Source organism: Muntiacus reevesi, chromosome 6, assembly GCF_963930625.1.
Source record: "Muntiacus reevesi chromosome 6, mMunRee1.1, whole genome shotgun sequence".
In the NCBI taxonomy this organism is placed as follows: domain Eukaryota; kingdom Metazoa; phylum Chordata; class Mammalia; order Artiodactyla; family Cervidae; genus Muntiacus; species Muntiacus reevesi.
The window spans coordinates 95249300-96394986 of NC_089254.1; the positions used below are offsets into that span (position 1 = coordinate 95249300).

Genomic DNA, 1145687 nt, shown 5'->3' on the forward strand with positions numbered 1-1145687 from the left:
GCCTCCAGACTCGTAAAGTGCCTGGGACGCGTGTGCGGTGCGCGACTCTGCCGGCGCGCGCCCGAGCCCCGCGGCTCCTGCCCGAGCCTTTGGGTCCGCTCTCTCCCCGCCTCCCCCCGCCCCACCCCTCTGAGTGTCGCGGCACCAACTAATCTTTTTCTTTTCGTTTGCAAGATCAAGGGAGAGAGCGAGCCGGCGCCCGGCCTCGGACTCTGAGCCGCGCGCGGTAGCTCCGCGGCGGGTCAGCCCCGAACCCGTGAAGGGCTCCACGCTCCTGCCAGCCAGCCCACGCCAGGGATACTGCAGCCGAGGAGGCAGCTGGAGCTAATCCGGCGGCAGGTAAGGAGAGCCAGCTGCTCAGCCCCCCGCTGGCCAGCGCCAGGGACCCTGGCACCTCCCGATTCTCCGGAACGGGCGCGGAGGGGCCTGGGGTGAGGGAATTGGAGAATTCTTCCACAAGTCCAGATTCTCAAACGGAAACTTTGGTTTCTGGGGCTTGGAGAACTGAGGACAGCGATGGCGGGTCTGGAAGGCAGGGGCGGAAGAGGCAGAGCGCGGGAAGAGGTGCCATTCCGCGGCCGCCGAGTCCGGAGGAATGTGGCCAGGCGGCCGGGGGGCCCGAGCCGGCCGGGGCTCGCTCCCTCCTCCAGCCCGCCGCCCCCGCCACTGTCACCAACTCCCCCTCCTTGCGGTGTCCGCAGACTGGGGAGCTTCGCCCTTCCCTGCCCCTCACGTTTCTTCCTGGGGTCTGGGGTCTGGCCACGTCTCCCAGGCGTCTGGGGTGGAGGCCCGGTTCCCCCGGCCCGGCACGATCCCCGGGTTCAGCCTTCCGAACAGCTCTTTGGGCGCCCGCGCCAGGTTGCCAGAGGGAGGCTTCGCGCTGTGGTCCAAGGAGCGTGGCCGAGGGCGGGGGGTGGGGGATACGAATGGGGAGAGGGTCCCAGGACGAGGAGGAGGAAGCCTTCTGCAACCTCGTCCCGTTTCGGCCCGACCACGAGGTCGGCGGTCCGCCTCGGCTAGAGGACAGGGTCCCAGCCCCAAGCCCGCGGGGTCCCGGACCGTGCTCTGAGCCACGCCGGCGGGCTTCGGGGTTGCAGATTGGGAACAACTGCACCCACGATATCCCCTTGCCGTCCGCACCTGCGGACTCGGGCGATCGCAGATAACTTGTAGCTCTCGGGACCTGCGAGGTTCGGCAGGTCCAAGCCGGCGCAGGGGAGGTCGCGCAGCAATTCCACCTGTGCGCTCTGCCCCCCGCCCTGGGGCGCCCCCGGCGGGGCAGGACGCTGCTTGCCTGGGAGAGCTCTGAAGAGGTCAAGACCTAAGATTCCCCGGAATCACTGACTCAGAAAGCAGCGCACACCCACTGCCTCAGCCTCCTGCCAGCGTCCCCATCTTTCTCTAGCCTCCGGCTCGTCGCCGTCCTCCCGGCTGCTCTGAGCCACAAAAGCGTAAAAGGGAGGGTCCACTGGGCTCGCCAGACCCACGCCTTGAGACCAGGGTTGCCAGTAAGGAAATGTCTCTGGGGAGTCACTCGGGACGGAGGGGAGGGAGGAGAGCGGAGAAACGGAGGTAAACGCCTGAGGCAAGCAGAGCTGTCGACCGACACCTCACCGGAGCCGCCCTCCGGTGTCCTTACTTGGTTCGCGGCCACGGCCCGTCCGTGGCTGAGGCCCCCACGGGCTCCAGGTCGGCCCGCCCAGGCGCGGGAGCCGGCAGGAGCACAGAGCCCTCAAGTCCTCGAGCTCCGGGATCCCCCGCATCGACTTTCTATTTCCCTTTCATCTTTCCCTTTTCTGGTTTGTGTTGCTTTTCTTGCTCTTTTTTCTTAGCGCTGGGTGGCAGTGGGTTCGTGTAGTTTGCCCATCCCCTCGTACACACAGCACGCGACACCACACGCATCTCCCTGCTGCAACGCACGCGGCCCCCGCCCCCCCAATTCCACAACCCCGAGCGCCCGCAGCAGGGACCACCTCCTTGGCCAGGATCGCCGTCACAGCGCGGTGGCCTTGGCCCGGCGGAGGGCTGGACCAAAGCGGAGGGGAGCCGGCCCAGATTCCAGAGAGAAACAGTGGGGCAGTGGGAAAGGCCTGGGAAAAACTTGAATTTGGGTTGAGGGCGGGGTGGGGGAGACTCTGATGGCAAAGGCCCCCAGGACTGGAGCTCGGCTGCAATTGCTCTGAGGGGACCCTGAGGCTCTGGCCCCCTCGGCGCCTGCGTGGAGGAGAGCCCACCCTTGGGGGAGCAACCTCTCTCTGGGGAAGTTCAGATAGCCAGGTCCTGGAGTGGACCAGCAGCTCTCTTTGCTCCAGGCCTTTCCCGTTTACCTGCCTTGAGAGGGCTCTGGAATGTGGTACCTCCTACACTACAGCTGTTCACCTAGCCTTGGGCCACAGGGTCCCCCTGCTGTATTTTGTTGGCAATCTATATATATACATTATGTATGTACAGATTATATATATATGTATATATATATATATATATATATATAATATATAAAATATATAGAAGGAAGTATAGAGAGAGTACATTTTCATTGATAAGCAAATAATAAGGATGATGACACAGTTAAAAAACTGTGTTAAAAAACGCAATTAGATGTGCGTATGTGGGGTCTTTGGGGTGATAATCACAAGGGCATAATCATAGAATTAAACCAGTGGATCACACTAAGAACTATATTAGGCTACAATTCAGAAAGTGGACTTTTGAGACTCTTGGCAAATGGATGGAAGAATTTTGTGCCAACAATGTAGCAGCTTTGCAGGATTTGACGGCTAAGGATTCAAGAAGTAATAAGTTATTATCAGATGAATTTTTATTATTAGTATTATTAGTAAATGTGTCTAGCTGTGGCAGTACTATAAGCAACTTCTATTGACTCTACATGCTTTCCTAGGCTAAACAATTATGTGCCAATTAAAGCTGAAAAGTAAAACTTGACCCTAAAAAGGCATGGAAGTACCAACCAACTCAGCTTACTGTTTTAAAACTCTGTGAATGAGATGGGGCAGGAGTGGGGTAAAGTTCGTAGATCCAAAAATTCAGGGTGGGCTTTCTGAAAGATGCTTTGGTCTTCCTATAAAAGAAAAATGTGTTTGCTTATGTAAGGTGTTTGAGGTTGTCTAGGGGGATTGTAGGGAGAAATTAGGTCGATTTGAATATCCCTATCCTAGTTTAAGTTCAAGAGAAGCCACAGAATGTGTCTGTAACTCAGCTGACTTCAGGGCTAAGTGTAGGAGAGTGTGCTTGCATGCTCAGTCCGTCAGTCGTGTCCGACTCTTTGCCACCACACATTTTGTCGCCTGCCAGGCTCCTCTGTTCGTGGGATTTCCTGGCAAGAATACTGGATGGATTGCCATTTCCTACTCCAGAGGATTTTTCCAACCCAGGGATCGAACCCATGTCTCCTGAGTCTCTTGCATTGGTGGGTGGATTCTTTATCACTGAGCCACCTGGGAAGCCAGATGCAGGAAAGCCAGCAGGCGAATGTAGGTAAAAGTCTCTTTGGAATGAGCCCCCACAGTCTGTCAGTAAGGGGGGGTATCTTCACATTTAAAAACAGACATTGCTCCAAACACGATCCTATCCCCTTCTTTGCCCAGATAACTCCTAACATCAGGCACTTGTATGTACATTCAGTGGCAATTCTAATTTCAGAGTAGCCAACCCTCTGAGCACAGGAGAAGGGAAGCGAAGTCTCAGACTTTGGGGGAAAACAGCAGACCACAGTCTGCTGGCTCACAGAGAAGGAGGGGAGGGCAGGGAACCCGCTTTACTGGAGAAGGACCGGCAGGAGACACATGTCTCTGTAACCCACAGCAATGAACAGAGGTAAAGCCAGTGCCAGAGAGGAGGAAGAGGAGGCAATTTATTCTAATAAAGGAACTGAAGAGAGAATGGGAGGGAAAAAATGGGGACAAGAATCTGTGAGCATGCCATTAAGAGCCCCGTGATAATCTCCATCACTGATGTCCGTTCTTGGGGCATGGCTGTGAGAGAATGCTCATGAGTAACTGCCTAAATATGACCGCTCAAACCCCACTCTTATTCTTATCCTAATCTTTCTTCAGTTTACTCAGTAGGATCAAGGAAGACTGACAGAAACATCCTGTCACACAGCCTCCTTGAGGGACCTGGTTTTCTTCTCTTAACTTTGCACTGGAGTTGAGTTGGCATTTTCCGATGTGGGCCTGTGTTGTGCTCCTCAGTGGACTTCTCTGTATCAAAACCGCCAGCATTCTCCTGGTGACTGTTTCCACCTGCTTCATTCCCTGTCTCCTGTCCCCATTTTGTCTGCCTTTGGGTCACTCAGCAGACGTGGGGACTGCTTTCCTTAAAAGGTGTCGGAGGCAGGGGACTGACCGCGTCCCCCAGAGCTCAGCAGGGCCGCTCGCTTGGTCGTGGTGATGGTGGTCTGTGTTTTGTGTGGAACAAAGGAAGCAGGTCATTTTCCTTGGAAATGCATTTTCATATAGTGTGTTCTAAGTCTCTGAAACTGTCCTAAGCACGTCCCATGTATTATATCATCTTTTTCTGTCAGGGGTTTATCCCATGTTTAAAATGGTGTCTGTCACCTTCTAGGACTTAATTAACTATTTGTTGAATGAGTGAATTAATGAATCAGTTTCTTATTGTATCCTGGCCACAACCCTATGAAGTAGATGCTATTGTCCCCATTTTACAAATGAGGAAACTGGCTTTCAAAGGGTCAGGTAAGGACCCAAGGTCATATAGCTAGTAAGTCGCGGTCCCTGGATTCAAACAGCGGCTGTCTTTGGACTCCTGTTGGACTCCAGGCTTTCTATTACACTGTGGAGACGCAGTGCACATTTTCCCCTGTGTCTGGGGAAGTCACAACTCTGGTGGTTTGAGTCCTACAGTGTTCTCCCCACTCCTTTAGTTAAACTGCGTACTCTGGTTGTATTCCCTAAAACCTGAGCAAGAAAGATTCATCGCCAACTAGATTCTTCTGTTGGCATAACCTGCTTGACCCAGTGATTGCCTCTGGCAGAGGAAAGTAAGGGCACCGAAATTACCTGTGTTTTGGCAGACGCTCTTTTCACCTATAGTGACACCAAGATTTTCTTTTGTTTGGTGCAGGAGGATGAGAGAGTTTTTGATACTACCCAGTTTAACTCACCTTAAGTGTCGAAGTGGGTAAAGAGGTTTTCCATTGTGATGCAATTAACCAAGAACTGCCTCAGAGTCTACGCATGCCAGTTCCCTCTAGCTGTCTCTCCACGACTTCCTCTTTCTTTATATTAAGATTGTTGATGATTGAAGTTCCGAGTTTGAATGGCAGGTTCTGATTTTAGTTAAAACTGATCATCCACCTTTGCTCTGAAAAGCATGGTGTGACTTTGTGAATGTACGATTAGCAAAGTGTGTGAGGCTTGTTCTGACTGCTTTGCCTCCTTCTACACTTGATATATTCTTGTCTTTATTTCCTTTCCCTTTTTCTGCACACATGCTCAAGCTCCTTCTTTTATACTGTGACCTAAATATACAGTCATCTTAGCTGGCCCTGTTACCATGGTAATGTTTCATGGTAGATAAGGGTACACACTAAAAAGTCAGTCTCTTTCATTAGCAATGGAATTCCTTCTTTGTTTTTCGTCCCCCTCTCCCCAATCCAAGCTTTCACTGAATGGCGCCCTCTGGTGTCCAGTAACAGGAAGCACACTACTGTGGATTGGGCAAGAACATTTTTTTAAATTGAGAGAATTTTAGTTTCAATGTTAACTTGAGGTGGACAGAAGCAAGAAAGACACTTAATTAGTATGTTTTTAAGTAAATAGATTAGTAGAAAACATTGCCTGCACATATTAAGTACTGTTTGCTGCGTAGAATTCTAGAAAGTTATGGGAAATGGCTATTTATGACCCTTATGTGTTTAGCATTATTGTGAAAATTTTTCTGTGTGATTTACAAAGAGAGTTTTGTTATAGGAGATACTGAAATATCTCTGGATGCGATATCTAAGCTAGTGGATTGTTTTGTATGTTTAAGTCTTTAAAATTTCAAAATGGAAATGTTCTGTCTTTAGAATGGGAACACTGTTCTTGCTGGATAGGATATATAGTAGTGTTGATGATGATGATGATAAATAATAATTTGCATGTATAATTTGTTGTTTTGTTATGTGAGAAACTTGAAAGTTTTGCTCTATATTATTGTGTGAATATCAATATGCATATTATTATTACTCACAGATTACATGACAAATTAGAAGTAAGGTTGATATGCTAGAAATATCTTCTTTCTTTCTCACTCCAATTCTACTGTCACCATCTAACTGAGTCATCAAATCAAACATCTCTTAGATTTGTCTGGACTTCATCCTCTCTTCTCCATCCACACATCTCTTTTAGATCTTTAGCATCTCTTACTTGAACTATCACCAGAGCCTTGTGTTTTTATGGCCTCCCACCTTCAGTCTTTCTCTAGTACAATCTATGCCTCACATTGCCAGAATAACCTTTCTAAAATGCAAATCTGAACATGTCATTCTCTTGTTAAAAATTCTTCACTGTCTCAACTGTCTAGGATAAAATAAAAATCAAATCCACATGAGATTTTCCATAGATGATCAAAGCCTTTATTCCAAGCTCTGTTAGCCATTTCTTCATTCCCACTCTACAGAAGGAAATAATATATATATTTATATTATTTATATATTTATAAATATATTTATATTTATATTTTATATATTTATATATATATATAAATAGCTTAGTGTAATGACTGACAGAGAGTAAATGCAAAGTAAATATTGGTCAAATTTGTTTTCTCTTTATTCTTCTCTTTTTCCTCCTCCTCTTCATTTAATTTACTATGAGTATAAAACTAATAAGCAGTGATAAATACTTATACTAGTCATTCCCCAAACTAATAATAATAGGTAAGAAAAGCTATGGTGTGGCAGATATTTTGCCAAATATTTAGCATCCTATAATTTCAGTTAATTTCTCACAATCAGGTACATTGCTCTATGGGGTTGGCAGAATTGTTTTCTTGGATATTAAAATGAGCTATTTACAAAATGGTTAGCCACAAGAGTTCTAGGCAAGTTGAATGAGTTTTACCTGGTACTGGTAATGGGGCACTAACTGGGATTTGTTAGTGATGCTGCTAATGTCTGTGTTGAGAACAGAGGTCATGTTTGTGTACATGACAGGGATATACATTTCAAATGTCTTAGAATCAGAGCTTTACAGAGCTTTATTTTTCCCCAATGTTTTGAGTAGATAATAGGTAACTATTAATATGCTTAGTCCCCCATTCGGTTTTATTGTATCAAGGAAATTATAGGCATCTCCATAGGTCAAATAACTAGTTTAAAGTCAAATTTCCAACCCATGGTTTGTTTATGTGCAGCAAAAACAAAACTGAAGATCTGTGTTTTTAAGATCAGTGAAAATGAATAGCAAATGTGGTAGCAGACCATAGTTTGAAGTTATCTAGATTTACAGGGTTCAGTAGAGCAGGACTCTTTCTGAAGTTGAGGCTCCTAGATCCCCTTGAATGTTGATCTTATGGAAGAAATGGATCTACTTTTTCAGCCGTCAACATTCATCATCAACCAGATTCTGAATTATTTGAATCAAATCACCTCTCTCTGCTAGGAAGTCTTTCAAAGAGGTTCATTCACTGGTTGAGTCCTTGAAATACTGTATTCTTCTTGCAGAGATTCTGGGTCAGCGGATTTGGGGCCAGACCCAAGAATCTGTGTGTTTAGCACCTCATGTGATACTGAGGTGGGTAAACACAGGACTACATTTTAAAATAAGATCAGATTGAAGAACTGGCATCTAAAGGGCAATGGAGATGAACAAAGATTGGATAATCAACCCAAATGCTGCCACCAGTATCATCAGGAGTCTTCCTTGTGTGAGCCATTGAGACTGAGAGTTTGGTTGCGGTCAGAGACTATTTGATCTTTCAGTTTCATGTGATGAGTAACAATTCAGGAGACTATCCAAAGATAAAGATGCTTCTCTTCTATGTCATATGTCTCTGATACTTATTTGTCTAGATGAAGTATAGTACTTACATATACCTTATGTCCTTAGAATTAAATCAGTCCTGGTTATTGAAGAAATAAGCACTTGATTTCTTTCCATTTTCTCTGTCCAAAATTACTCATTCTCTGCAATACTTCCTTGGGAAGATGTCTTCATGGTTCCAGAGCTCCTCTGTGCACTCTCCTATCTGGAGTTCTCTCTGGATTTCTACTACTAATCTAGCCAGACCAAGCACCTGACTCTCTTCCCCTTCCTCTCCCAGCTCTAATGGAGGAGTTCTAGTAGAGGAGAGTGGAGAAATTGTCACAAATGTTAATGGGGATACATTTCACTGTTACTGTTGCAAAATGTTGGTGCACTGTGATGAACCCGAGTAGCAGACTGATATAAAACCTCCTCCAGGAAAGGAATGTTTTGGTGGTTTTTCCTGATGTTATTGCTCACCCTGGTCCTGAAGCTGTCTTCCACTTTAATAAAGCAAAGAAGCGCCTTCCCCTACCTCACCAACTATGCCAAGTCAGTAAACAAGATGAAATAATATAGGAAGAAAAGCCTATAATTTCTTGATTATCTAATTAACTACTAAGGAACTCTTTAGGAGTGAGATGGGAAGCTAAAGAATTACCTAAAGGCTAATTTTTCCTACTCTCTATAAAAGCTAAGCATGGAATAATTTGATTGGCAAGGGAAGAACATAAATTTCATACAATTTCATATTGTTGAACATGATGAAGATTTTCTAATACTCTGTTCTGCTACCATATAGCCAGCATAAAAATAGGAAATGACAGGGAAACTCTACTTAATTGTATTTTTTGGAGAGCATCAGGACATTTGGTTTCATTTTAGGGAGAAAATAAAGAGCAGCCCCAAAGGCAAAGTGTTTCCCAAATCTGCCTGCTGTTTTCTTGCTTCATCCTCAAAATTACTTTGCTACCAGATTTTATCAGTGGTGTGGGCCGTTTTGTCTTCACATGTAAACCTAAATATTATAGACTTTTTTCTCCCTTTGTATTGTATCCTGGGAGTACTGAAGGCAGGGAGAACAGTGGATGATGTAGGTTTAACTTCTGTTGTCTCTGGCTGATGGGTGTCATTCAAGGGGTCACATTTTTGCATTTACTTTAAAGTGAGCATGACTGGATATTTTTCATGACTGAATGTTTCCATGTTAGGGAAGTTTTCAGAATTTTGAATGAGATACTCTTCTGTGATGACAATAAAGACAATAAAAACAGTGAAATCATAGCCACTCTTTCTTAAGTGTCTACCACAATTTAGACCCTGTGCTATTTTCTTAATGTATACTATTTCTATAGCTTACACCAATCCGATGTGATGGATGGTTGTTTTTTCTTTCTAAGTAAGTGTAGAAATTTTTACCAGTGGACACAAAATAATTTAAGACCTAAGAGTAAGTTCATTGCTTTGGGCATCAGTCTCACATCTAAAGTCAAAGATAAGTATTATTTTTTTGTTGTTTATTTTGTTTTACTACCATACGGAGTTTCTTTTAAAAGAATATCCCATTATATTATTTGCCATCTAATTCTGATAAAGTCAAGGAAGAAGAGGGAAGAAAAGAAATAGGGGCACATCACACTGAGTTAAGAATATGGAAACGTGAAAACAGAGTTTATATTTGAGGAATCAGTCTCAGGTATATTTAGAATCTACCTTGACCTCTCACCTCCTGGTTTAGTCTGATAGTAGGCTTCCTGTTTGAAGATGCTTTATCCTTCTTAGCCCCCTGGGAGCTCTCTCTAGGTACAGAGGGGACAAGAGTCTTAAGATAGCTTCTAGGTATGGGATTGCCAAGGCATAAAATATGACTCCGTGAGTATTTATAAAACATATATAAGTATATATAGGAACATTTTTGTTGACTATGAAAACACTATGTGTTGTTAAAATATTATTTGATCTTCTGTTTCCTATTGTGCTACCTATTCCTTTTCTCTGCAAGACAATTGCTATGACTTAACGTTAACCTCCACAGTGCATATGTAAAAGGCCTAAGGAGCTAAGTATTCTGAGGGATGAAGCATCAGTGGATTGAATCTATTCCTGTTTACATGCCCACTGTCAACTCTTAACTGTTTGTTTGTATGTCCTAAGTCTCCAAGAATCATTAGTATCTATTGGTAAATGATAATACCAGCTAATTTTTTTTACAATTAATTGAAATTTCACACTCTTACATTTCAATATCAGTCAATATTTTTACATACTGACACTTTTAATCAAGGAGTATCTTTCACAAGGGAGCAACAGCAAGGCCCTCATTAATTAAAGTGATAATTATTCTTCTCCCTTGCAGTTAGTTAGTTACATAACACATACTTCAAGAAATTCACATCCTTAGCATTCCTCTTTAAACCTCTCCTATTTAAAAGATTCCCTGGCTTCTATCTCTGTAAGAATTTACTAAAAATTCACATTACTTTTATTTTCAAGAAGTGATATAGAAAGGAGGTCATATTTATTTTCCAGCGCTTCCATATTCAAACAAAATAAAATGATATCTTTTGTATCATTTAAGTGTTCAGATTGAATCTCAGGAGTCATTTTCAAGGGAGAAAGATGTTGTCAAATGTCTCCCCTTTGATGTTCACTGGTTTATTTTAGCTTCTTTATGGCAATGCAAGTTCCCGTGATTCATTTCTCTGGAATCATTCTTTGGTTTCTCAATCCTCAGCTTCTTAATTGCTCCTGCCTCTCTGCAGCTTTTTCAGTACACAAAGTTTGTTACATTTCCCCCTCTGATTTAGTCCTATTATTTTAGAAGGTATTGAATCTAGAGTGTAGGCTTTAATTGGCAGCCTGCTCTCTCCTCCTTTATTAGATATTGCTCCAGTTCTTATGTTTTGGCACCTTGTGGTATGAGATGCACTTTTAGAAATATTCGATGGTGACTGTTAGCTGATTTCCCTAATACTTAGGAACTGCAGATCATTGAAATCACTGTGACATACACTGGCTAGAGTTTCTAAAGGTCATTTTCTGCATTTGCTTCTTTTAATTAAATTAGAGTGGGTTATTCATCCCAGTCGCTGCAAATATTTGACTACTTTTAAAACTTATTTTTTCTACCAAACTCCATGTGCTCTTATTTTAATTTCCCAATATAATTGAGTATGAAATGATATCAAAAGATCAGTTATCTAAAATTCAAAATGATTTTTCATTACTCTGTATAATTACTGAAAGATAACTTCCTTGCTGCTCATCTTTGTGTGTGTGTGTGTTTTAAAGAAGTTTTAGGTTCACAGCAAAACTGATGAGAAAGTACAATGAATTCTCATATGCTCCCTGCCCCCATACACGGACGGCTGCTTCCACAGGCCACATCAGCCACTGGAGAGGGACACTGTTTACAATGGATGAACTTATGGTTCCTAGTTTACAGTGGGGTTCACTCTTGGTGGTGTATTTTCCAAGAGTTTTGACAGATGTAAAGATAATAACATGCATCCACCATTATAGTATCATAAAGGGTAATTTCATTGCCCCACAAAATCCTCTGGGTTTCCCCCTATGTACACCTCTTTCCCTCCTAACCTTGTACAACTACTGATCCTTTTACTGTCTCCAGAGTTTTGTATTTTCCAGAATGTTATATAGCTGGAATCATATAGTATGTAGACTCTTCAGATTGGCTTCTTTTACTTAGTAATATGCATTTATGTTTTCTTCATGTTTTTTCTTAGCTTGATGACTCTTTCAATACTTGCCATCTTATGGTTTTTATTTAACTATTTTTATTTCTCATTATTATATTTTTCACTGTATATATTGCAATCTCACTATATGTATAGATAAATAGTTATATATCTATATCTATCTATCTATATATATATATATATAGTAATGCAGACAAAAATATTTCGCCTCTCTGCAGAAAGACTTAGATAGTGTGTTTATCCAGTGTGGGTAACTCTTCAGCTCCTTTGAGTCTGTAATTATGAGAAGAGGAAGAATGGACATCGCAAATCTGTTTTTGTTTTTGTTTTTTCTGTTTCTCTTTTCCAAGATCTTCCAAGTCTCGGCAGATCACTTATAATGAAGCTAAGAATAAAACCTGAGAACTTACCCAAGATACTTTTACTGACCTTTAAATGGAGCATAAACTTAACTTGTTTTACCAGTAGCAGACAGAGTATTCTTAATTTATTTGAAAAATAAGACAAATCCTTAGAGGCTTTTCAGTTCATTTCAGTTCAGTTCAGTTGCTCAGTCGTGTCCAATTCTTTGCGACCCCATGAATCACAGCACGCCAGGCCTCCCTGTCCATCACCAACTCCCAGGGATTACTCAAACTCATGTTCATCGAGTCAGTGATGCCATCCAGCCATCTCATCCTCTGTCGTCCCCTTCTCCTCCTGCCCCCAATCCATCCCCGCATCAGAGTCTTTTCCAATGAGTCAACTCTTCACATGAGGTGGCCAAAGTACTGGAGTTTCAGCTTCAGCTCAGTCCTTCCAATGAACACCCAGGACTGATCTCCTTCAGGATGGACTGGTTGGATCTCCTTGCAGTCCAAGGGACTCTCAAGAGTCTTCTCCAACACCATAGTTCAAAAGCATCAATTCTTTAGCATTCAGCTTTCTTTATAGTCCAACTCTCACATCCATACATGACCACTGGAAAAAGGCTTTTAAAATTTGACTTTTAGTATCTCTGCTTGGGCTCACTCTTTGACTTAAACATGTACCTTCTATTCAAGTCCTTTACACAATGAGTGAAGTTGTTATTGATATTCTCTACTTTCATAAAAAGAGACACGCTCCATAAAGGGAAGATTTGCATTTTGTGGCTTTTAAAGTTTTTTTCAGCATCTTATGCCTGGCTCTATGCTTGGCACGTAGCAGAAGTCAATAAATATTTTTAATGATTATTGTATGCCTTTAGTCTGCTTGCTGTTGTTCACTCACTAAATTGTGTCCAACTCTTTGCAACCCCATGGACTGTAGCACACTAGGCTTCCCTGTCCTTCACTATCTCCTGGAGTTTGCTCAAACATCATTGAGTCAATGATGCTATCCAACCATCTTTTCCTCTGTTGCCTCTGCTGAAAATCCAAAATTTCTTACTACCCTAATCTTCTGTTGGTTTCATAACAAGAAGTCACCATTTTCTGAAATAGCTCAAAGAAATTCTCTTTCTAGGTAAAATTTTCCTTTCAAAATAACTCTTTTCTTCTGACAAGTTTTCCCACTTTTGAAACCAACACTTCATCTAAGCTTGAGCAAAATTTTCTATGGAGTACCTTTGTAGGTATATAGTATATAGTATTATAATTACTTTGTTTAAGCTGAATGTAATTAATAACTATCACATGAACTTTTAAAGTAGGGTATGTTGAAACAAATTTTAGTTAGCACAGATCACATAGGATTTAAATATACACTTTTTTTCATACTAGGATGGACTTTCAATACATCAAAAAGAATGGACTCCCTTTGTTTCATTCCACCTACAAGATCATATGGAGAATTATCTAAAAAGGTGGAGAATGATTTACATCATGAAATGGAGTGCCATTCTGCATACCTTGCCATACTATGTAACCTTAGTCTTATGTGTAGAATTGGAATAAGAATTTATTTGTTCTTTTATTCATTAATTCAACAAATATTTACTTGGCACTTACTTTATGCAAATCACATTGCTTTGCTATCCCTAGCTATCCCTCCTTCCTGACCCCTCTCTCGTCCCACAGAAATATTGCTGGGGAAGTGGAGATACTATACTCACATGCCCAATTTCACCCCCTTCTTGACTCAGGCTTAGCATTCTGTCAGAGTAGCGCTCTGCAGCCGCGGTAGTTACAGTGGAGCTGTGCTGTTTGGCAGCCAGAAACTTCCACTGGCCTTCACTATTGACTAGAGAGCTTAGAAAGGAAGGGTTTAAAAAAAAAAAGGGTTTTAACATTTTCCCCAGACTTCAGGTTCCAGTACCTCACAAAAGGTACACTCCGCTGTCAGGCAGTAGAAAATAGTGGTCAAGAATTTGCATTTTGGATACCATCGTACTCTTGCCAGTTTGTCTCTAGTTCCTTTGACTTCACAGAGTCAAGTCTTTAGTGAAGTGTTCAAAATTATTTAGTCTTATGCATTTATTTTACAGTTAAGGAAACTGAGCAAGAAATGGAAGTGAGTTGCCCTGTAGGTGACAAGGATTTAAGGTGACAGAGCCAGGATTTGGGGCCTGAACATCTTGATACCCAATTTAATTTCCATTTGCATTACCCCATCATGTCTACCCCTATGAAATGCTCTATATGATTATTTTTAATTCCTGAGTTTCTTTCTAAAAAAAAAAAACCTGAGTTATACAACACCCTTGCTAGTCTTTTTCACTTCTGTGGGACTTTGGATTCTTTTTTCCATCTCCCCTCTTCTGTTTCCCATCTCCCCTCTTCTGTTTCCCTGATGTTTTCAAAGGGGATAAAGAACATTACAGCATACTAACACATATATATGGGATTTAGAAAGATGGTAATGATAACCCAATATGCAAAACAGAAAAAGAGACACAGAAGTACAGAACAGACTTTTGAACTCTGTGGGAGAAGGTGAGGGTGGGATGTTTCGAGAGAACAGCATGTATATTATCTATGGTGAAACAGATCACTAGCCCGGGTGAGATGCATGAGACGAGTGCTCGGGCCTGGTGCACTGGGAGGACCCAGAGGATTTGGGTGGAGGGGGGGGTGGGAGGGGGGATCGGGATGGGGAATACGTATAACTCTATGGCTGATTCATGTTAATGTATGACAAAACCCACTGAAATGTTGTGAAGTAATTGACCTCCAACTAATAAAATTTAAAAAAAAAAAAAACAAAAAAAAAACAAACAAAGGGGAGCTTCCCTAGTGGCTCAGATGTAAAGAGACTACCTGCAATGCAGGAGACATGGGTTTAATCCCTGGGTAGGGAAGATCTCCTGGAGAAGGGAAGGGCTATCCACTCCAGCATTCTTACCTAGAGAATTCCATGGACAGAGAATCCTGGCAGGCTACAGTCCATGGGGTCACGAAGAGTTGGATATGACTTCGTGATTAACACTTTCTCATGACTTAGTGGTACCATTTTGTTGGACATGCTGAGGTTTAAGTAAGAGTGAAAATCAAAACTTTAACAACAGGTATGACACGGGGGTCAGCCTGTCATAATACAATTTGATCATTATGTCATTCTTCTGGATTCTTGCTGTGGATCAACCCTGATTCAGTGAGATACTACAATCTTGCAAGAATCAACTATTCTGCTTTCCAGAAGCTTTGGAAATCTCATCTATTCATTTTTGCTACTGAAATAGCATATAACTAGAATTTTCATTAATCCTTTCAGTTTTCTGTTTGGACCAGTATTTTTTTTTAAATAATGTTTAATGCTCATCAAAAGATAATCAACTCAACCTTTTAACTTGACATAGTAAAAGATAATTGAAAACAAGTTCTGCAATGTTTTTGTTCCCTGGATATATATGACAAATGCTAAAAGCAGAGAGAAATATGATGGATGAAGTCTTTTATAAACATCACCAACTGTGGTGGTTTAGTCACTAAGTCGTGTCCAACTCTTGTGACCCCATGGACTGAAGCCTGCCAGGCTTCTGTGTCGGTGGGATTCTCCAGGCAAGAATACTGGAGTGGGTTGCCATTTCCTTCTCCAAAATGACACCAAAATCTACCTCTTTATTCTGTTTCTCCACTTCATGAGGTCATTAGGAAACTTTGTTGTCATATCTATTGCCAAATTGGCAAAAATTGTCCATCTTTAGCATAAAAAAAGAGACAAATTGGAAAGCGGTAGTTTGATGTCATCTCTCCTAATTCTGTCCATGTACTTTTCTTCCAAATAGCAGATTACTTCATCCTGAAGTCTTGATAACCATAAATGTAATCAACTTGGCCACAAATATTTTCAAAATGAAATGCCCATTTTTTGGTTGTCTTTTTGCTTTGTTTTATCGAGTAAAATGGAGAGAAGCAGTTGGCGATAAGTTGAAAGTTGGGGTTGTCTGGGACACTGGGTATTTCATGGTCCAGAGAAATTCACAATGAGGTGACAGAATGCTCTCTCAGACCACTGTCACTTACACCGGAACGTGATGTGCTCCTGGGGAATGTTGGGAAGGCACTTGCAAAGCTATTTTAAGAGGCGTTTGAAACTGTGAAAGGACAAGAAAGTTATAGGAGAACATGTCAGAGCCTTGTTTGTAAATACTGTATTCTCTTTATGGGTTACTGAATGGCAAAAATCAAAGGAGTGTTTTTGCCAAGAAATAAAGCTGCTTATCTTGCCTCACTAGCAGAGAATTCCGCATAAATGATGACCTTAAATTAAATGGAACATCTTAACAAAAACCTCAGGAAGTCGTTTTGTGTTTTATCAATATGTTTCTCCAATGTGAATTCCCAAGTAGTTGGTACTAGTGAGATTAATCACATCAGAAGACAGAGGAGACTTTGTTTTCAGAGAAATTGTATTTGAGGAGACTGAAAGCTAATTTGCCTCCAATTTTAGAAAATGTTTCATTCGTCTTCATAAAGATTCAAAGAAAAAGACTTAGATAGGGATGACAATCTTTCTTTTGGCAGATTGCACCTCTTTAATGATGGAGGAAAGGGAGATTCAGATTGGATTCCAGTGTTTTCTACCTTTGTCTTTGGAACTCCTGTGGATTTCAGAGAGGGCTGGAATACAGCTTGTTCAAAAAGATGAACATGACTAGGAATTCCCTATGACTCCATCCTTCTCAGGAAAAAAAAAGCCCAAATCCAAAGATTTTATGCTTAGTCACTCAGCTGTGTCCAGCTCTTTTTGACCCCAGGAACTGTATCCCACCAGGTTCCTCTGTCCATGGGGATTCTCCAGGCAAGAATACTAGAGTGGGTTGTCATGCCCTCCACCAGAGGATCTTCCCAAAGCAGGGATTGAACCCAGGTCTTCCACAGTGCAGGTGGGTTCTTTACGGTCTGAGTCACTAGGGAAGCCCGTGTGTGTATGTGTCTCTGTGTGTATATATTTACGTATGTATGTACTCATATAAAGAGAACATTATTCATATTTAAAGCTGAGAAGAAAAGAATCCGTTACTCATGTCAGTGTCAGGTTCATTCTGTATTTAGAGCTTACTTTTCTATCTTCCTTCCACACTATCACTGATTGCATGGGCAGTACATGTAATGCTGTGTGAGGGGCAGATACTGATGCAGTGGTGAGCACTGTGTACTTAGGCATGTCCAGCGTTTGGCAGCCAGTGGGCTGGAGCTCACCAGGCTCCTCTCAAAAATACTGGAGTGGGCTGCCATTTCCTCCTCCATGGGATCTTCCCAATGCAGTGATGGAACTCATGTCTCTTGCATTGCCTGTATTGGCAGGCAGATTCTTTTACGGCTGCGCCACCTGGGAAGCCGCTGATACAGTGGTAATACGTGTTTATTCATTTATTCTTCAACATTACTGTGAAATTAGGTACAACCAGGTACTCTGCTGGCCATCTAGGATACAAAGATGAATAACCATAATCCCAGCCCTGACAAATTTTCCTTGGAGATGTGGTGAAGAACACATGATATATGGGTGCTATAATAGGGGTGTTAAGACTCCTGCAATAATAGAGGAGAAGGGTGGGACTAACTCAACTGAAGCTTGGGTTAATAGGGCATTTTAAAAGTAAGAGGTTTTTTCTGGATTGATGAGGCTTGTCTTTGTCAGCTCGGACTCCTGGAACAAATATATGTCATAGACTACATGGCTTCAACAACAAACATTATTATAATTGAGCACTTATTGTATATAAAGTATTTTGAATATATACATTTATATAAAATGATTCTAAATATGTGTATGTAAGGTATGAAGAGAATAACTATACTTTAGCTTATCAAGCAATGACTATCACAATAGAATAAAGAAAAAGTATCAAAATATGTGAAGTACATAGTGGGAGGTCAGAAAAAAATAGTGTGGATTTGAGCAAATGATCCCTTTTATTTGCGTGTTGCTTTAGAGTTCCCAAAGCTCATCATTGCATTGTTTTAGAGCAGGGGGTTGGCGCCAAGTATAGCCTCTATCTGTTTCTGCATGGCCTCTAGCCAAGAAAGATTTTTGAATTGTTAAAGCGTTGTTTACAGAAGCAGAAACATGAGCAACGGAAACCAAATGTGGCTTTCCATGTCTATAATACTTAGTGTCTGGCACTTTACAAAAAAGTCCCTTCTTTTAGAAGAAGCTTCACAGACACTTGTATTGCTTCTCAAAGTGTAACTACTATGCTTCCACTTAGTTGGAACTAAGGCATAATGGCTGAAGCATAAGAACCTAACATCATGTAGTTTGCATTAAGGGAACTTGATTTGTTGCAGTGGTTCTAACTGATAAATTCTGTATTCCATTTTCCCTAGTGGATCAGATCGCTCAGCTTGTCTTTCAGATCTCATTCCATCTCTTCATCTTTGTGTTTGACTCCTACTCTCTTGAAGTCATATTTGTGAGTTATTTAATGATCATCTAAAATAAACAATACTATGTTTAAAAAAACACTTTTCAATTTACAATGAATTAAATCCTTCACCTCATTCATTTTCCTGAAAACACTAAAAGGGGGATAATTACAATTTGAGAAACTTTAAAATTAGCAATCTCAGATGATTTGTCCAGGGTGATACAGCTTGGATGAGAGTTCAGAAAGCCCAGCTGTTTTTGGGTTGTGTTTTCCATCCTTCCTCACAGAAAACCCACTACATCATTGCCTGAAGTGCCCTTGAGTGTACAAAAGTCAACTGGGAACTGGTTGTGGTAAATCCTTTAGATGGATTATGTGATAAATCCTATAGAAATATAAATTAAGAATGATGGGTCCATCCTTTTCTCTTGAATTACCTCACCCTCAAAAAACAGAGAATTTGTTACAGAATTCAGAACCCCTCTAACCCTGCCTCACAGGAAGAATTCTGTCTCCCTCCTGAGGAAACCAAGTGTCCACTCAGGGAAGATGAGGAAGAAGTCTCTGATGCTTGATCTCTGTGAAGCTCCTCTTTGTGAGATACTTTGGAATATACCTTTTAGATTTTACCCGGAAACATCTCACTATGACTGTCTCTATGATACATTAGAAGAAATAGATGCAGAGAAAAGTTCTGTGTCCTGTGAGGCACTTGGATGGCCTTTCTTGATTCACAGAGACAACCTTAGCTGGAGAGATTATGGAGAGGCAATTTGCGGTAAAGATATCTATAGGATTTTTTAATCCTCTGGGGGGAATGTAAGGTTTCCCCTGGGAGTCCTAAGGAGCACTCTCCAGGGCTCCTGGATATACTAGTTACCTCAGGGACATATTAAGAAGATGAACAGTTCTAGCTCTCTTTTTCTTCCTTGGGCTTTCCAGGTGGTGCTAGTGGTAAAGAATCCTTCTGCCAGTGCAGAAGATGCATTAGACTTGGGTTCGATCCCTGGGTCAGGAAGATCCCTGGAGTGGGGAATGGCAACCCACTCCAGCATTCTTGCCTGGAAAATCCCATGGATAGAGGAGCCTGGCAGGCTACAATCCAAGGGATCGCAAAAGAATCAGAGGAGGCTGAGCACTCCCTCCTCTTCCTTACCCTGGCTCTGCTGGGTGTGTTGCTTTGCCTTGCTGTATTTAAACCCCCTTCCCATGATGTCTGATAAATGTACACATTCGTGCACTGGGGAGAGGAGAGACGTGAGAACCTCTGAGAACCTTCCTGGTTTAATCCTTGCTCCAGCCTAAAGCGAACAGTGGACCTCTGGTGTCGGAAGCTATGGGAATTCAGTGAGAAATATTTTAGCAGGTTTTCAGAAAGAAATTACATAGATGAGTAAGAATAACATTTTTCAAGTCACACCAATCATCGGCCCTCAATCCTCAGGGCAAAAGCTTTCTCTACTAGGGAGTGAATTTTGAGAAATGAGGGATTAGCTTTTCCTGCTCAGACTGTTTGTTGATGAGCCGCTTGCCTCACAGTTTTCCTTAGTTTAACTTGGGGCTAGGATCTGTTTTATTTCCTCCAATGGGAAAATCATAAGAATAGTTATTCTTGCTAATAAAGTGACTTGGGAGCTTCAAAGAAATGTTAGTGTGATTATTCCAATTTAAAGTGATGACCTATTCAAAAAAGAACTTTTTTGTCTCATGGCCCAATTTGTCTGTCCTCATTTCCTTCAGAAGTATTGATCTTGAATACCGTTACAATATTCAGTGCTAGTGGATGGATGTGTTCTCAGGAGACTAGCTAAGGGTCTGAGGTTGAATGCCCAGCCATCATCGAGCGCTGGTCCTTTGCAGGTAACTTTGAGTGCACAGGGGAACCGCTCCTTTTTATGCAGAGATGATGACTTTGGAGCATGTCTAGCCCTTCTAGAGCTAAGGATGAGAATAAGCATTACATGCCTGTTTAACATGTACTGCCTTCACATTTATCTTTGCTTCTATTGTTACATTTATAATCCTGTGTGTATGCTATGTGCTCAGTCACTCAGTCATGTCCTATCTTTGTGACCCCATGTATTGTAGCCCTCGGGGCTCCTCTGTCCTTGGGATTTTCCAGGCAAGAATACTGGAGTGGGTTGCCATTTCCTCCTCCAGGGGTTCTTTCCAACCCAAGGATCAAACCTGAATCTCCTGGATTGGTAGGCAGATAACCACTGAGCCACTTGATCCTGTGAGGTAGTGTTATTATTGATTTCCAGGTGAGGAATATAAGTATTTAAGAGTTTGCTCAATCTCAACTTTAAGTAATGGCGGAATTGGGAAACAAAACAGTTTTTCCAACTCAAGTAAAATTTATCTTTTTTTCCAAAATGTGACTCTCAGGACATCATCCAATTCTGCAGCTTCTTCATTTCTTTAATGGATATTACTAATATCCATAATTCTGCCTTCATAATGTTATTCAAGAATCAAAATAAATACATTTGGAAGCCTTTTATGACCACTTAAAATGCTATACAACTAAAGTGTGCTAAGAGTATTATTGTTATCTCCAACTGTACTCTTTTAGTTTATCTGTATAGTGCTGTTTCCGGGATGCTATTTTTTCTGTTGAACATATTTTTAAATTATGTTTTGTATTGTTAGACTGACTCACTCCTTTTGGACCCAGAGATATTTCACAAACATAAGGCAGACATGAGACCTTCGATATCTTCTCAATTGACTAGGACTACCCAGTGAAGCGAAATGACCACCCACTCCAGTATTCTTGCCTGGAAAATCCCATGGACAGAGGAGCCTGGTAGGCTACAGTCCATGGGTCGCAAAGAGTTGGACACGACTGAGAGACTTCACTCACCTACCCAGTGAAGAATATGGAAAGTGTGTAAAGAATTCTCTCTGCCCTAGCATACCTTATACATAATCAGCTGTTCCACATTGTTTTCCATCAAAGTTCAGCATGAGCCTCACAATTAATTGTCCTGTAGGTCTTTTTTTTTTTTTTTTCCTCAACTGGAAGTCATAGGTTAAACTTGCTAAATTTTTAAAGAAATTCCCTCCAAACTAAAATAATATATTTCTAACCTTGAGGAGAGTTATGAAGTGTCTGTTTTGCACTTAAGTAAAATTTCTGGAAGTGCTGACTTGTATCCTGCAAAGATAGATTGGGAAGGAAGTAAATGAATTGTAATCTAAGGAAAGGTGTGGTCACATGTAATCAGAACCATGATTTCAGCTCAATGGCCTTTTATGTCACTGCCTGTTGTACAAGGAAGTGTACTGCTGTGACTGCATCGCTAAGAATAACCAATGATATTGATCATATATTCTGAGAAAAAAATAAAGGTTCTGAACTGAGTATTTTTTATGATCATTGGCTTCCTTTCAAATTCAATAATTTTTTTTTTGCAGAATCCCAAAAGAATGTCAGTACTCAGTAGAAGATTGCCATGTTCTGCAGTAGTGAGAACTTGTGACTCAGAGGCAGAAAGATCATGAATAGAAACAGTCTGTTTATCAGGGTTGTTCTAGGGAGAAGCCTCAGAGGACTTGCCTTCATCCTGATAGCCAGAAACCATGGGCTCTCCTCTAGTTAGTAATCTGTCCAGCCTGAAGAGAGTGCGGGATTTGCCACTCTGGCTGTGTCCACTCGAAGTAGACTACAACAGATGTCTCTCCTCAGATACGCTGTCTGTGTTAAAGCTGTCTTTTGTTGAGTACATCTCAAGATCCAGTTGTGTGTGTGTGTGTGTGTGTGTGTGTTTATCATTGCTGTAGTCGTTTAGTTGCTAAGCTGTTTCCGACTCTTTTGAGACCCCCCTGGACTGTAGTCTCCCAGGTTCCTCTGTTCATGGAATTTCCCAGGCAAGAATACAGGAGAGGGTTGCCATTGCTTCCTCCCGGGGATCTTTCCTGGCCCAGGAATTGAACCCTGTATATATATGTGTATATATATACACACACACTCAGTCTTCACCAAACTTCAGGTAAATTTTATCTCCATTTTACAGATAAGGAAAAAGAGGTTTCGAAAAGTTGAATAACACGAAAAAGGCCATAACGCCAATAGGAGCTGGAGCTGGGATTCAAATGCAAACCAGTATCTTTGTCTCTAGGTCACACTATCATCCTTAGAAGTGGTTCTAAAGGGGCAATAGTATTTAAAGAAAGGCTGTTCTTGAAAGGACACATAGAAAAAGATGAAGTGACTGAAAGTTATCACTTCAGAGACACTCTCCTTGAACTTCTACCTAGAAGAGATTTTCCTCTCAAAATTCATCCTTCTTTAGAGCACTTTTAGTGTGTAGTTTGGTGTGCTTTATTAAATTTGTAACATAGAAAGGGATAATGAAATAAGTCCTTATATTCCTGCCACCCAGAGTAATTTTATTTTTTTAATTGTGACAAAGTATACATTATAAGACTTACCATTTTAATCATTTTAAACTGTACAGTTCAGTAGCATAAAGTATATTCTCATTGTTATACAATCATTAACATTATCCATCTCTAGAGATTTTTTGCCATCCCGGACTGAAACTCTGTACCCATTTTTCTATACCTTCAACAAGCTCCTGGAAACCACTATTCTGCTTTCTCTCTCTCTTTTTTTTTTTTTTAGGTATCATCTATATATCCATTCTCACCTGCCAACATCTCTCTTTGGATGTTTCACTAACATCTCCAAAATAAAATGTTGCTGCCTCCTAAAATGTATTTTCCCTTTCTCCTTTATTTATCCACTTGTCTCCTTGTCTTTTTTACTTCAGGAAATGGCACTGCATCAACTAACTTGATAAATCTAGAAACTCAGTACTCATTGTTTTTAAAATAAACTTCTAAAAATTTAGTATAGTTTCAGAGCTAATAGAAAAGTTACACAAATTGTACACAGAGTTCTCATATATTACCACCCCCACCACCACCCAGTTTTCCCTGTTGTTAAGATTTTAATTGTTGTTCAGTCACTAAGTCATGTAAAAGTGGACTCTTTACCACTAAACCGTCTGGGAAGCCCATCCTAGTTGTAAGGCCACCTCTAATCCCACCAGTTATGTTTGAGTAATCTATGTTGTAATCTGTGTTATAGAGCAATATTTCTCAAACTTTAGTATAATTATAAATCACCTGAGGGAACTTGTTAAAATGCAGGTTATGCTTCAGTAAGTAAGTTTCAGATTTCATCTTTCAAGCAAGCTCCCAGGTAATGCCAAGGCTGGTGGTCTATGGACTAAACTCTAAGTAACAAGATTACAAAAGACCAAGGGTATCTGCTATCAACATAACTCATTATTGATATTATTAAGACTTCTCATCTGCATGAGGGAATATCTGTGATACCTCATTTTTTTCTTCCCTCCCTCCCCTCTTTATACTCCCTATTACGATCTTCAATGGATGATCTAGAACTTCACCATCAGCTATTGGCCACACTGGTTTGTCTTTCAGTTTCTTGAACACGATATGTCCATTTCAGCTTGAAAGTTTCTGTTTAGAGTATACACCATTTACTGTTTTCTTCATGTAGGACTTGCTCATAAGCATGGGAAGCATCTTCTCATTATTCAGTCTGATTGTCTGCTACTCCTTAGAAAGCCTTTCCCTGTGAATCAGTCTAAAGTAATGGCTTGATTTATAAGCAGTCTTAGTACTCTGTCTATTTTCTTCCTAGAACTTGATGCAGTTGTTTATGTAACTTTTATGTCCTTAATATCTTACTAGAAGGCAGAAGCAAGAACTCTCTAGTTTACCACTGAATCATCAGGGCCTAAAATGTTATCTGCTATATAGCAGATATTAATGTTTGTTAGACAGATGCCAAGCTTGACTTTGAGAGATGAGGGGAAAGGCACATACATTGGATAATTCTTTTTTATTGCTTATTCCTTTGGGAGAATTTATTATAATTTCTGTTCGGTTTTTTTTATGATTGCTAGTTATGTCATCTTTTCATTCCTGTATCTTTGGACATTCCAGAATCGTATAGGTTCAGGGGGAAACTTGTTCATCCAAGTTTTTCTGAGGAAGGAATTCTTCATGGAGAAAAGCTTGCTGGGCCAACACACAAGTGTTGAGAGTTGTTGGAAAGGTCCTTAGCACCTCAGCCTGAGGCTTAGGTGGGAGCCTACAGTTCGGTGAGTAACAGCAGTTCTTAGTCTGATGTGTGTTTCTTTAAGACACATGCTGTAAGTTAAAAAAGAGACTCAGAGACTTAGGGAAGGAACTTATGGTTGCCAGGGAGAAGGGATAGTAAGGAGTTTGGGATGTGCATGTACACACTGCTGTATTTGAAATGGATAACCAACAAGGACCTACTGTATAGCACATGGAACTCCGCTCAATGTTATGTGGCAGCCTAGATGGGAGGGGAGTTTGGGGGAGAATGGATACATGTATATGTGTGGCTGAGTCTCTTCTCAGTGCCCCTGAATCTATCACGATATTGTTAATCGGTTATACCCTGATATCAAATAAAAAGGTTCAGATTCAGACTCACCAAACTCAGATTGGGCCGTGGCACATATTATTAATAGAAGATGCCAATTAATAAAATATAATAATATTCTAATGGCAAAACAGTGCCTTTAGTGTGCCACATGTTTTTTTTTAATTTATTTATTTTAATTGGAGGGTAATTACTTTACAACATTGTGATGGTTTTGCCAGACATCAATTGCACTGGGTAATTCTGATGATAATTTATATTTAAAGTTTTAAATTACTGTTTTCTTAAATTACTGATAGTTGGTACATTGTGCTTCATTAAATTTATCTAATGTCAGTTATCTTTCTTGCTTTGATACACGAATTGAGAATATACTTTAAGAAGATTGGACGAACAAGATTTCCTTTCTGTGCCAAATAAAGGAAAATTATTGTCTAGCTCTTCAGTGATAAGATATTGGTAGCTGCATTCTCATGCTTAATGGTCCCTGAATATTAAGAATGTGCAAACCAGTAGGGAAAAATCAAGGGCAGGGGAAAGATTCATGGCATGAGCAGAATGGAGAATTAAGGCCTACACTTAAAAACAAATAAGAAAACAGACAAATCAGTGTCAATGAGTTCATTTGTGTGTAAATCTGATAAGGCTTAAGCACCAAGATGGAGAAAAGTTGTACATATTTGAAGATATCTAAGAGTGATGCCAAGGAAGGAAAAATAATAAGGAATTTTTACCAAAGTTGTTTTTTTTAATACTGGAATTAGATTAGGGGTTTCTATTTCTTCTATCTTCCATCCTATGAAACAAATAAAAGTCCATCGTTTGCTCTTCTCTCTTTTTAAAGATGCCAGTCCATTAACTTCCTTGAAAATTATCATCAGACTTTTGGGAAAGGTCTGCTCACCACCATCTTATAATCTTCCCTGTTATCCTCCTCCACTTTACTGACAGTTGCACCCACATTTTCCTTAACCCTGTCATCTTTCTAGCACTGATCCTTTTAGACTGGGGAGAGGTGTTGCAAAGAATTGCCCCAAAGACTTTTCTGAGAATGGAGGAAGAAAAATTCCATTATGCCCCAGGGCTTCTGAAACAATCAATTATCTTAATTAAAACAATACTGTTGGTTGATTATAATGGCATTGAGTCAAGATAATGGCGCAATTCTCTCTTTCCCTCTACCAGTGGGGTACCATTTAGGGCCCTGGACTTACCAGTTAGGGCCCTGGTCTTACCTTTAGGGCCCTGAACTCACCAGTTAGGGCCCTGGACTTACCTTTAGGGCCCTGGACTCACCAGTCAGGACAAGCTTACCAGGGTTAACTTCCCCCTTCTTGGGTTCCTCCCTGATATGGTTTTAGCTTCTTCAAGAGGTTGTGCCTCACAGTCAAGCTCGTTGAAACCACTGAAGGTCGTAGCTTCTACATCCAACCTTGAAGCCAAGCAGGTGGATCTCTCCTATCCTGTAGTTTTCCGTAGCATGAAGTATGGGCATTTCAAAGAAGCCTTTTACTTGCCAATAGGACCACCTCGGCTTAATTTCAAAACTCTGCTCATGCAAATAGACTACATTTTTCCCTAAGGGAAATAGGGAATGGGCTGAGGGGTTGTGTTGACCTGGAAGCTCCATCCTTCCTAAAATGAAGGAAGAGGGTAGATAGGGAGGAAGGGAACTCTTGGTAGTACAATGAAGGGACTGTAATTAATGACTGATCTGGAGCACTCTTCTCCATAGATACTCCTATTTTATTCTTCACTTCTGTTGTATTTCTAGTTGTCCGCTAGTATTTTTTTCTGGCTGTATGCTCTCTGTTCTTGAGTCTTAATTCATTCTATCTTTTCTCTTAGCCTAAAGCTATAGTCTTCCCCATGAAAAAGCCCTCTTGGTCCTTCTTGGTTCTATCATCATTGAACTCTGCTCAGCTTGGGGGTGACATTCCTTTTTGTGAATCTTTATGCAAAACCATAGGAGATTGCAAATTACTTTTCAATGATAAAAACAAAAGTATCTGATCTCAAAATACCCTCTCTGTTTACTCTTTATATAGGATACTAATGATAACATCATGATCATCATAATAGATATGTAACAATCCCAAAGAGTATACAGAAAATATAATGTTGGTTATCTCTCAGAAAAAAACATAGTGGACTTTCACTTTATATATTTTTGGAATTCTATTTTAAATTGTACAGTGTGTATGCATTTATTTACCAACTGGAAAAATGTTCTTAATGTTTTTAGATTATAAACAACGTGTAAGCTATTATATATTCCATAGTCGTGCAACACTTAGCTGTGACCTTCAACCAACCCCCAAGAATTCTTCAGAAAGGACAAGTATTTCTTCACTAGGGCCCGATGGTCATTGTTGTGGGGACAGAACGAAACTAACAAACTGAAGGCTGTTGAATGGGCTTTACATTTACACTTCAGCTGATTTTAAATATTTTGTCTCCTGAGTCAGTATTCCATAACTCACAGTGCTCTGGAATATCTGGGTATCTCTCCTTATCCTAGATTGGTAAATTTTTTTCTAGGCTAAGTCAAGAAAATTAGGGCAGAGTATTTTACTATTATGGATTCAAATATTCCTGGGAACAATATTTTCACAATGTTAAAAAAAAATTATACCAAATATTTTCACAATGGTGTTCTCATTTGATCTTCACAATGTGCCTGTGAGTAGAAATATTAAACTGTGTGCTTCAGATAGCATTTTTCCAGTTTGATATAGTTTGTATGTGTCCTGTAATGCATACTTACGAATATGTAGCACAAGAATCTAAGCCCTAACAACTTTGCAGAACCCTCTTAAAATACAATCTGACAGCTTTCATTTTTTAGCAGTTCAGTCCCTCAGTTTTTCTTCCTGGTATACACTTGGAACTGCAGCCTTTTGCCTCTCATTCCATTCCCATCTCTCCATTAGTCAAGAGTTATATGTAAAATGCAGCATTGATAGGTAAGTTCCATGAACATTTTCTGATGTTTCTGCTCTTCTAGCTCTACTATTTCTATCTATGATTCAGTTTGCATTTCTTAGTATGTATTCTCTGAAATTAAAATTAATAACTCTTAGTAAACAACTGGAGTTTCGGTCTTAATTTGCTGATTCCCCGCTGTCTCTCTCCGCTGCAACAGCAAGAGTCACCCAGTTTAAACTTCCCAACTACAATACCCTCCCCAGTCTGCCCCGGCCCCCAAAATCACATTCCTTAGGTAAATCATTTTTTCCTTTTTCATGACACAGGACTCAAATGCCAAACAGCGTATGGTGGATTAATATTCCCTTTCATTAATGCATATTATTACTGCAGTGATTCTGTCTTTGTGTTTAATGAAACACACTTGTAAACCTCATTCACACCTTTAGAAAGGGAAGAACCCAGTGAGATATTCAAGCACCTATACACAATTTATTCAGTGTATTTGGTGTTCAAATAAAGAATTTAATGGGAAGAAAAGCACAGTTGCTATCATATAAAACATGGTTGGGTTCTAGTTGTCTTAGGAACATAAAACTCTGCTTGTGACCATGCAAATCATGAGGCGGTAGACCATCAGTGAGGTCAGTTAATTTGATACACCTGTCAGGGAGGTGCGGGGCAATATGTGATTTGTGACTAGTCAGAGGGACTTAGGTAGACTGTCTTGAATACAAAATTTCTGTTACTTGTTCCATTTTTCATATAGTCTAGGGCTTCAATAGTATAATAAAGACTCATCTTTCTGTTTCTTCACAGAGAATGCAGGAGGGAAATGAAAATGTATGAGCAGTGGGAAAATTACCTCTAAATCTTTCTAAAAGAAAAAAATCAACAGTAATAGTGTAACTGTTGAGAGAGAGGGTCACATTCATCTGGGCTTCAGTCTTTTCATTTGAAAGCAAGAGGGCTGAGCTAGGTGACCTTGGAAGACCTGAGATAATATTCACCAGAAAATCAGCTTCAGCTGTCTGCGGTAGAGAAAAGCCCGGCCCCACGATTCTCTGAGACACGGACGTGACTTCTCAGTGGCCATGAGAGGCTAAAGCAAGTGCTGCTTTTCTCGAGTCTCACGGCTTCTCTGAATCCCCTAATCTTGTCTAGCGTCATAATGAAATCTTCCAGTGTATCTAAAGCAACATTAATGTTCTCACTAGGAGGGATTATTTTTCCAATCAACAGAGTGGTACTCTCAGTGAATATTATTCACTCAGTTGTAAGCCCACATAACCCAGAGAGATATAAGGCTCCAGTGCTTTTAGAGATTGTAATTCCGCCTTGCATGTGTGTGTGTTCATGTGTACAATCATATCTGTGTATCCATTGTGGTTCTAGCTAAAAATGAAAAGTACACAAGAACATCTTTAGGGTTGTGGAACCTCAAATGAAGTGGAAGAATCACCAGAGGACAGATGATGCATTTAGTAAAGCAGTCCAGAACAGCTAGACTAAAGAGTGATGGAGAGTGAGTGGTGGAAATGTGGCTGTAAAGATTGGTAATGACACACCGCCAAGAGCCTTTAATATTCCCTTACCAAGGCTGAGTCCAGGGAAGTGAGGCATTATTAAATGACTAATCAAGGAAGAGAAATGATTGATAAAAGAAAAATGACTGTGATTAAAGTATGCAAAGTGATTTAAACAGAAGATTGAAAACTTGGAGGACAGATAAATAACCAAGGTTAAAAAGGGTGATGACACCCAAATTAAATCAATACAAAGAGGTGATGGATTGGAAAAATGCTGAAGAGAAAGGGTAGGTTGGACTGAGTGATTGGGTAAGTGGTAGTGGTGGTGGTGGTAGATTGAACAAAAAAATAAAATAGAGTCTGAAGAACAGTTATATAAGGTAGGCAGTGAGACTGATAGAACTGGGGCCAGTTTCAGTAAGAAGAAGGATTTTTTAGTTTGTGGAAAGCAATACATACAGGAGTGTTAGGATAAGCTCTTGGATATACAAGTTGTAGTAGAGAGATCTGAAAACCAAAGGTACATATTTAGGCTTTACTGGCATACTCATGGCAAACTGCTATTATGTATATGTACCCATATATACAGTTTATTTTTAGCTTATGTTTGTTCCCAAACTCAAAACTTCTCACCCTATATCTCTTTAGGAAGTAAACTTGCCAAGTAGTGATGAACAGAAGCAGATTTATAATAAATGAGCTCCTGAACTGGAAGGCTGTTTTAGGTCATTTTTCTTAATTGAAAGCAGTTTATCTTTTATTCGTTTCTGTCTTTTTGTTTTCTTTGTTTCCCTTTGATATCTAGGTGTAACTCAGAGTATAATTAAAGGATCACGGCCACACAACTGTTAGAGCAATTTATAGCAAACATTAATAGCTGTCATAAAAAGTGAAAACAGGCATGGCTTTTGTGGCACTTCACAGGGAAGAGTTCATATTTGTATATCTGCCTGTCTCATTTTTACTTTCATGTAAATGTAATCACTATCTCCCCACTTTATCCTTCATTTTTTATCTCCCCTCAATGTGTTTTTTCTAAGTTTTCTTTTTTAATAAGAATGCTGACCAAAAGAAAATAAAATCCTAAATGTCATCTCTAAAATCAACATCCTAATTTTTGTGCCCATTTATGTAGTGGAATCACAAAATGTGGCTTATGCTAGGATATACATTCCTCTCTTAAATACTTCTGGATGCTACTGATGTCAGCAATGGCCACGTTGCAAAGGCTATTTGAAAATTCTATGTGATCTTATTTCTGGTCATTAGATACTTCACCTGAAGACTTGAAAATAAATTTAATAGAAGAACAGAATGAATTAACATTGAATTAATTTAGAAGATTATGAAATATTTTTTCAAAGATTATGTATTTCTCATAGTCCAAACAAATGCTTTTTGGAACACTTGTCTGATAAGCTCATGTTAGCATCATGTACTTGTAGAAATAAAAACAAAAATTTATCAGTTAAATGTTTTCAGTGCAGTGTTAAATCTAGAAAATAATCTTAACTTGATGACAGGCTATCTCCAATGACAAACATTAAACACAACTAGTAGAAGAGATTGTTAGGTCATAAGTGAAATGAATGTCACTCATTTGTATCCAACTCTTTGTGACCCCATGGACCATACAGTCCATGGAATTCTCAGGCCAGAATACTGAAGTGGGTAGCCATTCTCGTCTCCAGCAGATCTTCCCAAACCAGGAATCAAACTGGGGTCTCTTGCATTGCAGGCCAATTCTTTACCAGCTGAGCTACCAGGGAAGTCCTGTTGGGTCACATCAATAACCAAGTCTTTGGTACATTGATTTTATCATTCATGCAGCTAATTCTTTCACATTGTTAAATCTGTAAAACTATTATTGAGTATTCAGTTGTGTGTTAATTATTAGAGATTAATACATTATGTAGAGGCTTTCCTGTGACCCAGTTAGAGAAAGGATAAGACTGTTCCAGTGACTAATTCACTCTCAAGGTTAGAGAAAGAAGTAGTTGATCAGAAAGGATGAAACATATTTTGACATATATAAATCAAAAGGAGGTTAAGGATTTATTCAATATTTATTGAGTGAAGTAGACCCAAAGGTAGAGAAATTGATGGCGTGACATGTCTATACAGAGTGGTAAATTAAAAGGCTACAATGAGCACTGTTTTTATTTGTTAAAGAAAGCTAATACTATTAATTATAAGGGCTTCCCTGATGACTCAGCTGGTAAAGAATCCACCTGCAATGCCAGAGACCTGGGTTTGATCCCTGGGTTGGGAAGATCCCCTGGAGAAGGAAAAGGCTACCCACTCCAGTATTCTGGCCTGGAGAATTCCATGGACTGTATAGTCCATGGGGTCACAAAGAGTCGGGCACGATTGAGCATCATAATTATAAATATGGACGAAATAGTAAAATATTTCAAAGAACTTCAAATCTATTTGCTAATATGAGAACAGAAATAAAATATTTATGAAAGAATAGAAAATTCTAAAAAATTAGTAATCAAGTGATAATTTATATGTTGAGCATACCTTATGTGCTAAAGTGGAGTTGGCTGATTTATGATTCATGGTAAGTTTGTGCCCTATTTCAAAATATCACAATTTTTATTCTCAGGAAGCTTACCACCAGGGAATAGTATGCAATTCTGAATTTCAATATCTTGAATATATTTCTAGTAATTTCTCAAATTTTATAATCTGTGTAATTTTAACATTAGGCTAGTGGGCATAGACTATTGCTCTCAGAAATGAACAATTTTATTTTAGGGAGTTCTTATGCACATGTTGCTCTTATTCATTATTTAAAAAGAAAAGCTGCTTCTGTATCGAAATTTCATCATTTAGCAAACTGAAATGACCCCACAATTGGGCATCTGAGAGAACATTTTGTTACAGCATAGACCACAAATGACTACTCATTAATGTTTTTATGCCAACAATTGGCTTCACCCCAAAAGAACCTAAGCTACTGATTTTAAATGCAGTGGGTTTTTGTAGTGAGTTAATCAGTTATTAACCTGCCTGACCTCCATCTACTACCCAATAAGATAAACAATATGAACACTTTTTCTAAGATATGTCACATCTTGCGTATCTGTTGATTAAGAAATGTGACATTTAAACATCTAATTCATGTCATTGAAAGCCAGAATACATGTCCCTCAATCAAATTAAGAAATTAAGGCAGCATTAATATAAGAAGCTTGTGAAATATTCCACTACTCCCTTTAGAAACAAAACAGCGATTGTATGTCAGTTCAGTTCCGTTCATTCGCCCATTCATGTCCAACACTTTGCAACCCCATGGACTGCAGCACGCCAGGCTTCCCTGTCCATCACCAACTCCCAAAGCTTACTCAGACTCATGTCCATTGAGTCGATAATGCCATCCAACCATCTCATCCTCTGTCATCCCCTTCTCCTCCCACCTTCGATCTTTTCCTAGCATCAGGGTCTTTTCCAGTAAGTCAGTTCTTTGCATCAGGTGGCCAAAGTATTGGAATTTCAGCTTCAGCATCAGTCCTTCCAATGAATATTCAGGACTGATTTCCTTTAGGATTGACTGGTTGGATCTCCTTGCAGTCCAAGGGACTCTCAAGAGTCTTCTCCAACACCACAGTTTTTGCAGAAGATTGAATTCTGCAGACTCCTCTCTAATATGCTTATGTGCATTGTAAAATAGAAAATGTAGTAACCACTCTTGTTTTACAATTCCTTGAACTCAAAGAGCTGTTTTTGAGAACCTCAAAATCTCCAAAGTTAAAATTTGGAAGGAAAGGTGCAAAGAGAGTATTATGGATTAGGTGAGAAACAGTAGATATGGGTGGAATTCATAGCCTACTAAAGAGTATTTTCATGCAAATATCTAGCAAACTCCTGAGGGAAGATAAGTACTGAGAAGTATTTGATCAAGAAGAATAACCTTTAAACAGGAGTGGTTAGTTTTCATTATTGTCATTATTTTTCCTTTTGTTTTCCAGGAGGTACTAAAAACTGTTTAAATAAATAAAAACAAATACAGAAAGCTAATGATCCATGATTTCGTTTGCATGAATTAATAGGGAAAAAGTAATCCCACCAAAATAAAAGCAAGGTTATTTCTGTCATTGTCATTGCCCAAGTGTGGTATCTTCTCTGTCCTTCCACTAAGAACGTGAGAGCAGCCTAGTGTGGACTTTAGAGATACCAATGAAAGGAAAGAGGGGCCCTTAAACAAAACTGACGACTACCTAAATGTTTTGAAGCTCCTCCCACCCTTTTTTGGTATTATATCACATTGCAGCTATACCACACCATAGAGAGAAGTAAAACAGAATAGATTTTTGCTCTGTCTGTGATTGTGAGCAAATTGTCTTGAAAATGGGGCCGTGGTTTGGAGCACTAGCATCTGAATGATTCTGAACAAAGACGGGCTTTAGTTTTGAGTTCTCCCAGAAACAAGACCCTACTTCCGGTTGTGAAGTAAGTGCAAGGAGCTATGGAGGGAAGAGGGAACATGAAACAGGGGAGAAGAAGCAACCAACAAAAAGTTTTCCTTTATATTGACCACTCCAGAGGGTGACTGGAGCTTGAACACATGGAAAATTATACAAAATGGTGCATAATCCCTAGCTTTATACTTATCTTGCCTGAGGATTGAGGGAACTGATATATTTACATACCAATGGATGACATAATCATTAGTTGAAGTCTATACCTAGAAGGGATGAATTCCTGGGGCATTTTCAGCTCAGCAGAAGGGTTGGGTAAAACAGATTTCCTAGGCTCCTGAAAGAGCTGTTGGACACAGAGAAGCAGACACAGGTATATGGAAGTCAGCAGCAGGACACTGAAAGATGTGATGACTTTTTATTTATGAATTATAGATAAAGATGGGCTATCATTTGCTTATGTACGTCTGCATGTGTGTGTTAGTCGCTCAGTCATGTCCAACTCTTTGTGACTCCATGGACTGTAGCCTACCAGGCTCCTCTGTCCATGGAATTCTCCAGGCAAGAATACTGGAGTGGGTTGTCATTCCCTTCTCCAAGGGATCTTCCCAACCAAGGAATCAAACCTGGGTCTCCTGCAGTGCAGGCAGATTTTTTACCATCTGAGCCACAGGAGAAGCCCCTGTGTATTATTGTATACATGCACAGTTTTTTAAAAGGCTGAGATAAAAATAAATCCTTCCTGCAAGCCAGTGGATTACCTTGTACAACTCCTGAAGTGTAGGCACCCCTATATGGAGACCACTGCACTGAGAGAGAAAAACATCCTTTCAGGATCCAAACACCTGTGAATCACACAAAATTAAGGACACATAGTGGTAACCCCTGGTTCTTGGAAAAGTAGAACGGTACAGTGGATTTGCATCTATAGTTAAGATGGAAATAAATTTGGGCAATTCAGACACATGGGCACTTGAGAGACAAGTTTTGTGTCACTGTGGTTTTACCATCTAGGTAGATTTGAAAACAGACACACTAAATATGACCAAAAGGGGAAAAACAAAAAGCCATGTATTTCTTCATCCAACAGGTATTTATGTAGTATTTGTTAGGCACTAGGCTAAATGGTGGTAGAGTGAATCAAACAGACCAGCAACTGTTCATAGGAGCCTGTAATATAGTAACACAAATATCAGTGCTCTTTGGATCTTGATGGTCATTCTCCTCTGTCATTTTCCTCCTTCTTTCCATTATTCTTATTAGAAACATACAGATGGTGTTTGATCCCATTTGTTGGTTGATCCCAAGCCTTTTACCTTCTTGATCAGTTGCAATTAGTAAAATACCAATATTAAATATTTCTTAAATGTGCAAGCTTTACAACTTACAAAGAACTTGCACACATATTATCTTATTCACATCTCACAAAAACTCATGTTCAAATTTCCAAATTCCACAGAGAGCATGGAATCAAGATTAAATGGCTTGCTAAGATGCTGCTGGTTACAAATTGTTAGAATCCTGAGATGAGACTGAAATTCAGGTTTTATGACATAAGAGTGTGTATATATGTCTGGTTTTATTAATCCATTAAATACCCAGATAGGAAGAATTGTCAGTAGGCTAGATCATTCTCTCATCCTGTAATGAAATGATATTCTTAGTTAAACTTGATTAGATAAATGAAGAACTGTCTATAATACATCAGCCTCCCCTTACCAGATGATGGCTCTTTTCATGGCTTTCAACAAGCTCTATATCATCAAAGGCTGCTGCTGCTGCTGCTAAGTCCCTTCAGTCGTGTCCGACTCTGTGCGACCCCATAGACGGCAGCCCACCAGACTCCGCCGTCCCTGGGATTCTCCAGGTAAGAACACTGGAGTGGGTTGCCATTTCCTTCTCCAATGCATGAAAGTGAAAAGTGAAAGTGAAGTCACTCAGTCGTGTCCAACTCTTCAGGACTCCATGGACTGTAGCCTACCAGGCTCCTCCATTCACGGGATTTTCCAGGCAAGAGTTCTGCCGTGGGGTGCCATTGCCTTCTCCCATCAAAGGCTACTCTTAGTTCAAAATATGAAAATCATTTACTACTGACATTGGTACTGTGATCTTTCTTTTCAATTCAGTTCAGTCACTCAGTCATGTCCGACTCTTTGTGACCCCATGGACTGCAGCATGCCAGGTCCCCCTGTTCATCACCAACTCCCAGGGCTTACTCAAACTCATGTCGATCGAGTAGGTGATGCCATCCAACCATCTCTTCCTCTGTCTTCCCCTTTTCCTCCTGCCTTTGATCTTCCCCAGCATCAGGGTCTTTTCTAATGAGTCAGTTCTTCAGCTCAGGTGGCCAAAATATTGGAGCTTCAGCTTCAGCATCAGTCCTTCCAATGAATTTTGAGGATTGATTTCTTTTAGAATTGACTGGTTTGATCTCTTTGCAGTCCCAGGGACTCTCAGGAGTCTTCTCCAACACCACAGTTCAAAAGCATCAATTCTTCAGTGCTCAGCTTTCTTTATGGTCCAACTCTCACATCCATATGTGACTACTGGCAACAACATAGCTTTGACTATGCGAAACTTTGTCAGTAATGTCTCTGCTTTTTAATATGCTGTCTAGGCTGGTCATAGCTTTTCTTCCAAGGAGTAAGCATCTTTTAATTTCATTGCTGTAGTCACCATCTGCAGTCATTTTGGAGCCCAAGAAAATAAAGTCTGTCACTGTTTCCATTGTTTCCCCATCTATTTGCCATGAAGTGATGGGACCGGATGCCATGATCTTCGTTTACTGAATGTTGAGTTTTAATCCAGCTTTTTCCACTCTCCTCTTTTTCACTTTCATCAAGAGGCTCTTTAGTTCCTCTTTGCTTTCTGCCATAAGGGTGGTGCCATCTGCACATCCGAGGTTATTAATATTTCTTCCAGCAATCTTGATTCCAACTTGTGCTTCGTTCAGCCCAGCATTTCACATGATATACTCTGCATACAAATTAAATAAACAGGGTGACAATATACAGCCTTGATGTACTCCTTTCCTAATGTGGAACCAGTCTGTTTTTCCATGTCTGGTTCTAACTGTTGCTTCTTGACCTCATACATATTTCTCACGAGGCAGGTCAGGTGGTCTGGCTTTCCCATCTGTTGAAGAATTTTCCAGTTTGTTGTGATCCACACAGTGTTTTTTAACCTCAGCTATCTATCTATCCACCTGTCTTTCAATCTATCTATTTTGCAATCAATTGCCGGTAGTTAGAGTCATTTTCAGAATTAATAATGCTGATAAATTTCAGAAGAGTTTGGATTTATGTACAACTTCATAAGAAGTTAGAGGTTAACCTATAGTGTCTTCAAAGGATATGAGTGTTTTAATTTTTAACTCCCTATTTGAAATATAAAGGACATAACCTCAATTAAATACTTCTGATTATTGGAAGCAGATGGGATACATCTGTTTAAACACAATCCTTCCCTGGTCTAATGAACTCACGTCACACATACAGGCACTTTCTTTTCCTACACCTTACTCCAGCCTAGTGAGAAGTAAAAGTGAAAATATTAGTTGCTTAGTTGGACATTAGTCATGTCCGACTCTTTGTGACCCCATGGACTATAGCCAGCCAGGCTCCTCTGTTCATGGAATTCTCCAGGCGAGAATGCTGGAGTGGGTAGCTAGTCCCTTCTTCAGGGGATCTTCTCAACCCAGGGATTCCCAGTCCAGCCTAGGGAGAGTGGCTATGTTTGCAGAAGACGCTTGTGGCTATGTTTGGAGAAGGGCTTTGGAGCGTCTGGTATGCCCATCTGTGAGGAGCTGAGGAGCACAGAAGTAAGCAAGGCAGAAAAGAAAAACGTCAAGGCTCCTGTGAAATGCAGCTCCAGGTGCACTCGAAGCAAATTACAGCGAGAATGGAGCATCTTAGATTGAGGGGGATGTAGGACAACACTGAGTGTGAAATAGCACATCGTAGACAACCAGGCTCTTAAAAGCCAGTTGCAGCTCCAACCCTATGTCAGACTGTAGACATGACTATTAACTGGACAGCCTTCTCCACCATATTATGTGCCGAGTATAGATGACAGCTGCAGTCAGCAACACAGCATCAAACTTTGAAATTCCACAGCAAGATGTATGTATATATATTTTGCCACCAAATACACTAATATATTTGTTACATGGAAACTACTATTTGGTATTCTCCAGACCTTTTTGCTAAGGTAGATACATTTCCTTATTTATTTTTATTGATTAAAGGCAAATGTCCAAGCCCAGGATTAATTTGGAGTCTGGAAGGTATCCATCATGGCCAGGAGCTTTAAAATGGGGCCAAAAACGGAAAATGGATGGAGCAAATTCTGATATATAAGACGAAGGACAGAAACTCAACTGGGCTAGTGTAGGTGTAGTTCTGTGCTCTGCAACCAACGGTGGTGAAGAGGAGCTCCCCTCACTCTTTGGAGACCTTGCTGGTTTGGAAAGTTCATTGTTCGACACCATGGATCTCCAGGTGGGTCACGTTTAGAGATACACCAACCTGGAGGACTCCATGCTGTTGAGCTGTTCACAAGCAGCGGAAACTTCTAAACCCATCTTCCCAGGAGTTAAGTTGGTGTCTTCCGTAACGTACATGCGTATCTTCTTTGAGAAGAAGTCTCACTCCTCCCCTTTTCACAAATGGGAACAGGTCTCCCGTCTTTGCATAAAAAAATATGTTACTCTTCTGGATATTATAAAAGCTATGGTGTCAGAATGTACTCTCTTAAGATGGAAATAAGAATAAAAGATACATTTTTATAAAAGCTAGTTAAAAATAACTGGGATATAATGCATTTTTTCTAAAGTTTGCATTTATTGAACTTAATTGATATTTAAATATGTCATTCATAAATAATGAAAAGTATTCCTTGCTTTGCAATAAGTATATATATCTTCTTTTTATTTTGAATTGGGGAGATATTTTATATTAATGTTATAAAACTGCCAGTATATCTATACTATTGTTACAACACAATATCAATATTGAAATATTCATTCTTGTCTTATTTTAATGAGAATTCTGTTAGTCTTTTACCAGTGACATGATATTGGGGTTTGATTTAAACAATATATTAAAGATTAAGAAATTAACTTTATCAAATGTTTTGTTTTTATGCACTGCTATTATTATTATATATATATAAATATACTCTTATTGGGACTACCATATGATGTATCAAATTTTAGTTTTCCTAATATTAATGCATTTCTAAATTCAGTGGCTTTGTCATGGTATGTTGCTCTTTTAATGTACTGTTGAATTACACTTGCTACTATTTTACTAAAGATTTATGGATTTACTTTTAGAAATGAGATTAAGTTTTAAAACCCTTTTTAAGTTATATTTGGCTCATATTTATATTGAAGTCACACTGATTATTAAAATTCATTAGTGTAACATGAAGATTATAAATTCTTCATATGTTCAAATGGTCCACTTGTAAACTTTTAGTAAAAAGTTCAAATTATTTTTTACAAAATTTAAAGTATTAATTATAACATTTTCAAAGATATTTGCCTATTTAAATTTTATATATCTTATTTCATTAATTTTTATAAATTATAGATTGACTATTGAATATATATTTAATGAAAATACATATAATTTTTATCAAATAATTGTACATATGATTCTGTTAAATTTTGCCACTCTAAAATCTGTTAGGAGTTTTCATTTTCTTTTCATAACTTTAGTTATATTTTTCTCAGCTTTTTTGTTATGGTTTTCTAGAGATTTGTGAATTTTAATTTTCTTAATTCTATTGATTTTGATTTTATGATTTATTTGTTTAGTTCTAATTCCATGAGGATTTTTATTTCCTTTCTTTTTATAACTTTTTGACTTTGAACACTTAGATTCTTTCTTTTAAAATATCCTTCTCAAAAAATAAATAAATAAATAAAATATCACTCTCATTTAGCATAGAGATCATTTATAATTCATGGATTTGTCTCTAATAATTGCTTTGGTCTCATCTAAAATTTAAAATATAGTCTAGTTAATAAGAACATAATCCTGGAAGGAGACAGGCTTGGGTTTTATTTATGCACATATTGTGAAAGGAATAGTGAAAATACATTACAGGGCTTAGCAAGATTAAATAAGATAATATGTTTGTAAGTGTATAGTAAAATGACAGCAAAATTAAATGTTCAATACTACAGATAGTAGTATGTGTTGAAAACTGTACTTTCTTTTTTCTTTTAACTCAATAATCACTTTAATTTTTAACATCTAAAGTGTTGACTATTTTTGCTTTTGTTGTTCTTAATTAAAACTTTCTTACACATTTCTAATTTTAATGAGTTTTGGTCAGAAATGTGGCCTTATAATATCTATTTTCTGAAATTTTTCTTGGTTTTTCAGTTTTCAATTATTTGAAATTATTTGAATAATAATTGAAAAGAAGATTGCATTCTTTATAGACAAGGGCCAGTTAAACACAACCACATACTCACATGTTTTATATTCTTCCCCACATTCATCATATTTTCATTTTCTTTTGTTTTTGCTTAGAAATTTTTAACCTGATCCATATTTGTATTCTCATTTCTAATACCTACTTTATTTAGACTAAATTCCAATAGATTTTGTTTTATTTTTAGATATTTTGAACTTTAATCATATTATTATTTTCTCTTCTATTTAAAACATTTTTGCTTATAATTCTAATTTATATGAAACCAATATTGCCACCCATTTTTTTCTACTTTGTCTGAGACACACTTGTCATAATTTATCTTTGAATTCTCTGTACCATTTTGTTCAGGTCAGTTTTTTAAGTGGCATATAATTAGATTTATTTATTTTTTGATACTTGAGTATTTGCTTTTAAATTGGTAGTTTAATTCTCTCATATTTTCTATTCTCTCATTTTTTTCTGCTTTCATTTTATACTACCTTTATGTTTCATTTCTCCTCTGTCTTTGGTTTTCTGAACTCTCTCTCTCATTCAACATAGTGATTTGGAGAATATGTATCTGTTCAAATTTTAATTTGTTCTTAGTTTTACTTTGAAAAACTATATTTTATTATTATATTTGTGGTAATTATAAAAGCTAAAGGTTAAATGTAATAAATTTTGAGTTAACAGATTTATCTCACTCTTAGTTTCATATCTTTTGTGATATAATGTGAAGATTTAGAATGGAATTACTGCTATTAAAATTTGGTACTCTTATTATTTTTACATATACATCTATTCATGTTTTCTCTTATTCCAGTATTTTCCATCATTTGCCTTGTACTGTATAACCACTACTTTACTACTCCTTGTTTCACTGGTTTCTGTGATTATTAGTCCTTGTATAGCAGGATCTCTCTATTTCTGAGTTCTTTGTTCAGATTCAGTCTCTTGAAAGATGTTAAATACTTGGTTTTGTATTAATGAACTCACTATTTCTTGAGGCTGTGCATCTCTATTCATATATTCTCTGTTGCTTTCACACATGGATATCTTAGCTGAGTATAAAAATCTGAAATCCAAAAGTTTCTATTCTTCAAGATTGAAAGTGCTTCTTATCCAGTCCATAATGTGAAGTCAGGACCGAAAGCCAGTTCACTTCTCTGGGAAAGACCTAGAATGCTGTGTCTTCATAGATCTGAGGAACCTATCACCGTCACTTGACTAGAGGGTGTTTGTGTGAAATCTTCTGAGGTCTTCATTGTTTGATATGCAAATTATTAAGAAACACAAAATCAGTGATGTTCTAGCATATTCTAGTTATATTTATATTCCTGCTTTTCACCGTAGATCTCCTTTCTTTTGTATCCAGAAGAGTACATTTTTGGACTGTTTTCCATTATGATTTATTATCAAATGTTGAATATAGTTCTGTGATATACAATAGGACCTTGTTGTTTGTCTATTTTATGTATAGTAGTATATTTTTGCTAATCCCAAACTCCTAATTTATCCCTCCCCACTTACTTTTTCTTTTAGTAACTATAAGTTTGCTTTCTATGTCCATGAGTCGGTTTCTGTTCTGTAAATAAGTTCATTTGAATCGTTTTTTAAATTCCACTTATAAATAATGTCATATGATATTTGTCTTTCACTGTTTGACTTAGTATGATAATCTCTATTTTCACCCATGTTGCTGAAAATGGCATTATTTCATTCTTTTTTGTGGCTGAGTAGCATTTCATTGTATATGTACTATGTCTTCTTTATCTTTTCAACTGTTGATGGACATTTAGGTTCCTTTCATGTTTTGGCTATTGTAAATAGTGCTGTTACGAACATTGGGGAGCATGTATCTTTTGGAATTAGAGTTTTCTCTGGATATAAGCCAAGGAGTGAATTGCTGGATTATATGACAAAGGAGTATATTTTAAAAATGAAATTCAAAGTACCCTGTTTGACCTCTTTCTTGAGTCTCCAGGCCAATCATGTCACTCTGTTTCGTGAAATAGGCATTGCCAGGAAAAAAATAAGAGAGAAGACAATCCAAAATTTCCAACAAAAATATCTCAATCCTACATTTTTTAAAAAAGTTTTGTAAACTTCTAGCTTTCCATTTCAAAAATTTCATCTCCTGAGACTATGAAGGTGCTATCAGAGATTCAGGAAAGAAAAAAAGAGTTCACTAGGCAAGACAGAGTCCCTCCCTTACCCAGTTTTTCTTGTTTCTTCTACTGATACCACTCTGCCTTTCCTTAGTGATGCTTCTGTATTTCTCCACAAGGAGAAATCTGCTTGACTTCCTTGGAGGTGTCACAAAGGATTTACAAAGGAATAACTTGTGTTTACCTTTGAACATGAATATCAGTTTCTACTTGAGAAATAGGAAAAGAACATCTTAGACACAGAGAACAGGAAAAATAACAGCTACTAAATGTTTGAGGACTTAATGTATGCCTGAAACTCTAAGCTCATTATCTCATTTAATTCTCAGAACAACTGTGTGAGATTACAGTTTTAATCATCATCCTTCTTTTAGGGGACAAGATAATTGAGCCTTTAGTAATCTGCTCATGATCAAACATCTAGGAGACGGAAGTGCACAGTTACATGGTGCTTATTCTTAAATATGGTAAAATACTTCTTCAGTGCTTTAGCAGTTTTGGATTAAAGGCAAAGGAGCATAAAGCATAAGAAATTGTGTTTATTCATAAATAATTTTCAGATTGCATTGTGATAGCCTTTGTAAATTGGTTTTGTTTTTTTTTTTAAACAACTGGTGGTAAAGATTTTACAGACCTATAAATTGGAATACTGAAGCAGTTGGATAACAGAGGTGAAACCCTTTACCCTGATACATTAGATAGAATCGACTATTCTGACTAATTAATAGTTATTGAAGAATTTTTGTCTCATCACTTTGATCATAGCAATATGCTTACGTGTAGTGACTAAATTTTGAATGATCATTATTTTTCCAAAAGGACAAAACTGATCCTGATTTTCAAAGTGGAATTTTTGACAGGATCAATGTTTATCTGCAAATCTAAGTTGCTTGGTTGATGTATATCCTGCAAAGCACAGCAGGAAATCTATTTTTACTATCTAAAAATCTGCATATGTCAGTGAAAGGAAGAGGCCAAATAAATATGAGAGTAGACTTGGAGGATAAAAGATAAGCCTGTACCTCTAATATGTAGGTGAGAATGCCTTAATATGCACAGAATTAGAAATGCTAGAACAATTTATACTGGCATTGAACAGCAAGGAAGTTTTAAAAGTATTTTGAATTGCGGGTTTTTAGGTTTGTTTTGTCAAAGAGTTGACAAGTCTTTGCCTAGATTTTCCACTTTATTTTTGTAAGTGCCAGTTGTGTTAATACATTTACTATGCTTATCAGCTGGGATCTGGCTGTGGTGCTAGTAAAGAACCCACCTGCCAATGCAGGAGACGTAAGAGACATGGGTTTGATCCCTGGTTCAGGAAGATCCCCTGGAGAAGGGCATGGCAACCCACTCCAGGATACTTGCCTGGAGAATCCCATGGACAGAGGAGCCTGGCAGGCTACAGTCCATAGGGCTGCACAGTGTGGGACATGACTGAAGCGACTTAGCACACAGCACATGCTTATCAGCCAGGGGCACATATGATCCTCACTGAACTTTGATTTCATTGACTCAGTGATTACTCTGAGCTCGATAATTGCTTTCAACCATTCTTACTACTACTTATTCTAACGATGAGGAAGGTGTTAACATTTTATGAAGGTGAGGAAAAGGAGAAAATAATAAATGCACACATAGACAGTGTTGTTCTCTGAGACATACCTGGGAAGCACATTTATATTTATCAGAGCATGTGTCCTCTTTGGGAAGAGAAGAGAGAATAAAAGACAATAATATTTACTGATTACTATGTGTCAGGGCTTAGACTTTTAAAAGATACTTTATTTAATCCTCATTACAACTTCCAGGAGGTAGGTAAAATTTTATGCCCACTTTGTAGATGAGAAACTAAGGCAAAGAGAATTCAAATACATTAGTCAGGGTTACACAGCGTATAAGTATTGGTCCTGAGATTTGAATGCAAAAGATTTAGCTACAGAGTTCAGGTTGATAAGTATGCTAAATTGCATTTCAAGATCTTTTCCATGTATATATATGCATGCCCAGCACACATGTAAACATCTACATAGACGTGCAGAATAAGCACATTCTTGAAACTCACATTCTTGAAGCATGTCTACCAAAAGTTTTATACACAAACCTACTTGAGAGTGCACCTTTAGATACGCTTTCTTCTTTAATTCACATGCACACTTATACCTATTTCTCATGTAAATGACACACATCTATACAAATATGCATGGATAAACAACCATTTTTGTTAGGAAAGGCTAACTTTAAGATACTGAAATCATCATGTTCTAGATCATTTGCAGAGTATAACCAACAACAGGTGAAAGAAGTGTTATTGGATGAATAAGTTTTACCTTCAAAATAAAAATCACACATACTCCAAGAGTAGCTGGGTGAGTAATGGCATGTGCCAAGTTGAGGAGTTGAGTTGGGACTAGGGCTAGGGGAGCATGTAAGTAGGAAAAAACAAACTGAACTTTGCATTCCAAATATCTACGCAATTCAAGCAAAGAGTTCCCCTTCTATTCATTTGTTCTTTGTATTTGAAGTATTGCCCAGTTCTGCATATAGTGTCATAGCTCAATAAATGCTCAGTAAATATTAATGAGCTATGATTTTGACTAGCATAGTAAACACATATGTATTCATTCTTTCAGTAACATTCTAGGTCCACATGACCTACTGCCTCCTTATTTCTTGAGAGTTTGAATTGAAGCCAAGTAATTATATCAAAATAAGACAGGATTTTAATCATCTTTCAGAACTTTAAGGTCCTTATATGAAAGCAGCAAATGCTTTATTGGCTTAGTTTACTACACCTGTCAACCCTGTAAGACGTGAAGATGGCAAATTCCTTTTCATCACAGATTCCCAGAATAAAGTCTTTTGTGTTTACTAAAGGAGGATGTAGAAAGAAACATGATTGGAGGTGTGTGGGTACTTATGCATAGCTAAACCTGCCTGCCTTCAGTCTTTCCTTGCACCTTTCAACAGCATGTTGCCATCTTTGGAAACTTGAACCTGGCTCTTTGTTATTGTTTCTGTTTTTCTGTGCTACTGGTGTTTTGTAGTAATGAGTCGCTTCTAACTTCTGACTGACTGAGGTTTTGGTGTGGTTAATTAAAGTAAGTGGTGTGTGTGTGGGTGTGTGGGTGTGTGGGTGTGAATGATGCAGAGAATGCCAAATGAAATCATTCAAATTATAGTCACTTGATTGTCAATCGGATTGATGTGTTTTTAATTTAGATTTTCTTAATAATTTAGTTGTTGCAGTATACAAATTCTATTCATGAGTAATGGAGCTGACATTTCAAGATTTCTGTCACTTTCAGAGAAAACATCCCCTATTTTGATCACTCCCATCTAAATAGCCTTAGTTTAAGAGTAAGTAACAGAATCAACCACCTTACCACAGTGATGCTAAATTATTCATTTGGGAAGTGAATTGTTTTTATTCAACAAATGAAATGTTGGATTTTCACAGTGGTATGAATTAAAAATTAATGTTTTGTCACTTCACATAATTAACATCATACTTGAACATATAAAACCTAATAATATATCTTATATAATATGTTAGATTGATAGTTTATTAAATATAACAGCAGCAAAATCAACAACAAAAATACATAGGTAATATTTGCTACATAAAAATATGTAGTCTTATGATTCAGGTGAATTTAACTTGTTTTTTCTTTTTCTTCTCTATACAGATTATAGTATCTTAGTCAACATAGATTAGAAAAAATCTTAAGGCAGCTTTTTAGATATTCTGTGGATAAAGGCGTCTGCTTTTTCAATAGCTCCCCCTGAATTTTCAAATGGTTACCCATAAAATTCTTCTTTGTTCTAATAGTATATATCTATCCCTTTAGACAGTGCTTTCAAAAAATAAAATAAAGAATGGGCTAGTGGTGATTTCCCCTTTTATTTAGAATAATTTCTTTGTCTTTGCAGTAAAAATGTGATTAAAGCATAGACTTTAATTCTTATTCCTTTGTGTGAAAGGTTCTTTATAGGAAAACACTTTTTTTAATATCAGAAAAGATAATTAAATGTTTCTGACCCCATTCTCCCTTAACATAGTGGGGTTTTTTTATGGTTCAAATATTTTCTTCTTTAATATTGGATGTTATCAAAGAATAAACTAGTTATTGTTTGAGTTGTTGCCTCCTTCTAAATATATTCAGCTCAATAAATACTTATTGAGCACATTCTACAAGTAGCTTAGACTCCCTGTTGTGCTTCTATCAATTTTTCAGGGGTCCCCAACGCTTAGGATGTAGACCAGTACTGCCTGTCAGATCAGCAGCAGCATTAGACCAGAAATCAAGTGCACAATAAATGTGATGTGTTTGAATCACCCTGAAACCATCCCTCCCTCACCCCAGCCCATGGAAAATTGCCTTCCATGAAATAAGGCCCTAGTGCCAAAAAAGTTGGGGACCGCTGAATTTTTGACATGTTTTACAAATATTTTATGGACAATAATTAAAGGATGAAAATCTGTGAATGGTTTCCTTATTTAATAAATGAGAGTAGATCTGTTTTTAATCTTAGTTACTTGCAAATTAGAGTACTCAGTTGAATGCAAAAGAGAAGTGAAATTATATTTATAGTTTTCACTTGTTATTTTCTAAATGTGCTCAGGGAAATGACCCTTCACTGACCCATGTATACCACAGCAAGGAGAAAATATTGCTTTGAGAGGTATAAAGAAAATAAATCCTGCTCCCTATCCTGGAGGAACTCAGACCCACACCCTCTTCCTGTCCTTTCAGTGTAGTTTCTTCATCACACTTAACGGTACTGTCACTCCACATCGGTGGGAACAACTGCCAAGTTCATGCAGGTCTCCTCTTTCTCACCAACAGGCAGCAAAGCTTTTATTTAGCTCATTACTATTAGGTATAAGTAAAAAAGAAAAAACATAGGATGCAAGTGGAAAATTGATTTTATATATTAATTTATAATAAATAAATTTGTAATTTATGTATTTTAATACATCTAACTCCTTATAAAATATCTAACTTAATGAGTATTCAATACCTATCCCAGTACTTTCATAATATTAAAAAAAACTATTCTATTAACTTACATGATAAATGTTTTTGAGAACCTTCTTTGTGACTGGCATATTTCTGACTGAAAGATTCATAATAAAAATAAATTATGGATTAGCCCATTTATTATTCAAGGTGGCAAAATATCAGTTTTCTATTTATGCAAGAAGGGGTTGTTTAAAGGAATCCTTTTCCAAAGCAAAAAAATAAGTAAATAAATCTTTGGAAATCTTGCTGAAGTCATCACTCAGTTTCTGGAGGAGGTCTCTGGAACACATTTATCTATTTTTGAAGAGATATTCCTTCTCAGCTTATGCCCACAGCAAATAAAGCTGAGCTGTCTCCACCTTCCAAGACTGGAGACCTATACTGTAACTTTGCTGAAGACTTGATAACCAACTATTTCCATGTGTGTATTAAGTGCTTTCACTTTAGTGACATTTAATTTTCAAAACAGTGCTGTGAAGTAGGTGTTCCTTTTTAAAGATAATGGAGCTGAAGAGAAATGACAAAACATGTGGATAGCAGATCTGGGAATCGGATTGCAAATGCCTTTCTTTTTGAAATATAGCATACTACCCACTCTAGGCTTATTTCCCAAAACTCATGTCAAAATACAGGAACTATTTCTTTCTGGATTGGTAGCGCAGTGTACCAAGAACAAGGCCCTGCTGTCCATTCATTACCTGGTCTTTGGTTCAGTGCCGTTTTGATGTATTGAATGAAAAATGGTGACATTGTGGCAGATCACACAAACAACTGAAACATGACTTGAACTTCTTTCTTCTTATGACTAACTCAATCCCTTATCTGGCATCAGGATTCCAAAAATACCCTTGCAATTGCTTACTTCTGCTTCCTTTTATTTCATTTCATTATTGTACCAATTGTTAGTCTCATTCCTGGTTCATGCAATTTTTCTCAACTGATTATGCAATCACTGAAGTGGCAACCTCAGACTCATCTACCTTCCAGCTGATTGCAAAGAATTCATAAAACAGCATCTAAGAAAAGGTTATATTCGGGGGAAAAACAATTACAGCTTTTATTTGTTACTGCATATTATAGTGGTTAGTAAAAGAATAAACACTGTCAGTCTGCTTGTTTCAGAAAGGCAGAGCAGGGCTCTTTGAAGGGTGCTAGAAGGCTTTTACATTGTGTCCCCACCTGGAAATGACTTCACTTCTTCCATGTCTGAAAGTAGAATCATGTAGGAGCATCATGACCTGCACCTGGAGCAGCTCATGAAAGGAATCAGAATAAACCACAGTAACATACAGAAAGAAGAGGCAGAATTATACAGGAGCAGGAACACGGTGTTTGCTGATTCAAGCATTCCCTTGATAATATGTTAGATGGCTTTAATAAGCAGTGGGCTTTTGAGCCTCAGTTTCCATGTTTTCCTTTATTTGTAAAATACGAATATTAAAACTTACCTTATCTCCTATACAGCACTGTTGTAGGGTAACAGACGAGATAATGCAAATAACAGGTTTTGAGTAAACTGTAAGTTGCAGTTAAACATTTGTTATTGTAATGAAGTAGACTCTGCTGAGTGAGTGGAAGACTAAGTCCACGGGTACTTTTAGTTCTTTTTAGAGAACCATCTATTTCTTTTCAGAACAGAAAGAGTTAAGCTCCTATGTGACATCTTAGTGGACTAGAGGGAGGGATTGGTTTATACATCCACCAGAATATCCATGCAAAATTCATAGCATGACTTACAGATCTTTTGTGTTAGCAAGATCATTAATTAACTTACAGACTTCTACTACGATGCTCACATCATTCCTCTAAGAAATACACTTGGAGAGAAGAATGTCATATTTGGGAAAAGAGACGTGTAGCTATTGCAAGGCTCCTTTTTATAGTTTAGGGAAAGCAGAATACAAGGAGAAATGCCTTCGAAAAGTTACATTACTTGCTTAAAGTCACAGAGTACATCCATGCATTATGAATCTTAGGTTCAATGGGATTACTTAATTAAGGCTATGCATGCACACCGTAAGATTAATTTACTGAATAATTCACTGAGAAAAGTCTGTTCAATTTTCAAGTGCTGAGACTATAATGAATCTTTGACATGACTAATTTACCTTCCCTGAATTGAATGATAGATTTTAAATTGAAGTGATCAGTAATTTGGGTATATTGAGTGCATTTGGTGTCACATATGTATATTTTTAAGAAACTCAAAGACTTTTGAAGGACTGGAATATATTTGTTTGTTTGTTTGTTTTTAGTAGGGAGATTGGGAATCTCATAACTGTTAACTGGAATTTCTTCTTTAGATCCACATATGTCAACAAGTTCCAAATGCTGGTCACAATTGATAAATTGAGAGAGAAAATTATGCAAAATTCTCAGGAGTTCAGGGAAGTAGGCCGACAGAGAAATGCCTACTATTATTCTTTGTGACAGAATTCTTGTCCACACTGCCAATGACTAGCCTCAGTGAATTCAGTACAGCATGATACCAAACAATAGAAAATGCGGCAAGCACAATTATGATTTCCAAATCAGGAGATATTTTGGAAAGAAGAAATACCCTTTCTTTTTCAGTCCCATGAGATAATCTGAAACATGTATTGGAAAATCACATTTACTTACTTAGAAGCTAGGAAGAATTAGCTATATTCTAATGACTATGTCATATTCATCTTTGTATGAGTTGTGTCCATCCTCCAAACCTCACCTGTTGTGGGTTCTTTTGCATAGTTGTTGAATTAATTGAATAATGATCTTAAAAAGAATAGGGTAGTGGATGATGTAATCAATGAGGTATAGGCCTTATTTAAGGAAACATTGCTGTATTATTTTCACTATTTAATCTGCAGTAGGTGCCTCTAATTAGGAGGAATGTTGTTCTGATTTTCCTCTTAGACCATCTCTATAATTGCCGTCTTAGTTTTCATATCAGAATTATTATTATTGGGAGTGGCGTAAACACATAAATTAAATCTGATTTGCCTTCTTTAGCACTGCAATTGGAGAAACAGCTGCATCACTTTGAAATGAAATTTTAGCTTAGAATAATAAACAAAAATAAGAACACATTTTGTTAGTCTTTTGCTTATGTTTCTTCATCTGTTTTCTAATCCTCATTTTAGACATTCTACAATTCTTTATAGATAAGCATTCATTCATTCTATAGTGGCTCTCTCCTGGACTTCATTGAAAGAAGCTTCTTTTCAAATAAATATTTAAAGAGTATTATCTAAAGATTTGATTTATAGTTATTTCCTTTCTGTCCTTTTCTCTAAGTAGGTATTGTGACACTTTGAGTTCTCATAATATTTTCTTTTATTTTCCTATTTATCCTGTCTCCACACATTCCACTTTAATGTTTATCTTTCCCTCACTTTTCCCCCTTGTTATTTATCTGCTTTTTCCTTAGATGTTCATTTTTTAAAGATTTTCTTCACTTTTAACATTACAGCATATAATGTGTCTGTGTTTTTGTAAACAACCACTGACGATACCATTTACTGTATTATATTTATTTCATTATGTAAGGATCTTTATATAAAGATATAAAATCTGGATTCCTATTGCAGTTGAGGATTAAGGAAAACTGGAATTTCATTGTATTGTCGCCCTTCACTGCAGTAAATGTGTGCATACATGTGTATAATTTCTTTAGCTCTCGTAAACTCAATTTGAGAGATTTCCATTTTAGAAATTTTCTTTATCACAGATTTCCTGGGTATCATTTCTACCTCTGTTTTTATGACTCCTATTCTTTTGATCCTTGTATTGATGGTTCTATAATATGTCTTTAATTTATTATAAAACCTCACCAAGGCCTTTTCAGAAAGAAGTACATTGTGAATTTTAAAAGAATACTTGATAACTTCTACATACAACTGTATCACACTCACTATTTTTAATTTTTCCTGTTTTCTTTGCTTTCCTTTGTACATTTTTTGCGTTTGTCCACTCACCATCAGCTTGTCCCCCTTTTTTCTTGCATCCCTTTTCTCCTCTTTTCCTGCCTTGAGTGTTCAGATCTTTTCTCTATTCAGCATCAGTCACCATATTACTAATTTCCTTATCTTATCCTGTGACCTGGTAAGGAAAAATAGTTTGTGAATAATCAACTTTATGCATCTCTTTGCCTCCTATAGGTTCATAATAATGTGAGAACATATTAAGTTGGTGCAAACATAAGTGCAGTTTCAGACTGTGAATTTTTAAATCGTTATAACTAGGCTCACACGCATCTTTACTGATCAAAATAGGAACCCTTACAATCAACACATTTGTGCCAACGAGAAATAAGTTCGTTTATTCCTGTCGTGTAAAATTCCATGCTTCAGGATTTGACAGACTCTTGGGAAGCATTTTCTGCCTCCTGCTGGTTGTGGAAGCATTTACCCTGCAATCAGTTGAGATGCTTGAAGAAGCAGTAGTCAGTTGGCAAGGGGTCAGGTAAATACAGCAGATGAGGCAAATCCTCATAGCCCAATTCATTCAGTTTTTGAAGTTTTGGTTGTGTGGTCAGGTGTTGTTGTGGAAAAGAGTTGGGCCCTTTCTGTTGGCCAGTGCAAGCTGCAAGCATTGCAGTTTTTGGTGCATCTCATCAATTGCTGAGCACACTTCTCAGATATAATGTTTTCACCAGGATTCAGAAAGCTGTAGTGGAACAGGCCAGCAGTAGACCACCGAACAGTGACCATGACCTTTTTTTGGTGCAAGTTTAGCTTTGGGAAATACTTTGGAGCATCTTCTCAGTCCAACCACTGAGCTGTTTGTTGCTAGTTGTTGTATAAAATCCACTTCTCGTCACATGTCATAATCTGACTGAGAAATGGTTCACTGTTGTTGCATAGAATAAGAGATGGCACTTCAAAATGATGATTTTTTTTTTTTAATTTAGTCAGCTCATGAGGCACCTATTTACTGAGGCCTTTCACCTTTCCAGTTAGCTTTAAATGCCAAATGACCATAGAATGGTCAACATTGACTTCTTGGGCAACTTCTCATGTAGTTGTAACAGGATCAGCTTTGATGATCCTCTAAATTGGTCATTGTCAACTTTCAATGGCCAGCCACTGCACTCCTCTTCTTCAAGGCTCTCATTTCCTTTGCAAAACTTCTTGAACCATCACTGCACTGTACCTCCATTAGCAGTTCCTGGGCCAGTTGTCGCCACTGCTTTATGACCCATTTGGAACTTGAATAAGAAAATTGCTCAGATTTGCTTTTGGTCTAACATCATTTCCCTAGTTTAAAATAAATATAAAATAAACAACAAATAGTAAGTCATTTGCAAAAGAAAAATAAAATGAGAAATGTGCATTAAAATGATGTTTAACATAACCACATTTAAGAATATACTTTAATATCAAACAGCAAAGTTCAACAGTGCAGAACTGCAGTTACTCTCGCACCAACCTAATATTACTGCTTGTCCCATTGAAAGGAGAGACTGGCTTCTGGCTGTCCACAGGCTCAGAGCCATAAAGAGTCTTTGGAGATTAGTTGGTTATGTCCTCTCTGGTCCTACTCTGCATTATCAAATCCTCAGAGCTTTTTTTGCACAATTTACTACCTTTCACAAGGAGGGTACATGCATGCTAAGTTGCTTCAGTCACGCCTGACTCTGTCTGACCCTACGGACTATACCCGCCAGGCTCCTCTGTCCATGGGATTCTCCAGGCAAGCACACTGGAGTGGGTTGCCATGCCCTCCTCCAAGGGTTCTTCCCAACCCTGAGATGGAACTCATGTCTCTTACATCTTCTGCATTGGCAGGCAGGTTCTTTACCACTAGTGCTACTTGGGAAGCTCTTCACAAGGAGAGTGAGGTAAAGAAGCTTGGGCAGTAAATTGCTGATAGCTTTCACCAGAGCCAATGTAAAATCTTAATCATAAATACCAATTGTGAATCAGTGTTACTTTCTTCCTAGAAAATACACAGAGAGCCTAGGAAAAGCTGCAATATGGGATTAAAATTTGTTTTTCCATCCCATTTTCCCATTTAGAACCTTTCTCCCCTCATAATAGGGCTTCCCTGATAGCTCAGTTGGTAAAGAATCTGCCTGCAATGCAGGAAACCCTGGTTCTATTCTTGGGTTGGAAAGATCCACTGGAGAAGGGATAGGCTACCCACTCAGTATTCTTGGGCTTCCCTTGTGGCTCAGCTGATACAGAATCCACCTTCAATATGGGAGACCTGGTTTTGATCCCTGGGTTGAGAAGATCGTCTGGAGAAGGGAAAGGCTATCCATTCCAGTATTCTGGCCAAGAGATTTCCATGGAGTACAGTCCATGGGGTCGCAAAGAATCGGACACGACTGAGCAACTTTCACTCACTCACTCCCCTCATAATAACTACATTAGCCAATAAGATCAGGGTTATTAGTCTTAGGGAGTAGGTGAGATCCAGCCAAAAAGAGGCAAGTGGAGTCATATTGGATGTGGACATTCTGGATTCTTCTCCTGGAGTCCTGAATATGTGCATAATCTACCTAGTGCATAACACATCACAGAGCAGAAGCAATCAACTTGAAAATTCACTAGAAGTGGACATATAACGTATGAAGTCTGTTTTAGAATACCTGTGATTTATACTGAGAAAGTATCAGAACAAGCTTTTGAGAAATGGGGAAAGTGATTGAAGGAAACGGGAAACAGAAAGACCCAACCTGTACTTGGGGAATAAAACGCCTTGTCTTCCCAGTCTAATTATAAACCACTGAAGCTGAGCACTGTTCACCTTAAAGCTTTATGTCCTTCAGTGTCTTGGAAGGCTTTATGAGCAAACGAATTAAATGATAATTGCTAACACCTCAGGAGAGACAGAAAGTTGAAATTCACTACTTCAGCTCATGCATTATGCTCTCTGTGTAATATAGATGTTTGATACAATTTTGACCTAAAAACTGCTACTATGTTTTGTTTCATTTTTTTAAATACTAAAAAGCAATAAATGTTGTTATTAAGTTTTAAGATTCGACTGAAATTCCAAAATGTATATACTACCTTTTAGAATTTATACCCCCACAGTCATCAATCTACTGTTGTTGTCTTTAAATTTTCATGCTTATAAAGCTGGGTTTATAATCATGTGATGAATATCTTCCCCTGAAGTGAGTTTTTATTAAAGGTGCTTACTTAAATTGATTTTTTGACTGTGCCACGCAGCATCCAAGGCAACTGAGATCCCCAACCAGGGATTGAGCCCACGGCCCCTGCAACGGAAAGAAGGCAGGAATTCTTGACCACTGGACCTCCAAGAAAGTCTCTGAGCTGAGCTTTGGCATTGTCAGTGAGAGGGCTGATTCTCAAGGCTGGTGTTTTAAATTTCCAGCAATTCAGTGATTTACCTTTCTGTGGGAACTTCATGACCCTGTGCTTCATTCCTGTCAGGGGGAAACTCACTACTTAAACCTGATACCATGGGAAACGCATCTTAGCAATGCTCACAGCCCCCTTCATTGCCACTGCTTCTTCTGTGATGGATAGTGTTTCACTGGTGGTGGTTCCTCTTAGGGAGAGCCACACACTGAGGTCACCTGATGTCATTGCATAATTATATATGAATATGAGAAAATCATGCTGAATGGCTTCTTATGAAGTGGGAATCTGGGTGTATCTGGAGAAATAGCTATTACTGATGGCTCAGATACTTTTCCCATGCAATGAACATTTATAATTTTTGTGCAGCCAGCTATTTCTAAAGTGCAATGTGGCATAAAGCAGTTGGCCATTTCCTCCATATTATGTTGAATGGACAACCTTTGAAGACCCCTACGACATGTCGTAACACTTTAGCTTGCCTGTCCTCAGTTCAAAGCATCATATGAAAAAAGTCATTTGTCCAGCATTACTGGGCTAAACAGATGTTTCTGTAAACTGAATTTCCAAACAATGGGAGTATATGCCTTTAGATTTAAAACTTTGAGACAGGATTATTATAGATTCAAGATGCTTTGTCTCTTCTTACCACTTCAGTTTGTTCTCTCTCCTTACCCTTAATTTCTGTAACCCTGTGAAACAATACACAGTTCCTTCAATGACCCGTAGAGTTGCCATTGACGCTCCACTTTTCCAGAAAGCCCTCTCTGTTTCTAGCCGGTGATCACTCAGCTTTCATGATCCTGTTTTGTTTCATCTCATGTACTAAACTTATCCTGACCCTTTGTCTTCTTCCACTCTTATTACTTTAGCCCTTTCAGCCGTATGGTGTCCTATGTATACTTCAGTCATGGAAGTCATCAATCTTTGAGTTACTTATTGTCTGGATATTAGACTCCTGGTGACTTACTTGTCGTTTTTATATTCCTCAGTTCCTCAATACCTGAGTTTCCTAATACTTTATATATGCTTATAGGATCAGTAAAATCAATGCAGTGAAGCTTCCAGGGGATTCAGAGATGCAGGGCACTTTGCCCCTAAGTAAATAACCCCAATTATTCTGAGAGTTGTGTATTTTGTGACTGATTTTTTTCATCTTTTCCCATTTTATCAAGTCCTTGTCAGTTCTTGGAAGAGGGTGTTTGCTATGACCAGTGTGTTCTCTTGGCAAAACTCTGTTAGCCTTTGCCCTGCTTCATTCTGTACTCCAAGGCCAAATTTACCTGTTACTCCGGGTGTTTCTTGGCTTCCTACTTTTGCATTGAGTCCCCTATAATGAAAAGGACATCTTTTGGGGGTGTTAGTTCTCGAGGGTCTTGTAGGTCTTCATAGAACCGTTCAGCTTCAGCTTCTTCAGTGTTACTGGTCAGGGCATAGACTTGGATTACTGTGGTATTGAATGGTTTGGCTTGGAAACAATCAGAGATCATTCTGTCATTTTTGAGATTACATCCAAGTACTGCATTTCAGACTCTTTTGTTTGCTATGATGGCTACTATGATGGCTTCTTCTAAGGGATTCTTGCCCACAGTAGTAGATATAATGGTCATCTGAGTTAAATTCACCCATTCCAGTCCATTTTAGTTCGCTGATTCCTAAAATATCAACATTCACTCTCACCATCTATCTCCTATTTGACCGCTTCCAATTTGCCTTGTTTCATGGACCTAACATTCCAGGTTCCTATGCAATATTGGTTTTTACAGCCTCAGGCTTTACTTTCATCACCATTCATATCCACAACTGGGTGTTGTTTTTGCTTTGGCTCGTCTCTTCATTCTTTCTGGAGTTATTTCTCCACTGATCTCCAGTAGCATATTGGGCACCTAGAGACCTGGAGAGTTCAACTTTCAGTGTCCTATCTTTTTGCCTTTTCATACTGTTCATGGGGTTCTCAAGGCAAGACTACTGAAGTGGTTTGCCATTCCCTTCTCCAGTGGACCACATTTTGTCAGAACTCTCCTCCATGACCTGAACGTCTTGTGTGGCCCTACACAGCATGGCTCACAGTTTCACTGAGTTAGACAAGGCTGTGGTCCATGTGATCAGATTGATTCATTTTCTGTGATTGTGGTTTTCAGTCTGTCTGCCCTCTGATGGAGAAGGATAAGAGGCTTATGGAAGCTTCCAGATGGCAGAGACTGACTGAGGGGGCAACTGGGTCTTGTTCTGATAGGCGAGGCATGCTCAGTAAATCTTTAATCCAATTTTCTGTTGATGGGTGGGCTGTGTTCCCTCCTTGCTATTTACCTGGGGCCAAACTGTGGTGGAGGTAGTGAAGATAATGGCGACCTCCTCCAAGAGATCCCAGGCACACACTGCTGCACTCCGTGCCCCCAGCCCTGCCGCAGGCCACCACGACCCACGCCTCTGCCGGAGACTCCTGGACACTCACGGGCAAGTCTGGTCAGTCTCCTGCGGGGTCCCTGCTCCTTTCTCCTGGGTCCTGGTGCACAAGGTCCTATTTGTGCCTCCAAGAGTCTACTTCCCGGTCCTGTGCAAGTTCTGGAAGCTCTGTGGTGGGGTTAATGGCGACCTCCTCCAAGAGGGCTTATGCCATGCCCAGGTCTGCTGCACCCAGAGCCGCTGCGCCGTGGCAGTCCACTGCCTGCCCGCACCTCCTCAGGAGACGCTCGAACAGAGTTCTCTCTCAGTCTCTGTGGGGTCCCTGGGTCCTGGTGTACACGAGGTTTGTTTGAGCCCTCTGAGCGTCTCTGGCTGGAAAGGGGTTTGATTCTAAACGCGAATCCGCCCCTCCTACCATCTTGCTGGGGCTTCTCCTTTGCCCCTGGAAATGGGATATCTCTTCACAGCTGCTTCAGCACCGTGCAGTTGCCACTCAGGGTTTGGTCATAGCAAACACCTTCTTCCAACAACACAAGAGAAGACTACATATGACATCACCAAATGATCAACACCGAAATCAGATTGATTATATTCTTTGCAGCCAAAGATGGAGAAGCTCTATACAGTCAGCAAAAACAAGACTGGGAGCTGACTGTGGCTCAGATCATGAACTCCTTATTGCCAAATTCACACTTAAATTGAAGAATATAGGGAAAACCACTAGACCATTCAGGTATGACCTAAATCAAATCCCTTACGGTTATACAGTGGAAGTGAGAAATAGATTCAAGGGATTACATCGGATAGTCAGAGTGCCTGAAGAACTATGGACGAGGTTCATGACATTGTACAGGAGACAGGGATCAAGACCACCCCTGAGAGAAAGAAATGCAAAAAAGCAAAATGGCTGTCTGAGGAGGCCTTACAAGTAGCTGAGTAAAGAAGAGAAAACCAAAGGAGAAAAGGGAAGATGTACCCATTTGAATACAGAGTTCCAAAGAATAGCAAGGAGAGATAAGAAAACTTTCCTCAGTGATCAGTGCAAAGAAATAGAAGAAAACAATTGAATGGGAAAGACTAGGGATCTCTTCAAGAAAATTATAGATACCAAGGGAATATTTCATGCAAAGATGGGCTCAATAAAGGACAGAAATGGTATGGATATAACAAAAGCAGAAGATATTAAGAAGAAGTGGCAAAAATACACAGAAGAACTGTACAAAAAAGATCTTAATGACCCAAATAATCACGATGGTATGATCACTCACCTAGAGTCAGACATCCTGGAATGCGTAGTCAAGTGGGCCTTAGGAACCATCACTACGAACAAACCTAGTGGAGGTGATGGAATTCCAGTTGAGTTATTTCAGTCCTAAACGATGATGCTGTGAAAGTGTTGCACTCAATACACCAGCAAATTTGGAAAACTCAGCAGTGGCCACAGGACTGGAAAATGTCAGTTTTCATTCCAATCCCAAAGAAAGGCAATGCCAAAGAATGCTTAAGCTACTACACAATTGCACTCATCTCACACAACTGAAGTAATGCTCAAAATTCTCCAAGCCAGGCTTTAGCAGTACATGAACTATGAACTTCCAGATCTTCAAGCTGGATTTAGAAAAAGCAGAGGAACCAGAGATCAAATTGCCAATATCCACTGGATCATTGAAAAAGTAAGAGAGTTCCAGAAAAGCATCGATTTCTTCTTTATTGACTATGCCAAAGCCTTAGACTGTGTAAATCACAACAAACTGGAAAATTCTGAAAGAGATGGGAATACCAGACCACCTGATCTGCCTTTTGAGAAATTTGTATGCAGGTCAGGAAGTGACAGTTACAACTGGACATGGAATAACAGATTGGTTCCAAATAGGGTAAAGAGTACGTCAAGGCTGTATATTGTCACCTTGCTTATTTAACTTATATGCAGAGTCTATTCAAGATGCTTTTGAACTTTGGTGTTGGAGAAGACTCTTGAGAGTCCCTTGAACAGCAAGGAGATCCAACTGGTCCATCCTAAAGGAAATCAGTCCTGAATATTCATTGGAAGGACTGATGCTGAAGCTGAAACTCCAATACTTTGGCCACCTGATGTGAAGAACTGACTCATTTGAAAAGACTCTGATGGTGGGAAGGATTGAGGACAAGAAGAGAAGGGAACGAAAGGGGATGAGTTTGTTGGATGGCATCACTGGCTCAATGGACATGAATTTGAGTAGACTCTGGGAGTTGGTGATGAACAGGGAAGCCTGGTGTGCTGCAGTCCATGGGGTCACAAAGATTCAGATGTGACTGAACTGAACTGATCTGTCAGTTCTTGCTGCCATCAATATATACTTGAAGCTAAGTAATTGTGTACCCTTATGTAGGATACTGAAACCTTCTGTGCCTCAGTTTCTTCTTTTTATGTGAGTGCATGCTAAGTCACTTCAGCCATGGAGTCCAACTCTGTGCAACATTATGGGCTGTAGCCTACTAGGCTCCTCTGCCCATGGGAATCCTCCAGGCAAGAATACTGGAGTGGGTTGCCATGCCTTCCTCCAGGGGGTCTTCCCAACCCAGGGATTGAAGCTACATCTCTTAACATCTCCTGCATTAACAGGCAGTTTCTTTACCACTGGCACCACCTGCAAAGCCCCTTCTTCTTTTTGTAGTTATTAGTAAAATAAATTGGGGGAGAAAGCAAGGTGATTAAATGGTTGACCACCAGTGCTTACAGGTGACAAAGACTTTGGACTTAAATGAGATTTCACATCCATTTGTAGAACTTGAGGATATAGTGCATTCATAATCACTATGGTAAGTGGAGCTCATCCTCTCCATAGTGTAAATCCATACTGACCACATCTGTAAAGCTCTCCATAGCATTTCAGAACTTCAGCTTAGAACATTTCTGGGGTACACACTGCTCTCCAGAACCTGCTGCCCTCTTGCCTTTTGCCCTCAAATAGACTAGATCACATTCCCATCATACCCTAAACCCTGAGCATGCATAAGTTGTATTTGTGTATTAATCATTTGGGAAAAAAAATACAGTCCCCTTAAATCCACCACACTGTAGATCACTGTCATTGCTTCTCAAAGCCCAAGCTGGAATACTCCTTCCTGACCCAGCTTTGCTTGTGCCCTCAAACTCATGGTGTCGGTGCTTCCTCTTCCCACACACAAACCTCTCGTCTGCCCACTTCTGACAAAACTTTCCACCATCTCCTCCACACTTCTCTATTTTTTCATGAACACATTTCTTTCCACACAGCTCCTTCCCTGAAAACTTCCTGATCTTAACTAACATCTTAACTCCAACCCTGGGGCATCCTGTCTTCCTTTAAGGATGCTTTTACACCTGGCTCACAGTCTTTACCTCCACCTCAAGTCTTCCTGACATCCTGGATGACTTTCATGTCATCCATAACAGTCTATCAGTCTCTTCTCATCATCTCTAATGAAGTTTGCCTTCATCCACACAGTTACCCAGAAGACTGTCATCATCTGAAACTGACCCATGACTTCTTTAAATTCTGAATTCAAACATTCAACTCACTTTCTACAACTTCTTATCCCTAGAGCTCTTATTTCAGTTACACACACTCCTCAGTATTGTAAAGGCCTTCAACAATGTTGCCCCTCTAACTTAACCATATTATCAGCTCCCTTCACTCTTTTGTGGTTTAAATTCCACAACCCATCCCTTCAATACTTTGTTATTACTTCAAATAACTTTCCCCACTGCGTCCTCGTCACCCATTCAGAAAATTCCTTTTTCTAGTAAAAGCAAGTCTACCTTCTCCGATGCTATATTCTGACCTCCAAGTTGTGTTTTGGAAATGTCCCCTCCATGAAGTTTTGGGTCACTAGAATCCACTCCAGCCTCCACCAGGCCCTTGGAGATCCTCAAGGGTCTTGTTTCCAGACCAGCGCTACTTGTTCTAAACGTTCCTAAACCTCTTCGGCTTAGGCAACAACCTTGATGTCTGCTTTCTTTCCTGCAGCACGTCTCATCAGAAAGATACCCTGATTTCTACCTCACAAACAATTGTCTCAAGTATGTCTGCATGTGGCAAGGCCACTACCTTAGTTCAGTGCCACATCGTATTACCTCTAGATTATTATAGATGTAATTTTTTTAAAAAAAACTAAGCTACCTCTCTGGTCCTGCTATTGTTCACATACTAACTAGTGTGACTACTTGACAATGCAAATCTGTCCACTGATTTAAAGATGTTCTTCTTATATGTCTTAGCAAAAAAGTCAAAACTCCTTTGTGTAACACTTAGCATCCTGTGGGATCTTCCCATGACGATTTATTCCAGTTTGGGTCTTTCCACCCTCTCTCCATCTGTCAACACTCTCCATCTACAATTCCTTCGCATTCCTGCCCTTGACGAACTCTATGGCCATCATGATCTGGCCTTTCTCGGTATCCTGCCTACTCCCTGTTATTCCCTCTGACAGGCTTCAGTTCAGTTCAGTTGCTCAATCGCGTCCGATTCTTTGTGACTCCATGAACCACAGCACGCCAGGCCTCCATCACCAACTCCCGGAGTCCACCCAAACACATGTCCATTGAGTTGGTGACGCCATCCAACCATCTCATCCATACATGACCACTGGAAAAAGCATATCCTTAACTAGACGGACCTTTGTTGGCAAAGTAATGTCTCTGCTTTATATGCTATCTAGGTTGTCATAACTTTCCTTTCAAGGAGTAAGCGTCTTTTAATTTCATGGCTGCAATTACCATCTGCAGTGATTTTGGAGCCCAGAAAAATAAAGTCAGCCACTGTTTCCCCATCTATTTGCCATGAAGTAATGGGACCAGATGCCATGATCTTAGTTTTCTGAATGTTGAGCTTTAAGCCAACTTTTTCACTCTCCCTTTCACTTTCATCAAGAGCCTCTTTAGTTCTTCACTTTCTGCCATAAGGGTGGTGTCATCTGCACATCTGAGGTTATTGATAGTTCTCCCGGCAATCTTGATTCCAGCTTATGCTTTCTCCAGCCCAGCGTTTCTCATGATGTACTCTGCATATAAGTTAAATAAGCAGGGTGACAATATACAGCCTTGACGTACTCCTTTTCCTATTTGGAACCAGTCTGTTGTTCCATGTCCAATTTTAACTGTTGCTTCCTGACCTGCATACATGTTTCTCAGGAAGCAGGTCAGGTGGTCTGGTATTCCCATCTCTTTCAGAATTTTCCACAGTTTGTGATCCACACAGTCAAACAGTTTTGGATAATAGCAATTCATCTTTCAACTGTTGGTTTTGATGTCATTCCTGTGGTATGCAAAGCTTGACTCCCTCCCTCTTCAAAAATTAGAGTTTTACTGTCATCTCGTTCTTATTACCAAAGACAGACCCTGTATGTTGAATTGCTGTTTCTTCTTTGCTTGTATTTTATGTTGAGGTATATAGCTTGACAGAAGGCCGTTTGGGGATTGTTTGTTTGTTTGACATTTTAGAAAAAATACCCTTTACAAAAGGATGAGAAACAGTGACTCTCAAACACTTGCCAAATCCTCTGAGCCTCAACTTACGTATTTGTTGAATGGAGATTATAATATGATATGCATAGAAGGTGTAATGTATGATTAAGTGGTTAAATGAAATGCCATATATTAAATGCATGGAAAATATTAACCTTTAAATAAATTATAATCACAATAGCATTTTGTAAATTTAGTAGAGCAGAGGGTTTTAAGGTCATTATTGCAAAGATGATGCTAGATTTTATCTAAGATATTTCTTTTCAGAGATCTACCCACACATCTGGCAACCACAGGGAAAGTAACTAATGCTTCTAACAAAAACAGAGATCACAAATGATTAAAAGAACAGTCAAGAAGGTTACCATTTTCTTTCTTCTGTGATCAGTAAAAGTGTGAAATTTCAAAGGCATATTTTGAGTTATTGTGATCACTGGTTGTGACATAGACTGTAAACTCTTCAACCTGTCTCAAGCATGTGTTCCTTGCTGTGTCTGCCCAAACTGATTGGATGAGTCAGGGGTGAAAATACCTTGTCAGTCAAGCAACTGATGAGTTGTTTCAATCTAATCTACTGTTTACCCTCTTTTAGCCAAAGTTAGGCTCTGAGAGATAAGTGGCTTATTAGAAAGCCACTCACAAATACAGATTCAACACAAAGAGACTTGCATTGCATTAAGGAACCCCCAAAGCTACAGGTATGACCTATGTGCTGATATCTCAATGAGCATGTGCATATACCATGCATCCTAGTGATATTTTCACTAGTGTTGCAAGCAACTTTCTATTGTTGGTTTTTGTTTGTTTGTTTTTTACTAAAAAAAGCTTTCATCATTTAAGAAACAAAATAAAAGGAATTGCATTTTTTTAAAAATTTTGATCTCCTACAAATAAATAGGTAGGTTACAAATAATTTCCCATCTGTTAACCTGAATACAAGTTTCCTAAGGGAAAACTGTGTTGGTGTGTGGTGTGTACACATATATTTCTAAGATCTTTTGTAATTGTGCCCCAATGATACTCTAGCAAGAGGCTGTAGGTTGGCAATTACTTTTACATGTTGGGATCAGTTATCATAACATCATAGAGTGAATGATGGAATTAACCCATCAGTTGTATCAGCGGACTCCCCATATGATGTGGAAATCCCTTCAGCCAACTCCAACTTGATCATTCACACTGTGCTTGACACTTCTCAATGCAGTTTCACTTCTGCCCATGTCATGGTGCAAACAACTCTATTTGTTATGAAACTCCATTTTGCAGAAAGCTAATTTTGTTTTCCATAGATTCCATCTATCTTTTGTGGTGCTACTTTCTGGGGTAACAGAATATTTGAAGAAAAGTATTAAAATTTCAATTATTCTTCTCTAAAACAAGCTTCTGTAATTGTACCTACTCTATCATGGTTTCATGATCACTTGCTCACTCATCCATCTGACCATCATTGATCAAGCTTTTGTTAAATATAAAGTATTGTGTGTGAAACTATAAAGAATAGAAAGATACTTAAGACATGATTCCTTCCTTCAGGTAACTAATACACAGGTATTTGTTAATGTTCATCTTAAAATGTGACAGGCTGTATGCAACATAACTCTCCAGAAGTGTTCTAAGAAATGAAGACTACAGTAAGACTACTATTCTCATGATCTGAACTCCATGCTTTTATTCATGAAGTCTATGTTTATGTAGGCCTTTTCATAGTTGCATCATATTGGTTTTCTGATCAAATAAAAATTCAGGTCTTTATCTCAGCTGAACTATGTGCTATTTATAAACTATGTCTAACTCCTCATTTGTTATTAGCTCCATGTTACTTAGAGGAATTTAAGATTTGATATGGTTTTGTAATAATGCTCAAGGTCACAGAACAATTAAGTGATAAGTAAAACAAGATTTAACTTTCCACTGAGTACATTTATTGATGATTCTTATTTTTTCCCTGAAGTGGAATAATCTGAAAGCATAAACAGCTTCAAAAAAAGGTTTATTGTTAGTATAGATCCATGATAGGAAATAGGGGTGTTTTGAGATGTAGCCTTTTATGATCCTCTAGCATCTCCTAAGTATGGCAGGATTCCTCCATTGACTGGATGTTAGGAAGCAAGTCATTGGCCTTTCCTGTAGCTGCAAAAATATGCAAGAATGTTTAGAAAAAAAGATAAGGCATCTCTTGCTTCACTCGCAGGTGTCTTTGTCTTTGGCTCGTTGCATCTCCTTTTCCTCTCTTGATTACGTGCCTGACATTGAATATTTCCTTAGCGTGACTTAAAACCTTTTCTGACTTCCTCCATACTGCTGCTTGCTGCCAGATAGAGTTACACTTTCCATTTGCCTTTTGGGAGGAGGTTGTCTGCTGTTTTAAAATTCTGATTCTGAGGTTTGATCTGGTTGTTCTAACCCCTACTTACAACCCAACTTTAATTTATTCATGTATGTTTTTGAGCACAACTAAGTGTCAGGCAGGAGTGGACCTCTGTTCATGGACAGGTGAAGTCATACCCACTTTGGTGCCAGTGTCTGGCGTGGGTTGCTGTGCAGTATCTGTCCCAATGTGAGAATTCATGCTTTCTCTCCCATCACATAAGTAAGTGTCAGTCACTCAGTCGTGTCAGACTCTTTGTGACCCATGGACTGTAACCCACCAGTCTCCTCTGTTCGTGGAATTCTCCAGGCCAGAATACTAGAGTGGGTAGCTCTTCCCCTCTCCAGGAGATCTTCCCCACCCAAGGATAAAAACTGTGTCTCCTGCATTACAAGCAGATTCTTTACTATCTGAGTCATCAGGGAAGCCCCTATCCCATCACATAAACCTGGCCTTATAGCTGTCAGACATTGGACTTGGCACATTTGAGTTTTTCTAACTACCTGTTAAGGTAAATAAGTTAAAGAAAGAGCCCCATTATCCCATGTCTCCTAACTGAGACCGTGGGGTTCAAATTGCTTATGAGAGTTTTCACATGAAAGTTTCCAAAGGAGGTGATGGGGATGGATGGTATGAAAAAGCTTAGCTAATTGTGGAGAAGAATTAAGTCCCAGGAGTCTGTTGTATCTGCCTCCATTCCTCTGCAGACTTCGGTCTGTACTCTGCTGAGAGCATCCAGGAACAAGGCGGTTATAGCTTCTGCCACACTCCTGATGGTGTTCCTGCTGCAGCTGTCAGATGTATGGAGACGTAATTGATGAAATTCTATTTATACCCAGGGATAAACTTAGAAAACCAAGCCATGCCTCCTAAGCTAGCAAATTCAGTGGATCCCCTTGCCGCTGCAGTCTCTTCCATCCAAGTGACAGCAACACACATTTTCTGTTTGCCTTAAAGTCACTAATTGGTTCATACCTTTGAATATGCTCGCAGTGTAACAGGAGGGCAGTTTCCGATGTTAGAAAGTGTGAGTTCAAATTTTGGCTCTTTTCAGGAATATAATGTTCAATCTTGAGGAAGTTTATCAACTACCTCATCTGCAAAATGAGAAGAATAATTGGGACAGATACTGCACAGTCCATTTTATGGTGTTGGTAGTGAGGATTAAATAACTGCATTGTGTAAAGCTCTTAAATAGTGACTACATACACTGTAAGCACATAATTAGTTGCTATTTTTATTCTTATTGTTTTTATTTTACCTGTAACTCAGACAGAGGAACAAGTGGTATACCAGAAAGTGCTTTGTACCAGGAGCCAAAACACCTGGGTTACAACCTCAGGTGTGATATGTGACTGTATAGGACCTTGGACAAGTCGTTGAACTTCTCCAAACCTCAGTTTCTTCATGTGCGTGGGTGCATGTTGTGGGCAGTGGGGTGGGGCGGTGGATGCTACAGTGTTTTAAATGCTAAGGTTTTTTAGCACCACAAGTGTTCATCATCACTATTTGTTGATAATACAGCTTAAAAAATGAAGATAAATATTATTGAGGAAATTATATTCTTAAAGACTCCTCAAAGGAGCGTTAAGGCCTATAGGAAATAGCTATATCAGAATATACAAATTATAGAATAAGTAACCCTGTAATGCCTCAGCTATAGACAGCATTTCCAAAATAATGTTTTCACTGAAGTGACAAGCTATTTGAGTCAGCATGGAAACAGGATCAGTAAAGTTGTGTTTCTCAGAGGACTCAGGTACACCCTCATTGTCATTCTCATCACTAGTAGAACATTTAAATACAAGGAATAGAGTGGAAATTCTTAAATTCTGTGCAAAGAATTTCACAATGTCACAGGAACTTACTTTAAGGTGGTGAATCCTAGAAGTTAGGCTCATGATATAGACTCTGAAAACAGAAACATAAATGTTGTGAGATTTCTCTGATATGCTCCAGTGTCTAAGTTACAAAGAATTTCTATTCATCTAAGTAGAAATCAGAGTTTATGTTTTGTGTTGCAGATCTTTACCCAAAAACCAAACTTTCCTGTTCTATGGTGTCAGTAGGCAGAACCCTATACCACAAAACAGATCAGGAAAGGGAGAAACAAATGTGTAAGAACAAGAAAGCCTTAGCCAAGGAAGAAAAAGGAGGAGGAGAAAGAAAGAGTTCCTCTCAGTTGCTGTGTGTGTGTGTGTGTGTGTGTGTGTGTGTTAGTTGCTCAGTCCTGTCCAACTCTTTGTGACCCCGTGGGCTGTGTAGACTACCAGGCTCCTCTGTGCATGGAATTCTCTAGGAAAGCCTACTGGAGTGGGTAGCCACTGTCTTTTCCAGGGGATCTTCCCAACCCTGGGATTGAATCAGGGTCTCCTGCATTGCAGGCAGGTTCTTTTTTTTTACCGTCTGAGCCACCAGGGAAGCCCCTCAGTTGCTCTAATTGTTAATAAAGCTGGGGTCAAATCCCAGTTTGCTGTCTGTGTGATCTTGGGCAGTCTATATACTCTAAGCTTTATGGTTCCAAAGAGTAGGTTGAGGAGAGTGATATCTTTGCTGAATTTTAAAGTAAAGAAAATATGTAAAATATCTAGCTTAGAGACTGGAAAGCAGTAGATATTCAATAGCTGGTAGTGATTATTTTCTGAATATTGAGGGTGACTTGCATATCCCATACTATGTTGATCCTGGAGCGTGATCACATGCTTCATAATTCTTCAAAACATCAGAGAAAACAATGTTCCTAATATTCACCCACTTTACTTGTATTCATTGCAAATAATGAAACTGATTGACTGAGTTAGTAGCAGCTATTCCAGCTGCTATTTCTTTCTAAATGAGATTATTTAGTAAATATTCTTCAGAGAAAAATTCACTCATGGTTTCAAGACTGTATAGCAAAAGAGCTACAGCTATACCATTGTTGACAATGTTATACACTGGAAAGAGCCCATGACTTTGAATCAGATATTTAGTTTGAATGCCAGCTAAACCATTTATTGACTTCTTTTTCAGGGGTAAAGCATTTAACCTCTGAGAATAAGATTACGTAACTTGAGATGGGGATGGAAATAAAAATAGCACCTATCTCAAAGGGCTGCTATGAGGCTGAAATACAGATGTATGCGGATGTATTTCTTAAGGGAGTAAAGCACAGTAAACATTTATGTTGGTTCTTAGCTATGTCTGATCCCGGACCACAAGGAAAGGAACTCCTCCTCCTCTTAGATTCTGTTGTTTACCTGGTATACAGGGTGAGGTGAAGCATATCTTTTTCTTTTTTATGAACTGATTTTACTCCTAACACTTGTAACACGAAATGTTAAATTGCCACACCAACCAATTCTCCAACTCTCCAGATACCAAATGAGTGTCCTACAAGTCAAGTCAAACCTGATACTAACTACCCAGAGTTAGTGTAGACCCCTCAGGTTAAGGACTTAGTGTCACAAGATTTCCTTTCCCTTAAGAAGCCAGTCTCAAGTCCCTGACCTGCTATACTTCTGAGCTGGCTATAAACCAGAGTTCCCATGACCCTTTCCACAGGTTCAATAATTTGCTATAGTTACACAGAACTCAGAGGTTTACCTACCATCACTGTCTTATTATAAAGTATATAATAAAGAATGCAATGAACAGCCAGATGAAGAGGTACATAGGATGAGGCACAGAAGAATCCCAAGCACAGAAGCCTCTGTTCCCATAGAGTTGAAGTATGCTACCCTCCTGGCGTGCACTCATCAACCCAGAAGCTTCTTTTACTCTGCCTTTTAGAGTTGTTAATGGTGGTTTCATCACATAGGCATGATCAAATACTAACTCAATTTCTGGTCCCTATCTTTTCTCTGGAATTTGGGGAGTGGGGCTTCTACTCATTGATCTTTCTGGGTACCAACCTCCAGCCTGAAGGTATCTAGGGACCCACCAAGTGTTGCCTCTTTAGGACAAAAGATGCTTCTATCACCTATATCAGTTAGAAAATTCCAAGGTTTTTAGAATTCTTGTGCTGGGGGCCAGAAAAAGAACAAAGCTATGTTTACTATATCACAGTGTAGTGTTTTCCAGGATCAACTAGAGGTATAGTGCTGTGTGCTCAGTCATTTCCAACTCTTTGCGACTCCATGGACCACTGCCCACCAGGCTCCTCGGTCCATGGAATTCTCCAGGCAAGAATACTGGAGTGGGTTGCCGTTTCCTTCTCCAATAGAGGTAAAGTCTTTAGTAATTTTACCATTTTTCCACTACCAACTTGTTCTGTGGAAACAGCTTCAAATTTGCTAATTGAATTAAGCCAAACTTGCTAATTTTTTGAGCTTTATTGAGATGAAAATAAATCACACTGAGACATCACCTCATACCTTTTAGAATGGTTACTATCAAAAAGACAAGAGCATATAACAAGTATTGGTGAGGATGTGGAGGAAAGAAAACATCGATGCACTCTATTGGTAGAAGTGTAAATTGGTGCAGGCACTGTGGAAAAGAGTACTAAGGCTGGAAATTTCCTAATTTGGAACCAAATTAAAACCATAGGAACTCTCTCTGTGCTTCCAGAGACACAGTAGTTTTTCTGAATAGAGCCTGAGGAAATGTATATTTTGCCTCTTAATTTTTGACACAGCTGTTTACCTGAGAAGGAATTTATTTGTCCTGCCTTATCCCACCCATGTTTTCACTGCTAGCACAGAGCTGGAAGAAACAACAACATATGAATAGCCGCCTCCTCACCTCTGCCAGGCTCGAGGGGTCTCACCTCTCTCAGGTTCCAGGTTCCTTCAGGAAATTCAGGCCCTGGGAAGAGGAAGGAGTCCCACTTTTGACCACTCTTTTATTTCCTCTCTCCTTTTTGCCATTTTGAGACTTAATATCTCTCAGACCAGAGCTTCCAAGTGGATGGGAGATAATTGAACAAGGAATCCCTGAATCATAAAGGAAAGAAAGGTACCCATGGAGAAGGTAAATAATTGTGGAACGGGAGAACAGAGTAAGTTGAAGAGGAGTGGAATATTTAGTATTTTGCTTTCGAACAGTAGAAATATATGTGTCTGTTTACTGAGATGAAAAGACTACTGGGGCTCCCCTGGTGGTCCAGTGGTTAAGAATCCATCTTGCAATGGCGAGGACACCGGTTCAGTCTCTGATCTGGGAAGATCCCACAGGAGGCAGAGCAACTAAGCCAGCGTGCTGCAACTACTGAGCCCACGCTCTAGAGCCCTCGAGCCCCTGCTGCTGAAGCTTGCATGCCCAGAGCCTGTGTGTCCACAGTAAGAGAAGCCACCACAATGGGAAGACTGCACTGCAATTAGAGAGTAGCCCCCACTCACAGAAACTAGAGAAAGCCCATGTGCAGCAACAAAGACCCACCACAGCCAAAAAAATAAATAGATGGATGCATCTTTTTTAAAAAATTTTATTTATTTTTTTTCAGTGGGTTTTGTGGGAGGGGGGATCGAGATGGATGCATCTTAAAAAAAGATTGCTCATTAGACAGAGGTGATGAACCTCCAAGTTAACAAAGACAAATACAGAATAGTGAAATACTCATTAAGTAAGTAGTGAAAAGAAAGAGGATAAAGAAGAAATCACAAACAAGAATAAATAATAATCATATTACATGGGAAAATTAATAGCAAGTATCTTAGTCATTGCATTAAATGTAAATGGACTGAATGTTCCATTAAATGATAGAGATTGTCAAATTGTATTTTAGGAGAAAGCCCAGTATATGCTACATATGAGAAACAGAACAAAGAAACAAAGGTTTATGATAGCAAGTGGGCATCTGTGGGAGTGATAATCTAGCCAAATTTTAATTTCTTAAAAGTTATTTCTGCTCTTATATCACAGATTTAAAGGGATATAACTGTAGACTACCTGGTTTATAGGTTTTCTGAACTGTCTGTTTCATATTTTGCATTAATTTATTTGGTAGGAGTCACTATTTATTTGTCATTTTATTCAGCAAATAAACAGTAACTCCCAACATTCAGTGACAGAACTGAATGTTGCGGCTAATCAAAGAACTTTATTTGATCAATCTGGAAGATTCTTGGGATTAGTCAGGTTCTCAAATCACTGCACCTTTCCTCCTTGTCTACTACTCTGGCTGCAACCTGTTCGTTTGAGCTGATGTGAATTTTTATGTAATATTCCTGTTTCCTATTCTTTTTTGCACTAGCCATACTTGAAAATTGTATATTAAATGTATGTTAAGAGTCTGAAAGGCATTTTAAGTGAGAAGAGGCATTATTAATTCAGTAATTAAAATTCTAGATTATTTGCTAATTGCTTTCTTTATATCACCTTTAACTTTAGAACTGTAATTTCCAGTAAAATTTCCAAAAGGCTCTTACTGTGTTTCACCTTTGACTAGGATCTAGTTAGAAATTAAGAGGCTTAGGCCCCGGAACTTCTGAATCATAATCTGCATTTTAATAGGATCTCAGCTGGTTTGTTCACATACTAAATTTGAGAAACACTTTTCTAGGAGAAACACTTTTTTTTTTTTTTTTTTGGCTAATATATTAGTTCTTCAACTAAAATTATTATTGGTTACACAATTAAAAAAATAGTGTCCAGAAAGGCCTTGAGATTATTCAATATTTTGGCTTTATTTTATCTACAGAAGTCTTGAGATTTAACAAAATATTCAGTCACAAGAATTGTCTTATCCTAAATTTTCTGGTACAAGTATGTCTTTATTTACATTACTTAAGTTATTTTAATTTTTTCTTGGTTTCAATGGCTTAGATATGTGCACAGTTAATGTTTATAAACATCTTCAGAACCCTTTTGGAAGTTGGTATAAATAACAAATAGGAAATTCAAAAATGTGTCTTTTCTGATAAGAGAATTTAAGTATGTTGGGAAGTGACAATACTTTAGCTTTCAATTCAGTTGAACTACTTTGGGCACAAAGACAGAAAGGAATTTTTGTTCCAGCAAATGCACAGCAGGAACAGCTGAAACCCAGGGAGAGATAATGCACTAAGTATAGCAGTTAAGTGATAAAGATTTTGATTCCTAAAGTGGCAAGCTCTAAGCATCAAAGCTGAGGGAGAAGCTTAAGGCAGCAAATAGAAATGGCATGAATCTCCTGGAGTTATGATGGTGCCTTTGGGTACCATCAGAGAGGAGGCTGAGTGAGGTACATCCTGAAGGGACAGATAATTACGATTGGTGACAGTTGATTGTAGATCATTCAAAGCACCATGTTGTACTAAGATACTAAATCCAAAGATCTTTTTGAAATTACTTCCTACTTCCCTATAATGTTGTACACTCCTGGATACTCCTGTTTTTTTTCCCCCTTTTGCTTTGCAGACCTGTCTTACCTCCTTAACCTGATCCTTTGAAGACTGGGGTGTTTTTTTTTTTTTTTTTGGCTTAACTACTTAAATGTCTTGCTTCAATTTTCACTTCCAGAGAAGTGACTGAAAAATACATTTCAAGTCCAGACATTCAGATCCCTAAACAAGAGTATACTGGATACACCTAAAATTCAGTAAATCGATCAGAAGCAAACAAAAAACATAATGCTTAGCGCTACATACAAAACTTCCAGATTGTTTTCTGTGGTATCATCAGGTTCTTTCAGGGTTGCCTCAGAAGCTCCCACAGAGGACGAGGGGATCAAGCTGCTGAAATTTTAGGGGAACGCTCTCCTTATCAATTTTATATGTTGGTGTTCTATGTAGGTTTCATTCGGTAAAATAATAGTAATAATAATAACCATAAAAATGATAGGCTACTTTAAAGTTTACATTTTGATATTGCAGAAGTAAAAAAAACTATAAAAGAATACACTGAACAATTGTATGTTAACAAATTATAATAGTTAACATAGTTAAAAGGACAAAATCCTAGAAACACAAACTAACGAAAATGACTCTAAAAGAAATAGAAGTAAAGAGATTGAATTAGTAGATTTAAAACTCCCCACAGAGAAAATCGGGCCCAGATGGTCTCACTGGTGAATTCTACCAATGTTTAAAAGGAAGGACAATTCACACCAATTCTGTGCCAACTTTGAGAAAAACAGAAGTAGAGAGAATACTGTCCAACCTTTTCTATGAGATCAGTATTATCCTGACACCAAAATCAGGCAGGGACATCACAAGAAAACTATGTACTAATATCTATTATGAATATAGGTGTAATAATTATCCACAGTATACTAGCAACTGAATCTAACCACATATAAAAATGGTCACACATCATGGCTGAATGAGATTTGTTTCAGATTAGCAAGACTTGATTAACATCTAAAAAGTCAGCTTGATAATGTGTGTTGATAGTACACCTTATAAAATCAATGAAATACACAAAACACACATGATCATCCACAGAAAAAGCATTTGACTAAGTCCAACATCCCTTCACGATAAACATTTAACAAAGAAAGAATACAAGGGAATGCCCTCAAGCTGATAAAAACACATCATCTTTGTATTTATGGAAAACCATGTGTAGACTTAATGGTAAAAAACTGAATGTTTTCTCCCTAAGATCAGCAAGAACACAAGGTTTCCCCTTCTATTCAATATTGTATGAGAAGTTCTGACACGGAAAAAAAAGATATCCAGATGTAAAAGAAGAAGTAAAACTGTCTGTTTAGAGGTGACATGATCTATATATAGAAAATCCTGAGAAAAACGATTATATCTAATAAATGAGTTAAGCAAGGTTGCAGGACACAAAGCCAATACATATCAAAAATTGTATTTTGACACTAGCAATGAAAAATCTGAGATAAAGTTAAGAAAATAATCCATTACAATAAGATCAAAACTATCAAAACACTCAGAAATAAATTTAAAATTTGTACTACGAAAACTGTAAAATATAGTTGAGATAAATGAAGACCTTAGTAATTGGGAAGATAGCCCATAGTCATGGATCAGAAGACTTAATATTGTTAAGATAGCAAAACTCTCCAAGTTGACCTACTGCTTCAAAATAATCTCTATCAAAATTCCAGATGTCTTTTTATAAAAACTTCTTTTGGCAGAAGTTGACAAGGTAATTTTAAAATTCCTATGGAATTTCAAGAGGGTTTAGAATAGCCAAAACAGTATTAGAAAATGAAGCACATTTGAAAAATGTATTCTTTACAATTTCAAAATGTGCTAGTAAACTAAAGTAGTCAAGGCAATAAAAATAATGAAAATAGAGTACATTTTTGTGACCTTGGGTTGAGCAAGAGTGTCTTAGATATGACACACAGATCAACTCCTATTTTCTCAAGATGCGAGTCTCTATTTCTTATCTCTATCATCCTGCTGCATGATGATAAATTGTATAGTCTAGAGTTGGGAGATGTCTAAGGTTTATATGCCAGACTCCTTAACTCATTGGTTCTCATCCTTGCTTGAACATTGGAATCACAGAGAAGCTAAAAATAATTGCTCCTTGGTCTCACACTTTTGAGCTTCTGATTTCATTGGTATGGGATACACACTGGGAATCAACATATCCCAGAAGCCCTCCAAGTGATTTTCATATGCAATCAAGTCTGAGAAACGGATCCTAAGTAAACAGTAAAATCCATATGCCTAAGACTTGCTTTATAATTCATCACATTCCCAGCACTTAGTACAATACCTAAAATGAAAAAGATGCTTAGTTAATGCTGAGCAAGCATTCTTTTATTACAATTCTTTATCCTATGTTATTCCTACATTTATTTCTCAAAGAAATAAAAATGATTAAACTTTTGGAAAAAATTATGTTGATAAAAAATAAGATCAGATATTTTGGCCTTCTATCACTTCCCCAAATCTGTTAATAGGAAGAACTGAACAGCCACGGTCCTGTCCACACTGGAAGCACCACTGGATTTTGGTTACATGATCCAGGTTGGAGACATCATCACTGCTACTGGACATGACTGGCCTAGAGGTCATACCTGATCCTATAAACTTCCCCTGCCCCATGCTATGCAGCGTAATAGGGACACACAGAAATAGCACTTTCTTTGAAGAACCTGCAGTCTAGTAAAACAGATAGAAGTCAATGGTGCCATTCTATTTCAGAAATGATATCTTAATAATAGAAATATTTTTAAATATGAGGAATGAAAACAAATACCCATTCATATCACAGTAGTTTTGACAATGTATGGAGGTTGTGAGCAGCACATTGAACAAGAAAACAGAAATTAGAAGAATAAAGTTTGGAGAGGAGTAATTAAAATTGTCATTTTTACACAAAATTTTACTTTCTTATGTAGAAAACCAAGACAATATCCATGGTCGGTTCAGTTCAGTTCAGTCACTCAGTCGTGTCCGACTCTTTGTGACCCCATGGACTGCAGCACGCCAGGCCTCCGTGTCCATCACCAACTCCCGGAGTCCACCCAAACCCATGTCCATTGAGTCGGTGATGCCATCCAACCGTCTCATCCTCTGTCGTCCCCTTCTCCTCCTGCCCTCAGTCTTTCCCAGCATCAGGGTCTTTTCAAATGAGTCAGCTCTTCTCATCAATATCCATATAAATTATTAGAAATAATAGGCTAGTTTGTAGTAAGGTGGATGAGCAAAAGATTAATATGCAAAAAAGAAATTGCTTTTCTGTGCCTTAGTCACAAATCATCAGAAATTATAGTTGCACAAAGGACATTATTTTCTATAGTATCAGAAATTATCAGTACTCTTGAAATAAATATAAAAATAATTAAAAGGCTTAAACAGGAAAATCACTAAAACTATAAGAAATATTAATGATCTAAATAAATAGAGATAGATTTATATTCACTGTTAGAGACAGAATTTTATTAAAGATATCACTTCTCCCTTAATTGTGTTTTAGATTCAGTGAAATTCTAATTAAAATTTCCAATAGGAATTTTTATAGAACTTTATAAACAAATTCTAAAATTTCCATAAAGAAATAGAGAATCAGGAAAACTGAAGATTTTTGTTCTGTCAAATATTAAGACATGAATCTATACTGATTAAAGCCTTATACCTCTATGCAAGGATAGGCAAATTGGCCCAAAGAATAAAATAGAGACCTGAGAATCAGACCTATATATAAGGTGTTATATATAAGACCTATATGTAAGCTGTTCTCTTACATATAATGTATAGCATCAATTACAGATTGAGGGGTTAAACGAGGTACTCAACTGGATGACTGCATAGTAGCACTGATATGAAACAGTAGATTGGATAACTTGAAATCAAATGGGATTTGATTAAAATAGTAGGTAGTATCATGCAATTGAAACCTTAATGTTGAGGTTTAAACAAACATAAAGAAAAAACTCAACTACAGGGGCTGAGCTTTACACATTGGCTTCATATTAGACTCTGAGTTGTCCTTTCAGAGAGCAGCTGTTCCCATTGAGTCTGAAGTGCTTTGGGTGGCTGTTGCAGAGTGCACTGTTTACTTAGGTGATGACACTCTGCAATTCTGTTTTACTTTTTATCAGGTTAAGTCAAATAGAAGGCAGGGATCCATCTTCAAGCTCATAACATCTATTGTTATTTTTATCAAAAAGAAGCACTATTGCTCTAAGATTGGCTCAGCTGTCCATGGAAGTGTTCATATCTTCAGAGAATATGATGGATTTAGCTGGATTAGGTCAGGGAACAGCTCATTTCCTCTTTACCTAAGCATCAGTCTGAAAGCTTTGTCTTTCTGGAGAAAGAAAAATGGATCTAACTCAGAGCCTCAATCATTAACCCTCAGTGATATTTCGTTTAAAAGTATTCACCCTATAATTATCTCTGCTTTAGCACCCCTCTTCTGCTAGGAGGATGGGGTTTAATGTATGTTGCATCTTCATACTGGCTCTCTTATTTGTTGTTGTTGTTGTTGTTGTTCAGTTGCCAAGTTGTGTCTGACTCTGCAATCCCATGGACTGCAGCGTGTCAGGCCCCCCTGTCTGTCACCATCTCCCAGAGTTTGCCCAAGTTCACATCCATTGAATCAGTGATGCCATCCAACCATCTCATCCTCTGTCACCCTCTTCTCATTCTGCCTTCAATCTTTCCCAGCATCAGGGTCTTTTTCTAAGGAGTCAGTTCTTCATATAAGGTGGCCCAAGTATTGCAGTTTCAGCTTCAGCATCAGTCCTTCCAATGAATATTCAGGGTTGATTTCCTCTACTATTGACTGGTTTGATCTCCTTACAGTCCAAGGTACTCTTGAGTCTTCTCCAGCACCACAGTTCAAAAGCATCAATTCTTTAGCACTCTGCCTTCTTTTATGGTCCAACTCACATCTATACGTGAATCCTGGAAAGACCATAGCCTTGGCTATACAGATCTTTGTTGGCAAAGTGATGTGTTTTCTTTTTAATACACTGTTTAGGTTTATCATAGCTTTCCTTTCAAAAATCAATCATCTTCTAATTGCATGGATGCAGTCACCGCAGTGATTTTAGAGCCCAAGAAGAGGAAATCTGTCACTACGTTCACCTTTTCCCCTTCTATTTGCCATGAAGTGATGGGGCCAGATGCCATGATCTTAGATTTTTTTTTTTTTATATTGAATTTTAAGCCAGCATTTCCACTCTCCTCTTATTTGTAACTCAACAAAAAAAGAAAAACAACTTGTTTTCAAGATTTAAATCCATGTTTGGATAGGTTTGAATAGGGTGAGGATTTTCCATCATCAGTCTAGCCCATGAAACAAATGACTGCCTGATATATCAGCATATGTAAAATATCCCTTTCCAAGGCCATGTACTCCCCTAATATCAAGTAAGTAGTTTATTATTGCTGATGATCTGAATAGTGTCTTTGCCTATGACATATTTTAGATTAAGATATGTATGTACTCAAATGGAGATAGCTAGAGAAAAGGGAATATTTTAAATGTCACTTAGCTTCTAAATTTCCCATAATTAGGAACAAAGGTGGAAACTACAAATGTCACAATGCATTGTAATTTTATTGATTATAATAAGTGATTAATATGTACTTACTAATCATTTTGTTGAATGTTAATGTACCAATTGCCTTTAAATGAACAGCATAATTCAAAATTCATAAATTAGTCAACACAGATACAAATCGATCATAGCTAAATGCTTTAAGAACCTTATGTATGTGTATGTGTGTGTGTCTGCATTTTGTGTACACATAAAAATGAAGAATGGAGTTATACAGACCTTAAGTACAATTATCATTTTGATTTGCTTCTCTGCATTTTCTAATTTTTTGATAATTACTTTGTATTACCTTGCAGTCAGAGACCAAATCAATTATAATTTTCAAGTATCTGTAACATTTTTATAGAGGTTCTAATAGTACATTTGGCATTTTCTTCCATATTGCCTCTTTATGTCTTTACTTGCTTTCTAAGTTGAAAAGGCTCTATATCGAGGTATCTAGATATAGCTGGAGACTTTGTGTTATGCTCTCCTATAATCTGCTCTATTTCAAACAGATCAAGGTCATACATGCCTTCAAGTTCCAAGATCAAACCATTTCTATCAAGACAGTCAACATGAATAGAGTTTCTTACAAGCCAGTGATTTAAACTAGTACATTGCACTTCATTACATTCTGAATACTAATATACTTATGCTTTTCTTATTGTCTCTTGGCCCAAAGACAGAGGTTTTGACTAGAGTGAAAATAGGTAGATTTTATAATTTCTTTCCAATTTATTCAGTGATTTATACAGATAGTACTTACAGTTTTAAATGGCTACATAAATGAGGTTTCCATACTCATTAACTCAAATATAAAGGCTCAAGATAGGATAATAACTTTAGTGTTAGGGAGAATTTTGGATTTTTAAAAGATTTCCTTCCTCACTTTAATTCTGTTTATGAGCAAGAAGCCAAATTAAATGTAAGAATTAATTTCGGAATTTAATGCAGCTATTTTCTTTTTCAGTTTTTTTTTTTTTTTTTTTTTTTTGGACGTTAGTGATTTTATTATGGTCTATTCAATAAAGTAGATTCACTTTATTACAGTACATTCACCACTTGGTCACTCTTTTTTTTATTTAGCAAGCTAAAAATAAGAGATGAGGCAATGATTGTGATTGCATTGGATTCCAGCTCCCTGGGTAGAGTCTAAGCAGTTTGAATTGACATTTGTGTCACTGTCAAAAACCAACTGCTTGCCACATCCATTGGTGTTAAGCACAACATCTGGTTCAGTATAATTAGGTTTTCAAGTAAGCTGATGAGAAAATGAGCCGTATGCACTTATCCAAATAGAGAAACTCGAAAAATTTTCTTTGATTGACATAAATACATGATATGAGGTTGAAAAGACAGCATTTCAGGTCTTGAAGTCACACTTAATGTCAAACATGACTGTTGTGTATCGCTTTGGAAAGGGGATAGATCCCATTTTCTTTCATTACCAAACACATTGTCCATGATGACATTTCTTTTATCTAGTTCAGTGGGAGGAAATCTCCTATGGTTGTTCTGTAGTTGAGAGTTTGTCCCAGAAATAAGAATGGAGCCCAATGGCTTCGTGATGGTGAGTTATAGAAGCATCAACATTGTCATGGGCCAGGCTATAGATGTAACTGGATCACTGGGTTTCACTCTATTAGAGTGGAAGGCATTTCTGGAATTAGGAGATTTTGCCAGCTGGGTGGAATGGAATTAGGTGACCTGGCCCTTGCTTCTGGTTCTTGTCAGAATCTGAGTACTATTAACATCTCTACATACTATACTGGAAAATTCTGTTGCTGGGAAGGTTGCTTGTCCCTCAGGATAACTGTGTTATTTGGCCTTTGGCTAATGGCTTCAGAAGTTTTTAAAGAAGAACACTTGTGAAGAAGCTTAATGTTTAAATAATTCCAATTTTAAGAGCGGGATCACTAGTTGTGTTTTGTTCTGTACCTGGATCTTATGCTTTGTAATGCATGTATTTGTAGTTCAGATAAAGTCCAGAAAAAAACTTGAAATGTGGAGAATAAAGGCTGAACAGAATAGTTTTAAGACTTAGAATCAGAAATCTAAGCATCATTAGTAGGTTTAATGAACCAAAACTGATTAGATGATATTTAAGAGAATAAGTGCACTATTACATATTTGAAAAATAAACCAAATAGAAGATAGAACAGTTTTTTATTTCTTTATGAAAGAGTCACTTAATTTAATAGCAAAATCACTGTATTGGTGGTATGATTCAGATGCTATAAATCTTTGAATACAATCTGAGCTTATGTCTGAATAGGAACAGTTAACTGTACCACTCCCTTTGGCAGACTCCTCCTGGAGAAGAAACCTTACTTAGTGGTTAGGGACATAGACTCTGGAACCAGACAGCTTGGCTAAATCCTGGCTTTGTGACTGTTTTCTAGTTGTGTGACTTTGGGAAAGTTACTTGTCTTGTGTGTTAGTTTCACCAATTATAAGGTAGAGTTAATGGCTTAGAGGAATACATAGCTTAGAGGGTTTTTATGAGATTTAATAGCCCATGTGCTCAAAGCACCGCCTGGCACAAAGTCAGTTAATCATTATGATTATCCCTGTTAATTTTGAATCATGAGCTAAGAGAGACACTCACAATCTGGAATATTTCCAGAGGAGAAAAGTAGGGGATGGTATTTATTGAACAGTTATTAAACTTTTGATCTGAGCTAAAACATTCCTTTTTAATTTTTTCAAAAACTCTAGGAATTAAGTACTATTATTTTTGTAGTGCATGTTCAAAAACTGAGTTAGAAAGATTATATAATACAACTGACATGTGATAAATGTTTGCTTGACTGAAATATCTTTACCCATGAAGTAATGCTCATTTGAGGATCAACTAACACAACTGAGGAAGTTTGACCTGGACCAGCAGGGACTAAGTAGAAGCATATTGTCCCCTAACATTTGAAGGACTGTCAAGTAGAACAGGGGTTTGACCCTGCCCAGTTAATAATATAGTCCTACGTAAGGATTCCAGGACTGGGCTCTAGTATGCCTCCTTATCTGCTCAGGCCTGGGTTTACTGCATTAACCTTTTATCTGAACTTCATACCACTAAGCTTTTCTTAGTACAATTCATCCTGCATCGTGTTATGAGATTAATCTTCCAAAAATACTACCACTCTTATATCAGCCTCCAAATGAAAACCCTTCTGTGCTTCCTCCATGGTAGGCAGGATAAAGTCCAGATACCTTAAGTTAGCATTCAGAAGATTTTATGACCTGGTTGCAACCAATATCTAGAATCATTAGCTTATAGGACCAAAATAGGCCTCAGGCATAATGTCATTTTGTCCCTTCATCATCAGTGAGGAAAGTTAAGCTCTAAACAGACACATGTGAATATCCAGGTCTCTGTACTACGAATTCAAAAAAGACATTCAAAGCAAACCACCTTGTCCTGGACAGAATGGTAGGTTTTCCACATACATTTCTTCTACCCAACTAAGAGAGGTTTTTCTTCATCCTCCATCCCCTCCCCACAGCCAATTTAAAGCTTTATTTTTTATAGCAGTTTTAGGTTCACAGTATGTTTCCTACCCGCTCACATGTGTAGTTTCTCGTATTGTCAACATCTCTCTCAGGAGTGTTACATTAATTAGAAATGATGTACCCACACTGATTCATCATAATCACTGAAAGTCCATAGTTTGTATTAGAATACTAGGGTTCACACTTGTATATTTTATAGGCCTGGGCAAGAAAATAATGTCGTGGATATATCATTATAATATCTTAGTATTTTCACTGCTCAAAATATCCTCTGGACCCTTCCTAACTATCCATCCCTGCACTCCCACCCCTGGAAACCACTGATCTTTTTACTGTCTCTATAGTTTTGCCTTTTCTAGAATGTCATATGGTTGGAACCATATAGCATATAGACTTTTCAGATTAGCTTCTTTCACTGAATAATAGGCATTTAAGTTTCCTATGTGTTTTTTCAGGCTTCCTGGTGGTTCAGGCAGTAAAGAATCTGTGTTTTTTCATGGCTTGAAAATGTTTGTCTTTTTACAACCTGACATTAGTGTCTTCCTCTAGTTTTGTTTGATTGATTTGCTGAAAATGTATAATGTGACTCTAGGCAAAGTCAAGTGAAATGCCATGCTACCATCTGTGAGAGAATACCATAGCAGTGTCTGAGCCTGGTGCAAGGATGAACCCAGTGTAAGGGTGAGTAGGTGTCCTAGAAACAGCGACTGCTTCTGCATAGTTACCAAAATATATTCCTGCAGGTTCTAGAGTCAAATAATCCAGGCTCAACAGTTTGGCTTAGTCTCATTTCTAGCTATGTGACTTTAGGCTAATAAATATACCTCACTGAGCCTCCATTTGCTAGACCTGAGACCAGTTTATCTTATTTTTTGATACTTGTAGTTTTACTGAGAAAATGAATTGAAAATACTTGTTCAGCCTTCAGGGGCTGAGCAGAGCCTGTGGAGGATGTGGGGGTATAAGGAGTCCAATTATTCTGAGCATCAGTCATTCAAACACCTAGTGTAGTTCTTCACACATTAACCTAGTGGGACAGAGCATTGGACTTCCCTGATAGCTCAGCTGGTAAAGAATCCACCTGTGACGCAGGAGACCCCGGTTTGATTCCTGGGTTGGGAAGATCCCCTGGAGAAGGGAGAGGCTACCCACTCCAGTATTCTTTGACTTCCCTTGTGGCTCAGCTGGTAAAGAATCTGCCTGCAATGCAGGAGACCTGGGTTCAATCCCTGAGCTGGGAAAGGGAAAGGCTTCCCACTACAGTATTCTGGCCTGGAGATTCACTATACAGTCCATGGGGTCGCAAAGAGGCAGACATGACTGAGCAACTATTAAAAAAAAAAAAAAAAGACATTAAAAATACAATATATAAGGTCTGCTGTGTTTCACTCATTTCGGTTGAGTGTCACGTCATTAATGGTTCCCAACTTCTGATGGAGCTGGACATTTTTCCCATCCAAGAAAACCACAGCCGGTAGTTTCTACACTTTGTGCAATAGGAAAAGCGGGCTTTCGTGTGCTGGCAGCTTCCAGAAGCTCATGCTTCTGCACCCCTGAGGAGGTGCTCCTGGCCGCTGCCCTGAAGGATCAGCATCAGGCCTATTACTCACGCCCAAAAGACGGACAGGGCCCCCTGCAGGACTCAGTTTTCAAGGTTCCTATTTTGAAAGATAAAACACATTTTTTTTTCTGGGAAGCCCAAAGTGCTGCTCTCTCATCCTCTCAGAGCTCGCCTCCTTTCTCTGTGATGTCTGGCATTTTTAGTTCTTGTCCCTTTACCCTTTCATTTAACACATCACTCCTTGACAGAGGCTCACCTTCACTGTCGGGGAAGAATAACCCCCGGGCAGGCCTTTGCTTGTCATCCTCTGTGGTGAAGAGGAATGCAGAGAAATAATTTAGATTTTCCCAAATCTCTTTATCCTCTTTGATTTTTCTCATGCTTTGCTGATGCGCAGGCATTCACTAGGGCGGCCACAGACAATGCACCAGAGAATTTTTTTCATTTGGCTCTTTTCTCCTCCTTTTTTACTCTTTGTCCTTCACGTCATTGTCTAACCTCTTACTGTCAGAGTCTTCATTCCATACTAGGAGATGCAGAGTATTCACATTTCCATTTTAATCACGGCTTCTGAGGTTTGGAAGGGAACTTGGAGGTCACCAATCTCAGCTCACATAGGAGCTCTGTCCTCAGATCCTGTAAAGACAGCCGTCCAGTCTTGCTGTGGACACTTGAGGTGGAGGGAACTGCCCTGTTTTGCGATGCAGCCCATTGCATTACCCAGCACACCTGCCATCAGGGATCTTTCTTATTTTTAACTGTCGTCTGTCTCCTGGCGACATCCAGCCCTTACTGAGGTTGTCTGTAATGCTGTGCGGAATAAATCTATCACCTGTTAGACGTGTTATCTCTTCTTTTGTGCTCTTTTTATTCTATCTGTGCCTTTAACTCTTCCTGAAACAGTGTTTTCTTCTTCATTTGTTTCTTTAGTTTTTGGTGGAAACAATTTAGCTTACAACTGCTATTTGTTCCTCAAAACTGGAAGCAAAAAGCACATTAGGAATATAACTTTCTGTCACTGGAATAGTTCCTTTTATACACACACACACACACACACACACACACACACACACACACACACACATATATAGTGCCTTTGCATAATTCTCTAATTATGCTAATTTATGCATCTCTGATGAGTGCTGTTCCTATTAGGCTGGTAACAGATGCCAAGCTAATATTGCATTGACCGAAAACCTGCCCCTGAATTGGTGTTTTCTTAACTTGGTATAATCTGGGAGCCATTTAGGGAAAGATAAAAAGAGGTTCTTGCAAACACACACACACACTCACAAAACAGAAACAAAAGCCAAAAAACTTTTCAGGGTGGAATTATGTTTTATGTGATGCAGTGTCAGGTGTTCTCATAGACGCTCAACAGGAGAACAGAACAGAGATCAAGATGGTCTGTCAGCCCGCTTGTGAACAATACAAAGTATCTCAAACCAAGCATCATAAAAGGAGAATAATGTGCATACCTATAAGTACAAAGAAACACACGGGCTAACAGACACCACTCTCCTATATATACAAAAGGGGGTATCTGCACACACACTCAGACATTAGGACAGAACCAAACTGAAAATCCTGCACAGCTCTGAGGCATGTAGAAGTACTCTCATATATGGGAATAAACACTTGCCAGCCACAGACACAGTAATGGATTGACATGACTCTTCAAATTGGTTTTCTGCCTGGAAACAAGTGCCTCTGACAACACAGAATGAAAAAAACCAGGAGAGGAGCAGCCTTATCTGCCAGGCCCCTGGGAGTTACCTATAGGCCTGGATATATAGGTGCAGAAAAGCACAAAGAGAAAACCCCTAAGATAAAGATGCATAGGGTGGAAAGTGCCAGAAATGGTGTATGAGTGATTATGGAGGGCTTGGTGAGAAACAGGCCAACTAGAAACAAGAGAAACGATAGTAAGGAAAAAAAAATCAAACCTTGATTTGTCATCAATGTCGTGTATAGCTTGGAAAATCTTCCTGAAGACTTTCTCATCTCGATCTTATATTTACTAACTATTACATCTCGGCAATCTTTTATTGGGCACTTACTATGTGCTGGCTAATTGCTAAGCATTTCATATAGTATCTCAGCTAATTCTTCACAACTTGATAAGGTAGATATTATTACTCACTTGTTAGTGAAAAAAAAGGCAAAGATCAAAAGGGTTAAATAATTGTTCAAGATTACATTTCTAGTAATGCAAGACTCAGATATATATAAGATCAAAGAATTTAAGCACCATGGCATGATGGTATGTGGTTATTTTTCCATAACATGTTGATCCAAATGACCTCCAAGAGTCATCTCAATGATTCCCATCTTGCATAGATTGTATTATGTAGAATGAAAAAAAAAGCAGTATTTCAGAATGGAAAGAGAACCAAAATGGGAACTTCAAGGGAGATATTCTTGTCCCAGCTTGGCTCCTAGCTAAATCTACATCATGCAAGTCATTCAACTCTTAGAATCAGTTACCTCAGTCAGCAGCTGGGAATAATAACCTGTTTCAAGGGTTATTCTGTAAATCAGTTACATACTGCTTTTGAAAACATTCTGAAAATTAGAAGTATTATATGAATGTAGACTATTTGGATAATATAATCAGGTGATCTTCAGGGACTTTGATATTGGAAGCAATATAAAAATCCAATATGAATTAATCATATTATATTAAGTCATTTATGTGTAAATTTGCACAGCATTTGTGGAGTGCCTACAGAACATTGTGCAGAGTATTAGGAGATATAGGGATGTGTAAAACAGCTCTTCCTGCAAATGGTTTATAACCTAAAATGTTTTTAATGGTTTTAGTTGCTGTATTTCAGAAAAAAATAATTTTATTTTCAGCATATGTTTATTTATGTGACAATAAACTGTATTACTGTCCTTGGATTTGCTTTTGTGACTAAAAGCACAGTGGAAAAAATTGAGATCTTTATTTTGTTTTGTTTTATATTTATAAATTCCCAGTATGAATTGTGCATTTTAGCTTTGTACCTCTATTTTCCATGCTATAATATGTCCAAACTTACCTCAAGTAATGATGATACTCATTTGTAAATATAGTTATAAATCACTTGAATCAGGAGAGAGATCACAATTTTAGGATATTCACATAACAATCTCTATCCAAATTGAAGTCGGAAAGGTATGGAAATATATCTGGAAGAAGCATTTTCCTCTAAGAAAAAAGACCTCGAAGACCACTTCTTAACTCTGTAGGACACCTCTGGTTCACTCTGTCAGGTTCTAGATTCTCAGGTATAGACAGAGTATGGCGATCAGTAAATTATTACAGTTATTTTCCAAGGTGGACCATGTGCCCAGGATAGCAAAAAGTTTACTCACTGAATTCATTCTATTGAAATTTCTGACCAAATGAAATCCTCCATTTTATGTCAACCAAATTGTTTTAGTTTCTCATCCCCAGTGATAAACTGGATCAAACCATCATGGTCTCAGAGACTGAGGAAGGATTTGACCAATCTTATGTATAAGGACCGCCAAACACTTGAAGCACCATGAAATTTTCAACTATAACAACAGTTTAGATTGATTTTTTCAGATATAGAGGTGGCAAAGGAAGAAGTAAATAGAGAGATATTAAATCTAGGGGAAAATTTTGTCTCTTTTCCTTAATTTTTTCTATTTTCTTAATATCTAGGGATGAAGAGAGTATTAGAAGGATAGAAATAATATTACAAAGAGAACATGAAGTTGAGGAATAAACAATACAGTAATTCAGGTATTTGGCTTTTTTATCTACTTTGATAATCACAAAGGTCAGTGTAGACATGCAGTAAAGTGATTATTATGAACTTTTATCAACTTAAGTAACAACACAGTCTTCTCCATGGAAAATTTATTACAGCTGTTTCATCATTGCTGGTTTGGCCATCTGCCCAGGAGCCTTCTTCACTTTTGTCGTGTACCTCTGAACCTGATAGGGATTCTTTCTGTCTGAGATTGCTGCTAAGAAATTCTTCTTTCATGAAAATGATTTTCCCCAATAATATTATTATCATTTATAATTTAAAGATCAAGAAACAGAGAGATTAAGGACCTTAAGGAGGCTGGAGTTGATGGGATCTGGCAGTGGGATTAAATGCAGCTAAAGGAGATTGCCCTCCAGAGAGACAGGAGAAAAGATTGGAAACAACTAGAGAAAAGTCAGCATGTGGCAAGGGTGGACAATTAGTTCTTTCTCTCTTGATAGCTGCAAGTCCTGATAATGTAGGAGACGAGAGACAGTGGTGAGTTGGGAAAACTTGAGAAGAGGAGTGAAGACTTGAAATAGTTGTTGAGGGAGTTTGGGTGGAGAGATGACTAGAGAGGACACTGGTGAGGTTGAGAACTTATCCTATTCGTGGTTCCAGTCCTCTTGAGTTTTCACAGCAGAAGGCATTAGTTAACTCTGCCACTGGAGCAACTGGAATAACAGTTCACAAGAGGGATTCTATAGAACAAGGAGCAGTTGATCCAGGTACAACAATGAGTGAAACAGTGGACTATGGAATGTTGTCTTGGTTGGAAATAAGATGAGGTTAGGATTAAAATTATTAACTGGAAGAAAAGTATAGGGCCTAATAGGAGGTCTTTCTACAGTTAAGAAGAGAGTATACTGGAAGTGAAAAAAAGTAGTGGGCAAGAATACTAAGTTGTAGCCAGAGAGTAAAAATATTTGAGATTTCAGAGATGGGATAATTCTATAACAAAGTCAAACTTTTGCCAATGGGAATGGATCACTAAAATGGAGTGGAAGTGAGGACAAAAAGAGTTGAAGATATCAAGGAAATATTAGTTTAAGACAGTGGGTTAATGGTGTAGACATTTAAGTCACCGAAGCAGTTAGTGGAATCAGAAATGCAGAATAACATAAAGAGCCAAAGTCTCCTGAAAAAGTGATTGGATGAGCATGGATTTGACTAAGTGGCAGAGAAGGCAGAGGAAGTGTGTGTGTGTGTAAAGTTTTATATATTTATTTCAGACTGTTTCTACAGTCAAGAATGTCTTGTTTTTATTTAGTGAAGAGAAAGTGGATTTGAACAAAAAAATGAAGTGAGAAGGTTCTCCTTCCACAAGCCCTGTAGTACCCAGAGAGTGGGAAAATGAGTAGCTTGCAATGGATAATCTAGGGAGGAGGCATCCTTGGGGATGGAAAGTAAATTCACATCAGTTCACAGTCAGTTCACAGAGGTTCAGAGCAGGAAGGGAAGGCAGTGCAGCCATGGAGGCAACCAAGATGGAATGAAAGGAGGCAGTAACTTGAGGGGCTAAGATCTGGGACAGTGATGAAGGACATCAAGAACAAGTGACAGGATAGCATTAGTCAACTGAAGCAATGATTTAAAGATGTGTCTCTGCTCAATCACACAGAGGCACTGGGTGCAGCAAGATGGCACTTGCTGTCTGTGGCTCATTGCAAAGTAGCCTGTGAATATTTATTGCACTATAGATAAATTATCTTATTTAGTCTTCATAAAAACTTCAGAATGTAGGCATAATTATCATCTTTTTTAAAAGATGAAGACATAGAAACTCAAAGAGGTAAAATATTTCTTCTACAATTACTATTGTCAGCAAGGACTTTATCCAAAACCCAAACCCAGGCTTGTCTGAACTTTCATTCTCTTGTACCAATTTAGAGCTGATGTCTATCTCTGAATAAACACTTTCTCTAGTGAGTCAATTAATTTCTGAGTCTGATTCTTTCTCTCAAAATATAGCAGTAATGTCAACTTCACTATCGCTGACTTTTTACATAAACAATTTAGATGTTTGTAGAAACAGTCTGAAATAAAACCTTACACACACACACACACACATCACTCCCTTTTTTTGTACCTTTAAATCCAGGTAAATATACAGGTAAAACTACAGGTCAATCAATTACTCATTCAGACTTTAAATGTAATCTTGTTTCTATAACACTATCTTAAGAGAAATGGCTAGATGCAGAAAGTAGAAATATTTAAGATAAGACTGAACTGTTTTCTAGAAGAGAAACTTTCTCCAACAATGTAGAAGGGATTGTATTTATTCATGTTCTTTTTGCCACTTAGTGTGAAAGTCTCTCAGTCATATCTGACTCTTTGTGACCCCATGGACTGTAGCCTACCCGGCTCCTCCATCAATGGGGAGTCTTCAGACAAGAATACTGGAGTATTAGCCATGCTCTCTTGCAGGGTATCTTCCCAGCCCAGGGATTGAACCCAGGTCCCCCGCATTACAGGCAGATTCTTTACCATCTGAGCCAGCAAGGAAGCCCTGGTACTTGGTGATGTAATACTTCTTTGTTGTTTCCCATGCCTACTGGGAGTAAGATGGTATCTCATGGTGATTTTCACTTGCATTTCTTTGATTACTGATGAGGCTGAGCAATGCTTTGTCTACTGGTCATGAACGTTTCCTATTCTGTGAAATGTCTGTCAATATTGTTCATTTTTCTATTGTGGTTATTCCCCTTTCTATTTAGACACTCCCACTTTAGAAATGCTGAGTTTGCATCAAGAAGAAGGATGTAAGGTGTACCAAACCACACAACAAATTGGTAGAAGAGCCTAGGCTAGGACTAAACTAATCCAGTACTTTGGTTCTATGTCATGGCCTCTTTTCCACTGAGATTCCTCCTCGTCAGACAGGGGCCACCTGGGTGAGGGTGTTTGCGCATGATTCTGTGGGATATCCAGCTAGGACGGCTTTTGTTACTTCAGCTTTATTTTTCCAACAGAAATATAACAAAATGTGCCAGACACATACATCAATTACATGAGAACCCTGTCAATTTTGATGATACATGGAGTTTGTTGTAAAGCAACCACTAGCACAGAAGTCCCAGTCTGGGGAAAGATGGGGGTCATTGTAGATATGATTTGAAACCTTGTATAAGATATATGATAGGCATTAGAGGAATGACAGTTGGAGCAGAAAATAATAAAATGTGACTTGCTAGAGAGTCTGGCTGGCTGATCAGATTTAAGTTTTATCACTGCAGCCTCCTTCTTTGTTTCATGGTATTTATAATGCACTTGATAATTTGTCATTTGTCCCTCTTTGATTGCATATGAGAAAAGAGGGAGTAGGGGATTGGCATGTGAGAAGACAGGGGGAAGTAATTTTCTGTCATTTCCTAATAATATCATCAAATAATAACTTGATATCTGGAAAGGAAGAATACTGAACAAGGGCAGTATTACAGTGAATTCACTCATTCATTGATTCATTCATTCCCTCCCTCCTTCCCACCCCCATTATTCATTATTTTAAGCACTGAATCATTTTCCTTGAACCAGAGTTCAACTAGAGGAAAATCATATTTTCTACTGAGAGGTATCCTGTGTTCTTATGCATTCTTTCTCTTTACCTGCTGTTTTCTAGATTCTGTCACCCTGTCTTGCTTTCTTCCTCTTTTCTCTCTCCTTATTCTTCAGTGGCTCTCAGATTGAGGAGAAAATAATGTTTATGAAGCAACTCAGATGGGTCCCCCATCAGATGCACAGAATCTAGCTTCCTAACCCCTTAAGTATTGCATTGAAACCACAGATCTTCAGGATTTGTAGGAGCAGAATGTGGTCCATTTGTCAGTCCCACTGTGTTCTGTGAGATGAACACCATGGCGAGCAGGCTGCTTGCCATAAGTACATAAGTAGATGGATAGGTTTGTGGGGACGTGAAAAGTGAAAAGACCTTTGAAGACATCCAGTGTCTCTTTCCAATATTTGGTACAAGACAAATAGTTCTTTTTTCTAATAGGATGGTATAAAATATAATATTGGTAATTACACTATGTTCTGTCATTACAGAGTGCAAAACATTCTTTTCAAAGCAGTGTTTTAAATTAATTTCTCTTTTACCTCCTTTGTTTTCTTTCCACCTTCTTTCTCCTGTTATTACCATATTCACTTTATTGATTTATAGAATTAATTAAGCTATTATTGAAGATCTTATAATCCAACCGTGCTGTTTTACAGACGAGGAATTGAAGAGCAGGGGCATTATTCAGCCTTAATGCTTAAGTTCTTAAATCCTTAAACTCTCATCGTCTGACTTCTCAACTAGTATCCTCTACTCATTATGACTAGAATTTATACTCTAGAAGACTCCCTCTCAGACATCTTCTGACAGCCTTGTGCACTCTCTTCTTTTCTTGTTTTAAATAAATATACAGTGACTGAATATCTAGGTGTTTCTTTCACATTCCCCTAGGTTAGTTGTCAGTATCAACACCACTGACTTCCTGGTGCTGACAAATAGACTTTTCAGATGCCTCTTGGGGTCATTATCCTTTATTTCAAGTTACCAAATGCAATCAAGTTTAGAAATAGCTTTTCTGGTGCACTTGTTTTCTCTGATTCTCCAAGATCACAAAGATCTTGGTTTTAAGAGTGGTTTAATTTATTTTACCTATCCTTCAGTCAGTTCAGTTCAGTTGCTCAGTCCTATCTGACTCTTTGCGACCCCATGAATCGCAGCACGCCAGGCCTCCCTGTCCATCACCAACTCCCGGAGTTTACTCAAACCCATGTCCATCGAGTCAGTGATGCCATCCAACCATCTCATCCTCTGTCATCCCCCTCTCCTCCTGCCCCCAATCCATCCCAGCATCAGGGTCTTTTCCAGTGAGTCAACTCTTCTCATGAGGTGGCCAAAGTACTGGAGTTTCAGCTTCAGCATCAGTCCTTCCAATGAACACCCAGGACTGATCTCCTTTAGGGTGGACTGGTTGGATCTCCTTGCAGTCCAAGGGACTCTGAAGAGTCTTCTCCAACACCACAGTTCAAAAGCATCAATTTTTTGGCGCTCAGCTTTCTTCACAATCCAACTCTTACATCCATACATGACCACTGAAAAAACCATAGCCTTGAACAGACGGACCTTTACTGGTAAAGTAATGTCTCTGCTCTTTTTTTTTTTTTTTTTGTCTCTGCTTTTTAATATGCTATCTATGTTGGTCGTAACTTTGCTTCCAAGGAGTAAGTGTCTTAATTTCATGGCTGCAATCACCTATCCTTAGGAACCCATAAAAAGAAAGTGAAGTCGCTCAGTCGTGTCTGACTCTCTGCGACCCCATGGCCTGTAACCTGCAACAGGTTCCTCCATCCATGGGATTCTCCAGGCAAGACTACTGGAGTGGGTTGCCATTTCCTTCTCCAGGGGATCTTCCCGACCCAGGGATCGAACCCAGGTCTCCCATATTGCAGGCAGACAGATGCTTTACCCTCTGAGCCACCAGGGCAAGCCCCATAAAAAGAAGTCTCAGATAAAATGGGGCATTTAATTATACCATGTGCATGTTAATTCATTTGATAAATGTTTATTGAGTACCTGGTATGTGCATTCACCTGACAGGTAGTGAAAATATAAAGGATAGGCATGATTCCAGCCTTCAGAGAGCTCATAGGCAGTGGCAGAAACAGACATGGGAACCAAAATTTTTAATTCTATGCTAGAGCAGGTGTTGTGTGCCCTGAAAATAAGTAGTCATTATTTTTTCATGCAGACAATGCAAGCCAGGGAAAAGCATGGCTGTATCAGTAAGGTGGTGTCTATGGGCTCAGGGTTGTACCCTTCCGTCTCTCTCAGTGTGGGTCCATCAACATTGCAGCCTGCAGTGGAGGCAGAAAGACTTATTTACGAAGCAGGTTATTGCCTCAAAGAGGCACCTGCATTCTGCTGCTTTCCTATCCCCTGTACCTCTCTCCTCTGACTATGATGATGAGAGGGGAGCTTGGGCCAAAGCTGAACTAGTCAAATATGTAATGAGGAATGAATCTTGGGGGAGAAATGGCTTTTTAAACATGACAGAGCCTTCAGAGCTCAGCTACTTACACCAGTCAAAACTTTGTGTTCTTCCTATGTATTAAAAGACTGAGCGGCATCTATATAAGCTACCAAAATCGAAGCAGACATGATCCAAGGTCAACCAATTTGTCTCTCCTGTTCTTTACTTTATTGCACACACATACGTATATTTCCCCCACAAATGTCATTATTCAAAGTTAGTGACTGTTTGAACAAGTAAACCAGATACCCATGTTCAGCTTTGTGTGGAATCTCAAATTTTCACTCTTCTTTCTTTTGCTTGTTGCTCATCTTTTAGAATCAAAAGAATGTAAATCATTCCATAATTCTGCCAGCTTCTTCCTCCATATTACCTGTCATTCCATAAGGTCCCGTGGACTTACATCTTATTGTCTGTGTTTACTAGACATACGTTTACTATGTTTTTTGGATTTCTTTTGGCTAACCCTCCTGTGTTTTCCTCTTCACGTTCAGTGGATTCTCTGTCTGAGTCCCCTTTCTATTATTTCTCCCTTGAGGACAATGAGTTCATGGAACTCCAAGCACATAGGAAGAGTAGAATATAGGAAAAATGTGAAAAACTTTTTGAAAGGTAGCTATGCTGGGCATATTTCATTCTCTACTCTTTCATCATGCTTCATGTCCCAGGAAACTGACCCATATAAGACTTCATTGCATGAGTCCTCTTGCTCTTTAGTTGCCAGTTGAGTTCAACAAATGGAAGGCACCAGAAGGTCATAACGCAAGAGGATAGTTAGATTAATGGTATTTATTACCTTATCTCTCCTTCTGCTAGGTCAGTGTAGATTGCTATTAATATATCCCTCTACTGAAGACTAAAGTAGCTGTCAGGCAGCCCTCACTATGGAGTTTCACCCTAATTTCAGGAATCTCTCCTCTCTTCCCTCTTCAGGCCTAAAGATATTAATGAGCCCTCCTGGTACTGCACTTTGCTTTCTTGGTTTCTTTAGGCTCTTTGGTGTAGGTGGTAGGATATATGAACCTGAGGCTCAGAATAGAAGTTCTGGGATAAAAGTAGAGATTGCTAGCTGATATTGGGCATGGTTTGCAGAACAAGAAAGGAAAATGGCCAAGAAAAGCTTAGCAAGTGCTCATAGATACCCTAGAGGGGTTTTCCCTTGATGTTCTTGTCATATTATCCTCTTCCTTTCTCTTTATCCATTGAGTATTTCCTCCATTCAAAAATATACAGCCATGAAAATAGAGTGACACTTTAGTGGGCAAAAACATAAGCCAAAAATTTTAATTCTAATATATAAACAGTAAGTCATGACATATTTGGATCTGAATAATAAGCTTTATTCTAAATTCCTTGACATGTTTTATGTGTTACAGAAAGAAATGCTTTAGTTAGATTCCCTTTTCACTAATAGCATTTCTCACTGACTGCTTCAATTGTTTTCTCCTCTTCACAGCACATTAATTTAAAAGGAGCAGGTTTTGATCTCTATGATAATTTTCGTTTAGCTGGATGTTAATTATTTTCATAGGTAGAGGAACTGCAGGATAAACCATTTTCCACAATTTCCCTTGTTGCTCCAGTAGTCCCAATTTTCATTTAGCAATAAAGGAGTTTTAAACATTTGTGTTTTCCTTTAATACCAGGTAACTCATTTTTTGAGCAAAGCTTTCACCTTTCCTGTCTGTTTAGAATTTCATGACCAAATTCTAAAATGTGTCCTGACTGTCTTTTACTAGCTAAGATATTTTATACTCCATTCATATCAATGCACTAATTCATTTCTTATAAATTATGTTGTTGATCCAAATAATAATAATAATGTGAGTGGAAATGGCAGTTGTAGTAACTATTCCTTTGATGTTTCAACTTGGTACATGTTTACTTCTTTGGAATATTCCCCCCTCAGTCTCCCCTACTTAACTGTTTATTATTTCCACAATGGTAAAGTCCCAATTTCAATATCAAAATAGAATGAGATACATTCTACTATATGCATTATCAGCATATTATTCATCAGATGCCAACCATGAGCTGTATATCCACAGCCATGATGGAGCATAACTTAGTTTACCATTTGATTCCCACGAGGGGTGCTTGGCCCTTTTCTTTTCATATTCTTTTCTTAAAGAGACACATTTAGTCCTGTCAATCTGTTGGAGTCCTAGAAAGTAGTGGTTTGAGCAGTTGGTTTTGCATAATTTTCAATTAACTACTCACACACTAAAGTGTGAGGAGTTCTTTATGCCCTCTGGTGCCTGTTCTTATTTACTTACTTTTGGCCACACTGCATAGTTTGGGGGATCTCAGTTCCACAACCGGGGATTGAACCCACACCCTCAGCAGTGAAAGTGCAAAGCCCTAACCATTGGACTTCCAAGGAATTCCCTGTGATAGTTCTTTTTTAAAAATACTGTCATAAAACTAAGTTTATAACAATGAGAACTTAATGAGGACTTGTTCTCTTGATGCTTGAATTTCAACATGGCATATTCAACATGTGTTATCTTTGCCGAGTGTTATAAATCACTATATGAACATTATACTTGTTGTCTGCATGTATAAGGACTTTTAATTTTAATTTCCTTGTTATATATTTTATTTTACTTGAGTAAGTGGGGATAATGCATCAGCTGATACTTAGTGAATATCTTTTCTCATCCTGTACCATTCTTGGTGTTAGAGATAACTCAAAAGGAAAAATGTTTAGATTCTCAGTCACCCTGATGTAGATTTTTGGTGGGAAAAGAAGAGATACTATAATTGTCATCATAGAGAGTAGAATTTTAAGGGTTTTGAACAAGGAGGGTGATCTTGTGAAAGGATAGAGTCTATTTCAAGATTCTGGAATGGCATAAAATATAGCATATGGCCTCTATGAGAGAGAAAAAGAGAAAGGATTGTTAGTCAGTGGCTTTTTGTTTTAATTCTTCCTTGGTTTTTATGTATTCTTTCTTATGTACTATTTCTTTTCAGTTTGAACTGTTTTCAGATGATCCTTAATATAAATGTACTGTTTAAGTGGAAATGCCAACTCTTAGTCATCTAGAAAAGCTGCTTCATTCTGACCTAAGATTAATGGGTATAGATAGTAACAGGAAGCCTAGATTGGAAATATATCTGCCTTCAAAATTCTCCATTACAGAATACCAATATATATAAAAAAGATATAAGTGGAGCTTATTAGTTGCAAAATGACAGGAAGCCTCTACCCACATTCCCACTCCCCCTCTGCCCACAGGGTTTGAAAATTACTAGCATACTTCTTTTCTGTTGTTAGGTCATATTATCTTTTGTCATTATATTAATGAGGACTGCTGACACAGGAGCCTCAACTCCAATGCCTCTGCCTGTGGCTATACATTCAGTTGCTAAGAGGCTGTTTAATGTAAACTAAAGTAGCAATCAATATAGACAGGGAACAGAGACAGGGAATGGGACCAGAGCAAGTTGTTTCTTTTTTGCTTTTACTTTTACTGCTATTCTACCCCTTGTACCTTAGGATATGTGCAAACAGTAGGATGATGACCCCTCTTCACTGACCCCTCGGTAAACACCGGCCACGTGCTGGTTGAAGGCTGCATTTGAGGTGATGTGAGGTTAGCCCTGGAACCCACTGCTCAGGAAAACTGGGGAGATGCTTCCACCTCCAATTCTCCTCCGGAGCGCCTAATGGAAAAAGTAGGTATTTTGGCCTGGGTTGTCAACCATCTTGGCTAGCTCTGTAGACCAAGTGCCAAAACTCCACTCCAATTGTTCTGGGTAGGCAGCAAAATAATTCAGGAGCTCACCCCGGGCAGGAAGCCAGTTCTTTGAATGGCTGTTTCTTCTCTGCCTTATTGAGCACAACTTTTGGAGGCAGCCCACTTCTATCAATACAAAAGCTGTCATTGGTATTGTTTTCTCTAAAATAGCTCTGTTAAGTAAAGAACCAGGTAGTTTCATTATTGACAAAGTATTCCGTGGGTTCTGATTTCAAAGTTGTTGACTTACTACTGGTCTAGTTGAGTTCATTTGCTCCTACAAATGAATCAGAGTTATTCAACAAAATGATAAACACTCGAGTCAGAGAAATATTACATTATAGTATCCTTAATATTATAAAAATATCAGATTGTCTTTTGAACTAATGTTTAGTGACAACAGAAAAGAGTTATGATCTATGCCAAATGACGAATATATATGGGAAGGTATACACATCTGAGAAACCAGGCATGCACCAGGGCTGTGTGTCTCTATATCATGTTAAACTTCTAACATCCGGTCACTTCTGAGTCAGTTGGAAAGTTTTCTTTATTGAATATGAGATGTTTTATAGAATTCTGAAACCAGTTTTAAAATATTATGACCTCTCAGTGACTTTGGTTACTGCATAAGAAATTTGCATATCTTTACTGCTTCACAATCAAATACAAAGATTTTATTGAAGCTACATCTTGTAACATTTTATCAATTCAGGAAAAATTATAAATTCACTAAAAAAAATCAAATTAATTTTTGATGCTTTCTGAACCAAACTTGTTTAATAACTAAATCTTTGCAATTTCATCACCTGATTTGGAAAAGTAGCAGTCACTCACTGTGGTTGCTTGATATTGTGCAGTCTGTACAGTTTGGAGACAATTTTGGACCTGGTTACACTGGTATCATTTTGAATAATTCTACTAATTTTCTAACACAAATTTGGTAATCATTAATTAGGACATTTGTATGAAGATGGAAGGGCTTCTCTGGTGGTTTAGTGGTAAAGAATCTGTCTGCAGTGCAGGAGATGTGAGTTTGATCCTTGGGTTGGAAAGATCCCCAGGAGTAGGAAATGGCAACCCACTCCAGTATTCTCACCAGGAAAACCCCATGGACAGAGGAGCTGGCAGGCTACAGTCCATGGGGGCATGGAGTCAGACACCTAAGCACGAGCACTCAACTTGAGAATAGCGCAGTGAGAGGAAAACAGAGAGACAGTGGAGAGACATCTTGGAGTAGATGAGAGAAAATGAAGCCTATTGAACAAGGCAGATGTCCCTAGCTGGAATGCAGAAACTTCATGCCTGGTCGCAGCCGACTGGGCAGAGTATATGGCCTTGGTGCTAGTAAATGTGTCAGTGGCACAGTGGGAACAGGTGGGTGTTTTCTTTAGTTCACTTCTGATTTTTTACTGAGAGAAGAAGGAACAAGGTGCTCTGCTGAGATTAGAAGGGTGAGGAAGTGCAAGGGTTTGGAAGAGACATAAGTATTCACATGAAGCAGCCCTACAATGGAAATTGGAAAGAAACGGGACACCAGCTCTGTCCTTAACACCTCTTAATTTTACAGTAAATTATTATTCCAGAGTTTTAAGAATTTGTCTGCATGCCTCTAGCTATAGTGTGTCTGAGGCTCACCATTCATTCCCTTGCCTTTGAAAATGTCTGGAAAAAGAGGCTGAGAGACTGTTTTTTTCATCTGTGCCCTGGAGACCCTGAGCCACCTCTGATGTCCTGTGAACAACAGTGACCTGAGTCATCCTTCTCACCTATTTACCTTTCATCTCTCTCCTCTCCTTTCCCTTTTTGTCCATGTATGCTGATTGGTTCTTCCTCTCCTCTGAGGTTCTTTCCTTTTCCTTCTCTTCATATTCTCTTCCTTCTACCTTCCTCTTTCCATCTTTTCCCATACTCCTTTCCTCGCTTCTTAACTCTAATACCATTCCCTGTAGGCATCTTTAGGGAATTCCTGGTGGCTCAGCATTAAAGAGTCCTCCTGCCAATTCAGGAGACCTGAGTTCGATCCCTGGGTTGGGAAGATCCCCTGGAGAAGGAAATAGCACCCCACTCCAGTATTCTTGCCTGAAAAATCCCATGGACAGAGGAGCCTGGCGGACTATAGTCCTTGGGGTTGCAAGAGTCAATTTGACTTAGTGACTAAATCACCATAGGCATCTTTTCACTTCAATAAGAAGCTGAGAATTTATCCATCAGTCAATTTGTATAACATAAGTAAATAAAGTGTAAGTAAAACTGAACTAATTTTTACATTAAAATATATCACAGTGTATACCTTTTAAAGGGAGCTGTGCTCTTTTGCCCAAGATAAGTGACTCAGGAGAGAGAGTAACAAGGAATTTGTCTAGTAAGATGAGGATGCCTGAGACATATGGGTACTGATGTCCAGTTCTGAGATCGCCAACCCAACAGGCCCACACTGAGCTCCATCAAAGTGGAGAGTGGATGCTGGTGAGAGAGCTGTTGAGAAGCTTCACAGTGTCCCCAGAATGTGGAAGATGTGCTCAGACAGAAAGCAGCTCTCCACATCTTTCTGTTCTAGAGATTTTTGAAGTGTGTGATAAAGGGCTAGAGCATACACTGAAGATAAAATAAGAGTGGCGGACTATCCCGCCCCAGTTTCTGGGAGCCTCGTATGGTACAGATGCCACCCCCCTTGGTTCCTGAGGCTCCACTGAAGGAGAACACACAGTAGAAGGCAGGAGCTCAGCGGCCCTCCCAGAACCAGGTGACCACGAAACTGTGCTCCAACCTGAGAGGGGATTGAAGGAGGAAGCTTAGGCCAGTGGCTAAAGATGGACAAAACTGCTTCTCTGTGACCGGGTGTTAGGAGGTAGCAAGGGCTGGAATCAGGCTGCTCACTGACCTAGAAAACTGCCTCTGTCATCCTTGTGGAGTCTGCCATATTGGCAGTTTTCAGAAGCCCAGAATGAGCCAGGACTTAGGGCTACCTCTGCATGGTGCAGGTGTAAAAACCTGTGCAAGAGGAGCTCCTCCTTCTCTCTTCCCTCCTCATGATCCAAACACCACCAGAGGAGCTAGGCCCTGGACACAGAGGAAACCATGTTCTAGGGCCGAAACACCCCACTCCCTCGTTCTCAAGTGCTCAAGTGGGGGGAGCAGTCAAATAGATCAGGGGCCAACCCAACTCGGGAACCAGAGAATTGGTCCCGGCTGACAGAGGAGCTCTTAAAGTGGAATGGACTAAATTGTAGTTACCAAAAACAGCTGGGATATCCTTCAAATAACCTTAAAGAGTGATTTTCACCAAGCATGGTTGAGCTGATGCTTAATAAAATATTTATAATTTCATGTTTATAGCTCACTGTGTCAGACTCAATAAACCAGTCTCATAAGTATAGAAATAAACTAAGCTTTAAACCTTTAAATTACTGTATTCTAAAATTTACCCCAACATAATTTTATGATGATATGTCTTCAACCGAATTGCTCCCCCTGAAAATATTTCTAATTGTACCTTTTTAATGAAACTTCCCATTCTAATAACAAATTAAAAAGTAAGATTTTAAAATATCATTTCTTTTAGTTTTTCCTCATTCTTTAAAATTTGTACTTTGGAGTATATTTTAACGTAAATATTAAGATAGGAGTAAATTTACCTTTACTCATTTATTTATAAATTATGCGGATTTATTGATGAGTAAATTCTCGAAATTTTCTTTTTAACTGAAAGAGCTATCTAGATAAATTTTGTTAGAGAAAAGAGGGAGGGAAAGGGGTCCAGAAATGGAAAGCTGAGAGGAAGGAAGAGGGGAGGAATATGAAGAGAAGGAAGGGGAAAGGAGCTCACAGGAGAGTATGTGGAGAGAAGAGGGAGGGGTAAGTGGAAGACAGGCACGAAGCCTTGGTTACCACTGAGCACCAGGCATCAGCGCCAGTCCCAGGAAGGGTTCAGGGTCCAGCTACTAAACCACCCTTCCCAAACATCTGTAAAAGGTGATGAAATAGCTGGAGGTCCTGGGATGGACTACACTGAGAAGCATACGGACAGATTTTTAAAACTCTAGAGTCATAATATTATTGTTAACTGAATGTGTGGTTGCAGGTAGAGTGGTCGTAGAGAGGGGAGGGGAGGAAAAAAATTAGGTAAACTAAATAAGAACAGAAAGCCTTGCCCTGGTCCCTGTTAACAGACCATCTGTTAGACTTTTCATATTCAAATGTGAAAACATCCTTTCGATTCAAAGTTAATGGACAAATAAAATTTTTGAAAAGAGTAGGAATTTCATTTACTTGGAATCAGTTTGGGAGAAAAAAAGTACACACGTTAAAGATAACGCTTCACATACTGGAGAATGGCATTGTGTTAAGAACAACCAACAGCATCTCTGTTACAAAAGTCAGTAGAGGCCTAATGAAAATATACATTTATGCAGAGTACCTTGTGAAGTGAAATTAGCTCCTTCATTTCCGACTCTTTGCGAGTTCATGGACTATACAGTCCATGGAATTCTCCAGGCCAGAATACTGGAGTGGGTAGTTCCCTTCTCCAGAGGTTCATCCTTAGCTCTTCCACATTGCAGGCAGATTCTTTACCAGCTGAGCCGCCAGGGAAGCCCATGCAGATTTCCTTATATAGTTATGATTAAATTATGATTAACTTACATGATTAACTTAGATGTTTAACTTATATGTATGTGTACTTAGTCACTCAGTCATGTCCAACTCTTTGTAACCCCATGAACTGTAGCCTGCCAGCCTCCTCTGTCCATGGGGATTCTCCAGGCAAGAGTACTGCAGTGGGTTGCCATGCCCTCCTTTGGGGGATCTTCTCAACCCAGGGATCAAACCCAGATCTCCCGCATTGCAGGCAGATTCTTTACCATCTGCACCACCAGAGTTAACTTATAACTTATGTTCAGTTCAGTTCAGTTCAGTTGCTCAGTCATGTCTGACTCTTTGCAATCCCGTGGACTGCAGCACACCAGGCCTCCCTGTCCATCACCAACTCCCGGAGCTTACTCAAACTCATGTCCATTGAGTCGATGATGCCATCCAATCATCTCATCCTCTGTCATCTCCTTCTCCTCCTACCTTCAATCTTTCCCAGCATCAGGGTCTTTCAAATAAGTCAGTTCTTCATATCAGGTGACCAAAGTATTGGAGTTTCAGCTTTAGCATCAGTCCTTCCAATGAATATTCAGGACTGATTTCCTTTACGATGGAAACTGGTTGGATCTCCTCACTGTCCAAGGGATTCTCAAGAGTCTTCTCCAACACCACAGTTCAAAAGCATCAGTTCTTCGGCGCTCAGCTTTCTTTATAGTCCAACGCTCACATTCATATATGACTACTGGAAAAACGGTAGCTTTGACTAGAGGGACCTTTGTTAGTATTTGTTACTAGATTAGTTAGTATACAAAGAACAAATGCTAGCCAAACTTAGTAGAACTGGATTTGTGGTATTACCTGGGAGAGTGGGAGTAGAGAGCAAAAGTGTGTATCAGAGGGGAGAATTACTTTTGAGTAAAAATATTGTCCAAGAGTTCAAGAAGAGAAAAACAAAAGAAACAAAAGGGAAAAGAGTTCAGAAGGTTAGACCAGAGGAAAAGAAGGAAAAGATGAAATGAGGATAGCCAAAGTAACAGTGACGCCAGTGCCAGAACGCTTGCCCTTCTCTTTATGTTTTCCATCAACTAATACATTTATTGAACAATCATTTATCTCGGAAGCACCATGCATGGTGATGAGCAATGAAGAAATAGAATTAAAGAACACATAGGCCCTATCCTGGAAAAACTTGTGATTCTGGGAAAACATTAGGTACATTGCAGTGGGGGTGATAGATGCTTCTCCAGAAAAAGGTGTTCATGGAAGCTCAAGAGGAAATTAATTTACTGCATGCCCCAGAATCTAAGAAATCTTGTTTTTAAGGATGAAAATAGAAGGAAAAATATGCTGAAATTAATGTATGGTGTTGATTTTTCTTTGTCTAAGACATACTTCCCCAATAATCTCGTTCAGATGTGTCAGCTGTGGTTCATCTCATCTGTTCCCACCTAGAGGCATGGTTTTACTTACCAGGGATCTTAGCCTCGATTTCACACTAGGATTACCTAATACTAATGCCTGGGATCCCATACTGGAACGATTAAATCAAAACCACTTGGGTGGAAACTGGGCAAGAGCATTAATTTTAAAACTTCTCCAAATCACTCTAATGTGCTTCTGGAATTGAGAACAGCCTATCTACCTATCTCTCTCTCTAGACTTGGATAGACTCTTGCTATAGCAGAAGTTTATCAAAGATTTCTGATTGGTTCCATGTGTTGTCAACATAAACAGCCTCTTCCTGCGGTGATCCTTATGTCCTTTCATTGTACTTCCCATTTGAACACTGTACTGTTTGGTTGAGTTCGTATGATATTTGGTCATTGAAACAGATTTCATTTGTAAGATAGTCTTATTTTGAAACTTTGGCTGTCTGCTGCTGGGCCACACATTTTGACCAAATCATAGCTAACCAAATAATTCTTCCCCAGGTATATCTAGTGAACAAAAGTAAACTCTGACAATATCATATTTTCATGAGACTATAATTTTCAAATAATTTATAAGTATCAGTTAATCGCAACATTTAAGACATGGATAAATATATTACATATATAATTTATATTTTAAAGAAAATTAGAAACAAATTATTGCTGTTTTTTCAGTCGCTAAGTCATGTTTGAATCCTCTGTCCACGGGATTTCCCAGACAAGAATACTGAAGGGAGTTGCCATTTCCTTCTCCAGAGGATCTTCCAAGTTCAGGAGATCAAACCCACATCTCCTGCATTGGCAGGCAGATTCATTACCACTGAGCTACCAGGGAAGCCCACATTAAAGATAGAAATATATAAATTAATACAGAGAAACATTGTAATAAGCTTTTAAATTATGGCAAATTAATAGAGAAACAGAAGCAATGGTGTTAAGGGTGATTTATACAGACTGCCTTGTCAAAACGCATTCTTAATTTAGGTATCCAAATACAGAAACAACATATATTAAGGGTGAGGGAACTCAAATATCTATATATTAGTTAGGGGTCAATGTTTTCTAAATAGAAACAATCTCAAAGGGAATGTCATGTTTCACTGTCAGTTCCATAACTCAAAATTGAAGTAATAAATGGAATTGCTACTATGAATTTACTTCTCATTGACAAAAGCAAATTGATGGATGAAATAAAACAAAAAGAAATTGTCGGAGAGAATGGTCATGCCATTTAATTATAATTAGTTAGTTAGTTAGTCACTCCCATCATGTCTGACTATTTGCGACCCCATGGGCTGTAGCCCACCAGGTTCCTCTGTCTGTGGATATCTCCAATCAAGAATACTGGAGGGGATAGCCATTCTCTTCTCCAGGTGACTCAGCCATTTTATTGTACATAGTAGTAATTATATTTTGCAAAGGAAACTTCAAAAGAGAGGGGGAGGCATTAGTAAAAATTTTATGTCCAGATGCCATATAGTCTGAAAGAAAAGAATAGCTCAAAAATAAATAGAAGCGTCCAGGAAATAAAATGAGAATAATACATATAATCAAAACATCATGATAAAGAAAAAAAGAAGCTCCTATAAACACAAAATTAATTAAAACTGAGATTTTGTCTGAGTCTATATCACAGTTCGATAAACCAGGCTCACAGTGGTCAGATACAGAAGCCATTATTATGATCAGTTCTTATATTAAAGGAGTGCATATACAAATTGAGATGTGAAGGATATAGACAAAAATAAATATGAAAAAAATGACATGTTGGAATGTAGAAGTAGTATTTAGAGGTAAAATACATAAAAATCTAAGACATGATTTTAAAAATAAAAGAGAGAAAGACTAGAGTACATGGCAAAAATAACCACAAAATTTTATTTAGAGAGAGAGCTATAGGAAAAACCTGGGTCCCCTGCTTTGTGGCATACAGTATAATTTTAATAGACTGCTAAAGGGAAATGGAACACAAAGTATTGCTCTGCTTCTACATTTTTCTCTGAAGGAGAATATACTGTAAACTTGAAAGGGAAGAATAATAATCGATGCCAAAAAAGGAAAAGTTAGCATGAAAGTCTTGGTGGTTTGAATCACTGACTCCTAAGTGTTTGTCTTCTGCAAAGTAAAACATAATGATATTAATAATAAAAACAATTTAGATGAATTTTTAATAAAACTCTAATTTAAAAGACACCCTTTCTTCTGATATTTTTCCTCATTTGTTTTTTGCAGATTTCACATATTTTTGTTTTTATTTTGATGAAATGATGGTTATGGTAGATGTGACTTGTAATGTCTTTATATAAATGAAATAAAAAACAATATATATGTAGTTATTATGTCTGATAATGTTGTGCTTCCCTGGTAGTTCAGGTGGTAAAAAATCTGCCTGCAATGCAGGAGACCTAGGTTCTATCCCTGAGTAAAGGAATAGCAACCCACTCTAGTATTCTTGCCAGGAGAATTCCATGAACAGATGAGCCTGGTGGGCTACAGTTCATTGGGTTGCACAGAGTCGGACACAGCTGAGCACGCAAGTATGCATACACATACACATGTCGCATAAAGTTAGTTGTAATGTTTCTATACAATGAAGTTAACATTAGTGATGTTATGTCAGTTCCTATTTTTAAGTTGTATTGGTTCTTAAAATCCAACTTGGGAGTTTCCAGATGTTTTTTTCAATTTTTAAAATTCTGTTGAATGAAAAATAGATGCACATGATAGAAATCGACATGATACATATAATCACATACTATTTTTCCTGCTCTTGGCCTCCAGATTCTAGTCCTGTCAGTTTCCTCCCAGAAAGCCAATGAATGGAATGAATTCTGTGCATAATTCTTCACAGGTTCTTGAACTTGTGTAAAAATTACCCTTTTTACACAAATGGCAGTATACACAACTGATCTGTGCCTTGCTTTTTTCACATAGACCATAAACACTGCAGGGCATGGTAACCACTTTGAATTGTATTTTGAGTAGAAACTAAATTTAGATATTAAAAAGGATATATTGCTGCACTTGTGAAATCAATGTCAAAAGTTCTTAGAATTGCTGTAGGATGAAAGAAGTGTCATAACACAGGAAAGATGAAATGTTGACTTGATATTTCACAAAGCAGAAGAAGAATAATTAAAGAACCTACATACTGGTGAACTTGACCTCAGTTATGACCATACTGCATGTTTAGGTTGATGGCTTAGGCACAGATTGAAAATTAGGATCTGGTGATGACAGAGGACAATCTTGAATTCATAACACTGTGTAAATAAAAACTTAAAGTTTTTGAACTGATAAAACTGAAGAATGTCATATATCTTATACATTTTGATTATAAATAGCCAGTTGAAAATATTTTTCAGCATCTGTGTTTGGGCTGGAATATAGCAAGAGGATAAAGTACAACTCAAAAGTGATTCAAATATTTTGTCCAGAGGAGACTAATATGAAAGGACCATAAAGCCTAACAAACCCAGTGAGAATGTTGCAAGGTTTTCCCTATTAGAATTTTGTCAATGCATTGATGACAGTTCAGTTCAGTCACACAGTTGTCTCCTACTCTTTGCGACCCCGTGGACTACAGCATGCCAGGCTTCCCTGTCCAACACCAACTCCCGGAGCTTGCTCAAACGCATGTCCATCAAGTCAGTGATGCCATCCAATCATCTCATCCTCTGTCATCCTCTTCTCATCCTGCCTTCAATCTTTCCCCGTAGCAGGGTCTTTTCAAATGAGTCAGTTCTTCACATAAGGTGGCCAAAGTATTGGAATTTCAGCATCAGTCCTTCCAATGAATATTCAGCACTGATTTCCTTTAGGATGGACTGGTTGGATCTCCTTGCAGTTCAATGAACTCTCAAGAGTCTTCTCCAACACCACAGTTCAAAAGCATCATTTCTTCAGCACTCAGCATTCTTTATAGTCCAACACTCACACCCATAAATGACAACTGGAAAAACCATAGCTTTGACTAGACAGACCTCTGTTGGCAAAGTAATGTCTCTGCTTTTAATATGCTGTCTAGGTGGGTCAAAGCTTTTGTTCCAAAGAACAAATGTCTTTTAATTTCATGGCTGCAGTCACCATCTGCAGTGATTTTGGAGGAACAAATAATAATGTGCCAAAAAAAAAATAAATAAACACTGTGTCCATTGTTTCCCCATCTATTTGCCATGAAGTGATGGGACCAGATGCCATGATCTTCGTTTTCTGAATGTTGAGTTCTAAGCCAGCTTGTTCACTCTCCTCTTTCACTTTCATCAAAAGGCCCTTTAGTTCTTCACTTTCTGCCATAAGGGTGCTGTCCTCTGCATATATGAGGTTATTGATATTTTTCCTGGCAATCTTGATTCCAGCTTGTGCTTCATCCAGCCTGGCATCTTGCATGATGTACTCTGCATATAAGTTAAATAAACAGGGTGACCATATACAACTTTGACGTACTCCTTTCCCGATTTGGAACCAGTCTGTTGTTCCATGTCAAGTTCTAACTGTTGCTTCCTGACCTGCATACAGGTTTCTCAGGAGGCAGCTATGGTGGTCTGGTATTCCCATCTCTTTCAGAATTTTCCACAGTTTGTTGTGATCCACACAGTCAAAGGATTTGGCATAGTCAATAAAGCAGAAGTCGATGTTTTCCTGGAACTCTCTTGCTTTTTGGATGATCCAACGGATGTTGGCAATTTGATCTCTGGTTCCTCTGCCTTTTCTAAATCCAGCTGGAGCATCTGGAAGTTCATGGTTCACATACTGTGAAGCCTGGCTTGGAGAAGTTTGAGCATTACTTTGCAGACGTGTGAGATGAGTACAAGTGTGTGGTAGTTTGAACATTCTCTGGCATTGTCTTTCTTTGGGATTGGAATGAAAACTGACCTTTTCCAGTCCTGTGGCCACTGCTGTTTTCCAAATTTGCTGGCATATTGAGTGCAGCACTTTCACAGCATCATCTTTTAGGATTTGAAATAGCTCAACTGGAATTCCACCACTCCACTAGCTTTGTTCGTAGTCATGCTTCCTAAGGCCCACTTGACTTCGCATTCCAGGATGTCTGGCTCTAGGTAAATGATCACACCATCATGGTTATCTGGGTCATGAAGATACTTTTTGTATAGTTCTTCTGTGTATTCTTGCCACCTCTTCTTAGTATCTTTTGCTTCTATTAGTTCCGTACCATTTCTCTCCTTTATTGTGCCCATCTTTGCATGAAATGGTCACTTGGTATCACGAATTTTCTTGAAGCAATCTCTAGTCTTTCCCGTTCTATTGTTTTCCTCTATTTCTTTGCATTGATCACTGAGGAAGGCTTTTAAGACTGACCCAGACTTGCCTGTGATTGTCCAGGAGTTCTGGCACAGGCATATGTCGGCAGTGGCCTGCTGCAGGTCCGGGGGCTCTGTGTGCAGCAGTGTGTGCATGGGACCTTTTGAAGGAGGTCACCATTGTCTTCATTACCTCCACCATTGTTTGGCCCAAGGTCAAAGAACAAGGAGGGAGCACAGCCCTGCCCATCAACAGAAAATTGAAATAAAGATTTAGTGATGGCCCTGCCCATCAGAACAAGACCCCGTTTACCCCTTATTCAGTCTCTTCCATCAGGAAGCTTCCAAAAACCTCTTATCCTTACCCATCAGAGGACTGACAGAGTGAACACCACAATCACAGAAAAGTGACCAAACTGATCACATGGACCACAGCCTTGTCTAACTCAATGAAACTATGAGCCATGCTGTGTAGGGTCACCCAAGATGGATGGGTCATGGTGAAGAGTTTTGACAAAACATGGTCCACTGGAAAAGGGAAGTGAAGTGAAAGTCACTCAGTCATGTCTGACTCTTTGTGACCCAATGGACTATACAGTCCATGGGATTCTCTAGGCCAGAATACTAGAGTGGGTAGCCTTTCCCTTTTCCAGGTAATCTTCCCAACCCAGGGATCAAACCCAGGTCTCCCGCATTGCAGGTGGATTCTTTAGCAACTGAGCCACAAGGGAAGCCTAAGAATACTAGAGTGAGTAGTCTATCCCTTCCCCAGTGGATCTTCCCAACCCAGGAATTGTACCAGGATCTCCTGCATTGCAGGCAGATTCTTTATCAACTGAGCTATCAGGGTCCACTGGAGAAGGGAATGGCAAACCACTTCAGTATTCTTGCCTTGAGAACCCCATGAACAGTATGAAAAGGCAAAAAGATAGGACACTGAAAGATGAAATCCCCAGGTCTCTAGGTGCCCAATATGCTACTGGAGATCAGTTGGGAAATAATTCCAGAAAGAATGAAGAGATGGAGGCAAAGCAAAAGCAACACTCAGTTGTGGGTGTGACTGGTGATGAAAGTAAAGTCTGATGCTGTAAAGAGCAATATTGCGTAGGAACCTGGAATTTTAGGTCCATAAATCAAGGCAAATTGGAATTGGTCAAACAGGAAACGGCAAGGGTGAACATTGACATTTTAGGATTCAGTGAACTAAAATGGACTGGAATGGGTGAATTTAACTCAGATGACCATTATATCTACTACTGTGGGCAAGAATCCCTTAGAAGAAATGGAGTAGTCATCATAGTCAACAAAAGAGTCTGAAATGCAGTACTTTGATGCAATCACAAGAATGACAGAATGATCTCTGATTGTTTCCAAGGCAAAACATTCAGTATCACAGTAATCCATGTCTATACCCTGACCAGTAATGCTGAAGAAGCCGAAGTTGAGTAGTTCTATGAAGACCTCAAGACCTCCTAGAACTAACACCCCAAAAAAGATGTCCTTTTCATTATAGGGGACTGGAATGCAAAAGTAGGAGGTCAAGAAACACCTGGAGTAACAGTCAAATTTGCCATTGGAGTACAAAATGAAGCAGGGCAAAAGCTAACAGAGTTTTTCCAAGAGAACACACTGGTCATAGAAAACACCATCTTCCAACAACTCAAGAGAAGACTCTACATATAGACATCACCAGATAGTCAATACCAAAATCAAATTGATTATATTCTTTGCAGCCAAAGATGGAGAAGCTCTATACAGTCAGCAAAAACAAGACCGGGAGCTGACTGTGGCTTAGATCATGAACTCCTTATTGCCAAATTCAGACTTAAATTGAAGATAGTAGAGAAAACCACTAGACCATTCAGGTATGACCTAAATAAAATCCTTTATGGTTATACAGTGGAAGTGGCAAATAGATTCAAGGGATTAGATCTGATAGACAGAATGCCTGAAGGACTATAGATGGAGGTTTGTGACATTGTACAGGAGGCAGTGATCAAACCATCCTCAAGAAAAACAAATGCAAAAAGGCAAAATGGTTGTCTCAGGAGGCCGTACAAATAGCTGAGAAAAGAAGAGAGGCAAAAGGCAAAGGAGAAAAAGAAAGATATACCCATTTGAATGCATTGATGACAAAGTGGATGTAATTAGCAAATTTATGAACAATGCAAATATAGGAGGAAAAAGAAATAGGTATCATATTGGAGTCAGAATTTAGAAAGATTTTGATCTTGTGGAACAAAATCAAAGTTAAATTTTAAAGGGTTTCAAAATGTCAACTTAAGTACAAGGAAGTAGATCTGGTTAATAACTCACATAAAGAGTATCTGGACATTTTAGAAGTTATACACATATGCTCTGAATAATGATACCCTGTGATTTTCTTTCTTTCATAATATGATGCCAAATGTTTCTATCTTTTAAGAATTGTGTAAATTGCTTAAACTACTCATAGCTTTCTAGCTGGGTTGTGAATTTGGTTCCTACACACATACATACACATAATGTCACATGGGAATTTGGGGAGGTAAGAAGGGTAAGCCTTGTGTTCAGTGCTCTGTCTTGATCCAATATTTATTAACATAAACTGAGAAGAATTAGTGTTTTCAAATTGTGGTGCTGGAGAAGACTCTTGAGAGTCTCTTGGACTACAAGGAGACCAAACCAGTCAATCCTAAAGGAAATCAACCCTAAATATTCATTGGAAGGACTGATGCTGAAGCTCTAATACTTTGGCCACCTGATGCAAAGAGATGACCCATTGACAAAGACCCTGATGCTGGGAAAGACTGAAGGCAAAAGGATAAGGAGGCAGCAAAGGATTAGATGGTTAAATAGCATCATCAACCCAATGGATATGAATTTGAGCAAAATCATGGAGATAGTGAAAGACAAAGGAGCTTGGCATGCTGCAGTCCATGGGGTCGCAAAGAGTCAAGCACAACTTAGTGACTGAACAAGAACAAAACACCAAATGTGTTCTGTGATCATATGGACACTATAGAAATTCCATGCTCAAAAAAAAAAAAAAGAAAAGAAAAGAAAAGAAATTCCATGCTCGAGGAAAGAGCAGGAATAATTTTACTCACCAGAGCCTATTTGAATATTATATTCAGTTCTATATGATAGCATTTAAACAAAGTTACATGAGAAATGTTTGAAGAAAGTAGATATATTTTGCTTAGAAAGGCAGGGTTAGTCAGCTTCAGTTATTTGAGGGGATGTTATATAAAAATTAAGCATATTTTAAGTATCTGCAGAAAGCAGACATAGAATCAGGGTTTTTTTTTTAAGGACTTCATTTTAGAATAAAGAATATCTTCTTAATAATTAGGTCTGTACAAAAGTAGAATGAACTACTTTCATAGTTGGAAGTTTCCCAGTGTTTGAAATGTTTTAACAAAGGCTGAGTGATGAGTTATTATAAATATTTTGAAGAATAAAGCATTTATTGACCTAATAGAAGTGTTGGTCCCTCAGTCATGTCAGACTCTTTGTGATCCCATGGGGTTCTCCAGGCAAGAATACTGGAGTGGGTTGCCATTCCCTTCTCCAGAGGATCTTCCCAACCCAGGGATCAAACCTTGGTCTCCCACATTCCAAGTAGACTCTTTACTGTCTGAGCTACGAGGAAAGCCCTTATTGACCTAATGCCTGCCTGCTCAGTCACTTCAGTCGTGTCCAACTATTTGCAACCCTATGGACTCTTGTCCACCAGGCTTTTCTGTCCATGGGATTCTCCAGGCAAGGATACTGGAGTGAGTTGCCATGCTCTGTTCCAGGGAATCCTCCTGACCCAGGAATCAAATTCATGTCTCCTGTATTGCAGGCAGATTCTTTACCCACTGAGCCACCTGGAAAGGACCTATTGACTTCAAAGTACCTCCTAAATTTCAAATCCCAAGTCGTCTACTTTTTTTTTCTGTTCCATATACTCTATCTAGCCTTAGGTTAAGACTTATTTCTATCTGGATTCATCTGATTCTAATTATCTACATGGTTACTACCTTACCTTGCACTCTGATTTCCATGTGCTTCCAAATTCTTGACCCACTGCCTTGCTCACCTCCAGACTCTAAACATATCCTACTTCACATTTTTTACTTGATTCTAAACACTTCTTCCCCAAATCATCTACCAGATTTTATGTATTGCTTTGAGTAGGCCTTTCTCCAAGGCTTATCCTCTGCCCTGTGTTGTATTTCATGTCCTGACTCCCACAAGTATTACTTCCTCACATTTCATATTATAAGGGCCTTCTCATTGAGCACTGCCACCAATCTGTCTTCTTTCTGTTTGGGGGCCTCCTAATCTCCCATGTACTAATACACACCCTTTCAACACATTAATCTTTAAAAATGCTACTTTAACTATTGCTTACCTTCCCTAACTTCTGTCTCAAAACCAGATGTTTTCCAGTAGCTTGTTAGTGGCTTAGTCATGTCCGATTCTTTGCAATCCCACGGACTGTAGCCTGCCAGCCTCCTCTGTCCATGTAATTCTCCAGAAAAGAATTCTGGAGTAGGTTGCCACTTCCTCCTCCAGAGGATCTTCCCTGACCCAAGAACTGAACCCAGATCTCCGGCATAGCAGGTGGATTCTTTACCACTGAGCCACCAGGAAAGCCAGCTATTTGATAAAGTATACATTATTTAACTTCCCCAGTGACTCAGTGGTCCTGCAATGCAGGAGACCTTGGTTTGATCACTGGGTTGGGAAGATTACATGGGGGAGGGCAATGCAAGACTCCAGCATTCTTGCCTGGAGAATCCCATGGACAGAGGAGCCTAGCGGGCTACAGTCCAAAGGATTGCAGAGTCAGAGACAGCTGAACATGCACGCACCATAACAAAACGCCATTGACTGGGTCAGTCAGTTCGTTCAGTCACTCAGTCATGTCCAACACTGTGAACCCATGGACTACAGCATGCCAGGCCTCCCTGTCCATCACCAACTCCCGGACTTTACTCAAACTCATATCCATTGAGTCGGTGATACCATCCAACCATCTCATCCTCTGTCATTCCCTTTTCCTCCCATCTTCAATCTTTCCCAGCATCAGGGTCTTTTCAAATGAGTCAGTTCCTCTCATCAAGTGGCCAAAGTATTGGAGTTTCAGCTTCAGCATCAGTTCTTCCAATGAATATTCAGCACTGATTTCCTTTAGGATGGACTGGTTGGATCTCCTTGCAGTCCAATGGACTCTCAAGAGTTTTCTCCAACACCACAGTTCAAAAGCATCCATTTTTAAGCGCTCAGCTTTCTTTAAAATCCAACTCTCACATCCATTGGAGAAGGGAATGGCAACCCACTCCTGTATTCTTGACTAGAGAATCCTGTGGAAGAGGAGCCTGGTGGGCTACCGTCTATGGGGTCGCGCAGAGTCAGACATGACTGAAGCAACTTGGCGGCAGCAGCAGCAGCAGCAGCAGCTCACATCCATACATGACTACAGGGAAAACCATAGCTTTGATTAGATGGACCTTTGTTGGCAAAGGAATGTCTCTGCTTTTTATTATGCTGTCCAGGTTGGTCATAGCTTTTCTTCCAAAGAGCAAGCATCTTTTAATTTCATGGCTGCAGTCACCATCTGCAGTGATTTTAGAGCCCCAAAAAATAAAGTCAGCCACTGTTTCCACTGTTTCCCCATGTATTTGCCATGAAGTGATGGGACCAGATGCCATGATCTTCGTTTTCTGAATGTTGAGTTTTAAGCCAGTTTGTTCACTCTCCTCTTTCACTTTCATCAAAAGGCTCTTTAGTTCTTCACTTTCTGCCATAAGGGTGCTGTCCTCTGCATATATGAGGTTATTGATATTTTTCCTGGCAATTTTGATTCCAGCTTATGCTTCATCCAGCCAGCATTTCTCATGATGTACTCTGCATATAAGTTAAATAAGCAGGGTGACAATATCCAGCTTTGACGTACTCCTTTCCCGATTTGGAACCAGTCTGTTGTTCCATGTCCAGTTCTAACTGTTGCTTCCTGACCTGCACACAGGTTTCTCAGGAGGCAGCTATGGTGGTCTGGTATTCCCATCTCTTTCAGAATTTTCCACAGTTTGTTGTGATCCACACAGTCAAAGGATTTGGCATAGTCAATAAAGCAGAAGTCGATGTTTTCCTGGAACTCTGGAACTCTCTTGCTTTTTGGATGATCCAACGGATATTGGCAATTTGATCTCTGGTTCCTCTGCCTTTTCTAAATCCAGTTGGAGCATCTGGAAGTTCACAGTTCACGCACTGTGAAGCCTGGCTTGGAGAAGTTTGAGCATTACTTTGCAGACGTGTGAGATGAGTACAAGTGTGTGGTAGTTTGAACATTCTCTGGCATTGTCTTTCTTTGGGATTGGAATGAAAACTGACCTTTTCCAGTCCTGTGGCCACTGCTGAGTTTTCCAAATTTGCTGGCATATTGAGTGCAGCACTTTCACAGCATCATCTTTTAGGATTTGAAATAGCTCAACTGGAATTCCACCACTCCACTAGCTTTGTTCGTAGTCATGCTTCCTAAGGCCCACTTGACTTCGCATTCCAGGATGTCTGGCTCTAGGTAAATGATCACACCATCATGGTTATCTGGGTCATGAAGATACTTTTTGTATAGTTCTTCTGTGTATTCTTGCCACCTCTTCTTAGTATCTTTTGCTTCTATTAGTTCCGTACCATTTCTCTCCTTTATTGTGCCCATCTTTGCATGAAATGTTCCCTTGGTATCTCTAACTTTCTTGAAGAGATCTCTAGTCTTTCCCATTCTATTGTTTTCCTCTATTTCTTTGCATTGATCACTGAGGAAGGTTTTCTTATCTCTCCTTGCTGTTCTTTGGAACTCTGCATTCAAATGGGTATATCTTTGCTTTCCTCCTTTGCTTTTTGCTTCTCTTCTTTTCACAGCTATTTGTAAGGCCTCCTCAGACAACCATTGACTGGTTAGCTTAAACAATGTAAGTTTTTTCTCACAATTCTGGAGCCTGGTAAGTCCACAATCAAGGTGTTGGCCCATTTCTCACTGTGTCCTCACATGGTAGAGAGGTGGAGGAATGTCTGCCATCTCTTCTCCTAAGAGCACTAATCCCATCATGTGGGTCTCTCTCTAAGTGTTAGTCGCTCAGTTGTGCCCGACTCTTTGTGACCCCATAGACTGCAGCCCACTGGGCTCCTCTGTCCATGAGATTTTCCAGGCAACAATACTGGAGTGGGTTGCCATTTCCTTCTCCAGGGAATCTTCCCAACCCAGGGATTGAACCCGGGTCTCCTGCACTGCAGGCAGATTCTTTACTGACTGAGCCCAAACCCTTATTACTCCCCAAGGTCCCATCATAAGTACCACCTCTCTGGGGCAGGACTTCAATGTATAAATCTGGGGAGGCACACAGACCTTCAGTCCATAACAGTGTATTTATGGTTTGGTTCCAAACTGTATTTCCATCTTTATTTCCTTATAATTCTTTTACATACTTCATCTTCAACTAAATCTGTTTATTCATATGCTTTCTTCATGATGCTTTCTGCTTTCATGACTCCCTTACCAATTATATCCCTCCACTCTTCTTCAAACCTACCCATCTTTAGCTTAGTATATTTCTTCTATTATTCTTATAAATGGTTTAAATTCTGTATTTTACTTAACTTGCACAGGACTACACAGGGCAGAGAGCACATAATTCTTCCAAACTACACTGTAGTTCTACATTGATACAGAGACCGTTTCATAGACTTCCTTGCACTGAATACCTAGGCTCCAGAAAGTAATTTTTGGCTTGATTTGCCTTCAAGTTCCTCATTCATCCAGCAGCATTTAATGACAAACCTACATTTTGCTAGCAGGCAAAATATAATTTTCCACCATGGGATCTGGTTCTCAAAACATTTTACCCCTCCAAAAATGCCCATGTCAATATATTGGAGGAAAAACAAAAGTATTTCTCTTTTCACTTTTTTCTTTATGATTTGACACAAAGTGTTTCACTCATTGCCTCACTGATGACTTTTGGAGATTTTGCAGGTGACATAATCCTAAGATCACCATTTTTTCCCTCACTGTGAACAGAGAAGGTGAATAAATGTCCTTTTTTATTTCCTCAAATTTCAAAACATCTGAGGAAAATGCTGGGAAAATTAGGCAAAATAAATTAATTCTTCCTTTCCATCTTCTTGATTAATATTAAATTTAGTTCAGTGTCTGGCAATTATAAGCACTGAAAAAATAGATTGAATGTTGATGGAAATAATTCTGAAGACAGTTGCTGAAATTTACCAGTCTAAAAACCAGAAACATTAGAATTAAGACCAAATCTCAGAGATCATTTAGATCAAATTGTTCATTTTCTTGATGATGGACCAGAAGTCCACAGAAGTGAAAATGTTTGACTGTAAGCTTCCGTGGTGGCTCAGTGGTAAAGAATCTGCCTGCAATGCAGGAGACCCGGGTTCAGTACCTTGTTCGGGAATATCCCCTGGAGGAGGGCGTAGCAACCCACTGCGGTATTCTTGTCCAGAGAATTCCATGGACGGAGGAGCCTGGCGCACTGCAGTCCATGAGGTCACCAAGAGTCCGACACAACTGAGCGACTAACACTTTCACTTTCACACCGAGGGAAGCCAGCATAGATTGGGACTCAGATTCACTCTACCCTTCCCATACTCCGGTCACTACATCCCATTTTTTAGACCACACTACTTCCGTAAGTACAGATTGATAGGTTACAGATACACTGAAGAAGTTTGGGGAAAACATGACAGATAACTATAGTTATAAAAAGAACCGGTAAGAAAAACCTATGAAAAGAAAGTAGATAGATTTACTTTTAAAAAAAAAAAGAAAAAGGAATTGGTGATTGCTTTCTTTATGAATTTGCTGAAGTTCTACATTAGAAACAAACTGAATGAATTTTGTGTTCCTTACAAGCTACAAGATCTTTTCTATTTTTTGTTTTTGAATCCACTACTATCTATTTTTGGTGTTAATCTCTAAAGGGAGGAAAGAGTAATTAAAAACTCTGAACTGCATGTTTAACTGTTTGAAAAATGCTGCTTTGTTTACATGATTCTAAAAAGGGCAAAACGCTTCGACTATCTTGTGCCTGATTGATCTGATATTTGGACATTACGCATAGTAAGCCTTAGAGGAATAGAAATAAAGTTGTTTGGGGGATGTCTGCATGACTCTTTTTTTACCCTGGCTTTTCTCCTAAAGTTCAATAAAGGCCATCTTTCAAAAGCACATAAATCCACTTACAGTTAAAAGAAAACCAAAAGATTTATTTTTTTTTATGTGAGAGTAAAATCCTTATTTATTTCTTAAATGCCTCTTCTACCTTCTGCCTTGGGGGATGTTTCTGGTATCTATGTTCATTTTAAGACTGTCTCATCTGTCCTCCTTTTTTGAATCTCTGCCTTGTTTTGTCCAACCTGGAGGATAACAGCATCTAATACTTTATATATCTTGTTTCCAGAAACAATAGCCTGTGGCGCTTCCATTATTTATTCTCTCTCCTTCTGTCAGTGACATGATGGCCTGCTGCTTGCCAAGAACTCTGCTTTTCCAGGCCAGTGATTCCATTCCCCCTAGCATTTTCTCAGATTTAATTTCTTGAGAAAGAAAAAAGAAAAAAAAAAAAGTTATGGCTGATAGTTTTGCCAAATGGAACTCAGCTTTGAATGAATTAGATTGGAATTTAATATATATTGTGACCAATCTATGTTATTGCTGATGAAGGTATAGCAGTGATTGTAATGATAATAGGTAATGATGGTGGTGGTTATGATGGTACAAGTGGTGTGATAACAGTGGTGGTGACGATGGTGGTAATGATGGTGGTAACAGTGATGATTTAGGTAAGATGGTGGTGTTGGCAGCATTAATAATCGTTGTGATGATGATGCTTATGATGATCTATTTGTTGGTCTATCTTGCTTTCTAAAGTGAAAGTCACTCAGTTGTGTCCCACTCTTTGCGACCCCATGGACTATACAGTCCATGAAATTCTCCAGGCCAGAATACAGCCTATCCCTTCTCCAGGGGATCTTCCCTACCCAGAGACTGAGCACAAGTCTCACACATTGCAGGTGGATTCTTTACCAGCTGAGCTACAAGGGAAGCTCAGGAACACTGGAGTGGATAGCCTATCCCCTCTCCAGTGGATCTTCCTAACTCAGGAATCGAACCAGGGTCTCCTGCATTGCAGGCAGATTCTTTACCAATTGAGCTATCATGGAAGCCCTTTGTTTCTAAAGAGCCAGTTAATTCTTGGGATGATTTGATCCCATTATGGAATAATAGAGGAAAAAAAAAATATAACAATAGTCTAATAGTCTAACATGTCAGCAAATAATTTATAATCAATATGCTATTTGATTCTCAAAAAAGTAAAATAGTTCAATTACCTTCCTTGAAAACATTTTTTATGTCATCTGCTTCAGTCTCATGTTTTTGTTAATTTTTATGGGTGTTCCATGATAAACGTAAGAAATAAAATTGGAGAGTGGCTTATGTTTATGTCAATCAATCTAAGCTTCTCCTAAACACACAATGCTGACTTTGTCACTGAGAAGATTATCTTGATCCTTATTTTAGGTCAATATATTTTAAGTCTAGAGATATGATATTCGTTTATTCTATAAACACACATTGAATGGGCTTCCCTGGTGGCTCAGTGAGAAAGAATCAGCCTGCAGTGCAGGAGCTGCAGGAAATATGGGTTCAATCCCTGGGTTGGGAAGATCCCTTGGAAGAAGGCACGCAACCCACTCCAGTATTTTTGCCTGAAGAATCCAATGTACAGAGGAGCCTGCTGGAAGACAGTCCATAGGGTTGCAAAGAGTCGGACACGACTGAAGTAACTTAGCAGCACGCATGCATATATTGAATACTTTCTAGGTCCTAGATACTGTGCTAAGAAGAGGAGACTCAGTGCTTATCCCCAAGCCCTGAGTACATAGAATTGCAAACATCATTGCATAACAAGAAATTTGTTAGAATGAAAATACATAAATTGTACTAGAAATCATAAGGGGAAAAAATCTAAGTTTTACTGGAGTGGTGAAAAAAGGCTTTATTTGAGGGGAGAATACTTTAGCTAAGACTTGGAAGGAAAATTAAAGCAGTGAGGCATTCAAACAGAATGCATGAAAACACACTGGCTTGGGGACATCTGCCTCATTGCAATCACTGTAGTTAACTTAATGTTGCCATTGTACATTACTCAGGTAGGAGTGTGGTGTGGGAGAATATAGTGCTGGCTTGAGATAAGGCTTGGCAGTCAGGCAGAAGCCATTGCGTAGTTGCCTGAATAGCCTTGAAGGCCATTCTATGTTGGGATTTCATTCTCTGTCGAGCAATTTTCAACAGCAGATTGGCACAGTTAAGTTTGTAAGTTAGAAAGATCTTTGAGAGGTCAGAATCGAGGATATATTTGAATGAGTAAGTCTGAAAGCAAGAGATCAGCTGGGTGGCCTTTGAGGGTGAGATCTGGTGAGACGCTGAATACAATGACGGTAGCAATACAAAAGTGGTGACTAATGCACAGAATGTAAAGCAGACAGCATGGTAAGGAGTTGAAAAACTTAAATGTGGGGAAATTTAAGGATGATTTCCAGATTTCTGGCTTGTTCACAGACTGAACAATGCAAGACAGTGTATAATTAGTTGCTAAACTATGCGGTTTCAAAAATAAGTACTTTAAAGCTTATAGGAGTGAGTAATAATTGAAGAAGACTCCTTGCAGAATGTGTCAGGATGTAAGATGATATGAGAGCAGTGGTACACGTAGCAGTCTGTTGGAAAAGTAATTTTACTAAGTGACTTAGGACACACTTTCTTATTTCCTGCTTATGGTTTGGAGAGTCACTTGACTCCCACAGAAGAAATTCTCCCCACTCTCCTTACCCTGAAAAAGTAGGGAAAATGGGTGTAGACATGGAGCACAGCCCTTTCCCAAACAAAATTATATTTCTAATTAGAGAAATATATACTTTCTCTGTCACAGATCTCAGTAGAATAGGACAGGAGGAAAGGAAAGAGAAAGGAGCTGTGTTTCATCGCTCAGTAGTGTCTGACTCTTTGCTATCCTTTAGACTGTAACCTGCCAGGCTCCTCTGTCCATGGGATTTTTCAGGCAAGCATACTGGAGTAGGTTGGCATTTCTGCCTTCAAGGGATCTTCCTGACCCAGGGATCGAATTCGTGTCTCCTACATTGCAGGAAGATTCTTGACCTCTGTGCCATCTGGGAAGCCCCAATTTGGGGATTAGGTTGGAAAAAAAATGAATCTGTAACGTCCCCAGTAAAAGAAGGTAAAATTCAACAATAAAATAATCACATTGGCATTTTCAAATATTGAAATGTTCTCTTTTACTACCTTTAAAATCTATAATATCAAGGAACAAATATTTGCTGCTTTACATAAATGCTATAATATTTTTCTTTATTTAATCTCTTCCTATTGGCTTCATTTTTGCAAGTTGTTGCAGTGTGTGGAAAAAATATGATTAATGCTCTTAATACAAGAGCCAGTTGACAGAAACAAAACAAAAAAATAGAGTAGGGCAATTTAATACCTTCTCCACTCACACTGTAGGTAGATCAGGAAATTTCAGTACTCTCTAGGATAATGGTGTTCTTGTTTGTATTGATATTTTCAAGGTGAATGTATTGAGATATGTCTATGTGAAAAATACATTAGTACCTGTGTGTGACACAATGTTGTTTTATTTTGTTTGGAAGATAAAGTATCATGATTACAGAGATGAGAGAATAATCTTTCCAGTGAAGTTCCATTGGAACTAGATCCTGAAGAATGGTTAGATATTAACCAGTCAGAGAGAAAAAGGGATTATATTATGGAAAAAAGAGGCATATGTGCAAAACCTGAAGGTTGGGCTAAGCCTAAGCATGTTTGAAGTATACTCAGGAAACTTCCAGGCCAAGCTTTAGACTGAATGGCAAGGAATAATGGGATTTATAAAGTACTATATAAGATAGACGGAGAAGGCAATGGCTCCCCACTCCAGTACTCTTGCCTGGACAACCCCATGGATGAAGGAGCCTGGTAGGCTGCAGTCCATGGGGTCGCCAAGGGTCAGACATGACTGAGTGACTTCACTTTCATTTTTCACTTTTATGCATTGGAGAAGGAAATGGCAACCCACTCCAGTGTTCTTGCCTGGAGAATCCCAGGGATGGGGTGGCACAGAGTCGGACTCGACTGAAGTGACTTAGCAGCAGCAGCATATAAGATAGAATATTTTCAAAGTTAGGAGTTTAGATTTGGAAATATCTTAGAAGATTTTGAATAAGAAAGAGAGTGGGTGACATTAACACTTTACGAATGATAAACATTAGCATTATAAGTTACAAATGAAATTTATAGTAGATAACACTTAGTGGGGGCTTACTATTATAAATGCCAGACACCTAATAATTGATTTAATCTTGCTCATGCCTAATAATGTAGGTGATACTGCTATCATCCCTACTTTCCAATTCGTAGACTGAGAAAGTGACCAGAGGGTTTGCACAAGTAACACAGATAATGTATGGGAGAGCAGGTGTGTGAATTGGGCACAAACTGGCCTCTTAACCTCTGCGTCAAGTTTATTATTTGTAAAATAAAATAAAAGGAAAAGTCTCTTGTCTGAGATTCTGAGGTACTTAACATTACTGACTATAGAGGAGGTCCCTCCATGAGCCATTGGCTTTACTTTTGTTCAGAGTGCAATATTCAAATCTAAGCTTGCTGAAAGAAAGAGATTTATTTCCTGTTGCAGAGATTGCTCTCACCCAGGCCCGAATTAACTTGGTCCCTAGAACATGCCTCTAATTCTCTGTGTCCACCAGCAATGGTTTATTTCCCTCAAGAACAGTCATTTTCTGAATTCCATTCATAGAGTTTTGTTTCTGGAACTGATTCAGTCTATTGACTATGTAAATAGTGTAGTTGTTTTTCCACGAAAATGCATAAAATTCCTATTGTGCTATGTGGCTACTGTTGGCTCTTAAGGAAAGAAGCATAAGTAGCTCGGCATCATTGCAGGAGACAGAACATCTGTTTGCTTTGGAATCCAAGAGAGGCTCTCCACATGGCTTCCTCCTAAAGCAGATTGGTAAGCAACTTTGGAATAAATCTTCCTAAGGGCTTCCTTGTCCACATGACTAAGAGTTTAACGTCTCCTGGAACTGATTCCATCATTTTAATGGTTGTGTGGTATCCATTCCTCTGGGACAAGTTTCTAATGTGAAAGGGAAACTTGGGTTTCCTCTGATTCCCTGAACCTCTCTCCTTAAAATCTTATTACGTCTCTTCCTGATCTACAAAACCTGTCTGAAGAAATGCCTCCCTGATTTTTCTCCCACTTATCTATTTATCAAATGTTTGTTCATCATTTCCCACATACAGGGTCTTACGAGAGACACCAAGTTTATGATAAAGAATAAGCTATCGCCAATCCCTTCAAATAAAAGAAGGAAAGACAGTTGTAAATACTAATCCAGAGCTAGTTCACAGTATTAGGAAAGATATGAGAAGGGACACCCCATGTAGCCTTGAGGTATTAGGAAAAGCTTTCCACAGGAAATTATTTTTAAGCTGGAACTTGAAAGGTCTCATCCAACATATAGACAGGGCAGGGAAGGGGGTGGATTACTGTTGACAGACAGTCATTGTAAGGAGAAGGAACAGTATATAAAAATGCAAAGAGATAAAATATTTATTGGAATATCAAGGAAATTTCAACTATTTCAATTCAGATGTCCCATCAGTCAGTTTATTGATTCATTTGGCATAGTGCTTCTCAACTGTGTTCTATGGAATATGGGTTTGATTCCTGGGTTGGGAAGATCCCTTGGAGAAGGAAATGGCAACCCACTCCAGTATTCTTGCCTGGAGAATCCCATGGACAGAGGAACCTGGTGGGCTACAGTCCATGGGGTCACAAGAGTCAGACACGACTTAGCGACTAAACCACCACCACCATGACATATGTGTGTGTATATGGTGCATGTGTAGGCATAGTGTATGTACATATATGTGCCTGCTTGCCTAGTTGCTTCAGTTGTGTCCAGATCTTTGCAATGCCATGGGCTGTAGCCCACCAGGCTTCTCTGTCCAAGGGGTTTCTCCAGGCAAGAATGCTGGAGTGGGTTGCCATGCCCTCCTCCAGGGGATCTTCCCAATCCAGGGATTGAATCAGCTGTCTCTTTATGTCTCTTTCATTGGCAGGCAAGTTCTTTACCACTAGTGTTAACTGGGAAACCCCATAAACATATATACATGTGTCTGTGTGTATATGTATATATATTTATATAAATTATATATATCTTATAAGAATGTTTGTTCTCTGGTTAAATAATTCTGAGAAATATTGAAACAAGCTAATGTTTTCTTGACTGCAACATTTTTAATAAAGCAGTGTAAACAGTGACTCACCAAAAGAATTGAGGGTGCAACTTTTCCCAAACTTATTTTATGATGAGATAAATGGTCATTCTAAAGAATATCTGTTAACAGTTCCTGAAACTAGTGTTCCATACTTTGTAAATGCTGGTCTAGCATCATGGAAGGTATTGGAAGCCCTGATTTCAAATTTGCAACTCACAATATTGAGATGAAATCTGCAGGTGAACATGTGCATTTCAACCACATTGTTTTTGACCAACTACTAGGATTTTAGAGATTGCTAGAACTCAGTTTGAAAGCCACCTCTAATATCTTCAATATCCTGAGTCATAATGTTTAAGAAATCAATGAAGTTACATTTCTGTCTCCCGAGAATGTCTCTAAGAGAAACTAAATCAGCAACTTAGAGATTGTTCCAGTGTAGCCTAACTTGTTTATCTTATATTCAGGAAATATTTTAATGTGAACATTTCTATAAATTCCTTATGTAGTATTTCACAAGAGGTCCCTATATCAAAGCAAATGTGCTGATTTATATGGGACTCAATTACTCTACCAACCTTTTTGGATGAAGAGCATGTAAGATTACATCAATATTTTCCTTATTCATTTGGCAAAGACCAGCTTCCCATTGAGGTAATTTTTTTAACCAGTGAGTGAGGCAAACAAAATCTAATAGTTTTTCCATAGCACAGAGGATTAGAGGGTAAGGGATCTTGAGTATGAATGGTGTCTCGTATTTCATCTCTTTGATATAAAGAATCTTCAATAACCACATCAAGTGGCCCATCCTTCCACCATTCTAAAAACAGATACAATCAGCTGATTTATGACTCATTTAGTCTGTGATGGAAATGGAGTGATCATCCTTCTCATCAGCCTCTGAACCCACTCCATAAGTATTTCTCAAGTGTAACCAATGTCTGTGGAAGTACCAAGCATATCCTTATCTAAGCAGTTTTTTTAAAGGAGTAAGTATAAAGTATCCTACTCTATTTCTCCAAGTAATCCATTTTTTAGTTATATTAATATAAATAAATATTTATAAATAAATATAATAAATATTTATAAATAGAAATAAATATTTATAAATAAATATAATAAATATATATTTCCTACTGTGTCATTCATTCTCCAAAAAGTCTAAGCAATGTGCATATGGACTCTATCCTAGTATCTATCAATAGAACCTAAGTTACAAGCTCTTATGCAATAAGAGCAGAGTATATACACTGGTTCTGAAAGGTCCTGAAAATAGGTTAGTTCGATTCATTGTAAACCATGCAACTGTCTGCCGGACATGGACTTCCTTCCTTCTCACGTGTGTGGTTTATCCGTTTAGATGTATTGGGCCAGTTTAGATCAGCTGTGTTTTCCCTTCCATGATTTGCTTCATCATAATTTTTTGACACTGTTTATCTCGTTTAAAATTTATGTGAATATCCAAAAACTTACAGCTAATAAAATGCCAAATAATGCTTCCCTCGATCTCTAGGGCAGCTCCAGAGATTCTTGATCAGGTTGAGTCAGCACCACCTGCATGATATACACCTTATCCGAGCTTCCTTTATCTAAAGGGACCTTTTCCAACTGTAGCAAAGTGGCAGTTTTATGTTGTTCAAAATCACTCTGATTGTATATGAGATACAAACATCCTATATTGGATTTAATTTTTTATTAGTATTTATTCTTTCATTTATTAACTTAAATTCTATCTGTAAACCAAAATGTCCCATACCCTGTATTGAGTTAAACCAAAACTAAGGAGGTAAACCAGAACAAACCAAACAAAAATGGTTTGCTGTTCTACTTGAGTAAGTATATCTCCAATGTCCTTGACACAGTTTCTTGCTGCCTTCAGGTATTCTTTCTTTTTTTATTTCTCTTTCTTTTTAGTTGTGTCCTTTCTCCTTTTCTTCTCTCCCTGAAGTCCGGGTTCACATCCCCCTTTGCTCAGTGACCCTCTTCCAGAATAGCATCGGGGAACTGTTAAAACGGCAGCGGTCCACATTCAGAATGGCTTTCTTTTGCTGCAGACAGCCACTCAGAGGGTTCCCTCTTTTGCTTCAGACTCACCCTCAGCCCCATCCTCTCTAGAATTCTGCTTCTTTCTTCCCCTGATGGAGGCTGTCTCGTAGCTTACTCATTGTGTCCTGCATTTGGGCATTCTGAAACCAGAGACTCCTCACTTGCCATGCAGAATTAGAGGTCAGAAGATGGGTCTGGAGAAAATTTCTCTCAAAGCTACACCCAGGTTTTCTTCTAGTTATTAGGTTAACTGAACACCATTTATTGCATGCCCAGAATATACTTAGCATGGTCCTGGCAGTACAGACCTCAAGGCCGCTCAGGTGTGTGCGTTTGCCCCTGCTCTGCACAGAGACCACGGCTGTGCCAATGGCTGAGGTGGGGGCAAATGGATAAACTGTACACAGGTAAGGGTGAATCAGTTACAGGTGCCAATGACCATTTCCAGGAGCTCAACCTCTAAATTTGCATCCCTCCAGTCATAACCAATCAAACCTGATTATCCACTGGAAGGACTGATGCTAAAGCTGAAGCTCCAATACTTTGGCCACCTGATGCCAAGAACTAACTTATTAGAAAGACCCCAGTGGTGGGAAAAATTGAAGGCAGGAGGAGAAACGGACGACAGAGGATGAGATGAGATAACTGTATGGCATCATCTACTCGATGGACATGAGTTTGAGCAAGCTCTGGGAGTTGGTGATGGACAGGAAAGCCTGGTGTGTTGCAGTCCATGGGGATACAAAGAGTTGGACACAACTGAGCGACTCAACTGAACTGAAGTCATAACCAAATTGTCCTCTCTGGGAACACTTAAATATTCTCTCAAACACATTCAAGCTTCAGTTATGTCCTTCTTTCTTTCAGGGTCTGTGTGTAACTTGCTTTACTGATCCCACGAGTTCCAACATTTTTATTTTATTACATTTTTTTATGAACAGTTAGGTAGGAAACAAAGGCATATAGATTAGTTTTGTATTAGTATTTTTTCCTTCCTGTGTAAGAAGAAGTATGTGTATGGATATTGTACTTAAATTCACAGACATCTCATCCCCCTAAAAATTAAAATATATATTCAAAATCAATGCATTTTCTTCCAGGACAGTTTGTTTTATAGACAGATATATCCAGAGAAATTCAGATGTAGTTGATCACAGTGGCTTCTCATTGAAAAGGAAAGGAAGTTAAAGGGAAGAAGAGAGAAGAGGAGGAACTGAGGTCATGGAAGGAACCCCCAGGGCACAGGAAGAAATAAGTTGCATGACAGAAACAATTAATGTACTCATCTGTTGTAAATGGAATTGTAGTGAATAGTTAATAATTTGTGTAGTAATAGCTAACATCTTTTCTCACTCTATTGGCTTCTATGCTATACACTCTACATAATTATCTCAGTTAATGCTTATGGCAATATTATAACTTATTCATTCTGTAGAGGAGGTAACCGAGGCTTAGAGAGGTTAAGTAACTTGATCGAGTTATATATATATATGTCTGAGTTAGAATCCAGTGGTACAGTCTGCCTCAGCCTGGATTCTTTGCTTTTTTTCTAACTGTGGTAACAGAGTAAGCAACCATAATTTTGAGGTCAGTTAATTCAACTCTGTCCTGAAGCCATTGCTTGCCTAAGAAGATGAGCAAGAAAAGAAACAAAGTAACTAAATATATATATGTATATATATATAAATATGATTGAATATTATATATATATGATTAAACTACAAGCCATTGCCATTTTTGTCTTTCAATATGATTTAATATTAGCAATTTCTTATGGGACAGCCAAATTAATGTCTACATATGTAAATGTATATTATATATATATATACACATACATGTGTATTTTATAAAGACAAGAAATCTCCATATTCATCATAATACATAACACTTATTTGGTGCATTTAAACAAATATTCAAAATGCTTTATATTTATCATTTCCCATAGTCTTTCTGTCAAACCAATTAGCTGGATACCATTTTCCCCATTTTATAAAGGAGGACTTTAATACTTGGAGATGCTCTGTAGCTTTGAAAGTCACATGATTAAGAAATGATAGAGCCAGGACCTTGTCCTCATTAGTCTGATTTTAGAAATCATTTCTCTTGATCACAGTGCTACACTGACTCTGTATTTTGCATATTTATTTCTATACATGTTACTGGAAGATCTGTGAAGGACTCGGTATTTACTTACATGTTTTTTCTTTTTGCATCTTGCTTTCATATATCTCCTCACATTTAATAGATCTTCTTTATTTTTATTTAATATTTAAAGACATGAAGTTTAAGGTAGGTACTTTATTCAAGGTCACACAATGATTAATGACTGAAGTAGAATTCAAACTTAGGTCATTAGGATCTAAAGACTTTTTCTATCTCAGTGTGATACATGGTAAATGTAAACCTATGCAAAGCCAGATGCTTAATTGAGAAGCATTTTATATAATGAGGATAAAATCTACCTTGTCCTGCAAGCTCGCTGCTAAAGATACACATCAGTGATCTCCACAGTAGTCTCATTAGCCTTTTGTAAGGAGATTAAGTCCCTCTGCTAATTCAAGTTCACACTAATGATAGAAATGCGTATATTGTCTGACTCCTTCTCCTTTGTCCTCTACTTGTCACACACTTTAAAACCCACTGTCTCTTCTCCTTTCCCATCATTTCTGCCCTATCTCTGTTCTTTATCATGGATTGTTGCTGTGACCTAGGTACTGTCCTCCCTACTAGCAATGTCTCTTCAAATCCATCCCCTCAGGATGGTCTCATAGATCTACTTAAAATGTAAATTTATTCATTGCTTAGAACCTCTTGCCAGGTCTCCATCTTCTACAACATAAAGTCTGAGTTTCTTTAGCAGGACACCAGAGTGCTCCATAATTTAATTTCTTTCTGACTCTTGGCCACCTCCTTTCACCCTTCCCAGACTCAATTTTGCACTTCCTCACTGCTGAACCTATGTACTGTAATTTCTTGTCACTTTAAATATTCTCAATCTGCTCCCTAACACATTATCATGGTCATATTTAGTTTTTATAGCAAATTGTTGAGTTGGGTTCCATAATTATTCCATTTCAGAGCATTGCCAGGCTTGGGTTAGCTTTCTATAGCTACCATCTAGAGGTCTGGAGGGAATATTTATGCAGATTAATAGCCTTCTCCTGGTTTTCTTTTTGTCTGATGAAAACTCTTCTACATGTATGCCTGATAGAAGTATATGCATAATCAATTTTGAATGATGCTATCTGAGGGGAACTTGGTGAATACACTTCATCATGAAAGCAGACCTCAGTTACTAAAATGAACACGTTTCATAGACACAACTTTAAGCTGCATTAAGTCACAATAATCCTTGGAAAGACAGATGTGTCAGGTCAAATTGAACATCAGATACTATTATGATTTAAAAATAACAACTAATTTAGGTTGCCATGTTAGCATATTTTATTAACTGCAGCCTAAAGTGACTAAGCACACACCAGAGACAAGCTATTCATTAAGATGTGTCTGCTATTCCAAATCAAGCTGACTCAACCTATCAGAAAGAGAGTCCATACACTGTTTTAAGCACATTGCTTAATATATCATAATTTTCTGAATTTGGATATTTGTCTTGATATCAACAAACAGACCTCCATTCTGATTAGTGCATGGGCTCTTGACCTTTATCTGTTAACTACTAAAGAGGTAAACTTCATTTCAGTACCAAAGAAAAGAGAATTGTGCGGGAAGAGGAAGCCAGAAAAACATGCAGCACAGACTCTCTTGTTCATAAAGAGGGTGAGACTGACACCGAGGAAATATCATTTTCAAAATTCTGTTGTTGGTTACAAAAGGTGTAGATCACAAACATAGAACAACATGCATATGTTTAGGTTGTAATCTATGTATGATAATATTGCACACACACATTTAAAGCACACACACACACACAAAATACCCTTCCAGTCAGTAAATACTTATATCACATGTGATGCTAATATCTAGAACGAACAAAGCTATGCAGATCAGTTTATCAGTACATATAGTGTTCATAGGCTCAAGCTAGAGTAAGTGGATTCAGTATACGCAGTGACGAAAGGCAGCCTAATAACCGAGGTTTTGAATTTGCACCTAACAAATAATTTGAGATGTTTTCCCCATATGAAGGTTGAAATATAATAAATACAGGCTTAATCTTTCTTTTTTTTTTCTTGATTCAGATGCACATTTGCACATTATCAAATTAGTTCTAACAAGTTCTGCTGTTAACTTGGACATAATATTTTTCACAAGACTTTAGTTTCACTTTCGATGTTCAGTTATTCATAATCATTAAATATTTCACTTTATTTGTGGTCACTTTGGTATCATCATTGTATCAGTCAGGGTTCTCCAAAGAAACAGAAGCAAGAGATTATACACACACACGCACATATAGTTGATATTCATTATGAATGGATTCTGTATTTGTGAATTCACCTACTTGTTAAATTTCTTTGTAATCTTCAATTCAACACTTGAGGTGATTTCATGGTGATTTCCAGACACACACAGAGCAGTGAAAATCTGAGTCAACTTGACACATATGTTCTCAGCTGAAGTCAAAGAAATTGATACTGTGTCTTCTTATATCCTTTTCTTGGTTCATTTAGTGTCTTATTTTTGTGTTTTTTGGTTATCTTCCTCCTTAAAATGATCCTCAAGCATAGTGCTGCAGTGCTAATAATATTCCTAGGCACCAGAAAGCTGTGATGTACCTTATGGAGGAAATACACATGTTAGATAAGCATCATTCAGACATAAATTCTAGTGCTGTTGGCTGTGAGTTTATAGTTAATGAATCAGCAATATATATTAAATAAGATGTCTTTAGATATTTCCCAGGTGGCACTAGTGGTAAAGAACCTGCCTGCCGGTGTAGGAGATGCAACAGACCCAGGTTCAATCCCTGGGTTGGGAAGATCCCCTGGAGGAGGGCATGGCAACCCACTCCAGTGTTCTTGCCTGGAGAATCCCACAGACAGAGGAGCCTGGCCGGCTATATAGTCCATAGGGTGACAAGGAGTCAGACACAACTGAAGCGACTTAGCATGCACGCGGCATGCAATGCAAGATGTCTTTAAACAGTAACACATACACACATAAAACAAGATTATGTATTGATTAAGTGACAAAATGTTGTGACCGGAGGCTTGCAGAAACCTAATCCTGTATTTCCCCTAGGAGCAAGGGTTCAGGATTCACTGATTTAGTATTCAAGTTAATTTTATAGACTTTAGATACCAAGAATAACAAAGGTGTACTATATCTATCTACCTATATAGATTGGTTTTAAAGAACTGGAGGTACAGTTAATAGGGACCAGAAGGTCTGAAATCTGTAGAGCAGGCCAGAAGGTTGAAAGCTCAGACAGGAGTTGATGCTGCAGTTTTGAGGCAGAATTTCTTCTTTTCCAACCCTGCTATTGCTGCTTGCATCATAGAGGACAGTCTCCTTTACTTCAGCTCAACTGACTGTAGATGCTAATCACATCTACAAAATAGTTTTTAGAGCAGCAGCTCCCAAAATGTGTATTTGGTGAAATAACATACTATGGCCTAGTCAAGTTGACACATAAAATTAATCATCATAGATTTGATACTGATGCACTTATAATGAGCCCAGTTCACTGAGTGGTGTTTATATTTAAAGATGAGTTATAACTATCTTCTCACAAACACACACACACACAAAGACAGAGCAAAAGAGAAATAACATGTTTCTGCTCTGACAAGTGGGAGGTTTACTTGATCAGGAGCAAAAAGTTTTTCTTACTAGCGCCCCTTGGTTTCGTGGGCATTGGAAAATTTACTTACCTATATGTCCTTTAGTTTTCTTAAATCTAAAAAGATAATAATATTATTACCCTCGACATCGGGCCTCTTTTAGATATTCCAAAAATATGTCAGCTTTTCTCAGTACCAGCTCCCTGGGGAATGTGGAGAGACAGAAGGCCGTGCACAGGCACACACTTCCCCGAAGGTTAAGCCGCAGCCCCTTTGGCAGGTGTGTGAAGAGCTAAGGACGGCAACTGATGGGAAAGCAACCAGTTCCAGTCCTGTGACTTCCCACTTATCGCCCAAATAAGCTCAGGCTAAGAAGAGCCTGGAGGTGGGGTAGCTGTGAGATTTTGACCATATTTCACTACTAAAGAAAAACTTTCACATGCATTAGCCATCAAATTCTTATTCCAAAGTTCTGTGATCAAGGAAATAGAACCCAAAAGCAGAGGACATAGTAAGATGAGGAGAAATACAGACCCCAGATACTTTCTATAGTTGTGGGCTTTTTTTTTTCCAGAAAAAGGAAGAGGTCACAAAATCAGTCCACATAGAAGTCACAGTCACCCACTGAAAAGCAAAAAATTCAGTCAGTCAGCTCATAAACATCATGCTAAAAAAACGGTGTGATCATGTTTTCCACTCTTTTGTTTAAAGATGTTTGTTTCTGTGATTGTGGTGGTGCCATGTAAATGCAGAGGACTCAGTGATGAAAGGTGAAATCGGGACCTTGCTGTTCCAGATGCTCTCTCTGCCTCTCTGAGTTTTTGAGTGTACCTGCTGCCAGGCACAAGCCCCTTCCCTGACCTCCCCATCACGATATGACAGACCTTGGGGGAAATGAGGGGACGTTCTAAAACAAAAATAATCCTGTCACTTTTATAGTCAAAAGTGTCAGAACTCAGACATCAGTGGTAATTCAGAAGAGTCAGTAATGTATTTTGTGTCTGCATTTACTGACATTTGGTGGTTATTCCATATGAAAGTTATTTCAAGGTACTGTTGTATTACAGTTTAATCACTATTATATCATTAGCTTGAAAATACCATTAGAAACTTGCTGGACCACACTAAGTAAGTCATATCAATTCCTTATTTAATATAGAGGTATTTATGTCATTAGACAATAGTCACTTTCCCAAGTGCCTTCTGCTCCTAATGCAGAAACAATTTAACTTTAATCTCAGCTAATTAGAGGGTGAAATATTTGGTTTTATTGGAAAGAGGATCTGTGCAGATTTATGTACATCATTCATTATTTCGGAAAACCTTCAGTTCTATGCAGAATAAACTTGGAGGCAAGAGATTAGCCAACAAGATATTTCAATAATCCTCATTCAAAGGTGAAAAAGTTATGGAATAATATGAGCTTTAATAAATATATAGGCATGATTTTTAATTGATATATCAGTTATCTATATGTGGAAAGTGGCCAGATGCAAAACAATAGCTTTGCCATATGAGTATATCCTATCTACATCATATAGAAGTGGCCAAGTACAAAATAATTGTATTGCCATATCCTTCATAGTCTATATGAATTATATACATATGTATATATCACAGTTAGAAGTATGGTGACAAAATTATATTCATTGTGCAACTAAGAATAAATTCATTCTTAGTAAGATATGTATAAATATGATTTGTATTAAATATATATGAAGAAAACTGCAAGACACCACAGAAAGACAAAAGCAAAAACTTAAATGAATAGGAAAACATTACTGGATGAAAAGACTTAATACTAGACAGTCACTAATTTTTTTCCAAATTAATTTATAATAGTACACTGAAAATTCCATAAGGAAAGTTTCACAAAATACTCTGAGGTTTATATTTAAAAGCATGTAAATATAGTAAACAATTAAAAACAGTTCACTAATAAATGACTTATAATTAGAGTGCCTAAATATATTATAAAATTAAAATAAGAAAATTAATATTATTGGTACAAAGATAAATTGAATAAAATAATGAGATAGAATGGAAAGCCTGGAAATAGATCTGAATTTATGGAACTATTTAGTAGATTGCAGAATTAACTTTTCAAATCTGCAGAGAAAGTGTAAGTTTTTTTTGTTTCGTTTTGTTTTGTTTTTTAAAGTGTAAGTTATTTAATAAATGTTCCTAGAGTGATTTTTTTAACTCTTTGGGGAAAATATCAATATTATATATCATCATACCTAAAGTATAGGCCATGTATATATTCCATATACTCCATATAGCTAAAACTTCAAACTAATAGGATATTTTATTACCTGGTTTGCAAAGTTATTTTAATGATAATTCTTATTTTTGTAAACAGCTGTAGGAAAGTAACATAATCATCAATTGCTGGTGGGATTTTACTATCAAAAACAGCAAGTGTAGATCATTTTGACCAATGATCCAACTTTTAGGAGTTTATCCTAAGAAAGCAATTAGCAATCTATAAAAGAAAAAAAAATGTACATGAAACCTCATTTCACCATTGAATTCTAGAGTGTAAAATTGAAAAGGACCAAAATGTCACAAATAAAAGATTGTTCAATTAAATCATAATATCACCACAAAACTAAATATTATGTACCCACTAGAATGCCGCATTAAAAAGCTGCCTAAAGTCCATTATTATCTATATTTGAAAATTTTATCAACAAGTCAATGTCAAAAGCCTAGAAGCCAAATCTGTCCACACAACAGACTTGTTTTGCTTGCTTCTCAGTATTTTATAACACTGAGTCAAGGTTTGTAAATTAGGAGAACACATGTAAGAATCCAGATTTCCAGTGTATCTTTACAATTCTGAACACCTAACAATATTGTGACCACATTTCAACCTCAGCTGGGACTGGACAGTAGAAGTTCTCCTCTCTTTCCCCGCAAGGCCCACCAGCCAAGAGCATGCTTTTCTCACTCTTCCAGTTCCCTACCTTGCCCCACTGAGATAGTGAACTGACCTCTGCCATGTGATCTGAAACTTTTAAAATTAAGTGTGTGTATGGGTGAATATATTCATTGCACACTCATGTGTGTGCATACAGGAAAATATACAACAAAATTTCAATAGATTTATAAAACTTCACAGACACTTTTGTGTAAGGTCTTTGGCAACAAGAAACAAGTCAATGTTATTCACTATTTTATCCCTTGAATTTAGGTAGAAGAAAATTATTGCTGAATGGTCAGGTAAGGAAGATAATAGCTCTTATTTGTCATGTATGAATAATTCAAAATCTTTTTTTCTTTTGCTTTACATTTCTAATGTACTAATTTTAAAATCTGAAAGAAAATTCATAATAATTTTTACATTTTTAATATTCAAGGGCAGAGGGAAGTCTGTAAGCAAAGGAAAATATATCTTTTTTTTTTTTTTTTTTTTTTTTAATATTATTTTATTAGTTGGAGGCCAATCACTTTACAACATTTCAGTGGGTTAGGAAAATATATCTTAAATAAATCTCATGTAATTGTTAAGTAAAAAAGAAAACCACACCATTAGTTGAGATGATGCAGAAATCGTTGGCACTGAATTCTGCTGTATATAATACAAAACACAATAAAAGAGCCAATTGATTCTTGTCTGATTTCATGCTTTTGTTTAGATTTCTCCAATGGAAATTATCAAAATACCCTTCCTTACTCTCTGCAAAGTGCTGCATATCTCAAACAGACCCTTTCTAAGAGCCATCCTCTCACTTCCCTTCTTTGTTGCTGGGATACTTAGACAATAATTATAATGATACTATAAAAGCAGCATGTAAGTCACTGAGTGATAATTTCTAGTCTGTCCACTAAGTAAGTCCAGGATGAAATCACCAGCACAGAGGTGTCAGTTAATTGAGGAATCAGACAGCTAGAGAGACCAGACTGTGTGAGAAAATACCCTTATCCCAAGGACAAACCTTTGCTCTGACACTGGAGAGAATAGACAAATAAACTTGCCGAGTAAATTGCTTTCCTTCCCTAATACATGATCTCTTGCTCTAGTGCTGAAGCCACTTTTTTTTTTTAATGAGTTAGTGGTAAATATGGAGCTAGATCGAGAGAATTAGCTCATGCTTATACTTTTTCAATATTGAAAGTGAAATGAAGATACAGATAGCAATTTGAATCTAATTTTCAAGCTTGCATGGATGAAAAGTCACAGAGGGAAGCTGAGATGTACCAGGATGTTGGGGGTGGAAGGCATGGCGATAGAGACAAAACCAGCTGATGCAGAGCAGAGGCCTCTTCAATAAGTACAGCAAAAACAAAATATTATAAACTCAAGACAAATTAGTTTTCTCTCTATAGTTACATGCAGTACAATAGTAAGGAAAATATAGATCTAAGGTCAAAGCCACTGATGATCCTTTCTGACCTCCTAGTCATCACTATATGGATCCTAAGAAAATTAAAATAAAGTTAGAGTCCTACAATGCATTTAAGCTGCAAGAGACATTGGAGTTCAACATTCTCACTGCACAAAGGACAAAAATCAAATTCAGGGAGGCAAGTGCTATCTCCTAAAGGAGCCTGCAGGTAATTTAACATCCTAGACCCCTGCTCTTTGCATGCGTTTAGACCAACACTGCTGTTTAAAAACAAAGAGATCAATATGTGAAATGGCATGAGTGGAGTGGTTATGTGTCTACAGTTGGTTGCCTTGGACTCCTGAAATAGATGTCATCATACATAACTGAAAATTTTTCTTCTGAGATGAAGCAGATTCAGGAGAATACAACAGGACCAGCCGACAGCCAGCTAAAAGGGAGTAAAACGGGGGTTTTGGGGTGAAAGTGAGGGCTGCAAGGGAGTTTCCTCAGTCCTTCAGCTGCCAATATCAGACAGTATCAAATCTTAAAGCTAGAGGAAACCCTCATTCAGATAAATTGATAATTCTGAGCCAAGGTTGATGTCACATGTTAGGTTTGTTTAATTTGGTCATTAAACTATACAGTTCACACTATTTTATATTTATATCCTTCTTTTCTTTGTCATGTATTTATTTTTCATCATAGAGCATTAAATGGAAAACATTTGAGTCATTATTAATAAAACCATTTACTGCTTATTATTCTTCAAAAATGCATGAATAGTAAATGGTGGATTTACAGGTGGCTCAGAGGTAAAGACCCCACCTGCAGTGCAGGAGACACGGGATACACGGGTTTTATCCCTGGGTTGGGAAGCTCCCCTGGAGAAGAGCATGGCAGCCCACTCCAGTATTCTTGCCCAGAGAATCCCACGGACGGAGGAGCCTGGCGGGTTACAGTCCATAGGTTACAGTCCATAGGTTACAGTCCATAGGGTTCAGACACGACTGAAGCAAGTGAGCACACACACAGAGTCATACATAACACATGGCACATTTTTGCTCTGTGTACTCATATCTGGTGCCATTTGCTGTATATAACAGGATATGTAGAGAATACAAACACAGACTGCCTTTCTAATACGTACACTGCTACTATCTGGCAACTTAAGATCATTTTCTGGTTCATGTTAGTGAACAAGAAACAATTATTAGCAAATTTACTTATTACAGATTTGTAGAATTCAGTAATCAATGGTGATTATTTGAGAGAGGTTGTGATTTCATGAAAATTGTCCTCATATGGATAAGTAGAGGAAAGAAAGTGAAAATGAAAGCCGCTCAGTCGCGTCCAACTCTTTGCGGCCCCATGGACTACATGGAATTCTCCAGGCCAGAATACTGGAGTGGGTAGCCTTTCCCTTCTCCAGGGGATCTTCCCAACCCAGGGATCGAACCCAGGTCTCCCACGTTGCAGGCGGATTCTTTACCAGCTGAGCCACAAGAGAAACTATGCAATTCATGTGAGCTTAGAAAGTTCAAGAATATACTTTCTAAATAACAGAAAGTAGTTAAGCAACAGTTCCAACAGACCTATTGTACTATTGGTAATTTTGCAAACTATGAAAGTAATTATCTTTTCACCTTTGCTCCCAACCTAATCAAAGCTGACTTTAAGCTTATAATTATTGTTTTCATTATTTAATAGCTAAATTCTGTCTGACTCTTTTGTGACCCCTTGAACTGTAGCCCACCAGGCTTCTCTGACCATGGGATTTCCCAGGCAAGAATATTTGAATGGGTTGCCATTTCCTTCTCCAGGGAATCATCCTGACCCAGGGATCAAACACATATCTCCTGCATTGCAAACGGATTCTTTACCACTGAGCCACCAGGGAGGATTTTATTTATGCCTGCAGATGAATGTTGAGGATCCTTGGCTAGTATGCTTGGTTTAAATTCCTTTGTGTTATTTAATTCTTGAAATAGATCTGCTGAGAGGGTATTTTCACTACATAAGCATTGAGAAAACTTACTCTTGTAGAATTTAGAAGCTTACTAAAACTTTAGAATGGGCTTATGTGTCCAGATTGGAATTTTGGATTGTCAAAGGGAAGATATTCAAATTATGATTGGAAGGCTAGGCTCAGCCAGGGCTGAAGTTGGAGACAGAGGCAATGAGAAAAATCAACTTGAAATTGAAATCCAGTTATATATCCTAGTCAATGACATTTCATGATACCAGCTTGATCAACATTATCAATAGTTTATTATAATATCTAACATAAGTGGTCTTCACTGTTATGGAGTCTTTCATTTATCTGTCTGGGTACTCCTCAGGTCCTCTGCCATACCCCACCTTTCTCATACTCTATAGATAGCTTTTTGAAAGTTTCTCAAATGCCCAATTCCTCGACATCCCCAAAACTAATGGAATCTACTCTGTTCCTTAAGCCTTCTCTCCTTTTTGTAGTACTAAGTCTGGGGCTGTTCTCTCTTCATATTGCCCATATACCATTCTTTTCTGCTTTCTTAAGCTCTTGCTTCACCAATGGAATTGGTTGTTCTAAATTGTCTAGACCCTCAATCACCAAGATTTTCTTCTTTTCAACTTGTCATCCTTTTTTTAAGCATCTAAACAAAATATTTTCAAAGACTTCCCTAATCTCTTTCTTTGAAATCATCTTCTTTTTTTTCCCTTTGCTTTACCCTTGAGATACAAAATAGGAGTCTGTCTATTTTGTTGCTCTTATCTATCCAAACCCTGACCATGTACAATACTACATTTAATGATTTCTCATTCTCTGGCTTTTATACTCAACTTCCACTTTATTACCATTTTCTTGAACATGATTCTTATTTTTCTTATTTAACCTCAACATGTGAGAATTTTATTTGGGTGCTGTAAATCCACTGAGTCTTTTAAAGTGGCTTTTTCAAGGTTTGTTTTCAGTTGAGTAAGAATATGTAGTTTATAGTAAGAAAAAAGCTAGCAATAGTTGGCTCTTAAAAACTTGGTTATCAAACTTGGAATTATATGTAAACAGAAATTAAGCTTTATTCAAGTGTCCCCCAATCTTTCTTTTAAAACACAGTTTTGAAATCTGAGGGTGTACTAGTTATTGTGCCCCAAATATTGAAAATTCACCCCATTCCATTTCACAATCCCTGTCCCCCAACCTGCCTCTTTTGAGTATTTCTGTAGTCTGGACACTTTGTCTTCCCTCCCTTTTCCCTTAGAGAGGATCACAGCCAGTGTGACTTTCTGCTTTGTGCACTGTCATTTGTTATTTTAATAACAATACTAAAAAGAGAAATAAAACACAACTCGTAGCAAATTGAGTCAAGCAATCACCTTTCCGCTTCCTAGTGGGCTCTGAAAGAACCAAACAAGGGAAGATGCAGCTGCAGGCTGCTCGCAAGTTACATTCCTGAATGCAGACACAGGGCTGGGGATGTTTTATTGTGAAGAGCAGACACTGAGAGGCTGCCTGCAAATGAGTGTTTCCTTGGAACACTTGGACGCAATGTTTCCATTCCGATAGCCAAGCATGCCCCAGAACGGAGAGGGATTGAGAGATGCATAGACGTCACATCCAGAGTAAGGATGTAAGCACACTGTGGGGGGTGCTTCTCGGCAGGTTGGGGTGAGCCCTCTCACTCCCCAAAGACTGTCAGTGTGGTGGGTCCCAAACCCTCATCTTGCTATGGGAGGTCAGCTCTTACCTATTCATGACCTCTGGATTTCAAGATGATGAGGCTGTGTCTGTCTGTGGAATAATATTTCTAAATAAATGTTTTGTATATAGTAATCATAACATAAATAAAGCTTCTTATTTCTAGCCAGTCCCTGGTGGCTCAGATATTAAAGCGTCTGCCTGCAATTCCTGGGTTGGGAAGATCCCCTGGAGAAGGAAATGGCAACCCACTCCAGTACTCTTGCCTAGAAAATTCCATGGACAGAGGAGCCTGGTAGGCTACAGCCCAAGGGGTTGCAAAGAGTCGGACACTTCACTTTATTTCTGGCTAGTCATGGGAGAGGAATAGCATGCACTAGAGATTGAGAAATTGGCTCCTCGGGATCATCCCTCAGACAACCTGTGCTGTCTCTTACTTGGGATCCTCACTGGAGAAAAAATGGATGAGGGACAGAGTGAATCAACATGGAGCACGTAAGTGATTTCATAAAGATCTTGAAGAATTCACAAGAAACAGCATGGGTAAACAGTAAAAGGCCTAGAAAAACTCAAGAAAACTAGCATTTGGCAGAATGAATACTCTATTTTTGTTTTGTTGTTAGAAAGTATTCTCATTCAATTAGCAGAACTGCAGAGTTAAATTTTAAAAATAGTGGTTTTTTTAAACAGCATTTAGAGAATGTGGTAAATATAAGTCACAGATTCATTTTATACATGTTCACAAAGCATGTGACCATGTCCCTCTACACATTTAAATTCAGACAGGTAGAAACTAGCAGAGATAGTTTTCAGTCTCAGGTTTATCTCCTGCATCCAGAAGCCCATCATGGTTATCCGAGTATAAAAGCCACAGAGAGAAAGCTAGACCACCCTGAGGGAGCAAGGAAGCCAGCCCTTTGCCAGCACATCTCCTAGAAGGATATCTAGGCCCGGTGGGTCTTTGCTGCTCTCTCCCTCAAGAGGAAGTGACACATTATGAGAAAATTTTCTTCGACTAGTAGCATTTTCAGAGCAGAGACATTCTTTCAGTTGTTCTTCAAGGGATCAGTATCCATTCTTCTTCAGCTAATGCACTGACAACTGGCACATACTTGGTTAAATGAAGGAATCCAGGGCAGCTTCTCATAGCTTCCTATTTCCATTGATTTGACAATGTTTCAGAAATGAGTTAATTACCTAAGGAACCCTCTTCTAACATGTTCTCTTAGAGGTCCAACTATGTGTAATCCTATCTCATCAGACAGCGCAAACTAAAACTGCTTGGCCGATGGTACAGTTGTACTTGAAGGACAGAGCATGCTGCCTAGCAGACTTATGCATGAGTCTCAATTCATTTGCAGTTTATTTGACAGTCTTCCCTTCTCATGCATTATTTAGGTCCGGACATTGTATGTAAATACCACTATAACATATACTGCTCAAAGTTAACTACCTTTTCACTAACATAGTAGGGATAAAGGCATATAAATTGTGTTGAGGGTAATGATTAGCCAAGATGTTATAATTTGAGAAAATAGGTGTTATTTTTGTCATAGCCTTCATACTGGGTTTGGTCAACATGGAAATTGCTTCTTGGGGGAAAGGAATGGTTAGGCCCTATAATTCTAGCTCCCTCTGAATAAGACTTCTTATTTTTCAGTGTTTGGAGAGTCTGAAGGTGAGGAGTTCAGTTCAGTTACTCAGTCTGACTCTTTGCGACCCCATGGACTGCAGCACGCCTGTGCATCACCAACTCCCGGAGCTTGATCGAACTCATGTCCATCGAGTCAGTGATGCCATCCAACCATCTCATCCTCCATCATTCCCTTCTCCTGCCTTCAATCTTTCCCAGCATCAGGGTCTTTTTCAATGAGTCAGTTCTTCGCAACATTTTTGGCCAAAGTATTGGAGCTTCAGCTTCAGCATCAGTCCTTCCAATGAATATTCAAGATTGATTTCCTTTAGGATTGACTAGTTTGATCTCCTTTCTATCCAAGGGACTCTCAACAGTCTTCTCCAACACCACAGCTCAAAAGCATCAATTCTTTGTCATTCAGCTTTCTATATGGCCCAACTCTCATAGCCATACAGGACTACTGCAAAAACCATAGCTTTGACTATATGGACATTTGTCGGCAAAGTAATGTCTGTGCTTTTTAATATGCTGTCTAGGTTTGCCATAGCTTTTCTTCCAAGGAGCAAGCATCTTTTAATTTCAAGGCTGAGGTCACCATCTGCAGTGATTTTGAGCCCAAGAAAATACAGTCTCTCACTTTTTCCATTGTTTCCCCATCTATTTGCCATGAAGGGTTGGAACCAGATGCCGTGATCTCCATTTTTTGAATGTTGAGTTTTAAGTCAACTTTTCACTCTCCTCATTTACTTTCATCAACAGGCTCTTTAGTTTCTCTTTGCTTTCTGCCGTAAGGGTGGTGTCACCTGCATATGTGAGGTTATTGATATTTTTCCCGGGAATCTTGATTCTAGCTTATGCTTCATCCAGCCTAGCATTTTACATGATGTACTCTGCATAGAAGTTAAATAAGCAGGGTGACAATATACAGTCTTGGCATACTCCTTTCCCAGTGTGGAACCAGTTGGTTGGTCCATGTCCGGTTCTAACTGTTACCTCTTGACCTGCATTCAGGTTTTTCAGGAGGCAGTAAGGTGGTCTGGTATTCCCATCTCTTTAAGAATTTTCCACGGTTTGTTGTGATCCACACAGTCAAAGACTTTAGCGTAATCAGTGAAGTGGAGGTAGATGTTTTTCTGAAACTATCTGGCTTTTTCTATGATCCAACAGATGTTGGCAATTTGATTTCTGGTTCCTCTGCGTTTTCTAAATCCAGCTTAAACATTTGAAAGTTCTTAGTTCACATAGTGTTGAAGCCTATCTTGAAGAATTGGGAGTTAGGGAATTTAAATATATAGTTGGGCTTGAATTTATGGTGTTGGGAGAAGAAAAGGGGTGGGATTGGGGGAATAGAGATTTAAGACAGCATGTGTTGACCTGTGTGACACATGTATCATGTATAGTAAATTATGTCATGATTTCGCCTATAGTTATCACCAAGAAAGTGGTTTCATTTTAATCAGGTAGGAGAATTGACTGTCCTGATTTACCACATAAAGTTCTTCATTCTTTCTGACCAATTTGCTTTATTTTAACTCTAAATTAGTGCTTTGGATACAAAAAATCCTTGCTGAGTTGATGTAGCTTTTTATGTTTCCTCATCTCAATTGGCATTAGATCATTTAGTAAAGACTTTAATCTGCTTCATGCTCTCATTTTTCACATTTTAGTGGGATAATACTGTGGTCATTTTGATCCGTTCTAGAAATAGGCTGCAATCAGACTCTGAGGAAACAATCATTTTATATTTCGATTGCAAACAATAAAAATAGTTGCTGCCCATTACTCTCTACACTTCGTTACTACTTTATTTTTATAGCTTTATCGAATCTGGTATGAATCATAAGTTTATGAGGCCTGTGTCATTTCTATCATTGAAAAGTTAGAAAACCCAAGAGTCAACCTTTTGGAGTCCTTTGTTCTCTTGGACCCTGTATCTGTTCTAGGTTTTAGTACCAGAGGAATGATGATGTCAGTTAAGCTTACACTGTGGGTGCATTTGTTTTCAGAGGTTATAGCCAAGAAAATTTTGTCTGTAAAATATAATCCACTTACCTTTACTTTTCATATGTGCATTTTTATGAAAAGAGCAATGCATGCAGTAACTGTTTTTTTCTTTCCATAAGCAGTGCAACCTTAAGCAGAGATATGCTTAAAATAAATACTAGATTCCTAAATACAACTAAGTGTCCTTTTCTCCACTTACCTTTCATAAGTGTCTTATCTAAATTTGCATTTTATTTATAGTCAGAAGAAATTTCACTTCTTCCTGTACCTCCTAATCCTCTCTAATCCCATTTATTCTTAACAATTCCAGGTTTTCTTCAGAGGAAACTCTTAACTCACTTTTTAACTTCTCCCTGAGACTGACTAATTGTCATTCCTCTCTTCAAAGCTGTCCTTGAGTTCTGTCCAAAGTTCCGTGTTGCCTTAAGCTTGTGCTCAGCCTCAGCTTTCAATAGAAGGCACGTGCACCATTGAAAAGAATCTCTAAAGGGATGCATTGTTCGAAATTGCTCAGCTTCTCTAGAACAACAGCTTTCAATCTAGAATTTTCTATCAGAGTCATAACAAGCCTCAATCCCTCTGAAAATCTGATTCACATGTTTAATTCAAGCAATGAATTAACTAATTTAGAGTTATTAAACCAGCAGCCTGCCGACTAGGAAAAGACAAAACAAAATACAGAAAGCCGACTATACAAATTTCCAACTTCTCAAGATGGTAAGAAAGACACAGGCATCAATTCAAATACAGCTGCCTAATCATGTACAACTTTCAGTAGCTCTTCAAGAATTGCTTCCATTTTTCCTTTTACTTCTTGTCCTTGTGAGGACATAACAGCCTTTAGAGAGAGGGCTTTCTCCACTTTCGCTGAACTTTGGTTTAGAACACACTATTTTGTGCGCCCTGTTTACTGAATGATGTTAATCATCAATGTTGGAGTTCAGTCGAATTCCTGGTACAGAAAAAGAAGGGGGCTGGAGTACTTATTCAGATGGAATTTCATCTTAAAAAGTCAAAAGGATGATCTATTCCAAATTGTGCTTTGTTTGTAATTATCCAGACTGCTTTTTCCTTTTGGCAGGAGGTATGTTGTGTTAAAAAGAAAAAAAAAGATAACTAAAAGGAGCCACAGATGTGGAAACAAGGACAAGAGTACTAGTTAAATCATTGTTAGCTCTCTTTCCCTCTTAGTCATGACATTTTTCTAAAGTAAGTGCTGTTTAGAATGTGTTTTGAAGAAGACAGGAGATAGCTTGGCAAACAGGGAATGGAAGTTTGTTCCAGCATCACTAAGAATAGTAGTATTTTTGACAGGCAGCCAAAACTGCAAACATGTTTACATTGTAATAAGGACTTAGAAATTCTTTAAGATTTTCACACTGAAAAAATTCATGAATTCTTTACTATTTGTACTAATGTGGGGATCAAATTGCTGTTTCAGCCACTTTCATGCTTATTTAGCATTTGCTTTTACGTTTTTTTTTTTTTCCTTTTTTTAAATGAAAGTTCAACTTGCATCCAGTGAAGTACACGAACCTTAAGGCTTGATAAATGCAATGCTTTAAGTGAGACTTCCTTTTTAAAAATATTTTACGTAATGCATATCCGGTAAAGTCTGCAATTCTGTGCTGCAGTTTTCTAAATGAGAAAAACTCTACACATTGCTTTCAGAATGCTTTCAACACGTCTTTTCAGATATAATTAAAAGCTCAGTGTAGGTGAGTCAATGGCTAAGTTTTATTTTTTGTTTCTGAACCTGCAGGTGGTCAGGCCTGATGCACTGGGGTGGATATCCACCAAAATACATTGTACTTTGCTGAGAAATATCATGTACAATCTTGAGAACATAATAAAAAAAAAAATGTCACACAAAGCAAATGGTGAAGGAAAGGAAAAAAAAAAGAGAAGTAAAAGGGAGATAGAAATATTAGGAGAGGTTTCCAGGAAGCCTTCTGTAATTTTCTATATGGATTCTTAGCCCTATCACTTGTCATTGTTTTAATCCAGGGATGTTTTAGGTAACTGGATATTTCATCAGCATTTTGTGTGTCCTCTAGATTATAAACTCTTTGTGGATAAGAATGTGTTCTATTTTTTTGTTCAGTCACGCATTACTCCTTCACTTCGATCCTCCACAGCCCTTGAAGGCAAATGAAGATCTCTTCATAACAGAAATTCAGTAAGATGTTTTAGAATCAAGAAAGAAGCAGAGAAAGCTCTGGTTTCCTCGCAGGGCTGCCATCACTCCCTAAAGCCACCACTCCCACTATAGCCGCTCATGTAGTGAGATTCAGGAGCTCCTAAAAAGCTCTCAATATGTGTATTGACGGCTATGTGTCACTTGAAAAAAAAACCTGATTAAAGGGAAAGAAGTGGAAATTTACTCTACTTCTCCCTGATGCCAGCAAAGTACCAGAGTGTGGAATGGCAACATTATCAGCTAGCAGAGCCGCACTGTCTCTGGAAAGAACTCTTCTTTTCCTTTAAGTAAAATTGAAAGACTTTCAAGATTTGTAAGCATCATCACAGTATCCACAAATTTTATCATCTACTGCATCAGTATCAAAACCCTGTACGTTGAAACCTTTCTTTAGAGAAAAGGGACTTTGTTTCCCAGGACTTCCTTAAAAAATGTCTCCCCAATTCTCTTTTCATTATTTTTCTCTCTAACACCATGTTTAGCCACAGTGATTGTTCATTGATGTATGAATAATTTCAGGCCTATTAAATTGCTGTCCCAAAGGTTTTAAACTTTAGTGGGACTAATGAAAGTGTGGAAGATCTAAAACAGTGTATATACTATATATTCAGCAGTCATTCTTTATGTCAGGGAAATTGTAGTTGAAATTAAATTCATCAGATTATTATACAATATAAGACATTCATTTAGAAATATATACTAATATAAAATTAAAAATAAACAAGCTTCATTTTCTTTTTAATTGGTTATACAGTTGAGTTCAGTCGCTCAGCTGTGTCTAAATCTGCAACCCCATGGACTGCAGCACGACAGGCTTCCCTATCTATCATCAACTCCTGGAGCTTGCTCAAACTCACATCCATTGAGTGATGCCATCCAACCATCTTATTCTCTGTCAGCCCCTTCTCCTCCCACCTTCTATCCTTCCCAGCATCAGGGTCTTTTCCAGTGAGTCAGTTCTTCCCATCAGAGGGTCAAAGGTTTGGAGTTTCAGCTTCAGCATCAGTCCTTCCAGTGAATATTCAGGACTGATTTCCTTTGGGATGGACTGGTTGGATCTCCTTGCAGTCCAAGGGACTCTCAAGAGTCTTCTCCAACACCACAGTTCAAAAACATCATTTCTTTGGCACTCAGCTTTCTTTCTAGTCCAACTCTCACATCCATACATGACTACTGGAAAAACCATAGCTTTTACTAGATGGACGTTTGTTGTCTAAGTAACATCTCTGTTTTTTAATGTTCTGTGTAGGTTGGTAATAGCTTCTCTTCCAAGGAGCAAGCATCTTTTAATTTCATAGCTGCAGTCACCATCTGCAGTGATTTTGGAGCCAAAAAAAATAGTCTCTCACTGTTTCCATTGCATCCCTATCTATTTGCCATGAAGTGACAGGATTGGATGCCATGATCTTTGTTTTCTGAATGTTGAATTTTAAGCCAACTTTTTCACTCTCCTCTTTCACTTTCATCAAGAGGTTCTTTAGTTCTTCTTCACTTTCTGCTATAAGGGTGGTGTCATCTGTGTATCTGTGGTTATTGATACTTCTCCTGGCAATCTTGATTCCAGCTGTGCTTCATCCAGCCCGGCATTTCACATGATATACTCTGCATAGAAGTTAAATAAGCCAGGTGAGAATATACAGCCTTAAGGTACTCCTTTCCTGATTTGGAACCAATCTGTTGTCCCGTATCCAGTTCTAACTGCTGCTTCTTGACCTGCATACGGGTTTCTCAGGAGGCAGGTAAGGTGGTCTGGTATTCCCATCTCTTGAAGAATTTTCCACAGTTTGTTTTGATTCACATAGTCAAATGCTTCAGTGTAGTCAATAAAACAGAAGTAGATGTTTTTCTGGAACTCTCTTGCTTTTTCAATGATCCAACAGATGTTGGCAATTTGATCTCTGGTTCCTCTGCGTTTTCTAAATCTAATTGGTGATAACATGGTATTATATTAGCATTTCATTCTTAGGACAGTGAAGAGATAATCAGTTTAAATAGTTTAAATAGTCTCCTAGAATCCCTGGTGGCTTAGAGTAAAGAACCTGCTTGCCAATGTAGGAGACACAGGTTTGATCCCTGGGTCAGGAAGATACCCTGGAGAAGGAAATTGCAACCTATTCCTGTATTCTAGCCTGGAAAATCCCATGGGCAGGGGAGCCTGGCAGGCTACAGTCCATGGGGTCATAACAGTCAGAAATGACTTACTAAACAAAAACAACTCCTAGACTATCTACTAGTTCCTTGTTCTAGTATAGTCTTGTTTCTAATAACAGTCTGATATTTTATTTTATCATCCTTCTATTGTTTCATGTTTTTTTAAATAATTGTGGTTATTTTCTATTGACAGCTAGATATCTAGGCATAATATTGTCAAGTGAAATGAAAGTCGCTCAAATTGTGTCCAGCTTTTTGTGATCCCATGAACTATACAGTCCATGGAATTCTCTAGGCCAGAATACTGGAGTGAGTAGCTATTCCCTTCTCCAGGGGATCTTCTCAACTCAGGGACTGAACCCAGGTCTCCCACATCGCAGGCGTGTTCTTTACTAGCTGAGCCACCAGGTAAGCCCAATATTGTCAAAGTCAACTTTTAATTATCTCAGGACAGATTGTGGTGTTCAGCCCTCATGTATGCAATTTAAAGGGCTTCCCTGGTGGCACAGCAGTAAAGAATCTACCTGAACTGTAGGAGCTGCAGGAGATGGGGGTTCGATTTCTGGGTCGGGAAGGTCCCTGGAGGAGGGCATGGCCACCCGCTCCAGTATTCTTGCCTGGAGAATCCCAAGGACAGAGGAGCCTGGTAAGCTACAATCCATGGGATCTCAGAGTCAGACACGACTGAAGCAACTTAGCAAGCACGCATGCACACATGCAATTTAAAAAACTGAAGTGGGCCTTATTACACACTCACTTGAGGGAATTTCAGGCCTCACTAACTACTGAACCTGATGTATTTATCCCTAGTGTTTGCTCAGTGATTAGGCTGCTTCTTAGAGATCAATGTCTGAAAGAAAGGGACAATGAACACCTAGAAAGCTTTGTCATTTTTGGTAACATGTTTAAATACCAGAAGAAATTAGAAATCTATGAAAAGTATATATATTAAGATTACATTTTAAAAGTAAGAGCTAAATAAGTATATGAGTAAAGTCGCTCAGTCGTGTCTGACTCTTTGTGACCCCTTGGACTGTAGCCCACCAGGCTCCTCCGTCCATGGGATTCTCCAGGCAAGAATAGTGGAATGGGTTACCATTTCCTTCTCCAGGGAATCTTCCCGACCCAGGGATCAAACCCAGGTCTCCCACATTGTAGGCAGACACTTTAACCTCTGAGCCATCAGGGAAGCCCTAAATAAGTACAAACAATTGTAAATTCAAGTTTATGTGAATTCTTGCTCTGAAATTTTTATGCAACTACATATTTTCTTTACCTGAATTCCACTTGTTGTCAATCACAGGCTCCATTTTTTCCAACTTTTTGAATTCTTCTAGGAAGCTTTTTAAATAAATCAACCTCACTTTCCTGGTATGACACAGTAGAAAGAATGTGACTGTAGGAGATACCAAAATTTGAACCGTGGCCCTAGCACTTACCAGCTCTGATCATTGTCATATGTAAAACTGGAAAAGATGAATATTGTTTTCAGAGTATTGTGAGAATTAAAATAATGTGCAGAAAATTTTAGCATTTATGTTATTCATATATTAATAAGTTTATTATTAACTTATTACATTGTGGATGCCTCTATGGACGTAATCATTACATATCAGGCATCTGTGGGAAAAAACCCATTTATTTCATAAGATTTCCACTACGTATCCAAATATACATAAGAAATTTTTTAAAAATCATTTAAATTAGCATTTTTTCTGTAAGAGTTCGAAAAGATTGTCAGTATTAGAACTTCTATGTAATTGGCGTGAAAACTTTTGTGAGTAGATATGTTTTTGTGATGATGCATTTAAAAAGTGTTCTAAACCTTAAATGTCACATAGTTTCATGTGCAGAATCTCGCTTAATAACTCTTATCTTATTGTAAACGTCTCCTATCCAAAGTCACAGTATTGGCCTGGACATGATGATCCTCTGTTGTCTAAGCCAACGACCCAACTTAAACTTGGATCAGCTATGGCAGGTCAAAGTGATAAATTTGGGGGCTCACACTGGTCCCTCATAGCTCAGTTGGTAAAGAATCTGCCTGCCATGCAGGAGACCCCTGTTCGATTCCTGGGTGGGCAAGATCCGTTGGAGAAGGGATAGGCTACCCACTCCAGTATTCTTGGGCTTCCTTTGTGGCTCAGCTGGTAAAGAATCCACCTGCAATGCGGGAGACCTGGGTTTGATCCCTGGGTTGGGAAGATCCCCTGGAGAAGAGAACGGTTATTACCCACTCCAGTATTCTGGCCTGAGAATTCCGTGGACTGTCGGACACGCTGAGCTACTTTCACTTTCACTTTCACACTGGCCAAAGGTAAAACTGTTCCCAGACAAGCAAGGAATAGCTGAGTCTACAGTCAGGTACTCTGGGTTTGAATGTCAGTTTTTTTCTTAATTATTTGATCTTTAGTTCAATATTTTTGAAAAGATTTATAGTAAAAATAGTAATCATCTCAGGAGTTGCTGTGAAGAGTAATCAGGCTGAATTCAATATGATTAATAACCTAATATCATTGATAATGATAATTTAGTATTACCAGTACCACTATAACCCACATCTCCTCTCTCTTAATCTATTCCCCCCACACACACAATTTTCTGTTAAGAAATGTGTTTAATTTAAACTCATTTAACAATTGTAAATATTAATAGTGTTTATTTAATGTTTAACATTTATAGATCAGGGTTCAGAGACATTGTCCAAGTCTAGAAGAAAAATAGGGTTGCTATTATTCTTGTTTGAGGAAAAAAAAGCACAAAAAACACATAGCCAATAAGAGCAGAGATTATCACCCACAACTTTGCCAAGATAATATTAAACCATGCTGCATTCCTCACTGCTACATATGAGGACTCACGTAGTGAAGCAGCTAAGGACAGGAATTTTCTTCTCCTAAGTTTTGTAGTACTTTCAGAACTTCGTCATAAACTAACGTAGTAAAATACAAATGGATTACTATATGTTTGCCATTGTAAGATATTGAGCCCTTTAAAGGTCATCTCCATTGTTTAGTCTGTTGTGATAATGTTATTTCATCAATGATATAAAAACTGTTGCTTTAATAAAATCTTAAGAAGCCCCGTCAGAGGTAAAAACTTTTACAGAAATGTAAATAACAGAAATGCCTAGAGCTTTACAAAAAAAAGAAAGCTGTTTCTCTAATAGAAAAGGAACAGTACTTGCTAGCTTGTGTGTTATGTGGGGAGAAAGGAATGCCGTTCTTCAAATACTTGTGCTTGCTTCTGAGTGAAGTGTTTTCCATTTTTACATATAGCGTTAGTGCATGCTCAGTCACTCAGTCATGTCCAGCTTTTTGCACCCCCATGGACTACAGCCCACCAGGCTCCTCTGTCCATGTAATTTTCCAGGCAAGAATACTGGAATGGGTCATAAACAAGCAAATAACTCTAAAAGTTTAGAGGATATGACAGTGACTAAATATGTTAATACTGTATAAATTTACTATGTTCTACGTGGGTAAGCATTCCAGGACACACAAATGGAATTTGTCTTAGCATCCTCTATTGGATGAAGGATAGTTCTCAAGATGGGACAGAAACAGTATCCAACCGAAGGGTAAAGACATTGAATTGAGTTGCAGACATTTACTCACTGGCCTTGAAAATGAGACAATTTGCTAATCTCTTCTTATAGCCTGAGTTTACTTCTAAAGATAAAGGGGAGGATAAGACCTGTCCTATAATTTTATATGCTTATATGTTAATACTAAGTGAGATAACATATGTTTAGAACCCTAGCATTATTTTTTTTATCAAGGTTATATTTTTTTAGTTGAAAATGTAAAGCATGCTCATGGTAAACAATACAAAAGGGAAAGGAAGAGGGGAGAGAACAAATTACCAAATAAATAACATGAAAAAGGTAGAGTGAGAATCTTGCAGCTTTATGTTATTATAAAGCTTTAGAATGATAATAGTTCTTGTTATTAGCACAAGTTATGGCAAGAAAGAAATCCCTTATTCATTCTTATAGTTCCTTATTTCCATAAAATAAGAGATCAAGCTAGTTTATTTTTAAGTATTTTTGCATCTATATAAAATTCTCCAGAGGAAGTCACTAGAGGAAGCCACCAAAAATATTTTAAATAACATAAATATTGCTCTATGTTTTGTTAGAATGAATGTGAAGAATAAATTAAAGTGTCAAAAAAGATATTGGCACAATAAATATTTGTTACATTTCAATCAGAGTATTAAAAAATGAACATTTTGAAATGTACATGTAACTCATTTCCAAAATTGTCCATGAATTTATCTAATGAATAGACAAAAGCAAGTTTATAAACAAGTCAGAATTCTGATCTTACTGTTATATTATCTAATAAGGACTCATTAGAAGAATGATTGGATTAGTGAAATTATTTTGTTCAAGTAAATTGCATGAATAAACAACTGTATAAATAATGACCAAAAGCAGTGCTATTGAAATAATTCCACTGATTAGGTAAACAGGGATTGAATTAACAATAACAATTGTTGATCCTATATTAATTCAACGAACATTTTGAGCACCAGTTATGTTTGAGGCAGTGAGGTGGATGGTAGAGCTACAAAGACTCAGAAGTCAGAATTCACTGTTGTGTTAGTGACGAAGAAAAATACATACATGGTGTATCAACCAGTGCCCTAAGAGTCAAAGGTATATACAGGGATCTATAAAAATTGTGACCTGAAAGGCTACTGGCAGTATGAAACGAAGTACTCAGCCTTTCTAGTAATCAGAGAAATAGAAATTAAGAGAAAAACAAGCAAACAAACAAACTGCATGTTGGCTTTCTGGGATTGGCAAATATTAGGACGCTGCATAATAACAATTGCTTAAAGAGTATTAAGAAATGAAACTTACCTGGTCAGAGTAGATTCCTCTGCAGCTATCCAAGAGAATAATATGAATGTGGTCAGAAGAAAGCTTACACCCATTCCTTTGTCCAGTGTCTTGGTCCCTATCTTAGGCTTATATGATAGGGAAATTTGTAACTCTCAAGTCCATGACATAATAGGAAAATTTTAATTTCAGCACTATTTCAAGCACTTGGAGGTTGCAACCTGCATGCCCATCACTAGAGAAATGTAGAAGAAAAGATGCTATGATTTACTTACTTTGGAATTAGGAGCAATACATTTGAAATATCTGGCGCAACATTAAAACATGATATTGAGTGAAAACTAAAACGAAACAAAACAACATCTAGAACACAGTATCATTTGGTAAATTAAGATAATAAGGGGGAAAATATATGTTTTCTAGAGTTGCATATCTAGTCAAAGAAATAGTACAAGCAACTTGAACAATTTTGAACAAGTTCTAAAGGAGAAAAGGAGGAATGGGATGTGAGAAATAGAAATGAAAAGAAGGAAAACATTGATAAAATTAAAATGAGGACCTTGCAGAGACTAATGAGGATGTTGGGTGTAGTCTAAGGAGTATAATCAACTCAGCTTTCCACTTGACATTCAAATAGCTCTAGATAAATAGATGAATAAGAGTAACAGAACAGAATAAAATGATATGAAGCATGATATGGAAGCAGAGAAGGGGAAAAACACAACTATTAATAGTCCAAGAGCAATCAAAAGGGTTTCATAGAGTTGATGATGTCTGAAAGCTGAATAGGAGGCAGACAAGTGAAAAATGTGAGGCAGTAAAGATAAAGGGATGTGGGGAAGATGCTTTCAAGATAGGAGACCAGGATGGAAAATGACATGAAGACGTTACATACAATGTTGTGTTTAGATAACTTCTCGTGCAATTGCCTTTAATGTGGAATATTTAGGGCTTCTAAGGTGGCGCTAGTGGTAAAAATAACCTGCCTGCCAACACAGGAGACATAAGAGACATGGGTTTGATTCCTGGGTCAGGAAGATCCCCTGGAGGAGGGCATGGAAACCCACTCCAGTATTTTTGCCTGGAGAATCCCATGGACAGAGGAGCCTGGCAGGCTACAGTCCATAAGGTCGCAAAGAGTCAGACATAAGTGAAGTGACTTAGCACACACACACACGTGGGATATTTAGGGGGATTCTGAGATACTTCTGGAAAGATGCAGGGGGGAAAGATTGTAAATTTTATCAAAGACCTAATTATTTTAAGGATACAAGTAAGTAGGACCAAATATAAGGAAATGGGGCTGAAAATGGGAACAAGGTACAATTGCAAAAGATACTTAAGAGGTAGAGTTGACAGCTCATGGCTGCAAGAAGTGTGGGAGAGGCAGGAGGCCGGGAGATGGCTCAGAATTTTAACTCGGTGGTAATAGGATTCACTAGAAATGAGTAAAGCAAAATATGGAGAATTTTGGAATAAAATGGACTAAAATAACTAAAATTTTTATTCCAAAATTTTGGAATTTTGAAATAAAAATAAGTTCCATCCCATCAAAACTATTTTCCTTGTTAAACTTTTCCTCCAAGGAAATTACCCCAATAGTCCAACCAGTAACATCCAATAATTTTAACAATGGCAGATGAAGAAATGGTTTCCAATGTTTGTGTTTGCATTTTTTCTTAGTCTATATTAATTTGTCTTTGGGTGACTGATTTGGGTGTCTTTGACTTTGAAGGAGCCTTAGAATGATGACTTAGCGTCAGCATGGTTGGTCAAGGAATAACTAAACCAACTCCTAATGACAACATGCTTGCATTTTTAAATTGTGAGGTTGAATATCTTTTCATATGATTAAATATTAGCATTTAATTTATCTTTGATCTAAATGTATGTTAATGTTTTAGATTGTTAGTCTTTTCATCTTTCCTTATTTCATTTCACAACTTTTTATATTAAGGAGATCAGGTAACTTTGTAATCATGTGCTTTTACAAATATTGTTTCCCAATTTTTATTTTTACTCTTTTATGCAAAAATTCCAAGTAATTTATATAATGTTTACATATATTTTCCTCATGGCCTCTGAGTTTTGAGTCTTATTTATTGAAGCCAAACTCCTCCTAAGTTACTATTTTTTAAAAAACATACTTGAAGATAACTTGCTTTCTAAGAATAATCCAATTGTTTAGTTGCTATTTGTACTATGAAGGTGCTTAGCTGTTGATTTTCTACATGAGTTTCAGGGAACACCACTGTCCCATCCATATTTATTTTTAAGTAGTGGGACGTGAGTGGAGATTTCTGAATCTCAAAATGACAACAAATAATTTCTCAATAATGCTTACTTTCTGATCCATGCAACTGGTTGATTTTGTCAACATGAGCTACTTTTTCCTTCAGATGTTGTGTCTCCAGAAACGTCATAGCTCATTTGATAAACTCAACTTTCTTTCCTATGTCCCTTACGAAAGATTGCTCAATTGTCCCCAGACTTCAGTGGTATTATCTGAAAATGGTGAACGTGTGTTTATTTAAACACAATAGGGTTGGGCAACAGAAAGTGCACTCGAGTTTAATAATTGCTTCTTTACCAACCCACCATGCCACCAGAGCATATGCCTCTCAGAGGCAAGGATCTTGTCTTAATCATCAAGGAATACCCAGAGTATAGCACAGTGCTTAATCCAGAGTTGCTTAATAGGAATGTGAGGACAGAGTAAATGAGTGAATGGTTGAACAAACTAAGGTTCATAGTCTTATCTCTATCACTGACCTAATATGTGACCTTGTATAAATTAGTCTTTCCAGGCTTCAGTTTCCTGTTCTGCCAAACAAATATAAATTCTAGCCTGACTGTATCAGAGATTTGCCTGAAAGAACAATAAGGTGATAGACTTGGCACTGATTTGAAAAAAATTCAAAAAATTGATATAATCATATCAACATACATTTAATAAATAACTTCTTTTTTAGGATATGGAATATTGCTAACTACAAAGAATATGCTAACTATGGGACACTAACTGCAATTGTAAAATGAAGATCAGAAAAAATAATACTTACTGGGGGAATGCATTGGCTAATAAAGTATCATGATTATCTTTCCTATATTATTATCATTATCAGTATTATTATGAAAAAGAGCAACCAGGTGGAAAAAGTCACACACTCAATATTGACTATAAAAATCACACACTCAATACCTGTTTTATGCTTCCTCCACAGTTTTGTCCTCCTATTGGATTATTAGTCTTTATGTCTATACCAGAAAGCTCTTGGTGCTTTGGAAAGTTTTATGTACAATTTTGGCCTATTTAATTCAATTCATCAATATTATGCTCAGTTAAATTGACTTATGATAGACATTCAGTTTTAGATATGAACACATTCAAAATGTTATCATACTTCAAATACTTTGCCAGCCTGAAAGGATCTTTTGAATCTTTCATTGAAAGCTTTGCTTTTTATGTGGGGGACTGAGGTAGGTAGTCACAATAAACATGTAGGAGAAATAAGGAAGATTTTGGAGCAAAAAATGTGATTCAAAAGGGAGAAAATTGATGTATTTTAAAGCAGTGTTTATATTATGTATTTGTTAATTTTATTCTATTTCCCTACAGGTTTAAATGTTTTTTGACTACTTGGCTACTGATTAGAGAACACAAAATGAATAACTCAACAAACTCCTCTAACAATGTGGCTCTGACCAGTCCTTATAAGACATTTGAAGTGGTTTTTATTGTCCTTGTGGCTGGGTCCCTCAGTTTGGTGACCATTATTGGGAACATCCTGGTCATGGTCTCCATTAAAGTCAATCGCCACCTCCAGACCGTCAACAATTACTTTTTGTTCAGCTTGGCCTGTGCTGACCTCATCATTGGTGTTTTCTCCATGAACTTGTATACCCTTTACACTGTGATTGGCTACTGGCCTTTGGGACCTGTGGTGTGTGACCTTTGGCTTGCCCTGGACTATGTGGTCAGCAATGCCTCAGTAATGAATCTGCTCATCATCAGCTTTGACAGATACTTCTGCGTCACAAAACCACTCACTTATCCCGTCAAGCGGACCACGAAAATGGCAGGTATGATGATCGCAGCTGCCTGGGTCCTCTCCTTTATCCTCTGGGCTCCAGCCATTCTCTTCTGGCAGTTCATCGTAGGGGTGAGAACTGTGGAGGATGGGGAATGCTACATTCAGTTTTTTTCCAATGCGGCTGTCACCTTTGGCACGGCCATTGCAGCCTTCTATTTGCCTGTGATCATCATGACTGTGTTATACTGGCACATATCCCGGGCCAGTAAGAGCAGGATCAAGAAGGACAAGAAGGAGCCTGTGGCCAACCAAGATCCAGTTTCTCCAAGTCTGGTTCAAGGAAGGATAGTGAAGCCAAACAACAACAACATGCCTGGAAGTGATGATGGCCTGGAGCACAACAAAATCCAGAATGGTAAAACTCCTAGAGATGCTGCAACTGAAAACTGTGTCCAGGGGGAGGAGAAAGAGAGCTCCAATGATTCCACCTCAGTCAGTGCTGTTGCCTCTAATATGAGAGATGATGAAATAACCCAGGACGAAAACACAGTTTCCACTTCTGTGGGCCATTCCAAAGATGAGAACTCAAAGCAAACATGCATCAAAATTGTCACCAAGACCCCAAAAGGTGACTCATGTACCCCAACTAATACCACCGTGGAGCTAGTTGGTTCTTCAGGTCAGAATGGAGATGAAAAACAGAACATCGTTGCTCGCAAGATTGTGAAGATGACTAAGCAGCCTGCCAAAAAGAAGCCTCCTCCTTCCCGGGAAAAGAAGGTGACCAGGACGATCTTGGCTATTCTGTTGGCTTTCATCATCACTTGGGCCCCATACAATGTCATGGTGCTCATTAACACCTTTTGTGCACCCTGCATCCCCAACACAGTGTGGACAATTGGTTATTGGCTCTGTTACATCAATAGCACTATCAACCCTGCCTGCTATGCACTTTGTAATGCCACCTTCAAGAAGACCTTTAAACACCTTCTCATGTGTCATTATAAGAACATAGGCGCTACAAGGTAAAGCATTGTAGAGAAGAAAGGTAGTCAAGGGGAGCCTCGTGAAAGGAAACAGAATAAAAGAGCTCCTAGTTTTCAAATCTCTGCCATTGCACTTTATAGTCTTATCATGGAATGTGCAATTAAGGAGCCCAACAGGGACACTCTTTGGTGCCTATGCTCCAGTTTGAGAAACTTGTACCTTATAAACCCTGTCAGTTGAGGAACAATGAGACCATAAAGGAGACATGTTGGAATTGTGGATTTAAGAAGTGACCTATGCTTTCTTGTACTCTCTTGAAGAAGGGCTTCTGAATCTATAATTTTATCTCTGCACAAAAAGAATAATAACCTCGCTGTGTTTTTTCATTTTTGTGTTCCCAAGTGAAAGGCCACAGTTACAAACTAACGTGGAGACTTAAACATAAAGAAAGCCATTATACAATGGGGAAGTGAAGAAACAAGATCAAAAAAGGATATAGAAATGGCCTCCAGGGTGTTAAACATATATTATTCTTTTGTTATGATTTTATGTGGAGAATTGCAACATAATAAATGCTTACCTTTTTTATCTTTCCCCTTTCCCATCATAAAAAGAGAGCAAACAAGCGAAAACTTAGCTGGATTGCATCATTATTTTTGTCATATGGCATTGGATTTTTTATTGCCATGTTTTACACTGTGTAAGTGAAAAATCTGCAGGACTTTCACTAAATACAGAGACAGTCACGAGAAAGGGTATTTCAGCCCTGCCCACTGTGTCTTTTGCATTCTTTTGGGGTATAACACTGTGAGGATTTAGTTCACTTATGATTGTTTATGTGAAATATCTTTGCCAATCTGGTTTTATACTAAACAAGCCCCTTATTTTAATAGAATAGCCTACCTAATATATAAACATGCTTAAGAAGCCAAAGTCAATTTTTTTAAATGAGGTTTCATCAAATTCAACAATGGTCATTTTTTTCTTTTCTTTTTTTTTTTTGAGAAAGTTTACTGAGGCCAGGTGAATTTTGAGATAAGAAAATAGAAGGTTGAAAGGGCATCCTGTTTCAACCTGATCTGCCTGACCTATGTATGACATGCTAACTTGTAAAACATGAACTCCTGGCCTTTGCAAGCAGGAATAAGATGCTGCTTTATTCATCTGGAATCTTAAATAGGATTAAGCTATTCACATGACACCAATGACTTTGGGGTCAATCCCAAGAGAATAAGACTTTCTCGTCAATGCTTGCTAAAAGATGATATTAAATTTATAGTCAAGTGAAATTTATCACTGTCTTATGACCTGTGGAGGGAAAAAAAATAGAGAACATTTACTGAAACCACATGTTTTGTATTCCTCAAATTATCAATTCCCCTTAAAGTTTTTTAACTTCAAAATTCTGTTGATAGAAGTAGTGATCTTTATGGAAGAAATGTCATGGATAACTAAACAGGCCAAGCAAGCGCAACAGAACCTGAGAGAGAGTAGGTGTCTGCACCTGTGCCCCTCCTCACCATTTTTTAGTTCTAGACCACAGAAAAATCGGATCAGGAGCAGTTAACCTGTCTGTGTATGATTTTTTATTGTACCTATGCCACTTCTCACCATTTTTAAATTCTAGACCATAGAAAAGTCATATCAGGAACAATTACCCTTGTCTATCTAAGATAGACATTTTTATTGGGATCCCAAATAAATATACAATTATATTGATTCAAGCTTAGTTATTTTTACCCCTCAACTTTTTTTCTTACAGTATTTCCTATGGTCTTCCAATCAGATTTTATAAAGATGGTCCAATCAATAGAAATCAAATTTATAAAACCCTTTCAAATTTCATATTTTGCATTTTAGGGTTATGGACTCTATGATATCTTGATCAGTAGTAGCCATGTGAGTTGCATGATGAATTTGTCAGTATTAGACTTTAGCACTTTAATTAGAACTATTTTGTGTGACTTGCCTCACTGATGGCATCTCAACAATTTTAAGAGCTGAAAAAAAAATAAGCACAAAAAAAATAACAACAAAAAAGAACAATTAGTAAGAAGCAAATTGCCAATAATTTTTGTACATAAGTTATCTTTTATAAAATAACTTTCTGTTTCAATAACTTCAGTCATCCCTCCCAACCAAATCTTCTATTTGTAAACATACAGCATCAGTTAATACTGGTGTCTTTATTCTACCTTAATATAAACTTTTACATTTTAAATCCATATTTATTTTTATTTTGTTTCTTCAAGTAAATGCATCAATTGAGGGGAAAGTACATCAAGCAAATGGGCTGTTTGGTTTCTTATATACAAAACAATTGACTGGCTGAATATTTCACTTATTAACTTGTGCTGTTACGATGTAGATTCAGCTTTAGTTGGGTTGAACTCTTTGGATTCAAGGATTGAGGATTTTGGATTTGGGTCTTTTTTTGTCTGCTCTAACAATCCAACTCATCATGAATCAAACTGCCTCTAACTCTCCATTACAATTTCATTTTTTCCTTTCTTCTGTTCTTCATCTTCACCGTATCTACCACAACCTCATTGAAAAAGAAATCACCAAAAATTAAAGAAAGGAATTGAGTATAGACTGATACATCATGGATGCTTTGTCAACTGGAATCAGAAAAAGTGAAAAGAATACTGAAAATAGTAGATGATTAGAAAGATGTGGAGACTGTATCCAGAGGCTTGCATTAACTATTTACTGGATTTGTTTATTTCAGTGGCTCCCAGCCAGGGACCATTTTGCCTCCCAGGGGACATTTAACAATGTGTGGAGATATTTTTGGTTGTCACAACTCAAGGGAGGGCTATTGGCATCTAGTCACTAGTCTCTGGGGATGTTACTGAACAGCTTACAATGCACAGGGTAGACCCCGCAACTAAGGATTGTTTGGTTCAAAATGTCAGCAGAGTCAAAGTTGAGAGATCCTGTTTTAAGGAATTCTAGAGCTTGCTTTATATAAGTGGGAAAATAATCCTGTATCACTATTAGGACATCAATGCAAATTTTTCATCTGTTTGAAAAAGGTAATTTCACCAACCACGTACCAGACACACTGTCATCCATTGAGTCTGGTGTATTTGTAATTTACAGATTGGAAGCACAGGAACATCTGCATATCCCAAATCACCATACCATGCACACAACACATTGTTTCCAACATTTTAATGTCCAATTAGGATTGCACAGAGTCCAGTTAATTGAAGTAACTGGCTATTAAAATGGTTGCAATTGATATGGTCACTTTCTATTGGAGCTGCTGTTTTTCCTCTCAAAAACATTAAGAGCCTCTTTCATAAACAACATGATTCATCTCCTTTGTCTTCACTGGAAAGGTAAATATCTGTCAAGAATTTCTTCTTTCCTCATAGCAATAATGTAAATATCCAAGAGTGGTCTTATAAGAAGAGTTTAAGAATGTGAAAAAGCCAGTTCATTTCTTGAAAAAAGAAATGATTGCCTTTTTACCAGTTCATCATTAATTTAATGCCACCTCCCCAAGTGGTAGGACAAAGTCATCAATATAATAAGTCATGTAGGATATGCTTTCTGGTGAATGTCAAAGCTGGAGTTTCCACATACTCCTGGCTCTTTGTCCGTTCACTGCTTTTTGGCCCTAAAGATATGACATTGGGGGAGATGGGAATTCAAAATGATGGCAACATATACTTAGAAATGCAATCTACTTTTATTTTCTCCTACTAGTTCACAGGTAGTTGCCTTTTCCCCAGTTTGATAGTATCCCTTTCAACAACCACAGCACTGGTGTTGCAAATAGATTAGGGAAGCACCCAAAGCTGGATGAATTGTGCAAAGTGTATTTTCAGCATGTATATACAATACCTTGCCTCTCAAATATGCTTCTCTTAAAAGGGTGCACGCTACAGCATGAACTGTGTGCATATTTAATGTATCTTCCTGGAATATGCTGTACGCTTAATATACATATTCTATAAATAAAGTAATAAAATGTATAATAGAAATACATATTTCTGTATGCAAATAAATATATTATACACAAAATTTGAGTATGCAATATGGTGTTCGTGGCTTCAGAGTGACAAAGGTAGATTTTATACACCTAGTTTTAAAAGGAGTATTTGCTTTTGAAGGGAGACATTAAAGAACAGCTCAAACTCTACCCATATTACTATTATACTGTTTCATAATCTTTGAAAACACGGCGTTTATTTTAAATATCTCTTGGAGGAATATATTAATAAACCCTTGCTGGTGTCACCCCACATGACAACAATGCTCTTTGCCTCTGTGTTCCTGATGGTCTTCCAGCTATATTCTTCCTGGCTGTTTCGGTCCCAACAGCTGTGTTGATCTCACGTCTGATTGCCTGATGAGATTGCAACCAGTTCATTGACATACAGCTTTGCTCTCCTCCAAATTAACTGATTTTTGTGAAATAAAAAATAATCATCCTGGGAGGGAAGGATGACCTTCAGAATGTTTTACACTTTGAAAAACAAGGAAAAATTGTACAAGCACTGTTTGTTACAAACCACTCTTTTTAGTCTGGGGGCAATACAGCATCCCATACATTAATGCCAAAAAGTTGTGACGTAGTATGATGTTGAAAGTGTCTCTAAGAAATTACAAAACACATGGTTTGCTTCTAAGTGTCCTACATCTTCTCCATAGCAATTCTCATCCTTCCCTCGGCACCCACTCAACTACCTGCCCACATTCCTCAGAACGTTTTCTTTGGTCCGTTAGCATGAATCCATACCTAGGGAATTTTATGACATTAAGTGATAGTGGACACGAAGTCTCAAGAGGCACATGCATTTTAATACAAAAAGCATAAACACTGAATATTTGAAAGATTCGTATTAGTCTTTATATACCAAGGCATGAAATGAGAAATACGTTTTCCAGTGAGCTCTAGATTTGTTTGAAATTCGTGGCATTATTGGATGGCTACCCACTGCTGAAATTTTACCTTCTGTCTCACAGTGTCCACCCTTGTGAATTACTGTTTCTTATGGAAACCAAAATTCCTGGAAAAAAAGAAAAATGATGTTTTCTGTCAATTCTCATTAGCTTCTTATTGTTCCAGTGAAATGTTCGCTTTTAATTTTTTAGAATTTGAATTGAAAATTGTATTGATGAATTGTCAAATGCTATTCCTGACTAGGTGGTTGAAAATACTGAGAGGAGAAAAGCGTCTTGCCATCATAATGAAGAAACTTCCACTTTATAGCATGTATGTCTTTTTCAACCAAAAATGGAAGAAGCATAATGTGGTAAGTTGTAGAAAATGGATATTTAAGTAGTGACATTCTAGAGTGTCTATTCTTTGACTTCTTAAACAGACACACGCCCAGTAAGTCATGGGAAGCCATGAAGACAAATGGGTACTTGCACCATTTACCCAGAAGTTCATCTGAATACTTCAATTATGCATTTACTGATAATGCAGATATGTTTGAAAGTCATCTAGAAGGATTTTTTTTAATGAGTATTGTTTTCAAGTTAGTACTATAAGATAAGTGATGATGTTACTGAATAGCTCATCCACTTTTTTTGGGCCATGCTATTTAGTATACAGGATCTTAATTCCCTGACCAAGGATTGAACCTATGCCCTCTGCATTGATTGGGAGCATGGAGTCTTAATCCCTGAACTGCCAGGGATGTTAGTGAACAGATTGTGTCTGTGTCCAGAAAGAATTATTATGGATTGCTGAGGTGGATGATTTAAATCTGGATAATAGTTGGATGATTTATATATTAAAAAGTTATAATTCACTTTATCCTTAATCATCTTCAGCACAGTGAGTCTTGCTTTTCTTACTGCTCTTGTATGTAGAGCGGGTACTTAAAATTTGTGATGATATCAGTATCTTTACTAGGGCTGTATTATATTACAGCCTTAACGTCAGCTGTTCTCAAACTTTAGCCTGCAATAGAATCACCTGCAGATTGTTGAGCCCTGTTAGTAGATCTGAGGTGTGATATGAGAATCTGGGTTTCTCATAAATTCCCAACTGATCCTGATGAGGACTGCACTATTAAAACAACTGACTTTTGAGTCTAATGAAAAGTTTCACCAAAGCATTATGATAACTAGCAAAGCATCTGTTATTTATGGGAATAATTTACATTTAAAACATTATCCACAGGGGAGGAAAGTTTTTATTGGACATAAAGTCTATTGCCTACTTATAAATAGATTCTTCATATTTTCTATCTCTTGAGAAACTTTGCCATGATATTAATATCAGAGTTTTAAAATAATAATATTGATATATTCACATAAAGATAAACTAACATATCAAATCTTTAAAGATAAAAACAGCAAATGCTTGAATTCTGTGATATCTCCAATAAAAGATACTTTAGACATACACTTATATGATGTTCTACATCATGTATTTTTGCATAGATATGTATGCAGATACATTCTCCTTGTAAGTGTATTCAGAATAAATCATTCCATTATTACATCATTTAGAATTAATGGTAATTAATTGGCAATTTAGAAGGAATTCTTCAACCTCTGAACTTCCCTGGTGTCTCAGCTGGTCAAGAATCTGCCTGCAATGGGAGAGACCTGGGTTTGATCCCTGGGTTGGGAAGATCCCCTGGAGAAGGGAAAGGCTACCCACTCCAGTATTCTGGCCTGGAGAATTCCATGGACTGTATAGTCCACGGGGTCACAAAGAGTCAGTCACACCTGAGCGGCTTTCACTTTCACTTTCTTTCTTCAATCTCTTCTTAATATACATACACAGTCACACATACTCAGACACATACACACACACACAATGGTACACAGATATATATACAAAAATACACACGCATACAAACACACATTTTACCTTGTACTATATATCTTGACGGTGCCCAGAGGCATAAACTTTCTACTACTTCCAAAAGCATTTGAAACTCTGCTAGAGAAGATACTGAACCCTCAGGTCAGCCAAATGATATTGAAGGAAAAAAAATCTGTCTCCTCTGTGCTATGGCCAGTAAACTAAAGAATTTTTTCATAGCCTTTAGGATCTTATGAGCCTTAGCTTTGTGTCTGCCACCAATATATTCTAGACACCTGAAAGCCATCTTTTCAGTGCATGCCGGTGATTAAATGGGGTCATGGTGAAAAAAGGTGCCCAAAATACACTATAGCACCTAGAAGACACATCTACAAATACACATCTTCATGATGGGTGCCTCCAAACAGTCTATAGCTGTACAACATGATGCTTTTAATACCAATGTGACTATCTAGAGAGCTGAGTACAAGAAAAAAAGTGACAATTTCTCAGCACATTCCTTCCAAAATCCCTCTCAGACATTCTTTTTTAGGTTTATAGCTCTTTATACCTCTGAATGGTATAAAAAGTTAGGGGTGATAATTACTTTGAATATGCAACAGATGGTCAAATATTCAAAATGTCTGTTATCCTGAAAAACAAACAAGACTGGAATACAAGTCTCATCTTCCAGAAAAAGGAAAACTATCAACCAGATTATTTTTGCTTTTCTCAGTATTATCATTATTCTGCTTATGAATAAAGAAGTACAAGAGGTCATTTAAAGGTCAGACAGTAAATGGCTGAATAAAACCATTTTACTTTTTCTAGCCCTACATAGAAGTAATAATATAAAACAATGTTTTTACTTAAGCAGAAAAAATAACCAAAAGGAATAAAATTAAGACTGAACCAGGAGCAATAAAATAAGGAATTCCAGTGAGATTTAAAAAAAAAAAATCTTACTTCTAAGCTCTCTTGAAGAATAGCAATACCTATTTAATAGAAATTCTTTTCTTTTTCCAAATTTTCTGTAATTTTTAAAAAATTTTTACTTCATCTCTTTTTGATATTTTTGGTAAAGTCTTCACTAACATTGCTTTAAAAGCAATCTTTGTAAATATTTTCAGAGGGAAGCACAAAAATTATTGTTTCCCTGGCACTTGTTTTGATTTTTGCTGTGGTTGACATTGCTACACCAGAAAGCAAAAAGAATTTTTGGAAAACTGCTGTTAATGATACATATGCTTTAAATATCAAAACAAAACAACAGAACAAAAATATGGACAATGGGCAAAAGAATAGCTGCAAATTTTTTTTAAAAATGCTTTGTAGAGGATGGTTTTCATTTGTAATTATTACTGAAAAGCATGGTATTGATTACATCTGTGGTCTTGTGGGCCCTCTCATAACCGTTCACAAGGGGGTGGACCTGTGAAGAGGTCTGGACATACCTGTCTACCTAGTTTTAACCCAGGCCCTGTGGGGATGAGCGGACACCGCCATCAGCTGGGGACTTGTCATGATTAAGTATTGGACCTAAATCTGGAAGCCTGCCAAGACTTTTGTTGAAGACAATGTGTGAGAAGTCTGTATGATCACAAGCTTGGAAGGACTGAGGAAGAACAAAAGTCTGATTTCAAGACATGATGAAAAAAGGCTTATGTTCAATGTGCACATATCTATGAGGAAGCAAATTTTAACAGACAAATAGTCTTCCTTGACCAGGTACAGGTTAGTTTATGTAACAGGCAAACTAGGATGATATGGTTCCACCAGCTTTAATGATTCCTGAAAACTTGCCATGACAAGGGAACCTGGTATCTTTCTTGCATCCACTGCTTTGCTTTTTTATTTAAGAGTAAGAAATATAAAATTCTTTAGAGAGAAATATACACATGGTGTAGAGTCTTAGTATTTTAAAAAAGCTTATATTAAAAACACTTAGATGTTCTGCCCATTTTTTGAGTGGGTGATTTGTTTTGATGCTGTTAAGTATCATAAGCTGTTTGTAAATTTTGGAGACTAATCCCTTATTGGTCACATCATTTGCAAATATTTTCTCCCAGTGTGAGTGTTGTCTTTTCATTTTGTTTATTGTTTCCTTTGCTGTGTGAAAGCTCTTGAGTATAAGTGAAAATGAAGTGAAAGTGAAAGTCACTCAGTCATGTCTGACTGTTTGCAACCCCATGGACTATACAGTTCATGGAATTCTCGAGGCCAGAATACTAGAGTGGGGAGCCTTTTCCTTCTCCAGGGGATCTTCCCAACCCAGGGATTGAACCCAGGTCTCCCACATTGCAGGCAGATTCTTTACCAGCTGGGACAGAAAGGTCCCATTTTGTTTATTTTTGTTTTTATTTCCTTGATTCTAGGAAATGGGTCAAAAAAGATGTTGCTACAATTTACATCAGAGAGCATTCTGGCTATGTCTTCCTCTAGGAGTTTTATAATGTCTGCTCTCACACTTAGGTCTTTAATCAATTTTGAGCTTATTTTTGTGTATGTAGTTAAGGAATGATCTAATTTAATTTTTTACATGTGTCTGTCCCATTTTCCCAGAACCATTTGTTGAAGGGACTGTCTTTCCAACATTGTGTAGGCTTGTCTCTTTTGTCATAGATTAATTGACTATAGGTGCATGGGCTTATTTTGGGGTTTTCCATCCTGTTCCATTGATCTGTGTGTCTACTTTTGTGCCAGTACCATATTGTTTTGATGACTGTAGCTTTGTAGTATAGCCTGAAGTTAGGGAGCCTGATTCCTCCAGTTCTGTTTTTCTTTGTTCTGTATTGCTTTGACTACTTAGGGTCTTTTGTGTCTCCAAACAAACTTTGAGATTTTTTGTTCTAGTTCTGTGAATAATGCCATTGGTTATTTGATAGAGATTGCATTGAATCTGTAAATTGCCTTAGGTCATATAGTCATTTTGACAATATAGTCATTTCTTTCAATCCATGAACATGATATATCTTTCCACCTGTTTATGTCTTCTTAATTTCCTTCATCAGCATCTTATAGTTTTGGAGAGCAAATCTTTTGTCTCCTTAGATAGTTTTATTCCTAAGTATTTTATTCTTTGTGATGTGATGGTAAATTTAATTGTTTCTTGAATTTCTCTTTCTGGTCTTTTGTTGTTAGTATATAGAAATGCAACAGATTTCTGTGTATTGATTTGTAACATGCAATTTTGCCAAATTCATTGAAGATCTAAATAGACATTTCTCCAAAGACATACAGATGGCCAATAGCACATGAAAAGATGTTCAACATCACTAATTATTAGAGAAATACAAATCAAAATACAATGAGATACCACATCAGATGTTATCTCATTGATGAGATACAATGAGATGATAGATAGAATGGCTGTCGTCAAAACATCCACAAACAATAAGTGCTGGAGAGAGTTTGGAGAGATGGGAACCCTCCTACACTGTTGATGGGAATGTAAATTAGTACAGCCACTATAGAGAATAGTATAGAGCTTCATTAAAAAACTAAAAATAGAGCTACCATATGACCTGCAGTCCCACTCCTACACATATATCTGGAGAAAAACATGATCCAAAAGGATACATGCACCCCAGTATTCATTTCAGCACTATTTACAATAGCCAAGACATGGAAGCAACCTAAATGTCCATTGACAGAAGAATAGATGAAGATGTGGTCCATGTATACAATGGAATGTTACTCAGCCATTAACAAGAATGAATAATGCCATTTGCAGCAACATGGATGGACCTAGAAAATGTCATGCTGGGTGAAGTAAGTCAGACAGAAAAGGAGAAATATCATATGACATCCCTTATGTGTAGGATATAAAAAGAAATGATACAAATGAATTTACAAAATAGAAAGAGACTCACAGACTTATAGAATGAACTTATGGTGGCCAAGGTAAAGGACTAGTTAGGGAGTCTGGGGTAGTCATGTGCACACTGCTATATTTAAAATGGATAACTAACAAGGACCTATTGGATAGCACATGGAGCTCTGCTCAGTGCTGTGTGGCAGCCTGGATGGGAGGGGGTCTGGGGAGGATGGATACATGCATATGTATGGCTGAGTTCCTTTGCCGTTCACCTGAAACTATCACAGTAGTGTTCATTGGCTATACCCCAGTACCAAATAAAAAATTCAAAAGAAGAAAAAAAGACATTTAGATTTATGAGAATTCCAAATCCCATAATGAGAATGTTTAATAATGGCGATGCACACATTAAAGTAGCTGAAGACTGTGTATTCTCCAAGAAAACATAAAGAGCATGTTTTATTCTATAAATTGAATAATTGCAGTTTTGATAGGATTTTAGCATAATACTATATAATATTGCTATAAATTATATATATATATTTATTTAGATCTATATTGCACATTTTATTTACAAGAGGAAAAAAACACGTTTAAAGAGATGGTAGTAGGAATTTAATGGAAGGTTATTAAAAGGAATGAGACATGAACCAATGGAAAATATTCAACATAATAAAGGAGTGTTGACTTAGATGTCGATGAGGCATGTGTGCAAAGACATTCCAACTTCCAAATTCAGCACTGAGCAAACAGTGATGCCAAATCCCAGAAATACTTGGAAGATGATAACAATTACATGCCATGTCCTTGAATGTGTTTTGACCAAGTTTTATTCCTAAACAGAGCATTATACCAGTCAGAAAATGCAACAATATACTATTTTTCCATATGATTCATCATATTTAGAATATGAACATTTTGTAAGTCAGATTCTAGGTACTCCTTGGCATTCTTTAAGAATACCAACTCGGGCAAATCCCCTACTTGATAAAGTGTTAATTTTGATACAAATTAGTGTGAGTTCTAGGCTTCCCTCATAGCTGTTGGTTAAGAATCTGCCTGCAATGCAGGAGACCTGGGTTCAATTCCTGGGTCAGGAAGATCCCCTGGAGAAGGGAAAGGTTACCCACTCCAGTATTCTGGCCTGGAGAATTCCGTGGACTGTATAGTCCATGGGGTCGCAAAGAGTTGGACACGATTGAGAGACCTTCACTTTCACTTTCACTTTCACTTAGCTCTACCCTGGAGAATTTTCATTTCACTTTCTCAGTCACATGAAAATTGTCCCAGAGCCCTTTTGTTATCCTCTGCTTTTCCATTTCTCAAGTATCTAAAGTACTGCGTAGAGGGGCTCCACATGTGCTCAGGTTTCTAGAAGTACTTGGTGGCTAAGTGTGTAGGAGAGCTTTCCTCTTTCTGTGCACTTTCCCCAAATGATTGACTTTGAGACCCTGACCTGGAATTCCTTTCCTCTTTCCAAATACAGAGAAGCAAGTCAAATTCCACACAAACTCATGCAGATTATTGTCAGGTATATACAAAAAGTACCGTAGTGAATGGGCTCAAAGATGACTATGTCCTTGCCAAAGAGTTTTACTCAATCCAGCCCTAGGAAAGGACCCATTTAGACATTTGCCTACTCAAGTTTAGGGTTAACTTAGATGCTTTAATTTTCGCGGTTGGCCAAAATGTCTTTTGCCACCTATTCTCACCTCCATGTAAGAGCAGAAATTCTCAATAGCCTCCGTGATGGTTATTAAGAATTAGATTCAGCTTTCCCAGCAAAGGGCAGTTCAGATTCCTCAAGGCTTCATACAGACTTGGCCCTTTCTTAGTATTCTCTCCAAACATAATCTCATCCATAACTCCAACTTTATTATCACCTCAGATGTGACAAGACGTAAATATTATCTCCATCTGATTCATCTCCACGTAACACCAAACCTGCATATCCTATTTTCTGTCTACTTCAGAACCCCTCTTGAATATGTCAAACATACCTCAGACTTGCCACATCCAAACTTGTATTCATAAGTTCACCCACAAAATCAGCACTGTTTCTTAACCCATTGTCTACTCAGTGCACAAAATGGAAACTCAGCCATCTTCCTTGACTTTCACATAATCATGCTTCAAATTCTCCCACTTTTATCTCATAAATATCAGATCTATCAAATTATCTGTTTCTCCCATTTCCATCAATGCTATTATACAACCAAAGCAGCCTAACTGATTTTGCCACATCAACTCTGATTCCATCTCGTCTGTCTTGTGCCTGCAGCCAGAGTGATCTGTTCAAAAGGCAGATCTGAATTCCTCTGCTTGAAACTCGTTATTGTTCAGTCGCCCAGTCATGTCTGACTATGTGATCACATTGACTGAAGTACGCCAGGCTTCTCTGTCCTTCACCATCTCCCAGAGTTTGCTCAGACTCATGTCCATTGAGTCAGTGATGCCATCCAACCATCTCATCCTCTGTCGTCCCCTTCTTCTCTTGTCCTCAGTCTTCCCCAGCTTCAGGGTCTTTTAAAGTGAGCTGGCTCCTCGCATCAGGTGGCCAAAGTAAGGAGCTTCAGCTTCAACATTAGTCCTTCCAATGAATTTTCAGGACTGATTTCCTTTAGGATTGACTGGTTTGACCTCCTTGCTGTCCAAGGGACTCTCAAGAGCCTTCTCCACAACTACAATTCAAAAGCATTAGTGCTCAGCTCTCTATATGGTCCAACTCTCATCCATACGTGACTACCGGATCATCATTGAAAAATCAAAGCTTGACTAATACAGACATTTGTTGGCAAAGTGATGTCTCTGCTTTTTAATATGCTATCTAGGCTTGTCACAGCTTTTCTTCCAAGGAGCAAGAGTCTTTTAATTTCATGGCGGCAGTCACTCTCCACAGTGATTTTGGAGCCCAAGAAATTAAATCTGTCACTATTTCCATTTTTCCCCATCTATTTGCCATGAAGTGGTGGGACCAGATGCCATTATCTTTGTTCTGAATGTCGTTTTAAGCCAGCTTTTTCACTCTCCTGTTTCACATCATCAAGAGGTTCTTCAGTTCTGCTTCACTTTATGTCATTAGGGTGGGTGTCATCTGAATAAAAGAGGCTATTGATACTTCTCCTGGAAATCTTAATTTCAGCTTGCACTTCATCCAGCCCAGCATTTCACATGATATACTCTGCATAGAAGTTAAATAAGCATGGTGACAATATACAGCCTTGACGTACTCCTCTCCCAATTTGGAACCAGTTCATTGTTCCATGTCCAGTTCTAACTGTTGCTTCTTGACCCACATATAGGTTTCTCAGGAGGCAGGTCAGGTGGTCTGGTATTCCCATCTCTTTAATAACTTTCCAGTTTGTTGTAGTCCACACATTCAAAGGCTTTAGCCTAGTCAATGAAGCAAAATTAGATGTTTTTTCTGGAACTTCCTTGCTTTTTCTATGATTGAACGCATGTTGACATTTTTTTCTGTTCTGTGGCTCCTCTGCCTTTTCCAAATCCAGCTTGTATATCTGAAAGTTCTTGGTTCATGTACTGTTGAAGTCTAACTTGATGGATTTTGAGCGTTACCTTGCTACATGTGAAATGAGTGCAACTGTGTGGTAGTTTGAACATCCTTTGTCATTGCCCTTCTTTGGGATTGGAATGAAAACTGACCTTTTCCAGTCCTGTGGCCACTGCTGAGTTTTCCAAATTTGCTGGCATGTTGAAGGTAGCACTTTAACAGCATCATCTTTTAGGATTTGAAATAGCTCAACTGGAATTCCATCACCTCCACTAGCTTTGTTTGTAGTGATGCTTTCTAAGGCCCACTTGACTTCACACTTCTGGATGTCTGGCTCTAGGTAAGTGATTGCACCATCATGGTTATCCAAGTCATGGATAGTTTTTGTATGGTTTTTGTATAGTTTTTCTGCATAGTCTCACCATCTCTATTTAATATCTTTAGCTTCTGTTAGGTCCATACAGTTTCTATCCTTTATTGTGCCATCTGGGAAGCCCTAAAACCCTAGAGTGAGTTCTTCTTTTGACAATGGCCAGATTCCTTTATCGAAGCCCTTCATAGGCTAAGCTGCCCCCTCCTCTCCATCCTCATCTTTTACCACATTCCCACGGGATTTCCTTGCTCCTGCCACATGTCACAATTACCTTAATCATGTCCTCTCCTGCCAAAGCACCTTTGCACAGGCACTTTGTAGGACTTTCTGGAAAGCTCTCCTCACCCTTCATTGCCTAGTTAACTCACAGTAATCCTTTAAATCTCAGGTCAAGTATGACATTTTCAGGAATGCCTTTCCTGATTTTCTAACTCCATTAAATCCTCCCTTATAGCTCCCATAACATTTTTCACAATTGCAATATTATTTATGCTTATAGAATATGTTAACAAATTCTTGTTTCTGGCTGTAGACTTTACAATACAAAGAGAATGCTTGAATTTGTCTACTCGACTCATGGTTACTGCTCTCTCCCCTCCTCTAGTTACTAGTTATTTGACCTTGAGAGAGGCATTTTAATTCCTTCATATAGAAAGATTATCCATATTCATATGTATGCAGTAACACGATAAATTACATATTTTGTATAAGCAATATTTTGAGGATTAGAAGTGACTATGTAGAGTTTGAAAATTCTTAGCAGAGTGCCCAACAAGGATGGACACTCAATAAAAGTTGTATATTTATAACACTTATTAAACTAGAAATCTGTAATAAGGACTAAAGATTTGAGGCCTTTTCAGACTGTTGCAGAGCACTCAATATATCATCAATCCAGCAAATCCATTTCTAAAACAAGTGAGACCACTGGACCCTCAGGATCACTTTTTCAGAACAAAGAATTAACTTTGAAATACTCAGAATGCAATTATTCTTTCCTTCTGGATATGGTCGAATTCTTTAATTTAGGATTTTGCTTGAATAACCATACATATCACAGTAATAAACTTATCAGTATCCTATACATATATGACTCATTTTATATGCCAGGCATTTTATTACTTAGATCTGGCCGTAATCAAGTGAGAAGTTATTATTATACCCATATTATAGATGGGGAATTGGAGGCTGTGTGAGACCATGTAATTGTCCAGGGTCACAGCTGGTACGTGGTACAACCAGAGCTCAAATCCTACAAATGGTTTGTCATAAGCTTGAAGCACGAGAAACCACTTGGCCTGGTTTCGTGTGTCCAGACCTGGTTTCCATCAGCTGGCATGGTGTAATTAATTATTTCTTTTGTACCTTCACCCTCAGAGTGCTGGTTTGGATAGTATGTTATATGGTCATTCTGTATTTTGGTGGAGTGAAAGGAGCAGTAGGGCAACTGTAGGAGAATGACTTCAGGCTCCGATGATACCCTCCTGCTTGCACTACCTCAGGAAATCTCATTTGTTTGGTTTAGTCAAAATATTTCTTTATTCTCAGCACTTTAAAGATCAAACAAATTACCATCAGAAATATTTTGCAGAAGATTAGAATTGACGCTATGGGTTGAAAGCTGATATGCTCAGTTTATGATGCTTTAAGCAGCTGCCAAGAGCTCATGTGATTTGAGGATTGAGACTGATCTGTAGGTGCCTGAGATTAGAGAGGGCACACCTCTCGGTAGGCGTTACAGAGAGTTCATGCTGTGCCGAGTTTTATCTTGTGTATGAAGTGGAAAGATACATTTAGGAGATTAAACGGAATGCCCCTCAGAGTAAATTCATTCATCTATCTTTTCTGCCTAAAAATACAAGCGAAAAACTAAATAATCTCAAAAAAATATCAAGAAAAGCATGAGTGTTTCAACTAAATGAACTAAAGAGGATGCTGCTGCTGCTAAGTCGCTTCAGTCACGTCGACTCTGTGCGACCCCATAGACGGCAGCCCACCAGGCTCCCCCGTCCCTGGGATTCTCCAGGCAAGAACACTGGAGTGGGTTGCCATTTCCTTCTCCAATGCATCAAAGTGAAAAGTGAAAGTGAAGTCGCTCAGTCATGTCTAACTGTTAGTGACCCCATGGACTACAGCCTACCAGGCTCCTCTGTCCATGGGATTTTCCAGGCAAGAGTACTGGAGTGGGTTGCCATTGCCTTCTCCAAAGAGGATGAGGAATGGATATAAAATTGTTTTACACTAAGGAAAATAAAAGCAGTGCACCATCTTCTATTTTAACCAAGAAGTGACTTCCATATCCTAGTACTGAGCGGTGGGAGATAAGCACTTTATGACCAAACTGCATATTTTTCAGAGTAAATCTGTTAAGAGTCTTGTGTTTCAATACTAAAAATTAAAAATATAGAGAAATTCTACAGGAAAGAAAAAAGAAAAAATCATAGTATTTCTACATTAGACTCCCCTATTCCTTTCCAGTGGAGAAGGCAATGGCACCCCACTCCAGTACTCTTTCCTGGAAAATCCCATGGATGGAGGAGCCTGGTGGGCTACAGTCCATGGGGTAACGAAGAGTCGGACACGATTGAGTGACTTCGCTTTCACTTTTCACTTTCATGCATTGGAGAAGGAAATGGCAACCCACTCCAGTGTTCTTGCCTGGAGAATCCCAGGGATGGAGGAGCCTGGTGGGCTGCTGTCTATGTGGTCGCACAGAGTCGGACACGACTGAAGTGACTTAGCGGCAGCAGCAGCATTCCTTTCCAGGAAATATATATAAATATATACATTATATGCACACACATACACACACACACACACACACACACACACATATATATATATTATATGCATGCATACATTCATTTCTCTTTTTTTACATTCATTTCTGTTTTGACACCCCACTAGTGTTTTGGTATTAGGTGACAGCAGTGCAGCTCTTAGGAGTTTGAAGCTTTTGATAAGGCAGAACAACCTTTTTTCCCCTTAAACTCTTCCAAGATTTTTATAGTAAATGAAATTTTTAGACGTTTGTTAAGATTGTCAGATACTCTGACATTAGTTTTCAAACAGAACAGTTCCTGCCAACCTCAAACAAAACAAAACAGTGAAACCATAATTAGTGGAACAAACGCCCTTTCATAAAAAGCCTAGTGACATTTTCAGTGATCTGTATTTTGCCCAAGCTACTCGTTACACCTAACTCTTAGCAGGAGGCATAATAATCCCCCTTTTCAAATGAAGAACATGTGATTTATGAAGTTAAATGATTTCAGTTCAGTTCAGTCACTCAGTCATGTCTGTATCTTTGTGACCCCATGGTCTGCAGCACACCAGACTTCCCTGTCCATCACCAACACCCGGAGCATGCTCTAACACATGTCCACTGAGTGGGTGATGCTATCCAACCATCTCAGACTCTGTCATCCCCTTCTCCTCCTGCCTTCAATCTTTCCCAGTATCATGGTCTTTTCAAATGAATCAGTTCTTCGCATCAGGTGGCCAAAGTATTGGAATTTCACCTTCAGCATCAGTCCTTCCATGAATATTCAGGACTGATTTCCTTTAGGATGGGCTGGTTGGATCTCCTTGCAGTCCAAGGGGCTTCTCCAACACCACAGTTCAAAAGCATCAGTTCTTCAGTGCTCAGCTTTCTTTATAATCCAACTCTCACATCCATACATGACTACTGGAAAAACCATAGCTTTGACTAAACAGACCTTTGTTGTCAAAGTAATGTCTCTGCTTTTTAATATGCTGTCTATGTTGGTCATAACTTTTCTTCCAAGGAGAAAAATTAATTTCATGGCTGCAGTCACCATCTGCAGTGATTTTGGAGCCCAAGAAAATAAATTCTGTCACTGTTTCTGTTGGTTCCCCATCTATTTGCCATGAAGTGATGGGATGGATGCCTTGATCTTAGTTTTCTGAATGTTGAGTTTTAAGCCAACTTTTTCACTCTCTTCTTTCACTTTCATCAAGAGGCTCTTCAGTTCCTCTTCGCTTTCTGTCATAAGGGTAGTGTCATCTGCGTATCTGAGGTTATTGATATTTCTCCTGGTAATCTTGATTCCAGCTTGTGCTTCATCTAGCCCAGCATTTCACATGATGTACTCTGCATATAAGTTAAATAATCAGGGTGACAATATACAGCCTTGACGTACTCCTTTCCCAGTTTGGAACTAGCTGTTGTTCCTTGTCTGGTTCTAACTATTGCTTCTTGACCTGCATACAGATTTCTCAGGAGGCAGGTAAGGTGGTCTGATATTCTGATCTCTTAAACAATTTTCCACAGTTTTTTGTGATCCACACAGTCGAAGGCTTCAGTTTAGTCAATGAAGCAGAAATAGATGTTTTTCTGAAATTCTCTTGCTTTTTCTAATCCCTTGAATCTATGTGTCACTTCCACTGTATAACTGTAAAGGATTTGATTTAGGTCATATCCGAATGGTCTAGTGGTTTTCCCTGTTTTCTTCAATTTAAGTCTGAATTTTGCAATAAGGAGTTCATTGTCTGATCTACACCAATGTGATCACCTTTAAATAAGGAAACAGATTGCTCTTTAATATTTAAAAAATGTACTCTCAGGCAGTAGAAAATTAATAGGCAATAGATTTCATTTGTGTTCACAGTAGAAGTTATTGTGTTCCCTAATAAAGTCATGTTTATACGGAAATTCCTTTAGGGATTATTTCCAGGTAGGAGAGCTTCCAGGGTAGCTCAGGGGTAAAGAATCTGCCTGCAATGCAGGAGCCGTGGGTTTGATCCCTGGATTGAGAAGATTCCCTGGAGGAAGAAATGGCAACCCACTCCAGCATTCTTCCCTGGAGAATCCCATGGACAGAGGAGCCTGGCAGACTATAGTCCACAGGATCTCAAAGAGTTGGACATGACTGAAGTGACTTAGCATGCAGGCACACTCAGGTATGAATCAGGAATTTCAGAATATTTTCACAAGATAAGCAACTGCTATTTGAGGTTTTTGTCATTGCAGACCAGTCCACAAGTGGTGTTGGTGGGACCAGCTATAGATTCCAGCGAGTAAATTAAAAAAAAAAATTCAAAATAATGTACCCATTCAAATGATTACTATACTTGCTTTTCAAGGTAGTTCAAGAATCACCAAGACTGGGGCCTTCTGGTGGTCTAGTGGTTGAGACTTTGCCTTCCAGTGCAGGGGGTGCAGGTTCAATCCTGGTCAGCAAATTAAGATCCCACATGCTTTGCAGCTGAAAAATCAAAGCCTAAAACAGAAACAATACTGTAACGAATTCAGTAATGACTTTGAAAATGGTCCATAGAAAAAATAAAAACCTAAAACAAAAAAAGAATAACCAATATCTGTTATGTGGTTTCCTAACTAGACTCCAGCTTGCTAAAATTAAAGTCTTCCCTTTTTAATTTTTTTTTCTTTTTTGGGTGAGAAGAGGATAGAAAAAATCAATGCCATATTTAGACATATTCTGGATGAAATCTTAAGAAGCTCTTTGAGGTTTTCAAGTTAGATTATTGAGTATGAAAACTGAGACATTTGTTTTCTATTTCCCTTATTCATTCCCAAGAGTTCTAATCATGTTTCTTACACCAGTTGCCTCAAGAGTCAGAAACAGTTTTTCAACTCGAAGTAGTCATAGCTGCAAGGAAAAGTCAGATTGAAGAGGTGGACTGTATCAAGCTATCCAGAAAGAGCCAATTAAATGAATGACATACAGCTAGAGCAGACAGGTGAGGGAGCAACAGGTGGCCATCCATCAAGGAAGAGATTGGCCAGTAGAGGAAGGACAGTAAGAAGGGACCTTAAGGTTGGTCATTAGAGAGCGTCCTAACATCTGGAAATTTGACCTCACAACATGTAGCAGGGCATGCCTGTTTTCTTTAGCCCCTCCTGATCTGCTGCCTTCTCCATCCCACTCTGGATTCTGGGAAGCTGATCTGTATGCACTGCACCAGCATGCTCTTTACCGTCTAGTTTCTAGTTGAAGTCATCCAAGGGGCCTTGCAGGCATCCCTCATAGGTCAGTCAGTAAAGAATCTGTCTGCAATACGGGAGACTCAATAAGATTCCTGGGTTGGAAAGATCCCTTGGAGAAGGAAATGGCAGCACTTTCCAGTAATCTTGCCTGGAGAATCCCATGGAAAGGGGAGCCTAGCAGGCTATAGCCCATGGGGTCACAAGAGTCTGACAGGACTTAGCGACTAAACCACCACCACCACAAGGGACCTTGCAAGGTGTCAGAGGAGAAGAGGAGAATAAGACTATAATATTTATTTCCTCCCTTCCTTTTGGCCCACCATAATTTGACTGTGTCCTTCTCTAAGAAACCTGTTTGGGTCGTCTCTCTGGCTTCAATAATTTATCCCTTCCTTGGAATTCAGGGCTAGAGGTGAGAGTAGTGATACTTTGCCATTACTAGCCCCAGGATCTTACACTTCTCTTTCTTGGGTCTCTTAAACACTGCCATCACATTTGTACATAATTATAATATATAATTATATATATATTCCATAGTATTCTTATTAAACTTTCCTCAAAGTACCTATTTTCAGTGGACCATCTGTTACCTACTGTATACCTCAGTGATAAGCAAGGATAGTCATTAAAACAGAAGTGGAATGATTTTCATTGAATCCTTAAAAAGTAATTTAAGACTCCATTTCAAACTCATGTAAATCCAGGGCTGATTCATGTCAATGTGTGGCAAAAACCACTACAATATTGTAAAGTAATTAGCCTCCAAGTAATGAAAAAAATTAAATTAAATTAAATTAAAAAGATGGATTTAAAAGACAGAATATCAGGACAAGGACTAGGAATAAGAGAACCATTTGGCATTTGATGTTTTTTTAGAACTATGGCCTAACTTGATGGACTGGCCAAACAAATCAGGAGTCAATTATTATTTATTTTTCCATCTGTTCATAAAATCAGTTATTCAGCAAATATTTATTGAATGGAAATTCTATGCCTGACTCTGCACTAGGTGCAGTGCTAGACAGGGAAGAGACAAATAGGTTTCTCCATGGAATCGGTGTGGGTGAAGATGAGTAAATGAAATTCTGGGAAATGGTCTATGGAGCCACTAGTCTATGGAGATATTGGTCAGATTGTATTGAAGATTTTATATACAATATCTACGAGAGAAAAGGATAGGTACACTTCACAACTCATTCTTTGAAGTTGGTATTACAAAAACTAGAAAAAGATAGCACAGAAAAGAAGACTAAGGACCAACACCCATCACGAATATAGGTGCATCATGATCAATTGTGTTTTATTCCAGGAATGCAAGATACTTATTCAACATTTGAAAATCACTCAATGTAATCCACCATATCGACAAGCTGAAGAGTAAAAATCACATGACTATATGATGCAGAAAAGCATCTGACAAAATTCAACATCCATTCATATTAAAGTTGTCTTAGAAAAATAGAATTAGAGGGGAATTTCTCAACTTGATAAGTTAGATCTTTGAAAACTTATCTGTTAGTATTATATTTAATAACAAAAGACTGATGCTGGCCATTTAAGCTCAAGAAGAACACAAGAATATCCCATCTTACCATTCATATTACATAATTCAGGAAGTACTATCCAGTGCAGTAAGGCAAGAAAAGGAAGGAAAAAGCATACAAATCCTAAAAGAAGAAAAAAGATCCCTATTTGCAGATAATTTAATTATCTATGTAGAAAATCCTGGGGAATATACCAAAAAACTCTTAATAATAACAAATGACTTCAGTAAGGTCACAGTATATAAAATAGACATACAAAATTAATAATATTTCTGCATAATAACAATGAACATGAAGACCATAAATTTGTTAAAATATACAGTGCCTTGTACAACCACTCAAAAAATTGTATACTTAAGCATAAATCTAAGAAAAGGTGTACAAGATATAAGATGAAAGATAAACAAGGCTAATGAAAGAATATATTTATAAAGATCTGATTTAATACAGATGCACACTGTATTCATGGATTAGAAAACTAATCATAGTAAAGATATAAATTCTCCCCAAGTTACTACAGATTTAGCATAATTCCTATCAAAATCTAAGCAAGATTTTATTTTAGATATACATAAAATTATTCTAACAGTATTAGGAATGGTAAAGAAACTAGAATAGCTAAAATAGTTTTTCAAAAGGAAAATAAATTGGAAGGAATCAGTCTGCTTGATTCCAGGGCTTACATAGCCACAGTTATCAAGTGTGTGGCATCAGCAGAAGGACAGACACATACATCAAAGGAACGAAATTGAGAACCCAGAAATATGCCCACACAAATAAACCTGATTCTGATAAAAGTGCAAAAGCAATTCAAAGAAGAAAAATAGCCTTTTTACAAAATAGCGCTAGAACAACTGGACATCTACAAGCAAAATAAATCCTCAAGCTAAATCTTATATCTTATATAAAATTTAATTGAATTGCATTACGAACTTAAATGTCAAATATAAAATCTCAAAACTTAAAGAAACATACACACACAAAAGAAATACCCTTGGTTCCAGAGCTTGGCAAAATATGATGAAATTTGACACAAAAGCATGAGACACAACAAGGAAAATTTGATAAATTAGACTCCATCATCAAAAAGTTTTGCTCCTTGGAGAACTCTGTGAAACTGAGAAGATAAGTTATAGAGTAGGAGAAAATATCTGCAAGTCACATATCTAAGAAAGGAATAATATGTAGACTATATGAAGAGTTTTCAAAGTTCAGTTCAGTTCAGTCGCTCAGTCGTGTCCGCCTCTCTGTGATCCCATGAACCGCAGCATGCCAGGCCTCCCTGTCCATCACCAACTCCAGGAGTTTACCCAACCTCACGTCCATTGAGTTGGTGATGCCATCCAGCCATCTCATTCTCTGTTGCTCCCTTCTCCTCCTGCCCCCAATCCCTCCCAGCATTAGGGTCTTTTCCAATGAGTCAACCCTTTGCATGAGGTGGCCAAAGTATTGGAGTTTCAGCTTCAGCATCAGTCCTTCCAATGAACACCCAGGACTGATCTCCTTTAGGATGGACTGGTTGGATCTCCTTGCAGTCCAAGGGGCTCTCAAGAGTCTTCTCCAACACCACAGTTCAAAAGCATCAGTTGTTCAGTGCTCAGCTTTCTTTATAATCCAACTTTCACATCCATACATGACTACTGGAAAAACCATAGCTTTGACTAAACAGACCTTTGTTGGCAAAGTAATGTCTGTGCTTTTTAATATGCTGTCTATGTTGGTCATAACTTTCCTTCCAAGGAGTTTTCAAAACTCAGTGTTAAAAATTGAACAATTCAATTGGAAAATTAGCACAGTACATGTACAGATATTTCAGTGAAGAGGATATACAGATTTCAAATAAGCACATGAAAAGTGTTGACATCATTCGCTATTCACTTCCATTCAGTTCAGTCGCTCAGTCATGTCCAACTCTTTGCGACCCCATGAACCACAGCATGCCAGGCCTCCCTGTCCATCACCAACTACCAGAGTCCACCCAAACCCATGTCCATCAAGTCAGTAATACCATCAAACTATCTCATCCTCTATTGTCCTCTTTTCCTCCTGCCCTCAATCTTTCCCTGCATCAGGGTCTTTTCAAATAAGTCAGTTCTTCGCATCAGGTGGCCAAAGTATTGGAGTTTCACTTTCAGCATCAGTCCTTCCAATGAACACCCAGGACTGATTTCCTTAAGGATGGACTGGTTGGATCTCCTAGCTGTCCAAGGGACTCTCCAGAGTCTTCTCCAACACCACAGTTCAAAAACATCAATCCTTCAGTGCTCAGTTTTGTTTATAGTCCAACTCTCACATACATACATGACTACTGGAAAAACCATAGCCTTGACTAGATGGACCTTTCTTGGCAAAGTAATGACTCTACTTTTTAATATGCTGTCTAGGTTGGTCATCACTTTTCTTCCAAGGAGCAAGTGTCTTTTAATTTCATGGCTGCAGTCACCACCTGCAGTGATTTTGGAGCCCCCAAAATAAAGTCTGTCTCTCTTTCCATTGTTTCCCCATCTATTTGCCATGAAGTGATGGGACCAGATGCCATGATCTTAGTTTTCTGAATGTTAAGTTTTAAGCCAACTTTTTCACTCTCCTCTTTCAGAAACTTTCATCAAGAGGCTCTTTAATTTGTCTTTGCTTTCTTCCATAAGGGTGATGTCATCTGCATATCTGAGGTTACTGATATTTCTCCTAGCAATCTTGATTCCAGCCCAGCATTTCGCATGATGTACTCTGCATGTAAGTTAAATAAGCAGGGTAACAAAATACAGCCTTGAGGTACTCCTTTCCCAATTTGGGGCCAGTCTGTTGTTCCATGTTCAGTTCTAAATGTTGCTTCTTGCTGCCACACACATCACATGGGTAATGTTAGAATAGGGACAAGAAGAAAATATTTTCCTACTAAGAATGGAAGAGGATGGGAGGCTCACAATATTACTGGTTCACAGAAAGCCTGCAGTCCTCTTGGGCAGCATAAAGCCTCCTTATTCTGGGAGAGAGGAGAGTGCCTAGGTTCTGTGCTAAGGGAAAAATTCTGCTGTGCGTTGTTTTACAAGGCTATTGATTCCATCATCAGAGTTGATCCTTGTCTATCATTTGCTTGGCCTCATGTAAAATACAGATCAACATGTCTCCTGTCAATATAAGGAGTTTATATTCTTGTGTGTGTCTTGTTTGTATATTTTACTCTGAACAAAGAATTTTTGGTGAAAATTGTTAAAATCTAAGTAATAAGAACGAAAGCAAAATTAACTAAGTGTGAAATGCTTTTCAAGTCTAAAGAAATGAACTAGATAAATATATGTGAAAAAAGCATTGTAAAGCAGTTTTCCTCCAATTTAAAAAGAAAAAGAAAAAGCAAATTGTAAAATAATAAGCACAGAAAATAAGTCTTCTATTTGCAAGTATAAGTTAACACAGACACAGAAATAAAATATTTTACAAGTACAATATTTTTCAAAAGTACATGTATTATGTATGTAAATATATGGGAAACATTTTGGAAGATTACACAACAAACTAAAAATCACCTCATTCCAATAACTAAAAAATCAGAATTGACAGTGTTTGTCACAGAAAACTATCATTCCTCATAATGTTTTAATTTTTAAACAGAGAAAAATATTACTTGAGGGATTTGAAAACAGAAACAACTGGAGTGAAATACACCAACATGTTAGTAGCAATGGACACAAGTGATTGAACTGTGGTTGCATTTTCTTTGCTCCATTTAGTTCTTGTGTTTCTTAGGAACATATCTTTCTATTTAAAATTTTAAATCATCCAAAGCATTGTAATGAAAATCAATTATGATGCATGCATAAATGCAGATACTATCCCATTAAAACCTAGATGGGTTTTCTTGTCATGAAAAGTTGTTCACACTGTTTGGTTAACTAAGGACAGTTTGCAGAGTAGAATATCATTTTTAAAGTTGTATATTGCTGTCAGAAATAATCAATCTATAGTAAGAAGAGAGTTTTATTCTAGCTAAACTGAGGACAATAGCCCAGGAGACAGTCTCTCAAATAGCTCTGGGGAAGTGTTTCAAAAAGGCATAGTTTTCAGCACAATTTTATATCTTGTCCTACCAAAGAAAGGGTAGATGTTTTAAAATTTTCAGTAAAAAGACAGATCAGCCCATGCACAGTGAGTCAGTGTGACCTTGGATCCTGAGCAGGGCGCTTTATCATCAGAGGAGTGCTAGCACCAACATCTTAGGAAGGGAGGCAGTTACCTCTACCTTCATGATGGACATTCTTCACCCCAGGGTGTACTATCTGCTTCAGTGTTTAAAACAGATGGACCGTGTATGTGTGATAGGCCCTAAACCAATCTGTTCTAGTTAGCATAAAGTTTAAGTTACATTTTGCATAAGCCAGAATGACTTCCCTAAACTTCAATGTATGAAAATTTCTTCCATCAGGAATACCATTTATTTTCAAGAAATGGAAACCCCCATAAGCTAGGTTATGGAGAAACTTTTTTGTAAAGAATCATATATCACAGAAACATGCAGGAAGAGGCAAGCCTTATGCAAACAGAGGTGAGAAACATAGTGTTTACCAAGAAGCTATAAGTGAAAGATCAACGCTGCCATTTCCTGGGATATAGAGTCTTCCTTCAAAGCATTTACCACATGAACTACTCCACAGAAATGGCAGCCTAGAACTTAACTTCTGAGTCAGGGTTTTGTCCTAGTTCCCTTCTTCCTTATTTCTTTATTTTCTGGCCAGAAGTGTGGGTGGTCAGTATGCCATACCATGGACATCTAGGGGACATCATCTGGATGTGTCTCACTGCCCAGAAATACTCAACTGCACTTTGAGTATTTTTGAGTATTAGAAGATAGATACTATCATTTATTTTACTACTTCATGACTCTCAAGGCTGTTGTCCCATCAATTAATTTGATCACTTCAGCTAGTTATAACCCACCGTTTTTGATGTTGCTGAGTTTGACAACTGAAAAAATACACAATTCATGTCAGAATCTTCTCTACCACTTTTGTGAAGAATATAGCATATAGCAGTGCATGCATGCTCAGTCATGTCTGACTCATTTCGACCCCATGGACAGTAGCCTGCCAGGCTCCTCTGTCCATGGGGTTTCCCAGGCAGGAATACTGGAGTGGGTACCATTTCCTGCCCCAGGGGATCTTCCCGACCAAGTCTCCTGTGCCTCCTGAATTGGCAGGTGGATTCTTTACCATTGGGCCACCCGGGAAGCCCATACAGCATATAATTTTACCCAAATAACCTCAAACACTCAGTCTTCAGTGACAACTCAGAAGCAAAATCTCCTGAAAAGATAATTCCATAATTAAACATAAAGACTTCGATTATATTTGGATTTAATTATAAACAAGTCTCCACACCTTTTGAGCAGATTTGCTCCTCAAAGCTACATGTCTTTAATTTAAAAAAGTTTACTTCAAACAGAAAAGTAGCAAGTACTGTTAAATGCCTCCTTCAAATTTTTACTATGAAATGTGGAAATAATACAAAATATCTAATTCCTTCATAGTCTAAATATATCATCTAAAAGTGGATCTGAGTCTGCATAATCTGTAAAGGAAAGCTTTTTCTACAGATTTCAGTGTTCTGTGAATGAAAATTCAACTCGTGTTGCAAATAGATGCCCTCCGCTATAATGGAATAACCCTGAATTTTAAGCATTTTATTTAGAATCTGATAGAAAACTCTTCAACTATAATTAAAAATTAATTTTAAATGGCTGCACTTTTTTTTTTTTTTTTTATGGCTGCACTTTTTAAGGAACAAAACCAAGACAACGATGCTGTAATTTGAAATTAGGCTAAATGTCTGCTTCCCTCTACTTCTCCATGAAAGGCCAAAGACACTATTTCTTATCTTTAAATTCTGGGAAGAAACAGTCATTTAAATGATAACTTCTTTTAGCAAGAGCTTTTCATATTTCCTTTCTGAACATACGTGTAAGAAATGTTACTTTCAACCCTGACTTTTCAATGAAATGTCAGGAAAAAATAACAATGCCAACAGTAAATAAAACATACCATAATATTCAAAATATAAAACTATAAATAATTTCTTTTAAATTCCTACTGAAACAACCTTAATGGTTTCTATCATTCACAGAATTTGGGAGAATTGTCGGAGGGGTATTTGAAGTTACTGCTGCAGAAAAAATTATATAATTGGAGGGAAATACAAGTGCCCATGAGGGAGGTATGATAACAACAACAAAAAAACCCAAACAAGTAAGGATTAAAAGCGAACAAAAACCAATTAGCAAGGCAAGAAACCCTAACAGCTGAAACAGATCAGAAGCCTATCTAAATGTTTGTTAACCCAGTATATAGCAAACATTCAATCTTTTTATTCAGCATCTCACAATATATGGGGCATTGTGACAAATACTGGATAGGAAGAAAACTGTGGCATACAGAAAACGTTCATTCCTCTGGTAGAAGCTACAGGAATAGTTGATGAACACAAGTCATCCAGGAAGGAAGGAAGGAATAAATGAGTGAGTAAATTGATGAATATTCCTCTATGAGAAAAATTTAACACAGAAAGAGATCATCTAAACAAGTCATCTTTCAATAAAAATGTAGACAGTGCCTATAAAATTATTGATAACCATTGTATGAATTGAATGTTTCTGTTTGACTTGATTAAAAGCATAAACATCTACTGGTTATCAGAACCTGCTGTTAACAATTTGTCTGTTCAACATATTGCTGAACCCACAGACTTAGAATAGGGTTTCACATGTAGCTAGAGATCAAGAGACATTTGCTGGATAGCTGTAACATGCACTTAACACAATAAATCAAAATACATTTTAAAAACACCTCAGGATCATCAAGCTCTAGGATCAAGTCATTGAGTCAATGGTAGAATCAAATGTACTTTTTGAGCCATAAAGATTCCCAATCCCTGTTAACCAAATAAATAAATTCTGAATGTTAATATACAAGGAAAGCAAAGTTGCATTCCTATTTAAAAATTCAATAAAGCTGACTTATATGAGTTCAGGAATAGAGAATGTTGCCTATGAGATTTATGTTCCACTCAACATCGCCCGCCCCCTCCCCCACGAAAAAGCAAAACATTTTCTCTCTCTCTCTCAACCTCTACCTCCCTCCCTTGTCCTTGATATTCAGAGGCATCATGAAGTCAGCTGGAAATGGTAAAAACTCAATTGCAAATTACTCCTCACATCACCACTTTTCCATCATTCTAAATTAGTATGCACAGTAGCTAATACGCTATGAAAGTCACTTACTAATAACAATGCGATCTCTGAATACTAATCTGAATGGGCAGCAACCAAAAAGAGAAGGCCATTACTGTGATTGGATGAAGCTAATAAGGGAGCCTTGGGCAAAATAAGTGACAGCTCCTCATTTTCATGCATTTCCTCTACCCGGTATTGACTCACCTCTCCCCTTTATCTTTATATTCCACTCAAAGTAGAAATATCAGCATCAATTTACAAAAACAGTTTGGCATCCATTCCTGATATTGCTGCTAGTTCCCATATCTACCCTGCAATTGTGATATATGAATAAGTCTATTCATGGAACAATCACATTTGGCTTTTTTGGTTTTGTTTTGTTTTTTCCTTGAAATTAACCAGTGGGATTTTTTTTTAGGGGGTTAAGATAACATTCATTCATCTTTCTGGAAAAACCAATTCCTATATGCCTCAATAGATAACATACAGTGGGTCTCAAAACTGACTGCATACTAAAGCCCCCTATAAAGATTTTAAAATAACACCAACACATTGGAGTCACCTTGGAACAATGGAGTCTAAACCATTGTTTAGGATCCATTGAGAGTAGGACCCCAACCTCTGTATTCTTTAAAGCACGCTAGGTCCTTGACGAACAGGAATAGTTGAGCACCATTAGCTGTGTTCACCTCCGCAGAACCAAGGTTACAATTGTGAGCCCTTTTAAGATCATAAACATCAAGATTGTTCTTGGAATATCTGTCTTTGAGAAAGTGAGGAGACCAGAAATAAAAGATACTGGATGGAGCAAGTACTTCCCCACTTTATAAGGAAAGTATGTATTCTAATATAGGCATCAAAAATGTAACCTGTATAAGGATACTATCTTAAGTACTGAGTTTGCTTATTTTTGTTTTGCTTTGTTTTACCTTTTGTTTTGGAATAATTTTAGATAAACAGAAAGTTACGAATCCTTATATAGCCTTCCTCCAGCTTTCCTTACTGTTAGCATCTTACTTACCCATAACGTAGTTGTCAAAACTCAGCTCTTCACATTGCTCAATGATATCACTTAAATTATAGACTTAATTTGGACTTTTCCACTTATTTCCCTCTTCCGTTCCAGAATAGAGTCCTGGATGCCCATTTGCATTAGTCAGCACATCTGCTTAGCCCCTCTTTGAGTTTCTGTCTTTTCTTGTTTTGCGTGACTTTGATACTTTCAATGAGTATTTGTAAAATGTTCACTGGAATATCCCCAATTTTGACTTGCTTAGTGCTCCCTCAATGATTAGAGTAGGGTTATGGATTTAGGGGGGGGGAAACTACAAAGTTGAGATGTCCTCTTTTGCATCAAATTAGAAAGTGTATGATATTATGACTGGTTACTGACTATCTTAACTTTATTGCTCTGTTAAGGTGGTGTCTGCCAAGGTTCTCCACTAGAAAAATACTTTTTTTTTTCCTTTAAATATTTTTAGAAGTGAGTCACTAAGTCTAGTCCTTGCTGAAGAGGAGGGAATTAACTATTATTATTTGAAATTCTTTTGTAAGGATCATTTGTTCCTTCTCCACAATTTATATATTTGTTCAATTGTTTATTTTTATCAGTATGGACTCATGAGTATTTAGTTTTATTCTTTGGGGTACAATGCAATACTATTACTATTTATTTATTTTATTGCTCAGAGTGTTTCAGTTTGGAACATTGGAACATTTTGCAAACATTTTGCAGCTGGCTCCTGTGTCAGTTTGATAAGCCCTATTTTTGTTTGTTTGGCTTGAGTTTTTGTTTGTTTGTTTGTTTTTGTGGGGTTTTTTTCCTGGCATTAACAACAATCTCTAGGCTCATCTTATGTTTTCCATGCCCTAGTCTTAGCTTCATCCATTTCTGCAAGGAGCTCTGCTTTCTTCTGTTGGAATTTGGTCTTTAGAAGCTTAGATCTGAATACTAGATATGCTCTTTATTATAGAGTGTCACTGTGGTGAGTTTCTAAAAGCTGTTTTCTTTTTGACTCAGCATTCATGTTCAAATCTTGCCTTTTGGATAACTATAAAATTCTTAGAATCTACACATTGAGGTGAAAATATGATCCACTATAATTTTGAGACATAAATTCTGTCTCTTAAACTGGTGCTAGGGTAGCTAGACATTTTTATTATCTTGCCTTTCTTTTTCTAGACATTCTTATTATTGATTTAGTATATATTATATTCTGTGGTTTTTGCCAGACGCATAATAGTTCTGCCAACTATCTTTGCTTGAAAATGATACTCAATCATACCCCCCAGAAGAACATCGTGTACATGAGTGACCTTCTTGGGCCGCTTCAGTGTTCTGTGTTGATGGATGCGGGCACACTCAGTCGCTCAATCATGTCCAACTCTTCGCAACCCCATGGACTGTAGCCCACCAGGCTCCTCTGTCCATGGGATTTTCTAGGCAAGAATACTGAAGCGGGTTGCCATTTCCCTCTCCAGGGGATCTTCCCGACCCAGGGACTGAACCCATGTCTCTTGCATCTCCTGCATTGACAGGCAGGTGCTTTACCACCTGGGAAACCCTCTGAAAGGTGACAGACATGATCAAATTTCTGGAGAACCTAACAGCTGGCAGCTGAGTTATTTACCTGCTCTCTTACATCAACTGTCAAGAACACCACATGCTAGTGATTAGGTGTTTGTTTCTTAATCTCTTTTTTATCCTTTTTCTGTTTGTTTGTAACCTAAAGTGCTCTACAAACAGCTGCTTCTAGATGAGGCTTTCACTGAGTCATGGCAGATTGGGGTATGGGTTAGGTTTAGTCACAGCAACATTTGTAACTTATACTCCAACAACTAGTAGAATTCAATATCAGAAATTGATATTAAATCCTGATTATAACATTGTAATTATAGAATCACTTCAGAGAAAACAAAATAAAATAAGGGTGAGCCTTATGAAGGATTCGTGTCCAGTACAATTGTGCATCAGGAAAACTCAGTAAATATCCATAGCAATTTTAAAGGTAAGAATCACACAAAGTAGGAGTGATTTTTCCTTGCCCTAGAGCTACTGTGCCTACATTCCCCTCTTTCCAATAACATCAATGGAAAATAGATTGAATAGGAATGTGATATACAAGCTCTTAGGGAATACAAGATGTCCATGTCCAAAGATAAAGTGCCATTTTCTTGGTGTGTGACAAATAGCAACTATGATGAACAGTTTGTTATTCACTGATCTTTTTCAGTTGTTTCAGTTGTTCAGAGAAGCCAAATGGCTACAATATGATGAGAAATGTTCTGTTGAAAACATTTACACAGATCTGTGTAACTGTGAGATGGAGGTGCATAAAAGGTGCACCCAGAAAAGTCAAAGAAAGCTGCAAGCAACAAAACTGAGTTCAAGAGTGAATGGATGTGCAAAAAATGTAAACAAAATAAATAGGATAGAAGATGAATGCTTATTCATTGCTCACAGGAAGATAATTGTAACTTGGACATATAAAAATGAAAGGAAGGAAGAATTTTTTTTTTTTTTTAGTATCAGATGGTTTCATTCAACTTAGTCTACAGTGATCTCTAGGTGTTCTAGAAATCCTTGTTTCCTAAAGGGCAAACACAAACACTTTCTAATTATTTAGTGGAATTGCCTCCAGGACCTTTTCTATAGTTTTAAAGTATTTACTGTGGTGTAACAACCAGGAACACACACATACACTCTTTTATGAAAGTGATTCATCTTCTCATGCTGAGAAGTCAATTAGTGTCATGAAAATCCTTTAGTCCAAAATCAGAATGCCCTCACTAAAACCAGAGCAAAAAGAAAATCGCTTATCTCATTATGCTGTTACCAGAAAGAACAATCCATTTCCAGTCCCTCTTTAGTTTTTCTTTCTGTTTATTTCCTTTCTGTTGCACTGAAAAGATAATCTTTGCTCTAACAAAATCTGGAGAAATGAGAGTACAAAATAAAATAAGGCAGAGGGGGTTGATTACTTTTAATAAGAATTTTCCAGGAACCACCCTTATCCAGTTGAATTTCTTAGTGACCTCGAAATAGAATTTGATGTTCCAAATTAAGTGGCAGCAATATTTTCATTTAAAAAATAATTTTCTTGAATGTTAAACCTTTATAGTCCTTTGTTTTGGACTAGAAAACTGTCTGACTGTTTTTTCTTTTAATGAAATCACTTATAATACTAGTAATTGTAATACTTCAACAGCTAATCAATATTGCTCTTATGTTTCTACTTTATGCCCTGAAAGAATTAAAGAAGTGGAAGGTATAATTCTGTATTCAAGAATGCCCCAGATCAATTGGGGATACTAAGCACTTTACAGGGTTTCCCAGGTGGCTCAGTGGTAAAGAATCCGCCTGCCAATGCAGGAGACACAGGAGACGTGGGTTCAATCCCTGGGTTGGGAAGATCCCCTAAAGGAGGAAATGGCAACCCACTCTAGTATTCTTGTCTGGAGAATTCCATGGACAGAGGAACCTGGCGGGCTACAGTTCATAAGGTTGCAAACAGTCAGACGTGACTGAAGCTACTGAGCACGCTCCCAGAAGACATCACAAGGAGGATGGCAAGGAAACCCACAATTATTCAAGCTAGGAGAAAATACTGAAAGACATATCTTAGAATCATAATTTTAGAAAGTGTGTTTCCAAATACTGGATATGATAGAACAGAAGGGGACTTCTGAAATTAGATTAAGTTACACTAAACATTATCAATGTTTCCCTTCAAACGCCTAAGGTCATTCCCAAAGAGGTACCGAAGTCTACATTTTATAAAGACTTCTCAAGATGATTCTGTTGACCCATTGCCTAGGGTGGGGTTCCCTGGTGGCTCAGACGGTAAAGAATCTGCTTGCAATGCAGAAGAACTGCGTCGATCCCTGGGATAGGAAGATCTCCTGGAGAAAGGAATGGCTACTCACTCCAGTATTCTTGGCCTGGAGAATCCCATGGACAGAGGAGCCTACCGGGCTACTGTCCATGGGATTGCAAAGAATCGGACACGACTGAGCAACTTTCACATTCACATTCATTACCTAGGGTGAAGCAGGAGATCTTAGGACCGTGGGAGCTTGGAATCATTCCAGCACAACTTTGATTACTTTTAAATATTAGAATTTTAAATAAGATTATTTTTGAAAATAATTGTTTTGCTACTTAAAAATAAGCGCAAACATCAATGGAAATTCTGATTTTAGTTCTATTTTCAACTCTACAGACTCTCTTCTCATACTAAGGCTAGAATTGCCAGAATCTGCACTAACAAGAATTTCTTCCAATACCATATATAGCACTAGAGCACTTAGCATTTTCTCATTTTTATAGTTTTTTAGGCATGTTTATCAAAACACATTTTAACAAAAAATATCTATGATTTATGAAACAGCAACATTTTAGACATTTTGATAGCAAAACATTTATCTCCTAAAGAAATAAAGGTCATTTTGCTTATATATTTTGGCAAGACATTGTTTTGTTTTGAGGATTTTCAGATACTACTTAAATAGTTTCATTTTTTTCAATGATGGGAATAAGGGCCTAGGTTGTTAAGGGTCTGAGTACAAAAACTTTGGCTCAAACTTTTGATAATCCTTTCCAACATGAATTGACTTGAACAGCATAAATTCTGAAAACTTGTTTGATGAAAATGTACTATAATAAATAACTGTACTTTGGTTCACATTTCCACACATTTCTAGTTTACCACCACAGAACATGAACTTAAGATGAGAATTTCCCCAAATATTTTCTATTCAGTGTTAGGGTTCTAAAACATATACACGGGTTTTAATGTGAAAGTGATTATTATGGCAAAGCATTTGGAAAGGAGTTTAAAGGTGATCCAGGTTTGTTTACTGCTGACTTCTTAGAATGTGTTTGTATGCACTGTGAGTCCCAGGAGGAAAACAAAGTAAATTGCTTAGGGAACTCTTTCTTTCAATCCTTTCCCACGATTGTCTCCTGGGATTGCTACTCTGCAAAACACATTTCGAAAATCACTCACTTAGATATTTTCTCCATTTTAAAAGTTTCACTGTATTAAACTCACATGCATACACTGCAGGAAGTGCTGATGGGCTCCGTTCAGAAAGCTCATTGGTCAATTTACTGGAAAGGTGGTTCTTTTCAAGACTGGTAAATTATTCATTACCTAAAGACCTTCTATCATTTTAGTTTGGCCATTTAAAAATAAAATCTTTTGCAGGCAAAATCCATTTATTCCTATGATTCTTAAATTGAATATCTTTCAAAAAGGGATGGGACTTTTATCTTCTTAAAATGGTGTAAGTATGGATCTGCCCAAATGTTGTAGGATGGAAAAACAGTTTATTTCTGATAATTCATTTTAGGTTTGAGAGTCCACAGTCTTTAAAACTGCAATTTTTCTGTAATCTGAGAATCTAGAGAAACATTCCCCAGCTCTTTCTATCATTCAAGTATTACCTGACTGTCTTAGTCCATTCAGGCAGCTCTGGCAAAATACCACAGATGCCAGCCTGGTGTAGTTCTGGTGAAAGCTCTCTTCTAAGTTGTGGGCTGCAGACTTATTGTGTCCACATGGTGGAAGAGGGAAGGGAGCTTTCTTGGGCTTCTTCTTTAAGGGTGTTAATCCTGTTTATGATAACTCTGCCTTCACGATGTAATCACCTCCCAAAGGCCCCACTTACTAGTATCATCACCTTGGGCAACAAGGTTCCATTATACGAATTTGAGAGGAGGACCATGAACATTCAGACCATAGCCCTATTTTCATTTTGAGTCTGAAATCAAGAAAGACTCTTATGGGCCCACAAATATAGCTTAGAAGATGGTGGGGTAGAATGGAGAGAACAGTATCTCCATTGGAGAGCCCATGATCAGTGTTTCATGGCCTCATTCTTGAACATGAATGGATGATCAAGGAATGTCAGATGTTAAAGTAGAGCCAGGAACGTGGAATAGAAAAACTAAGCGAAGTAAATAAGGTAGAAATACTTGGAGGAATCAGAAATAGTTTAGGGAACAAAGGAAAACCAGAAAACACTTGTCTAATTTCTTTCTTCCAAGAAATTCAAGATATTACTTCTCTATGTTATGAGGCATGCTATGTCTTCAAATCTAATGTATGGGTTACAAATCTCGGTTTCTTTGCACGTCTTTTATTTGAAAGTGAGTTAATTGTATACAATACGCTGCTTTGTTTTTCTGAGGGTTATTTTTTTTTTGTCCTTTACTAACAGGAAAGTAACTTAATTCAATCTGTGAGATTTGACTCATGTGCAGGGTGCAGGCATCTATCTATCTCTCTTTTACAATTTTAAATTTGATTCCTGTGATCTTGTAGATCAAATATTTGAAGCTATTAAAATATCCATTTCTGTTGCTTGGATAAGGATAGATTTCAAGACATAGAAAATTTGTACAATTCTCTAGACTTTAAGAGCTTTGTTCAGGCTCCATGGAGTCTCCTACATGAGCACGTCGTTTATCAGTCAGCAGGAAATATGGAGTATCTGTTATCTTAGTTACATTTCTTCTCTTACATTAACAGCTCCATTCCTGTCTGTCTGAACTAAGTCTGCCACTTTCAGCTCAAACTCAGGGTGACGATAATACCTCCAAGTCAAAGAAGTAATTAGTCGCATTTTTTTTTACCTAGTACAAAGTAGTCTGTTGACTTTTTTAAGTGAGCAGACCTTTTCTCACACTTTTGCCTGTCATTGACCATTTTCCAGCATTCTTCAGTTAATTTTAGTAATATTTTTTGGTGTATGCTTTTCTCTGCAGAAAAGTATCTCACAACTTTATCAAGGTGTCAGAAGTAAGGCCATTTCTTATCTTTTTATTTCCCTTACTATTATAGATTTGATCATCTCATTTTCATATTGACCTTGTATCTTTGACCAGTGTGTGTGTGTTAGTTGGTCAGTCATGTCTGACTCTGCAAACCCATGGACTGTAGCCCACAAGGCTCCTCTGTCCATGGAATTCTCTAAACAAGAATACTGGAGTGGGTTGCCATTCCCTTCCTCAGGGGATCTTCCCGACCCAGGGATCAAACCTGGGTCTTCTGCACTGCAGGCTGATTCTTTACCATCTGAGCTACCAGGGAAGTCTATAAACGCTTTTAAAATTTTCCACAAAAGCAAATCAAACAAGTAAAAATGGCACGCCTAAAAAATGTAGACTAATACTACTTCTAATAATATTAAATGTAAAAGACCTAAGCATTCTATCAAAAGATTGTTCAACTGAATAAAAATTCAAGAACCAACTATGCACAGTCTATAAGAGATGTAGATAAAATCAAAGACGTTACAGGTTGAAAGTAAAAGGGTGAAAATTATAATAAGAACAGTAAACATAAGAGACCCAGTTGGATATAGTAATATAAAAATAGACTTTTTTTTTATTACTAGTTACTGGATTCTTTACCAGCTGAGCCACAAGGGAAGCCCAAGAATACTGGAGTGGGCAGCCTATCCCTTCAGCAGATCTTCCCGAACCAGGAATTGAACCAGGGTCTCCTGCATTGCAGGTGGATTCTTTACCAACTGAGCTACTAGGGAAGCCCCATATTAACTAAAAGTATAGGTCAAATGCTATGCTAGAAAAGACATCTTAATAAACTAAGAGGGATTAAAATCATATGGAATATATTATTGAAATCAACAGAATTAAATTAAAAATCAATAACAAAAGAAATCTGGAAAATCTACTAATATGTAGAATTTTTAAAATATCAAGCACATTTTCTAAATAGCCCAAAAGGTTAAATAAGAATTCACACAGGAAGTTAAAAAAATATCTTGAACTAAATAAAAATTAGAATTCAGCATATCAAATTTGTGAAATGCAGCTAAGAAAGTGTTTATGTGGACGTTTAAAACTATAAATGATTATATCAGAAGGCAAAAAGAAAAAGCAAAGGTCTAAGTGTCTATATTGAGCTATGAAAAATTAAAGCTAAAGTAGTTTAGTGGAAGAAGGTAGAAGAAATCTTAAATATCATAAATCAATGCAACGGAAAATGGACAAACAGTAGGACAAATGAGTAAAATTGAAAGCCAGACACAAAAGACTATATACTAAAAGGTTCCATTTGCATGAAATTCTAGAAAAGGCAAAACTACAAGGACAAAAAGTAGAAGTGTGGCTGCCTGGTGTCAAGGATTAGTTGAAAGGGAATAAGGGATGTTTTAGATGGGATGGAGCAGGGCCAGTGCATGTGTGACATGTGCAGTCTCATGGATCGCACACTCAGAAGGACTCTGCTGCTGCTGCCAAGTCGCTTCAGTCGTGTCCAGCTCTGTGCGACCCCATAGACTGCAGCCCACCAGGCTCCGCCGTCCCTGGGATTCTCCAGGCAAGAACACTGGAGTGGGTTGCCATTTCCTTCTCCCAGAAGGACTCTACCTCCAATTTAATGCTCAGTTGTCACTATTTAACTTTTTAATAACATTTGAACAAACATACCAACATTTTTGTCTTACACTGGAACCTACAAGTTACAGAGTCAGTTCCAGATGGAACTTTTTTGGTGGTGATTACTCTATACATTTACCAAACTCATCAACCTGTACTTTAAAAAACAGAAAAACCTTTATTTTGGACTGGGATGATCTAACACTTTTCTGCTAGTTTCAGATGAGCAGCAAAAGGACTCAGTCATACTTATGCATGTATCCATTCTCCCCTCAAACTTGCTTCCCATCCAGGCTGCCACATAATATTGGGCAGAGTTCTTAAGTGAGTGATTTTATTGTTTTAAACTATAAAACATGACAGAATGAAGCTTTAAAATATGAAAAGAAGTAGGAGGAACAATAAGATTTTACTTTGCACATCATACTAGCAAAACAGCTGACTACACATCTATAAGACGTATTTCCAGGAAGTATGTGTATATGTGATTTGATTAGTTAATAAAAGAAATAAGAAGTCTGCTGCTTGTTGGAAGGCTACCTGGAAACATCTATTAACATCAGTAACACCTAGATATTTTAATACAACAAGTCTACTCTTGTCAATATGCTGCTGCTGCTGTTAAGTCGCTTCAGTCATGTCCGACCCTGTGCGACCCCATAGACGGCAGCCCACCAGGCTCCCCCCGTCCCTGGGATTCTCCAGGCAAGAACACTGGAGTGGGTTGCCATTTCCTTCTCCAATGCATGAAAGTGAAAAGTGAAAGTGAAGTCGCTTAGTCGGTCCGACTCTTCGCGACCCCATGGACTGCAGCCTACCAGCCGCCTCAGTCCATGGGATTTTCCAGGCAATAGTACTGGAGTGGGGTGCCATTGCCTTCTTCACTTGTGAATCTACTTATAAAAAAATAATAATTTCCAAATATGTATACTTGATGACAATTATAACAGCATTGTTCATAGTAGTCAAGAACTGATAAAAAGTAAATACCCATCAATAGAGGACTGGTTTGACATATGTAGGCACATTTATGTATGAAATACTTTGTAGCAATTGAAAGTGACAGACATATTACATAATTGGGAATGGCTTCTATATGCTTTGTTGAGAAAGGCAAGATACATAAAATAACCTATAATATCTTTCCATTTTAGTAAAACAAGCAATCACACAACAGATATCTGTATATCTATCTTTATATCTGTACAGGGTTAAATTAGTACAGAGAAAAATATGGAAGAACTCTAAGGAATTGGAAAGAAAGTGGTATAGACATGGGTAAGAAAAGGTGAACGTGGATTTTTAAAAAGGTCTTCTGAACAATTTTATTTACCACTGCATCCTGTATTGTATATTTTTATAAATCAGCAATTTTAGTAATCATTAAAATGTCTCACTGTGAAGACAAACAGGTTTAAATTTATATCTAATCTTTACCATGCTATAGTTCACTTCAGTTCAGTTCAGTCACTCAGTCCTGTCCGACTCTTTGTGGCCCAATGGACTGCAGCGCACCAGGCTTCACTGTCTATCACCAGTTCCTGAAGCTTGCTCAAACTCATGTCCATCAAGTTGGTGATGCCATCCAATCATCTCATCCTCTGTCATCCCCTTATTCTCCTGCCTTCAGTCTTTCCTTGCATCAGGGTCTTTTCAAATGAGTCAGCTCTTCGCATCAGGTGGCCAAAGTATTGGAGTTTCACTTTCAACATCAGTCCTTCCGATGAATTTTCAGTACTGATTTCCTTTAGGATGGAATGGTTGGATCTCCTTGCAGTCCAAGGGACTCTCAAGAGTCTTCTCCAACACCACAGTTCAAAAGCATCAATTCTTTGGTGCTCAGCTTTCTTTATAGTCCAACTCTTACATCCATACATGACTACTGGAAGAACGATAGCTTTGACTAGATGGACCTTTGTTGGCAAAGTAATGTCTCTGCTATTTAATATGCTGTCTAGGTTGGCCATAGTTTTTCTTCCAAGGAGCAAGCATCTTTTAATTTCATGGCTGCAGTTACCATCTGCAGTGATCTTGGAACCCAAAAAAATAAAGTCTCTCACTGTTTCCACTGTTTCCCCGTCTATTTGCCATGAAGTGATGGGACTGAATGCCATGATCTTCGTTTCTGAATGTTGAGCTTTAAGCCAACTTTTTCACTCTCATATTTCACTTTCATCAAGAGTCTCTTCAGTTCTTCACTTTCTGCCTTAAGGATGGTGTCATCTGCATATCTGAGATTATTTATATTTTTCCTGGGAATCTTATTTTAGATGTTATAGATGTATTTATTTTTAAGTTGCTTAACCTCTTTTTAAATTCACCACTTATTGCTTTTTGAGTTACAGCGGAATTTTGATGAAAACGTGAGCTGCACTAATTTTGTGTTGCGAGATGGGGGTACTGGGGAAATGGACACATTTTCAATAGGTTTCCCATATTTTTGTACATTTGCTTCTCTTTGTCCCCCTTCTCTACAAGGATGGTGTTTTAAAAAATTAATGCACACTAAATTTTCTTAAAAGTTTGTTTGTTGGGCATTAGAATAATGTCTGTAAGGTTCTTGACACCTGGAAAGATAATAAATGCAACGAGCATTTAGTTTATCATGATAAGTACTTGGTAAAACTTGCATACGAATGCTTCCATGTCAGTCTTATAGAACATTTCAGTACCCAGTAACATGCTTTGAGCATATAAGGATTGTAAATAAGTGTTGAAAGAAGCATTAAGCCTTTAATAATACATTAACTATTAATCACAATGATTAATTACCCAAAATCCTCCAGACTGGATAATAAAGGCAGATCCCAGCTTCTGATTTATTCTGATAATGAACTATCTCTGTTCTTGAAGCAGAGCAAGACTAGTCATTCGTCAGCATTACAGTTCAGTAGTCAAAGATAAAGCCTGTGAATGTTTCAGTTTCCGTCAAAGACAAAGTTTTTGGATGTTTACATGGAGGAATAAAAATAAAGCTCTGTATCAAGAGTGATCATTCATCATCCAAACCATTTATCACATTTGAAGACTGAGGGTAAATGGGCAAGTTAGGAGAGGGGAGTATGGTTAACCCACAAGATGTTGAGAAGATAGGTGTTTGGTCTAGGTGAACTAGGTAGGACCATGCACTCCTGATCTGACGTAGCCCTGCGCAAGGACAAGTTGTGAGGAGACTTAATTAAGATGAGGACTCCAAAGCCTACAGAGTGCTTCTGCAATAGCTTCAGCTTGTGGCCTGAATCCTACTCCACATTTAAGAGATATTAGATATAGACTATAAAGACCATCTGCTAGGAACTGAATGATTTAAAAACCTATGATCAAAAGAAGTCCAAGTGAAATAAGAATTGCTCCATATTTTTTCCACTTAGGAAAGAGATGCTTACTTTGTCTTTTCTGAATTTATTTATTAGGATTTACATGAAATGCATGTCAAGAACCAAGTCTCTAGACATGAGTTGTTGGCAGAGAGTGTTGTCACTTTTAACAGTGATTCAGTAATCAAGACAGCTCTAGGATTACATTCAGAGAAGATAGCTAAAAGAGAGTAACAGGTAGATAGATGGAATAAACGTGAGACTTCCAGAGTATAAAAAAATGGTAGCCTTGAATGGAAATCACAGTAGTAGAGTTGGGAACTAAAAGATTAGAAAACTCACAGAAAATTTGGGGCAAGAAATAGTCAGGTTCCAGTTAAGAGGCTTCAGCAGAAAGTACAAGGAATCGGTATAAAAAATGGAAATTGATGCTAAGCTAAAAAGTCTATGAGTTGGAACTGCCTCCCTCATTTGATCATCTGAAAGTGGACATCTAGATGTCCTTAACTGACCTTAACTCTGTAGGACCATACGGTAAAAAGCAAAGTAGGTCTTGACACAGTTCTATACATTCTAGGCTCCTGGCTTTCAAAAGCCCAGTTTCTTGGCACCTTTTCCTTTTGGAAATGTGCAGTTCATTAAATGTCATATCATTACCAGATTTTGATGTAGACTTCAAATAATGAAATCCAGCAGTAAATTCTTGAAGCTGCAGTTCCCATCTGCCTGTCTTTTCTCAGAAGAGAAGGCAAGTGAAAATGACCTTGCAGTCTCCTGGGACTGGCCTCCTGTTGGCAGACAATCAGACAGCAGAACTAGGTGCCATGTGCCATCAAGTCCTCTGAAAACTTTTAAATGAAGGGCTCAAGATTTCCTCTTTCCTTCCAAGTGTGTTCCTGAATTCATTATGGATGGAGATATATTCAAAGTCTTGAGCTGACACAGCTTTCATCTCATCTACCTGGCAGCCATAGTTGGGAAGCTCTAGTTTGAATAAGACAAAAATCTCATTGCCACAAAAGAAGGGACAGTGAGCTTGCCATCCGAGTAAGACTAGACCTTCAGACTGTTGTTACAGTGGGGATGGCAATTCAGTCTTAGAACAGAGTTATGGAGAATTTTTTGTTCTCTTTTGCATCCATACCATACCTTCCTCTGCAAGGAAGGGACTTATCATTCAATAATAGTGTACTAATAATTAAAGTCTGGAACATTATTTGAAATTATATGAATTTTATTTCATATTCTTAGTAAGTTTTTTTTTTAAATTCTGGCACTCTGGTTATCTAATAGGAAATCAATTAAAAGTGTGGGTTATTTACTGTTTTTATATGATGTGAGTTTTACACATGGTTTTCATTTTAAAAAATAATTAGTCATTATAAAAATAGCAATAGAAACAAGAGAAATAAAATAAATACCTGAAATCCTACATCAGCAATTTTTATCAGTATAATTTTGATATATGTCATTTCAATACTCTTTTTACTTATAAATAAGTTAATCTTATCAAGTTGGGATCATTGAATACTAGCTTTTAAAAATAAAAAGATATGTTGTTTTTCAAAATGACATATATTCAATGCTTTTATTTATCAGTATATTCTTAGAAAAGTTGATTACTAGTGATGGGTTATACACACATATATTCCCTTGCTTATTCCTATCTTATTTCACTAAGATGAAAATAAGGGATTTTTTTTTTAAAAAGCCATCAGGAATCTACAAGAACAAAAATAGCTCAAAAAGAGGCAAATGCAGCCAACTTTTGGAAGTTGAAACAGATGGGTGGGTGGTAACTGATTTAGCAAATACAAGAAAGCAGAATCCTACATTGGCAGTGGGGAATCCCAGACAGGCATAAGAATTGACAACGCCAACTACCTCGAAATAGAAGTGAAGGTGAAATTAAAGTGAGAAGCTGTGTCAAAGTTGGCTATACCCCCTCAGCTGTTTCTTGCCATACTTAAGCAGATTTTGGACTCTTCCTTACTTGAGATTTATGCTCTGAAGAGGATAATTGAAAGGTCTTGGCACTTGAGAAATAGGGAGACAGGTATAGTTGGGGTACATGCCAAAGTGGAAATGGAGAAATAACTGTAGATTTAGATAATGAATGATGAGATTCCTAGCTTCTATATGTGTTCCAACTAGCATGCAGGTGCCCAGGCTAAGCACTCTGGAAGTGAGATTGAGAAATTCTTTCCTAGAGAATCTGAGAAGCCATGAGGAAATATATAACAATATTTATAGAAGAGCTATCCACACACACACACACACACACACAAAAAAAAAAAAACAGTTCAGACAGATAACACAACAGTGAAACCATAGTAAACAAACCCCAACTACATTCATAGTTTAGAGCAGTATTTTAATCTCCTAATCTCAGATGTGAGCAGACAGCCAAGGATTACCTGCCATCTAATGAAATCCTCCAAACATGAAAGATGGAAAGCAAACAGAAAGGGAAAAAAATACAGTTTAGAATAAACAGACTCTGCAGGAAAGAACACTTTTCTTCAACTTTTGTCTTGAAAAGTGTCAAACCTAAAGAAAAGCAAAATAAATAGTGCAGTGAATATTTTACCACATCTGTGCTTGACCTCTCTCTCTCCTCACCCTTTTCAAGTACTGAATTTCACTCCTAAATAATTCTAAATAAATACGTTATTTAGGATATATTTCCTAAAAGTAAGAGCTTTCTCTACATTATGTCCTTTCACATCTAAAAATTGATAATAATTCTATATTATTAATCTTCCATATTACCCCTCAAGTGATTTTTATTGGTGCTTCATTTTTATTCCATTTCATGAATTGCATTTTATGTGTGTGTCTCTTAAACTCTTTACTATAGAATGATTACTATGTCTTTTGTTTTTCACGACATTTAATATTTTTTCCCATTTATTTTTATTAGTTGGAGGCTAATTACTTTACAATACTGTAGTGGTTTTTGCCATACATTGACATGAATCAGCCATGGATTTACATGTATTCCCCATCCGGATCCCCCCTCCTACCACCCTCTCCAACCAGTCCTCCTGGGTCTTCCCAGTGCACCAGCCCCAAGCACTTGTCTCATGCATCCAACCTGGGCTGGTGATCTGTTTCACCCTTGATAATATACATGTTTCGATTAGAAACATCCCACCCTCGCCTTCTCCCACGGAGTCCAAAAGTCTGTTCTGTACATCTGTGTCTCTTTTTCTGTTTTGCATATAGGGTTATCGTTACCATCTTTCTAAATTCCATATATATGCCTTAGCATACTGTATTGGTCTTTATCTTTCTGGCTTACTTCACTCTGTATAAGGTGAAAAGACAGCCTTCAGATTGGGAGAAAATAATAGCAAACGAAGCAACAGACAAAGGATTAATCTCAAAAATAAACAAGCAACTCCTGAAGCTCAATTCCAGAAAAATAAATGATTCAATCAAAAAATGGGCCAAAGAACTAAACAGACATTTCTCCAAAGAAGACATACAGATGGCCAACAAACACATGAAAAGATGCTCAATATCACTCATTATCAGAGAAATGCAAATCAAAACCACAATGAGGTACCATTACACGCCAGTCAGGATGACTGCTATCCAAAAGTCTACAAGCAATAAATGCTAGAGAGGGTGTGGAGAAAAGGGAACCCTCTTGCACTGTTGGTGGGAATGCAAACTAGTACAGCCGCTATGGAGAACAGTTTGGAGATTTCTTAAAAAACTGGAAATAGTACTGCCATATGACCCAGCAATACCACTTCTGGGCGTACACACCGAGGAAACCAGATCTGAAAGAGACACGTGCACCCCAATGTTCATCGCAGCACTGTTTATAATAGCCAGGACATGGAAGCAACCTAGATGCCCATCAACAGACGAATGGATAAGGAAGCTGTGGTACATATACACCATGGAATATTACTCAGCCGTTAAAAAGAATTCATTTGAATCAGTTCTAATGAGATGGATGAAACTGGAGCCCATTATACAGAGTGAAGTAAGCCAGAAAGATAAAGAACGTTACAGCATACTAACACATATATATGGAATTTAGAAAGATGGTAACGATAACCCTATATGCAAAACAGAAAAAGAGACACAGAAGTACAGAACAGACTTTTGAACTCTGTGGGAGAAGGTGAGGGTGGGATGTTTCGAAAGAACAGCATGTATATTATCTATGGTGAAACAGATCACCAGCCCAGGTGGGATGCATGAGTCAAGTGCTCGGGCCTGGTGCACTGGGAAGGCCCAGAGGAATCGGGTGGAGAGGGAGGTGGGAGGGGGGATTGGGATGGGGAATACGTGTAACTCTATGGCTGATTCATATCAATGTATGACAAAACCCACTGAAAAAAAATTAAAAAAAAAAATATCTAAAAAAAAATTTTTTTATTATTTTTATTCATGTCAATTTCATCATGTTTTGATTAAGTTGCATAAATGTGTATGGATAACTGAGTTTGTTTTATCTTTACAGTGGTAAGTTTTCCTATTCAAAGTTATTCATTACATATAATCAAGTCATCTTTTTTGCTATTTTTGGCTGAGTGATTTGTCAATAAACTCTAAGTTTTTGCTAGTTTAATTCCTAGGCACTTTTTAACTTTTTTATTTTTATTTTTATAAATGGTATTTGTTTGTAATTGCATTTTCTGTATATATACCTTCAGTTCAGTTCAGTCGCTCAGTCGTGTCCAACTCTTTGCAACCTCATGGACTGCAGCACACCAGACTTCCTTGTCCATCACCAATTCCCAGAATTTGCTCAAACTCATGTCCATCGAGTTGGTGATGCCATCTCACCATCTCATCCTTTGTCAGCCCCTTCTCCTCCTGCCTTCAATCTTTTCCAGCATCAGGGTCTTTTCAAATGAGTCAATTCTTCACATCAGGTGGCTAAAGTATTGGAGTTTCAGCTTCAGCATCAGTCCTTCCAATGAACACTCAGGACTGATCTCCTTTAGGATGAACTGGTTGGATCTCCTTGCAGTCCAAGGGACTCTCAAGAGTCTTTTCCAACGCCACAGTTCAAAAGCATCAATTCTTCGGCACTCAACTTTCTTTATAGTCCAATTCTCACTATACTCTCACAATTATAAGGTATATAATTGATACCTTAGACAGATACTTAAAAGCAAAGCAGAGGAGGCCAGCAGGTGGAAAGCTGTAAGCAGCCCTGGTGGGTGGATGCTTTCTGAGCAAACTAGCATTAAATTTGCACATCCCAAACTAGAGCCCAGGCTTCCCTGATGATGCAGACAGTAAGAATCAGCCTGCAATGAGGGAGAACCAGGTTCGATCCCTGGGTTGGGAAGATCCCCTAGAGAAAGGAGTGGCTACCCACTTCAGTATTCTTTGCTGGAGAATTCCAGGGACAGAAGAGTCTGGTGGGCTATAGTCCCTGGGCTCACAGAGTGTCAGACATGACTGAACAACTAATGCTTTCACTTTCAAACTAGAGCCCAGATCTCTTCTGGACTGAGGTCCCAGATGGTTCCAGCCTATGAGAGTGTGGATGATTTAGTAGCCTGGTTGTGATAATGTCAAGCATTTCATGATTGGCTTGGAGGTTGAATTGCAAAAGTAGCAACTAATATAAGAACTTTCTCCTATTAAAGGACAATTGAAGGATGTCCAGTGCTCTTCCATCATGAGACTTCACTTAGCTTAACATGGAAAATTATTGCTCTACAAATCCAAGTCTTGTTTTGATATCCTTCTGTGCAACCCTTTGAAACAAAGTGGTGTAGTATGTCCAAAGGAAACTGCTAATTTGGGGAATGCGCAAAATCATCTTAAAAATGTCTTTCTTAATATTTATTTTTAAAATTGAATTTAGTATTACTTAGCTGAAAAAACAAAAATAGATAGAAAAAGCTCCTAGAAAAGCCAACACCAAGTAACAATTTCTTACTAATTCCAAGCTGTAAACACTCCTAGCCTTTTCTTTTTCCTTGAAAATTCCAGAAAGGGAATGCTTAGCTTATTTTCTTCCTTTTTTAACTTAAACTACAGGATTAAAAGACTCTTAATTTTGGTTATCTCAATTGCTTTCTTTACTTGAATATCTCTATAGCTAATGCACACAGAGGGGTATCAGGTTTCTGAAGTCCTAGCTGTTCCATTTCAAAGAACCTCATTGTACATAAGCATTGAGCTTTATTGTAGCATGATTCCCTGTAAATAATTTCCACTTTCTATGAGCAGGATATAGTCCTGGCAGGGAGTCTATTTGGTGTGGATATTCTAAATTTAATCTCCTTTTCCAGTCTCTTCTATGAAATTCATTTATTTAAGCTTCCTGTTTCTTTCTACCAGGGTCAGTTTTGCTAAACAACAATTTCCTAGGAAAATATTTCCTTTAAGTTTCTATATATGTTGCACTAAAACTGTCTATAATATTTTTATGTACATCTATATTTATATCTTCTGTCTCTGTGGCTGTGTCTCCTTTCTTATCTAATAGTCAATATTCTGTGTCTTCTCCCTTTATTGTTTATTAGATTTGTTAGCATCTAAACAGAGAAGGGCTCTTAAAGGAGGAGTTACACAACAGAGCGCTGATAAGAATCAGACACTCTTTCCATAGCAGTAGGTGTCAGAGATCAGTGAGGTGGATTCTACAGACTTTTCAGAATTCTCTACACTGACAAGTTGTTATTCATATGGCAAAGCCCAGGAGGAGATACACCCTTCTCCTATATGCTGATGTGTGGGAAATGAGGCAGTGAGAAGTAGGGCCACAGCCTATCAAACACTGAATGAAAATCAATAATAATGTGATGAGGAGTTCACTGTGTATAAAGATAGGCTGTGACTATTCAAATATAAAATTGAATCAACATTTTTTATTAGAGAAAATGCTTTATGCTCATATGTTCTTGAAAATTAAGTAAAATAAAATCAATGTGATGTAATGTTGGGCTAAAGAGACCGAACTATGTCCATAATTCTGAGCATGTGCCCTAAGTTCATAAGCATGGAAAACTAATGTGTTCAACTGCACATGATTCTAAATGCTTCTGGGCTTTATCCCTTTGATTGCCTGATAGACAAGTGCCAGGAGGAGGAAGAACAGACTCTCAGGCTCCTTGAAACCCAGATAGATTTCTTTTTAAATCACTGTTATTATCCAGGTCCAGAAAATCTGAATATGGTGATAAGAGGAGGAGCTGAGGAAAGAGAGAGAGAAAGGACAAAAATATTCAAAATTGAATGTATGAGAATGGAGACTAACATGAAGAATGAAAAAAATAGACAGTTGCAGAAGAGTACACGTATAACTTGTTGGAACACCAGTAGTATTCCTTGAAAGGCTAGGGGAATTCCAGATCCAAAGAAGTCTTTGCCTGGCTTCTGAGAATACAGAAAAGGAGACTGAAGGGGATAGAGCTGCCCTGAATCTACCAAGAAGCATGAAATATAAAAAGTGTAAGATGACTTACCTTAGGACCGCTCCTTTGATTTCCCCAAAACCTGTATGAGGTTGAGAGTGTAAAAGAGAATCCTTATATTTTGAGTTCTGGGACCCATTCAAAACAATGAAATCATTAAAAATTTACATTTCTTAGAAAAAAATGCAATGAGACATTCTTATGATCACCTTGAATTGAATCCCGAAACCAGGAAGAATTGGCTGGTTTCTATTTCCCTGAGATTAGCAAGAAGAATTAACTGATGATGGTGGAGAGATGTTTATCTTACAGGCAATGACCATGTGTCAGAGTTACATCTAGGGGACTTTCCGCCCCAGGTGAGAAGAGGCAGTAAATAATCCCCAAGTGTCCTTTCAGCTCTAAACTCTATGTTTCTAATTTGGTCATATACATGTGACCTCACTTCATTTTTATCTTCCACAAATATGAAAATAAATCTTTTTGAAAAGAGATAGAATTTTCCCTAAATTAAAACAAAAAGTGAAACTAGAACACGGAATACATCAAGGCTGTTTATTGTCACTCTGCTTATTTAACTTATATGCAGAGTACATCATGTGAAATGCTGGGCTGAATCACAAGCTGGAATCAAAATTGCAGGAGAAATATCAACAACCTCAAATATGCAGATGATACCACTGTAATGACATAAAGTGAACAGCAGCTGAAGACCCGCTTGATGAGCGTGAAAGAGGAGAGTGAAAAAGTTGGCTTAAAACTCAACAGTCAAAAAACTAGGATCATGGCATCCTGTCCCATCACTTCATGACAAATAGATGGGGAAAAAGTGGAAACAGTGACAGACTTTATTTTCCTGAGCTCCAAAATCACTGTGAACATTGACTGCAGCCACGAAATTAAAAGATGCTTGTTTCTTAGAAGACAAGCTATGACAAATCCAGACAGTCTATTAAAAAGCAGAGACATCACTTTGCCAACAAAGATCCATATAGTCAAAGCTATGGTTTTTCCAGTAGTCATGTAAGAATGTGAGAGTTGGACCATAAAGAAGGCTGAGCATCAAAGAATTCATGCTTTTGAATTGTAGTGTTGGAGAAGACGCTTGAGAGTCCCTTGGACAACAAAGAGATCAAACCAGTCAATCCTGAAGGAAATCAATCCTGAATATTCACTGGAAGGACTGATGCAGAAGCTGAAGCTCCAAACATTGGCCACCTGATGTGAAGAGTCAACTCATTGGGAAAGACTCTGATGCTGGGAAAGATTGAGGGCAGGAGGAGAAAGAGGTGACAGAGGATAAGATGGTTGGACGGCATCACCAACTCAATGGACATGACTCTGAGCAAACTCTTAGAGATAGTGAAGGAATGGTGTGCTGCAGTCCATGGACTCGCAAAGAGTGGGACACAACTTAGAGACTGAACAACAACAGGAACACAGAATAATTTTTATGATCCAATCTATGATGTCATTGTTAATATGGTGCTTCAGACTCCTATACAGACTTTTCCCTTCGCTTTCTTTCTTATGAAGGAGAAGAAAACTGACCTGGAAATTTTTAGACTTCTATAATTATTATACATTCACAGAGACCACATTTTATTATACTGCAAAATAGTATCACTATCTATCTTTGTACACAAATATTTGGAGCAGAATTAGTAGAATAGCATGCTTTGCCTTTTAGTGGTTTTATATTTAGTTGTATATATATGTATCTGCTCCTAAGGACAGGTCTTGACCACTTTCCAAGCCTAGAATCTAGAATTCCTCAGTGCAATAAGTTTAGTTGAATAAACTTCAATCAGCTTTATAAACATATGTTTCTTCTATTTAGTAAGTAAAATTCTACAGATGCCTCAAAACGTTTCATTCATGCCTAAATTGGCAAGAATGTTCTCCTTCCTTTTGGCAAATATCCTTCTCACTGAGGTTTGTGCAGAACTAATGCCAAACTTACTTACTGTGGTTAGCTTGTGTTTGTGAAACAAGCTTATCATCCACAATGAGCACATGGCTTTTAGACATAGGAATTAATCAGTGCTGGAGAGACAGGCTCCTGGCTTAGATTCTGGGCTTCCTGCTTGCATAAGCTTGCTTTTGGGATCTATTACACAAAGCAGAATCCAGGGTTGCAGAGCACAGAATCCCACGCACAGTTCTCTGTCAGCCTTAAACTTTGCAGAAAATGTCTGTTTTGGGTGGAAAATAGTGAGAAACACGGATGGATAGATAAAACTGAACTAGGAATATAGCTATTTCACAGGGCTAATATGAAAAGCAAATAGAATATTAAATGTGAAAATACTTTAAAATGTGTGTTCTACCTTATTTAAAAAGATGTTAAAAATGTTTATAGTGACACATAAAATATGGCAAGATATCCTACATTTGAAATTGATGAGAAAAAAAAAGTACGTAGAAACATGTAAGGTATCCAGGAAAGAAGTTAATATAAGCTTTGTGTCCTTGCTGCTGGTTTTCAACAAAATCAGATTTTATCATTTTATCTGTTAACACATAGAAGAATATCTGATCCATACTGCAGTGCACAATGTCCGTATAATTAAATTGCTTAAGAGAAGCACAGTTATTGCCTAGGTTATGGTAGTAAGAAGTTTCTTCCCTGGGTCTTCCAAAATAGAACAATCTTGGCTACAGTGAGCAAAACACCCTCCTTAACAACTTACCAACATTTTCTTAGCCTGACTGTGCCACATTGTGATACATCCAAGCTCTTCTGGAAGGGCCAATGGCATGCACAAGATCTGCAGGTCTGTGCTGGTTTGCCTCTATCCATACTGCAATGCCAGGAGAAAATGAACGGATTGTTGTTAAAACACTCTGTAAAGTAGAAAGCAAAATAGTATGTAAATGCAAGATACAATAATTTTCACTGTCATTATGGCTTTGCAAACCAGGTGGTAAATTTGAGACTCAATCCAATCAGCAATAGGAAATCTACAATATTGTTAACAAGGAAAGCTATAGTAAATCTTGTTTTCCTTTTGTTTCCCTTTTGCTGGGAAGCAATTTTCCTCCTGAATAGGTATCAGTCTTCCATAGAAGTATCCAAACGAGGACAGTAATCACTGATTTTACATACAAGCGCTAAGGTAATGACTCAGAACTTCTGGATTTCTTCCCTATCAGGGACAGGCAGATTTTCACAGTAAGGACAGATAATTTCTTTGTGCAACAAAAGCAGAAAGTAGAAAATTTAAAATACTGAATACTTCAGAATGTTATCTGCGTATTTAAATGTAGCTATATGTGACATTTTAGAAAGCACCAGTAATGCAAACCAAATATAGATATTGTGTTGTAATGACATCTGTCACCAAGGTTCCTTGTTTCAATATTTTATGAGAATAGTCTCTATAGTATTGACATCAATGCAAGATGCATCTTTTGAAATTACATGTCTTCTCTCTCTAAAGATACTACCCATTTTACTCTTACATTTACTAGGACTAGAAAGGAAGAGTTTCATTTGTTTGTTTGCTTGCTTTTTTAAAATTTTAAATGGCTTTTTCTCAGTTACTGAATAGGAAGAGACAAAACAAAATGTTTCTTATGTATTTACTAAATATATTTTAGGCCTTTACTATGAACGAGGTGCTAGGTTTAAAACTGTCATCATTTAAAATAATGGTAATAGCAAAAATAATCATCCCAGTACTGTACTAAGTTCTCTATATGCATTATCTCATTTTAGCATCATGGAAAGCCTATGAACAGTTACTGTTATTGATTCCATTTAAGAGATGAAAAAATGATGCACAGAGAGGTTAACTAACCTTTCAAAAGTCACAGAGCTAGTTAGCTACAAAAATGACTATGCAGTTTTATTTTGACTCTGCAGTTTAAGCTTTTAACTATGATGATAAAGAGGCATATGACTTCCTGATATAAACTCAGAAATAGAAAGAACAAGTGGTAGGATATGAAGAAACTTGGGGAATATAGCATTTTGAGGGAGGACAATTCCAGTATCATAAAAAGACTGTGGAGAAAATTAAAGCTGACTCCCAAAGAACATGCACGATTAAGTCTGGTGAAGGAGCAGTGGGGAAGGAGGACAGGGTATTGCAGATAAAGCAAATGGCATACCTCTGCCATAGCTAAGAACTAGATCTAAATTTAGGATAAGATACAGTGGAGAAAGCAGTAATGTAAAAAAAGAAATAAGCTAAACAATCCAGTGTCTATAAAGAAATGTAGTACATTGTCAAGGCAGTCATTGAAAACAAAACAGTAGTCCATTAGTGAGAAAAATAATATGACATTTCATTATATTGAGATCTAAAGATATAAATTATATTTAATTTTTCCTCTCGTCTATGATGTACATTACACATTTATTCATTCCCAATAGAGCTTAAAGTGCCTTGAAGGACTTTCTCACCTCCAACAGCTTATCCTTCTGCTTTATTTAGTAGTCTTATCCACTGACACTTGAAATATTGTTCTAATTAAAGTGCTGGCACTTTAGGGGTGCTGTGAAATTTCTCCTAGAAAAGGGCCCTCTTGTCTTTCTCATTATGAAACCAGGAAAAAGGTTTAGGGACTCATCAAATTTCAAATCTTTTTAAAGCCTCTAGCAATTCATCCTGTAATCATTCCGATGAATGACTGTCAGATCTGGGGTTAGAAATCACCATGCTCGATCTAAAGGTTAGCATTTTCAGCATTTTTATGCTTTTCAAAATTTCCATAAGACGATAAATGCTGAAGGATCAGTAAGCTCAACAGCTTGGACACCCACTGCTGCCACACAGGCGTGTGAAATGCCTCCATCTGACTCAGAATTAGAGATGTAAAATTGTCATCTAGCTCAGGATTAGAGCTTGGCATTAAACATATTTATAATTTGTGTTAGCAGAAACTGTGGGCTTGGAAAATCTTTGCTGGAAAACTGGAATTCTTCAAAGAAATTCCAACAAGCAAAAAGGGTTCTGAGCAGAATATGTAAATATGGAGGAAATAGTCCATCTGCTGATTATCTTCAAATTACTTATATATAGCTACAGCTGTTTTAGTCAAAAGTCAACAATAGAGACATCACTTTGCCAACAAAAATAAATAAATAAATAAATAAAATATATTTTAACTGGTAAAAAAAAAAAAGTCAACAATACCTTGCATCCTTATTTACATAGGGAAGCAATCCTGTGGTTTTATCTCTTTCTACTTCCCACTGCTAAAACTCCATCCTTATTTTTTCTAATCAGTTGTCTAACTTGTATATCGACACAGCACAAATTCATTTATTCATTTAAGAAATATTTGTGACATGCCTATTATAAAAGAGGCAAACTGCTAGAAAAGTGAGTATATAATTTTGAACAAAATATATGGTTCAAGCAAACAAGGGCACTGTGAAACCCCTGCATTGGGACAGATCCTAGTATATTCAAGAACATGAAAGGATCCCCATTCCCTTGTTGCCTCATGAAGATGGTGAGGATGGACATGAGGTAAGGCTGGTGAAAAGGCAGAGCCAGAGCACAAAAGCTAGATTTCCCTACCTGCCACACCTGTAACTAGTAAGACAAAATACAACTTGGTAATTAAGATAAAACTTTAATAGAAAAGGTGAAGCTAAAAAATGAGATCTCCTCCAAATTCCAGTTATTTTATATGCCCTTTCTAATTAATTATATTTCAGACTTTGATTTATAGTTGGGATTAATTTGTGTAGTTTTGAAAAGAAATACAATTAGTGCTAAAATGTAATGTACTGGGAGAGATGGCTCTTCCTGTCATGGTGAGGTAGATCAATTGTCACCGGGGTTTTGAATTCAACATTTGAAAAATGACATATGATGTTTATTTTTTCTCTTTTGGTGGTTGGATTTTTATTTGGCCAAATAAGGTAATTTCAAATAAAACAACCTATTGTTTCACAAAATGAAGGAAAATTTTACAACAAAAATTAGGCAAGGTATCATTTCAGAATCTTAAAATTAGATTACTTTTATGGCAAATTAATGAAATGTCTTTATTTTTCTCATTTCCCTTCAAACCCAACATATCCTCTCCTTTGACCAAGTAGCCAACATTTAGTAGGTATTAACATACATGGTGTTCCATGAGGAATCAGGCAACAAAATTATTAGTTACATATCCTAAAGTCTGATGTGTAACTCTCAGTATAAAATGTTCACATAAAATTCTAGTAATGTGTCAGTTCCTGAAGTAGACATCACATTCTCTGAGAATTGGAAGAGGGATGGTTCACTGGGCGTGGTGTTGGAGCTCCAAGTAGCCCTTAGGTGGAGACAAACTGAGAAGTTAGCATGAAAAATACCACTTAATAAGAATGTGCTTCAAGAACACCAGAATCAAAATGAGATGCTTGCTGTAAAATACATGGAATTCAGCAGGTGGCAGGAATACTAAGACATGCTGAAGCTCATGAAGAGCGTTGGTTCATAAGAATGTAATACTATTTTACCAAGAGCAAAGATTTAGCAGAAACAGTCCTTCTTGGCTTAAACAAGGGACCTTGCATAGCTCTCAGCAGGAGACTCGTCTAGGCTTTTCTCTGATTTTGTGTTTAATTGCTGTAGCTCAGTACTATGTGGTTGGAGCCACTCATTCTGTGACTGACATTTAAACTGGCTTAGTTTTATATCTTTTTTCTTGAAAGGAAATGTCCCTTGTAGAAGCGCATGTCTTCTGACCTAATGCAAAGCTGACAAAAGGTATGACTCTAATGACTTTTATGAGGTTAGATTAATTAGAAATATACATATATATATATATATACACACACATATATAATTTCTCAGCTTTCTTATACTCAAAACTCCTTGTCTTTGCAAAGAAATTGAGGCCTTGAACATCAATGCAGTCAATTGTTCCTTCTCTCTGCAGACCCAACCAAAAATTTTCTCCTCCTGATTTTCTCTGTTCTCCCTCTTAGAATCCAGTTGTTCAGTTATTTTAGCTTGACCCCAGAGGTATCTTATTTTCTTCTCTCTCATTTTTCTATTCTTTGTTTTACTGGTCCATTCCATTGGAGAATTTTGCATATTATTTATTTATAAATATGTATAATATGTATATGTATATGTAAATATGTATATGTATACAGTATAAATGTATAAATATAATACTGAATTATACAAATCTGCCATCATATTCTTACTTTCTAAAGTTTTAAAAGTAAATCCTGTAATTTTTACAATATTATCTTTTATTTCATGGATCCAATCATTTTTTTAAATCTCTGAGTGTCTGTTGTCATTCACTTAATCTAATTTGGAACTGTTTTTTCCCAAAATTCCCTTTCCTTTATTGTCCTTGGTTAGAGTTGCCAGCTCATCAAGTGCAGCTCACAAATGTTATCCCTCATCTTCTGGCTACTCTGGGTAGCCAGGCTACAGACACTATAATTTCTGCCAGATCTCTTTCTTCAAACTCTCGAAGTCCCAGTCTCAGCACCAATGCAATTCATGGCACATAGTACCAACTTTTCTCCAGGGAGTGGACCATTGATGCTGGAGGTGATTAGTCAGGTTACACGTTTCCCTTGTGGTTCTAGTTTGCCCTGCTGTCTTCTGCTTCTCTTCCCAACTGCTAACACTTCTGACCAGAATTTAGCTTCACAAGAGATGCATAGGCAACAGTTTTCCATAGACATTTTCTTCTTTTGTGTTAGTGTAAGAACTAATTTCTGCAACAGAAGGCTTTTCTACATCACTAGTTGTGGTTCTGCTGCCCTGCATGAACTCTGTCCTTTTGGAAGATAGAGAGGAAGAATGAAAAAGATCTAAGAATGGGAATTGACTAGAGAAACTGAAACTATTTATTATTCAAATACAAACAGCAAATATTGATTTAAGCAAGGGGTCTGTTAACTAAATTCTGAAGATAGGAAACAGGTTTCAAATTCTCATTTTTCATATTAAGACATTAAGAGATAATATCTAAACCTGAAAATAAGGATATGTTAATATAAATGTTGACTATAATCAGTAAGGTGGTAAAACTGACTGTAAAATGAAGGAGGAGGGAAAGATTTGCCCATACACACAAAGCAAAAACAGTGAAAAAAATAGGACAGTTTAAAACCAACTGGCATGTATAAGACATCACAGAAGATAAATATATGATTCTCTGTATAATTTGCATTGTTGAAGTATAATTTGCCTTACACAAGCTTGGAAGAAAAGCGGTTAGCACACCAAAAAAAAAAAAAAAAAAAAGAAAACCTCCAATGAAATTGATATGTCAGTACAAGAAGGGGAATTAATGAACCCAATTTAGTCATGAATGTGAATAGGACCATGAGGCCACTCAGGTAGTAGTGAAAGTTAAAGGGGAGTCAGTGTAAGATCTAATGGGAAAAAGGAGAGCCTTTTGCTATTGCTGCTGTTGTTTTCAGTAGAGGGAACTGCAAGCATGCAAATGTGATTATTTCTAGCGCGCTCCAGTCTGTTGTTTCCCTAGCTCAGTTCCTTGTGTGTCTAAATAAATCAGTGTAGGCATATTTGTGTTACTTTGCCTCTTCTATTTCTCTATCAGCTAATATCTATGTATAACCTGTTTTTTTTTTTTTTTTTTTTAATTAGGAGTCATAGATGTTCACTATCTTGCCAAGTTCTAACAGGGTTCCTTCCAGAATGTAGCAGGCTTAACTGCTTTCCCTAGTCTTCATGTACACAGAAGCAGCCTGGGACCCCAAACCCTCACCCCAGTAGGCAATATTGCTATAAATACCCAAAGAAACAATGAAAGAATTGAAAGTAGTTGACCTTGGAGAAGAAGATCTGGGAAGGTGGGGCAGGAATGTAATAGGGGAGTACTCTTTTTTGCCATTATGGCTATTAAGTCATGTCCCACTCTTTACAACCTCATGGACTGTAGCATGTCAGGCTCCTCTGTTCTCTATTATCTCCCAGAATTTGTTCAAACTGATGTCCATTTATTCAGTGATGCTATCTAACCATTTCATTCTCTGCTGCCCACTTCTCCTTTTGCCTTCAATCTTTCCCAGCATCAGGGTCTTTCTTTTCAATGAGTCAGCTCTTGGCATCAGGTGGCCAGAGTACTGGAGTTTCAACTTGAGCATCACTTTTTCCAGTGAATATTCAGATTGATTTCCTGTGGATTGACTGGTTTGATCTCCTTACAGCCCAAGGGACTCTCAAGAGTCTTCTCCAGCACCACAGTTTGAAAGCATCAATTCTTATGAGACTCCTAAAAGCATGTATTTGATTATGCACAGATAGTACTTTAGTAAAAATAAAAATGCATTTCAAAGGATAATATAAAAATATAAAACAAACATGCAAAATGGCCTCAGATGACAGCAAATAGGAAATACATATCTTGAGCATTCTGAGAGAAACCTACTTTCAATCTAGATTCCTATACCCAATTAAACTACTAATCAAGCATAAGGACAGAATAAAGTTATTCTTAAACACGTAGGTATTTATAAAGTTATCTTCCCATAAATCTTTCCTTAGGAAGATATTGGAGGATGTATTACCAAACCAGAAGAGGCAGAGAAATGGGGTATAGGACAGAATGAATCCAGTTCAGGAGGGTGGTGGAGAGAAGGCTGAAGATGGCAGTCAAACAGTGAGCCTAGAGAAAAACCAGTCTAGACAGAAGAGGGAAAATAGAGGAAAATAATTGTGAATATTGACAAAATGCAGACTCTAGATGCTTTAAATTAAACACTAGAGAAACTCACCCATAAATTTCCAGCAACAATACACATGGCATATTAAAAGCCCAGACCTGCCCTGGAGAAGTTTGGCACCATTACACAGCATCTACATTATTGATCAGCCTCAGAAATGTCATTTGGAAAGCAAAACAAACTTATCTGGCTGTCTGCCCATGCTGTATCTACACAGTGAAGGGTTTTTATGTGGCCATTAAAAAGAATGAGGTGTATCTATATTTACTGATATGAAATAATAGCCTTGATAAACTAGGAATAACAACAATAATAAACGGACCTGGGGAACCTAATTTGATGTAACTTGATTGGCTATTAGCTGTTGGCTTCCAGCCAGTCCCAAGGTGGGTGGACTAAAGTCCTTATCTTAGAAAGAGAGATGTGAGAAGAGAGTAAGGCCTAGTATCAAAATGACTGGAAACTCCAGTTTGTTTGGGAAACAGAGGGCAGGAACCTATGGCTCCTAACTTTGCTTGGTCAAACCCCTCTTGATCAGCTTGGAAAAACAGGAGGCAAACAGATTACTGGAATTCTTGGCACTTTATTGAATAGTTTAGCCAGCAACAGGGGTCAGAGTTTAAACTGGATATTTAAGCGGAAAAACAAAAAATGGCCACAGGGCAAGGATGAGTTTAAACTGAGAAAGATTAAGCCCTTGAAGACTCACTGAAGGCTGATTTCTATAGTCTCACCCCAGTCATTTTCTTAAACCTACTGTTCATGCAATCTCAAATTTTACTGACTTGTATTTTGAACTCTATTTACCATGTTGAGGGTTTTCATATATTTTTAAATGAAAAATGCAAGATCCCAAGTGTTATATATAATAGTGTGCAATAATTTGTGTTATAAATAGAATATTTGAATACACATGCACGTGCAGGTACATATATGCTCCCAGCTGTTTGGAGAAGGAGAAGAAACTAATAACAGCAGGTAGAACTAAAGCACAAAGATGGGAAGGAGACTTATGTTTGTTGCACACATTTCAGTCCTGTTTAAATTTTAATTATTTACCAATTACCTATAATACTTGTTAAATACAACTTTAGTTTAAAAAGAAATAAAAAAGAAAAATCCAAAGAACAAGTCACAATACATCAAAATGTTTTAAAAGAGTGTAAAGGGTTGTGAAGGAAAGTTGATTCCGGATGCCTATAGGCTGCTACAAAAAGGGAGAATTTCAGAGTAATGATTAGATAAAGAAGGCTGCAGGAGATGAAGAGAATGAAGGGGAGGAAATTCTTAACACAAGAATTAAAACATTGTAAATAATTAAATTTGCATAATAAATATTTGGGATTTTTCTTTAAATAACACCTGAAATCAAGCTACCTGGGGAAGTTTGGCACCATTACATTATCTGAAAATAATGTAATCTGAAAATGTATCTGAAATAATGTATCTGAAAATTATTTTCAGGTATTATATTATTTTACATTATCTGAAAATAATGTATCTGGAGAAAATACAGATTTCACGATAAAATTCAGGGTAAAGAAAACAAAATTTTACTTGGATTAAAAAAAAACTTTCCTTTGTCTGGTAAAGAAATTATTTTCTTCAGTCCTACCATATTTCTATAGAAAGCCTGCTTTACAATATTGTAAGATTTCTTTTCTTTTCTATCAAATTTCTTCCTACATTCCACTCACAGCATTCACCTCATAACACAATGTTCAGAGGACAACTCTGTCCTATAGTCATTGATTAAACAGAATTTAATAGGAAAACAAAATGGCTGTCACCTTGAAACCCAACTGGATCTCCACTCATCTCCTCTGTGCTCCAGTGAAACTCTCAAGCCTTTCTTGGAATCCACTAAGAACTAAAGTGACCTCCTCTGATGACCCCCATGAGGCTGCTCACGCACATCCTGACATGATCAGCCTCTTTGCTAGCTGCTGATATCTGAAAATAAAACTCACTCTTCCCAGATTTTCCTTCCCCTCTTTCTTCTTTTTCTAATATATCTGTTTTGGCCCTTATGATTGACAGCAGCCTATTTCTCCTTCATATATGTAAATGAATTATTAGCACGCATGTAACTAACTCAACATCTCTGAGTTGCCCTTTGACAATTTATTTCTCGAGTTTCTAGTGAAGCCTTATTGACTTGAATTCTAAAATGTAGCCAGTAAAATTGTGTACCTTAAGATCTAAATCGTGCCCTTTAACGGGCTCAGTTTCTCTTGGCTCCTCTGGTTGAATCTCATATGCAGTGATTCAATACTTCAGATCTACCATGCTAAGCACATTTCTTGGTATAGTTTATTTCTGATTATAATTCTGATTGTTTCCATTGTTGACAAAAGTAATGTGGCCTTTGACCCTACAGCCTGACCAACTGGAGATTTCTATCAGCTGGCAGATAGCTGATTCTAATACTGTGGACATTTGAAAGCTTATGAGTGAGAAGGCATTAGTATTTTGTTCTTCCATTCATAAGTAAAATCTACATTTGTTTTTGTTGTTTGCACTGATGTGGCTTCCTCTAATTAAAAAAAAATTCCTCCCCAAACTCAAGCCTTTTAAAATATTTTTCCATTATGGCCATAGTAGTTGTCAATATCCATAAACATGGAAGTTCAACATCAAAGATGATATTTCTTTTAGAAACTTTTGATTGTGATAAAGTATTGTAAGTGGGTATTTAGAGTGGAAATGAAAGATACCCTCTGAAATAAAAAGAAATCAACTTTTCTTGATTGGCTATAAGTCTTTAAACAATGAAATAATTCCAAATTAAGATCCCTTCAGACACTTTTTAATAAGGCTATATTAAGGAGAAAACAAAAATTGATGTTTCTAGAAATTTGTTGATTTAAGTTGAAAAATTACAACTCTAGTTATATAAATTTTAAAAATTATTAAAGTGTAATTGACATGTAAGAAACTACACATATTTCAAGTTTACAATTTAATGTTTTGATATATATATAAACACCCATGAAACCATTACCACAATCAAGAAAGTGAATATATCCATCACATCCAAAAGTTCCCTTGTGCCACTTTTTTTTATTTTTGAATTCAGGCTGCAGTGAAGAAGGTGCAATCCCACTACTGACAGCCCTGTGAGTTTTGACATGTTGTATTTCTGACCTGAACCAGTTTACTCCTGCACAGGCAACCCGGTCACCCGCACTTCAGACAAGTTACCATATTGATGCCAAAGTTAGTGTGGTCCCTAGTGGGCATAGATCACTGACAAAAGCCAGAATCCTGAGCTCAATGAATCCTTCTGCCCCAGCCACCCAAGTCCAACAATGACAGTCCTCTGCAGATGATCTTGTATTCTGTAACTGGCATAAAAATCAGACAGAACATTGAGAACATTAGATTACAATGTCAATCAGACTTCTGAAGCTTTCTATGACAGATGCCATTGTCATCTTTCTGAAATATTAATTTTTTTCAATTATTTATTCTCCTTTTCTAATCATTCCAAGATTATCTGTACTTCTTAAATTTCTTCCTGAGGTTGATTGATTTTCTCTTCATCTGTCACTGTGCACTTCTGCTGGGCATTATTGTGGTTGTTCAGTTGCTCAGGCATGTCCGACTCTTTGCATCCCCACAGACTGCAGCATGCCAGCTTCCCTGTCCTTCACTATCTCCTGGAGCTTCCTCAAACTCATGTCCATTGAGTTGATGATGGCATCCAACCATCTCATCCTCTGTCATCCCATTCTCCTCTTACCCTCAACTTTTCCCAGCATCAGAGTCTCTTCCAATTGGTTGGCTTTTCACAAGATTTGGCCAAGGTTTGGAGCTTCTGCTGGGCATAACTCATGCTGTATAGGCCAGAGATTCTGCATGCTTCATGTTCTCGAATTTTTTATTGCTAGAGAATGAGTTCACCAAGCAGACCCTTTTTACAATGCTTGTCACTTCCAGATCCATGATCTGTTGCTCTAAATGCCATTTTTTCAGTTGAAACTGTGATGGAAAAGTCCCTCAATAAGCTAGACATTCAACACTTGTCAAAGCTGGATGCCAACTTTGCAAGATCCTCTTATTAGGAAGAGTTTTTCAAATTTTCTGTAACTTAATATACCCATCAATCCCCTACACGAGATTAGGTTCAATCCATTTATAGTCACTAAGGTCATAGATCATATATTTCCACTGATTGGAAGTCTTTGGGGCTATATAGTCACCCCCAACAACAGATACTAGCATGAGGCATTGAAGTTTTGTCTTGTAGCTGATCTTGCTAATCAGAAATTCCTGCGAGGCTAGCAGTTATATTTAACTGGAGAAAGTTTCAGCTAAGAGACCAAAACTGCTGAAATGATATCCTAAATTGAGGGTAGGATGATGTGGATGGCAAATACTTCGTGGGACCAAATGTAGTTCTTTGTTAGCGCTAAGCCTCCTTTTATTCCAGAGCTATCTTTTCCAAGTCCTGGCAGACTTCATAGGCCAGGGAAGACCTGCATAGCAGCCCACCAGCCAGCAGGTCACGCAGGTGCCACGACAGCCACACAGGAGCCCAGTGTCCACCCCAGACTGGCTTCTGCTCCAGGAGTGACCCAGGAAGAGACCCTCGGCAATCAAGGGCACAGACCAGCCACGCGACCCACCCAAGGGCGCAAGGACTGCCCGAGGGGCCTGCCCAGAACCCACACTCGGTCAGTTACACAAACAACCTCCTCATCCTTCCCAGAGGTCTGCACAAATGGTCCAGTCAGAGGATAACTGACGTGAGGACATGACCTATTCTCATGTCATTTTTTAATCTGTTTCTCCCATGCCTCCTGTCACCCTACCTGGGCAGCCACTTATTTCTGTCCTTGTCTATTTAATTGCACTTTCTAGATTTTATATAAGTCAGAACAGTATGTATTTATTTTTGCCAAGCTTCTATCACTCTTTATAATTATCTTAATATTCCTCCATCATGTCATGTATATCAGTAGTTCATTTTTATTGCTGAGTATATATCCCACTGAATGGATGAACATTCAGTTTGTTTATGCATTCATGTGTTGATGAATATGTATATTGTTTCCAGTAGCAGCTAGTTCAAAACAAAGCTGCTAAGAACATTCTTGTTAAGTCTTTCCGTATGGATGTATATTTTTATTTCATTTGTCCAGAGTGGTTGTGCCTCTTATATTCCATAAACAGTATGTGAGAGTTCTGGGTTCTCTCTTTCCTTTTTTGGCCAACACATTTCATTTTAGCCAACTTTTGGTATGATTGGGTTTTAATCTTAGGCATTTTTATTTATAACATTTCCACTTAGTATTTCTTTATATCTTCTATTTATTTGCTTAGACTTTAAAAAAAATTTGCTTCCAACATGTTTATAATTGCATGTTGAAACACGTTTATGATGGCTGCTTTAAAATCCTTATTAGGTAAATCTGATATCTCTGTTATCTGAGTTTCTTTTCTCATTTAGTTTGAGATTGTTTGGTTCTTGATATAAGAAGTGATTTTTCAGTTGATACCTGGACATTTTGTATACTGTGTTAAAAGACTCTGGTGTGTTCTGCAGTCTTCTGTTTTAACACATTCCCTCTAACACTGCTCCTGTGACTGAAGAGAGGAACCCATCATTGCTGGTAGTTGCGGGAGCAAGTCCAGGTTTCCCTTCAGCTTCTGTTTATACCTGATATAGAGGGACTTCTGGTTACTGCTGGGTGCTGATGGGAGTTCAGGCTCTACTGACACCAATCTGCCCAAGACAGTCTGATGCATCACTCTTCCCCACATGACCTCCACCAACATTGTAGAAGTGTCCTTGTTATTGCCGAGCAATGATGAAGATCTTGACTCTCCAGGGGGTCTCCTCTGATACCCTGGGATTCCTTGGTGGCTCAGAAGGTAAAGAGTCTGCCTGCAATGAGGGAGACCTGAGTTCAATCCCTGGGTCGGGAGGACCCCCTAGAGAAGGAAATGGCAACCCACTCCAGTATCTTGCCTAGAAAATCCCATGGACAAAAGAGCCTGGTGGGCTACAGTCCATGGGGTTGCAAAGAGTAGAACACGACTGAGCAACTTCACCTGATACCCTTCCTTTAGAGAAAGAGTAGGCTACCTCCTTACCAAGGACGGGATGAAAGTGTAGCCTCTATGTGTGGTCTCTGTTGACATTTCATAAGGAAGGAAGCCTTGTTGCCCTGAGTGGAGAGTAAGCACTTAGCCTACACCAGGGCTCCTCTGACACCACACTGTCAGAGACAGGGAGGAAGTAGCTTCTTACTATTAAGTACAGGTGGGACTCCCGACAAAGTCTCCGCTGACACAACGGGGTTGCATTATTTTAAATTAGGTTCCCCTTTTTAATATCTGAATAATCATTTTGTGTCTTCTGTTATAAATATGGTGATTTAGACTGTTTTGACCCTGATCATTCTTTGTCAATATTATATGCATTTTTGTGTGTTGTTTAACACTTCATAGTAGTATTTATTATTTGTGTATGTTGTTGTACCTCAAATTTAAGGTAATCTTCCCGAGTATCTCAGGTTGCACTTTTAGCTTCTGCAATTAATAATTTTTCCAAAAAAATTTTAAGAATATTTTTAACCTGCTTTATCTTTTCATAAAATAAGTTTATATACTAAGTTTTGTACTCACTATTTTCCCCTAAGATTCTTAAACCCATTTACAAATGGTTGATCATAAATTCTGTGCCAACATAGACGCTTAAAGAGATCTTAAGGTTAAGTATGTAAATTATAACTCAAATTGCATATATTATAGCTCCTAAGATTTTAATACTCAGCTTGTGTAAGTGATAATACTGAATTCACAGGGAAACAAAAATTAAAATGCTTAAAATGCTAGGGATGGGATATGTGTATACTTACGGCTGATTCATGTTGTAGGACAGAAACCCACACAACATTGTAAAGCATTATCCTCCAATTAAAATTAAATTTTAAAAACGATTAATATTTAGTATTTGATCAATAAATACTGATTCACTCTCCTTCAAAGCTAGGTTTTATAGGTTTAAAAATTTCAAAATAGGACAGAGGGCTGAAAATTCATGTTTAGTTTGGAAATATTTGAATTATTGGCTTAAACTTGTATTCAGTTAGCAGGCTCTTTTTATCTTACCAGTTATTCCGTTGAGGAAGCACTTAATGAGCATGTTTTAGATATCACAAAGGTAAAGCTAAGACAATAAGCTCTTAATCCAATGCAATTCAACAAATATGCTTTGAGTGCCCATTAAACCTAAGGCACTGGACTAAGTACCAAGGAGGCTACACATATGAATAAGACCCAGTTTCTGCCCCCTAACATGGCAAAAATGAGTCATTGAAAAGGGCAAAGGATGGAAAAGAACTCTATCACAGAGCTGTTGCAAAGCGCTGTAATCTCATGCAAGTGCACTGAGGGAATGGAGAGAGAGAGAGAGGCACAGAGAAAAGGGAGATGTGGCAGGATGCTGGGAACCTTGTACAAGGGGTTTTCTAGGTTTCCATGGAAACGGTTAGACTTGAATGCATGGGTGCATAAGGCAGTCTTACCAGGTGCCTGCTATTGGCTTGGAGGAGGGACAAAATTACATTTCCATGACAGTTACAGATTAGCTGAGCAAGTAGCTTTCCAAAGTGATGTACTTGCAAAAAACAGATAAACACTGTCCAGAGTGAAAATGTTTGTATTCTCCAGTGCCAGCTGGGTAATTAGATCTCCCCTTAGAAAGCACGAGATTGCAGTTTGTACTTTCTGACCATTTTACCCAAGATAGCAAGATCTCCTACACAGAAACAGTTTTCTGGGGGGAGAAGTCTCACAATATATAGGTAGACAGTAGGGAAGAAAATTGAATATGTGAGAAAAATGGCCTCAAAGAGAACCATGCAGACATTTTGGAGGTGACTAAAATAAGACAAGGAGTAAGAGTGTGTGTCCACATAGCAAGTGATGAAATATTTATAATGGCATTGAGACATTGAGGTGTTTGGCGGTGTAGTGAAGCAATACTTTCTGTTGTGAATTGGGATTTAAGAAAGCAACACTTAACCATCCATCACAGATCAAGAGGTGACAAAGAAAAAATGAAAATTAGACAATGTTGCAAAAAGAATCTAGTTATATGGGTATAGTCTGAGTTTAGCAGAATATACAGTTTAATTTCACACATTTCAGGAACACAGAAGACAAATGTTATACTTGCTTCTTCCAAACAAGATAGATAAATTAGGCAGGTAAGTAGGTAGCAGGCAGATAGTTGCTATATATTTGATGATTGAATTGTTTATTGAATCTTAATAGTATAAATAATAGTGATGAAAGTCACAACAAATCCTCAAAGAACATAAAAGCAATGGCATCACATGCAATAGTCTGTCAAAAGTTATAACATAAATTAAAGATTACTTCTTAAATCCTGCATCATGCAGAATAGAGTATTCAGGAAGGGCATGTTAATTGGAAAAATATTTTGGAAGGAGTGAGTTTTGAGTCAGATTTCAAAGATGTGGTGGCCTATGGATTGCTAATGTGAAGGTGGAGGTCTTATTGGTGCATAGAAATGTTGTTTGCAACCAAAAATAAAATCTACAAACTTTGAGCAAACTTTAAAGACAAGTGTATAGTAAATGTAAGTGCAAACATGCAAGTCAGTGACAGGAAAAATAATGCCGAGATAGGTGTAACCGGTTCCCAACCTTGTATTACTTTTAGAAACTAATAAATTACAGAAGTAATATAGCAATATTGCTACAAATGTATAAAATATAGAGACATATAAAATATCCAGTGTAAATGCATGTTCAGTCGCTCCGTCATATCCAACTTTTTGCAACCCCAAGGACTGTGGCCCATACCCTGTCCATGGAATTTTCCAGGCAAGAATACTGGAATGGGTTGCCATTCCTTTCTCCAGGGGATCTTCCCATTGCAGGAACCAAATCCACATATCTTGCGCCTCCTGCTTTGGCAGGTGGGTGCATTCTTTACCACTGAGTCACTTGGAAAGCCCCAATTTCTTAAGACTCTTACAGTGTTTTCAGACATCTTAATTTTTGACAACAACTGATTGTACAACAGTATTTTATTGATGTTGTGATTTATATTTCTAAACTACAGAATTTCCAAATAGGACAAGTTATTGGTTATGTTTCTTTTCCTTGTTTTTTATTTGCTCGTGTCTATTTTTCATATTTCTAGTGGTACTTATCTTCGTTTTTAGTATGGAGAAGATTAATTATTGTTATTTGTTTATATTACTCTTTCATCAACTTTATATATGAAATAATTGCCCTCAGTTTGTGGCTTTCATATTCACTTTATTTAAGGTGACTCTGATGAATAAAACTGGTTAATTTTAATGTGATCTAATTTATCATTTTGTTTCCAGATAATGCTCTATCTTATTTAATACATTTTCCTATTATATTTCATATATATTCTTTCAAATGCTAAATTATTCAATGGTGTTGTACTCTAGGATTGATGCTTTATTCTATTTTATATATTAACTTTTCCCCATGCGGAGGACCACCAGATCCATTTATTAAATGGCCCCTCCTATTTCTCTTTGAGGAAATATACATCATTTCCGGTCATGCAAGGGCCATGATATTGCATTTACTCTTACATCAGTCAGTTTTCCTATTCATGTCACAATACCCCCACTTCCTTACTTCCTATTGTTTTGTTATAGATCTTTATAGTTATTAGGGAAATTTTCCCTTCTTTACACTTTTTCAGATTGTTCTGGCTATTTAGGTCCTTTGTGCACCCATGAATATTTCATAAACAAATGGTCAATTTTTACAAAATATCTTGTGATTTTAATTGCAGTTGTATTCAATACAACACAAAATAGTATTTACAGGTGCCATGGATTCTAGTGTCTGTCATATATAAGTTTACTTCATAGATAAGGATGAAACTATAGCTTTTAAATAGAAGCTGAATCCATCTTTCCATCTTCAGATAGCTTCATTTAGAGACATTTTCTCCCTTTTCACACTATTGTTAACCTTAGAGCATGTCAAAATGTACCCTCTTGCTGTATTTTTTGTAACTAGATACATAACTTCATAGAAAAGTTACGTTCTTCTCTGTAGATAATATTGAGGAGAGCTACCATCATTACGGGGCTTCTCAGGTGGGTAAAGAACCTGCCTGCAATTCAGGAGAGGCCAGAGATATGGGTTCATTTCCTGGGTCGGGAAGATCTCCTGGAGGATGGCACGGCAACCCATTCCAGTATTCTTGACTGGAGAATTCAGTGAACAGAAGAGCCTGGTGGACTATTGTTCACAGGGTCACAAAGATTCCATAGGTTGCAAACAGTCAGATAGGACTGAAGTGACTGAGCACAGCCCAGCACCATCATTATAATACCAAGTTTTTGTATTCATTAACACATACTATGGGAGATTCCCTGGTGGCTCAGAGGGTAAAGCGTCTGCTTGCAATGCAGGAGACCGGGGTTCAATCCCTGGGTCGGAAAGATCCCCTGGAGAAGGAAATGGCAACCCACTCCAGTATTCATGCCTGGAAAATTCCATGGATGGAGAAGCCTGGTGGGCTACAGTCCATGGGGTCCCAAAGAGTCAGACACGACTGAGCGACTTCACTTCACAACACATACTACCTTTCCTTCCATTTGAGTATTTTCAATGTTCTTCAAATTGTGTGTTGCTGTTGGCTAGATCTGAATTGATATTTGAGCATTTAATCTTGCTTCCAGCTATCATGCTCTAATTCTGTTGATTGTCTCTAGGTGCTTTAAGATTTCCTGTGAAAATAATAACATGTCCAGTAATAAGACATTTATGTATCCCTTTCCAATCATTACATCTTAGTTTATTTTCCTTATTTTATTCCAGTTTTGGCCTTCTACTATAGTGTCAAATAGAAGTAGTAAAAATGGGAATCCCTGTCTTGTTCCTAAATCTGTAGGCAGCAATTACAATGCTTACCCATTTATGATTGTGCGTATTGTAGAGGGTCTTGTTGTCTTGTAGCAAGTTAGTTTCCTTCTTTTTTAGCTTATTAAATCAGTCTTGAGTGCTATTAAAAATTTTTCCTGTATCTCTTGAGATGAGCATTTGTTTTCTATTATCTTTTAATGCAGTGAATTAAATGTATACATTTTCTATTAAAAGTATCATTGCATTCTTAGAACATAGTGGTGGTGGTTTAGTCACTAAGTTATGCCCCACTCTTTGTGACACCATGGACTGTAGCCCACCAGGCTCCTCTGTCCGTGGGATTTCCCAGGCAAGAATTCTGGAGTGGGCTGCCATTTCCTTCTCCAGGGGATCTTCCCAACCCAGGGATCAAACTCTGGTCTCCTGCATTGCACGTGGATTCTTTATGAACTGGGCCACCAGGGAGCATATGGTTGTTTTTTTTTTTTTTTTTTCTATAATCTATTAAGGCAGTGAATTTTTTATCAAAACATTATTTCATGTTTATGATGTATTTTTGAGAGCACTGGCTTTCATTTGCTAATATTTTATCTAGGACTCTTACAATCATGAGGAAAATGGGCTATAATATTTATTTTAATTTATCTAGTTTGGGGTGGTATCAATCAGAATGAGTTATACTGCACCACAGCAAAAAAGCTTCCAAAATTTTAGTAGCTAAAACATTACAGTTTTATTTATTGGTCATGCTACATGCTCATCTCACATCAGTCACACAGAGATGAGGATGACAGAGCTTTCACCATCTGGAACATCGCCAGTCACCAGGGAGAGAAGGACATAACAAAGCATGCACTGACTTTTAAAGACTTCTTTTTGGAAGTCACACAAATCACAGCTACTCATATTTCCTTAGGCAAAACCAGGTCAAATTGTCATGACTCTCATCAAAGGATTAGGCAATTGTATGTTTGCAGAAGGGAAATAACTAAAAAATTGGTTAATAGCTCCAGTGACTACCATAGTTCACACTTCCGGTAAGAAAACATTTAGTTTTCTCTCCTACACATGTGAAATGTAACCCCCAGCTCATGACACTTAATACAAAAGTCTTTTCTAACCATGATATCAATTCCCCAACCCAGAGCATCTGAGGAATATGGTGGTTTGTGCAGTATCTTGGTATTAAATCTAGACGTGACTCTTCTTTATATGAAGGGCTATCAGTTCTTCAGTCACTCAGTCGTGTTTGACTCTTTGCGACCCCATGAACCACAGCACGCCAGGCCTCCTTGTCCATCACCAGCTCCCGGAGTCCACCCAAAACCATGGCCATCGAGTCAGTGATGCCATCCAACCATCTCATCCTCTGTCATCCCCTTTGTCTCCTGCCCTCAGTCTTTCCCAGCATCAGGGTCTTTTCAAATGAGTCAGCTCTTCGCATCAGGTGGCCAAAGTATTGGAGTTTCACCTTCAACATCAGTCCTTCCAATGAACACCCAGGACTGATCTCCTTTAGGATGGACTGGTTGGATCTCCTTGCAGTCCAAGGGACTCTCAAGAGTCTTCTCCAACACCACAGTTCAAAAGCATCAATTTCTCAGCGCTCAGCTTTCTTTATAGTCCAACTTTCACATCCATACACTGGAAAAACCATAGCCTTGACTAGACGGACCTTTGTTGGCAAAGTAATGTCTCTGCTTCTTAACATACTGTCTAGGTTGGTCTTAACTTTCCTTCCAAGGAGTAAGCATCTTTTAATTTCATGGCTGCAACCACCATCTGCAGTGATTTTGGAGCCCAGAAAAATAAAGTCAGCTACTGTTTCCACTGTTTCCCCATCTATTTGCCATGAAGTGATGGGACCGGATACTATAATCTTAGTTTTCTAATGTTGAGCTTTAAGCCAACTTTTTCACTCTCCTCTTTTCACTTTCATCAAGAGGCTCTTTAGTTCTTCTTCACTCTCTGCCTTAAGGGTGGTGTCATCTGCATATCTGAGGTTATTGATATTTCTCCCAGCAATCTTGATTCCAGCTTGTGCTTCCTCTAGCCCAGCGTTTTTCATGGTGTACTCTGCATATAAGTTAAATAAGCAGGGTGACTATAAACATCTCCAAAATCCAGTGAAACCAGGACAGATAACTGCTGTAAATATTCTGGCAGAGGATGAATTGTAGTCACAAAGAAAACTTCGATCCCAGAAAATAGAGATTTGTCTGTCTCAACTCTGAAAAATTTCCAAAAAACATATTGATAATACCCACCCCCTCCAAAGTTGGTAGGAAGAGTGATTCTTGAATAGGCACTGGTTTTCTTCCTTAGGTAACTTGTCCAGTTTTCTCCCTGGGTAATTTTTCTTTATCTCTCCTGCCTCCCCACTCCCTGCTTTTTTAAAAATTACATTATTCTCCTTGTCTATATCTGAATTGGACATCATCAAGATGTTCTTCTTGGAACCTAAGCAACACTCTCAGTTGTCTTCTTGCCTATAGATGGTAGAGAGCCCCAGGATCTTTTAAGGTATCAAGCAGTCAGGGTCTGTTTTAGTTCAAGTTGTTGATTCTTTTGACAGCAGAATTTTCTAAAACATAGTTTTAGCTTCTCCATTTTATTGAAGTCAGTTCATGAGCACTGACCACACCTGAATTCCTTTGGAATCGTAATTCTTACTTTGAATATTTCATTACTGCTGTTCCTCTTGCCTCTCTTTCTCCATTTATCTATGTGTATCTAAAGCCTATATGAATGGCTTCATTATTACAGCTGTTCATTTTACCAAGTATTTCGCCACTATGTAGTAGAGACTCTCCTTCTGGTCTATGGTAAGAAAAAAAACTGTCCTCACTATCAAGCATATAAGCCATTAAGCCAATATCACACTGTTAGGGTTGTCTGATAGCACTCTGTATATCAAGGTACCAGTAACTGTCAGCATAAACCTGACTGTGCCATGTGTGATATTATGATTTATAATAAGAAATATATCTAGCCTTCATCCAGTGTTCCTGGCGCAGAGCTCCTAAAACCCTTGGAATTCCTTGTGAGGAAAGTGATAAAAGTATCTCTCGTTACGTGGCTGAACTGATTGTAGACCTGCTGGTTATCAGAGCCTTGTGATTAAGGTTCCTGACCTCCACACTCTCTTCCACATACACACCCTGACCTCCAAGGAGGGAAGAAGGGTTGAAGATCAAGTTTAGTTGCCAGTGACCAAAGATTTAATCAATCACACCTATGTATTGGAGGCTCCCTCACTCCACAAAAGCAAAAGGAGAGGGATCAGAGAGCTTCCCAATCGTGAACACGTGGGGGTTTGGAGAAAGTGGCATGCTGGAAGCTCTATGCCCTTTCCCTGTACTTTGCTCCATGCACTTCTTCCACCTGGCTCTTCCTGAGTTAAATCTTTTTATAATAAACCAGTGATCTAGTAAGTAAAATGTTTCTCTGAGTTCTGTGAGCCACTCTAGCAAATTAACCAAAACTAAGGAGGGAGTCTTGGGAACCTCCAATCTATAGCCCATTGGTCAGAAGCATGGGTGATAACCTGTGCTTGTGACTGGCATCTTTATTAGGGGAGGGATGGTCTTGTGGGACTGAGCCCTTAACCTGTGGATTCTGATGCTGTCTCCAGGTAGATAGTGCCAGAATTCTGTTAAAACATAGGATATTCATCTGTGTCCAAAGGATTGCTTGTTGGTGTGAGGGGAAACCTCACACACATCTATACATACACACACAGGCAGAGGCACACATTGAAACTGGATCCAGGAACCCAAAATACTATGGTAGCAATCAATACCCAAATTTTAGAAGCTTAAAATAACAAAGCTTTCCATCATTTTTATGATTCGGGGTTGGTTGAGACTCCTCCAAGTCATCCTCACTTGGAGGCATGGGATGAGAAAGCCCTCACTCATCACCCTGGCAGGGTAAGGGGAATGTTACAAACCACTTGCAGGCTCTTAATGGCTTCTAAGCTCAAATAACTGGCCAAAGCCAATCATATGTGCCTGCTTACATTCACCAGAGTGGGAAGGTTCATATTACCACATGCCTGGAAGAAGGAAGGAAAAAAGACAGGAAATTATCATGTTCTATACGTATCAAAATAATTATTTTAGTTGAAGAAGTATGGGGGAAAGAAAACTGGATACAAATGTTAGCTGAGATTGTTTCAGCCCTGACCATGAAGGAGCCCTCAGGCTGATATGAACACTGGGTCTTTCTGATAGATGGGATCCTATTGTAAAGATGGAATCATTAAGGCATTAGGCCTCATACCACTAAACATCCTCAGCATTGCACTAACTCATTTTATTCCAACTCATGCTCACCACATTATCTTCTAATAAACTACCTTTCTATGTAGCTTGCTCTCAAGCCAAAAAAAAAAAAAAAAAATGCACTTGGGAGATGTGAACAGTGTCTGTTCCTTTACGGTCATAATTCCCAGTGAAATTTAGTAAATCAACATTATGCTTTTATATCTTGTGTGAGATTTGTAGCATGAGCTGGCATCACCAAATCTGATCAGCTCTACTTCACTGACACAGTCAGACTCAGAAAAGAGGTAAATTCTAAGGAAAATTACTGCTCAAAAATCTGGAGGCAGGGAGAACCCACTTGACTCTTTTCCTTTGCCTGAGGACCACATGAATCTGCATTTATAAAAAATCAAAAACAGATGACAACCTGAAAATTTTGCATTTCCTCTTTTCTCCAGAATACATAAAGTAAAAAATATAAGACAAGGAGATGTGGTAGGAAGAGATCTCAAATTGTATATGCCAGACTAGGTAAAGAATCTGCCTATAAAGCGGGAGACCCAGGTTCAGTTCCTGGGTTGGAAAGATCAACTGGAGAAGGGAATAGCAATCCACTCCAGTATTCATGCCTGGAGAATTTCATGGCCAGAAGAGCCTGGCAAGCTACAGTCCATGGGGTTGCAAAGAGTTGGTTGGTCACGACTGAGTGGCTAACACACGCACCCACACGTGCAGAATCAGAGACACCTGCTTGTTGGGGAAAAACTGAGCACTATGTCAGAGACTACAGCTTAAAACAAGTCAAGCAGAAAACAGACATGAGGATAAAGCATGGTAATGAGTTGCTAAGTACAGTGAAAATCAGCCCTGGCTGATGGTAGGAGCTGAGACAGGACTCAGAATGGGCTCAGATCTCCACGTGGTTCAGAACATGCTCCATCTTCCCTGTCCTGCTGGCCTTTTTGCAACACAGCGAGCTCAGTGGATTTTATTTGGTTGTTACCTTTGCCTGAAATGAGTTTTCACCATGACTACAAACTTGTGCCAGAGGGTAGGTGGGCGAAAGCACGTTCTGACTGTGCTGGCACGTTCTTGTGCTCTTTTTGCACCATAAGAGTGAAAATCAATGCCTAACAAATGCTTATTGAGTAAATATGAGAGCAACGAATGGCTAAATCATGTACTCCTTTCTTAGAAGAGAAGGCCAATCATCAGACCTTTGTTGACACAGCATAGTGATAAAGGAGGCAGGGGGACAGAGAGAAACCTGCAGCGATGACATCTTCACGGGCTAATCCTTAGTAGGACTAATCTTAGTAGCTGGTACTATGGTAAAACATAGGACGATAAATGAAAGTCTTGAAGTCCTGATGTTGCCGGTCTTGATCAGGAGATGATGAATCAATGCAAAATCACTGCACAGAATACCTATTATATCAATGGCTTCACAACAAGCCAGAAAGACTTCTTACTAGTCTAGAGCAGGGCACATATCCCAACATGAGAATGGGAAGGAATGTGGGTTCTCTGACGCTCACGTCTCTCTGTGTGCTGCCACTATATTTCTATACCCATCCCTGATAAAGAACAGTCTCCATTTAGAGGTGATCAGAAACTGAAGACGGATTATCTTGTGCCCATCAGACTCAGGTTAAAAGGAAAGACTGAAATATGAATTCCCTCCACAACAAAAATTAAACATGTTACTAGGCACTGGAAAAGTGTAGGTCAGCAGTTTTCACTTTTCTGCCACTGAATTTCTATACCCATCCCTCATAAAGAACAGTCTCCATTTAGAGGTGATTAAAAACTGAAGATGGATTATCTCATGCCCATCAGACTCAGGTTAAAAGGAAAAACTGAAATGTGAACTCCCTCCACAACAAAAATTAATCATGCTACTAAGCATCAGAAAAGTATAGACCAGCAGTTTTCACGAATTAAAATAATTTGCTTAAAACACGAAATTAAAGAAAAAAATAAAAAATAAGAACTAAAGAAATTATCATTGGAAAAGATAACTCAAATAAAACATGCAAGATCTCAAATCAGAGGTGAAAAAAAAGAGATAAAAATATAGCTTTCCAAGCTTCAGGAAAAAGAATATCCATCATTAAGAGTATAATTAAATATATTTTAGAATGTTAGAAAGTTGGTGAAGTGCTATAGGAAACACAAAAAGAAGTTCAGAAGATATATAGATATGGATATGAAAAAATTAAATAATATTGAAATAAAATTACCAAACTAAATTAAAAGCTGTCTTATCTTACAGGGGGAAAGTGTGTAATATTCAGATTTATCTTCTTTTCTGGAGAAAATCATTTGCATCTAATTAGTTTCCTACAAATTAACTTCCAGGTTTAAAGAGTTGTAAAATGTCTGCTGCTAATCAGTGGGCATGTGTCTCTCAAGTCAGTAGATACTTAGGCAGGTTTATCCATTCAGCATGACTATGAAGGACATGCTTCATCCTTCTGCCTTGTATCCATGTAAGAAAATCTTTTTTAGCAACCCTTCCTTGTGGTAAAAGTCATCACCAAATAGTACTTAATTTACATAAGTGGTACTAGAATATGGATCTGTGAATTCATTTATTTTTCTTTGTCAGCATTATCTCTTTTTTCGTACTATATATAGAGTGAGAGTGAGATTTTGTTGCTTTTTTTTAAAATTAATGTGTGGTATTCCATTAGTGTGCTTTCACAAGCTGCAGAGCTATAATCAGGTAACAGTAAAGAGTTTGATGTGACTAGAACATAAGGTCCACAGAGGGATGGTGAGGTCATCTGAGGACAACTTGTAAAGGTCACATGTTATATGCAATGGTATTTTATTGTTCTCCTGATGATAATGATTTAATACTAAGTTACTGTTCTTAGAAATTCATCCATTTATTCATTGGTTATCTCATTCACCAAATATTTTTAAAGGGTGATATGTGGAAAAAAATCAGCAATGTAATAGGTACAAGACAACATGTGTCATGAAAGGAGACAAGTTTTATTTTTTATTCATCAAAATGAAAACATTACACAGGTGATTCATTCTTCAAGTATATACTTCCTTCAACTTTTTATTTATAAATACCCCCTTCTCATCCTTAGGACTTAAAATAGATGCTACCTCTTTTGAGATCTCTCTGATTATCCCAAGCTGAGTTAGGCATATAACTATAGCCTTTGGTAGATATTTCCATTATTGCATTGTTGAATTATTATTATGTGTTATTATTACTAGTCTATTTATTTGACTTCCCACTAAATTTTATATTGCATCTATTATATTGATATTTTTGGTAGACACATAAATGCTGGGTGAACTGAAAAATCATGAATAAATAGATGAATTCTCTAGGACAGTAACCTAGTATAACACCAAAAACAACAAAAAGCCAATATGACTTTTATACCCTTTAAACTATACAAAGGACAAGAAGTCCTGGAAACTAATCTTAAGGAAATTAAGTGACATGAAGATATTTGTTTTAATGTTATATTGTAACAGTGAAAATTTGAAAAACAAGTCAATACAAACATTGGCAGATAACCATGTAATAATGGTATATTAACTAGTTGATGCTTTATTCATTAAAATTACACTATAAACAGTGCAGAAGTATAAAACACTAAGAAAAATCCTTAAAACATAATTATAAATTTAAAAGTCTTGGTTCAGTTGCTCAGTCATGTGCAACTTCTTGTGACCCCGAGGACTGCAGCTCACCAGGCTTCCCTGTGCATCACCAACTCCTGGAGCTTGCTCAAACTCAAAATCCATCCAGTCGGTGATGCCATCCAACCATCTCATCTTCTGTTGTCCTCTTCTCCTTCTGCATTCAGTCTTTCCCAGCATCAGAATCTTTTCAAATGAGTCAGTTCTTCACATCAAGTGGCCAAAGTATTGGAATTTCAGCTTCAGCATCAGTCCTTCCAATGAGTATTCAGGACTGATTAATCTCCCTGCTGTCCAAAGGGCTCTCAAGAGTCTTCTCCAACACCACAATTAAGAAACATCCATTCTTTGGCACTCAGCTTTCTTTACGGTCCAACACTTAACATCCATACATGACTACTGGAAAAACCATAACTTTGACTAGATGGATCTTTATCAGAAAAGTAATGTCTCTGCTTTTTAATATGCTGTCTAGGTTTGTCATAGCTTTTCTTCCAAGGAGCAAGCATCTTTTAATTTCATGGCTGCAGTCACCATCTTCAGTGATTTAAAAGTCTAAAAAGTTTATATGCTTAAGAATTCTGATTATATAATTATCTATGAATCCAACAGTCAAATCAATGCTGAAAAGATAAAAGATATTTAACTGTTTTTCTATTTATGTTATATAATACTTTGAATACATATTCTTAAAGAATGTAACTGAAATAAGCCACAATTACAGGAAGAATAGAAGGTGCTGAAGAAAAAATTTGAAATAAAATTTATTGGAGATAAATCATGTTTAAATTACACACTATTGGCATCATTAGTAGAAATAAAATGATTATTAATCACATTGCAAGTTAAGTTCAATTTATATTATAATTATAGCAAATTGAGATATTTAGGCTGTTAGTTAATTAACCATCATTTTTATCTGTTCTATTTGTCTTACCCCAAATTTAGAACTAAGGAAATTAAGCTTCTCCCCTCTCTCATATTAAAGGATTTTTCAAGTTATGAACATATTAGAAATTAACTATATTGCTTCTTTATTCTGTGCTCTTACCTCCTTGGAAAATTCCTGATGTCTTTTCTTATCAGTTCAGTTCAGTTCAGTCGCTCAGTCATGTTTGACTCTTTGTGACCCCATGAACCGCAGCACGCCAGGCCTCCTTGTCCATCACCAACTCCCAGAGTCCACCCAAACACATGTCCATCGAGTCGGTGATGCCATCCAACCATCGCATCCTCTGTCGTCCCCTTCACCTCCTGCCCTCAATGTTTCCCAGCATCAGGGTCTTTTCAAATGAGTCAGCTCTTCATATCAGGTGGCCAAAGTATTGGAGTTTCAGTTTCAACATCATTCCTTCCAATGAACACCCAGGACTGATCTCCTTTAAGATGGACTGGATCTCCTTGCAGTTCAAGGGACTCTCGAGAGTCTTCTCCAACACCACAGTTCAAAAGCATCCATTCTTCTGTGCTCAACTTTCTTTATAGTCCAACTCTTACATCCATACATGACCACTGGAAAAACCATAGCCTTGACTAGATGGACCTTGTTGACAATGTCTCTACTTTTTAATATGCTGTCTAGGTTGGTCATAATTTTCCTTCCAAGGAGTAAGCATCTTTTAATTTCATGGCTGCAATCACTATCTGCAGTGATTTTGGAGCCCAGAAAAATAAAGTCAGCTACTATTTCCACTGTTTCCCCATTTACTTCCCATGAAGTGATGGGACAAGATGCCATGATCTTAGTTTTCTAATGTAGAGCTTTAAGCCAACTTTTCCACTCTCCTCTTTCACTTTCATCAAGAGGCTCTTTAGTTCTTCTTCACTTTCTGCCATAAGGGTGGCGTCATCTGCATATCTAGGGTTATTGATATTTCTCCCGGCAATCTTGATTCCAGCTTGTGCTTCCTCCAGCCCAGCGTTTCTTATGATGTACTCTGCATATAAGTTAAATAAGCAGGGTGACAATATACAGTCTTGACGTACTCCTTTTCCTCCTTGGAACCAGTCTGTTCTATATCCAGTTCTAACTGTTGCTTCCTGACCTCCATACAAGTTTCCCAAGAGGCAGGTCTGGTGGTCTGGTATGTCCATCTCTTTCAAAATTTTCCACAGTTTAATATGATCCATACACAGGCTTTGGCGCAGTCAATAAAGCAGAAAGAGATATTTTTCTGGAATTATCTTGCTTTTTCCATGATCCAGTGGACATTGGCAATTTGATCTCGGGTTCCTCTGCTTTTTCTAAAACCAGCTTGAACATGTGGAAGTTCATGGTTCATGTATTGCTGAAGCCTGGCTTGGAGAATTTTAAGCATCACCTTACTAGCGTATGAGATAAGTGCAATTGTGCGGTAGTTTGAGCATCCTTTGGCATTGCCTTTCTTTGGGATTGGAATGAAAACTGATCTTTTCCACACCTGTGGCCACTGCTGAGTTTTCCAAATTTGCTGGCATATTGAGTGCAGCACTTTCACAGCATCATCTTTTAGGATTTGAAATAGCTCAACTGGAATTCCATCACCTCCACTAGCTTTGTTTGTAGTGATGCTTCTAAAGCCCACTTGACTTCACATTCCAGGATGTCTGGCTGTAGGTGAGTTGTCACACCTTTGTGATTATCTGTGTCATGAAGATCTTTTTTGTACAGTTCTTCTGTGTATTCTTGCAATCTCTTCTTAATATCTTCTGCTTCTGTTAGGTCCATATCATTTCTGTCCTTTATTGAGCCCGTCTTTGCATGAAATGTCCCCTTGGTATCTCTAATTTTCTTGAAGAAATCTCTAGTCTTTCCCATTCTATTGTTTTCCTCTATTTCTTTGCATTGATCATTGAGATGAGAAAATTTTTTTCCATATTCAAATTTTAAGCCACATTTGTGATTCCTTCTATGTGGGAAATAATGTCAGCAAATGCTTAATTAAAACATTTACACATCAGAAAAACACCTCTGGAGTTTTATTTGTGACAAGGTATAACACTAGTTCTCTCTCCATCTTTTGTCCTTGCATTGAGCAAGCAGAACTCAGAGTCTAGGGAGAATTTGCAGGAAAAAATAGCAGAGAAAAAAGAGATGGCATCTCTGTAGATCTACAGAGGGCCTCCCCTGAGTATTCAACTGAATACTGATCAGCACATCATGGGAGGAAACTGAGGCCAGAGAAAATTACTCAACACCACTCTAAAGGATAAGAGGTAAGACTATTCAGTGCTCATACAGGGCAAGGAACAGTGCTATGCCCCTGGACTCTGATGATTTATGAGTGGTCGTTTAGAATACACAGAGGCTCTTTTCTCATTAATAAGAATTTAATTAGACTGAGCAGTGCTCTGGTCTCAGCTAACAAATCTTAAAAGCTGAAATCAATAGGATCAAACTAGCTTCAAGTAACCTAACTGCATTCTAGAACAAAGCTAAATACTGTTTATAGAAACACAAAAATAGCTAGCATCCAATAAGGTAAAAACGCAGTGTTTTAATCCAATAAAAAATTACTAGGCATGAAAAGAAGCAGGGAAATAAGATCTATAACAAGGACATAAATCAGTTAATTGAAACCTGCCCAGAACTAAAACAGATGTTAGAATTAGCAGACAAGCACATTATAATGGTTATTATCACTACAAGTAGAGTTGACAAACTACTAGACAGAGATGAAAATACAGTTATTCAAAAAACTGAAGTAGAGGCATGGAAGATGGCAACAAGTCTCAAATCAAACTGCTAGTAATGAAAACTATAGTATGTTTGATGAAAACACACTGGATAAAATTAAAAGAAGATTAGGCTTTGTGAAACAAAATATTAGTGAATTTGAAGGCGTAGCAATAGAAGCTATCCAAATAAAATAAAGACATAAAAGACAATGAGGAAAAATGAACAGTTTCAGTGAACTGAGCTATAGTATAACATTAGGAGATCTAACATACCTGCAAATAATGTCCATGAAACCCATGTAAATGGTCTAACTATGCCAATCAATAGGCAGTGATTCTCAGAATGGGTAAAGAAACAAGATCAAATTATTTGCTGCCTACAAGAAATACACTTCAAATAAAAAGTAAGTAAATGAATGGGAAGGCTACACCATGCTACTTTCAGATGAAGTTAGAGTGACCATATAAATATCAGATAAAGCGTATTTCAGATCAAAGAATATTATCAGCAAAATGTTATTGTTGTTTTTGAGTTGCTAAGTCATGTCTGACTCTTTTGCAGCCTCGTGGATTGTAGTCCACTAGGCTCTTCTGTTTGTGGGATTTTCCAGATAAGAATACTGGGATGTGTTGCCATTTCCCGTTCCAGGGGATCTTCCGGACCCAGGGATTGAATCTGCATCTCCTGCATTGTCAGGCACATTCTTTACCATGGAAACACCAGGGAAGCCCCCCAAAAGTTATTACATAATGTTAAAGGGATAGTTTCATCAACTGGCTGTAATAGTCATAAACATGTATACCCTGATGTAATGCTTATAGCCGAATATAAAAATATATAATACATGAAAGAGTTCTCCTGCACTGCAAGCGGATTCTTTACCATCTGAGCCACGAGGGAAGACAACACCCTAATAACACAGCTTCAAAATATATGAAGGAAAACATAGAACAAGGAGAAATAGAGAAAGCCACAATTATAGTCATAGATTTCAATATCTCTCCCTCTCTATAATTGATAGGAAATGCAAGTAAAATATCAAGGCTATAGAATAGATTTTAACACAATCAACAAACCTAACCTGATAGTTTTAAAACACACTACTCAGCAATGGCAGAACACACATTTTTCTCAAGCACACAAAGGATGTTTATAAAATAGACTATATTTTACTCCAAAAGACATGTCAGAATAAATTTTAGTGAAACAGATCACCAGCCCAGGTTGGATGCATGAGACAAGTGCTCGGGCCTGGTGCACTGGGAAGACCCAGAGGCATCGGGTGGAGAGGGAGGTGGGAGGGGGGATCGGGATGGGGAATATATGTAATTCCATGGCTGATTCATGTCAATGTATGACAAAACCCACTGCAATGTTGTGAAGTAATTAGCCTCCAACTAACAAAAATAAATGAAAAAATAATAATAATAATAAATAAGTAAATAATACTGATAGAAGCAAAAAAAAAAGAATAAATTTTAAAAGGTTCAGTTCATATAATTTGTATCCTTTGTAATGAGGAAACTAAATTAGAAATCACAGAAAGATAACTGTAAAATCCCCATATTTTGAAAACTAAGTCATGGGTAAAAGAATAAATCAAAAGAGAAATTGGAAATATTTTTAATAACTAAAATTAAAGCACAGTGTAACACAATTTCTGAGATGCTGCTAAAGCAGTGTTGGTAAGGGGAGGATTTATAGCACTAAATAACTGTATTTCAGCAAGACAAAAAGCTATCAACTCAACTAACTCAGGATTCCTTTAAGAAACTAGAATAAAAAGAGAGCAAATTAAACCCAAAAGGGTAGTAGAAAGGAAATAATAAAGACAAGAGTGACAATCAATAAAATAAGAAGTAGAAAAACAAGAAAATCAATGAAGCCAAAGGTATTTCTTAAAAAGAGTAATAAATTTGATAAATTACTAGCCATGAGAGAAAATATGAACTATAAGACAGATAATTTTGAAACTGTGTAAGGTGAAAGATGTTAACTAGACTTACTGTGGTGATTATTTCACAATGTACACAAATATCAACTTACTATGTTCTACACTTGAAGCTAATAAAATATTATAGGTCAATTATATCTCAATTAAAAATATATAATAAATGAGAAAGGTGACATCACTAAAGATTCTATAGCTATTAAAAGGAGGATAAGAAAATTCTATTTCTTTAAACTTAAAAACAATAAATTCAACCACTTAAATGAATGTACAAATTATTTGAAAGACACAATATATCAATGCTCACTCATAAATAAATATGAATATCCGATATTGATTAAGGAACTTAAATTTGTAGTTAAAAACACTCCCACAAGGAAACTCCAGTCCTAGATGACTTCTCTGGGGATTCAACCAATCATTTCAGAAGTAAAAACTGCTCATCCTATACAAACTCTTCCAGAAAGTTGAAATGGACAGCTTGTCCTGATAGCTTATAGTGAATAGATTTGTGATCTCTGAAGAAGAAAATTTAGCTTCAAGGACCAGGGACCAGGCTTGATCATTCAAGAACCTTTGTGTAGCAGAGTCTTATTAAATTGAGAAGGAACAGGGAAAGCTTCTGACATAGACATGAGAAGGGGAATGGAGAGTGCCCCCACTCACCAGTCTTATCAAGGCCTTATATACTTTTACCAGACCCACTCCCACAGCATACATCTTAAATTAACAGAATTAGAACTAACAATAGAAAGGTCTACTAGACCCACTCCCACGATCAGAAAACCTTATTAAGGAGAAATATGTCCTTGAGCAAGATACATGGCTATCATAACTAAAACAAAGCAATGTAAAAAAAAGTTTGTCTTTTTCTCCATGAGATTCCCCAGACCCCTTGCTCCTTCTCTGGGGCTCCAGACCCTTTTCTCCTCCTCAGGGATGCTAGGAATTGACTCTCTCAGTCCCCCGCCTTAGTCTGCTGGGTTGCCACAATAAAATAACATGGATTGAATGGCTTTAACAACTGAAATTCATTTCTCACAGTTCTGGAGCTGGGAAGTCCAAAACCAAGGTTGCATCAAGGTAGATTTCAATCTGCGACCTCTTCTCTTGGCTTGTAGATGGAAACCATCTCACTGTGTGCTCATATAATGTTTTCTGTATGCGTGCATGAGGGAGGGGAAGGCAAGAGAGAGGAAGACAGAGAGAGACAGAGAGGGCATGCTCAAGATCTCTGGAGTCTCTTCTTATAATGGCTCTAATCTCATCATGAGGGCCCCACTCTCCTAATCCAAATTACCTCCTAAAAACCCCATCTTCAAATACAATCACATTGAGGATTTGGGCTTCAACATATGACTTTAGGAGGGACACAAGCATTCAGTCCATAATAACCCCCAAGTCATTTTACAAAACCAAAATTACCTTGATACCAAAACTAGACATTTTTCAGTTTCAGTTTAGTTGCTCATCAGTTGTGTCCGACTCTTTGTGACCCCATGAATCGCAGCAGACCAGGCCTCCCTGTCCATCACCAACTCCCGGAGTTTACTCAAACTCATGCCCATCGAGTCGGTGATGTCATTGAGTCATCTCATCCTCTGTTGTCCCCTTCTCCTCCTGCCCCCAATTCCTCCCAGCATCAGGGTCTTTTCCAACGAGTCAACTCTTCGCATGAGGTGGCTGAAGTATTGACAGTAAAAAATATGCTTAAAAAAAAGCAGTAAAAAAATTGAATCTGATATTATATTTTAAAAGAAAATATATAGTGATCAAGTGGAGTTTTTCCAGGAATGCAAGATTGGTTTATCATTCAAAGGATTCTTCATTGCAACACAATAGACTAACCAAAAAAGAAGAAAATATCTGACAATCTCAATCCAATGTAGAAATGTACTTGACCAAATTCAAGTCCCATTTCTAGTAAAAAAAAAAAAAAAAAAAAAAAAAAGGAGAAAGAAAGAAATTTTAACAAACCAGGATTAGAAGGAAAATTCTGCAATCTTGTAAACAGCTTCTATGCAAAACCTACAACCAATAACTATGTATTATGATTTTGGTCTGACCAAAATTGGTCAGTATTCTGTTAGCAAAATTCATCCAACTGTTCACTTAAAATGGGTAGATTTTATTTTTTTATAAATGGTATCTCAATGAGGCTGGGGAAAAGTTGACTAATAAAATCTCTCCTGCAGAATATTCCTTTACATTGCATGCTTTTAATTACTATCTGGTCAACATAGATATTTCCTTTGAAATGGAATTTACAGACACACTAAAGAAAAAACAAACAAAAACCTATTCAATTTTGCCTGCATGCTAAGTTGCTTCAGTTGTGTCCGACTCTTTGCGACCCTATGGACTGTAGCCTGCCAGGCTCCTCTCTCCATGGGATTCTCCAGAGAAGAATACTGGAGTGGGTTGCCATTGCTCTCTCCAGGGGATCTTCCTGACCCAGGGATCGAACCCACGTCTCCTGAGGCTCCTGCATTGCAGGCAGATTCTTTAAGTTCAGTTCAGTCCAGTCACTCAGTCATGTCCAACTCTTTGCGACCCCATGGACTGCAGCACGCCAGGCTTCCCTATTCAACCTAAACTGCCAGAGCTCACTCAAATACATATCCATCCAATCAGTGGGGTCATCCAACCATCTCATCCCCTGGAATCCCCTTTTCCTCCTGCCTTCAATCCTTCCCCACATCAGGGTCTTCTCTAGTAAGTCAGTTCTTTGCATCAGGTAGCCAAAGTATTGGAGTTTCAACTTCAGCATCACTCCTTCCAATGAATATTCAGGACTGATTTCCTCTACGATGGTCTGGTTGGATCTTCTTGCAGTCCAACGGACTCTCAAGAGTCTTCTTCAACACCACAGTTCAAAAGCATCAATTCTTCAGCACTCAGCTTTCTTCATAGTCCAGCTCTCACATCCATACATGACTACTGGAAAAACCATAGCTTTGACTAGACGGACCTTTGTTTGCAAAGGAATGTCTCTGCTTTTTAATATGCTGCCTAGGTTGGTTAGTTTTTCTTCCAAGGAGCAAGCATCTTTTAATTTCATGGCTTCAGTCACCATCTGCAGTAATTTTGGAGCCCAAGAAAATAAAGTCTGTCACTATGTCCATTGTTTCCTCATCTATTTGCCATGAAGTGATAGGACCGGAACCCATGATCTTTGTTTTCTGAATGTTGAGTTTTAAGTCAATTTTTTCACTCTCCTCTTTCACTTTCATCAACAGGCTCTTTAGTTCTTCCGTGCTTTCTGCCATAAGGGTGATGTCATCTGCATATCTGAGGTTACTGATATTTCTCCCGGCAATCTTGACTCCAGCTTGTGCTTCATCCAGCCCAGCGTTTCTCATGATGTACTCTGCATATAAATTTAAAAAGCAGTGTGACAGTATACAGCCTTGACGTACTCCTTTCCTGATTTGGAACCAGTCTCTTGTTCCATGTCCAGTTCTAACTGTTGCTTCTTGACCTGCATACAGATTTCTCAGAAGGCAGGTCAGGTGGTCTGGTAGTCCCATCTCTTTAAGAATTTTCTAGTTTGTTGTTATCCACATAGCCAAAGGCGTTGGCATAGTCAATAAAGCAGAAGTAAGTGTTTTTCTGGAAGTCTCTTGCTTTTTCGATGATCCAATGGATGTTAGCAATTTGATCTATGACCAAAGCTGGCAGAAGGTATTGCTATTTTTATTCAGTTGTAGGTGAGACAACAGAGAGATGTCAATGTGAGGAGTTAACAGAAGGACCAGCTGCTCTCGTTAATGCCACACAGATGAAAAGAATCAAGGGTAGTCATCAGGTACAAAAATAAATAATTGAGTCATAAAAACAAGTAAATTAGAGCAAGACATACAAAAGCCAGGATGGAACTAACCTGAGTATGGAGGAAGACAGATATGGCCAAACTTAGAATAAGAAAGTGGTGTGTGCCAAAATAGAGGAATTGAGGACTAAGAAGTCAATGAATCTCTGGAATCTTTGGAAACATACTGAAATGGAAAAGATACATTCACAGGGATTAAGCTTGAGAATGGATTTCCCTGGTGGCTCTGATGGTAAAGAATCTGCCTGCAATGCAGGAGACCCATGTTCAATCTCTCGATCAGAAAGATCCCCTGGAGAAGAGAATGGCAACCCACTCCAGCAGTCTTGCCTGGAGAATTCCCTGGACAGAGGAAGACCTGGCAGGCTACTCTCCACGGGGTTGCAAAGAATTGGACACAACTGAGCAACTGACACTTTCACAAGCTTGAGAAACTGTGCCTGGATAGATATATTATTTGCAGATAATTTCTCCCAGGAAAACCTTGGGCCAGAAAACAGGACACATGTTTAAAGATTGAGTGGAGGAGAGCCAAGACAAACAAGCTAATTAAAAGGATCCTTCTAGCTGGATTCTCAAGCCACTCATGTCCAAATCAGTTATCTTCCTTACTTTCAATTTTTGCTTCTATCCTAGATTGTAACTTTCCTTTTTGCCACCTTCTAAAACTTTGTTATTGGTTCTTACTTACTCATCCCCTGATTCAGTTCCATGGCTGGTAGACTTAAATCATAGAAGATTTAAAGATGTGACTGCTGCTGCTGCTGCTGCTAAGTCGCATCAGTCGTGTCTGACTCTGTGTGACCCCATAGATGGCAGCCTACCAGGCTCCGCCGTCCCTTGGATTCTCCAGGCAAGAGCACTGGAGTGGGTTGCCATTTCCTTCTCCAATGCATGAAAGTGAAAAGTGAAAGTGAAGTTGCTCAGTCGTGTCCAACTCAGCGACCCCATGGGCTGCAGCCTACCAGGCTCCTTCATCCATGGGATTTTCCAGGCAAGAGTACTGGAGTGGGGTGCGATTGCCTTCTCTGAAAGATGTGACTAGAACCTGGCATATCCTTGGCTTCTTACTCAGAATAGTGTCAACCTCACAGTAGCAGCAGACATTGTATATTGACAAGATGTATTGTTTGGAAGACTTAAGAGTTACACAGAGTGCTTCGTAGAGGTATGTCCTGGTTGTTAATATTATTATAAACACAGGAATTAGTATTGTGCCAGAATCTAAATGAACACATTTTAGGCCACAGAGCTAAGAACTCTTACTGAATTGGGCATAGAAGGTCATAGTTAAATTATATCTCTAACTATGGGTACCCCATAATTCACTTGAATAAGATGAAACTTTGGGTAAAATAGAATATGAATTAGGACAGGAAGAGAAGTTCTGATTTGGGGACTTGTATAGAGTTTGGAGGGCTTCCCTGGTGGCTCAGACAGTAGAGAATCCGCCTGCAATGCAGGAGACATGGGGTCGATCCCTGGATCGGGAAGATCCCCTGGAGAAGGGAATGACAACCCACTCCAGTATTCTTGCCTGGAGAATCCCCATGGACAGAGGAGCCTGGTGGGCTGCAGTCCATGGGGTTGCAAAGTGTTGGCCACGACTGAGTGACTAAGCATAGCATGTAGCATAGAATCTGGAAAAACTGAGAAAACTCACTGAATTCTTTCTTCTTCCCCCCTTACTCTATGATGTAACCAAAACTTACCTTAAAATGCTGTCATTCATAGTTCTTATCATTAAAATGTTTTCTATTTTATCATTTTTATGAACCTATTCACTCTTAATTCTATTAAGTGTTCCACTGGCTGTTAGTTGTAATTTAAAGGGACATAGGTATGTTCTTTGTTTTGACTGAACCACATGGCTTGTGAGCTCTTTGATCCCAGACCAGAGATTGAATCTGGGCCCTCAGCAGTAAAGCGCAGAGTCCTAACCAATGGACTGTCAGGGGATGCCCCACAGGTGGGCTAGAGAAGGTCCTACACAGTGAAGTAAGTCAGAAAGAGAAAAACAATATCGTATATAAATGCATATATGTGGAATCTAGAAAAATGGTACAAATGAGCCTCTTTGCAAAGCGGAAATGGAGACACAGATGTAGAAAACAAATGGTGTGGACCCCAAGTGGGGAGTGGGGAGGTGGGGTGGATTGGGAGATTAGGGTTGACATACACGCATTGCTACGTATAGAACAGGTAACTAATAAGAACGGAGCGCAGGGAGCTCTACTCAATGCTCTTCTGTGACAAACAGGGGACATATGCAGCCATACAGCTGGTTCAGTTTGCTGTAAGCAGAAACTAACACAACGTTGTAAAGCAACTATACTCCAATAAATTTTTTTTTTAAATTGAGGTCACTGTCAACAGCTGAAGTTCAGTGGCCCTGAACATTCCACTGGTCTTTGCTTGGGAGTGTGCCTATTAGGTCTGCTTATTAAACTGTAGATCACCCACCAGCTGCAGCCACTGTATCTAAAAAATGTGCTTTCTCATTAGATAAAATATATTATTTCTTGGTTTCCCCCACACCCAAGACATACTCAGTTTTCATAAAGATTCTGTAAGACAACAGAATCTTTTTATTAAACTGTATTATTGGGATAATACAAAAGGCATGAATGTGATATGAAACCGAGGCCATATTAAATAAACAAAGTGATTTATGGCAAGTCAGTCACTAGAGATTGCCTCCTCTCTGAGGGATTTTTTTTTTTTTTTCGTAGTTTTACTCATAAAAATAAGAAATATATGCAGTGGATAGTGAACTAGAAAACATATTTAGAGGAATTTTTTTTTCTATAGAAGGTAAAAAAAAAAAAAACCCAGCTAGGAGGCCCCAATACTGTTCCTGACTTTTAATTTCAAACTGGAATGAGACTATCAGACAGTAAATCTGGTTTAAAGAGATTTTTTTAAAGAGAGAAGGTAGGAGAGACACATGAGAGAGATATTTTAATCTTAGAAGAGTGAGGGAAAATACTTGCAGTAACCTAAAATTGTTATTCTATTTATGTCTAAAATAAACGCGCCGCTGGACAGTCTCACTGAGCAGTGCTGTTATGGAGCCGGATTCTTGTTGTAAAGCCCGAGGCTGCTGCCTTCCTTCCCCTATTCCTTTTCTAGAAGCTGTGCTGTCGTGACACTGTGGAGCTCACAGATGGCAGCAGGCAGTATGGGGGGAGTTATTCACGGCTCACTCCTGCCTCGCATACCCCTGAGGGTAACTGCAAAATGGAGGCCATGATTAGAGGGTGGAATTCAGTGACCATTATCCCCACTTATGTTATTAATTAGGAGCCCTCTGCACACAAACAAGATATGCAGAGGAGCCTGTTGTTAATCTAACAAAGAGATCTTTTCAGTATCTGCAATTCACACACACATTAGCTCCCAAGCATTCCCAGAAACTAATAGTACAAGTAAAATCAAGTTGTTTGGAACACAGGGTCAGATTTTTCTAATTTCCTCTCCTCTGGGCATGTCATGCTGAAATGAATTATTGAGGGAGAATTTGGGAATAGTAATACTGTTAATTCACATATGTGTAGAGTTCTTAACAGCTTACAAAACACGTACATACATGTTACCTCATTAATCTTCACAACCATATGAGACAGATTACTAATATTATTGCCATTTTTATAAATAAGAGAAATGAAATCTCTCAAGCTTAAGAAACTTTCCAAGACCCAGTGGCTTTTAAATCGTGGAGCTGGAGTTATTCAATATGTGTTTGTTTGTTTTTTAATTGTAAGTTCAAGGGGCCCATTTATACCAAACTAAAAAATAACCAACTAACCCCCAAACTGGATAGCATCCATCTATTATTAGGCACAACCCTATCTGAACATGGGCAAATCATCTTTGCTGAACACTGGATATCCATTCTAGGCACAGAAGCAAGGGACATTCTGAGTATTTGATGTCTCTTAGCCCAGCACCCCTCAGATCATAGTTCCCATACTGCTGGTGGTCTTTTCATTTGTAACTGGTGTGCAATAAGATAACCACTGAAGTTGAGAACAAACATCTGGAACATGGCATGGCAATTTAGAGCTTCCCTGGTGTCTCAGTCAGTAAAAAATTCACCTGCAATGCAGGAGACCTCCTGCAATGCAGAAGACCTAGGTTCCATCCCTGGGTTGGGAAGATCCCCTGGAGGAGGAAATGGCAACCCACTCCAGTATTCTTGCCTGGGAAATCCCATGGACAGAGGTGCCTGGCGGGCTGCAGTCCATGGGGTCACAAAGAGTTGGACATGACTTAGCAATTAAACAACCATCACAGGGCAGTTTGGCAGAGTAATTTTATGGCTGTTGAACAGTAAAAAATTGAGACCTATATTTTGAATGTCCTTTTTAAAAAGTCTTGTTTTTCTATCAATTTACGTTTATTTTATAAAAGGATCAGGCCACAACAGAATGGGGGGAAAGTGATCCCTTGCCCAATTTTGCACAAAAAGCAGTTTTGTCGTACCAGACAGCACGCCTGCATTCAAGTTCTACAGGGCGTCCAGAGCAGACTCTCTTCTACTACTGGAACTAGTTAGCATGGACTCTCCCTAAGGGCCTCCCTCTCTTCTCGTTGTTTTCTCAAGGTCTGCAGTTACCATAAGCATGTCCTTTGGCGTCTGTAATGCCCACTTCTGAAGAGTGGCTGTGTCCGTTTTGCTGCATAACAGATCACCACAGACTTAGGGGCTGAAAACCACCGATTCACTATCTCCCAGACGCTGCAGGTCAGAAGGCTGAGCGTGATGGAACGGGGTTCTCTGCTCAGGCCTCACAAGGCTGGTACCCAGGTGCTGGCAGGGCTGCAGGCTCACCTGGGGTTTGAGGTGCTCTTCCAGGCATATTCGGGTTATTGGCAGAATCCAACTTCTTACAGGGTGGACTGTTCCTTGTCAACTGTCAACAGGGCTCACTCTCAGCCCCTAAAGGCTGTTTCAGCCACATGGTCCTCCTTCAAGACGGGTCACATTTCGCTTGCCTTCTTCCATGTCAGTCTGGAGAGGGATTTCAACACTTGACCCTCCTTCACCTCTTCAGCTGATTCAGGCATGCCTACCCAAAATAATCTCCTTTCTGATGAACTCAAAGTCAATTTGTGACCTAATCACTGGATTGATATCCTGTCACGGTCCTTGTTCCCAGCCACACTGAAGAGGAGAGAATTCCACAGGGCATGCATGCCAAGGATGAAAATTTGGGGGTGGGGACAGCATCTTAGCATTCTGCCGATCACAATGGTTAACACGTGATTTTAAAAAAATGAGAAAATATATTGCTAATGAACTTTGTCTTACTACACTCTTTGAGTAGTTACCTAAAAATAGTATTAATTAAAATGTGTAGCTTTCCATTCATGTTGAATTAGACTAATTCCATGCCTACTTGTGCCCTCAATTTCTTAGCAGGGGCAATCATCTGTCCCAAGAAGCATCTTGATCTTCAAATACCAAAATAACAGAGGTCACTAAGGCCTTCATGGGGCAAATCCAGACTCCTCAATGCCTTCTGCTGTAGCCCTGCCAGATTGCTGGAATTAGGCTCATTATAGCTGGCAGTTCTGAGATTACAGGACTGTAAGTGGAACAGAGCACAGCCTTAGGGTGGGGTCGGGAGAAGTCAGGCTCTGAAGCTAACAAAACCAACACACAGTGCAACCAAGCATGACAGTGTCTGTAACTCATCCTGTCGTGGGTTTTTTGAAAATTTACCTCTGAAACTAAGGCAGAAAAAACCAAAAACACACAAAGAGAAAATAGCATAAAGTAATATGCAGCCATGGAAACCAGTAGTGCCTCCTGGACACTAATAAAAAGTGCTGAAGAAGTCATTGAAAAATTAGAAATTTTCCTTCTGCCTATCTAGTATTACCTGAAGACAGTGAAGCTCCAAATTATTACCTTAAAAAAATCAATACCTTTAGTAGTTTCATCCCCAACATGAAGGAGTATCACCAGAGTGTTAATAAGTATTTTCTTAATACCATTCAATTCCATTCATTAGCAATAGGCACTGATATTTTAATACTTTAAAAAAGAATGTTTTATTATTTCATAAACATATTTTGATTTGTGCTCAGTCATGTCTAACCTTTTATGGCCCCATGAACTATAGCCCACTAGGCTCTTCTGCCCATGGAATTTTCCAAGCAAGAATACTGGAGCAGGGTGCTATTTCCCAGTCCTGGGAACCTTCCCAGCCCAGGGACTGAACCCACGTCTCTTTTGTCTCCTGCACTGGCAGACAGATTCTTTACTGCTAGTGCCACTTGGGAAGCTCTTATTTACTTTTATTTATGCTAACCTTAAAATCTCAAAACAACCTTCTCATTATGATTTGTTTTGACAAATCAATTGTTCTAAATGAAAAAGTTTTTTTCTAATAATGAGAACTCTTTGGTACAAGCTATAGAAATTGCTAACTAAAATAAGCAAAAATATGAAGAGGGGCAGTTATTAAGAGGATGGCAAAAGGTAATTCTTAAAACAGTATATACACAAGGCCCTTATACAGATGTAGAATCAACACATCAAAGATTTTGTTTAACTCGTTAATCAACGAGGAAAACAGTAGGTATTACAGCTTGTTCAAAACTGAAAGTACCACACATTTATAGTAGTGTAAAGTTTGTGATGGATAGGGAGGCCTGGTGTGCTGTGATTCAAGGGGTCGCAGAGTCGGACACGACTGAGTGACTGAACTGAAGTGAAGGAGGGCTGACACAAATTTACACATGTACAGAAGTTACTCCCGAAAGAATAAATTGAATTTCTGAGCTGAGCAAGAAAACCTGGACTTCTCTGGACTTTATCAAAGCATTGCCAGTATGTGAGATGCATCCAGAAAGAAGCAAGTGAATTATTTATCATTAACATTAATGTAGACCATCATATATCAAATCAGCCATATCAACGGGTCGCACCTGAGGAGAGAATTGCAAAACTAAGCTCTCTCAGTCTAGTTTTGCCAGTTCAATGATCCTATACAGATTAAGGTTTGAGTTTACCTGCTTATTATTTGGTATGGACATTAGACTTGCAACTTCTTTAAACTTTCTGAGTTATCCTATTGTAGACACAAACCGATGCATCTTTTCACTCAACCTTTCCTTCCCTAAAGACAGCCTTCCTGGTCCAGATTGGCTAACAGAAGGGGACACTGCAGGAACATCTTGATAATTGAGACATCGTTAGTCTAATTACTTCTATCACACCCCTGCTTCACCTTCGCCCTCCCCCATTTCTTGGAGAAGCATCTGCTAAATGTCAGTAGTTAAGATGTGTCAGACAGAATCCAGAACTGCATAGCTTAGTTTGTTGGGAGGCAGCCAGAGAGGAGAAGAGGAAGAAAAATATTTCTTTCAAATTCTTTTTTTTAATTGTCATCCTGATTGTTTTTACAGAGAGAGAAGAGTCCAACAAAAATTTAAAGAGAGGTTATTTGTGTACCTGAGTGAGTATGTGTGAGCATATTGTGTGTGTGTATGTGTGTGTGTGAGAGAGAGGGAAAAACAAAGAGAGATTTTCCAGTCAGGCAAGGGTAAGGGTATACACATATACGGGAAAAAGCATGACATCACTGGCAAGATTTATATGCCCGTTAATGAGTTAATGATTTAATGGCTTTTTAAATAGGGTGGAAATGGAACACATATAAAACTCAGCATTCCACTTGTATCCATCCCTAATGGATCAGATATTAAAATTTAGCTACTAAATTAGACACCAATTATCTATATGTCTATTTGAGGGTGATATCTGTTACTAACTGGTGATGATCAAAATTACATGTACTATCTATTTAGTGCAAACATTGTATAAAAGCAAAATTTCCTCTCATCTACAATTAGTGTTTCCCACCGTCTCTGTATGTGTGGGATAGGGCTACCACCAACAGTTAAACAGGAATTCTTTCCTCATTCTCTCATAGGAGCAGTTACGTCACTGAAGCAATCAACATCTTGGTATCTGGGGAGAAATCATTCAGGCAAGAAAGATCTGTTTGTTCAAATGCCATCACTTTATTTTCTAAGTACTGATGGCATCAGCAGTCCCTAGTGTGTGTGTTCAGTCCCAGAGAACAGCGGCTCTCAACTTGGGGTCCCCATTTTTTAAACCCCACAGCTGATTCTCGCCTATACCAGGCTGCAAGAATCACTGAGACTTCTGCTCCCTCTGGGCTATCACACCGGTCACACCAGCAGTCACTGCTGGTGGCGGTGGTGGTAGTTTAGTCCGTAAGTTGTGTCCAGCTCCTGCGACCCCTTGGACTGGGAACCCACCAGGCTCCTCTGTCCATGGTCTTCTCCAGGCAAGAATACTGGAGCGGGTAGCCATTCCCTTCTCCAAGTCACTGCTGGCAAATGGACATGTAAACTACTGGATCGGTACATACAAAAGAAAGACAATATTTTTGGAAAAATTATTAATAATCAAATAGAAATTATTTAATAGCGTCTTCATTGGTGAAGAAGGACAAAAACAAGGAGAAGTATATAAACAAGTAGCCACACATTAATTCTCTCTAACCTAAACTTACCATTAATTTTGACCACCCCTGGCCCCTGTTTCTCTTCAGCGGACTGAACACATGACAATGGAATCTCAATGAGGGCATGGGCTTTGCCATATTCAGCTGTAGTTTTCATAGTTTCATACAATCTTGAGCATAGAGTACTGACTTAATAAGTATCAATATTTGTTGAATGGGAGAATCATGTTCTCAGAATAAAATCATTTGGGGAAGAAACTGCTCTGACATTGGTTTTTACATCTTGGTGATTTTTTTTTTCCCAATGCAAAAGCTTCATTATTCTAATCAATGATTATGTCACAAACACCTTCCAAGCCTTGCCTTTGCCATCCCAGTAATCTGGGCCAATATAAACTATGCTATTCCATAATATCCTTTCCTCTTCCTCACATCCAATATCCCTCTGTGCTCCTAATGCAAGAAACCTTACATCAAACTGTCATTTTCTGCTCCAAGATCTGAATTCTGTTTTAAGGGGCCATAACAAAGATAAAAAGTAAACTAAAAGGATTAAAAACACCTTGTTTCCAATATCCTCCCACAGGCATGCTTCTTTAAAACTTTTTTTTCCTATTAGAAAGAGGTTACTTTTGGCCATGAAATCACTCACTCCCCTCCTCCAAGTGTAGCAGACATTAACAAAAACAGAACTTTTGCTTGCTTCTCTGGTTTCTGTAATTTACAATTTGGCTCAGGTTTTCAGTTGAAATGGTTCTGAATTATTCAAGGGAACAATGTGTTTTCCTTTCTCTGAATATTTTACAACATTTAATATAATAACTTACTCATTCACTTGAAGATATATATTGGACACCTACTATGCTCCAGGCACTGGGTGTATAAGCTGGACACGCCACAGTCTCTCTATGCTTTCTAGAGGAAGAGACATGCAAGTAAATCAGTGATTAACCATATGAAAACTACTCCATGGAAAATACAGATTTAGTTCCATGGCAGCATAAGAGAAGAATCTCAAAATGTGACAAGACTCTAAAGAAGGAATGCTTAAAAGAAGGAGGACTTGAACTGAGGCTTTGAAAACATGAAAGTGCTACATGACATGTGTAGGTTGGAAGATGTAATAAACTCTTAACATAAGTATAAAGACTATTAGATATAGTCTGAAATATAGGAAGACTGCTTTGGAAACTAGAGTCTGGTACATCTGGAAAGTGTTTCATCTGGAAAGTGTGAAGGAAGGTTGGATGAGTAAGAACAACAGTCTGAAATGAAGAGTATATGGAAGTTAAACAAATAGATAAACTGACCAGTAGAGAGCCCAGAAATCAGCTTAAATATAATTTAGTATATGTGTGTGTGGTAGTCACTCAGCCATGTCCAATTCTTTGCAACCCTATGGACTGTAGCCCGCCAGGTTCCTCTGTCCATAGGATTGTCAAGGCAAGAATACTGGAGTGGGTTGCTATTCCCTTCTCCAAATTTAATATATGACAAAAATATTTTTCAAATATGAAAAATTAATTCTTCAATAGTGGCTGAGGCAACAGGTTAGTTATTTTGCAAAAAAAATCAAATGATTTTTCTAGCTCACTTCTAGTAGCAGATGAAATTCTATGTAGCTCAAAATGCAAAAACCAAATCATAAAAGCTTTGGAAGAAAATATAGGTAATGTGAATTGAATTCCAGCTGAGCTACTTAAAATCCTAAAAGATGATGACATAAAAGTGCTGCACTTGATATGTCAGCATTTTGGAATTTTGGAAAACAAATTTGCTGTTTTTTTTAATGCAATGCCCACAGGACTGGGAAAGGTCAGTTTTCATTCCAATCCCAAAGAAGGGTAACGCCAAAGAATGTTCAAACTACCATATAATTGTGCTAATGCTAGCAAGGTTAATCTTAAAATCCTTCCAGTTAAGTTTCAGCAGGATGTGAACTGAGAACTTCCAGATGTACAAGCTGGGTTTCAAAGAGGCAGAGGCACCAGAGATCACATCACCAACATTTGTTGGACTATGGAGAAAGCAAGAAATTTCCAGAAAAAACATCTACTTCTGCTTATTGACTATGCTAAAGCCTCTGACTGTGTGGATCACAACAAATTTTGGAAAATTCTAAAAGAACTGTGAGTACCAGACAACATTACCTGTCTCCTGAGAAATTTGTATGTCAGGAAGCAGCAAAACCAGACTTGGAACAAGGGGCTGGTTCAAAATTGGGAAAGGAGTATGACAAGGCTGTATGTTATCACCCTGCTTATTTAATTTATATGCAGAGTACATCATGCAAAATGCCTGGCTGGATGAAGCACAAGCTGGAATCAAGATTTCCAGGAGAAATATCAATAATCTCATATATTCTGATAACACCACTCTTATGGCAGAAAAAGAAGAAAAACTAAAGAGCCTCTTGATGAAGGTGAAAGAAGAGAGTGAAAAAGCTGACTTAAAACTCAGAATATGATAGATAAATAGATAGATAATGGTTCAAAAACCGAAGTTACCAAGAATTTCATCAAGGAATGATTTGATCTTTTTCTTGGAGCTTTATTTAACCTTTGGTCAGCTCATAGGCCAATCTTAGGCCAGTTACTAAATACCAACTGCTGCTTGATTGACTAAAGTTGCTTTGAACTATCACTGGCTTCTGCCCTTCTACTACAAAATAGTTCAGAATAGAAATAACCTTAATGCAAAAGAATAGTGAAACAACAACATTTTTTAGATCTGTTTGAATGTCCACATTCTTTTGTCCTGAATTTAGTATCAGTGCTTTGAAAATGGTGACAAGAAGGACTCCCTTTAATAGACAGAAACAAAGATGAGGCTGAATTTCCTTTTAATGTGGGATGTCTGATTGCACATTTTTGTTTTTCCCTCGCTCCATATACTAGATATTTTTTCATTTACTTAATAGAAAATAGATGAGAGCAAATATAAATATGGAGCAATATGCAGAAACAAAGCCAAAATCAAGACTCTGAGGTTGCCTCTCTTTTATTACAATTGTTTTTATTTTGATTTGCTTGCCTGCCAAGTTTTACTTGGAAAAAGCATTATTCCTCAGGGAAAGTTGAAAAGTCACTAATTCTGCTGTATAATCAAAAACATTTTGATGCTGTTATAAAAACAACCATCTTTAATTTGTAAATGTCAGTTTGAAAATTTGATATTCAATTCTATTAATTAAAGTCAAAAGAAATGACTCTCAAGTAACTTGATGGTAAATATTTGGCCACCTAATGCAAAGAGCCAACTCATTGGAAAAGACCTTGATGCTGGGAAAGATTGAAGGCAGGAGGAGAAGGGGACAACAGAGGATGAAATGGTCGAATGGTATCATGAATTCAGTGGACATGAGTTTGAGCAAACTCAGGGAGATAGTGAAGGGCAAGGAAGCCTGGCATGCTGCAGCTCATGGAGTCACAAAGAGTCAGACACAAGTGAGCAACTGAACAACAAATAAGATATACTATTCTTGTAAGGTCTGTATTGACTTTTAAATTTAAATCAAGAAACTTCCTAGTTTAAAATAATCTAAAATTCTCATGTTAATGTATAATTATATATTAAAATAATATTCAAGACTAAATAGAAATACATAGAGGCATTCATCTTTTAGGAATAAATATATATTTAGATTACTGATATCTTTCTAGCAGCCTAGTTGTGATACTAAATGGTCTTTTGCCATCTATTTCCCCTTTTGATGCCAGCGTGTAATGTTCTGATCTTTCCCTTAAACTGAAATAAATAAAACTTTAGTGAGATAGTCATATGCCATTTTTACATCCATACTCACTCTAAAATTTTGTAATTCTGTTACAAAACAATTCTATTGCTACATCTGGTCCTTTGCTCAGTGCAAAGAGGGGAAAATGCTTGCATGTTTTTACCCTATACCCTGGTGAGTGAAAAGCTTGTAACAGGGAAGACATACACATACTTGTCTATGAAGTTTCTGGTTGCAAGATAAAACAGCAGTTATCATGGGTGTGGCAAGATTTACTTAACCAGAGACCTCAAAAGCTAACAAGCAGAAGACTGATCTCAGCCTCCACAATGAAAAAGCATAATCATTTAACCAATATTTGTCAGCTTGTTAATTTTTATAATCTTGTGATTTCATTTCCCTTTCTAAACTGATATTTATTTTTGTGCCTAATAGGTAATTATCTTAGTTAAGTCAGGCTGTTATGACAAACATAACATTCATTTCTCACGGTTCTGGAGCTGAAATGTCCAAGACTGAGGCACCAGTAGATTCTATGCCTGGTGAGTCCCTCCTTGCTGTGCACCCCTATGGCAGAAGGAACAGGAGGGCAGTCTGGGGTCTCTATTGTAAGAGCACGATCCCACTCAGGGGACCCCACCCTGTTGACCTACTCACCTCCCCAAGCCCCACCCCCAAGTACCACCACAATGGAGGTTAGGATTTCAACATATGAAATCTGGGGAAGCACAAGCATCCAGCCATTACAATATTAATAACTTATTATTGAAAAAGGAAAATTTTAAGTTGATTCTTAAGATTGCAAAAGTTCCAGGCCCTCCAATATCTGGATCTTTCCCTGTGAACAGTGATTGGCTTCATTTCCATTAATTTGTCTATAAGATCACAAGAACAATATATAAATTCACAGCACAGTAAAACTGAAACCAAACATTTTTTCTATTGTTTTTGTAGTTAACGAAAAATATAATTTGGGACAAATCACTACTAAATTGCTAAAAAGAACATAAGACTTCCTGACTAAACTCTGCCACCTTGTTTATTTCTTTGAAAGTTAATCAGACATTTCCCTATTATATCAGGACTTGGTTTTTATGCTGTTGGAATGCTGTTCCCACCTTAGCCCACCAAGATCTATCTTTCAGTTAGTGGATGCAATTTCTGGGAAATAATTAAGCAGATTGTCAAGGGAAGGTAGACAACACATTTTGACGACTGTCAAGAATGTCAGGAACAGCCCTGGCATTTGGCATGTTCCAGAGGTAGCATACTTTGTGTTTGATCAGTTTGGAGCAAGGACTCTAAACCTAGAAAGTCCAGAGGAAAAAAACAGAAAAAGAGTACTGGGTAGTTTAAGACTTAAACTTAAGTTACAATGTATTAGAGGTGGGTGGGGTAAGAAATAATTTCATGGAAATTAAACTACAACTGAGAAGAACATTAATCTTCTTTGACAGCAATAATCAGCAGAATTAGCATTGTAGAAAATTGATTCCGTGATATATCAGACAATCTTGAGAAGTTTCCTATAAGGCAGAAGGAAAGAATAAGATAAGAAAACAACGAAGACTACAATAGATAATGAGAAGAAATAATGAAGATACAAAGTCAGAGTAATTGTTGTTCCTGAGTGAGCAACAGAATAATTAGATCTAAAACAACAGTAACAAAATGCATAATGTCCTTAGCTGAAAATCAAACAAACAATTAGAAAAACATGAGCATGAAGATAGAATTGGATTCACCTTGTGCCAGAGAATTCAATGAAAATAAATCCACACTGAAACCCACATAACTTTTTTCTTGTTATTATAAGGACAACAGAGAAATGTCTATAGGTATTCAGGATTTAAAAAAAAAAAGATAAAATCAAACTGCTAAACATAGGACATAGAACAAAATCTGCCCATATTGAGACTACCTTCTGCAAGAATGAGGTTAAAAACCAGAAAACTAACTCAGTAACTATTTGAAGACAGTAAAATTGTGTATCTAGAAAATCCAATCATTTAATGGAAAAATTATTAGGAAAAAAGATAGAATTCAAGAAGTGAAAGGGCTGTAGGATGGCCACTGCAGTTTTATGCTATTTTCATCCTGGTTAAGTGGGCTTGCCTGATAGCTCAGCTGGTGAAGAATCCGCCTGCAGTGTGGGAGACCTGGGTTTGATCCCTGGGTTGGGAAGATCCCCTGGAGAAGAGAAAGGCTATCCACTCCAGTATTCTGGCCTGGAGAATTCCATGGACTGTATAGTCAATGGGGTTGCAAAGATCTGGACACAACTGAGTGACTTTCACTTTCACTTTTATCCTGGTTAATGTACCTATAGAACTGTTGAAAATTGGCTGTTGTTTTTGTCTTGGCCATGGTTTAAATTATCCAGTATCTCTTTTTTCTACTCATTCCCTTTAGTCATATTACGTTTTGAAAATTGAAGTACACTCATTTAAGAGTTCTTGGTACATTGACAAAGACTGATCATACATTTTTCCTCAAAGAAAAAAGCTTCAGTACATTTTAAAAAGCAGAAATTATCATGCCATAACGTTTGATAAGTCAATAATAAAATAAGAAATAAAAGCAAGATTTGAACAAAATAGCAACAAAACAGAAAATTTTCTGCTAAATAACTCCTGAAGTACTTCAACGATTCAAATGTGACTTGTATGAGGAGAAAAATGTCCTAAACTGTCTCATTCTCAAGAAAGCTGTTTTCCTCTGGCCAACCCACCAACCTTAGCACGTCCTCTCTCTCCAGGGGTCAGATGTCTCTGGCTAGGATGTCTTCCTTGTCTTTCTGCCAGGCTTGTGATTGATTATACATCTTCATTACCTAATCAGTCTGTGCACTGGATGTGGAATGGATTCAGCAGTCAGAGGAGGAAGTGGGAAAACAAAGCTACAACCTTTTGAGACGTGCTATGACTTAGGTGTGGAGGAGGGCCTGGCAACCCACGCCGGTACTCTTGCCTGGAGAATCCCGTGGACAGAGTAGCCTGGAGGTTACAGTCTATAGGGTCGCAAAGAGTCTGACAACCGCAGCAACTTAGCAGGCACGCAGGACTTAGGTAGAAGCTGTGGTTTAAGTCCACAGTGACCCCATTTGGCTCTCCGCATAGGTGTCTTCTTTTCCTTCAGATTTGATGCAGAATGCTCAAACCCTAGAGACAGATAGTGGTCCTCTATCCTTTTCAAAATGGGATGACTTTGTGTTGCCCATCTTACTGAAAGCCAAGGGAAGCAGCAGTCTAAGGGAAAGGACGTCCATATAGCTAGGGAATAAAGTCAGAAAACTCTGATGGCTGTGTTTTCCCAAAGAACCAAAGCAATTATAAAACACCCTAGTCCAGCCAAAATGGAGGCTAATTTAATAACTGGAAGAAATAGTTGTCAATAGAAATTATTTGGGACCTCAGTCACAGATCCGCAATGATTGTTCCTCACTTCTCAGAAATGGTAAGATTTGGTCTATTTCTTAAAAAATAATTAAGTCTCTGAGAGGAGGAGAACAAGGTGGAAAGAAGTATACTGTGTTTTCCCCTCTACTTCCCTAGAAAGATGAGATTAGAAAACTTCCACAGGGGGGTCCTGGAAGGGCTTGGGGATGACAGACATGTATAGACAGACAGAATAAGATTTCAGAGAAGAGAATTTGTTGCAGCCTAGTTTAAAAAAAAAAAAAAAAAAAAAACAACTTTAAGCTATTCTAGTATTTTCACTCTGCTGCTGCTGCTGCTAAGTCGCTTCAGTCGTGTCTGACTCTCTGCGACCCCATAGACGGCAGCCCACCAGGCTCCGCCGTCCCTGGGATTCTCCAGGCAAGAACACTGGAGTGGGTTGCCATTGCCTTCTCCAGTTTTCATTCTAAAGGGCTGCATTTCAAATAAGAACAGAGATGGGCAATGTGCTAAGAAATCTTTCTAGACAGGCGGCTGTGTCAGTCTTAGGTTCCCCTCCTTTGCTGTGCTTCACTGGTCCACGCTTGCCCCTTAGCCCATCGTGATGTGATTGTTTGAGCATGTGTGTCTACTTCCATTAGACTCAGAGACTCAGAGGCAGGCTACCTGCCTGTCTGTTGTGCAATGCCTGGCGATAATAACTGCTTGTTGAAAGACTAAATGGAATAGCTACATAGATGGGAATTAGTGTTCATACATAGAGTCAAACCTCCAACTGACAGCAGGCATCTCCAGAGAGCTGGTACTTTGGACTTTTTGGACTCTTTGCAAGAACAAAGAGCTCATTGCTTGTAAATGCAAATTAGGTAATTTAAATTATTGGGTAGTGTAACTGATGACTAACAAATTTAGATTATTAGAATATATTAAATTAAAATTCATTACAGAGCTAAGTAAAATATCTCTTCTTCTGTATAGCCCTCTTTGGGCTTCCCTGATGGCTCAGCGGTAAAAAATTCACCTGCCAATAAAGGAAACCTGGGTTCGGTCACGAAGAGCCCCTGGAGAAGGAAAAAGGCAACTCACGCCAGTGTTCTTGCCTGGGAAACCCCATGGGCAGAGGAGCCTGAAGGGCTGCAGTCCACGGGGTCACAAGAGTTGGATACGACTTAGTGACTAAACCACAACCACCACTGCCATCCTCACTTCAAAATCTAACTGCTGCCATCATCTATTCTTTTTCTTTATTATTATAAACAATTTACACATACAGAGCCTCAAACAAACTAAATAACTTATCCAAAGTTAGAAAGCCAAAGATGATGGGCTATTATGGGACTTAAACTCAGCTCTTTGACTCCATAATCTGTGAGCTTAACCACTCTGTTGTACTGGAAATAACTGCAGTTCTTTAAAATGAACCTTTTTAAGTGGCTTCTACAGTACTTACTATCTCAAAACCCTTTCTCCACCTACCATTTACTTTGTCAGTATCTCTCAAAATGCAGCACTAAAATAAACACAACATGTCAGATATTATCTGACTAGGACAGAGTGTGGTGGGACTGTTACCAAATTTGATTTATTGGGCCCAACAGCTCCATTTCAGTAAAATAAATGTGTATGGATCTTACCAAATCTATATTTATTTTTTAGTAAGCAAAACTTCTGGATCGTTTTTATGCAAATTATTCCAAAGAAAAGTCTCTCCAATCCAGTTGTAGAATTTTCTGTTTTTATTAAAACACAAGATCATTTGTCTTTATTACATTTCATCATTTTGGATTGGACCTGTCATAATCATTTTAAGACTTCATTCTGACATCTATCATTTTAGCCAGCCCCCAAATATGATGGCATCTGCACATTTGATAACCATATTTTCTAAGCATTTAGTCTTGTCATTGCTAAAATATTAACAGAACAAGATAAACATTTATCAATACTCTATCAGAAATGTTCCCAAACAGAGAAAAAAAACTAAACATCTCTGGAGCAATTGCTCAATGATTTGCAGGACAATAATCTAGATATATTTCACTATATTGTTATAATAACTAGGAATAAGAGTAACTTTGTTTAAATGCTATACTCAACATGTCAACTATATCAAAACAGACTAATTTTCTCTGACATATACTTAGTTAGTGAATCCATATTGGCTCTTGATAATCACATAATCTTTTCTACAGGCCTAGAAAGTGTGAGGTTAATGATATATCCTGGAATTTTCCAGGGACCAAATATCCATGTGTTTGGGAGTTCTTTCTGAGAAAAGAAAACATAGATCTTTCAATGGAAGATAATGGTGAAAACACAAAATGATATTATTTGTAGTACCACATTTTTGCATAAAACATAATTGTCACCCCTTTTCTTCAACACATTTTTTTTCCTGGTCATTTCATTAACTTCACAATTACATGAGACTACATCTTATGTATTTGAATATTTTGAAACTCTCTTATAATTCCAGGATATATTACCAACCTCATACTTCCTGAGCTTGTAGAAAAGATTGTGTGATTACCAAGAGCCAATATGGATATTACCGTATGCAGTGTTTTGAAACTAGAAGACAGACTATGTATACAATTGTATTAGAAGTAGGCCAAGTCCCTTAATATTGTCAAAGCAATTTGGCAATTGGAAGAAAACATGTTGTCATGTCAAATCTTCCTGATGACTGACTATACTGGCTTGAATGCTCTTAAAAAAAAAAAAAAAAAAAAAGCTCATCATCCCATAGCCCTTATTTTACTTAAAATCTGTATTTCCTATTATAATCTATATTTCCAAAAAGTTTTCTGTTCAAAACTATACTATGCTTCAGACTTCACCACGTGAACCCTGCTTTCAGCAGGCGTTGTCTAAGGCTCCATTTTACGTTTTATGATTTCACTGATTCTGTTCACAGATCTAATTACTTCAGGCTGACTTGTGTTTCTTTTGAAACACTAACTGGTCTTCTCGGAAGTTTTTCTGGATCCCCTCCAGGTTCCGTGGGCATTTCTTAGGTGTGTTGAGCAGGTGGTATGCGCTGATGCCTTGGCCATTTGCGTCTCCTCCCTGCAATGGGGAGGTGAATCTCCCTGCAGTTCCGACAGGCTCCACATGATGGCGGCCTTGTCTCCGCAAACCGGACTTCTGGTCCCTCTACATGCTAGACGTTTACGGGCCTCAGTTTCAGGCTGGTTTATGAAGCAGCTGCCAATTTGCCGGAACCCCCCTCACATGGCTGAGGTTTTCAGCTTGGGCTCCACACCTGTGGCCGAGACACAGTGGCTGTGAGCTGCATGTGGCTTGCAGGAGTGTATGCTAATGTGCTTTGCTTTTGGTTTTCATTTTTCTCTGGAATATGTTTTCCTAGTACAAAACTCACCTTTTGAGGATGGAGGATAAAGATGCAGAATGAAAACATAAATAATGCTACAGTCAGAATTGAGATCTGCAGAAAATGTTAAAACACATGCAAGATTTCAAAGGTTTAATATGAAAAAAAGATAACGAAAATTATTTCTACATATTTCACATGAAAATGATTACAATTGGGGGTGTATTGGGTTAAATAGAGTATATCAATAAAATTAATTTCACTTGTTACTTTTTAAAATGTGGCTCCTAAAATTGATGCTTTTGAACTGTGATGTTGGAGAAGGCTCTTGAGGGTCGCTTCGACAGCAAGGAGATCCAACCAGTCCATCCTAAAGGAGATCAGTTCTGAATATTCATTGAAAGGACTAATGCTGAAGCTGAAACTCTAATACTTTGGCCACCTGATGTGAAGAGTTGATTCACTGGAAAAGACCCTGATGCTGGGAGGGATTGGGGGCAGGAGGAGAAGGGGATGACAGAGGATGAGATGGCTGGATGGCATCACCGACTCAATGGACATGAGTTGGCGATGGACAGGGAGGCCTAGCATGCTGCAGTCCATGGGGTCGCAAAGAGTTGGACACGACTGAACAACTGAACTGAACTGAGCTAGAAATTTTAATTTTACACATTACTAGAATTTGTGGCTTGCATGGTCATTATATTGAACTGAGTTTATATTGTCTAGAAGGAGGTGGGTGAATTTTTTATATTCCTCTGCAGTATTTCCTCAGGAATTCTCTGACTTCAGCACACTTGTCAGATTGACCAGAATCTGAATTCTCAGGAAGTGTTGGAGGCCTCCATATGGCTATGGCATGGAGACAGTTTAGAACAAGAACTTCTGGGTCATAATTGATTATCAGAATTATGTGGGAACCATGTTGTAATTGATTGTTGATCCCCTCTACAGATACATTGATTCAATACACATGGACTGATCGATGTTTTCCTTTCATCTATTCTTTTTCTTTCTTTTTCCCTCCTCTCCAATTCCTCCAGTTCCTGGAGGAAGGAGTGACCTCCAGGTGGGAGAATACTGTGCTGCCTGAAGAAACAGATGTGAAAGAGGCATGATGAGTGGAGAGCGGCAGAGAGAGTGTGAGTTGAACAAGAGCGGACTGAGGGTTGTCCCCTTCAGTGACACTCCAGAGTAGTTCTGGTGTTCCAAAGTAGGGCATATTCACTTGTACAATGAGAACATGGGCATAACTGGAAAACCAGCCAGTTGACCCTAAAGTCTGAGGTTGATTTACAGCTACTAAAATTATGTAGAATTTCCACTCACTTCTGTTATCCTGAAAGTGATTATAAAATTGCATACTTTGGATGTACTTTAGATAGGAGATCCATCAGCTCTTCCCTCCACTACTTACACACAACTTTCCTACATTTTGCAGCCATTGGAGCTTTCCTTGAGCTTCATATACTTTCTCAGGAGGAAACAGAAGTCTCTAAACTAACTAAAATGCGTTCATTTGATAAAGCCTGCAGAATTGAGCTCGGTAGCCGGCGCACTTTTGACTCTTTGCTAGTTTCACAGCAACATTTCGGCTGGATTCTGTTAGTCTCCCAATGAGGTGTTTTGTTTTTTTAACTCGCTTTGTTTTTCATTGTAGCAGCCAACTAACTCTCTTGAAGTTAAACTACCAACCCTAAGATGACATCTGACATTGCAATTTAGTACTTTGATTTTTTTTCTTTTTCTAATGGCTTGCTTTGTGTCTACCCGATGTGTCTATATGACCCAAGTGTCAGCCAGAGATTTGAGCAGGGATTTCCACAAAGCCTGGGATTCCCTCTCTCTCGTTCTCACCTCTCTAAAACTCCTTTCTCATTATCCGTCAGCTGTCCCATTTTCTCTGAACTTGCTAGATGAAAATGGATGTAGATTTCCTAGCAGAGATTTTGCCATTCTGTGTGGTTAAGATGGTGACCTGCCTTAAGGCTGAAAACCATAATAAAAGGAAACTTGCCCTCTGTCTTTTGCTTCTTTCAAGTGCTGGCTCCCCTCCCAAATCTCTGTGCTCACATTCTTTCTCAAGTACCTTCAAATAATTATATGTTATGCCTTGATAATCCTTATAGTTGTTGCCTGATGGAGGGCTGGTACCATGCAAGCTTATTCAGCCATGATGGAAGTGGATTTTCTCCCCTTTGTTATTTTTTCATTTTGTAGATTTGTGCTTTCTTCATTTTTATGTTTGATTACTAGCTATTATGATTTGTTTGATTTGTCTATGTTTCTTCTTTTCCACCTCCCAGGATTTTGATTTATTAATTTGATTTAAAGTTTTTCTGTTCTCTATTCATTTTTTATCTGTAATTTTTTCTTCCTTTTGGTTTCTTTTGGCTTATTTTATTATTATATTCTACTTTCTTATATCAATAATTTAAACTGTACTTTTTCATGCTTTATATTTATGTATGTATTTATCATAATTATACAAACAATAACATTAATGTCTAACTATGAAATCCAAATCAGTATACTTTCAGAACAAGAGAGTTTTTGCTCCCCCTTCTCCTTCATGTGTATATGTCCTTGATTTTTTTATTAACTTATAAACTTTATTGATCAAATTGCCAACATCCATTGGATCATCGAAAAAGTGAGAGAGTTCCAGAAAAACATCTACTCCTGCTTTATTGACTATGCCAAAGCCTTTGACTGTGTGGATCACAACAAAAGTGGAAAATTCTTAAAGAGATGGGAATACCAGACCGCCTGATCTGCTTCCTGAGAAATCTGTACGCAGGTCAAAAAGCAACAGTTAGAACTAGACATGGAAAAACACTGGTTCCAAATCAGGAAAGGAGTACGTCTAGGCTGTATATTGTCACCCTGCTTATTTAACTTATATGCGGAGTACATCATGAGAAATGCTGGACTAGATGAAGCAAGGCTGGAATCAAAATTGCAGGGAGAAATATCAATAACCTCAGATATGCAGATAACACCACACCTATGGCAGAAAGTGAAGAGGAACTAAAGAGTTTCTTGATGAAAGTGAAAAAGGAGAGTGAAAAAGTTGGCTTAAAACTCAACATTCAGAAAACTAAGATCATGGCATCTGGTCCCATCACTTCATGGCAAATAGATGGGGAAACAATGAAAGTAATGACAGACTTTATTTTTTTTTCGGTTTCCAAAATCACTGCAGATGGTGACTGCAGCTACGAAATTAAAAGACACTTGCTCCTTGGAAGGAAAGTTATGAGCAACCTAGACAGCATATTAAAAAGCAGAGACATTACTTTGTCAACAAAGGTCCATCTAATCAAAGCTTTGGATTTTCTTATAGTCATGTATGGATGTTAGAGTTGGATTATAAAGAAAATTGAGCATCAAAGAATTGGTGCTTTTGAACTGTGGTGTTGGAGAAGACTCTTGAGAGTCTCTTAGACTGCAAGGAGATCCAACCAGTCCATCCTAAAGGAAGTCAGTCCTGAATATTCATTGGAAGGCCTGATGCTGAAGCTGCAACTCCAATAGCATGGCCACCTGATGTGAAGAACTGACTCATTTGAAAAGACCCTGAGGCTGGGAATGATTGAAGGCAAGAGGAGAAGGGGACGATGGAGGATGAGATGGTTGGATGGCATCACCACCTCAATGGACATGAGTTTGAGTAAGCTTCAGGAGTTGGTGATGGACAGGGAAGCCTGGCATACTGCACTCCATGAGGTCACAAAGAGTCGGACACGACTGAGTAGACTGAACTGATAAACTTTATTAGAAACAAATAAGCAAACACTGACTGATACACTGTTCATTTATGGAACCAATCAGTTTAACTAAGTAAACATTTGTAAAGTCTAGAAAAGTTTGATAATGACTTTAAATAATTTATTTTTAGGTTTTTATTTTTATTGCTGTAACTTTCAATGCTATGCACTTGATTATTGCGTTAAAGTGTTCGTCGCTCAGTCGTATTTGACTTTGCAACTCCATGGACTATAGCCCTCCAGGTTTCTGGAATACTGGCCTGGAATACTCCAGGCCAGAATACTGGCTTGGGTAACCATTCCTTTCTCCAGGGGTTCTTCCCAACCTAGGAATTGAACCCAAGTCTCCTGCATTGCAGGAGATTTTTTTATCATCTGAGCCACCAGGGAAGCCCTATTGATTTAAAAGTATCTCGTATATTCTGAATGTTCATTATTTGATTTTCCTTACCATTATTTTTGCAAAAAATTTAATTGCTGACATCTTTACTTGTTATTTGAAACTTTTTAATAAAAAGTTCTTGAATTTCTGGATTGGACATGCTCACAGGAAAAATAAGTGCAAGATTTAGAAGGTGGACTAGAAGAAGCAGCCATTCTAGTGCTCTGATGGTGGGTGTAGAACTTAAGGTGATGTGGCATCCATGTGTAGCCACTTGTCTGCTAATCCAGTTGTTGGCATGGGGCAGCATCTAACCCAGCCTCTCCAGTTCCATCACATCTTCTCATTTGGTCTCTGAGGTCCTGGCCTACGTGCACATACAGCTTCATTAAAAAAGGTGCCAGCTTTCCTGCAGGCCTCCAGCGTCATCCAAGCAAAGCCAGAAACAGACTCTGGCTCCAGTTTGTGGTTTGGGATCCTGGTTTATTTCTACAGGTTACAGTCTTCTCTGCTCTCTGACTTCATAAAAACTTCATGCCCAACCTAGCTTCAAAGGCAACAGTTTGCATAGATCTGCCCACAGTTCCCACAATGGGAAGGAGCCTAATATTTATGATAAATTTCCTGCTCTATACCATTTTTAAGAATAGCTTCTCTCATAAACCCTTGATTTTAGAAATTGGTGCTGGAAGTGGTTCTATGTTTCTCTGGGTGAATTCTGTGTTATTTGTACTTGTTACTGCGCTTTTGTTGGTGTGCTGCTCAGGGAAACACTGATAGTCAGTGATAACACAATAGTTCCTTAAAGTATCACCTGTAGATGTCTCTAATAAAGCGTCTATAAAAAACACACTTTGGTAGGTCAAGCATTGCAGCCATAGAGGTGTTAGAAAAAATAACCATAACGAGGTGGTTGGTTGGTTGGTTGGTTGTTAATTGGAGAATTTGGGGAAAGAAAATGCCCAGTCCAAGATTTTACTTAGGGATCAGAATAATTTTATCATTTGCTTGTTGAAAGAAAATTGGAATGGGAACATCTGGGCAGATTCTGTTAAAGCTGGGACACTTTCCCTGTATTCTGCCAAGTACCTCTGACTCATAAAGACAGCTCTTTATGTCCTGTCCAGGAGATTCATTTCCTCTTGCCTGAAGACTATGTAATGGGCTTCTCTGATATAATTTCAGAATAATTTCTTAATTTTTTATTAAATTTAGGGAACTACTGATTCTCCTTATGAACTGAGCCCACCACTTCTCATTGTTTCCAGAGTTATAAAAAGACTCAGGTAATGGCAATTTTAGACTGTAGAGTAAAAAGTGTAAGTTTTGAGGAGGACCTCAAAGATTTGCCAGTTTATATCAATAGAAATCTTGGAAACATGCATAGGAATGGATTCAAAGCTGCTCATGAGAGGTGTAAGGAATATACTGTTGGATTGTATCTAAACATTGCTATTGATGAATTGAGATACAGTTCTGTACTTAAAATATTAGCAAAGGTGGCTGGAGGAGCTCTAACATTTCATTTGCTTGGTTGACTGAAACCTGGACCCAAAAGTGATCTGCATAGAGTGAAGATGAGATGCTTGCTAGACCTTCCAACACAGGTATCCGAAGGCCTAGGAAGACTGGAATGCTAGAGTGGTGGAAGACTTGCCCACCCACTCCCTGAATACCTCCCCCACAAAGTCCAGAGGATACTTCCTTCACAAGGGGTGTGCAAAATAGATTGGTCAGAGGAGTCCTGACACTACTATCAGAGTGGGTTGCCTGATTTTAATGATGATGATGGGACTCCTGAATGTCATGGGCCACGTGATATCACTAAATTACCAAAGACAAGAAATGTATGAATACCGGAAAGAGAGGCAGAGCCCAAATCTATAATAGGAATTTTCTCACTGGCAGAAATCGTTGGTATTAAGTAGTGGGTCATGGTTTCTCTAGATAAAAATTAGAGAGCCTACAAAATTTTTACTTAGTTTAGGTAATTAGAAAGCTCTAGATTTGTTCAACAGAGGGCTGACTGAAATCACTGTAATTGAAGGCAGGAGGAGAAGGGGACGACAGAGGATGAGATGGTTGGATGGCATCACTGACACAATGGACATGAGTTTGAGTAAACTATGGGAGTTGGTGATGGACAGAGAGGCCTGGCGTGCTGCAGTCCATGGGGTCACAAAGAGTTGGACACGACTGAGCGACTGAACCGACTGACCAGAATATTCTGGTCTTATTCTGACCTCTGATAGAACAGAGGGTTTAACTGAGCCAGGACTGTGTGGGCACCTTGCTGGCTACCTCGGGTTAGATGTACTTCTAGTAATGATATCATGGAGTTCAAGATAATGTGCCATTGAAATTGAAAAGCAATTGCTGCAGAGAGATACCAGTGATATAGCAAAACCTCACCCTCGTGGAAAAGCTCTTTATTTGGTGGACAACTCGTGTTTCCAGGTTATGATTTGGCATTGCATGCTGAGCCTGTGAGCTCAGTAATCCCTCGGTACCATAGACCTTTTGGAGGTTCTGCTGATGTGATTCTGAACAACATAAGTAGGATAGTGAGTAACATGGGAGATGTCAGGTTAAATGGAAGAGACAATCAGACTACATCTGACTTCACATTCATCATGAAGCAGCAGAGTTCCATGACCTGCTGCTTTTGAGGTTTTCAAAACTGCTAGTAAAGGAACATTTTGCAGGTTTGTCTTGGTCAGATCCAAATCTACCAAGATTTCCTCATGTCTTGATAAATCTGTGGGGTTTCTTCTCATATCTAACTAAAGCTCTTAGTAGAATAATTCCATTATTTCTATAACTTCTTTAATAAAACTTCATGAGTATTGATTTTAAACTCATCAGAGATGTCTTTGGGGATTTTTCTCAGTATTGAGAATGTACGAAGAATCTGATTTCTGATCAGGACTGCTATGCGTTGCTTTGATGTAATACAAAAGTGATCAGGTATGTATGTACCATTAGGCAGAGATTAACCCAGGGCAGCTGTTACAGACTGGCTGTTGGTGTCCCCCAAAATGTATGTTGGAACCCTAACTCCCAATGGAATTAGGGGGTAATTAGGCCTTTGGGAGATAATTAGGTTCAGATAAGTTCATGAGGGTGGAACCCCATGTTGATGGAATTAGTGCCCTTAGTAAGAAGAGACTGTCTGTTTGTTTCCCCGTCATATGAGGATATAGCAAGAAGATGGCCATCTGCAAACCACAAAAGGGGTCCTCTCCAGACGCTAAAGCTGCTGGCACCTTGATCTTTTCCATCCCAGCCTACAGAACTGTGAATGTTTGTTGTCTAAGTCACCCAGTCTTTGTCATAGTGGTCCAAGCTGACTAACAACAGCTACATCAGTCCTGCTTTCTTCTTTGAGGCAGTCAAAGGCAGGGTGTGTTAGGGAAGGGGGAGGTGTATGCACACGCACAGCATTTGGGAATACGTTAAAATATTTGTTTAAAAGGTAATAACTTAAATAAATACACTTAGGACAGTTCAATCAGAGTTCCTGGATAGGAAAACTATGGGAGGGATTTTGCTGGAAAACCCAGAGAGCAAATACATATTTTTGTGGATTCTATCCAATTAATCAAGATAGTGATAGAAAGACCACACCTCTCATATATTTTCCTCATTGCCAGAATATTTTATTCTTTAATAATACTTGCTGTGCTTAGTATACATTGGAGTATCATTAAAAATGAGCTCATCATGTGACAGGATGACAGAAAGAAAATAAATCTCCTGTATGTTATTTATCTCTGCCCTATTAAATTTTTCCTTTCCAATTGGCTTTTTAGCTAGCCAGAACTTGACCAGACACATACATAATGACAGTCTACATACACATTTTCTATGAGCCTTTATGCAGCTCATGTAAATACTGTAAGAAGTGTCATTCCAATCTTGAAGATTTTTCTTGATATATAAGAACTCTCCTCTCTATATACATCATCCTGAAGTCTCTCTTTTCTCCACTCTCATAAAATGTGAGAAGACACTTCTTTCAGAGGGTTATTAAAGTTTGTTTTGTAGTCCACTAGTTGGGAACACAATTTCTTGGTAATTTAATTTTGATGGGTTTCTTAACTTGGGTTTAATTCTATTCATCCCAATAGATATCGGAGTAAAGAAGTACATATTACTGTGAATATGTATTGTATTACTATGAAGTTGAATCATTTTAAATATTTTAATACAGAGCACTTTCTACTCTGGCAATTTTAATGACTTATATCAACAGTAAAAATTTAAAAACAGTTACGTGAAACAAAAGTATCACTTGGAAAAGGCAACCTGCACACCGGAAATTCCACTACAGGACTGCATTACATTGAATAGCATTTCATAGTTCAAGGACTAACCCCAACTCACTCCAAGGCTGAATTAACAGCATGCTAACAGGGACATGACAGGCAGAGGGGACTCCCACTAACCATGCTACAGAAAGTGAAAGTCGCTCAGTCATGTCCGACTCTCTGTGACCCCATGGTCTATACAGTCCATGGAATTCTCCAGGCCAGAATACTGGGGTGGGTAGCCTATCCCTTCTCCAGGGGATCCTCCAAGCCCAGGAATCGAACCCAGGTCTCCCACATTGCAGGCAGATTCTTTACCAGCTGAGCCACAAGGGAAGCCCAAGTATACTGGAGTAGGTAGCCTAGCCCTTCTCCAGTGGATTTTCCTGACCCAGGAATCGAACCGGGGTCTCCTGCATTGCAGGTGAATTCTTTACCAACTGAGCTATGTAGAACTGAAATATAAAAATCTTTTACCTATGCTGCTCATCTTTTCTCACCTCTCCACACCACCTCCAGACTCCTAGTTCTTACTGACACATCCTTTTTTGATAATTCTGTGACATCAGTCTTGCACCACTCAATTTCCTGATCAAACAGCCCTTGGTTTTAAGTTTTCCTTGCATGTGACCTAGTAATCATTGATTTTTTTTAGATTAATCCATTTCTTTTTAAACTGTATTTTCAAGTTCTGGGAGACTTCCTCTATGTAGATTCCCAACTACTGAAAATCAGCAAAAAAAAAAAAAAAAAATTTACATAATTTTAGAAATTGAAATATGGTAAATTAAAAACCACTCTGAAAAGAGAAACATAATTAGGAATTATGAAGCAGAGTTGATGGTAGTTAGCCACTGAAGAAGCTGAGCTTAGGCAGATGTCAGAAAAAACATCTTTATGACTCTCAGAAATAACATGATTTCCTTTTGAGAACCATACATTTATTACAAACACTAAACAAGAAATAGTATAAAGAATGAAAGACCCATATTATAAACAATTTTCCCATCCTAGTGTTAATTTATAATGAGAAAAATAATGACATACCAGACTGTAATAATCACTTTGACGTGAAATTAATGTTCTTTCTCATGTAAAGATTAATATCTATTTTTTCAGAATCAGTTCAGTTCAGTTGCTCAGTCGTGTCTGACTCTTTGTGACCCCATGAATCGCAGCACGCCAGGCCTCCCTGTCCATCACCAACTCCCGGAGTCTACCTAAACCCGTGTCCATCGAGTCGGTGATGCCATCCAGCCATCTCATCCTCTGTCGTCCCCTTCTCCTCCTGCCCCCAGTCCTTCCCAGCATTAGGGTCTTTTCCATTGAGTCAACTCTTCACAGGAGGTGGCCAAAGTATTGGAGTTTCAGCTTCAACATCAGTTCTTCCAATGAACACACGGGACTAATCTCCTAAAGGATTGGTTGTATCTCCTTGCAGTCCAAGGGACACTCAAGAGTCTTCTCCAACACCACAGTTCAAAAGCATCAATTCTTCCGTGCTCAGATTTCTTCACCGTCCGACTCTCACATCCGTATATGACTACTGGAAAAACCATAGCCTTGACTAGATGGACCTTTGTTGACAAAGTAATGTCTCTGCTTTTAAATATGCTATCCAGGTTGGTCATAACTTTCCTTCCAAGGAGTAAGCATCTTTTAATTTCATGGCCGCAATCACCATCTGCAGTGATTTTGGAGCCCAACAAAATAAAGTCTGTTTCCACTTTCCCCATCAATTTCCCATGAAGTGATGGGACCAGATGCCATGATCTTATTTTTTTGAATGTTGAGCTTTAAGCCAACTTTTTCACTCTCCTCCTTCACTTTCATCAAGAGGCTTTGTAGTTCCTCTTCACTTTCTACCATAAGGGTGGTGTCATCTGCATATCTGAGGTTATTGATATTTCTCCCGGCAATCTTGATTCCAGCTTGTGCTTCTTCCAGCCCAGCATTTCTCAGATACACTAAATATAAAGATATGCTCGATAAAGGACAGAAATGGTATGGACCTAACAGAAGCAGAAGATATTAAGAAGAGTTGGCAAGAATACACAGTAACACTGTACAAAAAAGATCTTCACGACCCAGATAATCATGATGGTGTTATCACTCACCTAGAGCCAGACATCCTGGAATGTGAAGTCAAGTGGGCCTTAGAAAGTATCACTACAAACAAAGCTAGTGGAGGTGATGGAATTCCAGTTGAGCTACTTCAAATCCTGAAAGATGATACTGTGAAAGTGCTGCACTCAATATGCCAGCAAATTTGGAAAACTCAGCAGTGGCCACAGGACTGGAAAAGATCAGTTTTCATTCCAATCCCAAAGAAAGGCAATACCAAAGAATGCTGAAATTATCACACAATTGCACTCATCTCACACGCTAGTAAAGTAATGCTGAAAATTCTCCAAGCCAAGCTTCAGCAATACGTGAACTATGAACTTCCAGATGTTCAAGCTGGTTTAGAAGAGGCAGAGGAACCAGAGACCAAATTGCCAACATCCACTGGATCATAGAAAAAGCAAGAGAGTTCCAGAAAAACATCTCTTTCTGCTTTATTGACTATGCCAAAGCCTTTGACTGGGTGGATCACAATAAACTGTGGAAAATTCTGAAAGAGATGGGAATACCAAACCATCTGACCTGTCTCTTGAGAAACCTGTATACAGGTCAAGAAGCAACAGTTAGAACTGGACATGGAACAACAGACTGGTTCCAAATAGGAAAAGGAGTACGTCTAGGCTGTATATTGCCACCCTGCTTATTTAACTTATATGCAGATTATCTCATGAGAAACGCTGGGCTGGAAGAAGCACAATATGGAATCAAGATTGCTAGAAGAAATATCAATAACCTTTTTCAGAATAGAATAGAATAAGTTTTCAGAAACTTATTCATCACATAAAAGTCTGATCTGGGCAGAGATGTAACATTCCTTTTCTGCCGCAGTTAAAAACTGTTCGTTGAATTAAAGAATAAACCAGTGTGTGAGTTCACATCAATGTATGACAAAACCCACTGAAAAATAAAAAAAAATTAAAAAAAAAAAAAAAAAAAGAACAATGAATGAAAAGGAAGCTCGGTAAGAAATGGAGGAGAATGTGGTGACACTGGTACAAGGAAAGCTAGTCTCCCAAAAGGAGGTAATAATGGGAACAATGAGGAGAAGAAAGGTGTGTTTGGAGGTTAGCAGGAAGGGGAGCCTGGGGCTTCCCTGGAGTCTCAGACAGTAAAGAAAGTGAAAGTGTTAGTGGCTCAGTCCTGTCCAACTCTTTGCAATCCCATGGACTGTATACAGCTCACCAGGCTCCTCTATTCATGGGATTCTCCAGGCAAGAATACTGGAGTGGGTTGCCATTCCCTTCTTCAGGGGATCTTCCCTACCCAGGGATCCAACCCAGGGATCAAACCCAGGTCGCTCACATTGCAGGCAGATTCTGGAGAGAGGATCCTGGTGGGCTACAGTCCACAGGGCCACAAAGAGTTGGACACAACTGAGTGACTAAGACTTTCACATTTCAGGAAGTGTGTGGGAGGAAAGGCAGTCCCCAGTATGATAAAATACTGAAAGAGGCCACTAAAGATTGCAGTACAACACTACCGTCTTGCTTATGACTGTAACTTCGATTGGAATACGGTTCTGAACCAACCAGTGCCTGAAGTAAATGTGGGAATCCAGGACTTAAATAGGAAAACAAATTATGTTTGTTTCCACTCATCTCTAACTGAATGGAAATTTAACATTCTCTTCCCTTGCAAATGTAGGCAACAAACCAAAAGAGTATAAGCAGGATTTTTGACTTTGTCATGAAGAAAATCACAGTCTCATTGCATTACAGTTGTCACAAATATCATATATATTACCACTATCTTCAATAGTTATTATACTTAACTCTAGATCTAATTTAGTGAGTTAATAGTGAAGCAAAAATATTTCTGCAGCAAAAATTTTTCTAAGTATAGAAACTGCATTATAATTGGAATTATTTATATTCCAATATAGCTTATATTAAGCATTTACAATATTCTTTGAAGGGGTCCACAGCCTTCTCCAGACTGCTAAAGGAGCTCGTGGAACAAAAAAAAACATTAAGAATCCCTGCATTAGAATTAGTATTTTGGTTTTAGCATTCCTTACCCTTTTCTCTATCAAATTAGTTGGCCAACAGTTTTCAGGTAAACAACTCCATGTATTAGCTCTCTGTAGAATTTTTATGAAATTGGTATCTAGGAGAGTCCCTATTAGTGTATATGTGGGTAAGAAAAATGAACTTTTACATCACCCTTTTGTGTTGTTTTCTTTACTCTCTCCCTTGTCCCTTTCTCTTCACTTTAAATGAATTCCCTATCTTAGCAGAGGCTTCTCAGGTGGCACGGTGGTAAAGAATCCACTTGCTAAGCAGGAGATGCAGGTTTGATCCCTGGGTCGGGAAGATACCCTGGAGAAGGAAATGGCAACCCATTCCCCAGTATTCTGGCCTGGGAAATCCTATGGACAGAGAAGCCTGGCCAGCTACAGCCCACGGGGTCACAAAAGAGTGGAACGCAACTTTGCAACTGAGTATGCACGCACACTTCAGCATTTATCTGGAGACGAGGGGGATAACTTCAAGCAGGCAGGGAGATTCAGGAGGGCTTAAACATAAAAGCAGAGTTCTCCACACATGGATAGGAGCTGCTGAAAGAAAGGGAAGGAAAAGAAGATGATGGTGGAGGAGAAAGAGTTGCCAGTGGTAGGGGGAAAGTCCAGTCCAGCAGATAAAAGCCGGCACTCAGCCTCTGGAAAGTGCAGACATAGGCCACAGGTTGGCCAGAGGCTAGCATGAGGGAAGTCCGGAAAAGAGTGAAATATTTACTGAAATATAGCCCAGGGAACATGGCAACAAGTATGCTAAGCTCAATCAAAATAGGGATAATTTCCTAGCCTGGAGATTTGATTTGCATCAGACAGTGGGTCTAGATGTGGAAGAGATTCAGAGCAGGACTACACAGAGGACAGTGGGGGTGTGACTGGGGCAAGGATTTGAGAGAGGAAAACAGAGCCCAGATTTATAAGATAAGGATACCAGGCTAACTACAAGGAAGTTAATTAAGGACATAGTAGGAAAGGGTAATAAAATGGAGATTTCTTACACTTGGCTGCAAATTGAGCATGAGAGTAATGACGAATTTCTTCTTATTGAATCAGATCATCTTAAATAACAAAAGAGAGGATGGTTCACAAAGTCCGTATTGGGACTAAGTCTGTCAGTCAAGGTGAACCTAATTATTTGAAAGGAAATAGAGGGCTTTGAAGGCAGAGAAGCAGGACATTTATGACAACTGGTCAGCTCTCCAAATCGGCTTTCCTCTCTGAGGTGTCTAGTCTATGTGGCATTAGGCTCCCAAAGCATGAAGCAGAATGTGTTATTAAGTCAGATCTCCTTGGATCATAACAAAAATAATCAGGCTCCAGTGATAGAAGAAGAGAAAAAGAAACAGTTCAGAGGGGGAAAATGACTGGGTTGCCAGAGGCAAAAATGGATGACAGATCCAGATGGCCTTCATTATTTCTCAGTTGGAAAAGTCCAACAACTTCCTAAATTGTCTTCACATTTTAAGTGCTTCACTACTCAAATTCATCTTATAAACCACTTCCAGGCGACAGACTAAAATTCTTCAAGTGTAAACACTGTTTCTCACTTCAGTCTTCTACTAAAAAATGCCAACAACTCTTTGTCACCTAACAAGCTCCTTTTCTTTTCATTCAAATTTCTGTGCAGTATGGTTCCAGCTGATGTCAATGCTCATTTCCTAGTATGTTTTATTTTTAATTTAAAAGACATTAAAATAAATAACTAGAATACTTATTCTTTGAATGCTTCTTTTTTTAATATATTCTCTTTATTTCTGACAAGTGTGTCCTTCTTTGAAGACTTTCTCGACTTCATCTTCATGTGATTTTGGTGGGCTGCCAATCAGAAGACTATGGCCTTTTGACAAGAGAAGAGCCACGTGGCCTTTGTGAGGCCACCCCTAGTTTCCTCCCCAGGAGGCACATCCCAAGAATGCAGAGGCAGAGAGGCACCAAAAGTGATTGGAACGGAGGCATGTGAGGAATTCTTAGGTGTCTGTGTCTTTATCGCAGTGTTCCTCTGATCCTCTATCCTTCCTTAGGCTCTTCCACTCAATTCTTTGAGCTACTCAATATCCTTTCAAGGAATTGCTTTGTGCATGTGCATACACACACACTTCAGTTCAAGAATAGCAGTTTCTGTTGCTTATAACCAAAAAACCCTGAAGGATGCAGAAATGAGCTCAAAAGCATAGGGAAGGCTGTTAGGTATAGAATAGGGCACAGACCTTCCCCCACCCCGAGATGACTGGTGTATGTGGAATCAATTCTCAAGCTAAAATATCATAAAAAGCAATGGCACTGACATTAAAATTCTGATATGGGAAATTTAAAGTCCCTGATACATAAAGGAGAGCTGGGAAATAAGGTCATGGATGGGGCTGCCTGGAACACTGTGGGTGAAACTTCTAGGAACTGTTGGCTTTTGTGATTGTTTATCTGGTTTCTGGATAAACGAAACTGAGGGAGCTGTGACCCCAAATGTTACCATTTTCACTGGGAGGCATGGACTAAAATCCAGAGTCTTCCCGTCACCATGCCCCTTGCATTTCTTTTTACTAGTTGTCACAGGGCTGAGACTGATGCAAAGCAAACTCAGAGATGGACCGTACAGCTTGTTACATCAAGGCAATTGAGAATATTGCCACGTATCTTGCATAGATCTCCAGGGAAATAATGGGATATGAGTGGTGCAGCAGATATATGAGTAAACATTTAAGCCGGAAGAAACCTGAGCCACCGGTGCGCTCGCCAACATTCCTGGTCTGCCCTCCCCCTCCTTGACGGAGGAAGCAAAGCCCCCCACAGGAGAAATAAAGCGGATCCTCTGGCGCCAAAGCTGCCTGGTGCTGACCTCATCTCCCCTGACGGTCCTGATCTCTCACCCCTCTCCCCTTGGCTTACTTCACTCACAGGCTCCCTGCTCTTGCTCGGGTGCTGGGAGCTCGCTTTGCAGGGCTTTGCACCCTCCGCCCTTGCTGCCGTCCCCGCTGTCAGCTGTCCTACCAGTGAGGACCGCACGTGGACCAGTTGTTGCAGCGCGTGAGCCCAGCTGCTCCACAGCGTGTGGGAGCCCAGTTCCCCGACCAGGGATCAAACCTGCGTCCCCCACACTGCGGGGCGGATTCCTAACGACTGGACCACTAGGGAAGTTCCCATGCCTGCCTGACTTGTCCCCTCACCTCCTTCCAACTTTTGGGGGCTTGAATGTCACCTCCTCCTGGAGATTTCCTCTGGATGTTATATTTGAAATTGCAACACTAGCCCAATATTATGTTGCCCTTCGGGGTTTTAGTTTTCTCTGTTGCACTTAACCACCGTCTACTATATATTTTACTTTTTCGTGTCCTTTGTTCCCAGACATAGCCCCCCAATGAACCCTGCCTCGTGGGATTCACTCCCTCGGGTGGTCCCCCTCCTGGAGAATCTGGGCGGCTCCGAGACTCATCTGAACCTTGAGAATCTGGCAGAAAGGATGCTGAGCCAGTTCCGGGCTTAAACCTTCAGAGGGCTTGCTGACTTCCGACTTTGTGCTTGGGAGGGCTCTGCGCTACCCCGTGAAAAGGCTGGTTACTCTGCTGGGTATACTCTGTAAGACAGACAACACCCTGTGGAAAGAGTGAGCCCGTGGGCTACATGGAGAAGCGGAGAGGCCCAGCCCTCCCGTGTCCCGCTTGAATCCGGTTCTCCAGCTGTTTCCACCAAGAGGTCAGGCACGTGAGGAAGCCGCACTGGACACTGGACGTCCCAGCCCTTCAAGCTAACATCACACGGAACAAAAGCACCCTCCAGATGAGTCCAGTCGGCCGACCAGGAGAGGCAAGAGATGATAAAATCATTGTTGTTTTAAGCCACTAGGTGGTTTTTTATGCAGTAGTATGTAACCAAAACATTTTTCTGTGTTCATTGTCTGTGTTGCCAGCAAGAGTGTAAATTCCAAGAAAACAGGAGTTTGGCGGGGTGGTTCTCATTTTGTTCTTTGCTGCACCCCTGCTACCAATAACTGTGCTGAGCACTTAATAAACAATTGGTATGCAGGAAAGCATAAATTAATGAATTTAAACTAAACAGACACTATGGGATGAAATGTATAATCAGAATTTGGAAGGGGAAATATAGTCAACAAGATTTTTAGGAATTAATCTCTATTAATCAATATAATTATCATAGAATAAAATTTTTTCAAATGGGCTTTAGAAATGCACTTCCTAGGAGCATGGAATCCCATTTTCGATATGATCAAGCTGCTTGATAAGGATGCCTTCACCAGAGTCTGAATTCAATTTCCAGTATTGGTTAAGTTGACAAATTTAACTCATAAACCAAATGGTGCCAACAGAAAATGACCTTAAATGGCCAGATATTTTTTAGCTTAATAAAGAGGGAAGGAATTCAGAGACTTCAGGAAATCTTGATCGAAACAGTTATACACACTAGCCCATTTTCTTCCTAAACATGGTCTGGTCTATCCCAGAATAGACCCCTAATAACTCTCTCTTGCTCCTTGCTGGAAGATAGCAGATTGGCATATCTCTAATGAAACTGAGGAGAAGTTGAATTATTAGCTATGAACACCTTAAAAGCATGGAACTTTGGATTAGAAGTCTATAAAATTTATATCATTTATTGTAAGCATCTCAATCTGTTGGTCATTTATAGCAACTGAGATATTCATGTAATTCTCCAAGAATCTCATAAACTAAGATACTTGAAGATTTCTTTCTCCTATATTTGATGGATCTGACAATCAAAAGACAGGAGAAAAATGACTCGTTGTGATTAATATATTTTATGTAATATTTTGTATCTCCACTAAGAGCAAGTTGCATATATGGATTCAGTTACTACATGTGTATACTCTGTAAGGTATCCCTCCATTCCCAGCTTAACTACATGATGTCAGGATTTTCCATGTTGTCATTCTCTAACATAGATTGTATGGCTTCCATGCACATTTCCAAAGAACAAAAGAAAATACGTTGCAATAACCTAGATATATAACGCCTTTAAGCTTCCCCAGGGGCTCAGTAGTAAAGAATCCGCCTGCAATACAGGAGACGTGGGTTTGATCCCTGGGTCAGGAAGATTTCCTGGAGGCAGAAATGGCAAACCACTGTAGTATTCTTGCCTGAAAAATCCCATGGACAGGGGAGCTGATGGGCTACAGTCCATGGGGTCACAAAGAATCAGACACGACTGAGTGGCTGAGCAAGAGCATATAACCTCCTTAGCCAATCCCACTAACAACTTAATATTAGAGTTGTAGTGGATACATATACACATAATAACTCTATCAATGTTCTGCTGGTCAAGGTTTTGTCCTTTAAAAATTACAGAAATTAGATATTGAGAGCTAATTGTTCTTTATTTTTCTTTTTAAATTAAAAAAAGTGGAACACATGTCAGTTTGCATCCCTTTGTGTTGAAATATTCTTGAATGACATGATTTTACTTGTGACCCTAATAGGACTGAACATTTACTTTACTTCTGATGCCTTGTTTGGAAAATTGAAAGACTGGGAAGAAGAGACACATTGGTCGGGGGATGGATTGCTAAGATCATGACATGTTTTTCTCTGATTAAAATGTTCCATATATTTTATTTCTAGGAGAATTAAAGTCCACATAAGTATGAGGTAGGTATTACTGGCTAAATGCTCTGAATAAAATTATGCTCCTTACCCTTTATGGAAATGTATTCCAAGATTCTATGTCTTCTTTGAACGTACTGGAAGATTGAAAATACATCTATTTAACAGACCTGGAGACATTACTGTCTGCTTAAATAAGCTGTCTGCTGCTTAAATTTCCAGATGCAAGAAAGAAGTGTCCTCTGGCAGCCCAGACTGGGTAGAAGAATGCAGGAGGAAAACACAATAAGATAGGGAAAAACATGGAGAGGATTTTTGTAACTCAGAAACAAGCTTGTAGACAGTGAGGAGCCTGTTTTACTCTGAAGAATCTAAAATTTGAATTTACGTGAGAAGTGTTGGAACATGATTCTCTACACTCTTGCCTTCTGATTGATTTCACTTTTAAAAGCTTAAGGCTTAAAACTAATTAAATTAAAAGCAAGCCAGAAAAAAAGAGAGAGAGAGATCAAATGCTTCGTATTACACATCTAAGGATGCTGATCTGTTACATTATTTTCTGGAGAAGGTTAATGGGAATAAAGCCCTTTGTTTCACTCCATTAGAGAATCCCACAACTGAAAGTTGATAAAATTTGAATTTTTATGTTTGGAAATTATTTTAAAATAACTCAATTGGTGAAAAATCACATTTTATATTGCCTCATTTGGTGTTTCCTAAAGCGTATTTACCTTTGTTTTTCACTTAAACCAAAGAAGTTATGAAACAATTTCAGACTTTCAGATATATGGAACCAAGAGTTACATATTATAGGAAAATATGCATATCTCTTATTCCTAAAGAAATCTGTCTTCTTAGTGGGTAAGACTGTGATCTTTCTTTTCTTAAATAAGGCTTCTTATGGTCAAAGACCCATAAATGGAATTATATAGTTCTCTTTTTTCAATACCTCCACAATTTAGTAGAACTTGATAACTATTTAGAGCATTAAATTCTATTTGGAGTTCTATTCTTACAGAGTTAACAAGACACTATGATGTCATTCTAGGAATATAGTGTGATAGGATTCATACAATCAGGATAAATAAGAAAGCCTGTCAAAAGCCAAGTGTGAAGGACATGGTCACCATATTGAATAAGGACACGTTTGGTAACTGGAAAATTGTTTTTGATAATTGGAAGAAAACTTGTCTTCAGTCTAAGGTCCCTTAAGGAAACATAGCTGATTTCTTTCCATTTCTCTTTCCTTCCTCCAGGCTTAAAGAACACTAGGATAAATAAGTTCATAAAACTCAGAATGATTGGGAGAGAGAGCTTGCTGGGGCACTCCATGAAATACTGAAAATGGGCTTTCTTTTTCTATTTGTCAAGTCAGTGATTTTCAGAGCCTGTCCTTTTGTATTTGTGTTTTCAATACTTCAGTGAGATTTAGCAAGGTGTTTAAAGCTGAGGCTGGGATAGAATAATTCTTGAGAATTTAAGTTTAATTTCATACTCTATTCAGTGGAGATTAGCATCCGCACACTTGCCTTCACAGAAAATCAGGGAGTTAGTGTATGATGTGTTAAGAATCACCCTTCATACAGCAGAGAGCCCTTGGCTTCCTGCCATGTCCTGGGGTAAAAAAAGAGGGAATGCCATGATTATTTACAGGACTGCTTTTCCTGTGGGAGATTGTGTTCTAGTTTACCTCAGCTCGTTACTGATTCATGGGCTGCTATTTTGGCTAAATGATGATGGAGAAGCAATATTGGGTGAGAGGCTAACAAAACATTCTTCAGGCTTTTCCACCATCCTTCTCCTTGCAGTCTTTGCTGTCAACAAAACCCAGTCTGGATAATGCCTCCCTTTCATCTCCTCCATCTATCCCCATGAGTACTTTTCATCTATTAAGGTTCACCTGTAAAAGAACTGCATTCACTATTCATGTTTCTGCATTTGCACTTTACAAGGTACTCTGCTCTTATTAAGCACCAGTCCATAAATTGTTCCACATATGTGCCTAGAGGTTCATTCCTTTTTCTACTGCCCACTGGCAGTTGGCTTTGATTTAGTGGGAAGATATGGACCCCGCCAATATTTCTAGCTCAAGTGGAGTCTTTGACCAGATGGCAAAAATATTTCAACTCTGAAGGCACCTTGGCGGCATCATTAGACCGGTTTGTAATTAGTTTATTGAAAGATATTGAAACCATCATTTCTGAAAGTGGACTTAAGAGTTATCTTGATAGGTAAGTGTTATTTATTGAGTCTTATCCCTTTAAAAGTAAAGGTGGCCTAGAAGTGGTATTGCTGGGTCATATGGCAGCTCTATTTCCAGTTTTTTAAGAAATCTCCACACTGTTTTCCATAGTGGCTGTACTAGTTTGCATTCCCACCAACAGTGTAAGAGGGTTCCCTTTTCTCCACACCCTCTCCAGCATTTATTGCTTGTAGACTTTTGGATACACACTGAGGAATCCAGATCTGAAAGAGACACGTGCACCCCAATGTTCATCGCAGCACTGTTTATAATAGCCAGGACATGGAAGCAGCCTAGATGCCCATCAGCAGATGAATGGATAAGGAAGCTGTGGTACATATACACCATGGAATATTACTCAGCCGTTAAAAAGAATTCATTTGAATCAGTTCTAATGAGATGGATGAAACTGGAGCCCATTATACAGAGTGAAGTAAGCCAGAAAGATAAAGAACATTACAGTATACTAACACATATATACGGAATTTAGATAGATGGTGGCGATAATCCTATATGCAAAACAGAAAAAGAGACACAGAAGTACAGAACAGACTTTTGAACTCTGGGGGAGAACGTGAGGGTGGGATGTTTTGAAAGAACAGCATGTATATTATCTATGGTGAAACGGACCACCAGCCCAGGTGGGATACATGAGTCAGGTGCTCGGGCCTGGTGCACTGGGAGGACCCTGAGGAGTCGGGTGGGGAGGGAGGTGGGAGGGGGGATCGGGATGGGGAATACGTGTAACTATATGGCTGATTCATGTCAATGTATGACAAAACCCACTGAAATGTTGTAAAGTGATTGGCCTCCAACTAATAAAATAATATTAAAAAAAAAAAATAAATAAATAAAATAAAAGTAAAGGTGGATTTTTCTAGAGAAATACTTTGAGGCTAACCCCAGCTGACTTCTGAGGTGTTATTTCTCTGAATAATAGAAGCATAGTTGTATTTACTTAAAAACTGTGTTTAAAGCCCAGCAGATAAGGGAGTTACTTGTATATATAGTCTGTGGTACTCATATAGTAGATAATAGAGTAGGAGTTATTGGTTTATAGAAACCAATAACAAGCAACCATTATGCCTGGTATTAATATGCAAACCCAGCCTCAAATATTCACTGGAAGGAGGGTTGCTGAAGCTGAAGCTCCAATACTTTGGCCACCTGATGTGAAGAGACCACTCACTGGAAAAGACCCTGATGCTGGGAAAGATGCTGGGAAAGGAGAAGGGGGTGGCAGAGGATGAGATGGTTGGATAGCATCACCGACTTGACAGACATGAGTCTGAGCAAACTCTGGGAGATAGTGGACAGAGGAGCCTGGCGTGCTACTGTCCATGGGGTCACAAAGAATCAGACATGACTTAGCGACTGAACAACAACAAAGTCCAAACTTACTCAACAGAAGAAGAGCATTTTTCTGTTCCACCAAACCCTAGACTAGTTTGGAACTTTAATTCGGTAGCACCAATCCAACCTATTATATACTGATAGAAAGCTTAAAATATAGTTATAGACCTACCTCTACAGCTGTGTAAACCCTCTATAACATTTGTGCCCAAGAGTGATTTAATGAGCGTGTATGATCATTTCTCACTGCTAACTGATGAGCTGGGGCAACGTAGGTGACAAAGAGAGAAGGCTTACAATATCAAATTATTGCACACAAAAGCATCTTTTTTTCAGCATCACCTTGATTTATTTTCCTCGTCTTTTTTTTTTCCTCCAATGGAAAAATAATTTCATCAAAAAACAAATATTTCTGCCAAAGTGAAATAATTTCATGTTATAATGCTTTCTCTTTTTTAAAAAAGTCAACATTGAACTAGGACATGCTGTGACCACCCTCCCCTCATTTTACTGACTATAACTTTTAAAAAATCCACTGGCAGAAAAAAAGATATTTTCCTCAAATAGGATGATCATATTTTATTGCTGCTTTGTTTAGTAGATATTTTTCTCAATCGGGAAAAAAAGTCTAGGTGAAAAAAATTACCTAACAAGAGAAGTAGTTTACATAGTCATAACATTTAAATTGCTGCCAAAAGAAAAAAATGTAAAAAAAAAATTTAATGTAAAATATCACATAACTTCAAAAAACTTACCTCAGTTTTCTATCACTTAACATGTACTATAAGTCAACTTTCTAAATAGGATTACAGTCCTCTAGTATAAGTCCCTAGGGGTACTATGGTATATTGATACATTTAAAAAAATGCTACTACAAAATTTTTCTTTTCATTTTGTTTCTGCCTATTGTGTACTTAAGCTATAGATAATTTTTGAATAAAAAGCCTACGGTAGATATAAATGCAATAGTTAACTGATCCTGTCTGCTGATGTCCTTTTCGTGGTCCACGGAAGGTGGCGGCTTTTAGTCCAGCATCTTCTCCTGTTTCTTGCCTTCCTTTTTCTTCTTCTTAGATTCTGCTGTGATTAAAATAAAAGAAAGAGAGGAAAAAGTATCACATTAGTAAGCTATGAGAGAGGGAGCCACTTCTCTTATAAATGGCCAGGAATGAAATGCTTAAATGCATAGACAAAGCACGTGTGTGTGTGTGTGTGTGTGTGTGTGTGTGTGTGTGCGTGTGCACATGCTTTTGCCAGCGAGTGCCTATGAGAATAGGCAGGAGTAATACAGCTTCCTGTGTGAACACCTATAAATGCCTGGTTTCATACTGGTTGCCCCCCTTTGATAAACAACATACTGTCTGGGGGTCTCACTTAGAAAATTGAAACACAGCCGGCATCTCTGAGAGAATAGCCAGGTCACTGCTCAATGGAGAGCTACCAACGTTCTCCCAGACCCTCACTTCCCACATTCCCTTTCCATGGGACAGGTGATAAGCTTTCTTTTTTTCCTGTCTTCATTTTCAAAGTGCTTCTACTCCTGAGTTATCCTCTCCTGATGTGTCTTCTGTTTATACATTTGGCCAGCTAGTCACATATGAAGGACCACCTCTGAATCTACCAAACATGGAGCTTTGGTAGGAGTCTACAGAGACTCCTAGCCTTGGTGAAGCAAGTAAGATGTACCAACCTGGGCTAAACCAGGTAAGTAGGACTATTAGGATTTAAACCAAAAGACTTCATCCTTTTCCATTCAGTCACCTGTCATTTCCCTTTTCCTAAGCCTAGGAGAAAGCAGTATAGAATAGGATCTGTCAGCTTTGGCTCCAAAGATGAGAATGGTCAGCCTCACCAGGCTAGCGAGTGAAAGGATATTGCTAAGTGTTTCTCAGATATTAACTACATCCCCTTTCGGTCCACATAGTGGCAGAAATGCATAAGGGTTAGGGGCTGGAGCCAGCCTGCTGGAGTCTAAATTCTGATTCTATTACTAAGTTACTATGAGACTCTGAGAAAGTTAATTTGTGTATCTGTGAATCAGATTCTTCACTTGTGAATGGGCATCTGAATAGTACCGCTTTGTTGGATTTGTATCCAAATTCGATGAGCTGTATCAGATCCACTGAGAACAGAGCATAGGACAATAACGTGGCAATAAAGTTTAGCAGTTATTATTAGTGTGATAATAGACTAAGAATAAGGGGGTGATTTCTCTATACAATTAATATTCTTTGTCATCACTAAGACATTTGCACTGAGCAGGTCATTGAATGTGCTGAGCAACAGAGGAATATTAGGACAAACACAGTGGCCGGTAGGGATTTGTTCATGGGATCACAGGGCATGTGCCCCAGAGGGTCAGAGGTTTATGATGAGAGGGGACATGACACCAACCATAAATGATGATGTACAAAACTCAGCTTATACTTGAGCAGAGCTTGAATTTTTTCCATTCTTATCCTTACCATCTCTTCAGTTTAGTTCTGAAGTGCATTATGTATTAGGCATAGTAGTGTTTCTGTACAAAGTAATTGTCCTAAACTTCCTTTATTCAAGCTTCAAGGGTGCAACATACACAATTAGGTCAGGAATTGTGAAAATGTTGCTGAACTGCTGCTCAAGAATATTTACTTTGTTCACAAATATCCTCAGATTTCCCCCTCTCCATACTGAAGTGACACTTTTTTACTCTCTCTGTTTCTACTTGTCATTATAAATGCCTCTTTTTTGACCTATTATAGGTGAGATGACCAGAACTTCCAAGTTTAAAGATACCTTTAAGGTCAAATATGGTTTTCTGTTCAGTTTCTGAACAAATAATATCTGAACATTTAATAATCCCCAGTCTTTGGTTGGCATTTGAAGTAACAGCTGTACATTAAGATGGCATCCTCAGGGAATAATCTAGGATGACAGCTGAAATATAACTCTGATTTCCCTCGTCTCATTTTCTCCAAATCCCTTACGGGGGAAGCCTCAGTAATTTATAATCCTCTAGCCCCCAGGAGACGATGTTTAGGGCAATAATTCGCATGTTTTGGCTATCATGTCCCTATTTCAATATGTAAGTAAATGAATCCCACACTGATCAGGTGTCGGTAAAGTTTTATTTCATAAAGCTTACAGTTATTCTGAATATTGGAAACTATTTGATCTAAGTAACATAGGCAACACTTTGGGAACTGGAATTTCTCCTCAGTTGTCCTTGGTAAAGGCAACAGCACCTCTCTCTGTTACCTGAGCCTGACATTTATTTTATATTCATCAATTAACAAACATTATTGGTTGTTAATACCATTAAATTGTAATACCATTAAATTGGTATTCAACAACAATTAAAAACCAAGAAATGAACCAACTACCCATATAATCTGCACAATATCAATCAATATTTTTAATGCAACTGACAAATAAGTCACCATGGCATTCCTTTGACACACTACACACTTCAAGTCCACTCTGGGTTCAATCTAGATAGATAAAATGAGGAGTCTTCAGCAAAAGCTAGTGGAAAGATGACTTTGTATTTGTCTATAGTCAACATGATTTCTCACACTGTGACCTTTATGTATATGTAGTGAGCTTTGTCACTACTTATCTCTACGGTCTTAAAAACTGATGAGCATCCTCTCAAGCTTTTCCCTGCTGTGCTCTGCTAAGTCATTTCATTCTTGTCTGACTCTTTGCAAACCTACAGACTGCAGCCCACCAGGCTTCTCTGTCCATGGGATTCTCAAGCAAGAATACTGGAGTGGGTCACCATTCCCTCCTCCAGGAGATCTTCCCAACTCAGGGATCAAACCCACATCTCTTAAGTTTCCTGCGTTGGCAGACGGGTTCTCTATCACTAGAGGCTCCTGGTAAGCCCCAAAGATCATGGGTGTGTGGCAGATGTTTTTATGGCTCCAGTCCCTATTTCTCTGGCTACCATCACAGATGCATGTGACGTAAAAGACAGAACATCAGTATGGAAAAAAAGTATGTCTGTGGTAGATTTAGCCTGAGTGGGGAGAGAATGTCTCCTCTCTGAGTTATTTCATTCTTTTTAAAAAGCATTAGTTTTCCAGTTTTAAAAGTAATATCTATTTACATAAAAATAAAGAAACACATGGTAAAAAAAAAAATTACCCATGGTTTCACAATATAGAGATAGCACTTTTAGCAACCAGTTCTATTTATGTTTCCTTTCTACAAATATATGTAATATACTTTAAGAACATAATGATAGCTGATAGACTATATTATACTAAAAGTTCTGTTATATTAGTTTCCATGCCACTGCATATACTTTGAAACATGACCAAGTAGCATTCTTTAATGACATCTCTGCCTATTTTTCTTCTTTTGTTGGTCAGTCAGCATGTTCCCACATGTCCCCATTTTTTGTTATTATAAAGAATGAGGCAATGTGTGTTTTGCAGACAAATCACTGTATGTTTAAACTTTGCCCTAGTGTACATTATTAACAGAGGATTTACTGGATCGAAGAACAGAGTCTTTTTTAAACTCTAGGTATGTACTAGCGTGTTTCTTTCTTTAAAGGAAGTACAAATTTAAATTTTTATCAATAACTTATACAAGGCTATCACAGGGATTCTCTAGTGCTCCAGTTATTGCGAATCCGTCTGCCAATGCAGGGAACACAGGTTCGATCCCTGGTTAGTGAAGATTCCACATGCCACTGGGCAGCTAAGCTCCTGCTCCACAACTACTGAACCTGCGTGCCTAGGGCCCATGCTCTACAACAAGCCTCCGCAATGAGAAGCCGTACACCGCAATGAAGAGCAGCCCCTGCTCGCTGCAAATAGAGAAAGCCTCCTCAGAGCAGTGAAGACCAGGCACAGCAACAAATAAATAAGTAAATACAAATTTTAAAAAAGAATCAATCACAGCAAACTCCTTCTCAAAAGGCAAATCGTCAAACAAGATGCATCATCTCTTTTCCACCCATCCACAGGTCCTTTTAGGAATAGGATTGCCATGTGGTTGGTATAAGTAAACACCCACTCCCATTTCCATTATTAGGGACACCTAGAAGAAATAAGATTGTAAGTGGGAATTGAAAGAAAGACATCAAAGATTTTTTCTGAAGACTTTGAGAGGAGATGTCATTCTAAGAAGCAGAAGAGTTGAAAATTCTGGAATAAAGTAATCTCATTTTCTTAGCAAAATGTCTTGGTTTGATTTCTTTTTTTCAGATGACCTATGGCATATATATATAGAAAATGAAAGAAAATTAAGAGATGAAATGATTTGAGAGGGGCTTAGATTTTAACTGGGTCAACATCTCTTTGCTACTATTTCAAATAAAATGGCTTCGGGTCATTACGCTGATGGGAGGAACTGTTAATTAGAATAGGAAAATATGTTTACCTTCTAAAGAGGTAGAATTCCTATAAGAGGAAGCTATGAACCCCCAGAAATGGACATCAAGGCTTTAGAGGTCAAGAGTGCCCCTGGACAGGGACAGCGGGTGGTGTGTCCCGGAGAGTCCTAAATACAACCTCTGGAGACTCATTCAATAAATCGTGAAAACTGAGGGAAGGAAAAGGATCAAGTTACTGTCAAACAATAATATCACCATGTAAATAAGCCCAAAAGTCCGGCAACAACCAACACCTTTGTAATGCTTCATGAACCTATTTGAAGGAACTCACCTGTGCTTAAGAATCAGCTGCCTAGTCACCTGGAAATCTCTAATTCCTTCCCAGCTGTGTTTCTGAACTGATAGCAAGACTTGCTGAATTGTAAATGTACAGCTTGGTGATCTACCAGGGATCTAGGTACTAGCTGGCTCGGCTTCCCGCCATGGCACCATTCACTGAATTCCCCAATATTTCAGGTTAAATGGGGTAGTGTCTATCAAGTGGCACAATGCAGGAAGAAATTTCTGTATATTTAATAATCAAAAGTATCACCTCTTAGTTTTTTATTCTGATAATTCTCAGATATGGTTCAGTCCAACATCTGTGTAATAATTTGTTTCCTCTTTAATTTCTTATTTTGTAATGTCACTCCATTTCTTCTTTGATGGACTCGATGCATTTATAATACTTCTAGAATTATGTATGGAATATATGCATGCATGCATGCTAAGTAGCTTCAGTTGTGTCCAACTCTTTGAGACCCTAATGTCTACTCTGTTCATGAGATTCTCCAGGCAAGAGTACTGGAGTGGATTGTCATGCCCTCCTCCAGGGGATCTTCCCAAACCAGGAATTGAACCCGCATCTCTTGACTACTTCTGCATTGGCAGACGGGCAGGTTCTTTACCACCAGCACCACCTGGGAAGCCCATTTGGAAAATATACATCCCAATATACATAAATATTGGAGAAGGAAATGGCAACCCACTCCAGTAGTCTTGCCTGGAAAATTCCATGGACAGAGGAGCCTGGAAGGCTACCATCCATGGGGTCGCAAAGAGTCAGACACAGTTGAGCAGCTTTACTTACTTACTCACTTATACATACAGATCCAACTTCACAGGGCTGCTCCTCATGCTAATGTCTGCCTTTTCCCTCAATGCCCACCTTCCTTTTTGCTCATCAAATCTATTTCATAATAATACCTACCACTCTCCTCTCTACTACCTGCCCTTCTACACAAGTTTACTTTTGACATTGAGTACATTAAAAGTAGTATGCTTCTGTGTCAGAATGCAGACTAAACGTGTCTGGACCCTTTGAGCAAACTCTGTTTGCCCTCATTCACTTAGGGGTGACTCAACACTTAACCGTGTTGCCTCAAAACAGCAAGTTCAGCTATGAAAGCATGGTGAGTAATGTGGACTTAACAGAGGGTTCAGTGGAGATGAGGAAATTATTTCATCAACTACCCAGAGCAAGTTTAGTAAATGTCCCTAAGCAGGTCAGCTATTTTCCAAAGCAACTCCCCGTGGAGCAGTAGACGAAGCCCTTCTCCCTTCACCCAGAGACTCCTCTTTTCAGCCCCCTTTCCCTCTTATCTCTCTGTTTCCTCCTCTTTGAAGGAAAAAGCTGAGACCACCACTGGCTTCTCCAACCCATCAAGAAAGGAATCCTCTCTAGATGTGCTTTCTTCGTAGGGTAGAAGCCAGAGTGCTGGGGTCACTCCGAGATCTGACCTGTGCACATGTGTGTATCAGGAATAGAGTTACCAAGTCAAACCCTCTCTTAACTCAGCTCATCCATATTGTCCTTATGTATCAGTCACACCTATTCATGTGCCTGGAAATGTAAGAAAAACAGTGAAAATGTCTGTGGACTTTTCCTCTGAGAGTCATGAGAGAGAAGAACCGTGAAGAAAGGAATCAAGAGATACTTCATCTGTGTCCTTTAATCCACGGTTTTCTCACCTGTGTACAGTTACAGAGGGAAAACAAAAAGCTGTGTGTGTTGTGTGTGTGTATGTTTGCAATTTATATTCAGCTGCTACATTGTTTTATTCACCTTTGGCCAAAAAAAGTGTTTAAGTACTGAAGAAAATTCAAGAGAGGCAAATATAGCTACAGCAAATGAAACTTGGCAAAGACTATGTAATTTTATGTAGGTAGCTTTGAGAATGTTGGCATAATTATGCCCATATATTTGTGGGCTCAACAGCACCCAATTCTGATACCTGTGTTACAGGCTTGGTGTGTGCATGCGTGTGTATGTGTGTTTGGTTTGGCAGTCACTAGACGCCGTCATTCTTGGCGATCCTGCCGGCCCTATCTCCATTCCCACATCTCCTAGCTACCTTGAAGAACTCTATAAGTCAGCTAGAAGAGAGGATATACTTAAATCCACGTGTCTCTGTCTCTCTAACCACAGACACACACAGATGGTGGAATGAATGTCTAGACTTCCTCTGTTCAGCAAAGCATCTGCTCCTTCCTCAGCCCACAGCCCCCTCTCAGCATCTTACACTTCTTGACAGTGAGCTCCCCACACAGAGTCACTGACCTCTTCTACATCAAAAGCAGAAAGAATACTTCTTTCTAATATGATATTTAAATGTTTAAAACCTTATTTCTATAATGAGGGCAAGGTAGAAAATTTACATTATAAAATATTATAAATTATATGGTAGCCTAAGTCAGAAATGAAATGTACTATTATAAACAATAAGTAGTTCCCACTGAGTACATCAATATTTTTCTATTATCATATCTAATGTTTAATATTAAATGACTGGTGCTATTGGAAGCTCAAATTATGATTTATGGAAAAGGGGAAAAGTTTGAACTCTAGAATATTAAAAAACTCAGTAAGTACAGCTCCATGAATCATTTAAATTCACTCATATTTTTTTTGTTCCTATATATATGTATATGTATACATCTTATATATATATACACACACATTATAAATATATATACACACATTTTATACATATATATATATAATGTATGTATGTATGTATTAAAATCAGAATCAGTTGTGACGGGCTGAATTATGTCCCCCTCAAAAATTCCTACTGAATTCTTAACCCCTCAGAGTGTGAAGACTTGGAGACAAAGTTGTTACAGAGGTAATTAGGTTAAAATGAGGTCTTTAGAGCAGGCCCTAACCCAGTATGGGTGGTGGCCTTGTAGTAAGAGGAAATTTGGACACAGACAACCCCAGGGAAAGGAGAGCGATCTATGAGTTGAGGAAAGAGGCTTGGAACAAATTCTTCCCTCTCAGCATTCAGAAGGAATCAATCCTGCTAAAACCTTGCAAAAAAATTAATTTCTGCTGTTTGAGCCACCCAGCCTGTGGTACTTTGTCACAGCAGCAAGACTAAACTAATGCATCCATGAACTAGATTACACGAGCTGTCCTTTTTGTATGTCCTTCAGTTACCCTCATTAGTTGCAGAGGTGCAAAATATACCTAAGTTTATTGTTATTTTTTTAAATGTCCCCCAGATTTTAATTAACGTCATTTAAATATGTGACTTTGGTACTGTCCACTGTGGGACTGTGTGGTCATCTGTGGTTTCACAGTTGCTCCAGGCATTAATCCATCCGCGGTCTGCACGCCTGTCCTCCAGATTTAGAGCAGGTGAGCTGTGTTTCAACAACATTCAATTCCACCCTGCCTCCATGCACCCAGCGCTCTGTCTACAGCAGCAGCAAGTAGGTCTGAAGAGACTCCTCTCAACTTCTCTACATGTTTTTAAAAAGCAGTCTTCATGCAGCTTAATTTATTACTCTGGTGCATGTCACCAAAGGTCTGAAAAGAAAGCTTTTCTGTTTTCTGTAGAATGAAAATAACTCCTGGAATTATTTTCACCTTGCAAGAGCAAGCACTGAGAATGTGTGCTGCTGCTGCTGCTGCTTGCTGCGTCGCTTCAGTCGTGTCCAACTCTGTGCGACCCCACAGACGGCAGCCCACCAGGCTCCCCCATCCCTGGGATTCTCCAGGCGAGAACACTGGAGTTGGTTGCCATTTCCTTCTCCAACGCATGAAAGTGAAAAGTGAAAGTGAAGTCGCTCAGTCGTGTCCGACTCTCAGCAACCCCATGGACTGCAGCCTACCAGGCTCCTCTGTCCCTGGGATTTTCCAGGCAAGAGCACTGGAGTGGGTCGCCATTGCCTTCTCCGGAGAATGCGTGAGCCTGCGGGAAGCAGCGCTGGGCCTCGCCCTCTGGGTGCCCCAGCAGCAGGACACCAGGAAAATGTTTACCTGCTTCTTGCTCTTTGGATTTCTGCTGAGCTCTTCTATAAATACTGTGTTTTCCTCTAGAAAAAGGCTTTCTTTCCCCCTGCCTCTTTGAGCTGAGCAACAGCCAGCCTGCTTTGATTTCCCTGTAGGCTGCTGAAGGCTGTGCAATGCGACAGAGCTGGCTGGAGTCACTGGGAAGATGCAGAGTGTCCCTACGCCAGCACTTGTTACCGGGGCACCGGCGCCCTGGATCCTGGGGAAGCAGGAGCATCTCAGAGTGGAGAGAAGGTAGTCCCAAATCCAGCCCTGGGTGGAGTCTGGGAGGCCACAGAGTGTAATGGCGCGCCTGACACTGCTGTGTCTTACTCTAGAGGAAGTCAGGCACTTTACGGGACCCCTGTTTGAGTAAAGTGGCACTAAAAGTTATCATGTACTCCCATGCGCTTATTATACAAAGAAAATTTGAGTCAAAAGTATCTGACGCAACTCAATCGTAAATGACCCCAAACATACTTATACTAATGTTTTAGAGTTCAGTTCAGTCACTCAGTCGTGTCTGACTCTTTGCAACTCCTTGGACTGCAGCACGCCAGGCCTCCCTGTCCATCATCAGCTCCCGGAGTTTACTCAAGCTCATGTTCATTGACTCAGTGATGCATCCAACCATCTCATCCTCTGTTGTCCCCTTCTTCTCCAGCCTTCAATCTTTCCCAGCATCAGAGTCTTTTCAAATGAGTCAGTTCTTCCCATCAGGTTACCGAAGTATTGGAGTTTCAGCTTCAGCATCAGTCCTTCCAATGAATATTCAGGACTGATTTCCTTTAGGATGAACTGGTTGGATCTCCTTGCAGTCCGAGGGACTCTCAAGAGTCTTCTCCAACACCACAGTTCAAAAGCATCAATTCTTCAGTGCTCACCTTTATTTATAATTCAACTCTCACATCCATACATAACTATTGGAAAAACCACAACTTTGACTAGATGGACCTTTGTTGGCAATGTAATGTCTCTGCTTTTTAATATGCTGTCTAGGTTGGTCATAATTTTTCTTCCAAGGAGCAAGCGTCTTTTAATTTCATGGCTTCAGTCACCATCTGCAGTGATTTTGGAACCCCCCAAAATTAAGTCTGTCACTGTTTCCACCGTTTCCCCATTTATTTGCCATAAAGTGATGAGACCAGATGCCATGATCTTAGTTTTCTGAATGTTGAGTTTTAAGCCAACTTTTTCACTTTCCTCTTTCACTTTCATCAAGAGGTTCTTCAGTTCTTTTTTGCTTTCTGCCATAAGAGTGGACAAAAACCTAAACTACTCAGTTATTTTAGAATACCTAAAGAGATCCCATAGGAAACAATTTAGGAAGAATTGTTATAATAGAGAAGAACTCTGGACACAGACTCTCTTGACTTCAAACCTGGCCCCTCACTGGGTAGTGACCTTGTACAAGTTGCAACCTTAGTGTCCTGATTTGTAAAATGCAAATCAAACTCCTTGGGGCTGCTGTGGGGACCAAGTGCATGCTAAGGGCTCAGTATAATGCCTTTCCGGGTTTCCCAGGTGGCTCAGTGGGTAAAAAAATCTGCCTGCAAAGCAGGAGACATAAGAGATGCAGGTTCGATCCCTGGGTTGGGAAGATCCCCTGGAGGAGGACATGGCAACCCACTCCAGTATTCATGCCTGGAGAATTCCATGGACAGAGGAGCCTGGCGGGCTATAGGCCATTAGGTTCACAAAGAGTCGGACACGGCTGAAGCGACTGAGCACACACCCACATCGTGCCTTTCACATCGTACTCAATAAACAGCAACCACTCTTGTTATGCTCAAGAAACGCTGATGATGGTAGCTGCAACCTAAACACAAAGCAGAAATTCTCAATCCAGAAGTTAGAAAGGAAAAATGCAGAAGCTTCAGGGGGAAATAAAAAGAAGGTCCCTCAACCCAGTATCTAATTAGTGCAAACATTGTTCTAGTATGCAGCCTTCCTTGATACTAATTATTATATAGCTGTTTTGTGTGTACACAGCTAATGAGCCTCTGAACACGGAATTTACCAAGGGAGATGAAAGCAGATACACAGCATGAAGTAAACCCTACAAATATTTATAGCTGCTAGTCCTCACAGCTGTCCTGACAATTAGAAGCAAAAATTCTTTAATAAGGATAGGAGTAAAATACCCAGGTGACTGTTCTTCCAAGTGAGTGCCCTATGTTTTAACTTTGATTTCTCTGCACATTTTTGTTTCAGCCAATGAATGAATGGTGTGCTCTAGTGAGTCAGACCAGGATAGTTTATTTAGTTGGACACATCATTCAGGGAATTCCCTGGTAGCTCAGTCAGTAAAGAATTTGCCTGCAATGCAGGAGACCCAGGTTTGATTCCTGGGTCAGGAAGATCCCCTGGAGAAGGAAATGTCAACCCACTCCAGTATACTTGCCCGGAAAATCCCTGGACATGGACAAGATGTCCCACCTTGGAAAATGGGGACGCAAGAGTCAGACATGACTTAGCAACTAAACCATCACCACTATTCATTCATCAAGTCAGTACTATTTGTTGAGCTCCTCTCAGGGACTAAAGACCTGAGTTTAGTAACTAGCATAGGTGAATGGGTTGTGGCTCCTGACCTCAAGAGCTTCAATGTGGGGCAAGGCAGATATGCATTCACTGCAGAGGCAGTGATGAATGTCTTATCACAGGAGCCAGCCTTTAGAGATAAGGCAGTCACTGCAGGCTTGGGCAGGGAAGTCTGGCAAGTTCTCATAGGGATCTCCTTTCTAATCCTTGAATAAAAACAAGCTCTTTTTGGCCTCAGGACTCTGAATTTCCCCTTGTTTTATTTAGAACAGTAGTATGGCTTTGTTTTCTTGGGCTCAAAAATAACTGCAGAAGGTGACTGCAGCCATGAAATTAAAAGACAGTGTGGAGATTTCTTAAAAAACTGGAAATAGAACTGCCATATGACCCAGCAATACCACTTCTGGGCATATACACCGAGGAAACCAGATCTGAAAGAGACACGTGCACCCCAATGTTCATCGTAGCAGTTTATAATAGCCAGGACATGGAAGCTACCTAGATGCCCATCAGCAGACGAATGGATAAGGAAGCTGTGGTACATATACACCATGGAATATTACTCAGCCATTAAAAAGAATTCATTTGAATCAGTTCTAATGAGATGGATGAAACTGGAGCCCGTTATACAGAGTGAAGTAAGCCAGAAAGATAAAGAACATTACAGCATACTAACACATATATATGGAATTTAGAAAGATGGCAAGATAACCCTATATGCAAAACAGAAAAAGAGACACAGAAGTACAGAACAGACTTTTGGACTCTGTGGGAGAAGGTGAGGGTGGGATGTTTCGAGAGAACAGCATCGAAACATGTATATTATCTATGGTGAAACAGATCACCAGCCCAGGTTGGATGCATGAGACAAGTGCTCGGGCCTGGTGCACTGGGAAGACCCAGAGGGATCGGGTAGAGAGGGAGGTGGGAGTGGGGATCGGGATCGGGAATACATGTAAATCCATGGCTGATTCATGTCAATGTATGACAAAACCCACTACAATATTGTAAAGTAATTAGCCTCCAACTAATAAAAATAAATGAAAAAAAAAAAAAGATGCTTTCTCCTTGAAAGAAAAGCTATGACAAACCTAGACAGTGTATTAAAAAGCAGAGATATTACTTTTCAGACAAAGGTTCATATAGTCAAAGCTATGGTTTTTCTAGTAATGTATGAATGTGAGGGTTGGCCTATAAAGAAGGCTGAGCACTGCAGAATTGGTGCTTTTGAACTGTGGTGTTGGAGAAGACTCTTGAGAGTCCCTTGGACAGCAAGAAGATGGAACCAGTCAACCCTATAGGAAATAAATCCTGAATATTCATTGGAAAGACTAATGCTGAAGCTGAAACTCTAATACTTTGGCCACCTGATGGGAAGAACTGACTCATTGGAAAAGACCCTAATGCTGGAAAAGATTGAGGGCAGGAGGAGAAGGGGACGACATCATCGACTCGATGGACATGAGTTTGTGCAAGCTCTGGGAGATGGACAAGGACAGGGAAGCCTGGCATGCTGCGGTCCATAAGGTCGCTAAGAGTCGGACACGACTGAGCAACTGAACAACAAAACATTGTGGCTAGCTGCTCTTTGTCTTCAAGTCCAAGTTCAAAAGTGACCTCTCAAAGGTGCTCTCCCCAGTTACACTGTCTTAGCCCCCTTCCCTCTTGGTTACTCTAACACTTGGCTCTTTAGATAGTAAGACCACTTTCTTCAAAACGTAGTTCTCATTTTAATTATTAGTTGTTTATTTTGGTCACTATTTTCTACCCACTATCACCACTAGAACACAGAAATAAGAGGGCAGGAAACATTTAATATCAGTAGCACCTAACATACAATCTACAAGCTCTTAATAGATTTTATAAATAAATGAATACATTGGAAACATGCCAAAGGACAGCATGCTTCTCTCAGAGCACTGGGAACTCTCTGCAGTACATTGGGATTTATCCTCCTTCTCCTACTGCACTACTAGTCCATAGAGGTCATTGTATCCCTGGTGCTGATCTAACCTATAGCACCTACTCCGTAAATGTTTGCTGAATAAACAAGCTGGGTTTTACAGAAAGAAATGTATAAAGCATAGGAGAAGGGAAACAGGTCAAAAGTTTCTAGAAAAACAGGTATAGAGAAATGGACATATAACAAATCATGGCCCATGGATTCATCCAGGGGAGTTTGGTGTGGTTGGGGCAGAGTCTATGAGCAATGCCTGGAGCAAGGACCCAGGAAGAGCCAACCTGGATGATGCATGAGCAGCAAGTCCTGCTAAGGAGCCAGGATCTGATTCTGTGCTTATAGAATCCCTCAAAGAGGGGTTTTAGGAAGAATAAGTGGGTCTGAAATCCATTACTTTTCTGAGATAAGAAGTTGAGAGGCCTATATGGAATAGATGCAGGGTAGGAGGCATATGTAATGCAGGAAATCTAGAGTCAGGCTGCCTTATGTTTAAGTCCTGGCTCCTCTGCCTACTATCTGTATCACCTTATACTAGGCATCTAAGTTCTCTAAGCCATAGTTACCATATATATAAAATTGGGGAGGATCATAGTAACTATTTCACTGAGATTTTGTGAATATTCAATGACAATGTATGAGCATTTACCCAACTATAGTAAAAACCTATCAGGCTCTCAGGCTTCCCTGGTAGCTCAGCTGGTAAAGAACCTGCCTGTGATGCAGGAGGCCCGGTTCAGTTTCTGGGTTGGGAAGATCCCCTGGAGAAGTGACAAACAATCCACTCCAGTATTCTTACCTAGAGAATCCCATGGACAGAGGAGCCTGGCGGGCTATAGTCCATAGGGTCACACAGAGTCAGACACGACTGAAGCAACTTAGCACGCACACACCAGGCTCTCACAAAATATTAACTCTAGTCACTATTGGTGTAAATCACCATAATTTTTTTGCCTGAAAAAGTGCTGAGGGAAACACCCACCTCAAGAAATCCATTTGGAAGGAAGGAAACAGTCTACGAAATACTGCACATTTATCAAAGATTTTTACATAAATTACTTCAGTTATGCAACATGCGATGAGATATTCATTGTAGATTCTAGTTTCCAGAAGACAAAACAGATATTCTAATAAAAAGGGGGGCAGATTTAGATTTTTCACTTCAAGAACAGTTTCATGGATAGGTAATAAAATAGACATTCAAAGATTGCCACAAGCAGAATGAAAAGGAAATGAAAACCTTGAGGCCAAACTGAGGAAGACTGCTCCTCCCTGATCAAAAAGAACAAATTCCCAGTGTTCTCTTTCTGGTCACATGTAAGGGCAGCAGCCATCGACCCCCCAGGGGTCTCAGAGAGGAGGAAGCCCCTCCCAGACTGGCCGGCAGTGGGATTCTGTGTGCTCACCTCTCTGAACACGTTCAAAGTCTCTGGGCCTAGCAAAGCTCATCCGCAGACTATCACCATGCTCATTCCCAAGGGACGTCAGAGCCCAGAAAATAGAAAGAAACGTTGGGGAGTGCCTTTTATCTTTAAAAGAACTAACCAAAGAATCTATTTAGTGGGAGAGAATTGAGATGCGGGGAATATCACTTCACTGACCCCCTTTCCCATTTAATGATTAACTGCCAGATGCTGCGCCCTGCACACCGCCGAGGCTCACACTTAAATGGCTGCCGTGCTTTTGATCTTTAAAGATGAATCGTCAAAGCTGAGAAGCCTAGGAAATCATCCAAAAAAGAGAGAGCAGCAACGTAGCAAAGCTTTTAGAAATAGCCGGGAAGAAATAAAAGGAATCAGGGTTACCGAGAGCAGGGAAACTAGACAAGGACTTGGTACCAGCAGAGCGTACACTGGTGGACAGGATGGCAGGAGGGACTAGCACCGCTGCCTGGACCACCTGTGACACAGACATCCATCCGTGTGCTCCTCATTCTGCCTCTCCGGGAAACTATTTGTCAGTGCCCTCTGTCACACAAACTCGGAAGCAGACACATGCCAAGCTGGCCTGTCAGAATCAAAAGGAGTTTTGCAACACTTCCCAGTATTTATGTATCTTGTTCATAAAGCAATGAATGATTTCCATGTCAAGGATAACTCAAGATTCTACAAGGATCCAACATTATCATCATGCTATATCATTTGTGGTGCCTAGGAGGATCTCAGCTCATCTAGGTGCCTCCCACACAAGTCCCCTCCTTGGCCTCATCTCTGACTCTGCACTCAGGTGATAGCTACCAGCAGCCTGCTCCTCTGAGCTGCACCTGCGCCCACAGACAGGCCAGCCCGGAGGACCCCGACTTCCCCCACAGATAGGCTGTCCTGCCAGCCCCACTCAGCTGGGCCATCTTCTAAGTCTACAGTGAGTTCGTCCTCCAAGGAGACCATGGAGAAACACTCGCTGCCCTCTGAAGGGTTCTCTGCTCTGATCTTTGATACAGCACTGTCAACCCTTACTGGCCACATTTCCAACTTGCTGCCCTTGTCCAACAGCTCAAATATTCCTGTACATTATTTTCAAACTGAAAAGACCAAAATGACTCAACAAAGAATGACTGGTGGTTCCAATAAGGAAAGACCTCTCTCTATATTGCTTCCCTGATAGCTCATTTGGTAAAGAATCTGCCTGCAATGCAGGAGACCTGGGTTTGATTCCTGAGTCGGGAAGTTCCACTGGAGGAGGGATAGGTTACCCATTCCAGTATTTTTGGGCTTCCCTTGTGGCTCAGCTGGTCAAGAATCCACCTGCAGTGTGGGAGACCTGGGTTCAATCCCTGGGTTGGGAAGCTCCCCTGAAGAAGGGAAAGGCTACCCACTCCAATATTCTGGCCTGGAGAATTCCACAGACTGTATAGTCCATTGGGTCACAAAGAGTTAGACATGACTGAGGGACTTTCACTTTCTTTCTTTCTCTCTCTAGTTAGGTACTCAACTGGTCCAGAATGATTTTTCTCCAAGAAATGTCATCAGTGCCTCTTCTAGCCCAATAGGAGAGAGAGGTAGGTCTAATGATACACTCCAACACATACTCTCTGGAGGATCACTCACTGAATACCAATCCAAATCCTTTTCAGCTTCTCCTTTGCATTTATAGGCAAAGTTAAGAAAATTTTAGACATTTCCCAGACCCTCTTGCAGCAGAATTTTATATGTGACCTAGTTTTCACCATGCAGGCACTCTAAATGAGTCTTAGAGATAGAACAGAACAAGCAGAAAATAAGGCCAAATTTGAGGAGACTGGACATTTTGGCAAGAAGGGAGGTAGAAGTGTTTGGCTTTGGGGGTACAGGGAGGGTGAAGCTTCCAGTGTCCAGCTCTTAGTATTATGTGTCAAGCGGTGGGTACTTTCTACAAGAGGGTTTCTGTTCTATCAGTCACGTAAGGTATGATTAGACATTTCTCCTTGATCTGATGTCTTCTCTGCAATATTGCTGAATCCAAGTCAAATCCTCTGGCCCTTCTGGAGAGTCTGTGAGCTATATAAAACTCTTCAATCAACCCCTTTCTGCTTCACTAGCTAGAATAGATCTTGCTGCAGCTAAAATCTCTTCAACAGACACAGGATTTTCTTAATTACAATTTTTAATTAATACTCTCAATCTCTTTTCCTAAGAAATTAAAATCTGAAGTGTCCAACACAATGACTCACCAATTTCTCCTTGCCAGATTCTGGCAGCAATTAAGCAAATTCCAGTTATAATCTCTTAGTCAGTCAATGACCCTCCCCAGAGCAATCTGTCCTTACCCCAGGAAAGCTACATTTCAATTCTACATCTTTCAATTCTTATGTCTGTATAGGATATCAATATTCTCCCTTCTTCTGGGTGAATAATTCAGAAGTGAATGACTAAAAGCTCTCTTCAGATTAAGTGGGATTCCAACACAAGAGAACCTTTAGATAAGGATCTAAAGGTTTCACTGAAACTGCGAACCAAGGCTAGAGTGTAGAGTTTGTACAATATTGCCACAGCGGTAAGAACCACTTCCTTACCTCAAAAGCTAATGCTGTGAGAATGCAGCACTACGAATTTTAAGACAATTTTTAACCAAATCAAGTGGGATATTTAGTAATCTCCCAAAACTTAGATGGCAATTCTAGATATTAAGCACCTCCTCTGCCCAGGCAAGTCTTTCGGTCTTTAAACCTCATTAATAATCAAATCACAAAGATTATCCCACAAGGAGGATGTTCTCCCATCTTTCCTCAATTTAATACTAGGTCATCACAACCTTACAATCATCTAATATTCCATTCTAAAATTTAAAGAGCACTTTTTTCACACTGAGCATCATGCAGTTTGCATATTAATCCACTACCATTTCTCAAAACAAGAGGTCAGTAACCAAGCAAGAGTTTTACAAAATAGGCAGACAAAAAAAAAAAAAAAAAAAAAAAATCCCAGAACTTGATGCTGTTTCATGAGAAGGATCATGATGGGGGAAAGAAAATACATTCCGGCTATGAGGTCAGTGACTGGGTTAAAAAGACAGACAAATGACGTCAAAAGAGAACAAAGCCTGGAAATGATTCTGCTACTAAACAATAGGGGGACTTGGATGAATCACTGATTTCTTTTGTCCTCATTTGTTACATGAGGGCCCCATCAATCACAGGCAAGGTCCCTAGAAGCTCTACCATGTAATGAATCTAGGAATCGGGATTTATCTAATACTGCCAGAGTTTCATGAGTTTATAATACCGAGGGGCATGTGTGTGTGTGTGCATGTGTGCTCAGTCATGTCTGACTGCGATTCCACAGACTGTAGCCCGCCAGGCTCCTCTGTCCATGGGATCTTCCAGACAAGAATACTGGAGTGGGTTGCCATTCCCTTCTCCAGGACCTAGGGGCAACACAGTTCAATTGAAAAGGCAATGAGTCTTCCGAGTCAGTCTGACTTTACATTTGAACCCTGGTTTCAACACTTACAAGCTGTGAAACCTCAGGCAAGTTGCTTAAACTCTCTGAGCCTGTGTTTTCTCATATAAAAGTAGGATAAACAAAATGCACTGCAAAGTGTTTTTTGATGCTTGAATTAAATGATAAGGAGTACCATGACAATGCTTGAGTCAAAATTAGTGGGTCCCCTACCTCCCTCTGTCTTTTTTATGTACTAAGCTAAAACACAAGAGAGCATTGATGACTTACTCTTTCCTGAATAAAAGAAGAAACTAATTTATAATTGTATAGTTTTGAGAAAAATTTCCTTAAATCACTTCTTTACTACAGTTTCTACTACTGTTTGGTGGATCTGGTTTGCAAAACATTTTTTCCTTTTATTAATAGCATTTATTTTATAAATATTTATTCATCACGTACGGTGTGCTGCTCCATGTTCTAAGCAAAAGGGATATAGTGGAGAATAAAATAGACTAAGTCCCTGTCCTCCTGAAACTTACATTCTGGGAAATGTCTTTCAGAACAGTTTTGGAAATAATGTTCTAAAAACTATCTTCTTCCATCTGAGCATCATCCTCCACATCACTGTTGGACTTTACAAAGCTCGTGCATGAGTGCTAAGTCACTTCAGTTGTGTCCAACTCTTTGTGACCCTGTGGACTATAGCTCGCCAGGCACCGCTGCCTATGGAGATTCTCCAGGCAAGAATATTGGAGTGGGTTGCCATGCCCTCCTGCAGGGGATCTTCCTGACCCGGGGATCAAACCTGTGTTTCCTGTGGCCCCTGCACTGCAGGCAGATTCTTTACTGCTGAGTCACCTTTACAAATCTCATCTTCTCTTATTTCAAAGGAAAATAAACTCATGGAGGTTACCTAATACCCATACGAGATTAAGTAAGAAATCTACAAGGTATGAAAGAGAATATGAACTTAAAGTCAACCAAGCGTGGACTCTTGTCATTTATTAGAGATGTAGCCCTTGGCAAATAAAGTATCCAGTGTTTTTTAGTATCCTTCATATCAAAATCTACTTGCAAGGATATATGGAATTTTATGAGATAATATATGTAAAACACCTAGAGCAAGGTGTGAGAGTAGAAACAGAACAATACTAATCATAATAGAGATTCTATCTCATTATGACTTGTTTCTCCATTGAGCAGAAATAAATGAGCTATCTTAAGGGTAGAAGTTGACACAGAGAAAGCTGTAACATCCATTTATGGTTATTTGAAAAAAGTGGCATAAAAATATACACAACCCACATGTGCCACCTGTTACATTTTTACTTAAACCATGAAAAATTTGTCATTGAAAGTGTGTGTGAATCCCATTAAGAAAATCTTCTATATGACAGTCTCCCTAGCTCAACTCATATGATAAGATTTTCAAAACTACTGATGCTGATTTAGCTGGTCTGGGTTATTCCTGGGCACTGGGATCTTTATAAGTTCCTGTAGAAATTTGTGTGTGCAGACCAAGTTGAGAATCTGGTGTGCAAACTGCATTCATAGAACCCTCCGTTGTTGAAAGGGAAAAGATTAGTTTTAGCAAAGGTACATTATGTACAAAAAGATTACATCTTAATGACCTATGAGATGCATAACTGATAGTGTTGTGAAATACAGAACTCACTTCAGGTAAGTCCATTTTCAATTAATTATGTACTTTAATTTTTGACATAAAAGATTAAGTAAAAAAATTTTGACATAAAACAAGACTGCCTACCCACTTGAAATATTGTTACCTCTATTTTTTAAGCCTGAACCAAACTTCTAACCTTCATTATGTATCCCTAAATGGGAAATGTAAAAAAGGGAACTACTCACCAGTCCAATTAAAATGGAGCCTCACTTAATATATTTATCAAATATCCTGAGAAGTCTTTCTTAATCATGTTCCTACTTTGTCTGACTCATTCCAAACTTTTCGACATTTTCCATGTTTACCCAGCCCCACCACCATCCACCACCTGTCTAATCACAATCCCATTTTTTCTTCTCCTCACCCATCAAACTGCAGTTTCTCTCAGCACAGCAGAGAACAAGGATGGCATGGAAGCTTGTGTGTGTGTGTGCCTTCCTATCCATGGTCTCTGTGAATTTTACTCTCAATTTTGGCTGACACTGAAATCTCCTAAAAACCATTTTAATTTTTCAAAACTACTGATGCTGACTTAGTTGGTCTGGGTTATACCTGGGCACTGGGATCTTTATAAGTTCCCACAGAAAATTTTGTGTGCAACCCAGCTTGAGAACCAGTAGATTGGAACATGGAGACATCTTCAATCCCTTTTCTTTTCCACTCTATATTTTTGCTGAAGATTTTGGTTCTCTGACTGGATTAAAAATCAGCTAATTTAAAAACTACATCTCTTAGTTCTTCCAGTCTGGGAATTCTCTCACTGAATAGAGGAGGTGGGGGATTTTCATTAGATTTCTGTGTCATTGTTTCCAGAAGAGTGACATTTGTATAGTTGGCAGACAAACTCAGTACCCTGACCCTAGCCCCACGTCATACCTTCCAAATACACACTACAGCCAGCAGAGGTTTCCATGGCCTGAACAGAGCAGCTTGAATCCCAGATATGCATCTGCAGGTCCAGCCTGCATCTGACCATCCTGAGATTGGAGGTAACCATTTCTATGGACCACTCCATCAAACTAAAGAGCGAGGCCTATGAAAGGGGTCATTCCTGCCCATCAGCAGCAAGTCAGTCAATCCTCCTCAGTTTCTGAGGATATTTTTTCTTATTTTCACTTATTATGGACTTTTAATGTTCATTTTCCTGAATTTTCCCTTAAAACTAATCTAGCCAATATGAATTTTCATATTCATTTTAGAGTCAAAAGTGAGCAAAGGCCAAGGAGATATTTTAAGGTAGAGTTCACTGAGGCTCACTGTATTCACTCGCTAGGGCTACCGTCCACCAGACCACAGAGGGCATGGCTTAACAACAGCAGTTCATTTTCTCACAGTTCTAGAGGCCAGAAATGCAAGATCATGGTGTCGGCAAAGCTGACTTCTGAGGTCTCACTCATCGGCTTGTAGATGGCTGTCTTCTCCCTGTGTCTTCACCGCGTCTTCCTTGTGTGTCTGTCTGTGTTCTAATCTCCTTATATACTAGTCATATTGGATTAGGACCCATCCTTATGACTTAATTTAACTTTAATTACTTCTTTAAAGACCCCATCTCCAGACACAGTCACATTTGGAGGGACTGAGGATTAAGATTTCAATATTTGAATCTGGGGGGATATAACTCACCTATACAACCATGAATTTGGGGGGATATAACTCACCCATACAACCATGAAATAGAAGATTTTAATACCTTCTTGTATCCCCTCAACTGGGATTCTATCGTATGAAACCATGGCCATGATATTTAGTCTGCTTTACTTTCTCTAGCATGAAAGCTGACTTTCTGGGAATGAATAGAAAGAAAGCTCTACATAATTTTGGAATTCCATGATAAGCTAATCTAACTAAAAAAATATAAAGGCTCTGAAAAAAATATGAGAAATACAGAATTTACCAAGTTAGGTAGTAGAAAAAGGAAAAATATAAAATAATGTAACTGATTTCATGAAAAACTATATACATTGATAATCTAGGAGAGACTTGATTTTGAATTTTCAGCCTCTTGATCTTCCTAAGTTTGTTCATACTTGTCAGGATGTAGTCCTGATTTAGGGCTTAGACTGTAAGTCACCATTGTTGTTGTCATTGCTGTTTTAATCACCAAGTCTTATCTGACTCTTTTGCAAAGCTGTGGACTGTAGCCCGCCAGGCTCCTCTGTCTAAAGGATTTCTCAGGCAAGAATACTGGAGTGGGTAGCCATCTCCCTCTCCAGGGGATCTTCCCGACCCAGGTATCAAACCTGCGTCTCCTGCATTAGCAGGCAGATTCTATATCACTGAGCCACCAGGGAAGCCATGTAAGTCGCCATATAACTGTTTTAATTTGCCTGTTTTGCTAAGTTGTTTGTTTCTGCAAGGAGACTATTCCTATACCCTCATCAATGCAGAGGACTTCAGTCTGAACTCATCAATTGCCTACTGCTGAAAAGTACTTGTGTGGTGCTCAATATATGGACTTTTTCCCATCCCTTTCTTAAGGTGACTCAGCCAAGAGTTCCTTGTGGAAAATTTGCACATCTGAAGATCCTACCTGAGGCCCTCAGTCCATTCAGATTAAAATTATGGTTCAAAGACAGGAACGTACCTTGAGGTTTGGACTTAGTCAGCTTGCCGCAGGGCTTGGAGATGGTGACTGTCTTCTGGCAGTCGGCGTTGTGGAGGGCTCGCTTCAGGCTCCCAGTTCTGGTCTTCAGAGCCGTGTTCAGATCACACTCTCCCCAGGCCTGGAACTGGTATTTGCACTCGGCTGGAGGCAGGGTAGGACCAAACAGAAATCTCTGAGTTCCTCTTGGAGTACCAGGAAAACAGACACTTTTGGTTTCAGTTTTCTGTAGTGAGGTAATTGTTGGTTCACATGCAGTTGTGAAAAATAATACAGTGAGATCCCGTATACCCTACACCCAATTTCCCTCAGTGGTGATATCCTGCATAGCTGTAGTGCCACCGGGAACTTGACATGGACAGAGAGTCCAGAGAATTTATTTAGGTTTCCCCAGTTCCACGTGCTCTCACTTGTTTATGTGGTATGTGGATACTGACGTCCGTGTGACTTTATCACAGGTATAGATAAGAGCGAACACCCCCATCAATACCATTCAAACGACTTCTAACACAAAGGTCCCGCGGGTTATCCTTTTATAGTCACAGCTTAGCATCCTTCTTCCTTCCCTACCTCCTTGATGTGCTGTTCTTAGTCACTCACTCACGTCTGACTTTTTGCGACCCCACGGACTGCAGCCTGCTAGACTCCTCTGTCCATGGGGATTCTCCAGGTGAGAATACTGGGGTGGGTAGCCTATCCCTTGGCCAGGGGATCTTCTCGACCCAGGAATCGAACCGGGGTCTGCTGCATTGCAGGTGGATTCTTTACCAGCTGAGCTATCAGGGAAGCCCTTCCTACCTCCCGAACCCTTAGCGATTACTAATCTGTTCTCTGCTTCTATAACTGTGTCATTTTAAGAACGCTATATAAACGGAATCATACAGTATGTAATGTTTTGAGACTGGCTTTTTCACTCGGCAAAATTTCCTGGAGGCCCATCCAAGCTGTATGAATCAATAGTCTGCTCCGTTCATTGCCGAGGAGTCCTCCGTGGTATGCATGTAGCCCAGTTTGTTTAACCATTCACCAGCTGAAGGATATCTGGGTGGTTTCCAGCTTTTGGCTATAACAACTAAATCTGCTATACAAATTCATGGATAGATTTTTATAGGAACATAAGTTTCCGTTTCTCTAGGATAAATGCCTAAGAGTGAAATCACTGCATTGTGTAGCAAACACAAGTTTCATTTGGTGAAAAGCTGCCACGCTCTTTTCCAGTGTGGCTCTCTAGTCTGTATTCCCATCACCAGTGTGTGAGCGATCTAGCTTCTCCTGTATCCTTGCTAGCATTCGATGTTATTTCTGATTTCAGCCATTCTTTTGGTGTGTGGTATACAGTGATGCCTCATTGGTTTTCATTTTTATTTTCATCACAGAGAAAAGATGCTGAACGTCTTGTCACGTGTTTGTTTGCTACCTAGGTATCCTCTCTTGTAAAATGATTGTTTATGTCTTTTGCCCAATTTCTAATTGGATTGCTAGTTTTGAGAGCTCTTTATATATTCTAGATCTTTATATATATAAAACCTTTAAAACACATTTTTAAGACATTTTATGTACAGATCTTTAGAGTAGTTACACACAATTTAAGATCAAACGTATGTGAATTTCGCCATGCCTTTATAGAATTTACCTCCACTTATATAAAGTTATAACCCCAAAGGTTATAGAGAATGAAAAAGATGTAGTCTATGTATTCATTACCCTTTTCCACTGTCCAGTAGGCCAAAACACATTTCTGTAAGCCAGTGAGAATACTTGGGGCACTGTGTCTCACTATGATAAGAAAGACAAGTCTAGAACGTGGAGGAAAAAAGCGGGCAAGTTTGGTGTTCAATGGTCAAAAGTGTTGAAAGATTCCTTCTCAGATTGGGAGACGAGGTCAACATGAAGCTGGCAATAGTCACTGAGCTAAAATCTAAGAACAGTGGCTCAGAGCAGTCTAACTGGGTTTGGTGAGTAAAGCTATAAACCAGTGGGGAGGGTGGGGAGGGAGCAAAAGAGAGAGAGAGAAGGCCCGGAAGTAACAGAGAGAGAGAGAGATCTGGAGAAGGAGAAGACTAAATAAGACAAGAGGAAGGGAAGAGAAAAGGATCTAGCAATAGAAGGAACGAGCACACTTTTGAGGGACCGAGGGCCTGTTTTCTGACCCTGTTGCTAAGGTAGTGGTCTCAGGCAGGGACTGTCTGACCCTCCGCCCCCGCCCCGAAAGGAAACGTGCATCTAGAGATGCTGTCACAGTTGCAGCTGTCATAGTTGGTGAGGTGGGGAGAGCTACCAGAAACCAGTGGGTAAAAGTCAGAAATGCAGCAAAATATCCTACGATGCACAGAGCAGCCCTCCCTCCAGGACAAAAAACCTATCCGGTTCCAGATTCTAGCAGTGCGGAAAATGAGGGACCCGAGGTTGGGCAAGATGCCAGGTTATCTTGATTTTAAAATAGAGTCAACCTCAAAAACATACCTGATGGAAGAGTGCAAGAATGGCCTCAGGGTGGAAGGGTGGGACTCACCTCCGAATTGCTTTTTCCAGTTGCAGGGGATCTTACACCTCTGGGTCTTCATGGTCTGTTTACACTCGGCGCCCGTGCGGGTGCCCTCGCGGGTGCCCAGGCCACAGTCCCCGCTGGTGGGCACACACACGCTCCACTGCCACTCTCCACAGTCAGACTTCTTCACCTTCTTCTCTGAAGGGGAGGAAGGAAAATGAGCAACGTCCAGAAAGCTCTTCAACTCCTGGATAAAACCGAGTTCATTCCTGAGCTCCTGAACTGCATGGACTGTGATTTTACCTCTCCCTTCAGTGTCTAGGAAAGAAGAGGAACTCGCCAAGTGTTAGCTGAATGGTTGAATCAACCAGTGACCAAGAGAGGGGAGAAAGAAAACTAGGGAGCTAGCACTAATATTTATTTAATTCTTACTATGTGCCAGGGACTGTGCTAAGTGATTTACTGACCCCTCCTTTTGGAAGCAAATGTTTCTGAAAAAGAGAAGATGATCAAAGGCAAGTTAAATCTAAAAAAATAGGAAAATAGTCTATGAAAATTAACAGTTGTCAGATTAGTCATTCCAGTGTATGTCAATGCTCCTTTCTCTGTCTTACAGATGCAGTGGTGGCCGTGGTTTAGTCACTAAGTTGTGTCCGACTCTTGCAACCCCGCAGGCTTTAGCCTGCCAGGCTCCTCTGTCTATGGGATTCTCCAGGCAGGAATACTGGAGTGGGTTGCCATTTCCTTCTCCAGGGGATCTTCCTGACCCAGGGATCAGGTCTCCTGCATTGCAGGAAGATTCTTTACCAACTGAGCTACGAGGGAAGCCCAAAGATGGAGTAACATAAACTAAATGTGGTGGACCACAGATGTAACAGACTCTCAGCTCCACAGCCAGCTTATGACATTGCAAGTGACATAGAAAAGGTGCTTTATTTTTACTAAGATTCAGTTTCTTCCTTTGTTAATGAGATAAAACAAAATTTGCTTCCAGGACTCTTTTTGAAGAAGAGTATCAACATAAGTAAAACACTTGATTGCCGATCAATTTTCTGTATACTGTGTTGCTGCTGCTGCTAAGTCACTTCAGTCGTGTCCGACTCTCTGTGACCCCATAGACGGCAGCCCACCAGGCTCCCCCATCCCTGGGATTCTCCAGGCAAGAACACTGGAGTGGGTTGCCACTTCCTTCTCCAATGCATGAAAGTGAAAAGTGAAAGGGCAGTCGCTCAGTCATGTCTGACTCTTAGCGATCCCATGGACTGCAGCCTACCAGGCTCCTCCATCCATGGGATTTTCCAGGCAAGAGTACTGGAGTGGGGTGCCATTGCCTTCTCCATCCGTATGCTGTAGCTGTTAATAATCATTACTTCAATTAATAGTCAATGGTCACCATCTATATTTCAGGACTTAGAGTGGGAGGGATGGAATAAGAGGAGATGTCACTTAGGTGTTCCTCTAAATACTTGGAAGAAAGGAAAGTGGAAGAAGGGGAAAGAAGGAAAAAAGAGAGGGAAGGAAGGAGAGAAGACAAAAAGCAAGTAGCTGGATTATAGACATTAGTCAATGAAGACTTTTGTTCACAACCACATCACTCACCTGGTTTCTCTTTCTTTCCTGCTTCAGCGGTGTCCACAACTGCCAAGATGAAAATAAATGCCAAGAAGGCAGCTGCAAATTTTCGACGTTGCTGCAGGTACTGTGGAGTCTGCATTCTAAGAATAAACAGAGAAATGGAGAAGCTGGTGTCAACCTAAGTCAAAGAAAGCTCGCTGAACTCCTTGATGAAGGACTCCAGTTTCCATTTCTGAAATATCAGATTTTAGGAAGACTTATATCAATTATATGGAGCAGAGCTCAATCTTTTCTCCAACAGCCACTGCAGTAAGTGCTCTTCTGCAATCAGTCATGTATTCATTGATAAAATACAACAGTCCTTCACATAAGACTTCCCACACAACCATTTGCTAAGTATGACCCAAGAGCAATGGAAGCAAAAGAATTTTGATGGCATGCATTGGAACAGACTCCTACAGTAAGTCCTACTGATAGTGATACTTGGTAATGGCAATGAATATAGTTATCCTTATAACTCCTGATGATTCCTAAAAACAACCATGATGTTTTCGTCCATGCATATAATGTGAGTGGATACAATGAATAGATTATCTGTGCAAGTATATGTTTGCTATTACCTTCAGATGCATCAGTAATGATCAACATCTCTCATTTTATCATTTCTATGATCATGATTACCTTATCATCATAGTTCTGTTATTCATTGGTTCACTGAAAAGTGAAGCCCAAAACAGAAGGAGAGCTAGCACACCTTCAATACACAGCAAAAACACTTCTAAGCTCACATGTACTGAAAATCTTCCAAATTCGAGAACGGAGTAAAGGGTTTACATTTACTCATAATTTGAAATCTCCACATTAGATATCAATAAAAAATCTCAGGATAACATTAGCAAGACTCCCCTAGAACTTGAAGTCACTTGTGACAGCATAGTGTCAATATGATCGCCTTGCCAAGCATACTTGGGAAGGCGCCAGGACAGCCCACTTCTTGAAGCTAGACCAAGTCATTGGCTGCAGCAACTCACCTGGTAGTCACTGATATCCATCTAGTATGTTCATGATATTTTATGCTTCATATAAAAAAGATAGTAATGACATATGCTCATTAACTCAGAATTTTTCTTCCAGAAGTATAGATTGTTTATGTGATTTTACATTCTCATGAATGTAAACAATAAAACCTCACATGTATAAGGGACTGAGATCACTCTGTTCTGTAATTTGCTTTCCTCATTCAAGCCTATCTATAAAATGATATCCTTGTCAGTGAATTTTTCTCCCTTTCTGTGACACTGGAAATGCCCATTTTATTGTTTTCTAATTGATGACTTTGGATTCCATTGTATGGATGAAGCACATTTCATCAGTTAAAGTTAATATTTTGGTCATTTGGTCCTTTCCCTGAATCATAAGTCCTAATTAGCAACTCAGCATCTCCATCACTTTCTAAAATCTAAAATTAAATGCTTTTTTCTTTCTCTAAATGTATCTTTTTTTTTTTTAAAGAAAGCGAAGAAGAACAAAAGAGCCTCTTGATGAGAGTGAAAGAGGAGAGTGAAAAAGTTGACTTAAGGCTCAACATTCAGAAAACTAAGATCATGGCATCCAGTCCCATTACTTCATGGAAAATAGATGGGGAAGCAGTGGAAATAGTGGCAGACTTTATTTTTGGGGACTCGAAAATCACTGCAGATGGTGACTGCAGCCAGAAATTAAAAGGTACTTACTCCTTGGAAGAAAAGTTATGACCAACCTAGAGAGCATATTAAAAAGCAGAGACATTACTTTGCCAACAAAGGTCCATCTGGTCAAAGCTATGGTTTTTCCAGTAGTTATGTGTGGATGTGAGAGTTGGAATATAAACAAAGCTGAGTGCCAAAGAATTGATGCTTTTGAACTGTGGTGTTAGAGAAGAGTCTCTTTTACTGCAAGGAGATTCAACCAGTCCATCCTAGAGGAAGTCAGTTCTGAATATTCGTTGGAAGGACTGATGTTGAAGCTGAAACTCCAATACTTTGGCCACCTGATGTGAAGAGCTGACTCATTTGAAAAGACCCTGATGCTGGGAAAGATTGAAGGCAAGAGGAGAAGGGGATGACAGAGGATGAGATGGTTGGATGGCATCACCACCTCAATGGACATGAGTCTGAGTAAACTCCGGGAGTTTATGGACAGTGAGGCCTGGCGTGCTGCAGTCCATGGGGTCTCAAAGAGTCGGATACGACTGAGTGACTGAACTGAACTGAATGTAAATTTTTATAATTATACTTCACTGATGATCAAACAGAAAAGTTGTTACTGATTATGACACTTGTCCTATGACTTTCGTTGGATATGAATTGTCTGAGAAGTGAGTCTAGACATATTGGTTGGCAAGTACTCTCAGAGCTGAGTACCCTGGTGCATCTACACAATACATTTAATACATATCCACATAGCAACTATAATTATGAGATGTAACATGAAGGTCTTCTGGTGTTTTCTCCAAAGGCAGTCCAAGAACATACTCTCAGTGACTAACCACTTTGGAGGCGGAAACTTCTCATTTGAGTGTTCTTGGAGCGTAAGTTAACTTTTAAATTTTAATGCATTTCTTTCTATGTTGTAGTACACCTTTGTTTTACAATTACCTATGAATACTTGAAATTAGATTGTGACCTGCAATGTACCAGGCTTTGCTGTCCTTCATTCTCCCGGAGCTTGCTCAAACTCATGTCCTTTGAGTCAGTGATGCCATCCAACCATCTCATCCTCTGCCGCCCCCTTCTCCTCCTGCCTTCAATCTTTCCCAGCATCAAGGTCTTTTCCAGTGAGTTGGCTCTTTGCATCAGGTAGCCAAAGTATTGGAGATTCAGCTTCAGCATCAGTCCTTCCAATGAATATTCAGGGTCGATTTCCTTTAGAATTGACTGGTTTGATCTCCTTGCAGTCCAAGGGACTCTCAAGTGTCTTCTCCAGCACTCCAATTCAAAAACATCAATTCTTCGGCACTTCCTTATGGTTGAACTTTCACATCCATACATGGTAGTGGAAAAACCATAGCTTTGACTATATGGACCTTTGTTGGCAAAGTGATGTCTCTGCTTTTTAATGTGCTGTCCAGGTTTGTCATAGCTTTTCTTTCAAGGAGCAAGTGTCATTTAATTTCATGGGTGCAGTCACCATCTGCAGTAATTTTGGAGCCCCCAAAAATAAAATTGTTCACTGCTTCCACTTTTTCCCATCTATTTGCTATGAAGTGATGGGACCAGATGCCATGATCTTGGTTTTTTGAATGTTGAGTTTTAAGCCAGATTTTTCACTCTCCTCTTTCACTGTCATCAAGAGGTTCTTTAGTTAGGGTGAAATCAAGGTTGCTGGGAGAAATATCAACAACCTCAGATATGCAGATGATAACCACTCTAATGGCAGTAAAGTGAGAATTCAGAAATTTCCATCGTGAGAGCACAGCTATTGAGAGAATTTTCTGACCAAGCAAAAGAGTGATGCTTGAAGAGCCATGTTATCATACACAGTGAAAAGAGGGGTCACTGAGAAAATATGGCCACTTAGGAGAAATAGAACTCTTCCAAAAATAACAGACACAGAGAGTTATTAATAGAAAGATATTATTGCTGGCTATTTTAACCTCAGCATTTCTAGTTTGATATTGCTAACCTTACTTTTATAATTATTTTCAGAAAGCTTTCTCTCAGTCAAGTTAAAGTCACTTAATTTCAAAAGAAACATTCCACAGGGGCCCGAATTTCCTGAACAAAGTTTCTAAACTCATAGAATCATCTATTAAACAGGGATCTTAAATGTAGTGGTAGCGGAGAGGAAGAAATGAGAGAGGAACTGGGATGAGCGTTAGAGTTAATAGAATAAAGTAAATTCTGTTTATATCGTTTCCCCTATGAATTCAGAAAAATTTGGAATCTTAATTAGTGGGCAAATGGTTAGTTTCAGCTTTTAGATGTTCTAAAGAAAATGCACACAATTCCATATGTACAGGGAAAATGTGTAAAATTTGTGATTAGCAATAGGTTTGAGTTTTCAACGTATCTTTTCCCCTACCTCCTGTTTTGCCTGCCATTCTGTTTAAGCCTCTGTTTTGGTAGCTTTAGATTCTTCTGGGTAGAGCAAAGGAAAAAATTATTTTTAAAAAGAGAGTAAAGGAGTTTAGGAAAGAGATGAGTCAAATTATTAAAAAAAAAAAAAAAAAGAAAGCAAGTAGCATGCTGGTGCCTTGTGGTGTTAAGAATTTGAGTAACTGAATGTGTGTAGATAAGAGTTTCCCTTGCTTGTAGTATTTGTTGGCTGTTTATTTGTCATTAGCATCAGACAAAGGCAGAAGTATCTCCATATGGTGTATCCCTGCCGCTCTCCAACACCTGCTAGATGAGCACAGAGGCAAGAACACCGACTTAAGGAAGTGGTCAGGGTCGGGGCTTACTTTTCAAACGGAGGGAACTAAAACAGTGGCAGAATAAGCCCTGCTGAGTCAGCTCACTTCTTTTGAATAATTTACTTATTTTAACTCCTCCTACTGCCAACTTTTGCTGTCCTGACTCTGACAGATTTAATTTCATGGGGCTTACCAGTTAACAAGAAGACTACCCTAGATGCCTGGTGTCTGGAAATTACTGTTGCGTTATCTCAGTCACTAGTTAAGTATGAATGAAGCTCAAGGGTGAAACGAAATCAGTTAAAGAAACCAACTAGGGGGGGAAGTGTTAATAGATTAAATCCCGGTCACTTCTGTAGCAAAATCGCTGATGAGAAGGAAAAATATTAGTATTTTAATAGGATCTAAAATTTTAAAGATGATTAACATCTGGTATAAACATAATACAAGGATGCTGGAATCTGTCTCTTAGTGATTTGTTTGGAATGACTAATATAGGATTTAGAGGCAGAAGCTTTGGCTTAAACTTCAGTTCTACCATATAATTTTTGGAATGTTCTTGGGCAAATCACAACCATTTAAACTGCTGTTTTGACATCTACAAAGTGGGTGTGATTATAATAACTTGAGAGGTTTGTTGTGGAAATGCAGAATGTAAACTCAGAGCTAACACAGAATATGGAGAAATATCTGTTGTGGAAACATAAGATGTAGACAGAGAGCTAACCCAGATTATCAAGAAACATATTATTAGTTGCTGAATAAAGTTAGTTCACCCCTATACTCATATTACTTATTAAAAGGAAGTACTTCTTTTTATTAAGAAATAACGAGCATGACACTTTTAGCTGTCTAATCTTATCTAAAATCAAAGGATAAAAATTTAAAAAAACCAGAGAGATATGATTTAATTAATCCAACAAAAGACTTGTTCAGCTTTATTAGGATACAAATTTGTTCAGGCTTTTGACTTCTTAAAAGGTTAAAATAAACTCAAGGACCTTTACCCCCAGTATTTCTTTGGAGTTCACTAAAGTATAGAGGCTCCATGTTGAGAACTAATGAAACTGATATGCAATTTAACATGTATGAAATGAAAAAAAATATAACTTTGCAACTGCACATTATGTCTCTTGTGTGGTGAAACTATTCTACTGCCCTCCTTTTATTTCAAATACCTGAGATAGGGCCCCAGCACAAAGTTGCCACTCAGTAAATTTTTGCTAGCAAAAAAAATATAGCTAAAACATGGCATCAAATAGAATTAGTATTCATGCTAAAATGATGCCTCAGCTCTTTGTCTATGCCATGGATATAAGATTCACTGAAAAACCTGAGCTAGAAGCAACCAGAATCTAAAGCAGTTTCATACATATAAGAGCAGTCTATGAATGATTTGTAATACATCAAATATTACACATCATCAAACCTTTCTAGATATTTTGCGATCTATCTTTCTAAAGCTCTGTGAAATAGTAATTTTTTTTCCTTTTTATAGGCCACTTTTATTTTCACTCTCCCTTCTTCAAGTCATAATCCTCGAATTGATTTATTTTCAAATGGTTGATCATTGCCTTAGATTCCTAAAGTCCCATATAAATAACTGTTAGGTTTACAATGGAATCTTTTGCTGAACCAGCCTTTCATTTTGACCTTGTTAAGCTGCCTTATTTAAACACTAAGCCTTGAAAAGAATGTGTCCCAAGCACGTGTGTTCATGACCTCAGATACACTCTACTCACAGCCCATAAATGAATTCAACAGTGTTCCATCTTTGATTTTAACTAAGTATATATCAATTACATTGATAGCATGACATTGCTTAATTTTGTATAACACAATAAAAATGGGTAGCTTTCAAGCTGAAATATTTTCACAGCATAATGGCACCTGCTAGAGAAATGTGATATTTTAGGGCATTTTCTTTAGATATTTATTCATCAATTTTTGGGGTACCTACTGAGGGCTGGATGTCTACTTAGGCATAAGAACATGATAAAATAATATGATTCAGCCCTCCCCTGAAGGAATTCTGTGTAACTGGGGAAAAAAATGTGAGAAATGAGTGAGATGATTCACTATGGTAAATATCATGAAGCACTTATACACACAGTGCTATTTGAAAACCTAGGCTCAAGTGATAATTTTGCTTAGCAAGGGTGAGTGAGGTAGAGGGTTGTGGTATATTTTATCAGATTAAAAAAAAAATAGTTGAAGTCTTCTAAATAAAGAAATGAGGGAAGGAAGGGAACTTCAGGCAAACGGGATCAAATAAATGAATGTGTGGAGATGATGTATATAATATATTCAGTGACAGAATGTGACTAGAATAGAGTGTACAGTACCAAGTAACAGTGGGTGGACCTCAAAAGGAGGAAGAGGAAATGAGTTAATCGTGAAAATTGTGAGGGAGAAAGACAGACGGAGTTATTAACTGCTCAGGAAAAGAGAAGCAAGGGGAAGTCAGGGAGAGAGGAATGTTGTATGCTGTGCTAAATCACTTCAGTCGTGTCCAAGTCTTTGTGACCCCGTGGACTGTAGCCCACTTCCTCTGTCCATGGGATTCTCCAAGCTAGAATACTGGAGTTTCAAATACTGAAGGGTTTGAAACTTCTCCAAGGGATCTTCTCCAAGGGATCTTCTCGACTCAGGGATGAAACCCTCCTCTCTTATGTCTCCTGCATATTGGCAGGTTAGTTCTTTATTACCTAGCGCCATCTGGGAAGCCCATATGCTGTAGAGTGAAGTGAAGTCGCTCAGTCATGTCTGACTCCTAGCGACCCTATGGCCTGCAGCCTACAAGGCTCCTCCGTCCATGGGATTTTCCAGGCAAGAGGACTGGAGTGGGGTGCCATTTCCTTCGTATGCTGTATAAACATGACTAAAACACTAAGGTACCACCAAGGGGCAGTCACCATCCTCAACCGTTCATCTCGACATCTTTTATGTAGTACATTTGTTTCTCCTTTGGCTTTCTTACTATTTTTGTTTACCCATGTTGTGGATGTTCTGTGTACTTTGGTTCATTTTGAGGTATTTATTACCAAAGTACTTATAATACTTACAGTACTTGGGAGTCAGGAACAAGCTCCAAGACTCAAAAACTTCACCACACACACATATTTAAAAATCTCTTCTGATTTTCATTAGGAAAATAAAGTTAGGCTAAATAATGATTTTTAGAGAACTGGTGTTTCCAGAGAGAGGTCAAGGACTGCTGCCAGGCGTGAAAGAAACCTGAGATAGTATTGATGGTCACACCGTATCTCCCACCCTTATCTCAGCTTCACCTGGAGATGCTCCTCTTTCAGGACTTTCCTTGTAAGGTTTCATTTGTCAAGAAAGAAAAATGTATTTATTTTTAAAAACCTGATACTACTATTTGTTCTTTTTTAAAGTAATTTTATTTATTTATTTATTTTTGGCTTCACACAGCCTTTCTCTCGTTGCAGTATGCAGGCTTCTCGTTGCAGTGGCTTCTCTCGTTGCAGAGCGTGGGCTCTAGGGTGTGGGGGCTTCAGTCACTGTTGTGCATGGGTTTAGCTGCCCTGCAGCATGTGGAATCTTCCTGGACCAGTGATCAAACTCATGTCCCCTGCATTGGTAGGTAGCTTCTCAACCAGTGGACCACCAGGGAAATCCAGAAAAACTATATTTAAGAGTCACTGCTCTGGCCAGTCTTAAGGTCAGTAGGTGATTTGATGTTACAAAACAATATTTTTTTCAAAAGTAGAAATGCGAAAATGTCTCAAGTAGTTAATATGAAATATATTTGAGTATGAAAAATGCTTTGTTTTTGGTAGCAAAAATAGGAACTTTACAAGTGTATATTTTAACTATCCCATAATGTTTGACATGATTGTCTTCTTATCAAGGATCAAACACACAGTATAATAAGTATGACTACAATTGTGAGGAAAATGAGACAGTAAATCATAAGGCATTAAAAACTAATTTTTTAATATATGGAAAAAGAAGAGGATTTGGAGCCAGCCAGATTTCTTCCATATAAGCTTTGTCACTTATTATATCTGTGGTGTGAACAAAGCTGTCACTCCCTTTTATTCTCAGTAACCTCTGTGGTAGAGAATTTTAGTTTTATCATGCAGGCTCATAGTTTTTTTAAAGATTACAATGAGATAACAGATATAAAATACCTGGCATCTTGACAGGCACATGTTAGGTGCTCCATCAGTAGTGACCCCTGTAGCTCTTAGAGAAAGAAAGTGGGGGGTGGAAGCCCCCAGATATAGGTTCATTAAAGAAGGTGGCAATACCTCCTTTCAAAGTAGTTTGAATTTTGATAAGTAAATCTGGAACAAAAAGCATTTCCAGTGGAAGAAACATAATCCCTGATGACTCAGCAGTAAAGAATTGGCCTGTAAATCAGACCGATCCCTGGGTCGGGAAGATCCCCTGGAGAAGGAAATGGCAACCCACTCCAGTATTCTTGCCTGGGAAATCCCATGGATGAGGAGACTGGAGGGCTACAGTCCATGGAGTCACAAAGAGGTGGACACAACTGAGCGACTAAACTACAATGGAAAAATGGAAGAAATTTTAAGGTGAGAAATCACGAGACTAATTTGAAGTAAGTAGTTTGGTTTGATGGTAGAAGAAAAAAGTGTGATATTGAAAAGTTGGAGCCATAGCAGGCAGATCATTGAAATCATAATTATTATCAGTGAATATTTAGTGACCACATATTATGTGAAAAATAATAGGCTAGGTTATAAGGGAGACTCAGATATGAATTATATTTGATCTCACAAACTCTCCAAATGACAAATGCTTTATGGAGCCAAAGACACACTAAGAGTATATGCCATATTTTTTGGTGGAAGATATAAAATTGCTGCAACTAAAACAAATGTATTTTTGATGAAAGAAATGTCTAATAGTCTTGCTAAGATTTCTTCTGCAAAGTTTAAAGAGTATCAATTTTAGGCCATAAAAATCAAAAGAAAGCTGTGGGTACTGGCAAACTTAATTAGTTTCTCAAAGCAAGAGTCAATAATCATGGATAAATGCCCCATGTTGACTGAAGACACAGTCCATACTCCTTCAGCCTAGCTCAGTAAGAAACCACTTTTAAAAAAATATGTGGCTCTTAACATCAAATGAAAACATATTTCCTTCAAGATTACCACATTCTCATACTCTTGTAAACAACTGGATACAGTTTTATCAACTACTGAGTTCAAATGGCATCTTATTAATAATTAGTAGCTTTATTTGTTGAGATGGAGTGACACAATCAAAAATATAATTAACCAAACAGCATGCAAATTTTCATGTTCACTAACATACTGCTCGAAGGACATGAGTTTGAGCAAGCTCCGGAAGTTGGACGGGGAGGCCTTTGTGCTGTAGTCCATGGGGTCACAAAGAGTCGGACACGCCTGAGTGACTGAACTGAACTGAACGTTCTGCTAAGCATTAGGAGAGTATTTCACATCATTTTGTATTGCGGGGGGCACTAAAGAATAAATATTTTATGGCTGTGTGAGGCAGAGACTTAGTAGAAGAGCAATCAGGATCAACTCAGAGAAGAAGGTCTACATCTGCCACAAAGGGCAGAGAGGTAATGAAAGCGTCACGCCCAGCAAGTGAGAATTTATTTTTTCTTTTTTTGGGGAATTTTGAAAAGGGATCTAAATTTGTTGATAGGTCTGTTGCAGGCTAAACTTGGACCAGAAAAGGAACTGAGTATTACTTTTTGACCACAAAGAAATCACAGAAAATCTCAACCAGTAAATCTTGAATGTATCCGAGAGACTGTACCAGGTCTCTTAATCTGACACCTAGAATTACCAAAGAACCTTCCAGAAACAGGTTTCTATTTGCAACTCAATGGAATTACCCCCAAAGCTACTAGAACAGTAAATGAATTCTGTAATGTTACAGGATACCAGATCGATATACTAATACCAATTACATAACTATATACATATATGTATATATATATAACTATATATATGTAACACCAATAATTAAATAACTATATATATATTTATCTGTCAAAGGATTTCCATCTAGAATACATAGAGAACATTTACAAATCAGTAATAAGAAAACCCATAAAAACATGAGCAAAAGAAGTGCACACTTTCAAAGAAGATACACAAATGGCAAATGAGCACATCAGAAAATGTCCAATATTATCAGGAAACCTCCAAGTGATACTGCTACTCAGCCACTCAACTGACTGAAAGTTAAAGAATAAACATACCAAATGTTAGCAAAGATGTACAGGAACTTTAACTCTCATAACCTGTTGGCTGGAACCACTTCGAAAATTGTCTTTATAGGCATGATGGGGGAAATTCAATTATATTGTTTTAAGGATTTTTTACTTACATAAAATGGTGTAATATTCATTTTAAATAGGAAGTTATATGTCAGAGATACATATGTCAATTCCTAGTGCAATCTCTAAAAGAAATAATTTAAAGAGTTATAATTTAAAAGGGTAGAAAAATTATACTAGGCAATGTAAAATAAGGTTTGATTAACCTGAACTAATCAGGAAAGGAGGGACAAAGGAACAAAGAACAAATGGGATAAAAAGAAAGAGCAACAAAGTAGATGCACATCAACACATATGAATAATTGCATGAAACATAAACAGACAAAGTGTATTAAAAAAGACGTCAAGTAAGTGAAAGTGAAAGTCAGTCAGGTCCGACTCTTTGTGACCCCGTGGACTATACAGTTCATGGAATTCTCTAGGCCAGGATACTGGAGTGGGTAGCCTTTCCCTTCTCTAGGGGATCTTCCCAACCCAGGGACTGAACCCAGGTCTCCCACATTGCAGGCAGATTCTTCACCAGCTGAGCCACAAGGGAAGCCCCAATGTCAAGTAAAGAAACAGGCAATATTGAACTGCATGCTATCTATAAAGGATATATTTTAAGTATATATATATTTTTAAGTTGAAAGCAAACCAATCATAAAACAAATTCTAGTGTGGCTATAGTAGTGTTAGTCAATGTAGATATCAAGACAGGAAGAATTAACAAAACAGAGACATTTCATGATGAGAAAAGTATCTATTAATCTAGAAGACATAATACCAAGAGGGTTTACATATAATAAAATCTCAAAAGACATGAATTACTCAGAACTAAAAAAAAGAAACAGACCAATCCAGAATCAGTCTAAGGTTTTTGTTGTTGTTCTGTTCTTCATTTGTGCCTGACTCTTTGCAACCCCATGGACTGCAGCATGCCAGGTATCCCTCCCTTCAATATCTCCTGGAGTTTGCTCAAATTCATGTCCATTGAGTCAGTGATGCTATCTAACCATCTCAACCTCTGCCACCCTCCGACTCAATGGACATGAATTTGAGCAAACTCCAGGAGATAGTGAAGGATAATTGGTATAAGTAGAAAAAAATTCAGTATGAATGAACTTGACTTGATAATAAAACCTAACAAGGACAGTACAAGAAACTATAGACCAACACTCCTAATGAACATAAACATAAAAACATTTCTAAAATATTAGTAAATAAAATCCAGTAAATATAAAACAAAAGCTAGTTAATCATAACTAGTGGTGTTTATTCCAGGATGTAAGGCTGTTTTAACAGCCAACATATTCACTGCATTGGCAGAATTACAAGAATAATGGAGAAAAATCATGGGATTAGTTCAACAGATGCCATAAAAAACCTGAATCATATCCAATACTATTTCCTGATAAAATAATGATGCACTATAATTAAAAATTGCTATAATAGCTTTGTTCTTCTTCTTTTTAATGGGCATAACAAATTTACCTGGTTATGTTCCAAGACTTTAAGGAAAGCTATCAGAGGAGACTAATTTTGAGTTTAGTCTCAAATAACATTTTAGGTTACAGAAAGAACATCCAGGCAAAGGCCTGCAGGTTTGAATAAGTGTGATATATTCTAGGAATCAATGATTAATTAAAAATTGCTCAAGCATCAGTGAGAAAATTTGAGAAATAGAAAAGGAAGTAAGAGATGGAAGAGACTAATCTTGTTTCTTGATTGTCATATGGAAGGGTCACGTGAGAAATGCAATGATATTTTACTTTAGAAAATATGGAGCTATGAAGAATTTTGAGTGAAGGAGGACCATGGCCAGCTGTGAATCTGAGAGAGTGCTCAGCAATAGGTTAGCAGAGTGAATGGGGGATGGTGAACCTGGACTCGGGAAGGCTTAGAGAAGGCCAGTTCACATAATCCAGGTGAGACAGAGAAGACTTACTGTGGCACTGGAAAGGGGATTGACAAAAGAAAAAAGTAAAGTGGCTATTTTCTACTTTACTAGAAAAGTTTCTACTTAGTAGAAAAATTCTTCTAATTTGGCTATTGTGAATAATGTTGTGATGACCATGATAGTTCATTGAGATCTGAAGTTTAATTCTTCTGGATAAATATCATTTGATAGTTCTATTTTTAATTTTTCTACTAGCCAATTTTTCAGCTTTACTTAAAAACAGTAAAAAGAGAAAAGAGAAAAAGTTATTTAAGGGGTAAAATGTGTTGGACTTATCACATTGATTGAACATACAATTTATGTAAGGAGAAAGAAGGAGAAATCTAGGACATTTCTCAGTTTCTAATCTTTAATCCAGAAATAGGTGCCATCATAGAGAATATAGTTTTCAACAGTTTCCCAAGTAATACACATGATGATCTATGCTAAGGACAGTATTCTCAGCAACTGACATGCATTAGAAGTCAGAATGTATATAAAAATATTTATATACAATATAGTTTATGAAATACCTATTACTATATTAATACTCAGACATATGATTGTTTAGGTTCTTCTAATATCCTTACTTTTCAGATCATTTTTTTAAAAAATTGCTTAAAGACACTTAATGACTAAGGTTAAGGAAAGGTAGTAAAGATTTGTTTAGACATGTTGAGTCTAAGGTACCAGAGGACCTCTGAGGACATTTGAGTTGGAAGAGATAGAAGTTATCAATCTGGAAGAAGAATTCTGATCTAGAGATGGAAATTAAAGTTAAGTCAACATATGCTATCTGAATAAGTAGGCAGACTTGGGATTTCCCAAAGAGACCATGGAGTGAGAAGACACAGAGCAAGAACTGAGGATGTGCATAAGATGTGAGAATTCTGATTCTTACATAAGTGGGAGGAGGGACTTCCCTAGTGGTCAAGTGGTTAAGACTTGGTGCTTCCACTGCAGGGGGCATGGGTTTGATCCCTCGTCAGGGAACTAAGATCCCACAAGCCTGGTGGTGTGGCCAATTTTTTTTTTTTTTTTTTAAGTGAATTGGGAGTAGCAACAGAGGAATAAAAGGCAAGCAAAGGAAGCTGAATCATGGAAACCAAGCAAACACGAAGTTCTGAGAAGTAAGAAATGATGAACAGGGTCAAATTCCAGGGAAAGGTGTCTATAGGAATTAGCAATAAGGAATCACTGGTAACCTTAATATGTTTTCGTGAAACTGTGAAGCTAAAAAAACCCCAAATAGCTGTTTCTGAACCAATCATTAAATTAACATTGCTTTAGAGACCATTTCTTGGCCAGTGAATATCTGTGTGATTTAGCTCAGCATTATGTTACAAGAGCCTAATAAATATTCAGTCTGACATAATGAAAGGCTCTGAGAAGTGCCACAGTGTAATGGAAAAGACTGTCCAAGAGTCAAAGGACCAAGCGCCTGCTCAGGGTGCGCCATGACTCACGAGGACCAGAAAGACGACTCCTGTCAGAAAGAGAATCCCACGGGACTCCTTCAGGTAATTTGGATTACAGAAAGAAATCTTTTACTCATTAAAGAATAAGACATTATCTCACTGCTTTTGGTTGTGATTCAAAATGTGCTAGGCACTCAATACTTTGTGTTTTCATAAAGCTCTAAGCCTCTCTTCTGAACTCCTTACTACCCAAGGCGCTACCCTGAGACCAGCAGCACCAGCATCACCTGGGAGCTTCTTAGAGATCCAGACTAGCTCCCACCTCAGACCTGCTGAACTACAATATTCATTCTAACAAGGTCAGGATCCCTAGGTGATACTGAAAATTTCATAAACACTTCTAAACCATAATTTCTTTAGGAATCAAATTTTAAATATTTGCTAATTATTTGATTACTTATTTAAATTATTTATGGCCCAGTTTCTTCCAATAATTTTAAGTACCTTTTAAAAAATATACAATCTTGAAGGATTACAAAGGAAAAGTAAAGCAAAAGGCAAAGGAAAAATAAAGAGTAGGGAAATACAGTAGCCATCATGGATTAAAGGCTTTGCTCTGTGCTAAAAGCTTTATCTTTTATCATGCCAACAACATTAGAAACGAGTCAACATTACTCCAGTTTTGCAGGTGAGTAATATAGAAATTAGAGAATCTAGATAACTTGCCCGAGATCACAGAGTGTTAGAGGTAGAGTTTTTAAGTCAACTAAGGTTTTTAAAAAAATAACATTTGCACATAGACCAGCCAAAACCAAATTAAATCTATGTTGTTAACCACAAAGTTGAATAGAGAGATTAGAATAAAAAATGCGTGTCCAACACAGTCATGTCCAACTCTTTGTGGCCCCATGGACTGCAGCATGCCAGGCTTTCCTGTCCTTCACCATCCCCCAAAGCTTGAACTCATGTCCATTGAGTCAGTGATGCCATCCAACCATCTCATCCTCTGTCGTCCCCTTCTCCTCCTGCCTTCAATCTTTCCCAGAATCAGAGTCTTTTCTAATGAGTCACTTCTTTGCATCAGGTGGCCAAAGTATAGGAGCTTCAGTTTTAGCATCATTCCTTCCAATGAATATTCAGGATTGATTTTTTTTTTTTTTTTTTTAAGATTGACTGGTTGGATCTCCTTGCTGTCCAAGGGACTCTCAAAAGTCTTTCCCAACACCACAGTTCAAAAGCATCAATTCTTCAGTGCTCAGCCTTCTTTATGGTCCAACTCTTATATACTTACTAATAATTTACTGATACATGGCTTTACACTTTCTAGAAACTGATGTAGAAAGAGAATACCAGAACCACATCCATATTTAATTCTCTGACCACCAGAATGCTATTTGTACAGTACAGGAGAGCTATCACCACTTTTTAGAGGAGTTATGTGCATGCTCAGACACTTGTCATGTCCGACTCTTTGCAACCCTATGGCCTGTAGCCCACCAGGCTCTTCTGTCCATGGGATTCTCCCGGCAGGAATATTGGAGTCAGTAGCCATGCCCTCCTCCAGGGGATCTCCCCTACCCCAGGACTGAAACCACATCTCTTGCATTACAGGTGGATTCTTTGCTCACTGAGCCACCTGGTAATCCCCTAGAGGAGCAATAGATCCTTGTAAAAATGTGAATTATGTAAAACCTCTAAATTACATTTTCTCACTTTGCAGGAGTTCTTGAATATACTTAGTAACATTCTAAAAATGAATGACTTGAAGGCAAATAAGTTCCAAAAGCAAAATTACAAATATTAATAATTTCATTCCCCCAAATGTGTGTATGGAGATAGATCGATAGATTGATAGATAGATAGATCGATAGAAAGATCTCTGTAGAGAGGCACAAATATAGACACACATCTTTCACAAAGACACTAGAAACCTTTGTCCTTGGTATAGGTACCAAAGCAGATGGAGCTGCCTGACTTCAGAGCTCCTAGTTTTCTCCTCTCTCTAGTTTAGGCTCTATGCTAGGTTAGGATAGAACAGGAAGATCAAAGGCGGTTATCTTCTCTACGTACCCTCCCCCAGCCCATGAGTGATGTAAAATCCCTTCCTACACAGTTCCCACACTGCTGGAAGTGTCCAAATGGGTACTAAGCCACTTAAAGGTAAAGATATGAAGTGCGTTTTCTCGGTTTAGCTTGCAAAGACTGGGTTATTAATGCCTGGTTCCATACCAGGAACAAAGAGCTGGAAAAATCAAACAATCGCCCAGGAAGCCATCTGGATTGAAGTTAGTCTCTCCCTCAAGAACGGAAGAGCTGAAACTTGCCAGCTTTGATTTGCACGCCTTTCAGCTACTATTTCCAGCCAATTCAGTTCATACAACTCCAGCTTTCATTTAGAGTTGAGCTCATTGACTAAAAAAATAAAGAAGAATGGGGGGGGAAAAAAAAAACAAGAAATCAAGGAAAGGCTTAATTGATTATGCAGAGTGTTGCTTTGGGAAAGAGGAAAATCTTATTAGAAGCCTGGCAAACTCGCTTCATTAGGGATCTAGTGACATCTTCCAAAACGAGAACATTACATCAGGTTAGTTTAAAACAGCAAGAGACCCTGCAGCTTGGTTGGGATACCTCATCCCCATTCACTGTCTGCCTCATTCTTTGCATTCTCCATCATATTTTATCAATGGTGAAAAGTTCACTACCAAAAAATATGCTGAAAGAGATGTAACATTGGAAACTAGAAACATTAAAATCAAGGATTGTGATTCTGCTCACTCGCCTTGTCCTCTAAAAGCCCACTTTCTGGGTCTGCTTACATGGTTATTTTCACCATTCCAACGCCCTCCTCTCCCGCACATACAGTGCCTTCTACTCAGTCTTCCTTCACCTAATAATGGTTCACTGGAAGCATTGCTGGTAAAGGAGTGCGGACCTGAGTGTGAGACCCTATGATGGTGCATGAGAATCAATTGCTTCTTGTCCCTTCAGAAATCCTGTGAAGACCTTCTGCGTGGTTTCCACGTCAAAGAAGGAAGTTGTTGATTTTTCTTTCCCCCTTTTTTCGGAAGCATCAAATGCCCCATTTATTGCACTCCCTCCTTTCTAGAAATAATTAGCCTGAGGGCTAAAACTACCACTGGAATTTATAAAAGAGTAACGAGATCAACATGGTTCCTTCACACCAAATAAACCTTATTTAGTTGTGTGAGAAAGTGGCAAATAATAGTGATCTGATGGCCATAAAGTATCTTGGTTTCAGGAAATTTTGACATGTATTTGGAAAACATACCTCTTGAGTAAGACAGTAAAGATCCAGTCAGACAAGAACACTGTGAGGTGGATACAATGTGAGATAACAGGTTCTACCACAGAATACTTATATTGAAAGGGAAAGAAAAAAAATTCTAAAATCAGCAATTTAATCTCTGTCTCAAAAACCAAGAAAAAAGTTCAATCCAAATTAAATACAGGTAGGAAAGTAACAAGTACATTTCTATTTTTATGAGGCTCAAATAGAAAGTTCTTCCTTATATGAGCTGGAATCTATCCACTGTAAGTTTCACTTAATTTTTCTCAGAGGTAAATGAGGTGATTTCTTGACAACTCTTACATAGAAAATAAGAGACAAAGTTAGCACTGATTATAATTATGTCTAACATGACGATGACAGCAGGGAACAACACAAATAGATTATTACCTTGCAGTTGCAAATTTTAACTGAATTTAAATTAGTTGTTAACCTAGGTCATGAGCTTCCCAGTGGAAAACCCCCTATAATGCTGCAGACACAGGAGATGTGGGTTTGATCCCTGGGTTGGGAAGTTCCCCTGAAGGAGGGCATGGCAACCCTCCACTCCGGTATTCTTGCCTGGAAAATCCTGTGCACACAGGAGCCTGGTGGGCTACAGTCTGTAAGGGTAGCAAAGAGTTGAACATGACTGAAGCAACTGAGCTCTAACCTAGGTCATATTATTTAAGCCATACAATAACATCTTGCTTTATTGGCAAATAAACCCAGCAATTGTGTGTATCTAAAACCTGTGTTCTGTATATCTTTTGATCTCTGTGCTTAGTAATTATGTAGGTACTTGGCACATATTTACTGAATGAATGAATAAAATTTAAAAGACTGACCAGCCAAACCCAATGAAACAGTATCACGAGGTTGATACCCTTAGGAGATCCATCATTATCTTTTGAATTTTATATATAATTCTGCCGATTTGGTTATCTGTTTTTCAAGTCTGTAGTAAATTAGAAGAAAGAGAAATGCTGCCTCTAAGTATATCATTATCAGCATAAAGATATAGGAAAACATGGGGAAATTCTTTTTAAAAACTCAAATGCACATAGGAGTCATTTGGATTGAGTCAAGTGGTCCCCCCAACAAATCAGTTTCCCCTGATTGGAGCCCCCAGATGTCACAGTACTGACATCTGCTAGATAGCCAAGATCATCAGTGACTGAGTGACTTTCACTTTAAGACTATACAGTGGAGGTGATGAATAGAAGATTCAAGGGATTAGATCTTGCAAACAGAGTGCCTGAGAAACTATGGACAGAGATTCGTACATTGTGTAGGAGGCAGTCACCAAAACCATCTCAAAGAAGAAGAAATACAAGAAGTTGAAATGGTTGTCTGAGGAGGCTTTACAATAGTTGATGAAAGAAGAGGAGTGAAAGGCAAGAGAGAAAGGGAAAGATATACCCAACTGAATGCAGAGTTCCAGAGAATTGCAAGGAGAGATAAGAAGGCCTTTTTAAGTGAACAAAGTAAGAAACAGGAAAACAATAGAATGGAAAAGACTAGAGATCTCTTCAAGAAAATTGGAGATACCAAGGGAACACATGCAAGGATGGGCACGATAAAAACAGAAACAGTTAAAGACCTAACAGAAGCAGAAGATATTAAGAAGAGGTGGCAAGAAAATGATGAACTATACAAAAAAGGTCTTAATGACCTGGATAACCATGATGCTGTGGTCACTCACCTAGAGCCAGATATCCTGGAGTGTGAAGTCAAGTGGGCCTTAGGAAGCATTACTACAAACGAAGCTAGTGGAGGTGATTGAATTCCAATTGAGCTATTTCAAATACTGTTGATGCTGTTAAAGTGCTGCACTCAATATGCCAGCAAATTTGGAAAACTTGCAGTGGCCACAGGACTGGAAAAGGTCAATTTTCATACAATCCCAAAAAAGGGCAATGCCAAAGAATATTCAAATTACCATAGAATTGTACTCAGTCCACATGTTAGTAAAGTTATGCTCAAAGTCCTTCAAGCTAGGCTTCAACAGTACATGAATGGAGAACCAGAGATCAAATTGACAACATTCATTGGATCATGGAGAAAGCAAGGGAGATCCAGAAAAACAACTGCTTCATTGACTACTGTAAAGCCTTTGGCTGTGTGGATCACAACAAACTGGAAAATTCTTAAAAAGATGGGAATACCAGAATACCTTACTCATATTCTAAGAAATCTGAATGAGGGGTAAGAAGCAACATTTAGAACCTGATGTGGAATGACTGATTGGTTCAAAATTGGGAAAGGAGTACATCAAAGCTGTATATTGTCACCCTGCTTATTTAACTTATATGGAGCATACATCACGCCAAATGCCAGACTGGATGAATTCCAAGCTGGAAGAAATATCAACAACCTCAGATATGCAGATGATACCACTCTGATAGCAGAAAGTGAAAAGGAACTAAAGTACCTCTTGATTAGGGTGAAAGAGGAGAGTGAAAAAGCTGGCTTAAAATTCAGCATTCAGAAAACTAAGATCATGGTATCTGGTTCCATCACTTCATGGCAAATAAAAGGGGAAAAAGTAGAAGCAGTGACAGATTTTATTTTCTTGGGCTCCAAAATCACTGCAGTCAATGAAATTAAAAGACATTTGCTCCTTGGAAGTGAAGTGAAGTCAGAGTCTCTCAGTTGTGACCGACTGGACTATAGAGTCCATGGAATTCTCCAGGTCAGAATACTGGAGTGAGTAGCCTTTCCCTTCTCCAGGGGATCTTCCCAACCCAGGGATTGAACCCAGGTCTCCCACTTTGCAGGCGGATTCTTTACAAGCTGAATCAAAAGGGAAGCCCAAGAATACTGGAATGGGTAGCCTATCCCTTCTCCAGCAGATCTTCCCAACTGAGGGATGGAACCAGGGTCTCCTGCATTGCAGGTGGATTCTTTGCCAGCTGATCTACGAGGGAAGCCTGCTGCTTGGAAGGAAAGCTATGACTAACATGGTTGTTGTTGTTGTTCAGTCACTAAGTTGTGTCCAACTCTTTGTGACCCCATGGACTGCAGCACCCAGCTTCCTCTATCCTCCACTATCTCCCGGAGTTTGCTCAAACTCCTGTCCTTTGAGTCAGTGATGCTATCTAATCATCTCATCCTCTGTCATCCTCTTCTCCTGCCTTCAATCTTTCGCAGCATCAGGGTCTTTTCCAATGAGTCAGCTATTCGCATCAGGTAGCCAAAGTATTGGAGCTTCAGCTTCAGTCCTACCAATGAATATTCAGGACTGATTTCCTTTGGAATTGACTGGTTTGATCTTACAGTTCAAGGGACTCTCAAGAGTGTTCTCCAGCACAACAATTGGAAACCATCAGTTCTTCTGGGCTCAGCCTTCTTTATGGTCCAACTCTCACATCTGAATATGACTACTGGAAAAACCATAGCTTTGATTATACGAATCTTTGTTGGCAATGTGACGTCTCTGTTTTTTAATATGCTTTTTTAATATGCTGTGTAGATTTGTAATAGCTAGAGAGCATATTAAAAAGCAGAGACATCACATTGCCAACAAATGTCCAGGAGACAGTGAAGGACAGAGGAGCCTGGGGTGTTGCAATTCATGAGGTTGCAAAGAGTTTAACAAAACAGAAAGTGAATCAGGAGAAACCAGGACCAGTCTACCCCTCAAAGGTAAAGATATTATTTTCCACTTAATCCTTCACTTAGACTGAACAAATTGGTGGTGTGTACATGTATTACTGTGTGTGTGTGTGCTCAGTTGTGTCTGACTCTTTGTGACCTCCATGGACCGCCAGGCTCCTCTGTCCATGGAATTTTCCAGGCAAGAATACTGGAGTGAATTGTCATTTCCTACTCCAGGAGATCGTCCTGACCTAGGAATCCAACCTGTATCTCTTGTGTCTCCTGCATTGGCAGGCGGATTCTTTACCACCATGCTACCTGGGAAGACCCTGTAAATGTTGAGATAAGGCAATTCTCTTCAGAAAACAGACACATAAAAAACTTTGGTGGAGTATTTTCAGAATGAGTTAAAAATTCAAAGATATGTTTAAAATTTAATATATATGGTATTAAATTTTTTCCTAAAAGCACATTTCATTTTAAAGCACTAATTAGACTAAAAAAAACATTAACTACTTTTAAACCCCAAGATGGTATGATTCTATCTTCTTCAATTCTGCTAAATCACTGTGGGATAAACTGTGGCAGGCACTGTTAATCTGCAGTTAATAGACTATGAAATTGAAGATTTAATCGATTGCATAACTTACCCCAAACCACATAGCTAGTTAGTAGTGAAGCCAGATAAGAAGTTAGCTTGATTTTAATCTTAATTAATTATTATATAATATGTCTCAACTATGTTTCAAGACAGGAAATCATCATCAATCCCATCGCATAGCTTGAAATCTCATTCTAGTGGTATGTTAACAAAGGAGCAAGCTGAATAAACAAGACTTGTTCCCTATATGGTATAATAGTTGCTGATTTGCCAGTAAAGTTTTTTCTCTATCCTCTCTTGACATTCCACAATCATAATTTGTGAGTGATTTCACTGTTAACTTCTACTTACAGTGCTTCTTTTAAATAACTACTGTTTCCAGAGGACTTATAAAGAGGGATTTATGAATTACCAAATGTAAAGCTTATCAGCTATTTTGGGGTTGACATGGAGTTCTTTTCTGCTTGGGGTGTGATCTAAGTACAAACAAAATGTGAATTTTGTTTCTCAGAGAATTTTAAAGAGGAGTGACTTTAAATTGATCCTTCAGCTCCTAATCCATCAACTAGAATTTATTTAGTGTTGTAATGTATAAGACTCTGCAGACATAGAAATATATATATGTGTGTGTGTATATATATATATAAACATATGACCCTTATCCATAACAATATTAAATTAAAACTTGAAAGTTTTCATGAAAATGTAAATGCAGCTTCTTTGCTCAATATGACAAATTGTCCCATGGAATTACAAGTTGTAAAATGTATGTGTTTCTCAAAATGCTTACCATGTGGTCCACTGTGAAGCCAGGGAGACCTATTTACTATATGATTTCTTTTCTTTAATACATTTTTCCAAATTATAAGTCATGTATATCATAACTATTATTAACTGTAGACTCTACTCACAAAAGACCAAACAGAAAAATCTGTTAACTAAGCAAAACTAATTGTACTAAACCTACTACAGTAAGGAAGATGTAACTTTGACCACAGGACCCAAGGATCGAACCCATGTCTCTTTTGTCTCCTGCTTTGGCATGTGGATTCTTTACCACTAACGCTTCCTGAGAAGCCCAAGGAATTTACTAGGATTGAGCAAAGTTCATGATATAAAGGTTTAGTGAAACAAAGGTCATAAAGTGTCTTGATAAGTGAACTGCTGTTTAATAAGCAAACTCTTTACGCAGGTAAGCAATCTATTGCTCTAACTGGGGAACAATTTGCCAAGAAAAGTAAACGATGTTTTTGGATATGTTCAGGAATTTTATGAAGCAGCGAAGTTATGACTTGGTTTTATAGCACTAAAGAAGAAAGAAAAGAAAGAGAAGTCACTCAGTTGTATCCGACTCTTTGCGACCCCATGGATAGTAGCCTGCCGGGCTCCTTTATCCATGGGATTCTCCAGGCAAGAATACTGGAGTGGGTTGCCATTTCCTTCTCCAGCGGATCATCCCGACCCAAGGATCAAACGCGCGTCTCCCACATTGTAGGCAGACTTTACCATCTGAGCCACCAGGGAATCCCCTTATAGCACTATCTTTCTGGCCAAATATTTCCTAGAAAAATGGGAGTAACTCAGAGGCTCTGCCTGGCTTCACTCTCAGGGTTGCCTCTCACCCCCCAGTTCATTTATATGTTAAGCATGATTTGTAATTATTGTTTATACATTAGAGAATATTTCACTTCATTCTAGGGGTCTCCAATGAAAATCAGTACTTTCAATTTAGTGCTGTGACCTAAAAATCAAGAATAAATATTAGCATAGAGATGGAAAACACATTTATTTGAGGAAAACAAAATTTCCATTTGCAATTTGAAAAATTTAGACCTATCATCTCTCAAGAAAACTAAAAATTAATGTAATATATTCATTAATACTGATGGCATTATAGGATACCATTTTTAGTTAACAGCAGAAAAACAGCATAGTCAGCCCTTCTGCTGAAGAAAATAATATAAATCTGCACTTTCTTTTGCTTTTCTCCTCACTGAAACAAGTTGAGATTACTATTTATTTTGCACTTAAATTCAGGTGCTATACTAAAGCTTTGTACACATATCTTATTTGATAGTCATGACAACCCTGCAAAACAGGTAGCATCATTACCATTTTACAGGTAGCAAAAACAGAATCAAAGAGGCTAAGCAGCTTGCCCAATTCATATAGCTCTTGGCAGAAACACGAATTTTGCATGTCTGGTTTCTATGGCTGTCCTCTTAAGACTGATAAGAGGAGGTTAACATGACTGTCATTGTGAAATTAGAACCTCAGCAGTGGGATCTCCTAGCTTCCTAGAATTTAAATCTACTAATGGTTTTCCTGGTGACTCAGTAAGTAAAGAATCTGCCTGCAATACAGGAGACCTGGGTTTGATCCCTGAGTTGGGAAGATCCTCTGGAGAAGGAAATGACAACCCACTCCAGTATTTTTGCCTGGAAATCCCATGGACAGAGGAGTCTGGCGGGCTACAGTCCATGGGGTTGCAGAGTCGGACACGACTTAGCGACTAAACCAGCAGCACCAATATGGATCCATTAGATATAGCTATAAAATGGAATTCTATGTGGCCATTACATGTGATCTATCATTATCCACATGAAAAGTTGTGATATTTATTTACAAGAGAAGTTGCTGACTCCAGTTATACACTACAATCCCATTTAATAAAAAAACTACATATGCACACACACATACAATATACCACATTTTTAGGGTCCTGTGGGATATATTGTTGTTTAGTCTCTAAGTCGTGTCCAACTCTCTTGTGATCCCATGAACTGCAGCCCAGCAGGCATATCTGTCCATAGGATTTCCCAGGCAAGAATACTGGAGTGAGTTGCCATTTCCTTCTCCAGGGGATTTTCCTGACCCAGGGATCAAACCTGGGTCTCCCACATTGCAAGTGGATACTTTACCGTCTGAGCTACTAGGGAAGTGATATAAGTCATTTTAATTTTCTTTTAATGCTTTCTAAATTTTCTGTAATCCTTTTAAGTATTGTATTTTATTTAGTGTATTTTTGCCACTCAAAACATACACTAAAGTCATTTCCATTTTACAAAATAAATTGATCCAAACTCTTAGCCTAGTCACATTAAAGTAACATAGTTATTATTAAATATCCAAAGAGCCAATTGAAGCTTGAGGATTAAATATGAACCGAGGCTCTCATCTTTAACAGATCACTCCTCATTCCCGTTAATGTAGCCGGGGGCACCTGACTTCACAGACTCAGCATCTACACTCCATGACCACTGCCTACAAATCCCTGACTATTTCAGACCCCCAGTTTTGCCTTGAGTCACAAGTGTCAATTAACTCTCCCAAGAACATCCTTAACCAGGCACTCTGAGCAAAGGAAGAGACTGATGCTTTCTCAAGGCTCTAACTGAAGTGAGTTGAAAGGAATTTCCTTCCTTTATTTTCTCTTTACTGGCAGTGAAAATATCAGGCTCTTTTTCAATGGCGTTTCCAATCAGATTTGCTGAAACCTATAAATTTCCAGCCAAAGGCAGTAGGTAAAAATGACCATGAGTTCTTTTGACACACTTGGAATGTAGGTGTAACTTGGCCAGGGTTTCAATTGCCCATTCTTACTGGGATTATGTCGTTTGGCATCCTCTTCTAGAGACCTAATGTCATTCACTCCCCGTGTGTCTTTGTATCTGGGAAATTCAAGTAGCACAGCCCACCCTGCAGCCCACAGGCCTCAGACTGGCTCCCCCACTCTTGACTCTCAGGGAAGTGTTCCTTTTCTGGAGCTATTCCTGGTCCTATAAGTGAGCTAACATAACTTGGCCACCTCATGCGAAGAGTTGACTCACTGGAAAAGTCCCTGATGCTGGGAAGGATTGGGGGCAGGAGGAGAAGTGGACAACAGAGGATGAGATGGCTGGATGGCATCACCGACTTGATGGACATTAGTTTGACTAAACTACAGGAGTTGGTGATGGACAGGGAGGCCTGGCGTGCTGAGATTCATGGGGTCACAGAGAGTTGGACACGGGGTCACAAAGAGCTGGACACGACTGAGTGACTGAACTGACTGAACATAACCAGGGTCTCATGAGAAGCTCAACAATGGAGTTTGTTTGGACCTAAAATTGCTTCACACCTTAGTCAAGAGATAAGAGAGAAAAAGGAGAATCTATAAATAGATGATGAAAACCAGCTCCTACTTTCTGACTCATGGTACTAGAAATAATCATTGAAACTGGTTTGTGTTGATATGAGGCAGGTATTTTTCACCTCCCAGGCAGTATAACTACTTACTGGGGAAAAAGCAAAATGCAAGCACCCCTAAATACCTTTACAAGCCATTACTAGTAATCAAGGGTGGAATTAGTTGTTCGGGGTGCTGGAGTGCTCAGGGAAGATCAGTTCAGTCGCTCAGTTGTGTCTGACTCTTTAAGACCCCATGGACTGCAGCACACCAGGCTACCCTGTTCATCACCAACTCCCGGAGCCTGCTCAAACTCATGTCCATCAAGTAGGTGATGCCATCCAACTATCTCATCCTCTGTCGTCCCCTTCTTCTCCCACCTTCAATCTTTCCCAGCATCAGTGTCTTTTCCAATGAGTCGGTTCTTTGCATCAGGTGGCCAAAGCATTGGAGTTTCAGCTTCAGCAACAATGACTATTCCATGAATATTCAGGAGTGATTTCCTTTAGAATTAACTGGCTGGATCTCCTTGCAGTCCAAGGGACTCTCAAGAGTCTTCTCCAACACCATTGTTCAAAAGCATCAATTCTTTGGCTCTCAGTTTTCTTTATTGTCCAACTCTCACATCCATACATGACCACTGGAAAAACCATAGCTTTGACTAGACGGACATTTGTCAGCAAAGTAATTTCTCTGCTTTTTAGTATGCTGTCTAATATGCTTTCCTTCCAAGGAGCAAGTGTCTTTTAACTTCATGGCTGCAGTCACCATCTGCAGTGATTTTGAAGCCCAAGAAAATAAAGTTTGTCACTGGTTCCATTGTTTCCCCATCTATTTGCCATGAAGTGATAGGACTGGATGTCCTGATCTTAAGTTTTTTGAATGTTCAGTTTTAAGCCAACTTCTTCACTGTCTTCTTTCACTTTCATCAAGAGGCTATTTAGTTCTTCTTCATTTTCTTCTGAGGGAAGATAGAAATATGCTGTTTTGGGAAGTGGAGCATTGCATGATTCTACAATGCACAGCATCATGAAGGTGGCAATTGATCTGACTTTTTCAACTGAACAATTTATTATGGAAATAGATATCATGTTAAGAAAGGGTAGAACGGTGAATCTTAAATGCTATTTTCAACAGATGTGATAATGATATTGTGGCTATAATTTTTCAAAAGTTTTCATCTTGGCATTTTCAGATGAAACAATAAAATATCTAGGATGTGTTTTAAAATACTTAAGAAAAAGATAGGTTTTGGCATATCACCCAAGAAAAAAAGTTCACAGAGCATAGTAAGTATATCTCAAGTCTGTTCTTATATAAGTACTCATAATTTGGTTACTTTTTTGTTTCCTTTTATTTCCTACCAAGAAATAGTACTCATATTTAGACCAATTTCAGGTATGTAAGGACTTCCACATTTTAGGATTTAGCTTCCTTGTGGCTCAGATGGCAAAGAATACACTTGCAGTGCAGAAAACCTGGGTTCGATCCCTGGGTTGGGAAGATCCCCTGGAAAAGAAAATGGCAACCCACTCCAGTATTCTTTCCTGGAGAATCCCATGGACAGAGGAGCCTGGTGGGCTACAGTCCATGGGGTTGCAAAGAGTCAGACATGACTGACTAGCACCATCACTGATTTTTTTTTTAATTGTCCTTGTTGTCGTTACTTTTTCATAGCTTAGCCAGATGGAGTTCTTCCTTTCAGCCATAGTTTAGGTACTGAGCATGGCTGCTTAAGTCCTAAAGTGGGCTGCTGAGGGCCCATGAAGTGTCCTGGTACAAATTTTCACAATGTTTTTCTCCCTACAGCTGAATTCAAGTCCTCAGCAGAGCAGTCTGCACTGTGTTGCACGATGTGCAACAGTCCTGGTCCTAAACATTTGTGTTCCTTTTTTAAAAAGTTTGGTCTCTGGCTGCTTTGCTTGGCAATCTAACTGTCTGGTCAGAAGCCAAATGAGGCTCACTTGCTCCCAACCAGAATATCTCTTGCCCCACCAAGTTTGGCCAGTTAGGAAGTTTCCCTGCCTTCTGCCCCAGTCACCAGAAAACAGACCTAGCAGCAGTTACTGCAAAGCCCATTATCTATTGTGTCTTTAACCTCTCCTCAGTGCTTTTAATTATGCATCCCTGTGGCACTGCATATTTGTACCTCTTGGGGAAGGTGAGGAGGCAAATAAAAACATATTTCCATTAGCCAAACTGCTTTGATTTGTAATGAAGGCAATAGTAATTATTTTCATCAAGTAGGTGGAGGATTGGATGTGAATGTCATGTATCTCGGCTACTGTTTCCTCTATTATAGGTAATTTATAATTTTAAATAGGAACTTATGCTTCCAGAGAGTCTGGCAAACCAAAAACAGAAAAAAATTAACTTTCTCTGGGTCATCAGTTGGTGACTGAGTCAGTGAAATATCCCAACAGTCCATACCTCTCCTGTCTGAGACAACAGCCATTGAGCGGATGAACTGTGGGTGGTCTGAACTGACATACGCAGTAAATGTATAATACGCGCCAGACTTTGAAAACTTAGTATGAACAAAAAGGAATGTAAAAAGTATCTCAAATAGAGTTATCTGATTCTTTCCATCAAGGATTCATTTATTGACAAGTTGGGCAGTGGACTAGTCATTAAAAATGGAGCAATGATTAAAAGACAAGCTCAGACTTGTATATTGAGCTTAAAGTCTAGTAGCTGTTATTCAAAACTGTCTTCCTTTATTGGTTGGCCTTTGGCACGAATACTCTGACTATACTTCTGACATTCTCAAAACAGACATCACTGTACTGCTACTGCCATGCCAAGGACAGGGCTGTGTGTTATGTGTACATCTCAATGCCACTGACAAAGGTGCCATTTCCCATTGCCTTAGAGCCTCACTGTTCAATAAAACTGCCATGCATCCCAGAGGAATGTTTGAAATGTGACTAGTGTAAATTATGATGGGCTGTAAGTGTAAAATACACCCTAAATTTCAAAAACAGTATAAAAAAAAAGAATAAAAATTATCTCACTCATTTTATATTGCACATATGGTGAAATGATATTTTGTATATAGTGGATTAAATAAATGTATTATTAAAATTAATCATACCCATTTCTTGTTAACTTTTCAATGTGGTTACAAGAAAAATTAAGATTACATGCTGGCTCCCATATTATTTGTATTGGCCAGCCTTCTCTGTAATGATGCTTTCCACTCCTCCAGGGCAAATAGCCACACCAGATGCTCTCCAGAAACCTGTGGAACAGCTAGTGGAGGAACTTGAACCAAACTAGGGTACTATAAAGCTGGCTCAGCTTCTCCCTCTTTTCTTTTCCGTTTGAGGATCACTTGTACTTTGAGTGATTAGTAAATGCGATTCAAATGTGTAGGCAGTATGATGCAACAGAAAGGCAGTAGCTGTTAATCAGAAAACCTTGTTTCTGCTGGTCTCAGAGTTCTCATTCACTTACTGAGAAATCAAGAGCAAATCATGAGATCTTGAGGTATAAATAAAAAAATATATTAAATATAGGTATTAAATATAAAAACAATCTGCTCTCTCTCTCAATTTTAGATAGAACTGTACTACATGAGATAAATATATGCATGTGAAGCCACCTGATAAACTGTAAGCCATATTGTCATTATCATCACTTTGAATAAGGATCATAATAAAATACTTTCATAAGCAATCAAGAAAACTCTTGAGATGTAAAATATTGAAATACCCTAATTCTGGGGAAATAAGAAAAACAGCAAAAATTCAAATAGTACAACACAAATGTTTCAATAGTAAAATTGGCACAGGAAGAGATGCGTTGAAGGAACAGAGACCCCTAGTGGAGGGATGTAGAAGAATGGGGACAGTTTGGTTTTGGAGCTCACATCTCTATCCATTGCCCGATGCCAAGAGATCACTTTGACATTACTTGTCTTTCCAATGAACATATTCTTACACATGCTACTGATTTGCAACAGCAAACTCACCCTATGTATTGTAGCCAATCGTTTGAATATTGCTGCAGTAGCAAAAAGGTGGGCGGGGGGTTTCTGATTTCACAGCCACTAAGTTGAAGCTTGCTGAAACAGAGGGCACTTTGTACAAGTTCTGGCTGAGCAACACCAGGCACCACACCACTTAGCTCATAATTGCACACCAGTGAGACACAGAGACGTGATTATTTTTCTAGGTATGTGAGCTGCTCCCAACATTCCTGGTCTCCATCAGACCCTGAAGATTGGGGCAGACTGATAGCCTCAGAAGTCCTAGGTTGGTTGTGTTTGTTGCAGCCTGAGAAGTTTGTCACCATGTGACTATGGAACTATTTCACGCTTACTTGACTGTACCAACAATTTACAAAGTATCCCAATTACTGATTTTAATCAGTAAATATCTCTTCCACTGTGCTTGACAAAGAGGTTGACATCATGGGGAAATGTATAGAACTGAAGGAAATGGACTTGGCCCAAAGAACCTTCCATAAGTCATGGCCAAGTAAATAATGTTAAATAATATTTTTTAATAAAGCATGTTATAAAATAACATATGATCATTTTTTCCCAAAGAATCTGTACCACCACTTTCCTCTGCAGTGGCTGGTCAGGCAAGCATGGTTAAGTTTGGCTTAGGTTTGGTTCTGTATTATGGAGGGACTTGGAAATTTACATAGAAGTGGAAAAGTCGTAGAGGATATTTAGGACACAGTGAGTAAACTGGTCCCTGCGGAAGGCAGGTTTTGTGTAGCAGCGCAGAAAGGGGTCTCATATGAAGCAGATGGCACATTCATGGGGATTCACTGAGGAGAGGTTAACGAATGCATTATTTACAATAATGTGAGAGCAGTTAGGGGGCTTCCCAGGTGGCGCTAGTAGTAAAGAACATGCCTGCCAATGCAGAAGATGCAAGAGATGAGAGTTCGATCCCTGGGTCAGGAATATCCTCTGCAGTAGGAAATGGCACCCCACTCCAGCAGGCCTGGAACATTCCATGGGCAAAGAAGCCAGGTGGACTACAGTCATGGAGCCACAAAGTGAAACCAAGAGAAGGTGTTGAAACGTCCTGAAGCAAGCAACAAGAAGGTGCCACCAGCTTTCTGGCTGAGGTGGAAAGTGGAAGGAATCATTGTCAGAACCTCGGGAGAGCTCAAAGTGTAGGAGACCACAGCCCCAGAGGACCAACCTCCGCACACTCAGGGAACAGCCCAGGTCACTCCTCTGTGACCTCCTGCCTGTGCCTCCACTGACCAAAGCCAACCAAAAGCCAGACGGCAAAGAATCTGTTGATATTTCCTATAAAGGTCAGCCTCCTGGTATTTGGAGCAGAATAGCAAACACTGGAGAGGGAAATCGAAGGGTTGAATAGAACAGATCCCAGGGAACAGAACGGATATGTTAGGTTAGGAGGATGCCGTGAGGCAGGAAGCTTTCCTCTGGTGGGCTGGGATGGGGAAAAGTTTATGTTTCCTGTTCATTCTTATCCCATCACAAGCTTGCCTGGGTCTGTTTCCTGTTATCCACTGACACAGGTATCTCACATGGCAGTTGGCAAAGAACTGTTACAAACAACTATTCTATAGAGTTTCAACATGAAATCCCTAAATCAAGGGTTTAGGAGCAAGAATGAACAAAAAATAGGTCCCTGGGCTGCTTGAAGAGTACAGAAAAATAATTCTTTGATATAAAAACATTATTATTTCTAATCTTGGGTTTTTTAAAATCCTGAGATTTGTGTTAATTCGAATTTTCATTAAATTTTGATTGAACTAATCCCAAACACTGTAATCACTAGCTGAGTAAATATGCTTTAGATTTTTTTATTTCTGACTTAGCCAGATATTGATCTGAACTGTCCAAAAGTCTTCTGAGTCTCTTGAGTAGACATCAGATAGAGAAAAGTGTCCCAGTCATTTAATATGGTAGATTCTTTAATGTGATTTTTTTTTCAGATTTTCTGCTCCTTCTGTTTTATGTTAATAGCTTTTAACATAAAAATATTGGTAATTAAAGAGTTATCAACCTCTTATTATAATTCACATTAATAAATACATAGCCACTGGATGGCTGGCCACGGAGACAAAGAAAGACCCAGTCAAAATTCTGTGCACATTGTTAGTGGCTCAGCATACCATATTGAGAACAGCTTGTTTTCATAGAAGCCTTGCTTTATTCCTGGCCCTGTTGCCCATAATTATTGTAAATCAGGACTATTTCCTGCCTTCCTGCCCAAAATAGCAGGAAGCATCCAACTCTTTCAGCCTACTTTGCTCATGGGCACCACCTCTCTGCAGGGGTTAGGGTTCACTGCCAGGAATTTCAAAAGAGCTAACTCTGTTTTGGTTTCTTATCCAGAACTCACTCGTGAGCAAAGAAATGAAGCAAGATCTGTAATATATCCAGGGATTTAGAGAAATGGCACCGCATCAGGCCTGGTTAATAGCCCCGAGCCACTGGCAAGATAGAGCCCTTGCTCTTTTCCAGATTCATCATGGGATCAGTTCCAGGTGAGACCTGGTGAGCCTGTGACTAACAGGAAACAACTGGAGAACTCTAGAGAGTGTCGTATGAAGTATTAAGAGCAAAGAGAATGTTCACTGCCCCCTGGGATTTAATATAAAACTGCATCGAGCCTCCTCTCTGGGTCCATGCTACTTACTGGGGCATGCCCAGCCAGAACACTGTTCATGGACAAGATGGCCCACATCTAGCCTTTGCTAGCCCCAAGGTCACAGGCATCCCCGTGTCCAGCGGCCAGAGTAGACAGCTACTACTTATAATGGTTAACACTAACTGTTATTTATTGTTTGCTTTTGGTTCTGGGCACAATACTAAATGCTCTGTATGCTCTTATGTCAATAACTCAACCCACTCCAGTATAATACTAAATGCTCTGTATGCTCTTATGTCAATAACTCAACCCACTCCAGTATTCTTGCCTGGAAAATCCCATGGACAGAGGAAACTGGAAGCCTACAGTCCATGGGATCGCAGAGTTGGACACAGATGAGCGATTGAGCATGCATGCATAAGCCCGCTAGCCCCATCACTGTTAACCCCACTGTACAAATGAGAATGCTGAGTTTTAAAAAGGTCAGGTCCTAGGAAGGGAGCTAGGGCCCCAACTAGGAGGCGCAGAGCGCACCTGGGCCTGCACCTCGGAGGGGCTCTGAGGGACACAGGACAGCACCGTGCAGGCCCAAAGGAGCGTCCTGGTAGGACCAGCAAACGTGATGGGCAGTCATCTCCAAAGAGGAGGCAGACATTGTTAACATAACTAAAAGCCATGCTCTGGCATATAAGACACACTCCAAATTACAACCTCTGACCTTGGACAGGGAATCGGCCCTGACCTCTCATCCCTGTTTCTGCCCTTGTGAGAGGGACAGACATCAAGAAACACTACTCTCCTATGCTTAACTTCTGCCTGAGAATCAGCCCTAAAAACCCTCAACTTCTGACTCTTGCCAGAGACACTGTCCTGACTCCAGAATCACAGGGGCCCCCAGGTAAAAGGAATGCTTTACTTAAAAGGCCACAGAAGCCCCAAATTGTACCATAGGCACCAAACCCTCAAAAATCTCCTTCATCAGGGCTAATCCGTTCATGTGACGCCCATTCCCTTTTACCCTAAATCTTGTGGTGGAAGCAATGTGAGGACCAAGGGCCTTAGGTGAGGTGACTGCCCCTCCAGGCGGCAATGTCACCTCTTCTCTGTTCAAAATGAGTCCTTTTAGATGACAGATAGATAGGACATTAGTATTGCATTAAAATTCACTATTTAGGGGCTTCTCTGGTGATCCAGTGGCTAAGACTCCCTGCTCTCAATATAGGGAGCCCAGGTTTAATCCCTGGTCTGGGAAATACTGGTTCCCACATGCTGCAGCTAAGAACATGCTGAAACTAAAAAGATCCTGCATGCCACAACAAAGACCTAGTGCAGCCAAATAAATACATAAATATAAATAAATAAATAAATTTTAAAAATGAAATACACAATTTAAGCACTTTTATATCTTTTATCCCATTTGACTCAGAACGTGTGACCATCAGGGTGGCCACAGGGCTTAAGGCACAAGTTGAGCTGGTCTCAGCAGGATAATTTGAGAAGTATAAAAACACACCAGCTATTTTAAAAGTGCTCGACAATTTTCCCTTATTTCCTCATGCATTTATTTTCATTTCTACTTATTATTTATTTATTATTATCTATTTGGTATTATTATTATTTATTAAGTGTTTCACAGGTGTCAGCTACGGTGCTAGAGACCAGAGACAGAGGGCAGAACACGGCATGGTACCTGCCCTCAAGGAGACCACAGTCTGGTAGAGGAAACTCACAAACAAGCCGTCTATGACAGAGAGGATAGCGAAGGAATATGGAAACAAACAAATAAGGATCTCACTCTTACTGGGAGTCAGGGTGAGCTGGGGAAGGTGTTTCAGAGACAGTACAGCCTGGTGAGTCCTGGAAGGGATGAGCAGGTGTGAGCATTAGATGCTCTGATGGCACAAACAAGCAGGTACCAGGGGCTGGCAGGCCTGCTCAGTACAGCAGGCCTCCTGACCGATAAGGAAGGACTAGGGGGGTTTGGGAGGAGGCATGGCAACCCACTCCAGGATTCTTGCCCAGAGGATCCCCATGGACAGAGGAGCCTGGTGGGCTACAGTCCAAGGGGGTCGCAAAGAGTCAGACACGACTGAGCGATTAAGCCCAGCAGACCACAGCACGTGGGGGTTTGGAGAAGCGCGTTGCATCAAGAGCATGAAGGCAAATCTTCTCTGTGTCTCAGATTATCTTCACAGGGCTTTCATTTTTCCCTGAATTCATCAGTTCAACCCCATGGGATCAAAACTTCGATTCCTCAGCAGTACCTTGCCCACTTAAAGGTTCCACTTCCCAACTTCTATTCTGAATATAGCACAAAATCTGTCTAACCTATTCCTGCCATGTTCATAGGTATCAGTCCTTTCATAATTTAATCCTTCCACCTGTACCTTAAAGTGAATTCTCACTTGCTCCCCATTTTAATGTTGTGTAAACAGCCACTTCAAGGATATTTTGGATAATTGCAAAGGAGGCAGCAGGCTGAGGTTCTAGAGAGAGAAAATATAAAAGGTGTTGTAATGGATATGCTAAAAATGTTGTTTCTGCAATCAACACCCTTATACAACTAGAGTTTCCTAAACAATATCCTAAAGATGTACAAAATGTGTCAGAGAAAGAAATGAACCAAGGCAGTTTGGGAAATAAGGGTTGACATGTGAAAGTAAAGCATTGGTGTAGTTAAAGACAGACATGGGAAAGAAAACAGAAAGATAATTGTCATGTTATCCTCACATAACAACTGGACTGGATGTTTAAAAAGGGAGAGAAAGTGTGAACATATTGGTCAATTTTATCTGAATAGAAGGGTCCTGAACTTCTCTGAAGGATGCCAAGAGAAGCTGAGAATTATGTAGATAAAATCAACAGAAATGTACAACACACCTACTCGGTGCAGAACACCATGTTAGCAGGAGTTTAAATGTCAGATTCGCAAGGAAAAGGACCAGTGAATCTCCCTTGACAGGTGCAGAATAAGCAGAATTCCAGGAATTCAGATTAAACCAGGCAAACATGAAAGCTATTTTCTTTTTCTTTGAACTCAGAAGGTTTTTTTAGTTAATATCATCATTTAAAAATATATCTTAGCATTTGAAGATCAAGACCTAACAAAGCAGAGGTAACCCAAAACACTTTACTCTTGATAGTCAAAAATCCAGGATAAGAATCACAATGTTAATATAGGTTCCTTAAAAGTTCTGGTAATTTTTTTTTAAATTTCCTGAGTTTTTACTTAACACATCTTAAAAGGCACTCATTTAGAAATAAAATTATTAAAGTCATTTCTGTGCAAAATAAAAATTATAGAGAGATTTTAAGAGAAGTGAATATAGGGACTTCCCTGTTGGTCCAGCAATTAAGATGCCATGCCTCCACTGCAGGGAGTGCAGTTCAATCCTTGGTTGGGGGAACTAAGATCCTGCATTAAAGAATTTTTTAAAAAAATTTTTAATAGAGGTGAGCATAGTAAAAAAAGAAAGTAAAGCCTAAACGGTCCCTACATGTATTCAGTAATTTATGATTTACAAAGAATATTGTACAGATTTCATATTTGATCCCAATAATTTTGTGAAGCAAGGGGGGCAATCTGTATTATCCCCATCCTCCAGAAGTGAAGCCTAGTCCTCAGAGAAGCTAAATGTCATGAAGAAGCTGACACATGGATAAAGAAGTTGTGGTACATATATACAATGGAATACTTCTCAGCTGTTAAAAAAAGGAACACATTTGATCCAGTTCTAATAAGGTGGATGAACCTAGAGCCTATTATACAGAGTGAAATAAGTCAGAAAAACAAATATTGTATATTAACGTATTTATATGGAATCTAGAAAGATGGTACTGATGAACCCATTTGCAAGGTAGCAGGGAAGACACATAGAGGACAGACTTATGGACACAGTGGGGGAAGGAGGGGGGGATGAATTGAGAGAGTTAGTGTTGAAACATATACATTCCCATAGGTAAAACAGAGAGCCAGAGGGAGTTTGCTGTGTGATGCAGGGAGCTCAAACCTGGTGCTCTGGGACAACCTAGAGGGGTGGGATGAGGTGGGACACAGAAGGGAGATTCAAGGGGGAGGGAACATATGTATGCCTACGGCTGATTCACGGTGATGTGTGGCAGAAACCAACACAGTGTTGTAAAGCAATTATCGTCCAATTAAACATAAATACATTTTTTAAAAAGGAGTTAACACTGATAGTAAGAAACCAGGCAAAGGCAATGTAACAGGTCTCCTGACCCTTAGTTACCAAATGGCTGGAATGTTGTTGTCTAGTCATAATATTTAACAAATAGGAAGAATTTTATTGCTTCTAAGAAGAAAACAAAAATTTTAGCCATCAGATGAAATTCAGTGAAAAAAATTCAGAGTAGACTAGATAAAGCAACGTGAAAGTATGAAACTGTAAGTCACTCAGTCGTGTTTGACTCTGCGACCCCGTGGACTGCAGCCCGCCAGGCTCCTCTGTCCATGGGATTCTCCAGGCAAGAGTACTGGAGTGGGTAGCCATTCCCTTCCCCAGGGGATCTTCCCGACCTAGGGACTGAACCCGTGTCTCTTCTGTCTACTGCACTGCAGGCAGATTCTTTACCATTTGAGCCAGAAAGAAGAATGGAAATAAAAAATGGATGCAAACAAGTTTTATTTACCATCAACGATGCCGAATATCACAGGAAGTTTTACTGGCTCGTTAGCACCCTCCCCCTCACATCACTTCTGGGTATGATCTCCAGATGAGGAATTTCACCAGGTATTCAATATTGTGGTCACTGTCATTGATATGAAATTTTGTTAGGAAGAATGAAACAGTGTACTCCAGCTTACATACTTAACTTGGTGCTTTTATAATTTTAAGCCATTTCCATTTCCATTGAATTATTCATTTTATTTTCTTGGTAGGTGGTTGGAATATATAGCATGCGCTATTTAATGGTAGGACACAGTTGCATAAATATCTCAAAAAGTGTATCAGTTCTGGTCTGCTCTCCCTGCTTTCAATGTAAACTGTATACAATTTAGTTTCTTCATAAAACAACAGCTATTACTTATATGACCTCAAAGAGAAAGCACTTGATGTTCATGTTTATTCATTGTATAGTATTTATTGTAATCATGTCAATAAGGCACTGTTTCTATGGGCCAGCTGCATGAGACATGGAAATAGCTTTGTTTCATAACACTCTCTTTGTATTTTTTGGTTGTTGTTATAATGGCATTTTGTTGTATATGGCTCTGAATTCTACTAAGTGCTTCAGACTTGAAGAGTTTGATTGCAAGACTTCTTCTTTACTTTCCCTGTGCTATGACAGTAGTTTACAAAACAAGTCATATGTCAGAGTCATCAGTTATGAAGCCCAGGAAGAGTTTTTAAGTTTCCCAAGTGATTCTGATGAGCTGCCAGATTTTTAAATGGCTGTTTTATGGAACACCTTTTTATTTGATTGTCGACTTAGGTTGAATGGTTATATTTTGAGAATTCCATCTGATTATCATTGTATTATTGGAATGAAAACCTTTTCCCAGGCAGAACCGAAGCCCAATCACATGAAAACTTCTCTTAGGATGACTCTCAATTTGTAGTAGAATCATTTGATATAAACCAAGTAATTGTGTATGGGAATAATGAAAGTTACCAAAGAGAATTTAAGAATTTTTGTCATCTTTACATGATCTTTACATCATCTTTTTACATGATCATATATTACTTAAGTGTTACAATATTACTCACGTGACAATAAATTTAACATGCAGCATTACCCCTCATCCCAAAAAAGCTTTGATGTTACACAGCAGTTTACACTTAAGTAATATCTGTTCATGCAGAAAGTACTTAAGATGACAAAAAGTTCTTAAATTCTTTGTTTAACATTCATTATTTCCATATACAATTACTAAATAATGCTGAGGTTAGTGCGATGGGCCTAAAGATGAACGGAATGGAGTTCCAACTCTTAAAAATTCAGTGGGAAAATTACACTTTTGTCTTGCTCTTAATGTGTTCCTCATCACATTTTTATTGGGAGGGTGTTAAAATAACATATATGAGTGAAAAACCAACTGAACTACCCCTATAGAATTTCTTAAGTTTATCCAAGTGAGAATCACTAAGACCCTAAACAGAGCAACTTAAGTGCATATGAAATGCCAGCAAGGCCATAAAAGACCTTTTGAATGCTAGTCTTACAAAGTTTCTAGGAAGTGACAATAAATTTAACATGTAGTATCACCCCTCACCCACCAAAAGCTTTGATGTTGCACAATAGTTTGCCACCTAATTAAATGGTTTTAAATAAAGTTGTCTACAAGGTAAGAAGGCTGTAATCTGTGTACAGGAGGCGCAATATATTCCAGGTCCACCCCTTAAGAAGATACAGAGACAGATACAAAGCATAATGACTCCCACATGGAGTCACCAAACACGTTCTTCAAAAACATTGCAAATCATGTTAACTGACCCCAGGGTTTGCATTCCTCCCCTTCCCTCTGTTCTTTACCCCCCTTTTTTCACCTCTCCCCCTTTGCTTTGAGGCTTCTGACAGCCAAGTACTTGCACAGTTACTTTGGGTGACAATATGTTATCCCCAGTGGAAATCAGGAGCTTTCATTCAAAAGGTGGCCACTCTTGACCTCTGACCCCGGTGCCTCCCACCCTGCTGCTCCCCTCCATTTTCTGTCTCCATGGATCTGAATAGTCAAGTGGAAAAATGGGAGCAGGCAAAGTCTATAGCTATTCATAGACCAGCCCACTCCCCTTTGCTGTCCTACCCCCCAAAAAGGAGAGAAAGATGAATGAAACTCATTCATCAATAAGCAGGAGATGAAGAAGAAAGCCCTACTGGCTGAAAAGCAAGCAGAGAGGGTGAAAGAGAAGAAGTGCCAGGAAAGAAATGGAGAGGGCAAGGGGGCTGGTGTGGGGGGCAAGTTGTGAGTTCATGAAAATGAAAACTCCGGGGCTGAGGAGCCACACTGCATGTTTCCCAAATCGAGTAATCTATAAGGGGCCAACTGTCTCAAAAATGAATGCCTATCACTTGTGCCACACCTTCTTAAAGAAGAACGCAGCTAAAAAAAAGAACAAAAGGGAGAAGGCCCGAGCCTCTGGGACTTTTATTTCTTTAAACATCTTGATGGAACCTCTGGGAGCAGGACATACAGTAACTGAGATACCTGCTCACAGAGTTAAGAACTGAGAACTTAAAATCTACTCTCATCCAGAGGAAATGCTTTTATGTGTCAGCAAGTGACAGCAGATATACTATCTGTTACACGTAGAGTTGATCTTTATTTCAACGGCCTTGGCTCAGCAATCCGACATCTGCAGTCTAAGAAAGTGGCCCGATTCAGACTGGCCAGTGGCCTCTCAGTCAATCAACCTGGTCATAGCATAGAGGCCAGAAAATAGAGAATAGTTCCTCTCAGCCTAAGAATATTAGGTGTGAAGAAATATCAACATTAAATTCAGATCAATCTCAAGACTAGATAGAGTTCAATAATTCTGCAGCATTCACCATATTTCCTCCTCCCCCTCACAAGCTGTAAACATTTAGTAATTTATTAATCATCCATCTGAAAACTTGTTTGGTTTTTTTCCATATGCATGCCATCTCTGAGATTAACACTCCAAAGTAAAAAGTTTTCATTTTATGTGAATCCAAGGCAACAACACATGCATTTAGATTTTTTAAAAAAAGACCAAGAATGTGTTTCTGTGTTCCATTCCTCTTCCACCAGTGGGACATCACCTGCACCTCTGCAGCTTGATAAGAACTGCATTCACAGCAATGGAGTCACCTACTTGCTGACATAGTTCAGTTACTTTCAGATAAAGTCTAAAACAATTTTGTCAGAAAATTAGTCCTAAATAATTGTTGCATGTTTCCTAGTTTTTTCATTTGTCAGTGATACTCTTCTGACTGTCAACATTTCCTAGCACTTAGGTTTTGAGCATAGGAATATGCTTGAAGGAGGTCTTGTGTTACGATTGGACAAAAATAAAGACGAGGCCAAGAGGAATATTGGCAAATTCACATGAGCTCAAGTCATTAAGTGGAAATCTAGTGAATTTCAAGTGTACATTACCACCAACAAGGGCAGAGCCCTTGAGCATCTCACAAAATGGGACTGGAGATGAGTGTGGAAGAATCTCTCATGGAAGAAGCCATCGGGATTCTACTGTCAGAGTTCTAAGCAGGACACAGACTAACCTGCAGCTAACGCTTCTGTCATGCCTGCCTCTCTACGTGGCTCCCTCACCTCCTCCCTTACAATCCTACAGATTCTCATGAAAAGCCCTGAAATGGGGACGAGAATGCAGAGGCAGAGTGGATTCAGCTCCTTTTTGGGCCTCTGCCAGATTCTCATTAGGTCCTGGACATGTGAGCCAATGCTGATTTCCATGGCTGATCTACCCTAAATCTGCCCTTCCTGAAACACTAGCCTTTGTCCTTCCAGCCGCCGTCTCTAAATGGGGATTTGGGTGAGAGCAATACCAAAGGGACCGTCATTATACACCCATTATTATGAAATTGATGGCCTCTAAGTCTTTCTGGCTAAAAGCTCTGACAGGCTGAGATCACCCTGGATTGTAGAATCATAGCTTTCCCCGGTAAATCGGGTTACAAATGAGAACTAGAGTGAGGGAGGGTGAGCAGGAGGATAAAGGAAGAGTGTTTTTCCTCAAATTCACCTCACTTCATGCTGGAGTGAGAGGCCATCCATACTCACGAAAGGCTAATTATATAAATCAGATGCCCTGGCTGGGTTTCCAACCTCCTGGGAGCTGGGAGAGCTTGGAATAAATGAGGTCTTCTGCAAAATGAAAGAAACTCTTTGAAAAAATGCCAAAACCAATGGTTATACAGCTTAACTCACAATTTTTTTTATAGAAACAGAAAAATCTGGACCAAGGATAACAAAAATAGCTGAGTTTTCATCTTCTAGCAGATTTGGAAATGTTCTCTGAATTTATTTACCTCCTTGCTAGGATCTACTTGTCTTTACTTTGCATCACTAAATATGACAACTCCCAAGATGTTCAGATGTCTAAATTCATCTTCAAAATAAAAGCTGACTTTTGTTTTAGGAAGATCAGATATGTGTTAGGATACCATGATAAAAAGCCATTGCTCAGGCAGCAGAGCTAAATAAGGAAGGAAAAATCACATCGTTAAAGGAACAGGGATCTACACCTTTTGTTCTGGCTTTGCTACTTGTGAACATGCGATCTTGCACAATCACTTCAGTTTTCAAGGCTTCAGAGGCATATGAAAATAACTGGATTGATGTACACTTGCACCATTTGGTCTATGACACTAATTTTCCACACATGCCACAAATAGTCAACACTCAGAGGAACAACTAAAATTCACCAGCTGTCAATGGTGGACATGCCACTTACTTAGAATATGAGTGTTAAAGTTTGGGCATTTGGTGAATGTTTTCATGAAGTGAAAGTTGCTCAGTGGTGTCCGACTCTTTGCAACCCCCTGGACTATACAGTCCATGGAATTCTGCAGGCCAGAATACTGGAATGGGTAGCCTTTCCCTTCTCCAGAGGATCTTCCCAACCCAGGGATCGAACCCAGGTCTCCTGCATTAAGGGCAAATTTTTTTTACCAGCTGAGCCACCAGGGGCGTCCAAGAATACTGGAGTGGGTAGCCTAGCCCTTCTTCAGTGGATTGAACCAGGGTCTCCTGCATTGCAGGTGGATTCTTTACCAACTGAGCTATCAGGAAAGCCCAACTCATGAAAGTTCTCTCTTATTCTTGTCCCAAGTCACTGATACTGCCTCCTGCTGGATCCACTGAAGGACAGCATCTGAGAGCAATTTAATTCTTGACAATGTAAGTTCCTTTTAAGGGCAGGACAGGAAAGGTACCTGGAAATTCTCAAACCTGGTACCTGGAAATCATTCAATACACGTCTATTAGAATAAATCATTACGTAAGTGTGTGAATGTTGGAAGTGAAGAGAAGTGAAAGCGTTAGTCTCTCAGTTGTGTCCGACTCTTTGTGACCCCATGGACAGAGGAGCCTGGTGGGCTACAGGCAAGAATACTGGTGTAGGTAGCCATTCCCTTCTCCAGGGGATCTTCCTGACCCAGGGATCAAACCCAAGTCTCCTGCATTGCAGGCGAATTCTTTACCATCTGAGCCACCAGGGAAGATGGTATGGATGGGTAGGTCAGTTAAATGTTTTTAAAGAATGCTTCTAACTGGATGGAGAGCTGACTTATTCATACTGATTTTTCTTTCCAAACAATCCATTTTTTCTAATTTTTCTTTCTGACCAGACCAACATTAAAATTCATTCTTGCCTGTTTAAGAACTCAGACTAAACATACAGGCATAAGTTGTCAAAATCATAGTTATCCAGAGATGGAACATATTACTGAGGCCATCTGGTCCTCCTCCTTTTAGTTTTCAGAGGTAAGAGGCTAAGATAAATGAAATGAAATGTCTTATTCAAAGTCATACAATCAAAACATGACCACACTGGAACTGAAGCCAGAACCCATATTTTAGGAGACCTAAGCCAATGGTCTTTCTATCATGTCCAATCCTGATTAAGTTTCTCTTATTTGAATACACACACACAATATAAAATGTATATATACTTAATATATGTATATATGTAAGATCTGCTGTGTTCTTCATAAGTGAGAAATAGCTTCAGCTGCTCATGGAACCTCTAAACTATCTATGATTAAATTTTCTGCCCTCTTGTCCCCAAAGAGAAGCATTACAAGATCCCTACTGAGAGACATACATAGATCTTAGCAATCCTACTCCCTCTAACTTGCTTTTCTTACTGACTGTAAAATCTTCAGTCCGGGGAGAAGGAAGAACCATCTCCTACTGAACTAATTCATCATTTGTTATAATTTTATGCCCTGAGTCCCCCTTGGCTTTGGAGGTCCCCAAACTGATCACTACTCAAAAGTCATAAATTTTGTGCTCTTTTTCCTATGATCTGCTCTGGGCATTCTCTCTCGAGGGCTGTATTATGGTTTTGTATAGCTATTTAAAGGAATTGGAGAAGAAAATGGCAACCCACTCCAGTGTTCTTTCCTGGAAAGTCCCAGGGACGGAGGAGCCAGGTGGGCTGCCGTCTATGGGGTCGCACAGAGTCAGACATGACTGATGTGACTTAGCAGCAGCAGCAGCTACTTAAAGGAAGAAGGGAAAAAAATAAAAATAAAAAAATAAAGGAAGAAGGGATATAGGGGAACTGGATTCACCAGGTGGGGAAAAGTACAGCACAGAACTAATTCTTCCATTTCACATCATTATTTCATAAAAATATATGCATACCTTTACACAGTCCTACATCCTACCGTGGTGATTAGATTCTCAAATCAACTAACTAAAAGCTATTAAAACCCCTAGAAAGCTTAGCTATCTGCCCTCTTTCCTTTTCATCATCAGTTATACCAAACTGCTGGTGAGTTTGGAGTTCAGAGCTTGGTAAGGCAAACTTTTGTTAAAGATATCGCAATAGGGACTTCACTGGAGTGATCTATTCATCATCACAGTCTGTATTCTAAAACATGCGTGCTAAGTCACTCAGTCATGTCTGACTGTTTGCGACCCCATAGTCTGTAGCCGGTTTAACTCCTCTGTCCATGAGATTCTCCAAGCAAGAATACTGGAGTGGGTTGCCATGCCCTCCTCCAGGGGATCTTTCCCACCCAGATATTGAACCCATGCCTCTTACATCTCCTGTATTGGCAGGCAGGTTCTTTACCACTAGCGCCACAAAAGCCCATATCCTAACATAGGAGAGGATTAAAATCTTTGCAGAAAACAGAATGACCATGGATAAGAAGCCCCTGACCCAAACTCCTTCTTGCCATCTCTCTTGGGGACACTCCCCAAGTTCCATGGAACTTAGACACTATTCTAGGAATTGTGACTATTAGGGAAGAATAACATTTGAATCAACTGACTAACTCTAAATGTACTGGATTACCCTGAATTGTCTGAGATTGATATCTTGCCACCTAAGAGGCTCAAACAGAAAATGTTACCTCTAAACCTGAGAGGATGGTCTATCCTATCAATTAAGATGGCCTGATGAAGTTGGGCCTGAAAGATAAAATAAGAAGAGGACAGGATCCAAAATAGCCATTGAAATGACTCCTAAAGCAGAGTATAGAGGGAGAGCTGGATAGAATTTCTCTGTGAAATTGGGTGGTTGGGATGCCTGAGGAAATGGCTTTATATAATCCATTAGCCACTTCATACATAGGTAGAAAGATCTGATTTTAAAATATAGGTGGCAATTTTGAAGCTCTAAGTGATCCATTAAAACTACCAGACACTGCCAACATGGGGGAAGTGTGATGTTTTCCAGTTTGAAGGACAGGATATTAATTATTGTCTATTTTTGGTGACAGTAGATTTCAAAGCCAATTTTAAAATTATACAGTGGTAATCATTCTCCAGTGGAAAATGAATATAAAGTAGGGTGTGCAACAACGAGGCAGCCACATGAATCCATCCATTTCTCTTTGAGGAGTCTCTGCAACACATGTTACTTAGGACAGTTTTACTTGCTTTTCTTTTTCTTTTTTCTTTTTTTGCTTTTCTACCAATGAGAGAGGTCAGGGTAAATGAGACAGGGAACCAGAGGGTGGGAGGTCTACTAAAATGAGAAATGGAAGATGCTTGAAGATAAACTTTGCCTGGCTTGACATCTTGTCTGGGTGGTTTGTTCTCTTTCTTTGCCTGATGCTTAGCTGCGATCTCTACAGTTTCTGAGCCACATTCTGTGTCTCAACTTTCAAATTCAGTTTACATACCTACCTTTTGAAAGACTGTTGTTATTTATATTTTAAACTACTCCCCTATTCCTCCTCCATATTTAATGAAAAATATGGGGCTGTTAACATAGGGGAGATTGTTAACCTCTGGTCCAAGGGCAGACAAAAAAGGTGGAGAGCTAGAAAATTCTATTTGTCTTTTTAATAAAAATGTTAAAATATTGAATTTTAAATAGAGTCATACTCTTACTATAAAACAAATGTGTAAAACATAAATTATGGAGTAAAGAAATTAGGTAACACTAAAACTAACTTACTTAATTTTTACCTACCTCACAAGATGGTTCTGAGGATCAAATGAAAAAATCAAAGATTGAACGTAATAAAAATGCTAAAATAATTTTGTGCTTTGGTCAACAAAGGTCCATCTGGTCCAGGCTGTGGTTTCTCCAGTGGTCATGTATGGATGTGAGAGTTGGGCTATAAAGAAAGCTGAGTGCTGAAGAATTGATGCTTTTGAACTGTGGTGTTGGAGAAGGCTCCTGAGAGTCCCTTGGACTGCAAAGAGGTCCAACCAGTCCATCCTAAAGGAAATCAGTCTTGAATATTCATTGGAAGGACTGATGCTGAAGCTGAAACTCCAATACTTTGGCCACCTCATGAGAAGAGCTGACTCATTTGAAAAGACCCTGATGGTGGGAAAGATTGAGGGCAGGAGGAGAAGGGGACGACAGAGGATGAGATGGTTGGATGGCATCATCAACTCAATGGACATGGGTTTGGGTGGACTCCGGGGGTTGGTGATGGACAGGGAGGCCTGGTGTGCTGCAGTTCATGTGGTCGCAAAGAGTCGGACACGACTGAGCGACTGAACTGAACTATGTTATTTATACTAAGATATTGTTACCAAATGCTTTTAGGTATTTTAATAACTCTCTCTTTCTCCCTTTTGGTTGTCCATCTCTCACCCATCCTGTGGAAGCTAAGAGTCCAACCGGTTACGCTCATTCCCACCTAGGTCTCCAAAGAGACTTCTTAAGAATTATTTGACCTGTCTACCTCCCAGCTTCTATCACATATTGTCTTGTTCAACAACCACCCCAATCCTCTTCCAAAGTTGCAACAAGTGAAAAGCAAAAAGCAGAAAGAGTAACAAAACTGAATAATTTTTTAAAGAAAATTACATTTCCCAGCCCATCTTAGAGCTGTTTTGTGGCAAAGGCAGCAACTCCTATAGTGACCCAGCTCTGGGGTGTGTTTTGAAGAGTCACTCCCAGAAGTTCAACCTAGAATCCATTTCTTCAGCTTTCTCAATAACTCCGGGAAGTACCTCTGTCCCTTGATCAACATCACTGCTTAAACTACACAGGGGATTTTATTGTTTACAACTAAAAAAATAGTTGATTTACACTCACGCTTTCCCTTGTCAAATTCTGCTCTCAGCCCATCCTTCCATAACTGACAAGGGATGAAATAAATTCTTACTAAGATTTTGTATTTCAATTCATACATGAGTAACTATCCTGAAAATTCATTAGACCAGTGTAAATCTTACCTCTATCTATCTATCTATCTATCTATCTATCTCTAAAAAGATTAATATATAGTATATTATAGCTATATATATATGTATATATATATATATATAGCTATATATATATTTGTTGGATTGGGGAGCTTTATTTAATCCACTTAGGAACCCAATGAGAACTCATATCCTCTTGGAACATAACCTTGTTTCAGCACTGGATGTTCAACATGCACAGTCTTACTGGACTGGTGGAGATATAGGTTTATTATTTAGCCTCTTTAATTTAGCTACTGAGAAATCACATTAGGAAGGCAGAAGAAAGTATCTGTTTTGGAGTCATTTAAGGAGAGCATTAAGCTATGCCACAAAGCCAGAATTTTCAGAAGGCCACACGATACCCTAAAGATAGTATCCCAAGACAAGCCCACACTCTAGGATAGGGTTTGCACTGGGTCCTCTGTTAATTAAAGCAGGTTCAGCAGTATCATGACTCATTATTCTTTTCTGTTTTTACTGACCTACTTTGTTCCATGTTTTAGGGCATACAGCAGAGATGAGAGTCACCATTGAGGAACCCACTGTGAACAGAAGACACATATGTAGAGATATTAATAGCACAATGCAAAGCTGGCATTGTAGAAAGTGCTGTAAGAATACAGATTCTGTCTCAGAAGATTTGGTAGGCTTAGAAGTCAAGGAAAATTATATATTCTTGAAGTGTCTACATTCTGCCTATTTTTATGTTCTCTTGGGTCCAAACCCATATGCTGCTTTGGGATACTTCATGATTCCTCAGTGTTTCATTCAGTTACCTAGTTAATAACTTTATACAGAGTTAACCAATACATATACTCCGGGAATTGGTGATGGACAGGGCGGCCTGGCGTGCTGCGATTCATGGGGTCGCAGAGTCAGACACAACTGAGCGACTGAACTGAACTAATATGCATTCTCTCTGTTAAAATAATCGGTGTGTTGGTTTATCTTGTGGCTAGTCCTGATTGATCCAGAAATCAACAGCAGGTGTGAGATCAGGAATCAGAACCTCATAGATGGCATTTAGGAACTGGTTTGGTTGTGTCCTTAGGTCTGAACACAGTGATGGGCTCCATGCCAATGGAAAATAGGATGCTAGTAATTATGCAATGCAACGGCATCCCAATTAATCAAATGAACACCTGTGGTTGACTGTGATAAAGTGCCTACTGAAGAACGTGCCTTGAGAGCCCAGACGGCTGATGTCCCTGACCACTGCAACAGCTAGGGTAACTATGGTGTGGGCTGGATTCTTCTGACTACTCTGCAGTGATTCGAGAAAGAAGGGACAAGCTCAAGTCTAAATTCTTATCACAAATCACAGAAGAGAAGTTAAGTGGCAACCCTTAACTTAAGAGACAAGAGAATCTCTTATCGCTTGTAACTCCTGAGCTGACATTACTGAAAATCAAACGCAACATTTAACGGTGTGCATTACCGAATGACAAATTATGTTGAAGTCACAACTTTACCAGGTCTCTAGTGTGCCAGTCAGGGCATTGGGAGGTAGAGTTCCTGAAATTTGAAAAGGAGAGATCTAGTTGGACTCAGATAAAACCCAGGTACTTAAAGCCCTGAGTTCCTCTAAATTTCCCTTTAGTAACCATTGTGTGCATGTGTGCGTGCTAAGTCACTTCAGTCGTGTCCGACTCGGTGCAACCCTATGAGCTGTAGCCCACCAGGCTCCTCTGTCCATGGGATTTTCCAGACAAGAATACTGGAGTGGGTTGCCATGCCCTCCTCCAGGGGATCTTCCTGACCCAGGGACAGAACCCACGTTTCTTACATCTCCTGCATTGGCAGGCAGGTTCTTTACCACTAGCACCACCTGAGAAGCCTGATAGCCTCACCCAGAGCCAACTAGCAGAACAGAACTGTGTCTGCAGGGTCCCGACTCCAGCACCACTGGGCAGTGTGTGGAAGAGTGGGTTTGGAGCTGCGACAAGAGTCCCGCCCAAATGGGCAGCTAAACTGTGCAGTGTGAGAGGCAAGAGGCAGATGATGTACCAGCAAGACTCAGTTATACTGTTCTGTGATCGTAAGTCTCTGGCTTTGTTTCTATATTCGTATTGTGTATATGTGTATTATATGTGTATATATAATATATATGTGTATTAAAAAGAAAATGGGGGACTAGAATGGTAGCTTAGTTCCACTTTCATTTTGAGTAACAAAAACCTCTTACCAAATAAGGCCATGTATAAAACTCAATTACATAAAACATATAAAAATAAGTTGCTCTTTTTAACAGCTGAGTAATATTCCATGGTGTATATGTACCACAGCTTCATATTACTCAGCCGTTAAAAAGAATTCATTTGAATCAGTTCTAATGAGATGGATGAAACTGGAGCCCCTTGTACAGAGTGAAGTAAGCCAGAAAGATAAAGACATTACAGCATACTAACACATATATATGGAATTTAGAAAGATGGTAACGATAACCCTATATGCAAAACAGAAAAAGAGACACAGAAGTACAGAACAGACTTTTGAACTCTGTGGGAGAAGGTGAGGGTGGGATGTTTCGAGAGAACAGCATGTATATTATCTATGGTGAAACAGATCACCAGCCCAGGTGGGATGCATGAGTCAAGTGCTCGGGCCTGGTGCACTGGGAAGACCCAGAGGAGTCGGGTGGAGAGGGAGGTGGGAGGGGTGATCGGGATGGGGAATACGTGTAACTCTATGGCTGATTCATGTCAATGTATGACAAAACCCACTGAAATGTTGTGAAGTAATTAGCCTCCAACTAATAAAAAAAAAAATTAAAAAAAAGTAAGTTGCTCTTATTATATCTTGTACCCAGCTGAGGGACCTCTTACCCACCCTGAGCATCCACCCTGAGCTACCTCTTCAGGGCTCTAAGGCTCTACTGAATGCAGTCAAGTAAAGCTCTCAAAAGGATCATCTCTCAAGTTCCTTCTTGCTCTAAAGGAAACCAATTCGGAGATTCTCTCTTCATGTCCAAAGTACCTTGTTCTGAAAGCACAGTCCTCCAGCCAGCAGCATCACATCACCGGAGACTCAGCAGAAATAACACACGTCAAGGCTGCCCATGCTCGTGTCTCAGTCTCCCCACTCACTCACGGTGCACCCCGCGAGCAAAGTGCGGACCCTCTGCTCTCCCGCCCACCCCTGGAATCTCCATCTTGAGGGCCTCCTTCGTAGTAAGGGAACTCAAACAACATAAGAAAATCCTTGGAACAACAAACAAGTCACATTCCTGAGAAATACAGAGTGAAGCATTTTCCATAATTACTCGCCAAGTGACCCAGTGGCAGAAAACTTTATAACAACAGGCCAAGGTCGCCTCACATTAATAAGAGAGGCCTCCTGTCTTTCAAACAGGAGGGGGCTGATTTCAAAAGTGACCAATGGCAGATACCAAAGGATCCAGAGGCCCAAAACAGAGTGGGAAGCACTTTTCTTGCTGTAGAAACTGGCTGGCAATTCAGCAAGAACAATAAGCAGAGGTACTAAAGGCCCCCCAGGGAGGGTGCGGGGTCTCAGAGTGGCTTCCCAAAGCATCACCTTTCCTACAAATGAGCCAGCTGCCAGATTTGGTAAACATCATAAATCTCTAAGAGCAGGGCTTGCACTCAGGAGGTAACCCAGGTGTTTGACCAAGGAGGATGTTGAAATATGCAAGGCCAGCACTGCCTGTGCCAAATGGGTCACAGCCGCCCCTCTGGGCGCGAGTTTCCCAGGCCCCTTGGTGGAACTGCTCACAATTAACTGCTTTGTCTGTCACCAAGCCCGCCTCTCTGTTGGACATGGGGTTCCTCTCAGGTCGGTGGTCTCTCTCTCTCTGTCTCCGCGTCTCTCTTTCTTATTTCCACGCATGCATAGCAATCTTAATCAGAAATCACATCAGTTACCTAAGAGCCTTTCTGAGACTGTGTTAGCGAATCCATCACTTAGGACGGCAGGCTTGATGAAAAGAGGCCCTGGGTGAGTGGGGAGAGACCAGAAGGCTGGGAAGGCGGACGCAGGCTCCGGGCCTCTTCCTCCTGGTCCTGATCTCTGGATCTGACATGACTCGTCATCCCAGCCTCGGGTGTGTTCAGCTCAGGGATCAGAATGTGATTTTTAGATTTCTTCCCATGTGGTTATGGAGAATATCATGTAAGTTTAAAGATCAAGAGTTTGATAAACATACAAGCACCTCTGGCATCATAATTTCCTCTTTAAACTTTCTAACTGAGCAGTGGGCATGAGAATGTGGGTAAAGATATAAGAGGAATCTCAGAGGTCCCCAGTGGGGCCACCCCTGGGACTCCTGACCACATATGTAGGAGACTCAACTTTGGGAAATCCTCTAGGCCTTGAAACTTCACTGACTTCCTTCCCACCATCCTAGAAACTTCAAAATGTTCCAGTCTCACATCACCAATTGCAATAATAGACAACCACGGGCTTCTTTTCTTTCTGTCACTGGATTTTATAGGGCCTTACTGAGAGAACACCTTAATTAAATATAGTAAAATAATTATATGTAGAACAATTGATACATAAGCAGTGATGGCTTGCAGGGTATTGTGTTAGATATTTTTTTTAAAACTAGGCAGAGCCCACTCCTGTCTTTGCAGGAAGGAAATGCATCAACAGACACTGAGGAACATAAGATCTGCGGATAAAGGTTGACGTGAGTAAGTACACTTGGAGCTCAAGAAGTAGATGGTGAGCTTGGATAGAAGGTTTAAATAAGAATTCCTGGATTAAATAGTCTTGAAACCTTTCTTCACAAGAAGCAATCTAGTGGCAGAGAGCCCACTGGAGATGAAGGTTTGCAATGGCCCAAGCACGTCAGCATCTCGTCATTCTCATGCTGACCTTGGTAGTAATCCCAGCCATCCCAGAGACTTCAAAGAAAAGAAACAAATCCTTTCATACAGTGTTTAATCACACATGGCTCCACATTAAATATTACCTTTTATATATTCTATATATTTTTTATTTTATATATTGTGGGCTCATCATACATAATTTTAAGACAGCAAGTGGTAGTCTCTTAAGTTTCATTTAGATTTGTGTCCCATTTCAGAGCTCTGACTCACAAATCTGTGTGCTACAGATGAATGAATACATGAGTGAACAGTGGCCACAGGCATCTCTGAGCAGAGTATTGTTCCTCTTTTATCTTTTAGGGCATTTGTTCATTCTCTGTGAAGTCATAAACAGCATGGATTTTGGAGTCAGATAACAGAGTTCAAATCTAGCCTTGCTAATCACTGGCTGATGACTTTCAGATATCTACGTATCCTTTCTAAGACCGTGGTTTCCTTATTTACAAAATAGGATAATAACCCTTTAAGTGAAATAAGGTATTTGAAAGCAGTAAGCATAGCACTCAATGTATAGAATTAACTTTCCCTCCATCAGCACCCAAGATTCCTTGTTCTCTGGCATTTTAGAGACTAATGTCATTGTCTCTCCCTTTTTACCTTACTAAAGGGAGAAGCTTCTAACCCACCTACCTATTTACACAGCTATTTACTTACTATTTACTTACCTATCTATCAGTCCCCACTAATATTTAAATTATGTGATATTGCATAACTGCTGACAACTTGAGTTCTGGAGTAACACACACTTGCTTTCAGATCTCACCTACTAACCCAAAGTGCTCATGCCTGCTTGGTTGCTCAATAATGTCTGACTCTTTGCAACCCCATGGACTGTAGCCTACCAGGCTCCTTTGTCCATGGGATTTCCCAGGCAGGAATACTGGAGTGGGTTGCCATTTCCTTCTCCAAGGAAACTTCCCAACCCAGGGATCAAAACTGTGTCTTCTGCATTGGCAGGATTCTTTACCTGGCAAATTAACTACATACTTCATACTATTCATAGTACTACATACTACAAATAACTACATGCTCTACTAAGAATTCTTTACCAGGAGAATTCTTTACCACTGAGCAACATGGGAAGCCCTATTAACCCAAAGACCTTGTACAATTTACTTAAGTCTCAGCCTCAATGTTCTCATCTGTAAAATGGGATTCATTAGTTTCCATTCCTTAGAGAATTACTGTAAGGATTAAATGTCATTTAAATAAAGGATTTATCAGAGTTCCCAGCTCAAAAGTCATTAGCTATTGCAAAGATTGGGCTTCCCAGGTGGGTCAGTGGTAAAGAATTCACCAGCACTGCAGGACACATAGGTTCAAACCCTGGATCGGGAAGATCCCCTGGAGAAGGAAATGGCAACCCACCCCAGTATTCTTGCCTGGAAAATCCCATGGACAGAGGAGCCTGGTGGGCTACAGTCCACAGGGTCACAAAAGAGTCACACACGACTTGCTGAGTAAAACAAACAATTACAAAGGTTAGCTTTATCCCCCTTCCATTTCCTCTCCAGAAGCTTAAGTCTCCATAGTGGGCATGACCTGAATACCCACAACCTGAGATTCTGCTTTTCAGTATTTCCTTAAAACTTGACATTGAAGCAAGGCACTCCCAGGGACTGAAAGCGTCTCTTTGTCATTTTACTGAGACAGCCGCTCTCTTTACACAGCTCACAGTTCTTTTTTTGGCTGTTTAGCTTCCTCTGTAGTCACTGAATTGGAAAACTCAGGATTTCTCCCCTGTAGGGTTTTGTCTTCCATTTTATCAGAACCTGACCAAGATCTCAGACTGTTTCTGGGCATCCACAGAGAGTATTCAAACCTGCCCAGACGAGGAGAAGGACAAACCGCCAAGACCTCAGGGCTTGGAGGCTGGGTGCAAGGTCTGCGTTACCTTGCTGACCTGGGTTCTCTTGTGGACAGTGTCTGCCGCCCAGTCTCCAGCATCACACAGCTTTGCCAGGACTCACTAACACTGTATTTTTCTGCATTGAAGGTAGAGTTTAAGTGACATCAAAGCATCAGAAGGAATGTTAAGAGGGCCTGGGTCACCGTTTCAGTCCATACTCAATAGCACTGCCCTCCTTGATACACCCCCTGGAAACATACTCTACTAAGAATCTACACAGACGAGTTCCTCCAACATTCTAAGAGGCAGAAAACAAATCCCTCCTTCTCTCTAGCTCTAAAATTCCCTTGCATACTATATGTATGCTTAGCATATGCTTGGAAAACACAAACATACATTCATACCTAAATGACAACCACTGAGCATGCTCAAATTTATTTTTATTATTATTATTAACTCATTATTTTATGGAAGAATAAAATAGTCTGATTATTTCTTTTCCTATTCCTCTTTCATCACAATTCACCCACACACTCAGACACAGCCCCTCCCCCATGCTCACACTGGCTCCTTACTCACCTGATAGAAAAAATAAAACCCATATGTGGGGTCTGAAATCTTTCTTTAAAGCAGACCGTTTTAGTGTCAAGTTTAAAATGTGAACTATCTTTTCTAACTATCCTATTCTGTTGTTTTCCTCTTAGAGTTTAATACCTGGCCCTGGCATTAATTGATACATACTTATTTATAAGATTATGAGTACTTTTACTCCTTCTACAACTTAAAGCTGTGGCTGGGAGAGAGAAAGAAAGAGGAAAACGTCTTCTGGAAGGTGTTCAGGTAGGGAAAGAGAATTATGACAGGAATCAAAAATATTGTAGAAAAAGATATGATGCTGGACATGAAACAGAGAAAAGGAAGTAACATTGTGGGTTTTTCCCCCAAGTTTGCATCATCCGTTTTCTCTTGATTTTCTGATGTTAGCTTTGCAATTGAATTTCGTTCCTGACAGCAGTCGGCTTCCATAGACCAGCGCCCTGGCCTCTCTGGTCCTGCAGCTCACTGTCACCTGGCCCACAGGATACCCTGTTATTCGTCTTCAGAGGTCCGGGTGTGATGGTTACTCATCTCGCAGAGCAAGCTGGGCTCGGGGGAGCCCTCTGCGTTAGACCTCTGGCCTGATTTTCCCCAGACTTCAGGTCAGCTCTGAGGTGCACTATGTGTGCTGTGACTCTGTAAGGAGTAATGAAAACGGTGCATTGGGTCCCCTGCTGTTCCCAATACTGCGTGCACGCTCCAAGCGGTGCTGAACAACAGCACACCTGCGGCAGAAGAAGCAAAGCCACCCGCCTCCACCACCCTCTGCCCCTGGGTCAACGCCACTTAGCAAACTGCCTCAGGCAGCCTTCCGCCTGCTCACGGTTGACCAAGAATCAAAGAAATGCTTGCTTTGCAAGAAGACAATCCTTTAAACCAAATATGATTAGAATTTCTGCTTGGCTTAACAATTTTTAAACAATTTTCTCTATATACATCTATGTATGTATATATGTATACATACACATATATTTTATTCCTATTCATATATTGTGAATATATGAATAGGAATGAAATGACTATATATATGTATATATAGGCACAGTTTCATATTTCACCACCTAAAAAGATAAGCTAATGTCTTTGTTTATATCCATGTGTTAAAAGACAAAAGTCATATGTAATAATGACAGTATTTCTCTTGTCATTAATTGTGCTTATCATTGATGTCAATTTCTTAAATGACGGAGAATAAAAGTATTTTACATGTGGATTTATAATTTCTCTATAACAATATTATTTTTGCAAGCTATTTACTAAAGTTTGAGCAACATTTTTAATGAATGTCAGCATATGGCTTCCTCTCCTTGTCCAAAACCTATTTAATATTCATTTCTCAGTTGAAATATACCCACAGCCCTTGGGATTCACACATATGGTTCCAGATTTAAATACATACAATCAATAAAAATAAGATATTGTTTAGTGCTTCAGTCTTGAGTTAAGGTTCTATTCATAAATTTATTATTACAGGTTTTGCTTTATTTAAAACAGGTCATACATGACTAGGATTAGTAAAACATTATGTTTCATACCAGGTTCCCCAGGTGGCTCAGTGGTAAAAAATCCACCTGCCAAAGGAGGAGACACAGGTTTGATCCCTGGGTTGAGAAGATTCCCTGGAGAAGGAAATGGCAACTCACTCCAGTATTCTTGCCTGGAAAATTTACAGACAGAGGAGCCTGGTGGGCTGCAGCCCATGGGGTCACCAAGAGTCGCCAAGAATAACTGAAATTGTAGGAGATAAGATTTGGCAGGTGTTTTTATCACTGTTCAGGAAAGAATTTAGTAGACACCCAATAGGTCTTTCCTGATAACCTCCTCCCTAAACCATCCTCCCTTCTTTCTATAAACACAATCATTCTCCATCTAATTTCTCTTTATTATTTTCCTTAGAACTTACCACTAACTGAAATCGTGTCTATTTATTTGGTTCTTCATTTATCTAGAATATACGGAGGTACCTTTTACCTTTTCACCCTTGTGTCACTGTACAGTACATGGGCATCCTGTAAATATCTGATGAGTGAATAAATGGGTGGCTGTTTTCATCAATACTGTTTTAAAAAATACAAACATGCAATCTCATATAGTTATATATAGACAGATATATACAGTCACTGCTTTACACAGAAATGTGAAGCAATAAAAATGATCATGTAAACTGAAACCATGGAAAGCAACCTTAATAATAATCAGGAACAATTATGATTGCTCCTTGGAGAAGGCAATGGCACCCCACTCCAGTACTCTTGCCTGGAAAATCCCATGGACAGAGGAGCCTGGTGGGCTGCAGTCCATGGGGTTGCTATGAGTCAGACAAGACTGAGTGACTTCACTTTCACTTTTCACTTTCATGCATTGAGGAGGAAATGGCAACCCACTCCAGTGTTCTTGCCTGGAGAATCCCAGGGACGGGGGAGCCTGGTGGGCTGCTGTCTATGGGGTCGCACAGAGTCAGACACGACTGAAGCGACTTAGCAGCAGCAGCAGCAGCATGATTGCTCCTTGAACTTCAAAAGTTTTTGCAAAATCATTAAAAACTCTTAGTATCAGATGTAAACGTATTGTGCATCATGCATCCTTGCTCAGTCGTGTCCAACTCTTTGTGAGCCCATGGACTGAAGTCCATCAGACTCCTCTGTCCATGGGATTCTCCAGGCAAGAATACTGGAGTGGGTTGCCATCTCCTACTGCAGGGAATCTTCCCAACCCAGGGATTGAACCCATGTCTTCTGCGTTTTCTGCATTGGCAGGCAGATTCTTTACCACAGCACCACCTGGAAAGCTCCTGTAAATGCATAGGAAAACTTAAAATTATAGGGAAGCTCATACTTACTTAGTATATGGTAACTCACAACATTAGAAATATTGAGATTTAAAGTGTTTCTTTTTTTGGAAAAATATTGATCATGACTCCTTTGAACAGCTTGCTGTCTTCTCGCTGTGTAAATTACAATACATTGTGAGCAAATTTTCGATGCCTTGGCCAATTGTCATGGCTCTCTAGGTTTGGATTGGCCTCCAACGGTTTGCTCTTCATGCTTTCAAAATCTTAAAATATACTTGAGAATTCCATTAAAGTGAGTTTCTTGCCAGCATCAGTTCCTCCGGTACATCTTCATCCTCTTTGTTTTGTCTGTCTTCCTCATTTATATCGACAAGCTTGTCTCCACTAAGTGTCTTTGGCTGCGAATGCAGAGCTTCTCAGCTGGCAGCAGTGTCAACGTACCCACCTACAGATAGATATTTCTTCTCTAACTCCATTGATGTTTCATTTGAATTTCACTTCCAGTGTTAAATCACTTCTCACTTCTTGCCTGCACATTCATCTCTGTTGGCCAATTTCTCCTTTAAATTGTCTGTTTCTGAAAAATGTCATTGGTTTTATCCTGGGAGACAAGGAGGCAACAATAGTCCAGACTTCACTGTCTGTGAATAAAATGAATTACCAATGCAGAGGAACTACTGACGGGCAAGGGATGGAGAAAATGATGTGACTGCTCACGGATTATAAAGCAAATCTACTATTTATGGAGTGATTTGCAGACCGAGGGATTTCCTGGTGGTTCAGACGGTAGAGTCTGCCTCAGTGTGGGAGACCCAGGTTTGATCCCTGGGTCAGGAAGATCCCCTGGAGAAGGAAATGGCAACCCATTCCAGTATTCTCGCCTGGAAAATCCCATGGACACAGGAGCCTGGCAGGCTACAGTCCATGGGGTCTCAAAGAGTCAGACATGGCTGAGTGACTTCACTTTCTTTTTCTTTCGTTTTCTCTGTGGACTGAGAAGTTAGCAGTTTAATTTGTACTTTATGCAATTACTTATAATACTAAAAATTGAACCATGTTGTCGGGAACTGGTGCTAATTAAACTGTAGTAACCAAACTTCATGCACATTGGAACCATGCAAGGCAAAAACTGCCCATAATTGAAAATACTAATTTTCTGCCAAACTTTCATATAACCTCTAACTATCTCTATGTATAAGAGAAACTACTTTATAACCATGCAAAATCAGATTCTTTACTCTCAGAAGTCATCAGTTAAAAACACAGAGATCATATTTTCCTTATTGCCCTTCTTTGAGCAATAGAGAACTGTAGACTTTTGGCCGCTGCACAGGTCAAAGAAAACGAGATGTAACTGAACATTTTACATATTCACATTTATTAGCCAGGATCAAAACTGCGTTAAGTCAGTGGTTTTCAAACCTCATCATGTGTTAGAATCGCCAAAGGGATGATTAAAACACAGATTGCTGACCCCCGTCTGAGCGTTTCTAATTTAACAGGTTGGGGTGGTACCTGAGAATCTGCTTCTCTCAAGAGTTCCCAAGTGAAACGGATGCTGCAGATCAGGAACCACATATTAAGAGCCACTGACTGAAGCACATTCAGAAGGGTGTTTCGTGAGGAGGGAGAAAAGAATCAGGAGACCAAAATTTGGCAAGAAGACAGCCGCTGACTCAAAGTGCTTCAGGCATCTCAAGATCTTTTTATTTCAGGCTTCTTGTTTTACAATTAAGGAAGTGGAAGCCTGCAAGATTCTAATTACTTAACTCAGAAACAAAGTTAACCAGTCTTAGAGACTGGTCTAAAACCTAGAGTCTATTTCCAATAATTTCTGGAAGACAGTTAGCACCATAATAGACTCTATTCTCAACAACTGTAAGGTGAAATTATTACACGTGCACACACACACATACACACACACACACACAGAGTTTCTCAAACTTTGCTTCATATGAAATGGCCTGGTTAAAAATTAATATTCCCAAGCCCTCACCTAACTGATTTCAGAGGGGGAGGATGCAACCCCAGGAGATCCAAATGCAGGTGAAGTGTTCTTTAAGAAACTGCTCTAGAATATTGCAAGCCAATGTTTTAAAGCACAATCTATACACAGGAAAGAACAGAATGCTGACTTTTCTTTGCATTTTTTTTTTCCACAAAATACTTTTACAGACTATGAAAAAACTCCTCAAACTATCCTATGAGGTGGATGAGGCACCTCCTTGGAGAACCCTTGGTCAAGACTCCACTCTCCAAGTTTCCTTTCCTCATCTGTATAAGGAGTGAAGTTATTAAAACTGATTTCATATGATTGCTCTGAGGACAGAATGAGAAAAAATATATGAAAGCAATTCGTGAATGGAAAAATATTACATGGAAGTTAGTTGCTAGCTTCATTATAGAGAAGCCTAAATTGGATATGATTTTGTTTAATACCAAGTGGAGAATCTGCACATAAAAGATTCTTAATTGTACTACAGTAGGCTCCCCCTGGCAGAAGCTTACTTATTTGTCAAAGGAACCAGAAGAGGTAAAACCTCCATAAAAGTCATAAGATTTCACTCTCACGGGTTCCCAATTACCGTGAACAGAAGCTGGAGACTAAGTCCTAATCTGTAACAATAAACACATATAATATATCCTAGGCACAATGGTTTTCTTGGAAAACTGGCTAATCTCTGTCCCCAGGACATTTCCTGCCTCTTCTGACTCTCACATGAATTAGGGATTGGAAACCAGACAATTTTGACTTCCTGAGCTTGCTTTGCTTTTGGCAACGCTGGAAGAATAATTTTTAAGGAAAGAAAATTAAAATGATCCATTTACCTTGACTCTGCCCTCCCTCTAAAGGAAGATCTCGGAGCTGGAGAAAGAAAATACTAGAGATGGAGGGGAGTCTTCCTTCCCTGCAGAGCGTTGAACATAAGACACATTCTCCTTTTGAGGGCTCAGCACTTGGGTTTCTCCACATATTTTAAGCAACATTCACTGAGCCATAACAATTTGGCATCCACGGTCACTCTGGTGTTGTGTTTCATGAATAGCTACTTTTTCCACTGGGTGCAGAAGAAATGACTCTGTACATGGCTGGCAGAAGATCATTCCTTCGAGCAAAGCAAAATCAGCAGTTTCAAGGGAAATGTGGGCATCTCATGTGGTGATCAGTGAACATCTAAAACGTAAACTCAAATTACAGAAGCCAACTCACAGGCCAACTGATCTCTTTTGGAAGATGTGGCTTCAGACCATTCCACGTGCATGTGGAATGCCTAGACCTGATTACAGAGTTCTCCTGAAAGCCAATGCATCCCAGGAAACCTTATGAGATGGAACGAAGTAATAACGTGTATTCCACAGCAAATAAAACTGCTAACATGATCTTGCCTCATTCTGGCAGAAGCATGTTGCAAAATCCCCTGGGGAGGAAGGTACAGTACCGAGCCTGGGAATTTGAGTTCAGCTGAGAACCTGGTCTCCACTGCCAAGTGCTGCAAGCCTGAGGCTCCTTCTCCTGAAATGGCCTCCGAGATGGTGCAGATGCCCATGAAGGTCAGAGACCTGAGAAGCCTGGATCCAGCTCATACCCATTCTGAGGATAATCCATCTTTCCACAATTCCCTCAAGTCCAAGACACTCCACCTCCTCTCCTATACTGCTCTTTCTTTAGGTTTCTTCCATCAGTGGGACTGGAATGCGTTCAAACTGATCAGCATCTCATTTTTAACTCCCCCTTCACACCCATCTTAACATCTAGACTTCCATCCTAATATCAGATAGCTTCTATTTTCCTTTATAGTGTCTCCTGAAAGAATTCCTAAGTACCCACTAATGTGAAGGCATCAGAAATCCATTCGTTTATTCATTCTTAAAGACATTTGGCATCATGCAAAGCATTGGACTAAGAGCTCTGTAGTTAAGTAGGGGAGAAATAGCTATTTAAAATAACTGCCATATAAAAATGAAGTCAGGTTTCACACTATTGTCCCTACCAGGAACTCCCACATTTGTAGTCTTTAAACACAAGTCAAGAGACACTTCCTCCTGGAAGCCTGCCATGAATCCACTCCCAAATGAATCAGGTATCTCTCTTATGGGCTTTCAAGAGTGCTTATCTAGATCACTGTACTGACACCGCACCCATTAGCCATTGACATGCCTGCTCTCCAACTAGACTGTGAGCTTTAAGGACACTGTCGGATTCATCTCTGTACTAGGAAGTACTTAACACAGAGCCCAGTAGATCGTGTTCACTGCATAGTTTTGAATGAATGAATGGATAAAAACTATAAAAGAAAAATCATAGAAAGTTGTGAAACAGAAAAAGGAATGAATATTAACTTTAACTAGAGGAATGAAGACAATTTTCATGGAAGATATGGTATTTAAGCAAAGCACCGCAGTGTGAACAGGATTTCCAGAATTTGAAAAGATCAAGGGCTTGGGAGGAGGGGTGGTACACAGAGGATTACTTTTTAAAAACCTAATGGATTCTCCCCACCTCTAATCTGTTACTCGCAATCTTTCCTATACTCTAGCAAAGTTTTTCCTTGCTTGTGCAGAACCTCCAAAGATGCCTTACTGTTTAACGGGGATAAAGTTCAAGCAGATCCGCTTGCACCTCAAGGGTCTTGCTATTGTTATACAAAACTTTTTTCCTAATCCTAACTTTCACTCTTTGGTCACCCATTTTCTGCACACACGGAGTTCTTCTACTCTCTGTCCCCAGATGTCTTACTTTTTATCATCTCTTTGCTACTCCTCCCTCTCCAGCCCTCACCTGGAATGTCTTCCTCATGCTTTCCTGCTGTGGACAGTACCACTGTGTCTTTCAAAACCCTACTTCCTTCATGTAGCCTCCCTTTTCCATGCCAGATCAGAGTATCTTCTTCTAGACAACCTGATAACCACTCTTCTACCATTTATTTAACCATTGTGTGGTTTTCTGATTTTCAGCCTGCTTTGTCCCTCTTTGGAAGACCAAATAAGGTACCTACAAGCTTGGGTAATAGACAGTGGCTTTTGTAACTTGCACAGTGTTTCAGATGACCATTCTATTGATGAAAAATTCTTGATAACTGAAGCACTCTTCTAAGGATGTATGATGAGTCTTTAGGTGGACATCTTATTATTCAGCTACCAGCAGATAGCGGCGCTTTTCCTAGATACAAGGTTGAATTTAATGAGAAGAAGTAAATTATCTGTTATCAGCGTGTCTATGTTATGAAATCACTAACCTTGCCTATGTAATGACATAAAAACTTGCTAGTTTCCTCTGTCATTGATAGAAGTATAGTTATAGTTACTTTTTATCTCTTCCAGGAAGCCAAACTAATACTTTTTTTTAATTGAGTAACTAGCCCTTTAAGATAGGTGCATCCTTTTCACCGTTTTTACCCTTGCCCTTATCACCGTGGGGCTCCTTCACGCTTTTCAGCTTCCAAGCTTTGCCCCTCGTCAAACCACATCAATACGAGTCTCAAACCTTAATCATAAAAGACATCTCTAGAGAGAGAGGCTCAATACTTTACGAAAAGAAGTGACTGTATCACACACAACGAGCTGCAGGGCATGGAGAATCCATCACCTAACCTTTCCCAGCCTCTATCCATCTGTGCCCCACTGTTGGATTTCCAAGCTTGACAGCAAATGCTTTCCAATGGGAAACTGTAGCAGGATTTTTTTTTCCCATCCTTTGGTCCCTATTGTATGTTCAGCTGCACTGAAGCTAGCTGCTAATCAAAGCCAGAGCCTCTCATACACAAACAAACACGGCATTGTGGCCTCCCCTGGGGCTGGAACACAGCAATCCAGCAAACAATTTGGTCAGGTGATAGCAGCCTGGAGGAACAGACAGCGCATCACCCAGACACCCTCCAGTCTCCTCTCCTCCCATGACCTTCCTCAGTAGAAGCGAACTGAACCACCGGGCCAGGCAAACCAATGCTTGAGAAAGCAGTGGCAAATAAAATAAGCTACAATCAAGGAGATGGTCTGACAACAGGATTCTTCGTCCAAAAAGAGTGTGTTCTCTTGTTCGTAGTGCGGTATAAATAAAATACATGGCATGAAAGCATATTCCTGGACACAGGAAAGGGGAAGAAGGAAGGGAGTGAGTCAAAATATCTTCAGATACTCACTGAGCCCTTGTCATAGAACAGGGGGTGTAGGTGGAAGAGTGTAATGTTTAGGAGCTTTGCGGTTAGATAGAGCTGATCTATAATCTCCATTCTACTTCTTGAACTTCCTCGATGGTCCACTGGTTAAGATTCCGAGCATCCGAAGCAGAGGGTGTGGGTTCAATCCCTTGTCCAGGAACTAAGATCTCACATGCCCCGTGACACAGTCAAAAAACAAACAAACAATGTTCTCAGTGTCTCAATGTCTCAGCTTGTGACCTTGAACAAGTTACTTAACCATTCAGGGACTCAGTTAGTAATGTTGGTGAATTGTGCTCAGAACAGAAAAAGAAGTGCTAAGAAAAGAAAGCAAGGTCTCCAGCTTCCAGAAGCAGCTGGTGATAGGGGATGAAGGCTCCTCCCTGGCCCTGGCATTTCCTAGGATCAGAGCCTCAGATGCCCTGGCAGGTCCTGAACTTGACTTACTGCCACTGTCCCCAGAGCACACCAAGGGAAAGTCGGGATGCCCGAGGCCAGCATGAAGCCTGGATACAGCTGTCTTCATACCACGGCAGGCGTGGGACTCTGAGCGCCTGCACAATGATTATGAAAACATCCTTGAGTATGAAAGATGGAGTAGAAAAGCTAGAGGTCAAAGAAAGTGATTGTTCATGTCACAATTTTTGGTCAAGGCAGCCAGTTAACATTAAATGTCACCAGGGTTGGTGCAGGGAGTGCAGGAGAGTGGGGAAAGTGAGTAGAAACTAAATGAAAGGTTGTCTTAACTCTATGCAATGATAAACACAAACTGAGTACCTACCACTCAATTTGCCATTTGCTATTTGGGTAGCGGTAAAGTGAAAGAACTAGAAACAGCTGTCTAGAGGTACAGGATAGAACAAAGAGGTTCAGCAAGAAGAGGCAGGACCACTGAAACTTAGAATTAATACAGTGACTTCCTTTAAATACCAAGGGTAGACAATCCAAAATGATTTGATAATTGAAGCATCTTTCATATAGAGACCTAAAAATGGAAATAAAATCAGCAAGATGCCATCTTGAGGAATCTTTAAGATCTGTAGATTTACAATCAGGAAACACCAGTCAGTATTTTCCTATCTTTTCTGGTATGTATCTTAAGTGCTCCTCAATTGCACATGGCGCTTCTCATTGGGTATTTTCACATCCTATTTCAGTAAAAGTCAAATTAGTTCAATCAGCCACAGTCCCATAGTTCCTCCATTTCCACCTTCTGGGGGAATTTTTTTACTTACTCCTTAAGGCTTTCCTAACTGTCCTGCACTCAACCATTACATTTCTCACCTCTTAAAATTCAGAGGTTCCTAGCCTCCTATCAGGAACTGAGATCTCACTGCAGCATTATGAGTCATAGTAGATACAAATATACAGTAGATACAAATACTTTAGGCTGACCTTCCTCACCAAAGAAACATTAAAATCACCTTAAGGAGAGTGATCACACCTTCCTGTGTTCTGTACTTATTTTCAATAGTTGCTCAAGTTCCAATAGATGATGATAAAACTAGCCATACCTTGATATGGACTTGGAAATTAGGTAAGGAAGCGGTCAATTTGAGATGTGAAGAAGACAAGGAAACAATATGTACTCTTCAAAATAAAAATAAGTGGTTTTTAATAGAAATGCCCAAGTCTAAACTTTTTTTTCCCCTGACTTCAACAAAGATACTTTACATTACATATTAGAGTTGGTGAGTAGAAGTCAGAGTAGAAAACTAATCCAAGAAGCTAACTAGGCTCACAGGAGGGATGCTGCTGTGCCCGTGAAAGGGAGCCTCTGGGTCTTTTCCTTGATCTCCTTTCAGGATCCCCCCCTCAGGAGTGGGGAAGATATGAATGGAAACAATGGGTTAGAGGGTATAAGGCTTATGGACAAGTTGACTCCAGCAGCCAGTTTGTCTAGCTCACAGTCCAGCATCCAAAATTGCTCATGTCCTATTTAAAGCAGGAGGTCTTCACTTGAACAACTGATACTGTTTTGTCTGCAAATCCTTCCTCTGAGAGGAACAAGGAGGGGACAGTCTTGCTCCTGTCCTGGAATGACTTTGTGGCATCATTATACCAAGAGGCATGCAGAGCTTAGGAGATTTAGAAAGCAAACAAGACAAATCCACTGGGGAGAAATCTCCTAACGAACCCCACCAGAGTCAACTGAGCCCAAAGGACCCAAAGAGAGTTCATGCAAACTGGAGGGAAGAGTTGGTGGGAATCCCAATACTGGCATAGACATAAAAGCATTTAACTTTCACCCCTTCCTAGTGCTGTCTGTGAGATCTGAAGCTCCTCTGCCCAAGCAGGCTTCTATCAGATTTTTGGATGTTTTCCCTAAGGTATCAGTTCAAGTCCACTTCTATTTCTTTTGTATTCTTGGTTCTGCTGCCTTTGAAGTTAAATGCTCTCATTTTAACCTCTTGCAAGAGAAATCACCGGATAAGATATTAGAAACCCATAGCTATCTTGCCTTTAGGAAATGTGGATTGAGTTAGAGAGAAGTTGGTAGAAATCCACCTCTACCTGCTTATTCCTGCTAAATTGCTTTTGATCTGTTTCTCCAGTTCAAACTCATTTATGACAGCCTTGAAGTGCACCTTCCAATCCCTAGATATCATATATCAGAAGGCAAACTCTGTGATCCTTAATCATCAGACACAAACTGCTGTTTTCAAAGGCTAGAAATTATTTCAGGCTCCAGTTGGTGGGAATCCCAATACTGGCACAAACAATAAAAGCATTTAACTTTCGCCCCCCTCTCTACAAACAAGAGTGTGGTTGACAAACCCAAGTGTGATCTGACTCACTTTAAACTAGAGCCAATCTGTACACTAGTCATTCCAAATAATAACAGACCAAATAAATACTCCCTGAAGAGTGCCAAGCCCTGGGGGGACGTGCTTCAGAGAGGTCAGCTGTCCCATAAGTTTACCACTTGCAGTGCCTCAGGCCCACTCATCTTAGCCCAGAGCAGCTCAGAGGTCCTCAGGCTCCTGGGACCTGCTAAAGGATTGAGATTGAACCTGGGTGGGATCAGGCAGCTGTGGCTTCCCTGGGGAGACATTTACCCCTGGACACTATCTGAAGGGTCCGCAAGGTTAAGAATGAAAGATAATGTTTACTCCACTTGACCTTTAACTGGCACACTCTAAAGTCCACAGGATTATTTGTTCTCATCTAAATATCCATCCTTTGCTGGGAGAAAGATTTTTTTGTTTGCTTCGTGGGATGATGGTTGTTTGTCTGCATTTTTCTATTTCCAACTTCTTAATGAGAGTCCATGATATTAATTTACTAAGCTTTTTATGATTCAAATTTACTGATGTCAAGCTAAATAAACTGAATTTCCATCTTAATTGGACCACTTAGTAGAAACAAATGTGCATGGTAATGTATGTAAAGCTATAAAAATATAGCATATGTTGATTATAATATTGACCTAAAAAGCAGGACAATTATTTGCACAACTATTTTCAAAAGTTAAATCAGGAAAACTATAAAAGTGTATCAGAGTGTTTATAGTGGTGCCCATTTTGAGCAGAATTATAAGTCATCATTTTTTTCTTTCTTCATAACTTTAAAGATTTGAAAATCCTATAGCTTGCACACATTGTTCCAGAATGAGAAAAAATAATGTGTTTCTCCAGGTATATATTTGTGTTTCCCTAACAACAAACATAGTAATAAAAAAACATTATTTTTCACATTATTAAAATTAATCAATCTTTTTACAAGCTTGAATTGCACTGAGCTGAATTTAAGGTTCTGCATTTTGCCAGAGGCCTTGAATTGAATAGTTAAACATATATTGTAATCAAGAAAAGAGGATGGGAAGAAAGGCTTTATATTATTGTTTCAAAATGTAAGTACCTCCGCCAGTTAAAATAACTTAATAAACTCTCTGCTTTCTTTCACGTAGCAGCTTTCAGACTTCCTCATTTGATCATCTTGGACCATAGCTCATATTTAAAGAAATACATTGTACACAGAAGGCGACATTTTTTTACAGAAAATTTTTTTTTTTTTTTGAAGAACTAAATTGGCCCTCACATAAGATTCTCCAAAGCAGCAGGATATTTTTTTTAAGCCAAAGATCCAACTCCTGGCTTAACATGGACACCCCATCTGGCCGGTTGGCAGATGCCCAGTGGAAGCCTTCTGATGTTCTAATGCTCAGAAACGAAGGCCACTATACGCTAAAACTTTAGAGATGATTCTCTGCAATAACCCCTCACCCAGGTTAGAAGATGCCATATTATTCTCAAATGAGGAAGGCCATTACGGAAACATTATTTTAAAGTTTTATCTGGTCTCCATTCATCTTATCCTGAGTGAAGAAGAGTTTCTCTGTTAGCTAAAATTGAGACCGAAACATGTTCCTTACTGATTAAGTCTGGACTCTGAGACAAACATCTTTGGCTCCTTCCCTGGGCAGCCCAGTTTCTCCTGGGAAGCCACACAGATGGAGGCTCCCTGCTCTACTTGCCTTTTGGTATGGAAGGGGACCTCCAAGGGAGAAACGATGTTTAAACCTTCAAGAAGAGAATACTGTAGAATGCAGAAAGCCTATTACGTTACATCATTCTCATACTAAGAATGGAACTTCCTAAACACTCCTTGCCAGCTTCTAAGGTAAATGAAAATGGCAATATTTGGCTCACTTACACCCTCTCAGGGAAAAAATCCAGCAGAGTACCCATAAGAAGCCCAAGATCATTCCTGACAAAGGGCCTTGTATTCCTAAGGGGCTTCAGTCAAGTCAATGGCAATTCGGATGGTGACTGCCAATTTCCTCTGCAAATGATCCAACATTATAAATATTACTTGGACGTGAAGAGACAGGCATGATCAGCTCTTGCACTATTAGGACGTGTTATTGCCAGTGACCCTCACTGTGTGTACTAAGCTATGGACATCATGATTAGAGAGTTCTGACTCCTCTCCGAGTCTTCCAAGATTATGGACCTAAACACTATTGACTAGTCACTCAGCATGGGGTCCCCAGGCCAGAGGCTGCTATCACCAGGGAGTTTGTGGGAAAGGCAGCCTCTGAGAGTCAGCCAGAGACCTCCTGGACCAGAATCTGCATTTTAACAAGATCTCTAGGTGACTGATATGCATATGAAAGTGTGAGGAGCACATCTATAGTATCAACAAAGTGCTGCTAATCCACCATAAAAACCTAAATTTACTGAGAATAACTGATTGGAAATTTTGGTATGCATCTTGTACAACTCTGAGGAAGCACTTTAACATAATATTCAGTAAAACAATTCATAGCCATTTTAGTTTAACCTTTTTTAGACTTGTCAATTCTCTTTTTTTCACTCTGACTCAAATTTCCTTTTCTTCACACCTGTCACATATCTTGCCTCCTACTCACTTCATCTGATCAAACTTACCTTCTGTCGTCTTAGGCAGTCTCTAGGTCCTGAGAAAACGATCATGATGAGCAGCAGAATTGGGGAAAGAAAGAGACAGAACTGGCCCTATTGATTTTATTAACAGAAGCTCATGTTTTGAATAACAGTTTACAGTTTATAAACGTTGCACAGATACAACTGACCTTTACCACCAGCCCATGAGGAAGGCAAAGCATACATCATCACCATCGTCATCATCGCCATCTTACAGCTAGAAAACCTAAGGTTCCAGGACCTACGGGACATACTCAGCACCAGGCAGAACTGCAATGAGATAAATGCAGGCTCGTGATTCAAACCTGGACACCCTCCGAGCTGGAGGCTCCATGAGGGCAGCAGGGCCAGGGAGGACATGGCTGTGGGCATCACAGTGCCAGCAATGAAGTGGCTGCGCCTTGGATAAGAAATATCCGGTGTGCAAAATGCTCTCCTGCACACTCTGGGGGGGGGGGGGGGTGTGGGCTTCTCAAGTGGTGCAATGATAAAGAATCAGCATACAAATGCAGGGGATGCAAGAGACTTGGGTTTGATCCCTGGGTTGGGAAGATCCCCTGGAGTAGGAAATGGCACCCCACTCCAGTATTCTTGCCTGGAAAATTCCATGGACAGAGGAGCCTGGTGGGTTACAGTCCATGAGGTTGCAAAGACTTGGACACAACTGAGCAGGCACACAGACACTAAAGGAAAGGCCAAGGCCAACAGCCTGATTTGGGGACCTCACGAGTCAGATTCCCTGGGGCCTGCAGCATGATCACATGTCCCATATGTTTCTTTTCAGAAGGGGTTTTGGATCCGCATTTAGAATAATGTGAGTATAGAAGGCAGGAGCATTGCAAGAAGCAGGAAGTCTCACCTTTGTGAGACAGAGACTAGGTTTCTGTTTGTCTGTTTGTGTCTCATGCCAGCTGGACATAAGAAATAAAAGCAGTGTGGGGGGGGGGGCAGTGGGAAGAGCAAGGGTGGGCTTTCATGGGGAGGGCTGCACCCCCATAATCAGCATTGCCATTATCTCGTCAAATACTCTGTAGCACTCAGACGCTGGATCCAGTCCTTCACACTCATTTTCTAGATTAATATTCATGTCAGTCCTAGGAGATAAGTATCATTGCCTCATCTTAGGAATAAGGAAATTGAAGCAAGAAAGATCACAATATTTGCTAACGGTCACACAGCTAGTAAGAAGTGTAACTGTGGTTTAGCTTGATTTCTTCCATCTTAGAGCTCAAATAATGGAGCATTACTGCTGATGTTTCTAACACATCACCTACATTCAGGTGGCCTGTCACACGTCCAGGTTTTTTGACTCCACCTCTCAAATCAGAATCTCTGGAGATGGGCACCAGGCATCGGGATGCTAAGATGCGACTCTAGTCATTCTGATAAACACTGAGGATCGGAATCACTACCCTGGGTGATCTGGCCATTCACTGCATAGACACTGGTGTTTAGGTTTGATGTGAGAGGCAAGTGAGAGAGAAAATTAGCTAGCCAAAGGAAGAGACGGCATTATATTATAGAGGAGAAAAAATATCCAAATTAGGAATTTTAAGATCTTATAAGAACTCCAAGATTCTTGTATGGGATCATCTTAACATCTTTAAACTTGTATCCTTATCAATTTAACAAAAAAAAGTCCTGCTCAGCCTACCTAGGTAGAATTGTTATGAAAATATGATGAGAAAATACATGTCACTAGTTCTGGAAAGCAAAAGCCTATAGCCACACTGAAGTTATGATGAAAATAATGTTCCAAGTGTTCAGTCTTGCGGCTTCAAATAATACCGTTTGTTAAAGAAGAGGTAAGGTTTCTGTCTCCATTATGGAAGTGAGTCCGAGCCATGCAAGGTCAAAGGCTTTAAAATGAGCAAGGTGAAGTGTGATCAGGAAGACACTCCACAGAATTGGCAGATCTATACGTTTGCAATAATGGAGGTGAGGGGAAGAGAGGAGAACTTCTTCTAGAGGTTCAAGGTTGAGAATGGGGTACTTGGATTTAAACAGGAAATTGGTACCAGGTGATGTTTGTAGGGATTGACTACGGAAGACAGTCAAAGTCACTGGAGCGTGAGGAAGAGCAGAGAGAATGGTATTCAGAATCATTAGCTTACTTTTTCACTCATTCATCAGACATTTATCAAGCATTTCAATGCTCCCACTCTAGATATTCTAGGGTTCTAGAGATGAATGACAGTGTCCCTGCCTTCAAGGGGTAAATGGGGTGGGTGGAGTGGAGCTGGTGGTAAAATGGAGCTGGTGGTAAAAGTGAGAAATCCTAAGAGGTAAATGATGCGCTTTCCCAATGTTAACACAGCTGGGAAAGGAGGAACTGAAGTCTTGGGAAGCGGTGACAGAGGGGCTGAGAAGGAAAGAGGAGGGAGAATTAGAGCGCCACCTAGAGGGAGGATTTGCCTGGGAAAACCCACTCTTGGAGGCTTTAATTTCAGACTGATTCAGTTTCACCCAAATTCCACACTGAAGTTTGAGGACTTGCTGTCTTTCTCTCCATGTTTGTCTATAATTTCACTGAAGGACAGTCATCTCATATCTCAGTATAAAAAGTGGAAGAAGTGGGAGTAAAAGCTGAGAGTTATAGAATGCTATGTGTGCCTTAAAATGTTTTTGGTTCTTATTCAGCACAATTCTTAGAATTAAGAGCCCAAGTGTCAGTTACTATTGACTTACTTCATTCAAGATTAATATATAACAATAGATTTTTTAACTTACTGTGAACTTTAAGAATCTTAAGAATTCTGGTTTTAGGAAACTCATTATGATGATGTTTTTATTTGAAATGTCACTTTATCTAAATCTACTACAAAGAAATGACTCCAAAATAAAGCAATGTAGAAGAAATTTAATTATTTCTCAAAATACCTTGAGCATGAACCATTCACTGTATTCCTTGCCTACTTAAAAGAAAAAGGGATTTGTGGTGAGTGTGATCTACATAATCAAATCTGCAATGTTACCATAATTATAATGCCCTCTGATAACATTACATTATAGTTAGCCTTCTAAACCACAGAAGTCTTAACTTGTCATTTACCAACTAGTAAAATAGGGAGGAACAAAGGGCTTGCTATGTTTGACAATCTAGAAAGATCATATGACACCTGGAAAACTATGCCACATAAAAGATTGGCAAGAAGTGCATGGAAAAATGGCCCAGTGGATGGAAACTTGAAATGGACATAAACATCAAGAATGGAGAACAGCTTTCCAACACAAGGCTGTGGCCTAAATTCCACTCAAGCCAATTGACTTGATGGGAAAAAGCAGGCCCAGCTCATAGAGAGAAGCTCCATATCTGAATATTATTTTACCCCATGTGTGACATGGACCTGAGTCAAGAGGAAACAAAAGCGCTCTGATTATTCATTAGAACTGCAGCCAAAAGAGACAACATCATTCACCCTTAGAGAGGCTCCACTCAGCATCTAACTAAGGGAACAAGGGCAATTGGAGATGTCCGGCTCACCAGATGCCTAAAGGTGAGCATCTCTTCACACAGGACTGACCTGCACTCAGCTTGCCCCTAGATCACCCTGGGTGGTCGTGGTTCCCTTAGGAGGGAGTCAAGGACAGTTCCCCTTTTTACTATGTCATCATATTAAAAAGTGTATTTGGAGAACTGGAATTCAAAGTCAGAATTCGGACTACTGGCCCTGAATCCACTATCAACTCATGTACCATTTTGAACAAGCCAACCAAACTCGGTCTCCTGAGAAAATTTTGAATAGTAATAAAATACCACATGGCAAATAAGAATATGATCAGAATTCACGTGAGAATGTCATTTAAATATGAAAGCAAGAGTATCTTCAAAAGGAAAATAATATTTCAACTCAAAATATTTAATTTCTAAGATTGACTTTATTGATAAAAGCAATTAAATGATTTAAGGACCTTATTTCTCTCAAGTTATTTCCAATGATCAGGTTCTGTGAAAATCCAAACCAGGCCACAAGGTTTTCTAGAGTAAAAACATCAAAAATGTTCATTTAAATATGTAGGTTCTGTGACATATTGCTATATGTGAAGACTAAGGTACACGTGGAAATTTTCAATAAATTAGTAAATTTATTATTCCCAATATCATGAAAAGAAGTCTAGAAATCCACAGAATTGTGTTATAATATACTCTAAATATTTTTAAATGTTACTATTCTCATTCTGTGTAAGACCCCATTGAAAAGTCAGATAATAAAAAGTCACATATTAACTGAGTTTCTTTTCTCTCACAGCTCAAGCTTTGAAAACACAATACACTTGTCCTGAAAAGCAAACAGCAGGGACACAGCAGCTAACTCGTTAAGTATGGCTTCAGGTGGGTGTTCCTTAGAGAGGCTTTTCCCTAAATGAGAAAAAAATGTCCTAAAAGAGGCCTGGGAAGAGGAGGAGAAGAAAGATCAACTTCTACCGATTGAAAGTACAATTAGAGAATTCAAAGCACCAAAGTTTCTTAAAGCACAAAATAATAGGGTTTTGTTTTTTTTTTAATGAAATAATTGTTTAAAAGTCATCCTCTAATTTAAATGAAAAAGTACAAATATTGCTTCTCTGAAATAACTCATGTCCCAAAGGGAGGAAAAAAGAAAATATCCACTCTCATTGCCTTTGAATTTAACTGGACTATAAATTTTCTTAATGACTTGGTCTTTAGAATGCCTAATTTATTTAAAAATAAAACCATAAAAAAGATGGAAAATAGAAGCTTTATTTCCTATGCTGAGAGACAGCTCTTTTGTCTCACTCCCATTACCTTCCAATATTTCAAATATCAGTTTATCCCCAGATGCTCAAGAGGCTAAAATGGGCTTTACTGTTTCATCAACTCCACATTTGCCTGAAATCATGAAATTGCTTCATTATGTTTTTAGTTTAAAAGCTTTCTTGATAGTTCCTGGATCTCCTCCCAGGCCCTTTCCTCCAACACACACACACACACACACACACACACACACACACACACACACACACATCACCTTTCTCAAGCTGTTAAAGCAAATTGCCTAAATAACCCTCAAGATGAAACATGCCAAATGCCAAAAGACCAGAATTTAATTTTTCTCAAATTGTTCATTCTCCGCAGTCGTTGCCACCCCTCCCACCATATGCCACTCCTAGTTTTTCAGTGTCTCCCCCAGACTTATAAATCTATAAATCAGTTGTTAACAGAGGTAGGGGTAAGTTAACAAGAGTGTAAGTAAACTCAGTGTTGTGTTAAAGAAAAAAGGGTGCCTGCGCGTGTGTGTGTGTGTGTGTGTGTGTGTGTGTGTTGAAGAGAAAGGAAGTTTTGTTTTATGTATTAAGCAGGGAAGGGAAGGAGTAGGATACATTCCTCTCTTTTAAAATATTTTAACTTATTAGATGCATCAACTCAAAAATTAAGAATCTAGCCAGTTAGCAATAAATATACCCTAGCTTTATGTGGGGGAAATAAAAGGTTCAAGTGTCTCTGTACAGGGCAATTATTAAAATTATTCAAATGAGAAGTGCAAGGTGTGTCTTTTAAACTTTGTACAGAACCATTTCTAGAACCATTCCCGGGCTGGCAGGCAGGACGAGGAGTGCCCAGATGCTCTGGGAGGGACGCGCAGTGTAGCTGCTGGCACTGGGAGGAACAAGCTCCCACTCGGTACCTAGAAATGCCAGCTGAGATGCATCAGCTGGCAAGCCCTGGGGCCATCCGGGAAGCTGAGGAAGGACGGGAAAATGAGCCTGCTTGCTCAGGCTGCCTTACTTTCTCTCTCTTCTCTGCCCAGCCACAGACACACCTACTGCTCAGGTACCACAAAGGGCAAAGCCCCCGCACGCTCGCCATCCAGCTGGAAGCCGGGAACCCAGTCCACATGCACATCCCATAACATTACAAAAGCTTACACTCTTCCCACGGGTCCCTGACTGTCCGACCTGACTCCCCCAAAGTAAGCCTCTGGAGCACATCAGTGTTGAAAGCACCCCGCGAGCAGAGACACCAGCAGCCTCTCTCCCACTCCTCCCAGCATCACGCGCTGGCGCCCAGAAAGGTGTCGATCCGAGACACCTCTGGAGGAATCGCGCATTCGCTTCGACTTACTTGGAGTCGCAAACGAGCGGTGCGCGCTCAGGCTGCCTTTGTTGATCCGGGAGAGGTTTTCCTGCCCTGAGTCCAGGTACCCAGGTCGCTGGTGCCCGCGGCGGCCGCTGCTCTCTGCCTCCCGCACGCCCGAGGACTCCCTGCTCTCTCTCCTCCCCTCTCCACTTCGGCTTTTCCTCTGCTCTGCGGCTCCCGTGGCGGGATTTTTGGACTGGAAGGCGGGGAACCCGATCCTGCCTGGGACTGGCGCACGCCCTGCCGGGGAGGGGACGGAAGGGAAATGGAGAATGGGAGGGATGCGAGGAGCGGGCTGGGAGCGGACGCGGCTGGGGAGGGGGGAGCGCGCCGTTCCCTCGCGAGCTGATTGGGAAGCTGCTTCTTAAACGCGAGGTTCTCCCGGGGGCCGTCTCGGCCCCCACCCTCGGCGCCAGCCCGCGGATTGGAACCCAGAGGCCGGGGGATGAAAGACTAGTTTCATTTTTAGCAGGGACCGATGCAATATCCCTTTGCCAAACTTTGCGCAGTACCTCTTCTGCAGGTGGGTGCGTACCCCAGTTTACCAAGTAGCAGATCTGAAATGGACAGTTGAGGGTATCTTAGGTTACAGTTTGGGCCCCGGGCGATTTTTGTAGTTGCTGTTGAGGGTGAAAAACCACAGTCTTCAGAACCCAGCTCTCGTTTGTCCCCACCCCACCCCCAACGCCCTTCCCCCTCTCTCCCAAACCTCTGCGCGGCATCAATCTCTCCAGCGCTCAGTCCCGTCCCACCTGCGCGTCTCTACATGTGCAAAGGACTTTTTGGCGGTTGTCACAAAGAGTGACAGATGTCTGAAAGTTCTCAATTAAATGTCACTTTCCTTTAGGGGGCTCTTTCTTTTTCTGGCTTCCTTGGTGCATTTAGTGACCTACTTAATGACATGTCTTTGACACTCAAGAATTTAGGGGCTTAATCCACGTGGCTCCAACTCAGAGGTTTGTACAACTCAGAGGCTGGGCTTCCGTCTTTCTGGAATTTCCATTTTCTTCTAATGAGGACAGAAGTTAAGGTAACGGACCTAGGATTATTTGAGTAACGCATAAATATTTGTGATATATAGATGAGAGAAAATGTTGCATGAAATGATGAAGTATAAAGCAAATGTACTCAAGCACAGTCAAAAAGGAGATTCTCCTCTGCTCAACCGCTCCTTTCTGCTTTCTCTTGCTTCTTTTACTTCCTTTCCACTTATTGTTTGATGGTGCCAACCCCAAATGTAGTTGCAAAATATACTTCCCTTCTGTTTCCCATAGTTCTGAAGTAACTTCCTTTTAATTCAATTTAAGAGATAGCTATTTAAGTGCCTTATATAACTCTTAAAATTTACATGAATCAACCTACACTCCAAAAAGCATTGTTTTGTGGGAAGTAGCTCTTAGGGTCTTAGAGACTTTGATGGCTACATGGACAAATGTACCATGGAGGGGCTGTGTGGGAACAAAGAACCTTCGCTAAGGGCAGTACTTTGAATCAATCAATCCATTTTTTTTCAAAAGCACAAGCATCAGAAATTCACCTACACACCTCCAGTCTATCCCTATAGCTGAATTCTCCACATACCCAACACACACCTTCAGATGAAACAAATGAATAAGGAGCTGTCTTCCTTCCATATACAAACTTTAGGTTGCCTGTGTCCCTTTCGTGATAACCATTTATCCAATGAAGTAAAGCAATATTTGTTTTAATCTGATTTTACCTGTATAAATTGCGGAGGAATGCATATTATCACTTATGATTATTTTTCCCAGACCCTTTACTGAAAGAGATTTCTCTGTACTCATTGTCACTTCATAGGGGTGAAATTTCCAGGCCATTAAACAAGGAGTTATCCATTTTTCGGTGGTGGTGGTTTAGTCGTTGAGTTGTGTCTGACTTTTGCGACCCCATGGACTGTAGCCCACCAGGCTCCTCTGTCCGTGGGATTTCCCAGGCAAGAATACTGGAGTGGCTTACCATTTCCCTCACCAGGGGATCTTCCCAACCCAGGGATTGAACCCATGTCTCCTGCAATGGTAGATGGATTCCTTACTGCTGAGCCGCCAGGGATGCCTTCTTAAACACTATCTTAACATCTCCAAATGTAACATATTGCTACCAGTTATTATGATGCTTCCCTATAGGGATCCATAAAGTAAGCATGAGATCCCCATGATTTCCATTCTGTTGCATGTGTTATATTAAAAAATAACCCTTTATTCAAATAGGAACATATGAAAATTATTTTCATCAGTGGTTCTCAACCAGGAGCTATTTTGCCAATAAGTGAACATGCGGCAAAGACTGGAGACATTGTTGTCACAGCCTAGGGGAGGGAGTTGTTCCTGCGCCCAGTGAGCAGAGGCCAGGGATGCTGCTAAACACAGCATCCCCACAACAAATAACTATTTGGCCTGAAATGTTAATAGAGCTGAGATTAAGAAACCCCGATAAGCATTATTAATGTTTCTTTTTATTTTTATTTTTTCATTAAAAAAATTTGTATTTATTTTCACTTTTTTATTGTGGTAAAATACACAGTGATTTTTAAGTGTACAGTTCAGTGACATTATACACATACATTGTCCTGTGACCAGCACCACCAGGCTTCCTAGGCTCTTAATGAGAGATCATAATGGCTGGATGGGACCAGAATCACCATTTTTAGCCATTGTATTTTTAAAATATAAAGGAAGATGAGAAAGAGTTTTTTTTCTTTTTTTTAAGAAATAGAAACCTATAAGGTTTAGATTAGTCAACCCAGCAGGTACACCAAAGTTGAAGAAGAAGACGCTTTTTAACACACTCTGAAATGTGCTATTTCATATTGAAACTTCTTCCTGTGACACGGACATGGGTCTGTCTGTTGATTTAAGATTTCAAGCCATTTCATTTATTTAGCTGACTTTCTTTGAGCACTTAAGTTTTTGAGTGAATAGAGCCATGAACAAAAATAGATGAAAATCCCCACTCTCATATAGGTTGCACTTCTATTGATATAAACTAGCAAATGAAATTAATTAACAAATTAGTAAAAGTTTTTAAAGATATAGGCCTATGAAGGAAGGTCGAAGCATCAGTTTGGAGGAGGAAAGACTTCCTGAGTGAAGACTTAAAAGAGGTGAGGGAACTGGCTAAGAAAATATCTGGGAGAAGGATCTCCAGGCAAAGCTCAGCAAATGCAAAGGCCCTGAGGCCTGGCTGCTGGACGTGGTAGAGGACCTCTGGGGAGGTCACAGCAGGAACAGAATGGGTGGAGGTGGGGATGGAGGTGAGGAAGGCAGTGGGCCAGATTGTGCAAGGTCTGTGTCCTCCATCAGGAATTCCACTTTTATTCTGAATGAGGTGAAAGGCAATTAAGTCTCTGGTTTAACAGGGTCTCTCTGCTGTGTTGAAAAGACCACACAAAGACAAGGGTAGAAGCAGAGACCCCAGTTAGGAGGCTAGAGCAGTTTCTCACTGACCAGACTTCTTCTGCTTGTCCCTGTTTCCTGTGAAGAAGAACTAACTCCAAACTTTCATATGTTCTCTGCCCCCGAAAGTGCCTGTCAGCAGTCACCTTGACTTGCTCATGTCAGCTCCCAGCCTCTCCAGTGTAATTAGTGAGCCCTCTGCATGGGCGTTACCAGGCTAAAATATAACTACATGCAAGATGATTTGAAATCATAGAAATTATAACATATCCTAAGGGTGTTTTGAAAATGAGGCGGCTGATTCTGCAGTGACAAATACAAGGAGAAATGTGATCAGCATGAAGTTAAAAAATGTGAAGCAACCTGCTGAAAAATTGGCCACTGTGTCTCCTGGATTGCCTACTTGGCAGGACGTTTAGATTCTTGATTACCATCCTGAGTTCTTCAATATGCCTAGGATGCAAAAGGATAATTCATCACACCCTCAGTATGATGGAAGTCTCATTATTATGTTTCCCTTCCTCTCTCTGGAATAGTTCAAAGGTAATTTTTTAAAAAACTTTTAATTTTATCTTTGTGACTAAGTTACAAAACTTACTTCAACTTAAGGTAATTTTAAAAAATGACTGCAGTTTTACTGGATAAGAAAACAGAAAACTCAGCTAAGAAGGGCTTAAGTAGTTCGAGAATTTATCTCATGAACAACATAGTGTGATCAAGTCAGTATTTTAAAGTCTTCAGGGACCCAGATCTTTCCATCTTTCGACTCTGCATCTTTAAATTGTGAACCAAGTCTCTTCAGTATGAGGTCAGGGAGCTTCAGACACATGTGGCTTAAAGTAAACAAGGTCCCAAACCCTTTACTCCATATCCTCACCAACATTTGTTATTTGTAGACTTTTTCATGATAGCCATTTTGACAAGTGTGAGGTGATATCTCATTGTGGTTTTGATTTGCATTTATCTGATGATTAGCAATACTGAGCTTTTTTTTTTTTTCATGTGCCTCAGAGCCATCTGTATATCTTCTTTGGAACAAATGTCTATCAAATAGGCTTTATTTTTAGAAGAAAAGGACAAATTTGGAAGACACATTGCTTGGTATCAAGTCCTGCTATAAAATAAAAATAATCAAAATTATTGTTTAATAATTATGTTTAATAAATAGAGACTCATGGGTAATAAAGAACAAAATCATCAATTCACAAATGGACTCCAACATATTTCAGTGGAGACAAGATGGTCTTTCTAACAAATGATCCTGAAAGAACTGAATAACCACATGGAAAGGAGCAAACTTTGACACCATAGAGAAAAGTTGACTCCAAACGGCCCATAGCCCTAAATGTAAAAGCAAATAATATAGAATTTCTAGATAAAGAGTTGGAGAAAACCGTGGTTACTCTGAAGTTAGGTAAAGATTTCATAGGTTAGACATGAAAGCACAAATTATTATTAAAACATTGATAAATTGCACTTTATCTAAGGTGAAATCTCACTCTTTGAAAGCCATCCTAAAAATAATGAGGCAATCCTGACAATGAAAAAATATACAGTCGTCCCTCAGTATTTGCCAGGGAGGTTGGTTCTAGGACTCCCATGATACTAAAACTTAATCATGCTCAAGTTCCTTATATAAAAGCATAGTGCAGTTTGACCTTCTGTATCCTGGGTTTCACAGCCTCAGATACCGCAGAGGCCAGCTGTTTTCTCAAAATATATGTTTGACAGAGATTATGACCCAGGATATTAAAGATTCCACATAACTCAATAATCAGAAGTCAACCATCCTAATAAAAAATTGCCAAAAGCTCTCACTAGACACATCACAAAAGAAAATATGTAAATGTTAATAAGCTTAGCATTTGCTCAAGGAAATGCAAACTCAAACCTCAGTGAGATACCACTGCCTACCTACCCAAAGAGCTAAAATTAAAAAGACTGACAATCCTAAGCATTGGTGACAATATAAAATGATACAACCAGTTTGGAAGATAGTTCAACACCTGTTAATAAATTTAATAAATTAAACATGATCTGGACTTTTCACTCTTAGGTATTTACTCAAGTTAAATAAAAATCTGTACCCCACACAAAAGTTTTTACATAAATGCACTTTTATTCTCAACAGACCCAAATTGGAAATCTGTCAGTGGTTGAATGTGTTAATAAAATGTAGTAGGTCCATTCAATGAGATGTTACTCAGCAATAAAAAGAATAAACTGCTGATACATACAACAATGTGGATTAACTTCAAAAACATTACACAGTGCAAAACAAGCCAGACACTTGTGAGCACATAAGGTATGATTATATTATATAAAATTCTAGAAAAAGCAAATCTAATCTGCATTGACAAAAAGCAGATCAGTGTTGCCTGTGACTGCAATACAGGGTGGAAGAGGTTGATAGAAGAACCACCAAATAATCTATTGATGTGGTTACATGAAAATACACATTTATTAAAAATCTTCAAACTATACACTTGCATGGGTACACTTTACTGTATATAATTAAAATTCTTAAGTGGATCTCAAGAAAATTCTTTACAAAATCAAATAATAAGGTCATTAGATGTAGAGATTAATAATATTGACTCTAATCAGAGTAACTGATTTCAAACCTGGGACTTTCACTTATTGACTGTGTGACCTTTAGTAACTTACTTAAGCCCTCTGTGCCTTGATTTGGGCTTTCCAGGTGGCTCAGTGGTTAAGGAATCCACCTGCCAATTCAGTAGACTGGTTTGATCCTTGGGTCAGGAAGATCCCCTAGAGAAGGAAATGGCAACCCACTTCAGTATTCTTGTCTTGGAAATCCCATGGACAGAGCAGCCTGGCAGGCTACAGTCCATGGAGTCACAAAGAATCAGACATGACTTAGCCACTGAGCATGCATGCATGCCTTGGTTTACTATTTGAAAAGTAAGGATAATAGTGCCTGCCACGCAAGTTTGCAAAGAAAATTAAGCTTTTAATATGTCTAGAACACTGCTTGGTTATTAACAAACACTATATCACCATTCACTAAATTGATAAAGAATCTTTAAAATCATTGTGTTAAAATCTGGGTCAGACACTGCATTAAACTGGCTCTAGATCCATGTGTAAAGGAAATATGTCATGAAATAACAAGTCCTTTAAATATATACATCCCTTAAATAAAAGCTGTATCCTAAGACTTTCAAAAGTAGACCACTTAATTTTAAGAAATCATTTTTTTTTCTTTGCTCATTTCCCAAATTAGATTGCTCACCCCGATTATTAATAGGGGTTTGGTTGATAGTCAACCAAGAAGAATGTCTGCAGTGTATAGGTGCCTGAGTAGTCAACTTTCAGATTCTGCTTCAAGACCAGGGCAGAACTTATGCTGGGGGCATGCAAAGACAAAGCCACAATGAAAGACATGTGCCCTGTCCTCAAAGAAGTTACACATGTGGCATGACTGGCAAATGTGCATAGGTTTATAATGAAGGGTTTTTTCCTTAGTTCAGAAGAAAAATCACCCACAGCCAGTCAGAAAAAATGAGAGAACACTTAATAGGAATGGAAAGATTTATACTGGATTTTGAAGAATTTTTTTTTTTTTAATGTGATGAGTAGAGTCAGAGACAGCGATTATTCCAGCTAAGGAAGCCCACAAAGTCCAGTAAGAATGCTAGCTATGATTTGTGGGCAGTTTTGGCCAAAGCAGAGACCAGGTCTGGGAGCAAACCTGAGTTGGTATGAGAGTCACTTTGGGGCAGCTCTTGAGTCTGCCTTTATTGTATTGATAGACCCTGCAGAGACATGGAGATTTCTGAAAAAGATTGACACAGTGCATGCAGTATTTAGGAAGCTTAATTTGACAGATGTATAAAGCATGGAGAAAGACTGAAAGAAAGAAAATCTTTTAAGAACTTGTCATCTTGTCAGTCTTTGTTCAAGAATCCAAATTTTTCCAGTGAAGGTAAGATGTTTTTGAATGACACCATCTAAAATTTGATCCTTAATAATGTGCTTCATTTCTCATCATCCCCAGTATCCATTTCTATTGGAGCCAGGCAGCTGTGTCAGTAGCCTCTGTACATAACATGCTTCTTTATGCCTCCTGAGTTCCTGCTATTTTTCTAGACCAATAAGGTCTTCCCTGCTCTAATGCATTTACCCAAACCCTGTTCTTCAGTCAAGTTCCTCCTGCACCATGAAGACTTTCTAGGATGATACAGTGGCAACCAGCTGGCCCGTCACCTCCAGCACCTCTTTCAGAACTCTTTGTTTCAAAAACAAAACAGTGAATTGTCATTTGTAAGGAATGTAAACCCAAGAATATCAGGTTAAAAGTGAGCTTCGTCAGATCCCCTTGACCTGCTGCTGGTTCATTTTCTGACTTTGGATAAATCACCCATGACGTGTGACCTTTATCTTCTTCTCTGAAATATAGTAGAACAAGTGATCTAAACTCCTGATTCCTGAGTATGAGATTGGACATTTTGATATAATTTTAGGGATTTGGAAGTCTATAGTTAATATATGTTCATCTGAACAAAATCCACCTTTCTTTTCCTTTTCCCTCTTAAAATTGTCACCTTCAAGTATTACATACAGCAACACCACTTTCTGTAAGTAATATAAGTTTTACAAAGTATTTCACATATCTTTTCTCACTTGATGTATATCAGGAACACGTAAGGATAGATGTCATTATTACTCTGTCAGAGCTGAGGAAGCAGAGGTTTAATCCTCTAATGAGGATGGTGACAAATTTTCAGAGGCATTTCTACCTTATCTAAGGTTCTCTCCTCCCTCTCTGCCTCCCTCCCTTCCTCTCTTTCTCACTCTCTCACTCACTGATTCCCTCTGCCACTGAACTGGTTCCAGAAAACATACATATTTTGTATTTGAGATGAACTAATTGCTCCCTTGTGGCATTTCTGCAGTATGTGGAAAAAGACCAAGATTATGTCCATGAACTCAGCATAGACTGTCCTTCAGACATTAGTATTTCTTTTCTTTTATCAGAAGACTTTTTTAGGAGAGTCAGGCAAAGGGATGTGAGCCTGAGCCATCCTGTTCTGATGCGTCGGGCTCTGTGGTTTAAGATCAGTTGCTATTTAGTAAGGTTCAGCCCTAGTCTTATTTTGGAAGTGACTTTCAGCTTCCATTGGGCATGAATACTGAAGACACGACTATTATTATTTGAGACTAAAGTTTAGCCTGAGGAACTCAGTGGAACATTTTCCAAGACTCAAGAAGAATGTGACTCCAGGGCATATTAGTACAGATGCTCTGCAGAGCGCCTACCACACACCTACACACAAATACAGAATCACGCACACATGCCAGGGAGGAATCAAAGGGAACCTGTCCACAAATGACATATTACATGTGGTCTTTTGGCAAAGGGTACACACATACACACACACACACACACACACACATCTAGAAATGAAAGAAAATGTGGCCACAAATTATGTTTACCAAAATTGCTCCTTGAGATGGAATTTCAGAATAGTCATTAGTTCATCAGAGAGAAAGAGAAGGAGAGGGGAATGGAGAGGCAGAAGCAGAAGAAACCTGGAGAATCTGAAAACCTTGTTTGTCCAGGGCTAACTGGCAGTACTGTTCATAGTCATGTATGGATGTGAGAGTTGGACTGTATAAAGATAGCGCTGAAGAACTGATGCTTTTGAACTGTAGTGTTGGAGAAGACTCTTGAGAGTCCCTTGGACAGCAAGGAGATCCAGCCAGTCCATCCTCAAGGAAATCAGTCCTGAATATTCATTGGAAGGACTGATGCTGAAGCTGAAACTCCAATACTTTGGCCACCTGATGTGTAGAACTGCCTCATTTGAAAAGACCCTGATGCTGGGAAAGATTGAAGGCAGGAGAAGGGGATGACAGAGGATGAGATGGTTGGATGGCATCACCGACTCAATAGACATGAGTTTGAGTAAACTCCAGGAGTTGGTGATGGACAGGGAGGCCTGGTGTGCTGCGGTTCATGGGGTTGCAAAGAGTTGGACATGACTGAACGACTGAACTGAACTGAATTGGCAGTATCTTCTATCTATAAAGCAATTTTTCTTTCAAAGATATACAGAACTGTCCATTTCCTGCTATATGTGCATAACGAAGTAGATGCAGATGTTGGATAACGGAGCTGGGATTGGAAATGTTCTTCTTCCTCCTGGGGTACCAGAGCTCAGAATGTGCAGCAATTTCTGCTTCTGCCGTCTCCCCCCACCCCTGCACGGGTTTGGGTTGTGCATGAAAAGGGAGATTCTGTGACTAATATCAATGAGACAAAGAAATGAAAGCTCTCTAATCCCTGGGCCAGGCGCCAGCCGTCCCACTGTATGGGGCCATTGGCCAGAAATCCCACTGTAGGCTGGGCCCTAAGCCAACCAGGGTTGGATACAATGAGTTTCACAGCCACCTTTTCAGAGCTGACAGCAAATGTCGGGGCACCAACAGCCTTTGATAAGAGCTCCAACTTTCTCTCTAACATTTCTACCCAATAATAATACAGCTTTTTTTTTTTTTTAATTTATAAAGCGGTACTTTCTTGAAGATTGCTTAGTGCTTTTAGAGACACAAACTCATTCATCTCAATGCTTATAGTGAGAAGAGGTGGGGCTGGTGGCCAAGACTGGGAAATCAATATTCTCTTCTAGTTGAGAGAGAGAGAGGGAGAGAGAGAAAGAGAGAGAGAAAGAAAGAGAGAGAGAGAAACAGGCCCATTACTTGATGCAACAGTTCCTTCTGTTATTGAGATTTCTAGACAAAATCTCACATGAATATTCTTCCTTAAATTAAATGAGTGTCCTGAGCTAATGCATACTTGCTGTGTAATTCCTAATGAGTTGTTTACTTAGAATGTCTTCTCTCTTCTTAAGACTGGGGGCTTTTGAAAGGCCAAACACATACGCAAACCAGTTAGTACTGGCACCCCTGGTGGAAATTTCTGGCGGTTTCAGATTTAAATATTGATTTCTTTCTTTCACTTTCTCTGTCTCTTCTCAACAGCACCAGCTGTCAGGAAGTGAGGAATGTCATGCCAAGAAATCACCCAAGAGACTGTGAACACCATTAAAATATATTTTACCTTTTACTTTATTGTTCTCAAAAGCTCTTGAGTAGCTAGCTGAATATTGGGTAACCAAGAAGGGCTGCTCCACACCAGGAAACGTTGGATCTGATTTCCATTAGAGATTCTGAATAATTTAGTGGGAATTGAGTGCCCTAATCAGTTGCTTTCTGAGTGGTTGCCTCTGGGCACAAGTCTCTGTGCCTCGAGGTCTTCTTCTCTTGAACACAGAGCGTGCACAATTTGAAACTTGTTCATTTTTATTTAGAATGGTGGGGGACAAACTTTCCGATAATTAAATCGGGTATAAAATATATCTAGTATGCAAAGTAAGCCCTAGTATACTGAAAATTAACAGAATTGAGCACCTCATTTAATCACAACCTGTTGTCATTTCAGTCTCTTATCATAATGTATTCCGCCATACAGTTCTCAGATTTTTCATTCTTTCAAACTGCAAATTGATGGTAATTGCTGTAAGAAGTTAAATTCCTAGCGCTCATTATCCTGCTGACTAACTGGTATATATTCAGTGGATTGACATTTTTGATTGACACTAATGGAGATTTCAGTGGAAATCTAGACAAGAAAATAAAAGTTTGGGTTGAAGGAAGCCAATGTGCAGATACATATATATCACTTTCTATCTCTGTGTACCTGTGAAAAAGTCATAAAAACTAAAACAATACGACTGACCACTTATTCTAAATTTGTCATTTTTTTTCATTACACAGTATACTTAGAAAGGGATTATACAGGAGATTGATATAAAGAGATGAACATGGGTCAGATTTATGGATAACATTGCCCACATTCTTAAGGAAGTTAGAATTGATTTTATTGCTATGAAAATGGAAGTGGAAGTGCAAGTCGCTCATTCGGGTCTGACTCTTTGTGACCCCATGGACTATACAGTCCATGGAATTCTCCAGGCCAGAATACTGGAGTGGGTAGCTTTCCCTTCTCCAGGGGATCTTCCCAACTCAGGGATTGAATCCAAGTCTCCTGCATTGCAGGCAGATTTTTTTTTTTTTTTTTACCAATTGAGCCTCAAGGGAAGCCCATTTTATTGTTATGAAGTGAAGTGAAGTCACTCAGTCGTGTCCGACTCTTTGTGACCCCGTGGACTGTAGCCTACCAGGCTCCTCCCTCCATGGGGTTTTCCAGGCAAGAAAACTGGAGTGGGTTACAATTTCCTTCTCCATAGGCATTCCTTAATCCGTTTTAAGCTGCAGAGTGCCATCTATCAGATTTTCACTTGAAAGGTCTTACTGCATTGAGTTGGTAGAAGAGAAAGCGTGAAGATGAAGCATGGGTACCAGCGGGGTAATCACATACTTGAATAAGTAAATCAGCAACATGAGTTTGAGTAAGCTCCAGGAGTTGGTGATGGATGGGGAAGCCTGGCGTGCTACCGTCCATGGGGTCACAAAGAGTCAGACACAACTGAGTGACTGAACTAACTGAACTGATGGGGGAACAGGAGATTCAAGGAAAAAAAAAAATCATTGTCAAGGAGCAGTGGATGGGGACATCCCTGGTGGTCCAGTGGTTAAGACTCCACACCCCCAATGCAGGAGGCCTGGGTTTGAACCCTGGTTAGAGAACTGGATCCCACTTGCTGGAGCTAAGAATTCACATGCCACGGTTAAAGATCCTGCAGGCCACCACAAGGATCAAAGATAATGCGAGCCACAAAAAGAGAAAAAAAAAAAAAAAAAAAGCAGCAGCAGCAGTGGATCAGCTATGTATGGTGAAAGGAAAAATGATCAAAAATAACTCCTAGGATTCCGCCTCTGGATGATGATGCCAGACTTTGAGATGTGAGACAGGATTGGCCAACTAGAGATGAGCTCACCTTTGGAAATGTTGAGTTCTGTGATTTATGTGAGATTCAGTAGAGTGCATTATTTAAGCAAAATTCAGAAGAAGTATATACCATGGTACAAACTGACAATTTAAAATTCCTCTTTCATGTATTTTCAAAGAATGGTCCAAAACTATGGGCCACTTGCTTTAATTAGTTCATTTATAATGCCTCCCTAAATCAATTTGTGCAAGAAGCTCTCAACCCTATTATAAAAATCTTTTCAAGCTAGAGTTTGCCCTTTTAAAAGGGGTGTTTAATTTATCTTTCTGATGCTTGCATGTCCAGAATAGAAAAGGATAAACTTAGCTAGTGACTAATTCTTTGATTTCTCTCCGACTTCAAGGTAGCCATATTTTGGTAGCTCCCCGCATCAAAGTGGCTGGAGAAAAGGGAACTCATGCCTTTTAAAGAAAAATCTGGTTATCTACTACTTAAGTGACAAACTCAGTAGCTTAACTCACTTTTGTTTCCCATCCCATCCCAAGCCCCATCCCAAGCCCCATCCCTTCTCTTATCCATTTAAACATTCTAATGAATTCTAACTTGCAAGCAGATTTTTGCTGTTGTCCAAGGCTTACAATCTCAGTGTCTTAAATTCTGCTTGCTTTTTGTCTTCTTGAGTGCACGTTTGCGAGTCTTTCTTTTTTAATAAAATAATTTTATCTTTATTTTATTGTTGGCTGTGCTAGGTCTTCATGGCTGCACGGGCTTTTCTCCCGTTGTGGAAAGCGGGGTCTACTTTCCGGTTGACTTGCACAGCCTTCTCGTTGCAGTTGCTTCTCTTGTTGTGAAGTGTAAGCTCTAGACACAGTCTCAATAGTTGCGGCTCACAGGTTTAGTTGCTCCGCAGCATGTGGGATCTTCCCAGACCAGGGATGGAACCTATGTCTCCTGCATTGGCAGGCAGATTCTTTACCACTGAGTCACCAAAGGAAGCTGAGTCTTCTTTGTTTGGTCATTTTGTTTCATTTTGGCTTTCCATGTGACTGAACTGAACTGAACTGTGCATGCATGAGAGCCTCAGTGCAACCTTGAGGTCTGTGCCATCCCCTTGCCCCAGCTAGATGAAACTTCTCAGACACTGATTTGACACGAGCTGAGTACCTGTCTCCAGTTAATTTGACATTCCCATGCTCTTCCCTTCCCCCATCTTCCCTAGCAGTACACTAATTTTGGTCTCATCCTAGTTAGTTGAGAGAGAGAGATGGTGAGAGGAATACAATATTTGGTTCCTGCAGTAATAGCTAAAGAATTGGAATAACTATTGAAGAAAAGCTTACACACCAATAGGAATTTTGTCAAAAAGGAAAAACGAGTATATTTGAGAAGCAAATAAAGATTTCCTTAAAAGCTGGAAAAGTGCAAGTGAATATAAAAAAAATGACTATAAAATTGAACATTTATTTTGCAAATTAATTCAGGAGTATATAGTAAAAAAAGCTATAATCCCCTTCATCTTCCAGGCTTTGGGGTAAGCAATTTACAAATATCACATGTAATTCTCACAAAAACTCTATGAGGTAAACGACTCATTATACTATTTTTTGGATGAGATCACACAACTAGATGGGGTCAAGTTGAGGTCAGAGCTAGTCCTGACCCAGAGTAGACTCTGGTCTTTTTCAATCAACATCTTCCCAAATTTTTCATTACATTTTTGCCACATTCTGTAACATTTTGATCTGTGGGAAATGAATTATAATGATTGCTCACGTTTTGAAGTTGCAAACTGCTAGAGAAAAATCATGATGGCATTCAGATGTGTAGATAGATTACTATCTAATGTGTGGCCTTCATCTATAGGGCTAATTCAGAAAGCTTGCAGCTTCAAATAACAGAAAACCTGACTAACATTATCTTGCATAATGAGATGTCTAGAAATAGGTGGCTGCTGGCATTGATTCAGTGTCTCAAAGACTTGGATTCAGTGTGGAGTCTCTGCCACACTGCTCTCCTGCACTTGTGTCTACAAGATGGCTGTGTCTCGGGGTGGTGCTGGACAGACGATTTCTCCTGGAGCACCTCTTTCTTGTAGGGAAAGGATAAATCCTTCCAAAGGCCCCAGAAGACCCCTTATACATTATTAGCCATGACAGGGTCATAAGTGATCAACATGCAAGGAAGACCTAGTAAGCTGAAGATTTTATTTTTTTCAGCCTCTATATGGGAGGCAGTCAAAGGGAATAAATAGAGGTGGCAGAAGGTCGTAGGGTAGCCAACAAATACATATACAACAACTATTACTTGACGTGCATATATTGTTCCCCTTTAATTTGATGAGTGTGTTGTAATTACATAATCTCTTCAAATACCAAACATAGGGATTTGCACCTACCAGGGTTTTGGTTTTTGGATTTTTGATGCTGAATTTCAGCATCTGTACTGAGTTTTGGCAACGTTCTTTAATTTCCTTTAACTACCTCACTTCATTAATAAAGAGCCGTTGCAATGGAAAAATAGTTATTACACTTAATTTCCATCAAATCACTTCTGCCTGTGCCAATATTCTTTAAATAGTTCTGTCCTTTCCCTTATACCTTTCATTTTCTTTTTCTTTTTATTTATTTTATTTTTTAAATTTTCTTTTTATTCATTTATTTATTTTATTTTTGACTGCTTTGGGTCTTAGCTGTGGCAGGTGGGTTCTTCATTAGGGCCCACGAGCTTTTCTCTAGTTGTGGTGTGCAGGCGTGGGCTCAGTAGTTTGCAGCCCTCCGGCAGCTTGCTTGCCCTGTGGCATGTGGGATCTTACTTCCTTGACCAGGGATGAATCGAAACACGTCTCCTGAATTGGAAGGTGAATTCTTAACCACTGGACCACCAAGGAAGTCACTACCTTTCATTTTCTGTTTCAGTCTCTTCCTGTAGAAGAGATTTTGGTTGTTCTCACCTTGTAAACTCAGGATTCCTTAGCAAGTTCTATCGATAACTAATCTGTGTACATTGAAATTGACTATGTATTTTCGATATTAACATTTTGTTTCTCTGGATCAAAAAGGAAAAGGTCAAGTTAATAACTGAAAAATTACTACTTCAAAGAATTTTTCTATCATATTGTTTAGAACCAGAAAATAGTAAGAGTATAAGATATATTTTCAATAAGTCACACTAATTCCTTATCCAATCAAATATTTCATCTGTAACTGGCACAAAAGATGAAAAATGTGTCCAAATGTTATTAAAGGAGGGATATGTGTTAAAGAAGGTTAATTCCTCCTGATTAGTCATTTATTTATTTCCTGTTGAATTTTCTAAACCCCAGTGGTTTCAGTTTGTATTTCTTTTCCACGTAAAAAGTGGGGAGCTTTGAGAGAACCTCATGTGATGCCATCCTGTGGCTGTGTCTCTCTAAATGCCAGTAACAGGAAGTCCACTTGTCTTCCAATATGAGCCACACATCCAATATCATATTTATCAGTAATAAAGGCAATATTTAGGGCTCTCATAGGCTTTGTCCCATTGTGTTTTTATTTATTTTTCTGGGTTGGCTTTGAACTTGAGCTGTAATGATGGTGTATTATTTACTGGGTCCTTCCTGAGACTCAGCAATAAACCACTTACAAACATAAATCCTTCTCTTTCACTCAATAGCTATCTGACTGTATATAACCCCTTCACCTCTGTCCTCTAATATGTATATATATCATATAGATGACACTTTATCGAAGGACATAATAAAGCTCTGGAGGCTTTAGATTAACATTAGCAGTAAAAGTGTAATAGTGAAAAAAAATCCACATTAACATAGCACTTACTGTGTTCCACATGTTAATAGTGGTCCACTTCCATGGGAGTGTTGACGATCACTGGAGTCAATGGTACAGATACTGAAAGAATCTAAAGACTGGGATTCTATTCCCAGCTTAACTTTCCTGAACTCCATTTTTGTTTTTTTTTTTAACTTTCAAAATATGCTTTGTGAGGACTCTCCAACTTCCTAATTTTGTGATTCTATACTATTTCAGGCCACTTCGACACCACCAATTCAATTACTGATTTGGGTCAAAAAAAAAAAAAAATCACATAACAGTCCCTCCTGTGTCCCCATTCACATAAGGGAATGGATCACAAATGTCAAGCCAACTGGGTTGTTCAGTTCAGTTCAGTCGTCCAATCCTCTCCGACTCTGCAACCCCATGGACTGCAGCATGCCAGGCTTCCCTGTCTATCACCAACTCCCAGAGTTGACTTAAACTCATGTCCACTGAGTCGGTGATGCCATCCAACCATCTCATCCTCTGTCATCCCCTTCTCCTCCCGCCTTTCCAGCATTCAGGTCTTTTCAAATGAGGCAGTTCTTCACATCAGGGGGCCAAAGTATTGAAGTTTCAGCTTCAGTATCAGTCCTTCCAATGAATATTCAGGACTGATTTCCTTGAGGATGGACTGGTTGGATCTCCTTGCAGTCCAAGGGACTCTCTAGAGTCTTCTCCAACACCACAGTTCAAAAGTATCAATTCTTCGGTGCTCAGCTTTCTTTATAGCAAGGTTCTGATTCAACTATCTATTGCTGTGTTGTTATAAGGAAGAACCTTATATTCTTCCCTCTTACAGGTTTTATCACTAAAGGTTTGTTGCCTGTTAAGCTTAAAGTATACATAATGCCCCATCTCTGGGAACCCTGCCTCCTAGGTAATGAGCATTAAGCTGAAATACCTTAGTGTAGCCAACAGGTCCACCAGTGAATGACTGCAGAGAGGAGGAAATGAACACCTCTCCCCAGGAGGCTGATGGGAAATAGGAAAGGTTTGGCTTTGCTCTTTCCACTTTCAGTAAAGAGGAGCCTGGATTCTGACTCAGGCAAGATGATTCCTCAGGAGTCAAGTCCGCCAATCTTCTTGGTCTGCTGGTTTTCTGAATCAAGTTGCTATTTCTTGCCCCAACAAGTCATCTCTCAATTTCTTGGCCTGTCGTTGGGAGAATAGCAGGACCTTGGACTCAGTAAACAAATTTTAGCACAACCAGGCAGGAGGCTTGCGGTAATGGTCGTAGCAGCTAACCCGACTGATAGTCCTCAGGACCTCGTTTTGTCCGAGGACCTGCTGTTTCAAATTCCCCCAAACAACGGCTGTCCCAGCATCAGCAGGACGGCAATAAGGTGTCACTCCGGTGTGCACAGCCAGGAACCTTATTTTCTTTCCTTTGCAGGCTTTTTCTCTGGAATAAGACAGTTTGTTTTCTGTTTGAGTGGGGTACCCTGTTGGAGAGAGGAAGGAGTTGCATTTCCTCTGTGTTTGGGGCTTTTTCTCTGAAATAAGCGGATTTGTTTTGCAGTTGAGTGAGCTGGGGGTACCCTGTGGAGAGAGGCAACTGTTGTTGGACTTTGACCCAGTTTGTGAACTGGCTCATTTGTTTCTTTGGATGCTAGCATCTGTGTGTGCAGGTTGTGTCTTGTTTTTCTTGAATTTCTGTCTTTAAAAATGGGTAGTGTTCCACTATTCCTAAAGAAAGTCCTCTGAGCCGCATTTTAGGGAAGTGATCTGTTTACAGCTGGGAGCCTTCTGGCTGAGGGGTAGATGATACTTCATTGTAACAATGTGTAGCCACAGCACCTGTTAGGATCTCCTCTTGGGGTTTGGGCAGGGATATCTCTGGACCCCATGTACCATGGACTGCTCCCCTTCCTGTGTTAAACATGTCATTTATGGTCTCCTGCATCCATGTATGTCAAACCCCAAGAGCAAACAAACTTAAGGGCTTATTTAGGATTTTCTGTTTGTTGATTTTTGTTTCAGTTTATTTGGTAACGTTGCTCCGTTTACAGCCAATTCAATTTTGTGATATTTAAAACCTTTACTGATGTCAAAAGGAAGAAAGGATCAGGGGGAAAAAAAACTGTTCTTGTCCAAGAGTGGGACTTTCCTAGGGAAGAAGAGACAGGCTGCACTTGGTCCCTAAAATTTACAAAAGCTACAAATAGAAGTGTATTTTCGATAAATGGTAGTAAAAACAGGTTGGCCAGCTAGACAGGTGACGTTGATCTGTCTTATCTGCCAGAAGCCCAATTTGAATCCAACCTCTTTTTTTACTGACGGGTTTTATGTTGTTTTACCTGATTCAGTTTTTGGTTTTTTAAAAACTTTTTAATTTTAATTTTTTAGTGGGAATGTGAAGCTCTATGGCAGACAGCATTTATAGTTAAACTTAGCCTTACTGCTACCAAAAGATTCTTGCAGTCTTTCTCATTCAAATAACCCATTGTATTGAGAATTCTTTTCTTTCTACAGGACCCCTTGCTCACTACTTAAAATAGACACAGAGTTGCAAGAGAACCTCAGCAGGAATGCCAAAGGCAAGTGATATAGGTTATCAGTTCAACAATTTAGCACTGGATCACCTTGGCTTCTGCTTCATAATCAGCGGTAAGTCCTTCAGAAAGATATTCAATCATCCTTTATCTTTACACATGATGCTTCCTGAAATATTTTTCAGTTACTCTCCACAGTGTTAATCATACCATGTTTCATATTTTAAAAGTTTCCCAATCATCAAGTTTTGGCTCAACTATTCTTAAATCTAAGAGGATTTCCATATAATTATGCAAAATTGGTTAAATATTTAAAATTTCTTTACAGAGAAAGATGAACGTAAGTCACTCACATACAGAAATATTACTATTCGTCTTCAAACTGCCTTTATCACTCTTCCTGCAATAAAAAGACACTTGAAAATATCATGAGTTTTAAAGATATTTAGGTAAATGTAATTCAACTTTCTAAATTCTGAAAACGTTACAGTTCCTCAATATCTCTTTCCATAATTTACTCTTCTCTTAGTTTTACTACCTTTGCATATGAACATTTTCTTAAACACCTAAAGCAGGAGAAGGAAATGAAAACCCACTCCAGTATTCTTGCCTGGAAAAGTCCATGGACAGAGGGGCCTGGTGGGCTGCAGTCCATGACAGACAGACAGTTACATGACAGAGCACGCATGCATGAAGGTGGAGGGAGATGGGTTGGTAGCAATAAACGTAGAATTTAAAAACAAAAAACATAAAGCAAAAACCAAATGCAACTGTCAAAAATAGTAAAGTTTATCAATTGCCTTCATAGTCTCACATGCGAGTAAGGCAACCTGAACAGATGCAATCATCCTCATTTTGTAGATACAGACACAAAGCTCAGACAAGTCAAATGACTTGTCCAAAATCAAACTCCTAAATAGCTGGCAGTTCTGAGGCTTGACTGCAGAACTTTAGATTTTACAGTTAGAGCACAAATGACAGGATATACATGGAGGCATATAGACACACTGCATTGTTACTCACTGTTGAAATATCTCTGGCCATGATATGCTGATTTCGTCCCTCCTATCGTCTTGCTGGGGCTTCTCCTTTACCCTTGGATGTGGGGTATCTTCTTTTGGTGGGATCCAGCATTCTCCTGTTGACAGTTTTTTAGCAGCGAGTTGTAATTTTGGAGTTCTAGCAAGAGAGGATGAGCGCATGTTCTACTCTGAAGATGTGGACATCACAGATGGTAGATACCAAAATCAGATTGATTATATTCTTTGCAGCCAAAGATGGAGAAGCTCTATACAGTCAACAAAAACAAAACTGGGAGATGACTGTGGCTCAGATCATGAACTCCTTATTGCCAAATTCACACTTAAATTGAATAAAGTAGGGAAAACCACTAGACCATTCAGTTATGACCTAAATTGAATCCCTTACGATTATATAGTAGAAGTGACAAATAGATTCAAAGGATTAGATCTGATAAAATGCCTGAAGAACTATGGACAGAGGTCATGACATTGTACAGGAGGCAGTGATCAAGACCATCCCCAAGAAAAAGAAATACAAAAAGGCAAAATGGCTGTCCGAGGAGGCCTTACAAATAGCTGAGAGAAGAAAAGATGCAAAAGGCAATGGAGATAAGGAAAGATATACCCATTTGGATGCAGAGTTCCAAAGAATAGCAAGGAGAGATAAGAAAGCCTTCCTCAGCTATCCATGCAAAGAAATAGAGGAAAACAATAGAATGGGAAAGACTAGAGAGCTCTTCAAGAAAATTAGAGATACCAAGGGAACATTTCATGCAAAGATGGGCTCAATAATGGACAGAAATGGTATGGACCTAACAGAAGCAGAAGATATTAAGAAGAGGTTGCAAGAATACACAGAAAAGCTGTACAAAAAAGATCTTCATGATCTAGATAACCATGATGGTGTGATCACTCACATAGAGCCAGACATCCTGGAATGCAAAGTCAAGTGGGCCTTAGGAAGCATCACTACGAACAAAACTAGTGGAGGTGATGGAATTCCAGTTGAGCTATTTCAAATCCTAAAAGATGATGCTGTTAAAGTGCTGCACTCAATATGTCAACAAATCTGGAAAACTCAGCAGTGGCCACAGGACTGTGAAAGGTCGGGTATGTTGAGGCATGCCCCGGGAAAAAGTGCCGCAGCAAGTTCCGGAGGCTGGCTAAACTTCCGGGGACTGACCCCCCCTGCAGCCTGGTCTGATCAGGAACTGACACAGAACACTTGGACACCCACCGCCGCTGTAGCCCGCGCTTTCTTCCTTATATAGAAAGACCTGGCCTGGGCACCGGCCCGGGGTATAAAAACCTCTCCCCACCTCTCCTTCCTCGCAGACTCCCTTTGTCTCCTTGCTCACCCGCCCCTCCCCGGGAGATCTTCCCGAGAGCACCCGCCCAATAAAGGCCTTTTACCACCGGTCCTTAGAGGTGGCTCTTTCTTCCCGCGGCGTTTTCTAACATCTGGCGCCCAACGTGGGGCCCGAGGTGAGGGCCCCCCCGGCACTCGCCGTTGAGGCCCCCTCGAGCTCCACCACCGCGGAAGCCTCGGACCCAGGCGACAGACCAACCCCCCGGACGGCAGGATACGGAGTAAGTCCCTTCGGCTTTGGGGCCTGCCCTCCCTGGTGACCACCTCCTAGGGCCCCGTAACGGGTGCGCACTTACTGGGCCCTGCCGGTCACCAGCTGGTGGGGAGACGTCCCCAGCAGCTGAGTAGACCTCTGGCTTCGGCCTTTGGCTTTGGCCTCCGGCTTCTGCCTTCTCCGGTCACCAGTTCGTGAGGGAGACTTCCTAAATGACTGAGTAGACCTCCAGCTTCGGCCTTTCCGGGTCCCTGCGGTCGTGAGGAAGATGTTCCCCGCGACTACACGGACCTCCGGCTCCCCTTGACTCGTCCGAAGACGTTCGGACAGCGGGGGTTGCCTCCACGCCCCGTGGTCGCCATGGGATCGACAGCCTCCAAACCCAATCCCCAGTACTCCACCCCCTTAGAGTGCCTGCCGGCTAACCTGCGGACTCTAAGACCAAAGGGAGATATCCGCCCCAAGCAGCTCACTTTTCTGTTTTCACAGGCCTGGCCTCAGTATTCCCTAGATAATGGCTCATAATGGCCAGCCACAGGGACATTAGACTTTGACGTCCTCCGTGATTTAGATAATTACTGCCGGAGAAGGGAAAATGGTCTGAGGTCCCCTATGTTCAGGCCTTTTGGGCGTTGCGCTCTCGTCCCACCCCCTCCTCTCTGGTTCCTACCCCTCCCCCTCCACTCTGGCCCCTCCTGCCCCCTGCCCCTCTAACCCTACTCCGGCCTCTTTTGTTCCTGCTCCCGCCCCCGAGATTCCACCACCGGCCCCAGATCCTCCGGCCCCTTACCCTATCTTATACCCTCCCCTTTCCCCCGTCACTCCCTCTGCTTCTCTGGTTAGCTCCCACACTCGCTCCCATAGCAACCCTCCAGGAGCCTCCCCTCCCCCCCTCTCTAGTCCCGCTACTCCCTCTGCGACTAGTAGCCGGAGCTGAGGGTCTAGCCCAGGTCCACGTCCCCTTCTCTCTCCAGGACTTAGCACAGATTGAGGCCAAACTGGGATCCTTTTCCTCCAACCCCACTCAGTATAGTAAGCAGTTTACTGGTCTGACCCGCGCCTACGCATTAACATGGCAGGACATATATGTCATCCTGGGGTCTACTACTACCCCCAAAGAGAGGCAGGCCATTTGGACGGCAGCCAGGGCTCAGGCCGATCAGCAGCACTGTGCCAACGCCTATCCCGAGCGTCCCCCGGGAGCTCAGGCAGTTCCTGACACTGACCCTGATTAAAACTACCAGGAAGGGAGTGGCGGCCAGCTGTGGGGTATGCTATATGATAGAATGCATCCTCGATGGGATAAAAACGTCCTCTCATAAGGTTGTAAACCTCCTCAAACTAGATGAGGTGACTCAGGGGCCCGACAAAAACCCAGCCATGTTTCTTAATCGGCTGACTGAGGCCCTTGTTCAATACACTAGACTGTCCCCTGAGTCCCCCATTGGGGCAGCTACCTTGGCCAATCGTTTTATCTCCCAATCTGCACCTGACATCCGAAAAAAGCTGGTCAAGGCCAAGGACGGCCCTCAGACCCCTATTCGAGACCTGGTAAAAATGGCCTTTAAGGATTACAATGCCCGTAAACAAACTGCTGAGGCCAGCCAAAAGGCAAGGCTCAAACAAGAGGCCGAATTTCAGGAAAGCCTCCTAAACCAGCAAACCCAGGCCTTGGTAGCGGCCCTGCGGCCGGCAGCGGGCTCGGGGCCCCGAAACCCCACTCCGGGGGCCTGCTTCAAGTGCGGCCAAGAAAGACACTGGTCCAAGATGTGCCCCAATCCATGGCCTCCTTCCAAGCCCTGCCCATTGTGCAAACAGCGAGGACACTGGGCTAGTGACTGTCCCCAGGCCTCTCGGGCCCCGACCTCTAAGGGCCGGAGACCAGAGCGCCCCAGGGAGACCTCCTGCCCTCCTCTGGCCTTAGAGCTGCTGAGCTTCGACGATGACTGACGCCGCCCAGACTCGGGAACCCCAATAACCCAAGCCGAGCCCCGGATAACGCTCCAGGTAGCGGGTAAGTCTATCAACTTTCTAGTTGATATGGGGGCTACCTATTCAGTCCTTTCCTCTTTCGGGGGCACTTTACGTCCTTCCCAGGTTTCGGTTATGGGCATTGACGGCCAACCCTCGTGTCTGCTCCAAACTCAACCACTATCCTGTCAATTAAATTCCTGCCTATTTACCCACTCCTTTTTGGTCATCCCCTCCTGCCCTACTCCTCTCTTGAAAAGAGATATTCTCGCTAAGCTAAAGGCCACTCTTCACCTAACTCCAGAATCAGCTCCCACGTCAGGGGCCTTCCTAATGCTACTTGTTGACCTCCAACCTCTTCTGTTAATCCTAAAGTCTGAGGCACCCGAGTCCCGGTGGTGGCTCGGCATCACCCTCCAGTCCTCATTCGGCTAAGGGACCCCACCTGTTTCCCAGCCCGGCCCCAGTTTCCTCTGTCTACCCGTAACCTCAGGGGGCTAAGGCCCATCATCAACCGCCTCATGGGACAGGGTCTCTTGATCCCCACAACTTCCCCCTGTAACACGCCCATCCTCCCTGTTCAAAAGGCTTCAGGAAACTACCGGCTAGTGCAGGATCTCCGCCTGATCAGTGCGGCGGTGGTCCCTGCCCATCCACTTGTCCCTAACCCCTACACCCTCCTTTCTTCCATACCTCCCAAAACCTCTCATTTCACCGTTATTGACCTCAAAGATGCCTTTTTTACCATCCCACTCCACCCCGACTGCCAATTCCTCTTTGCTTTCACCTGGACTGACCCCAACACCCAGTTGACCACACAACTCACATGGACCGTACTCCCTCAGGGGTTCAGAGACAGTCCTCATTACTTCGGGCAGGCTCTGTCCCGGGACCTGGCCAGATGCTTGCTCCGTCCTAGCACCCTCCTCCAATATGTAGACGACTTGCTCCTCTGCAGCCCCTCAGAAGAGACCTCCCGACAACATTCTGCGACTCTTCTTAATTTCCTTGGTTCCGAGGGCTACAGAGCCTCACAATCCAAAGCTCAACTGACTCAGACTTCTGTTATCTATCTAGGCCTCCAAATCACCCCTACCACTAAGGCCCTGACAGCAGATCGGTGTAGCCTCCTCAGGTCCCTCTGCCCTCTGGCCAATGGAGACCAGATTTTGTCCTTCTTAGGACTGACGAGATTCTTCCAACACTGGGTCCCAAATTACGCCACCCTGGCCAAACCCCTATATGCCACCGCTAAAGAGACTCCCACAGGACTGCTGTCTTTCCCCCACCGAAGTGGCTCAGGCCTTCCACGCTTTACGCTCAACCCTATTGGCTGCACCCCCTCTCTTTCTTCCCAGTCCCAACTATCCATACCATTTACACACTGATGAAAAGGGAGGGATAGCCTTTGGAGCCTTGGTGCAGCCGATTGGCCCCGAACTGCTGCCTATTGCTTACATATCCAAACAACTTGACCCCACAGCCAGGGGATGGTTCCCCTGCCTGCGGGCACTAGCAGCAGCGATAACATTGTACGCTGATGCTAAAAAGCTGATTCATGGTCAACCCCTGACCATCTTCTCACCTCATCGCCTTGGTGATCTTCTAGCCTCTAGATTTCTCTCTGACCTCAGCAGATCCAGGCTCCAGCAGTTTCACCTGGTATTTTTGGACAATCCGCAAGTTTCCGTGGGTCGTTCTCCACAATTAAACCCGCTTTCCTCGTTGCCCTCCCTCCCCCTTTCCTCAAAACCCCCAGTCCACTCATGCCCAGAGGTCCTTGAGTCCCTTATGCAACCACCTCACAACCTGTTTTCCGAACCTCTACCAGATCCAGAGCTAACTTTGTTCATTGATGGGAGCTCAAAGCAAGATCCCGACGGGAACCGAAGGGTGGCTTATGCTGTGGTAACCACCCGAGAAGTCCTGGAGGCTCAGCCCCTGCCACCCGGGACGACCTCTCAGAAAGCTGAACTAACAGCCCTAACTAGAGCCTTACACCTAGCAAAAGGAAAAGGGCCAATATTTACACAGACTCCAAATATGCCTTCTTGATTGCCCATTCTCACGCGGCAATCTGGAAAGAGCGGGGCTTCCTGACCACAAAAAGATCCCCCATCTGTAATGCCCCCCACATTACTCGACTGTTAGATGCCTTATCCCTGCCCAAGGAGGTCGCTATCATACACTGCAAGGGACACCAAAATACTCAAGACACTGTCGCTCTGGGTAATAATATGGCAGACCAAGTGGCTCGACAAATCACCTTACAACAAGTCCCCAAGCACTTGCTGACTTTGAGATCCACCCTCAACCCAGATTATTCCAGCAAAGAAGCCAGAGCCTTGCTGGCACAGAAAGGGGCTCAGAGGCACCCGTCAGGATGGATATTACTCCATAATAAACCGGTGCTTCCTGAGCACCAGGCTAAGGCCATAGGATCCCAAATCCACAATACCTTCCACATCGGACCAAGGGCTCTCTTTTCCTTTCTCAGCCCTGTCTTTTCTCCCCTACATCTCAGACAGACGATATATGCTGTCCACCGCTCCTGCCTAATATGTGCTTCCACCTCTCCTCAAGGAGGACTCCGACCCCCACAAGAGACTCACCAGCTAAGGGGACATATACCCGGGCAGGATTGGCAGATAGACTTCACCCACATGCCCAGACATCGAACCTACCGCTATCTGCTGGTCTTAGTAGACACCTTTTCAGGATGGGTCGAGGCCTTCCCCACCGCCCGAGAGACAGCAGCGGCGGTGGCAGAGGTCTTGACGACCCATCTCATTCCCAGATTTGGGTTGCCAAACTCTCTCCAGTCTGACAATGGGCCTGCATTCACCTCACAGATCTCCCAGCAGGTTGGCTACGGCCCTGGGCATTGACTGGCATCTCCACATTCCCTATCGGCCCCAATCATCAGGCAAGGTAGAGAGGGTAAACAGCATCATCAAGACGCACCTGACCAAGCTTGCCTCAGAACTGCGGCTGTCTTGGGTCGACCTCCTCCCTCTGGCGCTCACTCGCATTCGCACCACACCACACTCCAAAACAGGTTTGACCCCTTTTAAACTGCTCTATGGCAGGCCCTACCTCCTGACTCACCTCCCAGAGGGAGAGGCTCCCCCACTCGCGGGATACCTCCCCCTCTTCTCCCTCTTAAGACCCTTGCTGAGAGAACACGCAGACCGGGTCCTGCCACAACCGACAGACGACAAAGGGCCAACTCAGCCTCTGGCCCCAGGAGATCAGGCTCTTGGCCTTTATCAAACAACGGCTCAACACGGTCCAGCTGATGGTGTTGCGACAGCAATACCAAGGGCTTCCAACAAATACTCCGTGACAAAATTAGCGGTAGACGCTCCCTGCCATCCCGGCCACACCCTACCCCTCGCCGCCCCCGTTCAGCAGGAAGAAGCCAGAGAGAACCGGCGCCCCTTGTCCTATAGCAAAAAGGCCGGGATGAAAGGTCGGGTATGTTGAGGCATGCCCCGGGAAAAGTGCCGCAGACAAGTTCCGGAGGCTGGCTAAACTTCCGGGGACCGACCCCCCCCCCCACCCACCCCCCGCAGCCTGGTCCGATCAGGAACTGACACAGAACCCTTGGACACCCACCGCCGCTGTAGCCCGCGCTTTCTTCCTTATATAGAAAGACCTGGCCTGGGCGCCAGCCCGGGCTATAAAACCTCTCCCCACCTCTCCTTCCTCACAGACTCCCTTTGTCTCCTTGCTCACCCGCCCCTCCCCGGGAGATCTGCCCGAGAGCGCCCGCCCAATAAAGGCCTTTTACCACCGGTCCTTAGAGGTGGCTCTTTCTTCCCGCGGCGTTTTCTAACAGACTGGAAAAAGTCAGTTTTCATTCCAATCCCAAACAAAGGCAATGCCAAATAATGTTCAAACTACCGCACAGTTGCACTCATCTCACATGCCTGCAAAGTAGGGTCAAAATTCGTCAACCCAGTCTTCAACAGTACATGAACCGAGAACTTCCAAATGTGCAAGCTGGATTTAGAAAAAGCAGAAGAACCAGAGATCAAATTGCCAACATCCGCTGGATCATCTAAAAAGCAAGAGAGTTTGAGAACATCTACTTTTGCTTTATTGAATATGCCAAAGCCTTTGACTGTGTTGAAAATTCTTAAAAAGATGAGAATATCAGACACCTTACCTGCCTCCTGAGAAATCTGTATGCATGTTAGAAGAAGCAAAAGTTAGAACTGGACTTGCAGCAACAGACTGATTCCAAATCGGGAAATGAGTACGTCAAGGCTATATCATCACCTGCTTATTTAACTTATACGCAGAGTACATCATGAGAAATGCTGAGATGGATGAAGCACAAGCTGTAATCAAGATTGCCAGGAGAAACATCAATAACCTCAGATACGCAGATGACACCACCCTTATGGCAGAAGGCAAAGAAGAACTAAAGAGCCTCTTGATGAAAGTAAAAGAAGAGACTGAAAAAGTTGGCTTAAAACTCAACATTCAGAAAACTAAGATATGGCATCTGGTCCCATTATTTCTTGGTCCCATCACTAGATGGGGAAACAATGGAAACACTGACAGACTTTATTTTTTGGGGCTCCAAAATCACTGAAGATGGTGACTGCAGCCATGAAATTAAAAGACACTTGCTCCTTGGATAAAAGTTATGACCAACCTAGAGAGCATATTAAAAAGCAGAGACATTACTTTGCCAACAAAGTTTCATCTAGTCAAAGCTATGGTTTTTCCAGTAGTCATATATGGATGTGAGAGTTAGACTATAAAGAAAGCTGAGCGCCAAAGAATTGATGCTTTTGAACTGTGGTATTGGAGAAGACCCCTGAGGGTCCCTTTGACTACAAGGAGATCCAACCAGTCCATCCTAAAGGAAATCAGTCCTGAATATTCATTGGAAGGACTGATGCTGAAACTCCAATAATTTGGCCACCTGATGCGAAGAACTGACTCATTGGTAAAGATCCTGATGCTGGTAAAGATTGAAGGCAGGAGGAAAAGGGGACGACAGAGGATGAGATGGTTGGATGGCATCACTGACTCGATGGACATGAGTCTGAGTAAGCTCTGGGAGTTGGTGATGGACAGGGAAGTCTGGCGTGCTGCAGTCCATTGGGTCGCAAAGAATCAGACACGACTGAGCGACTAAACTGAACTGAACTGTGATATGCTGTCTTTCTCCTTGTATTTTCCTTCTCCCTCAGCAATTTTTTTTTTTGGAAAAATATAGCTAGAGGATGAAGGCCTTTTTACAAACAAAAGTTTTTAAGTTGTCTCATATTCAAACAGAGGTATCTGCATGAATTTGTAGCTTAGTCTGAATTTTACCTTATTGAACAACTTATATTTTCTAGTGCCTCAACTATATAATTTTTAAACCATCAAAAAGTCTATTCTACTAACTGAGTCAATATCCAAGCATGTTGGGGTGCCATTATGTGCATGGCCGCAATTGATTTTGGGAGCTGATCACAAGTCTTAATAAGGTTATAGGATTCCCTAGTGACTCAGATGGTAAAGAATCTGCCTGCAATGCAGGAAACCCGGGTTCAGTCCCTGGGTCAGGAAGATCCCCTGGAGAAGGAAATGGCTACCCACTCCTGTATTCTTGCCTGAAGAATTCCATGAACAGAGGAGCCTGGCTGACTATAGTCCATGGGGTCACAAGGAGTCAGACATGACTGAGCCACTAACACTTAACTCCTGATTCATGGCTAAAGTTTTGGAATGGAAACCCTGAGATTCCTATGTTTGTTCATTGTTTATACATGTGTTATAAGTGTATGGCATTGCCATTATTAATTTTTAAAAGAGCTTTATTTAATTGGCTTAAAGGAAAGTAAGCATTTGTATAAATACTCAAGTATAGAACGCTAATCAGAAGGAATTTGGGGTTCGCGTGACCTAGGAAATATTCAATATTAATATCTAGAATTAAAGTTAGATTAAGCTTGTTGGTTTAATTAGTGCAGATGTGTCTTTAGCATTAAGAATAATGCTTTTACTATACCTAAGTTTACTGGAAATCAAATAAGACCTTATTATTCCCATTATAAAGTTTGTTAAACAAGAAAAATAACAATGTGACAAAGCTTTTCAGTAAATACAGGTAAATGTAGTAAGAGTTTTAGGTAAATGCTATAGGTATAATTATGTTTTGGGAATGTCTATCTAAAATAGTCTCTCTTGATTTTCATAACTTGTAACTTAACTAATTAAACAGAGAGACTCCATTGGCTACCTGGGTCATTTTAATAGGATAAAATATTAGAACATTAGTTGCTGGGCTGGTCTAAGTTTATCTACCTTTGCTTTCTTAGGAGAGGAAGATTAAGGCATAAAGTTTTTCAATTGGGAAATGTCAGAATGACCATTTACAATGACTTGCCTCTAGGTTTTCATTAGAGATCAAGGTTTTAAGGTTAAGAATTATAAGGGAAGCATTTCAGTATGCAAAGATGCAGGATGTGTGTTTTCAGCAAAGAGGATTTGAGGAATGGAAGTGCATTTTGTTAGAGGGGAAAAGGTGATTTTGTCCTAGCACTCATTTCTAAATGTAACAGAAAGTAAGGGACAGATTAATATGCATATAGAAAGATAAAAGTTTGTGGAGGAGGAAAGCTGAGTTTTATGCATGGTTTGGCTTGGCTAAGATGAAATTGAACTTAAGAAAATGAATTTTAAAGGTAAAGTGGTATAAAACCTGAATTTGGCTCTCTAAGAGGACAAAGTTTTCTTAAAATATTGTATTCCTTTTGGTAATAGATTGTGAATTTAAGTAATCTGTATTTGCCATTGAGATCTTTTCTATCACTGATATTTTTGACAGACTTTCCAAAGATCAAATTTTAAATGAAGTTCATTTGACTTCTAGCTGACTTTGAGTTTTCTCAAAGGGTCTCTAATGTTAGTCACTTAGTCATGTCCAACTCTTTGTGACCCCATGGACTGTAGCCCACCAGGCTCCTCTGTTGATGGGATTCTCCAGGCAAGAATACTGGAGTGGGTTGTCATTTCTTACTCCAGGACATCTTCCCCACCCAGGGATGAAACCCAGTTTCCCTGCATTGCAGGCAGATTCTTTAAGTTTTGAGCCATCAGGAAAGCCATCATAGGGTCCCTGAAACACCCAAGTTATTTGTTTTCTGTTTATCTCACAGAAGGATATTAAACTAATTAGGCTTATTTGATATTGTAAATTACATAGGAAGCATTGTCAAATATCAATAACCTCAGATACGCAGATGACACCACCCTTATGGCAGAAAGTGAAGAGGAACTGAAGAGCCTCTTGATGAAAGTGAAAGAGGAGAGTGAAAAAGCTGGCTTAAAACTCAGCATTCAGAAAACTAAGATCATGGCATCTGGTCCCATCACTTCATGGAAAATAGATGGGGAAACAGGGGAAACAGTGACAGACTTAATTTTCTTGGGTTCCAAAATCACTGCAGATGGTGACTGCAGCCATGAAATTAAAAGGTGCTTGCTCCTTGGAAGAAAAGCTATGACCAACCTAGACAGCATCTTAAAAAGCAGTGACATTACTTTACCAACAAAGGTCCATCTAGTCAAAGCTATGGTTTTTTCAATAGTCATGTATGGATGTGAGAGTTAGGCTATAAAGAAAGCTGAGTGCCAAAGAATTGATGCTTTTGAACTGTGGTATTGGAGAAGACTTCTGAGAGTTCTTTGGACTGCAAGGAGATCAAACCAGTGAATCCTCAAGGAAATCAGTCCTGAATATTCATTGGAAGGACTGATGCTGAAGCTGAAACGCCAATACTTTGGCCACCTGATATGAAGAGCTGACTCATTGGAAAAGACCCTGATGCTGGGAAAGATTGAAAGCAGGAGAAGGGAATGACAGAGGATGAGATGGTTGGATGGCATCACTGACTCGATGGACATGAGTTTGAGTAAGCTCTGGGAGTTGGTGATGAATAGGGAGGCCTGGCGTGCTGTGGTTCATGGGGATGCAAAGAGTTGGACATGAGTGGTAACTGAACTGAATTGAACTTATTGTCAAATAAGTAGTGGTAAAACTTCTTAGGCTGTATCATATGGGTAAATATTATTAGTATATACATTCTAGAAATTATATGAAACTCCTAAAAGTCTAGTATATTCTGGTTAGTGATATCAATCATAATTTTAGTAGTTATCTCAAATTTTTGTATGTCATAGCAGTAACCAAGTTTTTTTTTTAAATTGTATAGTAATCCTGGTTGGTTAATGCCAAAGCAAATAGACATGCTTTTAGTGTTTAAGATGGTCAGTTAGTATTTAGGCTTTAGAGTGCTTTTTAAAAAAACTGAAGTATAGTTGATTTAAGATATTGTTTCAGTTGAACAGCAAAGTGATTCAGTTATTTGTGGTTGTTTAGTCACAAAGTCGTGTCTGACTCTTTTGCGACCCCATGGACTTTTGCTTGCCAGGCTCCTCTGTCCATGAGCTTCTCCAGGCAAGAATATTGGGGTGGATTGCTATTTCCTTCTCCAGGGGATCTTCCCAACCCAGGGATCGAACCTGCTTCTCCTGCATTGGCAGGTGGATTTTTTAACACTGAATCACCAGGCCAACATGTATATAAAATTGTTCTTTATCAGATGCTTTTCCCTTATAGCTTATTGCAAAATACTGAGTACAGTTCCCTGTGCTATACAATAGGTCCTTGTTGGTTATCATTTTATATATGCTTAGTCACTCAGTCATGTCCGACTCTTTGCAACCCCATGGACTGTATCCCATCAGGCCCCTCTGTTCATGGGATTTTCTAGGCAAGAATATTGGAGTGGGTCGCCATTTCCTTCTCCAGGGGGTCTTCTGGACCCAGGGATCGAATCCGTGTCTCCTGCATTGAAGGCAGATTCTTTACCTGCTCAGCCATCAGGGAAGCCCTAGTAGTGTGTGTATGTTAATTCCAAACTCCTGATTTATCCCCCCCACCTTTCCCATTTGATAACCATAAACTTGTTTTTAAGTCTATGCATCTATTTTTACTTTGTATATAAGTTTATTTGTATCATATTTTTAGATTCCACCTATGATATTTGTCTTTCTCTCTGTTGTTTACCTCACCTAGTATGATAATCTCTAGGTCCATCTATATTGCTGCAAATAGCATTATTTAATTGTTTTATATGGCTGAGTAGTATTCTGTCATTTATATATATATATATATATATATGTATATGTATATGTATACCACATCTTCTTTATCCATTTATCTGTTGATGGACATTTAGGTTGCTTTCATGTCTTGGCTATTGTAAATAGTGCAACAATGAATATTGGGGTGATGGATCTTTTCCAATTATAATTTCTCTGGATATACGCCCAGGAGTGGGGTTGCAGGATCACATGGTACCTCTCTGTTCAGTTTTTAAGGAACCTCCATACTGTTCTCCATAATGACTATACCATCTTACATTCCCACCAACAATGTAGGGGATTTCTCTTTTCTCCACACTTTTTGAAGCATTTATTGCTTTTAGACTTTTTGATGGTGGCTATTCTGACCAGTTTGAGGTGCTACCTAACTGTAGTTTTGATTTGCATTTCTCTAATAATTAACGATGTTGAGCATTTTTTCATGTGACTTTTGGCCATGTGTATGTCTTCTTTGGGCTTTTCAGGCAGCACTAGTGGTAAAGAACTTGCCTTCCAATGCAGGAGACATAGGAGGTGCAGGTTCAGTCCCTGGGTCAGGAAGATCCCCTGGAGGAGGGCATGACAACCACTCCAGAATTCTTGCCTGGAAAATCCTATAGAAGAGGAGACCGGCAGGTTACAGTACAGGGGGTTACAAAAAGTTGGACAAGACTGAAGTGACTTAGCATGCAAACACATACTTCTTTAGAGAAATGTCTAGTTCTCCTGCCCATTTCTTGGTTAGATTGTGTTTTTGATCTTGAGCTATATGAGCTGTTTGTATATTTTGGAAATAAATCCTTTGTCAGTTGTATCATTTGCAAATATTTCTCCATTTCTGAAGGTTAACTTTTCATTTTGTTTATGGCTTCTTTTGCTGTGTGGAAGATTTATGTTTTAATTAGGTCCCATTTGTTTATTTTTGTTTGTATTTCTATTACTCTAGGAGATGAATCAAAAAAGATATTGCTGTGATTTATGATAAAGAGTGTTCTATGTTTTCCTCTAGTAGTTTTATAGTATCTAGTCTTACATTTAGGTCTTTAATCCATTTTGAATTTATTTTTCTCTTTGATGATAGAAAATGTTCTAATTTCATTCTTTTACAGGTAGTTATCCAGTTTTCCCAACACTACTTATTTTTTATTTATATTTATTTTTAACTGTAGGATAATTGTTTTACAATATTGCAATGGTTTTTGCCATATATCAACATGAATCAGCCATAGGTATACATATGTCCCCTCCCTCTTGTGTTCCGCCCCCCCCCCCCCCCACTTTCCTCCCCACTCTAAGTTGTTATGGAGCGTCAACTTTGGGTTCCCTGCATCACACAGCAAATTCCCCCTGGCTATCTATTTTTTATGATAATGTGTATGAAGTTTCAATGCTGTTTTCTCAAATCATCCCACTCCTTCCCCCACTGAGTCCAAAGTCTGTTCTCTGTGTCTGTGTCTCCTTTGTTGCCTTGCACATAGGATCATCAGTACTATCATTCTAGATTCCATATGGATGAGTTAATATATGATATTTGTCTCTCTCTCTCTGGCTTACTTCACTCTGTATCATAGGTTCATCACTCTAGGCTTGTCTACCTCATCAGAACTGGTCCAAATGCATTCATTTTTATGTGTATATGTACTATATTGTGTATATCTACTACAATTTCCTTATCCATTCATCTGTCAGTGGACATCTAGGTGGCTTCTGCATCTCAGCTGTTGTAAACAGCCCAGCACTACTTACTGAAGAGGCTGTCTTTTCTCCATTGTATATTCTTGCCTCCTTTGTCATAGATAAATTGACTTTAGGTACATGGGTTTATTTCTAGGCTCTCTATCCTGTTCCATTGATCTCTTTGCCTCTTCTGTGCTAGTACCATACTCTTTTGATGATTGTAGCTTTGTAGTATAGTGTGAAGTCAGGGAGCCTGATTCCTCCAGCTCTGTTTTTTCTCAAGATTGCTTTAGCTATTGAGGACCTTTTGTGCTTCCATCAAGTTTTTTAAATTTTTGTTCTATTTCTGTGGAAAATGCCATTGGTAATTTGATAAGAGATTTCACTGAATTTGTAGAGTACTTTGGGCAGTATAGTCAATTTGATAATATTGATTTTTCAATCCCAGAACACAGTATATCTTTCCATCTGTTTGTGTCACCTTTCTTTCATCAGTGTCTTATAGTTTTCAGACTGCACGTATTTTCCTTTCTTAGGTATGTTTATTCCTAGATATATTACTCTTTCTGATATGATGGTAAATGGGATTGCTTTGTTAATTTCTCTTTCTGATCTTTTGTTAGTGAATAGAAATGAAACAAATTTATATATATTTGTATCCTGCAACTTTAGTGAATTCATTGATAAGCTCTTGTCATTTTCTGGTAGTGTTTTTAGGATTTTCTATGTATAGTGTCATGCCATCTTCAAACAGTGACTATTTTACTTCCTTTCCTATTTGGATTCCTTTTTTCTTTCTTGTCTAATTGCTGTGGTTAGTACTTTCAAAAACTATGTTGAATAAAAGTGGTGGGAATGGACATTCTTGTCTTTTTCCTGATCTTACAAAAAATGCTTTCAGCTCTTCTCCATTGACTCTGATGTGCTATGAGTTTGTCACATATGGCCTTTATTATGTTGAGGCATGTTCCCTCTGTGCCCACTTCCTGGAGAATTTTTTATTGTAAGTTGGTGTTGCATTTTGTCAAAACCTTTTTCTGCATCTATTAACATGATCATGTTTTTTATTCTTCATTCAGTGTGGTATATCACAGTGATTTGTGGATATTGGAAAATCCTTGCATCACTGAGCTAAATCCTACTTGAACATGGTGTATGATCCTTTTAATATACTACTGGGTTTGATTTGCTAGTATTCTGTTGATTTTTGTGTCTGTGTTTGTGAGGGATACTGGCTTGTAATTTTTTTTCTCTTTTGTGATACCTTTGGTTCTGCTATTAGGGTAATGATGGCCTTACAAAATATGTTTAGAAGTGTTTCTTCCTCTGCAACTTTTTGGAAGGGTTTCAGAAGGATAGGTATTAACTCTTCTCTAAATGTTTATAGCATTTGCTTGTGAAGCCATCTGTCCTGAACTGTTGTTTGTTGTTCAGTTGCTAAGTCATGTCTGACTCTTTGAGACCCCATGGACCGCAGCACACCAGGCTTCCCTATCTTCACTATCTCCCAGAGATTGCTCAAACTCATGTCCATTGAGTCAATAATGGCATCCAATCATATCATCCTGTGTCACCTGCCTCTCTTCCTGCCCTCAATGTTTCCCAGCATCAGGGTCCTTTCCAATGGGTCAGCTCTTTGCATCAGGCCAAAGTATTGGAGCTTCAGGATCAGTTCTTTCAGTGAATATTCAAGGTTGATTTCTTTTAGGATTGACTGGTTTGACCTCCTTGCTGTCCAAGGGACTTCCTTGCTGTCCAAGCAGTCTGCTCTTGCACCACAGTTCGAAAGCATCAGTTCTTTGGCTCTCAGCCTTCTTTCTGGTCCAGCTCTCATATCCATACATGACTATGGTTTTGGAAAAACCATAGTTCTGATTATATGGACATCTGTCAGCAAAGTGATGCCTCTGCTTTTTAATACACTGTCTGGGTTTGTCATTGCCTTTTTTCCAAGGATCAAGTGTCTTTTAATTTTATGACTGAAGTTACCATCCATAGTGATTTTGGAGCCCAAGAAAATATAACCTGTCATTGTTTCTATTGTTTCGCCATCTATTTGCTATGAAGTGATGGGACCAGATGCCATGATCTTAGTTTTTTTGAATGTTGAGTTTTAAGCAAGTGTTTTCACTCTCCTCATTCACTTTCATCAAGAGGTTCTTTAGATCCTCTTTGCTTTCTGCCATTGGGAATTTTTAAGTCACAGATTTAATTTCAGTACGTGTGATTTTTTCTGTTTACATTTTCTATTTCTTCCTGGTTTACTCCTTGGAGATTGTTCCTCTCTAAAAAATCTGTCCATTTCTTCTAGGTTGTTCAATTTATTGGCATTTTGGCATTGTCTGATTTATTGGTTGTCCAATTTATTGCCTGTAGTTGTATTATATGGTCCTTTATATTTCTGTGGTGTTGTGTAACTTCACCTTTTTCATTTCTAATTTTATTGATTTAGGCCCTCTCCCCTCTTTTCTTGATGAGTCTGGCTAAAGCTTTATCAATTTTGTTTATCATTTCAAAGAACCAGCTTTTAGTTTCTATTGTTAGTCTCCATTTCATTTATTTCTGTTCTGATCTTTATGATTTCTATTCTTCTACTCACTTGGGGTTTCATTGGTTCTCCTTCCTCTGGTTGCTTAGGTGTGATGTTATGTTGTTTATTTGAGGTCTTTCTTGTTTTCTGAGGTAAACTTGTCTTGGTATAAGCTATCTCAGAGCTATTTTTACTGCCTCTCATGGGTTTTGGGTCATAATGTTTTTGTTTTCATTTGTCTCTAGGTATTTTCTTTATTTTCTCTTTAACATCCTCAGTGATCCATTGGTTGTTTAGTAGCATTATTTAGCCTCCACGTTTGTGTGTTTTTTGCAGCCTTTCCTTATAGTTGATGTCTAATCTCATAGTGTTGTCATTAGAAAAGGTGCTTGATATGACATCAATTGTCTTACATTTACTGAGGCTTCTGTGGCCCAGCATGTGGTCTATTCTGGAGAATGTGCCTTGTGCACTTGAAAAGTGTGTGTACAGTGAGTCCCCTATATACAAATGAGTTCTATTCTGAGAGTGCATTTGTAAGTCCAGTTTGTTCATAAGTCTGACACAGTTAGCCTAGGTACCCAACTAACACAATCAGCTTTATAGTCCTGTACAGTAATAGGTTTGTAATAGTTTTCACACAAATAATACATAAAAACAAACAAATAAATATTTTCAATCTTACAGGATGTTGAAACATATGATGGTACAATACAATAGATGGCACACGGGGGCTGGCGTTGAGTGACTGGAGGAGGAAGGGGGGTGTGAGACGGTAGAGCTGAAGGGTCATTAGCAACAGAAGATGGAGACGAGCTGCAGTTTCATTCATGCCTGACATTGATGGCACAGGTTCTGGTTCCTTGCTGGGTTCAACTCTGTCTACCCTTTTGAAAAAGTGATAAAGTGACATCTGGGTAGTAGATATTTTTTCATCATAGATGATACAGTAGCACTGGTTTGCATTCTGAACAGCTGCTGCAGCCTTCATGTACCATGGTACATTCAGGTGCCTCAAAAACTAACAGTGTGTCCTCAAAAAAATAAAAGAAAAAAGAAAATCTCTTGACATTTCTTGCATCTTGAATCTCTTTGGTTCTTTAGCTACTTCTTCCTCTTGTCTCTCTTGGTCCTTTCTCTGGGCCTCCAATTCCATCAGGTCTTCATTAGTAAGCTCCTCTGGCTGCGCAGTAAGGAATTCAGTGAAGTTGTCCACTTGCAGATCTAGCTTCAGCTTCTTGCTGAGGTTCACTAAATCGCTGAAGACCTCTTTGGGCTCCTCATCCACTTTCTCTCATCCACAAAAATTGTGAATAAACTGTGGGCAAAAGTTCTTCCAAACCCCATTCATGATGGCAGCTGTAACCTCAGGCCAAGCAAAGTAAATGATTTTTTATGGCTTTGTAGATGTTATAGTCCTTCCAGAATTGTCTCAAGGTGGTTCCTGACTTGTCACTCACCTTTACTGCCTGACAAAAAGTGTGACATAAATAATATTTCTTGAAAGTCATTATAACTCCCTCATTGATAGGTTTGATGAGTGACATAGTATTTTGTGGCAGATGCACTACTTTGATGTTGAGGTGAAAGTTGTCCATGAATGGGGGGTGGCCCAGAGTATTGTTGAGTAGTAAAAGATTGTTGAATGGGATATCCTTCTCCAGGCACTATTTCTCTACCTCTAGGATAAAGAAGTGGAGAAAAACCAGTCCTGGAATATGGTCTGTGAAACCCAGATTCTTGGGCTTCCCCAGTGGCTAGGTGGGATATGCTCCTGCCAGTGCAGGGGATGTGGGTTCAATTCCTGGTCCAGGAAGAGCCCCTGGAGATGGAAATGGCAACCCACTCCAGTATCCTTGCCTGGGAAATCCCATGGACAGAGGAACCTGGTGGGCTACAGTCCATGGGGTCACAAAGAGACAGACAGGACTTAGCAACTGAACAACAGCCCAGGCTTTGGGATTACCCTTCCACACAACAGGAAGCGAGCCCTTGGCTATGTTTTTAAGGGTTCTTGGGTTTTCTGGATGATAAATTAAGAGAGGATTAAACTTCATATTTCCAGAAGCATTGCCACCAAACAACAGAGTTAGCCTGTCCTTTGCTGCTTTATAGCCTGGCATCAACTTTTCATCCTTACCAATGTAACTTCGGTCTGGCTTCTTCTTCCAGTATAGTCCTGTCTCATCCATGTTAAAAACCTGCTCGGATAAATACATAGCTTCATCAATAATTTCTCAAAGCATTTCAGGAAATTCCTGGGAAGCTACTGTATCTGCACTCGCTGCCTCACCACTTCCTTTCACATTGTGAAGGTTGGCTCTAGCCTTGAACCGATGAAACTAGCCAAGGCTGGCATTAAAAGGTGCCCCTCACTCTTCACTGTGTTTCTTCTCTAAGTTCTCATAAAGGCTTTCTGCTTTCTCTTGAGTCAGCATTAAGCTGAGTGGGACTGAACGCTGATGCTGATCCTGCCTCTTCACGCTGAGCAGTTTCTCCATCTCCTCCCTCACTTTCCTGTGCTCCTTTGATATCTTCATCATCAGGACAGCAGACTTCACATGTTCCTTGAACTTGTCCTTGTTCTTCAGAATCAAGCTGATGGTTGAACTATTCGTGTTGTAAGAATGATTGACCATCTTTATGCCTCGATCCACTCTCTCAATTATTTCCACCTTTGTTTCCATCATTATTGTTTGACACTTTCTAGTCGTCCCAGCTCTATCACTGTTGCTTTCACGCTTGCTTCTGGACATCCTGGGTTTGAAATAAAGACACTAATACACTCTATACAGTACTGTACAATAAAGTACAAAAAAGCACAATCAGGGACTTCCTGGCAGTCCAGTGGTTAAGAATCCGCCCTCCAATACAGAGGACTCAGGTTCAATTCCTGGTCAGGGAGCTAAGATCCCAGATGCTTCAGGGCAAGCCAGCACACCAGGGCTACTGAGCATATATGCCATAATTACAGAGAAGCTCATACACCACAACTCAGCCCTGACACAGCTGAAAATACATTTAAACACACACGTGCACAACCAGGCCTTGGTGCCAAACCTCTAGGAGAGCTCACACTACACTGATGAACACTCCCTGTTGCCTCCACCACCGACGTGCTTATTCCCATAGTGAGCCACAGCTTCCCCCCACCTTCACCAGGAGATGCTCCAAGACCAGCAGGTAGGTCAGGCTCAGCCTCCTATGGAGTCACTGCTCTGCCCTGTGTCTCAGGGGGCATGAGACATTGTGTGCACCTGCCAGAAGTGACATGTCGATTTCCCCCAGGTCTGTGGAGTTCCTACTATAAAGCCCTGTCGGCCTGCCAAGGCAATAGCTCTGGGGGTTCCTCCTTCTGGTGCCAGACCCCCAGGCTGGGCAGTCTGCTGTGGGGCTTAAAATTCTCATTCCTGTTTGAGAACTTCTGTGATGTAATTATTTTCCCCCCAGTTTTTGGGTCACCCACTTGAAGAGGTGTGGGATTTGATTATATCATGACTTCACCCCTCCTACCGTCTCACTGTGGTTTCTTCTTTATGTCTTTAGATGTAGAATATTTTGGGACAGTTTTCAGTCTCTTTATTGATGGTTGTTCAGCAGTTAGTTGTGATTTTGGTGTGTTTGTGAGAAGTGAGCTGAAGTCCTCCTACTCTGCCACCTTGTCCAGGAACTCCAGCCACTTTTTAAAAAATCTACAGTGGGGACTTCCTGGGCAGTGATTAAGACTTCACACTTCTAGTGTAGGAGCTGCATGTTTGATCCCTGGCTGGGAACTAAGGTACCATGTGCCTTGTGGCATGACAAAAAAAAACAAAAACAAACAAAAAACCCACAACCTAACAGCTGGTTTTGAAGGACTCTATAGCTATTTTGTGAAGAAGCAGGGAAGGATGATGAAATCCTTTATGTGCAAGCATTTGTGCCATTACATCAGAGAAAATAAGGAAGGAGGGGGTATGAGAGTGAGAATGTTGTTGTTGTTCAGTTGCCATGTCTGACTCTTTGCAACCCAGGCAAAGAGCACACCAGGCTTCCCTGTTCTTCACTATCTCCCAGAGTTTGCCCAAGTTCATGTCCACTGAGTGGCTAATACCACACAATCGTCATCCTGTGTCATCCCCTTCTCCTCTTGCCCTCAATCTTTCCCAGCATCAGGGTCTTTTCCAATGAGTTGGCTCTTCGTACCAGGTGGACAAAGTATTGGGCTTCAGCATCAGTCCTCCCAATGAATATTCAGGGTTATTTCCTCTAGGACTGATTGATTTGTTCTCCTTGCTTTCCAAGATATTCTCAAGAGTCTTCTCTAGCACCACAGTTCGAAAGCATTAATTATTCAGTGCTCTGCCTTCTTTGTTGTCCAGCTCTCTCATCTGCACACGACTACTGGAAAGACCATAGCCTTGACTATCTGGACCTTTGTCAGCAAAGAGATGTCTTTGCTTTTTAACACACTGTCTAGGTTTGTCATAGCTTTCGTGCCAAGAAGCAATTGTCTTCTGATTTCACGGCTGAAATGTTGCTTGAAACTATAACACCTCTGGCTGAGCTAGCTGGCCCAGGCTCTTAAACCCACATACACATCCCTTTTGCTACCTTCCATTCCTTTCCAGCCCCAATTCCTGGCATGGGCACTCAGGACTGTCCCTCCTTATCGGGAAAAACTAGAAAATTCCGTGCTAATTTCTGGGGCACAGGACTTAGTCTGGTATCACCATCTAAGACCCAAGAGGGCATCCAGGAGCCACTCCCAGGGCAGGGCAATTTTTATCACTGTTATTTCATATAGGGGATGAAATGCAAATGATCAGCCAGCTGGGTTTCTCAGACTTTAATTGGAAATAACACAATCTTCCTTTATAGGAAGGATCCTCTACACCTGAAGCCCTTTTGGTAGCATCCACAGCTGAACTAAATTGTGACCCCAGTGAGGGAAGAATGCCCTTACTAGAGCACCCCCTATTCATGAATCTTTGCAGATCTTTGAAAGGTGGGACCAAAGCAAAAGCATTTGAACATAATTCAAGAAATTCAGTAAAAAAAATAATCAAAACCTTTCTGAATTTTTCAAAAGGATTTATCAGGCCTACAGATGTCATACTAATACAGATCCTGAAGCCCTTGAAAATATTAGAATGGTAAATTTGATCTTTCAGGGGGCAAAGTGCCTCAGATGTCAGGAGAAATTGCAAAATTTAGATGCTGCCTTTGTAATGAACCCTTCTGAATGGGTAGATGTTGCTTTTAAAGTGTTCAATAGGAACACTTTTAAAAGTGTTTAATAGGGTTTCCCAGAGGGCAGGTAACCCAAAAAACCACTATGGGGAAGGAACAATGTGCTTACTGTAAGGAGGGAGAACCTTGGAAAACAGTTTGCCCAAGGCTAAAATGTAAAGAAAACAATAAAAGACAAGAGCCTCTTATAAGGTAGAGAGGAACGCTCTGATGAATGAAGAGGCCCAGGGTATGCCTTGGACTTGAGATATCTAATTTCCCACAGCAGCCCTGGGTAAAACTGACAGTGGGGAATGAGCTGATTCATTTCCCCATAGATCTCACCTAGAAGTTTTCCAGCAGAACAGCTTGACATCATCGCCCTACCAGGACATGCTTTAAGCCTATAGATGGTGCTCATGAAAACCCCAGGAAAAGAGACAGCACCCCCCCACCCTCCCCCAACACCCCCATCCGCCTGCCCCCAGGTCTGCAGAAGGGTAAGACCAGAAGTGTACTAATGGCATCCCAGGGAAAGCCAAAAACACAGGACCCCTGCGAATCCCATTAAAAGGGACACTGGTACACCTGATCTAAAACAATATATTCTGAGGCAAGAGAATTACTTCTTCCACAGACTGACTTGTCAAAATACCAGCTAGAGTATTCAGAAAAGGACCAAGAGAGGGCCAAAGAGTAGGAGTCACTTGGATCACACCTTGGACACTGTTGCCACACGTTCATAACAGTACCCAGTACAAGACAGATGCCATCTTATGATAGCTTCAAAAGTAGCAATGATGGAGACAAATCTACAAAAGACCATCTAACAAGTCACTCAGAATTGTAACTTCCCAGGTGGTGCTAGTAGTAAAGAATCCACCTGCCAGTGTAGGAGACATAAGAGACACAGGTTCAGTCCCTGGGTCAGGAAGATCCTCTGGAGAAGGAAATGGCAACCCACACCAGTATTCTTGCCTGGAGAATCCCATGGTCAGAGGAGTCTGGTGGGCTACAGTCCATGTGGTTGCAAAGAATCGGACACAACTGAGCTACTTAGCACAAGAACACACAAGTAACCCAAAGACTGTTCACTGTCAAACCTCCAAACATGGGGAATCAGCTTACTCAAATACCTTGAGCTGCAAGAAATTTGAGATACCCTGCTTTTGTTTTGTGTGTACTTTCCATGATTTTGTCGTTGTTCAGTTGCTTAGTCATGTCTGACTCTTTGTGACCCCATGGACTGTAGCACACCAGGCTCCTCTGTCCTCCTCCATTTCCTGGAGTTTGGGCAATCTCATGTCGATTGAGTTGATGATGTCATCCAACCATCTCATCCTCTGTCACCCCCTTCTCATCCTGCCCTCAATCTTTCCCAGCATGAGAGTCTTTTCCAATGAATCAGGTCTTCGCATCAGTTGACCAAAATATTGGAGCTTCAGCAACAGTCCTTTCCATGAGTATTCAGGGTTGATTTCCTTTGGGATTGACTGGTTTGATCTCCTTGCTGTCAAAGGGATTCTCAAGAGTCTTCTCTAACACCACAGTTCAAAAGCATCAGTTGTTCCATGCTCAGCCTTTTTTATGGCCCAACCCTTACATCCATACATAACTACTGGAAAGACCACAGCTTTGACTATACAGACCTTGGCAAAGTAATGTTTCTGCTTTTTAGTACGCTGTCTAGGTTTGTTATAGCATTCCAAGGAGCAGCATCTTTTAATTTCATGGCTGCAGTCGCCATCCACAGTGATTTTAGATCCCAGGGAAATAAAGTCTGTCACTGTTTACATTGTTTTCCCATCTATTTACCATGAAGTGATGGGACCAGATGCCAGGATCTTAGCTTTTTGAATGTTGAGTTTTAATCTTGTTCAGTCTCCTCTTCCACCTTCATCAAGAGGATCTTTAGTTACACTTCACTTTCTGCCATTAGGGTGGTGTCATCTGCATATCTGAGGTTTTTGATATTTGTCCTGGAAATCTTGATTCTAGCTTATAAGTCATCCAGTCTGGCATTTTGGATGATGTACTCTGCATAAAAGTTAAAAATTAAATAAGCAGGGTGACAGTATACAACCTTGACATACTCCTCTCCCGATTTGGAACCAGTCTGTTGTTCCATTTCCAGTTCTAACTGTTGCTTCTTGATCTGCAAACAGGTTTCTTTCTAAGCTCATCTGGTATTCCCATCTCTTTAAAAATTTTCCACAATTTGTTGTGATCCACACAGTCAAAGGCTTTAGCATAGTCAAGGAAGCAGAAGGAGATGCTTTTTTTATGATCCAGTGGATTTTGCCAATTTGATCTCTGGTTCCTCTGCCTTTCCTAAACCCAGATTGTACTTTCCAGGATGGATGGAAGCATATCCCACCTGGACATAAAGCCTTTTATCTGGTTAAAGCCCTCCTTAGGGAAATTACCTCCTGATTTGGATTGAGGCATTGAAACTATACTCATCCTGGAGACCACAACAGGAAAAACCAGGAAAATGAATCATACATTAAAAAGGAACATCTCTAAAATATGTCAAGAGCCTAATTTTACCTGGGTTAAGGCCTTGCAAGTTCCCCTGCTATGGATCAGTGGCTTCTAGAAGCAGGCGTAAATTAAGTTCTTTTAAAATACTGTAGGCCGTTCCAGGTGTTAGTCCAGGTGGGAGAATCTATAAATGCTCTAAAAGACCTAGCAATTACCAATTATGCTAAAACTTTGGGTGCTATAATAACCTCTGTTCATGAGGTTTGCCTCCAACAGATCTGTCTATCCAATTGAAGTAGATGGTAATTTCATTGTAACTGAAGTGTCAACCAATTTTGTTTAATTCTGTCCAAATACATTTTGGGAACTAGAATCAAAACCCCAAGTCCAATTACAAATAACACAAAGTGCTAAGTGGTTTTTATCAGGTTCAAATAGTTGTAGATAAAAAAATGACTGGCTAAAGAGTCTAAGGAATATTTGTTGCCTGCATTCAGCAGGAATGAACCAGGAAAGTCTTCACCCCTGTTCCTTATAAGATCGTGACATGGATATAGACTGTGGGGAATTGTAATAGGGAAGAAACTTTGTATTCTACTACAAGTAAGTCAGGAAAGGAATGTTGCCTATAAGCTTAAATTACACATCTCATCTCTGGGGACCCTGCCTCCTAGGTAATGAGCATTAAGCTAAAATACCTTTGGTTTAGCTCACTGGAAACATCCTGACAAGGCCCACCTGTGAATGACTGCCAGGAGAAAGAAATTAGCACGTCCCCTCTGGAGGCCGACCTGAGCCAGGAAAGGTTTGACTTTACTCCCTCCCCTTTTAGTATAAAAGAAACCTGACTTCTAACTCAGGCAGGATGGTTCTTTGGGACACCAGTACACCATCTTCTCTTTACTTTCCAAGTAAAGTCACTATTTCTTGCCCTAAGAGCTCATCCGTCAATTTATTTGTCTATAGTGTGGCGGGCAGTATTATCTTGGACTTGGTAACAGTGATACACACAGACCACCCAAATTCAGTGGCATTTACATTCTTATGTTTATGCAGTTTAGACCAGGCTGTCAGGCCAGTTCTACTCTGCATTATGTTGGGACTCCAACATCCAAGAAGTCTTCTTCAAACACATGTCTGACAGATGCCTCAGCTCGGGAGGCTATTCATATCTCTTCTTTCTGCACACCTCCCCATGTGGCTTGTGAGGCGAGCAGAAATAACGCAGCTTAGATTAGGAGTAGGCCTTCCTACTTGGTAAGATTATCAGGCCACCTGGATACAAACAATCAAATCAACTTTTGCTTAACATTGACTGCTGTTTGCCAATTAGGAAATTAGGAATGGGGCAGAACCCCCCCCACCTCCGGAAGTCCCGTGTGCAAAGTTTTGACCAATGAAATTGCTTTGCAAACTTGTAACCAATCTGCCTAAACCAACTACCAATGGCGTGTGCTCACCCTATAAATTTGTGTAACAGCTTGGGCTCGGGGCTCTCTGACCCTGCACCACTGCGTTGGTTGCGGCAGGAGCCCTGACTCGAGTCAGCAATAAACTTCCCTTTTTGCGAGTTGCATTGTCTTGGAGGCCTTCTCTCTTCCCGCTCGGGGATTCGGACATCAGGCATAACATGGCTAACGTGGGATTTGTCAAAATGGTGCTAAGTTTCCAGAAGCAGGAGACCAAGGGGACAAACCCAAAGTGCAAACCAGCACTCATCAAACCTCCTATCAAACCAGCACTTATCAAACCTCCTATCAAACCAGCACTTAGTTCACACCTGCAAATGTCCCATCAGCAAGAGGAACAAATCCAAAGTTAATGCTGGAAGGGACTATAAAGGACATTCACAGCAGAGAGCAGGGTTCTCTGGGGCCAAACGGGACAGTCAGCCAGAGGTAACAACATGAGATTTCTGGTTCAAACAACTAATACTGGTGAGTACACTAAACAGCTTCTGACCCAGGCCCTCATAATCTATGTTTTGTTCCTTGAAAAAAAAACAAAAAACAAAACAGAACTAAACTCTGAGAAATTCATATTTATGGTGTGGACCTATTATATCAAATGACAAGTTCATTATTCTAGTACAAACTGCATGGATGACATTTAACACTCTTTGCTTAGCCAACTTTTACTCCCTAGTTCTTTTTAAACAAGATAAATAGAATGGAAAATACGAGCTGATTTGGGTTAGACCTAGAAAATCCCATTCCTTCAGTATCGCCCTTCTCCTGACAGCTTAAATGGCTATTTCACATCTGGTGATTAAGAATGTAGTTTTTACCAGAGGCTACTGCTGACGGAGTTCAGACTCCTGCTCCTGATTGTCTCTGTCAGAGGAATGAGTGTCTTAGGCAGACAGGGAAGCTGTAACCTCTTCCTGCAATAAACCAGTAGCTCACTGAGCTGGCACCAACTGCTTCCATTGATTTTTCTATACAGATAATTGAAAGTGGCTCATATGCTGCTATTTCATGCCCATCATCATGACAAGGAAAAGGCCTTAATTTCTGTGACTGTATCACGGTTCTCATTGCAAACCTTAGGTATAAGGTTTGCACTTTTTTTCTGTGGAATTCCCCCCACCAAAGTACCCCCCTCCAAAACAAACAAAACACAAAACACCAAATATCAGAGAAGCCAGGCCAATTTTGGAACTGAGATGAAAAGTTATGGATAGGGGAAATTTACAGAGGCTTCAAGCAATGGGAATAAACACAGACACTAAAAATGAAATTATGAGATATGTGGAGTACACGCTGAATATCACTACAACTTAAACATTGCCATGCAAGCTCTGTTGCTTCAGTCGTGTCTGACTCTGCAATCCTGAGGACGGCAGCCCGCCAGGCTCCTCTGTCCATGGGGATTCTCCAGGCAAGAATACTGCAGTGGGTTGCCATTTCCTCCTCCAGGGAATCCTCCCGACCCAAGGATTGAACCTGGATCGCAAAGAGTCAGATAGCGCCACCTGGGAAGTCCCAAATATTGTCATAGCTTTTAAAATTATGAAAGAATCTTCAAAAGTTTGGTTAATACAGCATCTAAGTTTAGAATTTTGGTGGTTTTCAAAAAAAATGAAGATAGTTTAAAAACAGATAAACTTAAAAAAAGAAACTAATTCAAAGACTGAAACTAAATTGTTTATACTCACTGTGTATATATGCACGCATTTCCAAAGAAGAGCACAGTGGTTTCCTCTTAAACAGGCAATACAGACTGACTGATATACTGTGAAACACGACCATAGGTCAAGCTGGTGGAATTTTTTCCTTATTAATTTCTAACTTTTTTAAAACTTTTCTTTTAAATTCCCAGGTAGCTCAGATGGTAAAGAATCTGCCTGCAATGCAGGAGACCTGGGTTTGTTTTCTGGGTCAGGAAGATCACCTGGAGAAGGGAATGGCAATCCACTCCAGTATTCTTGCCTGGAGAATTCCATGGACATACCACGCGGTTGCAGAGTTGGACACAACTGAGCAACTAACACTACACTTGATTTACAATATTGTGTTAGTTTCAGGTGTATAGCATACTGATTCAGATATTGTTATTCAGTTGCTAACTTTTGTCCAGTCTTTTCTGACCCCATGGACTGTGCCAGGCTTCCCTGTCCTTCACTATCTCCCAGAGTTTGCTCAAACTTATATGCATCAACTTGGTGATGCCATCCAATCATCTCATCCTCTGTCAGCCCCTTCTCCTCCTGCCCTCAGTCTTTACCAGGATCAGAGTCTTTTCCAATGACTCGGCTCTTCGCATCAGGTGGCCAATATTTTAGAGCTTCGGCATCAGTCCTTTCAATGAATATTCAGTGTTGATGTCCTTTAGGACTGACTGGTTTGATCTCCTTGCTGCCCAAGGGACTCTCAAAAATCTTCTTCAGCACCACAATTCAAAAGCATCAATTCTAAAGTGCTCAGCCTTCTTTACGGTCCAGCTCTCACATCGGTACATGACTACTGGGAAAACCATAACTTTGTCTATACGGACCTTTGTTGGGAAAGTAATGTCTTTGTTTTTTAAAATGCTATCTAGGTTTGTCATAGCTTTTCTTCTAGTAAAAGGAGTAAGAATCCTTCTAGTAAAAGGAGTAAGAATCCTTTCATGGTTGCAGTCACAACATGCAGTGATTTTGGAGACCAAAGAAAATAAAGTCCGCCACTGTTTCCATTGTTTCCCCATCTATTTGCCATGAAGTGATGGAACCAGATGCCATGATCTTAGTTTTTTGTATGTTGAATTTTAAGCCAGCTTTTCTACTCTCCTCTTTCACCTTCATCAAGAGGCTCTTTAGTTCCTCTTCACTTTCTGCCATAAAGGGTGGTGTCCTTTGCATATATGAAGTTATTCATATTTCTCCCAGCAATCTTGAGTCCAGCTTGTGCTTCATCCAGCCTGTCATTTCTCATGATGTATTCTGCATATAAGTTAAATAATCAGGGTAACACTATATAGCCTTGATGTACTTCTTTCCCAACTGTGAACATCTGTTGTACCATGTCTGGTTCTAACTGTTGCTTCTTGACCTGCATACAGGTTTCCTAGGAGACAGGTAAGGTGTCTGGTATTCCCATCTCTTGAAGAATTTTCCACAGTTAGTTGTGATTCACAAAGTCAAAGGCTTTAGTATAGTTAAGGAAGCAGAAGGAGATGATTTTCTGGACTTCTCTTGCTTTTCCTATGATCAAACGGATATTGGCAATTTGATCTCTGGTTCCTCTGCCTTTTCTAAATCTAGATTGAATACCTGGAAGTTCTCATTTCACATACTAATAAAGTCTATCTTGGAGAATTTTGAACATTACTTGTGAGCATATGAAGTGAGTGCAATTGTGTGGTAGCTTGAACATTATTTGGCATTGCCTTTCTTTGGGACTGGAATGAAAACTGACCTTTTCCAGTCCTGTGACCACTGCCGAGGCTTCCAAATTTGCTGGCATATTGAGGGCAGCACTTCAACAGCATCATCTTTTAGGATTTGAAATAGCTCAGCTGAAATTCGATCACCTCCACTAGCTTTGTTCGTAGTGATGCTTCCTAAGGCCCACTTGAGTTCACATTCCAGGATGTCTGGCTCTAGGTGAGTGATCACACCATCATGATTATCTGAGTCATTAAGATCTTTTTTGCATAATTTTCCTGTGTATTCTTGCCACCTCTTCTCAATATCTGCTTCTGTTAGATCCATACCATTTTTGTCCTTTATTGTGTCCATCTTTGCATAAAATGTTCCCTTGGTATCTCTGATTTTCTTGACGAGATCACTAGTCTTTCCCATTCTATTGTTTTCCTCTATTTCTTTGCACTGTTCACTTAGGAAGACTTTGTGATCTCTCCTTGCAATTCTTTGGAACTCTGCATTCAGATGGGTATATCTTTTCTTTTCTCCTTTGCCTTTTGCATCTCTTCTTTTCTCAGCTATTTGTAAAGCCTCCTCAGACAATCATTTTGCTTTTTTGCATTTCTTTTTCTTGGGGATGGTCTTGATCCCTGTCTCCTGTACAATGCCATGAACCTCCATCCATAGTTCTTGAGGCATTTTGTCTATCAGATCTAGTCTCTTAAATCTATTTCTCACTTCCACTGTATAATCATAAGGGATTTGATTTGGGTCATCCCCAAATGGCCTTGTGGTTTTTCCTACTTTCTTTAAGTTTGAATTTTGCAATAAGGAATTCACAATATGAGCCACCATCAGCTCATTGTCTTGTTTTTGCTGACTGTATAGAGCTTCTCCATCTTTGGCTGCAAAGAATATAATTGATTTGATTTTGGACCATCTGGTGATGTCCATGTGTAAAGCCTTCTCTTGTGTTGTTGGAAGGAGGCATTTGCTATGACCAGTGTGTTCTCTTAGCAAAACTCTGTTAGCCTTTGCCCTGCTTCATTTTGTACTCCAAGGCCAAACTTATCTGTACTCCAGGTATCTCTTGACTTCCTACTTTTGCATTCTAATCTCCTATGATGAAAAGGACTTTTTGGGGTTTTTTTTTTGGTGTTCTAGAAGGTCTTGTAGGTCTTCATAGAACCATTCAACTTCAGCTTCTTTGGCATCACTGGTTGGATTACTATGATATTGAATAGTTTGATCTCTTTAAGAAAATTAGAGATACTAAGGGAAATTTCCTGCTAATATGAGCACAATAAAAGACAGAAATGGTATAGACCTAACAGAAGCAGAAGATGTTAAGAAAAGGTGGCAAGAATACACAGAACTATACAAAAAAAAAAAAAAAAGCTTCATGACCCAGATAACCACGAAGGTGTGATCATTCACCTTGAGCCAGACATCCTGGAATGTGAAGTCAAGTGGGCCTTAGGAAGAAGCATCACTATGAACAAAGCTAGTGGAGGTGATGGAATTTCAGTTGAGCTATTTCAAATCCCTAAAGATGATGCTGTGAAAGTGCTGCAATCAATATGCCAGCAAATTTGGAAAACTCAGCAGTGGTCACAGGACTGGAAAAGATCAGTTTCCATTCCAGTCCCCAAAAAAGCAATGTTAAAGAATGCTCAGACTACCACACAATTGCACTCATCTCACATGCCTGCAAAGTAATGCTCAAAATTCTCCAAGCCAGGCTTCAACCATATGTGAACCATGAACTTCCAGATGTTCAAGCTGGATTTAGAAAAAGCAGAGGAACCAGAGATCAAGTTGCCAACATCCGTTGGATCATCGAAAAGTATGAGTTCCAGAAAAACATCCACTCTTGCTTTATTGACTATGCCAAAGCCTTTGACTGTGAGGATCACAACAAACTGTGGAAAATTCTTCAAGAGATGGGAATACCAGACCACCTGATCTGCCTCCTGAGAAATCTGTATGCAGGTCAAGAAGCAACAGTTAGAACCAGACATGGAACAAGAGACTGGTTCCAAATAGGAAAAGGAGTACGTCGAGACTGTATATTGTCACCCTGCTTATTAAACTTATATGCGAGTACATCATGCAAAATGCTGGGCTGAATGAAGCACAAACAGGAATCAAGATTGCTGAGAGAAATATCAATAACCTCAGATACTATGTGACACCACCCTTATGGCAGAAACTGAAGAGGAACTGAAGAGTCTCTTGATGAAAGTGAAAGAGGAGAGTGAAAAAGTTGGCTTAAATCTCAACATTCAGAAAACGAAGTTCATGGCAACCAGTCCCATCACTCCATGGTCCCATCACTAGATGGGGAACAATGGAAACAGTGAGAGACTTTATTTTCTTGGGCTCCAAATGACTGCAGATTGTGACTGCAACCATGAAAATAAAAGACACTAGTGCCTTGGAAGAAAAGCTATGAACAACCTAGACAGCATATTAAAAAGCAGAGACATTACTTTACCAAGAAAGGTCCATCTCAAGAAAGCTATGGTTTTTCCAGTAGTCACGTATGGATGTGAGAGTTAGACCATAAAGAAGGCTGAGCTCAAAGAATTGATGCTTTGAATTGTGGTGTTGGAGAAGACTCTTGAGATCCAACCAGTTGCAAGGAGATCCAACCAGTCCATCCTCAAGGAAATCAGTCCTGAATATTCACTGGAAGGACTGATGCTGAAGCTGAAACTCCAATACTTTGGCCACCTCATGCAAATAACTGACTCGTTTGAAAAGACCCTGGTGCTAGGAAAGATTGAAGATGGGAGGAGAAGGGGATGACAGAGGATGAGATAGTTGGATGGCATCACCAACTCAATGGACGTGAGTTTGGGTAAACTCTGGGAGTTGGTGATAGACAGGGAAGCCTGGTGTGCTGCAGTCCATCCATGAGGTTGCAAAGAGTCAGACATGACTGAGTGACTGAACTGAGGTTTTGATATAACAGTCTCTCTCTGTCTACATACATGTGTATGTGTGTGTGTGTGTATGTATATACATGATTGAAGTTACTGATCTCTTAAGTTCAAACTCATTTTAATTATCCTGCACTTGTATTCTCCTCCTCACAATTACAAGTTTTGATGCCATATTGGTGTGTGTATGATTTCTTACCTTTACTGTATGTTTGTTTTTACTGGTGAGCTTTCCTTTTTCATAATTTTCTTGTATCTAGTTGTGTCTTTTTCTTTTCCATCTAGAAATGTTCCTTTCAGTTCAGTTCAGTTCAGTTCAATTCAATTATGTTCCTTTAGCATTTGTCATAAAGCTGGTTTGATGGTACTGAGTTCTTCTAGCTTTTCCTTGACTCTAAAAGTTTTTTGACATCTCTGTAACATCTGAATAAGAGCCTTGCTGGGTGGAGTAGTCTTGGCTGTAGGTTTTTTCCTTTTTTCTCTTTAAATATATGATGCCACTTCCTTCTGGTCTGCAGAGGTTCTGCTGAAGAATCAACTTGATGGTCTTATGGGGGGTTCCATTGTATGTTATTTGTTGCTTTTCCCTTGTTTCTTTTAATATTTTCTGTTTGTCTTTAATTTTTGTCTGTGTGATTATATGTCTTTGTGTGTTTCTCTTGGGTTTGTCTTGTATGAGACTCTCTGCAACTCCTGGAGTTGGATGACTGTTTCCATTCCTGTGTTAGGGAAGTTTTCAGCTATTATCTCTTCAAATAATTTTAAGGCTCTTTTCTCTCCTTCTTCTCCTTCTGGCACCACTGCGTATGAATTCTGGTGCATTTGGTATTGTCTCAGAGGTCTCTTAAACTGTTCTCATTTCTTTTCATTGTTTTTTCTTTATTCTATTCCATGACAGTTATGTCTACCACTTTGTCTTCCAGTTCACTGATTTGTTCTTCTGCCCTATTTATTCTGCTATTGATTCCTTCTTGCATATTTTTCATCTGAGTTATTGCATTCTTCAACTTTGTTTGGTTCTTCTTTATACATTCTAACTCTTCACTAAGAATTTCTTGTAACCTCTTGCTGTGTGCATCCATCTTTTTTCCCAAGTTTCTGGTTCATCTATAAAGATGATAAGATCATTACTCTGAAGTCTGTTTTGGGTACATTGTCTTTCTCCACTTCACTTAGTTCTTCTGAGGTTTTATTTTGTTCCTTCACTTGGAACATATTCCTTTGCATTCTCATTTTGTTTAAAACTCTATTTACATTTTTATGTATATAATGGGTTAGTTACCTTTCTTGACCTTGGAGAAGTCACCCTCTGTAGGTGATTTCCTGTGTATCACAGCAGTACACTTCCCTCTCATCACCAAAGCCCAGGGACAAGCTGGTTCCACTGTAGGTTCTGACCAGTGTTTTCAGACTCAGACTTAGTTTGCAGGCCACAGTACTATACTTTTCTTGCATCTGGTGACTGCCCCATGATGGATGAGGCTGGTCTGGAGGCTCATGAAGTCTTCTTGGTGGAAGGAGTTGCTGCCTGCCCACTGGTGGGTAGAGCTGGGTCTTGGCCCTCTGGTGCGCAGGGGTGTGTCAAGTGGCATGTGAAGAGGTGGCTGCGGGTTCAAGAATTTTTTAGGGGAGGCTGTCCGCTGATGGTTGGAGCTGCATCCCTCCTCTTTGGTTGTTTGGACTCAGGTGTCCCAGCACTGAATCCTACAGGCTGTTGGATAGGGCCAGATCTCTATGCCAGAGGCCCACAGTGGCTGCATTCAGCCAGAGTTCACATAGGTGAACACTCCCTGCTATGTTCACCACCAGCTTTTATGACCCCAGAGAGAGCCAAAGCCACCTCCTTAGAAGACCCTCCAACACCAGCAGGTAGGTCTGGTCCAGGCTCTTGCAGAATCACTGCTTTACCCTGGGCCCCAGTGCATGTAAGTATTTGTGTGCACTTTCTAAGAATGGAGTCTCTGTTTCCCAAGTCCTGAGGAGCTCCTAAAGTCAAACCCTGTTGGTATTCAAAGCCAAATGCTTTGGGGGTCTCCTCGTCCCAGAACTGGACTCCTGGGCTAGGGAGCCTCACATGGGGCTCAGAGCTCTCATTCCTGTGGAAGAACTTCTATAGTATAATCATCCTCATGTTTGTGGGTCACCCACCTGGGTGGCATGGGATTTGATTACATTGCAAGTGCACCAATCTGTTGTGGTTTCCTCTGTGTCTTTGAATGTGAAATATCTTTTTTTCCTGTAGATTCCAGTCTTTTTTTAATTGATAGTTGTTCAGTCTTTTGTTGTGGTTTTGGTTTGCTTGTTAGAGGAGGAGAGCTCGAGGTCCTTCTACTTCATCATCTTGTCTCTCTCCTCTCCATTTCAAACTTTTGGCTATATTTATTGCATATTTTCTCTCAATCTGTTTTCAGAGTTGTACCTTATCACTGTCAAAGTTTGTATATCTTTAACTTTTTAAGACACATTTTTAAGCTACAGGGAATAAAAACGATTGAGGCAAACTTAAGGTTAGGACTTCAATGTCAAACCAACTGGATTTAATGAACTAAGATATCTAAGGTGAGAGCATTTTGCCTGTCCCCCATGCCACAGTTCATAGAACAGTGCTATAAAGGGGTGGTATTATGCATTTCGCCAATGTATCATCCCCAGCATATTTTCATAGGTATAACTTACTGAGCACTTACTATGTGGGCTTCCCAGGTGGCTCAGTGGTAAAAACTCCACCTGCAATGCAGGAGACATGAGTTCGATTCCTGGGTCTGGAAGATCCCCTGGAGAAGGAAATGGCAACCTACTCTAGTATTCTTGCCTAGAAATCTCATGAACAGAGGAGCCTGGCAGGCTATAGTCCACGGGGTCGCAAAAGAGTTGGACACGACTTAATGACTAAACAACAACTCACAATGTGCTAGGCATTATTCTAAATATTTTTCTAGACAGCATCTCATTTAACGTCCATAACAACTCCATTTGGTTGGCAGTGGTGTTTTCTATATTTCTGATGAGGAAACTGAAGTTCAGAAAGAGACAGCGTTACATAGACTCAGTTTATTGCCAGCACCTTAGATGCCAAACCCAGGGATGTCCACACTGATTCAGAAAATGCCAAGCAGGAAAGAAATCCACCGTGACCCTCTTACACTGAGCAGTGAAGAAGAAACATCCTTCCTCATTAGCTATCATGATCACATCCTCCACGTGGTTTTAACACATAGTGCTTATTAAGCATCCCTGCTATGAGTAAGTTCTGGTCCTTTCCCTCTGTATAAAACTGAACTAATTATCTTTACACCTTTTAAGTGATAGCCTGTAGAGTCAAGGAACTAGCAACCTGTGGCTGACTGTATTGATCTCTAGAAATAACCACACACAAAATTCCAAGTGTTGAAACCTATAAGAGGTATGGGATTGAAGCCATAGATGTCTTATAAAAAAGACATTGTAGATTTTTAAAATGCCAGTCAGCATGACTACTATGACAAATATTGCTCAAACAGTATACTTTGTGGGAGCCTTTAGTGGTTTCCAAAGTGAAGCCTTTAAACAGCGATCAATTTGAAGCTTTTCCCATCTTTATAATGAGTCTTATATAAAAAGATTCCCTTTAGGGAATCCCACCACTTGAAAGAAGGAGGTCCAAAAAAAAAAAAAAAAAAAGAAAGAAGGAGGTCCAGAGATCATCAGTTGTTCAGTCTTGTTTTACAGATCAGGAAACTGGGCTCCTTCTGAGCAGAACTGGGCCTGGAATCCAGTGTATTTTTCTTCTACCACAAGTATCTGCTTCATCCTCATAATGCCTTCAGCTGGAATCTAAAGCATTTGAATGTTGCAATTGTGACAGAAGCTGCAGATGAGAAGTCCCTAAGCTTTGGTGAAGTCTCCCTGTCACTAGTTAACTATGTGATCCTGGGCAGGGTTTTAAGCTCTTGGAACCATAGTTTTCCCCTCTGCACAGTGCAGTTTGATGACCATGGTGTCTGGAGTCATTTTACTACTATCACAGTGACTCTGTGATTTACTCTACTTGTGAAAGAACTTATATTTTTCACAAAGTACAGGGCCTTCTATTTCCTCTTTAAGACTCTCTACATTTCTAAGAAAAATGACTTTGGAACTAGAATTCCAAAGATAGACAAGCTCTAAAAGATAAGATAGGCATTTTCAGATATGCAAGAACTCAATTAATTTTCCTTACTCCTAGTTTTAATAAGCAATTTGTGGCTATCCACCAGCAAATCAAGGAATTAAGATGTGGGTGTCAAGAAGTAATAAGATAAATGCTGAAGCCCAAAAGAAGACCATCTTAATGAAATAATTTTTCATCATCCTTAGGAAATCATTAATCAAAAGTAGAACAGGAAGCCAGTGGACTCTGAGAAGGATGCCTTCATGAGAAAGAACTGGAATGGATTCCAAGAATTATTAGGGAGCTAGATGATACTAGTGACAATTAAAAAAAAAAAAAATTAGGTGTGTATGTGTGTGTTTTATCTTTCCACAGGAATAAAAATAACCAACACCAAGGGAAAGAAATTCTTAAGTCAGAGAGTACAAATATGAAGCAGAATGATCCAAAAGGCAGTCAGAAAAGAAATTATTTGACCCAGATAAAGGAACATTGTCTTTCATTGGCACTGGGGTCTGGCCTTGAATGCTAGCAGAAAGGAGCGTGGTGGTCGCACATTATGACCCACTGCAGTGCACACAAACCCGCCAGGCTAACGAAACTCCACACTCCTGCTTTCAGCTATTAGAATAAAAGTTGACAACACACAGAATTTCTAATATTGATACCACATAGTGTGGCAAAGTTTACACCTGTGACAGGGAATACTGTTAACAGACGTTGAGAAGGAGAAGAAGGGACAAAAGAAGGGGATGTGCTAAGATTCACACGAAACCATCACTGTGGTTTCCCCTGTGACCAGAGAGGAGGAGGAAATGGGACTAAAGTGGGAAAACACAGGAGTTGGTAACGTTTTGTTAAGAAATAAAAGCTGGATAGACAGGAAAGGTGCAACCTGGCGAGTGGCAACAGGCATCTTCCCCAGCCCTGTGTGAGCTGGCTACTGTTTCTCACCATCTGGGGTGGTTCTTTTCCCAGTGGTAGTCACCTCACTTGCATACCCTGGTAAGTATTTTATTAAATACTTGAGTGGGGGGTCTCTGCAGAACTCTGGGGTTATTCCTCTGTGTGGATCTCTCCTCTCTGATAGTTCTAGAAGCTCTAGCTGTCTTGGTCTCCCAAGCTCTTAGCTCTTTCTTACCAATTTAGGAAATCTGCCAGGCTCTGCCTCAATTTCTACTCCCTGATCCACTGTCAGGAAATTCTCTGAAGTCTATAAAAATGGAGAAATCATAGAGCTAATTTTATTTAATTCTTATCTCTCAGGGATTACTGTCTTTCTTTGCCTGAGGTCTAGTGTCTTAACCATTATAGTTTTATATATAGATTTTAAAAATTCAGTTAGAGTAAATCTGGTCTCTCCTAGTCCAGATTTACTGGACTAGAAGTCTAAAAGTTTTTTGGGTTTTTTTTTTTCTGCCTTATCAGGGATCTCTTTTAGTTTCTACCATCCCCAAAACAGGCAATGCTTCATTTGCTTCCAAATTTTGAAAATCTAATTTAACCCCCTTAAGGATAATATTCACACCAACTACAGGTAACAGCCAGTAACCAAAGAAAAGAAACCAATTGTAGTTCTTAATTTTTATTCTGTACATGTCCACACAATTCACAATACAGAAAAAGTGTCCAAAAAGTAACTGTAACTAGTCAATGTCTTTTTTCAGAGATTAGTTCAATCTCCCAAATTAACTCCAGTGAAAACCTCTGTAGAGCAACTCTGTGATCAAGATACTTTGTATAAATAGGAAATGACAGAAAATTAGGGAAAAATACTTTATGACTTTGTTACAAAAACTCCTTTCTCCCCCAGTCCACCCTCCCCACCCACCCTCCATTTTATGTTATCTGGACCCTACTTTACCTGGCAATAAACTTCCTCATCCTCCTGCCGCAGATGCTACTTTGGTTTGAATTCCACCTGCCAGCTGGCAGCTTTGCAAAGGCGTGACTGTGGGATGTGGTAGGGCAGAAGCAGAAATCATGAAAGAGCCCTTTATAATGTGACTGCAATGCTTCCTACAGACATAGCCTTCAAGAGTGGACTCCCACAGCCAAGGGTCTCTGGATGCCCAGGAATATTATCCCACTCAGAAATCAAATTAAATGAAAGGTATTCACTCTTCTGGAACTGAGATTGTCCTCTATTTCTTAATTCTTTACAGGAATAGTTTTCGTCATTTTCCATCAGCTATCGTCCATGTAATATTCAGATTCATGGTTGCCCACTTCATCACTGGTAATTAAAAAAAAACCCACAGCCTAACTTTTTAACTGAGACTAATTTGGACCCTAACTTTTCTAAGATGTGTTTTGCAAAATATTCTGTTGTCCTAGAATATTTTGTCTATTAAATTTCTAAATCTCACTCCCCAGGATGGCAAGAGTCCCATATGTCCCAGCCCACAATCAGGATGTTAGCAAGCATCAAGCTAGGTGCCAGTTGCATTGAAAATTATACATGCTATCCAAGCCTCAGTCCAACTAATGGGGGAGGGTGACAGGGAATGAAAAAGTTTACAGTTAATAAAACCAGAAGGTTAGGAACCATTTGGATTCATTACACAAAGTGCAATAAATATCAAAGCTAGGCTCTATCTTAAAAATTGATAAATCTCACTAACATTTGAGAGAATTACCCATAAATTTAAAAAAATATATAAGGTAAACCAATTTAGGGCTTTCATCTATTTATTTTTACAAGAAAATTCATAATAATCTATTTCTATAATTCTTAAGAGGAAAGGCTACATGTAAACCCCAAAATAGGAAAGTCATAGTCTCAGAATTTGTAAGGATTATGAAAAACTCCCTAAATTGTCCTTTATTTTTCTCAGATTTTATCAGAGTCCTGCACAAGTCCATGGTCTAATCTCTTCTGAACATTTGGAGAAACTCTTTCAAAATCAACCCAGTCCCTTGGAAAGCTCTACTGGAAAGTTCTTCCTTCTATTACCAGAGCTGTTTTCTCCTAAATTCTAGACATAACCTAATTCTTCTAAGCAACATATGTTGACTATTTCACAACTGAGAAACTCTTTGTAGCCACTCTAAACCAGTTCAATTTTTCTCTGTATCTTCTGAATTTGCTTTTCATGAGGATCAAAGTTTGCTGAGAGTATATATTATTCATTTGTGGGTTGCCATGGCAATTTAAGACTAGTGCCTTGTTACTGTATTACTCTTGAGAATCGGTTTTTTTTTTTTTTTTTTTTTCCCATTACTCTGCTTTTTCTTACCTTCCTGAGCCAGAGGCAAGGGGGGAGGGTGGGAGACAAGATGGAGTGGGAGCAGTTCTCTGAGCAAGCCTCCAGATATGGGTCCACCGTTAACAACTATCTCAGGAACGACTCCCACCCCCATGCAGTCAACCTGAAATCTAGGAATTCATGGAAGTAAGAGAAGATAGGCAATTAAAGCTAGTTCACAAACAGAAACATCCTGGGAAAATTAGCCTAGGGATGGGAAGTTAAGTCCTATTTCATGACAACAGGTTACAGAAATTGCCTCCATGCCTTTTATAACCAGAAAATACAGAGATCTTCTGCTCCCTTCTCCAAGCCCCAGTTCCAAATGCACACCCCAAACAAAAAATGGGGAGAAAGTAGGAGAGTGAACACTAGATCCTTTGTTTTCACTTTAATTCCTGAATTTGCGACTTATGCCTTAGGAGAAACATATATCTTATTTAGGAGATTTGGGAATTGGCCGGCAGTGGTGAGTGTGTGTGTATGTGTGTGTGTGTGAGTGAGCAAAGCAAATTTTTTTTAGGGCCATGAAATATCAGCTTCTAAATGATCTGGGATATATTTACAGTGTCTGGTATTTTTACAGAAATACTTTCATTGCATCTATATGGCAGGAACTTGAAAGAAGGGGGCTCTAATTGAGTTCTGCTCCAGTCTAAAATCATAGAAATTGAAACCTGGAAAACATCACAGAAGTCTTTTAGTCCAAGCAATTGCTTTAACATGATCCCTGATCCAGTTGTTCAATTTTAACTTATATGCTATAAGAAACATCAGCTGTGATAAGTTCACTGTTTTTGAGAAAACCCAATCCATTTTTCTGGATGAAATGTTTAGGGAAAACAAAATCCTTACGTGAGAAATAAAGCTGCCTCCCCTCCATATCTGTTCCTGATCTCATCTGTCCTACAGAATTTGGACCTCATAGTCCTATTTAAGCCATCTTCTCCCAACATTTCTATTCCTAATCTGGCTCCCTTCCAGATCAAACACTCCTTTTTTACATATGCATCAACTGCCCATAGTGGTGCCTTGTAAATATGAGATTAGGTGTTGGAAGGCTATCTCAGGCCCATTTGCTCTTTCCACCTCAAGTGTGGCATCTTCCCATAGGTGTGTTAGGCCTCTATGTATTGGGCTGGCTAAAAAAGTTTGGGTTTGTCCATAACATCTCACGGACAAACCCAAAAGAATATTTTGGCCAACCCCATATGTGAATGTGTATGATGGATTTAGCCTTGTATACTCACCCAAAACTTTAAGCTTTGGAGTCTTGAATGGCAAGACACATTTTGGTGCAGTATTCTGAAATAATATTATTCCAGTAGTGACTTTCAAGGAGAGAAAATAATAACATTTAAAAATGCTGAGAATCACAAAGCAGAGAAGCCAAGAAGTCCCCCCTCAGTGTCATTTTGTAAAATCCATCCTGGTACCAAAACATTTGGCCTTTTCTCTCCTTGAAATATGTCCAACCTGATAAGCCTTTGTCTGAGAGCAAAACCCCTAAATTTTTAATTTCATATTCTCCCTCAGTCCTAACCAACTCATGCTATGGAATCTTAGGTAAATATTTTTTCAAGGAGGCACCTTCTAAATGATGGAAATCTGAATGATGAATGTAAAGCAGCATTGAAAGCAATGGTGGAAAAGTATTTACTTAGAAAACATCTATTGTAGACACGTTAGTCTGGAATATCTAAAGATCTTAGTTGTGCTACAGTTCTACCACTTACTACATGTATCAGTGTTAGTCAAATTCATTGCTCTGAGATTCCATTTATTTATTTAAAACACATTATATGCATTAAATCTCAGGGGTTTGCATTAAGGCTCAAAAGTGTAAAAAATGCATGAAAATGCTAAAGTAACATTCTAAAATTAACTGTTCCTAATAAATTGTACAGATTTGAGATGTTGAAATTATTTTTATTGAAAGCTATATGCACTAGAGGATTGAGAAACAAGATATTTTCAGTTGCTCCCACCACTACAGTCTCCCGTGTCAAATGCTATTTGGCTCAAAATACTGAAACTATGGAAAAATGGGCAAAACCAGGATCATTACTTATTTTCATGGGTAAGCTCTCCCTTGTAATTACCATGCCAGGAGCAGAAGCCAGCGAACTTTCCAGGATTGCCTTTCATGGACATTCACTTGGACCTCAAACATCTTTCAGGCAGTGCTTTCTCCTCTGATTATACCAGATTACAAGTAATTCTAAGAATATCAAACCACAGCATGTTTTTATACTGAATTTGGATAGTGAGTAAAACAGATTTCAAATAGGACTTTACTTAAGGATGCCTAAGAATATTCATCAGAATCCATGATGCTTCCAGAAGTAGAGCTATATCTCTCAGTATGCTTTCTTTTCATTAGCTCTTAAATTCATCCTTAGTTTTAAGATTTTTAAATGATAACTAAATGTCATTCTCTTTAAGACTTAGACTGTCACAAAGTGATATTTTAAAAGATTAAAAGTCAAGATTTTTATAAAATTTTCAAAGGGACTCCTCCCTTTCAACAAAGCCATTTTAAAAGAACATTTAAAAAAGCTCCCAGAATCTAATCCAGTCCCCTCAGACACATGTCCAAAATCACAGCATCCCTCTAGGGTTGGTCCTAGAGGACCAACCTAGGATGGTCCTACGTGGACCATCCCTCTAGGTGGTCCACGTAGCCTCTGCTTAAATACTCCCCATTACTAAAAGTTTCTAATTCTGGGCCAGCTCCACAATTTGATGATAACTTATGCTTTACCTTTATTCAGTCAAAATCCAACTGCAAGTTTTGCCTCTTGTTCCTAGTTCTGTCCTCGAAAATAGGATAAGCATTTGGGCTCTCATTTTAGTAGTGTTTCTAAGTCTCATCTTGAAGTCTTGGTTTCAGATCTTTTTTTTTTTAAGAACAGTGCCAAGACTCCAAGAGAAACGGAATGCAAACTGTAGCTTCTTTCATATTCTCATTTCATATTTCATAGAAATAAAACATGGTTAGACTTGAACCTGCAGGGCATGCTCCCCAGTACCATGGGCTTCTGTACAGAACTTATCAGATTGGAATTTGTATTTTCTCCTAGACTGAGTTCTGTGAGGTCAAGAGTTCTCCCTTTTGCAGTCATTCTTATATACTTGGTATATGCCTGCATCAGAGTGAACATATTTTCAAATGAATGATTAAATATATGATTGTATAATTGATTTTTGAACAGACGACTGTGTGCAAAATGACTGAATATATGTATAAACAGATTCTGGAATGTCCACCATGAGGATACCATCCAATATTCAAATCTCTACTTTAAAACATAATGCTTCAACAGCCTAAGAATTATTTTTTATGCCTTTTTTTTAGTGGGGGGCGGGTTGGGGGGACAAGTTCAGTAACTGTCAGTGTCCTGGGCAAACAAGTTGTCATAAGCACTATTCCTTTCTTAGTTCCTATTTTTAGGTTTCTCTTTAAACTGTCGGGTTGTTGTTTTTTGTTTAGTCGCTAAGTCGTCTCTGACTCTTTGCGACTCCATGGACTGTAGCCCACCAGGCTTCTCTGCCCATGGGATTTCCCAGGCAAGAATACGGGAGTGGGTTGCCATTTCCTTCTCCAGGGGATCTTTCCTACCCAGGGATTGAACGTGCGTCTCCTGCATTGGCAGATGGATTCTTTACCACTAAGCCACCAGGGAAGCCCATGAGATTTCTCATTCAACCGTGGGGAGATAGCCTAAATCCATAGATGGCCAGTAGGGGTAAAACTTGCACAGAATCCAGTCACTCAGGTGACTTCCTGGGGGCACATGCTTTATATCACTGGGTGTGGAAGAAGCTTCTCATCATGTGACTAGGAGAGAAATTTGCTCAATCTATCTGGGAAATTACTTCTCAGAATAAGACCTCTTGTAACTGTGCAAGATGATCAAGGTCAGTGGGACTCTCTTTGTCCTTTAGGCAAAATGGATACTTGTGCCAGAGGGTAATTTTATTTTGATCCAGTTTGAATATAATATCTTGGGCATCTGTATGATGGAATTATTTAGGGTAGTGGCAGAAAGTCCAGGAGTGGGGCTACTGCTATGGTCAGACAATTGGAGGGACCAGAGATGGGATCATGACCAGGAAATAGAAATGGGTCGGTGCCAAAGTCAGTGTGAGGGACCAGGCAGAGGAAAAAAAAAAAAAAAAAGGACTTAAAATAATCAGCTGAAAATGGCATTTAGAGAATTGGAAATGAGATATTCAGAGATGGTTCTACTAAGATCTGGGCAGAAGCAATTTTATACTAAATAAATGTTAAAGATCAGAAAATTCTCTAATGGATGTTACACTTTTCCCCCTAAAATAAAAATAATCCATTTAAGTAATTAGTTTCATTGGATGGTTATGATGAGCCAGTTTAACAACAATCTACTTTATTTTTAAGTAGCATAATTGAATATAATATGCTGTTTTCAGTGATTTCATTAGCTACTCTTACTGGAAGAAAGCCAAGTTACTCAGACCCTACCCATATCCAAGTTATGACACTTTTTTGGCGGGAGCTTGCCAGAATTAAATATCATTAGGCAGCCTACTGACTGTCAGTCCTGTAAACTCGGCCTTGTAAAGGTGTTTAAGTGTCACAGGGAAACTCTCCACTCGAGATCCACAAATAGCATAGACAAGTCTCAAGGCTCAGGTAGGTTGCATGCTTTGTGGAAGGTAAGAAAAACAATTATAAGACCTCTTGGTCACAGATTTTATGACACAGCCAAGAGCAAATGTCATGTGCATTCGAAGTGCTGCAGTAACAGAACTGGGCTTAGTAACAGGAAAAATAACAAAGAATAAAAGGAAAATTTTCTATTACCTTATCTTTGCCCATTGGAGTTAACTACACAGGCACAGATGCCTAGCATGCTTCTAAAATGCTTTTTTAAACTTATACAATATATGTGTGTATAGGATATATACACATATATGTCTACAAATAAATACATCACTGTGTGTGCATTGAGGCTTGTATATGCAGAGTATTTCTGACATATGTACAAGCAACAGTGTTTATCCGTGTTCCTGCTGCTTATCTCTAGGGGCAGAACAGAGGACTCTATACCAGCAGAGAGCAACACCTTGACATTGCATGTGATACTCATCTGTGGTATTAGAACTTCTTATAAAAAGCACATTCAACTTCTATAATTTAAAAAACCTAAACATTTAAAATAAAATTGACATGTAAAAAAAAAAAAAACTGCTGCCCCACATTTTTTAAGACATGAATATTATAAGGTATCCAGTCAATAAATGCTGGAACTCCTTCAGGCAAAGAAACTGTTACTAGGTCTAAATGGAATCTGCCTACTTGCTGAGGATCTCTCCATGTAAACGGACCTGCCTACACACTCAGGCCAGCTGGAACAGAAGGATGGAACGACGGGCACATGGGAGGCTTTCCAGCACTTGTTGTTGCTACTTTCAAGGCTGTGTACTTGCTGGTTAAATTCTCCATTTCAGACATTGCATTCGTTTTAGGTTATAACCTCTGTGTGTGTGCTCAGTCATGTTTGACTCTTTGCGACCCCACGGACTAGAACCTCTATAGAGGTAACTGAAACTCTCAAAGTGAAATTCCCGGCCATGGTGTTCATTTTCTTCTTAGCTTCTGTTCTTTATCAAGTCCTTGAATGTAATAAGCACAGCACAACTGGGTCCTTTTTCATTAAATGCATCATACCAGAATATAAGGCTACCAAAGAATGACTAGCTTCAAGGTTATATAATGTTGGCTTTTAGTAACTCTCCATTTCTCACGCCTCTATCTGCCCAATCTAAAAATGGAATCCCAGAGCAGACAGCAGCACAACGCGAAGGGCTCTCCCGAGCCAAACACAGAGGAGTGGCAGCTGAGCCCGCTACAGTTGGCAGTGCTGTCTCAGTAGGTTTTGGAGGAAATTGTATTTCCATAGGTATACATGTCTTTTAAAGTTACGTGGATTATCAGACCAGAGCCAGACTGTTCGCTCCCATGCTCCCTGATGGCCCAGGAGAGGGGCTGCTACCTACCTAAGCTACGCTGCGGACTCCTAGACCACATGCCCTTCTCTCTTTTCTAAAGCCCAGGACTGTCACGTGCAGTGGCTGATTTTTTAAAAAGCTACAGGAGGTAGATTTTATGTTTAAGCCATTAAACAGGTCACTATTCTGACCATTTCTGATGCTTATTTTTTTCCTCAAAACCTAAGTTCTTAGGGTGTTTGCTTTTTCAGAGAGATATTTGCCTTTGTCCTATGTCATTCCCCCATCAATAATGTAGGACATTAATGTCTTTCTTTTTTTAGTTTGGAACAATTTCCAAATGCATCAGGACCCCTACAGTAGTCATTACCTCATCTATTTCCATACTGAAGATTTACGTGTGACTTCAGCTGGAGCTATTTGAATTGGCCCACAGCCACCTGTACCCTCAATTTTCTCTGGGCTGTTTGGAAGCATCACAGGGAAATATGAGACGGTGGTTGGTGAGAGCAGAGTCCTTCATCCCAGCGATCGCTGTGTGGCCAAATGCTTGGTTCAATACAGGGCATGGAAGGCACCATTCAAAGCCAGATTCCAGTCTGTCATAAGGATTATATTTCTGTCATCACAACATCTCCTTGACAGTCTCACCAACTGAAAAGTTCCCAGCAGAAGCCCAATGATTAAATTCTCCTGGAGCATGTTTCTTTCCAGCTTCTGGAAACAATCTACTGCAGTCCCTTTTGCCCTTGCCAAAAAACCCAAAAGATCGCTCTGTTTCTAAGACTGATGTATGAAAACATTCCTCTTTCCACAGCTGAAAATGATGCCAACAGTTTGATTTGGAAACAACTAAGGGCAGATGTGGTCCCCATCCACTGAGAGGCTATTCCCACCTAATACAGTATATCATCTCTGTACTTTCAAAATGACACGTGACCAAAAGTGGTTCAGATAAGCGAGGCGGCACCACTGGACTTTAACTTAAATGCAGAGAGACAATCATTTACGCTCACATGCAGAAACACAAGGGAAACACTTGGCTTATATCTAAGAGCAAAATGGAAGAAAGCTCAGGAGACACTGGTTTAGTTTAAAGCAAAAAGGGTCACCCACTTTCACTTCTGCCTTATGCCCAAGTCAAGCAGATGTTTTCTCTGCAAGTGAGGAGACTTTTTCTCCTTTCTTTAGTTATCGTAGAGTGCCTAACAGAGGTACCTGTAAATACCAACTGGTCGGTGGCAGGATGAAAAGCTGTAATTCTACTGCCAGCGAGATGTTTCCAGTTAAGACTCCCAACAGGAGTCGGCACGAAGATCGTTCTGGCAGGGGATATAGAGAAAAGAATATATTCGACTGCCCTGTACGTGAAAGGTGGGGCTACAGTGCTATCTGGTATGACCTTGGAATCTGGCAATAGTAGGTGAGGCTTCCATCTGAATGATCCAGGCATCTTGAAAGTCCGGCAGTGGAGTCGGTAAAACAAGGCTTTGTTCTTGGGACAAGGCTCCCGCAGGGAAATGAAAACCAAGACCTTAGAAGGAAAACCTAACACGGGCCCCTCTCAGCACTGTGCCCGAGCCTGTGAGCCTCTGTGCAGCACTCCGGTGACTGTTTTCTTCTTAAGTGAGTTATTTTGACATATGTTGCTACTTTGCGTTTGCTGTTTAATTTCAAGTCGATTAGCCTGCTTTCTACTATCAGTCAAAAAGCCTAAAAGTAAACGCTGTCGTAGTGCTCCATTTCCTGTAACCACAGTTCCCACACATGGTTTTCTGCTCTGCAATCTCAACAGCACTTAAAATGGAGTGGTTCTGCAAACCCACTATGGGCCTTGGTGGGCATCCACTGCCCGCCTCTACTGCAGCAAAAGGCAAAGATGGCTACACGTAGGCAGTACGGAGCTGGGCCAACAGCCCAAGCTGGACCAGTCCTCCATGGCTCTTGGCAACAGTGCCGCCACCTGGGCTGACCCCTGGGTCCCCCCTCCGAGGTACCACTCAACCCAGGCTACTCCCATGCCACCTTGCCGCACCTCAGAGATACTGCACCCAAGTGGACGCTATCTGTGTGGCGCTCCCAGCTCCTACATCATGAAAAAGGGTTAGGGAGGGAGAGGAGACATGCAAACAGGTCACTAAGTAGTCTCAGTATATTTAGTCTTGGAAGTGGAAGCGATTTTACAGTTATATTTCTGCAGGACATCCAGAGGGTTTGAAAACACCTTCAGAGTCTCGTGGTCTTCAAAGACTGAATGTAAAGAGAACAGATCATATATTATTTTTTTTAAATCGATGGGTCATTACAGTAGAATTGTGCGGTACAGGGGAAAAGTGAATGCACAGGGGGGCGAGGGAGCAGTGCCATTTATACGCACATCCTTGGATCTTTAAAATAAATTATACAGGTGAACACAGAAGTTCATGCTACTTGCTGGAAGCAGTAAGGATCGAATTTTGTGGAACTCGCAGTCCACAAATCTCCAGGTATCCTGCCTCGTCCTCAGTGGGCTATCATGTTCCGTGGTACATCTTGGTAGCCCTTAAAACTGGTGGCATGGCCTCAGAGAGATTCTTGCAGGAGAGACAGATTTATGGATTCCATCAGCTTCTTCCAGGGGGGCCGCCCGATCGCCAGGAGGGCACAGGTGAGATGCTTGTTGAGATTCTCTCAGCCTGTCTACCAGGGTCAAACAGCAGTTTCCAGGTCCTCATGGCCAATGATCTTATAATTCTGGCGGCTTTCCAGGTAGGCAGCCAAGTCTGGGTCTCCGGCCTGCTGGGCTCTGTCCTGAGGTGTCTTACCCTGTAGGTAACAGTGAAGAGGCGAGAGACACAAACACTTGGGAAAACATTAAAAGAAAAGAAATTCATAGAAACAGAGCTACTCAAAGATAACTCACTAAAACTGATCTTTCCATGTTTTCTGTTTGCATTGATGAGATACTTTCTAAATCTATTATTGCATCAAACCTGTGAGATATACAAGTTCAAGAGAGACAATCACTTTTCAGAGGTGGGGCTTCCATCAAAGGAAAGGGAGGTTCATAGAGTAACTAGGTACACAGTGGCAAATCATGTAGCACAGGAAGGATGAGAACCCAGATTCTCTTCATAGAGGGATAGAAATCACTGAATAGAAAGTAGGAAAAAAAAAAAAAAAAAGAAAGTAGGGAAACCAGCATTCTGACTTCTAGAATGACTTCTAGACTTCTTTGGAAGTCATTCTGTGATACTAAATCCTGGGAAATAACAAGCAGAAACAAAGAAGGAGGGATGATCAGAAACAATTTAAAGGGGTTTCTTCAGTGGTTTCAAAGTCTTCAGCTTGGTTCTCCCTAATTTAGAACTATCTTATCTCCCTAAAAAGTAAGTTAATTTCTGATAATAAAAGTGATGGGTGTTGAGTAAAGAAATCTTGGGAAAGTAGAAAAGCATAAGTAAGCAAAAATCACCAGTAATTCCACTATACTAACTGCTGTTAACCTTCCCATAAAGTAGCTGTTTTCTTATTTCTGTAGCTCTACACACAATTATTTTTATGACAACTAAACCATACTTTGTTTATATACTTAGGTAATGTGCTTTTGCACTTAATAACATATAAAACCTCTATGCCAAGAAATATTCTTCTGCATCATTGTAAATGACTGTATAATTTTTTGCAGTCTGTTATAATGTTGGATTTTCCTGGTGGCTCAGCAGTAAAGAAGCTGGCTGCCAATGCACGAGGTGCGGGTTTGATCCCTGGGTTGAGAAGATCCCCTGGAGGAGGAAATGGCAACCCATTCCAGTATTCTTGCCTGGGAAAACCCATGGGCAGAGGAGTCTGATGGGCCACAGTCCACGGAGTCACAAAAGAGTCAGATACAATTCAGCGACTGAACAACAACAAATTATAATGTTATATGTATATTTATTGATTTAGGTCATACCTGCATGGTCTAGTGATTTTCCCTACTTTCTTCCATTTAAGTCTGAATTTGGCAATAAGGAGTTCAGGCTCGGAGCCACAGTCAGCTCCCAGTCTTGTTTTTGCTGACTGTATAGAGTTTGGGCTCCAAAATCACTGCAGATGGTGACTGCAGCCATGAAATTAAAAGACGCTTGCTCCTTGGAAGAAAAGTTATGACCAAAGTTATGGCAAAGTTATGACCAAAGTTATGGCAAAGACATTACTTTGCCAACAAAGGTCCGTCTAGTCAAAGCTATGGTTCTCCCAGTAGTCATGTATGTATGTGAGAGTTGGGCTATAAAGAAAGGTAAACGCCGAAGAATTGATGCTTTTGAACTGTGGTGTTGGAGAAGACTCTTGAGAGTCCCTTGGACAGCAAGGAGATCCAACCAGTCAATCCTAAAGGAAATCAGTCCTGGGTGTTCATTGAAAGGACTGATGCTGAAGCTGAAACTCTAATACTTTGGCCATCTGATGCGAAGAACTGACTCATTTGAAAAGACCCTGATGCTTGGAAAGATTGAAGGTGGGAGGAGAAGGGGACAACAGAGGATGAGATGGTTGGATGGCATCACTGACTCAATAGACATGAGTCTGAGTAAACTCCAGGAGTTGGCAATGGACAGGGAGGTCTGGTGTGCTGCAGTCCATGGGGTTGCAAAGAATCGGACATGACTGAGTGACTGAACTGATGTATATTTATACACATAATATTTCTGAAATGAGGCCAATAAACATAAGTCAACAGTTAAAGGAGGAATGGCCTCCATTCTTTTGAATGTTTATGAACATAATTAACCATCCTTGACACTTCTAATTTTTGTTCAGTCGTATCTACTTAAAAATGATATTGTTTTAAAAAATTTTGTTGGAGTATAGTTGATTTACAGTGTTGTGTTAATTTCTGCTGTATAGCAAAGTGAATCAGTTATATACTCTTTAGATCCTGTTCCCATATAGGTCTCACAGAGTACTGAGCAGAGTTCTTGTGCTATATAGTAGGTCCTTATTAGTTATAGTTATCTGTTTATATAGAATGATGTGTATATGTCCTCCCCAATCTCCCAGTTTACCCTTTTCCTCCTCCCTTTCCCCCTTGGGAGCCATAAGTTTGTCTTCTACATCAGTGACTCTATTTCTGTTTTGTAAATAGATTTATTTGTATCATGTTTTTAGATTCCACATAAGTGATACCATATGATATTTGTCTTTCTGTGTGTGACTGACTTCACTCAGTATGACAATCTCTAGGTTTATCCATGTCACTGCAAATGGTATTATTTTGTTCTTTTATATAGCTGAGTAATATTCCATTGTGTATATGTACAAAATGATATTAAGTTCTAAGGAAAGAATAGAGGCATGATCACTGTACCATACAAATAGTTCCATGTATAAAAATGTACACAAGTATCACAGAAACTATCAAACACTTCTCAGCCTCATCTTTTGCAATTAATGGTATCAACTTCAATTAAGTCTGATCCTAGTAGCCTACAAGGGCATGTGGAATAGAAGATAAAAGGGATGGAACAATGGCTGTAGACATTCTAAAATTTTTACCTATTTAGTTAGGATTTAATATTTAGCCATAGCTTCAAGTTCCTATAATTTTATTCAACTTGGTTACAATACTTGTAGCTTATCTTTTTTCTTTCAGAATTTGGATGATTTACAATACTGTGTCAGTTTCAGGTAGACAGCAAAGTGATTCAGTTTATACACACACACACACATATATCCCAATTCTTTTTCAGATTCTTTTTGCATATAGGTTATTACAGAATATTGAGTAGAGTTCCCTGTGCTATACAGTAGGTCCTTGTTGATTATTTTATTTATTTTATATGTAGTAGTATGTATATAAAATAGATAATCTCCCAATTTTTCCAAAACTTTCACCCAAACTCCTAATTCCCCACCCCCACCTTTTCCCTTTGGTAACCATAAATTTGTTTTCAAGGTTTGTGAGTCTAATTTGTAAATAAGTTTCTTTGTATCATTTTTTTTAAAAGAGATGATCTTGTCATCAACATTAAATAGGTTGAGATTCCCAGTTTCCAAATAGAGGTGGAGTGAGTGGGTCTTTGAGTTGATTTTTAAGGAGCCCTTCTCTATTAAGAGAAATTCTCAAAATATTGCTTTTCTCCAAAAATTTCCAGGAGAAGATCCAGTCATAGTTATGATATTCAGCTTTCACCAAGCATAAAATTAGGGAACGGAAAAAATTAGAGGATCCCTGAAAAGGATGAAGTATAGCTCTATTACTTCAAACAGTAAGTTCTCTAAAACAAAATGTTGGGTGCAAACGTAGGTTATACAATAGCATGTAGTATTGTTTGACTTTACCTACTTGCAGGAAATGAGAAAAATGGACATACCCACATGTGAGGAGAAATCATTAACATTTTAATGGTATATAGGTCTAGACTGTGGGATTTCTAGCAATTTTTACTTTTTAAAAAATTTTTGCATTGCTAGAGTTTTCTGTGAGGCTGTACCATATTTATAATAAAAATAATAAAACTTTGCATTTTGAAAAGAGGACATACCTACATAACACAAAATAGAAATATAAAAGAACATTGAGCCTCTTTATTTGATTCAGAAACTTAGATTAAAAAAGAACCATCTGCTCTGGGCCCAGGTCTCCTGCCCAGTCTTTTCTTGGTCCCTCTATTTCATCTTGCTCCTCCCTTCTATCACCTGAGTAGAGACCAGTCTCTGGTGAACAGGCAAGGGCCCTGCTGTGTTTGAGTGGCCCCAGCAAGGAAGGCCAAGCCCACCTCAAATCTTGGCCTCTGCTGATCTTACTTCCATGGGTTGTGTCTCTCACTAAGATTACACATCAAAGCGCTTGAGTGCAAATATCATCTGGGAAGAATACCACAGTGAGTAATTATCTGCCATTTGGAATCTTACACCCAGTTAGCTAACCAGACAGGTAATAGATCAGCTAGAAATGGGGACCCTGCTTAATGAATTCAATAGCCTAGAATGATAGAATGATCAGAATTAAGGCAGCCAGGGACCTCAGAGCAAGGATCTGGTGGGTCACAAGGGAAATGAAGAATCAAGCACTGAAACTGGTTCAGAGGGACAGAAAGGTCCATATCAGAGAGAAAGCTGTGTCACAATGTACTGCTGCTGGAGGAAACTCTAGAGTGACAACCACACACAGCTCCCATTAGATTTATTTAAGTGATGAGCAATTCTGAAGTCATTAGTAGGCTTCTAAGTTACCTGTTTCTTGTCTACATTCATTGATGCCAAACTTAGGTTACTTGGCACATACTTAACGAAGTCCTCAATTATATATTAAAATTCTTCTCTGTAACCTGCTACAGTTAAGTAGCCTGTCCTTTTTTAGAGGGTGCTTTAAAACTCAGAGCCAACCAGGACCATGACCTCAGATCATCATAGCAAATTCCTCTATGGGGTTGATCTCTATTAACTCTTCCCTCTGCCTCTCTCCCCCCTTGAGTCCTGAGGTCAGAGCATTCAGAGGTCTATGAAGCCCCTTGGACATGCACACACCCTCCCTTTGTGCTTATACATTTAAACTGCAGTTTCTCTAAATGAAACACTTTATTTTGTCCTCCTTTTTCCAAAGCCGCAGGCACTTCCATAAGTATAGAAAGGATGCCTTTGCTCCAAGGCAATGGAGCCAGAGATCCTGCTCTGGGGGAGGATTCCTGCACTCACTCATCAAGTTACCTTGGAGTCCGTCTTTCTCAGAGATGCTCCTGCGTCCACCAGAAGCTGGCACACGGCCCGGTTCCGCTGGCAGGCTGCCTTGTGCAGTGCGGTCTCACCCCTAAATCAAAGATGAAATGGGTAAAGGGCTGCAGGCGGGAGTGGGGGCGGGGGGAAGGGGGCAGGGAGGGAAGTGAGGGTTGCATCTTACCCCTGCTGCTGACCTTCTGTGCCCCCTGGCCACTTTCCCACCTATGCCTGAGACCACAGTTGCAGGGCATGGACAGGGGAGGTGGCTGACGGGGGTCCTAAAACTACCTTGAGTTGGTCATCATCTCACCATGACATCTGACTCCAGCCTCTTTTTCAAACAGTGTTGGCTGGTTAGGTAGGCTGAGTGATTTTGTCTTAAATGACTACTGTCTGATGTAAGTAATCTGCAGTGGCACTCTGAAGTAGACTGATGTGTGTAGGTGTGTCTGAACAGTGTGCAGCCACTCCGTGTAGACGTTCCGGCTATGTCCCGCAGACATGAGCACAGAGTCAGAAGGACATGAGATGAAGCACACACAGGAGCAGCATGGAGCACCACCTCTCCGTAGACCACCCGGCCCTGGGAAGACCATCTCCTGGGACTTGACTTCAAAGACCCAGGAGACACCCACTCTGCCCGACCTGCTGATGCCTTGCGAGCGGAAGGGGAGGGGCAGCCCCAGAGGATATCTGGGGGGGACAGTAAGAGCTCTGAGAGAGTTCAGAGTCACCTCTGGTTAGCGGCAGGCCTGAGGTCAGCCCACTCAGGATGGGGAATAGCCAAGGCAAAGTGACTATTTCTCCAACCCCCACAGACAGCAGAGGGAGGAGGATATTCCCATCCTGAGTCTGAAACCAAAAAGACACTTAATGCCAAGCTAGGGTGAATGACAACCTTGCTGACGGGATGTGTGGTACGTGAACAAGCCCCTGTAGCAACTGATGGTTTCTTCCTTGTCAGTGATTCATGGCTAAACCCCTCCTACTTTTCCTCCTTCCGGTCTCCTTAGCCCTTCTCCACTCCACCAACTCAATGGACATGAGTTTGAGCAAACTCGGGAAGGCAGTGAAGGACAAGGGAAGCCTGGTGTGCTACAGTCCAGGGGTCGCAAAGAGTCAGACACGACTGAAGAGTCTGAGGAACAACTCCACCCCACCCAGTCTTTATCCTTGTTCTATTTCACTACAGGTCTCTAGAGGCTCCTCCTGGCTTCCAGGGTTAGGTGTTTTTAGCCCTTTTTTGTCCTTGCTTCGTGAATAGTAACTGTTGTGTTACTCTGGGAATAAAAACGTTGACAACAAATGTTATCAGTTTGGGGGCCAGCTGCAGAGCTGGTGAGTTTCTGAACCACGGTTCCTCTTCTGAGGCACAAAACATGGAAATGACTGGAGCCACTATGTTCCTGGTTCTCCAGTGGTTGCATATCACTTGTCCCATTCTAGATTTAGCACAGAGAAATTGTCTCCTGCACAAAAAGGATGCCTTAGGGCAATAGGGCTTAATCTGCTTATAAACCTCAGTTGGTTCGATCCCTGGGTCGGGAAGATCCCCTGGAGAAGGAAATGGCAACCAACTCTGGTATTCTTGCCTGGAGAATCCCATGGAGGGAGGAGCCTGGTAGGATACAGACCACAGGGTCACAAAGAGTCAGACACGACTGAGCTACTTCACTCAAACTTCAGTTGAGAAAGAGTAAATGGATGGGTAATTAAGAGCTAAGTATATTAGACTTCTCTGGCATTCAACGTGCACCAGTACAGAAGTACCTCCCTTGAAGGAAATTCTAAATGATGACCAGCAATGGTTATGGATGCAATCTTCATAACAGGTACCATCTATTTTTACTGTGTAATCACTGATTTAGAAGATTAGTAGCTCTACAGTTAGAAATACAAGTGAAAGTAGACATTTTTATATGTTCTCAAGAAGACAATCTAGTCTCTATAATGTAAGGCAACACTCACGTTTCACTGTCTGCCATATCCAATAACTCGAACGGTCCTAAAGAAGAGGAAAAGCAAGATGCCCATCAAAAAAAAAGTTCAAAAAATTACCTTTAAAAAAAATAAAACTGTAATCACAGAATTAAAATACTTTGAGAGGCTGAATAAGAGTAGAGTATTTAGTTACAGGTATAATAAGACCACCTCCCCCTCCAAAAGAGAAATGCTCCCTCCACCTCCCCCTCATCAATCTCTCAATCATCACCAGGCAATATGTAGAGCACGGGAGATAAAAAAGAATATGGCCTCTGCCTTCAAGAAACTTTCAAACAAGCTGAAGAAATAAAATTAACAGGAATAGAATAAATTAAGAATAATTAAGTGGCGACCTAAGAAGGAAAAGGGGAATTGGATGGGCTTTAAAGACTATTTTTAGCACAGGTTGTTCAGGAAGGTCTTATACAGCATACCACTAAAAACTATCAGAGACTGTATTATTAAATGTTCTTTACCTGACATAACACTTAGCAGTTTACACTAAGTCAAGACATGATCTAGCCCAATTTCTTTATTTTAGAAATAGAGTAAAACTCTATTTTTCATAAAATTTCCCTCCCAAAATCTGGAAGAAATGTTATATATAAACATCAAATGGTTCTAGATACTTCATCATGAGTTGAAATATTCTGAGCTTTCACATTCACAACTTCTTATTTGTTCACTAATTTATTCAATTCAACCTGCAAAGGCTGCTTGGAATGCCCACCTTTCCCCCTGCCACACTGCTGCTTTCCTCCAAACCCTTCCTGCAGCTTCTTACCTGCAGGTATCAGCTGATACACATTTTCTCCATAAAGCACTCTATTACTGCATTCCTAATATTGCATTAGATGCCCTGCCCATGTGTTCCCTCATTTTGTATGTTAACCCTATTTCCTATAATTAGGAGGATCATATAATTAACCATCAAAACTGAGAGTATCCCTAACAAGTAGGGATATACAATCGCCTTACTGATCATGACACTTGTCAAGCCATATTAAAATTACCTGCTGTCTTGTCTCTCTCCACAACTAGATTCTGGAAAACCCCTTGAAGTTGTGGCAGATGCCTTGTCCAACACTGTCCTTCGTTGATGACTGGCATAGAGCATGGTGCCAAGCAGAGGCTTAAATGTTTGACTTAATGAATAAAGAGCCTGGCAAGCTACAGTCCATGGGGTTGCAAAGAGTTGGACACAACTGACCAAATGACACACAAACAGATGGAAAGATATACAGTGTTCTTGGATTGGAAGATTTGACGTCAAAATGACTATGCTACCCAAAGCAATCAACTAACACAATCCCTATCAAATTACCAGTGGCATTTTTCACAGAACTAGAACAATAAAATTTAAAGATTTTATGGAACCACAAAAGACTCCAAACAGCCAAAGCAATCTTGACGAACAATGGAGCTGAGGAGTCAGGCTCACTGACTTCAGACTATACAAAGCTACAGTAATCAAAGTTGTTTGGTACTCACCCAAAAACATATAGATTAATAGCACAGGATAGAAAGCCCTGAAATAAACTCAGGCACCTATGGTCAATTAATCTACGACAAAGGAGGCAAGAATATACAACGGAGAAAGGAGAGTCTCTTCGATAAGTGGTGCTGGGAACACTCAACAGCTACATGTAAAAGCTTGAAATTAGAACATTCTCTAATACCATACACAAAAATAAACTCAAAATGGATCAAAGACCTAAATGCAAGAACAGATACCATAAAACTCCTAGAGGAAAACATAGGCAGAACACTCTGACATAAATTGCAGCAATATCTTTTTGGATCTGTCTCCTAGGCTAATGGAAATAAAAACAAAAATAAATGAGACCTAAGTAAACTTAAAAGCTTTTGCACAGCAAAGGAAAGCATAAACAAAATGAAAAGACAACTTCCAGGATGAGGGAAAATATCTGCAATAATGCAACCTAAACATGCAAATAGCTCATTGCAAATAGCAAATAGCTCAGTGTCAAAGCAAAACAAACCAAAAAATCCATTAAAAAATGGGCAGAAGATATAAATATTTCTCCAAAGATGACATGCAAAGAGCCAACAGACACATGAAAAAATGCTCAATGTCACTAATTATTCAGTTCAGTTCAGTTCAGTCACTCAGTCGTGTCCAACTCTTTGCGACCCCATGAATCGCAGCACGCAAGGCCTCCCTGTCCATCACCAACTCCCGGAGTTTACTCAAACTCATGTCCATCGAGTCAGTGATGCCATCCAGCCATCTCATCCTCTGTCGCCCCCTTCTCCTCCTGCCCCCAATCCCTCCCAGCATCAGAGTCTTTTCCAACGAGTCAACTCTTCGCATGAGGTGGCCAAATTATTGGAGTTTCAGCTTCAGCATCAATCCTTCCAATGAACACCCAGGACTGATCTCCTTTAGGATGGACTGGTTGGATTGCCTTGTAGTCCAAGGGATTCTCAAGAGTCTTCTCCAACACCACAGTTCAAAAGCATCAATTCTTCAAGTGCAAATAAAAACTGCAATGAGGTATCACCTCACACCAGTCAGAATAGCCACCATCACAAAAATCTACAAACAATAAATGCTAAAGAGGGTGTGGAGAAAGGAAACCTTCCTACACTGTTGGTGGTGATGGAAATTGGTACAGACACTATGGAGAACAGTATAGAGGTTCTTTAAAAATAGAACTACCATATGATCTTGCAATCTGATTCAGGGGCATAAATCAGAGAAAAACATAATTCGAAAAGATACATGCACCTCCATATTCACTGCAACACTATTTACAGTAGCCAAGACATGGAAACAGCCTAAATGTCCATCAACAGATAAACATAAAGAAGACGTGGTGCATAAATATATGCTGGGCTTCCCTGGTGGCTCAGATGGTAAAGCATCTACCTGCAGTGTGGGAGACTCGGGTTTGATCCCTGGGTCGGGAAGATTCCCTGGAGAAGGAAATAGCAACCCACTCCAGTACTCTTGCCTGGAAAATCCCATGGATGGAGAAGCCTGGTAGGCTACAGTCCATGGGATCACAAAGAGTCAGACATGACTGAGCGACTTCACTTCACTTCACTTATATATGTATACAGTGCAACACTACTCAGCCATAAAAAGGAATGAAATGATGCTATTTGCAGTAACATGGATGGACCTAGAGAGTAAAAGAACTAAGCCAGAAGAGAAAAACAAATACATGATATTGCTTATATGTGGAATCGAAAAAAAAATGATACAAATAAACTTATTTATAAAACAGAAACAGACTCTCAGACATAGAAGACAAACTTATGGTTAACAAAGGGGAAAGGAGGTGGGCAGGATAAATGAGGAATTTGGGAGTAACCTAAACACACTGCTACATATAAAATCGATAAACAAGGACCTATTGTATAGCACAAGGACGTTTACTCACGATTTCATAGTATTGAAAAAGAATATATAGATATACTTTCTTTTCAATATACATGTGTGTGTGTGTGAGTGTCGCAAAGAGTCAGACACGACTGAGTGACTGAACTATGAGATGGCTGGATGGCATCACTGACTCAATGGACATGAGTTTGAGTAAACTCCGGGAGTTGGTGATGGACAGGGAGGCCTGGCGTGCTGCGATTCATGGGGTCGCAAAGAGTTGGACACGACTGAGTGACTGAACTGAACTGAACTATGAGATGGCTGGATGGCATCACCGACTCGATGGGTATGAGTTTGAGTAAACTCTGGGAGCTGGTGATGGACAGGGAGGCCTGGCGTGCTGCGATTCATGGGGTTGCAAAGAGTCAGCCACGACTGAGCAACTGAACTGAACTATGTGTGTGAGTGTGTGTGTGTGTGTGTGTGTGTGTATATATATATATATATACATATATATATATACACACATACATAAAACTGAATCACTGCACTATATACCTGAACCTAACACAACACTGTAAATCAACTACACTTCTCAATAAAAACAAGTTACTGGTCAAGGAGAAGGGAGATGTTCATAATCCTCCTGGTCATCCAGGAGCTACATCACCAACCTCCCCTCCTTTCTTTCCATCTATGGTCCTTAGGACAGGTGAATCTTCTCTTGAAAAGTCTGTCCTATTACTTGTTCCAATTTGTCCTATTTGACAAATACACTTTCTAATAGGTCTCCATCAGGGACATAATGAGCATGCAGGACTGTTATTAAGAAAACATATAAAGATCTAACATTTAGATTTCTAGGCTTCAAATTCATCATATGTCCTCTGTCTCCTCAAGTATTTAAAACATTGAAGTTCACAGTCTTTCGCTTGGAACTACCCCACCTCAATTTGTTCTCAAGGCTCCATTTTATTTATTTTTTGTATGAGCTAAATCGGTAGCTGCACAATCACCCAAATATTTCTCAGACTCTCCCAGCTCTGAGAGCTTGCTCCCTCCAGCTATCTAGAGCAGCATTTTCTACCCACATACCTAAATGTTTGGAGGAGGAAATGGCAATCCACTCCAGTATTCTTGCCTGGAAAACCCTACGGACAGAGGAGCCTGGTGCGCTACAGACCACACGGTCACAAAGAGTCAGACACGACTGAGCATGCACACTCACCTAAATCTTACACATCCTTTAAAAGCCCAGTGTGTGACAAGGTCCTCTGAAAAGGCTACCTTTGACCCCATCTCTGAACTCCCATAACCCTGGGGCCGACCCTTGTACTGTGTATTTGCTTTCTGAAAGTATGCCTTATCTCTTTAATTATTCTACATCTTTTAAGTGTAAGGGCTTCCCTGGTGGCTCAGAGGTTAAAGTGTCTGCCTGCAATGTGGGAGATCTGGGTTCGATCCGTGGGTCAGAAAGATCCCCTGGAGAAGGAAATGGCAACCCACTCCAGTATTCTTCCCTGGAGAATCCCATGGACCGAGGAGCCTGGTGGGCTACAGTCCATGGGGTCGCAAAGAGTCGGACATGACTGAGCGACTTCACTTCACTTTCACAAAGTGTAGGAACATTTTTCTTACCCTTCGAGCACATTCCCTGTTTCACAGGTTCAATGAGGATTTCATTCATTCATGCTTGTGCCTCAGTCCTATGATTCTAAGGAAACTGGAATGATAACTCGCCACCCCCGCCACCCTCTGCCCCACCAAAATCCCCCTAAAGGGTCAAGCAGTCTAGTGCAGTGATTAAGAGTGAGGGCTTTGGTGCTGAACATCCTTGGTCCCAAACCCCAGCTCTCTCTACCCCTCACGAGATCTCAGGCAAGCTCATTTTATTTCTCAGTCCCTTGATTATTGCACAAGTAAATTACAATTAATAACAGTATTTATCACATAGGTTTGTTATGAGGTTTCATAAGTTAAATAAAAAAATGTGCTTAAAACAGTAGCTGGGACACTACATGCAATGTGTAAAGTTTAGGTATAATTAAGCGTTCTATTCTCTGACATAACACAGCAGGTTACATTCAGTTAAGGTGCTGGAACATCAATGAGCGAAGGAGATATAAAAGGGTGCCTTGGCTCCCACTTATATTTTGAAGTAAGTGTTGACTCCAATTCAGAGTTCTGAGAACCAAGTGCTCCAGGCCTATTCAGTCTTGGACGAGGCAGCCTCCACAAGGTCAGGAGCAAGAAAGCTTACAGAGCCCAATGGTCCTTTTAGTGAGCTCCTGTCACCTTTAGCAAAATCATTCATTTTGTAAGGAATTCCATGAACACGAGCAGTGACCTCACCAGTGTCTGTTTCCACCATTACTGATAATCGTGTAACCAAGCAGGATGCTTGACAGACCCCTCCCACATAGCTCCTCTTTGGAGCACCTAGAAAATAGTATCTGATGCACATTTCTGAGTTGTTTTACAGATGCTGAAACCACGAACAAATGGAAGAAGTTAACTGATGATCATGAGCCCCCAGACCTACTGGCCCCTAAGGATTGATAATGTTAACCTCTGTGACACTGCCATGACCTCACCATCAGATGAGCTGATCATATACTCTGCAATGCCTCTCCCCCACCTGGCCTTTAAAAATACCTTGTTGAAACCCTTTGAGTTTGAGGTTTGGGGACACAGGCCACCTGTTCTCCTTGTTTGGCCCTGCAATAAAGCTTTCTCTGCTCCAAACTCTGATGCTTCAGTTTGTTTTGGCCTCGTTGTATGTTAGGCACACAGACTTGCATTTGGTAACAACCACACAAATATTTAGGCAGTAGGGGTCTCATCTCATTTCCTCAGCACTGGAGCTCTCAGAACTGCAACCACAGTGGGTCTGTGGACTCCAGGGTCCATGCCTCCATGCAGCGAGAGGATGGTAAAGCAGTTTAATCGGTGCTAAAAAAAGTGGGACAAAGAAAAGAAGCTTGTTCCTTAAACTCCTGACAAGAATCACTATAAATGAAGCCAACCCAGCAGGATTCCAGAGCTGATCATCTAATCTGGGAGTCAGGCATGCCTGGAGCTGTTTACTGTCTCCTCCTTCCTCTCTAATCCTCCGTCCTTGACAGAGGTGCTGATACTAAAACAAGATGTTTTTGCTCTTAATTAATACCCAAAGAAACTTCAGTTAAAGGCTTTAGAAAGATGGACTCTGGAAAGATGGACTTAACTGACAGCAAGAAGATTTAGGAGAAGAAAGGAGAAGAGGAGTGAATGCCAGGTGGATTCTGAGTCAGAACTGTGGTTTCCCTCCCTATGTGCGTCTCCAGTGACCTACAGGGAGCTATTTTTAATAGTGTATCAAGCTATCACTGCTGCGTGGAATCTAAAACATGACACAAATGTACTTATGCATCAAACAGACTGAATCAGGGACACAGAGAATAAACTGGTGGTTGCCAAGGAGGAGAGGGCTGGGAGAGGGATGAATTGGGAGTTTGGGATTAGCAGATGCAAACTGATATATGGATAAACAACAAGGTCCTACTGGATAGCACAGGGGACTGTATTCGTATACTGTGAGAAGCCATAATGGAAAAGAATGTGAAAAAATATGTGTGTGTATATGTAAGTACCTAAAACTGAGTCACTTTGCCATATAGCAGTAATTAACACAACACTGTGAATCAACTATAGTTCGATTAAAAAATAAAAAGGAATTTTGTACAAAAATGTACATGAGTAGAATTATATTTTGCAAACAATAAAAATTAAGTTTTCTTGGAACAAAAATAGTGCATCATGCTGTCTAATAATGCCCTGTGTAGATTAGTAGCATAAGCGTAAGATTTGGAGGTGGGAGCATGTCCAGAGAAACAAAAACCATTAACAAAGACCACAAGTATATTCCCTTGAAAGAAAAAAATACATGTGAAAAAGTAGCAACTGTGATTTTTGGGAAAGTTAATTTCAGCCTCAGCCATAAGGGAAAGAACAGGAGAAAGAGAAAAAAATAAAGATGGAATTCCTTCAAATAGATCAATGGGGGAACATTTGGGTTTGGGCTTAGTTTGTCATGTTCTGATTGTGGATACTATGCATCTTCCCTAAAATTATCAGCAGAGAATTCCTGATTGTTCCCTGAATAGAAGAGTAAGTCTTGGCTTCCTGTCTCTCAAGGGTTTACTAAAACACCCACAGTTCAGCCCCCAGCTGACCTGCACCAGGAAGCAACCACTGAATCTCTATTGAGGGGATATAGGTACAGATTTCTCCATGAACGTTTCAGAAGGTGATCGCCCTTCCACAGTCCTAAGCCAGTTATCAGTAGAATCCTGTATATGATATTCATTTCAAACTACCCTGAACTGTGGTTGTTTATCCAAGCTTTATATCTCTCTCTGAGTTTCACTGAGGAATACGCAGGGCAGCGACCATATCTTATATTATGGATGAGCTTTAGCAAGTCATCCAGCTTTACTACACTTCAGTTTTACCACCTGTCAAGTAGAGATAAGAGAACTTACCTTGTGGGCTTGTTGTAAGAATCAAATATATAAATACACATAAAGCACTCAGAACAATAAAGATGAGCAGTGATTATTACAATAATATTTTTGTTTAAAAGTGCATGGGACAGACTTTTTGAATGAATGAATGACATTTAAAAATCTACTTGGATCCTGGCCAATATCACACTTTTTTCCCTACGAGAGAAAGATCCATAAAAGGAACATGGATTAAAAAAAAAAACAAAAAACTATGCCATCTGAAAAATGGTCTGAAAAATAAAGGGGAAAGAAAAATACATTGCGGGTAGAAACACATCAGTTTTCGGATGCGGGCCAGGGAATTCAAAAAGAAGCAAAACTTCACAAATTTCCCAACACTGAAAAAGTGACAGCGTGGTAAGTAGTCAAACCGTCCAAACTTCAAGTCGACTGCCCAGTCAGTACTCATCCCAGAGGCTCTTCCAGGAACCCATGCAATTGTATCATCACCACTGAGCTTGTGTTATATATGATGTGTCTTTTGTCACATGCATCCTTTAATTTGCTTCCCACACCGAGCCATCCAAATCCCCTTTGCTGTTCCCCCACCTCCCCGCGGCCTCTCTCCCTCTGGACCTCATTTCCCATTAGTCTCCCTGACGCTGCCAGCAGACCATTCCAAATCCTCCTGAGCGCCGACAAAAGCTGCACAGATGTGGGGAGAGCCGGCACTGGGAGCTCTCAACAGCACCGCCATCCTGTCCCAGCGGGACGGGGGTCGTTTCTCTCGGGGACCAGAGGCAGAGGAGGGGGGTGAAAAAAAAAAAAAAAAGAAAAGAAAAGAAAGACTGAAGGCAGAAAAAGAGGGAAGACAAAGTGAGCCATTGAAATCAGAAAGGAAATGCATGAGTGAGATTTCTATCAGGAAACACAGTAGGGGGCAGAGGGGGGGTGGGCGCTGGGAGAATAAAAACAAAAGAGCAAAATGTGCCCGGTGGTAAAGACTAAGGCGCCACAAAAGTCTCTGGGAGGGTACAACGAGGGAGGAGGGAGTGGGCAAAAATATGGTTGAAAGGAGTTGAAAAGCAGGAACCGCTGGGGGTGGGGGGCTCTCCGCTGGAGTCCCTCCCGTCCTCCTCTCTCCACCCGGTCCTCATGGTATTCTTAGGCTCTCTCTCCCACCTCCATTCTCTTTTCAACCCTCCCATTGCCCAAATTCCAGTTTTTCATAAAGGGAAGCAGCGTGTTGTGTATTTAAGAGAAGAAGTCCCAAAGAAGATGAGGGACGAGAAAAATTCAAGCCTCCTGTGGCTTTTGAGAAATAACCACAGGTCTCATGGCCCCCCAGCCCATGTTTAAAAGAGCCCCGAGAAGAGAAATTTGTGGCTGAATGTGGTGCCTGGGAGAATGACTAAGCTCTCACGACTCCCATTCAAGAGGCGTCCTGACTGTGGACCCCCACCATCAATAAGACATAAAGAAGAGGGTGAAGCAGAGAGGAGAGAGGCGCTCCCTGGAGTAAGGAGGCAGGAGGCAAACAAGTCCCATCAGTCATGCTCCTTGAAAAGGGCCCACTGATTTCTCAGGACCCTTGTCTCTAAAGGCATCTTGACAGGCGGGTCTTTGAACAGTCTTTAGGATTTATATACTATAAAGCCAAGGAAGGACTTGAATCAAGTTTTTTTAAAAAAAATTAAAAAACTACAATTTCAAGAGGTTTGCACCAACTGAGATGCCAAGAAGGTGTGTCTCTTGATCTTTGCTACAGTATAAAATCTGCATGGATTTATTCTTTTATTTACGTGAATTCAAACTGATCAGATCCATCCATCATAAATCTAACGTTAACTTATCAATATGATGCCACAGTTTGGTAGACATCTCTGAACCCCAGCCTCACAGAGGCGTCTCAGCAAAGGTTATTTTCCATCAAATCAGGGGAATTTCAGAGTCAGCATCATTATTAATCAGGCAAGACTATTTGCTGAGCAGAGACCACACTAAGAAGATGATTACAGAGTAGAGAAAGTGTCATGTTTTCTGTGTACATGTCCCTGACTTCAAGAATACCACAAAGGGCTTGCTGCCATTTAAGAGAGATGACTAGTTCTGCAAAGATAGTTTTCAATTCTAAATGTGCAAGTTTATAAAATCATATCAGCTCTTAAACAACATGGAGAATTAGGCTGACAATGTCAATAGATTTCACATCCATGCTCCTCAATAACTGGAAATAAAGAAGTTGATGTTAAGAATGAAATTGACCATCAATTCAGTCAACCTGAATGGACTATCAGGTTGATAAATACTAATTTTAATAAAAATCAACTACAGATCAGTTTTTATTTTTTGACTGTAGTACTAAAAGGTTAAAAATCGCCACCCATCAATATACAGTGATCTTTGGACTGTAGGTCATAGTAAGATTTTATTTTCAGACAGAAGAGATGGATTTAGCTGTATGATCTTCAGAGTCATACATCTACTGGCCAATTTAGAGACCCATGAGGCAGATGCAGTGACTGTGAGAACTGTCTGCCTGTGAGCCAAGTGGAGGTGATTACAAGAAAATCATGTTTTCTCCTTAGTGTAAATATTAAAGTGACTAATTTAAAAAAGTTAACCAGAAAATGAGAAAAATAAGCTTCTCCCTTCCCCAAGTTACTAACAAATCTTCCTGTCCTTCAGTGTTGACACAAAGAGCTACACTGCATGATTCACTCTTGGGATCCAAAAGAAAGGAGTTTGGTGTTGGAATGTCAGGCTTTGGTGCAAGCACTCAGAGGTGTGCCAGTTGGATTTCATGGCAGGAAAAGCTTGGTTAGAAACTCCAAGCCCTGGAAGCTCTGGTTACAGGGCCTTTTTAGACCGTGGGTGGTGGGGGTTGTGAAAATCCACGGTATTAAAGCAATACCATCTCAAGCCTCCTCGTTCAAGCCCCTGGGGAGACAGCTGAAAAGAGAATTTCTGGTTTTGTTTTTGGTGTAAGCGTGTCCCCAAAATTGCATGGGACATACTTATGCTAAAAAAATGTTATTGTGTCTTACATTTTTATTTGCTAAATCTTGAAGCCCTAGCTTAGGACCCTAAACCAAGGGAAAATATAAAAGCTGAGTACCAGGGAATTCCAAGCGAGTCAGTAGTTCAGGATATTGAGAAGATCACCATTTTCAGCTAAAGGAGACAGGGAGTAAGGGAGGGGACAGATTAAACACGTCCATTAATTAGGGAGCAGAGAGGTCTATTTCTCCAACCCTTGGGCCGGGGCTGCCTCCATGATTCGTTTTAGCTGACAGAACGCCACAGAGATGAGGCAGACTTCTCCAGCCCGGCCTCCGAATGTCTGGAAGCTTCCATCCTCATCCTCCTGAAACCCAGGGATCGTCATGCTGTGAAGAAGCCTAGGATGAAAGTCCAGGTGTCCCAACCACCCCGGCTGACAGCCCCGAACACGTGAGAATCCATCTTAAATACGGACTCGGGCAAAACTGCAGTTCCCTGCAGCCTGATAGTGAGACCAAGTGAGATCCCAGCAGATCACTGATGGAGAAAGGATCCCAGAACCAGGGAGGGGAATACCTGTTCTTCAGGAGAAGTAGAGAGGGGAGGAGAGAGAATTTCTAAGAGGTCTCATCACTCTAATAGATAGCCGGTGTCTCACCAACCCTAGAGAGGTACTTGGGTACCCAGCAGATTAAGGTGTGAGGACAAGCACCCAACTTCATGGGGTAAAAGCCAAACTAGGAGGGAAGAATTGAGAATGATCAAGATGACAGCCACCAGGAGAACCTGAATCTGAGCTACAAGCAAACAAGCTGAGGGCATATATCTAAAGTTCACCTTCACTTTGTCCAGGGGAAATTCTGAGATCTTTTCTCTTAAGAGAAAAATAACTATAGAAGCTTTGTGACCTTTATGCACTCTCTATGGGGCTGGGTTCTAATGTTTGGTTCTGCCTGACACCAGCTTTTGGAAGAGTCACTACAGGAAAACACCTATAGCTTGTGTGTGTGTGCAAAAGGCAAGTAGAATTTATGCCACCACTGTTTATTCAAGTCTTGTTTAAAGAGGCATGCTTTAATTGCTGGAGGCCGAATGGTCAGAGGAGTGGGAGACAGAGTATACACACCCCTGACACAGCACCAGGAATAGATCTAGGCTTTCTGAGGCAGACAGGCTCGGGATAATCCAATCTAGCCCACCGGGGTGGGGGGTTGGGGGGTAGCTTTTAAAGGTGGCCATCCTACTTAAATACCCTTTCCTTTTCCTAAACCACTCTTTCTGCCATAATTCAGGCCAAGGGTTCAGGCAAACTCTCCATGGTGAAAAGGTACTGAAGACAGAAGCAAGGCAGGTCTAATGGGACTGAGAGTCTAATCCTTTATGAGGTCCTTGTAAAGATTAAATGATAGGATGTGTTCATTCTAAGCACGTGGCATACAACCAGTGCTTGAGAAATGGCAGCTCTGTTATCTCTTTGTGACTTTACAGTAGGACTTAAGAGTCCTACATACAACTGCTTTCAATTTAATGATGCATATGATTATATTTTTTATCCTGCAATTGTTTGATAACAGAGACTATACTTTATTTTTGTGTGTGTGGTGGTTTATGACAGGTAGCTCCTGTGAAGTACCCCACAAATATTTGATGAATGGATGAAAGAGTAAATAGAATAAGACACGTTTGCTGAACTGAATAAAAAGAGGAATAAGAAGGAATGTAAATCAATACATAGAAAACAAACTTTTGGTTACCAAAGGGGAAAGAGAAGGAGAAGGATAAATTGGGAGTTTGGAATTAACAGATACACCCAGCTGTATATAAAATAAACAACAATGACCTACTATACAGCACAGGGAACTATATTCAATATCTTGTAATAACCTGTAATGGGAAAAGAATCTGAAAAAGATTAAATATATGTATAACTGCTCAGTGGCTCAGCAGTAAATAATTCACCAGTAAGGCAGGAGACATGGGAGACATGGATTCAATTCCTGGGTTGGGAGGATCCCCTGGAGGAGGAATGGCAACCCACTCCAGTATTCTTGCCAGAAGAGAGGAGCCCTGAGAGCTACAGTCCATAGAGTTGCAAAGAGCTGGGTAAGACTGAGCGACTGAACACACGTGTCTTTAACTGAATCACTTTGCTGTACGGTTGAAACTGACAACTGCCAATCAACTATACTCCAGCTTTTTTAAAAAAGGGAATGTGACTGTGTACTAAAATGCTTACTATTTACAATGTGGATACAATGAGGGTAGGGTATCAGCTCAGTGCTAGGGCTCACAGAAAATCTTTTAGGATCTCTGTATACCTGAATTCAGCAGAGCCAGAGATTCCTCAAAAACAGCCAAGCCAGGGAGACTTTGCCCGCTCATATCCTATTTTTCAGTCCTAGAAACACTATAGACATGGGAGGCAGAAAGTATGGTCAAGTCTTGATACTCTTCTGACGTGTCTGTGCCTCTAAAGGGCTGTCAGAGGTAGATGCTGAGGTCACCACCTAACACCAGATTGCAAACCCAGTTAGGAGGCTGTCCAGTGGGTGAACGTGGCCTGCCACAGAGGACACGGCAGTACCAGATATTTTCGAAGAGAATAAAAGGTGACTTGAGTTGAAAAGGTGAATGAGATTCAAATAGAAAAAAAAAAAAGGGAAACTAGAAAGATGGAAATAAATATGTGCATTACTCCTCAGAATGATCAGCTATAAATATGGATTAGGTACCTGGTCCCAACTAGTTAATTTCCCAAAACATAAAAGCCCTTCCCCAAACAGTACATGATGCCAAGTCCACATTCGGTTTTGTCTTTCATTTTGTAAGTAATCAGCCCCCAAATACTCTGCAAAGGCCTTGATATAGAAATGATTTCTGTTAACGGCTTGGTTAAGGTGACCTATGTCAGGGGTCTGGAATCCTGGCTCCGGCATACACGCAAGGAGAGTCAGAGAAAGCTGAAGGGTCTCTCCACCATTCTGAGGACAGCCTGGATGAAAGTCAACTTCGAAAATGCAATCTGTTTCATGGATAATTGATTCCTGGTTTGCTAGACCTACTCACCGTGGTCAAGGATATATTTCACAATCTCCCCGTTGCCGGTTTTAGCTGCGTAATGAAGGAGTGAACAGTGGTCTGGTCCCTGAATTAGCAGGCTGCCTCCATTTTTATAGCTTTCTATTAGCTGAAAAAGAGACATAGGAAAAGCAACTCAGACAGAGTCCGGAACAAGGAAAACAGCTAGCTGGTGATAAAATAAAAGTAATGTAGCAAACCACAAATGTCTCCAGCCTCAGAGGACACAGGGAAAAGTCAAAGAGATGAAGTAAGATCCTGGGTTGTGTTATCACTCAAATAGATGGCCAGTGTCTCAGCAAATTCCGGAGAGGGTGAGTGGGTACTGAACAGCCTAAGGGAATGGAAGCATGCTAAATTACTTGTTCCCTTTCTGTTTTTTGTCCTTTTCTGGGCACTGAAAGAATGAAAGAGAGGAGAATGAAAGCTTCCCTATGTAGGCTGAGTGGTCTTGAGGTAAAGAACAATTAAGTCTATAGGCAGGAAGAGCTTGATGTCTGGTAGCGACGCTCCCTCCACCCTTTCATTTTTTCTGCCCTCTCTAATGAACCCAGCTACTGAGTATAGAAGCTGCTTGCCCCTTTCCAGCATGAGATCACACGCATAGGCATACAACAGACACACACACAGCCATGTCTGACTCCCTCCTTCATCCAGATCTGCAGTCTGCCTGCCTTCTATTTATCATCCAACACATACCACGCAACAAGGCTTGAGATGATCCATGGGATAAGAACCAAAAGGGTTCAGAGAATGTAGTAGCAGAAACCCAAAAGACTTCCCAAAGACTGGGGGAAAAACAAATTTTGCAGCCTGAGAATTAGGTGCTAAATGAGGACACAGTCTTAAGTTTGTGAAATACTGCACATTACAGAAGTGTAATGTAAGTGGAAATGGATCTCTGTTCTCTAAACTGCAATAATCAGAACAAGGCCTTACTGGAGCTTCTAAAATGTAGCTTTAGAATAAATAAGAATCAAATAACCCAGCATCTAATAAGCAAAAGGAATGTGTCTACCACCATGAAGTTAGATGGCATAGCATTATAAAAAAAAAAAAAAAACAACTCCTAAGGTCAAAGAGAGTAAACTCATAGTTCATACATTCACTCAAATACAACTATAGATTAGCCATGTGCCAGATGCCAGGGAAACTAACACGAATACAACTTGACCACTGACCTCTAAGCCTCCAAGATCTCACCATCCGTGGGAGAGAGAGATGCGTAAGAATTGCAGAGATGAAGAGGACAATGAGAAGGGTAGCACAGGGCACTAGGAAAATATAAAGTAGGGGGTGGAAAAAATCATGGAAGACTTCCTAGAAAACTGATCAAAAAGGAGCAATTGAATGGAAGTAAGGAACATGGGGTTTTCCAGCCGGCACTAGTGGTAAAGAACCTGCCTGCCAATGCAAGAGACATAAGTGATGTGGGTTTGATCCCTGGGTTTGGAAGATTCCCTGGAGGAGGAAATGGCAACTCACTCCAGTATTTTTGCCTGAAGAATCCCCATAGACAGAGGAGCCTGGCAGGCTACAGTCCCTAGGGATGCCAAGAGTCGGACACCACTGAAGCGACTGGCGTGCACAAGGAACATAGAGAGTTTTCATGCCTAAACTGAGAAGCAAAGGAACAGGAAGGAGTAGCTAAGTGTCTTCCACAAAAATCTAAGAGAGTACTGTTCTGTTCAACTGTACTGTCTCACAATGGCACATCCATTCTTTGTGGGAAGATCCACAAAGGATTTGGGTTCAGAGCAGCAGAGACCCAATCCATCAGCTGCCCCGATTCTGCCTTGCTGTGGTGTTCACAGACACTGTGACCACGAGGTTAGTCCATGGGTGTGTGGTGCAGCCCAGCGGAAAGGAGCTACTCATGACAGCCTGCACGCAGGGCTGATCCAGCGTCTATTCTCAGTTCACTGGTGTGCCTGGACCTTGCTTCCCCCCCTCAACTCTCCCTCTCTCCCCCTCCTTCCTCACTCTCGTGACACACACACCCAGTTGAGTATTTAATATTTATAGTACTTTCTACATGGGACAGAGAAATGGAAGAAGATAAAGAAAAGGAGGGGAAAGTACTTGGGAAGGAAAAGAAAGAAAAAAAGTGAAAAAGAAAAACCCTAAGGCTTTATATTTCACCTCTCAGTAAATCAGATGTTACTGAGTCATTTCTCAGTCATCTAGGAAAGAATTATAACAGAGAATGAAATAAGGCAACCAGCCGAATATAGTGATTTCCCTTCTCTCACATAATTCTCTGTTAAGTACCAAAGAAGTGCAGTAACATGCCCAAGGCCCTGGAAAATCTGTTGCCTAGACTAAAAGTATATACAAAACAAAATGAAGTGGTTTCAAAGGTACAGCAACATTTTGCAAAATTTTCTGGCTTAGAAAGTCTGCAAGAACAGGGATCAGGTCTGAACTCATGCGTCTTGCTCACAGAATCCAAAAAGGCTTTGTAGGAGAATATTTGGTTTAATCTACTGCCTGGAAATGGCATTGAATTCAGGTATATACGCTGTTTAGAGAGCACTTTCCTCTTGTGGACAACAATTCCTAGTAACACTGTGATCTGGACATGGCACAGGCACCATTCCCAGGGATGTGTGTCTGAAGATGACAGTTTAACGAGATGCTGACAACCTTCTTAGCGCTTGTTTTCTGCTAGTAACCTGTTAACAATGTAGTTCTGAGGTTTCTCAGTTTATTCAACAGATGTGCTTCCAAAGAACTTGTATACAAGAGCTTGTGTGTGTGGGAAAGTCGCTCAGTCATGTCCTGCTCTTTGCGACCCCATGGACTATACAGTCCATGTGATTTTCCAGGCCAGAATACTGGAGTGGGTAGCCTTTCCCTTCTCCAGGGGATCTTCCCAATCCAGGGATCAAACCCAGGTCTCCTGCATTACAGGTGGATTTTTTTTACTAGCTGAGTCATCAGGGAAGCCTAAGAATACTGGAGTGGGTAGCCTATCCTTTCTCCAGTGGATCTTCCCGACCCAGGAATTGAACCGGGGTCTCCTGCATGGCAGGTGGATTCTTTACCAACTGAGCTAGTGCTTCTTAACTTTCTTTTAAGGCTTCTGGGTTCTCAATCTGGGATAGCGCTGAACTTCTTGAATTAGTTAGAGAATGCTTGGGAAAGTTGCTGGTAATACAGAGCAGATCAATGCCACTGTGGCCTATACAGGGATACTTTGTGGTGTATACAGGGATACCCGAGCAGTCTTAAGTCCTGCTACCTGAAAATAACTTGGGACCAAATATAGCTTTCTGGGTATTCATGGACTATATTATACTTCATAACAAATATTTGTCTCCCTGCTATGTTTAACTACTAAAGGAACACAGATTAACGCTGTAATAACAAAATAGCTATCTTGGGAGAGAAGCTTCTATGAAGTTATAGGAACAATCTTAAGAGCTTTACATGAATTTTATATTCAATCCTCACAACAGAGCAAAGAGAGGAGCAATGTGATTCCATTTTACAGATGAAGAAACTGAGGCCCAGAGACAATTAGGTAAATATACAAAGTCTCATATACAGTCACAGGCAGAGCCAAGATCTGAACCCAGACAGTCTGACTTCAGAATTTGCATTCACTCAGGAGGCAGCAGTTTCCTCTGAACCAAATTCTCCAGAAAACATGAGCACAGATCACAATATTCAAGGAAGATCAGAGTATCTTCTTCTGATTAACTGTGACCCCCCAGAGTTCAAGATGGCAATAATGTTGCAAGATGTAGGCTCTTGTCTAAGAAAAGTACTTCTGGATATTATCCAGGTTATTCTTAGGCATGCATTCATTTAAAGACTTGGGCTGAAAGAAATCTTTAAACTTCAAGTATTAGTTCCAGAGAGCAGGAACCCGGGGCACTATGAGCACTCTCTCCTGGGGACACGTAGCAGCTGTAACCAGTCAGGGCAGACAGCCCTGTGCCTTCGCAAAGACCCTTGGCTGTTTGGAGACATGGCAGTGATACAAGGACTCCTCTCACCCTCTCTGCTCAATTCTCAAAAAGAACATCCTTCCGCCTCTACCCAGCTAGCACCTGGGGGATGGGAAATGATAAATGCAATCATGAAAATTTGGTGAGAAATTATGCTGATTTAGAGTTCTTAAAGAATCACCCAAAGTTCTGGTAGGAAGATATCTTACCTTCATAAGATCACCAGCTACTACTGCCTGCAAAATTGCTGTGAAAGACAAAAGAGAGATGTCCCATTAGTAGAAGACCCTCTCAATAAAATATTACAAAGGGCTGGATCCATATTTTGGAAACGCAGTCTACATTTGAGGTGGGGATCAGGGGAGGAGAAGCATGCCAAAGGTTGAAACGTGGGAAAGACTGAGGCCTTCTCTTCAGCCCTTCCCTCCCTGGGCATTCATCTTGTACATCATTCTAGAGCCAACGGGAACCCCCTCCAGCCCTGGTACAGAAAAGCGAACATGAAATGTATAGTCACACATACTGGATTCAAATCTTAGCTCTGACCATTACAGGCAGTAAAATACTAGGCAAGTTACTTAACCCCTCTGAGCCTCAGTTTCCACATCTGTAAACCAACAAGTCTCAATTATATCAGATCTTTGAAAGGGTTTATTAAGTCATATAAATGTTCTTATCTCATCCACTGATGCAGAGTGCCTGATCATTAGGATTATTTCTGCTCCCTGCTTTCTAATTCCTTCTACTTTGTCCTTTGGGGGTTCAAAAATTATTAGTAATTTTGTGTTCTATAATTATAAATAAATACCTACTGCTATGGGAAGAAGGATTAGAAACAATAAAGAAGAAACACATATTTTAATTACGTTCTAAAGAAAGTAATCATACATTTAGCATAAAATCCATTGGTGATTCCTACAGAAAGAACTCTGAAAATTTAAACTAATTGTAAGGATACTTGGTGGTGGTGGTGGTGGTGGTGATTTAGTCGCTAAGTCGTGTCCAACTCTTAAGACCCCGTGGACTGTAGTCTGCCAGGCTCCTCTGTCCATGGGACTCTCCAGGCAAGAATATTGGAGTGGGTTGCCATTTCCTTCTACTTAGCTGAGGGGAAAATAATCTAAGTACCTGTGCATGTCACGTGGGGTGCAGAAGAAAAATTTAAAAAATATAATTAATAAAAGAGGAAAAGAATATAGGACTGTCTAATGGTGATTATGTTTCCTAAAGGGGACCATTGTGTTAGGTCAAAAATGGTCCCTTTAGAAAAATACGTATATTTTGAAATGGCTCAAGAAAAGATCATTTTAAAGTCACCCCCCCACGCCCCCAGGAGCCAAGATGGCGGAGGAGTAGGACGGAGAGACCACTTTCTCTCCTAGAAATTCATCAAAAAAATAACTGAACGCAGAGCAAACTTCACAAAACAACTTCTGATCGCTAGCTGAGGTCATCAGGCGCCCAGAAAAGCAGCCCATTGTCTTCGAAAGGAGGTAGGACAAACTATAAAAGATAAAAAGCAAGACAAAAGAGCTAAGGACGGAGATCCGTCCCGGGAAGGGACTTAATAGAGGACGTTCCCAGACACCGGGAAACCCTCGCACTGGCGGGCCTGGGGGAAGTGTTGGAATCTCAAGAGTTTGAATCTGACTGGGAGGGATACAATAAATAAAACCCACAGATTACGAGCCTAAAAGCAACTCCCAGCAGAAAAGTACCCCAGACGCCCGCATCCGCCACCAGCAAGTGGGGGCGGAACGGAGCGGAGTGGGCGGCATTACTTGGGGCTGGATCCGGGCCTGAGCGCCCTGAGGACAATCAGAGGGAGCTTTTGTGAGTTGCCAGCTTGAACTGTGGGACAGCAAGAGAGAGAGAAAATTAACCGGCCCGAACACACTGCCGGCCGTTCGCAGAACAAAGGGACCGAGATTCTGGGCGGCGAAGTCCGCCGGGAGGGTCGCGGCGAGACAGAGGGCGCGGGCGGGAACTGGGGCTGGGGACGCGGAGGGCAGAGGGCGCGCCGCACCGGGGGAGAGAGCGCCCGTCAAGCGCCTGGCTGCCTGGGCCGCTCGGGGGGGCGTGGGGACGGAGCGCGGGCCCGGCTTTGTGTGGCGCGCTTTTGTGAATCGCCGGAGGGCTGGAGCCACGCGCAGCGCAGCGCGCGCTTCATACAGAGCAGCCCGGAGCCTGAGCAGCGCAGACCGAGAAAAGAGCGCAAGCCTCGCCCTGGAGCGCCGGCCCCTCTCCGCACGGCCCCTCCCCGCACAGCCCCTCCCCGCACAGCCCCTCCCCGCAGCGCGACGGAACTAGCTACCTGAATAAGAATCCACCTCCGCCCCCTGTGTCAGGGCAGAAATTAGGCGCGGAAGAGAGACCGGCAACAGAAGCCAAATAAACAAAGGGAACCGCTTCAGAAGGGACCGGTGCAACAGATTAAAATCCCTGAAGAAACCACCGACTGACTACACCGGAAGGGCCTGTAGATATCGAGAAGTGTAAGCTGGAACGAAGAGCTATCTGAAGCTGAGCCGAACCCACACTGACCGCAACAGCTCCAGAGAAATTCCTAGATATATTTTTTCTTTTTCTTTTCTTTTCTTTTCTTTTTTTTTTTTCTTTTCTTTTTTTTTTTTAAGGAAAAAAAAAATTAAAAAAATTTTTTTTTTCTTTTTTCTTGGTTCTCTTTTATTTTCCTTTAAAAATTCCCTATTACTCCCCCATTACTCCTTAACTTTCATTTTCATAGATTTTTATGATTTTTTTTAATTAGGCAAAACAATTTTTTTTCTCTTTCTTTTTTCTTTTTTTTCTTTTCTTTTTTCTTCTTCTCTTCTATTTTCTCTTTTTCTTTTTCTCTTATTTCTTTTAAAGCCCTCTAGCACTCCTTTTACTATGCCTTAATTTTCATTTTCAATACACTATAACCTTACAGAAGAAAGAGAAAAAAAAAAAAAAGAAGAAGAGAAGCCCTATTTTTATACCAAACTTCATATATATTTCTAAAATTTCTTTTGTGTGTTTTGGTTTTTGTTTTTAATATAGTATTTTTAAGAGTCTAACCTCTACTCTAGATTTTTAATTTTTGTTTTTCAGTATATGATATAAATTGTGAACATTTAAGAATCCAATATTCAGCTCCCATTTTTATTCAGGAGTGTGTTGATTATTCTCTCCCAATCTTGAGTCTGTTTTCTACCTCAGAACACCTCTATTTCCTCCTTTCCCCTTCTCTTCCCAATCCAATATTGTGAATCTTTGTGGGGGTCTGGGCTACGGAGAACACTCTGGGATCAGACAACTTCGTAGATCTGTCTCTCTCCTCTTGAGTCCCCCTCTTTCTCCTCCTGCCCATCTCTATCTCCCTCCTCCCTCTCCTCTTCTCCATGTAACTCGGTGAACCTCTCTGGGTATCCCTAACGGGGGAGAAACTTTCCACCATTAACCTAGAAGTTTTATTATCAGTGCTGTATAGTTGGAGAAGTCCTGAGACTACAGGAAGAATAAAACTGAAATCCAGAAGCAGGAGACTTAAGCCCAAAACCTGAGAACACCAGAAAACTCCTGACTACATGGATTTTTAAGTAATAAGTGACCGTACAAAAGCCTCCATACCTGCATCGAAACCAACCACCACCCAAGAGCCAATAAGTTTTAGAGCACGACATACCACGCAAATTCTCCAGCAACGCAGGAACATTGCCCTGAACGTCAACATACAGACTGCCCAAGGTCACACCTAACACATAGACCCATCTCAAAACTCATTACTGGGCACTCCATTGCTATCCAAAGAGAAGAAATCAAGATCCGCACACCAGAACACTGACGCAAGCTTCGCTAATCAGGAAACCTTGACAAGCCAATCGTCTAACCCCACCCACTGGGTAAAACCTCCACAATAAAAAGGAACCACAGACCTCCAGAATACAGAAAGCCCACTCCAGACACAGCAATCTAAACAAGATGAAAAGGCAGAGAAATACCCAACAGGTAAAGGAACATGAAAAAAGCCCACCACGTCAAACAAAAGAGGAGGAGATAGGGAATCTACCTGAAAAAGAATTTAGAATAATGATAATAAAAATGATCCAAAATCTTGAAAGCAAAATGGAGGTACAGATAAATAGCCTGGAGGCAAAGATTGAAAAGATGCAAGAAACGTTTAATAAAGATCTAGAAGAAATAAAAAAGAGTCAATTAAAAATGAATAATGCAATGAATGAGATCAAAAACACTCTGGAGGGAACCAAGAGTAGAATAATGGAGACAGAAGATAGGATAAGTGCAGTAGAAGATAAAATGGTGGAAATAAATGAAGCAGAGAGGAAAAAAGAAAAAATGATCAAAAGAAATGAGGACAACCTCAGGGACCTCTGGGACAATGTGAAACGCCCCAACATTCGAATCATAGGAGTTCCAGAAGAAGAAGATAAAAAGAAAGGCCATGAGAAAAGAGGAGATAATAGCCGAAAACTTCCCTAAAATGGGGAAGGAAATAGCCGCCCAAGTCCAAGAAACCCAGAGAGTCCCAAACAGGATAAACCCAAGGCGAAACACTCCAAGACACATATTAATCAAATTAACAAAGATCAAACACAAAGAACAAATACTAAAAGCAGCAAGGGAGAAACAACAAATAACACACAAAGGGATTCCTATAAGGATAACAGCTGATCTATCAATAGAAACCCTCCAGGCCAGAAGGGAATGGCAGGACATACTGAAAGTAATGAAAGAGAATAACCTACAACCTAGATTACTGTACCCAGCAAGGATCTCATTCAGATATGAAGGAGAATTCAAAAGCTTTACAGACAAGCAAAAGCTGAGAGAATTCAGCACCACCAAACCAGCTCTTCAACAAATGCTAAAGGATCTTCTCTAGACAGGAAATGCAGAAAGGTTGTATAAACGCGAACCCAAAACAACAAAGTAAATGACAACGGGACCACACCTATCAATAATTACCTTAAATGTAAATGGGTTGAATGCCCCAACCAAAAGACAAAGATTGGCTGAATGGATACAAAAACAAGACCCCTATATATGCTGTCTACAAGAGACCCACCTGAAAACAAGGGACACATACAGACTGAAAGTGAAGGACTGGAAAAAAATATTTCACGCAAACAGAGATCAAAAGAAAGCAGGAGTCGCAATACTCATATCAGATAAAATAGACTTTCAAATAAAGGATGTGAAAAGAGACAAAGAAGGACACTACATAATGATCAAAGGATCAATCCAAGAAGAAGATATAACAATTATAAATATATATGCACCCAACATAGGAGCACTGCAATATGTACGGCAAACACTAATGAGTATGAAAGAGGAAATTAATAGTAACACAATAATAGTGGGAGACTTTAATACCCCACTCACAACTATGGATAGATCAACTAAACAGAAAATCAACAAGGAAACACAAACCTTAAATGATACAATGGACCAGCTAGACCTAATTGATATCTATAGGACATTTCACCCCAAAACAATCAACTTCACCTTTTTCTCAAGTGCACACGGAAACTTCTCCAGAATAGATCACATCCTGGGCCATAAATCTCCTCTTGGAAAATTCAAAAAAATTGAAATCATTCCAGTCATCTTTTCTGACCACAGTGCAGTAAGATTAGATCTCAATTACAGGAAAAAAATTGTTAAAAATTCCAACATATGGAGGCTAAATAACACGCTTCTGAATAACCAACAAATCATAGAAGAAATCAAAAAAGAAATCAAAGTATGTATAGAAATAAATGAAAATGAAAACACAACAACCCAAAACCTATGGGACACTGTAAAAGCAGTGCTAAGGGGAAGGTTCATAGCATTACAGGCGCACATCAAGAAACAAGAAAAAAGCCAAATAAATAACCTAACTCTACACCTAAAGCAATTAGAGAAGGAAGAAATGAAGAACCCCAGGGTTAGCAGAAGGAAAGAAATCTTAAAAATTAGGGCAGAAATAAATGCAAAAGAAACTAAAGAGACCATAGCAAAAATCAACAAAGCTAAAAGCTGGTTTTTTAAAAAAATAAACAAAATTGACAAACCATTAGCAAGACTCATTAAGAAACAAAGAGAGAAGAACCAAATTAACAAAATAAGAAATGAAAAGGGTGAGATCACAACAGACAACACTGAAATACAAAGGATCATAAGAGACTACTACCAACAGCTCTATGCCAATAAAATGGACAACCTGGATGAAATGGACAAATTCTTAGAAAAGTATAACTTTCCAAAACTGAACCAGGAAGAAATAGAAGATCTTAACAGACCCATCACAAGCAAGGAAATCGAAACTGTAATCAGAAATCTTCCAGCAAACAAAAGCCCAGGACCACATGGCTTCACAGCTGAATTCTACCAAAAATTTAGAGAAGAGCTAACACCTATCTTACTCAAACTCTTCCAGAAAATTGCAGAAGAAGGTAAACTTCCAAACTCATTCTATGAGGCCACCATCACCCTAATTCCAAAACCAGACAAAGATGCCACAAAAAAAGAAAACTACAGGCCAATATCACTGATGAACATAGATGCAAAAATCCTTAACAAAATTCTAGCAAACAGAATCCAACAACATATTAAAAAAATCATACACCATGACCAAGTGGGCTTTATCCCAGGAATGCAAGGATTCTTTAATATCCGCAAATCAATCAACGTAATACACCACATTAACAAATTGGAAGATAAAAACCATATGATTATCTCAATAGATGCAGAGAAAGCCTTTGACAAAATTCAACACTCATTTATGATTAAAACTCTCCAGAAAGCAGGAATAGAAGGAACATACCTCAACATAATAAAAGCTATATATGACAAACCCACAGCAAGCATCACTCTCAATGGTGAAAAATTGAAAGCATTTCCTCTGAAATCAGGAACAAGACAAGGATGCCCACTCTCACCACTACTATTCAACATAGTGTTGGAAGTTTTGGCCACAGCAATCAGAGCAGAAAAAGACATAAAAGGAATCCAGATAGGAAAAGAAGAAGTGAAACTCTCGCTGTTTGCAGATGACATGATCCTCTACATAGAAAACCCTAAAGACTCTCTACCAGAAAATTACTAGAGCTAATTAATGAATATAGTAAAGTTGCAGGATATAAAATTAACACACAGAAATCCCTTGCATTTCTATACACTAACAATGAAAAAACAGAAAGAGAAATTAAGGAAACAATACCATTTACCATTGCAACAAAAAGAATAAAATACTTAGGAGTATATCTACCTAAAGAAACAAAAGACCTATACATAGAAAACTATAAAACACTGATGAAAGAAATCAAAGAGGACACAAACAGTTGGAGAAACATACCGTGTTCATGGATTGGAAGAATCAATATTGTCAAAATGGCTATTCTACCCAAAGCAATCTATAGATTCAATGCAATCCCTATCAAGCTACCAACGGTATTTTTCACAGAACTAGAACAAATAATTTCACAATTTGTATGGAAATACAAAAAACCTCGAATAGCCAAAGTAATCTTGATAAAGAAGAATGGAACTGGAGGAATCAACCTGCCTGACTTCAGACTCTACTACAAAGCCACAGTCATCAAGACAGTATGGTACTGGCACAAAGACAGAAATATAGATCAATGGAACAGAATAGAAAGCCCAGAGATAAATCCACGAACCTATGGACACCTTATCTTTGACAAAGGAGGCAAGGATATACAATGGAAAAAAGACAATCTCTTTAACAAGTGGTGCTGGGAAAACTGGTCAACCACTTGTAAAAGAATGAAACTAGAACACTTCCTAACACCATACACAAAAATAAACTCAAAATGGATTAAAGATCTAAATGTAAGACCAGAAACTATAAAACTCCTAGAGGAGAACATAGGCAAAACACTCTCCGACATAAATCACAGCAAGATCTTCTATGACCCACCTCCCAGAATATTGGAAATAAAAGCAAAAATAAACAAATGGGACCTAATGAAACTTAAAAGCTTTTGCACAACACAGGAAACTATAAGTAAGGTGAAAAGACAGCCCTCAGATTGGGAGAAAATAATAACAAATGAGGAAACAGACAAAGGATTAATCTCAAAAATATACAAGCAACTCCTGAAGCTCAATTCCAGAAAAATAAACGACCCAATCAAAAAATGGGCCAAAGAACTAAACAGACATTTCTCCAAAGAAGACATACAGATGGCTAACAAACACGTGAAAAGATGCTCAATATCACTCATCATCAGAGAAATGCAAATCAAAACCACAATGAGGTACCATTACACGCCAGTCAGGATGGCTGCTATCCAAAAGTCTACAAGCAATAAATGCTGGAGAGGGTGTGGAGAAAAGGGAACCCTCTTACACTGTTGGTGGGAATGCAAACTAGTACAGCCACTATGGAAAACAGTGTGGAGATTTCTTAAAAAACTGGAAATAGAACTGCCATATGACCCAGCAATACCACTTCTGGGCGTACACACTGAGGAAACCAGATCTGAAAGAGACACGTGCACCCCAATGTTCATCGCAGCACTATTTATAATAGCCAGGACATGGAAGCAACCTAGATGCCCATCAGCAGATGAATGGATAAGGAAGCTGTGGTACATATACACCATGGAATATTACTCAGCCGTTAAAAAGAATTCATTTGAATCAGTTCTAATGAGATGGATGAAACTGGAGCCCATTATATAGAGTGAAGTAAGCCAGAAAGATAAAGAACATTACAGTATACTAACACATATATACGGAATTTAGATAGATGGTAGCGATAACCCTATATGCAAAACAGAAAAAGAGACACAGAAGTACAGAACAGACTTTTGAACTCTGGGGAAGAACGTGAGGGTGGGATGTTTTGAAAGAACAGCATGTATATTATCTATGGTGAAACAGACCACCAGCCCAGGTGGGATGCATGAGTCAAGTGCTCGGGCCTGGTGCACTGGGAGGACCCTGAGGAGTCGGGTGGAGAGGGAGGTGGGAGGGGGGATCGGGATGGGGAATACATGTAACTATATGGCTGATTCATGTCAATGTATGACAAAACCCACTGAAATGTTGTGAAGTGATTGGCCTCCAACTAATAAAATAATATTTAAAAAAAAAAAATAATAAAGTCACCCCCCACCAAAATTAGAAGGTTTGAAGTTTATTTTTCAAAGTATCATCTTACTCTTTTTTTTTCTTTTTTTTTTTTTTCTTTTTACTCTTATTTCAGAGTCTCTCGTATACAGTTAGCCAAAAATGCAGTATCAAAGCACATGATGCCCTTGACTACCACTGAAAAAAGCCCTTGAAGCTTTCATCATGAGCACTTATGGGCCCTGCGTGATCAGAGGCAAAGAACCACAGGCATGTTCAAATTGTTCAGAGGAACAGGGCCAAGTGCCTTCCCTCTGACCAAAGCAGAAGACTTGGAAACCCTAGGAAATGATGATAGCTGCTTGACCACAGAAGGAAGAAGAAGGAAAGAAGAAGAGTGAAAAAGGAAGAATAGGAAAGAGAAGGAGAATGTTTCTTTTCCATAACAAGCTGTTTAAGCTGGGACTTTGATTCCAGGCACTATAATGCTCTTTGTACATGGTCAGTGTGCACCAATCAGTTGTTGAACTGACAGAAAAGAGTGTTAGTCTCCAGTCATGTCCAACTCTTTGCCACCCCATGGACAGTAGCCCATCAGGTTCCTCTGTCCATGGGATTCTCCAGGTAAGAATACTGGAGTGGGTTGCCATTTCCTTCTCCAGATATAAAAGAAAGCAAAGGGGAAAGGAGTGAAAAGGCAATAGAGAAAAAAATAACAGAAAAGGGGACTTTCTAATGGTCCAGTGGCTAATACTCGGCACTCCTAATGCAGGGGAGGCGGGGTTCTATCCCTGATCAGAGAACTAGACCCCACGTGTCACAACTAAGAGTTCACATGCCATAACTAAAGATCCTGCGTGCTGCAACTACGACCTGGCACAGACAAGCAAACAAATATGTATTTCTAAAAAATAACAGAAAGGGAATTGATAAAATGTTGTATGTCAAAAGAACCTAAGAAACATGTCTCTTTCTTCCTTTTACAGATGGGACACTGACATTCAGAGGGAAATGACTCTCTCAGGGCATAGAGACCATGGTAGCTCAATCACCCCACAATGCAGGTCCCTGTGACCATCCCAGGCTCTGTCCTATGCCCTCTGGGAGTTTACCCTGTAGTAGCTCTCCAGGGCTCTGCGGGGCCTAAGGAAAATGAAAGGAAATAGCCTTTAACTGGAGTCTAATTCCAATCTCTGGAATTTACTTGTTGTTCGGTCGTTGTCATGTCTGACTCTTTGCAACTGCATGGACTGCAGCACACCAGGCTTCCCTGTCCTTCAGTATCTCCCAGAGTTTGCTCAAACTCATGTCCATTGAGGCAGTGATGCCATCCAACCATCTCATCCTCTGCCAGCCCCCTCTACTCCTGTCCTCAATCTTTCCCACCCTCAGGGTCTTTTCTAATGAGTCAGCTCTTCACATCAGGTGACCAAAGTACTGAAGCTCCAGCCTTATCATCAGTCCTTCCCATGAGTATTCAGGGTTGATTTCCTTTAGGATTGACTGGTTTGATCTCCTTGTAGTCCAAGGGACTCTCAAGAGTTCTCCAGCACCACAATTTGAAAGCATCAATTCTTCAGCGCTCAGCCTTAAGAAGTCAAACTTTTTAAATCAACTTTATCTAGAGTAAGATTAACAGCTGTCCTGGTCACCTCTCTGCAGTAAAGATGAAGCCAAATAACCACTTTATAAATAGGATAAGTTATACTGACAGAATGGATAGATTATAGTACTTCTGTGACTATGCATAAGTACATGAAAAACACATACACACTTCAGAAGGAGCCTAGCTAGGAGGGTAAATTGGTGTGTGAAGTCAATCGGGCATATTGCTGTTCCTACGGCCCTCATCAGAGGTGAGGCAGGGCTGCAGGAGCCAGTGAGATCGTGGAGCTTTCCCAAGATGTCAACTCTGCATGAGAGGACAGGGAGAGAGAGGCAGGGGCAGGTACGAGCAATTGCAGGTGTGGGAGAATGACTCAGCTTGGGCTTTTATGCTACAGAATATTCTATATCCATTTAGGAGAGAAAGAAGGTTAGGGTAACTGCCTTGGAAGGCAGTTAGTGAAAAGCCTTGAAAATGACACACAGACATTCCTAACAATATAGAGCCTGCATTTTCAAGACCACATTGAAACACTTCCCGGACATTTAAAAGAAATAGAAAAAAGAAAAAATAAAGGAGAGAGAAAAGTAGAATTCGCTAACTTAAAGCGCCAGTGAACAACATTTGGTGCATATAAACAATAAGTCAGGATGATGAAAAAATTCTCCAGGGTAAATACTATTGTAAGAGTACTGAACATGAGTGAATGGATGAATGAGAGGCTGGGGGGAAACTTACTGGCTACCTGTCGAGTTCAAAGGATTGTTGGAGGAGGTGAAGTTAAGCCAACTCTTCCACAATCAGTGGTTTAATTAGCAAAAAGATTTGGGAAATCCTTAAAAGATGAAGGGAAGATACAAACGAGGACTTGGAAGTTAAGAGGTTGTCCGAAGGGCCCTGGGAAGAGGTCTGCATGATCACACCTGAGGCTGGGCTGTCATACATCGTGACTGTGAAGTTCCAGTGGGACCACTCCGGTGAGCACCTCTTCATCCAGAGAAGGGACCTACCTACATTTGTATCCTGTGAGTAATGAGAAGCTAAAGAGGAGTTAAAAGTAGATCAGAGAATCACGTTAGTGTCCTGACACCTGCCAGTTTGATTCAGCCCCTCCCTTCCTATGAACAGAGCTGTGACCTGCTCTCAGCTCATGTGCCCCCATCACGGCAGCTTTCCATTACTACCTTACTCCACTCACAAGCATCTTTATTTATGTCTTTTGGTTTCCTAGCTTCCCAATTTAAAGTCCCCCTGAACAGACAGAAGAGCATATAAAAGAATCATAACCACAAATAATTTCCAATTGTACTGGAGATGGAAAACATGAATATTTATTTTTAAGTCAAGCAATACACTCAAGGGTAGCTATTATGCAAACATTATTAGGCACAAGGCTCTCTTCTCTGCTGATTAATGCCCTTTCCTCCTGAACACTGTTGTTTAAGATTTCCTCTGCATAAACAGAGCTTGAATCCATTAGTATTCAATTCCAGATAATAACCTTCTGAAAGATCAAGCTTAAAAACAAATAATGAATTGTTATGATTACAGCATTATTTTTTTATTATTTCTTCAGCTCAGAGCCTGCCTTCTGGCCTTTTCCAAAACTCTTTCCTAAAGGGTAAACAATGCTCTCAAATTCAAAAGAACAAGGGAAGTTAGATGGCCAGTGGGATACAAGGGTTATTGGGTAGATGACTACTAAGTTTCCCGGACAGTTAAATCACATAAACTTATATAGTCAGACAGGAAAGTAAGGGCGTAGAGGATTGAAAAGTTTGTCATTTTCAGAGAGTTTAGAAGTTGAATCATTAGCTCATAAGAAATGACTTATTTTTTCTTCAGCACCATGCCCTCTGATCAACTGCTAAACAGTAAACATCCTGACAGAAAGCTGGAATGGAAAGTCAGGACTACCCGGAAGGAGACAAGTGTCTTCCTCTCACAGCTTCTCTTTCTTTGGCCTGGATTCCCAAAAGCCCAGACATCCTTAGACATCTGTGCACAGAAGGGAAAAAATGACTCCCTCCCATCATGAGGGGGAGAAAATAGTCCATGGGCCACTGGCTGGCCCACCTGCTTCTGCCAGGCCAGGCCCTGTTCCAAGCTGACTGCACAAAATAAACTCCATCTTCTCAGGAAGCTGATATTTTGGCAAGAAATCCAAACTAGGAAGGGAAATATTTTAACTGAGTTTAGAACCACATTGCCTGAGTTTAAGGCTTGTGAGCCTGGCAGGCTACAGTCCATAGCATTGCAGAGTCAGACACGACTGAAATGACTTAGTACACCCGCACATCATTAACTAGCTATAACCTTGGGCAAGTTAGTTTAACCAAGCTTCAGCTCTCTCATTAGGAAAATGAAGATAAAATCAGTTCTTTTGAGGCTCTGCCTTGCAAATAAGCTCAAGGAACAGTGACTCTGACCACTGCGGTTTTCTGTGTAGAACACCATGGAATACTGATGTTAACACCATTACACAGAAATGAATCACTTCTTAGCTGTGAAATGAGAAGGTGAGACTCAAGTCAATTACAGTTCTAGAACATGGCATATGACTAATTCCAAAGGGATAGTTTAAGGTCGTGAAGTTTGCTTTGCAACAAAAATATTTGCAAAAAAAAAAAAAAAGTGTTCAGAATTTGGCAAAGCCACCATGCTTGTAAATCTCAATAAATCAACTAAAATAACTATAAACAGTCACAACTCTGAGCACTTATGTCTATTTAAAATGTTTAACCTTTCATGTTATTTTTTAGCTTTAAAATTAATCTTCTGTTCCTGATTGTCACTTGCTAATGATAGTGGCCATCTAAATCTTTTAATCATGGAAGAAAAAGATTAGAAGTAACAACAAAAACTGTTGAACAAAAATGGCGTGTGGAGGCCTAGGGGGTAAAAATCAGCGGATTCACCGAGATTCATAAATATACATCTGACTTTGCCAAGTTCTGCATACATTTTACTCCTAAATATTTACAAAGCAAGAGTCAGCACATAAAATAATGTGTCAGGAATCACATTCCACATTCCAGAGCTCTATGCGGCCTTAGTCTAACCCTTGCATTTAATAGAGCAGGAAAATGGTGCTTGAGAAGTAACTTTCCAAGGTCACACAGGTAGTTAGCAATCTAGCTGAGAGAGACAGAAGAATGCTAGTTTCTTTTATTTTTATTTTTTAAAAACTATTTTCTTTTATTATCTCTGAATCTGAGGTCAGAGTTCCTTCCACCTTCTGTTTCCTCTGTAACTGGGAGCAGGGTGGCAGAAATTAAAACACCCTCAAACGAAAGCTTCACAGATGCATCAGACAGAAAGTGAAGTCATTTTATGGCTTCAGGCTCCAACCCTTCTTACACCAAAGCAGACGCTGAAGAACCAGCACCCCTATGGCTAGCGTGAGGTTTGCAGTTCCCTTGATCTGATCACAAGAGGTGTCTTCACACTTTTCCTTTCTTAGTATCGCTCAGTCCCACAGAGGCTGCACTCCCAGGTGCCCGAGAGCTTACTTCTCTGAGATCCATATTTCTACATAGCTTTTCCTGTATTTTCCTTATCAGCAGCATTCTGTCCAATTTCTCTGCTTCATGAACAGCAAGCCCTGGTACATCAGTAACAAACTGTGAAGGCTCAGCTCCCCAAAACGGAATTTAAAATAAGCATCAAAAATAGCAAAGGTAACCTAGCACACATTTCATGGTATGGATAACTACGCTGAATTATGCTAATCTGACATAAAGGAGGAAGTCACTCATGAAAATACTGTAATTAATATTATTTTACATACTCTTACTGAACAATCCCAAGACAAGGTGAAAGAAAAGAGGAATCAGATATTGCTAAAGACCTCTGCATGTTAACTGAGGCCTCAAAGAAGTTTTGACTATTGGTAATAACATATGTTGCCAAGTTATTTATTAACAGTAACAGCCAAAACACTAAGGGCTCTTAATAACATATTAGAACAAATTTAAGATTATTCTTCTAATGACACACAAATCTGTATCAGTTCCCTATTCTTGCATAGCAAAACATTCCAAAACATAGTGACTTAAAACACAATTATTTATTTTGTTCAAAAGTGCAGCTTGGGCTGGGTTAAACAGAAACTGTTTCTGCTTGATCTGGCGTCAGTTGGAGCAGATTCACTGAGAGCTCAAAGATCCACTTTCAAGATGAACACACACATGACTGCTAAGTAGGAGCTGGCTTCACCTGGGAGCTCTGACTCCTCTTGTGTGGACTTCCATGGGCTGCCTGGGCTTCCTCTGGAAATGATGATTGTGTTTCAGAAGCAACCATTCCAAGGGAGCCCAGTGGAAGTCACCTTGCCTTGGACCCTACCACAGCGTCACATGTGTTCTGCTTCAGTCTTAAGTTTGTCCACATTCAAGGAAAGGAGATATACACTCCATGGCTCAATGAAAAAACAGTCAAAGACATGTTGCAAGAAGAATGTGTGGGGTGGGAGACAATGCTGTTTTAGGAAAAACACGATCTGTCACGTCCTACACTTGCGTCATGATGTGCTTGGAGTCAAGGGGTTGGTGCTGACCTTCAGTCAGTGTTGGGAGATGCCCAAGAACACTTCTGTGATAGACACAATGTCATCTGTTTTACATTGAGCATCTCAGTAGATAAATACAAACAGCTGAGAACTACTTATCTGAAGGACCAGGTTTTTGGAGTAGGAAGAGGAAAGACAAGTAGAAGATTCTGCAGACAGCAAATGCTGGTTGAGTTGAATAAGGAATTCTATATAAGGTATTAAAAAGCAGAGACATCACATTGCTGACAAGACTATGGCTTTTCCAAGGTCAGGAGTGGCGGCTGTGAGGAGATACCCCACGTCTAAGGTCAGAGAAACCCCAGTAAGACGGTAGGTGCTGGACCGGCCGTGAGGAGATACCCCATGTCCAAGGGCAAAGGAGAAGCCCCAGCAAGATGGTAGGAGGACAGATTCGCGTTTAGAATCAAACCCCTTTCCAGCCAGAGACGCTCAGAGGGCTCAAACAAACCTTGTGTACACAGGACCCAGAGACCCCACAGAAACTGAGAGAGAACTGTGTCTGAGCGTCTCCTGTGGAGGTGCAGGTCAGCAGTGGGCTGCCACGGCGCAGCGGCTCTGGGTGCAGCAGACCTGGGCATGGCATAAGCCCTCTTGGAGGAGGTCGCCATTAACCCCACCACAGAGCTGCCAGAACTTGCACAGGGCCGGAAAATAGACCCCTGGAGGGCACAAATAGGACCTTGTGCACCAGGACCCGGGAGAAAGGAGCAGGGACCCCGCAGGAGACTGACCAGACTTGCCCGTGAGTGTCCAGGAGTCTCCAGTGGAGGCGTGGGTTGTGGTGGCCTGCGGCAGGGCTGGGGGCACGGAGTGCAGCAGTGTGTGCCTGGGATCTCTTGGAGGAGGTCGCCATTATCTTCATTACCTCCACCACAGTTTGGCCCCAGCAGGGAGGGAACACAGCTCCACCCATCAACAGAAAACTGGATTAAAGATTTACTGAGCATGGCCACGCCCATCAGAACAAGAATAGTTTCCACCTCAGTCTGTCTCTCCCATCAGGAAGCTTCCGTAAGCCTCTTATCCTTCTTTATCAGAAAGACTGAAAACCACAGTCACAGAAAACTAACCAATCTAATCACATGGACCACAGCCTTCTCTAACTCAATGAAACTATGAGCCATGCCATGTAGGGCCACCCAAGACAGACTGGTCATGGTGGAGAGTTCTGACAAAATGTGGTCCACGGGAGAAGGGAATGACAAACCACTTTGTATTCTTGCCTTGAGAACCCCATGAACAGTGTGAAAAGGCAAAAAGATAGGGCACTGAAAGATGAACTCCCCAGGTCAGTAGGTGCCCAATATGCTACTGGAAATCAGTGAAGAAATAACTCCAAAAAGAACGAAGGGATGGAGCCAAAGCAAAAACAATACCCAGTTGTGGATGTGACTGGTGATAGAAGCAAGGTCCGATGCTATAAAGAGCAATATTGCACAGGAACCTGGAATGTCAGGTCCATGAATCAAGGCAAATTGGAAGTGGTCAAACAGGAGATAGCAAGAGTGAATGTCGATATTCTAGGAATCAGTGAACTAAAAGGGACTGGAATGGGTGAATTTAACTCATATGACCATTATATCTACTACCATGGCCAAGAATCCCTTAGAAGAAATGGAGTAGCTACCATAGTCAACAAAAGAGTCTGAAATGCAGTATTTGGATGAAATCTCAAAAATGACAGAATGATCTCTGTTTGTTTCCAAGGCAAACCATTCAATATCACGGTAATCCAAGTCTATGCCCTGATCAGTAATGCTTAAGAAGCTGAAGTTGAACAGAACTGACTGTGGCTCAGATCATGAATTCCTTATTGCCAAATTCAGACTTAAATTGAAGAAAGTAGGGAAAACCATTAGATTGTTCAGGTATGACCTAAATCAAATTCCTTATGATTATACAGTGGAAGTGAGAAATAGATGTAAGGGACTAGATCTGATAGAGTGCCTAATGAACTATGGAAGGTTTGTGACACCATACAGGAGACAGGGATCAAGACCATCCCCAAGAAAAAGAAAAGCAGAGAAGCAAAATGGCTGTCTGAGGAGGCCTTAAAAATAGTTGTGAAAAGAGAAGCCAAAAGCAAAGGAGAAAAGGAAAGATATACCCATTTGAATGCAGAGTTCCAAAGAACAGTGAGGTGAGATAAGAAAGCCTTCTTCAGTGATCAATGCAAGAAATAGAGGAAAACAATAGAATGGGAAAGACTAGAGATCTCTTCAAGAAAATCAGAGATACCAAGGGAATATTTCATGCAAAGATGGGTTCAATAAAAGACAGAAATGATATGGATCTAATAGAAGCAGAAGATATTAAGAAGAGGTGGCAAGAATACACAGAAGAACTGTACAAAAAAGATCTTCAAGACCCAGATAATCATGATGGTGTGATCACTCACCTAGAGCCAGACATCCTGGAATGTGAAGTCAAGTGGGCCTTAGGAAGCATCACTACAAACAAAACTATCGGAGGTGATGGAATTCCAGTTGAGCTATTTCAAATCCTAAGAGATGAAGGCCATGAAAGTGCTGCACTCAATATGTCAGCAAATTTGGGAAGCTCAGCAGTGGTCACAGGACTGGAAAAGGTCAGTTTTCATCCCAATCCCAAAGAAAGGCAATGCCAAAGAATGCTCAAACTACCGCACAATTGCACTCATCTCACACACTAGTAAAATAATGCTCAAAATTCTCCAAGCCAGGCTTCAACAATACGTGAACTGTGAACTTCCAGATGTTCAAGTTGGTTTTAGAAAAGGCAGAGAAACCAGAGATGAAATTGCCAACATTCACTGGATCATTGAAAAAGCAAGAGTTCCAGGAAAACATCTATTTCTGCTTTATTGACTACACCAAAGCCTTTGACTGTGTGGATGACAATAAACTGTGGAAAGTTCTGAAAGAGAGGGGAATACCAGACCACCTGACCTGCCTCTTGAGAAACCTGTATGCAGGTCAGGAAGCAACAGTTAGAACTGGATATGGAACAACAGACTGGTTCCAAATAGGAAAAGGAGTGCATCAAGGCTGTATATTGTCACCCTGCTTATTTAACTTATATGCAGAGTATATCATGAGAAATGCTGGACTGGATGAAGCATAAGCTGAAATCAAGACTGCCGGGAGAAATATCAATAACCTCAGATATGCAGATGACACCACACTTGGGGCAGAAAGAGAAGAAGAACTAAAGAGTCTTTTGATGAGATTAAAAGACGAGAGTCAAAAAGTTGGCTTAAAACTCAGCATCAGAAAACTAAGATCATGGCATCCGGTCCCATCACTTCATGGCAAATAGTTGGGGAAACAGTGGAAACAGTGGCAGACTTTATTTTGGGGGGCTCCAAAATCACTGCAGATGGTGACTGCAGCCATGAAATTAAATGACACTTACTCGTTGGAAGGAAAGTTAGGACCAATCTAGACAGCATATTAAAAAGCTGAGACATTACTTTGTCAACAAAGTTCCATCTAGTCAAGGGTATGGTTTTTCCACTAGTCACATATGGATGTGAGAGTTGGACTATAAAGAAAGCTGAGCAGTGAAGAATTGATGCTTTTGAACTGTGGTGTTGGAGAAGATTCTTGACAGTCCCTTGGACTGCAATGAGATCCAACCAGTCCATCCTAAAGGAAATTGGCCCTGAATATTCATTGGAAGGACCGATACTGAAGCTGAAACTCTAATACTTTGGCCACCTGATGCGAAGAAGCTGCCTCATTTGAAAAGACCCTGTGGAGAAGGAAATGGCAACCCACTCCAGTGTTCCTGCCTGGAGAATCCCAGGGACGGGGGAGCCTAGTGGGCTGCCGTCTATGGGGTCGCACGGAGTCGGACAAAACTGAAGTGACTTAGCAGCAGCAGCAGCAGCTCATGTAGTTACTGACTCCATCCTCTGTTCTCATGGCTACTCTCCAAGCCCTGAGCACTGCCCTTTCTCACTGGGTCATTGACACAGAGTCCTAGGTTGGTTTCCTTACTTCCCGTCTTGACCCACTCAAGTCCAATGTCTGCACTCCCACATAAATGACTTTCTTCAACGCAAAAAAAAAAAAAGAAGAAGAAAAGACCCTGATGCTGGGAAAGATTGAAGGCATGAGGAGAAGGGGATGACAGAGGATGAGATGGTTGAATGGCATCACTGACTCAATGGATATGAGTTTGAGTAACTCTGGGAGTTGGTGATGGACAGGGAAGCCTGGTGTGTTGTAGTCCATGGGGTTGCAAAGAGCTGGACACTAACTGAGCAATTGTACTGAACTGATGGCTTTTCCAGTAGTCATGTATGGATGTGAGAGTTGGACCATAAGGAAGGCAGAGTGCCAAAGAACTGATGCTTTCAAACTGTGATGCTGGAGAAGACTCTTGAGAGTCCCTAAGGCGAAAGCAAGGAGATCAAACCAAGCAGTCCTAAAGGAAATCAACCCTGAATATTCATTAGAAGGACTAATGCTGAAGCTCCAATACTCTGGGCACCTGATGCAAAGAGCCAAGTCACTGGAAAAGACTCTGATGCTGGGAAAGGTTAAGGGCAGGAGGAAATGAGGGAGACAGAAGATGAGATGATTGGATGGCATCACTGACTCAATGGACATGAGTTTGAGCAAATTCCTGGTGATGGTGACGGACAGGGAAGCCTGGTGTGCTGCAGTCCATGAGGTTGCAAAGAGCTGGACACGACTGAGCGACTATACAACAACAACCACACAAGGTATGCTCTCTTTAATCACTGAATGTGAGAGAAGATTGCCCCTCCTCTTTCTCTTCTCCAGTCAGGCAAACACTCATAGATCTTGAGTCTTACATTCCTCATATTCTGCCTACTGGTGTCTCCTCCACTGCTGAAATAGAGCATGTGGGGTACAGAGCACACATCTCACATATCCTGTTATCACCTCATCTTCGTTGGGATGAACCCATCAGTGGTTAATGTAAAGGCCATTCAATGCTACAGTGGTCTAAGACTCACATAGCGCCTGTGCCAAACTCCTCTTAGCATGTGCAACCATAGATGGAGACATAAATAGGTTTTGTGCCTCTCTAATGACAGAGTTAATCCTCAATTAGTCCCTGCTAACTGAATGCATGACTATATATGGGCTCTTTCCATCTGCTGCAGCAGTCTTTCTGAAGCTGTTATTAGGTGGAAGACGTCTCCTGTTTGCAGAAAAAACAAACAGCCCCCACCCATCCAGAGTTCCCTTCTGGCAGAGATTGTGCACCTTGCTGCCAGAGGACCAGGATGTGCTCTGTTCAGTCAGTTCCGTTTCTCTTACAGATCGCTGGAATGAACCATAAACCTGAAGGAGCCAGATGTCTCTCCCAAACATCCCATTTGTTTATCTCTTGTTGTGAAACTGTTTTCCCGTTGTTTTTCATGTTTAAGCCCCATCTCTGCAATTAAGCCACAAGCACAGAGATGGTGTTTTTAGTTTTTTTTCCCTCTTTGCTTTATCCATATGCCACCTCTTAATGAAAACTCTCTAGTACAGAAAACATATGTAACACTTACTAGCCACTGGGTCTGGTGATTAACCTGGCTATCATTTCAACACTCTTCAAACTCTGGGTCAAGGGAGATGTTCTGAGGAATAGAACAAAGTCTACTTTGCTGCCCCTGCTACACATGGCAGTTGATTTTGGAGTTGAAATTATTTCCATATCTTTTTAAGGTATATCATGGTGCTTACCAGATGTAGTGAAACAGCATTATAAGTATCTCAATAAACCAGAAATGTTTATATATGGGTCAAATCAGAGCTTTACACTAAGCAACAACACATGTCACTTTCTACAACACTGGTTGTAAGCCTGTGTTAGTTACTCAATTGTGTCTGATTCTTTGTGACCCCGTGAACTGTAGCCTGTCAGGCTCCTCTGTCCATGGGATTCTCCAGGCAAGAATACTGGAGTGGGCTGCCAAGCCCTCCTCCAGGGCTTAGTTCCTTGTTAAAACAAATGTCACACATTAATTAATTTGCTTTGGGTACTGGGTTAGAGAAAAGTTCACAGGTTAAAGGGCCAACTGGGTTCATACTCTTTCAGAGTCACAATATATTACTTTCCACCAACTGTGATAATAGGCACTGACAGTTACCGGGGGCCAGAGAAGTTCTTGAAAATTCCTTCTTGACAATCTGTATGCTCAAAATTAATGTTTTCTCTAGTGATGACAGATTAATGTCATTTTTGTATGAAGTGGGTGAACACACTTTTTTTTTAGTGCCCTCTTCAAAAGTAATATCCAATTATTCCCATAAAACTAGAAAAATATAAATTCATCTTTAGCATCAAGATTATAGAATACTCTCAACTATTTTTGTTCAATAAATATTACGCCTCCATCCACAGTGAGGACTTTTCCCATTCGTCAAGGGTTTTAATCTGATTACAGCTCACTGAATTCATGAACCCTAAATAATTGTAGTATACAACAACACTCTTTCTCCTTATCATGTGGATAAAGTCATACATATTAAAATACTTAGTGCATGGCAAACTGCTTTAGGAATGTCAGAGATTAAAAAGGAAGTTCTAGTATTCTCCAAAAGTCCTTCATCCCTAGAATGTTGAGAGAATTTAATTTAGATTGACAAACTTTGTTGCTATTTTTCCTTCTGGGCATTTGGATGATGAAGCATCATCCTGAGAGGGCTGGAGAAATAGGAGAACTAAGAAATAAGGTCCCTGTTAGCCTCACAAATGAGAGAAAGGTGCCCAGGAGAAGAAGGGCTGCTGGCCACAGTCCTGACGACTTTCCCCGAGGATCTTGGGTGACAGCACTGGGGCTTGGGCTTCATTCTTTCCCTCAATGTCAGGCTGCCTTCCTCCTGTGATGGGTCTCCTTAAACTCATGTGATATATTTTAGCAGTGTCCTTCAGGACCTCTAGAAGGAACTTAGGTTGGAAAAGTGCGCTCATATATCATTCAGCGATAGCCGCAAGCAGATCTGACAGGGCTTGAAAGTGACGGATGGTTATTGGTTTTAACCAAACATCAAGACTGTATGGGAAGTGGCGTTTAAGGCCAGGATCCAAGAACAAATGATTGTGCTCTTGAGCTCAAACAGATGAGAGGTCTACAGGTCATCCAGTCATCGGGATGTCCGTTGAGTTCCTTATCATTGTCTAGCAGCATGCTGACCACTCTGTCAGATGAAGACCTTTCTGACTGAGAGGAAGACTGGGTTTAGTGCAAACACCCCTCTCTGGAACAAAACAAAGCCAAGGAGGAGTTGACACAGCAAAAGTCACTTTCAGGGACACAGAGCAGCGAAATGCACATCTAACAGAAGTGAACCATTACAGTAAAGAATCCGCTTGCAATGCAGGAGCCACCGTAGACATGGGTTCGATCCCTGGGTTGGGAAGATCTCCCAGATTCCCTGAAAGTGGCAACTCACTCCAGTATTCTTGCCTGGAAAATCCTATGGACAGAGGGGACTGTGAGCTACATACAGTTCACGGAGTCATAAAGAATCAGACATGACTAAGTACACACGGACACGTATCTGTCATATGCTGATATTCGTACGTGGACAGCTGTGAATTGGAAGCATAGAAAAATCAAACATTATATTTCAAAGGAATGAAAAATAAGCTTTAACTTTCACTTAAGTACTATGCTAAGTTGATGAAGCAAGATCACACCTTAGAGGCAAGAATAATAAAGTTCTTGGTTAGTTCTAATGCTTGCTCTATGGGTAAGATACAAAATAGAATAGGCTTTAGTATATGAGTTGAACTTCAATGATCTTTATTAAAGAGCAGATTTTACTGTTCAGCTTCTAAGAAAGGAAATAAAAATTAAACCTTCATCCTTCTTAAGGATTCATGTATTCTAAAGACAGAAAGTAAGAGTAACTATAAAGTGACATGTACAGATCCAGGGAGCCCTGCTTGCTAAAGTAGCATGATATACGGAACAATTTCCTAGGGAATTTGTTAGAAATCATTTCAAAAGGGAAGATTTGCATTGGCAAAAAATGATGGGAGGAAAGTTTTATACAGAGAAGACATACTGGCATAGAGGCATGGAGGGCAAAGCGTAAGCAGTTTCACTTGATAAAGAAGGAAAGCTGAGGGACCTCCCTGGCAATCCAGTGGTTAAGATGCCACACTTTCAGTGCAAGGGGCGTGGGTTCGATCCCTAGTTGGGAACTAAGAACCCACATGCCATGCAGCAAGGCCAAGAAAAAAAAAATGAGAGCTAAAATGGGGGCAGGGAGAAATGAGTCATAAATAGAGGACACTTCCAACACGCAGAGAGCAATGTGAGGTCAGAGACTTTTTTAAAAAATGTCAATGAAAATCACTCAGCAATTCCATTTTCCAAATATAACCTTGGCCATGACCATCATTCTTTTCCTTGAAGATAAAAAGAGCTTAAATATAGACAAGAGGAAAAAAAGGAAAGGTCACTGGGAAATCAATACCAGAAGAATGTCTGGGAATGGGTCATGCTTTCTGAAAACAAGAAGCCCTCAGGGTTAGTTGAGGAAGATACAAGGACCAAAGAGGCACCTGGTCAGACAAACAGAGCAAACTGCTGCTGACATAGTGTGGTTGAAATGCCGTTTTTGTTGCCTTATAAAACAGCACTCTGATTTTTCCACAGTGGCTGAAAAAATTGCCTTCACTTCCTGGAGTGGAAAGAGGGGATGGGACTGTCACCAGGCTAAGCACAACTGAGTGGATTCTGGCTGATTACAAGCTCCCTTTTCAATAAGCAATGAGGCTTTGCTTTGTCAGGAGAGAAGCTGGAAGCTGCATAATTAAATAGTAATGTTATGTTGCTACCTTGATTAAAAAAAAAAAAAAAGCTACAGTGTGAAAGCTGCCTGCAGCCTTTATGCACTTTCAAAGTTTCTGTCTTTTTGGAAGATGGGTGCATGGTGAGGTATGGAAATAGCATAGCTGTTTGTCACCCAGGCAGAAGAAACAGACTGGCATTCAGTTGCAGGAATCCACACACTAAGGGCATACGAGTCTCCAAAATACCTTTCCAAAATGGAAGATGACATTACTGGTTTTGCCTCATGTGCTTCATTGTCCAATATCCTTTCCTAGCTCAGAAGTCTGAATCTATAGAACAGAAGCGGTCTCAGGTGTCAGCCAGCCTGGCCAGCTCAATGAAGAGTCCAAGGCGTGAGAGCAGTGCTCTGCCCAGGGTCACCCAACCTGTGAAGGGTGATGCCTGGACCTTCTCACGCTAAGACCAAGGCTCGTGGTCTCTGCCTGACACCACCATCCATGCTTGCGTGACCACTGCCCAGAAAGATACAGTCTTTCTCTGTCTGTTGGGCTTCCTAAAGGAGTTGTTTAGTTCCAAAAAATTTATAAAGCAGGCTTAAATAAAGTCATAAGCCTATGCAAATAGGATCCAGCAGGTTTACTCATTCTGGTTATTTGACATTGATCGTTTCCCTTGTTCTCTGTTGCATTTCTACTCTCTTGCTGTGCCCCTTTCTTTTGTTAATACTTGCAAGCATACTATGCACTAGGCATAGAGCTAAATGCTTTCCCTACATTATCTAATTTGATCCTCATGGGAAGTTGACAGTGATATGTAGTATTATGACTAACAACCTCATCTGAAGGATGAAGAAAGTTGAGGCTGGCTGAGGCTGACATCTGCTCAAGGGCACACAGCTAGCGTGTAATAGAGCCAGGCTGACAAGGAAGCCTTTTCTCCCCTTATTTGGCTGTACAGACTGTCAGATGGCACTATGGTGATGAAACCAGCTCCTCTCTTCCCACCATTTCCCTTGTCAGCCATGAGGGATGCAGGTTTAGTTGTCTCCATGCCCCATACTTTTCTGGCTCTGATGAGTGAAGGTGCAGAAAATAAAGCTGCAGAGCTGGTGAAAGGAAATGCAGAGGTGATTAACCTCTCACAGGTATTGTGTGGAGTTGTGATGACTGGAAGAAGGGATGATGCATGAAGCTAAGAAAGTCATCCCTTAAAATTCAGAGCACCCAAAATGGACCCAGAAAAAGAGGCTGATCTAGACTGGCAAAGAGAGGAAGCATTCAGGTGACTTCATTATTTTGCTACAGAAGAGCTGGACTGATGACGATTTTCCTAGCTCTATGCAGGAGAGCCCTGGCCTAAGAAACTATAATGGGCATTGTGGGCAGACAGAAATACACACTGGAAAACTGTTTCTAGATTCTGGAACATACAGGTTGAAGTAACACATACAGAACTAACTTCCAGGAGCCAACTGAAAGAAAGGGCAATGCATTCTAGTATTTTGCAACTGGTACTTGTGATGAGAAGCTTAGTCTAAGATCATGATTTAAGGATACCAGTCACCAACAGCACTAACTCAATTCTTTGCAAGAGAAAGCCATCAAAATAGAAAATAAGCTTTAGCTAGAGTAAATTGGGGGCTCTCCAGTGGCTCAGCAGTAAAGAATCTGCCTGCAATGCAGGAGACCCATGTTTGATCCCTGGGTCGAGAAGATCCCCTGGAGAAGTAAATGGCAACCCACTCCAGTGTTCTTGCCTGGAGAATCCCAAGGACAGAGGGGCCGGCAAGCTACACTCCATGGGGTTGGAAAGAGGTGGACGCGACTGAAGTGACTGAGCATGCATACACACACAGAGCAGATTGGATGAAAAGTTTTCATTGGCTTTTAGGATTTCTAGTCAAGTAGAACACAGACAAATAGTGTGACAATAACCATGATCCTTATATAAGGACTGTACTATTATTAATACTATCATAGCTGCCAATGTACCTGCTACCCCCTCGGTTAAATAGGTACCACTATAAACCAGATAAAATCATTGTATAGAGTAAAAAGCTTAAAGAAACAGCTTGAACTTTAGTTCAAAAAGCAAGCACAATTCACTTCTTCATCTCTGCTCTCATATAAGACTACACAGGGACCCAGCCAGGCATTTCTCACTTTCTTTTTAAACACTTACCTATAGAACAAGGGATGTATCTGTAGGAATGAGACCTATGAAAGCTTCTCTTGTTGCCAGAAGATTCATGACACAGCCGTGTTTGATGATCTCTCCCCACCCAACCACTTAAAAGCAAACCAGGAGGTTAGCCTTCCTCCCTTCCTAGCTCTCTCCTTTTTTCTGTTACTTTCTCATTTTGCCATGTTTTTAAAGCCTTTAATTTAAATATTCTCTGAGGCCAAAGGCAATCTAAAGTGAAGTTGTACATAAATCTTAGTAAAGAATGCTCCCCACTCAACACACACAGACATCTATAATTAGTCTTCAAGAGATAATTAGATAATGATCACCAGCAAAGTCTTCCAAAGAACCCAGAAGGCTCAAAGGATTACAGAGTTACAGTCAATAGTCGGATTTAATAAGGGGGAATGAGAGAGACCAGCAGGGTCAGGGAAGAAGTAAAGTAATATAACCTGATTTCAGAAAGCCCAGGGTAAGGGTTTGCTTTGTTTTGCTTGCTGGTTCTGCTTTGTTTTGTTTTTAATCAGCAGTGATTGTCTGTTTCCCTAGGAAATGTGAAAGAAGACAAGCCAAGGAAAAGCGTGCTGCCATTTCGGATCCTTTCCTTTCGCAGAGCCTCTGGGAAGCACCCAGTGAGACCACCATTAAAGGCCATCTTTTCAGCACAGTAGTAATGAAATTCTTTGGAAAAGGACCAGCACTAACCTATCTTCTACAAGAGGGAACAATGTTAATGAGGCTACAATGGAACTCAAAGATGTGTACTGAAGGGTCTGTTTGCCAACATTGCATACTGCAGCAAATGTAACAGTGAGACTTGTATAGACAGAACCAAGTCTGTGCCAGGGCACAGCACAGAATGGGGCCACGTCTCTATTCATTGAGTGTAGAGTTAAATAGGAAGGGCAGCGCCGCCCGTGGGCAGAAAAACTGGAATCCACTCAAAAACAAAACAAAAAAAAAAACAAAAAACAGTCAGTGAATAGGGAAGGAGAAATCATGGGCATTTGAGTTGTCAGAAAAATTCATCGTTTGTCCTTAGAATCGACAGAGGTGGTTCCAAAACACCGAATTAATAAGCACAGAGGAGGGACTGGAAAGAAGGACAAGAAGGGTGGTCTGCCAGAGAGATGGCAGGAGGACGCAGAAGCTGCATGGACATGTGAGTACAAGGGAGATGGGATTTGGAGATGGGCCACAGGCAGGGAGTAGAAGTAATTCATTCAGGCAACAGAAGCAAAACCAGGGTGAGGAAGAACCTCACCAGTGAACGCTACAAAGTTTGAATCTAAATAAAAAGCCAATAGAGGCTTCCATATCACAAAGTGAATTGGGGCAAACACACACACATACACACACACACACGGAGCAGAAACAAAACACTCTAACCACTTTGTATTAGCTAGCCCAAGGTCACTGCCAAGCAGCATACTGCATACTGGCCAATGATTAAAAATTCTTCCCAGTAAGGCAGCTAAAGATCAGCAGATGTTTCCATCTGTATCACTGGCTACGTTTACTCATTACATTTGACTAATAAATAGCTTGTAGAAAATAAAAGGGAAAAATATCTAACTTTCTTAATCCATTCTGTTCTAGTCGTAAAATACTGGGTTGTTCAAAAAGTTTGTTCAGGTTTTTTGGTGAGATGTTATAAAAAAAAAAAAACTGAATGAACTTTTTGGCCGACCCAATAACTGTCTTTATATGTGGTATTTCCTTAAGGAAATAGCTACTTTTCAAGAATTCTACCTCTTTAAAGAGTGAGTGCTCCTGACAGGAAATTAGATACCTGTTTCTTTGATTGTGGAAGTGTGGAACTGAAATAAGTGGACAAGAATATAGCTTTAAATTGTTCTACTCTGTTAAGCGAACTGCTCACTGATATGAGAAGAAAAAAATAAAACCTCTTTGTTAATGATCAGCTCCAACCCAATAATTTTGAGGTCTCTCTTCAGCCAAAAGAATCAAGATTTCCTACTACACTACCTCAAAACTTAACCATGCTATTGAGAGATCGTATAGATGGGCTAAATGTGGGATCTGGATGTAGAGTATCTGAGTTTGAATCCTAGTTCTAAGCCTTACCACCTACACATGTGACCTTGGACAAGTCATCTAATAGGTTCGTGTCTTACTTTCCTCATCAGTAAATGGGAATATGGGTATGATTGTACTGAAAATTAAACATACATAAAACATTTAGAGCAGCTGGTTCAGTATATAATAGTTTGGTGTGATCTTATAGTTATTTAACGTCTCTAAACCTCAACAGAAAGTCTCTCAAACCCGTGGTCCCCAACCAGTTTGGCACCAGAGTCTGGTTTCAGAAGACAAGTTTTCCATAGATGGGAAGGAGGTGGTTTGGGGATGATTCAAGTGCACTACATTTATTATGCACTTTAATTCTATTATTATTACATCAGTTCCACCTCAGATCATCAGGCATTATATCCCAGAGGTTGGGGAGCCCCGCCTTAAGCCACTGCCTAGAACTTATTAATTTATAATAAGTACTAACCTTTATTTTCTAGTTATAACCACATTATGCCAAGTAATTTGAAAGAATAGTTGAAATTATTTTTGCTAAAACATAAGGACCGAAACCGTTAATCCCTCTAACCTCAGTTTCTCAAAAATCAATTACTCTTTTTAATTTCAGAAGATAACATATTTTAAAAAATATAACTCTTAAGGTATGGAACTATTACTTGAATAAAAATGAATACAGGTTTCTCTTTCAGATAACAGGAGGAATGAGATACTTTCTTAACATTTAAGCCAAAATGCTGGATTAAAAAAAAAAAAATCAGGAAATGTGGAAAGATGCTTATAATACTTGCAGCAGACTTTTTGTATATTCCCAAATCTCCACATACACAGAGACAGAGAAACTAGAAGAACCAAAAACACATGGTGAAATTTAAGACAGAGTAACTAGATATCCTTACAAACCTCAAAATTATGAGTGGCTGGAGAGAAGACATTGACAAGTCAAGTGACCTGCATTCTATCAACATCTGTGCAGGGAAGCAATGGGGAAGCTGACGGACCTGCGAACAGAAAGCCTCAAAACAGCCACGTGTTCACGAAACAGTACAGTGGGCCAAGGTGAACACAGCCACAGAAACTGTCAGAAGCTTTTCCTACCTGGAACCTGCCCAAGTAGATCCCCCAAAAAAGCTGTGCCCCCAAAGAGAAAAAGCTGTGCAAATGAATAAAAAATAAAGACTACAAAGGACTTATCAAGAAACTTGGTATTGTATGGAATTAAACACAAAAACAAAGAAAACCTTTATATGAATCTACTGACATCATCTGAATAAGATGCTCTTTGAATTAATATCTCTGTGTTTCCTATGCATTCTAAACAAGAACCAAACAAGCATTCCTACACACAAACGCAGGAATGGAGAATTTAATTGATATTAATCGAGTCTGGTAGTTTTCTCTGGCAACTGGAAAAGCTCACAGAAGGAGTTAAAGAACTCTTATGCATAAAGGGCCAAGGAAATAAGCACCTCACCTAGAATAATCTAAAGTGAACATGAATACAAATTAGAAAAATGAACACGAAGATAACTCTGAAGAACTTATTTGGGATGCCTTCCAGAGAAACAAAGAGATAACAAAATAGGGAAAGGAGGGCAAGACACACACAGGATAGCATAAAAATGTCTAACATGCATCTAAATGGAATTCCAGGAGGAGGTACATAAGTAAGAGAAGGCATTCAGGTAATGTTTGTACTTAAATGTACTTAAATGTCTGTGTTAGGGGGTGAAAAAGTAGAAAAAGAATAAAAATAAGGCAAATGATTAGAGGAATTATAAATTATAATGTTTATAAATTATGTTTATAATTTATAAACATAAGAAACTAATGAAACAGAAGACAAATATATAATGACAAAGGACCAATAAAGGTAAAATCTAGTTTCTTAAAAAGCCAGTAACATAAACAGATCTCTAAGCCTCTGGTGTGAGAGAGACAGAGGTGGGGGACATGGACACACACAAGAAGCAGGCACAAACAATATTAAAAATGAAAAGGTAGCTGAACCTCAGATCTCATAGAAATGACACAGATGATAAGATAGTATTTAAAAATTTGTGCCAAAATGAAAAATAACTTTAATAAAATGAACTCCTTAAAAATAGTTATCAATATCGATTTAATAAGAAACAAAATCTATTTCTGTAAACATTAAACAATAGAAATCTGTCATTGAAACTTATTCCCACAAAGGGACAATTTCCAACCCCAGACAATTTTGCTAAGAGGATGTTTCAAGACATAACAGAAATAGATAGCTCAAGTGTTACACAAAGTCTTCCAGATATTAGGAAACGAGGGGACAGTTTCCAAATTGTTTTATGAAGCTCGGAATACCATACAATAAAAAAGAAAAATCAAAGACCAATCACACTGATGAACATGGATGTAAAAATTCTAAATAGAATATTAGTAAGCTGAACCCAGCAATATACAAAGGAGATATATATAATAACAAATTTGAGTTCATCTCATGCACATAATAGGTTTTCTATTATAAAATCAACTGATGAAGTGTATCACAGTAAAAGACTAAATGAGAAAAAGCATCTAGTCAAAGCTATGGTTTTTCCAGTAGTCATGTATAGATGTGAGAGTTGGAAAATAAAGAAGGCTAAGCGTCGAAGGACTGATGCTTTTGAACTGTGGTGTTGGAGAAGACTCTTAAGAGCCCCTTGGACTGCAAGGAGATCAAACCAGTCAATCCTAAAGGAAATCAGTCCTGAATACTCACTGGAAGGACTGATGTTGAAACTGAAGCTCCAACACTTTGGCCACCTGATGCGAAGAGCCGACTCATTGGAAAAGACCCTGATGCTGGGAAAGATTGAAGGCAGGAGGAGAATGGGGGTTGCAGAGGATGAGATGGTTAGATAGTATCACCAACTCAATGTGCATGAATTTTAATGAAATGTGAGAGACAATAGAGGTCAGAGGAACCTAGTGTGCTGCAGTCCACGTGGTCACAAAGAGTCAGACATGACTTAGCGACGGAGTAACAACAAACCTATGCCATCCCTATGTTTAAACCGCAGAGACATTCTTGCAAATGGACACCAGGAGGAGTTATAAAAAAGAATGCTCATAACAATACTGCTTATAAAAAGAGCAAAACCCAAACAAAAACACCCTAGAGTCCACCTAACAAAATCTGGACATATAAACTGTTCTATATTCATACAACAGAACTGTACGTCAACATGATAGCTGCTCATCAACAGGATGAATCAGAGAAACACTACCGTGAAACAAAAGATACAAATCATAGAAGAGTTTGCAAAAGAATTCAATTTATACAAGTTCAAAATAAGCAAAACTATATATATATACACACACACATATATGTGGAATACATATATAATATACATATCATATGTGGAATATTCATATGTGTAATAAAATGATAGATAACAAGGAAGTTCTTAACAAAAAAACAGAACAGTAGTTATCCCATAGGAGAGGGAAGAGAATGTAATAATAAAGGCAAACACAAAGCTTCCAGATCACTACAAATATTTTACTGCTTAGGCTGGGGGCTGGGTACTGAGCCCCTTGGCTGTAATTTAAACCAAACCAATAAATTTTACATATTTTTATGAGTATTTCTATTTCAGCAAAACCTATGTACGTGGATATATTTATAATAGAGAGAAAAACGAACCTACGGTATTTGCGCCAGAGACAGCCCCCGATGTACTGAGCTCTGGGTCAGTCTACGCTGTGTTTGCCTGCCCGACCCGCTGCAAAGTAAAACTGCCTCAAGCACGTCAGTGGCTCATCCTTGGCACTTACCCTAGTGACTGTGGATGTTACAGTTTTTATTTCCGGATAACCCCTCCTCCCATTCTTGTTCACGGTGTTACTGCTGCAACAGCAGAAGGACCAGGTCGTGTGAGGACCATTTTTACCAACAGCAGGTCTAGCGGGTAGGATAGGAGAGGGACGCCTGCTTCAGACATGCCGGGGGAATCAAGCTTGCTTGGCACTGCCGCTCAAGAGAGTCCATGAATGCCTTTAACTTTGTAAGTGAACAGACACTGGTTGGAAGCTGACCCCCTGTTGCTGCCTAGGTGTAGATAGCAGCAGCACAGAGGCGATCTGAGTAGCCTGAAAGGCAAGAGGTTAAGACGACAGGGCAAAATCTGAGAGCCCAGAGCAGCGGAGGCAGCCTGGGCACCGGAGGTGGCTCCAGGGGCAATTTAAATGATGGAGTGATAGGCACTAAATGCAGTGGAAGCTCGGAGGACAGGGCAATCCATCATCGCCAAGCTTATCTTCTGACAAAGAGTAGGACTCGCCTTCCAGCTGTAGCATTCAAATGTAATGTTCCCCCTGGGACTCAGCATGGCAGGCTTCCCTGAAGCTTCAGTTTCACTCAGTTAACTAATTATGAGAGAATGTGACATTGGTATTTACTTTTTCTACAGGGACAAATCATTCCCAGCAGGAGGGAGAAGTTGTTATTTTTGGTCTGTTTTGGTTTGTCATTAAAAAGAAACTACTCACACGGTAGTAAATAAACTCTTGTTAGAGGGAAATGTTTTTCTTTCTATAATTCTACCAATTCACCTGAATGGTGACACTCATTTCTTTTGTTCTCTGGGGACATGGTGAGCAAATGAACAAGAGCTGAGTGTTTAGACTAGATTTGAAAATTAACACTACCACTAACTAGCTGTGTGATTGTCAGAAAGTTATGTAAGTGCTCTTGAGTTTCCTCCCCGAAAAACTAAGAACACATTTACTCTGTCCTGTGGTTTGTTACAGATGAAATGAAGTGACGTGGCTGAAACACTTTAGCAGAGTGTTTCTGCCTAAGAAGCACTCAATAGATTTCAGCCTTTATTCTTAATAACTCTGATATTCTGATGCAATTAGAAACATTCTACACTTCATTTATGCTTTATATCAATTCCTCAAATCTACTGACCCTGCATCTAATCAGAAACTGTCCTTTTACTTTGTCACTGCAAGCTAAATTGTGTATTTTTTTTTACTCCTCCTTACATAGACATAAAAAGTTTCCAGTGAAATTTAATATTTAATGATAAAGTTGAAAGAAACATTTCTCACACGCCCTCTCATTCCCAGCACATCTTTTAACTTGTCAAAGGCAGGGCATAACGCTGAGCAAACATCATAGTAAACACATATTTCCCCATCCACTGCAGACAACAACAGCATTATGTCAGGGCTGCTTTTCACAAATGGGAAAGTGATTTCACAGACAATTTCACAACTGAACTCATAACAATCCCATGAGGAAGGCAGGCAAGGTGGATAGGAACAACTTTACTTTATGGCTGAGAAAACTGAAACTAAGACAGAAAATGACAAAGCCACGCTAACCAAGCACATTTTCTGTAAAAGAGTAATAATCTGAGGGGATTGAGAAGGTCAGGGCTACTGGACTCTGGAAAATGAGATTTTCTCAAGAACAAAGTCCGTTTTGGGGATGCCCAAAGGGACCAGTCAGAGGGAGGGACCAGATCATTGGCGGAAAGCAAACAAAATAGAAAAGCGAGAGGCATTGAGTTTTCTATTCCGATTTCATGATCCAATTGCCGATGTGCCTTGATTTTTCTACCCATAACTTTGAGAAAGTAAAATTAGTATTTATTACTTCTCTTCCAAGTATATTGTAGTGTTATTATTATACACAAACGCAGATTGATGACATGATTTTTAATGTTTTATGCAAACCACAGCAAACATGAACACTTAAAAACATAAGAAAACACATCTTAGGTACTAGTAGAAAATCTTGGTGATATAGGAAAAGAGTATTTTTCCATGGATACATGGGCCAGAAGATGAAAATCAGATGAGACTAGTTACATCATCATTGTAAATTTATATTACTTATTTGAATCACTTTTGGAAGTTGCAGAATCAAACTAAGAGGCATGACATGTAATAAATGTTTTGAAACCATGAGGATGGAAAAACCCTAAGTTTGGATAATGTTTCTTTAACTGCTCACATACACCCATTTTCAAAATAAGATTCTGAAGTGCTGTTAATACTGAATAAGACTCTTCTGGTAGTCATCACCTTTCAGGGTTCCCCAGGATACGGGCAGGGCTCACTGATAGCTCATAATCCTTAAGAATTCCCAGTGGACTATGGACTATAGAAATGGAATTTGAAAGTCCCACTCCCTTTTATTCTGGAATAGGGAATAAGTTCTTATACAGAGAAGAGGGCAAATGCAAACAAAGTTCATTACAGTAAACCCTAGTTCAAAAAGTAAATACTGAACATAAGTTTCTCGTTTATCATATGAACCTGAAATCCAAGGACTCCTAAATATGCAACTAAAAAAACCCAGTCATACCAACACTGATGGACAAAATAGCATACAACAGTAGGTCATACTTGACTTAACAGTCATTAAGGTCGATACTTGGCTTAATAGGCCTGAACATAACTGCCCTATGATTTTTCATAAAACATGACACAACTTTATTCCAATACAGGGAGAGACGTTATGATATGGCAGCAGAACAGTTCTGCTTAAAAACTTCCCCCTCTCTCATCAGTATATTCAATTAATAAACATCTTTTGAATGTTTGCTATTTGTTGGGATCTTTATCAAAGAGCCCACAGTCTAGCAGGGAAGACAGGTAAATCAAGCATCAAATTTTTCAGTCAAATTCTAGCATAAAGAAAAATGTGCATTGCAATGTTAAGCAGGGCAGAAAGCTCTCATGGAGGATGGATGATTGACAAATATAAACTATCTTTGACAAAAAGGAGGACGGACTTTGGTCAGAACAGTCTGGATAAAAGTGGGAAACATGATAAATATGGTGAGTTTGAGAAATTATACATAGTACCACATGGCTAGAGCATAGAGAGAAGGGAAAAGATGCCCAAAGAAACAATAAGCAGGAGAGGAAGACAGATTCCATCGTTTAGGACTTTCTAGCTCATGTTTAAGTTCAGTATTGGAAAGAAGAATACAACTATTGTCTATTGAAAAGATTTCATCCCACAGGCAATGGGAGTAGATTTTTGCCCTTATCAGTTTTGGTGATAGGCAGTTAAAAAGTGAAATAAAAGAAGGAATTCTAGAGGAATGGCTATTAGTTAGAAGACAGTTTTAAAGGTCCAAGTAAGACATGGAGAGACCCTACACAAAAGGAATGGGAATAAAAAAGGAAACAGAGAAAAAAGTAGTATAAAAAATAGGGTTGGCAGAATTTAGTGACCAGGTAGAAAAGAGAGGGTGAAGAGGAAAACTTAAAACATGTCTTTACATGTCTTTTATTTTTTAACTTGATTGCCTAAATAAACAATGGTGCCTTAGCTGAATTAGGGAGAGCATGAAGTAGAACATCCATGGTACTCTTACAGTCCTGGTTTACCCCTCTTTTATAACATGAATTGCATTTTGTTTTGTATAGCAGTAGGTATGTGGCATTCCACCAACTCCATACCCAAAAACATCCTTGAGGGAGAAAGCTGTGTGTCACTCATCATCTTGTCCCTGCATACAGGCCCGTACAGCATACCTGTATAACATGATCATGTAACTGACCCACTGTAAACACTTAATAAACATTTTTGACTGACTGATTGAATATACACACAACTTCAAAGCCTAGCTGAGACAAAACTATACATATTTTCCTTTGAATAAGACAGTTGTCTCTTAAAATGTAAATAACTCATCTTAACTGTGTAACAACTCAGACAACCAACACTCAGCCTCATATCAGACTCATGATATCCTCCACACATCTCAATGTCCCATTTGGAAGGGACTTTAGGAAATATCTACTACAACCCCCATTTTAAAGGTGAAATCTGTGACTCAGAGAAGTCACATGACTAGCCCAAAGTCACAAAAAGTACAGTTGACACTTGAACAACATGAGTTTGACCTGCTCAGGTCCACTTGTGTGAGCAATTAATTTCAATAGTAAAAACTATAGCACTATAGGAATCACAGCTGGTTGAATTCAAGAAAATGGAGAGATCAGACACGAAGGACCAACTCTAAGTAACACACAAATTTCTGACTGTGTGGAGGATTGGTGCTCCTAATCCCCGCATGGGTCAAGGGTTAACTATATCCGGAGATGGGACAGAAATCAGAATACATTAAACTTTGCAATATTTGTCAAACAAAAATTTGTAACAGATCTGAAGATAGTACAAGATACCAAATTTAGCAAGGGTGAATTAAGTTTTTAAAAGCACTTCATAATTGGCACTTAAAAAAACACAAGACAAACATCTTAAAGACATTTTCTTAAATGATTCTGCTGACAATGAAATGCAAGGGCCACAGCTCAACTTTCACGTTTGAATTAGTATAAGTAAGACAGATTCTTACCGTGATCTTCTGAAGAGACTGGTGACCTAAAATGAGACAATAAGCATGATAAATCTTTTGCAAGTGATACTGATAATTCTAAGTACAATGATCAAGAATAATATTGTAGAAATTACACCACAAAAATTCAATTAAACAGAAATTCAATACAGTAGATGGTATAATTAATGCATTGGTTGTATGGTATATTCCAGTGAGTAACTTCCAAAGCTTACCTGGATTAGTTAAGTGGTAGATGTTACTAAAAGAGTCTATTAGTGGGACCTCCCTGTGGTGGTTAAGAATCCACCTGGTAATGCAGTAGACATGAGTTTGATCCCTGATCTGGGGAGATCCCACATGCCACAGAGCAACTGAGCCTGCATACTGCAACTACTGAAGCCTGCATGCCCAGAGTCTGTGTCCTGCAACAAACGAAGCCACCACGATGGGAAGCCCATGAACTGCGACTACGGAAAGTCCACGTGCATCAGTGAAGACCCAGAGCAGCCAAAACTACAGAAATACATAAAACTAAAAAAACAGTCTGTCAGCATGTTGATGTAAGACTGAAACAAACTTAGTCAAACTGTCTGGATTTATCACACACAAAAAAAGAACTCATAGAAATGTGATGATGGACAAAATCCTTGCGATGTCACTGGTGCCCAAGGCCAGCTCTCCAGAGAAAATGCCAGGGATGTAAATAAGCCCTAGATTAAGTGTCTATCAGTAAAAAGAAATCTACTTGGACAATAAAAAATGAAACCAAAGTAAAAAGCAATGATGTTCCCTAATCATTACTGGTTTTTGCTTCCACTCTTCGTGGAATTTAATGTTTGAGTGATATGACATAGACACTTTGTATGCTGGCTTTATGTTTCTAAACCTGTCAGAATCAGGATCAGACAAGAGGGCAACCACTGGGGTCCCATAGAACTTTTACAAATTGGTGACTTTTACCTATCATTTGAGGCTCAGGTCTAATTACAACATTAAGATACCAACGGATAGGACTTCCCTGGTGATCCAGTTATTAAGACTCCTTGATTCCAATGCAGGGGGTGTGGGCACCAACTCTGGTCAGGGAACTAAGATCCCACATGCCACAGAGCATGGCCAAAAAACAAAAATAAAGTAACATTAAAGAGAATAAAGATGCAAAAAGATACCAATGGAACACATCAACCCTTTTCACAATAAAAACCTTCTTTTCTTTCTCAGCTGACTACTGATTGAGTTACTTGGGGCAATACAGACACAACCTTGTGGGTGAATTCCTGTCAAGCTTGAAAGATACTGTCTTGACTACCAACTCATGCTTTACTTGGGAGAAACAGACGTATAATACTGTCTTCAGAGGTGTTGGAAGTTTGAAGCGAGAGGCGAGAAACCAGGAGGGAGGGGTCCTCTCCCCTAAATGATGGGCCTGCTCGAGCCCATAGCAGGAAGATGACCAAAGGCTAATGTGTGAGTTTGGTAATAAAGCTACCAAACTTAAATAATTAATATTTATATGCAGTCATAATACAACTAAACCTAGACAGCATATTAAAAAGCAGAAACATCACTTTGCCAACAGAGGTCTATACAAACCTCTATACAAAACCAGTCAAAGCTATGGTTTTTCCAGTAGTCATGTACAGATGTGAGAGTTGGACTAAGCATCGAAGAACTGTGGTGCTTTCGAACTGTGGTGCTGGAGAAGACTCTGGAGAGTCCTTTGGACAGCAAGGAGATCAAATCAGTCAATCATAAATAAAATCAACCCTAAATATTCATTGCAAGGTTGATGATAAAGCTCCAATACTTCGGCCACTGATGCAAAGAGCCAACTCATTGGAAAAGACTCTGATGTTGGTAAAGATTGAGGGCTAGAGGAGAAAGGGGTCACAGAGGATGAGATGATTGGATGGCATCACCGACTCAGTGACATGAGTTTGAGCAAACTCCGGGAGACAGTGAAAGACAGGGAAGCCTGGCATGCTGCAGTCTATGGAGTTGCAGAGCATCAGACACGACTTAGCGACTGAACAACAATAACAATATAATGTTTATGAGACAGTATGCAAACATTGAGGCAAGAATGATTCAATTGGGACATAGTGGTTGAAGGACAATTTTAGCTACTTTGGGATGCCCAATACCATTTTATTTTATCTACTGATCAGAAATATTTTTGTCCATTACGTAAACAAACAGTACAGTATACAGACACAGGAGTAATGGTGAGACAGCCTTAACTTTCACTGGGTGGCAAAGTGTGAAATTATTTCAACCTCAGCAGTCTCTTCAAGTAGACATTTGCATGTGAAGGCTACAGAGGGTCCCAAGGTCTGGTGGAGAGAAAGTTGGCATCTGGGAGGCAGACACAGGGAGAGACCCTTCCACCACACTAAATCATCTCTGTGGCATCTGCTTGAGAAACGCCGCTGGGCCTCCCCGGGTGGAGCTGACCTGTCCTCCCCCTGTTCCATACTTTCACACCCCAGCCTTCTCACTAAGCTGTGTGACGGTGGTGGTTTAGCCACTCAGTCGTGTCCAACTCTTTGCAACCCCAATGACTGCAGCCCACCAGGCTCCTCTGTCCATGGGATTGCCCAGGCAAGAATACTGGAGTGGGGTGCAATTTCCTTCCCCAGGAAGGAGATCCCTTCTTCCCGACCCAGGGATCGAATCTGTATCTCCTGCTTGGCAGGCAGATTCTTTACCCCTGAGCCACCAGAGAAGCTCCACTAGGCTGTGAGCTCCTTGGAAACTAGGACCATGTCTTATTTAGAACACAGAGGATCCCTGATTAAAATGTATTAAATTGCATTAATTTCAGCACCATACACTTGAGTTTGGACTCAGACACGTTCTGGAACTCCTCAAAAATCATATCACCTGCACACTACCTTCAAGTCTGCCAGCTCCTAGGTCAGCTAGGAAGGAAGGACCCAGGGAGTGATCTGAAGCTCCAAATTAGTGACAATGTGAGCACTCTCCAGGTTCCACCTCCAACCCAGAAATGTCTACCATCCAATAAAGGACCAGAGGGACCTGAACAAAGGAGCAACAGGATTGACATGTACACACTGCTATATTTAAAACATAACCAACAAGGACCTACTGTATAGCGCAGGGCACTCTGCTCAATATTCTGTACCAACCTAAATGGGAAAGGAATTTGAAAAAGAACTGACGTATGTGTATGTACATCAATCACTTTGTTGCATTCCTGAAACTAACACAACATCATTAATCGACACCACTCCAGCACAAAATAAAAATTAAAAAGGAAAAAAGAAACTGGAGAATTTTTTAAAGCTGCCCAGGACATAAAAAAGAGCTAGTAACAAGGAAACATCTTCAGTCCTGGTGTTTGTTTTCTGATGAGAAGTAAGCAAAAGCCTGTGTTGGATGGTTCACAATTAATTTCTCACAGAGTTATAGGGATAAAGGAAAATCCATGCGGATGGATGGATCACTAGATGTCTCAGGTGGAAGACTCGGGAGGAAGGGTTTTTGCTGCCTTTCTGTAGAAGCAAAGAACTAATATTAAACCTGAAAAATTCCAGATGGCTCCACGAGAGCCCCAGGGGGATGCCTTCTGCGGTATGTCCAGGCAGCGGGGAAGAACGATCAATTTCAGACTGTTTTCTAAGGATTAGTCATGTTGAGTTTCTGTGTGGAATGTCTCCCACACGCCTAGGTTTGTGGAATTTTAAGACATATGGAGTATTTCAATCTTCACTCAGTATTTCACCTTTCACCGGAGCGAGTCACTAAATTATTCCACTGAGACAGGCACATCATCCATTATTGCTAGAAATGGGCATAAAAAGTTTTATGGAACTTAGCTCAGGAGAGAAGAAATACCATGAAATCAGCAGTATACACAGTTATTTTTAAAACAGAGAGGTTGAATCCCAGGAAGAGATAACCTTCCTTAACCTGACAACACAGGAAGGCAAGAAAGCTCACTGCTTTTCCTCCAGTTGCACCTGAAAGACTTGCAGTTTTGTCCCAGCCTACTCATTTCTCCTCCACACACACTTTATCCTGGAGAAAGCATCTACTCTTTTAATGCAGACTACAGCCTTACTGGCGCTTAAATAGCTCCAGGATTTAGAGTTTGCCTCCTCACTTTTTTCCTCACCACTAGTTTCTTTTATGATGGGCTTCCCTGGTGGCTCAGGGGCAGAGAATCTGCCTGCCAATGCAGGAATTGCAGGTTAGAGTCCTGGGTCGGGTAAATCCCCTGGAGAAGGAAATGGCAACCCACTCTAGTGTTCTTTCCTGAGAAATCCCATGGACAGAGGAGCCTGGTGGGCTACGGTCAACAGGGTCACAAAAGAGTCAGATACGACTCAGTGACTGAACAATAGCAGGATCTTTATACTTGATTCTGTTTGGTTTGGTGTTATTTCACATGTTTATTTACATTCCATTCAAATCCAGCAAAGACAGTGAAAACAGAAATTCAAGTCCAGCATTTAAAAATCTTTCACCTACTTTATTAACCTGGAATAATGATTATTCAGATCTGAACCTTTCCATTTATAATGATTTGAACCTGAATAATAACTGCTGTTACTTGAGACCCTCTTAAGCACCAGGCCCTAAAAGTGATGTAGATTGAAAAAGAAACAAGACATCAATTTCAAGGAACACATAATCTAGTGTAGGAGGAAAATATCTAACCAAACAATTATAATGAAAAAAATGCAATCATCAAAACTTGCATGAGTAAAGAGCACAGAAGAGAGGAAGACCAATGCTCTTTCAAAAAAGTAAAAGAAGGCTTCAAAACTCAAGAACTGTCTGAGCTGGGCTTTTTTTGTTTTTAGTTGGCATATAATTGCTTTAAAATTGTGTTCTGGTTTCTGCTGTACAATGAAATAATCAGCTTAAATATACAGACATCCCTTGCCTCTTGAGTCTCCCTCCACCCCTCAACCCACCCCCACAGCTCATCACAAGCACTGAGCTGGGCTCCCTGTGCAATACAGCAGATTCCTGCCAGTTATCTGTCTTACATATGGTAATGTACACGTAGTGCTAGCAGGTGTGGAAAACTCAGCAGTGGCCACAGGACTGGAAACGGTCAGTTTTCATCCCAATCCCAAAGAAAGGCAATCCCAAAGAATGCTCAAACTACCGCACAATTGCACTCATCTCACATGCTAGTAAAGTAATGCTCAAAATTCTCCAAGCCAGGCTTCAGCAATACATGAACTGTGAACTTCCAGATGTTCAAGCTGGATTTAGAAAAGGCAGAGGAACCAGAGATCAAATTGCCAACATCCGTTGGAACAATGAAAAATCAAGAGAGTTCCAGAAAAACATCTATTTCTGCTTTATTGACTATGCCAAAGCCTTTGACTGTGTGGATCACCACAAACTGAAAAATTCTGAAAGAGATAGGAATTCCAGACCACCTTACCTGCCTCCTGAGAAATCTATATGCAGGTCAGGAAGCAACAGCTAAACTGGATATAGAACAACAGACTGGTTCCAAATAGAAAAAGGAGTACATCAAGGCTGTATATTGTCACCCTGCTTATTTAACTTATATGCAGAGAACATCATGAGAAACACTGGGCTGGATGAAGCATAAGCTGGAATCAAGATTGCTGGGAGAAATATCAATAACCTCAGATAGGCAGATGACACCACTCTTATGGCAGAAAGCTAAAGAGCCTCTTGATGAAAGTGAAAGAGGAGAGTGAAAAAGTTGGCTTAAAACTCAACATTCAGAAAACTAAGATCATGGCATCTGGTCCCATTACTTCATGGCAAACAGATGGGGAGACAGTGGAAACAGTGAAAGACTTTATTTTTGGGGGCTCCAAAATCACTGCAGATGGTGACTGCAGCCATGAAATTAAAAGACGCTTATTCCTTGGAAGGAAAGTTATGACCAACCTAGACAGCATATTAAAAAGCAGAGACATTACTTTGCCAACACAGGTCTGTGTAGTCAAGGCTATGGTTTTTCCAGTGGTCATGTATGGATGTGAGAGTTGGACTATAAAGAAAGCTGAGCACCAAAGAATTGATGCTTTTGAACTGTGGTGTTGGAGGAGACTCTTGAGAGTCCCTTGGACTGCAAGGAGATCCAACCAGTCCATCCTAAAGGAAATCAGTTCTGAATACTCATTGGAAGGACTGATGTTGAAGCTGAAACTCCAACACTTTGGCCACCTGATGTGAAGCACTGACTCATTGGAAAAAACCCTGACGCTGGGAAAGAATGAAGGCAGCAGAAGGGGATGACAGAGGATGAGATGGTTAGATGGCATCACTGACTCAATGGACATGAGTTTGAGTAAACTCTGGGAGGTGGTGATGGATAGGGAAGTCTGGTGTGCTGTAGTCCTTGGGGTCGCAAAGAGTCAGACATGACTGAGCAACTGAACTGAATGTATATGTTTCAATGCTACTCTCTCAACTCTTTCTAGCCTCCCCTGTCTCCACCTTGTATCCCCAAGTCCGTTCTCTACATGTATGCCTCTCTACTGTTGCTCTGCAAATAGGTTCATCAGTACCATTTTTCTAACTTCCAGATATATGTGTTAATATATGATTATTTGTTTTTCTTTCTGACTTACTTCAATCTGTATAGCAGACTCCAGGTTCACCCACATCTGCAAAATATACAAACATCTCATGCAGCTCAATATCAAAAAAATAAATAATACAATCAAAAAATGAGCAAAAGACCTAAACAGACATTTCTTCAAAGAAGATATCCAGATGGCTAGGAGACACATGAACAGATGCTGAATATCACCAATTATTAGAGAAATGCAAATCAAAACCACAATGAGATAGTTGACTCACACTGGTCAGAATGGCCATCATGAAAAAATTTACAAACGATGATTTGGGCTTTGAAGGATAAGCAGAAGCCTATTAGGTAAGTAAGAAAAAAAGAATTATTTCAGGTGGAGGCTACAGGCATATGATAAAGGATTAAGATAGGAAACCTCAAAACGTGATCTGATATACAAGCAGCTTAGTGTTGCTCGCATGTAAAGCAGTCATAAACATTAGGTCTAGAGCCACAAGAGGGAGGGGTGCTTCATACAGAGGCTGAAGGGCCAGTTTGAAGAGCTTGTCATTTAGGTTCTAAGCTACACAGAGCAAAGTTCTGAAGAAGAGAAGTCACAGCTTCTCATCTGCGCTTTTGATCGTGCAGCTGTGGACAGCAGATCACAAAACAGTGAGAATAAAGTCAGAAGACAAGCTATAGACTAGTATTGCAGAACCTCCACATCTGTCTGCTCTTCAATTCATTTTGAAGTCCATGGAAAATAACAGGGACAATGAGAAACAGAAAAGAAAGCATCATCTTTGGTTAAACTAGAAGACTTCCCTAAACCAGAATTATTAGATATGAAGAGCTACTAAGTCTAGTAAAGTTGGACCACATTCAAGGAGACAGAATGTGTCCATCTTAAATGAGGAGACAAGGCTGACCAAACAAAGCTCTCAGCTCTGAGCCATTCAGGGGCATTAGCAAACCCCAGGGGAGAGTGCTGCTAAGAAAGAGTATGAAGACTAGAGACTCAAAGTTTCCAGAAACCCACCAGCCTTCTATCCCAAATTATTCATCCCAAGCTAGTAGTTCTAAAAAGAACTAGCCCCATACAAATGTGAGTTATGAACAAAAGGGGACCAGCAGGACGTCTACACAAAACTACCCTAAGAGGAGCAGGACAGGGTCTTCTGGCAGGTAAAACACAGGCGGAATCTGCACTAAAAGGATAATGGCAAGAAGCAGGTAAAAACTTAATGCTTTGCCAAGAGATCAACAGATGGAATAAGGGGAGGAAGGAAGAAACAAGGGAAGGAAACAGTCTGAACAGAAACTCAAAGAAGAAACACAACAGTCAAAAAAGAGCTAGAAGACCACAGCAGAGGACAAGTGCAAAGGTTTACCCAGATCTTTGAATTATTAAATTATAGAAAAAAACCTGCAGGCTTTCCCTACTGTATCACCACTGCACTCGGGGGTGAGGGGTGGGGAAGGATTAAAAGGAGGTGACTCACAATTAAAACTGCATTAAGAAGGAACCCATTCATTTATTCATCCCTTCAAATATCTGCTTTGTGGAAGAGTTTTGCCTTTTAGCCACTTTGATACACTTTTCTATGAATTTTAATTTGAACATGTGCCAGTAAAAGTCCCCTTCCCAAAGTTAACCCCACTTAGTTGAATAATCATACTTTTCTTTCCTTTCCTTTCAAATGAAGGCAAGACTTCTCAAGTGAGGGTACACATGGGAAACTGAAAATAAAAGCTTTCCTGGCGGCTCAGATGGTAAAGAATCTGCTCGTAATTCGGGAGACCCAGGTTCCATCTCTGGGTCGGAAAAGATCCCCTGGAGAAGGGAATGGCTAACCCCCTCCAGTATTCTTGCCTGGATAATCCCACGGACAAAGGAGCCTGGTGGGCTACTTTGCTACCATGGGGCTGCAAAGAGTCAGACATGACTGAGTGACTAACACTTCTTAGGAAATTAAGACATCGCTTTCAGATGGGAATTATATAGTTTAACTGGTAAAATATATTTATACTGAAAATTCCATAGCCATGTTATAGATCTCAAAGCAAAAGTCACTTGAATTCTTAACAAAAAAACAACAAAGTTAAAAAAAAAATCTGTGTTTTAAGATCGTCAGCTTCGGGAATGTCTCTAAGGTCCGCTAGGGGATAGGTTTATTCTCCTCTGGGAAGGGACATTTTCAAGAAAAAGGAAATATGAAATGATCTGCTTAAATATACTTATAGCATCTCCGAATGAATCATAAGATTAGTGTATGCAGATATCAAGAATCCAAGGGGATGAGACATGAAGTACACACCGAGTACAGCTACTGTCCTGGACAATATTGCTCTTAGACTGTGTCGTCATCAAGACACGAGGAACCGCTGAGAAACACAAAGACAGTTGTGTAGATTGCCTTCCATCAGCAAGTTTCCCCTCAAGGCCTCTGATCTTTCAGCTGATGAGTCACAAGGCTTAAGGACACTGAAAAATGTGCCCAGTTTTCTACCAGCAACATAGTAATGATAAGAGAGCACAAGCGTGTCCTGGTTACGAAGGTGAAAGTCTTCAAGAAATATGCCACTGCCTGTGATGTTTTATTGTTTTTAATCATTAAAGCTAGAACTGAGATGATGGGCGTCATGACTAGTTCAGCCTTTATGATGTGGTAATATTCTTTGCCGTACATTTTCGATACATGCATTTTCTTGGCAGCTTCTATGAAATCTGAGATGCTCTAAATCTATAAGCTCTTCCAAACATGATATCTTTTTTCATTTGAGTAATATTGTCCTGTCTCTACTTTTTTAAAAGGCCTCTAAAAATATTGGTGTTTTTTTTTTTTTTCATCTCATGGCTTTATCTTGATAGCACCCATGGCTTTCTTTCTTGGCCCTTCCTTGGAACATCTGTATCATTTCCCCACCTGGAATGGGGTAGATCAATAGACTATCCATTTTGCAGAATCCTTCCTAAAGATAGATCAGATGAATATTGGGGTGCCACCTATCTTGGTCTACTATTTTTTAGAGAGGATCACCCACAAATGAACGTCAATCTTTCTTTCCCAGTGTATCCAAAACATAAGACTTTCTACTTAAGAGTTTTTAAACCATCACCTGGCTCGGAGTTGGCAACAAACCAGGTCACCACACAGAGATGAGTTTGGAATGAAAATATAGCACAGGTGTAAACGGCACGTCAAAGAAAGTGAAAGTGTTGATTACTCAATCATGTTCAACTCTTTGCAACCACATGGACTCTAGCCCGCCAGGCTCCTCTGTTCCATGGAATTCTCCAGGCAAGAATACTGGAATGGGTTACCATTTCCTTCTCCAGGGGATCTTCCCGAACCAGATGTCCTGCATTGAAGGTAGACTTTTTACATCTGAGCCACCAGACACAAAAACAAAGATTAGTATTCTGAAAATACTTAGCCATGGGGTATTCCTATAAGACTGTGGATAGGGGAGGGGAGCTCTGAGATATTTCCTATCTACTCACAGGCCTGGCTGGATGACCCGAGGCCCCTTCATTTCCTGGTTGTCTTTATGAAATTAGAATAGAAAACACAGGAAGAAACACAGTAGGCTGGCCCAGAAGCCCCGCTACCTCTAGAATCCTCCTGGTGCACTACAAATAAACTACCCTCAGGTGTGAAGTCTCATGAACAAGGAAGACCATGTCTGCGCATTGAGAGCAACTCTCGATGTGTGTTTCACCAATTTTACTTTTCATGTCTAACTTTTCTCTTAACACTGCAGCTTTTGGGATGAGGCCCACAGCAAAAACACTACTTTCTATAAGCGGAGGGTGGATCATCCATCCTATCTCCTAGGAAGAGAAAGAGAAGCATCTGGTTTCTTCTAGTTTTCTGTCAACTCTATTCCTTCCCTCTGTCCTTTGTCATTCTACATTCATTCCTCCTGCCCTCTCCTGACCATGGCCCTGAAAGTTCCCTGGACTTCCCCACTTTTCTCACACTTTGGTGAAACCCAGCATCTGTGCATGTAGCCTCCCATCATGTGCTGGTGCACTTATTCCTATTGAAGAACATCAAGAACATTCAGGCCTGATTTGCAGAGATGTGGATGGACCCAGAGACTCTCATACAGAGAGAAACAAGTCAGAAAGAGGAAAATAAATTGCCAACATCTGCTGGATCATTGAAAAAACAAGAGAATTCCAGAACAACATCTATTTCTGCTTTATTGATTATGCCAAAGCCTTTTTGACTGTGTAGGTGGAAAATTCTTCAAGAGATGGGAATACCAGTTCACTTTACCTGCCTCCTGAGAAACCTGTATGCAGGTCAGGAAGCAACAGTTAGAACCGGACATGGAACAATGAACTGGTTCCAAATTGGGAAAGGAGTATGTCAAGGCTGTATATTGTCACCCTGCTTATTTAACTTATATGCAGAGTACATCATGAGAAATGCTGGGCTGGAGGAAGCACAAGCTGGAATCAAGATTGCAGGGGAAATATCAATAACCTCAGATATGCAGATGACACCACCCTTATGGCAGAAAGCGAAGAAGAACTAAAGAGTCTCTTGATGAAAGTGAAAGAGGAGAGTGAAAAAGTTGGCTTAAAACTCAACATTAAAAAACTAAGATCATGGCATCTGGTCCCATCACTTCATGAAAAATAGATGGGGAAATAGTGGAAATAGTGACAGACTTTATTTTCTTGGGCTCCAAAATCACTGCAGATGGTGACTGCAGCCATGAAATTAAAAGACGCTTGCTCCCTGGAAGAAAAGCTATGACCAACCTAGATAGCATATTAAAAAGCAGAGACATTATTTTGCAGACAAAGGTCCATCTAGTCAAAGCTATGGTTTTTTCCAGTGGTCATGTGTGGATGTGAGAGTTGGACTATAAAGAAAACTGAGTGCCGAAGAACTGATGTTTTTGAACTGTGGTGTTGGAGAAGACTCTTGAGAGTCCCTTGGACTGCAAGGAGATCAAACCAATGAATCCTCAAGGAAATCAGTCCTGAATATTCACTGGAAGGACTGACGCTGAAGCTGAAACTCCAATCCTCTGCCCACCTGATGTGAAGAACTGACTCATTTGAAAAGACCCTTTTGCTGGGAAATATTGAAGGCAGGAGGAGAAGGGGATGTCAGAGGACGAGATGGTTGGATGGCATCACCGACTCGATAGGCATAAGTGTGAGCAAGCTCCAGGAGTTGGTGATGGACAGGGAAGCCTGGTGTGCTGCAGTCCATGGGGTCACAAAGAGTGAGACACAACTGAGCAACTGAACTTAACTGAACCTATATAAGTGGAATCTAGAAAAATGGTACAGATGAACTTATTTGCAAAGCATATCTAGAGACATGGACATAGAGAATAAACATACGGACATCAAGGAGGGAAGAAGGGAGTGGGATAGATTAGGACTGACATATGTACACTAGTGTGTATAAAATAGATCATGAGAACTGACTGTATAGCACAGGAAACCCTACTCAGGGTTCTGTGGTGACCTAAATGGGAAGGAAATCCAAGGAAGAGGAGATATATGTACACTGTGGCTGATTTACCTTGCTATACAGCAGAAACTAACACAACATTGTAAAGCATTGTAAAGTATTCCAATTTAAAAAAAAAGACAACATTCAGGCCTGGGCAAAGTTCCCCAGGCTGGACTCTTGTCTCCTGCCTGGACCATTATTGCTAGCTGTCTGTTAACAAACTCTTGAGAAATGGCCCGAGTGGAAACTGATTTCCCAGCTGGACATCCCTTCCAGGCACCTTTCAAGGGTCTACACACCACTGCTGCAGAAACACCATCTTTATTTTTGTCCTGTTTAATGTTAAAGTCATGAGGCTACAGAAATTGAATTTATTTCCTGCAACTGTGGATGAACAAAGAACACTCAATTTAAATCAAGCCAGCCAAGGGATGATTTAATATGGTCTCAAAGCATGACTGTAGGTAATCATTTCCCTTGAGCTTCCCTTGAGGATGTGCATTGCCTAAGGACTGCTATGCCCAGCCCATGACATCATCTTGAGGGCTTGAGGGAGCAACAGTGAGATCATGGATCTAGGTGACATCTTCACCACCATCACTCCAGCCCCCAAGCATCTCCAACAAGGTATATAGAACCAGAAATCCCTTAGCACTGAGAATCTCCTTCAACTGTACAAGCCTTTCTTTGTTTTCTTTTCCTCCCTGCTAATTATGAAAATTGCTATTAAGACAATGAACAAAGCACATACAGTAAGGGAGCAGGCACGAATGAGAGAGAGAGAGATGAAAGTTACAACAGCCACACAGAGTGGCATTGAAATGGGAGAAAGACGAACACATTCTCTATTCAAGTGGCCACAAACCCATTCAGGGACTGCCAAACGGCCTCAAAGGTAACATTCACCACCAGCAGAGGGGAGGGTGCGGAAAGAGGAAGGAGAGAGATGGGCATTTGTGTGGAGGTAGGGAAATAAGTCCCAGGACTCAAATAATAAGGCTGTTTGGTGAGTCCTTCTCCTTTGATGTAAATTTCTTCTAATTCTGTTCAGGCTCGTAGTTTCCTCCTATTCAAATATATACCCGATGGTCCCCACGTGAGCTGTACTTGAAATATCCTCTGCATTTTTAAATAAGTTCCTGTGTTTAGTTTTATTTGGTGTCTTGAAAACACCCCTGTTTTACCACTTGCTTGTATAATTCAGTTTCTCCTATGCAACCTCCTTAATCAGTCTGCAGAGTGAGGAAGCCCTTAAATGCTCTCCGAGCTTGACACTGTACTGCCACCTACTGTTTATGACTAAGAACTGCAACAAAGGGAAGGGAAGGTGTTGGAAATGCAAGGACAAATGGGCGAAAGGGGGAAGTGGATACAAGAAAAGACAGATTTTAAAAAATGATGTGAAGAATCCAATACTGTCCAAGTTCCTTCAACATGAAAACTGGACCATCACACTTTTTTTTTATGTAAAATCTTAACACTCCAGGGAAATACTTTAACATTTTGAAGATAATGTAAAAAATAACAAAAAAACCCTCTGCATCAGACATTGTACAATCACACAGAAAAAAAGATGTGATGGTTCATATTACAAGTCAGTCTCTGCAATATAGTTTCCTGTCTAGTTTCTAAAAAGAGATTAAAGGAATAGAAAAGGCATGCTATTCTAAAATCGGATCAAGGGAAGTATACCTGCAGAGAGCTGTCTAGAGCATTAGCAAGAGTTGCCTTTTAGAAAGAGTTGCCAGCTTTAGCCTAATGACTCTGGGAACCCTGGCCAACAACTCCTGTTGAGATACAATCCATCTGGAGTTTTCTGAATGTGGACTTGTTTCTTTTTAAGCATAAATTGAAACATGAAGCTCTCAATTGTGAGGGCAAAATCACCTGAGTACTATATTCAGTATTAACACAAGCCAATGTGCTCAATTGCTGCAGTCGTGTCTGACTCTTTGAGACCCTAGAGACTGTAGTCCACCAAGCTCCTCTCTCCATGGGATTTCCCAGGCAAGAATACTGGAGTGGGTTGCCATGCCCAATTCCAGGAAATCTTCCTGACTCAGGGATCAAACCCACTGAGCCACCTGGGAAGCCCATTAAAATAAGAAACTTATACGAAAGACTATCTCACATACCACAACATTCAGGATAGATAATATTTATCTTGTGGGGCCAAGATGATTGAGCAAGGCTGAGCCACAGCTAATTATTTTTATGAAATGCCATAAGGACTTCTGAATCCAGCATGAGAAAATGGAAGAAAAAAATAGTAGAGTTGGGAGTGGCTTTGGGGCCTCTCCTGAAGAAAAATGTCATATACTCTGGAAGTTTTCCTGTCAACATCTCCTCCCATCTCACTCAGGTCTCAGAAGAGGAAATTCACGTTCCAGACACTGGCATGGGAAACAAAATCCAAAAAAAAAAAACAAAAAAAAAAAACCCTCTCTTCCCCACTCTTCTTTGTCCAAAGACAGGGCAGTTTCTAGGTAACATTTACATTATAAGCAATCCAAAATAGGAAAGGAACTCTAGGAGAAAATGAGAAATAGATATAGATAAATCATGGTACATTCTTCCACTGCTAGCACAGCCACTGAAAACAAACAAATTCCCATTCCTATACTGCCATAAAAACACTCCAGTGCAGAAGGAGATGGAGTTGTTTCCCTAGTTTTAGAACGGTGCTTAAGTGATTTTGTCCCCAAAGGCTCTTGTCACCTTCTGACTTGCTTTCTTTAATGCCCTATGGCACTCTGTGTTGTTGGAAGGAAAGAGAAATCCCCTGATTTGATTTTAAAGAAGACTCAATAATTTCCTGAGATGCCCTTCCCACTGATCTCTGCCTCTCAGCAAACTCAGGGAAAGTGCTTTCCCGCACAAATTGCTCTCATGTTTCCCGATGCTCTGGCTCTGCCTCGTCTCTTTCAGTTGGAAATCCGAGAATCCTCTTCCACCCATAACATGTTGGTAGTTTATGGCTCCCCGCATGCCAGGTTTCTCCCTTCTGTCCAAAGAATATTCACAGCCTCTTCAAGAACTAAACTTCACTACCAACATAAATGAGACATATGACATGGGCTTCCCAGGTGGCGCTAGTGGTAAGGAATCCACTTGCTAATGCAGGAGACACGAGAGAAGTGGGTTCAATCCCCAGACAGGGAAAGATCCCCTGGAAGAGGAAATGGCACCACGCTCCAGTACTCTTGCCTGGAGTTCCTTGGGCAGAGGAGCCTGGTGGGCTACAGTCCACAGTGGCACAAAGAGTCGGACATGACTGAGTGACAGCGCATACGGGCATGGCATGGAGACAGGCAAGGCTTCTAGGAACAATTCTTTCTCCCGGCTCCACCCTTTCGCTGTGTTTGTTAACAGCACCTACCATGGCCAGGGTCCACCAGTCACCTTTTACTGTCTAGCTTATAAACCAGCAACAGCTCTCTGAGTCAGGGATTCAGTGCATCTTTATTATTATAGTATGTTCATTTCCTGGATCCAGTTGAGGAGCAATCAGAGAAAGAACAGAGCAAAATTTCTTACTAATTATTTTGCACACATAAAAGGACAGAGTATTATTATGTGCTTGGCGAGAGAGGATAATGACTGGAGGTAAGTTAGGAGAAAAAGAAGAAGAAAGGAAGATGCATGTCAGCTAAACAGCACTTTTTCCAGCTTGAGTGATTAGCCAGGGAGAGCAAGATTTAGAGCCATCAAAGGGAAGTAGGGATGGGACCCAACTATCTTCGTGAAGCAGACACAAGGGATGGTCTCTATCCTGACAGCACTGATCTCATCTCTGAGATAGATTCCAGCAAAACCTGCCTCCCACTAAGAGGATTAATTTTCTCTCTCTTATCTGATTTTGATGCTTGAAGGATATTTCCACAACCAAAATCGCTGCCCAATAGTCTGTCTTCCTGTTGAGAACCTGGAGCTTTGACAACAAGCACAATTATCCTTTTCGTTAGAGTCAGGCCATCACCTAATGTTCCAAGAAGAAACTGGGTAAAGTAAATAGCTGAAGGCAAGACAGGCCTGCAACTATTACTCCTATGTTCAGACCAGAACTTCTGAGTTTTGGGAAAAGGTGAAGTTTGGGGTCTATCTTCTTGATAGGGTGGTTCAGAATTCTACACTACACTAAAAAGACCAAATTTTTAAAGTATTATTAAGTGTTTAGGATATCCCTAAATAATTTGCCAGTTGTACAAACTTCCTTAAGGACACTTCAGGTAGAGTGATGTGAAACTGTCATGGAATATTCAATTATTTGACAGGCATTTCTGGTGATGAGGGCTTCTCTGGTGGCTCAGATAGTAAAGAATTTGCCTATAATGCAGGAAACCTGGGTTCAATCCCTGGGTCAGGAAGATCCCCTGGAGAAGGAAAAGGCAACCCACTCCAGTATTCTTGCCTGGAGAATCCCATGGACAGCGGAGCCTGGTGGGCTACAGTACACGGGGTCACAAAGAGTCTGACAGGACTGACAGACTAACACTTTCATTTTCTGGTGATATAATGATGAAAAGCAGATACTTACCTGACCACGGGCAAAAGATGAAGAAAATATGCATAGAGCCCTTTAAAAAGTCTCTTTTTTCCTTAGAGGCTTACATTTTCATTAAATCTTTAAATATTCATCTTTTTGACATAAAAATAGAAACGTGAAATCTAGAGGGAGAAGCAAATTCTTCTTCCTCTTGTCTCCAGAATACTCTATGCATATATCCATTATAACACTTGTCATAGGGAACTATGATAACTGGTTTGTTGAGTATTTCCTCTAAATATATAAATATATTTTTACCCTAGAATATAAGTTCTTTAAAGACAATAATTGATCCTTTAGCTTTACATCATCAATGCCTAAGTGTGTGTGTGTATGTGTGTGTGTATGTATGTGTGTGTGTATTTGTGTATGTGTGTATGTGTGTGTATATGTGTGTATGTGTGTGTATGTGTGTGTATGTGTGTATGTGTGTGTATGTGTATGTGTGTATGTGTGTGTGTATGTGTGTGTGTATGTGGGTATGTGTGTGTATATGTGTGTATGTGTGAATGTGTGTGTATGTGTGTTTGTGTGTGTGTGTATGTGTGTGTATGTGTATGTGTGTATATGTGTGTATGTGTGTGTCTATGTGTGTGTATGTATGTATGTATGTGTGTCTATGTGTATATGTGTGTGTATGTGTGTGTATGTGTATGTGTGTATATGTGTGTATGTGTGTGTGTGTATGTGTGTGTGTGTGTATGTGTGTGTGTGTCTGTGTGTGTGTATGTGTGTGTGTGTGTGTCTGTGTGTGTGTATGTGTGTGTATGTGTGTGTGTTTTTGTGTGTGTGTGTCTGTGTGTCTGTGTGTGTATGTGTGTGTATGTGTGTATGTGTGTGTATGTGTGTGTGTGTTTGTGTGTGTGTGTCTGTGTGTGTGTGTGTGTACACACACACACATATATAGCTCCTACCTAGAAGTTGCTGAATATATATTTTCTCAAAAAGTAAATGACTAACTGAATGGCTCAACCCATTTTTTAGATTCCAATCAATCCAATGGAATCCATTTAAATTCCAATTCCAAAAATCCAAATCATAAATCAGACTAGATACCTTATTTTTCAACTTTTGATAACACTGTCTCTTGATAGAGACAGAAAGGCTCTGCTGATCATAAAAATGCACCAGTCCTGCCTAGGTCGCAGAAACCTGAGCACGTGGATGCCGAGACTGGCTGGCTGCCTTTGGGTGGTTCCCTACACTGTCTCCCAGTGTCTTTTATTTTTACCTGTGTGACCTTCACCTTAGCTCTTCCAGGCTCAGGACTTGGGGACACTAAAAAAAGTGCATCTCCTTCAGTCAATTTGGGGGGGTGGTTTGCACAAACCAAAAAATAAAAGACCTAGAAAATACTACTTTAATTCATAAACTAAGTAATATCTTCCAGTCCCTTTACCTGTTTTCCCTTAACCTATTTAATTCAGCGGTAAGTCTGTCCTTTCTCAAAGATAACTTGGAAAGATCATATAACAGTTTCCACTCAGTGCCTATTTTTTCTTTAATCTCATAGATCCTAAAGTCAGGAAAAGTCTTCCTTAGGAATCAAACAGATTCTATCTGCTAAAATTTTAGTTAATTACTTCCTTATGAATCTTCTGTCAAAATATAATCTTGTTATGAATTGTTGTGGTACAATTAATGATGACAGCAAATGTGTTTCCAGAAACATGTTATTTTACTAGCACTTTCTTAGACACTGAAAACATTTTTCAAAGAGAAAAATATTTTCAAACATCTTTAAAGACAAATTCATTAAGGTCGTAGCAGTAACAATGTGAGTCAACTATTTCTCATCAATTTGTAAACCTTGGTTCATAAAAATTGTTTTTTACTGTGTTCATAGGATTTCAAGATCCTATATGTGTTGTATAGCCTTCTTTGGAATCGTTGTCTCCCCTAGAGGACCCGTGTAAGCAGACAAAACATACACACACACACACACACACACACACACACACACACGGAGTTATCTACATATATTATTACCTAAAGTTTCAAAGAAAAAAAAATGGGTAAAGGAAATAGCTGAAAACAAGAGAGGGATAAAGCTATTACAGACAGACAGACATATGTCTGTCAATCTATCTATGATTTCCAAATCCTGAGCCAACCAATCACAGACCATGTACTATGTTCACAATCCATAGTTGGTTGAATCTGAGATGCTGATCTGCAAATACAGAGAGCTGACTATGGGACTCAAGGATCCATTTGATTTTGGTCCTAAAACCAATTCCCTGCAGATAACAACAGATGACTCTATAAATCTTTCTTTAAAAATTGCAATGCATCTAAAATGGAATTTTAATATAAGTGTAGTCAGTTCCAGTAAGAACAGAAATCTAATTCATTCTGTGTGTTCATTCTGTTTGCACTCCCTGAAGTGGGATAGAGGTTGATGCATCTTAGAAGTGAAAGTTAAACCTCTGAGATGGAGCCTTGCTCCTCTCCCTGGGGGGAGAAGAGATAGGCTGGGTCAATAAGAGTTTAGAGGGGAAAGAGTCACCGGAGCAGGAGGAAGAATGAGTTGGGGAAGCACTGGAGTTGCATTTTTGTCTGCCTCTTATATTTTAATCTTCTTAGAATTTTGTCTGTTTTGAAAGAACCAATTTTTAGAATTTTCATTATTGGTTAATCATTTGTCTGTTTTGTTCTCCTTGTCACTGAGTTCTCTCTCTATTATTTCTCTTCCCCCTTGTTTCTTTGTCTGGGACTCTTTCTCCAGTTTATCAAATTGAATGCTTCATTTGTATGCAATCATTTTTCTCTTGATAAATGATTTATAGTCATAAATCATGCTTTGAATACCACTTCTACCATTTATTGCAAATTCTGACAAACAGTATTTTCGGTTCCAAGAATTTAAAATTTCCCTTTTCATTTCTTTACAGAGTGGGTTATTTAACATGGTGAACAAGATGTTAAAATTGAACTTTTACTATCTCCAAGTTGACTGGAACTTTAAAACTGAAAGCAACAGATGCCAATTGTGCCTTGAATGTTATGATAATTCTTCAGGTTCCTTCACATACTGCTTCTTAAAAGTTCCCAAAGAGAAAAGTAAATTGCGCAATATTGAGCAAAGCTGAATCTGCATGTCTACCCTGCAATAGACACACACTGCAGAACGTTCACTGTATTTTTAAACAGTAAAATATTTGAAATCAACATTTAAATGGAGGAATAAACCATGGCATATTTGTATAACCCAATATTCTATACCAAATAAAATAACTTAAAATCTACATATATCACATACTAAGCAAAACCCTAAGAGGCCTTCCTAGAATGGTCCCTCTTCCTCCATATCCTCTGCTGTAGCTCCTCTGAAGTAACTAGATAACAGTATCTTATAAATATTTCCAGAGATTTTCATATGCTAAAACTACCACCAAATGGATGAAATTAACTGCTTGATGATCATGAGGGTGTAATCTTTAGACTTTTTGGTGCCTAAGAATCGATCATCATAAACCAGAGAACTGTACACGAGCTCATCACATACCTTGTGGACGATCCCCTGCCCACCTTGCCTTTGGAAAATGCTCTGGTGAAACTTCTCCCGGAGTTTGGAGGGCACAAGCTACCCATTCTCCTTGCTTGGCCCTGCAATAAACTTGTCTCTGCTCCAAACTGATGTTTCAGTGTTTTTGGCCTCACTGTGCACTGGGCACACAAACTTGCATTCAGTAACATCAATACGAGTAATTTTAAAAATTCAATGTTGTATGAAGCGGGAAGCTCTGAAAGTGTATGCACTGTTCATTACTGGTAATGATAAAAAAGATAACACAAAACCAAAAAAATCCCATAAGACAAATATATTTTTATGATATGGTACTATGTTATGGAAAGAAAGACTTAATAACATAAAACAATAACATATTTCAGCATTGTTGGCACATTAGTATTTTTCATATAATGTTTGCATCTATTTAGACTGGAGCATATTTAATATATATTCAATAATGTTTAAATAAAAGTTTATCTCTAATTTTTGTTTCAGTCTGTTTTTTAAAGGAAAAAAAATTCTTTAAAATTAATTCTCAGCTATGTGTACTTGTGGATAAATTTGCAGCTGTACATATTTAATGAGCATACACAGCCTTCCGAGATTGTAGAATTTTTCACTTTACAAATGCTCAAAAAGATAGATACCAAAGTAAATCCCTTTTGGGCCTTGGGGCTCTGGGCACCCTGCCGTTGCTCTGGCCCTTCTGGAAGACAATGTGGTAAGGAGAAAAGCATGGAGTCAGAAGTCAAGAAGACCTCATTCGAACAGCAATCTCCACACTTGTTATCTTGAGTGACTTAAGCTGAATATTTTAAACTCTCTGAGCTTCCAGTTTACTCATCTGTTATGCAATGTGAAATTTAAAAGTTGCTGAAACAGTTAGGGATAATTTAACAAAGCACACAGGAAGTATCAATACTAGCTATTACTGACCTTATGATACATATGTACATAAATATATGTATTATTATGGGATAACTACAATTATACCTATTTGTATCAAAGATGACCTCTGAAGTAAATAAAGAGACGTTCTTCCTAAGAAATTAATGAACATACGTACACGTTTTCTGAATTAATAGACAATTTGGGTAAGGTAAAGTACTTCCCTGGTGGCTCAGACGGTAAAGCATCTGCCTGCAATGCGGGAGACCCGGGTTCGATTGCTGGGTGGGAAGATCCCGTGGTGAAGGAAATGTCAACCCAGTTCAGTACTCCTCCTTGGAAAATTCCACGGATGGAAGAGCCTGGCAGGCTATAGTCCATGGGGTCACAGAGTCGGACATGACTGAGTGAGTTCACTCTCTCTCTCTCTCAAAGTACTTAAAAGATTTAAAACAACCATTTATAACCATTTTATTTTGTCATACATTCTGTGAGTCAGAGATTCAAACAGAGCCCAGTGAGGACAACTTGTCTCTGTTATACAGTATCTGGAGATTCATCTGGAAAGACTCAAAGCTACAGGTTCCAAAGCTATTTTGTTTTCTAATTCACTTGAGAGAAGGAAAAAAAAAGGTAGAAGAGTCAGCTGCTCTAGTGCACTTAAGACCTCAGCGTGCGGGCTAAGTTGCTTCAGTTGTGCTCAACTTTGCGACCCTGTGGACTGTAGCCCTCCAGGCTCCTCGTCCATGGGATTCTCGAGGCAAGAAGACTGGAGTGGGTCGGTGGGAATGCAAACTAGTACAGCCACTATGGAGAACAGTGTGGAGATTTCTTAAAAAACTGGAAATTGAACTGCCATATGACCCAGCAATCCCACTTCTGCACATACACACCAAGGAAACCAGATCTGAAAGAGGCACGTGCACCCCAATGTTCTTCGCAGCACTGTTTATAATAGCCAGGACATGGAACCAACCTAGATGCCCATCAGCAGAAGAATGGATAAGGAAGCTGTGGTACATATACACCATGGAATATTACTCAGCCATTAAAAAGAATTCATTTGAATCAGTTCTAATGAGATGGATGAAACTGGAGCCCATTATACAGAGTGAAGTAAGCCAGAAAGATAAAGAACATTACAGCATACTAACACATATATATGGAATTTAGAAAGATGGTAATGATAACCCTATATGCAAAACAGAAAAAGAGACACAGAAGTACAGAACAGACTTTTGAACTCTGTGGGAGAAGGCGAGGGTGGGATGTTTCGAGAGAACAGCATCGAAACATGTATATTATCTATGGTGAAACAGATCACCAGCCCAGGTTGGATGCATGAGACAAGTGCTGGGGCCTGCACTGGGAAGACCCAGAGGGATCGGGTAGAGAGGGAGGGAGGAGGGGGGATCCGGATGGGGAATACATGTAACTCCATGGCTGATTCATGTCAAGGTATGACAAAAATCACTACAATATTGTAAAGTAATTAGCCTCCAACTAATAAAAATAAATGAAAAAAAAAAATACTGGAGTGGGCTGCCATTTCCATCTCCAGCCGATCTTCCCAACCCAGGGATTGAACCACGTCTCATGTCTCCTGCATTGGCAGGCAGGTTCTTTATCACTAGTGCCACCTGGGAAGCCCATTTAAGAATTAAGTTGTATAAATATCCAGGAAAACTAGTAGCTGCCAACTGAAGATCAATAAAATAATGAAAAGAAATCCCTAAAAGGATAGTAAATCCAAATAAAAAAGAGTTGCTTTTAAGGACTTGGCTCTTACATAATGTGGTACATTTACTTGTGATTCTTTGAAAGAATATTTACTGTCTTAGAAATAATCTCACATATCCTGATATACATTTACACACTAACATGCTATACACAGAAAAACAGGGTAGAGGAAACTAGATTGAGATCATGCTCCACTTTTTGGAAACAGCCTGTATATAAGAATAACCAAAACACACATCTGGTTTGTCTAGACTTAATTTCTATTCTATGACTAATTAAAACTAATTTTCAAATAAATCTGCTTGAAGCTAGATGGCCACTTTTTTAGCTGTCAGTGGGTGGCTGACTCAGTCTGGTTCACAAACCTTAATTCCATACACAAAAGAAATGAAAAAACACCCTGAATTGTAAGCAATCAAAATGCTATCAGAAACTAACAACATGGTTTAATTAAAAAGGAAAATTCATAGGAATTCACTTTTTCCTTTCCATTCTTCACACAATGGAATAAGAGGTAGTACAGAGAAGCAATTAAAATGAAGTCACCTTTTGCCCTTGGGGTGTCTGAGTAGAACCTTTACCACCAAAATAATTAGCTTCTGATTTCTCATTTTTCTCCCCTTTGTCACACTGAAATTGCTTCCGGTCTTATAAACAATGCATTGTCCTGCCTCTTCAGTTAACCCTAGGCTTCTGAGAATCTCAATAACCTTATTATTTTATAAAAAAAGGTAAGACTGCATAGTTACAATGCCACTGTCCCCATTCGATTAGGACCTTGAATAGGACTGGAAATTAGCCTGATCTCCTGAATTACAATGAACTTTTGTGTAGTATCTGAGATGGTGTTGTTAGGGGAAACCACTGACCAAAACCACCCACCCTCGCCAGGGTACCACAGTCACTCTTTGCCTGAGTAATCTAACAACAGGAGGTCCTGGTAAGGAACATGGAATTAACAAGCCACCACCAACTGAAAGGTTAAAAGGAGAGAGAAGACACCAGACCATATGTCCTACCAACCTCCCAGAATCCTTCTCGCTGGAATCCATCTTGGCTGAATGATGTGCAAGCCACCAGGAAGGACTCTGAGTCAGAATGACTGACCAGAGGCAACCCCAGAACTAGTCCCCTCACCACAAAACCTGAGACAGAGCCACGTGGCAGAGCAGTCCTCCTGGGTTCCCTTAGCCTGCTGCTCTCTGCCTGCACGCCCCTTCCCAATAGTTTCTTGCTTTGTCAACATGTATGAGTCTTTGGACAAATTATTTCCAAGTGTTAGGCAAGAGCCAACTCTTGGTCACTGAAAGGAGTTCCCCTCCCTGCAATAGGGTGTCTGGCCTGGAGTCAAATCAGTTCAGTTCAGTTGCTCAGTCGTGTCCAACTCTTTGCGACCCCATGGACTGCAGCACTCCAGGCCTCCCTGCTGCTGCTGCTAAGATGCGTCAGTTGTGTCCAACTCTGTGCGACCCCACAGATGGCAGCCCACCAGGCTCCCCCATCCCTGGGATTCTCCAGGCAAGAACACTGGAGTGGGGTGCCATTTCCTTCTCCAATGCATGAAAGTGAAAAGTGAAAGTGAATTCGCTCAGTCATGTCCAACTCTTAGCAACCCCATGGACTGCAGCCCACCAGGCTCCTCCGTTCATGGGATTTTCCAGGCAAGAGTACTGGAGTGGGGTGCCATTGCCTTTTCCACCAGGCCTCCCTGTCCATCACCAACTTTCGGAGTTTACTGAAACTCATGTCCATTGAGTCGGTGATGCCATCCAGCCATCTCATCCTCTGTCGTTCCCTTCTCCTCCTGCCTTCAATCTTCCCCAGCATCAGAGTCTTTTTGAATGTCAGTTCTTCATGTCTGGTGACCAAAATATTGGAGTTTCAGCTTCAGCGTCAGTCCTTCCAAGTCTTTTCCAACACCACAGTTCAAAAGCATCAATTCTTTGGTGCTCAGCTTTCCTTATAGTCCAGCTCTCACATCCACACGTGACTACTGGAAAAACCATAGCTTTGACTAGATGGACTTTTTCTGGCAAAGTAATGTCTCTGCTTTTTAATATGCTGTTTAGGTTGGTCATAACTTTTCTTCCAAGGAGCAAGCGTCTTTTAATTTTGTGGCTGCAGTCACCATCTGCAGTGATTTGGGAGCCTAAAATAATAAAGTCTGTCACTGTTTCCCCATCTATTTGCCATGAAGTGATGGGACCAGTTGCCACGATCTTAGCATAAATAAATGGTGCAAATGATTCTGTTTGTGACCACAAGGTGCACCCTGAACCTGTCCTGCAAAGAGTGGTGACAGGAGGGAGGACGCACAGGGCATGAGCATACCAACACTGTTGCAAAGCCCAACTCCCATCCCTCAGATGAAAACACACCCACTCTTCTGACCTATAAACAAACGCTTCACCAATCACCCAGAGAGACTAAAACACGGCACACGAGCACTGCAGGCGAGCCACCGAAACCGCCTGGTCATATCACACAGCACAGCCAGAGGCTCGGAACTGGAGATTCATGAAGCTGACCCCTAGCAGTCCATCACAGTGTTCACACAAATAAAGCACTCTACATCATTTCTAGACTATTCACATTACACCCAGGCATGTCCTCACAATACAGCAAACACAGGGGCATCTAGTAAACCCCGGAATAGCTTCCAGGGAAGTGAGCGCTACTGAGGTTCAGAGTAGTGACAGGTCCATGTGCAAGGTCTCACTGAGGCTCAGGAGCATGAGAGATGGAAAGTGAGGCTCCATCGGAGCCTGATGTGGGTAGAAGGGTGCATGGTGAAGAAAATGTCAAACCACAGGGTGATACAATCAGGAGAGAGCTAGAGCACCACTGAGAAGAGGATCCTGCCCTTCGGTGAGTGTCCCCGTGGAATCCCCTCCCAGCAAGCCCAATGACACACAGGACAAGAGAGAGAATGTGCTTACTGTAGCACTCGGGAGTGGCTGAAATCTTTCAGATCTGAGTCTTCATAATGCGGGCTTATCATCCCCAGCCCGCTGTCACTCAGCATGCGTTTCCGGAGAGCAGGATTCCACCAGTCTGTCATTCTGGGAGAAAGAAAGATACCAGACACTAAAAGTCAGCCATGGGACTTAGTCTGCCCTTTCTCAGGATGAGTTCTGTCTTCAAACGAGAGGAGAGGAATTAATCTTTATGGGGTATTTATAGGCATTTCACGTTTACTTGGGCTTCCCAGCTGGCATTTAGTGGTAAAGAATCTACCTGCAAGCAGGTGACACAGATTCAATCCCTAGGTTGGGAACATCCCCTGGAGAAGGAAATGGCAACCCACTCTAGTATTCTTGCCTGGAGAATCCCAAGGACAGAGGAGCCTTGCGGGCTACAGTCCATGGGGTCACAAAGAATCAGACATGACTGAAGCCACTTGGCACATTTTTCTGTTCGTTTAATTTTTTAACTGTCAGGCTCTCTTTGGACGCTACTGCCCTCTTTATAGATGAGAAACTGAATTTTGAGATCAAGTAATTTTAAATATGACACAGATAAGAAGTAATGGCAGGGGACTTTCCTGGTGGTCCAGCGGTTAAAACTTCACTTTCCAATGCAGAGGGTGCAGGTTCAGTCCCTGGTTGGGGAGCTAAGATCCCACATGCCTTGCAGTCAAGGAAAACAAAACATTAAAAAAAACCCCAAAACAGAAGTCATATTGTAACAAATTCAATGAAGACTTTATAACAAATGACCCATGTGAAAAAAAGTAATGGCAACTGATGTCTTACAGAAACGTAGGTTAAAAAATAAAGCCCATTCTCTTTCATCGTATCCCTTTTCCTAGTTTATTTCCAGAGGGGGCAACAAAAGAGAAATGAGAAAGAAACCGATTCAAGTTCTTGTGGATCTGCAGGTTACTTTATCTCTGGAACCAGAGCTGATAGCGAATGACTGGAAGGACAAAGCCCAGGGAGAGGTTGGCCGAATAGGCTCAGACTTCATCAGACTGAACACTACAAACCAGACCACGTTGAGGGGAGAACACCTAGACTCCAGTAGAACCACAACTGATAGGCGTGACATCACCCATGGCCTTCCCCACTACCTTCCAGGACTCCCAGGTTACATCAGGCCATCCTTTGCGCCAGTTGGCTGTCCCTTCATGACACAACAGCTCTGGTATTACTAGCTCTGGTTCCTAAACACAGCCATCTATCTGTTCCAGCCACCATTTCTATCTTTTCCTGGCTTCCCAGAGACTGGGTATGTACCCCTGCTATCAGCTGGCCTGGTAGAGTGGGAGATACCCAGAAATAGCAGCCATGGTCAAATTAAATGAACAGGAGTGAACAGGCATGAGGGTTTTACCTCAAATGCACATGCCTATTAACACTGTACAAGGATGTGTACACACATGCATGTGCCATTTGAGTCCATGTGTGTCCACTTCCTGGGGAAATCCTTATTTTGACTATTTACCTTTTGTGTACCAGTAAACCTCTAAAGGAAACCATTAAACTTCACAAGGGCAAAGGTTTGTGTGTTTTCACTGTGCACTGTTGTTTCAGAGGTGCTTATACTAGTACCTGCCACACAGAAAACTCTAAAGAAATATTTTTGAATTTTTAAAATAATCTAGAAATATTAATATGTTGGTGGTTCAATACGGTGGTTAAAACATGCATGGGCTCCAGCCTCAGAAAACCTAGGAATAAATCTCAATTTTTTTCCCTTTACTTTCTGCACAATAGAAGGCAAGTTACAAAAACTCTCTAAACCTCATTTTGCTTACATGGATTTAAGATAATAATAGTACCAAATTTGCAGGGTCATTGTGAAATGATGATGATTCCGACAATATAATATTTAATGAGTGTCTACCAAGTGCCACTGCTGCTGCTAAGTCACTTCAGCCGTGTCCGACTCTGTGCGACCCCATAGACGGCAGCCCACCAGGCTCCCCTGTCCCTGGGATTCTCCAGGCAAGAACACTGGAGTGGGTTGCCATTTCCTTCTCCAATGCATGGAAGCGAAAAGTGAAAGTGAAGTCGCTCAGTCGTGTCCAACTCCTAGCAACCCCATGAACTGCAGCCTACCAGGCTCCTCTGTCTATGGGATTTGCCAGGCAAGAGTACTGGAGTGGGGTGCCATTGCCTTCTCCCACCAAGTGCCACAGACAGCCTTAAGTTTACATGTATCAATCCATTTGTTTATTTTTAAAAATAACTTATCTATTTGACTCTTTGTGTCTTGGTTGCAGTGCACAGGCTTAGTTGCTCTGTGGCATGTGGCTCTTCGTTCCTTGACCAGGGATTGAACGTATATCCTCTGCATTGCAAAGCAGATTCTTAACCACTGGGCCACCAGGGAAATCCCTCAATTCATTTAATTTTAAAAGAATTTTCTGAGTAGGTATTATCATTTCCATTTTACTGATGAGGAAATAAGCATAGAGCATATAATAGTAGGGATATAAAATAGGCATTTAGCATAGTATGTGGCTCTTACTAAGTTCTTGATATTTCATAGTTATTGTTATTGTTATATTATATATGTGTGTGTGTGTGTGTGTGTGTGTATCAGGATGCCTGGATACAGGAAAAAAAGGAGAAGGATTAGGAAGAGGAGGAGGAGAGGAGGAAGAGGAAGGAGGAGGAGGGGAAAAAAGTCAAACCACCTGTGTCATTTTTCAATGTGATAAGCTAGGCATTCCAGACGTACATGGGCTGTGTGCTGTGGGAAGTCACTTCACACTCTTTGCAACCCCATGGACTGTAGCCCACCAGGTTCCTCTGAGCACAGGATTCCCCAGGCAAGAATACTGAAGTGGGTTGCCATGCCCTCCTCCAGGGGGTCTTCCCAACCCAGGGATGGAACTCAGATCTCCTAAATCTTCTGCATGGGCAGATGGGTTCTTTACCACTAGTGTCTCCAGACATACATGCACAGACACAAATACTAGTGCCTTCTAGTTTGGTAGGAAGTTTTGGTGTGGTGGGTAAAGACGGCTCAGACATGATACAGATCTGAATGGGAAAGAGTGGGTCTACTCAGGCATTCATAGATCAACTTACAATGCAACCTCAGAGAACACAAGAAAACCTGTACATCAAAATAGTTCGATTTCATCAAATATACCAAACACAAGGCCAAACCAGACAGATGTCATCCTGCAACCAGTCTCACCACAAGAAATAAGCCCACTTACCCTGAGGCTTGCTCCACCACCAGGTCAGGCATTCCTGGGGGTGTCCCCGCCTGCTGTGACAACACCATATCTGGGTCCAGAATAAAAATCTCATCTTGAGAAATCTCCATCACAAAGTGCAAATGTTCCTGAGGAAGGAAAAGAAATCTGTCAGATGACTGATAGAATGCTCAAATCCATCATTTAAAGAATAAACAAAGCTATGTGGTCCTGAGGAATACTGAAATTTTATGACATAGCAAACAACCACAGTATATTATATTTTCAGAGGGCAGATCAGTAGGATTCCTCCCTGAAGGAACATGGTGGCAAGAGGCTGAGGAAGGGGAGAGTAGAATCCTTGGTTTGGGACTCTTTAACCAGGATCCTGTCAGGTATAACCAGAGATGGTCTTGCCTCTTTTTACCAAATACTATCCAAGTATTAACACCCTACATGCAACCTGGTCCAGCATGTGCATACACAGACCTGGACTTATACCCTCAGGATCTGCTCAAAGCTAAGTGGCATGGCTAATAACTGGCTTTATCAATGGATTCCATTCTGTACCTTCTTTTACATGAGAAAGTGGACAGTAGGACCACTTGCCATCATCGGGCATAAACATTTTGTTTTCTCACCACCAAACTCTGCAAAGTGGTGAGTAGAAGCTAAGTAGCCTGGATATACATTTGAGGTTGCAAATTTGCCAATCAGAAATAAAGTTAAAAAGGCATAAAATTTGGCAAGGAAGCAGTAAAAGAGCAGTGTGAATGAAAACTTGGAGTGCAGGCTGGTGACATCTACAAGCCTACTTATCTTCTGGACTCATTTTCAAGGTCAAACCATAGCACCTTGAGTTCACAAATCACAAACACGTGAGGGCAAGTAACAAGCTCATGGCTGAGACTATAAGTATCATTCCAGAACTGTACACATTTCAGTGTTTTTGTTGGGGGAAAAATGTGTAAGATTAGTCTAGTTACTTGGGAATTTTTCACTTTCACAAATAGGTTCAAGAAATCTTACCTGAGATCTGTCTATTCGATAAAAGCGATCAGCAGAAGTAGCTAGGGGGGAAAGAAAAGTATATGGCATTCAGAGAGTCCTGTGTTACGGCATCAAATTTACAAGCTTCTCTCGTACCATGATGCTCCAGTCTTGCTGGATGACTGGCCAGTCCCTAAATCTACTTAGAAAAATTCAGGATTTCGTGCCTCTGCGGCTGCTGCTCCACTGCTTAGAAAGCCCTTCCCCAGGACTTCCTGGAGGTTCAGTGGCTAACCTGAGCTTCCAATGCAGGGGACACGGGTTCAATCCCTGGTTGGGGAACCAGGATCCCACATGACCTGTGGCTCAACCGAAAAAAAAAAGGCCCTCCCCATTACACATGACTATCTAAATCATTTAACTCATAAGCTTGGATTAAAATTATACACACTACTATATGTAAAATATAGACAATCAACAACAACCTACTGTATAGCACAGGGAACTATACTTAATATCTTGCAATAACCTATGATGGAAAAGAATCTGAAAAAGAATATACATATATCTGAGATATATACATATATATGTGTATATATGTATATATGTATGTGTGTGTGTATATATATATATCTGAATCACCTGAAACTAATGTAAGATTGTGAATCAAATATATTTCAACAAAAATTTAAAGAAGAATCATGTCTTAAGAACCAACTTGAATGCCACCTCTTCTGTGAACCCTTCCTCAGCCCCTTCCTCCCTGCCCCAGATAGAATCAGTTGCTCCCACATCCATGTACATTTGTAATATGTTTACACTTCTTATAAAACTCTCTTCACAGAGAACTCTCAGACCAAGAAGATATCTGCCTCTTTAAAGATCGGTTTCATTTCTTCCTTTATGTCTCAAGATATGGGCACAGAACCCTCAACAGAGCTGAAACTCGATATGTACTTATCAAGTGAATAAAGCTAGGAAAAAAAAAAAATTTAGGTGGCCTGATTTCTGAGGAAATGATTCTCATTTTAGAAAAAAAAAAAAAAGCTTGAATTTGCAGAGTTAGGGACCACATCTTGTATTAAAGGAATCATTTCAGTTTAAAACTGAGTCCCTGAGCCATGTCTGAAGAAACCTAAAACAGAAAAAAAAAAAAAAAAAAAATTAAGCATTCCTATAAAGGATTGGGCTGCGTGTATAGTTTGAAGGGAAAAAACACTTAATGATAAACTCTGGGCTTCTAGAAATTAATCTGATTATTCCTAATATTCAAAAGAATTATGTTCCTCCTCATTTAAATCTATCTGAGTCCACATATTATAAATAGATTTTCTACAAAGTACATAGTACTAGAGGGAAAAACTCAAAATGCAAATAATAGTTCAAAAATCATACATATTTAACAAGTAGCTTCTCTCCAAAGGAAATAAGCTAAAAAGCAAGACAATCATGGTTCTTACCCTCTAAAAGTCAGAGAGGGGAATACCTGCCTGAGAAGGACTTAACCTACTTTGTTCTTTTAAGTACGACTGCAATCTTTAAACATTTTAAGCACAGCTATTTCTAGAGTAAATCTACTATTTAGGTTAACACCATTAACCACACTTAGAATTTCATCTAAGACCATATATAAAATAGACTACATATAGAACAATTTATATACATTCTCATAATTTTCTTAAATATAAGTTGTTCCTCTGTGGATTTAGGAAAAACAAATGACTATGTTTCTCATCACAAGGGGATAAAGGACCTGGAGGGAAAGCAGTGTCAATTATCTTCAGAGGCAGCTGACAAGCCATTAGTGAAAACCGATGTCATAATATGTGTGGATGAGATTTGATACAGATACGGGTGCTCATCTTCATAAAATGTGCAAACCCTCACACAGCTCATCATTCTCTTGTCCACATTTATAACCTTTCAGATGTACACAGAGCTAAACAAAAGAGAGGCATACAGTGAAAGCCCAATGTCCACAGAGATGAGAGATACTGTATAGTAGGCCCACTGGGAGTATCTAAGCAGAAATGTACTGTAAAATGTGTAACTGGACAGAAAAGTGGGATTAGACAGTCTTCAGGGGGATGGATGGAAAATGGACTCATTAATCACATTAACCAATCAGAAAATGATCAACCTACTATGTATTCAACATGTCAGGCTCAGCAGAGGAGATGTGAATGAAACTGAAAATGCCCACTCTTTCACAAAAATTTGCAGCTCATTCTGAGATGATGACTTACTGAAAATAATACTATAATATGCAAACAAGATGCAAATGAGTACCTATTCCCCCCCGCTGATGAAATCCAGCTACCAGCCTGAATTGAAGACAGGCACTCAACACATTTTTGGAAAAGGGGGCACAGAAAGGGACGTATTAGCTTGAGCAATTTGATGCTGAGAAGTTTGGCCAGAGTTAACCAACTTGCTTTGAGGGAGATAACTTCAGGAAAGTGTGCTGCAGTATCAGAAAGTCCACATTGTTTGAGGTACAAATACCAATCACGTGGAGGGTTCCTGAACAATCTTTCGGAAAATCAGAGTCCACTCAAGCCATCAATGCTCTGCCCTGAGGCTTCCCGAACCCCCACCCATCCGAAAATACAGAAACACTCACCATCTAGAAAGCACCACCGTGGGGAGAGTCTCTGAGCTGAGAGCGCCCTAGGGAAGGAGGTTTCTTGGTCCTGGAAAGACACACACACATCCTCATGGCTCCATTTGAATGAGCTGAGAGCTGTTCCTCACTCCACATTCTGCCTCATCACCTATTTTTAAGAGTGAGCATCCTTTCCTACTCAAAGCATTAGTGAGAGATTGAACCATACTTTTCACTGGAAACACCCACAGGGGCTCTGCTTGGAAATGATTTATTTCACATAACAACTCTCACATACAATTTCCAGGAGGTTTTCCATTTTTCCATTAAGCATTCATAAATTCTATAACTTGGGACATGTACTTCCTTCGGGAACTCTCTTTCTTTTCCTTTATGAAGCTGAGGACCTAGTGGCAGCTGGCTGTCATTTGCATTTCAGTTCTCCATACAGGTATAAAAATGTCCCCTACTAAGAGAATCCCTGCCACTCACAATTCTTTAAAACATAAAATTCTAGTTTATAAGGGGATTTGGGGCATTATGGACTGGACTCAGTGAAACTGAGATAACTCACAGAAACAGGACAGATTAGGAGGGAGGGCAGGTCTCTGTGGTGAAGACACTGGGACTTTGACCCTTATTAGCACTCTGAGATGTTCCAATAGAAGGAGCATCCCTGGAGTGAGGCTGGCTGTGCATGACCTCGTGTGTACAGAGGGGGATGGGAGAAGGATATGGGAGAAACAAAAAAGAGGTTAATAAGAGAGCGAATCAGAGTTTATGCGCTGACTTCTTTGGAGGTTGAACCTGTCCCACATGGTCCTGGGGCAAAGCTTCTGCTTAAATCAGTGAATCTTAAAGCAATGCTGAACCAGCAGCATCAGCTAGGAGGTTGCTAGGAACACAAATTCCCAGGTGCCACCCCAGATCTATAGACACCCTGGGATGATACCCAACAATCGCTGAGGTTGAGTCTGATGTATGCCCAAGTTTTAGAATCATTGGCCTAAAGTAACAGGGACTAAAATTGCCCATTATTAGGAATCTTGGGTAGATGAAGTTTTTATATGAATGGATTCTTCAAATTAAATAATGAATAGAGGAAAACCTGATCTCAGGACTGGCAGCAAAATTTACATGTAGAGATATAGAAGTGATATAGCATGGATATAGAGATAAATATACAGTCTTCATTTTTGAACTGGCTGTGGGCTACATGAAATCTTGATATGTACCTATTTATATGAGAATTGTGTTTAATGTTTTGGGAATTATACTTTGGCACATATGATATCTTATTTTAAAGAAATTTATGATTCTTAATGCATTTTTATAAAACAACTAAAGCTACCAATGATCATACTAAGTAAGTCAGAGGAAGACAAATATAATACAATGTCATTTATGTGTGTAATTAAAAAAAATTGATATAAATGAACTTATATACAAAACAAAAATAGACTCACAGACTTAGAGAACAAACTTACAGTTACCAAGGGCAAAGGATAGGGGAAGGATAGACTGGTAATTTGAGATTGACATGTACACATTGCTATATTTAAAATATGCCTTTCCATGAAAAAAAGGGAGAGAAATAACTTAAGGATCTTAATATCAAAGACAAATGTACATTGGAATGGATTAAAAGTGGACCAGAAGTAAAGAGGAACAGATTGTCAAAAAGGAAATCATAATAACCCAAAGTCAAGATCTGTTAATTTCTTCAAATTCTTGATGGGCCCAAACAAATGAGGACCACAGAGATGATATCAGCAGGTCTTCTGTACACACATAACTTTTTCAGTTTGTCTATCACACCCTCAATTCTCCTAACCGAAAAAGAGGACCAGAAGTGGAGTGATGTTCGTATGGAGATAATAAAAAAGTTGCTGTGACTTTGTCTTAACTAACTCTTGGTGCTAACACATTGTGGGTATTCCATCAGGTAGCCTGTGGCCTCACAGAGGACCTGGCACACAGGTAGGGTGGGTGACCCTGGCATTAAGAATCCTGGATTCAGGTTCAGCAATGCAGTGCAGTCCAGGAGTCAGACTTGAGCAGCAAAAGGGGGAAATAAGGAAACAAAAGCGCCCCCACCAGGAGGTCAAGGACTGGCCCCCAGGATTTCATGGGGCCAGGGAGCCATGGCACAGGCAAGGCAGCATCCTTGCCACTAAACAGTGAGAGCCGAAAGAATGGCCAGACACGTTTGCTTTGTGAATGCCGCACGTTAAAGTCGGTATAAACAGACAATTTCTGATGGAGCCACAAAAGCTCAAAAGCAAGCCCATTTCAGCACTGACTGTAGACACTTCAGGAATGTGATTGTCTGAATGCAGCTACTTTTCCAGACAGTCACATAATCCCCTGAGCGGTGCCACTAACCACAATGTCAACAGCCTTCAGGACTAGTTTAGGGCTTCTTGTCTTCTCTGTCCTCTCAAACAGCATATCAAATCAATGATTCATCAAAGAGATAAGATACTTGACTTGCTCATTTTGTGATCTGTCATTTTTCTTCACAGATATGGTAGGACTTAGATGAATGCAACCGTCATTGCTCTATAGTGTAGGCAGATTTATATAACCCTGGATGTAATTATGCTTTCTACCTTTTAAAAACTTCATGCTCTTTAAATAAGCAATATTAACAAATACTGCTAATTCCCAAAACTCCTGATACGTGAATTTTCTCTTTTGATATATTCTAATGGAAAATCTGTTCTCATGCTAAAAACAGAGCATGCACAAAAACAAACCTGACATTCCTCAGATACATATTTTTGAAAGTCAACTGGCATGAATTATATGTAATTGATAAGGAAATTACCTTAACCACTATCGGGCAAACACACACCAAACTTGCCCTTAATTTACATTCAATTACTCACAGCTGATTCACACATAATTTCATGATTGTGCAGCAGCCCCATTAAATACTCCACTAGGTTACCCAATTAAGCAATATTCACCTAGCATTTAAGTACACCTTTACTGTGAATGAAATTCTTTTTCTTTCACAAAATTTAGGGAAGATATAAGCAGAGGCAAAATAGAAGTCCCTTTGAATTAGGGATTTCTGCTTCATCTAATAATGTCTAGTCAATAATCGCAACTTTTAAATTTCTCTTGTGTATCCATCCAAATTTCTTCTTTGCTGGCCTTGACATTTCCTGCATCTAACCCATCTACACATTCATTTTTCCCTCTCTTTCCATCACCAGGCTATATACCAATATCTTTTACTTATCAAATCTATTCCTTTACTACCCACCATTCTTGCAGAAGAAATGTACAGAAATGGGATACCCATTTGCAAATCCAGCTTTGAAAGATGACAAAATAGTGATGGTGTGGTAGAAGATGGAAATGAGACATATTCCAAAGTTTTCAAGAGCCCTTTTCTGGCGAGAATGTCTTCCATTAACAACAACAATTCTGTGTGTATGTATATGTGTATGCGTGTGAGACAGAGCAAGCTGTCTAGCTTTCACTTGTAATAGCAAACAGAACCTGGCCCCAGGCAAGTCTTACTTTAATTCCCCATTTGAGCCATTTCTGACAGCTTTGATCTAGCACCCAAAAAACGACCTTCTCCAAATTGTCTACCTAACACCTGTCCTTGTCTAAGACAAGACAAACTAATTCCCAGGAAGACTCCCTTGAACTGGCTTCAACTCCTCCATTCAGACGCTTCTAGACTCCAGACCACAAATTAAGGAGGGAGACATTTCAGAGAGAGGAGGGAGATGAGTAAGGGCAGCCAGTAGGAGAAGAGGAATGAGTCAAATATTTGAAGACACATGCTGTTTGCCCAGGACCTGACAGAGCTCTGATGGACTACAGCACAGACCTACCCTCCAGGAGTACATTAGGCAGGTAGAAAAAAAGGGATCAGAGGATGAACAAATGGTTGTAGAGTCAGATTTGACCAAGAGTGTTTTCTTATGAAAGTGAAAGACATCTATAAGGGCTCTAAAGGATGAGAGAACTTTTTGAAATTATTACATCTATAATGAAATATTCCTACTATTCTAGAGTTATCCTAAGTAAATTGATTCTTAAAGAGGAGGAATCACCAGATCCATTTTCACTTATTATTGAGTCCTACTGTATTTATTAGGGCTCCTCAGGTGGCCTTAGTGGTAAAGAACCTGCCTGCCAATGCAGGAGACATAAGAGATGTGAGTTTGATTCCTGAGTAAAGAAGATTCCCTGGAGGAGGGCAATGCAACCCATTCCAGTATTCTTGCTTGGAGAATCCCATGGACAGAGCAGCCTGGTGGGCTACAGTCCATGGGGTCACAAAGAGTCGGACACGACTAAAGTGACTGAGCACACACGCACACATTGTATTTATTAAAACCTCAAATTATTAGCTCATAATAGTCTGAAAACACACTTCTGCGTGCCAACTACAAGTGCCCCATATGGTGAAACCCTGAGTGTCTACAAAATCCCTAATAGTCCCTGGTTCCTTTGCGCCACCATATCCACAGACAACTCTTCCTACTTTCCTTTACCTCTTTGTCTCTTCCTATTCCTCTTTCTCTCTCTTTCCACTTTCTTCATCTAGCACTGTCATTGACCTTGTCCCCAGATGTCCTGAGAGCCATCAGAATGACTCAGGGCTTCTCAAACCCCTCACAACTGACCTTTGGGGATGGACAATTCCGTTGCAGGGAACTGCCCTGTGCCTTGTGGCATGTTTAGCAGCTTCCTTGACCTGTACTCAGTAGATTCTGGTACTTCCACATTCCCTAGTCATGACACACAAAAATGTTCAAATAGACCAATTGTCCCATCAGTTCAGTTGCTCAATCATGTCCAATTCTTTGCGACCCCATGGACTTTAGCATGCCAGGATTCCCTGTCCATTACCAACTCCCAGAGATTGTTCAAACTCATGTCCATAGTGTTGGTGATGCCATCTCATCCTCTGTCATCCCCTTCTCCTGCCTTCAATCTTTCCCAGCATCAGGGTCTTTTCCAGTGAGTCAGTTCTTCCCATCAGGTGGCCAAAGCATTGGAGCTTCAGCTTCAACATCAGTCCTTCCAATGAATATCCAGAACTGATTTCCTTTAGGATGGACTGGTTTGATCTCCTTGCAGTCCAAGGGACTCTCAAGAGTCTTCTCCAACACCACAATTCAAAAGCACCAATTCTTCAGTGCTCAGCTTTCTTTATGGTGCAATTCTTACATCCATACATGCCTCCTGGAAAAACCATAGTTTTGACTAGACAGACCTTTGTCAGTAATGTCTCTGCTTTTTAATATGCTGTCTAGGTTGGTCACAGCTAGTCTTCCAAGAAGCAAGCATCTTTTAATTTCATGTCCCATATGAGGGACAAATCTCTCCCAGCTGACAATCACTAGGATGGTTGAATCTGCCTCTATTCCTTAGTAACCTTACAACTTGGATTTAAAAAGAGATATAATGAAGTCCAGAGAGGGAGCAGAGAAGAAATCATTTCATAGTAGGAGGCCTCAAGATGAATCTTATTAAATAGGTAGACAAAGTTCAATTTCCCTATGAATTCTAGCTTATCTGCCAAGCTCAGGAATACCCTGAATCTGCTAGCACAATGCATTTTGCTTATCAAGTTATAACTTACCAGTTACAGGGTTACATGAGCTACATTAGGATGGGGGGGGGGCGGTGCTTTGTGTTTAGACCTCAGAGATGGTACAGGCAGGAATTTTCAGCAGGCTATAAATATCCAATAAATTCTTGTATAACTTGTAAGGCCTTGTTAGGTTAATACAAGATGTCATTTTGAGGCTTAGGGCTTTGTTGGCATTTCACTATGAATTTGGGAAAGGAAGAAACCAAAGCACTTCATTGCTTCAATGGCTAGGAACTGCCATCTGGCTCATTAATAAGGTGTCTCGGGGACTTCACACCTTTCTGAAGCCTGGTTTTCTCTTGAGTTTTTTTCTAGCCTTAGAAAACAGTCAGCTAAAATCCCAGCTGCAAGTTAGTGAGCCTACAGGAATTTTGCAAGTTTTCAAACTTACTGATGTTTATTCATTCCATGCAGGTTAATTCTCAAGTACATTTACTTCCATCTCATACATAAGAAAGCTCATTAGAAAGCATTTCAGGCTTTTTGCTATTCATCTTACAGGTCTTTCTCCTAGTCACTCGCTAATCTCACTGATCCAGACCAGAGACGTTGATATTACCAGTTTCTGCTTTAGGAAACAAAAGATCTAGTATTAAATTTCCTGCCAGTTGGTTTGGTCACTTTCTGGATAAAATGAATGGCACTCTAGCCCATGTATTTTATATGCACAGGAAAATATCAAAATCAATCTATGTCATCTCAGCCTCCCCTTAGCATTTGACATATTTCATCACTTCTGCCTTTTTTGAAATACATTTCAGTTTTGACTTTCATGATACCATCTTCTCCTTGACTTCCAACTTTCCAGCTACTTGTCTGTCTCCATGACTCTTATTGACTGACTGTTCTCTTAACCTTGTGGTGTTCTTGACCACTCACTAGACACATATGACACTGAGCTCTTTTCTTTACGCAAACTCTCCCTAAGCGCCTGATAGGTTCAATGAAGTAGCATTCCTTTGCTAACAACTCTCAAATTTCTGTGTTGAGGGATGAATTTTTCAATGAGCTTTGAAAGCCATACATCCAATTGTCTATTCACCAAAACCTCTTGCATCTAATAGGCAGATCAAAATTATTGCAGCTAAAAGAGAACTCTTCATTCACCATCCCTCCAACTCATTCCTACTCCTGTCTGTCTGTGCTTGTAATCTCAGCCAAATGAGAAGGTTTTTATATCCCCCTACTCCTTGTCTCAAACAGCTTTCTGAAAATCTGCTTAGGAAATTTCCTCACCACCTTCTCCCTACTCTCCAGCCATGTTAGTTCAAATATCATCTCCCACAGTTAAACTACCTATTTAATGAGCAGATTCTGGGCATCCCTAGACAACCTTATTCCAGCCTTCTCTTACTACCCAAATGGCCCCTGCTTTTTATAACTCTTCAAGGAAGTATGTGGTGCAAAGTAACACCCTGACACTCATCTTTGATCACTGAATTGGTCATCCTACCTGGTCAGTACACAAACTTTTGAAAGTGACATTTATAATGCAGCAGTTTTGACACCAGGGTTTGACCTGACTGTGAACAAACAACAAAAGCAGAAAGATTTTGATACAGAAAAGTATCATTACTTATCATAGATGAGTACCATTAATCCTTCTGCAGGTTGTTATGAACAAATAATCAATAAAATAAATGTCTTTATCATCTTCTAGAGTCTCAACCATCCCCTGCTATCTGCAGACTTGTACAAACACGGCATAAAGAAAACATGGTACAAAATATCCATATATCAAAACTCTCATGCCAAAATGACTACGTTGAATAAGTCAGGATAATAAATAAATGCATCATAAAACTAATTAGAGGAAATGTTTGAGATGCTTTGACAAAGCTGCAAAGGTTTAAAATACCATGTATAACAATTAAAAATTCTTAAAAAAGACTTGAAATCTTATGGCTAGCAGTGCCAATCCTTAAAGGGTAGAAATCAGCTCTAGTCTAGTCTTTAAAAACACTTAAAAAAATAAAATGATATCTAGATATTGACTCTAGGTAAACAAGCAAATAATGGATACAAGAAAGCTTGTGCTCTATCTAAAAAATACAGTGAAATTTGCCTCTAAGGGTTGGTGTAAAGAAAAAAAACAGTCCCAGAAGTAGAATTTATTTTCTCATAGTAAACACATCTAAGTGAATTTTTGTCCTTTCTATTGAAGCCAGATGGAGGGCAGGATTCTGGGATAGTGGGGTACTTTCTCTGAGAAATAAACATACAAACAAACAAGAACACCAGGGCCACTTCTATCATCCAGCCTCGGGATAATTAGGCTGCTTTGACTGAGGGCATAGCTATTGACCTACAGGGGAAGAAAGTTACCCGGAGGCTACAAGGCACGGGGGTCTTTAAACTGTTTTTGCAAAATGATGCTTAACCAGCAGTTTCAGGGGTAGTATAATAGGCACCAAAGCCCAGAATGAGATGCTAGCAGGAATTACAATTTAGACATTTTAAGTCCTTCTCCCACATGGAAGTATATAGGGTCTAGGAGAAGATTTATTTGGAGGGTGTCACTGGCATGCTGTGACTTCCACACACCCCTCCCAGCTGGCAAGGGTACTGGGCTTCTCAGAGACAAGGGCTTTTATGGGACACCTGAGAGCACTTTGCACACACCCCTTACAATGTGGCATGGTGCTGTGCGCTGGCATCTAAATCATGCCTGGGAAACCGAATGGGAAGAGGATGGCTTGCAGAGGCCTGTGCTGAATCACAGAGAAGGGAAAGTGAGTGAGAAACTGTGCTCCCAGGGAATGCTGAGGCAAAGGCAGCTGAGTGTTTTCCCATGGACTGGGGGTGGGTTACTGGAGAGAGGCAGGCTGGGTTTATTGGATTCTGTCTATGAAGCCAGGATGCGACTATCAGATTGCATTTTAGAAAGCTGGTTTGATGGTTGTGGAAGCACAGCATTTACTCTCTTGGTTGTGAACAAGAAACCCAAGTCCTGGTTTCTCCCGGCAGCCATCGTGGACCAGGAAAACATCTTGTCCAGGGGTGAAAATTCACAGAAAAGAGAACAGAGCAGAAAAACCAACAGAAAAATGGAGTTTGAACCGTGGTCAAAGGGTACACAAAATTCACCCTGGATCTGAACTTTGTATTGATGTAAAGCAAAAGACTCCCCGTCAAGCTAGTTTGAGTTGTGTTTTCTAGTATTTGTCACTAAAAGCACTTCATTTTATAATCTCTAAAAGATCTCGGAGGACAGCCACAGCCCAAATTTGTGCTAGACTAGAATTATCCATTTTGCAGGAAAAGGCACAAGAATCAAAATGCCAGCTTCAACTTGGCTCTCGGAGTGAATTCTATCCCTCAAGGAAGATGTGGAATCTAATTCAAATGAGACATTAATTGAAAACTGGACTTCTTTTGGCCAGAAGGTAAGAAACAAGGAGAGTCAATTATATGTTACCTGGTAATGAACTCTCTGGGAGCCAGAAGAAACTGACTGCAGGTCCTAATGAGAAAATGGAAAAAAAAGAAAAACATACCCACATATCTTAAGATTATTTTGAACAAGCTGCTTCCACGACTACATCAACTAAATGCCCAATTTTATATTATTAAGCCCATCTGGAAAGCATCTTACTCTCCCCAATCCCTCAAGGTTAAACAATGATGATAATGCCAAAAATAATAAAAGCACATTAAGTTGGACTGAGAGAAGAAAGGCCATTTAGCTACTGAAACTTAGAAATCTCAAAGTGTTTAGAGGTGAGCAGTGTAATTTCAAGGATAGAGAAGACCAGAAGTAAAAGACAGGCGATTTTGTTGTAATTAATGGGGGTCATATTTAACTTGCACCTGGAGTTTTGGCTTGTGAAATAAGCTACTTAAGTCCCTTTAGGCACTTAGGAAGACTTTATTTATCTAAGACCAAAAACATACCGTCATGATAATTGTGTTTATACCAGTAAGTTGCTTGGCAAACAAGATTCCATAGACTGAAAAGAAAATCGCTGACCATCTCTGCATGATCACGAAGTGCAAATTAACAGGGCTGAAATTAATGAGGTTTTACAGGAAGATTCTGAGAGCCAGGCTCCCTGTATAAAGTTTTATAACTAAGTTGTTGCCACTGTCATGTCCTGCAGGCTTCCATGTTAATGAGCACAGTGATCCTATTTACAGATGTCAGCAATCCTGGGTACCTTTGTCCTCACACCTGCTTCCCATGGGCTTTATCAACTTACTGTCTAAGTCCAAGTTTAAAACTTTTCCTCTTTATCTGTGCTTGCTCTTTACTTTTTTTTTTAATCCTACTTTTAGTTGTTCAATATTGGTGCAATGAGCCTAACCGTTAATTTTCAACAAAGTCAATTCACCAGTCAAATGTTTTGCTATTGGAGGATCTTAAGTTACCCAAGTGTTTTATATATATATATATATATATATATATATATATATATATATGTTTGTTATCAATTATGACTTTTTTACTGCAGGTTTTTTTTGAGGGAGGATCTACAATAAAAGAATATTATTTTGAAAAAAAAAAAAAAAAGAACAACCTACTATATGTTCTAGGATTGATTTGGACCTGAGTCACAGACTAAGAAGTTTACAAACTTTAACATGCTCGAGCTATCTTTGGTAAAAGTAGCCAAATGAGGCCACAAGTATAAACCTTGTTGACTTTTCTTCTCTCGCCCTTATTAACAGTCACAGTTTGGCATCTATCTCAAAATATTCTGCATTCCCAATTCCAACTCTATCCATAACAATGCTGAAGAGAAAAATCCGTAATTATTACATTATTTTATGCCTCCTACTTGAGTTTATATCCACCAACAGAAACAGAATCTAATGTTCAAAGCTAAGGAGCTGCAAAATTCGAAGGGATTTTAAACACTATACATCTTCTTCATTTGCAATGTTTACTTATGTATAATGTGTTGTCTGGAAGAGAGTTGCTCATGTTGGGGTATTTATCAAAATCACCCAACAGCTCTAAAAATAAAAATGTCTGGACCACATCCCCAAAAGTGAGTCTAATGTACATCTTTCACCAGGAAACAAAGATAAAGAAGTGGCTGTTTGTGTGTGTGTGTGTGTGTGTGTGTGTGTGTGTGTGTGTGTGTTTTGCCATTTTCAGGATAAGATACTGAATACTCTCCCTTGAAGTTCTGTAAAAATGACCCACGACCACTGCAGTGATGGATCTGGGTCTCTGGGCTTTGCAGGTGCAGTTCAAGGGAATGTACCATATAAGACTCCTCTTTCTCTTTCTCAGTGGTGACTGGATTGAGAAAAAAAATAATAGATTATTCCTTTGTGTTCTGACACAAATTATTTTAAGATAGAAGTTTTTTTTTTTTTCCTGTAGAAGTTACATTAAAAAATAAACCTAGTTGTCTCTGACTGAAGTTTGTACTAGATACAAAGCATTGCTAAGTCGCTTCAGTTGTGTCCGACTCTGTGCGACCCCATAGATGGTAGCCCACCAGGCTCCCCCATCCCTGGGATTCTCCAGGCAAGAACACTGGAGTGGGTTGCCATTTCCTTCTCCAACGATGAAAGGGTAAAGTGAAAGTGAAGTCGCTCAGTCATGTCTGACTCTTCGCGACCCCATGGACTAAGTAACCCCAAATCTCCCCCCTTTATTATTTATCATGCCCTTAGAAATTCTGTAGAGTTCAAAAAACACAGGTGAGCCGTCTGGCAAGACAAGGACTTCCAAGTGATACTTCTGGATCACACTGGAGCAGCATCGTGCTGTTTTAACCCCATCAACGCTTTCCCATTCCAACCACCTGAGGAGGGGAAACAGCAGTGGGGTGGGGAGGGAGAAGATACCGTGTATGCTTAAAAGATGAGAATGATAAGGCCACCATTTTTCCATTCCTCCCCAAATGCCTCATTTTAGAAGTAAATAAAGATGGCTGGTAATCGTTGACAAAAATGGAAAACTGAGCAGCATAAATAATTGACTAAAGAAACTCACCTCCTGCAGGCGATCTATGTACATACGGCAAGTCTCCAAATCACAGTCTCCACGCACAACTAGAATGCCCAGTGGGATGGCTGAGGGCGAAGGAAAGAGAAAAGTCCAAAATAACATATTTGATTTTTCTATTTTGGCATAAGTGCATTTTTTACGGTTGAAAAAGACCTCTCATAAACATTATTGCTTTTTTGGATATTTCACTCTCTCCCGGCACCTCTCCTATGAGCTCGGTCTCTTTACTTACGCAGTTTTCATATTTTTGCCATGCATGATCCATGTTGACCCTGGCCACCTGGCCAGCTTTCATTGCACTTTTGTCTCAGTGGCCCTGACATGAAATATAATGTCATGGAAACTGTAGACTGCCAGGGCCAGAGGCTGTTCACAGCCAACTGATCGTTCATGCCTGCATTTGCAATAGCCAACGTACCAAAGAGGAATTAAAAAATCATGATTCTGGACATTACCTCTTTCCCTATTAAATGCATGGGGCTTAATCTTTCTGTCACTTATTAGTTCCCTAATAAGAGGCTTAAGCTACTCAAGGCCCTGTTGCTACCTGGTAGCCAATACTAGAACTAAACAAGCAAGAAATACTTAAAAAAAAAAAAAAAAAAAAAAAAACCAAACACACTTCTAGAAGGTTCACAGCTATAAAATCCAGTTGATTTTAAAGATGGTCAGTGTAAATGTGGTAGAAGCAGGGCTTCAGAAATCAATGAGAAGAAGCTGTCAGGTGCTTTAAATATCTTTTCTAGGTGGTAGTAAATGTCACACAATGGTTTTAGTAGACAGAAACTCCTACTTTAGATATAGCCATAGGATTGTCTGAAATAATGAAAGTAGTCTCCTTCCCAAAACTTCAAAAAATGTATGGGTACATTTCTGATTTTATAAGTATAGTTATATTATTAAACCCATGATTTAAAAAACATTTCAAAATCTTGGATCAACCAACTAGAGGTTAACAAGGAGATGACAGGACAATGGTGTCCACTAAAGATTTTTAAAAATCTTTCACTCATTGAATTTTTAAAGCCTCATCATTGATAAGTAGGTCTGAAATGCAAAGTGCTAGGACTTTAAAAATGAGTCATACAGACAATAAAATACATTTAAACTCATGGGAAAATCTTAACTCACAAAGTTGTAGAGAAGACACACATATGAAAAATAAGATATGGAACATAGGCTATGGTAAATTATGAACTTAAGCCACTTGAAAACTAGGCGAGAGGGACTAATTCTTGCCTGGAGGGTAGATTTTAGGCTCTCTGAAAGATATGGAGCCCCATTGGTCTTTTAGAGAAGCAAGAGTGGTCTGGAGAAAAAGAGATAGAATTTATTTCTCAACATTACCCCCTAGATTGGCTCCTCAGGAAGATCAATACCACTGTCTCATACTTTAGGTTTACACACATAAACTGGAAGACATCCATCACCCTGTAGAGCTATGTAAGCCTATGAATCAGTACGGACTCTCTCACCACAGGAATGAGACTTATTTCCTTTACAACCCCAATATCTGGTAGATATTTAATAAAACTTTGTTTTTTTCAAAAAAGGCAGGGGCTGGAGGGAGGAGGAAGACAAGCTTAGAGCCTGTTCAAGTGTGAAAGAGAAAGTGTGTCTTTAAGAGCTAAGTGTGTACAGGATAGACAAAAAAGGAATTCGGGAGTGAGAGTAGACAGTGTGCATTAGGTTGGAGCTTGCCTTTGCCTGTTCTTCCAGAAGCTAAGCAAGAGAACAGTAAGCAAGCAGGTGAGGAACCTTGCAAATGTCACATGTTTGAGGGAACAATAATCTGGGGAAATACTTTTTCCTCTCTTTTTAAATTTGTATATAGCTAGAAATATCCAAAAAAGTCTTCAGTATGACAATCATGCATCTTTGAAAGGAATGAAAGGCAAATTCAATAAAGAGATTCCTAAAAGTAGTGACTGAAGTAATTATCCTCAACTAGACTACTCAATAGGTTCGAATAAGGTGATCTAGTTAAGTAAGAGAAGAATAAGAATAATCTTTGACGAATGAGGAGGAAAACCTAGAATTTTGACCTAGAAAGTAAATCACAGATTGTGGAAACAGAATACAACTATAGTTACCATAAGAGTCCATATCTGAATCTTGTTTAATAATATTTTCTCTTAATTTCAAATGTGCAAATGCAGAGACATAAAATTCCATTAATATTTACCTATTTACTTAAATGAGGAGGCATGTTATATGGGAACGCAGGAATTTGGTCAATACCTGGGATCTTCTTCTTACTACCGATGCTTGGAGATATTCTGGTCATAAATTCAATATACTTGGTAGCAGATACTTTAAACTATACTTAGAGATTGGATATTATAGACCCAAAATAATGAATGTCTAGGAAAAAGTTTTCAAAGATGTGTCATTCATTTCTACTAAGAGTATAAATTCAGCAACTTTGCTGATTCCTCAAGAAGCTAATTAAGAGAAATTGTATTTGATTGATATTAGCTGTTCAATTGGGATTTAAAAAAGGAAAACGGCGTCCTATATCACAATTTCATAGCATAATTACTGGCAATTGTCAAATTTATCCTATGAAAGTACTACCATGCACTAGAAAGAATTTATGGTCATTCTCTTTTGGATTCATAGCCCAGTGCTCTGGCCTTACAAGTGACTCATATTAGCTGTTTGGTCTTAAAACTTCCTTAATTCCTTTGATCCTTTGATCCTAGACAGCATATTAAAAAGCAGAGACATTACTTTGCCAACAAAGGTCTGTCTAGTCAAAGCTGTGGTTTTTCCAGTAGTCACGTATGGATGTGAGAGTTGGATTATAAAGAAAGCTGAGCAATGAAGAACTGATGTTTTTGAACTGTGGTTTTTGCAGAAGACTCTTGAGAGTCCCTTGAACTGCAAGGAGATCCAACCAGTCCATCCCAAAGAAAATTAGTCTGAATATTCATTGGACAGACTGATGCTGAAGTTGAAACTCCAATACTTTGGCCACCTGATGTGAAGAATTGACTCATTTGAAAAGACCCTGGAAAAAAAAAAAGAAGAAAAAAAAAAAAAAAAGAAAAAAGAAAAGACCCTGATGTTGGGAAAGACTGAAGGCAGGAGGAGAAGGGGACGACAGAGGATAAGATGGTTGGATGGTATCACCGACTCGATGGACATGAGTTGAGTAAACTCCAGGAGTTGGTGATGGACAGGGAAGCCCAGTGTTCTGCCGTCTATGGGGTCACAAAGAGTCAGACATGACTGAGCGACTGAAGTGAACTGAACTTGATTCTTGGATTGAAGGCTATAGGATTTAGAATAGGTATCTTCTAGGATTTTGGGAAAATTAAATGCAATACTATATTTAAAAGTGAATATTATCCAGAAGATCAATGTTATTCTCCGTCACTCCCTTTACTAACTTTTGAACCTCTTGAGCTAGAAAATTGGATATGACCAAAAATCTGTTTTTCAGTGTATCATGCCACAAGGATTAGCTGGTAGTAATTCTGTAAGTTATATTCTGCTTATTTAAAATTAACTTCTACTCTTTGATGGAAAAGATAACTGTAGTACAAAAATATTGTAATCTGACACTTCTGTTTGAGGCTTTAAATGGTGAAGAGAAACCAGAAACTTGTGTAAAATTACCACCTTCCTTTTACACTGCTGACAACCAATTGCCAAACCTCAGTGAAGTTTCCTTCATCTTAATTGGGAGCAGTGAGAATACTTCTCACCCCAGCATTAGCATTACTATTCCTGATCTTGATGATTCATCTTATTTTAGTGTTAGAGATTTTATTTGACTGCAATAAGCATCAGCCAATACTCAACCTACATAATGGAACTTTTATTGCAGGGCTCAAATGGAATTTATAAGTTCTAACTAAGCAATAACGAAAAAGCTGATTTCTAGATTAAGTAGGCAGATTTAACACACTTACTTCTCTTGTGCCAGAAATGCTACTAAATTACAGCACATGCATTTTAAAAAGATATAAACCAACAAAAAGAGAGGAGAAACAGTGAGGAGAAAATGGCAATGGTTAAAGCACATGGGAAACTCATAACTGACTCAGAGCCCCTAGACAGTCTAACTCTAAACTATGTGTGGGGGTGGATAAGAACCACCACAATTTACACTGCAAAACCGTCAGAAGATGCACTACCCAGAAACATCATTTGCAGTTAAAATAAGAATCACTGGATATTAAATCACTAGATTCCACCACCTACTCTTGGTTAGGCACAGTTACTTTATTGAAAATGGGGATTAACTAATCATCTACAGAATGCAGAGATACCCAACTTGCTTCTCTCACTCAACTTTCCAGAAAGCTGGTAGCCAGACAATACATTCTTAGAAAGAGATCTGAAGAGTCTTCTCTGAGGAATCCTCAGAGAGTTAAGAGAGAATATTCCCTCCATGAAATATAAATATGATTATATTAAAAGATGAAGAATATGAAGAAGAAAATAGATCATTATTCAAAGAACAAATAGGTCCTTGAAATTTGATAGAATGGAGTTTAATAGAAGTGTTAGAAGATGAAGGTGAAGAAATCTTTACAAAAGAAGAGAAGAAATAAAAAGAGGTATAAGAAAAGGTAAGGAAAATAAGACTGGCCCAGTGGTCCAACTTTCCAATAATAGGAGTTCCAAAAATCAGAAATAGAAGTAATTATCAGAAACAAACAAAAATCAAGACTATTTCTTAGAACTGAAGAACATCAGTTTCCAACTTGAACTGCCCAACATTCACAATAACTAAAGGAGAACAGGAAGACATTTTACTTTGAAATTTAAGAATATTGGGAACAAAGAGAGGGGTCTATAAATTTCCAAAGAGGAAAAACTAGATGGCAAAGAAAATGGGGATTAGACAGTTTTAAATGTCTCAAAGGCAATTGTACAGTCACAGAAGCAAGGAAGCAATGGGTTCAGAATTCTAAGACTTTTACACATAATTCAAACTACCAAACAAGTTCAAGGACTAAATAAAGGACATCAGTTTAGTCCAGTTCAGTCGGTCAGTCATGTCCGACTCTTTGCAAACCCATGAATCGCAGCACGTCAGGCTGCCCTCTCCACCACCAACTCCCGGAGTTTACCCAAACTCATGTCCATCGAGTTGGTGATGCCATCTAGCCACCTCCATCTCATCCTCTGTCGCCCCTTTCTCCTCCTGCCCCCAATCCCTCCCAGCATCAGAAACTTTTCCAATGAGTCAACTCTTCGCATGAGGTGGCCAAAGTATTGGAGTTTCAGCTTCAGCATCAGTCCTTCCAATGAACACCCAGGACTGATCTCCTTCAGGATGAACTGGTTGGATCTCCTTGCAGTCCAAGGGACTCTCAAGAGTCTTCTCCAACACCACAGTTTAAAAGCATCAATTTTTCGGCACTCAGCTTTCTTCAAAGTCCAACTCTCACATCCATACATGACCACTGGAAAAACCATAGCCTTGACCAGACGGACCTTTGTTGGCAAAGTAATGTCTCTGCCCTCTACTAAAAAGTCACTGCAGAACTTGCACCAACAAAAGTTGAATTTGGAACAAGAATGAGGACTGCATGGGATATAATGGGGAATCTACCAAAGAAAAAACAAACCCTCCAAGGGGATGGGGCTAGAGGATTCTAGGGTGACAGATATATTGGAGCACAGTGACTCAACAGGCCGAGATGTAGACAGCTGTCATCATCAAGTCTCACCATCACAGGAGAGTTATTTTTCAACTTAAAGACAGAATGTCTAAGTGAGTCTGAACCAGTTTTCTAACAATCACCCCAAGATTTGCTCTGCCTTAACCTGTTCTTGAGAGCAACAGTTAGGTCTTGGTGAAGGAGAAAAATTCAAAGTCCATTCCTTATAACGACAGTTCCACATGAACTAGAACCCATCCTAACACCTTGCCAAATGCTTCCCAGAATGCAATCATGACCTTGCCCACTAAACCTCATAGAATGGGCGCACAGGTACTCTTGGGGAAGCTGAAAAGTGTTAGTCGCTCAGTTGTGTCCAACTCTTTTTGATCCCATGGATTATGGCTCCTCTGTCCATGAAATTCTCCAGGCAAGAATACTGGAGTGGGTAGCCATTCCCTTCTCCAAGGGATCCTCCCAGATATTGAACCCAGGTCTCTGCCACCAGGGTAGCTGAAGCCAGACACTATTCCTGAGATTCTTTCCCGATCCTGAGAGGCTTCATCTAAAAGTGAAATCATCATCACTTCCTTGCACAGTGAGGTTTAAGATTGCTACTTGATTTTTCAAAACTGCTGTATCTGAATGAGGGATGCATATATTGATGGTAAATACATACGTATGAAGAGAATGACAAACAAAGAAGTCAGCAACATGGGATTATCTTGGTAGAAGATGAATAAGGGGAGCTATTTGTTCTGCTTCTTAATCTGGGTGGGAGGTACATGAATGTCCATCTACTATTAATCTTTAAGTCTATGCATTATATACACATTCATATGTGTGTGTATATATATGTATATGGGTATAGGTGTATATATATATATATATAGGTATATTTATATATATATATGAACATTTATGAACAGAACAAGCATTTGTATGTGTGTTTATGTATATTTCTGTGTATAGTATTTCAGAATTGAAAATAAGAAATACAACCTATCTGTGGCAATTGATTTTAATGATAGTGGTGCCAAAGTTCACTGTATATTCTCTGTAATTCTTTCTGTGAATTAAAAAAAAAATTCTAAATTAGTATCAAATAGGAAAAAATAGAGAAGTCATCTAAAGCCCCAACATGAAACCTACTGTTGCAATCCGTCTCTAGTAATGGACACCAGGCACATTGAGCAGTCATAACTTCATGGCTCATCATGGCATGTGTATTTGTTTGTGGGTGTGTTTATATAATAAGCAGGAGGATTACCACTTTGCATTGTCTGGGCCTCAGAAGTCTCTAGAGAAGCAATGTCCAACAGACCTTTCTGTATGTCCAATACAGGAGCCACCAGCCACATGTTAAACCAAGTCCTTGAAATGTGGTTTGCGTGACTGAGAAACTGAATTTTTATCTTAATGCAATTAAAGTTTAAAGAAACATATGTGGCTAATGAGCATTATGGTTTTGTTCTCTGTAGAACCAAAAAGCTGAATGTCCTTAGTACCAGATGTAATATATGTCAAAACCATCCATGTGTTAATCATCCCACAAGTAGTGCAAAAATCCAACAAACAAAACTTCTTTGGTCTTTGCCCCTACCTAGTTGGATCTAATGTGCTTCCTAATTTCTAGCAGTAGTATTCCTTGGTTGACTGAGGACAAATTTATTTCCCTTACTCTATATCCTACCTTTCTTAATGACTTCTCTGACTCTCCTTCTATCAAAATATACTTTCAGATCCTTCTTGGCACTTTAGTATAAATGAATAATAATTAACTAAAGGGTTAATCCTTTAAGAAGCATCTGAGTTTTAACATGTTTGAAACCTGAGCTAACATTATAGTCATAACCTGAATGATTGTGCCCCCCAAATTCATATGTTGAGGTCCTAACCCCAATACAATGGTAACTGGAAATGTGCCTTCTTTGGGAGGTAATTATAGTTAGATGGGGCTATGAAGGTGGGGCCTTCATGATGGGATTAGTGCCCTTGGAAGAAGAGATGCCACAGAGCACTCGCATGCTCTCTCTCTCCCCCTTTGGGAACACAGCATGAACCCAGCAGTCTACAAGCCAGGAGGAGCACTCTTACCAGAAACCAAATTGGCCAAATCAACCAAGTCCTTGATCATAGACTTTCCAGCCTCCGGGACTGAGAGAAAATAGATCTCCATTGTTTAAGTCACCAGGCTAGTATTTTGTTACAGTGGCCCAAGCAGACTAAGACAATGACCAAATTGTGACAAATACAGGTACAGAAATAGGAAAGATATTGTCGAGTTGACCGGTGATTCTCAGCCCTGAGAAAATTATACTACCAATTACCTCTCTATAGCTAAAACACAAGCACTACCCTAGCTTTCTTCTCAGGCTTCACCATGGCCTCCATTAACCTCCTCTCCCTATCTCTGCTTGTTTAAATGCCTCATAATCCAGAAGGTGATTAAATTAATTGGTTGAGAAATCCATTATATATTTCACATCGCATGCTCTGGATTTTATGTCTGAAATAAAATGCCAACAGGTCATGCTAATTAATTTTGTCTTCTACAGTTGAAGTTAGGACTACTTGAAGTCATTATGCAAATTTATGTCAAGTAGTGAATAAATTAACACCATTCATCTTTAACAAATTCAAAATTTTCTAGCAACCAGTACACACGTATACTCTTTTATCTATAAGAAACTTCTAAAGTATATATGCACTAAAAGAAAATATATGAAATATGGTTTCTAAAATATATATTTCAGCACAATTGATGAACAGAGTCAGGAAATAAACCTGATGTAGGCTCAGATATCTATATATGGAACTAAACTGCCCAAAACATTGAAAACCAACATTCTTAGAAGCAATTACATGGAAAATGCCTATAGTTTTCAGAAAACTTATAAAATATTTTTCAGAGGGTGTGTGTATGTATGTTAGTCACTCAGTTGGTCCAACTCTATGCGACCCCAGGGACTGTAGCCTACCAGGCTCCTCTGTCCATGGGATTCTCCAGACAAGAATACTGGAGGGGATTGTCATGCCCTCCTCCAGGGGATCTTTCCAAGCCAGGTCCCCTGCATTGTAGGTGGATTCTTCAACATATGAGCCACCTTAAGGAAACTTGAAAAACATTTTTAAAGAGTCAGAAATATGATGCAAAAGACAACCCAAGTGTTTCCTCAAGACAATAAGCTATCTGACTGAAGAAAGACAAAAGATCCTTGGGGACCAAGTCTGAAATGAACGCCCCTCCCCGCTCCCCAAGATCTCTGTAGCCATTTTATTCTGGTACCAACACAGGAGTGTGAGCAAGCTGCATTCAGGTCAGTGAATTCACAATGTGCAGGAATCTGAGGTGAACAAAACTGCAAACTTCATGGGTTCCCATATGCAAAACTCTTCTGCTGGACCGAGTGAGGAGTGATCATCCTCACACAGCTGTTCTGAACCTCAGCCTGGTGGTTTGGAGAAGCAACAGTGATAGCAGGAGGAGGGTAGCTGAAGTCATTCGTTTTCTTCTATTAGTGAATCCCATCTCCACCTTTGGGCTAGCCAACTGCGCCAGAACAGACTTTGTGCATATGTATATTCTGGGAGCATACTCTAAACCATACTATATTCAAAGCTACACCTCGATAGCATATTAAAAAGCAGAGATATTACAACAATGGTCCATCTAGTCAAAGCTATGGTCTTTCCAGTCGTCATGTATGGATGGTAGAGTTGGACCATAAAGAAGGCTGAGCATTGAAGAATTGGTGCTTTCGAATTGTGGTACTGGAGAAGACTCTTGAGAGTCCCTTGAACTGCAAGGAGATCAAACCAGTTAATCATAAAGGAAATCAACCCTGAATATTTATTGGAAGGACTGATGCTCAAACTGAAGCTTCAATACTCTGGCCACCTGATGTGAGAGTTGACTCACTGGAAAAGATCTTGAGGTTGGGAAGGACTGAGGGCAGGAGGAGAAGGGGGAGACAGAGGATGAGATGGTTGGATGGCATCACTGACTCAATGGACATGAGTCTGAGCAAACTCCGGGAGACAGTGAAGGACAGAGAAGCCTGGCGTGCTGCAGTCCATGGGGTTGCCAAGAGTCAGACATGACTGAGTGACTGAGCAACAAAAGAGGGAAAAGACAGTAATGATTATGTGATACGAAGAAGGAGGAGCAAGAATGAGAGAAGGAAGAAAAGGAAGAGCAGGGTGGGAAGGAGGCCGAGGAGGATGGGAAGAGGAAAAGAAGACAATGTATTGAACACAAACCATGTACTTGTTTTATGGTGTTATTTAATCTTTACCACAATCCTAAGAGGTGGATATCACTAGTCCAATTTATAAAATGAGGAAACCTAGTCTCAGGAAGATGAGGTAACATGCCCTGAAAGGTCATAGCTACCACATGGAGCACCCAGGTTTCATCCCAGGCTTCTCTGACCAGAGAGCCTGTCTCCTGCATTATCCCTCCTTCACATTAATCCTGGGCCTCACAGGTGATGAAGTCTCTCCTTTCAACACTGAGTTCAGAGCAGTGAAGCCAGAAACTGGTGACAGGCTGACCGAGGAGTGAGGGCAGAGTGACAAGTCCTATACCCAGAGCTACACAAGAACCGGGGAAAGGCTGGGACCCTCCGGAAGCAAGGCCAAGGTGAGCAAGTTCAGTCTGGGACAAAGGAGTATGACCCTGGGACTCAGAAACTATGAGTCAAGACACACATATGCTTCATAAACATACCTGGCAGGGGTGGGGTCACCTTTAAAGACACGCACTTCCCTTCCCCTTTTTACTTTTAAAGAAACACCATTCCCTTCCCTTCCCAATAGGCCAGCTTCTGAGACTGTGATAAGTCAAACTGTTGATAAGTTCTAACCGTATCTGCAATGTAAGATCACAGAATTAAACTACTTCTTACTTTATAAAGAACTATATGCTACTAAAATATTGTGAGCAGGATTATGGGGGCATTAGAGGCAGCAAGAGTATATCTGACTTTAATCAGAATCATTATGGACAATCATGTGATTGGTTTTGCTATTAAAATGACAGCATTAGAATTTCCCATATGGAGCTGATGAGCTAATTGACAGCACAAACTAAATGTGAAACCATGGTCTCACTTGAAGTGGAAAAAGTTCATTATGTCAGATGCACAAGATATTAAAAATATTTCCCTCAGATTTTTGATAGAGCATTTACTTAACATTAGTTTTGGGTTGTGAAAATTTGATATCATTAATCTGGTAGTTTTTGCTGGGATAGGTTTAAACTACATTAAAACATTCATTTTAATGTTTGTTTATTCTTGGTAAATAACTATTTAGAAAAATCAGAATGGCAGATGTTTCTGATCATTTTGAGTACTCAATGAACTTATCTTATCCTTGATTATTCTCCCATATGGTATGTGAAGTCTCCATGCAAAGACAGATATCATGGTACCTGGATCATGGTGAGGATTAAAGATGTCAGTGTCTGCAGAACACAGTATCCGCAAATCAATTCTATACTCATTCCCATAAGCCTTATTAAATTCAGGGATTTCTTCTAATTCCATATCAACATGTACCAGCGATTCATAAAGTCACTTTCAGCAGATCAAATGTAGTGACTTCTACAGCAGATGATATTGCACCAAAGCTTCTAAAGGCCAGAGCCTAAATCAAAGCATATAAATGAAAGAATCAACCAAATCTGCAAGGAATCACAGCTGGCTGCTTTATGACACAAGCAACGAGCCTTGGAGCCAAAGCAAGAAAGAGCCACCTTTGCCATAAAATCCACATGAAACTGTTACTGAGATTTATAAAAGGGAGAAACTGCACAGCAGCTAATTCATTCCCTGCAAGACACTGTGATGTGTTCAACAAGGTATCACGATGGAAAGAAAGGGGGTAAAAGCTCAGCATTTAAAAAGAAAAAAGGGATTTAATTATCTGACACATGAGCAATTATAGTGCAATCCCTGTTCAGAGTTGCAGCTAAAGGAGCTATTTACCTATTCAAATCACAAACAAAGATATCTTCAATGGGATCATTAAAAGAAGGTGTGAGACCTTAGGGAAAAGCGTCTCAGAAACTGCAAAGGTTTACAAAGATGGGATTTTAAGCTCTAAATATACACAGAAAAATAAGAGAATTGCAAAGGCTCTGTTAAGGCTAAATAAAAAGGTTGCTGCTTTCTGAAAAGAACAATAAATGTAACAACATGGTTAAAAATTTGTAAAACAGAAACGCATTCTGAACTTTATGGGCAAAACCATCAAATACACAGACAATCTTAAAATGAATGTAGTTTATGCTAACACTCTTCAGAGATACACTTTTAAAAGGCTGACATTTCCTTAAGCATTAATTTTAGGTTTACTGACATAATCAATACAGTTTGTCAAATCATTGCTATCTATCAATTTATAAGCAGTTTTAAAAAGACCCTGATGCTGGGAAAAATTGAGGACAGGAGGAGAACGGGGTGGCAGAGGATGAGATGGTTAGATAGCATCACGGATGCAGTGGACACGAGTTTGAGCAAACTCTGGGAGATAGTGAAGGACAGAGGAGCTGGCATGCTGCAGCAGTCCATGGGGTCACAAAGAGTCAGACACAACTGAGCAACACAAAAACAATAATACGCAGTCTTAAGAGGCAAACAGTCTGAAAAAGAAATTTTTCCCTAGAAAATAAGATAGGAGAGAAGCCAGGTAAGCTTGGGTTTGGTAGTTAAATTTTATAATAGAAATAACATCAAAAGCATGATCCATAATAGAAAAAGTTGATGACTTGGACTCAAAATAAAAACTTCTGCTCTGTGAAAGGCACTGTTAAGAAAACAAAAAGACAAGACAGAGTGGGGAAAAAATATTGGCAAAACACATACCTGATAAAAGACCAGCATTCAAAATATGCAAAGAACTCTTAAAACTCAACAATAAGAGTCAATTAAAAAGTGGACAAAAGATCTAAACTGACATCTCACCTAAGAGCATGCACAGATGACAAATAAGCATATGAAAAATATGTTTAAGGTAGTCTGTAAGGGTTGTTGATTAGTCACTAAGTCATGTCTGACTCTTTTGTAATCCCATGGACTGTAGCCCACCAGGCTCCTTTGTCCATGGATTTTCCCAGGCAAAAATATTGGAGTGGGTTGTCATTTCCTGCTCCAGGGTATCTTCCTGACCTGAAGATTGAACCAAAATCTGCAAAGCTCCCACATTGCAGGCAGATTTTTACCGCTAAACCACTGGGCTTTCCATTCATATGTTATTAGAGAATTGAAAATTAAATCAACAATGTGACACTATCACACATCTACTATGACAGGTAAAATAGAAAAAAATGGACAATCCCAAATGCCAGTGAAAACCTGGAGCAACATGAACTCTCGTTGTTGGTGGGAATGCAAAATGGTAGAGCCTCTTTGGAGGCTCTTTGGAAGAGAGACTCTTTGGAAGACAGCTTAGCAGTTTCTTACAAATTTATACAAACCCTTACCGTGTGATCCAGCAATTGAACTACTTGGTATTTACCCAAATGAGTTGAAAACTAGGCCCCCACAAAAATCTGCCCATGAATGTTCATAGCATCTTTATTTATAACTGCTGAAACTTTGAAGCAACCAAGATATTCTTTGATAGGTGTAAGGATAAACACAGTGGTTATCACACAATAGAGCGTTACTGAGCAACAAAGAGAAAAGAGTTTCCAAGCCATAAAAGATAAAGGAGGAAACTTAAATGCATAGTGTTAGGAAAGAAGCCAGTCTGAAATGGCCACATACTACATGATTCCAAGTATATGGAATTCTGGAAAAGGCAAATCCAAGGAGATAGCAAACAGATCTGTGGTTGCCCGGGACTTTCGGGGAGGGACTGATGGACGGATGAAGCACGGGGGTAGTTAGAGCAGTGAAGCTGTTCTGTATGATACTGTCAAGGTGGACACACGTCACACCTCTGTGAGAACCCATAGAACTGTAGAACACAAGAATGAATCCTATTGCAAAGTACGGGTTTTAGTTAATAAGAATACACTACTGCTTTTGCATCAATTCTAACAATGTACCACTCTCACACAAGATGTGAACAGTAGGAGGAACTATGTGTGCTGGAGGCTGGAGGGTGGTTGAGGGGATCATGGAGCTCCACTGTGACTTCATTTTTCTGTAGATCTAAAAAGGAGTGTCTATTTCATGCATCGAACCTGGACTGGCGATCTATTTCACATATGATAATATACATGTTTCAGGGTGCTCGGGGCTGGTGCACTGGGATGACCCTGAGGGCTGGGATGGTGGGAGGGGGGTCAGGGTGGGGAACACATGTACACCCATGGCTGATTCATGTCAGTGTATGGCAAGAACCACCACAATATTGTAATGTAATTAGCCTCCAATTAAAATAAAATAATAATAATAAATTAGGGGAAAAAAGTAATGTCTATTGATTTAAAAAAAATAAAAAAATCAAGAGCAAAGAGGGAAAAAAGAAACTGTTCTGAGTTTCCCTCGGACAGATACTTTGCTGTTACCAGAAAATATTGACATACAGAAAAACAAACATTATTTGCTTTCTTAGCCAGAATGTAACCACTATTCAAAAAATCAACAAGATGGTAAGGGGCTGGAGGGGGACATCAAGGGGGGGAGGTCATGGACCAGAGAAAGGACAGCCCTAAGGGATGATGGCAGGGGACACCTGGAATCTTTCCATGTTACCTCATTAGTTCTGAATGTGTCGAGGTTATCAGGGCACGAAAATTCTAACTTACGCCTGATGATAATTAGACAGAATGAGTTGGCAATAGTTCAGTCCAATTTTCTCCCTGCATACCACAGGTTTATCGTACAACAACCTGTCATTGTTACCTGGCCACTGTTCACCTGGAACTAAGAGGGAAAATTAATAGGCATATTAGCATTCAAAAGGAAACATAACACTCTGAGACCTTTCTATCCCACCGTGCGGTGCCTGGGTCTGTCAAAAGTTTCACAACCCCTGGTGCTTGTGATGAAAAATAATCCTAGAGTTTGAACTTCACGGCTTGAGCTGAACCGAGTCCTCTCCACAGTTAATTTAAAATGTCACCCATAAGATAAAAGTCACTATGTAGTTTTCATTGCATTTGATTCGATGATGATATTTTGAAGAATGTGCTTTCCAGAAACCAGCAGGTTCTCTACCAATGTGGGTTTCAAACTACAGGTCAAATTCTGCTATTTACCCTGATGCTATATAACCTACGAAGGCCAGCCAAGGAACAGGCAAGTCACTTTTCTTTTTAAACACTCTGGCAGTAATAATCTTGAATAACAACTTATGGTATTCATATTCATTTAATTTGGCAAACATGTATTGTATACATAAAGGACTGTGCCAAAATATTTTTCAGGTCTACAAATCATACACTTAATTAGTCAACAAACAAGTTTTAAGGATTTTCTCGTGCCAGGGACAGTCTCATGCCAGACTCCCATGCCAGGAGTTGGGCATACAACACCAAGAAAGACACACTTCCCGCCCTCAAGGTGTTATAGGAGAGTGGGAAAAGGGGAGTGACGTAGACACCCTACTGATGATACGCACTGTACTAAGAAGGCTGATAGCCCCAAAGCAGGCGCACTCAGGACCACAGTCAGGATCCACTCCCCTAAGGAGGTATTTCCCAAGTAAAGAAAACAATGACATTTGCAGAAGACACAAGAGTTTTTCTAGACAAAAGGACTTCTCTAAATCTTAGATCATCCTTCGACTCTAAGAAACCAAGGCATGAAAAGCAGGAAATGCTCAGGACTGGGGGAGTTAGGGAGGTGCAGAGTGAAAGGGCTGAGGCCACGGCCAGAGGTTGGTTTGTTTATGCTAAGGAGCTGGCACTTTATTCTCAAAAGGATTGGCAGATGAACAAAAGTCTGCAGCACAAAATGGTTTCAGATTGACATTGACTAAAGTGGGGCTTAATGTTGCCCTCAACCTGACTACACTTTGGACAAGCTTTTCCCTGACTGAATGGCCCTCATCTCACATTTGTAGAGTACTTTATTTTAAAAAATATATATTTTATTTATTTGGCTATGCTGGGTCTTAGCTGTGACATGCCGAACCTAGTTTCCTGACCAGAGATTGAACTTGGGTTCCCTACATCGGGAGTGCAGAGTCTTAGCTACTGGACCTTCAGGGAAGTCCCCAGTACTTACTTTGGAAAACTTGCAATTATAAATTATTTCTCTGCCCTTTTGAGAGGTAAATCTTTTCCCAGCTGTATGCTGGTTCTACAACCCTGGACGTCATTTCCAAAGAACAACCCTGGATGTCATTCCCTAACACTCTGGGATCCATCTCTTTGAAATGTAATTGTTGGAGACTTCCTTGGTAGTTCAGTGGTTAGGACTCCATGCTTCCACTGCAGGGTGCCCAGGTTCAATCCCTGGTTAGGGAACTGAGATTCCACATGCCATGTGACATGGCCAAAAAATAACAAAAAATAATAGAAATAAGATGAATAAAAAACTGGAAACAGATACATTAAAAATAAACCAACAAAAAAGAAATGCAATCATTCATGAAAGATAGCACTCGTGTTCCTAGCCTCAATAGGTGGATAATAAGTGACAATTAGCAAACACAGACAGCCTAATCAAATTGACTCAAGTCCTCCAGTACTTTTCCACTTGTTCACCCCAGTTCTCGAAAAGTCTCAGTCTTGTGTTACAGCAGAGTTCACTTGCCATTGTCTTGACCTCTATTGTAATAGTCTTGAGTAAAGTCTTCCTTGGCTGTTTAACTTTTCCCGTGCAACTTTTCTTTGACAACATGTTAGAGAATCCTTTGGCAGAGATGTGGAAGGCAAACTTATAGAAGACAAGTTGAGTGGCAGGAAGGTGAGTTAGGAAGCTAGAGCAGTAAATGAAATGAGCAATGCTAGAGTATGGAACAGAGGAGGAACAGTAAAGGTTAGAGAGAGACACATGAAGGAGATATTACAAATCAGCTCCATAATGAACTGGATGGTGAGAGAGAAAGGAGCCAGGTGGATTTAGAGTGGCCATGGCAGTTACCAGGTGGTAACACACACTTTGTGACATCACAGCAGACTGTGGCCTGCTGAGCTAGAGGGAGGATGGAAAAACCAAGAAGGCAGGAGACAGGGAGGTTGGGGAGGGAGAGAGAATAGAAATAACATAAAAGTAAGTGGCCCTTGGAAAGATGGTTGATAAGAAGCACTTATAAATGCCTCAAAGGCAACTGTTAGCACCTAAAATATCTGAAAGGGACTTCAGAGTTAGAATGTTGTTAAAGGCAGAACTGGGGAAAAGAATATTCTCAAGTCTGGAGAATAAAAAGCAGGTAGGGGGTGTCCCCCATAGCTCAGTTGGTAAAGAATCCATCTGCAATGCAGGAGACCCCAATTCGATTCCTGGGTCAAGAAGATCTGCTGGAGAAGGGACAGGCTACCCACTCCAGTATTCTTGGACTTCCCTTGTGGCTCACCTGTAAAGAATTCGCCTGCAATGTGGGAGACCTGGGTTCGATCCCTGGGTTGGTAAGATCCCCTGGAGAAGGGAACGGCTACCCACTCCAGTATTCTGGCCTGGAGAATTCCATGCACTGTATAGTCCATGGGGTCACAAAGAGTCAGACACGACTGAGCAATTTTCACTTTCAGAGTGAGGGGGGAGGGAAGGGGAGATTGTCACTCCCCAGACATCCACCCAAGGTTCAGATCGTGTCATCTCGGGAACTAAGAGTTGCTGATTCATTTCTTCTTATCTTTTGAGTCATCAGCATACATAGAAAAGAATAAGAAAGAGAAGTTCAGGGGAAAAAAAAAGACATTGAAGCAGTTTTCTGAAGAGATGAAAAGGGTCAGAGAGAATGCAACTCAATCAAGGCTAATATGTTTAACAATACATGAGCTTTCTTTTTTCCTACTTTGGATAAATGTGGTTCATGTATTATTGTTAAATGAAGTAGGAAATGGCAGCCCATTCCCAATATTCTTGCCTGGAAGTCTCCATAGACTGAGAAGCCTAGCAGGCTACAGTTCATGGGGTCACAAAGAGTTGAACACAACTGAGAGACTGGACACATTACTAGTAATAATCCAGGAGCAAATAAAGCAAAAGGTCCAATGCGTTTAGTCACTCAGTCATGTCCGACTCTTTGCGACTCCCTGGACAGTAGCCCACCAGGCTCCTCTGTCCGTGGGGATTTTCCAGGCAAGAATACTGGAGGGGGTTGCCATACCCTCCTCCAGGGGGGGTCTTCCTAACCCAGGGATCAAACCTAGGTCTCTTGTATTTCAGGCAGATTCTTTACCATCTGAGCTACCAGGGAAGCCCAAAAGGCCCAATACGGTCTTCTAATTAATAATAGAAACCAAAGGTCAAGGTCAAACAGTTCTAGAAAATGTCATATCTTCCAACGTAATCTGAAAGTTTACTGACAATGATGTAAAGTTCTATTTTTGATGAAAGGAATTTCATTTCAATGATTTCTACTGTCTGATACAATGAAATTCTAGTACAACAAGGTGGTTTATAAAATTTCTTGGAATGTACTGCCAGTGTTAATTATGACAGAAGCATTTAACTGTGAGGTTCTAAAAGGTGCCTGACAATGGACATTGGAAAATAATGTAATTTTTGTCCAGGTACATTCATTCGGAAGGTAATATTTGCAAAATTCCTGGATACAGGGAAGAATCACTACGGATAATTTACTGCCAGCACTCTAGTATTTGGCAGGGAGGGCTTCCCTTAGAGCTCAGTTGGTAGAGAATCAACCTGCAATGAAGGAGGTCCTGGTTGAATTCCTGGGTCGGGAAGACGCCCTGGAGAAGGAAATGGCAACCCACTCCAGTATTTTTGCCCGGAGAGTCCCATGGACAGAGCGCGACAGTCCATGGGGTCGCAAGAGTCAGACATCACTTAGGGACTAAACCACCACCAAGTACTTAACAGTGACATGAAAATGTTGACTACATGGTTTGGCTATCCAAATACATGTGAAAATCAAGGTGAAATATTATGTGTTCAAAAGCAAGGATTCATAACCATACTCAAAATTTAAATACTGTACTCAAAATGATGTTTAGAGACACTGGTTCAAATCTCTTTCACAAGTTTAACATGCTACTGTCCATTACACACGACAGTGATGGGCAAGGTCACTGACAGGTGCTGAAGGGACATTCAGTCATGCAGCTCTGAACTGAGCTGACTGGATACACATGAAGTCTTAGTCACAGAAGACGTCCTAAAATCTGTTGTAGAGGCCCAAGTCTCTCTGTGGAAGCAAAGAGTAAACAATGCAGACAACTGCCATGTAGTAACGTGAACTATGGTGGCCTAAAAGAAAACACATCGCCAGCATCTGACAACCAAGGGAACACTCTAAGTCTGCTTATCAGTGACTCCAGAAGGAAAGCAGTGCATCAGTGGTTTGGGAAGCCCAGCAAGAATTAAGAAAGAGTGCTTTCCACAGTATGAACTTGGAAGGCCTGAAGCTTTTATCCATGTAATGAGCAAATAAAATTGCGGTTCTGAATCAACCTGCGAAGAGGTTATTTTCAGACCAGCATACATTTCTGTCCTTGGTTCTGTTCAGTTCAGTATCTTTACCCATAAACCGGATCAACATACAGAAAAAATATCCAACTTGTTGAGGATCAAACTATCATGCTATCTCTGACTACAATGTTTGGCTAGAAATAGCCTGAAATTTATATTACCCTGTGTTTAAGTTTCCAGTTTTAATTACTCAAATTCCAAATGGAGAATTATTTAGCTTGATAATAGTTTGGGCAAACAGAACCTTTAAGAAAAGGTCAGCATTAACATTTTAGTCTTCCATTTTCCTTAGCTCATCTGGAGACATCTAAAGAAAGCAATTAGTGTATATTCCAATACCCTGAATTTGGAATAGCTGGGAGGTTGGGCTTTCTAGGTAGCTCAAGTGGTAAAGAATCCACCTGCCAATGCAAGAGCCTCAGGAGACTTGGATTCAATCCCTGAGTCGGGAAGATCTCCTGCAGGAATAAATGACAACTTACTCCAGTATCCTCTCCAGGATAATCCCAGGGACAAAGGAGCCTGACTGGCTACAATCTGTGGGGTCACAAAGAGTTGGATACAAGTGAGTATGGAAGCACAGGCCAAAAAATACTACAAAGAGAGAAACTTGAAGGTTAGTGAGGCATGAGCCTAATTCCTAGTACCTAGAACAGTTTGGTACATAGTAAGTGTTCAATAAATAGCTGTCACGTGAAGTGAATGGATGGACTCGAGGATTTGGGTGTGGGGGTGGTTATATCCTGGTCTTAGTTTAAAGGCAGGTGCCAGGTTATACAAACAAGATGGTACTTTCAGAACAGTTATGTTTCCCACAATGGCCCCTCAGATCCATGATGGAACTGAAGCCCTCATTCTCTCAGTTGCTGAAAGTGCTTGCTCTGCTGACAGCTCACAGCTGAGTCCCTCTCTAAGAAGAACATGACCTCACCCATGGCTTGCTTCCTCCCAGCGGACAGACTGAACACTTGCCAATAACTCTTGCCTCAGTTGGGACCATTCTAAACGGCCATCCCCAGCTCAAATGTCCATGTGGGAGTGCTCTGTTATAGTCACATCAGGGCTCGGTTTGTTCCTCGGCCCAGTTCTACTCCTTGCGCTCCACGTTCATTCTCCTCTTGGAGTGTTTCCAATAAACCTCCTACACATTAAGTTCAAAAATCTCAAAGTGTGTTTCCCAGGGAACCCAACCGAGAACAAGAACTATGATCCCAAATTTCTTCCTGAAAGCGCATTTCTGTAAGTGTCCAGCTGTGTATTTACAAAGAAGGAGAACTGTGTGTTAGAAGGTGCACTGGGTTAGGAGAGAGAAGATGCAAATTCTCATTGAAATCCTGCTGCAGCTACGTGAGCCTGCGTGAGGCCACCGCTGGAAGTGTCCCTGTGACAGTGACCATGGCCAGCGCATGCAACAGCACTCTGTAAACTATGAAGCGTGATAAAGACTCTGAAGAGTTATTTATTATTAAATATTATAATAAAAGTGGTGACTCGGCCGTGGTGACACCCCCACCCACATGTTGACATGATGAATGAAAAAGTAATAAGTCCATACAAAGCTCTTAGAAGAAAGTCTTCAAAAAGAAATGTAACAACCATCTGAGTTCATATACCAGAGTTGGTGACCTGGGAAGATAACAACAAAACAGACTAAGTTCTTCTATAAATAGTGAGAATTAGTCATTATTTGCCTCTGTGTGTGTGTGTGTGTGTGTGTGTGTGTGTTGCACAGGATAAACCAACCAAAAGGAAAAATATCCCTTTGGGCAAGACTTAAGAATATACTTCCAAATGATGGTTCTCAAAATGGCAAGGACCTAACAGAAGAGATTAAGAAGAGGTGGCAAGAATATACAATGAACTATTCAAAAAAAGTCTTAAAGCCTGGGATAACCTTGATAGTGTGGTGACTCATCTAGAGCCAGACTTCTTGGAGTGTGAAGTTAAGTGGGCTTAGGAAGCATTACTATGAACAAATTAAGTGGAGGTGACGGGATTACACCTATTTAAAATCCTAAAAGATGATGATGCTAATGCACTGCACTCAACATGCCAGCAAATTAGGAAAACTCAGCAGTGGTCACAGGACTAGAAAAGGTCAGTTTTCATTGTAATCCCAAAGAAAGGCAATGCCAAAGAATGTTCAAACTACCATAAAACTGTGCTCATTTTACCTGCTAGCAAGGTAATGTTCAAAATCCTTCATGCTAGGCTTCAGCAGTATGTGAACTGAGAACTTTCAGATGTACAAGCTGGATTTAGAAAAGGCAGAGGAACCTGAGATCAAATTGCCAACAACCACTGGATCATAGAAAAAGCAAGGGAATTCCTAAAAACAGTATCAACTTCTGCTTCATTGACTATGCTAAAGCCTTTGACTGTGTGGATCATAACAAAATGAGGAAGGTTCTTAAAGAGATGTGAATATCTGACCACCTTACCTGCCTCCTGAGAAACATGTACGCAGGTCAAGAAGCCACAGTCAGAACAGGACATGGAACAACAGACTGGTTCCAAATTAGAAAAGGAGTACATCAAGGCTGTACATTGTCACCCTGCTTATTTAACTTATATGCAGAGTACATCATGCAAAATGCCAGGCTGGATTAATCACAAGTTGGAATCATGATTGTCAGGAGAAATATCAACAACTTCATATATGGTAACACTCTAATGGCAGAAAGAGAAGGGGAACTAAAGAGCCTCTTGATGAAGGTTAAAGAGGAGAGTGAAAAAGCTGGCTTAAAACTCAACATTCATAAAACTAAGACCATGGCATCTGGTCCCATTATTTCATGGCAAATAGAAGGGGGAAAAGTGGCAACAGTGACAGATTTTATATTCTTGGGCTCCAAAATCACTGTGGACGGTGACTGTAGCCACAGAATTAAAAGATGCTTGCTTCTTGGAAGGAAAGCTATGACAAAACTAGACAGTGTATTAAAAATCAGAGATATCACTTTGTTGCATCTAGTCAAAGGTGCATCTGGTCAAAGCTATGGTTTTTCCAGTAGTTATGTACAGATGTGGCAGGTGAACCATAAAGAAGACTGGGCACCAAAGGATTGATACTTTTGAACTGCAGTGTTGAAGACTCTTGAGGGTCCTTTGGACAGCAAGGAGATCAAACCAGTCAATTTTTAAGGAAATTAACTCTGAATATTCATTGGAAGGACTGATGCTTAAGGTCTAATACTTTGGCTATCTGATACAAAGAGCCAACTCATTGGAAGACACTGTGATGCTGGGAAAGAATGAGGGCAGGAGAATGGGGTGACCAAGGATGAGATGGTTGGATGGCATCATCGACTCAATGAACAAGAGTTTGAACAAATTCCAGCAGAAAGTGAAGCCTGGCGTGCTATAGTCCATGGGGTTGCAAAGAGTCAGACATGACTTAGCAACTGAAAAACAACAATAATATCAACACTTTAGGCTACTTCCTTGTCTGAGATCTAACATCATTAGCTTCTAATAAAGCAAAGCTCTGGAATCACTTCTTACTTTCTTGTAAACAAAGCAAGGCTTTGGATCATAAACAAGGTTAGATAATGAAGGGGATTATGTTAAAAATAAGATCATTATCCTTCAACCTAATATTCCCCTGGCATCTGAGTCTTGGAAAACAAGGAGTGCACTCATGTATAAGCCAAGAAGATCCCCAGGAACTGACAAATCAGGGTCTCGGTGCTTTTGAAAAGCCAAGGAGTTCAAGATTCCAAATTTACCATGTGGCTCAGCATTCCTCCCAGGCAACTCACTGTATAGCTCTTCAAGTGACTATTTCAAACTCTTTTCTTCCTTGACCACTGACACACTTCCCTTCCCTACCATTAACGGGTAGGCTTGCTTCTTATGTCACTGAGAAAATAAAAGTAATAGGATATAACTCCTCCTTCTTCTTGGTACCAAATCCCCCACCTACATGCCTCTGCACCTACAGCTCTGTCTTCCCTTCTATCCTCTGAGGGACTTGCCTCATCCCTCTGCTGTGTACTGGACCCCATTTTTGGATACTCCAAGGCATTGCTCCTGCACCTGACCCTCTCTCTCTCCTGATTCAAGTTTTCACTCTCTCCTGGACTGGTCCATCAGCACACACACCAGCCTATGGAGCTGAACCAGCTTACAAACCAGAAAAAAAAAATCCTCCCTTGATTCCATATCCACCCTCCCCTTCCATTTCTCTTCTTTCCATTTAAACAGCTCAGAAGGGCGATCTAGGTGGAATCAATTCCTTTGCTCCCACTCGCACATGAACGTACTCTACTCAGTTTCTTCCTTCTATAACCCCTTGTGAGGTTACTAATAACCACCCTTTGCCCAAATTCAATGGCCAGTTCGTAGCATGCACCCCCCTCCACCTCCGCAGAGCCTTTGACACTATTGTCACTCTTCTTTTATAAAATAAAAGAATTTATCCCTCTCTTGGCCTTCAACTGACAAGCTCTCCAGTTTTTTGGATTTTGCTAGTTCACTCTGTGCTTCTCGACTGCACGTGGGTCTTCTATATCAGCCCCACCTCTATGCACCAAGTTGAAAGTGAAAGTGCAAGTTGTTCAGTTGTCTGACTCTTTGTGACCCCATGGACTTTATAGTCCATGGAATTCTCCAGGCCAGAATACTTGAGTGGGTAGCCGTTCCCTTCTCCAGGGGATCTTCCCAACCCAGGGATCAAACCCAGATCTCCCGCATCGAGGGGGATTCTTTACCAGCTGAACCACAAGGGAAGCCCAAGAATCCTGGGGTGGGTAGCCTATCCCTTCTCCAGTGGATCTCCCCGACCTAGGAATCGAACCAGGGTCTCCTGCATTGCAGGCGGAGTCTTTACCAACTGAGCTATTGCTGAGGTCAAAACCTCAGAGGCATTCTTGAATCACCTTTCCTCCTACACGGTGCAGCGAAACCATCAATTGATCTTACCAGCATTATCTCGAAAATAGACACTAATTTTGTTGCTTTAACTTCCCTCAACTTTCAGCATACATATCAGGTGGAATATCCTGTAGGTCATGTATCTGGTGTCCTGAGTTCTACTTCCACAACCAGTACTCAGTTCTCCACTCAGCAGCCAGAACTATTCAGAATTAGTGCAGACATGTGAAATTCCTTCTCAAATAATTCCTGGACCTTCTCATTACATTCTGAATAAAACCCAAAGCCTCTCCATAGCCAACAAGCCCCCTCCGTGGGCCAGCCCTTTCTTACGACTTCAAGACGACTTCGTACCTTTCTCTACCCAACTAACCAGGTACCAGCCACATGGATTTCCTTGTACCTTAAACAGTCCAAAGGTGTTCGCACCACAGGACCTTAGCACTGGCTGCTCCCTCTGCCCAGAGACACTCTTGCCTCAGAAACCCAGGTGTGCATTCAACCTTTACTTTCAGGTCTCGGCTTAAATGCCACCTTTTCAGAAAGTTTCTCCCTGATCACCTTAGCAAAAACAGGGTCCTATATCACTTTGTCTATTTCCGCTGATAGAATTTCCTGATGTATTATACAATTTATTCACTTATGTCTCTCAAATGGATTATAAGCTGTATGAGGGCAGGCACTTTTCAGTATCCCCATCATCTGAAATATGCTAAGTAGCCAATAAATACTGGGTTGGGTAAAATGTTCTTTTGGGGTTTTTCCTTAAGATCTTACAGAAAAATGGCCTTTTCAGCCAATCCAATACAAGCTGAACTTCTGAACGGATGATTTATTTGGGGGGTTGAGGAAGATTCAAAAACAGAAACTTGTCCAACAAACCAGAGTCTGGTAACTTAAGAGAATGTCAGTTTAAATATAAAAAAGCATTTGAAACAGTGCTGCTAAAGATTTAAAAACAAATATGCTATTTAAAATATTTTATAAAAGAAAATAACTACTGGAAAAAAATAAGAAGCATGGTGATTAAATAAGTGTCAGAATGTCAGACCCTTAGACATTTTCCTTCAGTTTTTGGATCTCAGTTTCTGTATACATGTGCTTCCCTGGTGGCTCAGACGGTAAAGAATCTGCCTGCAATGCAAGAGACCTGGGTTTGATCCCTGGGTCGAGAGGGAAGATCCCCTGGAGAAGGGAACGGCTACCAACTCCAGTATCCTTGCCTGGAGAACTCCATGGACAGAAGAGCCTGGTGGGCTATACACCAGGTTGCAAAGAGTTGGACATAATTGAGCAACTAACACACACAAGCTTTTTATTAAAGGTAAATAGAAGATACAGACAGGAGATAGGGTAGAACAGGAAAGGAAACTAAACCCAAAACTCTTGAGTAAATTTCAACTCATGAAAATAGAAATAAGCATAAACACTGGCAAAGGAATGGACAGTGTCCTTCAAGGGACAGACTGACATCATTTAACTCCTCAGACAGATTGCAAAATGGAACATCTACATCCACCAAATGGAGGTCTAATCTTCACTGAACGAGCCTGTTGTCAACTTGTTAAATGAGGAGGAAAGATTCAATTTTAGATGAAGCAATCGATAGGGGGAAAAATCCATGTTTTTTGCAAACTCAAAGCAAAACGCACAACACATTTTGATGCCTGCAATCACTACAATGAATGATGTTGGAGCTTTAAAAACTTTCCTAGGTAAACACTTCAGGAGGAAAAATTTTCAGTCCTGTGTAATTTCTATAGGGCTAAACATTTATTATGACACAGTATGTTCTGAGGAAATATGGAGTTTAACCACTGCATTTAGGAGATAAGACAACTGAACCCTAAAGAAGGTGAATGCATTGCCCAAGGTTATTCAACTAATTAGTGGTTAGCCTGGCTTTTGTCATTATTGCTTATATATTCCATCCCTTCCTGCAGTTATTTAAATGCTGTTTACTAAGGAAATAGACACATAGTGTTTCCATGGCTCTATCATAATCCTCATCTTATGAGGAAAGGCTCCTGCAAGTCAGGGATTATTTCTGCTTTTCTTTTTCCACCACTGTTTGCTCAGTGAAACCACTCAATACATGTGTACTGAATAAATGACACTGTAATATTACATGTCCTGATTTCATCTTGCAGTGCCTGGCATTTAGGGTGAGATCCAGCATATAACTGACACAAATGGATAGTTTTTGGAAGCATGGATGCATCGATTTGTGAATGGCTCCAGCATTTTGGCATGCTTATTAAAGGCAAGTGAGTCAAACATAAAAACTGGAAACAATAAAAAAAAATCCAATGATCCACATTCTCCTGTTTTGAAGATGAGTAAAATATGGTGACTCACAAAGAATGGCACAGGGAATGGAAAAAGACAGTAACTTTACAGTGGAGAAACCTGGCCAATAGAACCTAACCCAGGAGATCAGGTTACCATCACCAGGCATGTCATGTGGGTACCAGGTAACCCCTGACGTGATGGGGAAGAGCACTTTACCTCTGCAGTGTTCTTTCCAAAAACCTATGACTCTAACCTAATTATAAGTAAAACAACAGATGAAACCATAATAGGCGATACTGTGTAGGACACTGGTCTGTATTCCTCAAGACAATCAAGGTCCTGGGGGATGGGGGGGGGGGCGGGGAGGAAAGACTGAGAAACTGTCAGAGACCAGGGGTGACTGGGAAGACAGGCCGACCCTAGGCACGTGGTACCCTGGATTAGATCCCAGAACAGGAGGCCCTGAGATTAGTTAACAGTAATAAAGCAGTATCAGTTTCTCTGACAAATACACTATGAAAACATAAAATGTTTAACAACAAGAAAAACTGGGTAAGAGGTACGTAAGGACTCCCAGTACTATCCTTGTAACTTCTGTGTAAATCTAAAATTATTCAAAAGTAAAGCTTATTTTTAAATATTCTGTGATGGATAACAGATGATGCACTTAAGAAAAATGTATAGGGACTCAAGAGAGTTTGTAGATATCTGACCTGATCTCTAAATAAGGATTTCATAGGTAGAAATATCTTGCCATCACAGCCATCCCCAATAAAAGTAAATCAAATGGTTACTTATATTTTCTTTCTGTAATAGATCCTAGTGTTTTCAATCCTCTTTTTGAAGTGAGCTGGAAGGTAGCAATGATGTGTGCAATTTGATGAGAAGATACAGAAAAAGAGGGCAGCAGCTCTGAGCCTGACTTTCGCAGACTCTGAGCCTGCAGATTGAAGGGCGATGCCACAGCAGTGCCTTTCATAACCGCAACCCCAACAATCACAGTTACCATTTTGGGAAAACTTGCTAATGTTGCCAGGCTGTGCACCATGGGTTTCATATGCAACATTACATTTAACCCTCAGCACCCTACGAGGCTGCAATTATATTCTCATTTGAGAGATGAGAGATCTGATCATCAGTAAAATTACTCTGTCAAGGTTGCAAGCAAGATGCAAACCCAAACATTTCGAGCCTTTTACTAAGTCATTAAACAGAAGATGAGGACAGTCCCTTAGGACAACTGCCTAAATATTTAATTAGCCATAATCATCAGTCAGATAATATACTGAGATATTATAACTATATAGATATACCAAATTGTAAATGGCCAGATAATACCCATTATACTGGAAGCTACTTGTAAAAGGGTGGTTGAACATTGCATTTGATACAAAAAATGTCAGCACCTCTTACCTTTATAGGCTACATCTGTTTTCAATTAGCTTCAAACTGGTTTGTACTTTTGTGTTTTAGGCCCTAGAATCATATGAATCATCAACCAAGCAACCTTTGAATCTGCCATTCAAACATGCAGAGTAAGCTGAAGCCAGAAGTAGAGTTTAGTCAGCTTACCAGAGACAGAGTTAGATCTTGGCCAGTATCAAGTTATTCTAAATACCAACCTATATGCCATGTGTCAATGAAACTCTTTTTGTACTTAGAAATATAAGAAATTAAAAAAAAACTGATTACCCTTTGCCTAGACTATATGATTATATGCTCTATTAGGACTCATTTACATACTTCATTCAGAGTATGGGACTGAGTTTCTGCTATAATTATTAAAGCCTTATATTAAGAGTTATTTTTTTAAGATGGCTACTTTCTCCTTATGTTCTAATTCAAGTTGAATAGAATGTCCTCTCTTGGACATCATAACCATTATCTTGAGGATTAATAATTCATAAATCCAGGGTAAAAGACTTTAACTGTTATAAGTAAGTCTGAAATTTATCAACAAGGGCAGAGGGAGAGACTGGCAAAAAAACTCTACCTCTCTGTATTGTTATATTTTAAAGGAGAAGTTGCCAGGTGAGTTGGGACTAATGGAAGGGGGATAGGAAGTATTTAAAATACTATAGCCAATTTTCTCTATGCCAAAATAAGCATAGTCATTAAAAGGGCTGCCATTCTGTGATTATCATGGAGTCCTGCCTTACAGAGAGAAGCAAGGCTTTGTAAGACAACAAACATCTGAGTTTATAATCTAATATGAATAATAAGCCAGACACATGAGCAAGATTCTATTAAACAGTAAAGGCAAACAGCCAGATGCTGTCTGGATGAATCATTTGGTGTATAATCAAAAAAGGGAACTAATTTTTTAAACCAGTAATGTAGGACTGCTCTAGTTTAGACTTGGATGTTGACAATAAACAAATGACCGAAGTGGGATTCACCCATTTTGTTCTTCTGAGATGCAGGTCAGAGCACCTTCCTAGAGTCCCTTTTATCTCAATGTATTCTCTGCATCTCACTTTATTAACGCTTCTGAAATAAACCTATTTTGGTATGTACTACACATTTGGATTTGAACTGGTTTTTCCCCTTTGTACTCAATTTGAACAGTCAGTCTTCCCACGCATCTGTAGTCTCTTGCAAGTTGGAGCCAGGGAAAAAGGGTGAGTGTGAATAAGAATAAATTCACAAACCCCTGAGGACAAACTTCCCTGAACAACTGCATCTGAGAAGCATCATCACCATTTATTAAAAACAGAATGACTGAGTTGGTCATTTTATTTCTAATATGTGGTTTTCCTCAAATCTTTAGAATGAGATAATGCCTTAATTCCCTCTTTGAGGGTTTCTTTGTTCTTTTGGGTCCCAAGATAAGACTGAATTTATTGGACTTATATTCATACCACGTCACCTCCTCCAATTTCAGATCAGAAGTTCCCTCACATAGATGCTTTATCACGTAAGAGATGATGAGTAGAGCACTTGCCAGGAAATGTCATCTTGTAAAAACTCTAGTCACAACTACTTCTGGCAATAGTGGACAGATAATGCCCCAGAAAAGATAGAACAGATCATTGGAATCCACAGATAAGCCTCAAATCTCATGTCAGTCAAAAAGTTCAAATGTTTCCCCACTCCCAACTGACTCTCCTCAGGATTCTTGGTAAGCTGCAAAACATTACTGGCTTGAGATCCAGGATCTTTCTAATTTTTCAAACTTAAGCTATTTGTTTAGAAGTTTGTAAGAAAAAGCACATAAAACACCATTCTTTATCATTAGTAGCCTCTAAAAGGCAGTTTAATTTGCATTGTAGCTACATATCCCATTGCAAACAAACATAGGTCCATCACCTTACAGGCTAACCTACATTGTTCACTAGTCTGTAATCTCATTTACATTAGAAAATACAATCTGCCATTGGCAGAAGGGGGAAATGCAGAAGTTCAGGGAATTGCTACTCCTCCACCTCCAAGCATTCTTACTAAAGGGAACAAGAGAGAAGGATGGAGTGAGAAGACGGGGGAGAAGCTAAAGGGTACTGATGTTTACAGAAAGGGATGAAGAGGGTTGAAGAAGATGAGGCAGTGATGGAATGAGATAGAAATGATGCCACACACACCAGGGCAGGGTGCTCTGGTAGGTCCAGTGTCTGGACTATGGGGGCTGGGGGTGGGGGTGTGGATCCCTGCCCTTTGCCACAGCCAGATCTAAAAGTCCCTGCTCACCCCGAGACTGTCCTGGATCTTGGGACTTCCCTCCCGTACACTCCACTCCAGATTATAAGTTCAAGAATCATAGCTCAGAAATGTGCCCCCTACTCCATTCCTGCTGGTTTTAACTATCTGTATCTTCTACACCTTCAGGCAGGTCCACACTTGGGAACAACTTGAGTTTTAGTTCATAAATCTCTGGTTCTACAAAACACTTCTCTCTCTCTGCTGGCATCCCTGTCTGTGCCCTTGGATACTGGCCCTCATCTTGTCAAACTTTACTGCACTTGACTATCAGACCCCACAATTAAGAAGGCCCAGAACCCTAATATCTAACACACCTATACTCTTAACTGCTTCTGGTCAACATTCCCCAATTACTTCATATATCATATGCAGACAGGGATCTAAAATAGTGACTAGAATGTAACAGATGCTGAATAAATATGAAATGATGACCAAAGTGAACTAATACTTGGTTACATATTTAAAGAGGCATATGGAAAATATGAGCATTGAGAAGGAATTCATACATTGACTCAATTTAAGATTTCAGAAACACTGGCACCTCATCAATGACTCACTTTACCATGACATTTACAATGCTGTGGATCTTTCTTAGATGTCATATAATCACATAACAGCTAGAAGAGAAGGAAGTGTCTTCACAGATAACTGTCACACCGGCATGAAGAATGAGGACAGTAATTGGTTACACAGTCTCCAAGAAGAGATGCATGCTGTCTTAAGAATTTCCTAGATGTTATTATACCATATGGTGTCACCAACTTTATGCTTTTCTCATTTTATGTAAACCTCAGACTAAACTAGTTAATAAACCAAGAAATCCTAACATAGCATCAAGAGCAGAACTGCTTTATTCTAATTTCCTTTCCTAGTTTCATGTTCTTCAGCCCATATGGCATCACTTTGGGTTCACATGTTACTACGCTTCCCTTTATTTCTTTAACCATGACTTCCGGACAGAGGTGAATCTATCCATCAAATCAAGGAGGACCAAAAGACTGAAAACAATCTGATCCCATTACACCCATTAGGCACTTTCAACTTACATGCTTCCCGGAGTTTCTCTTTGTCGTAGTGGAATCCTTCATAGTCTTGTAAACTGATTTTGTTCACCCGGATCCTCAGACGGTCTGGAACAGACTGCGGACTGCAAAACAAGAACCAAGAGGTCAGATATCAAGGAGAGCACAGAACTGAGAGTCACAAGCCCCTTGCTGGACCAAAGGCAATACTGACTCTTTCTGCTAAGAAAAAAAGAGTCCACACTCAAACCAGAAGCATGGGTTCTTGACCAGAATACAGCAATTTTCTGGAGAACACCTCTCTGGAAACCTCAGGTTTCTGGAATTTAGGTAATAACATGGGAATGAGCAGAAGATGCTTCTGGAGCCTACTCGGTTTTTTTTTTTTTACTACTAACTTATTAAAAACTCCAATAATATCATGTGTTCAGTTCCACAATAAATTAGATGTAGCTAATGTGAAGTGGTGAGAAGTGGTGTAGAGCTACAAAGAACTGCTTTAGCAGCTATGCCCAGAATGGCTTGGCTCTGAGACGAGACAGAAAGACATGAAAAGCTGACCAAGAAGCCAGAAAGCGCAGGACTGAAGAAGAAACGGCTCTGCACACCTCAAACTCCCCGAGCACACTTCTCAAAGCAAACTGCAAATTAGTGTTGCCTGCGATGATGCCCCCGAGCACCCCCAGATGGTGAGAAAGTGTTAAAATATGTACCAAATGCATTCTTCAGGAAGAGACTGAAGTATTTCATTCATTTTAAAAGAACTCAACCCACACTGGCTCAGGATAGATAGTGAACAATTAAAAGGGGGTCATACCAAACGTTCTAAAGCATCCTATTTACCCTCAGAATGTTTTTACCTGGATTCCTTGGGTGTTTTTAACTCAGATTTTCAAACTGGTTTAATCATGGGCATCAGTTGAGTGAAATAATTTGATCTACATCATCACCACTATGGAATAGTACATTTCTTCGATAAATTAGGATGAGACAATCCCACTTGTCTTTATGGCTTCTGCTATCTTGTATTATGGGATGAAAGTTTCCACTGACTAAAGCATAAAGAAGAGCATTAGTCTTCAATTCACTTCAGGAAAGGATGGACAGGGAGGAGAAGAAAAAAGGAAGGAAAATATAGACAGAAAGAAAAAAGGAAGAAAGAAGAGAAGAGGAAGGGGAGAGAGAGGGAAGAAAGAGGAAAAAGCTGGATGGAAGGAGAGAGTGATACTTTTAAAATACTGTCAGGATACCTCCACCCCTGCCTCTCACACACACCACATACACACAAGCATGCACCCACGCATACACAATTTCACTACAACTCTGAAAGAAAGAGAAATAATTCCATTCTCTTGTCTAAAAATTCCTTTAAGGGCAAAGTATAATAACTCCCTCCATACAGATTCCAACTTAATGAGTACTGATGAATAAAACTGACATGAATATTTAAGTTGGGATGGGAGACATGGTTTGAAGCACATTTGTGAATATGCAGAACAGACCTTTTGTATCACGCATCCCCATGCCACCATTTACAGAGAGGGTATGAGGTTCAGAAACATGAAGTGAGTTTAAGGTCACAGAGCTACTGAGTGACAGAGTTGGGAACAGAGTCTTGGACTCTTTATTCATCCCTTTCATGCTCCTTCTATTATATGATGCCAAGGATCCCAAAGATTGACAGCAAAGCCCTAGAGCCTGAATTAGCAGAGTCAGATGATCCCTACGTGGTACTCAGACTCATGTTAATGAATAATCGACAGTGGGGTGGTTAACTAAACTGTTGGTACAAACAGGAGAATGCAGGACAAATAATACAAACGAGCATCTCCATTTAGAAGAAAGTCTGACTACAACATATTGTTAAGTGAAAAAAATGTCATGGAACACAGGACATAATCTCTTCCATGTGAACTATTGAATTCAGGGTTTTATAGAGAAGGATCTGAATAAAGGGTTCAATAGGCTGTCTGAGATGGTTACCTCTACCTGGTGGGATCTGGGGATTATTTTTTACTCAGTATTATCATTTTTAGAATAATATTAATATAATTATTTTTAAAGTACATTAATATGTAAATAGATGGTAGTTCAAGGCATGAGTAAAAGGAAGGATTATATCAATGTTAGGTGTTAGTGTTATTAAATCCTAACCACTGGACCATCAGGGAAGTCCTAAGAGGGGCTTGATCTTTTTAATGTCAAGTTCACCTTAATGAACTGCAAAGGTTATAGTTAGCAAGTATTCAGCAGATAAGAGGGATGATGGAAGCATAGTATATGGCGGTTCAACATACTCTGTAACAGGAGAAGAGAGAGGGCAGAGGTTGAAGAGTACCATCAAAACGTTTTCCGAGACAATGCTTTTGGGGGCTCTAGTGGCAGTGAGCTCCAGTCCTCTCCCGTGGTCTGAGATGTCGAGTCAAGAGCTGGGCCATCCCAACAGCTGCAGAGGGGGAGATGGGTTCCAGAGAGGAACTGAGGAGCAGTCCCACAGCCCTCCTCCAGGGGGCTCCCCATGGGTCAACCAGTGTGAACCACCCTTCTCAGAACCCACACACTTCTGCCTCCCAGGTTCTCATCCAAACCCACTGATTCCCACCACACACTACTGTAACGCCAATCTTATAGAACTTTCCAGATCCCACACGAATTTTCACATATTATCTCACTTCATCTCCAGAACGCAGACCCCCACTCACCACTGGACATGCTGTATTTCCCACTTCCTACAGGTTCACTCTCCTCCTATCATCACCCATCTTCTCTCAGCACCCACAACACCTCCCACCTTTCCAACAGAGGCAGCCTCTTAACTGGGGTACCCGGCTTAACTCCAGCCTCTGACTAGGGTTCCTGGAGCCTGGGCTGCTATCAGATGGTGCCCCAGATCAGGTCAAAATTTCATCAACAGAGGAATGGATAAAGGGGGTGTGGTACATATACACGACATCACTCAGCCATAAAAAGGAACAAAATGGGGTAATTTGTAAAGGCCTAGAAACTATCACACTGAGTGAAATCAGAGAAAAACAAATATTCTATATTAATACATATATGTAGAATCTGAAAAAATTGGTATAGATGATCTTATTTACAAAGCAGAAATAGAGAGACAGATGTAGGGAATAAATGCATGGATACCAACTGGGAAAGAGGGTGAGTGGGTGAAATTGAGAAATTGGAATTGACATATATACCGTATTGATACTGTGTATAAAATAGGATACCAATGAGAACATACTGTATAGCACAGGGAACTCTATCTAATATTCTATGGTGACCTATATGGGAAAGAAATTAAAAAAGAGGAGATATACACACACACACATAAATATATATATATACATACACACATACATACATGTATAGCTGATTACTTTGTTATACAGTGAAAAAACTAATATAACATTTTTTCAACAGATTAGAGATGGGAGACAGCTCAACCAAGTGGTTAAGAGCTCAGACCCCAACTTAGGTTGACTGGCTCAGAAGTCAAGTTCCAGTTACTGGTCAATTGAGAAACTGTGTTTCAGCTTCCTCTTGGGAAAGGTGGGGATAACAATAGTATTCATCTCACAGGGGTGTTATGAGAATCAGTGGATCAATACAGGCGATGTGCTTAGAAAAACGTCTGGAACATTATAAGAGCATTCTATAAGCTATTATTGGTCTAATGGTGATTCTGAAGCTTGTTTTTTCAGGTGAGGTTCTGCCTAATAAACACGAGCACCTGCTGCTGACAATCACAGAAAGGAGACCAGGGCACACACGGGACTTCCCCGGACACTTCTAACACACTGCTGGGCTTTCTCAGGGGCAAACCGTCTAGCCTGGCTAGTGTCATGACTGTCCCGAATCTTCTCTCACTTGGTATTTTACAGGCCAAGTGATAACGTGAAAACAAACGACTAGAACACAGGGGGAGAAAAGTGCAAAGAGATGAAATGAAAGTCAAGTAGTTCAAATATGTCCTTTGACATCAAAATATATCATGTCTCATTAATGGCTGACCGGAGGTGGAAGATGACAAAGCTGTTCCTCGGACTCTGGGGAATAGCATTGCCATTAATTTTCTAAAATTAAAGTTTGCCAAGAAAGTTAGTAGAGCATAGAAGAGACTAACAACCTGGTAAAAATAGATTTGCTTCTGTGCCAACATCTGCCTGAAGTTCCTCCAGGACGAATGTAAGCTCTGCATCAGGGGTTCCAAACCTGACTTCCAAGGAACCTCTCAAGGTCCCCTGCAAAGGATTGAGCAATCATTGAACATCCTTTATTTTTTTTTTTTTTATTAGTTGGAGGCTAATTACTTCACAACATTTCAGTGGTTTTTGTCATACATTGATATGAATCAGCCATAGAGTTACACGTATTCCCCATCCCGATCCCCCCTCCCACCTCCCTCTCCACCTGATTCGTCTGGGTCTTCCCAGTGCACCAGGCCCGAGCACTTGTCTCATGCATCCAACCTGGGTTGGCGATCTGTTTCACCATAGATAATATACATGTTGTTCTCTCAAAACATCCCACCCTCACCTTCTCCCACAGAGTCCAAAAGTCTTTTCTGTACATCTGTGTCTCTTTTTCTGTTTTGCATATAGGGTTATCATTACCATCTTTCTAAATTCCATATATATGTGTTAGTATGCTGTAATGTTCTTTATCTTTCTGGCTTACTTCACTCTGTATAATGGGCTCCAGTTTCATCCATCTCATTAGAACTGATTCAAATGAATTCTTTTTAATGGCTGAGTAATATTCCATGGTGTATATGTACCACAGCTTCCTTATCCATTCATCTGCTGATGGGCATCTAGGTTGGTTCCATGTCCTGGCTATTATAAACAGTGCTGTGATGAACATTGGGGTGCACGTGTCTCTTTCAGATTTGGTTTCCTTGGTGTGTATGCCCCGAAGTGGTATTGCTGGGTCATATGGCAGTTCTATTTCCAGTTTTTTAAGAAATCTCCACACTGTTTTCCATAGTGGCTGTACTAGTTTGCATTCCCACCAGCAGTGTAAGAGGGTTCCCTTTTCTCCACACCGTCTCCAGCATTTATTGCTTGTAGACTTTTGGATAGCAGCCATCCTGACTGGCGTGGAATGGTACCTCATTGTGGTTTTGATTTGCATTTCTCTGATAATGAGTGCTGTTGAGCATCTTTTCATGTGTTTGTTAGCCATCTGTATGTCTTCTTTGGAGAAATGTCTGTTTAGTCCTTTGGCCCATTTTTTGATTGGGTCATTTATTTTTCTGGAGTTGAACTGCAGGAGTTGCTTGTATATTTTTGAGATTAATCCTTTGTTGCTTCATTTGCTATTATTTTCTCCCAATCTGAGAGCTGTCTTTTCACCTTGCTCATAGTTTCCTTTGTTGTGCAAAAGCTTTTAAGTTTCATTAGGTCCCATTTGTTTATTTTTGCTTTTGTTTCTAATATTCTGGGATGTGGGTCATAGAGGATCCTGGTGGGATTTATGTCGGAGAGTGTTTTGCCTATGTTCTCCTCTAGGAGTTTTATAGTTTCTGGTCTTACATTTAGATCTTTAATCCATTTTGAGTTTATTTTTGTGTATGGTGTTAGAAAGTGTTCAAGTTTCATTCTTTTACAAGTGGTTGACCAGTTTTCCCAGCACCACTTGTTAAAGAGGTTGTCTTTTTTCCATTGTATATCCTTGCCTCCTTTGTTGAAGATAAGGTGTCCATAGGTTCGTGGATTTATCTCTGGACTTTCTATTCTGCTCCATTGATCTGTATTTCTGTCTTTGTGCCAGTACCATACTGTCTTGATGACTGTGGCTTTGTAGTATAGTCTGAAGTCAGGCAGGTTGATTCCTCCAGTTCCATTCTTCTTTCTCAAGATTACTTTGGCTATTCGAGGTTTTTTGTATTTCCATACAAATTGTGAAATTATTTGTTCTAGTTCTGCGAAAAATACCATTGGTAGCTTGATAGGGATTGCATTGAATCTATAGATTGCTTTGGGTAGTATAGCCATTTTGACAATATTGATTCTTCCAATCAATGAACACGGTATGTTTCTCCATCTGTTTGTGTCCTCTTTGATTTCTTTCATCAGTGTTTTATAGTTTTCTATGTATAGGTCTACCAAATGAACGTCCTTTAAAATGGGGACAATAGCCTCAGGCTATTGCCTTCTCACTGATTTTCTCTGAAACATCAAGAATGAGCTCCTTGTGTAGACTGGAAGTTGATGCTCTGAACTTAAGTCACAAATATCCTCATTATGACTTTTTCAACAACCATAATGAGAGCGCCTCTTGCTAAAGTCACCGATAGGGGCCTCCAAGAACTCCAGACCGCACCTTTAACATTTGCGCACATCCAATACTTTGAGATGCTGGGGAGAGGGGTAGGGAGAGATGGACTGCTATGGAGACAGCTCCCTGAACACAACTTACATCTCATTCTCATCGCTATCTGCTCTCCTGCAGTTCTTGAAAGAGACACATGCACCCCAATGTTCATTGCAGCACTATTTATAATAGCCAGGGCATGGAAGCAACCTAGATGCCCATCAGCAGTTCCTGCCAATAGATTTTTTAAACGGACTCTTCAAAAACTTTCAGTCCATTAGGGTTAAATTCCTCCCTTGAGTCTCCAAGCTTCTTCATCCTCTCAGTCAATTTCCTTACAACACCCTGTCTCTCAGGCTGGTAACAGGCTTCTCTCATCCCAGCCTCCTATGTACAGACACCCATCATGGACAGAAGGGATGAGCTGGGTGCTTCTGTTCCCACTTCCAGACAACTGACATCATATAATCTCGTCTTCTCATTTGGAATAGGAATCACCTGAGAATTTTACCTCCTAATATTAAGACAATAAAGCACAGTGCGTAAAAGAGGACATAGAGTCAGAAAAATCTTAGCTCCAATCTGAACTCTGGCAATTAGTACACATCTGACATTGAGAGCTGTGAAGTTACCTTCTCTAAACCGTTTTCTGATATAAAAATGGGCACTGAATGAGGAGCTGTGTGTAAGACAGTTAGCACATTCTTGGTAAATAAGTGTTCAACATAATGTTTCACTGTTGTTTTGTTACTATTAACAGCATACTGAGGCTCCTTCAGTTTCCACAGGCCTTTTTTTCTTTTTAATTTAGTCCTGAATAATAATATCATAGAAGAAACCAGAGTCATAACTCTAAAGAGCAATTAGTAGATCTCTAAACTTTGCAGGTTGCAAGTCTGTTGATGCAGGTTGGGAGACAAGGTTCACCAGAGTTACAAGCTTATCTGCTGGATGAGAATGCAAGGGGGAACTGTGAATGTTTGCAAGATATTCCACTAAAAGATAGTAAGGATATAAATCCTAATTCACATTCCAAAGGACAGCCTTAAAGATGTAAAATGATTCTATATTCTGTACCTTGCAATGCCCTGTTTCAACATTTCTTCAATGGTTCATGTGGACATGAAAGATAAGAGGAAGGAGGAGCAGAGAGAAGTCGCAGTAGTAGTAATAGTAGTATTGTGTACGTGCTAAGTTATTCAGTTGTGGTAGTGGTAGTGTTAGTCCTCAGTCATGTCCGACTCTGCAACCCCATGGACTGTAGCCCACCAGGCTTCTCTGTCCATGAGATTCTCCAGGCAAGGATACTGGAGTGGGTTGCCATGCCCGCCTCCAGGGGAATCTTCCTGATCCAGGGATTGAACGCATGTCTCTTGCACCTCCTGCATTGGCAGGCGTGTTCTTTACCACTGAGCCACCTGGGAAGCAATAGCAGATGATTTAATTTCTTTCAAGAAAGTAAACATGAGGTTCTATTCAGTCATAACATAGATAGGACAAAGGATGCTTTTAACTAATCTTTAACAGAATCCTGGAGAAGGAAAAGGCAACCCGCTCCAGTACTCTTGCCTGGAAAATCCCATGGATGAAGAAGCCTGGTAGGCTACAGTCCATAGGGTCGCACAGAATCAATTTGAATCGGCTCAGCTCTTGTTTGATGAATGGACTTTGATTAAGATATTAACTTCCAGTGTGAATTCTTGACATGAAAGACTATTTCTTCCTCCCCGTGGCAGCTCCAGCACCAAAAATAGAGTCAGTCTCTGTTGTTTACAATAACTGATTTTGAACAAATAAATGAGTGAAATGCAAGAAAGTCAAATCCTTCTGGGGCTCTGAACAGCTCTGAGGCTTAAGCACAGTTTGGAATCAGAGCATCTGTGAGATGCTCACTCCGGAATTATGTCTTCGGAAGCCCCAGGCAAAACCTGCTTTGGCTGTCCACGTCTGTCATTGGCTCTCTAGATTTGGAGGTAAATCCATGCTGGGTTATGCTTTCCCACTCCCTCACATCTTATTTCTAGTGGGGTTTACATAAACCAAGAGGGAAGGACACACAAATAAAGAGGATGTCCCCACCAGAAAGGCATGTAAACCACTTCAAGACTGCTTGTTCTTTAAATAATGGTGAACCAGAAGCATTCACTACCACATCCTCTTGTCGTCTATCAAGTTGGGCCTTATTTGAATATAATTATACTCAATGGCCTTGCCTTTAGCCACTTCCTAGAATTTGCCTGTTTATCCGAGAACATATCCAAACCATGGCTGATAATAACTTATCCAAGTGGGCCTCTGTACATTGAGCAGTAAAACCGAATCAAGTCAAAGCTTCTGAAGAGAGATTTAAAATGGACTTTTGACACCTGCCGAGTTCAGAGAGAGGTCTAATAATTCAGTTGTCTCCCGCCTAAAGTACAGAACAATAAGTCAGGACTGGGAAATAAATTGTGAAAGAGTTTTTGAATTTGGAACCAAGGATAAACCAAAATCACATTAGCAGCAATCATGACTTCCTGCTGTCTGACATGTTTTTCTGGAGGAAGTCCCTTTATAGGTTGTTAATTCTTTTTTGATAGGAGTTGACTAAGTTCTTGGCTCCTTAAGATATCCACTTGTGAGGTGGCTCATATAACATGTCATAGCTTGCAAATTATTTGAGACAGCTAGCCTTCCAGATCCCAACAAGATAATGAAATTAAAGCATTACGGGAGAGATGTTAGATGTCATCTAATTCAATATCTGGTTTAGACTGCTGTAAGCCTTTGTCAATTCTTCCTAAAGAATATAAACCTCTTTCTCCATGTTTCTGTTTATTGACCTTTCTTATACTATTTGGGTCAGAATTGAATGTTAAGTCACTGAGGTAATCAGCCACTGGCACTAATGGCAAAGATATGTAAACTTTAAGCCTGAAAGCTAGACACATGTCAGAGAAATGTGCGCTGCCTTCATGGCTAATACATTACAAATAGGCTGCAAGTACCAAAGATCAAAGCGATTTTATGCCACTGGTTGAAACAAAACTTCATTTTAAAATTTTCTTGATATCTTCAAATGCACATTTTCATGCTTCCACTGAAACTTTAATACATTTCTAAGCTTCTGAAATTGTAATCAGTGATTATGCAATAGAGTAAAATTAGCATTATTAGGTTCCTGGCATTTTAAAGAGAAGAGAGTAAACTAGGAATGGTTTTAGTCCGTGGCATTGCAAAGCGTGTGGACCAGTAAGTGGTTTCACCATTTCTGCTGAAAGGAAAAAGAAACAGGCCAACAGCTTTGATCAGTATTTCAGATTCTCCTCACCACCCACTTGCTTTTGAGGCAGTGATTGCCACAGATGCCAAGGATCTCTAATTAGGACTCAGTCATCTAAGGCTGAGATTTTATGTGGAACCACTGCACATAAACTTAACGTTACAGCTTCTGGGTACCCGAGACACAGATTTATTCTTTAAGTCATAAATGTTCAAACTCTCCTCTCCATAAGATCACACAGTCTCCTCACTTCCTCCTTTCCCTTTATTCGTGCACTTTAAATTCCCTTCTAACCTCTCACCCTCATTTCCCTTCAGCAGCATTTCACTCTGTGGTTAACTCTCTTCTCCTTGAAGCTCTTTGCTCTTGGATTTCAATCACAAAAACTCTCCTGGTTTCCCAAGTAAATTTCTGCCTGCTCCTTCTTCCTCCTCTAAATGTTTTCCAAATACATAGCTTCTCGGTGTGTGTGTGTGTGTTTGTGTGTGTGTGTGTTGCGCTCAGTTGTGTCCAACTCTTTGCAACCCCATGGACTGTAGTCCTCCAGACTCCTCTGTCCATGGAATTTTTCAAGCAAGAATACTGGAGTGGGTTGCCACTTCTTACTCCAGGGGATTTTCCCGACCCAGGGATGGAACCCACATCTCTTGTGCCTCCTGCATTTGCAAGCAGATTCTTTACTGCTAGCGCCACCTGGGAAGCCTCCTAGATCACTGTGCTGTGTCAGACTCTTTTCAACCCCATAGACTGTAGCCCCCCAGGCTCCTCTGTCCATGGGAATTCTCCAGGCAAGAATTCTGGAATGGGGTGCCATGCCCTTCTCCAGGGGATCTTCCCAACACAGGGATCGAACCCAGGTCTCCTGCATTGCAGGTGGATTTTTTTTTTTTTTACCAGCTGAGTTCTCTGAAAGTGAAAGTTGCTCAGTTGTGTCCAATTCTTTGTGACTCCATGGACTGTATAGACCATGGAATTCTTCAGGCCAGAATACTGGAGTGGGTAGCCTTTCCCTTCTCCAGGAGATCTTCCTAACTCAGAGATTGAACCCAGGCTTCCCACATTGCAGGTGGATTCTTTACCAGCTGAGCCACTAGGGAAACTCATGAATACTGGACTGGGTAGCCTGTCCCTTCTCCAGGGGAACTTCCCGACCCAAGAATTGAACCAGGGTCTCCTGCAGTGGAGGCAGATTCTTTACCAGCTGAGCTCTCTACCTCTCCACGGAAACCCTCACAGACCAAGACCAGACTGCTATCTTCCTGTGACTAGAATACCTATGCAGCAGTTAGTGTGAATGTCAATGTGGTCATGATATGATGGTTTTGTTACCTTCCCTGATTCTCTGTACAAAATAAATAAGCTAAAAGGATATACTGCAGAGCATAGAGAATACAGCCAATAATTTATAATAACTACAAATGGAAAAAAATCTATAAAAATTCTGCATCACTACATTGTACACCTGAAGTGAATGTAATACTGTAAATCTCAATAAAAAAAAGAACAGAATGCCCAGCTCTCTCTATATATCTAACTTTACATCTCCCACAGTGTGTATTAAATATGAGGCTTTCAACACCTAAATTACTGCTTCTCATCTAGACTCACTAATTTTGCAACAAGAAGCAAGATTTTTCACAGTTAACAGACCATGTTATTCATTCCATCGAATCACATGTGATGCATATGATGCATCATTGTCCAGAATGGGGACCACTCAACAGAATTTGGTTCAAAGGAAAAATCAGTTCCCATTACTACATCCAACAAACAGGAAATAATTGCAGTGCTCATGTTTCTCATCATTGCTGTGTTCTCCTCATGCATGGAGTTGATTCTCTGGCTGCCTCTGGTTAATACCAGTGGAGAATTTCTACTTGTGATAAGACATCATCTACAGAGTTAAGAACTATGAAAGTGGAAACTCCTTCCCTGATATTTGCTGAACTGGCAACTAGGGATGACAATCTTTGGGGGAAAAAAGTCTTTTAGGAATTTTAGAACTTAAGTTCCCACTTATACTCTTTTTATACTATTTTATGCTTAAAAATATAGGAATATATGAAGAGGAGAAAACTATCATGATGAAAGGCAAAGAAAACAAATACCGCAGAAAATAAAGAGGGGTTTAGGATGTGGAACACATATACACCCATGACTGATTCATGTCAATGTGTGGCAAAAACCACTACAATATTAGCCTCCAATTAAAATAAATTAATTAATTTTAAAAAAAGAGGGATGGAAATCAGAGAGAGAGAGGGAACATATATTTTTGTAGAACTCTATAATTCAAATGACTGGGATGAAGAACATCTTGTAACAGGAAGTAAAGAACTCAAGCCATCTCATCATGCCCAGCCAAAAGCATTTGCACTTTATGAAATAATTCCATGTAATGAAGGTCTTGTATTTAAAAGTGACTAAGATTCTATCATAAAATGCTAATCTGAGCTACCCTGAGTACCCTAGCCTTCAAAAGCATAGAGAATTATTTTGCTCTTCTGATTGTAGAGGACCAATAATCACTATCTCCAGTAAAGTAAGGAATCACTGGCTTGAACCAATGAGATTGAGATATACTAAGACAATGTTACTCCCAGGTCATTTAAATGGCTTCAAATCTCATGTGTTCCAACAGGAAGAATTTTTCTTTTTACTTCAGGTTTCAATGTTGATATAGCAAACAAAGAAAACCTTATACGTATCTGCTATTTAAATGGCAAAAATCTTCCCTTGGGTTTGTAATCACTAACTGTTGTTAATATACTGCTCTTACTTGCAACTGATGAGAAAGCAGACTTTCTTTCCAAGAAAAGAGTGTGGAGTAAGGAATGGGAGTTGAGTAGTTCAAAAAGTATCATTTCACAGAAGAAAACATTTCTAGCCTTTCACAAATATCCTTGGAAGACACTGGAAGTAGGCTTAAAACCTACCAAAAACATATTTGGTCATCCTCCAGTAACTAAGCACTCTGATGATTCAAGTAGAGGTATCTGAGTGGGTGTCTGTGTAACATCAAAACAACTTTTTACCAAAAAGAAAAAATCCTAGCATATTTATAATATTTATAATTTAAATATTTTATATTTAATATTTCACATTTAATTTACCTAAAAACTACAGAAAAAGAACAAGAATTTAAAACTCTTTATAAGGGAAAAAAAGCAATGGCCAAAAATGCATAAAGCAAAAACTGAGTGAAAATAAACATAACCATCTACTGCGATAGAGAAATGTAACTTTAACTAATTTGGGAAAGGGTTGACTGCATGAATTACAAGATGTGTTCTTACTGAAAAGTTATCATGCAAACTGTGGAAGGAGCTCTGCATCCCTCGGAAACAGGCTCAGTAAGGAAAGGATTCCATGTTTTGTTTCATATCAAGAAAATAAAAAGTATTGGCCTTACAATAAGTGGCATTGCCTAAGAAACACTTCCTTAAATGGTTTTGGCCTTCTATAGAAAACATCCACGACATACATTTTCTTAAAATCTGGATATCAGAGAAAGGATGTTTGCAAAGTCATTTTTTTTTTCTTAGTAGGTAGTATTTCACTGTGCTATGTTTTGACTCATTTTCCTCCCAGGTTGACTGTGACTTCCCAAAGTCTGGAATACTCACTCAGCGGGGCTGCACTGGGCTTGGGAGAGAAACATGGCTTCATAACCCTCCTATCCATCAGGTTACAGCTGGTGGAAAGCTAAGACCCCCACTTGTGACACAGATGGGTTCCCACTCCCCCGTGTATCCTTGTCAGAAATTCAAGAAGAAAGAATCGAAATATCCTTAAAATCCGACTCTGCCACCCAGCAAATTCAGCCAACGAGGGAGAAACTTATCACCACCTTTCTCTAATATCTGATCCAACGACTAAGAAATTTTTTTCTTGGAATCAGAATGGCATAAGAACAGACAGACTCAAGACATATTGCTAGAACAGAACTTGAAAAGGTCATAGAGCAATTCTGTGACTACCACAATTACTCATCAATACAGATAATTTTTGTAAAGTCTGACAGTAAACTTGGGGAGAAAAAAGTTCCTTGAGATAAACTTTTAGTGTTAGACAAAGTACTTGTATGATGATGGTGAACATGAAAATAATAGCTACCAGTACTAAAAGAGAATAAGAAAAGAAAAGAGAGGGGAAAAGTTTTCTGTTGAGAAATAATTGGGGTACTTTTGCTGGTCAAGTTTATTCTGTCCTCTCACTTATCACATTAAAGTACCAGATGAGCCAGCTTTTTGGCCAAAAAGTTCATATGGACTTTGCTGTAAGATGTCATGGAAAAACCCAAATGAATTTTTGGACCAACCCAACAGATCAAGCCTTTACTAAAGGCAGTATTCTAACATACTCATAAACCAAGAACCTTTCTTCAAGGAAATGTGCAATTGTTTTACTTCACCTAGGTAACAAAACACCATTTGACCAAAAGACTTATTTATGCCCCAATAACAGGACATAAATCACCTGAAAGCAGTAGAGCCTAAATGATTAATTCAGAAAAATAAAATAATTATAGTTTTCTGTAATATAAAGCTGAAAATTCTTGGCCTTTTTGTTCCATTTGTAATGCCTCTAACTCCACGTTCATTTTAATCAAATATCTTAGCTGCAAAGTTTGAAACACGCTGAATTCTTTTTAGAATTCCATTTTCTGACACAAAATGTGATGGTAAGTTCTGGGGATTAATTAAATCTAGCATTAAGAAGCATTTTCTTTTTATGTCTTTTAAAATATACTCTCTTTTCATTTCATATAAGCATTTCAGGGTATTATGACAGATGAGAAAAACTCAATTGCATTGGTATAATTCAACTGACACTCACACAAATGAAATGCACATTGCATTTCATTACCACCTCAGCAAAGCAACCTGAAATAAATACTCTCTTGCAACACTCAAAACAAACGTCCAGATTTCTTTGTTATTGATATGTTCTTCATATTCCATGGCAAAATATAATATAGCTATCACTGCAGTACTGGAGTCAAAACTGAGATGTTTCTTTTTTTTCTCTGAATGCAGCAATTTTATGACTAACTTCACAGTTGTAATGGTATACCTAAAGATATAACTATGTTCTAAAAGTATTTAACTTTATTTTTATTATAATAATGCCTTAGGAATTCAGATCTGAGCAAAAATTTAAAGTTCATATTGTGCTGTGCTCAGTCATATCTGATTCTTTGCAACCCTATGGACTGTAGACCACCAGGCTCCTCTGTCCGTGGGATTTTCCAGGCAAGAATGCTGGAGTGGGTTGCTATTTCAACTTCTGCAGAGGATCTTCCCTGAACCTGCATCTTCTGCACTGGCAGGCAAATTCTTTACCACTGTGACATCTGAAAGTGAAAGTCGCTCAGTCGTGTCTGACTCTTTGTGAAACCCCATGGACTATACAGTCCATGGAATTCTCCAGGCCAGAATGCTGGAGCGGGTAGCCTTTCCCTTCTCCAGGGGATCTTCCCAACCCAGGGATCGAAGCCAGGTCTCCCGCATTGCAGGCCGATACTGTGCCATCTAGAAAGCCCCAAATGCTAGGGATGCTGGGAGAAATCACGGGTGTGCTAAATTTCAATGGGTGTTTCTCCTCTTGTAGAAATTATTCCAGAAGCTCTTCAAAAAACTTATTTGAGGGGAGGGTGCTTCATGGCTTGTGGGAATCTTAGTTCATATTGTAAGCCATTTTAATTTACAAAAAATAAATTTTGGCCTAGAGAGGTCACTGACCTTATCAAACTGGAAGCTTCCCTGGTGACTTGGATGCTAAAGAAACTGCCTGCAATGCCACATGCCCAGGTTTGATCCCTGGGTCAGGAAGATCCCTTGGAGAAGGGAATGACAACCCACTCTAATATGCTTGCCTGGAAAATCCCAGTTAATTAATACTTAGAATATGCTATAAATAAAAAGAGCAATGTTCTTTAGCCTCTTAGACAGTTTAATAAAAAAAAAAAAGATTTAAAAGAATTAAACGACCAATATATGTAAAATACACAAAGTTCGGCCTTCATGTAGTTGGTGACAGAAAAAAAATCCTAAAATTTATTCAAATTTTTCTAATACAGTGTTATGGGCTAGATTGTGTACCCCCAAAATCACATATTGAAGTCCTAACCCTACTACTGAAAAAAGTGACTGTATTTGAAGATAAAGTCTTCAAAGATGAACTGAGTTAAAATGAGGTCATATGAGTGAAACCTAATTCAATCTGACTGGTGTCCTTATAAGAAGAAGAGATTAGGAGATGGACAGACAGGGAGGAAACAGTGTGAAGATCCAGGGAGAAGATGGCTATCTATAAGCCAAAGAGAGGCCTCAGAAGCAAGTAGTCTTTCCAGCATCTCAATGTCAGACTTCCAGCTTCCAGGTCTACAAGGAAATAAATTTCTGTTTAAGTCTCTGTATCTGGGTACTCTGTTATGGCAGCCCTAGCAAAGTAATACAGATGCCTATTGAAAAGATGCACTATGAAAAATAACACACTTAGTTTTAATCCTAAAATCATGGCTGATAAAATGATACATAATAGAAGAATGAGAGAAGTCTAATTATTCACTTTCCAAAACTCCAACATGAATTGGAAATTTCTCCTGGCTTAATGTCACTGTTGGGATGATCAGACCTTAATTTCTGCTTCTTTTCCTCAAAGTTAGAGTATGTGGAATCTTTAAAAAGTCGTTGTTGTGTTTATTGGACTAATGTTACCTCTGACCACAGGCCTTTTCATTTTTAATTTTCTAAAATTTACTTTGATTAAACAAACACAACTCATGAATCTTCCTCCCCAGCAGACTGTACCCAAAGGTTCCTGAGGGCTTCCCAGGTGGCTCAGGGGTAAAGAATTCATCTGACAAGGCAGGAGACACTGATTCCATCCCTGGGTTGGGAAGATCCCTTGGAGTAGGGAATGAAACCGGCTCCAGTATCCGTGTCTGGAAAATTCCATGGACAGAGGAGCCTGGCGGGCTACAGTCCATGGGGTCGCACAGAGTCCGGCATGACTGAAAACCTTCTTCTTTATCTTGAAGCTCACTGGGCCCCATGCCTTGCCCCTTGTTCAAACACCTGAGTTAAGGATCAGCTTCACTTTTTTTGTTGTTGCTGTTTTTCTTCTTCTGAAGTGACCTTTTATTATACAAGAAGTGCTGACTTGCAAGACTGTTTCTACACCTACACAGCCATGAATAATTCATCTGTAAATTTTAAAAGCAATGAGATATAACTTTAAATGTTGAGGGAGTCCTAATACCCCTTTACGTAATTACAGCAGATGCTGGAGCCACGATCACCTTTGCGGAGAGAACACAGGCACCACCCGTCCCCTGGGGATGTGAGCAGGACCCGCCCCTACAAGTCTCTTTCGCAGACCCAACACCATTACAAACAAGCCTAAAAGACTCTCCACCTTCTTTAGCTGTGCGAGAATTTATTTTTAACTGGGGTTTGTCATTCTGACATTTTTCGTACAATAACACAAACTTCAAATCTGCAATCCTAGAGATTCACACATTTGAAACACTCAAAATTGAATTCTAACGTGTTATCCCTGAGGTTTTCTTAAAAAGGGGAGTTTACATAGGATGACTTGGTTAAAACTCAGAAGTTACATATATAAAAATACACACACACAAGAAAATGACCAGAAGTTATATCAACAGCACAATTCAGTGCCTTAAACACCACCCTCAAACAGCCCTGGATGTTACCTTTTATGACTTATAGCACCTGATCTTGGGCAAGTTTCCCAACATTTCTCCTTCTCGGTCTTTTCATCTATCGGGTGGGAATGATAGCAATCGTTACCACATACAGTTATCAGGATGTTAGATTTGATCACAAATATCAGGCCCATATTATCTCTCTGGCTAAATGAAAAGATCCACGCAGGTTCTTGCTGAGAGCAAGTTGAAAGTGTACCCAGATGGCAAACAGCCTGGCCTCCTGATTGGTACTAAGGCTACAGAACGACCCTGTCCCCATCCCAGGGCATGACTCACATACTTCATGTCTTAGATCCCTTTGGGGCAGATCTTCATAGAGTCTAGGGTCATGCCCTGAACTTTCACATGACAGAACTTCAGAGCTGATAATAATCCCAGGGGCCAACTGCATTTCTTTCAATATCTGAAAAACTGAAATGCAAAAAGGATACTATAGGGTACTATCGGGTCAATGTCACAGGGACAAGAGCAGGGCTCACATATTCACTCAAAACAGAGGCCGTCTTTCTGGGGCTTGGGTCTACAGAATGAGGAAGACCCCGCAGTTAGAGACCTGGGTCAGCTCCTGCCGCCCTCCGGTCTTTAAGTCACTAAAGGCCCTGCCCCTGCTACCTGGGTGAGGACAGGAGTGCAGGTGGGGTGAAGAGCTGTTGTGGAAACTCGCAAAGCACAGGGGGAAAGAAACCAGTGAGCTGAGGTGCAGCCTGGATTCAAGCGTGGAAACTGGAATGAGATGAATCCCACGGAGTTCTCCTTTTCTCTGGTGTATCGGTCTTACGGAACCAGCAGAGAGGGGTGGCAGAGGAAGAAACGAAAGCACGACGGTTTGACATAATTGAAGGTCTAGGAACTGTGGACAGCGGGGAGTGAAACCACCAGGAATTCAGAAGATGTGGGGGTGGAAGCGAGAGAAAAGAGGGAGCAGAAAAGACCAGGGAAGCTTAGCAGCTTCCTCTGCTTAGAGGATCAGAGTGCAAATAGCTTTATCTTCCAGAAAGCGTGAAGCTAACTCTTTCTTTTATGGAATAGAGTTGCTTTAGGACGTCGTGTTAGTTTCTGTTGTTCAGCAAAGTGAATCAGCTATATGTATACATATATCCCCTCTTTCTTAGATTTCCTTCCCATTTAGGTGCCCACAGAACACTGAGCAGAGTTCCCTGTGCAATTCAGTAGGCCCTCATTGGTTATCTATTTTATACACAGTAGTATATATAGGTCAATCCCAATCTTCCAATTTCATTCCCTCCCTCTTTTCCTCCTTGATAACCATAAGTTTGGTCCCTATGTCTGTGAGTCCATTTCTATTTTGCAAATAGCCTAACTATTATGCTTTGCCATTTGATTCTGAAGTAGAACTGAAAGAAATGTCACTTGCTCAACCAGCAGATTCAACAATTCTCTCCTGTTCTTTTAAATTTCATTTTTTCTTTTTGGTTTTATAGCTGCATTCACTAGGGGAGGGTGGGAGTGGAGTGTGTGCTTACCCATCTTACTCAGAACCAGAACTCTCTACTACCTTTCCTTTTGGCCACACCACAGGGCACAGAGGATCTTAGTTCCCCTGATCAAGGGTGGAACCCGAGGCTCTGGCAGTGAGAGCACTGAATCCTAACCATTGAACCACAGGGAATTTCCTCTGCTGCCTTTTAAAGCAGAGACATTTTTGCAAACGGCTATTTTTTTCCCCCTCTTTACAGACATGTGCTCATTGAAATCAGTCAAAAATTAAAGTCAATTTTAAAAATGATATGTAAACCTCCTACTCAGAGATAATCATACAATAATAACACAAGCATTAACAACAAATACATTCACAATTTTGTGCATACCTAGGCCTTTTTAGTACTGTCACAATTGGTTTTTGGGTCCAGAAATTATAACCCCAAAATAATAATCCATGGACTAAAATATGGGCAGATTCCTGCCCCAGGCATGAAGCCCTCTTCTGTAGGTTTAACAGGCCCAGGAGTGCTATTCATCCTGAGGTTCCATGAAGGTGGTGTGTTCACCAATAAGCTTAATTCATTCTGAGGCAAATCATGTCTGATGGGTCTTCTTAGCTACTTTAGAGGTAAACCCCATAGTTTCCAAAGGCATGCATGTAAATTTCTGTTGACAAGGCTCTTCCTACTCCCTGAGAGAGTCCAGGGTGTGGAAGAGTGAAGTTTACTGAAAGAAGAAAGGAAAAGAGAAAGGGTTTTGGAAAAAGCATACTGAATCTTATTTTCTAATTAAAGGTCCAGTACTGAATAAATAAAATAAATAGGCCTTCCATAGCATATTACACAATTCAAGAAAATGCTGAGACAAAAGGTTTTATGTGACTAGCTGGAGACAAAGTGACCAAATTTTTAGAAAGCATTTCAAAGAATTTTCTAGTTTACTTCCTTGGCCAGAGGCATGCAAATATTAAACCACCTGTGACCAATTTATATTTTTTCCAATCATGAAGATTAAAGATTCTTGGTTCTCTCTTGGCTATTTCTCAAAAAATAAATTATTAAACTCAGCTCAAAAGAAAAAGATAGACACATCAAAAATATTTCTCTTTCTCTTAGTAAAACTCCCTTTCTTCCTAGAACAAAAATCAATTTGCTTTCATCCTTTACCAAGAAGACATCACTTAACTGGAAGCAAGTTTAGAATGCAGAATCATAGGTTGTGGTCAAAGGTAACAATTCATACTTTTTTCAAGGTCCTGTGTCTAACTCTGCCTTCCCCAAGATAACAAGCAAATCCATGCAATTTAGCATCGGGTAACATCTTATTTATGTTTAAATTTTGGCTGTTGTGCAAGATTGCCTATTACAATTAACATTGGTTGGTTGCAGTTGAAAACACACTGGTTTCTCTGCAGAGCTTAGCTATGGCACCGTGAGTTACTGTATCAGGTAAAAAGAGGATACAGTGTGAAAACTCTGCTTTAAAAGACAGCAGATGGACTTTCCTGGTGGTCCAGTGGTTGGGAGTCTGCCTAGGGATTCAAGGCACACGGGTTCAATCCCTGGTCGGGGAACTAAGATCCCACATGTCATGGTGTAACTAAGTCCATGTATTGTAACTACTGAAGCTCAAGTGCCACAACTGGAGGGCCTGCGCCCAGAAACAAAGGATCCTGCAAGACACAGAGATGATCCCCCTTCTTGTGCAGTGACTAAGACCCAAAGCAGCCGGAAAAAGAAAAAAAAAGGAAGCAACAGCAGAGAAGTTCTGGTTTTGGGTGAGGAAGGTAAGTACCCACTATTCTTTTCCCCCAATGAATGCAGCCATAAAAACTGGACAGAATGCATAAAACAGGTATTTAAGAACTCGAAAAATAAATGACAGGGAGAAGACCAGAATTTAAAATACCATCCAACTAATGGTGAGCTCTCTCCTCCTCTGACCTCTAATCAACCCTAGTCTGGACTCCAGGTAGTACAAAGCCTAAAATGGACAACAGGCAAAGGCAGAGGAAGCTCTAGGAGAGCCCTCGGACTGATGTGAGGATAGCAAAGGGAAACTGAGGAAAATCTTCCTCTTTTATTCCTGCTCCATCTTCTCAGCATTCAGCACTCGGGCAATTTTGCTTTGCTGGCGGCAGCAATGACAAAGGTCTTAGGTACTTAAAACTATAAAGAGAGGAAGATAAACAACAGGGTCCTATGGAGAGCACAGGGAACTATATTCAACCTCCTGGGATAAACCATGAAGGAAATGAATATGAAAAAGAATGTACATACGGATAACCGAGTCACTTTGCTGTATAGTAGAAATTAACAGAAACATTGCAAATCGACTATACTTTAAAAAAAAAAAAAAACTTTAAAGAAAGGGAATCTTTCTCTCTGATAGGAGGAGCTGTGGTCCCAAGAGGGTGAGATAAACCACCATGCTTCTCTTTCGGTCATTTCATTCCCTGGCCCTGGAGGTGAACATGGTTTTAGGAGGTATGCAGCAGAATGAGGTAACTAAAGCCTTAGAGTTTTGGCTGAAGGATCTGAAAAGGGAGCCCCAAGAAATGGGAAAGTGCTAGGGACGATGAGAGAGAGAGAGAGGGAGGAGCTTGGGGAAACAACTCCACAGGGACGTTCGTGAACTTGGGTTCATTTCTCAACTGCAGATGTGTGAATCTGGCCCTAAACACAGTACCGCAGACTTTGGGAACTAAAGCCACAGAGCAACCTCCACTCAGGTTCCATCCTGCAACTTCGTGGAGTACACGCCAGACAGACAGGAACAGCCCTGCAAAGGCTCTGAAAATACAACTCATGCTCAGAGGATGAGTCAGAAGTTGGGGCCTGAAAGCTGATTCCACTGCTTTCTAAAATGAAGAAATGATTAAGCAAAACACATATCTAACAAAGGCTTGGATCCAAAATACTTGACCAACTTACTCAACAAGAAGAAAACAAACAGGCCAATTTAAGAAATGTGCCAAGACTTGAGAGGATGATTCACTACAGAATGTATAAAAGCTGGCAAATAGTCATATGAAATGATCACATGAAACTAGTATTAAATGATTAAAATTTTAAAATATTGACATTACTCAGTGCTGAAAGAGATGGGGGACAACAGGAACTCTCATACACAGTTGGTGGAAATGCAGAAGGGTGCAATCACAATGGTACAATTCCATGGTTACAACCACTATGGAAAACAGTGTTGATTTCTCATGAAGTTACCAGATGACCCTGGAATCCCTCCCAGGTATTTAGCCTGGAAAAATGAAAACTTAAGTTTTCACAAAACTTGTTCATCAATGTTAATGCAGCTCTATTCAGAATCACCCAAAACTGGATATAACCCACATGTCATTTTGGGTTATTGGGTAAATAAATGGAAACATCCATGCAGGGAATACTATTCAGCAACAAAAAGGAACAAATGATTAAAATATGCAAAAACTCTGATAAATATCAAAATATTATGTTCACTCAAAGGAACCAGTTATAAAGGTTGCATATTGTGTGATTCCATTTATATGGCATTCTCTAGAACACAACACTGGGGCTGCCAATTTTGGTGGCTCAGACGGTAAAGAACCTGCCTGTAATGCAGGAGACCCAGGTTCAATCCCTGGGTCAGGAAGATCCCCTAGAGAAGGAAATGGCAACCCACTCCAGTATTCTTGCCTAAAGAATCCCATGGACAGAGGAGCCTGGTGTGGGCTACAGTCCATGTGGTTGCAAAGAGTCATGCATGACTAAAGCAACTAACACTTTCGCTTTTTCAAAACACAAAACTATAGCAGACAGTGGTTGCCAGAGGTTGAGATGAGAGATGCAGGGATTAGAGGGTGTGATCACAAAGGATATAGATTACAAGGCAGCTTTTTGGAGTGATAGAACCCTTCTATAGCCTGATTACGAGGCTGGCTATATGGATCGATACATGTCTTAAAAGTGGGAACTATCTATCAAAAAAGTCAATTTGACTCTATATTAATTTTAAATATTAAAGTATAAAAACAAATATAATAAATACTCAATAAAAGGTTATTCACATGAAGTACAACCAGAATCTCTATTTGGACGCTTCTCACATTGTGTTAAAATTATGTTAACACTATAGGCCTATTCCTACAGTGCATCCATTTCTCCAGGGCAGTAACCTTAGCTTTCTAATCTCTTATCTCCAGAATCCCACAGAGTATCTGACATCTAAAGTAGATACTGAATAATATTTTTGAAAGATAAAAAATAAATAAATTAGATGGAACCAGTTCACATTATTTCATTTTGGTAGAGGAAGAGCAGGAGAGAAAGAGAACTTAATGAAAAGAACTCCTAAAAGTGAAAGAGTTCCAGAAAGACTCATTTTACAGCTACATACTTTTGGGGGCTTTTTGGGCATGACCACATAACATGAGTATTCATGATTTATGAGATAGTGCATGTATGTAGACTTCAACTGGGATTCTACTGTAAAGGCATTAATTATAATGAATTTATTAATTGAGGAACTGCTCTAATAATTCTTTGAGCAACACTGGGGAGGGAAGGGTGAAATGGGTCAAGGGGGTCAAAGCGTACAAGCATCCATTATAAAATAAATAAATCCTAGGGATGTAATGTACAGCATGGTGACTAGAATTAAAAGCATTGTATTGTCTATTTTACAATTACTAAGAGATCTTAAAAGCTCTCATCATAAGAAGAGACTATTGTAACTATACATGATGATAGATACTGGGTTTCACGGTAACATCTTAAGGAAAAAGTTGAATGAACTTTTTGGCCAACTCAATATTAACTAGATTTATTGTGATGATCATTTCACAATATAAACAAACACTGAATAATTATGTGGTACACCTGAAGCTAATATAATGATAGCTGTCAATTACATCTCAATAAAAAAGAAAAAAGAAAGTAAGAATGGCCAGGTTACAAGTTATGCTATATTAAGAAGAGATGTCAAGAATACACAGAAGAACTGTACAAAAAAGATCTTCATGACCCAGATAATCACATTGGTGTGATCACTCACTTAGAGCCAGACATCCTGGAATGTGAAGTCAAGTGGGCCTTAGGAAGCATCACTATGGACAAAGCTAGTGGAGGTGATGGAATTCCAGTTGAGCTATTTCAAATCCTAAAAGATGATGCTGTGAAAGTGCTGCACTCAATATGCCAGCAAATTAGAAAAACTCAACAGTGGCTGCAGGACTGGAAAAGGTCAGTTTTCATTCCAATTCCAAAGAAAGGCAATGCCAAAGAATGCTCAAACTACCACACAATTGCACTCATCTCACACACTAACAAAGTAATGCTCAAAGTTCTCCAAGCTAGGTTTCAACAGTACATGAACCAAGAACTTCTAGATGTTCAAGCTGGATTTAGAAAAGGCAGAGGAGCCAGAGATCAGATTGACAACATCCACTGGATCATAGAAAAAGCAAGAGAATTCCAGAAAAATAAAAGATCTACTTCTGCTTTACTGACCATGCCAAAGCCTTTGACTGTGTCGATCACAACAAACTGTGGAAAATTCTTCATGAGATGGGAATACCAGACCACTTGACCTGCCTAAGAAATCTGTATGCCGGTCAAGAAGCAATAGTTAGAACCAGACATGGAACAATGGACTGGTTCCAAAATGGGAAAGGAGTACATCAAGCCTGTATATTGTCACCTTGATTATTTAACTTATATGCAGGGTACATCATGTGAAATGCTGGGCTGGATGAAGCACAAGCTAGAATAAAGATTGCCAGGAGAAATATCAATAACCTCAGATATGCAGATGACACCATCCTCATGGCAGAGAGTGAAGAGGAACTAAAGAGCCTCTTGAAGGTGAAAGAAGAGAGTGAAAAAGCTGGCTTAAAACTCAACATTCAAAAAAGGAAGATCATGGCATCTGGTCCCATCATGGAAACAGTGCCAGACTTCATTTCTCAGACTCCAAAATCACAGCAGATAGTGACTGCAGCCATGAAATTAAAAGATACTTGCTCCTTGGAAGAAAAGCTATGACCAACCTAGACAATATATTAAAAAGCAGAGACACTATTTTGCTAACAAAGGTCTGTCCAGTCAAAGCTATGGGTTTTCCAGTAGTCATGTATGGATGTGAGAGTTGGATCATAAGGAATGTTGAGTGTTAAAGAATTGATGCTTTTGAATTGTGGTGTTGGAGAAGACTTTGGAGAGTCCCTTGGACTGCAAGGAGATCAAACCAGTCAACCTTAAAGGAAATCAGTCCTTATTTTTCATTGGAGGGACTGATGTTGAAGCTGAAGCTACAATACTTTGGTCACCTGATGCCAAGAACTGACTCATTAGAAAAGACCCTGATGCTGGGAAAGACTGAAGGCAGGAGGAGAAGGGGACAACAGGGGATGAGATGGTTGGATGGCATCACTGATTCAATGGACATGAGTGTGAGCAAGCTCTGGGAGATGGTGATGGCAGGGAAGCCTGGCGTGCTACAGTCCATGGGGTTGTAAAGAGTCAGACATGACTAAGCGACTGAACTGAAGCCAACTCTGGGGATTATAGTTTTTCTCTGATGTAAAAAAAAAAAGGTACAGAACCTCAAATTTGCAGTGAAATAATTCATTTACTTTATTTTGTTCTGTTGGATGAAGGCACTAAATACCTTTGATTTGTTGTTGTTGTCACGCAGTCATATCCAACTCCTTGCAACTCCATGGATGCAGCCCGCTGGGCTCCTCTGTCCATGGGATTTTCTGGGCAAGAATACTGGAGTGGGTTGCCCTTTCCTTCCCCAGGGGATCTTCCTGACCCAAGGACTGAACCTGAATCTCCTGTGTCTCCTGAATTGGCAGGCAGATGCTTTACCCTCATCAGTTCAGTTCAGTTTATCCTCATATATGGTCATATGTGATCAAAACAAAAATTTCAAGATTCTTCTTTGTATAAAGCTGAAATTTCTCATGTAGGCACACATTAATAGTATGCTGCAATTCCTAACAATTTATGCATTATGTTGTCAAAACCATGACTTCCTCCCTAATTAAAAAAAAGTCATTGGAAAGCTAGAGAGAAAAGATAATTCAAGTTGCTTTAGGAAAGTAACATTTGATTGAGAAACAGCATAAAGAGGTTTCTCCCAAAGGAAAGATCATCTGTAAAAAAAGAGTTGTTCTGAGCAGAGAATAGCTGATACAGAGTAAAAAAAAAAAAAAAAAAAAAAATCAAAGTTTAGCTCACAAAACTGGCATCCTGACTTTCGTGAGGACCAAGGCAAGGTTAATGTGATTCTCAAATACTGCTGCAAACAGCAGCATGAGAGTGGGTCTAAGCTAAGTTTACCTCTGCCATAATATTGACTTGGCCAAAAAGTGAGTTTGGGTTTTCCCATACCATCTTACGGAAAAACCCGAACCAACTTTTTGGCCAGCCCAGTATATAATGATAACGCTCATTATTGTGGTTAGATTTTTCTCCAATTTCCTTGCTCTATTTGACAGAGTTTAGTTACCGAATTTTTAAAACAATACTCTAATAAACACTTATTATATAAGTCATCAGTTATATAGATATAAAATCTATAATATGTACTAATTAACATAGCATATATAAGTATAAAATACTTTAGATCAGTAGTCAAGTTTTAAGTGGCCATATCTGGGGTCCTGTTACACTCTATGAAAAGTAACAGGACAGTTCACCTTCCTATAGCATACATACCTGGAAAAAGAAAAGAAGGGAAAAAAGAGCCTCATTTAAATTATATGGTGAAAACAAACACAGTGAAAGCTTAAATGATGATAGAAACATGACAAATATCACCAGGATGTCTGCTGTTGATATTCTCAATTGTTTGAACTCTATCAGCAAAGGAGTTGAAAAGAATGAACACTGAGGGCCATTCTGGACTCATATTTACTGAACAGGACTTATGTAGGATAATATACCCAGTAACAGCTGCCAAATTAGAAAGTAAGTGCTATTTTCTTGCTGTCTGACTAGTCAATACTGAGATCCATGAAAGTATACGGTTGTTGTGCTCAACCCTAAATACCAGGCAGAAAATAGCATCTGACACAGAGCAAGTACAAAATAATACTTTTAGAAAAACATTTTGCAATAAATGAATAAATAAGCATGTTTCCACAAGATTAGGGTTGAAAGCAAAATTATGTAATAACTGAACTTCAGAAGTCACATTGGCACATCCCTAGATGCTAGATATTGGCACAGTTCTATTCAGACATGCATTCTTTCACTCATTCATTCTACCAACCAACAGACAATTCTTTCTAGTTTCAGAATACTTGTGTTAAGGTCTGTGATCAGGACTGGGAATACAAAAATCATAGGAAGATAACTGTAAATAATTTAATTTACATATATAGCCTAAGTGTAGTGTGGGATATACACAGATATAGAGCTAATATAATTAGTACCAATCAATTATACCTTGAGAACTATAAGTACATTATAATAGTGAATTCCAATGAGGACATAACTAGTTCTACCAGCAATTATCAAGGTATAGTTCTTAGCAAAGGCAGTTATTCAGCTGAGCCCTGAGAAATACAAGGATACTGATAGATGAAAAATGGCAGATTATAAATTGTTAAGAGCATTATAAATTGTTAAGAGAAACCAGGCTGCAGAAGTATGAATCCTAGTCTGCCACTTATTAGCTGTGTGACCTTCCTGAAGTTACTTAACTTCTCTGTTCATCAGATCCCTCATATATAACATGGAGGTAATTATAACTTATAGCATAGGGGTTTTGGGGAGTAAGTTAATTGATGTATGTAAAGCACCTTTAATAGCACCTGAAACATAATACAAGTATATGTAAGATGGAGAAAAGAAGCAAGGGCAAGACAGAGGCAACAGCATAAAAAAGTCCTGAAGTGCTAAAAAAGTAATTTCTTTCTGTTCTTCACCAGAAGAAAAAAAAAAAAAAAAGCACAAAGTGTGCTAAGTACAAACTACTATGTATAAAATGCATTTTGCCAACTCATTAACAACTTTGGGTCATTGATCATTTATTACCACTACGGATGCTCAACCTGGAAAAATGCACAGATGCACGTACGTACACTCAAAGCTCCACACATATCAATAATTTCAGGGGTCCATCCACAGAATCAAGAGTAGTGGGTGCTGCTTCAAGGTCAGAGCCATAGACGATGGAATGGTCTAATGGGTTTACTTTCCATAGAAACCAAAGCTTGGTATGGAATTTCATACAACCCCGTGCAACTCTGGACCCTGAAGTATCTAATCAAAAAACTTAAACTGTGAACTCATAGAAGACTGAGATGAGTAGAACACAGAGAACTTCACAGCTGCATCTCAAATCAAAGAAGGGCTAAAATGGACAATCATGGCGAGGTGGTTCTTTGTCTGAGAAGCAGACCTGTGAAGGACGAGGAGGCAGGTCCTCTGGCCCTGAGGAGGAGATGAGGCTGAGACACAACGTAAAAACAGAACGGCTTTGTACTCACATGGTGAAGGAGCCTGGGGGGGCAGACACTCTCCGCAGGTCCGCAGCTTGCACCTGATGGATACTAGAGGCAGCAGGGAATGAGCAGCGAAGACAGTCAGCAAAACAGCGTGGACAGACAGGGAACAAGCCGGGAGAGAGAAAGAGAGACACACAAAATTTAAACAGAACTTAAATGAGCGCGTCACCAAACAGTGAATGAAAAGAAAAGGAAAACCAAGCCAGCCACAGAAAGATCCAAAAAGCCAGTGATAGCGACGAAGCCAACACAACACACGGCAGGGCCGGTTCTCAGGCAAGCCGCAGACTGGGGCGTGAGGCGGGGCGCCTGCCGCTGCTGCAGGAGCGTGGATGGGGTACCATGGTCCTCTTGGGCTCTAGGTCTCAGAGGGCATCCATCTGTGCGTGTGCACAGACACACACACACGCACGCACACACACATGCGCGCGCACACACACACACACACACACACACACACGAGTGGTAGGCTGGCCCAGTCAACTCATCTTTGAGCAGAATCAAGGTAAGCTGAATCGTTTAACACAGTCCTCATGATTCCAGGGCTTTGCAGAAATGTTCGTGTCAGAAGAAAAACTATCTTGAGAAGAGCCACCCAACAGAAACTTAAAGGTCATACCAAGAAAGCCTAATTTCATCACAATGATGCTGTAATTCCACTGATACTCTTGGCAGTAGAGTGAAGCCATAGACTTCTCTCTGTTCTCTACCCCGCCTTTAAAAATAAAATAAAAGAAAGGGTCTTCCATGGCTACCACAAAAGATAAAATGTGGAACTGAAGAAATGAAACCCCACACTTCCTGCCACTTTTATGCTATTAGTAACAACTCTTACTCTCTCAGACTAGTTGAATGGTTTCACTATAACACTTTTCCCCAATCCATCTTTTCCCTATAACCCTACTCCCTTATTTCTGCTGGGTATGTAAATTCTCACATGAAGCCTCCCATGAATTAACTCCTTATTATTCTCAAAGGGCTATCAGTTATCACCAATAATACTTCTCAGCAGCCCAGGATGGTGGAACCCAGTTGCCCAATTCAGAGTCTGCCAGCTGAAAACCTTTTCCTTGGAGGATACAGTCACCCTTCACAATGCTGTCTTAATTGCTAGAGAACTCAGGCTAAGGTCTTCCTAAGCACCTGAGTTAATGTAGAATTTCTGATCCCCTTCAATATTGCCTTTCAAATAGCATGATCAGACTTATCTGGCTATCATGTTACTAATACATAAATATGAACCTACACAAACCTGCTCAATTACTTTGGGGTGGATGATATTTATTAGAGTCATATCTGAAATAGATTCATAAGCCATAAATGACATATAAAGGCATATGCTCCTGTATCAATGGGGTGGGCAGAGGAGGGGGTAGTGAACCTAATGGGTCTAGGTAGTCTTTTAGTTTGTATATGGTAATAGCAAATGGGATCATAAGCCAAGAAATATTTTTTAGAATTTTTTTTTCTTTTTGCAGAAGTAAAGCTCTAGGGGCATCATGAAAGCCATTTAGCTGTTTCTCATGGGATTTTCTCCAGCCATCCATGTGTACCAGATCTTAAAATTCTTAAGTATATATCTTCCACTTACTACCATAAAATATGATCAAGAGATTTTCTATATTATTTCTATACTCACAAGGTTTTAGATTTACATTATTTTGGAATAAATTTCTGAGAAATGCAACAGTCGGAACATTATAGATCTGATCCATGCGGGAGTCCCTTGTTCAACATGTAACATTAAGTCTCAGCAAACTGGCAGGCACTGGGGGCCCTGCGAGGAAAACCCCAGGGCCTCCCCAGAGAGCAGAGGAGACATGTCAACCAGTAATGACACTAGTTTTGATAAATGGGGTGACAGAAGTAATAAGAGCACTACAGGAATGCTGAGTGGTGTATTTAATGGCTGGAAGCAGAAGGAAAAGGATTCTCAGGGAAAGTGATATGTCGATGGGAGGATGAACTTGAGCAAAAGCTAACGGATGAAAAGGAAGGAAGGGGACACTTCAAGGAGAGCAACAGGAGAGCAAAAATATGATGATGTTCAAGACAGCCATACTGCTCTCTGTCTTGACTGCAAAGGTGAACTTTGCACAACGGTGGCCTAAAGAACGAAAAGCTCGAAGGACTCAGAACGTGGAAGAAAACTCCTAAGAAGGTATCAGTGGCCAGGCTTCCCTTACATGGGAAACGCCACTTGGAAATTCAGTGGAAAAGCTGAATTTCCAAACAGAACGAAACAGTCTAATCACAGAGGGTGAATAAGAATAGTGGGTGCCAGATTTTCTAAAAATACAGTGTTGAAGGATAATTTTAATAATAAGTAGTAATCAAGATCTTTGCTAGTCTTTAAGATATATATATATATATATATACACACATACATAAGAAATGGACAGAATATTATTACTGCCATTTCACATAAGTCTATCTTCGAGTCTGAGGCCGCTTAGATGGAGGCACCACTGCCCCCTGGTGGCAAATAACTGCATTTTTTAACATGAAATTGCATCTTGAACACCCTTGAAGCTAAATCTGTGAAGTCACATCATATGTACTACACGTACCAAAAAAACCAACTCTTTACATTTGATTTTAATATGTGAAGAAATCCCAAATAAATTCTTATTACAGTTTCTGAGCAAAAACTTATTTTTTTTCTGAAGGGCAAAAATCGTTTGAAACTAAACACCCCAAAATAATTACATGTCTGATAAGGCTATTAACGGTAGAAGCACCAGGCATGAAAAAGAGCTGTTGGCCTGTAGATACTAAGACTTTTTATCCCTGCTAACAAGTGATCTACAAGTGACCCAAAACAACCTGGACTATCTCAGAGAGGACTTTTCACTTTGTAGTTCAGATTTTCTCTCAAACCAATAGTTCACAGCTTAACTCTGAACATTTTTAAGAGAGATTATGGCCAACTGTATACTACTGCTGATACCTTGCCTGAAACTCATGAAGTGTATATCCAACCTAGTAGCAGGGAAAGGTGGAGGATAGAAAAAGCAGCCGAAATGACCCAAGAATTTCTCTAGCTGCAAAATGTAAACAAAATGAAAAAGGCAACTACACCAGCCCTCTGGATAAGGATCTAGGAAAAATGCTGGGCAAGTACAGAGTGATTCTCGAATATGAGGGCATAGAGGAGAAAAGATCCCTCAAGCTTAGAAGCAGAGGCTACAAAGGAAAACACTTTATGAGCCTGTCGAATGCTACTCTTCAACATCTGCCTTTTCAGAACAGGGTGAAGCTTTGGCAGAGAGTGATGACCCCTGTGTCATGGGTTCATTCTAGGCATTTCTATAGTTGCCACATTGACTCAATAAATACCTTGGCAAAGCATGCCCTTGCTTCGCAGGCACTAGAGGAAGCCAGCCGTTCAGTACAAATACATAACCATGCATCACAGGCCACAAATTGGAGGAGCACCTCCGAGGGTACCTCGCTGTGACACAAGAATGGCCAAAATTCAAACCTGGACATGGCCTTACCTTAAGTCAGGTCAGGCATAGGGGCATGGTAAATAGAAGAGGCTCAAAACGATGCCCCAAATCCCCATGTTTCTTCACCCCTTTCTCTAACCCCAAAGAGACATTTTCAATAAAAAATTAGATAAAGGGACTCTACAAAATGCATGTGCACTCAAAATAGCCAGTCATTATCCCCTTTTCCAAATCAGTTTATCAAAGCCCCCGAGAAAGGAAAGGGTCCAGGAGGGGAACATTTTCTTTAGGCACTGAGTCATGGCTCAGGTCTCATCTATTAGAAAATAGGATGCTCTTCAGCAACGGAAAAAATGAGTTGAAGCATCAGAGAATATAGGACTCCAAACTGGGAGCATTGGGAAAGGGACAGTCCGCTAACAAGCAGAAGGGGATGCAATAAGGAGAGAGGTGAGCCAAAACCCAGTTCTGCCAACCTTCTGCCCTGGAGAAACCAACGCTCTCCAGGTGACCAGGGTCAAGAAGAGGAGGCCAACAGGGCCTTCCTAAAATGAAACAGAACACATTTAACCAGGCAGGTTTTATGACCCTGAATCACTCAATGATTTTCGGCTGGTCCCAGTCAATATATACTTAAGTGGGCGGTCGGTGAAAAAGCATCATCAATCTAACATACCATATAACAGTTACTCCTGAAAGAAGCATGTGGTCACCATATAGTAAACATGAAGAAGAAATATGCGTGACAGACCAAGGGGCAACTGAGTTTCCTGGACTTTTCTCCTTTCTCAGCACGGGGAGGCCTCCGACCATGCACATGCTCAGTGACCTGCTCTGCACGGCCTCCGTGTTCCCAAAGGTGGGCAGACTCACTCATTGAGTAAAGGCATGGATGTTCTCCTCTTGCTCTTCTGGACCATGTTGGCCTGATTCCTCAATGAGATCCGAATCATAGCCGGGGCCAACCTGCAGGGCTCCCCATCCACTTGCATGGGGATGGATTTGTAAGTCAGCAGCATGACTTCCCGACACTGGTGCAGCCTTTCTCCATGGCCCCCGACTTGCAGGGCAGCCTGTAAAGACAAGAGACAACAGGAAGCAAGAGCTGAGCTCCTGAGTAACTCTTAGGTTACTCCTGGTGGTCCAGTGGTTTAGACTTTGCCTTTCAATGTAGGCTGTGGGGGTTCAATCCCTGATCGGGGAGTGAAGATTCCACATGCCTTGCAGTCAAAGCACCCAAACATAAAACAGAAGCTACATTGTAACAAATTCAATAAAGACTTTAAATATGATCCACATTAAAAAAATCTTAAAAAAAGAATTATTACTCAGAAAACCCAGAAACCCCAAGTCTACTATATATAATCAAAAGGTCTTTGAAAAATACTTAGTGAAAGCTGTTAGTCATGAGTAAAATGGGAAACCTTGGGTAGATCATGCATACAAATAAGCTAAAATGTGAAAGCTTGATTGCAAATCCTCACTGACAGCCACTTTTTGCTTTTATGTATTTTCAGCCTTAATCATGTTAGTTTAATACAAAAGCTCTTTTCGTTATCTACTTCCACTAAAGAACCAATGTGTGCAGAACAGAAAGAATATTAAAAAAGATAAAATACATAGTTTAAGACAGCTCTATACTATAGCTAATATATAAATATATTTATATATTTATAATATTTAATTATTATAGTTATATATTAAATATGTGTTTTATTAAAATATGCTACCCATCCTTAGAAAAATTTTCAAACTTCAGGCAAGCTTTTCCTTCTTACCTAAAACCTCCTCAAACTACTTCTAATCTGTATAAGATCAATGAAATGCAAAATAATAATCCTCAGTTGAAAACATTCTGAACAGTAAAGCAGCTTTGAGGATCAAAATCAAACACAATAAGAGCTTGGTTCACTACAGTAGCCACAAAATGAAAAGTCAATCCAACATTAAAATTCTGCAACGAATTAGCATAACTTCTCTGCCTTAGTGAAAAAAAAAAAAAGATATTATTTTAGTATCACTCACCCTTACAGGGATGAACTAAAATCAAATAATATGTTTGGTTACAGCATACATAGAGAGTGTCCAAACTGTCTTATACAGTTTGATGAACACTTTTATACACATATGTGAATCTCCATCCAGATTAAGTTTTAGGCAATTTACAGAAACCAGAAGGTTTTCAAGTGCTTCTGTCCAATCTCCAGTCTATTTATACTCCTCTCACCTCCCACTAACTGGTTTCTATTACCATAGATCCAGTGTGTTTGAACTTGAAGTTCATATAACATAAATCACACCATATGTAGTCTCATGTCTGACATCTTTTGCTTATCATTATTTCTGAGCAATAGAAGAGTGTATTTACCTGCTCTTCTGCTGGTAAACATTTGACTGTTTCAAGTTTGGGGCTATTATTGAAGTAAAGTTTCTTGTATATATCTCTTGGCGGGTACATACATACAATGAGTAGAATTGCTATGCTGTAAGTTTAGATGTATATTTAACTATAGTAGATACTAACAGTAGTTCAATAAGGTTCTATTATAAGGCATTTTGAGTATCAATTTATAACAAAGTAAACAAATCTTAGAAGGAGTTAATACTAACTGTAGCTCAAAACCTAAAAGATTCACTTAAAAAGGAAAATCTACATACTATCAGCTTGTTTCCACACTTCTCACCTCTATCTTATGAATGAGGAATAAAAACTTGTTAACTGAGATTTGTGAAGTCAACTTGTACTAATTTGGCTCCCAGGTATTTGTATTTATTTTGTGCTTTGAAGTACTTTTGCACTCACATTAATCTGAACAATACAAACCTGTTTATGTATAAATGCAAAGATAAAAGAAACAAAAAGGAACAGAAAAGAGGGAAAGAAAATAGGACAAAAACTGAAAAGAACTTATCATTATTGAACACCTTTGATGTTAAAAAGCATTCAACTGTAACATATAATTTTATTCAATTAGTAGAACAAGGAGGCAGAAGAGAATAAAGTGAGAATTTATTAAAATTCTTTCTAGCCTATTACCCAATCCTTTACTCAGCTGAAAGTTTCTCTGATTGTACTTAAATTACTCATTTAAGTTAACCTATGGATCTGATGCACTATTAGCATCTCCAGGACTTTCCCAATATATTTCCCTTGCCTTCAAGTAATTCTCAATCCAATATTTATCTGACAAAGTTGTATCCCTTCATTCACTGGAAGAAATACCAGTTTCTTTCTTTTTTCTCAGTCTTTGACTAGGCCTAATAACGGAGAAGGCAATGGCACCCCACTCCAGTACTCTTGCCTTGAAAATCCCATGGACAGAGGAGCCTGGTGGGCTGCAGTCCATGGGGTCACAAAGAGTCAGGCATGACTGAGTGACTTCACTTTCACTTTTCACTTTCATGCATTGGGGAAGGAAATGGCAACCCACTCTATTGTTCTTGCCTGGAGAATCCCAGAGACGGGGGAGCCTGGTGGGCTGCCGTCTATGGGGTCGCACAGAGTTGGACACAACTGAAGTGACTTAGCAGCAGCAGCAGCAATGACACATAAAGGGCTTCTCTGGTAGCTCAGCTGGTAAAGAATCTGCCTGCAATGCAGGAGACCCCAGTTCAATCCCTGGGTCGGGCAGAACCCCTAGGGAAGGGAACAGCTACCCACTCCAGTATTCTTGCCTGGAGAATTCTATGGACAGAGGAGCCTGGAGTGCTACAGTCCATGGGGTCACAGAGTTGGACACAACTGAGCGACTTTCACTTACACTTTTCAATAACAAATAAAAATGCAGAACCAGCCAAGTAAGTAAGAAGTTATTCTCTGGGTTTCACAGGACTTGAAACTACTTAAATACTTTCCAACCCCTTGGTATCAGAAGGCTTCCACAGTACCGTAGAGCATGTTTAAACCATATTCTCAACCTCAATGATAGATCAATAGGAAGTGCAACAAACAGAGGTAAATAGCTGTCAGCAGTAGTTCCACTGGCATTTCAGAATCAATCCGAGATCGCTGCACAGGCACAAGAGGAATTATAGTAATTAGCTTCTCAGAATAAAGACAGCTCTATTAGTGTTAGCACAACCATAGTAATTTATTTTTGGAAGAAGCTAGACTAAAGGTGATTTTTAAAAGACTTACTAGAAATAGGTATTTTTCATCATTCAGATGGGTGTAGGCTTTCACAACCTTTAAGGCACAGGCTCTAACAACCATAATAATGTCCAGGATTTTTTAATTCACCAATAAAAAATCTACTGGTATATTAATGACAGATATTCAATTGTCTGTTCAACCTAACATGGATTATATTGTTGTGAAAATGTCAAACATTGCCTTTTTGGTAGTATATGAATTTGGAGGAAAACAAAGCTATTTAATGTCCTACAGTCACTAAGAACTTTAAGTCCACAGGTATGGCATGAGATCTTCTGTTTTCCCACAATATGCTCCTCCCCAGAATACTATTCTTCATCTCTCTTCAAGTCTCATTCTCCTTCTTACTACTCAAGTCCTTATTCACCTGCTGCCAGATGACAGGATGGACAACTCTGGGTTGGGAGAGGAGCAGAGAAACAAGGGCAAGTCCTCCAACCTTTCCTTCTCTCCACTGCGGCTCGGCATTGACTCCCAGACCCAGTCCCTGAACAAAAATGCCCAAGGCAGCAGTCAATGACGTGGATGAGAAACACGGGAGACAATCAACAACACGAAAATCTGGTTTTTTTTTAAAAGATGAACAAAGTAATCTTGTAATATCAAATAACAAAAAAGGGGAAATTTGTTTTATTAAAAAGTAAAACAAAAGAGGATAAATATATTATGTGATTGTACATATCAAATACTAACCAAATAAGATGGGACATTAATGTGCATGATAAACAGAAATAAGTATCTTCCTTTCTCTTTAGATTTTATCAACAGAGCAACTGAATATTCTATAGTTTGAAAGCAACATAAACACATTTTTAATGGAAGCTCACATATAACTATCATGAATGTCTTTCTAAATAAAAATATTGTTGGCAGCTACTCAAATCAAGACATATTTTACATTGGGAAATTTGTAACTCTTCTCTCAGAATGTTATGAACACTGCAGTTTTAATCAATTAAACGTGCAGTTACTGTTCTACAAACTGTAAGCGTATCTGCATAGTGTACATGAACTAAGTTTAGAAGTCATGTTATGAAGGTCTATATGTTAAACTGGAAACACTAGATAAATTATGGGAAAATATAATGCAAAAATTGGTATACTAAATACAGAAATTGGATAGTTTAAACTGGTTTTAAAATTTTAAAGTTATCCAAAACGTTTCTCATTCCAACCCCCCACCAAAATGTGCTAAGTGGACTTAGATGTTTTACAAGTTTATTCAAGTTTTAAAGAAAGAGTGTCTAATAAAACATGTTTTAGAAAATGATGCTATGGCTGAGATAACAAAACCTGATAAGGGGAGCAACAGAAAACAAAATTTTAACTGAATTTATACCAGTATCACATACCAATATAATTTTAAATATCATGTGATAGCACTAATTTGTGGAAATTTTTTAAATGATACAGATGAACTTATTTACAAAACAGAAACAAACTCATAGCCATACAGACCAAACTTATGGTAACCAAAGGGGAAAGCAAAATGTAGGGGATGGCAGGGGGGGATAAATTAGGAAACTGAGATTAACATACATACACTACTATGTACAAAATAGGTAAACAATGAGGACTTTAGGGAACTATTACTCATTATCTTGTAAAATGGAGAAGAATCTAAGAATATATATATATACACACACATATATCCAAATCACTTTGCTGTACACCTGAAATTAATACCACATTGTAAGTTAATTATACTTTAATAAAAATAAAATAAAGCAAAAAAGGAAATATAATTTCACCACATTACAGTTTAAGTGAGAAAAAAACATTATAAGTGAGAAAAAACATTATCATCCCAAAAGATGCAGAAAAAAATAAAGTTAGTGCCTTTTAGAATCAATTGTCAGAAAACTAGGAATAGGACATAACTTATTTAACTGATAAAAGTCATCTACCAAAACTCCTAAAGAAAACATTATTTGGAATGAAGAAAATATAGAAGCATTCCTTTCAAGGGACAAAATGCTCCACCAGTAACAGAAGTTTTCAGCATAGTAGTGGAGGTTCTTGAACAACATAGTAAGTCAAGAAAATAAAACTGGAAGAAAAAGGTTTGGAAGAAAAAAAAAAAGCAAACCTGATAATATTCCCAAAGGTATCATCCATACATAGAAATTTCAAGAAAATTCACAGGCCAAGAATTAAATCTCATAAGAAAGGTATGCTATCAAACAAAAAATCCAATAGTGTTCTCCTTCTCTTGCCATAGCTAAGCAAAATCATAATAAAAAACATTAAAAAAAAATAAAAAATAGGATGTCATATAATGTCAGCAGAAATAAAGCAACGCATGAGACTTTTAGGCAGAAAAATTTTAAACTATTGGAGACACAAAGGAAAACTTAAAGAAATGGAAAGTCATGACATACTCATGGATGGGGCAATTTAATACTCTAATAATATTAATTTCCTCCAAAATAATAAATTCAATGTAATTCCAAGTGAATATGAGAAATACTACTTTGAAGATTCTTGTCAAACCAATTCTATAATTAATTTCAAAGAATAAAGTCCACAAATGACTGAGAACCTTCTGAAAACATAAAGAAAAATAGACGATCCTTATTAAATATTGAGATGTAATTCAAACAGAGGTGTTTGCATAAGACAAGACATAAAGGTCAAAGGAAATGAAAGCGCAGAATAAACCCATATGTGTGAGGACGCAGAATATTTGAATATGGGATTATAAATTACTGGAGAAATGATAGATAATTTAGCAAATAGTGCTGGGAATACTTCTTCCTATAATAGAGAACAATTAGTATTCTAGCTCACATAATACACATTACCAACTCAGATGTATTAAAGGACTAGGAACAAAAACCAAAAATATAAATAAAAAATTAGCTGGGAGAAAGACAGGAGAGAGCAAGTCTTTCTCCTTAGCTCTCATTTTCTCAAGCAGTATCTGGCTGTGGCCGATTCTTCTCTGTGCTTCCGTTTCCCACGGGCAAGCACTCTCGCCCGGCCACCCCTGACTCTATGGTCCAGCCCACACAGGCAGCCAACTACAGCAGTGACCCCGGCTCTCATGGCCTGATCCTTCCTCTGGAGTCCCAGCTCCCGCCTGATGACCCTTGCTGCAGAACCCATCAATGGCCACTTCTCCTGGGTTCCACCCCTGTCTAGTGGCCCTGGCTCCTGAGTGCTGGTAATATCGTCTCTTCCCTTTATCCCTCCAGCCTTAGAGGTTGCAGAGAATGTCTGCAGTTGCCAATCCATGGATTGCTACATACAGGTTACTTCCTTCCAGTTCTTCTTCTAATTTCCCATAATTAGCCCCCTGGATTAAATTTCCTCAACTGAACATGGGTTATTTTCCCTGTCTGACACACTAACTTAGTCACCAAAATGAGAAATTATAAGTAATTTGCAGTGGCACCATTATCATCCACTCTACATTTATCTATACAAGTTTTTACATGCTATTTTATTGCCATGAAGTAATGCCATTAAGTTTTATTGTTTTCCATTTTATCAAATATTAAGATTTCAGGATATGGGTATGCTTTAAAATCCTACTTCAATGCATGCTGTAAGCGGTCTAATAGAATCAGCAATTGTATTGCAATTCACTTCATTATTGTCCATATGAGTCACTATTTACAGCAAAAATAGCTCCATAGATTCAGCTTCTGTATATGTTAAGTTATGAGTTTTTGGTAGGCTACTATGGCCTGTTTTCACACTAGCATTTTATGATGCAAGGAAATAATTTCATGTTCCCAAATTCTACCACATACCATCTACCACATACCACATACCCTGCCTTACTTTGACAGTATTAGCCATAGGACTAACACATGGCCAGTATGAAGCAGAAGATGGTGAAAAGGAAAGGGCTTTATTTGAAAAACTTGCCTTCTGCTCATTAAAATTAATCTAGGCCTTATTGAATACTTACTAACTGTGGTGTTGGAGAAGACTCTTGAGAGTCCCTTGGACTACAAAGAGATCCAACCAGTCGATCCCTAAAGGAAATCAGTCCTGAATATTCATTGGAAGGACTGATGCTGAAGCTGAAACTCCAATCTTTTGGCCACTTGATGCAGAGAACTGACTCATTTGAAAAGACCTTGATGCTTGGAAAATTGAAGGCGGGAGGAGAAGGGGACAACAGAGGATGAGATGAGATGATTGGATGGCATCACTGACTCAATGGGACATAAGTAAACTCCGGGAGTTGGTGAGGGACAGGGAGGCCTGGCATGCTGCAGTCCATGGGATTGCAAAGAGTCGGATACAACTGAATGACTGAACTGAACTGATAGGTCAAGAATGTTTCTGTGAAACAGGTAAGATTCTTATAATGTAGAAACCTAAGTACTCCTTCTCAATGGCGTTTACTTGTATTATTCATTATTCTTAGTTGCTTAGTCATGTCCAACCCTTTGCATCCCCATGGACCGGGGATCTTCCTAACTCAGGAATCGAACCTCAATCTCCTGCATTGCAGGCGGATTCTTTACTGTCTGAGCCACTAGGGAAGATTCCTCGAATACTTTGGTCTTTCTCTATTTTTGTTTAATTGAGGTAGATTAACTATTAAGGTCAGTAAATGAGAGGCAAAAAAGCCACAAAGGGGGCTCTTCAGCTTCTCTGACGTGATCTAGCCTGGGATTCAATGGTGCAGGTTGGAAAAACATCACCTCCATGGGTTCAAACTATTTCCATATCAATCCCCTGAAATCTGCGGTATTATGACAGAGTGAATACAGTACAGTCAATCAACAATATAGTCTGGGATCAAACAAATTTGTATAACTAACACATCCTATTGATTTTTTCTTTTTAACACTAGCCTAGTAGCATCCATCCCTTACATTATATGTAGTAGAATATGATGCTAAAACAGTATCAGCTAAGTCACAATAAAATAAAAGCCAGACTCCATACAACACATCATCTCTCCAGCATATAATCAATCATACTAGACAAAGAAGCAAGAAAATGTGATCCATGATGAAGAAAACATTTTTGAAATGACCACTAAATTGATTTAAGAGCAAACTGGACAGTGTAAAAAAGAAAGGGTCTGTAAACATGAAAACAGAACAACAGAAATTATTTAATCTGAAAAACAAGAGATGAAATTATTTTCCAGGATCTGTGAGACAACAACAAGCAATCTAGTACACATAATTGAATACCAGGAGGAGCAGAAAAGGACGGAGCAGAAAACACATCGATGAAAATACTCCAAATCTATTGGAAAAAAAGTCAAACTTCAGTTCCAAAAAGAGCAATGAACCTAAAGCAGGATAAATACAAAGAAAATCATGTGGAAGTTAGAATGATGCCCACCACCACCACCAAAAAAAAAAAAAAAAGATGCCTGCATTCTAATGCCCAGAAACTATGAAAACTTACGAGGCAAAAGGGTCCTTTCTGGTATGATTAAACTAAGGATGTTGAGATAGGAGATTATTTTGGATTACCTGAGAGAGGGGCCCCCAGTGTCTTCACAAGGGTCCTTGCAAGCAAGGGAGGGAGGCACAAGAGTCAGAGGACAGAGGTCAGAGTGAGGCAGGACCATAAGAAAGGGGATTCAGACCACCTCACCAAGTGGAAAAAGACAAGGAACTGGGTCCTTTCCAGAGTCTCTGGAAGAAACACCGCCCAACCACTCACTCTAGACTTCTGATCTCCCAAACTCTACGAATAAACATGTGTGATCTTAAGCCACTATCTGTGGTAATTTGTTTACAGCAGTGACAGAAAAGCAAAACGAACAGAGAGGCTTAAAAACAGAAGAAAAATGTAAAAATCAGAGAAAAAAGATACATTACACACAAGAGAACAGTGATACAGATGGCAACTGGCTGTTCATCCCTAAAACATGGAGGTCAGAAGAAAGTGAATCAATATATTGAGAGTGCTAAAGCAACCTCCTTGGTGCTACAGCGGATAGGAATCCACCGTCAATGCAGGGCACATGGGTTCGATCCCTGGTCTTGGAAGATCCCACGTGCTGCGGAGCAACTGAGCCTGTGTGCCTAGAGCCTGTGCTCCACGACAGCAGAAGCCGCTGCAACGAGAAGTCTGCACAGCTCAGCTAGATAGGCCTCACAGCAGTGAAGACCCAGCATAGCCAAAAATAAGCAAAGTATTCAAAAGAAAAACTCAAGTGCTGGAACAAGCCAGAAAAGAAACTAGTCAATCCAGTATTCTATATTCATAAAAATATGTTTCCAAATAAATGAGGATAAAATAAAGACACTTCAGAAAAATTAAATATGAAATTACTTACTGCCAAGAGAACTGTCCTATAAGAAAAGCTAAAGGAAATCTTTCAAACTCAAGCAGAATGATACCAGATGAAATTTGATCAAGAGAAGTGACGAAAGCTGGAAATGGTGAATATGTGGGTACACATAACAGACCATGAACTGTTCTTTCATTTCTAAATGTATTCAAAATAATAATAAAAGCAAAAATATTAATACTGAAATGTGGGGTTTATATATATGTCAAAGGGTAGTACATAAAAAAAAACTAGTACAAAGTAACGGAGACAAAAATGGAATTATAAGAGAAAAAGGTCTGAAACATACTACTTGTATCAAGAATAAAGGAGACGATTTTACAGACAATAAAAGAATAAAAGAACACTGTGAACAACTTCATGCCAACAGACTTAATTTCTATGGAGTGGGCAAATTCCTTGAAAAATTCAACTGACTGAAGAAGAAATAGAAAATGTGAGTAATTCTATATCTACTCTTGCCTCAGAGAAATCTCAAGCTCTGAGAATTAAATTCTATGAAATGCTTAAGGAAAAAAATAATACCAATCTTATACATATCTTTCAAGACATTTCCTTTCTCAATTTATGGGGGCCAACATAACCTTGATACCAAGACCCATAAAGGATATTACAAGAAAATAAATTTATAGACTAGTATCTTTCACACACATAGTCACAAAAATGCTTAACAAAATACTAGTAAACTAAATCCAGCATATTAAAAAATGATAATACACCAAGTGAGGCTTATCTTGAAAATGCATGATTTGTAATTCTTTTAAAAAAATCAGTGGAATCTGTGATATAAAGAAAACAAAGGAGAAAATTAGGTCACTCCCATACATACCAAAAAAAAAGAGCATTTGATAAAATACATCACTCATTTGTGATTTAAAAAAAACTCTCAGAAAACTGTTCATAGAATCATAATTTCTTAATTACATAAAGGTCTTTTCATATCTAATGAAACATTGAATGCTCCCTCCTACAATCAGGAATAAGGCAAGCATGTTCATTTTTACCACTGTTACTCAACATATTGCCAGCTCATTCACTAAGGCAAGAAAAAGAAAAGGTGTGGGGCTTCCCTGGTGGCTCAGATGGTAAAGAATCTGCCCAAGTCGGGGAGACCTGGGTTTGATGCCTAAGTCAGGAAGATCCCCAGGAGAAGGAAATGGTAACCTACTCCAGTATTCTTGCCTGGAAAATCCCATGAACTGAGGATCCTGGTGGACCTCTGTCCATGGTGTCGCAAAGAGTCAGACACGACTGAGTGACTAACACACCAAGGAAATAATAAAACTTGTCCGTATTTACAAACCACTCAATTAGGTATACAGAAAAACCCAAATATATCAAAAACTACTAGAACTAGTGAGTGAATTTAGCAAAGTTGCAAGACAAATATCTACACATATGTACACATACATATCAGTTATTTCTATGCATTAGCAATAATAATTACATGTGAAATTTAAAACAATACTACTTAAATAGTATAAAATACTTGGGAATGAATTTAACAAAAGGTATGCAAAGACCTGAAAACTGCACTGAAACTACAAAAGACTGCTAAGAGAAATTAAAGAACACCTAAATAAATGGAGAAATATATCATGTTTACAGATTGGAACACTCAATAAAGTTAATATGCCAATTCTTCCTAAATTTATCTATAGACTCAAAGCAATCCCAATTAAAATCAAAACTTTTTTTTTTGTAGATAGTAACTGATTCTAAAATCTGTATACAATCAAAAGATGTATAATCACCAAAACACTCTTAGAAAAAGAGTGAAAAGATTCATATTACCAGGTTGAAGACTTAAAAAGAAATCTATAGCAATCAAAACAGTATGGAAGTGGCATAGGATCAACAAATCAATGAAACAAAATAGATTTTAGAAAAACACCCACATACAATCAAGAGCCAAAGGCTGCAAGGCAATTCTATAGAAAAGGAAAGTCTATTTCACAAATAGTGCTGGAAAAAAAACTGGACAAGTATATATTTTAAAGACAGAATTTTGGAATCCGTGGGTGGGAGAAGGCGAGGGTGGGATGCTTCAAGGGAACAGCATCGAAACATGTATATTATCTAGGGTGAAACAGATCACCAGCCCAGGCTGGATGCATGAGACAAGTGCTCGGGCCTGGTGCACTGGGAAGACCCAGGGGAATCGGGTGGAGAGGGAGGTGGGAGGGGGGATCGGGATGGGGAATATATGTAAATCCATGGCTGATTCATGTCAAAGTATGACAAAAACCATTACAATATTGTAAAGCAATTAGCCTCCAACTAATGAAAATAAATGAAAAAAAAAAAAGACAGGAATAAGTTTTTTTATTTCATCTCTCATGTTATTAAGAAACTTGCAAAGTTTTGGATAATTGTGTTTTTAAAAATGAATCTTGGAGCTACTTTACAGAACATACAAGAATTTGAGCTGAATCACATACTTATACATAAAAGCTAAAACTGTAAATATTCAAGAAGAAAACAAAGGAGAATATTTTCCCAACCGTACCTGGAATAGGCAAAAGATTTCTTAAGTACACAAAAAGCTCTAACATGAAATATGCCTACCTCATAAACCTGAAATTTGTAAGAATGTTTAAACTTCTTCCCATCAAAAGAAACATTAAAAAATATTTTTAAAAAAACAGAATATATTTGCACTAAACATATGCCAAAAGACTTGTATATAAATAGTACCTGTAATTCACAGATTCAATGCAATCCCTATCAAATTACCAATGATATTTTTTACAGAACTAGAACAAAAAATTTCACAATTCATATGGAAACACAAAAGACTCTGAATAGCCAAAGCAGTCTTGAGAAAGAACAATGGAGCTGGAGGAATCAACCTTCCTGATTTCAGATTATACTACAGAGTGACGGTCATCAAGACAGTATGGTACTGGCACAAAAACAGAAATATAGACCAATGGAACAAGATAGAAAGCCCAGAAATAAACCCATGTACCTATGGGTACCTTATATTTGACAAAGGAGGCAAGAATATAAAATGGGGCAAAGACAGCCTCTTCAATAAATGGTGCTGGGAAAACTGGACAGGTACATGTAAAAGAATGATATTAGGACACTTCATAACACCATACACAAAGATAAACTCAAAAATAAATGCAAAATTTTCCTCAAAACTTCTTAGAGGAAAACATAGGCAGAACACTTGATGACATAAATCAAAGCAAGATCCTCTATGACCCACCTCCTAGAGTAATGGAAATAAAAACAAAAGTAAACAGGTGGGACCTGATTAAACTTAAAAGCTTTTGCACAGCAAAGAAAACTATAAGCAAGGTGGAAAGACAAAACACAGAATGGGAGACAGTAAGAGCAAATGAAACAACAGACAAAGGATTAATTTCCAAAATACATAAGCAGCTCATACAACTCAATACCAGAAAAGCAAACAACTCAATCAACAAATGGGAAAAAGACCTAAACAGACATTTCTCCAAAGAAGACATACAGATGGCTAACAAATACATGAAGAGATGCTCAACATTGCTCATTATAGAGAAATGCAAATCAAAACTACAATGAGATATCACCTCACACTGGTCAGAATGGCCATCATCAAAAAGACTACAAACAATAAATGCTGGCGAGTGTGTGGAGAAAGGGGAAGGCTCTTGCACTGTTGGTAGGAATGCAAATTGATACAGCCACTATGGAGATTCCTTAAAAAACTAAGAACAAAACTACCACATGACCCAGCAATCTCACTCCTAGGCATACACCCTGAAGAAACCAAAATTGAAAAAGACACACGTATCCTATTGTTCACTATTTACAGTGCAGCACTATTTACAACAGTTAGAATGTGGAAGCAACCTAGATGTCCATTGACAGATGAATGGATAAAAAAGTTGTGGTACACATACACAACGGAATATTACTCAGCCATAAAAAAGAACACCTTTGAGTCAGTTCTAATGGGGTGGATGAACCTAGAACCTATTATACAGAGTGAAGTAAGTCAGAAAGAGAAAGATAAATATCATACTCTAACACACACACATGGAATCTAGAAAAATGGTACTGAAGAATTTACTTACAGGGTGGCAGTGGAGAAACATACATAGAGAATAGACTTATGGACATGTGGAGAGGGGTGGAGAGGGTGAGATAAATGGGAAGAGTAACATAGAAACTTATATTACCATATGTAAAATAGATAGCTAACAGGAATTTGCTGTATGGCTCAGGAAACTCAAACAGGGGCTCTGTATCAACCTAGAGGGGCGCGATGGGGAGGGAGATGGGAGGAAGGTTCAAAAGGGAGGGGATAAATGTATACCTATGGCTGATTCATGTTGAGGTTTGACAGAAAACAGCAAAATCCTGTAAGGCAATTATCATTCAATAAAAAATAAATTAAAAAAATAGTACCTGTAATTCAATAATAAAAGATAAACATGCCCATGAAAACATGCAAAAAACAGACTTTTTCAAAAGACTATATCAAAAAGATATAACAGGTAACAATAAAGATAACTTGTTTTACTCTCATTTTTTGTTGGACATAATTGACTATATAAAAGATACACAATTTCTTTCTTTCTGGGATGTAATTTTATCCTCTCATTCTGCTTCATCAAGTGTAATATTATAATAGCTTTTTGTCTCTATCCATGAACACATTTCAGCACCTGTTGGGTATTAAATTCCTATCACTTCTCATCAGGTATTCTTATACATTGCTGTTAGGCAAGTAAACAGTACAAAATTTCTAGAAAGCAGTAAATATAATTTGTATTAAGAGGCTTTAAATGTTTATTCCATTGGATCAGTAATTTCTCTCCTGGGAATATGGCATAGGAAAATAATTTAAAATGTAAAATGAGATTTATGAACATCATGTTAACTATAGGAGTTTTTAAAACCACCAAACATCCAGAAACCTAAAAGTTCCATAAAGGAAACTTTTCATGATGAAATAATTATTACATAAATTGAGAAATATTTACAGAATGAAAGAGTAGGGTTTTACTTCTGATTCCCCATATATTTAAAAACACGGAAATAAAGAAATTGAAAGGAAGTACTTCAAAATATAAGTACAGTTAATCATGGATAATGTAATTATGACAAATATTTTTACTTTTAATTCTTATAGTTACAAGTGTTACCAAAATAAATGTTAATATTACCTTTTTTTCTTTAAAAAAAAATCTGGTATGTGTATAACTTCAACCTTAGGAATTTCTCTTTGGAACCTTTCTTACTGAATAACCTTTTGCCTTTCTAACTCATAAATACAAAAGAGCCTACATATTTTAATTTTGATTAACAAAAAGAAAGCTATCTATGCTTTCTTTAACGTTTAGGAGACTGAAATCTTTGGATTGCATACCATGTAGCAAATTAGGCTCCCAATACCTCAATCTGAATAATGCTTGGAACTATCCTGAAAAGTTTTAGATTACTTAGAAATAGGCTCAACATGAAAATAACTTCACAGCTATAATGGCAGAAAATTGTGACAGAAATAAATACATCTTACAATGTCTGATTACGGTCTGTTCAGTTCAGTTCAATTGCTCAGTTGTGTCCAACTCTTTGTGACCCCATGGACTGCAGCACACCAGGCTTCCCCATCCATCACAAATTCCCAGAGATTACTCAAACTCATGTCCATTGAGTTGGTGATGCCATCCAACCATCTCATCCTCTGTCGTCCCCTTTTCCTCTCACCTTTAATCTTTCCCAGCATCAGGGTCTTTTTAAATGAGTTAGTTCTTTGCATCAGGTGGCCAAAGTATTGGAGTTTCAGCTTCAGCATCAGTCCTTCCAATGAACACCCAGGACTGATCTCCTTTAGGATGGACTGGTTGAATCTCCTTGCTGTCCAAGGGACTCTCAAGAGTCTTCTCCAACACCACAGTTCAAAAGCATCAATTCTTCGGCGTTCATCTTTCTTTATAGCCCAACTCTCACATCCATACATGACTACTGGAAGAACCATAGCTTTGACTAGACGGACCTTTGTTGGCAAAGTAATGTCTCTGCTTTTTAATATGCTGTCTAGGTTGGTCATAGCTTTTCTTCCACGGAGCAAGCATCTTTTAATTTCATGGCTGCTGTCACCATCTGCAGTGATTTTGGAGCCCCCCAAAATAAAGTCTGTCACTGTTTCCATTGTTTCCCCATCTATTTGCCATGAAGATTTGGGACAGGATGCCATGATCTTAATTTTCTGAATGTTGAGCTTTAAGTCAACTTTTTCACTCTCCTCTTTCACTTTCATCAAGAGGCTCTTTAGTTCTTCTTCAACTTCTGCCATAAGGGTAGTGTCATCTGCATATCTTAGGTTATTGATATTTCTCCTGGCAATCTTGATTCCAGCTTGAGCTTCATTCACCCCAGCATTTCGCATGATGTACTCTGCATATAAGTTAAATAAGCAGGGTGACAACATACAGCCTTGACATACTCCTTTCCTGATTTGTAACCAATCTGTTGTTCCATGTCCATTTCTAACTGTTGCTTCTTGACCTGCATACAGATTTCTCAGGAGGCAGGTCAGGTGGTCTGGCATTCCCATCTGTTGAAGAATTTTCCACAGCTTGTTGCGATCCACACAGTCAAAGCCTTTTTGGGATAGTCAATAAAGCAGAAGTAGATGTTTTTCTGGAACTCTCTTGGTTTTTCAATGATCCAGCGGATATTGGCAATTTGATCTCTGGTTCCTCTGCCTTCTCTAAATCCAGCTTGAACATCTGGAAGTTCACAGTTCACGTATTGCTGAAGCCTGGCTTGGAGAATTTTGAGCATTGCTTTACTAGCATGTGAGATGAGTGCAATGTGTGGTAGTCTGAGCATTCTTTGGCATTGCCTTTCTTTGGGATTGGAATGAAAACTGACTTTTTCCAGTTCTGTGGCCACTGCTGAGTTTTTTCTAATTTGCTGGCATATTGAGTGCAGCACTTTCACAGCATCATCTTTTATGATTTGAAATAGCTCAACTGGAATTCGATCACCTCCACTAGCTTTGTTTCTAATGATGCTTCCTAAGGCCCACTTGACTTCACATTCCAGGATGTCTGGCTCCAGGTGAGTGATCACACCATCATGATTATCTGGGTCATGAATATCTTTTTGTAGAGTTCCTCTGTGTATTCTTGCCACCTCTTAATATCTTCTGCTTTTGTTAGGTCCACACCATTTCTGTCATTTATTGGGCCGATCTTTGCATGAAATGTTCCCTTGGTATCTTTAATTTTCTTGAAGAGATCTCTAGTCCTTCCCATTCTATTGTTTTTCTCTATTTCTTTGCATTGATCACTGAGGAAAGCTTTCTTAACTATCCTTGCTATTCTTTGGAACTCTGCATTCAAATGGGAATATCTTTACTTTTCTCCTTTGCCTTTCGCTTCTCTTCTTTTCACAGCTATTTGTAAGGCCTCTTCAGACAGCCACTTTGCTTTTTGCATTTCTTTTTCTTGGGGATGGTCTTGATCCCTGCCTCATGTACAATGTCACAAACCTCTGTCCATAATTCTTCAGGCACTCTGTCTATCAGATCTAATTCCTTGAATCTATTTCTCACTTCTACTGTATAATCGTAATGGATTGGATTTAGGTCATACTTGAATGGCCTAGTGGTTTTCCCTACTTTCTTCAATTTAAGTCTGAATTTGGCAATAAGCAATTCATGATCTGAGCCACAGTCAGTTTCCAGTCTTGTTTTTGCTGATTGTATAGAGCTTCTCCATCTAGAAATAAATACATCTTACAATGTCTGATTATGGTTTGAATGAAATCCAAAAAGGCAATTGGGTTACCAAGCACCCAATGAAGAGTCATCTTAATTAATAGGAATGAAATTCAACCAGTAAAATGAACTGAATACTTCTGTCTTGAAATGTTCAATTATAAGATAAAGAGTTTAAAAAAAATCTTTTCTCCCATTCTAGTAATTCTATTTCAAATCTCTGTTAAAGTATCACTCTGAATATTTTATATATACAAAAATAGATACATTTTTACCCAAATAATTACACTGTTCTCTTTATATAATCATCTTACACAGATGTGTGTTTTCAAATAATCTACCTTTTCAGAAATGTAATCAATATAATAGTTTCAAGGTATGTGAAATTTAAGGACTGAAAATAAAGCACTTTCATTATTGAGTGAAAAAAATACACGGTGTCTGCCCTATGGATAAGTAAGTAAGTGTTAGTCGCTCAGTTGTGTCCGACTCTGTGATCCCATGGACTGTAGCCCTCCAGGCCTCTCTGTCCATGAGGTTCTCTGGGCAAGAACACTGGAGTGCCAGTCCCTTCCTCAACGGATCTTCCCAACCCAGTGATCGAACCCAAGTCTCCTGCATTGCAGTCAGATTCTTTACCATCTGAGCCACCAGGGAAGCCCATGTTATATGGATAGTAACAACAACAACAACAATTTGATACTCATATATGTCAATAGTAAGATGTACATGAGTGCTGAGTTGTTGTTTTTGTTGCTCAGTTGCTAAGTTGTATCTGACTTTTGCGACCCTGTGGACTACTGCACGCCAGGCTTCCCTGTCCTTCACCATCTCCTGGAGTTTGCTCAAACTCGTGTTTTTGAGTCGGTGATGCCACCTAACCATCTCATCTTCTGCTACCCACTTCTCCTCCTACTCTCAGTATTTCTCAGCATCAGGGTCTTTTCCAATGAGCAGACTCTTCACATCAGGTGGCCAAAGTATTGGAGCTCAAGTAACATTATTTAAATTACATGGGATGTTCAAAACTGTGCAGCTTAATCTACATTTAATAACTTTACAATTTCATGTTCTCTACACCAACTCCTATCTATTACTTTTATCTTTTACCTACTCATGACAGGATGGGAGAGATAGATAGAAAGATAAATAAAGATAGAGATAGAATATAAAACACTCGCTCCCAACCTAGTGAGTTTTCCGGAGTTCCAAGCATACATTTCAAACTGCACATTTGTATATCTTCTTAGAGGTCTCACAGGGATTTCAATTTTAACTTACATGAAACAGAGTTCATTTTTGACACTTTTATCCTTCTTTTATATTTTCTCTCTCATATAATATTGTCACCTTTACTCAATGGCCTACACTGGCCACCCACCCCTTTCTCATCCTCAAGATAAGTCCCTATCCATTCATCAACCCCTTCTGCCTTCATCATCACTTTCTTTATTCAGGCTTTCAGATATTCTCATCTCTTTACCTGGACTTTGTTACCAACATCCTGATTTGTCCATCTGTCCCCAGAAGTGGAGATTCTTGTCACTTTCACACTGACATCCAGATAACTTTTCTGAGCAACTAATCCAATCCTGTCTCATGCCATCAGTTGCAAACTCCCCATAACAGTTAAAACAACAAATTAAAATATATATATAACTCTTTCTGCCCTTCATTCACCATCTACATCACCACTCTGAGTCACCACTGGTCCTTCTCCTGGTTTCCATGTTCTCTTAAGCTGATGCCTCTATGGGAGTGGCCCCTTGACAATCTCACCCATAAAGACTCCAATCTGTATACATGGTTCTCATTTCTATCCTCATTCCACATCCCTTTCCCCCAGAATTTATCACCTCAGTCTGTGATTGCTCGTTTCCTTCCTCACCTCCCTCCCAACACTGGACTCTGGGCACCCTGAGGACACTGTTTTTCTGTTGCTTCATTTTGTACCTGTTTTATCCAGCAAGTGTCACTTATGGATTCAATAATTATTTGTGGTTTCAACAGCTATTCAATAAACATTTATGAGTGACACTAAATGAATGAAAGCAGTGAGATATTTTAAATAAGTATTGCCTTGCATTTACAAAATCCCTGTTAATTAGAGACCAATCCATATTGCCCATATTTCCCAAATGCTGCCTGGCCTTTAATGACCCAACCTCAGAAGTTACATAGCATCAATTCCACCGTACTCTATTCGCCAAGTATTTGTAAGCCCACATAGAGTCAAGGGGAGGTTATACAGACTTAAACCCTCCATGGGAGAAATCCCCAAAATCTGATGCCACTTTAAACCCACAGTCACCAAAGGACACAAATGAACTAAATTACTTTGAAAATATATAAATAAAAGACTTACTTGTCCTCCTTCTCTGAAACAAACTGTATAGCTGGGTAATCAAAGAGTGTGCTCAATCATCTCCAACTCTTGCGACCCCATGAACTGGAGACTGCTAGACTCTTCTGTCCATGGAATTTTTCAGGCAAGAATACTGGAGCAGGTTGCCACTTCCTGCTCTAGGAGGTCTTCCCGACCCAAGGAGCGAACTCACATTTCTTGTGTCTCCTTTATTAGCAGGAGGATTCTTTACCACTCAGTCACCTGGGAAACCCCGAAAGTTGTGGCACATGGGCTTAGCTGCTCTGAGGTATGTGAGATCTTCCTAGATTAGGGATCAAATCTGTATCCCCTGCATTGACAGTCAGATTCTTAACCACTGAGCCACCAGGGAAGCCCCCAACCAAGCAGTAGGTGTAGGAAAACCTTCTCCTTATAGAAACACCCCAGTTAACAAATGAAGAAAAGAGTCAGAATATCACTGCTGTGCAATCCCTAATGATTCCTGGATCCTGACATTGATCATCAAATACTATTATCGAGAGAGAGAGAGAGAACCAGACATTACATACCCTCCTTTGGAAAAATAAAACATTACTTACAAAAGAGATGTGGAGAAATATGCGTCTGATGAATCTATATCCAACTATCAACTTAGCGAAAACAGGTAAAAGAGAAGAGCACATTATTGAGACCCTGTGGACATTATCAGTACAGTTCAGACTCAGGGAAACTTCACAGGACAAATAGCCCGGTCTCTTTAATAGATAAATGAAGAAAAAAAGAAAAGAGAGAGATGTGCGCTACAAAGACTTAAGAGTCATAACAACTAATCACCACAAATGTATTTTATTTGAATCCTGATGAAAATGAACGAGCAAGAGAAAACAAATGACATCTGCAAGACAATTAGAAATTGAGCACTGAGTAGATATTTAGTGATATTAAGATGCTATTGTTTTTGAGATGGCATGACTATATTCATAAAAGAAGTCTTATTTTTTAAAAATTCAGAAATATTTACAGGTAAAATTATATAATGTCTTATATTTACTTCAAAATAATGTAAGAGAAGAGACCATAGTTAGAGACAGAAATAAGACTGCACATAAATTGATAATAGGTTAAGTGTCACCTGCCAATGCAGGAGGCATAAGAGACACAGGTTCGATTCCTGGGTCGGGAAGAGCCCCTGGAGAAGGGCATGGCAACCCATTCCAGTATTCTTGCCTGGAGAAGCCCATGGGCAGAGGAGCCTGGAGGGCTACAGTCCATATGGTCGCAGAGTAGGACACGACTGAAGCGACTCTCCACGCATGCATGCATGAGGCTAGGTGATAGGGAATGAGAGTTCAATATGCTATCAGTTTCTCCAGTGAACATTTCCCATAACAAATATTTATTTTGAAAACACATTTTACTGATGCCCCAAAGTCACAACTCCTAGGTAAATTCTCTAATGCACTTCGTGATATCACCCCTGCCTGCCTCTCCAGGACCATCTGCATCACTTTCGCTTTTCATCTCTTTTTAAGCTACATAAAACTGATTGTAGTCTGCACAGAAGCCTGCAATCTCTAGACTACCAAGCATCTGTACTTTTCCCTTTTTCAAGAATGCCAAGTCCCATTCTTCTTCACCTGGCAAAATCCACTCATCCTGTCACATTTCTTATTGCCAATTACAAGTCTCAGGTTCTCTGCTGTGGATCAGTGATACAGGAGACTGATGGATACCAGCCACCTGCCATTCCCACCCGACAGACGCTCCACCCCTTCCCTGCCCTCTTCCCTGCCCTGTGAAACTGACCCAGTTAGACTGTTTAACAGCTGGAGAGCAAGAACTGTACTGATGTCTCCGGCTCTCTCCCTGCCAGGCTGGCACAGGATGACTGCTTTCACTTCAACACCTCCTACCAGGTGGTCCTTCCTAAGTCATTCTTTTCCTGGTACAGCTGATTGCTTCCTTGCCTTTGCATCTTCAGCTCAGGAATACCCCACCCTCCATTATCGCTTCTCATAAACCGAGTGCATTATTTGCAGAGTCCATCCATTAAATTCTTCACTAATTACCAGTTTCACTCTGCCTTCTCCTTCTTGTTCAGACTTTAACTATATAACTGTAAGCAGAAACAACCCAAACCAAAGAAAGACTTCGAAAAAGAACCTAACACAGATATAGACTGAAAAGTTATATAAGATGAAGAGGTAAAAAACATTTGAGATAGGCAGCATATGCAATGGTCCTGTGGTACAAAGAAGCAAAGGACGTCCAGTGCTATAGTTGACCTGAAAGGCAACAAGCTAAAAGCACAGAAGGCAGTGGTAAAGGATGGAGATTTGGAAAGAAACTCAATTTTGCAGTAAAGATTTAGTTTGTGATCTTGAGAGTAATGGGAAAGTGTGTCATATTCTCCCTGCCCTCGCAGGCCTAGGTAAGGGATCATCTTCTTTTAGCCATTCCTTGACAGCCTTCTACAGCTCAGTCAGAACTAGGAAACTCTCATGGCAAAAATTCAATACATGTTCACTGGATTAGTGAATAAATGAATGAGCAAAATAACACATGACCAGGTTTGCGACTTTCTCAGGCACCTCCAAACATTCTTCCTTGCACATACCCTACCTGGACTTATTCCTACTTGTTCTTGGCTGAATCTTTTTTTTTTTTTTTTTTTTCCAATTATTTTTATTAGTTGGAGGCTAATTGCTTCGCAACATTGCAGTGGGTTTTGTCATACACTGACATGAATCAGCCATGGAGTTACATGTATTCCCCATCCCGATCCCCCCTCCCATCCCCCCACCCCCAACCCGATTCCCCTGGGTCCTCCCAGTGCACCTGGCCCATGCACTTGTCTCAGGCATCCCACCTGGGCCGGTAATCTGTTTCACCATAGATAATATACATGCTGTTCTCTGGAAACATCCCACCCTTGCCTTCTCCCACAGAGTCCAAAAGTCTGTTCTGTACATCTGTGTCTCTTTTTCTGTTTTGCATATAGGGTTACTATTACCATCTTTCTAAGTTCCATATATATGTGTTAGTATGCTGTAATGATCTTTATCTTTCTGGCTTACTTCACTCTGTATAATGGGCTCCAGTTTCATCCATTTCATTAGAACCAATTCAAATGAATTCTTTTTAATGGCTGAGTAATATTCCATGGTGTATATGTACCACAGCTTCCTTATCCATTCGTCTGCTGATGGGCATCTAGGTTGCTTCCATGTCCTGCCTATTATAAACAGTGCTGTGATGACATTGGGGTGCACATGTCTCTTTCAGATCTGGTTTCCTCAGTGTGTATGCCCAGAAGTGGTATTGCTGGGTCATATGGCAGTTCCATTTCCAGTTTTTTAAGAAATCTCCACACTGTTTTCCATAGTGGCTGTACTAGTTTGTATTCCCACCAGCAGTGTAATAGGGTTCCCTTTTCTCCACACCGTCTCCAGCATTTATTGCTTGTAGACTTTTGGATAGCAGCCGTCCTGACTGGCGTGTAATGGTACCTCATTGTGGTTTTGATTTGCATTTCTCTGATAATGAGTGATGTTGAGCATCTTTTCATGTGTTTGTTTTTGGCTGAGTCTTTATCTATAATTAACATAAATACTTTTGGAGAGAAAGAGTTATATATGAGCTATGTACGACCTTGAAAATTAGATCATTCCCAGACCAATCTTTTATACTTAATGACCATTTCACTCTAGATACATCAAATATAATGAGCAACATCACCATCTCAGGAGATGGACATTCTTTTCATAATCACAAGAGTTTATTCTGTTAAATCTCACCAATTCAATGTGATGGAGGAAAAGTCCATGAGATGGATGAAATCCATGAGATGAATGAAAGAGAGAGTTGTTTTAGGTTGTTTAGAACAAGAAATACAATCTTCTAGCCTTGAGATATAACAGCATGAACTAAGTGCTAGCCAAGTACAAGAAGAAGCTTTATTTTCATTTGCTTTATAAACTGATAGCATGGCTGATCTATATCTGATAAAATGATAAGCAAAACTTTTCATTAGTTTCTTTATCATTCATTAATAAGTTAAAACACTAGGCTAAAACCTGCTTGTGATTGACCTTATACTATACACTTACTTGTCTAATGCCAGGAACCAAAATTAAAATGCAAGGTGATCTCAGTACTGGCAAGTCAATATTCATTAATGTCATAAGAAGTCTTTCTACATTCAGATATTCTGTGATAATAGAGATGCCTATCTTATGCTTAAGAGGGCAAAATGGAGATGAATGCAAATGACCGTGTTCTTTTTTATCTAAACTTGAGTCCTCCGTGAACCAGCAAAGTATCAAATAGCAAGGTTTCTACATCAATGCAGGGATATGTTTGTGGCATAATGCTATGTAATTAGCATAAAAACTTTGGATTTCATTCTGATAGAAAATATCAGGAAAAGTAACAAATAATATTCATTTACCTTTGAAGTTCAAGCAAATATGCATCAACTTTTTTTAGTGACACAAAGAATGACTTTGTTTTTGGCTTCCCCTAGCAACTCTACATTGCATACAGCTCATAAGTTGATAAGCCAGGAGACAACATTATACCAAAATCTTGTAAAAGGAATAAACTCTCACTGTGACTAAAACTCATTTTGCTTCAATAAAACAGATGTATTGCTCACCAAAGATGCCATGGTGAATCCAATGACTTCAATATAACCATCATCATGACGCTGAGGTTCAAAGTCATGGTGATCTCCTGGGTTCCCCCAGGGCATTGTGCCAGCACAATATCTGCAAGAGAAGAGTAAAATCAGAATTAGAGTTTGTGCCAGTCCTCTCGTGATCATCATCAGGTACTAATTTATAGTTCGATTTGATGTTGATTTCATAAAAGAACAGCTTTCTACTCTTGGTTCATGTCTCCCAATAGAAAATGGGCTTATCCCCTTACTCCTCCAAGTATCAATTTATGAAAATGGGTCAAAATTCGACAACAAAAGCATCCCATGATGTCCAATTTTCTATTAATTCATTATTTATCAACTTTTTGCTTTTAAATTTGTATTTGAGTATAGTTGATTTACAATGTTGTGTTACTTTCTACTGTACAGAAAGAGAATCAGCGATAGTATACATCCATCCCCTCTTTTTTTCCCTTGGACTTCAAAGAGATCAAATCAGTCAATCCTAAAGAAAATCAATCCTAAATACTCATCAAAAGGACTGACACTGAAGCGCCAATACTTTGACCACCTGATGGGAAAAGTCAACTCATTAGAAAAGACCCTGATGCTGGGAAAGATTGAAGGCAGGAGGAGAAGGGGTGACAGAGGATGGGATGGCTGGATGGCATCACTGACTCGATGGACTTGAGTTTGAGCAAGCTCTGGGAGACGGTGAAGGACAGGGAAGCCTGGCGTGCTGCGGTCCATGGGGTCACAAACAGTCAGACACGACTGAGTGATGAACAGCAGCAGCAATCCCCTCTTTTTATGCTTTCTTCCCATTAAGGTCACCACAGAGCTTCCAGTAGAGCCCCCTGTGGTATACAGGAGGTTCTCATTAGTTATCTGTTTTATACATAGTGTCAGTAGAGTGTGTGTGTGTGTGTGTGTGTGTGTGTGTGTGTGTGTGTGTGTGTGTGCGTGCATGTGTGTGTGCGTCTTACTCAATAATTCACATAGGCCTACTTTTCATGAATTCCATGAGTTATCAATAGGTGGTTCCAGAATTTGGTCTTAGAGGAAGACATATACATGCCAGTAAGAGAGGAAAAGAGAATCGAGATGGGTAAGAATCAGTAGTAAATACATAATTAAGACAATGAGTACCCCAGAATGGGGGAGCAGTAACTGAAGACAGAGGGGTGAAAAAGGGATGAGACAAAGATGTGAGATCAGAAAGGGAAGGGGAAGTCAGGGAAACTGAAAAGTAGAATAAACAAAGTCCAGAGGGTAGATGGGAAGGAGCAAGAAGAAGAATGAGGAGAAGAAAAGAAAATTAAAGCAAGCTAACAAACAATGTTTCCTGAGAGTCTAGGCCCCCTACTTCAACGACTAAGATGAAAATACTTCTGGAATAGGTTGTAAGGGGCTAAACCGAGCACAGCCAAAAGTCATCAGGAGACTACGCTTCCCCAGACATAGATTTACATACACTTCTCATTTCAACCAAATTCAGTCTAAATAGAACTTACTTGTGGATTTTTGTGTCTGAGTTGTCTGGTTTGCAAACAAGAGTCAGAGATCCATCCCTTTCAAAATCTTGGCTTTGGAGCCTAGAATCTAAATTTAAGCCCACTGAGAAATGTGCTTATTTTGAGACTAGTTAATCTTAAATACCCCTTTCTCTTGAGGTATATAATAGCACCAAAGAAAGTTGATATTCTGGCTAGAAAATGCTGCTCTAATTGATCCTATTTTTTCAAAGCAATCATCTGGCAACGATTTTGAATGAATTCCATGCTGAAATCAGGCTGGAAGGTTTCCTAATAGCTTTTGGGAAACTAAGAACACGTATTTATTCAAGTCCATCATTCCTGGGGAGGGTGACAGGGTGGGAGGGGTCAGTAATTGAGAATTACATTAAAATGTCTCAGCCCAGAGGACTGCCTGGATTTCTTAAGGATGGGTAAGTATACACCATGCATGCTATACCACATACATGAAAAAATATCACAGAGAACATTAAACAAAGCAAGCAGGAGAAAAAAATTATCAGGCCTGGAGACTCTTAATAAGTCATTAAAGTAACTATTTTTCATCGCTTGTACCTGGAAATTTTCCATCATGAAAGCAGAGAACCTTAGGTCAAACAGAGTTCACATCAAACCATGGAAAACAATAAGAACAGGGCTTACCTGGGTATATTTAAAAATACTATACACTGGAACTTCAGTTCCTGGATCTTTGGGGTAAGATCAGTCCCATCACACTGCAACAATCAAAGCAGAAAAAACAAGGGTTTTGAAGCGGGTGCAAGTCTACAAGACAACTTAGCTGACAAGGGCAGGTACCAAAGTCTAACCCTTGTCCTTGTCTCTGCTGATGTGGATGGCCATTACTACGACTGAAAATTTATTCTAACTTCCCCAGCTCCAGAGTTCAGGGCTTGGTTTTGCTTTGACTTCATGTAAAAACAAAGCTGCCATTTAATCAAAATGTTTTTCTCTGGTCTCAGAATCCAAGGAACTCTCATTATTCTTAACCTTGGACTGTGATTAGATACTTTGGCTTGCAGTATCAACACTAAAAGATTTAGGTAGGTAGGTAGGTTTAGTCGCTAAGTTGTGTCTGAATCTTGCAACCCCACGGACTGTAGCTCACTAGGCTCCTCTGTCCATGGGATTTCCCAGGCAAGAATACTGAAATGGGTTTCCATTTTCTTTTCCAGGAGATCTTCCTGACTCAGGGATCGAACTCGGGTCTCCTGCATTGCAGGCAGACTCTTTACCAACTGAACCACCAGGGATTGCAAGATATTGAATATAGTTCCCTGTGTAAATCCTTAAAAGATTTATGAACACTTAAAAGAATAAAAGGACAAAGCCTCAAGATGAGGCAGTAGTAATCTCTACCACCATCATCTGATTCAAAAATAGTCATGCATATGACCATTTATTTTCCTTACTTTTTGAGATAATTTGTCTTTTGAAAATGTTCAGTGTAATATTTTGAAAGCAGTTTGAAAGTAATATATCCTGCATGTTTTTTTCCCCCTATCTATCTATTATAAATTAGCATTATCTCCATTAGGGAGAAGGCAATGGCACCCCACTCCAGTCTTCTTGCCTGGAAAATCCCATGGACGGAGGAGCCTGGTAGGCTACAGTCCATGAGGTCGCTAAGAGTCGGACACGACTGAGCAACTTCACTTTCACTTTTCACTTTCATGCATAGGAGAAGGAAATGGCAACCCACTCCAGTGTTCTTGCCTGGAGAATCCCAGGGACAGGGGAGCCTGGTGGGTTGCCGTCTATGGGGTCGCACAGGGTTGGACACGACTGAAGCGACTTAGCAGCAGCAGCAGCAGCATCTCCATTAGTGATTTGCTCTTATCAGTGTAATCTCTTATAGACTGCAACTGGTCTTCTGAGATGAACCACTTCATTGGTTCTGGATGTGACTTTGGGTTTCAAGGGCCTCAGGCTCGGTTGGCCTCAATACCTTTGGTTTCCCTGACCTGCCTGGGGCTTCACTGGTGGCTCAGATGGTAAAGAATCTGCCTGCAATGCAGGAGACCCTTCAATCCCTGGATTGGGAAGACCCTCTGGAGAAGGGAATGGCTACCCACTCCAGTATTCTTGCCTGGAGAATTCCATGGACAAAGCCGCCTGGTGGGCTACAGTCCACGGGTCGTAGAGTCAGACGCAACTGAGCGACTAGCACTTTCACTTTGCCTGACTGGTTAGTGCTTTCCTCAAGAGCATCCTTTGACTGATCAAGGAAGAGGCTTTTCGTTTCCCTTGCTCATTTCCCACTGGGGACAAATGCTAAAAGAGGAGCACTCTGGTCAGGACTCTAGGCCTCTTGATGTCAAAGGTATAAAGCCTGCTGTTTATCTGCTCTCCTCACACCCTCATCACAGAATGTACCCCACCCCTACCCCCCCCACCCCGTCTTCTCCTTGGGAGACAGGGTTAAAGCATTCCCAAGATCCTTGCGAATTTCTGAAGTTTTCTTCAGAGGGACTTGCAATCCAGGTTACGATGACTCTGCTAGCCATCAAGGTTGCCTCATTCTCCTCCTCCCAGCTCATCTTAACACAGCCTAGTTTTCATGAGCATTCTCAAAAACTGTTTCTGGGAAATCTTATAATCCTAAATAAGCAAAGTATTCTAAAATGTTATTTGGATCAGAATGAAGTTCTAGACATTGATCGAAGGTGTTTTCACAACACTTTCAAAATCTTAAACACACATAAGGTCTCCCAATTTAAGGACTGAGTTGATAGATGGCTCTACCAGTAAAGAAAAAATGTAGACGTCTTAAATGATCAAAACTGAGTGTTGTAAGCAACTAAAACTTTCACACACACACACACAAAAAAAACCAGCATGTGATACCTTAATAGTATGCAAAGCAGCACCGTTGCATTACAGCAAAAAACCTATACTTATATATTACTTTATTTAGAACATAATTAATTTTTTTTAAATTTTCTACTTTTTCCTCCTGAAAAAAAACATAGTGATTCTGGGAACTCAGCAAATTCTATGAGGATGGGTGCCTTACAATATTTTACAAAATTTTCCTATATATTATTGCATTTAAACCCCACAGCTCTTTAGGACCACAGTTTTCAACTGTCTCCCTACTTCAAACACACAAAGGAAAATATTTGCATACAAAAAAATCTTCCTGTGTATAAGCTCACACGTGGATGAATCGAAACAAGAAGAACACAGGTGAACTAGAACAAAATAAGGCTATATGTAGGTTTCTGTTACTATCCTCTGGGTGTGTATATGTGTGTGTGTCTGTATACAGTATTTGTGCACATATTTTATATTTCTGTGAGATTAGATTATTAACATCAGAAACACTAACTTCACCCGAGAGCAAAGATAAGACAGTCTGCTGTTATGTGTACATCTAATTGCTCTGACTTCCCATCTTTTTGGTTTCACACTCAGCAACATAATTGTAGAAACACGCTTGTGTATTTCTGTGTCATAGCACAATGATAATTGTTGCTTCAAATGCATGTGCTTTTAGTCATATAGGCAGACCTCATAAAGACAGACCTAGGACTGAATCCCAATTGTTGAAACTTCATTTCTACTGTTTTGTGTTGTTTTTTTTTCCTCTCTTCATAAATAAAAGATGATTACACAGACCAATCCACCGGCAATATTACACCTACCGGCTGATATCAAATTTTTTCTAGGTTTCTGGCTGCCACTTTGGCATCTCTGCAGGTTTTTTTTAATCCCTGCTCTACGGCCACCCATGCCTGAGACATTTCTCAACAGGAGGCCTGCCAGATGGGGGAGAAAAGCTCTCCGGTGGTGTGGAGACACTGGGACTTTAATTTCCACCCAGCTGAGTGAGACAGTGGACACCATTCAATACAGCCACTGCACTCCACTCACTGGCTCTCCAGGCAGGTGCTACAATGGTCCCAATAATGCAAAAAGTACTGGGAGAAGAAGGAAGGCTTATTTTTGGCTGCTTGCAGGCCGCCATAGAAGAAACAGAACTCTCGGGCAAGGTTTCTGCTACTTAAATAACCATCATTTTATCAAAATTAAGATCTTCACAGTTTAATGAACTATGTCTCTTTCTCCTATCTAGATTTAAAAAGGCAACATTCCAGTTTTCAAGAGTCGCTACCACTAAAGGATACTAGTCTTTCATTAGTATTTTATGAGAACTGAAACATCTGAAAGTGATGTCAAAGGCTATTAGTGGTAATGTCTTTATTTCCAACGATTTAGGAGATTTGTGTCTCTTATATGGTTTACTGGTGTCAAGAAAATTGAATATTTATCTTAGGCTCCTCTGTATTCCTCTATAAATCCATTAGTTTAAGGTAATATTTTTTCTCTCTTTGCATATATACCTTTTATCCTACCCTCTTCTGTCACAAATGCCATTCTTTATCTATCCCACAATAAATCCAAGCATTGCTGTATTCCCCTTTCTTTTTCCTCATCTGTATATTTTTTCTCTTTCATGTTTCACTTTACTTACACAGATATGTGAAAAAAGTCACATTCATTCCCTCTTTCAACTTGTTTACTTCAAGGAAACACTTAATCTTTCTTAATAATTATGATATGCTATTTTTAAATATATCTCTTAGAGAAAAGATGATTTCCCATCTTCCTTGCCTCCAAGATGAGTATCCCCCAAACTTGGGATAGAGACTCAGAAAGAAACAGCAGCCAAAAAAACTAAGTGGTGAGGTATTTGACCAGGCTAGAGAGTAAAGGACCACAAAATAATAAAATCAAAGTATTTTTCTAAAATGAAGACTCTTCAGATAGCCTGGGAATAAAACTAGTTGTTTGGTGAACATCTATTTATACTTCAAGACCCAGCTCAACATCCTTGCTTTGATGACTTCCCTGACTACACTGGGGGCAGTTTGCATTTCTCCTTTTGTGCCACCAGCATATGACACAAACAGTCAAACAGCAACATTTATTCTATTGTTCTGCCATGAGTTGGGCACTCTTTAGCATGACCAAACCGTGAATTTTTTCAGGAGCAAAATCCACCCATCTTATTTAACTTCATCCTCTGTTCAGTGCCCAACACATAACAGAATGACACTGCACTCTGAATGCTCCTAAATGTTGGCTGAACACACCACACTCAATTCAGTTCAAGTTCTATGCAGCCCACTGATTAAGTACATAAACTGGTATTTAGGGTTTATGTTAGGGACAAGATATTTACATTCAAAGGGAAATGAGTCAACACATGCAATACTTACGACAACTTTAACATGTTTGGATAAATCTCTAGAGCTTCTCTGTAGGAAATCAGAAAAAGCTGCCTATACCACAAGGAAAGAAAGAAAAAAAAAATGCTTCATTACACAGTTATGCCAAAGCCCTGCTTCTATGTGATAGATAGGTCCTAGAAATTCTGAGTTATGCAAAAATACAAAATATAAAACAAATTCTCTAGAGTAATGTAGTGCAGAGGCTGTCAAGTTGAAAGCTTTCTCTTTGTTTTCAAAATGTAACTTATAATAAAATTTAAGATCGCAGCAGGAGAGAGAAAATGTAGGTAATTTCAAGGGTCAGTTTGGAGATCTGATGGCCTTTCCTGACCTTCCTGTTTATCCAGTAGATGCTGCTAAAATCTTTAAGCCACTGAGACAGTCTTGTTTCACCTCTTTTTTACTTTAATTCCCTCTACCCAGTGCTATAAACTTAAGCCACACTTTTAAAAATCAGTATTTTGGAGGCCCTCTTTTTTTTTTTTTCCTTTCTTTCTAGCCATTCACATCCAGGGATGTCCCTGAGAAAAAGTAGTAAAAAGAAGAGTGCCCCTTTATCTCATATATGCTTCCATGAAAAACTCCCCATGGTCTCTCAATTTTGCATCCAAATGTCAATGCATAGGATACATATCCTTGTGAAAACTACATTCTTACCCAAGACTTGCCATACATCTTTCAGTCTACCTATATTTTCCAGTTCTCTAGCTCGACTTTGATGTTTGTTTTTCACACCACTTCTTGAATATCATTCCCACTCAGTGTCAGGGCCTTAAAGTCTAAAGATAATGAACTCTCTGCCAACCAACTTAAGAAACATACCCTTACTTTTATTCTTCAACCAACACATTAAGCATTAACTATATATACACGTAGGACTTCCCGGGTGGTGCAGTGGTAGGAAATCTGCCTGCAATGCAGGAGACCTGGGTTCGATCCCTGGGTTGGGAAGATCCCATGGAGAAGGAAATGGCAACTATTCCAGTATTCTTGCCTGGAGAATCCCAACGGCAGAGGAACCTGGCAGGCTACAGTACATGGAGTTGCAAAGGGTTGGACATGACTGAGCACACGCACACACATAAACACACATGTAAACATCTGTGATGTGTATGTAATTATTAGCATAGTATATTAGCATCTTTATTACCATCAGTAAATTAGTATAAATCACATGTAATCATTGAAAATGAAATGTAAAAAATGAAATGTATACTTACCCCTGCATAGAACATTTTATTTCGAAATCGACTGTTGAATTTCTCTGGATTTGCTTCTGTGAAAGGGAAAAGGTGGTTTTGTTATACAGACTTCATTAGAAGTAGTTAGATAAGCACCCCGATGTTCTCTCCGTCCCTCCCCATCCCAAGGAACCAACAGCTTCATTATCATATTTCCCTCAGTTATAGGCACTTGGCACAATAGCCCAGGGATACAAAATGTAGCCCCAAACTGTCATCAGTGGCAGTATCAACTGAGACATGCAAATTATTAGGCTCCACCCTAATCCTACTGAATTAGAATATCTGGGAGCTGGGGTCTAGGAATCTGGTTTAACAAGTTCTCCAGGTGATTCCCATGCACATTAAAGGCTGAGGCACTCTGGACTCTATTCAAAACAGAGAGTTGGTTGGGATACAGGACAGTGGTGACAGAAGAAAGAGGGAAGGGAGAAGGGAAGAGGGTCTGTTGTCTGCTTTGACCTCCATGGAGCACAGCTTCCATAAACTATGTATGCAGTTCAAATTTAATATAGGGAATTTGGATAAAAATCAATGAAGAATTTGCTGTCACATTTTGCAAAAACTCCTAACTACCATCTATACTCTTGTTTGTGACAGGCCTCAAAAAACCATTTGATCTAGTGAAGATATATATATATATAATACAAATATTTATCTATGGGGCTTCCAGATGGCTCAGTGGTAAAGAATCTTCTTGCCAATGTAGGAGACACAGTTTGATCTAGAGGTTGGGAAGATCCCCTGGAGAAGGAAATGACAACCCACTCCAGTATTCTTGCCTGGGAAATCCCTCCTCCCAGAGAAGCCTGGGAGGCTACAGTTCATGCAGTTGCAAAGAGTCAGACACAAGTAAGCATGCACATATAGACAGATACAGATATATACAGATGACCTGCAGAATGGACTCAGGGCAAAAGACAGCAAAGGCTCTAACTGAGAATGGTTTAATTTTGTGTTTGTTCCTGGATGTTATATAGGTTGAAGACCATAAATAGATTAAACAAGAATCTTCATCAGAGAATGTTCACATGAATCCAAGGGATGATAAAATCCCCAAATGAAATACTATTTCCTTACATTCTTTCTGATAAAATTCCAAGACATTCCAAAGGAACCCACTGTCAACGTTCGTCTTCTATTTTGTTCATTCATTATCCTTTCTTAGGAACAGGTCTTTCTCCAAGTCATTTTTCATCAGACAGCTGGCTGACTGGCTGAAAGTGTCCAAATCCTAACTCTATATTTGAATGGCAAGCATGATACCAAATGGCAAACGTCATAGAAACTAAAATTTTACCTACAACAGCCTACCTTCTGGCCCCTATAATTCACATCCTTCACATGTGAAAAACACATTCACTTCCTCCCAAGTCCCAAAAGGTCTCATTCCCATTACAGCATCAACTCAAAATCCAAAGACCTCATCTAAATCTCATTACTTCAAACTTGCCAAATCTCATCATCTAAATCATCTAAATGATTTGGCTCTGAATGTAATCCATTTATAATGATGATGAAACCCTGGGTATAATCCATTCCATTATTTTAACATATTAATCCCATCTTTGTGTATAACACAATAACATATGTGCCATTAGAATGGAATCCAAAACTCTACTTTTATCTGTAATTGGTCTTGCCTATTAGGGAGATATTAGCAAATATAAGTTTAACACTATGTTTATAAAAGCCAATAAGCAATTTGAACGCCATATAACTGGTGTGTGCGTGCTAAGTCGCTTCAGTCGTGTCCAACTCTTTGTGACCCCATGGACTGAGCCCACCAGGCTCTTCTGTCCATGGGACTCTCCAGGCAAGAATACTGGAGTGGGTTGCCATGGCCTCCTCCAGGGAATCTCCTCAACCCAGGGATTGAACCCAAGTCTCTTACCTCTCCTGCATTACCACGCAGGTTCTTTACCACTAATGCCACCTAGGAAGCCCATATAACTCATACGTCTTCCAAATTATCTGCATTGGATATTAAGCCAATCTTAAGACATCAGTTATGTATACATAAATGACTTCAATATCTATGCCTACAGTGACAGTGTCACCTTCAATTAAAATTGTATGTGTTATAAAAATCTTTTCTTTAAAAGTCACTGCACCTTAAGGACAAATATTTTTACCTGCATTATCTTCATTTTTCTAACACCATGGCAAAAATCTTTCACTCTGTATTAACCAGTCATCTAACCAATCTTTATCACAAGCTCCTTTGTCTCTCTGTACTTCTCTTTCCTGTCTGAAATGCCCTTACCCATTTTACTTCTTGTCTATAGCACAATCCTTCTTTATTTACCACCATATTCCCTCCTACCCTTTCTGGAAACTTTCCCCTGATACTCTTCTTCTGTCAACAATCCCCACCAAGCTCCCATATTATTCACTACCTATACATTTTCCTCTTACTATATACTCCCTCTACTTTTATCTTTTATATATGAGCCTATTCTCCAATTTAACATTCCATTCCTATAGCAGACATTTGAGACAGCCACTGGACTTAGCACAGAAGATAAAAATAAGAGTCTTTTGCCCTTGTGTTGTTTAAAGAGGGGAAGACAGATCTGAAAATGAAAAATGTCATTTTGTATACGCCATAAAAAGATGTCTATATAAGACGACTCCACGGACTGTAGCCCACCAGGCTCCTCTGTCCATGGAATTTTCCAGGCAAGAATACTGGAGTGGGTTACCGTTTCCTTCTCCATGTAAGACAAAGTGGGAGCGGCGGGGCAGGATGTGGGGGGCTCCCACACATAGAGCAAATGATCAAAACAGTGTTTCAGAGGCAAGTACACTTGAGCCTAGAATGATGAGTAGATGTCACGCTGAAGTTCAAGATGCAAAAGAAGGTTACAGATAGAAAACCTTGGACAGGGTTTCTCAAAGGTCAACTGTGCTTGAGTCTTACTACCTGGGCAAGAGACTGGCAGTGTGTCCTTTGCAGTGATGGTGATGGTGAAATTTAGCAGTCCACTGAAAATAACACCTTTTCAAAGAAACCTGTCAGTTCACCATATGAATCATGAAACATTCATAATCCTTGAAACATGCTGATCTGCATGCCTCTTTATATTCAGAGAAAATAGCAAATCCTAAATCAAATTTAAATACTGCCTCTTCAGGAGTCATAATTATATTTCCTTGACCTTGTAGTGTAAGGTTCAAATTCTCTGAATAATAAGCAATTTCAATGAGGGTATGACTCGAGTGTCCAATCTCAGACTAAAAGTTTGATGTGTTTAATATCCTTCGTGTCCCCCAAAGATGACTATCTAATTCACATAGCTGGCAAAGTGAGACCTAGCTTTGCTACCTGATAACCATAATCATTGTTACCATGACTATGTAATAGTGGACTAGAGTATTTTCAATGTACTTCCTCAAGTACTGTCATAATGCAATAGTGTAAAGTACTGGGCAAGATTCCAACTGACAATTAAATGACCAGTCCGATCAAATCTCTGACTCTTGTTCCAAATGATCACATGTTCTGTTACACAACAGTTCAGCCAGACATGGCTTAGCCACTTTGAGAAGAAGAAAACAGCATCTATTTTCCTATCAAACAAAGTATACCTTCTTATTTTAAAAATCACTTTTCAAAATTTATATTTTGGCTGCACCACACAGCATGTTGGATCTGACTTCCTTGACCAGGGATCAAACCCACATACTCTGCATTGGAAGCATGGAGTCAAACACTGGCCCAGCAGGGAAGTCCAATATACTTTCTTTCTGATCAAATTATTCAAAGGTTTGCATTATTTACATACAAAGTCAATCAAAATGTTCAGCCTTTTTTTACTCCTTATTTGCTTTTCTACTGGTAATTCTAAAAGCATTTACACAGAAAACACCAATAATAAACTGTCTCAAAATGAATGTCATTTTAATTGTCCCTTCTAAAAGAAATACAATAAGTAATAAAAGTCTGCAACTGTCCCATGTCAATTTGATGGGCTATTTCATATCTATGCCAAAAACTGTTTCTGCAATTGAATTTTTTAGGATTCTGCTTTAGTGAGATTTATATTTATTACCCAGTCCATGAAAATGGATTGGCATAATTCCCAATATATTGTATGTTTTGACCAATATTTAGTAGGTTATTCTATGCAAGGTTACTTTTTTTTGGAATGGCTCTCATGAGGCTTTGAATCACTCTGCAAGTATTAGATGCAAATGATACAAGCTTTGTCATGAAGTCACAGTCTCTGAGCAGCTGCGTTGGAGAACAGTTTGGAGTCTCAACTGTGGTTTGCATGGCTTCCAGCCACTATCTATCAACAAAAACAAGTATATATGACCCTAATGAAAATGCAGCCTCACTTTCTTCCTCCTCTTCCTACAGTGGAGCTTGAGATTTCTTGACTATTGAGGTAAAAACATGTGGAAAATCCAAATAAACAGAAAACAGCAAAAAAAGAAAAAAAAATTAGCCTGATGGGCTTCCCTGGTGATTCATTGGTAAAGAATCCACCTGCCAATGCAGGAGACACCGGTTTGATTCCTGATCCGGGAAGATCCCACATGTCACAGCAACTAAGCCCGTGCACCGCAACTATTGACCTTGTTCCCTAGAGCCTGCTGAGCCCAGGTGCCACAGCTATTGAAGGCCACATACCCTAGAACCTGTGCTAGGCAACAAGAGCAGCCACCGCAACGAGAACCCCCTCACACCGCAACTAGACAGTAGCCCTGGCTCACCAAAACTAGAGAGAAGCCTGTGGAGCAATGGAGATCCAGCATAGCCAAAAATAAATTATATTAAAAAACCAGCTTGAGTAAGTATACCTTTCATCATTAATAATGATTTCTTTTTTACTTAATGCAAAAAAGACAGACTAACAGATACTAAAAAGTCCACACCTCTGGTATAGACACATCAGCCAATCTGTTTCAACATTTCATGTATCTTTATTGTGCACTGTCTCTCGATCCTCTCCATGAATACGGTCTTCATTACTCTCAGTCAGCATCAATCCTCCCTTACCAGTTCTTCAGTCACTGTTTTTCCTCTTTTTTAATCACTTCTGGGTCGTTCACTGACTTTGGTTTCTAGTCACACCTAAAGATTAGCAGTCCTGAGTGCTGGAGCACACAGCTGGTCCTGAGCTTTCCTGTCTCTGAGACCCTAAACAAGGAGGTCTCAGGGTAACATCTGTAATAAGTTCCTATCTTACTGAGCTCCCAGGTTCACCATGGAAGTTCAAATGGAAAAACAGCAGTAGGGCACACTGTGGACACTTAAGTGATATGCAAACAAAAGGGAACATGCAAAACACCTGCTGGAAACTTCTCCCTGGGAGATGGAAATGGGACGTTGTCCTCACCTCTGGATTCATGGAACTCCAATGTGACGTGCGCATCGAATCCAAGGCTGAAGTAGTTATTGAAAACATTCAGAGGGAGCTGCAATGATGAACAAAGGCAGAGGTAAAGTTGAAAGTCAGACACCTGTCTGTGGGGCAAGTCCCTGGGAGAAAGACCAGTCACAGCCCAACGTAGGGGTGTCTACATAGAAGGAACAAGGGATTTTTGAATTAATTCTTTAGTGAAAGCTCAAATCATAGGATATTCTCAAGAATTTTAAATAGTTTAGAAAACAAGAGACACAACACAAATTATTAAATGAGAACCATTCTTGTGGATATTATAACACGAGAATCTTGAGGGCTGAGGGACGCACATTTGTAACAGTTACAAGGGATGATTCAATAAACAAACTTTGCAAATAAATTTAATTGTAAGTATCACATCTAACCTTCCTAATCAGTGGATGCACATTTTTTGAAGAATTTACGTTCAGCGATTAATACTGCAAGTGAAGATAAATACCATTTACTTTGTTTACCCTTATTTTCTAAAAATCTATATATTTTTGACAAAAGTCATGTAAGCAATAAGCCAGTGGGAGCCATTTAACTTTCCTCAACCTAGAAAAAAACTAAAAGTTAACTAAGAGAGTAGCACTGACATATATACACTATCATGTGCAAAATAGATAGCTAGTGGGAAGTTGCCAAATAGCACAGGGAGCTCAGCTTGGTGCTCTGTGATGACCTAGGGGTGGGATGGGATGTGAGGAAGGTTCAAGAGGGAGGGGACATATGTATACTTATGGCTGATTCACACTGTTGTACAGAGGAGACCAACACAGCATTGTAAAGCAATTATCCTCCAATTAGAAATAAATTATATGTGCGTGTATTTATCAGTATTCAGATTTCTATTTACTCTATTAACTCTTATATCTTTAATATGACCATGAAATACACAAACACAGACACATAGATATATATACAAGCCTCAGTTTTCCTTGCCAGAGTCCTCTGGGTCCCTGGCTGTTACTGCTGCAAGTTGAGTAAAGGAGAGAACAAGCTATGTAGCCTGAAGTCCTGCATTAAAACTACAAAGCTGACATGATTTGAAGCCCTGTGCTTCAAGGTGAGAACAATTAGAAAAGTCTGTGGGAAATGCTAGAAGGCATACGGTGGTTCTTCCACTTTTTCTTCTGCAACCCTGCTTGGAAGATAAATGTTAAAGTAAACAGAGGGGAAATATTATCTCAGCCTGGATGATGTTCCCAGATAATGATCAGGTTTATCCTCCAGAGAGAAATGCTCTCCTCTTCTGTTAGAAATAAGTGTTTAGCCTCAAGATTTCAAAAATTACTGGGTTTCCTATGCCCCTTGATCAGTAAGATTTTTCTCTTTGACTAGAGCAATAATCTTGTCCCAGTAAGAGAAAAATGAAATGAGAGGAAGAGTCAGAGAGAGAGCAAGAGAGAGATTATTAATAATACAGAAACACAGAAGGCTGACTCAGAGCATGTACTGATTCAGAGGTCAGCTCAGCCCTTAGAAGTGGTTACAAGTGACTGGAGAACAGGCAGAGAAACTCAACACACAGAACAATGCCAAAACATGTCTCACTCTCCTGGCTTCACATTTGAGAATGTCCAGTTCCTGCACTTAAACAAAAATACAAGTCCTTAGGAATGACAGCAAGGGTCGGTGATCCCGCCAAAAGCACAGATATGTTCATTTCTACCATTTATGTTCTTTTGGCTACGATTCTAACCCTTGTCTCAGCATCCGCTGATAACGTAGGAGAACATCTGGTCACCATCCTCTAAATAACATCACAATTTAATCTGTTTTAAGAGTACTTATTCATATTTTCCAGGAAAAATTGCCCCAATTTCCTACACATCTCCTTACAAATCCACTTTTGAAACCCTTTAATTATCTGGATTAATGTCCCCAGGCTGCATCAAGAAGTCTTTCCATTTCTTAAGCTGTTGGGAAGAGAATTAAATAGAGATTGCTATTGAGGGCCTAACCATTCCAAGCTGAGTGGGGATAGGACCTTAACATTTTCATATGGTACATTTCTTTGTACTTTAGCTGTTTCATAGCCAGTTTCTATAAGTCAAATACATTACAAAGAAGTATTATATCCCAAGACGATACTTGCTTAAACAACACTGTGACGTTACGAACTCAAGGTTAACTGAGCAATCATGATAACTACAAAAAACCTTAGTTTCTGGGTCATAGTTTAGGTGAAAAAACTATGAAGGTAAGACAAAACATGTTTTAACCAATTTTAGTCAAATAAGTAACTTGAGCTTCTACCACAATTGGTTGGGATCCTGATGCTCATCAATAAAAGTGCATTTGTTGTTGCTTAGTCACTAAGTTCTATCTGACTCTTTTGCAACCCCATGGACTGTAGTCCACAACGCTCCTTTGTCCATGGGGTTTCCCAGGCAAGAATCCTTGAGTGGGCTGCCATTTCCTTCTCCAAGGAAAGGTCACTGGTTTGGTCTAAAATGATACCGGATTCAAAGGTCAAAGCACCATGAAATTCTGGCTTCAATCAATGGTGTGATCCAATAAAGCAGGGATGCTACACAGATGCCAGGCCTTCACCCTACATCTACTGAATCAGAATCTCTGGGAACAGGGCCTTGCAATCTGCATTTCAGAGGCACACTGCCTGGAGATTCTTACACAACGAAAATGTGAAAACACTATCACAGAAGAAAAAGGCAAAGTAATAGAAAGCAAGTGGCTACTCAGAAACCTATCAGATTTATATGAAACTGAGGCCAGAACTTAAAACTGAATTTTCCCCTGAAGCTCTATAGTAGCATTTTTATAATTATATCCCTTGGTTTGCGAGATACAAGTTTAATTACTGAAGGAAAAACGCTAAGTCAAGTATTTATTTAGGTGTATCTTCACATCCCAAACAAGTAATGAAATTGGAATTTTTGCTATCAGACCACAAATCTCAGATGGTATCTTTCTATTGAAAGACCCTGTGCCTAATGTTTTCAGGCCATATGATTTTTTTTTTTATTTCCTCATAGGTTTAAGACTTTGCAATGAACTTGAAAGATTAGAAAACTGATATCTTTCTTTCTGGTGTGGAATTTGACGACAGAGAATAGCTCCCTGCGCTATGGAAGCACTTAGGAAATCATGATCTTTAGAAGCCTATGGGGCATAATTACTGGATATCATTATTCTCCAAGCCCTAGTAGCCATAACCTTTATAGGAGGTAATCAGACATAACCCTCTGGCCAGGAATGTATTTCCTGTGGCTCAGGTAGAACAGGGTTCCCTTTCTGCAGAAGGGAAAACTCTCTAACCTTACACACGCCATCTTCCAGTTCTTCAGGAGGCAAGTCTGGATTTCTTTCCACGTGGAGGTTCCAGCGATCCAGCTGTACAATCGTCCCATCTTCTACTTGGCAAAGGATCTTAGAAACAGGCTCATCAGTGTAGCCCTAAGGAATCAAAGAACGAACACACGGCTGTCTGGAACAGTGGACAGTACAGCCAAAGGTAATGATAGTTCATGCCAGGCGGAGACCTTCTGCTGCAGCTCTCTATTTTGCAACTAACAAGGCTGAGAGAGTAAACTGTTTTTCTTGAGGTATTTAGAATTTAAGACAATAGTCACAGGTACGGTGCACAGAAATACTATCTCTAGTTGGTTTGAGCGGAAGAATGACTTCTGTTAGCACCAAGAACAGTCAATGGCAGGCATTTGAGAGTCATGCTGGAAGGCTGTTTTTATCAGGGTGAAAACAGATTTCCCCACATCTCCCTCTAAAGAAATTTGGAGGGTACACAGAACAAGTGTATGTGGTGAAGCAGGAAAAGAATCAAGCAACATCTGCTAGATGATTTCTAATATTTCACTTCACTCACCTCTCCCTGACCTTGTCCTAAAACACCATTCCTTTCAGGACCTAAGGCAAATCTGAGTGATGGACAGCTCTGCTAGGGAGCTATCTACTTACCCCTTGAGCACACATGACTGATAGCATGATTATTAAGGATGATCAAGTCACTGATTTAGATAAGAGGAACTAATACTGATAAACACATTAGCTGCCTTATGAAAATATATTATTTATACTATACTTACTTAAAATTAAAAAAAAAAGACCTCTGGAAAGTTAATTCACCCAAGGTCAAATAAATATCTGCTAATACCCTGACATAATTATCACCCATGGGAGGTTAATACACCCAAAAGCCAGATTACTATCTGCTAATATCTGAAGATAATTTTCATCGAGCCCAGCCCAGGCAATAATTTCATATGAGCAGTTAAAAAACCAGTCAGGCAGCATATGTTAGCATATTATACTTTCTTACTTTCCTAATATTGTAAAAATATTAATGATGATGATGATGATAATAATAGTTTTTAAATGATTGTTGTTTTGTTGTTGTTTAACCGCTAAGTTATGTCCGACTCTTTGCAACCCCATAGACTATAGCTCACCAGCCTCTTCTGTCTGTGGGGTTTCTCGAGGCAAGAATACTGGAGTGGGTTTGCCATTTCCTTCTCCAGGGGATCTTCCCGACCCAGGAATCAAACCTGCGTCTCCTGTATCGCAGGAGGATTCTTTACCCCTGAGGCACCTGGGAAGCCCCTTTTGAATGGCTGGTTAAACTGCTTTCAACAAGTTTGCCTGAAGTTGACTCCATGGTGAAAAGGAAAGTTGGCTACCTGTACAGCCAAAAGCCTGATGACATTAACTAGAAAACTAAAAGCTCAAACAAAGCCATGACTCTTCCAAAGTAAGAATCAGAAATCTGAACCAGATTCATCAGGGCAGGACTAGGGATCAGGAGCAACTCGAGTCTCTGTAATTGCTTAATATGAGGACCAACCCACCCCCTGGGTACCTGTGACTACTTTTAGTGAATATCTCAAAAAGACCCAGACCTGTATACTAAAACCCATTTAAAAAAAAATAAAACTTCCTCTTCTCTAGCTGACTATAGATTTAAACTGAAGATAAAACCCTGGTTCATGGGGACCTTGATTCTCAACTCTAACTTGCTCCTTGAACAAGAGGAGCCTTCCGCTAGAGCACCTGTGGATTTGGGGGTTCCACCGCTTGATGACGTGGGCAGCCCCTGAGGACATGCTTACCCCTCCCCAGTTGAGAGTCCGAGCCAGGTCATTCCCAGTCCCCAGAGGAAGGACCCCGACGGGAGGCTGAGGGCTCAGCTGCAGTTCATCCAGAATGGAAAGGATCCAGCCCACCTACAGATATGCGGGGGCCAGAAGAGATAGAAGAAAGAAAGATAAGTTACAAAGGAGACAACCTGAGAACAGGAGGCTTTAAAAGGAGCAAAACAGAATAGGCACATTTTTCTTTAAACATCCAGCAACCAGGAAACAGAAAGGGCACTTATCCCAAGCAGTTTCAATGTGCCAAGTCTCTTCACAGGGAAAAAGAACCATTTTGTATACATCATTATCATATAAGCAAAACTAGACCCGTTCATCTGTGTGTTTAGTATGTGTGTGCGCTCTGTCATATTTGACTCGTTGCAACCCCATGGACTGTAGCCATGGGGTTGCAAAGAGTCAGATGCAGACTCCTCTGCCCATGGCATTTTCCAGGTAAGAATATTGGATTAGGTTGCCATTTCCTTCTCCAGGGAATCCTGTTGACCCAGTGATTGAACCCACATCAACTAGAGATCTACTTTAAAATTTAGGAGAGTTTACAATTTAGGGAGGTCGGTTCATCCCTAGGGCATTTCAGGAAATCAGACTAAATCTCAATTCTGGCTCACACTGGCTTTGTCATCTTGATTAAATATTTAACCACAGTAAGACTCATTTATTTGATTTTCAAAATGAAGATAATAATACCTACCTCACAAGACTGTTTATAGATTAAAACTAAAACATATATAAAAACCTTGATATGGTGCATGACTTATGGAAGTACTCATTAAATGGTTACTCTGTATGTTATCATCTTAGAAATTAGTAGTGCTTCCCTAACTATCCCTAAATTCCTCTTAATGAAACATTAAAAAACATAATTATGGATGAACTCAGTACTTATTATAAGTTTAGGAAGAAAATGGATACTTATATACTAGAATCATATTCCTGTTCAATCTTTTTCTAAGATAAATAATACTTGGTGTTTTGTCTTATTATAACTATTTAGAAAAATTACCCCAAACTTGGAAACAGCAAAAAGAAACTTGAATATCCTCACAGTGTTATTCTAGAGCAGCGTCACAGGCTTATCTAAGAACTTTATGAGTGTAAGTTACTGGGAGAATTTTTGTCCTATAGAGATGTAAACACTGAGAAGAGAAGATCACTTTAAATGCTCTGGTTCTATTCCCCCATCAGAACATAAACCAATTTTGTCTCAAATTTAGAAAAATTATTCTGGTATAAACTACATAATTCCTTTCCTTTTCTTCTCCAATAAACTGGTGGTATTATCTTGCTAGCTCCTTTATTATAAACCTAAATAAAGTTTTTAACATTTACTGACTCTAAAGTTGTTTGAGAATCATGTTTCAAATTTTTTAAAACTGTATTTTAACAGTACATTTATTGAACACTACTATCTAATAAAGCATGGAAATAAGGAATTGAAATAAAAAGATGAGTGAGCCACTCTAAGATAAGGCAGAATGCTTGCTCTCAAGGATTTTGCAATTAACAAAAAGAGGGGCATACTGATCTTTTCTGTGTGCTAGTCCCTAAGCAAAGCTTTCTACTGAATTATTAAACTTCAAAACAACTCTCTACCATAGACATAATTTTCATTCCCAATTCGTAGACAAAGAAACCAAGCCTTGAAAGGTTCAGTGACTACCTTAACATCACATCATTTATACCGTAGAGCTGACACTCAAAGCTAGGTTTGCCACCCATCAAAGGCTAACCTCTGAGCCGCTCTGATGCAAGGAATGTTTCAGTAAAGAACTAAACTCAGCTCCCAAGTGGCCTGACCATCCCAGAGTCAATGGCATGGACCTTCGGGATCTTTGGAGCACTAGGGAATCCTTGGAAACTGCTTAATCAAATTCAGTTAATTTGCAGATTTATTAACTGAGGTACACAGAGGCTATGTTATTTGCTCAAGACCAAATAATCATAAGTGAAAGAAACAGTCATAACCAGGTCTGCTGACCCCTTATCTAAAACCCTTTCTCCTTCACAGTGACTGTTTTTTAAGATGTCAAACTTGCCCATCCATCAAGAAGCCTAAAACTGTGTTTACCTTTTAGAAAGGGGTAACACAATGCTGGCCCAAGGTGGGAAACTAAACATTCACATCTATACGAGGGTGCACAAGTCCCCTCATTCCCCCAAACTGAGCAAAGAACCCCTAGATAAATCCTCAGATTCCCACCCAGGGCTTCTTTAACTCTTCTTTGACACAACACTCACTAAGTTTGCTATTGAAGTAAAAGGAAAAAAAAAATGCCAGACACTAAAGTAGTGCTAATGACTATGTTAGAGGTTGTTCCTCGGCCACTGAAAACATAAACGAGATGGAGTCAAAGCAGAGGCCTCTAATAAATGATGAGCAGGGGGTTTAAAGGTCATGAAAAAGGACACAAAAACACAGAAATCCCAACAATCTGGGCTCCCTGACTACAGCTGTAAACAGCCCTGAGTAGAACCAGAGACTCAGAGAGGAGGTGGAACTTACAGGAAATCTAATTCAACATTCCATATACAGCAGGGAAAAGAAGACAGACTCTTCACCTTCTCTGAGAGATGCTCCTACAGCTCCCCTATTCTGATTTATACTCACAAGTCAAATCTAAGCTCTTTTAGGTAGATTTAAATTAGAAATATTTTTCTTGTGTTCCTTTGAAATAGGTCTGTCTTTTCTGGATAAAGATAATGCTATGAGTTCACACTTTGAACATTCTATTTCCTTCTAGACATAAAAATAGGAGGGAAAAAAGTCTCCGTGGGTCAGAAACAAAGAAAGCACAGAGGGGCAAGCAGAGGAAGCCAGGAGTTTGGCTTCTGTCTGATTACAGGGGATAAAAGTTCACCCCTTGCTGGCAGGAGGCTGTATATGAACCAGACTCCCTATGTGGTCAGGAGAAAAGAGGCCAAGAAGAGAGGGTGAGGAGCCACTGCCTGAGGCCATCATCCACAGAAAGCTGTGATGCCTTCGGGCTGAAGGGATAAAGCTTCTATTATGAGTTGAAACGCCCATGAGCTTGTTGACACCTGAAACACCCCTGACCCAGGGTCAGGATGGGAGCCCTAACCACTTATAGAAAACCCAACTCGAGTCTCAGGATCCTGGAAACCATTCAAACTACTAGAAAAGATTAGTACAAGGGTGTAGAGAAAGAAAAGAGGAAAATCCAACACAGCAAAACAGCTTCCTCTGAAGTCGAGCCTACAGAGAGAAATTCTAAATCCCAGAAAGAACACTAAGAGTAAGGTAGACCAGAAGGTCAGAGAATAATTTACAACCCATGAAACACAAATAATTGTCAAGTAACTTTGAAATAAGTGTCCCATAACTTCCATGAATTTATAAACTGTCTCCCAATAGATCTTTGATCAGTATAATTGTCCTCATTCAAACGTTAAGAATTGTTCCTTTCTTTTTTTTTCTTGGAAGGCTGCCAAGAATCCACATGAAACTGTGGTGTGATTCCACAAAATGGCAAGAGTCCTCTGGACCCTCTGACTTCTCACCATCTCCTTTCCCTTTTACCCTTGGCCTAAGTATAGTCTTCCCCAGTGGCTCAAATGGTAAAGAATCTGCCTGCAAAACAGGAGACCCAGGTTCGATACCTGGGTGGGGAAGATCCCTTGGAGATGGAAATAGCAATCCACTCCATTATTCTGGCCTGGAGAATCCCTTGGACAAAGGAGCTTGGTGGGCTACAGTCCATGGGGTTGCAAAGAGTTGGACACAGACTGAGCTACTTTTGCTTCACTTTCAAGCATAGAAGGAAAACATACATTTGATTTGAATGTAAAGCACCTTTCCCTTTCTTACAAGTTGATTTGGTTTAAAAAAAAAAACAAAAAAAACCCCCCAAACTGCAGAAATAGATTCTCTCTTCTTTTCCAATAGCCAGTTTGTTGTTGTTCAGGTACCAAGTCGTGTCTGACTCTTTGCGACTCCATGAACTGCAGCACACCAGGCTTCCCTGTCCTTCACTATCTCCCAGAGTTTGCTCAAACACATGTCCATTGATTTGGTGATGCCATCCAATGGCCAGTTAATCAACCATTTAATTTTCCCCTGAATACAAGCAGACATCATCAATTACATAACCCTTGGAGTCACCAAACGTCTTCTGCCTTTCACAGCACAGATTTTTTTGTCTTGAATCCATATTAGGCTCACAGTTCTCTGGCTAACGTGGGTCTGGATCTTTCTTTCATACAACTCTTGAATAATTTTTCTCATCCAAGAGCTACATCATCACTACCCAACAACTACCTTCCCCAAAAGACAACATAACCTAGGGAAGGCACAGAGATGGGGGTAACTTGCTGGGTCAGAAGCCTGGCTCCATCACATACTGGCCAGGTGAGCTTGGGCAAGTCAGTTAACCTAAGTTCCCTCCTATGTAAAAAGGGGTAACAGTACTTGCCTCATAGGCGAATTTTATCAATTAAATGACATAAAGATGTTGATTAGCAGGTGCCTGACAAATAGGAAACCCTAAAATTAACATTAACTGCTCTAAGCTGTATTTTTCTTCCTTTTTCTTTACTTCATCCATAAAAGTCCAGTTTCCTAGAAGCAAAATGCTTTTTTCCTGTCTTTCCACTTCGAGAGCCTTGAATTTCACAGATTGATCCCAACGCTGACTGCCAACAAGTCACAAAGTCTTGCACAGACTATCAAAAAAAGTAAAAGACAAGTTGTACTATAGCAGAAAGATGAAAGAGACAGGGCATGGGGGGAGAGGGAGCAGGGCTGTGGGGGGGAGAGACTACAGGACAAATACACCTACAAGAGAAGGAGGCATAAAAGATCTCCAGTAATAGTCCGTGTCTCTGCCCCTATGAGAACAAAACAATATAAAAGTTCTTAAAGTCCAAAGCCATTATTGGCTGTTCTCAGAGGCTCTCCCTTCCCAGGACCCAGGACCCTGCTCCTGCTGGAAGTCCAGATGCCTATTTGTCGGCAGGACTGTGTTTGCTGAGAATATTGCATTACCCCAAATCATCTTCACAAGCACCTCTTCAATTAAACTTAATTAACTGCAACACAGGGCACTTAGCATATTTTCCATCACAAATGAAGAATGGGCAGGGTCATTTTCCAGGTAGCAGAGCTCCTTCCTGCCTTCATATTAGGAAAAGCAGGGCTGACGGGTCTAGCACACCAGGGTTCTGGGCTTCAACCCTGAGCAAAGCAGCCCAGCCCTGAGGCTGCAGCAGTTGCCCGATGCTGCCACCTCCTGGCCACATTCAGCTATAACTATCACCGGATAATTTCCCGTGTGCAGGCGGAGCAGAGTTTCCATTCAGCAACATGCTAGCTTGAGAACTGGCTGAGGGGTGGGCGAACAGAACCGTGAACTGACATTTTCTTTGAACACAGCGGGTGCACAATTGCCTTTCCTCATATTATCTGCAGGCAGAAAAGTAAAGGATTCTCATATAAAGAAATCAAAAGAACGAGGGGAACGTTTCTGCACCCTGGAAGATCACCTAAAGGCAGCATTTGACAACTAGATTCCCTTTCTAACATGTACACTGCCATTCGTCCTTTTGATATTTTATATTTGCACTTAATTGTTTACAAAGTCACTCTATCGTAAGATAAATGTTTAAAATCAGCCCTAAAGGAATTGAGAAAAAAGCCAAAATATGAGTTTTTTTCTTTTTTTAATACAATGTAGACTTTAGGCTGTCCATTCTCTCACTGGCATGAAGACAACTGAGGTTACACCATGGGCTGCTTCTCAAGAGAGTGTGGGGTGTGGAGAGGTTGAGAGAGAAGAGGCATGTGGAACAATTTTCTTACCCTGTCAATTAGAGGGAAATAGACCTCTCTTCCCTGTTCTGTGCTGCAGGGAGCCAGGGCATGGGCGTGCCTTCTGTTTAGCGTGTATCCTCAGCTGGGGAAGCCAACGGAACCAGAAATAAGCATGCTGTAGTTCAAGTCCACTTAACTTCAGCCCTTGGGAAAGACGTCAGCAGGGTTAAGGGTGGACCTTTGGGTCCAGCCCAGTTCATCAAGGACAAGGGCAGGTAAGGACAGATAACATTTCACCTTAAGGATCCTTAAGGAGGGAAGGTGACCTGTGGCTTTAGTGTCTCAGATTACAGACTCCTTGATATTTAAGCAAGCAGCAGCCATGGGGAGTTGGATGGGTGGAGATATGGTCAAAGAAAGGACAGAATGCAAATCTACCCCATGACCAAAGAGGGAATATGCTAGTTTAAAACATGAAGATTGGAGATCATTCTGAGTTATTTTCTCTCCGCCTAGAGATCAAAGATGGGACCAGCCCACTGGATACCTGCAACTCACCATCTTGGGATTCTGTAAACCAGTTACTAAGAGCCTGAAACCGTGGCGCTGTCCCCTGCAGCCACCACTGGCCAGGTGTGGTCACAGGCTGCTCGAATGTGGCTGATCCAAACTGGAGGCACTGTAAATTTAAAATATAGGCTGGTTCTGGAGACAGTACAAACTGAGCATAAAATATCCCATCAGTAACTTTTTACTGATGGTGTGTTGAAATGATAGTATCTTGGGTATATTAGGTTAAAGAAAATATATTATAAAATCAATTTCACCTGCTTCTTAGTTAAGTGTATTCTAGAAAACTTAAAATTAAAGACTGCAGCTTACGTAATAGTTCTCCTAAACAGCAATGGTCTGTACTAATACAATGCTACAGCTGTGAAGACCCTTAGGGATTCAAATGTGTCTGTTTTCAGACTTAGAACATCTCATAAGGGGTTAAGGAACTTGCCAAAAGCCACAGCAATGGTGGTGCAAGCATCTTTTCCTCTTCCAAGTGCAGTATATGCCTCCTTGTACTTTTCAACAGCATCAAATTAAAGTAACTCATATTGAAGTCTAAGAACTTTTTCCCAAATTAATGCAAGATGTCTGTATATTAAACAATACTTTGTAAAGACCTATACATAGAAAACTATAAAACACTGATGAAAGAAATCAAAGAGGACTCAAACAGATGGAGAAATATACTGTGTTCATGGATTGGAAGAATCAATATTGTCAAAATGGCTATTCTACCCAAAGCAATCTATAGATTCAATGCAATCTCTATTAAGCTACCAACGATATTTTTCACAGAACTAGAACAAATAATTTCACAATTTGTATGGAAATACAAAAAACCTCGAATAGCCAAAGTAATCTTGAGAAAGAAGAATGGAACTGGAGGAATCAACCTGCCTGACTTCAGACTATACTACAAAGCCACAGTCATCAAGATAGTATGGTACTGGCACAAAGACAGAAATACAGATCAATGGAACAGAATAGAAAGCCCAGAGATAAATCCACGAACCTATGGACACCTTATCTTTGACAAAGGAGGCAAGGATATACAATGGAAAAAAGACAACCTCTTTAACAAGTGGTGCTGGGAAAACTGGTCAACCACTTGTAAAAGAATGAAACTAGAACACTTTCTAACACCATACACAAAAATAAACTCAAAATGGATTAAAGATCTGAATGTAAGACCAGAAACTATAAAACTCCTAGAGGAGAACATAGGCAAAACACTCTCCGACATAAGTCACAGCAGGATCCTCTATGACCCACATCCCAGAATATTAGAAACAAAAGCAAAAATAAACAAATGGGACCTAATGAAATTTAAAAGCTTTTGCACAACAAAGGAAACTATAAGCAAGGTGAAAAGACAGCCCTCAGATTGGGAGAAAATAATAGCAAATGAAGCAACAGACAAAGGATTAATCTCAAAAATATACAAGCAACTCCTGCAGCTCAACTCCAGAAAAATAAATGACTCAATCAAAAAATGGGCCAAAGAACTAAACAGACATTTCTCCAAAGAAGACATACAGATGGCTAACAAACACATGAAAAAATGCTCAACAGCACTCATTATCAGAGAAATGCAAATCAAAACCACAATGAGGTACCATTCCACGCCAGTCAGGATGGCTGCTATCCAAAAGTCTACAAGCAATAAATGCTGGAGAGGGTGTGGAGAAAAGGGAACCCTCTTACACTGTTGGTGGGAATGCAAACTAGTACAGCCACTATGGAAAACAGTGTGGAGATTTCTTAAAAAACTGGAAATGGAACTGCCATATGACCCAGCAATCCCACTTCGGGGCATACACACCAAGGAAACCAGATCTGAAAGAGACACGTGCACCCCAATGTTCATCGCAGAACTGTTTATAGTAGCCAGGACATGGAAGCAACCTAGATGCCCATCAGCAGAAGAATGGATAAGGAAGCTGTGGTACATATACACCATGGAATATTACTCAGCCATTAAAAAGAATTCATTTGAATCAGTTCTAATGAGATGGATGAAACTGGAGCCCATTATACAGAGTGAAGTAAGCCAGAAAGATAAAGACCATTACACTATACTAACACATATATATGGAATTTAGAAAGATGGTAATGATAACCCTATATGCAAAACAGGAAAAGAGACACAGATGTACAGAACAGACTTTTGGACTCTGTGGGAGAAGGCGAGGGTGGGATGTTTCAAGAGAACAGCATCGAAACATGTATATTATCTATGGTGAAACAGATCACCAGCCCAGGTTGGATGCATGAGACAAGTGCTCGGGCCTGGTGCACTGGGAAGACCCAGAGGGATCGGGTAGAGAGGGAGGTGGGAGGGGGGATCGGGATGGGGAATACATGTAAATCCATGGCTAATTCATGTCAATGTATGACAAAAACCACTACAATATTGTAAAGTAATTAGCCTCCAACTAATAAAAATAAAAAAATAAAAATAAACAATACTTTATATATAAACTGATGTGATTAAGGATTAACATATCCTCATCCCAACCAGTCAAAAGTATTCCATTTCTTATTCCTCCTAGAACCTTGTCACTTAGACTTCTGACAACCTCTACAGTGATAGACATACTCACTAAATCAAGGCTGAGCACCTGATGTCAAACATGTACCTGGCACTCAGGAATTATCCTTCATTTGCCAAGTGCCAAGAGTTTCTCTTCATGATTCCATCAGCAGGCCTCTCCTTCAAACAAACACTCAAAATTAAAGTTTCATATTCTAAACTGATAAAATTAAAAATCTTAATCACGTACCTTGATAAACACATCATAAACCCCAGATACCTTTCACAGTACAACTTGTTTTAACAAGGTAAAATAAAATCTGGTTTTATATAAGGTAGAAGATATGCAAAGTTTTGATTCTACATGATTGGATTACAGAGGTTACCACTGACAAAAATAATTAGCTCAAAAGAATGTGTCAATTCTAAGGGAAACATATCACTTTTCATAGCTGTTGTACATATACATGTCTACTGCAATTTTGAACTATGTAGAAGAATGTAAAAACTGAAGCTAGGATCATAGATAAGGTACCAGGGAGGGAAAAGCACCTAGAACATAAAGGAGAAGTTACATCCAGTTACATACATCCTACTATGGTCTAGGTCTTCCAGATACCTAATTATGGTATCTGGAAGATACCAAAAAGACACCTAATTATGGTATATTTAAAGAAGAGATGCTAGAAGAGATAAGAAAAGCAGGAGAACCAGGTAGTCTATGAGTCAAGAAGGTGACATTAATGACACCAGAAAGTATCTCTAGAAATTCAACACTGTGATTGGATCTGCTCATTAGAACTCATTATGTGTGTTGCTTATTAGCTGCTCAATTGTGTCCAGACTCCTTGCAACCCCATGGACTGTAGCCCACCAGGTTCCTCTGTCCATGGAATTCTTCAGGCAAGAATACTGGAGTCGGTTGTCATTCCCATCTCCAGGGGATCTTCCCAACCCAGGGATCGAACCCGGGCCTCCTTCATTGCAGGTAGACTCTTTACCATCTGAGCCACCAGGGAATCCCAGAACTCATTAGGGTGGTCCCAAATCTCACTCATTCTGGGTTTTGTCCCACTGATGGCATCACTGACTCAATGGACATGAGCTTGAGCAAACTCCAGAAGGTAGTGAAGGACAGGGAAGCCTGGCCTGCCTGCTGCAGTCCACGGGGTTGCAAAGAGACAGACACAACTTAGCGACAACAACAAATCTCTCATTCTGGGTTTTGTTCCAGGCACTCTATTAAAACTACTTTCCTGAAAACTACCAGTTACCTCATAGTCTGCAAATCCATAGTAATCCTTCAGTCTCTTAATAATATCATCACTGCCTGTCTTGAAACTTCTTTGGGGGTTGTTTTTCTTGATAAGATACTGGTGATAAGATAGATAAAACTTCTATCTTTTTCTCTTCTTTTGAAATTCAGCTCTGACTCCATAATTACAAACGTTTCACATGTGTCTGGATTTGACTCTTCTTTCTCTTTCCTTTATGCTTTGAATTTCCATGTTTCCAAACATTTCTCTAATTGCACAAAACCTAGAACAGTGCTTTCTACACATACCCGCTGAATGGATGGGGGTGGGCAGAGAGAGGTGAGGGGAGACACAGGGGATGAGGGGAAGTTTGGAAGGTGGAACAGCCAGTCCATGACGAAGCCCAAGATATGAAGATGGCACAGGCAGCCAACACGGATTTGAGGTAAGTGTCATTTAAGAGAGAGAAAGGACCCTGAATTCAGGATACCAGGGGTATCCCAACAGTCAAATAATTCTGGAAAGCACCAGGTTAAACAAAGCAAAATAGGTTTGGCTTCTTTAAGACTTTATAATGAATTTTATAAGCTAATAATGTGTATCAGAGTCTCAAAGAATAGTAAACACTATTTTCTCAACTGAAAATTGTTTTCCTCTCCACAGAAAATCTTAAAGGCCTAGTGGAATCACTGTTTAATTTCTTTCTGGTTGTGCTTATTAGTATATAATGTGTATTCAGTGGAGCATTAAGTGCTCACGTGCTGGGAGAGATAAAATTAGAAGATTCTGTTGCTACCTTTGAGAATAAAACATTCTAATTAGGAAAATTAGAGAAAAGCCAAAGATAGTTCATAATAAAATCCTATGAGATCAGACTCTAAATACAGAAGAAAAGATACTGAACAACAAAATCTAAATGTCACCATTCTCAATTATTTGCCTTTGCTAAATATAGCAACATAAGTAGAGGGCAAACTGAGAAACAGATGAGACAAACTGGGGGAAACGCACCCGTGATGGTAAACGTCAGCCCAATTCCATCTTTTCTCCTAAAATGACTCCAAAGAGGACCAACTATGATCTTTAAGACAAAACGTTGGTCAATATTCTAACTCTTATTTCCACGATTAAAAAAAAAAAGCAAGAATTCAATTGTGTATGCATATTTCTCTTCCAGAATTGTGACCAACTATTAAGAACATCTGGAAATAGGTCAGTTTCTGTTTTAAAAATCATTTAGTCATCTATGATCTTCCTTCTAGTGATCTGGCTAGGAGATCACTTCTAGTGATCATAAGATCATTCTAGTGATCTAGTGATCTTCATTCTAGTGATCACTTCATTCTAAAGATCCTTACTTTGTGGAACAGGGAAAGAGACAGAACAGGAGGCAGGGAACAGAATTTAGAAAGATCAAGACTGAATCCTTAATGCCAATAACAAGAGTCCCTCCTAACCCTTAGGGGCTTGGATTCACATAGAGACAAATGTTTTAGGGCAGTGGTCCCCAACCTCTTGGCACCAGGAACTGGTTGCATGGAAGATAATTTTTCCATTGACCAGGGTTGGGGGAGGATGGTTCAAGTGCATTACATTTATTGTGCACTTTACTCCTATTCTTATTATATCAGTTCCACCTCAGATCATCGGGTATTAGATCCCAGAGGTCAGGGACCCATGCTTAGGGAACTGGAAAGACTGTGAGGTGGGAATGAAGAAAGACAAATGCTTTCAGGAGAACAAATGGCAGACGGAAGAAACAAGGAAGAGAAATGGATTCTCTTTCAAGGACCTACCGTTCCATCCCCACCACAGGCCAGAATCCGCAGGTTTGGTACCTTCCTATACAGCTCAAGCCTGTGGGGGAAACAGAGGAAAAAGTTAATGAGCGAACCTATCCCTGGCCAGGGCAGAGAGCATTATTCCAACACACAGCACAGAAGAGGGGGAGCGGCAGGTGAGGAAAATGCATAGTCATGAGGATGGTAATACCTTCAAAACTAGCTACAAAGTGACTCGATCGGAGAGATCACAAGAGGACTGACTCCAACAATCAGATTAGAGGTTGGCAGTAAAGATCATTTTTAAGTGGCCAGTATTGGAACATGCTAGTGCTTATTTCCCATAACTCATATTAATGTGCCAACTCACATTATTTTCCTCATTAGTGTCAACTTCCCTCTTTTTCTTTCTAGTCATTCTCCTCCTCCTTTCTCAAACAAAACCATCATTAATCCATAGTCCTTATAAGTCTCTTCCTTATATTTGATTAGCTTTCCTCAGATCTATTTATTTTTCAGACTTATACTTCCCACTCTTAACCCTAGAAAACCTTCTTCAGAGAGATGGGACACCCTACTAACATTATTACAACTGCACCCACAACTCCACTCACTTGCTAATATTAAAACCTCCATTTATACTTCTCAGCCCAAAGAGGAAAGATGCACCGAATTTTCTTTATTATGATTTTGTCTGCTTGAAATTAGATCTTTCCTATTGTCTCTGAAGAAAACGCAATGACACTTCCCCTACTAAAATGCCTGCTGAAGTGAAGATTCTAATGGCTCTATTCCAGAAACATCACTTTATTTACATTAAATGACATTTTTTCTGAAAACAGTTCTTGTCTTGCCATATTCTTCATTGTGATCTATGACGTTATCTACCTAAAGTCGAGCTGAAAATGATAAAATCATAAGGAAAATAAACATTAAAGGGCAAAACCCAGGATAGTAGATTTGCCTTAATACATCTGAATGCAGGAATAAAATAGAAGTCTTATAGCAAACTCTAGTGGCAAAGAAGTTCATAGATTAGAAGAATGACAACAGAAATTAATTTTCATAATTAATGTTCTCCTGCATGCTTAAAATAAATAATTTATCCATTTCATAGGGGAATATTATTTTTCTAGAAATTATCTGATAAATTCTCAGAAATTATCTGAGTACCTCTTTGCCTCTGATACTACTTATTGAAAAGTAGTTAGTATCTCTCTAGCTCTCAGGTTTAACAGATGAAATCTGAACTATCTTATTAGATGGGCTTAAAAAGGGAACCAGACAACAGCAGAAACGTCCCTGGCTCTTCCCTACCATACACCCTTCCACCAAAAGGAAGATATAAGATACATGTCACCTATAACCAGACTTTATTTTTCACCCCTTTCAACAAAAACTAGAGAATGAAATTTCTGAGAGGCTCAAATAAGGGATTAAACAGGAACTAGACTGTCTCCCCCACTCTGCTATGGAATCTACAGGTATAATCAATTCCTTCACTTCACACGTGGCCATGGATGCATATACACTCAATCTCTAAATCAAATAAACAAACACATTCATAAACAGATCATGGCCATTCTCCACAAAGATACACTTGCTCCTGTTAAGGTACATCTCCAAAGCCGTATATGCAGAAGTAGAAAAAGGATGGATCCTTCTCAATTCAGACTTGCTCTTTATCTACAGTTACACATGTCTAAGCAACAAATACACGAGGAGTTAATAACTCACAGGATATGCGTTGAATAAAACTTAGCCAGTGAAGAGGGGAAACATCAGGTGAAGTTTTAGAGGGAGAGTATAGAGGTGAGCAAGTAGATGAAAGACAGAAAATACTTCATGATGTAATCAAATAATAAAGCAGGACCCCGAAACAGAAAGATCTTCTCACTCGCCTAAAACAGTATGAACCACGGAGGGTATTTCCAGACTTACGCATCTTTCGGTCCTTCCTGAGAAAGGTCAAAGACTTGCCGTGGATTCAGGTACCACATGAACATCTGCAGGACTTTGGTTCCCTGTAACAACAACAACAACAACAAAAAGACAATAATAGGAAGAGGCTTCCAAATATTAGCTCCTCATTTAAAGAATAAAAATAAATCCTGTTCTGAAAAATAATATCAATAATAAACAGTATAGAGTAATAGTTAAAAGTCATGGGCTTTGGCCATCTCTATACATAGGTTGAATACTTACATTACACTCTGTTAACTTATGTAACTCTGAGCAATTTTTCTAATTCCATTAAGCTCGGCTCTCAACGCAGAGATTAAAATGCCTACTTCACATTGTGCTGTGTGCTAAGTCACTTCAGTCGTGTCCAACTCTTTGTGACCCTATGGACCACAGCCCACCAGGCTCCTCTGTCCGTGGGATTCTCCAGGCAAGAATACTGGAGTGGGTTGCCATTTCCTCCTCCAGGAGATCTTTCCAACCCAGGGATCCATCCTGTGTCCCTTACATCTCCTGCACTGGCAGGGGAGTTCTTTACCACTAGCGCCACCTGGGAAGCCCTTCACAGACTTGTTGCAAAGATTAAATACAGTGTGGATGGCATGCAGTGAGTGCTTAATGATTGAGCCTCTATTAACTTTTGTCATCATTATTTAATTCATGAAAATCCACATAGGAAAGTTAGTCAACTTATGCAATTTAACATTAATTTTTATCTTATTATGCAGATCACTACTGTCTTTGCATAGTATGAAATATGGACAGTATTAACTAAATATAATTTTCTTGAAATAAATGTTTTTAACTACAGCAAAAGTATCTGAGGCTCCCCATTATTTATAATACATGATTTCTCTAGTTGGTGTTTCCAAATCTCACTTTGACATTTTTCAATTTCCATGTCTATACCTGTGTCTATTTCTCAAAACCATTTCTGGAGTGTCTCAAGTAACTGCGACATTTATAGAGCTGTCATCATGGCAAATACAAGGCACTTCTAGAGGTCATTTCTTAAAGTGAATTGAGCAAAGCAATAAAAGAGTAATTTTTACATGAGGCAGTATCAAAAGAGGTTTAAAACTGAGTAGGGTGCCTCACTTTAGATCACTATCAACCACAGCAAATAATATCTGATTGGTTGGGTAGCATCTGTTGCTTCTAATTATAGTCTCTTAACTAGCTATCATAATTGCTCTTTCTTAAAAATATCCCTGTTTGTATATCTATATTCTGTATCTGAGAGTCATCCTATTATAGTAGAAATAGCACAATACTTGAGACAGAGCTAACTTGGATGTTCTAACCGGGTGACTGTGAACATTTATAATCTTGTAGAAATTCAGCATGTAAAATATGGCAACCTCTACTTCCCAGGGTGATTATGAGAATTAAATGAATCAGTAATAGTTACATATCCAGCATAGTACGTGGCACAAAACAGGCCTTTGTAAGTGTTAGTCCCTTTCTTTTTTGCTCCTTGTTAATCTGTTCATTAAATTACACTTGAGGCTGTGAGGGCTAAAGTGTAGTTTATAATTATCACATTTTTATGCCAGTTGTTGCAGAGGCCAATGTAGGTCTTTTGTTCCACATCTCATCCAAACCTATAATTTAAAAGTTCTGCTTTATCATATGCTTGCTATAAATTTAGGAATAACACTCTATCCTTAATTATTACAACTAACCCAATCCTTCAGTTTCACCAAATGACATGCTCCCTTTCCTATAAAATTCAGACATAGGCTTAGATACGTAACAGTAACTAAATACTAGACTGCTCTCTTCTTTCTATACCAGACCTTGGTATCAAGTCAGTTGGGATTATTTCAGGTAATCTTTTATGTTTCATAGGTAACACCAGAGTCATTTTAACGACCAACTGGCTTATTAAAAACTTCCAACTGACTTGCTAGAAAATTAATTTTTCACTTTTAGATTCCTAGGGCAATGTGTATTATCAATGTTAATTACTCACTTCTTGTCACCTTTGGCTCTGGTAGAGTGTGCATTTCAATTTCAGCTTCTCTTACACATATAATACTAGGTAATTAACACCTTTCAAAAAATACAAACAAGAAGCATTGAGGAGGTTTTTTTCAATCTTCAAATTTCTCTAAAAGGTCTGGGTGTCCACACTGTTTTGGTTTTTGCTCATTCTGTGTTAGGTAGGACACCTAACTGTCTACAGTAATCCTTTTGAAGAAGGATTATTTTTTAAGGCCGGTAAATTTTGCACCCCATGCTTCTACGAGGCGCCACTTACACTGCAGCCTAGTGGAATGAGGCTCTCTCAAACTGAGCAGGGGTGACTTGCATAAACACTCAAGGCTGCCCTTTAAGTGTTTACCTTTAGGCATAATACAGTTTCTTATTTTAAAAGTAACCTTTCTGAAATATATCTGTTAGCAAAAATGGTCAGTGTCTGAATAATGCATTGCACTGTATCAAGTCAATCTTGGTGGGCAAAGAAAAGACGCCTAGCACACATGCTGTCTACTTTAGGACTTTAATAGATACAATTTACTCAATAGAATTGAATGGGTGGACAAGTACTAACTCACCAGGAAAAGGGTGCTTTCTTTCTTTCTCACAGACAAGATTAAGTCTACCCCATCATTTACAGAATTCACTGCTGCTGCTGCTGCTAAGTTGCTTCAGTCGTATCCGACTCTGTGCGACCCCATAGACGGCAGCCCACCAGGCTCCACCGTCCCTGGGATTCTCCAGGCAAGAACACTGGAGTGGGGTGCCATTGCCTTCTCCACAGAATTCACTAGCAAGTTCTGAATACTCTCATGGTCATCACATGCTACATGCCTTGCAAAAGCTGAATTTCTGGGCAAGAGGTTTTTTTTTTTAGCTTTCTCTAAATAAAGGCTTATACAGCAATTCTAATACACTCTGAAGAGTTTTCTCACACATAAGGTTGTAGATGTAATACCTCATTGACCACAGAATTTTTTAAGATATTGTGAGATTGGACATTCCTATGGAATGTTAAAACATTGTTCTCTTCAGCTCTAGGTGTCAGGAACAGAGTAGGGTATCATTAAACAACTTTCAAGAAAATAGATACACTTTTCTAGATAGAAACAAACAGTATTCATCCATTCAACTACTAAAGGCCAGGTATAGTTTTACGTAAGGGAATCAGGAGATGGACAAGACAGAGAAGATCTTGTTCTCAAAAGGAAGTTCTCTGAATTATTCATAGAATATAGTAATTTGGGGGTAAAAAGAATCAACTAAGAATGGGTCAGTTCAAACAGCAGCACATCAAGGACTGAAATTCTCATGTAAGCCTAAATGGTCTATGCTACTAAGCAAGCCTTGGTTTACATCACAGAAATATTTTCTAGATCATAAAAAGAACTGTCCATAAGAAACATCTGAGGAAAATCTAACAGCAAGAGGAAGAGGTGAAGAAATCTCTCAGCCCAAACAATCCCAAGGGAATACCTGATTTATGCAATAAATCTGCATTAGGCTCCTAATCTATACCCATGTGCACACCCAGGAGCTCAGCACAAAATAAATTCACTCACTAAAGGTGGTCAATGCTATGTTGAAGATGCCAACTGAAATGTATGAGTGGCCAGTGGAGATACTCAAAGCCCAACCGTGGGGACTGGACAAAGGCTTTCAAGACAAAGTCTTGAAAGATGAGTCGAGTTAACCATTTGTTTTTAGATGAAGTAGACAAAAATGTTTTAGGCACAACCCATGTGAAGCAGCAAGATGTATCATGGAAAAACTATATTCCTTTCAGTCTTTGGACCATGAGGCCCGGTGGTGGGAGATGAAACTGCACAAGTGAGTTGCAGATTAATTCATATAGACCAGGGGTCCCCAACTCCCATGCCATGGACCACCTGTCCACAGCCTGTCAGGAAGCAGGCAGCAAAGCAGGAGATGAGTAGCAGGTGAGCAAGGGAAGCTTCATCTGTATTTTTATAGCTGCTTCCCATCACTCATATTACTGCCTTAGCTCAACTATCTAGTTGAAGGAAAATAAGCTCAGGCTCCCACTGATTATGTCTTATGGTGAGTTACATAAATATTTCATTATATATCACAGAGTAATAATAATTGAAATAAAGTGCACAATAAATGTACTTGAATCATCCTGAAACCATCTCCAATCCCATTGCCCCACAGTCCATGGAAAAATTGTCTTCCATGAAACCAGTCTCTGGTGCCATCGAGGTTGGGGACCGCTGATATAGGCTATGGAGCTTGGGCTTTGTTTTGCAGGAAATGAGAGTCCCTAAAGTGCTTGAATCAGGAGGATAGGACTTACATATTGATACATCAGTCTAACTACAGACTAAGGAGCTAGACATCCAGGCCCTAGACCTATCAAAGGGGCTAGATGGCTTGGTTTGTGCTATACACTGATGTCTGTTCTCTAAAATTCACCCTCAACATGAAGGTAGGGCCTTTGGAAATGGCACACAAAAGACATGCAACATCACTAATTATTAGAGAAGTGCAAATCAAAACTAGAATGAGGTTATCACCTCAATGATCAGAAAGGCTATCATCAAAAAGTCTGCTGCTGCTGCTGCTAAGTCACATCAGTCGTGTCTGACTCTGTGTGACCCCATAGACAGCAGCCCACCAGGCTCCCATCCCTGGGACTCTCCAGGCAAGAATACTGGAGTGGGTTGCCATTTCCTTCTCCAGTGCATGAAAGTGAAAAGTGAAAGTGAAGTCGTTCAGTCATACCTGACTCTTCGCGCCCCCATGGACTGTAGCCTACCAGGCCCCTCCATCCATGGGATTTCCCAGGCAAGAGTACTGGAGTAGGTTATCAAAAAGTCTACAAACAATAAATGCTGGAGAGCGTGTAGAGGAAAGGGAACCCTCCTACACTGTTGGTGAGAATGTATATCAGTGCAGCTACTATGAACAATAGTATAGAGGCTCCTCAGACAACTAAAAATAGAGCTACCATATGATATAGCAGTCCTACTCCTGGGCACATATCCAGAGAAAGGTTTAATTTGAAAATATATATGCACACCAATGTTCATAGCAATACTATTTACAATAGCCAAGACATAGAGACAACCTAAGTTCCATCACAGATAAATGAATAAGGAAGCTGTTTTATATATATCAGTTCAGTTCAGTCGCTCAGTCGTGTCCAACTCCCTGTGACCCCATGAAGCACAGCACGCCAGGCCTCCCTGTCCATCACCAACTCCAGGAGTTTACCCAAACTCATGTCCATTGAGTCGGTGATGCCATCTAAACATCTCATCCTCTGCTGTCCCCTTCTCTTCCTGCCTTCAATCTTTCCCAGCATCAGGGTTTTTTTTTTTTTTTTTTAAATGAGTCAGCTCTTCACATCAGGTGGCCAAAGTTCTGGAGTTTCAGCTTCAACATTGGTCCGTCCAATGAACACCCAGGACTGATCTCCTTTAGGATGAACTGGTTGGATCTCCTTGCAGTCCAAGGGACTCTCAGGAGTCTTCTCCAACACCACAGTCCAAAAGCATCAATTCTTAGGTGTTCAGCTTTGTTTATAGTCCAACTCTCACATCCATACATGACCACTGGAAAAACCATAGCCTTGACTAGACAGACCTTTATTGACAAGGTCTGCTTTTTAATATGCTGTCTAGGTTGGTCATAACTTTCCTTCCAAGGAGTAGGCATCTTTTAGTTTCATGGCTGCAATCACCATCTGCAGTGATTTTGGAGCTCAAAAAAATAAAGTCAACCACTGTTTCCACTGTTTCCCCATCTATCTGCCACCGAAGTGATGAGACCAGATGCCATGATCTTAGTTTTCTGAATAAATGCATGTATATATATAAATGTGTGTATATATGTATGTGTATATATATACACAGAATATTACTCATCCATAAATAAGGTCATTTGCAGCAACAGGGATGGAACAAGAGATTATCATATTAAGTGAAGTAAGTCAAAGACAAATATCATGTGATAACACTTAGATGTGGAATCTAAAACTGTAACACAAACTTCTTTACAAAACTGAAACTCACAGACATAGAAAACAAATGTACGGTTACTAAAGGGGAAAGGGGGCAGGGGACACATTAGGAGTTTGGGATTCGCAGATACAAACTATTATATAAAACAGATAAACAACAAGATCCTGCTGCAAAGCACGGGGAAGTATCACTCAGTATCCTCTAATAAGCCTAATGATAAAGAAAACACACGTACTGAATCACTTCTCTGTACACCAGAAACACGACAATGTAAATCAACTCTACCTCAATTAAAAAAATAAAAATAATGGTTTTTGATTTATGCTTAGGTTGAGCACAGTAGAGAACTGTTGGTCCTTTAATGGACCGGAACCTGGTGGTCTGGAGTCGACGATAAGAAAGCGAGAGAGAGAAAGAGGCTGATATCCCCTGATTTACGCGGAAAGCCAATAGAGCCCTGTTCTTAGGGCTCGCGCTGCTGCACGTGGGCACCAGGCGCCCTCTCGAGTGGGTGAAGGCGCAGTGTGCCTTCTCGACAGGGTCTTAGAAGCCCGGGCAAGAAAGTGAGCTCAGTGGGCCTCCGTGCTCCAAGGAATTAGCCAGAAATAGAGAGAAAGAGAGAAACACAGAAAGAATAGAAAGAAAGAAAGACATGGGGACCCAAGCTCTGATGGAGCAAAGGTGTTTTAATCAACATGGTGTGTGCATATATAAGGTAGTTATTCTCGGCAAAGATAAAGATTAAAATTCCAGATTTACAAAACATAACGCAATCCCTATCAAAGAGAGTTGCAAACAATCACCTTTTACCGTATGGTTCATAAAAAGGAAGAAGGTACTTATCACCGTAATAAGAAATGCCTGGATTCCTCAGCCCCAGGAAAGGCGTGCCTCTCCTCTTAACTCCTGAATCTTCAGGAATTAATAAGGGCCAGAGGGTTCCTGACAGATCCAAAACAGCACGCAGGAAGCCTCTTGTTACATGCTTCCTGACAGAGAACAACATCTTCATTGATGTGGTTTGTTCAGTATTTAGAAGTAGTTTGGGGATTGAGATTTGAAGTTACTTCTTCTTGTCTCCTCTTTCCTCCTATCTGGGTTGATTTTCCCTGGCCTGACTCAGGAGAGGTGCCCCCGGTGTGGGAATGCCTGTCCACGGATAGGGGTGCGAACTCGGTCGGTGTGAGCCTGTCCACAGACTGAACATCCTTTCCTCCTACAACCTGCTGATAAGCTCCCTGGGAATTCCCATCCAGGGGTCCAACTCACACCACACCTGAACCCTGGGATTTCACACCGAACAGTGTAAGCACCCAAAGTCTGGACCTTGGACTCTGAGGACTGCCTGGCTAGAATAACTAGCAGATAGATCACCTGCTTACAGGAAATAAAGCCTATATTCTAGGAAAACTTGAAATGAAGCCTAACCTACAAGAACACTGAATCACTATGTTGGACACCTGAAACTAATGGAATATTATAAATCAGCTACAGCTCAATTAAAAGAAAGACATTCGCCTAACCAGGAATGTATAATCTATGTCACTGAAGATGAAATTTGTGATGGAGAGTGAAGGAGACCCAGTGTGAAAGCAGGAAACACTGAGAGACATCAGAAAGGTCCATAAGACTCAGGTACAAACATGCTAATGAGCCAGGGGCATCCAAAAAAACATTTAAGTGTTGAAGTTAAAGCAGAGATACGTGTAAGCGGTGGGGGCTCTTTCTCAAGCCCTTAGGTTTCCACACTGAGGAGGGGATCACGCAGAAGTAAAGTTTATCTTTCTTCTTTTCTGCAGGAGGACACACTAAAGTTGACATCACAGCCCCTGACTCTAGTGAATGTTCCCTCACATAGCTCACATCCCACCAGTAACAGCCATACCACCGACCTCCAAAGCTCTGCAGAACACCCAGTATGTGTCTACCTGAAGGGTTAGAAAAAGAGGCAATTACTGTGAAGCATCTGTTTAAAGGAGGCTTCTCTGGTGGCTCAGACGGTAAAGGATCTGCCGGCAATGCGGGAGCCCCAGGTTTGACCCCTGGGTCTGGAAGACCCCCTGGAAAACGGAATGGCAATCAACTCCAGTATTACTGCCTGGAGAATTCCATGGACAGAGGAGCCTGGTGGGCTGCAGTCATGGGGTTGCAAAGAGTCGGACAAGACCAAGTGACTAACACACAAACATATCTGTTTGAAAGAAGTCATTGTTTAAAAAATAGGATATAAAAACCGCCCCCATGTTCAGCTCAGTATCTTCCTGCCAAGTGTTGGAAATTTTCTGAAAAAATACTGAAGAAAAAAAAAAGAGCTATAGGCATTTTAATTGCCAGCAGATGGCGATATAGTCTAGTTATTTGAAGAATAGATAGAAGGTTTTCTGTGTGTATGTGTGTGTAAGTCTGAAGCCTAACCTTCAAGAACAGAAAGGGGTGGGGGGAGTACTTTATATCTAGACACAGATGAGCAAGACAAATCAGTTCTTAAAAGGCAAAAGCCCTGATTTAACAATCAAAAAATAGAGTCCAGGGGATCTGCCTGGCCCAGGGATCGCACTCACGTGTCTTGCTTCTTGCATCTCCTGCATTGGCAGGAGGATTCTTTACCACTAGTGCCACCTGGGAAGTCCCATTTCTCTACCAATTGCTGTAAACTCCGGCGAATCAGTGTGGTCTCCGAGCCGCAGCAATGGTGGCTGAGGACCAGGAAGCTTGTCAGAAAAGCAGGATTTCAGAGGCACCCTGACTCACTGAATCAGAATCTGCATTTTAACATGATCCCCAGTTGATCCATGCACACTGAAGCTTGAGAGGAAAAAAGGCCACGATTCTTAACACTTGCTAGACAAGAAAATCATCTAGGAGCTTAGCCCAGTTAAGGCGCCCTGTCCTCACAGGTCTTAGCATGGGGTAGAACAGACATCACTGTCTTTAAAGGCTGCTGGGGTCTTTAGAGGCAGTGGGAGCTGAGAACCACATCTCTGGGCTAAGAGATGAGCCTCCCTGAAGACAGTAAGGACAAGCTGAGATGCTATTTTTCAAACAAAAAAATAAACTTTCATCTCCAATAAATTCTCACCCACTGTGCTCCTCACACAAGGCCCAGGTAATCTCAGAAACCCTGATATGACTCTGATGACGTGTCCCTAAATGATTTCCACAAAACACTGATGTCAGAATTATCTGAGATGCTCATCAGTGGCATTCCTAGGCCTTACCCCAGACACACGGCGCCAGATTTTATAGGGTAGAACAAGTCTAACAAGTGTTTCCATGAGTTTGATTTACACAGAAATTTGAAAGCTACTGGACTGTAAGAGGGGAGAGTCCAGATAGAAATTCCTTGGACTGAACCCTAACGTCAGGATGAAATTTCCTGAATTTTCCCAAAACTGAAAATTTCCAGATAAAGATTCTGATGAATGGCATTTCAAAGGTTGTCTGAGGATGTCAAAACACACAGAGGTCATGTTACTAATCTCAACTAGTCTCTAAACTAATCTCAACTCGTCTCTAAGGTAAATAAACGTGAATGGCCTCCTTCTCGAAGGAGAACACCACATCACGTAAGGTTTGAGCACAGAACGTTCCAGAAGGAGAAACTCCGGGTAAGAAAGCATATGCACATCCTTCCCCCTTCCTCCTTCCTGGGGGTAACCTGCTTCGTCTTCACTGCCCCCGTCTGCTCTTCTCTGCCTCTTGGTCTCAACTGTGGCTCATTTGGGTCAGAGAGTCAAGGGAGCTGAGGAATAAGAAGCTCCATTCCTCTGATTCTGTTTTGCCAAGTGGGATGGTTTACTTCATTGTCTGACTGCCCCCATCCTACAGCTGACTCATGTGCAGCGTGAAGGGCGCGGTATGGCCACAGCTAGACCGGAAAGAGGAGTTAGGTCACCCCTGACCGTGACTCTGCCCCGCTCAACACAGCTGGGGGTGGGGGTGGTTAGAGGTGTACCATCCTAACACCGAAGAAGGAACCACAAATATATGAACTGTAAACATATGGAGGTCAGTTTGAAAGATTCTAATTATGGATGAGTGTTTGGATTTCTCTTCAGCTTTCTCAACATTCCATGTTGTGCTTAGAAACAAGGTTCTTTGTATGTATTATGCTTAGTAAAGAATTCGAGGCACTTTCCTGGTGGTCCTGTGGCTGGGACTCCAAGCTCCCACTGCAGGGAGGTGGGGGGAGGGCTTGGGTTGCATCCCTGATCAGGGAACTAGATCCCACATGCTGCAAAAAAGGATCTAAAAAAGGATCCTAAAAGAAAAGATCCTGCACGCTCCAACAAAAGACCCCGCACGCCGCAGTGAAGAATGGGAACCCCTGTGCCACATCTGGGATCCGGCAGAGCCAAATAAATAAATATTTTTTAAAAAAAGAATTCTACTTTACAGAGGAAATATACAGAAGTTTAAAGTTATGTATTATTCATTTTGATTTGCTTAGTCACATTTCCGAGAATCCTAGGTACTCTGGAGGTGACATCATTAGGGCAATGCATTCATAAGCCAAAGTGCCTCCAAGTGACAGTAGTCATGAAGCTTTTTGCTTCTAATAACAGGCCAGTTTTAAAACCTGAATACCTCACTGTGATCTCAAATTCTTCAAACACATTTCAGCATCTTTCCCATAATAATTCTTCCTTTTCCTGAAAATCCATTGATAACAAAGCCACTTTCCAGATAATCAGCTGGAAAATCTTGATACCTTACTTCCATTCATCCGTAGGCCCATTCATTCATCCACACATCCATCCTTTAGTCCATAGGTCTACCCATCCATTCATTGGTCCAACCATTAAGCTCTCTATCCAATTTTTAAAAAATTTTATTGAAGCACATTTGATTTACAATGTTAGTTTCTGCTATACAGCACAGTAACTCAGATATACATATATTATATATATATATTATTTTTCATATTATTTTCCATTATGCTTCATCACTGGATGTTGAATATAGTTCCTTGTGCTATACAGTAGGACCTTGTTATTGAAGGAAAGATTGGAAGTTTGGGATTAGTAAATGCAAATTATTTTATATAGAATGGATAAACAACAAGGTCCTCTATTTAATTTATGCTAATGAATAGCCTCCTGTCTTATAAGTATTCTCAATGTGTCTAATTAATCTGCCATCATATTACTCCTTTATTTAAAAAATATTTTTCAAAACTAAAAAAAAATCTTTAAATAGCAAAAAATAAATTTTTATTATATAAATCCAAAATCCTCAGCCAGGTTTTAAGACACTGCTCCACAAGTTCTTTCTAATCTTTAATCACATTTCTAATAACTTAATTTGCATGCTCTACCCATTATACTGTGCTCAAAATGAATCACTTTCATCACAACATCCCACCTTCTACACATACTGCTGGTTGAACAATTATAGTTCATTCCCATGCACCATGTACTAGAAATCATAGGTTCAGCGGTGCAGCCCCGGCATTAACGAAGCCTGTATCTCTTCGGTAGACTCACATGGTATACACAGTACAGGACTTAATGCTGCCATTTACATAGTCCACGTGTGCGCCATGGACTTCAGGAGTCCGCCAATTAGTTCTGAGCAGTTGTTCAGAAAGGTGCTACTGAGCAGTAAAGGGTGAACAGGAATGTGATGTAAGAGGAAGAAGAGGGCACGACCCTAGTTTCCTCTGCAAAACTAAGCGGTGTCCATCTTCTGCTTCAGCCACTTCCCTGACACCATTTCCTCATCGCTCCCAAGCGGCAGCTTGCCTCTGAAATTTCACAGCACCTGTGGTCTGGTCCACTCAACTTAGAATTCACATCTCCTTAATGTTCACATCTCCTTGCTCAGATTCTTTTTCCCATTCGCCCCTTTTGTGTCATTAACAAACACAATATCCTTAGAAAATTCACTTCTGCTTCCTTGAGCTGTTTTCTATTTAGTGAAAGAAGAAACAATCTTAGATCATCTCTGAAGTCCCTGTCTTTCATAATTTATACAGAGTTTGAAACAGGAACAGGCTGTGTCTTAACTGGACTGCCCCCTCCTCAAAAGCAGAGATCATCTACAATTTTCTAAATGCCTTAAAGGAAAAGCTTATAAGAATTCAATTAATGCATTTTACATAGACTCTCATGATAAAATGTACCTGACATTAATTAGCATGTGGAGCTTAGGTGGCCAAAATCATGGAGTCATTTACATTAATTAACTCCACTCTGTTCCATGGTCCACAACCACATCCTCAACCCTAGTTAGGCTATGGAAAGACAATACCTAGAGAGGGAGTTAAGATTCAGAGCAAACTGAACTTCACTCCCAAGAAATTTCTCAAGAGGTAGTTTTAGGATCACCATCATTACAACATGAAGATCATCATTCAGTAAATCAAAAAAGCAGGATGTTAAAAATCTCTACTTAATAACATTTCTTTTCTCTATTCTCTACAATGTTAATACAGACTTTTAACAGAAGAATAATTATTAAGAATTTTGGGGGGACTTCCCTGGCAGTCCAGCGGTTAAGACATTGCCTTCCAATGCAGGGGGCACGAGTTGGAGTCCTGGTCAGGGAGCTAAGATATCACATGCCTCATGGCCAAACAAAACAGAACATAAACAACAGAAGCGATATCGTAACAAATTCAATATGCTCGGTCAGTCAGTCTTGTCTAACTCTTTGCAACCTCATGAACTGTAGCCCACCAGGCTCCTCTGTCCATGGAATCTTCCAGGCAAAAATCCTGGAGCAGGTTGCCATTTCCAACTCCAGGGGATCTATCCAACCCAGGGATCAAACCCGAGTCTCCTGTGTTTCCTGCATTGGCAGGTGGGATTCTTTACCACTGCACCACATGGGAAGCCCCAATGAATTCAATAAAGACTTTAAAAGTGGTTCACATCAAAAAAATTGTTTAAAAAGTCTTAAAAGAAAGAAAAAGAATTTGGAGGTTTCCCTGGTGGTCCAATGTTAAGAATCCACCTTGAAATGCTGGGGACACTGGTTTGATCCCTGATCCGGGAGGATCCCACATGCCACGGGGCAACTAACACCTGCCACAACTACTGAGCCTGCTCCCTAGAGCCCAGGCTGTACAAGAGAACCCACTGCAATGAGAAACCTGAAGCAACTAGAGAGTAGCCCCCACGCGCTGCAACTAGAGAAAGCCAGCGTGCAGCAATGAAGACCCAGCACAGCCAAAAATTAAATAAATACATAAACAAAAATTAATAAAAATAATTTTGGATAAAGGAAAGGGGGGAGAATATTTCTTTAAATTAGAAGCTCCCATTAGAGAAGCTTTACTATCATTAATGTGATCTGGAAAATACCCATTAACTTTACTAATAAGAACAAGCATTATCTTGGGTCAATCTTAATTCTATGATTTCCCTACTTATATGAGGTGATTCAAACAGTTTTAAATCTTTAAGTTGCTTAATATGACACTTCAGGGAATCTTGTCTCAAAATGTAAAATGTGCACTTAATGGACACAGGAAATATCATCCAAACTCACGTGAAAGTCAGAGCAAAATCAGAACCCGCAGAGGAGTATTGATAAGAAGCCTCAGAGAGTAGGACGAGAACTAGATGATGAGACAAAGACCTGGATTCTAGAACAATTTCTATCCTTTAAAGAGCTGTGTACATTAGATATGTTATTAAATTTTACTTTTCTAAGGCTATTCGTTATCCTCAAATGAGGTTGATATTAATCATTCTATAGAACTTGGGCAAAGACAAAATGAAACCTGTGAAAGGTGATATATTTTTGGTAGCCTTGGCGGTGTCTATTGTTCATGATTATCATGGGTAATAAATCATCATTCTCTCTTCCCTCTGAAGACAGGGGGAAAAGTAGTTGAGTCTCAATTACAGTAGAAAGAAATACAGGTGGTGGCTCAGACGGTAAAGAATCTGCCTGCAATGCAGGAGACCCGGGTTCGATTCCTGGGTTGAGAAGATCCCCTGGAGAAGGGAACAACAACCCACTCCAGTATTCTTGCATGGAGAATTCCATGGACGGAGGGGCCTGGTGGGCTATAGTCCATGGGGTTACAAAGAGTTGGACACGACTGAGCAACTACACACACACACAAGCTCATGAAGGGCTTCCTAACTATAGGAGTTGAGAAAGCTGAAACACTAAGAGTTTGTGGCATGAGCTTTCTTGAAAATCTGTAAGTAAAATGTTAGCAGTTAGGTTTTTGACACCTTTAGTGAAGCTTGACGTGGAAGCAGAGGGATAAATCCTAGAACCTCGAGGTTTCGCCTGGCCCTGTCAAGTGTAAAGCTGTGCCTTACAGCAGAAACTGGCTGTCTTCCAATGCTAGGAGTCCCACAGTGCTATTTCACTTGGTGTCAGGAAACGTGTTTTCAAGAAAGCCTTGAAACTTCCAAGTGAAACTCATGAAAACCGACTTACCTGGTTGCCTCCACTCTTGGGGTTCACGAACACAAGCAAAGGTTTCATGAGCGGAGAAGAGATAGGTTTTATCACAAAAGGACGACCTTTGTTTTCCTGCTAAAGAAAGCAAGCAGCAGTACTGAGACATACATCCACGACTTGAAAAGCAGCCCGAAAGCAATGAAAGTGAGATGTTTCCAGAACCAGTGACATCCCCCACCCCACCCCCAAAATCAAAATATCCCCCAAAGTACACTGTATCTTGTTTCACAGGGCTCACTCAACATGAGAAAGTATCTCAAGCTATAACTTGCCCCCAAGAATTTAGCCATGATCTGTTTTATTCTATAGGCTCGAAGTGCTCTAGATACATTCTAGCTCTCATCTTCATCTTTATCATCTTTGGGATAATACTTCCACAGACAAGAGCAAGCGCTCTGACTCTCAAGTGGCAAGAGGTTTTATGCATATATTTTAAAGGAATAGGCAGAATCCCAGTGTGGTTAGGGTATGGTGAAGGAGAGTGGTGGGAGATACATCAGAAAAAGGAGCTCAGATCAGGTCGAGTCAGATTGGAGGAGATGGTGGAGAGGAAGGTAGATTTCCTTGGACCATCACCCTCAAGCACTTACTTCAGTTCCTCTTTTGCTGGCTTTTCTTTTAAAGCTTGTTCTCTTCTTCTTCCGATTGGACGCCTTCAGGGAGTTCTGTAGGGAAAGAGGGGGCCCCTGAGCCGGGAGGCCGACGGCCCGCGAGCACGCCCATGCAGGACCATGGAGGCGGTGACGGCGGCACATGCTGATCGGCAGGGCATGCTTCTCATGCTATGACACTCCCAAGCCACTGCTCATGGGGAAGCCACACACAGAACCCAGTCGCGTGCTTCAGAGCGAGCGACTGACTCCCCACCCCACGGAGAGGCAGGGAGTTAGAACCCTGGAGGCTCTCATGGACTCACATAACAACACATGTTATACCTGCCAACCCTCCCAGTAAAAATGGAAGAATCCCAAATTCTCTGAGGGGCTCCAGTCTCCCGCCCAACCAGGTCCGTCTCCCGCCCAACCAAGTTCAAGAAGTTCATCTCCTGGTATGGAGATCACCTATGTGGAAATGTAAAAAAGGAGGCCATTTTTCACGTTTTTCTTTTTGCTTTTTTTCTTTTTTCCCCCTCTGTTTACTTTTTATAGGAGATGATCTGTTCATATAAAATGACTCAACCCCACTGAAATGTTATGATCCAAGTCTTCTATCAGCATTCATGGCTTGGTTTTAAAAATGCAAAGAGTCAAGTTACTTATGATAGTAGAGTGGCAGTCACTGCTCTTCCTTTTTCTGGCTAAGGACCCATTGGTTTAAAGAAGTCCTCCCTCCCTTGGCAACCTTGATCTTTTTCCTCTCACAGAAGCGTATCCAACTTGAAACGCAGGGACCCCAAATTTACTTTCCCTGTCTTTCTCTTTCTAGGGAACGTATGGACCACAACTCTGATTATTTCAGCTATTTATTCTTAATATTTGATACAGATGCTTTTGAGAAGAACCTCTTTCTGGGAACAGTCACAGCTCCCTGGCTGAAGGCAAGGCAAAATCAGATTTAATTAGTGGAGAGTCAATAATTAATTAGATGGCCATTTTCATAAAAGCAAGCTATTACTAGCATGACATAGATGTTTTACAAAGTGTTGAAAGGCTGAAATACAAAATTTTCAACTTAAAAGTTTATATAAGTATAGACATATGCATTGTTTGAGCAATTAAATGTTTTCAAACAGCTTGAAGAAACTTAGCTATCTATTTTTCAACACTGTATTTTTTCTTAGAGCATTCAAAATAAACCTTTTAGTCTAGAGCACATATATTAACACATCTAAGTTAGTAAGACTGAAACTATTTAGTTTTTATTTTACTTGCATTTGGACCAAGGGAAAAAAAAAAGTTGATTTGTGGCCTGTGCTCACCAAGGATGAAGGAAACTTTCTTGAACCACCATTTGTCCCAAGGTTTTCTTCCCTCATCAGATTAAAAGAGTCTTCAGGTTCTCTGAATCTCACCAGAAAAGAAATCCAGAAGTTCATGGGTGTTCGTGATGCCAGGTGATCTCTCATCACTCACTCTAGACTATACTTCTCCTGCAAACAGATCTCCAAGTTTCCAAATTCCTCTTTAAATGGATCTATTATCATGTCCCTCTTTGGGAAACATCTGTATTCTTTGAGTATTTGCTATATTTTGACTACCTCCAATTTTATTAAAAGGGAAGAACAATTACTCGGAACTTTCAAATGCTTAATCAGTCGAATAATCCAAGTAGAGTGCTGAAAACTATTAGACTGGCAGAAGCAGTATCTATTACTCATGGCAATTCATGATGCTTTGCGTGTTGGTACCTGGGACCCAGCAAATATTCTTATTTAATTTGTTTAGGGTGAAGCCCAGGCAAAGATACTTTTTAAAAGCTCCCCAGAATAGAATAGATTATGACAGGATGGAATAGAATAAAATAAAATAATAAAAGCTCCTGGGGAATTCTAGTGTAGCCGGAATTGAGAACCTCTGTCTGAAGTACAAAAGGTAGAATAAGGAGCCGTATGTACTGCGTATAGTAAAGCCAATCACTGGGGTAAGAAGCGTGAGGTGTGGGATTCGACAGACTGAATTCTGAACCTCCCTGTTACTAGCTCCATAACCTTGGCCAAGTCAAGCTTTTGAAATAACGGTTTCTTAATTTTCAAATGAAGGTGATAATACCTACCTCTTAGGACAGTTGTGGAGTTTAAATGAAAAAAAAAAATGTATGTAAAGTAATTAACCTGGTATTCATCGCATGAGAAACACTTCGATCAATGTTATCAGTTGCCTCTTGATGGCTCTATACCCCCAGCACAAATGCCTGGCACACAGTATGCACTCACATCATTGTGGAAATAATAAATCAGTATTTTTATAATTCACAATATTGACTGAGTCTTCCCTGATTTCAAAAAGGGTCCTTAGGAAGTAAGTGACTGTTGCCTAATTTCTTTCATTTTCATTCATTTAGTGCCAAGAGCAACGCGGGGTAGCACTTATAGCAACACACTACGGGCCTCCGTTCTTGACAGGACTCAATAATTAAACTCTAAGAGATAGGTCACATGAATCAAGTTGAGAGACTGTTTCCTCAACTTGCTTGATCACAGAAATCACGGTTCCTCAGGTGATCCTGCTGATCAAGTAGGTTTGAGAAGAGGGTTAGAAAAACATACCAAAAGAAGGCTGTATGTCTGAAAAAGGAGCAGGCAGGAGACTCAGCTCTCATAGGGAGCAGACAGACAAAAATGGCCTTTGATTTAAACACAGATGCAAATGCTTCCAAACCTCACCAAGCCACACGCACCTGAGGCCTTCAGCTCACAGAACGAGAAGGGGGCAAGCTCAAGCACAGTGGTTTACGTACAGTACCTGGACGCTTGCACGTGAGCTCTGATAAGCTTACCTCCCTACGGGTGGTCAAAGAGCAAGCGATAAGCATTATGGAACTTCAACCTCCAAATTCCCCAGGCTTCAGGCTCTCCTTGTGTAAACATGTATCTCTGTCTCAGTACACCACTTCTTTTAGAAGGCAGCTTAATTCAGTGAGGAACAGATGGATGTGAAGGCAGATTCAGGCTGTGTTTTGGCCAAGACAGGTTTTCAAGCCTTGCTAATCCACAATATCACTTACTCTGCCTGGTCAGTCTTGTGAGAGTTAAATAAACATGGTTCCCAAGAATGAAAAAATTATACCAAGACGTTATTGCCTAGAATTGTTGACAATATACAGCTAAGAAACCTTTAATACTTTTCCTGGGTTCTAAAACAAAGCATCGCTGTTATCAAAAGCAGCTAACTCAGTGGTGCGAAGGGTTCGCTCTACAAGTTCACCTGTCCAAACAGCGAAACGCAGTGCTCTTGTCTGGATTTTTACATTCTCTTCTTCTGATTCCAACAGCATTCACCCCTGTTCATTCTGTGCCCACTCTTTTGTGAAATTCCTAAGAAAAGATAAAGGATTTTTGTTTTCTCGTCCCAGGTATTGTGGCACAGGATTACCTTGCCACAAAAATACAAAAATAATCCTATCAACACAATCTTTATCACAGTTATGACGCCTTCCTGGGCTGTTATGAAACCCTATGGGTGAATCACTCCATTGTGAATGAAACCCAACTTACTACTTTTATTAACTCTTGGGATTTCCTCAGGTGACAGGATCACAAAGGATCAATTATAATAACACGTCTAAAGAGACGCTATCTCACTTCATCATCCCAGATGAAATCTTCCTCCATTCACACGCTGGGCAAAACTCTGATGGATAACAAGAGGGCGCTCCGTGGACTGTGTCTATGAAAGGATATTCTCACTCTGCCCTGATCCAGCTTTAGCACTGCAGCAATGGTTGTTGTGAGGATAGGCAAGCAGAAGAATCAAGAAAACTTACTACAAAAGTTAAGGACAGGGTCTCAGCAGCTTCTCAGGCATATTGGCCAAATCACAGCAACTTGTTTCACATAGCAAGTGTGATATCTAGAATTGACCAAAGGAAGTCTTTGGCATTGGGCATTGAGGGAGATTTTTGGTCATTGCTATTACATACCATGGGATCCCTAGCCTTTTAGGATAATCCAGTTATAAGGAATAAGGACTAGCATAGAGAAAGCCCATAGAAGGCTAGGAAGGAGTTGATTGTGATGTTTTTATAAACAGACCATTAGAAATAATATAGAATTTCATTGGGAGGGAATGGGCTTAAATCAACTATAAAATATCCATAGCAGTTTAAAAGGAATCAAATATATATGTATTAATATAGATTTTTCCCTATGATTTCAAATAGAAAAGCCAAATTTTAAAGCATTAAGTAGAGAATGATGTTATTTATTAAAAACACACACCTCTAAAGTCCCCCCACAAATGTGACCTCACAAAAAGTTCATGTCGCATGAGTCTTGCTCCATCAGCTCCAAGTGCCTGCACTAGTATTTGAATATCTTTAACTCATTCATCCAAAGCATTATCCTCTAACATTTTCAGTCCAGAGGACAAACACTGACATTTGTTAACTTCAAATATAACCTGGACTTTATATTAACTGATTGAGGCTTGGTCACTAAAATTTGTTTTTTTGTTTTTTTTCTTTTTTTTTCATTTTAACTCCTTTCAGTTATCTACTTTCCATCAGCTTCTCACTTCCAGGTCTCTCCAGGTGATTTGGTGATGAAGCCCAGCAAATCATCCAGCAAGCTTTCACACAGCGACCAACTCCACAGCTGGTCCAGAGTCATTATCCACTCAGAACCCGCCGTCTTTCCACAGAGAATGAAAATATATGGTTTAATTCCACCCCTTTACAACCCACTTTTTCAGACCATAATAAACCTCAGTAAATTTCCTTTACTCTTCTTCTTTAGAGCAATTTATTTAGACACAAACATCACAAATAAAGCCGACTTTATTTCATGACCCATCTTCACTGCTGTTCTCAGTTAGATCCTATTGGCTCGCATCACCCTTCCTCATCCCTCTTGCCAGGGATGTGGCCCACATCCTTCAAGACCAAGCACAAAGAGAAGATTTTCCACTGAACCTAGCCTGCTCTCCATGACTGAGGCAGCTCAATTCTGCTTCATGTCTCCACATCTTAGGTGGCGTTTTCCCCTTTGTGCCTTAGATGTATACACATCTCAATGACCAGGGCTGATGCAACCCAACTCCTTTCACCCTTCCTTTCACCCCCATATGTGTATCTTTCCCATGAGATGCACACCAGTCAAATAGATATCCCTTCCCAGACATCTGAAAACTACTCTTTCAGTGGGTTAGCCAAAAAACTTATTTGTGTTTTTCCATAAGATATTAGGGAAAAAACTTGAATGAATTTTTTGGCCAACCCAATATTAAGGATTTACTTGTGGCTGAATTCCTCTCCAGAATCAAATTCACGAAGACTCCAACTAATGATTTAGACTGTTGTGTCTATTTTCCTCCCTGGGAAGTATACTCTTTGTGGACATCAAATTAACATCTGATTCATCTTTGGACCTCCTGCTATAGATAACAGCATCTTTGAATGTGGTTAATTAAGCATTTATTTAATTCAGTGAAGGCTCTTCTCCTTTATCATTGTTAAGCAGTGTCATAGAAAAACAGGTAGGCAGGTGCTTGTGCTCAGTTGGGTCTGCCTCTTTGCAACCCTTTGGACTGCAACCCACCAGGGTCCTCTGTCCATGAGATTTTTCAGGCAACTGGAGTGGGTTGCCATTTCCTTCTCCAGGGGATCGTCCCGACCCAGGGCTCAAACCTGTGTCTCCTGCAGCTCCTGTATTGCAGGCAGATTCTTTACCTGCTGAGCCATCAGGGAAGCCCCAATGGAAAAACAAAGAACCATATGGTACAGGCAGAGAGATACATAAACTATAAATGCTCAAAAGGCATTTTATCTGCTGTTTTCCATCAACCTTCCAAATTTTCCTTTTTTAAAAAAAATTTCCCACCCAATGTCTCCAAACAAATTCTCTAATCTTATTGCTTCCACACCATTTGTAACAGGTTGCCACCTACATCCCATACTCTACAAATTACGGCTTTGACTTATCAATGATCTGGTTCCAAACACAAGGACTTCTCTCAACCCTTACTATTTTTTTCATGTCTACAGAACTGAACATTGATGACTGCCCTATTTTTCTTTTCGTTTTTTAATAATGAAACTTCATGCTATCATAGTTCTCTGTCTAGCAACATTCTCCTCTTCCTCCTTCCATTTTCTAGGTGGGGATGTTCCCGCTGTCTTCTTTTATTTAGTAAATGAGCAGGTCTTGACTGTCTCCCCTGGGATAGGGATTGGGTTAGTGAAAACTCAATCCCACTCTGGTGTGAAATACAACAGCTACAGTAATACTTCTAGGTGTACTTGGAAACTCTGTGGATACCAGGCTATGGCCCCTACTCTTGTGTCTTTCTACCCCCTGCACTGGGTCTCTCTTCCACCCTCCTGACACCTGCTTGCACTGTAACACAGAAGGTTCAGGGATCAGTAACTTCTATCCTGACCCCTGGATGACGGTCCCGCTGTCATCTTCACCTGACATCGTGTGCTCCTAATAGTCACCAAGAAGGAAAATTGCAAGAGGTAAAATCTGAGTGGTTACAATGAGCCAGGTACTTTTCTGTGTGTGTTATTTTACGTGTTTTAGCTCACTAGTCCTCAAAAAAGCTCTATGAAATAGGTACGAGTATTATTTACCCTTTACGGAGGAGAAACTGAAGTAGAAGAGATTAAGTTGAGATGAAACAAGTTATTAAGTGGCAGAACAAAGTTATGAGTCCAGGCTGCCTGGTTCGCAAACCAGAGCTTTTCACCACTACCCTACTGCCACTCTGCCCCCTCAGGCTCATTATACGTCACCTTTCATACAGAACTTAAGTTAACTAGTTAAATTACTTGATGATTTTGGGACCCAGGGGAGAAGGGACCACCATAATTTTTAAAGTTATCTAATTCATCAAGGCTGGTTTTAGCAACATAGTAAAGTAGCATGATATATCATTAAGAGCTTTCAGAATCACTATTTGTGGGTTCAAATGCATCTCACACCAATAAATTGTATAGCCCCAGCTAATTTGTTTGACTTTTCTATTCCTCAGTTTCCACAGCTGCAAAGTGGGACTAATAGGAGCACTGTGACAATGAGTTACTGAATATATAGTACTTAAAATATGTAACACATGTAAAGCATTCAATAAATGTTAGCTTTCATTCTTATTATTACAATGTCCTGAATCATAGATGGGAATAAAAAGGTGGATTATTAAAAAATTTTGGACTTTAGCATCCTGACTACGAACTACTTTCCAAAAAATAATTCCCACCAATCAGCTACCTAATAAAAGTTGCTAAGATACCAACTTGTTATTATGAAAATTTACAAATGAAGGCAAACACAAAAGCATCTGTTATGTATTATATTTGCTGGTAATAATGTCAAGGTCTCTTTATAGAAAAACTGTAGCTAAAAAATGAAGAGTAAAAATTGGAAAACCACCCTTTAACAAAACCCAATGAAATAAAAAATTTAGGCAACAACCTGTAATGGACAAATTTATAGCAAATGGATCAAGTTCCTGAATCCTAACACCACTAACAGTGAACAATCTGGTATTATGTTCCATTAAAAGCAACACTACAGAAAAAGATACCATAACAGCCCTTTTGCCAAGAAATTAAACCTGAATCTGAGTTCTTACATCTAAATATTTTTATAAGAAATATGGGCCATGATTTTAAATGATGATGTAAATGATTTAAAAACACAATAAGGACATGATCAGTCAAAATTAAAATATGAGCTATGCTATAGGTAAGGTCACCGTATTTATTCAATAAATAAACAGCAAAAAAAAAATAAGAGAGGAGAGTGTTATAGATCAAAAGGGATTTAAGAGATCAGTCAACAAAGAGGAAGTGGCAGACTTTGGATCTTAGTTTGAAAAATGACTGTATTAAAAAGATATATTTGAAACAATCAGAAAATATTTTAAGGATGCGACTTCAAATTAATTAATTTTGATGGGTGAAGTAATGGTATGGAATTGTCTTTCTGAAGTACTATCTTTCTGGGAAACAAAAGGAAGCATTTATATATTAAATGGTATGCTAAACTTTGCTTTAAAATACCCTAGCAAAAGGGAAAAAGGAAGACTTGCACTTTCAAGACAGAGTAAATGGCGTGGGGCCAGAAGAAACATGAATGTGGCAATGAAAAGGTAACATAGGGATACCTATGGTAATGGAATTGTTCTGTGTCTTCACTGATGTTGATCAGTGTCAACATCCTGGTTATGATGTTATACTCTGATACTCCAAGATGGTACCATGAGGAGAAAGTTTGTGATGGATACATGGGTTCCTTCTGTGTTGTTTCTTACAACTGTATGGGAATCTCAAAACAAATTTAATTATGAAAAGAAAAATACGGCCTGGCAAGGGACAGATGAAACAACAGCAGCAGCAGAAACGTTCATGGTTATAGAATTCAGTATGATCATCTCTTTCTCTTCACTTGTTTGAAAATTTCCACAACCCAAAGATCTTTTAAAGTTTACAAAAGTAAACTTAGAGTCTCTCTGCAGAGTGGCAGTGTCTTCTGGCTTTCCTGTTTTATCTTCAGTCGTCCAAAATCCCATACCACTAGGTCATCCTACATACTCGTGCTAGTTGTTTCCTGAAAGGAAACAATTGTATTCAAAAATACACACACACACACACACACACACACACACACACACACACACACACACACACATATATATATATACTTTTACTTAATCATTCCTTTGTTAAAAAGATAAAGTTTACATGGAGCAAAAATCTCTGAGTCAGGCCTGGAAAATCTTACGCTCGTCCCTTTTACTCACCCCCTACATAAACCTTCCTCTGCAGTCAATTTAGTAGTCTCACAGCCCCATGGATATAATTTTGGACAAAGTATATTTCCATTCTCCTGCATGTTACTTTCTTCTCCACTGATCTAAATCCTATCCATCTTTAAGGAGGCAGAGTAAAACCCACCTGCTTCATGAAGCTCTCCCTGATCTTTCCTTAAAGTAATTACATGGTTCTTCAGAGCAAAGATCATGTATCACATCACAGTGCTTAGTAGCCTTCTTGATACCATCAAGGTTTTTGATGAAAGGTTTTTGATGAAAACGTGTTGATTTAACTGAATATTTACTACGAAACAATTGGAGAGAGTACTGAATTTTAGGGGGAAACACACGTACATAAGAGCTTCTTGGTGGCTCAGACCTAAAGAATCAGCCTGCAATGCGGAAAGTACAAGGAGGCTTGAATACAGAATGAGATTAGCTGTTAAGAGGATAAATTCTACTTTGCCTTAAGGAAAGAGTGTTGCTCGCTAAGCAGGCCTCGTGTACTGGGGAAGGTCATGACCCACAGTCTGCGTTGGGGTTGGAAGTGGTGGAAACCGCAACCCAACACTGAAGCCTGCACCAGCGTGTGCCCTCACAGTCACTCCCTGGGGTTGCCCAGGCTGCAAGAGAAGAGAGTCGTGTAAGAATCAGCTGCATGCACCCCTCACCAGGGGCTTTAAGGAACTCAGCAGAGCCCCCGGGCAGAGAGAATACATATTAGCATCTGAATGGGGAGTGAGAACTCCTGCTGTGAAACTCTGATTTCTTTAGGAAGAGGCTGGTTCCATGAGAGAGCCCAACAGCAGTAGGGGATGGGCTAAGGGGATGAACTGGGGAGGTAGGCACGGGCCTGTGGGGAGGAGTGAGCAGAGATCGTAGAACCCAGAGCCTCGTCAGGGGGGAGAAAAGCAGGAAGCAGCAGTTCCTTTTTCTCTGAGCTGGCCCAGCAGCACCAGGGTCCCGGCAGTTACCTGAGGTTTCTTCACCTTAATGATCCAGGTGGGCGGAACAATGACAGCAGCGTGCGCCCCCAGGGAGCAGGGTTCCTCAATCTGATGCAGCATGAAGCAGGTCACCTTATTGTGAAACTGAAGGGAAAACAGGCCAGTAAACAATTCTGCACGGAGGGAAATGCCACCCCAAGAAGGAACAAGTACATGTGTGCATACTTATGCACATGCTTGTGCGCACACACACAGAGGTCCCATGCTCCTCATCACTCCCAACCAGCCCCAGGAACTTAAGAGACCAGATTTCAAATGCATTCTACTTTATAAACTGATAACATGAACTCAGCTTATAGGACAGACCAGCTGAAACTTGATAACCTTTTATAGGATATTTACATTAAAAGTGTTAGAGACTTGGCGGGTTCTAGAAAGGCTAACTTTGCACATAATTTTGTCTCGCTTGGCGTGCACCCATCACAGACTTGGCTGATCTGGGATAACGGTGAGAAGGAAATGAAGACAAGCAGAGTGGCATGCCTACTATCTGCCTCTTGTTTTTCTATCCCCAGACATCAGTCCTTCCCAATAGTCCCTCCAGTGTAAGGGACCCAGGAAAAAAAAAATTGTCTCTTCCAGAGAGTTGTTAGAGAGGAAACAAAGAGACTGCTTCTGCTGGGTTTGTCTAGGGCTGCTGAAAAAATAATGGTCCTAGCACACTTGGCAAATCTAAAGGGCTTGTGATTTTTGAAAGGAAGGAAGTCAATATAGACTAATGATAATAACAATATCTAGGTTCCAGGGACTTAACTCTATACCCCAATGGACTGAGTAACCTTAGGCCAATTACATTTCCAGCAATTTTTTTCTTCTTTTTTGTGACTGTAAAGTGATAATAATGTGTGGTAGCATTTGTTTTCTAATAAACATCAAATCCCCATTATACAATTATGGGCTTTAAAATTTTAATCATAGTGATTTTTTTAAAAAAATTTAACAGTAGCTGCTACTTAGATTATACTTAATGTGACCACATAATTTATCATCTTAACTGAAACAATTTTAAGAATGAAAGGGAGCAGAGACAATAATTACGTTGGAACAGCAGACATAAATTAGGACTGTCTCACGAAAACTGGCAAATACAGCCATCCCAATTACATCACATCAAGGCAATTTTATCTTTACCGCTGAGTATCTTCAAGATCTGACATGATCCAGTGGCAAATTACTAAATCAATTAAGCATGAAATACTAATTAATAAGATAATAAATAATTTCTCCTAAACTGTTTGTGATCTGCAAACAATTTGATATACCAGAGAAATGTCATTCGAATTCCTTCTTTAAAAAGTAATTTTCTCTCAAATCATCCCATCTTCTCCTTTCTCCCACTGAGTCCAAAATTCTGTTCTTTATGTCTGTGTCTCCTTTGCTGCCCTGCATGTAGGATTGTTGGCAACACAATATTGCAAAGGAATTATCCTCCAATTAAAATAAATTTAAAAAATAATTTTAATAATTCAAATAAACCCCCATATGAATAGCCATTGCATTTCTCACATGGCAGGAATCTCAGAGACTGCCGACTGCAACTCTCACAATTTACATCTGAGTACTCTAGACAGACTAAGAGGTGTATCTAAAACTGCATGACTTTTAAGGGGTAGAGTCAGGACCCGAATACATGAAACCCAGCTCCCAAATACAGTTCTATTTGCTGCTACAGGAAGTGCCCACAGAAGGCACTTAATTGTTTGACATCAGATATCCTAGAAGGAAATACCTACAGTGTTAAAATACACCACCACCATAATCTGTCTTAAAAGGTTTTGTATTTTCAGTCCTTGAAAAACCAACTTCTACAACATGAGGCCCTGGGAAACTCAGCGATACATGTGCTGTGATTAGTCGCTCAGTTGTGTCCAACTTTGTATCCCCATGGACTGTAGCCCGCCAGGTTTTTGTCCATGGGAATTTTCCAGCCAAGAATACTGGAGTGGATTGCCATGCCCTCCTCCAGAGGATCTTCCCAGGTCTTCCCAGGGGTCAAACCCAGGTCTCCTGCATTACAGGTGGATTCTTTACCAACGGAGCCACCAGGGAAGCCCCCAAAGATACAAAGAACTGATCAAAACTCTGCCACAAGGGTCAAATGAAAGTTGTTTTTTTAGTGATTCGATTGGACTACAGATTCATGAAAAGAAAGCACATGCGTTCTTTAGCAGAACAGTTTCCAAATTAAATGACTTGGGATCAACCAGCTAACCACAACCTGGCAGCTTCGGGGTGGCAGCAAATGCAGCCTATCTACGGCCAGGTTGATGCCACCTGGCAAGTGTCGTCTCACCAGATCAGGGAAACAACAAGCACAGACAGTGTTGGGGACCCTGAGGGCCTAAATCTGCTTCCTTTTCAAGCAAAGGCACTGCCTTGATGGCCAGTTGTAACTGCACAACTGGCATTTGCACAGTTCCTCGAGTGAAAGGAAACATGTTCCTTTATATTTGTGAACATGTTCTTGAACAGAAGCACAAAGACTACACGTAAAACAATTAACTGAAAGGAGATAGAAATGCCAAGAACAAAAAATGTGCCAAGAGGGTGATGCAGCAAACATTGAACTTTCCAGACCAAGGTGTCAGCCGATCCTCCTGACATGTGGGGGCTAGTGAAATTATGCCAGAGAAATTATTAGATTGAACCTGATGGAACTGCAAAGATGCAAAAGTTTTTCACCCACAAAAAAAGCCAATTTCATGTGTTTCAAGTAAATGCATCTTCCACTCCTACCTGGTGGCTCTGCTTCGCTAGATAAAGCTGATGTGTGTAGTGCATATGTTAAGTTGCTTCAGTCAATCATGTCTGACTCATTGTGAAGCCATGGACTGTAGCCCACCAGGCTCCTCTGCCCATGAGATTCTCCAGGCAAGAATACTGGAGTGGGTTGCCATGCCCTCCTCCAGGGGATCTTTCTGACCAATGCACCCCACGTCTCTTGTGTTGGCAGGCAGATTCTTTACCCCTAAGCCACCTGGAAGTCTGAAGTTTATCTGCACAGCCTTAACCCTTAAGCTTAAACAGCACAGCCCTTTATTCCCAGGTCAGCTGTGCAGTGAGGGGAAAATATATACCAATTATACAGTCATTTAAAATAACCAGTGAACTGAGAGATTAGAGCAGGGGTCTAGACTGTTTCTATAAAAGGACTGGATAGTAAATATTTTAGTCTTATGGGGTCATATTGTTTCTGCTGCATTATTCAACTCTGCTGCTGGAGCAAAAAAGTAGCCAGAGACAACACATAAAGGATGAGAATGGCTGCGTTTCAGTAAAACTTTAGTTACAAAAACAGGCAGCAGTCAAATTTGGTTTACAAGCCACAGTTTGGCAACTTGTGAATCAGTCTACATTGTCTAGCTAAAGGAAAAAAAAAATAGGTTCAAAGACCAAAAAAAAAAAAAAAAAATGAACCATCTGGTTGGGACAGAGCTGGTAAAAACTGAAAAAAAGAGAAGAGAGGAAAAGTAAAAAGGGAAATTATCATTGAATCCATATGAGTATCCATGTTCAAATGTAAGAAAGAGTAATATTTCAATGAGCATACAGCCAACTATAACAACATCCAAAGCTAAGGAAGAATATAAGCCCACTCTAGTCCTACCACTGTCCCATTAAGAAAAAAATTCACCCACATCAAAAACAGAAGAACCAAGATGTCTGAATTGCTTTGTCAGAGGGATTACCCAAGGTTGCCACTTCCTCGTATACAAGTCATCATCGATAACCTGGTGTACTATGGGGCAAGTGACCTCAGAGTGAAAATCCCTCAGTGCTAGATTCAGAGATAGAATCAGGAGGGGATTTTCCAACCTGCGATTCCAGGCTTCAATGTATATAAATAAAGGGGTTAATTTCTAGTTTCTCGCAGCTCATTTATCCTATGGTTTTATAGTTCTAATGTGTCTTTCTTCCTCCACAGATTCTATGAGGGAAATAATACATAAATGAGGATAACATTCCACTTATAAACAGGAACTCCAGCAATGACATAATTCTATTTTGAGAAAACAGGAGCCTACTTTGTTTTATTTTATCCCCAAACTTACCGCCTGCTTGCACCAGGAACAGCTGATAGCCACAATCTCTTTACTGTGGAAGGAGAATTTTTGCTGGAAGCCCTAGAATATTAGAACAAGAGACAGAGAAATTAAAACCACTTCCAACCGAGCATGCATCTGCCCTTCTGAAGTCCAATGAAGTCAGTAAGGCCAGGCTTAAGGGAACTGAGACAGCAAATGCCACAGTGGGCACTTATATCTCCACCTTCTACCACCTTTCCTATCACCAAATTCTCTAAAATGTGAAAGAGGATGTACCAGTATTTGCTTTACCACTAATACTCAAAGTCAACCACAAAAACTTTTTTTTTCTTTGACCGCACTGTGTGGAATGTGGGATCTTAGTTCCCTGACCAGGGATTGAACCTGCGCCCCCTGCATCAGAAGGCAGAGTCTTAACCACTGGGCTGCCGAGGAAGTCCCAAAATCACTGCCCCCTCCACCAAGTAAATGATGTTCTGATGCATTTTTAAGTTAAAAAGAAGCCTCTATTGGTTCAGATGATTTTTTTCTAACAGTGGTTATCCATCTCAGAGGTCCTGCACAACCTTACCATCAAGAAGCCACAAAGACAGAAATGAAGCAGGAGACAGTCAGGTGACCTAGAAGTGAGAGTCTGGGAGACGTCCAAGGGTGGAGAAGGAAATTCAAACACTCTCATCACCCTCTTGGGATGTCAGAACTCAAAACAAGCAGCTTTCAATTTCCATTTTTCGCCAGCAAATAGCAATGAGATTAATGGAATGGCAAACACAATCCTCTTAATGAACAAACAGAATTACTTTTCCATCAAGGAAAGAAGAGATGCTTTTTGGCCGCTGTTGTCCCTAAATAATTACCAGAGAGAAGTAAGCAGTAACTCTCAAGGAAATTTTTTTTAGCTTTCCCAAAGCTCACCCATTTCTATCTGCCTGTGAAATCTAAGCCAAACAAACTAATGCAGACTAATGACCAAAAACTCTTAAAGCTTTTTGTTTTAAAAAAGCAAACAGAAAGATGTGATGGGCAGGAAAGCTTTAAAGGCAATGAGCTGCATGTCTTGCTTAATGTGTACAGATAACTTTGAGTTTAAAGAAAGTCAATTTACACATTATTAAAATAAGTCTGAGCAGCATTTTTGCAGTCCCCGTACCTGTAATTCCTCCCTGTCTGCAGTATTTTATATACTAATGAGCATTTCCTCCTTTGTGGTGCTCTGGCCTCTCCTGATTTCCTAAAACACATCCCAATTCTCCTTCCTCTCCATCTCCTGCACGTGGACAGGAGACTGGGACCAGGGTCAAACCTCGGTGCTGTGCAATTCCACCTTGAATCCTTCTTTTTTTTGTCCAACCTCAAATCTCACTTCAAGAAACATGACCTCTTCTTAACATTGGACTTTCCTGGATTCCGGAAAGTTTCTCCATCAATATCCCTTTCTCAACAACTTAAGCGATTATAGAATCGCTCAGTGCAAAGGCATTCACAAAATAAGCACGAGTCTGCTATCCTCACAAAAGCCTGCTTGCTGTGTGGGTCCTTGGCTGGCATTAGGGAACTTGAATTTCAGGAGGGGTTTGCCAGTTTCCAGAACAGTTGAGGGTGGCTCACTGTGCCTGAATTGTTTGTACAAACACCCTGGTGTATGAACACCTGCTTTCCTTCTGGGAGTCTGGAGGCTGGGTCTGTGTTGGGCAGGGGGTGATTATGTCATCAGACCCCCAAGAAAAGCCTGACCACCAAGTATCAGATGAGACCCAGGAGACAGTATTCCACACAAGTTGTCACAATCTGTGTTGGAAAAATTAAGTGGGTCCTTTGCAAATGTCAGAAGACATCTGGTGCTTTACACATGGTTTCCACAGGACCTTATCCCATGTTCCTTTCCTCTGTTAACCCTGCTCTGTAGCTGTTTGTTATAATAAATCACAGCTGTGAGCAATATTTCCCACATAGCTCAGTTGTTGAAGAATCTGCCTGCAATGCAGGAGACCCCGTTTTGATTCCTGGGTCCGGAAGATCGGCTGGAGAAGGGAGAGGCTACCCATTCCAGTATTCTTGGGCCTCCCTTGTGGCTCAGCTGGTAAAGAATCCACCCGCAATGTGGGAGACCTGGGTTCGATCCCTGGGTTGGGAAGATTTCCTGGAGAAGGGAATATACTCTGAGCCCAGTGAGCCCTCCTAGTGAATAACTGAAACTGGTCACCAAACCTACTCATCCCCCCCCACCCCCACAAACAATGAGTCCTGATATTTTCATTGACAGAGGTGACAGAGCATTTCCCCAGGAAAGGATGCACTTCTGTAAAACAAACATGGACAGAATTATTAGGACAGGTTGGCATCCACAGGTTCACTGCTGTAATGCTCAGCCATGACCCACACAGTCCCTGGCACCTGAGTGTTATTACTGCCTAACAGAAATAGTTTATGTGCATGTATATTATAAGTTCTCTGGGAGAAGTCTTGTGATATTTCTTAATAAATCTCTACAACTTAGCATAGGCATGTCAAGAATATTTTCTGATTACTTGAACAAGAAAGTCACTGCTACCATACTGTGACCCAACTACAAAGTTCACACTATCCAGATTTTAAAACCCTAACCCAAAATACCTGAAAATATGTCCCCTCTCACTAAACTCTCCTCCAATGGCTACTTAACCCTTCTGTCTTCTTCCTTCATCCATCTGGAAGTGGTCATAAAAATACAAACCTCTCCAACACCACTGAGTAGCTACAAGCATCCAATAAGGCAATGCATTTGAAAAGTCCTTTATAACACAGTATACAGAAGAAGCACATTTACTGCTGGAACCTCTTCTGACTTCTTGCTAACAAAGCCCTCCAGTATCATATGTGTGACTAGCAATGCTCTATTCAATTGAATTAGCCCAACACTCTATTTACTACTGGCCTTCTGACTTCAGGGAGAAACAGCTCCAGTCCAGTGTGGCCCTGACAGCCTGGCTGAGAGCAGAAACAAACCACCAGGCCAGCCACAACTGGGGCGCTGGGTACTGTGTTTATGTAGAGTTGTGGTGGGTCCCATGGAAACGAGCCTACTGGCAGTTTGCTCTCTGTTTCAAACTCTAGTCTGGCATAGTCACAGTGGCCATGGCTTCAGGGTTACTGTCTAACATAGAGACCTAAGTAGAACACCCTGGCAATGCCAAAGAATGCTCAAACTACCGCACAATTGCATTCATCTCACACACTAGGAAAGTAATGCTCAAAATTCTCCAAGCCAGGCTTCAGCAATACGTGAACTGGGAACTTCCAGATGTTCAAGATGGATTTAGAAAAGGCAGAGGAACCAGAAATCAAATTGCCAACATCCGCTGGATCATCAAAAAAGCAAGGGAGTTCCAGAAAAACATCTACTTTTGCTTTATTGACTAAGCCAAAGTCTTTGACTATGTGGGTCACAATAAATTGTGGAAAATTATGAAAGAGATGGGAATACAGATCATCTGACCTGCCTCTTGAGAAATCTGTATGCAGGTCAGGAAGCAACTGTTAGAACTGGACATGGACCAACAGACTGGTTCCAAATAGGAAAAGGAGTACGTCAAGGCTGTATATTGTCACCCTGCTTATTTAACTTATATGCAGAGTACATCATGTGAAATGCTGGGCTGGATGAAGCACAAGCTGGAATCAAGACTGCCAGGAGAAATATCAATAACCTCAGACATGCAGATGACACCACCCTTATGGCAGAAAGTGAAGAACTAAAGAGCCTCTTGATAAAAATGAAAGAGGAGAGTGAAAAAGTTGGCTTAAGGCTCAACATTCAGAAAACTAAGATACTGGCATCCGGTCCCATCCCTTCATGGCAATTAGATGGAGAAACAGTGGAAACAGTTGCAGACTTTATTTTTTGGGATTCCAAAATCACTGCAGATGGTGACAGCAGCCATGAAATTAAAAGATGCTTACTCCTTGGAGAAATGTTATGACCAACCTAGACAGCACATTAAAAAGCAGAGACATCACTTTGCCAACAAAGGTCCGTCTAGTCAAAGCTATGGCTTTTCCAGTGGTCATGTATGGATGTGAGAGATGGAGTAGAAGGAATGCTGAGAGCCAAAGAATTGATGCTTTTGAATTGTGGTGTTGGAGAAGACTCTTGAGAGTCTCCTAGACTAAAAGGATATCAAACCAGTCAGCCCTAAAGAAGATCAGTCCTGGGTGTTCATTGGAAGGACTGATGCTGAAGCTGAAACTCCAATACTTTGGCCACTTGATGTGAAGAGCTGACTCATTGGAAAAGACCCTGATGCTGGGAAAGATTGAGGGCAGAAGGAGAAGGGGATGACAGAGGATGAGATGGTTGGATGGCATCACCCACTCAATGGACATGAGTTTGAGTAAACTCCGGGAGTTGGTGATGGACAGGGAGGCCTGACGTGCTGCGGTCCATGGGGTTGCAAAGAGTCAGATACAACTGAGCGACGAACTGACTGAGAACACCCTGGAGCCTCCATGATCCCATGGGCAGGTTTCTGCTGGGATCTCAGCACAGCAAGAAGAGCCAGATTCCTAATTACCCACTTATAAATGCTGGCCCAAATCTCGATATCATGATACTGATGCCCTAACTGAATTTCAACTGACTCTGATTTTTAAGGGCTACTTCATTCATCACTATCCACAGGGAAAATAGAGGTGTGAGGTCTGATGTGCTGGAGCTAACTGACTTCACAATTATAAATACCAAGAACCTTGAGGGATACAGTTGAGCTTTTTAGAATAAAGTTTAAACATTTATTTTGAGCAGCTAGAGCTTTGTTGCCTCTTTTTCTTGGGCACCCAAGGGCAAATACCAAATAGCACTCAGTTTTATAGCCTTGACTGAAACCAGGAAAGGGTGCTTTACTTGAAACAAACATTCTTATTGTTTATGTATTTAACTGAGATTTGGGTGAGGGAATTTCCTGACTGTAGTCCCAGTCCCTGTATGATTTGATTCAGCCCAAGAGTAGATACTGCTCTTGCCTCCAAAACTTTAACCACTGACAGCAAAATAAATCTCGCCATGTCTGCTTGCATATTCAAGATTCACAAAGTATTACAAAAGCAAACCCAAGGGAATTATTTAAGGCTAAATCAATATCCATCTTAACACAGAGTACTTCATTTTTGCTCAAATATTCCCTTTCATTTTTGAAAAATGTATATCCTCTGTTATGCATATGATGTTTAATATCTAATAAAATGTTCATCCTGTTTAATTAGATGCAAAGTTCATTATTACTAAAAAACAAAATTGAAATTTTAAATTTACCATGTTTTAATTAAAATTTTAAAATAAAACTATCATAGCACTCTTGTAAACGTATTCAGTGGGATAGAAGTACTATATCGATTTGATGCTCACAACGTAGAAGGAAATTTTTCCCATTGGAGCAGATCTCAAACTGGCTGTCCGTTCCCATGCAACTGCTTGTAACCAGTGGAAGCTGACAACTAGTGATGACGTTTCAGCGTGTCACCAGCTGAAGCTAAGTAATTAAGACCTCTGAGTGACCCAGGTGTAGACCCACACCAACCAACCTAATTGAAAACTTTTTTCTAACCAAGAAAAACTGACGTTTGTTTGACCTTTGAATGACCCACAGGCAAACTCACACCAACCTAACTGAAAACTTCTGACTAATAAAACATAGCACCTGTTTAACTGATGATCTACAGACTTACAAATTGTCCTGTGCAAAGCTTAACCTTCAATAGTTAATTAGCAAAGTCTTCACGAACCGATCTCTTTCCTCATAAATGCAAATTGTTAACTTTTTCCCATCAACAAACTAGTCAGCCCAATTTTCCATGAATAGGTATACCCTTGCCTGGCAATGCGAATCACTGGATATTAGACTAGTTTTATAATATGCCTTTTCCTTGGCTTTATCACAGTGTAAAAATGGTACCATTAATGTTGTAGTTTATGCAAGATTGGGGTTTATTAATCATAAAAAATCTAATTTACTTGAGCATCCTAAAGCCTCCTATACTGATTTTACTGGTTTTAATTCACACATTTCATAAACAGTCAAGATTTTCAAAATGTAGACATAAATTGAAGTAAAGCTGAGTTAAAATAAATAATAGCTTTATAAACTGAATTACAATAACCAGTTTTTCTAACTTCTGACAGTGCTGCAAATTATATGAATCTACAGTTACTTTTATTAGAATTATCTTTGAAAAATTGACATTTTTATTTACTGGGTTTAACTATGTGGCATTAAGAGCTCTGAAAATGTATGTCCTTATTGGTCATAATAAATTCTCATTCAAGGGTAATCATTGATTCATGTACAAAGACTGACATTTTATTATTCCTCGATAGAGCCTTTATGTCTCTTTTTTTTGGTAATTACAATTTATTAATCAGAGCCAGTGTTCTTATTCTCAGATAGTTTCTGCTTTTTCTACTAATTTATTCAAAGGCCCTTGCTATTAATACAAGCTACAGGTCAAAAATTGAGTCTCCGGACCAGGGGTGGAGGTGGGGTGGGAGGAGCAGAATTTAGAGCACGGGATTCTCAGCATAGTCCTGTTACCACAAACTTGTAAGAGTGTATGAAGTGCCTAAGGCATGACGTCCAGAATATTTTCATCAGATGCAGATATTTCATGGAAGTAGAAGGCTTAACCTTGTAATTAAAGCATAATTGAAATTAAGCCTGTAACAATGGGCACAGATTTACATTTCAATTTACAGGCTAACTATTTTAACTGTGTGTTCATATTTTTATGACCATTCTGATTCTAGGATAAAAATGCTTGATACAGATATTTATTCAATATGGCCCAAACTGCATACCAAATGTTGACTGTTAGTTTTATGTCTTTGTCCTAGAATACCAGGGAAGTCCCGTATATGAAAATATTTGTCTAATGGTCCAACTAGCTACAATTATAATAATAATGGTCTTCCATGAAAATTAATGTCCATCACTGCCCCATAACTCATAACCTTCCCAATAAAAATTATAACTTTAATGTTGATAATGTTCACCAAAGTGAAAGTTGCTTAGTCGTGTCAGACTCTTCGAGACCCCATGGACTATTACAGTCCATGGAATTCTCCAGGCCAGAATACTGGAGTGGGTAGCCTTTCCCTTTTCTGGGGAATCTTCCCAACCCAGGGATCGAACCCAGGTCTCCCATACTGCAGACGACTTCTTTACCAGCTGAGCCACAAGGGAAGCTCGATAATATTCACCAAGCAGGTCGTTTTTCAGAAAATTTGTTTTTAACCAAAACTACGTTTTTTTAAAAGACAGGATTGATGTTATTTCAGTTACCAACTCATTACATATATTACATATGTTACAAATCATTACATATATTCTGAGAAGTCCTATAGTCTATAATCTTGCTGACAGTATGACTTTCCAGGACATAACTGGCTATAGTCTCCACCCTTAACTAATGGAGGAAAATGCTATTCTGCTGGTAAAACTAATTACACTTTCTTCTTGTGCAAAATTAGACTTTTTCTGTAACAGCTCCCAGACAACTGAGAAAGATACTGACAAAACTGCCGAAATTATTTAGATTGTGCTCCTTCTAGTTTCATGAATTTATGACAAAGGAAAACTACCATATACTGCATGCTTTAGAGAAATAAAAGATTCTGCTACCTAGAAACAGCTTTGACTTCACTTTGGGATTTTAATAGTACACTGATGGATTTTCCAGCTGTCTCTGATATAGCAACTCTAGCAGGCCTACTGTAAGATTTTGATTTCTACTTCCTCTATCACAGCAATTCTGGTATCTCTACCTCACTTAAAATGGATTTCTTTTTTTTGCTAATAATTATAGTCTTATTATAGCAAAAAAAAAAAAATACAAATTAGAATCAGTCAAAAGAAGAGATATATAGGTCAATATCTAGAAGGGTTTGAAACATATAGATATCCACTGTCCTCTCTCTGTGCAGTCAGGATATGTAACCATCATGTCATTTTGCTGTTCAAGTTTCAAATGCCATTCTAGTGTTAGATCTACTCAATAGACTCTTCTTGCTAGTATCTAAGATGACCTAATAATCTTTTCACACCAATATACCCAGTCTGGAATGTGCAAAGGTCTCTCAGAGAGAAAAAGGAATACAGCTGAAAAATCTAGCTATTAGGACCTAACCAATATATACCAACAGGAAAAGGAAAGTGTGCATGGGACTGGGCCCTGGAGGTGCAGAACAAAGGAGGGCAGGACTTAATGTTGAATAAAAGAGAGTTTCTCAATGTGGGAGCCCTCTACAACAAAGAATTTAACACATTATCAGGACCCCCAGACTATAGTGCTAACACGAGGATGCTAAAATAAATACTAGAATGGGGTCTGAAAACCTGAATGAAAAATGTGTTAAGTGAAGCAGTAATGCCAGAATTGCTGTGACAGAGGAAGAAAGAATCAAAATCATACAGAAATAGGCAAATTAGAGTTGCCATGTCATTCCAGGGACAGGTTAATAGAGTTCTACACTCTGCTTGTGGTTTCTCTTCTGCTCATGCATTTTTTTTTTTTTTCTGCTCATGCATTTTAAAGATTCTATTAAACACAACAAATTACATAATTTAAGCATGAGATCTCTTTCCTTCCTGGACCCTAAAAGAAAGAGAAAGTGTTAGTCCCTTAGTCGTGTCTGACTGTTTGTAAACACTTGGACAGTAGCCCGCCAGGCTCCTCTATCCATGGGATTTTCCAGGCAAAAATACTGGAGTGGGTAGACATTCCCTTTTCCAGGGGATCTTGCCAACCAAGGAAATGAAACCAGGTTTCCTACATTTCAGGCAGATTCTTCACTTTTTGAGCTACCAGGGAAGCCTGGACCCTAACTCTTACACAATGTAGGATTATGAATGAAAATAATGTAACCCTATGTTGGTGATAATAAACATGCAGCCTGGTGGTGAGTGAATGGTAAAGCAACTGAATCACAAGCAGTCTCATTTGCTATTCATTATATGCCACACACACTCAAACACTTTCAAGGATTGCAAGAAAATTAGTCCAAATATTTACTGTTAATTTTTAAAAAGCAGAAAGTGAAACTACAAACACTCTTAGCTATAAACACTTACTAATAACCCCAAGTGTTTTTAAACCATCAGTTTAAAAATTTGGTTTTGCTAAGTGAATATATTTGTTACCCCATCCCAATGGATAAACTATGGAATAATCTGTACAGAAGTGTGTGTGTGTGTGTGTGTGTGTGTGTGTGTGTGTGTGTGTGTGTGTGGAATGGTTTAGAAATCTCTGGATATGTAAGAATGTACAGCCAACCATAATGATAAAAACTGTGCATAGCACAAAAAATCTGAAATGAAACTTCAACCACCTAGTCTGCAAACGGAAAGAGAGTCACTGGGTTTCTCCTAATCCAGGGGATAAACCAGGCTCCAAAGAAGGGTTATTTATTATCCAGCAAGGAGACGGATTTAAGACCACCCCAGGCCACAACTGCTTGAGCCTATGAGGATCCATAAGCAGCTGTATTATAAACACAGGAGATGAATATAAGAGTGCAGTATCATAGGAACTTTACGTGAAGAGCTGGGACCACAGACTTCCCTGCAGACAGCCGTGATGAGAAGCGCCCTTTGAGCACTCCTAGACGGTTGCCTGCGGACCCTGGGTGGGAAGAGAGACATGGTCACAACAACTCAGACCGCAGGGTGTCCAGTCCTTCCTCTGCGGCTGACCACGCCAAGAGAAGGCAAGGCCAGAAAGGGGCGTGTGATATGACGCTAGGGAGTATTAGTCACAAGATATACAATGCTTATTGATTTTCTTTTAATAAAATTCCTCCAAATCTATTATGGCCTGAAAACTGCTGAAGGGGTGCCAGCTACTAGGCTGTCCAGTGAAGGTAGTTTTTCCAAATGCTTCCTACTGTTCGCATCTCTGACCTTAAAACTGGCTGTGCCTACCTGTTTATTCTCTCTTATGCATACACATGTGCACATTCTCATTGGAAAGTTGTAGACAGTCTACACTTCACTAAGTAAGAGAAAATTCATAAGCCCGAGTGCAACACCAGGGCTTTCCCAGTGACTCAGTTAGTAAAGAATTCACCTGCAACACAAGAGGCAAGGATTCACTCCCTGGGTCAGGAAGATCCCCTGCAATAGGAAATGGCAACCCACTCCAGTATTCTTGCTGGGAAATCCCATGGACAGAAGAGCCTGGTGGCCTGCAGTCTATGAGGTTGCAAAGAGTCGGATATGACTTAGTGACTAATCCACCGTCACTAGGGTAACACCAGAAAGGGAAGGAGGAGATGGACCCAATGAAGGAAGGTCATGTGAGGGCAAAGGGCTGACCTCTTTTTGTTTCCAGCTGTGGAAAAGGGCTGGTAAGCATCTTTCAACTCCCCCTCCCCCTCCTTCCCTCCTCTTATTTTTACTTCCTCCCCTCCCCCCTTTTTTTCCTCCTCCCCCTTTTAATCTATTTTGTCTGCCCTCTTTCCAGTCTAGAAAGGAACCAACTGGAAGTCACTGTCATGAATTGAAGGAGATATTACCAGTTATAATGGAGGGAGGGCCATACCCTCGAGGTTAAAGAACGTAGCCTTCAAAAGAAGAGCTTGGTGACCAATGACTACACCATATTTTCTTTCCCAGCACTGGCAAACAACAAAATTAAACAAACTTTTTCCTATATCTCTCTCACCCTCCACACTACTCAGGCAGCCAAAACTTCCCTGCCTCCCTCAATTGTCAAAAATGCATACTGGTCAGCTCACCCCAGTGCTTGACCCAAAAGAGTCACACAAATAAATACCCATATCAAAAATAAGTTCTCTGGAACTCCCATGCTTTCTCTATAATCCAGTAAAATGTTAGCAATTTGATCTCTGGTTCCTCTTCCTTTCCTAAACCCAGCTTGGACATCTGGAAGTTCTTGGTTCACATAATGCTGAAGCCTACCATGCAAGATTTTAAGCATGACCTTACTAGCAAAGAAACAGAGGAAAACAATAGAATGGGAAAGACCAGAGATCTCTTCAAGAAAATCTGAGATGCCAAGGAAACATTCCATGCAGAGACTGGCACAATAAGGGACAGAAATGGTATGGACCTAAATAAAGCAAAAGATATTAAGAAAAGGTGGCAAGAATATACAGAAGAACTATACAAAAAAGATCTTCATGACCCAGATAATCATGATGGTGTGATCATTCACCTAGAGCCAGATATCCTGGAATGCAAAGTCAAGTGGGCCTTAGGAAGCATCACTATGAACAAAGCTAGTGGAGGTGATGGAATTCCAGTTGAGCTATTTCAAATCCTAAAAGGTGATGCTGTGAAAGTGTTGCACTCAATATGAAAGCAAATTTGTAAAACTCAGCAGAGGCCACAGGACTGGAAAAGGTCAGTTTTCATTCCAATCCCAAAGAAAGGCAATGCCAAAGAATGCTCAAACTACCGCACAATTGCACTCATCTCACACACTAGTAAAGTAATGCTCAAAATTCTCCAAGCCAGGTTTCAATAGTATGTGAACCATGAACTTCCAGATGTTCTAATTGGATTTAGAAAAGGCAGAAGAACCAGAGATCAAACTGCCAACATCCAGTGGATCATCAAAAAAGCAAGAGAGTTCCAGAAAAAACATATACTTTGGCTTTATTAACTATACCAAAGCCTTTGACTCTGCGGATCACAACAAACTCTGGAAAATTCTTAAAGAGATGGGAATACCAGACCACCTGACCTGCCTCCTGAGAAATCTGTATGCAGGTCAAGAAGCAACAGTTAGAACCGGACATGGTACAACAGACTGGTTCCAAATTGGGAAAGGAGTACATCAAGGCTGTATATTGTCACCCTGCTTATTTTAACTTATATGCAGAGTACATCATGCAAAAAGCCAGGCTGGAAGAAGCACAAGCTGGAATCAAGATTGCCAGGAGAAACATCAATAACCTCAGATATGCAGATGACACCCCTCTTATGGCAGAAAGCGAAGAAGAACTAAAGAGCCTCTTGAAGAAAGTGAAAGAGGAGAGTGAAAAAGTTGGCTTAAAGCTCAACATTCAGAAAACTAAGATCATGGCATCCTGTCCCATCACTTCATGGCAAACAGATGGGAAACAATGGAAACAGTGACAGACTTTATTTTTGGGGGGGGGGGGTCCAAAATCACTGCAGATGGTAACAGCAGCCATGAAATTAAAAGATGCTTGCTCCTTGGAAGAAAAGCTATGAACAACCTAGACAACACATTAAAAAGCAGAGACATTACTTTGCCAACAAAGGTCTGTCTAGTCAAAGTTATGGTTTTTCCAATATTCATGTATGGATGTGAGAGTTGGATTATAAAGATAGCTGAGGCCAAAGAATTGATGCTTTTGAACTGTGGTGTTGGAGAAAACTCTTGAGAGTCCCCTGGACTGCAATGAGATCCAATCAGTCAATCCTAAAAGAAATCAGTCCTGAATATTCATTGGAAGGACTGATGCTGAAGCTGAAACTCCAGTACCTTGGCCACCTGATGTGAAAGACTGACTCATTGGAAAAGACCCTGATACTGGGAAAGATTGAGGGCAGAAGGAAAAGGGGATGACAGAGGATGAGATGGTTGGATGGCATCACCGACTCAATGGACATGAGTTTGAGCAAGCTCCAGGAGTTGGTGATGGACAGGGAGGCCTGGTGTGCTGCAGTCCATGGGGTTGCAAAGAGTCAGACACAACTGAATGAATGAACTGAACTAAACTATTAGCATGGGAAATGAGTGCAACTGTCCAGTGGTTAGCACATTCTTTAGTACTACCCTTCTTGGGAATCTGGATGAGGATTGACCTTTTCCAGTCCTGTGGCCCCTGCTGGGTCTTCCAGATTTGCTGACATATTGAATGCAACACCTTGATGGCATCCTCCTTTAGGGTTTTGAACAGTTCTACTGGAATTTCATCGTATGCACTAACTTTATTAACAGTAGTGCTTCCTAAGGCCCACTTGACTTCACACTCCAGAATGTCTTTCTTTGAGTGACTTTGACCACTCAGTTGTAGTAATCCAATTCATTAAGATCTTTTTTTGTACAATTCTTCAGTGTTTTCTTACCATCTCCTCTTGATCCCTTCGGCATCTACTAGGTCTCTACCATTTTTGTCCTTTATTGTGCCTATATTTGGGTGAAATCTTCAAAACAAAATGAAGCAGGGCAAAGGCTAACTGAATTCTGCCAAGAGAATGCACTGGTCATAGCTAACACCCTTTTTCAACAACTCAAGAGACAACTTTACACATGGACATCACCAAATGGTCAAAACTGAAATCAAACTTATGACATTCCTTGTAGCTGAAGATGGAGAAGCTGTAACAGTTGGCAAAACAAGACCTGGAGCTGACTGTGGCTCTGATCACCAGATTTTCATAGCAAAATCCAGGCTTAAACTAAAGAAAAGGGGGGAAACCACTAGGACAGACAGGTACAACTTAAATCAAATCCCCTATGAAAATGCAGTAGAGGTAATGAATAGGTTTGAGGAATTACAGCTAGTAAACAGTGTGCCTGAAGAACTATGGACAGAGGTCTGCAATACTGTACGGAAGGCAGTGGACAAAACCATCCCAAAGAAAAAGAAAAGCAAAAGGGCAAAGTGGTTATCTAAGGAGATTTCACAAACAGCTAAAGAAAGAAGAGAAGCGAAATGCAAGGGAGAAAGGGAAAGGTATATCCAACTAAATGCAGAGTCCCAAAGAATAGCAAGGAGAGACAAAAAGGCCTTCTTCAATGAACAGTGCATAAAATTAGGAGAAAAAGACAGAAGGGAAAAGACTAGAGATCTCTCCAGGAAAATTGGAAATATCAAAAGACCAGCTTATATTGATGTAATTTTTAAAAATATCTTAGTATTAGGATTTACCACCAGGTGAACCATCTCAGAGTATCCTTCCATTCCTAAAGTAGATCTTTGTACACTGAAAAAAGCCATAACCCAAATCTGTCAGGGTCAATATCGGGCAGTCTACAGAGCATGCAGCTTTCAAGAGCCCTGCCTCACTCTTACACGTGGCCCTGCACCCTGAGGGGCTTACAGCCCATGACACTCAAGGAGAAGACATAAATGACCGCATATGAGAAGGGCATCTCTTTCTAGGAAGTGAGTAATATCCCAGGAGAACAACACACTTCTTGCTTCCATGTTGTCCATCTAGCCGGTTCTGCTCAACCACAACATATCAACACAAGCCGTGTCGCTCATCCACCTGCTGATTTTCTGTTGTTGTTTGAAGAAGTGTGTGATGCACCCGCAATCCTCAGGAGGGAGTTTAAACAAGAGAAGAAGTCTCCTTTTCTTAATTGTCAACAATGAAATAAAAATCCCTTCATACCAGGGATTGGCACTCAGAGCGTGCCAATCCCTGCTATGAAGACCACTGCCTCTTGAGGGAGTTCTAGAACAAAAAGAACACCTCTGAAGGGGGAAAAAAGAATGAAGTCACTCAGTTGTGTTCAACTCTTTGGGACCCCATGGACTGCAGCCTACCAGGCTCCTCTGCCCATGAGATTTTCCAGACAAGGGTACTGGAGTGGGTTGTCATTTCCTTCTCCAGGAGATCTCCTACCCCAGGGATTGAACCCGGGTCTCCTGCATTGCAGGCAGACACTCTACCATCTGAGCAGCAGGGAAGCCCATCTTAAGGGAAGGAGGCCTAAAGAAAGGAGGCCTTTGGAAGGGAAGTGACGTACTGAGCCCTGGATTCAGGTGATGGGACTCATCTACCTCAGATGCCTGCCAAGGCCTGAGCACCCTCCTGCAATTCACGAACGTGCAGGGCAGCGCCTTACCTTCCCACACTGCTTACACTTTCCTTCCTGCCGACGCCGATGTACCCAATGGTGACGCACAAAGTTCTGTGGGAAACAAAAGCAAATGAATACGTTTCAACCTGCACGCTCCAGGATTCTTTTTCAAAGTGTTCTAAGAGTAGAGGTTTCCACGAACAATCATTTAAGCCCATCTCAGCCCAGAAACAAGTATGTGCCTATGTGATCTGTTTAACAATAAACATGAATCCTCTGGGGAAAACGAAGCTGAGTCTCCATCTTTGGTGATCTTTCATGTTTGCAGAAACCATTAGTCACGCCTTCTCTCTGCAGCTTCCTGGTGACAAATGGCTGTAATGAATTCCTGGTACTCTGCTTTCTTCTTAGTAAAAACAAGGTTCAGGTTTGTGACCTTGGGCAGGGAGGTAACTGAGGCAGGTAAGAAATTTCTTAAAGAAAGTAGGTGAAGGACAGAAGGATAAAGACATCCATTTTAGAAAACAAATGTGTATTTAATGCTTTATAAGTGCCAGGCAAGCATCATACTCAACATTTGTGTTAGGAAGAATTTTAAAGAAATCAAACTCTCAGAAAGAAACAGATCTCATGATTTGAGAGTTTGTTTGTTTTTTAACTAGTGAAAGTAAAGAAAGAGAAACGCTGAAGAAAAGTGATGACAAAGACAAGAGACATGGGCATATCGTGAAATTCTGTAATGAGGTTGTCCTTAGGTATTCTGAATGAGATCAGTTTCCAGGGTCTATCCTGGGTTTATTTGTGTGTGTGCTTAGTCACTTAGTTGTGTCCAGTTCTTTTGTGATCCCATGGGCTGTAGCCCACCAGGTTCCTCTGTCCATGGGATTCTCCAGGCAAGAATACTGGAGTGGATTGCCATTTCCTTCTCCAGGGGAGCTTCTCGACACAGGGATCCAACCCATGTCTCCTGCATCTCCTGCACTGGCAGGTGAATTCTTCACCACTGCACGACCCGGGAAGCCCCCATTCTTGGCTTGTGCTGTAGGAAACATGGAAGGCCCTTTTCCTGCCAAACAGATAATCACTGAAGAAGCACATGTCACCCAGCTGTTGGGATGCTTTATAAGAGAGAAAAGTGGTCTTCAGGCCTAGTGCTACAGGTAAACCCTAGTAACCTACACACAATTCATCTTTCTTAGGCCAATTCACCTAAAATACTTGTTAATGTTTTTCTCCTGTCCTTTTCTAAGAACACATACCTTACCTGAAATTAACATTTGTATTGTCAGGCCACAGTCTATATTTTCCCTTTAAAATAGGCCCTCTAATATATATTCAGCTTCGCAAACACTTACCAAATGCCTACTATCCAGGCATTGTTCTAAGTAAGGAGGGACACAGAAAACAGATCAGTGTCGAGAAAAAAAAGTTATGTCAAGACATGAAATTCAGAGTGACAAAGATACCTCTAACAAGCATTAGCATTATCAATTCCAAAATGTCACCTCTATTTCTCTTCATTATGTCAAACCAATTTAAATTAAAACTAAACAAAGATCCTGGAGGAACAATGATCGTTTAACTATAATAAGATATAAAGAAGTATAATGGTCCTACTAATTAGTCTAGTTTTTGTCTTGCTTTTTCTACTGTGGTAGTTTAATAAAATTAGGACACAATTCTTACACTGTTCTCAGAAAGAAGCTAATAATAATAGTTAACATTTCTTGAGTACTATCTCTGTGTCAGGCACTTTTTAAAATGCCTTACGCATCAATTACCATACACAAAAATAAGCTCAAATTGGATTAAAGATCTAAATGTAAGACCAGAAAACTATAAAATTCTTAGAGGAAAACATAGGCAGAACACTCTCTGACATAAATCACAGCAAGATCCTCCATGACCCACCTCTCAGCGTAATGGAAACAAAAACAAAACAAACAAATGGGGCCTAATTAAACTTAAAAGCTTTTGCATAATGAAGGAAATAATAAACAAGGTGAAAAGGCAGTCTTTAGGATGGGAGAAAATAATAGCAAATGAAACAACTGACAAAGAATTAATCTCCAAAATACATAAGCAGCTCACGCAGCTCAACAGCAGAAAAACAAACGACCCAATCAGAAAGTGGGCCAAAGAACTAAACAGACATTTCTCTAAAGAAGACATACCAATGGCTAATAAACACATGAAAAGATGCTGAACATCACTTATCCTCAGAGAAATGCAAATCAAAATCACAATGAGTATCATCTCACGGTGGTCAGAATAGCTGCCATCAAAAAGTCTACAAACAATAAATGCTGGAGAGGGTGTGGAGAAAAGGGAACCCTCTTACCCTGTTGGTGGGAATGCAAACTGTTGCCACTATGGAGAATAGTGTGGAGATTCCTTAAAAAACTGGGAACAGAACTGCCATATGACCCAGCAATGCCACTGCTGGGCATACACACCGAGGAAATCAGAATTGAAAGAGACACATGTACCCCAATGTTCATTGCAGGACTGTTTACAATAGCCAGGACATGGAAGCAACCTAGATGCCCATCAGCAGACGAATGGATAAGGAAGTTGTGGTACATACGCACAATGGAATATTACTCAGCTATAAAAAGGAACACGTTAAGTCAGTTCTTATGAGATGGATGAAACTGGAGTCTATTACACAGAGTGAAGTAAGCCAGAAAGAGAAACACCAATACAGTATTTTAACACATATATATGGAATTTAGGGAGACGGCAATGACAACCTTATATGCGAGACAGCAAGAGAGACACAGATGTAAAGAACAGACTTTTGGACTCTTGTGGGAGAAGGTGAACGGTGGGAGAAGGTGGGATGATTTGAGAGAATAGCATTGAAACATGTATATTAACATATGAAAAATAGATGACCAGTGCAAGTTTGATGCATGAAGCAGGGCACTCAAAGCCAGTGCTTTGGGACAACCCAGAGGGATGGGGTGGGGAGCGAAGTGGGAAGGGGATTCAGGACGGGGGGACACATGTGCACCCATGGTTGATTCATGTTGATGTATGGCAAAAACCATCACAATGTTGTAATTATCCTCCAATTAAACTAAATAACTAAAAAATGCCTTACATACAATAATAATTTTAATTTTTATGAGAATTTTCATGAGTAGAGGTGCTATTTAGTTGATAACTACTAGTAAAACCCTGAGTTGGTAAAAACATTGAAATATGTCTATATTGATTGATAAATTGCAGTTCGGTGCTTCTACCATCCCTCTGGCTCTTCCATAGATACCACAGCACCCCCCGTGCCCTCAACACTGCACACCATTTCTACCTCCTCATTATTAAGAAGTTAGAATGCTAATTTTGGGCATAACAGGTCTCTAAGATTCTGGAGCTCTCTTCTGGAAATAAACCATGTTGCCTGGACAATGCCACTGAGTTCCCCCACAAAGTCAGAAAACTGGGCCATGCCCCGCTGATGGCAGCTGTCTGTCCATTTATAAATGTCTGTCAATATAAACAATGCAGGGGCCTATGGCTGCAAGTCCAGGAACCTGCTCACTGCCCATACCTCCAGGTCAGTGCAGAAACTCTACTGGCATGAAGTTACCAGACCCTTCACCTCATAGATGAGGCAGACTGCTCCAGCTTTTCAGCCCACCCACATGAGAAGCACTTTAGCCCGTTGTCTGGGAGGACGGGGGCCAACTGCTCATTGCACTCTATCCCAATTCACATTGTAGGGCAGCTTATCAAAAGGCTTGACTTGAATTATCATCATCATCCTCATTTTACAGATGATGAAACTAAGGTATAGAGTGGTGACTTCAAAAGTCAAGGGCCAAGCAAGGATTCAAAACCAGGCAGGCTGGCAACAGAGCCTGTATTCTCAACGACTCTGTTGCAGGGCCTCTTCTCTGCTCTGAAACATCAAGTTCAAGCTCTTTCAATAAATGATTTCAATGACAGTCAGTAGTGGAAATATTGAATACATAAAAATGTCAGGCAGTATTATGAGAGATAGAAAAATTTACTATAATTGCTGTTAGTTTAGCAGAAGCTGGGGGAGAATGAACAATAACACTGATGTTAAGAGAAACTCTGCTTATTGAGATTATAAATCACCTAATGACTCTCCATTTAAGAATTGAAGGGGGGAAACACTGGAAGAATTTGATGCAATTACCTATGAGAAATCATGGTTGACTCATGGGATTATTTAGTGAACCCTAATCAAAAGATTAAACCGGCAATTTCCACAAATCAACAATTATTGAGAAACTATAAGACTGACGATGAATCATTTGTGTGGCAACATATATTGTTTGGTAAACAGATTTATAATACCATATAGTTTAGTTTATTTAGGGAATAAAAGAGAACATTTTTTAATTGCTTATATAAATACTTATGACTCTGCAAGTTGTTGAATATTTTTAATATCACCCTTCCTAGGAAACAGGTAGGCAATTGAGGCACAGATAAAATAACTCATACAAATCACCACTGTAGAAGCTGAGTAATTGTCTCTGTGACTCTGATTTGAGATGTCAAGTATCTATCTGTTTAGAGGTCTTCTTAGATCTGATATAATTTTTTTTTATTGCTGCTTAAACATAACTTGAATAAAGTGAAAGCCAATAAATGTGTTGAAATGAATGAAATTTCCTTGACAAATCACATAGCTACCATTTTGGAGGATCATCTATTGTTTTTTATCAGTTAGGGGAAAAAGAACACTTCTAGAGAATCACTGCTGTTTTATCATCCATCTTTCCCAAGCTCTTAAATTTTTCATACTATTTCCTTTTGACTATTATTCATTTCTCCTAAATTATTGAACTGAAATTAGACTCAGAAGCTTCACATAGTAAATGTGAGTGTTGATACATGCTGTTAAGATAGCAGAGCAAGGCTTCTAATACTATAACATCTTTATATTGTTCATAAAAATTCTGAATTATTCATATACCACCGTCAAGTACTGGGTAAGAATAGGGCCATTACTTATGGGTGTTAAAATCTTGGTGATCCATTATTTCAGGGATTATCTTCAGTATGGTTAGCAAAAATGCTAACACAATTGCTCAATTATTGTCCAAAGCAGCCAGTTCAATTCATAATATTCAGTTCAGTTCAGTCACTCAGTTATGTCCAACTCTTTGCAACCCCATAGACTGCAGCATGCCAGGCCTCCCTGTCCATCATCAACTCTCGGAGTTTACTCAAACTCATGTCCAATGAGTTAGCGATGCCATCTAACTATCTCATCCTCTGTCATCCCCTTCTCCTCCTTCCCTCAACCTTTCCCAGCATCAGGGTCTTTTCCAATGAGTCAGTCCCTTTGCATCAGGTGGTCAAAGTATAGGAGTTTCAGCTTCAGCATCATTCCTTCCAATGAACATTCAGGACTGATTTCCTTTAGGATGGACTGGTTGGGTCCCCTTGCAGTCCAATGGACTCTCAAGAGTCTTCTCCAACACCACAGTTCAAAAGCATCAATTCTTTGGATCTCAGCTTTCTTTATAATCCAACTCTCACATTCAAACATGACTATGGGAAAAAACCATAGCTTTGACTAGACAGACTTTTGTTGGCAAAGCATTACTCATAGAGTTTTTTAAAGTATCTTAGAAATTATAGACCAATCCAAGCAGCTTATGTCTAAGGAAACTGAGTCCATCTAGAATGTTTCAACTTAGAGGAGTCAAACCAACATTCATTAAAAAAAACTTCAGGTATCAAGCACCCCACAAAGCCTAGGAGACAGTGATTAACAACCCCACTCCAGGTCCCGGCCCTAGAGACACCACTGAGGGAAAAAGAAGCAGAGATGTCCCGTGAACACAAGTCAAACTAACTCTAAAGCGACTGTTTCTTTCATTTACATGAAGTAAACTATCTAAGGTCTCTTAATTAAGAATCCCCATGGGCTATGCATCTCTGGTGGCTCAGTCAGTAAAGAATCTGCCTGCCATGTGGGAGACCTGGGTTCGATCCCTGGGTTGATAAGATGCCTTGGAGGCAGGCATGGAAACCCACTCAGGTATTCTTGCGTGGAGAATCCCACGATCAGAGGAGCCTGATGGGCCACAGTCCATGGGGTTGAAAAGAGTCGGATATGACTAAGTGACTAAGCACAGCACATAGCATGTGACATAAGAACCATTTCCAAATTGTACTCTTAGAATAAGGGTTCTTGGAGATTTGGGGGAAAATTAACCCATTCATGGGCTTCCCAGGTGGCTCATTGGCAAAAAATTTGCCTTCAATGCAGGAGACCCAGGTTTAATCCCTAGGTCGGGAAGATCCCCTGAAGAAGAGAATGGCAACCCACTCCAGTGTTCTTTCCTGGAGAATTCCATGGAGAGACCATGGGGTCGCAAAGAGTCAGACACAGCTAAGCAACCAACACTTTCACTTCTCTATAAATTCATTTGGTCAAAAGATATTCACTGATCACATCTTCTGCATCGTGCCCGCTACAACGAGTTTGGGACAAATTTCATGAGTGATCTCCCAAAGCTTACACTACAGGAGGATGACAACATACAAGCAACTGAGTAATACCTGTAAATAACTATGACACAGAAAGTGCTCTGAAGGGCAGAACAAGGTGCTTTGATAAAGAACCAATGTGCGACCTATTTAGAGGTGGTCATCAACGAAGACCTCTGAGGGGCTCTAACCGTAAGAAACAGCTGGTCACGAATAGAGATCTCCAGTACAGGGACAAAACACACAAATATCAGAAGGTGAAGAATATCTTGATGTGTGCCTCAAGAACTGAAATCCACGTGGCAGATGGATGGGTTGGAAGAGGGTGGCTGGCCCAGCCTATGAAGGACTTTTGACTTTTCATGCCAAGCCAAGGGGTGCGGTTCTCCTCTAAATGACATAGAAACAACTGCCGAGTTTTAAGCTGGAAAATGATATAATCCAATGTTCACTTTAAAAGATCACTCTCTCATATCATGGTGGATTAATGGGGGAAATTAAAGAATCCTGGAGAAGTTACTGCAGTGGTCAAAAGCAAGGGATCATGGTGTCTCAGTCTAGAGCACTGACAACAGAAATGGAGATTAACACATGGTTTGAAATATATTTTATAAATAAAATTGATAGGGTTGGCAAATGGATTAAGTGTGGGGAGTACCTGAGAGAAGCATCATTATGACCCCCTGTTTTCTCATTTGGGGGAGCTGGACCAATAGTCAACTCATTTTCTGAGATACAAAACAATGGAAAAATATAGTTTTTACGGTGATGGCAATAGAATTTAGTTAGTAATGTATTATATTTGAGATGACTCTGACACATTCAATGGGCATACCAAACAGAACTCCAAGTGTTGTCAACCCAGACATGATATTGAAAGCCAAAGGACTGGAGGCATTCTCCCAATGACAGTAGGCAGAATGTAGTCCAGTACTAACAAGCCCAACAAGTACGCAGAAATCAGGGAGTGAACAATGAAAGGACTACCCAGTGAAATATTTAAGAGGAACATTAAGAAAGCTGTAACGACAGAAGAGCATTTCAAGAAGGGGGAAATACTGAGTAGTTTGAACACATTTGAAAGACTGAATAAGAACAGAAAATATCTAATGAATCTGGCATCAAGGAGATAATGGCAAGATTTTAAAAAGCAATTTCAGTGAATGGGTAGAGTAAAACCAGATCGGAACAGGTTAAAATGCCTAGGAGGGAAACACGCTAGAAACAATTTCCATGGCTAATACTTTCTGGAACTTTAGCACTGAACAGAACACTGAGAATCAGAGCTGCAATTAAGACACAGCTGGTAGTTAAGGAGTATTCCTGTTTGGTTTTTTTTTTTAAGATGGGAGCTCTCAGAGCATGTTTATGGTGATGGAAATAATCTTGAAGGAAGGTGAGGAGTTGGAAATGTGGGCATGGAAGAAATAGCAAGTCCTTGATATGAAGACAAAAGAAGATACTGAAAACACTTATGAAGGCTTCATAGAAGAGAAATAACACAGCTACTGAAAACATATCCCCCCAAATCCCTGTGTTAGAAATTAGAAACAATTACAATTACCGATCCAAATGGAAAAAGAGAAATTAAAGGACAGAGAGCCAAATGTAGACATATGGATACCCTGGTTAGAAATTTGTAAAGTCCATTTAAAAACTCAGAACAATTTCTTCTATTGTCCTAAATAAAATTTCTCCTTCATTTGAGCTATCACTGAGTTGTCTCTTGGCCAATGCTATAGTGTATTCCAATGACATCTAGGGTAAACACAACCCTATCATCTTCCTTAAGACTTTCTCACCCTACGTATGACCCATAACCAACTTCTTGCTGACATAATAGACAAGCACAGTGGGAGCGGACAGCTAACGGGGACAGCTATTTTTATCTCTCTCTACAACCTCCACTGCAGCCTATTCTCTCTCCATGTTTTCTCCCAATCAGCTTGTGTTAATCAGTAACAATATTCTTCTTCTTCACTGTGTCTTCACTCACTAACTGTCATTAACACCAATGTATACTCACATGTCCTACCTTACCCAGTCATCAATCTCATAGCTTTAACTACTGCCTCGAAATGCTGACAATTCGCCAATGTCTAACCTCTAGCCCAATCTTCCTCATAAGCTCTAAACTTTTGTAACCACTCAGCTTTCTGTTGGGTATCACCAACTGGGAGCCTCAGGACAACTCAAACTTGAGAGTTCTACAACTGAACTCATTACTTCTCTACCATATCCTCAAGGCAATTCATTTGCCAACATATTTGTCCTTATAGTCAAAGGAAGGGGAGCTCGGCATAGAGCTGTGGTTTTTCCAGTAGTCATGCAGAGATGTAAGAGTTGGACCATAAAGAAGGCTGAGTGCTGAAGAACTGATACTTTCAAGTTGTGGTGCTAGAGAAAACTCTTCAGAGTTCTCTGGACAGCAAGGAGATCAAACTAGTCCATCCTAAGGGAAATCAATCTTGAATATTCACTGGAAGGACTGGTGCCCAGCTAAGGCTCCAATACTTTGGCCCCCTGATGCGAGCAGCTGACTCACAGAAAACACCCTGATGGTGGGAAAGACTGAGTGCACGAGGACAAGGCGGAGACAGAGGATGAGATGGTTGGATGGCATCACCGACTCAATGGACGTGAGTTTGAGCAAACTCAGGGAGTTGATGAAGGATACAGGAGCCTGGTGTGCTGCAGTCCATGGGGATCACAAAGAGTCAGACACAACTCAGTGACCGAAAACAACAACCCCTCTCCTTGTGTCCAAAATCCAATCAACTAATATATCCTGACCATCTTATTTCCTTCAAATTCACATTTACCAATTTCCTCCATCTCAGTAACACTGTTAGTTGAGATCACCATTATCACTTGCCTAGACTAAGAGAATAGCCAATTTCCTCCATGCCTCTAACATTGCTGCTCTTGACATACATGACATCCATCCCCTCCACACTGTAGCCAGATTAATATATTCTGCTTAAAATTGTTCAATGCCCCCTCTAATTACTATGATGATGAGACATGCAACTTGCATCCTTGCTTACAAGAGCCTCCGTGGTCTCGCTTCTGCTCATCTCGTGGGTCTTATGCCTCTCTCGTACGTCTCTCACTTTTGAGGCTGTGTGCATGTGTTCTGTCTAGAAGGGGCTCACTCACCCCCGACCTAACTATCCCCCAAACCGTCACTCAGATCAATCCTTTGGGTCTCAGTTTAGTTGCCACCTCTTCCAGGTGGAATTAAAATAGACCAAAAGCCAATAAAATACTATTTCTTTCTTACCTTTTCAATTCTACCACCATTCCCTCTCCCCACTTTCTGGTTCATTCAATAAAACCTTAGCTCTCCAGGGCATTCTATGAGAAGAAGAAAGGATAGCAGACACACACTGAAGAGACCTGGGGGGTTTACTGATTGTATTTGTTGCGATATGATAAGACACTAATGTGAAATGGAGGGAGACAGATTTTCTTTTAATCCCTGGTGACTATGAATCCAATGAATCAATAGGAAATAAAAGGTGGTGTTTGCACTAGAGCTCTGCAATACTTACTTCTCTTGGTGATCTTGAACCTCCTTCTCGAAATGTTGGTTTACATCTGAAATTAATCTGTCATTTAAAAAGAAAAGTGTATTATATTAGGGAAAGCACCCAACTAGAATGAGTTACCCTAAAAAACCAACAAATCCCATGGGTATTCACCACTTGCTATTATTGTGAAGAAATAGGCCCATACCAGGCTTTTCTCTCTAACGTTTTTATTGCTTTACCCAAGAGTCAACATAAAATGATATCAAATTAAAGCTCAGTAAACAACAGAGTGGATGGGAACCGTAAGTATAGTCCTTCCATTATTAATCTGGTAATAACGTTGGACTTCTAGGTTTTTTTTGGTTTTTTTTGGACTTCTAGGTTTTTAAAAGAGCGTGGTTTTCAAGAAGTTGAAAATGAGAAGGGACGCTTTGTCTTTGAAGTCCAAACACTTGCAGGACCGCAAAGATTGCAGCAGGTGGCGCGGTCTCACCTTTTCTAGCTGTTCAATGCAGGCGGTGTGGACGACAATCTTACAGACCGCACACTTCCTCCTGAGAGCTGATTTCTACAACAGACAATTCAGAAGACAAGAAGAAACGTTAACAGTCTGTTCTGAAGGCTTCCCTGGTAGTAAAGAGAACACATGTAAATGAAGCAAACATAAACCAATTTAAAACTTCATCATAAACATTCAATAGCCCTTTGATCTACTAAGCAGCTCCATACTCACGACTTCGGGTGGCTGAGATGTTCTTTTTACAATATAATCATATACTAGATGTTATATGTTGAGTATATACTATGAACCAAGCTTTTTATTCTGTGTTTTTTTTTCCTTAAATTTCATAACCTAACATGGTAGGCATTATCTTCCAATTTTTTTTTTTCCATGTTTACTCTAAGGGGTAGGGCCAACATCCCAGGTTCAAAACAAGCACTCTTTCCCTACAAAGAGTCTACATTTCAAGGGGCCATCACCTTGGGCTTTTATTCCCAGCACAAACCTACACAAACCTACTTGAGTTTCTGCCCAAATCGTCTGGAAAGTAAAAAGACAAGTCTAACTTTTACTAAACATTATCATCATCATAGCAGCAGCAACAGTAACAGCAACTCACATGAATGTACTACCTGCCATGTGCCAGGTATTCTAGTAAGCACTTCACAAACAGTAACATCTAATCCTCACCACCCTGAGAAACAGATACTATTCTTACTTCCATTATAGAGAAAAGAAAGCTGAGGCACAGAAAGTTATGCACTGAGAGCACAGAAGGACCAGGTCGTCTGAAACCAGACTCGTGCTTAAAAGCATTACATAGTTTGGCCTCTCTGACACTCAGGATGAGTTAAAAAGTCACAATAAAAATACTCTCTGAGGCTGATCTTTTCTCTCACTAAAAAACAAGCACTAGAGAGAGAGAGAGAGAGGGGAAGGTGTGGAAATCTTGATCCATTGCTCCTACTGCCATGGAAAGTGTAAGCTACCAATGCTCAGGTCTCTCTACCAAGGACAAGCTAAAAGGCAGAACTGCATGAATAATTTGGGGGTTTGAGTGCTGAAAGAAACTTACTATAACAAAGCCAATCTGTGAAATAGCCCATCAAAGCATCCACGTGTGAAAGGCCCTGAGTCCCCATCCTCAGGAAAGGCACTACCAAAGGGTACATTCTAAGGACTGGCTTCTCCTACTGGGATTTGATTTTTGAGCTAAAAATTGAGGTGACGCTGCTACAAAAGGAGCCTGGAAGAAATGCAAACCACCACCTTGGGAGGGACAGAATCGGCAAAGAAACTATAGCCTCCTGCCTCCTAGACGGCTCTACCCATTCAAACACGGGTCTCCACAGTGCCATCAGACACCAGTCAAGCACCAAGAACACTGCAGTCAGTACTGAGGCAATGACACGTGTCACCCCGATACCCACTGCCTAAGGTTTAGGTACCGTGCTTGCAAATGCTTTCATCACTCTTGCTGTTCCTCTGCCTGAGGAAAGGACATGGTCTGGAACTTTAAGCAAGTTTGGCAATCAATTGATTTTGCAAAAAGACAGGATAAAGGGAAATCCAAGCATCTAGTACACTACTAAAAAGTGTCTTGGCTTTACTACTGAAAAGAAAGAGGGGATGATGGGTGGGAAGAAAAAGGAAGGGGCTGGGAGAAGGGGAGAGAGAACAAGAATGACAAGTAGAAGCGGCAGCACTGGCAGTGGCAACATCATTCAAGGCAACAATAATAAAATTCTAGGTTTGTAGTTTTTCATTAGCTGAGTGCCCATTAGCAAACTCTTGATGCACTCCTGTTAGCTGGAACTCCTGGTGGGGACCACCGCTTTAGCGTAACCTGCAGCAAATGCATGGGGCTCTAGAGTCCTGTTGCTCAAGAGTTATAGTGATGCTTGAAAGTCGATCTCATTCTACTCGTTATCCACCAACACCCTAGGAGATTTCACAGCAGGTAAGCAAAGTGACACCACTTACAGGCTGATTCAAGGCCACCTGAAAAGCCTCCCTCCAGCTAAGCCCTGCCCTGGTCCAGCTTTGTGCCTGGCCGTGGACTCTGCGCTGGGGTCTGCATAAGGTTGCATAAGGGCTCCATGAGGCTCCGAAAGCCACTGGGGATGGTGGGAAGGGACAAACATGCACTCATCGAAGCCAGAATACCTCTTCCTTGCCTTGCTTTCTGTCTGGATTTCAAGTCAGAATCTTTTTTGAAAACAGGATCTTGCCTGGAAAAGTTTGAGAGCCAGGAGGTTAAGACTGTTCTCCCTCAGTTTCCTAGGATAACATGCAGTCACACTGATATGTCAGGTTCAGTCCCCGGGTGGGAAGATCCCCTGGAGGAGGGCAGGGCAACCTACTCCAGTATTCTTGCCTGCAGAACCCCATAGACAGAGGAGCCTGGTGGGCTACAAGTCCACAGGGTTGCAAAGAGTTGAACATGGCTAAAGCGACTTTAGCACACATGCACGCACACGGATATCATTCGTGTGTAATAATTCAAGTGCAATGTACTACAGATGATAATATATGAAGAAAAGTGCCTTACACTGTAAAACTGATTTTATTTAGACAATATTAAATTTTTAAAGGCCCTTATAGAATATAACATGTGCTTCTATGCCTTCTGAGGCAGAAAATATGAACCATAATCTGAATTTGTCTTTATAATCACAACATGATGCATTTTACTACAGAGAACAGTCATTTTTCTGCTTCCTGTCTTTCTATCAGGCTAGAATTGTTGTGTCTGACTTTAGTTGTCCTCAATTTCCTAAATGACAGTTTCTAAACAGCTTATAATCTGATAAATTAGATAATTAAGGTCTATATATAATCATATGCAAAATTAAGTGAATAAATTCTGATTGAAGGCCTCAGGTCTTTTTTCATAGTAGAAAAATATATCGATTTTTGCTTCTTGACTGATGAAAATTGTTTCAGTGAATCAGAAGTCTGAACTGCTGACTTCTTGGTTTATCACTGTGCTTCAATTTCAAGTTCCTTGAAGCAGCTGGATAAAAAGCTCCTGGGCAAAAATGCTCAATTCATGCTTGGTTATGTTCCAATTTTTATTTGCAAGATTCAAACTAAATATAAAGATAAAATGCAGGAATCTAGACATTCTAAATACTGTAAGTATTCACCTTTTCTTTAAAAACACTTAATTTAAGTCAATACTTCCTTCACTACAAAAACGATAAAGCAAGAAAAGTCATTCAAATTAAGTCAGCAGATTAGTTGTCATTCTTCTTAGTGGGACATTTGTGATAGAACCTAGCACCAAAATGCAAATTCAAAAATAAGTATGACCTTGGAAATAAACATGCTTAAAAATTATAAAAGTTTAATAATTCACTCTCATGATTTAAAGGTCAATTAGGCTTATTGCTTCAAGTATCAAGTGACCTCAGTACCTTACCAAGGGTTTCCTCATTTCATAAAAGGAGGTTCATGAATTTGTAATTGTGTGTGTATCCATGTGTGTGACATCTGTAAAAACTAGTGGGCAGGCACATCTGGGAAAACTAAGACAATATAGGCAATACTATAAAGTACACCTCATTATACAATGCTTCCCAGGTGGCGTTAGTGGTAAAGAATTGGCTTGCCAATGCAGGAGACACAAGAGATGTGGGTTGGATCCCTGGATCAGGAAGATTCCCTGGAGAAGGAAATGGCAACCCACTCCAGTATTCTTGCCTGGAGAATCCCATGGACAGAGGAGCCTGGTGGGCTACAGTCCACGGGGTCGCAAGAGTCGGACACGACTAAGGGACTGAACACACACAGTGACCACAATCGCTTCTATAACCATGACACCATGAATGCTGCGCTGTGCTTTAGGACGGTGGGTACAGGCTAACCAGCAGAACTTACAGTGACGTAAAAGAACTCCTTCCAAGTTCTGACCTGGCCCTACACATTGCCCACGCTGCAGGCACTGCTGGCAATCCAAGCAGCAACAATTCCTTTCCAAACTCAAGGTCATCTCAAGCACAGAAGTGAAACACCCTTAGACCCCTGGCACTGGGGATGGAAGCTGGAGAGGGGCTGAAAGGACCAGCGGCAACAGTGGTAGAAAGCATGTAACTGTCCCCAAGGAAGAGTTTAGTATCTCATCCTATCCCACCTACCCACTCCCTTTGGTCGCAAGTCCCTGATTCATCTGTACCACCAAGCAAGCTATGTTTGCTTCCTTTGAATAACAGATGTGATTTCTACTAAGTAATAATGAAGATCTGGTGGTAGGCAACAGCACTGGATAGAGAGAGAGAGAAGGGAGGGAGGGAAGGAAAGAAGAGGAGAAAGAAAAAGGAAGCTAGCTTCACAGGATTATGATTTGTGACAGGTCAAGGCCACCACGTTGCAAGGTAACTTAATTCAAATGTCACCCCTAATAATGTGAAATCTGACCCAAGAAGCGTGTATGACAAGGCTGACTGAACCTCTCCCCAGTAAACATCCACCAAATCTCATGTTTCCCTGAAGATGAGCGAGTCATCCTGCCTCTGATCACATCTTTCCTGTTGCATTCCTAAAGACACCCTCACCCAACCCCACCCCCCACACACGTACACAGAGGTTTAATCAGAAATCAGATGCAGAGAAGAAGGAGGAAAAGTTGAGTCTCCAGAGCCCACGTGGCCACCCTTTTTTGGCCTCCTGTCTCAAGAGACCTCTGGGGCCAGAGCCTGCTGCTGGCCAAAGAGCAGTATGGGCCTGGCAGCATTTCACTGCAGACAGAGGCCCCAGAACACAGGCTCCCAGATCAAATGCAATAAGCCAATGTTTCTCTCAGCCCCGCCCCTGTCACAAGGCCACGGGGACAAAAGGACGAATGGCCGGAAAGGGGCTCTGGGCAGGGATGCAGCCACACTGGGAGAGTGGAAGGAGGCAGAGAAGGTCCTGGGGGGAGGACGGGATGAGGAGTTGAGTGGTGTAAAGCTGGAAGAAGAAGGCTGGATGACTGTAAAGTAATTATCCTCCAATTAAAAAAAAAAAAAAAAAAGGCTGGATGAGGTGGTGAGCTGAGCCTCCAAACTCAGGCTCCCCCAGCTGTCTTCTCCCCAGTATAATTCTCAACCTCACCCTTCCCACCTCACAAGAATCATGGTGAAAAAGAGAGGCTGAGTGCTAGGAGTCAGGTAGAGGAGAAACAGCAAGTGGGGTGAGAAGAATTTTATCCTCACTTCTGGACCCGGAGCTCTGTTTACAGGGGGGCACTCTGATGGAAAAGGGAGATGGGGCGATTGGACCCAGGCAAGGCCATCCATTCTTCTTCTCCAAGGGTGGAGGGAAGGAAACCTCCTAAGCCTTCCGAGGGTCAGGAATCCGGCAAACCTTCAGTGGGGACTGCCCCTACGGGCAAGGCAAACAAGAACACTGCTGCTGTCTAATCCTAGGTAAATGGAAAACAAGAGTTCTTTGATTTATATAAAAACCTAATTAGAAGAAATGACAAGCATCCTTGGCAAGTGCTACTCCTCTGGGGCATCTAGGATGCAATCTGCAAATTGGTATTAAGCAAAAAAGAAGAGTGACATTATCTGGAGGCTCCATTACTGTGACTTCAGGGCCAAAGCAAAGGCTTCACGGCCACTCGCGAGGGAGCCTCTCTTTATCAGGTAGAAAGACAGGACATTTTGGACAAATCAAGAGGGTGGCCAGCTGAAGTGCCAGCATACCCCTATCTTGGCTCCTCAATATGTAAGTAAGCCTCTCTTACTTGGCAGGATTGCCATTGTGATGGCAGGATTTCACGAGCCTGGACCAGGGAGCAGAGAGGCCACGTGTCAGGAGGGGTCTGTGCCCAGGGGGAGTCTCCGAGCCCTCTCTCTCTCTCTCAAGAGTCTCCTGGAGGGAGACCTCACTTGGTGTGACAGGGTGCCAGCCCTCACCCCGGGCACCACTGCCCATGTTGGGGAGTCCAGGCCTTCATGTATCAGGGCCCCACGTGTTTGCACCGCATGTCCTCTGGAGAGGGCTCAGTGCGGGGCTGGAGCCCTCTGAGACACACCCTATCACCACCGCCTGAGATACTAAAGATGTCAGAAGCGCCTCAGCATATTTGAAAGCAAAAGGAGCAAGACCAACAGGAGGCTGGGTGAGGGATCAGATAAACAAGTAACAAAAGTCCTCATGCAATGCTCAAACACACACCAGTACACCTAAATCTGCAGTTCTCTGGAATCAGGGCAGTCTGAGGGGTCCAACGTAGCTAATTCTGCATGTCATTAAAACTCAGAGTGCTAAGCAGGAAGTCAAGTGAAGGAAGCTTCTGTCCTTCCTGAAAGAAGCTGGCGAGCCACTTGAGGAGACAAGGACTCGAAACGAAGGTCATTAACAGAAGTTCCTGCATGGCTAAATGCTAAATGAACAGCTCGGACAATAAAAGCTATCATTTAGAGCAGAGGCTGAATCAGTAAAAAGCACATAACAGGAAAAAAAAAAAAAACCCACACACAATTCTTTAACTAGGCCTTAAAAGACATATAAATATTTGAAAAATTGAAGACACTGTTGCAGGAAGAAGATCCAGAGCCTCTTTCCACAGTAGGCACTGATGCCTCCTAAAAGGAACTGAGGCGGCTTCTGCGTGTCCAATGGGGCCCCGAGCCAGGGGCTTGCAGGTGCCCATTTGCATGAGTCACGGGGCATTGTGTTTCGTGGTGGAGTGTGCAGGCTTCTCTGTATGTCGGGGCAGGCGATCTGGTGGAGGTCCACAGAGGCGAGGAGCGGGAACGCTGCCTGTGGGTCACGAGGAACTCAAAGAGAAATGGCAGAGCAAAACCATTCCCCAGAGGCCCAGGGTTACAAAGGATAAGGTTACAAGGAGATGGGGAGAGTCCCCTGTGTTTCCATACTGCTCTAATCCAACACCAGGAAACACTGCCTGATACTTAATAGGAGCTCAAGAGATACTCTGGAAGGGAGGGAGAGAGGAATCGGGGGGAGAAGAATGGGCTTGCAGAACAGGGCTTTCTCCTCAATGTTAAGCCCCCAGCCTAACCTCAGGTTGGAGAACTGGTGGCTTTGGAATGATGAGAGAAACCTCCTCCCCCTCCAAGGCACAGGCATTCTCAGGGTAGGCAACTCTGAAAAGAGAGAGAAAGTGGTACCTAGAGGTGTTTGAGGGACAGAAGACCTTTGTAAATCTTAGAGGGAAAACGGGGCAGAGGCTTCATGGGGAGGGCAGCGGAACAAATTTTGTGACCACAAATGGTATCTTTGGGGGAGTTTCAGACACATCAGACAAGAAGGGTATATTGTTGAAGGCTGAAAGTGAACGTATTAGTCGCTTAGTCATGTCTGACTCTTTGCAACCCCACGGGCTGTATGTAACTCATGACTGTAGCCTGCCAGGCTCCTCTGTCCATGGAATTCTCCAGGCAAGAATACAGGAGTGGGTAGCCTTCTCCAGGGGATTCCCTTCTTCAGGGGATCTGCCAGACCCAGGGATTGAACTCAGGTCTCCACTGCAGGCAAAGCAACCATACTTTAATTTTAAAAGGTGATTTTTAAGTAATGAGAGTTCAGAGTGAAAATTCCCATATTAGGCAATGAGGGCCTGAATAGGAATGAAAAAGACTGGAGCAGAAGTAAAAGCAGAAAAGTCAGTGTGATGAACCACCGAGAGAGGGGGGCCCGCTTTCCATCCCACGCAGGTCTCCCAGAAGCAGGCCCCAACCCGGGCCTCACGTCTTTCGGGGGCATGCCAGCCCCGGACGGCTCCGAGTCCTCACTCCATGCCCTCCTCTCTCCTGCCATGTTATGGTGGGGACTGCCTCTGAAGTACTGCAAGAGAACTCACTGAACGAGCTCTTCAAACAGCAGAGTTTGTTCTGTACTAAGGCACACATTATCTGAAGCACTCTGCATAGGAAAGGTTGTTTATGTTTCCAGAGACACCTCCCCTGAGGAGCCGCAGATGAGCCTGTAAATCTCAGGTAGGCAGGAGCTAAGACACAGAAGGGTCTGCTCCACAGCGCCCCTAGAGACACAGAAGAGGAGAAAGGTGCCATTGTTTGGACATGGATACATTTTTCTATTTCCCCAACAGCTAGAGCATTTTATATTTTTCATTTGAAGAGAAAGAAAACCAAACTCTTAAAGCAGGAAGCTAAGGGAAGGGAAAGGACTCTGGGGGCTGAATATGAAGAACCACTTGGAAAAATGAGACCACCAACTGGAAACCTTACCTCATCCAGAAAAGTAGCCAATCAGGGCTCACGGGAGGAACAATTTGGGAAGAACCAAATTACTAGCTAGCGAGTTAATTCAAAGCTGAAGTTGATGGCTGGTTATCAACTGAAACCTCACTGTGTTTTGACCATTGGATTAGGATTGGAACAAGTTGTGGTCAGAACTGCACAGGCTCATTTTGGTTTTGTTTCTTTAAATAGTTATTTGGCTGTGCCAGGTCTTAGCTGCCCCAAATGGGATCTCTGATCTTAGTTGTGGCAGGCAGGATCTTTAGTTGCGGCATGTAGGATCTAGTTCCCTGACCAGGGATCGAATCTGGGCCCCCCGCACTGGGAGTGTGGAATCTTAGTCACTGGACCACCAAGGAAGTCCCTAGGCTCATTTTAAGAGGGGAACAAAGGCACATGTCCCTATCTCAATAGTTCACCCTTACAATGAAACTCCTGGTGGCTCAGGCAGTAAAAAGTCTGCCTGCAATGCAGGAGACACAGGTTGGAACCTTGGTCCAGCAAGATCCCCTAGAGAAGGAAATGGCAACCCACTCGAGTATTCTTACGTGGGTAATTTCATGGACAGAAGAGCCTGGTGGGCCCAGCCCATGGGGTTGCAAAAGAGTTGGACATGACTTAGGGACTCAACTCAACACTGAAATTTCTACCAAATCAGTCTCTTTAAGAGTGATTTAAAAGTGGCTTATGCTAGAGAATTTAGTTTGTTTGTTGTTGTTGTTGTTGTTTTTAATGAGAAGAAAGTGATAGGTACAAGGCTTCTCTAATGGACTTTAATAAAAAAAACTACCACATGACTCTCAGGAGAAGTCTACGTCCCGGAATTAGATTGGGTAACTGGTATACACATCTACTACCTTTTGTACATCTACATAAAACTCAGGTCCAGTTATTGAGACATAAACCAAACATAGATTGCAGCTGTTACTTATGAAAAGAATGGTGAAAGGCCTGCTAAGTCTGTATTGGCTGGTACAAGTTTAATGGAAACATGCCACCACACGGTTGCCCCCAGAGCCAGGATGATGGTGCTCTGGGTGCCCCTCATTGACTGGCCCAAGACTGGTGTTCCTTCTACCAGCTTTGCATGCCCATCATGCATGAAAAAGGGACTTCTGACTAATGAACCCCAATAAATCATCAAAAATCCATAATTCTATTTCCTACTCCTGATTCGCCTTTTACCCAAGGAGACACCATATTTCCATGACTACTATTATTGACCGTCTATGCACTCTGTTACTCTCATCTCCTGTTTTGCTGTGTATTTTCTTCTGCCTGCTTGTCTTTGCCTCCTTTCTTTTTTACCATTTGTTTCCTCTGTGCCTCGCAGCTTTGATGTTAGCAGGTTCTAACAGTGGCTGGTCAATAGCTTTACGGTTATCATGTGTTATCTTTCTGCTTTGGTTCTTCTCAGCTGCTTTTATGACTGTTCCCTGCTCAATGTTTGTACTCTCTTCAAAGTTATCTGACATCAAAGCTGCCATGTATCTTGTTGTAGACTGAAGTGCTTCTGTGTGTACACAAAAATGTATATAAACACGATTACAAGTACACAGGCACTAATAAGTAGATACTCACGCAACTAGAAAACACAAACACGTGTGTACTCACAATGTTCCATCAGTTAGGCATGAGTTGGACACATTACAGAAGTCATAGTACAGACAACAGGAAACGGTATTTCAATGTTGTCTTAACTGTCTTGTTCTAAGACAGTGTATCAAGGGCAAAGCAGAGATCTGAAGCTTAACATAAATTAGGAAACACCAACCACAGTTTGTCTTTTAATATTTGCTAGCCTGATAGCACCATATATGCCATCTTACTGGCAGCATGATTCCTAATACATTCTCGTTATCAGTTTACTCCATGGAAATAGATGGAATTGTTTTTTTTCCTAAAGTTCACAGCACAAGCTCTCTAAACAATAATCTAGAGACATCTACTTTAATTCAGAAGATTGCATCTACTTAAAAAGCCATATCAAACTGTGGTAAATTACCTATCCCTTCACTGTCATTTCCAACATCCCAAGATGCTGAGGACATAATGAAGACAAAGTCTTTCAGTCAGTCTGGCCCAGAAGACCACCATTTCAATTTCAGTTCACTCAAAACTGTATCTCCAATTGGCCATGTGGTTTTCCTTCACATACATACAACTACCAATGCCATTTTTCAATAGGGATATCATTATCACAAGAGTATTCACCAGAAGACTGGCAGTGTGATATACACACCATGTATCTGCCAGACACAGCTCAGCTCAGCCACACAATGTGGGTACCATTCACCTACCTTACAGATAAGAAGCTGAGACCCAGTGAGGCTGAGCAACTTGCCCAAGAGACACTGGCCAGGAGTGGAACTTATGTCTTTCTGACTCAAAACCATATCCCTCTATTACATCTTACTACTTACTTCTCATTTTACTAGTGATGGATTAGGGGAACAAAACTGATGAAGCTAGGAATCCATTATATTTGACATGATTGCCTTAGATGATCTGTTCTCATGAGAATCCCAAGGAGATGATTAATTTCAACCTACCATGATCCCCTGGTGCCAAGAATGGTTAACAGCAGTCTTTATCTTCCAGGAGAATCAAATAAGAAGGGCCCAACACAGGCAAAACTTGACTTAAAACCCTGCAATACCTATAGTAGTGAGTGTGGCTTCTCCCCGTGAAGAGCCTTAAAAATAAAGCAGAAATTCAAACATCTTGGATTCTAAGTATAACAATACTTAAATGGCAGGGCTGATCTGGGGATAGACGTCTGTGTGTGTGTGTTCCAACAATCTCATCATTGAACTCATTCATTCATTCTGTGAAAAAGGGTAGGATAATCACTCAGTGCTACACTGTTCTCGGGCTGAGGATCCAGGCAGAGTCCCATGGTAAACGAAGCTTATACTTTAATGGAGGACACAGACATAAGGAAGAAGTGATGCTTTTATAAAGACTAGAAAGTGATGAGTGCTGTGAAAGATGTAGATACTGGAGAAAGGGCTCATCTGGACTGGTTGTTTCACCCTCTTTTATTCAGTGCAAGAGAGGAGATGATGACGTGGCCCTAAAGTTAATACCTGGATACCCAGGGTACCCGATACCCTGGCACTGCCTGTTGGGTTTCAGTTTCTGACAATCCCCTGAAACCACTTTTACTTGAGGAGTAATGATCAAAGTAACCAATTTTTATTGAGCACTTGTAACTGGCCACATCATTCACTGCTGCATACACTTTATCTCACTGACAGTTCATGGCAACCATAAGCAGTAGGTATTATCCACACTTTACAGATATGAAACTGAGGCCTAAAGAGGTTAAAACAACGAAGGACATCACACAACTAGAAAATCCCAAAGACTAGATTTGAACCTGGGTCACTTGATTCCAAAGCTTGCATACCTTCTCAAACAAAGACCTCAGAGCAGACTTTGCCAATTTCTTGCATCTTTAAAACGTCACCTTCTGCAATCTGTACCTGTCTGGCATATGAGGTAGGAAAAACAAAACCAAAAAAATCTCCTAAAATACAGTCAATGTCACCTTGAGGGCAGTAGTACTTCTGGGTAACTGCTAATGCAAATAATGCTTCAGCCAAGACTGGGGCCTCTCAGAAACAAGAGGGTTGGCTAGAGTCCACTGCTCTGGGTCCTTGGCACTGAGGTACATTGAAGGAAGAAAAAGATTTTCTATACACCTGGGCATTGCCTGGATGATGTGTAAATCCTATGCCAAATCACATGTAAATTCTTTTTATTAAATAACAGAACCATACCAACATCAAGTAAGAACTGAACTGTGCCACACAAGCTCATAAACCACCCCCCACCACACACACACAAAGGCAGCTTCAATCTAAAAGTACCATTGCAAAAAAAAAAAAAAAGAAATGGGTCCAGGTGCTTCCATTGCAGGCAGCATGGGTTCGATCCCTGGTCAGGGAACTAAAATACCACATGATGCACAGTCAGTTCAGTCGTTCAGTCATGTCTGACTCTTTGCAACCCCATGGACTGCAGCACCCCAGGTCTCCCTGTCCATCGCCAACTCCCGGAGCTTACTCAAACTCATGTCCATTGAGTCAGTAACGCCATCCAACCATCTCATCCTCTGTCATCCCCTTCTCCTCCTGCCTTCAATCTTTCCCAGCATCAGGGGCTTTTCTAATGAGTCAGTTCTTCACATCAGGTGGCCAAAGTATTATAGCTTCAGCTTCAGTACTTTCAAAGAATATTCAGGACTGATTTCCTTTAGGATGGACTGGTTGGATCTCCTTGCAGGCCAAGGGACTCTCAAGAGTCTTCTCCAACACCACAGATCAAAAGCATCAATTCTTCAGCACTCAGCTTTCTTTACAGTCCAACTCTCACATCCATAAATGACTACTGGAAAAGCCATTGCTTTGAGTAGATGGACCTTTGTTGGCAAAGTAATGTCTCTGCTTTTTAATATGCTGTGTAGGCTGGTCATAGCTTTTCTTCCAAGGAGTAAGCATCTTTCAATTTCATGGCTACAATCACCATCTGCAGTGATTTTGTGTGTGGCCAAAAAACAAAACAGTATTATTGCAGAACAGATGACTACTATTCTCAGAGGCTCAAATTCTAAAAATAAGATGGACACACACACACAAACACACACACACACATGGCTTAATGGAAGTTTAGAACAAACACAAAAGAATTACATAAAGATACATAAAAGTTATGAATGAAGCCCCAGGGCAGTGATTAAGTATCTCTGAGTTTTCATTCCCTTACATGGGAGTAAACTGCCCCAATGATCACCCCAAAGGGTTGCTATTACTGACCACTATTGACAAGCGGAAAACTTCACTGCGTGGGTATCTCTCAAATAGTTTTCCACTGAATACTCAGATCCTACACGATGACAATGGGTGTTCTGTGGGGAAAATAACGAGTTTTCAACAATCATCCCAGCCCCTGAGCAAACATAGGAAATCCTCCACACCAATGCCCTTCTTTGGAGGAGGAAATGGCAACCCACTCCAGTATTCTTGCCTGGAAAATCCCACGGAGCCTGGTGAGCTACAGTCCATGGGGTCACAAAAGAGTTGGACACGACTCAGCGACTAAACAGGGCCCTTCTTAGAGTTTCAGAGTAAATATTTGACTGTTAAAGGTGCTCAGTGTTTTCTAAGCTTATTTGATTATGAGGTTCTTGTTTTTGATCACAAGGCTCTTTTAAGGAATGACATCCCACATTGCTTTTATAGTTCAGTGCTCTCCAGAACATTTTATTTTTAAGCACACTGTACAAATAGACAATGGTACTGCTGATGCCGGGTCACCTAGGAGAGTGACAGAACCTTGTCGCTTCCTGAGCTCCATATCTTATCACTCTCTCTAGTGCATAAAGTGGGCGGGGTCTGTGTTATATGCTCCTCAGGTATACAGATAACACTCTACACCAAATAATTACAGTGATAACAACGATAGTTAAAATAACAACAATGATAACTTTTAGTAAGGACCTGCTACATGCTGGTCTCAGTTCTGTGTGTGCACCTGGCTGACCTCATGGAAATTCCCTACCATCTGGCCAGACACATGTGGGCAACACCCCTTACACCCACGGAAACACACTGCCCTTTTCCTCCACTCACATCCACTGACTCAGGGGTCAAAAGCAGAGAGTCCATCTGAGCAAATGCTTTTTCAGAATTATTCTGGTTGATGGCTCTGTTCTCTCTGAGTCATCTGCATTCATGAGCTCCCCAGCATCCTCGTGGTGGGAGGCGTCTCTGGCAGAGAGCGGCGGCCTCAGAGGCTCCACGGAGATGGCATCTTCACATCAGCACCCAAACAGCTTGCAAGGCTGGCTTGGGCTCCTGAGCTTCGCCGCCACACTACCAGCTCTCTCTCTCTCTGGGATCCCGCACCTGCCCAGCCAGGCCACCATCTGGAGGTACAGAGCGTTAGTCTGCTGTGTTGGATGACCAGAGGTGGCAAGCAAACGGTCCCAGTGCGGTCTGAGGTTCCCATCCAGGGCGGGTGCTCTGGGGTGCCCACCCCCCAGACCCGAATGCACAGATGGTCAGAGGTCGTCAGCCACCTGTGCTGGGGACCAGCTCTCTCTTCTCGCTCCCAGCACGCAATGCAAGCAAACCAGCATCTGCACATACTGCATCTTCCAGAAATGAAACAGACAGGACTGTTGCCAGGTTCACCATCTTTTTTCCTTATTAAAGCAAAAAGCTGAAAGTTTCCTTCAAATAGGAAAGAGAGCTACTTCCCTTGTATTCTTGGGATCTTCCCAACCCAGGGATCAAACCCAGGTTTCCTGCATTGCAGGTAGATTCAGTACTCTCTGAGCCACCAAGGAAGTCCCCATTCTTCTTACAAGTTTCTTTCAAAAACCCAGGGATGTAGCCAGCATCCTCGTGAGCAGATGCCGTGGTGCCCAATGACAAGGATGAGGCTTCTGACCAAGAAGACATGGACTGTGAGATATAGTCCAGAAGGAGTTAGTTTGGTTTGTCGCAGTCAGCTGGTTCCACCCACAACCTGGGGAGACTATGCATACTACCCACAGCAGCACAATGACAGGGAAAGTGTGAGACCCTCACTGTTGGGGCTAGGCAGAATCCTCCTGAACAGAAGGCCGTGCTGAAACCGAAGTCCAACCAAATTACTGATTAGCTCATTCTACTAATGATATTGAAGTCTAATCAGGGACAGGAGACAAAGAGGGAGGAGCTCCTAATCTTTATCAACTAATTTAATCCTCCCACCAATTCCGAGAAGCAGATATAACCATCACTGTTTTACAGAGCAACCTGAGACTCAGAGCAGCGGGACAGAGCCAGGATTTCTATCCAGATCTACTTGTCTCTGCATCTGAGTGGCTCCTCTCTCTCCACTACCCCTCCTCCCCATCTCACCTGGCCTCTTTAATGCAATTCATTCATTTCATAAAACTATATTTGTTTAGTGCCAAACGGTATTAAGGTCAGGTGTCACAGGTGGGGTTGGCCACTTTTGCCAAATGCGAACCACCAGACACATGAACAAAACAATAACAAAAGCAAAACAGTACCCATTAGCCTACCCACAAAAAGAAGGTGACATAAGCACATTTAAAAATAGAGAAGATATATCTGGTAACAGCACTCTGAAGTCTGTCAGCTCCTTTTCCCTCTTATCCAACCTACGCAGCCTCCCTCACCTTTCTACCTTTTCTTTTCCTATGGTTCTTGGCTTCTGGCCCCTACCTGTCTGTCTGCTCACGTATCCAGAATGCCACATACCTGTCAAGTCCTCCAGCAGGCCCGATTTAAATGTACCTGTGCGAGGGCATCTGAGAGCCGTGTGCAGGCACCTGTGTGGCCAGGTAAGGTCTTAACGGAATGTCTTCTGCCTTCACTTCCTAGGGCTGCCCTAGCCAAGGCCCATACCCTGGGGAACTGAAAGCAATAGAAATGGGAATTCTCGCACAGCTTGACTCTGAGGTGTTAACAGGGCTGGCACCCTTCTGAGGTTGAATCTGCCCAGGCCTCTCTCCTAGCTTCTGGTGATAGGTGCAGGCCTTGGCGTGCGGCTCTGTCACTCCAGCCTCTGCCTGCACCAGAACGTGGTTTTCTTCCCCGTCTACCCCTGTGTGTCCTCTCCTCTTTTGTAAGGATACTCGTCAAAACGGATGAGGTCCCACCCTACTGCAGCGTGACCTCATCTTATCTGCAGCAATCCTATTTCTGAATAAGGTCATACCTGAGGGTCGTGGTGGGGAGGACCTCACAATTGACCCCATAACAGCTACTATACGCCAGACATGGGTTCCAGGCACCTCATTTGGTTTTGATACTCTATGAAGTAGATCAGTGGCTCCCTACCCACTGTGTGTGACAGAACATAACATCAGCTGTAGAGTTTGTTTTTAAAATACTCATGTCTGGTCCCACTCTCCAGAGATCCTGACGTGGTAGATCCAGGCAGGGAACCAACCATTTTGCAAAGTAAAATTAAGAACCAAAGTTTCAAAAGGAATGACAATGCTTATCTAGGAATGAGTCATTGGGGTCCATCTTAACAACAATACAATAAATCAGGAAATGGAGGCAAAAAAATGCTATGACCAAAATTCACTCAGTATCTGGATGAAACAAGGTTTTCCAACCCAGGTCAGTTTCACTCAGAACCTCCATCCTTTCCACTACCCAGGTGTGACCATGGTTGTCTGCACCTCTACAGAGTGATACAGGCAGTATTTTTAGGTGTAAAAATAAGTGTGCACATCTATGTCCTCTGTGGATTCTTAGTGAAGGCGTGAGTGTCTTTGGGGTCAAGTATGTATTTGGCTGAAAATCTTTGTATATCCTATCAGCCACACATCAGAATGACTTCTACAGAATGTCTCCACTAAGTCACGACGTTATCACTTACAATTAACTGTCACCTGTCACTCTCAACTCAGTCTGAAGTTTCTAGTACAGGGTACTCATCTCATACATATTTGTAGAACAAATGAATAAAGAAACATCCATTTAAGGAAATATCATGAAATAAAAGTGGTCCTTGCTGGAATTTTTTTTTCTTTTTAGTTTTTCCCCTTATAATCATGATGGGAAACCATGATCCTTCTGCTCCAATTTCATTATTTCTGCATCCTTTTCTTCTCTCCAGATGAGAAAAAGAAGCCATTACTAACTCGGGGACTGTTGCTGATTTGGGAACAACTTTAATCCCATTAAATATCTACTCCCAGACATTCTACAGTATTAAATGTTGTCACTAGAGGAAATAAGAAAGGAAGAAGTTTAAAGGTAATTTGGTTCAGCCCTGAGATTCCGACAACAGTCTTCATGTCCTAGGTCGTCTCTGCCTCGCTTGCAATGTCCTCCAACATCAGGCCCCCAGGTCCATCCATGTATGGCAGAAGGAGGTCCGAATTTGCAGGATGGCTTTGGTTTTAAATAAATTATGGCATTGTCCCCATAAGCTGGGGTGACAGTTTCATAGTAGTCACTTTTACCCTCAAGTCCATCCTGCTTTAGACAATATGGCCAGGCTCCGTCAGCACACAGCCATTTTTACAACATGCATTCTGAGTTTCAGCTGAGAAAACACAGACAGACACCCCCATCCATCCTGATTTCCATTCTTACCTAACACGTGCCCTTTGCTGTGCTCATGGTGTCTTGCGACTGTCTCCTCCCTCGTACAAAGCATCTTCCTGCCTATGTTCCTCCCCGTGCCTGAAAAGTTCTCCTTCCCTACTCGACTTACATAACTTTAACCCGTCTTTCAATACTGCCTTCAAGCCCCATTTCCATGAAGCCTTCTCTGTCTACTCAACCCACACTGATTCCTCCTTTCTCTTCACTTCCACCCTGACATTTGCTTTGCTAAATTAGGGTATGGAGTAAAAAACACCTCTTCAGTGATGGATTCACTCCTCCTCCATGCTCCGCCTGGACTTTGTTTAGAAGCCTGCAGGTGGCACCTGGTTATGGTAATTTGATCCTAAACCCAACAGGTTGGCTTTCTTCAAAGGTGGTTTTGTAAAAGAAATGAGAATACATAATTTGTTTACACATGCTCTTTTTTTTTTCTTTCAAAACTGTTGCTCAATTCTAAGAGAGCTGCAAATAGAATATTTAAACTGGAGCCTTTCTTGGAGATCTCCTTGCCTAACCTCTTACCCAAAGCAGAGGTACACCCCCCCCTGTAGCATCCTCAAAAGATGGCCACCAACTTCTTCATAAACACCCTCTTGGAGCCCATCTCTCCAGGCACCTGCACTCCTGCTGGTTGTCCTAGGTCTGATTATTAAAGTTCTTCCTTGTAATACAGTATTTGCCAAAGTTAAGTTTGTGGACCATCTGTATCATAATTATTTGGGGTGCCTGCTGAAAATTGCACGTGTCCAAGTCTAACTCCAGACATACTGAATCAGCATTTGGAGCAAGGATTTTAAAAAGTAATCTACATTGTTAATAGGTTTCCCAGGTGAGGTTTATTATACCAGAGTGTAAGATCCACTTTTAGAGTCAGTGAATTCTATATCTAGAACTTAATTCTACCTTTCTAACAGTGGAGAGCAAGACACTTCCCTTTTCTTCTTAATGTTCATTGCAGCACTACTTACAAAAGCCAAGACATGAAATCAATGCAAATGTCCACTGACAGAGGAATAGATAAAGAAGATGTGGTACTTATATACAATGGAATATTTGCTGTTGCTGTTTAGTTGCTAAGTCGTGTCTGACTCTTTGCAACCTCATGGACTGTAGCCCGTTAGGCTCCTCTGTCCATGGGATTTCCCAGGCAAGAATACTGGAATGGGTTGCCATTTCCTTCCCCAGGGGATCTCCCCAACCCAAAGATTGATCCCAGGTCTGCTTAGCAGGTGGATTCTTTACCACTGAACCACCTGGGAAGTCCCTACAATGGAATATAACTTAGCCATAAAAAAGAATGAAATAATGCCATTTGCAGCAACGTGGATGAACCTAGAGATTATCATGCTAAGTGAAGGAAGTCAGACATAGAAAGACAAATATCATACAATATCACTTATATGTGTAGTCTAGAAAAAATGATACAAATGAACTTGTTTACAAAACAAAAACAGACTCACAGACTTCAAAAACAAACTCATGGTCACCAAAGGGAAAACATAGTCATGGAAATGAAGACCTTAAGCATCAAACCTTATAACCTGGAGATTTCATCTATTAGAAAAGACACCTGGAAAGCCCCCTATCAGATCCCAACAGAAAGAGGCGTACTTTGCATCTCAGGCAGGAAGTAACACGGCTTTACTATCACCGTAAAGAGGAAGAAAGCTTTTTTCCCCTTTACCTGGCAACAGCTCAGCCAATGAAAAACCACTATACTTCAAACTTTCAGTTTCCCTCAATGGACTTTTGTTTATAATAGCCCCTCCCAACTTCCCCCTCTCTTCTATAGGAGAGTTTCCTCTCCTTCCTTCTACTACAAAGTTTCCTACACTGAACCAACTTGAGTACACTCTCCTGGGTCTTCTCTTTGCCAATGTCCTTCCTAAAATGTGATGCCAAAATAAGGTGGAGAGAGCAAGCTAGGTTTTCTAATGCTTTCATTATGAATACATATGGACAATTTTGATAATGAGAAAACCAGTTTTGTTCCAAACTAGCCAGAAAGGTAGTAAATCTTGTTAACAAGTAAATCTTTGTTAACAGACACAAGATGTTGACTCTTCATAGCTGTTTTAATTTGGGTGCCTTTATTATATATCAGTTCAGTTCAGTCACTCAATCATGTCCAACTCTTTGCCACCTCATGAATCATAGGATGCCAGGCCTCTCTGTCCATCACCAACTCCTGGAGACTACTCAAATTCCTGTCCATAGAGTCGGTGATGCCATCCAGCCATCTCATCCTCTGTCACCCCCTTCTCCTCCTGCCACCAATCCCTCCCAGCATCAGGGTCTTTTCCAGTGAGTCAAGTCTTCACATCAGGTGGCCAAAGTAGTGGAGTTTCAGCTTCAGCATCAGTCCTTCCAATGAACACCCAGGACTGATCTCCTTTAGGATGGACTGGTTGGATCTCCTTGCAGTCCAAGGGACTCTCAAGAGTCTTCTCCAACACCACTGGGGTGGCGGCCTAGAGGAGCTCCCCCCCAACCAAGGAACAGTGGCTGCGCAGCTGCAGGAGGGCCGTGAGGAGCTACTCCTCGTTCAAGGTCAGGAGGGGCAGCCATGAGGAGACACCCCTCGTCCAAGGTGAGAGAAACCCAAGGAAGAGGGTAGGTGTTGCAGGAGGGCATCAGAGGGCAGACACACGGAAACCATAATCACAGAAAACTAGCCAATCTGATCACAGGGCCACAGTCTTGTCTAACTCAATGAAACTATGAGCCATGCCGTGTGGGGCCACCCAAGACAGATGGGTCATGGTGGAGAGGTCTGACAGAATGTGGTCCACTGGAGAAGGGAATGGCAAACCACTTCAGTATTCTTGCCTTGAGAACCCCATGAACAGTATGAAAAGGCAAAAAGATTGGACACTGAAAGATGAACTCCCCAGGTCGGTAGGTGCCCAATATGCTACTGGAGATCAGTGGAGAAATAACTCCAGAAAGAATGAAGGGATAGAGTCAAAGCAAAAACAACACCCAGTTGTGGATGTGACTGGTGATAGAAGCAAGGTCCGATGCTATAAAGAGCAATATTGCATAGGAACCTGGAATGTTAGGTCCATGAATCAAGGCAAATTGGAAGTGGTCAAACAGGAGATGGCAAGAGTGAATGTCGACATTCTAGGAATCAGCAAACTAAAATAGACTGGAATGGGTGAATTTAACTCAGATGACCATTATATCTACTACTGTGGCAGGAATCCCTTCGAAGAAATGGAGTAGCCATCATGGTCAACAAGAGAGTCCGAAATGCAGTACTTGGATGCAGTCTCAAAAATGACAGAATGATCTCTGTTCATTTCCAAGGCAAACCATTCAATACCATGGTAATCCAAGCTTATACCCCAACCAGTAATGCTGAAGAAGCTGAAGTTGAATGGTTCTACGAAGACCTACAAGACCTCTTAGAACTAACACCCAAAAAGGATGTCCTTTTCATTATAGGGGACTGGAATGCAAAAGTAGGAAGTCAAGAAACACTTGAAGTAACAGGCAAATTTGGCCTTGGAGTATGGAATGAAGCAGGGCAAAGGTTAATAGAGTTCTGCCAAGAGAATGCACTGGTCATAGCAAACACCCTCTTCCAACAATACAAGAGGAGACTCTACACATGGACATCACCAGATGGTCGAACTGAAATCAGATTGATTATTATATATATATAGGCCAGTGGTTTTTCCTTTGTAAATTGTCTGCTCTTCTTTGTAGGTTTTTTTTTTCCTCTTTTAATTCGTTGTATCTGTCTGACAAGTAAGCCGATTCAATGCATTATCTCACCTAATCCTCAAAACAATATTTCCCTTACTTTACAGGTAAAGAAATTGAGCATTCAAGAATGTGAAATGAGGAAGCATAGTTAGATCTTCAGCTTCCTCACTAACTTATGCTTTCATTTAATTAATGTTTTTGGGAGGAGAGATCTTTATCTTCCAGACACTTTGTAAGGTAAGCTAAGAGAGCCAAGTATTTGGGATGCAAGCGTAAGGAAGGTTCAAAAGAATATTAGAAATTCTCATAACTCCATTATCTACTTACAACTCCCTAAAATTTCCTTTTTTATTACTTTCCTGGCCTAGAGGTAATAGTGACCAAGTTATAATCAATTAGTGCTATTTATTGAAACAAAGGTTAAGGAGGATGTAGGTATCTGTTCATATTTTTGTCAAGAGAGATAACGCATGGCTGACCCTAAAAGACCATCAGAAAAGGATCAAAGAGTAATCTAGAAATAAGGCAGAACCCCCATAAAATTACGGTCTATTAGTTGGCAGCAACATCAGTAGATAACAGTTCAAAAGTACACATGCAGGAAGAATTGGCTTTCATTTTTTCCATTTTCCATTATCAAGACCAGTATTTGCGCAATTAACTAAGATCCAAATGCTAATTCATCATTTATAGCTTTTTAGTCCAAACAGCTGAGGTTCTCTTGGTTTTGGTTAATTTAATTGAATTTCACGCAATTAAACTTTAATTGAAAATGCATATGCATAAAGTTGAAATGATGTTTAAATCAACTGAATTTACAACTACATTTAAAAAAATGCAAACAACAAAGTACAGATCCGAGTTGGAAATAAAATTAATTAAATCCTACTCCACTTTTCTACCTTGAAGGTGGCCAACACCCAAAGGTCAGGCGATCTCAATGTCACACAGCCAGTGGTAACACGGAGACTCAAATCCAGGTTTCCTGACTTTGAATTGAGAGCCTGTACAGCTGGGTCTATAACTGATATTTAACTGTTCCACCCTCACGCAAACAAACCTTGGTCCTCCAAACTCTCATAAAGTTTTTCAAACAGAACCTATAAACTAGGTATCAAAACAGCTAATGTAATTTTAAAGATCTTTGTTCCCCAGCTTTGTGATTCCAGGCAGCCTAATAAAAGTCCCTGGGTTCTATATTCTTCCAGAAACTTTGGCAGAAACTCAATTTCTTCCTTCCTCATTAGTCACAGAAACACAGTCATTCGAAATTTCCAGGTTCTACATTCTGCCCCAATCTTTCTTTCACATAATAAACAAGCATAATCAAAAAGAAAAAAAATTATTATTAGGTCAGTTATGATGCCAATTTACCCCAAATAAGAAATAATGCATCTTTTCTTTCTTTTTTTTTTTACTACTCTAAATTTCCCATTACTTTCTTTTTGGAACCATCATTTGAAACCACACAAAAATTTTAAGTTCACTTTCTCAATACTAAAATTTTAGTTCCTCCCAACTTACTGCCTAAAGAGGATTTAACATTCAAACTCTGTTACAAATAGGGACAAAGCAAATTTTTAAAAGTCACATATACTCTTAATGTAATTGACTGTCATTCACGTATATATTAATAGTTCCTAGAATTTTATCATCTGGAGCCCAGTCCTAATTGTTTGTGAGCCTGCACCCACCACCAGACCAAGGTTTGCACTCATCTCCAGCTTTGCCCAAGAGTAGTGCCCTCCACCACACACACTCCCTTATGAAGGAGAGCCCCCTCCCACAGAGACCCTTCCTCCACACACAGGCCTCTGCCCACAAGACCTCAGCCCCAGACACGAACAAATACCCACCCTGGGTATCATCACAAAGTAGCAGATGACTCCACGGTTCCACCTGCAGAGTCAGGGAAAACACCTAAAACCATTCAAACGGCCCTTTGAAAGCCGTGCTAATTTGATAAAATCTGTCGACTGTCTCATAGGGACGGTTCTTTCAAACCTCTCCTTGGAAATGCAGGCGAGGTGACCCCAGCTGCCCTCCGATTCAATTACCCTCAAGGCTCCCCCCAGAAAGGCCAGGCCACAGGGAGCCGGGCGCAGACTCACCGCAAATCTGACTTGGCAGCTCTCCTCCCCTAGGTAGCACAGGTCTCCCGAGACGTTGGTCTCCAGCCACAGGTGCTCTCCGTTCACGGCATTTTCCTGGAAAGAAAAGACACATCTGGCTTCAATTTTCTTTTCAGACATAAGTGAGGCGGGGGTGGGGGAGGGTGGAGAGTGGATCTCAGATTTTTGGGAGAAAACTAGTGAATCCCAGCAGTCTAAAGACGTCTCATTTTACTCCTGACAACACTGCTAGAGTTGGTCCTGCTGACATTCTAGAAATGGGAAAAGGTGTTTGAAAAAATTCTGAGCAATAATGAATGAACCTGTTAGCTCCAAAGATACTTTAACCATGCCTGTGGTCACCTTTGAAACGTATGCTAAACAAGGGGAAAAAACCCTCAAGTTACTCAACCTAAGGCCTTATTCATCCAGGCCCACTGCAGAGTCCATGACAATTGAGACCAAAATTCTATTAAAAGTTGATTTTTTTAACAAATTAGCTAAGGAGGATAGTAGTATTAAAGTATTTTAAATACTTATCAAACATACATTTATACCATTAATGGGTAAATTATACTTCTAAATCAGAAGCTTCTTAAAAGTTAGTTTAAAGTCACTGTATAGACAAGAAGCATAACAAATTTCAACCAATTTAAACCTATTGCCAGTTCAATAGGGCCTTCACCCAATTCTAAGTTCTCCAAATTGAATGATTTCCCTGCTTCTAAAAATATTTACATACTTGCGGTAGCAAACAGAATAGCTGTAGATTTGGAACCCTATGGGCTTCCCTTGTGGCACAGCTGCTAAAGAATCCACCTGCAATTCAGGAGGCCTGGTTCAATCCCTGGGTTGGGAAGATCCTCTGGAGAAGAGAAAAGCTACCCACTCCAGTATTCTGGTCTGGAGAATACCATGGACTGTATAGTTCTTGGGGTCGCAAAGAGTCGGACATGACTGGGTGACTTTCACTTCACTTGGAACCCTAAAAGTTTCCAGATAGTGATAGATGAAAACAATATAAAAAAACTAAAAGACAATGCTCTGCCAGTTATCCTAAAGAAATCAAGCTCAACAAACTAAAATATTCTACAACTGGGAATTTAGTATCCAGTTTTAACTTATAACCATCTGTAGAATTTCTTTCCATTGTTTTATTCTTCAATTCATTTAGTAAGCATTTTTCCACAGCCCTGGTGCCAGGCACTGGGTTGCCTGCCAAGTCGCATCAGTCATATCTGACTCTTTGCAATCCCATGGACTGTAGCCCACCAGGCTCCTCTAGGATTCTGCAGGCAAGAATCCTGGAGTGGGTTGCCATTTCCTTCTCCAGGGCATCTTTCCAACCCAAGGATTGAACCCACATCTCTTATGTCTCCTGTATTGGCAGGCGGCTTCTTTACCACTCACACCACCTGGGAAGCCCAGGCACGGAGTTAGTGTATAGTAAAACCTACCAACGAACATGGAAACTAAACAAATAATTATAGCAGCAAATACTAGGAATACTTACTACAGCAGAAATCCTACCAACTCTTTTAAGAAGCATAAAATATTGCAGTGGGGGGAAGGTCAAAAATCCTTGATAATACCAATTTAGGCAGGCCCACAATTAAGTCCTGGTAGGTCAAGGAAGCTGGGTAGGAGCAGGCAAGACCTGGGAGTCAGAGACGTGAGAGCCATCAGTGACTCGCTGGGCTGGGAGGCTTCATGCACGCTAGGCCAGTTGGTATGTCCCTGCACTGAAGACCCCCCATCCCCTGCAAGCATTCAGGGGCTTGCTGATCACCATCCAGGCACAGCAAGGACTGCTACTCCTAAGATGAACTAGCTTCACTCCTGAGTGGGGAACCTGATTAGAAAGCCCGACATTTGTAAGAGAAGAAGGGAAGAAAAAGGTGCTGGATCAAACATGCAGCTTCTCAAATCTGATTGGTCATTAAAATGACCTGGTGAGCTTTGACAAATACCTGACTATCATCCCATCCCCAGAGAGTCTGCTTTCACTAGTCTGAAATTTTCAGCAAATACTTGCAGTTGTAAGAATGGAAACACCATTTACTGAGCATTAAGGGAGAAGACTAGCGTAAGAGCAGATTTAGGGAGTAAGTCAAGAGTTCAGGTTCTTGTTTTATTTTCAACTGAGTTATAATTAACATTTAATATATTAGTTTCAGGTGTATTAATATAGTGTTTGATATTTTAATACATTATGAAATGATCACTGCAATAAGAGTTCAGTTTTGAGGATGTGAAATTCTGAGATGCTTATTAGACCTTCAAGTGAAGATGTTGAGAAGGCTGTTTTTTATAAGTCTAAAGTTCAAAGAAGAGGTCTGTACGATATGAATAATTTGGGAGGCAACCGTTAACTGATCTAAAGCCAAGAGAACTGAATGGAAAACCCTGAGGACTCAATGTGGATGGAAAGCTCTGATTTCTGAACTGTGGAACGTTCCAACATTTAAGAGTTTGAGACCATAGGAAAGATCCAGCTAAGGAGACTGGGATGGAGTGGCCATTGAGGGATAAGGAAAACAAAAAAAGAGTGCAACGTTTCCAGGAACAAAGTGTTCCCAGAAGGTCTGCGTCAAAAGCTGAAGACTGAGAACTGGACATTGGATTTCTCCATGTGAACATGTTAAGTCACTGATGATCTTGACAAAAGTTGTAACAGTGGAATGAGAAGGAAGAAAGCCTGATGGAACTGGGTTCAAGAAATAATGTCACTGACTTTAGTTTCAAAATGAAACCCAATTAATTCTCACAACCTCTACTGTTACCACCTGATCCTCCATCCCCTCTGGCTTGGAATATTCCCGATAGCCCCCCGACTGGTGTCCCTGCCCCACTCGTCCCTTCCTTTCCCTGCCCAGTTACCTCGTCTGCTATCTCTCTCCCTCTCTGCCTCTGATGTGCCGTCACACTGGCCTCCTCGTATTTCCCCAGTAGACGAAGGAACCTCTCATCCCAGGTCCACTGAATTTGATGCTTTCTTAACTAAAATTGTTTCACTGTATATTGCTTACTGTATCCAAATTATTTATTCCTCTCCATTCTGAGTTATGTCTTTAATTTCTATTTACCCTTTGGTCACCAAATTGAGTGTTACTTTCTCAAAGAAGCCAACACTGACCCTCAAATTGGAGTCATTTTGTTAGCTAACTCTCATAAAAACATGTCTACCTCCCATCGTTTATCCCAGATGGCAATTGTTCATTCATCAGCATGACTATCTGATTCAGGTTTCCTTCTTATGCCAGATTCTAACCTTCATATGAACATTAAATGTCCAGCACTTAGCACCTTGCAAACAGTAGATGATAAATAAGTTTAGAGAAGTGAAAAGATGAGGCTAAGAATCAATGAATGAATCACATTCTTGTTATATAAGGTTCCCAGGAGTAGAAAGGATAATTACTTTTTTACCTGTCCTTTAGCTCAGAGTCATACACCATGAGAAGTAAACATGAATGCCTGAGAGACTTGACAATCTCTCAAAATCATGAAAGAAACAGAAGCAGGCAAGAAAAAGCCAGTCATGCAAGGAAAACATGAAACATACCTTTCTTAGACTATATTTTCCCTGTCTCATCCTTTTCTTGTACATCTGTCTTGTCCAATGCATCAGAAAAAAGGAACCTTACCCAAAGAGTGGTTTGGCCTTTGCCCTCAACTATAGGATGGTAATTTAAGTGTCTGGGATGTCTTGCCTGATAATGGTATCTCTGTTTACCTGGGGATTCTGGGTCATACTAGATACACTAAAATAGCACTGACTTATGGTGGGGCATATATCAACTCAACCTCCAGAGGGTCAAGTGGCTAAGGTCAACCACACAGGTGGTCAACCATGCCCACATGACTAAGCCCCAGTTAAACTTTGGTCACCAAGGTTTAGATGTGCTTCCTTGGCGGCAATACACCATATGTATATTCCCACCACGGCTGCTGGGAGAAGTTAGCTCTGTCACAAATTTACTGGGAGAGAACAGTTGGAAGCTCCTTGTATAAGAATCTCCTGGACTCTGCACCATGCACCTCTTCTCTAGGCTGATTTGAACCTGTATCCTTTCACTGTATTGGGATTCCCTGGCGACTCAGATGGTAAAGAATCTGCCTGCAATGTGGGAAATCCAGGTTCAGTCCCTGGGTTGTGATGATCCCCTGGAGAAGAGAATTGCTACTCACTCTAGCATTCCTGCCTGGAGAATTCCATGGACAGAGGAGCCTGGCAAACTACAGTCCACGGGGTTGTAAAGAGTTGGACATGACTAAGTGACTAACACTTTCACTTTCCTTTCACTGTAAAAGGTCGTAAAGGTGAGTAAAACAGCCTTCAGTAAATTCTGAATCCATCTAATGAATGACTGAACATAAGTGTGGTCTTGTGAATTCCAGAAGCTGCAGGTGAGGGTGACCTTGGGAACTCCTGAATTCTGTATAAAAGTATCCAGCTGGGTGGCATTCACCCATAAATAGAGTAGACAAATGAAATATTGTTTTCTTCTTACACTTCTGGTAAATCTTAATCCACTACAATATTAGTAAACATCAGCTTTGGAGTCAGGTAGACTTGCTACGGACTAGCTCTATGACCTAAGGTTTCTCTAACTTTGCTAGACCTCAGGTCACTCACCACTGAAGTTGCAATAATGATTTTACTTCTCTCACAAAATCACAATGATGTTTAAATGTGAAAATGAATAACATTCAATGCCTTGCCCACAATGAGAAGTTAATACAAGTTCAGTGTAATTCTTATTATTATCATTGTACCAGTTTTCTTTTCCTCCTAATCCATAGATATTGGTATCCTCCAAGTTTCTCTCCTGGGCCTTTGCAGTTAAGACTGCTAGCCATTCACCAAATTCATTTTCCTCTTCTTCCTGAACACACAGTTAGAGTTTGCTCCCAGTCTCACTTGTAACAAGTGTGGCCACATGACCCAGTTCCAACCACGAACAAGAGTGATGTATACTGTTTTCAGACTTGGTCCATTAAGCCTCTCATGTGCATTCCTGAATACTCTGTTCCCATACTGGGTACCTGGGAAGTTGGTCTTTGGGATGATTTAAAAGTCTTCTGATGAAGATGTAAGAGTAACTGTCAGTCTGGGTCACTGAATAACTGTGTGGGACAGGGCCCACCCCCCACCCAACCTGGAACAGTCCTGGTTCGCTCTTTGTTGTATGTCCTTCCCACGCAGGTCACCACAGAGCATTAAGCAGAGTTCTCTGTGCAGAGTAGGCTCTCATTGTTGCTGTTGTTTAGTTGCTAAGTCACGTCTGACTCTTTTGAAACCCCATGGACTATAACCCAGCAGGCTCCTCTGTCCATGGGATTTCTCAGGCAGTAATACTGGAGTGGGCTGTCATTTCCTTCTCCAGGGAATCTTCCAACCCAGGGATGGAACCCGTGACTTCTGCATTGGCAGGTGGATTCTTTAGTTATCTATTTTATACACAGTAGTGTGTATATGTCAATTCCAACCTCCCAATTCATCCCACACCCTCCTTCCCCCCACCCTTGGCATTCATACATTTGTACATCTGTGTCTCCATTCCTGCCCTGCAAATAGGTTCATCAGTACCGTTTTTCTAGATTCCACACATATGCATTAATATACAGTATTTGCTTTTCTCTTTCTGACTTACTTCACTCGTATGACAGTTTCTAGGTCCATCCACATCTCCTCTCTGATATTTTACACTGCTATAAAATTAACTCCCTAAAAACACAGCTGTGATTATGACTCTCTCTTGCTCAGGATGCTAAAAAAACAATTCTTTATTATTTATAAAACAAACTCCAAACTTAATCCCACATACGAGACCTTCCATTAATGGTACCAGCCTGTCTTCCTCCTTCACCTTCACACACAGTTTCATAGAATGCATGAGTCTATGTATCTCAACACAGTCACATTTTCCTTTTCCGTGTCATGATTTTTATTTATCCCATTCTCCACACTCAGTACCTCTTCCTCTTCTCTACACATGCATCTTGAAATTCCATCTCAAACACTATGCAACTCAGAGTTCCCATCTGTGCCAGACAGAAACAATAGCTCTATTTCTAAATGAAGATAGCATTTCTTCTGTAGTAGAGAGTGTTAAAACAATGTATCCATAGATATACCTCTATAGATATACATAGATTTATATAGATCAACCTATCTATGGATAGATCCAGTTACCTAAGAGTAGAGACCCACCTATGTAAATACAGATTTAATTTCTTGCCCTCAAGTTCTGCCTGAAGTCTTAGTAATAATTAGCTACAGGTAAAAAGATGCAAGTTGTGAATGACTGACACAAATAGGGTACACTGACACCAGAAGCAAATAATCCACACAAAATGAAGACATTTACTGGTAAAAAAAAAAAAAGTTCTAAAACAATAAGAAAATTATAAATATGTATCAAACATAAATATCCTTACAAATTCAGAAATGGAAAAAATCTGGACTGCCTCCCCCGAAAAATCTTCAAGGTAATAATAGGCAAAATCTGTCTTGGATGGTTTAGATCTGTGCTGTCCAATAAGCAAATGGTGATTCAACACTGGAAATGTGATAACCACTAATTGAGATGTGCTGTCAGTGTAAAATAAACTAAATAGCAGACTTTGAAGACTGACTTTCTGTAAAAAGTGAATTTTCTCATTGATCATTTTTATATCAATTACGTGTTGAAATAGTAATATTTTTGATATATTTAGGCAAACAAAATATAAGATTAAAATTACTTTCAGGGGCTTCCCTGGTGGCTCAGTTGGTAAAGAATCCATCTGCAATGTAGGATACTGCCTGCAATACAGGAGACCCAGGTTTGATCCCCAGGTCAGGAAGATCCCCTGGAGAAGAAAATCACAACCCATTCCAGTATTTTTTCCTGAAAAAATCCCATGGACAGAGGAGCCTGGCAGGCTACGGTTCATAGGGTCACAAAGAGCCAGTTATGACTGAGCATAATGTTCTGTCTTTCTGTCTGGTGGTCCAGTGGCTAAGACTCTGTACCCTCAATCCAGGGGGTCCAGGTTTGATCCCTGGGTAAGGAACTAGATCCCACACACCACAACTAAAGTTTGCATGCCACAAGCAAAGACCCTGCATGCCACAATTAAAACCGGTGCAGCCAAATTTAATTATTTTTTTAAAGCTAGCTCTGTCCTTAACATTTTTTTTAAAAAACAGAATTAATTTTACCTACGTCTTTTTGCTTTTTAATATGGCCACTATAAAATGAGGCTTACTTTATGGCTCACATGTATTTCTTCTGTTCACCTTTATTAGTTTATAATCACTTGCTGCTGCTGCTGCTGCTGCTGCTACGTCGCTTCAGTCGTGTCTGACTCTGTGCAACCCCATAGATGGCAGCCCACCAGGCTCCCCCGTCCCTGGGATTCTCCAGGCAAGAACACTGGAGTGGGTTGCCATTTCCTTCTCCAAGGCATGAAAGTGAAAAGTGAAAGTGAAGTCGCTCAGTCGTGTCTGACTCTTAGCGACCCCATGGACTGCAGCCTACCAGGCTCCTCCATCCCTGGGATTTTCCAGGCAAGAGTACTGGAGTGGGGTGCCATTGCCTTCTCTGTTATAATCACTTACTAAGAGGCAAAAGATTAGACCTAGTTACTTCTTAGCAAGCTGTGAAGCTGTATGATTCTATGATTTCTCCCAGCAGCCAATGTGATATCATTTAAAATTCTCATAATTTTAGAAAATAAAAGACTAGTGAGGGTGCCTGAATCATGCTGGATCTGTCCCACTATTAAGATGACTGGTCACGGCCAGGACCTTCACTAATTCATAGTTGGTTAGCGCCTCCTGCTTGGCTCAGCAATCTGATATCTTGATTAATCTAACAATGTTTTTCAAAAGAGGGATGGAAGTGAAGAAGGATATCAGGTTGTGTCACTATGGGTGATGACACCTAAGCCTGAAGTTAAAGAGCAAAGACCTGGAGCTTGTAAGGAAGGCACAGGTCTGTGAGGACCTGCCATTGTAAACAAGGCTAAAATGAGAGCATGTGCATGTGCATATTGGTACGCACACACACACACCTGCCTCCTCCTGCCTTTCCATTCAAGGTTTCCAAAGATAAAACGACCTAGTTTCATAACCCAGTTTAACCAATCCCACATGAAGACTCTGTTTCCCTAATCTTATCTCTGAACCAAACTGTGAGGTGAGTGTACCCACTGTTCCATGTTCTACCTGCCTAAAAGAACTCTTTTTCAACCATCATCCAGAGGACAGGAAAGGTGGTCGGGATATAAAGTCTAGGTTTGTTTCCATTGAGGCTCTGTTTTCCACAGCCCTCAGCATAGGAGGAAATTTTCCAATGAGCAAAGAAAAAACGAATAGAAATCAAGGATGTCAGGTTGAAAACCAATATAGTTTTTTTAAAGAAAGATTTTGGTGGATTCTTCACCATTGCTTGGAGAATTGTTTTAGGCAGTGTAATGGGCAAAAGCAAATTACAGAACAGAGGAGACAGAGTGAAGACCCACATCCTATGTTTTCAGCTTTAAGAATAAAAACAAGGAAGAAATCTCCATGTCCAAAATAAGTCTCCATCCCACAAGAGGCATGTGACATTTAAGAGAAGATAAGCATTATCTATGCAACAGACTTACTTCAAAGTGGATTAACTCCACCTAAACTGGAAGCTTGGATTCCAGCCCAGGAGATGGGACTATTTTTCCTTTTTGAGCATTACTCCCTTCCTTTCTAGCAATTTAGCCTGTTTTCCCCCAAACAGGCTTGGCTGATGTTCATGGCACGGTGTCAAAGGGAGCAGCCCTGTAGGTTCTCACCATGAAAGGGGAGAGAGGATGTCATTGGGGCGAACGGGAAGATCAAAAACTGTGCATTCTTTAAGTCTTAACACAATGCATTGGATTAGGAAGGAATTTTTAAAAGAGTTACTTGGAACTCAATAGCATAAACTGATTGATGTTTCAAACAGGCTTTTGACTTGTGCTTTCCAATGCCCTTCTAGAACTGGAGATCATCTGAGTGCCCATCAGCTCCCAGAGATGTGTCCCTTTCTTGCTGATTGAACAGAAAAGTTGTAATCAATTCATCCCTGACATCCACCAGACAGTTACTAGGCCAATGATGCTGTGCAGTCCACTGTGAAGAAGATATATATTTCTGCTTGTTAGCAGAAAACACTGTTCCTCCCTTCAAAGTGCCTGAAATCAAACTATGGCCTAGAAGAAGTCAACCCAAAACATGAATTTGGCTCTATGACAATGCCCTATGGGTAGAGATTTTATGTGGAATCAAAAACAGAAAGTAAATAAAATAAATAGAACTAGTTCAACCAAACAAATGAGCACAGCCTGGCAGAGAGCAGGAGCCAAGTCTTTGTAGAAAAGATCCACTTTCACCTCAGGTGAAGCTGACTGTCCACTGTAGTCAGTAGAAGACTCTAGCCCTGCACTGAGGCTGGATCTGGCTGCTCCCCATCACTAGGGCTTCCATCCCTGACATGAATGGAGAGGAGGGCCTGCGTGCAGGTGCCAGGAGCGAAGGTCAGCAAAGAGTCATCAAGGAAATGACACAGTGTAGGGCAGAGAATCCCACAGGTCAAAATAAAATATTCGAGTGAATCACAGCGAAAGAGAAGTTTCCGAACTTCAAGGAACAGACTAAAAATACGAGATAGTATGCATCACTAAGTAGGGAAATGGGAATATGAAAATGGAACACTTATAACAACTGACTCCTCCAACAGGATTTTTCTGGCTGAATGCAGAGGTGCCTATAGTCTAATCTCACCTGGGTCTCAGGCACCCCACAAGCAGGCCACTCCTCAAAGCCCTTTGCAAAAGGATGTTTGGGAAACAACCGTGCCACTTCTGAAGTCTTTGGTACATACTAGAGTAGGAACGGGACTTCCCAGGTGCAATGCAGGAATCTCAGGTTCAGTCCCTGCGTCAGTAAGATCCCCTGGAGAAGGGTATGGCAACCCACTCCAGTATTCTTGCTTGGAGAATCCTACGGACAGAGGAGCCTGGCGGGCTGCAGTCCACAGGGTCACAAAGGATCATACCCGACTGAAGCAACTGAGCATGCACACGTACAGTCAGAACGGGGCCCTCTGAGATTCTACAATATGTAGAAACTTGGGACTAAGATTGAAATTCCATGTTCACCCTGATTTGTCTTCAACTTCAGAAGTATCACGGACAGCTTTTGCATCTGATTTCTCACTGGTGAAAGGAGGAGAGGGGAGATGACATAAGTCAGGGGTCATGGTACTACAGGTTTTTGAGATGACTTTCCACCTCTGACCCTCTGAGGCAAAGAGAACCTCAATGTATGAATCAAGGGGGTTGAATGCAGAACAAGATGAATTTCCACAGCCCTGTTCCACCCCTGTTATGCCAGAAGCACCCTCAGCTCTACTGGGGACTCATCTCATCCAAGATAAGAAATTGAAGTCCCTCCTTTATTACCTTTATTTTTACATTTTTGCCCCTCTTCTCATTTGGGAGACTCTTACTAATAAGAGGCTCCAACCCAAAGCAGCACTCAAGAATCAATAACAAAAATAAGTCAGGGTTGATCATTTTAATGTATTCAGTCCAGAAGAGGGGGCTGATAGAAGGAGAGAGGTCATACTGCTTTTTTGCAGAGAAGCAGACAAGGAGGTGGAATACAGGCAATGGTGGCAGGTCAAGACTAGCAGGACTACTTTTGTACTTTAACCAGAACAAATAAAATCCTGGTTTAGCTTTCTGCACAAGCAGGCAAACCAAAGTGGCATAAATGAAGTTGGTGTAAAGCAATTTGGTTAGTAAAAGCCAAAAATTTGGAAGCAAGGGCAAATCTCAGCATAAAAAAAAAAAAGCCATTTAAATGTTTTTAGCAATCTGCTTCTTCCTCTCTTCTGAGAAAAACCTTTTAGATAACTGTAATAAGAATGTGTAGGGCTGGTTGCTGTCTGGCTTCAGCAATATTAGCCCACAATTATGGGGTTTTTCAGAATCACATCTTATAACTCCTTCCACATAAGATCTCTAAATAAGCCCTGAGATAAGAGCATCTTCAGAGAAGGCTTTCAGTTTTCCCTCCACTGTTAAACATCCCCAGAGTGTTTCCTGTCACCGTGACAATTCATCAGGCCACCAAGATGAAGTGACCACAATTGAAGGGGCTGAAAGATGAAGGATCAGCTACACACAACACAGCCTTACTTCCTGCTCACTCTTTCCGAACCGTGTACTGCAGCCTCCCACCACCAGCCAAAAATACCATTCTGATGAAATATTAGAGCATAGACCTCTTTACAATAATCAGAAAAATAACACCTCCTAGTCAAGCTTTGGTTCAGGAAGGAAATTTTTTCTAAAAGCATTTTCTGGTAACTCTTTCCAGCATCAAACAGGGATGGAGTGTCCTTCCTCACACCCCTAGGACACTCTTTGAACCCCACTATGTTTGGGGTCACTGCCCATATTTTAGTGTCAATGTCTTTTCTGCATTCTAAGCTTCTTGAAAGCAGAAACCATATCTTCCTCACCCAGAATCCCAAGGAACCAACACAGGTTCCAGAACAAAGCAGTTACTCATCAAATGGTGATGGATCAATGAATTCATCAATGACTTAATTTCTGAATAAATAAACCTACTGGCTGAACAGTTTACAGGAACTTTTACACTCACAGCCCCATTTGATCTTAACAACAGCCGTGAAGTCCCCCTGAGGGAGAGGTCACCATTGTTCCCATCTATAGATGAGGATCCTGAGGCTGAAAGAAATCAAGTGACTTGACTAATGTCACAGAGAAATGATTTAATGGATATGTGTGTGTACACTCAGTCATGTCTGACTCTTGCAACCCCATGGACTGTAGCCCACCAGGCTCCTCTGTCCAAGGGATTCTCCAGGCAAGAGTACTGGAGTGGGGTGCCATTTCCGATTCCAGGGGATCTTCCTGATCCAAGGATCGAACCTGTGTCTCCTGCACTGAAGGCAGATTCTTTACCACTGAGCCACCTGAGAAGGTTGATTTAAGGGATGTTTCTATCTAAATGACATAAACTCTCTTTCATTAGAATCTTGCATCTCAAATAGAATCCTATGACTTTGGATCAGAGGATTGGGAACATCGTGAATAATAAACTAAGATTTTGGGGTCCCTGATTCTTAACACACTCTCATCATTGGTCCATGTATATCCCTTTTAAAATTGAACTTATCTGTTTGTTTATGTATTTAATTCTTTTAAATTATGTCAGCAGTGGTGTCAATATATTCTACACTCTAACTGTTTAAGAGTTTATTAAATGACTGCCCTGGAATAAAGAGAAACTTAGAGGAGGGCAAGAGTCTTCCCAAATACCAACTCAACATACACAGGAGTGACCTGAACACTCTGACTGACTTAAATTCAGACTGCAATCTTCAAGTGAATAGCTTTCGTAGATGCCTTTTAGATAAAACATTAAAATCAGCAGACGCCATCAAGGAAGAACATTTCATTTCAATCAGATTCAGTCTTTTGTCAGGTACTTCATGTACTGCATACATTGGTGTGTGTCCAGGATATAAAATAAGGATGTTAGTAAGTGTGTTCTTGAGGAAGAGGGAGAAATATTACAGTATTAAGTGATACTAAGTTACGGCATGTGTGCTAAAAACGAAACTTAGTTTACAAACTCCTCTCCTCTCTGGCACCCTGCCCTGGTCTTTCTTATGGGAGGAAGAGAAGGTGGATTATTCCCTCTGTTCAACTCAACCAGAAATGCTAGACAAGATTCATCGAGACCAGACTGGAATAGTCTCAGAGCAGCCCTTTTCTAGCTTCATATTGCTTCTTACATTCCTTCAGGAAGGGAGAGGCCTTTCAGTCCATAGTTGTGTCTTTAACCAAGAACCCGACTCACCGAAGGCTCTCAACAAATGTATTCTAATTGACTTAAGAAATTCACACAGAAATCTTCAATTGAACAGTTTTTGTAGATGTCTTTTAGATAAAACCTTAAAATCAGGTAATATACAGCAGATGCAAACTATTATATAAAAGAATAGATAAACAACGAGGTCCTACTGTATAGCACAGGGAACTATATTCAATATCCTGTGAAAAATGGTAACAGAAAAGACTATGAAAGAGAGTATATACATATGAATAACTGAGTCACTTTGCCACACGGCAGTAACTGGGCTTAATTTCCCTGGAAAGGGAAATGGCAACCCACTCCAGTATTCTTGCCTGGGAAATCCCATTAACAGAGGAGCCTGGCAGGCTACAATCCATGGGGTTGCAAAGAGTCAGACAAGACTTAGTGACTAAATAATAACAACAACAGTAGAAATGAACACAACATTGTAAACAAACTACACTTCAATAAAATAAATTTTTAAAAAATCAGCTAATATACCTACCCCACTGACACAAGACCCATTACCTTTGGGTAAGGAGAGGAAACATAGCAAACAGCAGGACACGGAGCGCCTGGAACATAAAGTGAGGTCATCCTCTCTCAGAAAAAATGAAAAGGAAAGAAAAGCACCAAAAAAGAAAAAGGCAGCTTGAGCTAAGGAAATCAAACTTGGACTTTATGATTTAGTCTCTAAAGGGTACACTCTATTCATCGCCAACTTGGCAGGCAGGGACCAATGAAGCATGTGCACAGAAGTATTTTTTATTTCACAGCTGCAATCGCAGGCAATAGCACTTAAAAGGATTCCTGAAGTTTTTAGCCTAGTCTTCAATGTGTCTAACTTTATAAACGGAGCTATGTTCCTGGAAATCTGAAAATGGAGCTGGGGCTTAGACACTCGAAGATGGATCAGTGAACAATACGAAAAATGATCATGTCTTGTCGGAGCAACAGGAATCCTGAGGAGGAGAAAGACACACAGGCAGCGGAATGACGTTTACATGAAAACGCCGACACCTACGCTCCAGTCCAGAGTCGCTCTGGGCTCCTTCGCTGGACCGTTTGCAACAGGAAGGCTGAGGGGATGCGCAGGAGCCAAGTGCTGCAGGCCTGCCCGAGAGATTGCTTTCCTGCAGCAAGAAGAAAACAAAAAACAAAAAACAAAAACCAACATCAGAAGGTAATACAGAGCTGAAAATTTCCCGTGGGGTAGAAACGATGCCTGAGTTACTCTTGCACGTGTGAAAACCTTTGCAAATGTACTGGAATCTCTAAAGTGCATGGTAAGAACCGAGGGCGGCAGGTCTCAAAAGACAGGAAGATTGAGGGGGCTGCCTTAGGGACATTCAGGGGAGATAGCAGAATGCAGGTCTCTGTGTTTGCAGAAAAAGACCTAAGGCTGAGGTGGTCACAGTCCTTGGACAATTTTAAAGCTGCCAGAGACTAAAAGCAAGTAAAGCAGGCTCATGAGGTCTTTGATTAAAATCCCTCCATTTCCCAGCAAAGAGCTCTCCAAGCTGGTTACCACCCCCAAGTTCACTGTTACACACCTCAAGAACATCCTCCCTTGCCCTTGCAGAGGATGCCTACAGTTGACTTGTGGTTCTAAGCGGGAAAAGACTGATTCGTATCCTGGAAATCACACAATGCAAGACCAATAATTTATCAAAGTCTGGGGTAAGAAAATTCCAAAACACGTTGGTTGGATTTTAGGTTTGTTGAGTGGAACATCACAGAATTTGGGTCAGACAGGAGCGATGGAATCAGGAGAGGTTGAGAAAGTCAAGACTGACCTAGGCAAAGATAAGACGTAAGAGGAGTTGCTTTAGCAAGCAAACGTGCCTGTTGCTGAGCAAAGGGGAGGGAGGAGATAAGGGCAGAGTGGAGAGAATGAGGACAGCAAGATAAAGGAAGCAAGCAGGGATCACCCATGGAGAGCTTGTGGTTCCATCATGAATAATAGAAGGCCAATTTCTGAACAGCTCCATCAGAAATGTCAGACAATGATCTCGAGCTTAAACGGGAGTGCTGATCTGTGGCTTAACTAAGTGACTCCCTGGAAGGGAGAGGAGCAGTCCTCCCTGGGAGTGTCCATGCGTGCTCTGAGAACAACCTGAATTAGAATAAGGGGTGCCATGTGATGCTGCAGCTCTGAGTCCTGAGTCTGGGGTGGGCTCGGGGCCGGGGTGGGGAGGGCAGGAACCCGAGATTCCACATGCTTCCCAGGTGCTTCTTTCTGTCTCTAAAGGCTTCACACTGCTCTACCGGAGTGTGGAAGGATTTTCATCTAAAATGGAACTAGACACTATGAAATGGAGAATCTCCCACATGTGCCCTCAGGCAAACAAAACAGAAGTGCTAAGAGACTGCTTTCCAGTAAATGCCTGATTTCCAGGAGACAGAAGCTTACCCCTCCAACACAGATCATCTGCCAAGAATCTCTCCCCACCTCAAGCCAATGAACCTGCCGCTTAGAGTCTGTGTGGACTCTCACCTCTCTGCTCTCTCTGACCATAAGGACAGTGCATCCCAGACTATCAGGAGACTGGCCCAGCTTGCTACAGTTTGCGTGTTCCACACTGCATGTCCTCTGCTGAGCGCGTGTGTGCTCAATTGCTTCAGCCGTGTCTGACTCTTCGACCCCATGGACTGTAGCCCCCTCAAGCTCCTCTGTCCATGGGATTCTCCAGGCACGAATACTGGAGTGGGCTGCTGTGCCCCCTCTTCAGGGGATCTTCTGACCTGAGGATGGAACCCATGCCTCCTGCATCTCCTGGTGTATCACAGGCGGATTCTTTACCAATGAGCCACCCGGGGAAGCCCAACTTCCCCTGCTATTGCTACATAAACTCAATATCTGATCATTCAAGCTCACTTCTTTATTTAGGTGGGCAGAACAAGTATCTTTGGGCAGGTGAGGGGCACTAAATACCCCAGGCCTGTCCAGGAGGAGGAAATCAGCAAACACTTCATTGCCCACTTGACCCCCCCATGGCTCCCTGCAGCCTGTCTCATGAGACGTGGACAAGACAGGAGGAACCTGCCATCTCCGACACTGGACCTGCAGATGCACCGCGTCCCCAGGGAGGCCCAGATCCTCATCCAGAGGGGCAAGGCAGCACACCGACAGCAAGATGGGGACCCATCACAGCCCAGCAGAATCTTGCTGGACTCTGGATGACAGATGATCTCCCTGGACTGTTCATTGACCTCTGCAAGCTCCACCCCGTCACGTCATTTGTAAAGGTGAGCAAGATGAACAGCAGCTCCCAAACCCAAGGAAAGGCTGAGTAGAATCCAGAAAAGCCAGTCAGTCATCAAGGATCAAGTATGTCTGAGAGTTCAGCCAGTGACCAGCCTTCTTCACCCATCCTTCTTCATCTCCTTCTTCCCCTCACTCCATTATACACTTCATTTTGTTGAGTTGTAAGGCAAGAACACTGCAAGATTCTTCTTCTTCTCCTTCCCCTTCCCCCTCCTTCTTCTCCTTCCTTTTTTCCTCTTTTTCTCTTATATTCCTACACAGGAAATCCCAGAAGCACTGGACAGGTCTTCAGTAGTTGAAGGTGATCATACCAAGCTTGCCAGCAGCCTGCTTACATTCAGAAGCTCCCAGTGGGAAGCAAGGAATGCACGTGCTTTACCTAAGCCCCCAAAACAGTCATCACACACATGCAGGCCTTTAACGAAGACAGTCGGATGACACAATATTTTTTCCCTCACTTTCATCAAGGCAAATAAGGAATAACATCAATTTTGGGCCCTGACTCCAAAGTATATTCCATTTTCTTGAGCCAGAAGAAAAGAATACTAGAAGACTATTATATGGTGAGCCTTCACTTCCTCCCCCAGGCATTTTCTCCTCCAGCTGAGTTCAAAGAACTTCTTTAGCATTTTTCATTAGGACTTCTCTCTGATTTACCCTGTGTAGTGATTCTGAATCACAGTTTTTATCACAAGAAAGTCTTGTGAAAGTCTTGACTCTGTGGAGTCAACATCTACAGGTTCCACTTTTGATTCCCTAACAGTTATCACAATCTAAATTTAAGTGTTCTAGCAAAAAAAAAAAATGGTGCCTAAACACAAAGTCCTAGGACAGCTGAAGAATTCCTGAATTTCAGGTGAATGAGAAAAAACACAGATCCTTCATTTTTTCATGAATAGCCACAGAGAGTTGTGATCAGAAAATAGAAAGAAGAGAGGAAACAAAATTTTATTATCACAGAGGAAACCACAGGACAAATGAGTTTAACTCATCAGAAGCTGGAGACTGATCCCCAAAACCTGACTATTCTTGCTAATGAGGACTGCCATCAAATTGCTCAGAGAGTGAAATTAGGATGCAAGGAATACATATGTCTCTAGAAGAGCAATGTGGTTATAAGGTAAGAGACATACTAACATTTAACCCTGGACGCGTGGATGCATGTCTGCTCACTCGTCTGGCTCTTTGCAACCCCATGGACTGTAGACCACCAGGCTCCTCTATCCATGGGATTTCCCAGGCAAGGATACTGGCATGGGTCGGCATTTCCTTCTCCAGGGGGTTTTCTGGACCCGGGGATCGAACCCATGTCTCCTGCACTGGCAGGCAGATTCTTTACTACTGTGCCACCTGGGAAGCCCTAATCCCAGATGAGCCCAGCAAAGAAATCTCAGTCAAATCACACTCTCACCCAGCCTGTGGATACAAATGATTAAGGGCTTTTGTTGATTATTCCCCATTGTGGATGCAAATTTAAGGTTGGCTTTTTTGTAACATTAATAGAAGAAAATTGTATATCTACCACACATATAAACATTAATTAGGGGGGAAATAAATAAGAAACTTCAAAGTGACTGCTAGTTTGTAACTGTAAATGGGCCTCACAAAAGGATATTACATAAGAGAGAGAAAAGGAAAAATATATAGAGGTAATAAAGGGGGTGGGAGGTAACTTCTGATTATAGCTTCCCATTCTTCCAAATAACCATGGGAGAAAAAGTCTTTTTTTCCCAATACTTCATACATGTATACACACTTTGTTCCAAAATAAAAAGCAATTTCATTATTTCTCAGACCTCAAATAACATTAGTATAAGTTATTTTTCTATTTGGATTCATCTTGGTTGCAAAAGATGACATTTAAGAATCTGATAGAATTTGATGTGTGTTGAAGGGGTTTATGTTGCAGTTTACTACAATTAAAAAAAAAAAAAAACTCAATGGAGTTTCAACTTTCATTCTTTCCTCCTGCTCAGAATCCTCCCAAACCCACAGTAAGTAAAACCATGAAATGCCAATGATTCTTTCTATTAATTTTACAACAATACTTTGTCAGGCGATGACCATAATGGCAAAAGAGTCTTTGAAAAGGAGGAGCGTGATATTAATGGTAATACAGATACAAAACCAAAATGTTCTAAAATGCAGTTTCAGGCACACAAAGACACAGTTGATGTCTATTACCTGCCATGAAAGACCATGAACATATTTAAAGTACAAAAATCATCATACATTTTAAATAGCATTCTATTATTTCCTTCACTTCATTCAATAAGACTATAAACTCCTAAAGGACAGGGCTCAATTCATCTACTAATCTTATTATGTTCTAGCCTGGGGTAGACACAGCATATATTCAATAAATGCTTTCTGAGTTAATGAATGAACTTGACCAAGAAGCTAAGCCAAACAGCTTGCTGATTAGATCAAGCAATGAGAAATCTGATTAGAATGATTTGAATTATATCCCAGGCCTTCCATTTCAGTGATATTCTTTCCTGAGAGAGCCAAAAATCCCTCAAAGAAGCTCTTTAAAGATAAAGGCAACGAGAGGGAGAATCCAGTGTTAAGAAGCCTAAGAGTCCTCAAAACGGCTTTGGGATCAACATTAAAATGGAATCTTTGGCTACAGCATTTGTAAAGGGCATATGATAGTCAGTATTTTTTAATGCAAATTACTGAAATAAACATGCAGCATGTACTCTTCATAAAGAGATCTTTTTTTTAATTTATGGGAAACATGTAAGTGGTTACTGGGCCAGAATCCTTTCTAATTATCCATTCTGCAAATTTCTCTCAGTTTAGGTTGGTTCTCCTGTTTCTCCAGGTTGATGTGGCTTCCAGAATCAATCCATCCCCCTCTTGCGAACTCCCTCTCCGAGTGATGCTACCTGTGGGGACAGAACGAGGAGCCCAACTGCTGGGAGGAGAAGTGCCAAAGAGTTAGGAGGTCTCCTTAGCCAGGAAGTCTCTTAAGACAGGCAACTTTCACACTAGAGATTGGTGGACTCATGTCCTTGTTCTAGAAAAGGAAACAGCTGCCTCAAAAGTTATTCTGTACCTTGGTTTAATTCCCCAAGTACCTCAAGCAAAATCTTAATTATGGTACATGTTGGTGTTTTTCCCTCCATTAAATGCACTAACTTTGCCTGTGTTTACAGCAGTCCACAGCGCCTCTTGGTTGATCCAGACAAACTGCCTGTCATGTTAAGGGGAATCTACTCAATAAAAAAAGTTGTCTCAAACCCACACAAACTCCAAATACCTTACCAGAGATTTATGTAGAGGAAAAAACTGTGTAATTATTTGAGCCTAAACCTTAATTCATTTTAATATGAAAAGAGTATTTTTTGACCATCTTAACATCTATTAACATTTTCAGGAATATAATTATTACTGAAACAAAGGTTGGGTTTAGGTACCTAAGGGTTGAAAGGCATTCAGGAAATCACCACTGGTGTTGAATCTTCAACATGTTATACATGGATGACTCTACACTGGTATCTGTTACTTTCACAGTGATTCTCAACCTTTGCCTACAGTGGGACTTGAAGAATCAGCCTATTTAAAGGCCTTCCAGGTAATTTTAACATGAATTGTGAGCTGAGAACTACTGTTCTATATAAATATGCATGCATCTGACCACTTCATTATGTCTGCTAATGTGACTAAGCCCTAGCATTTATATACTGAAAAACATGTATTCATTCACCAGTGTATTTACTACTGAAAGTCTATTTCATACCAACCACTCTTCTAGATGTTTAAGATACATGAATGAAATAAGCACACATAAACCATTGCCTTTGTGAAGCTTCTAGCAGGAAATATATTTTGCCATGCACTGTTTCATTTTACATTCCTTATATATCCCTCATGAGGCAGGTACTCTTATTATCCCCTAATTTACAATTTAAAAAAATTATAGCACAGAATGGTTGAGCTACGTGCCCAAGATCCCACAAATGGGAAGAGGTTCAAGTGAGATTTGAATCCAGGCATCTTACTTAACCATGAACATACTTAACCATTACCCAAACCCACACTTTTGTGAAACGGTGACAGCACACACACTTACACAGCAAAAGAGACATATGATACAATCAGCCTCTTGCCACGCTACTTTTGTAATTGCTGCAATTATTAGTGTCTGATCTCCACAACAAGAATGCAAGCTTTCAGAAAGAGGCCGATTAGAGAGGCATTCGATCACACGGGTTGAGAACACACCCTACCTCACCCGTCACCAAGTTATGTGACCTCTCTTAGCCTTTCCTTATATTTCAAATCAGAACAATGTTATCCAACTCAGAGAGTAGCTCTGGCCATTTTCTGAAACGTGTGCAGGATGCCTGGCACATGACAAGCACAATAAATAGTCACGGCTATTACCGGGCTCGCATACATATCAGCCACCCTCACAAGCATCCAGCCAAGACAAGGTATATGGTAAATCTCTGAATAAATATGTGCTTTTTATTCGATTGCTCTCAAATATTCCAAGTTCCCTGGACACTGCTGTTCCTTCGATAAACATTTAACAAGCTTCCATTATGTGTCAGGTAGTTCAAAGGGGTTATTCAAACAGATTCTTCTTCCAGTCATCGTAAATAATTCCACGGTTGCCAAAGGAATGAATCACTTTTCTCCCCTGACTTGCCTAACTGCCTAGAGCAAAATTAAGAAGCACCACCACACACTCCCCTCAGACAAATTTACCAACATATTAAAAAAAATGCAATCCAAATGACATGGTAAGTATTTAATGATATTCATGTTAATGATTGCAATACCAAAAAGGCAACTGTTTGTTTGTTTAACCTGTAAAGCAGACTGGCTGCTAAATGCCCCTGGGAACTTGGGAACCCACTGTTAGGATTTACTTCCCCAGCCTCGTTTATCATCAGCACATTTCTAAAGCATGCTGGCATGGGGTTGGTGTGCAATGCGGCAATGATGCGGACATGAGGCAACATTTCTTAACTTGGATTCTCTCAGGAGTTAATGACATTCTTCTCCTTAAGACATCAGTTGAGGTTATCCCTGGGGATGGATAAAAAGTAATCATACTATTTGGGGTTGAATTGTGCTCCCGCATCAAATTCATCTGATGAAGGCCTAATCCCCAGGACACACCAGAATGGGACTTTAATTGGAGAGAAGGTCTTTACAGCGATAATCGAGTTAAAGGAGGGAATTAGAGTGGGCCCTAATCCAATACGACTGGGGTCCTTATGGAAGAGACGATTTGGATAAATACACACATAAGGAGAACACCACAGGAAAATAAAGGCAGAGATCCAGGGATGTGTGTATGAGCCAAAGAAGGCCAAGAATTGCCAGAAAACCACAGCACCTAGAGGAGCGAGGCCTGGACCACACTCTCCCTCACAGCCTCAGAAGCAATCAACCAGCTGATCTTAAACTTTCAGCCTCCAGAACTGTGAAACAATAAATTCCTATTATTTAAAACAGTGTTTGGTACTTTGTTAATGACGACTCCAGCAAATATACATGCTTCAATAGCAAATGCACTTCAAAGCTAGAGCCACAATCCTGATTTAGTATGACAGGGTTTTTCAAATTCAGTTCAGTCGCTCAGTCGTGTCCGACTCTGTGACCCCATGGACTGCAGCACGCCAGGCCTCTCTGTCCATCGCCAACTCCTGGAGCTTACTCAAACTCCTGTCCATTGAGTCGGTGATGCCATCCAACCATCTTATCCTCTCGTTCCTTTCTCCTCCTGCCTTCAATCTTTCCCAGCATCAGGGTTTTTTCAAATGAGTCAGCTCTTCACATCAGGTGGCCAAAGTGTTAGAGTTTCAGCTTCAGCATCAGTTCTTCCAGTGAACATTCAGGACTGATTTCCTTTAGGATGGACTGGTTGAATCTCCTTGCAGTCCAATGGACTCTCAAGAGTCTTCTCCAACACCACAGTTCAAAAGCATCAATTCTTAGGCACTCAGCTTTCTTTATAGTCCAACTCTCACATCCATACATGACTACTGGAAAAACCATAGCCTTGACTAGACAGACCTTTGTTGGCAAAGTAATGTCTCTGCTTTTTAATATTCTGTCTAGGTTGGTCATAACTTTTCTTCCAAGGAGGAAGCATCTTTTTATTTCATGGCTACAGTTACCATCTGCAGTGATTTTGGAGCCCAAGAAAATAAAATCTGCCACTGTCTCCACTGTTTCTCCATCCATTTGCCATGAAGTGATGGGACCGGATGCCGTGATCTTAGTTTTCTGAATGTTGAGCTTTAAGCCAACTTTTTCCACTCTCCTCTTTCACTTTCATCAAGAGGCTCTAGTTCTTCTTCACTTTCTGCCATAAGGGTGGTGTCATCTGCATATCTGAGGTTATTGATATTTCTCCCAGCAATCTTGATTCCAGCTTGTTCTTCATCCAGTCCAGCATTTCTCATGATGTACTCTGCATATAAGTTAAATAAGCAGGGTGACAATATATAGCTTTGACATACTCCTTTCTGGATTTGGAACCAGTTTGTTATTCCATGTCCAGTTCTTGCTTCCTGACCTGCATACAGATTTCTCAGGCGGCAGGTCAGGTGGTCTGGTATTCCCGTCTCTTTCAGAATTTTCCACTGTTTATTGTGATCCACACAGTCAAAGGCTTTGGAGAAGTCAACTCCAAAATGTTGACTTCTGTCCCCATGAAATTTTGGGTACCTTTTATTCATAATTCTTACCCTTATTAGTATAACTAATAACACTTCAGAAACATACTCCTATGAAAAATCAGTGTTAAGAACAACAGTCTCACACAAATAGTGAGCATCTAATAAAGTTCTATTTGATTCAATAATGAAGAATGGAGGAGACAAATGCAAAAACCAAGTCTGTATAAGAAACTGGGTATGACAAACTAATTATTTATAATAATCAGGAAGGAAGTGCCTATAAAGACGTCTAAATCTGCTTTAACAGTAGATAACTTTCTACAGGTTAATAAGACCTTAGCCCCTGTGACATTAACCTCTCTTTGGTCTATAAAATCATGACACATCAGCTTTTCACAGGTCAACCTCTAACTTTTTATGGGAATATCAACTGCCAGCACCTCTATCATTTGTGGATAATTAATCAAATATACAGAGACAACAAAAATATAATATCCAAGAATACCAGGTAAGAGTCAGTTACTAAGAAGTAAGGTTCTACTTCTTTTGGAGCAGGCCAATTAGAATATGCTCTAGTAAAATAACATTTAAAAAAATCAAACAATAACCTTTGCCATTGTCAGAATTTAGGATAATTTTATTTTCCCTACTCATGGCTCAAACTACAAATTAGAATTTGTTGTGCTGTTGGTACTCCCCTGGTGGCTCAGTGGTAAAGAATCTGGCTGCAGTGCGGGAGACATGGGTTCAATCCCTGGATCAGGAAGAACCCCTGGAGAAGGAAACAGCAGCCGGCTCCAATATTCTTGACTAGGAAATCCCATGGAGAGAGGACCCGGCAGGCTACTCATGGTTTAAAGTATTAATTAGAGTTTGTTTTGTAGCTTTATATATGTCTGGAATAATTTGAAAAATCTCATAAAATACATGATCTTATTCTCCAAACAACAACAATAATAGCAATCTGCTAGATACCCAGTATGCCTTGGACATTATTTTAACCATTTTCTCTGAGGCTAGAAACAGATGTTTGCAAGTTTACTAGAGAGGTTTTTGGGGAGTGAGGGCAGCAGGACTGGCAAAGTAAGAAGCTGAACTGTGATGCAATTATGACAGAAACTTCAATGATCTCACATACCAATGTGGAGCTGGAATGCCCTTCGGAGCTGTCCCAATTTCAGGCAGAGACATGACTTTGAACCTCCACATCAATCAGTCTTTGGGTATAGGCAGGCCCCTGACCAAGCGTAACATGGTCAAGAGGCTCTCTTACATTGGGGCAATGCCTGGGGAGGGGCTCAGCTGGAGACTCTCAGCAGCCAGTGCTTCTGGAAGCCGGAAATCTAAGCACCTTCGTCCTAAGAAGGCGTGTGGGCAGCAACCCACAACATCCACCACACACCTCTCTAATACTCATGACAAACTAGGAAATGGATCATTTTATTATCCCTATTTTACTGATGGAACAACTAACATGAGAAAGTTTAAGGAAATTATAAAAGCCATCCAGCTCAGAAGTAATGAGGCCAAGACAAAAGCCCAGATGTCTGGCTCCAATAGCTCCACCCATCTGTATTCCCTCTGAAAGGGAGGAGAAAGAAAGGCATAGAAGGAGAGAGAGGGATGGACAAGATGGTACAGGGGCTGGGCAGGCAGTGGCCTGAAGCGACCCATGAGATGCTCTGGTGTGTGGAGGGCAGAAGGGCATTTTAAGGGCACAGTCTAATGTCCAAATGGAAGTTGGACTGCTGTCATGGAAATGCCCCCTCCTATGTATTTCCCACCTGCTCTTATATCTTCAGGAAAGGGAAAGTCTACTCCTGGCTTAAAGGCAGTTGGGTTTTATGAATGTGAAAACTGAATAAGAGGCTGAATTTTACATCTAGGTCAATGAATACAGAAGAGACTGCCTACTGGGATAGAAAGCTAATCCGAAATTGAACAAATTTAGAAAAAGCATGAGCCTGCGAACAGAAATAACCTTACGAACGTAAGCCCTTTGGGAAACCACAGAATTTAGGGGAAAGAATTTAGATTTCAATAGGGTTGTTCCCAGTAAAACTAGCAACAGGAATTGTTTATCTTTAGAGCCTCCCCCTCCCTGTTTCCAGGCTAGGACACTTTCCGACTGCCTTCAGTTTCTCGTCACTCCCGGCACCTTTGCCGCTTCCACCACAATCTTGTTCAGCTGGTGATGTCACTGAGGAAATAACACAACACAGCTTCATCAACTGAAAACAGTTTAGGATATGTCCCTAAGAAGGAGGTCAGCAAGAGACCAGTCTTGTCTAAGCTATGGTTTTTCCAGTACTCATGTATGGGTGCGTCAGTTGGACCATTAAGAAAACTGAGCTCTAAAGAATTGATGCTTTTGAACTGTGGTGCTGGAGAAGACTCATGAGAGTCCCTTGGACTGCAAGGAGATCCAACCAGTCCATCCCAAAGGAAATCAGTCCCGAATATTCATTGGAAGGACTGATGCTAAAGCTGAAGCCCCAATACTTTGGCCACCTGATGTGAAGAGCAGACTCATTTGAAAAGACCCTGATGCTGGGAAAGATTGAGGGCAGGAGAAGGGAGTGATACAGGATGAGACAGTTGGATGGCATCATGGACTCAATGGACATGAGTTTGAGCAAACTCTCGAAGATAGTGAAGGACAGGGAAGCCTGGTGTGCTGAAGTCCATGGCAAAGTGTTGGACATGAGTGAGCAACTGAACTGAACTGAAGAGACTCGTGAAAATGCAAAAACTTTCATGATCCAAAGGAATAGAGTCAAATGATATTCAAAGTGGTCGAAATAATTTCCCTAAGCTACAACCCAAAATACTGCAAAATAGATGGGTGGAGGGTGGGGTTAGAGGCAGCGACCTACTGCCTACTTTGAGACCAGTCCTAGGATGATGCTAGGGTTACAGAGAGGCTCAAGAATGTAGATATGTCTTCTCAGCTGGTATCAGAGAGAGAAGGTTCCTGGTAATAAAGAAAGCTCACCTCAGATAATTCAGACAAAAAGACTTTCATAAAGGAATTATTTTAAAGTAATATTAGGGGGATTTCTCTCATGATCCATGGTTAAGAATCTGTCTTCTAATGCAGAGAACTTGAGTTCAATCCTTGGTCAGAGAATTAAGACCCCACATGCTGTAAAGCAATTAAGCCCATGTGCCACAACTACTAAAGCCTGTGCACTCTTAGCCCACGCAACACAACTAGAGCGCTCGTGTGCCAGAACGAAAGATCCCAAGTGCTGCAACTATGACCCAGTGCAGCCAAATAAATAAATAATTAAAAAGGAAGGTTAGGGAATAAACCAGTCCCTAAACTCAAGACTTATAATAAAGCTCAAGAACCCAGAGCAAGTGGCATTGAAGAAAAGAGATGTAAGGTAACCAGAGACTAGACAGCAGGTGAATGTTTGAATGGTGCAGTAAACCACAATCAGTAACAAATCAGTGTACATCTCAGCCTTCTCTTTAGCAGACAGAGGAAGTCCAGGATCATCAGTCTCTTCTCACATTTCTTACTTGTCAAATCTTTTAGTCACATCTGCAATGCAACCAGACTTGGTCTGAAATCAACTTGGCTCTTCACTGCATCTCTGGGTCCAAGGTAGAGAGCAAAGTACCTCATTTGAGGTCAAATGGCTAGTCAGTGGTGGCGCCAGGAACAGAAATCAGGCTTCAACTCAGCCCAGCCAATCTACATTATCACTGTATGGCTATCGTCCATCCCACCCAGTTTGGCTTGATGTGTACACGTTCTTTCCATTTTTCCTGCGGACACCCCCAGCAACTAATTCTTCACTACCCAGATCTTCATGCTTCATATGTATCCTTCAGGACTAACAAAAAAGAAAAAAAGTGAAAGTGTTAGTTGCTCAGTCTGTTTCTGACTCTTTGCGACCCCAAGGACTATAGCCCACTAGGCTTCTCTGTCCATGGGATTCTCCAGGCAAGAATACTGAAGTGGGTAGCCATTTCCTTCTCCAGTAATCTTCCCAACCTGGGGATGGAACCTGGGTTTCCCAAATTGCAGGCAGATTCTTTACCATCTGAGCCACACAGGGAAGTCCCAATAACAATAAAAAAATCAGACTAAAACTTTCAGTAAGCTAGAAAGAGGAAAAAAGTCTTCAATCTGATAAAAGATTTGTCTGAAAAATCTACAAGTACTATTATACATAAGATTTTCTCCCTAATATTGAAACAATGTATGTCTACTTTCACCACTTCTATTCAACATTGTTTTAGAAGTGTAAATCTATGGCTGATTCATGTCAATGTATGGCAAAAACCACTACAATATTGTAATTAGCCTCCAACTAATAAAAATAAATGAGAAAAAAAAAATATAAGTCCTAGCCAGTAGAGTAAAAGAGAAAAATAAGTAAAGAAAAAAAATTGGGGAGGAAAAGGTAAAATTTTAATTTGCAGATGACTTGATTGTGTAAAATTCCTAGTAATCTACGAAAGTCTACCAGAATTAATATGTGAATTTGCAGTCATAATGTTCAGAAGCCATATACAAAAATCTCCTGTATTACTACATATAAGCAACTACAAATTAAAAAATAAAAAGCTTAAAATACCATTAAAAATGACATTCAAAAAATGAACTATTAAGGTATATATCTAAGAAAATATGTATATGACCTATACTGAAAACAACAAAACTTTACTGAGAGAAATTAAAGAAGCTGTTAATGAATGAAGATATCATATTTGTGTATTGAAAGACTCAATACCGTTAAGATGTCAAATCTTCCCAAAATGATACATGGATTCAACACAATCCCTACTGAAACCCAACTGATATTAAAATGTATATATATATAAAAATACATAAAATAGTCAAAAACCTTGAAAAACAATAAAAAGTTGAAGGACTTTCATTACTCAGTTTAAGACTTACTATAATGACAAATCAAGAGCATGCGATATCAAAGAAGAATTGATAATTAGGTCAATGGAAAAGAATAAGAGACTCCAAAAACAAACTTACACATGTATGACTTCAAAAGAGGCACTTAAATCAATGGGAGAAAGAATATCCTTTTAACATATAATCTTGAAAAAAAAAAAGGTTATTCATACTGTTAAAAAATTTAACCTTGATCCTTATCACACACTGTATACAAACGATGCTTCAAGAGGAATCAGAGATACAAACCTAAATGGTAAAACTATTAAGTTTCTAGAAGAAAACATGACCTTGGAGTAGACAATGATTTTTTTTTTTAGATAGGATGCAAAAAGTTCTAACAACACAAGAAGAAACTGACAAATAGGAAATCATCAAAATTAAAAAACTCCTACTTATCCAAAAATGTATCAAAAGATACTTCTTACTCTGCTATCCCCATTCCTGTGCCAACAGTAAAAAAGGTTGTATCAAAACCTCTGAAAAACTGCTCCTTCATAAATAGCAATGAGAACACTGGCAAAACTATCAGAATCATTACTTTTCAGAACTCTGGAAATTACCAACTGATCAGATGAGGCTGGCAGCAGCGCTGACCCTGGTTAGCCACGAGGGCAGACTGAGGCCCTCGTCTTAGGCCAATGGCAGCTCCAATCTGCTCCACTGACCAGATGTGCTGCCCATTCAGGACTCAAAGCCCACTCCGTCAGCACTGACCGTCCCAACCAAGATTTCGTCTTCTCGTCCACCCGATGGCAGGATGGAAACTGCATCAGCCTGCAGTCTTCTAATGTCCAGGATTTGCTGTTGATGTTGTTTGCCTCCACCTCACCCAGGACTGTGATGATACTGGTAAGACTGCACTGGTCCCTCACCCCCAGCCCCAAATTTCAACCACCTGTTCTTGAGAGCCTGAGTGAGGTCAATTTTCTGAAATTTGAGGGAACCAAGAACTTGAAAGGACCCCAACATTTGCTCCATTTTGCCTGGCCAATCTCCACCAAGTCCTCTCTTCATGATTTAGTTTCTCCTACTGGGACGGCCCAGCAGCCAAGTCCATGGACTAAGCAAATACCCCAGGGGCACCGTCTGTCAGGCCTTTGTGAAGATACCCTTAACTTACAGGACTATTCTCTCTGCACCCTCTCCCTCAACCCCTAGTGGCAGCTAGAGAGTGAAAGAAATCATGAAACTTTCTTTACTAACACGGTAGTCTGAACAAAGCAACATGTTCTCGCCTATCCTCTGTTTTTACTGATTTACAGGAATGGAAACAAGGGTTGGGTGGAACAGTTTTCTAGCCCTCTCAGTAGGCAGCTCTGGCAGCACTGCAACCTTAGAATGTATGCTCCTTAGTATGTTTGAGGTCTTCAGCTTTGAAACTTGACCATAAGTCCAAGGTAACAGGAAAAAACCCCCCACTAAGGGTTTTTCAGAAAGGGCGAGGCACTTTATATTTAGGAAAAATAAAATGAGCTTCAGAATCAGACTTTCAGACACTCAATACTTATATTCATAGTAGCACATGCCTATATGTACTACACAGCAGTGCAATGAATCGCTGGCTCCAAGAAGGACAGCACTTATGGTCCCTCCCCTGGTTAAACTTATGACCCTGGGACAGAACACAGACACGAAATAATAAATACATGAATTATTGCTGAGAGATACAACTGTTATAAAGGGAATGATAGGAACAAGTGGTGCAGAATGGGAACGATGGTGATGAGGGACCCTACCAGGAGGAGATGACAGAAGCAGGATTTAAAGTAACCTGGAGTGGAAGTCCTGCTCTCCGACTTGCCAAATACATGACTTACCATGACTCAATGTCTCAGACTCAATTTCTTTGTCTGTAAAACAGGAAGAGTAATTTACACCACACTGGGGTTGTTGTTAAAATTTAATTAAGAATATTAAACACATCTTTTTCCTATTACTTTCCTAGAACACAATAAAGGTTTTTTTAAAAAGGCATCTAAGGTGAAAAACGAAAAAACAGATTAGACACTTATTAACTTTATAACTCTGGACAAGCCATGTAAAAGCTCCAAGCCTTCTTTTCCTCAATTATAAAAGAGAGAAGGCAATATCTTACAGATTGTATGAGGCTATAAACTACCTTGCAAAATAAAAATATTTCTTTGTAAAGTTCTAATGTACTTGATATGATAAAGTAATGAATATACTCTCTTAAGCATGGGTAGATTTATTATGAAACTAATGAAGTTTAAATTTTAGGGCCTTTCACTTCTATGGGCCACTGTGAGTACCAAGAGTCACAGAACTTTGCATGTGGGAGTGTGAGACACGATATAGAGAGGAAGGATTTACATGTAAACATTCTTGGTGTGTTGTCTAAAGAGAACACAGGAAAAATAGGGGCTACATATCAAAGACTCTATTCATGGGTCTCCAGAAAAAATGTCTGTCTTGGATACTGGTACTCGACGATAGAAGGAAAAAAAACTCTTCCTTGAATGTTAGGCTGTAAGCTAGCCCTCACATAGGTTTGCTCCCTGAGTTGTCCCAAAGATTCAACTCAAATATTTAGAATAAAGTAGTTATGGGTTAAAAAATTTTCTCAAGTATCTAAGGAGTAAATACAAGCCCTCCCTAGAAAAACCAATTCTTTAAACCTAGGTCTCAAAGAATTTCAAGAAAGTAGCAAAACATATGAAATCTCTTATCAAAAATTACAAACACAGAAGAATCAACGCGTACAAGCCAGCAAAAACAAGAGACTCTAGAATACTAAAATTATCATGGCTAGAATATAAAACCATGTTTGGTGTCCTTAAAGAAGTTATAAACAATGGCAGTAAAATTAAAATTGATAAGAGACTATTACAGTCAAAATAAAGAACTAATTTTTAAAAAGACTAAAGATCACTTTTAATAAGGAAAACTAACTAAAAGCAAATAAATGAGCACATACTATATACAAGCAACAGAAAAGTTAGCAAACTACTTTGAAGATTTAAAGAAATTATCCAGAATGCATAATAGAGATAGAAAATTGGAAATGAAAGTTAGATGCAAAAATCAGTGAGAAAGTAGATCTAACATATGTCTATTAGAGTTTCAGAAAGAGAAGAGAGAACTGCCCAGAGGCAAACTTAAAGACATATTAGGAAAGTAATCAAAACACCCAAATAAAAGATCTTTGTCCATGTGGTGGAAGACTTTTTAAAGACGTCCGTTCTCCCATGAATGATCTAAGGGTTCATAACATTCCAATCAAAATTCCCATAGGCTTTTGGGTGAACTTGACAGACCCATTCTAAAATTTATATAGGAGAGCAAAGAACAAGAGTAGCCAAGATTCCAGAAAAAAATCTGGAAGTAGGGTTAGCATTAACAGATATCAAGACTTGCTATAACATGTTGACAAACAATACAGTGTGGTTTTGACACAAGAATAGACAAGCTGACCAACAAAACAAAAAATGTGATTCAGTAACAAAGCAAAAAGTATATGGAAACTTGATTTATGACAGAACTAGCATGGCAGAAAAGTGAGAAAAAGATACATTTCTCAATAAATGATCCCCCCAAAAATTATTATCCAGACAGAAAAAATTAGACCCTACCTCAAAGGATGCATAAAAATTGATCCCAAGTAGATTAAAGATGGAAAAGTAAACCACAAAACTAGGTAACATTCATAAAATAATACAGGAAAGCATCCTTGTATCAAAATGGAGGGAAGCATTTACTAAATAAACATATACAAAATGCAGATGTCCTAAAACGCTTTACAAATTTAATTAAGTCATTCTGTGAATCAAAAACCCTACGAAGAGAATGAAATAACAAACCACAAAATAGAAAAGATGTCTCCCACAAATGTAATTGACAAAGCATTAGTATAAATCCATAACACAAAGAACCCCTCTCCCTACCGATAAAATAGAAAAAAAGTGGAGAAAGATGGAAGGAAGGAAGAGAGGGAAGGAGGGAAGGGGGAAAAGAGAAGAAAAAGAAGTGGAAATTCATCTCCTCCCCCTCTCCCCCATTCATTCTTTTCTCTACCATTTCAAACCACTCTGTCCACGTTGGCAAAATTTTTAAAGTTTATTTCTAATATCAACTCTTGGAAATATCAACCATTGGAGAGAGAGAGAACTTATAAACTGTTAAAAGGTGTACAATAAGGCACAATCACTTTGAGAAACACCTGGCTTACCTAGGACACAGAAGGTGTGTGTGCACGCGCGCGCGCGCGTGTGTGTGTGTGTGTGTGTGCGCTAAGTTGCTTCAGTCGCGTCTGACTCTTTGAGACCCCATGGACTGCAGCCCACCAGGTTACTCTATCCATGGGGATTCTCCAGGCAAGAATACTGGAGTGGGTTGCCATGCCCTCCTCCAGGGGGTCTTCCTGACCCAGGGATCAAACCCGAGTCTCTTAAGTAACCTGTATTGGCAAGTGGGTCCTTCACCACTAGAACCACCTGGGAAGCCCCTGAAGGAAAACACAGCACAATATTTACCAGTGACACGCCAAGGTCCAGATCCTAGATATCTCTGGCACATACACACAAGATGCTATCAAAAATATTATATCAGCATTGTTTGTTATAAAAAACATAGAAGCTGCCCAAATGTCCAATGAATGCGGAATGGATAAATACACTCATAATGAGAAATAACACTTCATGGCAATGAAAATGGATGAGCTACAGCTCCACAGGATGAAACAGATGCAACTTGGGAAAAGTGGTGATTGAAAAACACCAATCCCAGATGTACAGTTGTGTCTACTTATATGACATCTTAAAAAAAACACAAATAGGACTATACTACGTATTCTTGAGAGGTGGTGTGGTGTGGAGGCTAAGAGCACACAACCTGCAAACAGACCACTGGAGTCGGAATACAGGCCGCCACACGTAATACTAACTCTACGATTAGGCAGTTATTTAACCTCTACATACTTCATTTCCTCATCTGTACAATGGGTCTACCTACCTCTGAGGATTGTTTTAGGATTAAATGAATACATGGCACCTCAAATGTTTGCCATATAGAAATCACTATAAAGTTTTATGCTGCCACAATTAAAGATATCAATATTTGGTTAGCAGAATAATGAAACTCAAGAGAATGATGAGTAAAAAATTCAGTTCACTTAAAGGAGGTTGAAGGATGGATTAAGGACATCAGAGGCTATGGTAGTGCTCTTTGTTATTAAAATGGGTAGCAAATTCTCAGGTATTCTTTGTGTCATTATTCTTTATAACTTACAAACATTTTATAAACGTTTTGTTGCATTCTGTTTCCTCCTTCCACTGAAAAATACTTTAAAATGCTGTAAAATTAGAAATAAAAGGGGTAGGGGAGTTGAAACAGTCAAGTTACTGCTGTCCATGCAAAGCCACCACCCTAGAAAACACACACAAAAATCTGTCAGTAACAGATGCCATTTTCCTGAGATTCCAGTACCTTGTTCAAAATATTAGTGATTTTTCTTTTCTGGAAATGCCTCCAGAGCCTGCAGCCCTTCTTTTGAGCATTCTGAATGCTGACAGTTCTCATCCTTTGAGGGGAGATTTAATTTTTCTCCAAATAGCAGCAAGCGATTTGAAACCAACTTTGATAGATGAGATGCGTGATTTTGCTCTCTGACACATAAGTGAGGTAACAGTGTTTCATAAAACAGTTTCTCAAAGTAATTTCAAAACATAATGGACTTCCAGGCTTAGCAGAGTAATCAAATCCAAACTCCCTCACAATTAAGGAACTAGATCTGCCAGGACCCTGACAAATGGCTAGACAGTTTTGACTCAGAATTTACAAATAACACAAAGTCAGACAGAACACCCTAGAAGATGGGTGGTGATAAGCACTGATATCTACTCATTAATCTAACTGCCACATTTCCTAAGCATATAGCCTTACTGGTCAATATTGGACCACTGTTTCCACTGATAGACATCTTATCATCAAATGCATCAGCTCTTTTCCAGAGGAGAGTAAGGTGGTAAATATTATTTATGATTCACCTAAGACACTGATACAAGTAGCAACCAGATTATGGCCAAGTGAAGAAATCCTGCTCAAGCAGGACCTGGCCTTCAGCTTGGAAGTAATTAGCAATATTTGTGGAAGTGATTTCCATCTTGATCATAGGCAAATCATGAAAAAGGATCACATGCATTGTTAAAATTTAGATGCAAATTATCTATGGAATTTCCTAAATCTATTACTGTAATAATCCTACCCAATAAAGGAAATGAGGCTAATTACAGGTATTTACTTATATATATGTACATAATATATACCTTATTCATTTATATTTATGTATGTAATGTATGTAATATACATTTACATACACTGTATTTCATGCTAGTTCATTGTGATTTCTTTATTTAAGTCTACATAAAATATGCGTTTAAGAACTCCAGGGAATTTAATAGAGATTGTCATTAAACTTATTAAGCTACAATTTCACCTGCACAATTTTGACCATGGAATCTTTTACTATCACCAATCTTTCAGAAACGCTATCATTTGCAATATTTCTCAGACATTATTGGTCCAGGTCTCTATGATCAAATTTGCAAGACCTCTCACTATCTGTGATACAATTTAGTTGAATGTGGAAATCTTTCCTCTTCAAACAAACTAGGTTGTTTTAAAATCTGTTCTTTTTGATTTTATATTCTTTTCTATCATCAATATTTATTCATGTCTTCCAATTTGAAGGTAATTCTCCTTCATGGAATTACCTGAAGCAACATTAGGCAAAAATCCAATTTCAAATTTTCACAGATCTAAAATTTTAACATCATTTTCTTCAAAGATTCTTTGAAGGATATACAAAAATGTTAAAAACACCCAACACATACTTGCTTTTAAGTATATATTTTAAACAATTCAGAGTGTTTTAAAGCAATTTTCACCTTTAAGACTGAATGTCCGTAATTGTTACTTGTAAATTTTTCTTCTATTCTGTTGCACCAACATGTAGACATTTACCCCAGAAAAAGGACAATGATATATCCAGCACAGAACTGGAGACAGAGACGTGGAAAGGAAAAGAGAAGCAGAGGTGGGGCAGAGGGGAGCAGGATGAGTTGCCCAAATTCCACATGAGACCTTGGTGCATGAAATTGAACCTGTAAAATAAGAGGTAGCCAGTATACCATAACTATCACACAGACTGGTCCTGAATAAAATCCTTCCACTTTACTACTTATTTCAATCCACCCTGCTATAAACTGAATGCTTGTGTCTCCCCCATCCAAATTCATGTGTTGAGGCTTGAACTCCCAATGTGATGGTATTTGGAGGCAGGGTCTCAGGAAGACAATGAGGTTTAAATGAGGTCAAGACAGCGGGGCTCCCACGATGAGATCAGTGTCCTTATTTAAGAAAAGGAAGAGATCAGAGTTCCCCCGCCACACACACACACACACACACACACACACACACACACACACACACACACTCTTTGTGAGGACACAGTGACATAATGCAAAGGTTGTCAGCAGAACAGAAAGAGGACCTTTATTATGAACCAAATCAATGAGCACCATGGCCCTGGACTTCCCAGCCTCCAGAGTTGTAAGAAATATATTCCTGTTGCTTAAAAGCCACCCAGTCTGTGTTTGCTTGTTGCTATTGTTGTCTTTCTGCAGCCCAAGCTAAGACACACCATTAGCATGGTAAGAAGACATCTTACTGAAATTAAATGCCAACTATAAAATCACTCCCTTGCTGAAGGAACAGAGATGCACAGATAGAGTGTGGACGTGGACATGTGGGCGAAGGGGCGGGTGGGATGAACTGGGAGAGTAGCATTGATATATATACACCACCATGTGTACACACTACCGTGTGTTACTTTCCTGGGCTCCAAAATCACTGCAGATGTGGACTGCAGTCATGAAATTAAAAGACACTTGCTCCTTGGAAGAAAAGCTATGACAAGCCTAAGCAGTGTATCAAAAAGCAGAGACATTTACTTTGCTAACATAAAGGTCTGTATAGCAAAGCTATGGTTTTTCCAGTAGTCATGTACAGAAGTGAGAGTTGGACCATAAAGAAGGTTGAGCACCAAAGAATTGATGCTTTTGAACTGTGGTGTTGGAGAAGACTCTTGAGAGTCCCTTTGACTGCAAGGAGATCAAACAAGTCAATCCTAAAGGAACTCAACCCAGAATATTCACTGGAAGGACTGATGCTGAAGCTGAAGCTCCAATACTTTGGCCACCTGCTGTGAAGTGCCGACTCACTAGAAAAGACCCTGATGCTGGGAAAGACTGGGGGCAGGAGAAGTGGGTAACAGAGGATGAGATGGTTGGATGGCATCATGGACTCAACGGACTTGAGTTTGAGCAACCTCTGGGAGACAGTGAAGGACAGGGAAGCCTGGTGTGCTGCAGTCTATGGGGTTGCACAGAGTTGGACATGACGGAGTGAATAAACAATGTGTAAAACAGATGGCTAGTAGGAAGCTGCTGTGTAACACAAGTTCAGCTTGGAGCTCTGCGATGACCCAGGGGATGAAACAGGGGGAGGTGGGAGGGAGGCTCAAAAGGGAGGGGAAGGACATATGGATACATAGAGCTGATTGATCACCCCGAACAGCACAGCAGAAACCAACACGACATTGTAAAGCAATTATACTTCAATTAAAAAAAAAAAAAGAACAAAATAAAATGACTTTCCTACTTAGAAACGAAGTAACTCCTTATTCTCCTCAACATTAGACCCACCTCCTCCACTAAACTTGAGACACCCCGCCTTCCTTGTGTCCAGTCATGCAAGTCTACCTCATTAATCCACACAGGCAGTCTTTCCATCAGCTAAAGTAAATTGCTCATTTCCGTGCCTTCACAAATGTGAATTCTTCCACCTGAAATGGCCTTGCCCTTCTTTTCTGGCTGTTTACATTGTCCTCCTTCATGCCTCTGTCCTCATCAGAAAACACAAATAAAAATAACCACCATAAAAACTAATAAACACGAGCCTTCTCTGCAGTTTCCCATAGGAGAATCAGCTGATGCTGCCATGCTCCCTTTCGCATCTTGCTTCCTGGTGAAAGGCAGGAGCACAAGAGCTTAGATCAGTGGCTGGTGTTACAGATTCTGTGTCAAATGGTGTGGGTAGGACCTGGGCCTTGATATTTGGAAAACCTCCCTGGGGGACTGAGTGTGCATTCAGGAATGAAAGCCGCCTCTCGGTCTAGCTGTGCACAGAGTCTCAGGCCAAGCTCTGGAAACATTATCTTAATTAGGAGTCAGTGAACAGACCTACCAAATTAGATGCTCGGAGGCTGAGGCATTTGTATTATTAAACAGCTCTTGACAAACCTAGGCTGGGAAACTCAGGCCCAAACAGTACATTAGCCTGATGGTGGAGCAGGACAGAAGGTGCTCAGGCCCACTGCCCTCTTTCTTCCCATTTTGAAAGTCCCTCAAAGTGTAGTAGCAATGCCCCTTTTAGCATCATCCAAAACATCACTTGGGTATTCTATGATGCCCTAGAGGCAGGTCATGATGAAAGTCCCAGCTTCACCTAGGGTGGGTCTATAGTATAATAGGCCCAACAACAAACAAATGTGGACACCTGCAACAGTGGCCTGTTTTTGTGCAGAAAAAAAAAAGAAGAGGAATATGCAAATACGCAAAGCAACAAGGAAAAACATGTTACTTAGAAATACTCTGTGCGCTGTGAACACCAATCACACAATGAAGAAACAGCCCACAACTCATTATCTCAGTGGTATAACCAGTCTGCAAAGAGTACAGAAAAGGGAGTGAATTTTGCCTAGAAGAGGGTACAGGTAAAGTTTCACCAAGGAGGTGGCACTTTAGCTCAGTATGAAAAGTATTTAACCAGATGAAGAATTAGATTCAAAGCATGCTAGGAAGAGGGTGCAGCATAGCAAAGGCCCAGAGCTGTGACAGTGAGAGAGACAGTCTTGTGCTGGTACCAAGAATCACCCCTGTGCTTACATGGAAGGAATACAAAGAAAAGGGACAGAACGAAGCTGGCTGACTGAGGGCAGGAGCGTGAAGCCTCGAATGGCCGACTAAAAAGGCCACATCACCAAAGAGCTTATATCAGAGAGTCCATTACCACTCTGGCCTCTGCCAAATATTCCTTATTTTCAGCTTTAATAGAACTTCAATAGCAGGTTCAACATGATAGTTCTCTGGTAACCATCCTACAACTGTCTCATTATAATTTTGTAACATCTTCAGACAATCTGAACATTCATGAAAAGGTTCACTATGAGAATAAAAACCACAAGAAAGATCTTTAAACCACTGCAAAATTTCCTAAGAAAAGCTTGCAGACTCTTCAGGCTCACGAGCAATCCCCACAGGTATCCCCAACTGCGAGCGCATTGAGTTGCTATAACAACCTGCCACTCATTTCGACTTTACGCCAGTAACCCAAAGACAGCTGGATCCAGAATAGGTTAACTCAAACATAAAGCAAAAGATGCCAGTGGAGGAAAACTCAGCAGGGAGGTAATTAAAAATGAAATCACTATTCTCTTAATGATCTTTAAAAGCAAATGATAATGTAGACCCTTGAACACAAGCAGCGTGTGTTGAAAGACTGAAAGGGATGCCAGGAGTGAACATCTCACCACTGACCAGGAAAGGACCCCTTTTCCCAATTTCATTTCCATCCCTGCCCTCTCTGGAAAAGACGATGCAAATTCCCAAAGGTCAAAGCGGGTACTTCCTTAGCCTCTCACTCCTCAACTTTTTTTTATTGGGGTATAGTTGCTTTCTAATCTGCTGCACAATGAAGTGAACCAGCTATATGTGTATATACATATATGTAGATAGATAGACATAGATATAGATATATACTTACTTAGTCATGTCTGACTCTTTGCGACTCCATGGACTATAGCCCACCAGGCTCCTCTGTCCATGGAATTTCCCTGGCAAGAATACTGGAGTAGGATGCCATTTCCTTCTCCAGAGGATCTTCCCAATGTAGGGATCAAACTCTCATCTCCTGCATTGGCAGGTGGATTTTTATCACTGAGCCATCTGGGAAACCCATACACACACACACACACACACACACACACATCGTCACTCCCTCTTGACGCTCTCTCCCACCTACTCCCCATCTTGCCCCTCTAGGTCAGCACAGAGCACCAAGCTGAGCCTCCTGTGTTATTCAACAGGTTCCCACTAGCTATCTGCTTTACCAATGTTAGTGTATCTATGTCAGCCCCAATCTCCCAATTCATTTCCCTCCTTCCACCTGCCATGTCCATATGTCCATTCTCAGCATCTGCATCTCTATTCCTGCCCTGCAAATAGATTCATTCATACCATTTTTCTAGATTTTACATATATGCATTAATACACAATCTTTATTTTTCTCCTTCTGACTTACTTTACTCTGTATGACATATTCTAGTTTAAACAAGTTCTATTACTGACCAATTCCTTTTCCTCTCCCTCTGGAAAAACTCTTGGCCTAAGCAAATTTTCCCCCCAATGTTGATTTTATTCTGCCTGTTTCTTGCACAATGGTATGTCAACAGTCTTTTGTTCACTGATAACTGCATACTCTCCTTCCAGGCCAGCTCTTATCTTATGAAACTTGTCCTATTCCACTTGTCCCATAAGGTCAGTTCATCTTGCTAACCGTTATTAAATTCTAGAACACTAGGGGACAGGGACTGTGTTTTATTTGGGACCATAACATACCAGCAAATAGTAGGTAGCCAGTATTCTTTAAAGTGATTGGAACTGAAGGAAGAAATTTCGCCCCATACACAGAAAAACTCCAAAAAGATTGCTTTCTTCAATCTGTTGGTTTAGAACCTGTGGGATATGAAAGATCCTATTATTTAATCCTGGTCAGAAATGGCTTTGACATGCTTTTCTTGGCTTTCCAGAAGGAAACAAATGAAAGACTGTGGTGTTTTTTTTTTTTTCCTCTTTCTGTAACTTAGAAGAAACCAACATTCTATTTAAAATAAGGAGTTGGCATTTTGGCTGTAGGGAGCATGTCTCAGGAAGATGGTAAACAAAATAAAATCTAAGAGTAGACAGCACATTTTAAGTGACATCAGCATTTTCTAAGATGCAGGGGAACCTCTCTAAGGCTTAATGGTGGGTCTTGTTTGCTCATTTTCAGGAAATGCAGGCATAGCTCAGTAACACTCTATATGAGTGTGTCTGTGTGTGGACACACACTTGCACAGAATTTTTTTTTTTTACTTTGATTTTACTTTGAACATTTTATATGGATATTTGGAAGTGTTCAGACAAATTTCCATAAGAATTAATGAAAAGTGGGATATCACGTGGGTGGAAAGCAGGCATGAAAAAGGAAAACAAGAAATTCTAACACAGGAACAAGGGGGTTCACACCTCATCTTCTCCTGAAGACTTATATAAAACCTGGTGCCCAGAATGGCCACTCTGGGCTGGAAAACATCTCAGCATGTACTTATCAAACCACTTCCACATACACTACCCCTGACGGTATTAAACTCCCCCTTAGCATCCTTGGGGCAGACTACCACTCCATCTTACGGCTGTTGCAATCCACTAGGGAAGGAGAAATCGTGAGACCCGTTCTCTTCCACCAGAAAAGCAGTGCTTCTCAAGGACAGCCTTCTCAGAAGTGCTCAGAGTGCAGGCCCACCCGGAATGGGAAGTGATAACTCACCAAGGGGTCCTGCCCGCTCACAGCATCTCAAGTGAATGAAACGAGAAGCAATAGGACTGGACAATGGCTCCCAGCCTTGGGAGGAGAACAGTGACAAGCAAGAGTTTTTTCTTGTTTTTTTACAAAAGGCAAACATTAGGCTGTATGGTTAGTATTGTGAGAGCAGTTCTGTGGATGACGATGATGAGGTTGTATCACTTGCCTGGCTCAGGTGACAGATAATCTGCCTGCCATTCCAAGAGACCCAGGTTTGATCCCTCGGTCAGGAAGGTCCCCTGGGGAAGGGAGTGGCTACCCATTCCAGTATATTTGCCTGGAGAATCCCATGGACAGAGGAATCCAGCGAGCTACAACCTGTGGGTTCACAGAGAGTCGGACACAACTGAGCGGCTAACCCTGAAATCACAAGTAAATCAAGGTTAAACTTGGGATTCAAATCCAAAGGGCAGCCCCTTGGGGAAGAGATGCCCACCCTGCCAGGAGATGTGATGTGAGTGTTGACAGGAGAGGCTGGAGAAGGAACCAAAGCCAGCGAGGAAGAGGCTCTGTGACTAAAAGTGTAGGCCAAAGACTTCTTTCTGACGCAGGCCCTGTCTGGGGGACCCGAGAGCTTTCTCTGCGGGACACACAAGGTTCCAGCCGACACAAGCCAGTCACAGTGTCACCGCCTCAAAGACCGTGAGGCTTGCTCAGAGTGGCAATACCCTCACGGACATGGAGGGGACGCCCTCTGAAAACCCTGGGAGTCCACGGAGGACTGCAGAAAACATGGGAACATCACAGTCACAGGCAGCTGGTAATTCCTACAAGTGAGTACAGTGATCTCTGGGACTCTGCCAGGGGCTCTCCCAGCCTTGAGCAGTGACGGGGACAAGAAGCTCCTTTTGGGAGCATAAGTGACTCAGAGAGCTGGGAAGTACTCTGCCATGGAAGGTGACAGCGGTCTGACATGAACAAAAACTGTCCATCTGGGGGACTTTCCTGGCGGTTCAGTGGTTGAAACTTTACCTTCCAGGGCAGGGGGTGCAGGTTCAATCCCTGCTTGGGGAACTAAGATCCCACAGCCAAAAAAAGAAAAACCAGAAGCAATATTGTAACAAATTCTTATTCAAATAAAGATTTTTAAAATGGTCTGCACAGAAAAAAAAAAAGGAAAAAAGCTGTCCACATCCATTTGGAGAGACTTGGAAATGTGATGACAATGAAAGCAGTCCCAAATTTTCAGTGGAATGGATTCTGTTAAAAATACACAAGGGACACTGTGTCCTTCACTTTGTTGATACATTGGTCAGCAGAAAGTCCTTGGCCTTGGTGCACAGTATTTTAGCTTCTTGGACAGTTAGATTTTCTGCATCCATTTGCTATTCTGTATCTACCTTCAAAAGATGCTGCTGAAACTTAAACAGCATAAAACCTGAGTCCACTTGAAATGTGCCCTAAAATCACCTAAGTACTGTCTGCAGCCCAACTAGGATTCTGGGCTCAAATACCATGTTGAAAGGTATGTGCTCTCGGAGCCCTTGATGGACTCAGAGCCGCACGGGGCGAAGTGGGGGCGCCAGGGTCTCTCAGCTGTCTCCTCGGCCAAGAATTAGTTACAACTCCCTCAGGTATTTTAGGAACATCTCTTAAAGCCAGGCGATTTTCTGGGTAAGCCCTGCTGCATTTGATCCATAAATCACATAGTTTAAGAGCTATATGCCTCCGTTTTCCCCTTGAACATGAGTCTATCATTTTCTAAGGTACATTCATCAGGAATTCCCATGGAGCCACGCTCCTCCACAGGCCCCCACGCTGAATGGTACTGGAGGAAGAGGGGGCAAACGAGGCACTTACGGGTTCATTGGAGGCTGGCTGGGGTGGCATGACCCCTCAGCACCAAGGTTCCCAAACCACTTCAATCAGAATCACCTGGGAAGTTTCTTTATCAAAAATTCCCAGCTCCTGGTGGGATTCCTGGTCCAGTGGTTTTGAGGAGGGGGGGGGGGGCATAAATGTATATTTCCAATAAACTCCCCAGAAAGTTCTGAAGCTAGACATCTACAAACCGCACTGAGCAGCATTCTATTTGGATTCATTGTCAAGATAAGAGGAAAGACCCTACACTCTACTCCTGCATTACTCTGCAGTTACAATGGTGTCAATCAACATCCTCTTCAGAGACAAGCAAGCTGGGCTTTCCAACAAGGGCATCACAAAGCTAGGACTCTTGTCTCTGAGAGGATTATTAGAGAGGAATGATAATCAGACAATACAATAATTTTCACTTTATACATATATGTAAAGCTGAGCACTGAAAAATTGATGCTTTTGAACTGTGGTGTTGGAGAAGACTCTTGAGAGTCCCTTGGACTGCAAGGAGATCAAACTAGACAATCCTAAAGGAAATCAGTCCTGAATATCCACTGGAAGGACTGATGCTGAAGCTGAAGCTCTGGCAACCTGATGCGAAAAACTGACTCACTGGAAAAGACCCTGATGCTGGGAATCATTGAAGGCAGGAGGAGAAGGGGACTACAGATGGTTGGATGGCATCACTGACTCAATGGACATGAGTGTGAGCAAACTCCAGGAGTTGGTGACGGACAGGGAGGCCTGGCATGCTTCAGTGCATGGGGTCACAAAGAATTGGATACTATTGAACTGAACTGAAATATACTCTCAATTGTTTGAGTTACTGGTTTCCTACAGATAGAAAATATCTATCTTCTGGCTTGCCTGGTAGCTCAGTTGGTAATAAATCTGCCTGTAATGCAGGAGACCCCAGTTCTATCCCTGGGTTAGGAAGATTCAATGGAGAAGGGATATGTTACCCACTCCAGCATTCCTGGGCTCCCCTGGTAAATCAGCTGGTAAAGAATCCACCTGCCATGCAGGAGACCCCAGTTCAATTCCTGGGTTGGGAAGATCCGCTGGAGAAGGGATAGGTTACCCACTCCAGTATTCTTGGGCTTTCCTTGTGGCTCAGCTAGGAAAGAATCCGCCTGCAATGCGGGAGACCTGGGTTCGACCCCTGGGATTGATCCCTGGGTTGGCAAGATCCCCTGGAGAAGGGAAAGGCTACCCACTCCAGTATTCTGGCCTCAACAAATCCATGGACTGTATAGTCCACAGAGTCGCAGAGTCAGACATGACTGAATGACTTTCACTATCACAGATAGAAAAGGAATGAGGAATAAAAGCATGCTCCACCTGGAATTTGCCTTTCATGTGTCATTCCTTTCCCTCAAGACTTATTTTTAAGGTTTTCTGACATCCAAATAATGTCAATAGTGAATTTGGTAACTGCAACTAGAAAATGTTCCAATCCCAAGCTCACCTAAAGCCCTGGCACATTCTAAGAAAAGTCACCATCTGGCCCTGAAGCATTTTAGTGAGATGCACAGGCAAGTGAGGGCTGGTGAAGTCTGCCCCATCTCAAATGACCTGGGTGACTTACAGAATTAGAGTGGAGAGAAATTCAGAAGGACAAACTCCATCTAATGTTCTGGTCCTGCCCGTGAATCTTCTCAATCACACCGCGTGTTCTTTATGCAGAGTGTTCACGTGCCCTGGTGGACGGAGAAAATCCTCAGAGCTGCCCCAGTGTTTCCGCACCTGCTATAGGACACGGAGCTCCTCATGTGTTTTAAGGAACTAATATTATCTGAGAACTGGAAGTGTAACCTAAAACTCATCAGTCTTACAAATTTTAACATTTACCGTCAAGTCCTTAGAGTAATTTGCAAAGTACAATTTTTGGTAAAATTATTAGATATTTAAAGTTTCTATGATGATATTCCTAAATCCAGATCTCTACTTTCAAACCTTAATCCTACATGTGTGCATTAATTTCTAAGGTCAATTAACTACATTCATACACTGTCCCTCCCCCCACATACTATTTCAAATTCCACATTTATTATATTCATATTTAATTTTGCCTTGGAATTTATACTTATGGTCTAAATCTTTATTGTTTCAGAGGTTTCTAAATACATATAAACCAGTATCATGCTTGCTTTATTCCCATTTGCTAATGAATTTAACTGTCTGCATTATCAAGTCTCCATGAATTATTTTTTAATTTTATTATCATAACAGGTAATACATAAAGATTTTAAAAATTAGCTTTAAAAAGATGTTTCCTTACTACTTTTAGCCTTCAAGTCTTTTTCTAATTTTCTGTAAAATATCAATACTTACATTAAAAGATTTTACATATCTTTCCAGAACTGTGTTATGCCTTTCCAAGTGTATATATGTGTGTACAAATAGATTTTTATAACACAAACCACAGCAGACCATTCACTGTTGTGAACCTTTTCCTTTTCACTTTGTAATATATCTTGGTAGTCATTACATCTTTATCAGTACTTAAAGGCTTGCATCCTGCCTTTTCACTGCTGCATCACAGTTCATTGTGATTCAGTCATTATTTTACCAGCTGCACAAATTCAAGGCACTCCTTACATTGTCTTCTCCATGAGCAGCAGCTCCTGGGCTTGTGCAAGGCCCTGCACTATACTGTTTCTAACCTCACTATATACAGCCCTACAATGAAGATCTTCGGAAACAAGGCCTGTGTATATGCCCCAGTAACTAGTCGATCTGTAGAATGAATTCTTAGAAGTGAAGTGACTGATTAACTGACCCCTCTAAATGAAGCTGTCTATACCTCCCACTTCCTCGCCCACATCACTGAGTCCTTTGCACCTCAAATCTATACTACCTTCCCATCACCTCTGCCCTGGACCAGGTCACCATCACCTCTTTGTTGGGCTATTGCAAGACCTTCTGAATTGGTCTCCCTGCCATCTGCTTGCCTGCCTTCCAGCCCATTCTCTACAGGGTCACCACTGTGATTGTTTAAAAGTATAAATCTATGCACTTCAAGTTCCTGCTTCAAGCTGTTTCATGTTTCCCTTTGCCTGAGGAAAGTCCAAATTCCTTTCACGGCCTCTCTGGCCCTTGCTTAATAACCAGGCTCATCTCTTACCTAAAGGAATTCAACCCTGAATATTCGTTAGAAGGACCGATGCTGAAGTCGAAGCTCCAATACTTTGGCCACCTGATGCAAAGAGCTGACTCACTGGAAAAGACCCTGATGCTGGGGAAGACTGAAGGCAGGAGGAGAAGGGGATGACAGAGGATGAGACGGTTGGATGGCATCACCAACTTGATGGACATGGGTTTGAGCAAATTCCAGGAGATGGTGAGGGACAGGGAAGCCTGGTGTGCTTCAGCCCATGGAGTTGCAAGGAGTCAGACACGACTGAGTGACTGAACAATAAAAGTGTGATGGCAGAGATGGGGAGCAAGCATGAGAGAGTAAAGGATGCTGTTCTAGATAAGGTGTTATAAAGCCGTCTTGGAGGAGACGACACTTGGGCAGATGAAGTGAGAGAGCACCACTTTGGTGTTATTTGGTCTATTTGGTGAAAGAATTCCAGACAGCAGTAACTCCAAGTGAAGAGTCCCTCAGAATTCTGTCTTGTTCAGGGACAAGCAAGAATGTCAGTGAGGCTAGACCTCAATAAAGCAAGGGCAAGAGTGACAGGAGAAGAGATCGGAGAGGCCTCTGAGGTCAGAACACGCAATGCTTTCTAGGTCAAGATGAGCCATTAGAGTTTTTTGAGCCAAGAAGTGGTCAGAACAAAATTACATCGCAAAAGGTTGCATTAGCTGGTGTGTGGAGAACAGATCTGAATGTATGTGGAAAGGGACAGGTATAATCAGAAAAACTATTTAGGAGGCTACTGAAGTAGTCCAGAAAATAGTGACTTGGGTGAGAACAGGAACAGGGCTGGTGGTCAGAAATGGAAAGGTTGGGACTTCCCTGGTGGTCCAATAGTAAAGAATCTGCTTTCCAATGCAGGCAATGCAGGTTTGAACCCTGGTCAGGTAACTAAGATCTTGCATGCTGTAGGGCATGGCCAGAAACAACAACAAAGGAGAAGAACAAGAAGTGGTAAGATTCGAGACACATCTTGAAAGCAGAGCCATCTGCTAATGGACTGAAGGAGGATTGTGAGTTAAAAAGAGAAGCTAAGGATGACTCAATGTTTTAGAACGAAACGGTGAGATGGGCACCCTGAGGGAGGGCCAAGTGTTGGGGATGTGGAATCAAGCATCTAAACCAACATGTCAAGCAGGGAGTCTGGAGTTCAGGACAGACAGCAGGACCCAGACGATACTTGCGAGTCCTTAGCATACAAATGGTATTTAAAGTCATTCGGCCAGATGAGGTCCCAGTGGGGAGCAGCTGGGAAGAGAGAAGAAAAGAAGAGCTAGTTCTGCACCCTGGGGCTTTCCAACAATGGTAAGTAGCAAAGGCAATACTATTCTAGAAAGGAGGCTAAAAAGCAGCAGCTAGTGATGAAGAGGGGGCGGGGAATCAGGTTAGAAAAGAGAATAACTATTACAGTTACTAAGTCATAGAGGGAAAAAGGGATGGAAGGGGAAAAGGTACACAAAGGATTCCTGATTAACTCATCAGAAGTATTCTGCTGGCATCTCCCCCTTTTATTCTTAATACCACACCCTCCCAGAGCCAGTGCTTTCTCTTCCATGCCTACTCCCTAGGCTTCCTTCCTGCCTGCATTTCTGCTGAATCAAATGTGTGTGCATGTGTGTGTTCATATGTGCAACACTTGCATTAGGCAGCCAAGAAAAGAATTGGCTAAAAGATATTCAACCAAGAGGAGAAATACATCAGTGGAATTGTTGGTCTTCTTGGTTTTGCTGCTTAAGAAGACTTGGGACTGACATATACATACTACCATATAAAACAGATAATGAATAAGAACCTATGGCATAGCACAGGGAACTGTACTTAATATTCTGTAATAAACTATATGGGAACAGAATCTAAAAAAGAGTGATATATGCATATGCATAACTGATTCAGGCTTCCCAGGTGGGGCTAGTGGTAAAGAACCCAACTGTTAATGCAGGAGACATAAGAGATGTGGGTTCAATCCCTGAGTTGGGAAGATCCCATGAAAGAGGGCATAGCAACCCACTCCAGTATTCTTGCCTGGAGAATCCCATGGACAGAGTAGCCTGTTGGGCTACAGTCCATAGGGTCGCCAAGAGGGGGACACGACTGTGATTTAGCATGCATGTACATAACTGACTCACTTTGCTACACAGCAGAAACTAACATTGTAAATCAACTACACTGCAATAAAATTTAATTAAAAAAAAAAAAAAGTCTACAGTTCAAGATCCTGGAAATATATTCTTCTGGGCAAAGATACAAGTCAAACCATTTTGATAAATGGTCAAAATAGCCAAATTTCCCCTAGTCGAATCAAGCTTCCTTCAATTATTTAAAATTTCAGGCCTATAACATCCTCCTTTTCATTTTCTTTATTATGTCACTATGTCCCTGAGGTGACCTGGAGACATCAAAGCCACATTAAATCCTTGGACCTTGCTGGAAAGCTTCCCTTCAGCTTGAAAAAAATAGACTCTAACCAGAGGGATTTCTATTTAAAATAACTTTTTAAATGTGTAATTTTTGTGAAATGACTTTTGTGATATTTTTCTCATTTTAAAACATAAATAGACTTAATTAGCCCTAGAAAATTAAAATTGGTGGTAAACTAATCTGTTTACTTTCTTCCCATACTTTTATATCCTGACTTCCGGTAACAGCCTCTATTTCCCTTTCAAGGATACATTTCCATGTAAATTAAACAACAAGAGGAAAAAAAGGGGAAAGTTTTAAATTTCTCTCTGAGCCTCTCTTACACTCTTTAAGTTTATTGACAGATTTTTATTGGCCCCAATCTAATATCTTTCCTTTGTTCAGGGGGTATTTTCAAGTACATCACCTCTTTTTGCATAACTGTAATACAGTACCTAAAATGAGTTATTAAAATGCCCAAATCCTCATCAAATGTTAACTGTTGTAGCGTGCCTTGTCTGTAGCCCAACAGACTCTTTTAAGCCTCATGTTTCCCTGTTGTTCAGTCACTCAGTCATGTCCGACTTTTTGTGACCCCATGGATATAGCAGCATGCCAGGCTTCCCTTTTCTTCACCATTCCCCATCTCCCAGAGTTTGCTCAGACTCACGTCCATTGAGTTGGTGATGCCATCCAGCCATCTCATCCTCTGCCGCCTCCTTCTCCTCCCACCTTGAATCTTTTCCAGCATTGGGGTCTCTTCCAGTGAGTTGACTCTCTGCATCAGGTGGCCAAAGTACTGGAGCTTCAGCTTCAGCATCAGTCCTCCCAATGAATATTCAGGGTTGATTTCCTTTAGGATTGACTGGCTTGATCCCCTTGCGGTTCAAGGGGCTCTCAAGAGTCTTCTCCAGCACGACAGTTCAAAGGCATCAATTCTTTGGCACACAGCCTTTTTTACTGTCCAGCTCTCACATCTGTACATGACTACTGGAAAAGTCACAGCTTTAACTATATGGATCTTTGTAGATAAAGTAATATCTCTGATTTTTAATATGCTGTGTAAGTTTGTCATAGCTTTTCTTCCAAGGAGCAAGTGTCTTTCAATTTCATGGCTGCAGTCACCATCTGCAGTGATTTTGGAGCCCAAGAATATAACTCTGTCACTGTTTCCATTGTTTTCCCGTCTATTTGCCATGAAGCAATGGGATGGGATGCTATGATCTTCATTTTTTGAATGTTGAGTTTTAAGACATGTTTCTTACTGCTTGCTTTATATCTCACCTAGAAGATTCCTCATACCTACCATGCTTTAAATGGAAGGTTTGGTTCTTTCTTCATCCCAATAGTTCTTATTGCTGTGTGCTCAGTCGCTCAGTTGTGTCTGACTCTTTGAGACTCCAAGGACTGTAGCCTTCCAGACTCTGCTGTCCATGGAATTTTCCAGGCTAGAATGGTAGAGTGGGTTGCCATTTCCTACTCCAGGGGATCTTCCTAACCCAGGGATCAAACCCTGATCTTTTGAGTCTCCTGTATTGGCAGGCAGTGCTTTACCACTCACGTCACCTGGGAAGAACTCAAAGGTTGTTCTATCCCCTCAGCTGCTGAGTCTTCCCCATGGACTCCATCACCCTCAACCTCCACAACCAATTATCGCTAGATTCAGTCAAATCCACTTCTACAATATGTTTGTTTTTTTTTTTTTAATTTACTGTTGACAAAGAGCGAGAGCCCGGGACGGCGCCTGCGCGGTGGGCGTGATCCGGGCACTTAGGGCAGGATGAACGCTGCTTTCCAAGATGGCGACGGAGGGAGGAGGGAAGGAGATGAACGAGATTAAGACCCAATTCACCACCCGGGAAGGTCTGTACAAGCTGCTGCCGCACTCGGAGTACAGCCGGCCCAACCGGGTGCCCTTCACCTCGCAGGGCTCTAACCCTGTCCGCGTCTCCTTCGTAAACCTCAAGGACCAGTCTGGTAACGGCGACCGCCTCTGCTTCAATGTGGGCCGGGAGCTGTACTTCTATATCTACAAGGGGGTCCGCAAGTTGGAACGGAATGAGGACCACACTTGGGAGTGGAGGAGATGTTTTCCGTGAACTGAGCTGCTTCCTAGGGATGCTGTAGGAGCGTGCCCAGATCCATCCTCGTCCAACAAGTCAGACTGTATGTGCCCAGCAAGGGAGGGATATGCCTTAAAAGCTGCTTCACAAGAACCATTATTCTGGGCGGGCGATTTTAACAGTAATTCTGGCAAGCATGTAATCACCCTCTTGAAGTATCTCTTTGAAAGAAGGAACTTATTAGAACTTTTCTTTCATTGACTACGTAACTGTGTTCTCATTGAGAACTGCTTACTTTTGAGATACGCCGTCTGGGAGTTGACTCTTGGAAAAATGAGGAAATGAATGCCCTCACCAGCCTCCCCCCCGCCCCCGCCAGCACCTGGGCGTGGGAAAAGGTGTTAACAGATTAATTTATAAATGGTCAGTTAGTGTGAAAATAGATTGTATGTATTGAAGGGTGAACGTTTCCCAGGATATACTGTATCCAGAAGCAGTGGGTTTTTGCTTGGTTACAAGATCTAGGAATGTGGCAGTGGTATCTAGATAGAGCAAGTTGTCTCATTTGTTCTAGGTGAGCCTTTCTGTTAGTGTCTGTGCTAAGTATATTACTGTGTTTGAGGTATCCTGTTATAAATTACTGCAGGTAAATCGCTTGACTATGTTCTCTTACAGAATTGGAAGTCTGAAGTAGTTAGTAGTTTAGGAGTTGAAGTTTTTAGTCATACCCTCAACTTTGTCACTGACTTGTTGGGTGACCTTTGACGAGTTACTTAACTTTTATCTACAGCTCTTTAAAAGAGAGTATTGCAGTACAGCTGTTGTGATTTTTAGCATTATGACTATAATGAACTTTAAAGGCCCAAAACATTCAGTAGGTGTGAAATACAGTTCAAATAAGCGTTAAGAGCATCTGTCAAACAGGAGCGTTTATCTTGACATTGATGCAGTGACTGAAAGGATCAGCTTTTTCTCTGAAAATAAGTTTAGAATTTTAAGTTATTAAATTGATTTACAAAATAATTTAAAAGTGTCTAAAAGCTAAATATATTGTTACTAGTGTAGACATTACGTTAAAAAATTTTTTTTCCTTCTAAAATATGCTGTTTCTGAAGCATTTTAGTGGGAAACTGTATCTGTACCTGGTATCTCTGGTTTGCATCATAAAAATAGGTCTCTTGCCTGGAAGTATCATAATGGTGCCCACTTTTAGTCCTACTCAATGAAGGATAAACTACAAGATCTTTTCAAAACTACACCAAAAAATGATTTTAAACAAGACAAATCTTAAACATGTAAATGAGCCTTCAGCTGTGTAATTTACTTGAGCACATTAACTTTTCTATAAAATTTCATTTTCATGTGGTAATATCTTGTGGATACATTTGCATTATATGTTGGACATTTAAGCTCTTTTCTAGCCACTGTAATTTTTAAAAAAAATCATGTCCATGAATGAGTTTGCATTTATTTTCTGTTATTTCTGAGTATAACTGATTGTTTTTATGACTCCGTTTTCTGATTTTAAAACATAGCAGATACTTTTCCTTAATTAAAAAACCTTAATTAAAGGTGAATTAAACCTTAAAACAAAAAATAAAATAAAATAAAATTTACTGTTGAAATAAAGTTTAACTTTTTTTTTTAAAGCCTTTAATGAATTTGTTACAATATACATTTTTTAATATTTTGGTTTTTGGCCACAAGGCATGTGTTATCCTAGCTCCCAGATGAGGCATCGAATCTGTACCCCCTGCATTGGAAGGTGAGGTCTTAACCACTGGACCACCAAAGAAGTCCCTACAATATGTCATAAAGCTGTCCATTCACTGCCTCTCCTCTGCTCCCAAACCAACCCAAGGCATCCTCGCCTACAATTACAGACTGTAAAAGCCTCCTATTTGGTCTCTCCTCTTCTATAATTTCCCCTTCCAATCCAAGCCAAATCTCAAAATATTTTTCACATAGACATCATTCTGAAAAATAGAATCAGGTAAAATAATTCCCTGGTTATCAAAACAACCCTGTTAGACCAAAATTATTCATCAAAACATAATGACACTGAATTATGATGCCAGTTGCAAAAATATCTGAGAGTTCAAAAATCTAAGAAAAATGCAGCTCTTAATTTAATAATCCACACATGATATGGTCATGAACTTTCTTCTTCTAATTCTGTATTCTTCCATGGAGGGATCAAGGATTCACATGTGAGGCAAAATCATCAACAACCTATTTTTCCTGAAGAAGTCAGCTAAGAATGAGGAAAGAGTTTCTGAAGCTCTGTCCTTTTAAAAACTAGCTTTTGGGGTTCAAGAATTCTTGGTATATCACCACTGACCTCTTCTACAAACCATAGAGTTCTATGAAAGATGTTGACGGCATCACTTCCTCTATTTTAATTTCCTCAAAAAAAATTCCTATTTTGTGCAAAGCAGTAAAGCTTTTATGACTTCTCCTGGGAGTCTATTCCCCACTTCTAAATGATCTCACTCTTGTTATTACAGCTCTGATAAAGACTCTGATGAAACAGTTCTTATATATTTCTATTTTACTTATCAAAGCATCTACTTATGCACATTGTTAGTTAAGGGTGCTGTTGTTTTCAAGATGTGCAAGAGAAAACAAAATGCTATCTCGTGAAGAGGAGATGTTTAGCTCCCAAAGCTACTTCCTAATGCCATTTCCATGGAAACAGGACATTTTCACTTAACTGCAATGACATTAATAATCAGGTGTCCAAAGTCAAACAAAAGGGAGAAAAGAGGACAGAAATTACCAGCCAATCTTTCCTATGTCAATGGGAAACACGACGATCATGACCCTCATCTAAGACAAGAACAGATGTTCAACAAGTTAATCTTTCATCTTATTTCTGTTTCTAAATACATCGTATGACAACAACAACAACAAAAGTTGCCATCCAACGAAAAGATTCTGAGGAAAACCACTCAAGCAACAATCGAAGAGCAGCTTAATCCCACCATTCCTCTATGAAGCCTCTCCACACCCATCATGTGCCACCCAGAGCCAAACACAGAGGGCTTCTGATCAAATGCAGAAGAGGATTTGGGCAAAGATGTAGTTCTTGTAATTTCTTTGTACAGACCTCTGTAGAGCTCTATTTACATAGTGACAAAGGAGCAGATGAAAGAAATAAAGGAAAAGCTCAAATAACTCAAATCAGAATGTTTATAAATTTATTAACGTCTCCAACAACCTACTTTTTTTCTTTTAATTTTCCCCTAGGTGCTCACTGTCATATCAATAGCCTTGAGTCTCAAGAGTTAAATAATTTGCAAACCCCATGAGAAGAACTACATATAATTTTTCAAAGCAAAAGATTAAAACAGAACATATTGTTTGTAGTCAGAATTGGGAAGCTATGAAACTATCCTGCTATGATTAAACCTTTTTGTATCCACTTCTTTCAAGATATGCAAAACAAATAATCCATCAGACCAGAATTAAGGACAAAGAACTGGCTTGGAGTTTATCTATCATCACAGGATGATCCAAAATCACGTGAAAACAATTTTGTGAACTAAAAGTTTACAAAAGTTTGGAACTACTTCTTGTAAGACACTCACAAAAAATGTTGAACTGATTAAAAATTGCATGGTAAAAACAGTAAATGTTACTCTTCAACACAGTTTTCTGGACTATCCAGTCAATAAACATGCTATTAATTTGGCATTCTCTTCAGAATGATAATTTGAGGAAATCTTTAAAGGAAAAATTATGGCATGTCACAACATGGTCCAGAATAGTAGCAAAACAACCTTCAGATATATACCCAGGAATAAGACTGTTGGATCATATGGTAGTCCTATTTTTTTTTTTAAGAAACGCCATATTGTTTTCCATTAGTCGTTGCACCAACTTATATTCACACCAACAGTTTTGTGTGTTTGTCTAATCAGCATCTTAAAGAGCTGTCTGCATTCCTGTGTTCACTGAAGCATTATATACAACTGCCAAGATATGGAAACAACCTGTGTCCTTTGATGGACGAATCAAAAAAATAAAATGTGGTATATATGCACAGTGCAATATTATTCAGTCATGTAAAGAAGAAATGTGCCATTTTCAGCAACACGAATGAACCTGGAGGGCATTTTGCAAGTAAATAAGACGGGAAGAGAAAGACAATTACTGTATGGCATCAAGTACATGTGGAATCTTTTTTTTAAAAAATCAATTTCATAGAAACTGAGACTAGAATGGTGGTTGGTTGCCAGGGCCTAAAGGAGGAGAAAACAGTAATGTGGAGGAGTATAGATCAAAGGGTACAAATTTCACTTATAAGAAGAATAAATTTTGAGGATCTAATATACAGCATGGTCACTCTAGCTAATTACACAGCACTGTGCACTTTAATGCTATGGAGAATAGATTTTGAGCAAATAGATATTTTAAAAAGAGTTAATTATGTGAGATGATGAATGTGTTAATTATCTTGATCTTGGTAATCATTCCACAGTGTGTATCAAATCATCCCATTGGACACTTTGCTGCTGCTGCTGCGAAGTCGCTTCAGTCGTGTCCGACTCTGGACTACCCCATGGACTGCAGCCTACCAGGCTCCTCCGTCCATGGGATTTTCCAGGCAAGAGTACTGGAGTGGGGTACCATTGCCTTCTCCGTTGTACACTTTAAATATACATAATTATATTTGTCAATTTTTCCTCAATAAAGCTGGAGGGGGAAAAAAGAAAAACCAACGGCAACATCAAAGTCTGTTCCCACCTGGGGAAAGTCACAGATCAGTCTTGCTAGCTAATATCACAGGGGTGCGATCAACCCTCAACCCTGCAGGCTCAGAAGTCAGACTTGGTCAGCACAGGTAGTGCTAGTGGTAAAGAACCCACCTGCCAACACAAGAGACATAAGAGACACGAGTTCGATCCCTGGGTTGGGACAATGCCCTGGAGGAGGGCACAGCAACCCAGTCCAGTATTCTTGCCTGGAGAATCCCATGGACAGAGGAGTCTGGTGGGCTACAGTCCGTGGGATTGCAAAGAGTCAGACACGACTGAAGTGACTTAGTGCATACCCAGCACATCAAAGAATCCTTCTCCCACAGCTGAGACCGAAGATGACTCCAGAATGCTAGTTTAGGGATTTCTACTGAGAAAAGATCCAAATAATGACTTCAATTTTTGACTTCAATTTTCAGTCTGTGTGAAAAACAGCATTTTACCCCCAATACGATGTTGATTTTTTCTTCCTTGGGAAGGAAAGAAAAAGAAAGAAGGAAGGAACAAAGGAAGAAAGAAAGAAAGTAGGGCGGATAGAGATGAAGGAGAGTGTGACGCAGTAAATGTTGAGGGCTGGCATTCAGCTCACAGAGCCCGGCCTCCCTGATCCAATGTACCCATCTGTGCTGGGCTTAGTCACTCGGTCGTGTCTGACTTTTTGTGACCCCATGGACTATAGTGCAGCAGGCTCCTCTGTCCATGGGGATTCTCCAGGCAAGAATACTAGAGTGGGTTGCTGTGCCCTCATCCAGGGGATCTTCCCAACCCAGGGATTGAACCCAGGTCTCCCACATTGAAAGCAGATTCTTTACCATCTGAGCCACCAAGGAAAGTCAAGAATACTGGAGTGGATAGTCTACCCCTTCTCCAGGGGATCTTCCCAAGTCAGGAACTGAACTAGGAGTCTCCTGCATTGCAGGCGGATCCTTTACCAGCTGAGCTACCAGGGAAGCCCAATGTACCCATTTGGTCTCTGCCAATGCAACCCAAGTGCCCAAAGGCATCCATGTATCAACGTTCCCTCTCAGCAAATCAGGATTCAGAAAGGCACTTCTAGCTTTGCCCCAGTGTCTTCTCTTTTTCCCATGGCTAATCAACCTCAGTGCTTAGCAACACATTTTTCCATTAGATATATTAATACTTTTAATCACATTCAAATTAAGTTTTGCAGGGAGGGGAGCCATTCTGTACCTTTCAGGTGACTTTGTACATTTCTCTACTATGACTGATTTTTAAGTTTAATTTCAGCAGATCATCTCATGCCTTCGATTTTGAAGTGCTCAGGGATTATACCAATAGGTCTGTAACTACCAAGGACTAAGTAATCTCATGATTCCAGCTAGTTCACATTGTCCAAATTGAGTCTGATCCAGAAAATATAAAGCTTTTTTTTTTAAAACATGGCTGTTAATTAGAAATTAAAATCATTGAGGAAAAATGAAATAACTGATAAGAGAGTTGTCAACTTATTTTGCTAAGAGCATTTAAAAGAAAAATATACCATCTACTAAGTAAAGATCTGTTGTTATTATTCAGTCACTAATTCATGTCCAACTCTTTGTAACCGCATGGACTGCAGCACACCAGGCTCCTCTGTCCTTCACTATCTCCAGGAGTTTGCTCAAATTCTTGTCCATTTAGTCAGTGATGCTATCTAACCATTTCATTCTCTGTCTCCCCCTTCTCCTTTTGCCTCCAATTTTTCCCAGCATCAGGATCTTTCCCAATGAGTCGGACTGTCTTCGTGTCAGATGGTCAAAGTAGTGGAGCTTCAGCATCAGTCCTTCCAATGAATATTCAGGTTTAATTTCCTTGAGGATTGACTGGTTTGGTCTCCTTGAAGTCCAAGGGATTCTCAAGAGTCTTCTCCAGCACCACAATTTGAAAGTAAAGATGTTTCAACCCAAATATAGGGGAAAAGACATTCTCAGGATAAAACAGTGCCTTTAGGATGGCTCCCTTAGTTTCCTCACTTTTCTTCCCACCATGAGCGCCTTATTTTATTCCAGCGTTGTCAGGTGGGCATGGGCTGGCAGAATAGCATTTGGGAAACCATCCTCCATAGCTCCAACACTCAGAGAGTCTCCTCCTAGAGCTCAGGCAGGATGTGACCCAGAAATAAGGGGACCTGCCTTGTGCTCCAAAGTCTCCTAACAAAGAGACTCCAAAGCTCTTTCTATATTTAAGAAACAAAAGTGAAAACCTACAAAAACAAATACAATTCCTCGATTCTAGAAGAAATTTACAAAAATATAATAACATAGACTATTTCAATAAAATGCCTACTTCCTTCCTTCAGAGTTGAGCTCTGGGAAGAACAGTCCTTGCGTGCATGCCTGGATCCACTCTCGTCTGGCCTCTGCTCTCTCGTGCTACCGAAATAGCCCTCAATGGATCATTATTAACCTTCTAATGGCAAAATCCAATGGAAGTGTTTCAGTCCTTATAAGATTAAGATCTATGCTGATTACTTCCTTTATCTTAAAATTTTCTTGGCTTCCAAGAGACACTCCTTCATCTCCTTAATGGTTTCAGATTCCCTGCCTTAAATCAGAGATGTCCACATGCCACAGAGCAACTAAGCCCACATGCTGCAATTACTGAGCCCACGTGCTCTAGAGCCCATGATCTGCAACTAGAGAAAGCCCTCACACTGGAATGAAGAGCCCCCATAACCAAAAAAATATTTTAAATAAAAATAAGTAAGGGATGGAAAGGAGAATGCATCTTCCTTGTTGACACTGATCTATGGCAGTGTGTTCTGAGACCACTAGCAGAAATCAACCTTGAATATTTATTGCAAGGACTGATGTTGAAGCTCCAATACTTTGGTCACCTGAAGCGAAGAGCCGACTCATTGGAAAAGACCCTGATGCTGGGAAAGATTGAAGGCAAAAGCAGAAGAGGGTGGCAGAGGATGAGATGGTGGGATGGCATCACTGACTCGATGGACATGAGCTTGAGCAAACTCTGGGAGATGGTGAAGGACAGGGAAGCCTGGCGTGCTGCAGGCCACGGGATCGTAAAGAGGCAGACACTACTTAGGGACCAACAGACGACAATGGCTGAGAACATTGTGCTGGGAGATTCCTGAGTGCTGGGCTTGAAGAGCAGTGTTTCCTACGAGGCCGAAAGGAGGCACAGAACAAAACGTGTTAAGTACTGGTATCGCCCTAAGCTTTATCTTTCCCTCTCTTCTCATCCCTGTAACATGTCAGCTATGCCCACGGCTTCAATAGCCTCTCACACACTGTCTCCCACATCCCTATTTCTACACTGGACATCTCCCTGTATTAAACTATCTATTAACCTGAATATCCCACAGGCCCTCAATCTCAGCACGTCTGTAACTACATCATCTTTCCCCAGAACATCCTGCTCCTCCAGAATTTTACACTTTGGTTAATGGCACTTCTCACCAAGCCCTCAAACTGGCAGCCGTCCTAGGCTTCTTCTCTCTCTTAATCCTTATTCTATATGGTTCCCAGGTCTTGTCACCTTTACAGTCACGTTCCTCTCCTCCTTCCTCTCTACATCACCTTAGCTCAGTTCTTTATCAGCTTTCTCCTGCAGTTTCGTGATGGTTCTCTAACTGATCTTCAGTCCATCCTTCACAAAATGTGAACATCATTTCTTCACTTTAAAATTCTTTAAGCCCTTTCCTGATATTTTAAAAATATTTTTTCTTCATAACTTTACTGAGGTATGACTGATACACAATAAAATGGCACATGTAGAAGGCACACTATTTGATGAGTTCTAAAATACATATGTAGGGCTCTCCTGGTGGCTCGGGGTAAAGAATACACTTGACAATGCAGGAGACATGGTTTTGATCCCTGGGTCACAAAGGTCCCTTGGAGAAAAAAATGGCAACCCACTCCAATACTCTTCCCTGGGAAATCCCATGGGCAGAGGAACTTGGGGGGCTGCAGTCCATGGGGTTGCAACAAAGAGTTGGACATAGCTTATCTCAGTTGGTAAAGAATCCACCTGCTTCTATTCCTGGGTTGCAAAGATCCCCTGGAGAAGGGAAAGGCTACCCGCTCCAGTATTCTCGGGCTTCCCTCTGGCCAGCTGGTAAAGAATTCACCTGCAATGCAGGAGGCCTGGGTTAGATCCCTGGGTTGGGAAGATCCCCTGGAGAAGGGAAAGGCTTCCCACTCCAGTATGCTGACCCTGAGAATTTCAAGGACTGTATAGTCCATGGGGTCGCAAAGAGTCGGACACGACTGAACAACTTTCACTTTCTTTCTTTTCTTTTACAACTAAACAGCAGCAACAAGACAAAGTATGAATACATACGCACACAGGAAACCATCACCACAATCAAGATAATGAATACATCCACTGCCCTCCAAATTTTCTTGCATCTCATTGTATTCCCTCCTATGCAGCCTGTATGTGAGCTAAAATCAGGTCACCTGGGTAAAATCCTCATTTCAGAACTTCAAGACTGAGTTTGGGCAAGTCACTTAAGCGCTCTCTGTCTCAACTTCCCAATTAAAGTAAAAAGGGAATCATAATACTACCAATTTCATATATGTATGGTGAGGAAAATACAGCTAAAATTTCAGAATGCTAAGAGAAACGTCCAGTGGCTCCCATTTCACTAGACTAAGAGTCAGATCCTTTAAAATGACCATAAGAGAGACGGCATGATCTAGCTCTCAACTCCTATCACTCTGCTCTGCCACATCACCATTCCTTGTATTAATAATACTTGCTGAGCAATTGCTGACCATAGAGACTTTATGCTCACTTTTCCCTCTGTCCAAAATATTCTTCCCCAAACTTGCCCATTTCAGTAGTTATATATGGATGAGACAGTTGGACCATAAAGAAGGCTGAGAGCCAAAGAATTGATGCTGTCGAATTATAGTGTTGGAGGAGACTCTTGAGAGTCCCTTGGACAGCAAGGAGAGCAAACCAGTCCATCCTAAATGAAATCAACCCTGAATATTCATGGGAAGGACTGATGCTGAAGCTGACACTCCAATCCTTTGTCCATCTGACATGAAGAGCTGACTCACTGGAAAAGACTCTGATGCTGGGAAAGATTGAGGGCTGGAGGAGAAGGGGGTGACAGATGACGAGATGATTGAATGGTATCATTGACTCAGTGGACATGAGTTTGAGCAAACTCCAGGAGACAGTGAAGGACAGGGAAGCCTGGCACGCTGCAATTCATGGGATGGCAAAGAGTCAGACACGACTGAGCAACTGAACATAAATTTGCCCAGTTTTTTTCCCATACGAATATTATATCTCTCTACAAAGTGCCAAGCCTTTCCTGTGCAAATTTTTACCCATCCCTTTTCTGTTTACTCCATTTCTTCCACTTTCCAAAGTTCTTTTCACCCTCAAACTTTCTATATATTTGCTCATATATGTACTGTCTCCCTTCACTCTCTCCCTCCAGCTAATGAAAACATTAGCTCCATGAGAACAAAGACTTTGCCTATTTTGTTCATTGTTTCTCTAGCACTAGGTTCATACTAGATACTAAAAACATTTATTGAATTAACAGGGCCTCTGGCACATAGTGCAGACTCAACACATGGCAGCTATTATCAGCAATGTGATTGTCCTCACCCTCATCATCACACGTGCCCTAGCACCACCATACCTAGCGAACAACCTCCGCCTCTAAATGAAACTGTAGGCCAAACCCTTTCCTCCCCAAATCAGGCCCACATCTGCATTCTGAGGGCAATGCCACTGTGTCAACTCACATTTCTCCAAAGTCCTCGACTTTGCCTAACCTTGATTTCTGGAACTAGCTGCTTCCCGTAATGCTTTCTTTCTCAGCTTCCTAAATCTGGCCTCACACGAAATAAACCACAGACTTTCTGATCAGAGCATGGCCCATTTGACCCTTAAGAATCTGCTGAAATTAACCCCGTACTTTCTGATTCCCAAAATATGTACACCATGTGTCACCCTAAGCTCTGCGTGATCAGGGCTTCTCTACAACTAACTGTTCATGCTCTAGGTGGACCAACAACTTTAAATGAATTATATATTTTTATGAAACAATCTTTAATTCATATAAGTACTTCTCTGTCTCAGTAAAAGCTTCCATCTTCCCACAATACTTTCACAGTTCTTGAGAAAAACCTGCAATTCTGTCATGTGTAATATCGATCTATTTGCCTAGATGACAAATGCCAAGATGATATGAGTACACCAATACTAACTAGCAAACGAAATAGTGATCTATCTCACAATACTATGTATAATCACTTTCCAATAGATATTTGTAAATATACATTTGTGGGCCTTTCATACCAGGGGGCTGTATAGGTATTCAATGAAGATATATTAAATTGAGTTTGCAGGTGTTGTAGAATCTGTGTGATAGAGCTCTGATACATAATCCTGGGTCATTTGACACCTTGCCTGATTTGCATTGCTTGAGTACTTTGCATACAACATATTTGTTATAGTCAAATATTCTGATTCAGAGGCTCTCACAAAAATAATACACTGAAAGACTGTTCATCAGCTTATTTCCTTCCATCAGTGCCTTTCTCTGTGATAACCTCCCTAGAGTCTGCAACCCTAACTGCCCTAAATCATCGACCCCTCTCCATAGTTCAGCAGAGCTTACTCTTAAAAGAAGTTTCTGGGGTCGGACAGACACCAGACTAAATGATGCCAAATGGGTGTCATCCAAAGCCACTACAATGTCTGTTCCAAACCTGCCCACGTACCACATTTTTATCTATCTGGAAAGTTTCAGACATTGTTCTTAACTATGGATGGACTTGCTTCAGTACCCTTTCTCACTTCTCCCAACCCACCATTTGTATCATTATTTATTATTTAATAGCTGTATCTCCAGATGACTCCCCACTGCACTGATTCTCTCCATAACACACACAAGCATACACAGATTCACACTCACACAATGAACACTACTCCTCCCAGCCTGAAGACATTCGCAAATCTCACTCATCTTTTATGAAGAAGGCTCCTGTAGTTTCATCTCTACAAACGCTGGAAATGTTTTGTGCATGTGGTTAAATATACATAACATAAAAATGTACCATCTAAGCCATTTTTTAGTGTATCATTCCGTGGCATTAAGTAAACTCACACTGTGAACAACCCTCACCACCATCCACCTCCTTCCTCTTAGCCCCAGGCAAACACCATTTATTCCACTTTCTGTCTCTGTGAATTTGATTACTCTAGGACCCTCATATAAAATCATACAATATCTATCCTTTTGTGAGTAGCTTATTTTCACTTAGCATTATGTCTTCAAGGGTCATCCACAGTACAGTATGTGTCAGAATTTCCTTGCTATTTAATACTGAATAACATTCCACTGGATGTATGTACCACATCTTACTGATCCATCTGTGGACACTTGGGATGCTCCAACCTTTTGGTCTGAGTATACTATCTTGAGCACTTTTATCCTTGTCTCCATAACTATTGAGAGACAAATAAACAACAGGTATTCCAACTAAGCACTGAGGATAAATCAGGTACAAAATCAAGAATTCTGCTTTTATGAAGTTTACATTTTGATAGGAAGAGACAAAAAATAAATAATAATTAGGTAGAGCATTAAAGAATGTGCTAACCATTGGACAATTGCGCTCATCTCCCATGCTAGTAAGGTCATGCTTAAAATTTTGCATGCTAGGCTTCAGCATTATGTGAACCAAGAACTTCCAAATGTCCAAGTTGGGTTTAGAAAAGGAAGAGGAAGCAAAGATCAAATTGCCAACATACACTGGATCATAGAGAAAGCTAGGGAATTCCAGAAAAACATCTACCTCTGTTTCATCGACTATGCTAAAGCCTTTGACTGTATGGATCATAATAAACTGTGGAAAGCTTTTAAAGAGATGGGGCTACAGACCATCTTACCTATCTCCTGAGAAGCCTGTATGTGGGTCAAGAAGCAAAAGTGAGAACCCTGTAGGGTTTACCTGGTGGCTCAGATGGTAAAGAATTTGCCTGCAATGTGAGGGACCTGGGTTGAATCCCTGGCTTGGGAAGATCCCCTGGAGAAGGGAACAGCAACCCACTCCAGTATTCTTGCCTGGAGAATTCTATGGAAAGAGGAGCCTGGCAGACTACAGTCCATTGGGTCACAAAGAATCAGACATGACTGAGCGACTTTCATTTTCCACTTTCATGGACCAACTGATTGATTCAAGATTGAAAAAGGAGTACAACAGGGCTGTCTGCTGTCACCCTGTTTGTTTAATACGCTGAGAACATCATAAGAAATGCCAGGGTGAATGAGTTATATTACAAGCTGGATTATCAAGATAGGCAGGAAAAACATCAACAACCTCAGATATGCAGATGATACCACTCAAATGGCAGAAAGAAAAGAGGAACTAAAGAGCCTCTTGATGAGGGTGAAGGAGAAAAGTGAAAGAGCCAGCTCAAAACTAATATTAAAAAGCTAAGATCATGGCATCTGGGCCCATTACTTCATGGCAAACAGACAGGGGAAAAGTTAGAAGTAGTGACAGATTTCCTCTTCTTGGGTTCTAAAATCACTGCGGATGGTGACTGCAGCCATGAAATCAGAAGACGTTTACTTTTGGCAGGAAACCTATGACAAACCTAGACAGTGTGTTGAAAAGCAGAGATATTACTTTGCCAACAAATGTTCATATATTCAAGGCTATGGTCTTCCCAGTGGTCATGTATAGTTGTGAGAGCTGAACCAGAAAGAAGGCAGAGTGACAAAGAATTGATGCCTTTGAACTGTGGTGCTGAAGAAGACTCTTGAGAGTCCCTTGGACAGCAAGGAGACAAAACCAGTCAATCTTAAGGGAAATCAACCTTGAATAATTGTTCAGAGGACTGATGCTGGAGCTGAAACTCCAGTATTTTGGCCATCTGATGCGACCAGCTGGGAAAAATTGAGGGCATAAGGAGAAGAGGGCATCAGAGGATGAGATGGCTGGATGGCATCACTGATGCAATGGACATGAACTTGGGCAAACTTTGGGAGATGGTGAGGGACAGAGAGGCCTGGCATTGTGCAGTCCATGGAGTTGCAAAGGGTTGGATATGACTGGGTGAGTGAATAACAACAAAGCATTGACATGAAGGCTGCAATTTTAAATAGACTGGTCAAGACAGACCTCACTGAAAGGGTGGCCTCTCAGCAATTGATTTAAAGGTGGTCATTATTTTGATGGTTCTACACAGCATTTGTGAAATGAGTATTACCACCCATCTACATCTCCAGTACCAATGCTGGAGATGTATTTGCTTGAATAGATAAGCTTCTGTCTTCACTAACCCCCTAAAATCTATTCTTTCAACGTATTAATGATCTTCATTAATATATTGCCACTACTAAGTCATGCAGTATGTGGTAGGCAGCCTCTCAGATGGTCTCCAAGGATTCCTGTCTTCTGGAATTCTTGCCTTCGTATAATAGCCTTCCCCTAAGTGTAAGCTGGACTCAGGGACCTCCTTCTAACAAGCAGAATATAGCAGAAGTGATGTAAGGTCATTTCCAAGGCTGAGTTTTTTTTTAAAGATTGTAGTTTCTGACCTGGGCAGCCTTTCTCACATCTCTCAGATTGCTTTCAATGTGGGAAACCAGATGACATGTTATGAAGAAGCCCTATGGAAAGGCCCCTGTGACAAGGGACCATGACCAGTCATTAGCCATGTAAGCACTCTTAGAATCAGATTCCCCAGATAGGGCTAACTTCTGAGATGGCTGTAGCCTCAGCCAACAGAATGATTACAACCTCACGAGGGACCTTGAAACAAAGACCTCCAGCTAAGTCACTCCGAGCTTCCTGACCCACTAACATGTGAGATAATAAACATTGATCCCAGTTTTAGTATAATCTCTTAAGCAGCAGTAGACAGCTAATTTGTAAGAAGAGACCTTGCAACCATTCTCTAGACTTTTTATTTAATTCCAGACTTCCATATCCCAAGATCTTGAAAGCACCTGGCACAAAGTAGGCGATCAATAAATATCAGTTAATTACTCTCTTTTACACATCACTATCAATCATCAAGGCCTGTCAATTTACCCTTCTACAAAAGTTGAGAAATTGTCTGTACTCCTATTACCATTATCCTAGGGGGATCCCTTCTCATCTCACACTTAAACCATGTCAGTATCTCTTAACTAAGTCTCCCTTCCTTCATCCGGGCTGCATCTATGCACGTTCTCTTCAGGGGTGTCCGACTCTTTGAGACCCCTAGGACTGTACCCCACCAGGATCCTCTGTACATGGGATTTCCCAGGCAAGAATACTGGAGTGGGTTGCCATCCCCCACTCCAGGGGATCTTCCTGATCCAGGGATTGAACTCATACATCTCCTGCATCTCCTGCATTGCAGGCTGATTCTTTACCCACTGAGCTACTTGGGAAGCCCTCACTCTAGCTACTGCCCCTAAAATTGATCTTTTATGCTGCAATTAGAGTTGTCTGTGTGAAAATCATCTGTCCCATTTACAACATTTTAAGGGTGCCCTGTTGCCTAAAATAAAATTCAATCTCATTGGCACTACATTTTAGGGCTCCATATCAGGGCTTCAGACTATGTGTTCAAAGCTACCTTCTGACATTTCTTTTGATTCTTTTCATATTTTGATTTTTCTTTACAAACCATCAGGTTTTTCTCTCCTTTCCTTGGTTCATATTGTGCTTTTACCTAAAAACCCTTTCCACCTCTCTCTATTTGGTTAGATTTTACCCATTCTTTAAGACTTCACATCAGAAATCATCCTTCCAGAAAACATTCTCTGAATGCTCCACATTGGACCAACTAGCTCTTTCTTGTGCTTCCTGGGGTTCCTATAATATACCTGTGTTTCAGGGTTTACTGCTGTATTGTTATAGCATCTCTGAGGCAAATGGTAACAGAGAAAGATTTTCCTTTCAATTTTTTACCTAAAATAAACCAATTTTCCTTGATGATGTAAAGGCATCACTTAGGCATTCAAATGTCTACCAAGTGGCAACTCATTTTCTTAAGATTAAGAAGTACCAGAATGTAAAGTTAGTCGCTATGAAGAAAGTGAGCCCAAGGGGATTTGAGGAAGGAAGGAAGTAAAACCCCAACTCTCCACCGTCCAACTTTAAAGTGAAGGACACTGGATGGGACAGACCAAGTGAGCCCTTTCAAGGCCCTGCCACAGGGCAGGGAACCATTCCTGAGGAAGGCAGTGATTAGGAGCAGAAGCCCAGGCTGGCGGTGGGCGCTGAGCCCCTGTTCTGGCTGCAGCGTCAGTGAGGCAGGATGTTCTTGGATCCTGCGCCCTGGCATGGCAATTCCTCACCACAAACCACAGCTGGAAATGAGCAGACTGCTGCAGCCTGAGCCCTCTGCGGGGGGCTCCACCCACACATTACACGTGTTGTACATGGAGCGGCTCGACACCAGGGAACCCAGTTCAGTTCAGTCGCTCAGTCGTGTCCGACTCTTTGCAACCCCATGGACTGCATCACACCAGGCCTCCCTGTCCATTACCAACTCCCGGAGTTTACTCGAACTCATGTTCATTGAGTTGGTGATGCCATCCAACCATCTCATCTTCTGTTGTCCCCTTCTCCTCCCACTTTCAATCTTTCCCAGCATCAGGGTCTTTTCCAATGAGTCAGTTCTTTGCATCAGGTGGCCAAAGTACTGGAGTTTCAGCTTCAACATCAGTCCTTCAAATGAACATTCAGGACTGATTTCCTTTAGGATGGGCTGGTTGGATCTCCTTGCTGTCCAAGGGACTCTCAAGAATCTTCTCCAACACCACAGTTCAAAAGCATCAATTCTTTGGTGCTCAGCTTTCTATATAGTCCAACTCTCACGTCCATACATGACTACTGGAAAAACCATAGCCTTGACTAGACGGACCTTTGTTGGCAAAGTAATATCTTGCTTTTTAATATGCTGTCTTGGTTGGTCATAACTTTTCCTCCAAGGAGGAAGTGTCTTTTAATTTCATGGCTGCAGTCACCACCTGCAGTGATTTTAGAGCCCAAGAAAATACAGTCTGCCACTGTTTCCACTGTTTATCCATCTATTTGCTGTGAACTGATGGGACCAGATGCCATGATCTTAGTTTTCTGAATGTTGAGCTTTAAGCCAACTTTTTTGCTCTCCTCTTTCACTTTCATCAAGAGGCTCTAGTTCTTCTTCACTTTCTGCCATAGGGTGGTATCATCTGCATATCTGAGTTTATTGATATTTCTTCCAGCAACCTTGATTCCAGCTTGTGCTTCATTCAGCCCAGCATTTTTCATGATGTACTCTGCATATAAGTTAAATAAGCAGGGTGACAATATACAGTCTTGACATACTCCTTTTCCTATTTGGAACCAGTCTGTTGTTTCATGTCCAGTTCTAACTGTTGCTTCCTGACCTGCATACAGGTTTCTTAAGAGGCAGGTCAGGTGGTCCTGACCACGTCCAAGGTCAGGAGCAGCAGCCATGAGGAGATACCCAACGTCCAAGGTCAGAGAAATCCCAGTAAGTCGGTAGGCACTGGAGCGGCTGTGAGGAGATACCCCAACTCCAAGGGCAAATGAGAAGCCCCAACAAGATGGTAGGAGGGGCAAATTTGCGTTTAGAATCAAACCCCATTTCCTCCAGAGATGCTCAGAGGGCTCAAACAAACCTTGTGTGCACCAGGACCCAGGGCCCCCACAGAGACTGAGACCAGGGAACCCAGCATCTGTTTAACTTTCCACACAGCTCTCTCCTCTCCATTCCCGTCTCAGCTCATCCCAACTTCTGCAAAGTTAAGCAGAAGGAAAAGTCAGAGGAGACATCACTAACGTGGCCTCACTCTCTTAATAAGCGTCCAAATAGATTTTGCAGCCTGAGCAATGTGGATAGTGGGAACATCGATAAACCACTTCCAATACTAAAATAGAATACATGCAGCAGACAGTCTCTGTCACGCCACGTGTTGACAAAGGGCAGCCTAAGTGAGGGGTAGGCAAGGGTTTTGGAGACAAATCAAGCTGAATTGCAGACATGCTCAACCCCTTACTAACTGTGTGACAGTGAGAAAGTCATTTAGTTCCTCTGTGGCTTTTATCTGAAAAGGCAAAATGGGACGAATAGTAGTTCTTACCTTGTCAGGTTGCTGTGAAGGATAAATGAGAGAAGTTATTGAAGGGCTTAGTAATCGATATATTTAACTTTTAAAGTGGTCAGCTGAAAGGGAAAACACTTAAAGCCTTTCTATAGCATCTCAGGCAAATGGAAAGGGAAGGTCAAACAACAAACCCACAAATAGCATCCTGTTTGTCCTCAGCAAAATAAACATCTAGGGAAAACACTGGATGCAATGGGAACTTGAGATTGACCATATGGGATCTTCTGCAGGTTATAAAAATAGCTTAATTTAATCAGAAACCCTCAGCTTCCAAGAGGTCTGAATACATATGAGAAGGAAATAGATTTTGTCAATCAAGCCCTTGTGTCAGACTCCACATTCAATACAGAATTGTGGCTAAGTTAATCAGAGGTCATATGGACCACAGGACAAGGCAAGCATTGTATTCAGGTTTTTTTTCCCCCTAGTATCTGCCTTCAGATAATTAATAATAGTGACTTTAAATAATGATCTTTGTTTGTTATTTCTTATAAGTCAGGATGAACCATAAGTGAACAATCTGTGGACTAACCCCTAAAAATTAAGACCAATTAGTTTAAACTGGACTGAACACCACTGAGCAGAACATGATTGGATGAAAGGTAACAAGACAGTGTTTTTAAAATATAGACCCCAAAATATTTAGTTAGTTTCGTACACTAGGCCTGTGGACACTTACCTAAACATGCTAGCTTTAACTTGAAAATATTTCAATGTGCCTTATTTTAAGAAAAAAAAAACATGCAAATTATTTTCCCTGACGCTGGGAAAGAATGAAAGCAAAAGAAGAAGACGGTGACAGAGGATGAGATGGTTAGATAGTATCACTGACTCAATGGACATGAATTTGAGCACACTCCAGGAGATAGTGAAGGACAGGGAGGCCTATAAGACTGCATTCCATGGGTCATAAAAAGTTGGACACAATTTAGCGACTGAACAACAGCAACAATGCAAATTTTCAAAGCAGAGACATCAGAAGATAAAGATTTGCATTAGAAATATTCTTGGAAGAATTCCTTAGAATATAGAAACACTAAGTCCAGAAACTGAATGTGCTTCTACTCTATAAAATTGTATCTGTGTCAATGCATTTAAGGAATTAGCAAAAATAACTAAAATCTTATTATCATAAAATAGAAAAGCAGGAAAATATCTTGAAAATCACAAAGGCTAACCCTCTCATTTTATACAAATTGATCTGCATCAGCAGGTGGAGTGATATTCTATCACTGATCATCTGGGGACTGGACACAGAAGCCATGACTTGGTCCCCTAGGTACCTCCCATCACCCCAAACTGCATGCCTTTTCCCCTACACATTATTTGGACACTGTATTTTGAAATGCTTCTAAATATCAGCTGTCAATTTTTAATAAGCTAAGAACCAAAGTTCAAGTCTCCTATCAACTACCGTCTTTAGGAAAGGGCAGATCAATCTGGAGGTAAATGAAGTGTGGCAGAAGAGATATGCCAAACTGAAAAGGCCCAGCCACATGGGAGTTCATTTCACATATAACATCCCTGGCCATCTGAGGCTTCACTGCATGGGGGCCATGAAGAAATGGGACCATTAATTTATTCACCCAATATCTGTTGTTTGTCTATGTGCTCCAAGCTCTGAGAATAACACAAAGAATAATTAGAAGCAGTCTTTTACCATCCATCAACAGTGGCAGGAAATACTTATTGAGGGCTTCCATGCTAAGCAATCACATGGATTTTCTCATCTAACACATCCAATATAAGTCTGATGAAATATGTCTTATGGTGATCAGCATTTTATAGCTCCAGAAGGAAGCACAGAGAGATTGAGTAACTTCACCAATGTCACACAGCTGCTAAGTGACAAAAATGGAATTAGAAACCAGACTTCAAGGCTTCCACTCTTAGCCAGTATACTGGACTGACTCCAAGAGAGTGGAGGAGATGCACCTTAAACACATATCTGCAAATCATCACTTATGTTACAATTGTAGCTAGTTACACAAAGGGGAACTTTAAGTTACTAGATTCTTTACAAGAAGGATCTAGTCATTGTCATACAGGGCTATGTTCACTGCCAGACTTATTCATTACTTGTCAGTTACAGTGACATTTACCTTCCAATACAAAATGCCATATTAGTAAAGTACATTTATACTAATGGGAGAGGGAAGTTATGTTTATAAGCTTTAAGCATTAACCACTGAAACAAATCTGATTTCGTCCACTCAAATTCTGGCTGCCAGAGGAAATGTCTTCTTTTAAGCTTGAAAATGGTTCTTGAAGCCACCCAGCCCTGTCACGCTTGAATACTTTTTTTTTTTAAATCCCAGAGGTGGGGTTTCCTCTTTTCTTTTCACATCCAATTCACTAGCTACTCAAGGTGAAGTTTGCCAGACTTTCATTAAGTCTTTTTCCTTTGCTACAACTCTGACAATGACCATCATTCATCAAGCCAGTCCAAGCAGGTCTGGTTTCATCCTAGTTATTCATGCTCATAACTGCAAGAAAAAATAAAGATTCACCTCTTATCCCCAGGTCTGCTTGATTTCTGCCAAATGAGGGCAGTTAGTAGGCATATGGATAACCTCATCTACCTAATGGAAAGTTTACTCCCTCACGCAGTCACGATTCCTATCCAAATCTGTTTTAAATGAATCGGGAAAACCACGCAGAGCCATTTCATATAGCGCACAATTAGGACACCACAAACAGGGGGTTGGAAGCTGACCTCCAGCCTGGGCTCCACCCTGAGCCACACGATGGCCTGACTCTGTCCATCTCAGACCTCAGCTCGCCCAGCCAGGTGCATGAGGGCTATGTTCTCCTGTTGCACATCTTAATAAATTCACACTCAGTACCCTATAGTCTAGCTGGAGCCACAGAATTACTCAACCCTGTGAAAGTTGCATCTCACTGGGTCTCATTGCCTTCATCTCTAAAATAAAAAGATGGACAAAATAAATTCCAAGGCTCCTCTCATGTTTAAAACTCTAAATATAAAGGTTGAGGCTTCCCTGGATTATTCAGAGATGCAGTGTGATCTGCCTAAGAGGGAAAAAAGCAGGAGCAAGTGATCCTAGTGGCTTCCTATGGAACCTCAGGCAGGACTTCTCTGTAGACTCCAGCTCTGGCTCTCCTGCTAATTTCCTAAGGGGCTGCCTTAGATATCTCATCTGTCTCTTTAATGAGAAAAACAGAAACATTTGCCCAGCCCCCGGTGTATCGGAATGGCCATTGAGAGGGTAGCTGTGAAAGGGTTTGGCAAATGTAAAACGTGGTACATCGATGTATCTTCTGAGTTCTCCCAAAGGTGTTTATCCTCCAGATTGTCCAGGGGAAGTTCTTTTCGGTTATATGCCTCCCAGCGCCCTTCTCCCCTATTTTTCCTCTTTGTCAATAGAGCCTATGAGAGTGAACATCTGCTTTCCAGTCTGTGCTTGCCATTCCCAGGATTGAGTTGGCCATCCAGAGAAAGCTGACACTGGGGTCTTCATTACTGTTCCTGGTGTTGCCCAGTGATGCTGGGCCACCACAACTATCAAAGTTAGAGCAGGAAAGCAGAAGCTCCTTGTTACAACAGACAACATCAGCCAATCAGCTGCCTTGGAATAACATTGAGGAGCAAGCCCACCACTGTATTTCATAGCATCTTCTCTATTTAAAGCCCTACAACAGGATTTGGAAATCACAGACTCCAGTCAATTCAAGCACAGATTCTATTCATTCAGTCTGAGAGACACACTGCAGAAATTCACGCTCTTGGGAAATAAACCTAAAATACCTCAATTTATTAATCCTGGATGAAAGACCAGCTTCTTCTCTCTTGCTTCTTCTATCCTGATTTTGTTCCCACCCTCTTGGGGAAAAGAGAGCCTGAATCAGAACTGTTTGGCACAAACGCAAGATGTGTGACATGAGGAATCTCCACGGGGAAGGTGCCTGAGGTCAGGCTGCAGAAGAAATTCCCCCAGGACACCAGCCGGGCTGCCCCGTGTCTCCACTTCAGCCTCCACCAAAGCGTTTCAGCAGCGGCCGGCACACAAAGAACATCCATCAAGCTCTCTCCAGGGATTCACCACAGTTGCTCCTACCTGCCTCACAACTGGAGACTCAAGAGACTGTCTCGCTGTAAGTAACAGGGAAATTTACCTAGACCAGCCCAACCCTTTCTCTCCCTCCACAACAATCAGCCCCGACCTTGGCGGCTCAGCGTGTTCAAAAGTGGTGCAAATATTGAATCACAGAAACATCTCTGCAAAGTTTCTGGGACTTGTTGGTGTTGTAATGCTCAACCTGTGACTATAGTTTTAAATAACCAGGTGGCACTAGGGGTAAAGAATCTGCCTGCTGATGCAAGAGATGCAGGAAGATCCCTGGGTTGGGAAGATTCCCTGGAGAAGGAAATGGCAACTCATTCCAGTATTCTTGCCTGGAAGATTCCATGGGCAGAGGAGCCTGCGGGCTATTGTCCATGGGGCCACAGAGAGCTAAGCAGCTGAGCGGCTGAGCACATGGAGCTCATACTAAATCCACGCAGGAGGAGGAGGCTCTCATGCAAAAGCAAGAAAGACTGGACTCTCCGGCCACACCCTGCTTGTAAGGCAGCCAGGATACTGGAAGGGGAGTGGGCTTGAGAAGTGACTCTGGGTCCCAATCCTAGTCTGTCATCCTCTGAGTGACTGGACAGATGAGTTAGCCTCTCTGAGCATCAGTTTTCTCATCTATAAAAAGGGCCAATAAATCTATGCTGGAAGGGTTATTTTGGGAATTTAAAAAATACATTTAAACAGTCAGTGAAGAGTCTGTCCCAGAGTGGTAAGACATCACCACCACTTCCTGCTGAAAGCCTTCAGCTCTTCTTTCTTGCCTCCCATCATATCAAAAATCCCAAAAAGGAGACAACCCATCCAGTAGGAGCGGCGTACAAGGAAGGTTATATTTTTTATTTTATTTCAATTTTTCAAATGTATTTATTTATGTATTTGACTGCACCAGATCTTAAGTTGTGGCATGTGGGATCTAGTTCCCTGACCAGTGATCGAACCCAGAGCCCTGCATTGGGAGCATAGAGCCTTACCCACCAGACCACCAGGGAAGTTCCTTCTTGATTTTAATTAGTGAAAGATAGCACATATGTGAAAGCCAGCCTGCCACAGGCACACTATTCTGTACATTAATATCAGAGGTAGTACTCAATCCAGCTCAGTTTTACAGATGCCGCTTCACACCCATCGGGTATCTGGAATGCTTAGAGAAAATGCAGATGAACACGTGAAACATGGAGGTTTGAAAAGAGGGCATGTAAAAAACCTTAGCCAACCTAAAGAAGTAAGTTAATACCATGAGGTTCCTTCTGGCTTATCCCAGCTTCTGATTCTTCATATGTCGTGCCCCTCTGGACTTTGATTCCTTCTTGCAGAGCTCATGGAGAGATCATGGTTTATGCAGAGAGATTTCACCAGAAAGCACTACTTGGGGCTCCGAGAAGCACCTGTATCTGAATGGTAAAACCGAACAAACCACAGGTGCCAAATGTGCATGGAGCCTGCGAGCCAAACAGGACCACCTGTGCCCGAAGAATTATCTGAGTCACTAAGGACAGTCCCTCTTGGGCTCCAGGCTGAACCAAGTTGTGTTAACTATCTCGACAAATCTGGATGCTCTCTCCAATGTCGTGAATTTGCAGCATTGGAAGATACAGAAAACACAGCCAACAGATAACACAGATAAAAACCTCTTGATTGCAGCAATGCTGAAAACCATAGGAGTTGCTACCTAATAGCGAGGTTCTATGTTTTGTTAGTGTTTTTACATTTACAAACACAATATATAAGCATCATCTTTATCCTCTTAAAAAGATTCCTGTTGAGAATTTCTATTTGCCTTATGAATAGCTTCCCTCATAGCTTGGCTGGTAAAGAATCCGCCTGCAATGTGGGAGGCCTGGGTTCAATCCCTGGGTTGAGAAGGTCCTCTGGAGAAGGGAAAGGCTACCCTTTCCAATATCTCCAGCATTCCAGAATACCCACTCCAGTATTCTGGCCTAGAGAATTCCATGGACTGTATAGCCCATGGGGTTGCAGAGTCAGACATAACTGAGCCACTTTCACTTTATGGATAGCTGTGTACAGCAAGGTTTCAGTGGCCCAACTCACAAATCTCACCAAGCCTGTGCTAATTGGAAAATCAAATATCTGCTCTTTATAATAATGAGCTCCCATAAATAGTTCCTGCTTGAGTCAGATTTACAGCACACCTCCTTTCAAGGAGGCAAAGAGACAAACTCTCTCACACGCTCTCATATGCCAAAGGCAGTTCTTTGGCTCACAGACTGTTCCCAAACTGATGACTGCCATTCCACCTGCCACCCCCACCCCCCTCACCCACCTACCGCCACTTCAATTCTGTCAGCTATAGTCTCCACAAGGAAAAAGAAGACAGCAAGAAACAGAACTTTAAAATCCTTCCTAGGTAGGGTCCCCTGGCATGCAGAACAGCGACAGAGAATCTCAGCGTTGCTCTGGGTAGAAAATACAGCTTCAATTTGTAAAGGTGCCAGCAAAAAATAAGAAATAAAAAAATTGGGGGGAAAAAAAGTGCCAGCAAGTGAACCTGGAACTCACTGCCATGGCCAGGTGTGCATAAGGAAACCCAAGGACGCTTTGCACACCTCCACTCAGCCCCACAGACAGGTGAAACCTTAACCAGGGCTCTGAGTGTGCAAGAACCATTTCTGAGGCAGAGACAGGCCCAGACCGGCATGAGGAGATTAATATGCAAACCACGAACACATGCTCATGGAATGAAGGCCCAGGTATACAATAAGCCTATATTTCACTCGATAAATAGAACTGCAAGAAACAAAATAAGTTACTGAGAAAAAATACTGAAGTTGGGAAGAAAGAATTAAGTGTGTGAGTGAGAAAAAAGGGCTTGATTCCAGAAGTTACCACGAACAGGACTAAAATGCAATACATAATGGCGTTTACTAAACAAAATAATACACAGAAAGATACAGAATAGAAAATGGAAGACTGTTTCCTTATAATCACAATACCTAATATAAGGGACTTCTAGTGGGAACAGGGAGAAGTCAATGGCAACCCACTCCAGTACTCTTGCCTGGAGAATCCCAAGGGCGGAGGGGCCCGGTGGGCTGCAGTCCACGGGGCCACACAGAGTCGGACACAACTGAAGCAACTTAGCAGCAGCAGCAGCAGTGGGAATAGACTTTAAAATTGTTGAAAAACATCCACTTGTGTGAATTTCTGCTTTATAAAGTGATGAAGGCATGGGCGGGGGGCAGGGTGCCAGCAAGATTAACCTTTGTTATGGAAAGGATTGTTTAGCAGGTCTTTTATTCAGGTTGATAGAAGGCAACAAGCACCTTCCCACTCATATTTGGAAGAAACCCATTGTAAAAGTTCTAAACTAATGTATTAAGTGTTAGCTGCTCAGTCGTGTCCAACTCTTTGCAAGCCCATGGACTGTATAGCCTGCCAGGCTCCTCTGTCCAAGGAATTCTCCAGGCAAGAATACTGGAGTGGATTACCATTCCCTTCTCCAGGGGATCTTCCCAACCCAGGATCGAATTCAGGTCTCCTGCATTGCAGGCAGATTCTTTACCATCTGAGCCACCAGTGACCACAACATACTAAGTATCTATTTAATAATGAAAATTGGCTACTCTAACAGAACTATGTCTGCAGAGGCAGAATTGTATTTTCGGTTTTTTCCCAAAGTTTGAGAACTGATCAGTCCTTGAAATTCTGGTTTATTCTTGAGATACTGTGCTTGTATCATCTAGGCTTCTGCTCCTAGAAAATGGAGCTGGAGTTAAGACTATCAGGACTGAGGTAAGGCTTCACGTTCCTTCCCCCGCCCTTGGGGGACAGGCCACAGGAAGGCAGTATGGACTTGGCAAACCACAGTCTGGATTGGCTGCTGGTTCCCACAGGGCATGATCTGAGCCCAAATAATCCAGACTTGGATTAAAGCACTGTCAATTATATGTCAAGGCTGTATACTGTCACCCTGCTTATTTAACTTATATGCAGAGCACATCATGTGAAATGCCAGGCTGGATAAATCACAAGCTGGAATCAAGGTTGCTCGGAGAAATATCAACAACCTCAGATATACAGATGATACCACTCTAACGGCAGAAATCAAAGAGGAACTAAAGAGCTTCTTAATGAGGGTGAAAGAGGAGAGTAAAAAAGCTGGCTAAAAACACAACATTCAAAAATTAAGTCATGGATGGCATCACGTCCCATCACTTCATGGCACATAGAAGGGGGAAAAAGTGGAAACAGTGACAGATTTTACTTTCCTGGGCTCCAGATGATGACTGCAGCCATGAAATTAAAAGACACTTGCTCCCTGGAAGAAAAGCTATGACAAACCTACACAGCATATTAATAAGCAGAGACATCACTTTGCTGACAAATGTCTGTCATTAAAGCTACTGTTTTTCCAGTAGTCATGTATGGATGTAAGAGCTGGACCATAAAGAAGGCTGAGTGCCAAAGAACTGATGTTTTCGAACTGTGGTGCTGGAGAAGACTCTTGTAAGTCCCTTGGACTGCAAGGAGATCAAACCAGTCTATCCTAAAGGAAATCAACCCTGAATATTCATTAGAAGGACTGATGCTGAAGCTCCAATACTTTGGCCACCTGATGCAAAGACCTGACTCACTGGAAAAGACCCTGATGCTGGGAAAGATTGAGGGCAGGAGAAGGGGGTGAAAGAAGATGAGACGGTCGGATGGCATCACTGACTCAATGGTCATGAGTTTGAGCAAACTCCGGGAGATAGTGAAGGACAGGGAAGCCTGGCGTGCTACAGCCCATGGGGTTGCAAAGAGTTAGACACAACTTCGTGACTGAACAACAAATTATATTTTCAGGGACACAGGGCCAAGCCATACCATGAATCTCCCCTAGGAAAAAAAAATTAGTTTCTCCTTGGCAGGCATCCTGGGGAGAAATACTCCAGAGTTTATAAAAATAAAAGCCTTGAAATAGGTCAAGGAAGTCATTCTTGCTGTCTCTGCAACCCACTCGAGTGCAGAGACTCTTAAGTGTATAGGAGCTTGAACTACACCCTGTCATAGGGGCGAGATGGAAGTGGAGGTGAGCCCAGACACACCAGAGCAGGAGACCCTAAAGTGAAGTCTAGGTCTGAGGTTCCACGAGCCCAAATGCATCTGGTACCAGCTGTGAGCTGTTCTCTGGGTCTTCCTCACGCTATAGTCGAGTTTCCAAAATGTTCTTATGAACTGAGCCCCACAGCTGTCCTGATGGGAGCTAGGGAGCACATGAGGACGGGATGCAGTGGTGGTCACCAGGGGAGGACAGGCAGACACAGCAGCCCCCCTCAACACACCAGCACCAGCCAGTGGGCAAGATGTGGGGGTCGGAAATATAAAAGACCTGTTGGAGCAGCAACCTCCAACCTTCTTGGCATTAGGGACTGGTTCTGCGGAAGACAGCTTTTCCACAGACCAGGGTCGGGGGTAGGTGGTGGTTTCAGGATGATTCAAGTGCATCACATTTACTGTGTACTTTCTTTCTATTATTATTATTATTACATCAGCTCCACCTCAGATCATCAGGCATTAGATCCCAAAGACTGGGGACCCCTGTCTTAAAGAATCCCTAGAAGCCAGGACTCAGCAAATTCCTCAAAATCACTGAAAGATATTTTGATGGCGAATTTATTTCTAGTAATTTGGCTAGTCAGGTTCCTTGTCATAATAATTTAAGATTAAAAACTAAACGTAATCTGTTTTTTTTCATCACAGGCTGGTGAAAGTGTGGATTCTCCCAACATTTGTTGGAGTTACTATTATTGGCCTCTGTCATTAAAAACTACAAGTGCTCACCCATTCCTGGGTCTCCTTTTCTTCCTTGGTGTTTAAAACCTTTACTTCCAGTCCCTGCACTTGAGTGTGGCTATATGCCTAGATCTGCACAATGGCACCTGAGCAGAAATGACATCTAATGTGCAACTCGGATGTCAAGGCAGTTAAGAACTGGATGCCAACATCCAGTTTTCTCCTCCCTTGCTGCACAGACATTAGAGATCACATGCTGAGATGGAGGCTCAGTGGTAAAGAATCTGCCTGTCAATGCAGGTGCCACAGGAGACCAGGGTTCAATTCCTGGGTCAGGAAGATCCCCTGGAGGAGGAAATGGCAACCCACTCCAGTGTTCTTGCCTGGAGAATCCTATGGACAGAGAAGCCTGGTGGGCTACAGTCCATGGGTTTGTAGAGAGAAGGACATGACTGACCACGCATGAATGCTGAGATGGAACGCAGCATCACTAGAAGATAACCTGGATCCTGCGTCCTCAGAGAGAAGAGGGCTCCCGCTACCTCTGCCTCCCTGCCCCAACAACTGGTCCAGACCTGACTCAGAGTTTGTGTGAGGAAAGAAAACTCTTTTGTTGTACTAAACCAATTAGATTCCAGGGTTTTATCTGTTCCGCAACATACTTTAAGGCATCTATACTAACAAATGCCACCACAATTGACAGACAGGGAGATAAGGTCTTTAAAAACACTGGGAACACAGACAAAACACACAAAAGAAAGTAAAAATTCCTCTTGGCTTCCTCTCCCAAGAAATCATACTAGAACATAAGAGGTCACTCTCATTCTCTGTTTCAGTCCCAAAAAACATTTGGCATTAATGACAGGGGATGAGATGGTTGGATGACATCACTGACTCAATGAGTGTGAGTTTGAGCAAACTCTGGGAGATGGTGGAGGACAGGGAAGCATGGCATGCTGCAGTTCATGGGATTGCAAAGGATTAGACACGACTTAGCAATTAACAAGATAGTAAATAGTGCTTCCTTTGTGGAAAGAATAAATGACAATTTTGTGTATTTCCTTTAAGTCTTTTCTCCTATACACATATGTATGAAGAGTTTACAATAATGATTATATTTACATCTTTAAATCATATTCTGTATTTCAGTTTTGTAACTCCTTTCGTTCATTCCAGACATTAGAAGCATTTGTATTTGAAAGTTTTTAGAGGGATCAGAAGAAAATACAATGAAAATAGCATAATATATGGAATGATTTTGGACTGCTTTCTTTCCATAAAGTCTGATAGTATGTATACTCTTTATATACTATTAGAAATTCATTTTAAACCCACCATTCCTAGTCTAAACCCACCATACAAAGCATGATCCACTTTCTTAAAAACCTTTAGAAAAATCTGTCAAAATTAAGAGAGAGTATCTTAAAGATATCTGATAATAAAAGGAAATTATGACTGGAATTATTAACCTTTTATGATTTACAAGTTACTGGTTTCTTCCAATAAAACTAGCAAAGAGCTAACAATAAAAGCTGAGTTGGATGACAAGATAATTTAGTGTCATGCCTTGTAGACAATAACAGCAACCCATAATTATATTGACATGCAGGTTATGACTACAGAATTATTTATGGAGTCAGAATACACTATTTGCACTGGGATGTATGGTTGCCATAACCACAACGTGATCATCAAATATGAATGGAATCACCTTTTCCGACTCTAGCATTCTATTATCAACAAACTTGCAAAACAAGGCTCCCAACTTCACGTAAGATACGTGAAAACAGCTCCTGTGTCTTCTGTCCTTCCATATTCAAATCATAAAATACCTATTCTTGTTCCTCCATCTGAAAAGCACACAAGAGAACACTCAAATCAGAGGCAGGATTACGCTGCTCTCTGCCCTTCCTCTCCCCTTTCCTCAGCTCTTACATTTGCTATCATTTCTGTGGACACTTAACTTTCCCCAAACAAGGTTTCCTGTCAAACCACTGCCAAACTTCAGGCTCACAGGCAGCAAAGACTTCAAAGGACTCACTTGGCCCATCTTATCCAGAGTCTAAAGAATTCTTATTTTCTCTCTCCTTCTCTCTCAACTTCTTTTTGGTTGCTTAGAAAACCCTAACTGTTTTTATAACTTCAGTTTAATAATAATAATCATTCAATGATAGGCAAAAACTGTGGGAGGGAGGGGGGAAAAGAGACTGAAAAGGAGAAATTTCATAGAATGGATGTTTGAGCTAAAATGAGATGTTAAAGTTCATCAACTCCCAACTTATCATTCTGCATATGAGGAATCAGGGTCTGTGAGGTTGGCCAAAATCCCATCTGATTCCATACCTGAAAATCTAAGAGCTATGAAAAGAGGGACGTGGTCTTCATCATTTTGTCTCTGCCTAGAACAGTGCCTGTGAAACCCTGCTAAACCATCAAAGGAGTGGAAAGTTCCCGATCCAGACATAGGGGTGGGGCTGTTCGCAGCAGTGAATGGGTCCTTGGGTGGGACTCATGATCCAGAGCTGAATCTGGATCAGTGGGGCCAGGCAGGAGGTGGAAAGCCATGGAGGAGAGCACAGTGTCACCGGAGAGCAGGGGCCAGCGGCAGGACATAGCACTGGCAAAGCGGAGTCCCAGCAAGAAGCAACAGGACAGGAGATCGTGACGGCAGAACCAGGTCAGCAGAATCAGAAGAGGCAGCAGAGAAGGCAAGCCTCGGTGAGGCTGAGGAAGGGGCCCTAGTCCAAGAGGAACTTGGGGGAATGTACTACAAAGTCTGGGTTTCAGCTACGAGAAAAGGAGTGGCAGGTGGCACGGGAGCTCGGACCCGGGCCTCCTTGCTCCAGGACCAGGCCCCAAGTTGCTCCCTCAAAAAACACCCTCTCCCCTGGTGAAGCACACACACCTGAGATGTGAGACCCCCACGGGGCAGCCCCTTGTCTGTTTTAAATCCCATGTGCAAGGGACAAAGTCTGAAACATTGCAGGTACTTAATAAACATAGAATGAATGAACAGATGATTACTCACTGGCAGTTAAAGGGAAGTTCAAACCCCTCATCCTGTTATCTGTGTCATTTTCTCATCTATCCACTCCCTCCCCCACTCCCACAAGCCCCCTAACACTGGTGTCCTAGGCTCCGCTCAGCAACTGCAGAAATACAGAGGGCACTCCAAAAAGAGCAGAGCGACCCCCCCAGCCCAGCCCTGGAAGGTCTGCCGCCACAGGCAGTCACACGGGGCAGCCAGGAGAAGGTCAGTCCTCGGGAGTTTGTCAATATTTCACTCCGTCATCTGTGACCCTTAGGGATTCTGGAGGATCAAGGAAAGGACAGGCATGTTAATGAAGGTCTTTAAGACAATGAAAGACTTTATGCTGATATTTCTGAGATGTTCGCCACATCCACACAGAATCTGACTTATAATATGAGAAAAAAAAATAAGCTAGTAAAATTTAATAAAGATCAGGTGGTCAGAAGTCCTAGTTTCCAGAGATAATTTTATACAACTAACTAGATGTCTGGGCCCCGACTTCTTCAGCTGTAAAATGAGTGGGACATCAATAGGTGATCTCTAAAGGCCACTCCTAGTTCCAGACTCACTTGGGTTTTAATTTACAATTTTGTTCCTATTTAAGGTCTAAACAGGACATCTCTGAATCTATTAGAACTGTGAATCTCACACCAAGTAAGTGGTTAAGGTTCCTCCTATGCTTCCTCTGGAGAAAACAAGCCTCCCTCAACAATAGACGCGAAGGTCTACTTTGGTGAAGAACTGGAGGCTGCAGATAAAGGTCTCCTTCACTATTACAGGGAGCAGGCCTGCCAATCATTTAATTTCCATCCCAAAGTTCCTACCTCTTAGACTGCTCTAGAAAAGTCGTTTTGTCTCTTCTGAACACCAAAACAGTATGTATTTTTCTACAGCCCCTTATGAAAACCTGTCAGACCTAGCTATTTTATCAGATTTCTCCCACTGACAGTTAACCCTCTGAGAATAGGACCACATTCCCACCTACTGAAGGACTCTCACTCCACCCGACAGGCTTCATGGGCACTTAGGGGGATGGCACTGTAAATATTTGCTGGGCATCTTTTATACATTTTTATCATGTGTGTTCCATACTTGTTTCAGGTGTCTCTCTCTCTCCCTTGTCCGATTGCTTTAGAATCTCCTTGAGCACTGATAATGCTCATACTTTCATTAACGATCCCCTAAATATTTAGTATCACTGCAGACCTTTTCAAAGTAGGTAAAGGAAACAACAACAAAGGAAATGAGGAAATCAAACCAGACCGTGACAACCTATGTATGATGACGGTCAAATTAAATTTTTAGGCTTTGTGGGCTTTGTGGAGTCTCTGTCACAACTACTTAACTCTGCAGTTGTTCTATAAAAACAGCCATAGACAATTCATTTTTGCATACATGAGCATGTCCATGCTTCAATAAAACTTTATTTACAAACCAGGCCAGAATGACCTGTGGGCTGTAGCTTTGCAACCTCTGAATTAAATTTTGGAACCAAGAATTCATTTGAATCAGTTCTAATGAGATGGATGAAACTGGAGCCCATTATACAGAGTGAAGTAAGCCAGAAAGATAAAGAACATTACAGTATACTAACACATATATACGGAATTTAGATAGATGGTAGCGATAACCCTATATGCAAAACAGAAAAAGAGACACAGAAGTACAGAACAGACTTTTGAACTCTGGGGGAGAACGTGAGGGTGGGATGTTTTGAAAGAACAGCATGTATATTATCTATGGTGAAACAGACCACCAGACCAGGTGGGATGCATGAGTCAAGTGCTCGGGCCTGGTGCACTGGGAGGACCCTGAGGAGTCGGGTGGAGAGGGAGGTGGGAGGGGGGATCGGGATGGGGAATACATGTAACTATATGGCTGATTCATATCAATGTATGACAAAACCCACTGAAATGTTGTGAAGTGATTGGCCTCCAACTAATAAAATAATATTAAAAAATAATAATAATAAAATAAAAAATAAATTTTGGAACCAAAAAAAATAAACATAAGAACAATTTATTGTCATCTTGCCAGTCTTATTGAGAAACATTTGATCCTATATGGACCCTTAAGGAGCAAGTTAAGAAAATGAACAATAATAACATGATGATAACGAAGAGATAAACTAAAGCAACATCTTTCACTTTATTGACCATGTCTGGGCACTAGTCAATCATTTAACTGTATTTAATACTATGTACACATGACATATGCCTTTAAATATGTAACCACATACAATCTATCCATGTGTTTCAAAATCCTAAGTTCTACCACAATAACTTGGACTAAAAACCTGGCTACTTCCAAAACGTATCCCCATAAGAAACTTCCCCTAACCTGTTCCAAAGAGATTACTCCCTGAATAATAGAAGCTGGGGGAAAACAAAAAGGAAGATATGGCCAAATTATAAAAATGGTGGGTGGCAAACTCCCATCACTCAAGAATAACATAATCCACACAAAGAGAAAAGAAAAACCAGATCTCATGATCCCCACAAAGGTGTAAACAGGGGTGGCCTCATTCACAAACTTCAGTCCATGAAGAAGGCACAGGAGGGTCTAATATTTATCGACTATATTTTTCTGCTACGGAAGGTGGGAAGTTCCTCTTTACTCACCAGCCAACTGAGGACTCTGACCTTGGCCCTGGACACCTGTTTTGGTTCCTGCAGCTTCGATGAAAGAGACCCATCCACGTGGGATTCATCATTCCAAGACAGCCAGGAGCACTCTTGGACTCACACGCGTGTTCTCAGGTGCTTGGGCACACACATACACACACACACATCACTGGCCTGGGAGCTTGCTGCTCTACTTCAGAGTAATCATCTCCCCCTCCCCATGAGTCCCTAAATAATAAACAAAGTTAAACTTGAGCGGTCTGAGGAGTGAGAAGAGGAGAAAGGAAAAGACAGGCTGGCTGTGCCAAAAGATAACAGAGGCTACAAACTGATCGCCAGGAGCCTGGAGCCGGTATAAACGGCACCAGGCCACTCAGACCCAGACCTTCTCGGGCGCTAGACACTGGCCCAGAAAGTGGATTAGCTGGGCGCGTGGTAAAAGCCTTGGAGCCCGGATCGCTGGGACAGCCTGCCCGCGGCTGCCGGAGCACCCACCACACACACTCAGGAAGAATTCCAAGGCTTCCCAGGACCCAGCCACCCTGTCCCCATGCCGTCTGCGCACACACACACACAAACACACATCCAGGGGACAGTTTAGTTCCTCGTTGTCAAAAAGAATGCAGGAGAAGCAGGGGGACGAGAGTGAGTGAAGAAAACTTAAGACAGGACTGGGTGTGAGGTCGGTGCCAGTTCACACCAGAGGCAAAGCCGGGAGAATGCGGAGTGCCTGCGCTTTCGGTTCTGAGTCAAGCTCCGTCTTCCTCTCCCTCACTTCACGGTCTGAGGTGTACAGAGGACATGGGGCCTGGAAGGTGGTCCCAAGAGGCTACAGAGCAGGGAGGAGTCCCTGTCCCACCACCTTCACCAGCAATTCCATTTCTGGGGCTAAGACCACAGTGACATCGGCATCGGTATGGTATGGCAGCTCTGGCAGCAGATTCCATCAGCCAAGTGGGCGGCAGACAAAGGAGAAAATGACACCAGGGCAGCCGGTCACACTGAAATGGGATAATGAGTGTTTCTGTTACAGTTTTTTTTTTAAGGAGGAAGAGGAGGGAGAGAAGGGGGAAGGGGAGGGGAAGAGACGAGGGAGGAAGAGGAGGAGAGGATGGGGGAATGAAGGAGGAAGAGAAGGGGGCAGAAAGGGCCAGCATCCTTGCGGGTCCAGAGGGAACACCTGCCCCCCCACCTTGGCACACCCCTGATCCTGCCTCACTCCCACCAGAGATGCTCCCAGTGGAGGGAGGGGTCCAGCCCAACCCCCGTCCTCCTCCCACCTCCTCCATTCCCTCTCCCAGGAGCTCCCTAATCGGGCCTCATCTCCACACGTCCTGTGATTTTGAGAGGATAACAAAAATGACCTCTTCGGCCCAGAGATCACTGTCTTCACATGCTGCAACTCGCATTTTTCCAAAAGGGCTTCTCCTACGTAAGCAGGCACAGGTAAAAAAAAAAAAAAGGGCAGGAGTCTGCTGGCCAACCAGCTCCGGATCCACCCCTCCAGCCATCTAGAATCCTTCTCCGGCCTCCGTGCAGCAAGAAATGTCTATTTTACCCTTTTCATCTGGAGCTGTCCCCGGGTGACCTCCGCCCCCTCTCTCTCACCTCAGGGCACCTGCCTCAAATAACTTCCCCAGTGTTGTCATTCACCTCATGGATAATTGATAGCGTGTCAAGCGGATGCTAAGAAAAGAACAAGGTGGTTAGACGTGTGCCTACTATAAATAGACCCACGACATGACCAGCATTTGCCAACTTTTGAGCAAAGGAGGCAGAAGCAGAAGCAGGAGGCGGCAGCTTCCCCCGGGTCCCCGGGAGAGCTGGCTTCATTCGCGCCTGCAGCTTCCACAGACAGCGGAGGGCGGGCCGATGACGCCGCTCCCATTGGGAGCAGAAGTAAAAATATCACACGTGCCGGCAGTTTGGGGCTTGTCTGACAGACGCAGCAGGAATGCTCAAGCGACACATACTTTAAAACATTTTCCTTCTCCTCTCGTATTATCCCTTTTCTCTTCATGTTTTAGGCACTTCATTTCTATATTTTGCTCGGGGCATTTCTTGTTTCAGGTTTTCATATACATCAACTTACGTGAGGAAACCCATGTGTAATTGGCACCTAGCGTGTGGTAGTGGCTTGGTTGTGTCCGACTCTTTGTGACCCCACGGGCTGTAGCCTGCCAGGCTCCTCTGTCCATGGGCTTTTTCAGGCTAGAATACTGGAGTGGGTTGCCACCTCCTTCTCCATGGGATCTGCCTAACCCAGGGATCGAACACGGGTCTCCTGCCTTGCAGGCAGATTCTTTACTGCCTGAACCGCCAGGGAAGCCCAATTGGCACCTAGGGGGATATAAATAAGAGGCAGGTCAGACGCTGCAGATACAAAGAGGGAACATAGACTAAGGTCTGCAGGCTCGTGAGACATTAAGCGAGAATCCTTTCGTTTCAGACACATGTACCCCAGTGCTCACTGCAGCACTGTGTATGATAAGCAAGACATGGAAGCAACATGATGTACGCCAACAGATGAATGGATAAAGAGGTTGTGGTACAGATATACAATGGACTATTACTCAGCCACAAAAAAGGAACAAATTTGGGTCAACTCTAGTGAAGCAGCTGAACCTAGAGCCTGTTATACTGAGTGAAGTAAGTCAGAAGGAGAAGAACAAATATCACACATTAATGCATATACATGGACTCTAGAAAAACGGTACTGATGAACCTATCTGTAGAGCAGCAGTAGAGACACAGCCGTAGAGAAGAGACTCGTGGACCCAGGGATGGAAGGAGAGTGTGGGATGAACTGAGAGAGTAGCATGGAAATACATATATTACCTTATGTAAGATAGATAGACAGCCCGTGGGAATTAGCTATATGATGTGGGGAGCTTAACCCAGCACTCTGTGAAATCATAAAGGGGTGGGGAGGGGTGGGATGGGGTGGGAGGTGGGAGGAAAGTTCAGGAAGCGGGGACATGTGTACGCTTACGGCTGATTCATACTGATATATGGCAGAAACCAATATAACACTGGAAAGCAATGATCCTCCAACTAAACATTCTGAAAGTTTTTTTAAAAAACAATCCTTTTGTCTCAAGTAGCTAAAACCTATTTGAAGTAGAAATATAAATGGGAAAATGGTAAGGATGCAAGGCCTTTCACAACACTTCCTCCTAAGGATTCACCACCAAATGAGGGAGCCGGTCCAAGGCAGGGATCCGATGAAGGGGGTTGCCTTCCTAGCCAAGCCTATGTTTTTTTCATTTGGCTTCATGATGGTTGCCATTGACAGAGAAGGGGCGAGGGAGGGGCAGAGAACGAAAGCAAGAGTATGAAGCTTTTCAGGCTTTAGTATTACCTCTGTGTCTATATTGAGATCTTTGTCTTGGTTACTCACTCACGGAACAAACTGGAAACAAATCAGCCTGAATGCTCTTAATTCTCTGAGGGCACTGAACTGCCAAAAAGTCTAGTCTGAAAAATCCTATGACTGCCCATCTTCCACAGTAACCCCAGCTCCCCCAAAGCTCCAGCCGTGAAAGCTGTCAGGCCCTGGGGAAAGTCACCCTTCTCCTGGCCCCCTTCACAGAAGTGTCCTGGAAAACAGCAGATGAAAAAGAAAGTGGACAGAAACTAGAGAGAGACACAACCAACTGCAATCACTGTAAGAAATCACTATACTTCAGGCTCGCAGAAGCGAACCGTATAAACTCCAAGCGTTGGGGTTGACAAGCAAAGCAGCAAGCTGGAAAACACTGGAAATGTGAAGGAAAAGGCTTGGGTCCAGTGTCCAGTTCCTAAACACATGAGCGAGAGAGCCCCTCAGCCTTACGAAGGGAGGTTCATCGGGGAAGGTTCGTAGGAGAGGTGTATCTTGAGCCAGACATTCACCAAGCACTGCAGTCAAACAAAATCAGAAGTTCTTCCTCAACGCAGTCAGTTACCAACAATAAGTGGCAGAACAGCATCAGAGCCAAGGAAGCAAAAGGGTCACCAGTGTACATACATCACTAATAAACCTGTTTCCTGCAGAGGCCTTAATAGCCAAGCAGATAGGAGATCTCTCGCCTGTTTCCAAACAGAGCATCTCATCAGTAACCCAGACAGGAGATAACAGCGCCAAGACTGGCTGTGCCCTCCCTGTCAAGCACGACCTCAGGGCTCCCGGGTAACACGCCCTGAGTTCACACCTAGGAGACAATGGAAATTCACCCTTGGCTGCACAGCCCTTTTCTGATTCATCTGAAAGCTACACTAATAATCCCATGATGCAAACACAGTGGGGGAAGGAAAAAATCATTCGGGAGCCATCAGAAAGGTTATTTTTGCAAGATATAAGGGAATGATTATAATGATTTATTAAAACCTTACAATGTGAGAAAGTAAGATCGGCAAACAAAATTCAATTAAGGAATTCACCAAATAAAAAGGAATTGAACTCCTCCAGCCTGAGGTTGACAAAGAAGCCATTCAGTCGAGGGCTTTATATGCTAAACTTAGCTGGGTAAACCTAGTTATTTTCCATGCAGTGCTGCTCTTAAAAGAGCTATTTAACTTCATCCATCTCTACGATCTGAAAGACTAGGTATTCAGACTTGCAGAGGTTTTTTTTTATTATTATTTAAATTTCAATTCTAAAATGAACTTCCCTCAGAAACTACATTGAGTAGATTTGAGCTGATTGATATAGTGTTCATAAGACTATTTGCTCAACATCTCTCTCCTCCCCTCCCCTCTCTCTTCCTTTTCTCACAACCTACCCTCCTTCAGTTTTCCCCTCCTCTCAGTCGAATCCATCTACCTAGCTTCTTTCTCTCTCAAACATGTGGGCTCCCTATATTTTGGACGTGTTTCTGTATATATAACCTGCTTGTTTATTTCTTTACTTTATAATATGTCCCTTTGGTATTTCTTGCTTTTCTGGAGTTCATCAATAAACCTCCTTCCAGGATCTCAGAGGAAGGAGAACTGCCCTCTGACTCTCCCAACCTCCCTTTCCTGGGTACCCACACTCTCTTCCACTCCCATTTAACACTTCACCCAGGAGGTCCGCAGGTTTCTCCTCCCCACTCCAGGGAAACCTCCCACCAAAGTCACCCCTTCTGTGCCTCTATTACAAAGCGAGACTCTAAAGGTGAGACTCTACCAACCTCTCAGTACCATCTGCAGCTACCATCTCGGGTAACCGCATCCTTCTCTTGACCACAGCCTCCTCCTCTGACTTCCCTACATGATTCACTCCTGCTGCTTCAATCCCCTCTCCTTCCCAGGCCTCTCATCTCCTTCCTTAACTCCTCTCTTCCTTCCATGATTTCCCTAGAAGTCACCCACTGCATGCTGGAGCAACTCCCCTGCAATGAGGAGACCTAACTGTCCATCTCTGTCTGAGACCTCTCTCTGGACAGCTAGAAGGGAACAACTGGAGTGCAAGATGTCTAAAACTACCACTATCAGTCCCCCGACCTGGGCTTCCTAGGAGAACAAATCATCCAGTCCAAGAACTGGAAATTAGGCTGATGCTCCCCTATTCTTCCCTGTCTGCATCTAATCACTAAACCCAGCCAACTCCCTCTCCCCTCCTGCAGCTGCCAGGCTGGTTTAGGAGATGGCCAGACAACCCAGCTCTTCCTGCTGAACATGCCACTCCTGCTGTAAGGTTAACCAGCGGCTCCACACCAACTACAAAGTAAACCGAAGCCCTCAGATATGGCCCTTCTCACATTTCCCTCCCACCTGCTAGCTTTCCTAAGCTATTTGTGGTCTCCCAAAGGCCGAAACTCCAATACTTTGGCCATTCGACGTGAAGAACTGACGTTGGAAAAGACCCTGATGCTAGGAAAGATTGAAGATGGGAAGAGAAGGGGAAGACAGAGGATGAGATGGTTGGATGGCATCACCAGCTCGATGGATATGAGTTTGAGTAAGTTCTGGGAGTTGGTGATGGACAGGGAGGCCTGGCATGCTGCAGTCCATGGCGTCACAAAGAGTTAGACATGACTGAGCGACTGAACTGAACTGAATGGCAGAAAGCTCCTCCATCCCTTCCCATCTATTCTTTTTGAGGGGAAGGAATGCACCACCTCTCCTTTAACTAACTCTTTATGATATATTTCAATTGTCATCTGCTCCATGAAGCCATCCGTTATGGACCAAATTCATATGCAGAAGCCCTGACTCTCAGCATGCATATATTTGGAGATGGGGCCTTTAAGAAAGTAATTAAGGTTGAAGTGAAAGAAAGTGAAGTCGCTCAGTCGTGTCTGACTCTTTGCAACTCCATGGACTGTAGCCCACCAGGCTTCTCTGTCCATGGGGTTTTCCAGGCAAGAATACTAGAGTGGGTTGCCATTTCCTTCTCCAGGGGATCTTCCCCACCCAGGGATCGAACCCAGGTCTCTCGCATTGCAGGCAGACACTTTACCCTCTGAGCCACCAGGGAAGCCCTAATTAAGGTTAGGTGAGGTCATAAAGGGCCTCCTAGGTGGCGCTAGTGGTAAAGAATCCACTTGCCCGTGCAGCAGATGCAAGACACATGGACTCGACTCTGGGTGGGGAAGGTTCCCTGGAGGAGGGCACTGCAACCCACTCCAGTCTTCTTGCCTGGAGAATCCCACGGACAGAGGAACTGGGCGGGCTCCAGTCCATAGGGTCTCAAAGAGTCAGACACGACTGAAGTGACTTAGCATGCATGCAGGAGACAGTAAGAGTGGGGCCCATGATCCCATGAAATTAAAAGAAAGAGGTACAAGAGAACTCTGTCTCTCCTCCTCCCCACCTCCCATCGTGTGCACACACTGAGAAAAGACCACTGCAAGACGGTCTTTTCTGCAAGTCAGCAGGAGAGCTCTTGACCCTACTGGAACCATCGTCTTGGGTTTTCCAACCTCCAGAACTGTGACAAAAAAAATTTCTGTGGCTGGAGCCAGTCAGTCTATGGTGTTTCGTGATGGCAGCACAAGCAGTCTAATCCATCTTCCTCAGTCTCCTGTCCTCTCACTCTGGAGAGAGCTGGTCATCCTTCCTACCACTTGTACAATGATCCATCTATGACAGCATCCACCATCTGAAAATCCAGTGTATGTTCACATAGCCTTCTTGCCAGCTAACTATAAACTCTTGGAGGGCAGAAACAATGTCTTACTCACTTCTGTGTTCCTTCTCTTGGTCTAGAACAGGATCTAGCCACAGTAAACGCCTGTGAGATGAATTAATGAACTAGTATATGAAATGAGTAAAGCTGAATTTCCTGTTTGCATCTGGGTTGATAGGTGGGCATTTACACATGTGGATGTTGTGTGGGGGTTTGTATGCGCATGTACGCCTGTGCAATGAGATGGTTTCCTTGCAAGAGGTGACCATGTGAATAAATCAAGCTGTTTCATACTCAACTGTAGAACCATTTCTCCATTTGGGGATCCCTCTCCAAATCCCCTTGAATTTTCCTAATGCAGTTCCCACTTTAAAAAAATCGCCTGACCTCATTTTATATCTGGGTCTTCCTTGTTTTCCCACAAATGTGGGGTACAGCTGCACATGGTTTTATCCCCTCTGGCTGGTACTGATGACATGAAGCCAGAATGAAGTCACTGGCTCAGAAAATCTCTCTAAACCAACACGATCTCAACGTAGAGCCTGCTTCCCTGGGGCTCTGGGAACTCTGCATCACTGCTGGACAGATATACATGCTTACGAGTGATAACATAGCTGAGAAGAACAAGATAGCCTCTTCTGGCAGATGTCAGTTTAAAAAAAAAGAGTTTTAGGTTTATTGCAAAACTGAAGAATTGTGCATATTCTCTCTCCACCTGGAGATAGATCTCGCCTCCTGGGGACGTCAGTCCTCATTACCTTTTTTCTTTTCACAGCTATTTATTACAGCTTGGAACAATGAGCTCAAGTACCATACCTCTTGTTTCAACTATCCTTTGTGCAAAAGAACCTTCTTTTCCCAATAGCTAGAGCTATACCTGGTTGTTTGGAGGTAAAGAGACTTGGAAATAGATAGAAATCCACTTTACCACCACCTACCCAATAAAAACTGCAAAATTTTGCTGGTGACACCAAGTCTGTGAAAGTCAAGTCTGTGACAACAACATGATTCTAAGAGTGCCTGAGTGAGGCTTGGGACTCTCAGATCTCCCTGAGGTTCACTATGTACTTGGGGCCACCACCCATCCCAGGGATGAGTCCAGCATGAGTTTCCATACAGAGAGCTTGAAAGGAAAAGTCTGTTAGACAGGGAAGATGGGAGTGGATTCTCAAAGCCCTATTTGCAATGTGCTTTGTTAGACGGAGAGGAGACCTGAGAGGTCCCTCCCCGGCAGAGGTGCTGGTACCATGTTTCTGAGACCACATGGGGTGTGATGAGGAGATAGTTAAGCTATAGGCCTCACTTGTAATCATGACAATTTCTTACCTTTCCTATTTAGGTTTTCTGATCCTATTCAGAAAGGGACAACTGCATTCACATATTTGAAAAAAAAATTCATGGAATCCAGAAAAGTGGTACAGATGAAACAATTTTCAGGGCCGAAATAGAGTTGCGGCCGTGGAGAAGGGACATGTAGACACAGGGGGAAAGGAGAGGGTGGGATGAATTGGGAGATTAGGATTGCCAAGTACACACTGTGTCAGCCGCTCAGCCGTGTCCGCCTCTTTGTGACCCCATGGACTGTAGCCCACCAGGCTCCTCTGTCCATAGAGTTCTCCAGGCAAGGATACTGGAGTTGGTAGCCATTCCCTTCTCCAGGGGATCTTCCCAACCCAAGGACTGAACCTGGGTCTCCTGCAATGCAGGTGGATTCTTTACCACCTGAGCCACCAGGAAAGCCCATATACACTACCATGTGTAAAGTAGAGAGCTAAGAGGGAAGCCAGGGGGACAGGTAGCTCAGCTCAGTGCTCTGTGATGATCTAGAGGGCCGGGGTGGGGGGCAGGTGGGATGGAGGTTCGAGGTGGACTGGACATAAGTATACATATAACTGATTCACTTCACAGTACTGCAGAAACTAACACAGCATGTGTTAACACAGCACAGAAAGCAATTATCCTCCAACAAAAGAAATTGTGAACAGTGAAAAAAAAAATCTGCATTGGACTTGACAGAGTCTCAAGCAGCTAGAAAGTGGCTGGACACAGAAGGACAAAAGACTTTCAAGGAATCCTTAGGTAATTACAGGCCTGGGCTGGGCCAAAAGGCTGCATTAATGTGAACTCACCAACACACACACACATACTCTAAGCTGACCATGCCCAGTCCTCTTCTGTACCCCCAGCCAGATCCTTGCTTGTCCTCAGGGGTCTGACTCCCTTTCCCTGAATCAGCTGGCCCCACCCCACCTCTTTTCCCTTCCAGGTTCTGTTGGTGACTATGGTGATTTCTCTAACAGCCAAGAAGCCCTGAAGGGAGGCATGGCATTTTCTAAAACTCTGGGCTCATACCCAGCCAACTCCTTCCACCCTCCTGCCTCCTCCCCAAATCCTGAGTGCCTCAGCCGGGAGCCTGTTGCCATGGTTACTCTAATCTTTGTCTGCTTTGCTTGTTAAACAGACTGACTTCTTCCCTCCAGCCTATCTCCTGGTGGCCCCAGCTCCGTGTCCTTCAGGGCTTCCCTCCCTCCCTCCCTCACCATCCTCAGGTCAGGTCCTTCTTCTCCTCGGGGATGAAAGGAATGGACAGTGACCAGTTGCTCCCTTCCCATCCCTCCAGCCCACCAGATTTTACCAGGAGGGTTTTCTCTCATGCTCCTAAATGGAAAAGTACCACTCATGACAGAAATAACCAGTGACAGAAAATGAAGGTTCTACACAAATTCTAGAAGTAGAGCAGGAAAGGGGGAAAAGGAGCCAGAAGGGATGAGTTCAGTGGGTTGACAAAAAGGGGCTGGTGTCTAGAAAAGTTGGTTGACAGGCCTGCTGAGATTGGCTGATGCCAGTGCACCCAGCAAGCGGTGCCCAGAATAAGACCTTGTGCCCTATTTTAAACAGACTGCCCCTCACCTCCCTTCCACATCCTCATGTCACATCCCTCATCCCTCCAGGTTAGAGGGATGACATCTCCTCCTCTGGTCCAGGCCAATGCCGTTCAGGCTGCCCTGGATTCTGTAATCTCCTGCCGCCTTAGGGGTCTCTGTTTTCAACTTCATAGAGTTGCAACTGACAAGCAAAAATTGTATATACTTAAAGTGTACAACTTGATGTTCTCATACATATATACACCCTGAAATAATCACCACTATCAAGCTAATGAGCACAGCCATCAGCTCACATAGTTGCATTTTTCTATTGTTTCTTTCTTCTGTTTTTGTGATGAGAACTCTTAATTCAACCAACATTTCCTCAGTCTCCTTAATCTTAAACCAATTTCTTTCTACTTACTCTTTCCCCTCAGCATGTAAACACAATTTCCCATCTTAAGACAAAATTCCCTTCTGACCTCATATTACCCTCTAATTCCTGCCCACTCGTCCTCCTTTTAGAAAGCCATCTCCCCTTCCTGTCTCTATTTCCTTGCATTGCATTCAACCCACGAACAATGGTTTCCTCCAGGACCAAGGCAGAGCCCAGGTTATGAAGGACTTTTCTATTGTCAAATTCAGTGGAAACTCTTTAGTCTCTCAGCCCTTGCACTTCCTAACGAGGAAGTGATGGCTAACAGTGGATGTGATAGTTAATACGCAGGACTCCAGAGGCCTTTTACTGATTTTCAACGCTGGTCCTAGCATTTATCATCTGGATGGCGTTAACCAAGTTATTCAGCTCTGTTGCCTCAGTTTCTTCTGATTTCACTGCGGTATTAACCACTCCCCAGGGCTTCCCTGGTGGCTCAGTGGTAAAGAAAATCTGCCTGCAATGCAGGAGACATGAATGAGGTGGGAGGAGATGTGGATAGGAAAACTTCTGGAATATACGACAGTTATCTTCAAGAGAAGCACCAAAGCAACTCCTAACTCCACCTATTTTTTTCTTCCATTTTCTGACACTGGATTCAGAAGTCCTTATTGGATTTCATAAAAATAATTAGCTGTGGGTAAGCCTTGCTCAATCGCCTTGGCCCCACAAGGTTGATATTATCTATCCTGAATCCTGTGATATGTGAGATTTTGCATAAGTTTCTTATGTTAGTGGGTTTCCCAGGTGGCTCAGTGGGTAAAGAATCCACCTGCAGTGCAGGAGATGCAGGAAATATGGGTTCAATCCCTGGGCTGGGAAGATCCCCTGGAGAAGGGCAACTCACTCCACTACTCTTGCCTGGAGAATCTCATGGACAGAGGAACCCAGCTTAGTGACCAAACAGCACACAAATACCCACCTCACTGAGTTGTGATGATGATTAAATGAGGCAATACATGTGAAACAACCAGGTAGCGTCCATTCATAGAAAGCACTTGGATAATCACTGCTGACTACTGCTATTACCTGAAGCCCTCGCAGCATTCAGAGTTGCTGCTCATCCTCTTCTTGAAGCCCACTCCCACTTTTTCACCCCTCCTTCCCCTATTCCTCTGTGAATACCTCACCAGCTTTCTGAATGACTCACAGAGTTCTGCTCTGGACCTCTGCTCTTCTGACTTTAGACATGATCCCCATGCAAACTCAGTTACATCCAAGGTGTTAACCACCATGGTGCATGGCCAAGCATCAAGTCTCTGTGTTCAGCCAAACTTCTCTGCTAGATGCCAGACCTATATATCTATCTACCTGGGTATCTCCACCTGGATATTTCATAGGCAACTTTAAATCAGTTTAATCAAAGCAGAATTCTCCATCTGTCTACTGTATTCTAGCCCAGTGAATGACAGCATGCAGTAGCCCAAGCCAGAAAAGTGGTTTTCCTCATCCCCTCCATCCAGGTAAGAAGCAAATCCAATTACCTTTACTTCAGTCTCTCACAAGCCCATCTAAACTGTCTACTTTTAATGACCTTTCTAGGACTCATTATTTCAGGCCTAGATTATCAAAAGTATTTACCCCTCTCAAGTGGGATGCTTTTGAATTATGGTGCTGGCGAAGACTCTTGAGAATTGCTTGGACTGCAAGAAGATCAAACAGGTCAATCCTAAAGGGAATCAACCCTGAATATTCATTGGAAGGACTGATACTGAAGCTGAAGCTCCACTACTTTGGCCACCTGATGGGATGAACTGACTCACTGGAAAAGATGCTGATGCTGGGAAAGATCGAAGGCGGGAGGTGAAGGGGACGACAGAGGATGAGGTGGTTGGATGGCATCACTGACTCAATGGACAGGAGTTTGAGCAAGCTCTGGGAGATAGCAAAGGACAGGGAAACCTGGAGTGCTGCAGTCCATGGGGTCACAAAGAGTTTGACACAACTTAGCGACTGAACAACGACAACCCCTCTGAAAACCTTCCTTTCGCTGTTGCCAGAACAACCCATTTTAATGCCAACAGAACAGTGTTTCTTCCTTGTATTAAATCTTAAATAGCTCATCATGACCTTTAGCAGTATTTCCCAAACTTAACTGTTTTTTTTTTTTTAATAAATACATGTGTCCCACTCTAACAGAAATCAGATTTCCAAGAGAGACAGCATTTTTAACAAGTGACCAGTGATTGTCATGGTCAGTGAGTTTGGAACAGGCTGGACGCTAAGATCACAGAGTGTGCCTTTTGTGTTACAGCTGTTCTTCTTCAGAGAATTCCTAAGGTCTGTCATATTCTATAATCCAGCAACAGGGAACAAAAAAGTGAGGCAAGCACATGACACACCTCTCTGTTCCAGTCTCCCGCCACTGATGGCCACTACCAACTGGTTTTCCATGTTGTCTAACACCCAGTCCCACTGCTCCTGGTCACTGCACCATTTTAAATGCTGCTCCCTAAATGTGAAACCCCTCAGCCCAACACTGACCACACAGCCAACTCCTTCTCATTCTTCAAAACTGTTCAAAGAGCGTCTTCTCCAGGAGGCTGTGCTTGGTTCAATAGTTCTCCTCACTCCCACCCACCCCAAGCCTTCATCTCCTCTGGGCCCCCCAGCATCCTGGCTTACCCTCATCAACCCCCCACTAAAGACACTGTCTGCTTCTTATTCTCCTTCTACAGGCTGTGATTCCCAAACCCAACAACCAGTCCAACTCCTGGCAACCAGGGAACTTTATATTGTCGAGGGAGTGGCAAAGAATGATCTCAGTAGGACTTAGCTCCATTCTCTCAACCATTCGGATCTGTCTGAAACATTATTTCAACCAAAATCCTCATTATCCCTCCTAACTTCAGAGCACGTAAAATTTTGCTCTCCGTGTTCTTTTTATCCTCATCTAAGTTATGATCAAAAGTTTCAATGCAGAGCCCACGGGAGAAATCTACCTGCGTGCAGGTCAGGTATTGGCTGTAAGGACCCTGGAGAAGTCATTCAAACAGGGGTGATGCTATCTGATCGTCCTTTTATACAGCTCGCATTTATTGATATTGTCCAGGAAGCTCTGGGTGGAAAAAGAACTGACACAGACACTATCAAGCATCTTGCTGAAGCGTAGATATACCATATCCGCTGTATTTACTTTCTTAAGTCTTCGCAACTTTGAACTTTCTTGAAAAGAAATTATGCTACTCAGGCTAGATATTCTCAGTGAGCCGATATTTGCACTTAGGGACCACTCAGTTTTCCTATCCAAGCACTCACAAATTGTCTGTTTCATAACCTGTTCAAGAATGCTTTATGGAAATGATCTCAGGCTCTCTCATCTATCGTCCTCCCATTTTTCAAAACCTAGAAAATGTTTGCCTATCTCAGCTTTCCAGCTCCTGTCCCATTTGTTATCCATGATTCTCTGAAGATTCTAAATCGTAATTCAATAGCTTCTCTCTGTAACCTAGAATGTAATTCATCCAGGACAGAGGGCTTGAATCATGTAGCTCAGGCTGGTGTCTGCTTATGCCTTCCTCATCTGGAGAGAATTTGAAAAAAACAGAACTAAGACTAGCTTTTTCCTATGGTCACTGGGGGGTGTATCTTGCCATGTCCTTTAAAGACTTGGACAAATAAATCATTTATTGATTTTTTTCAGAGAGGTACACACACAGGTTCTGGAGTCAGAAAGACCAAAAACTAAGTATCCAAGCTTTATTATCTAGTAGCTTTGCACCCCTGGGCAAGACTGTTACCCTCTATGAGTCTCAATTCAAAACAAGAGCAACAATAATGCCATTTTCGGAAGAGATTAAAGATATCACTGTGTTAGGGACTTCCCTGGTGGATCCAATAGTTAGGATCTGCCTTCCAATGCAGAGGACATCTGTTCAATCCCTGGTCAGGGAACTAAGATCCCGCATGCTGTAGGGCAATTAAGCCTGCCCCCAGCATCTACTGAGCGCAAGCACTCAGCAGCCCCTTGCACTGCAACTTGAGAGAAGCCCAGTGCCACAACAAAGACCCCGTGCAGCCCCCCAAAAGGATATCAATGTGTTCATACAAAGGCACCTGTAAACAGTACCTGTTACTGAAACTACCATTAGGCTTTTTTTCCCTCAATCTATTATGATTAATTTTTAGCATGGGATCCCTGATAAGAGAGTCCAGAACAATGTCAGGAATCCAGCGGTAGGACGAATTAAGTCAATTAAGCACAGCAATGCAGGATTCCCCTATAACAGCTGTTGAAAACTGCTTATAAATCTTACCCTCCTTATAGATTCGATGTGAGTTTCACATTGTGTGACTAAAAGAGTAAAGGACGCCCTCTTGAATCACGGGAAAGCAAAGATGCTCTGCAGAAAATAAAGCAAAAAAAAAAAAAAAAAAAAGAGAGACAACCTAGAACAGAGTGAGGCATTGGCAGAAGCAGACCTGTTAGGGTCAGACCTTGCCAAGAGCTCTCAGACATGGCCTAGAAGCCAAGAATTTAAAGAGAAGATGAACTGGGTATAGCTTCTAGGCAGCGGGCAAATCCTGCTGCACTTAATTCTTATTTCAACCAGAAAATACATAGCCCTTCTCTCCATTCCCTGCCATTGATGGCCTCTATCAACTGGCCTTATATTGTCAACTGGTTTTCCATGTGCATGCCCCCATATACTGGGCCCCCCATATCTGGAGGCATTCGAAGGAACAACTGTGATGGAAACACTCAGAAAAAAATAGCACATATTTTTTAGTCCTCTGAAATAGAAACTATATTATAATTAGCCCAAGAATTTTGATCTGCCTTTCATGGGAATTGTATTTTCTTCAGTAAATTTAACCTTTTTCTCGAATCCCCTTTCACACTTCCCTCTTGCCTCCAAGAGAAAATCCTTCCATTTGGAAAACTAGAAAGCACAGAATTCCCAGGTCTGGGGTCACCCATTCTCACAGGGCAGACTTCTTCCTTCCTAAGAAGAGCCACCGTCACACAAGACAGGATCACTTAGCATCTCCGTTTCGGGAGCCCCTGGACTAGGGGACCCTTACGTGTCACGAGGCCCACTGACCGTTTCCTGGGCACAGCGGTGACTCAGTGGGAGTGGGAGGGAAGTCAGAGGGGAGAGAAGGGCTCCTCCCTGAACTGCAGGGGTGTTTACTTTCAGGGACCTGCCTATCGGAGAGGAGCTACTCTTCTCCATGGGAACGGCTGGCACAGCACGCGTGCTGTCTGCCCCTGGTCCCCGGGAAGGCCTCCACCCACCACGAAGCAACTGTCAGTCCCGTGTAACAGAAGTGATAGAAGTGTGCTGTGACACGTCTGACCACAAGGACAGAGCAGTCTGAAGACCAGAGCTCTAAATAAGTGACCGGCCATCTACTCGCTTCGGCATTTGCTCTGTGTTTATATTATCATCAAAACGTTGATTTTTAAGCCTCTAAAGGTGCCAGTTGAGGACTCCTGGGTCAACTCTGATAGGGTCCTAGCACAAGTCCAGCAAGTATTTAATAAATGTGTTTTGCTGCTCAGCTCCGATGTGGATGGTGTCACCCTAGCAGAGCTCATGTTTCTTAAAATGCCCCTCCCCTGTTCTGACTACACAAGTTCAGGGTGGCACCCCGGGAATCAGTATTTTTAAGGTGCTCCCTGAAGGACACTAGAATTATTGTTCCCAGTGAACAGACTTTCACACTTTAGTTTCTTAATTCAGAAGGAACTTTCCCCCAACTTTTTGCCAAATATGCACATCTAAAAGAATTTGGGGAAAGCCAGGATGGTTTCTGTTTAACTTGTTTCAGATACCCCCAACAGAGCATCACTTGCAGCAGTGGTTAATAAGTTCTTAAAAGTGCATTTAGTTCACTTCCACCCACGGCAGACATGCTGGTCCATAACAGAAGTACATCCAAGTTCGAAGTGCCTCCCAGGGCAGGTCCCTTACCACCCAAAAGGCCGTTTTCCTCTCCAATAGCACCCATGACAAGGATGGTCTCTCCTCCAGGTTTGCCTGGGGTACCAGCTACAGTCCCGTTTTACATGTATTGTCCTGGTGTATTTAACAAGCACCCCCTTTTGCTATCAACATCCTGATTTGGAAGATAGTAAGAGTGACCACACAAGCTACCAGCAGCACAGGATAAACTTTAGATTCCTTACCCTGAGACAGTCACAGTCTCCCCCCACCCCACGTCCTTTCTCTCCCATCTCATCATCCAACACTTCCTGCCATGCTCCCCTCCTCACCTCACACAGAAATGCTCTCCTCTCTCCATTGCACACACACAGCCACTGAGGAACAGGTAGTGACTTGCCTAAAGTTTTGCAGCTAACAAGTAGAAGACAGTTGCCCATCTAAATCCCAGTTCCATCAATGGTTTCCCCCGAGATGCTGCTTCGAGACCCTCACGCCCTTTGCTAATTGCCCCTTCTCTGGCAAACTCTCATTTTGCTCCATCTAATAAAAGATACATGAGTTTGGGTGAACTCCGGGAGTTGGTGATGGACAGGGAGGCCTGGCATGCTGCGATTCATGGGGTCGCAAAGAGTTGGACACGACTGAGCAACTGAACTGAACTGAACTGAATAAAAGATACACAAACACGAGCCTTCAGGTGAGTCTAACCATCGAACAGGGTGTTACCTCCCAGGATCAATACATTATGGTTCCATTAATGCCGCTTTTTAGTTGCCTCCCCAGATTTAGCAGCTTATATTGAGCTTTCAGTCAAATAAAACCTAAATGTCTTTTCTCTACCAGAACTACTGCCAGTAAATTTTTTTTCCCTCCCATTATCACCATCGATTTTTTTAAACTCCCAAATAACATTTTACATTTATCTCTTTGTAACGTCATCCGCTTAACCCAGCATTCCAGTGTATTTAGATCATTTTGAGACAGGTTTTTGTCAATGATTACATTGACCATTCTTTCCAGCTTTGCATCTGTTTAAAGTTTGATATACACAGGCCTCCCGCGTCTTCTTCCAACCTGCTGGCAAGGTGACTGCCCAGGGCAAGTCCAAGAACTGGGAATCTCAAAATGATTTTACCAGTGACACTCCTTGTCCTGTCTGTGTGATCACAGTCCTCCACTGGGCATTCCTGCCGAAAGCATGCCCTTGCCAGAGTTTACAACCATCCCACCCCAGCCCTCTGCAGTGAGACGTGAACACAAGGATCTTCCTGGAAATCAGGCCCTAAATCACACCATGACTAAGTGATTCAGACAAGTCATCCTCAGGCCTGGGCCAACTCTAGGGACAGGCAGAGTGTGATATGGAGGTTTCCAGAAAGACCCTTATGGAGAAGGAAAGGGCAACCCACTCCAGTATTCTTGCCTGGAGAATCCCATGGACAGCGAAGCCTGGCGAGCTAACAGTCCATGGGGTCCCAAGAGTCAGACACAACTTAGCAACTAAACCACCGCCACCACCAGAAAGTCCCTTAAGCCCCAAAGCAGTTTGGCCTTCCAACTGGCTAAGAAGAAAAAAGTCTTTATTAGAGTTTCATTCCCAAAGCCTCATCCTCGTTCCTAAGAGAAGTTACACTTAGACCTTAAGCTGATATCAGGCATTTGTATTTCATTGTGATATAGAAAGGTTTTCAGAGACGATGCCTGAAAGCAAAAAGGCAAAAGAAGCCTGGCTGAACACAGGTTTCCCTGAATGTCAGATCTAGTTCCTCCATCCTGACAGCCAGTCCTTTTCATTTACAGATAAAGACAGGAATACAGAAGGTTGAGAGAAAAGAAAGAAAGGGCTACCTCAGGGAGGCTCCAGCAGGAAGAAGAAGGACCCACTCTGTTGCTCTGCAGGATGTTCTAGCCTAATAGGAAAATGAAGCAAACTCCAGAAAATAAATGTTTTCAACAGTGATATAATCAGGCTTCCATTAAGCATGCCATATTAACATGGTGTTTATCTCTGCTCCCTTCCCAAAATGCACTGTAAAGAGAGCAATTAAATTTAAAAAGTGAAGTTACACAAGGACAAAGAGAATGGGAGAAGTGATAATAGAAAGAAGGAAATGTCACCAGTCTTCCAGAAGATTGACATTGCACAAGCAGGTCATTACCAACCTATGAGAACAAAGCTAAATTACTCTCAAAGGGCAAAGCCAAGGAAAGATGACAGTCCGTACTGGAGCCCTCAGCAAGGCTCAGCGATGAGAAGTGGTCCCAAGGAAGTCCTGCAAGGTGCAGACGGCCCGCCTGACCTGCACTCAACATGAGAACATGCCTTCCCCCACAGTGCAGGAGATGTGAGATTCTCCTTCTAGAGAAATTAAAAGAGGGTCTTCAGGTACCAGGGGTACAAGTGGGGAGGGCTGGTGTGAATGTGAGGATGGTGCAGTGGTAAACGTGAGTCTGAAAAGGGAGAACTGAAAGTCAACACCCATGAGGAGATCTCTCTGTCTGTGGCCCCAAGCTTGGCTCCCACAACACCTGTAGCAGGCACATGTGCCCAGGAACAAGTCTGGAAGATTCTATGTTGGATAATCTGACCAGCCCATGGGAAAAGCTTCCAGGTGATGGTAACTGGGGATCCTTCAACTGGACAGATCAGCAGATCCCAGATCACGTGACGGTGAGACCTGCTAACTGGAGAGCCTGGGCCCCCCTCAGAGTGCACCCCATCAGCTCCTCAGAGCCCCCCATCTCTGACCTGTGAAGTGCCACAGATCTCCTGACAAAGGAGATCACTAATGCACAAGACAGGACCACAGCAGTCAGGAAGAAGGACCTGAAAACAAACAAACAAAGGGGTGTGTCCCGAATAAATAGTTCTTGGGATTTAAAAACATCACAGAAGAGAAAGTCAACAGAAGAGTTAAAAGATAAAATTCAGGCAGTCTCCCAAAGTGCAGACCAAAAGATAATGAAGATAAAGGTAAAAGAGAAGATCAATTCAAGGCACCCAGCTTCCAGGTATCAGGGGCTCCAAAAAGAAAAAAAGAAAGAAAGAAAGTGACAAGTGAAAAGAAGGAAATGACAGTAATTAAAACGAAAGAAAAAAAAAACTGGTAGTGCACATATGACTCCTTTATGAACAGTATGTACAAAATCACAGTAACTTAGAGTGTGTAATGAAAAGCAGATTCTATCACAGATGTAGAAAATAAAACATGGTTACCAGGGGATAGGGAGCAGTGATAAACTGGGAGATTGGGACTGACATGTATGCACTTCCTGTTGTTTAGTTGCTAAGTCATGCCCAACTCTTTCACATAGCCCACCGGTCTCCTCTGTCCATGGGATTTTCCAGGCAAGAACACTGGAGGGGGTTGCTATTTCCTTCTCCAGGGGATCTTTCTGACACAGGGATGGAAACTAAGTCTCCTGTATTGGCAGGCAGATTCTCTACCACTGAGCCGCCAGGGAAGCCCCCATCTATGCACTACTTTATGTAAAACAGGAAACTAATAAGAACCTACCGTACAGCACAGGGAACTCTACCCAGTACTCTGTAATGACCTATAAAGGACAAGAATCTAAAAAAGAAAAACAAGAGTAGATACATGCATATGTATAACTGAATCACTTCACTGCACCTGACACTAACACAACATTATAAACCAATTGTACTCCAACAAAAAAGAATTTTTAAAGCAGATTCTAGAGCCAGATTTTCTTTCATCTGAAATCTACCAACTACAACCTGTATGACCATGAAAAAGTTACTTAGCCTGTTTCTCAATGTCCACATCTGCATAATAGAAAAAAATAACAGTACCTGCTTGATACTGTTGCTATAAAGGTAAGGTATTGTGTGTCTAAAGCTCTTAACAGGGGTCTTGCATTTAGAAAGTGCCCAACATGTCAGCAATTATTTACAGTGTTACATAACATTACAGTATAAATAATATGGGCTTCCCTCCTGGCTCGTTGGTAAAGAATCCACCTGCCAATGCAGCAGATGTAGGTTCGATCCCTGGAAGATTCGGAAGATCCCCTGAAGGAGGAAATGGCAACCCACTCCAGTATTCTTGCCTGGGAAATCCTATGGACAGGAGAGCCTGGCAGGCTACAATCCATGGCGTCACAAAAGAGTAAGACACGATTTAGCGACTAGACAACAACAAATAGTATAATTATTAAATTTAACCCAAAACTTTGATGTAAATATATGAGGAAAAGAAAGAGGAAGAGAAAGCATGACTGATGGGACTCAGGGATGTTAGTCTCAAACCTTATCATTCGTAGAAAGAAGCCAGTACTATAATGTATAATAACATCTTCAAAGGGCAAATCAAGTAACAGTAGCACAAACAAGGTGTTTAAAAATGAAGAGGAAAACAAACATCAGAATGAACAGCTAGAAGAACTGAAAGTTACTGTTCCCTGCATCCTTCACAGGGCTCAACAGTGGGGAGGAGGCGAGACACGTGAACATGAGTAGTTTATTTTCATAGCCATTTAAAACACACACATGTTTAAGTGACCTTATCACACCGAGCTAAAACCCAGAAGGGATGACAATAGATGACTCTCCCCAAGCTGTTGTTTCAAAAGCTAAGCACTGACTCAGAACAACAAAAAATATCCTTCCAGCTGCTTCAAACAAAAAGTAAGCAAAGGCCATGTCCTAGGAGAAAGGGAGGCAACCAGACTTGGTGCACAGCCCACCTCCCCCACTTGCCCACCCAGGTAAAATCCTGCTGCACTCTGATGCACCCAGGTATCTTGGGTTTTCTCCCCTCCCTCCTAAGACCCAAGCCTTGTCTCCTTGCCTTCCAACTCCCAAGCCAAACCTTTCTCCAGCCGTCCTTTACACGAAGGGACAAAAGAAATTGCTGTGGCTTGATTGAATAGCTGTTAAATTGTGCTCTCACATCCTCTGAGTTTTCTATTAAATGATCTATATGATGGTTTCATCAGAGAAACTAACTCTTGCAGAAAAGTACTTGTTTTATAAGATGACATGTGGGCACTCTGTATTCTACCCGAGAGGCACGCTGTAATCGTTAGAGGTGCCAGAAGATGAAAATACCAGTTACTGTAAGAGATTTCTGAAGAAGTCAGGAGGAACAGAAAGACAATTTTGTCTTCTTAAAAAAATGGAAAGTAGGTCAGGAAAAGCTGAGAAAAGAAAGCATTTATACACAGGGATTCATCACGCTGATTATGGAGCCATACTACGTGATAATAGTCACGCTTTCTGCTTCTGCCACTTTCAAGGGAGAAATAAGAGCAGATGCAGAAGCCAGAGCATGTTATGATAAACACAGCAGACCAACTCCACTTCAGGTAGAACCCAACTACGGCAGCTGAGGATGAAGTGCTGTAAAAAGATATTGACCCCAAATGTTCCTGAAAATTTGAAGCTAATGTAACAGTTATCTCAACCAAAGCGAGCTATGAAGAATTACCCTACAGACTTATGGTTGCCAAGGTGGAGGGGACATGGGGGAGCGATGGACTGGGAGTTCTGGATTAGCAGATGCAAACTATTATACATAGAATGGGCAAACAACAAGGCCTGACGGTATAGCACAGGGAACCTTATTCAATATCTTACAATAAACCATAAAGGAAAACAATAGGAAAAAGAATGTGTTATGTATGTATACACACATATATATAAATAACATGCACATGTGAGAACGTGGTCAGTCACTTCAGTCGTGTCCAGCTCTCTGCAACCCTATGGACTATAACCAATCAGGTTCCTCTGTCCATGGGATTCTCCAGGTAAGAATACTGGAGTGGGTTGCCATGCCCTCCTCCAGGGAATCTTCCCCACCTAGGGATCAAACCCACATCTCCTTTGTCTCCTGCATTGCAGGCAGATTCTTCACCCACTGAGCCACCTAGGAAGCCTACACACACACACACACACACACACACACACACACACATACACACACATATATTTGTATATAATAACTGAATCATTTTGCTATACAGTAGAAATTACATGCACAATATTGTAAATCAACTGTATTTCAATGAAGAAAAATTTTAAAAAATTAGTTCTAATCAGTCAGTGAAGATGAGAGCAGTATCATTCACTGGTTAATAAAAACTAAATAGTGACTTTAAAAAGTAATTAATTATACCCAGGTGGATTTTAACAACATATTTTAGGAGTATTTAAGGTTTGCTTATGTATTTAGAATTTAATATCATCTTATAGTCTTGGGGTGAATTAATAAAACATAGACAGTTACATACTCCATTCATTTAAGGCAATTGTTGAATGAAATACATAGAAGTTGAATCTATATGATCATCAATTTCTATTTTGGTATAATTCTGATCCATTTTTTCTGCATCACATGGCATGTGGGGTGTTAATTCCCCGACTAGAGATCAAACCTGTGCCCTCTGCAGTGGAAGCACAGAATCTTAACCACTGGACCACCAGGGAAGTCCTGAATAATTCTGCTTTTTATTTCCTATCTGAATTTGTATTTTATCTTTGAAATCATGTTCATTCATTTTTATACAAATCATTTTCTTAAATCCCTAATAAAGTATTTACCTACTAGTTTGTGGGAAAAAAAGATTCATATCGTGTGATATGCATCACATCTATTGCAGATATTTTTGGTGCTATGGATATCACAAACCCACAATATTAAGCCCAAAAGACTTTTTGTACAAAATTAAGCAAATTTTAGTCTAACAAAGCTATTGTTTTTCCAGTAGTCATTTATGGAGTACAAATTGGACTATAAAGAAAACTGAGCACCAAAGAATTGATGCTTTTGAACTGTGGTGTTGAAGATGACTCTTGAGAGTCCCTTGAACTATAAGGAGATCAAACCAGTCCATCCTAAAGGAAATCAGTCCTAAATATTCATTGGAAGGGCTGATGGTGAAGCTGAAACTCCAATACTTTGGCTACCTGATGCAAAGAACTGACTCAATGGAAAAGACCCTGATGCTGGGAAAGATTGAAGGCAGGAGGAGAACAGGACGACAGAGGACGAGACGGTTGGATGGCATCAACAACTCCATGGACATGAGTTTAAGCAAGCTCCAGGAGTTGGTGATGGCATGCTATAGTCCATGGGCTTGCAAAGAGTTGGACATGACTGACTGACTGAACTGAACTGAACCAAATTTTCTCTTGAACAAGACAGAGGAATAGCTAGATATTACAAAACATGAACCTTTATTTCAAAGCTATTTTAATGCTATAGTTCAACAATATTTTAAAGATCAAAATGACTCAGTACACTCTGGCGATATACAGAGTAATGCTGCTTTGCTCTTTGAGGAAAGCGGAACCTCATGAGCTACTGAACAAGCTGAGAGATTTACTCAAATCTGTCTGGTATACCAGGCCCCAGATGAACCTGGAAGCTTTGTCAGTAAAACCAGAAGGACTTAGGGCTTGAGACAGATGCTTGACTTGCTTCTAACTCAAGCTGGGAAACACCCTCTAATAATAAGAAGGCATTGCTCTTGGGTGCACTGGAATCATTGGAAGTCACTAAAAATTCTCTGCACGTGGACACAGAAATGGGCAGTTGTGGGCTTAAGGGAATGAAAAATGTCCTGAGACATGCACAGCCTTATTCCTATTTATGATTTTGGTCCGGTGTACACTGTTTAAACTCATGTCCAGAGAGAAAGGAGCAAAATAAAACTCATGACTGGTTTTATGCCTCTCTCTCTGACTCATTTTGGAGGCTTCCATGTCGAGTAAGATTAGATCAAGTTTCATCTATTCTTTTTCCACTAAAACCAAAACTGTGGTCATTAGAATGCTATTCAGATACACTCATCATAAAGACAGAAATTAAAAATAAATGTATTAATAGAATATCTGGGGAGGGGGACACTTAACTCCATGACTGCCTCCCTCTAAGCTGGCATCATATTATTTTAATATGCCTGTGGTCTGTTCTGTCTCTCCAACTAGACTATGAACTCCCAAGCAAGAGCTGGTCCTCATTCGTTGCTGAGCTGAGATGACCAGCACAATGTCTGGCACAAGGCATTCAGCAAATTTTACTTAAATTGAACTAAGCCTACTTAAGGGAGGGATTTTTTAAAAAGTCAAAGTAATACATACATCTGATTTAAAAAAAGAAAGCATGCAGAATGGTTTATAATGAACAGCCTAAGTCCCCAGACCAGCTCCTGATACTACTCTCCAGAGGCAACCACTCCTAAGGATGAGAATTTGTTTTTAAGATTTCATCACATGTGTTGCTAATGCAAAAAAAAAAAAAAAAAAAAGATTCCAGTTTCAAATTATTCATGTCTCTTTACTTAAATAGGCCTCAAATATTTGGAAACATGGCTGGCAGTTATTCCAAGTTGTTGTAGTCATACAGTCAACAAATATATATTGTTTGTGTTGAAAGTGGTGACATTTCAGTTTTCACACTTTTATTAGTAAAGACCAGCTTTCTTTCCTCCTAGGATGAAAGAGGCATAAGCCAGTGTAGCCCTAGAATTAGTGGGGCCAGAGCACATCAGAACTAGACAATAGGGGTGGAGAGAGGATGGGTGAGTCAGTGTCACAGTGGGGTGAAATGCTCCGAGTGAATGTCGCAGGGTGGGGGGAACCGCCAGATGCAGAGACCTGCTCCCCTGTTAGCTTTAGCTTTCTCTGAGCAGACGTCATTCTGTGCAAGGATGGCGCCCACAGGGCAATCGCATTATGCCCCATTTTACATCGACAGACTCCATCTATGACAGCAGCTCCATGATCTAGGGAACCATTCTCTTATCTTGAACCAGTGAAATAATCCGCAAAATCCCTTGGAATTATTTATAACGGGATTTCTCTTATATTAGCAAAAACAAGTAGAAGCATAAAATGATGCTACATTTATAGCACATAATGGTTAGAAACACTCTGCAAAGACATGACAATTCGGGAAAATCCCCACTCTGGTCAGAGTGAATAAACATGATTAACTTGCAGAGAAGATGCTATTAGGCTCTTTGCCAAAAAACCAGATTACTGCTTTAGAGAGTCCGCCTGCAAAGGTGACCTGACCCCCAGGAGATGCTGGAGCCCTGAAATAGTGGCCCCAGAGGGTCCCCAAGCGATGGGTCACCTATGTGACAGGGCCTCTGTGCACCCAGGGGAGCACAGAGGAACTGAGAAACAAGATATTGATCAGAAGCTAGGCGGGATGGGTGGCTGTTTATCAAGACAAGAGAGCAATTCAGAAAAAATCCTGTTGGCAGAATCCGGATTCAGATACTTCAAGATCACCTCCTTTCTAAACTGAAAGGCTCAGGAAGAAAACACACACACACACACACATAATGACAATCAGGGATAAAAATGGAGAAACTGATGTTTTCCACATCCTTAATGTGGATTGAGGTTTTATGAAATTAATCTGCATTAATCCTCACTCCAATACTAACCTGTAGCCATTATCTTCAGAGCCTCTGTAACCTGCTGAGGCCACAGAAGTCATCAAGGGGATTCAAATTCAAGACTGACTCTAAATCCATGTTCTTTCTATCATGACAGAGAGAGTGTCCAGAAGGTGAGAAAAATCCTATATTTCAATGCACAGACATTACACATGGTGAGACCTCTGAGGTTTACAAATGAGTAAGCAAGTCTGGGGATACAAACATTACCAAACTTTTTTCAGTCACTTAGACTTTCCTTTTTTTTCCTGGCTGAGCCACACAGCTTGCAGAACTTCCCCAACCAGGGATCAGACCCACACCCCCTCCCTACGTTGGAAGCTCGGAGTCTTAACCACTGGACCACCAGGGATGTTCTAAACTTACTTTCTTAACTGGATACCTTAAAATACTTCTTGGGTGACGAATTTAGGTCCATGTTTTAAAATACTACTAGGGTCTGGTAAGAATATCATTGACATTCAACTGGAATTTTAGTTCTAAAAAATGAACTTTGCTTTACAGAGCGATACAGTAATAAGAACACATCTGTGAGTACGCTGCCTGGCGGGTCTGTACCCCAGGCTGGCATCTCCAGCTGCCACTGAAAGAGGGTGACTGTAACTGTGCTCACCTACGCCTTAGAGATGCATTTACTAACATCAGAGGGGAAGGAAGCTACTATTAAAAAAAAAAAAGACAAATTCCACTTTTTATGAAAACAAAATATTAAAGTACGCAGAGCATTTGATAGAGGCCTTCATGTGGACTGTATTTAAACTCTCCAACAGATTCAATATTGAATCAAACAGAATTCACAGTCATAGTTTGAGCAACATGAAAAGCACATTACAAACAGTTTTAAAAACCTCCCATTTTCCAAGCTGCTTTTGAAATAGGTCAGTCAGACAGAGATTTTCCTCGGAAAGTCACAAGTTTGTGAAAACAGGGTAAAACTAGAAGCTTTGGTGCAACTTCTACCACATCAAATCTGTAACCGTGGAGGGGTTTTTTTCCCCCTACTGTAAACAAAACTAAAATGTTCATCCTCATGTGCATGAATATCATAAAACTGCATCTGTGCTCACAACACACACATTTATCATCACCTCCCCCAACACACACACAATAAAAAATAAAATTGAACTCAACCTTCCCCCCATCCAGGGGTGTTTTGCTTTCCAGCGGTCCCACATTGTCTGAGCTGCTGATAGTAGCCGACTGCTCACAGGGCACCTTTATCAAATGGCCTCTTCTCCAAAAAGGCCACCTGACTGTTGAGGTACACAGTTGTCGGGGAGACCAGCACCTCCACCTGCCTGTTGCCTCCTCTTCTCCCTCAACCCCCTTAAGCGAAGGGCCTGTGTGAAAAGGAGCTGGGATGGGCTTCATAAGAGAATGAGCAGGACAAGCACGCGTCAAGATTTCTGTGATGTCACGGGAGCATTATTAGTGGCTGCTCACCATTTCCAAAGAGGCACGAAAATTCTCAGTCTGCTGTCAAAGTCTATAAGCCATCCTCAAGTCTTTCCATTCAGCAGTTTTTCCAGGCAGGTCTCCACGCATAACTTCTTTTTTCTTTTCTTAACACACTAAGCTGACTCAGACGCACAGGCAGAAGTCCTCTGACTCACTTCTCTCTTCCTTCTTTCTTTCTCTGTTTGTCTTTGGTTTTTTTTTTTTTTTTTTAACTTCTTGGCTCTTGGAAATGAGGATTAGTTCTTCTCATCTAAGTTGGGGAGCCAAGTGCAAGATCCAGCAGGACAGTTTGTGGTCTTCAGTGCTCAGAAAAATGCAAATGCTAAATATCCTTGGGAAGACTGATGAGGAAACAACACTCAAGGGGTTTTCTTCAAGTCTGGCAGGGAGACACTCATTCCAGGAGGGTAAATGTGGACACTTCTCTGGACCTGCGGTCTTTCCTCTTCTCCCTCACTTTCTACCCAGGTACCTCTGCCATTCTTATTTCTTGCCTACCTAACTGTGCCTGCGGAGAAAGCAATGGCACCCCACTCCAGTACTCTTGCCTGGAAAATCCCATGGATGGAGGAGCCTGGGAGGCTGCGGTCCATGGGGTCGCTAAGAGTTGGACACGACTGAGCGACTTCACTTTCACTTTTCACTTTCATGCATTGGAGAAGGAAATGGCAACCCACTCCAGTGTTCTTGCCTGGAGAATCCCAGGGACGGGGGAGCCTGGTGGGTTTCCGTCTATGGGGTCGCACACAACTGAAATGACTTAGAGGCAGCAGCAGCAACTGTGCCTGCGCTTTGAGGTGTATGGATACATAAATGCTTGTGTATACACATACGCACATGTAATGAATTTAACATGTGTGAGGTGTACACAGGGTTGACACACACATTTTCTTCACGGGCACAGCTGTGTGCGTCTTCAGTCACTTCAGTCGTGTCTGACTCTTGGCGACCCTATGGCCTGTAGCCACCAGGGTCCTCTGCCCATGGGATTCTCCAGCCAAGAATACTGAAGTGGGTTGCCATTTCCTCCTCCAGGGGATTTTCCCAACCCAGGGATCGAACCCACGTCTCCTACACAGCAGGGAGATTCTTCACTGTTGAGTCACTAAAACTCCACAGCCACATCCTTTGTTAAACTATTTAAAGACTTCCGTAGAGATGGGGAAAGAGAAATGCCCCACTTAACAAGCCCACAGATCACTCAACGACACCGTCCAGTGGGGGTCTCAGAGGTGGGTGACTGGACCAGGAAACAGGGCTAGTGCAGATGCCCCTGGGGCCCATCATGCAAAGGAGGTGCAGCAGGTGGCTTCCAGGGGCCCTCACCCGGGAGCCAGAGCACCAGCTCTCCACGTCCACGCACTCAGGTGTGTGTCCAGCTACCTTCTGTCGGTAACAAAACCCTGGGCTCAATGACCTGATATTATCAATGCCACAAGTGAATTGTGGAATAGACTGATGCGTTTCCTATTTCAACCCACGGATCATACAGGGCTATCACTTAGCGAGAGACAGCTGCACCATACCAACAAGGAATCCATAAATGCTCTGAAAATTATCAGAATGATATGATGAATGATTTACCCTCTAACATATCACTTGATAGGTATTTAAATATAGTTTAGTTCACTTAAAGAATAGAACCTATTTTTAAGTGATGAATTCTGGATTTATTTACATTACCATACTAGTGGGCAAATATTTTCATCATCACCATACTGGTGGGCAAATATTTTCATCATTTTGCTATATGTAAGCATGTGTGTGCATTCGCAGATGCTTAGAAAAAATGTGGAAGCACACACAACACAGCAAATGGTTAAGTGCAGTTACCTCTGGATTGGGGGAAAGAGGTGTTTTGGGAGCAGGTGCATTTAAAGGAGAGAGTTTCCATTTTTACACTATATTCTATATGAATAATGTGTGTGTGCTCAGTTGCTCAGTCATGTCTGACTTTGTGATGACCTCACGGACTGTAGAAGCCCACCAGGCTCCTCTGTCCATGTAATTTTCCAGGCAAGAACACCGGAGTGGGTTGCCACTTCCTCCTCCACGGGATCTTCCTGACCCAAAGATAGAACCCATATCTCTTGCATTTCCCGGACTAGCAGGCAGATTCTTTACCATTGTACTACCTGGGAAACCCAATGTGAATAATACATTTATTATTTTTGTAATTAAAAGTTTAAAAAAAGAGTATACATGTATATAAACACCTGTAAACATGCAAATAACGAGTCTGGGGGAATTTAACAGAGGAAGTGGATTATCAGTGTCTTAAGGAACGATAAAGGAGACAGCCTTCTGAGAAAGGAGAGGTATCTGAGGGGTCAGGTTTCCTGCTGGGAGGCTTGGAGCAAAAGGGCAGTGAATATAGGAAGGCAGTGTTTTGCAGATTAATCCAAGGGGAGAAGGAAAAAAACAGAAAAGTAAAGGGGGGATAATGAAATAATCATCAATTGCAGGAAAAATCGTTGAAAATGTGGGGGGGGGGGGGAGAAAGAAATGAAGGAACCGAGAGAAGGGAGGGAAGGAGAAGGGAAGAGAGAAAGGAAGGAGGAAAGAGAGGAGAAACAGGGAAGGGAAGAAGTGAGGCGGGAGAGAAGAAAGGGAAAAGAGAGACAGGGAGAAAGAGAAGCTGGCTGACATGCCCAAATAAACACGCATGGATTTGGCTCCCTGTGTCCGGCAACAGAGAGCAGTTTATGCTCAGGCTTCTGTTAGTGTCCCCTGTGCCATGCTGCTGACCATGGAGCTTCAAGAGATGCTTGAGTTTTGAAATCATAATCAGCCCTTTCACTTATGTTCACAAAACTACAAATCACTTCTCAATAAGTGAAACCGTTGCACCATTGGCTCTTTATTTTGTCACTGCTTTCTACTCATAAATGTCCTTTAGTCTCTTTAAAGGATTATATACATGTATCTAAGGAATACACATATTCTAAGGCTCCTGAAATGCTCTGCTCTGGATGAATGGGGCATTTCTATGGCTCTACTTTGACCTTAATTTCACACTGGCAATAAAATATGATAAAGAATTTGCCTGCCAGTGCAGGAGACACAAGTTCAATCCCTGGGTGGGGAAGATCCCCTGGAGAAGGAAATGGCAACCCACTCCAGTATTCTTGCCTGGGAAATCCTATGGACAGAGGAGCCTGGCAGGCTACAGTCCATAGGACTGCAAAGAGTTGGATACAACTGTGCATGCATGCAAAAATAAAAATATCCAGGGCCATGAACAAAAGGACTAAGGGAAAATAATTTAGGATGATCAGATGCTTCAGTCATGTCCTACTCTTCATGCCTGGCAGGCTCCTCTGTCAATGGGATTTCCCAGGTAAGAATATTGGAATGGGTTGCCATTTCCTCCTCCAGGGGATCTTCCTGACCCAGGGATCAAACCCACATCTCTCATGTTTCCTGCATTGGCAGGCGGATTCTTTACCACTAGTGCCGCCTGGGAAGCCTGGTCAGGTACCTACAATTTACAGTCTGCATTTACAAAGCAACCATAATTTGACTATAATGCCCATCCATCTTCCTTTATTTCCTTTGACAAGAATACTAGGTGATGGACAATCAAAAATGACTAAGACATTGACCCTTCACTAAAGGAGCTCAAAGCCTCATACTTGAGGTAACAAGTAACTGACTAAATAATTAAATGCAAGTTGATAAGCTCTAGAATACTAACATAGAGCAAAAACAATGGGAAAATAAGAAAACATGAGTAACACAATTTGAGGTAGTTTCCCATGAGCGTTAATGCTCTCAGCTGACTTTCAAAGAACTATAAGAGTTAGCCAGGGTATAAAGAAGGGAGAGGCATTTCAGAAAGGAACCATTACATATGCAAAGAAGGGGAGATTTTTCCAGGGAAGGGTCTGTCTAGGGAAATGCCAAATGGTCAGTAAAACCAAAGAGCACATGAAATAAATATGGAAAATCTAGGAAAAGAAAATAATGAGGAACAATGAAAGCAATGAAGAGCCACTGATCAAGGAATGGTTTGCTCATGTTTGCATTTTTGGAAGATAGCTCTGGGGACCACGGGCAGATGGATTATGAAGCTGAAATAAGAGGCAAGGAAATAAGGCATGGCAGTTGAAGATGTTCAGTCTTTTCCTAACAGCAGAGCACCTAACAGTTCAAAACAACTGTTCCACAAAGAACAATGATAAAATCTGTGCAATTTTTTTTAACTACTAAAAAATACTGAAAAGTGACCAAGGTATGGCAAAAACTGGAGAAGACTGCCATTAAAAGGCAAACTGTAATGGATGAAGTTTGCAAGTTTGCAAATTTTTACCTGAGAGCACTCTCACTCCATACATAGCCGGGCCTGCAGAAAGCCTCAACTTTCTTACTGGGCTGGGATGCCAGATAATTTCAGGGAAGGCAGAACTTCCAGAAAGTTACAGGGAAATATTGGAAATAAGGAGGTCACAAAGGGAGTGAATACTGAAATCTGCAAATAACGCCCTCCGTCCCTAGCTAACCAAGAAACTATGCATGCAAATTAGCCAGATGAGTCAATGCAACCCAGTCATAATCCCAGCAGGGCTTTATAAATAAAAATTGACATAATTCTAAAATCTAATTGAAAATGTAAAGTATCTAGAACAGTAAAATAATCGCTAGAAAAGAACAAAGATTGGAAAGTTATACTATAGGACTTTAAGATACCCTTAATTTAGAGGGTGAAATTGACATAAAGACAGACAAACAGATCAAGAGGACAGAACAGAGAGTCGGGAAATGGATACACAATTATACAGGCAATTGGTTTTTGATAAAGTAACCAACACGATTCTATAAAGTAAGAAGTCTTTTCAACAAATTATGCTGGAACAGCTAGATACCCATATGGGAAAAGATATCTTCATCTTATACTATGCACAAAAATTAATTCAAAATTGCTCATAGATATAAATATGAAAGTTAATATATAAAACTTTTAGAAGAAAACATAGGAGAATATCTTCATAGAGGACAGGGTAAAGATTTCTCATGGGAATCAGAAAGCAATACCATAAAGGAAAAATGAAAATTTTTATGCTTAAGAAAAATAACACTAGGAAAGTTAATGAGCATGTATCACATTGGGAGAAAATAGTCACCAAACATATATCTGATAAGAGACTTATATCTAGAAATTTTAAATCCTATACAGTTCAGTTCAGTCGCTAAGTTGTGTCCAGCTCTTTGCAATCCCGTGGACTGCAGCACACCAGGCCTCCCTGTTCATCACCAACCTCTGGAGTCCACCCAAACTGATGTCCGTTGAGTCGGTGATGCCAGCCAACCATCTCATCCTCTGTCATCCCCTTCTCCTGCCTTCAGTTTTTCCCAGCATCAGGGTCTTTTCAAATGGGTCAACTCTTCACATTAGGTGGCCAAAATACGGGAGTTTCAGCCTCAACATCAGTCCTTCCAATGAACACTCTGGACAGATCTCCTTTAGGATGGACTTGTTGGATCCCCTTGCAGTCCAAGGGACTCTCAAGAGTTTTCTCCAACACCACAGTTCAAAAGCATCAATTCTTCAGCACTCAGCTTTCTTTATAGTCCAACCCTCACATCCATACATGACCACTGGAAAAACCATAGCCTTGACTAGACGAACCTCTGTTGGCAAAGTAATGTCTCTGCTTTTTAATATGCTATCTAGGTTGGTCATAACTTTCCTTCCAAGGAGTAAGCGTCTTTTAATTTCTTGACTGCAGTCTCTATCTGCAGTGATTTTGGAGTCCAAAAAAATGAAGTCTGTCAGTTTCCACTGTTTCCCCATCTATTTGCCACGAAGTGATGGGACCAGATGCCATGATCTTAGTTTTCTGAATGTTGAGCTTTAAGCCAACTTTTTCACTCTCCTCTTTCACTTTCATCAAGAGGCTCTAGTTCTTCTTCACTTTCTGCCATAAGGTTGGTGTCATCTGTATATCTGAGGTTACTGATATTTCTCCCAGCAATCTTCATTCCAGCTTGTGCTTCCTCCAGCCAGCATTTCTTGTGATGTACTCTGCATATAAGTTAAATAAGCAGGGTGACAATATACAGCCTTGACATACTCCTTTTCCTATTTGGAACCAGTCTGTTGTTCCATGTCCAATTCTAACTGCTGCTTCCTGACCTTCATACAGATTTCTCAAGAGGCACGTCAGGTGGTCTGGTAGTCCCTTCTCTTTCAGAATTTTCCACAGTTTGTTGTGATCCACACAGTCAAAGGCTTTGGCATAGTCAATAAAGCAGAAATAGATGCCTTTCTGGAACTCTCTTGCTTTTTTGATGATCCAGTGGATGTTGGCAATATGATCTCTGGTTCCTCTGCCTTTTCTAAAACCAGCTTGAACATCTGGAAGTTCACAGTTCATGTATTATTGAAGCCTGGCTTGAAGAATCTTGAGCATTACTTTACTAGGGTGTGAGATAACCAAAAAAAAAAAAAACAAAAAAGAAAGAAAATTAACAAAATAAGAGAGAGAGGGAAAAAAAAGAGAGAGCCCAGACAGACACTTCACCAAAGAAAACATAGAAATGTTGAAAGAGAAATAAGGCTTTATAGCATCAGTTACCAGGGAAATGCAAAATAAAACCACACTGATATCATCATGAACCTACCAAAACAGTAGTTTTTAAACACTGACAATACAAATGTTAGTGAGGATGCAGCCCAACTAGAATGCTCATACTTTGCTAGTGAGAAATAAAATGGTACTTCTGGAAAAGATCTACCAGTTTTTTCTTTTCTTATAAAAGTCAACACAACCTACCCTTCAACCCCATTGCCAGGTATTTATCCAAGAGAAATGACAGCATATGCCCACAAAAAGACTTCAAGAATGTTCAAAGCAGCTTTATTCACAATAGTCAAAGATCTAAACAACCAGAATGTCCATCAACAGGAGATTCACAAGGAAACTGTGGCTTATATATACAAAGGGCTGATATTCAGCAATAATAATGAATGAACTATTAATAATACAGGCAACTTTATAGTGAATCTCATACATATTACATTGAGTGAAAGTCAGGCACAAAAAGAATATATGCTGTATGATTCCAATTCTATGAAATTCTAGAACAGGTAAAACTGAACTAAGATTTTAAAAAAACAGAACACTGCTTACCTTGACTGGGAAGAGAGCAAGAAAGTAAGAGGGAACTTCTGGGAAAATAAAAAAGCTCTTTAACTTCAAAACATGAGTTTGACACAAGGAAGGGTGGGTTGAGGATTCATGTATCCAAACTGTATATCTAAGATTTATGCATTTCAATGTTTATATATTTCACTCTAAAAAAAAACCCTCTAACCTCAACCTCGTCATTAGCAAACATGACTGGAAAGTTAGTTGAGCTGTTATGTTCACAACTGTCAAAACTAGGTTCTGCATAGGTAGGGGTTCCATTTTATTTACCTGAGTTTTTGCTGAGTTTTACCTGAGTTTATTTACCTGAGTAATTCAAATGAGAGATGATGAAAGCCTGGATTAAAGAAGTAGCAGCTACGTTAGATAAGATGAAACTGAATGCTATCCAGAACGGCTTCCCAGGTGGCTCAGTGGTAAAAAATCTCCTGTGGAGGAGAAGGTTTGATCCCTGGCTGGGGAACATTCCCTGGAAGAAGAAATGGCAACCTACTCTAGTATTCTTGCCTGGGAAATTCCATTGGCAGAGGAACCTGGTGGGTTACAGTTCATGGGGTCGGACATGACTTAGCATGCATGTAGACTATCCAGAAGGTGATTGGTGACTGATGCTGAACCACTGGGAGATGTAAGAGAGAGAGGGAAAATTCACAGATTCCAAATGATCCACATAGAACTGAATTTCCATATCACTGGTTTCCATAACGGCCCCCTGGAGGTAAAACCATGATTTTGAAAGGTGTCACTAGACATCAGTCGACTGCAGAAGGGATGCCGGCAGCACATACAAGCTTAAGAGCCTAGAGATGGCTCAGACTCCCAGGTTTCTGATTTGAACAATTAGGTAGATTTTCTAGGTGCCATTTATTAAGACCGAAGAGAAATGACATGAAGATGGATGGGTATTTGGGATGGAGGGTGGGGTTCAGATAATGATGTGAGGTAAGTTTGTAATATTTTGATCAGGGAAGCCCAGTAAACTGCCGGATCTAAGAGCCTGCATTTCAGAAAGAGGTCTGGGCTACAAAGAGACACTGGAGAGTCATCAGCATGGGGGAGATCAATGACTGTAAACTGGGATCCTGTTGATGCCCAACTTCTCATCTAGAGAGACCCAGGCTTCCCTGATAGCTCAGTAGGTAAAGAATCTGTCTGCAATGCAGGAGACCCCAGTTCAATTCCTGGGTCGGGAAGAACTGCTAGAGAAGGGAAATGCTGCTCACTCCAGTATTCTGGCCTGGAGAATTCCAGGGACTCTATAATCCAAGGGGTCACAAAGAGTCAGGCATGACTGACTTTCATTTTCTTGTCTACCACAAACATGGCCTGGTTCCACCCTTGTTATCCATTATACCCATCCCACAGGCCGTAAATCCTGCCTCTGTGTAGCAAAATTCTCTCCGCAACAGGATAGGAAAGTTTGACAGAAAGGAGGGGGAAAAAATTTTACCTATGTAACAAGATGTTCCAATGAATATTGGAAGTCTCAATATTCTCAATGAATATTCTGAAGTCTCAAGGAACAACGGACAGTAAATTTCAGAAGGGGAGCTAGACCATTTACAAAATTTACCAAAGAAAGTGGCTATAAACTATTTGTGAAATTCATAATTCCTTTACCACAGTAAGGGGATAAAGGGATCAAGATTTGGACATCCTGGGTGGGGGGGACTTTCCAAGGCAGTTGCTGATGAGTGGAGAGTATTCATCCCTCCAAACAAGGATGGCGGTGATTAGGCTTGCTTGCCTCTCCATCTCACATCAAGACAGAGGAGCCGGAAGAGGCAGACACACATCTGTCCTCAGCAGTTCAAGCAATTTGGGAGACACACAAACTTGTGTCTGATTCACAGCTGAAGCCTAGAAATAGAGATGGGCTTGCTGGCTGCGTTGATGGTGAGTCCAGGAGAGGCAGCTGCACTCCCAGAGTCCGCAGAAACAAAGGTGCTTGAGTGTCCCCCAGGGAACACAGTGTGGACCATGCGCTATAGACAGCCACGTCCGGGCTGGCTTACACACTCTGCCACAGCCCTGGGCTGCGATTACCTGGATGTGTTACCAGGAGCCTAGGGGCTGAAAAAACTGCAGCCAGGAGAGCAATGCATTGCCCTGTCTCCAGGAACTGCAAATAGGGATCCTTAGCAATGAGGGAGTGGAGGCTGCAAAGATGCCATAGATCTTCAAAGAGAAGAAGTCACCTTAAATGCCTGCTAGATTCAGAGAGCACTGACAGGAGAAACACAGCTATGAGTCACATAGGTACTTAACTGCTTCCTCCCCGCTCCTCTCTCCCAACCCAGTTTCAACTTTAGAGAGGTCTGCGATGGAGCCCACTATGGAAAACAGCATGGAGGTTCCTTAAAAACCTAAAACTAAAGTTGCCATATGATCCAGCCTCGCGAGCCACAGTCCATGGGGTCGCAAAGAGTCAGATAAGACTGAGCAACTAACACTTGAACTTTCATATGATCCAGCAATCCTACTCCTGGACATACATCCAACAAAAGTGTAACTGGAAAAGATACAGGCACCCCAATGTTCACTGGGCTTCCCTGCTGGCTCAGTGGTAAAGAACTCGCCCGCCAACGTAGGAGACATGGGTTCAATCCCTGGGTCAGGAAGAACCCTTGGAGAAGGAAATGGCAAACCACTCCAATATTCTTGCCTGGGAAATCCCATGGACAAGGGAGTCTGGCAGGTTGCAGTCCATGGGGTCACAAAGAATTGGACACGGCTGAGTAACTACACAGCAACAATGTTCATTGCATCACTGGTTACAATTGCTAAGACGAGAAAGCAACTCACGTGGCCACTGACAGAGGAATGGATAAAGAAGACATGGTACATATTGTGTCCAATTCTTTGTGATCCCACAGATGGCAGCCCACCAGGCTCCTCTGTCCATTGAATTCTCCAGGCAAGAATACTGGAGTGGGTGGTCATTTCTTTCTCCAGGGGATCTCTCCGACTCAGGGATGGAACCTGGGTCTCCCGCATCGCAAGCAGATTCTTTACCATCTGAGCCACCAGGGAAGCCCTAAGATACCACTTATATATGGAATATAAAATATGATATAAATAAACTTATTTATGAAACAGACTCACAGACATAGAAAACAAACTTACCAAAGTGGAAATGGGGTAGGGAAGGGATAAATTAGGAGCTTGGGATTAGCAGATACAAACCACTATACACAAAATAAACAAGATCCTACTATATGCACAGGGAAGTAATTCAATATGCTGTAAAAAACCATAGTGGAAAATAAGATGACAAAGAGTTATATACGTGTTTGTATGTATGTGTGTATTGTATATGTGAATCACTTTTCTGTACATCAAAAACTAACATAACTGTAAAGCAACTACACTTCAAGAAAAAGAAAAAAAGACGGAGAGGGAGGTCTGCAACTGAGGCCAGCAAAGAAGAAGAAAGGGTGGAAGAGCAGCGTGGAGCAACAGGGGCCTGACCACTCGCCTTCTCCCGGACTGCAGGAGGCCTATGGCAGGCCGGAGCTGGGGAGGGAGGAAGCCTCCATTCTGATTCAAGTCTAGAGCTGCTACTATTCCCAACTTCTGGAAGTTTTAGTGACTGAGTGTGGTGTTTTACAACTGAAAGCTGTTTTTTGGGTTTCCTATTTTAATTACTTAAGAGTGACGGGCAGCAGCAGGAAGGATACGCCCCACCACGCAGGCTTAAAGAATGAAGGCAGGAGGACGCACGGCTGTTTCATGATTATCTCCCAGGAGGCCGCTGTGTCTCTGCACAGGCCTTCTCAGATGGCACCCAGATTTCTGGCTCCCATCCACATTTCCTGCACTCCTGGGCCCGTATTTCCAGCTGCCTACTAGACAGTCCAATATGGTGGGGCTCATCCTCAGCTCACTGTGTCCCAAGATGAACCTTGTCATTTTTTACAGATCTCCATATCCTTCTCAACCCAATCTGCTCCTTCCCCTTGATTATCTGCCCATCCCACACACCGCCAACGGAAAGATCTTAAGCCAGAACACTCAAGCCGCTCCCCTGCCTGCATTTTTCAGTGGCTACCAGACATAACTTCTCTTGGTGGATCCTGCCTACGTGTTCAACCACCACTCATCTGCACGTTTTCAGAGATCTCATGCACAAAGCCAAGGGCTCCCTCACCACCACACCCCTATTCTCGCTGGTCCAGAGTTGCTTGGAAGGCCTTGTCAACCCCAGCATTTTACCTGGAAAATGCCTCTTTGTCTTCAAAGCCGCCCAGATGTCACCTCCCTTGAAAAAATCTTTCCTACGCTCTCCAGGCTGGAAAGTTAAATGGGTTACACACCTCTGCAATAGCATTTATCAAATTTTATTTTAAACAACTCAGTGCTTAATCATTTGCCCGTCCCTGTGCTATTCAACCAAGCAAAACAATGTTCTTTGACAAAAGCCTCCTTTTTGTTTGCCAGCATAATGCCTGGTACAGAGCAAGTGCTCACAAATATTTGTTTAACTGAATTAAAGTTCTTAGCGACTTCAAGGAATTTGTAATTTGAAAGAAAAATGAGAACAGGGATTCTCTAATTCATCTCTAACACAGAGTAGGCCTCTTTGTAAGTTTGGTGAATAAACGAACACAAAAATGAATAAAAGATCATACAGAAAGTAGGGTATACCTAAAATGGAGCAGATAAAGATGACAGAAATTTAATGGAGACAGACAAGAGCCCTTTCTCCTTTTCTTTTCTTACTCTGGTATTTTACACTGCAAAGCTTAAAATAAATGAATGCAAAAGGGTTGGAAGTGGGAGAGGTTTTCTTCAAAAAATAAAATAAAATAAAAATAAAAGACTGCCACCCACTACCCATGCTGCCTTCCCACCAGAATGACTATAGTTTCTGCATCCCTAATAGGATTGTTGCAGTTTTGAGAATGTTACCATAGTAACCAACCTCAGCCCTTCCCCTAATATAAGATAAAATTTAGCAAAAGGAATAAATAACAGACTCCCATAGAAACATTATCAGACCTTTCCATATAAATAACCTGGGTAATTAAATGTTTCAAAACAGAATATTTAGAGAGCTGTGAGAAAAAAAAAAAAAAGATTCTACAAAGTTTATTTTTAAACCAAAAAAAAAAAAAATCACAAAACATCAGCTGGAATACTTGGCTGCCTGAATGGTTTCAAGGAGTCACAATTTCCAGACTCGCCTGGACAAGAATACAGTCAGAACAGAGAAGCACGGGTCTATATTTTGATGCACAAGCAATCTTTCTATCAGGGACTCCAAACTGCTACTCTGAGGAGTCTTTTCAACATATAACTAAGAGACCCTTTCACATCCCCCCAAACACAACTAGAGGCACATGGAAAACATCTGCAGCTGACCCTCATAGTATAACTGCCTAGAGAACACCCTAGCTTTGCTACCTTATCACTGCAAGAATTCTCTTGGTGACTTATCTATAACAGATGTCACAAATTTGCCCTGTAAAAGGCCAGTAATAAATATTTTAGGCTTTGCAGGTCATGCGGTCTCTGTTGCAGCTTCTAAACTCCACCATCAAAGCACAAAAGCAGCCAGTGACAACTGTTGTGTTGTTCAGTCAATAAGTCGTGACTCTTTGCAGCCCCATGGACTGCAGCATACCAGGCTTCTCTGTCCTCCACCATCTCCTGGAGCTGGCTCAAATTCATGGCCATTGAGTCAGTGATGCTATCCAACCATCTCATCCTCTGATGACCCCTTCTCCTCCTGCTTTCAATCTTTCCCAGCATCAGGGTCTTTTCTAAGGAGTCAGTTCTTCACATCAGGTGGCCAAAATATTGGAGCTTCAGCTTCAGCATCGGTCCTTCCAGTGAATATTCAGAGTTGATTTCCTCTAGGACTGACTGGTTTGCCAGTGACAATACATATACAAATAAGCATGGCTGTGTTTCAATGAAACTTTAAGAACAGCCACACAAATCTGGCCCCAGAGCAGAAGCTTGCCGATTCCTTATTCGTAGTATTCCTTGTAAATGTAATTTCTATGTATTACAGGAAAAGTTGTAGCACCATCTCTGGCCAGCAGGGAAGCTAGGCCCTAGAGAATACCCCACACTTAAAGGGAGGGGAAAGGGACCATGATATTGATGATCCTACGACTGACTCCAGAAATAACCATAATAAGTTATCAGGAGAAACTGTGAACTTCCCTCCTGTAGGAATTTCAAAAGCCAAAGAGAAAACCATCTGTCATGGGAGGGTAGATACAATGCTCCCTGCAACCAACTGGATGCTGTTCTACTTTAAATGGATAAGAAGTTTGGCTGACTGGCATGGGGCCCAATGACGCACTGCTATTCAATAAAGCAAATTATTATCAGTCTGAAGCCTGGAGCAATTTCAACCAATTTGGAACCTTGGATGATTTTCTGAAGTTCCTTTAAGTTCTAGAAAGAGACATGGATGCAGCTGGTGAAACAGAAAGAGCAGGATTCAGGAGATGGATGGTGCATGCTTCTCCACTATCTGGTTATGTTACCCAGAAAAACCCCGAATGACTATATTATTATCCGTAGAATAGGTATAACAGGACCTGTGGCTGGATTTGTGAAGGATTAAATTAGATAATCTATAAAGAACACGTGCTTCAGAGTAAGGATTCAATTAATGTTAGTTGCATTCTCTTCAAGGGAGCAGGCAAACCTCCAGCCTTTGGCTTAATTGTATCTATTCTCTCAGAAAGACATCACTTGGATTAATGTTGCTATAGTCCAAAGAAGAATTTGTTTTTCTTCTGGCAAACTGCTATAGGAGGAGTTTTCTCCTGGCAAATGCTTAAACAACTCATTTGTACAGAAACCAATGCAAGTGAGCAACGGCATATGACAAGCACCTCAAAACTCACAAACCTCCCCCTTCTCTATCCATTTCTTTTTTGACATGGTAAAAATTTTAAAGAGACATTACATTATTTCACATTTGACAAGACAAGATACATATAAGACATATAAAAGGCTTATAAGGTTTTCAGATAGATTAAACAATTATTTTAGCCATTAACAAGAATGGCTCACAAGTGTTTAATCAATATAGAATTGCAAGAGGTTCTTGTGAGTGAAGTGTGAAAGTCGCTCAGTCGTGTCTGACTCTTTGTGACCCCATGGACTGTAGCCTACAAGGCTCCTCTGTCCATGGAATTCTCCAGGCCAGAATACTGGAGTTGGTAGCCTTTCCCTTCTCCAGGGGATCTTCCCAACCCAGGAATCAAACCCAGGTCTCCCGCCTTGCAGGAGTATTCCTTACCATCTGAGCACCAGAGAAGCCCAAGAATACTGGAATGGGTAGCCTATCCTTTCTCTAGCAGATCTTCCCAACCCAAGAATTGAACTGGTGTCTTCCGCATTGCAGGTGGATTCTTTACCTGCTGAGCTACCAGGGAAGTCCAAGAGGTTCTTACCCTTCTCTATTTCCATGGGCATCTGTCTACCTCTGCATGCATGCTTTTCTCTCCTTCTTTCCTTCTTCTAACCCATCCTATTTCTTCCCCTATGTCCTCTCCCCCATCTTCACCAATAGGCCATGATGTGAACTAGAAGTACATTTATCTAATGGTTTCACATTCCCTCTCAAATCACCTAAATTAGATTGCTCTTTCTTAACTGCTCTTTCTTAAAAGGCTTCCTTAGTAGCTCAGTTGGTAAAGAATCCACCTGCAATGCAGGAGACCCTGGTTCTATTCCTGGGTGGGGAAGATCCCCTGGAGAAGCGATAGGCTGCCCACTCCAGTATTCTTGGGCTTCTCTGGTGGCTCAGCTGGTAAAGAATCCACCTGCAATGCGGGAGACCCGAGCGACTTTCACTTTCACTTTCAAAGAAAAGGCTTGTTTAATGTCAAAATGCAAAGCAACTCAGAACGACCCAAAGATATCAGAAGAACTGGTATTTGCATTTCTTAGACTTTTCCAATTAAACTAAAACCTTTACTGGTTGTAAGCCCCTATAAAATCCCTTGGGCTTCCTTGGTGGCTTAGTGGTAAAGAACCAGCCTGTCAATGCAAAAGACATAGGTCCGATCACTGGGTGGGGAATATTCCCTGGAGGAGGAAATGGCAACCCACTCCAGTATTCTTGCCTACAGAATTCCATGGACAGAAGAGTCTGGAGGGCTACAATCCATGGGGTTGCAAAGAGTCAGACAGACTTAGCGACTAAACAACAATAAGATCCCTTAAGTATAAACCTGCCCTGTGGTTCAGTGGTTAAGGCTGTGCTTCCACAGGAGGAGAATCGGGTTCAATCCCTGATCAAAGATGTTCTGCATGCCATGTGGTATGTGGCCAAAAAAGAAAAGAAAAAGATTCCTTAAAGCTGAAAATGTCACCACTATATATGGAAACTGAAAAAGCTGGCTTAAAACTCAACATTCAAAAAACGAAGACCATGGCATCCGGCCCCATCACTTCATGGCAAATAGATAGGGAAACAATGGAAACAGTGACAGACTTTCTTTTCTTGGTCTTCAAAATCACTGCAGATGGTGACTGCAGCCATGAAATTAAAAGATGCTTGCTCCTTGGAAAAAAACTATGACCAACCCAGACAGCATATTAAAAAGCAGAGACATTACTTTGTTGACAAAGGTCCATATAGTCAAAGCTATGGCTTTTCCAGTAAGTCATGCATGAATGTGAGAGTTGGACTATAAAGAAAGCTGAGTGCCGAAGAAATGATGCTTTTGAACTGTAGTGTTGGAGAAGACTTTTGAAAGTCCCTTGGACTGCAAGGAGATTAAACCAGTCAACCCTAAAGGAAATCAATCCTAAATATTCATTGGATGCTGAAACTGAAGCTCCAATACTTTGGCCACCAAATGCAAAGAACTGACTCCTTAGAAAAGACCCTGCTGCTGGGAAAGACTGAAGGCAGGAGGAGAAGGAGACAAGTTGGATGGCATCACCGACTTGATGGACATGGGTCTGAACAAGCTCTGGGTGTTGGTGATGGACAGGGAAGCTTGGTGTGCTGCAGTCCATAGGGTGGCAAAAAGCTGGGCACAACTGAGCAACTGAACTGATATAGAGACACTTCTCTTTTCTATCACATAGCTCTAGTGATAATTGAAAAGAACTTTTGGATTCTTGAAAAGAGATGCTAGATATTTAAATTTCACTCTCCAACTTGCTTCTGTTTTAATTCCACTTTGGTTTGCTGTCACATGGTGATGGGGTGGATAAAGTTCCTGACTTTTGCTCTCTGGAGCAAAATGTTCTCTGCAATGTTTTATTTAGTGTTGGGTGAAGAAATATAAGTGAAATATGAACCACTCAATCCTCTTCCTCTCACTTCAATTATTCTGTTAAATAATGATGAGACTTCTAGGGATATTGGCTCATTCATAAATGTTCAATGTATTTCAGCATAAAATAAAGTAGTTTAGCCACAACTAAATAGATTGTATCAAACACTGAAGAACTGATGCTTTCAAATTGTGGTGCAGGAGAAGACACTTTGAGTTTCTCCAGTGGCTCAATGGTAAAGAACCCACCTGCAATGCAGGATGACACAGGAGATGCAGATTTGAACCCTGAGTAGGGAAGATATCCTTGAGGAGGGCATGGCAACCAACTCCAGTATTCTTGCCTGGAGAATCCCATGGTCTGAGGAGCCTGGTGGGCTAGAGTTCATAGGGTTGCAAAGAGTCACATGTGACTGGAGCGATTGAGCACACACATGCACAGAAGACTCCTGAGAGTCCTTTGGACAGTAAGGATATCAAACTAGTCAATTCTAAAAGAAATCAACCGTGAATACTCATTGGAAGGACTGATGCTGCAGTTCAAGCTCCAATACTTGGGCTACCTAATGTGAACAGCCAACTCACTGGAAAAGACCCTGATGCTGGGAAAATTGAAGGCAAAAGGAGAAGAGGGCAGCAGAGGATGAGATGCTCAGATAGTGTCACTGACTCAATGGACATGATCTTGGGCAAACTCTGGAAGATAGTGAGGGACAGGGAGGTCTGGCATGCTGCAGTCCATGGGGTCGCAAAGAGAATGACTTAGCAACTGAACAACCACCACCAAACATCTTAGTGATCACTCAGAGAGGACAAACTATTTTCAAAAGCTGATTTAAATATGGCGGAGAAAAGAGAGTATCTTTCTCACCAACAGCATTGTCTAAAGAATGAGTCATAGGCCTAGAACACATTGGTTTATCAATTAACACAAATATTTACTGAGCATCTGCTATAAAACACAGACAAGAAGTGCTGGTCTCCAGGAATCATGAATATACAGACAGGTATCCATTAGGGTGGCAGTGGGCAAAGGAAAAAATAAAGAGAACGAGAGATAAAGCTAATTGGAAGAGTAAAAGACTAGAGATCAATAACCACTTTCCCCCAATTCTCCATGGGGATTATATTTAAAATGGAAATCAACAGTAAAATGTGATTTTATTTAGAATCAATATATTTCATTCCTACATTGAGAGAGATTTTATTTCTCATTCATCCATTCATCAAACATTTATTAAGCATCTGTTACAAATAAGCACTGCGTTGGGTGCTGATTTTGGGGAACAGCAGTGCCACTTGACAGCACCAGGAGGTCCTTTCTTCCAGGAAATAGCAGTTAATCGCTAACACGTATCGAGTGCTTACCATGTGCCAGGCATTTCCCAGGCAACTCATAAGGATCAGCTCATTTAGTCCTCACCATGAGGATTATGAGAGTTGTTATTACTACTATTGCCTCAGGTGGTTTATCTCTTTTATCCTTTCTTCTATCTCTTCAATATAAGGGTCAACTGCTTGATGAGATTCCTCTCCTTTATAATAACAGAAACTTCAGTAGCAAACCACCTCTGTCCTGCCACTACCTTGGTCTACATCTGCCTGCCTGCATCTCCTAGACTATGAAAACAGACCCCTACCTGGTCTAACTGACTCCCTTCTCTTCCTCTTCCAGTTCACCTAGCACTTCACTGTGCTTTAATACTTTCAAACACCACTTTTTTCACATGGCTCTCCTGCTTAAGAACTTGCAACATATAAAAAATTGATAGGTGCTACCACTGTCTATGATATCTCTCCAGCTTCCTCTCCTCTTCAAGTGTGATCTCTACAGTATATTCTCAAACATCTGCATATCTGGAATAGTCAAGAATATATTGAAGGGCTTTATATTCTGGCGTTTGAAAGTGTCTTTTTAACCTGTTAACCATTTTTCTAAAAACAACCCCAAGTAAGCATCCTCCCACTCCCTCATGCCTTATTGAAAATTACTCAACAAATTTAAATACAAACCTTTACCAAACTTTCAAGGTCCCCATAATCTAGTCTGACCACCAAAATGTGTATCAATTCCCATAATTTTTATATAAGCCCTCACCTCCAATTAAGCTAATCCTCCCACTGTTCAGTTCACAGAGAGTTTATAGTGTGCCTACTCTGTGCCAGTCACTGAGGATATAGAACGAGACATAATGTAGGCTTTCAAAACTTTACAGTTTGGAGATTTGCATATAATAAATAACTCCCACCTCTGTAGGTTGGCCCATATTCTTTCATCCACTTGATATGTATGCACCTCTTCCTGTTATTTTCCTCAAAGCCTAACTCAAATGATGCCTTTCTGGACTACTCCAGCTCAGATGAACTGTCTCTTTCTCTGATATTCTTCAAAATCAACCCTTTATCTCCACTATAAAGAACTACAGGAAGGACAAGATAGTACAAAGACTAGAATCCTCCAAAATTTTAGGGAAGCTGATAATATACTTCTGAGATCTGGGTTGAGAAATATCAACATGAATTAGATGAGGCTAGTCAATTGCAGGGATCTTCCCAGGACAACCACATTAAAAAAAAAAAAAGATGTAAAAATTCTATAGGCATGTACTTCTCAGACTTTAATGTGAACATAAATCACCTTGTTAAAATGCAGATTTTGATTCAGTAAGTTGGGAGAGCAATCTGAGCTTCTACATTTCTAACAAGCTCTCTCTGAAGCAGTGCTGATGCTATGGTTCCTGAGATGCACTTCAAGTAGCAAGTCAACAGCAAGCACATCTTAAGGGTCCCCAGCCAACAGCTCACTATCAACCAGTCAATCCCCAAACCCTACTGCCACAATTAGGTTCTTCTGGCTTTATGAGGGTTCTAAGCTGAGACATGCACTCCAACTTTATTATCAACAGCAAACAGCCCTCCCTTCCTTATGAGCTCAAGGCTTAAGGGAAAGGCCTCATCGTGTTGGATCTTGTACACAGAAAGAGGAGGTACAACATTCCCCTGGAGGCACAAACATCCATCTCTCCAAAGTGGAAACAAGCATGAGACTTAATCACTGTGCAGCCTTGGAGCACATCCATTTCCATTTTTCTGATACTGTACTCACTAAACAACTCTCTGGTCTGAAATCTGTGTCTCAAAAATAGTCCTGACATTAAAACCACCTAGAAAGAAAAAGCACTTCTAGAATGGTGCTCCCTGAAAGCAATAAGCGCAGTGGCAAACATGGTCAAAATTAACTTTTTCAAAACACAGAAATTAACCAAAGGATTGCAAGAAAATGGTTGATTCTCTAGAAGCAAGCTCCGTGGCATTTAAACTTTCCCTGTGCCCTTCTCCCTCTTCCCATCTCTGCAGTATCTCTGAAAACAAGCAGCTTTAGAGACAGGGTAGCTGTGAAAACTACCAGCTCTTGGAGACAGCAGAATGGGTCTGGAGGTACCCAAAATACCACATTTTCAGAGAACAACCACTACTGTCTGGCAGTTCCCTGGGAAAAGCCCATTCACAGAACTTATTAATATCTTTATCTGACTTAATGCAGATATCAGTAAGTGAGGAAATCCCTATCCTTGGGGTGTTTTTCCAAAGGAATCAGGAACTGTTTAACATCACAGCTACTTGAAGTGGTGATACCAGTTGGGGCAAACAGAAAGCTGACCAAAAACCTAAAATTCTGTGGAATGAGATGTCCGTAGAAGGCTTTGGAAAGCTCTGACACATTCCCGGGAATCAAAAAAGCCACGCGCATGTGCTAGGCTGCATATATTCACAGGAAAGGTCTGACAAGTCCCCCTAATCTCTCATCTATGGGTGACAGAGTAGGTGAAGGCAGGCAGACCTGAAAAGTACCAGAGCACTGAAGTCACACCCTAACTCACACACATACATACAAAAGGGTGGAAGATTCATTAGCTGAAGGAATGTAAGGAAATAATTGTCCAATCATAGCTGACCACTAAACTAATCAAGCAGAGACTTGAGAAGCTGCATACATAAAGAATATAGACCTTAAAAGTTAATATAGTTAGACCTATATAGCTAGGCTATAGACCTTAAAAGTTAATATAGTTAGACCTATATAGCTAGGCTATAGGCCTAAAAAGTTAATATAGACCTTAAAAAGTTAATGAAGTCACTAAACATGGATAACTAACCACTACAAGCAGGAACAAAACACAGGGGCAGGGGCAGCAAATCTGATTTCCAGAGATGCCTCATTATACTACGTTAAATGTCTAGTTTTCAGCAATTAAATCAGACAGAAAAGGAGACACATAATGAAACAGGGAAGAAAAATCAATAAATGAGTAGAAACTCTCCCTGAAAAAGCCCAGATGTTGAATATACTATACAAAGTTATAAATGAGCTGTTATAAGCATATTCAAAGAACTAAAAGAAACCTTGCCTAAAGAATAAAGGAAAAATACAACTATTGATGACTCATCAAATAGGCAGTATAAACAAAGAGACAGAGTTATGAAAAAGAGTAAAATAGAAACTCTATAGAGTTCAAAAATACAATAACATAGATGAAAAATTCACTGGACGAGATCAATAGCACAGCTGAACAGACAGAAAATAAGTGGAATTATTCAATTTAAGGAACAGAAGAGGTGAAAAAAATGGAGAAAAATAAAGCCTCAGAAACCCATGGGACATGATAGCCTCTCAAATATACAAAAAGGGAGTTTCAGAAGAGGAGTAGAAAGGATAGCTGAAAAAACAATGACTGAAAGGTTTTCAAATGATGGAAAATATTAATGACACATTCAAGAAAGTCAATGAACTCCAAGTAGGATAAACTCAGAGATCCACATAGATACTAACTGTCAAAAGCAAAGAAAACAAAATGAAACAAAGCAAAAAAAAAAAAACAAAAAACAGAATTTCAAGAGCAGCAAAAGAAAAATGACTCATCAAATGCAAGCAAGCTTTAATAACATTAACAGCTGACTCCTCATCAGAAAATATGGAAGCCAGAAGCTAATAGATGACAAATTATTAAAAGAATTGAAAGAAAAAAAAAGTCAACAATATCAAATCTAGCAAAACTATCCTTCAAATTGAAGGACAAATTAAGATATTCCCAGATAACCAAATTTTGAGAGAATCCTTTACAAGCTGACTTGCCCTACAAGAAATACTACAGGGAGTCCTCCTGGCTGAAATGAAAGGATATTATACAGTAACTTGAATACCCATGAAGAAATAAAGGCCAGTGCTGAAGGCTATCACATAGGTAAACACAACAGGCAATATTAATGTTTTTTATTAACTCTTTTTTTTCTATCAGATTTAAATGATAACTGCATCAGCTAATAATGATAAAATGGTCCTGGTGTAGATATAACTTTTATGATTTTTATGACAATAATAGCACAAAGGAGGAGGGAGGAAACAGAGTTCATGTAAGCAAAGCTTGTTCATACTACTGAAATTTAGTTAGTATTAATCAGAACTAGATTTTTTAAAAGAAAATATGTCATAGGTAACCCCCAGGGCAACCATTTAGAAAATAGCACAAAAATGTATAATTAAAAGGGGTAGTAATTAAAATGGCATGCAAAGAATGTATATTTAACAAAAAAGAAGGCAGTAATGAAGAAATATAAGAACAATAACAATAAAAAAACATAAAGACAAATTTCAAGTCAATAACCTATCCTCCCATCTTAACTAAAAAAGGGAAAGAAAAAAAAAAATAAACCCAAAGTGAGCAGAAGGAAGGAGATAATAATGTGTAGAGTAGAAATAAGTGAAATAGGGAATAGTCAACTATATATAATAGAGGAAACCTGCAAAATCAAAATTTAGTTTATTTGTAAAGATTAATAAAATTTAACATCCCTCAGCTAGGCTGACCAAGGGGGGAAAAAAGGGAAATTGCTAAAAGCAGGAATAAAAGAAGGATATCACTTTTAATCTTACAGAAATATAAAGAATACTATAAACAACTCTATGCCAATGAATAGATGACCTAGATGAAATAGGAAAATTCCTAGAAACAAACTAATGAAACTATCTCAAGAAAAAAATAAAAACTGACATAGACTTATAACAAGTAAAGAGACAGAATTAATAATTTTAAAACTTCTCATATAGGAAACCCTTAGACCCAAATGGCTTTGCTGATAAAATCTATCAGACATTTAAAGGAAGAATTAATACCAATCTTGCAGAAATGCCTCTAAAAACTAGAAGAATAAAGAACACTTTCCAACATACTCTTTATGTCTAGTATTACCCTGTATATTAGTCAGAGTTCTCCAGAGAAATAGAAACAATAGGAGAGAGATAAATAGATATATAGATAGACAGACAAACAGATAATTGGATAACAAGTTGCCAAGGATGTGGAAGAACTTGAACCCTCATTCATTGTTAGTGGGATTATAAAAGGGTGCAACACTAGGAAATGGCTTGCTAGTTCTCCAAACTGGTAAACATAGACATCCAGCAATTTTACTCTTAGGTTTAAAACCAAGAGAAATGAAAAGATAAGTTCAGACAAAAACTTTAACACAGATGTTTGCAGCAGCACTATTCTTTATAGCCAAACAAAATGCAGTATATCTATTCAATAGACTATTATCTGACAATTAAAAAGAAGCAAGGTCTGATACATGCTACCACATGGATGAACCTTGGAATCATTTCACTAGGTGAAAGAGAAAAAAGAAGAAAGAAAGAAAGTCACAAAAGATCACATATTGTATGATTCCGTTTGACCAAAACAAGCATATACATGGAAAGAAAGTAGAGAAGTGATTGCCAAGGGCTGCACAGAACAGGGAAATGGAGAGTGACTGCTAATGGATACAGAATTTCTTTGGGAGATGGTTAAAATGTTCCACAAATAGTGTGGATGATTGCTCAACTCTGCGAGTATTATAAAATCTACTAAAATATACACTTTAAAAGGGTGAATTTTCTGGTACGTAAATTATATTTCAATAAAGCTGTTATAAAAACAAAAGCAGTCCAACTCCTCTTAAGAACATACTGAGTTCAGCTATCCTGTCTAGAATTTATTCCTTTGAAAGTAATCACTTTGACATTATGGTTCATCAGCTTTTGGCTATACTGTTAAGAAATCAATCACCTACTTTCCTAAGGAAAAACAATAAAAAACATTTCTGCACCTCCAAGAATTGAAGCCAGAACATTCAGGAACCCAATCTAAAATAGTGAGGCAATCAGCTTCATCTATCTCAAAGGAAACCTGAATTAAAGAACAACCAAATCAGAGATTAGTTACAATACCTCCCATATAACACTGGTATTGTCTACTGCTTCCCTGGGTGGCTCAGATGGTAAAGCGTCTGCCTGCAATGTGGGAGACCTGGGTTCAGTCCCTGGGTTGGGAAGATCCCCTGGAGAAGGAAATGGCAATCCACTCCAGTACTCTTGCCTGGCAAATTCCATGGACTGAGGAGTCTGGTAGGCTACAGTCCATGGGGTCGCAAAGAGTCGGACACAACTGAGCGACTTCACTTTCACTTTCATTATTGTCTACTGCTGCATCAGATACATCCATTTTGAACCTCCACCTAACTTTCAAACTCACTATGATTATTTTTTTTAAAAAAAAGATTTTAAAAAACATTTCTCTCTGTACCGATTAGTTGCAAGTGTTCAACGACATTAGAAAATGCCTGGTTCAATTCTTCAGCATGTTTATATTCAGATGACTGTTAGGAATACAGCAGGAAGAAAATACCAAAAGCAGAAGGAATAAAGGACAAGGTTGTCTTAGTCAAATTGTTCCAGAACCTTTGTAAGGGTAATGAGAACTCTCAGGTACCCCAAGGTTTCCCCACTGGAGAAGATGGCAGGCTTGGAAGTGAGCTTATTGCTCAAGAGAATTCAAAGACAGCTACTACATCCTTAAGACAAGCTGGAATGATACACTACCCAGGTGGCTTCCCATCGGTTTCATGAAAGGAGTAAAACAGACTGATGTTCATTTTTAACAGGTAAAAAACTAGACCCAGACAAGACTGGCAGAGCAGAGATTCAGCTCATGCTTGCTGATATTCAAGTCTTATTTCCAGACTGTGTACTCATTTTACTTGAATGTTTCTGCCCCCATCCAGGGCCCATGATGCCCAATCTAGTTGATGCCCTTTCTGTAGTACACGTGTCAGTACTCTTTGCAATTTTTCATTTTGCAAAGTGTTTCATTCTACTCTGTCTGTGTATCATGTGTGTGACAGTCACTCAGTCATATCCAAATCTTTGCAATCCCTGCAGACTGTGGCCTGCCAGGCTCCTCTGTTCTTGGGATTCTTCAGGCAAGAATACTGGAGTGGATTGCCATTTCTTTTACCAGGGGATCTTCCAGATCCAGGGATCAAACTCGGGTCTCCTGCACTGCAAGCAGATTTTTCACCACTGAGCTGCCAGGGAAGCCCTCTACTCTGTCTAATGAAACCTTCTATTTCTTATTCCATCACTCTTATCCATCTTATCCTGAGAAACTTTTGAAAGGACATGATTCATGGGTCAGAAAGAGAAGAGAAGGAAGTATTAGATGGTGCTTAAAAAGCCAGAAGGCCCAACACTCCCCAACTTTAGAGTCAAATTTTGACTTATCTACTTGTGCATTCATACTCTCCTACAAAAGGAGAAGGGGGTGGCAGAGGATGAGGTGGTTAGATAGCATCACTAACTCAATGGACAGGAATTTGAGTAAACTCCAGGAGATAGTGAAGGACAGGGAAGGCTGGTAAGCTGCAGTCCATGGGACTGCAAAGAGTCAGACACAACTTGGCGACTGAACAACACTCATACTCTACTACTCACATGGAATGTCTTTTATAATTCTCTTAACCTTCAAAGACATTCTTGATGTTGTTTTGAATATATAAGCGAGAAGACAAAAATAAATGAAAAAAAAAAGAGGAAAGGAAGGCAAAGAAAAATAAGGATCATAAGATAAAAAGCAATACTACACACAAGATAGTGGAAGACACAGGAGCCAGTTTGCTCTAGTCCACGGGGTTGTAAAAAGTCACGACTTAGCAACTGAACAACAAGAACACCACACAAGAAAGTCCACATGTGTGTCAGGTCACTTGAATTAAGAAAATTTCAGCCAAGACATTCTGCAAACAGAGCAGACATTTAAAATACTGCCTCACTTGAAGAAATGGGATGGAGGGATTCTAGCAGAGAACGCCAGTGAGACAAAATGAAATTCAGGTCACAGTGATGAAACAGAGTTTTGTAACAGAGAGTTAGATCACATATTCATATGAGGAAATAACAAAAACTGGGACTCTGATTTGTGATTCTGATATCAATAAGTGTACTAAACTTATTGGAGGATTCCTCAAAGGAATCCTCAGCACTGATTTCACATTTTTTTCAAGAGTTAAATATACTGTTTATATAACCAAAAGTTTATTTGTACAATATTTTACTTTTTTAAGATTTTTTTAAGGCAGACCATATTTAAAGTCTTTATTGAATCTATTATAAAACAGCTTCTGGTTTTTTTTTTTGTTTTTTTAATGTTTTCATCTTCTGACTATGAGGTATATGGGATATTAGCTCCCCAACCAGGAATGGAATCCACATCCCCTACGTTGGAAAGTGAAATCTTAACCACTGGACCCACCAGGGAAGTACCAATATTTCATTTTTTATTGATGTTATTTTTTTCTCTATTGTCTACATATTAAAGAAATTCGCCTCTCCCATTTATAGACAGAGATTTAACATAGAATGCCATATTGAAGGCTCTGGAAATTTTTCCCTGAGCAAAAGTATTTCCCCATTTACCAATGAATTTCTTCCACAAATGCCATTTTACCTGCAGGATCTCCTATTAAAATACAAACACTTCTGCAGAGGTAACATGCTAAGTCCACATCAAATACTTTGGAGAACTTAGTAAGCATTAAATGTACACTGGAAGAAAAACACAACGGCTTAAGAGCTAGACATACCTGGGTCCAGACCCCAGTTTAAACACTCACTGACTGATGCTAGCTGAATAAGGGAAAGAATCAGAAAAGCACAGCCTGTGCTTTTCATTATCTGAAAACTAAGCTAAAGAGCAAGTCCACTTTGCAGTATTATCTGCTCTGAGACCTGACTGCCATACCTCCTTTATAACATACCTGACAGTGAACACTCAGCAAATGCTTTGTGAAGCACTCAACAAGAAGTACTTGGCTCATTTTCTCTCACATCTGCAGCGCCCAGCAAAATGCCTGACGTACACTGGGCCCTTAATGTCTGATTTTGATATTGTTGGACAAAAAGGAAGCAATGGAGCATGGACTCTGGACTTCTCTCTCCCCCTGGATGTGTAAGCTTCAGCAATTTGTCTCTCTGAGCCTCAATCTCTTTTTCAAAAAAAATGAAAATCAACACTTTACAGTTATTGTAAAAAGACTCTATTTTTTTAAAAAAAAGCATCTATAATGTTCTAGGCATATACACAAAGACAAGCTTTCTGTGCTTTAATAGGATTTAATTATCGGCTCTCTGCCCTGTTTCCTTTCTGGAAACACTGATTCTCTCCTTTTAAGGAATCTCATAGGCCCCCTGCTCATTCATTGAACATAAATAAAATTATATCTGCTATTATAAATTATCTATAAGGACAAAGGCAGGGTACTGGGAGATTCAAACTGAGATATATACACTACTATGAATAAAACAGAAAACTAATGAGAATCTACTGTATAGTACAGAAGCTTTACTCAATGGTGACCTAAATGGAAAAGAAATCCAAACAATGGGGGAGAGATACATATGTATAGCTGATTCACTTTGCTGTACAGTAGAAACACAACATTGTAAAACAAATGTACTCCCAAAAAATTTAAAAAGAAATAAAAACAGAAGCACGGAAATTTTGGATTCTTCAGGAAAAAAATAAAAATTTTAACTTTTTGGTGTTTGTATGCTGCATGTTTAACATTAATACTGGCTGGGAGAGGATATGAAATAAAAGCAGAGACATCACTTTGCCGACAAAGATCCATACAGTCAAAGCTATAGTTTTTCCAGTAGTCATGTACAGATGCAAAAATTCGACAACGAAGAAGGTTGAGGGCTGAAGAATTGATGCTTTCGAATTGTGGTGCTGTAGAAGATTCTTAAGAGTCCGTTGGACTGCAAAGACATCAGTTCAGTTTAGTTCAGTCGCTCGCTCATGTCCGACTCTGCGACCCCATGGACTGCAGCATGCCAAGCCTCCCCGTCCATCACCAACTCCCAAAATTTACTCAAACGCATGTCCATTGAGCTGGTAGTGCCATCCAACCATCTCATCTCTGTCTTTCCCTTCTCCTCCCACCTTCAATCTTTCCCAGAAGCAGGGTCTTTTCAAATGAGACAATTCTTCGCATCAGGTGGCCTTTGTACTGGAGTTTCAGCTTTTGCATCAGTCCTTCCAAAGAACATTTAGGACTGATTTCCTTTAGGATGGACTTGTTGGATCTCCTTGCAGTCCAAGGGACTCTCAAGAGTCTTTTCCAACACCACAGTTCAAAAGCATCAATTATTTGGCACTCAGCTTTTTTTTATGGTCCAACACTCACATTCATACATGACTATTGGAAAAACCAGAGCCTCGACTAGACGAACCTTTGTTGGCAAAGTAATGTCTCTGCTTTTTAATATGCTGCCTAGGTTGGTCATAGCTTTTCTTCCAAGGAGCAAGGGTCTTTTAATTTCATGGCTGCAGTCACCATCTGCAGTGATTTTGGAGCCCAAAAAATACAGTCTCTCACTATTTCCATTGCTTCCCCATCTATTTGCCATGAAGTGATGGAACCAGATGCCATGATCTTAGTTCTCTGAATGTAAAGTTTTAAGCCAACTTTTTCACTCTCTTCTTTCACTTTCATCAAGAGGCTCTTTAGTTCTTCTTCACTTTCTGTCATAAGGGTGGTGTCATCTGCATATCTAAGATTATTGATATTTCTCCTGGCAATCTTGATTCTAGTTGTGCTTCCTCCAGCCTAGTGTTTCTCATGATGTACTCTGCATATAAGTTAAATAAGCAGGGTGACAATATACAGCCTTGACCTACTCCTTTCCTGGTTTGGAACCAGTCCTTTGTTCCCTGTCCAGTTCTAACTGTTGCTTCCTGACCTGCAAACAGATTTCTCAGGAGGCAGGTCAGGGGGTCTGGTATGCCCATCTCTTTAAGAATTTTCCAGTTTGTTGTGATCCACACAGACAAAGGCTTTGGCATAGTCAATAAAGCAGAAGTAGATGTTTTTCTGGAACTCTTTTGCTTTTTCAATGGTCCAATGGATGTTGGCAATTTGATCTCTGGTTCCTCTGCCTTTTCTAAATCCAACTTGAACATCTGGAAGTTCAGGTTCACATACTGTTGAAGTCTGGTTTGGAGAATTTTGAGCATTATTTTGCTAGTGTGTGAGATAAGTACAACTGTGCAGTAGTTTGAGCACTCTTTGGCATTGCCTTTCTTTGAGATTAGAATGAAAATGGATCTTTTCCAGTCCTATGGCCACTGCTGAGTTTTCCAAATTTGCTAGTATATTGAGTGAAGCACACTCACAGCATCATCTTTTAGGATTTGAAAGTGTAAGGACATCAAACCAGTCAATCCTAAAGGAAATTGTACCCTGAATATTCATTGGAAGGACTGATGCTGAAGCTGAAGCTCCAATACTTTGGTCACCTGATATGAAGAGATGACTCATTGGAAAAGAACCTGATGCTGGGAAAAACTGAGAGTGGGAGGAGAAGGGGGTGATAGAGGATGACATGATTGGGTGGCATCACTGACTCAATGAACATGAGTTTGTGTGAACTCTGGGAGATACTGAAGGACAGGGAAGCCTGGCGTGCTGCAGTCCATGGGGTTGCAGAGTGTCAGACGCAACTTAGCAACTGAGCAACAATAACAACAAAATCTCCTGGATTAACGGCTTGGGTGGATATAAGAAGGAGAGGAAATGAGGTGTATTTTTCTTAAAGAATCATGCATTAAAAAATTATTCACAGCAAGGCTTTGCCTATCCACCAAAAGAAATGGAAAATGATGTTTATCCCTTGGGGGCAAAGCAAAATGCCTGTCTGTTTAGTCTAATCTTACTTTGTAGGCTTGTGGAGCTGACTATTCAAACCCTCATCCATGTCTCCTTTTCTGTGTTCAACTTACATAACTTGTTCTCTAAATCTCAGCTGTGTTTCCACCAACTCATTCTCAAAGAGAGTAAGTTAATAAAAACCCCAGAAGCACCTGGGCTGTATATTACCTACTTGTTTACACATCCCTGTCATTAAAAACTACAGGTTGACACACACGGATGACTCCACTATTGTACTAATGTGTATCGAGTGCTATTTTGCCAAGATGTTTCACAAAGATAATTTCACTCTGTATGCCTTCTCTCTTGTTTTATTTATGTTTTTTAACATAATAGGTGCTGGCTTGTGTACGTCTCTAGGAAGTCTGCTTCTTTGTCTTTCAGCTGTGCTTGGGGGAAGCAAACGCTGACTCACGTCGGGTTCTGACATCCCTATGGAGTGTGACAGCATTCTCCCTTCCTTGCCTGACAATCTCCGGTGCCACTCCTGGCGAGGGTCTGAATGGAGAGAAAGTGTCTATCATCCCTGTGGTGTCCAGCGGGGTGGGCAAAACAGGCCCCTGGCCCAAAAGGCAGCCACCCAGAGTCATCATGAATTTCTGCTGAGACAACCTGCTGCTTTGAGAGCTTCCTGGCTAAGGTTCCAAAGAAAAGCAGCTGTGGTTGATTCCTCAGCAGATGTGAGACAATGATTTGTGGCCATACAATACTGTCCCTACTAGAAACAACGGAAAAAAACCACGTTCTTCAAGGTTAAGCAAGGGGAATGCATAAGCAGGCAACCAGGCAGATGGATCCAAGCACCTGCTCTAAGTTCTTCTGAGTTCAAAAACTGAAATGATTTACATCTATTCTTCCTCCTGTCTTCAGTGTTTCTCCTCTGAGCCCTCCCCCCTCCGCCCTTCATAATTCGTTCCACTTGCTCTCAGATGGGCCAAATCTCATAGAATTGTATAATTGGAAACACCTTCCAGATCACAAAGATTGATGCTCTCAATTTAAAGATAAGAAACCTTAGGCTAAGAAAGGTTGGAGGGACTCATTGGCGTTCCCACAGGTCAGCCAAGGTTGGGTCAACATCAGAACGGGGACCCTGAGTTGGAGGGAGATAAACAAAGCATAAGCTAATTTCTGTGATGCTAAATGATAACACAGGCAGCACTTGAATTGAGTGAGAGCAAGAAGACAGGGGATTTCGCTTCCTCTTCTCGACCTCATCTATGATGAACCACACGTGAGCAAGAACAATGGTGCTGCCTCCCTTTACCACCCACCTTGAACGCCCCTTCTTCAGCACTCTGATTTACAGATGAAGCTCCTCAACTGAAAAACAGGTGATGGACAACAGTGACACTGGGGACAACAGCCAAGGGGGCTCTCACTGATGGGGAGCGTATGCCCAGTGACTTGCAACCTGCATTTTATTCTCAGCATTGCAATAGTCAGGGGTTATTGTCCCCCCATTTGCAAATGAAGAAACCAAGTCCTAGAGAGGTTAGGCAACCAGCCCAAAGTGATGGAGACAGGATTGGAATCCAGACCTAGCTGATTCCAAAGACACTGCTACACTAGACCAGGAGGAACCAGGCACTGGACCTTTGCTTCTGTGCCCAAGACTGGGACGAGTAACAGAGCTAGGCTTCTTGTCTGCCTTCCTCCTCACCAGGCATGACTTCATCCAAGTCAGGAACCCAGCAGGGGCCAAGCACTGGAATAAAAACCGTATAAAATCACCACAGGGTTCAATTTCCACCCCACACATCAATCATCACCAGCAGCCTATTTGCAGAGGGATGTGGGAAAAGGGAACAAATAGGGCTACAAGTACTAGCTTCCCCTAACCTACAAGTCCTAGGGGAGACGATGCTCATACCGTACAAGGCACAATGTAAGAACCACACCGAACCTCTAAACCCCGGGTCCCTGGAATAGCTTGTTCTGTGCCAGGTGATTTGTTCAGTTTAAAAGAGATGCATTTCACTTTTTGATCCTATCTGTGAAGACCCAAAATATTGTGCATCATGCAATACTAAAAGTATATTATTGCCAAATGCTGGTTTGCAAATACTAGGACTTCCTTTTAATATAAAATGTTCCAAACCCTCACTGAAGAGCTCTTTGCTTTCAGGTTTAGATGCCTGAAGAAATACATAATGATGAAAAAAGCTACTAGGAATCAGTAACCCTTCCAAATGAATCCTGTATTTTGTCATAATAGCATCTAGGTACATTTGGAACAAAGAAATACTACATTTATGCATGAGCTACACTGTTTATGCAGTTTTCAGACTCTATTGGAAGTGCAGATGGATTGATGGACCCCCTGGAATGATCTGGCGGCTCACAGGAGAGGCCTAAGTGAGTCATCGTGAAAGTGAAGTCCCCAAGAATCCTCTAGGCTAGTGCCTCTCAACCGTTCCCCACTCGTGACCCTGAAGACCCTTTTAAAGCACAGATTCTAATTCAGCAGGCCAGGGACCTGGCCTGAGACTCTGCACTTTTAGCAGATGGTGCTGTTGCTACTCATGTGGACACACTTTGAGTAGAACAACCCTGCCACTCACACCGACCCCCACTCTCACCCACCCACCTGTACACTCAACCGTGTTTCCTCTACTCATCAAGTCATACACCCTCTTGCCACCATTTTTCCTAAACGGTAACTGTGAGTGTGTATATGTGAATGTGGTTCCCCAAGAAGTGAATCTCATCTCCTGGGCCTCGCTAAATCCCATTCACTCCCATTTCGCTTGCAGACCAGACTGCTATTACACAGCCAATTAAGCTTTCTGCCTAGGACTATCTCACTGCTGTTTTACATGCATGTGCGTGGATGTTGATGGTATTCAGTTGCAATCTCCTTGAGAGCAAGGACGACATAGTAGTATATATGTCCACAGTTACTAACATTTGCTCAGTAAATGCTGGCTGGTTAATAAAGTCTCTGAGTGAGAAATCGATGCAGCCTGGTATGGACATGAATATGAAACAATCCGGCATGTGGGTGAAAGAAACATATACCCAAATTAATCACTAATATTTATTTCAAAAAATAATAGGTGCCATTTCTTAAGCACTTAGAGTCAAGCCACTGAGCAAAGTGCCCTTTACATGATCTCATTTAATGTCACAAGGATCCTAAGAGGAACACTCCAAAGCCCATAGGTCAACAGAGTGCTGCCTCTCATTAAGTGTCTCCTAGGTACCAAAACACACTTAAAACCTAGTATAAGATTGGAGAACAAAACACTCTCCTGTTCTCCAGGCAGTTTCAGGCACAAGTAATGAGGCTGCAATATGGCAAGCACAATAATACAGGTCTAAAGGCAACAGAAATAAGAGCAAAAATAAATAAATGGGACCTAATCAAACTTCGAAGCTTTTGTACAGCAAAGGAAACCATAAGCAAAATGAAGACAACCTACAGACTAGAAGAAAATATTCACAAATGGTAAGACTGACAAGGGTTTAATTTCCAGGATAGAAAACAGCTCATACAGCTCAATAAAAAAAAAAACCCAAACCACCCAATCAAAAGTGGGCAGAAAACCTAACAGACATTTCTCCAGGGAAGACATGCAGTTGACCAGAAGGCACACAAAAAGATGCTCAACATTGCTAATTATTAGAGAAATGCAAATCCAAACTACAATGAGGTATCACCTCACCCCTCTGATTGATGTTGGTCAGAATGACCAACATCAAAAAGTCTACATACAATAAATGCTGGAGAGGGTGTGGAGAAAAGGGAACTCTCCCACACTGTTGATGGGAATGTAAATTGGTGCCGCCACTAGAGAAAACAGCATGAAAGTTCCTTTAAAAACTAACATAGTTACCATATGACCTAATAATCCCATTCCTGGGCATATATCTGGAGAAAACTTTAATTCAAAAAGATACATGTACCCCTAAGTTCATGGCAGCGCTATTCACAATGGCCAAGACATGGAAGCAACTTAAATGTCCACTGACAGATGAATGCTTAAGGCAGACACAGTATAGATACACAATGGAATGCTACTGCGCCATGAGAAAGGATGGAATAGCACCATTTGCAGCAACGGGGATGAACCTAGAGATTATCTAAGCGAAGTCAGACAGAGAAAGACAAAGATCATATGACAACACTTACAGGTGAAATTTTAAAAAGGATACAAATGAATATTGTTACAAAACAGAAACAGACTCACAGACATAGAAAACAAACCTATGGTTACCGAGTGGGAAAGCTGGCAGGGGTGAGGGGTTGGTAGGGATACATTAGGAGTTTGCGATTAGCAGATACACATTCAGTTCAGTTCAGTTCAGTTCAGTTGCTCAGTCGTGTCTGGCTCTCTGTGACCCCATGGCCTGCAGCACGCCAGGCCTCCCTGTCCATCACCAACTCCCAGAGTTTACTCAGACTCATGTCCATCGAGTCACACTACTATATATAAAAGAGATAAACAAGGTCCTCTGCATAGCACAGGGAACTATATTCAATATCTTGTGATAACCTGTAATGGAAAAGAATATATACAACTGAATCACTTTGCTATACACCAGAAACTAACACAACATTGTAAATCAACTATACTTCAACAAATAATAACTACAGTAATAATACAGATCAATGCAACATGCCACAGGAAGACAGCGAGCCAGTTGGGAATGCTGGAAAAGGCCTAAGAACTGACTTTTAAACTAAGTCTTAAAAAACACAGACTCAAGCAGAGAAAGAAGGAAGGGTAGAAAAGGGGATGGGAATGCATGTATGAAAAGCAGGAGGCTATAACAGGGTGAGGAAGGGCTGAGGAAGCCCAGGAAGTCTGGGGTGTCTGGAACCCACACTGCACATGGTGGTATGGTGGGAGAGAGGAAATGACGGTGGTGAATCTCTCCTGGGAAGAAGGGGATGACTAGGTGGGAAGAAGTAGCCTCTCAATCGCCGGGCGACCTTTCTTAAACTGCACATCCCCACCCCAGGAGTGTGTTGTCTCCCTTCCCCATCACTCATCAGCTTATCAGAATTTTCCAAGGAAGCGAATTTGGGAATGGGAGTTTGGCAAGCGCCATGAGTGGATCAGATACTGCGAACATGAAGGGAAACCACGGCAGAGGAGGGGCTATGGTCTCAGAATTGAGGGCTTTATCTCCTGGGCCATGGAGAAAGAAGGCTTTGGAAATGGGGAAATGACAGGATTGAATCTCTTTTCAAAAGATGCAGAGTACGGATCGGAGTGGAGAAAATGTAGAGGCAGAGAGAACATGAAGCTGCCAAAATAGCAATAATAAAGATAGTAATAGCAGATTCTTATTGATGTCCCAGGCACTGTTCTAATTTAATGGTATAATCACAGATTTAAGAGCTTGATCGGAAGCAATGTCTGGAGGAATGAAGAGAAGAAATCGTTTCAAAAGAGATGTCTAACTGGGTAGGATATGGGCTTAGAGTTACAAAGATGGCTATTTTGTCAACAGGTATCAAACTGAAGTCTCAGGCTGTCCTAAATCCTGCCCCTTGCCCTTTCAGCACTTAATAATGATGAGAGATATCTTAGGCATGTCCTGAAGGGTTGAAGTTTAGAAATGGGGAGAGTCTCCAGGGTCAGAAAAATTACAATTTATTTGAAACCACCTAAGTTTGAAAAAAAAAGAAAGTGAAAAAATTTTTCAGAGCCAGCAGCAGTTAGATGCTATTATGGCCCTGGCCAAAAACGATGCAGGGATAAAAAGATCTCCTGCATGCACCAGCAAGAGTCCCAGGCATTTCCTGGGTTTGCTGGGGGCCCTATGGTGCTCTCCCAGTGACCACACTGCAGCCGCTGATAAGGGGGGCAGGGACTATCTCTCACTGGGGAGCCCTGATGATGATGGAAAACAGTAGGACTTAGCGTTGAAATAAAAGAATAATTGGCAACACTGAGTTCAGAGAGAGTAAAAATATTTCTATAAAGCTAATGGCAAGTTCCCTTCAAATTATTGGATTTATATAAAATTCACTCATCAGTCATTTTTTGAGTGGACACAATGCACCAAGCAAAACATTAAGGGCTTCAGCAAGAAGAAAATAGAGGAGGAAAAAAAATTAAGGAAAAAAGAAGAGAAACTAGACTTTGAAGCTACTAAACAAGTTTTATTGCCCCCTCTAAAACATTTATTATTAAAGCCTTACATTTTCTCAGACTGTTAGACAGACTTTATAATAAAGTTAAAACAAAGAAAACAAGTGCCCTCAAGGTTTCATCTTGACTGGTCACCCAAAGTGCAAGTCCTGGACCTGGATCATTGCATTAGCTGGGAGGGAGGAGGATACACTGCAGACACATAAGCAGTGCCTCATTTGTTAAAATAACAACAATTTATCTCTAGCCCACATTGTCTGTCTATACAGGGCTGGCCAGCAGTCCCTGGGACCCAAGCTGATGATGGGGAATGTTGCCAGTAACTATGGCAGAAGAAAAAGACATCCCTGAAAGATGATAAACATTCCAACCGGAAAGTGGCATGCTTCACTTTGAATAGCAACATATGTCCAGAACTAGTCACTCAAATAAGAGGGATCCAGGAATTACAACCAACCACACTCCCTAAGTGGGAAGAGCAGGAATATTTGGAGAACAGCACCAGTGGCCACCAGAGACATATGGTAGAGCGGGCCCTGCTTTAACTCACCATGAGCCCAGAGATTGAGCTCATGCATCAGCCTTGATCAGGCAGTCTAACATGATTATTTTCAGTAGATAAACTAAAATTGTTCCTGAATTCTGCTCCTGAAGCAATGGTGTGCTACCCAAAGATGAAGTGATAAAGAAGGGGGATCTAATAACACATGCAATTGAGCTTAAAGTGATTAAACAGTAACACCCCTGAGCTACTCCTTACCTACTGCTGTCAGGAGGCTCCTTAATGGGATTACACTGGAAGAGTTATGGGGTTTCTCAAATGATGAGATCCATTCTAAGCACCATTCTGACCAAGAACTGACTAAAAGGATTTTATATACCTCCTCCCATGTTCCCACCCATAATCACAGCCTGCAGAAGACAACGTCCCCCCAAAATAATCTCTTGACCAAACTCAGAAGAAAATAAGCACAAACTACTGTGTTAGAAAGACCATGAAGTGCCAGTATTTTGCAAAGCTTATTGGGAAGAACCAAAATCTGCCATGTAAACCCCTTTGACATTGGGATAAACTGAGACTCAGTAAGAAGACTATGATGCACTCTTTCAGATCAATCAGACTGTGCAGGACAAGAAGGACATATACACCGGTTTGGACCAAGTCACACTGGTTAAAAGTGATTAAACTCTGGTTGCATAGTAAAGAGAAAAGCAGCCTAATCTCAGAATGAATGGTCCCTCCTTCATTACATGTTAAACACATATTAAAAAATGGAAATCTACATCATTCCTGATTGCTCTGGCCAAGCCAGGTAGGGAGCAACTCTCAAAGTATCTCTCTAGGCTTGCTTTGTTACAGATTTTACTTCATTCTGAATCTCTCCCAACATCCTGTGCAGTAGCTGTCATGGTTTAGTTTACAGATGAAAACTGTGAACTTCAAGCAAGCTGAGTGACTTGCTCAAGGTCCAGTATCTCATAATGGTAGATCCCAGGAAAATCCTCTTTACTTCCCATTCCCCAAGGTTTCTCCTTGGCAAAAGAATCAGTCAGTTGTTGTAAAAGAGACAGCTTATAATAATGATAAATAGTCCAGGCTCTGGGCAGATGGGTCTGGAAACCAACCCAGCTCCAAGTCTTCGAGTTGCCATTTATGTCACAGTTTCAGCCTAACTGTAAAATGGAGATAAGCCTGCCATCATATAATTTTTATGAAGAATAAGTAAAATTAGGTCTGGCACCTCATAGGCACTCAATAAATGCTGGCTATCATCATCATCACCCAGGTTCTATATCCTATAAAGCCAAGAGGCATTTAACTGTAGCAAAGGTTATTCCCAACCTCTCAAGCAATTTCACATATATTTCCCTGGAGTCTTAAAGACAGTAAAGTGCCAAATGAAAATGACTACTGAAGAAACCCTACTCTTTCAGTTTCAAGGTCATGATACTGAGCCCCTAGCATGATCATCATAACTAAAATTTGATACCATAATGTGTGAAAGGCACCATTTCAAAATCAACACAACATCGTAAAGCAACTATCCTCCAACTAAAAATAAAAATAAAATAAATAACAAAAGACACCATTCCAAGCCCTTTGTGTTCATTAATTCATTTAATCCTCACTCACAATAACCCTATGTGGCAGATTCTACTAACACACTCATTTTACAGATAAGGAGACTGAGGTCAAGAGAGCTTAAATAACTGGCCTAACTCCACAGATCTAGGAAGGGGTAGAGTCAACACTTAAACCCAAGAAGCCTCATCTTAAAGCCTTTGTGCCACCCAATAAGTCACACTGCCCTGTGTGATATTAATTAAGTGCACAGTCATATTTGAGGCATTAACAATGCAGGATGCATTATGTGTGTAACAAGAAAGGCTGCAGCCTCCCAAGTCATTGATGCATGATGAATTGAAGCAGGCAAGTACAATTGTGAGATCAGTCAACAATGTGAGTTGTGAGAAATGTAAAGAATTCAAGACAAGGCCTCAAACAATGGCTCTGGGGAGGCATGCAAGGGACACAACTCAACAAGCAATCCGAAGGAAAGGAGCCCCTCTTTTTAAGCAAACTAAATAGGCCGAGGATGGTGCTGATAGGATAGGCACCATCCACATAAGAACAGAGACTTGGGCAGACCATCTACAGAGCTCATGAGTGACTATGCCAGTTCACGGATCTCATCATCAATGCCAAGACAAACAGAAGAGAGTTCTATCAGGAGCACCCAGAAAATACAGAGCAACTGCCCAGGGGCCCAAATCAGAGAGAAAAAGCTGAAAACCAATCCTAACTTGGTCTTTGATTTCTTATTTGGCTTCGGCAAACTTAAAGTCTTCTTTGTATGTATTAGAGTGAGTGAATAAGGATGAACCCAGTGCTCATATTCCCAGGGCAGATTCAGGTCAGGGGAAGGGACAAAAGGGACCATGATTGTCACTCTGTGTCATGTCAGATTGGGGCTTGCAGGGCTGCGGATGTCAACACTTTGGGAACCACAGCCTCAGGTGTTGAGTGTGCTGATGCTGACTTCATGAGACACCAAGGATGTCTACCATTCAAGGAACTGAAGCAGAAAGAAACGAACCTCCACTCAACTTCATCTTCCACCTTAAGGACTGCTCCCAAGGACTCAACCTGTTTATTGCACTCCCCAGTTCCAGACCACTTTGCAAAGATGGTGGAAAGTCTTAGCTATAAATTTCAAATCAGTACGAAAGCTGGTATGATAGCTCTTACCATGAGACAGATGGAAAAAATGCATTTTTGGCAAGATTCTAACCCACTCCAATGTAGTCATTTTTCTCCAAACTGAATCTTAGCGTTTCACGCTGTGCATTTAATGCTGGCCAAATGCAACTTCTTGGTTCAAGACAGTTAATAACTCTAATCGTTATTGAGTGCAATATGGGCAAATGAGGCTAATACCTGGATATAATTTTTCTTGAAATAATCTCTGAAGTGAAAGCCCAAGGGAAAAACATGTTAATAATGAGGCAAAATGGATTTGTGCTAAACACAAAAATAGTGCAGCGCACATTATTAAACCCCAAAGGGCAGCTCTGGCTACCTGTATTGATCAACGGTCTGTCCTTTCAATCCTCCTTTTTTAAAGCTCTCCGCGTGGGATGAAGACAAAGAAGGACAAGGAGCTACCAGCGGAGCACAATGACCCTCACTCACAAAAGCCATTACGAGGTCTTTTCTAGTAAGACTCTCAGCTCAAGGGTTAAGAAAAACTCTCCGCAATGGAATGGAACACCTTCAACTGTTCTTACAAAGGAGGGAAATTACGAAGGAGCATTCAAATTCCATCACCAACTTCATCCCTCTTAGAAGGGGTGAGTTTCTCACACTCTTGAACACTGGATAGCTTCCAGCTTCTCTGGCTATGTGAATCTGAGCTGCTCCAAGCAACCTGACCCATAACGAAGGCCTGGAATTAGATAAGAAATGCACTGGCCTAAGCATTATTCAGTAGTGTAAAACTCCCTACAGAACAAGTATAGAGAAAATCCTGAGCCCACAAATAGTCCAGAGGTAGGACGAACTATGTGAATATGTCACTTACACTTAAAAACAAACGGCACACTGGTTTTAGGTCAGACAGGTCTATAAACTGAAAATCCTTGGGCAGTAGTTTCCTGTCTCTGGGTTATTCAAGATGTCTCCAAGTTTGGACAATGGAGCTTCTCCTTTGCAATCTCGAATTCCACTGCAAACATGGATATATCAATAATTATCCAAAAGATTTGCTCTCTTTTTGCCTCCCGCTGAAAAACAGCAGTAAATAACACTGGCTTTCCATTCATAAAAGTAGAATTGTTTTATGACTTTTGTTGGCTATCTATAAAATATGCATTTCTTTCCCTTAGTCTTTCAAAGAGTCATCCTCCTTTTTCTCCCTGGCAGCACAGACACGAGGATCTGTGTGTGTGCACTTGAGAGCAAAGAGAAGGCAAGAGCCGTCCCCACCACAGACACCCCAGGTGAAGTCCATACAGCTGACCCTCTTAGGAAATCACATTGTTTGAGTTACTGGTCCAGCTTTCCCCACCCCCAGCAACCTCCTAATGTATCTCTCCCTCCAACTTCCCCCTTGGAAACTGTAAGTTTGTTTTCTAGGTCTGTGGGTCTACTTTTAAGAAGTTCATCCGTATCTTCTTTTTTTTTAGAGTATACATGTAAGTGATATCATATGATATCTGCCTTTGTCTGACTTAGTAGGATAATCTCTAGGTCCATCCATGTTGCTGCAGATGGCATTATTTCACTCTTTTTATGGCTGAGTAATTTTCCACTGTATATATGGGTCACAATTGCTTTATCATTCTCTGTCAATGGACCTTTAGGCTGTTTCCATGTCTTGGCTGTTGTGAATAGTACTGCTACAAACACAGGAGTATATGTATCTTTTCAAATTATGTTTTTTCTCTGAGTATATGCCCAGGAGCAGGATTGCTGGACCATGTGGTAGTTCTATTTTTAGTTTTTAATGAACCTCCATACTGTTCTCCATAGCATCTGTACCAATTTACATTCCCATCAACAGTGTAAGAGGGCTCCCTCTCCTTCACCACCTCTCCAGTATTTATTGTTTATAGACTTTTTGTTATGGCCATTCTGACGGGTGTGAGGTGATACCTCATTGCAGTTCTCACTTGCATTTCTCTAATAATGAGTGATGTTGAGCAGCTTTTCATGTGCTTGTTGGCCATCTGTATGTATTCTTTGGAGAAACGTCTGCTTAGGTTTTCTGCCCATTTATTAATTGGGTTGTTCTGTTTTTATATTGAAGTTCATGAGCTGTCTGTATATTTTAGAGATTCATCGCTTGTTAGTTGTATTATTTGCAAATATTTTCTCAAGTTATGGGTCCAGCTTCTGCAGGTGGCTATGGCACCAATATAAGTGCTCACTTTCAGAAATAAGTGAACTTGTTTGCTTAAGAAGTCAAGGGATCCAGTCTATTGTGAAATAGAGAAGAAAACCAATGGTCTACAAATGTCTTCGCCCTCTGACATGGGTTAAAAGCAATTTCTCTAACAAAATGGTACATTATTTCTTTCAATAAATATTTTCTAATTCATGTATTCAATACCATCTGTTTATTGAAATCCTGCAATATATCAGCCACTGAAGTTCACACTATGGACACGGATGCGAAAAGAAGTGAGGATCTCGGCCAAAGAAGCTTATGGCTTGCCTGGCCGTCATAGCACGAGCTATCAACTGTTGCCTCTGTAACACCACGTACCACATCAAAAATTAAAAATACTAGAGGACCAGAAGGAAATGGCAACCCACTCCAGTATTCTTGCCTGGTAAATCCCACGGACCGAGGAGTCTATAGTCCACGGGGTCACAGAGTCAGACATGACTTAGCAACTAAACAACAGCAACAACTAGAGGACCAGAGTGAGAAAGAAGTAATTCTACAACAGAATGACTTCAGACAGAAGCACACATCGAACACAGACCTTGAAAGATAACTCTACTCCTTCTTATGGGACTTCATATGGGATGTGACTTCAGTCTCCCTTGTGTCCTCTTTTTTTTCTTATCCTACAGATTATCTGTCGATTATCCTGTTTGCTCTCATGATTTCTGTTCCCACTGTACAGTCTACACATCCAGCCTGGACCACTCCCTTGAATATCAGAGTCCCTTTCACATTGGCTTTTGGCGTCCTGATGGCTCACATTATCTCGTATGCAATAAGACTGAAAAGTCATCATTTCCCATCCAGTGGAGCTCATCATCTTCTATTCTTTATCTGACATGCTAGTTCCACTAACCAACCGAATGTGAAACACAGAAGTCATCCTTGATTTGTTATTCATTCCCAAAAAATCAGACTCAATCATTAAGTCCTCTTAATTTTAAATCCTAAAGATTTCCATCTCCTAACTCTGCCTTGCCCATTTTTCTTGCACCTAGACTAGCATAAGAGTCTCTATTGACCCATATTCTGTGCAGTCATTTGAATAGTCTAATTAAAAAGACAAGCCTGAGAAATTCACTCCCTTATCTAAAACCTGTCAGTATCAATCCATTTGTTGTTCAGTCACTCAGTCATGTCTGACTCTTTGTGACCCCATGGACTGCAGAACACCAGGCTTCCCTGTTCTTCATCATAAGATGGCAACAAGTCCTCCACTTTCAGCACTGGCTCTTGCTCTAAGCATCAGCCTCCAGGGCCCATGGCTTCCCCCATGAAGGTCCTCTCGCTCAGCATAATTTTCTCATGAGACCTAGCCAGTCTTTCCTTCCCAACTCTACTCTTCCAACCTCTGTTTCACAAACTCAATTGGACTCAAGTCATTACGTCCAGACACAGCTTCACCTGCAACTCAAACTAGAAGCCTCTCCTACATTAGCATCCTCTTGTGCTAGACATCAGTTCCAGCCAATCCCATGCCAGCTCCAGCTTCTGGAAACTCAACATGGACAAGAGTACCAAGTCCCTACTATGGAAGAAAAAAAAAAATCAAGACCACTTCTTTCTGGGTTCCAGCCTAATATGGTAACCCAAGCACTCTGCTATTACCTGCATCTACATACTGCCCCAACTGGAACCATCCTGTGCTGAATGTAGAGGAAACTAAAGCCTACAACAACAGGTCCCCAAACTCTTTCTGAACTGTGGTGTTGGAGAAGACTCTTGAGAGACCCTTGGACTGCAAGGAGATCAAACCAGTCAATCCTAAAGGAAATCACTCCTGAATATTATTTGGAAGGACTGATACTGAAGCTGAAGCTCCAATACTTTGGCCACCTGATGTGAAGAACTGATTCACTGAAAAAGACCCTGATGCTGGGAAAGATTGAAGGCAGGAGGAGACGGGGATGACAGAGGATGAGATGATTGGATGGTTTCACTGGCTCAATAGATGTTAAGTTTGAGCAGGCTCCAGGAGTTGGTGATGGACAGGGAACCCTGGTGTGATACAGTCCAGGTGGTCTCAAAGAGTCGGACACAACTGAATGACTGAACTGAACTGAAGCTCTTTCTATTTCAACCCCACCAACCCCCAGTGATACAAGCACAGCAACCCCACCCCCACCCCACTCCTCATAACCTAAAAGTGCTCTCCAGTGTCAGGAAATCCAACTGCATGTGAAGAAACCATAAGCTCAGAACCCAACATGCTCTGCCCCCATTGGTCCTCCCATGGTCCTCCCCACAAGTGGTGAGGTGTATTCAAAACCTAGAGATCCTCCCCCGTTTCGTCCATAAGGTGTGTGTACTTCAGACTCCTTAAGCTCCAGCACTCCATGCAGAGTTCCACCACTGGGAAAGAAAGAAGAGAGAGAAGGAAACCGGGTAGTCGTCTCCCTCCCTCGTTTCCAGGTTGACAGTGGAACCACCTGGCACCCCAGCCTGGCTACACGAGGCCAGCCATGATATCTGTGGGGGGCAGGTCAGGGCTCCCGCAAAGCATAGGTTGGATTGTTTGGACAGGAACTAGAAAAAGAGCCTGTGGTGTGATTTTCCAGCTTCTGGAAACTCAAGTTAGACAAGAGTTGGGAGCGCCAGAGCCACCAGGACGGGAGGTGTGAGGGTGAGCAGCCTTACAATCAGAAAGAAGTACCTCCACCACCACCACAGGGGACACGACCCAAAGGACGCCTTGCAGGCCAGGGCCACTTGTGTCTCCCTCCAAACCAAAGTGCTCCCTTAAGTCAGAGCATCCTGGTCCTCAGCTTTGATCTCTCTGGGTCATTAGACACCCTCACTAGGACAGCACACTCCATCCCTGGTAAGACTCCAATTTTTTCACTATTAAATCTTTTATGTCCACCAACTACCCCACTCCCTGATTTCTATCCAACCTGGCATCTCTGATTTAGGGCACATTGTTTGAAACTTCTTAAATCCAATCACAAGTCCCCTATCTACCCCCCACAGCAAAAACCCAGACTAAAAACCATAATGCACATACATGTGCAAATAAACAAGAGGTATTACACCACCTTAGTATTGCCACTTGCTAGATGCATAATCTCAGGGAAATAGTTAACCTCTCTTAGTTTTCTCATGTGTAGAATGAAAATAATCATGATGCCTACCTCCTGAGGTTGTTAGGGGATAAATGAGCTGATGTGTGTAAAATACTTAGAACAGTGCCTGGTAGACACAGTAAAAATAAATGTTCCCTAGTCTTATTCTTCCAGCACCACAGAATCTGTATCCAACATGCAGCCCTCCTCCACCCAGAACTTCCAGATATCAAATTTTTCCAAGCATTTGCCTATGTGCCCTGCGCTATGCTAGGCTTTAGGGAAATAACAGCCAACAAATCAAAGACCTCATGGTGTTCATATTTTAGGGAGGAGAGACAGATAGTGAAAAAAATACATAATGTGATATCAGATGGCATCAAAAGGCACAAAGGAATTAAAATAGGGTTATGTAACAGGGAGTGACAGGGAAGAAGAGGCAAACATTTCTGTGACAGATGGGGTGGGTAGCACAGCCATTGAAGAAAGAACTTTTGAGCTAAGACTTGAATGATTCAACCCAGACATGGTGGAAAGATCAGGAGCATGGTTTCTCAACTGTGACACCCCTAATATTCTAGACGAGGGAATTATCTGCTGTGAGGGGCTGTCCTGCGCACCATAGGACATTCCTCAGCATCCCTGACCTCAAACCATTTGATGCCAGCAGCATCTCCAAAGTCAAGACATGACCACCCTCACTGAAAAACACTGAAATACAATGACAACATGGTTACCATCCTGGTCTCATTTTTTGACCCAATCTATTGTTTTATAGTCCAGTATTCTCAATTCACTTTTAATTTCAAAAAACAAAACCCTCCCAGCTGCACAGAAGTGAAAATGTCCCTTTTACATGTGGCAATTCTGAGACACAGACAGGTCAAGTGCTTGATCTGGGTTCATAAATCCTGATCAAAAGCTGAAATAAGACTTGGAAATTTCAACTCCAGTTTCACTCAGGACCTGGTGCTCCAATACAATCATTTCCCACAGCTCCATCTTTGCTTGTATTGACTTCTTGACCTTTATGGAAGACCCTTCCCACCCCTCTTTAATTGAATAATTTCCTTCTCATCTTTTAATAACCAACACATATATTGTAACTGTCTGTCTGTTTATCAGTCTCTTTGTGAGATTCTCATGGTAAGGGTATGGATCTTATTCATCTCTGTTTGGTGCCTAAAACACACACTAGTTGCTTGACACACCCCAGGTGTTTAAGAAACATCTGCTGAATGAATTCATTGCTATGTCCTCAAGAAGATTACCATCATTTTGAAGCCAACAAGATACGTACAGACAAAACTCTCCAGGAATACCAAAAATGATATGTGACATAAATAGAAATAACTTGTTAGAGTTCACAGTCAAGAAAACTGACTTTCCACTAGGTAGTTTATTCATTTGCATAGAACAAAATAAATACTATATGTTGTTAAATTGTGATTTCCGCCCACCCCCGCCCTCAACATGGTTCTATAGTCACAGACTATGGTCATAATTTTATGAGTGCCCAATAAAGGCCTCACAGGCCAGGTGTGAGGATGTTTGTGGTTCATAATGACCCTCACTCCTCCTGGAAAGCCTAGTGGAAAGCTGGTACCTGCAGGTACCAGCCGACTGTTTCATCGCGAAGAGGCTGAAGAATGTAGGCATCTGAGCACCAGGTCTGAGTGAGGCCAGTACGCAAAGGCACCTTCTGATCTCTTTCTTGCCCAGTCTCTTCAAGATGTCATGTCTACCAGGTTTCTCCCCTGTATGTGTGCATGTCCAAGCCTCGCTAACAACTGACGTGTACACATGTATGAAGGCAAGAGTAGTGACAGTGAGTGTCCACATCCACACTTTACCAGCCGTTCCATATTCCAATACCCTTCTTGGCTTCACCTGTCTTAAGCAATCAGGCGATCAGTGACAGTGTCTCAAAGTATGAGAACTGAATCAGAAACTGAACCATGAACTGAACCGCCTAGGAATCCTTTACCCCTTCCATTACACAGATGAGCTAACTGGAAAGTATTTTGAGAGGATCACTTGGCTAGTGAGCTAAAAACTCAACACAAAAATTAAAAAAGAAAATCCATCTCAAACACAAAACAGGCACCTCAGAGATTGGAAACTGCTGCAGAGTCTGGTCAAAGTGCCATGTGGTTCCAGAAAACAATAATCCCCTGGGGTTTCAAAGTTTAACAAGCATAAGTTAACACTTGGAAGTCTGGAGATGTGTCTGTCATCAACACAAGTGCCGTCCTAAGATGGCCCGGCTGGAACATTTGGCTAAGGCTTTGCTGTCCAAGTGCGTCCCTAAGATAGATCCTGCAGTGTTGTTTTGCATACATTTTCAAGTCATCCCCAACTCTCAGCCGATTCCTCCTCCAAAACTCAGGAAAAAACTCAACACAAGTGCATCACACAAAATTCATGTACAGGTTACTTGTTTCTATACTTGTTGACAGCTAATAACTCAATTAGAAAAAATGCTAAGCTTTAAAATAAAATTTTTCCCCTCCAATGTCCTAACCCACAGCCAAGTCATTATCATATAAAACTATTTCAAAAAACAAAACCCTCCCAGCTGCACGAAAGTGAAAATGTCCCTTTTACATGTGGCAATTCTGAGACACAGACAGGTCAAGTGCTTGATCTGGGTTCATAAATCCTGATCAAAAGCTGAAATAAGACTTGGAAATTTCAACTCCAGCTTCACTCAGGACCTGGTGCTCCAAGCCCCGCCTGACATTACCTCTTAATATAGCTACTGAGTCCAGCCCACATTTAAACACCTACTCACAGACGCTACACCAGATAACACTCCTCAACAGAGCTGTGTTCCCAGACCCACATCTTCATGCCCACACAGAGAATCCAAGAATTTCAGACGACAAGGGATCCTAAAACCATCTAGGCCAGCCTCCTCATCTAGGAGAGAATCAGCACAGTTCTCCAAGCCCACCTCTACCGCCACCACCACTAAGGAGAAGTTCAAGCTCACCTTATGGGGAGCAGCACCCTCCACCCTCTGACCCCATCTACTTCCCGATGCCCAGTTTGCCAGCCCACTTTGCACCTGTACCTGAGGACCAACAAACAACCAACTTTTTCTAGAACATACCATACTTTTTCAAATCTCCATCAATCAAGCTTTGGTAACTGGCTCGAATGTCATCATCACTTATAAAGCATTCTCTGACCATTTCAGAAGCCCTTCTTCCATCCACCCATGACACTTTTTACATGCCTCTGACCTAGTTTATTTCTCATCATGGAACTCTATGCTGTCTCAGTTCAGTTCAATTGCTCAGTCATGTCCGACTCTTTGGGACCCCATCGACTGCAGCACACCAGGCCTCCCTGTCCATCACCAACTCCCAGAGTTTACTCAAACTCACATCCATTGAGTCAGTGATGCCATCCAACCACCTCATCCTCTGTCATCCCCTTCACCTCCTACCTTCAATCTTTCCCAGCATCAGTGTCTTTCTAGTGAGTCAGTTCTTCACATCATGTGGCCAAAGGATTGGAGTTTCAGCTTCAGCATCAGTCCTTCCAATGAATATTCAGGACTGATTTCCTTTACGATGACTGGTTTGACCTCCTTGCAGTCCAAGGGACTCTCAAGAGTCTTCTCCAACACCACAGTTCAAAAGCATCAATTCTTCAGCGCTCAGCTTTCTTTATGGCCCAACTATGCTGTTTGCAGTCTGTCTTCTTTCACCGGAAGATGAATTCCTTGAAGATTGCGGCTCTATTTCATTCATTTTTATCCTCCCTGTGTCCAGGCTGGCACTTAGGGACCTCTTTAAAAAATATGACAAATGAGGTAAAGAGAAATAGGAAAAAAAGAAAAGAAAGGCAAGGTATGGAAAGTTGGAGAATTTAAGAAATTTGCTAAAGATCACCCAAATGGACCCTTGGATTCCACATCAGGGGCCCGTCACATGTGGTCACCCAGACCAGGGGATGCAAGGTCAGTTTGGCATCTAGGCAACATCCCGCATCCACCACCTTCCCTGTGTCCTCTCCACCAGGACACAGTTTTCTGGTTCTGAGCATAGTTTCCCACCCACTGTTGTGCCACACTCAGGTGGGGACACTTGCAAATGACAACAGCAAAGACAAGCCTGAACCTTCTGGAAGCATAGAAGAAGAGCTGCTGACAAGGGCTCTTGGGAGTCTTCAAGCAAGGCTGCCGGGCAGATACTCGGGAAGAAAAGACACTCACCCATCTCTCAGCAGTTCCTACCAGAACCAGGGCTCCACAACCAAACCCCCAACCCCTTAACCTTCCAGCATACCAACCCCAAGGACAGCACCTCTGGGGACCACGGGTCTTCTTGGCTCCCTCTCCAGCGTCTGGGAAAGCCCCAAGAATGAGCACGGCCTCTGCTACTTGCAAGGAAAGCCAGCCAGGAAACCCAGCCAAGAGATTAGCCAGCTGGCAGGAGCTCTGGGGCTGGGCCTGTGTGAGCTCAGACCAGCCTCCAGGCACTGTGCAAGGGCCTCCCTGGCCGGGAATCAGGCTTCACAGCCCACAGCCAGCCTCCCCTGGGGCCTGGCCCAGAGAGAGCAGCCCCTCCACAGTCCTTGCCAATTTGCACCTCATTAGCAACAGTCTCTCCCCAGTGATGGGTCTTCCGAAATCCCAGACTGAGCACTTCATTGGTGCTAAATGAACTCTGGGTGTTTGGGGAGAATGGCATCTGAGCTGCTAGGAGAATGACAAGTCTGAGAGCTTCCCAGAGAGCCAGTGCAGCTGGCTACAGAAGGAAGACAGGCTACAGAAGGAAGACAGACGGGAACCTTGTGTCTGGCAGAAACCAGCTGTTCAAGCTTGGGTGGTTGTTTAGTCACTCAGTCGTGTCCAACTCTTTAAAACCCCATGCGCTGGAGCCCTCCAGGCTCCTCTGTCCATGGGATTTACCAGTCAAGAATACTGGAGTGGGCTGCCATTTCCTTCCCAACCAAGGGATCAAAATGGAGTCTTCTGCATTGACAGACGGGTTCTTCCTTTCAAGACTTCCCTTCCAGGTTGGGAGGGGCAATCGAAGGGCTAGACTGAAACTTTAGTTGACGGCTGCAAGGCAAATGGCGAGCTGATGAATGCAACAGTATTGCGCAGAATGCCAGACAGAGGTCACAAGAGTACCTCTTCCGCTTGGAGGCTTGAAAAATGATGTGAAATTACCCATTCCTCCTCCAGCACAGAGAAAGTTAAGAGAGATGAAACACCTGTGAAACTCCTAAAAGTCTTTTAGAAACAAGAGGCACTAAGGACATTGTGGTCTGTTCAAAAATTCTAAAGGAATACACTGATTTCTTCAGTAAGGACAATTTTATGTTGCTCTTACCAAAGAAAAACAGCGAGAATTTTCAGGTCTCCATGATAAGATGGGCACACACCTTAATCCCAACTCCGTCTAAAACTTCCCACTGAAATGAAAGTAAAAGAAATAAAAGACACAATGTCAACAAGAAAAAAGAAAAAGGCATGATGATAGCAAAAGGGATGACAACAAGATTTGAGGGGCTGGGGTGAAATGGGTAAAGGTAACCATGAGTAGGCAGGGCAGAGAAGGCTGGGAAATAAGTGAATGAAGGGGGAAGGAGCAATCAAGAGGTGGATTCACCCTGCAGAGCTCCAGAAAAGGGCAGGAATGGGAGGCACCGAGTCCCACTGAAGAGGAGGGTGCGAGAAGAGGTTAAAAGTCTTTTCAGAGACGAGAGTACCATCTCAACCAGCCTGCTGGCTCCTCTTGCCACACACAGCCTGGAGTCTGGAGATGTAGTTTCTAAAGAGGCTAAGCCAGAGATGAACTAGAAACACCAACCACAACTTGGTTTGAGGAGGAGACCCTCCACTGCAAGCAAAGAGATCAACGGAAAATCTGTACACTGAATATGAAAAATTCTAGCCCCAGAGAAATAACAGACATCAACCTCTGAAGAGGAAAGGGGAGCATTCTTCTCCGAGGAAACTGAACAGAAAATATTAATGTTTAGTGTTTCCCCAGAAAAACAAACCAGATCCCCAACCAGTCACTCCACAGTGGAGTTGAATGAGCTAACGAGTTACAAACATAACCACATGGTGCTTCCTTTCGGCCTTTGGGCTTGCTCTTTTCAATATGAGTGGGTAATCAGACATTTGAATAAAGTCTCCAACAAGAAGAGAAGATATTACATAGAAAAAAAAAATCTGAAGAACACAGAATTGTTTTAGGGTTAATAAAACATCCACAAATGTCATTAACGGCTTCCCTGGTGGCTCAATCTGGTAAAGAATTCACCTGCAATGTAGGAAACCTGAAATGCAGGAGATATGGGTTCATTCCCTGGATAAGGAAGATCCCCTGTCATCAGAGATATAAGAACATATTAAAGCCATAAAACAAGAATGGAATGCCAGGAAAACAAGCACTAGAAGACAAGAGCTTTTAGAAATTAAAATGAGATCACAAAACAGTGAAAATCCAATTAAAAAATGGAAAATAAATGAGGAAAATCCCCAGAAAGGAGAAGAAACAACTTTAATAGAAAAGAAAACAACAGGAATAGTTTCACAGATACAATAGCTTTATGATATCAATTCCAGAAAAAAGCAATCAGTGGAATGGAAGGGAAGAAGATATTCTCTCCCACTCTCAAAACTAATACCAGGAAATTTCTTAGAACTCAAAATTTTCAGATTGAAGAGATCTAAAAATTCCCCAGTACCATAAATAAATGTGCCGTGCTAAACCACTATAGTTCTGATATTTCTAAACAGTAGATGGTGGTGGTGGTTTAGTCAGTAAGTCATGTCTGACTCTTGTGACCCCACAGACTGTTGCCCACCAGGATCCAAGGAGGGAAAAAAAAGTGTTTAACCCAGAGAGAAATAAAAACACAAAGTTGTTGAGAATCAGAATGGAACTGGCCTTCTCCACTACAATTTTGGAAGTAGAGCAGCAAAAAGGAAATGTCTATACCATTCTGGGATAATATTCTTTCCAGTCCAGAACTCCATACCATGAAAAACTCTCAATTGTGTGTGAAGGTAGAAAAAAGATATTTCCAGACATGAAGGGACTCAAAACACCTCCCTCCTATGTACCCTTTCCCAGGATATATCCCACTTCCTGGGAAACTTTTTAACTTAGTCATCTAAAAATATGATGAAAGTTCCTGGGAAAAAACCCATCCAGGAATGCGGTGTTACTGTTCTTGAAATTGCTGTGTGTTCCACCAAACAAGGTAGAAAACAAAGAAGATGATGTGAAATCCAGGAAATCTAGACAATAGGGGATGCAACTATGAGAAACAGCAATGAGAAATCAAGAAAATTATTTTAAAAAGAGAGAGAGAGAGATGGGGACTGTGCTCTCAAACAGTCCAGGAGGACTGCTGACAAGAAAAAATAATGAAATGGATATATTACTTTACACATTTAAATGTAATAGAGAATTTATGGTTCTGTTAAAAGATTGAGAAATAAGCTCATAAGAAAATAATTTTTTAAATGACACCAATAATGTAAGAAAGAAAATGCCTTCACTAGCACACTGGGTGGCTCAGCTGTGCATGAGATTTATAATGCCAATAATACAAGCATTTATGAACGCTTTAAATAAGACTGTGATATGAATCGGAAGGATTAAAGAAGGTATATGTGCAGAAGGGATAAAAGAGAACTAAATCCCCACCTTCTCGTAGGAAAACGGTTGAGAAAAATTATAAAACAGTACTCAGTGGCATATTATTAAAAACATAAATGTAGACTACACTGGAAACATCTAACGTATCACAGCAGCTTTGGGGAAATGAGAGTACAGGACAGAGAGGGAGAAGGGAACAGCTGGGCTAGGTTAGAGCCTGCAGTTCTAGTTAACTATGAGCCTCGTATTAATCCACGCTATGGATTCAGTTCAGTTCAGTCACTCAGTCGTGTCTGACTCTGCAACCCCATGGACTACAGCACGCCAGGCTTCCCTGTCCATCACCAACTCCCTGAGTTTACTCAAACTCATGTTCATTGAGTCGGTGATGCCATCCAACCATCTTGTCCTCTGTCATCCCCTTCTCCTGCCTTCAATCTTTCCCAGCATCAGGGTCTTTTCAAATGAGTCAGCTCTTCACATCAGGTGACCAAAGGATTGGAGTTTCAGCTTCAGCATCAGTCCTTCCAATGATTATTAAGGACTGATTTCCTTTAGGATGGACTGGTTGGAACTGCCTGCAGTCCGAGGGACTCTCAAGAGCCTTCTCCAACACCACAGTTCAAAAGCATCAACTCTTCGGCGCTCAGCTTTCTTTACAGTCCAACTCTCACATCCATACATGACTACTGGAAAAACCAAGGCTTTGACTACACAGAACTTTGTTGGCAAAGTAATGTCTCTGCTTTTTAATATGCTGTCTAGGTTGATCATAACTTTTCTTCCAAGGAGCAAGTGTCTTTTAATTTCATGGCTGCAGGATTACTTTGATTAAATATGTTTTATATTTGGTGGTGGTTTAGTTGCTAAATTATATCCGACTCTTTGCAACACCATGGGTTGTAGCCCGCCAGGCTCCTCTGTCCATGGGATTTCCCAGGCAAGAATATTGGAGTGGGTTGCCATTTCCTTCTCAAGAGGATCTTTCCCACCCAGGGATCAAACCCGTGTCTCTTGCATTGCAGATGGATTCTTTATAGACTGAGTCACCAGGGAAGCCCTGTGCTATATTTTAAAACTAAACAAAAAGCCGGCTGACCCTCACAAACCCACACATGCACATCTCCACAATGACACGCACCCTTAGCAGACAAAAGCTCCAGGGCCATCATGAAGAAATCGAACTGCCCTGAGACAGTCACAAGGTCTTCACATCACCCCATGACAGATGCACATGCACAATTCAGCACCGTGGCAGAGTAGCCATTTCCGGCATTTATATAAGACTTTAGAGGGCTTCCCTCACAGCTCAGTTGGTAAAGAATCCACCTGCCATGCAGGAGACCCCAGTTCAATTCCTGGGTCAGGAAGGTTCCCTGGAGAAGGGATAGGCATCCCACTCCAGTATTCCTGGGCTTCCCTTGTAGCTCAACTGGAAAAGAATCTGCCTGCAATGTGGGAGACCTGGGTTCGATCCCTGGGTTGGGAAGATCACCTGGAGAAGGGAAAGGCTACCCACTCCTGTATTCTGGCCTGGAGACTTCCATGGAATCCATGGGGAGAATTCTGTAGCCCATGGGGTTCCAAAGAGTCAGACACAACTGAGCGACTTTCACTTCACCTCACTTACAGTGTACAGGGTACACTCATCATTCCATTCAGGAATGGAATGAATATATTCAATAATTATGCTGCGTACGAGGCATCACCAGCCTCACTGTTCAGACGACGACACTGGGGATTGCAGAGAATGAGGCCTATAGGAGAGATAGTAAGTGACAGGTAAACAAGGAAACCCCATTTACACTCATACACACACACACACACACACACACACACACACACACACACATTCTGAAGCAGGTAGTACTATTTTCTAACATGAATGGACAGGGACACATTAACCTATTTATAATTTTTAATTTTCTTTATGCCTTGTTTAATCTAGGGCATGATGGTAAATATTTTTGAATGAAAGCTATTGGAGGGGGGGAAAACTGCAAGTAGTATATTTCATGTCAAACAAAACTGACTTTGGGATTTATTTCTCTCCTCATGTTGATGGACATTGGGTTGCTTCCAGTTTACAGTGGTTACAAATAAAGCTGCGATGAACATTTGTGTACTAAAAAATTGGCTTCACTAAGTAACACACGACAGAGAAGGAAGCTCTGCATCTTAGAGTTTAGTAAGTCAGAATGGTGACACTGCGTGGTAGTCGCTACATTAAGAATAACTTGATGTGGTTGGAAAGTAAAGACAGGGTCCTAATCTCAATCCTGAAATTAGCCTGCAGGCTGCATTCTCCCCTCCAGACAGCTCACGTGGGTCTGTGAGCCCAAGAGTGCTCATCACTCTGGGTGGCCTGGAGCCAAGATCCTATTCTTTCCTTGCATGTTAATATTACTTTGATCTCCAAGTGGCTCTCTCTTCTACTCTATTTCCTCTATTTTCCATTTATATGAGAAAAATGATGATTTTCCAAAATGCAGGGCACAAGTGAGCTCTCAGGTGTTGCAATGCAACGTACATAATGCAGAGTATAAGCTGGACATCATCCTAATTCTCCAGGAACAGGCGTGAGAGCCAGGGGACTGAATTGGTCACACTGACTTTCAACCACAATGCTGCACTCCATTTACTGAAGATAAGGTCTGAAAGGAGTGTACAGTCTGCAGCGAAAGCCAATCTTTCCTAGCTGCAAAATTAACTGTGTTTGTATTAACTGGTCTGACCAATCGCCATTCATGTAATAGTGTTAGGCAGGAACATAGCCCTCTGACAGGGAACAACATTTAAGCTGCTTGACAACTATTTTCTAATACATTCAGAACACATATTTCTCCATTAATTTGTTCAGTGATTTCTAGGTCTCAGAATCTGGGTGATAAAACATTCCACTTCATTAAAAAAAAAAAATCGATGATGTTAATGTGGAGAGTTATTCCAAACAGATTAGAGAGGAAGTCCTCAGCTTAGAGGCAAGCCCAGTTCTCAAGTTTTCTGTGTAGTCACTGCTTTGAACTTAACACAGGTTGTTTAGCTAAAGTATTAATGAATGACATCAAATCTAACCATGTATTACACTACTTCATGTAAAAATGAGTTTGCATTCAGACTCTGAGGACATCCCACATTCTCTTTTTTCCTTTCTCCTTTCTAAAACTCTCATGAATTTTAGAGTCACTCTCCTTCCTCCTTCCAATTGTCCCAGAGGCTTCTGAGACACCATGGCCACTGGTTTTCCCTTCACTCTTCATGTCCTGGGGGAGGAAGGGAAGTTCTCGCCCAGTCTAGATGCTGAGAGGCAGGGCAGTATTGACAGTGGCTCCACAAGGGTCCCTGGCAATGAACCCAGGGAGGACTTCCTCACCTTTGGGTACGGAGTCAACTCCCTGCCCCAAAACTTCCAACAGATTTCTATTATTTAATAACTACAAAATCCAAATTCTTCTGATGGCCTTCCAGGTCTTCTGTAATGAGCATGCAATTTATCTTCTTGGTCTAAACTTCTACTACATACCTCCATGCATACAGCAAAACTGCTTCCCAAATACTCATGCATTTCTACCCATGGAGTCTTTTCTCGTTCAATTCCTGTGGCCCGACCGTCTTCCAGACCTGCCCTCCTATGTCTCGTCTCTTCCTTCAAACTCCAAGAAAACGTCTTCCAATCAAGACTAACCACTCTCCCCTCTTTTGTGTTCCTATCACCAGACATGATCACGTCCATCACTGTATGCCTGCTGTTTACTTTTACCCAAGAAGCTGATGTCTAAGAAGGATGGAGTAGGCAGAACTCTTAGTAAAAGTCCTTTATGTATGGATTTCCAGGTAGCAGAACCTGTTTAAAGCTTCCCTCATTCAAAAAATTCAAATGATCAATGTGAGGGTGCTGCTTATAAGAGATTAAAAGTAAATGGACTGTGTTTGAGACTCTGCTTCTAGTTTGCCATTTAGAACTTGGGATATATTCATGAACCCCTATTTTCATAGCAGCATTATTCATAACAGCCAAGACATGGAAACAACATAAATGTCCACTGACAGATGTGGTATATTTATATAATGGAATACTCAATCAGTCAGTTCAGGCGCTCAGTCATGTCCGACTCTTTGCGACCCCATGAATCGCAGCACACCAGGCCTCCCTGTCCATCACCAACTCCCGGAGTTTACTCAAACTCATGTCCATCGAGTCAGTGATGCCATCAGCCATTTCATCCTCTGTCATCCCCTTCTCCTCCTGCCCCCAATCCCTCCCAGCATCAGGGTGTTTTCCAGTGAGTCAACTCTTCACATGAGGTGGCCAAAGTATTGGAGTTTCAGCTTCAGCATCAGTCCTTCCAATGAACACCCAGGACTGATCTTGAGGATGGACTGGCTGGATCTCCTTGCAGTCCAAGGGACTCTCAAGAGTCTTCTCCAACACCATAGTTCAAAAGCATCAATTTATCCAGCCATAAAAAAGGTAATAACGTCATTTGCTACAACATGGATGGACCCAGAGATAATCCTACTAAATGAAGTAAGTAGAAAGATAAAGACAAATACCATATGATATCACTTACTTGTGGAATCTAAAATATGACACAAATGAACCTATCTGCAAAAAGAAACACTCACAGATGAAGAAAACAGACTTGTGGTTGCCATGGGGGAGGGGATGGGGGAGGAAGAGATTGGGAGTTTGGGATTAGCAGATGCAAACTATTATATATAGAATGGCTAAACAAGTCCAACTGCATAGCACAGGTAACTATTCAATATCCTGTGATAAACGATAATGGAAAAGAATATGAAAATGAATGTGTGTATACATATATGTATATATTTGAGTCACTTTGCAGTATAACAGAAATCGACACAATACTGTAAATCAATTATGTGGTGGTTTAGTTGCTAAGTAAGTCATGTCAGACTCTTGCGATCCCGTGGGCTGCAGCCTGCCAGGCTCCTCTGTCCATGGGATTCTCCAGGCAGAAATACTGGAGTGGGTTGTCATTTCCTCCTCCAGGGGATCCTCCTGACCCAGGGATCAAACCTGGGTCTCTGGCATTGCAAACAGATTCCTTACCAACTATACTTCAAAAAATTAATTTTTAAAAAAAGAACTTAAGGCATGTTTTCTGCATTGAATTGGTAAACAAAGTTACTTAGCTATCTCTACCCAGCTATCTCCTCTTCCTTCTTCAGGGCACATTTAACCATCATCTATTCTAAAAGACTTCTGTCAAACCCTTCCTCTGGCCTCCCTCACCTTGCCCCAAACATCCTTCTAACTCTGTTTATCTATCTGTATTGTTTCAGATCAAATCGCTTCCTCTCTCTCCCTAGACCATAAATTCTTGATAACAACGGTTCTTATTTCTCTTTTATTTCTAGCATTTAGCATAGTATTTAGCATACAGTAGGCACTCAAAGCAGTTTTTGTTTCCCCAATAAGTTATAAGCAACTTGAACCAATTTTAAGGGAGAAATGATACATTGTTTAACTTTGGATTCCTGGCAGAGGGCTTGAAATTGTGCTTCACTGTTGTTGTTCAGTTGTTAAATGCGTCCGACTCTTTGTGACCCCATGGTCTGCAGCACACCAGGCTTCCCTGTCCATCGGTATCTCAGGGAGCTTGCTTAAATTCATGTTCATTAAGTTGGTGATGCCATCCAACCATCTCATCCTCTGTCACCCCCTCCTCCTCATGCTCTCAATCTTTCCCAGCATCACCATCTTTTCCAGTGAGTCAGCTTCTCACATCAGGTGTTCAAAGTATTGGAGCTTCAGCTTCAGCATCAGTCCTTCCAATTGAGAATTCAGGGTAGATTTCCTTTAGACTGACTGGTTTGATCTCCTTGCTGTCCAAGGGACTGTCAGGAGTCTTTCCCAGCACTACATTCAAAAGCATCAACTTTTCAGCGCCCAGTCTTCTTTATGGTCCAGCTCTCACATCTGTACATGACTACTGCAAAAACGACAGCTTTGACTATATGAACCTTTGTTTGCAAAGTGATGGCTCTGCTTTTTTAAATCACTGTCTAGGTTTGTCATAGCTTTTCTTCCAAAGAGCAAGTGTCTTTTAATTTTGTGGCTGCAGTCACCGTCCGCAGTGATTTTGGAGTCCAAGAAAATAAAGTCTGTCACTGTTTCCACTTTTTCCCCATTTGTTTGCCATAAACAGTATGAGCATCCCGTAACTATTCTTATCAAACAGGTACATTTTTTTGTCCAGGGAACCGCTTGGATTATACAACATAGGTGAGAAAAACCCAATGTTTCTCCCAGGGACACTTTTTTTTGTACTTTTTCTTGATTTTCAATATCAAGACTTCAAAGAAAGCACTCAGTGCGTGGGAGAGCCTCAGAGACCATTGAGATTCATGTATTTCGCTTCTCATCTTCTAAAGCTTCTCCCCTTTTCCATTTCTCATCATCCTCAGAAATTATCTCACTCCCTTCGGCAGAAGATGCACATTACCCGGGTTATTTTTAGAACACCCTCGTGTGCAGTACTGGCAGTCCCAAACACCAGAGAGACTCCACACAAACACAGAAGGATTCTCCTGGGGCTTCTGCTTTGTCCTTGAAGCTCTTTTCATAGCTTTCTGAGGTCTTTCCTGTAGGAACCAGGTGTGCCACATTAAAGGTTTAAATCCAGGCTTTTACTTCCATGTCTCTCTGCTGAATGCACAATAAATATTTATTGAACATAATGGGAACTAACGTGAAGACTAAAACAGGGCATGCTGAGCGCTTTCCGTGACACAGACAGAACCTGAAGCCACATGTCCACCCTCCAAGTTTACACCTCGTATCTTGGGCCACGCCCTTGCCCGACTTTCAGGGATCTACTTGTAGAGAAGCAGCACTGCTCTCTCCATATCCTTCACTCTGCCCCCAGATGCAACTAGTACTGAGCTAAGTACTGATACTCTCGATGACAAAGCAGCCCAGGTACCCCAAAGTCACACGTTCACTCCCACGCAGAGCCCTGTATGTCTGGCAAGGCAGAGGCAGATGCAGGCTGCAAAGGAAACGAAGACAAACTTCCCATCTCTACTGTTAGGGAAATCAGTCACCACTGTAGTGTGGAGGGGAGGGACACATGACAAGCAGGCCGATGGGGACAACAGGCCGATGGGGAACGGCCAGAATGCCTTTCTCTTTTACTCTGTCTACAGTGCTCTCTCCTACCTAGCTGTACCTCTAAGTGTAACTTTTTTTTCCTGAAGTGGAAGTGTTAGTCATTCTGCCATGAGTGAGTCTTTGTGACCCCATGGATTGTAACCCTCCAGGCTCCTCTGTCCATGGGGATTCTCCAGGCAAGGATACTGGAGTGAGCTGCCATTCCCTTCTCCAGGGGATCTTCCCAACTTAGCGACTGAATCTGGGTCTCCTGCATTGCACACAGATTCCTTACCATCTGAGACACCAGGGAAGCCCTAACACACACACACACACAATTTTTTAAATTTATTTTGGCTGTGTTGGGTCTTCGTGGCTGTGTGGGCTCTTCTCCAGTCGCAGCGAGCAGGGGCTACGCTCTAGTAGTGCATGGGCTTCTCACTGTACTGGCTTCTCCTGTCACAGAGCAGAGGCTCAGGGGTGCACAGACCCGAGGAGTCACGGCACCTGGGCTCGGTGGCTGCAGCTCCCGGGCTCCAGAGCACAGGCTCAGCAGTTGTGGTACACGGGCTTAGTTGTTCCAAGGCATGTAGGATTCTCCCAGATCAGGTAGGCAGATTCTTCATCACCGAGCCACCAGGAAAGCCCCTAAAATGTAATTTCTTAATCACGGAATTAGACATCTTAATTCAAGAAACGTGCCATTCAAGGTTATTGTTTAAGGATATAAGCTGCAGGTTTTTCTGTAGTTCTGATAAATTAGTGCCTTGGCACTAATCCCTCAAAACAGTGCCATTCAATAAAACCTTCTGCAGTGATGAAAATGGTCTGCATCCGTACTGTCCAATAGTGTGGGCCCTAGTACCTAAGTTCTTAATGTGCAGGGAGTGTGACCAAGGAACTGGATTTCAAATTTAATTCATTTTCTCTTGATAGACACACATGGCTCACGTCCACCATATTGAACAACCCTACCTAAAACAACAAAAGGTTCTCTTCTGGATAAAATAAGTGATCCCCTTGACCACCAAATATAGGTTTAGCCAAAGTACAGATGGATTTCTTTATCAGCTCTGTGTCAACTCACTAAAACAAAGCTCACCTAAACCTCTCAGACAAATAGCTTAAGCCAGTTTTAGAAGAGTTGGACACAGGCATCTGTCCAGCAGCAGCAGGGCCCAGAGAAGGGCAGTACAGGCATAAAGTCTGAAAAATGGAGATAACAGTAAATAGTAGTTAAGAGAGAGCTTACCCTCTCTTATTGAGGAAAGAAGAAAGAAACAAAGGAAGGGGAGGAGGAGGAATCAGGAATGTTCTAGAAGCGTCTGGTGTCTAAAGTAAATATAAAACGTGCCAAATAAACATTTAGCCAAACTGAAATGACGAATCTTAAGTGAAATGTCTGCAACCTAAGCAAAACTATGGAAATGTCATCAGTAATTTGTTGAATTGGCAGTCTGGGAATTTGGCTTTTGAAATGAGTTTTACAGCAATTGGCCTGCACCCAGGCTAATCCATATACTCGTGGCAAACAATGGCCACAACAAGGGAACTAAGTCCCCCAAAGCTATACCTACACTTGTGCAGATGGTTTACCGCAGGAAGGGTCACGCAGAGACTGAAATCCAGCCAAAGGACCACCCACCACATGCTAAGTCCTAGTTCATGGGCCGACAGAGCTCGGGAGTAAAAGAGGTTCACTTGCTCATTTGTTCACTCTGACTTGGACCTGTTTCTAATTCTAACAAAGACATCCTATCCGCTAGTGGTGGCCCTGGTTAGACCACATGTCCAGTTTACTGCTCAATTCTCCTCTTTTTTTTGGCCACACCAGGTGGCAGGGAGGATCTTAGTTCCCTGCATTGGGAGCACACAGTCTCAACCATTGGACTGCCAGGGAAGTCCCACTTGCTCAACTCTTATGAAAAAGGCCATGGATAAACCAATATGCTCCCAAATTAGGAGTATCCAGAACCATGAAGGTGACTGAAAATCACCTTTGATACAAGATAAAGGAAGAATAAAATTAGAGATGGTTTAGTGTGAAGGAAAGAAGGTTAAAGAAAAATGTAATACCCAACTTCAAATATTTGAAGACCTATCATACAGAAAAAGAGGGAGAATTATCCTGACTATTTCCCAGAAGTGAAACTGTCATACCAGTAAGTAAGAAATAAAGGAATCCGTTTTGGACTTAATACAAAAGCAGCATGGTATAATAGGAAAAAATGCGAGCTTTGGGTGACCTCGAACTGAGTCTAATTCCTGATTCCATCAGTTAGCACCTCTCTGACTTGAAGCAAATTGGTTCTTCTCTGTAGATTCAGCGTCCTCACCTGTATAATAGAAATAACTAACTCAGAGAGTTTGGATATTTAAGAGAACAATCAAAACAGAGGCACAAAGTATCTAATTCAAGCTAAATATACATAAAATGATAATATTTTAGTTTTTTTCTATGACAAAACTTTCTAACAATTAGATATAACCAATTGTTCTTGTTTAATTGCTAAGTTGTATCCAACTCTTTTGCGACCCCCCCTGGACTGTAGCCCACCAGGCTCCTCTGTCCATGGCAGTTCCCTGGCAAGAATACTGGAGTGGAGATCTTCCCAATCCAGGGCTCAAATCCTTGTCTCCTGCTTCGGCTGCAGATTCTTTACCACTGAGCCACCAGGGAAACCCATTAATCTGACCAGTGGGATAGCCCTAATGTAGCCAAGAACTTCTGACATGGAAGACACTTGCCAATAGAGGCTGGTAGACCATTTGCAAAGATATTTTGTCAGTTAGGTTTTTGGGGGTTTTTTTGTTTTTTTGTTTTTTTAAGCTGCAAACAATAGAAACCAACCCTGGTTAATGGAAACAAAAAGGAACCTCATTGGGAAGATATTGGATAGATCATAGTTCAGGAGAAAGGCTGGTGATTCCTGCTTGAAAAGGACAGGAACCAGGGCAGGAGGAACCGCCCTACGGGTCCACTGATGGAAATGAACAAACTGGCAGTTCCTTTGACAGCCCTTTAGGAGGTGATGTGGAAGAGTCTGGTGACCAAGCTCATGCCCCATGTCCCAAGGAGGAATCAGGGTGGTGAGGGGAATCAGCTACAACAGCTCCCAAAGACCTCACTGGTTTCCATGGCTCAGAGCCAGGCACTGCAGTGTACAATCCCACACCCCTGCACACAGTATGGTGGAGACAACTCCCCAGGTACAGCCCAGAGTACTCTCCTTTTTTCTGGCTGCACTGGGTCTTCACTGCATCTCGGGGGTTCCTCTACTTGCTGCACAGGGGTTTCTCTAGTTGCAGAGCACAGGCCTAGTTGACCCGAGGCGTGTGGATTTTAGCCCCCCCCTGCCCACCAGGGATCAAATGCATGTCACCGGCACTGAAAGATGGATTCTCAACCACTGGACCACCGGGAAGTCCCTGGCCCAGAGGAGTTCTTACGTGCACTAGCCGGGGAGTTCTTTTGGCATTTATATCCAGTGTTCATCAGCTATGAGACCCTGAGCTGTTCCTCTATGCCTGACTTTCTGCTTCTGTAAAACTAAACAGTAACCACACCTACCTCATAAGACTGCTGTAAGAATGACCTGAAATAAATAGGTAAAGCACTCAGCACAGTTCCTGGCCCACACAGTAAAGCCTCAGTTGTTATTATTACTGATACACTATCAGCAATGCTGAGAGCACACCACTGAGCACCTCCCAGATACGCTTTATCTGAGAGACACTTAGCATCTGAATTCTCTATAGTTCCAGGCCAGGACGTCAATGATTTTAGTCCTCTCCTCCCCAGTCCTGCTTGACTTGATTCTCCCAAGTGAATAAGGAGTTCCTATAACACCAGAGACGCTTCACCAAAGCCATTTCGAGCCATCGTCGGAAGCCCACAGTGAAATATATGAGAAGCACTAATTGTCGGAGAAATGCTGAAAACAACCACGCTACAGAATCCAGCACCTCAGTGGGAATAACTGTTCACCATTTGTGGATTCACCCAAGTGTTATTTCTTCCGAACATGACTTTTAGTTCCTGGAAGAGGTACTCTGCCATAAATAGGAGGACAATTTACTGGAAGTTAAAGATCGGCTTCCAGGCATTCCATCTCCTCCCAGAAAAAGGGACTTTCTCCCAAATGGCCTGGGGAGAGGGACTAAGGGGTGGTGGTGTGCAGTGCACTTGTAAGAAAACAGAAAACTTCGCTCCCTTAATAAGTCCCAGGAAGCAGTGCTCAGGAGACAAAATCCTTGTCTAGAGACATACAACTTTCTCCACCGTCTGAGCTACAACAGAGATGGCGGAAGTGCCTGAAAAGGCAGGATCATGATCTCCCACGCATGCACCATGCAGCCTGCCAAATTAAAGTCAGTACAACCAGAAGAAACAGACCACCTGCCAACTTTGTACTCAGAATCTCCCCTTTCACACACACATTTATCAGGTCATTCAATATCTTCCTCTACCCCCAACCCTTCTTCCACGATACTCTCCACGAAATGTGTTAGTTTTGTAAAATACTTTTTTTTGCCTTCATTTTTTTTATGTTTTCAGTTAAAAACATTTATGCTGATCTCAAATAGACTATGTGGCGGTTGTGGAAAATTTAGAAAATACTGCACAAAGTTTAAAGCAATGAAAACCTATCCATCACTTGTCTTTTGTCTTCATTTTAAGGGTCTTGGGTTGCCAACAGAAATTTTAATACAATGAGATCTTGGCCTAGATCCAACCCCTTGGCTGCAATCACATTTTGCTCTCTGCCATATTACTTCAAATAACAGAACTGCCAACTCTCCAGAGCGTTCCATCAAGACATTATCAGTTCACGTCAGATATGGCCTCAAAAAGCATACCTGTTCAGTGGTCAAGCTTCCTCATCCTTAAAATCGCTGCTCACTCTTAATCACAGGATGTAGGAGTGTGGCTAATAGGTGATCAGCTCTACTGAATTTTCTCCTATACTCAACAAATGTGTTGAGGCGCCTATTCCTCCTCTGAAAATCACTGAGCATATGCTATATGGAGACGTGAAATGCAGTTGCTGTAAAAATGAAATGCTATTCTGGGAATACCTATGTCATTACTTTAGCCGAATCTCCTTTACAATGAAATGGCTGCTGCTTAGCAACTAATGCAAGGGAAGCGCCTGCAGAGTTCTCTATCTTTCCCCCCCACCCCAGGAGGAAGAGTATGAAACGTCTACCATCACACTGGTGGTGTCATTGTATGGTTTTCACTTAAAACAGGGGGAGTCATGAGAATGACAATGAGGTCATTGTACTCGTCAATGAGACACAGATTTGGGATTCTAGCCAGCGGTGGAGTCCAACTTTGTTCATCACAATGAACAACTGAGATCAAGTCAGTAAAATTAACGAGGGGGAAATATTGAGAACCATCTTTCCAAAGAGCAGTGGGAGGAGGCAGGGTGCTGAAGGGAAGGGAACATGGGACTTCAGATGCAAAAACCAGGCTGAACCTGGCAGTGCCTGTGGCTGGCACGTGGCTTTAGGGCAGGTGCTTACGGCCATGCCTGCTTTCTGAACTGTACAAGGGTTCTGGAAACAATATCTGCTCTACCTGTTTGGAAGGTAAAATTAGATCAATTATGTGAAAGCAGTTTTTAAATGGTAACACTCTAAAAAAACATCACACACATCTTTATTATATGTACCTAAATTTGGTCAGTATTAACAATTTAAGAAATATCCAGAAATTTGTCTTTTGTAGAAAAAAAAAAATCCCTTAGATTTTGTTATAATTCTGTACTAGCTCATAGAAAGCTTCTGTTTTAATCTTTAAATAGCCTGGACGTTTATTTTTGAACTCGAGATTTATTTTGCTAAGAAATTCTGAAGGTTTTCTTCAAATGTGAAAGAATGACTCAGGTTTTTTAACTGATCCTTTGGAACTTTCTAGGGGTCTGTAACTACACACACAGATATACCTATGAATTCTAAAATACCCTGCTATGGAAAAACTTGTATTGCAAGAACTTGAAGCCTGAATAGGCCCTTTAGTTAACGGCAAAAGACTCTTCTTTGGATATTTTTTTAAAAAATCAAATGGTACCTAGTATGCCATTTTGCCCACACAAAGTACACATGAATTGTTCCTAAGTTCTTCACCCCAAGTGTTGTATTACCCACCTCCCTTCAAGTTCCACTCTGATTACAACTCATAAGATCTTATACTGGAGGTGGAATCAGGGAGGTCCAGGCTATAACCCTTACAAATCATTTCCTGGCCCCAGGAAACTGGATTTGTCCTCAATTCATGCAATGGAAAATTCATATAGTTTGAAAAAGAACCACCAAGGAAAGCTCAGCCTTGGGCCTTCTTAACATTGCCAGTAGCACAGACCTATTCACAGAGCTGAGTCCATGCTTGAACAGGAAAGAAATTCTTGTTTTCTTAGCCCATCGACCTTTGTTAAGGCCTTCTTCTATGTCAAGACTGCTTGTGCACACTAAGATGAAACACAGAGCTCTCTCCTCTCAGGGGATTTTGGTCTAATAAGCTACGAGATGGTGGAAATATGGCTATTTGTACACAGGAAATGGAAACAGGTGAAAAAGAACCAGGCTGAAAAACTGTATTAGAGAAGCAATAAGCAAATACAGGCATAGATCTAAACTCTGCCATTTGAGTGGCTTTGTGACCTCAGGCAAGTAGCTTACATTCTAAGTCCCCCTGTCTTCATCTGTAAAATGGAAAAAATAATAGGCCCCACTTAAGTATATTAGTGTTACTTGCTCAGTTGTATCTGACTCTTTGCAACCCCATGGACTGTAGCCCACCAGGGTCCTCTGTCCATGGAATTCTCCAGGCAAGAATACTGGAGTGGATTGCCATTCCCTTCTCCAGGGCTACTTAACTCAAAGTTTAATGACATAGTATTATAAAATGTTTAGCAGCTTTTGGCACAGATTAAGCATTTCATAAAATCAGTAACTTGAACTGATTAATAGTCACACAAGTAGGTATGTGAATAAACTAATACTTGCAGTCCAAATTTGAGGGCTTCCCAAAGGGCTCAGTGGTAAAAAACCTGCCAATGCAGGAGACACAGGTTCGATCCCTGGGTAGAAAAGATCTCCTGGAGGAGGAAATGGCAACTCACTCCAGGATCCTTGCCTGGAGAACACCACGGACAGAGAAGCCTGGTGGGTTGGGGTCACAAAGACCTGGACATGACTGAACAACTGAGCATGTACACATGTCCAAATCTGAATGAAGAAAAGCTTTTTCCTTCTCTTAGCTATACTTCACCAGCCCTTTGGAAGTATATAGGCTGCCTCTGCGGACTTGGGGAACAGTCTATCAGAGGTCGCTGGGAAAGACAAGAACACTGATGTGTTGCTTTTTGGTCTTGGAAGGAAGGCAGGGTGCACTGGGAAAGCAGGCGCTCTCTGGGTGTTCATTCTGCCAGGGAGGACTACTTTCTATAGCTTCTGGGGCTCAGCGTTCCTCTGCTTTCCTTCTAACTTCAGAAGCTGAGGACAGCGTTTCCCCATTGGAGAAAACCAAAAACACACTACCGCTTATTGCCTGAGAGGGGGCCAATTTAAAAGGAAGAGAATGTTTTAAATCAGGGTCTCTTCTCAAAAATCTCTAAAGGAAGTCTGAGAGAGCCTGAAACCCTGTCATGTACAAAAGGACAAGGATGAGAACACAGTTCTTTCAGTTTGCAGACTGTTCCAGAAGTTTATCTCAAAGTGATACATGGGACCGTTTCCAAAAGCTTCCAGTTAAGCTTACATGAAGCTCTTTAAAAAAAAAAAATTTAAAGAAGATGTGGTACATGTATACAATGGAATACTACTCAGCCATTAAAAAGAATGAAATAACGCCATGTGCAGCAATATGGACGGACCTAGACAGTGTCATACTGAGTGGAGTCAGTCAGACACAGAGGAGAAATATCACATGACATCCCTCATATATGGAATCTAAAAAGAAATGATATAAATGAGCTTACAAAATAGAAAGAGGCTCACGGACTTAGAAACCGAACTTACGTTGCTGGGGGAAGGGATAGTTAAGGACTTTGGGAAGGTTATGCACACACTGCTATATTTAAAATGGATAATCAACGAAGACCTATCGTAAAGCAGGTGGAACTCTGCTCAAGGTTATGTGTCAGCGTGGATGGGAGAGGAGTCTGGGGGAAGAGTGGATACATATATATGTTTAGCTGATTCACCTGAAACTGTCACAACATTGTTAACCTGCTATACCTCAACACGAAATATTTTTGGTGTTAAAAATAAACAATTTTTAAAAAATCTTTAAACAAATTGCTTTCAAGTGTTTTTGAAACAAAAATTAATTTTTCCACAGAATTTTGACATCTTATATACAAAAGAAGGACACATTTTAAAATGTTCTTTGGACCATGCAAGAAGTCTATCTTCCGGCTATTTCCTGAAGATCTTCAAGATGCACAAAAGCAATTAAACTGCTTTTCAAAGGAAAAAAAAAAAAGTGGATTTACTTCCTCAATACTTACCTCAACACCTTGAGCCAGTTTTATTTGCTCAACAAATATTTAATAATCTTCTAAAATTAAAACAATAAAATAAAATCTGCTATTTGGTCTGCCTGAGATAACTGACAGCATGTGCCAGAAGGCTGAGCCTCCCATTTCTGAAATAATCCAGGACAGGTTGCCCCTAGGAAGCTTTTTTCTCTCCCTGCCAGGACACGGCGGCCAGCTACTGTCTGCAGACACAAAGAAGACATCATCCAGTCAGGCCAGAAGATGGATAACCTCTGTCCTGGGGTCCCTGGAGACAACTCTGTTTCTAGCACCTTTATCTGCATATCTATTCCTGACACTGCAAAGCTCTGAGACCCCCATTCCCTCCACGGCTGGCTTCCTGCTCCCAGATGGCAGCTGGGCTGTGGGCTACTGCCCCCTGATCATTCTGCTCACTGCGCCTGTCTTCTCCGACCTTGGCCTTCTGCCTGATCCGATTTCCAGAACACTCGGAAGCAGCCTTCACATCCTCTAGGAAGGGTGAACTAGTTTTTAATAAGTTGTGAAAGAAAAAGGACATATTCTCTACCCCCAGTGAATGTCAAAACCTGTAAATTAGAGTGTATAATCAATCTCATTTTCATATTATCTGAATAATTTTATCCCTTGCTATCAACATTCGATGAATGTTCAATATTATGAAGAATAAAAAACAAAATCTGGTCCTTTGTTGGACATAAGTATGGCTGATACCACCCTAATAAACATACTCACGCTGCTTTCTTTGTTACAGAGACCATTATCAGTTAGCCTTCAAATAGTCACACAAGGTACAGACTATTATCATTACCATTAGACAGGGAAACTAAGGCACAGGGAGGTTAAATAACTCGTCCACGGCCCCACAGTAGGCAGAGGCAGAGATCTGAACCAAAGAGGTAGGGCTCCAGAGCCAGGGCTACTTTACTCTGACTCTCAAGGAACTGAAGAAGAAGAAGGATGAGAGCTGACTGCAGTTTAATTGTCACTGTTTTTAAGCTTTGAATGTCTCCCCCTCCATCTAACAAAAGCCAGACCATTAATATTATAGCTTAAATCAGAATCTGTTTCATATCAGAGTGTTATTTATGAGTCTGAAAAACCTAAAAGACCATTCTCCACTGGAGCAAAACTCATGGAAGTTAGGCACAAGAACTCCAGAAGTCCCCACCTAAGAGCTGTTGCCTTTAAAAAAAAAAAAAAAAACCAGCATTCACTCCACTTCAACAACTCACAAAGGAGGACTGGAAGGAAAGAACTAAAATTAATCTGCAAAGATCCTTCTTCCCACCTCTACCCAACTATAGTCCCCTCCCCCAGCCAATATACACACCTCTGATGGGTTAATTTTTTTTTTCTAAAATTAGCCAAACATGCCACCTCTCTGAACACTATGGGTGTTAGAAAACTCACCAGCCATTCTTCAGGTGCTTTATATGTTATGTGAATAAAAAGTAGCTGGTATTTTCTCAAAGACTTTGGGGTTAAATGCGTTAAAAACAAAACAGAGGTTCAGTTTAGAGCCACAAAGCTGATTGAGGAATTCTTCCTAAAATAACTTTTCCATCCGAAGTCAGTCCAGAGAGCTGGGAGGAGACAGTGAGTAAGGTAACACAGAAGAGAAACCACAGGGGTAACTTCAGGCTGGCTGGGCCATGGTCAGTGCAGATGCCGAAAACGTGGGGCGACCATCTTTCTAAGTTCTACTCAGAGAAGGAAAAGTCAACAGAAAATTCCCTAAGGAGAAAATCAATAATGCCCCTTGGAAAAGGATGAGACAGACAGAGAGCCAGAGAGCTAATTAGTGCTACTCAGAAGGCAAATTAAGGCCTTTTCTGTGACAAGCTGCAAATAGCTGGTTAAGCAAGATATTCTGCCACCCTCTCCAGCCTCCAACAGCTGGCTAAATGGCTGGCCCAGGTACGCACATGGGAAGCTGTTAACAGAAACAGTCCTAGGAAGCTGGACAAAGTGCAAATGAGAAAAAGGCAGACACTTCTCTGAGTAGAAAGTGTAAAAACCACAGTTGAGATGGACAGGGAGCACGTAACATAGTAGCTTATTTAAAGAAGGCAATTAAATTCATTCATTCAATAAATATTTACCCAACACCTACTGAGCAATAAGAACAGGATTCAGAGATTCCAATGATAAGGTGCAATTTCTGTCCTCAAAGGAGCTGACGACCTAGCAGGGAAGAGTAAGACTTTTTTTTTTTCTCAATATTTCTTTCGTTTTTAATTACAAAAGAAATATATGAAAAATTCTAATGACACAGAAGTGTATTATCCCCTTGGCTCTCCAACCAAGATCCTACTCTCCAAAAGTAACTGATGATGATGGTTTGATGCACATGTTTCCAGGATATTTTCTATTTATTATAAACACATTATAAACCAAAATGAGGGCCTAAATAGACATTTAAAGTTACCTCTGCACAAGGCACTGTGCTGAGTTCTCACCATAAAATAACTCATTTAATTCTCCTAACAAACTTCTAAGAGAAGTATTAGTATTACCACGTGAGCCTCAAAGGGGTGGCATAACATTCCCAAGGTCAGCTAGAACGTGCCAGGTCCAAATCCTAGTCTAATTCCCAGGACAGAAAATTACAACTCCGCCCTAAACACAGATGTTTGAAAGCATCATGTGAGTACAGGAGAGAACCACAGAAAGTGGACCCTCTTGAGCTCAAGCCTCACAAGGAGTGTGTCTGGGGAACAAGTCAGAGATGAGTTTGGGGAGCGTTACCTGCAAACAGACCTAACTTGGGAGTTTTTCTTCCGTTAATCTCCTTCTGTAATGCGCTGATCTGTTATGTCTTGCAATAGGCATAACATTCCAACCAGTTCAAACAATTTCAAAAGTTCCAACAGTTACAGCCAGTTCAAACACTTTGAAATTAGTCCATTTTTATAATGATTTTGAGCAAATTCAACTTCAAAGAAACATAAAAAGCCTAACAGATTTTTACTCTGCCCCTTACTTCTTCCCTGAGCTACCCATTCACATTCCACATTAATGCAGTAAATACTGTGCTGAAACTACCATTATAGAGTCTCAGAAAAAATAATTAGGATCCATGTTATCCAACACAAACCTTTGTAAGAAAGCAAATGTCACATAGCCCAACATGTAGGAAAAGGCTTAGATACTTCTCGTCTCAGGGTAAGTGCTTCTGAACCCACTTCGACACCTCAAGGTAGCGTAAGGAATGCATATTCCAGATTCCAGCCCAGAAGAGTCTGGAAGATGCAGCTAGCCTGGGCCCTCATGAGGAGTCCTTATTTTTTCAGATTAGAAAGGAAAGTGTTCCCTGTTCAATGTTATGTGGCAGCCTGGATAGCAGGGGGATTGGGGAAGAATGGATATATGCATATGTAAGGCTGACTCCTTTTGTTGTCCTCCTCAAATTATCGCAACATTGTTAACTGGCTATACTCCAATATAAAATAAAAAGTTTTTTAAAAAGTAACAAGTTCCAAAGAATTAGGTCTAGCCTAACTAAATCTGACCCTAGGAGGCAACATCGCCTTTGCCAGAGCAGAAATAAACACCAGCAAAGCTCCCATCCACTTCTTCATCTGACCCTGATGCCACAGGACCCAGTGTTACCACTCTGCCATGTGAAAACCAAGCCTTGAAAAGATCAGCTAGAGCAGATTAAATACTCTGGACAGTGGTTCACGTGCAAGCTTGCCTAGTGTATGTCCAGATGAAGAAAGTTTAGCCAAGTCCTAAGTAATTGTTGAGAAAGGAAACAGTAACTTAGAACCAAAGTTTTACCTAATCCAGAAGCCTCTAAATATCAAACAAGTATGTGAAGCACAGACAAAAATAAATAATATAAATAAAAGTGGTTTACAAAGGAGGATGCTATGTACTGATATTCAGGAAAAGAAAACTTTCCCCCATACTCTATACATTCCCATGCAAGGAAAAACAAGGCATGTTCTCCTACTCAGCTTTCAACACGCCAACAGTCTTTCCTAATATCACAATGTTATGTTGCAGGGCAATACTCAAAGTGGAAATACTGTCTTCTTATCAACATGTAAAGAATAATAGAACCATTTTTACCATGCAATATAAGAAGCTAAATGCTCCTTGTGACTTTCATCTCATACCCCAAATTCCCTTTCAGGAGGGTCTGATATCACCATCCAGGTTTATAAATAGAGAAACTGAAGCATAGGCATTAATATCTCATAAGTAACAGTAACTGCCCAGTCCTCCTGACAAACAAAATCACACTTGATCATTTATTCTCTGCTGCTCAAAGATGTACAGACAGGCCACCTCTTCCCTGGATCAAGGTTCACCTACACAACGCCTGTGTAGATTTTATTAAAAGTCATATAAAACTCTTAACATGGAGATCTTCAGAGATAGCAGGTGTCATGTAGGTGGTTTTGTTCTCAGAAGCAAAACCAATGTATTTTCTGGTGATCGTGAATTTAGATTCATTTCTATTTCTGAATGAGTAGAGGAGTTCCTTAAAATTGTATGGCCAAAGGGACACAGTCCAAAGAATAAATTATACAAGAGATAATAAATAATGACCTGTGGTACACTATGGAAGAGGTAAAAGAATAGCTTACATTCATGTGAACACAGACATCCAAGGGACACATTCAAAACAGAAGTGAATGTTTCAGGGAGAAGGATGGGGTCTAAAGAAAATGTCACTTAGAGTCTGATCTGGGTTTAAATTCTGTCTCCTACCCAAGTTCTAATCCTTAGGTTTGTTTATAAAATAGAAATAACCATAATCATATCAACAATAGACTGGCTCCAAATAGGAAAATGAGAACATCAAGGCTGTATATTGTCACCTGATTATTTAACTTATATGCAGAGTATGTCATGTAAAATGCCGGGCTGGATGAAGCACAAGCTGGAATTAAGATTGCCGGAAGAAATATCAATAACCTCAAAGATGCAGATGACACCACCCTGATGGCAGAAAGTGAAGAGGAACTAAAGAGTCTCTTGATGAAAGTGAAAGAGGAGAGTGAAAAAGTTGACTTAAAACTCAACATTCAGAAAACTAAGATCATGGCATCCAGTCCCATCACTTCATGGCAAATATTTGGGGAAACAATGGAAACAGTGAGAGACTTTATTTTGGGGGGCTCTAAAATCACCACAGATGGCAATTGCAGCCATGAAATTAAAAGACGCTTGCTCCTTGGAAGAAAAGCTCTGACCAACCTAGGCAGCATACTAAAAAGCAGAGACATTACTTTGCCAAAAAGGTCCATCTAGTCAAAGCTATGGTTTTTCCAGTAGTCATATATGAATGTGAGAGTTGGACTATAAAGAAAGCTGAGCACCAAAGAATTGATGCTTTTGAACTGTGGTGTTGAAGACGACTTTTAAGAGTCCTTCGGACTGCAAGGAGATCCAACCAGTCCATCCTAAAGGAAATCAGTCCTGAATATTCACTGGAAGGACTGATGCTGAACCTGAAACTCCAATCCATTGGCCACCTGATGTAAAGAACTGACTCATTTAAAAAGACCCTAATGCTGGGAAAGATTGAGGGCAGGAGGAGAAGGGGATGACAGAGGATGAGATGGTTGGCTGGCATAACCAACTTGACAGACATGAATTTGAGTAGGCTCTGGGAGTTGGTGATGGACAGGGAAGCTTGGCATGCTGCAGTCCCCGAGGTTGTAAAAAGTCTGACATGACTGAGCAACTGAACTGAACTGAATAATCACATCATGACTGTCATGAAGAGTAAATAAGACAGAACATGAGATCGTTGGATGGCATCATTGACTCAGTGGACAAGAGTCTGAGCAAACTCCAGCAGACAGTGAAAGACAGCGAAGCCTGACATGGGGTCACAAAGAGTTGGACACAACTAAGCGACTGAACAACAAGACAAATTCAGTGCCATTCCTGGTACACAGTCGACAGTGAACATCAGCTACCTCTCCTTCCCTTCCCCTGTGTGTTTCTACAAGATTTTTTTTTGTTGTTTTACTGACTTAAATGGGAACTCTTACAGTGGTTAAAAAAGCAGTTCCTACACATTATATAGTCATTGGCACATATGTATCTGTTGCAGCACCATAATTTGCAAAGAAAAAGGAAGTAGTAATTTTAACAGAAAAGTACCAGCTCACTTGCACTCCTTCTAAAGCCTTCAGCTTTATGGTCTACAGAGACTATTTGCTCTAGGGGAGCAGAATGTGAAATAAAGGAAAAATTCTCATGGGAAAAAAGGTTCCCAAAAAAAGAAAGAGAAGATAATGAGGGGAAATCGAGGGGTATAGAAAGGAGTTTATTTTACTTAACAAAGTAAAAGTCAAGCAAAATGAATAATCTGCCTCCAGAAATGGTTATTTAAAGGTTTTTTGCAAAGGGCTCTGGTTCCTAAAAAGACAGGAGTCATTGCATATGCCCACCCACTCCTCATTTATTTTTAAACCCTAGCTTATATGTTCCTTAGCAACAGAAGGAGCAGATGAGACCCCCTACACACACGCACACACACACCCTCTCCCCTAGCCCCCTTCTTCTCTCCTGTCGTGTCATTCGGTAAACACCCATGTTCTTCAAAAGATATTTATTTTTGACCACCTGCAAACCTCTTCTTCTCCACCTCAACTGATCGCCCTAACACCATGGCCATATTCCACACCCTAACTCAACCCTTTCACTTAGATTCCATTCTGTGAGGTGTTCCTGACCCCCATCCATTATCTTTCTCCAGCCTTTGGGTGCTCCCCCCCAGAAGGGAGGTGATGTGGTTGGTCCTCAGTGAGGAGCCAATGCTCAGCTTCAGTCAAAGTCTCTTTTCTTACAGACCATTCATCAACCCATCAGTGAAATGGCCAGGCCTAGCTATATCTGCTGCTGCTGCTGCTAAGTCGCTTCAGTCATGTCCGACTCTGTGCGACCCCATAGACGGCAGCCCACCAGGCTCCCCCGTCCCTGGGATTCTCCAGGCAAGAACACTGGAGTGGGTTGCCATTCTGAGTCCAGCATGAATGGCTTCCATGATGAATAGGTACACCATTCACCACCCATTCACCATGTCTCTAAAAAAAAAATAAAAAATCCTCCTCATCATCAAAATAGAGACACTCTCCAGGTTACCAGCACAAACACACGCTGATGAAATACCTACCCTTCTCCGTCTTTCCTCTGATTTGGGGACTGCAAGCCATGTTTGGCTGAGCATTGATTATGAGTTTGAAGATCAACTGCTTGCCTCTGGTAGAGGGGGGAACATAAAGCAGCAGTCTTCAGATATCAGTGTGTGTACACATCACCTGAGGAGCCTATTAAAAATGCCCACCCACGGAGAGTTTGATTTTGAAAGTGTGGGGTGGTGGGCATCTTTAAGCAGCCTCCTGAGGTGATGCTGATACAGGAGGCTTCCTGAATTGGAGACTGTGAAGCTTTATTTAAAAGGAAAAATGATGTTTACAAGGCAGAAGCCACTTCTGTGGACTGTAAGGTAGATGCAGTCTTATTCTTTCTCTACAGAAAAAAACACTATCTGGGTCTACGTCTGTGTTTGCCTGTGAACACCCATACACATGTATGTGTGAGCATGCAACCCAGAAAGCCACAGTCCCACACAGTACTCTTCTCCAAGAGAGAGAGGCTCAGGGAATGACTCCTGCCAAGAGGCAAGCTGAAATGATTTCCCTTGCAAACTCTGGCTTTGCAACCCAGGAGGAGTCAGATGATGAATACCAATGACACAGGAATGATTCTGGGCCCAGGAGCCCAGACACACAATATGTTTCATATAATCAACCACCCCACAGCCTCCAACTCACAATTCCTAAATTAGGCTGAATGCAGTCCCTGGTCCCCTCAGGGCCAGACAAGCCATCCTAGCTAAGAAGTAGAACTGCCTGTGTCCTAGCCTACCTCCTCAGAGGTGCCTCACTCTCCACCACTTGTCTATTTTTAGAAACCAAAAATATCAAGAGAAAGATCCATTTTGTCCTGATCTACATGAGAAACTAAAAGAGCAAGTCAGGTGGGAAACTCCCTCAATGCACAGTGAACAAAATGCCCTTGAGGGACAGGGGAGCAACACTTTCCCCAGGAAGATGGTTTTGGAGTTGCAAGGACTAAATACTTAGACAGAGCACATGCCCTAGTGACCGGGTCCTCCAGTCCAGGCGATGCCCATGGGGATCCCGGTGATTCACACACATGCCCCCAGAAATACAACACACATCCTCACAAACCCACACACCTCTGTCATCTGCTTTTGCTTACATAACAGCACATGGTGTAACAGCCTTAGTACTTTATATGGGTTTCTGAGAGGACTGCTAACTCAAAATGAGGAGGGTCCCTTGCTTTCTTTTCAAGAAATACTCCAAGTCCAAGCAAGTGAACATCTTTGCAATTCTATGCTTGTTTATCACCTCAACTTTTAAGATTAACAAGCAGTAAGGGTAGTCTCCCAAACTCTCCAAACCTATCAATATCTTTATTCTTGCCTGGGGTGGGGGAGTGGGCAGGGCAGAGAACAGAACTCACTGAATCCTCCTTTCTTATCTGTGACTCCTGACACAATGTGGGGTAGTCTTTTAAAGCATCATTTGGGGGGCATCTATTCCACACTGTCCTTGTCTTGCAAATACACCCATGCTGGGCACAAGTATGGCCCCATTCTTGCCCTCACCCCTTGCGTGCCAACAGGCTCCCCAGGTCGTCCTTCTGGGCACACCCGAGACAGAGGGAGAGAGTACGTGTACATGTGACCCTCCCCCCCAACTGGGAACCAGTTGCGTACGTACAAACAGAGATTCACAACGCAGCAAGACCAACTTCCATAAGGATTTCTCTCCAGTGTAGAGCGCTGTTCTTTTCTGCCCGTCTGTGATCTCGAGTATCAACTCTGTGCCAAAGGTTCACTCAGTGAAATCAGCAACGAAGGGGGAGTGGGTGAAGATGACCCAGGCTTAGGGACAACTTCGAGGAGCTCTCTCAAGAAAGCCAGCACCTGTGTGTGCACTCCCTCCACACACACACACACGCATTTTTATTGTTGTTCTGACCTCAGGGAACCAGTCTTCTCTCCAGTTCCGGAGGGAAACCTGGCAAACGGAGCTTCCCTCCAGCCCAGAAAGATGGGATGGGAAGTGAACACACAGCCCAGAACGGGGAGGAAGAAGCAGAGAGAGAGACAGAAAGAGCGCGCGCGAGAGATGCCCCCAGTCCGAAGAAGCGCCTCTCTGAGGGCGTAGAGCCGGTCTCGCGCCCTGCAGAGGCACCTGCCTCCCGGTTGCCCAGGCTCGCGCGCCTACCTGTAAGAGACCTGCTTCCGGAAAGTTAAGTTCCGCAGCTTCTCCTCCAGTGCCTCGTCCTTCTCTTTCGGGCCGGCGGCCCCGGGTTCTTCCAGGGCAGCGGCCGCCGCTGCCCCCGCGCCCCTCGGGTCCGCGCCGCCCTCGGCGCCCAGGCAGCAGCTCCCGGCGCCGCTTCCGCTGCTGCTGCTGCCGCCCGTCGCCCCCTTCTCCTCTCCAGCCGAGGAGCTGGGGTTCATGGCGACCGCTCCGGCGGCCGCGGAGGGAGCCGAGGCGCCGCCGCTGCAGAGGCCGGACCGGCGGACGGTGCTGACGGCTGCTGCCACCGCAGGAGAGCGAGCAGGTCCGCGCGCCGCTGGCAGGGGCGGCAAATGGCAGCCCCTTCCCGCAGCATCCATCCGCGGCGGCCCCGCACCGGGGCATTGTGGGAAACTCCGTGCCTCCACTCCCCCTCCCCGACCAATCAGAGGCCACCTCCCTCCACCTCCCCTCACCCTCTCCGCCGCACACCCGCGCCCTCCCGCCCCTCTGGCCTTTTCCGAAATCGGGAGCACCTGCAACGGCCGCACCTGAACTCCGCCCTGAGGCGTCGGGTGGCCGGAGACGTGGACAGAGGGCTGGGGGCTGAGGGGGGAGGGGGTGAGGAGCTGCCCGGCTGGGCGCGCAGACGGGGGCAGCAGGAGAGGAGAGCTCCGAAGGGAAACTCGGAGGACGGCGTGCCGCGCCCTGGTTATTACACGAGGAAACGGAGACCAGGAAGGGAGGGCTGCCCTGCCCGGGCTGCCGGCCCGGGAGCGCTAGCGCCCACCTTGGTCCCCGTCCCCGTGCCTGACGTCCGATGTCCGGGACGGCATTCTCCCCACCGCCGCTTCCCGACCCTGCACGGCGGAGCCCGGCAGAAGCCGTCCTACGCGGGAAACCTTGTGGGGAATGCAACGCGCGCGTGGTCTGTGCGAACCTGGGGGAGAATTCGTGCGCAGGGTAAATTAGGGATGAGGAGGAGGTAAGTTTAACATGCAGGCGAAAATCCTGCCTCCTCTCTCAGGACAAGGGCTGGGGATCCCCTCATCCCTAAATCCCTCAGCCTAGAGCCTTCCTTACACATAGAAAGATCTTCCTAAAGAGCTGTTCATAGACTGAATCGGATCACAGGCCACTCAGCGAAGTAGAAACACCGAGAGAACCAGAAGGCAGAGTGAGGACCGAGCGCTGGGTGCTGCGGCGGGCGGCAGAGCGGGGAGGAGAGGATCGGCCGACGGAAGGGGGGCTTCCAACCTCTCCGGACCCTGCTGCCGAACAAAGCCAAGCTCCCAGGCTCTGCAGATTTAATTGCCCGGCCGTCTCTTGTTTTTGTCTCTAAAAATTATCAGAAACTCTATGAGGCTTGAATGATGTGCTACGAAGTGTGTGAGACAGTTTTCCAAATTAGGGATTTCCACACAAGAATCACTGCTGTCAATAAACACAGGGAAGATGCATACCCAAGGCTAAGTGGAGTAACCAAAATACAGACGGGCAATGAGAGAACTAGACCAGTGACGAGTTTCAGGTCAGTGTTGCACGACCCCAAGCAAGTTGCTTGATTCTTTTTTCTCTTAACTAGAATTAGATCGAATAAAATTTCTCAAATCTCTCTCAAGTGCCACATTCTGTATCTCTTCATATGTACATTATAATAAGTCAAGGGTCAGGGCTTTTCCATAGTGGCATAAGGAAAGGTAATAATAATAAAAATAATTTAAAAAACAGCTAGTGGTTATTAAGCCCTCATTTTCATGACAAATATTGTGCCAAGCACTTCACTTGCCTATTTCTGTACTTTTCACAGTAACCCTTGAATGTGAGTACCTACCCCATTGCTCAGGCTTATGCAACTAGACATGGGCAGAACCAGGAATTATTATACCCAGGCTGCCTAGTTGTAGGTCTTCGCCCCCCACCCCGCCGCCACCCACCTCACCCAATGTAGCATGCCCCATCTTTAGAGGAAACTGAGGCATAGTAGGTGCCGCAACAGACATGTTAAATAAGATCCGTGACTATCTGGTGTATGGCTAACACTGAGAAAACATCATCTTATCTGAATTACTAGACAGCTTCCTAACTGCTCTCCATACCTCCTCTAAACAAGTCTCTAGCTCAACCCCCAGATAATTCTGTTATGTTATCCTCTACCTAAAAGTCTTCCAATTCCATCATATTGTCATTAGGACCAAATTCAAACAACCCCTCCCTGATTTTCAAGGCCACGTTAGTGGGTGGCGTGCCAGCCCTGCCCACTTCCCACCCGCTGTGTCCTGATAGCGCCAATCTGAACTCCACCATGCAGCCATCCCTGACGCTCTCTCTGCTCCCATCTTTGCGTGTACGGGTCCACCGCCTCCTTTTGCAAACTCCTCCCATCCCTCATATTAGCCTAGCTAACTACATGTAAATAACCCAAGTGTCCATTGACAGATGAATGGATCAAGAAGCTATGGTACATACACACAATAAAAAAGAACAAAATAATGCCATTTACTGCAACATGGATGCAACTGGTGATCATCACACTAAGTGAAGTAAGTCAGAAAAAGGTAAATACTATATGATATCACTTATATGTGGAATCTAAAATAGGGCACAAATGAACATATCTACAAAACAGAAACAAATTCACAGACATAGAGAACAGAGTTGTGGTTGCCAAAGGGAAGGAGGTGATGAAGGGAAGGACTGGGAGTGTGGGATTAGCAGATGTAAACTGTTACATATAAGATGGATAAGCACAAGTTACTACTGTATAGCCCAGGGAACTATATTCAATATCCAGTGATAAACCATAATGGAAAGAAAAAGGACTGTCTATATGTGTATAGCTGAATAACTTCTCTTCATGGCAAAGAGATTGGTGCAACATTGTAAATCAGTTATGCTTTAATTTTAAAACTTTTAAATTAAAAGTAAAAATAAACTCAATTTTAAACAATAATAAGATGCCATTTTTAGAATAAACAATTTGAAAATAGATGATATGTTGGTTGGTGGAGTAGGAAAACCAACACTTTCTCAAATTGTTGGTATAGTCTTTCTGAGGGGAATTAGAAATACCCATCAATATTTGAAACACCAGCCTAATTAACCTAGCAATTATGCTTTAGGAATTTGCTCTCTGATATCCTTGAAAGTATACACTAAAAATTTAATACTAAAAATAACTGAAATGTTTGCTGCTGCTGTGCTGCTAAGTCACTTCAGTCATGTCCGACTCTGTGTGACCCCATAGATGGCAGCCCACCAGGCTCCCCCGTCCCTGGGATTCTCCAGGCCAGATCACTGGAGTGGGTTGACATGTCTTTCTCCAATGCATGAAAGTGAAAAGTGAAAGTGAAGTTGCTCAGTCGTGTCCGACTCTTAGCAACCCCATGGACTGCAGCATACCAGGCTCCTCCGTCCATGGGATTTTCCAGGCAAGAGGACTGGAGTGGGGTGCCATTGCTTTCTCCGGAAATGTTTGCTAGTATAGGACTAATTACCTAAATTATCATTCATCCAAATAATAGCATTCTCTGCGGCCATTAAGAGGGATAAGGCAAACTGATGAGATATTGATTTAAAAAATCTCAAAAATATAACTAAAAAGAATAACCAGGGTTCAGAGTACTGAGCATGCTACCATTTACAGAAAAAGAGAAAACAGCTACAGATATAAGATTTAAGGAAAGATACATTAAAAAAAAAAAAAAAAAAAAAAAAAACCGTGATAATCTCTCAGAGTTGAGTGACCTTAGCTAGAATTTTGAGTTTTGCCTGATTAAATAAATACATACCAACAGGAGGCTGACTGTCTCCCAGGCTAACAGGAAAGCCATCTGTACCAATCAGGTGTGTATTTGCATGTTTAAAGAGTCTATCAACAAAGATGGGCTACTATATAAAGGAAAATAGGGTAAATTAAAAAAGATCATTGAACATTCACCTGAATTTAAGACAGAGAGAGAAACCTACATCTGAGAAGCATAATTCCAAATAAGGAATTATTCCAGCATAAGGCAAATGAATTCTTGTTGTGGGGTGACCTTCTGAGAAATTACTTAAAATAGCAGTTATCTTTTTAAACAACTTATTTTCCTTTTTGTTTTTCAATGGTCACTAAGCAACTTTATAATTATTCATTCAACTTCTCAGTTACCTTGACTCTGAAAAGTGGAATCTGCAAGCATAGGTCAAAAGCACTCCAATCACAAGAAAGGAAATTGATGTTGGCATTTCAAAATATATCCAAAAAAAGTGTATGATTTTGACCAAAGTTGAGTACATAAACAAGAAAATGAGCTTCACTGGATATATTGAAATATGCTGCTTCTCATCTCAGACTTCCCCTAGAAAGTTTTTCCATCACTGGACCCAAAGCCACGCCCCTTCTAGGTGGGCTCTTTATTTCATCTTTCTGTTATTAATTAGTTCATTCTAAAACAGGGATCATCACAGTCTTAGATACCAAACTTAAGTCTTCCCAATACTAGGTCTGATCAAAAAATCTTTAAGCATGAAATTTTAAAGAAAGAAAAAAAAATTTTAGAGTTTAGACTACAAGGCCAGTAATAAAGAGAATACTATATCTAAAATTTTTTAAATGTATGTAATGATTAAGAATTTTCAGGAAATAACACAGAATCATTTTTTTAAGACAGCAAGTAACACACATAAACCATGCACATACACCAGTAAACCATACACACACCACTTAGGGCCTAGGTTATTTAAACACCAATCTAATTGGAAAATACTGTCACTAAAGGGAAGAAGAAATGGAAGTTTACAGGGTCGAGCTGATATGCGTAAGCCTATTCCTGCCTCCCACATTTACACCTGTTACTTTTGCTGCCTGGAATGCACCAGAGATTCCCAAACTTGCTCAGTTCACAGAACCCTTTAGCATCTCAGAAATTATTTTTCCTGGCACCTCTAGACCAAAAGAAGAACCTAACATTAAGGTTTATGAGGTAGTTAAGTGCTAACAATTTAATAAGTATTTATGTCTTAACAACTCCAGTTGCTATTTTTAAAAAGTGATACATAAAAATTGAAAGGTAAAAAAGGCTTGTATTTCATTCTTAAATAGCCCCAATGACTTACTAATGAGACAGTAATGGGCACAGCACAACTTTGCAGACCTTGGAATCATATTACACACTGCTGCTGCTGCTAAGTCACTTTGGTCGTGTCCAACTCTGTGTGACCCCATAGACAGCAGCCCACCAGGCTCCCCCATCCCTGGGATTCTCCAGGCAAGAACACTGGAGTGGGCTGCCATTTTCTTCTCCAATGCGTGAAAGTGAAAAGTGAAAGTGAAGACGCTCAGTCTTGTCTGACTCCTAGCGACCCGATGGACTGCAGCCCACCAGGCTCCTCCGTCCATGGGATTTTCCAGGCAAGGGTACTGGAGTGGGGTGCCATCGCCTTCTCTGATATTAGACACTACTTAGCTTCATATCAGAGCAACCACTGAAAAATCAGCTCTGCCACAATAATGTCATTTAAAAAATGTAGCATGATATACTGTTGAAACCATCAACTACCTGGAGCTGGTAGTTGCATGGTATCTAACAGAGGTTGATCACTGTCTGCCCTGAAATTTTCGAATATCCTGCGTGTCCCTATGAATTCATGGCAGAGACCTGGGCACCTCCACAGAGTTGAGAAACCATGTCTCCACCTTAATATTTTTACATGATGTTTGTTTTTGCCCGGGTTCCCTAGAAAACAGACTCTTAGGCAAACCTTACAAACCAAGGTTTGATGGAGAATTGTAGTTCCAGGAGTTTAGGAAGAGAAAAGAGAAGTGAGTCAGAAAAAGAGGGGAAAATAAATTCAAAGTGGTGAGTATGAGATGGCTACATCCTCACAAATAAACATACCTGGTTGCTTGGTCACCAGGACTTCATCCAGACAGAACTTACGTCATCACTGGATTTGGGAACTTTCTGTCTGCAGGAAGAAGGGGAATTTCTCTGCTGGTTTCTTCCAGTCTCCTGACTTCTGTCTCTCACTGGTTCAAGTCTGTCCCTTAGGGAATTGACTCACCCTCACTTCCAGGTTAAGTCACCGGGGAACCCAGCCTCCCGCCACACAGCCCGACTCAGCCCTTTCTCGAAGCAATGGGAGGAAACTCTATTCAGAGATTGGTTGAGCCTGCGCATCAAGTTGTTGAGCCTCCTGCCAGTCCCAGAGTTCGGCCCTCCTCGGGGAGGTGGAGAGAGCTGGCCGAGGTAGGATGCGAGGCATCATCAATGTCAATGACGGGGCTCTCCATCAAGCAATTAATAAACAAGGGGGTGAGGGGACAGGACAGCAGGGGCCAAGCCATTCTGGGTCCTATATGCTCTGCTGCTTCTCATCATTCAGGTCTTACTTCTCATGTCACCTTTTCAGAGAAGACTTTCTGACATTTCCTAAAATGTCCTTCCCAGACAAAGCTGACACAAATCTCTGTGTGTATGTGTGTGTATGTGTATGTGTGTGTTGCTCCATAGAATTTGCCACTGTCTAAACTGTATTGCCTATTTACTTCTTTGTCTTTCTCCTCTTATTAGAATATGAGCGCTCTCTTAGCTAATGTCTTCAACGAAACTATACTAGGCATAACAGTAGATACGTTATGCTCATTGGATGAATGAATTACATGCTATCCAACGTTCATTTGCCTAGAAAGAAAATCAGAGGGCCAGTAAGGAGGGTGCTAGGATTGTAAGTTTACCAGCCAATAAGGAAAGGAGAGATCTGCATGAGGACTGTGTGTTAAGCCCAAGATTCTCTTACTTACACTGCGTTGTCATACAAAATATAGGGCTGAAGGGGGAGCCTGTTGAGTCAGAATGGAGAACAATCTCTTCTTGGCCTTTTGGCTGAGATCAAGTGTAGAATGGAGAACAATATTTTAGGTTCTACTGATAGGAATTAGAGGAATTTATTAGCTCAGGCAGTCTCTAACTAGATTTAAATTAAAATCGAACTATTCTTTCTCCAGGATGAAAGGGATCTTAAAATCATCCATCCAGCCTTCCACCCACTCCAGCTTCCGTCCATGCGTGGTACTCCCACAGCATCCCTTGACATGATCCTTTTCAACCTTGAACAACTGAAATTATAAGGAGTCATTATTTCTTAATACAACTCAATCATTTTCAACAGGCTATTTCATTAAATTTCTTCTCATTTTTCATTGTAATTCCTTATTCTAATTTTTGTTGTTGTTCATTGTTGTTCAGTCCATAAATCATGTCCAACTCTTTGCCACCCCATGGACTATAGCACACCAGGCTTTCCTGTCCTTCACTATCTTCTGGAGTTTGCTCGCAGTTTGCCAATGGTTGGTGCACCTCAAAGAAATAATATAATTTACAATATTTATGTGCTTGAGCAGCTGGTTTGGGGCCAAGTGGAAGAAATTCACATTTATTTTCATTGAATTTTCTCTTACTGTGCTCTGACAATCATTCACCCATCCAGGAATTTTGGGGATCTAAAGGATGTCATTCATTGTATTCACAATCTCTCTTGATTATCAAGAGCAGATCCAATCCGCAAAATACTGTGAAGTTGCCAATAAACTACCTAAAAAGGATATGGTCAGAATGCATGGTGTATGTCTAGAAACTTTAATTCAGGCTGACAGTGTTTTACAGGCAGCTACTAAATGTCTATATGTGATATACTCTGTTCTAGGCACTAGCGATACATCAGGGGAAAACGAAAGACTTTTCTATCTCTCTGCTGCCTTGGTGCTAAACATTCCAGTGGTCTATTCATCAACAACTTTTATGAATAGTTTTTAAAACCCAAATTAAAACACTGAGCTGAACTTTTACTGAATCTACATTTCTCTATTTGTGGACAAATTTCAGTTGCAGGACTATGTCCAATATTCTATTTCTATCACATTCCCCCAAAGTATCAGATAAGAAAATCTATCCAAGAAAATGAGGCTAGTTTCATGTGACTTTTTAATTAGCCCATCCTAGTTTTCAGAGATCGTATCTTTGCTCTTTCAACATGTTACCAACATTTCTTGACCCTTTCCTATATAAACAGTAAGCTAATGGTGAGGATTCAAAGATGGGTACAATTCAGTAAATTCCCTGAAAGAGGTTGGTATTTAATTGTAATAAATGAAAACTATTTCTTCTCATTTTTACTGACAGTAATGAAAGTCATGTGGCAACTCCGAAGTCTTTTTACTCAAAAGTCATTCATGTCCCCTTTCTCCCTTATCTTCCTAGACTACAAAGATGTGAAAGATAAAATACTCTTTTCCCAAACTGCCCTATGGTGAAGTTTGACAATGTGACCTGGTTCTAAACAATGAAATTGAAGCCAAAATAACCATATGAGACTACTGGGAGAGTGTCTTATTAACTGTAGAAGGATTATATGCCTCTTTAGTCTTTGCCCACCTTTGTTTTTCAATTCAGTGCCTAGACATGTAATAGCCATTTTGCAACCATGAAGACAAAAATCATTTACTAAGAATGAAAAAGTCAGCTATAATGACCTTGGTCTGTGATGACTTCCTTGAATAGTTGCTAGCTCAGGACAGCTCATCTACCACTAGACTTTTTACTACAAGAGAAGATTAAACTCCAATCTGTTTAAGCTACTGTTGATTGGTTTTGGTTTTTTGTTTTTAGCTTGCAGTTAAATGCATCCCTAACTGTTAACTGGAACAAATGAATTCAGAAAAAAAAATAATACACTGGTTGAAATATTCATAACCTAAATCAAATGGGGTAGTTTTGGTTAGAGACTCCCTCCAATTGTATTTTGTGAATAATCTGCAAAGTTAACTATAAAATTAACAATATTACTCTTTAATCAAATCATTCCACATCTAAAATGCATCTTAATTAAAAATCCCAAGTAAGAAGAAGTAAAGAAAGGAAAATATTTGTTGTAGAGTGATTTATAATGATGAGGAAGTGACCTAACAGATAAACAATAAGAAAATAAGTAAAATTTCCAGTGTCCATTGATGGAGTGTTTATGCAGACCACCAAAACAATATTTAGGGATCCTTGCCAACTTGTTATACCAATTGCTGATGATGTGCTAAATGAAAAACATTGAGATATAAAGTTGGATAACATCATTATTGAAACTGTATAAAATATGAATCTATAAGACAGAAAAGAAATGCCACAAATTAAAAAATAATTGGTTTTGAGATGACTCAATTTTTTCAAAATTATTTATACTCATGATTTTATACTTATAATTGTAAGACATTTTAGATGACAAATATTATTTTATTAAATATCATACTCTTTCAAAAGTATCCTTTTGTACTCCTACCAGGGACAGAAGTATCATAAACTTTTGGCTTAGACTCACTGGAAATATAAATAGATATTTAACTTAAATAAATAGCATAAAACATTTTAGCTCAGAAAAGAAGTGAAGTTTTATAATATTGGGAAATTTCATTAGGATTAGAATGGTTGCTCTCAAGAATAAACAAGAATATGGAGTCAAATGACTTAAAGGAATTTGATTTTGTTTTCATTTCCCTTGCAAGTCATGGAGAACAAAATCATTTTAATGATTAAAATTGTATTTTGCACAAACAAAAATGGCAGCAATATAATGTCAGAGTTGGGAGGAATTTAGGGGTTTATCTGCCCCCACCTTTTATTTCACAAATGAAGAAACTGACATCTAGAAAAGCTAAATGACTCACCAAAGTTCACATAGGTAGTCAGATGAGAACAAGGATAGTGTTCAGGTCTTCTTTGATGTTATTCATTCCCAAGAATAAACACTTATTCATTAATTAAGAATTTATTAAATAGTTACTCTGTACTGCTATACTGCACACTGTGCTAGGCACTGTATTCAAAGATAACCTGAGGATGATGCACTACTCTGCAAGGATCAGAGTCTTGGGGGGTGAACAACAGGATAATTATAAGCTATACTGACATAAGTGCTTTATGTTCTACTGCATTCCAAACTTTGCTGACAAAGGTCCATATAATCAAAGCTATGGTTTTTCCAGTAGCCGTGTACAAATGTGAGTGTTGGACCATAAAGCAGGCTGAATGCCAAAGAATTGATACTTTTGAATTGCAGTGCTAGAGAAGACTCTTGAGAGTCCCTTGGACTGCAGGGAGATCAAACCAGTCAATCCTAAAAGACATTAACACTGAATATTCATTGGAAGGACTTATGCTGAAGTTGAAGCTCCAATACTTTGGCCACCTGATGCCAAGAGCCGACTCATTGGGGAAGACCTTGATGCTGTGAGAACACAGGAGAAAAGCTTTATACCACTGGATTTGGCAAATATTCCCTAGATATAACACCAAAAGTCAAAGCAACAAAGTAAAAATAGATGGACTTTGTCAAAATTTAAAACTTCTGTATATCAAAGGACATAATCAGCAAAGTGAAAATGCAACCTACAGAATGCTCGAAACCATAATGAGATATTGTCTCATACTCATTAGAATGGCTACTATAAAAAATTTTTGTACCCAGAAAACAACAAGTTGTTGGTGAGAATATGAAAGACTGGAACCCTTGTCCACTGTTGGTGGGAAAGGAAAATGGTAGAGGCACTATAGAAAACACTGTAGCAGCTCCTCAAAAAATTAGAAATAAAATTATCATGTTGCTGTTCAATCGTCCAGACTCTTTGCAGCCCCATGAACTGCAGCACATCAGGCCTCCCTATCCTTCATTATCTCATGGAGTTTGCCCAAGTTCATGCTCATAGGATCAGTGAGGCCATCCAGCCAATATTAAAGACTAATATTTAGTCTTAAGCTGGCTCTTTCCCTCTCCTCCTTCACCCTCATCAAGAGTTTCTTTAGTTCCTCTTTGCTTTCTGCCATTAGAGTGGTATCATCCACATACCTGAGGTTATTGATGTTTTTCCCGTCTATCTTGGTTCCAGCTTGTAACTCATCCAGCCTGGCATTTCTCATGATGTGCTCAGCATATCGGTTAAACAAACAGGGTGACAGCAGACAGCCCTGTCGTACTCCTTCCTTCATCTTAAACCAATCAATCTTCCATACTGGGTTCTAACTCTGGCTTCTTGACCTACACACAGGTTTCTCAGGAGACAGGTAAGATGGCCTGGTATTCCCATCTAAGAGCTTTCCATGATTTGTCATGACCCACACAGCCAAAGGCTTTAGCGTAGTCAATGAAACAGAGATAGATGTTTTACTGAAATTCCCTTGCTTTCTCTATAATCCAGCGAATGTTGGCAATTTGATCTCTAGTTTCTCTTCCTTTTCTAAACCCAGCTTGGACATCTGAAAGTTCTTGGTTCACATACTGCTGAAGCCTAGCATGTAAGATTTTAAGCATGACCTTACTAGCATGGGAAATGAGTATAATTGTCCGATGGTTAGCACATTCTTTGGTATTACCCTTCTTGGAGATTGGGATGAAGATTGACCTTTGCCAGTCCTGTAGCCACTGCTGGGTCTTCCTGATTTGCTGGCATAATGAATGCAACACCTTGATGGCAACCTCCTTTAGGATATGAATAATTCTTCTGAAATTTCATTGCATCTGCTAACAACTAAGAGCAGTGCTTCTTAAGGCCCACTTGACTTCACACTCCAGAATGTCTTGCTGTGGGTGCCTAACTACACCATCATAGTAATCCATTTCATTAAGATCTTTTTTATACAGTTCTTCTATGTATTCTTTCCATCTCTTCTTGATCTTTTCAGCATCTACTAGGTCTCTACCATTTTTATCTTTTATTGTGCCCATCTTTGGGTGAAATGCTCCCTTGATGTTTCCAATTTTCCTGAAGAGATCTCTAGTCTTTCCCCCCCCCCCTTTTTTTTTTCTATTATTAAGCACTGTTCATTGAAGAAGGCCTGCTTTTCTCTTCTAGCTATTTTTTGGAACTCTGAGTTTAGTATGCATCCAAAAGAATTGAAAGTAGAATCTCAAAGAGACATTTACACATACATGTTCATAGCAGAACTATTCACAACAGGCAAATGGTGGAAGCAACCCAAGTATCTATCAGTGGATAAATGGAAAAACAAAATATGATCTACACATACAATGGAATATTATTCACTCTTAAAAAGGAAGGAAATTCTGGCACATGCTACAACATGGGCAAACCTTAAGGACATTATGCTAAGCAAAATATGCCAGTCACAAAAAAAAAAAGATCTCTGTATGACTGCGCTTATATGAGGTACCTGGAATGGTCAAATTCACAGAAACAGAAAGTAGAATCATGGTTGCCAGGATCTAGTGGGATGGGAGAATAAGGAGTTATTGCCTAATGAATGCAGAGTCTTAGTTTTGCATGATGAGAAAGTTCTGGAGATTGATTGTCCAACATGTGAATATACTAACACTACTGAACCATATATTTATAAATGATTAAGGTGGTACATTTTATGTTAATGTTTTTTATCATAATAAATTAAAGAAAAACTACTTGTAGAAATTCTCTGAAGCAAGGGGTTTAAAAAACTATGTTGGGGGGAATTTTTAAATAAATTTATGCTGAGATCACAAATTATTAAATATGTCTTTGACTTTATGCCTCAGACCATGAGCAAGGAAAATAAAATTCTGCTGTGAAGATCAGTCTAAATGCATAGAAGTCAGGTAGGGGCAATTGCAAGGCAAGGGAAGAAATAATTTCTTGATGGAGCATCTGTGCTAAGGTGCCAATCCTTGTACCAGATTTCGGGACGTTGGAGCTTGCCCTTTCCTCTTCATTAATCAAAGATAATGCAGAATTACAGGATGGAATTACTTACCAAGGAGTTTTCCATTTTCTGCCTCCCTCAGATGCTGCTGATTGGAATGAGAAAAGTTCCCTAAGGACAAATGTGTCTGCTCTTAGGACCGGAATTTGCTTGCAGCAAAAACAGAGTGCTCAGAGGTCTGGTTTTGTTCTTACTCAGAGTACCTCTGGTGACCTGAATACAGTCAGCAGTACTCCCCCAGCCCATCCACCATTATGGAATTGCACCTGAGAACACGGGCATTTCCCCTCTGGTTTCCAGCCAGTTGGGTGGTGCTAGTGGTCAAGAATCCGCTTGCCAATGCAGGGGATGCCAAAGATGCAGGTTCACTCCCTGGGTCAGGAAGATCCCCTGGAGTAGGAAATGGCAATGCACTCCAGTATTCTTTCCTGGGAAATTCCATGGACAGAGGAGCCTGGCGGGCTACCGTCCATGGGGTCTCAAAGAATCGGCCACAACTGAGCAGGCCACACACACACACACACACACACACACACACACACACACTCAATGTAACCTTCCTCATCCAACATTGCTATCCAGGTGGTGAGAAAGCGGCTCCTGTTACATTTCTCTGAGCTCTTATTCGACTCATAGTTTACACTACTGTTTCTCAATCTTCACTCATATACTGAACTATCTTAAAGAAAAAAAGATTCTTATAGACTCACAGATTCATTTAGATTCTTTCAATTATCATTTCAATTATGTTTTTGCAAAATAAGCCAAAAGTCAGTCCTTATATTGGTTATAAATGACCAAAATAACCCAAATAATTTTGAAATACAATTCAAAGGGACACAATCCAAATATTCAAAATCACAGTCTTTATCCGTATGATGGACATGTTGTCCTCAAAGAGAATCACCACCTTCAACAGGAGTATGGTCTTGTTCGCTTCAGAGCAGGCTCTTGAGATGGGTGTTTTGTGGATACTCAGCTCTCTGGTCATATTTCTAGACTCCAATTATGATGAAGCCTTTGCTCACACCACCTGTTCTGTTGCCACTTGGCCTTACTTAGCACAAGGGCATCATATATGTGATAATTCCATCCTTATTCTTTACTCATTAGCCCAGAGTTACCCAATAGGGCTACTTGGTGATCATTGTGAATGGGAGATCCTGAAATTAGGTCATTTAGCAATGAGAGGTAATCCAGGTTGTGCAGAATTGATATCCACTGATTTTTTAGACAACCATCTAAATAAAGATGAAAAAAGTAACTTTGAAGATAAATGACAGAAGATTTAGATTCTCAGAATATGTTGAGGAACATTAGTTTACAGCACACTTCCCTTAGCATCCACTTAATTGGTAAATAAAGTATTTCATTGTTTCCTATGTATCACCACCAAGTTAAAGTGATAGCAACTTGAAGGCAGTAAGTCCTATGGTTCTGTGGCTGAAGCCAATAAAGCTGTGCCCATTGCTACAAATTACAACCGACCAGCTTCAGAGGTTGCTGAACTGATTGATTAAGGTTTCCTTAATGTTCACTCCTTTGGAGCCTATACCACCCAATTTATTTTTTCCAGCTTATTGAGATACAAGTGACATATACCATTGTCCATGCTTAAGGCTTAAAATAGGTACCAATTTATTGAATTAAAGGATATACTATTATTGCGAGCAGGAAATACATTCAGTCCATGTGTGAGCCATTTTGAGACATGAAAAGAAGTTCTTTCAGCTCACCATGAATAGTGTCCATGGACCACATGCATTCAGACCATACCACCTGATCACTCAAACTTCTTGACTTCTTTCACTTACAAAATGGGAGCTGGACAAGAATGACAAGTATGGGAAAATCTATACCAAATCTTCCATTGTCAAAGCCCTTTGCAGAAGGCCTTTGTAGTGGAAATTAGGATGCTGGGTGAGAAAGTCAGAGCCCTTCTTGCCCTGTATTTATATCAAGAAGTTATGTGACCTTAGGCAAGTCACCTAACTCCTCTAATATTTGGTTATCTTATTTACAAAGTGAAAGAGTTGAAATAGAAATTCCATAAGGTTCTTTCTCATTCCAAGAATCTAATAAGTATGAGGTGGAAATGTAAGAGCTGAGGTAGGCTGCCACCTCGTCACATATTTTACTGTGTGTATGTGCTCCGTCGTGTCTGATTCTTTGAGACCCCATGGACTGTAGCCTGCCAGGCTCCTCTGTCCATGGAATTCTCCAGACAAGAACACTGGAGGGAGTTGCTATTTCCTACACCAGGGGATCTTCCCAATCCAAGGACCAATCTCAGGTCTCTTGTGCCTCCAGTATTGGCAGGCAGATTCTTTCCCACTGAGCCACTGGGGAAGCCCATTTTGCTGTCTAGAGCAACCTGAATGGTTCAGCTGTCTCATTTTTCTCTCCAGTGTCTCTCTTTCTCTCTCTCCCCCCCTTCCTTCTCCTCTTCCTCTCTTCCCCTCTAGATGGTGATCAACCTTAGGGAAGAATGAGGAATGGCGTCAAGAATGCAGTCAAAGGGTATAATCACAGACCTTCTTAAACATATTCACGTGTTCCCCTTCTCTCAGAAATAGATATGGATTCTTTTGATGTTTTTCTGTCTCTGAAAGTAATTCCATGAGTATGTTTGCCAATCTGAATGTTGAACGATTTCCAAAAGATCACTTCATCAAAGCTAATGGGTAACTGTGTCTGGTAGTCAAGAGTACACTGATGGGTTTCCTGCTCCATTACTCAATAAGCATTAGACAACAATAACAGAAACGCTACTATTAAGACCGCTCTGGAAGAATTCTTTGAGATGGGAGGAAGGAGGAAGAGAGAGAAGAGAACACATCATACAGAAAGCTGTAGCTCATACAAAAGGAGATGCATTTGTTCCCCATTGCCCAAAAGGGGCTTGCTGATTTGCTTTGAGGGTTACTCTGGCAGGTGATGAGCTGGAAACTTCTGCCCTTCTAAAGGGGTATGTAATAACACTGAACACACTAGTTCCACTGTGTGTAATGTTTGAGAGAAGATATGGAGAGATTTAAGAGAGTTCAGAGGCATGTAATGAAGGCTACTTAAAAAGTGGAGAAAATGAAATGAATTGGACATGTTTTGTGAGTTTGAAAAGGATAAAGCTAATGGCTAACTCAATTACTGTCTTGTGGGAATGTCTTCATTCTGAGTCATCAGGGGACAGAGCAAGAGAAAGCAAACTTTCTGTATTCCTCTAATAAATTATTAAATTCAGAATTTCTTTTGATTCCACAAACTCTAATTTGTTCTTTACTCAAACAACCTTAATAGCTCTCATTATATTTTCATTAACATTGTCTTCAGTTCTTCCACAGAAAACCTAATCTGATTGTTCAGCCTGAAGTCCCCTTTTCAGACATTTCTATCTCCTTTAATGGCTAATGATAAACATCTGATGATGTTTCTTCTTCACCTACTTGTGCCAGCCAGTCTGTGGTGTCCTTAACACCAGTGTGGTCAGGCTGTCAGGCCTCTTAGGTATAAGTAGTCAAGAAGTGAAAGGTAAGGAGTGTATCATTTCTTCCTCCAGGAGGCCTGCAGCAAAAAGGCTGCTCAAGAAGAGAGTAGTGCTGAGAGATCCTGTCAGAGTAAACAAGAGCAGACAGCCTCTCTCCCAGCCAGCAAACTTCTGCTCCAAAAAGGTCCATTGGCTCAGCCAGTTGGTTGCCCAAGTCAGCTAAGCAGACGGAGGGCCTCCCTTGCAACTTCCTTCTTTAGGGGCCATCCTATCTGGTATAGCTATCTGAGCTGCCCACCAGTTCCCTAACTTAGGGGATGGTTCTAACAGGTCTGTCCACCAAGTTCCAATGTTTGGCCACAGTTACTGTAGCCACTGAGTTGCCCATGCCAAAACCAGAAAATTAGGAAGTCTGAACTCTGCACTCACGTCATCATATCCCTAAACCCCTCAGCACATTCACCTAACCCAGAGCTTGAGAAAATGATGTGGAAATTTTACATGGGTTTTGAGGAATTCTTTGTAATCCTAAGTAATTTACTGGTTTCTTTCATTTTCTGTTCCACCTACAGTTTCACGCACCTATTTTCATTTTCTCATGCTTCTCTTGTGCCACCCACCTATCCATTCAACTAATCATTTTTTCAAGCAAAAAAAAGAGAGAGAGAGAAAGAAAATCCCATAAATTCTTTCCTCCTTCCTTTCTGCTTATGTTTTTGCACATAGATCACCATTATGCTAGATAAGAATGTTGATAATTTTCAGAATGTGAGTATCTCAGTGGAGCATGTAAAAAATACTGATGGTTGAACTTCACCTCAGACCAAATTACACAGAATCTCTTGGAATGAAGTCCAGGCATCAATATTTTGAGAAAAACTTCCTTGGCAGTTCTAACATAGAGTCAGGTATGAGAACCATTGATCTGGAAGCTTGTTGGTTTCTCCTGGGCACAACAATCTTGGCAGTTCCCATGAAGTGATTGTTGGTACCTGATAAAGTAGCATCATTCTCCCAGGCTCTTGAAGCATAAACAAAGGGTGTTGCAGTCATTCCCGGGTGGGGGCGGGCGGGGGGGGGGGGAGCCCCTGCTGTGTGGTCCGTAGGGTCATTAAGGAAAGTTTTGTTGCAGCAGTGGCATTCATAGAAAGCTTAAAATTATAGTTCTACTTCTATGAGGAATTTCTATCTAGAAACCTTGCTTACACAATAACAATAATTACAACTAACGTATGGAATACTATGTAACAATTATTAACATATTCTGTTAACTCACTCTATACTCACAATAACCTGTAAGGTGGGTAGTATTTTTATCCCCATTTTGCACATGAAGGAATGAAGCAGAGAGGCTAAGAGACTTGCCTGGGACAATAAAGGTCGTGCATTGCAGAGTCAGGATTTTGAACCCTGATTGTCTGTCTCCAGGATCTCTGCCCTAAATAGCTTTAAGATAGAAGACCTGGGGCCAAATTCCATTATAGAACCACTTGATTATCTGTGATTCTTTAAGCTGAGCTAAACATTTTCTGTTTTCAAACTCTACTAATGGGTTCTAATATTGCCTTTTGAAGACAAATCTGTTTCACATATGGACATATTTCATTTTATTGTGCTTCACAGATACATTTTTCACAAATGGAAGGCTTGTGGCCACCTTGTGTGGAGCAAGTTTCTCAGTGATATTCTTCCCACAGCATTTGCTCACTTAGGGTTTCTGTGCCACATTTTGGAAATTTTCACAGTATTTCAAACTTTCTCAGTATTATTGTATTTGTTGTGGTGATCTGTCATCAATGATCTCTCATGTTATATTGCTACTACAACTCACCAAAGGCTCAGATGATGGTTAGTAATTTCCAGCAATAAAGTAATTTTTAATTAAGGTAAGGACTTTCTTAAAGACATAATGTTATTGTATTCTTAATAGACTATAGGTAGTGTAAACATAACTTTTATATCTACTGGTCACACCAAAAAATTTGTGTAACTTGCTTTATTGCTGTGGTCTGGAACTAAAGCTGCAATATCTCTGAGGTATACCTGTAATAAAGGATTTATGTATCTAGGATTATAGGATTACATATAATCTAGGATTAGGGCAGAAAGGCCTCATAAATCAACACAATCGGTGTTGCCTCTGCATTTTATAGATGTCAAAGCTGAGGGCTAGAACGTTTGAGATATATTCGAGACTACACAGCTAATCAACTTAACTCCTGGCAATATGGTGGACTAACATTCCAAAGACATTCCCTTGGTACAGATAGCCTACAGTTCTGAATAAAGTACAGACAACATTTTTTAATCAATGTCATTTATTCATTAAAATCCTTCATTAAATTGATCCCTGTTAACTAGAACGGATGTTTAATGGTCTGTGCAGTGGGGAACAGAAAACTAAGCCCTAACAGGTTGATAAATTGGATTAAAGACCCGCACACAGCCAAAATCCCTGAAACATTGCATTCACAGTGAGAGATCTAGAAAAAATCCACACCACAGAGGAAGTTGGTAGGGTTGACTGCACTGTAAAGATGTTTGGCGAGGAGCTAAATGCAATAAAGAAGGAGGAGAAATAGAAAAAGGATGAGAAAGGTGGCAGAGGAGGAAGAAGAAGAAAGCCTCCTCAAGGAATGTCTCATCACATTGATGTAGACTGGAGGTCAGCATTCATACTAATTAAATGAGCACAGCTATTAATAATTATCTGAACACAAACTGGAGATTTAGTTTCAACTAGTTGCAGGTAGGTAGCTTCTTGGTACCTGGTAAAATAAAAGCAGATTTTCTTTGGAGGAACACAGTTTAAATCTAAATGTCACTGAATTTCCACAGATAGTCTCAAAAAGGGTGAGTTCACAATCAAATATCACAAAACCCATAAAGAAGAAAGACACCATAAGCCAGAGTCCACAGAAGGGCAAACTGCAGAATCATCCTGCCAAAAATTCAGATCTGAAACTTTAATGCAGAATATAAAAAATTATGTTTACTATGTTTAAAAATAAAAGGAGATACTGAAATTGTGATGTAAGAATACATGACAAAACAATTAGACATTTTCAAAAAACCCTAAATAGCACTTCAAGAAAAAAATAATAATTGAAATTAGAAATGTCGTAAACAGATTAAGCAACATGTGGTAGATTCAAAGATGAGCCATTAAGATTCCCCTTTAAGGAAGGACTTAACTCAGCTGCAAGGGGTGTGGTCATCAGACAGCCTCCAGCTGTCATCCCCTTCAGAGTTTGCCTCAGGTGCCGAAAACTGCCTTTGCCAATGTCTTTGGAGCAGCCTGTATCCAGCGACAAATGAAGGATACAAAGACCCTGATGGTTCCATCCCAATGCAAGACAGTTCTGGTGGGAAATATTCACTCCCTGGTGGATTGTTTTGTTTTGTTGAGTCATTTGGTCATGATTGACTCTTTGTGACCCCATGAACTGCAGCATGCCAGGCTTCCCTGTCCTTCACTATCTCCCAGTTTGCTCAAACTCATGCCCATTGAGTCGGTGATGCCATCCAGCCATCTCATCCTGTTGTCCGCTTCTCTTCCTGCCCTCAATCTTTCCCAACATCAAGGTCTTTTCCAAAGAGTGGACTCTTTGCATCAGGAAGCCAAAGTATTGGAGCTTCAACATTAGTCTTTCCGATGAATATTCAGGGTGGATAACCCTTAGCAGGTATTTTAAAAATTCTTTCATAGCTGCCTCATCTCCAGTACCTGCTTCTCCTGCAACTTAAACATTTTTTTACACCTTATAGCTTTTTGAAATGTGTGAACCAGCCTGCATCAGCTGAGAGGATAACCCTGGGTAATGCAACCATAAATTTCTTTGGTTTCCAGCTTCATAACACCGATGTCCACTTTTTTTTAATTATTATTATTCAATCCTCGTCTCATGAATCCAGAAATTTAGCTGCTCTTTCACCTATTCCATAGCTCCATCACTCATAGATGTTACTTTAGCACTTTTCAGAGTAGACTCATGTTCAGATCAGGGTTTCCTCTTCCTTTTTCTGAATGCACTGCATTGTTGATTTATTAGCACTGATTTCACAACCAATAGCACGATAACTCATGCCTGAATGAAGCTTTTCAAAAACATACTTTCTCCACAAGACACATCACAGTTTTTGTTTTTTTTGTTTTTTTTTTGCATTTAGGAACACAGAACTTCAGCCCTATGCACCAGGGGCCATTTTAAACAACAAAATCACCCTTAAAAGAACAAAAATGGGGAAAGCATGACACTAAATAGATCGCAAAAAGGACAAGTTAAGAGTATGAGAGCGGAGGTAATAAGGCAGAGTGTCACCTTGTTCACATGCATCAAGCAACTCCCATTTTCACGCTGTCCTGCACAAGTTCATGAATTATCATCGAAGTGCTGTAAAGACTGATTTCAGGGATACGAGTAAATTTTAATGAGTAGACAAATTCATAAATAAACTCTGTAAAACACAAGAACCAACTGTACAACTGAATTATTGCACAGAAATTTCATGAAAATTGGAGAGCTGCTCAGAATTAAGGCATACTAAGGTTCTTAGATTGCTCAGGAGAGTAACCATACTGATAAAATTTTAAATGTTTAAGTTAAACGTTCATGAAAAGAATAAAAGCAGTATGTCAAGAACAAAAAGTGTGTTTTACTTCAAACAGTCACAACCACAAGATGTCATTTTATAACCATCAGAGTAGCAAAAATTAACATCAGTTCACATTACGCATTTGGTGAGAGTATTCGCAAACAGAAGCACATATATTGCAAGTGGAAGTGTAAATTGATAGAATCACTTTGACAAAGTTTGTCAATAACCTAAGAAGGCTGATGATATGTACTTTTCAGTGTGGTACCCAGAACAGAATGGTACCCTGGGATGGACTATTCCACACAGGAATCCATCATGTCAGGGCAGACTGGGCTCTTGCTTCCTATGGCTTGAGGCAGGTTCTGACTTTGCACTCACTTCACAACAGCCACATTCTAAAGCATCAACAGAAACTCTAAGAAACAAGGCTAAGCCAGAGCTTCCTCAGTCTATTATTGGAAAGGCAAGGTTTTAGACCTAAAAATAGACATTCCATTATACCAAGTGTTCTGCCTCTATCTGCTACCACCTACTTTATCCTTTTATCTTTTTTAATTGGAAGATAATTGCTTTACAATGTTGTGTTGATGTCTGCTGCACAACAACGTGAATCAGTCATAATTATATATATATATACATATACACTATTATATATTATAATAGGCTCCCTCCCTCTTGAGCCTCCCTCTAAATTCTGCCTCCACGGCTGCTGCGATCAGGTACCCAGGAAAAGCAAAGCGAACAAACCTTACACATGCGAGATGCCACGCAGTCCTGATGGGAGGGCTCCTCTCTGCCATAGCATCCTCTCCCACTTTTCACCCAGGACATGTTCAGCTTCTAAATGTATGTTTAATCCCAGCTTGGAAATTGTTTGAAAATTTGGGTTCCAAGTTCTGGCTCTTGTTAACAATATCTACCCTTTCAGACATGCAGTGCTACTTGACCTTGGTTTGTGCAAAAACTCAGGCACCTCTAGAGCAATGAAAACAGCATCAGAGACCACTGCAGGCTTGGCGATGTCAGAGGGAAGTGGAATTTGAGCAGGAAAAAGAAAGACTCACTCCTGGCCAGTCCTTGGTGCCAGCCCTTCATAAAATCAGTTAGGCAATGGTGGGTTAGAGCAAGCGCTGAGTCATCGAGAAGGTTCTTGGAGGTTCTTTAATGGAGATAATCCAAATAGAACATAGCTTAAGCCACCAGAGACAGAGGAAAGCAGAGGAAAGGCATGGGGTGAAAATACGATGAAGTAAACCACATACTGAATGATCAGCTTTCTAGGTCCCCTTTCCCACCATGATCCCCGAATACCTGCACAGTCAGAACACAGAAACACTCTCCTCTTAAGAAGCTTGAATGGTTCCAGATATCCACATACTACCCTTTGAGAACCCTAACAAGAAACACTAACTTATCATCCTATCTCATTATATAGAGAGAATTCAGTCAGTTTTTTAAACTGAACCATAGTTGTCAGCATATATATATATATATTTGTTTGGCTAGTTGATGTGTGCAGGCCTAGTTGCCACACAGCATGTGGGATCTTAATTCCCTGACCAGGGATCAAACTGATATCCCCTGCATTGGAAGGCAGATTCTTAACCACTGGACCATCAGGAAAGTCCCTGACTTACAATATTATGTTTCAGGTTTAAAACATAGTGATTCAGTATTTTTATAGATTATACTCCATATAAAGTTAACTATGTGCTATAGTTAATTCATGTGCTATACATGAATGCTCTTTTTTGAGAATTTAAAACATTTTTATGGTGACCCTCAGAAAGACATAGCTTTTAAATTGTGACCCAGAACAGCACTTTTATACACACAAATAGAGCTGAAATTAAAGTCATATGTGTTAAATGCTGTTAAACAGCATTAAATAGCATTAAACTCCACTAAGTGCAATCTGCTATTTTCTCTTTTATTCTATGAAATTCCATTCCATCCCAACCCCATGCTACTCCATTCCATTGTTTCTCTTTTTTAAGTTGGTGATTAAATATACACAAAATTGATTTCTCAGCCCCGTGGCCCCCAGTTTAAAGAACACTAGGGTAAAAGAAAAGAAACATTTGCTTGCCCTAACTTTCAAAATTACAACTAATCACTGTACATCATCAGTGTTCTTCTATGTATGGGAATGGGTAATAAAAGCCATTCAGGCCTTTGAGAAAAGTTGGTAATACGAAAGAGAGATCAAATGGGGAGAGAATGTGTATGTGCGTGTGGTGGTGGTGGTGGAAAACTTCTTATATACACAAAAGAACATAAGAGTCAAAAACCGATATATGAAGTATTAAAGCATAAATCAATGGACATGGGTTTGGGTGGACTCTGGGAGTTGGTGATGGACAGGGAGGCCTGGCATGCTGCGGTTCATGGGGTTGCAAAGAGTCAGACACGACTGAGCGACTGAACTGAACTGAAAGCATAAATGCATTATATATATAGAAATAGATGCAAGAAGAAATTTAATTTGGTTACTTCCAAGAAGTAGGACTGGTGGATGGAAAAGACACAGAAAAAATGAACTGCCGTTTTTCAATAAAAGCTTTTTAGTACCCTAATTTTTTTAGCTATGGACAATATCGCTGCAACAGTATTTCAAAATTTAATTATATTGCAGGAAAATTTTGTCATGGGTTTCAACAGCACTCTTTCCACCACCCTGTTATGTCACACATGCAGACTCTTACCCTAACTGGCTTTTTCCAAAGCATCTTTCCTGCTTCAACCTATATCCACTGTCAAATACTGCCCCTGAGGTAGGACTCCATGGAAATATGTATGCGATACTGCACATACTATTTCAACTGTATTTTATTTTCTGCATTCATTTACAATTTAAACAATCTCAAACGAGGATTTCAAAAGCTATATTAACCACTGAAAGCATTTAAATGATGGTTAAGACAAGAAAGGAAATATTAGGGGAATCAGAGACACCTTTTCTGTCCTGGTGGGCTCTAAATATGTAGGTGGTTGTGTATTTACATTTCTTCTTCGGGTGGGAGGTTTTTTTCTTTGAACCAGCCTCAGCACATGGCATCTCTCATATACCCATCAACTTGCCATCTGTTTTTTTTTTCCCCCAGAAATATTGGGGAGGACATTAGTTATGAGCACGCTGGCAGTCCCGATTCCCAAATACTTTCCTCTTAAGAAACATTAAACATTTTGAAACAGATTTCTTGGAAAACAGCACAACAGTCTCTCTGGCAGGTTTCATGGTATCTCTCAGTGGTTATTTTTGTTCCTCCATCTAAAAACAACAGCATAGAAGGAGGAGGAGAACACATGGGCTCCTCCTGGGGCCAGAACTCTTCTTTAAAATTGCCAAAAAAAAAAAAAAAAAAATCTAGCAACAGCTGTGCCCACTGGAAGACAACATCAACTTGTGTGACCTGCCCAGACTCATCAGAAAATGAGGGATCAAGTTGTAACCAGCCTTGTCACAAACGGTGGCTTGGATTATTTTGCAGGAAAGGACTAAGATGAGTCATCTTCCTTCTTTTACCTTCCCTGAAGACAGGAGTCTTTGGGGGTGTCCCAAATCCTGGATTCAAACTCAGTGCTGAGAACTCTAGGCGAAAGAGTAAGCCAGTGCCATCTTGCAGAGTTTCATTAGAGGGGTCATGGATGACAGCTATTGTCACCTGCCCCAGATCAGGGACAGCTCATGGAACTAGGACTAGGTTGGAAATTAGGACAGCTGGTTTGTGATTCTGCTGTGCACATACTCACTGTGTAAACTAATGTGGAGCCATCCGAGTCTCTCCAGCCCCCACCTCCTCAGCTGAGCGACAGAAACAATAAGAATTGCTCCACCTTCCCCATGGACAATCAGCAAGTCACAGTCGATGGCATACAGAAGCGCTTTATGGAAACCACAGGGTCTTATATAAGAGGGATCATTTAAAAGATTTTTCATATAAATTTTGAGACAATGAAAATTTTTCTCTAGGATTAAGAACAGAGCTCAGGTTGCATTTTTTTTTTTCATATAGTGTGCAAATAAAGGCAATTGCTGTATACATGCCTCCTCTGCTCATAGTCCAGGTGCCTCCCTACTCAGCCCTCTCCCTGTCCCTCAGGGTGAAACTAACCACAGTCCCCACTGCCACCAACACAGTATTTTTTCCTTTATGCACTCTCTCATGACTCCCAGAAAGTCAGGCACCATCTAGTCCAGTTCAGTCCAGTTCAGTTCATTTCAGTTCAGTTTAGTCGCTCAGTCGTGTCCAACTCTTTGCGACCCCATGAATTGCAGCACGCCAGGCCTCCCTGTCCATCACCAACTCCCAGAGTTTACTCAAACTCATGTTCATTGAGTTGGTGACGCCATCCAACCATCTCATTCTCTGTCATCCCCTTCTCCTGTCCCAATCCCTCCCAGCATCAGGGTCTTTTCCAGTGAGTCGACTCTTTGCATGAGGTGGCCAAAGTATTGGAGTTTCACTTTCAGCATCAGTCCTTCCAATGAACACCCAGGACTGATCTCTTTTAGGATGGGCTGGTTGGATCTCCTTACAGTCCAAGGGACTCTCAAGAGTCTTCTCCAACACCCCCAACATCAATTCTTTGGCGCTCAGCTTTCTTTACAGTCCAACTCTCACATCCATACATGACCACTGGAAAAACCATAGTCTTGCCTAGACAGACCTTTGTTGGCAAAGTAATGTCTCTGCTTTTTAATATGCTATCTAGGTTGGTCATAACTTTCCTTCCAAGGAGTGAGCGTCTTTTAATTTCATGGCTGCAATCACTGTCTGTGGTGATTTTGGAGCCCAAAAAAATAAAGTCTGACACTGTTTCCACTGTTTCCCCATCTATTTGCCATGAAGTGATGGGACCAGATGCCATGATCTTAATTTTCTGAATGTTGAGCTTTAAGCCAACTTTTTCACTCTCCTCCTTCATTTTCATTAAGAAACTTTTTAGTTCCTCTTCACTTTCTGCCATAAGGGTGGTGTCATCTGCATATCTGAGGTTATTGATATTTCTCTTGGCAATCTTGATTCCAGCCCTGATTCCAGCTTCTTCCAGCCCAGTGTTTCTCATGATGTACTCTGCATATAAGTTAAATAAGCAGGGTGACAATATACAGCCTTGATGTACTTCTTTTCCTATTTGGAACCAGTCTGTTGTTCCATGTCCAGTTCTAACTGTTGCTTCCTGACCTGAATATAGGTTTCTCAAGAGAGGCAGGTCAGGTGGTCTGGTATTCCCAACTCTTTAAGAATTTTCCATCGTTTATTGCGATCCACAGTCAAAGGCTTTGGCATAGTCAATAAAGCAGAAACAGATGTTTTCCTGGAACTCTCTTGCTTTTTTGATGATTCAGTGGATGTTGGCAATTTGATCTCTGGTTCTTCTGCCTTTTCTAAAACCAGCTTGAACATCTGGAAGTTCACGGTTCACATATTGCTGAAGCCTGGCTTGGAGAATTTTGAACATTACTTTACTAGTGTGTGAGATGAGAGCAATTGTGCAGTAGTTTGAGCATTCTTTGGGATTGCCTTTCTTTGGGATTGGAATGAAAACTGACCTTTTTCAGTCCTATGGCCACTGCTGAGTTTTCCAAATTTGTTGGCATATTGAGTGCAGCACTTTCACAGCATCATCTTTCAGGATTTGAAATAGCTCAACTGGAATTCCATCACCTCCACTAGCTTTGTTCATAGTGATGCTTTCTAAGGCCCACTTGACTTCACATTCCAGGATGTCTGGCTCTAGGTGAGTGATCACACCATCATGATTATCTGGGTAGTGAAGATCTTTTTTGTACAGTTCTTCTGTGTATTCTTGCCATCTCTTCTTAATATCTTCTGCTTCTGTTAGGTCCATACCATTTCGGTCCTCTATCAAACCCATCTTTGCATGAAATGTTCCCTTGGTTCCATCCAGTCCAGAGGCTGTAAATTCAGATGATCGAAGGACCAGGCAAGTGATATAAAGGCATGAACTAGTCTGGGTGTGGGAAATGCGGCCACATAGAGATGGCCTACACCATCTAAGGGGCCACCATTACTCAGCTCCTAAAATTAATTGCCTGGTCTTCAAGTCTTTTAAGAAAACATGGAGACTGGAGTTGTATCAGAAATCTTTGAATGTTGAAAGGTTAACCAACAATTTTTAAATGTTTCAATCATCTTAGGGCCAAACCAGAAGCATTTGTGCATGAGCTGAAGGTTTGTAGCCTTTGATCTAGGCTAACAGCTGTATTTTTACAAGTACAAATCTTCAAGCCCTAAAAAACAGCATAGTATAGCTCACTGACGGTGTACTTGGAACCAGTGAAGGCTGGGGCTCAAATCTCTCATTAGCAGTTAATTTACCACATGATCATTTGAGTAGGAGTCTTAATTTTAGAACCCCAGTTTCCTCAACTGTGAGAGGGGGTAATTATGCATTCTCCATAAACATTCTAGAGAAAGTGAACAAGATCACAGATAATGCATGAAAATCACCTGGTAGATAAGAGGCACTCCGTGTGTGCATGCTCGCACGCCGAACTCTTTGCGACCCTACGGACTGTTGCCCACCAGACTCTTCTGTCCGTGTGGGGATTCTCCAGGCAAGAATACCGGAGTTGGTTGCCGAGCCCTCCTCCAGGGGATCTTCCCGACCCAGGGATGGAACCCGTGTTTCCCGCGCTGCAGGACACGGCGCCACCAGGGAAGCCCAAGCCCCGTGTCTCCTTTTCCGTCAAGGCCAACAAGTTAATGGTTATGGAGCAAGGGCGCATAACCTTTACCTCCTGAATCCACTGGCTCTTTCCCACTGCATCCCAGCATTCCTTCACCTGGATAGCTCTCATTTTCAGAGATGTGAGGTAGGATTTGCCCTGGAAACTGAGCATGGCAGCAGCACTTTACAGACACCTGCTTCCTGGTTCTTTCTTTTCCCAAGAGCAAGGACCAACCTGTGTACGCCTCATTCATTTCTTCTGGAACAAAAGTGACAACCAGTATAAAACGAGACAATAAATCTGTGTTGAAGTGAAGTGAAGTGAAGTGGCTCAGTTGTGTCCGACTCTTTGCAACCCCATGAACTGTAGCCCACCAGGCCCCTCTGTCCATGGGATTTTCCAGGCAAGAGTACTGGAGTGGGTTGCCATTTCCTTCTCCAGGGGATCTTCCCGACCCAGGGATCGAACTTGGGTCTCCTGCATTGCAGGTGGACACTTTACCGTCTGAGCCACCAGGGAAGACCCATATTGCTCTAAATCACAGAAGGCCCATCCGTGAAACCCGTCCATGAAAAGGTCTGTGAGCCTGAGATCAGCCTCTGATTTGACATCCTGATGCCTAAGGAATATGTTTTAAAACATAGATTTTATTATTATTCAAATACAGTGAGGCCAACAGATAAAGAGATGATTGCTATTGAAAAGATAGTTTGTAAAGAAATAAAATAATAGGAGCTTAAAAAATGTTCATCTTTATCCAAAAAATAATCTACAAGAAGATTCAGATTACATATTAATTAGCAGGGAGGTGAATCAAGTTGAAAGAATATGGAACATTATCAATATATTCACTAATAAATAGTGAATATTTTCTAATGTTTCTATGTCTTACAGTTTCCTAGCTTCTCCAAGTTTTAGGCTATTTTTATAGTGTTTTATACTATTATTATAACTTTTCTAAATCATTTAACAGATTTCAATAAACAATGAGTACTTAATAAATATGCAATAATGATTATTAATATTAAGACTGTTGAAAATTTTTAGAAAAGAAAAGGTAGTTTGTTACTCTCAGTTCCCAAGAAGCACCAGGGATGGTTGAGAAGCAGAGGAGGGTTAGGGTTAGCCCTAATTTTCTGGAGGAAATTTTACAGGAGGAAAATTAGGCCAGAAACTGTAGTTTCTGCAGGAAGGAACAGCAAGGCAAGGAAAGTAGGTTTAGGGGTGCGTAGTTTGAAGAACATCAGTGGGCTCTGAGGTGTAGAGAGTGTTTCTAGTGGTCTGGGACCTGGTCGTGGTGATTAGGTGATTAGGGCAGGGGGACAGTGAGGTCCTGAGAGCTCATAAAGGAGGTGCTTGAGGAACCAGCTCTGGTTTGCACATGAAAGTTGTGCTTACAGGCAAGTCCTTTACTATGTCTTGGCTACCGCTGTGAGGTCCCTTTCTGGGTCACCAAGGTCCCAGATGTCAAAGTATTAGGAATACAGAAAATACAAAGGCATGATTAATACAGAGTATCTTCAAACCAGTGAGTATTGTCCCCTCCCCACATCCCTGGAAAGATATCAGAATGTCACAGAGGAAGTTTCCATAATAGGCTTGCAGAGTAAGAAAGAGGGAGGGTGATTAAAATCCTCCACTGGGAAAGGACCCTTGTGTAGAAATAGAAGATATGGTCAAGGTGTCCAGAGAAGAAAAGCAGCAAGAGAGTAACGCACCCAGGAACTCAAAGAAAGTTTCCACATGCTGCTAAGAAAAAGAAAGTCTTGGGGATGGGTGGAGCTCTAGGTAAGCGTGGTCCATGGCCTTAGCCTCTTAACAACATCTTGGCTACTTTTTCTAAGGTTAAATGAAACCCCACTCTCTCTGAGTGGAGAAAATTAAATTTGAATACAGAGACTGCAATGGAATGAAGGTAATTCTGCTTGAGTGCATTGACCTTTATCAACCATTTCACCATAATTTCTGGAGCATGAATCCAATGTTAGGCATCCTCTGCAACTGTTTCTATAAAAAAAGATCCTTCTCTTCTGGCTCATGTCCAAGCCATCATTCTCAAGCATCCTGAGACGGGGAAAGAAAAATCAAATCCATGGAGTTCTGAAATCTAGTTAAAGAATAGTTGTAGGAGACAACGAAAATAGCAGTCAGGCTGCATAAATCTCCAGAGAATATGGGTTTTCTTCCTGTGACTGACTGAAAAAACAATTATATTTCTCAATATTCCTCCAACTGAGACTTGGAGTCAGCACTTGATAACATACAAATTGCTGGTTTGAGGCTCATTTTTCAGTTGCACTAGATAGTTAGGAAAGAATGGCTAGGCACACATAGGAAGATCCAAGCTCATACAAAAAAAAAAAACATTTAAAAGCAGAATATCAAGGATTTTCAAGACTGGAAAACGTTTTACTATTTAAGAAAAAATATTTTTATTTGCAAGAAATGGAAATACAAAAGCATAACAATTTAAATTCATTTTTTTCCAAACTAAATACAAGTATCCTACAAAGCATTTGCTTTTTTTTTTTTGGTATTTACTTAGCTATGATAAAGAATAAAAAGCCATTAAAAAAAAAAAAAAGCATGATAATTGACAGATAATAAGACTCACAATGTAATTAGACTTAAACATTACTGGTCTATATAACCTGTTACCAAAGAGAGAAAGCCCAGCCTGTCAGCACAAACATTAAAGCTCATGGTTGATTATAGTCCAGAGTCTGCTCAGCATTGTTTAAAAAACGGTCGCCCACAATTTGTCAAAAAGTGCTGGTGTTTTTCGTAGACTCAGAAAACATTCCATCTGAAAGGGAGATTTGCTGAACACTGTAGGCCATGGGTCCATGGTGCAAAAACTTCATGTTCTCAGCCAGCTGGTAAGCAAGCTAAGGAGCAGAGAAACAGCTAAAATTGCTGGTGTTGCTTTCCCAGGATGCAGAGGCTACTAGCCGGAACTTACAGAGGACGGGATGAACTGAACAGAAGATGAACACCTCCAGTATGAGGCAAAAAACCCTCAACTTTGCACAGCGGGGCCAGCCCCAGGGTAGGAGGCACTGCATTCTCTGCCCAGAGGAACTCGAAAGCTTACAGCGTGCTCACGCAGAAAGAGATCTGCTCAACCTAAGCCACAAATTGCTGCACCTCCCATATCACTTAGCTGTTTATCGTCTCATAATAATTAGTTGCCCTTGTTTTCTCCTTCTATAACATTAAAAGACTCATTTAGCATGTGTGTGCATGCTAAGTCACTACAGTCATGTCCGACTCTGTGATCCTATGGACTGTAGCCCACCAGGCTCTTGTGCCCAGATATTGCAGGCAAGAATACTAGAGTGGATTGCCATGCCCCCCACTCCAGGGGATCTTCCTGACCCAGGAATCAAACCTATGTCTCTGGCAGCTCCTGCATTGCTGGTGGATTTTCTTACTGCTGAGTCACCAGGGAATCCCTTACTTATCACCCAGCATTTAGTAAGTATACAAGAATTATCATTTTCCTTCCTTCTAGAAGCCCAGACATGGTATTCCTGAATTCTCTGTTACCCAAAATGACAACATGAAACATGTTCTGTGGTAGGTGGTACTGACCCTTTGGCCACGGAAACATGGAGTCTGAATCCTCAAAGGCACTGGATTCTTCTGTGCTGAGAAAATGTTCTGCTCTGAGGATTTATAATACCTTTAATCCCAGTTGGTCATTTTTTGATGCAACTGCACCTTGGCAAAATGGGATTTTCCTCATGGACGTTACTCTGTTTCTTTTCTCCTGATGTATAGATGTGATCAAGACTCACTTTTAGGAAACCATTTTTGAGCCTTTGGAAGTTTCATCACCCAAACCCACTTCAATTTAGTACTACAAGGGTATATACAAAATCTCCCAATGACAAGGTGGCCCTCAGTCATCCTGGATTCAAATATAAGGCACATGTAATGCACAAATAAGTATCCAAGACAAGGAAGGAATGTATTCTTATGTGTGTCTATATGCGTCTATGTTTGTGCCCATGCAAGGGGTAGGGGAATGGAGGCAAAGAGCGAGCTAGCACTTGGGCCTTTTGAATAGTTATTGATTAATGAAGCTTCCTCAGGCCCCTTATTCCCTAATATTCACTAGGGCCTCTTGCAACACTCTTTCTTGGGAATGAATGACAACTCAATGAATGGATGAGTGAGTGAAAGAAGAATCTGAACTCTGTCTCTGGCCACTTCACAGGCCTCTACTCTCTCCTGGAGCTGCCCTCCCAGAGGGTCTTATCCGATCACATGTCTCCTAACTGTCTCAGCTAAAAAGGAATTCAAAGAAAATGACCTTGACCAGAAAACTACCTGCTAATGGTCTGTCTGCACTGCAAGCAGGAGAGCTAGTGTCTGGAATAAAGACTGAACTCCACAGAACTGAATTACTGATAAGAGCACTTGGCAGAGAAGAGGGAGGCTACAGCCTTCTCTTCCATCTCCCATTTCCCCACATTAGCAAGGCTAGCACGGATGCTCCATTTCCCCGATGGGAACTGGGAGGTCTCTGAGCGTGCACCCTGTGCACAAATGACATGTGTGTTCAGAGGAGCTGGCCCTGAGGGTCCTCTCATCCTTGTCTTTTGGTCAGTGTGAGAACACAGAGGAAGGAGACCCAAGTGCAAAAAAAAATATTTTTTTAATAAAACACTTGTGTCAAAAACTCTGGACACTGACTCACTGCCAGAACAAAAGTGAACCAGTTCAACACTCTTGCTCCAAGGACACATGAGAATCACAGCCCTCTCTTGGCATTCAGGCATGAGGAAGGAAAAAAACCCACAGTGTTTATAGTTGGTTTGTAAATAAGTTGCACTAAAAGTTGCTTTCACAATCTACAAATTAGGTCTCTAAATCAAAATCATTTATACTAATAAAAAGGTTATCTAATTTTGCCTGTACTGGTGTCAAAACTCATCCCCACCTCCTGCCCAAAAGAAGCAACCTAGTTCAGCTGTCAGATTTTTATATAACACTCTCTTTATGTGAGCTAGGCTCCAGAGTCCTAACACTTCACAGAAATCCTTTCTTAAACCTGGCACTGAGACCTTTCATTTACAGTAGCCATTTCTAAGTGCAAAGTCCAGAGCTGTGAATAGAACCACACTGGGGAGTCTGGGTTACTCAGGTCTCACCCAGTAAAAAAAAAGTATATGTTCTCTGAACTTTTTACAAGACATCTCCTCCACTAGGCTAATCAAAAGAAAAGAAGGGGAAAACCTGCTGACCTAATGGAAAATATATTAATATATTTATCATGAACATTGATTCTTTATGATTGACGGTTGTGCTAACAGTCTCAAACTTTCCAAAACTGAGGTTTCGAAGCTGAAAGCCTGCCACTCTCTAACATCTTCAGGGCTAACCAAGTATTACTGACTCATCTATGGCATGGGATGGTTCTGGGGGGAAAACAAATCCACTGACATTGTGAGCTTAACCCTGGAAGAGAAAATGCGCACATTAACTATTTGGAACCAATCTGGTGTTATCAAACTCTTCAGCATCCTCTTGACTCCATTACATTCTTCTAAAGGGGTAACCGTTTAGTTCCTCTTCTTCGCCTGAGCAAGGAGTATGAAGTGGAGGTCTTTCTCAAAATAGCAGCAACTGGTCCTTGGATCCCCTTACAATGGCCATTTGAGCCCTCAGGCTGATGTCCTCCGTCTCTAGACACAGATTCAGTTCTGGAAGAATGGCTGCCCAGAGATCAAGCCCAGATGTTTGGAGGGCTGGCAAGAGTGAGGTCAAGCGAGGAAATAAAATCCTCAAGGCACTAAGGATGGGCCCTAGGAGTTGGTTCCAACACAGGAAAAGTTTCACTTTCTAATCGTCCAAATACGAGAGTTAATACTACGTTCTCACCTTCTTAGCCACCCTTGACCCCACCCCACGGGCTGCCAGTGCCTGATAATTACCTGACATACTAAAGAGAGGGATGGGTCAGTAGTGGCCCTTGGTTGGCAGACACCAGTCAGACCCAGGAAGGTCCAGCACAGAAGAGAAGGAGAGAGGAAAGTAGAGAGAAACAGAAGGGAACAGGGCATGTACTAGCATCCCTCCTCCCACACAGCCAGCCTGTCTGGTCTCAGCCTTTGCTGGCCAGTGGATGGGGCAGTGAGAGGAGACCACTATGATCCTGATCCAGCTTTACACAGCGCAAGGAGAGGAACTTGGCCATCTCCCTGTTGGAACTTTCTCCATCACAGTAGGGAGACAGAAGAATCACCGACAGTGAGCCCGGAAGGTACCAGATCTGCTTATGAGTTTGGTGTTGTTCAGTCTCTAAGTCGTATCTGATGCTTTGCAACTCCACGGGACTGCAGCACGACAGGCTTCCCTGTCCTTCACTATCTCCCGGAGTTTGCTCAAACACATGTCCAATGAGTCCACTGCTTATGAGGTCTGATGGTAAATGCTAATGATGCCAAATTCTGGGGCTGATATGGAACAGAGGGCCCAGGAGTGGCTTAATCTCTCTTAAGTACAGGTTCCAATGACAACAGAGATGAGAGAGAAAACCAGAGACAAGAGACTTCAAACTAAAAGTGCTTCAGCTACTTCTAAAAACAAAAAACAAAATGTGAGCAAATTTCTTACACAAAATCTTTTACAAGCTAGGCAAAAACATTTAAGGGGAGTCTTCTACATTATACAATAAAAAGTCTATTTCTATTTCTTATTTGTATGAAAGAGGAAAGTTGTTTTTTTTTCTTTAAACTACAAAAGTTACTCTTAATCATTAAAAAAAAAAAAGAAGTAGGTTGGGGGATTAGGTCGTGTCTCTTTGGGTGAGCTGCAAAGTGGCCAAACCTGACTAGAAAAGGTAAGACACATACACAAATGTCACCTGCTCTGACCCCAGGAGCAGGCCTCAGGCCCCACCTCTGTATGGAGGCAGAAGAGGAAGGGAAAGCAGGTGGGTCGGGGGAGGTGGGGAAAACTGGGCTAACATGGCTGTCTGAAACGCCTGGGGTCAGGGCTTCCCTGGCATGGGCACAGGACCAAAAAAGCACCTCTCCACAGAGCCTCAGGCCTGAGCCCGGCTCCGCCTTCCCCTCTGAGTTCATGCTACAGGAGGACACATGCTTAGGGAGGTTCCCCAACTATAATTAGAAGCCTCCAGCAAAAAAAAGAAAAAAAGAAAACACAAGACAAAACACGGCTTGAAGAATGGGGAATCCCAGAGTCCAGGCTGCCCTGTTGGCTCCACAGGCCAACAGGGGACCTTGTGAGCCTGGAGGGGAGGCGTCCGGATGTCTTCAGTGGTCGCCGGGGGAAGCCTCTGCAAGCTAATAAATACTATTTACAAATGGGGAGGAGAAGCCAGGGAGGCAGAACTAGGGGTGTGTAGGGACACAGACTGTGGAGAAATCCTACAAGCAACACGGTGGGGCAGGTTTGCCTGGAGTAGAGAAGCCTGATTGCTTCAGGCATTGCACTTGCGGCCTGAGGGTACGTAGGGGGCGCCTTGCTCCAGCCGAGCGGCCCAAGGCCGGGGCCCAGGGCAGAGCGGCAGGGGGCGCCCGCGGGGCAGCGCAGAGCCAGGCTGAGGAAGGCAGGACGTCAGTCAGTGCTTCGCCAGATTCCAACAAGCGTCCTGGTAAATTTTTGTGGGGTCTCGAGGGAACAACAGTCAGCTCTGCTTCAAGGAGGCGGTCACACCCACCCCGGTGAGAATCGGGCCGTATCTTTTTGGCACTGTCGGTAGAAACAAGCCTGCTTGTCCCACCCCAACCGAAGATAATTGCCTGTGGCAGTAAGCGACGGGGCGAGCTCCCCTCTGCAGGGAGGGACATGGGACCGGGGGAGGCGCTCTCTCACCGCAGGCAGAAATCCCAGGCCATCCTCCCAGCCAGAGCCAGGACCGCTGGTCCAGGTCTTCGTCCAGATTGGGTGGGCAGAAAGGAAAAGCTTATGACAAAAGGTGGTTTGGAGACGTAAAGGCAAAGTGAAGAGACAGAGGGAGGTGGCGATAGCCTCTTTAAAAGGTGGCGTTCACTCTTCTGTCGAGTTCTACAACTTTTAGGGTCTCATTCCCCTCCAGGTTGGTGCTGACCCTGCGGAGGCATCAGAAGGAGAAAGAAGTCTCACCATCATGCTTGGCGGGATGACGCAATCACCCCATGACTGGACTTAGCAGGCTGGCCCACGCATGCCTCTTGTCTTCTTCCCTCCCAGCAGCACTTCTCTGTTCCCAAAGTCTCCTGCTACCCGCCTGTCCACCATCCACATTCCTGCCTTTATCCTCATGCCAAAGGAGTCATCCCAACCCAGAGGATAAACATGGTTTGATACTGATTCCTTGTACCTCGCTTAAAATTACTGTATTCATTGAGGATAAATACCCCATGCTAAACCCTGGGAAGGAGAAAATAAAAGGATAAAGGCTGATCCTTAGTCTAGAATAAAGATTAAAAAAAAATATTTAGATAAAGATGAAACCTTTTTAAAGATTAAAAGATTCTAGATGAAGGTTAAAAAAACAAACCCAACACTATCATGAAATAATAATGAATATATCATAGAAAATAAATATATTATTATATTGTGTAACAGCCTAGAACATCTCCTAGATGTTCAGAGGAAGGCAATGAGGGCTCTGGTATCAGGGATACATCCCAGAACAAGAGGGATTTCAATGGGCCTTGAACAGCTGAGACAAGAGGAAAGAAGACTTTTGTCATGAGCCAAGTTATTGAATGGCAAAGTCTTCTCTGGCTCCCAAAAGTAGTCTGCTCTGGCTTCTACAATTCTCTCTAGGAAATAATAGTAATATCTAACCTTGTAAAGTATTTCAAAGGATTTATATGTCACACTTACACAGTTCTTAAAATAGTAAATGCTATAAATGTTAAATATGTGTGTAGAATATAAACATATAAAAGTATATATAATTACATACTTTCCCCTGCAGCATTAGGGGAAGAAAGCTCAAAACTTTGAAACAAAAACTTTCCTACTTGTGTTGGAATAGCGTCATCTCTAGGGGCACAAGGTCAGCTAGACCACCAGCCACACCACGTACAACCAGGACTGTATGCAGACACTCCTTCCTGAGTCATTTAGTGTACCCAGGTACCCCCCGCAGGATAACAACCCCCAGCAGTTATACAAGTCTTTATACAAGGACTCTTCCTCTAACTATCTAAAGGAAACAACTCATGGAGAACTGGAGGCAAATATATGTTATTTTCAATAATGGAAAGACAAGAAGAGTGCCTCTCAAAGTGTCCTTTAGTATGAATATATAACTATCTAAGTATAATGAACACATCTTTGCATGTGTGCTAAGGTCACTTTAGTTGTGTCCAACTCTTTGTGACTCCATGGACTGTAGCCTGCTAGGCTCCTCTGTCCATGGGATTCTCCAGGCAAGAATACTGAAGTGGGTTGCCATGCCCTCCTCCAGGAGACCTCCCTGACCCAGGGATCGAACCTGGGTCTCTTATGTCTCCTGCCGGGTCAGGCAAGTTCTTTACCACTGACGCCACCTGGGAAGCCCTAATGCATGTTTACTTACATGTAAATCATAAAACTACATGTTGATATATAAGATGACATACATGTATCTCCAGTTGGAAGGAAGCTTGGGAATGTGCCTTGAGGCAGCATTTGCATAGCAAGTACACTGCTGTTACTGGACTGTATGTTTACTTGTGAGACTCTGAGGAGAGGAAGGAGACAGGGAGGAAGGGAGTCAAGCCCTTTCCCCAGTTCTTGGAACCTGCACTGCCAGCTCCCCAGTGGCATAGCAGACACGGGGCCAGCTCTCACCCTGTCTCTTCTAGTCTCTGTGAGGGCCAGCTGTTGGCAAACAACGGACTCTCTAGAGCCCAGGTGCTGGCAATAGGTCCTGAAAAAGCCGAGGGCTGGACCAGACCAATGGGAAAGTCTACTCTGCACACTGCAATTTGCTGACTCATAACCCATCACTGGTGCCTTAGAGGAGGTGACCCTGTGTCTGTTTGACTCACATGTGCTGCTGCAGCTCCAACAGCACTGATTTCTCCAGGCTGGTCTCATTTGAGATAATGAAATGGGGAAGATCCACGTCCGGCCTGGACTCCAGCCCTTTTGCCCTGAGCAGAGCGGAGCCTCGGTCCCAGCGCCCAAGCTCCCCAGCTGAGGCAGAACTGGGTGGCTCCTCCAGGGGAGAATGTTCCTCATAGATCAGCAGGTTCCTGGATCTCACTGAGAACAAAGCAAGGTAACAGGTGTTACAAGAGACCACAAGGGTACATCACGCCTCCCCCTAGATGCTCAGGGCGGGGAGATGACAATTCATGGGTTCTTATTGCCCAGGACTGAGGGTGCCAACTAGAGTTGACTTTCTATAAAGGCTTCAGGGTTTCAGAGTTTGGTGTGTTGAAAAATGATACCAATTATAAAGTGCTGGAAGAACAACAGAAGAACAAATACACAGGAAGGAAACTGCCACCCCCACTGCTTTGAAAATAAAACTCCCCTCCAGGCCACCCCCACCCCTGCAACCATCTGGAGGAAACAATTCATGGAGAAAAGGAGTCAAATATTTGGAGGTGTCCAGACTCAGCTAAAGTAAGCATCCTCAATGAGTAGGTCTTGTATAGGGAGAAGGTATAAGGGCAGAAAACTGTGTTTTCTTTCATTTAGAAACTAGAGAGGAGACACAAGGCTAAAGCCATAAATCAAACAACAGAGACACACTCTTTTGTTTTATAGAATAGTTGCATAGCTAGATGGCTCAGCCACAATTTTCTACAACATAGAAACTTTGCTCTCATCAACTTCCATTTAAATTTAGAGATACATTCCCTTGGAGAAAAAAAAGAATTCCCCAGGAGACCACTGCAATTATTTGTTGAAATGCTGGACCTTCTGTCATATACCTGGCAGAGACACACTTACTTCAGATGTTTCAGAACCACAAAATTATGTATACCCTCAAAATCCAGTACCCCTAATTCCATATTTGTTCTTACTAGTGTATGTATCTATTTCACGATCCCTACATACCATTCTTTTATTTACCACATACTTAAAAGAGATCATTGATCTAGATGAGACTATCACATCTAACACCCGTGTCTCCAAATTCTCTAAATCTTGGGCATTATATTTTGTAACACAGGCTGATTGTCTCACGTCACTTTACAGATGCTTACTGTGGTAACATACATTTCCACTGAGTGGAATTCCTTTAAAATGTGATGGAAAACTTACTGCTCTCCCACCTCTTCCCTACAAATGCACATCCCTCCCCGTGTCAGAACTCAAAAAGAAGATGTCAGAATTTGCCAGGGAACACAGTCTAGAGCAGAAGTCTGCAAGCCATGCTCTGCGGAGCTCTAGAGAAATCCCAGTGCGTGAGGACCCTAAGGGGAGACCCAACAAGTTGACTGGGCACTTCTTCCCATGGCCCCCTTCCTCCCTTCAGTGCAGAAGTTACACTTTTACCACTTTTTAAATATTAGGCTTTCATATGTAAGGAGAAGCCAAGAACACTACCTGCAAAGTCCTGGAGGTCAGAGTGATGACAGCTAACTACACACTCACTAATTTGGGGGCAGATGCTTCTGTTGATGCTATTCAATCAATGTTTTTTATGGGAGAGAGGGAACAGTGACATTGAATTGTCTCCTCCCAAGGAAGGGATATATATATGTGTTTTTATAGAGAAATGATTTTGAGACCACTGCTCTGTACCCAAGGAGCCTTATCATAGAACCATTTCAAACCAAGTGATTTAACACAGTCCTCCCAACAACAACAAAAATTTTAGACTTTCACATAAGACTTCTTTCAGAAAGTCACGTTTTGAGAAATGAAAGAGAAAAGAAACAAGACATCTCCCCAGCTGCTGAGCGCCGTCTTACCCACGGAGGATGTGTAGGGTTCCTGCAGCGAATGCTGGCTGGGCAGGGCCATCTTGGTGGCAGAAGGATAGGGCCCATAGCCCTGAAAGAAGCTGCCAAATGCTACGGCAAAGCACAGCACCACGACCTGCAGGGTGAGGAGAGAACGTGGGAGCCATCAATTCCAAGATGCACAGAACAAACCTGCAGACCTGTAACTCCTGGGAGGTCTGGAAAGACGACTCTCCTCTGTCCGGCCAGCAGACCGCACCCAGGTCAATCGCTGTCACATCATAGGAGAGAAACAGCCTCGGAGCGGGCTGTGGTTCCTCCAACCCCCAGCACTTGGATGTGGCAAGCTGGGGAGAGGCTGGAGCCTGGGGAGTGGGCTGGGTTGGTGACAGTGCTGTTTATTTGGGAAACTCACCATGAGGCATGTGCCAGTCTGCGTGCCAGCCAGCTTGCAGGTGCGAGAAACCTTGCCCATCACCAAAGTCTGAAGCTTCTGCAGCTGCTGCAGGAGAGTTCTGCAAACACAACAAATCAAAACCATGAAGGGCGTCTCAGAGATGAGAGAGAACGCTTGTCAGTGATCTCCGCTCCGGGCTCCGGGAAGGCTCCTGTGGCTTAGTGTCTGAATCAGAACACAGTACCAAGAAAAAGGTTCCTCTGATGAAGACACAGACACCACTGTCTTCCAGGACCAGACTCACAGAGCTTATGGGGCTCAGAATCCACCCCCGTGAGCAGCTTGTCCATTCTATGCTGTTCTAAGAGGCACCTCAGTGCTCCCAAATCACCCCTGATCATCCTGGGATCTGTTTGTCAGCCACTGAGAAGAGAAGAACATGGCAACCCATCCAGTGTTCTTGCCTGGAGAATCCCAGGGACGGGGGAGCCTGGTGGGGTGCCGTCTATGGGGTCGCACAGAGTCGGACATGACTGAAGCGACTTAGCAGCAGCAACAGAGAAAAAAAGAAGCAAGAACTATTGGGGATGGTGACACAGAAGAACTCATTTACCCAAGAGAAGAGAAATACTGAAGAAGATGCAAAAAAGGAGAAAAGCATGGAGAAGGAGATGCCCAGCAGAGAACAAGTGAAGGGGTGGCCAGCAGCATCACTGAGCAGCAGGTGCTCAGATGGCAGATCTAAAGAGAAGGGGGGAGACAGAGAGGAAAACAGGAAGGGCAGGGAGGCCAACAGCCATGGGCCCCTCAAGACTGTGGTCCTTGAAGGCTCCCAGCACCTCCACAGGTGGAAATGAAGCCCAGATATGAAGGAGCAAAGAAGCCAGCTCAGCTGGACACAGGTTCAGAGCCAGGATCCCAGAAGCCATGCTCTGATGCAGGTTCTGATGTTTCTCCAGGGAAAGACAGAGAGTAGGAGCCAAAAAAAAGGAGCTGTTCTGCCCCAAATGGGACAACTGCACACAGCCTTAAAAGGGGAAGGTTTGGGGATGAGAATAGTATGTTCTGTTCTGTGTGACATCAGGTCACAAAAGGAGCAGATGGTGATATTCTTTGCAAGTTCTGAACAGTGCAGCCACAGAAAAGGATCTCCCAGCCCAGGCTCCCAAATTAAGAGTCTTGGGGATGAATTCTGTGTGAGTAGCGTAAAGAGCTGAGGCTGCTCCCCACCCTTACCCCTCTTCTCCAAGCCCAGGGCACTCGGCAAAGTGGAGAGATTTTTCAAGCAGATGATTTGTTGAGTCTCAGAGAGTTTTGGAAAAGTCATGCTGTGAGGGGGACATGAGAAAATCAGACAAGTTCACTGGAAAACATCAGCAAATCACTCATTGGCAGAAGAATTCTGGGCGTTTGCAGATAACCTGCTGCCCACTGCAGCCCATCCCCTGCACAGCTTTCAAGGGCCGGGAGGACAGGCGAAATATTCCCAAGTCTGCAGCTGCCCTCAACCTCCCCACCCATGATCAGTAACAATGAAATGAGTTCTCCCAGGTTTAAGCCAGGTAGGGACAGGTTGGCTGTAAGAATGATATTGCTCTAGCAGTTAAATGGATAAGAGTAGGGCCAGAAGTGGAGTCCACAGTACAGGCAGCAAAGGCCTTCTGAACTTAACAACCCCTATGTGGTTCCATCTACATCCTACTTCTACCTGGTACAGTGGTCCTGTGTGTGTGTGTGTGTGTGTGTGTGTGTGTGTGTGTTTAGTCGCTCAGTCGTGTCCAACTCTTTTCGACCTCATGGACTATAGGCCACCAGGCTCCTCTCTCCATGGGATTCTCCAGGCAAGAATACTGGAGTGGGCTGCCACTCCCTTCTCCAAGGGATCTTCCCCACTCAGGGATCAAACCCGGGTCTCCTGAATTGCAGGCAGATTCTTGACTGTGTGAGCTGCCAGGGAAGCCCCAACGGTGGTCTTAATGTAAGCAAAACAAAATCATTCACCCCATTATTTAATATCATTAAATTCTATTAATATGGAGGTCTTTTTAGTACATAGTTGTATGTTTTCTTGCTTTGTAGTAATCTAGAAGTATAATCAAAAGTAGTATAGACTGGTTTACATTTATATATATTCCAGCAATATATTCTTTAAAAGAATTCTGTGTGTTACTCGGGGCTGAGTAATACTAATGGGGTGATGACTTTAAATTCTACTTTAGGGAATTGTGTCATTTGTGACAACATGGGTGAAACTAGAGGTCATTATGCTAAGTGAAACAAGCCAGATAAAGAAAGATAAATACCAAACGGAATCACTTACATATGGAATCTTTAAAAAAAAAAACAAAACGTTGAACTCATAGAAATAGTAGAAAGTGGTTGTCAGGAGCTGGGGGAATGGGAGACAGGAAGTTTGGTAAAAGGGTACAAACTTTCAGTTCTAAAATAAATAAGGTCTGAGGATCTAGCGCAAAATATAGTGACTATAGGTGATAACCCCTAGAGGAGTACATAGCAACCCACGCCAGTATTCTTGCCAAGATAATCCCATGGACAGAGAAGCCTGGCAGGCTACAGTCTATGAGGTTGCAAAGACAGACATGATCAAGTGCACGTGCACGCACACACACACACACACACACACACACACACAGGATAACACTGTATCATATAATTGAAAATTGCTAAGAGAGTAGAACTTAAATGTGCTCACCAAAAAATAAAAATAAAACAAGTAGGTGAGGTGATAGACGTGGTCATTAATCCTTTCATAATGTATACATATATCAAGTCATTATGCTGTACACTTTAAATATCTCACAAATTTACTTGTCAATTATATGTCAATAAGATGGGGAAAAATATCAGAAGTTTGCAGCTAAAGGATCTTATGATGCCGCAAGTTCTTTTCCTCACGCTTTCTCTCTTCTCCCAAGAACTCCCAAGAGCACCGCCTTCTTGCACGGCTGCCTTTTCAAAGCTGAGAGCTAAGTGACCTCTGACACACGCTCCTCCTGGATGAACGTTCCTTCCGGCAGAGCTGACATCTGGCAGGCAGTGGCATGCATTTTATTGACGACCGTCTGTCGTGCCAGCCTGAAAGCCCTCTCTGGGTTCTCCCTGCTGTATTTCTGGAAATCCTGGGGGCAGATGCAAAGGCAAGCCCGCAGATAAGAGCCACGTTTGACTGCATGGCACAAACCTTTTCTCTCGTGTCCTGGACTCCTCTCATGTACCAGTTAACGGGCTCTTTATCAGCAGCTACACTACGGAAAGGGGCCTCGCTGTTTCCTTGGTGGCCTGCTGAAGGCCATGTCTACACCACTACCTGCCACTCCTAATGGGCACCCCAGCTTCCCCGGGGCACCCTGCTGCCTCACTGCAGCACCCAGGTGCTGAAGCTCAGCTGTGCTCTGTGTGTGGGTGGGGTGGGGGGTGATCCCAGCATCCAGACTTCCATTAGACAGCAGATTTCCAGATGTTACCAAAGCCATTCATTTTTGCTCTGAAGTTTTAAGGTGTATGTGTGTGTGTGTTTAATTTAATGTCCTGCTATTCTATTTTGTTTGGGGGGTGGCTGCACCAGGAGGCAGACATGGGGAATCTTAATTCACCCACCAGGGATCGATTCTGTGCCCCCTGCATTAGATGCATGGAGGCTTAACTACTGGATGGCCAGGAAAGTCCCTCTTAAGGTGTTTTTAAAAGTGAAACCGCCATTTCCATTTTTACCAATTGTCCGTTTTCCTACAACCTTCCCGCCCATTCCCTGCCTCTTGTCCAGTCTTGAGAGCATGAATCACTGAGGAAACCAGTTCCATGCAATACTTGGAATCACTCCTCACTTCCAATTTCTGATTGAGATCACGAGGTCTGGTACGCTTTCCCTAGGATGAAGAGTCTCCCAGGAGGCTCCAGAGTTCATCCTGAAGGCAGACCTCTAACAGGTCCATGCACCTAAGCCCAGGGGTATACCCTGAGGCTCAAGTTGGGCTCCGCAGCTACAGGTGTAAAGTGCTACCAGTTTGAAAGAAGGACCATCTAGGTCTGGCTGGGTGAGCAGGGAGGCCTGTATCTTTAGAGGTGTACGATGCTTTACTTGGCATTCACCAGCACATCCTTTCCAAACTCAAAATAATTATGTGCTGAATCCACTGTAAATGAAAATCGTTGTTTAATGGCCCCTGATTTCTAACAGTTTATAATGCAACTCTTTAAGATGAGCAAACATGTAGTTTAAAATAGATTTTTCAGTTTAAAATTTCTGTGGAAAGCAACAGTAATTTACAACGTGCCGTTTGTTGCTGCTTCTCCTGCTCAGATTAGTGAAGATAAACTGGTGGGAAAGCTGACATTCTGAAGGCCCCATCCATCAGCAACAGAGGGATTCTACCCAAGGAAAGTGGGTTAGCTCATCCATCCCCAAAATCAAAACAGATTTCCATGATGCAATAAAGTTTGGGAAATTCATAGATATTCACACAATAGAAACACTCATTTTTTTGGTCATAACCAAAGAAAATTATCAGTGATTGAGTTCCACTGACTGAGTTCTAGAACTTCATACGAGGTACTACACAAATGTCTCAAAGACACGTAACCGGTAACTAGAAGACCAAAGATGTAAACCCAAACCTATCTGACTCCATAGCTCACGTACTTTCCAACTCAGTACAGCACGGTACCCAAACCTATAGGCTAATACAATTAATGACCAAAAGACTTCTGAGTCAAGTAGATTTTTCTTAAATCCGATGACATTAATATCACACTGAGGAAATTCTCTGGTGGTTGCGTGGTTAGGACTCAATGCTTTCACTGTTGAGGCCTGAGTTTGATCCCTGGTCAAAGAACTAAGATCCTGCAAGCTGCATGGCATGGCCCCTGAAAAAATATCATCTTGACAACAGCACAGTCAAGAGATGTGTCCACTGTTAAACAAGAAAAGATTACTTTCAGCAGTGACCAAACTGCAGACAGAAGGGCCAGAATGTCTCTGATGGCAATGAGATACATACTAACAAAGTTTCAGTGATGTTGATACAAATAAAAGCAATAGGGTAAAATATACATTTCTTGGCAGATCTCAGGAAATGATAAGATAAAATGCAAGAGATGGATAAAAGAATAATGGGTGTTCCTTAGCCTAAGTCAAGCGTCAGGAAGTCAAACCTGAGCTTTGTTAGGAAAATGGAAATTATAAGCCCTGTCCCTCCACTGGATACCAAGAGAGCTGATGAGATGGCTTTAGAATTACTGCTGCTGCTATTGCTGCTGCTAAGTCACTTCAGTCGTGTCCAACTCTGTGTGATCCCATAGATGGCAGCCCACCAGGCTCCCCCATCCCTGGGATTCTCCAGGCAAGAACACTGGAGTGGGTTGCCATTTCCTTCTCCAACGTGTGAAAGTGAAAAGTGAAAGTGAAGTCACTCAGTCGTGTCCGACTCTTAGCGACCCGTGGACTGCAGCCTACCAGGCTCCTCTATCCATGGGATTTTCCAGGTAAGGGTACTGGAGTGGGGTGCCATCAGAATTACTAAGTCAGTAATATTCACCAGAATAAGGCGATGAGCTCTCAGGACAAGAAACCTGAATTTAGATCTCAGTACCACGGCTGTGTGATTTTAATCATATTACTTAAGCCCTGAGTTTAGGCAGCAGTTCAATGTTTAGCAATGTCCTCTGAACTGCTGCCTAAACTCAGGACTTGAATAATATGGTCAAAGTTAATTCCCTTGACCAGCTAACAGGATAATGAGAGAATCCCTGTCTGGGGTACTCTAGCTTTGCTGGAACAAATACACCTTTGCAGAGTGCTTGCTGTTTCTTTCCTCTGACGACAGATGAGTCTCTGTATGGGAAAGCCTGGGACCTCAGGGCTGATATGCTGGTCTGGGATGACGTGGTACTTTCCCTGGTTACACTGGGACAGATGCCATGCCCTGCAGCACTGGGAGCTTGGATGACAGCTGTTTTTCTGCTTCCATAAAGGGCTGGCTGGAGAAAAGGCAGGCCCCAGATGAAATGAAAGAATTATTTTAAAACTAAAGCTATAGAAAGTCAATCATAGGGCAGACTCTCCAACTGTGTATTCAGAGCTCGGTATAAACTTCTCCTTTATTACTGTACTTTAAATCATCAGTGATCATGGCTAATTATGGCTTAATGAATTCTTGGGCTTCCGGGAGCAAGGTCTTAATTTAGAGAGACGTTTATCTGGGCCAAGAAATTTTTCACAATTTGTTAAATCGGACTGTCCAAAGCTCAATTGAGAATGTGGATTTTTGTCCTGTGGTGAGATGTAAAAATAAACTTTATGGCTGCGCTCGCACGGCTCCAAGGAAAAGAGCAGTCGAAGGCAGCTGCCAGCCTCGCCCAAAATAAAGCATCACCCTGTATCTTGGGAGATGGATCAAAGGAAATTGGGCAAAACATTCAAAAGTAGCCGACAGTGTGAGACACAGTCTCATAAAAACTGGGAAATGCATCAACAGCCTCATGTGTTTTCCTGTAGTTGGTTTTGTTTTGTTTTCTTCTGTTTCTGTTATTTAAGGGAAACAGTGGGGGTGAGGAGAGGAGAGAGCAAGAGAGAACACGAGGGATACAGCGACTGCATCTTACGCTTTGAACATCCTAGTGTCTGATTTCCCACTGGAGCCAGAAACTAGGACCCAGGAAGAGGGATAAACTGGTGGTTCCCAATTACTTGCTGTGCTAGGAGCTGCAAACCAGGTCCTCTCTATAAACACACTTTCCATCAAATCCTGTGACACGTCTTTCTCAGAAGTGAAACCAGTCGTGCTAGGATGTGTGTGCACATTTGTGTGTGTGAGTGAACCACTCGGGGCGCATCAGCCTCCCATGGGGATGAAGAAACTTTTTTTACACCCTTATGGAACGACTTAGGGCAGTAAGTTCTAAATTCCAAATCATGAACCATTCGTGGGCTGTGGAAACAACTGAGGTGTGACTGATGTATTTTCTAATGCTGCTGCTGCTGCTAAGTCGCTTCAGTCGTGTCCAACTCTGTGCGACCCCATAGATGGCAGCCCACCAGGCTCCCCCGTCCCTGGGATTCTCCAGGCAAGAACACTGGAGTGGGTTGCCATTTCCTTCTCCAATGCAGGAAAGTGAAAAATGAAAGTGAAGTTGCTCAGTCATGTCCGACTCTTCACAACCCCATGAACTGCAGCCTCCCAGGCTCCTCCGTCCATGGGATTTTCCAGGCAAGAGTACTGGAGTGGGGTGCCATTGCCTTCTCCATGAACTACCACAAAGACTTTTAAATACTAAGGTGCAAACTCTTACACAAAAGATAATCACATTCTGCTAAAATCCTAAACTCTAAATAAACATTCATTTATTTATAACTTTTTACTTAAGTTTTGAAGATGGTTTATGGGGTTCTGGTCTAAATTTTTAAAAATACAAATTGTCTCCTTTTTCTCACTGTGCAATTGCCACATTCCAAGGAGCTTTATTTTTCCGGGACCAAGGGACACTTCTGAAACATTCTATCACCTACTTGCCCAAGAACACAAAAAAGAGAGTTTTAGAATGTTTTCTGGGGCTGAGGAATGTCTAACTTCACCATGAAATCATACTAAAATGCCTTTCTAAACTCTGTGGGAAACTCAGTCTTGTATCAACAAACCTTTGAAGTTTGTAATGTTTTCACCTGAAAAAAAAAAAGTTTATACTCTTCACACAGCCAGAAGTTAGAGATAATGGAGAAATGAAAAGTGATTTAAGCCAAGATATAGGTCTACAGAGGGTCATTCCTGAACTCGGGTCATTCGTCAGCACTCTAACAGCCTCTCTGGGCACAGCAGGAGGGGGGACCAGCTGGTTACGGTCAGTGGAAGAGAAGAGACGACATCACACATGGAAAACCATAATAGCTCGGAGGGAGCCAGCAGACAAAACTGGTGCAAGGGGACATGACTGCGTGGCTAAACAAACAAATCAGGAGAGGCAGAACACGATCAAAGCCCAGTGGGCTTGGCCGGAAAGACCTCTCTCAGGAATCGCATGCAGCCTGTAAAGAATATGAAAAGCAGAGACAGAGAGGAGGACTAGAGTTAAGAGGAAGATCAAAGAGGAAAACTAAGGAACCCTTGTTTCTGATAGCAACACAAATATAGGTCAGGACAAGTACATCCTTTACTTCTGTGAGGTCCAGGTCCAGGCCCACATCCCATGTCATATGTCCTAAGGCCTCTCCTCACCCCACCTAGCCCCAGCCAGCAAACACCGCCCTCGGGTACTTCCGAGGCCTGCTCCCTCCAGCTCCCCCCGGGCCAGGTTAAGAGCTCCAGACAGACATATCACCTAGATCCTGCTGACTCCTCATCCCACCGGGAGGAGCATGCTAGGGGAAACCGGACAGGCCCCCTAAAACATGGATACCGAGCCGGGCCCTCTCATTCGGATCCAAGGCTGGCCCTGTGATGGGGAAGGCACTGGTCCTTGGAGAGAGTGCACAACAGGGGTAGGAGTGATTGCGGTAGGGACCAGTGGAAAAATGAACTGCCTGAGTCCCAGCTCCCGTCTTATCTCTAAACATCTAGATGACCTTAACCTTACCAGCCCTCAGTTTCCCACTCTGTGAAATGAAGTGATTAGCAGTTAAATGAGATAATCTCTAAAGTATGTTTCAAGTCTGAGCTCTGGATAGGAGGGCTCTCATATCCGGAGCTGGTTGCGACATCTGTCTCTCCACTGATTGTCAGGGTTGATTCACCCGATCTGGCTGGCTAGGCAGGTGTCCCCTTCCTCCCTCATCGCTCCACGTGCGACCCTCTCAAAGATGCGTGTTCGTCGAAAAGGACGACCATCTCCGATGGAGGAGGACCAGTCTTCAATCAAGAATATATGAGTGGCTGCACTCCCCAGCTAGAACCTCCAAACAAGTTCTCACATCTAAGCGCCTATAAATCTACAGATCAGCCCTATGGATGTTCAAGGGCAAAATTAGACATGAACGGAGCAAACTGAGTCACAGACGCCTACAACAAATGGGCTAGTCAGATCACCTGTGCAGAAGAAAAGGCAATACAGTGGGGGAAAGGCAGGGTCTCCCAAGAACGAGTCATGCAGCTTGGAGACGAATGAGAAGCAAGGAAGGCCAGGAGACGTCACACGCAGTCTCGCCGGGACTTTGTAAAAGCAAAAGAATTTCCTGACCGAGCACAGGGAGGAAGGCCTCCTGGGAAACCAGCTCTCTCTGGCTCACACATTTCCTGGCGGCAGGTGATTAGCAGGTCGCCTTACAGACAAGTGTGAAGGTGTCTTCCCACTGCTCCAGCTGCCCAAGGCTCCTGTGGGAAAGGCTGCAGAAGTCTCCTCTCCCGTCCCCACCCCCTTCCAGCTTGCTGAGCTCAGGCAAAAGGGCCTTTTCACCTCGAAGCCAGCAACGTGCTATCTGGCTGCTGCTGGGGCCAGTTCTACCCGAAGATTCAGGACTGACTCGGGCTTCGAGTGCTCGTTCTCATCTGGATCCATGCAAGTCCTTGTGGGGTGGAGCACGGAAGTGGTAAAATGTAAAGAGGTACAGTTTTTCTTTAGTTTGGCCAACAACGAAGCACCCACTTGCTTTTCCTGCCAGGTCATGCCAAATGAAACAGCGGCACCCCAGGTTTCCCACCCACTTCTGGGTAGCCAGGATCCTGTCCACGTCTGGTAAGCATTTCTGCCTCCGCCCACCTACCTCCGAAGGATGGTAATACAAGAAGCACGAACAGGATACAAACACAGGTGTACGTTAACTGGGCCCCGCCCTGTACTTAGTTCAAACACGGGGTCACTCACTTGGTGCCATGAATAAAGGGTCCGAACGTCTCCCCCTACCCCAGGCCCACACCACCACCTCCTCCTGACCAGTTAGGGCCGAGACTGCCAAGGTTCACATTGGCCACTCCGGCCTCGGTGTCCTCCGGGCAAGGAGAGGCTCTTGGCAGGAGCAGCAGCAGAAGGAAGAGGAAGTCGGGGGGAAGGCAGGCCCTTCCCTGTTTGCATAAGAGCAGCTTTGCTTTATACCCTGGCTTCTCAAGCCAAAACACACGAAAAGCTGCTGGACTGAGAGACTATGACCTAGGAGGCCCCTCATCAGATTACTTGTGGGAAGATGGCAGGTTAATCAAGTATTAACCATTTTCACCATAAAGGGTTGGTTGTCTACCAGGAGTTTGGAAAAGGGAGGAGATTGAACACAGGGCCTGTGGGGGAGCCACAGTGGAAGCTCCTGCCAGTCAAGGGGCAAGCAGAGCACCATACGCACAAGATAGATTGCTTTTTCAGTGGAATTTCCTGCAGGCTGAATTGCTGGCAAAAGCTCCCATAGTGAAGAAGATAGAAGGAAAACTACCATTGGCTCTCAGGGAAGAACTCAAGACATACTGACCCAAGCTCAAATATACAGGGGCTCTCTAACTCATATTGTACAATAATTGACATCATATTATAGCCGTGGCCATTATTTTAAAGGGCTTCCCTGATGGCTCAGACAGTAAAGAATCCACCTTCAATGCTGGAGACCTGGTTTCGATCCCTGGGTCAGGAAGATCCCCTGGAGAAGGAAATGGCAACCCACTCCAGTATTCTTGCCTGGAGAATCCCATGGACAGAGGAGCCTAGCAGGCTACAGTCCACGAGGTCACAAAGAGTTGTGCAGGACTAAGCAATTAACACTCTATTATTTCAAAAGATAAAAACAATTGGCGAAGCACAGATTGTTCTTGAAACACACATAATCAGATGTGCTTTATGTCCATGCTCTGCAGATAACAGCTCTTTATCAAAATCTGACAGAAATAAAATTATGTAGAAAAACATTAGCTGATATGAAAATATATGGCCAGTGATTTCTGTTAAATGGGAAAGGTTCTTAACAGAAGAGGATGTACAACATAAGTACATACATATAAAATATTCCATTTCAAAATGTAAACATTTCTTTGGGTGAAAAGATTTGGGGGGATTTTCTTTTCTTTTTAAACTGTATTTTCTAAATTTTTTTTTTACAATGGGCATATATTACATATGTGTGGGTTTTCTTTTTTAGGTTTAAAATATATGATCCAGCAGGGTCAGCCTGGAGAGGGGAGGAGAGGCCCTCTCCCAGTAAAGGGGACAGGCAGCGAGCCCGTCTCATCACAAGCACCCAATGCTCTTTGCACCTCTGCTGCCCCCGTGTGGCTGCAGGAAGACCTGACATCTGGAACCCCTGGACAAGACCCAGTCTGGACCAAACTCCACTATCTTGGATGGATTCCTCTTTCCCTTTTCACCATTTCATGGCCTGGATTTGTCCCACTCATGAACATGGGGTCTTTGCAATAGCGATGGCTAAGACAGGAGGTAGGATGGACTAGTATCTGCTCAGGATGCTTACAAAAGGGATACAGACTCTGGTGGGGGTTTAGGACCCAGAGAACCACTCTGGCAAGAATAAAGGTGGAGATAAGAAGGGATAAAGCCTCAGGAGACTAATGGCCAAAGACAACAGCGAAACCGGAACCCTGAAGTACCACTGGAAACCAGTTCCTCTGCATGGGGGATCAAGGTGATATCACATGGAGCTGGTGACATTTACTTACTTCCGTTGTTTGTCTATAGAGTGCTGGAGGTGACTGTCCTTGACCTGCCATATGAGCACACGTTCCCAGAAATGCAGAGAGAAACCCAGTGGGGTCACAATGTCCACTCTTCCTACTGATGGTATTTTTAACTGATGACTCAATTAGCCTGCTGTTTGAGCAACAGACCATGAAGATTTAGGAAATGGGAGCCAAATTTTACACTATTATCAGATGACATGCAAATAGATTTACCCTGATCCCTTAACATTTGCAAAATTGTTATTAAGCATTAATGCTAAGCCTTAAAATGATGAATTAATATTTTGCTTACCTAACAGTCAATTTTTCTCTGTTTGGATTGTTGGATCTATAACAGCTAAGGGCAACAGGATCCCTTGACTAATGAATACCTTAATTTTCAAAGCATGAGCAGATTCTGAATACACACACACACATGAGAAACTTCTCAACCACCATTTCTCAGCCCTATTCCTTAACATGACCCAGGATAAAGCTCATCAAGGCTCTAGGGCCAGACTGCCTGCCTTCAGATGCAGCTCTGGCATTTACTCTGTGACCTTGGGCAAGTCACCTAACCTTTCTGAGTCTCCATTGAGTTCAGTTCAGTCGCTCAGTCGTGTCCGACTCTTTGCAACCCCATGGACTGCAGCATGCCAGACCTCCCTGTTGAGTCGCCATGACCTCCTCTCTATAATAGGGATAGTAACAGAACTAGGTCGTAGGGTCATCAGAAGGTTAAATGAGTTAATATCTATAAAGTCCTGAAAACAGTACCTGACACAGGCGGTGTTAGATGAACTCATGAATTCATCTGTCCTACAGTGATTTTTCAAAATGAACTTAAAATGTAATCAATTAATTAACTTTTAAACACAGCAATTAGAAACTTTATAAAAAAAACAAACTTAGTTTTCTCTCCTTTCTTTTTTTACTAATAAGCACTAATTCATTTTACTCAAATTGGGTGACAACAAAGTAGCCACTCCCCCCTTAGCCGCCTCTATAAAGTCTGATGTCATTTTCAGGAGAATCAGACTCCTTAACCATATTCTCTCCCAAGCCTCTTCCTTAACTCCCTCTTCATGAAAGTCCTTGTCAGAGTCAGCCTCTTCATCAATCTCACGTATTTTAGGTAAAGTAAAGGACATGCACATACATGTGTGTTTGTATGTGTGTGCACATGCACGCACATACATGTGTGTGCGCGTGTGTGTGCACATGCACACAGGCGGCAGGAACAGGTGCATGGAGCATGGCCGTCCTGAGCACCCTGGGACAACTACTCTTTCAATGGCATCTCCCCCGCTTTCTCCCCAGCTCCCTTTCTGATCTGCCCCTCTCTCCCCACCTTCCATCAGGCCTCCTCACTCCAGGGACCCTCACCTGTTGGTGTTCTCCAGAACCTCCACCTTCTTCCGAAGCTCCAAGTTCTCCGTTGAACAAGACTCTACCCTACAGAGGAGAGAGAAAAAGGAAAACCTGAGTTTATCAGGGGAACAAGCACTAAGCCAGGAGCTAGGATGGAGGCAGGTGGGGTTCAGAGAAAAAATAAACAGAGAAGCAGCTACTCTAGGGAGATCAGGAAGAGAGCTAGGCCAACCTGAGTTGGGGAAAAGGGTGAGGACACACAAAAAAAAAAAAAAGAGAGAGAGAGAGAAAGAGATTAGTAACAAATGGCTCAATAATGGGAAAGAAACAGGGATGATACACAATGTAAACTTCTTATGTGCTGTGCTTAGTCGCTCAGCCATGTCCGACTCTGCGACCCTATGGACTATAACCCGCCAGGCTCCTGTGTCTGTGGGATTCTCCAGGCAAGAACACTGGAGTGGGTTGCCATGCCCTCCTCCAGGGGATCTTCCCCACCCAGGGACTGAACCCAGGTCTCTCACACTGCAGGTGGTTTCTTTACCATCTGAGCCACCAGGGAAGCCCGAACTTCTTATAGGGTTTTTCAAACTTGATTCCTCTTGACTTTTCCCTGTGGCTCTCAATGCTCATCACACTTCTCCCTCCATGTTACGGGTACTGAATTCTGCTAGCTGTGCTCTTGGCCAGAAAGACTGACAGGGCTTGGGGCAGGGGGAGAGGAAAGGACAATACCCTAGGACCTCAGGATAAAGGAACCCAGGTGCTCAAGGAGGCATGCCCCAAGGAGGCCATAAAGAGATTTTCATCGAAACATCTTGACCCCAGATACCTCAACAATGACTGGTAATAATTCTTATTACCAAAACCTAAATCAAGAGGAAGAAACACTGACTTTCAGCAGGAACTTCAAAAACCAGCCATAATCCACCAACCTCTCACCAGATATACTTAAAGATTCATTTCTAGGTCCAGGGACTCATTCCCATTTTAAAATGATATTAGTTTGTCAGATGGGAACTATTTTCTAGGGTAATACAAAATTGTTTTTTAATTTGTTTTTCTAACAGCCCTCCTGATATTCCAGGCTATTCAGAATAACACAAGGTATCTTCAAATGTTTTTGTGCAAAACCACTCACCTATAACACGAATCATAGCAGGCAGAAAATATAGAATGCCAACTTGTCTTATATTCCCTGCTGCTTTCTCTAGTGTGCAAGGGAGTGTGGCCAAGGGTAATTGATTAATTAGCCCTGGATTCTTTTCTACCAAAACAGCACCTCTCCTCTGAGGAGTCCAGTAATGTACATGACGGTTTTGTATTTGTACTTATTTGAAAGGAAGCCTTCAAGGTCTTATGGACCTTTGGTTGGAAACAGTGCTGTACAAATACCTACTAAGATCGAAAGTGGAAGTGTGTTAGTCGCTCAGTCAAGTCTGGCTCTTTGTGACTCCATGGATTATAGCCCGCCAGGCTTCCCCGTCCATGGGATTCTCTAGGCAAGAATACTGGAGTGGGTAGCCATGCCCTCCTCCAGGGGATCTTCCCAACCCAGAGATCAAACCCAGGTGTCCTGCATTGCAGGCGAATTCTTTACCATCTGAGCCATCAAGGAAGTTGTACTTTTTCTTTCTTACTAGATTTATAAGCTTCTCCCCTAAAAGCCACTAGGTGGCAGGCAAAACATAGCTGATAAACCAACAGCCTTCGCTGGGAGCCAGGTGAGAAACTGAACCCCCTTGTCATGGAATTCAGGGACCCTGCACTAACATTGCTCTATGTGAATTGCTCAAAACACACAACCAGTTTGGCAGGAGGCTTACTTTTTCTCCAAGCTGTCCATGTATTCTTTCTTCTTCCTCCTACTTTCCTGGGCTGAAATCTGCAATGGAAGGGGAGAAGAAAGGATTATGTTCCAGCTGTATCAGTAAGGGACAAAAGAGGATGAGATGGTGGGATGGCATCATTGACTCAATAGACATGAGTTTGAGCAAACTCCAGAGAGAGTGAAAGACAGGGAAGCCTGGCGTGCTGCAGTTCGTGGGGTTGCAAAGAGTTGGACACGACTCAGCAACTGAACAGCAACATAGCAGTAAACCCACATGACAGGAGGCCATGAGCACAGAAATCACAGGAGCCCTGCTCACTTCCGTGGCCACTTCCTATTTCTTTAAACTGCTGGCTCATCTACTAACCACCTCTTCTGTCCCTCCTGGTTTCAACTGGTCTATGTTCTCATCTACTTTCCAACAAACTAGGCCCCCAGTGAGAAGGACATTAGTCCAGGAGTCAGACCAGAACATGTACATCATGAACCATCTCTATGGTCTCAGAAAAATGATTTCAATTCTGTGGACCTAGTTGGGTCACTGTAATACATAATATAAGCCAGTCGGGGTTAGTTACACAAAAATTCCCTTGTGGTTCTGCACGCGGGTGAAGAATTATGACTCTAAGCCCTCTCCTTCTTCCTCTTAGTCTCCTCCCTGCTGCTCTATCCACACCTGAGCCATGCCCCAGGACCTCTGTGTCCCTTATTCCCACAATAGTGGCCCAAGACTAGGAAACTGCTAAATCCAGGTATAGAAGAGCCTGCAGAATTTCTTAACAAAAACATCTATCAAGAAAAAAAATTAAGCAAACACCCATAATGTATTGATATTTATTTAGTTATAATATTATAATTTATAAATATTTATAAATTGCATAGATGCCTTCTGGGGGAATATTGTATATATCATAAAATGGAAATTTTAAAGGCTGAGATGCTTTTAAATGTAAATGGGAGTTCTAATATTTTCCTCCCATGCCTGAATAGATTATCCTGAGCATCATGGAGTGTGCACACCCGATTTGGGGGCCCACTGACCAGAAGATGGATGGCAGGGCTGAGAAAGTCAGGGCCAAGCCTTGGTCCCGACACCAAGGGCCAGGCCAGTGTTGGCCACCGGGAAGGGAGGACAGGCACGTGGCTTGGTTCTGCTCACATCACTGCTCACAGAAGTGCCCGCATCTGATGGACCCACCTTATTCTTGATTTTTCTCCGGATTTTCTTCAGGGCCTTCTCCTCCGATTTCGTCAGGGGCAACTTGGTGGGGATGGGATAGCCCTCGGCAATCAGGGTCCTCTTCTCCTCCTCTGTCAGGACCAGGGGGCCTGATCCCTGCAGCTTCTGTGCAGACCAAGGAGCAGAAAAGGGTCAAAAAGGAGCAGCCGGGTGCACTGGAGGGAAGCCTCCTGAGGGGCAAGGAGGGTCTGTTATGATGTCTTGCAAACAACTAAGGGAAAAGGACGCCCATCTGTTTGGGTGAGAAATGGGCACTCTGAAGTGGAAGCAAAAAAATGGAAAAGATGCCCGTGTGAGTGTTACAATCCAAGGATTATAATTTAAGGGAACAGGTAAAGAAACCTCCACCCATTATTTCCCACGAAGTACCCCACTGGCTAAAACATGGAAATTAAAGGATAGAATTCCATTTCCTACATCCCTGGAGGTTTCCTGTTCTCAGAGCGATGAGGAATTCACTTGGAGCTCTGTGGAAAGTTTTGTTGTTCTCCTGAAAAGGCCATTTTGCAAGCTGCTCTCTATCACTATGAGCCGCTTCTCAACCTCCATTTCCAGCTAAAGGGCTAGGACTCCCAGGGACATACTGTCAGGCTTACTCCACGACAGTCTCCGGTCAGCACTGTCCTAGACTATTCATTGTCAGTGGAGATGACAACTGTAGCTCATCCCATGTCATCCATACTGGGACAATGTGTTTACAATCAGTCAATAAACGGAGTACCTATTGCATATTAGCTCTGTGTTAAATGCATGGAGGAATCAAAACGAACTCTATCTCTTAAGTAGCTAATGAGACCAAGACTGAATTGAAACATGTGAAAGAACGAGAGCAATTAAATGCTAGACTGTGATATTCACTCCAGGTGCATTAATAATATGAAGAAAGGGAACAATTGTGTGAGTCTATGCGATAAGGGAAGGCTTAGGGTAGCAGATAAGACTTGAACTGGGCCTCCTGAAAGAAGGGGTAATTTACACAGGGAAGGACTTTCCAACAAAAGGCAGCCTTGTAAAAAGTAACAGAAGAAGCCACTCTGCCTGGAGGGGGTGAGTTCTTGAAGCTGCTGCAGGTTGGGCACATACAGAGGGTGTTAGTACTCAGCAGAGGTATGAGGGCTTGATGCCAACAGATAGTAGGGAAGCACAGCACTGATGCTGAACCAAGGTCTGACATGGGGAGGATTTCATCCATGACCATGCAGAATGAAATCATTGTGGCAGGACCCACAGACCCATAGAAGGAACACTATTTCAGTAATCAAAAGAGTGAAGGGTTAATGGTGAGAAGGTAAAGATGGAGTGGAAAGAGGTAACCCACTGGCCCTCAGTAATAGTGATAAATAAGAACATGGCCATAGATCTAAAAACTTGCTGAGTTTCTGAGACAGACTGCATTCAACTTTTCAAAGTTATGCTAATTGATAGACAGCTCTTCTAGAATTTTTACATATCTTACTTCATTCAAATTTGCTCTATGTGATATTATAAACTCAGTAAGGTTGACTGATTTTTAAAGCCTCAGAGAAATCAATTGACTATTCAGAATAATGCAAAATTAATTATATATCCCTATTTCTTATTTGGAGAAATTATATATGTGAGGGATGAATAATGACTCAGGAGTTCCACCCTGAGTCACTGGGTTAAGAGCTGAACCACAGACAAAAGGGTTAAATTATATGCTTGTGCTTTAGACATCAAAATGTTTAATCTCAGAGCAATTTTTCAGTTCATCGAAGATTGTTTATTTAAAAAATAAGCTATTTCCTATCCTAGGTCACAAAGACTGCCTGAGTTGACGATAAATATTTGTGATATAATTTTGAGAAGAATGACAACATTTTTATTCTTCATGGTTGTAGCTATAAAAAATAAGCACATGAATAAGAACCGGAAGCATGCACAGAAAAGGAAAAGAATGTGTTAGCACGATGAGATCACAGGCAGTTTTTAGAAAATGTTCTCTAAGTCTGTCATCCCCCAGCTTTAGCAATCAGACTGAAAACTTCCCACAGGAAGAAAAGCCAAGTGACTCTGAATGGCAGCCACGCTGGGTGATGCTCCAAATGACAGGATGGGGGGATCGGGTTGCAGCGATGCGGGGACACTCACGTGAGGAGCAGTGAGGAGTGGGGAGCTGGCCAGCGCCGAGGGAGCCCGTGCCGGGGCCCTGGCGGGGCTGTGGGTCTGCGGAAGGCCAAAGGGGTGCAGGCGTGGGCTGGGGCTCAGGCTGCCCTCGGAGTCGCTGCTGTGGCTGCTCGGAGGAGTGGGCGGTAAGTGCAGGTGGTCCGCAGAGGCTGAGGGGAGAAGAACGCATTGCATCCATCAGGGCGCAACGAAGCAGGACGTGGGGGCACTCAAACATCCAACATCCAACCCAGGACAGTCAAGCAAACGGATGAGGAATCTCTCTGAGTGGACATGGAACAGCCTCCAAGACGTCCCGTTAAGGTGAAATTTAAGAGTGTTTATTTTGAAAAACAATAGGTTGAATTACTGGGTTCTAACTCTGCAGTTCTTGACACAGTCTCAGGCAGGTGCCTTCTTGGCTTGATTTTCTGGCTTTATTATGGATAATGGGCTTCCCTGGTGGCTTAGTTGGTAAAGAATCTGCCTGCGATGCAGAAGACCTCAGTTCGATCCCTAGGTTGGGAAGATCCCCTGGAGGGGGACCTGGCAACCCACTCCAGTATTCTTGCCTGAGAATCCCATGGACAGAGGAGCCTGGCGGGCTGCAGTCCATGGGGTCACAAAGAGTCAGACACGACTGAGCAACTTAGCATAGCATGTTGTGGATAAATTTTTGGACTGGATTTTTGAGTTTTACTTTGGTCAATAGGGGTTTCAGTAGATGTGACATAACTGTGTGCTGGTCTCAACCTATAGATGAGAGAAATAAATCAAGGTGCAAGACAGTGTATAAAGTAGCCTTCCTTTTGTACAAAAAAGGAGAGAAAGAGAATACAGACCCTATTTGCTTGTAACTACATAAAGAAACTGGGGAAAATATGTAAGAAAGTAATAAAATTATGACAAAATGGGGACACGGAAAATTACAGTAGGCAGGGATGATGCTCGCATAACATTCCCTCTCTTCATTTCATATAGTTTCCATAGTTAGATTGTAATCCACATTAATGCATCAGGATCTTAAAAAAAAAAAAAGAAATAGCAGAAGCAAGGAGCCCATGAGGGTTTGAGAAAAGCTCATTTGTTTCTGCAGGAATGTGCATGGCAGGGCCCACAGGCCAGATGCCAGGCATTCTTGATTCAGATAACACCCAATCCATCTGTGGATAGAAAAGTAGGCACTGGAAGATAAATGAGGGGAGGAGGGTGTTCCCTGAAACGTCCCCCAGCATCAAGCATCCTTCACCTCTCCCCAGGGAGACACCCATCTCTGCCAGGCCTTGGAGCCTTGGTCAGTGCTGCTCACGCACCTCCAGGGTGGCCGAGACGGGTTCCAAAGGAAGAATCCTCTTTGAGTTCAACCTGACAAATGGGCTTTGGGGGTCTCACTCTTGTTCTGACCTGCAAATCTTCACATTGCGCTGGAATACCTTGACAGCCATTACTGAGCCAAGGGACGCGACCTTGGGTAAGCCTTTCACCCTGCACCCCTCCTGGGACCCCCAGGACAACAGAGCCCCAAGTACAGCGGCTCTGAACTGGGCAAGGAGCCCAGGGGCAGGGGCGGGGCGGGAGGGGGGACAATGCATACACACCTGGACTTGCTAGACCAGAGAACAGCCTGGGGTCGTGGAAAGGCCTCCTGTCTGAGATACTGTAGATGGAAGGAAGCTTTCTGAGACACAGCTACTCGCCTCAGAAAAAGCACCCCCAGAGCTGCCTTTGGAGGTGAGAAGCTGGAAGCATGGGGCTCTTCTGCTCACTGAAACACCGACTGTCCCAGGGAATCACAGGTGATGCGTCTCTCTCAGTCACCTCCCCACTTTGTCCCACCCCTACTCACAGCACATACTTTTTCCTCTTTCTTTCTTATGCTAACCCGTCTCTTTTCTCTTTCTAACCTACCCTGCCATAGAGTTTCCAGGTTTTTTATAGCCCAGGGCACTCCTAAAGCTAAAGAATATTCTAAAACAATCCCATACATCTCTATTGTCAACTCTTTGGCTAATGCTTCCAGGCAGCTAAGGAGGGTAGGTAGGCGTCTTAAATATGTGTTCACCTAGAAAGGAGTCCTAAGAGTGTTAAGTAAGGTTTTCCCAACACCATGATGACCTACGGGACTCTGTAGTGTCAGGTCAATTAATAAGCAAGGGAGCTGTTACCCTGGGTTGTTTCCAGTGCTCTGGGCACTTACACAGGCAAACCAAAATCCAAACCTGTAAATGCTTCAAGGTTACCAGGCTGGAATCTAAGGACAACTGGTCACAAACAGTCAACTAAGTTTTAAGTTAGAGCCAATCAATAATCTCCTTACTTTCCTTCCACATTCTCTTTATAAAAGTCTCCCCCCAGCTCTTGTCAGTGGAAACTTCTAACCAGTTTGGCGCTGCAAAGTCTAATTAATTTTTGCTCAAATAAGCACTTGAAATTTTTAATTTTTCAGAGTTTATCTTTTAACAATTTTTCCCTCGGACTGCAAGGAGATCAAACTAGTTAATTCTAAAGGAAATCAGTCCTGAATATTCATTGCAAGGACTGATGATGAAGCTGAAGCTCCAATACTTTGGCCACCTGATGGGATGAACTGACTCATTGGAAAAGACCCTGATGCTGGGAAAGATTGAAGGCAGGAGGAGAAGGGGACAACAGAGGATGAGATGGTTGGATGGCATCAGCAACTCAATGGAGTTTGATGCAAGATCTGGAGTTGGTGATAGACAGGGAAGCCTGGTGTGCTGCAGTCCATGGGGTCACAAAGAGTTGGACATGACTGAGCTACTGAATTGAATTTTAACAATTTTTATCTTTTAGCCATGGTAAACAAATAAGCAAATAAGAAACAAAGGCAAAACAAAACCCAGGAGCAGAAAAACCTCACAGGGGCTCCTGGTGTCTGCCATGCAGAGCTATTAGTCTGGAGAATTAGTCAAGAGTCAAAGAGCTTACTTCTCTGGGCTGGGCACAGGCCAAAGCATTCTTCTACTTCTCTCCTTTCCAAGAAGAAGGTGCTCCACCAAAAAAATGGAAATGGCATGGCAGGAAAAGTGAAGCAAACTCGAATCTCCTCTTACGCACTTATTGAGAGCTACTGCCCTGGTCACAAGGGCCTCAGTATCGGATTTCTAAATTCACTTGAAATGTGGTTCTTGGGTTACTTCCTGACGGGGTGGGGACAACAAGCCACTTTGCCTAGAAGCCCCGCTGCATTCAAGGATATTGAATTTCCTCCTCCCTCTTTATATAGGATGATGAGGAAAGATGGCCATTTCAGGAAAGGACCCTAAACTTTTCTCCTCTAGAGATCCGAGATTCTGAAGCCACGATGGGATTCACTGGTACGGTGATGACATTTTCAGAAGCATATGGCAACACAGATCGAAAGAGCAAAATGGATTTGACAGTTGTAACCAGTGTCACAAAAATGAAAGGAATGACTTTCTTTAAAGCTGAAAAGCACTAAAATGTGTATCACTCAATGAAAATAAATATTGTCTCAATATGGATTTTAGTCAGTATTACTAATTACAAAAACTGAATCCTGGGACTTCCCTGGCAGTCCAGTGTTTAAGACTCCACACTTCCAACGTAAGGAGTGTGGATTCAATCCCTGGTTAGGGAACTAAGATCCCATATGCTGTGCTATATGGCCAAAAAAATTAAAAAAAAAAAAAATTGAATCCTTTCTTTACTGATGACAAAGCTAAGTGCCAACCTTGATTGAAGTGTCATGGATAAATCTTGAGTATGTTTCTGGTGGGATGAAGTAGACTTTGTTTATGTGAGCATTGCTCCTATATATTGTAACATCTGCACATTATGTCCACCCCATAGCATGGATACCTTCCCCATGACAAGTGCATATACTAGTTTCTTATTTGTTGATCACATCGATGAGCTGTCCTTCTAACCATGGGCTGAAAGTATAAATAAAAAGGGAGGGGATGGTGTGTCTTAAGGCACTGAATTAAGAAGCTGGGCAAAGTATATCAATTAAAAAGGCTGAGAGAGCTTCCTAGACTCTATGAGACTTAGGGGTCTGCATTCAGAATTCCTACCCATGGACTTCACAGGGGACAAGGAAAAAACTGACACAGGAAAAGAAAAAAGTGAGAGTGTGACCATTTCAAGTATTGACACCACTTATTTCTAAATAGATGCAAGATGCCTGAAGAGACGCAGGAATAGAGGAGTGGTGGTGGTTCGTGGTGGTTTAGTTGCTAAGTCATGTCCAAGTCTCATGACTCCATGGAACTGTAGCCCACCAGGCTCCTCTGTTCATGGGATTTCCCAGGCAAGAATACTGGAGTGGGTTGTCATTCCCTTTTCCAGAGGATCTTCCTAACTCAGAGATTGAACCTTTATTTCCTATATTGCAGGCAGATTTTCTACCAGCTGAGCCACCTGAAAATCAACATTTAAAAATACTGAATTGCCAGACAGATAAACTGTGAATCCACTTCACACAGGGTTTAAAATTAGAGTTTAAGCCGGCAAGTTGGCTTTGTAAATGCCCATTAGGTCCGTACTGATCATCATGCCAGGGCAGGGAGCTGGCTTTTATTCATAGGATGGCTTGAGGGCAGGGGTTCCCGTGTTCCCTTGTCAGCACCTGAGTCACAAGAGTCTATAAACTTGTTGTAAAGTCACCCTGGCTTGGAGTAAAAGTTGAAGAATTACTTGAAAATTAAGCATACACATATATGGGAAAATACAATTTAGCTTTCAAAGTTTGTATTTAGAGTCAAGAACAGCTATTTCATAAAACAAGCTCTGCCTTCAGTACAATCAACAGTCCCCACCTTCCCTGGGTGGCTCACCCACACCTGTTAATCCAAAGGGGAGAGGAGACAGACCTTCCTTGGGAGAGAAGTTTAGGAACTGATCCACTTCATGAGGCTCCAGCTTAATCTTAGGAATAATGGTCTGGCATGAGGAGTCAACCTAAAGAAAGAAATTCAAACACAGTTTTTAAAAGGCAATAACAAACCCGAAGCAATACCCCGGGGATTTATTTGTCATCCTGTCTCCCTCCTAGGGCCGTGCTAGGGCTGGTGAGGCCTGACTGAGCACAGGCTGCTTCTTGGACCGGGAGATATTTTAGTCCTTAACCCTCCCCCATTGCCAAACCTGGCAGTACAGGTGATGGAGCCCTCAGAATTCTCAAACGAAGAACCCAGGGCTCACTTGTCAGCGCTTCATTCATACTGTAAAGGCACTTTACCACAAAACTAGTCTGGCACATTCCTAAAGGGTCACGGGCCTCCAGGAGGAGGAACTGTGTGAATCCAGCTGTGTGCGTTCTCTCCAGGTTCCTGACAACCGACAACACATCACCATGAAAACACTGGGTAGGAAGGGAGGAACAGTATCTGGCCCATGCATGGGAACAAGGCCATGACTCTGACTTTTCTTAGTGACTTGCATAAAATCCAAACTAAAATCTCATAGAGCAGGAGACTAATAGACTCCAGAAGCCTCATTCTATAAAAAGACTCAGGTAGCTTTTGAGAAACCTCTATGGAGGGCAGCATAGAGGTTCTCTGTCCGCCTCATCTTCATCTGCCCTCATCTCCCCCATGGATGGAAGGTAAACAGGACAAGGGGTGAGGATGCAGCCAAGCCTTGGTGCCACCACTGCTGTGTTACCTTTTCCTGGACTCTTCTACCTCGCTCAGAGGAGAAACGACTTAGAGAATGTCAGTGGAGTCACTGTAATATAACCTGTGGCTTTGAGCATAAGGAAAGTTAGGACTGGATTCCAAATATCCAGAAGAAGATGTACAAGTATCACCCTGGTCCATCACCAGACATCAAAATACCTAAAGAGAAGGTGGAGTAAAACTAAATCCTACTTGCTATAGGCATGGAACTGAGCAACTCCCAATTTCTTACTTTTTCCACGGGTAATACAATAAGAACTGGTAGCTGGGAAACCCCTGAATTCAGGGCAACTTGCACAGCACTAGGAAAATAAAGCAAGATACAGGAACAAGCATTCCTTGTTGCCACAGCCCAGAAAGCTATGAATAGCACCATCGCTGTAACCACTCCCTTTCCACTGGCTTAAAAATCAATTCCAGGGAGATTTTTTTTCCAACATGGGTATCCCTGAACTTTTTCAATTTTGTAATAGCATTCACAGAAAAACCAAAATGAAACTTGCTACCAGTTTTTTTCGACAATGCCTTTAAAGGAAGCGATATAACCAATGCTGACCCCAAAATGACATGCTCTGGATATAGACATAAATGCACTTTTACATATATATATAGTTACATAGCCAACCACTGGCTCCAAAAAGATTAAATGCCTTTTTGGAGGATGAGGATCTGTTATCTCTTGATCCAATCTGTTTTTATGGAAGAAAAGTGACTTTACCCCAGCGTTCATTTCCAGAGGGGGTTCCTCTTTGTCAAACGGGGTGGAAATGGCAGTGATGGTCAGTGTGACAGAGGGGACGAGTCCTGAGGGTGGCTCGTCCGTGATGGGCTCTGTCTTGATGGTTGTTGGTGGGAAGTCTGGAGACAGGTACCATTTCTCACTCTCCACTTCATCTGTGGGAAAAAGACAAGCACACTGTGTGAAATCTGCTGAGGGCATCAGGAAGAAGTGAAACAAGTGACCACTGACCTTTCTCCTCAAAAAAACCTCCAGCAAAGAATTATTGAGGGACTTCTCTGGTGCCTCAGTGGATTCCACCTGCTGATGCAGGGGACACGGGTTTGATCCCTGGTCCAGGAAGATCCCACGTGCGTCGGGGCAACTAGGTCCCTGAGCTACAACTACTGAGCCTGTGCTCTAGAGCCTGAGAACCTCTACTGCTGGGCCCGTGTGCGGCAATCGCTGAAGCCTGTGTGCCTAGAGCCTGTGCTCCACAAAGGAAGACACCGCAATGAGAAGCTCTCACACCGCAACCAGAGGGCAGCCTCAGTGCTCCGCAACTAGAGAAAGCCCGCACGCAGCAGCAAAGACCCAGCACAACCAGAACTATGACAAATTAATAAAAAAATAATTATTGAGAGTAGAATTAAAAGAAATAAAATGAGACCATGAGAGAGGAGATCAATGGATGAACAAACGACCGGCACAGTAAGAATCTATGCTTTCATTCACTTGAGTGTAAGGACGCCTAAGGCAACTCTGGAAGCAAGCAGGTGAAAGAAACTAAGCTCCCTGTGCACCGTGGGAGGGAGACTGGGAGGATGGGGAACAGGATAAAAGGGACAATCTCAGTGTGTAGTGTTTTATAGCTTTTGGTTTTCAAACCAAATGAATCCATTATCTATTCATAAATAAATGAGTACATCTAAAAATACGAAAGAAGAGGGGGGGGTGGATCAGGAAATTGGGATTGGCACATATACACTACCATGTATAAAACAGATAACTAACGAGAATCTACTGCATAGCACAGGGAACTCTACTCAATACTCTGTGCTGACCTAAATGGAAGGGAAATCCAAGGAAGAGGGGTTACATGTATACATGTGACTGATCCACTTTGCTGTGCAGCTGAAATGAGCACTACATTGTAAAGCAACTATATTTAAAAAAAAAAAAAAGAAATATATATATATATATATATTGGGTTGGCCAAAATGTTTCTTTGGGTTTTTCCATAACATCTTGCAGAAAAACCCCAACAAACTTCTTGGCCAATTCTACAATTAAAAAATACAAATAAGAAGGAAAGAGTGAATGACTGCAACCAGGGTCTCAGGACACAGGACCAGAGACAATGGTTAGAAGGTCTCTGCCCTTCTCCCCAGTGGATACTTACCTGTCTCTTTTTTTCTTTTCACTCCCCATTGCTGGTCCCAGTCTGCTTCCCTACAACCGCACTTAAGCCTTACACCTGCCCTAGACTTCCAGAACTGTACTCAGCCCTCTCAGAAACTTCAGAGTTTGTAAAACATGTTGCTGAAATGCATGAAATCCAGAGGGAAGAGCGGCCCCTGGCCGAGTCTGGTCTTGGCCTCTGGCTTTCGCGATGATCACAGGCCTGGGGATTGCAACAAAGGAACAGCAGTGATGGGACAGAAGCACCTCCATCACTCAGCAACACTCTCCCAGGAGCCCGCACGGTACCCTGCACTTCTACCAAGTTACTTGAGAGCAGGTACCTCAGCGCAGCCCTGGAAAAGAAGCGGGAAGGGCAGGGCAGGGGATAGCAAGGAGGCTGCAAGCAGGTGCGGAACAAGAGAAAACAAGTCAGAGATTCCCAGAGTCAGCATTCCTCACCCGGTGCCAGTTAACTAAAATGAGACTGAAATAAAGCCAAGATATGCTCCCTCGCTTTATTAAAATGTACATTACATTCACACCCTCGTGAACTGTTATTGTAGAGGGCAGCAAAGTCACTCACATTATGAATTATTTCACACTCAAGAGTAGGGCTCAAGTTTTCTTATGAAAAGGTACATGAACATCACATCACTCAACCATCAAGAGGCAGTGGAAGGGTGGGCAAGCAAGCCAAAAACTACAGCTTGCAGTGATTAAGGTTGTATTTCATAAGTAACTTCCTTCAGGGGAAAGTTAGATTCATCTGCATCAAGGAAAATGATTTTCCCCCAAATCCAATTTATAACTGACTCGATTAAATATTCCAGCCCCAATGTATTAATATTTCCTGGGGTAAAATAAAGACGGGCAACATTTCAGTTGGTTGACGACGTTTCACTTTTAGAACTGGCTGTCCGGAGCTGCTGAGCGCTCTGGGGTGGTGGAGGAGTCCCATCATTCCCATAGGATTGGGGACCACATCCTGGCTGAGCGGGAGGGGCAGGAAACAAAAGGCCTCTTGAAGGCGGTCAGAGGATGGAGACCACACTGTACTGGATGCAGAGTCCTGCTGGCCAGATGGGTGCCCCAGCTCAGCTTGGGGGCAGCGAGGGCAACTGGATGAGGAGCCAAACCAAGTATCTTTTTTTTTTTTATGTATTTTTATTTTTGGCTGCACTGGGTCTTCATTGCTGCGTGTGGGCTTTCTCAAGTTGCAGTGTACAGGAGCTACTTTCCAGTCGTGGTGCAAAGGCTTCTCATTGCAGTGGCTTCTCATGTTGAGGAGCACAGGCTCTAGGGCCCGCAGGCTCAGCAGCTGCTGCACATGGGCGTAGTTGCTCCACAGCATACAGAATCTCCCCAGGCCAGGGACTGAACCTGTGTCCCCTGCATTGGCAGGCGGATTCCTATCCACTGTACCACCAAGGAAGTCCCAAATAAAGTTTCTAACACTGGTCTCAGGAGGAGTTTAGGAATGGGGAGTCTCTGTCAGCTGCAAGGAGGACACGCTCAGGACCGATGTGGGGAGCAGCTAGAGAGACAGAGAGAGCGTAGATCACACTTTCTCCACTCAGCAGTGATGTGTTCATACCTCCACCTGTCAGCACTTACAGCCTGTCCACTGAGCAATATTTATCCCCAGCAGAGGCTGGAAGAGAGACAGCAAGATGAAACACAGCCTCGGTACATATGAAAATAAACAGTAAGGAGGCATCACTGAGAAAAAGGTCACATGCAGTTACCAGGAAATGGTGAAATAAGGCCAGACCCCATGGGTGTGCAGTTATGATCACTGTGATGATAGGTAAATCACAAGGCACAAAAGAAAAGACAAACATAAATACAAAAAGCAAAGACAAAATTATAAGCACACCTTCCCTGGTGGCTAAAGAATCCGCCTGCCGGTGCAGGAAACACGGGTTTGATCCCTGATCAGTGAAGATCGCGCATGCCGCAGGGCAACTAAGCCCGTGTCCACAGCTATTGAGCCCGTGCTCAGAGCCGGGGAGCCACAACTACTAAGCCCACATGCCACAACTACTTAAGACCATGTGCCACAGAGCTCATGCTCCACAAGAGAAGCCCACACATTGCAGCTAGAGGGTTACCCCAGCTCACCATAACTAGAGAAAAGCCCATGCAGAAATGAAAACCCAGTACAGCCAAATATAAATAAATAAATAAAATTATTTAAAAATAAACAAAATGACAAGCAAAATGAAGACAGGTCACGAAGTCAGTTCTTCCAATAAGTTAAGCCATTCTCAAAGCACACATCCATTAAGTAGGTCAAGATAGTTTATATTCTTAATGCTTAGTGCCCTACACTCCTATTTAAAAAAGATTATGTAAATATAATCTTTGTTGTATCAGAGATGGAGACTGAAGGACAAACCATAATTATGTGAACTAGGAAACAAAACTTTCCCTGAATTCTTCCAAGAGAGAAGCCCAAAGAATCTTCCAGTCCTCTCCTCAGCTTTTTGGTGACAAACAGCTGGAGTTGCCTGCCTGCTTCCAGTTCAAACCAGCAATTTATTACTCTCCCTTGAAAGATATTTTTTTGAATTAGAAAGAAGTTTAAGGCCATGAAGCTTGATATGTGATCTTACAATGAGGAACCTAACGTGCAGGTCGAGACCACACAGCAAATGAGTGGCAAAATTCAGGTCTCTCGATCCATGAAAGAAACAAGTAAACACACAAACATTTTTGCACAAATATGTTCATTGCAGCATTATTTATTATCACAAGACACTGAAAGTAACCAAAACAGTAAGAAGGAAGGGCAAGGTTAATGACATTGGGTGTACTCATACAATGGAGGTGAAGGCAATGGCACCCCATTCCAGTACTCTCGCCTGGAAAATCCCATGGACGGAGGAGCCTGGTAGGCTGCAGTCCATGGGGTCGCTAGGAGTCGGACACAACTGAGTGACTTCACTTTCACTTTTCACTTTCATGCACTGGAGAAGGAAATGGCAACCCACTCCAGTGTTCTTGCCTGGAGAATCCCAGGGACAGGGGAGCCTGGTGGGCTGCTGTCTATGGGTTTGCACAGAGTCGGACACGACTGAAGCAACTTAGCAGCAGCAGCAGCATACCATGGAAATATTATGCAGCCAGTAATGTTACCTGTTAAAGGCTTTTTAATAACAAGGCAAAGATTTATGATAGAGTATTAAGAAAAAACACATAGATTTGTGCACTATTAATGAGGAAAGTGGAGAAGGAAATGGCAACCCACTCCAGTATTCTTGCCTGGAGAATCCCACGGACGGAGGAGCCTGGTGGGCTACATTAGTCCACGGAGTCGCAAAGAGTCGGACATGACTGAGCAACTTCACTTTCAATGAGGAAAGTGATAGAATGATCTCTGGAGAATAACTCAGAACATGAATAATTTTTTCCCCCAATTTCATACTATTTCTAAATTTCCTATATGGGGAATATTATCATCCCTGGATGACTGCATATGGACATGGCCTGCTTCTGCCTGCTCTACTTTATACCTCAAAACAGTAATTACTAGAAGCCTTAGTGGGTCAAGGGGCCCATTCAGAGTTCCTCAACTTAGAGTCAGTGAGCACCTTAACATATGTTATAAATCACACAATTGGCTCCACAGTTCTTCATTTGTCCCTTTATCCATGTCCTCTGCCATGTAATCTGGCAGTGACCTCCCACTGGGGACTAATTCCCACCCTGAGATTGACCACCTGACTTGCTCTGGCTAAAAGCATATGAGCTTCCTAACACAAGTGGAGTCTTGAAATGCACAAATGAACTCACACATTTGTGCCTTTGCCATCACAGTGAGATGGATGTGCTAGGGCAATCTACCGATCCCAGGAGGACAGACACATAAAACAGAATTGTCCCCAGATAAGCCTGGCCAAAATCAACCAACTCTCAGCCTTAGACATGTGAGTAAATCTAGCTGAAACCAGTAAAACCAGTCATTGCCCCTAACCCCACCTAAATGAGCCAACCTCTAGTCAAGGCACAAACGTGTGAACTAAAATAATAAATGATTGTTGTCAAAGCTAAGGAGTTTAGATAGAGATATAGATGGAAAGAACAGATGTATGGATACCAAGGAGAAAAAGGAGTGCCATGAATTGGGGAGGTTGACATATATACACTATTGATGTGTGGGCTGTGTATTTAGCCGCTCAGTCCTGTCCAACTCTTTGTGACCCCATGGACTTGCAGCATCTCCAAAAAAAAGAGGAGATGTGTGTATACCTATAGCTGATTCAGACTTCCCTGGTGGCTTGGAGGGCAAAGCGCCTGCCCACAATGCGGGAGACCAGGGTTCGATTCCTGAGTCAGGGAAGATCCCCTGGAGAAGGAAATAGCAACCCACTCCAGTACCCTTGCCTGGAAAATCCCATGAACGGAGGGGCCCAAGTGACTCAATAGCTGATTCACTTGTACAGCAGAAACTAACAACCACACTCCAATAAAAACTTTTTTTACAAAAGCTAATGATTTTAGGAGTGGTTTGTTTTTCAGGAATATAGCTGGCTGATATAACAGAGCTGAAAGTATCAATATACACAAGAAATTAAATCCATCACACCAGAACCTATGGCAACACAATAGCTGAACCACATTCCTGTAATAATTCCTCTAAACCACCAACTGTAAACCATATCAATAAGTATTTGTAGATTGATCCGATCTACCAGTTAAATCATAAAATAAATGACGTCAGGTGAAGAAGGTCAGCCAGTAAGAAGTTTGCTGAGAACAACATTCCAGCAGCAGTTGAAATTAGAAAAAAGGAGCTGTCATTCTGAACTACTAGGTGTTAGCTTATACTCTGTCTGTTAATGGAAATAAATATCAAATCTGAGGAAACAAAATGACAAATGTAACCTCTGAGGTACCACAGAAGATAAAGTGAAAGGGAATCAGTAGAATATGTATTACACTTTTCCCATATGACCTCACTTTCAGAGTCTTCCTTCACTGGCAAAAGATCAGCAGAGCGCCATAGCTTAGAATTTAGATGGCTGAGTTATTGATAGAACTTAGATGGCTGAGTTACTGATAAAACTACAAAAATAAGAGTCAGTGCACACTCTATACATGCTCAAATTTGTAAAACTTCTGAAGCTCAGATATTGATTTAAAAAAGATTTTTTCCCCTAAATTATATCTATATGCCTTTTAAGTTTCATTTTAGGAGGAAAACATCACCCGGGTCTTTCCTGGCCATTCAATGGCTAAGACCCTGAGCTTCCCTGAGCTTCCACTGCAGGGGGCATTGGTTCGATCCCTCATTAGGGAACTAACATCTCACATGCCATGCAGCACAGCTAGGAAAAAAAAAGAAAAAAGAAGGAAAACATGACCCAATAAGGCCAGTAGTGCAGCGTGGAGAGTAAGAAGCACAGCCGACATATCTCCTGATTTTACTTAAACAGCTTGCTATCAAAGGCCAAGCTCAACTGGCAGATTTCCTGGGGATCACCACTCAGCTGTCAGCAAGAAAACAAAAACAGGCCGCTGTCTCGTGATGACCAGTCCTTCACATTCAAGGGCGAAAGGAAGCAGCTGTGAGCACTGGGGCTGGATGCTGAGGTTACCAAGACAGCAGCTATAAAGCCCACAAACTAAGCTAACATAGAGGTAACACCAAAACGCAGGTCCTCAATCATTTCCATAAATAACTGCACTGAATTGAAACTGATTCCTGGGAGGGGGAAAGAAGAGGTTAAACTCTAAATTGGGAGTAGAAAGTATCTTTATGTTTTATATATATGAGTTATATATGTGTGTCATTTTATATATTATATAAATAATACATATATATCTATATATACACATACACAGATATACATTTATCTATATGGTATGTCAGTGTACTCTTAAAAAGAGAAATTACATAGGGAAAATACCACTTAAATGATATACACACATATGCACCCATTAGCTATTTATATGTCTAAAGCAAAAAAGAAATGTCTGTGAATTAAATAAGTATGCCTTGTAAATCCTTCAGTATTTCATACTTCACCATTTGCCCTGTGAATTTCTTCAACAGAATTGGCAAATCTTGACCCATTTTTGGCGTAAACATCTCTTAAAGGAAAAACGCCAAGGCTAGGTTCTGGAAGCCAGGAGAGGGGAAGAAAGCAGGTGAATATATCAAAGAGTCAGACTAAACTGCAGCCCACTATTCAGACAGAAGGTAGACGCCTGCCTGCCCAGGGTCCCTCCCTGAGTGCCTGGACAATGAAATCACCTCCAGTGTGAGTTGTACGGGGAAGTGTTGAAAACAGTGAAAACAGCGAACACTTAACTATGAGTGTTTACTACGTGCTAAACATTGTTCTAAGTGTTTTAGATATACAGTAATTAATTTAACCCTGAGAGTGACCCTGAAAGGCAAGCACTATGATTGTTCTCATTTTATAGACAAGGACACTAAGAGATTAAACCCCTCAAACTATGTTACCCCTGGGGGTTGATATACAGCCCCCAGGATGTATACGGCCAACCAGGATTGCACACCCAGGCCAACCAGTCCCACAGCCCGGGCTCTTTTCCCCTCTAGCATAATGCTTTGCAAGAGATCAGTGATGAAACATCTCTGCCAAAAGTGAGTATTTTTCAATTAACGTTATTTTGAGCCCATTATTAGCCACTAAAAAAAGTGAAATATTGGTTCTTCCTATACTTCTCACCTTCATTTATATGGACTCCTAATCCACTGTTGCTAAGGTGAAGCATTCCAGTTTAAGACCAGCCAGTAATGGCTCAAATGTTTTGAGAGCTGTGTGCCAGGCCCCATTCTTCATGTTTACCTTCCTGATTTCCTGTTCTTTCTGTGCCTGTGTTTACAGTCTCTTTCACTTATTCTGGTTGTTAATATTGTGGTCAGTTGGTAAATTATGGACTGAATTATGTGGCAATCTGCATAAAGCAATAATAACAAGAGCAAAGCAATAATGACAAGAGCTAATATTTATTAGTGCTTACTAATCGCCAGGCACTGTTATAAATGTATAATATAAAATAACTTAATCCCTACAACAATAGCACAAGGTTGAGTATCGTGAAAATTATTTCCAATTTAAAGATCAGGAAAGAAACACAAGAGTTGAGCCACTTGCTCAAATTCACACCATTAGTAAGTGGCAGAACACAGATTCCAATTCAAGCAAATTGATCCCAGAGATGAGCTGCTGAATTCTATCTGTGGTCTGCATTTGGTATCTCAGGTCCTCCCATAGGAAACTGTGTTTAGAGTACGCATTAAACAAATATCTGTGGAGCAAATGACTGATTTCAAAAGATTTACTTAGTGTATACATGCCCAAAAAAACCCTCTTGCGTACACTTTTCTTCACCAAAATTATGACTCTTACTTGTGAACAGAGAAAGTTTAATGCTTTGTTGTTGTTCAGTTGCTCAGTCATGTCCGACTCTTTGCGACCCCATGGACTGCAGCACACCAGGCTTTCCTGTCCTTCACCATCTCCTGGATTTTGCTCAAACTCATGTCCATTGAGTCAGAGATGCCATCCAACCATCTCATCTCTGTCTACCCCTTCTCCTCTTGTCCTCAATCTTTCCCAGCATCAGAGTCTTTCCCAAGTTTAATGCTAGATAGCAAGGCAATGCCAAAGAATGTTCAAACTATCACACACACAGACACACAAAAACAAAAAACTATCACACAATTGCACTCATTTCACATGCTAGCAAAGTAATGCTCAAAATTCTCCAAGTGAGTCTTCAACATATGTGAACTGAAAACTTCCAGATGTTCAAGTTGGATTTAGAAAAGGCAGAGGAACCAGAGATCAAATCTCCAATATCCGCTGGACCATAGAAAAAGCAAGAGAGTTCCAGGAAAACATCTATTTCTGCTTTACTGACTACTCCAAAGCCTTTGACTCTGTGGATCACAACAAACTGTGGAAAATTCTTAAAGAGATAGAAATACCAGACCACCTTATCTGTCTCCTGAGAAATCTGTATGCAGGTCAAGAAGCAACAGTTAGAACTAGACATATTGTCACCCTGCTTATTTAACTTATATGCAGAGTACATCATGCGAAATGCCAGGCCAGATGAAGCACAAGCTGTAATCAAGATTGCCAGGAAAAACATCAATAACTTCAGATATGCAGATGACACTACCCTAATGGCAGAAAGCAAAGAGGAACTAAAGAGCCTCTTGATAAAAGTGAAAGAGGAGAGTAAAAATGCTGGCTTAAAACTCAACATTCAGAAAACTAAGATCATGGCATCTGGTCCCATCACTTCATGGCAAATAGATGGGGAAACAGTGGAAACAGTGACAGATTTATTTTCTCGGGCTCCAAAATCACTGCAGATGGTGACTCCAGCCATGAAATTAAGACGCTTGCTGCTTGAAAAAAAAGCTATGACCAACCTAGACAGTGTATTAAAAAGCAGAGACATTACTTTGCTGACAAAGGTCCGTCTAGTCAAGTCTATGATTTTTCCAGTAGTCATGCATGGATGTGAGAGTTGGACCATAAAGAAGGCTGAGTGCTGAAGAACTGATACTTTTGAATTGTGGTGTTGGAGAAGACTCTTGAGAGTCCCTTGGACTGCAAGGAGATCCAATCAGTCTATCCTAAAGGAAATCAGTCCTGAATATTAATTGCAAGGGCTGATGCTGAAGCTGAAGCTCCAATACTTTGGCCACCTGATGGGAAGAACTGACTCCTTGGAAAAGACCCTGATGCTGGTAAAAACTGAGGCCAGAAGCAGAAGGGGATGACAGAGGATGGGATGGTTGGATGGCATCACCAACTCGATGGACATGAGTCTAAGTAAGCTTCAGGAGTTGGTGATGGACAGGGAAGCCTGGCAAGCTGCCATCCATGAGGTTGCAAAGAGTCAGACACAACTGAGTGATTGAACTGAGCTATAAATATTGCTTTCTTATACTATTCTAACATTTCAATGACCAAGCAAACAAAGAAGTCATTATTTCACTTTTAAAAAGTTGAGGAGGTATTTCCCATACTAGTTAGCAAAAGAAAATAAAAGGTAATCTCAAATGGATGATGAAAAGCAAAAGAACATACACCACTAGTCCAGGTTTCAGACTCTGAGAAGAAGACTGTTCCTATACTTGGCCACCCCAAACGCATCAGGTTCTTTCTGTACCACATCCTTGCCAGGGGACCCAGCTACTTCCTGTAGGTAAATGACAGATATGTCTGCATTTTTTTACCCTAGAATCTATGCCCTCTAAGATGGCTTAGACCCATGCTCTTGTCAGCAGCTCTAATCAAATGTGATGAAGATACAGCTCTTTGTCATCTCTCTGGGACTTTCTTTCCCAGGTCCCAAGGCCTTGGAACATTTCAACATCAAGATGTCTTCACCACTGCAAACAGAAAAACCTAAGTCACCCATGACTCATATCTCTACCCTTTACTCAGCATACCCGATGTTGTGCTAGTCCTGCTCTGGGTTTCATCGAATCCTTTCAAAATCCATTTTTTCTTTGCCATGCATGACATACACCTTTCTGTTTCTTCCCAGACTGCTATATCAAGCATATCTTCCCTGCTCTGGCATCATCAGCCATCATTTTTCTTCTTCAAGTCTCTGAAAAAACACCACTCTACTTTACTAAGGCCCTGTTTCTCATCAACTGCTGAGTCTCCGCCTTCCATCAGGCATCTGTTCATCTTTAGCTCACAGACTATTGTTTTCACAGACACCTGTGAAATAACACCATAAATTTAGAATATCCATACTAAGCCAGTGCACCCAGTCACTCCATGCCCTGCTGGCTCTAGAAGCCTAGCCAGGCCAGCCAGAAGGAAGATGATTGTTTTTCATGTTCTGGTTCCACTGTCTGTAGAACGGGAAGATTCACAGTTAGAGTTCTTTATTCCACCCAAAATAAAGTTACCTTGACTTGTGCATGGTGCTAATAGATCACTTCTGGATTAGTATATTCTACTCTGAGTCTGTTGACATTTTGTATATTTTCTAACTTGTTTCTTATACCACCTTGGAGGACAGGGGCCATGTCTAATTCTCTCTGAACAGCCTTCATCCAGCTCTAGGTTTCCTTTTTAGGAAGAAGACTGAAACTAACCAACAAAAGTAAATAAACACCTAGCCCCCCAATTACAAAGGAACATGAACAAAATAGAGTAGCTCATGAAGATATCCTCCAGCTGGTAAGGAGCAAAACTTGGTCATTTAAATATAAGCTTTTCATTCCTCGATCTACTTGGGTGCTTCTGCTTATCTCTTTATAAAGTCTTCACTTTTTTAAAAAAAAGAACAGAAAACCCTGCTTAGCAGCCTTAATCATGGGCAGAAATGAACAAGCTGAATGCAGGATGTCTCTCTGGTGGTTTAAAAGGCCGAGCCCACATTCCTAGAACCGGCTCCTGTGGTTGCCAAACCATGTGAAGTTCTTTAAAGGGTTTCAGAGAAGTCTACAGTCAAATTCAGCCCTGAAGACAGATGACTCCAATGTAATCTTAGACTAGTATTTCTTAACCTTTTTTTGGTCACAGGCTCTGTTGAGGATCTAAAAAAAAAAAAGTTATATATGTCCCCAGCAGAAAAACTGACAAATATTGTCAGCCCCAAATTTTGCATACAATTTTAGGGGTGGGTCTCAAACTGTTCAACTGAAGAACATGATAGACAAAGAGGATAAGAGCACCTACATTTGCTCAATATAGTGGGCTCAGGGTTCAAGGAGGGAGGAAGAGGGAAAAGAAGGAGTTAGTAGGGAGATAACAAAGGGAGAAAGAAAGGATGATGGTAGGAGAGAGAAAGAGAGAGGGGAAAAGGGAGGAAGAAGGAGAAAGAAAAATCCTAATAAACTGAGAGTCTCATTTGAACTGTTTAGCTTACCACTTTGTTTCAGGCTCGGAAGCAATTACAGAAGAATTCCCTTTAATCTTTAAAACTGGACAAGAAGATTTGAATCATTGACTTTGCGAGGTACAATGAAATACTAACCATCACTAGAAACAAGGACTCCTAGTTCTGGGCTTTAGGTTGTTTAGACAGTGCAAACGATGAAGAATATTAAATTTAATGCAAACAGTAATGTTTAAATTGCTGCCTATTTATGCGTCTCCTAAGAAATATCATCCTCCTGGATCAGGAAAGCAATCTGCTTAACAGAACACAGGCTCCAGAGGGATCTTTGTGAATTAATCCTCCCTAAGGTGGATGCCAACTGGGATTCAAATGAATCAAATCGTTCTGTTCCCAAACATTTGCCTATCCATACAAAACTCAGAAAAACAACTGAAGCCAAGACCTGAATAATGCTTTCCTCAGCAAGTTCCCCAGCTCCTTCATGCACACTGCCTACCTCTGATTTCACATACTCCAAACGGTTACTGTTCACACTCATTATTCCCTGCATACAAAAGGGGTTTTGCTAGCATAGGAAGCCTTTACTCAGAGAAAAACTGATACTTAAGATGAACTGTGGATCAGAAACTCTTTGCAAAGTATATCTGACCCACTGTACCTATTCTCAGCAAATTACCAGCACAGCCTATTGCAGTGCGGTCCAAAAAAAAAAGCACAGCCTAAAAATTGAGAAATCTGTTTTATTCGGCAGATTTCTGAGGACTTAGGTCCAGAAGAGAGCCTCTCAGACAGCTCTGAGGGACTGCTCCAAAGAGGTGAGGGATAAGTCAGGATGTACAGAAATATTTCGCAACAAAAACCAGGTAGTCGGAACATCAAAACTGCTCCGGAACTGTGACTTAAAGAAACCCAGACACCTGAAGTAAATGAATTCAGCACTTTTCTTTATATGGGAAGATGCAAGAGTTTGGGCTCATTGAAATCATTCCTCTGATATGCACCTTAACTATCTAGGGCCAGTATCCTGCTTTTCTCCATCCTAAACCTCCTTAATGGGCATAGTCTGGCTGATGGCCACAACACCTTTTGTTGACTGATAAGGCAGGCAGCATTCCTTGTGTATGGCATTATAGCACCTCTAAATAGGAGGGGCCAGATGGGGGAGGTGAATGTTGTGTGCTTTGGACTGATAGGAAAGTTTCCTGAAAAAGATTGATCATTTCTCCCCATACTAAGCTATAAGTAGGTGGCTCCTTTATGCTACATGTATACTGATTAGCATTAGAAAGCAAAAAAAAAAAAAAAAAAGTGTTATCAGGAAGAGGAGGGGATCCTGAACTTTTGGAAAACTGCTTATTTGCAATCATTTCACTCAGGGTTTTGTTTTAGAAGAATCAGTGTCCTAGCCCTGTGTTCACTATCTGCTTCCCTTCAACCATCACCACCGTTTCAACTCTACTCAACACTTCGGGGCTCAAATGAAATTCTGCCTCGTTCCTGCAACTTTTTCTGTGATCATCCCTGGGCATGCTCTCTCTCCTCTGAGCTGCTACAGTGTACTCTCAGGACACTGCCCGTGTTCAGTCTGATCAAGTATTGGGGTACATGGTATCTTCCCTAGACTCTGAGCTACTTTGAGGTAAGAATCTAAGTTTTACTGGGCTTCCCAGGTGGTGCTAGTGGTAAAGAATTCACCTGCCAGTGCAGGAGAAATAAAGAGATGTGGGTTCGATCTCTATGTTGGGAAGATGCCCTTGAAGGAGGCCATGGCAGCCCACTCCAGTATTCTTGCCTGCAGAATCCCATGGACAGAGGAGCCTGGCGGGCTCCATAGGGTTGCAAAGAGATGGACATGGCTAAAGTGACTTGGTACACACCAAGTTTTACTATCATTGTCTCACAAGTATCTAGAACACATGGTAAGTGCTCAGCAAACATGGATTTGAAGGGGAAACTTGCCCAGATTGTTTAGGCCAGCTCTGATCTGCATATTCTAGAACCAAGGCTGCTGCATGCCTGACTAGCTCCACAGATAACGGAATATAACAGAGGTGTTGCTATGTTATCACACCCCTGACACAGGGCCATTCCCTCTGCCTAGAAGCCTCTTGCACATACACCTAGTTCTTTTCCTCATCTGCTGATCTTTGCTCAAATGCTACCTTTAAAGAAAGGCCTTCCCTGTCTATGCTAGTTAAAATGTCAACTCTCCTTTTGCTACGGTTTGAATGTTTGTGTCCTCCCAGAATTCACATGCTGAAATTCTAATGCCCAAAGTAATGGTCATAGGAGGTTGGGCCTTGGGGAGATAATTAGGTCATTAGGGTGACACCCTCTATAATGAAATTAATGCCCTTGTAAAAGAGTCCCCACAGGGCTCCAGTACTTTCTACCATCTGAGGACACAGTGAGCCGTGAAGGAACTCAGGATGGGAAAGAACAAGTTACTGGTCCTAGGTAGATAAGGTGCATATCAGAGGAATGATTTCAATGAGCCCAGGCTCTTTCATCTTCTTGAAACAGAGAAAAATGCTAAATTCACTAACTTGAGATGTCTGGTTTTTCTTTAATTAACAGTAATTTTTGAATGTTCTGACTACCTGGATTTTGTTGCAAAAACTCCTATATAACCTGACTCCTCCCTTACCTCTTTGGAACAGAACCTTAGAGCTATCTGCGAAGCTGCATCCCAGGCTTCAGTCCTCAGAAAGTCCATCAAATAAAACATAATTCTCAACTTTTAAGTAGTGAGTTTTTTTCAGTCAACAGCCAGAACCACCTATGTGAGCAAGTCCTGAATTCTTGATCCACAGAAATCATGAGAGGTAATAAATGATTATTGCTAGTTTAAGCCACGAATTTTGGGAGATCTGTTAACACAGCAGTAAATAACTATACAAGAGGTATTAGAAGTGACTTCCACAAAGGGAAGTAGGGCTTGAAATAGAGGCATCAAAGGAACTGTAAGAATAACAGAGGCAAACCAGTAAAGAGAATATGGGTGGTGTCTTCCCTGGTAGTCCAGTGTTTAAGACTTAATCTTTCAATGTAGGGAATGCGGGTTCAATCCCTAATTGTGGAGCTAGGATCCCACTTGCCTCACTGCCAAAAACACCAAAACATAAAACAGAAATAATATGGTAACAATTTCAATAAAGACATTTAAAATAGTTCATATCAAAAAGAATATTAAAAAAGAGAGAGAGAGCGAATGGGAAAACCATATGCAAAGGCAGTTACAAACATTAAACAGAAACCACATCCACACAGAACCTCAGCACTGGGAGAAATCTTAAAGGTTATTTAGTCTAATCTCCCATCTAGCGCTACAGTCCATTAAAAAAAAAAAAAAAAAGCAACTAAGGCAGGGACTGCATGAGTTTATCTAAGCTAAAATGCATAAAAAGGCTGACTCTCTATAGCTGTCCTCCATGTTATAATAAAATGAAGGGTATATAGTCATAACAGAGACCATATCCCTGAATTTTAACAGAGGTCATTCCTGGAAATGATTTAATAAGAAACTGAAAGGGGAAAAAAGATGGAGAGCAGAGGAGGGGAGAAGAAAGAGTGAAAGGAGGAGAAGCAGGAGGAAAAGAAGGGGATCAGGAAAACGAACAATAACAACTCTGCAACAACAGAGGAAGAAAGAGGAGGTGAGGAGAGAAGGAAGAAACACTGAGTCACTGAAATGCTATGTGGTAGACACTGTCCCAGGTTCTTTTTTTTTTTTTTTCCCTCGAGTCCCAGGTTCTTTAAACACATCATCTCATGTTACCCTCAGAACAGCTCCACATCCTCGAATTATTTCAGCTGTATTTCCTTCCGTCCCTCCCAGGGGACTTCCCCTCACCCTGTTCCCTTGTTGAGGCAGGGACAGTAGAGAAACCACAGAGAAGAAGGATTAGATCATCATGCATCTAACCTCTTGTCAGGAGAAATCTGAGAATACACTTAGGGCTCCAAAGGGTCTAGTCAGGAAAGAACTCACCCACAGATTTGGGACCGTCCCTTTGCTGAGGACAGAAGGCCAAAGTTTCTGAGCTGTTTGTGGGTAGACCTCTAATCAAAAGAAGAATGAGCCTGAGAAAGAAAAAACCTGCAGCATTCTCTGTCCCAAGATAAGATGTTTTACTGATCCCAGAGTTGGTTCTGTTAGAGGTCATTGGTAGATCTAAGGTGCTTCCCTGGCAGCTCAACTGGTAAAGAATTTGCCTGCAATGTAGGAGACCCTGGTTTGATTCCTGGGTTGGGAATATCCTCTGGAGAAGGGATAAGCTGCCCACTCCAGTATTCTTGGGCTTCCCTGGTGGCTCAGTTGGTAAAAGAACCCACCTGCAATATGGGAAACCTGGGTTTCCCACATACAGCACAGTAGATCTATGAGGGATTCCCAGGTGGATCAATGGTAAAGAATCTGCCTGCTAATGCAGTAGACGCAGTAGTCGTGGGTTCCATTTCTGGCTCGGGAAGATCCCCTGGAGGAGGAAATGGTGACCTCGTCCAGCAGTCTTGCTGGGAAAATTTCATGGACAGAGGAGACTGGCAGGCTACAGCCTGGGGGTTGAAAGAGTCAGACACAACTGAGCATGCACATGCATGCATGTGATAGATCTAAGAACCCCAACTGGAGAAGGGATTCCCCCACAAAGCTAATGGCCTCTTTGTGAAGTGAACACAGGCATGTGCCTTTAACCCAAGGAAGCAGGAGGCATCCTATCCTGTAGGCAGTCACTTCATAAGACGTGTCATGTGTAGAGTGGTATAGGAGGGGAGGGGACATCTAGGTCAAGACAGAGGACATCAAGTTAGGGACCATCCTGCACTCTGCCATCCTGCCGGGAGAAGAGAGCATATGCCAAACTAGCATTAGAGGATACAGTTTTCAAAACTTACTCAAGATACTAAAATAGGTGGTTATACTTCTAGGAAAGCAAACATAGAAAATTCAATTTTAAAAGTTTCATAGAGCCTGTGCCAACTAAAGTCCTATGGAGTAATGGTAAAAACATGTGAACATCTCTAAGACCAGGAAAACTAAACTCTCAACACATACCAAGCTAATGGCCTTTATAATGGGCATGAAAGGGTAACCAATGAGAAAGTCTAGGAATGCTCACCAAGATCTCCTATACATGGGGTTAAGGAAACATGTCGGAAATGGGTCCAGAGGATACCCAAGAAGTGTTTATGGAGAAGAGTGGTCATAAACATTCCTTCTCAGGGAAAAAAAAAACAAACATGGCATGACCTCTTGAAATGGTGGATGTACTGGAGTTATCAACCAGAGAGGCCAACCTGATATGTGGAAGGATGCTTTGCTGCCCAGTCCACAGGGTCAAAAAGAGCAATTAGTACCATTCAGTTCTAGCAAATTCCCAGAGCACACAGTCTCAGATAGAGCTACACTCTGTGCCTCTTTGCATTTCCCCAGGGCCCAAGCACAGGCCACACACAGCAGGTATGTGGCTGAAGCGGGTGCCAGTGATACTGTGACACACGCTCTGCACCCGCAAGGAGGTCAGGGCCAAAGGTGCCCAGCTGCTGCCCCCACTCTGGGTTTACCGTCATTGAAGTTGTCGCTGGCGGCGATGTGGGTGAATGGCGACTGGGCCCGTGGCTCCTCACAGAGGGAGTAGCTGTGCTCAGCTTGGATGAGGGGCGCCGGGGACGTCGGGGATGGCTCCACCTCCATCGACACACTCTTCTCTGAGAGGAAAGGGTCGTTCAGGAGCTGGCCCAAGACGTTCTGGGAGAACTCATCCAGAAGCTCCGAGAAGTGCTACAAGTGCAAAGGAGGAAGAACTCAGTGTCTTTTAACTATGGTCTGATATTTACACACATATTCTAACACAAGGGCTTCCCAGGTGGTGCCAGTGCTAAAGATTCTGCCTGCCAACGCAGGAGACATGAGAGGCGCGCTTCAATCCCTGGGTCAGGACGATTCCCTGGGGGAGGGCATGGCAACCCACTCCAGTATTCTTGCCGGGAGAATCCCATGGACAGAGGAGTCTAGCAGGCCACAGTCTATAGGGTCGCACAGAGTTGGACACAACTGAAGTGACTTAGCACATTCGCACACGTTCTAACACCAAAATATCATCCACAACTTCTAACAACATCCAAACGAAGTCACTCATGCACAATGTCCAATTATCTGTTGCTGTGTAGCAAACCACCCCAAAGACAAGTGGCTTAAAATAGCATGATTTATTGTTTCTCACTATGCTATGGGTTGGCTGGGTGGATACACTGATTCATCTGTGTTCACTGGCAGAGATGCAATGAGCTGGAATTTTGGCAGGGGCTGGGCTGGGCTGGGACACTGGGTGCCTGGGCCTTTTCCTCAAAGAGGCTTTATCAGACGGGGAGTTCTCGCATGACGGTAGAAATGTTCCTGGAGGGAGAAAGCCAAAGCTGAATGGCCCCAGAGGTCACACAACATCACTCCCTCCACATTCTTCAGGTCAAGGCAAGTGACAAGGCCAGCCCAGATTCATGGCATGAAAAGAGACACCACCTCTTGAACAGAGGAATGGCAAGAATCACACTGCAGGCCGGTGGAAACAGGATGGCATGAGTCACTCGGGGCCATGACTGCAACTATCTACCACCTTTCACACTGGAAATATCTGAAAATAAGCAAGCTATCCTGCATTTCTCTAGCATGAAAGGGTTATTCATAGCCAAGTGCCAAGTTCAAAGGCATCCGAATAAGCTTTCCTCTATTCTCCCAAGTACCTGTACTTTGTTCCTTTCTAGTTTTTCCTTAATCTACTTCATCTCTTCCCATCTTCCATCTCCAACAGCATCACCCCCCTAGCCCCCACCCTGCCAGGGTGATGAAACAGAAATGGTCTTTGCACAGCCCCACAGGGAGACCTGCACTCCCTGTTCCACAGCCCCACACTTATAGGACTGTAGCCCCATCCATTCTGCCTCACTAATAGAGGGATATTCATCATATGAGGGTTTACAGAGCCAAGTTTCTCAACCTCAGCACTACTGCCATTTTGGATGGCAAATTCCTTGTTACGGGGGGTGCAGCTGTTCTGTGCATTGGGGTGTTTAGCAGCATCCCTGGCCTCTACGCTCACCAGGCCAGTAGCACTCCCCTAGTCGTGAAAGCCAAAAATGTCTCTGCTGCTGCTGCTAGACACTGTCAAATGGCCCTGGGGGGAGTAAGGGGAAGACCACCCTTGGTTTATTTATTTATTTTTTTAACGTGGACCATTTTTTTAGTCTTTACTGAATTTACAATATTGTCTCTGTCCTATATTTTGGTTTCTTGACCACGAGACATGTGGGACCCTAGCTCCCCAACCAGGCGCTGAACTCTCACCCGCTGCCTTGGAAGGCAAAGTCTCAACCACTGGACCACCAGGGAAGTTCCTCACCCTTGGTTTATTATAATTTTTTAAAGAATATTTTAGCCACAGGTTATGTGGGATGTTAGCTCCACACCAGGAACTGACAGTGAGCCCCTCATGGAAGTGCCGAGTCTTAACCACTGGAGCAGCAGGGAAGTCCCTACCCTTGGTTTAGAACTCATGCTGCAGAGGATATTAAAAATAATTCTAAACTAATTTCATTTAAAAGTTTGGTTGACACCAGCTGTTAGAGCCATTTCTACCTTCTAACCGTTCCCTGAGTCATAGACCAACAAGTGTCATCGTTACTGATTAAACTTCAGGGACACTTAACGAAGTTTGGAAAGTAGGTAGAGTAATAAGAGAATTGATTGCAAATGATGATACTTGGGGGGAGGTGATGAAAATTTGTAAGATTCACAGGGCAACTAAGTCCTACCATGGAACTGAAGGGTCAGTGAAGGTGTTATGAAAATGAATGCGGCTTAGGGAAGGTGGGGGCAGGAGGTGACCCTAAGGTTAGAGCTCTAAGATTAGGATAGTTGTAGGTCAGAACTGCCCCCTTCCAGAAAAAACAGAAGACAACAGAGAAGAGGCCTTGTAGGCGAGGTCCTTAAAGCAGCATCAGATGCGTGGGTTTCACCAACAGCACAGACATGAGAAAAGCTGCATCTCATCAGGACAGAATGCAGAGAAGCCACAGACCTCGGGTACATCCTAATAGGCATGTGTCATGTAAGAGAACAAGAGAGGGTGGTTGGGTAAGAGTTCTCTGTGCACAAACATATTTAAAACTGAAAGGTCCTTAGACATATCTAAGGCAAGAATTCCCTGAGAGGGACTTCCCTGGTGGTCCAGTGGAAAAGACTCAGAGCTCCCAAAGCAGAAGGCCCGGGTTCACTCCCTGGTCACGGAACTAGGCCCCACATGCTACGACTAAGAGTAAGCATGAGGGCTTCCCTGCTGCCTGCAGCCCACGGGGTCGCAGAGAGTAAGACACGACTGAGCGACTGAACAACAAGGTGGGGGCTTCCCAGATGTCTCAGTGGTGAAGAATCCGGCTGCCAAGGCAGGAGATGCAGGTTCGATCCCTGGATCGGGAAGATCCCCCGGAGATGGAAATGGCAACCCACTCCAGTATTCCTGCCTGGGGAATCCCATGGACAGAGGAGCCTGGTGGGTTACAGTCCATGAGGTGGTAAAAGAGGCAGACACGGCTTAGCAACCAAACAACAACAACAATACAGCAACTAAGAGTTCGCAGGCTGCAACTAAAATGATTCTGATGCTGAAACAAAGATCCCACACTCAGCAGTGAAGATCCTGTGTGCAACAACCAAGACCTAATGCAGCCAAGTGAAAAAATATTTATATATTTAAAATCCCCTTAGAAAGAATGCCAACTGTCTGCATCACAATTATCAGGAGGATTTTGTTTTAGTTGTTTTATGATGAAATATTTTAAGCATTCAGAAAAAGTATAGACAATAGTAACATGAGTAATGATGATAATGAGTAATAATGATGATAATACCTTTTCAAAAAAATCTTTTTTTCCAAGTTTGCTACTACAACCTTTATTTCTTTACTCTTTATTTAAAAAATAATAATAAAACATGAAGCTCCCATTTAATCCCCTTCTTCTTTCTCAAAGTTAACTAATGCCCTGAACTTGGTGTTTATTTTTCCCATCTAGAACTTGACACTTCTACTATATAAGTATGTTTCCATTACATACATATAGGTTTTTTTTAACTTTAAATAGTACCATACTTTACACCTCCTCTGCAACTTTCTTCCCTCAAAAAAATTCTTTAGACTTATTAATGTTTGTATGTGTAGCTCTATTCTTTAATTTTGATTTTTGAATTGTATTACATTATATTTATTCATTTCCTCTTAAGGGACATTTAAAGATTGTTTATATGTATGATACTATAATAAACATTACTGAACATAACAGGAAATTTTAAAACATAGAAATCCTATGACCCATCTTCAGAACTTTTGACTTATTAGGTCAAAGATAGCCATATTAAAACCAATTCATGTTGATGTATGGCAGAAACCATCACAATATTGTAAAGTAATTATCCTCTAATTAAAAATTAAAATTAAAAAAAATAAAACCACCACTGCCATCATCAGTCATTCAAATGTTCATGTCTATTTTTCAAACACTGAAGGTTGACACCAACTCTATTCACCACCCCTCTCTTTACACCACTTTACAATTAAGTCCCTGGAAGTTTACAAAGTCCCTAGCAGTTTGAACATGCTCAAAGTCAGAGAAAGAGTCATGGATTTTGCAACCACTGTATGCTAAACTTTAGATAGGTCCTGTGGATACAAAATAATAAATAAGAAGATAAAGGAACTTCCCTGATAGCCCAGTGGTTAAGAATCTTCCTTCCAGTGCAGGGAATGAGGGTTCAATCCCTGGTCAGTTCAGTTCAGTCACTTAGACATGTCCAGCTCTTTGCAACCCCATGGGCTGCAGTATGCCAGGCTTCCCTGTCTATCACCAACTCCTGGAGCTTGCTCAAACTCATGTCCATTGAGTCAGTGATGCCATCCAACTATCTCATCCTCTGTCATCCCCTTCTTCTCCTACCTTCAATCTTCCCCAGGATCAGAGTCTTTTCAAATGAGTCAGTTCTTCACATGAGGTGGCCAAAGTATTGGAGTTTCAGCGTCAACATCAGTCCTTCCAATGAATATTCAGGACTGATCTCCTTTAGGATGGACTGGTTGAATCTCCTTGCAGTCCAAGGGACTCAAGAATGTTCTCCAACACCACAGTTCAAAAGCATCAATTCTTCAGCATTCAGTTTTCTTTATAGTCCAACTCTCACATCCATACATGACTACTGGAAAAACCATAGCTTTGACTAGAAGGACCTTTGTTGGCAAAGTAATATCTCTGCTTTTTTAATACGCTATCTGGGTTGGTCACAGCTTTTCTTCCAAGCAGCAAGCATCTTTTAATTTCATGCCTGCAGTCACCATCTGCAGTGATTTTGGAGACCAAGCAAATAAAGTCTGTCATTGTTTCCCCATCTATTTGCCATGAAGTGATGGGACCAGATGCCATAATCTTAATTTTCTGAATGTTGAGTTTTAAGCCAGCATTTTCACTCTCCTCTTTCACTTTCATCAAGACGCTCTTCAGTTCCTCTTCACTTTCCACCATAAGGGTGGTATCATCTGCATATCTGAGGTTATTGATATTTCTCCCAGAAACCTTGATTCCAGCTTGTGCTGCATCCAGCCCAGCATTTCTCATGATGTACGCTGCATATAAGTTAAATAAGCAGGATGACAATACACAGCCTTGATGTACTCCATTCCCAATTTGGAATCAGTCCATTGTTCCATATCTGGCTCTAACCATTGCTTCTTGACCTGCACACATATTTCTCAGGAGGCAGGTCAGGTGGTCTGGTATTCCAATCTCTTTTAAGAATTTTCCAGTTTGTTGTGATCCACACAGTCAAAGGCTTTGGTATAGTCAATGAAGCAGAAGTAGATGTTTTTCTGAAATTCTCTTGCTTTTACTACAATCCAGTGGATATTGGCATTTTGATCTCTGGTTCCTCTGCCTTTTCTAAATCCAGCTTGAAAATCTGGAAGTTCTTGGTTCCCTGGTCAGGGAACTATTAACCCACATGCCTCGGGGCTACTAAGCCCATACACACCTGCACACCACAACTAGAGAACCCAGGCACCACAGTGCAATATCCCAAGGGCCGTAACTAAGATCTGAGGCTAAATATTAAAAAAAAGAAGAAGACAGAAAAAGCCCTGTCTTCTCTAGCCATATCACTTCGACCAAACTTTTATGTGCAGATGAGTCAGCTGGGGATGTTAAGACATAGAAGATGATTCACAAATGCAGGTGGGCCCAAGATCAGCTCCCAAGTAATGCTGCTCACCCATGGACCAGACCTTGCATGGCAAGGAGTGGAACAGCTTTAAGGTTAAGACTAGAACCCAGAGACTTCCCTGGTGGTCCAGTGGTTAAGAATCTGCCTCCAATGCAGGGGACATGGGTTTGTACACCCCAACTACTGAAGCCCTTCTACTCTAGAGCTCATGTTCTGCAGCAAGAGAAGCCACCACACAGCCATAAAAAAAGAAGAGAAAAGACTAGAACCCAGGTTCTCTGATTCACTGATGACCTGAAGCCAGGGTCTGATTCCCTAAGCAGATCCCCAAAGACAAATTTACTTGTTGCCTGATGGCAAATACGCTGCAAGCATCTGACAGAATTCAACACAGAAATCAAGGAAACTAAAAGAGAAATAAATGACACAATATAGAATGCAAAAGCAAGTCCTGAATTCACAACCCCTGCATTCTCAAGCCACGATTCCATCCTTGCGCTGCAGTGTCAGCCCTGGCCGGCTGTGTGAGCCCAGCTAAGCCTCTGGAATCCCACTTTATCCTGAGGCAAGGCTCTCTTTGGTTGTCCGTGCTTTCCCATGGAAGTTGCCAGGTTGGACTACTCTGCTGACACTATTTTCTTTCTCCTGAGCAGCACTAATGAATGTTTTCATGAACATCCCCTGGATAAGCAGTAATAAACCTTCTTTCACTGGGCTAACCATCCTTGACCTCCCTTCACATTGGATTCTGTAGCAATTATCATGTCACCAAACAATTTAGCCCTAAATGACAGGGAGTCCTGAAGAACCCATGGCTGTTACCAAGCACATTATGACAACCTTCACTCCGGAAAACGAAGCTCCTCAAAAGAAGGGGGCGACTGTGCTTAACCACCGCCTACGCCGAGGCACTCAGCAAAGTGGTAAGCAGGAGAAGGTCCCAGAGAGACACTTGAGATTGAAAAAATACGCCCAACTTGTCCCAACCAGACGCAGTGACTCAGCCCAGCAAATTAGCTCCAGCTGGGTCCCCCTGGCAGCAGTGGGCCCTAGGACTCAGTAGACAGGTCAAGACACCATAGGCCATGCAGAGATCAGGCCAGAATCATACCACCTTTAATGCCAATGAGAGAAGGGCATACAGTCCTAGAGGCTGAACACCAGAGAAACGAGCAAAGTGAGCCTCAAAGATGGAGGTTTTCTGCTGAGAAATACTTGAGCAAAGGACTACTCGTGTAGTAGATCAAGGGTTATGAAATGGTCACTTGAATTCTTTTAAAGCTATGGCATAATGGAGTTTTACCATTCTGTCTAAGAGGTTATGGGTTTAGAATGTTTTCACAGCTTTTCCCTCAACCAACATTTACAACAATCCTGGGAAGTTGGTTTTAAACCTATTGTCCAGGGTCAGAGTCGTGAACTATTTGAGCTTGGACTTGACATAGATCTTCTTACTGCAGATTGAACAAACTTTCCCCACATTGCTTCTCCTAGGAAAGAGGTATCAAAGCTTCACAGTCTAACCCCATGGAGAAATTCTAACCAGGGTGAAAACATGATGCTGATACTGATCATTAATGAAGATGCTAACAGGATCAGGTGGTAGGCTCATCCGACGGACCAAGTTCTTGACTTTTGGAACATAAGGTAGGTGCTTTCTGATAAGATAGGCTTGTCCCCATTTATAGATGAGAAAACTAGGGCTCAGTGTGGTTAGGTACCTTGCCCACGGTTAGCACTGCATAGCTGAATTACTATTCCATCCCTAGTCTAGCCAGTCCCAAAGTCTATGCCCTTTCTACCACAGAATGCCCCACCGTTTAGGTCAGCCTCTAAAGCTGACACATAACAGAGACTGAAGTTTAAAAAAATATAGACTCACTGATAGCCCATTCCCTCACCCATTATGAACATGCAGTCTTCAACATTCAAAGTCTAGAACTATGTCAGGGGATTGTTAAGATTGAGAGTCTCCTTGTATCACTTCCATGGGGTGTCAGCAATAAATATGGACGTATGTACTTGCTTCAGAGCATAGTTCTGCCAAAGGGCTCAAAGTCACAGACTCTCCAAGTTGGAAGAAACTTCCTGCTTGGGTCAAACCTCTGTCTCACGACATAAGCGTTCCTCATCTCCTCAGTGAAGATGCATGCAAGTTCTTTTATGAATTCATTTCAAAGTCTGTCTCCCCATTACTGAAGACCTGACATTTAATGCTCCTGCATTGAATTAATGCAACCTGGCCCCAATCATCCTGTGAAGTCTTCTTTCCCTTTATTCTAATACCTAACACTTTCATTCCAGCCCTAACAGTGTCCATATGATACTGGAGCAGCACAGCTTTGAAGTCAGACAACTGGATTTGAATCCTGGCTTCTAGTTGTGCAAACCTGATGAAGATCCTTCAGTTCTCTAAACTTCAGTTTGCTCCTTAGTGAGGATAACAATAGTACCAGCTTCCTGTCATGATGATTTAATTAAATAATGCATGTAAAGCACCTAATGCTTCACTGGCATAGCAGTCAATATTTTGAAAAGTTTTTTTTTTTTTATAAAAGCCATCAAAATTAAATAGGGTTTAATGTCTACACATGGACATCACCAGATGGTCAATACTGAAATCAGATTGATTATATTCTTTGCAGCTGAAGATGGATAAGCTCTAGAGAGTCAGCAAAAACAAGACTGGGAGCTGACTGTGGCTCAGAACTTGAACTCCTTACTGCAAAATTCAGACTTAAATTGAAGGAAGTAGGGAAAATCATGAGGCCATTCAGGTATGACCTAAATCAAATCCCTTATGATTATACAGTAGAAGTGACAAATAGATTTATTGGATTAGATCTGACAGACGGAGTGTTTGAAGAACTACAGACAGTTGGTAACATTGTACAGAAGGCGGTGATCAAAACCATCCCCAAGAAAAAGAAATGCGAAAAGGGAAAATGGTTGTCTGAGGAGGCCTTACAAAGAGCTAAGAAAAGAAGAGAAGCTAAAGGCAAAGAAGAAAAGTAAAGCTATATTCATCCGAATGCAGAGTTTCAAAGAATACCAAGGAGAGATAAGAAAGCCTTCTTAAGTGATTAATGCAAAGAAAAAGAGGAAAACAACAGAATGGGAAAGACTAGAGATCTCTTCAGTAAAATTAGTAGTACCAAGATAACATTTCATGCAAAGATGGGCACAATAAAGGACAGAAATAGTATGGAACTAACAGAAACAGAAGCTATTAAGAAAAGGTGGCAAGAATACACAGAAGAACTATGCAAAAGAGATCTTAATGACCCAGATAACCATGATGGTGTGATCAGTCATCTAGAACCAGACATCCTGTAGTCTGAAGTTAAGTGGGCCTTAGGAAGCATCACTATGAACAAAGCTAGTGGAGGTGATGGAATCCCAGCTGAGCTATTTCAAACCCTAAAAGATGATGCTGTTCAAGTGTTGCACTCAATGTGGCAGCAAATTTGGAAAACTCAGCAGTGGCCACAGGACTTGAAAAGGTCAGTTTTCATTCCAATACCAAAAAAGGGTAATGCCAAAGAATATTCAAACAACTGCACAATTGCACTCATTTCGCATGCTAGCAAGGTAATGTTCAAAATCCTACAAGCTAGGCTTCAATAGTATGTGAACCAAGAACTTCCAGATGTTGAAGCTGGATTCAGAAAAGGCAGAGGAACCAGATGTCAAATTGCCAACATCTGCTGGATCATAGAAAAAGCAAAGGAATTCCAGAAAAACATCTACTTCTGCTTCAAAGACCATCACAGTCAATAAATAAATAAATAAAATATTTTAAAGTTGTTCAGTTCAGTTCAGTCACTCAGTCGTGTCCGACTCTTTGTGACCCCATCAATCACAGCACACCAGGCCTCCCTGTCCATCACCAACTCCCAGAGTTTACTCAAACTCATGTCCATCGAGTCGGTGATGCCATCCAGCCATCTCATCCTCTGTCGTCCCCTTCTCCTCCTGCCCCTAATCCCTCCCAAAATCAGGGTCTTTTCCAATGAGTCAACTCTTCACATGAGGTGGCCAAAGTATTGGAGTTTCAGCTTCAGCATCAGTCCTTCCAATGAATACCCAGGACTGATCTCCCCTAGGATGGACTGGCTGGATCTCCTTGCAGTCCAAGGGACTCTCAAGAGTCTTCAACACCACAGTTCAAAAGCATTAATTTTTCAGCGCTCAGCTTTCTTCACAGTCCAACTCTCACATCCATACATGACCATTGGAAAAACCATAGCTTTGACTAGACGGACCTTTGTTGGCAAAGTAATGTCTCTGCTTTTTAATATGCTATTTAGGTTGGTCATAACTTTCCTTCCAAGGAGTAAGCATTTTTTAATTTCATGGCTGCAATCAGCATCTGCAGTTATTTTGGAGCCCAAAAAAAAACAAAATCCGACACTGCTTCCACTGTTTCTCCATCTATTTGCCATGAAGTGATGGGACCAGATGCCATGATCTTAGTTTTCTGAATGTTGAACTTTAAGCCAACTTTTTCCACTCTCCTCTTTCACTTTCATCAAGAGGCTTTTTAGTTCCTCTTCACTTTCTGCCATAAGGGTGGTATCATCTGCATATCTGAGGTTATTGATATTTCTCCCAGCAATCTTGATTCCAGCTTGTGCTTCTTCCAGCCCAGCATTTCTCATGATGTACTCTGCATATAAGTTAAATAAGCAGGGTGACAATATACAGCCTTGACGTACTCCTTTTCCTATTTGGAACCAGTCTGTTGGTCCATGTCCAGTTCTAACTGTTGCTTCCTGACCTTCATATAGGTTTCTCAAGAAGTAACCTTACATAAATTGTTAATTTTATGCAAAGTTACCCTTAGCTCTAAGCATTGACACTTGTGTTTGCAGGTCAGTAGTTGTCAGAAGGAACTTACAAGGTAAGACTGAGGGATTTTAAGTCTGGACTGTCTCCTGCTGGCAACTGCCCCAGGAGCCAGGATTATGGGGTGAGGAAGGCAAGTAGAGTAGGAGGAAAATGAAGGATTCATAATTCTTGAGCTCAAAGAACTGGCTGTATAAAACTAAGAATCTATCTTAGTTTTATAAGAATCTTATCACCACGGAGGTTCACTCAGTCAACAGAGTGAGCAGTTACTGTGAGTGAGACCCAGGCTGGGCAAGGGATGAACAAAAGACGCTTAAAGGGCATTTATAAAGAGAGGACTGTCCTGAAGTGCGATGTGAGTTATCTAGCTATATCCTGTGACCGCTGCGCTCACAGAACAGGTTCTAATGCAATTCTGTCCCCCAGAGGTGGGTTCAAAGTCATCTTTTGTGCCAGATCAGAGTAGGGACAGGAGATCTGGTCCCAGCCTACACCTGACTGGTTACCACCCCCATCTCTTCTGGATTCTTTTTCCTTGTCTGTAAAACTCTATGTGTGTGCATGTCTATGTGACCCTGTGTGTGTGTGCGCATGTGTGTGTGTGTTGGAAAGTGAGGGTAAGTGATGGAGCAGACTTTGGACTTGGTCAGTAGTTTCTCACCGTTTTGATGAATCTAATGGAAGTTTCCTGGTGGAAAAATGTCCACAGGGTCTACATGACAAGGGCGGGAAACACTCACCCCCTGAGCGTGTCCATGGAGAGGAGGGTTCCATGGACAGGAGGGTTCCATGGATTCCCAGCAGACACTCCCAGCAGAGCGAGTGTAATAACACAAGGAGCATTATCGGTTGTTGCTAACAATCTTCGGCTCTGCTACACTAATTTTCTAAAATGTGGCAGGCGATATTAAAATGGAAAGCTCTGCAACTTAGGAAAAGGACAGACGAGGGGAAACGCCCTGTTGCTGCTCCCTGCGTTTGTTCAGCTTTGCCTGTTCCCCTGCCCGTGGGCAGTGAATCGGGTGGGGCGCAGGTTCTGCAAGCAGAAGTTGACCGCTCCTTGCGAGGGGCCCTGGTCCAAGGCACGGGCTTCGCTGCCCGCGCCCCACAAAGATGCTATTCTCCAGGCCCGCCTGGAAATCGGCTGCCTCCGCTGCTGGCCTCTGGCTGGAGGCTCCATCTCAGGCAGGGAAGAGGGTTTTTACTGAAAAATTGTAGCTAGAAGCCTTGCCCAGAGCACAGCAAGCTACAAAAACATCAGTCACGGATATAGTGAGCACGCTGACAACCCTCAAAGCCTCAAAGAAACGCAGGGAAGTAATTTTGACGGCACACCTCAAATTCACTTTAGAAACGAAGGTTTCTCTCCAGCAGAACACTGTTCGCCTGTATTGTGGAGGAGGGAAAAGGGGCAGGAGAAGGAGGGAGTGGAAGGAGAGGGGGGGAACAAGGGGAGAGGAGAGAGGAGGAAGGCAGGGAGGGACGAGAGGAGTGACTACTGACCAAGTCCAAAGTCTACTCCTCTGCCAGGGGTCCACCTTCAAGGAAAGCCACCTTAGACATGAGGGGATTCCTGCCCTGCACACATACACAGGAAAGGGCCAGACGACCACCTGAAGAAGAAAAGGCCATTTGGTCAAAGTCACAGGAAAAAAAAAAAAAAAAAAAGGCTCACAAATCAAACCTTATTACAGTAAAATTTCAAGGGGACTTAATTTTTTTCTGATACCAAAATTTAGGTACATTATATATTTCTCTGTTTGTTAAAAAAAAAAAATAAAGGAGGGAGCTGAGCCTTGGAACTCTATTACACAAGAGGTTTGGGAGGCTTTTATTTCTTTGATGAAGTGATGCTGCCTTTAGTGAAATATTACAAGCAGTAGCAAAAATTGGTTTTTAAAGAGCCCAAATCCGTAACATGCTTATTTTGATTTGTCATATCCAGATGTGGCTTTCTTTGTAAAAGAAGTATGTGGAAAAGGTCAATCAAATTATAAAGGCACTGGGAGGCTTACTAAAAGGAAACCTGCTATAAATCCATTTGTAGAATATATTCTTTTTTTTTCCAAAAAGAGTTACCCCTAATTTACTAATTATGGAAGTATGAAGTTTTACATACACTGTGTGTGTCAAAGGAGATGCACCAATACTACTAAATAATTCCTCTTGAACATCATTCTTCATCATTACAAAGGTAATGATGCCCTTTCTCCAAATGCAATCAATCCTGAATGGTCTACAGCAGCTCTTAGCTTAACATTTAATGTGAAAAAAATTCATCATTTCATTTTATACAAACAAATCAGTTAATGAGATTAAGAGAAAAACACCAATGGGTGGCTCCTGCTGGCAAAAGAAAACTAGGAGATTCAGAGTTAGCAGGCACAAAGAAATTCAATCTACCTACTTCCTGATTTACTTATATACACTGCTGCAAATGCCCCCAAATAGAATTCTTTGTTCTTTCTGAACCCAAACTAGACTTAGCTTGGTAAAGGTCTCTCCTTCTGTGGCTTAACAGTATCTAACCAGTCCTCATAGGAACAAAAACATCAAGAAAATATAATAATAATATCATCTCCCATGCTCAACACATAATGGTTTACATATGACAAAACACTTCCACATCATTGTTGTATCTGATCTTGGCAAGATCAAGGATTATCCAGAGTGGACAGCTGGAGATTGTCAAGCAGAGTGCAATAGGGCAAGATTCCTGCTTTCTGCCTCCCATGCCATATACTTTCAGCATAGCCCGCTGCCTCCCCCATCACTAACACAGAGAACTCAGGGACCAGATTCCTGATGGTCAAATGCTTCTTGAATGGCAATGTGAGGCTGAGATCAACGCAATCCCCTCTTTATATTAAGGGAGGAAATCCTTAGGGTCCTTTCAGAGCATACAGAACCATTCTAGAAATAAATCATGGTCCATATCAGATGGAGTAGTCATCTTGGATTTGTTTTGAGAAACTCAAACTGTCCTCCAGAGTCCTTCTATTGCCTCTTCCTTATGCTAAACAGCTGAATTCCTCTGACAAACACAAGCCCTTCAAAACCATGATCAAGCGAACCGTTCAAGGCTGAGGCAGTACAAAGTCCGCCCTTCTGTTCTCTCCAGCTGCAGTGGGAGAGCAGAGACCTGGGATGTTGAGAGGCAGCCGTCTTGACAAATGAGTCTTCCCTTCTGCCTTCTCCACTTTGACCCCTAATCCAGAGTCTACCTGCACACTCTCAATGAGAGTGCTGGTGACCCAGCAGGGCTTTCTACCTGATCTATCCTACATGTCAAAGCCAACAAAATGTTTGATTTTAACTTCCCACACTTAAAACTCTCCAACATAACTCAAGAGTCCAAACTCTCCACAGTCAAAAAAGATTTTAAAAAATAGATTTAATTTCTTACTCACACTCTCCCGAAGTCCCTGAAGAGTTTCTTCCTAATTGACGTCTTATGCTTTGTTTGATATTCCTCCTGTCCTTTACCTTCAGTGTGCAGGTTTCAACCCTTTTATGTTCTCATTACATGAGCAAATTCAGAGGCTGCTTTTAGTCAGGCTCTTCTAATTGGGTCTCCTGCCTCTGCTACAAACATAACCTTCTCCTCCCAGGTCCCCTCCACTCTCCTAGCAGAAAATAACTCCGTTTTCCCTCCTCCATCACACACTTTCCATAAATAACACTTCCCTTACTCCACCAGGAAATACCCAGGGCACTCCCTCATATTCCTCAGTGAAGGCTAAGATATTCATTGTTTGTACCCTCTTAGGTCCTACCCTAGAGATGGGAATATCAGACCACCTGATCTGCCTCCTAAGAAATCTATACGCAGGTCAAGAAGCAACAGTTAGAACTGGACATGGAGCAACAGACTGGTTCCAAATCAGGAAAGAAGTACGTCAAGTCTATAAACTGTCACTCTGCTTATTTAACTTATATGCAGAGTACATCATGAGAAATGCTGGGCTGGAGGAAGCACAAGCTGGAATCAAGATTGCCAGGAGAAATATCAATAACCTCAGATATGCAGATGACACCACCCTTAATGACAGAAAGCAAAGAACTAAAGAGCCTCTTGATGAAAGTGAAAGAGGAAAGTGAAAAAGTTGACTTAAAGTTCAACATTCAGAAAACTAAGATCATGGCATCTGGTCCCATCACTTCATGGCAAACAGATGGGGAAACAATGGAAATAGTGACAGACTTTATTTTTTGGGGCTCCAAAATCACTGCAGATAGTGACTGCAGACGTGAAATTAAAAGAAAGGTCCATCTAGTCAAAGCTATGGTTTTTCCAGTAGTCATACATGGATGTGAGAGTTGGACTATAAAGAAAGCTGCACGTCGAAGAACTGATGCTTTTGAATTGTGGTGTTAGAGAAGACTCTTGAGAGTCCCTTGGACAGCAAGGAGACCCAACCTGTCCATCCTAAAGGAAATCAGTCCTGAATATTCACTGGAAGGACTGATGCTGAAGCTGAAACTCCAATACTTTGGCCACCTCATGCGAAGAACTAACTCATTGGAAAAGACCCTGATGCTGGGAAAGATTGAAGGCAGGAGGAGAAGGGGCCAACAGAGGATGACATGGTTGGATGGCATCACCGATTCGATGGACATGAGTTTGAGTAAGCCCCGGGAGTGGATGATGGACAGGAAGGCCTGGCATGCTGCAGTGCATGGGGTCACAAAGAGTCGGACAGAACTGAGCAGCTGAACTGAATGGAGGTCCTACTCTAAAATAACTAAAACTTGGGATTTTGCTACTCCACGAACAATTCCTACTATTATAACAGGCTCCAAATCATGGACTGACAAAGCAAGAAGAAACATGAAGTCATCTGAGGCTTCTTGGTCATTCTAATTTGAGAAATGACCTTGAGGTGCAGGGTGGTACATGAAATCAGAGTGGAAGGTTGAACTCTTAAGTGTGTGTGTGTGTGTGTGTGTGTGTGTGTGTGTGATGGGTACTCAGTTGCTCAGTCATGTCTGACTCTGAAATTCCATGGACTGTAATCCACCAGGCTCCTCTGTTCATGGAATATTCCAGGCATGAATACTGAAGTGGGTTGCTATTTCCTGTTCCAAGGAATCTTGCTGACCCAGGGATTGGCAGGTAGATTCTTTACCACTGTGCCACCTGGGAAGCCCCGTGATACTATAGATTCTGTAATAAGAAAGATGGTGCCTAATCATTAAGAATTACCAAATAGATAACTGAAGAGGGTCCCATAAATGTCTTCCATAGAATTCTCTGAATAGGACATATGTTTTGCAACTACAGAATTCTGTCTCCAAATCAAGATCCAATGCCAAAGATATCAGATATGAAAAATTAGAAGAGCCCATAAAGTTTTTATGAAAAGAAATGGCATACTCCCTCGAAAGCTATTGTTTATTTGTGATGTTATTCTTATGTCGTAAGAATTGCTCAGGTAATCTCATCCTTAGAATGCATGAAGGAGAAAAGAGAAAGCACTTCAGACGTAGGAGGAATTGTCTGCCTTGTTTCATAAATGCACAGGGATGATTCACTGCCAGAAAGTACTCCTTCACCCTGAGATAAGAGCAAGGAAAAAATTCAAACTGGGAGACCCAGGCAGGTTCCGGCTTAAAGCCACTTAGATTCTCACTCTGTCAGATCTCACACTCATGTTCCTGCCGGCCTGCTGAAACACATCAGAGAATCTTAACCATCTGAAGGAATATTTTATGCACCGGAGTCATTAGTCAGAAGACACATGTGCTGGATTGGTTCTGTAATTATCAGCAATCACTTTGGGCACATCACCCATGCTTCCTGCCCCACCCAAAATTAGGGAGAATACATTCCGCCTTTCAAAATTGTTGTGAAGATAAAATGGAGATATAGTCTGATCCAGACACAACATGGTACCATAGTAAGGGAAAACTGGCAGAGAACCATTAGTGGGCTGTGAACACGAAAGTTACGTCACGGGCATCCACAGACTTACGTCCATCTTGATTAGGCAGCTAGCAGGGGCCACTAGTCGAAGTGTGGTTCCCACTGGCCGTCCGCTCCTGCTTGCTCCTTCCTCTTATAAAACTCAACCAACTGAGGTAACCAACTCTTTTTTCCTCTCTAAATGCTGCTAGAATACAGAAACTCAACAGCCGGGTCAGGACAGGACATCTGGGGACAGTAAGGAATGAAAAATCACCGGATAACTCTCTGTTACCCACACTGTCTACTTCAAGCTGGGCCATTAACTCCAGTCCCATCACTAGAAACCAGAGCATTTAGAAAGGCAAGCTCCACTATTTTTTAAAAAGAAACTATAGTTAAGAGGTTCTAAATCACCCATTCCTCTCCCAAAAAAGAAGCAAAATTTGACATTACTCACTTAGGAAAGTTCCCTTCACTAATAAGAGTTCAGTAAATGATAGCTGTTTTATTGTGGTTGTTAACACATGCCCTGGTAAAATTGGGACAAATTATTAAACATGTCTCTGATCAGCCTATTAACACTGTAAAAGATTATGAGGCTCATTAAATACCATTTATTCTTAGTGATCTCATCCTAGATTCTAGTTTTCCCATTTGCTTACCAAGAGGGTTAAAGTTCAGTTCATCATTCACAATTCAAAATTTTTTTTAATATTTACTTTCTATAAATTTATTTCTTTGGCTGCACCAGGTCTTAGTTGTGGGATGTGGATTCTTTTAGTTGGGGTACGTGGGATCTGGTTCCTTGACCACGGATCAAAACTAGGCCCCCCTCCACTGGGAGTGCAGAGTCTTAGCCACTGGACCACCAGGAAAGTCCCCATCATTCATAATTGATATTTCTTCCTTTTCCCCTTTTTGAAGACCAGGCCCATATCTCCAGTCTCAAACACCTCTCACATTCCTTGTAAATCCACCGTAGACCATCATCAACATTTTGATCACATTCATATATTTCTTCAGTGCCTTTTCTTCATTTTTAACCAGCAATTACAATTTTTTTTTTAAACCTTCACTCAAATGTTTATAAGAAAACTGGTCACAGTCAAAATGAATTATCAAGTTCCCCCTTTGGTAGTACTATTGAAAAAGAAAAAATAAAAGGAAAATCCCAAGTAGGCCAGTAAGAAGAATGAGATCATCCCTCGGTGGGCAGCTGAGAGTCCTTGATGATGAAGCATCAACAGAGAGGGAGAAAAATAGAGCATCTTGGTTGTGAGAAAACATCCTGGACATGCTCAAAGACTGCTGACCCTGGTCTAAGCAGCAGCCGGCCAAATCCTTTTCAACAGATGGCTAGGCTCAGCTTCTCATCTTGCTCTGGAATTGGAGTCCAGGTACTCCAAAAGGAATCCCTCTAAGTACCTTTGCCACCAAGATAGTCCCTGTCACCCAGTTAGCGTCCTGCCCCTCCTCTTCAACTGACCTTGTAAGACTTGAAGATCATGTACAGAAGGTGAAAAAAAAGAGGACATTATATTCTATATTTCTAAGAAAGACCATAAGTGGAATCAGGTGATCTCAGAGTTGTGTGAACCAGAACATCGCCTGCCCTATCACTAAAGTAAGGATGTTGCAGCCATCAAGACATCATGTTACAGCTGTCCAGACATTGAGCCTGAAGGAACTAAAAAAAAAAAAAAGTGAAACTGACGGTGTTAGTCACTCAGTTGTGTCGGACTCTTAGCAACCCTACGAACTGTGGCCCTCCAGGCTTCTCTGTCCATGGGATTCTCCATGGAGAGGGTAGCCATTCCCTTCTCCAGGGGATCTTCCCAATCCAGGGGTCAAACCTGGGTGGAAATAAATAGGCTGCTTACGGCCAAGCCCATCTAGCAGCCAGCTGCTGCAGCCATCTCCAGCAGAACCCCGGAGGAAACCCAGGAGGAGAAAACACAGGATACTGGCCCCAGGTCACTGAGGTGCATATCAAAGGAGTGATTTCAGTTGGCCCAGACTCTTGCATCTTCCCACACAAAGAAAAGCGCTGAATTCCTTAACTTGAGATTTCCGGTTTTCTTTAATTAACAGTAATCTTTTGATGTTCAACTACCTGGTCTTCTGCTGCAAAAAATCTCCTGAATACCCTAAGTCCCTTTCTTGACTCTTCTTGCTGTGTCCTGGGCTTAAGTCCTCACTTTTGTCCACCGAATAAAACATAACTCTCAATTTTTAGGTTGTGCTTTTTTTCCCCCCAGTCAACAGTTGTTATTAGAATAAGCAAAGTGAAGATTTTCTGCAGTCCCTTTGGGAAACTGTACAAACACCACATATTAAAACAAATAGCTTAACTGAATCCTTTTCTCCCACAGAGAATACAGAACAATGTTTCTACTTTTTTTTTTTTTTCCATGATTGGACAGTGGTGGATAACTGCTTACTGCATCATGAACAGGGAGCCTTTGCCTTTTGGTCTTAAAAGATTCTTTTCTGTTGCCCATGAACCCAGTGGTCTCAGAAATGACATAAGGTTTGAATGAAACAATGATGCAATGCCTTGGTGGGGGTGGAGGAATATTTTAGAAAGGAAGTCAGCAAAGCTTCGTGAATAAACAATATAAAAAGTCAAAAGGATAGCTGCTGGTGTAGTAGAAAGAACACTCTATTTGGAATCAAAAAGCCTGGGTTTGGATCCCGCTCTGTAACATTACATGGCTCTGTGACCTCAGGCAAGTCATTTAAGCTCTCTGGGTCTCTTAGAATATAAAATAAAAGAGGAGGACCAGCTAGTATCCCAAGCCCCCGTAGCTCGGACAGAAATTCTGAGACCAGCTATGATGTAGGTGGCCTCTGCTTTCACATACTGAAGGGAATAAAATAGCCTGAAAACAAATTTTGAGCCTGAGTCAGTGTTCCCTGCAACTCCCCTCTCTGGCCTTTTCTGAGCCTCTTTTGGCAAAGAATGAGTTCCCCTGAGGATGGCTGAGTTAACAGCTGGGCAGTATTGGCTGATTTCTGCCTTTGAACAGCTGGTCTATGAGACAAACAACCAGACAGACTCTTGTCAGAAAATATGACTCAACTTTTACAGGCCAAGTATAGATGGAGAAAAATAGACTTAAAAAGCTTTGTGCTGCTTTCTCCTGACCCACATCTCCTTTAATGGACCAATATCCTTCTAACCTTAGCTCTGCAGGCCCTCTATGAGAAATGGGGGAGAGAGAGAGAGGACCAGACAATTTCTAGGAAGTTCCAGAAAAAAAAAAAAATGTATGGCCATAAATTCTTGTTTTCTTTTCCATTCCTTTGAAGAAATCAAAGTTCCAAAGGACTTGAGGCTCTCGACCAGACTATGCTGGAATTTTAGGTGAAAAGATTCTTCCTTGATAGGCCTTGTCCTGACCATCACAGGTCCCCAGGCACTAAAAGCTAGTGGTTTCCTTTCCCCATCATGATGCCAACCAAAAATGCTACCATGTGTTTCTAAAAGCAAAACAAGCTGACTTTCAATAGATAGCAGCTGGATTATGAGGAATCTCTATGTCAATTCAAGAGCTTTCCATGGCTCTGTTTATATTACTATAAAAAATTCTCTTGATAACCATCTGGGTCATTGAGTTGTCTTCCCTCCCCCCTGCCTAAGGCTCCACCAAGATCTGAGTGCCCCTTTCCTTATTCATCCTAATACTCTCAACATTTGGCAAAGCTCAGGTTTCTAATAGGTTAAACCTGTAACTGACTTTTAAAGTCTGGGTTTGTAATAAACCGATCCTTTCCTCACCTTTGTTTAAACAGATTTTTGGAAGGAAAAGGGAAAGAAAACCAGCGACTCACACGGCTGCAGGCAGCCTGTGCGGAGGACGACGGTGCAGGTGGACAACCTCGCTGACTCGTGATGTCTGTAACATGCAGTAAAATTAATAAACTGTGCCAGTGCTAATGCTCCAGTCTCAACAAAGCGGTTTGTTTATTAGGGCTTCTAGCTCACAAAAGAGCTTTTTAAAAACTCTACACGTAGCCTTGGGAACAGACCCGGGGAAAAGTAAACATAAAGCACAAGTTTTGCCTTTGTAAGCAGCAAGCGCAGCATCAACGACATTAGAGTACCTAACGAATGAAGGTAAATGAAGTAAGCGTTGGATGAAGACAACAGCATTACAACCTGTAAGAAACATCTACGGATCCAAGGTGGATAACCCTGACTTAAGAGCGCTCATCTATCTACCTAAAGCTTTAAATAGCCCATGTAAGTTCGTTTCAACAAATTACAGTATTTCTGGTGAGCTGCAGTTGTTAAAGTAGTTGTTAAAAACATTACTGTAGAAGGTTGTTAATAAATGTTCATCATATATATCAAAGTGAAAATATATTACAAAAACTGAATTTCCCATTTCTTATTATATAGTAGAATTATCTGTAAATGCTAGAATGCAGGAATGTACAGATGAATATCTGGCAAAATGTTGACAGTACTTCTGCAGAGTGAAACATGGTTTTTTGTTCTTAGATATATTTTGTATAAGAGAAACCTATGAGTTTCTAATGAGGAACAAAGCATTTGTTTGTTTGTTTGTTTTAAAAAAAAAAACAGACTCTATTTAATCAAATTAAGTGAGAACTGGTTTAAATAGTTCTCAGGGAACTAAGAATAGTAAGGACAGCTGACTAGAGACAACATTTTCTGCACAGAAGATAGATAGTCTATATTTTGTTCCTGATTTAAAAAAAAAAAAAAAAACAACCCACTAGCAGGCACAGGTTTAAAAGACGAACCCATACGCAGGACAGTCATACCCCATTTTTCCTGACACTTTACATGTTAAATGGACAGAAACCACCTCTCTAATTTTATCCTCCTTGTTGACAATAACCAGGACCCACAACAGCTGGGCCTTTGTCCAACGAGCGTGGTTACCCACAAGTCATGCACAGGGTTTGTCTTTAACAACAGCTCTCATCAGGAGCTCTGTATGCAATAAAACCTCCTCACACTTGCAGAGAGCTCCTCTCCTCACCAGGCTGGGCCCTGAAACAGCTCTTAACAATCTACCTAATCAATAACACTTTTTCTTTTATAAATAAAAATTTCCACTGTGAGCTACCACAATTAAGTTTTTATCCTTATATTGTACTTAGCGGTCATTTCTGTTCTCTCATGACTTGGGGCCACAAACACCTAAAATAATATCTCTGATTCTGCTCTCCAACCCCTTCCCAAATTACAGTCACTAAATGGAGAGAACAGATAAGCACTGCTCACTTTCTCTCTTGCCCTCTGTAGGAGGCTGAATTCTAAGATGACTCCAAGATTCCTTCCCCCGCTGGACACACCTCATAAGGTCCTCTTGATGTGGCCCAGGGATATAATGGATGGGCTCCTGTGAGTGCCAGTTTACACTGTGGGGAAGGCAATTTTGCAGATGTAAGTAAGGTCCCAAATCAGTGGACTCTAAGTTACTCAAAATGGAGATTATTCTGGGTGGGTCTGCCCTAATCAGGCAAGCCTTTTCAAAGAAGGTCTAGAAGTCAGAGATTCTCTGGCAGGCCTGGAAGAACAGGCCACCGAGAGGTCTACGGATCCAAGAAACTGAATTCTACCAACAACCACAAGCTCAGAAGGACTGTAGCCCAGCTCCCAGCTGACACCTGAATGCAGTGTGGCAAGTGAGTCTCAGAGATAGGAACCAGCTAAGTGGTACCCAGATTCCTGACCCAAGGAAAGTGTGAGATAATACATGTTGCTGTTTTAACCCAGTAAATTTGTGATAATTTTTTACATGGCAATAGAAAACAAATACCCCTGCCGATTGGCCATGCTCACGTGGCTGTCCACGCGTTCACCCATGCTCTCTCTTCTTCCTGTCTACCCGCTGTGAGGCTATTTATGTGGAGGAAGAAAGAATCCTCTGTGATCCTTGGAGGCAGCCTCAAACGAGGGAGTGAGGCCCACCCGGTGATGACTTGTCGGAGGCACTCCACCCTGGTTTCTTGAACCCAATGCTCTGCTTCCCCGCCCTCTGTACACTCCTTTTGGGAAGTCAGGCTTAGATTTCAGTGGCTGTGAACTCATACCTGACCTCCCAGATCACGGATCTAGGTCTGGATAAATCTCTTTTTCCTGATAGATGGGCCAAGGTCAAATTGATTTTTTTTTTAGAAGGCTTTTTCTTTTTTTAAAGAAACTTTTAGAAGAAAATAAAGGGAAGGAAGAAGAAGGAATTTTTGCAATGAAAGTAGACACATACAGGACACATTTCTCGCTCCAACTAAAGGCTGGGCACAGCCTGGCTTGGCTGGTGTCACTCCTGGAACGTTCATGTCCACATCCACTTCCCTCCCCAGCCGGGTCTTTGCAGGAGGTTTGCAACTGTGCCAGGTTCCCTCTGGCCTGAACTGCATTTGAGTTGGCACCTTAGTAGCCCTGGAGCCTCCCTCCCAGGTCCTCCCTCTCTGGTTTCTGGCTCCAGGGATGAACAAGGAACTTCCCCATCTGACCTCAATGATTCCTCCCCAAGACCTCATGCTAGGGACCTTACAAGACATTTGTGCTTCACTCACCTCTGTGCTCCTGTGTCTTACTCTTACTTTCTGCCCCATGGCTTCAATTCACCTAAGATAGGTTAAGAATTCAATGTGTGTCAAGCAGCTGTGCTGAATTCCAGAACTCTGCATAACAGATGCTATCATGCAGCCCAAAGCCTATGAAAACTGCTTAAAACATGTTTACTAGTCCATTAAGGTTCTATATGATTTCTATAACTGGTACTAATAGATTCATGCCCAACCTATTTTTCTTGGCTACTGCTTAAGTGGCATCTAGCTAGTAGCCAAAGGAGCACCATGGTAGGGACCAAAACTTACCTGCAGCTTCTCTGTCTCCTATATAATTATACCCTATAAAATTGCAAGAAAATAAATGTAATAGAACTTCAGTGTCTAAGTTCCATCTCCCTACTAGACTTCTCACTATTACTGTTTATTTGCAGAATCCCGTTGAACGTAACAGGAGAAAACAGGATAATGATTTGCTTTGGTCAACGTCAATCCACAGAGGTAAATATTAACCTCTAAGAGGGTCTTCTCGGTTATTCAAATGTGTACTAGCCTCAATACAAGAATTCCCTAGGAACTTACCTGGTGGTCCAGTGGTTAAGAATCCACCTGCTAATGCAGTGGACATGGATTCGATCCCTGGTCCAGGAAGACTGCGCATGCCATGCAAAAATTGGAAAAATCTCAAACAAGTTAAACGTGAAGGCATTCCTCTATCTAATCTAGAGCTCACATCAGGGTCCAGAGATCACTGGTCCCAGAGGAATCTCAAAGGCCAAACTAGCAAAAGCAGACGTCATTTTCTCTTAGGCAGATACCAGCTATCAAAGTTCAGAAAGAAACAGCCACTTGGACGTGGAGTTTAGCATTCAGACTGCTGACCCAATCACCCCTGACATGGTGGGGTTAACAGGGACCTTAGATGGTTTCCTTTTCTATTGATGCAGCACAAACGTTTAAAAAAGAATGTGCTGGATACTGTGCTGCAAGTGTAAAGTGGATCTCAAAACGTTTTACAAAGGACCCACATATTCATTTCATTGAAAACCTATCAGGAAAAGAATCTTTTCCTATTCCCCCTCCCCCCAACTCTAATACTCCAAAGACTGGCTGCTTGGGAAAGCTTAATCTACTTTGGAGGTCTTGTTGTACAAGTCACTTCCCTATATGTTACTTTCCCATCAATAAAACAGCTACCAGTGTTGCACAAACCTCTTCCCATATCATGTATCTAACCTTAGTCTGCTATAAGCAGCAAGCCTCTCCCATCACTTTGTTCAACATGTACACAAATTTACATGTACGTAAATCTTATTGACATCCCAATCAAGATTAGAAAAAAATCTAAGGGAGACCTCATTAATGTTTATTTTGAAACATTTATATTTCTTCCACAGGGGGAAAATGTTGGGTTATGGAAATGACATTAGTTAAGACAGTCATTGATACAGAAGTCAATGCGCACTATTTATTCGCTAATGGGTCTATTAGTGGTTGGGTAATCTCCAGGCAGAATTGTTAGGAAACAGAGGTTACTGTCAAGATACTTAGAGATTTTATCTAAGGATCTATCAATAAATGTCTTGTCAACACAGTTCTTACCATCAGAGGTATAATGAGGAAAGTGGCTAAATATATTATTTCATTAAATCTTCACAACAAACGCGTGAGTTAGGTAATAGTAATGTTATTACCCCCATTTTACCAATGCAAAAATGTAAGCTCAGAGAGGTTCGACAACTTAGCTGATGTTGCACAGGTGAAGAAGGAGCAGAATCAGGGAATCAAACCACTTCCTCCGACTGTGAAAGCTACACTCTTTCCACTACACTATCCGCCTGTCAACCCTCCATGGTGAAAATATAGGTGGATTTGTCACGCACTTGTAGGCCACAGAAGAGAGACTGTTTTCCAATGAGATATCTTTTCTCTGGGCATCTGGTGAGGGCAAAATGCCTGAGTCATTTCAGAAAGCCAGGTAAGGCCAAGTATGTGTACCATCAATTCACATTTGTGTCTCTTTCTGGGAAAATGAAGATAACAGTTCCATTTCCCTTATTGGGTCCTTGTAAAGATCCAATTACACAGACCACATCAAAGAACTTCACAAACTGTAAAGCCCTTGTAACTGTAAGATGATATGATTACCATTATCCCCTCTCAGACAGGGGGCTGTTTCTCACCTATCCCGGGCTTCTGAGCTATTCTTTAGCAGGACTGTTCCAGGATTTGGCTTTTTTGGGGTGGAGAGTAAGGAGAAATAGGGAGGCTGCATAAATGCCAGAGCAGAAGCACGTCTGTATATACAGCCACGGTGAGTCATTTATGATCCAGTTAATCAGTCAAGAGAACAGCATACAGCCAACCCTCATTACTCACAAACTCCATGTTTGCAAATTTGCCTACCTGCTAACATTTATTTGTAACCCCCGAATCAATACTTGTGGTGCTTTCATGATCATTCACTAATATGCACAGAGAAACAGAAATCTGAGTTTCTTGAAGTGCACATTCTCAGCTGAGGTTGAACAAGGCTACACTCTGCCTTCTTTCAGCTCATACTATAAACAAGTATCCTTTTCATGGTCTATTCAGTGCCACATTTTCACACTTTTGTTCTTTTTTTGGGTGATGTCACTGTTTAAAATGGCCCCCATGTAGAGTGCTGAAGTGCTGGCTAGGGCTTCTAAACTGAAGAAAGCTGCAATGTTCCCTGTGGAAAAACTGCCTGTGTTAGATAAGCTTTGTCCAGGTATGAGTTATAGTTCTCTTGGCATGACTTCAATGCTAATGAATCGAAAATATATGCATTTGGGGGTTTCCCTTGTGGTCCAGTGGCTAAGGCTCTGCACTCCCAATGTAGGGAGCACGGGTTTGATCCCTGGTCAGAGAAGTAGATTCCACATACCACAACTAAAACCCAGCACAGCCAAATAAATGATCTGAAAAAAAAGTGAAAAGCATATATGTATGTATTTTGAGTAAGGTGGTTTTTTAAACAGACACAGGAAACAAGGCAATGTATTGATCAGTTCATGAAAATGTGAGACCAGAGGCTCTCAAGAATCTAACCTAGTATTTCCCCTAGGAGCAGTAATTCAGTATTCACTGATTCACTATTCACAGGGACTTTACAGAACATAACCGCCTCCCAAACAAGAATGGATTATATTTAGTCACTAAAATCTGTACATACAGAATATTAACATAAATTTGAGGAAGAGTGGTAAAATGTCTGCTATGTATTTACAGGACTACCTATTTTTTACTCCAGTTTCATTGAGGTATAATTGACATAGGTATAAGATATACAGCATAATGATTTGATTTACATACATCATGAAGTGATTATCATAGTATGTTTAGTGAATATGCATCATCTCATACAGATACAAAATTAAAGGAACAGAAAAACTTTTTTCTTGTGATGAGAACTCAGGATTCAAGTTTCATATATAACACACCTCACTGTTACTTATATTTATCATGTCATACATTACAAGTAAATAGCTACCTGTTAACTATCTAAAACCAGATACATGAAAAAAGACTGGGAGGGAATATACAAAACATAAAACTATTTCTGGGTTTGCATAATTATAAAAGAGCTTTCTTGTTTCTCCAACTTTGGTAATATGTTATTTTCATGGTTTAACAATAAAATTTTAAATACAAAAAGCTCCCACCATTAATATCTATGAGAAAAACACAAAAGTCCGTATTGTCAATTCTGAGACTAATCTATGTTAAGCAAGCCCGCAGAGGTAATTAGGAGAAGGCAATGGCACCCCACTCCAGTACTCTTGCCTGGAAAATCCCATGGACGGAGGAGCCCGGCGTAGGCTGCGGTCCATGGGGTCGCTAAGAGTTGGACACGACTGAGCGACTTCACTTTCACTCTTCACTTTCACACAATGGAGAAGGAAATGGCACCCCACTCCAGTGTTCTTGCCTGGAGAATCCCAGGGACGGGGGAGCCTGGTGGGCTGCCGTCTATAGGATCACACAGAGTTGGACACGACTGAAGTGACTTAGCAGCAGCAGCAGAGGTAATTAAAACCATCTGGAGGACTGGTGAGGTTTGGTTCACTTTTCTGAGAAGCTGGAAAAAGATGTTCCTAGTATGGGGACCTGATTTATTATCCAACAACGCTGAAGGTTCTTTTGCTGTTTTTGATTTCTACAAACTATTTGCTGCTATATACTCAACCTCCTTCTCTGCTTCCCCACTGCCAATATGGCATCGCTCTAAGACCTTCATATTCTCAGCCCCTCAACTCAAATATCACCCTGGAAAGGCAGGGCTCATAACTTCCAACTGTAGTCACAGATCTTGTTTTATTGTCTTCATGGCATTTACCATTATCTGAAATTATTGAACTTATTTATCTGTTCCAGCTTTTATTGTCTGACCCCTGCCCCCTCACTGGAACATACAGGACTGTCCATCTTACTCACTGTTGATAATCACTTCACCCACCCCACCCCCCACCACACCTAGAATGGCCTAGGGGTAGATAGGAGGAGCTCAATAAATATTTGCTGACTTACTGACTCAGGCTTTCCTGATTCCTTTTTCTCCTTTAACCCCAAGCCAGCCATCATCATTTGCTTGTCTATCTTAATCCAAAGCGAGTTTAGGAATACCTCAATCCTGTAACAAGTCCTTTCAATTTATACTTCTCCATGTTACTTGATTCCATCCCAGTTTGTTTCCTGGGAGACAACAGGGTCCAGAGTTAGAGATTTAGTTCTCTCTAATTCACTGCAGTTGATTTAAAGTAGGGTTAGCTCCTGGTGATGTTTTGCTGAAAACCTGCTTATCACTGAGTTGCTCCACAGAACACATTCCTTCCTCATGACCAAATTCCTGCAACAGGCTTTTGAAAACTCCTCTACACACACTCCAGTCTGGCTGAGGTCCAAGGGACCAATGGGCCAGTAAGAGTTTGAGCTTTTGGTAGGTTTATGCTCATGTTCTTTAAAAAGGACCCATAGTCTCCAATACATGACCCTGCAGAAAAGGAGGTCTGTGGGGGGACAGGGAGGTGGAGAAGGGGAGATTCGAGTTGGTGATGACCATCTCGAGTATGGAGCAATCATTTTACCTCTGTTAAAAAAATTTTTTTCACTTATCTGGGTTTTAAGACCATGAAGAGGTGTACACTGAGCTATTTCTGACATCACATCTTAGTCAGAAAGCAGCTGTAATATAGAAAAAAATGCTTCATTTAATCCTGTTTGCATGATGGTTTCTAGGCAACTGCTTAATGCTTGATAATATCATGGGTTTTCACATGGCCCAGTAAGATCACACAGCCATGTCACTTTGCCAGGAGGAAAAAAGAAGCAGGGGTTTGTGAGCAGCAAACATGGAATAACAAACGGAACTTTCTTGATGAATCATATACAGAGAAAAAGAAAAAATCCAGTCCCTCTCAAAAGAGAGAAGATCAAACCCTTGAGAGGCCCCTTGTGGACTTGGATTTTAAAGTTCCACAAGCATAACTAGATTCTGCCCTTTGATCTCAAGATGCAGGTTGTATTTGTTCTACTTAAGTTTGAGGAATAATGAAAATGGCAACTAAAATTGTGAATTGACCTGTAGCATTTAACAGTCACCGGGGACAGAAGTATAGGACTTTCAGGTTTACAACTGCATATTATTTTTCCTGAGAGGAAAAGACTAGTCATCAATCCTAGGGGCAGAATTCACAGTTTACAACTCTACCTGCACCTGCAGCTGGGACAGTGGATAGTTTTCCAGGAGAAAAAGGAAGGGAACAGGGGCCTGTTTGCTCCCTGCTCTAACTGCAGTTTTCTATTTTCACAAATGCCCAGCAGTAGGAAAAGCACTGTAAAGAAATAACTAGAGCATCACAGGGTGGTGCCACCCCCTACAAAGACAGTCAGACTTCAGCCTGAACTATTAAGGAGCACCCCATCTTTAAAAACGGGTTGTGTGTTTTATCAAGCTCTCCAGGCCTGGGAAAGATTGAAGGCAGGAGGGGAAGGGGATGACAGAGGATGAAATGGTTGGATGGCATCACTGACTCAACAGACATGAGTTTGGGCAAACTCTGGGAGATGGTGAAGGACAGGGAAGCCTGGCGTGCTGCAGTCCATGGGGTCACAAAGAGTCGGATACAGCTGAGTGACTGATCAACAACCACCAGGCCGCCGTGTGCAAAGCCCCTGGAGGAGAGAACAGAATTGTTGGGAGGCTCGTTGCACGGTGTGGCAGTGACAGGAGGTCAGAGAAAGGGGGCTGGCAGTGTGGCCGGAAGGGAGGGGAGCCAACTGCCAACTACCCAAACTTGCCCAGGGCTTTCCTGGTTTTAGTGTTAAAATTCCTGCCTCTTAGAAGACTCCTCAATCCCAGGCAGACTGGGACAGTGGCTCAGCCTACAAACAAGTAGAAAGAACATTGCAGACATCACATAAGCGCAGACGTACTTAGTCATCCCACACTCTGAGTCACAGAGAGCGCAGACTCAGGAAAGCCCGCTCCTCGGTGTCCCTGCTCTAATCTACAGGGAGCCGGCATCTGCAACGATGGAGCCGCCCCACCCTGCTCCCCACACTTGGCATCTGGGTTCTTTCTGGATATCAAATAAAGCAGAGCATTCCTCTGACCAAGCCACTGGTAAAGACACCATTCTTTCACCATTTTACCCTATCGTTCTTCAGTCGCTAAGTCGTGTCCGACCTCATTAGACTACAGCCCACTGTAGACTATGGCCCACCAGGCTTCTCTGTCCATGGGGTTTCCCAGGCAAGAATACTGGGTTACCATTCCTTCTCCAGGGGATCTTCCCGACTCAGGGATGGAACCCAAGTTTCCTGCAATGGCAGGCAGATTCTTTACTAATGAGCCACCAGGGAAGCCCATTATACTCTATACTTGGAGGTAAGCAATCAACGGCCATGAGAAACCAATTACCTTCCGGACCCCTAATTGTCACTCGGCAAGTCTCTTGTAAATGGTTAAGCATATACACTACCAAGCCATCGTTAGAAATTCTCTTAGCAATCTTTGCCCATTTTCCATCTTTGTATACAAGAGTAAGAAGCCATCAAACAGGCACAGAAAAAGCACATGTTCACAGACATTTCCCTTAAAAAGCAAGCAGCAAAAGCCTGATGGATAGAAGCAAAGCCTCACAGTAGTTTCTTAAGAGCCACAGGATAAGTGTGACAATGACAGTTACAGAATTGATTCTTCAGCATTGCCACCTCTCTCATCTCCTAAAGGCTCACAAGCTCAACATAAACATTGGATCCAAAAATCCTTACTGAGTCTAGAAACATGAATGAAGGTGTCATCACTTTCACCTATAATTTCTGATGAAAGTTTATTTTAATTAGGAAATAATTTGAAAAAGAGTAATTCAGAAAATAATGTCATGAGCACCCCTGAAACCCACCACCAGATTTTTCTTTTCTTTTTTTGTAACACCAAAAACATTTTGTACTAGGGTATAGCTGATGAACAATGTTGTACCGCCATATTTTCCAATCTGCTGTGTTGGCTTCAGATTTTCAAAAAAGCACAGAAATGTGGCAGGTAACACCAGATCCCCACTCAAAGAGGCAGAGGCCATAGGAAGTGGAAACAGGAGCTAAAAAAGGTTAAGCAACTCTCCGAAGCTAGAGGAAGTGTCTCTGGGAACACTCACATCCCAGCTGCAAGTACGATTTCTCTTCTCTCGCTGTACCTTGCAATTCACTTGGAGTGTGCGTGCTCAGACATGTCCAACTCTTTGCAATCCAGACTATAGCCCACCAGGTTTCTCTGTCCATAGGATTCTCCAGGCAAGAATACTGGAGTGGGTTGCCATTTCCCCCTCCAGGTGATCTTCCTGACCCAGGGATTGAATCCGGGTCTCCTGCATTGGCAGGCGGATTCCTTACCTGAAAGCATTCCTAATTGGATGCTTCCAACACAAACCAAAGCATGTGATTCTGGGACTCAGACTCTGCTGCCACGGAATACCAAAAGATGCCAGGTATTTGGTGGCGAGACGGAACAGTCAATTCACCTCAGGAATGTAAAATTTTGAGTCAGAAAAGCCCCAAAAGGTCTTATGATTACTTACACACAGGTGTTTCCTGCTTATAAGTGGAAAACGAAAAAGCAGTCATTGTGTAAAGAGAATATGATACTGCTGCTGCTGCTGCTAAGTCGCTTCAGTCATGTCCCACTCTGTGCAACCCCACAGAAAGATATTGCTAGGTGTGTGCAGTTTCAATATAATTAAATGTTTTGGTTCAATTATATATCATTTTTCAAATGGTTTAACTATAAAACTATTTTTCAAATTTCCTCTCTATAAAACTGAGCATTCTCTTATTCACCAAAGCTCTCAGGCCCACCCGGTCCACTGCATGCTGCCATGTCACTCTACATTCTTCATTTGGGGGCCCTGACAAGCCATCAAACAGAGTGTCACTGAATATTTTCTGAGAAGCCCCAAACCCAGAAATGCCACATCGAAACAGCAAAAACTAACAATGACAGGTATTCCATTTTAATTCATATTTCACAATATCCAGGTTGTGAATGCTACAATCAGTACACGGAGCACAGTGCTTCACCTGAAAAGTCAGGCCATCTAACGGATGAAATAACATTCCCCAGGGCTAGAATAATCTGTTCTCCTTTTTCTAGGAAAAGGAATTCTCTGCTTACAGGGAAGCAGTCAAATTCAATTAGCCTAGTTGTTGAAGAGCTGCTTTTAAAAGTGAGCAGCATTTCAATTTGTAAAATAGAGACCTTTCTATAAACTGTGTATGTGAATTTAATCCAATTCCCCCTGCCTCCCCCACCCCTATACACATTAAAATTCTCAGAATGTTTTGTCTTTCTTTCTTCCCGCCCCTCCTCTGGCACAGGCCCTGCTCTGATCTAGCCGGCCAGAGTGATGTGGATTTTCCCAAGCACAGTGCTCATCAAATCTGTCTGACTTTATTATTATGTTTTAAATGTATTTGTTTAGCTGCACTGGGCCTTACCTATAGTACATAGGATCTTTGATCTTCACTGCAGCATGTGAGATCTAGTTCCCTGACCAGGGACTGAACCTGGGCCCTCTGCACTGGAGACAGTCACTGGACTAAGACGGGGAAGTCCCCCATCTGTCTGACTTTAGACTCAAGATTTCTGTAGCCCAGAACGCCTTCCTCTCCTGGGAAACTCTGACTTTATAACCCAATCTTTTCCCACTCACCCCTGTCACAGAGTCCCTCATATACTTCTCTTACTACCTTAATCATTTGTGCATTTTTACTATTCCACCCCCCTGCCCCCCACCACCCCACCTCAAGGATGTGACCACAGGATCTAACACACTGCCTAGACATGGGCAGAATCAATGCTTGATAAACCCGATAAAAATCATGCCCTGTTGTCTTCCTACCTTTCTGTACCGCCTCCTGACCATTTACGGAACTGCCTAGTTCTACAAGTGGGTATTACCCTTCACCGTGAAAATCTTGACTTAGCCCTGACTACCTCCCACCAGAAAAAAAGTACAGCAATTGTGACCTAAACAACCAGGCCATTCCTTCAACTAATGAAGAACCCTTAAATTCAAGTGGTGACAGACAGATTTTCTTCATTTTTGGAAAGTGAAGAATACTTTGCTAATTCAAATAATTCTTAATCCATTCAATTTACCTGCCTCATAAGTTTTCTTCAAAGAACACACCCGTAAAAGGACAATTAGGCATAAAGGGAGAATGGTAAATGCAATGACCTGTATCTCTTTTCTCTGCAAAGGAATTAATGATCATTGAGTAAAAACACCTCCGATGAGTGCTTATTAACTTTTGCTGTCATACGAGGAGGAATAAAGATCACAATATAGCATCTCCTCCCAGAAAGTCCAAAGCGCTGTGTTTGGCATGTTCTATATTTGGCCCGACCCTCTTGACAAGCTGTTAAATTGAATCAATCACTTCCTGGTTTTCTCCTAAACAGGTCATCAGTGTACTTGACCCACATGGTCACTGAGAGACTCAAGCAACTCCTTGATCCTTCCTCTTCCTTCCTTGCTCATGAATTTCCCTGGGGTCAGTAGGAATACCATGGAGTTCAGAGTTTATAGGTCAGTAGACAATCAGGGGGTTTGAGTTACCCAAGGCATACAAGGCCAAGGCCACAGCTAACATACTTGATGGTCTAATACAAAGTAGAAAAGTGCATTCCTGCTTAAAAAAAACAAACAAACAGAACTCCATTAAGTTTGGGACTTAGAGACAAACCACTGAGATCTCAAGAGTGGTATAGATGTTCGGTCATTAAGTCGTGTTCAACTCTTTGTGACCCCATGGACTGCAGCACACCAGGCTTCCCTGTCCTTCCATATCTCCTGGAGTTTCCTCAAACTCCACTGAATCGGTGATGCCATCCAACCACCTCATCCTCTGCCACCCTCTTCTCCTTTTGCTTTAATCTTTCCCAGTCTCAGGGTCTTTTCCCAGGAGTCGGCTCTTCGTATCAGCAAGTTGGCTGTTGCTTGGTTCTACACTCAAGTGTAGTATTTGGGGAAAATAAATGGAATTTCTACTCCCTCAAAGTGATCAGAAAGTTACTCTTTAGCTACTCAAAACACACCCAGCAGCTTGAGATCATCTGATGGATTTAAAAGAACTCAAAATAACTTTATTTAAGGAACTAACTTATCTGCTTAGCATTTGCTGCAAAGTAATGTCTAGACATTCCAAGAAAGCCAGTAAAGTATGCAGGGAGGCTCTTTTGCCCACACACCTCCTGCATCAGAGGACAATGGAACAGCTGCTTTTGAACCTGGGCCACCTGAGCGGCTCCAGCAAGGCCATCCAGCTGACTCTGCCCCTGCTCTGCCCCGCCTCCGCTTAGATACGGGTGAGAGGATCTGCTCAGGGATGAAATCCAAGCAGGGTCAGGGTCAAAATCTCCCGGTGCCAGAATTTTACAAACTCGAGCTCTGGCCGCAATCAAAGGGAAGTAATCACTTCAGCATCTTTTTTCAATCTTTTCATGAATACCAATTCACGCAAAAACCAAAATGAACAAAAGTGGGCATCCCTGGTGTCTCAGTGGTAAAGAATCTGCCTGCCCATGCAGGAGATATTGACCAGGGTTTGATCCCTGATCCAGGAAGATCCCACAAGTTGCGGAGCAACTAAGCCAATACACCGCAACTATTGAGCCTGTGCTCCAGAGCCCAGAAACTGCAACTACTCAACCCACGTGTCCTAGAGCCTGTGCTCTGCAACAAGAGAAACAGCAAAGGACCACAATGGGTAGTGCTTGCCACACTAGACAGCAGCCCCCACCCTCCGAAACTAGAGAAAAGCTCCAGCAACGAAGACCAGCACAGCCAAAAATAAAGAAATAAATAATTTTAAAAAAAACAAAACAGGACAAAAAATAAAGCAGAAGATAGTGTGGTAGACTTGAGAAAACCTACTGACTCCAAGGAATTGTAATTGAGTTATTAATGAGGACTGTATCGTCCTCATCTGGGGAGGGGTGCAAAAATGTCAATACTGGGCAGATCCTCCCATGAAGAAATGGCCTCTGTTTCTCCATTCATTGGAGAAGGAAATGGCAACTCACTCCAGTATTCTTGCCTGGGAAATCCCATGGACAGAGCAGCCTGGCAGGCTACCGTGCATTTGGTAGCAGAGTCGGACACAACTGAAGTGATTAAGCAAGCACTCTCTGTTCATTGATTCTGGAATGGCCTCTTAGGTTGTTCTGGCCAAGAGCATGTGATAGAAGTGATACTGTCCAACTTCTGAAACTGGACAGAAGTGAACTCAAGAATCTGTGGTACCACCAATCTCCTTCTTGGAAACTCGATCAACTGTATGAACAAGCCAAGGCCGGTCTGTTGGATGATGGGAGACCCATGGACCAGTGTCCCCACCACTCCCTTCCTCTTTCCTCCATTCATCCAGAAGAAGAATGTCCCAGCTGACCAACAACTGGCCATGGGCTCGCTTGCAAGCCCCACTGAGATCAACAGAACCATCCATCTGAGCTGGTCCACAGAACTGTGGACTAAATAAAATGGCTGTATGTTATTAAATCATTTAATTTATTGATCAGTTATTAGCAGCAAAAACTCATATATCAGTCTCAAAAACTTTTTAGGAGAGATGAACATATGTCTGAATGGCATTCAACTCCTTGAAAACAGGGAACCAGATCATTGATTTCTCAGTCTACAAACTTGGGTGAATGAAATCATGATGAAAATCAAAGTCACAAAAACCAAATGAAATTATCCTCAGGAAAGTGCTTCCTTAACTATCCAGTGAGGGAAGAAGGTACAACATTTTAAAATTTTAAGTAATTTTACTACTAATTTACCAGTGCAGCAGAAAATCAAATAGTAAACCACTCACTTCAATAACGTTTCACTTTCACTCCATTCCCTTTATTTCTCAGAAGTGTGCTCTTCTGTGTTCCCTCTCCCTAGTTTTTCTAATTCCCATTACTTCGTATTCCCCATTGTAGTTTTCTAACGAGAACAAAAGGAACAGCAGTAACTTCCACTTATGGAGGGACCTCAATAGATGCTTTAAAAACATGATATTGTCAATGCACTCACACAACCGCTCCTTTTGGTGAGTATAATTAGACCCATTTTATAGAGTTGTAAACCAAGGCTCAAAGAAGTTAATTACCTTGCCAAGGTCATTTGGTTTGAAGGTGCTAGAGCCAGAATTTAAACCACTAACTGTGATTACATAGCTCATGAATTTTCCATTATGTAACACTGCCTCCATGGGACAGTGAGACCTGTTATATGCTTCTCATGAGAAAGGAAGCTTGAAATCCAGAGACTATAGCGGTGGTCCAGTGATTAGGACTCCACACTTACAATGCAGGGAACATGGCGTTGATCCTTGGCTGGGGAACTAAGACCCCACAAGCCCTGTGGTGTGGCCAAAAGTAAATAAATAAATAAAATTTAGTGACTATAAATCAATTCAAAATAAGTATTTAGATATATGCATAAATGTAGGGGAAGAGAGTGTGTGTGAAAAAGAATAAAAGAGAAAGAAGTGACTGTGCAAACTGAAATTCTACCAAAAGAACTGGAATTGTACTGATTTTGGCCAAAACCTTTTTATCACTTGGAAAGAAAGAAGCAGGAATATACAATGGTTAGAATTCATGGTGTGTTTGTCTGAAACCATCAATAAAAGACATCATTGGCCCAATCCTCTCTGAACGTGAAGTATACTTGTGTGAAGACATCAGGAGGGGAACATCTAAAATTCACAAAAATGCAGCCTGCTGACTATGCACATTTATGAAAGGTATTGCATAACACAACCACTACTAAAGTCAAACATACATTTTACTTAAATTAACAAAGAAACTTCTTTATCAACTATTTTAAACTTAAAAGTAAATTATCTCTTTTACTCCAAAAGAAGGGCAGCTTTAAAAAAGTAAATCTACCACTAAACAATAACATAACTGAATCTTATGTTCTGTATTAAATTTATTTCCTTCTTCCAAATTATTTATAAACCAGAGGGGAAAGATGTAAACGTTTTAAATGTTTGTCCCCAATTTTCCCAATTTTAACTGATTAGTCCAGTCTTCTGGGGATCAGGCCAGCATATATGGGGGAAAGTATACAAATCCTCTGAATTAAAACCAGGGAGAGAACACCACCCCGGCGGAGCAAAGGGGGATGTCCCCCTCTGTGGACAAAGCAAGGATGAGTCTGAGTCTCTCTGGTTGAGTCAACTGTTTCTGCCCACATCAAGGGCCAAAACCTTGGGGAATCTCATCCTTTGCTGAAAGACCCCCACCCCCATGCCCCTCCCACGCAGCACACTCTCCAGGCCTCTCTCATCTGATCTTCTGATGACAGTGACGCCCTCCTCACACCTGGATTGCTCAGCTCACTCCATCCCTCTATGCCTGACGCTCTAATTTATCTGACCCACAGAGCCCCTTTCTCAGAAACTCAATCTGCTCCACAAACCTGTCTCCAGCTCTTCATTTCTCCTTCCCATCACCCCCACTCACTTCCAGGCCCCACTCCACTTTCCCATCTGCCACCACATCAAAAGTCAACGCCAAAGTCAAGGAACTCTGGTCCTCCAAGTGGGAAAGAACCAGAGAGTGCTCAGGTCAAAGGGCTTCTTGCAGTTTTCCAATGTAAACGCAGGCTCAGTGCCAATGCCGAGCCTGAAGACGAAGCCCCCACGGAGCTGAGGGGACCACGGCTGAGCAGAACAACATGAATTATTTCACTGTCACATGATAAACTAAAAGCCATCTCCCTCTAACTCTGGCTTTGGTTCTGACTTGAGAACGTCTTTGAAGACTGCCCTACAGAAAGATTCAGTATTTATTCTCTGATCTTGTGGCTCCTCTGGGGAAACACACATCAGGCTGAGTGTTCCTTCATCCTCACAGCTTCCAACTCAGAGGCCACATTTTCAGAGAGGCTTTCCCAGACCACCCTGGGCAATGAGCGACCACCCACCCTGCTGTTACTGTTCTCCATAACACTAGCACCTCCTGAGAAATCAGGTGCATGCATGCATGCTAAGTTGCTTCATGTCCATGGGATTCTCCAGGCAAGAATACTGAAGTGAGTTGCCACACCCTCCTTCAGGGGATCTTCCTGACTCAGGAACTGAACTCGTGTCTGCCTGGGTCTCCCGCATTGCAGGCAGATTCTTTACCCACTGAGTCACTTGGAAAGCCCAAGAAATTAAGTACTTATCTAATTCCCTTCTTTTCTCTCTCCCTCACTGGTGTGTCAGCTCCAGGAGGGCTGGACCTCTGTCTGCTGCACTTCCAGCATCCAGAATGCAGTACCCAGCACAAAGTGAGTACTCCATAAATATTTATTCAATAGGTGAATTCCCACCCCTCCCCTGCTCACCATTCCGTCACTCACATACACATCTGCTTTCTCTCCCACAGGCCTGTGTATCCCACCTGCCAAGCCAGCAAGGGGATTGTGAACACTGATTCTGGGACATGAGCAGTCCCTTTTAGCTATGAGTCCCTGGGTCTTCTATCCTCTATTCTCCTTCCTTTTTTCCCTCCCTCACACTGGCCCCCTCCTTTACTCCCCTTCCTGATCCAGAACCTTCTACCCCAGAGAAAGTCATAAAAAGCATATGGTCTGTATCATCTTTTGATTTACTGATACGAAAGATGCATAGACTTAGCCCTCCTAAAGAACCTCCTCATCTTTAGTTTTAAGCCAGAATCTACATTCTCTTTTTCTTCAACTTAAAAAAAAAATTGTATTAGATGTAAATTTTTATTTTTTATTGGAGTATAGTTATATTACAATATGCTACTTTCTGATATATTGCAAAGTGAATCAGCCATATGTTACACATATATCCCCTCTTTTTTGGATTTCCTTTCCATTTAGGTCATCACAGAGCATTGAGTGGAGCTCCCTGTGCTACATTATAAATTCTCATTAGTTACCTGTTTTATACATAGTATCAATAATGTATATAGGTCCATCCCAATCTCCCCTTTGATCCCATCCCCCCGCCCCCCTCATTGCCTATACATTTGTTCTCTATATCTATGTCTCTATTTCTGCTTTGCAAATAGGTTCATTTGTACCATTTTTCTAGATTCCACCCTTTTACATTGTTGGTGGCAATGTGGATTGGTACAGCCACTACGGAGAACAATGTGAAGGTTCCTCAAAAAACTAAAAGTAGATCTTCTGTATGACCCATCAATCCCACTCCTGGGCATATACTCATAATCCCAAAAGAAACACGAACCCCAAGTTTCACAGAAGCATTGTTTGCAATAGCCAGGACATGGAAGCAACCTAATGTCCATCAACAGAGGAGTAGCTAAAGATGTGGCACATATACATTCTCTTGACTATCTCTTAGCAAATCCATGCAACTACTCAGCTAGCACTGCTTTCTTTCATTCCTCAAGAACCTGCTTAACCATAAGCTCTAGATGTTTCCCAGCGATAAATGTTAAGCTTTTCACTTTTCAAACATCTATACTGGACTTACCTCTCTCTAGCGCTCTAGAAACTCATACTTTACTTTGGTAATCCTCATTACAATTTAATGGTCTCCCTGTATTTGTCCTAAGATAAACGGCAATCCTTCTGTCCTTTGGATACATTCTTTGAAATTCTCTAACTACTCTCTGGTGTCACATGACTCCCTATCTGTGTTTTCCTGTTCATGTTTTTTATGGATTAAATTCAAACTATTTTCTAATTCAATTATTCACAAATTTTATTTATATTAGTCTTTGGCCATGGAGCTTACCTAATTTTTTCCCCTGGATCATTAGAAAAATGCTGTGCAATTTCTGATATGGGCAAAATTATGTTCAAGTATTACTTGATGTGTTTTTATAGTCTTAAAATAGAAATGATCATTCCCCTCTTATTTTTGGTGGGGTGTTTGTTTTAGACTATTTGTTCAGTGTTTGGCATATTTGCTGAAGAAAGAAATAAAAAATAAAAGTCAGCAAATGATGACAATATCAAAATAAAAATTTACCACAATTTCCAGCAGAAACAGATCTTTTAAGTGTAAATAGTCCCCTTATCTTCTTTAAAATTACCATTAAGCAAATTTGTACTTAATGGACCAGCAAGTGTATATCCTGGTTCCCAAAACACTTGCCAATGGAGCAATGGAGACACAGACTTTGAGAACAGACTTGTGGACATAGTAGGGGAAGGAAAGGATGGGAGGAATTGAGAGTAGCATTGAAACATATATATTACCATATGCAAAATTAGCCAGAGCAAACTTGCTGTATAATGCAGGGAGCTCAAATCAGGTGCTATGTGACAACCTTGAGGGGTAGGATGTGGGAGCGAGATTCAAGAGAGAGGGGACCTATGTATGAACCATGACTCATTCATGTTGGTATATGGCAGGAACCAATACAATTTTGTAAAGCAATTCAATTATCCTCCAATTAAAAATAAATGAATTTAAATTAAAAACATAAGTGCTTGTTGATTCTTGCCAGCCTCAAATAGAAGAAGGAAAGGTTGGAATAAGCTAATCTTTTGGAGAGAAGTGGCATAATGCCTCACTTTGGGCCAAAGAAAGTTTAATCTGGAGATTTTACAAAGAACAAGCAATAACATGTTTTGCCACAATTTCATGACTCTGAATACTAATAAAAATAAGGAAAGTATAAGAAGAGAGATCGAAGGAAAGAACCTATATCAGAGTTAACTGGAGCTTCCTTCTAAAGGCTTTTTACTGACAAGCTGCAAGAACTGTGGTTCTGAATAATTTTTCTGCTTCCATGTAACACTATGAGTAGCACTCTTCACAAGGTAACATCTCTCATTATATACAGACTCTCAAGTGTCTGGGAAGTGAGGAAGACAGGGGCTATAGTCTGAATATCTGCATCCCCCTAAAATTCATATGTTGAAGCCCTAACAATCAACGTGATGTTTTTTGGACATGGGGCCTTGGGGAGGCAATTAGGTTAAGATGAGGTCATGAGGGTGGGGACCTCATGATGGGATTAGTGCCCTTATAAGAAGAGACCAGACAGCCTGCTTGCTTGTTCTCTTTCTCCTCCTCCCTGTCTCTCTCTCTTAACTAGGGAAAATTATGTCTGTTGTTTAACCAATCCAGACTATGGTATTTCGTTATGGCAACTCTCACAAAGATGGAAGGGGAATAAACCTAGATCAACCCAACAATTTGGGCTCTGGACTCATCATCAAGGTATCATCATCGACTTAGTGGCAATTTGGGCCAAGTACCCAGGAAGAAGAGCCTCTTTAATGTAATAGTGTCATCCCATCAATAGCAGTTCTAAAAGAGAATACATCCCAGGCTTAGTGTGAGTCTCAGCACCCTCACAGTGGCTCCACCCAAACCCCCAATTCCTCCCTAATGCTAACCCCAAACAAAAGATGCTCCAGAAGGCTCAACAACAAATCACCCTCACCCTTCATTTGAACCTAATGGGACAGTTTGGTTCTGGCAACTGGATTCTCTTCTGGACCCCAGGTCCCAAAGAATCATGCTTCTGATCACTGGAATCTGTCTTATATCACAGGCAGCCTGCCATGAACTCCATTCCAAATGACCTTCTTCTACCCACTGACAGCTCAGCCTCAAATTGGTCATCTGCATGAACGTAACAACTGTCACCCAGCGGGGATTCCCTTCACTGCAGAACTCCATTTACACGACCACCTTGTAAATACCCGTGCTGGGTGCTGAGCTGCTTCAGTTGTGTTCGACTCTTCATGATCCTAAGGACTGTAGCCCACCAGGCTCCTCTGTCCCTGGGATTCTCCAGGCAAGAATACTGGAGTGGGCTGCCATTTCCTCTTCTAGGGGACCTTCCCAACCCAGGGATCAAACCCACATCTCTTACGTCTCCTGCATTGCCAGGCGGGCTTTTTAAATGCAGTTTATTGAGTAACAACTCTATGCTAGATCTTGACTTTAACATGCATTATCTCTAACCTTTAACATAGAGCTGTAAGATAGCTCTACGTTCCCATTTGTAGGTAAAGAACATGAGACTTAGAAAGTTAAATAATGTTCCTACAATCACATAGCTCATTGGTAAAGTCTTGTTATTTTAAGCTCTCTGTCTGACTTTAAAGTCTACAGTCCTCCCAATTCACAACCATGCTATTTCTTCCCATTTTGGCACACCCCATCCTCTGCCTATCTCCCACTGCTGACACTTTCCTGGACTGGAGTTGACCCTTCTCACCTCCTCTTAGCCTCATGTGGTGCCAAGAGGCTGTCTGAGCCCCTGCAACAGGGTCTATCCAAGGTCAGTCCCCCATCACACCCTCCCTGACCCCATCATCTGGTCTCTATCCCAACCCATATATAAGATCCAATCTAGTGGCTCCCACCTGCCACACGATCAGCTTCTAGATTGAGGCACGAAATAATTATAGTTCTTAACACCACGTCTTGTGTACATTATGGTGGGGGAAGCGTCAGGGAAAGGGAGAAGAAGGGAGAAAAGAAAATGAGGAAGGCAAAAAGAGAAGGAGAAGAAATAAAACAAAAGCAGAGCTGAGGAGAGAGAAGGAAGAAGGGGACAGAGTACCCAGTAAAACAACATGTGTCAAGTAAGGTCATTTGTGAGACTGCTTAGTCAGGACAGGCAGGAAAATCTGGAAGTGCTGCAGAGTCCCTGGTCTTTTAGTTAAGCCAAAGCAAACTGTTCCTAGTCTGAGAAGAGAATGTGCCAGATATCAAGATTACAAACCATAAAAGCAAAGTCTGATTTTTCGTTGGATGTTGGGTTTTTTAAAAACCCAGCTATAAAGGTCATTTGGGGAACAACTGGGGCAATTTAAACATGGACACATTAGAAAACAGCAGTAAATCAATGCTAAATGTTTTGGAGTGATAGGATTTTCATTGAGGTTGTTTAGAAGCATGTCTTTATTCTTCAAAGATACCTGCTAATGTATTTAGAGAAACAATGTCAATGTCTCGGTTAACTTTCAAAGGTTAGCATAAACAAAACAAACATACACACACACACACATGCAGAAAGACAAATAAGCTAAAAGGGTAAAATATTAATGCTTGGTAACTTCATCATACTACTTTTACAACTTTTCTCAGGTCTAAAATTTTTCAAAACAGAAAGTGTAGGGGGAAAAATTACAAATTAGCCCCTACCTAAGGGACAAAACTCCCATAAGACTTACCTACTGGCCTTGAAGGCACTATTTGGTGGGGATTAAAGGCTCATCCAGCTCTGGATTCATGCTGCCTGGGCTAGGACACCATCTATCACTAATGAGCAGAACAAGTTACCTAACCCCCCCAAGCCTCAGTTTCCTCACCCATAAAATGCAGCCAAAATTAGGACGTAACCCCAGGGGTTGATTGCGAGAGCTAAATGAAATATAGCTATTCACAAAACTATTACTATTATTTGGAGAAAGGAATGGCAACCCACTTCAATATTCTTGCCTGGAGAATTCCATCAACAGAGGAGCCTGGTGGGCTACATGGCCCACGGGGGTCACAAAGAGTCAGACACAACTGAGCAACTAACACTAGCACTACTATTAATTTTATTATTACTGCATGTTCAGTTGTGTCTGACTCTGTGACCCCATAGACTATAGCCCGCCAGGCTTCTCTATCCCTGACATTCTTCAGGCAAGAGTACTGGAGTAGGTTGCCATGCCCTCCTTCAGGAGATCTTCCTCACCCAGGGATCAAACCCATGTCTCTTATATCTTCTGCATTGGCAGGTAGGTTCTTTACCACTGGCCACCTGGGAAGACTATTATTACTAATACTATCCCTACTCAAATTGCCCAAATAGAATTCTAAAAAATAAACTATTTTGCTATTATTTTGCTATTATTTTGTATATTTTTGAGATTATAAAGGACTAATCTCAAAAATAAACAAGCAATTCCTGAAGCTCAATTCCAGAAAAATAAAAGACCCAATCAAAAAACGGGCCAAAGAACTAAACAGACATTTCTCCAAAGAAGACATATAGATGGCTAACAAACACATGAAAAGATGCTCAATATCACTCATTATCAGAGAAATGCAAATCAAAACCACAATGAGGTACCATTACACGCCAGTCAGGATGGCTGCTATCCAAAAGTCTATGAGCAATAAATGCTGGAGAGGGTGTGGAGAAAAGGGAACCCTCATACACTGTTGGTGGGAATGCAAACTAGTACAGCCACTATGGAGAACAGTGTGGAGATTTCTTAAAAAACTGGAAATAGAACTGCCATATGACCCAGCAATACCACTTCTGGGCATACACACCGAGGAAACCAGATCTGAAAGAGACACGTCCACCCCAATGTTCATCGCAGCACTGTTTACAATAGCCAGGACATGGAAGCAACCTAGATGCCCATCAGCAGATGAATGGATAAGGAAGCTGTGGTACATATACACCATGGAATATTACTCAGCCATTAAAAAGAATTCATTTGAATCAGTTCTAATGAAATGGATGAAACTGGAGCCTATTATACAGAGTGAAGTAAGCCAGAAAGATAAAGAACATTACAGCATACTAACACATATATATGGAATTTAGAAAGATGGTAATGATGACCCTATATGCAAAACAGATAAAGAGACACAGATGTACAGAACAGACTTTTGGACTCTGGGAGAAGGAGAGGGTGGGATATTTCGAGAGAACAGCATCGAAACATGTATATTATCTATGGTGAAACAGATCACCAGCCCAGGCTGGATGCATGAGACAAGTGCTCGGGCCTGGTGCACTGGGAAGACCCAGAGGGATCGGGTAGTGAGGGAGGTGGGAGGGGGGATCGGGATGGGGAATACATGTAAATCCATGGCTGATTCATGTCAATGTATGACAAAAACCACTACAATATTGTAAAGTGATTAGCCTCCAACTAATAAAAATAAATGAAAAAATAAATAAATAAATAAACTATTTTGTTTTAAAATTTTCTTTCTCTCTCTTCCTCTTAAGTAAAATACAGAGAAGCAAGCCCAGAAAGATAGCATGTGCCAGATACTGGAATTGATCTACTTGTCACAGCTCTTAACAGGGGGGTAGGGTGGTGTCTCTCTACCAAACTGTGTTTCTTCTGAATTCTGTATTTTAACATTATATTCAGGTGAAGCCCTCGTAGTGAAGAAAGAGCAGCTGTAAGGAAGAAAACTGAAGCTTCCTGTGCAAGTAGGACAGTTCATGGAACCAGAGAAAGGGCGGGGTGGGAAGTCCGAAGTCAAAACACATTCCTTCTTTCGGCAGGAGAAGCTCAGGCGAGGACCTGGAGAGCTGGCTTCTCCCTCCCGACAGTAACTGCCTTGATGACTGGAGTGCGGCCCAGACAGAGCACATTCCTTCGGGCCGGAGTGTGGGCGTGTGGCCAGTGGCCGTTAAACACCACGTTTGTGTCCTCCAGGAAGAAAGAATGTCTGGAAGCAACAGCCTGTGCCTTGTTCTCAGAACAGACTTCTCCTCCAGCCATCTCTCCAGCAGACAGAGGAGCTGTTAGGCAGCACACATCCACCTATACTGCACTTAACTTGAACACTGAGGGCCACAGTGTGAGACTCTTCCGGATGTCCGTATCTTTTTAAAAGCCTCCAGAGTGGGATATTTGCAACATCAGAACCAACCGAGTCCCTGAATTCAGTTGGCAGAAATACCGAGACACGCAAATCTAAAAGAAAACAATCAAGTCTACACAAAGCCTAAAGGTGACCACTTACTCCCAGAATTTGAGTAATATATATAATTTTTAAAGTTTTGGATGACATACAGATTATCATACAGGACAGAGAATTCACTCTCTCTGAGGCAAGGCTCTGAGGTCTGGGTATGTGCAGGACTCTAGCCCTTACTCCCTACAACCAGAACACCCTGGGTCTCCTTTCTGGCTGCAAACCACCTTATCATACGTCCTTCTGAGCTTAATCATGGACTTCTCTGGACAGTCACAAAAAGCCATAGGATGTTTATAACACATATGCTGTCTCTTTTAACCTTCTAAAATTATTTTAAAAATTAATCCAACCTATATATATATATAGCATATATATATATATATTTGGCCACACCGTGTGGCATACGGGGATTCTATTAATAGTTCCCTGAACAGGGATCAAACCCATGCTCCCACAGTGGAAATATGGAGTCTTAACCACTGGACCACCAGCGAAGTCCCCCGATCTCTTTTAAAGAGAAAAAAATTCAAACACTTGGATATTTGTTAAGAAACTATAAAAAATAAACACAATGAAAAAAACCGGCATTAAAAAGTAATAGATAAGAAGTAAAAAATTTTAAATGTCTATCATTGAATATAAAAGAGTATGACACAAAAGTTTTATGAAAAACTTGAATTGTAGTATATAAAAGAAATATTCATAGAAAAATATCTCTGAATGCTAATGCAACAGAAGATAATAGTAGTTGGGGGAGAGTGAGTTTTTAAGAGACGTTGTTTTTATTTTTCAGCTTCTATAATGGGGTAATATTCTTTCTGTAGTGAACAATAAAAACAGTTTTTCTTGAAAAGAAAAAACAAAACAATGAATCTAGAATAAGGGCAGATTTCTTATTTTGAATTCCACAATCACATAAGGGAATTAAACACCAGGTACCCATAAGAGTCATTAATAAATACATTGTGGATCAATCAACACAGTGAGTATTTTCACACCAGCCAGTTCCCATATGGACACTCTGGCAACAGAGTCCACCTGTTTGATTTGGAGAATGTCCCCAAAAACACTGTAATGCAAGGGGCAAAAATATTTATACATGAGAAAACACACACATGAACACACACTAAAAATGGGAAGAAATAGGCTAGTATGGAGGACTGAAATGGTTTGAAACCCCTCAACTATTGACAAACTCAGTCATAAAGAGTCTTATCCCTATATGTTCTTAGGTAGAAGACCTAGGTCCTCAGGGGTAGAGGCCACACCTGTTCTCTGAATCTATAAGCTCTCAGTGGGCGTGTGCTCAAAGTCGATGAGCTTTTACTAAATCAGTGTAGTACAACAGCAAGAAACACAGAGTTTCTCAGACAGTGGTCCACAGGTACCTTTTCTATCCGAACACGATGGAGACAGGCATGGGCCTTGGGAGCTAGAAGAAAGCACAGACGGAGTAAATTACCCTCCATGGTCTCCAGAGGGACCCAGCAGCGAAAGATAATGGGAGACGTTCCAAAGTCAGGAAGGCAGTGGCTGAGGGCCTGACTGGTACCAGATGCGCTGCTGTGCTCAGAGAGCTCATAGGAAGGATCTGAGACCCTGGACGCAGGCAAAATGTGAGAATGGCAAGACAGGCCTCAGTCAGCCAGAGGTTCACAATTCAGTCTCAAAATTCTCCTTTTAAGGGGCTTTCCTGGTGGTCCAGCAGCTAAGACTTCATGTTCCCAGTGCAAGGGATTCAGAGGCCATGCCTGGTCAGGGAACTAGACCCCACATGGTGCAACTAAGACCTGGCACAGCCAAATAAACAAATATTTGCAAAGAAAGAAAGAAAGAAAGAGGGGGATAGAGGAAGGAAGAAAAGAAATGAAAGAAATGTATGAATAAAAAGAAAAGCCCTCCTCTTAAAAACCCACTTTTCATAACTTAAACAATTATCCATATGGAGCTTCTAATTAATGACTCTCCCATCCATAGTCACAGATAAATTCTCCAATAGTGAATGAAGCAAGTTTTCACAAGATTTCCAGCAATCTAAAAACATGTTATGAGTTGGCACTGATGTTCTGGGAAGCATTTTCAAACCAATGATTGCTCATCACTGAAGACTGGGATGAAGCTGGTATCAGCTGGGAAAAAGAAATGATGGTAGAAGGAAGTGATTTAGAAAAGAAATAAAGCCAAGTGTCTGCCTTAAAAAAAAATCTTCTTGTGTTAAAAAAATATGAATAAGTAGACTTGTCCTACCTACCCTACTGGGATCATTCACTGAACAAATATTTCTGTGTGACAGAGACTGGGGTAGAATGGTGGTGAAAAGCAAACAGATTCATACTCAACTGGAACTTACACTACTCAGAGACAAGATGTCAATCAATCAAAATAATGGATATGAAAGATAGATTGCTATAACTTCTCTGAAAGAAAGGAACCAGACCTCTAATTGCAAGGAGAGTTTGTTTAAGGCTTGAGCTCAACCAAAAGAGTCAGATATGACTTAGAGACTAAACAATGACAAAGGCTAAATAGCAGTTAATTGGGCAGAGTGAGGAGGGGAGGAAGAGCATTTCAAACAGAGGAAATAACAAGCGCAAAGCCCCTGTGGCAGGAAGGAATATATTTAAAGAACTTAAAAAGGGGAGTGCAAACTGCCAGGGCAGAGCTCTTCAGGAGTCAAACCACAGAAGGAGTTGTAGGCCTTGTTAGAGATTGTGTTTATATCACAACAGCAGTATAAAGCCATGGAGGGGTTTAAGGAGTGACAGTGACCTATTTGAATTCGCAATTTGTAAAGATTTCTTCCAAATTCAGGGATCATGGGAAGGCAAGAGACCAAAAGAGATGTGAGGAGAGTTGTAAATAGGTTCCTGCAGTAGTCCTGATAAAAGATGGGGGCTTCATTGTCTTAAAAGGCAGCTGGGGAGATGGAAAGAAGTGGATGGAGTTGAGATGTTTAGGAGGAAAGTCCATAGGACTGAGTGACAGATTGGATCTGAGGGTTTAGGGAGAGGATGACATCAAGCTTGGCTCCTGGGTTCCTGGCCTGTCCCAATGGATGTACCACGTGCTGTGACAGAGAACAGGTTTGGGGTGGAGCCTGGGAGACAGAAGTATCAGTTCAGTCTTTGATGCATTTCATGGAGGAAACTCTGAGATAGCTCAGTGGAGAGACAGCTGGCAGCTGGATAATCAGGTCTCAGAGAGAGATCCAGGCTAAAGATATAAATGACAGTCCTATCATAATATAGATGGTAATTGACAAGACAGGAGTTGCCAAAGGAATGGTTACAGAGTAAGAAGAGATGATGTTTCAGCATTGAGTCCTGAGGTACTCAAACCCTTATATTTATTTATTTTTTAATTATTTATTTATTTGGCTGCACTGGGTCTTAGTTGCAGGATGAGGGATCTTCAGTCTTTGTTGCAGCAAGTGGGATTTTTAGTTGAGGCATCTTGAGTTGTGTAATCTGAACTCTTAGTGGCAGCCTATGGGATCTAGTTCCCTGACCAGGGATGAAACCCAGGCGCCCTGTACTGGGATCATGGAGTCTTTGCTACTGGACCACCAGGGAAGTCCCTCAAACCCTTTAAGAAGGTTGGGTGACTATAAGGCGAGAATATCTATGAATGGATTTTAAAACGTAAAACACTATAAAAATTAGTTACTGAAAACTCTTTAAGTTTCTAGTAGTCGTGTATGGATATAAGAGTCAGACCATAAAGAAGGCAGAGAACCGAAGAACTGATGCTTTTGTGGTGCTGGAGAAAACTCCTGAGAGTCTCCTGGACAGCAAGGAAATCAAACCAGTCAATCTTAAAGGAAATCTGAATACTCATTGGAAGGACTGAGGCTGAAGCTGAAGTTCCAATACTCTGGTCACCTGATGCGAAGAGCCAACTCATTGGAAAAAACCCTGATGCTGGGAAGGATTGAGGGCAGGAGGAGAAGAGGGTGACAGAGGATGAGATGGTTGAATAGCATCATCGATGAGTTTGAGTAAACTCCGGGAGATAGTGAAGGACAGGGAAGCCTGGCGTGCTGTAGTCCACGGGGTCTTAAAGAGTCAGACATGACTTGTCGACTGAACAACAATAACAAAAACTCTGGAAGAGGTTGGAGACTCTTCCAGGCTAACATTTCTCCAACTAAATTTCTCTGCATTTCATAGGTGTAGAAACGGAAAGAAAGGTTACAGATAAAGCTCAGTGAGGCCAGGAGTTGTACAGACAGGACCAGACTGGAGTAAAATCTATAACAAAGCTTCAAAAAGTCCAGCAGAACAGACTGTCTGAGTTCTCTGTGAGCCCAAGAGGCTGGGGAAGGCGGCTCAGCACTACCCATAATCAGCAGGGCATTTCTTTTCCAGAACCCACAAATGAGCCCCGTACTCAGGCCTCTGCACTAAGCTGGCTGCGGCTCCCAGGGGCCTGGCTGACTCACAGTAACCTCACAGCTGCAGAGCTCTCGCCCTCTCTCCCTTAAAGGGCCTTTGTCACTTACTCCCCAGCCCCACGGGCAGAACAGAAGGACCTTTGCTTCTGTAGCCCTTAGAAGCGGAATGAAGTTTGGGGAGCAGGGAAGTTAGAGAGAGACTTCATTCTGCCCGTTTCAGGGAGGACCAGGACCCATGACTCAGTGAGAAGTAAAACACAAGCATCACACAACACACTTTTCCTTAAGGCACTCTTCATTTCTTGTTGCCTTGACGCCCAATTTTAAAATAGCAGGAGAGAGAGAGGCGAGCAATCTTTGCACAAGACAGCTTTTATTTTTCTCCTAGGAAAGCTGTTTTAAACTATATTCATTTGCTGGAATTAAAAGTGACTTCATCCTCAAAACAGTGACCTTAGACTCATTCTATCCAGCTGCATAAATCAAATGCAATTCAGCACAGGGCCGCTGGGGAAGACATTGAGTGGGAAGCTGACCAGATGACCCTCGATGGTTTCTCCAGCTCCAACACTCTGCTCCTGAACTTAAGAACCAGATGTTCTTATAAAAGAGTCAGCATCTTTCAAAAACATCTATTTTCTCTGTGCTCATATGTGAATCAATGCCACTCAGAATTCCAGTTAACCAAGTTCAGGGTTCAGATGGGTATTTTTTCAGACAGGAGTGTGCTCTCACTTCCTGTCTCTGGGGCCTTGCTGGGGTCACTTCTCTAAATATACAGTGGCCACCCAGCCACCAGGCCTGGGCTAAGACCTGCTGACCCTACATTCTTTTCCCACCGGACAGACGTGGTTTCTTTCTACTCATCTTCACCATCAAGCCTTGCGGGGCATCAGCCCCAAATTCATCATCTGGAGAAGCAGGGAATTTTTCCCCCAGTATTCTAATTTGAAAAATGTAAATCTGAGCTAAGTTGAAAGAATTTTATAATGAATATTGTATGCTTACCACTTTGATGCTATCATTAACATTCCATCGTTCCTGCTTGACCACAAACCTACCCACCAATCTATTCATCGATCACTCTATTTTTTTTTTATGTGTTATATAGTAAATTACAGACCTTCAGGATAAATACAGACCTGATCTGGGAACTATTTTTAAAAAGCCTTATGCCCCTAACCTCAAACTGATTCTAAAAAAAATATCAGGCAAGCCCAAATTGAAGAATGTGCTACAAAATAATTATCAGTTATCCACAAAAGTGTCAGGAAATGTATCATGAAAGAATCTAACATGGTCACATATTGGAGGAAACTAAAGAGACATCACTACTAAATGCAATGTGGAAGTTTGAATCAGATCCTAGACCAGAAAAAATATATACATCAGTAGAAACACTGGTAGAATCTGAAAAAGTATCTGCACATGAGTTAACAATATTTTATCAATATTAATTTCCTAGTTCTCATAATTATACTATGGCCATATGAGTTGTTGACACTAACTTCTGCACTATTTTTTCTACTTCTCTACAAGTTGAAATTCATTAAAAAAAAAAAAAGAAAAGTTTTTGCTTTAAAAAAAAAATCATATGCCCCATGTCCAGAAATTTTGATTTAGTTAATCTTGGATGCAGATCAGATACCAGTGTTTTTTTTTTCCAGTCTCCCCAGGTAATTCAAACATGTAGGAAAAAGACTGGTGAGAGCATATATCTGCTTCCCATGAGCCCTGGCACGTGGGGGTGAGAGAGGCCAGCGGGCAGGGGCAAAAGAATGCAACAAGCTTTGCTACCCTCAGCACTGCCTACGGGAGGGTGCACACCACACACACAACCAACCATAGACGAGCACAAAGGGCAAAGGATGTGGGGGTGGGCTGAAATGACCGGCCGTAATTTCTTTAGAACCGAGGCTGCAGTAGGGGAAATTCAGGTCTAAAGATGCTCCCTGGGCTGACAATTGGTCCATGGTCCCTGCCTCCCTTCATCCTTGATAGTGTCCTTCTCCCCCTCACTCTGCCTCCAATGTACAGTGGAAGTCTGCTTGGAGATGGGGTTGTAGGTATTCTCAAAATCTAGCAACAGGGGAGAATGGAGGATTAGCAAAAAACCCTGGCTAGGTTTTTCAGTCCAGATGATCCAGGAGCAGAAGACTCTGGTGGCAGCAGTCCTTGGAGCAGCAGCATCTCCAGTTTTGTTCTCACAGAGACCCAGAGCATACATAGGAAATGGTTTTGCAACATGACTGATTCAAAGTAAAACAGTGAGTGTAGATCATGCCTATAGGAATCCAGGAAAAGGAATGACAGAGACTATGGCAAGAATCTTGGTGTAACCCACTGGACATCTAATTGTATAATCAGTAGTAGTTATCAGAAAAGCCAGGATATTACTTTCATGATATAGAATAGACAATAGATAGATGGGTGGATAGATAAGTTGATTAAATGTATTAATAACAACACCAATAAACTTTGTTTTAAGAAATGCAGAAACCATGTTCAGCAGTGCCTTTTAATTAGAATTTGGTACTTTACAATTAGGGAGGACTCAACCTTTTCTCAAATGATCCTACATAAAAATCTCATTTAATCCTCAAGCCAACTCTGTGAAATCAGTGGGCATTATCATTCCACTTTATAAATGGAGCAAATGAGGCCAAGATAAATTAGAGACTATTGAGCTTAATGAATCCAAAATATAAATGACCTGGTTTCTGGCCACATTTTGTGATCTGAAAGCACTTTAAAGAAAAATCAAAAGCAAGGTCAGATAAATAATCTCTCTCAAAACACTCAATAATGGAAAAGATGAGCTTGAAAGGCAGGCAGGAGAAAGCAAATAAAATGTCCTGATGTCATTTCTGGTTCTGATTTCAGAAGCATCTCCCAAGGGTACAGAAACAGAACTTTCAAATGTAACACAGATAAACTGCAACCTGGACAGTCCTGCCTCAGACAGCTACCAAGGCAGCTCAGTTTACACGCGTTAGAGCCTTTGCTCAATTTCTGTGAATTTGAAGGGAGTCCAAGATTTATCTCTGAATGGCCCATAAGGATTTACCTCGACTTTGTGTTTTTTTGTTTGTTGCTTGGTTTAATTTGGTGGTGGTACAGGGCAACTTCTAGAAAGTAAGAGATTTACAGAAAAATCTGTATTTCTGGCTTCTTTAAAAACCAAATCATCTGTCAATACTGGGCCCACATTCCCATCTGGTACCATCTATCGGAGCTGAGGGGCTGCTGATTCCACTGAACAGGTCTCGGACCCACCCGCCACCCTGCCCCCCAGTCTCTGCAGTCCTGGCTAGGCTCTACAGTCTCCCTGATCAGCTTCAGTCTTTTATTTGCCAGATTCCTGAGCTCAAATCAACATAAAAGCAGGTGGTCCAGAAAGGTGGGAATAGACAGCACTGATGCTACATGAAGGTTAGTGAGTCAAATCACACTGTGTTCAAACAATGAGGACCCTGGTGGTCTAATGACTAAGACTCTAAGCTCCCAGTGCGGGGGCGGGGGGGTGGGGTGGGTGTTGGGTTCAACCCCTGGTCAGAGAACTAGATCCCTCAGGCTTCAACTAAAAGTTCACATGCAGCAACAAAGATCAAAGTGCCACAACTAAGACCTGGCACAGTCAAATAAAAATAAATATTAAAAAAAAAAAAAAAACACAAAAATGAGGACCCTGGTCAGGCAGTGATGCTGGGGGTCAGGAAGCAGAATGACCCAACCCACTGCTATTCCCGCTGAGTGATGAGGAAAGAAAGGAACCGGGAAGGGGTGAGGCAATGAGGCAGGAGGCTGGGTGCCCATTAAGTGTGTGCCTCCTTAAGTCCCAGCCCATTGCAGCCCTGCGCCAAGGGCTGCTACAGAAAGACCTGTGGGACAGAGACAAGAACAACAATCTCAGAGACGTGGACATTCGTCCTACCAACTGCCTGTGAGGGCTGAGAGATACAAGAGCAGCAAATTGAAGCCAAAGATGCTGACAGCAACTCGGGTGATATGTGAGAACTCGAAAGTTGTGCTCAGAAACCCAAGAATCACCTTCAGAGTAGTAAATGCTGCTGCTCCGGGAAAAAGAAAATTCACAATAGTTGCATCTTAAGTGCAAAACCTGAGGAATTGGCACTGCCTGCGTGGAGTGCCCTATAGGCAGGGAAACTAGGGTCGGTCTTGTGTGAGCTCAGAAGGTAAAAGAGCTGGCGATGTCTGCTGCAGGCAAGGGCGGGGAAGACTCACATCTCCGCTGTGCACCTGTCATTTCTGTTTTAACCATCCCAGCTCTAGCATGTTTTTGTTTTCTCTTTTGGTCTTTCCTGAAACTTCTGTTTTTAGTCTGATTTCCCTACTTCCATCCCCCAGGGTCAGGACAGGGCAAACTGCTGGGCTGACCAAGCAAACCACCACAAGTTCAGGCCATCATGCCAAGGCTTCCCAAAGCACAGACTGCAAACAATTCCACTGGCCTCCAATTTCAGACCAGACCCTTGCATCCCTGTTGTTTAAATATGCTGGGACTTCCAAGGGGACAGGTAGAAAACGGATTGGTCAGGAAAGGGAGGGAATCTAACTCAGATATAGAACCAACCCCCAAGAAAGGTTCATGGAGGGAAAGCCAGTGTCTTGGGGTCCTTCTAACCAGACCTGGCACCAGCACTTGCTGTGGTGTTCTGGATGGGGAGCCTACCCCTCCAAGGTAGGGCAGGAGGATGTTCTAGCCCGTAGTAATCAGCCGGGAGCTGTGGATCTTCAGATTATCACTTGAAAAGTCTGGAGTAGATTCTGCATCAGGGACAATCTCCCAGGAGGTGCTGATACTGCCAGTCCATGGACCAAGTGTCAAGTAGCAAGGCCCCCACTCAATAGTTCCCGACCTTGGTTTCATTTTGGAATCACCAGGGAAGCTGTTAAAAAAAAATCTTGCTGCCCAGGCCTCATCCCAAAACCAAGGAGATCAGAATCACGTAGACTGGGACCCAGGGGTTGATATTTTCTAAGCCCCCAGGTAATCGTGCTGTGTAGTGAAGACCAAGAACCACTGCTACAGGCAATGGAGGTGGTCACAGCAGGAACCTCATGATTCCAAGGGGTTCATCAGGTTTAAAACACTTTGGGGAGTGAGGCCAACCAAGGAGGTGGCCAGTGGCCCCATAAGAACCTAGACTGGTGAGCCACACCTCTAGGTCTGCAGGAACACATCTGGAGAAAGGAGTGAGAAGGGTTGCTGATGCCCAGGGCCAAGCATTACGGACACCAGTAACTAGCAAACCTAGATCCAGATTTCCAAACCCAGGGGACCAGGCTTGCTCAATGTAGGTGACAGAACTGTTAGACCTAGAGGTCCCCAGTGTCCCAACTGAAGGGGGTGGGTGGGGGGGAATAACAAGAAAAGCAAAATAGGAAAGAAGTTTTCCACTGTCAACCAGTAAAACTCTTCAGTGACCTCTAAGAACAACCAGCTCCCCCCTTCACCACTTCTGCTCTTTATTTATATGTCAGTCCAGTTACTCCACAATGCGCCTTCTGGGTCTTCAGCTCCTGAATATTTTGGAAAGTCAATACTGCAATTTCCAGTCCACCTTTAACAATGCACACCATTAATGTGACAACCTCCCGAATGCCACCATCAGCTGGGACAACAGGTTCTGGCAATGAAGCAGGAGAATCAAATAACAGATTCCAAACCCTGAGTTGTGGGTCCTCATACCATCAGGGCTAAACAAAGCTCTGGAAACAGTGGCAGAGTTAGGGCACAATCAGAGAAGAAAGGAAAGACCCAGGAAAGCAAAGGACACAGAAGGAGAAAAAGAAGGACAAGAAGGAGATGAGAAGAAGGAAGCTGGGATGGGGAATAGGACCCAGGTCAATGCCACCAGCATCCTTCAGGAACTGTGCCCAGGTCAGGAGTGAGTCAGTCAGATTCTAGGCAGGTCTGTGCTTTTAAAAGGTATTTATGTTTACCATGTTTCCAAAATGATTCAAATGGCTTGAAACAAATATATAATATGAAGTCAAATAAAACTCACAATGGATGTAGAGAAGAATTCCTACATGTAGAGAAGAAATCCTTCCTAGGAGGATCAAGAAGTAGAGAAGGAAAAAAAATTAAGAGCAATGTAGGGTTTAGCACTGGCTATGATGAATGAATATATGGGCTTTCCCTTATGATCAGAAAAAAAAAGACTGCTTCAACTTTTGTTTACTTTGAGTCAGAATCTTGAGAATACTATGAAATATCTTTATAATAAGCAAGATTTTTTTTGGCTTATGATGCAAGCCACTCATTTTTTACACATGCTCAAAAAAAAAAAAAAACCCAAAGGCTTTTCTCCCCACCCCCCCAAAAAAAACAGAAAAAGGGTTAAGGGTACAAACAATGCAGCTTCTGGGAGAAGAGCTCTCCTGTCTGCAGCCAGCTCTAATTAGTGCACAGCAGGAGCAGGCAGGGCTTCTCTGGAATGCTGGGGTGGCGGGTGGGCAGCATGGGGCAGGGGTGTGGCGTTGGTAGCGGTCTTCATCCGTGCACTCGGGATGTTGACAGTGGACACTGGCTGTGCACAGACCTGACTCCTCTCAGCCTTCACTTTAGAAACATAATCTCCAGGACGGTAGCTCTTAACATTTTGGGTCATGAATTTCTTTTAAAAATGTGATGAAAAATGTACATCATGTACTACACCTACAATACCCTGAAGAGCATTCCAGGAGGTTCTCAGACCCACTTGAGTCCATGACCTCAGCTGTAAAGAACTGCCACTCTACAGGTTTTCAACTCTTACAGGTTTCTTCCAGCAGGAAACATACTGCCCTGGTCCCCCCTACTTGTCAGGTAGGAGCCTCGTGACACTCCAGTGGACCCCTAGTGCTGTGGACACCCCAAAACTCATACGATGATGCCCCAAGACCCAGTGTGATGGCTTTTGGAAACAGGGCCTTTGAGAGGTAATTAGGGTGAGATGAGGTGATGAGGCTGAGACTCCAATCGGGATGCCCTCCAGCGCACTATTGGGCCCACAGATTCAGCGCCGTGGAGCCTGGCTGCACCCCGGAAAGAAGGAATAATCAAGCAATGAGAAGCAAGAACAGAAATGAAATGTCAGGGCTGCCAGGCAGTCCTTGGGAAATGGGAAGCCTGAAATTGAAAATGCACAGGGAAAGTCAGCACGGAGCTAGCGGGCTTTCTGACATGTTCTAGTAAATCTGCCTAACATAACACCCTCTCTGCACACACCATAAACTCTGCTGACTCAAGGCTGCTCTTCTAAAGGAAACACACCAGGCTACACAGGCTGGCGTTATTAAATGGCTCCAACCGGGCAAAGCTGCTTACCCTCAAATCAGTGTTTTTACATACCATCGCTCTCCACCAATAACAGAGCTTTACAAAGCCCTGCTCAAAGCCAGCTCCTCCAGGCTGTCTTCCTGGCCCGGCTCCTTGGTCTGCCAAGACCATTCCCCACCATCAGCACTCATCACACATGTGCCGTTGAACAGAGAGCCCTGCTAGGCCTTGCTCCCCTAGGGCAGAGCTGAGTCTTCCGTGGCTTCAGCGAGCGTTCCAGGAAGCCGGATCCCAGGTTCCTCACTCAGAGGCGGCCCAGTAATTATTGGTGGCTGGCTGCTTTTCCTGAGAAGGTATAATCAGAATTTTGGATTCCCATACACACACTACCCTGTCCCTGCCCCTCTCCTCTCCCGTGAAAGAGACTTCGCAGACACTCACATTCTGGGCACAGTTTACACATCTGGGGATGCGAAGCTCAGCCCAGGAGTGCCCAAAATCCAATTGAGGGGTTGGCACACATGGAGCCAAAGTATTACAGAAGAGAATGAAGCAGCTCCCTTATCTTGGCAAGAAGCGTTGTCCTCGACCATCCCAAAGGCCCCACCAGACCTAGGATCCTACAAGTCTGGGAAAATGTTCTTTTGTGGTACAGCAGACACTGCTGCTTAACCCCTCAGTATCCATCCCACCCTCCCTCCTCACAGTCAGACATGCTAATCTTGCTCAGGGTAACAAGGTGTCCAGCTAAAGCACCTTCCTGGCTTCTCTTCAATGAGGGGTGGCTGGTGAAACCTAACAGGAATTCTGCTGGGGACCTCAGAGCAAGCCTTGGCTTTTCTTTTCTCATATTTATCTTTTGGTGGAGCCACACAGCATGTGTGGTCGTAGTTCCCTGACCAGGGATCAAACCCTCACCCACTGCACTGGCAGCTCAAAGCCTTAACCACTAGGCCACCAGGGAAGTGCAGCCAGCCTTGGCTTTTCTAATACAAGTGTTACCCTCTTCTGCTTTGCCCTCTCACTTTCTCTCTGCCAGAGAGGCTGATGTTATGCCGGGATGAAGTAATCATTTTGCAGTCAGGAGGCAATGTAGAATGAAAAGATGGGACAATCCTAGGCCCCACTGACACTGTTCAACCACTACACCAATCCTAAAAGGCGTCCATCAAGACTTCTTGGGGACTCCCCTGGTGGTCCAGTGCTTAAGAATCCCCAATGCAGGGGACACGGATTCCATCCCTGGTCCGGGAAGATTCCACATGCCTCAGAGCAATGAAGCCTGTGCACCACAACAACTGAAGCCTGAAGGTTCTAGAGCCCACACTCCACAACAAGAGAAGTCATCGCAGTGAGAAGCCTGCACATCACAACTAAAGAAAGCCCACAGGCAGCCCCAAACACCCAGAACAGCCACAAATAAAGAAATAATAAAAGACTTCTTGGTTCATAAGATAAGAAGGTCCCCCTGACACATTTCAATGACTGTATTTTGAAGCCAAGTGACATATATACTTGCAATCTTGAAACCTGTGTTCTGGTTTTGTTTTATTTTTTCTAAATTTGGCTTAGGCAATAGTTTCTCAAAAGGGCAACCGGGAAAAAAAATCTACCTACCAGGATATTTTTCTTTTGGTTGGCAAATACCAAAGAACAAACTTCTCCATGAAAATCATCTGCATTTCATGAAAAACCAGTGAAGGGCTAACCAGTCTCCCAAACTGCCAGCCGTTTTGCAATAAAGCAGCTCTATAGAGAAGAACCATCAGGTAACTCATTCACACTTGTCAGCCTCTACAACTAAGGGTTTTGCTCCTTGCGGTGTTCACTCCATCAGCAGCCATGGGTTTTGTGTGTGTTTGTTAAATAAAAATTATACCTTCCAGAGGGGATGAAGATTTGGACACAGGTTTTCTAACAGCTCCCTCTCAAAGTTCTACTGAAACTGCCCCCCCAAAAATAACAAGGCATTATGGCTGTGAATCCAGTCACATGCCAGAATCTCTATGGACCTTCTGATAGATTGAATGCTAGTTGGTCCACATAAAAGGTAGTCAGATAACTAATAAGGACCTACTGTGCAGTATAGGGAACTCTTTACAATACCCTGTAATGACCTATATGGGAGAAGAATCTAAAAAGGAATGAGTTCATGTATATGTATAACCGATTCACTTTACTGTATGCCTGAAACTAACACAACATTGTAAATCAACTACACTCCAATAAACACTTTTTAAAAAGAAGCAGTCAGAGAAAACCAACTTTGAATTCTGCTTCCCAAAAAGCAGAGTCAGAGGAAGTTCCCTCGCTAAACTACTTACACTAAATCCTCTGGAAGGTCAGTTCAGGTCATGGGTCAGAAGGAGAGCCCGTGGCTTAAACACCTTTTGCTGCAGCTTACCAACAGAACTCACAGCGGCTCGGCTGGGAGGCCCAGAGGCCAGACAGTGTCACAGTGGACAGCCTCACTGCTATCCCACACCATACTTACCGCTCTTTCCCTCTCTCTTCCTATTAAATGAATTCCCAACTTTATCACAATCAGCCCCAGAAATGCTCTTTATATTTTTTTTAAAAAGCAGTGTAAGCAATCTCAGTCACAGAAGGCTGTTTCAGGCCAAGGCAGGAATAGCGAATGGACCAGCCCCTGCATGCCCTCCCTCTTGTGACTTGAAGAATGTTAACACCTGCCGCCAACCCACCTCCTCAAAACCTACACAGAATTTCAGTTCTGCAGAAGCAGGTGCCTGAAAAATCAAAGTGTGAACCCACTCATGCAAATCAAAACCAGACTTTGAGCCTAAAAAGATTCATATAGGAACTGAAAAAACTTTTAGGCTTTTTTCCTTTAAACTTCTAGGGTTTTCCCCCACCCCCCACACCTAAAAGTCATCACAATTAGGCCACATTATGGTGAAGGTGGTCAAAAGGTACCAACTTCTAGTTAAAAGATAAATAAATCCTGGGGATATAATTTACAGCATGGTGACTCTATTTAACAATACTGTCTTAGATATTTGAAAGTTTTTAAGAGAGTAGATCATACTAGTTCTCATCACAAGGAAAAAAGAATTGTAACTCTGTGAGATGATTTAACCCAATTTATTTTGGTAATCGTTTTGCAATATATACATATATGTATATGCATATTATGTTGTATATCTTAAATTCCTAAGTTACATGTCAATTATATCCCAATAAAACTAGAGAAAATAAACAAAATAACTAGGTCACATTAGAGAGGCTTTATTCTATTTACTAATTTCGTTCCTTTTGATTAGAATTTAGCAAGTGTTTCCTTCCTATGCCTCCCTGAAATTGCCAGAGAAAAATATGATTTCCCTGGTGGCCCAGGAGTGAAGACTCCATGCTTCCAGATCATGGGGCACAGGTTCAATCCCCGATCAGGGAACTAAGATCCCACATGCTGCATGGTGAGGCCAAAGAAAATTTTTTATAATTTTTTTAATTTAAAAAAGAAAAACGGAGGACAGGAACCTATTACCTCCTAAGCAGAGGCTATGTACTAGGCTTGGAGACAGACACTTCATTTACATCATATCACTCATCCTCTATCATGGCCTTGTGAAACAGCCTCAGAAAGATACCCAGGGTAGGCAGTGCCAGATCGTAAGCCCAGAATCATTCATTCATGCACTCATCAAATAATTCACTGGATCCCTATGATATGTTTGCCAGTGTTCTGATAGCTTCTCGAGAGTGCGTCTACGGACTGCCCTGAGTGGGGGCTGGAGCCCACAGAGCCCCTGGGCTGTGATGGGCCTCATCTATTACTTCAGGGACCTGGGAGGATAACATCATTTTCTCCTGGTGCCAAGTTGACAGCACTGGGAAGCGCTGAATAAATAATTTGTTTGGTGGTGATGAGGACTGTGAAGTCAGTGCTGACTACAAAATCCCTGTTTTTTCCTACCAGCCCTCTGCCCCAGTGGTTGAGCAATCAGCAGACAACAGGACATTCAGAATCCACAACAGAAACAGGAAGAACAGGAATAAGAAAGCTGAAAATTCATCATGTTCAATCTGCTCAACCATCCACCTCTCAGCTGGGCCGAGCTTAATTTCAGTTTCCTCCTATAAGTTGAAAGCAAACACTGAGTTCCTCTTGATTTAAAACCCACCTCATGTTCCTAAGGTGTAAACACAGCTGAAACACCAAATAGTCTTTTTTTTTCCAAGTTCTCCTTCTCTGCCCTTCTTTCTCATCAAACACAAAAATGTGACCAAAATGTATGTGTACATTAAGACTGCCAGGGTCACTGGCTCCTTCAGTTAGAACATGATGTCCTGGAACCCCAGGGGGTCAAGCTGGTCTCTATCTGGGTTTGGGCTTGACCTCCTCGGCCTCCTCAGCCCACAGTCTTAGGTCTTCCAGCTGCTCCCAAATGTAGGTCATGGGCTGCAAGGAAGCCCTGGAAGAAAACTTGAAAATCTAGAGCAGAACCAGAAGAACTACTCCTGGTAATGCCTGAGAAATGAATACCACCTCATGGTGGTAGGAAGTTAAAAGTCGTAGCTACAAAGATTGCCTTCAGGCTTTATGGTTACAAAAAATTATAGTATTTCCCCCACTCAATCCCACCCTCGTTTCCAATGCCCAGCTCCTAAGCCACCTGTAAATGGAAAGGGGCAGAGGTTGGGGAGGGAAACACATCATATTTTAAGTTTTTAATTGTAGCCTCACTGACTCAATGGACATGACTTTGAGGAAACTCCGTGAGATAGTGAAGGACAGGGAAGCCTGGCGTGCTGCAGTTCATGGGGTCACAAAGAGTAAGACATGGCTGAGTGTCTGAACAACAACAACTGAAATATTTACATCCGCTCCTAACTTGTCTAAAATAAATTTTTATTCAAAGGAAACAAAAAACAACCTACACACACTCTCACAAATACAGGTTTGAGGCTCTTTGGACCAACCTGGCTTCTTGTGGGGATTACAAAAGGAAACTTGTCTGCGACTAATTTTAAAAAACAAAGTTAAAATCAAAAGCTGTCACAGGTAACTCTGGCTTATGAATCCACATTCCAAAAGTGTGTAATGGCGGGATGTTGATGCTAGAGTAGGTTGTGTGTGGTGTGCGGAGGTCAGGGAGTGTATGGAAATGGTACTTTCTGCTGAATTTTGCTGTGAACCTAAAGTGGGTTAGTCATTCAGTCATGTCCAACTCTTTACGACCCCATGGACTGCAGCCCACCAGGCTCCTTTGTCCATGGGATTCTCCAGGGAAGAATACTGGAGTGGGTTGCCATGCCCTCCTCCAGGGGATCTTTCCAGCCCAGGGATTGAATCCCAGCTCCCGCATTGCAGGCAGACTCTTTACCATCTGAGTCACTGGGGAAATCTATAAAACTTTTTATTTTTATGATTTACTTATCTATTTATCTGGCTGCAGGGGGTCTTAGTTGCAACACCCAGGCTCTCTAATTGCGGTACATGGCCTTAGTGGCCCCACAGCATGTGGGATCTTAGTTCCTCAACCAGGCACCAAACTTGTGTCCCCTGCACTGCAAGGCAATTCTCAACCACTGGACCACCAGGGAAGTCTGTGAACCTAAAGCTGTTCTAAAAAAGTTGTCTATTTTTTTTTTTTTTAACTTGAACCCCACTGCTTCTTCCCTGTGCAGTCAGGATGCAGAATTCTCTCTTTTTTCTCTACTTTCTTCTTTCTTGGGCCAACTTCAGTCCTGGAGGCAGAGTCCTCCTCCCATTCCTGTTCTATACCTCCCAGGGAGGTTTGAGGGCCTTGAAAATGACATCCTGGACATAGGGCAGCAGAGAGTAAAGGCAGCATTGAGCCACAGCATGCAGGGGGCATGGGGAGGACTGGAGGATGCCCCCCACCCAGAGTTCCCCTTGTAGGTCCTGAAACAACAGGCACTGCTTGGAGCTACATGTTTTCTTTGCAGCAGCATCATTTATTTTAATGTCCCTCTCACTGGAAAGCCCTTGGGTTCATACATTTATTACAAAAACCACTTGTCCTCACCTTCCCCCATTACTATGTCATTAAAAATGGGGCCAATTTGGGTTTTTTTGTATTTTTCTACCATGTGAATAGTGTTGATGTCTCTGTGATCAAACTCGTCTTTGGCAACTACTGTGTCCATGTGATACTTTCTCATTTGGAAGAGTCAGCAGAAATATAGAAAGGAAAATGCTCAAACTTCACAGGCATTTGATAAATTTCAACTCTCTGAGTCCCTGGCGGCTCAGACAGTAAAGAATCTGCCTGCAATGTAGGAGGCCTGGGTTCGATCCCTGAGTGGGGAAGATACCCTGGAGAAGGGAATGGCAACACACTCCAGCATTCTTGCCTGGGAAATTCCACAGACTGGGAAGACTAGCGGGCTGTGGTCCATGGGATTGCAGAGTTGGATGAAGTGAAATGAAAGCCGCTCAGTCGTGTCCAACTCTTTGTGATCCCATGGACTGTTCTCTAGGCCAGAATACTGGAATGGGTAGCCTTTCCATTCTCCAGAGGATCTTCCAAACCCAGGAATCGAACCCAGGTCTCCTGCAATGCAGGTGGATTCTTTACCAGCTGAGCCACCAGGGAAGCCAGAGTTGGATACGACTGAGCAACTAATGTTGCAGTTGTTAACCCTCTTATACAGATATCAGGAGTTCAGAGAACCCTCCTTCTACACGCCCCAAAGCCTGAGACCCGTAAATGACAGATGCACAAAGGGACCCCAGCATGAACTCCTCAAGGATGAGAACGGTGTCAGGAATACAGGGATTCAGTCAGAAGAGAATGAAGAGAGGACTTTCGTAATACTGCGCAGGCAGCAGGACAGTATCCAAGGCTAATTTTAAGGATGAAATTTACAAAAACAAAAGGAAAGAAAGAGGCACTGTTGTATAGATTATCCACTATGCATATTTACTCCCAGCGCCCGCCCTTCTGCAGTTTCTGCTCTCGGCTGGCAGCAAGGCCTCCACTCCATCGGCACAAAGCCACAGAGCCGCCCACAGCTATAGACCCCCGGGGCCTTGGCGACTCCGGACGCAGTCCCGCCCTGAGCTGACACCACACAGTGGTCCAGGGTTTGGCGGGTCGCTGAAGAGCACACAGTCCTTCTTTATCTTGACCAGTCTGTAGCCACCCTCCCCTCTTTTGGACCCTGTGATGGGATTTTCCTGGATTTTCTCCACTTTTTCTGCTGATTCCTTCTGCGTTCCATCTGCAGATTTCTCTCCTGCTAACCCTCCCCAGGTCCCCAGGGCTGCATTCTCAGCCCTGCTCTCCTACTCCTCACTCTCTCCCTGATCTCCCTGGACTACTGGCTTCACTTCTCCCCCGTGAGACTCATAACACTCAAATCTGCATCACCAGACCCTTCTCCAGAACTCCAGACCCATGTTTCCAAATGCCGTTTAGATACCTCTCCCGAATGTTCCCTGAACACACCATATCACCATGTCCACAACTCAACTCCTTTTCTTCCCTACCAAATTCCTGCTTTCTCCACCAAGAGCAGCACCATCAACTCTGTCTGCTGCATCAGAAAACAGGACGCTGGGACTTCCCTGGCGGTTCAGTGGTTGAGACTCTGAGCTTCTACTGCTGGGGACATGAATTCAATCCGTGGTAGGGCAATTAAGCTCCTGAATGATGTGCAGCACAACAAACAAAAAGCTAACAGGACGTCTCCCATATCCCTTCACGGCCCACTGCCACCAAGTCTCTGCATCCAACTCCTAACCTTCTCTTGCATCCGTATGCTCCTCTGTATGGACAAGTTCAAGGCCCTCTTGTGCCCTGTCCTACTTTCATGAGGGACACAACCAGCCAGCAGATCATTTTGCTGCCACAAATTCTCCCCTCCAACCCACCCTTTATAACCACTAGGGCTTCCTTGCGAAAACACATTTCTTCCCCTCTTTTTCAGTTAAAAGTCTTAAGAGCTTCCCACCCTGCAGCCCACAAAAGAATATCCAAATGGGTTAACAAAGCAAGCAAACTTTGTACGATCTTATTGTTATCTCCCAACACTCCCCACAGAACACCCTACCTGAAATGATAAAAAAACGACTTGGAATTCACAGAATCAACTATGACATTTTATACAGTTTTACTCTGTACCTACTATTCCAATGGCCCAGAGAACTCCTATTTATATTTCAGGACCCAATGCAAACATCATCTTTTTCATGAGAGGCTCTCCAACTCTTCATCTCCTTTAGATTCGTTACTCCACCCTACGTGCTCCAGAAAGGCTTTGAATATGGCTTTAAAGCATACACCAGGTATTTAATGACTTGTGATTTAATTACTTATTTACATATCTTCCTTTCCATTTGGCTGTGAGAACCATGAGGACAGGAATGCATACCCTCCTGCCTAGAACACATAGGCTTAGAAAAGCAGTTCACTAATCACTAAGTTCCTTTAGGAAGGACCAGCAATGAGAGATGTTTCCCCAGGATGTACAGACAGGAAGAAAGGGGAAGGAAGGAGTTAATGGCTGAACCGTTCAAATGCTATGACTGGTAACCTTGGATTTAAATTTCTGTTTATCACAATTGGCCGGTGAAAAAGCATTTTCATCACGAATCCTTGTTTCCTTCAAGTTTTCTAAAAACATAGCCCTATCAGTTTGAATCCTGCAGGCTCTTTCTCAGCCAAAAGGAATTTCCCTTTAAACAAAAACTATTCAGACATTTCCAAGATATGAAATGTTATTTAAAAAAAAAGAAAAACAAGATTTTCCACTCAGACGACTAGAAAACTGTTTGTAGGTTTTTTTTCCCCAGACTCCTCTTACTTGCCAAGAAGTCTGAAGAGGGTTTTATGTGTGTGTGTGTTTCTGATGTTAAAAAAAAATGTTCCTACCTCTGTGCCTCTCTGTTTTTCCATTCTTTATTTTGTCTGGATTTTACTGAGGCAAGGTTTTTAAGTCAGAAGACAAGAAGCTATGAAATGCAAAACTATATCCACCGAGTTACCCAAACGAAAGAAGCAATCAACTGAACTTTGTTGTTGCTGTTTTAAATCACCCTTTTTTAAAGATCAAGAGTGGGAGCATGATACTCAGCCCAGAACAGTGGAGTTAAAAGGAACCTCTGGGACCATAGTACAGATGCTGCATTTTAGAGCAGCATAACCCAAGGAGGAGGATGTGAAGTAACTTGTACTATAGTGAGTTTTACCAAAGAAAAACTCTCTTCCAAGATACTTCTAAGAAGAAGGAGGCATAGAGGTTTGAGTAGCTCAGAGTAACCCATCTCAACTCTTTAAAAGCTCTTCAATAATGTCAATAAAGTTTAGATAAATAAATGACACAAGAACAGAGCAACTCAAAGGCAGGCAATTCAACACAGGGCAACTGCAACTGGGCTTGACAGCATTTGCACACTCCCAAGGGATCAATGGCGCACGATCTAAGAGGTGATGTCTGACTTTCTCATGGACCTTCCACTTAGTCCCACAAAAAAATTAGACATACCACTGTGGAACACCACAAAGGGTTTCCCAAGCTGGAGAATAAGCACAAGCCTGCATCTGATGGGTGACACTGACTTGAGAAACAGCTGGGTCCCAGCGGTGACTTGTGAGCGCCTCATGGGTTTACTCTGCAGTAGAGCCGGGTCACTAAACATCCCCTAAGATCACAGGGGTGCGATGATCAGGGGGATCAAAGTGTCCCCAGCTCTTCTCAAAGTACCACAACAGGAAGATTCAAAAGTCATCCAGCCAGAGCTGCTCGACAGCTCATGATGGCCCAGAAGAATCTTGGGTCATATTCCAAAGATCTCCCAGTTTCCATCCACTGACAACTAACAGATGTAAAGATCTGAGAACCAGCTATACTGAAGCTGATAGAGCACAAAAGGTCAAGTACCAAACGCTCACATTTAATAGACGGTTAGGCAGCCGGCAAAGGAGGAAACACGAGGTGTTCCAGGTGTCACCAAAGCCAAAGCAAAAACGAGTTACAAGGTGACCATGTGGTCAGTCAATATCGCCAAATGTCTCCATGAGGCCTTGCAGGTAGGGATGGAGAGAAGATTAGAGGATTGAGCGGTCAGAGAGAAGTTGGAGACCCCTGAGTGGGAGCCAGAACATACAGGAAGCCGAAGTAAAAAGTGAGGAAGTGGAGGCCGCAGCCATTGTCTGAGAAAACCTGGCAGTAAACGACAGAGAAAAACTGAGCAGAGGAAGGGGGGCAATAGCATCTGGCAAACATGTGTTCAAGGCAGAGACCTGTGTTTACAGCAGAAGGCAGAAACTGAGGAGGAGAGGAAATGAAAATGCGTGAGAGGGAATAATTACAGGTCCCTGAGCTTCCTGAATGATGTCAGACTCCTGCGATGGGAACACCTCCTCCCCAGAAAGAAGACATTTGACTCTGGGGAGAGGGTGAAAAAGTGTGCCCACTATGGGCCTGGCGGATATGTGGGAAGAAACGCAGCCCCAAAGAGGAGAGGGAACTTGCCCAAGGTCACCAGACACAGTGGCCCTGGGTTCCAAGTCTGCCTGGCTCAAAGGCCCACCCTTTTCACAACGCTGCCTTCAACTCTAGTGGAAACTGGGGCTGTTACACAATCACCCCCCACCTCCCATCTTGTTCTCAAAACTAAACAAGAAAAGTCATTGACATCAAACTACCCAACTCACTTTCATATTAAGTTTTCAGACCTGCAGAGGCTTTCACAAGCATCCAGAGTTTTAAAAAAATACATTAACAGAAGAGACCAAGGCCATCGAGCTTCTCCAGGACTTAGCCAGGCATTAAACAAGTACCACAAATCCTGAGCATTGTGAACTTGGCTGTAGCTGTTGTTCAGTCATTAAGTCACGTCCAAATCTTTGTGACCCTATGGACTGTGGCATGCCAGGCTTCCCTGTCCTTCACTCCTCACTACTGACGAGTTTGCTCAAACTCATGTCCCTTGTGTCAATGATGCCATTCAACCATCTCATCCTGTCACCCCCTTCTACTCTTGCCCTCAATCTTTCCCAGCATCAGGGTCTTTTCCAACGGGCCGGCTCTTCACATCAGGTGGCCAAAGTACTAGAGCTCCAATTTCAGCATCAGTTTGGGAGCAGAGAGAAAACAGTCATGTCCCCTGCCTTCAAGGAACTTGTGTTACAGCTAAGCATCTCTCATTTTGGTTCAAGGCCTCAGATTCTCCCCAGATAAATGGGGCATCACCTCCTAAGTGCCTCGCGAGTAACCCAGACACTCCAATTTGGGGAAAAAATGAGGTCACGTGGTACTTCACTTGAAAGAGCCGTGAAGGGCATGTGGTGAGCCACATGGGGGGAATACACTCAAGGCTGACACCAATGATGGATTTCACCATTTCCTTTCAGTCTTGCCTCTACTGAGGTAGGGAATGTAAACACTACTCCTTCATTCATAAACTCACTCACTTGGGCAATTCACGCTGCAGCCATAGGCCCTCAATCCTACCAAATGCCCATCCAAGGCCTTAGGCCATTTGCCCCAAGACAGTCCACAGAGAGCTCAGAGTCATGCCAGGATGAGGCAGGCAGTTTAAGCTGCAAACAAGCACACTCTGACCTTATCCCTGTTTGAACAGCCATATGCAACTGGAAAAAAAAACTTCTTTGGAAAAACACATCCAGCTTTCTGCCTGCAGAGATGAGGTTACATGGACCTCAAACAGAACAAGTCATTCTTGTCCTGCACGGTGATCATGAATAAGGCTCGGCTAGTTCCCTCCAGCCCTGATATTTGACCATGATGCAGAGAGTTCAGATAATATAGGTAATTCTACATTTCCTCCTTCGTGAGTTGGAACACAGCAGTACCCTCTCCATGACAGCCTTTGCATGCATTGCAGTTGTTTAGTTGCTAAGTTGTATCCGACTCTTTCACGACTCCATGGACTATAGCCTACCAGGTTCCTCTGTCCATGAGATTTCCCAGGCAAGCATACAGGAATGGGTTGTCATTTCCTTCTCCAAGGGATCTTCCTGACCCAGGGATCAAACATGAGTCTCCTGCATCAGCAGGCACATTCTTTACCACTGAACCACCTGGAAAGCCCATGCATGCAGAGCTATTTCATATTTAAATGTCTCAAAACTTCTTATATTTGCTAGCCCATCTTTATGAGGAAAACAACCATTGGCTAAAGGAACACACCTTTTCATGAAGGAAAGGTCTAGCAACTCAGACTATTTTAGCAATGATCATTACAAATGATAATGCTGGTTGCATCTAAACCAATCAGGTAAATCCCTTTCTAGCCATTGGGATTTAGAAATGATGATGTCAGCCAACCATTGATAATAAAGCTTAAAGAAATCAGCTGGTGGGCTTCTGAAAAGTTTCTTCCATCCTAAAAACAGACACACGCAAGGCACAACCTCTCTTCTTCCTCTGGATATTGTCATCTTGAATACTTGAGACTCATATGGGTATGAGTTGCTTTCTAGTCACCAACAACTTGAAAATGAAACCTGGAGATGGAATCTAGGTCCACAATGACACTGAGGAGCTCACAAATCAGCCAAACATGTAGCTATGTTTTTAGGCATCTTGCAACAGAACATAATAAATCACTTATAATGTAGGAAATGGTAGCTCAGCTGGTAAAGAATCCTCCTGCAATACAGGAGACCTGGGTTTGACCCCTGGGTTAGGAAGATCCCCTGGAGAAGGGAAAGCCTACCCACTCCAGTATTCTGGCCTGGAAAATTCCAGGGACTGTAATCCATGGAGTTGCAAAAAGTTGGATTCGACCGAGCAACTTTTACTTTCACTTTCATTATGTAAGCAATCTGAATCAATTTTCCGTTGCTCACAGCTACAAGCATTGTCCTTTAATTTGATTATTAATCTAGATGCAAGGCCTGATTTCTCCTGCCAGAGCAACTCCACATCAGAGTTCAAGAGAAGATTATCACTCAGGGATCTCTCAAGAAAGTGAACAAGTACAAAACTCAGCATTGCCCTCTCATCTTCCAGAACCGTGTCCAAACCCATCTTCCCCCAACCCATGTCAACCCCATGACAACAGCGTTGTAGGAAATAATATAATTGAGTCAAAAACTTTTCACCACGTCAAAGAAAATTCTTTAAATCATCACTAAATCAGTAACACAATGCAAGGCTGCCTTGGGGAGGGGGTTCCCCAAATACTTCTCCCCTCCTCTACCTGGCTATTGCCTCGGGTTCTGCATTTAGAGATTCACCCTTTTAATCTGAAGTAATTATTGTTAAATATAAATGCCCACTTAGAGGGTCACATGTTAAGTGTTATGAATATTAATATTTTTAGTGTTAAGCTTATCAAATCTTTCCCGACAGCAAAATTAAAGGGAAGGAGCTGGAAAGGGAACGCCATTACAGCAAGCACTCGGGGTCCAAGAAGTGAGGGAAACGCAAAGGGAGTGAAGGTGAAGAAAGGTGACATAGGGCCTCCAAGACATAATCTACTGACTTCACAATTCTGTCTCCTACTGGAACTCATTACCTTTATTCAGCTGGTGGAGGTCAGATGACCAGAAGGAATGACTTCTCACTCAGTAAAAACTCCCATATCCCACTGGAGCCCTATCAAGTCTCTGGGCCACCAGAAGGGAAGGGAGAGCACCAGCCTCTGAGCCAGCACCTGCCTTCCAGCAGTCCCTGTGGCCATGGAAGCCAGATGGCCTCACACTCTCACCCCAGGCAGGAGGACCCTCCTCTTAACTCACTCCCCACCTACAACCCTCTGGGCTCAGTCTTTCTTTTATTGGATTATAATTGTTTGCAGTGTTGAATTAGTTTCTGTTGTACAACAAAGGGAACTAGCTGCATCACAATAGCCAGGTCATAGAAGCAAGGTAGATGGCCATCTGACAGATGAATGAATGAAGAAGATGTGGTACAGATATCTGAGGGGCTCAGTCATTTAAATTTAAGAACCAACTGGATATAAAATTTAAGCACTATAAGCACTAAATAATTCTACAAAGAACTCGATTTACACAAATTTAGCATTTAAAATGAGCAGAACTAAAGTAGGAGGTTGGAATTAACAGATACACACTGCTATAAATAAAACAGTAGTGTGTATCTACTTATATCACTGGAAACTATACTCAGTATTTTGTAATAACCTATAAGAAAAAAGAATCTAAAAAAAGAAAAAAAATTATATATATAAATAAATCTCTGTGCTGTATGCCTGAAACTAACACGACATTGTAAATCGACTATTTTGTTGTAGTTGTTTAGGCCCTAAGCCGTGTCTGACTCTGTGACCCAATAGACCCTAGCCTTTCAGGCTGCTCTGTCCATGGAATTCTCCAGGCAAGAATACTGGAGTGGGTCGCCATGCCCTTCTTCAGGGGATCTTCCCAACCCAGGGATCGAACTCACCAGTCTTGCATTGGCAAGCAGATTCTTTACCACTGAGCCACCAGGGAAGCTTAGAAACATCTCAGTAAGATAATAAAATACCAAGCAGAACCTCTGTCATTATCTTTGCAAACACTTGGTAATTCCAACTATATACCTTTAAAAAAAAAATAATTGTAAACATTGATAAAATCCCTGTTTTTCAGATTGCTAAACTGAGCCATAAGAAAGTTACCAGGAGCATGGAGTATTATACACAAATCCACTGCTAATCTTCCAGCCTCAAATCCCTTCTTCCCCCAAGCACTCCTTCTTCCTCTATTCATTACCCAAGGCCTCCCCCAATTCTGGGAGTGTTAAGCGAGCATCAGATCCCCATCCCTACAAGGAAATGGAAGCTAAAATCACCTCTAGTCCAGTTTTATGTGGTGCCTTTAAGTTGTCATTATTCAATCCTTAAATACTTTCAGGAGGTAAAACTTTGAACAGTACAAAAGGAATAGTGTGAAAACAACTTCCTCTCTCTCCCTCCCTCTCTTGACCTCTAGTCCCTCAAGTCGCCTTACTAGAAAATCATTAATTATGTTTCTTGAGCATCTTCCCAGATATTGTTGTTGCTGTTCAGTTGCTAAGTCATGTCCGACTTTCTGCGACCCCATGAACTGCAGCACGCCAGGCTTCCCTGTCCTTCACTATCTCCTGGAGTTTGCTCAAACTCATGTCCATTGGGTCAGTGATGCCATCCAACCATCTCATCCTCTGTCACCCGCTTCTCCTCTTGCCCTCAATCTTTCCCAACATCAGCATCTTTTCCAATGAGTCAGCTCTGCAGCAGGTGGCCAAAATATAGGAGCTTCAGCATCAGTCCTTCCAATGAATAGTCAGGGCAGATCTCCTTTAGGGTTGACTGGCTTGATCTCCGTGTGGTCCAAGGGACTATATCCCAGATATAGTTGGTGTATATAATAGTATATATAGATATGATTTATAGACTGTTTTGCTCTTTAAATTGCAAAATCCCACAGTAAATTCCCAGAAGTGTAATCTGCACAGAATCTTAGAGGAAACACAACATCAACGTTAGAAATGTCCAATACTCCAGCAGGTTAAGGGGAGTTTGACAAGGTGTCTTACAATGATTTGAAACCATAAAATACACACTCCTCATTTTCATATCTGCCATCTTTTATGAAATCACTTTTAGCCTGTATCCAAAAGAAGTACACGACTGAAGCGACTTAGCAGCAGCAGCAGCAGCAGCAAAAAAAGGTACTCACTGATTTAAAATTATATCTCATCGTCTGTATGGGAACTAATTTTTAAGCTTCAAGAGGAACTGCAAGGCTCTAATAATTCAGGATCTAATGAACAAGTCCAAATTCAATCTATGTACTCCTTTCATTGCACCTGATGGCTCACAGAAGGTGCCTGGGAGATGTGACAATCCCAGCCTCTGGCAACTTCTATGTTTTTAAAATCAGGTAGGTGACAGTTTTGCCAAACAGACATTAGCAACCATGCATGTAGTAGCTAAATCCCTATTTAGAGCAAAAGAGTGATCACGCTAGGAAGCGCTGGTGGCTGCACTGCCACCTTGGTTAAATATTAGCTGCCTTCAGACTCAGCAATTTCTGACTCCCCAAATATCCTTTCCCATCCCCTGACTCAGTTCCTTTTAAGTCTAGATCCTTCATTCATATAGCACAGTGGGCAAGAACTTGGGTGCTGGAGGCAGGCAGACTTGAGTTTAAATGACCTTTACCAATTCACTTCAACTCATTAAGCTGCAGCTTTTTTTATCTGTAAAACAACTCCTTCATTAGAACATTGAGGGTGGTGTTTTTTTTTTTTTTTTTTTTTTTTTGCTACAACACAGGACATGCAGGATGTGAGTTCCCAGTCCAGGGATCAAATCCATGTCCCTGCAGTGGAAGCAGGAATTCTTAACCACTGGACTGACAGGGAAGTTCCATTGAGATATCACTTTTGTAAAGCACTAAGTACAATGCCTTTCATCAGAACTAGCTATATAATCTATGGAACCTGATACAAAATCTAAATGTGGAGCCCCTTGTTCAAAGATTACTAAGGATTTCAAGATGGTGACAGCATAGCATCAGATTGCGGGGCCCTGTGGGACGGCACGGCTGGAAGGCCTATGAAGCTAGCCCTCCCTTTCAGATGATAAATGTTCAATAGATGGTAACTATATTACCTTACCAGCTTCCCTCCCTGCAGCCTCTCTACTCCCTATGTGATGCCTAATCTACTCAACTTGCAAAGTTTCAGCGGGCCTTTCCAAAAACAGGCACTTTGCCTGAGGAGTAAGTTGCATTTGCAAGGAAAAAACTGACCCAAATGGGGGGATCTAAAACAGAAGGTGGTGGTACCATAAGCTCATGCCAGATGCACTCCCACCTGAGGGCCTTTGCTCTGGTTTTTCAACCTGCTGAGATCCTTCTCCCCTCTTTAAGCCTCTGTTCAGATCTACCTTGCATGGGAGACTTATTCTCATCACTCAATTCACTCTGTCCCCCTTACCTCACTCTCATTTTTTCCATAGTACTTTATTGTCCGGCATACTATATCTCTTACTTCTTACGCTTATTGTTTCATTGTTTATCTTTCCTTGAACACACACACACGCACATAGAGTGCAAGCTTCTCAAGGTCAAGTATTGTGAGATTTTTTTTTGTTCACTGATATACCCCAGCTGCTTGAGGGCAAGAGAAGAAGGGGGTGACAGAGGATGAGATGGTCGGATGGCATCACCAATTCAATGGACATGAGTTTGAGCAAGCTCTGGGAGATAGTGAAGGATAGGGAAGCCAGGTGTGCTGCAGTCCATGGGGTCGCAAAGACTCCGAGATGACTATCAACTGAACAACAACTGCTTAGAGCAGTGTTTTGCACACAGAAGAGACTCAACAAGCATTCACTGAAAGAACAAATAAATCTTTGAATGAATGCATAATCAGGCCACCCTTTTTCCACTTGGAGGTCAGGCCATTTCACAAATGGCAATAATAACCAGTTCTGCAACTGGATACTCAACAGAGTTCAAGAAACAGATGGGAAAGTTATCTATTTTCAAATCTCTACCAAACTCCCCTTAGTTTAGAAGGAATATAATCCAGTCTTCTGTGCTACTAAATCTCATCTTTCAACACTAATTCATATACTTAGTTTGTGGGCCATGACTTGCAACAACAAGTGGTATTTTATATGAGAGCTGCCCAGAAGAGAGACAAGTCCCTAAGCAGCAGACATAAAAAATAATTGAAAAAAAATAAAAATAATCACCCATCACTGCTTCATCACAATGACAGAGAAAAATGAAGCTCTTACTACAAAGAAAAAGGTAAGGTCTTTACTCCTGAAACTGTGCATAAAGATGTGAGCTAGTCCGAGCAGTTCTGTCTGGAGTTAATGCCACAGTCACACGTAGCATCTCAAACCCTGAGATCTCACAAATAAGTCCTGAGGCCCAAGGAAGGGAATGTGGACGCTGCACATAATTTATCCCACCAGCAGAAAGACAACCCAAAGCATTACAGCTGCTGGATGAGACATTTTCACAGCATTCGTGAGGACAAAAGAGAAGAGCTGCCCCTCGCACATGGTTAAAGTGTGGCCCACGTCAGGAGAAACATCTGGAGATACTATCAGGAGATATTTGAGGGCCAACCCACTCTCAGTTCTATCTTGGCAACAGGAAGCACATCTGGACCCCCCAGTCCAAACGCAGCCCACATGGTCTCCTCGGGACAGGCTGGTCGAGCCCAGCCCAGAAAATCACACCACACATCTGGCTTTTGAGCCAGCATGGGCTTCCACTCCCTCTCAGCCCGCCCTCGGCCTGTTTTCAACAAGCCATTCTCAGCCACCACAAATGCCTTGGTGGGAATCACAGGGAGGCCCTCCTCCCTTTTCCCAAAATAACGTCAGCCAGAGGCCAAGGCCAGAGAGGTGGAGCCTGCAGGCCATTTTGCAAAAGTTTCAAATATCCTGGCACTGACCCCACTAAAAGAATCATAAAGGGGAAACAGCCAAGCTTCTCATTTTATTAGTATTTCTCCCTCTCTCTCTCAATACAAAATCTGCATTTGTAAAAAGAAAATAGAAACAAAGAGATCTCACAATAAAGTCATAGTCTCAGTGCTGGCTGTTGTAAACAAAATTTCATGTTGCAAATTTAATACTAAACACTCACAATTGAAAACTTTTAAAGAAATGTGCGTGCTCTATGAGAGTTTAATGCCCAAAGGGGTCGACTGGGGCATAAGGCTGAGCAAGGAACTGATGAGCTGTCCCACCTTCCCCAAATTCTTTCCGAAATGTGCACTGTCTCAGATTTTCCGTACCCCTTTGCTGATCTTTCCTCTGAAGGAGGAGGAAGCAGACTTCTTGGCTGCATGGTTGAAGGAGTCAAATAAAGCAGTCTTTCTTCTAAAAGGAAGGGGCCTTTTTTCAAGACACACACACATACGCAGAGGTATATTTCTTAAAATACAAACCAAAAAGTAAAGAAGAGAGGGAGAGAATATGACCGCGAAGGAAAGAAACTGCTACTTTGTTATGTCCAGTTTTTTTAAAGCTTCCCACAAAAATCAGTAGCAAACGAAACAGATTATCAAACCATCTACCCCAGTTTTATGGAGCAATAGGAAACGAAATAGCAGATGTGAAAAGCCCTCGGGGAAGAGTATAAGTTGCTAAAGGAACACAAAGGGTCGTTACTGTTATCAAAAATTTTAAAGGGCCAGCGGCCCACCTTCACCTTTCAGCTAGAAAAACCACACCTCTCCCAGATTGCTCCATTCTGGGAAGGCTCTTCCCAAACACTCCCTTCCCAGTTCCTGGTCCCGAGCTGTTCCTTTGATGACAATTCCCTCTCCAGCCGCCCCTTCCCCGGCCCGCCGAGTCCTCACCGTGTGGTACATGAGAGCCTCGGTCTCCCCGGGCTCTGACAGCTCACTCAGCTTGCGGTCCCACTGCAGGACGCTCTGCTCCCCGCTCTCCAGCACCTCCATGGTGGTCCGAGGCGCGCTGGGCCGAGGATGCTGAGCGCAGGAGGGGAGCGGACTGCGCGGCCTCGGAGGGCGAGATCCGCCTCCGAGTGAGGGTGTGTGCCTGTGTGTGTGCCCGTGTGTGCGTGCGTATGCGTGTAGCTTATGCACTTAGGAAGCAAAACGTTCGCTCCTCTGCCTCAGAGAGAATTGCCAAGGGCTCCGGGTCCAGTGTCCTCGAAGATCTGAGAATCTCCTGAGGAGACAGATTGTCCAGAGATCAGATCGTAGGCTGAGGAGAATAAACCAGGGTATGCATCCAAAATAAAGGCAGGAGATCAGTTTTCATCCCAAGAAAAGCCCCTCTCAATAAGCCCACTCTCGGCTACTGCTCCAGACTCAAAAACTTTGAGACTCCCCAGGGCTCCTCAGCTCTGCGCCAGGACGCAGCTAAGATTCCACCTCCCTCCAGAGCGGGGACCAATCGGATGATCACCTCGCTGCCCTATCCAATCAAAAGTCTTGCTCTCCGCCCAAAGGCAGGGACTGCGGGAAGTCCCCGCCCATGCCCTGGAATGTGGGCAGACAGCGCCTTTGACGTCACCGGGGAACTACTCTGGCTGAAGTGCCGCCTGCAGCCTCGGTCTGCGGCAGCAGACAAATGGAGAGCTTGAATCCAGAAGTGAAGGACAGGGGGAACAACCAACGAGAAAGGAGAGCCTGGGAGGGCCAGCCAATCAGATAGCGACAAGAATACATTTTATAAGAGGGAGGGTGCGCTTAGTATCCTGAGAAAATCAGAGAAATTAGCGATCGTCTGGAAGACCGCGGTGCTGTGAGCGCAGATTTAAATTCTGTCTTAAGTATTTTCAAGTAGATTAGCTTATTTGACTCTTTCAGAGCATTTAAAAAATAAGTCACACGTTGCACACAAATATAAATATTCTCTCGTGCATGAATTTATGTTGGCATATATCTGGCAAACTGTAATTGCTCGTCCTTCCTCACATTTTCCTCCCACTTTCTGTTAGGCTCTTCTCCTGTCGTGTTTTTTTATGGGCTCTTATTTTATTTTATTCTTTTATTTACCCTACATACATTATTGAGGAGAGTCAACGGCTTTCTTTTCCAGGTGATACAAGTCTTAACTCAGTGGAAGTGACGGGCAGTAAACAAGGAAAGAAACCCATGTCAGAAAGTGGTAACTGCTATAAAGAAAAACAAAAGCACAGTAAGCGAATGATATTTTAGATAGTGGTCGGGGAAGTTCTTTGTATGTAGGTGAGAGTTGAGCACAGACCTGAATGAAGTGAGGTTGGGGGAGAAGCTGCTGTTTTAACTGACAGGCAAGGAAACACATGTGGCTGCAGTTTGAGGTGCTAAGCCCTGAGTGCGGGGAGAGGGGTCCTCAGAGATGGGCGGGGCCCAGGCCAACAGGCCTAGATTGGGAAAGAAAAAGCCTCTTCTAAAATATTCCCCCCCAACATTGTGATTTTTCTTCCTCCTTTCAGACTCCTCCTTTTAAAGAAACAAAGTGCTTGCATACATAGTTTTCTCATTTTAAATATAAGGGAGTCCTTGCAAATTGTCCCTAAAAGTTCCTTACAATGACACATTCCAGTGTGAAGGTTTGTCACCTTCACAAATATTTTTTGATGGATAGGATCATTCTAAATTTGTCTTAGGACTCTAGGGTGTCCTTATGAGGCAGTTTATCATGGGAACTATTCCATTTGTCTGGACCTATCTCTTGGGTTACTTGAGAATATTTTGATGCTTAAAATATAAATTAATTAATATAACAGTGCTTAAGTAGAATTCTACTTTGTTGGCCCACATTTCCTTTGTATAATAGTTTTCTTTTTCTTTCTCTTAGTTCTTGGTTTTATTTTACAATCTGCTAACTCCTTCACCACGTCATTTTCATAGATCACCTATTCAATTTTTAAGGACTTTTTCCATTTTTCTTAGCATAACACTCAACATGAGCAAGCAAGGTAAGAAACATGTACACCCTCCTTAATGCTGGAATACAAACACTTATCTGTCAAGCATTTCTGTTCTAAGCAGAGTCAGACCCTGGTTTTGCCCATGTGGTTGGCAGAATCTAGGATGGCTCCAATGATCCAGCCTGTCTGTGTTCACACCCTCTTATAACTGCCTCCCCCTGAGTGTGGGTTGGACCTGGGGACTTCCTTCCAACAAAGAGAATGTGGCAAAAGTGAAGAGATGTCAAAAAACATTCTGGCTCCTGGCTTCCTCATTCTCTCGTCCTCTTTTGTTTGCTTGCTCTGAGCTGCTCTATGGAGAAGCCTATATAGCAAGGGACTGAGGAAGATGTTCATCTAATAGCCAGCAAGGAACTGAGTCCCTCAATCCAATAACCACAAGTAACTGGATCCTGCTAATATAACCACTTGAGTGAATATGGAAGCAAATCCTCCCCGAGTTGAGCCATCAGATGACTACAGCCTTGTGAGAGACCCAGATCTAGAGGGTCTATGCCATGCCGAGATTTCTGACCCACACCAACTAAAGGCAATAAGTTTATATTGTTTTAAGCTGCTGAGTTTTTCCTTCATAAAATCAGTAATATAATAATTGGTGTCCTAAATGCTTGATTAAATTTATCTCTATTGCCATAGTAGTAGCATAGTCCCCAGTGGTGAGTTTTTTCAGCCTCGTTTATTTCATGTACCCTTCTGTTCACTGTATAGACTTCTTACCGGCACATTTTTTCTTCTACATCTTGAGTCTAGAGTTTGTCCCTTTCCCTCTCATTCTTAGGACTTAAAAAATTTAGTTGACTCTTTTCAGCTTCTCTGGCATCCCTTGAAAAGTAGCAGCCCTTGCTCCCCTGTCTGTTGTTGTTGGGTTTTCTTATTGGTTTTTGTTTTTTTGAGTTAATATTGACGTATCACACTGTATCAAATTCAGGAGCACAACATAATGATTCAATATTTGTATCTATTGTGAAAGGATCACCGCAATGTTTAATTACAGTCACCATGCTGTATATTACATCCCCAGGACTTACTTATTTTATAACTTGAACTTTGTGCGTTTTGCCCCTTTCACCCATTTCACTGCCGACCTCCACTCGAAAGCCCTGCCTCTGGCAACTGCCAATCTACTCTCTGTCTCCATGAATTTGCTTGTTTCTTTAGATTCTACATAAGTGAGGTCATACAGTAGACCTCATACAGTCTAGTGTCATACAGTCTGTCTTTATTTGGTTTTCTATAATGGCATGCTTAGATGGGGCTTCCCTGGTGGCTCAGTGGTAAAGAATCCCCCTCTATGTAGGAGAAAGAGGTTCAGTCACTGGTTTGGGAAGATCTCCTGGAGAAGGAAATGGCAACCCACTCCAGTCTTCTTGCCTGGGAAACCCCATAGACAGAGGAGCCTGGCGGGCTACACTCCATGGGATCACAAAAGATTTGGACATGACTTAAGAGACTAAACAACAGCAATGCTTAGATTCCTTTATCTTTTGTGTTTTTGCTGTGTGATTGCCATCAGGCTTACAGAAAACAACGCTAAGTAGATAACAATGTAAGTTTGAATTCTTTCTAAATCTCTGCATTTACCGCGCCCACCCATTTTGTTTTTGGTCACAGTTTACATCTTTTAATCTTATGTGTCCATTAAAAATTATTGTTGTTGCAATTATTTACTATTTTTGTCTTTTAACCTTTATACTAGCTTTTTAAGTGATTAACCAGTGTGCTTTTACTGTCTTCTGTTTTCCTGTTAGTACCCTTTTGTTTTAGCTTAGAGAAGTTTCTTTCATAATTCTTGTAAGGCCAGTCTAGTGTCAATGAACCCCTTTTGCTTTTGCTTCTTGAAAATCTCTTTATCTCTCCTTCAGTTCTGAAGGACAGTTGTTCCAGGAAGAGTATTCTTGATTGGAAGTTTTTTCTTTCAACATTTTGAATATTGTGCCACTTCCTTCTGGCCTGCAAAGTTTCTACTGAAAAATCTACTAATACTTTTATGGGGGTTACCTTGTACATAACAAATTGATTTTCTCTTGCTGCTTTTAAGATTCTTTCCTTGTCTTTAAATTTTGACACTTTGATTTTAATGTTTCTTCATGTGGGTCTCTTGGTGTTCATATTATTTGGAACGTTCTGGGCTTCTGAATCTGGATGTCTGTTACTTTTCCAGGTTAGGGAATTTTTCAGCAATTATTTCTTCATATGTGCTTCTGCCCCTTTCTCTCTCTCTCTTTTCCTTCTGGGTCCCTATAATGCAAATGTTGGTCCACTTGCTGTTGTTCCATAAGTTCCTTAGACTGTTTTCACTCTTTTTTTTCTTTTCTTTTCTTTTTGCTGCTCTGATTGGATGAGTTCCATTGACCTGTCTTGAGTTCAGTGATCCTTTCTTCCACTTGATCTAGTCTGTCGTTGAAGCCCCTTATTGTATCTTTTCAGTTCAGGTATTCTTAGTTCTATGATTTCAATATGGTGCTTTCTTATATTTTATTTTTGTTGAAATTCTTACTCTAGTTTATCCATTCTTCTCTTAAGCTCAGTGAGATGCGTAATGACCATTATTTTGAACTCTATCAGATAAGTCACTTATCTTTGTATCATTAAGGTCTTATCTTATTCTTGTGTTTGGAACATACTCTTTTTTCTTTCTTTGAATCTGTACGAGGTTCTATACACTTGCTAGAGCAGCCATCTCTCCCAGTCTTGAAGGAGTGGCCTCCTGTAGGAAGGTTATTGTCCAACTCTGACTTAACTCTTGGATGAGTCTCAAACCATTATGACTGTCTAAGCAGCATACTTTATTCTTAGTAGTTCACAGTGGTTGAAGCTATGCCAAGCCCTATCAATATCCCAAAGGGAAGGATCTCAGTCAGCACCTAGATGCAGGCTGATTGGAAGTCAGACTCTCAGGCAGCACTTGTAAAGTATGCAAATTTCACAGAAAGACCGGAGATGGGCATTTCTGTCTGCTCTCTGTACACTGATCCTTGGGGAATCGCCAGTTAAGAACTGTTTCTTTGTTTGGTACCATTTCATTGAATCCAAGAATACAAGCCCCACTTTCCCCTCGGGCTGGCTGTCAAGGGATGTGTTTTCTGGGTGACAACCACAGAAAGTCGGTGAGACAGACACGTACACAGCTCTTTGCTTAGAGACTAGACAGCCTGGGGAGGAGCAGAGGGTGAGTGCGAAGGTGGCACTTGCTGGCCTCCCTAGTCTCTGTAATCAGTCGCTAGATGTGTTTAATTAGAAACCTGCTCCTCGGGCCATAGCTATCAAGGTAAACTAATAGGTAAACTCCTAGAAAGACTGGAGATGCATTCCAGTCTGCTGTCGCCTCACTGTGCCCTCGTAGGGGAAGGCCATAACTGATTATGAACTTGCTCTCTATTTGACACAGTTCTGTGGGACCCAAGAGTGGAAGACTCACTAGCAGTCAAAGCCTGGTGATCAAGAGTTCTCTCCTCAGTGCAACCACAAAATTTGGGGCACCCGTTAGACAGGTTCACAAACTCCTTTCCAGGAGATACTGGCAACTGGAGTGAAGCAGAGGAAGAACTCAAATATGGTGCCTGCTGACCAGTGTCCTTGAAAAGTATTTCATAGCCCCCTAGATGAGTGTTAGATTAGGTGCCTGCCCTTCACTCCAAAGCTTTAAGATAAGCAAATAGGACTGCTCCATGAGCTGCTTGATTGTTTTCAGGAGCTGCTTTAACATTAGGTCCTGGAGGGGAGCCAGGGGAGTTCATGTGAGCCTTTTAATGACTGGTTCTCAGTTCACTATAATTTTGTGGGGCTTGTGGGTACAAACCCCACTGGCTTTCAAGGCCAAGATGTTAGAGGGCTCATCTCTCAGATGCTGGTCTTAAAAATGGGGGTGCCAGATGTGGGGTTCAACCCCTTCCCTCCTCAAGGGGAAGCTCAGGTTGTGAGACACCCCCCAACCTTTGATTGTGGGTCACTGCATTGGGTGTGAGTTTATGGCAAGATTGTGTCTCAGCCTCTCCTACCCATTTTGATGTGGGATTTTTCTTGTTTGCTCAACATGCAGGAGTCACTCAGGTCCTTTGGGGGTTTCTTTCAGAGGAAGTTGTTCCAAGTGTAGCTGTAGATTTGGTGCATACATAAGAGGAGGTGAGTTCAGGATCCTCCTATGTTGTTATTGTCGACTGAAAAATAATGTTTGTCACCCTGCTTATTTAACTTCCATGCAGAATGCATCATGCAAGATGCCAGGCTGGGTGAAGCACAAACTAGAATCAAGATTGCCAGGAGAAATATCAACAGCCTCAGATATGCAGATGATACCACTCTCATGGCAGAAAGCAAGGAGAAACTAAAGAGCTTCTTGATGAGGGTCAAAAAGGAGACTGAACAAGTCGCCTTAAAACTCAACATTCAAAAAACGAAGATCATTGCTTCTAGTCCCATCACTTCATTGCAAATAGAAAGAAAAAAAGTGGAAGCAGTGACAGATTTTATTTTCTTGGGCTCCAAAATAACTATGGACAGTGACTGCAGCCATGAAGTTAAAAGACACTTGCTCCTTGGAGGGAAAGCCATGACAAACCTAGGCAACATATTAAAAAGAAGAGGCATCATTTTGCTAACAAAGGTCCATATAGTCAAAGCTAGGTTTTTCCAGTAGTCATGTATGGATGTGAGAGTTAGACCATAAACAAAACTAGGTGCCAAAGAACTGATGCTTTTGAACTGTGGTGATGGAGAAGACTCTTGAGAGTCCTTTGGATAGCAAGGAGATCAAACCATCAATCTTAAAGGAAATCAGTCCTGAGTATACATTGGAAGGACTGATGCTGAAGCTGAAACTCCAATACTTTGACCACCTGATGTGAAGGGCCTTCTCACTGGAAAAGACCCTGATGCTGGGAAAGATTGAAGGCAAAAGGAGCAGGGGGTGACAGAGAATGAGATGGTTAGATAACATCACTGACTCAATGGACATGAATTTGAGCAAATTCCAGGAGATTGTGAAGGACAGGGAAGCCTCACGTGCTGAAGTCCATAGGGTCACAAAGAGTTAGACATGACTTAGTGACTGAACAACAACAGCAAAAACACACAACCTAAAAGTTGATAATCCTGTTTTATCTGGCAGACTTTGAGGATATACCTGAGAGGCGACCGCTCAAAAAGCTCTGTGGGACTGCTCTGAAGAGGGAAAGGAGGAGCCAGAATACATAGGTGTTTTACAACAAAAACCAGGCTGTCAGAACATCAAAAAATTACTATTAAAGAAAGCCAGATATCTCAAATTAATGACTTTAGCACGTTTCTATGTATGGGAAGATGCGAGTCGGCACTCATTGAAATCCTTCCTTTGGTATGCACCTTATCTAAGGTCAGTAACTTGTTTTTTTCCCATCCTGAGTACCCTCAGTGTTCATCATAAAGGGCTGTACTGGCTGATGGCTTGATGGCCACAATATCCTTTTTGCTCTTAAAGGCAGGGGCATTCTTAGTCCATGGAGCTTCCCAGGTGGCGCTAGTGGTAAAGAACCCACCTGCCAGTGCAGGAGATGTAAGAGACATGGGTTCAATCCCTGGGTGGGGAAGATCCCTTGGAGGAGGGCATGGCAGCCCACTCCAGTATTCTTGCCTGGAGAATCCCATGGACAGAGGAGCCTGGCAGGCTACAGTCCCTAGCATCACAAAGAGTAGGACCCAACTGAAGCAACTTAGCATGCATGCATTCTTAGCCCATATTATCTTGTCCCTATCTATTCTTGATGAATAAATGATCTCTGAATAGGCCATTTTAATGGTTTTAAAGTTTCTGAAGAAGCAAGTATCTATTTTGTTCTATAATACTCTTGATTTTCTACCATCCTTTGAGAGTTTTCATCCTGTTTTAATTTGTTCTATCCCTTAACTCTGGTTTGGAATGGGAGCAAACTTTTACTGCTACTTGATGTTCCTTCTTTTACTTCTCCCTATTCGAATCATATTCAGTTTAACAAAGACAGTGTCCAGCTTTGAGGATTTCTTTCAGTTATCATTACTTAACTAGAAATGATGTCTTTGCATTTCACAGTCATCATTATTTCCTGCACATAGCACGCAGAAGAGAGATGATATCTGGGAGAATCTCTCCATAGAAAACCAGGGATTACAGGATTGGCTATGGGGTCCTTTAGCCCTGAGGGATCCTGAAAAAAAAAAAAAAAATGGTGTGAGAACCCTGAGCACTGAGAAGAATCACACAAGAGGAGGAGATGAGGGGAGATGCTATAAACCTCACAGGAGTCAGCCCTGAGGAGACAGTGAGCTAGAAAGGGCTGGAGGGTATAAGACCCTTAGAAACAGTTGCTTGTTGACAGAATAGTCCCTGAGGGGGGTCCTGGGTGCTGCCATTCTGCCTGAAGCCTAGGAAACAGTGTCTCTTTCTCTCCCCTCTCCCATCCCTCCCTCTCTCCTTCCCCTCCCCTCTTCCCCTCTGTCCCTCTCTCTCAACTCTGAGAGATGGGGCTAGGAAAGCCTAGAGAGCAGGCTACCCTTGGAAAACCTAATAAATCTGTAAACCTCTTCCCATCCTGGAAAGATCACAGATGGCAGAGCCACTGTGAAGAAGAGGACTTGCTAGAGATGCAGGCAGCTGCAGCCACGTGTCACTGGCCCTGCAATACTTTGCTCCCCTCAGATCTTAGCTACACCCTCCCTCTCAACCACTGTCTGAATTCATGCTCATGGTAATTTGCCACTGAGACTGAGCTGGCTAATAAACTACAGCTTCTTTTAAAATGTGAGAGAATGTTTTCTCAGCCAACTGGATAACTGTGTGAAAATAAAATTTTATAAGCCCTGCCTTACAACTTATGTGGAAATAAACTTCAGATGGATGAAGGACATGAGTGTAAAAGGAAACAGCTGTTTCGAGATAAAATACTTTTATAATTTCAGTGTGAGAGCTAGACACAATATAAAAGGTAGAAAACATATAGGAAAAGCTAGATGTGTGTATACCTAGATATAGGTGTGTATGTTTGAGTATATGTGTACTTCCCAGGAGGCTCAGTGCTAAAGAATCCATCTGCCAATACAGGAGACATGGGTTCCATCCCTTGTTGGGAAGATCCCCTGGGGAAGGAAATGGCAATCCACTCCAATATTCTTTCAAGGATAATCCCATGGACAGAGGAGTCTGGTGGGCTACAGTCCGTGGGTTTCCAGAATTGAACACGACTGACTAAGCCACACACACAAGCACTCATGAATATATTTATGAAAAGAGAAAGTGTTAGTCACTAAGTTGTGTCTGACTCCATTGACCGTAGCCCTCCAGAACTCTCTGTCCATGGAATTCTCCATGCAAGAATACTGGAGTGGGTTGCTATTCCCTTCTCCAGGGCATCTTCCTGACCTAGGAATCGAACCAGGGTCTCCTGCATTGCAGGCAGACTCTTTACCATCTGAGCCACCAGAGAAGCTCAAAAATATGTATATACATTTTTGTTAATACACACACACACACACACATATATATATCCACAGGGAAAATGTAACTTAAATAAATCTCATTAAGATGTTATACATGCTATTGTTAACCTGAATCTTTTCTACTGAAGGTCTTTTAAAATTGTTTCTCCCTGTACTCCCATCCCATCATATGTAAACAGTGTTAACAGTCCTATATGTACCTTTCCACACTTTACATTATGCTCATATAGTTCTGTACAAATACACATGCATATGGAGGAACTTGGTCATTGTTGAATTATGCGCACTTCCCTGCATTTTGCTTTTCTTACTTAACAAGAGATCTTGAAAACCCTCCTACTCTTCCAATACAAATCTAATGTATTTTTGTTAATGACTTACAAAAACAGGACTGTTAAAAGATAACTGAAATATACTTAAAATTTTTAAGAGTTTACTTAAGCAAAAAGCGATTTGAACCTAGCATTAGTGAAGCTGGCAGATAAGAAGGAGTTCCGGGGAGCTCTACAGAACAAAAGACTTATATAGACAAAAGGGAGCAGGAACAAGGAAGTTACACTAGGCCAAAAAACAGGTTGGTTATGGTGAGGTTACTTTCCTTTAGGGGATGGCAGGGATCTCTAAGGCAGTTTACCTAACGAATGCTAATCAGGAGATTCCATTTCTGGGTAAGCAGAAACTCTATCTATGTTGTCTCACTTTGGTGGATCTTAGCATAAGTGACTTCATTTGGGGCCTGTTGTCTTATTTTAACAGGATAAAGCACATTTTATTCCCCAATTGATGAACATTTATTCCATTTCCAGATATTAAATGGGTTAACATGGCTTTCTCTTTTGAATTTCCCAATAAGTGACCTTCTCCCAGTACTGGAAGACTAGGCTCTGATTATTGCATTTGACAGCCTACAGAACGCCCAGTTCCCAGAGAGAGGGGATGGGGTGCCAGGTGTGGAGGACAGAAAAGAGCAGGGAAATAAAAGGTCTTGAAGGGGTGGGGAAGAGACGGAGGCCTAAAAGATAAGACTTTGCTATGCTATATTATTGCCCCATGACTTGAGCAAGCTCCGGGAGTTGGTGATGGACAGGGAGGCCTGGCGTGCTGCAGTCCATGGGGTGGCAAAGAGTAGGACACGACTGAGCGACTGAACTGATCTGATTATTGCCTCAAAGCAGTGTAGGGGCTTTTACCTTGGGATATTCTTTCTGATATGTCACAAGAGAAGGTGGTGGGGGCCAGAGATTGACAGAAGGAGGATGGAAGACACAATCAACCTGAAACTAACCTCTGAACTACAGTTCAACTCAGTTTAGTCGTGTCTGACTCTGCAACCCCAGTGACTGCAGCACGCCAGGCCTCCCTATCCATCACTAACTCCTGGAGCTTGCTCAGACTCATGTCCATCAAGTCGGTGATGCCATCCAACCATCTCGTCCTCTGTTGTCCCCTTCTTCTCATGCCTTCAATCTTTCCAAAGGACAAGAGTTGAAGTTTCAGTCAGAATTTTGTTCACTTCTACAACACTGCCACCATGTGGCTATAGGAAAACATTGCAGTCAGCAAACTCTGATCGATTTGGACAGTTGTTCAGTTGCTAAGTCTGGTCTGACTCTTTGAGATCCCATTGACTGCAGCATGCCAGGCTTCCCTGTCCTTCACTGTCTCCTGGAGTTTGCTCAAACTCATGTCCATTGAGTTTGTCCATTGAGCCATCCCACCATCTAATTCTCTGTTGTCCCCTTCCCCTCCTGCCCTCGATCTTTCTCAGCATCAGAGTCTTTTCCAGGGAGTTGGCTTTTTGAAACAGGTGGTCAAAGTATTGCAGCTTCAGCTTCAGCATCAGTCCTTCCAATGAATATTCAGGGTTGCTTTCCTTTTGGATCGACTGGTTTGATCTCTTTGAAGTTCAAGGGACTCTCAAGAGTCTTCTACAACAGTTCCATTCAGTTCGGTTTAGTTGCTCAGTTGTATCCGACTCTTTGCGACCCCATGGGCTGCAGTACGCCAGGCCTCCCTGTCCATTGCCAACTCTAGGAGTTTACTCAAACTCATGTCCGTTCAGTCGGTGATGCCATCCAACCATCTCATCCTCTGTCAATCCCCTTCTCCTGCCTTCAGTCTTTCCCAGCATCAGGGTCTTCATATAAATCTAAAAAGAAATGATACAAATGAACTTACATATAAAACAGAGACTCACAGACATAGAAAGTGACTTATGGTTGCTGGGGGGAAGACTTTGGGAAGGTCATGTACATACTGCTCTATTTAAAATGGATAACAAACAAAGCCCTACTGTATAGCACATGGATCTCTGCTCTGTATTATGTACCAGCCTGCATGGGAGGAGGGGTTGAGGGAGAATGGATACATGTGTATGTATGGCTGAGTCCCTTAGCTGTTCATCTGAAACGACCACAACATTGTTAACTGGTTACACATCAATACAAAGTAAAAAGTTTAAAGTCTGGGGAAAGACAAACAAATAAGGAAAATAATTTTTATATAAAGATTAATTTTTTAATATAGTTATCTAATTGCCCTAGTACCACAAAAGCCTCTTTCTTATGGAGAAGCTTGTATTGTGGAAAAAAAATGCATACATTCTCACAGGAGAATTTGCTTTTATTCCATAAGCCTTTCACCATGACACCAAACTATCACTGTCTCCACTAGAGGGAACTATTTTTTTTTGTTTCTAGTTTGTTGTTCCAGTGCTTCTCTTTCAAAAATTTTCCCTCAATTTGCATGTTACAATCAATGAAATACAGATAATCTGCCCTAAGTAATATACATTCTAGTACTGCTGGCTTCCAACTTCAGAAAAAGGATATCTTTACTATTTGTTCTTCTCTGAGGCTCTTTCCCCCTGTTCTGTTATATTACTGAGACTCGTGCATGCAGCTCCGTGTAGCTGCTGTTCACTCAGTTTTACTGAGGCGTGCTATTCCATCGTGTGAATATACCACAAGACATTTATCCTTCTGTCACTAACATTTGATTGTTTCCAGTGTTTTTCCTGTTATGGATACTCTAAGAAAAAAAAAAAGGGCTTATTTATTTATTTAGCTATGCTGGGTCTTAATTGCCGCACTTGGGATCTTCAATCTTCATTGAGGCATGCGAGATCTTTAGATGAGTCATGTGAGATGTAGTCCCTTGATCAAGGATTGAACCCACGCCTCCAGCATTGGGAACGTGGAATCTGAGCCATTGGACCACAAGGGAAGTCCCCTATTTTGTATACTCTTGTGAATATTCTTCTTCATGTTTGCTAGTAATGTGTGAGACTGCCACCTATTTGAGCAACATGGAATTGCTAAAGAGAACACAGTATGTAATGTCCCACTATAGTAAAAATTGTAGAGAGACTTCTGGTTTCCAGTCCAGCACATAAGGAGCTTAGAAGTCATCATTCCTAGCCACACAAGAAGAAGCTTAACCCATAGCACAGGGAACTATATTGAACATATTCAGTGTCTTGTAATAACCTATAATGGAAAAGAATCTGAAATATATATATATATATATATATACATACATATATATATATATATGTTCATACATGTCTGAATCACTTTGCTGTTCACCTGACGCTAACACAATGCTGAGATTTTTAAAAGCACAACCTTTTTTTTAAAAGGATTTTAAAAAAAGAAAATCTTAACAAACTGAAATTCAAGAACTCTTCTTAGATCTACCAAAGAACTGAGGTAGCAGGGCAAACTGCTGTCCTCCAAATTGGAGAGAGGGGCAAATAGAAATAACCACAAATTATTAAAATACAATCTTTTACAGGAAACAGTCCTGGGAAACTCTACACTGTAACTGTGGATTTCTGGAGGCTCAATGTGGACAAGTTTAAGAATTAAAAACTCAGAGCAGGAGAGGAATCTTTGGGGAATCCCCACATTTTTATGAGCTTTACTTCCAGAGGCTCAACCAAATTCTTACAGTGAAGATAAGAGAAAAATTCTCTCATGCTCCTGGCAAGGCAAGGGAGAAAGCAGTCTGTTTTTCCTATCAAGGCCTGATCTCAAAAAAAATACTGTTTTATCAGAGCCTAACTGACCTGGGGAAAGGGACTCCAGCCCCCTCTAGCTTTCCTGTCTTACCCAAGGAGGAAGGGAGACTGAGGTGTACTTGTGAAGGTCACATCCCAAGGGCACATGCTCTCTAAAACATGGAGACCTAGTCATAGCGCTATAGAAAGCTTCTTGGGCTCCCCTGGTGGCTCAGTGGTTAAAAAAAACAAAACAAAAAAACACCTGCCAGTGTAGGGGACACAAGTTGGATCCCTGGTCTGGGAAGATCCCACCTGCGGGGGGTGCAACTAAGCTCGTGCATCACAGCTCCTGGGCCAGCACTCTAGAGGCGGTGAGCAGCGGTTTCTGCGCCCACACAGCCTGCGCGCTGCAGCAGAGAGTAGCCAGAGCTCATTGCAACTCCGAAAGCCTGCCCGCAGCAGTGAAGACCCCCGCACAGCCAAAAATAAAGACGTTAATAAATAAATCTTTGGGGGGAAAAAGGAAACTTTTCTCCCCCAGTACCTTATCTCCACATCAGTAAGGCTCTTGTGTAATAACAAGTTACGCTTCAAGCCTCAGGCCTTATTTAAGAAGATGTATCTAGGGAACCCAAAAGACAGTAGGTGAAGCAAACACAAGGACACTGAGGAAATTTTAGCATCTGACAGCGACAGGGACAATGAATAGCACATACAGCCTAACCCCTGGCCAGGTAAACCTAAAACCTCTCGTTAAAGGCCTGTTCACTCCCATACCTTTAGCCCGGCACATTGTGTCTAGTTTTCAACAGATCATTCCAAAGCAGGCGGAAGACAAAACAACGCATTTTGAAGAGACAGAGCAAGCATCAGAACCAGGCTCCGACTTGGCAGAGATGTTGTAATGATCAAAGCGGGAGTTTAAAACACCTATATTAACATGCTAAGTCTTTAAAGGGAAAAGTGGGAAGGATGGAAAACAGATGGGTAATGAAAGTAGAGAGAAGGTGTTGCGTCTAAAGGAGTACGTGATGTTGATGCATCCATTATGTCTGGCCGAGCTGCTGCACAGGCTTTGAACCGGCACCAGCCCTTCCTGTGAGTGCATGCCTTAGATAAGAGCCTGCAGAATCACAAGCAAAGTAAATTCTTGATATGACTTCCCCAACTACCCTGTGCTAGGCACTTTTCCCTGCCTCCCAGCACCTTCCCATTGGGTGCACATTACATAAGATCCTTGTGAAGCTTACCAAAACTTTACTCGTCTGTGTTTGAATTGACCAATCTGGCCTCAGCCTGGGAACCCCAAGCTTTCCACCCATAGACCCTAATGAGGACATGTGCCCCAGGTCCTGCCCTGCCCTCTTGGCCTGCAACCTGCCTTGACCTCCCCGTGGAGCCCTTCAAGGGGTGTCCTTTAAAAAAAAAGTTGATTTATACAGTCAGCAAAAATAAGACCAGTAGCTGACTGTGGCCCAGATTATGAACTCCGTATTGCCAACTTTAGACCTAAATTTAAGAGAGTATGGAAAACCACTAGACCATTCAGGTCTGACCTAAATCAAATCCCTTATGATTATACAGTGGAAGTGACAAATAGATGCAAGGGATTAGATCTGATAGACAGAGTGCCTGAAGAACTATGGACAGACGTTAGTAACATTGTACAGGAGGTGCTGATGAAAACCATCCCCAAGAAAAAGAAAGGCAAAATGGTTGTCTGAGGAGGGCTTACAAAGAGCTGAGAAAAGGGAGTGAAAGGCAAAGGAGAACAGGAAGGATATATTGATCTGAATGCAGAGTTCCAAAGAATAGCAAGGAGAGGTAAGAAAGCCTTCTTAAGTGATTAATGCAAAGAAATAGAGGAAAACAATAGAATGGGAAAGACTAGAGATCTCTTCAAGAGATACCAAGGGAACATTTCATGCAAAGATGAGCACAATAAAGGATAGAAATGGTATGGACCTAACAGAAGCAGAAGATGTTAAGATGAGGTGGCAAGAATACACAGAAGAACTATACCAAAAAGGTCTTAATGACCCAGATAATCACAATGGTGTGATCATTCACCTGAAGCCAGGAACTCTGGAGTGTGAGGTCAGGTGAGGCTTGGGAAACATCACTATGAATAAAGCTAGTGGAGGTGATGGAATTTCAGTTGAGCTATTTCATCCTAAAAGGTGATGTTGTGAAAGGGCTACATTCAGTATGCCAGCACATTTGGAAAACTCAGCAGTGGCCATGGGACTGGAAAATGTCAGTTTTCATTCCAATCTCAAAGAAAGGCAATGCCATAGAATGTTTAAACTATCACACAATTGCACTCATCACAAATGCTAGCAAAGTAATTCTCAAAATTCTCTAAGCCAGGCTTCAACAGTACGTGAACTGAAAACTTCCAGATGTTGAAGCTGGATTTAGAAAAGGCAGAGGAACCAGAGATCAAACTGCCAACATCCACAGGATCATAGAAAAAGCAAGAGAATTAAAAAAAAAAAAAATCCACTTCTGCTTAATGAACTATGCTAAAGCTTTTGACTGTGTGGATCACAACAAACTGGAAAATTCTTCAAGAGATGGGAATAACAGAGGCACCTTAGCTGCCTCCTAAGAAATCTGTATGCGGGTCAAGAAGCAACAGTTAGAACCAGACATGGAACAATGGACTGGTTCCAAATTGGGAAAGGAGTATGTCAAGGCTGTATATTGTCACCCTGCTTATTTAACTTATATTTAGAGTACATCATGCAAAATGCTGGGCTGGATAAAGCACAAGCTGGAATCAAGATTGCCAGGAGAAATATCAATAAACTCAGATATGCAGATAACACCACCCTTATGGCAAAAACTGAAGAGGAACTAAAGAGCCTCTTGATGAAAGTGAAAGAGGGGAGTGAAAAAGTTGACTTAAAGCTTAACATTCAAAAAAACTAAGATCTTGGCATCTGATCCCATCACTTCATGACAAATAGATGGGGAAAGAATGGAAACAGTGACAGACTTCATTTTCTTGGACTCCAAAATCAATGCATATGGTGACTGCAGCCATGAAATGAAAAGATTCTTGCTCCTCAGAAGAAAATCTATGAAAATTTAGACAGCATATTAAAAAGCAGAGACGTTACTTTGCCAACAAAGGTCCAACTAGTCAAAGCTTTGTTTTTTTCCAGTAGTCATGTATGGATGTGAGAGTTGGACTATAAAGAAAGCTGAATGCTAAAGAATTGATGTTTTTGAACTGTGGTGTTGGAGAGGACGCTTGAGTCCCTTGGACTGCAAGGAGATCAAATCAGTCAATCCGAAAGGAAATCAGTCCTGAATATTCATTGGAAGGACCAATGCTGAATCTGAAACTCCAATACTTTGGCCACCTGATGAGAAGAACTGACTCATTTGAAAAACCCTGATGCTTGGAAAGATTGAAGGCGAGAGGAGAGGGGGACGACAGAGGATGAGATGATTGGATGGCATCACAGACTCAATGGACGTGAATTTGAGCAAAGTCCTGGAGATAGTTAAGGACAGGGGAGCCTGGCGTGCAGCAGTCCATGGTGCTGCAAAGAGCTGGACATGACTGAAAACAACTCTTTCAAAATCAAAAGGCACTGACTGCATATAGGCAACCGATTGTAGCCATTCAGAAGGCCAAAAATTTTAAGAATAGAAATTAGGACATTAATACTGTGTTATTCTGTTAATATTGCAGCATGTTTTCAAAGTTTATTCCAACTCTGAAGTTCTAAGCTTCATTATCCAAAGGCTGGACCATCTATGTAAACTGAATTCAAATAAATCTTTTTTTCCAGCCTCTTTTATATAGTAGAAACTATGCCATTCAATGAGGATTCAAAACTTTCCAGACCGTGTACCTCACCCCTAAGAGTTCATTTCTAAGAAAGACATAGACATAAGTCAATTATTATAGGTCCTGTTCAACAAAACATTTCCTTCTTCTACAACATTGCATTATTCAGCAGAGTTTATGAAAAAAAAAAGTGTTCACAATTATATTTATTCAGTTACCTGACCCTTGGCCCCAAAATCCTGGAATAGGGTCACATTTACTCCCAGATCAAAGTCACATTTACTTAATAAACATCATATAAAGCCAAGTGAAAGGCACTCAGTAGTGTCCAACTCTTTATGACCCCCACAGACTCTATAGTCCATGGAATTCTCCAGGCCAGAATACTGGAGTGGGTTGCCTTTTCTTTCTCCAGGGGATCTTCCCAGCCTGGGGATCGAACCCAGGTCTCCCTCGTTGCAGGCAAATTCTTTACCAGCAGAGCCACAAGGGAAGCCCCATATAAAGTCAAAGCAAAGGTAAATGCCATCTTGTCAAGAGGCAGGCTCTTCACATCAGGTGGCTAAAGTGTTGGAGTTTCAGCTTCAGCAATGGTCCTTCCAATGAATATTTAGGGTTGATTTCCTTTAGGGTTGACTGGTTTGACCTCCTTGCAGTTCAAGGGCCTCTAAAGAGTCTTCTAAGTACATGATAACAATAATATAAAAATCACAAGAGTGGTAAATGGAGTTAAAATTTAACCTCTTAGAAGAGGTTACAACTGATACATTTCAATCAATTTTATTGAAGTGTAATTTAAATACAGTAAAATGCACCCTTGTTAAGATGCCTGCTTACAGGATGACTGCTACACTGTGGTCTTACTCCACAGTAGCCCTGAAGATATATGTGAAAGAAAATCCTCCCAGTGGGTGGAATGTTGCAAATATATCTAGTTGCCCACTTTGTGTGAAAGGAGAAATAGTCTCATGAGGGATGTCTAGCTAGTTGTATAGATGCCTAGAGAATGAGCTGTTTCTTAGTACCAAACAGGACAAAGGCAGAAATTAATCTATTCTCTGAGGGCCGTGTTGGTTTTATCGGTAATGGATTGACTACACCAGACCCCTTCTACCAAAGAGGAGACAGTGTCCTCATTGAAATTTGACACTTCGGCTGAGACATGCATTCCTTGCTCACAGCACTTCTTCCAGAATAAAAATATTTACAGAATCTGCCTGTATTGTTATTACTTACCAAACAGCAGTGTCTCTGACCAAAGATCGTATTTATTTGAAAAGAAAGCATGTCAATAGATTTATGTTCATACAAGTCATGGTCTTCTGGTTGATGTCTAATCATCAACCAGAAGCATCTAGCTAAATAAAGTTGGAATAGACAACTGAAGACCCAGCCACGGAGCCAGCAAATAGTCCTTGTCACATAGGTCTTTTGATTTTTTTCTAGTGTTTTGAGAATATGAATAATTTATGCAGTGAATACTTCAGTTCAGTTGCTCAGTTGTGTCCAACTCTTTGCGACCCCATGAATCACAGCACACCAGGTCTCCCTGTCCATCACCACCTCCCAGAGTTTACTCAAACTCATGCCCATCGAGTTGGTGATGCCATCCAACCATCTCATCCTCTGTCATCCCCTTCTCCTCCTGCCCCCGATCCCTCCCAGCATCAGGGTCTTTTCCAGTGAATCAACTCTTCTCATGAGATGGCCAAAGTACTGGAGTTTCAGCTTCAGCATCAGTCCTTCCAATGAACACCCAGGACTGAGCTCCTTTAAGATGGACTGGTTAGATCTCCTTGCAGTCCAAGGGACTCTGAAGAGTCTTCTCCAACACCATAGTTCAAAAGCATCAATTCTTCAGCGCTCAACTTTCTTCACAGTCCAACTCTCACATTCATACACTTACGCACACATAATTTTATGTCTTTGCCATTGTATCTGTGGCTATATTCCCAGGACAATAATTGCTAGATTGATGAGCACATGTGTATGTGATTTTTCTGGACATTGCCAAATTTCCCTTCCTAGAGGTACATAGGGGTGTACCCCTTGTATACCCTTCATCAAAGTGTGACAGTGCCTGCCTCTCAGACACAGCCTCTCAATGGGGCAGATATTTTCCAGTCTGACATGTGAAAAATAAGATCTATTTAGTTTTAATTTGCATTTCTATTATTGTGAGAGAAGTTGAACTACTTTTAACATGTTTAAGGGCCATTTAATTTCTTTTAATCTGAATATTCAATAATTTTAAAACTTTATTTTATAATATATTGGAATATAGTTTATTAACAGTGCTGGGCTAGTTTCAGATGTAGAGCAGAGTGATTCAGTTACACACATATATTATCCGTTCTTTTTCAAATTCTTTTCCAGTTTAGGTTGTTACACAATACTGAGCAGAGTTCCCTGTGCTATACAGTAGGTCCTTGTTGGTTATCTATTTTAAATATCACATTGTGTACATGTCCATCCCAAACTCCGTAACTATCCCTCTTCCCCACCTCCCCCCAGCCCTACCCTGTAAGCAGAAGTTCATTCTCTAAGTCTGTGAGTCTGTTTCTGTTTTGTAAATAAGTTCATTTGTATCATTTTCTAAAAAGAATATTCATTGTTTCAAGTCCTTTCTTATGTTCTTCAATTTTTTTTGAGAAACTGTTCATAGTTAGGAACATCAGTCCTAAACCCTAATTAAAGTCCTAAATAGATGACACACAAGAGTTTTATTATTGTTGTCTTTAGATTTTGAACATGGGGAATTTTTCTTCTATATTTGGAGAGACTCAAATGCTACACTAGCATCATAGTCTTGCTCTTTCTAGTAGTCTCCCATAAAATCTTGAGTAAAGTGGCTAAAAAAGCCCTTCTAATTTCCAGAGACTTGTGTTACATAATGAATGACCACTTGTTGAGTGTATTACTTAAAACAAATTTACCTTTACCCCTAAATTTGGGCACCAAATTTAAGGACAGGACTATGCTTTTGAACTGTGGTGTTGGAGAAGATTCTTGAGAGTCCCTTGGACTGCAAGGAGATCCAACCAGTCCATCCTAAAGGAGATCAGTCCTGGGTGTTCATTGGAAGGACTGATGCTGAAGCTGAAACTCCAATACTTTGGCCACCTCATGTGAAGAGTTGACTCATTGGAAAAGACCCTAATGCTTGGAAGGATTGGGGGCAGGAGGAGAAGGGGACGACAGAGGATGAAATGGCTGGATGGCATCACCAACTCGATGGACATGAGTTTGGGTAGACACTGGGAGTTGGTGATGGACAGGGAGGCCTGGTGTGCTGTGATTCATGGGGTCGCAAAGAGTCTGAGCGACTGAACTGAACTGATTTTCTACAAATATACTGTCAAACTATAATTTTCAAAATGTTGAAAATATGACTCATACAAGTATAATATGAACTATAATAATATATTATATATAATATATAAGTATAATATGAAGTATAATATCAAAGATTTCTTTCACCTATTAAGAAGGGAACAAATAAAATGGTACAGCTGGTTCCACAAAGTTTTTTTTTTTTAATTTTATTTTTTTTTTCATTTATTTTTATTAGTTGGGGGCTAATTACTTTACAATATTGTAGTGGGTTTTGTCATACATTGACATGAATCAGCCATGGAGTTACATGTATTCCCCATCCCGATCCCCCCTCCCATCTTCCTCTCCACCCGATTCCTCTGGGTCTTCCCAGTGCACCAGGCCCGAGCACTTGTCTCATGCATCCCACCTGGGCTGGTGATCTGTTTCACTATAGATAATATACATGTTTTGATGCTGTTCTCTTGAAACATCCCACCCTCGCCTTCTCCCACAGAGTCCAAAAGTCTGTTCTGTACATCTGTGTCTCTTTTTCTGTTTTGCATATAGGGTTATCGTTACCATCTTTCTAACTTCCATATATATGTGTTAGTATGCTGTAATGTTCTTTATCTTTCTGGCTTACTTCACTCTGTATAATGGGCTCCAGTTTCATCCATCTCATTAGAACTGCTTCAAATGAATTCTTTTTAATGGCTGAGTAATATTCCACGGTGTATATGTACCACAGCTTCCTTATCCATTCATCTGCTGATGGGCATCTAGGTTGCTTCCATGTCCTGGCTATTGTAAACAGTGCTGTAATGAACATTGGGGTGGACGTGTCTCTTTCAGATCTGGTTTCCTCTGTGTGTATGCCCAGGAGTGGGATTGCTGGGTCATATGGCAGTTCTATTTCCAGTTTTTTAAGGAATCTCCACACTGTTCTCCATAGTGGCTGTACTAGTTTGCATTCCCACCAACAGTGTGAGAGGGTTCCCTTTTCTCCACACCCTCTCCAGCATTTATTGCTTGTAGACCTTTGGATAGCAGCCATTCTGACTGGCGTGTAATGGTACCTCATTGTGGTTTTGATTTGCATTTCTCTAATAATGAGTGATGTTGAGCATCTTTTCATGTATTTGTTAGCCATCTGTATGTCTTCTTTGGAGAAATGTCTGTTTAGATATTTGGCCCATTTTTTGATTGGGTCATTTATTTTTCTGGAATTGAGCTTCAGGAGTTGCTTGTATATTTTTGAGATTAATCCTTTGTCTGTTTCTTCATTTGCTATTATTTTCTCCCATTCTGAAGGCTGTCTTTTCACCTTGCTTATAGTTTCCTTAATACTTACATTTAAATACTTACATGTTAATAAATCTGTTATTTTATTACAAATTATTACATGAATATTGATCCAAAGAAGAAAATTACAATGTGGGTTGTCTTTCTGTAAATGACTTGTTATTTTGTGCCATAGTAAAAAGGAACTTTTTTTTCTATTAAAAATGTCTTTTTATTGTCATAGCATTCTGTTCAGTTCAGTTCATTTCAGTCGCTCAGTCGTGTCCGACTCTTTGCGACCCCATGAATCGCAGCACGCCAGGCCTCCCTGTCAGCCCTGATTAATTCTGGCATGTTCTTAAACCATTTTTTAAAATGTTATTTACTTACTTACTTTTGGCTGTGTTGGGTCTTCGTTCCTGTGTGGGCTTTTTCTCCAATTGCGGTGAGCAGGGACCTCTCATTGCAGTGCCAGCTCTTGTTGCGGAGCACAGGCTCAATAGCTGTGGCGTTCGGGCTTAGTTGCTCACCAGTATGTGGGATCTTCTGGGACCAGAGAATGAACCCGTGTCTCCTGCATTGGCAGGAGGATTCTTTACCACTGAGCTACCAGGGAAACCCTGAAACCATTGTTTTAAAAAGTCTCTTATTGCTTAAAAGAGGTTACAGTTTCCACTAATGGTTGTTTCTGGTTGTGATTTGCTTTAAAAATAATGCCTGGACAATATAAAACATTCCCTATAACTTGTGCTTGCTTCTAGAAACTTATGTCTTATGCTTAGAACTTTTATCCTCTAGACATTCTTGATTTGCCTTTCTCAAATGTGGGTCCCAAATTCAGAAAAATAAAACTATATGGACAAAAAAAAAAAAAAAAAAAACTATATGGACAATACAATTGCTTTACAGATGGAATGGAGAAACTATTTTTATCTCGATCTCCTGGATGACATTTTTTTGTTTTTTGGTCTGCGCTGGGTCTTCCTGGCTGCGTGCAGGGCTTTCTGTGTTGCAGAGAGCGGGGGATACTCTTTAGTTGCAGTGTGCAGGCTTCTCCTTGCCTTGAATTCTCTTGTTACAGAGCAGAGGCTCTAGGCCGCACAGGCTTCAGTAGTTATGGCACATAGACTTAGTTGCCCTGCCTGACCCAGGGATGGAACCCATGTCCCCTGCACTGCAAGGAGGATTCTTTACCACTGGACCATCCAGGGAAGTCCTGGATGACATTTTTGATGCTTGGCCAAAAAAGGGGTCAATTTTATGGTCTGTGAGTTAAAGAAAGAAACTCACTTAGAAATCAGCTCTATCCCCAAGATCAGTCTCTTTACTGATGATGTGCAACTAGCCCAATCAGCTAAGTTAGCTGGCCAGAGTCATAAACATCCATTCTGGAACTTCGGTCTTGAGCTCCAGCTGAGGCTAAGACACGCCTCAGATGGTGGTGGTTCTGCCAGGACACCAGGCATGCTATGTGTGTGCACGTGTACCCTGGGGAGCTTGTGTCTGGGGGGCCGCTCCTCCAACCTGTCGTTCTCGCCTGCACTGCTTGCTTCCCTCTGTCCTTCACCTCTAAATCAAAGCATCACCTGACTTGACTCTGGGGGTCTCATGAGTCCTTTCCGATGTACCAAGTTGGGACTTTTTTTTTAATTAAAATGTCTTTTGATGACTAACATGTCATTGAGTTTCCTGAAAAGACCACTGAGTACCACAAAATTTAATTTAAAAAAATAGATAAAAATAATAAGGTTTGCTGGGGCATTCTCCAAATTTTCATTAAGTTGCAACAACTGTACAAACTCTTGTTTACAAAACTTAAAATAAAAAGTGGGGGGTAGGGGGGAATCTAATAAATCAAAATGAAAATTTGCATTCCCAGGTTAATTATGAATAAATAAAATGTATTAATGTTAGCACGTATCAACAATTGTATACTTTTCAGGCTAAAAGAAACATACATATTATTAAATAGAGGGCTGGTGAAGTTGTTGTTCAGTCTCTAAGTCATATCCAACTCCTTGCGACCCCATGAACTACAACACGTCAGGCTTCCTTGTCCTTCACTGTCTCTCGGAGTTTGCTCAGATTCATGTCCATTGAGTTGGAGATGGTATCTAATGCTATCCCCTCTGCTGCCCTCTTCTCCTTTTGTCTTCAGTCTTTCCCAGCATCAGGGTCTTTTCCTTTGAGTCAGATCTTTGTATCGGGTAGCCAAAGTGTTGAAGCTTCAGCTTCAGCATCAGTCCTTCCAATGAACATTCAGGGTAGAATTCCTTCAGGATTGACTGGTTTGATCTCCTTGTTGTCCGAGGAACTCTCAAGAGTCTTCTCCAGCACCGCAGTTCAAAAGCATCAATTTTGAACTCAGCCTCCTTTATGGTCCAACTCTCACATCCATACATGACTATTGGAAAAGCCATAGCTTTCACTATATGGAGCTTTGTTGACAAAGTGATATCTTTGCTTTTTAGTAATTCTGTATTAAAAGATTGATTTCCTGGATTTTAAACTTAAATGACTTGTCAGTTGGAAATAATTATAATATGTTTATAGGATAAATTAAAGGCCCAGAGACAAGTTATTGTCATCATTGATTCTTCTTCACATATCAAACTATCCATAGCTGTAGCATCTGGAACCCAACAATCCCCTTCCACACTTGAGCAAGAAAAATCCCTTGATTGTTTTTTTTGTTTTTTGGCCATGCACCACAGCTTGTGGGATCTTAATTCCCAGACCAAGGATTAAACCTGGACTCTCAGCAGTAAAATGGCAGAGTCCTACTCTGGATCACCAGGGAATTCCCAAGAAAAATCCCTTGATTGTTTAATCTGTGTAAGGATTACCTGTGCCTTATCTAGACCTTTGAATAGTACCTTTGGATTAATCCCAAGTGATCTGAATTAGCCAAATGCTTATTTCCAAAACTGCTTGGAGCATGATAGTGACTCTTGGCAACACTAACAGATGTATGACATATTCAGTTCAGTTCAGTTCAGTGTCACTTAGTCGTGTCCAACTCTTTGCGACCTCATGAATCACAGCACACCAGGCCTCCCTGTCCATCACCAACTCCTGGAGTTTACCCAAACCCATGTCCATCGAGTCAGTGTTGCCATCCAGCCATCTCATCCTCTGTCATCCCCTTCTCCTCCTGCCCCCAATCCCTCCCGGCATCAGGGTCTTTTCCAATGAGTCAACTCTTCGCATGAGGTGGCCAAAGTACTGGAGTTTCAGCTTCAGCATCAGTCCTTCCAATGAACACCCAGGACTGATCTCCTTTAGGATGGACTATGACGTATTAGATTGGTGCAAAAGTAATTGTGGTTTTGCAGTGTTCAACTTTGCCATTTGGTATTGAAATACATTCTTAAATAAATATGGTTGTTTTATTTATCATTTTAATGTGTGTTTCTCACTTTTTGTCTTTTTAATGACTTATTACTTGCTATTTATTTTATATTTATTTTAGACTAGGGAAATGATGTTAGACAAAAAGCAGATTCAAGCGATTTTCTTATTCAAGTTCAAAACAGGTCATAAAGCAGCAGAGCAGAAACAACTTGCAACATCACCAATGCATTTGGCCCAGGAACTGATAATGAGTGTACAGTGCAGTGTTGTTGCAAGACATTTTGCAAAGGAGATGAGGGCCTTAAAGATGAGAAGTGCAGGGGTGGGCCATCAGAAGTTGACAAGGACCAACTGAGAGCAATTACTGAAGCTTATTCTCTTAGAAGCACATGAGAGGTTGCCAAAGAACTCATCATTGACCATTCTATGATCATTCAGCATTTGAAGCAAACTGGAAAGGTGAGAGAGCTCGATAAGTGGCTGCCTCAAGATCTGACCGAAAATAAAAAAATCATCATTTTCAAGTGTTATCTTCTCTTATTCTATGCAACAGCAATGAACCATTTCTTGATCAGATTGTGATGTGTGATGAAAAGCGGATTTATACAACAATCAGCGATGACCAGCTCAGTGGTTGGACCGAGAAGAAGCTCCAAACCATTTCCCAAAACCAAACTTGCACCCAAGAAGGGTCACGGTCATTGTTTGGTGGTCTGCTGCCTGTGTGATCCACTACAGCTTTCTGAATCCTGGCGAAACCATTATGTCTGAGAAGTCTGCTCAGCAAATTGATGAGCTTCACCGAAAACTACAACACCTACAGCCAGCATTGGTCAACAGAAAAGGGTCCAGTTCTTCACAACACCTGATGACTTCATGTTGCACACCAATGCTTCATTGAACAAATTGGGCTACGAAGTTTTGCCTCATTCGCCATGTTCACCTGACCTCCCACCAACTGACTACCACTTCTTCAAGCATCTCAACAATTTTTTGAAGGGAAAAGATTTACACAACCAACAGGAGGCAAAAAAAGAGTTCATCAAATCCCAAAGCATAGATTTTTTTATGCTACAGGAATAAACAAGATTATTTCTCCTTGGCAAAAATGTGTTGATTGCAATGGTTCCCATTTTGATTAATAAAGATGTGTTTGAGCCTAGTTATATGATTCAAATTTCATGACCCAAAACCCACAATTACCTTTGTACCAACCTAGTAAAGTTTCTGTATCCATGGATTTGAGTAATTTGGGGACAGACATACCAGCCCATCAGCAGGGTTCAGCAATAATAATTGGATTTATAACTTGCGCCTGATTTGGGAGTTGCCAATTCAGAGTGATCATGCTGCTTGAATATGCCTGAGCCACCAACCAGCTTAGCTGGAACAGGATTTGGCACTGAGGTGGCACCAAGATGCTTCACACACATGACAGTGAAGGTTCAAAACCTAAAGACAAAATATATCCTGGGCAACTCAGTGGTGAAAGAGGTAAGGAAGCCTGAAACCAAGATCCCCAGCCTACCCAACCCCCAGTGCATATACTTCTCCTGCTGTTATTGCTATAATATATAATACATATAGCTCTTATTTTGTTATATTTGTTGCCTGTGAGTATAAACTGAGCCCTGTGAATCCTTTCAGTAATCAAACAAACATAATAATGAACCTTTTGGTAACCCTAATTTAATTTTTTTCTATTACTATCTCATACTTAAACACAAAAATTAGCAGTTGTCAAGCAAGTTATGCACCCAGATTCAATAAGAAAATTCACTTCAGATAGCAGTTACCTGGGCCATCCTGCCAGTTAGCATGAAATAAAAGAGCAAATATTGATCCGATCACTATGCTTTTATCATTATTTGCTTATTTTTAAGATAGACTAAACTTTTCTTCTCAGATGATTAAAGAACTTTGAAGAATTTTGCTTTTTGCTCATTATCTTTATCCTTCATCTTTACAAAAATGTGGAGAAAGCCAAGGAATTCTAAAACTGAAAATTGTCAGAAATTTTAAAAGATTGGAAATTTCACTCTAATCGTTGTCTTTGCCTTACGGCAAGCAGATAACTAATGTTATCATTAAACAGAAACAGAAAGTGGCCTTTCCAAATTAACCACAGAAGGAATCTCTGAATGATTTGAAATTTGAAAATTGAGTCTTCTGGAAAAGATAACAAAGGGAGATTTGCCTTGGCTCCAACAAATAGGTCCTTATCAGTCACCATTAATGATTAACACAGTAATAAAACTCCAAGGAAGTGATCCTTGGATTCATATTTTTCATTTAAAAAACTTACCCCAGTTTCTCTAAATCATCAGACTTCCATTTCATTGGTAGACCTCAAGCTGAGAGTTCTTTGAAATCTCCCAGAAGTAGACAATCCCCCCAAATAACAGTTGACTCAAAACCCTCAGCTGAAACTAATGATTACACACAGTAGACAGTTTCTGCTCAAATCTTTTAAACAAGATTCAATTTCAGGAAACTCATGCCCTTTTTCTTTGAGTCTGATTTTTTTTTTTTTTTTTTTACTAATCTTGCCTCATAGCATACATTGTAGCTCCCTAGAAAATGACAAAAGCATCCTAATATTTCATTTTCTTCCTTCTAAACCCCTGTGATCTTTTGGTGCCATTTAAGGAGAGACAAAACATTCTTACGCATTTTTCTCAGACCATAGCCACTGCTGTAAATCTAATTGGTAGATCAATAGCCATTTGTAAAAAAAAATAATAATAATCAGGATAGACTTCCTTATGCAGACTTCATCTAAAATTCCTCTCACACTAGATAACTTATGAGAATCCATGTTCATAATATGAATCTCATCCTATGAATCCATGTTCATAATATGAATCTCATCCTATGAATCCAACCATCAACCTTGTAAAAATTGGATTTCACATCCACATAAACAAACACTTCTTGTGAGGTCATTGAACCCTGCCCACCAAACCTAGTTTACTGGGAAACAGGAACCACCCTCACTGCAAAGGTCAGTGTGTTCTCTTCAGAGTCGCTGTATCCTGCTTGGTAGAAATTGGTTAACTTCACTCAAAATATGTCTGCCCTTAGGGCCCAGTTAAGATAAGCACTCCTGTTGAGATAAGCAAAATTTTACTGTCCATAGAATCTGTGCCCTCCGCCCCCCACCCAAAGTATAATTCCTTAATGGATACTACCACTAGTACCACTAGAGGCCCATTGTTTTGTTCAATCCCTAAGTCTTGTCTGACTCTTTGTGACCCCACGGATTGTAGCATGCCTCACACCTCTGTCCTCCACGATCTCCTGGAATTTGCTCAAATTCATGTCCCTTAATTTAAATGGTTTAAATTCAGAGACAGTCACATATCCCTTGATTTCTTCTTGACTAACCAAGAGAGGGTTTATTCCAGAACAAATATACCATGATGCAAATACATAAATGCTACAATAGACCCAACTAGATTTTTAAGCACATTTTTGAGACTCGGGTTTAGTCATCTAGACCCCTTGATGAATAGTCTATAACAAACTGATAAAAAATTTTCTGATAATTGCCTGAATCCCAGTTGGTCAATGCATCCTGTCTAGAGTCTTAAATGAAACTGTATAGCACTTTAATATCAGATGATTCAAAAATTCATTCTACAACAGAAGATCAGGAGGGACCAACCCTTGTCCAACTTAGAGGTAACATTCCCCAAACAATCGAACCAGAAGAATTTTGACAGTGGGAAAGTTCTGAATGTCAAAGATTAATATTCCATGGAAGCCTGGCATGCTGCCATTCATGGGGTCACAAAGACTCAGGCACGACTGGGCAACTGAACAACGACAATAGCCTGGCTTTGTTGGTCCTTGTCCAGAAGTAGGGACTGAAGAAAGAAAAACACAAAAACCAGCCCAATACCTATCAGTTGTGAGCTGGCCCATTTCTACCGCTAAGCAATACTGCTCTCCTACTAAATCTAAATACTTTCAGATTATCAAAATCAAATGAGGACTCTTCATGGAATAAGAAGAAACTAAGTTCATCACATAATTATGCCTGAGAAGAGACGCTAGAGCTGAGTGCTGAAGAATTGATGCTTTCAAACTGTGGTGCTAGAGAAGACTCTTGAGTCCTTTGGACAGCAAGGAGATCAAACCAGTCAATCCTAAAGGGGATCAACCCTGAATATTCATTGGAAGAACTGATACTAAAGCTGAAGTTCCAATCTTTGGGCACCTGATGTGAAGAACTGACTCATTTGAAAAGACCCTGATGCTGGGAAAGATTGAGGGAAGGAGGAGAAGGGGGCAAGAGAGGATGAGATGGTTGGACGGCATCACCAACTCAATGGACATGAGTTTGAGCAAACTCCTGGAGATAATGAAGGAAGGGTAGCCTGTCGTGTGCTGTAGTCCATGGGGTCATGAAGAGTTGGACATGACTTAGCAACCAAACAATAACAACAGAGTCACTAGGCAATCACAAAAATTACCAAATATCCCATCTTCGGCTAATGAGCAACTCCTATTTTTTTTCCAATGGCAGCTCTAACCACGTTCTGTTCCTTCTGCTTCCTAGAAAAAAACTCTTAAAGTACCCAATCACTATACTGCCTTTATGAAGGTGCATGCACGCATGGACACACACCTGCATCCTCAAGTCTGCCCCCCAAATTACCTAGCAGACGCCCAGTTCCTACAATCAGCCCTTTCTAATACATCCTGTGCTTCCCTGCAGATTGCAAGTCTTGCCACAGGAAGCTAATGATACTGACTTTATTTTTCTACAGATATTTTCCTAGTGGTCTTTGACCAATGGCACCACTAAATAATTTACTAAATGGGACCATGTAAAGCACTGAGCAACTTTCACTGGGCTTCCCTGGTGACTCAGCTGGTAAAGAATCCATCTGCAATGCAGGAGACCTGGGTTCAATCCCTGGATTGGGAAGAGAAGGGAACGACTAGCCACTTCAGAATTCTGACCTGGAGAATTCCATGGATGGTATAGTCTATGGGGTCACAAAGAGTCAGACCCAACTGAGCAACTTTCAAAGCCCCTGACATACGATATACACAAGATATTTTTATCACCATTTTTGTTGTTACAATGATTATTGATATTAGCTATCCCGGAAACAGATAAACTTTTATCTTTGATCTGATCAAATGCAAGGGTTTTTCTATCAACAGACTACAATGATAATAGTTTCTAGTTCACCTTATAAGCATTATATATATATATGAAGGTTTGAATTTATTTTCATTTAACTAAGACTTGTTTGAGATAGTCATTTGCCAGGTATATTTAAAATACTTCTTTGTGGCTGACTGATTTTAACTGATGAATTTGAATTAGTCACTCAGTTCAGTTTAGTCCCTCAGTCGTGTCTGACTCTCTGCAACCCAATGGACTGCAGCACACCAGGCTTCCCTGTCCATCACCAACTCCCAGAGCTTGTTCAAACTCATGTCCATCAAGTTGGTGATGCCATCCAACCATATATCATCCTCTGTTGTCCCCTTCTCCTCCCGCCTTCAATCTTTCCCAGCATCAGAGTCTTTTCCAATGAGTCAGTTCTTCACATCAGGTGGCCAAAGTATTGAAGCTTCAGCTTCAGCATCAGTCCTTCCAATGAATATTCAGGACTGATTTCCTTCAGATGGACTGGTTGGATCTCCTTGCAGTCCAAGGGACTCTCAAGAGTCCTTTCCAACACCACAGTTCATAAACATCAATTCTTCGGCACTCAGCTTTCTCTATAGTCCAACTCTCACATCCATACATGACTACTGGAAAAACCATAGCTTTGACTAGTTGGACCTTTGTTGGCAAAGTAATGTCTCTGCTTTTTAATATGTTGTCTAGGTTGGTCATAACTTTTTTCCCAAGGAGCAAGCATCGTTTAATTTCATGGCTGTAGTCACCATATGCATTGATTTTGAAGCCCAAGAAAATAAAGTCTGTCACTATTTCCATTGTTTCCACATCTATTTGCCATGAAGTGATGGGACCAAATACCATGATCTTAATTTTCTTAATGTTGAGTTTTAAGCCAACTTTTTCACTCTCTTCTTTCACTTTCATCAAGAGGCTCTTTAGTTCCTCTTTGCTTTTTGTCATAAAAGTGGTATCATCTGCATATCTGAGGTTACTGATGTTTCTCCTGGCAATCTTGATTCCAATTTGTGTTTCATCCAGTCCAGCATTTCTCATGATGTACTCTGCATTAAAGTTAAATAAACAGGTGACAATATACGGCCTTGACATACTCCTTTCCCAATTTGGAATCAGTCCATTGTTCCATCTCTGGTTCTAACTGTTGCTTCTTGACCTGCACACATATTTCTCAGGAGGCAGGTCAGGTGGTCTGGTATTCCCGTCTCTTGAAGAATTTTCCACAGTTTGTTGTGATTCACACAGTCAAAGGCTTTAGTGTAGTCAATAAGTCAGAAGTAGATGCTTTTCTGGAACTATCTTGCTTTTTGGATGATTGAACTGATGTTGACAATTTGATCTCTGGTTCTTCTGCCTTTTCTAAATCCAGCTTCAACATCTGGAATTTCTTGGTTCATGTTCTGTCGAAGCCTTGCTTGGAGAATTTTGAGCATTATTTTGCTAGCATGTGAGATGAGTGCAATTGAGTGGTAGTCTGAACATTCTTTGGCATTGCTTTTCTTTGGGATTGGAATGAAAACTGACCCTTTCCAGTCCTGTGGCCACTGCTGAGTTTTCCAGATTTGCTGGCATACTGAATGCAGCACTTTCACAACATCATCTTTTAGAATGAAATAGCTTGACTGGAATTCCATCACCTCCACTAGCTTTATTCATAGTGATGTTTCCCAAGGCTCACCTGACTTCACACTTCAGGATTTCTGGCTTCAGGTGAATGATCACACCATTGTGGTTATATGGGTCATTAAGACCTTTTTGGTATAGTTCTCCTGTGTATTCTTGCCACCTCTTCTTAACATCTTCTACTTCTGTTAGGTCCATACTATTTCTGTCCTTTATTGTGCCCATCTTTGCATGAAATGTTCCCTTTGTATCCCTAATTTTCTTGAAGAGATCTCTAGTCTTTCCCATTCTATTGTTTTCCTCTATTTCTTTGCATTGATCACTTATGAAGGCTTTCTCATCTCTCCTTGCTATTCTTTGGAACTCTGCATGTAGGCAGGTATATCTTTTCTTTTCTCCTTTGCCTTTCACTCCCTTTTCTCAGCTCTTTGTAAGCCCTCCTCAGACAACCATTTTGCCTTTTTGTGTTTCTTTTTCTTGGGTATGGTTTTGATCAGTACCTCCTGTATAATGTTACGAACCACTGTCCATAGTTCTTCAGGCATTTTTTCTGTCAGATAAGTTAGTTATTAGCACACTGTCTCTAAAAGACTTTCTGTGGCTGATTGATTTGTCAACAGTACAGGTCCTTTAGGTTTACCAGAGGGCATTAAACAAAAGTGTGAGCTCTGGAGTCAGACAGACTGACAATTCTTCCTGTTATTCAGCAGTTTTTGACAAGGAAATTGTGTTGACCTCAAGATCCTTCCTATAATAATATCACCAACTGCATTCGTTTCTGTAGGTGGCCATTATCGATTACCACAAACTGGGTAGCTTAAAACAAAAGAAATTTATTCTTTGAGAATTCTGCAGTCTAAAAGCCCAAAACTAAGATATCAGCAGGCCTGTACTCCCTCTGAAGGCTCTAGATAGAAACCCTTTTCTTCTTCTTAATGAAAGTCACTCAGTCATGTCTTGCGACCCCATGGACTGCAGCCCACCAGTCTTCTCTGTCCATGGGATTCTCCAGGCAAGAATAGTGGAGTGGGTTGCCATTTCCTTCTCCAGGGGATCTTCCCCGCGCAGGAATCAAACCCGAGTCTTCTGCATTGCAGGCAGATTCTTTGCCGACTGAGCTATGAGGGAGGATTGCCAACAATCTGTGGTATTCTTTGACTTGTAGATCCATACTCCAATCTCTGCCTCTATCAATACATGACATTCTCTCTTAAGTGTCTGTATCTGTTTTCTTACGTCAGTCATTGGATTATAGTTCAGTCAAATCCATTATGACTTTATCTCTCTCTCTTTTTTTTGTTTTACTATTTTAAAAATTATAGTTAACTTACAATGCTGTGTTAGCTTCAAGTATACAGCAAAGTGATTCAGTTTCATATATATATATATGTACATATATATTCCATCATGGAATATTATAAGACATTAAATATAGTCCCCTGTGCTATACACCAAGTACTTGTTTTTTTTTAGTCTATTTTTACACAGAGTAGTGTTGCGTACATTAATCCTCAACTCCTAATTTGTCTCCCCCCATCCCACTATTCCCTCTGGTAACCAGAAGTTTGTTTTCTATATCTGTGAGTCATTTCTATTTTGTAAATAAGTGATTTTATATCATTATGACTAAACTAATCATATCTGAAAAGTTCTATTTCTAAATAAGGTCACACACTGAGGGCTTGGGTGAGCATGAGCTTTTGGGGGATTCCGTACAACTCAGGACACACATCACATAAAACTGTGAAAGTTAAATAATAAGAAAACCCAAGTAAAGGACATAGTAAATACTCAAAAATAACCATTATTGTAATCAGTAAAATTATTCATGAATTCATAACAGCAAAGTAATAATTCACAAGCAGTTCTTTTACTGAATGAAAATGAGTTATCTTAAATTAGGTCAATTTATTTTGAAAGTGTCGATATATAAAGAGTAGCTTCAGCCATTTCTCACAAGAAAAGCAATCCAATATGTAAATTCACATCAATTTAGTCAACATGTGTAATAAATTAAAAATTAATTTTAGAAATAGGTGAGGGTTCTCACTCTAGGTAAGATGAAGTAAGCATATTCTATCTGACTCTCCCACTGAATACAGCTTTCAAACATGAAACACTACATGAGGAAGTTATTCCAGGACTCTGAAGAGTAAATAGTAGCAGGTATAGGGCATGACTGAGCGACTGAACTGAACTGACTAAAAAAGAAATGAGTTATCAAGCCCTGAAAAGACACAGGGTGTGTGGGGGAGATGCAGAACACTCTTATATGTGTATTACTAAATGAAAGAAGCCAAATCTGAAAATCTGTATGATTCCAACTATATGACATTTTGGAAGGGCAAAAACTTCAGAAATAGTAAAAAGATCAGTGGTGGCCAGGGACTAGAAAGGAGGTCGGGGTGAGTAAGAAAACCGCAGAGGATTTCTAGGGCAGTGAAACAATTCTGTATGATACTATAATGATGAGCACATAATATTATATATTTTTCAAAACCCATAGAATGTACAACACCAAGAATCAACCCTGATGTAAACCATGGACTTCAGTGGATAATGATGTGTCGAAACAGATTCCTCGATTGTAACAAATGTACCACTCTGGGGTGGCGGAGGGGTGTTGATAGTAGGAGAAGCATAAAACTCTTGTACTTTCTGCTGGATTCTGCTGTGAACCTAAAACTTCTCTAAAAAAGAAAGTCTACTTAAGAAAAAACTCAGTGGATGAGTTCAGTAGCAGAATGGAGTAGACAGAGGACAGATAAAGTGAACTTGAAAAACAGAACTAATCCAATCTCAAACAGATAAATAAAAAATTTTTTTTTAAATGAATAGACTAAAATACCACAGTAATGTTGTCCTTTTATAAAAAAAAAAAACAAAAACTGAGATGAGCTGGTAAAAGCTGTCAGATTCATGTTTTTTGCAGAACTCTGGTGTCTAGTCAAAATTTACAACCAGGGGGAAGCTTGATAAGGAAAGAAGTTGCTGCTTTGCAGGAAGATACAGCGATGATGATTCAAATTCCTACCCACCACGCCCTGTACCCCATGTGTGGTGCCAGCTGTGAGGACTGCACCCGCATTCTGGGTACAGGATGGCCAGAGGGAGCACTGCAGAATTTCTCGAAGAATTTTCTAGGAATTTTTTTTTCATTTATTTTTATTAGTTGGGGGCTAATTACTTTACAATATTGTAGTGGTTTTTGTCATACATTGACATGAATCAGCCATGGAGTTACATGTATTCCCCATCCCGATCCCCTCTCCCACCTCCCTCTCCACCCGATTCCTCTGGGTCTTCCCAGTGCACCAGGCCGAAGCACTTGCCTCATGCATCCCACCTGGGCTGTTGATCTGTTTCACCCTAGATAATATACATGTTTCGATGCTGTTCTCTCGAAACATCCCACCCTCGCCTTCTCCCACAGAGTCCAAAAGTCTCTTCTGTACATCTGTGTCTCTTTTCCTGTTGTGCATATAGGGTTATCGTTACCATCTTTCTAAATTCCATATATATGCGTTAGTATACTGCATTGGTCTTTATCTTTCTGGCTTACTTCACTCTGTATAATGGGTTCCAGTTTCATCCATCTCATTAGAACTGATTTAAATGAATTTTGGCTGTTGAGTTCCTGCCCGTCTAGTGGCTCCCTGAAGGGCTTGCTTTTATTTTGCCTGATTCAAAGCATTTCTAGCAATAAGGTGGCTAATCAGGAGGCTTTTGCTATGTGCATTTCAAGGCAGAAATATTGGCTGTAGCAGCCATGGGCTAGGGATAATAGTAACAAACAACAATTAACAATTAATGTCTTGTCCACAGCGGAAAATAAAGAAATGAATAGACCCTGTCCATGAGGATACCTAGGCATTTAGACTTACTAGGTATAGACATTAAATCAACTCTCTTCGATAGGCTCAAAGAGCTAAAGGGACAAGCAACAAACAAACTGAAAAGCCTAGGAAACAACATATTGGGAAAAGGGGTATTTAGGGATAAGGAAATTTAAAGGCTCCTGTGCATACCAGGGAATCAGATATACATAGTGTCAGTACTGCGTACGTGCTAAAGATAAAAATGACCTGAAAAGACTCCAGGCTTTCACCTCTGACTGGCCTTCAGGCTCTGAGCAAGCCTTGAGTGAAGGTTGAGGCAAAATTGTAAGCAACCTGGCCAAGCACTTGAAGGCGTGCTGTAATACAGAACCAATCTGCAAAGACTAAGAGAGCATTTTCTTTTCTTTTTCCTCCAAACATTGAAAGAAACGCTGTCAAAACAACAGGTGACCCCAAAATTAATGGAACACAGATTTCTTCACATACCGAATAATACCAACTTCACCAAAATTGTCTGGGAAGTCAAAACACGCAAACAGCAAGAGCCAACAAGAAGCAGCAAAAACAAACACTGGGGAGGAGGAAAATCTCACTTCCAGAGTTGCCACATGTTAATATTAAAAATCTCCAGGTCTAAGCGAACCAGAAGAATTCAAGGCATGAGACTAAACAGGGAGCCTGGCTCATCTACAGGGGAGAAAAAAGAAATTAATAGACTGTCCATGAGGACACATAGGCATTTAGACTTACTAAACATCGATATTAAATCAGCTCTCTTAAATATGCTCAAAGAACCAAAGGAAATCATGGAGAAAGAGCTAGAGGAGCCAGGAGAATGAGTCTCACCAAATACAGAATATTAGTAGGAATTATAGATATGAAAAAAATAGAAATTTTGGAGATTAAAAGTACAGGTAGATCAACTGGCATCCAGTTTAAGAAGTCAAAGTGTTAGTCACCCAGTCCTGTTCAACTCTTTGTGACCCCATGGACTGTATAGCCTGCCAGGCTCCTCTGTCCATGGGATTCTCCAGGCAATAATACTGAAGTGGGTTGCCATTCTGTTCTCTAGTGGATCTTCCCAACTAAGGGATCAAACCCAGGTCTCCTGCGCTGCAGGCAGATTCTTTGCCATCTGAGCCACCAGGGATAGTCAAATCATCAAATCCCCAAGACAGAGAGAGTCTAGAAAGCAGCAAGAGAAAGTGACTCATCACATACAGGAAACACTGTGTGCAATTGATAGCCCATTTTTCTGTAGAAACTGGAAGCCAGAAGGCAGTGGGGTGACATATTTACCTTTTTTTTTTTTTTTTTGGTCATACCAGGTAGCGTGTGGGACCTGAATTCCCAGACCAGGAATTAAACGTGCAACCACTACAGTGTCCTAACCCCTGGACTGCCAGGGAAGTCCCAGGGTGAAATATATAATGGGCTGAAAGAAAAGAATTTCACCAATAATTCTATATCTGGCAAAACCATCCTTTAAAAAAAGAAATTAGCACATTGCCAGATAAAGACAGAGGGAGATTATTACTAGTAGACATGCACCATAAGAAATGCTGAAAGAAAAAAAAAAAAAAAGAAATGTTGAAGGGAGTCCTCCAGGCTACAAGATAAAGGGATACTTGAAGCCATATGAAGAAATAAACAACACAACAGTAAATGTATCTACATATTAAACAGATAAATATAAAAACCAGTAGAACTGCATGTTTTGTTTATAACTTCTCTTTTTTTCTACATGACTGTAAGATAATTAAAACAATAATTATATATGCATGTTAATTGATCCATGATGTATAAAGTTGTAATTTGTAAAAATAACAGCATAAAGGGAGGAGATGGAGTTTTAAAGGATTGGAATTTTTATATACTATGGAGAGTAGCTTGGTATTAATTCAAACTTGATTCTTACAGGTTTTTTTTTTCAACTTAATTCTTATAAGTTAAGATACTAACTGTAACCCTGGGGTAACTATTATTATGGACTGAATTGTGTCTCCCCAAAATTCATATGTTGAAGCCTTAACTCCCAATGTGTTTGGCATTTGGAGATGGGATCTTTGGAAGGTAATTAGCTCATGGGAATGAGGTCTTCTTGATGAGGTTTATATCCTTATAAGAAGAGACCAGAGTGTGCCCCTTCTCCTCTCCTCTCTCTCTGTCTCTCTCTTTTTCCCACCGTGTGAAGAAATAACTAGAAGCCAGCCATCGGCAAGCCAGGAAGAGAACTCTCATCAGAAACTCACTGTTAGTATCTTCACCTTGACATTGTACTTTTCAGTCTCTGTAACTGTGAAAAATAAATGGCTGTTGTTTAAGCCATATAGTCTATGAGGTTTTATTATAGCAGCTCAAGCAGACTAAAGGGTATCAAAAATAAATAAATAAAAACAAACACCTTTTAAAGTATACAGAAAAAGAACAAGATGGGAATCAGAACAGTAAACTAGAAAAAAAATCACTCACAGAACAAGGCAGTAGTGGAGTAACTGAAGAATAAAAAGACAATAAGACAGAAAGAAAACAAGCACCAAATTTCAGAAGTACATATTTTCTTATCAATAATTACTCGAACTGTAAATGGATTGAACCCTCCAGTGAAAGAGAAGAGATTAGTGGACTTCCCTGGGGTCCAGTAGTTAAGAATCCATCTGCCGATGCAGGGGATATGGGTTCTATCCCTGATCCATGAAGATTCCACATGCCTCCAGGCAACTAAGCCTGAGAACGCCAACTACTGAAGCGCCTGCCTCCAGAGCCTGTGCTCCACAAGAGAAACCACTGCGTCGCAACTAAGTAGCTATAGTAGCCGGAGTAGCTTCAGCTTGCAACAACTGGAGAAAGCCCCAGTGCAGCAGCAGAGACATAGCACAGCCAAAAATAAAAATAAATCAATCAATACATTCAAAAAAAGAGAGAGAGATTGGAAGAATAGATTTTTTAAAATGATCTAAATATATGTTGCTAAAAAGAAGCTCACTTTAAATCCAAGGACACAAGTAGACTGAAAATATAAGAAATAAACTCCATGCAATGCAAAAAATGCCAAAAGAAAACTGGGGTGGCTATAATAATATCAGACAACATAGACTTGAAGACAATAATTGTTACAGGACAAAGGAAGGCATTATCAATACATATTGACAAAAAGGTCAACATGTCAAGATATACTAATTATAAACATATGCCTCTAACAAAAGAACCGCAAAATATATGAAGCAAAAACTGATGTAATTGAAAGAAGAAATGGTTTTACAGTAACAGTTGGAAACTTCAATACCCCATTCCAAAGAATAGATAAAACAACTAGACAGAAGATCAGTTTAAAAATAGAAGATTTGAATGATACTATGAACCAACTATGTCTAAAAGACATCTACAGAAGACCAAAACAGCAGATTACATATATTTCTCAAGTGCATATGGAATATTCTTCATGATAGTATGTCAGGCAACAAAAACAAATTCAAGTTTCAATAAACTCAAAATGATTGAAGTCATAAAAATTAATCCTGTTTCTATGTACTAGCATTGTACAGTTGGAAACAGGATTTCAAAATGCCATGTACAATATCTCTAAAAAATAAGTATTTATACCTATAGTTAGATATAAATCTAACAAATATAGGATGTGTATGCTGAAGTTCAAAATGGTGATGACCTAAATAAATAGAAAGAAATACTGTCTTCATGGATTCAAAGACTCAGTGTAGTAAAGAATAAGAAATTGATCTACAGATTTAACTCAATTAAAAAAAAACTCTAGCAGGACATTTGAAGACAAAGAAAAGCTGATTCTAATATTTATGTAGGAATTAAATAAATAAGAATAACTAAAGCACTTCTGGAAAAGAATAAGGTTGGAGAAATTACACCACATGATTTTAAGGCCTTTTATAAAGTTAAAAGTATCTAGACAATGTGATGTCAGTGAAGGAAAAGATACATAAATCAATGAAACAAAGTAGAAAGTCCAAAAGTAGATTTACCCAAATATGACCCTTGATTTTTAACAGTAGTGCAAAAGAAATTCAGTGACAAGAGACAATATTTTCAACTAATGGAACTGGAGCAATAGGATTCCCTTATGTAAAACAAAGTACTTCTACTTAAATATACTAAATTATACAAAAATTTACTCAAAATGGATTATTGGTCTAAATGGAGAAGATGAAATTATCTAAAATTTTTAGGGATAAAACAGAATAAAACTTTTGTGACCTAGAGTTCAAAGAGTTCTTTTATATGAAATTCAAAATGCAATGTAAAAATACTGAATGTTATCAAATTAAAATATTTTGCTGCATGAAAGGCACAGTCAAGAGAATGAAAAGACAAGCTACATACTGAGAAAAAAATATTTGTAAACCATGTATTCAGTAAAGAACATGTTTCAAAACTTTACCAAGAAATCTTAAAACTCAAGACTACAAGGACAAACAGCTCCATTAAAAAATGGGCACTGAACCCATGTTTGAACAGGCACTTCACTACGAGGATATGTAGATGGCAAATAAGTATATGAAAGTGTTCAACATCATTAACAACGAGATACCATGACAAAGCTATCAGAATGGTTGAAATTTAAAAACACTGACAATCTTAATTGCTATCAAAGATATGGAAAAATAGAAATTCTTATGCATTGCTAATGGGGATGCAAGATGATGTAGTTGTTCTGAAAAGCAGTTTGGCAGCTTCCTACATAGTTAAACATACCACATGACCCAGCAATCCCACTCCTGGGTATTTAGCCAAGAGAAATGAAAACTAGTGTTCATACAAAAGTGTGTACACCAATATTTACTGCAGCACTACTCACAATCATCAAAAACTGGAAACAAACCAATGTATATCAGATAGAGAAACAAACTGTCACACATATAGGTACTGTATATATAAGTTACTACTCAGCAATAAAAACAAATAAACCATTGATACCAGCAACAACCTGGATGAATCTCAAAGGCATTATGCTAAGTGAAAGAAGCCAATCTCCAAAGATCACATACTGGGACTTCCCTGACTAAGCTCCCACATGCCACATGCAGGATGACCCAAAAGTTAAAAAATATATATATATACTATTTATATATGATCAATTCACATGATATTCTCAAAAGATGCTGCTGCAGCTGAGTTGCTTCAGTTGTGTCCGACTCTGTGTGACCCCATAGACGGCAGCCCACCAGGCTCCCCCTGTCCCTGGGATTCTCCAGGCAAGAGTACTGGAGTGGGTTGCCATTGCCCTCTCTGCAAAAGATGAAACTATAGCAATGGATGACAGTGATTTTTAGGGATTGGGGGTAGGGGAGAGTATGATTACAAATAAATAGCATGAGGAGTTCTTTGGGTTTATAGAATTTGTTCAGTATCCCAGTTGTGATGGTGGTTACAAAAATTGGTATATGTGCTAAAATTCATAGAGCTAAACACCAAAAAAGTAAAAAATTAGAAAAATAAATAAGGATATATATATATAGGGGACTTCCCTGGTGGTACAGTGGATAAGAATCACCTGCCAATGCAGGGGACACTGGTTCGATTCCTGGTCCAGGAAGACTCCACATGCTTTGAAGCAATTAAGCCCATGTGGCATCACTACTGAGCCCTGGTACCTAGATCTGTACTCCACAACAAGAGAAGCCACCACAAGAAGACCTTGCACTGCAACAAAGAGTAGCCCCCATTCACTGCAACTAGAGAAAACCTGCACGCAGCAACGAAGACGCAGCACAACCAAAAATGAAATAAACTATTTTTACAAAAGAAACATATACATAGTCAACATCTCAGCACCCAAAGGCGCACCATAAATGTTTGTTGGATTGAATTACAAACGATTATTGAAGACCACTACTCCCCATATTCCTCCCTGCCCCAACCCAGTTGAAATTACTGTGTCCACTGGCTGATCATCTGTATGTAAGCAAGAATTAGGTTTTCCTAGAGAGAAGACAAGACAGTTAGAGACAAACTTCAAGCTACTTAACCAACATGGACACAGTCATCTTTAAGATCACCAGGTCCAAACTCTCACACACAGCACAATCCTTTGGAGGAAGACTGTAATAAACTTGTGTTATTTGTTTTGCTAACTGCTACTTCTTTCCATTTTTAACAGTCTTCAGAATCTCCCCAAGTGGGATTAAGCCCAACTCCAAATTTAGAAATGACTTCTACTTATTTAAAGCAATCAGTCTTTTACTTTCTCTGACACCTATGATTGACCTAGTGGTTGGTTCTGTGAACTAAAAGAGGCAACTGAGGCCAACTGGACCCTACTTCTGGATTACCACATGAGTTATGATGTAAAGTCCCTTTTTCTGTTAGGTTTGAACTTGGAATCACATCACTCTAAGGACTGGCTACCATCTTTCAGTGATGAGGGAAAAGTCTGCTGAGAGAGTAAGGAGACAGAGAAATGAACTGGAGAATGAGAATTTGGTTCCTGGTCAAATCATTTTTCCCTCCAGCCCAGGTTTCCACTTAACTTCCTTCCTTGTGT

The 1145687-nt window shown here is 40.8% G+C and overlaps 4 protein-coding genes and 1 pseudogene across 6 annotated transcripts; 2 read left to right on the forward strand and 3 right to left on the reverse strand.

Annotated features, from left to right (window-relative positions):
* The first annotated feature begins 251 nt into the window (after positions 1–251).
* CHRM2 (cholinergic receptor muscarinic 2) lies at positions 252–160816 on the forward strand. The gene is made up of 2 exons (XM_065938926.1): positions 252–339; positions 155423–160816. Exon 2 carries the CDS (start codon positions 155469–155471, stop codon positions 156864–156866), a length of 1398 nt encoding a protein of 465 aa, XP_065794998.1. The 5' UTR covers positions 252–339; positions 155423–155468; the 3' UTR covers positions 156867–160816.
* A 124374-nt stretch (positions 160817–285190) lies between these two features.
* On the reverse strand, positions 285191–386862 carry PTN (pleiotrophin). Of its 2 annotated transcripts, none has more exons than XM_065938961.1 (5): positions 386566–386862; positions 312236–312351; positions 310661–310834; positions 308131–308292; positions 285191–285935 (listed from the first exon to the last, which is right to left on the reverse strand). In XM_065938961.1, exons 2-5 carry the CDS (start codon positions 312348–312350, stop codon positions 285883–285885), a joined length of 504 nt encoding a protein of 167 aa, XP_065795033.1. In that variant the 5' UTR covers position 312351; positions 386566–386862; the 3' UTR covers positions 285191–285882. The 2 variants fall into 2 exon arrangements, with proteins under 2 accessions (XP_065795033.1, XP_065795032.1); XM_065938960.1 differs by having other exon boundaries at positions 285191–285938; positions 386566–386858.
* Positions 386863–454142: 67280 nt separating this feature from the next.
* DGKI (diacylglycerol kinase iota) lies at positions 454143–945323 on the reverse strand. 2 transcript variants are annotated; one of them, XM_065938787.1, is made up of 34 exons: positions 944929–945323; positions 771762–771870; positions 757837–757932; positions 734638–734712; positions 734166–734222; positions 724174–724239; positions 709360–709431; positions 705275–705391; positions 695481–695555; positions 694867–694965; positions 680474–680556; positions 678548–678608; positions 666593–666706; positions 664788–664925; positions 661458–661536; positions 656089–656144; positions 654857–654919; positions 650274–650347; positions 648094–648205; positions 623801–624000; positions 619458–619520; positions 591243–591343; positions 560136–560215; positions 557604–557648; positions 548575–548644; positions 545991–546031; positions 544983–545110; positions 541747–541869; positions 516117–516142; positions 479724–479761; positions 475547–475667; positions 461624–461660; positions 459647–459746; positions 454143–454780 (listed from the first exon to the last, which is right to left on the reverse strand). In XM_065938787.1, exons 1-34 carry the CDS (start codon positions 945321–945323, stop codon positions 454664–454666), a joined length of 3231 nt encoding a protein of 1076 aa, XP_065794859.1. In that variant the 3' UTR covers positions 454143–454663. The 2 variants fall into 2 exon arrangements, with proteins under 2 accessions (XP_065794859.1, XP_065794860.1); XM_065938788.1 differs by lacking the exon at positions 619458–619520.
* On the forward strand, positions 807432–807731 carry LOC136171053 (WD repeat-containing protein 20 pseudogene; annotated as a pseudogene).
* A 31039-nt stretch (positions 945324–976362) lies between the features above and the next one.
* Positions 976363–1103750, reverse strand: CREB3L2 (cAMP responsive element binding protein 3 like 2). Its single transcript, XM_065939093.1, has 12 exons — positions 1103254–1103750; positions 1027092–1027308; positions 1009263–1009438; positions 1007738–1007825; positions 1002867–1003051; positions 1000713–1000859; positions 999510–999568; positions 997699–997767; positions 984734–984833; positions 984328–984454; positions 982447–982663; positions 976363–980529 (listed from the first exon to the last, which is right to left on the reverse strand). The coding sequence occupies exons 1-12, from the start codon at positions 1103353–1103355 to the stop codon at positions 980454–980456; spliced, it is 1563 nt and encodes a 520-aa protein (XP_065795165.1). The 5' UTR covers positions 1103356–1103750; the 3' UTR covers positions 976363–980453.
* Between the last annotated feature and the right edge of the window lie 41937 nt (positions 1103751–1145687).

Excerpts from the sequence above, each read along its gene's own strand:
- DGKI (XM_065938787.1), bottom strand. The coding sequence starts at position 945,323 with ATGGATGCTGCGGGAAGGGGCTGCCATTTGCCGCCCCTGCCAGCGGCG. Across the intron at positions 705,392-709,359 it reads GTTCCTGGTGCAAGCAGGCG|TTTCACAATAAGGTGACCTG; the intron begins GTAAGTTTGGGG and ends TTTTCCCTTCAG. Across the intron at positions 694,966-695,480 it reads CCAGCAAAAGAGGAACTGAA|CAGGAAAACAAAGGTCGTCC; the intron begins GTAAGTGCTTGA and ends TGCTTTCTTTAG.
- CREB3L2 (XM_065939093.1), bottom strand. The coding sequence starts at position 1,103,355 with ATGGAGGTGCTGGAGAGCGGGGAGCAGAGCGTCCTGCAGTGGGACCGC. Across the intron at positions 1,000,860-1,002,866 it reads CACTCCTCACTGCTCCTCAC|AAGCTGCAGGGATCAGGCCC; the intron begins GTGAGTGTCCCC and ends TGGTCTGCACAG. Across the intron at positions 997,768-999,509 it reads ATGGACAGCTTGGAGAAAAA|GGTAGAGTCTTGTTCAACGG; the intron begins GTAAGCCTCCTG and ends TCTCCTCTGTAG.
- CHRM2 (XM_065938926.1), top strand. The coding sequence starts at position 155,469 with ATGAATAACTCAACAAACTCCTCTAACAATGTGGCTCTGACCAGTCCT.
- PTN (XM_065938960.1), bottom strand. The coding sequence starts at position 312,350 with ATGCAGACTCCACAGTACCTGCAGCAACGTCGAAAATTTGCAGCTGCC. Across the intron at positions 310,835-312,235 it reads AGGAAAGAAAGAGAAACCAG|AGAAGAAGGTGAAGAAGTCT; the intron begins GTGAGTGATGTG and ends CCTCCCCTTCAG. Across the intron at positions 285,939-308,130 it reads GACTAAGTCCAAACCTCAAG|CAGAATCTAAGAAGAAGAAA; the intron begins GTACGTTCCTGT and ends TTTTAATCACAG.